At 46.2% G+C, this 1,153,433-nt stretch overlaps 3 protein-coding genes across 5 annotated transcripts; 2 read left to right on the top strand and 1 right to left on the bottom strand.

The window, feature by feature from the left end:
- Positions 1–4,563: 4,563 nt before the first annotated feature.
- FUCA2 (alpha-L-fucosidase 2) lies at positions 4,564–250,064 on the top strand. The gene is made up of 7 exons (XM_086927169.1): positions 4,564–5,051; positions 74,716–74,903; positions 100,678–101,017; positions 127,001–127,211; positions 143,623–143,813; positions 187,790–187,895; positions 248,019–250,064. Exons 1-7 carry the CDS (start codon positions 4,840–4,842, stop codon positions 248,157–248,159), a joined length of 1,389 nt encoding a protein of 462 aa, XP_086783295.1. The 5' UTR covers positions 4,564–4,839; the 3' UTR covers positions 248,160–250,064.
- Positions 250,065–459,047: 208,983 nt separating this feature from the next.
- On the bottom strand, positions 459,048–850,299 carry PEX3 (peroxisomal biogenesis factor 3). Its single transcript, XM_086927170.1, has 12 exons — positions 849,966–850,299; positions 778,355–778,486; positions 760,259–760,340; positions 759,321–759,364; positions 684,186–684,310; positions 639,592–639,658; positions 639,436–639,490; positions 565,149–565,320; positions 531,132–531,202; positions 529,220–529,342; positions 507,450–507,546; positions 459,048–460,004 (listed from the first exon to the last, which is right to left on the bottom strand). Exons 1-12 carry the CDS (start codon positions 850,033–850,035, stop codon positions 459,921–459,923), a joined length of 1,122 nt encoding a protein of 373 aa, XP_086783296.1. The 5' UTR covers positions 850,036–850,299; the 3' UTR covers positions 459,048–459,920.
- A 394-nt stretch (positions 850,300–850,693) lies between these two features.
- ADAT2 (adenosine deaminase tRNA specific 2) lies at positions 850,694–947,661 on the top strand. Of its 3 annotated transcripts, none has more exons than XM_086927171.1 (6): positions 850,694–851,057; positions 891,978–892,082; positions 935,011–935,161; positions 941,904–942,010; positions 945,470–945,542; positions 946,036–947,661. In XM_086927171.1, the coding sequence occupies exons 1-6, from the start codon at positions 850,962–850,964 to the stop codon at positions 946,065–946,067; spliced, it is 564 nt and encodes a 187-aa protein (XP_086783297.1). In that variant the 5' UTR covers positions 850,694–850,961; the 3' UTR covers positions 946,068–947,661. The 3 variants fall into 3 exon arrangements, with proteins under 3 accessions (XP_086783297.1, XP_086783298.1, XP_086783300.1); XM_086927174.1 differs by having other exon boundaries at positions 850,921–851,057; positions 891,943–892,082; XM_086927172.1 differs by lacking the exon at positions 891,978–892,082 and having other exon boundaries at positions 850,839–851,057.
- Positions 947,662–1,153,433: the final 205,772 nt, after the last annotated feature.

A 1,153,433-nucleotide genomic window follows, 5' to 3' on the forward strand; every position in this document is an offset into this window, starting at 1 on the left:
TTAGGGGTTGTTTCTGGCGCGCCTCACGAAGGATTCTCTCTTTTAAAGGGAAGTCGGGCAGAAAGGCCAGTATGTCGGGAGGGGGGGCAGGTGCGTGGCGCACCAGGCCTACCCTGTGCGTCCTGTCTTTACTGATGTCAAAGTCCTTTGCTTGCCCCAGGATCTCCCGAAACATGTCTTGTAAGAAGCTCATAACGTTCGCCCCTTCTGCTTTGGATGGCACACCACGGACCCTGATGTTGTTCCGTCTGGACCTGTTCTCAAGGTCCTCTGCGTGGGCTTGCAGGTCTACCTGTTGGTCACGTAGGCGTATGAGTTCCTGCTGGAGTTGTTCCACCTCTTCACTTCTAGACTGTTCTGCCTCCTCGACCGCCGCCACTCGCTCACCCAAGCCGTCCACCTCTCGGCGAAGTTCACAATATTCACCGGCCATGTCCTGCTTCAACGTTTGGAAGTCCTCACGCAAGGAGTTGAATAGAGATTCGAGAAAGGATTTGGTTATGGGTACCTCCCCATCCCCTTGGTCTGCAGGAGCTTTGGTCGGTGGAGAGGGGGGGTTCTGGTCGCCTTTGGGAGGGCCCTTGATGAGCATGTCGTCGAGAGTGCGCCCCCCTCTTCTTGCGGCGTTGGCCATGTTCGTTGCTGTGGTGTTCTTTTCCAAGATGCTGGGAACGCCGGTGGCTCTTGTGCCCCGCGTAGGCCTCCCTGATGCCCTTCTGGGTCTGTCCTGGACCAGTCACCTAGGCCTCGGGCTGCCACTGAAATGACACGCCTACTGGGGTCGGGGTCTCGGCCCATGGTGCTATCATTCGTCTGCCGTTACCCCTGTCCCGGCTGTGGGGGGAGGGGCTGATCCCCCCTCTGCTCCTGAGGGAGTCAATGTTACCTGGTTCTGTGCCTTGTTCAACTCCTGAGGATCACGACCCCCCCAAGGGTCCCACCACATCCGCCAGTCACTCTCGGCCCTCACCGCTGCGCTCCTCGGCACACCGGACCCGCCGGCATCGCTGGGACTCCTCTGCCTTGGCGGCGCGCCGCCCTCACTTGGTCGTTGCGGGGCGCCTCCAATTAAATGGTGCTTGCTCAAGCGTGTCCCCCTGCCGCCTCGTGTCTTGGGGGTCCTCTGCCACTCGTCCCCCGCTGCTCCTGGGGTGAATGCAGCTGATAGTATTTGCCCCTCTTGTCTGCCGCTTCGGGTGTTCGTCGGGGTCAGGCTAGGCCGCCGTCGGGCCAGTCATCTAGGCCTCGAGCCGCGCCCTAAATTTTCACGCCAGCTGGGGTCTGCAGTCCTGTTCCCAGCACCGCCTGCCGCTATCTGCTTCCCCCCGCCCCTCCGCTGGGGTAGCTCCTCACCTCCGCTCTCCGGGGCAGTCAGTGGTCGCTGGTACTAAGTGTTGCCCGGGCACCCGCATCAGAAGATGCGGCCCGCCTCCAGTCGGCAGGCCCGAGACGCTAGGGTCTCAAGTATCGCTGTACCCTGGGGGGTCCCGCAGCTGCTGCCAACTCTCCGGCACCCGTGCCGCCCTCTCCGGTCCACCGGCCCCACGCCTGCCCCACCTCCAGTACGGAAACCGGGCGGCTGCAGCAGAGCTGTACAGGGCTGATAGCTCCAGAGGGGTCTCGGGCATCTGCCACGCCGCACTCGCCTCAAGCCGCCTTCTCGTCGCGACTGCAGGCCGCTGACCACCACTCGGTCCTCGCAGCGTCTTACGGGGCCCCAGGCAGCTCCCCAGGCAGGCTTTCCCTGCCTTTGTCATTTCAGCTGCAAACCTCGCTGAGCTGGGGTGATAATGCGGTATTAAGGCCAGGAATGGGGACTCAGAGCGGGGAGCCTCGAGGTCTTGCTGCCGCTCAGTTCGCCATCTTGGCCACGCCCCATGAAAATATTTTTTAAAGTAAAATACTATTCCAGGTACCCCTTCGCATTCACATATATCTACTGAATTAATCCTGGTAACGGAAATTCATAGACTTCAAGATTTTTGGGGGGCAGATTTATATAGCGCAAACTCGACCCGAAGGTATTGGAGCGCTTTACATGAACACCAGCTACGTTACAAAAGGACACATTTATTATTGTGGTAGGCACGGGGAGATTAAGTGATTTGCCCAGAAGCACAGGATGTGGAGTCGACCTCGAGTCTCGAATTTGGTTTCCCAGCTCCCAAGTCGGTAGTCTAGCCGTGAGAACACATCCTCTCCCCAATGGGGATTTGGGGGGGTGGCCGACCAGCGGGAGGCTCTCCCCTCCGGGGAAGTTTGGGGCACCAGGGAAGGGGGGGGGGGGGGAGGAAGCTTGACACCCGGGGCTCGCCGTAGCTGGGGCGTTTTGGGCTGGTTGGGCTCCTTGGGCTTGTTTTGGGCTTGTCCATTATTTAACCGGCCATTTTGTGTCACTGCACACTGTTTGTGGTGCAGTGACACAGCAGCCAGGGGTCCGTAGGAAGTTTCGTGGTCCCTTCCACCCTCCCTTTAATTTTTCCTCTGGGTCTGGGGTGGTGGGGTTTGGTCCTGGTTGGAGGGGTTTTGTTGGTCGATGGTGCACTGGTTTAGGGTGTTTACAGTTGTGGTGTCGCTGGAACAGGTGCGGTTACTGGGGGGCGCTTTCCTAAGGAGATAGGGTGGTTTTGCTGGAGGCCTGGGACTGTATGGTAGGCGGGGGTGAGGGCATGGAGGTCACTGTGGCATTCAGTCGAGGGGTAGGTTGCTGAGCGGATGTGTTGTATTTTCAGTTGCAATGTTGGGGTTAACTTTAGGAGTGGGGGGCTGTCAGGCAGTTGTTATTTAGTGAGCAGTAGTTTTGTTCGGCACAGGCCAGGTGGGATATTGTTGTAGGTGCACCTGATTCCAATAAAGCGGCCTTTATCACACTATTTGGTTGTCCGTGTCTGTGCTTACCCCCCCTCACCTACTGGTGTGCCCCAAAGATGAGCATCAGAAGAGTGAGTGAAATTCAGGGGAATAATGACATTTTTTCTCCTGACCAATGTTACTGGCGTTCCTAATAAGCAATACAAGGCTTTTGTTTCCTAAAACGTTCTCCTGAAACTATTCCTCTCATGCAAAAAATAAAACCTATCTAGTCACAATAAGTTGCACTATTCAGACCCTCCAGGATATCGCTATTTCGCGGTTTGCCGCGAAATCGTCACTTTTGTCAAAATGCCGCGATTTTTACAAAAGTGCCCGCGAAATCGGCACTTTTGTAGAAATCACAGCATTTGTACAAAAGATAATGCATGCCGCTATATCCTGGGGGTTCTGCCAGAGAGATTAGCGAGATAATGCGCAGACGTGTGTTTATCTTCACCTGTCTTGTTTCTCACTTGATAGGTTATCTTCTACCAGCCCTGGGGGCTCATTGGCTGGTGACGGCTCTGACGAGGTGTTGTCTCACTTCCAAGCGGGGGTGCCGTGAACCAGTCTGCGCCTGTGTGTTACCTAGTTCTTAGTGGTCACAAAGTTTGAGGAAGTGAAAGGTCAAAGGCTATTGGCCAGGAAAACCTAAAGCTGAAAGTACCGAAAAAACGGAAGTGGGTTTGGGGCACGAAAAGACGGCTGAAAATCTCTGTTCATATTCTCGCAGCACAGTCTGAGACAGAGACAGATGCTGGAGTTTTGTCAGTGGCTAGAAACAACAAACTCAACAAAAACCTCCCTCCGTTAAACACATGAACGCCCTCCCACTCCCACGCTTAGGCTTCCGAGACCCTCACCACTCCAGCTCCAACAAACCCTCAGACCTCAGTCTCCATTTGAACTTTCTCGGACCTCATGGTCCCTCATTCAACCTCACTGATCAATTTCCCACTCAACCCCAGTGCTTAATTTGCGAAAAAATATGTGCTGAGGCGCTTGTAAGTAGGCTACTCCAGTTTGCACCCACATTGCCCTCCCAGGCAGGACTAACACAATTACTAACACTCCTACAATTGTGACAATTCAGTCTATTCCAGGCCGCCACTAGGGTGACCAACTGGCATGGGTGCAAATTCAGGACAGTGAGTGCAAAAATTCAGGATAAAGGGTCAAAATTCAGGACAAAAAGTCAGGACAGAAGGTCAGAATTCAGGATGAAAATTCGGGACAAAAGGTACGTTTTGCATACACATCAGAGGAAGTCGCGCAATAGAGCATAAGTAAATAGACAACCCACACAAGCACAAGTGAAAATAAGTTTATATTAGGTTGAGAGAACCTTGCACTCACTGCGTCTGTTGTGTATGCGAGTGTGTCACACCTACTGCCTGCAATGCTGTTTTGATGCCCTGGGCAGCTGACGGGCAGTCTTTTGCTTTTCGAGGGAAACAAAGTGTCTACATTGTAAATAAACCAAATATACATAGCTTCATGTTTTTAAATAACTAAAAAAAACTAAGATATCTGAGTTTGTTGTAGGAAAAATGGCCAAGTAAAATGCCGCAAAATTGCCGCTAAATTTCCATATTTGTGCCGCTAAATTTCCATTTTTGTGCCGCTAAATTTGCTAATCCATGCCGCTATATCCTGGGGGGTCTGACTATTGAAAATGTGAACCACTTTCGGGGGGGGGGGGGGGGGGGGGGGCGGTCAGGTGACTTAAGTCGAGCAGTGGAGTGTGTTGACTTACTGCGCTAAGAAGAACACGCTTAACAATAAACGGCAAGAAAACTGACCCGAGGCCCCAGGCATAGTGCGTTTCCTTTGTTTTTAACTTCAGTGCTCGTCACCTGACGTCGTCATGTGAGGAACACGCTCAGGAGGAGGAAGCGGACCCGAGACCAGGAACACAAAACGGAGGGCACCCGACACAACGAAAATTTCGACACTACCGACGGGCATCCGTCTGCTGCCTTCAGAATGGGCTTATCTGCGCGGTGTATCCCTCCGCCTACCGCGGTTCTTCTCGCGCTGCTACTTTCGGCCTCGCTGGCCTGTGGGGACAGCTACGAGCCTACGTGGAAATCTCTAGACTCCAGACCCCTCCCGAGCTGGTATGACGAAGCCAAGTTCGGGATCTTCATCCACTGGGGGGTGTTCTCTGTACCCAGCTTCGGAAGCGAGTGGTTCTGGTAAGACGACCCCATATGCATCATGGGAAGTGTAGTCCGTATTGTGGTGGGGTGGCACAGTCGCGATAGTGATGTGGAATATATTTTTCCTGCCGTCCGTGATATAACGCTCTGGATATTCGTTACAAAGTGTAGTTCTAGTACACTGTTGTACATAGTTACAGTAACTCAATTCCGACATTAACATCAGGGCCGTAGTAGGCAGAGGGAAGGGAGGGGGGGGGGGGAACGTTGACAGCGTGCCCCCCCCCCCCCTAAATGTGATGCCTTTTCGAATTTGACAAAGCTCACATGCTTAATTGTATATCGTAAACTTCCATTCCTTCGTGTTTATGTAGTCTCAATCTCAGGCTTGAGAACAGCCCGCTGTTATGCCTCAAGCGCTAGTTTGACACGTCTGAGCATGGATTGGTGGAGGCTGATGGGAGCGTCATCACGCCTGACAATGCTTGGGATACATGTTGGGTTTGGCCAGCTTTGTGCACGGCGCCCAACTGCCTGCCTGTGCTAGTATACTGGAAAGGACAAAAGCAAAGTAAACCAATGCAAAAGCTGAGGCTAGTGTTGGTTAGCGTTGTGCCCTTGTCTTTCTCATAGCATTCCATCAGTGGTTTTGGGAGGGCAGAATGAATTAGGCTATAATAACGGTAGGGTGAAATCCCAAACCCGGGACATTTTTATAAAAAATAGGATTACAATTTTACTTCAACTGAGTACACAGAATGACAGTGCTTTTCAGCAGAGAATTACAGAAGAGGCAGTAAGAACATAAATAAAATCAAGTTTTAAAATCAGTTGCATGTCTGTTAATTAAATTGCTTTCTTTATAACATCTGATAATAATGCCTGATTTGGAAAACATAAAAAGGCTCCTCCCACCGTTTTTAGTCGACCCTCTCTAAACACTGGGTCATGAGCTAAATTTCCTAAAATCTGCCGGGACAGCTGGTGAAAAACCCGGACTATCCCAGCAAATCTGGGACGTCTGGTCACCCTAAGCAAAAGGCACAAGCAGGCCAAAGGAAATGAAGTAATAAAGACGGGCATGATTGAGTGTTCTATTTTCAAATGCTGTTATTTTGAGCCTCATGGTGGATTAAATTGAAAGCACGTAAGGAAAACAAGCATTTGTAATGGAATAGGTCTTGCATTTGTTAAAGTTAAAGCTGTTGGCTTTGAAATTAACAATGTTTTTTACTTTTGTTTTTAGGTCAGGCCTAGCGACAGCGCACATGCGCTGCTCGTTCTGCGAGGCAGGCTGTAATAGAGTATGCAGTGGAAGCCCCGCCCACTCTCCCCATATTTGTCATTGGCTTGTGCCATTGTCCTTCTTAACCCCTTAAGTGCTGCGTCGGTGCGTTGGCCGACGGCAGCACTACCTCCCCAGTGCTGCGCACGACCATTGGACGTCCATTCAGCACTAGTTCCAATGGACAGCGCAGCACTGGGGAGGGATGTTTACTAGCATCTATGAGGTTAAATGCTGGCTTCTGATTCGTAAATAGGCTTTTAGTCCCTTCTTGCGCCCCGCCTTGTCTGCATTTGTTACCGCCCATAATAACTGGACCTTTTTCTTGGCTTGTTACACGGTCTGCATTATAAGTTGGTGAGCACTATTTTGTTTATTGACACTGATGGGGACAATGGCGGCTTTTTTTGGTTTGTATTTGCACGCAGAGAGCGGCCCCCGCTTTAGGTGACACCACGCTCAGTTTAAATCTTATTTTTAAAACTTTGATGTTGAGCAAGGTGCACACTCTCTCTTTATTTATTTTTTTAAACTTTAATACTGAGCGCGGCACCCGCTTTCAGGGACACCGTACTCGGTTTAATTATTTTAAAAAAACTTTAATTATGAGCGTGGAGCTCGCTTCACGGACACCGCGTTCTTCAATACAATAGGTATTGCTTTGGCAAAACTTTAAACTATTGGTATTGTAAATAACAATACCTTTTAATTTTTTATAAAATGCATTGCCATTTACAATGTCAATAGCTCAAAAACTCGCAATTTTAAGACCTATTGCATTGTAACTGCTTGTTATATTTGCCGTGGAGTTATTATATTTGCATAGCACTGTTGCCAATGATATAAAAAAGCAAAATTAAAAAACATTGTCTTTTTTAACGCCAACAGTTCTAACTTTAACAAATGCTAGACCTATGGCATTGGAATTGCAGGCAGTCTTGATTTGTTGGAGTTGGAGTTATTGGCATTCTAAATGGCAATGTTTTTTACAGAGCCATGTTGCATGGTGCAGTACTATATGTGGCCAAAAGAGGTGCCATTGCACCACTTTTGGTCACATACGGTACTGCACCCTGCAGAAGATATAGCAAATCCACCCTACCCATAATGCATTGAATGCAAGACAGTACCACAAGTACATTCAATTAGCTATGTCCATATATACAATTAGTAGCTCTGAAATGTGACAAAGAATTGTTATATTAACTCTGGATTAGGTTGTACTCTGTGTGGAGCTGATGAAGAGAAATGTATAGAAGGTCTCATATAAATGTGAGATGTGCTAGTGAGTAAAGTAATCAATTCCAGCCTTGCTTAGGTCCAAGAGCGTGTCCTTCCTGAAGCCCTTTAAGAAAATAGTGCTATGAGACTGTGATTAAAACCTAGGGAGTAACAACACATGTAACAAAGTGTCCACATGGGAGGTGACAAGAAGAGACAAGGCGGTACTAAGGAGGGACTACTAAGCCGATTGACCTGCCACCATTTACAAAGGACAGGGACCAGGAACCTATTAAAAAGATGGGCGGGAAGTGGGGGAGGTTTACGCCCATATCCTGAATACAGCATGAGCTGTAAAGGCGAGACCTAAAAATGAACACTATCTTAATATACGATGATTCCAGTGGAAAGAGTAAAAACAATTAAATGCATAATGCTGAACAAAATCTAGATAAATGTGAAAATATTTTAAAACGGGTCTTGAGGAAAATGTATTGCTTTACTTTCAGAGAAAAGGCTCAAGATGCAGCCATTGCAACAAAAATAGAATTGTTTAGGAGATACAAATAACATTAATCTTAGACACACTCTAATCATCCCAATTGCTATTGAGCTGTATGGAAGAATTCCTGGACCTCTTTCTCTATAGTGAGTACAAGGCTAGTCCTGGGGACCCTTTGGCTTGCACTACCTTGCTCTGGCATCTGACTGCCTTCAGTTTCAGACGAACCAGTTTGAAGTAAGATATTTGCAAATACGTGCTCAGGTTAAATCTGGTGTGCTCAAAAAGACAAAGCATTATACAATACAAGGCCTGTGGTGCAATGCAAGACCAATGCTATTACAGCCCAGATGCAGACATGATCGTCTTGATACTGCTTTGTTGGATTGTTTTCAAAGCATCTTTCACTGGTGTCATTGGTCGTTTCTCTGAAGTGTTTAAATTGGTAACAAGACTGTTTCAGTACCTGAAGGGAGAAGATATGCTTAGCCAGTCAAAGCTTTTTGACAGCAGCCCCTTGATGTCTGGGATTTGGGGTTTAACTTTTAGAGATGATTGCTAATTCGTGTTTACAGTTAATTGAACTGTATAGTTTTGATTTTTAAGTACCACCTGACACACAGTTCAAGCTGTCTGTTGGCAAAAAGTCATAACGTCAGCTAGAGCCTGTCCATTGGTTACTATTGGTTGGCTTTACTGTCACTCATTTGCTTGCTTCACATTTATTAGCTGTGTAGGCTTTTCTTCCTCCTCTTGAGTTTGTCTCTCCCCTAGAGCATGGACACATTTCTTTCTCATTCCTGTGCTTCTCCCCACCCGTTCCACATTGCTGTCTCTTACCAGTTGCTGCTCCCTTTCCACCCTCACCCTCTATGTTGCTCCTGTCCCACCGCACCCTTTGTGATACTTCCCCTGTCTTTTGTGAAGCTTCCCCTCCACCTGCACCGTTCGTGTTGCTTCCCCCTCTCACACTTTTTTTAAAAGTGCTTGCGGTTCTTGTTTTTTTATTTACCAATCCAACTCGGTAAATAAAAAAAGGGGGCGTTGGCGTCATTTTGTAGACATGCGCATGCATGGTGTGCGCACCTTCAAAATGACATAACTACTGCATCATAGTGCCTTTTTGTTGCTTATTTTTTACAGCCTTGCTGCACTACATCGGCAGGCCTTGAAAAATATTTTTTTTGGAAGACCTGCAGGTCTAGTACCTTGAATATTCGACTCAACTTAACTGTAATGCGCTTGACCCATATTCTGGTCTCAAAATGTGTCATCCTAGTCAAACTTTTTATTTCACCAAATTACCTTTTTCATCATTATCACATTTGAGAGCACGTTGAAATATGTGAGATCAGCATGTCTGCTGTACAATAAACTATTTTGTTTAATTTAACAGACTAAACTTTGCTCCATTTATAATAAGAATTTATTTCCCATATGGGGTAAGATGAACCCTGACTTGCTCTTAGTTCAGTAATAGCATTGTCATCAGGGCGGGGGCAAAATGGTTTATCAGTTGACATTTAGCCGCTTTGCCGTGGCGCAAATTCCACTGCGGTGTGGGTGAATTTGGCGTGTGCGCAGATCGGACGGCCGGGCCGACCGTGACGTCCGGTGCATGGAAGCGGTTAAAAACGTTCATTTTTAATAAATGTTCTACTAAAGCAAGATGTAGTAGGACACTGTCTTTTATGGACAGCACATTTTCCAGTGAAATGACCACAAACCGTACCACTGACATGCAGTTTTTCTGATAAAACTATATATCAATAATGTGTGGCAATTGGGTTACAGCAAATATTTATCATTAGCAAATCACAAAGTGAAGTGTTCTGAATTGTTTTCATCCTATTCCAGTATTTGTTTCCATATCACTTCCGAATAGCAACAAAGGCTTCCCTAAGTGTGGATATATTTTGAAATATTTGTACAGTACATTTACAACTTACTTAAATGTTGTGTGTATGAAGCAAACACCCTACAGCCTTTAATTTCACAATCCCTGTACCCCAGCACGATTATCGGACAGTTCACTTTACAAAATCCTCTAACTTTGCAGTCCGAGAGAGGAAAATAAACACCAGTCTTCACGATAAAATAAGCATCAATTTGTAAGAAGACATAAAATGACATTTGACCTCTGTCTTTGGAAACCCAGCAAATGTGACAACATAAAAAAACGATATTTGAATGCATCTTTTATTTCTCATTCACTTTCTGAATAGGCATAACACCTGTACCTTTCCAGCTCTTGCCCTCTCGTCCTCAAAATAGCTCTCCCTGGCAAAATCTGACTCGCAAGTGAGAGAGTAGAAGGTGTGACCATTTCATTTTTCCAATGTTTGTTGAGGTGATGATTCCTGCCTGGTTTGTGACTTTCAGTAAAATACTAAACTTTGAAACAGTTTCCAACTTTGGTATTCGAGGTGGGAGAGCCACTGAAGGCCTGAGCTAGGCTCGAGCCAAATGCATGGCTTTTGTTCAGCGTGAGGTCCTCTTGGACCCTCAAGCACAAAATGAGCTGAGACTTCTTGTGACTTTTTCCTGCCATGCGTGCTCTCACCTCATGTGCGGGCAAATAAAAAAAAAGCATTGTTCTTTTTTATGTAAACCAGTGAGAAATAGACGCCTATCTAGAGGCTAAAGTTGTACAATGGGAGAGAAGCAAACTGGGATGAATTCTGCCTTCTTCATTTGACCAAACGATGTGATCCTAGGCAAATATTTTATTGCATCATGCCCCATTTTTAGGTCTCGCTGAAGCACTGCGAAAGCTTGTTCGGTGAGATTATAGTAAGAGACTTTCAAAAGTCTACCCACTGCGGATTAGGTGCAGTTCATGTGAGCCAGGCGCGTGCCTATCACCAGCCACATCGCACATCGCACACCATACACCATTTGTCTGAGCCTCTGAATCAGACTTCAAAGGAAGCCGCTCCCAAGCCGCCCCCCCCCCCCACATCAGGCTTCAAAGGAATGCGCTCCCCTGCCACAGCAATTCCGAGAGCTTGTTTTCTTTGTAATTTAATTACATACTTGAGAGCATTTCAGCGAGGCGCATCTGGTAGAAATTATCCCGATCGCAACCGCATAATGTTCTGTATTGGGGTGCTTCCTCTCTTTACAGTACCTCTCATATCTCTTATCTCTGAAGCAGGTTTTTATCTAAAGTTACGATTTCCTCTGAGTCATAATTGTTACTTATGAACCATCTCCAGCTTGTGCTTCTTTTTCCATTTTTTTAGTCACTCATTAGCCTCTTCCAGGTTTTATTTGCGCTTTCTTGCGCTTATCTTTAAAGGAGAACTGGGAGCTCTCAAGATTTGTACTCTTCTTTTAGCTGCCCATTTTATTTTTAGTTACCTCTGAACAGCCATCGCAGCCCGTACCGCTTGTGAATACATATCTGTCTTTAAGTCTTTATAGTATTATGTCACCCTCATCCGCTACCCACTAGGATCATTTGTGCAAGGCTCGTATTTTTAGTGAGCATTATTCTGCTAGTATTTACATCTTCTATACACCCAATATGGCATCGGACCTGTTCCAGGTATTATAGGAAGGAAGAGCTTTATAGCTCACGAGTCAGAGACCCCTACAGATGTTCTCTATTCAGCTCCTTATTTATACCCGGGTTTTTGTTGGCATTCTGTGGACCCCTCTGGACACGGATAGACCCCTGTATGCATATTTACCAGAAGGACTTAAAAGGTATGCTTTCTGTTTTCGAGAATTCGACCCTTGAATCTACAGGTTTTTTCCCTCTATACTTACCTTTGGTCTCTCTTCTTAGCCTTGAAATGTATTTACATGAGGTGCCTCTGAATTAAATGGCCCATGTTTCACTCTTTTGCACACACACAACCTCACCACACACCCCCACACACAACTCGCCCCACACACACAACTCCACACACACAACCCCCACACACACAAGCCCCCCACACACACAACCCCCCCGCACACAACCCCACACACACAACCCCCCACACACACAACCCCCCCACACACAACCCCCCACACACACAACCCCCACACACAACCCCCCCACGCACAACCCCCCACACACAACTCCCCCACACGCACACAACCCCCCCACACACAACACCCCCCCACACACAACACCCTACACACACACACTCAACACCCCACACACACAACTCCACACACACCACCCCCTCACACAACCCCCCCACAATCAATGAATCAATCAATCAGACACTTGTAGAAGGCGCTACCACCTGTGTGGGTCTCAAGGTGCTGGGGGGGGGGGTGCTGCTACTGCTCGAAGAGCCAGGTCTTAAGGAGTCTTCTGAAGGTGAGCAGGTCTTGTGTCTGCCGCAGGTGGGTAGGGAGGGTATTCCAGGTCTTGGCGGCGAGGAAGGAGAAGGATCTGCAACCGGAGGTTGTTTGTTGGATGCGGGGGACGGCGGCGAGGGCGAGGCTGGAGGAGCAGAGCTGGCAGGTGGGGCTGTAGAAGCTGAGTCTGCTGTTCAGATCGGCAGGTCCGGTGTTGTGGAGTACTTTGTGTGCGTGGGTGAGGAGCTTGAAGGTGATCCTCTTGTTGACGGGGAGCCAGTGTATGTCTCTCAGGTTGTGGGTGATGTGGCTGCCCTGAGGGATGTTGAGGATCAGTCGGGCGGAGGCGTTTTGGATGTGTTGTAGTTGTCGTAGGTGTTTGGCAGGGATTCCTGCGTAGAGAGTGTTGCCGTAGTCCCGCCTGCTGCTGACGAGGGCTTGGGTCACCGTTCTTTTAGTTTCAGTCAGGATCCATTTGTAGATCCTGCGGAGCATGTAGAGGGTGTTGTAGCCCCACACACAATCCCACACACATACAACCCCACACACAGACAACCCCACACACATACAACACCCCCCCACACACACAACCCCCCCCCACACACACAACCCCCCGCACACACACAAATACCCCCACACACAACCCCCACACACAACCCCCACACACAACCCCACACACTTACAACCCTGCACACATACAACCCCACACACATAACCCCCCCCACACACACAACCCCCCACACACAACCCCCCACACACAACTCCACACACACAACTCCACACACACAACTCCACACACATCCAACCCCACACACGTACAACCCCACACACATAAACCCCCCCACACACACACAACCCCCCACACACAACCCCACACACACAACCCCACACACATACAACCCCATACACGTAAAACCCCCCCCCCACACACAACCCCACACACACAACTCCACACACAGACAACCCCACACACATACAACACCCCCCCACACACACAACCCCCCACACACAACCCCCTACACACACAACCCCCTACACACACAACCCCCCACACACACAACCCCCCACACACAACCCCCCCACACACGAACACCCCCCACACACGAACACCCCCCACACACGAACACCCCCCACACACGAACACCCCCCACACACGAACACCCCCCCACACACACAACCCCACACATACAACCCCCCACACACACAACCCCCTACACACACAACCCCCTACACACACAACCCCCCACACACACAACCCCCCCACACACAACCCCCCCACACATACGAACACCCCCCACACACGAACACCCCCACACACACAAACACCCCCCACACACACAACCCCACACACACAACCCCACACACAACCCCCCACACACACAACCCCCCACACACAACCCCACACACATACAACCCCACACACATAACCCCCCCACACACAACCCCACACACACAACTCCACACACACAACTCCACACACACACAACCCCCCCCACACACACACCCACACACACACTACCCCCCACACACCCCCACACACAAACCCCACCCCCCCACCCCCACACACAACCCCCCACACCCCCCACACACACACCCACACACACAAACACACACACAACCCCCACACACACAACCCCCCCACACAACCCCACATACACACAACCCCACACACACAAACAACCCCCCCCACACACAACCCCACACACAACCCCACACACATACACAACCACACACATACACAACCACACACACCCACACTCAACCACACACACACCCAAACTCCCTCACACACACGCCCACACACACAACCCACCGCACACAATCCCACACACACAATTCCTCACACACAGCCCCACATACACACCCCACACACATACAACCCCACACACATACAACCCCACACACATACAACCCCACACACACACCCCCCACACACACAACCCCCCCACACACACAACCCCCCCACACACACAACCTTACACAAACACAACCACACACACAACCACAAGCACACACAACCACACACACACAACCTCAAGCACACACAACCACACTCAACCACACACACAACTCCACACACACACCCAAACCCCCCACACCCAAACCCCCCACACACAACCCACCGCACACAATCCCACACACAACCCCATACACACACCCACACACACAACAGCCCCCACACACAACCCCCCCACACACACACCCACACAAAACCTCCACACACACAACCCCCACACGCAACCCCCCACACACAACCCCCACACACAACCCCCCACACACACAACCCCCCACACACACAACCCCCCACACACACAACCCCCCCACACACAACCCCTCCACACACAACCCCCACACACACACAACCACACACACATACAGCCCCACACTCATACAACCCCACACTCATACAACCCCACACACAACCACCAACACAACCACACACACACAACCACAAGCACATACACAACTCCCACACACCCAAACCCCCCACACACCCAAACCCCCCACACACCCAAACCCCCCACACCCCCACACACACACAACCCACCACACACACAACCCCACACACAACCCCCCCACACACAACCCCCCCCACACACACAACCCCACACACACAATCCCATACAAACACAACCCCCCACACACAACCCCCACACACACAACCCTCCACCCCCACAACCCCATACACACAACCCCCACACACACCCACATACACCCCCACACACACCCCCCACACACACTCACACACCCCACCCCACACCCCAACACACACCCACACACAAACCCCACACACAAACCCCCACACACAAACCCCCCCACACAAAACCCCCCACACAACCCCCCCACACACACAACCCCCCACACACACAACCACCCCACACACAACCCCCCACATACAACCCCCCCACACACACAACCCCCCCCCACACAACCACACAACCCCCCACACACACAACCCCCCCACACACACACAACCCCCCCACAAACACAACCCCCCACACACACAAGCATCTATCTATCTATCTATCTATCTATCTATCTATCTATCTATCTATCTATCTATCTCCCTCACTCTATCTATCGCCCTCACTCTATCTATCTATCTATTTATCTATCTATCGCCCTCACTCTTATCTATCTATCGCCCTCACTCTATCTACCTATCGCCCTCACTCTATCTATCTATCTATCTATCTATCTATCTATCTATCTATCTATCTATCTATCTATCTATCTAACCATTTCACAGATCACTCCCCACCATTTTAGCTGAACAAATTACAGCCACCTCTAACTTTACACTACTAGGTGACCTTAACCTACACTTTGACACCACCCTAGATCATATTGCTATGGAACTGGTGGATGACCTAGCGGCTTTACAGTTAGATCAGCGGGTCACAGCCCCACACACTCTAAAGGTCACCTACTGGAGTTTTTAGTAATTGCACAGAGTTAGTAGTCGGCCAACCCATCGGCCTTCCCTGGACCGACCATTCTCTTATCCCTTTTACCTGGTCCACCTGCAAATCTGCATCTCCTTTACCTCTAGTTAAGAACATGAGGAATTGGGCCAGATTACCCATCGAGTCCTGGATTCACAATTTAGAGGCTACATGTCCGTCTTACAACGCAGACCCTAGCGTAGCACACCAGGAATACGTAGACTGGATTATAAAATCTCTCGAAACCTCCCTTCCACTTCGCAAGATTACACCTAAAAGGGCACATAAATCGGCCCCCTGGTTCTCAGACACCCTCAGAGACAAAAAACGTCTCTGTAGGAAATTAGAGAGATCGCGGCGTCTGGATTATTTACCAGAAAAAAGTCTCAATATAGAGAAGCAATTAAGGTCTACAAAGGCGAGATAATGGTCGCTCAATCAGCTCACTTCGCCGATAAAATCATGGCAGCTAAATCTAAACCCAAGGAAATTTTCCACTTAGTGAAAAAATTAACCAAAGTGGCTAGCTCAACCGCACCTCCTGTTAATACCCGAGCCCAATGTAACGATCTAGCAGAATTTTTTCATAAAAAAAGTCACTCAGATCTACTCCTCTTTCCCAACGGCAGTCACAGATCTCAGAGTACATGACCAGGTACCACTGAGACAGACCCCCCCACCCGGACCGGGTATTACTGGATCAATTCCCCCTTCTAGATCTTGAAGCTCTTGACCAACTAGCCCACCAAGTAAAATCAGGATCCCCACGTGACCCAGCTCCACCAGAGGCCATGATACAGGCGAGCCAGGCTACCCTGCCTGTAATACTGAACCTCTTAAACGCTTCCATCTCATCCTGCACTGTGCCCATTGCATGGAAGAAAGCTATGGTTCAGGCCCTGCTTAAGAAGCCAAATCTCGACCCAGAGGATCCTAGCAGCTACCGCCCAATTTCGCTGCTCCCTTGGGTTAGCAAAATTCTCGAGAAGCACATCAATGTCTATCTGATGAAGTTCCTCGAGAATAATTTGCTACTGGATGCCACCCAGACAGGCTTCAGACCCAGGCATGGAACCGAAACCGCCTTACTAGCGGTCACCGAAGAAACCCGAAGAATTCTGGATCAAGGAGGATCAGTGGCAGTGGTCCTCCTTGACCTAAGTGCCGCCTTTGATACGGTCAGTCACGCCACCCTGCTGAACCGCCTATTTAACATCGGAGTAACAGGCAATGCACTTAGATGGCTCGAATAATTTCTGAGCAATAGATCATTCCAGATTTTTGACGGGGATACGGTGCCTGCCAGCAGATCACTGAGCTGTGGGGTACCACAGGGCTCCTCCTTAAGCCCTGCGCTATTTAACATTTATATGAAACCACTGGCGGAGGTCGTCCAGCCGTTTGGTATTAAGATCATTTCATATGCTGATGACACGCAGCTAGTGGTTTCCTTGGCGCAGGAGGGCAACAGACCTCTTTCATCAGGTCTTATGAAATGCCTGGAGGAAGTCAAGGAATGGATGACAACGTCCTCCCTAAAGCTCAATGGGGATAAAACAGAGCTGATGCTCCTAGGACCAACATCTGCAGTACCATTCGATTCCCTCTGGCCCCCATGCCTGGGCACCCCTCCAACACCTAAAGACAACATAAAGAGCTTAGGGGTATGGCTTGACAAGACCCTTTCCTTCAACACCCAGGCCATCAAACTGTCTGCGACCTGTTTTGGCCTCCTCAGAATGTTGAGGAAAGTTCTCCCCCTTCTACCGATGGAGGCCAAACAGGTAGCAGTTCAGGGTCTGATCCAGTCCCGGTTGGACTTTAGTAATGTCCTCTACCTTGGTGCCCCGGAATTCACTCTGCGAAAGCTCCAGGTAGTCCAGAACTGCGCAGCCCGCACCCTGCTGCAGCTGCCTCGCAGACAATCAGTCAAGCCCGGACTTAGCAAGCTGCATTGGCTACCGGTAAGACAGAGAATTGCCTTCAAGGCAATGTGCATTTCTCATCAGGCTTTCTGGCAGACGGGACCAGCAATTAGCCGCAATCTAATAGCTCACTACCACCCGACCAGAAATCTCTGCTCCACCCAGGCCTTTCTAGCCTCAATACCCAAAGTAAAAAGAGCGATAGCTGGTGGCAGGATGTTCGCACTAAAAGCTGCCAAGTTGTGGAACTCTCTCCATCTTCAACTTCAGTCCAATCCCAATTTGCTGTCATTCCGGAAACAATTAAAAACCTTCCTGCTCACTACCCCCTTTTAATTCTTCTGGCTGATCCCCCCTGAGTGTTTAGTTACTAATAGACTACACTAGCGCTTGGACGCCCCTGGGCAGCAATTGCGCTTTATAAATTCACTTTTTATTTCATTTCATTTCATCTATCTATCTATCTATCTATCTATCTATCTATCTCCCTCACTCTATCTATCTGTCGCCCTCACTCTATCTATCTATCGCCCTCACTCTATCTATCTATCTATCTATCTATCTATCTATCTATCTGTCACCCTCACTCTATCTATCTATCGCCCTCACTCTATCTATCGCCCTCACTCTATCTATCTATCGCCCTCACTCTATCTATCTATCGCCCTCACTCTATTTATCTATTGCCCTCACTCTATCTATCTATCTATCTATCTATCTATCTATCTATCTATCTATCTATCTATCTATCGCCCTCACTCTATCTACCTATCTCCCTCACTCTATCTACTTATCGGCCTCACTCTATCTATCGGCCTCACTCTATCTATCGGCATCCCTCTATCTATCGGCCTCCCTCTATCTATCGGCCTCCCTCTATCTATCGGCCTCCCTCTATCTATCGGCCTCCCTCTATCTATCGGCCTCCCTCTATCTATCGGCTTCCCTCTATCTATCGGCCTCCCTCTATCTATCGGCCTCCCTCTATCTATCGGCCTCCCTCTATCTATCGGCCTCCCTCTATCTATCGGCCTCCCTCTATCTATCGGCCTCACTCTATCTATCGGCCTCACTCTATCTATCGGCCTCACTCTATCTATCGGCCTCACTCTATCTATCGGCCTCACTCTATCTATCGGCCTCACTCTATCTATCGGCCTCACTCTATCTATCGACCCTCTATCTATCTATTGCCATCTATCTATCGCCCTCTATCTATCTATCGCCCTCTATCTATCTATCGCCCTCTATCTATCTATCGCCCTCTATCTATCTATCGCCCTCTATCTATCTATCGCCCTCTATCTATCTATCGCCCTCTATCTATCTATCGCCCTCACTCTATCTATCGCCCTCACTCTATCTATCTATCTATCTATCTATCGCCCTCACTCTATCTATCGCCCTCACTCTATCTATCTATCTATCTATCTATCTATCTATCTATCGCTCTCACTCTATCTATCGCCCTCACTCTATCTATCTATCGCCCTCACTCTATTTATCTATTGTCCTCACTCTATCTATCGCCCTCACTTCTATCTATCTATCTATCTATCTCCCTCCCTCTATCTATCTATCTATCTATCTATCTATCTATCTATCTATCTATCTATCTATCTATCTATCTATCTATCTATCTATCTATCTATCGCCCTCTATCTATCTATCGCCCTCTATCTATCTATCGCCCTCTATCTATCTATCTATCTATCTATCTATCTCTCTATCTATCGCCCTCACTCTATCTATCGCCCTCACTCTATCTATCTATCGCCCTCACTCTATTTATCTATTGTCCTCACTCTATCTATCGCCCTCACTTCTATCTATCTATCTATCTATCTCCCTCCCTCTATCTATCTATCTATCTATCTATCTATCTATCTATCTATCTATCTATCTATCTATCTATCTATCTATCTATCTATCTATCTATCTATCTATCTATCAATCTATCTATCTATCACCCTCTATCTATCTATCACCCTCACTCTATCTATCGCCCTCACTCTATCTATCTATCGCCCTCACTCTATCTATCTATCGCCCTCACTCTATTTATCTATTGCCCTCACTCTATCTATCTATGTGTCGCCCTCACTATATCTATCGCCCTCACTTTATTGCCCTCACTATCTATCGCCCCTCACTCTATCGCTCTCACTCTATCTCCCTGTTCTCTTCTTCTTTGCCGATCTGCTGTTCTCTTCCACCCGCCTCCTTCTTTAACTCCTGTTCTCTTCTCCTGTGCTGATCTGCTGCTCTCTTCCACCCCATCTCCTTCTTTAACTCCCTGTTCTCTTCTCCTGTGCTGATCTGCTGCTCTCTTACACCCGCCTCCTTCTTTAACTCCCTGTTCTTTTCTCCCATGCTGATCTGCTGTTCTCTTCCACCTGATTCCTTCTTTAACTCCCTGTTCTCTTCTTTTCTCCCTCTGCTGATCTGCTGCTCTCTTCCACCCGCCTTCTTCTTTAACTCCCTGTTCTCTGCTGCTGATCTGCTGCTCTCTTCCACCTCGCCCCCTTCTCTAACTTCCTGTTCTCTTCTCTTCTCCTGTGCTAATCTGCTGCTCTCTTCCTCACCACCTCCTTCTTCAACTTCCTGTTCTCTTCTGCTGTGCTGATCTGCTCCTCTCTTCCACCCACCTCCTTCTCTAACTCCCTGTTCTCTTCTCTTCTCCTGTGCTGATTTGCTGCTCTCTTCCACCGCCTCCTTCTTTACCTCTGTTTTCTTCTCCTGTGCTAATCTGCTGTTGTCTTCCACCTGCCTCTTTCTCTAACTCCCTGTTCTCTTCTCCTGTGCGATCTGTTGTTCTCTTCCACCCGCCTCCTTTTTAACTCCCTGTTCTCTTCTCCTGTGCTGATCTGCTGCTCTCTTCCACCCCACCTCCTTCTTTAACTCCCTGTTCTCTTCTCCTGATCTGCTCTGCTGCTCTCTTCTGTTCCTGTTTCTGTTCTCTTCTACTGTGCTGATCTGCTCCTCTCTTCCACCCACCTCCTTCTCTAACTCCCTGTTCTCTTCTCTTCTCCTGTGCTGATCTGCTGCTCTCTTCCACCGCCTCCTTCTTTAACTCTGTTTTCTTCTCCTGTGCTAATCTGCTGTTGTCTTCCACCTGCCTCTTTCTCTAACTCCCTGTTCTCTTCTCCTGTGCGATCTGTTGTTCTCTTCCACCCGCCTCCTTTTTAACTTCCTGTTCTCTTCTCCTGTGCTGATCTGCTGCTCTCTTCCACCCACCTCCTTCTTTAACTCCCTGTTCTCTTCTCCTGTGCTGATCTGCTGCTCTCTTCCACCCGTCTCCTTCTTTAACTCCATGTTCTCTACTGCTGTGCTGTGCTGTTATGCTGCTCTCTTCCACCCACCTCCTTCTCCAACTCCCTGTTCTCTTCTCTTCTCCCGAGCTGATCTGCTGCTCTCTTCCACCCGCCTCCTTCTTTAACTCCCTGCTCTCTTTTGCTGTGCTGATCTGCTGCTCTCCTCCACGCCGCCTCCTTCTTTAACACCCTGTTCTCTTCTCCTGTGCTAATCTGCTGTTGTCTTCCACCTGCCTCTTTCTCTAACTCCCTGTTCTCTTCTCCTGTGCGATCTGTTGTTCTCTTCCACCCGCCTCCTTTTTAGGTCTCGGACCGGAAAAGCTGGCTTGCCAGCTTCCGGTCAGAGAATTAATGATTTTGAGTACGGAGCTTGAATCCGCCTCTGTACTTGACCTCTCCTCAATTGGCTGGCTTCCTAAACGGAGGCCAGCCATTGGAGGAGAGATCAGTCACTCCAATGTAGCCCCGTCCTTTTCGGATTTGGGGGCGTGATTTTTTGCGTTCTTTAGACAGTGACGTTGTCCGTCACTCAGAACAGCAAAACACGCCCCCAAATGCGAAAATGACCATGCTTTCTCCGAGGCATTTCTGCTTTGCCTCGGAGAAAGACGGTGGTTGTTTCCAGAGCTGCTCTGAGCTGCTCTGCTCGTCCCCCCTTCCCTCCGCTTTCCTTCGTCCAGCTCTGTCCTTCCATCCGCACGCAGCTCCGTCCCCCTCCCCCATCCCTCCGCCCGCAGCCCTTCTTCGTCCCGGTCCCGCTCCCCCCCTCCCTCCGCCCGCAGCTCCTTCGTCCTGCTCTGCCCCCCCCCTTCCCTCCGCCCGCAGCTCCGTCGTCCTGCTCTGCCCCCCCCTTCCCTCCGCCCGCAGCTCCGTTGTCCTGCTCTGCCCCCCTTCCCTCCGCAGCTCCGTCGTCCTGCTCTGCCCCCCCCCCCCTTCCCTCCGCCCGCAGCTCCGTCGTCCTGCTCTGCCCTCCCCCTTCCCTCCCCCCGCAGCTCCGTCGTCCTGCTCTGCCCCACGGTTGATCCGTGCACCCTGTGACAGTCCAGATCTGAGGTTCTGTGCCCTGGAGTACTCAGATGCTGAGGCCTTTGCACCGTGACAGGCGAGATCTGAGGGTCTGTGCACTAGAGTACTCAGATGCTGAGGCCCTTGCACCCTGTGACATTCGAGATCTGAGGTTCTGTGTCCCTAAAACTCAAGCACCCACGTTCCATTGGTTCTGCTCCTTACAAGGAAGAATATCTTCCTTTGCAGCACGTGTGCAATCCACCCTTGCGGACCTCTAGATTTTTATAACTGTTCGGACATTCAGGGGTCCATAGTTTAACCTTAATTTGTAGGCCTCGGCTTTCCTTCCAGATGTGTTGTGTGTGCGCATCATATGCCACCTCTTACTCGGCGCCCTCCTCACCGCCCCCCTTGGTTTTGTTCAAACCACATCCCCCCCACCCACAGGGTCGGAATTTCCCTTGCATGCTCACTGAAACAGAGCTACTTCCTGGGGTTTCTTCAGTGCACGTCCACTAAAGACGCCCACTTGCTGAAAGCCGCCTGTGGTAGCCAGCGTGACTCAATGCTCGATCGACCAACCGCGCACTCCTAATAAAGGGCTCTTTTCCCAAACAGACACGCCGTTGTAGCGCCTCCGTGAAGCTCTGACACTGTACCAGCGCTGAATGAATGACTAACCCGATGTGATGCAACTTCACGCTATGAAAGTGCATCTGCAAAACTCTGTGAATTAAGTGGCTTTCGTTTACTTGTATACAAAGTGAAATATGGATCACACTAAACTGGAAGTCGTGTCAGAAGCTAGCATGGCGAAAGCACACATGTTTTACGTAAAAACGCAGTCACAGCCTCGTCTGTGAATGGAACCCATCAAGCCGCACATGGCACTCTGGTGGCAAGCCCCCCTCCCCCCCCCCCCCAAACCCCACCCCGCATGCAGATGGTCTGACACCTAGAAAGCCTCAAGGTACTCCACGCAGCCAGCCAATGGACACCACAGAAAGCCATGTGTAGCACAGTCAGGGTGCCCCCATCAACGACATTCCCATCCTCCCAGCAGCGCTATGACCTGTACTTTACCCACAAGAGCAATGCCAAGTATAATGCCTACCTGCAGATACAAGGTGGAGCTTTCAGCCATTTTTCCATACTACATCCCTCAAAGCAACCGACCTTCTTGGAAAGTTGGGAGCATCTTCTGCTCACCGACAATCTTATAGCATTATTGGTTTCTTACAGGGCCAGTATTTCAGTTATTATCTAACCGGTTTCTGGCCAACTCTGCATTTATAACCACATAATAACGTTTCCATCTGCACATCCGTGTACTTTCCTCAGAGTCAGTTGAGTAAATGTATCCTCTTTTCCTTGGTTTGGAGTATGCAGCAAGACAACTGTCAGTACTATCCACGACATACAAGTGCACACCTTCTCATTTGCTTCAGTAATGTCTCCAATTTTACCACCCAAACTTTCCCTTTTATTTCGTTGCCCGTCTTCCCAGCACTTCCTCTTCTGTTCCCAGTTTCTGTTCCAGAGAAGAAGGAAAGGCCGGGTCAGCCCTGCTAAGCATACTCATTAACCCCCTCCCTCCGCCCGCAGCTCTCCTTCGTCCCCCGCTCTCATGCGACATTGTAAATGTATTTGAGCTGCTTCATAACCTCTGGTGCAAGTGTAATTGCTGCTGTGTGCGGTGGCCAGCTCGCACATGACTGCACAGGCCCTGCTCCGGTTTATGGGACCAAAACTGAAATTCTTTACGAGTAGTCATACAAGAGACAAAAGTACGATATTTATTGCGAGGGTTGAGGAGCCTCCACACCTCCACTAAAGCATAGTCATGGAGCAGGTCTTTGATCATGCCGGAAAATATGCCACAGCTTCATCCTGCTAGATCGGTCTATCCGAGGCCCACATGACACTGTTCCCTTGCTGCTGCTCCCGACTTTTGATCCAGACGTCCCTGTTTCCATGCTGCTTCTCGCTGTTTCTTATCATGTGCATCCAGCCTGATCCCGAGTTTCTGTCTATCTCCCCCAACCCCCCCTTCCCTCCTTCGTCTCTCGTCGCACACTGCCCCCCCCTTCGTCTCTCCTCGCACCCCCGTTTCCGCTGCTCACCTCCCCCCACTCTCCCCCCACGGAGCTCCCATCTCTCTCGCCTACTTAGTTCACTCCAGCAGTCACGACGCCGTGGAGTACACACCTCAGCCCCAGGACGCAGAGAAGCCCCCCGAGCCCCCATTTTGAATTTGCGCAGAGTAGAGGACAGCACCTCATGCCCTCACGCGGCGTTGTCGCGGGCCGCAACTTTACCTCGCCAGCCTGGACTCTGACACTTAGACACAGTAAGTACTGAGGCAGCCTGCTTGCCATTTAGTGCGCTGTTGCTAATTGTCACACTCTGCTCCGGTGCCCGATAGCTGAATTCAGATATCCAAAAGATCAGGAGCCTTCCACGTGATATGTGTCTCAGTGTTCTGTTGTTGTCAAACAAATTAATGCGACCTAGCAGACAGTGCGTGCCCAGCACCCCCTCGTGGATCCGCGCCCTGCCTGCTGTTTTTTCCAGAAAGGCCTTCGCCCTGCTGACCACGCGTGCGGTGCCTTTATTGGCCAGAGGCAGACAGATGGAAAACTAGCAGGCAGCTTTGATTTTCCTTCCCAATACACTCGCTGCCTGCCTAAGTTGCCGTTTTAGTCCACAGCACCCGGCCCACATGTGCAGCCCGGTATTACAGCCTGATCCCGAGTTTCTGTCTCCCCCCCCCCCCCCCCCCCCCCCCCATTCCCTCTGCCCGCAGCTCTCCGTCTCTCGTCGCACCCCCGCCCCCCTTCGTCTCTCCTCTGCCCCCCTTCCTTCTGCCCGCAGCTCTCCTGCTCTCAAAAGTTACATGCAGCGTTTTAAACTCTTTTGCTGGCTGCTGTATTCTGTGAACTGTACACCATGACGCCCAGTGCTTAATTTTAGCCGGTGGCTAGAGACGCTCATTTTTGTAGACCAGGGCATTTTTTATAGTCAGACTTTGGTTGGTCTAAGCTGGAAAGGCAGAAAAGGTGGAAGACAAGGATGAAGAGAAAGATAAGCAAAAGGTGACAAAGGGAGACACATTGGCGAAAATACTGCAAGATTAAGATAAAGAGACAGGGAGTGTAGGGTGGTGTAAAAAAAGGCTTGCTTGAAGTGGAATCAACTTAATCGGCAACCCCGGCATTTGGCAACAACACGCCTCTAAGAAAACTTTGAGCCTCTGCACTTTTCTTTAGACAAATTCCATGCTAATTTGTTCCTGCATTATTATTTACGTTTGAACTTTGAGCTTTTGTATAGCATTGCAAATAATGTGTGTTTTTGGCAGATTAAACAGACTCATGGCAGTTATCCAGCCAATAAATATTCATTAACTATCAGAGCTTTGTAGCTGGCTAGATGTGTGCCAGGTTGAGGTAATATGTGCTTACATAATAACAAAATAAGGTAAGACGTGGTGAAAGTGAATGCAATTACTTAGATTGGCAGGTCTCCCACCCCAGCACTCTAACACTAATCCTAGGACTGTATGTGTAAAGTTAACGCTGCACCTGAGATCACCTATTATGCTGTGCAGGTGCAGAGCTGCGAGTGCAGGTGCAGAGTGGTGTGTGCTGTTGAGTGCAGTGTGGTAGTGTGTGCAGAGTGGTGTGTGCTGTTGAGTGCAGAGTGCGAGTGTGTGAAGAGTGGTGTGTGCTGTTGAGTGCAAAGTGTGAGTGCAGGTGCAGAGTAGTGAGTGCAGGTGCAGAGTAGTGAGTGCAGGTGCAGAGTAGTGAGTGCAGGTGCAGAGTAGTGAGTGCAGGTGCAGAGTAGTGAGTGCAGAGTAGTGAGTGCAGAGTAGTGAATGCAGGTGCAGAGTAGTGAGTGCATGTGCAGAGTAGTGAGTGCATGTGCAGAGTAGTGAGTGTGTGCAGAGTAGTGAGTGCAGGTGCAGAGTGCTGTGTATTGGCAATGTAAATGACAATGACATTTATTTATGATTTAAAGAAAAAAAAAGAAATGTCATGAGCAATGCCAATAGCTCTACCTTTAATGATGCCGAGACCATTGCATTGTAAATGCTTGTTAACTTCCTGTTCTCTTCTCCTGTGCTGATCTGCTGCTCTCTTCCACCCACCTCCTTCTTTAACTCCCTGTTCTCTTCTCCTGTGCTGATCTGCTGCTCTCTTCCACCCGTCTCCTTCTTTAACTCCATGTTCTCTACTGCTGTGCTGTGCTGTTATGCTGCTCTCTTCCACCCACCTCCTTCTCCAACTCCCTGTTCTCTTCTCTTCTCCCGAGCTGATCTGCTGCTCTCTTCCACCCGCCTCCTTCTTTAACTCCCTGCTCTCTTTTGCTGTGCTGATCTGCTGCTCTCCTCCACGCCGCCTCCTTCTTTAACACCCTGTTCTCTTCTCCTGTGCTAATCTGCTGCTCTCTTCCACCCGCCTCCTTCTTTAACTCCCTAGCAGGATAATGTTAGTAAGGTTAGAGGAATGGGCGGAGGGAAATGGAATCCTGGCCAGCACCCAATATGGTTTTAGAAGGGGGCATGGAACACTTGATCAGGGGTGTGGAATTTATTGAAATATGTACTTGTCCATGGGACAAGTAGCTTCATAAATCTACTTGTCCTGTAAGAAAATCCACTTGTCCCTTTGGTGCCATGTAGTGCTCCGTCAAATAATGGCTGCAATCTCTTTGTAGAAGAGCTCTGATAATAGCCTCTCTGGTTATGTCAGGCTAATACTATAGAAGGATTTGAATTTTGGAGGTTTTCACCAGCTCTTCTCTAATCTTTTCCCATACTGAGAAAGGTCGGAAATTTACTCCTGACAACGGCAGAAGTAAATTTTCTTCCAGGGCTGGGAAAAATGTGGTTGGAGAAAAAGTGAACTTGTAAACACTCAACAGATTTCCGCTGGGGCATATTCATATTTGCTCATGCTAAGATGCAATTCACAAATATTTTCTAGGAGTACGGTTTTCTGGCCTACTTAAGGAAATTCATGTGAATTCATGAAAAACGTAAATCTCCTTTAATACAAGGACATATATCATGGGTGCACTTTCGTGACTTTAACATTTGAGCCCCTAATGAAATTTGAGTTAACCAAGACCTTTCGTTTTTATTGAAATGCTATCTCTTCCTATCTATGAGCTGGCTTCATTGTGTGTGACAGCATTCTGCTCTTTTACAAAGTAGTTTTGTTCAGTGCCGGGAATTTCTATGGCAATGTGGCCTTTATGAGACCAAATACTAGCTGTTTAGTAAGAACTCGCTGGCAAACAGCACCACGCCTACCTGATAATCCCAAGGTAGAGAAAGGAGCACAATGTATGCCAAGTGAGTAACCAGAACATTTAAATACCCCCCCACGTTGATTCAAAGTTCTTATGACACCAAGCAAGCGAAAAAAAGTAATTGGAATCCTCTCCACAATAGCTCTCTTGCCTCTTCCATCTAAGCATCTATTCATTCATGCTTTCACCCACTGATATCTAGCATTTCCCCTTTACATTGGCACCCATTCATTATTTTATCCATTACCTTTCACCAATCTGTTCATCCATCTGTTCATCTGTCTCTCGATCCACTCATCCATATCCAAACCTACCCATTCATCTCCAAACCTATCCATTTCAACCATCCATCCATCCATCCTTTCGCTCATCCATACTCCCTCCCTTTCACTCCATCTATATACCCTTCCATTCACTTCATATATCCACCCTCCCTTTCACTCATCCTTCCACCCACCCTTCGACCCATCCATCAATCCATCCATTTATCCTTTACATTCATCCATCCTTTCCCTCTCTAATCCCTACACCCTGTAACCCATCCACTCATTCACCCTTTCCTTCACTATAACATCCTTTGTCCATCCACCATCCCGGTCACTCATTCATTCATTCATCCATCCATCCATCCATCTAGCCAGCCACACTTCTACTCACTCATCCTTTCACCCACACATCCATTCATCCTTTCAAATTAATTACAAGTCTTTGTCTGCCGAGCTGCAGACAGAAGAGGCCCATCAAGAGCTCCACCACCTCTACTGTAGCTGCTAAAGCCTATCCTGCCATCTCCAAACCTATCGATCCAACTGATCCATCCCGCCTTCCTTTCACTCATCCATCCTTTTGCTCATCCATCCATCCTTTCACCCCACACATCCTCCTTTTCACTCCTATTCATCCATCCTTTCACTCATGCCTCCATCCATCCTCCCCATCCATCCTCCTTTTCACTCATCTATCCCCCTACCCTTTCACTTCATCCATTTATGCTTTCGCTCATCCATCCACCCTTTCACCCATCCATCTTCCGTTTCGCTCATATATCCATCCACCCTTTCACTAATCCCTCCATCCACCTTTACACTCAACTCTCCACCCACCAAGCCATCCGTCAACCCTTCACCCACCCATCCATCCCTCACCCAGTCAGCTATCTATTCATCTACTCTCTCACCCACTAATCAACCCTTTCAGTAAGTCGTCCATCCTTTCACTCATCAATCCACTTTCAACCTATCCATCCACTCACCCATCCCTTCATTCACCCTTGCTCTTTTCCTCCCATTCTCACACATCCATCCTTACATCCATCCACTCATTCATCCATCTATCCATTCACCCTTTCACTCCACTCATTCATCCATCTATCCATCCAGCCTTTCACTCATTCATCCATGCATCCATCGATTCACCCTTTCACTCATTAATGTATGCATCTATCATTCACTCTTGCACGTATTCATCCATGCATCTATACATCTACCCTTTCACGTATTCATACATGCACCTATCCATCCACCCTTTCACTCATTCATCCATTTATGGATCTAAAAATCCACCATTACGCTCCACTCATTCATCCATCCATCCAGCCTTTCACTCATTCATCCATGCATCTATCCATTCACCCATTCACTCATTAATGTATGCATCTATCATCCACTCTTGCACGTATTCATCCATGCATCTGTATATCCACCCTTTCACTCATTCATCCATGCATCTATCCATTCACCCATTCACTCATTAATGTATGCACCTATCATCCACTTTTGCACGTATTCATCCATGCATTTATACATCCACCCTTTCAGTTATTCATACATGCATCTTTCCATTCACCCTTTCACTCATTAATTTATGCATCTATCATCCACTCTTGCACACATTTATCCATGCATCTGTATATCCACCCTTTCACTTATTCATACATGCATCTATTCATCCACCTTTTCACTCACTCACCCACCCACCCTTTCAAGTCCATTATGGGCCTTTGTCTGTGGACCAGCAGACTGAAGAGGCCCATCAAAAAGTTCACAGCTGCTGCAGTTTCTACAGCAGTGTGTTCACAATGCCCCTGGTGCAGGCACAAAGTGACATGAGAGGCCTAGTGCAAGGACAGAATTGGGGGTGGCCTTAGGCCTGCATGAACGCCCATGGGGAAACTAATGAGCTTTCATGTAAGCCCTCGATGTGTAAGATATGAGAGGCCAAGGGGAGCTTGGTCAGAGATGTCAGAGAGGGCGGCTAAGGGGGGTGGAGTGGGGGTGGGGTGAGCAGGTTCAGGCACCGGGTGTAACATAAGGTGTACAGGAAAGGCAAAGTGCAAAGGAGGGGGTGCATGATAAGGGAAAACAAAGTGAGTTAAAGATGAGGCCCAGGAGTGGAGCAGAGAATACAAGGCAGGGGTCATACAGTTCAAGTCAGAGCAAGGGGCCAAGAGGCAGATAAGGCAGCCTCTTACATGGGGCCTGGACGCTACACGAGCTATTTCCAACTTCGAGCTCTGCTTTATCATTTTGTTCTTCTGTTCTGGGGAAATTAAAGTGCAGGCCCCAGCTTTTGCATTCACCCTTTCACTGCCAATAAACTGCTCAGAGCATCTTATTAACTGGCTGTGACCTACAGGGTTGAACAGCTGTGTATCGGATTACCATAAAACTGTCTACTTGTCCTTTGGACAAAATACAAATAAAAACCTCTTGCCCTCCTAAGAAATCTAGATGTCTCGGGCGTCGGGAGATAGGAATTCCCCACCCCTGATTGATCCATGCATAAATTTAGATTTACTAATTGGGAAATACACCCAGGCTTAACAGGGCTCTTTATATCTCTGCTTTGCAGACTTAAGTAGCGCCTAAGATTTGGTGGACCATCCCACCCTATGGACAACGCTGTTAGAGCTTGGGGCTCCAGAAGGTATAATCTTCTTCTTAGCCCGGCTTTATGAAAATTTGCAAGCCAGCGTTCGCTATGGGGGAAGAGGGGAGTGTACCCCAAAATTCAGTGTTCCGACTGGCATTAGACAAGGTTGTGTCCTTGCCCCCCTGCCTTTTACTCTTTTTATCAATGAAATTGATGCAGTTTTAAAACGGGTTAGCGCTGATGCACCCCAGGTCAAGGGGTTGGAGGTACCGGTATTGCTCTATGCGGGCGATGCCGTGTTACTATCTAGGACCCCTATTGGCCTCCAACGTTTAATTGACCGATTTTCTGCCTTTATCAAGGATAGGAAATTGCTCATCAACAAGAAAAAAAACACACACCATGATTTGTGGGCAGGCACGCAAGAGGTTCCATACTTTTTTATAGACTGGGAGAGAGTGTCTCAAGTTGATACATTTTGCTATTTAGGAATCACCTTCGCCAGGGATAAATCATGGTCGCAAGAACTGACCAACATCCGCGCTAAGATGGCCAAAAGCGCATATGGTGTTTTTAGATTTGCGGCCAAGCTAGGTGACAGACGCATCAGCGACATGATGCAGATAATCAGTATGTGCGTCCATCGCCTTATACGGGGCGGGGGTTTGGGGTTATAGTTCTGATAGCTGTTTGCAAACCAAGGAAAACACCTTCCTCAAAAAATTACTTTGTTTGCCAACTTCTGCCCCCACAGACTTAATACACAGGGAATTAGGGATCAACTATTTGTCAGATCTGATATCCCTAAGGCCCCTTATGATCTGGCGATCCATCTGGCTAAAGGAGGAGACAACCTTTAACAGACTAGTTATCAATGACTGTCTCTCACTGGACAATCATCTCAGGATTATCTGGATAAAATACCTTGCACATAGTTTTCAGGAAATCTTTGATTTAAACATCTTGGCCGATCCCTGCACTGCTGCCTCTATCCCTAAAAATGAGTTGAAGCTAACCTTCTTCTCTTATAGAGCCAGGAAAAGGATGTACATTAATGGTTCGTTGTCTATTTGTTTGTTCCATAACAAATACATAGATAAGGAGGGTTTCCAATTATATCTAACTCAGGTGACCAGACCTTCACACAGATATGTTCTTACTAGGCTCAGGCTCGGGATGGTATACCATTTGGTTACCTTCCCGCAACCTAATAAGCATCCGGCAAATCCTTGCCCATGTGATGGTCTATCCAAGCAAAGCACACTGCACTTTCTCTTAGTTTCTAATCTTTATATGAACTTGCACATTGTTTACCTTAAGCCTCTGTTTATCATAATGGAGTACGCTGTGTTAACGATGGAATGAAGTTGATTTTTAATATGTCAAACCCTGATGTTTGCTTTTTTACAGCTACTTTTTTAGGTCTCGTGACCTACAATGCGCGCAAGCGCATTGAGGGAACGAGAATTCAAGTGGCGAAAATCATCGTCAAACCAAGGGCTTTCAGGCCCGCGGTTTTCATGCAGTTCACGTGAATCACGTGATTAAACATGCACTCGCATCGGCAGCATTTCTCCTGCAGGCTCGCAAAAGGCTCTCCTCCCTCCCCACATCAAAGTCATCAATCACCCTCCCACAGGCTTCCCCAGCGCTGCCCCGCCCCCTGCTTCACGGCCAAGAGGCATCCCTCCCCACATCAAAGTCATCAATCACCCTCCCACAGGCTTCCCCAGCGCTGCCCCGCCCCCTGCTTCACGGCCAAGAGGCATAGGTGTGTGACATACTTACACACCATTGTGCTCTTATTTTTTGTCCGGTGTGGAACTGCAGCAGCAATATCAATAGCACATTTCTTGTTTTGCGATGCTCAACATCGACACAAAGCATTGACCTCTGCCAAAGGAAACCAGCATTGTCGAAAACAATAAGTAGCTGTTCATGTTTTTTCTTTTTTTGTAAAGCAGATGCCAGTAATTTACTTTCATACCTATGTTTTAGCTTTCTCTCTCCTCTACCCGTTCGTGCACCAGGAACTTGATGTATTTTCCTTTGTTAGTCTCTCACCGCCCCCTGCACAATGAATAAACGTCCTCTTAGGCCCTCGCTATACCTTTTACCACGTCCCCTCTTTTTGCCTTTTCTCCCGCTTGCCCATCCATATCCCGCTGACTTGTTTTCATTGTTCTTCTCCCTCAGCCTTTGCCTTGCTCTTCACCCCTTTCTCTGTCCATCCCTGCCGTTGTCTTCCGCTCGACCCTCCTTTCTCTCCTCCTACCACATCATTCTTCTCATCCCTCCCTCTGCTCCCCTCTTCTTTGCCCTCACCCCCAGTGATTGATGCTGGCCCCACCCTGCTGCCCCCTGCATGCCTCGTGCCCTCATTAGCAGTGCAGAGCAGTGTAATTGTCTCTCGATAAAAGGCCTGTTTACGGGCGGCCAGCCTGATGCTGGTGCTACTGTAAGTGTATTGATTACACTGACGATGTAGTTCATCATATTCCTAGCATTGGCTGCTTAACTCCAAGCCAATAAGAGATGTAACAATTACAAATAATAATCACACTCCATTAACCAGTGTCTCTTGGTATCCTGCTTAACCTGATGTGACAGTCTTTTTCCTGAGCAGTTGTTTCCCAACAAGGAGTTCACACATTTTTAATAGGCAGCCAGGCAAGTGCCTTTCCAAAAGCAATCTCATTTTTTAAAGACTATAACAGTTAAAGATTTCCCAAATCTTAGTTTCCCCGCCTTTGCATGTCGGGTCTTGCAGGCGAGGTCTAGAACCCCTATTGCTCGGAAACCTGGAATAACCCTTTTACCCATTGGTAGGATTCTTTCAGGTTTAAAAAATCGCAGCCCTTTACGTCCTATGACTTGTTTAACTAATGGTCCTATCCCAAAGTCTGTGCTCCAGCAAGAATCGGTCCACATTCCTTTTCTGATATTTATGGTAGAGGTTGCCGAAATGATTTTTTCAGTTTCGAGAATTGGGTTGCCTGTACAGTTTCACTAGATTGATCCTGGCTACAAAGGTTTTGGCGCCATCTTTCACCCATCACCCCATTTCATCATGTTCCAATGTTAGAAATCTGTCTCTTTGGGATAGCATACAGGGATAGAATTTCTCTTCTACAACAGGGCATGTTTTCGAACGTGCAGAACTAAGATACTATTCGCTGGGGTACTTTCTACCAGTGGCATCCATAGAATTTTCTTTTTAATATCTATTTACCCCAAACATTTACTGCATTCTCAAATGTTGTCCACACACTCACACATGCAACGCCACTCACACATGCAACGCCACTCACACATGCAACGCCACTCACACATGCTACGCCACTCACACATGCTACGCCACTCACACATGCAACGCCACTCACACATGCAACGCCACTCACACATGCAACACCACTCACACCCACGCAGCACCACTCACACCCACGCAGCACCACTCACACCCACGCAACGCCACTCACACATGCAACGCCACTCACACCCATGCAGCACCACTCACACCCATGCAGCACCACTCACACCCATGCAACGCCACTCACACCCGCAATGCCACTCACACCCACAACGCCACTCACACCCACAACGCCACTCACACCCACGCAACGCAACTCACACCCACGCAACGCCACTCACACCCACGCAACGCCACTCACCCACGCAACAACACTCACACATGCAACGCCACTCACCCACGCAACGCCACTCACTCAAAGCCACTCACACCCACGCAGTGCCACCTTCACCCACACTGTGCAGTGCACAATAGGTCTCGCAGTAGGAAAGTTGGAGCTATTGGTTTTGTAAATGACAAAGCCCTTTATGTGTTTAAAATGAAAACAAAAATAAAAGGCATTGTTATTTGCAATTGTAATAGCTCCAACTTTCCTACTGCGAGATCTATTGGCAACGCCAGTGCTTGTTATATAAGTCAATCAGTGCCAGGAAGAGTATGATCTTTTAATCTATGTGTACTATACTGATAATTTCTGCATCGTTGTTCATCTATGTGTGTTTTATGTGCTTTTATGGTCATTTTTGATATGTACCGAATAAAGCTTTATGTACTGAACTCCCTGGTCTCTTCTCCTGTGCTGATCTGCTGCTCTCATCCACCCACCTCCTTCTTTAACTCCCTGGTCTCTTCTCCTGTGCTAAACTACTGTTCTCTTCGACCGGCCTCCTTCTTTAACCCCTTCCATGCGGCCGCGATTCTGCGCCTGTGCGGCAGAATCGTGAGTGGGCGGGTTCATGACGGCCCCCAGTCGTCATCAGCACACGAGCACCGTAGTGCATGACGGCTGGGGGCCGTCATCAGCATGGAAGGGGTTAACTCCCTGTTATCTTCTCCTGTGCTGATCTGCTGCTCTCGTCCACCCCAACTCCTTCTTTAACTCCCTGTTCGCTTCTCTTCTCCTGTGCTTATCTGATGTTCCCTTCCACCACCTCCTTCTCTAACTCCCTGTTCTTTTCTCCCATGCTGATCTGCTGCTCTCTTCCACCTGCCTCCTTCTTTAACTCCCTGTTCTCTTCTGCTGTGCTGATCTGCTGCTCTCTTCCACATACATCCTACTCAAACCGCACACACACATACATACAGCCACGTATGCACACACGCACACATACAACCACACACACACAACCACACAAACACACACAACCACACCACACACACAATCTCACCCACAACCACACACACAACCACACACACACAACCACACCCAACCACACATAAAAGCACACACAACCACACCCAACCACACACTCAACCACACAACCACACACACAACCACACACACGACCCCACACACGACCACACACACAACCACACCCCCACAACCACACCCCCACAACCACACCCCCAACCACACCCACACAACCACACACAACCACACACAACCACACACAACACACACACAACCACACACACAACACACACACAACCACACCACCACAAACACACAACCACAACCACATACACAGCCACACACACAACCATATACACACACACAACCACACACAACCACACATCCACAACTACAAACACAACCACACACCCAACTACATACACAACTACACACACAACTACACACACAACCACACACACATACAACCACACACAACCACACACACACACAACCACACTCAACAACACATCCAACTACACACACAACTACAAACACAACCACACACCCAACTACATACACAACTACACACACAACTACACACACACCCACACACACAACCACACACAACCACACACACACACAACCACACACACACAACCACTCGCATCTATCTATCGCCCTCTATCTATCTGTCACCCTCACTCTATCTATCTATCTATCTACCGCCCTCACTCTATCTATCTATCACCATTACTCTATCTATCTATCGCCATCACTCTATCTATCTATCGCCCTCACTCTATCTATCTATCTATCTATCTATCTATCTATCTATCTATCTATCTATCGCCCTCACTATATCTATCTATTGCCCTCACTCTATCTATCACCCTCACTCTCTATCAATTTATCGGCCTCTATCTATCTATCTATCTATCTATCTATCTATCTATCTATCTATCTATCTATCTATCTATCTATCGCCTTCACTCTATCTATCGCCTTCACTCTATCTATCTATCTATCGCCCTCACTCTATCTATCGCCCTCACTCTATCTATCTATCTATCGCCCTCACTCTATCTATCTATTAACCTCACTCTATCTATCGCCCTCACTCTCTATCAATCTATCGGCCTCCCTCTATCTATCTATCGCCTTCACTCTATCTATCTATCTGTCGCCCTCACTCACTCTCTATCTATCTATCAATCTATCTATCTATCTATGGCCCTCACTCTATCTATCGCCCTCACTCTAGCTATCGCCCTCACTCTATCTATCCATCGCCCTCACTCTATCTATCTGTCTATCTATCGCCCTCACTCTATCTGTCTATCTATCTATCTATCTATCTATCTATCTATCTATCTATCTATCTATCTATCTATCTATCTATCTATCTATCTATCTATCACCCTCTAGCTATCTATCTATCGCGCTTTAGCTATCTCTCTATCACCCTCTATCACCCTCTAGCTATCTCTCTATCGCCCTCTATCTCTCTATCGCCCTCTATCTCTCTATCGCCCTCTATCTCTCTATCGCCCTCTATCTCTCTATCGCTCTCTATCGCCCTCTATCTCTCTATAGCCCTCTATCTCTCTATCGCCCTCTATGTCTCTATCGCCCTCTATGTCTCTATCGCCCTCTATGTCTCTATCGCCCTCTATGTCTCTATCGCCCTCTATCTCTCTATCGCTCTCTATCGCCCTCTATCTCTCTATCGCCCTCTATCTCTCTATCGCCCTCTATCTCTCTATCGCCCTCTATGTCTCTATCGCCCTCTATGTCTCTATCGCCCACTATCTCTCTATCGCTCTCTATCGCCCTCTATCTCTCTATCGCCCTCTATCTCTCTATCGCCCTCTATCTCTCTATCGCCCTCTATCTCTCTATCGCCCTCTATCTCTCTATCGCCCTCTATCTCTCTATCGCCCTCTATCTCTCTATCGCCCTCACTCTATCTATTGCCCTCACTCTATCTATCTATCGCCATCACTCTATTTATCGCCATCACACTATCTATCTATCTATGGCCCTCACTCTATCTATGGCCCTCACTCTATCTATCGCCCTCACTCTATCTATCCATCGCCCTCACTCTATCTATCTGTCTATCTATCGCCCTCACTCTATCTGTCTATCTATCTATCTATCTATCTATCTATCTATCTATCTATCGTCCTCACTCTATCTATCTATTGCCCTCACTCTATCTATCACCCTCACTCTCTATCAATTTATCGGCCTCTATCTATCTATCTATCTATCTATCTATCGCTCTCACTCTATCTATCGCCCTCACTCTATCTATCTATCTATCGCCCTCACTCTATCTATCTATTAACCTCACTCTATCTATCGCCCTCACTCTCTATCAATTTATCGGCCTCTATCTATCTATCTATCTATCTATCTATCTATCTATCTATCTATCTATCTATCTATCTATCTATCTATCTATCTATCGCTCTCACTCTATCTATCGCCTTCACTCTATCTATCTGTCGCCCTCACTCACTCTCTATCTATCTATATATCTATCTATCTATCTATCGCCCTCACTCTATCTATTGCCCTCACTCTATCTATCGCCCTCACTCTATCTATCGCCCTCACTCTATCTATCGCCCTCACTCTATCTATCGCCCTCTATCTATCTATCTATCTATCTATCTATCGCTCTCACTCTATCTATCGCCTTCACTCTATCTATCTGTCGCCCTCACTCACTCTCTATCTATCTATATATCTATCTATCTATCTATCGCCCTCACTCTATCTAATGCCCTCACTCTATCTATCGCCCTCACTCTATCTATCTATCTATCTATCTATCTATCTATCTATCTATCTATCTATCTATCTATCTATCATCCTCTAGCTATCTATCTATCGCGCTTTAGCTATCTCTCTATCGCCCTCTATCTCTCTATCGCCCTCTATCTCTCTATCGCCCTCCTTCTCTCTATCGCTCTCTATCGCCCTCTATCTCTCTATAGCCCTCTATCTCTCTATCGCCCTCTATGTCTCTATCGCCCTCTATGTCTCTATCGCCCTCTATGTCTCTATCGCCCTCTATGTCTCTATCGCCCTCTATCTCTCTATCGCTCTCTATCGCCCTCTATCTCTCTATCGCCCTCTATCTCTCTATCGCATTCTATCTCTCTATCGCCCTCTACCTCTCTATCGCCCTCTATCTCTCTATCGCCCTCTATCTCTCTATCGCCCTCACTCTATCTATTGCTCTCACTCTATCTATCTATTGCCATCACTCTATCTATCGCCATCACACTATCTATCTATCTATCTATCGCCCTCATTCTATCGCCCTCACTCTATCTATGGCCCTCACTCTATCTATCGCCCTCACTCTATCTATCTATTAACCTCACTCTATCTATCGCCCTCACTCTCTATCAATCTATCGGCCTCCCTCTATCTATCTATCGCCTTCACTCTATCTATCTATCTGTCGCCCTCACTCACTCTCTATCTATCTATCAATCTATCTATCTATCTATCGCCCTCACTCTATTTATTGCCCTCACTCTAGCTATCGCCCTCACTCTATCTATCGCCCTCTATCTATCTATCTATCTATCTATCTATCTATCTATCTATCTATCTATCTATCTATCTATCTATCTATCTATCTATCGCCCTCACTCTATTTATTGCCCTCACTCTAGCTATCGCCCTCACTCTATCTATCACCCTCTAGCTATCTATCTATCGCGCTTTAGCTATCTCTCTATCGCCCTCTATCTCTCTATAGCCCTCTATGTCTCTATCGCCCTCTATGTCTCTATCGCCCTCTATGTCTCTATCGCCCTCTATGTCTCTATCGCCCTCTATGTCTCTATCGCCCTCTATGTCTCTATCGCCCTCTATCTCTCTATCGCCCTCTATCTCTCTATCGCCCTCCTTCTCTCTATCGCTCTCTATCCCCCTCTATCTCTCTATCGCCCTCTATCTCTCTATCGCCGTCACTCTATCTATTGCCCTCACTCTATCTATCTATCGCCATCACTCTATCTATCGCCATCACACTATCTATCTATCTATCTATCTATCTATCTATCTATCTATCTATCTATCTATCTATCTATCGCCCTCATTCTATCGCCCTCACTCTATCTATGGCCCTCACTCTATCTATCGCCCTCACTCTATCTGTCTATCTATCCCACTCACTCTATCTATCTATCTATCTATCTATCTATCTATCTATCTATCTATCTATCTATCTATCTATCTATCTATCTATCTATCTATCTATCTATCTATCTATCTATCTATCTCCATCACTCTACCTATCTATCCATCACCCTCACTCTATCTATCTATCTATCTATCTATCTATCTATCTATCTATCTATCTATCTATCTCCCTCACTCTATCTCTCTATCGCACCACCACAGCATCACTCGGGGGCACCACAAAATCACCATGCGCTACCACAGCATTACTGAACGCCACAGCATCACTCGTGGCCACCACAACATCACTCAGCGCCACCACAGCATCAATCTGTGCAACCATTCAGCAACAACTGGTTCAAATATGTTCTCTCAATGTTTCAAGCTTTATTACAAACTAGCAGCCCGTCCCGACCTTGTCCGGGAGCATTCAGGCTTCCCCTACCCCCGCCTGCCCCGACATTGCCTTTCCTCAGCCGATCTGTTTTCCCGCCTGGCCCGACCCCTGCCTGAGTCAATGGAGGTCTGACAAAACTACCTTCAAATGTTCCACCCGTCACCTTGTTAGTCCCTGTCCCGACATTGCCTTTCCTCAGCCGATGTGTGTTGTTGTAACTCCCCAACATTGTCCCCGGAGCCTTACCTCCGCCGCCGCTCCTTAGTTCACCACTCCTCGCCGCTCCGCTCCTCACCGCCTGTGTTGTTGTAACTCCCCTTCCCCTGCCTGGCCCGACACCAGCCTGCCCCGACATTGTCCCCGGAGCCTTACCTCAGTCGCCGCTCCTCATTTTCATCGCTCCTCGCCGCTCTGCTCCTCACCGCCTGTCCGCCGCTGCTCCTCTCCCGCGCCATGTCCACCTCTCCGCTGCTCGCACCGCCACTGGCTTGTCCGCTGCTCCTCAGGTCACCGCTCCTCCCCCGCGCCATGTCCGCTGCTCCTCGTACGCCGGTCCTCGTACGCAGCTCCTCCCAGTGCTCCTGACGTGAGCATGCAGTCGCGGCCGGCGCTACTTTCGAGGGACTACTTTTTTTTTCAATATAAATTTTGTAAATAATGTTTATTTTTTAAATTTATATAGCCTATGTCCTTCTGCTTGCCCTGAGGTTTTCAAAGATGTCTTGGGTGTTTGGATTGGTGGTGTACTTTTCGAGTTTACCTGGCTCAAAGGACACAGTTCTCTCTTTATAATAGTAGTATAGGAGTTACAAAAAGATGTTAATATTTCACTTCTGTTCTTGGATTTTCGACACAATAAAATACACTGAACATAACCTTCACAAAAGTTATTTACAAACGTTTAAGCTACTGCCATTATAAATTACAATAACTTTTATTTAAGTATTAATTATTTAAAAAAATTAAAAGCCTTTGTTATTTGTAATATCAATACATCTGTCATGTAAATACAAAATATGTTGCATTACAAATGCTATAGGTGGTACATTTGCAAAAGTTAAAAGTATTGGCATTGTAAATGACAAAGCTATTAATTTCGCTATTTTCAAAACCAACACATAATAATAATAATAATAATAAAGAGCTTATAGAGCGCTCAGTAACGCCATCTCGGCGTGTCCCCGCGCTAAAGCTACCAGCGATCACCATGAGAGCCAATGACCTACGCAGTGTATAGTTGTGTTTTAAGCTTGGCCCTGAACAGCGCTTTAATAAAAAATTTGTCATTTACAAGACCAATAGCTCAAACTTTCCTAACGCGAGACCTATTGCATTGAAAATGCTTGTTCTTCATTATCGGTAATGAGAGTATCTTGATATTTATGAGTTCTGGATGTGTGCTGTACAAAAACCTCTTTTGCATTTAATTCATTCAACTATAGAGTTTCTCCTTGTATAATAATTAAATATGCCACATATAGCGTGTGCATAACAATTAACTTGCCTCTTAGTTCAATAAAGCATTTTCAATAGGTTGAGGGAGGGAATGTTTCTAAGTTCATGTTTAATAACTTTTACTAAATTCCTCCCAATGCAGTGATATAATCTGATTTACTCTGGTGTAATCCTAACACTCTTTAAATAAATACACTTTCGAAGAGGCGTTACCACATTTTTATATTATGTTTGTTGCATGATTTACAAGCCAAACCTTTTCATGGCTTGGCTCTTGCATAGGTTCTTAGAGCCAAGCCAGACCCATTGCTCGCCTCGCTCTGTTAATTAGTTGGCTCATCCCCTCTTTTTCGCATAACTACTTCTTATTGTTGGTTGTATGCAGTGTAAAGTAAACAAATTCACAATGGGTGGAAGAATATTCAGCTCTCTCCATAGTGAAGAGAAGCCCAGAGAGTATTACATCGAAAGAAGATTTTAAATTTGAAACTTTGTTTGAAAAACTTTTATTTTCAATGATATGGTATTTGAAAAACTGATTTTTAATAATGTTAGGAAAATTCTAAAATTGTATTAATAATGCATCATTAGGTTTAGGTGAGCAAAAATAAAGAAGAATATTGAAAAAAAGAATTATAGGTTAAGAAGCACTTTGAATTGGGATTGCTTTATGTTTAAGAAGTGCACTTGCTTATCAATCGTGTGTGTTTTTTCTAAAAAGTTAGTGAAACTATATTCTTATCTTATCTTAATAGGAATTTATACAGCGGGCGATCACCCAGAGGTTTCATGGCGCTGATCAGGCAGGCGTCACACCAATCATGATTGCCATTTGTCGACCAATCATGTAAAACCTTACTCAATACTGCCCCAGCCATGGATTTGTTGGGACATACCTAACCAGATGAATGTCGTCCCTGCTTCATCAAATAAGTCTGGAAAGAGTGGACTGATCTTCATCCTGTCTCTGAGTGGTGACCAGGCATGGGTGCCCCAATTGATAGACATAAGGGGGATTACCACCCTGGCTGGCCCTTGGATCCTGGGTGGAGATAGCCTTAAGCATTATAGTCCTTGATGTTTATCTGAGGTCAAATGAAGCCTAGGTGACTGTGGGATAACAGAACTTAATCAGCTTCTAGAATCATAGAGTTTATGGAGAATGTACTGGCTAAAACAAGTCCCCCATGTTTGCCTAACCTAATCAGGTTGATTTGGCATTGTATATTAAGATGCTGGCGGTATACTCACTCCTTTTGGATAGATCTCAATTTCAAAGGGGACCATGGTGCATTCCATATCAGTATCTTTTGATTTCCTACACATAAGAACTTCCTCTGTGACCAGGTTTGCAAATATAACACCTTTTCATGTTGTAATTAGTCTGTTGAAAGCTTTGGATAACCTTATTGTGAAATGGCAAATGACTATCCTGTTGGGAGCACCAACAGCATGCCAACCCAAACCATTTGAATACAGATAGGTGCCAGTTCGAATATTGGTGGTGTTTGGTTCCATTCTATTGTTTCACAGAACTGAGATATTTTGACTGCGTGAAAGGATGTGTCAGACCACACCCAGGAGACCACAGCCCAGGACATGGCTACTGGTTCACAACTGTGGAAGTTGAGGCCTGTATTCAAATGGAAGTTGAGGCCTTATACGACTGCTGTCCTAAGGCCAGTTTTGCTATTGCTCTCCACACTGGACCAAGTTTCCACATTTTCCACACTTGTCTCTCAGAAGAAGGAGCATAGTTAAGCAGTCACAGACTTGTTAGGGAGATTAGTGTGGGGGCCCGAAGCAACAGAAAGTAAGCTACAGGAGAGTATTTGTGTCAGTGGGTATGTTTGGGTCAGTGGATCTCAGCCACCACATTCTACCTGTGATAATTACATGTGTTGTTTTAAGAAGGAGAAGTAGATGGTTGGCTTCCAAGGGACCACACAGTTGTTGCTGCGTAATTCTGTGACAGTGGAAGCTTTGCCACCAGATCCGACTTGCATTATTATGCTGCATTGTTGTAGTTTGTGTAGCAGAAGATCAGATAGCAAAGACTAGGTGTTGGTGGTGGTTCTGGAATAGAGGGTGTTTAACCAATGTGTTCCACTTGGACACCTAAGGGGTTAACCACAGTAGCTAATCTATGTGCTCCTCTCAAATACAGATACGTTGCCACCCAGGGGGACAGCAGAAATAAATCTCTGGGGTTCATACAAAAGTTGAGAGGTTTCAAGCCAGGATAGCCAGAGACAACCACATAGGGTTGTCTGTGATGCCTACCAAGAATCTGACATCTTGTAACAAAGGTTCATGAGTGATAAACATCGTTTTAGGTCTGTGGGGTCTGCCTAGAAGTGAAACATGTTGCCAACAAGGATACCCATAGACAACCACAGTAGTAGATCTAAGGGATTTAGGCAGATGCAAATATGTTGCCACCCACTATGACTATTGGCAACCACAGAGGCAGGTCGAAACTGTCCACCCAGAAGTAGCCCCCCAGGGGTGAATTGTGCTCTCAGACAAGGTGCATACGCTTGAAAAAAAACATGGCATGCATTTCTGCAGGTTACAGCATACACCTTCATTGTAACCTCACCCCATCTCCCAATATTGGGGAGTGGGGGAATACGGTTAACAGACTGATGGACTCCATAATAGATAGATTTGGGCCCCACTGCAGGCTCCTCCAAATCACTCATCTACTTATGAATGTTCCCTATTCTTGAGTCTGTGTGACATTTCATAACAACACACAAGGAAAAGGGGGGGTCCCAGGGATATTTAAAGACCTGCCTTGGTTCGTATCCCCATACAACAATCTTAACACACCAGGGAACCAGGGGTCTAGAAGGAGATGGATCTATTCATCCACTCACATGGCGCTACTGTAATTGCATCAGTAAAGGATACAAAGATTCATATGCAGCCTGAATACAAAGCACACGCTAAAAAGTCAAGGATGGTGAGCTCAAGTGCTCAAGTGATTGTAAGCGAGACTCAATTCAGAAAAGGAGGATTCCCATCAAATGTCTTGTGATGATCTATGTTCTCATTTGGTCATCCATAGCCGTGGGGATCTCTAGATCATTGAGACCAGTTCCACTCCCACTTACTTGTGAAAGTGAATGAGTCTTGTTGCCAATCAATGTGCTAACCAAGAGATAGATAGAATAGCTATGGGAATCTGTGCAGTGCAAAAGAAAATGCGTGGTGAATTAAAATAGGGTGGCAAAAACAGAAAGACGGAACATTTTATTCTATGAATTGTTTTTACCCTCTAGTTAAAACCAAGAACAGTGCAAAAAAACGGTAATCACAAACAAATATATGACTAACATGAGGGGGCCAACATGTTTCAGCCTCTGGGGGAAAGGTATCCCTAGGCTTTCTTCAGGCCCTCTGTTTGTACTATTTGCTACTGCTAGTATTTATGTGAAAAGTAAACATTTTGTCAAATGTCACACAGAGGAACCAGGGATCTAGAAGGAGATGGATCTATTCATCCACTCACATGGCGCTACTGTAATTTCATCAGTAAAGGATACAAAGATTCCTATGCAGCCTGAATACAAAGCATACGCTAAAAAGTCAATGATGGTGAGCTCAAGTGATTGTAAGCGAGACTCAATTCAGAAAAGGAGGGTTCCCATCAAATGTCTTGTGATGATCTATGTTCTCATTTGGTCAGCTATAGCCGTGGGGCGGTGTGTCTCTAGGTCATTGAGACCAGTTCCACTCCCACTTACTTGCGAAAGTGAATGAGTCTTGTTGCCAATCAATGTGCTGACCAAGAGATAGATAGAATAGCTATGGGAATCTATCTATATAAAATTTGTTACGCGCGCAGTTACCCAGGGGCATCCCAGCGCTGTGAACACAGGAAAGGAAGGCTCTCACTCAGTCCTACACCGGAAACAAGTGTGTTTTCAATAGTTTCCTAAAGTGCAGGATATTGGGCTCAGCGCGGATCTTAAGGGGCAAGGAGTTCCAGTGTGCCGCCACTTGCACCGAAAAGCGTCGGCCCCCAGAGCGAGCTCTTTTTACTCTTGTAGTCTGCATCAGATGTCTTTGATCCGAGCGCAATGGGCGTGTGGGCTTGTAGGGGCGTGCCATAGAGGACAGAATAGAAGGGCCCCTACCGTGCAAAATTTTATGGGCCGTACATAGCGCCTTAAATTTCACCCGCTCCTTAACAGGGAGCCAGTGAAGCGCTTTCAGAGCGGGGGCAGCTGACTGTCTTCGCGGCACTTCCATCAGAACCCTTGCGGCTGCGTTCTGCACCTGCTGAAGGGTTTTAAAAGTCGCTTTGGGTGCGCCCAAAAATAGCGCATTCCCGAAGTCGAGCCGCGACAGAATTAGGCCACGGATCAAAAGCTTCCTAGATGGATTAGGGAGCAAAGGTAGCACCTTGCGGGCAGATCGCAGCAAGCCAAAGCATACCCCCGTGGTTTTCCTAGCATGGGTCCTGAAGGATAAATCTTCCTCTAACCAAACCCCCAAGCTCTTGATTTCCTTCTTGGGGGATGGCGGGTCACCCAGGGACCGAGGCCAACAGCTAGTGATGAGAGAGGGACTGGCCTTGCCCAGCACCATCAGCTCAGTCTTGTCACCGTTGAGCTTCAAAGCGGACTGGGACATCCAGCGATGAACATTAGAAAGACAGTCATGAAGGACTTCGGGTTGTTCCTCCAGCTGGGTGAGACCTACAACCAGCTGAGTATCATCAGCATAGCTGATGATCTTCACTCCTGAAGGGGAGACCACTCTTTCAAGTGGAGCCATATAGGTGTTAAATAGTGTAGGGCTCAAGGATGAGCCCTGCGGGACTCCACATTGAAGAGGGAACAAGGTGGACTGCTCTCCCCCTTCCCATACTTGATAAGACCGGTCTGAGAGGAAAGATTTCAGCCATTTCAGGGCCATCCCTTTAACACCCACCTCTGCCAGCCGTTGGAGGAGCACCTGATGATTAACGGTGTCAAAGGCCGCACTCAAGTCCAGGAGGATCACTGCCACTGACCCCCCTGAATCAAGAATGCTCCTTGCTTCCTCCACCACTGCCAGTAAGACTGTGTCTGTCCCCTGACCAGGGCGAAAACCCGTCTGGGAGTCCCCTAGCAGATGGTGGTCTTCAAGATGGCGAGAGAGCTGGTAGTTGACCAGCTTCTCTGCGACTTTTGAAAAGCCGGGCAAGAGTGAAATGGGCCTGAAGTTGGCCAGATTTGATGGGTCTAGTCCAGGTTTCTTCAATAGTGCTTTGACAACAGCGGATTTCCACCTTTGAGGCACTGTGCCCTGGGCGAGCGAGAGGTTAATAAGATCCGCAAGTGGAGTGGAAAGAACATTTGCCACCTGTTTAAGGAATTTCATGGGCGCCGGGTCACTTGGAGACCCACTCTTCATCCTTTTCAGGACTTTTTCGACCTCCTCCTCTGAGAAGGGGCCGAACGAGGGCAGCTCAACGGGGCTTATTGTTGGGCTGACGTCCATTTCCAAGCTCTGCGACGTCGCAGGCAATGAGGACAAAATCTTCTCGATTTTCAAGTGAAAAAAGTCGGCCAGCTCCTCACATTTCTCCTGCGGGTTGTCATGGACAACTGGGGGGACCGGAGCCTTCAACAGCTCTTTAAAGATCTTAAAGGATTCCCCTGGAGAATTGCTTGCCTTCTCAATCCTATCACTAAAAAAGTTCTTTTTAGCCTCTTTCAAAGCCACTTTGTACTTCCTCATCCCTGTCTTGTAGTCGTTCCGATTTTCGTCAGTCCGCTCTCTTCTCCATGCACGTTCTAATCTTTTGCATGAAGTTCTAAGAACCCTGAGTTCGGGAGTGTACCATGGGGCGGAGCCAACTCTTCTTTCTCTGAGAGGCCTCCTCTTTTTCGGGATCAGCGAATCCAAAGTATTAGTGAGCCAATTGCCCACCTGCTGATCCGCCATAGTGGGGTCAGTAGCAGGGGGAGGACAAAATTGGTTGCCGTTGCACTCAAGACAGTGTGAACAATGTTAAGTAACACAAAGCAATACACTTTATACAAAATGACAGAATTATCCAAGCACAAAAACTCTCGATAGGTAAATCTTGGAGTCTTTAATGTTGCATACAGCCAGCCGACACGTGTTTCATCGCACTCGCGATTCCTCAGGGCTAAAAGGCTGTGTTCCTGTCAGAAGGTCGCTCAGCTGGTGATACTTCCAACCCAGCCGGGCTCTTGACCGCAAATACCCAGTCCGAGTATTCAATATGAAATTAATTATTATGTTAGTGGTTTCCCGCTTTGAACATCAAGATTGTAACTATATTTTCCTCGTTATTTGTTGTCCACGGCGAGTCGATTAACGCTCTATAGGTAAGGAGTAGAGTAATAATGCCGTGAACGCGTCCGCTATGTCAGGCGCTTTCCGCTTGTTGAAGCGAAGACGCGGCGTGTAATGCGTCCGGATCCGTGTTCCTGTTTCAGGAACACGGATCCGGACGCATTACACGCCGCGTCTTCGCTTCAACAAGCGGAAAGCGCCTGACATAGCGGACGCGTTCACGGCAATATTACTCTACTCCTTACCTATAGAGCGTTAATCGACTCGCCGTGGACAACAAATAACGAGGAAAATATAGTTACAATCTTGATGTTCAAAGCGGGAAACCACTAACATAATAATTAATTTCATATTGAATACTCGGACTGGGTATTTGCGGTCAAGAGCCCGGCTGGGTTGGAAGTATCACCAGCTGAGCGACCTTCTGACAGGAACACAGCCTTTTAGCCCTGAGGAATCGCGAGTGCGATGAAACACGTGTCGGCTGGCTGTATGCAACATTAAAGACTCCAAGATTTACCTATCGAGAGTTTTTGTGCTTGGATAATTCTGTCATTTTGTATAAAGTGTATTGCTTTGTGTTACTTAACATTGTTCACACTGTCTTGAGTGCAACGGCAACCAATTTTGTCCTTACTAGAGTAGGTGTCCTCCTACCCTATTGAGTGGTTCAAGGTTTTTCCACTCGCCGTCTTGCACCTTAACAGTCAGCAACTCTATACCGATGTGCGTATATACGGGCAGTGCACCCAAAGTCTAACTGATCAAAAGCCTTTCGCAGCAGGGGGAGGACAGGTTCTTGCCAACTCGGCTGCCCAGCTTTCCACTGGTAGCCTGCAGTGCAAAAGAAAATTTGTGGTGAATTAAAATAGGGTGGCAAAAACAGAAATACAGAACGACGGACAGGTTAGCAACATAGCCTTGCTCTAGACCTTCTACCCATTTTTAGGTCTCGCCTTTTCCATTCCGAAGGAATGGGAAATGGCGAGAATTCAAGTGCTCAAAATACTTGTGAAACCACAGGTTTTTTCGGGCGGTTTTCTTCGAGTTCACGTGGCCACAGGCACGCGCTTTTGGGGCATAAACTTTCACGGCCATCTGTTCCCCAATGTCCCTCCCACCCTTCCTTTGATCTTGCCGCGAGTTATTACAGGCTAATGGCCCTCCCCCTCCCCCAGCACAGAGCGCGCATCGCTTGTTTTAATAGAATTCGCGATCATTACATTGTTATACCAACAACACATTTAAGTGAATAAAAGGGAGTATGCCAAGATTTGTTTCTAACGCTTACAATGTGTAATACTCATTGAGTGTGCGTGTGTATGTGCATCTGCCACACATTCCTTTGGCGAAAGACCGGCATCTCTGCGTGCGTTTAGCTGCACTTCTACTCTTGGTCTACCAATCCCCAGACTTGTACGGAAAGCTCAACCAAGACACTCCACCCCAAGTTTCCAGTAATGATGTTTAATTCTAATTAATCTACTGCCTCTACCTAGCTAATATTTGTCCTTCCGACGGTCACTTGCGGACATTTGGAAGAGTTTTCGTTTCGTCCCTTGGTTTCGTTTACTCATCGAGTGTGCGTGTGTATGTGCATCTGCCACACATTCCTTTGGCGAAAGACCGGCATCCCTGCGTGCGTTTAGCTGCACTTCCGCTCTTGGTCTACCAATCCCCAGACTTGTACGGAAAGCTCAACCAAGACACTCCACCCCACGTTTCCAGTAATGATGTTTAATTCTAATTAATCTACTGCCTCTACCTAGCTAATATTTGTCCTTCCGACGGTCACTTGCGGACATTTGGAAGAGTTTTCGTTTCGTCCCTTGGTTTCGTTTACTCATCGAGTGTGCGTGTGTATGTGCATCTGCCACACATTCCTTTGGCGAAAGACCGGCATCCCTGCGTGCGTTTAGCTGCACTTCCGCTCTTGGTCTACCAATCCCCAGACTTGTACGGAAAGCTCAACCAAGACACTCCACCCCAAGTTTCCAGTAATGATGTTTAATTCTAATTAATCTACTGCCTCTACCTAGCTAATATTTGTCCTTCCGACGGCCTCTTGCGGACATTTGGAAGAGTTTTCGTTTCGTCCCTTGGTTTCGTTCGTAGACATGCCTAGTGTGCATTCCTTTGTCTTCGGCGTTCACGGTCAATTCCAAGCCGACCACTGGCCGCCCCGCCTCCCCTCACCTCCCCTCGAAAGCAGATCCGGTTTCAGCCTTGAACCAATTAGTCAAATGTTTCTGCTTGGCTTTTTTTCGGCTAAGGTCACGTTGAAACCCGCATTATAATTCGCCTTTCTTCAGTTTGCATGCTTTCTAGAAAATCACACAGATCACACAGCCGCACCTACACTCACACTCACACACACTCATCCTCACACACCCTCAGCCTCATAACACCTCACACACACACACCGTCACCATAACACCCTCTACATCATACAAAGGCACACGCACACACCTTCATCCTCACAACACCACACACCATCGGAATACACACACCCTCCCCCTCACACCACCTCACACACACTCACCCTCACATACAATTACACTCAAAGACCCTTACACACCCTCAATAACATTCTCAAAAATCACACACACTAACACACTCACACACCCTATCAGCATCACGCATCATATCACAATCAATCACCCTTTTCAAACTCACTCACACTCACACTCTCTCACATTACACAAATGTCACAAAAAGACGTTAATATTTCACTTTTGTTCTTTTATTTTCCTCACAATAAAATACACTGAACATAATCTTCACAAAAGGTATTTACAACAGTTTAAGCTATTGCCATTATAAATTACAATAACTTTTATTTAAGTATTAATTATTTAAAAAATTTCATAACCATTGTTATTTGTAATATCAATACAAATAAGTCACGTAAATACAAAACATTTGCATTACAAATACTATGAGTGTCACATTTGCAAAAGTTAAAAGTATTGGCATTGTAAATGACAAAACTATTAATTTCGCGATTTTCTTTTACATCTCTCTAAAGGCGGGGAAGTCTACAAGATCTAGAGAATAGTGTTAAGCAAGGTTTTATAACGGTTTTTATATCAATAACTTGAGTAATAATTAGTAGGGTTCTGTGACTAACAGATTAATATAGCGCCCTTACAAGAGAGGTGTAGAATGTGTTGTTCTTGGGGACATGAGGCATAAATGTTTAAAGAACTAGCTATGATACTCAAAACACGCAATACCTCTCTTTCTTAGAGCGGGCCTCAATCTTCCTGAGCAGGGTCCAGGAGAGGTGAGGTCTATTCCCCGGCTAATCTGGGTGAGTGTTAATAACTTTCTCAAAATGTTTTTTAATTCAATTTATAAACGTATCACACGTATACTGGTTAGATGTTTGAGACCACTGTGATTGTTGTTTCTTCTAGATGTGAGACACACCATTTTTTGGCAACGGAGGAAAATGATTATGGACGTGATCCATTTATATCCTTTATAAGCATAATATTTCACTCCTTACTTTTCACATAAATACTAGCAGTAGCAAATAGTACGAACAGAGGCCCTGAAGAAAGCCTAGGGATACCTTTCCCTCAGAGGCTGAAACATGTTGGCCCCCTCATGGTAGTCATATATTTGTTTCCAATTACCTTTTTTTGCGCTGTTTTTGGTTTGAACTAGAGGGTAAAAACAATTCATAGAATAAAATGTTCTGTATTTCTGTTTTTGCCACCCTATTTTAATTCACCACAAATTTTCTTTTGCACTGCACAGATTCCCATAGCTATTCTATCTATCTCTTGGTCAGCACATTGACTGGCAACAAGACTCATTCACTTTCGCAAGTAAGTGGGAGTGGAACTGGTCTCAATGACCTAGAGACACACCGCCCCACGGCTATAGATGACCAAATGAGAACATAGAGCATCACAAGACATTTGATGGGAATCCTCCTTTTCTGAATTGAGTCTCGCTTACAATCACTTGAGCTCACCATCATTGACTTTTTAGCGTGTGCTTTGTATTCAGGCTGCATAGGAATCTTTGTATCCTTTACTGATGAAATTACAGTAGCGCCATGTGAGTGGATGAATAGATCCATCTCCTTCTAGACCCCTGGTTCCTCTGTGTTACATTTGACAAAATGTTTACCATGATAAATAAAGCTACACTTCCTTCCCAGGGGTGCGTAATCCTTTTCTCAACATGATTATGTCTTAGTTCCAGTGGCAGAGGTATGAGTAATTGCAGATGGCCACGTGCTCACGAGGATATTATCGAACAGCCTCCACTTGAAACCAAGATGCATGGGGTAGCCCAATGGAGATGCACATCTGCTGATGCAGTGCTTAATTGATGAAGGTCAGATAAATGTTACAGAAAGAAACCACCGACTACGTCAGGACAAATATGTAGTCAGTTGACTCCCCCATTGCCGTTTGGAATGTGTACAAGGCAGAGACGAGGGGTATTATCAGCATAGGCTCACATTGAAAGAAAATGTAGGCTGAGATACAGGCCCACTTGGAGGTGTCTGTGTCTGAATTGTAGGATAAGTGTCAGGAGGAGGATTCAGATAGGAATCTCCCCCTCCCCCTATAAAGTAAAACTTGTGAGACTAAACTCCAACTGCAAAATCTAAGTTTCTCTTAGATGAATCTAAAAAAGTATGGCTAGCAGCCATAGCAAAATATACAATCTAGGTGACAAAGCATGTAAACTATTATACTAGGTGAGCCGCAGTGAGGGAGAAGCTAGGCACATCAGTAACCTCCTCACAAAAAGCAAATAGTGCAGCCAACAGATTGTCCAGAGGTTTTCACAATACTACCAAACCATATGTGGTTCAGGATTGGTCCAGCCTCCAGATGCTCTGGGCCTTTTTTGTTCTTCCCTCCCACTGTCAGGCCTCACACAAGATGGCACAGCTCTGCTGGCTGAGGCTTTGACAATTAAAAAAATGTTTGGAAGCCATTTCCCACTGTCATGTGGCAAAATGCCGGAACCAAATGGTTTAAGTGCTAAGCAGGCTTTCTAGCCTATGCCAAGTTGTTTCTATTTGGGGTTGTGAGGGAAAAGGGAATATTCTCAAAAGACCAATTTCAAGAGTTTAACGAGGCATAGTTACTGAAGAGAGGTGATGCAATGTAGTGGTTCCACTGATTATCTGGCAGGTGACCTGGAAACAAAGAAAGGACACCAGCCTGAGAACAGAATAGATGGACAAAGAGAAAGGGGGACAAGGTCAATAAAAAGCAAGGATGCACTAAAAAAGGGACTCTTGGTTGATATGTTGGGGAGATGCCACGGCCAGACAGAAGGTAGTGGCCAATCGTTGTGTTGATATAGTTCCACACCTTCCAAGATCTTGTAGATCTACGATAAACTGTTGGAGATGTACCTTTTTAGGGGTACACTGGTGCAGGGTCACCCTCTCGTCCACGGATTCCAAAGACTAACAAAAAGAGATCGGCACTGGAGTTGAAATAAAATAACAAGTTTATTAATCACTCATGAGTGGGACCACGTCCACACAACACTCTCAAGTGCTGCAGGAGATAGTAGACTGAATTCACAAACCACCATCCCTTTTATACCATTTTGTTGCAATGTTAGCATGTGAACAAAAATGGAAAGAGCAAATTTAGAAATAGCTAATAGCAAACAAGGGCAGATGAATGACTACGTGGTCAGCAAAGTGGGAGGAGGAGTAGGAATGCTTATGGCAGTAGTAAATGGTCAACAGTTAACATCTGAGACCAGGTGCACTGGCAGCTACAAACCCCCAGTGCATACATTGCTTAGCCATGTCAGGAGTTCAACTAAAATAGATGCCACTAGCAGACTGAAAAGGCAAACAGCAGAGTACGAAAGATATACGAAGGAAACTAAATGGACACCATAGCCAAAATGGCTGTAACTTATGCTAAGTAAAATATTACACGTTTCCACAAAACACACAAACAGGTATTTTCTCTTAGAGAATGACATTATCTCGCCTGAGAAGCTGGCGAGCAGTGCGAAGCTGACTGTAATTTCTTGCAAACCGGGGAGTAGAATGGTATCCCTTGTGAAGTAGAAATTAATTTCTGTGCAACATGAGGAAGATTTGCTTGAGTGGCAGTGGTTGGCCGGCGCCCTTAATGATGATTAGGGTTCTAGGACGGCCCCATATAGTCAATCTATTTGACAATCAAATTGATATCTAGTCTTGGAACTTGGTGGGCTGCCCCAAAAGTGTTGAGAAGATTTTGTTTCTTGTCTGTATAAACCCACACACAATATGTATACAAGAAACATGGACAACTACCACATTTGAAATGGGAGATTAATTTGTTATTAGCAGCCCTGCAAAGAAGTCTAGAAAAGGGCACGCTAGTGGTGGCATAGCCAAATTGTTGAGCATAATTTATTCAAGTTTTCTAAAGTGTTCTATCACCCATCAAATCTTCTTCATTGCATACTTTTTTGTAAAAATATAGGGCGTGATTATTCCATGCCCCAGTTCATTTTGGCGAATATGTATATACTGCCTGGTAAAAAGAATGACACATTCTCAAAAGATGGTTTTTATTTTGTCAAAGAAATCGCAGAGTAGAAAAGACCAGTAATACAATTGTGGTTGGTGACCTAAATGCCACTATCTCCAATCATGCAATGACTTTTTACTGATGATGATGAAAGAGACGAAGCAATGAATATTCCAAGGGTGTCCTTTCCATTGGGAACGAGATTAAGTAAGAGAAGGTTGTTACTGCTGGAATTATGTAGGGAGTTAAATGCCATCACTGTGAATGGTAGAATAGAGACTGATATTCCGGCCCGTTCGACCCATTGAACGTCCAGTGGTTCCACGATAATTGATTACATCATAAGCTCTTATTCTACCTTTTCCCATATTTATAAAGGCTATGGCAGTAGTTGATAATAAGTGGAGTGACCATGGTATTCTTTCTTTCTCCATTATGGGTAAACCCGAGGGTATCTCGCAATGGCAGATTGGAGATGAAGAGTAGGTACATTTAAAGGTCACAAATGGTAGGGTATCCTAGAATTCAGCAAATAAACATACCATAGCTAGTAATCTAAGTAGGGCAGTAGAGGCAGTTCCTGCACAAGGTTGGATTTCAGCAGGTTCTTTTACTAAACAAATGGAAACATTTGTAATGGGCTAACTCGACTCTGCCAGAGAAAGCCTACATTGAACCCCAGTTGCAAGAGAAGAGTCTCAATAGGGTTTTACTCTTAATAGGTTGATAAATAAACTGCGAAGATGCAAACTTATTTTTCATTCCAAGGAACGTAATAAAATCATTTAACTGTCTTAGAAGGAGGAGAACTAAATGGTTGGTAACACAAAAAGGGAAAGATGCGGATAGGAAATAGGTAGAAATTACAGAAGCTGAAAAACAAAATAATTGTAGGTTCTTCTGGTGTATTATTGGGGAATGCAGTACAATCACATATAAGCCGAAAATTAAGATCTTGAGTTTAGATTGTAATTAGTATATCTTGGCCTTGTACTCCTCAAAATATTTCTGGGGCCCTTTTAAGGAATCAGAACCTGTCAAAATCCAGTACTATAGACCTGGGGTTGAGGCAATCCCTCTCTGTTCATCTAAGCTACAAATTAAAAAAATATTATTTTGGGCACAAGCTGTACAGGGGCAAGAGGGCCTGATCAGTTGCCTATCACTGTGATTAAGTTAGAGGTTGATTTATGGGCGACCTATGTGGCTGCTTAGTTTAAATTCTGTTATATATCTGGGGAGATTCCGAACTCCTGGTGGGGTAGTATTATATTCCAATTGCATACAAAAGGCCCTAATCCGAACTCCTGGTGGGGTAGTATTATATTCCCATTGTATACAAAAGGCCCTAATAATATATCTAGTAATTATAGACAAATCGCGCTTTTAAACGCAACTGGAAAAATCATTGCAAAATCTGTATTAATGCGTCCACAGGAGTGGGTAAAAGAAAAGCAAATCTTGCCCTTGGAACAGGCTGGGTTTCGACCCAACTGCTTCACCCTAGATAATATTTCCATGCTTCACCTCATAATGGAAAAGTATATCCTGAATCGGGGTATGCCACTCTACGCGGCATTTATTAATTTTTCTACCGCCTTTGTCTGTGTGGACAGGCATACCCTTAGAGGAAACTTATGGATCTAGTTATTCCAGGAGGTATTTTAAGAGTAATAGGAGCCTTGCATACAGGACACATAGTGCCATGTAATGTTGGGGGCCTTACTCCCATGTTTGGAGCAAAAAACGGTTTAAATAAGGCTGTTTGTTAGCACTTCGTCTTTTCTCACTATACGTGCCTGATTTGCCACAGCAGATGGACCGTATAGGACGAGATTCCTGCAGTTGTTGCGTCCTACCCGATGGTGATTCTCTTATACGCAGATGATATATTATTTGACTTGACCCCCAGAGGGTTGCAGAAGCATCTTCACTGTTAAGCAGCCTTTGCGTATAGTCATTACTAGAAAGTTAATGTAAATAAAAGTAAAATAATGAAATTCAAGAGGAAGGGAGCCCATCGGAGTACAAGCTATAGATAGTTCTTAGGTTCTGTCCTTATAGAAAGAGTTAAACCTTATCCATACCTAGGGAAAATTGTATCAGAACATCTGAGCGAGAAAGAACATATTGTCTATTTGACAAATAAGACTTTATCTCATGCAAACACACTTTCGGCATTCTCCAGCACTACTGGCCGATGGCACTTTATTCACTTGTTGACTGTTAACAAGATACAAACTCACGCTACACAATTATATGGAGTGAATCTATACACAACTAAGCTCTGTCACTTTAATTTAAGTAGAAGGAAATATTTTGCGATCAATTTGTAATAACACTCTGGCACAAATAGAGGCACTATGTAGCAATTCTATTGTATCAAGTTTTATCTGTTGGTATTGTACTGTTGGTCTCGTTGTCAATCAAAACTTTAAGAAAATGTTGATCTTGGGGAAATTTTCATCAAGCATCCTGCCAGCTAATCTATGTGGTACTAAACACATGGTTAGTTGTCCTTTCCTAATTTGAGTGGGTGTGTAAATTCACAGGGAAAACCCTTTTATGGATAGGCATTCAGCTCACATGTGTCTGCCCATCAGGGTTTTGGAAGATGGGACCACCTTGGGAAATCCATTGTATGCGCAGTAGTATCCTCAGCACAGGCTAAGTTATTTGTGGAACTCCAAGAGGAATTCAGCCTGCTGCACAAACAGTTCTACTGATACCTGCAACTCAGACACTCTTCTATTCTGTACGTGACAAATGCGAAGGAAATCTCTGCCTTCAGTGCTCTAGAGGTCAAGCTAACAATGTCACTGATGCCAGTGGTAGGGAATAGCTCCAAATCATACAGGCTTTATCTGACATAGGAGACAGACCTGGGTCCCTTAGAGGACAAGGAATGAAGTTTTTGATTTATGGCAGCAAGAGAGCCATATCAGCTGAATATCAATTTGCACCGTTTAAATATCTTAAATATTGAATATACTAAACTTCCCAGAGGGTTTGTCACATTCATATAGCATCTTCTGCCTGCCTGCCTCAGGGGCCAGATCGAGGAGACTTCCTTCACTCAGTTTGGTCATGGAAAATTATACATTTCTTTTGAGGAGGGAACAGCGCAGGTAGATCAGCAAGTACTGGGCCAGACTTTGGAGTTTATCCCAGAGTCTGTGATGCTGGCCATTTTTGCGAATTCAGACTTTCCCAAGCCAGAGAAAGCCCTAATAGGATTGGGTCTAGTAATAGCAAAGCTAGACATCTCACAACACCGAGAACAATCAAACGATCAATCATTTCTTTTTAAAGCACGGCTAATCATCAGCGAGGGTATCTAGGTGTTGAGGAACTTCTGAGAATTGTGCATCTCTGGGAATTGCTAGATGAAGGCTGGGTTAGATGTATGCTGACTCTGCTAACTCCCAATATATGAAGCAGGAATTGTCTCAAAAACACTAAAATATATGGCAAAAATTGAACTCGATACTGGATTTTTGGAAAAGGGGAAGAATAAATGCCTTGTGGTCCATTGGGAAACACTGGAAGCACGATGGTAGTTGGACTAATGCTTAGTAACTATTCATGTTGAATTAAAAATGGAAGTTTGTCAAGCAGTCTGTTGCCATCTATCTGTGGTTTATCTTTTGAGGTGTATTTTCTTGATGAAATGCCAATTAAAAGAATCTTAAAAAACAGCCCTGTTTGAGAAATGTAGTTAGTTTTGCAGAGGATGAACAGAAGGAGTCTGCAGGGCGAACTAATGGGCAGGAGTTCAGGCCAAAGGTAAATTTCATTTCCCAGCAGACCTTAACAGGAAAGTTGCCACGGGGAGGGTCCCTTTAATCACTCTGTCCTTTTGCTGGGCAACTGGACTGAACGCCCTCGGTAAAAGAGTGGAGCAATACATCAGGACCTGTGATAAATGTGGCCTGGAGGCAATCTCCTTGGCTTTGTGATTGGGTGGCCTAATTACTCCTGTAGGTGGAGGGAAAGATAAACTAATGTAAAGGTCATACAGGAGTGCTAAAACGCATACACTTGTGCACTTTGTTGGAATGCTATCTAAAAATCTGTTTCATTCAAAAAACAATATGAGCACTCATGCACCTAAAGGCATTAACAACATGGTGTGGTCTACAATTTAGTTAAATACCTGAGGATTAATCCTCCACACGTTTCATTCTGCGGTTTAGTCTGAGAAATGGGCAGCATTTGGAGTCAGTCGTCAAACAGTGGTGTATCTTCTATGATGCCAGAACGTAAGTTAGGAGCGTGGTGAACGCTCCGCTCCCAGACAAACTGCTTGTATGTATCCACGATCCTACAGATGATTCTACTGAATACTTTCTCCTCTTGAATTCATAATAATCCACATATTTATTCAAAATATATAATGTTTTCTTTTTGTAATCCACATGTATGGCGTCTTGCATTTTCACTACTTCCCATATTCAAGTGTGCCCATCCGGACCTCTTCTTCAACACAGACAAAAATTGCAAGGAATCGTTCGAAGCAGCATTTCTTTTATTCAACCCAATACATTTCGGGCTTATCCAAGCCCTTCATCAGGGGTAACTGTAAGTGAACATTTCAAAAGAAACACCGTAACTACATTTGATCCATATAACATGAAAATCATTTCATCACCTCCTACAAAATAATAAATCCTTATGCGTATTGCTCCCCTAAACGAATCGTATTAAAAATCACTAACTCCCCTTACAAACCCATCTTTATCCTTTCCACCCGAAAACTGTGCGATGGTTACCAAACAATATGTTGTTCCCCATTTTTCTGACTCCTCCCTTTCAGTTGACCTTCCCTTATCGATCTTCACCCCGCAAACACTCGAACAAACCATTTACCTATCACATTCACCGCTTACAAAAATTCCCATCTACAACACTCGCAACTGCCAACTTAATTACAGATCCACAACGCCGCCCTCTTCACATTCACTGTCACACTCACAACCTCCTACACTCACCCCAACATCTCGCCTCTCTCCCATAGTTCTCCCGTCCGCAACACTCCTCTGCAAAAAAAATTCCTGCGTATTCGCGCATACCTGATTCTCCCTGCTTTCGTACTTCAAACTCTGGATTCCAACACCCGCCCTCCTTGCACTACTAGGACATCCAACAGAATACGTACCTGCCCGCCCCATGATCATTCATTACTTCTCATCCACCTTCAAAGAATTTTTCACCCGTGTGTGAACCCGCCATGCAAAACCGCTTTTTGTACCACCAAAACTCCTCCCACCTTTGTGTAAGGCCACATATTGATCATGTGACTACTCAAAACCACCTGTATACTACAATACCAATAATTCACTAAACCTCTTCGCAAAATATCCACGTTGACTTAATCATGTCCAAACTTAACGTGTGTGTGAAGTTAACTCTGATTATTAATGTTATACACGTTCAACCAGTCCCGGTATTCGCTCTCGGAGTGTAAACCACTTTCACGATGTTATTAAAAAGAACTTGTTGTCACCATATATGGAGTTTTAATGAAAACGTTGATAAGTGTGGCTCAAATCCACCTGAGCGACTTACCTCACTCATCTATCACTAACAATTAAATAATCCAGCCAGGCAGTGGAGAAGAATTAGACACATATTTATTTATCTAATATTCATCTGCAGATGGGCCCTGTCAGTTCTACACCCCAGAGAGTGCATTGAGAGGACTGAGGACTCTCCTCACAGCAATACAATATATCATAGCATGGCAGCGTGAAAACACGCCCAGACTGGAAAAGTACTGGGCTCAGCAGAGGGAGAACAATTAGCTCATACATTGGGCATCTGCACCTGCGAAGGCAACACTGTTATCTTCCCCTCAAGGCCACAGAGCCAAGCTCTGAGGAAAGAAATGCTGAAACAGGGACTTTCTGCTCATAAGGGAGGGGGGAAAACTGTACCATGAGACATTGAGCTGCAGAGCAAATGTCAGCATTAGAAATCTGCCTGTCATAGGCAAGCTTCTTATTATTATAAGAAAGTATACAAAATTATCAACAATGGGACCCTAACAGATAGAAGGCAATGTACTACAGCAAGTCTTCTAACTTAGAAGGCAAAAATAAGACAAAAGCTTAACCATTACAGAAACAGTTCTATCCAAATGAAGCTTGCATATAAAGAAAAATAGCTCAGTGGGTTGCAGCACATGAATAATAGGTTGTAACTGCATATTAATTTATGACACATTAGGCTAACATATGTACAACATCATTTAAAGGAAAATTACAATCTATCAAACCCTCCTTTTAGCCTAATGTGGCTAACATAAGTGCATCCTTTATTGCTCAAAGTAGGGACTGTGCAATTCTAAAGGAGAGAACGAAAACGGCATCACTCGTCAATCAAATGTCGGGAAAGGAAATACTAGGATGAGCATGATCATAGAAGTAGCGCAGCATACTATAGGACAGGAAGTGCAGAGGCAACTAGTAAAAGAACAACCCCTGCAATACCTACTAAAACAATTATTATTCTCTGGGTGTGAGGCACCCTCCTTTTTGACTAATCTAAGCATATTCTCCCGGTGTACCATTGCTCTATAACATTATGTCATTATTGGACAACTTAAAACGGCATCACAGTTCAAGTCATGAGCAGGAAGTAATGCAATAATATTGATCAGAGAAAACGCCCTATTGAACCATATACTCAGTGTTCACTTGCATCTAGACTACTCAAAGTATACTAACCCTGACAGCTACTTCCATAGGGCAAGAATAAAAGCAACATTTCTTTTTTTTTTTTTTCACCCTTGTGTGTTTGAAGGCAACGACCCACACCCAATAATCTGCAATACTATAAGTAACAGGTGTCTTGTGCAACAATAGAATACTACATCATCCTAATGAACTTCCCAAAAACAAACACATTATTACATTTGTAGACCATGTGAACCAAATATGGGCAGGGGCATCTGGACAAGGAGCCGCAGAGGCAGCTCCTCCTGGGGAAAAGGAACATTCAAAGGGACTCATTTTCCTAGCTAAAAGACCAAAGTAAACTAAGGGAAAAACAGTTCACACTGAGGCCAACCAGGGTGAAGCGTCTCAGGTCTACGATGAGCCGCAAAGGGCTGCTCCTCATCGGGGATAGGACGACCAAAAAGGGTACATGTTAAAAATCGCAAAAATGTGTAATAAAAAAAATGGGAAAGATACTCTAAAAAAAAATAGTCCCAGACAGTCCTTAACCGGCCAGAGGGGTTCTTCAACCCTTAAAAGGGATCTTCTCCCTGTGTCCGTCAAAGCCTCACAGGCAGGCTTTTACCGTCCATACCTTAATCCCACGTCGCTTATCACACGGCAGCTGTAACAGAGGAGCACTTAATCTGGGCCCCCACACCACTCTATAGTCTAATAGAACAGAATCTTCGGCTAACACCAGGGCTCTTACAAGTCCATCCCTATCACTAAATCTTCTTTTTCAACAGAATCTCCACTAAGCCCTTCTTCCAGTGTTCAGTCCAGTACACCTTTACCTTTTTCGGGGCCGCAGATTATAGCGAGTGCTCCCTCGCACTTCAGGGTCAGTGAACAAAACGGGTGTATCTGTAACATGAACTGGACCCTTTAATGCCTGACCACTAGTATCAACGGGAGTATCGGAGCTTGCAAATCTTTCTCTTTTTTTTTCGGTGCACTTGGCTCTGCAGGTTACTTTTCACTTTGCTCCCCTCCCCTCAGTGAGGCATTAAAACAAGGGATGGAGCTAGGCAATTGCTCGTGTTCTTCATCAACAACACCCTCTTTTACCCACTTGCATTAGGGTACGGCAGGGGGACCTCCTCGACATGCGACACATCGACGCATGGGTCCACGCCTTCCTGCCCTCAACTCGAAGTGCGGTACGTGTCGTCAGTAGCACCTGTCGTTGTTCCAATCATCTGGGCTCCAAACAGTATTTCCGCTCGTCGATGAAATGTTCAGGCCCCTCCGGCAACGGCTTCAGGGTGTCTGCTACCTATTGATGAGTAGAACGAATATCTTTAGTCAAAGCATACAAAAGGGTCAAAACAATTTCTTATCTCAAAGTGCCACAAACATTTGCTGGGCGGTGTGCATTTGAATGAAGAAAACATCTCAGGCCTATCAATAAATTTGTGCTAACAATATGTAATATAGTACATGTTTGACTGTTCCACTATATTACCTGTGGTCGGATGTACGCATTTATTCTAAGAGAAGAGAAAAAATAAAACAACACAGACATGTTGCATTCCCGCAAAACATTTCCTTGAGAATCCTCAAAAAAAGGGAATTTCAAAACGCTATTCCTATAGCATGCACACAGCGTCTACTTTGTGAACCCTCACTGTTGTGCAAAACATCAAACACTTCTAATATTCACTTTTTTTTTTTACTCGTGACCATTCTCATGTACTATGGGAAGCAGCAGGAAACTAACTTCTACAAAGCTATAATTGCAACAGAAAAAATATTTTGCTGAGGATATTTTGCTGAGGATCAAACAAGTATCTTTCACCTTTTTCACTATGTAGACCATGTCTTGTGATGGTCGGGTGGAGAAAACAACACAAAATGACAAAACGCATCAAGAAGAGGAAGCTTGGGTATACATAATGAGAGAAGAGAGTTTCAAGCTGGCAGGTAGTATGGAAAATCCTTGTAAATATACATGACGTTAAGGGTGGCCTCTTTTAACATATGTGGACTGAATAACGGAGGGAAAAGGCAGACGGCTGCAGCTATGCTAAGGATGTTAAGGCTGGACGTGGTATGTCTCCAAGAGACTCATTTTATGGGGAAGGATAAATTCATGCTGGAACAGATGGGGTATGATGTTCTTGCTCATACAAATCAGGATAGTAGGACAAGAGGAGTCGCTATCCTGGCTAAAAAAATATTTCACTCATACAAAGCCATTGAAATTCCCCCGTTATAGTTAGTTCAGCTAACTATAACACGCGCGCCTGCAATGCACTGCTGATGACATCACATATTATATCACTCATGACGTGGTCAGTGGCATCACTCATGACATCACTGATGACATCATCCAGTGAATGTGTGTCTTTCTGAAAAATAAAAGAAAAAAAAGTACAGAACTATTGTTCCCTTCAAAGGTCAAATAAGGAAACATTAGTCTGGGGCGTCTTCTCTAATAAAGACTATCAGTTTATTTTCACAGACTAGCTAATAAAGAACTAGCAGTGTGCCCGCATAACTTTAAAACCCAACACTTGTAAAACAAAACTACCAACATCAAATTCCCTTTTTAGAGCAAAGCAGAACAGGCTAATAAAACTTGGAGAAGAGGAGGGAGCAATGTACATGTTACCTATTCCTAATTCATAGCATTACCTATTTCTAGTTCATAGGAGAGCTAGCGGAACGCTAGCTACCACCCCCATTTTTGACAGAAGGAAATCTGAAACGTATTTCTCTTCAGTCAAAACCATCAACCCCCTCTGCCCCCCTGAGTGTAGCACTGGGCAGAAACAAAATTGTAGGAGATACATAGCACTTTTGAGAGGGCTAGAAACACATGTACAAATGTCATTGCCATGAAATAATGTGTGTGCCTATTAATATCGAGAATTCATTCTTATCATTTATCCATTGCAAAACACACAACCTCTATTGAGACCTTCTATTCCCATTAAGGAGTAAGGACAAGGGAAAGTATAAAAAAATCCCCCATAACCAGGCACTATGCGCCATTCATTAGGGAAATGGCGGCAAAAGGGAAATCTATAAAGGAACAACCATGTAACAAAATGGACATACACTGCTAAAAGTGCTGTCTATAAAATTTGAGGGCCAGAACAAATTCCCCACAGAGGAACCTGTACTTGTTATCAAAAATGAATTTGTCAAAACAATACAAAACAGAAACAAGCATACCAAAGCAGCAAGTATAGTGGCTGTGCCAAGCACAGAAAACATAGACGAATCCCAGCCACACATGCAAAGGAGCTGTGACACAGAACACAATGCCATGCATGCAGCTCAAAACCCAGTACGCATTTTGTGTCGGCCTTAAAGTCCATCAACATACCTACCACGCTGAACAGAACAAACAATGCACAATAAGCCAAAGAAAACATAAAACTCACAATATTCACATGCGTATATCATAAAATAATACGCAATAATACATATACCAAACACAAAAAAAAACACAAAAGGGAAACACAATATTAGTTACTCAGAGGACTATATCCTTCTCATGCATGTCATGCATCATGCGGTGTGGTGTCAGTGCACATGTAATCCATCTTTAACACAAAGTTGCATCAATACTCACCATAACACAGAGATAATATTTCCTGTTGCCCTGAAATGAAACGAATCAAACCACAAAAAAAAAAAAAGAAAAACAACACACAAAATATTGGACCAAAAAAGCAACCACTTAGTAAAAATACCCTGTATAAATACTCACCTTAAACCCATTCCCGGAGCTCATTCAGACCCTCACATCCTTTAAATATAAAAAAGGAAACCTGTTTCTTTGTCTTAGACAGGACGAATCCCCAATGTCCAGCCAAAAGAACAAAACATGTAGCAGTATTGAAAATCACATGACTAAATTATGATAACATTTAAGACAGCATCAAAAGACAAAAGATATACATGTGCTTTCCATGCGTAAAACTGTTATTCTTGTAATTAAAGGTACCAAATCTTTTTTCTGCACAGACATCTTACTTCTGGGTGAAATCACAGCTCTAACTGTGTTATGTTAATATATTGACATTTGCACAAACACACTCTGCACCTAAATGTTATCAGGGCCCATCTGCAATGGTGTCCTATGGACAAACTGCATACAAAGACTTTTATACAAATCCAATGTATACATGCATATATACATTCCCACCAGACCATTTTTATGAGCAACACAATCAATAATAGATACCTACCCTCACATGATCAGTTCTCTCCACTAGGGATCCACTAGCAAAAACACTAATCAGTATGCCCATGAGAGACCCCCCCCTACTCAGTATTTATTCAAATAGAAAACCTGTATACCATGACATGGACCAACACTGAAACAAAATATCTGGTAAATTAATTTTTCTCAAGACAATCCTTCTTTTTTCAGACTTGTCCAAATGAAATAACCTGTTGAAAATTATTCATAAGTTTGTTACTGATACTAAATCACATGTGTTCTGAACAACTCCTTCATACTTTAGTCTAAACCAGCATTTTGCACTAATAATTATGCAGACTCGCTCTAAATTCACAATTCACATGGCTCCAACTGTGTATCTCTGCCTGTCCGTGCCAATAGCTGGGCCTCCTAGCCCCCCCCCATAATCTTCTGTCTGTGCTCTGCGAACCCATTGGAATGCTGTTATCACACAAGGTCACCGCTGCTCTGCTCACATGCTCAATCTTTCTATTTAACCCTTCCAGAACGGATAGAATTCACACACTGTCATAGTAAACCTTCCCAGCCCAGAGTCCCAAATTCATTTTCAAAGTCTTCCTTTGTCGTTCAGAAAATGCATCTCACACTTACCATCTTCCAAGAGCTAAGAATTCTGGGCTGCTCGCCAGCCTTCCTAGCCCCCCCTGGCATTCAGCACCAAGGCCAAATCTGCTTCGCAGTCTGTGCTTGACGCTCAGGCGCTGACAAAGCCAAGAAGCCTTTCCTAACTTTTCCGACATGCCAGATTTTAAAAAATACATTTCTCTTCCTCCTAACTTTACACACTTTCTACATTTCTATTAATATACATTCTGATTACTGGTAATCAAATCCTCATTCTTTTCTTCATCTTCTACTGTTCACAAATTAAGGGGATGAAAGAAACCAACATTTTTTTCATAGAGCACAGCCCTGCATGCATTTTTACACTACATAAAAAAAAACACACTGATAGCCAGGCGCAACCATCTCAGGTAGCTCACAAGGACCAGACAATTAACTCATGCAAAAAGATGCACTCACTTCATTCAAACAAACATTTACACAAACAAAAGGCAACCCACAGACTGCTCTCGAACCGGATCAATTATAACCAAATCATATTACATGAAATACATACCGAATCCTCTTAATCACTGCTCACATTGCCCCTGAGCCCATACAAGCACATTTAAATAGGAACGCCTTGCACCTTTCAAATATACACATTTTGTCTTCTTTTAAAACTAAACTGTTGATCTGTCCATATTCTAGGCTATCATAAGTCCTCATATCTGTCTTTGCTGAACCTCTCTCTGCCACAACCTTAGGAATTAAACATGCTCTGACAGCTGTACATAGCGAATATTAAACAAAATCAGGATAAATCTATATTCACATACATCTTAGAATTAAAAGAGTCTTTTACAGGAGCGGGTTGGCTCTCGGCCAATCTGACATCAGTTGAACTGCAGCAACACCTAAAACATTGCAACTTACTGAAACGCTGCATCTTGCACCCTCAATCAAACACCACCAAACTCACTCAATCAGATACCGCCAAGGAACCCACACATACCCGGACACAAAAGACCAAGCAACTATCTCCACACACAACCACTTACATTCGCCCACGCACATACATCCTATGCATTAAGTCCCTGCCAAACACGTGTTACCATAATGGGACAAGGCCCGTCGACCAAGTCCTGGGGAAACTGGACCCTACCGCAGACCGAACAGTACACTAACTGTTCTGAGGATGGAGAACACATCCACCACCCGGGTGGCACTAAGGATCTCTGCGCACTTTACCACAGGGGACCCAGGACCCACTCCCGCCGAACCGCCACCCTAGGGGTTCGGGGTGAGTTCCGGAGCCCATCCGCAATGAGCCACGCCTCCACCACAGTACCACCCGGTCGGATGACCAAAAACAAATGTCCTCCCAACCTCCATTAAGTCTGTCAGAGCACCACTCGCACTCTGAGTTCCCCGGAGCACACTAGCCCCAGGAGCGCACCGGCTCCTTTACCACTAGAGACACACTGGTCTCTTAACCACTGGGGACACACTAGTCCCTGGAGCACCCTAGCTCCTTCAATAACCAGTCGGACCACTCACCTCCTGTTCGCGGAACCCGACATCCACTGTTCTCCACAGCCGGCTGCTGGCTGCTGGGACCAACACGGTCAGCTCCAAAGTTCCGCCTTCTGGACCCCGGCGCAGGATCATGAACCGGGACCTCTCCTGATCAGCAGGGTGGGGCAGCGCTGCGAGAACCAAGCTCGGCATCAAAGTGGGTACCCAGACCCACCGTGCCGACCAGAGGGTCCCCGGCCTTCTGCTACCCACCTACGGGTGAGAAAGATCCTTATCGCGGAGTGCCTGCTCGGGCGCCATCTGATAAGTGTGGCTCAAATCCACCTGAGCGACTTACCTCACTCATCTATCACTAACAATTAAATAATCCAGCCAGGCAGTGGAGAAGAATTAGACACATATTTATTTATCTAATATTCATCTGCAGATGGGCCCTGTCAGTTCTACACCCCAGAGAGTGCATTGAGAGGACTGAGGACTCTCCTCACAGCAATACAATATATCATAGCATGGCAGCGTGAAAACACGCCCAGACTGGAAAAGTACTGGGCTCAGCAGAGGGAGAACAATTAGCTCATACATTGGGCATCTGCACCTGCGAAGGCAACACTGTTATCTTCCCCTCAAGGCCACAGAGCCGAAGCTCTGAGGAAAGAAATGCTGAAACAGGGACTTTCTGCTCATAAGGGAGGGGGGGAAAACTGTACCATGAGACATTGAGCTGCAGAGCAAATGTCAGCATTAGAAATCTGCCTGTCATAGGCAAGCTTCTTATTATTATAAGAAAGTATACAAAATTATCAACAATGGGACCCTAACAGATAGAAGGCAATGTACTACAGCAAGACTTCTAACTTAGAAGGCAAAAATAAGACAAAAGCTTAACCATTACAGAAACAGTTCTATCCAAATGAAGCTTGCATATAAAGAAAAATAGCTCAGTGGGTTGCAGCACATGAATAATAGGTTGTAACTGCATATTGATTTATGACACATTAGGCTAACATATGTACAACATCATTTAAAGGAAAATTACAATCTATCAACGTCTTCACATGAATGCACTTTTAAACCTCGGGTGCAAAAACCAACAAAAGGGCAATGTCTTGTGAACAATGAAAGGGGTGTTATGCACACCGTTATTTCTCTGGTTACTCCATATTTTCAACTGTGGCAAGTTGCGTGCGAAACTGGGCCTATGCCTTGCCCGTGGCACCTCATGTTAAACCAAAAATGTGGGGAGCGTGGTAAACGCTCCGCTCCCAGAAGCACTGCTTGTATGGATCCACGATCCTACAGATGATTCTACTGAATACTTTCTCCTCTTGAATTCATAATAATCCACAGATTTATTCGAAATATATAATGTTGTCTTTTTGTAATCCACATGTATGGCGTCTTGCATTTTCAATACTTCCCATATTCAAGTGTGCCCACAAGGACCTCTTCTTAAGCACATACAAAAATTGCAAGGAATTGTTCGAAGCAGCAGTTCTTTTATTCAACCCAATGCATTTCGGGCTTATCCAAGCCCTTCATCAGGGGTAACTGTAAGTGAACATTTCAAAAGAAACACCGTAACTACATTTGCTCCGTATAACATGAAAAATCATTACAACATCTGTGTTTAAGAAGAGGTCCGGACGGGCACACTTGAATATGGGAAGGATTGAAAATGCAAGACGCCATACATGTGGATTACAAAAAGAAAACATTATATATTTCGAATAAATCTGTGGATTATTATGGATTTAAGAGGAGAAAGTATTCAGTAGAATCATCTGTAGGATTGTGGATCCATACAAGCAGTTCGTCTGGGAGCGGAGCGTTCACCACGCTCCCCACATTTTTGGTTTATCATGAGGTGCCACGGGCAAATCATACGCCCAGTTTCGCACGCAACTTGCCAAAGTTGAAAATATGGAGTAACCACAGAAATAACAGTGTGCATACCACCCCTTTCATTAGAACATAAGATGGAGCATCCACTTTATGTGTGGATCCTCACAGGGAAGGATCCCGTTGTTATCTGTCCTAGTATGCATGTGGAATGTGTGTTACTGAGATCAGGAAATACAAAGATTAGGCATGGCACACAAGTGTGCCACAAATTCCATGTACCAAATGTACGTGCTAATAGACACTTTTAACATTAGATCATACAACTATATCAACTAATGGTCTCTCATATATTGTATTCTGCCAGTTTGATCTAAACTTTAAAATTTGTGCTTCAAGTTCTTCTACTAAACCTGCAATGATTTGAAAAACAAAGACCTAATTTTAGGGGAATTTTGAGTCAGATGTACTAAGAGATTTTGTGATCGCAACCCAGTAACTCGCATAATTACAAGATTTGCAACCACAAAATTCCCTTTTCCTATTGCCTTATTCTGATTTTGATGAGCCGCAAAATGAGGTTAGCAAGCTGAAATAAACCACAATTTTGAAGTCGCATGAAAGAGGTTTTCCTTACAAATTATGAATTTCTATGGTATGTATCAATGGTTTGAGACAGCAATTCCTGTCGCAAACCATTGATTGGTTACCGACTGGTTTGCAAAGGGGAATGGGTCCTATTTGGACCCCTTTCTGTTTGTGAATCAGGGTGGCAGCTTTGGAAGAAATAGGTAGTGATCCAGGGGCGCTCCCCTGAAGTTTTCCAGAACATATTTTCTTTTGCAGACCATAATCCCTGTGATTACAGCCAATTAAAGGTTGTTCGCAAATTGTCACCTGCCCAATGAATATTAATTAAGGAGGTTGTTCTGCAGCTCGCAGCAATTTGTTATGCCGTGAACCAACCTATTAGTACATAGGTCAGTTCTCAAAGTCCGATTCCATTAATAAAAAATCGGTGTTCAATTTGAGACCACTTTATGCAGATGGAATAATAGTGCATCAGACCCAAAGTATGCAGATTTACTGAGACGTTATTACAGTTTTTTCCTAACTCATATTCTGCAATGTGGAACAAGAAAAAATCACTAAGAATATCCTGATTTTTTTTTTTGTGTCTAGGTTAAAATTTGTTTGAGTTACTTTTGGACAGGTGCATGGGAGATTAATACATCTTCATATAAGTACAATTTGAGAACATTTACTTATGCCTATTTAGTATGTGTTCCAAGTCGGTAAAACAAGATTAAGATCCGCTGCTCAAGTACCAATGCATCAAAAGGATCCTCCTTTAAGCCCATATACATGCACGGACAAAAATGAGTCAATGATGTTAAATAATGTAAGAAATCATGAGATGATAAATGAACTAGGCATTTTAAACAATAATGTCTTGGATTTTTTACACTTACCTCCGCAATCAACCCCTTATGTGATAATTTTGAAAAATGTTCCTAAAACAAGGGGGGCCAGGAAAGAATGATATGACACATTAAAAAATCAGGTGGTGCACTGGATCGCAAATAAGTCAATTTTTAATATTGACCTATTACAGAAAAATATAATGTTGAGAAGGGTAAGCTGGGTAGGGAAATCAAGAAAAGACTGCAACGGGGATTGTGTGGTAGTTAACTTCCGTAGCAAGGAATTGGTGGGTAACTTGCTAAATCCTCTTGGCGAGTGTATGGCTGAATCTAATATATATCAGGGGGTAAAGATCACAGCTCTCCCACTTGGCTATTTTTATAATCCAAGGAATGAGCAATATCATAACTGTAATAATAATTTGGAAATACCAGAAGTTATGGGAATTACCCCTTCAGTAAATAGATTCTTTCCACTAAGCCAGCTTAGGGGCCTAGATTGACATAGAATAAAAACTAGAGATGATCAGAAAGCCCACCTGCTTGAAAACAGGATAATATTTGTAAATGAGAGTGGGCCATCTGTAACAAAAGTTTGTGGTAGGAAGACACTTTATGATCAGCAGCCCATAGAAAACGAAAAGGGGAAATGGGTATTGAACAAGTGTCGTAAAATAGGATAACACAAGCAAATGAGAGTGGGCTATCAGTAAAAAATGCTAGCCGAAGGATAGTACTTCATGATCAGCCGCCCTTAGTACATGAAATGGGGTTAATGGGCATCGAACATATGGCCAGTGGAAGCCAATCTGCCCAAGAATATTTAAGTAAAATGTCATGGAATGTGGCAGGGGTTAGATCGAAATTAAATGATAAGGAATGGCTGAAAAAACTAGAGAATCATAGTGTAATTATGCTACACGAAACGTGGCATATTGAATCCTTTTTTTATAAATGGCTACCAAACTATACGTACACACGCCATACCATCTAGGATGGGTCGCGCAAAAGGTGGTATTGGAGTTGTAGTATCATTATCTTCTTCCCATGTTATAATAAAATCATATACTAGTTCACAATACTATCAATTTATTTTTCTTAAAACTGACGGGAAACAGTCCATTGTTATTATAAATTACTATAATAATATTTTTGATAAAACTAGATTTAAGGTGATTAATTCCCTAGAAAAAGATCTTTACAATTTCTTGATAGGGTTGGGGGGTGATTATTTGTTTGTATGGGCTGGCGACTTCAATATAGCTAAATGTAGAGTTGTTGTTGAGGAACAATGTGGACATCTGAGTGACTGTGGAGACCCCATCTCGCATTTTCCCCACGATACATATGGAGAAGCCATTAATTCTGTTGTCAACAAATATGATTTGGCAATCTTGGATCTAAAGAGTGAAGACCAACACCACCCCCCCATACTTATGTTGGTTCCAGATCTTCATCAACAATCAACCACTTTATTATTACGACTACTATATGGAACTAGTGCGTTCCTTTTTAGTCTATGAATGCCTCATTAGTGACCAAAACCCCCTAGTCCTGATTTTAGAGATAAAATTAGACAAAATTAGGGAAGGTATCAGAGGAAAAAATTGAGCCTTATGGCTCCAATGGAGTTTCCATTAAGTGTTCGGGAGTAAACCCTTCCCTGTTTTTTGAAAAAATTACAGAGAAGACACAACATGAAATTGATATTTGCTTAGATGATACAGCAACTAACTCAGATATCATTGGCGCATTTTCTAATATTATAACTTAAATAGCTAATGACTTAAAAATAAAACAGAAGTCTAAAACATACAAACAAGAACCTAGATTGTTTAACAAGGAATGTGCGAGTTTGAACAGGGAATTAAAAGGAATTTTAAAAACTAAACCTAGGAATACAGCTGGAATAAAAGAACTAAGCCAGGAAAAAAGAGATCCAAGAAGAAGCCTGGGGGAAACTAGTTCAAGCGGCAGCAACCCGGGATACAACTCTGTTCTGGCAAACAATCAATTACCCCTTTTTTAAGGATACCACTGCTGTAAAAATAAATAACCTAGTGCCCGTTGAGGGTTGGATAACCCACTTTGGAAACATTTTTAAACCAGGAGGGATCGATATTCTACAAAAAAAGGAAAAAACATTCTTAACCATAGAGCCAGCAGGGATGCCCCAGATAACTGTAGATGAGATAAAAGGAGCACTAAATAAAAGTGCAAGTGGCAAAGAAAGCGGCTGGCCCAGATGGGGTCCCTATCGATGTTTTTAAATGTAATATCGAATTTTAGTCAGCAGTCCTACAGAACTTTTTTAATGCAACCCTTGACGGAAAACTGCCCATATCTTGGGTGGAAAGTATTATGGTCCCTATTTTTAAAAAAGGGAATAGAGGAAACCCAAAATGCTACCGGCCCATATCCCTCTTAGATTCAACTTCAAAATTGATGGTGAGAGTATTGTTGGGTAGACTAGAATCTTGGGCCTCTGAAAATAATATTCTTTCAGAGGCCCAATATGATTTCAGGAGAGGGATAGGAACAATTGAACAATGTTTAAACTTGGATCTCCTGGTGGGTAAATATACTATAGCTAAAGGGGGCAGTTTACATCTCTGTTTCGCTGATCTCACCAGTGCTTTCGACCTAGTTAATCACGAAAAACTGTGGCGACTGTTGGTTGAGATAGGAGCCCCCAAAGATATTGTTGTTTACCTATCTCAAATTTATACTTTTCTTCTATCCAGAGTTCGATTTGGGCCAAAGGGGGAGTGCACGCCAAATTTTAGGGTAACACGAGGAATTAGGCAGGGGTGCGTTTTAGCACCCCTACTTTTCTTATTGTATATAAATAATGTTGATCGCTGTCTGCAAAATATTAGTGCTGATGCACCAAAAGTGGGATCCCGACCAACACCAGTGTTACTCTATGCAGACCATGCCGTCCTTATCTCAAGGACGGCAAACGGCTTGCAACGTTTGATTGAAAAATTTGCACTTTTTATGACTGGAATAGACCTCAAATTAAATTTTACAAAAACCTTCGTTATGACTTGTGGCAGGAAAAAAAGAATGATTAAACATCATCACGCGGATGGTATTATGATTGAAAGGGTTTCAAGTTTTACTTATTTGGGTCTACTCTTTAATGAAAACGGGACATGGGGACAACATACTAATTTAGCAAAATTTAAAACAATTCGAAGCATGGAAGGCATTTTTAGATTTTCTGAAAAAATAGGGAATAAACCTGTGAGGGAAATTATCTCTTTATATAGATCAAAAGCAGTTTCAACTGCTTGTTATGGTGCAGCATTATGGGGGAGAGCTAGTGCAGTAACCCTCCAAACACAGGAGAACAAGTTTTCAAAACGACTGATAGCTGCTCCAAACTCAACACCTAATAGCTTAGCTCTTAGAGAATTGTCTGTCCCTTATATTAGTGACTTCATAAAAATAGCCGGTTTAACACTATGGCATGGGATTTGGTCACGCGAAGAAGCTAGGTTTACACAGAATACAATATTAGACTGTCTGGCCTTAGATAAGAGAAGAAAAATAGCGTTGCTGGAATATATACAATCGCTCTTAGAAAGTTGTAATATCAAGTTAGATTGTAAAGAACCAATGCTAATCATAGAACACAGTAAGAAAGAATTGAAAAGCAGACTTACTGTTGCCATGGATTTAGTGAGGGAGGGAGATGAAATAAAAAAACATAGTGTTACATCTTACTATGAACGTCCCTTCTTCATGTGTTAACAACCCTTACTTGTTATCTTAAGAAATTTCCAGCTAAGGTTCTATTTTACTAGATTGAGACCAGGTAGTCTACATTATTTGGTTGCATTCCCTGCAAAAAGGAAAATGTACCATTTACTACCAAATTCCCCATGCGATTTTAAATCGCCACAATCAAAGTTGCACTTTATTCTATTTTGTGATTTTTATAGGGACATTCGTAAACTTACTCTGAAACCTATTTTTAAAACAAATGTATACTACCATTATAAGCAAGCTTTTAATATCATTTGTAGCTTGGAGAATGAAAAAATTATGAATGCTGCTTGTAAATCTGTCCAAATGGCAATTAAGAAAAGAAAGACCTATTCGTATTTGAAGATTTTAATGTATGAAAATTATGAAAACTAATGATCCTTAGATTAATTGCGAACTAATGAGATTTTAAATAGTATTTATTGAATTACATTTTGGTTTTAATTAATTTGGACTGTATTCGTATAATGATAACGATTGCAAATTATATACTTGATATCTTGTTTTTATAGTATGCTTTTATGGTCATGGCAAATGTACCGAATAAAGCTTTTTAAATTTGAGTTCCACCTGTCCAACTAAAAGGAGCTATGTTTTTTGACAAAATCTGATTAGAATATTGGATTATATAAAGATTCTTGTCTGATGAAATAATTATCTAGAATAATAATCTTTGCATTCAATTTAGAGGGTACATTTTTGAGTTCCTTAGGTGTATGTTTTGAAGTTGTTTTGCGGTCTGAGGCTCTGCATATGTATTATTTACTTCAGGCTGGCGGATACTGTAAGCCGCTTACTATTCCTATATCTGCCCTAAATTTTTAATCTGCAGCATTCTTGGAAGTTAAATTTGTTTAAGAGATGTGGTTTTAGGCACTTTTAAAACGACTTTTGTTTTCCTTTCTAATAGGTACTATTGGCGAGGACAAAAAGCAAAGGCATATGTGGAATTTATGCAAATGAACTACAGTCCAGATTTCACCTACGAAGACTTCGGTCCCATGTTCACAGCAGAGTTCTATGATGCTGACGAGTGGGCAGATCTCTTTAAGGCTTCTGGTGCTAAATACATTGTCCTGACTTCAAAGCATCATGAAGGTAAATTATATATTTGTGACCAAGACTATCAGGTACTAACCATTACTGATCATGGCTTCCCCTTTATAGCTGAGAATAGTACTTCATTTAGTTGCCATTTGTAAAGCACAGTGGGGGCATACACAAGTCTGTGTAGCTGAAATCTTTGACATCAACTTAAAGACTGTTTCAAAACCAGTGTATTGCTACGGTACTTCTGAATCACTAATACTTTAGTGTTGATTAAGATATATTCAGAACTAGTTAGTTGGAAATCACTGGTCTGTATTTGGCAAACCAGCTTATGTTCTAATAGGTCGGTTCGCCAAATATCGAGTCGCAGTAGGTCGCAATTTGACCTACCTCATGAATATACATGAAATATATCACAAATTGCAACTTAGTATGATTCACTGCCATCACGGAAATAGTGGCCTGCTTTGGTCAGACCAGGTCTTTAATTGCTTTTAATTAAGGTACGTTTTTTTTTCTTTGAAGCATCCCGTCTGTTTTCATTGAAGGAAAATGGGATTTAGTTAAAAGAAAGTGTAAGCAGTGTTCCACAGGACCGCTGCCCGAACTTAAAAAAACATATTTATTTCAACATTTTAAAAGGGTAATGGGTCCCTATGGGAATGTTGTTAATGGCTTATCTTTGCAGTCCTTACAGTATTCATGCTTTGCAACCAGATTTAATTAGAAAAATATGAATACATACCATTTTGATTTGAAATGTGGAAGGGACCCCCTCAACACGCCTTTCGTTGCAAACCCAAATTGTGATTCGGAAACGTGTTAACAAATCACAATGTTAGTTTTGGACATACCAAAAGGGTTTTTCCCGATTGTAAATGGTCTAATTTTGCAAATTGGACCGTTTGCAAATGCAAAAAGGCTGCTGACATTGGACCCTAAATGTTAACGTGGAAACAATGTATTTATCTTTCTTCAAAAGGTTTCAATGTTATTTGTAAGACTTTTTTAATAAAGCATGATGTATACAAAGGTTTTATAGGGAGTATGTGCTCCATGTGCAGCTTTTTTCTTTGTTGCTGCTATGCATGATTGCTACAAGTTAACCTGCTATTAATAACATTTGAATTTGGCTAAGATGAAATAAGTAAGATGGAATGAAATTAAAAGAAAAACTAAAGCCAAGGGGAGTAGAAGTAGGTTTCTTTTTGATTTCTTTAATGTTGATTTAATTATCTAAACTCAGCCAATGGCGCTCAGTTTTGCTGCTTATATGCCCCCCCCCCCCCATTCTAACTTTGATTAGTCACTTGCATCCAGGTATTCCTATACCAGGGTGTGTTTTTCATGTTTGCAGATTAACTTGAGGCCTATCTAAAAATAATCAAGTTGAATAAGGTTTTGTTTCTGCAAAATCAGAGCGGACTGTGATAAGTGCCTTGAAACATCCAGAATTCTTAAAGCAATCAGTGATTTTGCATTGCTTCCATCCAACTATGGATGGGCCGTGTATGGAGCTCATTAAAATGTTTGCAGTACCACTGACTCTGAAATTGCTAGGATTGTTTCTAGCATAATAGGAGAAAGCTGTATTGGCCCTGCTTACCCTCTCCATCCCAGACTGCATGAAACATGTATTTGGGTGTTTCATGCCCCAAACAAAATCCTAAAAACTGTTGTTCAGATGATTCCCCTTTTCTTATAAAAAAACAACACAAAAATTCTTGCAACGATATTGGCCACTTGCATATCTAGAGTTATGGCTAAACTGGTTTACCCACATCAATTGGGTTAATTTCTAGAAGATCACAGCTTGCCTTATCCATCAATTATGTAATATGACAGCGGGTGGTGAAGACCATGCTGAATTGTGAAAAAGGTATGAATTCAATATCCTGGGTCTACCTCCTTCACCCTCTGGGACGTTGGCCCACATTGTGTGAGCTTAGCAGTACTATTATATGAGCTGGTAGGCTGAAGGTGAACATACTTCATTCCTGCTAATTCAGCTGCAGCCTGGCACAATGCAGAAGGAGGACCGTTTTGTTCCTAAGGAAAGGAAATGTCTGTCAGCACCTCATTTGGCTTGATATTTCATCATGAAATGACAACGCTTTGGTGAGATACTTTCAGCCAGTGCAAAATAACTTATTTTTAGTGAGTAAAAAAACCTTTAATTTACAAAATATTGAGAGGGGACCTTTAAATGAGACATTTTCATTTCTGCACCAAATGCCTCTTGTGCATTGTAGGTTAGGATACTCTAGTCTGTGTTTAAAAGTGCTGTTGCAGGCTTGGCACACAGGCAAGCGCGGTTAATGTTTAAATGATGTGTACACTCGGTATCACATGTTTGAGATCTGGAGCATGAAGTGTAATGTTTCTTTCTACAGATTACATTCTCTGATTGTGTGCTATCTAAGAAAGCCTTCTCCCGCTATACTCCTAAGACCCTGCACGAAAAATGACATACTTTATTTCATCAGAGTGACCCTCTTCTTACCTTCCCTCCTCTGCATACCTCTATCTCTGATTATAGACTCCTCTCAATCGCATGCCTGTTTCTCTTAATATTTCTTAATGTAACTCTGCAATTGGCCGAAACATCCTTTTGTATATCACAAGCTATCCTCTTTAAAACCCTATCCCTGTATCCTAACATTACCTAATCTCCACCAGCCTATTTACCTCACCAAGCATTCACTTGAAACCACATAGCCCCCACTAATGATCACACCTACCTGGTATTATATAATCTATCACAAAAACTGTAATAAATGCATGTTTTTTTCTTTCTTAAAAGCACTTGACCAATTCACAATAACCTACATTAACTACTGTTTTAACCCTTAACCTTGGGTTCCAGAGTAGCGTGCTACCCACCGTAAAGTGCTTCAATGTCTTGTTGGGGTAGTAAGCTCTATATATACATCCAATTTCGGTTTGTTTCAGATTTGTGTTTGTGAATATGTTCAATCATTTTGATAAGTTGTTTGTTGCCACTATAGCGAATGGCCAAGGAAACAAAATTGTGCATTTCTTGTTCCCTAAGCCTGACTTTCTCTTTGAGAATAGCTGTTTTGCTTCCACCTTAAGGGACCATAGATGTCACCTCTGCTATCCTGTGTTGTGAATATAACAAGATCATCTTTGAGAGTAAGAAGGGGCGTGGCTTGGCCGGCTGCATGATGGCCACACTCTAAGTGGGCTCTGCCGGCCAAGCTCTTTCATCCGCAATAATCCTGCTGGCATTGTCGCATTTACCGTACCACACTGCCGAATCCTGAATCGGGGGAGCATCGCGCACCTACCTGTGACACTTTGGTGCTTCTATGTGCCCCCCCCCCGGCCGAGATCCTCTCCTCGTTGCCGGTGCTGGGCCTCTGCTCTGGGTGTCCGCCCGCACCTCCGCCGGAGCTGCTCCTGTGAGGCCACTGTACGGTGGTGCTGACGCCGGGGACCGGACGCTGCCTTCCGCGGTGAGTCGTGCCATTGCTGAGGGGGTTCGCCGGTGGGGCTGGGGGCCGCTCGCTGTGCGGCCTGGTCTGGTGGCACTGCGGCCTGGTTGTGGCCTAGTGTTCCTCCCCGGCCTCGCGTAGGTGAGGCGCCTCCTGTGCTAGGCTGTGCGTGCGGCGTACCCCCCTTGCCTCCCCCGCTGGTGTTTCCCCCTCGGTGAGTGCCGGCCGCTGCACCCTGCCTGACCTCTGCTGAGCGGCCCTGTGGTGATCGCCTGCCCCCGTGGTCGCGCCGCCCTGGGCGCCCTCTCATCTGTGCCTCGCTGAGGCCCACCTGCCACACCCGGCCCCCTGTTCAGAGGCCTGCTCTCGGGGGGTCGGCGGAGAGTCCGTTTCTGCCCCTCCTTCCTGCGACAATTCTAGGCTCCCGATTACCGGGGATTCGCCCGCCCGGGGACCGGCCTTGCTGCCTTGGTGGCGCCTCTGCGCTCTGTTGCTGCGCTGTGTGGACATCTCTTCCAAGTGGGGCCCCCAGAGGACTGGCTCCCTTGGGGGCCGGCTTTTGACGGCGACTGGGCCCTGCGGGTAGCCACTGGGACCCCACCCCACCCACTTCTGCCGCAGCCCTCCCGGGTGCCTGACGCTCTGCCACACTGCCCGCTGGTGTGCCCTTGGGCCCTCCACTGTGCAACTGCCCGGGCCGGCCGGAGGCCCTCTTCTGCTCACAACTGGGTCGCGACGCCCTCCACGATTTGCCACTCACAACTCTGTGGCTCCATGGGACTGTGTGGTACTCCTTCTGCCCTAGCAGAACATCCTGTTTTGTAGTGACCACGCTGCCCCGGTGCCCACTATATGCTGTTACTGCCCAGGGTGCCCCGCACCACGCCGTGGCCCAGTCTTGTCCCTCTCTTCTCCTGCTGGTGGCTGCTGGGCACAGGACTGTTTTGCAGCCCCCTTCCTCCATCCCTGGCTGCCAGCTGGGTTCCGCGCTGTGCTGGGGGGATGCGCCTGTAGGCCTGCTGGTGCCATCTCCCTCCGGCTTCCTGGATCGTGCTCCCTGATGGACTCTACGCCACTGGCCGTTGACTGCTTGTAAAACATTCCATATCACCGGCTTGCTCTGCTTCCTGGGTGCTTGGGTGCCCACCAATACTGCACATCGCTATGGGGAAATCAGACCCAAAGCAGCCCAAGATCGCCTTCGAACTCCGGAGATCCTCACATCAGGATGGCGCGGGCTCGGACGAAGCCGACTCCGCTGGGATGATGGACCCCCCTCGAGCCGAGATGACGATCTCAAGGCTATCATGCTTGAGGTCAAGTCAACTGTCAGCGGCATCGCTTCCCAGCTTGAGCAACTATCCGCTCGTCTTGACTCCGTGAAGGCTCGGGTAGAGTCCCACGACAACAGACTTCTCCATGTGGAATCCAGGCTGCCACCCAAGACCGGCAGAAGTTACTCCAGATGGATAAGATCTTGCCCGTACTTCGGGAGAAGAAGGAAGATTTGGAGGCTCGCTCCTGCTGGAGTAACCTTCACATCACGAGCCTTCCAGAGTCCACCAACATCTCCAAGATGGAAGACTTTATCTAGCAACTCATCAAGGAAATCTTCGGGGAAATCCTATCTCCATTCTTCGTGGTGGAACCCGCCCATCGTTCTCTGGGCCCGCGTCCTGATCCTGGTCTGCCTCCCCACCCCATAGTGGCAAAGATCCTGAACTTCCGAGATCGAGATGCTATTCTCCGGGCGGCACTCGATAAGGGTACCATCACGCACCAGGGCAACACCCTTTCCTTCTATCCGGACTACACCTTGACTGTTCAAGCCGCCAAGAAGAGTTTTTGCCGGCCAAGCACATCCTCCAGAAGCATGAGGTTTCTTACTCTTTGGCCTATCAGGCAATGCTGGGGGTCCGACAGGGCTCCAAGACACTTGTGTTTCCCGATCCGCTAGAAGCCCTCGCTTTTGCTAAGAGATTGGACAAGGAATCCAGATCCTCCACTCCTAAGTCTCCACACGAAGCTGACCACCGCTTAAGTGATAATGACTAAAAGTGCGGACAATGTTTTTTCTTATTTTCACATGTGACCTGTTTTTGATGTCGCTATTCTACTATAGCTTGGCCACCCTGCTCCTCTGCAGGGGTGTCCGCCGAGCCCTGCCATGCCCCCACCGGGATGATTCCCATTGTTCACTTTGTGTTGCCCTCTCCCAGTTGTGGGTTCCCTGGGTGGAGTGGGTGGTATTCTCAGCCTGATTGGGGGGTTGGTGTGGGTGTGTGGAGGTTGGGTTTTTCTATGTTTGGGTTGGTGGGAGAGGTTGAGGGTGGGGGGTGGTCTGGTTGTTGGGTTCCTGCGTGTTTGTTTTTTGACACTGCATTGTGCCTCCTACGCATCACCGTCGCTAGTATACCTAAATCCGCTATCTGCCTTGCTTGGTCTTTTGCACAGCACACCCTCCTCCAATTTGTTTTGATTATACTTACTCGACACGTCTCACAGCCACACATGCAGCTTCCTTGGTCTCTTCCTCCCCTCTATAGATCGCGCCCAACGCCCTCCCAGCGCTGCCCAGAAGGCTGCTGCCCATTGATCCCTGCTGTTTTTCCTTCCCTGTGTTACTCCCCTCACTTTCTCCACCTCGCCACCGGCAGTCTCCCCTGCTTTACTTAAGCGCCCCGCAGGTCTGCGCTCTCTGTTGTCTGCCCTGCCTAGTGCTCATCCACGTACTGCCACCGTATGGCTGATATAGTCTGCTGGACTTGGAACATCTGTGGCCTGAATGATTTCCGCAAGGCTCGCCTTATCCATTCACACCTACAGCGCCACAAGTAGATATATGTCTCTTACAGGAGACGCACTTGCTCCCAGGGTCCATCTCCAAACTCCAGTCCCGCTACTGGGGGTAATCCCACTATTTCACTTACTCATCCTATGCTAGGGGAGTTTCCATTTTGCTGCACCGTGGCCTTTCCTGGCAGACCTAACGGGTTCTCCTCGATCCAGAGGGTAGATATGTAATCCTTCATGGCCTGCTTCTAGCCCAGTCCATCACGATTGCCGCAGTATAGGGCCCCAACTCGGATGACCCAGAATTTTTTCATCGTATTTGGCATCTTCTCTCCTCCTGTGGCTCCGGGGTGGTGATTTGGGGCGGTGATTTTAATGTTGCTCTTTCAGCGACCTTGGACTGCTCAGACTCTTACTCATCTCACTGCGTGCCGTTACAGTTCTTAAATCCATTTTAACCGATAATGCACTTTACGACGTTTGGCGCCATCTCCGTCCGGACGCCCGTGAGGGCACCTGCGTGACGGGAGCGAGGGGTTGCTGGTCGTGAATTGACCTCTGGCTGACCTCGCCGGATGTCCTGTCTTGGCTCACTGATGCTGAGCACATGGCCCGTGCCTTCTCTGATCACGCACCGATCCAGATTCGTCTTAGGCTTCCTTTCCCCCAGCATCAGACCTTTACGTGGCGTCTCCCCTCCCCCCCCCCACCCCCCAACGCCCTCCAGGATACTGTTTGCTGCTCGGACATTCATACGGTGATCACTAATTATTTGGAGCTGAACGCAGGCTTCGTTGATTCCGCTTGTACCCTATGGGAGGGTTTCAAGGTTGTCATCCGAGGTGAGTGTATTTCCCGACAGGCGGGCGTCCTTTGCGCTATCCGCTCCACACTGGCAAGGCTCGAGGGCGAAATTAGGGATCTGGATGCTGCCCAGGCGGCGTGTCCCGACCCGGAAACTCTTGCGCTCCTTTGCCAAAAGCACACCGAATTCTCAGATGAAGCTGGCCGTGAAATGTCCTTTCTTGGCAGGAAGGGTCGGGCGCGCCGCTTCGGTGAGGGAGGCCGCCCGGGACGTACCCTTGCTAACCTTTTACGCCCACCATGCGCAGCCTCCTATATAACCGCCCTCAGCGATGGTGGCCTGGATAGGACAACCTCCCCAGAGGATCTCAAATCCCGCTTTATTAATTTTTACTCGCAACTTTACTCGGCCAGTACTCCTCTACCCCGGGTGGAGTTTGATCAGTATTTTGAGTCCATTGCCCTGGTCTGGCTCGAAGATTATCACAGTAAATTTCTGGATGAGCCCTTTTCTAGGGAAGAAATACTGGCAGCCATAAGCAACCTTCCTGGCGACAAGGCCCCGGGTCTAGATGGCCTGCCCGCCTCGTTTTACAAAACATTTACTGATATCCTGGAGCCGCATCTGGCGGCCATGTACAATGAGGCTTCTGACACTGGTCTTTTCCCACCGTCACTGCGCAAGGCCCTGATTACCCTGCTCCTTAAGCCTGACAAGCCGGCTGACCATCGGCATTCCTATCGCCCCCTCTCCCTTATTAATATTGACAACAAAATGTTTGCTAAATTGATCGCCTCTCGCCTTCTCCTGTTAATGCCCACCATCGCCCTTCCCGATCAATCCGGCTTTATACCCGGGAGGGCAACCTCCCATAATCTGCGAACCATCTTTTCCGTATTACATCTTTGAGAGTAAGAAAAGTTTACCTTAAATACAGAGATCTCATTTAAAGATGTTTGCTTCATGTGACGGCTCAAAGAGTACAGTCTTAGAATTGTGAAATAAGATAATAAAATTGTTGACATACATGGACAACTTAAATCAACTTTTCTCTAATTGGTTTTCTATTTATCTTGTTACCATCATGAGTTTGATTGGTAAATGGCTTGAAAATGATCAGACCCTGAGGATTCTTATCTCATACCCATTTCTATAAACATTTTCAGTGATGGAAACATGTTTTGTTTTCACACAAAAGGATTAGCGCATGACTATATTATCATTCACAAATGTTTTGTCCCATAGCCTTCCGTTTTAAAGCCATATATTTACAACAAGCCCAATTGAAAGCAATTGTGACAGCCAAGACTTATTTTTACATTTGACAGTATCCACCAGGTAATTAATTTTCTTGATGTTGTCAGAAATTTGCTTGTGTGGCACAAAATAGGCCTACCATTGGTGAAGCATTAGCAGAAGCAAAGGGCCAAACACAGCAGGGAGAGTCCTTGTGCATGCCTTGACGCCATTGCTTAATGCAATAGACCTGTAAGGGTGCGCTTCCTAGTCTCTGACATATTCCTTGATAGTTGCAAAGTTATAAACAGCAGACTGTGGTGTCACAAAAACAGGATGCTTTTTAGGTGGCAGCCCAGCTGACAGTGCAGCTGTCTGGTTTGCTAAAGACATCTCGAGTGCATTCAGAAAGCTGACCTAGGAATGCATTCTGCCCATTACTTGCCATTGGCTTTGTGGTTTGTAACTCACAGTTCGAGGCATGTGAGCTGTAGATCACATGCTTTGCATACTCCTGCCATCTTCTGTTGGGTTCGGATGTTCTTCGAAGAAGTCTTTCCAGTCACGAGGTAAGATGACTCCTCCTTTCGGTGATAGTGCGCATGGGCATCAACTCCATTGTTAGATTGTTTTTTCCGCCTTCGGGTTCGGGCGTGTATTGCTGTTCTCCAGTTTAAACCCATTCTTTGGGTTCCCTCAGTGGGCAATCCACTCTACCCACGTCCGTATTGTTTTGTATGCGTATCTCACTTCTCTGCATATCGTATCAATTGAAGAAAAATTCTATTTTGATCCGAAAACTGTCCCCGGTGCCACGCAAAGTATCCACTCACCGATTGAGGATTTACGGCTTTAAACCTGACCAACAATCCATTTTAAATACTCCATTTGATAAAAAGCATCTCTTCAGGCCCAAAATAGATAATGCGTTTGAGACAATGAAAAACAGATACTGAGGTAGCTAAATCAATGGGAGCCCTACAGTCTCCTTCAAATAGTGGCTCCTTTTGTCGCTCCTTCTACCGTGGGGGGTTGAAGACCACATGCTCAGACAATACTGCTGCCTCGTACAAAGGCAACAATCAGTCTTCCTCCTCAAGGGGCTTCTTTAGAGGAGGATACAGAGGTAACAATGTCAAAGGTAGGGGCAATGGTTCCACACCACGTAATTCCCCTTCCGCTAACAAGCAGTGCCTTTCCTCCCCTTACCCCAATCATTTAACACCTGTCGGGACATGTCTTCTACAATTCCTCCCCATTTGGCAATCCATAACTACAGACAAATGGGCGTTACGAGTTATCCAACATGGTTATTGCCTGGAACTTACCACAAATTGTCCAAATATTCCACCTCGTTCTCACTAAATATCACCAGAACATCTGCACCTGCTCAACAAGAAGCCCAGTCTCTCTTGCTAAAAGGAGCCATAGAGCCTGTACCGTTAAAATATCAAGGGTCAGGCTTGTACTCCCTGTATTTTCTAATTCCCAAAAAGGATGACTCCTTGAGACCTATTCTGGACCTCAGAGAACTAAACCAGCACATACTGTCAGAAAATTTCCACATGGTGACACTTTAACAAGTGCTTCCATTTCTACAGCAGGGCCACTTTATGCCTACTCTAGACCAGGCATCTCCAACTAGTAGCTCATGAGCTACTGATAGCTCTCCAGATACCAGTAAGTAGCTCTCATGTGTGCAGCCCATCCTACTAAATTAGATGTTTTTACTTAGCTAAATATATTTATAACAAAATTGGAAAGTGTGCATTTGAGACAAAAATGGGTGTATTGTCAGAACTCGTAAGATGATGTTTGGTAAAAAATGCTGGAATTTCAAAATATTTTTAAAGCTAACATTTGAATAATAAATCATGTAGCTTTGGAGAAACTTATTACCATGATGCCATTTGAATTGCATCTATATTACCTACGTAAAGGCGTTCCAGATTGACAAAGTCTTTTTTTTACATTACAACTGGCAAGCCTGTTTGATACACATAATTGATCATTGCTGGTAATGTTTCATAGGGTGGCCACAAATGTAATCTTGCTGATGTGATCACTATAACAACACTAATAATACTAGTAACTTAGTAGCTCAGGATAATTTTCATTGAACATAGGTAGCTCTTGTTACAGGAAAGGTTGGAAACCCCTGCTCTAGACTTAAAGGCCGCATATTTCCACATTCCAATTCATCCTGCTAATCGCAAATAATCCAGGTTTGTGATAACAGGTCAACATTACCGATTCAAAGTACTCCCGTTTGGAGTCACCACTGCTCCGGAGTATTTACCAAATGCCTGGCAGTAGTCACAGCTCATCTGAGAAGACAGCACATCCATGTCTTCCCATATCTGGATGACTGGCTCATCAAAGCCAGCACTTACTATAAGTGTCTCCAACACATGCAAGCCACAATTCACTTACTACACCAACTAGGGTTTACAGTGAATGCGTAGAAGTCTCGTCTGCAGCCTTCCAACACAGAAACTTATCTGGGAGCCACCATAGACACTCAAATAGCTCTAGCCTCTGCCAGTGCAGCCAGAATTCTCAGTATTCAGTCTCTTCTCACTCAGTTTCAGCCCAACCAATCATTGCCAGCCGGGGTCTTCATGCCACTACTAGGAATGAAGGCGTATTGCATCTTGATTGTTCCCCATGCAAGACTTCAAAAGCGTTCCCTTCAAGAATGTTTAGCAAGTTAGTGGAACCTGTCGCAGGGTAAATTGACTGATCTAGATGGCCTCACCCATCGCTTTCTGCAGTGGTGGAACCGACAAAATGTATCCAAAGGGCGGCCCTTCATTGACCCTTTTCCACAGACAGTGCTAACAGCAGATGCATCGCTCATTGGTTGGGGTGTTTACTTACATGATCACACAATCCAGTTGTGGAGTGTAAAGCACAAATGTCTCCATATAAACCTCCTAGAGCTGCTAGCAGTGTTTCTAGTGCTCAGAGCTTTTCAAATTCAACTCTTAGGCAAAGCTGTCCTAGTCCGCACGGACAACAAGACAGCTATGTACTATATACAAAAACGGGGGAGGGGGGGGGACACACACTCTCTCCAACTGTCACGCCTAGCACAAGCCATTTGGAAATGGGCTATACACCACAAGATATATCTCCTGGCAGAGCATCTTCCAGGAGTAAACAATCAGATTGCAGACCTTCTCAGCAGACAGAGGCAGCAAATCCACGAGTGGGAACTTCATCCCCAAGTTCTCCTCCCCTACTTTCAGGAATGGCGATTTCCTCACATAGACCTGTTTGCCACAGCTCAAAATGCAAAATGCCCAAGCTTTGCCTCTAGGTTCCCACACCGGCTCTCCAGAGGCAAAGCCCTATGGATGAACTGGTCAGGTACATTTGCTTATGCTTTTCCACCTCTCCCACTCATTCCACTGGTAGTTCAGAAGATCAGGCAAACATCCCTCATACAGATTCTCATAGCTCCCACATGGGCATGTCAACCCTGGTTTAACAACCTGCTGGATCTGTCAGTAGTGCCACACCAAAAGCTGCATCTCACCTCCAGTCTCCTCACTCAGAGCCATAGAGAAATCGGGCATCCAAATCCCAAAGAACTACACCTAGCGATCTGGCTCCTGAAGCCATAGAGTTTGGTTATTTACAATTACCACCAGACTGTATGAATATCCTAAAAGAGGCTAGAAAGCCTACTAGTAGGGCATATTATGGAGCAATATGGAAATGGTTTGTTATCTATTGAAACAATATCAATCCGCTTGATGCTTCTGTGCAGAACATCATCTGTTACATTTACAGCAATCTGGACTAGCCTATACATCCATGTGCTTACATCTGGCAGAAGTAACTGCATACTTGCACAACAGGCAACACATATCTCTATTCAGAGTACCAGTGATTAAAGCCTTTATGAAAGGATTAAAAAGGGTGATACGAAGAGTCTCACCTGCACCAGTATGGAACTTAAACATAGTTCTTACAAGGCTAATGGGTCCACCATTCAAAAGAAATGCATACGTGTCAATTACAATTCCTCTCATGGAAGTTAGCTTTTCTAATCGCAATCCCTTCACTAAGGTAGAGTTGGTGAACTCCAGGCATTAACTATTCCACTTCACAAAGGTAGAGTGGTTCTTTGAACAAATCCTAAATTTCTTCCTAAAATGGTTTCTGCTTTTCATATCAATCAATCAGTTGAGTTACCTGTGTTCTTTCGTCAATGAGATTCTGTAGAAGAACGAGATCTACACACACTTTATGTTAGAAAAGCTCTTCTATATTATGTGGAAAGAACAAAAGAATTTTGTAAAACAAAGGAGCTTTTTGTTGCTTTTTTGATACCACACAAAGGCAATCCCATATCTAAATCGAGCATTGCAAGATAGATTGTGAAATGTCTCCAGACATGTTATGTGAAAGCGAAAAGAACTTTGATAATACCCCCTAGAGCACATTCCACTGGCAAAATAGGGGCTACTATGGCCTACTTAGGGAATATTCCCTTAGCTGACATCTGTAAGGCAGCAACGTGGTCTACACATTCACCAAGCACTAATGTGTAGATGTGTTAGTGAGGCAACAAGCTAACACAGGCAGGCAATACTTAAAACATTGTTTCAAACAAGTGCACCAACTACAGGTTAGCCACTGCTTTGGGAATATACTGCTGTATAGTCTATGCAAAGCATGGGATCTACAGCTCACATGTCTCAAACAGATAATGTTACTTACCCAGTAGGCATCTGTTCTTGGCATGTAGAGCTGTAGATTCACATGCGTCGACCCGCCTCCCCAGGTGCCTGTGGTTGTTACATTTCTCACTTTACATACATACCCATGGACTTCCCTATTCTACACTTACTAACTCCATTCTCACCCTCTGCTGGAAAACAATCTAACAAAGGAGTTGATGCCCATGTGCACTATCACCGAAAGGAGGAGTCACCTTGCCTTGTGACTGTGTGGTGTTGGGTTCCCAAGGCCTACATGCTCCGCAGAAATACCCACTTACACCAAAAGAACTGTTGACACTGAAACTGAAAAGTACAAAAGACAAGTTTATTAAGACCCCATGGGGTGGTGGTACATTCCTACAGCACCCTTCGGCAATGCAAGAAGTATCACCCCGAACGTTGGTGCGAGTCCTTCTTTTATACAATTTACAGGTAATAAAAAGGTAGGCGGTACAAGATTACAAAGTTTAGGTACATATATGGTCATTTTTGGAGCACAGCCAACTCATGGGAGGGGTTACAACTCCACTGGTCAGTTTGGCGGAACATTCCTGAGGGGTGACTGGTCAGTTGGAACTGCGCATGTACAGGCTTGACCGTTACTAAAAATAGCCTGTTGCTGGGCAAACTCGAGTGGTCAGCGGCACGGACAAAGGACTAAAGGGCATGCTGACCACGAGGCTGCTCATTCCATAAAATGGCCTCCGTAACATACAAAATGGCGTTTTCGTATAGGGCCAAGTTAGGGGAAATAACGTGTAGCAAGGCTAAGCGCTAACCCGGTCATCGTCAAATCACGGCAGACGACCCTTTTAGCGTTTAGCTGAAGCTACCTCATAGTGGACATAGTCGGGATACTCATCTTCGATATCAATTGACATAATTTGAGCCACTTCTTTATGAAGCATCAGTTCATTTTGGGCAAGAGCTCGTCTAGATGGAATACAGGCCGATAAACACATAGAACATAATGCAGGGCCACATTGTATACATAAACACAAGAAGAATAATATCCCAACTATGATACATAAAATCGTCAGTAGCTTCCAGCCCCATGTACTAAGCATTGACCAGAACCACCCGAAAGGGTCCATGTACCATTTTCCGGGTGTATTTCAGCAGCGATTTTGTGCAGTTTTGATATGGCATCATATACAGATGGTGAGTTGTCAGGCACGTAAACACAGCAGCTACTTCCGATAATTCTACATGCCCCCCCCCTTGATCGGCTAGAACTACATCAAGAACCATCCGGTTCTGGAGCGTAACAATTCTAGATATTTGAAGCTCTTCCGTTATATTCCCCAATGCAAAAGCAGTGTCATTAGCTACAGCCTCAACAACACGGGTCAGTCGTCGTATTTTCCGACTGTTCAGAGCAGCCCCCACAAAGGAAAACAAACCCAAATTGAAATCTACATATTGTTGTAGTGCAGTATCGGTCTGGTCAATGTCTTCCAGAACTACAGCACGTCTGACTCTATTTAACACAAAGTCATGGTACAGTATATAATCATTATGGTACATTGGTGGGGCAATGAATACAGGGGGCAATACAAAGGAGATATAACATGTACCTAACCATCCTAACGGGAGCTGATGATAGCCTTTATTACCACAAATGAAATATGTATTTCGGGATGCCACAAATGATATGCCATTTGGACTGTCAAATGTAAGTGTGGTGTTACATTCACTTTTTCCAACCGGGATTGTACCTTTATTTCATATGCACAGATCCGCCTTAGTATCAATGACCTTTATAACATGAGAACTGGACATATTAATGTTCCTTTGGTTACTGTAAACCCGGGGTGCAGATACATTATCGGGGCGGTACTCCTCCCATTCGAACCGAGTACCTTCAGCTTGTGGATAGCCATCCTGGTCATGGTAGCATATTTTATTTAAACGGAACAACACCCCCTCTTTTTTTGGCCAGCCCAAAGTGAATAGAAGAGTATACCAAGCATTGCAGAAACCATTATGGGAAAACGGGAGTGGGATGAGCGGTGTGCCCCCTTTCTTCTGATGCCCAGGCAACATCCCACACACCCAACAGTTAGAAGTGTTCGTCATATTGTGAGTATGATGTAAGATTTGAATGAAGCTATTGTTCAAATAAGTCTGTCGGTGCCGTTCTTCATGATAGGGTAAGGTGAAATGAAAATGTTCAGATGGAGCCGGGGTAGTTGGCAGCAAATGTTCTCGTACAGGCACCACAAGTTCTACTACCCAGGCTATCACTGCTATCACCACAATTGTCAGTACGATCAGAATAGCACCAAAAATTCTCTTGTCTCGTGATGCATAAGACGCCATAGTTCAAAGAGTTCACAATGTCTCAAATACACAACTAAAAAATAAAAACGTTAGTGCTGAGCTCCGAGGTAGCCGTTGTTTTCTTCTCCGGGGTCAAGACGGGTGTCGCTACTCTTAGCAGAACTGACCCCCCCCCCCTTGGTATTCCCGGCTTCCGTTTCACAAACCCCAGAGCGGTAACCAACCAGTCTCGCACCAAAAAAAAAAATCTTCTTCCTATCGTGGCCGCAGATTATAGCGCTGTCGTCCAGAAACGGTGTGGTCCGGGAAGGCTCCCTCAGATTCGGCCGACGTCACAGCTGGGCTCTTTTCTTCGTCCAAGATATCTCTGTAGTCGGACAGCACAGTAGGATTCAGTAGGTCCGGAGAGACGCGACGGCAGTGAGTTGAATGCACCCACCGCTTCCTGTCGGTCACTCGCACAGCCGTTCGAGTTGCGAGCAGGACTTGCTCGGGGCCACGCCACCTCGGTTCCAAGCTGTTCGCTCTCTCAAACGACTTAATCATTACATAATCACCAGGACGAAGATTGTGAGCCTCTCCAATGGAATTGTCAGGGAGCGCTTCTAGAACCTGTTGGTGAATAGAAAGTAAATCATTTGTTAATCGTGCCAAATAATCGTTCATCATTATACAAGGCACATCATGTAACAATCGCGGCTTAGGAACTCCCCATATATTCATAGGCCTTCCAAACACCACTTCATACGGTGTGAGGCCAGTTCGAGAGTGGGGCACTGATCTAATAGAGAGTAATGCTAGCGGCAAGGCATCCGGCCACTTCAATGACGTGGACGCCACAATCTTAGCCAGTTTTAGTTTCAACGTAGCATTGTACCGCTCGACAAGACCTGCTGACTGAGGGTGGAACACAGCATGAAACTTTTGCTGGATCCCCAGTCCCTTTAGCACATACTCCACAATTTTCCCAACAAAATGAGGACCATTATCGCTCCACAAAAATTTGCAAACGCCGTATCGAGGGAAGTACTCTTTGAGCAGAACCTTAGCTGTTGTCAGCGCTGTATTATCCTTCGTGGGGAAGGCCTCAACCCATTTGCTAAAAGCACACACCACCACTAAGACGTACTTAAGGTTATTGCAACGCTCAAGCTGGATGTAATCCATTTGAAGTACCTCGAATGGTGCAGAAGGTGGAACGAACCCTCCTTTCGGAGTATGCGTCCCTTTTGCAGGATTGTGCTGTAAACATATCAAACAGGTCTGCACTACTCTCTTAGCAGTATTGGCAATCTCAGGATGCTCCCAAACTCGTGTTAACAGTCGAGTGATTGCAAGAGCCCCCACATGTGCCAACCCATGTGTCATCTGGACCATCGCTTGCAAGTAAGCTGCAGGCAATTTCCATCGCTCCATGTCCTTTATAAACATGTGTGACATACAATGAAACATTTCGAACTGTGAATGATAGTTAAAGCAAGCATAGTAATGAAGGAAAAAGGGGGAAGTAGGAAAGAAACAAAGTAAATTTGTGACTTTTGCAGTAGCAAGATAACTACTGCCTCGAATTGACTCAAAACAACTCCTTTCTAACTGGCCAGTTTTGTCTTGTCTTTGAATTATCACTTATTTTTGCTTTCAAATGGTTTTGCTTAATAGAACCAGGATTATATCTTGTTTTTCTGAATGTATTTCATATTCACATTGTAAATAACTTTTGTATCTATGTGTCTTTATGTGTGAAAACATGCTTAAACTTGATTAAATCCCAGATTGGTTCGGTATAAATAAAAATACCTTGTTGATCACGACTATTGGTGTGCTCAACTTTTCCGCAAATGTGGTTTAAGATATAGGTGTGAGAGGCAACTTTTTGGTGTTCAGAATATAATAGGGTCCAGCCTCTTCACCTGTCCATAAGGGCCTGGCTCCTCTCTTTTTCCTCAATACTGTCTGCAAAGGCATTGCCTTGTCCCACTTTGTCAGTGACCTTTTTGTGTGCACTGCATTTGATTATCGCTACTTTCTTTGGACAAAGCAACGCGTTTAGGAGATCACGCACTAGTTCTCCGTGCATAATGTGTACTCCATGGGAGGTCAAAAACCCACGCTCTCTCCAGAGTAGGCCGAAATCATGCGCTACTCTAAAGGCGTACCGGCTGTCTGTGTAGATGTTCACACATAAGCCAGCACTTAATTCGCAGGCTCTTGTCAAAGCTATCAGCTCCGCTGCTTGGGCTGATTTCTGGGGTATTCGTGCTGTTTCCACCACTGTCTTAAGCGTCGTGATCGCATATGCTGCAGAAGTCGTGCCATCTGGCAGCCTCAAACACGATCCATCAACCCACAGTTCCCCATCCACATCTGGAAGTGGCATATCCTGTAAGTCGACACGACCCTTTGTTTGTTCCTCGGTCAGGAAAACACAATCATGGTGTTTTTCCTCCTGGCCCTCTTCAACCGGATAAGGCAATAAAGTGGCAGGGTTCAGGGTAGCACATCTTTTCAGTGTGATATGTGGCGCCAGGAGTGTGAGCTTATATCCTGTTAAACGTGCGCTCGTAAGATACTGAGTCTGTGTTTGATTTAACAGGGCATCTACTGCATGGGGAACTAGCACCAACAATTTGTGCGACAACACTATTCCCTCACTTTGCCGTATAGCTACTGCTGTTGCTGCAACTGCTCGAAAGCACCCTGGTAACCCTCTTGCTACAGGATCAAGGATGGCTGAAAAATACGCACATGGCCTCTGCTTGTCCCCGTGTGCCTGCACTAACACTGATAACGCGCAACCATCTTTCTCGTGCACGTACAGCGTGAAAATCTTTGTGTAATATGGTGTACCTAACACGGGTGCAGAGCAAAGAGCCTGTCTCAATTGTTCAAAAGCATTTTGACATTCATCTGTCCATTCAAGGGGCATTGGTGTAGTTTTGGACAGTAACGCTAACAAAGGCTTTATAATGTGCGAAAACCCCATTATCCACTGTCTACAGAAGGACGTTAGTCCTATGAAGGCGCGTACATCTCTCTGAGTGCAGGGGACTGGCGTATCTAAAATTGCTTGAATTCGATCAGATGTTAATGCACGCCCCTCCTTAGACAAAAGATGACCGAGGTAGGTCACCTTGGGTCTACAATATTGTAGCTTTTTCTTAGAGACTTTATGGTTGTTCTGAGCCAAAAAGGAAAGCAAAGCAAGTGTACTCTCCTCACACTGTGCATAGGTGTCTGCAGCCAACAGGAGGTCATCAACATACTGTATAAGAGCCACTCCGGATTGTAATTCAAAAGAGTCAAGCTGTCTTTTTAAAGCCTGGCTATAGATGCTGGGACTCTCAGTGTAACCTTGGGGAACACGACAAAATCTATACGATTTATTATTTAACGTGAAGCCAAATAGATATCTGCTGTCGGGATGAATGGGAATGGAAAAGAATGCATTCTTAAGGTCAATAACAGAAAAGGTTGTTGCTGTTGGGGGGACCAATGTAAGCAATGTCGTGATGTCAGACACCACCGGGTATTGGGGAATGACAATTTTGTTAATTTCTCTCAAATCAATAATAAATCGATAGACTTTGTCGTCAGTATCTTTCTTAAGGATCGGAAGAATAGGGCTGTTACAAACATTGTAAGGTACTTCCTCCACTACTCCTGCAATAATCAAATCTTGAACAATACGTATCAGAGCAATTTCACCTTCCCTAGAGATCTTATACTGTGGTACACGTGGCAAAAGTACTCCCTCCTTGACAGTAATCCGAATAGGTGGAATAAGCATCTGTCCCACATCCGTATCCGATGTCGCCCATAACGTGTGTGGGAGAGAGGCTAATGCTTCAATTTCCTTAATTGTACAAAATCTGTCCGAATCTGGGTAATTGTCGTTCAAAATAACCCGCACTCCTTCAGGAGCGCAGCGTATTGTTGCTCGAAAGTATTTGAGCAAATCAATGCCCATAATGTTATCTGGAGTGTGAGGTGACAACAAAAATGGGCAAAAGCTGAAAAATTTGTCAATACAAATTGCAAGAGGTTGTGATAATGGGCTAGGAGAGGGTGTGCCATCAAACCCTATAAATGTTATCGTTTCGCCAGACAGGGGAGCCCTTGGAACCAAGTTTTTGGACAAAGCACTACGAGTAGCTCCAGTGTCAACTAAAAACTGATCAGTAGAACCCAAAATGCCCGCTGATACATATGGACCTCTTTGATCTACTGGCACTTCAACTGATTCCGTACCCCATCCTACGCAGTCCTATGCATGCACATAATCCTGATGTTCCACATTCTCACCCTCCGATATCTGATATTGATTCCGTCTATCAAGGGTATTTCGTTCATCCTGACCACGACCCCTCGCTTCAAACCTACCACGATCACTTCCGCCACCTCTCGCTCCTGAATAACTATTCCTCAACCTTCCACCTCCTCGACCACGCTGGCTAAGTTGCTCACGAAGCACTGGACAATCTTCAGCCCAATGCCCAAACTCTTTACAATATGCACATTGGTCCTCAGCAATATCGGTACGACCGTACGACGCATTACCCCCTCCTCGCCTGCCTCTATCACTCCCTCTAGATTGCGCACCGCGAACCTGCGCCAACATCACCTTCGTTTTCAATTCCTTCGTTTTCTTATCAACACTTTCTTTAGCCTCTAATTCCTGCCGCTCGTAATACTGAGCCATAGTTAACAAAGACGCAGGGGTCGCCGTGGTCCAGGAACTTTCACTTGTTTTTAACCGCTTTGCAATCTCCGGTAGGAGATTAGCCACATACTTATCAACAAACAGATGCCTACCCGTATCATCTGTTAACGATTGACCACTGTAATCATGAAACGCTTCTTCGAAACGTGTAAAGAAATCGGATACCGATTCGTCTGGCTTCTGTTTGCACGAAGCCAGCATAGTCCAATCAATCTTTTTAGGAGGAACAAGCGTTTTTAGTTTGTTCAAAATAGCCGCTGGGAGTTCTAAAATTAATTCACATGGTTTGCATGCAGGTTCCCTGTCTAAGTCAGCCTGGCTTATTTACTTCCAAGTTGCCCGAAACCTCGTTTGATCATTAGTCTTACGAATCGACCTCCACATATCAGGCGGAAGAATTAACCCAAAGAAAAGATCTATATCAACAAGAGTCATAACACAAGAGGAAATGGCCCCCTCCACCCCTTCATAGAATGCGGCCGGATTCTTACGGAGATCAGGTAAAGCATTTTTCAATGCCATAACATCTGCTCTATTCCAAGGCGTATACACCCAATTATATACAAAATACCCCTTTGAATTTGCCGACGTTTTATCATCATCTGTACCGTCCCCTTTAGGGGGAACATACAAAGGTGCAGCTTCACGCATAGGCATAACATGCACTTTAGAATTCTTATCTGAGCCCCGGATAGAACACTCTTTGGACTGCTCCGTCGACCCCGGCACGGACTCCTTAGCTGTTTTTCGTTCTTCCCGCAATCTGGATGCCTCATCCCGTAGCTGGAGCAGTCGCGTGAAAAAGTCATCTGCATCTGCAAGAACAAATACACCTTTACCCAAATTCTCACGATGGACTGACATATCCTTAGGTTCTAGGTCCTCTGAATTTTTACGGAATCGAGTAATAACTTCATCTGCAAGAGTATTCAAAAAACACATCAATTCTCGTTCTGTCCACTTATTCCTTTCAGCTACAACTTCTGACACAGTTATCTGATTCAGATTTAGTTTCCTAGCAAGACTACGCAAATTCGCGGCTCTCTGCGCAGATAACCTGACACTCGACTTATCCGTCTTATCCGACTTATCCCGTTCTTCATCACCAGAATCCTCAGTTGGGGCCGTAGGCTGAACATACGGAGGCGGAGATCGATCTAATAATGAAAAATCATCAATTTCATTATTAAGGACAGGATAAAGCGGACGTCGAATAGGAAATTGACCGGTCGTTTGCAAATTACGTTCCCGTGCCTCCCTCTCTTTCTTCTCCTGCGCCTCCTTCTCCTCAAGCTGTAAAGCTTTATCTCGAGCAGCCTTGCGCTGCTCTTTGTCCGCCAAGGCAACCTCACGCTTCATACGTTCACGCACCGTTTTCTCCCACATTCGCACACAATCAAACATATCCTGTCTAGACCTGTGCTGAAACAAACATTGCTCCACAAACTGAACCTTTCGCAAATCAAACGACCCATGTAGTGGCCATTGCAACTCGGGATCGGTTCTAGTGTATTTATGCCATAATTTACTGTACAGTATAGGGGGAAGGCCGAATTTCACATACATCTCACGATTAGGTGTTCCCTCTGGGGGAGCCGGCTGGGATTCTGCTAACCTATATGTGGTACCATTTCCAAGACAGCACACCGCTCGGAGTGTGCTTAAAACAGGCATGTTCAAAAAGTACCACGAAAGCGTGATACCGTAAAAATGGCACTTACAGTACTTCACACAAATGTGCCGCTCAAAGTACGAACAAAGTTAGAGAAACATCTCTACATGCCTGCCTATGTGAAGTGCACTACACATATATATTCAAAGTTCACAAAGTCAAAATGTTAGCTAACTCAAATCATAGTCACAATCATAGAACTTCAGTAAGCGTCCGTAGACTACCTTACCGATCACAAATCTTACCCAATCTCAAATATCCAGATTCCAACTGCCAAGGTCTTTAATCGAATCAGCCAAACGGGCACTGTACAGCAACACAGACGAGCAGGATCTCAGTCGGAGACCGGCGCCACCTGGAAGGTAAGATCAGAAGGAAGGGAAGAAAACACCGTGGGTGCCAAGACTCGGGTGACTCAGTGGCAGCGTACGCGTCCATGGCGAGTTTCCAATCCTTCGTCACGACCTCTCCTTCGGGCATCCGAGTCGCCGATGAGTCCCTTCGTGGTCGCCAATTTGTGGTGTTGATTTCCCAAGGCCTACATGCTCTGCAGAAATACTCACTTACACCAAAAGAACTGTTGACACGGAAACTGAAAAGTACAAAAGACAAGTTTATTAAGACCCCATGGGGTGGTGGTACATTCCTACAGCACCCTTCGGCAATGCAAGAAGTATCACCCCGAACGTTGGTGCGAGTCCTTCTTTTATACAATTTACAGGTAATAAAAAGGTAGGCGGTACAAGATTACAAAGTTTAGGTACATATATGGTCATTTTTGGAGCACAGCCAACTCATGGGAGGGGTTACAACTCCACTGGTCAGTTTGGCGGAACATTCCTGAGGGGTGACTGGTCAGTTGGAACTGCGCATGCACAGGCTTGACCGTTACTAAAAATAGCCTGTTGCTGGGCAAACTCGAGTGGTCAGCGGCACGGACAAATGACTAAAGGGCATGCTGACCACGAGGCTGCTCATTCCCTAAAATGGCCGCCGTAACATACAAAATGGCGTTTTCGTATAGGGCCAAGTTAAGGGAAATAACGTGTAGCAAGGCTAAGCGCTAACCCGGTCATCGTCAAATTACGACAACTGGAAAGACTTCCTCGAAGAAAAACAACTTGCAAACATCCGGACCCAACACTAAATGGCAGGAGTATACAAAGCATATGAATCTAGAGCTGTACATGGCAAGAACAGATGCCTACTGGGTAAGTAACATTATCCTTTTCTTGCTTTCCATTTGCTGGTTTTATTTGTTTTAAGCTATCCAGCTTGAGTTTGTACTTCATATATACATATATGCACAATAACCCTAATATTCAAAAATGGAGTGAACAAGAGGCTACGGGGCAGTCCGGGTAAGCTGGCCTCCAAGTGATATGTAACACACAACAAGAAGCTACTCTGGCTCGGTGTCTGATTCTTAAGAGGTAGAGGCACAGTATGCCTATTACCTATGTGGTGTTGGGCATCTCAAAGAAACGTAAGGACTGTCCTCACACACCACCAGATGTCATGCTTCATAATGTCCTGATGAATGCTGTGGACCCTCCTGGCCACCATGGCAGTAACATGTTGGCGACACGGTTGGGGATGGGGTACTAAATCCCCAAGTCTCCTCTATTAATTCTAATAGTGAGCAAATTCTGCTCAATTAAAATTTTGATGTAGCATTTGCATCGATATATATATCACTCACTCCCTTTCCTATCACTGGCCCCCACTTAGTTGTAGAAGTGCCTCCCTGTCTCCAGGTGCAGGCCCACTCTTTATCAAATGTGTTTATTAGAGAGCGAGGACTGCCGACGAAGCAGGACACCTGGTGGTGTGTGAGGACAGTCCTTACATTTTTTTGAGATGCCCAAGACCACATAGGTAATAGGCATAGTGTGCCTCTACCTTCTTTAAGAATCAGACACCAAGCCAGGATAGCTTCTTGCTGTATGTTACATGAGTTTGTTCTGTCCCTGGCCCAAATCTTATTACAGTGTCCTTCCGAGTGCTCCATTTTTGTAAACGGGCCTGTAAAAGCTCATTCTTATCTCGTCACATTTACAGCACATTCAAAGACCAAGGTCAAATGTCAGGTGTTGTCTTCCAAGGGTGCTTGTTTACTTTTCTTTCTCTGTCTACAAAGTGAGAGGATTCATGTGACAATCTTGCTGGATACTGGTGGGTAGGAAAGAGTTTTTTCTACCACACGACAACATTTAACTGAACTGTGTAAGTATTTCAGAATATATTAGAATTAGGAACACAAACAAAGCACATTTTTTGTTTGAAACAAATACATTTATATTATCAGAATAAATCATTACACTAGGTGATGCAATTTCCTCACATTCTCATCTGATCACAATATAGTTTGATTAGTAAAACTGTATGTGCAAATGTAATGGTCATTTCAATTGAAAATGTGTTGTCTATTCTATAAAGCCAGTGTGCTACCACACCATAAATACTCCTCTCTATGCCGCTCCACTCTACTTTGCACCACTCCATACCACTGCACTCTGTTCTGCGCCACTCCACTTGACACCACACCACTCAACGCCACTGCACTCTGCACCAATCTACTCTATGCCACTGCCCTCTGTGCCTCTGTACTCTACCCTGTACAACTATACCTTATGCCAATGCACTCTTAGCCCCTCTACTCTACACCACTACACTCTTTGCCACTGCACTCTACACCACTCCATCCAGTCTAGGCCAAACCAATCTATTCTGCACCACCCCACTCTTTGTCACTGTACTCTACTCTATTCTGCAACTCTGCACTCTAGACTAATACGCTGTTCTCCAATGCACTTTACTCTGTAACACTCGACTCTATGCACCTGCACTCTACACCAATCCACTGTATGCCACTCTAATCTACTCTGCACCACTATACTCTATGCCACTGCACTCTACACCACGTTACTTTACACCATTACACTCTATGCCACTCTGCCCAACTGCATTCTACCCTGCACCATTCCACTCTATGCCTCTTCGCTCTATTCTGAAACAATCTACTCTACACCACTGCACTCTATGGCACTCTGCTCTTAACCACTACACTCTACGCCAATGCACTCTACACAACTGCATTCAGCCACTGCATTCTATGCCACTGCACACTACTCTGCACCACTGTACTCTACGCTCCTGCTCTCTACAACACGCCACTCTACACCCCTGCGACACTCTACTCTGTAACACTGCACTCTCCTCCACTGAACCCGTGCCATTCTACTCTGCACCACTCCACTCTATGGCACTAAACTCTACTCTACTCCACTCTATGCTACTCTGCTGTGCACCACTCTGCCACTCTTCTCTGCACTCTACACCACTGCACTCTATGCCACTCGACTCTACTCAGCACCACTGCCCTCTGCATCTCTCAAATCTATGCCACTCCACTCTGGACCGCACCACACCACTTAATGACACTGCACTCTGTTCACTGCTCTCTACGCCACTCTGTGCCACTCTACTCCAGTCCACTTCTCACCACTCTGCGCTTCTCCACTGTACTGTGCACCACTCCACTCTACTATGTGCCACTCTAATCTATGCCACTGCAGTCTACGGTGCTGCATTGTACGTGGCTGAATTCAATGGCACAATGCTTTATAACACCCTACGCTAATGCACTCTCCACCAGTCCACTCTACTCTATTCCACTCCAGTGTGTGTGAGTCCCGCGACTGCGCCTCGCACGGCTGCAGGTAAGAGGGAGGAGGGAGCCGTCCGAGGCGGACCGCCACCACCTTGCTACACCACTGATGCTGCTGAATTTATAGCACCTTAGGTCAAATGGAGAACATACAGGCAATTATTAGCCTTTGAATCAGAAATGTAATGACTCGGTTATCTTGATGTGTGAATGGATGTTATTAGCGGCTATCCTGTTTCTTATTTGTGTGTTTTAAATGGTTGCGTTGTTTGCATAAATTGTTATTTTTAAATGTTTGTGTTGTGCAGATGCATTAATGGCAGCAATGAAACGGTAATGAATAATATGTAGGAGCGCCACTGCTTACGTTTTTAATACTTAACCTGTGTGAGCATTTCTAGTCTTCAATCCAAAATGTTTCTTTAAAAGAGCCTGTTTTATTTTGGCTTCAGGTTTCACCTTGTGGCGGTCCAGATACTCTTGGAATTGGAATTCCTTTGATATGGGATCAAGACGAGATCTGGTGGGTGAATTGGCAACTGCAATTAGAACGAAGACAGATTTGCACTTTGGGCTTTATCACTCTCTTTTTGAGTGGTTTAACCCTCTCTTTGCCATAGATAAAGAAAATCAATTTAAGACGAGGCTGTTCCCCAGATCCAAGTCGATACCAGAGCTGTATGAACTTGTGAAACTATACAAGCCAGACATCCTGTGGTCAGATGGCGATGGTGGTGCACCCGACACCTACTGGAACAGCACTGACTTTTTAGCCTGGCTCTATAATGACAGGTATTTATCTACTATTTCTAATTTATAAATTGAAAACTTGCACTTTCTAATTATTATTCTTTTTTCCTAACTTGCACTTGTTAGCCCAAAGCAAGGTAAAATTACGTTGTTTGAATATCGTAAGGTTGTACCATAATAACCTCCTAGGCCAAACTTTATGTAAAAAGTCAGTGTCAATGTGCTCTAGTTAGACTTTTCTGCCAAATTGTAAACATTTTCGCAGATTATCGAATGTGAGTAGGTTCTCAGCTGTTTACTACACCTTTAGCATCAGTCAGTCTGAAAGTTCCATATCATACTTTTCTGGGATACCAAATTTTCAGCCCAATGGATATATAGTTTGGGATTATCTGACAGGAGTCTGATCCATTGCATTTCGGGGATAAAGATGGGAAGTTCAATTCTTCCTGGCACATTACTAATATTTCTTGTCTGTGTGCTTTTAACCTTTTGATTAACTGTTCTAATGTCCGGCACTTTAGATTACACTGCACGATGTTCACTTATTACATTGTCCTTTGGACTGAAATCCACTTATTCATCATGGAAATCATCTTCAATGAATCTTTTTAGTCATACAGAATTCCCGAATTCCTCTTGTGAGACATCAAATAGTGCCCACAATGTTCTTAAAAACTTTGTTTTTCAAGATGTAAACTACGATGAAAAATCTTGCACTAGCCACTCTTTCTGCAAGATTGTTTTTTCTTGCTTGGAGACCTGTGTTACAATTCGGACGCACATAGGCAAGCACTACTTAGGAAACTTGAAGTGCCCCATGTCTGTTAAGGAAATATTTAGTCCCTATGTCCACCATACATTTTAAAAACGTGTTAGGGTAGACACCCTTTTTTGAGATTTAGTTTGTAAATATTTATGTAGGAGTGTTTCTTAATTTTGGTATAAACTCTCAGCTTTTTGGAAGTTTAACTCAACCATTTTTACTAGAAGACCTATTTCCTAGTCTTTGTCAGGCCAAACTTCCCTTCCAAATGAAAATCTTTGAGATGGGTGCTTATATCCAACTCATGTCCGACTTCTCTGTAAAATCAAGACCAACAAACATCTCAATTAAAAAAACAAGCATTTGCAATGCAATAGGTCTCGCAATATTTAGCAATGCCAATAGCTCAAACGTAATTAATGCAACACCAATTGCAATAAAAGTCTATAAATTGTAGGCCAAAAAAATGTGTATTTATTTTTGTAGCAATGGTGGCATGCTGCTCTTTAGATGAATATATTTAAAAGTAAAGTGCGCCATACTGCGATTGCTACAATAGTTAATTGTGGATGCATTAACAATTGATGTGTGCCCTGATGGCTGGTCGTGTGTGTGCCTGTAGAATTTGTGCACTGATGGCTGGTGGTGTGTGTGCCTGGTGAAAGTGTGCACTGCCGGCTGGTGGTGTGTGTGCCTGGTTGAAGCGTGCACTGCAGACTGGTGGTGTGTTTGCCTGGTGAAAGCGTGCACTGACGGCTGGTGGAGTGTGTGCCTGGTTGAAGCGTGCACTGCAGACTGGTGGTGTGTTTGCCTGGTGAAAGCGTGCACTGACGGCTGGTGGAGTGTGTGTTCCTGGTGAAAGCGTGCACTGATGGCTAGTGGTGTGTGTGTGCCTGGTGAAAGCGTGCACTGGTGTCTGGTAGTGTTTGTGCCCGGTGAAAGCGTGCACTGACGACTGATGGTGTCTGTGCCTGTTGAAAGTGTGCACTGACGGTGTGGTTGTGTGTGTGTGTGGTTGTGGCTGTGTGTCTGGTTGTGTGTGTGGTTGTGGCTGTGTGTGTGGTTGTGTGTGTGTTTGTGTGTGTGGTTGTGTGTGTGGTTGTGTGCATGGTTGTGTGTGGTTGTGTGGGTGGTTGTGTGTTGTTTGTTTGTGTGTGTGGTTGTGTGTTTGGTTGTGTGCGTGGTTGTGGTTGTGTGGGTGATTGTGTGTGTGGTTGTGTGGGTGGTTGTGTGAGGTTTGTTTGTGTGTGTGGTTGTGTGTGTGGTTGGGTGTGTGTGGTTGTATTTGCGATTGTATGTGTGGTTGTGTGTTTGTGTGGTTGTGTGTGTGGTTGTGTGTGTGTGTGGGTGTGGTCTGTGGGTATATGCGGCTGTGTGTGTGGTTGTGTGTATGTTTGTAGGTGTGTGTGTGTGGCTGGCTGTGTGGTTGGGTGTGTGTGGTTGTATTTGCGATTGTATGTGTGGTTGTGTGTTTGTGTGGTTGTGTGTGTGGTTGTGTGTGTGTGTGGGTGTGGTCTGTGGGTATATGCGGCTGTGTGTGTGGTTGTGTGTATGTTTGTAGGTGTGTGTGTGTGGCTGGCTGTGTGTGTGGCTGGCTGTGTGTGCGGTTGTGTGGCGTGTGTGGTTGTGTGTGTGCTTGTGGTTGGTTGTGTGGTTGTGTGTGTGGTGGTGTGTGGTTGTGTATGCTTGTGTGTGTTGTTGTGGTTGTGTGTGTGGTAGTGTGTCTGGTAGTGTGTCTGGTTGTATGTGTGTGGTTGTGTGTGGTTGTGTGTATGTGTGTGTGTGTGTGTGTGGTTGTGTTTGTGTGTGTGGTTGTGTGCTTGTGTGTGCTTGTGGTTGTGTGTGTGGTTGTGTGGGTGTGAGTGTGTGTGTGTGGTTGTGTGTGTGTGGTTGTGTGTGTGTGGTTGTGTGTGTGTGGTTTTGTGTGTGTGGTTGTGTGTGTGGTTGTGCGTGTGGTTGTGGTTGTGTGTGTGGGGTTGTGTGTGTCGTTGTGTGTGGCTGTGCGTGTGGTTGTGTGTAGTTGTGTTTGTGGTTGTGGGTGGGTGTGGTTGCATGTGTGGTTGTGTGTGTGTGGTTGCGGTTGTGTGTGTGTGTGCTTGTGTGTGTGGTAGTGGTTCTCTGTAAAATCAAGACCAACAAATATCTCAACAAAAAAAATCATTTGCAATGCAATAGGTCTCGCATTAATTAAGTTTGAGCAATTGGCATTGCTAAATATTGCAACACAAATTGCAACAAAAGTCTATCAATTGGAGGCCAAAAGAATGTGTATTTATTTTTGTAGCAATGGTGGCATGCTGCGATTTAGATGAATATATTTAGTAGTAAAATGCGCCATACTGCGTTTGCTACAATAGTTAATTGTGGATGCGGTAACAATTGATGTGTGCACTGATGGCTGGTGGTGTGTGTGCCTGTAGAAATTGTGCACTGATGGCTGGTGGTGTGTGTGCCTGGTGGAAGTGTGCACTGCCGGCTGTTGGTGTGTGTGCCTGGTGAAAGCGTTCACTGACGGCTGGTGGAGTGTGTGTGCTTGGTGAAAGCATGCACTGACGGCTGGTGGTGTTTGTGCCCAGTGAAAGCGTGCACTGACAGCTGGTGGTGTTTGTGCCCAGTGAAAGCGTGTGTGGTTGTGTGTGTGTGGTTGTGTGTGGTTGTGGTTGTGTGGTTGTGTGTGTTGTGTGTGTGGTTGTGTGTGTGTGTGTGTGTGTGGTTGTGTGGTTGTGGTTGTATGTGTGTGTGTGTGTGTGTGTGTGTGTGGGTGTGTGTGGCAGACCTCAGTCTACCGACAAATACAGGTAAGATAATCAGGGCTTTGTGGGATCTGTAGTCCTGACAAAGGCCGAGTGACTCTTGTGGGCAACAGATAATGGCTGAAACATGTCGACAATTTTACAGAAAGGAGGGATGCAGGGAGAATAACTGTCCCTATCTTCACTGTCCTATAGTTTTTAATCCTGGCCTGGAAATTCAAGAATAAATGCTGATGGGGATATTCCAGAGCCAGTTTTAACCACATTTACACTTAGTCTCTGCATGTAAAGATCCCTCAAAACTTTATGTTTATATTGTCTTCCCCTTCCTTATACTCCATCCCAGGCTTTGCTCTGAGCAGGGATGTTGTTAGCAAGCCCAATGATGAAGCATGCCACTATTAGCTTGTGAGGGGACTTTTAACAAACTTTGCAGTTTTTGTTTGCGCTGCACTCATCTTTCTATGTTTTCCTTTCCTCCTGTTCCTTTTTGTGTGTGGAAGGTTGTTCAGTTTGGAGGTTGTTTTAGGAAGGTACCTCCTACCCCTGTGTTGGAAAGGGGATCTTAGGCTGGCCGAGCAAGGGTGAGAGGCCTCCTGGCGAGGTTCCTCTCCTAGGATCGTACAGACGAGCAATCACCCCCCTACAGATGGACACCACACAAAGATAGGTTCTTAACGTTTTTATCAGTACTTTTAGGCAGGTTATCGTAACGATACATGGATAACTGGATTCAGGGATCCTCTCAAACTTAGTCTCTGAGGGAAGGGGGTAGCGGGACAGTCTTGGTACCAGCCTGGTACAGGGATACCCTGCGCTCAGCTCTCAATCCTCGAGCTGGGGGGTTCTTCGGTATGGGCCGCGGCAGCGCCAGCTGGACTCCAAGGATGGTTTCACGAAGATGGGCCGCGGCAGCGCCAGCAGGGCTCCAGAGATGGTTTCACGATGATGGGCCGCGCCAGCGCCAGCAGGGCTCCAGAGATGGTTTCACGAAGATGGGCCGCGGCAGCGCCAGCAGGACTCCAAGGATAGTTCGGCGAAGATGAGCTGCGGCAGCGCCAGCAGGGCTCTAAGGTGGATACGGGTTTCACACGGATGAGTTTGTCTCTGTGTCTCTCGACTCCAGGATACAACTCCCAACCTGCTCCAGAGCTACCCCAGTTATTGGTCTGGCGTCCTTTGCGTCCTTTGATGTCCGGACCCTCGCACTTGGAGGTCGGAGGGGCCGGGAAGTGCGTGTCCAGACACCCAGCAGGGGGGTGGAGCCAGCGCCCAGGGAGGCTGGGGGCGATCGAAACCAGGCGTCGGGGGACAGTTGGAGGACCATCGGAACTCTTTCCCCCATTGATCCGTCAAGTGGTCTCTTTACCCCCTGGTCGGATCGTGGTGCCTCGATGTCGGGGCTTCGCTGGGTCCGCGGCTGGGGTCGGGCCGAGGCCACGAGGCCTGGTTGTGGAGGGCCCAAGATGGAGTCTGGGCCTGAGATGGTGGTCCGGGATAGGTTTCGGGCCAGCCGAGGGTGTTGAGGAGAGGTTGTCTAATTCCAACGGGGGAGACCTGAGGGCTGCCCGGAGGGGCGGCTCTCGTGGAGGGTGGATGGTGCTGCTCTCGGCCGTGGAACAGGGGTTGAGGTAGTCCGGGACCCGCCATGCGGGAGGAGTGGGACCACGCCATGAGGCCGGGTCCAACACCCTGTATTTTGTGTGTTATATGTGAAAGGCTTTGACTGATATCCTAAGTTCAGTGCTGAAGATTTAGCAGGAAGGGCGAGGGCAAGAGTATCTGGGTGGTGGAACTCTCAGAGTGCATGGAAGGAATTGATACATCAGCATTTCTTGAGAACTGGTTTTCCATACAGATAGGCTCACAGGGCCTCAACGTTTTTCATCATGGAGAGAGTAATAAGGGTGTCTGTACAGCCACCCCTACTGGAGGTTCCAACGCAACCTGTGATTGCAATACTTCTCCATTATAGATACAGAGGTTTAAGTTTTTTTTTATCTATTTGTTTTAGTCCTCATTGTGCAATAAAACAGGTTGAGATGAGATAACAGGTTTGCACAGTTGGGGGACCATAGCTACCATCATATACCACCCTGGCCCTGCCCCAGGATATACACTTTCGGTTGGGGGATTTAGTGTATGGTGGTAGCCTAAACGCCTCTAGCTAACTGAAGGCTTACCTCTATTTCCTGATGTAGTACTTCTGAGGGGATCTTACCCACAACTTCCCAAAAGACCTGTAGTTGGGGGCACCACCGAAACATGTGGATATCGTCCGCTCTCTCCTCCCCATATTTGGGTCAATTTGTCACCTCTCCTCTTCTCAATTTGGACAATTTCTTTGGTGTCCAATAGGCTCTATGCAATGCGAGCAAATTATTCTTTTTGAGAGGTGCAGAACTGATTATATAGCAACATGTAGACATTGATACTTGCCATAGATTCAGAACTTCCAGCGTTGGCGGGTCTTTACCCCAGATCTCTGTGGGTAGGCTACATTCCTCCTCTCCTGCGGATATGAACAACCAGTACCAATGTGCTATTTCTTTCTTCGTTGCTTCCCCTCAAATTTTCGTCTCTAGGTCCCTATTTTCCTGTACCGTCCTTCCCTAGAGTATTCATCCAGCTCATCAATTGATAATATTTCAACTTGGAGAGTGCCCTATTAGTCAGCAATGATTGTTGGTCTCAACCGGCTATTGAATTCTCTGGTATTAGCTGACCCCACTTTGTTATCCCTCCTTCTCTCAGTGGAGTTCATAGTTTATCTTCTAAACATTCTGGTGTTCCTGGTGAATTCCAGATTGGGGCATTATCACTATAGTAAGGGATTTTCCACAAGAATCTGGTTTGATACCATAATCTAGCGGCGGACCCTAATTTATTAAGTTTTACTTTTTTTAAAATTTGGGATGACCAAATTTGTAAGAAAATACCTTCTGTCTGAGATTGTCATGGCTTGCAGGTAAGGTGGATATAGCCGATGTTCTTTGAATAACACTCTGATGTTTTAAAATGAAAAGCCCTGTAATATTGGAACAGACCCGGGCTGGCATAGGGGCGTGTTCTTTCTTCCTCCTTATCTTCTTCCAAGCAATTCTAACTCCTTTTAAGGCCCAGATAAAACTTCTGATGTCTCCCTGTACTCTATTAAACCACTCTCTCTAGAGGTATGGAATTGAAGATATAATTGAATTTAGGGCGTATCATCATCTTCACTATATTGGAGCGGCCCAGGAAATATAACGGGAGGCTTTTCCATGCATTAAGAAGTTTTCTAGTTTCTGTTAGAACTTTGTTAAAATGTACTTGGGTGATTTTCCTCCCTATCTCTCCCACTATCTGGATGCCCAGGTACCTTATCTGTTGCTTTACCATGGTATTGTTACTCTGGGTGTTCCACTCCAAAATCTCAGTCTTCTGTTGGTTTATTTGATAACCTGAAATGTTCCCAAACTGCTCGAGTGACTCTATTATTCTTGTAAGTGAACCTATCAGATCGTCCGTAAATAGCATTAAATCATCTACGTAGAGTTCGACCTTCTTATCTAATTCCTTAAACTTGAAAGAAGTTATCTTGTGAATTGACCTCATGGCATTACCTAGGGTCTCAATATAAATGTTGAACAACAATGGGGAGACAGGGCACCCCTGTCTAGTACCCCTTCCGATGTTTATCTTCTCAGTGAGAATTACATTTACTAATACACTCGCAGAGGGGTTTTTATATAAGGATATATAGATTTTGCTGCCCCTGCAAAGGTACTTCCCAAGTTGTACACTTCTATTGATTTATGTAAAAAGGTCCAGCTGACCCTATCAAACGCCTTTGCAGTGTCAAAGGTGATTACAGACAAGGGGATCCTCTCCCGAGTAGCCACATCTATTGCTCCCACCAAATTGTGTGTTACCTCTTGGATCTGTCTGCCCCTTATGAAACTTTTCTGATGCTCGTGAATTAAACTACCAGCCACCTTGCCCAATCTTCTCGCCAATATTTGAGTGTATATCTTATAATCGCTATTTAACATTGATATTGGCCTGTATGATTCGCACCGCTTTTGGTCCTTCCCTGGATTTAATAAATGCATATTTTTGCCTCTTCCCAAGATTGCAGTAGCTCCTGACCCTTTTTTGAACAACTCGTAAATTAACTCGGTCAGCCGGGGCACAAGCTCTTCTTTCAAAGATATATATATCTCATTTGGTAATGCGTCTGGGCCTGCTGCGTTTTTTAACTCTTTTACCACCCCATTACTTCTTTCTCTGTTATTTTATTTATTTATTTATTTATTATAGAGTTTTGTATAGCGCGAACAAGACCCGTGGGTATCAGAGCGCTTCACATAGAGAGCAGGTTATAGATTAAAAATGTAGTACAATAATAACAACATATTAATATGAGGTAGATAGTTATAAGGCTTTGGGTGTATATAGATCTATATCCATTCCAAATGTGCATTGTGCATTAAGAGGTAGGTTAAGGATTAATTTATATCATATTCCATTTACGCCAACACAAGAGGTAGAGGATTATCAGGTTATACGCAATGTGATAAGCTATATAAGTGAGGTAGATATATACGATCACATTTACATGAGGTAGCATTTTGTCTACAGCTTAAAATCAGTAGAGTCGCCAGTCTCGTATCGTCTCAAAAGTTCAGTAGTAGGACTGCTCTTAATTGTGATCAAATAAGCCTATGCAGAGAATGTATTCATCATGAAGCTCTTCACTTCCCGCTTGAAAGTTGCAGTATTCTGGATCTTCCTAATTCTTGGAGGGAGTGAGTTCCAGATTCTGGGGGCAGCTCCTGAGAACACTCTGTCATAAGTTTTTTTCTTTCGGAAGAAGGCTGGCCTCAGCAGCAGCTCCTTAGCACTCCTAGCTGGTCTGTTACCTCCTGATAGCTCAATTTTCTTGTCTAGGTATCTTGGTGTGTTGTAGTGGAGCGCTTTATGGGTGATACATGCTATCTTCAGTTGAATTCTGGCTTCAAAGGGTAGCCAATTTAATGCTGTCAGGTGAGGAGATATATGGTCGAATTTTCTCGATCCCGTGATGAGTCTTGCCGCTGCGTTCAGGCAAGCTTTTAGTGGTGCTGTCGACGTGTTTGGTAATCCGTCTAAGGTGGTGCAGCCATATTCAATCCAAGAGATGACTAGGGATTGGATTGCCAGCTTGATATCCGCCTCAGAGATGAATGGTTTCAATTTTCTTAGGTAGTTCAGATGGAAGCGGGCACTTTTAGCCATTGAATTAATATGGGCTTTCATGTCAAGGTTTTCGTCTAAAGTGATTCCTAGCGATTTAACTGAGTTGACTAGAGTGGGGGTGCAGTTCAGCGCCGTCACCAGCTTGGTCCATTCCTTTATTTCTGCCTGGCTCCTTATTGGTGAGATTAATAGGAACTCTGTTTTATGGGCATTTAGCTTCAAATGATTGGCCTTTAACCATTGCAATGCCATTTTTAAGGTCTCGTTCATTAGCTCAATGTCTTCAAGGGAGGTGATCTTTATGTAAATCTGCGTGTCATCTGCATACATGTGATAGTTTATCTGTGAGTTTCGGAGAATTTCTGTGAGGGGTTCGACATACAGGTTAAACAGGTCAGGAGATAGTGACGATCCTTGTGGAACTCCAATTGAGTTAGGGCAGATCGATGAAAATGATTGGTTGACCAGGAATCGTTGTGTTCTGTTCCGTAAGAAAGACTCGAACCATTTCAGGACATTTCCCGCCAGTCCCATCCTGTCCTGCAGCCTTGTCAGTAATGCTTCGTGATTTACTGTGTCAAAAGCCGATGACAGGTCCAGGAGAATTAGTAAGCATGCTTGATTTTGGTCTAGGGCCTGTAAAGCATCATCAGCAATATGGAGGATCGCTGTTTCCGTACTATGCCCTGATCTGAATCCTGATTGGCATTCATCTAGTAAGGAGAACTTGTTGATGTGTTGGCTCAGTTGGCACTGCACACATTTCTCAATTAGTTTGGCCAGTAACGGGATGTTGGTCACTGGGCGATAGTTGTTCGGATCAGTTGCATCCGCTGTAGGTTTTTTGATTATGGGAACAACTTGCCCTGTTTTTAGACAGTCAGGGAGGATCCCTTGTGATAATGAGGCATTTATTATTTTGGTCCAAATTGGGATCACAATATGATTGATTTCTCTTACGCACTTCGCAGGTAGGGGGTCATGGTAGTGGTTGTTAGGCTTGATTTCCGAGAGTGTTTTGGCGACCTTCTCCTGGTCATATAATTCGAAAGTGTCCCAGTGTGCTTTGTTTTTTGATTTGCTACGTTCCGTAGTCAAGTCGGAGTTGTTCGTAGTCAATGGTTGGATTGGAAGGTTAGCCGCTGCGCTTGTGAGCTCCAGTTCCAGCGCATTGGCCTTCTCCGTGAAAAATTTCGAGAATTCCTCGCAACTTAGAGGTGTTTTTGTGTTCTCATGAGCGGTTTTGGCTAACTTATTAGATTGTTGCTTTAGGATCCCGAAGAGTTTCTGTGGTCTGTTTTTGGCATTGTCTAGTTTGGATCTTATGTATTCCCTTTTGGAGTTTATGATCTTTTTATTATATTGGTTTCTAATTTTTCGGAGGGCTGTCAGCTCCGGGGATGAAGGGTGTTGTCTCCATTTTCTTTCGGCCATTCTCAATTTGCGCCTATCTTCATTTAGTGATCCATTAAACCATGGATTTTTTACCTTCTCCGTGACTCTTTTCAGTTTTAGTGGCATGGCGTCATTGACGATGTTCCCGACTGAGGTTATGTAGCGATCTGTCATCTCATTTACATTCTGCAGGTTGCTAGGTGGCTTTAGGTCCCTCTCGCATCTTTCTACGAGTAGCTCCATATTAGCCTCTTTTGTGTCTCGAGACCATTTTTTGAGCTTGAAGGGTTGAACGGTCTTGCCCTTTTTCACTACAGGTATCAAGAAAGATATGGCATGGTGATCTGACCAATCACATGGGGCAATTGAGAGGATTGATGTGTCTTTGGCTCCTGAGATAATCCAGTCTAACGTTGCTCCTTTCGAGTGAGTAGGTTGCGTGCATGCTTGATGGACGTTTAGCTCGGCGAGGAAATCCTTAAGCGTGTTGACTAGCTTGTCATTAGAGTCCTCCCAATGTAGGTTGAAGTCGCCTAGGAATATATTATTGGCATCCGTGTTAGAGTTGGCCGTTATGATCTCCATTAACTGTTCTGTGAACTTTGAGTTCTCTCCAGGTGGGTGGTAAAACGCATGCAGATTGCATCTTTGATTGGTTGCTGATCTTATATTGAGACCTAAGTATTCACAGGATTCGAGTGGGTCGGAATGTATTTGGTTGACCTCTATATCCGATCGGTGAATGCAGGCTATCCCACCTCCGGTCTTTTTTAGTCTATCTAGTCTCACAATGTTATATTGAGGAGGTACTAATAAATCCAGGGTTGGCGAAGATGATTATGTAAGCCATGTTTCTGTGTGGATTGCCAGATCAATTCCCTTGTCGATGATGAGGTCAGCTATATCTGATGCATGTTTGGTTGCCGATCGACAATTGAGTAGGAGGCAGTTCAGTGGATTCCCAGAGCTGCTAAGGTTCATCGTGTTGGTTTCGGTTATTAGCTGGATTTGGTGTAGGTTATTGAGGTCAGGTTTTCTATCATTTCTTCTGGATGTTCTGTTGGAATCGACTGTTACTATTTTGATTCTTTCCTCACTCACATGCTTCGCTGGTTCATACGTTCGGAGTAAGGCCAGCATTTCCTCCTTCGACAAGGACTTTGATCTATTTGGTCTGTTGTGCCTATTTGCTAATGGCATGGCCATCTCATTGCTCCTTCTTTGTGAAGAGTTTACCAGGTTTTGTATATGCGTGACCTTGGAGTGAGTGCTTACCGTCATTTCCAGTATTTTTTCAATCGCTAGTAGAGAACTAATTGTGTCTTGTGCCATGTAGCCAACTAGTTTATGAAGATCTTTGATATCTGTCCTGTTTTGGAGGGACTTCTTAGAAATGATTAACCTGTCAGCCCTTGTTCTGCGTTTTTCTCTTCTCTGTTTTTGGTCTGATCTTACTGTTGCAGTCTTTTTCACTATGTTCACTGTTTGACTGTCTGTTCCGTTTCTATTTGATATGTTGTGTGTATTATCTGGGTTTGGAGATGCTAGGCATGTTTTTGTTGGCGATGTCCTCCCTGACTCTATTATGGTATTAGAGAGAGGTAAAGGGAGAATGTTACTTTCGATCATATTTATTTCCCGGTTCTCATTACGTGGTTCATTCAAACTCGATGAGTGACCAGCACAGGAAGTCCCAACATTTGAGATTGGCGTCTGCTCCTCCATAGGGAGTGGGTCCTGATCATTGTTCTCTAGACAAGTGGACCTCCCTGTCCCTTCCGCCTCCTCATTCGATATTGTCGGACCAGTTTCCTTTCTATATCTTGGGTTAATAGCCTGATCCTGGTCCTGATGACCTCCCGTTCGATTGGCGCCTCTGGAAGTAGTACTGTTGTTTTTCTGGGCTTTTCTGATAGGGTATGCTTTATCCGAGTCTTAAGATATTCTTCTATTCTTCACTGGCCCATGTGTCCTTGGTATATAGATCTTTTAAAAAGCTATTAAACGCGCCCTCAATCACCGTTTATTCCATGCTCGGTTCTGCCTGATTTTCCTCCTGAATACATAAAATCTTATTGCGATTTAGGTCTGTCTTGTCTTCCATGCTAACTTTTTGTTGCATCTCTCCCCATATTGGTAGTGAGTGAGTTTACTTGCCTCCCATTTTTCCTTGACTATAGCTTCTAGTGTGCTAGATAGATTTCTCTTCATCTCGTTCAATTCCAGCTCTAGTTTGTCCCTTTTTTGTGCTACGCTCTCCTCCTCCGTTCTCCTTTCTAAGTCTTGGATTCACTTTTCCAGATTGCTGATCTTGTTCTTGGTTGTCTTATACCGAAAGGCAACTAGACTAGTGAGTTTCACCCTTATTACAGCCTTTTATGCGTCCCACCGAACCTGTCATGAAGTCTCATTCCTGTTTATTTAAAAGAAAATGAGTTGGTTCAACTCTCAAACTTTCTATTACCTCGGTCGAGGAGCAGTGTTCTATCCAAAGTCCATCTAGGTGTGTACTGTGGCCTCTGGAGACACACCTCCATCTGCTCTGCTGAATGGTCAGAAAGGTGTGCTGGGAGATGCGCCACCTTTTTTACATTGCTACATAGTGCCTTATCTACTAAAAAATAATCAATCCTCGACAAGTGACCCAGTTTTATATTCTTAAAGGTACATTTTTTAAGTTTCTGCTCCTATTTCTCGCCATATATCTAATGAGATTTAAGATTACAAGCTACTTGAGCACATGCCCATACAAAATTACAAATTACTTCACTGCTTCAGTCCAAGGTCCGAATGGCATGTTTATCCAGGTAAAACAGAGTTTAAGAGGGGCCCAGATTAAATATGTGATATGCTTTGTATGGTGGCACTAGTTCCTGTAATGTTAAAAGGCTCGAGGGGTGTTGAGGGCATATGCCATGCACACACCTACATCTTAATTCATGAGAATCTGCTGTGGTACTGGAGACATGGGCCCTTGCTGAGAACTGTAGATAGATCAGGTGATAATATATGGTTCACTCATGCAACTCTTATAAAATATTGACCCAGAATGATTGAGTTACTGCATCCCTAGCATGCATAGATAAAAGTATGCAGACGTCAAGAGAAAGGGGCTCAAATAGATTTCCAAAATGAAACCCACATATCACAGGCAGTAATTTCAAGTTTACAGGAAGGAAGGACTTACACAACAAGGTACTCTGCCTTAGCCAGAACTGCATTGATTTGGGTGAAAGTGAATGTCCTGTTCCTAGAAAGGAAGCTGTTGATAGATTCCTCTGGCAGATAAGTGTTGGTAGTGTTGGTTGAGGAGGATCTAGGCGGGTCTGCTGTCTGAAGGATTTCAGTATCTACCCCAAATATTGCACTAGTGAACTGGCTACAATGTATTTCACTTAAGCTTATTAATGATGATCCATGTTGTAACACATGGGGTGGAGACTTGTGTGGCCAATATAATTGGGACATATCCTTCCCACCAATGAGCAATACAATGAGTGCTATGAATGCCAACGCTATGGCACAGTGGTTGGGCATCTAGAATCTAAAAGATATATGGAGCACATTGTACCCAGATTCTAGTATATTTTTTATTAAACAACACTGTCTATGCTCTCCACATCCGAACAATCAGATAAAGGTAAGTAGCAAGCGAGGGCAATGCAATGATTGCATTGCTTCAATTACCGGTCCTAAATTGATACAGTGCATGAAGAGGAGGACAAATCCAGCGCACTTCTGGCCATGCTGCTCTGGAAAGACAAGTATGGACCTGTGCTTATCTCTATGTGCAACAACGCTGACGATGTAGTTAACACTGAAAATTAGATAAGCAAGTCTTTGAGAACTGTTATAATTAATTAATCACAGATAGTTGCTCTGAGTGGGTCCTTGTAAAGTAACATTTGTCAGTGGGCAATGTGCAACCTTCCCCCATGGAGTGGAGAGAGGTGTTGAAACAGCCAACACCAGAGATGAAGTGTGCAAAGCTAAAAGTGCAATGTGTAAAAATAAATCTTCCCTCTTTGAAGGTCTGCCATTGGATTTTTCAGGCGTTCGCTGACCAATTGTGTGATTGTCTCGTTGAGTAGCATTATAGCAAGAATAGAGGTCTGCTCCTGAAATCATTGCAAGGCTCTAATTGTGGTCTTTCCCAAGCAGGTTAGGGACCCTATAGAGAAAGCAGCTTACAGACCGCTATCGCTGTCTAATGCAGATTATAAGATATTGAGTAAAGTAGTGGCTGGGAGATTGCCTCCTATTTTACTGACTATGATGCATACAGATCAGAGCATCTTTGCACCTAGCCAAAGTACGTTTTCAAATTGAAGACGGACCTTTCATGTACTAAGAGAGGAACCTGAAGACAACCTGAGGTTGTCGATGGCAGCCTTTGACATTAAAAATGGCTTCAATCACCTGGGATGGCCTTTCCTCCATGCTGTACTATAGCCAAACAAGGTGGATCAGGCATTTCTATTTAGAGCCAGTAGCTAGGGTACTGCTTGCCCAGGTTACATGATGGAGTTTAAAATAGAGCGGGGAATTAGGCTAGGGTCCATTATACCCCTTGCTTTTTGCTTTAGCTATTAAGCCTATAGCTGTACCATTTAGACCCTGTAGGGTGAAACTGCGCTGAGGTAGCTGGCTCGGGGCATGTCATTTTTGAAGAAAATGGGGTTACTGTTTGAAACCCTACTCAAACATTAACTACAACTCTTATCAGAGGGAAGTCACAAGCAACCCCAAATTAACCTGTGCTAAACTATCTGGTAGCTTGACACAAAAGGCTTAACTTGTATACAATGTATAAAATATTTATGCAGCACTTCAAATAGTAATAAAGTGAAAATACAAAAAAAAAATCGTCACCAGTTCAGAAAAATAGACTAAAATGTAATAAGTTGCGATCAAAATGACAAAAATCCAATCAGTAGAACCTAAGGGGCCAATTACGATGGTGGGAAGTCTGCCACCGCTGGCCCGGCGGTGGGGACCGCCGGTCCAGCGTTGGCGGACTTCTCGCCATCACCCTGAATATTCCTACAGTCAAATTAGGATGGCAGTGGGAATCGGAAAGGTACCCCGGCGGGTGGATAGACCGTCCGCCGTGGTCCCGCAAGGTGGGCCTTTTCCGCCCGCCTTGCGGGACCAGGTACAATGGGGCAATGGCGGCAGTGCCGTGCAGGCAACGCCGTGGGCATTAGGATGCCTGTCTTTTTTGGCGGTGATGCCGCCGCAAAAAGACAGGCGGTGAATGCCTTCGGGGGCCCATTGCGGGCCCCTCGGGGTTGGGGGTGGGGGTGGGTGCTGCACTTGGGGGTACCTATGGAACCCCACTGCATTTCCATGTACAAGGTGACAGGCACCGCACGTACATACAAAAGCACAACATGTTTTTTAACATTGTGGCAGGTGCTGCCACCCGCCGCAATTTTAAAATACAGGATTCGCCCGCCAGTGTGGCGGGCACATCCTAATTTGTATGGCGGGACCTCTGCACCTATGGGAAGCGGTCCCTTTTGCAGCTGTGATTGCCATCGTAATCGGCCCCTAAGTTATACAATTTTAAAGATTTAAGTGAAAATAATGGCTAAAAGCACAAAGTGCCAACTGTGGTGATCTGGTTACGCTGGACAGGGACACAGTCATGAGTTCAGCCCTACCACGATGGAGTGTAGGCTGGATACCGGAACCAAGGTAGCCCTGCTGAACAAACAACCATAAATCCTTGTTGTGGAGGGTTGCGAGATCCGGAATTGAGGAAGTATCACATAATGGCAGTTCCAATGAGATATGGACAGGGATTCAAGGTCCCGTGTTGAGGATGCATCGTGCAGCGGTGGTTCTGATGAAGCTGTCGACGAGGCTTGCAATGCGAGGTTCTGCATCCATCATGCCGCCAACTAAGGGTTACAATGCTAAATCCTACTGCGGAGCTGCAAAGAGATATGTTGCGCTGCATTGGTTGTGCCTAAAAGACCACAACTGGGCTGGCAGAGCACATTCAGGCCCACTTCCAAGGGTGCAGGACTGGGGTGGCACCACTTGGGGAACAAGGCACCCAGCAGGTGCTGGGGTCAAGGTGCTTGGAGCCTTTTCTGTCCTTGGGGCTCTGATCAGGAGGGCTGCCATCTAGCCCTTGGAGTCACTCTGTTGCTATTGGATTCAGGATGCAGGTCCAGTCCATTTCACTCAGGCAGCAGGGTAGCACAGCCATCCTTATGAGTTTTCCACAGGCCCAGAGGTGTATTGAAGAGGTGAGTTTAAGGGCCCAATAGTTATACTTGGTGGCAGCTTTGAAGTAGGAGAAGGTTCTGGAGGTCACCACCACCAGAGGTGTTTGGAATTTCCCGCCTCCCTGTCTTGGCCCCAGCTTGTCTGGTGGCAAAGTAGACTAGTGTGAAATCCTTTGTGAGTGTGCTGGGGCAGAGCCTATGTAATGTACAAGTGGGTAGGTGACAACTCACCCCCTCATCAAGTCAGAGATGGCCCATTCTGCCACACCTAGCCCCCCCCCTTTTTTCTCACTGTCTGAGAGCAATACACGAAGACCAACTGCCAGCTACACCTAGTCATGTGACACAGGGTACAGGTTGCAGGCACCAAAAGCTTGGCACAAGAAAATTCCAACTTTCTAAAAGTTGATTTTTCAGAATTCTGACTAAAAATTCAACTTTATATAAAAATGGCTTCAGAAGTTGTTTTTTTTTGCATCATGGGCCAAGACAATGATTTTGCTACAGCTGCTTTCAAGTTCAAGTTCAGTAATTTGTATAGCGCACTACTCACCCAGAGGGTCTCAATGCGCTTGGGGGAGGGTGGGTGCATTACTTATCGAATAGCCAGGTTTTTAGCTGCTTTCTAAAGGAGAGGTGGTTCTGTGTAAGGCGGAGGTGAGTGGGGAGAGAATTCCAGGTTTTGGCCGCTAAGTAGGAGAAAGATCTTCCTCCCATGGTGGATCTATTGATGCGCGGAATTGCGGCGAGGGCTTGATTGGATGAACGAAGTTGGCGGGTGGGTGTGTAGAAGGACAGTCGTTTGTTGAGGCATTCGGGTCCTAGGTCGTAGAGGGCCTTGTGTGCGTGGGTGAGGAGACGGAACGTTACTCTCTTGTTGACGGGAAGCCAGTGGAGATCTTTCAGGTGACTGGAAATGTGGGCTTGACGGGGGATGTCCAGTATGAGTCTGGCTGAGGTGTTTTGGATGCGTTGGAGTTTTTTATGTAGTTTGGCTGTGGTTCCGGCGTAAAGGGTGTTTCCATAATCTAGTCGGCTAGTGACTGGTGCGTGGGTGACTGTTTTTCGTTGGGAATTAAATTGCATTTCTCCCCCCTCATGGTTGGCTGCAGATATATAATCCTCATCTATAAGAAGCGAGACAGGGCATCCCCAAGTAATCATAGCAGACCAATCAGTCTAATTGATAACCAGTTTTTTCTGCCATCATATTTTATCTAGGTTGCATGAGAAGATGCTTCTGTCTCCCTAAGCATCATTGACCAGCCCATTCATTTGAATCTTATAAGATGGAAATACTTGGCCCTCTCTAAAGTCCATCTTTACGTTACCTTTGTCGATTTGAAGGCTGCCTTCGACCTAGTCCCAAGATGTCAGCTGTGGCTCGCCTTGTCTAGAATGGGCATTGACCCTTGCCTGTTGAACATTCTTAAAAGACTACATAAGGGGGCTTATGCAGAGGTGAGATGGGGACCAGTGAGGCGCTAACTAAACACATACCCATCGCACACGGAGTGCGCTAGGGGTCCATTCATGCCCCAACCCTGTTTTCATTCTATATTAATGACCTGGGGGGATCACCTGTCAAATTGCACCCATGACTGGCCCAGGTTGGGGGTTAACAACACCCTCATTATTATTTGTGGATGACACTGTGTTGCTCTCCCGAACTTCCATGGGGCTGCAGAACCTGCTGAATAGCTTTGTATGGTACTGTGCTTCTAGAGGCTTGGAAGTTAATACATCCAAAACCAAGATTCTGTTCCTAAATCCCCACAAATCTTACCAGATGGAAGCAAGACAAAATGGACACCATCAGTGTGAGAGAAAGATGGAGATTGATATGACACTCATCAGAAAAGAGCAAGACTCTTACGAGTATTACTCAGTGCTGGTGAGGGGATGGATACGGAGAACCACACTTCCGAGTAGCCACAGGTGACGCCGCTGCTCCACCCCCAGCAATGGAGAATCGTACCTTGCTGGCATTCTGGTGATCCTGCCGGGGTGAGTTTTCTGCTCCTCGAGTGCCTACAGGCCCTGAAAGACATCGAGGACGTGAAGCGCCTGACGGGCGCAGGAGCGGATTTCCTTATTGCACTGAAAATGCGAGGCAGCCTCGGGAAGTAGATGCTGACGTTGAGTGCCGGTAGTGGAGGCGGGCAGCAGCCTCTGCTTTTAATCAGCGGTAAAATCTCTTGAGCGGCTGTTGCGCTGCCATCCTGCGGCTTTTGCTGTGCATTGCCTGCGGCACCAGTATTGCATGGAGCTGAGGCCATTTGAATTCCAGCTTGTCTCCCCCTGAACTCGCCAGTCCCTTGACGGTCTGGAGCTACGGAGCTGAGTGCTGGTATCATATCAGACCACAAAGGACAGTAATAGAGTATGATTGGATGGAACCCTGGAGCACCGTGAAGACCTTCTTGAACGAGTGCACAATTCAAGGTACAGAGGATATAAAGGGGGGCACCGATAGTTAAGAGGGATACAAGAAGGAGAAGGGGGACACTAGAAAGGGAAAAAAATGGGCAAACCTCTGAAGCATGCTAATGTAGTCGCCAAAGTCGACTCTGCGGCCCGCCTGAAGGCTAAAACACGCTTAGCCCAGGCAAAAGAAGCTGCACGACCGGCCAATAAGGAAAACACCACCAACTCCTATGGTTTGGATAGCACCCTCGAGAGCGATTGGTGGAGGAGGTGCCCCCTACTGCCTCCCCGGAACGTGAGGTACCGATGGTAGACCAGACAAACGCTGCATCAAATCTGATAGAAGTCGCAGCTTTGACGTCTAAATTACAGCAGGACAACTCTTTACTCGATGGCCTTAAAAAAGGATTAAAAGGGGCAAATGAATTCCCTTTGTTTTCAAAAGAAAGCAACTTTACAACCCCTCTTTTTAAGTCCAACTACAAAAACATCAAAAGGCCCATCAATGGCACCAGTGCTACCCGTATCATTAGAGGATCTAGCTTCAATAGACCAGGAGAGACCACAATGCCTCCTGGAACCTGACCAGACTCAATCACTATCTACAAGAGATAGTTTGGCAGTTCTGGAGTCAGATCAAGGACAAGGTCAAGGTCAAGACCAGGTGGTCTCGCCAACACCATCAAGTATAGTGGAAATTACTGTTTCCAGTACAATCCACTCAAAGCTACTTGGAACTTCAGATGAAGGCAATAAGACACCAGTAAACGTCTCTTTAAATCCCATGTTACCCCAATCTAAACTTCATCCTCAACTCCAACCGTTGTCTCAGGGTCAATTATTGTCAGAGGGCTTATTGGTTCAGGAAGATACTATGGTTGGAGATCCGAATCTGGGCATTCCGACATTGCAAATTAACCCCAGCCAAAGATCGGAAATATCAGAAGCTTATCAGTTGGACACATGCTGAACTTATTACTGGAGGAGGTTCGGGAAATGAAAAAAAAAGAAAAACTGTAAATCGCCTCTTTGCACCTACGGCTAGGGAAAATTGTAGAAGTAATGACATGCTTCCCTATTAAACTCCAGGAAGCGGAAGCTAGAATTTCAGCACTAGAAGATCAAATGAATACGATTATTGGGGAAACGAAAGAGGCAGTAAAAAACAAAAGCTATCTGGAGAACAAACTTGAGGATCTCGAGAACCATTCTCGGATGTCAAACCTCCGAATAAGTGGGGTCCCAGAATGTATTGAAGGTTCTCAAACTCTGCAATGGGCCAACTCCTTTATTAAGCAGAAAGTTCTTCTGGAATTCGAAGGATAACTTACTATTACCAGGGCACATCGAGTCCCAGCACATCCCTTCCCCAACTCTACGATACCACGAACAATTTTGATGAATTTTGCAGACTTTCGTATAAAGAAGAGAAGCCTAACAAAGGCGATTCAGCAGAAGCAGTTTTTTGTAAACAAAATCACAAAATGTTGCATATTTTCTGATCTGACTTCTGCTGTTGCGCGCAGAATAAAATAATTTGTTACGATTCTTCATTTGTTCAAAGGCCATGGCGCCCAAGCATCAATTGCTCAACAATCTAAACTGCGAGTTTTAGTTTAAGGGGAAGTTTTTCATGTTTTCTGTTTTGGAAGAAGCTCAGGCATTACTAAAAGAGATCTTGTGTGGATCCTGAGCTTAAGGGAATTGTATAAATTATTATAAATACGAAGAGATAGGGGGGTCCATATGGGTTAGTTTACCGACCTTGACACCTCACAACCCAATCTATAACAGAAATAATTACCAAGAGATGTCTGACCAGACATCTCTTGGTAATTATTTCTTCAATTGTATAAATTACCCTCGTCCCTCATATGTGAAAAAGGGGCTTCACCCACTTTTGGTGCTAGGTGTGTTTGCTAGTTAAGTAATTTTGATGGTTTCTTTTTCTTTGCTGGGGTCAGTGGGGTCACCCAGGTTGTAGTCACATGACACCCAGGAGGCTAGATGGGTGGGGCGAAATGTGGCTAGCGTGGCTTTTTCCACATTTCGATGGGTGGGTTTTTTTCTTCTGGGGTGGGAAGGGGGTAGGGGAAGGGTTCACGGCAGGAAAAAGAGCAGGAGCAGAAGGTACAGATATCAAGAAATATAGAGACTCGTTATTGAGTAAAGCAGGATAGAAATACCAATAGAAACGAGTAAATCCAAAATCCTATCGGTCAATGCTAATGGAATTTTGAATAAACGAAAATGTGACGCTCTTATTAGATGGCTGATATCATTCAACCCCCAAGTTTTGGTTTTTCAGGAGACACATTTAAAATCTAATTCCCCTTAATTTTTTTACCCAGGGTTTTTTCTAATGTCTTTTTTTGCATCTGCAGGCCTCGCAATGAGAGGGGTTGCAATCTATTTCTCTAAAAAACTACCCTGGGAATTTGTACAAGTTCACAGGGATCCACAGGGGAGGTAGATATGGGTGGTAACAAGGTTGCAGGGGAGGACCTTGAATTTCATAAATTATTATGGCCCTGTTTCAGATGGCTCTCAGGGCTGGTTAAATCAATGAGCTTCTGAGGGGAGCCCCTGGCCAGATTATTGTATGAGGGGATTTTAACTTTATAAAGGATTTAAGAAAGGGCACTTCAAATAAAAATAAAAAACAACTTAAACCCAATACTAAAAAAATGGTGGAGGCCATTAAACAAGAATATCAATTAATAGATCCTTGGCGAAATATAAATCCTGATAAAAACTATTTTACCTGCTACTCGCACTGTTTTCAAACTGTGTCCCGAATTGATTTTTTTCTTACATCTAGATCTCTTCAGCTTTTAAAGGCAGATATCGGGTGTAACCCCTTTTCTGGTCACGCATATATTGGGCTCGAACTCGTACTTGGCGGGGGAGCAGAGAGCGATCCAGGTGGCAGCTGGACTGCCTCCTCCTCCAAGACCAGGATTAGATGAAAAGTTTTAGAGAGTGGATCTCCAAATACTTTAAGATTAATGATAATACCGCAGAACCTTTCTCTGTGTGCAGCAGGTTCAAGGCGGCAGCTTGTGGACAAATAATTGCCTATTCGCTGCCCAGTCAAATGCTCCGAGGCTCAAAATAGCTGAATTACAAACAGCGGTCGAAAAGCAGTATGCCCTCCAGATTCAGCTGCACCCTCACCAACTTGAGCAGGCAAGAACAGCTCTGAGGGATTTTTTTGTTTTAGAAGAGATCTGTAGCTCTCATTTGTATCAACAAAGGGTCTATGAAAATAGCCAGCTAGTTGGTAAACTTTTGGCTACTCGACAAGAAAAAAACAAGAAGCAGCTATAATATCAAAAGTGCTTGACCCTTGGATTGGACAAGAAGTTGTCAATGGCAACGAGATCCCACAGATCTTCTTAGAACATGTCCAGCAACTCTACACTACTGAATATTCTGTGGGGGAGGAGTCGATCCAGGATTATTTCACAAATGTGAATATTCCCAGACTCTCAGATAGCTGGATGAATCAATTAGGATCTGATGTGGAACGCGCCGAGATTTTGTCATCCATTAAAGCAACAGCCAGGGCCAAAGCGTGTGGGGAGGATGGCTTCCCCATCAAATTTTATAAAACTTTTTCATAAGAACTAATCGCACCTCTGGAAAAATTATTTAATTATATTAAAAAGGGCGGTCTGGTACCCGCATTTTTTAAAGAGGCGATAATTGTGTCCTTTGTTAAAAAAGATAAAAATCCTATGGATGTTAATTCCTATAGGCCTATTAGTCTCTTAAATTCAGATTATAAGATTTTAATGAAAGTATGGGCTGAGCGCTTTTTATTCGCCGCCCAAGAGACAATCCATAGAGACCAGACCGGTTTTATAGCAGGTAGATTTATGATGGCCAATACCGAGTTTTTAAAACAGGCCTTGGACTACTTTAATACTAATTTTATTCCGGCATGTATTATGATGGTCAATGCTGAGAAAGCATTCGACTTGGTGTATTGGAGAACTCTGTTTTTTGCCCTCTGTCAATTTGGTGTTGCTCCCCAGGTCATTACCATTCTACGTAACCTCTATCAGGGGTCTTCGGCTCTGGTAGTAATAAACTTGAAATGTGCAGGTATCGTAAAAATAAACCAGGGGACAAGACAAGGCTTTCGCCATTGCTTTTTACCTTTTTTATAGAATCTTTGGTAATTAAAATGCAAAACAATGCTGCTATTCAACCCCCAATTTCTGGAACGGCAAAGCTGAAACTTTTTGCGGACGATATATTATATTTGATACCCAATAAAGATAATTTAGAAATGGTATTAAGGGAATTTAGGAATGTTTAGCTAATTGGCAGCTATAAAATAAACTCTAACAAAACTGAAGTTCTAGCCCTCAACACAAATTAAAAATTTTCTCCATCTTGTCTAAGGGCACAAGCCGCAAAGTCAGATCCAATTAGATATTTGGGGATTTACATGTCCAACCAATACCAACAGTTATATAAATTGAATTATTTAAGGATGAAAGAAAAAATCAAGAGACTTTTGGAACAGTGGCTTTTACTCCCTTTATCGTTGGTGGGAAGAGTTTCATTAATTAAAATGTCCATACTTCAGTTACTTATATTTCTTTTTATTAATGTCCCAATAAAAATAAACGTGTCTTTTTTTAAAGTAATGGTAACTCTGTTTAGAAAATTCGTCTGGGGGAAGAAAGTGCCAAGGGTTAAATTGACAGTGGTGCAATTATCGACTGCACGGGGGGTTTAGCTTTGCCTCATTTAATAACTTATTATGAGGTCGCATTTCTAAACCTAGTGGTGGGCTTGATGGGATCTAAGGGTATTCGAGATAGCTTCTTTATTGACAAAATGGCACAAGAAATAGGATCTCAAATTCGAGTGTTTTTAAAAACCTCCAAACTTCCAAAAAAACTGGATATAAGACCTTAAAGGACTATTCTTTAAGACTTCCGTCCTTTTTTAAAAAGACGAGCTCCTCGGGTCTGCAGTACTTGAGATTGGGAGAATGTACTAGTCCCGGCCTCCAGATTCGAGTAAGCCATATGAATAATTGGGAAGGCTGTGGGCTACGGGAGCTAAGCATTTTATTATTCAAAATATGGTGATCTCCTGGCAAGAGGTAATGGCAAGGGCTGAGAGTCTAAGAAAACCTGCCTTTTTTGAATATTTACAAGTTGTTAATTTCTTAAAAAATACTAATGGCATTCTTGATGCTCCTAACAAACTCATGGTAGCTCTCTACGGGGCCAAAGTTAATGGTGTAGGGAATTGGTACCGGTTGCTACATCATCAGGGTCAAGTACCCTTGATAGAGAGTGATCTGGCAAGAATAGTTCGTGAGACACAATGCATTTTCTCCCTTAATGAATGGGAAGCCTTATGCCACCTAGGAAGTAAATCCCTGCGCGTAGCTAACTTTAAAAGGATGGCCTTCCTATCACGATGGCTCTCCTACTTAACTCCGGAAGCACTGGAAAAAATATATCTGGATGTTGAAAATAAGTGCTTCCGCTGGCAGGCTGATGGAGAGGGGGGCTGGCACCATATTTTCTTTGCATGCCCACGGTTGAGGCCCTTTTGGGAGGCAATTTTTTCAGACTTAGAGCAGGCAATTGGGAAGAGACTTGTGCTTGAGGCTGAGGCCACTCTGTTCGGACTATGTAGAGACTGAATGATTTTAACAGAGGACGAAGAAGTTTCCCTATTTATTTCTTGTACTGTAGCCCGTTCTTTAATTCTTCAGAATTGGAAATCCAGGGATGTTGCCTCTCATCTGAAGTGGTTTAATAAAATGAAAAGGGCACGAGATTTTGAAGAAGCCTATGCGAGACGGGTGGGAGCCACTAGGAAATTAGAAAAAAATTTGACGTTTAAGGAGGGATATTAACACTCGTTATTGATTAAGAAGTATTAGCAGTTTTTGTGATAAAAAGCACTAGCACTTTCCTTGCCATTGCAATTTATTACACGTTTTGCACATTGCTATTTTGTAACTACTGTTGATTTTATTAGCTGCTACAGTCATACCCTTTTATATTTTGTTATTTAAAGAAGAAACTATCGTATCCGTGTAAAAATGGGTTTTATGACTGTTTAAATCATAATAAGAATATCATGTTCTTAATGCTCTGCTCAATAAAAAAAAAAAATTTTAAAAAAGAAAAGAGCAAGACTCCATCACAAGAACATCTCTGCACTGAACCCCAGAAGACAAATGAAAGAGGCAGGCCAAAGTACACCTGGAGGCAAATGGTAGAAAGAGAATTGAAGACCCTGGACCACAACTAGGGCACCATACAGAAATTTGTCCAAGAAATACAAAAGTGAAGGTTCTGTATTGCTGTCCTACATGCCAGTGGGTATGACGGGCAGTCCGTAAATAAGGAAGGAGGCGTAACAGTGACAAGAGAGTTATCTTTTCACCTACTGGAAATCTCATTTCAAGTCTTGCCACCAGACTGGAAACCAACTACCTGAGAACATTGGGATCAATCAAATATACTTATGCTTCATTAAAACATTAACTTGCTTGCTCAGGATCACCCTATCAGACTAATGTGCTGCCCTCCAAGTCCTCGCATTACTGAACATTAAAGCACTTTTCGCATTTGGATGTTTCCCTGGGACCACTGCCTGCCCCTAAAAAATATTTTCCCCTGCAGTTGCAAAGGGGAAGGGGTCCCCTGGGGACCCCTACCCATGTGCAAGTGTATTACCATCCTCTTGAAGAGGGCGGTAAATTGTGAGTGTTTTGTGACCACAATTGCGGTCCAAAACATTCATAGATGGGGTAGAGAGTCGCTATTAGGAAGGGACGCCCTTAAAACGTCCCTTCCTAATAGCAAGTCACAATTCCTATTTAACGAGTCGCAATAAATTGCAACGTGTTAAATAGGAATTGTACATGGCCCTATTCGCTTTTGCATGTGCAAACGGGTCGCTAACCCGTTTGCGCATGCAATTTAGGGTAGTACATCTGGCCCATTAATCAATCAAAGACACTTGAGGCAGTGAAAAGGAAAATGTAAACAGGCTTCTGCTGTTGTAGCCTCTTCTTCACCGTAGTGGAGCCAACTTCATGACACAGAATAATCCTTAAATGTGATCCATGTTTAAGAGGACTCATTGAAGTTTATATTTAAATAATTAATATACATGTATTTTATATTGCTAACTTGTTCTTACTAGAAATGTTTCTTTTTATTATTTTTTTTATTAGTCCAGTTAAAGATGTTGTGGTGACCAACGACCGCTGGGGATCTGATACTGCATGCAAGCACGGTGGCTTCTACACATGCAATGACCGCTTCAACCCAGGGCACCTTCTGCCGCATAAATGGGAAAACTGCATGACTATAGACAAGCATTCCTGGGGTTACCGAAGGAATGCCAATTTGTGCGATTATCTTACGATTAAAGAGCTCATACAGGTACTATGCATTGCTTTATAAAGAGCATTGTTCAAGTTAAGTATAATAATATGTTGTAGCTATTAAATTGTATTTAATATTCTTGATGAGTCCACAAAGTGCTGCGAATCACATGAGGTTCTAGGTACCTTTTTGCAGTGTATGTTTGGAAGAGTGTTTGTTACACTCCGCCCTGTGTGAAGCTAATGGGTGAAGTGGGTAAAGCTCCATGATGCACTCCAAACGAGGCACAAAAAAATAGTATCTGGGGTATAAGTACAACGTTATGCAGAAAATTGTGAGAATAGATGTGGTTACACATGTAGATATCTAATAACGCTTTTGTTTTTGAGTGACTTTTATCATACAAATAAGCAGAAGGGAAAAGACAGGTATTTAGTGCTCTCCAAAATTGCGAAGGGCGGTGACAGGAGATGAGATGCAGGAAGTGACAAGAGAAGGAGAAACAAAGTGGTAGATCAGATTATATATTGAATATTAGGAAAGGGTAAGTGGAACAATGAGAGAGGTTTAAGAATATAGACCGAGTGACAGAGGTGAACAGTAATGGGAGAGTGTGGAACAGTGACTTGAAAATGGGCAAGGACCGGAGAGGGGGACACTCTCACAGTACTAGGGAGAAGAATTGAAGAGTTGGACAGTGACAGGGGAAAGGTGAACCATGACGGACGAGTGGTGGGCAGCAATGAGAAAGTAGGGAAGTGACAGGAAGCGGTGGTCAGTGACACGAGAGGTGGATAATGTTGGCGAGAGGGGCCATTTTGGGAGGTTTGTTTACCGACCTGGGCAGTAACAGGAGAGATTTGCCATGATGCCACATGAGGCTGTGACGGGAGCAAGGTCCATGAAGGGCATTTGATATGAGGAAGATGGTGGCATTGAAATGAGGAATGGTGCAGTCCTATGTCCATCATGCTACTGTACAAGCCCAGCTGTGCAAAAAATGTTCCTCTGTCTCAACATCATCAGTGCTATCCATCATTTTAGCCTGTCACTCCTGCGTGTCAGAGTTGAGTGGAAGGGGGGTGGTCTTAGCATTACAAAGCTTGAAGACCCTTAACTTTATGAATGCTGGAATCCACATTTTTACAGGGCTTAGCCTGAGGTGATTACAGTGCATCCATAAATCAAACACTTACCGTCAGTATTCCATAATCAAGAGTCAAGATCGGATGGATTTTCAAGCTCTAGTAGAATTTGTCTGCCATTAGCTTAGTTGTAGAAGATGAGATTAAAGGAGAGGATGAGGTCAGGGTCAAGGTAAACATTGAGAAAAGAGAGGAGTTGTAGTGGAGCTTTAAGGGACAACAGTTGTGGAGGGTAATAGTGCCAAGTAGAAGGACAGATGTAATATAAACAGGGATCTGTCACTGAGGAAGAAGGCAATCCATTTGACAGCAGTTACTTTAATGAGGTGCCTCAGAATGCAGAGATTGGGATTCTGTAAGGTGATCTCAGAAATGAAATCTCGGAAAGTCTCAGCAAATGTAGGGTTGTGTAGGGAGAGGTCTATATATCAGAAGGAATAAAGATGGGAAGTTGGTGAGCTTTGGAAAAATAGAGATTGAATTCTGGAACCTAGATTAATTTTGTGAGAGGGGAGATTTTGTAGATAATGGATAGACCTCTGATTTTTGTATGCGAGTGTTTCTGGAAAAGTATTTTAAAACCTACTTTGTGTGGATATGTGCTGCATCATCAATTGACCAGTGTCTGCGATAAACAACAAATCAGGGCTTGAGGCAGTTATCAGTTCAGGAATGTTCAGACAGTTCTTGATCACTGATTGTGCATTTAGGTGAATTATAAAAAGGTGAGGAAAGGGCGAGCAGGGAGGGGCATTGTCTAACCTCACAAAGAATGTGATCATTTGTCAGATAAACCAGATATGTTTGGAGACAGTAGGGGCCTTAGAAAAACACTATTGTATATATAGAATGAGAAAGCCTTAGCCACACCCAAGTGTGATACTGCCAGGGTGCCCTCAACCTCTGTGTGAGAGAGTTCAATATAAATGTTCCGGGGTAAATAAGGAATACAGAATATTTTTTAAACTGCCTCTAAGTATGCCCAAACAAATCTCCAAATATCATTTGAGGGAGGGAGAAGTAGAGATTCTTTCAGATTCCAGGGAAGCTACCTTTTAATCAGAGGGGTATTAATCACTAATATCTTCCAATAAGAGTCTCAAGGGAATTGTATCAGTGACCCTCAACCACACAGTCTGCAGTATATATTTTCTCCGCTCGTGTGGTCAGGTGGAAAGTAGCATCATCGGGTCAATACCACTTGACTGTTCGGTTCTCCGAGTGGTAAATCGGCCTCCACCCAATGGGAGACTGTCTCGATAGTGGCAGTCATGACAAGTGATTTAAAAAATGGCTCTTATTCTGTAGGCTTTAATGACCAGGTTAGTGTTATGATTAATAATTGTGGTGGTGCTTTGGTGGATTAGCTACTGGTCCACCGTACCTGGTGAAAAGGTCAATATGTTTCAGCCGTAGGTGCCTCATTGAGTCAAGCTGCCTTTGTCAAGACCATGAGGTGGGACACAGGTATTATTTATCCTGAGTTTATTCAACATTCATGGGGGTAAGTGAGTACACTCACCCTTCTTCGTCAGTGAGTGTGACAGCTGCTGAACTGTCATGGTCATAGGTGCAGCCTTGTTTCTATGACTAAAAAGAGGGAAAGAGCAAAAGGAAGCACATAGACAAAAATTGCAACATAGTGATATATACATTGTGTGGGTTCTTTTCTTCCTCAAAGAAATCACGAATATGATGCCTCAGTTTGATTCTTAGAGACTGGGAGAAACTATATTCTTTGTTTAGTTAATAAAGATTATTAAGACATTTGGACAATTGAAAACAGAGTCATATGGAGAAAGTGAAGTGTCTCTCATGTCTGCCATGTGCAGTTATTTAAGAATGACTATACAGGGACTATATGAATTGGTTCGCCTCTTTTTTTTCAGGAACTAACTGCAGATGACGATTGAGTAACTTCATAAATTTTAAGAGTAAATTGGTTTCAGAATAGTTTATCTATATTAAAACAGGGAGAATTGTGCAAGCATGTGTAGTGAAAAATGGAGTGCTTACATATCCTTTAAGGCATGGGTCTCCAAACCAGTCCTGGAGGGCCGGATCCATGCCAGATTTTTTGGATATCCCCATTGAGATACATGTAGTAATTTAAAAAATCTGGCATGGATCCGGCCCTCCAGGACCGGTTTGGAGACCCCTGCTTTAAGGGGACACAGAGTAGAATGAAAATTTAGAAAAGCCATCAAACACAAGAGTTTATATCTCAGTCATCCTATCAGGTGCGAACATGTTTCCGCCCTTGCAGCAGCCCATAAAGGGTCTCTGGCTTCCATCAGAGTGGATAGGATCCCTAACTCTAATACTACATGGATTCACAAACTTTTCACTAATTTGTTAGGAGACAATAGGGCCTGCTTGTTGTCTGGGTATTAGGCATGCATCAGTGGATACAGTGATTAAGCAGGTTTATTGGTTAAACGTCACCTACTTACTATCCCTATAGAAGAAAAGGTAAGAAAATGGACTCCTACCTTTATACATATACATACGTTGTATTAGAGTTAGGGATCCTGTCTATCTAGGTGAAAACCCAAGATCATTTATGGGCCGTGGCAAGGGCTGAAACATATTGGCCCCTGAGAGGATGACTGATGCATAAACTCTGTTTCATCCTTTTTTTAAATTGTAATCCTGCCCTGTGTACCCTTAAATATATGGAATCCCTTTTGGTATACAAAGAGGCGGTTTTAAATGTACTCTAGATCCCCTATTTATCCAGTAACATTTATCTTGAACTCCTTCACACTGAGATTGAGGACACTCTGATAGTACCACCTTATCAGGGTAGGACCACAAAGGTGTTTGTGAGGCTTTTTCTGTCCCATATATACACACTAGTGTTTTACAACAGCTCCTACTGTCTCAAATGTAGCTGGTTTACCCAACACATAATCACATATTTGTTGTAGCTGATGAAAGTTATGGGGAAGACTGCTAGTGGAATTAATCCTGTTTGTCTCTCAGATTGGGGCATACAGGGTTATTGTCTAACTCAAGTCTGTTATGTAGACAAATTGCAGGGGTTGTAAAATGTTGGAGAGAGGTACCTGAAGAGCATGGTTGAGAAATTATGAGTAAATTTAGTATAGTAATGGAATCAGGGAAGGTGGTAACACGAGATGAAGAGCAAAGAGTAGAATGAAACAAGCAAGGGAAGCGGAAGGAGAGGCCTGCAGATGTAGAGAAATAAAGAATTAGAGAAGAGTGGAAATAGGGTGTAGGAGCAAGATGGTGTTTTAAATTTAGTATCAATATGTGCAGGTGTAGGTGGAAGGAGGAGGAGACAAGTCAGCATTAGAATTAGGTCAGTGCTGAATGCATGTGCAGAGTTTGTTGGGGTGATGGAAGGGAGGTTAGTGGACAATGGATTAGATTGGTGAGAAGGTAAAGAAGGTAGTGGGAGAAGAGTATAAAAGGATTGGTTGGGATAGATAGGGTTTGGTTTGTAGAGAACAATGAATATGTGGAGAAAACAGATGTTGGTAGAGGAGCTGGTAGAGATAGCTGCAAAGAAAAAGAAAGAATCTTAAGTGGGGCAGAAGAGTAGGCAGATGGTGAGTTTGAAGGTATAGAAACAGTGATAAATTAGGTTGGAAATAGTTTCCCATTGCAAGTGTGTGGTAAGCATGATTGCAGCAATTTTTGGTGTTTGTGTCTGGATGTTCAACTACTTATCTTATCTTACTCGTTAATGCTCGGATTATGGTAGTAGAAATATTATATGGTTATGGAATGTACGAAAAGGGTAGCAAGTTGAGCTCACTATAAGCATAGTTTTTTTTGCTTATAGAATGACGTGATAAGGTTGAAGTGGTGGGTGGTCACTGTATTACGCATTGCATTATTTCTGCATTACGAACTACCTGATTAGTGTATTACGCATTGCATTATTTCTGCATTATGAACTGCTTGATTGTTGCATAACGAACTGCATTATTTTTACTTTGCAAAGTTCCTGATGCTTGCATTACGAACTGCATAGCATTGTATTAAGACTTCAGTGGATCATTTAGAATTGCTCATTAATATCGCCAGAACTTACAAGGCTGGCTGGCCTAATAACCAGCCAAGAGGAATATTACAAATATGCATATTTTGGATTTGCATTGTGTGGTCTCATCGTATATCTTTTTTATATAAATGTATACTTGTTTTTATGAAACTCATGTGGAGTCCATTTGTGGTGTCATCATTGGATTACTGAGAGCGTGGTTGCAAATACTTTACACACTTGCCTTGAAGATAAGCCTGGCTACTTGTGCCAAGCTACCAAGTGGGTGAGCGGGGGCTATCTGAGAAGGTGTCCTTTCCCTGACGTGGAAGCAATGGTCCCTATTCGGCCTATTTGGCCGAAGGTGCCTACCTCAGCCAACTAGCGACCCCCGGGTCTAACAGTCACCTTTCAGAATCATTTGTATCCTTTCAAAGGATCCTTCTTGTGGACTGCAGAATCCTGGAATTTATTTATTTATTTATTTAAACATTTGTAAAGCGCTACAAAGGCCCTTGGGCATCTCAGCGCTGATATCTGCTAAATTCAGCCCTAAAGGAGGATCTACTTATTGGTCAAATAACCAAGTTTTGAGTTGTTTCCGAAAGGACCACAAAGAAGGACTGTTCTTTATGATTAACGGCAAAGAGTTCCAGAGCTTGGGTGCGGAAACAAGAAATCTTCTGTCACCCCATGAGACCAGTCTGGTACGGGGTACTTCCAACTGGAAGAGATCAGAGGACCGCAGGGACCTAGTGGGCCGATAGGGGATGAGTTGTTGAGTCAGAAAGGCCGGTCCCTGGTTGTGCAGTGCCTTATAGACAATGCACAGAGCCTTAAACTTAGCTCTGTTTCTGATGGTAAGCCAATGCAACTCTCTGATGGTGCTCGAGACTGATTGGAATTTGGGGATGTTACCCAGCAGTCGGGCAGCAGCATTTTGAACAGTCTGCATCTTATTAAGGACTCTCTCTTGGGCATTCAGAAATAGGGCATTACAGTAGTCCAGGGTGGACAATACCAAGGACGTGATCAAGGTCTTACCTGCTGAGGAAGGGAGAAAAGGGAGGATTTTTTTGATGATCCGTAGCTTATAAAAAGCGGAGGAAGCAATCTGATTTGCATGGGGAAGAAACGTAAGCCTGTCATCGACCATGACGCCCAGGTTCCTTACCTTGTTGACTGGAGTGGGCGGTGAGCCCATGGACTGTGGCCACCAGCGAGAAGACCAATCTGGGGATAAGTGTCCAAAGATGACCACCTCGGACTTATCCGAGTTCAATTTGAGGCAGTTGGCGGCCATCCAATTTCCTATAGCCTGCATGCCCAGATTGAAGTTGTCAGCCACTTTTTGTCCGTCATTTCTGATGGCCAAGACCAACTGGGTATCGTCAGCATAGGAAGTAAGGCTCATCCCATGAGCTCTGATGGTGTTGGGAAGGTCCGACACGTATATATTAAATAGTGTCGGACTCAGGGATGAGCCTTGGGGGACTCCGCATGGCAGGGACAGGGTGGTAGATTGAAAAGGCCCTATGGTGACCACCTGAGTCCTTCCGGCAAGGAAGGATGCCAGTAGGGCCTTGGCCTTATGCTTAATCCCTAGATCTTCGACACGGTCGATCAAAATCGACCGTGTCGAATGCTGCTGAAAGGTCCAGCAATATCAAGACCGCAGTGCCACCCGCATCACGAATGATTCGGATATCCTCTGTGGCCTTGATCAGGGCCGTCTCCGTCCCATGATGTTGGCGAAAACCAAACTGAGAATCATCCAATAAATTATGGTGTTCTATAAAGGCTGACAATTGGGCATTCAAGGCCTTTTCGACAACTTTGGCCAAGATGGGCAAATTGGCAATCGGTCGATAGTTCTTGAGCTCAGTCCTGTCTAGATTGGGTTTTTTTAGGAGTGGCTTCAGTAAAGTCTTTTTTAGGTCAACGGGATAGACTCCAGTGGTAATCACAGTGTTACATATATTGGTAATTGCTGGAAGCAAAACTTGCAAAACTGGTAGCAGTACTTTAAAAGGGCATGGATCCAGGGCAGAGCCTGATTTAATCGGTGCCAAAAAATCCCTGACCTGAGTAATAGAGACCTCCCTAAACTGAGATAAAGAAGGGACAATTGTGGAGGGCTTCACCTTTTCAGAAGGAATATGTACATGCGCTTCTTCGGAGCTAGCAAAGACCGCATAGATATCATTAACTTTGTCGTAAAAGTAGTTGGCCAAAGCATCACAGAACAATTGGGAGGAGGGAGGTTGAAGGTTAGGTAAACAACCAGCCAATTGTTTAGTAGTCTCAAACAATGCTTTACTTGAATTTTTGGAAAGTTCAATTTTTTCCGAGAAGTACTTCTTCTTAGCATCTAGGATCATATTTTTGTATATGATAACCGAGTGCTTGTAAATTATTTTGGCCTCTTCAGAATAGTGCCTGCGCCAATTTGAATGGTTAGTTAATTTAGCCCTGAAGCGACAGAAGCTCAGCTATCAATGCTTCTTGTATTTTTGTTGTGCATCAGTTGGGTGAAGTTTACTACTGTTATTTGTGCAAGAACAGCATGTTTAACACTACAGTCGCAGAAGCTCATTTACCAAAAACACTTGCATTCTTTGTACTTTTCCAGCCAGTTGGAGTTTCTGTAATTTGTATGTCTCTGAAGCATCAGAAGCTGAACTACCAATAACACATGTATTCTATATTATGAGTTGGTCATATTTGTTTGTATAGGATTGTGCTTGTGTGGCAGGAGCTAAACCTCTAGGAAACAACTTGTTTTGCTAGATTTGAGCCCCAATATATTACCTGAACTTGGTGTTGACTTAAGGAAAATAAGAATATAGACAGCGGTGACTCTCAGACCTCACACCTTGTTGGGTTTAATAAGTGTATTAATGCACAAGTGTTTTTTCTTTCTGTGCAAATCTAATCAAAAGCATCCCACTGACTGTGGGTGTTGAAGACCAAGTCAGTTATGGAATTCAACTTACAATTTCCATGAAATGATTAGTTGCACTCAAACTTTAGCAAATCAACAGGCCTAAACATCAACGTATTTTAAAACCGAAAAACCTTTTTAAGGGGAATGGCTTTGCCCAAGCAACATTTAGGATGTTGTTTTTCCAGTCTTTTCATGTGTATGCATGCAACATATTACACCAGTATTCATTCTGGAGTGGCAGAAGCTCATCTTTTAGGAACCACCTGCATTGCTGGTTGTATGGCCTTTTGATATCCTCTGCTATTATTTTTTGTGCTTTTTGACCACTCAGGGCGGCGCATGCTCCGCTTTTAGAAACCACGTTTTGAGTTTAGATCTCAGGCCTGGTAAAATACAAGCGGCATTTGAACGCTACCCATTGTAGGACTGCTACTGCCTGTTGAAGATGGGCAATCCCTCTGAAACATGTGTCCAGGAATGCACAAGAATATCAGTAGTGGCAAATGATGGGTAACCCTTGCTTATTTGTGGGTTACTGAAAATATGAATTGCATTTACTACAGTGCAGCGGAGAAGATTTACTGATAGGCCATCAGTGTGTTTTCTCCCCTCCCGTATAGCCTAGGTCTTGGTAGGATGGGGTTGGGAAGAGAGTCCCTTCAATATATTGGAAATACATTTTCTAAACGTTTTGGTGGGAACTGGGCTTTGGAAATGACGCTACTATTGATTAGTTAGGCGGTCAACAATAGAGAACATGTGTTTTTCTATTTTGCTAGAGTGGCAGAGAAGTGACATGGAGGAGGAATCAAATAATCCCCAGTGCTGAATGGTAAATTGTGTTAATCCGTGAGTGACCAAAGAACAACCCAGACAACGAGCATGAGAACCAATATTGTTGGTCATCTGTGAACTAGGAATGAAAGGTTAGCACTCTCAGGAGGAATGGAATCATTCACAGATATTTGCTAAATTTAGTCTACCCAGGAACATCAGGGGAAAAACTTGCAGTAAATGGAGACAAGCTAGTAGTGTAAGTGATCTATGGGTTCCATCCATAAATGATATGATGCAACCCAACAGTGACCACAGCTATGAGAGTATGTTAAATAGGTGCTGTATGCGGTCTAGTTAGGAGCAGAAGGGGAGTAATCTAATGAGGAATGCATTAAGGGTCTTGGATATTTGCTAAGGTCTACCAAGGAGTGTAAAGGAACAACTGTAAGAGTATTCAGAGAACCTGGTTGTATAGTTGTCAGTATAAAGGAATTTCTTTAAGGGGAAGAGGTTGGGATAAGAAGGTTGTATGGAGGTATTCGGTATGACATTAGAGGTCAGCAATGTTGGTACAGATTTATTCTATTGAGCCTCAACTCTGCTCAGGTGTTTTAGCCATGATGCTCTTTGTAATGGCATCCCGTCTTCACATGTAGTAAGATCAGTTTAACTGTTACTTTGACAACTAGATGCAAGATCTCTCCCCAGAAGATATAGCTAAGAACCATCAGTAGGTCTTTGATATTAATCTTTATTCCAGTCATAAAGTCCTAGTTAGTCCCATGTCACAATTTCCATTTCATTGCAACCCAATTCAATACTTCTCTGTGGATGGCATATCTTCTATGAGAGTGTAGAGTCCTTGAAATAATCACTCATTTTTCATCAAGGAGTCAGTCACTGCCTTGTTGGTTTTAGAGACTAATGGCCCTAGGACCACCATCATTTATGTAGTTTTTCTTGATGAACTGACCAGGAGAGCTGCACAACTTATCTGGCTATACATTGGACCCACATTCATTATAAGAGTCAATGTAGATCATCCTTTTAAAAATGTGGTCGTCTGGCTCTTGTACTGGCTTCAGGAGAAGACTCTCCCCAAAGGTGCACTCCTTCAGATGCCTATCACTTGGGTAACACTGAAGTCTAACACTTGGTATGACTGGGCAGCTCACTGATATGACCTTAGCAGCCATGGAAATCAGTCAGTCCCAGTGGAGTAGCAAAGGTGGTGTCATGGGTCCTAATGCAAGAAACAAAACTAAGCCCTCCTACCACCCACCAGGCAGCAACTACTGCACTGATGATAACTAAGACTCCGGATTCAAAGTCTCTGAAATCCTCGCTATGCATGTCTTTCCCCATTCCTTTCTATCTCCAACCCTTTCTCGTCTTTATACTTCCTTCCTCATTCTCTCCTCCCTATCAACTTCTGTTGTGTCTCTCTCCTTCCCCTTTCTCATTTTTTATTCTCATGTCCTTGGACCCTTTACCTTGTCATTTTTCTTGCTTTTTTCTCTCTTCACTTTCCTCTTTCATCTCTTTTGAGCCCTCCTCTTCTCTCTCCCTGACACCAATTTAATCTTCCTCCCCTCTTTATATCCCATTTCCATTACTTTTGCACTCTATATTTTGTCGTCTTTCTCTCTCTCCATTTCATTCCTCCTGTCTTTCCAGCATCCTTATTTCTACACTCTTTTTCCCTAACTATTTCCTCTTGCTGATTCTTATCTCATTTCTCTTTCTTCATCGCTCATCCTTATCTTCTTCTCTCTTTTCTCACTCTTGTATCTCCGTGCTGCCACTCACCTTTCCCTGCCTTACATTTCCTTCTCTATTTCTCTACTGCCCTTGCATCCCTTTTACATATTCTCCCTTCTTTCAACTCCATAGTTTTGGCTTTTCTCTCTCTTTCTGTCCTGCCCTCTGCATTTCTTTTTCTGCCCCATACTCTCTAGATTCAACTTCTCCTCTCCACTTCTCCTCCATATCTCATTCCTTTCTTCTTCTCCCCACTTATTTATAGGCTTCAAATATTTCTGATCTTTTATTTTTTCTCCATTCCTCAACCACCCCTTTTCTTTACTTCTGCTTTCTCTACTTACTATCTTGTCTCTTATTTTCTGTCTACTCTCATTTCTCTATTTCTATAATCTGTCCCTCCTATCCTCTTGGTCTTTTTTTCTCCCCATCTAAGCATTTCTTTCATACTCTCTCCTTTGTATTTCCGGTGTCCTTTTTATTACCCTCTTTACAATTTCCATACTTTTTATGTCTTCTCTGTATATCATCTTTCTTTATCTTTTTCCTAGTTTGCATCTTTTGCTTCTCACCTTCTGGCCTAATTTTCTTCCCCTCTGTCAACTTTCTCCCTTCTCCCTTCTCGCTATTCTCTTTTCCTTTATATCTAGTGCTTTCCTCCTTTTTTACCCCACTCCTGAACTTCCTGACTTTTCCTTTGCTTTATCACCTTTTTTCTTTTTCTTTCTGTTTCTCTTTATTGTCTTCCTTCTTTCCCTTTTATTGCGTTCTCATTTCCTTTGATCTCTCTTTTGTCTTTTCACTTCTTTTTGCTCTTGCTTTCTCTCACTTTCTTTTATTTCTTCATCTATGTTTCGCTCCAACAATTCATCCATGCCTCTCAAGTTTCTCAGTTGCCCAAAAGACCAGTCTACCCTGTGTCTCGGAAGCTCTGCTTTGCTACACTGACAGTCCCAAAGTCCACCTCCCTCCCCAGGTAAGAGTAAATGTAGACCCAGGCCAGGTACTCACAAAATCAAAACTTGATCAGGCAGTCTGTTAAATAAACTATAACCTGTGCAAAGCATGCTGGGTCCCTCCCGTCCGTGGGACGCTGTACTATTCCACAGGTTGCATCATTGACAGCTATGCCCCTGGTCAGCCCAGGAAATGTCACTCAACGCAAACCATATGGAGTTGAAAGCCATTTTCTTGTGGCTGAAATATTTTGTTCCACTTCTAATGATAAAAATTGGTCAGAGTTCCCACAGGCAACCTAGGCAACTTTGGGCCAGCGGTACAAACATTAGGAATACCAATTTTCTAATTGCAATTCTCTCTGAATTGGTATTCCTAACATATGAATCTCATTGAGTTTCATTTAGGTATTCCTTGTGGGTCACAAATCGACCTACCTCATGAATATTAATGACGTAGGTCGCAGTTTGTGACCCATTAGGAATTACAGCCATCACAGGGATGGTGGCCTGCTTAGGTCAGCAGACCACCATGTCTGTGATTACTTTTTAATACAAGTATTTTTTTTTTTTTTTAATGCATTCCATTTTCCTAAAAGGAAAACCGGATGTGTGCAAACATTTTTTTATTTGAATTCCCAAAGGGGAAGGGGTGCCTTGGGGAACCCTTCCTCTTTGTGAATGGGTTACCACCAGTTTTAAACGGCTGGTTAAGTATTACTGTTGTGCGACCGGTATTCGGTCACAAAAAAAAGAATACATGCCATACCGATTTGGTATTTAGAAGGGACGCCCTAAACACGATCCAAATACCGAATTGCAAATGCAACAAGTTAATGAACTGTGTTTTGCATTTTATACACTTAAAAACTATTTTTACTGTCGGAAACAGCCCGATTATGCGAATCAAACCGGTTGCGACCAGAAAAATGCTTTGTTTAGGCCCATGGCTCATTCCTTTTATCAACTGGCTGGGCAGCTTTGGACAAGGGAATTAAATACATTAACGTTCCCATGAGTTCTTCCCTGAAAAGGATTGGCATTTAAGTGGACACCGGTAACAGATTATTCCACTCTCTTCTGTTTTCAGTGGTGTGTTTTCTCAGATCGACCTGTTGGTAACACATGCAAATCACTTTTGCGCCTTTTTTATTTACGTCTTACCACTGAGCGGGAAAAAAATCCCTTAGGGATGCTCTTCCGCATCAGTAATAAAGTTTTCTCTATGCCTTTGCTCTTATTTCATAGGGCCGCCAACAATTCTGGCTGAGTGGCTATTAATCTCCAGCACAGTTTGATAAATGTGGCCATCCCAGCCGAAGATTGATGAAATAGGTCGCACCTTTGCCTGAGAGATGAATCGCGTGAAGCGGAAAATGCATTTAGACCGGGGAGATTTTTGTTGTAGTCACATCTATTCTCTTTAAATGTTCTGAACCGTAGGTAAGCATTGGTAGAAACTTGGCTGCAATTACTTGTAAGAGGTGTACATGGGACAGGCACCCTAACTTTGTTCGTAGTATGTTAAGTGTGAATCGAAGTTTGTTGGCCTGGGCCCGTCTGTGTGCTAGATGTTTTTTGTATTTTAATCTAGGATCCAGAACCACCCCTAGATATTTGTACGTTCTGAACTGTTCTAATTTTTCCCTCCTGCCATCCACTTGAATTTCACATTGTGGGTGTGCCCACTTGCAGAAAAACAGATCACCTTTGTTTTATTATAGTTTAATTTCAAACCAAGCTCCTCCTTGTATTCGTGTAATTTGTGTATCAAGCGCTGGAGACCGATTGATTTCTGGCTGCATTGGACTATGTCGTCCACATAGTGTAAGTATCTCACTGGACGATTTGCTAGCTTGAGCGGGCTGCTTTGAGGTACTGACAGCCGATCATCTAGGTCCGCAATGTAGATATTAAATAGGCTCGAGCAAGAACAGACCCTTGTTTTAGACCTATGTAGGTACGGATCTTCCCAGTGGTTCTGTCGCCTTCGCCTAGTTTGACGCGGACCCAGAGTTGTGGATGACCCTGGTCCAGTGGAAGGTCAGAAGTCATCTTAACCTGAGGGATGAAGGTCTTTGGGGTCCCAGGATTTAGGTACAGCAGGCACACCGGTCGTACCTAGGTCAGGAGTACCGGAGGTCGTGGTAGCTGGTTTCGAAGGTCACCAGCAGCAGTCGGGCCACAGGTGAGATGCAGGGTAGACCGTCACAGAGGAGGAGGGCATACCAACGTATTCACGCATCTCACCACTAAAGAATGAATGTTGCAGCAGCCAAGATTTGTTGGTTCATGAGTACGGTGGAATGGACTCCTGCACGCCTTAATCAACTCGAGGGATCCTCTTAGCATAACGATCAATGCTGGAAAGACCCCCATTCCTGAGAGCCCAGAGCCCGTACCCTCTTGCTGTGCTCGTCCTCAACCACTGTCCTTTCTTTGCTTGCAGATGCCGGGGACTAGAACCTCTAGCCCAAGGGAAGCTTCTTGGCAATTTACAGAGGGCTCCGGGGTTTCTTGGAGGCCTCGCAGGTTTCAGGAGAGACAGCTGGTGCAAAGGTAGAGTCCTTGGCAGCAGCGGGGGTTTGTGCCAGTTTTTTCTGCGTCGGATTTCAGTTTTTGAATCACAGCGGTCTTCTTCCATCGTCGTCTTGTGTCTGTCAAATCTGAAGTCAGGTTCTCAGGGTGCCACCTAAATACTGAATTTAGGGGCGTTTTAGTGGAGGCCAGGAAGTAGCCAATGGGCTTCCTACCTGTAGGGTGCCTACACCTACTTTATGCTCGTCCCACTTAGGGGGTGGGCATACCCTGACTCCTAAATACCCTACTATCCTCATCCTCAAGAGGGCGAATAGTGAAAAGTGAGGTCTGCCTTGTCAGCCCCACCTGAGGGGTGGTACACCCACCTCCTACTTTACCTTATTTTCCCACCAGTCCTCCTGCCAAAAGTGGAGCAGGACTAGGGGGATCACCATCTGCTTCTAACAGCAGGGTTCAAAAGCGGCATGTCCTTTGAAGTTCTTGCTTTTGCCGAGAAAGAACCTGCAAGGGGGAAGTGTGAACGCCTCCGAGCATAGTAGGCATTGTCTTCGGATCCAGAGAGCTCTGGCTCTCTACCTAGGGATCCAGAATGTCTGGTGATGACAGGCTGGCTTTAACTAGACAGGGTCAACACCAGTGTTTAGTAGGTTTTAAGGCACCCTTTAGCAGGGTCTCCTGTGTGAATTTATTAATAAATCCAATACTGGCATCAGCAAGGATTTATTAAGACAAGATGTTTGATATCAAACATCTTATAAAGCATTGAAGCCATCATGGAGCTAGGAAACTCGTATTGACGAGTATCCAGTCCATGTGGCTTCCCTGTTCACTTACAACACCCAGAATGGACTGGATGTTGTAGGGACCCATCTGTTCTTGCTGATAGGACCTCATATAGGATATAGTGCACCCTGTCTCAGGGCTAAAGTCCTGCAGTAGGGGGGTCACGGCAACAGGGATGTGTGCCATGTCGACATTTCGGTTTGTCCTGCACCTACACATGTGTCCTGCGAAAGCAGCACCACCTGATCCAGGTGAGGGGTACTTGGGACCTCCTTCGTTCCCCATGCCTTGGGTACCAGGGGTGCCATTTATCGGGGCTTACAGAGGAAACAGAAGTTGTGCCTATCGAGGTACCGTTTTAGGGAAAGAAGATCTGACACTGGGAACCTGGTTAGCATGGACTTGGTGCACTTACAGTTTTTAATTACATCAGACATCCAGCCAAAGGGGGGGCTAACCATGTCAAAAGAGGCACTTTCCTACATTCCCCCTTAACCAATAAGTAGATTTTGTGTTTTTTTTCTATCATGAACTTATGTTTCCTTGGCTGAGTAAACTCTTTACAACCTAGATGTTTCCAGGATTCTTAACTTTTACTTTAAACCTATTACTGGTTTTAGGGAATCCAATCATCCCAGTATTACTTTTGGTGGTCCCACCCATGGCTAGTAGAGCTCAAAATCTGTTCTATTATTGTCAGGTGAATAGATACATGTAGATCAAAGAATATGACACGAATGGGGTCCATTCTTCTCAGGTCCATTCTTCTCAAGACTTCTTGCTCATTCCACTAGAGCTATGGTAGTACCATCTACCTTTTTAAAAGTCATTATTGAAAGACATTAGACAGCTGCTGGAACTACTCCACATGGCTTCCGTTCTGAAGGCACTACGTTTTGGATGCATTGTCCCAAACAGATGCAGCTTTTGTCCATGAAGCTCTCTGCAACCTGTTAGCTTAAAGCACAGTATACCGCACACTGCTCCCCCTCTCAACATTTTGTGGCTCTTAAATCAGGGTCCTAACCAGTTAGGATGGAGTGCCAGATCAACAAAGTTATACATTTGACCTTCAGAGTGACCACCTAGTCATTCCACTCTATGACATGGAAGGAAAAAAGTGGGGCCGACCAGTGATGGTTGGTGATGTGCAGGAATGGTTTGGGGCTGCGCATAAGCAAGAGGATGCATGCAGTGGGCCGCAAGGCAAAAAATTAAAGTGATAGCATCTCTTTGAGAAGGGTTTTCTGATCCGAATTGGATTATAGGCATTTCCCAACTGGCTGTAAAAGAAAGGGAGATACAACAAAGAGTAACAAAATCATTATCAAGATAGTTTTTCCCTAACGTACTCTTCTATATGTTACCTGGAGTATACCAACTCTGGCGAACGTTATGTTAGATGGAGGAGGGACAGGAAAGTTCTTTGTTCCTCAAAGCAATAAATACATCTGGTAAGTTTGTTAGTGTAAATTAATTTTGATGGTTTTTAAATGAAATAAATTGTCATATGAAAACCGTTAATTATGCAGTGTAATTGTTTCAGACACTGGTGGAGACCGTATCATGTGGTGGAAACCTTTTGATGAATATTGGACCTACCCATGAAGGGCACATCATTCCCATTTTTGAAGAGCGGCTAAGGCAGATGGGCGACTGGCTTGGAGTTAATGGGGAGGCCATTTATGCAAGCAAACCATGGCGAGCACAAAATGACAGTACAACCGAAGGATTATGGTAAGGAAGTTGCACTAAAAGAAAGTCCCCTTGCCACGAGCATATGTTTTTTTTAATACCTGGCTGGTACCTTAAACCTTGACTTCTGAATTTTCCAAATTGCTATGCTTTGTATGCCATGCATCTACCTGCCTCCATTGTGATGCATTGGGTGCCTAAAGACTTTCAACTGCATAGTGGGTGCAAAAATGCTTAAAAGTAAAAACAAAAATGCCTGACAATGACTCCACACTGCATTAATCAGTCATACACATATATTATTCTGCATTACCAAACTTACCCTTTTAAGCCTCACCAGTATGGATATTACATTCATGATCCTATACCAACCTAGAGTACACGATTATTGCATTTTATGCTGTCGCATTATGATCTGCACTACTGAAATATAGAATCACCCTTTCATGTTCCCCTCCCTTACCTTTAGCCTTCAAATGACTTTTTAAAGTCTTCAGTGATTGAGTGCACTTTAATACTTTAATGCATTTTTGCTGACTGATAATGTAGCAATCATTGGCTCGGTATGGCATTTTATCGAATGATGTCAAATACAGATTGAGTCTAAGACATTTCCCCTATCATACTCAAAAATATTATGAACATACAGAGCCAAAAGATCCATAACTGAGTAATTGAATTTGTGGTATTTATCAGACGTTTTTATTGATACTGTGTAGTATAAGAATTGTATTTTCTGAACTGCCTGAATGGATAGATCCCTGAGCTAGGTTCACCTATTGCTGGAATAATCTCTACTACATAGAAACTGTCATTTTAGAGATCAGATTAATGCCAGTGTTCAAGATGTTCATAATGGTTGTATGGGGACAAGAATATGTTTTCTTTTCTTGGAAATTACAGTGCTACTCCTTTTCACGACTTCTAAAAGAAAGTGTCACTTTGTGATGAGGTAATCAAGTGGTGTCAAGACCATTTTAGAAATTAAGTTCCCCATGCCTCCATATACTTATGTTTGAATGGCTGATTCACACCCAGCATTTTGTATAGATTAGAAATACATTTCGATATACAGGAGTCGAAAACAGCTTTTTGACAGGTGTCCGGTCTCTATTGTCTTGTTCTTTGCTCCTTCTATGTCACCTTCAATTACAAGGACAATTTCATAAAGTCTGTCCGGGGAAGCCACTCTAGTGTCGGCTGTCTCAACTAAAACGAAGGTGTCAGTCGCTGTCACCTTCAGTAGTGGATGCAGCGCCTCTCGAACGATGTTAATCTCCTCGGCACTGTCTCAGCAGCGTCAGCGCCCATGTCAGATTCCGAAGCTGAGTTCTCACTATCTGTGGCATATCTCGCTGTTACTGCAGCAACTTTCTTCTTCTGAAACTGGGGCCTTGGACGTGGTGTCTCATCCTGCTTGCCTTTTCTGTCATCCTTACAAGGCTGTTCACGGCTCTGTTGTTCACCTTGACCTTTGCCGCCGCCTCCTCCACCGGTGGTTGTTACCGATGTTTCCTGCAAAGAGCGAGGAGAACGTTGTTCAGGAACCTGAAATCAGATGACTTAATAGTACTGCGGTCGCGCAACTCATATGTACGCTCAACAGGGGCAGGTGTAGGTGAAGCGGGACGGGACCCCTGTTTATGCTGCTTCCCCTGTTTTTTGTTCTTATTCCAATTTTGTTTCTGAACCTTTGGGCGATCATCTTTATCAGATGACGCTTGTTGAGTTTGCTGTTGTTTTTCTTTCTTAGAGAAAGGCTTAACACCCAAACTATTACGGCCAACGGTCTTATAAGACTCCGTAATAATTTTCGGTAACTGACGGGGTTTGTCTGTGTCGGGGACATCACGCAAAGCATTAGAGACCTGGAAACTTACCGCATCCCCCTTGACATTAGCAAGGACGAGATCTCGTACCATGTCAAATGCTCCCACGAGTTGCATTCCCAACTCCACAGCCGCCCCTGGTCCGTGCTCATCCAGAACACGCTTGATCACAGAGGGCAGGACAGTCATTGACGGGGTGCCAAAGCACCTAGTATAGACTGCCGCAAAAATCACACCCTAAGTTGTACACTCATTTACGTCTGGCACTAAGTCTTTATGCACACTAACTGTGAGGATTCTGTGTTTCTCCACAGGGTTAGTATTTGGGAATACTGCTTCCAGTTGGTCGAATTTCTCAGCAAGCCAAAAAGTCATCTCCTCTTTATCCTGGGGACGCTTGCCCATGACCGCATTAACCATGACGGGACTAAGCTTCAGCCCGCCACCACCAACTGGATGCGCCGCACCACCCGGGGCCCCACCCGGGGCCCCACCCGGGAGGTTGCGGGTAATGTAATGAGCCAGACCCCTCATAACTACTACTGCAGAGGCATACAGGGTCTCAGTTGTATAGCTGATAGCTGCCCCACCTGAGCATGCGTTGTGTAAGCAGCTAAAACAGGCCAAGTAGCACCTGGAATCGACAACGGCCCTTGTCTGACCGCTGTAATAACGTGTTGGAGGGCGCCATTAAACCAAACGGCATGCTTACAAGCAGAAATCGGAATTTCCACTGTCCGATGTGGAGCATATGCAGCAGGAGCATCAGCAGGTGTGTAAGTGTGGAATACACCAGTACCATCATCTACCGCGGGAAACGTAACCCATGAGTAATACAACTCAAACAGGTACGCCACGTCAGCTGAAACAACAAAAACCACTGCCTGTCCCTCTAAAGAAACAAGGTATTCCTGCAAATGATTCCGCACAGCCACACAACTGTGTGCTGGGATATCAACTGCAGCCATATCGAAACAGTAATAGAGAAGTACAATGCAATAAAATAAGGCACAACTGGGTCGTATTTCAAACAGAAAACCGTTTTAAATGATCAAACTTGAAGAAACCTATGTAACTATAGGTACGTTTTATCCGTCACTACTGTCAACCGGAAACAATAGTGAGGGGGTCGTAGACTGATATAAACGTTACTCAAGTGTCTCACAATAAGACCAAACTCATTGGCGGCGCCATGTTGCAAGGATTTCTGCTCATACACAGAACTGTGCACAGAGACCTAGGACATTAGTAAATTGTGCATTACCAGAAACTCACCTCAGTACCTAGAAACCCCAACCAGCTAACAATCAGTGTCACATTAGCTCTTCATCCTATAGCAAAGTAACCAATGATTAGACAACCTAGAACATGCAACTTAGGGCCATCTCAGGAATGGTGGAAAGTGAGAACATTCTTTTGTTATACTCTCATACCAGTCCACAACAGGAGTCAAATAAGAGACACAGTAAGGTTAAAATATTTATTTTAACAACATGATCTCATGCGCAGTATTTTAGTCAACATAAGCAGACATATGATTAAAAATAATATAGTCAGCATGGTTACAACTCCATACAATACAAAAGGAGGAATCATATTACAATGATAATGCAAACAGGTGATATAGCGCCTAGTTTTAACACCCTTCCTATATAGGAACTATGTATTATAACCTATAGAAGGTCTCTTGAGCTTGTTTTGGGGGACCCCATTACCTTTCCGCTCAGTAAGTGTAAATTACATCTGGATCAGCAAGTCTCTGTGCATCCCTGGAATCTTCCAAGTATCTGAAATTATGGCAAGTGTGCTATGATAAAGGCATCAGAATCTTGCTCGGCTCGCAGCTGCCAAAATGTTGTGTCTAGAATGTGTTACACGGACATGCTGATAAACAGGCTCACATGTTATGACAACCTTGGCGGCTCAGCACTCACTGTACAGACCGGGAGCACGATGCATGTCTAGAGATGTCGAAAAACAAACCTTTTTTTATGTATAGACCTTCGTGAAACCTAACTTGCAAAAACAGCTAAGCAGGGTTGTGTGCAAAAAGCAGCAAAAGGTAAAATGGCGTTTAAACTTCTAATAAGCCATGCTAACATAACATGCACGCAAAAAGAGGCTCTAAACCATACTACAGGGTCACAGCCCCTACTTTTATGCACCCCTTTCCTATGTGACCCTCACAGGGCTGGGGAAAACCAGATGCAACTGATTTGGGGGAGCTTTGGAGCACTGTGTTGTGCTCAGCTCCTCTCTTCTTTGTTAGTTGGGGGCTAGGTGCTCAGATACACCAGAGGGAGCTGAGCCAGCATTGTGGAGGGAAGGCACAGCCCTATTCAGGTCCCAGGTGAACTCCTCCCTCCCATCTACATGCAGATCTCCCTATTCACCACTGGGCAGACTCATTCTGGCTCCTGGAGCCAACCACCCCATCCAGCACCTGTCAATCACAAGCCAGACATGCACTCCACATCAGGCAGGCAGACACACAGCACACAGAAATGCCAACTTCTAAAAGTGGCACTTCTCCACCAGTCACAATAAATCTGCTCATTCCACTGCGCAGCATTTATTCTCACGAGTTTGCACATACTAAACTCGACCCTGCACCAATCTCACCACATGCACTCAGAGCGCGCACACACTTTACACTGGGCGACAGTGCTAAAGTGCGCTGATGCCAAAAATTACTAACATCAGGTCACATAAAAGGCAAAAAGTTAAGGGGTGAACCTGCCAAAAGGGCCAAGTCCAATAGCAGTCACTCAGTTTTATTGTCCTCTTCCAAAGTTGGGCACACCACTCAATCTCACTGCTGCATCTGTCTTCTATCGACCCCATGGCACTGTCCCACCTCATCTCCTATGTGGATGCAGAAGGCTGCATCACATTTTAGGGGGTCTACTCACTGAATCACTCCTGCTTCTCCTTCTCTGTTTTCAATGGGCCGAAGCTTGCATACACCACAGTGCCACATCTCTCTCTTCCTCTAGACCTTGGATGGCTCGGCTCCTGATCAGTGCAGTGTATGCAGCCATCTACCTCAAGGCCTTCCTCCAGCCTCAGTGACCTCAACTGTGGCCATTTTGGGATTTGCCCACCTTAGTGAGAAACAGGGAAGTGGGTTGATTCCATTGCCCGTCCCTGAATAGTGCAGCCAGTTCCAAGCCAAAATATATTGTCTCTAGGCAACCATCACTTCCGATTCTACATTTCGGTAAAAGTGGTTGTTTGGTAGTATTGCCTCGGTACAAGCCTATACAGGGCACCCAGGCTCTTAGCTCAACAATGAAGTGTCTTGCTGGGTTCCTTCTCTGGGCCACCCCCCTCCTAATGTTAACTGTGAGATAAACTTTGAAGCAAGATGGTGGACAGGAGGTAGTTGCACAGAGCTCTGTCATCCCCAGAGGAATCCTATGAAATCCTTGTCAGCAAACAGGAGAAATCCAATGTCCACTGCCCCCTGGGTGATACCTCTGATTTGCCTGCTATGACAAGCACTCCATGTGGCCCACTGAGCTGCGGGATGGTGAGAGGCTTGCTGCTAGTAAGGAGAAGTGGGAGCCTGACAGTGTGAGAAATGGCAGGGGCCGCAGGTCATACAGTAAATAGACAAATACCAGGTCCATGCTAACCACTATGGGGAGCCCACTTGGCTGCCTGAGTACTCTGGTGGATGGGCAGGGCCCGGGTGGCCTTCGGACGACCGGCTGGAAGGCGGCCTGTATGGCAACGCAGGCCTATGGGGTGGGGTGAGGTCTGCTGCTGGCGAAGAGGAGTGGAAGCATGACTGCAAGAGAGAAGACAGGAGCTGGCAAAAGATTGACTGTTGTGTTTGAGGATTTGTCTGTTGCTTTATCACCGTGCTTCAGTGACACAGTAGTCGTACTTTCTGGTTATGCGAACATTAACTTTTCTTCATGTTGAAACCAAATCTTCTTTTTATCGCTTGGAATATTTTTGTTTTTGGGGGCCACAACCCAGCAACATTGTGAAACTGCGTGGAAACGAGGAATCTTTAATATTGCTGCTTTGGACCCTGCTGGTTATTTTGGGGCCCTGTGCTGCCCAGGTCATCTGGTGGGCGGATGGGGGTCCGGATGCCCTTCTGGATGGCCGGACTAATGTGGGAGAACCCTGCGGCAGCAAGAAGAGTGAAAAGACCATGGCGCTGAGGTGGCAGTGTTTGCCCCAATCCCCATAGTTGAGAGGGCACTGAGGAGACCATGAGATCTGCTAGCTCCTAATGGGGACCAACTAGGGGGTGGCCCACAGACTACAGAAGAGCTGGAGGGCAGTACTGGGAGCGAATAGTGCACAGATTGGGTCCCAATCAGTGACAACTATGGTGGCCAGAGGGAGCCCAGCTGGAAGAGGGTATGAGCAGCTGACCACCTGGATTGCAGGCAGACTTCACAAAGAGGTGGGGGCGTGACCCCATTTTGTTGTAGGAACTGCTGCACATGGAGAGGTGCCTTGTGGAGTGGATACTCATAAATGAGCGGGTAGTTCTATCTTTCCCCCCCACCATCTCTCCACCTCTTCTTTATTCTACTTCAGTGGAAGGCAGAGGCGAATGGTGAAAGCCCCTGGTAGGTTCCTACTTTGGAGCTAAAGGCAACTGCACAACCTACCCAGCTCTATTTGGGAACCGTACACTGGGCAGACTCACTAAATGGCAGGATGGGCATAGACAAAACTAACAACCTTTACCCAGTGTACCACACCACACCATCCACCACAGAGAACTACACAAGAAACGGAGCACTTGGAATTACAGAAGTGCACAAGCAGGTTCAAAGAGCCCATCAGGGTGGATCTGATGGCAACCATACAGGGGTCACAAGGGCCCTAGAGGTCAGAATTGATGTGCTTGCCATAGATGTAAACCTTGTACGGGCGGACCTCAGGAAGGTGGTGGAGAGGGCTCACAGCTGGCGAAGTTGACTACGCCCATGCAAGTTCTTGAAGACAGGGTGTAGGAGACCGAGAACTGCTCTCGTTGTAATAACTTGTGCTTTGTGGGGTTTCCGGAATGAGTGGAGGGAGGCAGTATGGAGCTGTTCTTGGAGACATAGATTCAGGAAGTGTTGGGGGCGATGGGGATAACTAGCCTGTTTACAGTGGAAAGAGCCCACAGGGCACTTGCGACCTGGCCTCCAGCAGGGTAGTCCCCATTGCCCGTATCTCTGGCAGCTGCAATTGGGACACAAATTTGCTTCTTTGAAAATCATAACATTGCTATATTTCCAGACTAAAATAGGAAAGTACAGGGGCAGTGCATATCATACGCAGAAGAAAAGCGAAAACTGAAAGCCCAAGAACTCCGCTACATGCTCCTTTTCCCAGCCCGCCTAAAGGTGATTACCCAGGGTAAGAGCCCCTTATTCGATACACCTGAAGATGTGTGGCCATGGATGGAGATGTGGTACAAGGGGAGTGTGTGCCAGAGAGGGGAGATGACAACCCAGCAGTCTGCCCTGGAATGAACAGAGGTCTGGAGGTGCTAGCGGCCCTGAAGGGGCAGTGGCAAAATCAGCATGAGGCGGGCAATCACGATTCCAAAGTAGGGCACGATTGCTAGGGCAGACTCAGCAGTGGAGAACCAGGAAGTGATGGTTGTGTCTCCAACTTCGATGATGCAGGGGGACATTGGAGAGCTCCGGGACCAATTGCCACAAGTGAAGTTACCCAACGAGGAATTATATATAACCCCTTGTGGGTAGGGATGTCCTTGAGGCAGCTGCCCTTGTTGGTGGGATGAGCAGGGAGACGCTCTGAGCTGTAGATCACATGAAAGTAACTGGAACCACACACTCAGATGCTGTCCATTAACTGTTGGGGATTGAGGGTGAGATCTGCTGCAGGTTGGACCTTGCCCAGGGCAGTTCCTGCACTACACCAGGCTGGAGCAAGTGGCGCAGGGAGTGGGACACTTCTTTCCGGAGACGAGGTAGTGGGAACTCCTCAAGCTGGCGGTCCCCTGATCCCACTCCTGCAGGCGGCAGTTGTGCAGGATAGAGAAAGCTCCAAAGACGTAGCAAAGGAAAAGTGAAGTGCAGACTGTCCAGATTAGATCGCAGAGCCGGTATGGAAATGGACCAGCGAATAGGGTAGACAGGTCTCCCCAATGTGAGGGTTAAACTGATACATTCTCATTATCTGCAATAGATGCAGGCATCTGTCGAATTACGTCCTACATATGACTTAGTCATGCCCAGAGTTAACAGAGTAATGGAGAACTGTGCGGTTGCTGCTTACGCATATAGTAGGACAAGAGATAAGGGCTCCAACTCCTATGCCTGCTACGGGTGGGTTCCCTCCCCTCCCCCACCCCCCAAAAAAGGGGGTGGGTTCAAATGCAAATGTGAATGTCGAAGCTGGGGCTGGTCAAAAGACGTATAGCGATCCATTGGAAGGCAGCCAGTGCTCCAGCGAGGGGGCTTGGCAGGTGGATTTGCTTGAGTGGGCACTGGTGGATATGCAGCCCATAAAGCTCACCCACAAGGATGACAAGGTAGGGTAGGATTTGGAAGTATGTTGAGGAATGTTCAAGAAACTACTGGATCCGGGGACTGAAGGGACAGGATGAGGGGGACGGAGGGGAAACCCTAGCTAAAGTGTTTATGACTACAACGTCAAGTATACTTGTGTTTCTAAATGATCTAAATCCTGTTATTATTATTGTGCTTTATTGAACAGACTGTAAAACACCAATGAAAACAACTTAAAAAAAAACAACTTTGAGATATAATTCAAAACTGAGCCTCTCATGAGCATATGCCAGTACGCTATGCATAATTGTACACTGTCTCCATAAGACAGACTCACAAATAAAGAAGTTTTTTTTTAATAAGGGCATTTCCCACTTAATAATGAATGTATTTATTAATTTGCAGAGTTTTATATAGCACTGGCTAGACCCGGAGGTATCATAGCGCTTTACATGAGGGTCAGCGAGTTAAAAGTTACAAAATTACATCAGTTACAGGAGCCAAGTATAGAATGGGAGAAAAACAGTGAATACACAATAACATGGGTTATCAGTGCATAGCGTAGCCAAGATACACGTCGAATGGGGCATGGAAGGTAGGTGGGAATGGTAAAAAGGGGTAAGGAATGCCTAATCGGGTCAGACAGACTGGCAAGAGGGAAATTACTTACAAAACAGTCACAGTAAAAGACAAACAAACCAGCTGGGGACCAACAATCATAAACATCCAGCGAATCGATGATAGCATAAGTTGGGAGGGGAGACCAAAGAGGGGGGACGACTTGAGGAAATGAACAGACAGGCGAACAAAGAGCAGTCCAGCAACAATGAGGGTAGGTCGAAACCCCCAAGATGGAGGACCCAGGCCATGGGAACCGACAACAACAACCAAAAATGGCAGAACACACAAAAATCCAACACGAAAACCGCAAGGCAGCAAACTCGAAGGCTTCACACAAGGTCGGATGGGGGAGGCAGCCACATGACCACGGAGGGAGGAGGGCAGGACACCGCCAATCACAAAGCGGGTCGTCAACGTACACAAACCCAGGGCTCCAAGGGCAGCAGCATCCGCAAAATGCCGCAAAGACAGGGGAAAGTCATATTTAGGCGCCAGGAAACAGCCCCGGAGAGGTTGAGGCTGGAGTGGGGACCAGGAGGGCGCGCCTCCCCAAAACTCAAGAAGCAAAACAAGCTCGGGGCACTGGTCAGCAGTGCCACTGAACCCCCGCCGGGAGAAGCAAGACTCGTGTATCTGCATTGTCGCTAGGGAGGCTGTGCAAGAGGATAGGCAACAGCAGCAAAACCTGGAGGGTAGGAGACGGCCAGGAGGGGAGATCCCCAGCCGATCCCCTACCCAGGAATACCCCACCGGTCATCAGCTGCTGAAATTGGCTCCGCCACCAGCAGATCCTCGGCGGAAGTCGTAGGAGGAGACGAAAACACAGTGGAGAGACGAGGACAAACTATGTCCAATGTCTGGATGTGTAGGTGACGGCAGAGGGGGAGAGCCAGAGCCAATCTCCTCTATAGCTGCCTAAACAGCTCCCCCGGGCACTTAAATGCATGCTTAGTAGATGTTCAGTTTTCCTCCCTTCCAGTTGTTGTGAACATTGGAACAAAATAATAAAAAAAGCAGCATGGTTTCAAAGCCAATGATACATAAGTGAGCGGGCTTTCGGCTGACCATATATAGCTCTTTCCACAGAACGTCATAGAGCACAGGTGAAATGGAAAAAGACAAAAGGGCTTTCATTTTCCCCAGTTTGGCCAGGACATGTAGGGTTTATACTTACTCACAGGCGTCACAGCTGGAGGTTAAAAAAAACCCACCTCCTCCACTTTTTTCAAGCAGCTGGGATACCTTGTGTAAAATAGAATCCCTCTGCTTTACTCAGGGTGAGAGAGTGTCACTTTGCGGTCCCCTCATCCTTTCCACAGCTGAGGGAGAGAGTTAAAAATAAAAAATGCCCACCATGATGGGAGAGATATCCTGACCCCACCCCAACGTCTCCTTAACCAAGAGCTTATAGAAAGCTATACCCTTCCAGGTGGAGTGTACTTGCCACAACCACCTGCTACATGGTGGACAGAATGTTGTTCACTCCCTGCCCTTTCCAAATGCAGAGAAAGTATAAATGCCCCAAAGCCCACCATCACCTTGCCAAAGGCTGGAAGGGTTATTTAAACTATGTAAAAGATTTACTACGCTGACAGCTGTCTCCTGGATGTCTTCAGAACTGAACAGCTATGAGCAGCCCCAGGTCAGAGCAGCTGGGAGCTGTCCTGAGCCTCCTTTGCATGGGCATGGCCAAGCAACATGGCCAGAACATTTTCAGAGAAGAGAATGCACTCCTTCCTTTATTTCGATGCTTTTTTAACTGAAAAACTCTTAGGTGGGTGCGTGCGAACTGTGTCAGTGGATCGCCTCAATCCACTGTTCTTTCAGAAGGATTCAACAAGGAGCACTCCTCTTATGCTCCGCGCAGTCGCACTGCAAAAAAAATGGGAACTGCTCCCTTCTATTCTGTCCATTTAATCCAAGTGCTCAATTATTTAACCATTGTAACCAAACCAATACGTATTCCATTCCTTGTTCCTGTGATTTACTTATGTGTCTTTTCATCACGCCGGAGACAGTCTGATAAAATCTGCAATCTTTATTTAAACACTTCTAATACCAGCTGCATGTTAATCCAGACTTTTTACAACGGTACGAGCAGATTCATTGGAATATGAAATGGGCATAACCTTCATGTACCCAATGCATTTCGAGCCTCCTTAGGCTCTTCGTCAGGGGTTTCTACAACAAATAAAATAAACAGCTTAACTGACCCATTCATCATGAAACCCTATATAAGAGCCAAAACTATATGATAGTCATAACCCACAACCCCATTATATAACTTGCTGTTACCCTTGCCCCATCAAGTTACTTCTGCTGCTAATATCTTAAACCACCATGTGCCAACCCTGTTACCATAAAAATGATATTCCCGATGCCTTAATTGGTGCTAACCCCAATTTTACCAAAAACCTGTAGCTCTCATCGTAATCCTTCTTTCTTCTCTCTACCACCCGTCCTTCTCCCTCACTATGGATCTTAAGAAATCCCTGTCCGAACTAACCTCCTCATGCCGCTCTCCATTTACACTGCTGCCTTGCTGCTCTCAGCAGTTAGTGAAAACAACTACTCTCACTCTTGTGTCTTTAAATTAATCCGCCTGCGTAAGCTTAACTGTAAGCACGTGCCTGCCTCGCCCTTGACCACGCCCGTTTACGAGCCGATTTCCAACTAAAAAATCTCTGTATCCCATGGTGCACTTCTCACCCCCACTCTATCCGCACTTCTCTCCCCTACAAATCAGTACTCCCTTTGTCTCTGAACTAATTACACCAAAGTCGTTTTTCAAACAGAACATGACAATCTCCCCTCTACATTGCCAGAACCCAAGAGCGTGCATTCCAACATGGCCAACAGGACTTGACCAAGCAACATGGCCAACAGGACGTGAGCACCGGAGCTCCGGGCTAACCAACTACACAATCCTCCATAAATCCTGCTGCTTACCCTACATCGAAACCCAAGACAACATCTACAATTGAATTAGGTCCACCCCGTATTCACTGAATCACCGTATTCATGATCATTGAATGATCTCAAAGCGACCCGCGGAGGACAAGGACTCCAATAACTCTTTAACAGATGATCTCTGGGCCTCAATTGCACTTGAAAAACTTCTATCTGCGATATTTGCACACAGAGCTTGGACACTATTCTTACTCTGATTTCTAAACTCGGCAACAGAACCTGCACTTTCCCTAACTCTAGTTAGGGATTGGGACCTGAATAAGCTACAAACCAAAAACTACTCCAATCTCTGGGTTTTAGCTGCATTGGAAAACCCTTCATCTGTGAACTTGGCACACAGCACTTTACTCCCTTCTGGATCAGCCATTTTTTTACACATAGAACTGGCTCCCGACCTCAACCAAGCGTTCGATCTCTGGGTGTTAACTGCACTGAAAATTCCTTCATCTGAGAACTTGGCACACAGAACTTGCACTTTACTCCCTTCCGGATCAACCATTTTTTAGGTTTCGCCTCGTCGAAAGCTGCGCCGCGCAGCTTTTCGGCGCAGGCGAAATCTAATATTTACAGTATGTGTGTGTTGTCCAGCCCTCTCTTTCCATTGGCTAGCTCCATAAATGGAGGCTAGCCATTGGAAGAGAGATCTGCTCGTCATTCTGCGAGCAGATTCGTGGTCGTTCCCGCAATTTTTACTCATCCCGCCCCTTTGCGATCGTCATGCGGTGGTGGGCGGTTGTTTATTTTATTTTTTTTCAAGCTTTGTTTTCGCCATTTTTGAAGTGTCGTATTCAAGGGTGGGTTGCGCGATGTCCCGCTCTCCGTTCCCGCCCCCCCTCCCGCTGTCCGTGTGCCCGTTCCTGCCCCCCCTCCCGCTGTTCGTGTCCCCGTTCCCGCCCCCCGCCCGCTGTCCGTTCCCGCCCCCCCTCCCGCTGTCCGTGTGCCCGTAGGTGCTTGATTTAATAATGCAGCTAACAAAGGTCCCTGATTGGAATGTGAATGTTTGGGCTTCGTTTAACTTTCATCAATACTCTTCTGATAAAACTATGGTCAACGGTGAGGGCCAGTGCGTTTATGTGATTCTGTGGCATCGGCATTTATTACAAAATTATAAACTTGCCATATCTGCTGCGTAAATTACATGCTTTGTAGATTTCACAGACAAATGTTTGTGTTTTTAAATGACGAAAACAACACTGCCAGAGAATGCACTGCGTCATTTGAATGTTTGTACCTTCGGGGAGAGGAAGCCAGAGACAGCCACGGCTCCTCTTGTCCCTTGTTACCTCTGTCCACCGGGGGGGAGTAACAAAGGTGCCAGACAGCCAAGGGTTTCCTGGCAAGGTACGGGCACTGAAGAGTGATCAGCAGGTCGTAGGGTTAGCGCCTACACGTGTAGCGTTAGCGGTAGGCCGCTTCATGCCTTATATATGCTCATCAGGAAAGGAACTTACACCATTTTACTGTAATAATAATAATCATTGTAATAACTTTTTACAAAGCGCTTATACCGCACATTTGCCTTATCTAGGTGCTACAAATAAAGTGTGTTTGGTAATACACGATCCATTGGCACTAAGAGGCGTATGTTATCTGTGTTCCTGCCATATCCTGCCGGATGACCCCCTCCTCCTCCCCTTCGTCCCCCTTCCCCACCCCCATCCTGTATCACTCATCTCAGCTTGTACGTAGCCGCCTGTCCTTTGTATCCGAGAGCCTCTGCCTGCCTCACGTGTATTCAAAACATGAGTGAAGCCGCCAGAGCTTTGCATTGTGTCTATAGATCGAGCTTTACAAGAGCCCAGATGGATGACATCAGCAGCGCTGTTAACGCAAATAATGATATTTGTCCCTGTACTTCCTCCTACTGGTGGAAAAGAGCCCTGGGACAGTGCGGGCTATAGGGGGTGCGATCGGTGCGATCGCACCGGGGCTGACTAGGGTGGGGGCGCCGTGTTCATCTATTTTAATAGCACCATATGCTGCGTACATTGTCCCAGCAGTTTTCAGGCATCAATAAAATTGACAAATTCCGTGATTAATGTTCTTCCTGGAGAGAGACCAGAGCTTTGTCTAGTGAACGTTTTAACTAATCATAGCACAGAGGGTTAATATATCTGCTGCAAAGAATGTGTCCCTTTCACTTCACAAAGTGCATATAATATAAATAGGTCAGTGGGTTACTGGGTTTGTCAGAGATCCTTTTTAGGTTTCGCCTCGCCGAAAGCTGCGCAGCAGACTTTCGCGCAGAGCGAAATCTTATGTCTTACACTGTGTGGCTTTGTTCCGCCTCTCTGTTCCATTGGCTAGCTTCTTCTTGGCCGGAGCAGATTCGTGGGCGTTCCCGCGATTTTTACTCATCCCACCCTTTTTCCTACATCATGCATCATGCGGCGGAGGGCGGCGTTTTTTTTTTTTTTTTTTTTTTTTTTTAGGTTTCTTTTGGTCAGTTCTCTGAAGATGGCGGCCGGGCACTAGCTTACTTGAGAAGCTCCGCCGTGCCGTCTTGAACCAGCGTGTGCCAGTTCCCACCCCCCTCCCGCTGTCCGTGTGCCTGTTCCTGTCCCCCCCTGTCCGTGTGCCTGTTAACCTGCCCCCTCTCCCGCTGTCCGTGTGCCCGTTCCCGCCCCCCCCTCCATTGCTTTGCAAGTGCTTGTTTCTCAAGTCGGCAACGCTCTATCTACTGTGTTATATTATCAAGGAAAACTTGTGAATCCGTTCTTAACCGTACATTCCTATAAGAGGCGGACACTGTGAAACGCCCAGCGGTACATGGATACGCAAACACAGAGAGAGGCGCTATACACGGACTTTAATCAAACATGTGCATGCCTGTTATACCTTAGAGACTGTGTAGGGTCGGCGGTGGTGGGAAGAGAGGCTTCGCCTGTCCGCTGAGCCGTGCACGCCTGGTGCTGTTCCGTGTTTCTAGCCCCATGTCGGTAGGTGTCGAGATGCGCTCAGAAGCGGGCCTTGAAGCCCTCCCACGCGGCACTTGTGAGTCGGAGCTCCGGAGGACGCTGCTGCTCAGGTTATGCTACCAGTTACGGCAGCGGGCTCTCCACGCCGCACACACCCCGCAGATGCGCCACACAGCTGAAGCCAGGCGCGGTGCAGTCAGGTTACAAGCCGCGCTCTTTTACAATTCACGTTTATTGACTCAGGAAAACACACCACCGACTGGATTCGAGTGACTTCCGGCTGCGGTTTGGCTGCTTCGATTGTGTGACAGGGTTGTACAGATGTGTCCTCTGTGACTGGTACATTTATGGATCAAACATCAAAAAAAGAGTGTCTATCAGACAGGCTAGGCCGTTCTAGGGAGCACAAACACAACCACACTGAGTTGTTGAAGAAAGCCCTCACTCACCACCTGGTGATGACATGCTTCATCATTGGGCTCCACCAAAGAGACCTAGTGTCTCTTTGGTGTGCTGCAACGCCAGGATTACTGCGGAGCGGGATCGTGAGATAAGGGCGTGTTGAGTGTAATTGGGATTTAGTGAGTGTTGTGGGTATTTAAAATAGTCAGTAGTGTATCAAAAACTTTATTAAGTGACCACTAAAGACTCCAGAGCTAAAATATGTGAGGAAACAGTCCACTATAATTGAGTGGGGGTTCCTAAGAGTGAGTCGACATGTTTCTTGCCATCGAAACGGTGTTAATTTACCCGGCAATTCATCAGGACTGTGTGTGGTAAAACCCTGGCGGTATGGGCACGCTAAGGCCCACCCTTACCTAGGGGCTTGAGAGTGAAAATAAGAAATTAAGTGAAAAAAGTGCGGTCAGGTCCGGTCCGGTCCGGTTCGAGGGCGACGTAGGCATACTGAGGGTGCTAAGCGTCGAGGGCGGTGTGCCGAATACGCTTCCACCCCCCTCCTGAGACCCATGGTGTTTATTCCCAACACCAACTAAGTGCAGAAACGATAAGTAGAAGCCTCCTAAACCAGGAGTAATTAGGAATATTTTATTCATTCCTAATTTTTTGCACTTTTTTCACTTAATTTCTTATTTTCACTCTCACGCCCCTAGGTAAGGGTGGGCCTTAGCGTGCCCATACCGCCAGGGTTTTACCACACACAGTCCTGATGAATTGCCGGGTAAATTAACACCGTTTCGATGGCAAGAAACATGTTGACTCACTCTTAGGAACCCCCACTCAATTATAGTGGACTGTTTCCTCACATATTTTAGCTCTTGAGTCTTTAGTGGTCACTTAATAAAGTTTTTGATACACTACTGACTATTTTAAATACCCCCAACACTCACTAAATCCCAATTACACTCAACACGCCCTTATCTCACGATCCCGCTCCGCAGTAATCCTGGAGTTGCAGCACACCAAAGAGACACTAGGTCTCTTTGGTGGAGCCCAATGATGAAGCATGTCATCACCAGGTGGTGAGTGAGGGCTTTCTTCAACAACTCAGTGTGGTTGTGTTTGTGCTCCCTAGAACGGCCTAGCCTGTCTGATAGACACTCTTTTTTTGATTTTTGATTACTGACCAGGGAACAAGAGTGTCTGCTTACTCTCCCTACCTCTCTCCTTGTTATTCATGGTACATTTATGGGCCTGAAAATGAGAATTGCAGCAAACACAACAAATGGAAGACAGTTGCTAATATTAAAAAAACAACACAATGTCCTTTTTTCGAAAACATATTTTACTGCCAATAAAGAAACTTTATAATCTATGTACAGATTGTTTAAAGATACAAATCAACTTCATTGATAGACTTTTCAAGTCTGAGTTGTCAATAAATAACCCCAGACCCCTCCCAGTTCATTTCCTCGCTGGAGCCCATCCCCCCGACAAAAAACAACCGCAGAGCGCACGGGAGTCACGCACAGGATGTGGGGGCGAGGGGTGTCTGCCGCCGGGGTCCTGCCTCCAGTTCTGCCTTACTGCCTTCCTCACATGAGCTGCGGCTGCTGCATGGCCTCCTGGTGCGCTGAGGGGTACCACGAGGTGTAGCTGGGGATGTAGGCACCCAGGCCCCCGAAGAGCCCTTTCCGCCCGAGCCGGCCGTGTTCCACACCGGGGCCACCGGGGGTGAGCTGGCAGCCAGGGCCCGCCCGTTGGCGAGGGTGCTGCTATCCAGACCGGCACCTCCCTGCTTCATCAACTTCTTGAACTTGGAGCGCTTGTTCTGGAACCAGATCTTCACCTGGGAACAGAGAGAAACTGTTACCACGTGTGATCTGGGGCACAACAGATTCTGGCGAAATTTCTACTTTAATAAAGCAGCGCGATGTGCCCTGACAATTCCGTGGCCTACCAGGGCACTTAACCAGAGCAAGAAAGACTGCCAAAACACATCTAAAAAAATCCTGCACTATAACTAACCGATCGTGTGAATTACAAAGTCATGAAACTGCTCTTTTTAACAAGAGTAAGGCGCCTTCCACAGATGTCATTGCCTAAGAAATTAGTAGGTTTGCACTGCAGAGAAAACTGTTCTATTGAGAATAAACGAATATTCCAATGTAGTAAAACTCCTTTAAAGGGCACTCGTTCTTATCACGTACAGGTCACACATATTTCCTGAAATTGATTTAAAAAAAAACAATATTTTGTACCGGACATATTAGCAAACCATGTGTGTTGTTCAGACAGGGATAATAATAGAAATAGATGGTTTAATTCTGCTATAATGTCTGTAATGACTCAATATTTCGCACAATAAAAGAGCCTGTGACATATGCCTTTTGTGAGGTGTGTGCTCACCATTGTGCGCATGTACATGCACATGTATTAGTATGCGCCTTGAAGCCTGTGTGCGCTTCTGCGCTTGTGTCATGTCTGTTTGGATGTAACCCTAAGCCTGTGATTGTAACTGCCTGTTTACCTGCAGTCGCCGTGGGATGGCGCACCACACAGGATTCACATCTCTTCTTTGCCCCAGTTCTAGCTTTACTTTGAACTGCCCTCCAGCCGTAGGGTACAATAGGTCTCACATTTGCGAGAGATTAAGCTAATGGCAATGTAAATGACAATGCCCTTTATTTATCTGTTTTGAAAACCAACACATAAATACAAATTTTGTCATTTACAATGGCAATAGCTCTAACTTTTCCAAAGGCGAAACCATTGCATTGTAAATGCTTGTTTGTACATAGAACTGGCTCTGGATGTCAACCAAGCCAGGGATTTGGAGCCATAACACATTACCAATGTTACTTAGAACTTTTTTTTAACCACTCTTTTTAATTTCGTATGGGAACTAAGGTGCATGTAAAACTCTGATTATCTGAAATCCCGCTCACTTACCCATGTTTTTATTAATGTATACTGTTGCAATGATTTTAATTAATCATGCAAATAAAGCATCTTATCTTACTTCAAAACCAAAATAATCACAGGGAACACCCACGGAGCTCATGTAAGTGATATCCGGGACAATAAGAGTAAAATCCGTGCTTCTGACGCAAAATGGGTCGCTGCGTTCCTGGTCGGGCTGGTCCCCGAGCCGCGGACGGATTTGCCTGGTGCAGTATACCGAGGCATGTACCTGGCCTGTTTCTGCTGCGGCAGCCCAACCCAGCGGTGGTGGAGAGTGCCCAGCCCCCTAATGCCTGAGGCTGCGTTGCATCGCGCACTGACGCCCAAAGCTCCTGCGAGGAGGTGGATCTGACCTGGTAAGCAGCCCGCTAGGCCCGCAAAGAAGCATCAGCCTCTGCACTTGCCTTCTTTTTGCGATGTTTCCTGAGTGACAGAGGCGGCGGGGCCGGTGGCCCCGATCTGTATTCCATGACACGGCTGCTCACCAGACACAAACACCTCACCTGATGATGGTCATCCACTCGGAGTTCTGGCTACCTGATGTGCAGTGAGAGTCGCGAGCCCAGAATTAATTATCAGCGGGTGGGGGCGAGACCGAAGGAGCGTCAGGCCTCCTGCTCCAAATGAAATGGGGCAGAATGCAAAGCCACCCGGCCAGAAAGACGGTGCGTGAAGCACTACATTCCCTCGAACCGGGGAGGGCCTCATACTGCTAAATTGATCAATAGCTAGCCAGCATATGGCAACCACATATCATTTGACCTTCAACAGGATTCTGGAAGCCTCCTGACGCACCACAAATGGCTAGTGCACCACACCCGCCTATCAGGTGACCTATGCTGGTGCACGGGGGCCGACTGGGGATCCGAGGGGGGGGGGGCACTGGACTGCGAGTGCTGGCTTGGACTTGCCCCTCCACTGTGGTAGACCAGCCTGGAGATTCCTAGCTGAACACAGCAGACTGGGCGATCAGGGAGATCTAGCTGACCACTGGAGCACCATGGGGAAGGACCGGGCTACGGACCCTCAATCAACAAAAATGATTACCAAGAACACTACTCCTCTGCAACAACCTCACAGACTCACGAGACAAGGGGGTCAGGACACAGAAATACAGACACCTGACGAGGGCCTGGAGCCATCCAGGGTGGAGCTCCTAGCCACAATTCACAGCTCCCAGATGGCCCTAGAGAATAAAACAGAGGCAGTTTATAATAACGTTCAACCCCTTACGCGTAGATCTGGGAAAAGTAGCTGACAAACTACAACAACAGAAGGAAATATCATGGAACTCCAGGGTGAAGGAACCGCACTAAAACAACAGCTCTCCCAATGTCTGCCCCTACAGTGAATCTAGAATGCAGGGCGGAAGAAGCAGAGGGACGCTCGAGGAGGAGTAACATCCGCTTACTGGGATTTTCCCAAAATGTTGAAGACACCACACCCGAGATAGTCCTAGAAACATGGGTACGCAAGATTCTACAGCCACTGGGTCTCTCAGGATTCTTCGTAGTAGAGCGAGCACATATAGCTTTGGCTCCTCCGCCACCGCCTGGCGCTCCCCCGCCACCGCCTGGCACTCCCCGAGCCCTAATAGCCAAAATCCTTAATTATAGAGACTGAATACTCGGACCCATCCTGGAAAACCCGGCTATTCAGTTTGAAGGAGCTCGCATATCCATCTATCTGACTACACAAAGCAGGTATATGAACAGCGTACATTTTTCAATGCATCTAAGCAATAGCTCTGCTCCTTAAACCTCAACTATTGCTGTTATATCTGGTCGTAGCTCATGGTCCTGTTAAGAGGAAAGTCACACTTCTTCGATTGGCCAGAGGAGGTCTGGAACTGGCTAGACATGAATGACGTAATACCAGTGACCCGTTCGGGGTCTTGTTGGGGAGGATTCTAGTCCTTCTGTAACAGAGGGAAAGGAAGGGGTGACAAGAACAATAACAACAATACTCCTCATGCTGGCTCCAGCAGAGAGCCTGTGGGCTCACAGAGAATCACAATCTGTGAAGATGGCACTATGCACATGCAGAACACCCCGGAAGTTGCTCTGGGAGTGGAGGCGACCGCCCCTCTGACAAACCTTGGCTCAGCGGAGAATGTGGCGGATTCACAATTGGACTTTGTGCCGGACACTGTCATAGGGATGGTTCCAACAATGGAGGAGTCATGAGGCCACAACCAGCTGTATCCTTATTATTTAGTGGTCTGGGAAACCGGCACGGGGCAATGCAGGAATTAAGAGATTCTCGAGGGTGGGTCGATGAGTCACCTTTGGTTTGGGCTCCGTGAGAGTGATATTGATGCTACAATCATGCAAAATTACTAACAGTAGCTGCAGCCATGGGGTGGGTCAGGAGCCCACGGTTTGTACATCCTTTTTGGGGGGAATTTTCCTGTCCCTGTTGGACGGTGAGGGATGATGTGCGATTCCTGGAACATACAGCGGGTGGACGTAGATAGGACGCTTGTTACTCTATACGTGTCAGTGGTTGGGGGGAGGGGGTTATTATTAACCCCTTCCACGCTCATGACGAGCTGGGCTCGTCATGGTGTAGCCTCCTCGCACGCTGATGACGAGCCCAGCTCGTCATGAAACAATGCAAATTGCAATTTCCAGCACAGGAGGGAAATTGCCTGAGCAGCCATGGAGTTTAAAAGTGTTCTGGTTGCCTTGTTGGAAGCTTTGTTGTATGGGAGGAGATGACACTGCTGCACTCCATGGATCATGGGAAGAACCTATAGATTCCTGACCTGGAATGTCAGGGGCCGGGCTCATATAAAAAGCGCAATAGGGTGGTGTAATTCCTCAGAAAACATAGAATAAATATCTCACTCCTATAAGAAACCCATCTAGATGAGGCAAGGGCAGCACACCTTCAGAGGAAATGGCGTGGCACTGATATGGGTGGCTCCAGGTGTTCCCTTCTCAATGACTTATCTGGAGGCAAATGTGGGAGGGCGATATGTCCTATTGTAGGGCTCCCTTGACGGGAAGCCAATCACATTCCTCAATACCTATGCCCCTAACAATGATGACCGCCCATTCTGGCGATATATCCTATTGCAGGTCTCCCTTGACGGGAAGCCAATCACACTCCACAATACCTGTGCCCCTAACAATGATGACCCCTCATTCTTCCAAACCATCCAGGATTTAATAATCCAGGAGGCGTGTACCCCCGTATTATGGATGGGAGACTTCAATTGTATTCTGGATGGAGACCTTAATCGCTCCCTAGACAAAACTCTAAATCGCTCATGACAGCCACACTACAAGACTTAATGTGTGAATTGGGACTCACTGATGTATGGAAGCGGATTACCCTTCACAAAGAGAGTACACATACCATTCCATGACACAAAATACCTTTAGTAGATTAGATAGAGTGTTGTTCTTTAATCAAATCATACTAGATGAGGTGATAGTAACACACCTGGGGCCACGCTTTTCTGACCAATCACCCGTCAGCTGTGAGTGGAGTTGGGGAGGACCGCAACAGAGCGACAGATCGTTGGAGGTTACAGCTGGACGTACTCACAGACCCCAATGGGCGGGACACGCTAGCACAAGCTATGTCATCATGTTTGACGATAAATTATGAATCCACAGCATGTAGAGCTACAGACAGGCAAGCCCTAAAAGTAGTACTAAAAGTAATATGTATGGGGTACGTCGACAACTGCAAACTGACTTATGCACATAAGAAATACAACTAGCCACTCTCCAAAAAAGGGCGATGTCATCCCCGAAGGCACAGCAGGCAGAGCAAGACCTATGTAGGCATATGGAGGAACTCTGGCTCAGGCTGTACAAATACACTTTAAAACTGTACCTCCAGAGGCTCAACAGGGAGAGGGACAAACGAGCCGCCTTTTGGCAAATATACTGCAAAGGGAATGCCCCACCCCGAAATGATATCACACTTAATTACCCCAGAAGGCACGCGTGTAGGCACAGAGCAATACATAGCGGATACATTCAAATCCTACCTCAAGATCGTTTATTCTCCAGATCCTAAGATCACCCTATCTAGATATATCCTATTCGTGGAGAGTCTATTCATACCACATTTAAAAGACACAGCTGCTGTGGAGCTCGAAGCTCCCCTATCTCTCGAGGTATTGCGTGCAGCTCTGGGCATGCTACCACACTCTAAGACCCCTGCGGGAGACTGGTTTCCCGCCGAATTCTATCAGTTACCAGGCGGAGGTGACCACTTGCTTGCTAGAAGTATTAATGAGGCCAATGAAATAGGGCCCCTTCCACCAACCATTCGGGAAGGTTAAACATGTATTCTTCTGAAACCTGGGGGAGAGGGGTTGAGCCCAGCAGCATATCATCCATTAACAATTATAAACTCTGACATTAAAATCTTAAAGCATTAGCAAATTGTCTGGCCCTTCAAATGCCCAACCTAATCCATGAGGACCAATGCAGATTTATTCCAGGGAGACTCACAGGCATGAATCTCAGACGACCTATACACATACTACATGAAACCCGGGATGAAAAAATAGAGATGGCTTTGGTGTTGGTTGATCTAGATAAAGCATTTGACACAGTGGACTGGGAATACCTCTTGGAGGTTCTCAAGGGGGTGGGTTGTGGTCCATGATACAGAGCATGGATCAATATCCTATACACAAATCCCATTGCCAGAATCCGGGTGGGATGGATTCGTTTGGATCCTTGGATGTTACGCAGCTGCACCATACAGGGTAGTCTGCTGTCACCATTATAATTCGCCCTAGCGATTGAGCCGATTGGCCAACCGAGCCAGATGCCCGCTGAGTCCCTACAGTATATACTTAGGTAACATTCGTCATGTCATATCTCTGTATGCAGATGATGCCTTATTTTATATCTCCTCAACCCGCTTCGCCCAGGCAGAGCTCCTGAACCTTATGGAGGAATTTGGAGATACATCAGGCCTACGCATTAATTACACCAAATCACTAATTTCCCCTTTCGATTCACTCGCTGAGACATCTCCCACTCACCTCCCATCCCTGGGCCTCTGCTGGGAATTTGACCTTGTTTAGTTACCTGAGCATCCACATAGCACATGATGGGAACAACAATTGCTACTCAAGCTGGGTAGAATCGTAGATGCCCTCAAGATGTTAGTCTCTTTTTGGAACACACTCTCACTGTCCTTGATGGGGAGGCTAGCCTTCTCGAAGATGGTTCTACTGCTGAGATGCTTATACAGACTGCAAAACACAATATATGCCCCATTCCTACCTCAATGTTTCATCAGTTAAACTTGCTTCTTATCCCACTCTTGTGGGCAGGCAATCGCAGTAGAGTGGCGTTAACCACACTGTCCAGATGGTTGAATTGGTGGTCCCCCACCTGGATCTCTATTATGCGGCTCAACATCAACACGCAGCAAGATGGCTCTACGCAACCCCAACTGAGGACTCGGTTGCGGGGGAAGGGGGCTGGAGCGGGACATCTCCCTGAGCTACTAATGGAAGGAAATCACACACCAGAAGATATCCCTTATGTAGTGAGACAAACCGCCTTGGCCTGGCAGTGGTTCGAGGTGGCAGGTCTCAGCCGCACTCCAATCCATTGAGAACTCCTGATATGGGTTCTCAAGCCAGTCAGACAGATGTCACTCAATATGACTTTTCGGGAATGGAGGGAGGGAAAGATGTCATCACCTTTGAGGACGATCGAACAGAGTTTAAATTGGGCCAGGGGCAATTCTTACAACATGCTGGGCTGGTGGAGGTGACTTAACATGCATGGCCAAGTTATTCTGCTGCCTCGCTGCCCTCCGAAACCCTCGGGATCCTTCTTACATGTGACACAAGCAGGCACTTAATTACACTTCCATACAAAGCTATGCGCTCGGACACAAAAGCAGCTCCTCAACGAGATCTGACAGCCTGGAATCTAGAAACCCTGATAAAAGAAATTGACTGGGAGCGCGCCTGAGTTTACACACACTGTGTCTGGTAATGCCTGTTTTAAGCTCATATAATACAGCTTTTTACAGAGAACATATTTAACACCAGTGCATCTTCATAAAATAGATTCAGCCTGCCCAGATAGATACCCACGGTGCAATTCGGGCAGAGAAGACCTCCTACACCTGGAATGGTCTTAGGGTGCCGTGTACTCCTTCTGGCAACTAGTAATTTAGGAACTAAAACGAGCGACTCAGTTACATGTTGAAGTACTCCCCAATGCTGCCTACTAGGACTGTTCAAATTTCCATGGAAACAAAACATGATATATAAATTTGGCCTGTTGGCGATGGTCTTGGCCCCGGCGCAGTGTGGCCATTACATGGCACATCTTGCGTTCTCCAACAATAGACATGTGGCATCAAGATGTGGCGGGATGGGCCCTACCAGAGGAAATACACATACGTTTAAGTAGGAAACATGACAAACTTGAAGCCACAATAAACACCTGGTGAACAATGACAGACAACCTCCTAGTCCTCCCCCCACTCCTCTGGCGAAGACTCAGACACGGAATCAGCCTCAGGGATGGCAGGACCACCCAAAATGATACTGGGAAGGCACAATTGGGGAGCAATCCCAATAACTCAATCTAGAGAAGGACAGAATAAATTGAAAGGTGGAAACAACGCAGGGATAGTTGGGGAAAAGGAGAGTGAGACTAAAGGTCGGTAGGGAAACTTCAACCTATCGCCACAAGGCTTGCACTGATCTGAAACTCAGCGGCACCTATTTGGACACTCTTTGCGAGGAGAATGGGCACTTCCTCCTCATCCAGTAAATCCGCAAATCATGCTTGGCGAACCTGACTTGTCATGCTGAACATCCAGGCCAGTGGGAGGGAAAGTGTGAGAAAATGCTTCTTTTTGCATGGTCACCCCCAGACCATTTTTTTGCCAAATTTTATTGTTAGTTTTTAGACTCTGCATACTTGGGCGCTGTCCCTCTAAGTCCATTGTACGTGCTCTGATCCCTTAAATATGTAAAAGTGGCTTGTTCCTGATTGGCAAATTTAACTGTCCTGCAATAATCTACAGCCATGGCATCGCAAGTTAGATATCATCTTTGGACTGCAGCATTTTTTGTGTCAGCCACTATTGTGAGAAGGAAAACATGGCTACCGGAATTCCAATGTAGCCTGACTGCTGTAGTTTTGAACCTGCAGTCCAAACTGTCAATACAAGCCCTTTTAAATATTAACAGGTCACTCCTACATAGGCCTTGTAACCCACAAGGTAGGAGGTTTGGTATTTCAAATTGGGACATGTAGAAACTGAATTTTCCCATTTCCCTAAAGTGGCAAGACCTCAAAAGTGTTTTTGACTGGGGAACACTAGAGATTAAAACATTAATTCTACTAATTTGGGTTTTAGACAAGCTAGAGAAAAAGTGTAATCACTATTTTAATATTTACTAAAAATCAATTTCAATGGTGAAGTTAGATTTGTAATAAATATTTAGGAAAAGTAACTTGTAGAAAGTTACGGTAACACCAAGGGCCACATACCTGAATTTCCAGGTGTACTGCAAAAGCGAATATCTTCCTCCACTTCCCTTCGATGTTACTCCTTAGTATCAGGGGAGATAACAGATAGCTCTGACTAATCCTGGAGGGAGGAGGGTTGGGGAAAGAGAAAGTAATGGTTCTGGCATACCTGGTGCTCCTGTGAAAAGAATGGCTGGTAGGTATATTAATCCTTCTGAGTTGGACCATACATGCTCTACCTGCAAGGCGCACGCCTTCAGTCAGGAGAAGTATGCTGCTAATATCAATCCAAAATCTTTATCTGTCCTTAAAGTTGTATTACATTTCACAACTTTTTCTTTAGCTAAAGTTTTCTTAATCAAACTCAGACTGCTTGGTGTCCTTGAAGAAAAAAGGGTATACTAAAAACTAGAAGCACCCAGTTAGTACCCTAACCTGAGCGTCATGTAATGAGCCGTAATCGCTGGAGCATTGAACGCCGGTGAAAGAATGATGGTCAAGGTGATAAGGACACAATGGAAGAGGTGTGGTGCAGCGGTCAGGGCGACTGACACCGGATGCTGGGGCTCACGGTTCGATCCCCGGCTCCGGCGGCAGGGGCCTGCCCAGCACCATGTGACTCTGGGCAATAGCTTGCTTAATCTTCCCAATGGCCCCCAGCGCCGGGATGCCACCGGGTAGCTGTGCTCTTTACAAGTACTGGTTTTAAATTTTACATTTTACATTTAAATGGTGCTGGTTTAATAACCAGATTCCAGGTTTCAAGATAGTTGGAAGCTATCAAGAAGGGGCAGAGCTCCATGTGGGGCCTACTGATCCCCAGTTTCCAAGCAAAGATTTCCAGGATACTCTTGTCACAGGCTGTGGAGCTTATAACCAAAAGACAGCAATTACGAGAGACAAAGCTCCCTCTTCAGAGAGACTGACTAAGTTAAGCGGGGGGGGGGGGGGGGGGGAGGCTGTGTTTGAAAGCTATGTTTATAAATTGCTGGACTAGTGCTTATCTAGAGAATTGTAGAAGATTACTGACTGTTTGCTGTCAATTAGAAGGTTGTCTCCAGTGGCAGACTGGGGAAGGAAATTGAAGGTGGAGTAGACAAAAATATTAAGCGCGGGAACATTCCTGAAGATTGAGTGTTTCATGTCATTTAGAATGCTGTCTATGGCAGGCTACTTGGGCACAGATTTGAGGATATTAATTAGATGAAGGGCAGCTGAACAAATAAACAACTAACAAGCATACCAGATGACCTTGAGGTCAGCATGAATCAGAGGCTGTTTACTAATTCACCTGTTAGGGCCGTTGAACAAATAAACAACAGACAAGCATATCAGGCAAACTTTTACCTGATCAACATCGCCTGTTTGTACTAACTCTTAGGTAAACAGATCTTTAAATAGTGCATAGCACCGTGCAGAGTAAAAGGCACCTATCCAACTGAAAAAAGGTTATAATAAAGGAGAACAAACAGCACAGGCAGATTGGCCTCTATTAATGACTAGCTGATTGTGAAAGGACCAAGTTGGACAAAGCTTGCTACCTTGCCTCGGAGAAGGATTCCAACTTCTGTTTCAGAGACTAAGTCAGAAGGTAAAATCTTTGACCGGGACAAACCTGTTTGGAGTATCTTTCCTACGTTTCATCGCGGTGAGCCTGAAGTCGTACATAGGTCCTGTGTAAACAACAAACAGTGCCTACTGTTTGCCGCTTTACTTTTTTTCAGTACTGTTTACCTTAAAAAAAAAAATGTAATATCTCTGATACCTCTTATTGAATTTTTGTCTTTTTGGTGTCATTTTGTTTATTTTTATAAATTGGAACTGGATTTTATTGTGTTGGATTATTGACTTTTTAATTGTTTTGGTACTTCTAAATGCTTTACACATTTCCTATAAGTTGAGCCTGTCTACTCACTGCCATATCTTCTAATGGTTGAGCTCAGGTTTACATTATTTGAACCTTTGTCTGGACCTAACATGTTAGTACCTTTTTTATACTTGTAGTGGCCTACCATACACCCCAATTAATAATTAATTTTCTTACTGAATGTATGGGCATACTTTCCAGGTTGGCATCCTATAATATCAGACTGCTGGCCTCTCGACGTTATCTGGCATGATCACACTATAGAATACATTTTTTAATCCCCTATACCACCACAAAAAGGAGTCCCATTTACATCTGGGAACTCTGCATGCAGGTGGAGATTACATTTCTTCAGAAAGTGGCCATTGTACCAGTGCACAAGACCCAGTGCAGTCATGGGTTTTATACAAGGTTCTTCCAGGGGCAGAAAAGATCTGGTCAATTGTGTCCTATTTTGAACCTGAGGGTGCTCAACAAGTTCGAAATGAAGAAGTCCTTCAGAGTGGTCTTCCTTGACATACCTCAATAGATTAGCAGAGTGATTTTCTAGTGTACTTAGAACTGGAGGCTGCTTCTTTCTAATTCCAGTTAATTTCAAATGCAATAACAATCGGTTCATGGTCAGCTGACAATATCAGTTCAGGGCACTACTTTTTGGACTTCATTTGGCACCACAGAGTCTTCAACAGACGTCTAGCCCTGTGACAGCATACCTGCAGAGGCGGTGAGGAAGGGTGTTTCCCTAGCTAGACAACAGACTCATCAAAGGACTGTCCCCTGAATGCACAAGTCAAGCAGTATACTCCTAAGGAGATGGGAGTCTCACCTTCAACAAAAAAGTCCATGCTAACACCACACCAACAAATCCTATTCCTGGGCTCTTGCATTTGCACTGCTTCCCTCAAAGGTTATCCATCACAGGCAAGAGGCGACGCACTAATGTCTTGGGTCCATGATCTCAAGAAGCAGAAATGACTATCAGAATGCAAATCCAAAACCATGCTGGGAATAATGTCATTCTGTATCCCTCTTCTACCTCAGTGTTGCATATAAATCCACCCCCTCCAAAACAATTGGATTTTCAGTCGAAACAAATGATAGGCCATTGAGACAACTTTTTCTTGTTGACTTTCAAAGTCAACCAGGCATTGATGCGGTGGACCAACCTATGCAACATCTTTGTGGGTCAGGACTGGATTTATAATTGGAAAATCCTTTGTTCCATCTTACAGTGGAGGCATCCCAGTTTGGCCGGAAAGCTCATCTTCAAGGCTTTTCCATCAGGGACCTTTGGATGACAGAAGAGATGTGCTTTGTCATCACAGCCTTGGGATTAAGGGTGGTGAGATTGCCTCTGAAAATGTTGCTGCTCTGGATTGCTGATCAGCGAGTACTTATAAGAGCAAACAGCATCACAACCCTTTATTATTAAAAAAGTAAGGTAGAACAGGATCACATGTTTTATCTCAAGAAGCTCAAGCTCGTTGGCATTGGGTTCTTCTGCACAATATCGAGCTGACAGTGGAGCATGGTCTGTGCCTGCAGAACAATGATGAATGCCTTGGGCAGGTGCAACTGGGAAGGTCATTAGTGGGAGTTTACTATGAGACAACTGTAACTAGTTTTCAACTAGTGGATTGCTCCCGACCGAATCCCTACTCGAGACAGTGTCAACTGTCCACTTTATGCAATCAGGTGGTGGTATACAGGGTCCCAAGGAAAAGCCCTTTCGATTCCTTGGTCAGAAACTTTTACATACACCTACCTTACAGCCCTTCACATTCTGAAAGTACTACAAAAACTAAAGATCTCTGCGAGCTGATCCTCTTACCCCCAACATGTGCCAGGCAGTTTTGGTATACAGATCTGTGGAGCCTGTGGATGTGCCTATTCAATTCAGGATGGACCCTTATCAATTTATAAAAAATTGTGGTTATGTTCTAACACGCAACCCACAATAACTTTGCCTGGCTGCTACCTTAAACTTAGAATTTGGATCTCTCTACATCCGGCCTAAATGTTCAACCATCCTAACTGTGGCAAGAGCAGCTTCAACAACCAAGACATACTCCTTGAAATGCAAACGATTTAGTATTTGGGCGATAGATCATAATGTACTTCCTTTACTCATGCATCCCAATGATGTTTTGCATTATCTACTGCATTCGGTACTCTAGATTGACATATGGTTTAGTCTGTGTTCATTTGGCCACAGTCTTAAGGAACCCCAACAGCACCATCCCATCAGATTGGTGAAGGAGTTTGAGATGTTTATTCAGAATATTCCCACGATAACAAAATAACCATTTGTCTGGGAACTATATTCCATTTTAGGGCTGCTCTTGAAAAGTCTCTTTGTACTCATTCACTGTGCTACTCTGCAGATGTTGCCTTGGAAAACAGACTATTTTCGAGCCTATCTATTCATCCACCACGTTTCAGGTTCGAGAAGTCTAGCGATACACTGACACCGAAGTAGCATTTCATGCCAAACTTACCATCATCCTTCCCTTTAACCTGAAAGAGCCCTCTTTGAACTTTCTTCCCAAAGCCAACTACTCTGGCTTAGAGAGCTCTGCGTTCATTTGACTTGAAACATTCCCGTCTGCTGATTGCCGATAACTGTAAAGTTGCAAGTAAGTCTTTAATGCACACCTTTGTGAAGCACTGCTGTCTTGATGTCCAGATGACATCTGAGACAGCAAGGGATCAAGTGGTACTGTGCAATTAGTTTAATGAATGTAAGCCTAAATAGTACTTCTTTCTTGTTTGTATTACACTTTTATGCTTTGTAAGTCTGCTTTGCAAGTTAAAGATACTTTATTCTGCCACTAAAAGCCATAAAAGCCAACATATAAAAAATTTAAGAATGAGTTTGACTAGGGCTTATACACAAACAGATAAAGATAAAACTCATCCTTAAAAACCGATACCGAGGGCCGCTCTAAAAATAAAATACAAAAGATAAAGTGCAAAAGTAGTAAGGCATTAGCTTGGTAAACTGCCTCCTTAATCACACCATATCAAGCACAAAAACGGGCACATATATTTCCTAAAGAGCAATAGACAAATACAGCCTAGCTACTGCATAAACATCCTCTTCCTGAGTCTTAAGGCCCCTGTAAAAAAAAATTGCAACCCCAAAACAAACCATGGGAGGAAGCATGTGTAGGTATATTAACGTAGGCCTTACTTGAACAAATTGGCCGGATCTAAGCAGCAGGAGAATACATTTATTACGCAGGGGGTCATAAAATCAGCAGAAAAAGTAAAATGTAAAGTGTCTTGTGGTAATCATTATTCAGACACAGGAATCTATGAAAGATCCAGGCCTGGAGAAGAGATATGTATTTATCTGTCACTAAAGCTCTTCAGATTTGGTATCATACATTGAGTCACATACGACCCGGATTTCTCCCCAGGAATGAGGCTTTCTTCTCTGCAGTGTGTTGCCTGGCAGTGAAAATGGGAGGAGTTAAGCCTCTGTGGGGAGTTGGAACTTTCCCTTCAAAAACATTAAGACCTGGCTATTTGACCAATAAAATCTACGCTCAGGCTGCTGCTTCTGCTGTTTTTTGCCCCGTTTTGGCGCCCGGAAACCCTTTTTGGGTAGCTGTGCGCCTTATAAACTTAACAAATAAAATAAATAAATAAATTGGCCTGAGTCACATAATGAAGTGAGTGGACTATATGTAGTTTATTTCTGTTTCAATAGTATTTGAGTGTATGTGGTCACTGCCGTGTTAACATTTCCTGCAGAGAATTCCCATCCTGATAGCAAAGAATATTCAAGCATGTGAATCCAATAAAGATACCAAAGTTGGAGAACTGTATTTGCAAGTAAGTCACATTTTTTATTACTTCTGGTGGCAAAGAGTTACAGCTTAAATCTTGCCATTTGTGTGAAGCTCTGGTCCTGGAACTTGGAGGACATAAAAAGACCCCGTGTTACTCTATGGTGTCAACCTCAAAGCAAATAGCACTTAAGTCCCAATACAGCATCCATTTTGTGGAATCGGTTTGTAGTATATTTTGGAAGACGTTGTTGGCCTGCTGACTCAGACAAAGGTTGCACCTCATATAAGAGAGCTAAGTGCTGAGAGGTTCTTAGGAATGACAGATTATCTCATCTAACTGTCAGTAAAAATGATTGGATCTTGCTTGGAGTGGGTAGGGAGAAATAGTGCAACAGCTCCAGTTATCCATTTATGCAGTGGAGAGGGGAACATATTGTCTTTCATTTTATGGGATGTGTTGCCTCCCATCCACCACAATTTAGAAATGTACATGCTGCTAGATGGATGTCTCCATGCAAAGCTTTGACCATGAGTTCCAAGCTAATGCCTTATTTTAGGGTCTCTTTCCAAGCTCATAATAAAAGCCAAAGATTCTGCGTAACTATAATCCCAACTAAAAAAGGGACTTTTGGTACAGACTGTTTAAGCCATTGCAATGTACAATGTGAGAATCCTAATACATTTGTATGGCTCTCTGAGGAAGTTGGCAACAATGGCCCTCATTATGATGTTGGGTGGACCGCCACCGACAGGCCGTTGGTGGCGGTCCACCTGACATCCAAGCCATCGTTCAGACCGCCAAATTACAATACCAGCTGTCGGAGCAATGATGTCGATGGACAGACTGTTGCCTCTGACAGGCTCAAGGAGCACATTGGGTCAGCGTTGGACTCTAATCCCTACAATGGAGGCGATGCTGTAGGGATGAGGATGTTCCTTTCTGACTGCCTTTTCAAGGCTGTCCCAATGCCATTGAAAGGCAGATGGAAACAGACTTTGGGAGCCCCAAGCAAGGCTGTCGTCTCCGGTGGGCCGCTGCTAAGTAGCCAGTGGGGCAAATGTGGTGCCTCCCACACATCCATGCACCATGTGCCAGGCAAGACATGGTGCCTCGGATACGCTGCATGGATGTTTGAAAAGTGCCTTTTTGTACTGCGTCTTGTGTTGTGGCCCTTTTCCGCAGTAGAAAAAGGCATTTCACGACCACCTGCACGGCAGTCATATCGTAATCGAGGGGCGCACGAGCACCTGCACGGCAGTCATATCGTAATCGAGGGGCGGGACCACCGACTCATTATTGGGCGGTCACCTGCTCGCAGAGATGGCGGTTGGACGGTCATTCAGCGCCATCATAATGAGGCCCTTTGTCTTTTCCATTTTGTAAAATAACTCTCCTCCCTTGTGAGAGTAAGTGTCTGATTATGCAAGAGGTACAACCTATAACATTTAAAGAATCTCTCCTAATCTTTGCAATGGATCCAAAGCGCTTTAGCTTGCCTTGTGGAAGTTCAAACTCATGTTTCTGCCTGTAGGCAGGCCTCATAGCAGAAGAGCTCTAAAGTCAGGGTTCCTGCTCTTTCTATTGCTCCCAAAGGAACATTTTAAGAAGCCAATCAATAACAGTTGTCATAGAATTTAAAGATGATTGCTTTAGTCCAGGTTCTGGATTCCATTAGGAAGGGGGTTTAGCTGTTTTGAATGGGCTTACACGATGCATACATTTACATCCCTATTTTGGAGGGCTACAGATAACCACGTCATTAGTCTGGGGAGAGGTGTGGCGCTATGGCCAGGGTGACTGTCGCTGGATGCTGGGGATCACGGTTCGATCCCCGGCTCCGGCAGCAGGGGTCTGCCCAGTACCCTGTGACTCTGGGCAATAGCTTGCTTAATCTTCCCAACGGCCCCCAGCGCCTGGAGACCCCTTCGGGGTGACTTGTGCGCTATACAAGTACTGGAGTTAGTAACGACAGACCAGCACTATCATTAAAAACTCAACCTTTTTTAAATATGGTTCCTCGCCCCTTAGATAAACGTCCCCTTCCACTTATATCCATATATTTCCCTAAGCCAGGCTGGTTTTGAAGACTGCTTAGATGCTGTTCAGAAGGCTTCCAAGGTCAGTGAGTTGAATTCATATTTATATGATGCTCCTTTCAGCCCTGTTTTGAAAGGGAATCTTTATTTTCCAAGCTCACCAGCAAGAGATTCTTTGACATTTGTCTGATAGGTTTGTTTGATAGTTCAATGAATTCCCCACCAGAATGTTTGTCTGATGGACACCATTATCACTGATGGTTTGCAAAACATCTTTTTCCAATAAACGTATATACTGTGCCAGGAAGTGCACAATGAGCCTTGGTCGTGTGTCACAGAAAGAGAGTCTAAAATCTGAATTGGAAAAGAAGAAGATGCCATTAACCCCTTCGAGGCTGATGACGAGCTGGGCTCGTCATGGTGTAGCCTCCTCAAACACTGATGACGAGCCCAGCTCGTCATGAACAATGGGTTTTTTAAAAAGTCAGCATAGCAGCAGAATAAGAGCAGCGCGCATGTGGTTAAAGATATTTATTTTTTCCCTACTGAAGCACAGAAGAGCTTACTAATAAAATAGTGATGGACAAGGGTTTAAGCCAAGCTGCCACACAATTGGACTTGGGATCCATTTTCTGCCCCTGGAAGCTATTCCACACACCATTCGTGATCCATTCTGCGGGACGTTAACCCTTTTCTTCAGCAAAAACATTCCCTAGTGGAATGGTTGCTGATGGAAATGGAGTGCATCTTTGTTGAGCCTCAGCTTGGTGAAAAACTGAAATCCTCTCACCCATCCACATAGGCAAAACAAGATGGATCTGCACTGACCTATGCTGGTGCAATCTGAACCTGAATACTGGTGGTAAATGTGTGTAGTTCAGTGGTGCTGGGTTCAAAAAATATCATTCGGTGTGAGGAGGAGTACAATGGTGAGCGAGGCTGATGGGCATTTTCTCATAACATCTTAAAACCCCCGGGGTAAATAGGGTTGAGTAATTGGAACAGCTGTGAGTACTGGCTGCAGAAGATCTCAGGAACTGTTTCCCTGAATTAGGTGAGCTATGTAAATGTAAATGTCATGGTACTTATAGAGCGCACTGTCACCAGACGTCACCTTGCGGTGTCGCCTATTCAGCTTCCTGGCGCTGATACTCATACCGCTGTGGAACCCCTCCTGGCTTTCCCTGTGAAGTGTCCACTCCTGGGCACCCCCAGGGTGAAGCCAGGCATCCTTAGCGCTGTTGGGGCCAGTGTGGAGGCTAGCAAGCTATTGCCCAGAGTTGCAGCGTGGGGCCCATGATTAGAATAGGCACCGAGGCGAGAATTAACAGGTCCAAGGAAATTGAGCCCGAGACCCCGCCGAGGCGGGAATCGAACCCTGGTCCCTGGCCAGAACTCTGCATCAGGGTCTGCCGCTCTAACCATTGAGCCACACTCCTCCACTATGGCACTACATTTGAGGGTTGCTATAACTCAATAGATCATAGAATCTCTGGAGCTTTAATTTGAGTTCAGACATAGGCTTTTAGCATTTTGTTGATGTGGTGATTGTGATGGATCAGTCAGAGCACCCACCCCTTCTGCTTCATCCTCTGCACCAGTAGCGCCAGCTCCTTATTAAGTGTTGATGGCCAAAACACAAGGTAAATACAATAGACAGAGATGGGACTTCTTCAGGCCCCAGTCCGCTCTTGGCATTGGGCCACAATGGAGGGGAGCTCTGAGAAGCAATCTCCAGATTATCTCATAATAGGCATAATAAATTCCATTGAGACCGTGCAACATAAAGTGAATGATGGGATCTGAATATAGATCTTGTGGAATTCAGGCTGGAGGGTTTCTCTCACAGAGTTGAAGTAGTGAAGAAAGCTCCTGTTCTGCACTGTAACTTCTGTGTGAAGCCTTGAGAACAGAGCAGAGAGTCTGCAGAACGCTGTTAGGGTATCCAACATTTAAATCCCGGGGATGCCTGCGCTGGAGCAAAGTCAAGATGTCCAAACCGGAGTGGAAAAATCATGGACATGGTAACAGACCCTACCAGATGGAATATCAGGCTGCCCCAGAGAACAAAAAAGGTTGGGACTGAAATAGTAATAGAGGTTAACAAGCATTGGCATAGCCAATAGGTCTCGCCTTTGGGACATTATAAGTGTTTAGCCATGCAACAGTTGACGTTGCACCAAGGATATTGTGTTGCATGATTAAATACTTATAAGGTCCCAAAGGCGAGACCTATTGGCTATGCCAATGCTTGTTGCATTACTATTTGAGCACTAGAGAAGGTGAAGTAAATGCAGACATGCAGATGGAGACATTACAATAGGAAATGCATCTAATTTCATAACAACGTACGCAATGTCATCTTCTTGATTACAAAGAACCAGAGGTCATGATCCCACTCCCACAGATATGTGACACAATGGAAGAGGTAGGGCAGTACTCTGGATTTGCCCTGAAAAGAACAAAATCTGCGGTACGTCCGATAAACCAACAGGGAAGGATAAATATTCCTATTGGTACCAAACCATTCACTTTTGGGGGAAGGGGTATGTATGAGCAGATACCCAATGGAGACCAATCAAATAAATTTGATTCCCTTGTTGGCTAGACTGCAAGACTCCGTATATAGGCGGCTTAAATAATGTACATCCTTGATGGGGCTAATTGACCTACCAAGAATGAGTGTGACCCCCTTCCTACTATACATAAAACACAGTATGCTAATGTTAATGCCAGAATCATGGTTTAAGAGTTGTGCAATTGACACTTAAAATGCTACTGTTTTCATGGGAGCAGGGTGGCATTTGAGTACCAGATTATCATAAATGCTATGTTGCCACACCGCCTCATAACATGGTTCCATAGCTGGCTGAGGTGCAGCAAAATGTAACTGCAAGGTTGGTTACAGATTTATTTCACTCTATAAAATGAACTATACTGCCACTGTTGTTCAAATCCGAGATGAGACCTTGTGGCAACGATAAGTACAATATGGTCGAAAGCCACCAAAATGAACGATTACCGAATGATGCCGCAACTGCCTAATGGCAAACCGCATTATATCCGATTAAGGATGGAGAGACCCCTACAAAACTAGGGGATGTGGACCAAAGTGGCAGACTAATGATCTGTGCAGTGTTCTGCACTCACTGGAAATAGGTAATAAAAAATTTCTGTAATATGCACACCTAACTACAAATATTAGAACAACCCGAATGAATGATGTTACCATCAGAACCAAACATACACCTTTTAAACATATATGTGTTAACTAAGGGCGAAGTTTCATTTCTGAGCTATATTACCACAGTAGATCCTGGCATGAACGGAACTTCTTTGAAGGCGGATATGCTCCTTGTGAAACGGATGTATGATATCACTCATAGTGATGTAACCAATGGCTGAAGTGGGCTAAGCCATTGCACCATGATGTGTGCTGCAGTGCCAGGGAGGGAGAAAAATGTGAATAACACATCAAGAGAACAATGAATGAAGAGGACTGGTTGAAAGCCCCTATAAGAGTAATATATAAATTAGCAAAATCAGAAGGTATTGTTTAATAATAGTGGTAACCAGATCAAAAAATGCATAGTAGTGAGGCTGGTACTGGCAAAGTGGGGCATTACAACAGGATGGAAACACCCACTGAACCTGTGCTTCCTCCATGGATCAATGGCATATGATTGAATGGTGTAAGGTAGAGAGTAACAGACGTTCACGGAAGCAAATACTGTAGCGCCAGGAAGCAGCTGTATGAGATATGGCCGTCTGCTGCCAAGATGTGTCTAATGATACGCTGCAGTGAAAAATGTATATGTCACGCTGAGATTTAGTAAATGCCTTTTATGAGTAATGGAAGCTAGTTAATATTATTTTCACATTTATGCTGCAAAAATACTGAAGAACTAGCTTTGTGTTAATGGTCTTTAAACGGGCAGCTCCTGACCATGGCAGTATTTCAGCCATAATATTTAAGTAACGCCGGTAATTCACAAATCTCAGAACATGTGCCAGTAAACATTTTATATGGCATTGTTATTGCGGCGAAGAAAACAGCCAGGCAATAATATAAAACAAATGTTTCCTTCAACCATCTCCGTGACAAGGGGCGTGTGCCCTTATATCACTCCTTTTAAAGATGTGTGGTAATAAGGGTGCACACGACCCCTTATTTTGAGCTGGTTGAAGACTGTTATGGATGCTGTCCTAAGCATTCTATAAATACAAATAATACAGCACGGTAGTTCACTAGTAGAACTCTAGAGAAGTTATCGGCAAACCCCGCCTGTTAATCTATCTATATAAATAAAAATGTAAATTTTCAAAATCGTAAATCTCCGAAAGTTTTTCACCGATTGCTTTGAAATTTTGACACAACGTTGGATTCGAATATACGCGTGTTTTTGGAGAAGTGTGGCTCAAATGGTTAGAGAGGCAGACCCTGATGCAGAGGTCTGGTCCGGGACCAGGGTTCAATACCCGCCTCGGCGGGTATTGGGCTAAATTTTCTCTGACCTGATAATTCTCGCCTTGGTGCCTATTCTAATCATGGGTCCCACTCTGCAACTTTGGGCAGTAGCTTGCTTAATCTCCACAATGGGCCCAACAGTGCTGGGATGCCTGGCTTCACCTTGGGGGTGCCCAGGAGTGGACATTCCACAGGGAAAAACCAGGAAGGGTTCCTAAGCGGTATACGGACAGCGCCGGGACACCTCCGTTGGAGGTAGCTGTGTGCTTTACAAATGGCATTTACATTTAAATTTATATACACAACGTTGGATTCGGATACACGTGTGTCTAATACGCGCGTGTTTTTAATCGAAAGCCCGAACAGACACATAAAAATTTCAAAGTTCGTTTGTTCAAAATCTTAAATCTCCGAAACTTCTTCACCAATTGATTTGAAATTTTGACACAACGTTGGATTCGGTTAAGCGGGTGTTTATATATATATATATATATATACACAACGTTGGATTCGAATATGCGCATGTCCAATACGTGCGTGTTTTTAAACGAAAGGCCGAACAGACCCTACTGATTTGGTTGCTGCGCAACAACTACAAGGGACGCATAAAGAGAATAGACTACATATATTAGGATGGACAGTTGGTGTAAGGATGGCAGACTGGGAAGTGGGTGGAGGGAGGGGGGAGGAGTTGGTTCACTTTGCAACATTAAGAAGGGACGCATAGAGACAATAGTCTACATATATTAGGATGGACAGTTGGTGTCAGGATGGCAGACCGGGAAATGGGTGGAGGGAGGGGGGAGGAGTTGGTTCACTTTGCAACATTAGCACGTGTTTATATATACACAACGTTGGATTCGAATACGCACGTGTCCAATACGCACGTGTTTTTAATCGAAAGGCCGAACAGACCCTACCTATTTGGTTGCGCACAACAACTACAAGGGACGCGTAGAGAGAATAGTCTACATATATTAGGATGGACAGTTGGTGTCCGGATGGCAGACCGGGAAGTGGGTAGAGGGAGGGGGGAGGAGTTGGTTCACTTTGCAACTTTAAGAAGGGACACATAGAGACAAAAGGTCTATATATATTAGTGTTGACAGTTGGTGTCAGGATGGCCGACCGGGAAATGGGTAGAGGGAGGGGGGAGGAGTTGTTTCACTTTGCAACATTAGCGCGTGTTTATATATACAGCAAGTTGGATTCGAATACGCGCGTGTCCAATACCCGCGTGCTTTCAATCGAAAGGCCGAACAAACCATATCGATTTGGTTGCTGCGCAACAACTGCAAGGGAGACTTAGAGACAATAGTCTACATATATTAGGATGGACAGTTGGTATCAGGATGGCAGACCAGGAAGTGGGTGGAGGGAGGGAGGGCGGAGGAGTTAGTTCACTTTGCAACATTAAGAAGAGACACATAGAGACAATAGTCTACATATATTAGGATGAACAGTTGGTGTCAGGATGGCAGACTGGGAAGTGGGTGGAGGGAGGGGGGAGGAGTTGGTTCACTTTGCAACATTAGCGCGTGTTTATATATACACAACGTTGGATTCGAATACGCGGGTGTCCAATACGCGCGTTTTTAAGCGAAAGGCCGAACAGACCCTATTGATTTGCTTGCTGCACAACAAAGGGACGCATAGAGACAGTAGTCACAAAAACATATTGTATACCGACAATCATTGTGAAATTAAAGATATTAGAAATGTGCGCTTACTCTTTTCTTTCTCCTCCATTTAACCAGACCGAGCCACAGCAACGCGTGGCCGGGTACAGCTCGTAAACAAAATAAAAATCACCTGCAGCACCATGAGCACACGCGGAAAAAAGTGAGAATACTTTAAAAATATATTTACTCAGCTCAGAACATTACAGCACAACCCAGAGTACACAGCTAGCAGGAGAGTGACCCGATTTGCTGCATTAACACAGAGGAGGGACTACAGCACCGTACTACGAATCCATTTCCGGTATTCTAAGGTAGGCTCGGCTCTTCTCTATAGATCAGTCAGTGATTTGCGCCGTGGATTTCCTATCTACCATATCCACGCTTCCATCGGATATGAGTGGAAGTGAAGAGCCGGAGCTCGACTCAGATGGCACCTTCTTACCTTCAAAGCTGGGCACCAAAGAACTGTGAGTATTTGCGCATGCGCAAGACTTACTGCGTACTGCCATGATAGAGCAGGCTAATAAAGTTGAAGTTATAGAAAATAAGCAGCGTGTGTATCTTGAACGCGTTCCTCTACCTTACACACAGCGCGTGTGTCCAAGCGAACAGAAACACAAGGCCTGTATAATATGTTGCAGGATCAGTGATATTTAACTCTGTGAGTGCATTATTTTCAGCCAAACACTTTCTGATAAAATGCCATAAAATATGAAAATGGTCTGGCAATGATGCAAGATAATGGAATGAAAGGGGTCCGCCATGTGGCGGCAAAAGTGAAAGCAGCTGGTGGCCAAGTGGTGGCAAACGTGAAAGCAGCTGCAGCGTCCCGCGAGTGGTACGTGCGCGCACTTTAGAGAGCAGTCTTCACTTTTCAAGCACTGCACTTGTGTTTGTGGCGCACTTCTGCTTGCTCCCGCAAGGCGGATGCCGCCACAAGCACGAGTGCAGTGCTTGAAAAGTGAAGACCGATGGCTAAAGGCCCTCCTAGACAGCGCATGCACGCTGCCTAGGCTAGACCTAAAAATGAGGCCTATCACAGGGATGAAGTTCTAAAAGGAACCTTATCGCGCAAGATGTTTGCCTATAGTGGATAGAGTCGTCTGCTTATTCCCTAATCTTAGCCTGGAGTCTGTACACAAAAGGGAAAAGCTGAAAGCCAGTCAGTACAAAAGTACTCCTTGGTGTCCGTATTCAGTCAGTATTTCCAGCGTGCTGAGCCCAGAGTTCAACATGATCTAAAGTGTTTCTGTACTCGGGGCTGGCAGCTGCCGGTGCCCCCTAGGGAGCTTATGCTATCCCAGTGGCCTTTGCCATACTGCTGCTCTGAGCTCTACTTTTCCCCTAGTTGCCATTATTATTACTGGTTGTGTTTGCTGCATTGCCTCTGTTCATGTATGTACAAAGTGATCTGTTGCAGCTCTTCTTTGGCATTTGATTGATTCTCTGCTTTGGATGCCGCTTCGGAAGATTTGCTGAACGAGCTAGCACTCGGTGTCTGATAACTTTGGTACATAAACTCATTGAGATTTTAATGGTGGGATCTCACCTCTCAGCTGTTAGATGTTGAAGTTGTCATGGCTCGGGATTTGAGATTATATTTCTTTGGGGTTGCCACCATGTGACTAGGTTTGAAAATGGGTACTATTTTCGAATTGGAATTTTTGGTTTGTTCAGTTTCTTCTTGTTGAAATAAATGGCAATACAGCGTATTTGCAATAAAGTAGCGATGGATGTGTGTGCGTTATTGCAAAAATATGTTTTTTAACGTGCCAACAATAATGACGAAGGGCATACTTTGACTGCAAGATTAAAAATCGTCACTTTTATTATTTTTTTTAAAAATCAAAATGGCTTCTCGAATAATTTACGTTTTTGAATTTGACGAGCAACTTTCCGAATTTGCGAACAGAGTGGTGTTCAGTTGATCTGCATGCACACGAGCAGTGAGTGCTGTCCTCATGGAACATTGCTGACCCTGTGCAAAACTAAGGCGTGCAAAGGCTTTCTCATCCCTTCTTCTCCTCCTGTATATATCCGCAAGTTAGTAATCTTGTCCACTAGGCAAAAAAAACTCAATCTTATAACGTGAGTAAAATGTTTTTTTTCATTGATTTGCTTCCCTAAAGGCCTAAGTCAACTTTAGTAAAATATTCCTCATAATCATGTTGGGATTACTTGCTAAAGTGAATATTTATTTATTATTTTATTTGCAGAGGTTTATATAGCGTTGGCTAGACCTGGAGGTATCAGAGCTCTTTACATGAGGATCAGTGAGTTAAAAGTTACAAATTACATCAGTTGCAGGAGCCAAGTATAACATAGGAGAAAAACAGTGAATACACAATAACATGGGCTATTAGCGCATAGCATAGCCAAGGCACATGTAAAATGGGTTATGGAAGGTAGGGGGGAATGGATATTTGACAAAGCAATTATTTCCTTGTTATTGTATTGTATCTGCTATCCATAAACTGTAGAATATACCCACACGGATGTGGGATTCCCTGAACATATTTAGACATAGTTTTTCTTTAAAAAAAAACACTTTTAAATAAAGAAACACGTCAAAATAGGCTACTTTTTCTTATTTTTTGTGCTTGAAAAGTACATCCAATCAAATTGAATGAAATGTATATTTGGCTGAACACAGCACTGTTTTGAACCCTTTTTGAAAGTAAAACATATAGGTAACATGTAGTTTTCAATGCTTACTATGGAAAAATAACACAGTACCTTTACGATTCTAGTCTTGCCAGTCTTCCCATCATGTAGTGCAGGGTGAGTGTGGCAATTCGTTTTGAGGTAGTACTACTCTTACAGCACTTCCGCTCATGCTTCAGGAATCAGGAGGCAGAAAGATGGTTTATGGATTCAGAGAGAATACCGATGACCGGGAGAGAGTTACAGTCATGGAACGTTTCCTTCTTTATTATGGCTTTCATTTTGATATCCACAGACAGTAAATTACAGTAGCAAGCTCAATAAAACTCGCTTCGGAAGAGAAACCAGAGAAATGGGTGAAAAGAAAAAATTCTGTCTGTGAAACTATATTACGCATGAAGCCTGATTCACACAGCGGCAGCTCCTCCGCTAAGCTGGAGGATCATCGCCCCACTGCCCTCAGGACAGTGGAAAAAGGAAGAATAAAGTGATAATTTACAACGTTAAAATGATTTTATTTTTACTACGGGCCACCTGGCCAGGTTAGGGCGGGGCTCGGGTAGCAAGGAGGAAAAGTGGTTGGTGCACCATGAGTGCGCATGACAATTTGGCCGGCCGTCTTGGGCCATTCAAACAATCATGCGCACTGAGCATTTCTCATGGAGAAAGTCCCAAAGATCCCAGGCACTATCTGAGCGACCAAACAGGCCGCTCAGACCAACCACAACGCTGCAGCGTCGTGATTGGCTTAGGGGAGCCTGTTTGCAGCCAGGAGCCAGGAAGAAAAGAGAACGGAGGGGAAGTTGCGGCCGTAAAGAGGTGAGTGATATTTTTAATTTGTGTAACCCACCTACCTCTGCCACCCACCCCTGTTCCGTAGCAGCCGCCACTGGATTCACAAGGGTATCTTTTCTGGAGTTGGATCTAATACAATAGAATTTAGCAAATGTGTAAACTAATCTCAAGTTTGTTGCTCAACAAATGGCTGGTATAAATATATTTGTCAGTACAGCAGCAGCTTTCCTTTAAGTGTAATGTGCCTTAGGTTTGTGAAGGTAATACTTGTTAGGTTTCTAGTAACATGTAATGATGCCCATGACCACCCTTCTAGCTATGCTTTGCTTGGAATAAACCAGGCTAATGCAAACAGCTCCATAATTGCTTGATATGCCTGATCCCCTTAGCCTTATCTAGCTACTATTTCAAAGCCCATTTCAAATATGACGTATGTAAGGCCCTTTCTACCACGTAGGAATTTTCCGGAAAATGGTCTGTTTAACATAGAAACCTGAATGACTTTGGTGAATAAGGAAGAGTATATTTATAAGGAGACTTTGATGCGAAAAAAATATTAGGATTTACTCGAACACAGAGCTTGAAGCATAATCACTGCCCTGGAAATTGTTATTTCCTCAGGAAATCCCACTTTTAGTCAAACATATATTGTAGGTCTGCGCAGAGGCTGCTTTTTTAGTAGAGGTTACTGTAGGTTTTACTTTCAAAAAGCATGCAAAATTGCAGTGTTCTCCGCCTTGTGTATTTTTCATTCAGTTAGGGCTATGTTGCTGTAATTTTCAACACCAAAAAAGCAAGCGTAAGAGATTTTTGTGTTTTGTAGACACCATTTTTTTTATTGCAAATTGTGTTTAAAAAAAAAAAGTGGCTTAAAGTATTCTGATGATTCCACATGTGTGTGCGGGTATTCTACTATTTATGAATTCAGAAGGAATACCCATGACAGTGAAGTAGCATTAGAGGTAAGAGTCTTTTCCTTATTTGGTTGCCAATTTATTGTTGATTCTTTGCTTCTTTGTTTGTTTCTAGGTACACAATGAATCATGGAGAAATTGTTTATGCCATCTTCTTTGATTGGCCATTATCAGGGACTATATTACTTGGAGAGCCGGTTGCTTTAGTTGGGCAGACAGAAGTAAGTCAGCTATTCATTTTCCACAGCATTCATTTTTTATTGGATATCTTGAAAAGTATGTGTAAATTGCATTCTTACTTTAATGACAAACGTAAAATGTCTTTAACACAGCGGATTATATGCACCTCTTCCCCATTTTAATATCCCACATAGAGATATTGGGAAATGCTCCAGATTGTTTCCATCATCTCCTTGTGTTTGCTTTGTTTGCCCAAGTTGGCAGGGTATGCCCAGTCGTGGGCCCCTTGTTCACTTTGCATCTGGATTCATGCTAGCCTAACTGATGAGGGGTGTTACCCCGAAACTGGTCCCAGGATGCTTATTTCCGGTCCAGGGAAGACATGGCTTGGCAGTTCTGGCTGGACTGTTCCCACGAGGCACATGATCAAGACTGATTTGCATATAGCCGTGTCTAAACTGTGGTGACAAAGTGAGCTAAAGAATGATGATGGATTCAACCCAGATCTGTGACTGGGGATGAGTGTCTGAAAAGTTTCAGCACTCTGTCCATCATCTTCTTGTGTTTGCTTTGTTCGCCCTAAGTTGGCAGGGTATGCCCGGACGTGGGTCCCTTGCTCACTTTGCCACTGGATTCAAGCTAGTCTGGCTGATGAGGGGTGTTACCCCCAGAACCGGTCCCTGGATGCTTGTTTACGGTCCAAGGAAGACACGACTTGGCAGTTTGGGCTGGACTGTTCTCATGAAGCACAGGGTCAAGACTGATTTGCATATAGCCGAGTCTGAACTGGGTGGTGAAGTGAGCTAAAGAATGATGATGGATTCAATCCAGATCTGTGACTGGGGGCGAGTGTTTGAAAAGTTTCAGCACTCCATCCATCATCTCCTTGTGTTTGCCTAGATTGTTTCACAGCACATCTTTCAGTTCATAGGCAGTTTGGAAAGTGCTAATCCACACCCAGTTCCCATGTTTGGGGTGGCAGAGGAGTCTGTCCTATATTCAACAAGTACAAGGAACTGCCCGATCTCTACATAGGGGTACAAGATTTGCTATACAAAACTACCACATTGACACCAAACTCTACCTCAGACTGACCATCTGGTAGCATGTATTGCCTGGTAGAGCAACTCAACACATTTGAGGAGATGCCCTATCTCTACATAGGGGTACAGGATTTCCTCTACAAACTACACCAGTGACACCAAACTCTACCTCAAACTGTGATGATCTGGTAGCACTTTTCACCTGGTAGGGTTCCTCATTGCTATCCAGAGTTAGATATCTTATCCCTTCCTCAAACTCAGGCCATACAACCCCAGGTTTATGTTAATGCTCGTCCTCTCCATTATGCCCACCTCCAAGCTTTCTCTCCCATCTACTCTAAACACCTTATCCCCTGTCCCTGTCTATAGAACTGTTGAATATCTCGGTTTCATCTCTGACACTATTCTTTCTCTAAGTACTCACATCAGAAAACTTGACATTCTGTCCTTCTGCCTGTGCACTCATAAAAAAGCAAACCCTCTCTCCAAACCTCTGACTTATCCTCCAAGGATCAGTCATGTGACATCTTTCGCCTGGTTGACTCAAATGAACTTCCCTTCAGACTCACAAATGTCTTCTCTCTCCTTCCTTTCAAAGCTGTTCTTCAAATTTTATACATGCAACACAGGTCCCATGCATACAGAAATCATATGTAAGGAATAAAATATAGACAGAATCAATCTATATTGTGAGTGACATGTCCAGCCGGACAGTGGTTTACTCAATATAAAGTTCAATACAACACAAAGAGTACCTTCCACAGTACAGCCAGTGTGGAACACAAGCCTGTGCCCAGACTCACGCGCCTGATTCTGGGTTTGCGCTATCAATCTTTTACCATTGCTGTTCCTGATCCAGGCATAACGGCAATTAGAGGCTAATATTTCTGTTAAGGCTTTCATTGAAATGTCCTGATGATGGTCCCCGTGATTTACTAGGGGGTCCGAAACGCCGTCGACTTACTGAGCACCTAATACTATAATTGTGATTACTATGTGTTGTAATGGTGCTGTGTAAAAAAATTTTGTACAACTGTATTTATGACAGATAACGTGCTTTGCCTTAAAAAGCCCTCTTTCGCTCTCTATATCCACCTTTGTACCCGCTCTGCTAGTGCTGGGCACAGGCTTGTGTTCCACACTGGCTGTACTGTGGAAGGTACTCTTTGTGTTGTATTGAATTTTATATTGAGTAAACTTTGAAGACCACTGTCCGGCTGGACATGTCACTCACAATATAGATTGATTCTGTCTATATTTTATTCCTTACATATGATTTCTGTATGCATGGGACCTGTGTTGCATGTATAAAATCTCTTCCTCGAGGTCCCTGCTGACTGATTTGGGGCCCCTTGTTGTTGTTAAGAGTTCTCCAAATGGCTGCTCAGTTGGTCTTGTGGTTTTGGCAAATTTGACCATATTTCTCTCTTTAAGCTCCCCCTCAGTATTTGCAGTGGTAGCTCACTTTCAGAATGTCCTGCTTTACTTTTAAAGCACTGATCCTGGGTCTCCCCAAATATCTAACAGAGAGTTCTCGCTGCTCAAGAAAGCCAGAAGGTGTCGGACCACCTGCATGTCTCACCTGTCCTTTTTGAGAGCAGAACCTTTATTAGCTTCCTTGATTTGTCACCTCCCCAGTCTTTCTTTTTTAATATTTTTACAAAATCTTTCCATCAATACAACACAACAATTTAATAAAAATAGCCACTAACCCCTTTGCTGCAGCACCTCCCCCTCCCCCCCTCCACCTGTGCTAAGTCTTTTTTGGGGGGCTATTTGGGGTAGTTCATGCTTAGGCCCCTGTAACTTTTGTACACATTAGGTATCTACGCCAAATTTGCGTCCTTTTCTTCCAACACATTGAGAATTCTAAAGGTACCCAGTGTTTGTGGATTTCACTTGAGTGGACCGATAAATTGACCAAAATACAGCTAATGTTTTATTCTTTTTCAGAAAAATTGGAAAAAAGTGCTGCAGAATAAAGTATCTGTTTTTTTCCCTGCAAAAGGTATCAACAAAGGGTTTGTTGTGCTAAAACCACCATCTTCCCAGCTTTCAGGAACAGGCAGACTTTTGTTAGAAAACCACAATTTTCTACTCGGTTTTGGCATTTTACTGGGCCATAGTCTATTTTTCCTATTTTTTATGTTTTCAATGTCCTTCCAGTTTGTGGTAGAAATGGGTATGAAAGCAGTAATGCATCCCGGAAAACTATACATTTCTAAAAAGTAGATTCTGAAATCAACAAGGTATCATTTGTGAAGATCCTTCAAGGTTTTTCTATAGAAACTAACAATTGAAATAAAAAAATATTGAAGTTAAAAAAAAAAGCTATTTGGGTCAACGTTTTCACCTGTAACTTCTTTTAAGTATGGTATATTTATGAAAGCAATACACCATTACGTCCACTGAACTCTTCTGGTTGCGGGAATATAAAGGACTTGTAGGTTCACCAAGAACCAGAGGTACCCAGATCCATTAACTGAGCTGCGTCTGCCAATGTTTTTTCATTGCGGACCGGGTATATAGCAATTCATTTGGTAAAATATATAGGGGGGGGAGGTGGGGTCGTGGCCTTGCGAGTCATCATGGCAGTCGCACTGTAGGCGAGCTCCACTGAGCCCGTCATTAAAATCGTTCAATCATCCAGCTTTGACGACTTTTGCTGCCGTGGAACCACTGCGGTGGATGGGGCTGAGTGCCGCGGATAATCGGCGGCAGTGTTCTTGACCAGCCCTGGGCATGTTCCAGCCCGTTCTGATGAAGTGCATGGCCGGCGAGCCTGAGGCAGTGTGGTGCAGCTGAGCTGGATGCGGCGGTGACTGGAGCAGAGCGCTGCCCTGGGACCGACATCGTGTTCTGGCTGTGTGTCCCTGTCTGCGGAGAGGCGGCGACCAGTGCAGTGCGGATATCCTGATACGGAGGGGCTGGGGAGGCCTGGTGAGTAGACTGAGAAACCCCCCCCCCTGCGTTTCTACTTAGCCCTGTTTTTCTTGAGGCCTTGTGGGTCCGCATCTCCGACAAAGCTCCTTGGGTGGTGTCTGAACCCCGTGCATTGCTCTACCCCCGCTCCGGTGGTCAGATCGGGCCACGAGCGGGGAGGGAGAGAGTGGCAGTGCTGTGAGGGGACGCACATCCGGACAGACAGTGGGTGATTCGGCCAGCCTCTGCTTTGGGGACCTCCTGTGCTTGCCCAGTGGTGCCAAATTTGGGCAGCCCCAGTGAATCTCTGCAGCGTGGTGCTGGCGGGTGTAGTGTTGGTGGGCCATTGTGGAGGGGGTGAGGCGGCTCATTGGATTTGTGGAGGGCTCTCCCCCCCGTATCGCTACAGAGATCTGCCGCTTTATGACCGCGAGTGATCTGTCGCCTCAGGGGGGTTTCTAGCCAGTTTATCCTGGGGGTGCGTGTGGACCCCGTCCCTGTCGCCCTGTCCCCACATCGGTGGTCGGATCGGGCCACGCGCGGGAAGTGCGGGGGTGACTGTGTGCGTTGAGGCTGGCTTTTGTGTAGGGGCCTCCCGGCTCTGTGCTATATCCTCCCCCGCAAAGGTGCTGGCGCTCTATCGATGGTCATATCGGGCTGTATGGGATGTGGGGGGTGCAAGAGTGACGTTGTGTTGTGGCCCACTCTGCTTTGTGCGGCAGAGCCGTCTCCGCTGGGGCTGTGAGCTGTTTCCCTGTGTGTGCACTTTCCTCCCCGCTGTAAGATCCGGTGGCCGGGTCTGGCTGTGATTGGAGTGAGTGCGTGGGGCTCCTGTGACACCCTGTGTGGCCTGGTTGGAGTGGCACAGCTACTGGATGTGGGGCCTATTCCTAGGTGGTGGTGTCGTACCCCTCCCATGTACGGGTGGAATTGTTGCGGCCTCTTCATCGTTTCTGCTGGGCATACTGTATGGAGGTTTCACCCGGTGTTGGAGCTCCGGCGATACCATGACGAGGGATCAGCATTCGGGGGGCCCGGCTAAGCAGAGCACCATGGATCGCTTCACTTGTCCTGTGGCCTCGGCGGCGGAGGAGGAGGGTGCACAGGGTGGAGCCCCGGACAATGCTGCCCTTATGGCTGCAATTACGCAGTCCCGCACGGCCCTCGAGACCAAAATAGGGAAGTGGGTTCTGAGGTCTTACTGCTTCGCCAGGACCTGCGCAATGTGACTGAGCGCATTACAGCGGAAGAAAACCGGGTCTCCGGGCTCGGAAGACTTTGTCAGCACTTAACAAAGGAAAGTAGCATCATTGGAGGCCCTCACTAGAAGATTGGCTTCTCGTGTGGAGGATGCGGAAGGGAGGGCACAGAGAAGTAATCTGCGCTTTGTGGGGTTCCCAGAGGACTGTGAGGGGGGATATGGAACAGTTCTTGACCAAATGGCTGGTCAGTTGGCTCCCCCCAGAATCCATGTCTAACTGCTTTCTCATTGAGAGGGCGCATCGGGCCCTCATGCAGAAGCTGCCACCTGGAGCTCGACCACGACTAGTCATAGCAAAAATCATGAATTATCACGACCAGGACGCTATACTGAAACAAGCCCACCTTAAGGAACCATTGCAAATGCGACAATGCTCGTATTGGCAAGATCTATTGTGCCGAAGGGGGACAGCACATGTGCACGCGTACGGGCGGACAGAAGATGTGCACGCATGCGGGGCACAATGCACGCATGGCTCGCTCTCGCTTTCCCTCCCTCCCCAGAGCAGAGCATGGACCTCGGAAACTTGACAGGACAGACTTTAGATTTCCTTCTCTAGTGCCTTGTTTTATATATTGTATAAAGTGCTAGCACCCGGCCAATTTACACGTTTTACAAATAAAAGAGAATCAATTGTTACTGAGGTCAGACAACGGTATAAGAAACAGGTATGAGTGTTAACACCTCCGGCCGGTATTCCTCTGGTTTGTAGCCTCTGTTGCTTTTAGTTTTTGCTGACACCACTATAAGGCGCTACTTTTCTCGTGAGAGAGACTGCAAGTACTTTACAACAGCACCGTTTGAAAATGAGGGGGCTGGATCGAAACTTCAGAAGAGTGTTTGTAGTATATGTGCTGCGAAGGTATGTTTTTTGGCACCTTTTAAAAGATCTATGGAAAACTCGTATATCTGTGAAGGTTGCAACATTTACCGCTCTCCTGTAACACTTTATGTTCAAGTGTTCTGATTTAACTTATTTAACTATGTGTATATATTTCTTCTTCGTTCAATGTAATCGTGCATAGAAAAGCTCTGCGAAAGGTATTTATTGAGTAAAATACCGTATATAATTTGGAGCATGGCTGAGTGTGTTGACAGTGAAAATTATTGCGCCATGCCGTAAATATTGACACGCGAGAAGGGGGCGGTAATAGGGCAAACTTAAACAAACTTCACTGAATGAAAAACGCCCCTCCCTAGAGTGAAGAAGATTTTCAGACCAGAGAATGTATCCGAGGAAATGTAATGAATGTGCGTCCCTGGATTCCAGCAGAAGCCAGTTGAGGGGGAACAGGAAAGCATTCTTTTCAAGATGTAATTGTTCATGTTAGTGTATGTACCCACATAGGGTTCTGCTGATGCACCTCTGCCCCGGAGTCGTCCCTGAATTGTTAAATCTCTGGCTTCTCCCCCTAAAACTCAAAGGAGCAGATGCACCTACCTTAGTGGGTTTAAAGCACTCCACCAGGGTACAGGAGATGTGCATGCTCCCAGACAGGCATGCACGCACGCGCCCGGACAGGCTGGCGCGTTCAGCACAATGCGCGCATGGAGCGCTTTCGCTTTTACTTTCACTTTCCCTCCCTCCCTCTCCCCGTCGGCTCTGACACAGGCCCATGTGAGGTAGGCTGCAAATAGATGCTGAAAATAAATCATCACACAGCTCTGCTAATGCCCTTCAACGCCCGTTACGGGCCTTCTACCATTCAAATAGTCCATTCCCATTTCAGTAGATATATTTAAAGAAAGGCAAGTGGACCAACAGCAATGTGGCAGCCATTTTAAATTCGTTCATCTACCTTCCTCCAAAATGGTCGCTGCACTGTTTAGGGATTTATCCAGCAATTAAAAAAATAAAATAGCAAGTAAACATACCTCAATAGTGCTGATACATTATTTTATAAAGGCCTGTTGGGGGAAACTCATACCTAAACCCACTTGTTTGTATTTCTTTCAGTGCTTTAGACTTCAATTCAATTCAATTCAAAAATACTTTATTCGGATTGCAAGAAATCCATAAAAGTGACACATTTAAAAATACATTTAAAATAATTACAAAACTTTCACAAATAGTTAAAGACTGCAAATGTCATACGAGCGTTAATGTAAACAATCAATGTAATTCAATTACTAAAGTGCAGTCCAATTTACTAAAGTGCAAAGGCATGGGGAACTGTACAGCGCATAAACATTTCAGGGAGATTCCATCGATTTGCGTGTAGAAGAGATAACTTTCAAAAATGAACTTACGCGAAAAATCAATTCATCGTTTTCTAGTTTTAACTCCATGGCTGCTATGCGTTTTCCCCATCTGTGCTGCAAATTGTTGTTTTACATTGTTTTATGACGAGCTGGGCTCGTCATGAGTGTACGAGGAGGCTACACCATGACGAGCCCAGCTCGTCATGAGTGTGGAAGGGGTTAAAAGCATGGAGTAGGATTGAGAAAAGGAAACTGGTCTTTGTTTTTTAAAATATGGGGCTAAAAACCACTTAATGTATTTCATATAAAATTTGCAGTTAAAAAAGAAGTGTAAATCATTTTGCCTGCTATATCCATCGCAGGGACAGGGGCATGGCGCATTTCCAGAGCTCATCATGCTATGGCCCATGGGGAAGCAAAGTGAGTATTTTATGGTCCCAGCTCTCAAGCGATATAATAACGATCTTTCCCAGTTAGTCAATGGAAGTCTTAGGTATAGAGGAATTTGTTGTGGAGATAAGTCATTGTTTACATTATTCACATATGATTTGACAGTTTGTTTTTGCAATTCTTCCTCCAACCTCTTTTCCCTAAAAAGGGCGTAAAGTTCAAATTGTACATCCTTTTTGTCCGTACTCTTAATCGGGGAGGGGTCGTTAAAAAGATGGATTTTGCCTATGCTGTTTAGGCTTTCCTGTGTCGCCCGGAGCCACGGGATACTCATACCTTTATCACAAGCTAGACACTCAGACACAATTTCCTGTGTTAAGGTAGCGCGGTTATTGGCCCAAATGGCCAGCCAAAATAATGCGGGCCGTGTGGCAATAAAATCAGTTATATAGGGCAGGTTGAGTTCAGCGTGGCAAATGTACCCGGATGAAGAGATTGGGGCTCCAAGAAGTTTCCTGCATAACCGATTCTCTTCTGTCTGCAGGCTGGATGTTTTCACTATCCCCCAAATCTCAGTGCTTTAGACTTTAATCGTATGTTAATGATAACTTTTTGAACTAATTATAGTCCCTGGGATAAAAAGAAAAACTATGTTAATGGCACAAGCAGGAAGAGTTCAGATTTGGCCCTGCGCTCCTACATGCGCTACAAACATACCAGAAAAATAAAATCATAGCACACGAAGTAGGCTTGTCTTACACTATAAACATGGTGTTTCTTCTGTGTTTAGAGTGTGACTGCGCAATTAACAAGCATTTGCAATGCAATAGGTCTCTCTTTTGCGAGAGTTTGAGCTATTCACATTATAAATGACAATGCCTTTTATTTATCTGTTTTGAAAACTTGCAAGAGGTGCGTAAACATGCACTGTGTACTTATAGCCTTTACATACGAGAAGCAAGGCTGGCAATAACTGCGCCTCTTTTACTGCCAGCCTAGAAAGGACTATCTATACAAAGTGCGTGTTTAGGCACCTCTTGCAGGTTTTCAAAACACATCAATAAAAGGCATAGTCATTTACAATGCCAATAACTCAAACTCTTGCAAATTTGAGACCTATTGCATTGCAAATGCTTGTTCGATTCTCCTGAGGACGTTTTCCACTGGACAGACGAGACAGTAAGGTTGCATTTGCATACACTGCCAAGACTGGAGTCCAACTGGTTAATGAGTGAATCCGCCCGTAAGCCGCCTAAAGTCAAAGGCAACAGGCGCTTGAGATCCAGACGTCGCTCGAAGTCCCATAGTGATGCCAGTAGATCGGCCTCGGTGCCCCGCTCAGAGAGGCCGGCCTCGTGACTTCTTCGGGACTTTCCTGGTGGACAAATTTACGTACATATCTGTTTAGGCTGTTGAAGCATATAATCGGGTTATCATCCCCTGCTGGTCTTAGTGGTTGAGGGGACAGCCCGGGTTTCATGGGGGGTTTCTGGGGATCCATTGGCGGAGGTGGGCCGGGGGCTCCCGTTGTGGTCACCATGCCGCCTTCACCGCGACAGTTACTTCAGTGGTTTTGAGGTATTCAGGTGGCGGGTTTGTGGGGATGTCTTTGTTCATTATTAGTAAGTCTTCTAATCGTTCATCAGGGTTTTTTTGTTTCACTTGTAAGATTTTGGAGGATTGTTTGCTTTCACTACACTGTCATATTGCTATGTGCCGCTGTGTCTTTACATGTCACAGCAGGTCCTGCTCATTGTGTTTATTGTTTCTCTAGATGTCCGCCCCTGTAGTTAGCCCACGGCCCACTGCCGGGGCCCTTAGGATTGTGAGTTGGAATGGCAGGGGGGCGCTGATAAGGTAAAGAGGGGGATTATCCTTCACCAAGCCAAGCGCTACCGGGTTGATGTTCTTATGTTGCAGGAGACGCAGGAGACGCAGGGAAGGTATGTTTTATCCAAGGAACAGGTGGTGCTGGAGAGTGTCTATGCCCCTCCCCCTTTGTCCTGGACATTGGCTGAACGCATTATGACTTTGTGGGCGGATGTTCTGGATGGAGTGACAGCTGTGGGTGATGACTAAAATGATGTGATGGATGGGGCTCGAGATAGGTGGCGACGGGGGGGGATGCCAGCTGTGGGTCACTCAATTAAATGATTCTCCCTGGTATCGGGTCTGGGCTGGGTGGACTCCTGGCGACGGCAGCATGCGGGGGAGCAGGGTTATAAACATTTCTCTTCTGTACATGGATTGTTCTCAAAGTTAGACTATGTCTTTGTGCCGGCTGCGGTGACTGGGAGAGTGACGGACGCGGAGATCCTTCCTAGGGGTCTATCGGATCATTCCCCAGTTGCGCTCACACTACGGTTCGGACTGGCGAAGCCACCATTCCATTGGCGTCTTTCCCCCTGGCATCTGCAAGACGACCAGTATAGGGATCATTTGGGACAGGCCATTGATCAATATTTAGATCTTGATATGGGTTCGGTGGCGACCGCAGCACCGCTGTGGGAAGTGATGAAAACTACTATGCGGTAAGTGGACATATCTTGTTGCTCCGCGGTGGACTATGGAGTCCTTGGTGCGCTCGGAGGCCCACATGCTTGAATTGGAGCTTGCCGGTAGGTTGGATGGGGGGACCCTGGCTCGTCGTCAGCTGCTAGATCAGACAAATGCACGCTGATTTATTGCTGGATGAAGCTCGATTGGCATGGCTGGCGTCCCATAGTAGGATCTATCAGTGGGGCAATAAGTCCATTAAATTGCTTCATCGTCTTTATCAGGGGGCGGCGAGTTCCCTGGTTCTCCCATGGCTTGTGGGGCCGTCCGGGAGTGTATTGGGTGATCCCTTGGTTATAGCTGTTCGCTTCGTGCACTACTATTCTGACTTGTATGCCCCACTGGAGTCCTTGTCAGAGGATATGGTTCACTGTTTTATTTCAGATATCCTGCCCCGGTCTCTCTCAGATGAGGCTCGGGCAGAAATGGATCTCCCACTCACGGTGGAAGAATGAGGCACAGCATTAGGGGAACTCAATTCTGGAAAGGCTCCAGGGCCCAGCGGATTCCCCTGTGAGTTTTTCAAGAGATATTTTTCGCAACTGGGACCCCATCTCCTTCGGGTGGTAGAGGAAGCACATGAGAGTGGGTGCCTTCCCCCGACTGGAGACACGCTGAGGTGGTTGTGTTCCAAAGGCCCGCCATCCTCGGGACCACACTCTTCATACCGCCCCATCTCGCTGCTATAAATTTCAAATTTTTTCAAATTTATTTATTATGTTTTGGCTCTCAAAGAGGGCCACATAAGCATATGCAATACAAAGCAACACAAACACAGAAAATACAAGAGTTAAAAACACAATATTCGATCCGCAATAGCTACACTACCAACAATCAATCCAACAAGGCCGGACAGACACAGTTTTTCCAGTACAATTAATAAATAGCTAAAAATCCTTTAAAAAAGTTAAAAATATAAGAACAGAACATTTCATTTGGAGGGCAATAAAGTGCATGAAGAAAATCTTTTAAAGTGACAATGCTAAGGCGGAGACAGATTACTTTTAGCCATCGGTTGCGCAAATTACGTAACATAGGACAAATCAATAATACATGCATACAGTCCTGGTTGTTCAGTTTACATAAATTGCACAAGGCAGAAGTGCCATACCATTTGGATAGCAATATATTAAGTGGGATTAAATCATAGCGTAATAAAAACCAAAACCTACGTATCCCATGTGGTAGATTCCATAGGGCATAAGGTTGTGGCTGTTTCAACCTATAAGAGGAGATGAGCGGCTCCGCGTTCCTTTTGTCACCAACTGATTTTTTGTCAGAGAGAAAACAAAACTCCCACGAGGCCTCCTTAAGGATATGCTTTAACTGCGTGGGAGAATAGGAGAAGAGAGCACTTTCATCAAGTTTAAGTATCTTCACAGCCCTTCTAAAATTGCTTACGAGTTTAGAGAACTCCTTAAAATTGCCCAATAGTTCGTTTTTGAGTAGAACTCGCAGGGTACAATCTCTCGCTCTGGCCAAACTGGCCACCCATCTTATTAAGGCGCACAGACCCTGAGCCCAGGAACTCCTGAGTCCAAAGTCCAGCCTGCAGGCGGCCAGTGGGCACGCATTGTTAAGAGTCGAGAGGGATCTTAAGAGTTTCCCCTCAATCTTGTGGCAAAAGTCCCAGTTTTTTACCTCTATTAATTCGATACCGTACAAGATGGTTGCGGGGATTTTTGCTCTAAACACTTCTAGGAGGCTAGCAAAGTGTCTTTTCCCCGTTGCCTGGTATAGGGACTTTAACCCATTTCCATGGGCAAGAGCTTTGCGGGAGCAATGCTCTATATGGAGTTTCTCGCTCATATTGGCCGAGAATATTTTCCCCAAAAAGGTATAGGAAGTTACGACCTCCAATCTATGCCCTCCAATAGCCCAACCAAAGTTTGTCGAGCGGCACTTCTTCTTACCCGCTATACACATCACTTTACTTTTATTAATATTGATCTTCATGTAATGCTCCCCAGCGAAGGCCTGGAGAGCCTGTAGCCGGTTTGCAAGACCAGTAGGGGTCAAGTCAAGCAACAAAACATCATCGGCATACATCAAACAGGATATTGGAATCCCTCCTATCATCGGTGCAATCCCCTCACTGGCAGACACGGCCGCAGGGAGGTCAGTCGTATATAAGGAAAACAAAAGGGGTGCCAGTAAGCAGCCTTGTTTAAGGCCATTCCGAGATGGTATTTTGGCCGAGAGCCCCCTTTCGCCCCCCATTAAGACCCTGCACCAGGTCTCAGTGTGCAGAGCCCGCACCAGTTCCAACAGGGGAGTAGGGGCACCCAGCGTCGCCAGTTTTCTCCACAGCGTTCCACGATCTACTTTATCGAACGCTGTGGAGAAATCAATGAAGGCGACGTATACAACTCCCCCTCTCACCTGGACATATTTATCTGTGATCACCTGAAGGGCAGTCATGTTGTCCAGCGTGCCATGCTCCCTTCGGAAACCGGTCTGTTCAAACGGCAGAATATTGCGCTCCTCGACCCAGTCAGAAAGAGAACTAAGGAGACATTTCGCAAAGACCTTTCCGATGAAGTCGAGGAGCGCAATCAGGCGGTAATTACTGGGGCTATCCCTTGTACCCTTTTTAAAGATAGGGACCAAAATACTTCCTCTCCAGGAAGCAGGAACAATTTTGGAGAGATGGCACGCCCTAAACAAGGGGTACAAGATTTTACTCCAGCTTGAGGGATCTTGTTTAAGGACCGTCATCGGAAGCTCATCCGGTCCCATGGCCCCAGAAGGTCGCATATTTTTTATAGCCGTCTCGATTTCTTTCTCAGAGGGATAGAAGACCAGGTCTTCAGGGGCAGCATACATGAAATTATCCATACCTGTGGTCCCGTTCCCTGCATAGAGCTCTCGGATATGAGAGGACCATAGCTCTTCTGGGATAGGAATGGGAATAGGGGAATGACGTGTACCACATCCTTTCCCAATTATTGCCCAAAATTCTTTAATGTTACCATGTGCAGCAGATTCCCTCAGTTTAATCCATATTTCATCCTCCCTATCCTTTTTAATTTTTAGCTTGAGTCTGCTTCTCTTTCTTTTTAACCTAGCGATGTCTTTCCCACGTTCCGGGACCCTTTCAACATACTGTTCGCGAATTAGTTTATTTAATTCCCTATTCAAATTACGTAGTGTCATGGGGACTACCTCTCCTTTCCTAGGGGGAACAGTTTTGTTTGCGTACAATAAGATCTTTCGCATAAATTCTTCAAAACAAACTAATTTGCTGCCGTTCCACTCGTTTATTACCCGAAGGGTATCGGCCAATAGGTCCTGCACCCCATTAATGGCGGCACTGTTCCAGAAGCACCTTCCAGAAGAGGTATGGAAGGTAGCCTCATTGCCATTTAGCGACCAAGACGCCGTATTCAAAGAATTTAAAGACACTGTTAAAAACAATATACTATGGTCGCTGAGTGACGTGGGTATAATCTATAGGTCCAGAATCTGGGGAAACAGGCCATAGTCGGCAATAGCATAGTCCAAAATTGACGACCCAAAGGGGGATTTGTGAGTATAGTTAGCGGGGACGTCAGATGGAAATCTTCCATTTAAGATAATACCATCCCCAATCGCTAATTCTTTTAACAGAATCTTCCCTCTTTTATTTGTCATCAAGTTCTCCGGAAAAAGCGTCTGGGGGATAAAGTGTACCTCTTCCTTAACTTTATTCCTGAAGAGTTTTAGACTAGCATTTGAAATTTTACAATTTAAATCACCTACAAGCAAAATTACAGGGAAAGGAGGGGAATTTTTTATCTGTTCCATGTACTGGAGAACCTGCTGCAAATTATCATTAAAACACTCCTCAGGGGGTATATACACATTAAAAATTACCATGGGATATTTTTTACCCTCATGGAACAGATTTTCTAGTGTTATTGTGTGGAAAAGTCTACTGGAATCAATATAATGGGAGAATCTCCATTGAAATTTATTTGACAATAAGCAAGCGATCCCCCCCCTGGCATGCCCTTTCTTAGAGGGCGCAGCTGGAACTTCCAGAACGTAAAAATCTTTTGAAGGCGTTAACATATCAATGCACCATGTTTCCTGAATGCACAATATATCAGCCCCCAGAGTAGATAAAAAAGCAAGTTTCTCTGGGCTGTTGTGGAATCCGGACGCATTCCAGGAAATTATATTTAATGCGGTGTTAAAGATGGTGAAACAATTTGGGGTTATCCTTCGTTTTTGTTGATAATGCGCTATGGAGCCAATTCCACCGGTTATTATCATCTATGAGTGAGGAATTCTCAATTAGTGGAAGTGGCTTCACATGCGACACTGAGCGTTTTCCCCTGGAAACCCAAATTTTCAAATCTCTCAGGGGAGAGGTTACCCCGTTTTGCTCACCACCCCCAAACCCCTGCTTACATAAAGGATTTGGCTTGCCTGGGTTGGAGATAGGGAGAATATCAATACCTAAACGCTGAAAGTTTTCAGCTTGTTCTAGTATCAAGTTTGTTATAATAGGCGAATAAAATTTCACCCGTATACTCAATACTCTACTTCCACCCAGCAAAGACACCAATTCTATGTCTCTAGACTGAATATGATAGAGACTTTCAACCTCACTGAATCGCTTGAGAAGCCAAGCTCTGTTTAACAAAAGGTCAGTATCAAATAAGGGAACAAAATCTAATACACGCACATCCACAGGGGCCTTAGAAATATTTACAGAACGGGCCGGAGGACAAGAATTTTCCGAATCAAGTGTTACAGCAAAGGGGGGGGCCAAAGGATTTAGAGCCCCAGATGAATAAGAGATTGGTACTCCTAATGCACTCCGTGAAGGAGAGCATAGGAGAGAACCCCCTATTTGCGGTGTATCTTCCTGCGTAAGCAGACTACATTGTTCATTTTCCTCCTCTACAGAGGTTAAAGCAGTTAAGTTCCCGTCAATGTCCACCTTTAAGGAAGTAGATGAGGGTTCCCCATTCCTTACATCATTCTCCCTTGCCTCTGTGAACTTTTGGAAAATAATCCTCCGCTGCTTCTTCTTTCTGTATTTTCGTATTGGTTTCCTCTTGCTGGCTTTGTTAATTTTTTGTTTACCATTTTTTCCCCTTTCTTCGTTTACCTCTAGTTTGTCGGCCAGGGGTTCTTTTCCACACTCAGATATGAAGATAGGAAATAACTCCTGGACCGTTTTAGGGCCAGACAAAGCTTTATCCTCCTCTTCTATCTCCAGGACTATATTTTTGATACAGTTGGAAGCTGCAGTAAGGGGCATATCCTTTTGAGGATCCATAGTAGGCACTTCATTTTTCCTATCTGGTTCCCCTCTAGTGTCTCTGATTTTCCCCTCAGATAAATATTGTTCAGACTTTGGGGGAGAGGCCTTACTCATATCCGGCGCTTTCTGCAGCAATGTCTTTAGAATTTGAGTGACTGATTCAAGAATACAGTCCGAGCTGCCTACAAATTTCCCTAGAAGCAGTAAGATTGAAGCTAGGAGTTGTTCCAGCGCGATCATGGACTCAGAGATCGGCTTTTCTCGTGCTTCCACAGTGCAACAATTATCCAGGAGATTAAGATCGGGGCTCCTGGAGGTGTTTAACAAGTCAGATATTTCATGTCTGTTTAACGAAGGGGTGCTACTATACAGCAATAACCCAGAAGGGGTGGCACCCCCTGGAGCTTTAAACTGCTCCAAAGATTCCACTTTAGCTGGACTTACGTAGCGACCCCATAGTTCCAGATCAATGGATAGTGCAGACAAGTCACCCCCCGGCCTATCATTCATGGGTGACTGCGGGATCAGTGGTGTATGCACTGGGTCACCTACGATCGTCAGCCTCCCCTCTGTAAAGTCCCGTACGGGAGACCCCCCTACCATAGATTGAGGGGCCCCCTGCTGTACCTGGGGTGGTTGAGGATCTATGGTGGCTGGTGAATGTAGTTCCAGGGCTTTAGTATCTGGTTTTTCTGACGTAGCAAGTTTGGATTTTTTTAAACCAGATAGATCCCAGAGTTCAGATAGCTGGCATTGGCCTTTCAACGGTGGGTTGTTCACTGATTTGTTTCTTGTGCGGGTGGTAGTTAATTTTCGGCCAGGTTTTTCTCCCACTACCCTTCCTGAGCGAAGGGTTTTAGACATTTTCCACAGTGATGAATATAGAAGTATAAAACGGATAAAAGTCTGGAATAACGTCAGCCCCTGACAGGCCAAGTAGGACCGGGATGCAGTGTAGCAATAACAGTACTCGAAACAGTTCACCCACCTACTCAAGTGGGCACAAGTTCAAAGATATAATCACAAAATGTAAAGGACCGGGCCCAGCCCGGCCTACCTCGGTCACTGAGGGCCACAGAGGGCCCGCCCTTTGCCCGGGCTTAGCCCGGCTTCGCTCCCGCTCGCTCCCGCGTCGCGGGGGTGCGCCGCAATTTCTAGCGCCTCCGGGCGCCGAGATGACGTTTGCGGCGATGCGCCAATGCTGGGGCGCCGGGGAGCCTGGGTAGTGTAGTCCTCACCAGCCGCTGTAGAGCGCTGCGGCCGGAGGACCAACAGCGCAGTGTAGTGGCGTCCAAAATGCCCCCGTGGGACCCTCGCTCCTTCTGGGTCAGTAACAGGCTTGCTGTGGCTCACAAAAGAAATCAACCCGCTCTGCCGGGGTGCGCCGCAATTTCTAGCGCCTCCGGGCGCCGAGATGACGTTTGCGGCGATGCGCCAATGCTGGGGCGCCGGGGAGCCTGGGTAGTGTAGTCCTCACCAGCCGCTGTAGAGCGCTGCGGCGGGAGGACCAACAGCGCAGTGTAGTGGCGTCCAAAATGCCCCCGTGGGACCCTCGCTCCTTCTGGGTCAGTAACAGGCTTGCTGTGGCTCACAAAAGAAATCAACCCGCTCTGCCGGGGTGCGCCGCAATTTCTAGCGCCTCCGGGCGCCGAGATGACGTTTGCGGCGATGCGCCAATGCTGGGGCGCCGGGGAGCCTGGGTAGTGTAGTCCTCACCAGCCGCTGTAGAGCGCTGCGGCGGGAGGACCAACAGCGCAGTGTAGTGGCGTCCAAAATGCCCCCGTGGGACCCTCACTCCTTCTGGGTCAGTAACAGGCTTGCTGTGGCTCACAAAAGAAATCAACCCGCTCTGCCGGGGTGCGCCGCAATTTCTAGCGCCTCCGGGCGCCGAGATGACGTTTGCGGCGATGCGCCAATGCTGGGGCGCCGGGGAGCCTGGGTAGTGTAGTCCTCACCAGCCGCTGTAGAGCGCTGCGGCGGGAGGACCAACAGCGCAGTGTAGTGGCGTCCAAAATGCCCCCGTGGGACCCTCGCTCCTTCTGGGTCAGTAACAGGCTTGCTGTGGCTCACAAAAGAAATCAACCCGCTCTGCCGGGGTGCGCCGCAATTTCTAGCGCCTCCGGGCGCCGAGATGACGTTTGCGGCGATGCGCCAATGCTGGGGCGCCGGGGAGCCTGGGTAGTGTAGTCCTCACCAGCCGCTGTAGAGCGCTGCGGCGGGAGGACCAACAGCGCAGTGTAGTGGCGTCCAAAATGCCCCCGTGGGACCCTCGCTCCTTCTGGGTCAGTAACAGGCTTGCTGTGGCTCACAAAAGAAATCTCGCTGCTATATATTTAGGCCAAGGTTTTGGCGAAAGGCCTTGGCCACTCGCCTTCGCTCCCATATCACCTCGCTGGTCCATCCGGACCAAGCGGGCTTCATGCTTCAGCGGGCGACACAGCACAATCTCCGGCGGGCGCATATTGCTATAGACATGATACGGAGGATGGATGTGCCAGTGGCTCTCCTTTTGGCGGATATGGATAGAGCTTTTTATTCCCTTGGTTGGACGTATCTATTTGCGCTTTTGGATAATTAGAATTTGGGGCCACGTTTTTGGCCTACTTAAAACTTCTTTATATCAAATCACGGCTTCGGTACGGGTTGCAGGAACTGCCTCCTTCACCTTTCCTATTGGACAGGACACCCGACAGGGATGCCCAATGTTGCCATTTCTTTTCGCCCTCGCGATGGAGCCCTTGGCGGCATGGATGCGGATTGATGCACAAGTGGTGGATTTCGAATGGGCACAGGGGCTATGGGACTGTATAGCGCTCTACGCGGATGATGTTCTTTTCATTTTGACCGACGTCAAAAGGACGGGCCCCAGATTGTTGCGTATTATGGAGCTATTTGGGGAGACCTCTGGTCTATCCATGAACACAAGCAAGTCCGTGTTGAGGCCACTGGGGAGCCAGCTGCGGTACAGGTTACTGCAGTCGGTATGAAACATCTGGGGGTTTTTCTGTCCACCTCATCGGGGGAAGTCCTGGGACCGGAATGTTGCATCAGTGGGGACGCGGGTGCGTGAAGAATTGAAAACTTGGTCTCATATGCCCCTTTCTCTTCCAGGTCGGTCGGCCATCTTGTTGCCACGCTTGCTCTATCAGCTACAGAATCATCCATTTCCTGTTAGGCCCTCTTGGTTCCGCCAGGTTAACTCGGTCCTGGGTCAGTTTCTTTGGGCAGGGGGGGCACCCAGGATCACGCTACGGATGTGTTTTCAGTCCACATTCTTTTGTGGGCTGGCCACCTTGGACGTCCAGTCCTAATACGTGACCTTGCAACTCCTGATATTGAACGAATGGTGGTATGGGGATCGCTCTGATCCTGCATATGCAGTGGAGCGGTGCTGGATGGGTTCCTATTCTTTACATACAGCCTTATACTCAGCTTCTATCCGCAAGACACTGCCGTCCGCTACAAGAGTAGTTTTCCAGGTGTGGAGGCAGGCCCTGTGTAAGATGGCCTGGTGGGACAGGCTGACAAGGGAGACTCCACTTTGGTCCAATGGTAGATTGCCACAACTTGCAGGCTTGCTGGGTTTCCGAGACTGGGATAATATTGGGATCTCTACCTTAGGGGACGTTATACGTGGCACGGTTTTAAAATCTTCCCAGGATCTCCAGCATGACTATCAGATGCGGAAAACACAATTTTTCAAATACTTGCAGTTTAGACATGCTATATTCCCCAGCATTGCGGAATTGGAGTCTCTTTCTGAGTTCAGCCCCACTACATTAGATAAACTTAGGGTGAGGTGGGAGGAAGACCTCGGCCCCTTGTATGAGGAGGACTGGACGGAGGCGCTTGCGTCCCCAAGAAAATCGGCGATAGCCCTGCGCCTTCGGTTGATCCAATTTCATTATCTTTACCGTGTATATTATACACGTGTTAGGCTGTGGAGGGCCGGCTTGATAGAGTCCCCAGTGTGCCTACGTTGTGACTCAGAGGATGGACTCTGTTTTGTGCAATTTGGCAATGCTCGGAGCTCAAAAGGTTCTGGCGGGGGGTTTTGGCCTACCTTGCTGAGGTCCTGGGATGGGAACACCCTTACATTGCTTGAAAGTGGAAGGCGGGGAACCCAACCCTGCTTTCGGCATGGAAAAATGGTTTGGATTTTAATGTGGGTCTGAAGGTCCCTATTTTTCAGGCACAAGGGTGTCCATTGAAGCATTTTAAGATCTGGAAGAGGTGGGCGACATACCGAGGTTTGGATCTGGAGCCCCCTGCCGGGGGGGATGTGGCTGTTGAGGGTTAAATTGGGCAGGAGTTGTGGTTCTGGACCTTTTGGGTCCTGCAGATGATATGCTGTTCATTATGTGCAGGCGAATTTGTGTGATTTATTGTGTGTTGCGTAGACAGTGTAAGGGGGGGGATTTTGTTTCTTTGTTTCCGTTTTTTGCATAATGCACTTGTTAAAAGTCAACGCAATATCTCTTGTGTACTATGTGGCAGTCTGTCTCTGGGTCACAGAGCTCTGCATTGTATTTGACAAATAAAAATAAAAATTGTTGTTAAAAAAATATATATATATAGAGTGAAAAATAGGTACCAAGGAAACCTATATTTTTCCGAAATGGGAACAAAATACAGAGTTTATAAGCAGTGGTTATTTGCACATCTCCAAAATTGTGGGTAACCATACAAGCATAAGAATTTGAAGAAATTGTTCAAGATTACTTCTTTTTTACACATTTTCTTATATTTGGAAGGCAGAAATGCAAAGAAAGTAATTTGTAATAGCACTTGTTCTACTATTCTGTATTCCCCTAAGTCTTCCGATAAAAACGGTACCTTACGTGTGTGGATAGGCCTAGTACCCGGGACAGGAAACCACCCAAAACACAACGTGGACACATCACATTTTCCAGTGAAAACAGACCCCTTTTTCACAATGTGCCTAGCTGTGGATTGTGAAACCTAGCTCTGCCGGCACCTAAAGAAACCTAGCAAACCTATATATTTTTGAAAACTTGACATCCAGGGGAATCCAGGATGTGGTGACTTGAATGGCTCTCACCAGGTTCTGTTACCCAGAATACACTGCAAACCTCAAACTTTCTCGAAATAAACACATTTTTCTCACATTTCTGTGATAGAAAGTTCTGGAGTCTGCAGGGAGCCACAAACTTCCACCCACCTAGCATTTCCCCAAATCTCCCAATACAAATGGTAACTCACTTGGGTGGGTAGGCCTAGTACCCGCAACAGGAAACGGTCCAAAACACAACATGAACACATCACATTTTTCCGCAGAAAACTGACCATTCATTTGCAATGTGCCTAGCTATGGATTTTGGGCTCTAGCTCAACCGGCACCTAGAGAAACCTTGCAAACCTATACATTTTTGAAAACTAGACATCCAGGAGAATCCAGGATGGGCTGACCTGTGTGGCTGTCACCAGGTTCTCTGACCCAGAGTCCCTTGCAACGTCCAAACATACTAAAATTAAAAATCAACACACATTTCCTTACATTTATGTGATGGAAAGTTCTGGAATCTGCAGGGAGCCACACATTTCCACCCACTCAGCATACCCCCAACTCTCCTGATAAAAATTGTAACTCACTTGTGGGGGTAGGCCTAGTACCTGCAACAGGCAACGACCCAAAACGCAATGTGGCCACATCACATTTTTTCAGTGAAACTGACACTTTTTTCACAATGTGCCTAGCTGTGGATTTTGGACCCTAGCACCTAAGGAAACCTAGCAACCCTAACCATTTTTGAAAACTAGGGGACAGATAATGGGTTACTGCCCCATCTGCCTCCTGCAGCGGGGCAGAAAGACAAGGACAGTTTTTTTGGGGGGTTGGGGAGGGGGGTGGGACCATTGGCAGCCCCACCCCGATGTTTAAAAAAAACACATAATCCCTGGTGCCTGGTGGTCTTTTTGCCTCCCCCACCCTGGGGGTTTGATCAGGGCATGCCTATTCTGGGCACCTGACCCTCTCACCACCCCTGAACTGAACTTTGGAAAAAAAATCCCTGGCTTATTAGTCGGCTTTTTGTCCTCCCGGGGGTCAGAAAGACTGACTATGCTCATTTAAATATTGGGGGAGCAAAGGCTAGTCGTTGGATCACTGCTTGAAGATCGCTCTCTAAAACATAGAACTAAAAAGGGGCCTTACCTCCTTTCTCTCCCCCTTCATGCCAGTCCTTGACCACACTGATTTCACACTCGGATTGACGACATAGACCTTCCAGATCTGCAGGGAGAGGGATTGCTTTCGTCTCCCGGACATTTACTTTGAGGGTCAAGTGAAAATCTTTGAGGATATTAAACATAAATATGGGATTACCAAGGTCAAATGTTTTCATTCCCTCCAGATTCCCCACTGAGTCTCTCGCATAGTAGCAACAAAGCATGCGCCACTAGAGCACCTACCGCTTTAGAGAAATTCCTCCAGTGCCTCTCCTCCAAACATCTACAGCATATTTAACACCAAGGCATCGGTGGGTAAATCATCCTTCCAACTGCACTGGGTAAAATGTTAATAGTACCTTAGATGCCAATCAATGGCATGAGGTGTTCCTTCATACTAATTTTTTTATAGGTTTGCCTGCCATGCCTGAGGCAAGGAGATCCTCTACAAAATACTGTTTCGTTGGCACCACTCCCTGCACCGCTTCCACATGATCAGTCCCACCTAACCGGAGTCCTTCTGACGTGGATGCATAAGCGCAGGCTTCCTCATTCACACCCTGTGGGCTTGCCCCCGATGACAAGACCTTTGGGATACTTTCTTGCAGTTTCCCAGATTCAGGGCCATACCCCTGAGATCACCCTCCTTGGTAGACCCTCGGCAGGATTCTATCTACTCCACTGCAATGCAGGCAAAAGAATATCCCATGTCCTTCTTGCAGCCAAGCACACCATTCTTTCTCTCGAGGGAAACCAACAACTCCAACCTATGATATTTGACTCCACAAGCTTTGGCAGCTGTTGAGTCATGAGAAAATAGCATATGACTTGAGGGACAAATCTCAGATCTCTTTCAAACCATAGGGTTTTGTTCTTTAATACTTGAAAGAAGCAGTCGCTCCTCCATTTGGGCGGAAGAGCGTCGCCCCACTGCTTTCTCGCAGTGGGAGAAGCAGTAACATAAAATTGTATTTTAAATACCATCTTATGTTTCTGCTTCTCGCACTGTGTTATACCTGCTGCTCAGCCAGTGTGAGAATGAGACTCTACACTATTGGTGGTTTCCCAGTGAGAGGTGTGTTTGCTAAGTCTATAGTCATGAGGTTTTTCACAATAATCTGTATTGTGTGTGAGTGGTGAGTTGACTTTTATGTGTGAAGTCACTCTGGGTCACCCCTTTTGTCGCCGTTAAGAGTTTGTGTCTCTCTGTTGGGTGGGTGGGGGTTAGGGCTCTTTAGTTGAGCTCCTTTAGCCTACCACATGTTTCGCGTTGTGAGTTGACATGGTATTGTCACCTTTGTGGCAGTGTTTTTGGTGTGAACCCCTTGCCTTTGTGGGAGTCAGCTCACTGTTGGGGGGAGTGTGTGTGATAAGGTGCATTAGTATTGTGCTTATCTTGCCTACCACTAAATTTGGTGGTTGTGGGTGACACTTAATTGTCACCTTTGTGGGCAGCACATTTTAGGTGAATCCCTTGCCGTTGTCGTTTGAGTCTAGGTACTTCTCACTGTTGGGGTTGTGTTTGTGAGAAGGCTCCTTGGTTTTGAGCTTCTCTTGCCTACCACTTCTATTGTGGTTGTGGGTTGACATACTTTGTCACCTTTGTGGGCATGGTGTTGGAGATGTCTTTACCACCTTTGTGTTGTAGGTAGGTGTACTTTTCCGTCACCTCTAGCTTTGGCGTTGTTTTTGAGGTCTGTTGTATGCTTGTTCCCCTTTCCTTAATTACATGTCAGATTGAAGTTCCTTCTTAGTTTGGACATGTCTTTTCTGTGGTGTGTTTGCTTTGCACCTTTAGGGTTTGGTCCTCTTTGTGTTGACGTCATTTCGGCCTGGCCAGCTGGAATGTTTGCGTCCCTATGGGTTGGGTGGATTTTGCGTGGTGCAGTCTGCTGATTTGTATGTTTGTGTAGAAAGGGAGTGGGTGTGTGAAGGAGTTTATCTTCCTGTATCAAGATTCTTCTTTGTATGTACGTGGATGGGCATTGTCGTTTTTAGGTCTCGTAGCGAACACAGCGCGTCAGCGCTGTGTCTCCGCTAGAGATCTTTTGTTAGCGACTGTGCTTCCCAGGAGACAGTTTCGGCCACGCGCATCCTTCGAGCCGAGTTGTAACTGGAACGCGCGCTGTGGCCAGGCGCTGTCTCCTGGGAAGCGCAAGCACCACACACGCATGCGCATACACACACACAAGTGCCCATGCACGCACGCACGCACATACATACATACAGAGACACCCCCCTGACACATACACACACACACACGCACACACACAAGTGCACCGAGGCCCCCCCTCCCCCTCCCCCGCCGTCACCGTCGCATACACACACTAGCATACACGCACACACACACACACAAGTGCACCAAGCCCCTCCAGCCTTTTGAAACTTACCTGGGCAATGTCGGGGACTCTTCTCTCAGCACGCGGCGCCCAACCTCCTGCTAGCGCGGCCCCGGGTCTCTACACCGCTCACAGGAGCCCCGGGCCGCGAGACGCATCGACTCCGCCTGCCTCCTCTTCCGGTCTGGACGTGGCCCCGCCCCCGTCACAGGCGACCGTGCCTGACTTCCGGGGCGGCCTCCGTGAGCAAAACTCATCACAAATATTTACAAAGACCCTAATCTATGGCATTTAAAAACGAAACATCTTGCAATCAAGGACTATTGTTTTTTACATTAAAAATTAATTATTAAATGACTTTGCCAGAAAAGATATCGAAACTATTTAGCACATGCTTGATTATTTTTCTATTGGGACATGCCCTGCGGTCCTTTTCAAACTCTTGAGCATATAGTGGTAATCCTGAACTGTACTATTTAGACAGTGTGGAAGGGGAACGAGACATACCTCAACGGAGAGACCCTCGAGCGAGGGTTCCTCGGGTTCTAATCCTCCTGCGTCTCTGACAACCAGGAGTCCTTCTTCTTTGTTTCCCCTGCAGGCACGCAACCAGCGGAACCAACCCAGACTCGTCCCGGAAACGGAACCTCCCGAGCGCCTTGACCCCGGAAGTCCCGAACCGGAAGCAGCCTACCGGGAAACCGGAAGTCCCACCTCCATCCCTGGGCCCGGAACTATAAAGGACGCCGAAGAAGAGAGGAGAGCGTTCCCGATAGCCGACTCGTGGCAGGAGACAGCGCGCAGAGAACCATCGAGAGAGAGAGAGAGGAGTGCGAGGATCGAAGGCGGAGAGTTGGAGGACGTCTGGACCGAGGAGTGGTGGAGTCCTCAGGAGGTGGCTGGAGAGCGGCCGTAACTCGCGGGAGAGTTACGGCGGGGCACGTGAGTACCGTGTTACCGTCTCCGTGTTCCCCCCTTTGTAGAAACCTGTAGATATTTGTATAGAGCTAGATCTCACTGTTAGAGCACCTCTACACTGTATATAAACTAAATTAGAGACACTTCACTAGTAAGTCTTGTAGAATATTCCCTACACCCCCCCCCCCTTCACCAGCGCACCTCCCTTCTACCCTCTCCCTCCTCTTTTCCCCCCCCCTCTGCATCCCTATCCGCTCCCTTCCTCACGGTTCTCTCTTTTCCCCGCACGCCCCGGTGTTGGTAACGGTACCAGAGAAGTCTTTACCAAAGGACTAACCCCTGCTTCTCCATTTTCCCTCCGAGGTCATCCCAACGCCCGGAAGACGTGAAGACCTCTGGAAGATCCTCTGGACCACGTACCGCTGGGAGCCGACCCAAAGCTACACCCCCGGAGCTCTTTCTGTATATACCCACGTACTTTTGTCAAAGAGAACAATAAAAGAGCTACCATAGCCCAATATATACGGCCTCCACGCCTGTTATTCCGGCCCGCAGCAACCCACAGTCCACACCTGGTGTCAGAAGTGGGATCCGGAAGCATGGAGGCCGCCGTGAAGCAACTCGCTGAAAGCCAGGAACTCCTAGGAAAGATGATGGAGCGGTTTCTTAAAACCGCTGAGGATGACCGAGGCCAGCTACACGATGTCCTGAAAGACCAGGGCACCTCTCAAGATCGAGCCCTTGGGAAGCTCGTTGACGTCATGGGGCAATCGAGACCAGCAACTGCCCTACCCTCGGTGGTGTTACAGAAGTACGTTCCAGGAGAGGATCCGGACTTCTTCTTTACGAACTTTGAGCGCTTGGCGGAGGCCGCTGCTTGGCCCGTTGACCGATGGAGCCACTACCTTGGGCCACTGCTGACGGGCGAACTCCAAGCGGCGTTCCAACAGGCCAATATTCAAGGGCAGACCCCGTACCAGGACATAAAAACGTGCATCCTTGAGCGACTTGGGATTGACGACGAGACCTACAGGACAAGGCTGCGGCAGGTACGTGAAGGACCGCAGGAAACCCCCAGGGCCTTGTCGTTCCGCGTCCAAGACCTCACCAACCGCTGGCTGAAGCCTGCCACATCCACCAAAGACGAAATCCTTGCCAAAATTTACTTGGAACAATTTTTGGCCTCCCTGCACCCAGCTACGCAGAAGTGGGTCCGTCAGCACTCGAGACTCACTTTAGATACCGCCGTTGAAATCGCCAGTGCCTTTAGCCGGGCACAGGACTTTCAGAAGAAGGACGAACCTTCTGCACGAACGGTCCATGGAAGCCATCCTCGACCCCCGAGGCCGTTAGTACCCCGAAAACCGGAGCCTATTCCTTTTGTTCCCTTCCCGGTGACCCCAAGACCAAACCTTCCTGGCCCTCAATGCTACCATTGTGGGGGTTATGGACATATTGCACGGTTCTGTCCTCAAAAGGAAGAACCGATGGAGGTCGGCCTTACTCGGAACTATGTGTGTCTCACCCAGGAGGCTAGTCCACCTCCCTTCCGTTGTCCGGTAAGGATCGACGGACATACAATGATGGCCTTAGCTGATTCAGGTTGTCGGCAAAGCGTGATACGACCGCAAGAAATGCCCAATCCTCTGGGGCCAATGACTGGCACCGTAGACATCCAATGTGTACACGGTGATACCCGGAGATATCCCACCACCCGGGTACAGGTACAACAGTACTCGGGGGAACGTAGTCCCCTTAATGTGGGCCTAGTACCCAACCTGCCGGAACAGGTAATCTTGGGCAGTGATTACCACGGACTTCCCCGACTGTTACACGACGCCACCAACTCCTTGGAGAAATGGTGGTCTGAGGCTCCTTTTTCCCAAAATCCTCCTCCTGTGGAGCCCGCAACCAAGGCTCCGAAGACAAAAGGGCAAAAGAAGAAAGAGAAAAGGACCTACGCCGCTGCCTATCCTGTGCAGGTGGAACCGCATCCCTGGGAAAATGACCGAGAGTTCCGTGCAGCACAACAAGAAGACCCAGTACTACAGGACGCCTGGGGACGAGCCCTTGATAATGAGGATCCCTTGCACGTATGTCCCTATTTCTTTAAACGAAACGGTCTATTGTATAGGAAAGGTGGACCCCAACAAGAATCCCAGCTGCTCGTTCCAGGTCCCTTTCGTGAGAAGGTACTGTTCTTAGCACATAGCCATTTGTTAGGAGGCCATTTCGGGGACGACAAAACCGGACAAACGATACTGGAGAAATTCTATTGGCCGGGCATACATAAACAAGTGAGTCAATACTGCAAAGAGTGTCCGGTATGTCAAAAGAACAGTCGATACCGGCCTCCAAGAGTCCCCCTTCAGCCGCTCCCCCTTATTGATGTCCCTTTCACCAGGGTGGGGATGGACCTGATAGGCCCCATGTTACCCTCGAAAAGTGGATGTCGGTATGCTCTCGTTCTCGTGGACTACGCCACTCGGTTCCCTGAGGCCATCCCGTTAAAACATCCCACCACTCAGAACATTGCAAGAGCCCTGGTAACCATCTTCACCCGAGTGGGTTTTCCCCGAGAGATATTAACAGACCAGGGTACCCCATTTGTTTCATCTCTCATGCGTCAGGTGTGTTCCCAACTGGGCATAAAACAAATAAGAACTTCTGCCTATCACCCCCAGACCGACGGACTTGTAGAACGGTACAACGCGACTCTAAAGACCACTCTCAAGAAGTTGCTGGGACTAGAAAGCCGTCGCTGGGAGGAAATGCTTCCTTTGGCCCTCTTCGCTATCCGCTGCAAGGTCCAGAGCAGCACAGGGTACTCCCCCTATGAACTCCTCTACGGAAGACCCCCGAGAACCCTCCTAGATATGGCTCGGGAAGCCTGGGAAGCCGAGCCTGACCGTACCCGACCCCTGCCGGAATATGTTGCCAACCTTAAAACTCATCTGGGCCAGATTAGGGAAATAGTGAGGCAGAACCTATTGACCGCCCAGGCCACACAAAAACGGCAATATGACAGGGGAGCCAAACCCAGAACCTTTGTTCCCGGAGACCTAGTGCTACTTCTTATACCCTCATCCGACCACAAACTACTTGGACAATGGCAGGGCCCTTATCCGGTGACGAAACAGGTAACCCCTGTTACATATGAGATTGAACTAGATCCTATCCGTAAACAGAGGCAAATCTACCACATAAATTTGCTCAAGAAATGGGAGGGGCCTCAACCCGTGCTCTCCAGCATGCTCAACCCAGGGGATCCGCTCTTCATAAACTGTGTTGACCCGGAACTACCGCCAAACAAAAGACAAGACCTCAGGAAAATCTTATCACCCATACAAAAGGTGTTTTCCACTTCTCCGGGACACACCACAGTCATCGAACATGCAATCCATACAGAACCTGGAAAAGTCGTGAGACAACGTCCCTACCGCGTCCCAGAGGCCCGCCGCAAAGTCATCCAAGAGGAAGTACAAGAAATGATGAAAATGGGTATTATCGAGCCATCCGTTAGTTGTTGGAACTCACCCATCGTGCTTGTTCCGAAACCCGATGGCTCCACACGATTTTGTATTGACTTCCGGGAAGTCAATAAAGTATCAAGTTTCGACACGTATCCACTACCCCGAGTAGATGAAATGATAGAACGCATTGGACGGGCTCGCTATATCAGTACGCTGGATCTCTGTAAAGGATACTGGCAGATCCCCATGAAGAGCGAAGATAAAAAGAAAACGGCGTTCTCTACGCCGGACGGACTATTCCAGTTTCGAGTTATGCCCTTCGGGCTTCACGGGGCCCCAGCAACCTTTCAACGGGCTATGAACATTGTCCTGCAACCACATGCCCAATACGCAGGAGCTTATCTTGACGATATAGTCATTTATAGCAATGACTGGCCTGAACACCTGTCCCATCTCGAACGAGTAATCACTTCCCTGGGTGAATATGGGTTCACCATTAACCCTGCTAAAACAACTCTGGCGGCCCAAACCGTGAAGTACCTGGGTTACCTCCTCGGGAAGGGGGTCATACGACCTCAAGATAATAAAATAAAAGCCATTCAGTCCATACCCTTCCCCCAAACCAAAAAGGACCTCCGGGCCTTCCTTGGGCTTTTAGGATACTATCGGAGGTTCATCCCAAACTTTTCTCAGACTGCAGTACCCCTGACCGATCTCCTGAAGAAAAACCCTGGAACAGAAACCCTACTACGACAACCCTCCCCTCAAATGTTGACAGCTTTTCAGAACCTGAAAAATGCACTGTTATCCGAGCCAGTTCTCATCAGTCCTGACTACACACAACCCTTCGTTCTCCAGACTGACGCCTCAGAACAGGGACTGGGAGCGGTCCTCTCCCAAAAAGACCAGTCAGGCATAGAGAGGCCTATCCTCTACCTCAGTAGGAAACTCTTTCCCCGTGAGATGAACTACGCGGTAGTCGAGAAAGAAGCCCTAGCTATTAAATGGGCCATTGAGAGCCTGCGTTATTACCTAGAAGGGCGAGAGTTCATTCTGTACACGGACCACGCACCCCTAGAGTGGATGGCACGCAACAGGGGACACAATGACAGGGTGCTCCGCTGGTTTCTATCCCTACAGCCCTACAGATTCCAGACAAAGCATAGAAAAGGGGCCGAGCAGGGAAATGCAGACTACCTATCCAGATATCCTCCACCTTCCAACCCCACAAGAAGGATAGCTAGGGAAAGGGGATGTGGAAGGGGAACGAGACATACCTCAACGGAGAGACCCTCGAGCGAGGGTTCCTCGGGTTCTAATCCTCCTGCGTCTCTGACAACCAGGAGTCCTTCTTCTTTGTTTCCCCTGCAGGCACGCAACCAGCGGAACCAACCCAGACTCGTCCCGGAAACGGAACCTCCCGAGCGCCTTGACCCCGGAAGTCCCGAACCGGAAGCAGCCTACCGGGAAACCGGAAGTCCCACCTCCATCCCTGGGCCCGGAACTATAAAGGACGCCGAAGAAGAGAGGAGAGCGTTCCCGATAGCCGACTCGTGGCAGGAGACAGCGCGCAGAGAACCATCGAGAGAGAGAGAGAGGAGTGCGAGGATCGAAGGCGGAGAGTTGGAGGACGTCTGGACCGAGGAGTGGTGGAGTCCTCAGGAGGTGGCTGGAGAGCGGCCGTAACTCGCGGGAGAGTTACGGCGGGGCACGTGAGTACCGTGTTACCGTCTCCGTGTTCCCCCCTTTGTAGAAACCTGTAGATATTTGTATAGAGCTAGATCTCACTGTTAGAGCACCTCTACACTGTATATAAACTAAATTAGAGACACTTCACTAGTAAGTCTTGTAGAATATTCCCTACACCCCCCCCCCTTCACCAGCGCACCTCCCTTCTACCCTCTCCCTCCTCTTTTCCCCCCCCCTCTGCATCCCTATCCGCTCCCTTCCTCACGGTTCTCTCTTTTCCCCGCACGCCCCGGTGTTGGTAACGGTACCAGAGAAGTCTTTACCAAAGGACTAACCCCTGCTTCTCCATTTTCCCTCCGAGGTCATCCCAACGCCCGGAAGACGTGAAGACCTCTGGAAGATCCTCTGGACCACGTACCGCTGGGAGCCGACCCAAAGCTACACCCCCGGAGCTCTTTCTGTATATACCCACGTACTTTTGTCAAAGAGAACAATAAAAGAGCTACCATAGCCCAATATATACGGCCTCCACGCCTGTTATTCCGGCCCGCAGCAACCCACAGTCCACAGACAGTAATAAATTATTGCTCATAAAAGCGTAATACATCAGTCATGAGAACACACCGTAGGCACTGCAAATACTTGTCTCAGCAGATATGTAAATTCTTCCTGGAATAAATCCTGCACAATTTTAACGTTGAGAAATAGGCGCCGTGTTTATGACGAAACGAGTGGTTGAATGATGCGCAGAGTGCTGTTATCATTGTTTCTTCCAATTGATTGTATTTGTGTGTGGCACTCCCATGAGGTGCATAAGCCATGCAGCCCTCTGAGACTTTCCCTTAACTGGAAAAGATCATCACCAACTTAGTGTTGAAAAAAGTTTATCCTTCCATGCAAATATGGAGGTGACCTTGAATGACCTGAAAGCACTGAATTCATTCACAAACCATTGTAAGCCCACACCTCTGCACGTCGTACTGCTGCTCTATGTGGGAGAGTTTTCAGAATTCTAATGTGCTTTACTCCCATTAGAGCTCTGCATTGAGAAAGGCCGCAACCTGAACAAATGTTCCCTGTTGGGGAAACTCCTTTACCATGAGCAAAACATTTTGCCTGTGGAGAAACCAATTCCCTCGCAGCCGCACAAAGTCTGCAGAAATTCAGTTTCTTCGCCCTCCCTAGAAATGAATTCATGCCCGCTCTTTGGGACCAATCTGACAATTTCCAAGGTCCCAAGGGGTTTGCCAGTAGCCACAACCTCACAAGTTTGTGGGTGTTTATGTATCCTCATTGCAAACCATGGCTTGATCCACGGACTCCAAACCCTCACTTAGGGTTTACCACTGTATAATTGCACTTGGCGAGGCTTTTGTTAGCGACTGTGCTTCCCAGGAGACAGTTTCGGCCACGCGCATCCTTCGAGCCGATTTGTAACTGGAACGCGCGCTGTGGCCAGGCGCTGTCTCCTGGGAAGCGCAAGCACCACACACGCATGCGCATACACACACACAAGCGCCCATGCACGCACGCACATACATACATACATACAGAGACACCCCCCCCTGACACATACACACACACGCACACACACAAGTGCACCGAAGCCCCCCCTCCCCCGCCGTCACCGTCGCATACACACACGAGCATACACGCATACACGCACACACATCACACACAAACATAGCCACGCACTGATACACACCCCCCCAATTCAATTCAAATGTTCCTTATTCGGCCAAGATAATGATCATAAAAGCACATAAATGCAGAAAAATCATTACAAAATACAGTATAAAAAAACTATGCCAAGCAAAACAAAAAACTCTAACTTAAATACTACGAGACCTATTGCATTGCAAATGCTTGTATTTATTGCTTTGTCTTTTGTTGACATTCATGCATATTGCCATTTTTATCCTGTGCTTTCTTGCATTTTTGGATGTTAACTTACAAGCCCACTGTACTGTGTTTTCCTTACTTTCCATTCTTTCTGGTTTGCCCTCAATCATTCTCAGGTCTTTGCAATGGTACCTTTTCAGATTTGTGTGCATGTAATTTTCTCTTTGATATGCTTTTCACTTGTATCATTGCATTGTAGTTTTGTTTAATATGAGGAACGAAGAAGTGTTGTACCTGCTGCTCAGCTAGTGTGAATGTGGTATGGAATGTTGGTGTGGATGATGCTGTGGAATGTTGGGTGAGTGGAGATTGTCAGTTGGGAGATTGGGCTGAGCAGCAGAAGGCTGCTCAGGGGGGGCTCTCTGTAACTTTGTCTTGAACCTTCTATCTTAATAAATACCATTCTGAGTTTACCATGGAACCGGACCCCGTCTTCGTTACCACACACTGCAAGAAAGCAGAAGGCAGGGTATGCCTGGTTGAGGGCGGGCGGGTGGGTATGCCTGGTTGGGGGCGGGCCGGTGGACGGGTTGGGGAGCAGTGGCGTGCACCACTCTGAGTACCCTGACTGTTTGATCGGCCCTTTGGTAGGCCCTCTGGGTAATATTACCTCGATGGGCTTGGACCTGAGCTTCTTAATAAAACAAACAGCATTTGCAATGCTATTGGTCTCCCCTTTTGGACCTTATATGTATTTAGCTATGCAGCACATTACATATTACAAACCAAAATCCAACTAAACAATAGATGCATGATCGAACCAACTATAATCACCTAAATATTTTCTGGTCACCTTGCACTGCTCTTAAATATCAGCTTATACAATCCAAATACATATAAATATTGATTTGATGGTCAGAACGATAAAAGCTATAAAACACTTAAAAACATTTCACAGCTAAAAAGAGTTCCATGCCAACTTACATGTTCATACCTATATCTGATATGGTATGCTTATAATGATTATATGTTGATAAAACGTAAATGTTGCACTATACCACAATCGGATAATGAACAGTTAACCGACCACACAATGAGTGCAGTACCACTGTTCCATGATCAGATTACATGATATTTCTTCTAAACGCCAAACCATAATACCAGGTTACCGATACTCTGCTTGGCCCGCGACAGGGGTAGTAGTACAGGATTAGTTTGCAGCCAAACCACTGCCATAGAACTGCATGGGAACAGAACAATTTGTTCCAGTTTATCTTTAATCCTGAAAATACCCCAAAATACCACTACCTCCAAAACGTGGTTATAATTGACAAGGATCATTCTATTTTACCAGTATTATCTTCAAAAAGCGACACAATATCTTCCTTATTTCTCACAACTAGAACACAGCCCTATTGAAGTTGTCAACAGGCAAGTAATAGATTCTACAGACAGGGCAAAAAGGATCAGTGTCTGCTTACAAGTCTGTCTTGTCACACTCTCCAGTTTCCAGCAGCTAAACAAACCTTCCCCCTCTCCCTCCCTAGTCTAGAAAAGGGCCATCAGGTTAGTGAATATAGCGTTTATCAAGGCTGTGGCCTAGAATCGAAAGTAAAGTGTACTAACACTTTCAACATGAACATACAGCTTACAGTGTCAAATTTTTTTGGCTACCAAGGAGCCCAACTCACATTTAGGGTCCCTGTCAAATACCTCTGCAATAATATGCCAAATTCTTTTGAATGTATTGGTTCAGGAAAATGCACGATGTTCTACAGAGAGAGGACAGTAAGATACTGGAAATATTTCAGCAGTATTATTCTGGATTGTACACTTAGGATTTGTGTGTCAAAAAAAGGAGGTTAAGTATTATTTTGCAAGGTGAGCCCTCCCTTCTCTTGATCTAGAATTAGCAGATGGACCAGGCTTTTAAGTACAATTAGAGCCTTCTCGGATGGTAAAACAGTTGGGACTGACTGGCTTCTGGCCAAGCTATTTATGTGATTTTTTTCAAGATAACTCTAGGGAAGTTAACAGCAAGATAACAGAAATATTGAGCACTCAATGAGGAAGATACCATGGTTGTTCTGTGTGATTATACATTTTCTTTCTCTCTTTCTGGAACCCTTATTTGATCATTTGCAAAGCTTCATGATGTGTCGCCTTTTCTATATAAGGCATAGTTTGGCAATTTTTCCAGATGAGGTAGTTGTTTCAAAAGCAATCAAGAAACCACTATACTGGCTATTAATGAACCTAGCATCAGAATTTGGCAAGGTAGAGGATTATTCTTTGAATGCCCCTAAAGGTCCAGTGTTGAGCAATAATATCCCAGTGTGTCGCTCTCAATTATCTAAAAAATGTCACTTAGGTTTTCTTTGGTAGGTTATTTAGTGAACAATGTACCTTGAAATTCAAACCACTTTTTACAGGCAATGAAGGAGAGATTATTGAAGTAGTCTAATTTGCTGCTCTGAAATGTAGGGTGTTATCAAAAATGCTTATATTGCCTATCTTCCTCATTCACTTAGGGCAGTAGTGTCATATTACGCAAAGATATTTTGATGAAATTCACATTATTTGACTAACTTTCAACTAAGGCAAATGACATTCAAGGTGGGCAAGGAAATGTCTAGATTCCTGAATACATGAGGAGTCTACTGGATCTTCTTTTGTATTGCTTGCTACTTTGGACACGTGTTTCATGACCGCAATTAATATTCAGTCCCCACCTAGTCAACCATTCATAGAATGGCTCTTTGAGAACTATATTTGTGGATGCAATGTCCTCTTCAAATTTTAACACCCACTGTTTGAAGTTGACTGAGATATTGATACCAATTTGGTATAACAGCATCAGCAACTTTGGTATCCCAGGGGTCTCAAAACACTCCTAATTGGGCAATAAATATCTCAAATTGTGTATGTTAGTGTCAAACTCAGAGAGGTTGTATAGCTTGGGAACCAAAGAGTGACTGATCGCTTCCAATCTTATTTGTTTTGGACCTTCGAAAATCTGCAATCAAGTTTTTCAGTTTCCAGCTATAATTTCTTTAAATATCTTCAATTGAGGTCTAACTAACTTAGTGTGAATTTTTGGGGAAAACCTTCATATAGAACAAGAGGTGGTGATGTTTGTTCCATGCAACAAGACTATCATAGTTGTTTGCTCCATCTGCTTTGGAGTGATGATTTGAATCAATTAGTTGCCAAAGGGCCGATGAAAATTGATAATATAGTATTTACGGAGACCTTTCTTTTCATTCCAGTTAATGGCTCAGTACCTGAAACCGGCTGATCTCTGTTAGCAATTTTGTAACCCAAGTTGTAGACTTTGCATCTGGTCGCACAAGATTACTAAATGGTGTCCCCTGAAACCACTAGTTGTCCAACTGTAGTTTGATGGGAACAAACATTCTTTACATGCTTGTCGCTTGTCCGGTACTGGCTATTTTTTGGAATTCCATGTTAAGCAAAAGAAACTGGTTGTCCTGTCCAGTCCAGTCTGTATAATTTTAGTTTATGGTGTAACATCCCACCTCGGCCCTCACTATGAGTAATACAGATTTTCATGCGCCAGATGTACAGGATACTGAGGGACTGGAACCCCAATTTTGAACAGTATCCGCGCACCAGAATCTAGCTAAGTGAAACAGGCACTGGAAAAGCCAATTGGTCTCGCCTATGGAGGGGGTATTTTCTTTACCAACATGTATTAGCAGTGTGGTACACTACAGTGGCTGCTGTTTAGCATGGCTAAATGTTAGTAGGGTGAAGGAGAGTGGAGTGTCGTATAGTGTAGTAGAGTGGAGTGTTATGGAGTGGCATACAGTAGAATTGAGTGGCGAGAAGAGGAGTGAAGTGGAGTGTAATGGAATAGCGTACAGTGTTATAGAAGGAGTAGAGTGTCAGACTGAAAGGACGTAGACTTGAGTGATGCAGAGTGGCGCACAGTGTCAGAGCTAAGGAAGGAGTCATAGAGTGGTGTAGAGCAAAGTGGAGTGGCGTAGAGGGTGGTGCTTAGAGTGGATTAGAGTGGCGTATAGTGGAGTAATGTGTCGTGGAGTGGCATAGAGTGGAATAGTGTGTCATAGAATAGAGTGGGGTAAAGTGGCATGGAGTGGCATAGAGGGAGTTGCATAGAATGGAGTAGTGTCGTAGAATGACAGAGTGGAGTAAAGAGTTGTCTTTAACAAACCAGACAGCAGCGCTATCTGGTAAGCTGTGACCTAAAAATGAGCCCAAAAGAGGAGCCTGGCGCAAAGAATACCCTTCTTCCCCATTTTTGTTGATACTTTGCTATATTCTCAATGTCAAGGGGGGATGCTCTTTAGCGAATGCCACAATCATAGGCTGGGACAGGTATTTCAAGACCTGGAGAGGCTGCCTCACCACGATGTACAGGCATGGGCTGTGTTGTGTGGATGTATTCAGTTCACTTTTAGGCAAGGGCCTGGGCTCCTTTGGTGCAGCAGGTGCAGTGTCACTGGGTGCCTAAGGGGTCCACTGAACTCTCAATATTACTGTGGTTTCTAATTCAGGAAGCAGCCATGGGTTCCATTTTCTTCCTTGCACTAGGGCCCATGACACATTGGCTACGCCACTGCTTACAGGGCTGCGGCCAGTGTTTTTAGGCAGGAATTACCAGGTGAGGTATTTGCTACATTGTTAACCCTATTCTTTTCAATGTTGCAGTTGCAAGGCTCCCTCTAGCTGGGCTTGGATTGCTCATACTCGACCTTACTGTTCAAACTAGTGGACAAAAAGTATTAACGTCTCATTTCATTGAACTTTTATGAACAGCACTTTGACAGAGTTGCCATAGATTTGAGCCCTTGTGGAAACTGTTAGCTGTTAGTTTTCTACTATATTTATTAGTTCTATTCATTCTTCCATGTTCTTTTTTTTATTATTTACATTTCGACTCGAAAGAAAACAGTCCTGTTCATGTACATAACGTATCACCATTGGGGGGGATGGTGCACCGCGTAATCAGTATACAGCCACATTACTTACATAAACGTGGCACCAGGGCCATCCAGTATATTGTTATTGGTTCACAGTTATCAACAAATGTAGAACATTTGTCCACCAGTCCTTGATCCACTTGAGCATATAAATTCTTCTGCATTGAAACTATAACTCCCCAGGCAAACTCCCCACACCCACTCCACCATTAAGTGCCACACGTACATTCTACATGTTAACTAATAGGCTATAATAATGTCGGTAGCATCAACATTATTTTCCCCCAGTGTGGGGAGCGAGACTCTGTCGTCCAACTTGGAGTTTGAATCCCCATAGTAGGGGCGTAGAGATCAGCTTTTCATCCTCCACCGGATCTGTGTCCCTCCTACCCAGGAAGGGGGCCCTCATTTATCAACCTCCCCCTCCTCTGACATGGAGGCTAGTGTTTGATTCATGGCACCCCCAGGAGAGCAAATCATCAGGCAATTTATCATCCGAGTGCCTCCCTCACAACTGCCCACTTAATCATATCCTTTCTCCAATTTTGTATCGGGATGGGGGGGGTTTGGTGAGGGCTGTCAAGCCATTGTATCGCTATTCTCCTTTTGTCCACTTTAAGGCCCAGATTCACAAAACGCCTGCTGAATTTCTTTTTTGGATTAGTTGGGAGTTGGCCCTGCAGACATTGTTGGACTGTGGTTGACACCTCCCACCCAGCAGCCTCCTTAATATGAGACAGCAATTCTGCCCAATAAACTGCTATGCCCGTGCACCTGGGGCATGCAGAGGATCTGCTAGGGTAAATAGTGTAGAGCTGTGGTGGAGACAGGCTAAATGTACATAATTGTAGTGCACCAGTTTTAAAACATGGGTTTATATACACTGTTCGCACTGCCTCGTGGAGTTTGACCCAATCCCCTTCTGACAAGGGTACCTCTCTCTCCCGTTCCCATGTTCCTTCCAACTTGAGTGGCTTTTCCTGGCGGTCAGTCCTGAGCACTCAGTAAAAGTGTGTTATATGTCTATGGCTTCCAGCTTGGGAAAGAATTGTAACCTGTTAAATCTGGGGGTCTCTAATTGGCAGAGGTAAGTACCTTAGACCAAGTAGGGACCCTTGCTTCTAGTCAGGGTGATAGAAATACATACAGTCGATAACCCCTGCTCACCCTCTAGGCAGCTTGGCTCGAGCAGGCTGGCTTATCCCCAAGGCAATGTGTATAATAAATGCACTTAACACAAACAATGACTCCCAATCCACCACAAACTGATACCACACAGGTAAGTATATTTATAAAAATGTAGCTTTATCTATTTGCAGCAATTAAAAATCAACAATACACAATGGTTGCTTCTTTGAAGAAAGGATGCACTTAATCTTGATGGTTGCAGTTGTAATTAGGAAGTTCCTATTAAAAATAGTCTCAAGTCTCTTAATTCAATACCCAAAATAATTCTATTGACTTATCTCAATTCGGCTCTTAAAACGAGTGGTAAAAATAATGCCAGCGTGTTTATCCTTACTAATGAGCCCTTCGAATCACGGGGCCCGAGCAAGGCTAGCGCGCCTCACTGTTGGTTAATCGGGCACCACTGTGCCGAGCAGCATAGACTCTCTCTCAGCCCCGGCCGGTCCCAGCAGCCCTCCGCCCGATCTCAGCTAGCTCGGCGCTCCTGCGCAGGGACACAGGCCAGGGGCAGAGAGTACTCACGTCGCTCCCTCGGCGAGGTCCGGTCAGTCTTTCCCGGCTTCGGCACTCCCAACACGGCTCTCGGCGGCTTCCTCAGAGATCCCGGTTACGGGGACCAATCACTGCGCGGCTCGGCATACGAGCCCCTCTATGACGATGCACAGCTTCCAGGAGTCAGCCACTCACAGCGCGGCTCCTGGGCCAGGCCCCTGTGACGCATAGCACTTGCAGGGCGACTCGGCTAATCAGAGCGCGGCTCTCGGGGACAGGCCCACGGCAATGGCCAATCAGAGCGCGGCTCCTGCCAGGGAACGGCCAATCCGGTCACGGCCCCTTCGTTTCGTCGTTCGGTGTTGCCGGAGCGGGACAGCCGCTTCTAAGCAATTTCAGGGCCCCGGGCCGTGGCGATGAACTGCAGGCAGGCGAATTTCGTCGACCACACGCTTCTGCACCCCCGGCCTCAGGCACACAGCTGGAGGGACGGCGGGGAGCGCTTACGGCAGGATAATGCTGGTGGGCACAGCGTCAGGAGCAGAGCACGATTGTATCTTCCTCGAAGCTCCCGGGCTGGCGGCAATGTATCAGCGCGGTGCTCTTAGTCAGATTAGAGAGCAGCCCGCACCACACAGACCAAGTAGGTCGAATCTCCTGCCAGAAGCACACAGCAGCCCAAGTTCTCTTCAGCCCACAGCAGCTTCAGGGGGCACAGCAGAGTTTTGTAGATCTTGGCAACCTTTCTGTCCCTGAGTTGCCAAACAGGAGGCCAGCTCTTCTCAGACCCTTGGAGATTCAGTTAACAGACACAGCACACAGCAAAGTCTTTGTAGGTCAAGTAGGCAGGGTCACAGCTAACCCTGGGCGGAGTTCGCGGAGTGGGGCTTCGCGGAGCTACGCGAAGTGGGCGAGAAACTACGCCCACCTCCGCACTCCGCGTAGCCCCACTCCGCAAACACCACTGGCCGCCAGCCCCGCCACCCGCCTCCCTCCCGCCCTCTCTAAATACTTTGAAATAAAAGAATCAAATAATTTAAAAAGCACTTACCTTGCCGCCGCTGCCCGCCGCGTCCCCGGGGCTCGCTATCTTCCGTCTTCCGTCTTCTATACTAATGCGCATGCGCGGGCGGCCGCGCATGCGCATTTTCTCGTGAAGGATCCTCGTTAAGCCCCACATTATTTATTATATATATTGCCCCCCCCCTCCTTTCTGAATTTGATTAGATCACACGTTTCTTCCACTATCTTATGATGACGATACCCAAATTGTGGTGTCCAGGGATAACAACCTAGATGAGGTGGCCTCCCATTTCAATACATGCATGAGTGCAATAGTCAACTGGATGAGCTCCCATGGTCTTAAACTAAACTCTGAGAAGACAGAGGTGCTCCTCTTTGGTCGAGACACCTCCTTTTGAAATGATGCCTGCTGGCCGCAGTCCCTTCGGGCACTCCCCACCCCAGTACCAAAAGCTAGGAATCATAATTGACTCTAATCTTTCTTTCAGAGATCAGACTAACCAACTCAATCTTCTTGTTTCCTTGTGCTAAAAATCCTGAGGAAATTCTTTAACTTCTACCATTTGATTTACAGAAATCATTTGTCATCTCGCTGGCTTTATCGAAACTAGGCCATTGTAACACCCTTTATGCTGGTGTACTGCAGATCATTTTCAAAAAGCTTCAAAGACTACAAAATACCGCAGTCTGACTCCTGATAAACATCAAGAAATTTGAACCAGACTCTAAAGCCATCGAAGAACTGCATTAGTTCCGTATATAAAAAAAGAGTAGCATTTAAGGCACTCTGTATGGCACACAAAACCCTCAATAACTCGAGGCCTGCTTTCCTAAAACACCAAATCTCCTGGTGCAATCCTAGCATACAACTTCGATCAGCCACAGTCAGAAAAGTGTCAATGGTGTTAATTTACAAAGCCTCATCAGGTAGCAGAATTTTCTCTTATGTTGCTTCTCATCTCTGGCATCAGATGCCATGGCACCTGAGTCACCAGCCCAATTTCCTTGCCTTCAGAAAACTGTTAAATACCTGGCTGTTCACCTCTCCCCTATAGGTCAGACACCAGGTAAACAGTGGGGACAGCTCCCTCTCCTTCAAGAAAAGGCAGCGCCAAGACACCCATGGGCAAATGTCATGCTTTACAAAATGTAAAACAAAATCAATCAAATCAAGTCCATGAGTGAGGAATAACACTAGTTGAGTGTCATTGGCATATGATACAATGGAAATACCGTATGATAATACAATATCTGCCAACGGGCGCATGTATGTATTAAAAAGCATCAGACTCAGTGACGATCCCCGAGTTGCCCTAGACTTCAAAGGGAAAATAACTGATGAGGCAGGATCTATCAAAGACTTGAAAGTTCCTGTTCTTCAAGAAAGAAATGAGCCATTTCAATGCAAGTCCTGTTTTACCTGCACTGGTGATTCTTTTGATGAGGATGTCATGGTTCACCATACCAAATGCTGCCCTAAGGTCGAGGAGTATGATGGCAGCCATACCTCCTCGATCAAGCAGCATTTTTACTTCCTGCCCAACTACCAAGAGTTTTTTTTGCTGTTTTAGGGTGAAACCCTGTCTGGGTGGGATTCAAGACATTGTTTGTTTCTAAAAACATTTAAATGTGAGATCTATTGCATTGCAAAAAAATGTATGTACCTTGTGCAGCACCTTCCACTAACATAATGGCAGCTGCTCTTTTTATTTGTTTGATGCGGCTCCAAACACGGCCACATGTCTTTTTCTGTTTATTTACTGTTTATTTAGCCTCATGGCTCTGCCCTGTTCCAATACAAAGGAATCTGTCTCTTTATTAAGAGCTGCTATGCAAATGGCAGCACCCACGCTTAATCTTTAAACATGTTAAACTAAAGCGCGGGTGCCGCATTTGCTTAAAAAGTAAAGAAATGGGAAAAAATGATTTTCTATTTATTTACTTTTGAAGCAATCGGGGCACCTGCGCTTTAGCTTAAGATGTTTATCGCTAAAGCGCGGGTACCGCCATTGTAACAAAAGTAAATAGGGGAAAAAAGAGTGCGGCTGCCATTTTTCTTTGTTTGCTTACTTTTGCTATAATCGCGGCACCCGCACTTTAGCCTTAAACATCTTAAGCTGAAGCGCGGGTGCCGCGATTGCTTCAAAAGTAAAGAAATAGAAAAAAAAAGTTTTTTCTGTTGCTTTACTTTTGAAGCAACACATGCCTTCAGCTTAAGATGTTGAAGCGAAATAGCGAGTGCCACTATTGAAAATGAAGCTGAGGTCATTTTTACGAACCAGTACTTGGTAATCCCAGATGGACCTTGCAGTCTAGGGCTAGACATTTCCATTTTTTTGGGGAGGGGGAAGGTTTTATATAGAGCGAACTTGACCTGAAGGTATTGGAGCACTTTACATGAGCACCAGTTATGTTACACAAGGACACGTTCATTTTTGGTAGGCACGGGGGGATTAAGAGATTTGCCCAGAATCACAGGATGTTGAGCCCACGCCGAGGCTCATATCTGGTTCTCCAGCTCCAAAGTCGGCAGCTCTAGCCGTAAGGCTACCAATCCTACATGGTGCCATTTCTTTTCCTAACCTCCACGCTGATCTTGCCTCCATCCTTTTCCCCTGGGGACAGATTTACACCTTCTCACACCCATGAATGGTGAGTATCGGGTGCATCAGAAACATCAGGGGCTTTTGTAGTCCACAATTTCTACCATGGGTGGGGAAGGCTAGAGCGACCTGCTGAACAGAGCCACTTTGTTTATATTTGAAAATGTTTGCCTGCCACCCTCGGGCACTAGTACTACATACAAATAAAATATATGAGCTTGAAGGGCATCAAATGACACATCACGCTTCCCTCTTCATTTTTATTAATTTTGCAAGATGAAATAGTTGCACACTGTATCTGGCCTGCTCCCTTCTTCTAGTTTCTGAGGAACCTGTGAAATATTATTTTAAATAACCACTGCAAAAAACCCGTTGGTCACCTTTCACAGGGCTGCACAGCTTTGCCAAAATGTAGTCTTTAGAAGAGGACTCTATATCAAACTAGTGCAGGCCAATGAAGACTATTGTTCTAGCATTGATTTTTCATGTTCTTGTTTTTTCTTGTTTTCACTTGTTTTCAGTGAAATCAGAGTGTTTCTAAAACATGCTTAAAAGTCTTCCAAAGAAATATATGGTAATGAGGTCCATCCAAATATTAAAAAAAAAATATTTGAGAGAGTGCCTACAGGTCACCAATTGCATGACACATAACAATATTAACTTATCCGCCCTCAAGCGAGACTACTTACACCGAGGAAATGGAACTGTTGAAATAATTTTTCAGGCCATATAAATGTGTGATTGATCCAATAATTTTGAGATACAATACCCAAATCTATGTAGCTTACTGTATCTAAGACCAAGAAAAAATCAATGTGAGCTGGCTGTTATTGTTTTTACTAAAGGAGGCTTAGGTGACTACTTTCTGATGAGCTGTTCTTTTTACACCTACCTGTCCATAGCTGTTTGTCAGTTCCCACATATTGGCAATTTTTTTATGAAGGGTTGTCTATAGTGTGAGTATATTGTAATACCCCCGTATAATTATTGCAGTGCGGGCACGGCAAACTCCAATTTTAGCTCTTAAAGTGTCAAAAACCATAGAATATGGACCATAATAGGTAACTGTTTTATACAGTTGGCCTTTGTTTGCAGCCTGCATCCATCTACCAGTAAAATTTAGTGAGGTCCACTTAAGTTATGTGGCGATTCTTCCTAATGATGCAAGATAGTCCAGGCCTGGTAGTTTCTTGCATCTGCTTTAGTTTGTTCAAAAAGTCAAATCAGTCACTCCCTCTGGTTTACAACCAAGTCACAGTAATAGAGAATATTTTCATGGTTGCTGTATAATTTTAGAGATAATACACTTAAATTCATTTGTACTTGCTTACTAAATTTCTTTGCCAAATATCTTTTTTCTCCTTCTTTTATCTTCTCATACCCCAGTACCTTTTCTCCTATCAGCACACACCACAATTGTGCTCCTTACTCCTCTTTGCGCTTTTGCTCTGGTTTATCAAAAAAAGCACACCGGTAATATTTACAAACTGAGAACTGAAGTGCAATATTTCCCATACTTTTTATTAATATTCATTCTTACGTGTATCCCCTACCCTCCATTAGCATCCCTTCTGTGGCATTTTTTCTGTACTTTAATGATTTCAACCTACCTTTCTGTTGCTTTTTCTATGCACTTGAAGCACAAGAATTTTCATTATTTTGAACAAATCTTATGTACGAAGGCCTGAATTTCTTCTGCTTCCTCAAACAAAACAATTTCTTCTTGCAATAACTCATTTAGCCTAGACCATGGGTACTCACATACTTTCTCTCGGGGGCCAAATTTACAGTGTGGTTTGTGTCCGAGAGCCGCACCGGTGGGGGCGTGGTCAGTGGGGGTGGGGGGGCTAGAGCAACAAAAAAAACTGTGACCATGAGGTTGAACACAGGTCCCTGCAGCAGACGCCTTTGTCCACTGAGCTACCAGACCCAGCATACACTCTCTCTCTCTCTCTCTCTCTCTCTCTCTCTCTCTCTCTCTCTCTCTCTCTCTCTCTCTCCCTCCCTCCCTCTCTCTGACTCCCTCCCTCTATCTATCTCTCTCTGCCTCCCTCCCTCCATCCCTCTATCTCCCTCTCTCCCTCCCCGGTCTCCCTCTGTCTCACTCACTCTGACTGTCTCACTCCCTCTCTCTCCCTATCTCACCCTCATTCTGACTGTCTCACTCCCGCTCCCTCTCTCCCTCCCTCTCCCTCCCTCTTCCTCCCTCTCCCTTCCCTCTCCTTTCCTCTCCTTCCCTCCCTCACCCTCACTCCGCTTCCCTTCCCCTCACCCCCTTCCCCCTATTCCTCTCTCCCTCCCTCACTCCCCTTCCCTCACCCTCACTCCCTCCCCTTCCCTCTCTCCCACCCTCACTCCCCTTTACCTCACTCTCCTTCCCCTCATTCCCTCACTCCCCTTCCCTCACTCCCTCACTCCTGTTCCCTCACTCCCTCCCTCATTCCCCTTCCCTCACTCCCCCTTCCCTCACTCCCTTCCCTCACTCCCCTCCCCTCACTCCCTCCTCTTCCCTCACTCCCCCTTCCCTCACTCCCTCCCTCATTCCCCTTCCCTCACTCCCCCTTCCCTCACTCCCTTTCCCTCATTTCCCTTCCCTCACTCCCCTTCCCTCACTCCCCTTCCCTCACTCCCTCACTCCCCTCCCCTCACTCCCCTCCCCTCACTCCCTCACTCCCCTTCCCTCACTCCCTCCCTCCCCTTCCCTCACTCCCTCCCTCATTCCCCTTCCCTCACTCCCCTTCCCTCACTCCCCTTCCCTCACTCCCTCACTCCCCTTCCCTCACTCCCCTTCCCTCACTCCCCCTTCCCTCCCTCCCCTTACCTCACTCCCCTTCCCTCACTCACCTTCCCTCACTCCCTCCCTCCCCTCGCCCCTCCCTCCCTCACTCCCTCCCCTTACCTCACTCCCCTTCCCTCACTCCCCTCCCTTCCCTTCCCTCATTCCCTCACTCCTTCCCTCACTCCCCTTCCCCCACTCCCCCACTCTCACTCCCCTTCCCCCTAGTCCCCCTCTCCCTCCCTTACTCCCCTTCCCTCACTCCCCTTCCCTCACACCCTCACTCCCTTCCCTCACTCCCCTTCCCGCACTCCCTTCCCACATTCCCTTCCCTCATTCCCCTCACTCCCTTCCCTCACTCCCTCATTCCCCTTCCCTCACTCCCTTCCCTCACTCCCTTCCCTCACTCCCTTCCCTCACTCCCTTCCCTCACTCCCCTTCCCTCACTCCCCCTTCCCTCACTCCCCTTCCCTCACTCCCCTTCCCTCACTCCCCCTTCCCTCACTCCCCCTTCCTCACTCCCCTTCCCTCACTCCCCTTCCCTCACTGTGCCTCCCGCAGTCCGTCGCCCTCATCCCTCTGTCACCCTCATCCCTCTATCGCCCTCCTCCCTCTGTCTGTCTCCCTTTCTCTGTCTCCCTTTCTCTGTCTCTGTCTCTGTCCCTCTACCTCCCTCTGTCACCCCACCCTGCTTGTGTCACCCGGGCTGAGACAGCTTCCCCGGCCTGCTTTCCCAGCGCGCACAGACACACAGCCCCACCCGATCATTTCACAGGTCTTCAAAAAGACCATTTGCATGTGAATGGGGCATTGCTGTGTTTCACACCCTCTTGGCGCCCCTGCAGCTCCACTCTGGCTTCGCTGGAATAAATTGCCCGGCCCCCACAGAGCAGAAGAGTGTTTGCAGACAGTCTTTGTAAACACGGGTACTATGTCTCATGGTCCGCGTGCCGCCACGGTAGGCTTGCCAGCTGCTGCTGGCCCGCGGGCCGTACTATGAGTACCCGTGGCCTAGACTGATGAATTATTTTAACCTGAGCCCCATGCAGCTTTCAGAGCATAGATCAGATTGTACATCTTCCTGTCTTTGGAAAGACTCCCAACTAGTACTCGGTTGAGATTTTCACTGATTTCATTGCACAGGCTTTTTCCTGAACTTGCTTTTTTATTTGGAAGTCTTGGAACAAGACAATAATGGTATGAGCAGGGACTCTTTCCTCTGTTTTATGAAATGTTATTCAGTGCACTTTGGATACCGTTCTCTCTCGCTGTTCTATAAGATCAAGAAGCATTGTTTTTTAATGTAATTACTCACAAAAACTTTGCATTTTAATATTAGTGTATGACCCTTCCATTACCCCCTCAAAGTGCCACAGTTTTCGAAGTCTTCACTCTTCTCACAAGCTTCTTCAAGCTAAAACCGATGCCACTCATTCTTATCTGCCAATGCCTTTCTATATATCAATCGCCTGCTCCACAGCAAGATTCCTTCAAGAAAAAGTCTACATTGTTTCCTAGTTCTTCTCGCTGTCTTTTAATGTTACTCAATCTTTTTAAGTCATTTCCTGCATCTGTTTAGTTTGCTGGACTTCAGTAATATTGTGCAGAAGTTCCTTTTTTAGGTCTTGCCTACGCAGTGCGCATTCACTGCATAGTAGACCTTTAGCCGTCGTGCAGCTCTTTTTACAAAGCACATACTCGTGCTTGTGGCGGCATACGCCTTGCGGGAGTGCGCAGCGGCGCGCCACAAGCATGAGTATGTGCTTCCAAAAAGAGCAGACTGCTCTCCCCAGCGCGCGCACACCACTCGCGGGCTAATTAACTTTCGCTGCCGCGGGGCCGCGCTTGTGTTTCAGTGCTGGTTGGTTTAATGTCTGTGTCTTTTTGTGCTGTACACAACCCAAACACCTTTCACAGCAAAGCAAGTGCGTGTCGTACACACCAGAGAGAGGTTTTTCTTTAGACAACTCTAGTTCAAGGGATTTAATGTGTGGCCCTTTCTCATGAGTGGAAAGATTTGTGCACGTTAATAACGAAGCCTTTCAAAGCTCTTAAACCGCATTTTTTGCAGAATAGAAAATTAGGGAGCATTTGCAGAATCCGACTATCTATGCAGAGCTCAGGGGCAGCCATCTCTTGCTTTTTAAACATGGGAAGACGACAGTCCCAGAGGTTTTGGGACGGTTCCTGCGATCTCTTTAAAGCACACAGCTCTCCCTACCTTGTTCTGGAGAATAAACCAATGCGCATCGGAGCCTGGATCTGTGGGCTAAAGCGAGGATGTTTCGCCTCTGCCAACTTCTGCCTCACAGACGCCCAAAAATCCGCCCGGGCTGTCAGCTGGGTATTGAGTTGCAGGCCACCTTTGATTCCAGCGGCCGTGGCCACTCCTAGGCCCCCGACTTCTGACCTTCGAACACCACAGGGATCTTGCAGTTTAAAACATATCAGAGCACAGGGGTATCTTGTACGAGCTTTACGCACATGCAACCCGGCGCTCACCTGCATCACGGCCATGGGTGGAACATTTTATTGACGTCTGCGTTGCTTCAGTAACCAGATGACCACTGGTGTTTTAAACCTGCAGCATTTGTTGCAACACCCACAGCTGTGTGTAGGATGCACGCTGCACTTGAATGCGTGCCCGCCAGCTCTTTATTTCCTGCTTAAACGTGCACCTATATTTTCAAAAAAGTACAAGTAGACCTAGATGTTGTTCCCCTGATTACACCTTTGATTGGTCAGAGCGGGAAATGTGTGTTTTGCTAAGGATACTTCTGGTAGAACTTGGGAGTGTGTTGCACTCTCATAGGTATTTTCTAACTAACATCTTTGCCTTCTGGATTTGTTCTTGCACTTTTTGTCCCAGCCTCTTCTGTTTTCATTGATTAAGATGTAGGATTATTTTGTCAAAGGCAGCTGAAACACTACTCCTTTTCCCAGTTACCTATTATGTGAATTAAAACTCCTTAGCTTCAACTTTTGCTGTGTTCCCAGGAATCAGTTTATTCCTTTTTTTCTTTTCAAAAGGTTTGTGGTTTCAGTATCAACAGCTGTTCTTTAATAACACTTGGGTATAGATCTTCAATAACTATTGATTCAGTTACATTTTCCTCTATGAAATTGTTTGAAACAGGAGCAGCAAAAGCTTTTGCACTTTCTCACAGGACTAAATTTCCCTGCCTCTCTCCCTGTTGAATTATCATCTCATTTCTCAATCCCCCTTCAGTTTCTCTTGTATGGTAATCGCATGTGGGAGCTAGGTAGACTTAGGAATGGTGTTGTCCTTAAGATGGCCTTTCAAAGGGTCTTTAGGGTTCTGAACCAAAAGCAGAAAAACTCAGCAGGGACCCTGGTGATCTGTTAATTGTATATCTTGGTGAGTTTGGGCCTAACTTTGTTCTTTCAAAGTTTCCTTTCAGATTTTCGCAGGGAAGTCTCTCCACTCGCCCTCTCCCCACCCTTCTTCTTTTGAGACTAACTTTCCTCCCGTCAGAGTGCACCAACCTTGTAGTCTACAACCAGCAGGAGTGAAGTGTGTGTCACTCTTCTCCAACCCAGTTCCACACATACTCTGACTAATATGGGAGTTAGAAGTTTACCCAGGTAAGAAGTATACCAGAGGAAAGTGGAATAGATAAAAGAGAGAAATAGATTTAGTGGAAATCGACACTTTTGAAGGCACACACTCGGACACTGTCTTCAGCAGGAGGAGTGTTGATATCTAAAGACAAGAGGACGTATTTAGTGAATTTATAATTTTTGCTATGGCACCTGATTCCTAGTATTCTATATATGATACTCCTTTAAACAATCTCTGCGTCTCCAACTCTCTAGCATCTGGTGAAACGACACCTTCCTAATGCTGAAAGACAATTACCATCTATGAAATATATGCGAGTATTCAGTGTTGTTGTACACTGCTCACTAAAGTGGTATTTCTTCTGTTATAAAAGCATACTCTGTGATTTGAGCTATATTTTCAAAGTATCAAGTTCATCAACTGCAACATAATAAATGCACATTCGTTTTATAGAGTTCGCCTGATAGCAAGCAATCACTTTCCCATCTTAGCCTCATCAAAAATGACATTCCTTTTCCAATGTGTTGGCGGCTCCTCTGAAGGCACTGAGATCTCCACCAGTCTAGCAGAGATCTCTAAATAAGGGAGGCAGTCATCCACCTTGGTGGCTGAGGGTATGATCTCCGCCACCCGATAAACCACCCTCCAATCCCTATGAAAAAAGGCCCTAAATGCACATTTAAAAGTATTTTCTAGAATGGTTCTCTGCATCGTTGTCTTCCAAGAAGAACAAGAATCTGCTAAGTTTTCAAACTCTGGCTACCGGATTCTAGAGGCAGCAACTATGTATCTCTATTGCCTAGCAAAGATGCCTTGGACCAGGAGGTGCTCATACTCTCGATGTGTTCAAAATGGTTGCGTTCATTTGCAAGTCTTATGAGAGTCCTGTGGTGTTATGGAGTTTGTAAGTTTCCTTGACAGAACTCTTGTAGCTCACATTACACAACCATTGGGGATGTGAAGTCTGTCACCTGGTGGCACTCACACTCCACGTGTAGAGACAGTTTTTCCTGCTTCCGAAGGTCTGTATAGCACCTACACACAAGTCCTGCATGAGTAAGTAAGTGCAGGCCACAGATCATGACATCTATACACCCAGCTCTGTACACAACCCAACTGTTCCCTTTTATTGGTGGTGGTGGGTGATGCCAGTGTTGGAGCACATTAGGACAGCATGATGCCTAATCTTCTTACGGCCCTGGAATGTGTGTGCATTGAGTACACACTACGAAGACATCACCATTTCCCTGCATGAATAGGGCTGGACAGAGGAGTGGCTGAGCTCAGAGCTCAGAGCTGCAAGGAAGCTAGATGACTTGTCTCTAGTCTTGCTTTTCAGCTTCTCTTAAGCGGTAAAACTAGCAGTTTGCTGGCTGTTCATCCAGAGAGTACATTCCTGATATTGTCAATGGTGTAAGTATGGCATCAGCATAGGGGCCATTGTAGGATTGGGGACAGTGCTGCAGCGGAGGACAACACCTTCTGCAGTGAAGGTATCATCAGGCGCAGACAGGATCCCTTAGCCGCTCAACAGGATGATGCACTGTGCTTATGCTTCCCAGGTTCCTCAATAGCAATTACTGGAGAATTCTTAGTGAGTGGCGTCAGCACAACCTTTGGAGCCCAGTAAAGACATCAATGAGTCTACACAGATGAATGGAGCAGAGCTTCTGTTGAAAAGGAAGAAGAATAAATCCATATTGCTCGCTGTTCGTCATAAAGAAAACGTGGCTAAAGACAATACTATAAGCTGCTTTTCCAAGAGTGATAATCCTTACCAGAAGACAAAAGAAGGGAAGTGTGAGATGGAAAGAAGAGAGTTTGAATGAAGAATATGGATATCTGGCACATTGGGCCATGGTTTCACTATTCTTCCATTAAGGGCCTCCTAGGCCCACCCACTGTCACACACTTGAAACCTCAGCAACCTTGACTCCAGTTTCAAACTACTACAGAGTCAGAGCTCCCTCAGAACAGTCCTGACATAACTAATCACACACTCTTCTCTCTCTCTAAAGTTTCTTTCCGATATCTTCTGCTTTATCCTTCTTAGGTAATCTCAACAAGAAATCTGTTGTAATATTCTGCACTCCCTGCACATACTACAATGTATACACAGAGGTATGTCCTACTGCTCCTTTACTATCCTTGGAGTCTGTCAGCCAGCCCCTGTTGTGGTAAAAGGTAGATTATTATTTTTGGGTGAGGTATACTTAATGCCCCACAAAAATGCTGTAACCCCCAATAGAATATTAAGGATTCTTTATCAATTACTGCGTATTCTTTGACATTTTTCATGCAGGCCATTTGCTTGAATGCTCTCTAAAGCTACTGGTGGCCCAAAGGCAATGTTGTGGTCTTGCAAAACATTTCCATCTTCTTTTATATAAGGTCCATATGGTGTGGCACATAGAAGCCATCCGAACAGTTCCAGACTAATGTTGAGGCCAAGGGAAGTATCAAAGTAATTTCTTGAACAAAAGTGAATGAGGAGTCTGAGATTCATTATGGATAAATAAAAAATCAAGGAACAAATTGACCAAGTTGCCCTTGCACCATGCGAGGTGACGTAGGGTGATGAAAAACCTACAATCAGATTTACCAAGCCACGCATGGCCACCCTGTAACCAATGCAGCGCAAGTCACTGCCTTGCGTTATACTGCCTGGTGAAGGTGTTACATGGGTGGAGGATGGATGTTCCCTCGCATCTACTCATGCATTCTGACGCATGCCCAGTTGTACCAACACTGGTAGACTTGGAAATGCATCGGAATTGTACGCCTTGCAACCAGAGGCACAACAAGGAGAAAAGTCTTTATTACTCCTTGTGTCCTCTAAGTGTACTACATTCTGCTGTACACTTATAAAGAGGAAATTGCCTCTGAGGATTGTTTTTGTGCAGGAAGGTGCAGCTTGCTGCATAATAACAATCCTGCATGTAATGCAGGCACCCTTGCACCAAGTTGCAAGGGTGCCTACATTGGTTTTAGGCCGCACTGAGTGTGCCAGGGCAAGGGGAGGACAGAAATGTGCCACATCTTGATAGATCTGGTATATCCCTGCCGTCTCCCTTTCATGCAGTTCAGTAAGGTGCTGCGTTGCGTGAAAAAAATCTGTCTCCAAGTTTTTGTGGTGGACCTTTATGAATAAAATTTATTAGGATCCCTCGATTTTGAGGATGTGTGTTTTCACTTCAAAGTCCAACTGAAAAACTTGGAATGATCGAAGGTGTATGATGTTAGGAAACCAGTGATAATTTGCAACACTTCCTTATGGGTTGCGACTGCTTGAAAGTTCCCAAGTGCGTAGCACCAGTTGCAGCACACATATGTAGACTTGTGATATATATGTGATTCAACCTAGAGCAGTAACTGGTGACAGCACCCATATACCATTATATGGGCTTCAAAACTGTTTGTACTCACCTCGATGCACAAGCAACCTTGGCCGATGCCCGGCGAAGCTGTCATATGCAGCTAAAGAGGAGTCTTGCCCTGGTTTCACCCCCTCGGCCATCACCTACCCAGCCGGTCATCTGACTTTGTTTTCCTGGTTTTTCCCGTTGTGTATTCCCTCCCTCCCCCTCCTCCTCACCCTGTGACTCTTTGATTTAAGTGATGTAACTATGTAACCTGTAACTCGCTGTAACTCATGTAAAGCGCTCTGATACCTCCGGGTCTAGCCAGCGCTATATAAAACTTTTCAAACAAAAAAAAAATATACATCATTTTACTTCACCTTACAGCTATTGAAGTAGCCATGTGTACCTTTCGGGGGTGCATTTAAAGATGAGCTTGTTCATATTGACGTTGGCAGCCCTTTGGATACCAGACTTGACACAAATGGTCTCAAACATCCATTTAATGGTGTAGGTAATCTTTTGTCGGTAACTAAGCGTATGACCCTTCTGAGCCCATGCTCTCTTCAATATCGATGATCCCCTTCGGCAGGCTCAGAATGATATTACTTTAAGCGGAGCTTAGCTTTTAGTTGACCCATGTTTCTGGGCTATGAAGTGGATACAATGATTCTTCAGACTGTACCTTTCAGTATATATTGCATTATTTCAGAAGTATGGCTCACTGGTTAGAGCAGGCAGACCCTGAAGCAGAGGTCAGACCCGGGACCAGGGTTCAATTCCCGACGCGGCAGGGTCTTGAGCTCAAATGTCCACGGACTCGATAATTCTCGCTTCGGTGCCTGACCTAATCATGGGTTCACACTCTGCAACTCTGGGCATTAAGCTTGCTTAATCTCCACAACGGCCCCCCGCGGCGGGATGCCTGGCTTTCACCTTGGGGATGCCCGTTAGGGGCTATCTCACAGGGAAAAGCCAGGACGGGTTCCCAAGGCAAGCGCCGAGATGCCTCCGGGTAGTCGAGCGCTATATAAGAACATACAACAAACAACAACAAACAACAACATTTTCCCATAGGCACATCAATGCCTTTGTTTCATTTTTAAATGTGCCACACATTGGGTTTCATTGCAGTTAAACAAAATTAGGTGCTTCCCACACGCAGGCTAATAGCGTGGTAATCTTTTTCGCCTTCCTGTTATATTAAAGTATAGATTTATTTCAGTTCCCTTAATCTCCTTAGGGGCTCACATGCATACCTACGCTTCATTTTTTCCCCTTGTTTAATGTAGTTTCAGTTGGGCAGAAAAGGACAGAGAGTTTGTGGGTGGAGCTAGCAGTTCATCTTACTGTAAAGATAAATGGCAGTGGCCACGCACCTGGACAGGTGTCTCATCTCTACTTAAACAATCAGCAGGTAAGGTGCCCAAAATAGCCCTGCCAACGGTGAGGGAGGGGGAGACCTTTGAGTATAGATTAAAAAAGTTTAGGATATAATGTCCTGAGACCCTAAAATACCCTCAACATGTTTCAGCCCGTATTCTACCATGTCTCAGGTCCAGGGTTTTCCTTAAGGACCTCTTCCTATCCCAAAAACTGGGAAGCACCCTTTAGGACTGCACGTAGGGATTATAGCGCCACCAATGGTGCACTTTGCTCTCATCTTTCCAAACATAACCTCACATACCTCTTACGCTCAGGGGCAAGCGTAAGGCCCAGTTATCGGACGACACATTGAGAGCCAGTAAACAAGCTTCCCAATGTAATGTACAGAAAAAAGGCCTGTTGTCCACAAATGTAGATATGCTGCCACCAATTGTTAGTCAAGATAAGGCCTGATTGTGTGAACAGGGATCACTCATGGTTAAAAGAGAACACAGTGCAGCTTGGCCGAATATGAAACCATGTGGATCAACATGTGAAAACTTACACAACATCTGTCAAGGGAATTGGGTCACAAGTATCCTGTATTGGAGAACATCCTTGTTGACCAGAATCATGAAACGAGGAGCAACATGGCAGTTACAGACGGAATCCTTACCCTTTAGCCTGCCTAACTTGAAGATGCGTCACTAGGAAAGGGCAAGAATGCACTACATTTAAGGCAATACCGTGCACTCCTGTCCTTTCCCCTGCGCTTGCCTACAGTGGACTGCCTAGCTCCAACACGGGCACCCTTGCACCATGGTGCAAAGGTGCCTCTGCTGCATGCAAGATTGCTTTTGTGCAGGAAGGGGTACATTCCTGCACAAAAACAATTCCAAGAGGAACAAGCATTTGCAATGCAATAGGTCTCGCATTATTTAAGTTTGAGCTATTAGCATTGTAAATGGCAATTGTTTTTTGCTTTATGCTATAGTTTTTTTTTTACATAAAAAGCTACATATAAAATATGTTTTATTAAAGTTATTTATGCAGTATCTAAATTTTGTTTGCATAAAACAGTATAATAATATCTTAGTAAAAAAGTCAAATATTTTAATGGAAATTCAACAAATGTTCATTTATGTGTTGGTTTTGAAAATAGCTAAATTAATAGCTTTGTCATTTACAATGCCAATAGTTATAACTTTCGCAAATGTGACACCTATAGCATTTGTAATGCAACATTTGTATTTACGTGACTTAGATGTATTGATATTATAAATAACAATAGCTTTTAATTTTTTTTAATACTGTGGTGGTTCTGAGTGATAATGTGGTGGTGCTGAGTGACTGTACTCACTGTCACTCTGCACTCACTGTCACTCTGCACTCACTGTCACTCTGCACTCACTGTCACTCTGCACTCACTGTCACTCTGCACGCACTCTGCACTCACTGTCACTCTGCACTCACTGTCACTCTGCACTCACTGTCACTCTGCACTCACTGTGCACTCTGCACTCACTCTGCACTCACTGTCACTCTGCACTCACTCTGCACTCTGCACTCACTGTCACTCTGCACTCACTGTCACTCTGCACTCACTCTGCACTCACTGTCACTCTGCACTCACTGTCACTCTGCATGCACTCTGCACTCACTGTCACTCTGCACGCACTCTGCACTCACTGTCACTCTGCACGCACTCTGCACTCACTGTCATTCTGCACGCACTCTGCAATCACTGTCACTCTGCACTCACTGTCACTCTGCACTCACTGTCACTCTGCACTCACTGTCACTCTGCACTCACTGTCACTCTGCACTCACTGTCACTGCACTCACTCTGCACTCACTGTCACTCTGCACTCACTCTGACTCTGCACGCACTCTGCACTCACTGTTTCTGCACGCACTCTGCACTCACTGTCACTCTGCACTCACTGTCACTCTGCACTCACTGTCACTCTGCACGCACTGTCATTCTGCACGCACTGTCACTCTGCACGCACTGTCATTCTGCACGCACTGTCATTCTGCACGCACTGTCATTCTGCACGCACTCTGCACTCACTGTCACTCTGCACTCACTGTCACTCTGCACTCACTGTCACTCTGCACTCACTGTCACTCTGCACTCACTGTCACTCTGCACTCACTCTGCACTCACTGTCACTCTGCACGCACTCTGCACTCACTGTCACTCTGCACGCACTCTGCACTCACTGTCACTCTGCACGCACTCTGCACTCACTGTCACTCTGCACGCACTGTCACTCTGCACGCACTGTCACTCTGCACTCACTGTCACTCTGCACTCACTGTCACTCTGCACGCACTCTGCACTCACTGTCACTCTGCACTCACTGTCACTCTGCACTCACTGTCACTCTGCACTCACTGTCACTGCACTCACTCTGCACTCACTGTCACTCTGCACTCACTGTTTCTGCACGCACTCTGCACTCACTGTCACTCTGCACTCACTGTCACTCTGCACTCACTGTCACTCTGCACTCACTGTCACTCTGCACTCACTGTCACTCTGCACTCACTGTCACTCTGCACTCACTGTCACTCCGCACTCACTGTCACTCCGCACTCACTGTCACTCACTCTGCACTTACTGTCACTCTGCATTCACCGGTCGCGGGGGATATAGACGTCGCCTACTCGTCCATACTTCTCGAAAACTCTTCGAAGTGTTTCGGGCGACGTCCTGTAGGTAAGATTGTCCACCTTCAAGGACGTCATGCCTCCTACGTCAGGCGGCGGCCTGCCGTAACTCATCTCCAGGGAACCCGTGAGAGGCGTCGGGCGGAACCTTAACTATTCAGAAGGTGAAAGTCAGCAGGCGTGGGCGCCTACACTGACAAGAGCTTTGGCCAAAGTTAGTTAAAATAAAAAAATAACCTGAATAAAGTAATTGAGAAGTCAGGCAGGCCGGGGGCGGTACTGCGGGACACCTCTGTGACGTCATTCCCGGGCCGCGGTCTGATTGGCTGCTGGCCCGGGACCTGACGTGCAACCAGGAAGAGGAGCCGGCAGCAGGAAGTGGCGTGAGCATTGCGGCCCCGGGGCTCCCGTGACCAGGAAGGAGCCCTGGATACTGTTTCCCTTTAAGTCCCGGTCCCGAGATGGGGGACCGGGTGAAGACCCGCGGGGCGAAGCGGGCGCACTGAGGAGGCGGGGCTCCCATGTGGAGAGAGAGCCCCGCCGAGCGCTACCACCGCCCGGCCGGAAGTGGCGTGAGCATTGCGGCCCCGGGGCTCCCGTGACCAGGAAGGAGCCCTGGATACTGTTTCCCTTTAAGTCCCGGTCCCGAGATGGGGGACCGGGTGAAGACCGCGGGGCGAAGCGGGCGCACTGAGGAGGCGGGGCTCCCATGTGGAGAGAGAGCCCCGCCGAGCGCTACCACCGCCCGGCCACAGAGAAGCCTTCTGTCTAGCAGCGTGCCCCCGTGATGTGGGGAGAGCCTGCAGCTGCGGAGGAAGGGAAGGTGCCTGGAGACCCGGGGAGCGCCCGCCAGACACCGGTGAGTGAAGCCGGGAGGAGAGGGGCTGGTGTGTGTGGAGGGGTCTCTGTGTATGCGTGTAGGTGCGGCGACGGGGGTGTGCCTGTGTATGCGTGTGTATGTGCGCATGCGTGAGTGCTGTGTATGCGTGTGGCTGTGATGTGCGCATGTGTGAATGTTGAGAGCCTGCAGCTGCCGAGGAAGGGAAGGAGCCTGGAGACCCGGGGAGCGCCCGCCAGACACCGGTGAGTGGAGCCGGGAGGAGAGGGGCTGGTGTGTGTGGAAGGGTCTCTGTGTATGCGTGTAGGTGCGGCGGCGGCGGCGGGGGTGTGCCTGTGTATGCGTGTGTATGTGCGCATGCGTGAGTGCTGTGTATGCGTGTGGCTGTGATGTGCGCATGCGTGAATGTTGGTGCGCGTGCAAGCAGCTGAATCCAGCCGGGGAGAAGCGTGTGACAGTTTTTTGTCCGTCATTCCCCCGTGTCAGCTCGCTATAAGTCTCCAGCCTGGACGCATCCTTCGGATGCGATTTCCAGGCGAGACCTAAAAAGCAAGGAGGACTAAAGATATTTCTCCTTGTTACGCCTCTCCCGGGGAGGTGGTGTACATTTTTGGTTCTTTTCCAAGATTACTGGTTCTTGTCAATCTGGGAATGCATCAAAATCCATGGATCTTGCGTGGGAACACCCATGGAAACACCTCCCTGGTAAAGAGTAATGCAACGCCGCGATTTGTGCTACGTTACATAGCTCGAATTTTATTAAGCCGTGCAGGGCCACGGAAGGTAGCCTTGCGTTGCTTCATAAATCTAATTTTTCTTTTGCATCGCTCTTGCACCACTTTGCATGGTGCAAGAGCAATACAAAGGGGCTCATGAATATGGCCCCAGGTTTATTTTTGTGGTTATTACGCACCCTGTCATTGTAATGAATGTATTGATTTGGACAATCTATATTACCTAGTACCTGTTTCTTCATTTAAGCTTGAAATGTAACAGCACTTGCGTCATTTATGCTAACTATATTGTATTGATTTATTGTATGCTTAGTGTAAGGTGCAAGGGATTTTGGGTCTGCCCCTTCATCCATTTGGCTCTTTAGCTCAGAAATCACCAGTTATTGACTTAACACCTTGTCAGCCGAATTTTGGATGAGCCTACTGGAGAATTTAAGTTTGACCTGCTTTCTATTGGCTTTTAGTTGTATCCTACTCCCTACATTAATATAATCGAGGCACTGTTTTTACATCTGAAAAGTACATTCTGCTACACCACATTTTATTCTTTCTCATCCATCCCTTCTATAGACAAGGCAATCCGTGGTGTTTTGGTAACAGGTGCCTTGGACTGCACAGCCACCCAAAGACTTTCTCGGTTCTTGCAAGCAGCTGCCTCTTGTGAAGCTAAAGCCTCTCCAATGGCTTGAAAAGCTTGCTTTGCACACACAAATCTCTTAGGTGCTCGCACAGTACAGTAATCCCGCCTGTAGATGGAGTCTGCCGCGCCCATGATAAACAGGTATACTGCGCATGCACACTGTCTGTACGAAGTGCCTTTCACCTTCTTTCCACATTGACAGTCACCATGCCTTATATTGAACGCATATATGCTACTGCATGCCCCTGGCTTGGGAGGCTAGCTATGAAATCTGTTGGCGTTGGCCACAATCCCATTGTAGGACCTAGCGTCTTGCGTCTCTTCCAGTTGGACAAACGCTGCATAAGTGGAATGGTCACTAGTACCTTGGGAGATTAATCCAGCCTGGAGCAGTAATGTTATTTAAGATCAGCTCCAGGTCTCATACGCCTCTGTCCATTGTATACATGGTTTCAGAAGGGTGGCCTATTCTTTGCCAGCAGCTTTCCCAGCTTCAGCCCACGGTGAAGAAATTTCCTCCGATTATAGACAGGAATCCTGTCTGAAGTTCATGCAGTGCAGGGCGAGGGGCCTTTTAAATGATCACATATGCCGATACTGTGGTCATGCAGTTATAGCAGCATTTCTGTCTATATTGCCTCGAGGTAACTGAAGTTTTTGAGATATAGATTAGGGATCCTGCCCAGCAGAGAGCACCAACCACCATGGCTCAGGAGCAATGGCCAGGAAGTCTGCCCGCTCTGCAATCTAGCAACAGGAGACATACTCCACATGACCTGTCTCTGTGAAGAGCTCCGACAAGTCCGCCGACAGCTACTAAGGGACCAGTTCAAGCAGATAGGGACCAGCACGCGAAGGCAGACTGTGCTTGCATAATTGAACCCTGCGAATACAAAACTGAACTGCAGATACGTCAAGTTTCTGACTACGATAGAGCAAAGACTGCCAAATCTACAACTGGCGGTAACCATTGGTTCTGGCACCTAATGGACGAACTTTGGGCTACAAATGCCTAGCCCGCCCCGGCTCAGGGAACACTGCTAGACAACTACTCTCGGTCTCTCACCGCATGGTCTTCGATAAGGACGATTACACAGACTACATTCTTTTACCACATTTTAAGAAATTGTTTTAAATGCAACGATTGTATTGGTTTTAATTAACTATACATAATAACATTTACTTACTCACTTACCTCGAGGGGTCAGACAACTTGTGGCAAGGAACTGAGAGATAGAAAGCAGCCATCAGCTCCTCATGCCTTTTATTATATCGTGTTTTAATGGGGCCACTATATGTCTTTGCAGCAAGGAACTTAGTTGGCCCTGTCCATGAAATGTATTACTAATTGTAATATTTGAAATCGTATCTTTCTATTTGAAGGAAAAAGACATTGAAGGTTAATCAAACATTGGTAAAGACAGTGGGGTTGCCTGTAATGTGCTAACGCATGCAAACAGGCATGTTCACATGCAGTTATTTGTCTTGTGTTTCTGTGCAGCCTGCCTCTTTGTAATATAATTAAAGTAAAACCTATTGGCTATGCTAATCAGTAGTGGGACTATGCTGGTTCCCCTGAATGTTGTTCTGTCTTCAAATTGGAAGCAACAGGGTAAACAGTGGTTTAGTCTATCCCTTTGATGCAGATCAGCCAGCACTGTTATGTAGTAAATGTGCCCCTATGTTGCTTTCTGATAAAGTATTGTAAACTGCAAATCTGTGGTTTGTAAAAGTGTTCAGGATAATGTTCTCTCACCATTTTAGCCTTGTTCTAAAATGAAACTTAAATGCCATATATTTGACTTGTAACTATTTACAGCCACCTCTTTCCTTTTTTAGGTGTACCTGGTTGGATGGGAGAAGTCGCTGCCGTGGTTGTCAATGGGGGAACAGGGAATAGCAGTGTCTTTGCCTCCACTAACCTACAGTGAGATGCCCTGCAAATGGGCATGGACTCTCAAACTGGTTTGGGTTGAATGAACAGCATAAAAAGAGACACCCCTGAAATCTAAAGACTATTTTACTTTATCAATTCTGTGTGGTTATAAGGGAACATATTCCTGCAATGGTTCTATGGCATTCCTTCCTGGAACTAGCTACTAAATGGCAAAATGCAGCAATATCATGATTTTAGAAGAAAACAAACGTTATTCGGGAGCTTTGGTGTCACCTTTTTTATCAGGGTTTAAGCGGGAATTTGTTTGCCAATGAAACTTTGAGTCTATCTTGTTGTCTTACACTTGTGTTTCATTTTCTACCTGATTTGCCTTGAATAGTTTGCAATGCCAGCACTTTCATCATCTAGACTGTACCCCCAAATTACAGTCAAATTTACTCGTAATTTAAGTGATGAAGAACACTTCCTCTGCCACTTATGGAGCTGCCAAAACAAATCTAAGCGGATACCTTAAAGAGCATCGATATCCAGGAGCACTGATGTCACAGAGCTGCCATATATGTTCTTCTGTTTCCTGTTGAAAAGACAAGCCTGGTTTTGTACAGGAGTTTTATGACGTAAAACACATTGAGCTAGATGTATGAAGTAAATTGTAAAAAATTTTTAGACACTAGAACTGCGAAAGCAGCTGTGTATGCAGCACAGAGACCGTGATCCCGGTCTCCAATGCATAAACCTAGTTAAGGAGTGAGGATATGGCGTAACGGTGAGCTGCCGAATTTGAATCAGAGGAACCGGAGTTGGCTCAACATCCTGTGATTCTGGGCAAATCACTTAATTTCCCAGTGCCTACCAAAAATTAATGTGGCCTTGTGCAATGTGTCCTGGTGCTCATGTTAAGCGCTCCAAAGCCTTTGGCTTGAGTCAATACTGTATAAAATTGCAACCGCAACAAAAAAAAAGAGGATTTGGGGTACAGAGTTAACTGTAGGTATCAAAGCATGCTAAGTACAGCACATCTCCAATAATGCCTGCAAGAATGTTAGTGTCTATTGTAGTTCCCTCCCATTCTCCATTGAAGTGCCAAGCCATCAGTGTGGCTTCAGGATAAGTGGGGCAATAGCCTCCAGGGAAAGTGCTGCAAAGATTCCATCTATGCAGTCGAGACCGATTCAGGTTCTGCTACAACTGAGGACCCTGAGCCTGTGGAAAGAACAATAGTCAGCTCTGGTTGAAGATGCTGGAAGATCAAGTCCTCGTCTTGCACACACGGTCACACCTAGGGCGTTGACTTGAATGGAGGTGATACACCTGGACAGTGATTCTGGAGCAGTTTGGGAGCTGCCTTCAAAGTGGCACCTCTGAAGTCATTGGGGTTGTGAAAATTCCAAGTGTCACACAAAGAATAAGTGTAGCAAACGACCCCCACCCCTTCAGCAGGAGAGTGGGATGGGTTGAGTATGCAGCTACCGGTACATTTTGGAGCACACCGTCACAAATATATTACTAGCGCATGGTGTGATAGAACACTGTCATTTACAAACAGCACTGTATAGAGCGGAAATGTGTGGGATTTCAGTGAATATTTACATTTTGGGCATTACCCAGTAAATAGTCTTGAATATTTTTGATGTATTAAGACCTTTGTTTACATTACACTTGAAAATTATAAATAAATGAGCTTCATTTGTACTTTCCTAACTGATATATTTTGAAATATTTGTACAGTTAATTTCCAGTAGTTGACATTTGTTGTGTTTCAGAAAAAAACGACATCCTACAGCCTTTAGCTTCACACTCCCTGTACAACAGCAAGATGTAACCTACTTCACTTTACAAAACCCTCTCACTTTGTAATCAGAGAAAGTAAACACCAGTCTCCAGGTTCCGGGAAGAAGCTGCAGTGTGTCAGAAGACACAGCCTGACATTTGGCCTTGTTTTTGAACACACAGTCAATGCAATGCAATAAAAACAAAATTGAAATGCATCCTTGTATCTCATGTACCTTCTGAACTCCAGCATGGTTATTTTGGGGCACCACAGCAGCCCCTGCACTCCTACTTCGGGGGCCTATGCAACTAGATTGATCCTTATTAGAATGTAAAATGCCCCCGCAAGCAGGGCACAAGTCGTAAAAAAAAAATAAGTGGCGGACGCTGTCACCGGAAGTGACGTCACGACAGGAAGTGACGTCACGAATGGTGCCGAGCTCCTCGTCCCAGAGAGGCCTAAGAGTTCATTCCAACTGTTTGACAGGGAGGAGGGCGTCCCCCCAGTAAAATAAGTGGGGGGACGCCGTCCACCCGCGTGGTACCCCGACTCGAGCCCTGCCTGCTAGCATGAAGGAAAGTTTCAGTTCTATTAAGGACAATGTGGTGAGGATTATGCACACTTCTACTCGGAAACCTTTCTAAAAGCTTAACAAAAACTAAACACAACAACATTTTTCGGATATCTCCACTTTGTTCAGCTCTTTAGTGGTGGTTTACTCTGTCCTGTCATTAAACAAGAAAACTCAGATGTAACATCATTAACACGTGCAATCCATAATTTCGTAGTCCGTGTGTATCATTATAGTTTCGCAATTAAATGATCTACCTAGAAATCCTTTTTAGGAAAATAAAAATGAATATACTCAGGTCATAGTTTTCGAACACCTTGTGTCCTTTAGAGACGAATAAATGATTTTTTACACTGTTGGAACCGGGACTGCCGGTCCACTTAGGGTAGCGTGGTCCTGGGTGGAAAGGCTAAATCAGGAAAGCGACTGTGTCATGCTTGCATCACACTCACTACAACAGCCCAGTGCAAACCCACCAAAAATGACACCACACCATCTGAGTTGTTTAGTAAAAATATTGAAGCTGGTGGGGGCGTGGCCAAGATGGCGACGGAGTAGGACGTGTGCTAGTGTCCCTCCGGCGCCACGCTAGTCTCAGCATTGAGTAGCACCCTCTCGGGGCCCCGTTTCCACGCGCGGCAGTGTCACCTGCAGTCGCACTGCCACGGATGTCCTGCCGGTGGCCTTGGTTTTGCTCCCGGTGCCTAGGAAGCGGAGGTTGGAAACACGGCCTTCCCGCGGGCCGGCAGCCGAGTCGAACCCTGGGCGAGCACTGGGCAAGGTGGAGCCTACGCCCGCACCCGCTGCTGTGCCCGTACGGACCCCGGCTGGGGCTAGAAGGGAGCGGACACCAGAATTGCAGCAAATGTGAGGAGGCCGCCTGCGGGAGGAGTGACTACCGATCCGGCGGCTGAGCGGGTGCGCAGTGGTGAGCTACGGGAGGCCGGGGCTTTGAGGCCTATCCGGAGCGGAAAGAGGTGGGGCTGAGTGCGGTTTGGCTCCTTGCTGGCTTTGTCCCCGGGGGTGTGTGGATTGCACTGGTGTGTGGTGGTCATGGAGCCTGCTGGGCCGCTCCCCTGGACTGGGGCTTGAGAGTCATTAGCGCCCACTGCTGCCTGCCTTTAGGGGTGGCCCTACCCCAGAGAGCTGACTGGAGACCGCGGTCTGCTTTGCTGTTGGGGGCCCGCTGCCTGGTTGCCTCTGTTGGTCCACACCAGGTGATGCTAAAGTGGCCTGCTGAGCCTGGCTGGTAGTAGTGGATCAGAGCTACGAGTGTCGGGGTGCAGTGCATGGACGCCTGGCCAAGGTGGTGAGCTGAGTGTTCTTGGGAGGATCTGAGCCTGACTTTGACCAGCGGCGGCGACCCGCAGCGGCGCCGACCCGCAGTGGCGCCGTGCGCGCCACTGGGTTGGAGGCCTAGCCTGACGCCTGAGGAACACTGCCCTGGCGGCACCTGTACGGGAGGGGCATTTGTTTTGACGGTCCGGTGGCTGCTGGAGGGTGGTGTGCTGTCCTGACTCCCTGTTGGTGAAGGGGTGCCACGATGTCCTCTACGCTGGGCAAAGGGAAACCTGGCAAAGATGGCGCGTCGAAAAACTCTCAGCAACCAACGTCCCCCGAGCCCAGCGTGTCGCCCAAGCAATCGGATGATGAGGCCCCTGCAACCAAGGCCTTCATGACGGAACTCTTCGCATCCATTAAGGAGGACATATCCGAACTTCGCGCCCAACTGGCGTCGGATCTCCGGGAAGTGCAGAGGGATGTGGACGGCATAGGAGAGCAGGTGGCGACCTTGGAAGACCATGACTTAAGCAAGGCGAACGATGTCCACCAACTTCAGCAGGATATCATTCGGCTCACGGAGCAGAACTTGGACCTCCAGACTCATACGGAGGACCTGGAGAACCGTTCCCGCCGGAACAACATCCGCATTCACGCGGTACCATGGGACGGTGAAGCAGGGGACCTACGAGGCTACGTCCAAGCTCTCTTCTTGCAGATACTGGACGCAGAGGATGTACAGGACATCAGAATGCACAGAGTTCACAGGGTCAGGCTGCCGAGGCGGGGAGGGGCACCGCCCCCGGACATTCTAGTCTGTGTGCATGACTTCCAATTAAAGGAACGTATCCTGCGGAAAGCATGGGCTATCCCAGTATTGCAATTCAGAGAGCACCGCCCGCAGCTTTACCAGGACCTGGCGGCATCGACTCTCCAGAAGAGGCGGGAGTTCCGTCCAGTGACCACCTTTCTTCGGGAACGCAACATTTCCTACTCGTGGGGTCACCCCTTCCGCATCACCTTTAGGTGGCAAAACAGGCTAGCGCAAATACGTTCTCTTCAAGTGGCGAAGGATCTTCTGGGCCTGGACGACGTGACACCTTCACAGGAGGCTGGCGAATCACCATCGAGGAGGCGTAGATGGTCTTCCTCTTGGCAGAGAGTGGGCCCGGACACGGATCGTAGACGGCCTGATCGTACTGCGAGCCTACAGGAGAGGGGGGATGCAGTGGCTTCGGTGGCCTCAGCGACTTTGGCGTCCTCACAGCAGAGCTCCGGAGTGGCCTGATCCTTGAGCCGCTGGCTGGTTGGTGCCGGAGGGACACGTGAACTCCGGTACCGTGGGTTTGATTGTACTTTTTGAGAAGACACCCCGGACCGTGGCCTTAGGGGACCCAACAATGGTGCCCCGTTCCCGGCCCAGGAGGAACTCTACCAACTACTGTTCACTGGGTCTGCTAGGTTCATTGTTCGGGTTTTGGTTTGTTCTTTTGCGGCGGGGGGGGACTGGAAGGGTCGGGGGGCAATTGAGGGGGGGGATTGTTGGGGTGCGGATTAATGTTGGGCAGGGAGGTGGTGGCGTCCAGAATGTGTGCGTAGTGTGTTTTTTTCCTTCTGAAGGTGAGGCGAATGGGACTCTGTCTCTCAGGATTCTAGGCGGGAATGCTTGCCGGATTGGTGTTGTAATTGCATATCTACCCTGGAGGCAGTGGGATTGGGCCCCGAGGGACTCTTGGTCTTGGCTTGGGAAGCTGGGGTCTGGGGGGGATGGGCTGGGCGATGAGAGGTGGGTACTGGGTGTGGACCGGGGAGGGGTCTGGCTGCCTCTGGAGGGGTGGATGCATGGTCATGTTGTTGGAGCGAGTACACAGCGATGGGTTCTGATGGTTCATCATGCCGATTAGTATTGGAAAGTGGAATGTAAAGGGCCTCAATTCCCCACAGAAACGCCAGAAGATTTGGAAATATTTATCTGACCATCACCTGGATATCGTGGGTCTCCAAGAGACTCATCTGGCACGTAGAGATGAGCTCCGGCTCCGACACAGACATTTCCCTCTCATCTATAGGTCCTCGGTATCCACCAAACACAGGGGGGTGGCTCTTATGTTTCGGGCGTCCCTACACTTCCAGCCTATGGGGATTAGTTGTGACAAAGAGGGGCGCTGGCTGATGGTCAAGGGAGTGCTTTACGGCAGAGTATGCACGTTTGTGGTGGTATACGCCCCCAACTCTGGGCAGAATGGTTTTCTCCAGGACTTGTTGGATAGGGTGGGGGACTTTGTGGAGGGGCATTTGCTCTTAATGGGGGATTTCAACATGGTTTGGGACAAGGATTTAGATAGCTCCCGAGCCCAAAGAGCGGACACTGGGGTCTTTTCCACTGAAACACAGCGTCTTGTGGGGGAGCTTGGATTGATTGATAGTTGGCGTTTCCTGCATCCACAAACTAGGGATTATACCTTCTTTTCCCATGTTCATCATACTTATTCCCGTCTGGATCATATATTTTTGAGCCAAGCCCTCAGGGGAGATGTCCGTGATTCTAGCGTTTTCCCGTTCTCCGCATCAGATCATAGCTTGCTGGTTCTCTGGCTCCACTGGTCGACGGGGGGTGATGGCTTGAGGAAATGGTACTTTCCACCAGCGCTTATTCGGGATGATGCATCCTGTAAGGAGTTACGGAAGGCTATTGGGGAGTTTCTGGCCCTCAATCCGGTTGTGGATACTTCGCTCTTCAATACGTGGGATGCGTGCAAGGCCTCCTTGCGGGGTAACTGCTTGGGCCTCAATGCTAACCTCAATAGGCTAAGGAGAAAGGAGAGGGAGGATTTAGAGGCGGAACTTGCCGTCTTGGAACAGGCGCATAAAACAAACCTGTCTAGAGCGACTCTCAGACCGTTGACGGCGATGCGGAGTAAATTGAAGGCCCACTACAACAACCGGGCTGAATTTACCCTCCTGCGGCTTAGGCGTCTCTCCTACTCACAGGGGAATAAGGTGGGAAGGCACCTGGCCCGCCAGCTCCGGGATAAGAGAGAGAGGAACTACATTGGTGGAATCCAAGATCCGTCTGGTTCACTGCGACATAGAGATGCGGATAAGGCTGATATCTTTGGCCACTTCTATGAGGCACTCAATGAGGGCGACTCTCTGGATCAAGCAGCTCAGGATCGGTTCCTGGCTGACCTCCCCATCCCACAGGTCTCTAAGGAGTGGAATGAGCTTTTGGCTGCCCCCATCTCCAGATCGGAAGTGTTAGATGCCATCAGGGATTTGAAACTCCATAAGGCGCCGGGTCCAGACGGCTATACTGCCCTGTTTTATAAGTCCTTTGCGGCTGAGCTGTGCGATTTCTTGGTGTCGCTTTTCAATGAAATGGCGGTCACTGGGAAAACCTCGGGCACTATGGCAGAAGCCATGATAACCGTGATCCCCAAGCCGGAGAAGGATCTCTCCAAATGCTCGTCGTATCGCCCGATGGCACTCCTCAATATAGATGCTAAATTATATTCCACTATCATTGCACGCAGGCTCCAGGATCTGATGCCGGCTATCATCCACCGGATCAGTCCAGGTTTATTAAAGGTCGCCAGACGCATGACAACTTGCGGCGGGTAATACACCTAATAGAAAAGGCCACCCGGTTTCGGATCCCGGCGGTACTAGTGGGCTTGATGCGGAAAAAGCCTTTGACCGGGTTGACTGGAGATTCATGTTCCGCACCCTTGAGGCCTTTGGCTTTTCGCACCAGTTTATCACAATGATCCGGGCGAACGACAGCTGCCCTAGCTCTAAGGTGGTGATCAATGGACATCGCTCCGCCAGTTTTGCTCACTCCCGGGGTACGAGGCAGGGGTGCCCCCTTTCCCCTCTCCTCTTTGCCTTGAGCATTGAGCCCCTGGCCCTTGCGGTGCGAGAGCAGGATCAGATAAAGGGACTCCCCTTTACGGGTGAACAGCACAAAATCTCCCTCTTTGCGGACGACGTGTTGCTGTCGGTGGGGGAGCCAGCTCATTCCCTACCACATATTCAAACCTTGCTGTCCGACTTTGAAACTGTGGCCGGATTTAAGGTTAACTTTGATAAATCGTATATTCTAAACTTGACTCTCTTTTCGGCAGACCTGGAGCAAGTGCGTTCGCTCACGCCTTTGGCATGGGCGTCTACCTCCCTATTGTATCTGGGAGTCTGTCTGACCCCTACAATACGATCTTCATTCGCAGCGAACTTCCCACCAATGTTGGCGGCGGTTCGAGCGGAAATGGACCGTTGGAAGCCGAAATATATCTCTTGGCTTGGTAGGATCCATACAATCAAAATGGTCCTCCTCCCTAGGTTTTTGTGTCTCTTTCAGGCCCTCCCTATCCCCATGGAGATGGATTTCTTCTGACGCCTTAAAACCTTATTACTGAAATTCATTTGGCAGGGGGGCCGGGCACGCTTCTCCATTGCTATTTTACAACGTCCTCGGAGGGAGGCAGGAGTGGGTCTCCCCGACATGCACTTGTACTACAAAGCCGCGCAACTACGGGTGTTGGTTGAGTGGTCGCAGCAGCTTTCGGAGAAGCACTGGCTGCGCATGGACAGGAGTGTGGCCGGGAGATCGATCTGGGATCTGGCCTGGAAGCCCAAGGTGGATAGGCCTAAGAACGCCTACATCAGAACAGGCACGGTCTTGAAGGTGTGGGACTCGATCACGGGTGATGATCGCTGGACGACATTTCCTTCCCCCTTTACCCCATTGCATTTTAATCCGGCCTTCCCGCCTGCGATGCAGGAGGGACCCTTCCGGTTATGGAGAGAGGAAGGATGCAGAGCCCTTACTCACTTGTTCCATGGAGTGGAACCTCTCACATTCCATAACTGCATGCGTGACTATGGTCTCTCGGCCACGGAACGCTTCCGTCACGCTCAGCTGCTCCACTGGGCGACCTCGACGGGACTGAGGGAGGCCGCTACAAGACCGCTCTCGCCCTTTGAGGCCTTCATCCTCCGTGCCTCCACGATGAAGGGGACGATTTCCTTCCTATATGGACTATTGCTGACCACGACGGTCTCTCCCCGTCCTCGCTACATGGACCACTGGGAGGTCATCCTGGGCCGAGACATAGCAGGGGAGGAATGGAAAGGTCTCTGGCGGGATATTGCAGCTCACAATCACTCTGTGGACTTACGTGAAGCCCACCTTAAAACCATGCTAGATTGGTACCTCTACCCATCCAAACTACATATCATATTTCCTGCTTCTTCTGACCGATGTTGGAGGGGCTGTGGTCTGTTGGGAGACTTCCGCCACATTTGGTGGGACTGCCCGATCATCCGACCGTTCTGGGCCGAAATTCTGTCCCACATCAAGGACATCCTAGGGTATCCGATCCCGGACTCTTTGTCCTATGTTCTCCTGGGTCTTCGGGACCCACTGTTGGAACATCAAACTAAGGCGGATAAACAAATGATATAGCTCTGCCTTGGAGCCGCTAAACTTACACTAGCTGCAGCTTGGAAGAAATCGACTGCCCCGGCTATATCATTATGGCACGCTAGACTCTAGAGATTATTGAGCATGGAGAGAATGGCGGACATCTTCCTGGGCAATTTTAAAAATGTTATGTTTCGTTGGGGACCATTGGTTCGTTTCTTGTCACGGGGTTTGCCATCTGCGGTATGCCCTTCTGCCCTGCGTGCCCTTCACCTTTTCCAGATTTAACCTGTTAGTATGATTGAGGAACTGAGACTGAAAGAGTATGTCGGCGCTACCACCTAGGGGGGGGGGGTTGGGTGGGGAATACTTTGAGGGCGTTAGTTTGTCTCCTGTTGCGGCACAGCACTGTTGATGGAGGCTATTTGAAGCATGGAGGCTTTAGCAGCAAAACTAGCCTATGGGAAAGGTCACCCCTTGGGGAGAACTGCCGTTGAGCCATGGAACGATTAACTCTGATTTCTTCTCTCTTCATTGGCAAGCACTGACTTTGAGACCTGCCCATGTTGATGTCATATGTTACCACAGAAGCCTCTGTTTTGGATTCTTACAGGCCCCTTGAGTGGGTGATGTTGCGGAACTGCCGCCTTTTTTTTTCTGTCTTTTTCTCTCTCTTATTTTTCCCCCTTTCTCTTACTATACCAAAAGTAAAAATTAAAAAAAAAAAAATTGAAGCTTTATCTCTTTATATTGTGATGGCCAAATGAGGATTTCAATATTCAGCAAATTGTTCTTGGTCATTCTTTTCAAAAGTTAAATACAGTATCTGGACAGGACATCAAATTACTTATGGCAGACCAAACACCCAAATCTTAAATACATTCAGCTTGAGCTACAGTAGACAATATTCATTGAATGGTTTAACTGTATCTGGGTGTTATTTCCCTGATCAAAAAGGTACATTGACTAATAGCATAACAAATGTGTGCAACTGTCAAGCATAAAAGATTAATGACATTCCATGTCAGCAGGGTTCTCATTCTGAATGAATCTAGAGAAGACATTTATTCTCGAGTCACCAATAGGGAGAGTTTGCGGGCACTCTCCTTTTACCACTGGGCAGAAATATGCTTAAGCGGGATCTATCTCTGGGGGAGTCTGAGGATTATTATCTACTCCCACAAATCTTAATTAGTCACTTTTGGTTCGTCGAGTGAATTCCTCTGGTCCTGGATTCTGTCACATTCCCCACTCCTTGGCAGACCTCCCTCTCCCTACAGCATTTCACTTCTTTCCTTCTCTACCCTTCGCTATGGGGGTTCCCAGTTTACCTCTGCGCCCAACCGGCGTCTTCTTCAGTTTACCGGGGATCGAGTCAGCAGTCCGGTCTCCCTCCTACTTCCCCTCTCGGGTCTTAACACTCTACCCCAAGCGGAGCGGGGACTGAGACTGGACCGCGTTGTAACTCTTCCTGGGCCTCGCAGCTGTCAGGTCACACCCCGCGCACTCTCTCGATCCGCTGGGGAGTCAGCCGAGGGACAACCTGGCACCGCTGACAAGCCGCCCTACTTCCGCCACAGCAGAGCGCCGTCTTGACAAGAAGAAGCAATGCGCTGGGCCGGAGTCCGGTTGCTAAGCGACCCCGCCCAGCGTCTCTTCCCGGCTGGCGCTGCTCCACCTCCCCTCACACCTTGAGCGGGAATCGCTCAATCAAGCAATCTCGGCGACACAAAATCTCAGGAAGGCATGAAGAAAGGGGTAAATACAGGAGCTCTATCCAAGACACTGGGGTCAGAGCTAGCAGTCTGTAACCTCAGGTAGTACAGCACCACACCAATGAGGCAAATCGGCCAGTCAGAGCAAGCTTTATATCTCCGGGCTATTCCAGAGGGTTTAATCAAGGTTCCTGCTTCCGCTTGACAAATTCTCCTGAGGCTCCTGAGGTACAGCCAGATCACTCTCACCGGTTAGTTATATAGTTTAGTCCTTTTCATCTGGTGGACATCTGGGAATGGTACTCTCTCCTTTTCCTCCAGCAGGGTCAGATCAGCAGGAAGGAGGGCAGCCCCCACTACTAACTAGCAGCCCCTAAGAGCAATCAAGTCAGCCTGAGTCACAATCCCCCTACTCTACAGTCTACACTCCAGCCAGCCTAGATATGAACAAAATGGCCGCCCAGTGTCCACCCTTATATAGCCAGGGCCCTGATCACTAGAATGGCCTGGAAGGTTCTGGAACTCTCCAATGTTATCCTATGGCCCAAAAGCTCTGAGGTAATTCCTGACAGGCACAAAGTTCATAGGTCGCACGCTACTCCACCATTCCAGCGTGTGTACCCCAAGAGCATCACGGTAGATGTAATTTTCTCAAAGCGGGTGCGCTTATCAAAAGTTCCGAAGTGTGATGCACAGTTGCAGGCCAACTCTGGACACCGGTGTTTCTGGATTATTGTCCGTCATCAGCAGAGTGTAGGATGAGTTTCAGGGGTTGCTGTGTAGGCTGCCAAAGTGTTATCGGGTATGGTACCTCTCCGGGCGCGTAGGGCGTTACCTGAGCTCGTCAGCTCGAAGGCTCAAGGGAGCCGTAATTAAGTACAAAGTTCATAGGTCGCACGCTAATCCACCATTCCAGCGTGTGTACCCCAGGAGCATCACGGTAGATGTAGTTTTCTCAAAGCGGGTGCGCTTATCAAAAGTTCCGAAGTGTGATGCACAGTTGCAGGCCAACTCTGGACACCGGTGTTTCTGGATTATTGTCCGTCATCAGCAGAGTGTAGGATGAGTTTCAGGGGTTGCTGTGCAGGCTGCCAAAGTGTTATCGGGTATGGTACCTCTCCGGGCGCGTAGGGCGTTACCTGAGCTCGTCAGCTCGAAGGCTCAAGGGAGCCGTAATTAAGTACAAAGTTCATAGGTCGCACGCTACTCCACCATTCCAGCGTGTGTACCCCAGGAGCATCACGGTAGATGTAGTTTTCTCAAAGCGGGTGCGCTTATCAAAAGTTCCGAAGTGTGATGCACAGTTGCAGGCCAACTCTGGACACCGGTGTTTCTGGATTATTGTCCGTCATCAGCAGAGTGTAGGATGAGTTTCAGGGGTTGCTGTGCAGGCTGCCAAAGTGTTATCGGGTATGGTACCTCTCCGGGCGCGTAGGGCGTTACCTGAGCTCGTCAGCTCGAAGGCTCAAGGGAGCCGTAATTAAGTACAAAGCTCATAGGTCGCACGCTACTCCACCATTCCAGCGTGTGTATCCCAGGAGCATCACGGTAGATGTAGTTTTCTCAAAGCGGGTGTGCTTATCAAAAGTTCCGAAGTGTGATGCACAGTTGCAGGCCAACTCTGGACACCGGTGTTTCTGGATTATTGTCCGTCATCAGCAGAGTGTAGGATGAGTTTCAGGGGTTGCTGTGCAGGCTGCAAAGTGTTATCGGGTATGGTACCTCTCCGGGCGCGTAGGGCGTTACCTGAGCTCGTCAGCTCGAAGGCTCAAGGGAGCCGTAATTAAGTACAAAGTTCATAGGTCGCACGCTACTCCACCATTCCAGCATGTGTACCCCAGGAGCATCACGGTAGATGTAGTTTTCTCAAAGCGGGTGCGCTTATCAAAAGTTCCGAAGTGTGATGCACAGTTGCAGGCCAACTCTGGACACCAGTGGTTCTGGATTATTGTCCGTCATCAGCAGAGTGTAGGATGAATTTCAGGGGTTGCTGTGCAGGCTGCCAAAGTGTTATCGGGTATGGTACCTCTCCGGGCGCGTAGGGCGTTACCTGAGCTCGTCAGCTCGAAGGCTCAAGGGAGCCGTAATTAAGTACAAAGTTCATAGGTCGCACGCTACTCCACCATTCCAGCGTGTGTACCCCAGGAGCATCACGGTAGATGTAGTTTTCTCAAAGCGGGTGCGCTTATCAAAAGTTCCGAAGTGTGATGCACAGTTGCAGGCCAACTCTGGACCCGGTGTTTCTGGATTATTGTCCGTCATCAGCAGAGTGTAGGATGAGTTTCAGGGGTTGCTGTGCAGGCTGCCAAAGTGTTATCGGGTATGGTACCTCTCCGGGCGCGTAGGGCGTTACCTGAGCTCGTCAGCTCGAAGGCTCAAGGGAGCCGTAATTAAGTACAAAGTTCATAGGTCGCACGCTACTCCACCATTCCAGCGTGTGTACCCCAGGAGCATCACCGTAGATGTAGTTTTCTCAAAGCGGGTGCGCTTATCAAAAGTTCCGAAGTGTGATGCACAGTTGCAGGCCAACTCTGGACACCGGTGTTTCTGGATTATTGTCCGTCATCAGCAGAGTGTAGGATGAGTTTCAGGGGTTGCTGTGCAGGCTGCCAAAGTGTTATCGGGTATGGTACCTCTCCGGGCGCGTAGGGCGTTACCTGAGCTCATCAGCTCGAAGGCTCAAGGGAGCCGTAATTAAGTACAAAGTTCATAGGTCGCACGCTACTCCACCATTCCAGCGTGTGTACCCCAGGAGCATCACAGTAGATGTAGTTTTCTCAAAGCGGGTGCGCTTATCAAAAGTTCCGAAGTGTGATGCACAGTTGCAGGCCAACTCTGGACACCGGTGTTTCTGGATTATTGTCCGTCATCAGCAGAGTGTAGGATGAGTTTCAGGGGTTGCTGTGCAGGCTGCCAAAGTGTTATCGGGTATGGTACCTCTCCGGGCGTGTAGGGCGTTACCTGAGCTCGTCAGCTCGAAGGCTCAAGGGAGCCGTAATTAAGTACAAAGTTCATAGGTCGCACGCTACTCCACCATTCCAGCGTGTGTACCCCAGGAGCATCACGGTAGATGTAGTTTTCTCAAAGCGGGTGCGCTTATCAAAAGTTCCGAAGTGTGATGCACAGTTGCAGGCCAACTCTGGACACCGGTGTTTCTGGATTATTGTCCGTCATCAGCAGAGTGTAGGATGAGTTTCAGGGGTTGCTGTGCAGGCTGCCAAAGTGTTATCGGGTATGGTACCTCTCCGGGCCCGTAGGGCGTTACCTGAGCTCGTCAGCTCGAAGGCTCAAGGGAGCCGTAATTAAGTACAAAGTTCATAGGTCGCACGCTACTCCACCATTCCAGGCTGACGAGCCTGGGATCCCGCACCTACGCGCCGGAGTGGTACTATACCTGGCAGATATTGGCAGCCATCGGCGACCCCAGAACACTGCCTATCCCTGCTGACGAGGGTTGAAAACCCGAAACACGTGTCCAGGGATGGCGAAGACAGCGAAGATAGCAAGATCGAAAGATGATGCATCGCGAACACTCTACTACAATGACCAGAGTCCTTAGGGGCAACTTTCACCGGTGTGTGAGTAGTGTGCGACCCCACCCCTTTTTTGTAACTTAAAGCCCCCTTGAGCAGCGGGCTGACGAGCCTGGGATCCCGCACCTACTCGCCGGAGTGGTACTATACCTGGCAGATATTGGCAGCCATCGGCGACCCCAGAACACTGCCTATCCCTGCTGACGAGGGTTGAAAACCCAAAACACGTGTCCAGGGATGGCGAAGACAGCGAAGATAGCAAGATCGAAAGATGATGCATCGCGAACACTCTACTACAATGACCAGAGTCCTTAGGGGCAACTTCCGCCGGTGTGTGAGTAGTGTGCGACCCCACCCCTTTTTTGTAATTCCTGACAGGCGTCCATCTTAGGAACCCGCCCACCATTTTAGGAAGGCGCACCTGTACCTCAGCACTGGATAGCACTGGTGGGGCACCCGGAGACCTAAAGCCACACAAAAAAAGGGCTGGTGGACAAAAAGAATGGGAGGCAGAAAGGGACCAAAAAATATATATAATGGGAGTCCACCCAAAAATCTGACAGGTCTAACACAAACTAGCTAGGAAATTTGACATTCTGTGCCAAGACCGGAGGTAAGCATTCTTTTTGTTCAACGCTGCCTCATTAACATGAAGCTTATACATCCCACCAGCCTAAAGTAAAACCTGTTGAAAGTTAAAATATTTAACCAGTTAGCAGCTCCTTGGACATCTTCAAGCATGCTTCCCAATTAAAAAGGGTTAGGATGTCCTAGTACCCCCTGCGGAGTGAGCACCAAACCTCGAATTATCAGTAGTGGCCTCTACCATCATCCAAAGTACCTACCTTGCTATTGTTGGTAAGGATACTGTAGCAAATAGTTTCCTAATAGAAACGAGGAGTTGTATGTCCCCTTTGGGTGTTACTTCTCATGTCATTTCTCATAATCCTTTATAAATCTGACTGCACATAACTTCGGTACATTCGGGAATGCGAGGAAAGAGATCATACAGGTATTAAACTTGGTCATCCTGTCAACATTAGAAGTTATGACTTCCAGGGTCAACGCTCTGCTCAACAAATCTAGTGCCTTTAAATCCGATATCTCCTTAAGGAGACCAGACATAGTGGCATAGTCAATTTAGAGGATAACCTCTACAGGGAACTAAATTAATTCTGCACCCTTGACCCATGATAGCAGCAAGTTAAGGACCATATGAAGGTCCCACAGGTGGGAGTATTTAGTTTCCATTGGTCACAAAAACGATGCTCCCATGAGGAGCCTGCAAACCATGGGGTACTCCCCAAGTGAAGCAATCCCAATAGGGACATTACCTGAGAAAATTGTAGACTAAAATGAATTTATGCATTCACATGTCATAGCTGAACTTGCAAGTTTGAATAAGAAATGTATCATGTGAGCAAAGTCTATCTCCACTGAATTCAGACCCTGTCCCAAACACCATCTAGAACACCCTCCCTATGTTAACCTGTATCATTTGACTGGCCCATCTGCCCACACTCTGAGGATAAACTCCTCCTCCTACGACAGAAGTCCAGGGGCTGTCTATCTGCTCCTGAAATCCTCCAGACCATGGTGCACTTGACACAGACTGCATAGCTTGGGACTGGGAAAGCAGGATTGGAAAGTCTTACGATAGTTCTCTGGGAATGGAAAACTATGCTTGGGCTCTCAAAAGTGTTGTGACCAAAATGTTGTACACCGGTTGTCTTCTTACTTGGGCTGCTACCCTTTTGAACCTCACAAAGAGTGGAAATGCATAGATCTGGTCTTTCTCTTGCTCTCTCAGGCTGCGAAACGTGGAAAATTGATGGGTCAAGTGAGAGGCAAAATGTCTACTTTGCACTCACCCCACCATAAAGCCCTAAAAGAACCGCAGTTTTGGCTTCTAATTGTTGGCCACTGTCAGACACATGGAATTCCAGATGGCTATCAAGTTCCTCCAGCCAGGCTCCAGACACAGACCCCTCTGTGAGAGAGAACCCTCCTCCAGACCTTGAATGGGTGATTTTTGTTGACCTGCAATATTCATATTTTCATGCTGTAGCGACAGAGACACAGTGCAAATGTCTCTGCTTCAGAGTAGGGTTCAAAACTGTCAACATGAGAACCATCCATTCATCAAGAAGTCAAACTCTTTACTGTCTCCAGGTACACAGAGGTAGTAGCTGCACATCTAAGATGCCTGTAAATTAGTGAATACCTTTAAGAGATGATGGGTTGTTAAGGACTCAACCTATAAAAAGTGCCACAAGATCTCCAGACATGGCAGTGGTCCTGCACAATCTCCATTTGGACCCAATAATTGTGAATGTTATATCTTTGGTGCTGTACCCATACCACAAGTCCCTGCAGACTAAATCCACCATCACATGCTCAACTGTGTATTGTTATGGAAATCACACGGACGACCTGCACACCTATGGTACTGGTCTTTAAATTTTCTAATGAACTTCCCCATGCAAAATATTTTTGAGCCCGCCTCCACTGAAGCTCTAAAATGCACAGTGTTTTCGATTAAACATTGGGAATGTGGATGTTGTTGTCTTTGGGGATTGTACTGTGGTATGAAGAGTACAGATCTTGGGGCACATGTATCATTTTTAGAAATAAAGTTTACTTAATCTCGATTTTCTGTGAATTGCAATAAGGTAGTCACTATTCCTAATGTATGAAACTCTTTTGAGTTTCATTAGCGACTCCTAATGGGTCACAAATAAACCTACCTAATGCATATTAATGAGGTGGGTCGAAATTTGTGACCCATTAGGAATCAAAGCCATCACAGGAATGGTGGCCTGCTGCGGTCAGAAGACCACCATGTCTCTGATTGCTTTTAAATAAAGAAGCCTTTTAAAAAAAATGTTTTTAATGCAGCCCATTTTCTTCAAACTATACAGTTTCATTTTAAGGTCTCATGTAGGCAGCACTTGCGCTGTCTCTTCGAGACATGCTGTATTCAGGTATGGATGTTAAGCTCCGCCCACTCTCCGCCCATCTTTTTAATTTGCACCTTTCAGTGTCTTTTCTAAATATTGGCTTTTGATTTTTTAATAGGCTGATTAGGCCCTCCTTAGTACCTACCTCCCTCCCTTCAAGTTGTTAGGTCCCATGAGGACTAGTCCATTTACACGTGTTATTTATTTTGAAAGTTTTATAGAGCGCGAACAAGATCCTTGCGGATATCAGAGCGCTTTACAATCAGAGTGGGATAAAAAGGCAAATGAGTAATAATTAAACAAAATATTTGAGAAAAGAAGTGTAAATGATTACAAAATAAAAGAAAGACAAGGTAAGGTAGCAACGGTGCACAGGAGGTCAATATACATCCAATATACAATGTACATAATCTCAGGAGGAAGAGTACTGAGTTACGAGATTACAATAGTCAAAGTTCAGGGAAATGTGGCTAAGAGGAGAGCTTTTACTTCTTTTTTGAAGGATGCCGTGGATGAGATAAGTCTGATTTCTGGGGGGAGGGCATTCCATATCATGGGCGCCATTCCTGAGAAGGAGCGTTTATAAGTTTTTTTTCTTGTGAAATCTCTGAGGTTTCAAAAGAAGATTGTCTGCGCTTCTTGTCGCTCTTGAGCCACCAGAGATTGTCAGTTTCTGAGCGAGATAGCTGGGGGAATTGTGGTGTAAAGCTTTGTGGGTCATACAGGCGATTTTCAGATGTATTCTGGCTTCGTAGGGCAGCCAGTTCAGAGCTTTAAGATCATGATGTGTGAGCGTTTTTTCGAGCCTGTGATAAGTCTGGCTGCAGCATTAATAGAGGCTTTTAATGGTGCGATTGTCGATAAGGGGGAGACCACAGAGGGCAACACTTCCATATTCCACTCTAGGGATGACTAAGGATTGGACTGCGTAAATTACTGTTCCTGGGCACTATTTTATGAGTTAATGTATTTGTTGATACTGCTGTAGCAGGCATGGCATGTGGCCCTGTTCTGGTTTTAAAGTGTATTGTAACGCTGCTTTCACTTTAAATGTAACCAGCAGCATAGCAGTGCACCTTTATTTAGTTATTTTCCAGAGGTGAGCACAGCGCTTTACCACACAGCATGGCCTCGCACCTTTTATTATTTATTTGTGAACTGCACTGCTTTCACTTTAAGTGCACCTTTAATTGTTTGTGTATAGCGCTGCATTCACTTTGTGAACGGTGACGCTTTCACTTTAAGTGTGTCTCTTTCCTCCACAAACCACTACCGGATATTTTAACTTCTACTCTCTAAGGACCAGCCGTCTTCTCCAAAACATGGGCTCTCCAGATAACCTTATTTTTTGGAGTAATTTGTAGAGAGAATCTCTTTGCTAGTTTGCCCTCCTGTGTAAAGACGAGAGAAACAAACACTGGCCACTTTCAATATAGCAGGCATGCACGCTGTCCCGTTCTCGTTTTAAAGTGCATTGTAACTTGTTATAACTACTTACTATTATTCAAAAACAAACCAATTTAATAATGCAGCCCAAAATGTGTCTGCTTGCTTTGCAAGCATTTTTGTTTATTTTGGAAAAGCATGCATGCGCTTCACGAAGCATTTGATAGGTCTCGCCTAGATAGGCTTCGAAAACACTGCGAGACTGAGACGCTGCACCTCACCCCCTGCCTAGTCTTCTCTCTCCGCCTCAACAGAAGTCAACCAGCCCCAGAGCAAATGCATTGCAAATGCTTGTATTGGAACGGGTTTCGAGGGTTGGAAAGGGAGTGTGTGGACACATTGGTAAATTTGTTTCTCGTTGGGGAAGAGAGACACCCTACCAGCAGGAGGGAAGGGTTTCAGAAGAGGGCGGAATAGTTTCTTGTTGTGTTGTGTAAGGAGAGGCATAGCTTTAAAGACTGCTATCACCCTCCTTATGGTCTGGGACTACCGACCACCCCCTCCCTGTCTTGTACACCACCACAACAACCCATAAAGTAATTAGCCATGCGAGGAGTTTCTTTGGAAGGCAACTGGGGTCTCCCGACCCCCGGCCGTATTTATTAAAATATGAAAACAAATAAAAATTGTTAAATAAAAACATTAACACAATCATTAATATGCAACATTCTGACATTAGATTTACAGCAATGTAGGCAGGTATGTAAAGGCTCACCTTCACAAATGTCTAATACAACATGTTTCCTAACCGAATCTAACATCCTACGTATGAATTTTGCATCAGCATTTTTGGGCCTACGGCAAGGTTGCTAACTATCCAGCTACGCCCAACCAAGCGGATATCTTGCCCCTGAAGTTCTATTTGAGACTATTGGCCCCTCCCCCCAGGCGACCCCATTCGAGAATGCTGACGCCCCCTAGGACCTTAAATTGCTGCTCACTGATCATGACTTTACCGCCTGACCATGGATTTACAATAAATACGACAAATATGAACCTGTGAAAGGGAAAAAAGGCCTAAGGACAAAACAGTAACCCGCACTGTAATGCACACAAAACTGTACAGATCCAATCCTGACGCCTGTAAAACGGGGGGAAAAAGGCCTAAGGAAAAATTTGACGAGAAACCATATTCACACTCTTAGCACTACAAACTGCAATACCAACTGACACACAATTGACATTCTGTTTCAAGGGCTGGTGGTGGGAAAATTATTCAGCCCCTAACTGAGGGGCACTGAGCAGGCGTGGAGAGCGCGAGGTGCAAGAGGGCGCCTCCCATGCTCTTCAGGTCTTTTATCCCCCTACAAAATGGGGAAGCTGACCAGTCCAGCTGGCCCGCCTCCTGCCAGCCCACCCCCTTGACCCGGAAGCAGTCCCATTGCTTCCGGGTCAATGGTCGGGCTGCACCAATCGGTGGTGGGGCGCCCCACGCCACGTCATCAAGACGTGGCGACAAGGGGGGGGAGGGCCCACCACCATCAGCGCCAAGACGCCATGGCATAAGTGCGCTTACTAAATACTTCAGTCAGTCAGGATACGGGGGAGGGGGAACCGGTGCCCCGCCATACGTGCGTGGGGGCCGAGCGGCTCCCCTTTCCTTCTGGTCTGGGACTACCAACCACCCCCTCCCTGTCTTGTACACCACCACACCAACCCATAAAGTAATTAGCCATTACAAGGAGTTTCTTTGGAAGGCAGGAGGTCTCGCGACCCCCTGGCCGTATTTATTAAAATATGAAAACAAATGAAAATGGTTAAATAAAAACATTAACACAATCATTAATATGCAAAATTCTGACATTAGATTTACAGCAATGTAGACAGGTATGAAAGGGCTAACCTTAACAAATGTCTAATACAGCCTGTTTTCTAATCGAATCTAACATCCTCCGTATGAATTTTGCATCCTAGCATTTTTGGGCCTACGGTAAGGTCGCTAACCGGTGTCAGATCCTTACTATCCAGCTACGCCCTCACGTATGAGTGCTCATGCGCAACAGGGCCCGGTTACCGGGAGAGTACGTCCCTCTCCTGGTTACCCCTTACGCTCCGTGTACTCCATTAAACCAAAAGGAGGGCCCTTTCCCTCTGCGCCGTTTGATGACATCATAGTGTACGTGCGGGGTGGCTAACAGCCCAAGGAAAGCGAGACTCCCTCCCCCGCACCCTTCCAACCAAGCGGATATCCTGCCCCTGAAGTTCTAGGAGAGACCATTGGCCCCTTCCCCTGGGCGACCCCATTCGAGAATGGTGACGCCCCCTAGGAACTTAAATTGCTGCTCACCGATCATGACCTTACCGCCACGGGCCAGCATAGTTGACCGACAATCTGGCCCCCGCAAAAACTCCTACTCTGAAAGGTCATACCTACCTCGCAAAACCCTCCAACCATCGCAAAATATTCTTTGTCAGTAACTCATTGCCTGTCTCAGTCAGGTGGACCCCGTCGCGAAAGTAGAAATTATCCCCCCAGATGCACCCATGTGGAATAGTCTGCAATTGAGGCGTTTGGGATAATTTCTCTATCTTGTTGTTGATCCTCTTTACCGAGTGATTCAACGCCCTGACCGAGTTCCCCCCCCCTCCACTGCAGCCTAGGTATCAACTGAGACCACACTATGGTGCAGCCCGGGCATGTCTTTGTCAGCCAACCCGCTACCGAGATAATCTCTTCCAAAAGGACCCTCCTGCCCAGTTTTACCAAATTGTTTCCCCCCAGGTGTAGGATAACTACTGAGGGCGACGGGGTGTGTTGGCCGAGTAATTCTAAAAAGAACCCCCTAAGCTGGCTGAGGGAGAGCCCCCCTAACATGAAAGGAAACCTTGAAACCCCCCTGCTCCGCCCTCCGTCTACATTCGCCTGCAAGGAAAACTGGTTTAGCATGTTTAACATACGAGGGACCAACAATCCATACTACATGTGCCCTCCTTCTGTCTTCTTGCGTTCGCCGTGCTGATGATGGATGCTGTTGATGACCCGGTACCAGTTTCCACCCTGCGTCACAGGCTCGAGAAACTGAAACATAAACAAACAACAAAGGCAGGTGTCAGGTGATTTAGTTGCACCTTACAATACGTGCAGCCACACATAACGTTTATAACAGTTGGAAGACCAGGGGGGGTGGAGCTTGCTCGGATCGGCGATGGCTGCCTAATTCCAAGGCTCCGAAGCGCCGGCTCATAATCCTGCAATATCCTTGACCTCCCAAGCGCCCAAATTAAACGCAGCGATTCAGAAAAAGGGGTGGTGATGAACAGAGTGTCTGAATTAAGCAGACCACTCTTACCCAGTCCAAAGATCAGGACTTAATCCATCACCGTTTTTTAGCTCACTGCACCATCCCAGCTCAGAACCTGGCTACATGCAAATTAGTCTGACCCTGGCCCAGTGTATCATGGGAACAGGGCAGACCAAACTACCAAGCCAATTCCTATACTGGGAAGGAAACAAGCTTCCGGGGACCGGTTTCTGGCATTTCAGCCGTCTTCGGCCCGGCTTGCCTGAATCCTGATGGTGCAATGAGCAAGGGACTCACATCTGAGTATACCCTTCCACGCTTATGGTGGACAAAAACGATTCAGAAAAAGGGGTGGTGATGAACAGAGTGTCTGAATTAAGCAGACCACTCTTACCCAGTCCAAAGATCAGGGCTTAATCCATCACCGTTTTTTAGCTCACTGCACCATCCCAGCTCAGAACCTGGCTACATGCAAATTAGTCTGACCCTGGCCCAGTGTATCATGGGAACAGGGCAGACCAAACTACCAAGCCAATTCCTGTTCTGGGAAGGAAACAAGCTTCCGGGGACCAGATTCTGGCATTTCAGCCGTCTTCGGCCCGGCTTGCCTGAATCCTGATGGTGCAATGAGCAAGGGACTCACATCTGAGTATACCCTTCCACGCTTATGGTGGACAAAAACGATTCAGAAAAAGGGGTGGTGATGAACAGAGTGTCTGAATTAAGCAGACCACTCTTACCCAGTCCAAAGATCAGGGCTTAATCCATCACAGTTTTTTAGCTCACTGCAACTTAAACGCAGCGGCGGCGCGGACTGGTGTGAGGTCCGGTCGCCTGGTGTCCTGCTTGAAGTGCTGCCGAATGCTCCAAGGGCTTGATGCTGGAGCGGACGCACTGCCGGAGAAGTAGGCCTTGCAGCACCGGCCTTGTGTGAGTATCTGCCCCGCCGACGTGACAGTGCGTGCGGCAGGGGGTGTGCGGCGAGCCGGGCCGGTCAAGGCCCCCATTCCAGCCTCTGAAATCAGGGCCGGCGGGAGTGCCTACACGGCTGCCCCAGTACCCACGGCTTTCATAAGCACCTTGGTGAGGCGAAGGGCCCCCGGTGGAGAAGACGTGTTTGCAGCCCCGCCCCAATACAATGGCGGACGTCACTCGAAGAGCAGTGGACTGAAGAGGTCCGTGGGGGGCCCCGTGAAAGCAGAGCTACGTGAGCGGCACAGCAATTGGTGATGGGCAGGGCGGGCTGGTGTCGAGCGGCAGAGTTGTTCTCTGCGCTTGCCCCCCCCGTCCCCTCCCTGTGTATTTTGGCGGCGCCGTGCAGCCAGCAGAGCCCTGAGATCCACGAGCGTGCTGTGAGGGGAGGATTGGTGGCGAGACGGGACCCAGGTGGATAGAGTTGTGCCCTGGGGCCCTACCAGGGTGAAGGTGATGCTGGCAGTGTGTGGCGCCAACTACCAACTGCGATTTTGATGGGAGTGGACTGGTGATTCCCTTGGCACCTTCAGTGCGGAGCTGGGATTGAGGAGCCCGGTGCTCGCAAGCACACCTGACTGGCGTTGATCGTATTGGTCCCGGGGCCTCCTGCGGGGGAGTCTGTTGGTGGTGTGGGCCCCCCACACCCACGCTGAGAGCGGGGCCCCTGGCGCTCTAGCCGATACTAGGGTGACTCAGAAGCATTGTATCCTTTTGTGACGCTGCCGAGCGCTGCTTCCCAACGCCATGGGGAAGACGGATCGAGGGCAAACATAGCTGCCCTTTGCGCAGACCAGATCTAAGCAGCAAGGTGACGGTGCGGGGCAGGAAAGTAGTAGAGATGTGGGGCCAGAAGTGGAGCAAGACCTCAAGAGCATCCTGAAGTCAATGGAGAAAGGGCTGCAGGACGGGATTGCTTCCTTGGGAGTGAAAATCAACGCTCTAACGTACTGAATGGACAGAATGGCTGAACGCCTGGATAAGCACGCTAAGCGTCTAGATATGTCGGAGAGGAGGATTACGGAAGTCGAGGAAGCACAGACGACCATAGACGGAGACCATAAACAACTTGGCAAGGTCCTGCAGATACTACAAGATAAGACAGAGGACTTGGAGGCCCGCTCACGTTGCTGTAATGTACGGATCCTTGACCTTCCGGAGACAGCACAGACGGGGAGGATGGAGACTTTCATCGAGCGGATGCTGGTTTCCTTACTTGTGGCGGAAGACTTCTCTAACATGTTCGCCATTGAACGGGCGCACCGGGCGCTGGCCCCTCGCCCGAAACCGGGTGCGCCACCACGGCCGATTATTGCTAAGTTCCTCAACTACAGCGACATGGATGGAGCCTTGAAGTGGCCAGGGAAAAGCAATCACTGTCGTATGAGGGGTCGGACATTGCACTCTACCCTGATTTCACCACGAGGGTCCAGGAAGCGAGGAAACACTTCGTCCCGATGAGCGTCAGCTTCGTGAGCAGGGGCTGGACTATGCCATGCTTTACCCAGCTAAATTGAAGTTAACCCGGAATGGGCAGACACACTTCTTTACGGAACCTAAGACTCTGCAGAAGGCAATCAAGGACTGGGCGAAGGAGCGGAGGACGACGCCGGAGCGAGATCTGCTGGACGAGGCAGCGGGCGGTAGCCTGGACGAGCAGGATTGAATGTTGTTGCACGCAGCACTTATCTCAGATGGGTGCAAGGTTTGGGGGTCTCATGCATTCCGGCGGGCGGGCGGGCCGGGACGGGCGGTGAAAATTGTGTGCATACTTGACTATTGCTGTTCGGTATTGTGGCCTCCTCCGCCCACACGTGGTAACACACAGATGGTTATGCTTTGTTTTTTGCTTTCGGGGCCCAGGGAGGGGCGGGGGGGGGACTTTTTGGCAGACTGCTACGCGACCTAGTTGGCGGAGGTCCGCTGAGGGGGGGGCATGTTGGAGGTTGGGGGGTGGGGTAGTTTACGTGTTATGACCATAAGGTGTGTGTTGAGGTCCTTTTGCCAATTGTACATGATTACTGAGGGTTGTGCAGATGTGATGATTCTTGATTTAGCTAGCGATGAGTGATTCGCCTGATGATAGCTCTGGACACAAAGGGATAGATAGCCTTAATGCTTTGACGTGGAATATGAGAGGATTAAACAACCATAGGAAGCTTCGCAAGGTTCTGAATTATTTGTCCAGACACCACGTTGATTTAGCATTACTACAGGAGACACACTTGTCAGAGACGAGCTCTAGGTTACAGGCAAGGGGGCTGCGTGGGCAGATTAGCGCTGCAGGCTTTACGCCTCATGCCCGTGGAGTGCTAACATGGGTCAACCCTAAGTCTGAATACACACTCACTACTGTGGCTACTGACCCGGATGGGAGGTTCGTTATATCTAGACTACCGGGTAAGGAATTGGAGTTTTTGGTAGTAAATGTCTATGGACCAAACTATGACTGCCCTGAGTGTTATGCCCATTTGGCTGGAGTGGTCCGGGAGACCCCTTGTAGTGCAGTGCTGTGGGGCGGGGATTTTAATATGATTAGACGCCCTGAATTAGATCGCTCTAGTGGCCCGGATAGACGCCCGGCGAAAGCTGCAAGGGAACTAGGTAGGTTACTAATCAGTGAGGACTTGGTTGATGTTTGGCGCAGTTTACACCCAGGGCAGGGGGGGTACACTCATTACTCTGCCTTCCATAACATACACAAGCGCATTGATTATTGGCTAGTTACCACTGGGATGCTGTCACAGGTCAGCAGGTGCCAAGTACTGCCCCGCACCCTCTCAGATCATTCCCCTATTTTCTTATGCTTGTCCCTGTCGCGGACGTCCCCCCTCCCTTCACATGGCGATTTCCACTGTACTCGCTACTTGACCCGGTATTCCGGGAAGAGTTGCATGACGTAATTGAGACTTTTTATGATGTCAACATAGGCTCAGTGGAAAGTTTTCTGACTGACTGGGAGGCCTTTAAAGTTTATATTCGGGGGTGGCCATGAGTAAACATTCTGGAATACTCCGCTCGATTCGCTTCCGGTTTGCGACTTTAGAGAGGCAGCTAGCGGACTGTGAGAGGAGATTAGTGGCGGGGGCTGTGGCTAATACACATGAGGAAATGAAGAAGCTGTGAGCTGACTATCAGGAGGAGGCACAGGCAGAGGTTAGGCATCTGGGGAAATATGCAATAGCGCGTACTTATGGGGAGCAGGATAGACCGGGGAGGGTTTTAGCAAATATGGTGAAGCAACAGAAGATGAGAGTAACAATAGCAGCGGTTAAGGCAAAATATGGGCCTTTGCTTTTGGAGGAGGAAGGGATTGCGAAACAGTTTCAGAAATACTATTCCGAACTATATGTTTCGCAGGTGCAGTGTGGTGAAGAGGAGGTATTGGACTATTTAGAGCACATTCAACTCCCGTTCCTTACAAACACGCAAAGGGAGTTTCTGATGCACCCAATTGAATTCGATGAGATACGTGAAGCGCTCGGCGGGATACGGTCCAGCAGTGCGCCGGGTATTGATGGACTGTCGTTAGAGTTTTATAAATCTTACCTGGAGCTGCTGCTTCCGCACACCTCTGCACTGTTTTCGGATATGATTGAATCTGGGCGGATGCCACGGTCGATGAGGGAATCGCTTATAGTAGCCATTCCTAAGCCTGATAAACCGGCAGATGAGTGCAGTGTTTACAGACCACTATCTCTCCTTAACGTCGACACGAAAATATACGCAAAGGTGTTGGTGACCCGTTTGGCTCTATTGGCACCGGAGCTAGTTGTCCTGGAACAGGCGGGGTTCATTGCAGGCAGAAACCTTACATACAACTTGCAGACGGTTTTCGGGGCTATTCCACATACGAGACCGGATTCCAAGGCGATGGCCGTTTTTTTTAGATATGGAGAAGGCATTTGACTCCGTGGAGTGGTCCTTAATGAGGGCTGTACCCACGAGACTGGGGCTTGGCCCACCTTTCATACAAATGATCTCGGTATTGTACAATGACCCGATTGCTCGTGTCAAAATCGGCGGTAATGTCACAGATCCTATTCGGATTGGAAGGGGTACACGTCAAGGTTGCCCGCTGTCCCCCACACTATATGCTCTTGTAGCGGAGCCCCTGGCGTGTGCTATGCGTGAATATCATGCTCATCGCGGCCACAACTTCCCCACCTACAAACTGGTGATCACCACGTAAACTGACAACACACTTCTGTATGTTCGGGTCCCTGAGACGAATCTGGCGCCGTTGCTGCGCAAGGTGGTGTGGTTCGGAGCTCTCTCCAGATTGAAGGTTATTTGGGATAAGTCGCTCGCGTTCCCCCTTACGGAGTCCACTGATCAATTTGAAACGGAGTATCTACTGCGGTGGACTACGGACCCGGTGCGGTATCTGGGTATTCGCTTGCATACTGATGCTGAAACTGTTTTTCTCGAGAACTATGGCAGGGCTATCGACAGATTAGAAGATAATGTGGACAAGTGGATTGGGCTGCCTCTGTCCCTCCTCTGGAGGATTTCGATCATGAAAATGATCGCATTACCCAGGTTGCTGTTTCTATTCACAAATATCCCGATGGTTCTCCCTAAATACTTCTTTGCACGACTTACGTCACTGATGATCAAACTGGCATGGGCCAGTAAGCAGGCAAGGGTTCTGTGGAAAGTCCTTATCCTCCCGTTTCAGTTGGGTGGCCTCGGTGCCCCAGACTTCGAATTATATTACCGTGTAGCACAGGGGGCACAACTTCATCAGTGGGTGCATGACAGAGAGTATGCGCCATATATTACACTGGCGAGGCTCTTTGCGGCCCGCTCCCGCTACCAGCAGTTGCCTTTGATGTGGTGGACAGACGCACGAGGCTGCTTGACTCTTTAAATTCACCTAGACATGCCTGGCATGCAATTGTGCAGTACTACGCGGGGGTGTTGTTATATGCTCCTCGGATGCCCATCAAATGGTTGGTGTGGCTGGCCCCATGCAGGGACAAAGGCGTCCTAGAGGCTATGAAGGCACTCGGAATATGTACGGCAGGAGACATGTTCATCAACGGCACCTTTGAAAACAATAAGGGATGTTGACGTACGGGAGCCGTGTCCCACGGGGTTGCAGCTATTCCAGTTTCATAGAATCAGGGAGTTCTTGAAGACAACCAGCCTTCAGCAGTACGGGACTTCCCCCTGATTCAGTATTGATTTGTCCCAGAACTCCTGGAGCGTGTAAAGAACTTCGAGTTCTTAGTAACGTTATTATGTCCACCCTTATGTCAAACTCGGCACCTTCCAGGTATAAATATACCCACATCTGCCCTAGCAAACACACAGTGGTTTGGAGCAGATCGACTAACTACTTGCCAGACGCCCTGCTGTAGCAAGTGCCGAAGGAAGCCGACCCTCCAGCTGACACACTGAGAGAGACGCTTACTTTTCTCCTGCCGAGAAATCTAGCTCTAGTGTTTCCCTGCTACCCTTGCAGGTTACTCGGAGATCGAGTCCTGAGAGAGAGATACAAGACCTCCTTCATTCTATAACCAAGGTACGGAGCTGATTAGACCCTTAGAGAATTCTTGGATAGATTCTTGGCAGAAACTATTTAACCCAAGCTACACCTCACTTACTTCTTCCCTTGTACTAGACTTAGGTTAGGTACACCGGGGTAGGCATATTTTAGATGCACCAGTTGAGTACTTTTAGTCATTATTTATCATTGTATGTTTTTGATATATTTTATGTATCATGGCTTAGAAACCATATCATGCTTTTGCAGTAATATTTCATAATACTCTTTTTCCTGTACGCACTTTACTTCATAGCAAGTATTATGTTTGTAGCAATTCACTTCTCTTGCATGAGAAAGAAGACTGCTCAATAAATACCCTTTTTATTGAAAACGCCCGTCTCTCTATTTCTCTGCAAAAACCCTGGTGAAACTAAGCATGCACGATTGACTGAGTGAAATAGCCATCTATTGTTTCCCCGATTTTGAAGATATATTTCTTATTCTTGGGGAACAAAGTGGTCATGTTATATGGTTGTCAGAAACTAGTGGTGTGGCTCACTGGTTAGAGGCTGCAGACACGGAAGCAGAGGACGGCCGGGGACCAGGGTTCAATTCCTGACGCGGCAGGGTCATGGACCAGGGTCAGCGGACTCGATAATTCTCGCCTCGGTGCCTACTCTAACCAGAAATCACACTCGGCAACTCTGGGCATTAGCTTGCCTCATCTCCACAGCGGCCCCCCACATACCCTGGGGATGCCTGGTTTCACCTTGGAGATACCCAGTAGGGACCATCTCACAGGGAAAGCCAGGACGGGTTCCCCAGCGGTCTGCAGCGCGGAGAAACCCCATGTGGGGTGATTCATGCGCTTTACAAGACATCATTACATTACATCCCTTCTTGTTTATTCGAGAAAGTTTCTAGTGACCTCTGAGTTAACTGGCATTCACAAATTAAGTCTAACGTATTCAATAGAGACCTAGTCGACTTCAGTCCTCGGTCTAAACTATCGTTAATGTTATTCCAATGCGCAGAGCCTATTGGGAATATAGGAACTACACTACATAGCGTCCAACGTTTGGTAAGACGATAATTTAACGCTAGATATTAGAGTAACTCAGTCGTGCTTTTCACACAGATCCCTTTTTCCGTAAAAACTCCAATAGAGTCTGGAGTGGGTAAAAGGTTAGTATCCGCCAGAACTAGGTAGGAGGAGAATCCTATGTATTAGTTTTTGGTTTGTTCAACTTTGAAGGATACAGTTTTCTAAAATTTTGTGCACCTAATCTTTGTTTCCTTGAAAACATACTCTGCAAACTTTCGGTCTACAAAATGACGGGAAGTGATGAAGAAAGAGAGGCTTTAGCAACTCAACTATTAGCAGAAGACACAAGTCTTCAGCAAAACGACCCGGATGCAATAATCATCCCGGTGAATGTAAGAAAGAGTGTAACTTACAAAACTAATAAATAGTGGTGTATCATCAAGAGGTGGTACGTTTATATTTGTAATAGAGGCACATGAGTATCGGCAGACAGAGGTATTCTATTTATGTATAACTTTTCCAGCAACAAATGCTGTAACAAACGAGTTCCACCACTACAAAGCAGAGGAACACCCAGCGGAATACGTTCCTTTCGAGGACGTTGAAATTCCACTAACTTACCAGGAGCATCAGCTCTGGTTTAATGGCGCCCTACAACATCAAAATCACATTACCAGGCTCGGACCACTAGGTAGACCAGGAGCTACATGGCCGGTATTAGCTGGTTATACACCACATCCTGACATAGAGAATATGTCAGATAGAGAACTGTTAGTTCAGCTGAAACAGTTAATTAAAATACAAAGACAGTTAGTCCAATATGTCATGCGGACTTTAACAGTCCAACCTGCTATAAAAATTCCACAGCAAACCCCTCACCAGGGGAATACAAACAAAATTACACCACAGACTATACAATCAGTCATTGGTAACTTACCCGCAAAACGGGAACATATTCCGTTTTGGTTGGCTCAAAAGATTACTCAAATAGAGGCAGTATTCCTTGATAGTACACCTCATAAAAAACACAGAATTCTGACAATCTGTTTACCAATGGAGATCGCACCACATGTGGAAGACTGTGATACTTGGGGAACAGTCTTTGCTTCAATCTACACAAAAACACATGGTGTTCCGTCTATGGGGGTTATACCAGACGTACTAAGACAGATTCAAAATGAATACGGTCCAGAGCCTGCTTTAAATCTAGGTCTGAAATTACTGAAAGATTTTAAACAAGTCTTGGCTATACTACTAGCCAACATAAAAGGAGAAGCAGCATCAGTGGCGATCCGCCAAAAATTAAAAGAAACAGATATTAGCAGAACAACCTTTTGAACTTGCCAGAATAATTGAAAAATCCTATGAAGAATTAGGTAGAGATAGTTTGGGTGGGAAACCACTAAAACCACAACTAACAGAAAATCCTGATAAAACTTTCATTAAAAATAGTTTAATTACTCCTAAAAAGAAATGGGAAACTACCAGACAGACTCTTCCTAAAGAGAAACAGTTTCAGTCCAGGGGAAGGTCTCCCCAACGGAGAGATAGATCTCCAGAACGGGGGGGTAGGTCTCCACAACGGGAGCCCTCTGAGAAAAGATATAACCTCAGAAATAGGGATAATTTGAAAAAACCTGACAGATATCAAGATATTGATACACGTCCCTCTCGATCTTTTTAGACTGCCTCACAGAAATCGGAAAGAAGAGGACGGTCAGAACATAAAGAAGAGCGCGTCAAGTCCAAAGACAAGGAACCCGCTTACCAAAGTAAAAAATCTCAATTTTCCAAAAAGAAGGTAGCAAGCATAAAGATAAAACATGCCAAGGATCTTGAGGACACAACTCAAGAACGGAGAGTGGGCCCAGACAATGCTAGACAGTGCAGCAGAAGTGACCATAGCTCGCAAGATCCTGATTAGTCTTCTGGAGACAGTGGACACAAATGAGTACATTCAGGTGGAAACTGCAGACACCAGAGTTAGTGTACCCCATAAATTATATGAAATAACATTGCGTATAGAAGGGGACATAACTAGGAAAATAAGAACTCTCTTTTGAGAGAAACTATCTAAAGGCTATGATATTCTTCTAGCTGAGAAAGACTAGCCCCCAGAATTTGTTAGGGAGTGCCCACATGGCGAAGAAATGATTATGCCTGCCTTCTCAAATTATATTTCAATTCATAAAAAATACACATATGCTAGAAAATGGGCAGTCGCCCAAGCCCCTGCATTATATAAGAATCATGTAGGATGGGATGAGGAATCCCCTCACCATAAAATCCAGTTAAAGAGTCAACCTACTGCACAAAGGCAGTATCCTGTTAAGCAAGAAGTTAAAAAACAAGTCAGGGAGATCTTAGATCACCTTGAGTACCAGGGGGTGATTGCAACATGCACCTCACAAATGAACAATCCTTAGTTTCCTGTCTCCAAACCAGACAATTCATATTGTCTAGTATTGGACTACAGACACTTAAACTCTTGTTGCAAAACATTTGGAGTACAAAATTCACACAGTGCAGCACTGATGAATAACATTGTGCGCAAAAAATATAAAACAACATTAGATATTTCAAATGGTTTCTTCTGTCAAAATATTGCACCAGAAAGCAGGTATTTAACGCTTTCTCAAGTATGGGGACCCAGAGGCAAATTTGCCGTCTCCACCAGGGATTCAAGAATAGCCAAGGATTATTTTCAGCCAGAGTAACAGAGTTACTACAAATGTATGATGATGAGGCATTATCTTATGTCGATGGCATCTATCTAACAGACGATGATTGGGACAGGCACTTGAAGAGAGTGAACACCATTATACTTGGGTTCGCATCTGAAGGGTACAAATTCAATTTTAAGAAATCACGGATTGCCCACCTCACTGTCCTATTTCTAGGATATGAGTTACCAAATGAAGGGAAAAGCCTGGCAGCCAATTTCTTAGAGAAATGTGCGCTGCTCCAAGCTCCAAAAACGCAGAAAAACTTATAATCAATTCTAGGTTTCCTGAATTTTGGAAGAACCTACGTTGTGAATTACACAGAGAGGGTTAAACCTCTCTACGAATTAATAAAACCTGATTTCAAACCAACTAATTGGACTCAGAAACACACAAAAATTTTACGTTCAATACAAACAGACATGTTAGCAAACACAAACCTACAACCACGCGTAAACGTACGAAACCTTGTAATTCCGAGTCATCCCAGGAAGATGCGGATTCACGTACCTGACCTATAACAAAGGTGAAACGGTACCAATAGCTTACAAATCACACTTGTACACACAAGCTGAAATAAAATTCACTTCAACTGAGAAAATTCTAACAGCGGTTCAAACTGCTATAGCAAAAGAAAGAGCCCTAGCACAGGGAAAACGCATATCGGTCGTTACACCTGTACCTGCCCTGGAGGCAGTAGCAAGAGCAAGCATTCCAAATGCTAAAGCTTTACATCCAAGATTGATACAATGGGTTAATTCTCTTGGAGCAACAGACTTTGAATATGTTTTTGACCCTAGCTTGAAAACGCAAGAATTTCTCCAATACGAATACGAATGTCCTCTGCCGACCGAAATTCAGCCTCTTGAACAGTAAGTCTGTGTAATCTACACAGATGGATCTGCACAACACTGGATTGTGGATAAACAAGTATACAATGCTGCGTGCGCGATTGTTAAAGGTTGCTGGTGCGAAGGTAAATTCAGACCTATGGTCACTAAAACTCAATCACTCGGAGCCTGTACAGCTCAGTGAGCTGAACTATAGGCTTTCAAGATGGCGCTTGAAAATGCTGATCGCGAATTCCCCACACTAATAGTGTGCGATTTGTATTACTGCGTCCAGTCATACAATGAATACTTGCAGAACTGGGTTCAAAACGGTTTCAAAGATACGAAAGGTGGCACAATAAAGCATAAAATGCTTTGAGAACAAGTAGTTCTTTTACAGAAAGAACTACAAAAGACCCACGTGATCCATACACTGAGTCATCAACGTGATGGCGTTCACGTTGCAGGGAATTCATTGGCTGATGAAGCCGAAAAGGCAGCTGTCCACACGGCTTCCGTAGCTACAATTAAGCGTTCTAAAAAAAAAAAGAATAGACAGTTAAATGCTACTAGCAGTAAAAGTCTCAATGGAAGGCAACTATGTGGCGTTACCTCTAAATTATCCACTTGGAAATACATGCATAATTGATGCAAACTCTGTTCCTTTTGCTCAAATCCTTGGAGTGGGGGACAGAGTAATTCCAAACAGGAAATGGAGGGCTTACTTGGTTCAAGAAGCACATATGGGAGAGGGTCTGAGGCAGCAAGGGATCTTAACTTCTCTAATAGAATTACAAATGAAGTACTGGTGGCTGGGAATGAGTGTGCAAATTTATAACTTTGCAATGGATTGTCAAAACTGCAACAGAGATCTCAGTTATGAACTGGACCAGGTAACTGACAATAGCACAGTCAGTCCAGCCCAGACACCTCTGTTAGATAGCATTAGACAGTCTACACGTAAGCGTCCCTACGGACGGATGCGGCCCCACAACTACTAAGACAAAGATTCATTTGGATGTGGCCCCAGCGCTCTGCTGACGCCAGAACTGTTATAAAAGATTTGCGAGTCTTTATCGGCACATACGCAATCGGCACGCTACATTCTGACCAGGGTCCTGCGTTTAGCTCTCGAGCTTACAAGGAGGCCATGGCCAGCTTGGGCGTTGCATTGTGGTACTCTAGTCCCTTCCATCCTGAGGGTAATGCGGTAGTGGAAAGAAAAAAACGTGACATAAAGCAATCTATAACAGCAAGGGTATTAGGTTCGGTTGATGGGTGGGTTAAACATCTAATAAATGTCCATCGTAGTCTTAATAATATGCCAAGAAATTCTCTGGGTAGAATCACTCCGTGTGAACTTTTGTTTGGTACTAGAATGATAATCGAAGACCTCGATAGTCAGACTTCAGTGATGGAACAAAAACCCTTTGATATCAAAGATCGTTTGGCTGTTTTACAGGACTTAAATGAAACAAGAAGAAGTCTTAGTAACACAAAGCTAAAGCCAACGCCACTGAAGAAAAACCACCTGTCCCAGCAAGACCTGTTTGGATTCCAGAGATTGGGGATCTGGTCAGAGAAAAGATCGCGGTGAAGAAGGAATTTGGGCCTTCTGACAGAATATCAGTACCTGTCTTAGCAATCAACGGAACAAGATCAGTAGTACTACCGCCCCTCGCTGGTAAAAAGGAGAACAGTGTTGTATCAATCGACCTGGTACAACCACAATCATGTGGCCAATAATAAGTAGTAGGCCCAGTGGACTCCCAAGATGTAGCAGAAGACCAAACCTTGCTACAATTCAAGAGGTTCAAACTGAAAGACTAATCACATTTGATAAACCTGCAGTGAATAAAGAAGGACTATGCAACAAAGCCATGGAACTTGTGCCTCTTGAAACCCAAAAACAGTTTGTCAAGAAACACCTGTCTACAATGATGTAGCCTCTGACTAAACTATTATGACAAAGGAAGAAGCAATTACAAAGATTAATAACAATCCTGATGCGATTCCAACAATTGACAGAACTGCCTCTGGCTATTTCATCAATTTCGATGACTTTTCTGAAGATCCCAGTGAACATGAAGAAAAGCCAGCAAATAAAACTTTCAAAGAAAATATTACAGAACTCCTTCATCAACTTGGAGAAAAATATCTGATTTCACCATGGATTGAATTGTGGATTGTGTTAGGTGTAATTTTCCTCCTGCTCTGGCTCATTTTGGTTTTAAGCTTGGGAAGAATGATTGATGGAAAATACAGTACAATGGACACAGCAAGTCAGAAAATCAAGTTGGTCATAAAACCTCACAAGTCATCTCATGTTGAAAAAAGAGACCTGTCATCAGTAAACATCACAGCCATTCCTATACCTGGTGGTGTAGCATGGGACGCTACTGATTACGACATCTATGGCCCGGTGGAACTATTGAAGTATCCTCATTAGTTCAAGGTTTCTTTAAGTGACTTTGTCTCACCGAGCACTTTCTCTGATGATTGGGACTTTGAGACTATTAATAATATGATGTCTGATTTAGAAATGTCAGCAAAATTTACAGATCATGATTATTTAGAAGGTTCATCTGATTATGAAGAAATGTATTGCTTTAATCATTATGGGCACCACTATTTGCATAAATCTGCAAAACCTAGAAATGTTTTTACTTATAATCAATGGAAACATTGTCCAACACCGCCAAAAGTTAGCTCGAAAACATTTTATGAGAAATTTCAATACTTCTCAGGGTTTCATATCACAGATCCAGAAACGTTTTATTTAAAAAATGTGAATAAGGCAGGAATGAAAAATATGTTGACCAATACAAAACAGATATATTCTTCAAAAATGTATGAACAGTTGTTACATTTGGTTTTGAATTCTGGAAAGACAACATTGAAACAAAAACAATCTGGGGTTCAAAAGATTGGCAAGTACAGGGATTAAAATCATTATTCAGAGCCTGCATGATCCCAGAAAAATTAATGTTCCTGAATGACACCATTCAACAAACAACCTGTCTTGGCCTAGCCAAGATAAAAGATTTAAACAACCCGTCCATACCAAAGCCTATGCCTGATAGTAATGGTACTACAGATGAGGGGTAGACGTGTCCCATATTTTACACCAAAACAGAACTAATCCTGATAGGAAAAAACAGTTGATCTGGCCCACAGACACTAATAACTGTCAAGATAGATTCCTGAACAAAACACAGGGGTTCAAACAGAACAGGCCAGACCAAAGATATTCCCAGAGACAACAGCCAGGGATAATAAAAACGTACAGTGCAGTAAAACTATGCCTCGAATGGCCACAGAAATCCACACTACCTGAAATTAAGCAACACTTGACCTTACTTAAAGAAGGTGCTGACTTGCGGGATTTCTTATTGGGACCTCGCAAACCGCGTCAAAAACGTTTCATATATGCCGGTATATATGCTGCTTACAACGAAGCTTGGAAAGTAACACAAATTGAAACTGCTGAAAAAATACGAGAAATTGATTGTATTAAGTTGGAAAAATCACTGTCTGTAGTGGACAACGGGTTAACGACTCTGTCCTCCAGAATTTATTCTTCGGGCAGCATTGTATCATCTGCTATTGATATAATAGAACAGGATATGCTAATGTTACAACATGGCCCAATTACGTTCTATTGTACAATTAGGCTGGACATTACAAAATCTGCTTTCAGGCTATGTGCCTTGGCGTCTAATCAACACAACATCATTATTTTCAATCTTTAACCTTACAGATAAACAAATCTCTTTGGCACAAAGAGGAGCAGACTATACGGTGCTGAGCATTGAAAAACTAGAAAGATTACCATTAACAGTTTCCGAGAAACCTGTCATTGAATGGATAATACATGGTACCATAACAATACCAATAACGACATTCCAGTTTGAATACTGTTTACAGCATATACCTGCAGGCCTGTATGAAAGGTTTGGTAAAGGATACATTAAGTCGACCTGGAATTTACCTTACACACATAGATGTTGGAGTGGGGGGAAAAATAGGTGTTTCTTAGTGGTAACAATTGTAAATACTCACTAAGTGGTACACTTCTGTGTCAAGGAATTAATTTACATGGAGCCTGTGAGGGTTCTTCTAATGACCTTTCTTGCCACCTGCACGGCACCCCTACCACATAAATAGAGCCTTTTTTCAGACAGCTTTCGAACGGCAGCTACGTTATGTTAAGTGACCACAGCTTTTGTGGCATGTTGCCAGGAACGGCCTATCTCGTTAGTGTTACATCCAGGGTCACTAGTTGTATGCAAGTATTGTATCCAAACAGCAAGCCAGACAAGGAGGCAACGATATGGCCTTCACTGAACATCTCTTCTATTCGAATTGATACATTAAGCAGAATGAAAGCCATTCTTTTACAAAAAACTGTGCCTTTAACCTCATCTAGAGAAACGTATGATCTGCAAGTTGCAAGGACTTCAGCAGAGATACATGCATTATTATCAACAAACTGCCCCATACATTTACTAGAAATGTTAGGTCAAATTTTAAACATGTCAGATATCAGTGTCATCGCACATGTATTTAAGACAATTTTTTCGGGACTGTTAGCACCCTTTGAAGCATTCCTGAGCATTTCCCTGAATTTAATGCACTCTGTGTTCGGCGGCCTGCCTCTCATTTTGGGACTCGTAGCAGGAATTCTATTTTTGTTTCTTCTGCTCCGATATGGCAAGTCCAGTCACCAGCAATACCCAGATTACCATGGAACAAACGATCCAGGCAATGCGGTACCGAAATAGGATAACAGGTCCTCGGCTTGGCTCGTCTAAGAGATCTAAATACCAGATGGTTTCTATCATTCAGACCAATCTGGCAAGATTGCATCTTACCTGTTCTACGATGCCTGCTCTGTGGAGAAGAATGCGTGTTAGACATCTGTCTCTCACTCCCATCAGCAGTACCTATGGATGTCGATACTTTGCTTGGTTCGGTAACGGCTCATGCAACGTGTTGTCCCCAGCGGCTACCAATTCTGATGACGACATTCGTTGAGACCTCACCATTACGACTAGGTGGCGGTGAGGTACGAGATGAAAGTGGCACACAGGTACAACTTTCTGTGAACATTGCTGATCCAGATAACGCTGACGGTAATGCATCTCACATATGCACTATTTCTACTTTTTCGGAAATGGCCCAACTTTCACCTACTGTGGTAGACGAATTCTTTGCCAGCATATCGGAGTTAATGTGTTCTCCTAACAACGAGAATAACTCTTGAAAAACAAGCACACAGTGTTCCCTGAACTTTGATTTCGGCCTTCAGTTTTGATAAACAGAACTTCGAAAATTTTGAACTATTTTTTACTACAACGAAATTATTTTTCTCATTACCAAAATATTTACTTTTTTTTGGCACAGAGTAATCTGCTTAATGTAGAACTATTCTTAGAGAACAAGATTTCTATTCTTGAAACCTAGAGACAATATTTAAACTTGGCCTCTAGCACATGTACAGTCTTATATAAATCTGTGATAAAATGGTCTTGACCTTCTCTTCTGTATTAAGAGCCATTTCATAAATGTAATTTCGTGAGTCATTCAGTCAGCATTTCAAATGTAAAACTATATGCATTATTTGAATGATACCACTGCTTAGAAAACGTACAGTACATTACTCATTTTTCGTGTACAACCATTTCAAATGCATTTTTATGTATTTTTGGGGTGGGATTGTAAACACATGCTTATAAATGTTATAACTGCGTAGTATTTAGTAAATATGGACATTCTACGTGGAGTGGGTGTTGTAAACCAATGTAGGACTCTAGTGTAATTTTCCCCATTCATGCCCTTATAAAGGTATAACTTATCATATCCTTATATAGGCATAAGAATCATAACCATATTTAGACACAGCCAATTCAGTCCAAATACGGCATGGGTACTTCCACTAAGCTCCTAGAGTACAACGAGTTCTTGAAGACAACCAGCCTTCAGCAGTACTGGACTTCCCCCTGCTTCAGTACTGATTTGTCCCAGAACTCCTGGTGCGTGTAAAGAACTTTGAGTTCTTAAGGACGTTATTATGTCCACCCTACGTCAAACTCAGCACCTTCCAGGTATAAATATACCCACATCTGCCCTAGCAAACACACAGTGGTTTGGAGCAGATCGACTAACTACTTGCCCGACGCCCTGCTGTAGCGAGTACCGAAGGAAGCCGACCCTCCAGCTGACGCACTGAGAGAGACGCTGTCTTCTCCTGCCGAGAAATCCAGCTCCAGTGTTTCCCTGCTACCCTTGCGGGTTACTGGGAGATCGAGTCCTGAGAGAGAGATACAAGACCTCCTTCATTCTATAACCAAGGTACGGAGCTGATTAGACCCATAGAGAATTATTGTATAGATTCTTGGCAGAAACTATTTAACTCAAGCTACACCTCCCTTACTTCTTCCCTTGTACTAGACTTAGGTTAGGTACACCGGGGTAGGTGTATTTTAGATGCACCAGTTGAGTACTTTTAGTCATTATTTATCATTGTATGTATTTTATCTATTTTATGTATCTTATGGCTTAGAAACCATATCATGCTTTTGCAGTATTATTTCATAATACTCTTTTTACTGTACGCACTTTACTTCATAGCAAGTATTACAATTGTAGCAATTCACTTCTCTTGCATGAGAAAGAAGACTGCTCAATAAATAACCTTTTTATTGAAAACGCCCGTCTCTCTATTTCCCTGCAAAAACCCTGGTGAAACTAAGCATGCACGATTGAGTGAAATAGCCATCTATTGTTTCCGCGACTCTGAAGATATATTTCTTATTCTCGGGTAACAAAGTTGTCATGTTATATGGTTGTCAGAAATGAATCCCTTCTTGTTTATTCGAGAAAGTTTCTAGTGACCTCTGAGCTAGCTGGCATTCACAAATTAAGTCTAACATATTCAATAGAGACCTAGTCGACTTCAGTCCTACGTCTAAACTATTGTTTATGTTCTTCCAATGCGCAGAGCCTATTGGGAATATTGGAACTACACTACAGGACCTCTACCTGTGGTGAGTGACCCTCCCAGGGCACCCTCCAAAATTGCTATCCTCAGTTTTAAGGAACTGTGGAACTTGTGTACCACAGCAACTCCTAGAGATCTTAGATGAGTCCGAAGCTCTAAAAGCCTCTGGTTCAGGCCCTACAGGGAATGCATATGAGGTCCTACCATCTTCAGATGATACCACTGACCCCCCTGTCATAGATGATGAAGAGGATGAGGCTGAGGATGAGGTTGGGGAAGAGTCTGGGGAAGAGGTAGACAGCCAGGTCCAAGTTAGGAGACTAAGCCAGGCTAACCTAGGCCTACATGGGGCTGCAGATGTCTAGCCCCATACATACCTATTAGTAGACTTAACCACAGGACTAGGAGGGATAGATCTCTCTCGGGAGACTCTATTCACTCCAATGCTTCTAAGGGTTCTCAGAGGGGAATTACTTCTCCTCAGAGGAGAGAACACCAGGCTAGGATGAGGGAAGTCAATCTCAGAATTGAGAGAGAAGAACTTGCCCTAGCCAAGGAAAGACTTGCTTTTGACAGAGAAAGGAAGTTAGGTGGGCTAGAGCCCACTGGTGGCAGCAATATCCCTAAGGATAAAGACATGTCCTATGACAATAGACACCCGAGTAAGATTGTGCCCCCCTACATAGTTGGGGATGACATCCACAAATGGATAACTGCTTTGGAGAGGGCCTGAAAAGTACAGCAGGTACCCCAGAGTCAGTGGGCAGCAATCTTGTGGCTCTCCTTTTCAGAAAAAGGTAGAGATAGCTCCTCACAGTTAGTGATGAGGATGCTAACAACTACACTGTCCTGAAGAGTGCTCTGATTGATGGGTTTGACACAGACTCAGGACTGGACTGATTTTGTTGACTGTGCCACTAAGGCTCTGGAAGGCTGGTTGTTGGGAAGTAAAGTTGAGGACTATACAGGAATGTATAATTTGATCATGAGATAGCAAATACTTAACAATTGTCAGAACCAGCTGTTGCATCAACACCTGATTGACTCAGATCTGACCTCTCCCCAAGAATTGGGAAAGAGGGCAGATAAGTGGGTCAGAACCAGGGTTAAGCAGAAAAGCCAGGTCCAAGGTGGTGATCAGAAAAAGGCAGACCAGAAGGGTGGCGATCAGAAACAAAAAGACCAGAAGTCTTCTACAGGGCCCCAAAAGTCCAATGAGGGGGGGTCCCAAACTTCCAAGAAGAAGAAGAAAGATGGCCAAAGAAAACCTTGGTGTAATTTTTGTAAATCCACTAGTCACTGGACCTATGACTGCACCAAGAAAGATTCAGCCCCTACCACTGCTGCCCCTAAGGCAACTGCACCCCCTAGTTCAGCTGGCAGTGGGAGTTCTCAACCCAAGGCTATAGTAGGGTTAACCCAGGGAACTGAGATGGATTCTGGCCTAGTCAGGATACCAACTCAGGCTGTTCTTGTCTGTGATGGGGACATGGCTATGTCCTCTACTGTGAGTCCCAGTACTCTGTCATTCATCAAAGATGTTTGCCTGTACTTGCCCAAAGTGGCTCAGGCCTACAGGGACACAAACATGTGCCAGTGTCACAATGGTGACACCTAACTTTGTGGACCCTGGACAGATTGTACTGGGTGATAATTACCTGGTAACCAATGCTAGCAATGTCACTACTACACATAGTGGTGCAATTGTTAATTTCTCCTGGGTAGGGGTAACTGGCCTCAAAAGAGTTGTGGTAAGTGCAGATCTCCCCGTTGAATGTCTGTTGGGCAATGACCTTGAATTCTCACTATGGTCAGAAGTGGAGTATAGGACTCATGCAGAGATGTTACTTATATAATCACATGTCCTTGCTGTGACCAGGTCACAGGCCAAAAAGTGCCTCACTGAACAGGCCTTGAATCCTGAAACTATGGACCAAGTGCCACCCAAGAGAAAGAGCAGTAGGGTAAATGCAGTGCCTTCCCCTCTGCCTACAAGTGAAGATCAGCCTTCACAGAAAGCTGATTTTGAGACCTCTGAGAGAACTGTCCCAGAAGAGCTTGAACCTGGCCAGGTTGAGTTTCTTGGGACAGGGGGACCTTCAAGGGCAGACTTGAGGCAAGCACTGTTAGACTGTTCATCTCTTGAACCCCTCAGACAGCAAGCTGCTTCTGAGGCTGCTGGGAATGCTACAGGTACCCACAAAGTTTACTGGGATGAAGGACTCCTTTATTCTGAGGCTAGAGACCCCAAGCCTGGTGCTTCCAGGAGGTTGGTCATACCTCAGGCCTTTAGGGGTTTCCTTCTTACCTTAGCCCATGATATTCCTTTAGCAGGACACTTGGGCCAGAACAAGACTTGGGACTAAGCATGGGCGAATTTTGCGAATCTGGCGTTCGCGAATTTGCGTATTTGCAAACTCGCAATCCGCAAAATCCGCAGATTTTTTTTTGTGTTCGCAAGGGTTTCTGCCAGTTTGCGAGGGTTTTGTACCAGTTCGCAATTGCGAACTTACTTGTTGGCTCGCAACGGTTGCGACTATGTTGTTTCTACGTCTGGTTCATCATCACAGGTTCCCAGCACCCTCTGTTTCACCACTGCCACCCTCTGTTTCACTCATGCCACCCTCTGGTACATCAATGCCACCCTCTGGTTCATCATCACGGTAGATTATGGGGGGGAAAAGCAAGCACACCTGCCCTGCTTCAACTGACATGAATTAATTTGGGGTTGATTTATTAATGTGTCACTTTTAAAATTCCAGTCTGGCACCTGCTTCCTTATCTGTAATTTGCTTTCTGTTGCAGTGCAATTTTTTTTCCAGGGCCTTTATGGCCTACTTGTAGCTATTCTATGAGCCTGCTGTGAGGGTCAGAACAGGGTCATAGAATTGTTGCAACTAGCAACTGAACTCTGGAGGGGCCCCAGTCAGGAAGCACTACAGGGAATGGTTACTATTACTAATGATGAGTTTGAACTTTTGCACCTGCTGAGTGCTTTCAGTTTTGCAAAACTCGTTTTTCTGCAGAACAGAAACTGTAATGCCCCAAACAAACATACGCAACTGAACTCTGGAGGGGCCCCTCAGGAAGTACTACAGGGAATGGTTGCTATTACTAATGATGAGTTTGAACTTTTGCACCTGCTGAGTGCTTTCAGTTTTGCAAAACTCGTTTTTCTGCAGAACAGCAACTGTAATGCCCCAAACAAACATAGGCAACTGAACTCTGGAGGGGCTACAGGGAATGGTTACTAATGATGAGTGAACTTTTGCACCTGCTGAGTGCTTTCAGTTTTGCAAAACTCGTTTTTCTGCAGAACAGCAACTGTAATGCCCCAAACAAACTTACTTATGAAAGTTGATTTCTAATCCATAAGTGATCCAAAGAAAGTCAAAAGGCCTCAAATCCAAAAAAGTGCAGGCAAATGTCAACCTGAGGAGTTATTCTGATAAAAATCATCATTTTCAGAAGGTCTATGCTGGTTGCTAGTAGATCTCAGTGCGAGATTGTTGCTGCCCGCCGCACCTACATGTTCACAATTGCGAACTCTCGCGATGCGTCGCCAAACTCCCGCAGGATCCGGCAGCAAGATCAAAAATGGCGCAGCACTCGCAAAAACAACTCGGCAAACGCGGAATGACGGTAAGTGAACGCTGCACGCCGCAATATTGTATCACAAAAGAAAAAAAATCCGCTGCGTGCGAATTTGCGGATTTTCGGTAATATCGCGAGAGTTCGCGGATTGCGAATTTACCGAAAATCCGCGAGCGGAAGGGATTTTCCGCCCATGCTTACTTGGGACAGGCTTGTTCCTCAGTTTCACTGGCCTCATATGTCAGAAGATACCAAGGAGTTTTGTCACTCCTGTGTAACCTGCCAAGCCAGTGGCAAAGCAGGTGGCACCACAAAGGCCCCCTGATACCACTACCTGTGGTGGGGGTACCCGTTGAAAGAGTAGGGATTGACATTGTTGGACCAATGGATCCCCAAACAGCCTCTGGGCACAGATTTATACTGGTGGTAGTGGATCATGCCACCAGGTATCCAGAAGCTATTCCCCTAAGGACACCAACAGCTCCTGTTGTGGCAAGAGCCCTCCTGGGAGTTTTCTCAAGAGTGGGCTTTCCGAAGGAGGTAGTCTCAGACAGAGGTGCAAACTTTATGTCTGGGTATTTGACTGCAATGTGGAAAGAGTGTGGTGTAAATTATAAATTCACTACTCCCTACCATCCACAGTGCAATGGACTTGTTGAAAGATTCAACAAGACCTTAAAGGGTATGATCAAGGGTTTACCTGAAAAGCTTAGGCGAAGATGGGACATCCTTCTACCCTGCCTTCTGTTTGCTTACAGAGAGGTCCCACAGAAGGGGGTTGGCTAAAGCCCTTTTGAGCTTTTGTTTGGACATCCTGTAAGAGGACCCCTATGTCTGGTGAAGGAAGGATGGGAGTTACCTCTCAAAAAGCCTAAACAAGACATAGTGGATTATGTACTTGGTCTCCGCTCCAGGATGGCTGAGTATATGAAGAAGGCTTCTAAAAAACCTTGAGGGTAGCCAAGAACTTCAAAAAGCTTGCATGACCAAAAGGCTGTGCTGACTGAGTACCAGCCAGGACAGAAGGTGTGGGTGCTGGCGCCAGTGGCCCCAGCAGCACTCCAAGACAAATGGTCTGGACCCCACACCATTGTTGAGAAAAAGGGAGAGGTCACCTACTTGGTGGACCTTGGAACTCCCAGGAGCCCCACAGGGTGCTCCATGTCAACAGACTCAAAGCATATGTTGACAGGGCAGACATGGGCTTGCTCATGGCTACAGATGAGGGGCAGGAGGAAGAGAGTGACCCTCTCCCAGACCTGCTGACTCAGAACCCTGATGATGGTTCAGCTGATGGTGTGGCCTTAGCAGGCAGCCTCACTGACCAGCAGCAACAGGACTGCAGACAAGTTTTACAGTCCTTTAGACATATGTTTTCACTAACACCTAGTCAGACTAACTGGTGCACCCATGAGGTGGACACTGGTGACAGTCTGCCTGTGAAGAATAAGATCTAGAGGAAACCTGACCATGTCAGGGACTGCATAAAGACTAAGGTGCAGAAAATATTGGAACTGGGAGTAATTGAGCCATCAGAGAGCCCATTGGCCAACCCAGTAGTCCTTGTACCAAAACCTCACACCCAAGATGGTAAGAGAGAGATGGTTCTGTGTGAACTACAGAGGTCTCAGTGCTGTCACTAGGACAGATGCTCACCCAATTCCAAGAGCAGATGAGCTCATTGACAGATTGGCTTCTGCAAAGTTTTTGAGCACACTTGATTTGACAGCTGGCTATTGGCAAATCAGGTTAGCTGAGGATGCCAAGGCCAAAACTGCTTTCTCAACCCCTGGAGGTCATTATCAATTTGTAGTGATGCCCTTTGGCTTGAAGAATGCACCTGTCACTTTCCAAAGGTTGGTGAACCAAGTCCTCACAGGGTTGGATGACTTTTGTGCAGCTTATCTAGATGATATTGCTGTCTTCAGCTCCACCTGGGAGGATCACTTGATCCACCTGAAGAAGGTTTTAAAGGCCCTGCAGAAGGCAGGCCTAACTATCAAGGCAACAAGGTGCCAGATAGGGCAGAGTAAAGTTGTGTACCTGGGCCACTGGAGAGTAAGATCCAGACCATCAAGGACTGGGCTCCTCCAATCACCCAGACACAGGTCAGAGCTTTCTTGAGCCTGTCTGATTATTACAGAAAGTTTGTTAAGAATTATGGGTCCATTGTGACACCACTTAATGACTTGACGTCCAAGAAGATGCCAAAGAAGGTTCAGTGGACAGTAAGCTGTAAAAAGGCATTTGATGACCTGAAGAAGGCTGTGTGCTCTGCACCTATCTTAAAGAGTCCTGACTACTCCAAAGAGTTCATTGTCCAAACAGATGCTTCTGAGTTGGGGGTGGGAGCTGTGCTTTCACAACTTAATGTAGATGGTCAAGACCAGCCCATTGCTTTTATTAGCAGAAGGCTGACCCCTAGAGAGAAACGTTGGTCAGCCATTGAGAGGGAGGCCTTTGCTGTGGTGTGGGCCCTGAAGAAGTTGAGACCATACTTGTTTGGCACTCACTTCAAGATTCAGACTGATCATAAGCCCCTCTTGTGGCTAAATCAGATGAAGGGTGAAACCCCCAAACTGCTCAGGTGGTCCATTTCCCTACAGGGGATGGACTTTACAGTGGAGCACAGACCATGGACTGACCATGGCAATGCAGATGGTCTCTCCAGGTACTTCCACTTAGAACATGAAGACACAACTGGTCAAGGTTAGTCTAATGTCCCTGCGTTTGGGGGGTCTGCTTTCCTATGGTCACCCCACTTTTTTCTTTTTGCCTCACTGATTTTTGACTTAATGTGGCTGTGGGCCTGCTAATCAGACCCACAGCCCAGCTGCGCTCTCTCTAAATTCAATACAATGTACATTAGGTACATTACCAATTGGACATTGGGTCACCTTATGAGCCCCTGTACAGTGTACTATAGGTACCCAGGGCATTGGTGCATCCAAGGCCTACCAGGGGCTGCAGCATGTATTATGCCACCCCTGGCTGGCCACTCACATTGACACAACTGGCTGATCACTCAGCTGGGGCATGGTCGTGTAATCACCCCTTGCTTAGATGTAGTATTCCTATATCTAACCTTATATCTAGACACATATACACCTGTAAGTCACTCCTATGGCAGGCCTTAACAAACCTGGAGGCAGGGTGCTTGGTTTTATGTGAGATGGTGCAGATTTCGGAACCATGTCCTTATAGCTGTTCTAGGACATAGCCATACCATATACTCTTAAGTGCATTATGAACCTCGTGGTTAAATGCTAACTCTGGTTTGGCTTTATCAAAACATGTCGAGTAAGGAGTCATACGTTTTGGAATACTACCCCCTCGCCAGTTCTGGCAACGGGGGTAGCATTCCACCCTTCTAGAGGGTGAAGACATGTTTTCCTACTAATCCTGGTTAAAGTTAACCAGAGCCTCAGCATCACAAAATGGATGCTGCTGCCACAGACACAAGTCTGACCTCCTGCTGTTGGGAGTCCTTCCAGCGAGGGAGGCTTGGACAATAGGTTTCCTGTCTTGGGAGGTGCTAGCATCACCCCAGACAGGCTCTTGTGTATTGGGGCAGGGAGGGCTGAAAGAAATGAGACACTGCCTGAGGCGCACAAGGTGTCCCATGCATAGTCCAGTTCAAACTGGTGCTGGGGCACTCCAGCCCCAGCGCTGGTGCGAAAGTGGACAAAGGGAAAGGGGTGTAACCACCCCCTTCCCTGGTCCTACCTATTGGAGGGACCTAACAGGTAATCCAGCCCCTAGATTTGGTATATAGGTAGGAGCTGAGTCCCAAGACTTTAGATTTATCCTGACTGAAACTTAAAACAAAACTCTGGACCTTCGACATTCTACCTCAAGATAGAAGACTGAATAATCTCCCTTGTGGTCAAGGAGTGACCACCCTACACAAGCAGGCACCATCCAGCCATCAACAGCTTGCTTTGTCGATGCTCCAGCTGGAGCCCGAGCACAGAGCCTGACAAGAACCGGACTTCCAGACTTCCTTGAGCCCGATCCACAGTCCCAGCAAAGCTGAGACCCGTGGAGGCGAAGCAAGACGTGGGACCGGCCATCTTGAAAAAACAGCGACTTGCTTTCCATGCAGCTTCTGAGGAATCCTCGAAGCTGTGCATTGGGATTGAGAAGCCCAAGCCCGAGCATCATCTGCACCGAAGATCAGCCCTGCACACTCCACGAGTTCTGCGTGGGGCCCTTCTGCATTTTCCTGCTCGACGTGTCTGTCCGGTCACTTGCCCGTTGGCTAGTGGCCATCTTGATGACGAAACCTTGAATTTACACTGCTGGTCTAGTTGCTCCAGACTAGCCCCTGCTTCCCTGAAAAGAAGCAGCCCATCAGAACTTGCTGGTCTGATTAAGAAGCCAACTTTGATTCCTGTGTGGGTTGCCTTTGCCAAGGCTTCCTGACTCCAATCCGAAAATCGACACCGCCGACAGCGAGAGCCTTCGTGGGACAGTCCGTGCCTGACTCCTGGTCGTCGTCGACGTTTCCTGGTCTCCGTGGCTGCAGAGACAAGCTTAATGACATCACCTGATTGCTTCGCAACATCGCCTGGTTCTTCCTGGTTCCTTCCTGGTCAGTGGCTAGTGACCCAGACTCTGTCCCCTCTTCTTTCAGGTACTCTTCATCCTGGAACCGCCCTTGGATCCAACCGGACACTTCTCTCCTGGTCGCCTGCAGCATCTTTCTTCACGGCTCCATAGGACTCACCGACAAATCCGACACACTTTGACACCTATGCACCCGCTTTCTGTGGGTGAGGTAACGCGAGTACTCCGGTGCTCCTGTGGGTATTGACTATCCAACTGTCTAGGTTTCAAGTAACTTTCATCGAGTCCAGTCAGAAGTGCCGTAAAAGAACTAGTTTCTAACTCTTTCGTTCCCATTCATTCTCTATGGTAACTTGCGTGTGAGTAAAGACTCTGCACACGCATCCTGGGGGCCTCCTGCTTCCTATCCCTTGGTAGTACACCGTAGCCCCAGCGATTCCCTAGGCCCTAGGCCTATTCCTTTTCCGAGCAGTGGTACTTATACCACTATTTTAGTGTATGGTTTTCGTGCCCCTAGGGTCCTACTGTATTTTGTGCAACTTATTATATTTTAATTAAGTACCTTGTTATGTGCTTGTGCCTCTGACCTCCTAAAGAGTTCAGAGGGATTGTCTAGAAATAAATACATATATATTTTATATATATCCTGTGTGGTGTCCTTTCATTTGGTATTAAAGGGGTTACATATGGTAAAACAGCTGGCTTCACATGCCCTCTTGAGTTTAGCCTAAGACTGCTTTGTCCATGCTACCCCTAGGATAGCTGGTCTATAAGGTTGACTTTACAACCATCACCATAAGGGTTTTTTGGACTGGTGCAAGGTGCTCATTAGAATAGTGAACATCATATACCAGGCCAACTTCTCACACAGGGGATGCGTATCGAGGTGCGGGGCTCATCTCTAGTTAGCTAGGTTCAGTCTGGCCCAACAGGAGAGCCGCAGCACAGGGACGCTATTGGCATGACGTGACGACACCTATGGTCGGTTTGTGTTTTCTTTTTCTTTGTTTCTTTTAGGGGTAAAAGTGGTGAATATTTACCCCTGGTGTAGGATGTGTGCTCGGATCCCTTTTTTTGTAGGCTGGAATATTACATGCGTATGCCGCCCGACCCCCGGGTTGTGGGCTGAATGGCTGTGTAAGGCTATTTGCTATGTATCATTTTCTTCTATCATGACCTACTGCCATGTGAGAAACCTTTCTTCAGCAACCTTGCAGAGGCATGATCTGGGTACCTGTTCAGCCAAGGAATCATAGCCAGCACGTCAATGGGTGAGTGAGCGACCCGCAGCCTCCCCCCCTATTCCGGTTTCCTTCTTCCCCTGCTTCCTGAGGTGTTACCTTTTGAGCTGCATGCTGTTTCTGGGTGGGAAGAGTGGCCACATTTGTAACATGCGTGCTTGAACTTACAAGTGCCCGCTGCCCTGGTGCATGTACGTCTGTTAAAATCCCAACACACGCCTTTTCTGTCCCCACTGCCTCTGGCCTTACCGGCCGCGTCACCCCCTTGTGCTGGCTGAAAGGGCTGCTGGGGTTTGGAGGGATAGCCTTTGTTCCAGCTTGTGCCCGCACCCGCTGTCTGCCCGCCTGTAAACTGGCCATACTATGAGATAGGATCTACCCTATCCCAGGATAATGAGTGGTCAAACTGTTTCGCTTTCCTGAAGGCTATGTCATACTCCTTCCACCCATCTCCTCCATGCTTATCACTGAACATTGTGATTTTACTCTGGTAACAGGCCATTTCAGCCTGCAGGTTGGGGGAACTTTCGGCAGTGATTGCCATAAATACCGAAAAGGCTGTAATCCAATTAATTATCGTCTCCTCCCCACTGAATTTTGCCAATTGGGTTCGCCATTCGCTAGGAAACATCCAGTCCTTCTGTGACTTGGCATACTCCATTTCCCTGTTATCAATTAACAATGAAAATATATTCACATATTTGCCCGCCCAAATCAGCTCCTTCACCCCTTTTGACACATGTTGGGCCAGGCTTTCCCTCCTGGAAGGTATTGAACCTTCCCCTAGCAGAGGCAAAGCAACCTCCTTACCACTTTCAGCGACTCGCGTTGGTGCCACAGTCTTGTCATTTCCCGCCGAGCTGGCAGAACCTGTTTGTGGAGAAATCGATGCACTTGGCACCCCATCGCCACCCCTGGACACCATGATTTTCTCTACCATTTTTTGTGCTTCTGCGGAGGGATCCTGTGAGGAGGGTAACATCCCCCTAATACCAGCCAGGGAAGTACTGCCGCTATCTGTGCCGCCAGCTCTGGGGGCACCTGACCAACCACAGGGGTACACTCACTGGGGAGGGGGATGCTGTGTCATGCATCGTGGAAGGTGCCGGGTTCACCACTGGTACCCCTGTAATTACTGCTGGGATCACTAGTGGCGCCAAGTTTGGGGGTGACGGCAGCGTGGCAGGAGCCGTTGCCACTGGTACACTTATCGGGGTTGGCGGAGTAGGTACTGGCACTCCGTCGGGGACCATCCCTGGTGACCCCACTCCCACTCAAGACTTGTTGGGCTGACCATAACTCCTCTTGGCCCTGCCCCGTTTAGGCAGCGGATCCAGTTCCCCCCCTGGGTTGAGGGAGCACTATCACCCGCTTGGGTCTTCTCGATGGCCCTACCTGACCATCTAACCTCTGACTCATCTCTGCCACGCTTCTCCCCAGCTGATCCACTTTCCCCAATCTCCTGTCCATAGCGGACATTCTGCGCATCTTGCTCTGCAACATGAGCTCCATGTGGGAACATTTAGTGCAACGCCTACTAGCCATTCCCCTCCCTTTACGATTGGCCAAACCTGCACTGAACTCGACGACACACTTATGGGCACAATGTGCCTTGTACCTTATTAAAGCTGGAGGCTCATAGGCTGGCCGTAAGCACCACGCAACTGTGACCGCAACACACCAGCTAGCTTGGGTGCTTGGGCGAGTGTACTCTAGCCCGACGGCCCGCCAGAAGCAGTGAAATGCAGGCCTGCCCCTGTCCTCGGATAGTGTCGTCCACTGTGCCACTCCCCGACAGCTCTGCCTGCAGTGCGCCGTATGATTATCTAGGGTGAAAGGAAAGTTAGGACACCATACTGTAATCTAGCAAGAAAATTTCCACCAAACAGCTAAAGACCCCGCCCCTTCCACTTGCACCACAATGTGACAAGGAGAGCGTACACTTAAGATAACCCCCCCTCACTGGACCCCCCCCACCTAAGCTTTTAACGTTTACTCAGCTCACAATTCCTGCTCTGGGCCGTATCACTACCCAACCACACTGGTAGCCAACACAGTACAATGGCAACTACACACAGCCCTGTATATTCAAGACCCACACAGGTAACCCCAAAGTGCCGGTATGTTAAATATTTTTTCCTACAGCCAACGATGAGCACTAATAATTGTAAGGCCCACTCCACCTAGTAAGCCCTGGACCCCGGCCTGCTTAGCTGCTTGGTTGTTAAAAATGCCTCAGTGGTCTCCCATCTGCCTACTGCCCGGCCCGACCCTGCTTCGCAACCTTACTTCAACACAAAACGACCAGGACTGTATCCTGAGCTCCAGTGCCGAGATTTCTCTTTCCCGGGACTGCGGATGCCTACCGATGGCCAACCTCGCCACGCGACACACCCCGATAGCCTCGGCTTCGCTCCTGCCTCACGAGCAATAACGCCGTTAGAGAAAACACGGTCAGCTGCAACGCCAATGGCCACCCTGTTCGAAGCAATCTCCTGTCCACTGTAAACAAAAACACAAAGTATTACTAGGGCATCCAGCTCCAACGCCAACAGCCGCCCTGTTCAAAGAAATCTCCACTGTAAACAAAAACACAAAGTATTAGTAGGGCGATGCCCTCCGCTTTGCCTCGCCCTGTACAGATCCAAATCGGCGAGGCATGCTCCTAGCCTTCCTGGCGAAGCAGCGACGGCAAACCTGAAAATAAAAATGAAAAGGATTAATAAAAATTATTCAGCCCCTAGCTGAGGGGCACTGAGCAGGCGTGGAGAGCGCGAGGTGCAAGAGGGTGCCTCCCGCGCTCTTTGGGTCTTTTATCCCCCTACAAAATGGGGAGGCTGACCAGTCCAGCTGGCCCGCCTCCTGCCAGCCCACCCCCTTGACCCGGAAGCAGTCCCATTGCTTCCGGGTCTACGGTCGGGCTGCACCAATCGGTGGTGGGGAGCCCCAAGCAACGTCATCAAGACGTGGCGACAGGGGGGGGGGGGGGGCGCGCCCCACCATCGAGGATACAGGGGAGGGGGAGCCGGTGCCCCGCCATACGTGTATGGGGGCCGAGCGGCCCCCCCTTTCCTGAACTGCATTTGGGAACATTAAGTGAATTTCCATAAATTACAGGATAGGAAGCAGTATTCACCTTTCCACCGGCTGGGCGCAACGCGCGTTGCTGGAGATTGAGGGACACGTTATTGCACAGACAGGAGGTTGTAGCCAAAATCAAGGGAGCTATAGCGGAGTACCTGGTGCACAACCAGCCAACAGACACCTCACATGCGACCCATTGGGCGGCGCTCAAATCCGTTATACGGGGCGAATTCATTGCGATCGCGGCGGCAGAAAATGCGGAGAGGGCCCGTAAGAGGGAAGAGCTCTCTTCCCGTACCAAGGAACTAGAACAGGTACACCAGAGGACGGGGGCGCCACGGGAAACAGCTGCGCGTAGCACGTCAACAGTTAGCAGCACTAGACCAAGATAGAGCAGAATATGCAGCACTACGGGTGCGACATGCATACTACACAGGGGGCGACAGGTGCGGGAGGTTACTGGGCCGTGCGCTCCGCGAGCAGCAACAGCGACACTCGGTGCAGGAGATACGCACGCAGAGAGGGGAAATAGTAACCGAGGATGGAGCCATAGCGCAAGCATTTAGTGACTTTTATACAGCCTTATATGACGCCAGGGGTTATGCCGTTCTGAATATATTCAATGTCTATGCCCGAGGCACTAAGGTGGGGAGGCAGTCTCCCACAATCGCATTGTTGGAGGACTTATTAGGGGCAACTCCATACAAAGCCTGCACCTTGGTTGCAGGTGATGTCAACTGTACGTTCGAGCCCTTGGGCTCGGATGTTACCCAAGACCAGGATGAGGAGGATGGTAGGAGGGGGATACCAGTCCTAGAGCTGCCCCCGATTAAAAAGTGGACAGAGGTGGCACTACAGTTAAATGCCCTTAGCATAGAGTATGGCCTGAGGGCTCTAAATGGAAGGACTAGCTCGGATAAGGGGGGTGCCCATACATATAATAGGCCCAACCACACATCAAGAATCGATTACATCTTGCTTGATGTGTGTCTATGGAGCTCAGTGAGGGATATGGTAATAGTACCTTCAGTCGAAAGTGACCACAACTTGCTGTCCCTCACTTTAGTCCCCTGGTGGTCTGTTAGCAGTGGGGGCTCTGTACCTAGCCCCACGGTTGACCTAGGTGAGTCGGAGGTATCTCTTTGCGGTAGGCGCCTGAAGTGGTCAAAACTTCTCTTGTCTGCCGGAAAACTTGAGGCTGTGTCCCAACTTCTGGCCCTAGCCCATCATAACTTAGGCACAGTCAACGGAGGCTTGGGGGAGGTATGTGAAGTATTTTGTGAGCTAACTGGGGGCCTGACAAAACTGTGCGCCAGGGGCATACTGGGGTGAAAGAAAGGGCTAATAAAAGAGAGGGCTGGTAGACCCATATTTGTAGGAAGGCGAAAAAAAACCTAGTTGAGGCAGTAAAAGCAAAATCCCAAGTCAGGACAAGGGAGGCTAGGAAGGCCTGCTCCAAGTCTATCCAGATAGCAAAGAAAGAATGGGAGGAGAAATTCTGGGATGATTTGCTGGCTGCTAGCAAAGGTAAAGACGCCAGGGGGTTTTGGAAATTGATAGGTTCCCTTAGTAGACCCGATGATACCCTGAGGACCTGTACTATTCCATCTCAGAGCTGGTTTCACCATTTTGAGGCCTTATATTCAGCGATAGAAGGGCCCCTAAATGAGCCAGCTGTATTTCCCTTTTCGATGGAGGCTAGCACCCTTGGTTTGTTTACACTGCGCGAGGTTGAGAACGCCATTAAGACCGTGGTCCCATTGAAAGCTGCTGGCCCGGATGGGCTCCCAGGTGATTCACTGCGGGCCTACCCATCGACTGGGGTCTCATGATCTCGGCCCTCTTGACTGCCATCTTGGAGGGTGGCCTGATCCTGGAGTCGTGGAGAGGGGCAGTGGTAGTCCCCATTTACAAAAAGGGTAGTAGAGACATCCCAGGGAATTATAGGCCAATAAGCCTGATTGACTCTACACAAAAAGTAGCCGGAAAAGTTATCCTGGGGAGAATCCTCCAATGGGTGGATGAGAACCAAGTTCTATCGGACTTCCAAGCAGGCTTTCGCTCAGGAACAGGCACAATTGAGCAAGTCTTTATGTTAACACTCCTCTACTGGAAGGTGGTGGAACTTGGCAAGGGCAGTCTCTATTTGGCTTTCATCGACTTGAAGACTGCCTTTGACCTAATTCCCTGGGAGGAACTCTGGAGGGTTCTCCACGGTCTGGGCCTGCCCCCGTATATCCTGTTTCTCCTCACCAAACTTCACATGAACAACTTTGCCCAGGTTCGTTGGGGGAGAAATGGCGAAACAAAAGATAGGATCCCGGTTTGTAGGGGTGTTAGACAGGGCTGCGTGTTAGCTCCCACACTCTTTTCCCTATATGTAAATGGTGTGGTGGAGCATCTGCTACAGGAACCTGCGGACGCACCCTGCCTGGGGGGTGTGCGGACCCCAACATTGTTGTTCGCGGATGACACTCTCCTTATTTCGAAGACCCCCCAGGGGCTTCAGAAGTTGTTGACCCGTTTTCAGGACTTTTGTGTAACCAGAGGGCTGGTGATAAACGTAGAAAAAACGAAATATTTGATACTACGCCCACCAAGGAAACTAGGTCGTCCTCCCACTCTGAACTCGGTCCCACTGGAGAAAGTGTCCGAATGTGATTATTTGGGTCTACGTTGGAACGACAAAATGAGTTGGTCTTCCCACATCGATAAGATGGTTCTCTGTCACAAAAGGGTAGGGGGTGCCTTACTAAAGGAATATCATGCATCCTCCAGATCTTCAGTGGCGCCTGTAATCGAGATCTACAAGGCTAGGGGGTCACTTCTGCCCTCTATGGCGCGGAGCTATGGGGTCACTCTAATTTGGATTCCCTATCCAAGGCCAAAAATAAGCTCCTGAAGGACCTCCTAGCTCTCCCCTTGAGCACCCCCACAGTTCCGGTGCTATTGGACTTGGGCTGCAGAAGTATCAAAGACCAGGCCCGACTCCGCCCATTGCTCCTATGGTCCCGCATATGGAGGGTCCCGGAACTAAAATCCTACGCTGAGGGTTTATCAGAAGTAATGAACATGGGGGGTTGGAACAAGATCAAGTGGTTGAGGGACACAAAAAACCTTTAGGGGGAACTGGGCCTAGGAGATTGTTGGACCGCAAGATCTGCCCCTCCTAAGGCAGTCCTCAAAAAACTATATTGGGACTGGGTCTCTTGCCAACTAATTGGAAATCCACATCACTGTAATTCGACTGCAGTGTTCCTCAGAATAAAGGATGTGGTATTATACGAACCCTACATGGACTTAATTACTATGCCAGCGGATAGGGCCCTCTACTTCAAGTTTAGAGTTGGCACTCTCCCGCTTGGAGCAATTGTTTCTAAGTGGAAGTCCCAAGCTCATTTATCCCCCTTTTGTGCACGCTGCCCAGCCAGGCCTGAGACGGTGGCACATGTACTTTTTGAGTGTCCAGACTATATCCACCCAAGGAGATACTGGCTGAAACCCCTCTTCAAACGCTTGGGAACACGCATGCATTCGGTGGCTCTCCGAATTCTATTGACTGATACCTCCCCTTTTATAGTTTGTGGTGTCTCCAAATTTTTAAAACGTTGCTGGTTGTTACATTGCAATAGATTGTCTATTTCGGTTTAATCTCTTTTTAGCTAATTTATTCTAGGAGGTCCCCTACAATTTTATCCTCTTAAAATGTATGACATACTTGCACTTTTTGTAATGTTGTTTTTATAATGTATGTTATGCTTGTAAGATGTCTTTGCATATCGAATAAAGCTTTCAACCAACTGCCTTATATGAGGGAGCTGAATTAGATCCGGTGGACGGTGCGGCCTTCCTGGACTCGGTGTCCCTACCAACTTTATCGTCAGAAAAGTCGGAACTCCTTGACAGGGAGATCCGCCCTGAGGAGGTCATTGCCGTGATTGCCTGCCTCAAAGTAGCCAAGGCGCCGGGACCGGATGGCTTCACCGCCGCCTTTTACAAAACTTTCTGCCCCCAGGTTGCACCGTTAATGACTGCCCTCTTTAATTCCTTTTCAGACCCTGGTGCCATCCCAAGAGACCTGATGGATGCCATGATTTCAGTCATTCCCAAACCGGAGAAGGACAGAGCACATTGTGGGGCCTACCGCCTTATATCATTACTTAATGTAGATCTAAAGCTTTACACCAGTATACTGTCGAAACGGTTGGGCCCACTCATGCAAGGTCTGATTGACCCGGACCAAGCCAACTTTATCCCGGAGCGACAAACGGTCGATAATACAAAAAGGGCGCTCCACTTGGTGGAACGGGCCTCTAGACTACCGGGAGAGTTCATGATGTTGGCGATTGACGCGGAGAAGGCCTTCGATCGTGTCCATTGGCCGTACCTGGAGCAGGTACTCATCAAGGCAGGGTTAGGAACGAAATTCCGCACGTGGATTCTAAACTGTTATACCTTCCCCACAGCATCGGTTCGGGTCAATGGCTGCTCATCACCCACATTCCCTATCGAACGCGGAACTCGGCAGGGGTGCCCGCTCTCACCCCTGCTCTTCTCGCTGTATATGGAGCCCCTTGCGCAGGCCATGTGAACGCATCCGACCGTCAGAGGAATTAAATTTGCAGCTTATATCCACACAATCAGCTTATACGCTGATGACGTCCTGCTTTCCTTTGCTTCCCCTGCGACATCTTTGCCAGCCGGTGTGGCCATCCTGGATGCATTTGCAAAGGCTGGCTTCTGGTTTTAAAGTCAATATGGCGAAGTCAGTAGCCCTTGATCTCTCCCTGGAGGCGCAGAACCGGCCTCGCTAAAAGCGCACTTCCCCTTCCGATGGGCGGATGGTGCTGTCCCCTACCTGGGCATACAATTGGCGGCCACGCTGCTGGAAACGGTGCGTATCAATTACGCTAACCTTAGTCGCACTATTTGTACGGAGGTCGGGCGGTGGCGGCACCTCCCGCTCTCTTGGCTAGGCCGAGTGGCAGCGGTAAAGATGACGATCCTCCCACAAGTTTTGTAGGTTTTTCGGGCTATCCCGCTTCGTCCCCCGGAGGGATAGATCCGCGGCACACAATCAGAGTTGGCTCAGTTCGTTTGGAATGGGAAACGGCCCAGGCTCAAACTGAGGTTGGCAATGCTTCCTCCAGAGGGCGGTTGTTTGGGCCTGCCGGATTTACAACTCTATTACCAGGCGACCCAACTCCGGACCCTGGTGGAATGGAGCAAATGGGAATCGGAACAACATTGGTTGTTCCAGGTCCAGGGGGTAGCAGGGCGTCCGCTACAGGAGGTGCCTTTCTTGCGTCGTCAACATCGGCCCCCAAATCTATATGCCTCCTTCATTACGAGGGTACCGCTTGAGGTCTGGGATCGAACCTGCATCCTACACGGCCTGACGACCTTCCCGTCCCCCCTCACACCCCTGTTGGAGAATCCTGACTTTGGCCCGGGCAGGGATGTCCAGGCTTTTGCACGGTGGCGCCCAGCGGGGTGCCGGTGCCTCTTTCATGTGTACTCAGGTGAAGGAGTGATGCCCTTCGAGGAATTCCGGACGACTTATGGTCTTCCGGAGGCCGAACGCCTTAGGTATCTACAGGTCCGACACTGGGCGCTGCACCCCCTGACCCGTGAGGACGCAACGCGTAAACTTAGTAAATATGAATATTGGCTTCTTTCGCGCACCACAGATAAGCGGCTCATCTCAGACATATACCGACTCCTCCTGGACAGATACTCGCGCGTTTATAATGCAGGACAGGCAAGATGGGAAAGGGAACTAGGGCGGACCCTGCGCAACAAGGAATGGGAGGACATTTACTACCGCGCCCGGCACTCGGCATACCATATGGGGCTGACCGACACATTTACCAAACTAGTAACCTATTGGTATTACACACCGGAGCGCTTGCACGAGATGGGCCAAATGGGGGATGCACTCTGCTGGAGGGGTTGCGGGGAGAGAGGCACTCTGACACACCTTTTGTGGGATTGCAGTCACATACAGGGTTATTGGAAATTGATTCTGGATGAGGTCGATGCCCACTTTGAGACGGAGATCCCGCGATTGCCAGCCTATGTCCTATTGGGGCTTCCTAATGCTCTAACCTATCTATTAAGAGCCCGCAGGGGGCGACTGATAGCGATAGCGCTGGGCTCCGCTGTACAGGCCCTGTTGGCCTTATGGCGAACCACGCAAGTCCCCACCCTTCAGAATTGGCTGTGGCGACTCTGGTCTGTCCTTGGTATGGAGAAACTCTCCTTGGTGAAAGCGGGGGAGGGGGCGAAATATGCGGAGCTGTGGCAGCCCTTTCTATCCCTGCTAGCCACCGAATTTCGAGACCTGTCCTAGGTATTTACGGTTGCTCCGCTTGTCACATGTGAATGACAAACCTGTATGAATGTATGGGGGGTATGTATGGTGTTGGAAGATGGATCCAGGGGGTGGGAGTGGGGTGGGGGACTGGGGAATAGTTTAAGGGGATGGGTTGAAGTTCTGTGTTTTTTCCTTTTGTGGCTCTATGAGCGCTGAACAAACTCTGCTGGTTGGCTCGCAGCTCCCAAGGCTTACAGGACAATGTGATTTTTTCGTAGGGTGGAGCTCTGCGGATATTGCTATACATTGTGCACATTATTATCTGTATGACACTTTGATATTTCCAAGCTGTGTGTAAGAGCCCTTCTTTTTGTTTTTCTTTTGCAAATAAAAAGATTGAACACTAAAAAAGGTGTTTAGCTACATACGCAAGGTTTGCCATTTGAAACTGTAAATAAGAACAATAAGCATTTGCAATGCAATAGGTCTCGCGTTAATGACAGTTTGAGCTGTTGGCATTGCAAATAAAAAAAACACTATATAAGGGCTGCAGGAGTCTGGCGATTGTTCACACTATCAAATACCGTGTGAGGAGGTAAATGCACTCACATCCGGATTGTGAACCAGGACCTTCCCTTTGTTCAGACAGATGACACTTTTTGGGCATCTAAAGTAGATGAGCAAAAAATGTGGTGAATTCCTATTTGAATGTGTGCTACGTTTGTTGCACACGTTCTTCATTTCATACAGTAACCCAAATTGCTGTGTGGCCAAAAGAAAACAATTTTGAATTAAATGGACTGCATTAAAAGAAAAGAAAAAGATTGTGTTCATTTGCAATCTACTCTGCCAGATTTCAGAAAGTTAATTCCCAAGAATGCGTTTTTAATGTAAACTTGAAGAGCTATTGGAGGATTGTAATGAAACAAATAGGCGACTGTAATAACTGCTCTTAGTATATCCAGTATAGCTACTTTAGGTGTGCTTGACTGCTAAATATGCAGTCTTCTTCAGCAGAACTCGTTTGGACAGAACAGGATTTGAAAAGCATGTTTGTGTTCAAAACCGGTTTTGAGAAGCACTCCTTTGTGCATGACAGGGTTGAGCAGACAACATACATGAGTTTACCATATCTCCATCCCTTCCAGAAAGCCACATTAAGAGCGTGAAGATTAACCAAGCTGAATGTTCTGCCAAATCTGTCCTCAAGTAGTGGCACCAACTTAACCTGTACGTGTGGGAGTAATGTGCCACATTTAAAGTGCTAACTAAACACCGCAATATTTTATTATTAATTTTCATGTCACAATTTATTGTTTAATACACTATCGTTTTGCCACAGTGGAATGTTCCATTTTCTTTAATAATTACTAATTTCCTAGGCAGAGGACGACGCTGATGCTGAGCGCAGCCCTTACATGGAATTTTGTACAAAGGAGAATTGTCAACACACCCCGAAGGTGGCATTGTGAGCAAAGAAAACACAGCCTCTGCCACTCGCGTAGGAAACTAATGTTAACTTTTATTGCTGAGGCAGGAGCCACGCCAGAGACACCAGCAGTAACAAGCATTAGAAATGCAATAGGTCTCGGATTGATTTGAGTTAGAGGTAATGGGATTGTGAATGGCAATGTGTTTTATCCATGTCTTATGGAGTGTATGCATGTGGTGTGTAGTAGAAATATGTGGGTTGTATTGGAATAGTATCAATGGTGGCATGCTGCGCTTTAGATGAATATGTTTAAAAGTAAAGTGCACCATACTGCGATTGGTACAATAGTTTATTGTGGATGCGTTAACAATTGATGTGTGCACTGATGGCTGGTGGTGTGTGTGCTTGGTGGAAGCGTGCACTGCCGACTGGAGGTATGTGTGCCTGGTGGAAGCGTGCACTGGCGGCTGGTGGTGTGTGTGCTTGGTAAAAGCGTGCACAGATGGCTGGTGGTGTGTGTGCCTGGTGAAAGCGTGCACTGATGGCTGGTGGTGAGTGCGCCTGGTAAAAGCATGCACTGACGGCTGGTGGTGAGTGCGCCTGGTAAAAGCATGCACTGACGGCTGGTGTTGTGTGTGCTTGGTGCAGTGAAAGCGTGCACTGATGCCTGGTGGTGTTTGTGCCTGGTGAAAGCGTGCACTGACGGCTGGTGGTGTGTGGTTGTGTGTGTGGTGGTTGTGTGTGTGGTGGTTGTGTGTGTGGTGGTGAGCGTGTGGTGGTGAGTGTGTATACGTTTGCACTGAGTGTGTGGTGGTGAGTGTGTGGTGGTGAGTGTGTGTGGTGGTGAGTGTGTGTGGTGGTGAGTGTGTGGTGGTGAGTGTGTGGTGGTGAGAGACTGGTGTGTGTGTGTGTGTGTCTGGTGTGTGTGTGGTCTTATGTATGTGTGTGTGGTGGACTTAGTTCAAATGTTCGTATCCTGCACACTCACACACTGGCCCTATACACTCACACACTGCTCACCTTGCACACTCACACTGTTCACCCTGCACACTCACACACTGTTCACCCTGCACACTCACACACTGTTCACCCTGCACACTCACAAAGTGTTCACCCTGCACACTCACACACTGTTCACCCTGCACACTCACACACTGCAATCACTGTCACTCCGCAGTCACTATCACTCTGAAGTCACTCTGCAGTCACACACCCTCTGCAGTCAATCTGCAGTCACTCTGCAGTCACACTCACTCTGCAGTCACACTCACTCTGCAGTCACTCTGTAGTCACACTCACACTCACTCTGCAGTCACTCTGCACTCGCACTCACTCAGCAGCTGCACTCACTCTACACTAACTCTGCACTCACACTCACTCTGCACTCCCTCTGCACTCACACTCACTCTGCACTCCCTCTGCACTCACACTCACTCTGCACTCACTCTGCACCTGGACTCACTCTGTATCACTCTCACTCTGCACTCACTCTCACTCTGCACTGACTCTCACTTTGCACTCATTCTGCACTCACTCTGCACTCTACACTCACTCTCACTCTGCACTCACTCTGCGCTCACTCTTCACTCACTCTGCACTCACTCGCACTCTGCAGCACTCACTCTCACTCTGCACTCACTCACACTCTGCAGCACTCACTCACACTCTGCAGCACTCACTCACACTCTGCAGCACTCAGTCTCACTCTGCACTCTGCACTCGTGAATACGTACGTGCATAACCTTTAGGTAACTACGGCTTTACTTATTACCTTTGCACTTTTAATGTCTATTGCTATGTCTATTGCATATATTTATTTACCCAAAAATGTGAAAGAAGAAACGCTGGCCTGCCAACGCCAGACGTTTTGCTAGTGGATGGATGAATGGATTGATTGTTGGTGCTGGTGGATGGATGGATGGATGGATTGATTGTTGGAGCTGGTGGATGGATGGATGGATTGATTGTTGGGGCTGGTGGATGGGTGGGTGGATGGATGGATTGATTGTTGGAACTGGTGGATGGGTAGATGGATTGATTGTTGGGGCTGGTGAATGGGTGGGTGGATGGATGGATTGATTTTTGGGGCTGGTGGATGGATGGATGGATTGATTGTTGGGGCTGCTGAATGGGTGGGTGGATGGATGGATTGATTGTTGGGGTTGGTGGGTGGATGAGTTTGGTGAAACTTTGTGTGGATGAAAACAAACAACATCTTTTTGATTTTGCTAACCGGATAGATTAACTGACATTCAACACTCAGTAGGTTCATCCGTTGCAAGACTGACATGTTTTGGTAAAAGATTTGAACAATAGCTCCATTGAAAGACGTTGCTGGGTACCGGTGGGTAAATGGAGGGGGTGGTAAATAGATCAAAATTTACGACGATTACTTAATCTATAAATAGACCAATCAATACCGAAAACCGTTTTTGAGCGCTAGATTGAAAGCGCTGAACCGAGGGCCTTCGTGGCGCTGTGACGGGGCGCGGACACCAGCGCCCGGGGCCGGTGCTCGCCAAGCTGTGCTCGCCAGACGCGGCTCCGTTTAAGCCCCTCCGCGGTTTGTGTTCTTTTCATAATAAGAAGAGGCAGTCGGAGCGAGGGGGCGACGGCCCAGGGCAGGAGGCTGACAGGAGGAAAGGGACAGCGACATGGGCAGAGGGACACGAGACTGACGGTGGTGCGAGAGAGAGCAAGGAAGATACAGGAGAGAAGAAATCATAGAAGGGAGAGGGCGCGAAAAAGAGGCAGACAGAGTGAAGGGTAGGGAGAGAGGCTCGTAGAAGGAAGGGGAAGAGACGGTGTGAGGAACAACAACAGAGATAGGAGCGGAGAAAGCGAAAGAGACAGATGGAGGAATTGACTGGATATAGAGGCTGACAGGGGGAAAAGAGACTGCCATTGTATAAAGAGTGAGTCACGTGCGTGGAGTTGAGACAGGAGCGACAGGGAGGGCAGAAGACTGTCACTTAAGTAACAGCTCGACAGGGGGTGCGCGAAAGAGAAGATGGACAGAGAGGAAAGACACCGACAGAAGAACGAGGGAGAGTTAGTAAGAGAGTGGGATAGAAGAAGCGGTCAACAGAGAAGCAAGTGGCAGAGACAGTGAGGTAAAGACAGGGAAATAGGGACAGAGGGGCGTTAGGGGAGGTGGAGGGGAAAGAACACAGGACACGGGGTAGAGATGGTGTGTGTGAGAGAGAAAGGGGGCAGAGAGATGTAGAGAGAGGGCGCAGTGATCGTTAGATACGGAGAAGAAATAGTGGCATGTCTTAAAAAAAGAGGCTATGTAGAGAGAGATGGGGTGTGACAGGGTGAATGAGATCAAAGACTGAGAAGAAGAGGCGAAAGATACTGGGCTCTGAGAGGGCCGGGGAATTGCGGAGATAACACGGGGAGAGATTGAGAAAGGGGAAAGTTGTGGAGCACGACGCACGGTACCCAGAGAGAGCCACAGATCATGAGGTCATTTATGGCCAGACACACGGAGTGAACTAAGCTCACAGGAAGAGCACACGAAGACAAGAGAGCTACAAATACAGAGGGAGTGTCGGAGAAAAGTATGGGAGCCAGCGCGGGAGAAGAGGAGGTGAAGGGGAAACGAGGGGTGGAGAGATGCACAGACACGCGCCGCAAGAAACAGGGAGGTAGAAGCCGAAGGGAGCCGGAGTGACCTCAAAGGAACAGAAGGCTAGAGGCCAATGGAAGAGAGACACAGACCACGAGACAGGTGGGACTAAAAACGAGGTGAGAGTATACATCAGCAGTGGAGACATCAAGAGCACGCCTTGAGGAGACCTCTCATTTTGTCACCTCGTGAACCTACTTGTTTTCATGTCGGAGCACCACTTCGGTAAAGAAACTCGAGAGTGGAGCACGCGCGCCCAGCATCTTCAATTACTGCGGCCCCTGACAGCCGGTAATTGAAGAAATATGGCCTTCTGGTGCGCGTGACCGCACACAATATGCAATAGGCGGAGGTACTCTACCGCCTATGGCCTATTACGTGCTCTCTTCTAAAAAAAACACTCATGCGAGGCCCAATTGCCATGCAGCTGGGAAAAAGAAGGACGAAAAATCACGAGCAGCCAGGAATTTTTTAGGTAGCTTTTCGGAGGCGCTAACTACAGGACTCTTGGGCTCCGCCTACACTGCTACACAGTGTGACGTAGGCCCGAGCCCTAATGAAGATGAGCCAGACTCGTGCAAGCAGCTGTGCACAAAGCCTCTTGTGAGTTTTTAAAGAAGCGCAGTGTACAGTAAACAACTGCCACAGGCTTTAAATGTTTTTAAATGTAACACACATGAAGCTGTGAATCCTGTAATGTTCAAAAGGGGGTTGGGAGAGCCGCGAACATGTCACTGCAGGATTACCCCATTGCCTCATGGTCATTGCAGTTCATTATTATATGTTTAGTTCGAGGATCACAAAATGTTCAAAGAGTTCATGGCCAGTGCCCGTATTTTCTTAAATCATATCCCTAGACACGTGTTTCTGGTTTAATACCTTCATCAGTAGGGAAAAATATTTTCAGAGGTTGCTCGACATGCCACCGTCATCTCCTCAGGTCAATTACCGCTCCCGGTGTGCAGGCATCTCCCAGTGCTCGTCAGTGTTTGGCTCACGGGAGCCATTTTACAAAGTTCAAAAGGGGGTTGGGAGAGCCGCGAACATGTCACTGCCGGATTACCCCATTGCCTCATGGTCATTGCAGTTCATTATTATATGTATAGTTCGAGGATCACAAAATGTTCAAAGAGTTCATGGCCAGTGCCCGTATTTTCTTAAATCCTATCCCTAGACACGTGTTTCTGGTTTAATACCTTCATCAGTAGGGAAAAATATTTTCAGAGGTTGCTCGACAGGCCACCGTCATCTCCTCAGGTCAATTACCGCTCCCGGTGTGCAGGCATCTCCCAGTGCTCGTCAGCGTTTGGCTCACGGGAGCCATTTTACAAAGTTCAAAAGGGGGTTGGGAGAGCCGCGAACATGTCACTGCCATATTACCCCATTGCCTCATGGTTACTGCAGTTCATTATTATATGCACTGCTTGACAACGGAGAAACAGCAGCCCTCATCCTTCTAGACCTCTCTGCGGCCTTCGACACTGCCTGCCACCGTACACTAGTGCAGCGACTCAGCAACGTCGGAATCCAGGAGAAGGCACTGGAGTGGATCATCTCCTTCCTCGCCGGAAGGACACAGAGAGTCCGCCTCCCCCCGTTCAGATCTGAAGCCACCGAAGTCATCTGTGGCATTCCTCAAGGCTCCTCGCTCAGTCCAACCCTCTTCAACGTCTACATGAGCCCCCTCGCAGACATCGCACGCCAGCACAACCTCAACATCATCTCCTACGCCGACGACACCCAGCTGATTCTCTCCCTCACCAAAGACCCCGCCACCCCCAGAGCCAACCTTCACGAAGGGATGAAAGAGGTAGCCGAATGGATGAAGAACAGCCGGCTGAAACTGAACTAAGACAAGACGGAAGTCCTCATCCTGGGATCCTCACCCTCCGCCTGAGACGACTCCTGGTGGCCCCCCGCCCTAGGCAGCGCACCCAAACCAACAGACCACGCACGCAACCTGGGCTTCATCCTGGACTCCTCCCTCTCCATGACCAGACAAGTCAACGCCGTCTCCTCGCCGTGCTTCAACATCCTGCGCATGCTACGTAAGATCTTCCGGTGGATCCCCACCGAGACCAGGAAGACGGTCACCCAAGCCCTCGTCACCAGCCGCCTGGACTACGGCAACTCCCTCTACGCCGGAACCACCGCCAAACTCCAGAAGAGACTCCAGGGGATCCAGAACGCCTCAGCACGACTCATCCTGGACATCCCCCGCCGCAGCCACATCTCCGGACACCTGAGAGACCTGCACTGGCTCCCGGTCAACAAGAGAATCACCTTCCGACTCCTCACCCATGCACACAAAGCCCTACACAACCAAGGCCCAGGATACCTCAACAGCCGCCTCAACTTCTACGCTCCCAAACGCCAGCTTCGATCGACCGGCCACGCCCTCGTCGCCGTCCCCCGCATCCGAAGAGCCACCACAGGGGGACGGTCCTTCTCCTACCTCGCCGCCAAGACATGGAACTCCCTCCCGACCCACCTCCGCCTGACCCAGGACCACCTCGCCTTCAGGAAGCAACTCAAGACCTGGCTGTTCGAGCAGTAGCGGACCCCCCTCTCCTAGCGCCTTGAGACCCTCTGGGTGAGTAGTGCGCTATATAAATGCTTTGATTGATTGATTGATTGATTGATTGTTTAGTTCGAGGATCACAAAATGTTCAAAGAGTTCATGGCCAGTGCCCGTATTTTCTTAAATCATATCCCTAGACACGTGTTTCTGGTTTAATACCTTCATCAGTAGGGAAAAATATTTTCAGAGGTTGCTCGACATGCCACCGTCATCTCCTCAGGTCAATTACCGCTCCCGGTGTGCAGGCATCTCCCAGTGCTCGTCAGTGTTTGGCTCACGGGAGCCATTTTACAAAGTTCAAAAGGGGGTTGGGAGCGCCGCGAACATGTCACTGCCGGATTACCCCATTGCCTCATGGTTACTGCAGTTCATTATTATATGTTTAGTTCGAGGATCACAAAATGTTCAAAGAGTTCATGGCCAGTGCCCGTATTTTCTTAAATCATATCTCTAGACACGTGTTTCTGGTTTAATACCTTCATCAGTAGGGAAAAATATTTTCAGAGGTTGCTCGACATGTCACCGTCATCTCCTCAGGTCAATTACCGCTCCCGGTGTGCAGGCATCTCCCAGTGCTCGTAAGCGTTTGGCTCACGGGAGCCATTTTACAAAGTTCAAAAGGGGGTTGGGAGAGCCGCGAACATGTCACTGCCGGATTCCCCCATTGCCTCATGGTCATTGCAGTTCATTATTATGTGTTTAGTTCGAGGATCACAAAATGTTCAAAGAGCTCATGGCCAGTGCCCGTATTTTCTTAAATCATATCCCTAGACACGTGTTTCTGGATTAATACCTTCATTAGTAGGGAAAAATATTTTCAGAGGTTGCTTGACATGCCACCGTCATCTCCTCAGGTCAATTACCGCTCGCGGCTCCTTTTGAACTTTGTAAAATGGCTCCCGTGAGCCAAACGCTGATGAGCACTCGGAGATGCCTGCACACCGGGAGCGGTAATTGACCTGAGGAGATGACGGTGGCATGTCGAGCAACTTCTGAAAATATTTTTCCCTGCTGATGAAGGTATTAAACCAGAAACACGTGTCTAGGGATATGATTTAAGAAAATACGGGCACTGGCCATGAACTCTTTGAACATTTTGTGATCCTCGAACTAAACATATAATATTGAACTGCAATGACCATGAGGCAAAGGGGTAATCCGGCAGTGACATGTTCGCGGCTCTCCCAACCCCCTTTTGAACTTTGAATCCTGTAATGCGGTGCACAATATGTAAATCCGTCCAACTGCCGTATAACCAAGCCAAAGACTACATCGCGTTTTCTTGTAATTTCCACCAGCACACAGCAAAGGCCTGCTACAGTGTTTAGACAATAAACAAACAAGCCGCCTTGGTTTATCAGGGCATGTAAAAACTTTTCTGTCTGGCTGCTAACGGCAGGTCTGGGGACAGGCGGACTTTACTGAAATGTAACTGACGCTCTGCAAGAAACAAAGTGGAAACCGCGTTGGTGGGAAAAAAAAGCAACAAGAAGGGAATGGATTTGAGAGGGAGGGGGAACAATGACGCAGAGAGGAAGCATCTGCACAGGGGAAAGGGGGAACAAACTTGGAGCATATTTAAAAGTTATAGAGCGACCCCCATAAAGCGGATGCCGCGCTAAGTTGGAAAAACAAGACACAAGGGAACGGATAAGTGTTTACAATAACCACACCGCCTAAATGAAAGTAAACAAATTAATAAATAAAAAATTATAGTGCAACATCCGTAAAACAGGTGCCGCGCTGAAGACAGGAGCAAGCGGGAAAGAGTTTACAATACCTGTGCGCCCAAAGAAAAGTAAACAAATAAAAAACATTCTAGCTCGAATACTGCTACGCTGTAAAGGAAAGTAAACAAATCTACAAAAAAATTTGTGCAGGTACGCAAATAAGAAAAGAAAGGGGGGAGGTGGGTGGACGCCTTGTTAAAACGCTGCTTCACGGAGGCAGTGCTGTGTCTGGCTGGATATTAAAGAAGAGATGAAACAACATGTTGTGCCTGCCTTAGCAAGAAGTTAATTAAGTAAATAGTTCTGCTGAAGAGCTAATGAAAGCTAAAAAGTAAGGACACACGTAGCAGGGGCTATCCTTATGGGAGGCAACAACAGGAGGCAGGGAGGTATTAAGGAGGGACTACTAAGCCTATTGACGAATTAAAAACCATCATTTACAAAGGGCAGGAAGAGGAGCCAGTTGTAAAGATGGGCGAAACATGGGCAGAGCTTAATACACATATCCTGAATACAGCATGCCTCGAAGAGACAGAGCAAGCGCTGCCTAGGCGAGACCTAAAAAGGCTCGCAGCTTTTCAAATGCCCCTAAAGAACATTCCCAAAAAAACAATTAGATGAGAGACATGCAGTCTTTCAACTGGCACCATTCATTTAGCCATTGGGCGACCGGCTAAGCGCTGTACAAAAGAACATGAATAAATAATATAAATGAAATGAGTTTACTTTAACCAGCGTAGCTACATGCGTGTAGATTGGGCAGTCCTTAAACCCTAGCTTTGAAACATCTGGTTTGAAATTTTGGCCTCACATCTATTCTCCCTTTTTTCTATCTAGACTGTGAATTAGGGGCTAGAAATCGCCTACCTTATGCTGCGTGTTTTACCTAATCACCATATGATATCTGTGATTCACATCCTGTTTAAATATGCCTTTCAAGGGGCAAGTGCCATACGTTTTTCTGCTTTTTGTAACAGACTTTTAAAAAGAGTTCTAGAAAAGGAAGTAAATTTGTTATTTTAACATATTGTTTAAAGGCCTGGGCTCAATATTAGCAGTAACGCTCCTTCAAATGGGGGTCTCACACCATTCACCACTAGACAACACCCCTCTTTCGTTCACATCAACCAACTCGAGTTGAGTGAATAGAGGGCACCAAACAAGACAGTGCTGTGCACAATAATAAGCGCATAGCTTTTATTGTCTCGCTTATTTGATCTTGCGGGCAACTCACTTAAATACTTTAAAAAACAATTGTCACACCTGCGCCAAACAGGCTGAAAAAGGTATTTGGATGCTGAAGAGGTGAAAGGCAAAAAGTGATATTTGCTCACGTGCATCTGCTCTGTAACATTAGTGCACTCCCAAGAGTGCACGAGCATGGACTGTACTATGGAGTCACCTGCAAACGTATACATAAAGACAAACTATAACATCGGAACATACCAATAACAAGCGGTGCGTAAACATGCACTTTGTACTTATAGTCGTTGCTTACGAGAAGCAAGGCTGGCAGTAACTGCACCTCTTTTACCCACCACTTGCAGGTATTCTAAACATAAATAAAAGGTATTGTCATTTACAATGCCATTAGCTCAAACTCTGGCCAATAAGAGACCTATTGCATTGCAAATGCTTGTTTTAAAAGTAGGCAGTGATCCGTGGGAACTCTACCTGCTCATAAAAAATATTTGTTTACCATTCTCAAAGGGGAAGGGGCCCCCCGGAGACTCCTTCCCATTTGCAAATGGGTTACCATCTACTTCAAGGAGTCGGTAAAATATTAATGTTTTGCGACTGTAATTCGGTCGCAAAACATTCATGCATCCCATTCAGATTCAGTATTCGGAAGGGACGCCCTAAAGACAAGTATTATAAGAAATAAAAAATCGACATTTTAACATAGCTGGGTATCCCACAAGTGGGTATCGATTTTCTAGGTATAGGAATTTAAAAATAAATAATGGAGAACTAGAATTGCACGTTAGTAATTTTTCCTTCTGGTAAATTATTAGGATCCACTTACCAAGCTGGGTTGAAAGTGGTTTGATAAGCTGGGCTGTTCTTCATATAGTATTAGTATCTACCATGTCCAGGCACCATCCAATATTTACAAAAGCAGTAGCTGCATCATTAATTCCTGGCACAGGTTCATATGCCCTAGTTCTGTTAAGAACCAAATACAAGCTCAGATATAGTGCGCCAGCTTCATGTCATGCCACTTCACGTTGGATCGTCAAGCTTGGTACCTGCTCCAGCTAGTATTAAATCAGAGTCATAAGTGAACGGAGCTTCTTTTCACATCTTGCCCTCACTGCAAAGCCCGAATACCTCCTGGTATCCACATCATGTCTTGTTCAAATAGCTTTGACATTCATGTGCAAAAGCGTTCAAGTCCTTGAGTTAATTGTGACCACCTAAGCTTCCAGTGACTAATTCAGGCTTGCCCTGTTTGTTCCATCATATGCTCTCTAGCACTGATTTTCTCTTTAACAGTTTCCAAGTACTCTTCTTGGCCACTGGCTGGTCAGTACCCTGCCTCCAATCCCATATGTCAATGCAGCAGTAATAATAACCTCCTTTTGTAGCCTGAAGGCTTTCTGCAGAATCTTTTCGTTGCTAGTCTTGCCTCTCAAAAAAGATGCAGTTAAGCTATTCATTCCAGCTGGATTAAATAAACAGTTTTTGAGTGAGTACTATTCGTTTTTCAGCCATTTCCATAAGTACCTAAAGGTGCCTGGAACTTCTTTTTTTAACTACGGTATGCAAATAGTTGTTTTTTTTACCCATAAGTGTACCTCCACAGTCAAAATGCTTATCTTTGAAATAAAGGTTGATTTGGGAACATTTTGTTTCATAGTCATATCAAAACATTTGTAGCGAGTGGGTACAGGCCTCGATCTAGTTGGTACAAAAAGAGAAAGAAAATGAAAATGTTTTGGACACCTGTGCAGAACCTTCCATAAACAAATGATCAAGTTCATTCTCACCTCTCTTGGCTTGCACCAATCTGCCTTGTTGTTGCCCATTAAGCTAACCGAAAAAAAGCAGTGTTATAACTGGATATCTGATAGAGACTGTTCGTTGTAGATTCCTTACCTTAGAATTTTCCCCAGGCATCAGTCTGGATCTGGAGATTTTTTCCGTCGTTGGTGTCCTGGGTGGCAGGATGATGTCGCGGGACCTACATAGACGCTGCCCATGCGCCCTGATGTTAGTTCTTTCTTTTTCCGCGCTAGCCTAGCGAAGATTCAGAGAGAGTTACCCATAGCCACTGTTTGGCTAACTTTTTTTGACTTTTTGTCGATGTCTTTTTTGAGTCGTAGATTTCTGGTACGTTGAAAATGTCCCCGCGAAGTACCAGCTTCAAGCCTTACGGATGTCCTTGACGAATTCGCACCTCGTGTGCCTTTTGTGTCTGGAGAGTGACCACGACTCAAAGTTGTGCTCCGAGTGCGAGGCCATGAACCCGAAGGCTTTGTGGGAGTGGTCCCGAAAGCTGCTGGAGGCTCGGCTCTGCGTCGCTCCTGTTCTCGTTGAGGGGATGGTCTCGAGAACGGTCATGGAGACCACACTCTTCTCAATCCAAGTCGTCAGGGAGACCTTCAGGTAAGTCAGGAAAGCACAAAAAGAAGTCAAAGAAGCACAGGCATTCTTTGACTTCTCCTCGGCTGTCGGTCAACGCAAGGCAGGATCGCAAGCATATTTGCTCGAAGGCTGCATCTCCGTAGCCTACTTCTGAGACGGCTCCGCGCCTCCCTCCCTTTCTGGAAGCTGAAACGTCTCCTAACCAAATCCAGGAGTTCTATGAGGCCTTGAATCTCATATTTGGGCAGACTGGCTCCACCAGCGCACCTTCAGGCCCAAGAAGTTGGTTGAGGGCCTTGGGACTCTGACGCTGGCGGCTCCGGAGGGTCCCCGTAGATCCAGACCGTGGATCCAGACCTGGATCCGTATCGACGCCGGTCGATCTCAATCTACTTTCTCCAACGTAGATCTCGATGACGACACTTCCGGCGTCGACCGCGCCCCCGGTCAGAGCCGGCCCCATCCTCATCCCCGAAGAGGACACAGAGCCAGACCGACATCGATTCCGATGCCGGATGGGACTTTCGTCCCTGTGTTCATACCTGGTGTTCCTTTTCAGCCAGAAGTGAGGAAGAGGACTGGGAGGAGCCGCTAGACCCTTTAACTGACCAGCTGGAGAAACCAGACTGGAGAATGGACCTGGGTGATTCCAGTGGTCTGGACACTTTCACTGGCACTGGTCTGCTTTCACCCCCTACCATGTTTATGGAGGAGGTAGCTTCCTATGCTGTGGTGGTGGTGAGGAGGGCAGCCGAGGTCCCCGGCCTCGAGCTCCGTACTGTGGCAGTCAGGTCTAACCTCATGACAGAGGTGCTTCAGCCTGAGGTTTCCTTTTCTGAACCCCTTTCGCCGTTCAAAAAAGCCCTCACGGACTTCCTTCTGGGCACTTGGTCCAAGCCCAGCAAAGGGGCTCCTCTGGATAGGACAATTGCCCGCTGCCACCACCCTGCTCTGGGTGACCAGCGTTCCTGACCAAACACCCTCCCGTGAGTGCTTGGTAGTCCAAGCCTCTTCATCAAAAGGTGCATTCCCTACTGCTCCCCCTGATAGAGAATCCAAGAAGCTGGATCATCTTGGGAAGATGTTTTCTTTCTCCAGTTTGGCATTGCAGTCGGTGAATACCGCTTGCCTCTTGGGCCGATACTCCCATACGATCTGGGATACGGTCACGCAGGTGCTACCTCAGTGCCTAGAGGAGGCCCGGGCCGTTCTCTTTCAAGCAGTTGCAGACGGAAGAGATGCAGCCAAATTTACCATAAAATGTGGACTAGATACCACTGACTCCCTGGGCAGAACGATTTCCACATTGGTAGCTGTTAGACGCTATGCCTGGTTGAGGACTTATGGCTTCTGAGGGGATGCCCAGTATTCCTTGATGGACATGTCCTTTGATCAATCAATCAATCAGAACATAGGTAAAGCACACTACTTACAAGTGAGGGTCTCAAGGTGCTGGGGGGGGGGGGGGTGCTGCTACTGCTCGAATAGCCAGGTCTTGAGGAGTCTTTTGAAGGTTAGCAGGTCCTGAGTCTGCCGTAGGAGGATGGGGAGGGTGTTCCAGGTCTTGGCGGCGAGGTGGGAGAATGATCTGCCGCCAGAGGTTGCTCTTCGGATGCAGGGGACTGTGCCGAGAGCGAGGTCGGCGGAGCGGAGCTGGCGGGTGTGGGTGTAGAAGCTGAATTGTTTGTTGAGGTATGCTGGTCCAGTGTTGTGGAGTGCCTTGTGTGCATGGGTGAGGAGCTTGAAGGTGATCCTCTTGTTGAAGGGGAGCCAGTGCAGGTCTCTCAGGTGGGGTGTGTTGTGGTTGCGGCGAGGGATTTCGAGGATCAGGCGAGCAGAGGCGTTTTGAATGCGTTGGAGTCGTTTCAGGAGTTTGGCCGAGGCTCCTGCGTAGAGGGCGTTTCCATAGTCCAACCTGCAGCTGACAAGGGCCTGGGTGACCGTTCTTCTTGTTTCGGTGGGGATCCACCTGTAGATTTTGCAGAATATGCGGAAGCAGGAGGACGAGACAGCGTTGACCTGCTTTGTCATGGAGAGAGTAGAGTCGAGGATGAACCCAAGGTTACGTGTGTGATCGGTGGGTGTTGGAGCTGTTCCCAGTGCGGTCGGCTACCAGGAGTATCCCAGGCTGAGGGGGTGAGGCCGAGGATGAGGACTTTCGTCTTGTCCGAGTTTAGCTTCAGTCGGCTGTTCTTCATCCACTCAGTGACAGCTTTCATTCCTTCGTGGAGGTTGGTTTTGGCGGTGATGCGGTCCTTGGTGAGGGAGAGCATCAGCTGGGTGTCGTCAGCATAGGAGATGTTGTTGAGGTCATGCAGTCGGGCGATGTGGGTGAGTGGTGCCATGTAGATGTTGAACAATGTTGGACTGAGGGAAGAGCCCTGGGGTATGCCGCAGATGATCACAGTGGATTCGGAGCGGAAAGTGGGGAGGCGGACACTCTGGGTTCTGCCGGAGAGGAAGGAGGTGGTCCAGTTCATAGCCTTGTCTTGGATCCCAGCATTGTGGAGGCGTGTGCGTAGGGTGCGGTGGCAGACAGTGTCGAAGGCGGCTGACAGGTCCAGGAGGATGAGGGCCGCAGTTTCTCAGTTGTTGAGCAGGGCCCCGATGTCAACAGTGGTGGCGATGAGGGCAGTTTTGTGCTGTGGTTGCTGCGGAACCTGGACTGGGATGGGTCCAGGATGTTGTTGTCCTCGAGGTAGCGGGTCAGTTGTCTGTTAACGGTCTTCTCGATTACCTTCGCCAGAAACAGGAGCAGGGAGATGGGCCGGAAGTTCTTGAGGTCCTTGCGGTCAGCCTTGGGTTTCTTGAGTAAGGCGCTAATCTCGGTGTGCTTCCAGCTCTCCGGGAAGGTTGCTGTCTCGAAGAAGATGTTGATGGCTTTCCGGAGATGGGGTGTGATGTTGTTGCTAGCTTTGTTGTAGATGTGGTGTGGGCATGGGTCTGACGGAGGTCCGGAGTGGATGGTGTTTGTGATTTTGATGGTGTTGTGGTTGTTTATGTTGGTCCAGGCGAGCAGGGGGTCGGTGCGGATGGTGGGCGTGGGGATGGAGGTCTCGGTGGTTGTCGGGCGGTTGTGGCGTTGAAGCTGTTGTGGATGTCAGCGATCTTGCGATGGAAGAAGGTGGCTAGGGAGTCACACAGGTCTTGTGAAAGTGGGATGTCGTCGGTGTTGAAGCTGAGGTTGGAGAGTTCCTTCACGATGTTGAAGAGCTCTTTGCTGTTGTGTGTGTTGTTGTCTAGGCGGTCTTTGAAGGAGGCCCTTTTGGCGGATTTAATGAGGTGGTGGGGTCTGCGGGTGGTGTTTTTGTGGGCTGCGTAGCTGTCTGGTGTGTGTTCACGGTGGCATTTCTTCTCTAGCTTTCGGCAGGTTTGCTTGGAGGCCTGGAGGTCTTGCTACTCGCCTTTTTGGCGACAAGGAAGACTCAGTGCTTGAGCCCTTCAAGGATTCTCGAGCTACGGCCAGATCCTTGGGCCTCCCGGCTACCTCACGTCTACCAGCCTTTTGTCCCTTTCGTGGCTATGGAAGGGGTGCCCAGCCATGTCCCATCCAGCTTAGCCATAGAGTCACGCAAACTGTTAGGCATCTGCTTGGCCACGAACGTGGGACCCAGTGTCCTCGCGGGTCAGGGAGCCAGCGGACAGCAAGTCTACTCTTTGCCCCCCGCCACAGCTTGCAAACCTTCCTAGTCCGATGTTTCAGACCCATCAACGGCCAGTTGGATGCAGGATCTGCCATCACCTCTTCCACTGACAATGTATCATGTCGGAGAGTGATAGTCCGAAGGGGCTACTCTCTCTTCTTCGAAACTACCCCTCCCTCCATGCCACCTTCTCACGATCGCATGACGGAAGATCATTTGGCACTTCTCCACCAGGAAGTACCAGCTTTCTTGGCCATGGGAGCTCAACTTTTTCCTCCAGAAGGAGAAGTTCAAAATGCTCACCCTAGCCCATGTTCTGTCTGCACTCGACCCAGGAGTCTGGCTGGTAGCGTTGGACTTGCAGGACGCTTATTTTCAAATTCCCGTCCTGCCGGCCCACAGACATTACCTTTAGTTCATAGGCCATTAGCACTTTCAGTTCACTGTGCTCCCCTTTGGCCTTATCAGTGACCCTCAGGTGTTCACAAAGGTGATGGCAGTGGTTGCAGCTCATCTACACAGATCAGCGGTTCCAGTCTTCCCCTATCTCGACGAATGGCTGTTAAAGGCAGGTTCGCCCCAGGCTGTCATCTCCCACCTCCAGACCACGGCGGACCTCCGGCATTCGCTGGGGTTTACTATCAACATGCCAAAGTCCCACCTGACTCCTTCTCAGACGCTCCCTTTCATCGGGGCTGTTCTGGACACAGTCTATTTTCGGGTCTTTTCTCCTGAGCACCGAGTCTGGGCTATTCGGGCTACGATACCGATGTTTCAGACTTTAGCCTGGATTTCAGTGAGAATGGCTGCTGGGCCTCATGGCCTCCTGCATCTTGCTGATGGATCATGCCAGATGGCATGTGCAGGTTTAGAGTGGGACCTGAAGTTCCAGTGGGAGCAGCTTCAAGGAAATCTTTCTGACTCCGTCCAGATCTCAGAGAGAACTTCGCACCAATTGCAGTGGTGGCTACCAAACCAAGATTGGGTCAGAGGCAGATCCCTCTCCCTTCCCCAGCCAGATCTAACAGTGGTAAAGGATGCATCACTTCTGGGATAGGGCGGCGCCAGATGGAAGATGCGGAAATCAGAGCCATCTGGTCTCCGGCAGAATCCGACCTCCATATCAACCTTTTGGAGCTCCAGGCAATCAGACTGGCACTGAAAGCATTCCTTCCCTCTCTCAGGGGGGAAGGGGTGCAGGTGTTCACCGACAACACTACCGCCATAAGGTACTGCAACAAACAGGGCGGAGTGGGGTCATGGGCTCTTTGTCAAGAGGCTCTCCACCTCTGGACGTGGCTGGAACATCAGGACATAACCCTGGTCGTTCAACACCTGGCGGGCTCCCTGAATGCCAGGGTGGACAAACTCAGCCGTCAGTGACTAGTCAATCATGAATGGTGTCTCCATTCAGAGATGGCGCAAAGTCTTTTTCAGCAGTGGGTTGAGCCTTGGTTAGATCTGTTTGCCTCCGAATAGAATATGCATTGTCCGCTGTGCTTACTTGGCAACGCTTTTCATTGCAAGTGGAGCTTCACCCTCCTGCACACCTTTCTGCCTATATCACTTTGCCCCAGAGTACTCAAGAAGGGTGACCTGGCTCAAGTCATTCTTGTAGCTTCGGACCGGGCAAGAAGAGTCTGGTTCCACAACCTGAGCATGGCCATTGATCCTCCAATCAGACTACCCCTTTGGGATGATCTTCTGTCGCAGCAGCAGGGGAGGTTTCTTCACCTGAACCTGTCCAGTCTCTACCTCTTTGCTTGGAGATTGAGAGACGGCAGCTGATAGTTATCGACCTTCCGCCCAAAGTCTGGGATGTTATCTTGGCAGCCAGGCGTCCCTCCACAAACACAGTATACGCCTCAAGATGAAACAAGTTTGTGGCATGGTGCACAGCAAAGGCAGGTGATGACCTTCCTGCTCCTCTTTCAGAAGTTCTCTTGTACATACTTTCTTTGGCCCAGCAGGCATCTGCCTCTGGCACTCTTAAAGGATATCTTGCAGCCATCTCTGTATTTTCTTTGGCTGCCAGATCAGCCTTCTTTATTCAAATCTCCTATCGCTAACAGATTCTTAAGGGCCTTACCCATCTGTTCCCTCCATCTCCTTTTGTAATGTCCCAATGGGACTTAAATCAGGTTCTCATCTTTCTTATGTGTGCTTCCTTTGAGCCTCTTCATAACTGTCCCCTCAGGTTGATAACTCTCAAAACTGCCTTTCTTGTTGCCATCGCCTCTGCTCACAGGGTGAGCGAGCTGCAGGCTTTATCTTCTAAGCCCCCTATTCTCTCTGTCTATCGAGATATAGTGATGCTTCAAACCTAGCCTTCATTCTATCCTACGGTCATCGCGCCTTTTCATCTGGGACAATCTAGCACTCTGCCCACCTTTTATCCACCCCGCGTCCATCCAAGGAAGAGGAGAGACTCCACCGTTGGGACCCAAAAAGTGCATTTTCGTTTTATCTTTATCGGACAAGAAACTTCCGGGTGGATGATAAATTCTTCATTGGCTTTGTGGGTGTCAAGAAAGGTTGAGCTGTTCAAAAATGGACCATCTCCTGATGGGTTGTCTTTTGCATCAAAATATGCTGTGCTTTGGCGAAAAAGGACCCTCCTGTGGGGTTGCATGCTCATTCCACTAGAGCAATGTTGGCAACCACGGCATTTGCACGTGGAGTTCCAGTCCTTCACATCTGTCAGGCACCAACGTGGGCATCCCTGCACATGTTTACCCGACACTACTGCCTGGATAGCCAAGTCGGAAGGGATGTGTACTTTGCCCGTTCAGTCCTCCAGGACTTTCTGGTTTGATCTTGGGTTTCAGACCTTACTCCGGGGATGGTATTGCTGGGGTATCTATTCTAAGGTAGGAAATCTACAATTAACAGTCTCTATCAGATGGACAAGATATTTACCTTCTGTAACGATATATCCGGTTCATAATAGGCTTCTATCCACACCCAGGTAAGATGGTACTACCCGGGCGGACTCAACAAAAGATGTAATGGGAGTTCCTATATAAAGCAAGTACTAGTTATGCAGGGAAACAGAGAAGTGATAGTAAAAATACCTTCAGGTATACCTAAACAATGTGTTTATTCGGAGGGTACCTTGGGCATGGTTAAAAAAGTGCAAGGTTTGGGGTTTTCCGAGTATAATTGTTCAGTTGTACCCCTGTCAAAGTGCCAACATGTTTCGGCCCTTACTAGGAGCCCACGTGGGTCTGGGCATTCGTCACGGCTATTTATCTACTACTTAATGTTCCTGCTTCTGACAGGTGCACACATTCAAAGCCCTACAGTGAGGCCTAAGGCGCTCACCTGTCTTCACTGTGTTTGCAGTAGAATTTCTACTGGATGTTTATGTTAGTTAACATGCGGATTAGGCGATTGGTGCTGCCTTATAGTCGCACATTCATCAAAGTGCTAGCACCATTGTATGCCTACATGCCTCGCTCTGTCCGGCGCCTAAAGGACCCTAGTTTTGACGCACCAGTGGTCGGTGTCTTTCATGGTTCTGTGCTTCTGGCGTGGAAAGTCGTGTTAAGCACTGTCGTCAACACACATGGGTGGCGTCTATGTAGGTCCCGCAACGTCATCCCAGTGACCTAGACAATGGATGCGGAGCCAACCGACGCCACCTAACAACACGCAGGGGTACTTCTGAAGAGAAAATCTCCGGATCCGGGCTGACCCCTTCAGAATATTCTAAGGAAAGGAATCTACAACTAACATAGTTCTCTTCCAGATACATCAGAACTGAAGATAAGTAACTTGTTCAACTAGCACCTTCAGCATACTGATATAGCTCCAGTCAAAGGCACTTCTATGGTACCAAATCCAAGGGATATGCAGATGCTGGCATAAAAAACAACTGAAACCATCTAGATGAGGCATTCAATCTATTCTTAAGCTGCAAGCAGCTATTAGCTTTCCTTCTGTCCAGAGGGAGATCATTCTAGAGCAAAAGCTATGCATTAATTTTCCAACAAAGACACTCCTTTTAAAAGTGAAACCCTCCAATTGCTCTTTCTCTGATAATTCAAGGGGTCTATAGGATTTACACGCTTGGAACATGCCTTTCCAAAGTAATACTGTAGGCATTATAAGACTTGCCCAATTTAGTGAGAATAGCTGTGGGACCCACCAGCAGCAATTCAAGGCCTCCTCATGCCCAAACCAGCAACCAAGACAACACTGATTCAACTCAAGCATTTGTGCTACTGGGCCTACATGCCCTACCCCAAAAGTGCTGGGGGCATATTCTCAAGGAGCTACCGCCGAGTTAACAGCACTTTATTGCAGCCAAAGTCACGATAAATGTATCGCCCCATTCACAAGCTGGTGCTAACAGGTCATATCACCAGTTTACCTGCGATAGCAGCAGCAAAAAATATCGCCACAGATGAGCTTTGCAACTATCGCTAATGAGATGCAGGGTAGGCGTTCCAGAGCAAAAAGCTGCGACAACACCACCCCGCAACATTCTCAACGACCAGCCAGATTGGCGATAAGATCACAAAACAGGCAATAAGGCGCAGCAGGAAAATAACACCTGCTCTGACCTGGTGTAAAGTCGGACCACAGCCTGCACCACAAAAAGGAGCCCAGCTCAGAGCCACACCTGAAGAACAAAAGATGCCATGGAGCCACTGAACATGCAGCTCGGAGCCCCAAGAGGGCCACAACACCCACCACCACCACCCCCAGGACCCCCCCACCCGGACCCCCACCGCCCGACCAACACAGAGGCAGCGCAGACAAAGTCAGCGATCCTCCCAAAATGCACCAACCCCACAGAACCAAGAGCAGAAAATGCCATAGCCCTCCACAGGCTCAAAAGATCAACCAACCTCTGTATCCTAACCACCATTGCACACAGGCGGACGGTACCAACACAGGCGGATAAACAACATCTCAATGCAGACCAAGCTGCTGGCCGTGATGCACCTGTTGGCAACTGGTACACTCCAACCAACATCCCCAAGAGTCGGAGCAGTCACACAGCCAGGCCAATCCAAGTCCCTCACAACGGTCATGGATGACACCATCAGCTTGGTACCCCACCATCTAAACCTCCTCCACACTGCGCAGGGACAGCTGGAGAACAAGTAAGGCGTCAACGCCACAGCTGTCTTCCCGCATGTGTCAGGGGGCAATTGACTGCACACATGTCCTACTTGTGCCCCCTGGCAACACTTCACCCAATAAACGCACCAGAAAGCGCACGTATCCCACCAATGTCTAGGCAATATTGGACCACTGAGGAATCCCCGCCAACGTCGCCGCCAACCCCCCAGGCAGTGTGCATGAGCCCTACACCTGCCGACAGTACATCATCAACCTGCGCTACCAGGATGGCACTCACGGAAATGCACAGCTCGTTGGCCAATACCAAATGAGCAGACCACACACCTCAACTCCACAATCATGCAACTCACAACACAGATAATACACACGTCACAAGCTCACATACAACATACACACCCACCAGACACAACAGAACAACTTACTGTGAGAACTTGGGACAGCCATGTACATTACCCTTCAACGGCCTGGCACCTCAGCCACACAATAGCTGGAGGTGGGAAGAGGTGGGGACCAGGCATTTGCGAAGGAGGCAAGTGACCCAAGAATGAGAATGTACACAATGCCAAGTGTGGTGTAGATGTGATGGGCACACTGCAGTATGCAGACCACACACATATCCATGTCGACACACACCGCTAGTGTATGGAGTGCAGTGGACAGTGGACGCAACCATGTCACCCCAGCTAGTGGGGAGGAACTTGGAAATGTAGCTTCTTATGTTGCCCCCCGTAAGCGCGAGCGGAGTGGGCTGGCCCGGCATATGCCAGGCCATCATAGGGGTGTGAATAAGAGGCACGTAGCTCTGGGCGTGGTTCTCTTCCGGAATGCCCAATGTCTCTGCCAGGGCGGCACCACTCACCCTGCCACGAGACCGATGCCGTCACGTGAGCGGAGTTGCATGCAATCTTGTGCGCCTGCTGCATCCTGGGACACTGTCCCCGAACCAGGACAGCCAGCCCCTGCGCACCCAGGCCTCAATGCTCACCTGCTAACACCAGTGTGTGTCGAAGAAGGCCCACCACGTGACGGTGCGAGCTCCATGCCTGAGGCCCGCGACCATGACAACCTGCTACGACCATCACGGCCTCCGCGACACAGACCCGCTGTACTCCTTTCTCGTTGACGTACTCTACTGGCTGACACAGCGTCTAGTAGGTCACAGATTTGGAACTGAGGCTTGATTACACCATGGCAGAGAACATTAATTATGGCAGAGTTTAAATCACTATACTGCCACCAAGTCTGTTCATTGCTTTACAACCACACGTGTCTGTGGGCCCACACAGACTCCTGCTCCAGGGCCACACTAAGCTTGAGTAGGTAACACATTCAGAACTGAGTCTTGATCTTGCAATGGCCGGGTACACATGGCAATGCAGACTTTAAATCACTATACTCCCTTCGATGTGGTGACCATCACAACTACACGTTTCTGTGGCCTCTCGCTGGAAACGCCTACCGCCTACACAGCGGTAGAGTTGGTCGCACAATTGGAACTGAGCATCGATTTTTCAATGGCAGAGTAGATATTACACGCAAGAAGAGGTGTAAGAGGACGAAGCTTTGCAGTCTGGAGCACAAAAGGATAATCGTTACGGAGGTGATCAAACACTACTGACAACTGCCCTGGTGTCACTAACTCTGTGCATCGCGAGCCAACGACACGTGGTTGTGGGCCCCTACTGGCCGCTGCCTACAGCCCACACTGTGGTCCAGTAGGTCACAGAGTCTTGATTTAGCACTGGCGAAGTTCATATCAGTGTACCGGTATCATCGCAGACTGCATCCCCTCTCAGCCCCGGTGCCACTAAGTCTGTTCCCTGACATTCATGGACACTCACTGGTCATACATTGGTGGCGTCTGAGTCAATGTACTAGGGGGTAGTGTCATCCTCATGTAGCTGATACCGAATTGGTCCTGGCAACGAGGCTGTCTCCTTCCACTCCACCATTTGCTGCTTCCAGGTAAGATCAAACCTTCTGCATCATGCCCTGGAGGACACCATCCACTGTCCCCTGCAACCCTCCACCACATTCACCTTCGACATAGATGAGGACCCACCCAGTTGGCGTTGCCCTACTAAGGTGCACCGCAAGTCACCGTCTCATGACAGGGTGCCTGTGCTGCCTCTGTGTATCCAGGGCCACGAACTCTGTGCTGGTCAGATCCAGAACCCCTTCTTCTGAGATATTTGATGGCCTCTGAGGCGATGGCCTTGGGGTCCTCAACGCCATGTGTCTGTCGGCCACCAGGGCTCACACATCAAATCGAGTCCTGACCTGCACGGACGTCGCATCACTACAGGAGGCACACGCCACCACCGCCAGAACCACCTCCAATCGCCATCTGCCGGAGTCGGAACAGTGGTACTGGCCGACTGACTGAGTTGCTCGCACCTGTCGTGAATGCCATCTTCTGCCTGATCCCCTGCTCAGCACTCCAGGTGCCACTGACTCAGTGCACCGCAACCCATGGAGCTTTACTGATGGAGTTTTGTGCTGTGGAGAGGTTGCGCAGCAATGTCACCTCAAGAAGTGTGGGAGACCTGGGTCGTTGATGAGGGAGATGATGCAGGTCAAACGCACCCCACTGCATCTGCATCAGGAATATCTCGAAGGGACACAATCCTAGACTTTTTCTTCACATGAGCGTGTTCAGCTCTAGTGCCCCAACCTCAGTGCACTGCAACTCAAGGACACTTCTGTTTGCATATTGGGTGACCTCTGTACTTGCTCCGGCTACCTCCATGTTGCTCAGCAGTTGACCCTGTTATGCTTGTGTTTTCTGTTTCCGTCTAAATGGTGTTCACTGTTCAAGTTGTTGCCAGCACCAACCACTCCAGTCAAGCTGGCTTACACTCACCCCACACACATCTAGCACAGGTGTCACTGTACATGTGGCCCCGCCAATAAAGGGACCGGGCAAACATGCCCGTGGCCAGTTCAACATACTATATATGCGTCTGTTCCTGTGGTCTTGTTGTATGCATGAGGGCCCTGGGCCCTACAACATTACATTGTGCTGTGTACAGCGGGCTCAGACATGTCAGCACAGGCAGGGGGTTAGAGCTTGGACATGTAGCTTTGTCGTCACCCACTCAATTCGTAAGGGGAGTGGCCTGGGCCATCGTACGCAGAGCCAACGTGGGTGTGTGACTGATATTTGCATGCCCCTGGGCGTGGTTCTGTACTGTGAATGTGCATCTGCATGTGTCTCTATGGCAGTGTGGGTCTCCTTTGTGGGGTGTAGGTGGTCCCTTAAGGATAATAGACACCAACGTATGTGAATTGGGGTGCTATGTGAGGGTGGGTGAAGTGTTGTGTGCCAGCTGTGTGTTCTGTTGCAGGGTCTGTGTTCTCCTCTAAGTAGTTTGGCTGCCCGGACCCTGGTGGTGGGTTGCGTGGGATGTCCATGAGCTGCTGTAGGGCGTCTGTGTTGTAGGTGTGGTGGTCCTCTCCGGCATCACAGAAGTGTTGTCTTCTGTGCTCTGCTGGAGGTGTTGTCTGCCCCTCTGCAATGTGAAGGGGAGATGCATGTTGACATTGTGTTGACATGTATGTTGGTGCATTGCTCTTGTTTACATGCAGACTGTATGACAATTTACATTGTGACTGGGGGTGCTGAATATTGCTGCGGGACAGTATACATTTGGACTACATGATGGATGCCAGGATGTACGCGTACATTTCCATTTCACAGTTTCCAGCTCTGTTAGATGGAGTAGGCATGTTACTGTGAGTGTGCAGAGCCACTTGTGTCCTCTGTTCTGCAGCGTCAAGTTTGCGCATTGTGCCAAGTTCTTGTCAATGTGGTTGTGCTGTTCATGCTATGTGTGTGTGCTGCAGTGTGCCACAGGGATCAGGGACATGATCCAGGGTCATTGTGGGTGTGCAGTGTGCTACACCTCGTTGTGCATGTGTGCCATTGTGCCCATCTCCCCCTGTTCCCCCAGTCCCTGTTAGTTACTCACCCTGTTGATGTTGTGTCAGGTCCTCGCAAGCTGTGTCTGTACTCCCTACTCCTTGCACTGTCTCCAAACTGATGACTATGGCCTCCGTTTCCTCCAGCTCCTCCTGTGGCACTGCACTCCTCCCACCTCCTGTCCCAGTTGCAGCCTTCCTGTTGGCAGCGGGTTTGTGCCTGGTTTAGGTTGTCACATCATGCCAGCGCCTCTTGGCCTCCTCGATTGGCCTCCTCTGCACTCCGACTGCATTCCAGGTGGTCTACTTGTGGGTCATTTTATGGTAGTGTTCTGTCACCTCTGTGTCGCTGATCTGGTTTTGATGCGGACTGCACCCCTCTTTCTCTCCTTCTTCCCCTTGGCCGTCCCTGTCGATCCTTGCTGGTGGTCTGTGGGGGTTGTAGGGTTCGCGTTGGCCTCCGAGCTCGGTCAGGGTGCATCCATGTTGCTACGCGCTTTGGATTGTTTCTGGTGTGTTGTTTCAGTAATTTTTATGGTGCATTTTCCAGCCAGACACATAGGATTTGCAGGCCTGTCAATGCTTTTTGTACCGCGATTGGCCTCATCACAAAAATGTTTGTGTTCGAGTTTCGCATTTTTACGGCGTGGCATTGATTTTAACATGAACATTTGATGCGTTATCTGGAGACTATCGCATGGTACCGCCGTGTTGAGAATGCTTGGTTAACACGGTGTAATTTTCCCGCAATAGACTGCGATGTTGGAAGTTGGGTTAAGTAACTTTTGCGATGGTTATCACACGCTCTTGAGAATATGCCCCTATGAAAATTTTTTAATCTATGTTAGATAGCATAGCCAAAGGCAGAGCGTATAGTGAATTAAAATTCACCAGCCAAAAGATCTTCCTTTAGTGTGATTCTTCAGAATTGGAAATCATTCACCCCATCAGTGAAATATATCTGACAAGCAATGTTACTGTTGGGATGGATATGTCCCTTGCATGGTAATGGAAGCACACCTCTGCCCTGAGTGCCCCAGTTATGGTGATATCTTGGTCCTTGGTAACAATTTTTGGTCATTATCCGGGTATGCCCATTGACCTCATGAATTGCTGTCTTGCTTAGACCGGTGAGAGGAACCCAAAGCACTACCTTCAGGTGGTGGAAGGCTGGGTTCTTTACAATCAGAATGCAAGAGTGCGTGTGCATGCAGCGATGTATGTGTGCCTGTGAAGTGGTACAGTAAAGAGAACCTGCACATGTTGGTGCTAGGTGGTGTAGGAAATTGTGACGGGCACAATACAGGTCTCTGCAATCCAATTCAGGAGACATGGGGCCTGTTGGAGGAGCAAGTGGAGGTAGAGTAACCTCCCAGAGAGATTTGTGGATTGCCTCATTTCTGGAAACTGATTTGGACACACACTGGAGGAAGGAACAACCAGGCTCTTCATGAACTTCAAAGTGACTCTGATTCAAAGAGAGGTCACTGGTCTAAGGAGCACCCAACACATCCCAGGAGGGAGATGGACTGAGGCAGGAATCAGAAGGGCTGGGTGGCCTTTATAACCTTTTGATACACATCACTGAGGCGGACATCCAAATGTGTTCCTCTCTGCACTCCCATGTTCTGTGTTTGGGCCATCAGATTTGGAGACACTCCTGCTGTGATAGACTGCTCCCTCAAAGAAGAGCACAACAGAGGATTAGGCTGTTTAAAGTGGACAACTCCCAGAACACGAACTTCAAAGACATAGATATGACATCACATTTTCGTCTGGAAATGGAATATAAATAGAGGAGCTTAAGACTCCCAAATTGTCAAACCGAAGCTGGACATCAGAGTGGAGGAGCTCAGCATGAGTCCTGCCTCCTCGGACCAGAACTGGGCACTAAGGGTCTACCAGTCGCCCTGCTGGATGAGGAAACATCATCATTGAGAATCAAGAACACTTGCCCTGGAGCCTGGAGCTCTAGATTGTGTCTACCCAGGAGCAGAGGATTCTGACAGGAACGCAAGATTGCCTGGAGGAAGACAGGTCCAGTGTGGATTCTGTCGAGTGGATCCCCAAAGCGGAGTATGATATTTGGGTCCATGTTGGGACAGCCACACCGATCAGGCCATCCACATGTGTGCAATATTTGAAGGCAGAAGAGTTGATTGCTAATCTGGAGTCTAAGGTTTTTTTTAAAATCTGAAAGTTGAACTGAATGAATGTAAACATCAGCATGTAAATTTAGATATGTTTCCCCTCATGACATATAGACATAGATTGCACAGGAAAGAAAACAGAGCTGTAGAATGCTGGTTTTACTTCTGTAGAGGAAGGCTAAGGGCCATTCCTCTACCTGTTATGGACGCCAGATTGGTGGCCATCAGATCTGGGCCCTGATCCTGTTCCAAAACAGGAGGTGAAGAACTTAGGTATTAGATTAGATCAAGACCTAACTTTAAAAGAGCAAGTTAATCAGATAGCTGGCTCTTGCTTTTATGTGATTGGATTACTCCGAAGAGTGTTCCCACTACTTCTGGACACAACCTGGAAAACATTAGTCCAGGCTTTAGTGCTTAGTCGCCTGGCCTATTGCAATGGGCTACTGATCTAGGCTAATGACACCTTACTTAGCAGACTTCAAGTAGTCCAAAATACAGCAGCAAGGTTAGTCCAGAATGTACCTCCCAGATCACCATCACGCCCTCTTTTGGAAAAGTTCCACTGGCTGCCTATCTGCCAACTGATTACATTTAAAACATGCTGTGTCATTCATAAAGCTCTCCAAAATATGGGCCCCCCTTATCTGGCGAAGAAATGTATCCCCTATGTCCCAGTTCGTGCTCTCTGTTCCAGTAATACATTTCTTCTCCAAGTTCCCTCCATTAGGAGGGCAAGATTGGGAGGAAAGGCTCTTTCTTACCTTGGCCCTCGCCTTTGGAACAAACTTTCTGTCACCCTCAGATCATGCGCAGAACACATCATATTTAGAAAATTGTTAGAAACTTTTTTGTTTCAAACTCAGTGATCATTCTCGGACCACCAACTCTCCACTATTATCTGTTTTGAGCACAGAGATACTCCTTCGGGAGTCGATTCAAGCGCTATATAAACCCATAAATAAATAAATAAATTGCATACCTTTAATTTTTGGTCATGTAGGTAAAATGTAGTGTATATAAATTGCAATTAAAGATGTTTACAAGTCCTATTTACAGTCTCTATATACCCAACATAGAGCCTCAGAGATACTATTAAGTAGACTTCTAGAGGTTTTTGAGGAGTCCCGTGTTAATGGTAGCCTCTCTGATGCAGTAAAGAAAGCAAAGGATGCAAAAATATTATGTGGAACTATAAAATTGCTTTAGGTGCATGTCGATAAATCTGGATTTATCCTTCGTTGAAACACTATAAAAATCCTACATCAGTCACCTTATGTAAAATGGATAGGGAAGATGGTGATTATGTGGTGGCCTCATTAGACATCAAGCAGACCTTTGATATAGTGAGGTGGGAGTTTATTTCAGATTTGTGAAAATATAATATAGGTCCCTACCTAATTAGGTGGATTAGACTTCTTTATACACAGCCGAGGCGGAAGCCTAGGACTGGGACAATTATTTCTGATAGTTGAATGGTGAGGCAATGCACCCAACAGAACAGGACTGTATGCTTTCCTACTCCTATTTACATTGGTCATGGAACCACAGTCTAGCATACTGAGAATTAATTTGGTAGACACAAATAAAAATAATGGCCGTACTGTGTATACCTTGAAGTATTTGAGAAAATTAATTTTCAGTTCTGTGTATGGTGGAATGTTGCTGCTGTTAACATATTTCTATAAATTGCACCAGTTCCTGTTGGAAAATTTTGAACACTATGCACTTGCTGACCTGCTGGACTTAGGTGTCCCATGGCATGTCAGTGACTTGAAATAGCTTGGAAATCGATTAGAACAGGATTAAAGAAATCTGATTGTTAGTAGAGTTTTAAATGACATCACTCACTGACATTCTGGTCAAAACTACTGCTATCTATTACTGGAGGATTAGCTATGATTAAGATTATAATTTTGCCAAAGTGTCTGTATGTATTGAAGGATCATCTTGAAAAGTTTACTTTCAGGACCAGATAGTTTATTATCCACCCATATATTGGTCTGTGTCGGATCTTGAGTCAAATTAAACACCTTAAAAATCTCATATGAAAGGGGCAAGTGGGTGTCGCTGGTTTGGAGTGTTATGATTATGCCACCCAGCTGCAACTTCTTTCTTGAATTATTTGGACTGCTTCCCAATCAAGAACCACATCTGTTCGCTTACTGCTATGGAGGCATGGAGCTGAAGTTACAATTTTTAACCCCAATGGAGGAGTGCTGTGGCATCTCTCAGTTATCCTGATATCTAGAATTTGGAACTGGGTGGCTAAAATGGTGTTAAAATGCACCCTTGCCAGTGGTGCCCCGTTATGGGAACTCAATAAGTTCTGCAAATTAGGCATATCATCTAGAGCATCTAAAACATAGCATCTAGTGCATCTGCAACACATTGAAAGGGTTCCGAGGTAGACCACTTGAATTCAGACAGTTCTTAAAACGTATTGGGTGACTCAGGAACGCTTAAATTGCTGATTAGATCTAAATGGTAAAGGGATTGTGGGATCCAAATCTCAGCTACTACTGTGGGACAGAGCAAGGGTTTTTAGAAAGTGGCGCACAGCTTAGTAATCAACGTGTAAGGTTTCTTGTTTTTGTGCGGTGCAAAAGGGGGCGAGGGGATAAACCCTATAACCCCACAGAAGAGTACTAACAGAAGTCAGTACTGGAGAATTAAACAAACACAGTGCCCATGCACACTCGGATAATAAACATAAATATCGTAGTCGTTGTTGACAGGGTTTGTAGAGACAAAAGCTAATAAAAAACACCAATGAACAGTATGTAACACGATTAATCCAGCATTGATGTGGTGTCTTTTAATGTTCAGACACAGAAAGACCAGCCGACACGTGTTTCGTTGCGTATGGCACAGTCTGCCTATGACTCTTCAGGGCTGTACCGGACGGATATAAATTGAAAGGTCGCTCAATCAGTGATAATTCCGATCCAAGGGGCCCAGGCCCAGTGAAAATGATGTCTCGTCTGTATGTGGAGATTCTCAAGCGGAATTCGAGTTGGTATCTAACCCCTTAAGTGCTGCCTCGGTGCATTGGCCGACGGCAGCACTACCTCCCCAGTGCTGCGCACGACCATTGGACGTCCATTCAGCACTAGTTCCAATGGACAGCGCAGCACTGGGGAGGAATGTTTAATAGCATCTATGAGGTTAAATTAAATCTTCAAACAAAAGCAAATGATACGTGGCAATCAAGAATAAATAAGCCCAGCGTGGGCTTATCCGGCACACACCAGGATTTCATTCAGGACGCACCCGTCCTCACACCCGCTCCGCCTTATGGAAATTAGGAGTCACGTGCATTTACCCCGCCGGGCTCCTTAACTAATTAGATTGTTTTAAACCATTAATTCTTGATTGCCATGTATCATTTGCTTTTGTTTGAAGATTTAAGTTAGATACCAACTCAAATTCCGCTTGAGAATCTCCACATACAGACGAGACGTCATTTTCACTGGTCCTGGGCCCTTCGGGTCGGAATTATCACTGATAGAGCGACCTTTCAATTTGTATCCATCTGGTACAGCCCTGAAGAGTCGTAGGCAGGACACGCTTGAAACCCCCCTTGTGATTGTCTAGTGTGAGAGCACAACCCCAGCTCCAGTCACTCCAAAACCAGATGGTGAATACACAAACAGGCAGATGCACTCTGGATGGTTAAGTAAGAAAATGCCCACTTTCTAAAAGTGTCATTTTCAAACACACAATTTAAAAACCACCTTTACTAAAATAAGTTTTATCAAATTCTGAGGTCAGAGAGCCTAAACTTCGTTTCTCTATCTTGTCCCTACTGAAAGTTACACATCTAAAATGTTACAGTGCAGCTCAAATGATAGCTTATGGGACAGACAGGCTTTCAACAGTGAACAACGAAATACACTGTATTTCTCTATCAGGACATGTAACATGCACCAGTACTTGTCTAGCCTTTCACATGTACTGCACCCTGCCCATGGGGGTACCTTAGGCCTACCTGAGGAGTGCCTTGCATGTAAGCAAAGAGAATGTTTGGCGCTCGCAAGTGGGTGTACTTGCCAGGTTGACCTGGTTGTAGAAAACTGTGTGCAGACACTGCAATGGCAAGTCTGAGACACCTTTGAAAATTTGTGTGGGTGGCACAACCAGTGCTGCAGGCCCACTAGTAGCATTTGATTTACAGGCCCTGGACACACGGAGTGCCCTGTATTAGGGACTTACTAGTAAATCAAATATGCCAATTATGGAAAACCAATCATAGTACAATTTATAGTATGAGCACTTGCACTTTAGCAGTAAAAAAGTGCGTAGAGACACTAAACCAGCAAAAACGAAGTCCGGCATATCATCAAAAACACGAGGTCAGAAAGCAAAAAGAGAGGGGGAACATTCCAAAAGATGCCACGTCTAACACTGATTGCAACTAACAGAGGCAGCCCTGTACCTCAAACCTGGGGCCAATAAACAATATAAGCGCAACAATTGTAACACATAATGGTCTGATAAATGTAATACCATTTAAATAAAAATTATAATGAAGTACTCCCAAAACTTTATTAAGACATTTGTTAATAAACAAATACAAAATACATAAATACACAATAATACATTGGCGCTCACAAAGTTACAAAAACATATACAACTGAAAAAATATAAACTTAAGTGTGAACGAAAAGACAATCCAGAGGAGAAAATACAAAAACAAGTTTGTCAGATGACAAAAACAAAACACAATGGGGCTTATTTATGAGACCTTGGGTCACTTTTGTGCCGCTGGTGCGTCACTTTTTGTGAAGCACCAGCGGAGTAAAAAATTAGCCTTGTTGCACCATATTTACAAAGTGACACATTTACCTAGATGCGTCACTATGTAAACCCCTGCCTCACATTATACCTGGGCCAGGTATAATGTATGCAGGAGGGGCGTTCTGACGCAAGAAAGGGTTGTAGAAGTGACGCAGTGAAATCTATAAGATTTCACTGAGCTACTTCTAGGACGCAAAGGCGTCAATATCTTACAGCTGCCTCATGGCATGTGTAAGACTGACGCAGGCATATTTTTCTCATGGACTTGCCCCTGTGAAATGACCCATTGCTGAAGTTGCGTCACTTTTGTGTGTGTGGCTCACTGGTTAGAGGCGGCAGACCCGAGAGCAGAGGACGGCCCGGGACCAGGGTTCGATTCCCGGCGCGGCAGGTTTCTGGACCAGGGTCAGCGGACTCGATAATTCTCTCGCCTCGGTGCCCACTCTGATCAGCGATCACACTCGGCAACTCTGGGCATTAGCTTGCCTCATCTTCACTAACGTCCCCACCAGACCGCCGGGGATGCCTGGTCTCACCCTGGAGATACCCATTAAGGGACCATCTCTCAGGGAAACCAGGAAGGGTTTCGCAGCGGTCGAAGCGCCTTGGGACCCTACGGGTAAGTAGTGCACTATATAAATGCCTATACATTTACATACATTTACACATACATACACACTTCAGCAATGCATCATTTTTGTGCCTACAGGTACGTCAGAATTATTGACATATCTGTAACTCCTTGCGACATGATGTGTCATACTGTAAATATAACGCATCATTGGTGTCACAAGGAGGGCACAATGAAAAGTGACGCATTGCTGTTTTCTCGCAGCATTGCGTCACTTCTCGTAAATGAGGCCCAATATAGGCTTCCTCTTGATTTTCTGCCAAGGAAGGCGTTAATTGGGTTTGGCCCTTGCTAATTATCAGGTCATCATCAGGAAATAATCAAACATATAGAGCAAATATCAATCATTCAATCTGTAAATGAGGATAATTACTTTTAAAAAAGGGTGTACTGAAAAGACGTTTTTGGTTTTTAGCTAATAAATTGAGTCTTGACTCGAAAGCATTCAACTAAGTGTCATGCATACTGTAGTAAAATGAAAAGCCATTGAGTAACCAAAGACCCATCACCAATTGTGAATATATTATATCCACCAAATCTTAAATATAGAGCTAAATGGAGGCAAAAAAAGTATAATAAAACACTGCCTTAACACGAGAATCGAATACCTTGAATCACTGCCTACTCCTCTTGTCACTCTGTCCGGAAAGAAGTGCATACAGGCCAGAGCGACTTCGCATCTAAAATAGCAATGCTCTACAATGGAAATAGAAGAGAGTCCAAGTAAATCAAATCCTCTCTTCTCAACGAATAATTACTACACCTTGCGTGCTTCAAATAAGACATTTAATTGCAAGGAAATCATTTAGAAAAAAAATGCTTCTGGATTGGGGTGGCCACCTGAGAAAGGTGGGGATCAGTGGACTTTGGTCTCTGGCAGAATCTCAGCGCCTCATCAATCTTCTGGATCTTAGAGCTGTACACCTGACATTAAAAGCTGTCTTCCCATACATCAAAGGAAGGATAGTTTAGGTGTTTACAGAAAACAACACCGCCATATGGTATTGCAAAAAACAGGGTGGGGTTGTGTAGCCTGTGCCAGGAGGCTCTGTGCCTCTGGACTAGACTGGAGGTCATCTTCTTGTTAGTACAGCCCCTGGTGGGCTCACTGAATGCCAGGGTGGACACATTCAGAAGTCGATGCCTTGCAGAACATGAATGGTGACTACATCCGGATATGGCACAAGTTCTCTTCCAAGAATGGTGAAAACCTTGGTCCAACCTGTTCGCCACCGCTGAGATCACACAATGTCAGAAATTCTGCATGTTTGAGTTTCCAAAGTGGCTCTTGCTCTGAGACGCATTTTTGCCTCAAGTGAATTTGGGACTCCTGTATGCCTTCCCCCAGTACCACTCCTGCCCGGCATTCTCAAGAAGATCAGGACTGACTGGGCCCAAGTCATCCTACTGGCTCAGGATTGGGCACAGAGAGTATGGTATCCCGAATTCCTGAGCATGAGAATTGTTCCTCCAGTCAGGCTGTCCCCTTCGAAGGATTTGCTGTTGCAAAAGCAGGTGAGGGTCCTACACCCAATCTTGCACATTCTCTACCTTCATGCATAGAGATTGAGCGTCGACAGTTGAGGGTTTTAGATTTGCCTCTCGAGGTCTGTGATGTCATCTTGGCAGCCAGGCATCCCTCCACTAAGGCTGTATATGAATGCTGTTGGGGTAGGATTGTGGCTTGGTGGTCCTCATGTCATGTAGACCCCCTTTCATCATTGCTGTCATAGGTGTTGCTGTTTGTTTTATCTTTAGCCCAGCAAAGTCTTGCCTGGGCACTCTTAAGGGTTACCGGTCAGCCATTTCGACTTTCCTGTGGTTGCCATATCAACCCCCTCTGTCCAAGTCACAAGTTGTGACTCGTTTCCTAGAAAGTTTCAAACATTTGAATCCCCTTTTGTGATGCTCAAATGGAACCTCAATCTGATCCTCATATTTCTCATGTGTTCTCCCTTTGAGCCCCTACACTGCTGTTCTCTGTGGCTCTTGACCGTCAAGACGGTCTCCAAGTGGCCATTACTTCGAGCTTCAAGCTCTGTTAGTTCCCCCTCCGTAGACCAGCTTTTTCCCTGTCAAACTGGACCTGTGGAATCAGGTTTCTTTCCTCTCAAAGGTGTTAAACTTTTTTATGTCGATCAGAGCATCAAACTGCCTACATTTTTCACTCCACCTCATCCTTCTAAGAAGGAGGAGAGACTCCATTGCCTGAACCCAAAGAGAGCTCTCTCTTTTTACATTGATCAAGCCAAAGTCCACCAGGTGTATGAACAGTTCTTCATTGGTTTCCCTGGTGGGAAGAAGCGAAAGGCCGTGCAGAAATGGACTATCTCACAATGGATTGTACTCAGCATTAAGATTTGCTACACATTATCTAAGAGCAGCCACCTGAGGTCTTGCAGGCCCATTCTACCAGGGCCAAGACCGCTAGTACTGTGTTGGCATTTGAGTTACCTGTCCTGGACATCTGCCAAGAAGTTACTTGGGTGCCACTCCGCACGTGCATGAAGCACTACTGCTTGGATAGTCAGGTCTGTCAAGATGGGCAGTGTGCCTGCCCAGTCCTCAAGGACTCTTTGGTTTTAGCCAGTTCACAGAGCCTTATCCGAGGAAGTATTGCTTGGGTATCTATGTATCTATTCTAAGGAGAGGAATCTGCAGTTAGGAGTCTCCATCAGAAGAACAAGTTACTTACCTTCAGTAATACTTTTTCTGGTATAGACACTAACAGCAGATTGCTCACCGATCCTTCCATCTTACCCGCTCTGCCAACTGTGCTCTTTAAATAAAAGAACCCATTAGACACTGCACACTGGTTCAGCGTTGTTTTTTTACGTGGCTCTGCCTTTTTGGCACAAAAGTTATGAAAGAAACTGATGTCAGTGTGCTGGTGTGGCACATATATGGGCATCGCAATGTCATGTCCGTCGTGGATGACATTGATGCCGAGCCAATTGATGCCACCTATTTGATGCAGAGGTACAGCTCAAGATTTTTGGGATCCAGTCCGATGCCGTGGGAATATTCTAAAGTGAGGAAGAAGCTTTCAGAAAAAGTGTTACCAAAGGTAAGTAACTTGTTCGTTAGGTTTAGAATAGCGGAGGCGGCTATCTCACATAAACTATGGGTATGTTTTGCCAAGAGGCAAGTGGTGTTAGAAGCGTTTGGGCGCGGGTTGGCTGATGCAAGTACTTTCTTCCTCAAGGCAACAATTCTTTTTGATTCCCGGCCTGGTGAAATAGTAGTGTGACAATGAGTGGAAGGGCTTTATGAATGGGTCTGGTTCTGGAAAGAGATTGAGATTTATCTCTGAGAAAGGCCATCAGCAGCTTAGCTTTTCTCCCACGGACTATCTTGAGGTGGATGTAGGCAAACACATGAAATGATAAGGTATGTGATCTTTCAGGACGAATATGTGACGTTATTCCGCGGGATAATATCCCCCATACCATTACTCCGCATTTTTTATAACACAAGTGCGTTTACAACGAAATACCATGAACCCGCAAACATTTACTCCGCATATGCCTTTACCACGCATGCCATTACAACGCAAAGGCATGCGTGGTGAAGGCATATACTTTGTAAAAGTCCTTTATTTAAAAAAAAAAATATATATATATATATGAACAAGAAATTCCTCCCCAGCTTGCTCTGCGCTCGCAGACACCGCCTCCACGCCAGCATAGAATGAGGACCGGACCAGCAAAGTCAGCAGATGGTAAATTTATTGATTTAAAACAGAACCAGCGACGCGTTTCGGGCGGAAAAGCCCTTGATCACGCTGCAACATGTTTACAATCACTATGCTTTTTTATAAGTGTATGCAGTGATATTGACGCCGCCCCCTGGTGGCGCCCACCATGATCATGTGACACATAATAAACAGTGAAAACGCACTATCGCTGATACTTAGTTGCCATTGCTGTCTAATATACAGAAAATCATATCTGGTTAAATCCAGGAATTTATCCGAGTCAATAAAAATATAATCAATTATATTAATATTTAAACACATTTTTTCATGTAAAATACGAATGAAAAATGTATCAATTCTGTGCAAATGAGCAATTTCGTGTGTATAGCAGCAGAAATATAAAGTGCGTAGAAAAAAGTGCATAAGTGATGAAGATGTGATAAAGTGCAGAGGTTAGCGGAAACATATGGAACTACCCATGGAATAGTGATCAGCAATTAAGCCCCATATCTAGATGTTTGCATAAATCAATTCATCAAAGCAATCCTATTCCGTAATAAGTTCTATTTAAAAGTTCAAAATAGAAAAAGAGAAGAACCTTTTTTCCAAGAAGCTAAAAATGACAATATGTATAAATAAAACCATATTTCATATATATACACACACATATACACTCTCACCCGCCACCCCACACAATCAGCCCGTTGTAACCGTACAGTGAATCTGATTGGATTGCAAAGCAAAATATGTCAACCAGAAACTATATGTACAAACCCAACAGTAGCTATTTACACACCCATATTAACCTACACAAATTGCAAACACTCCCATTTCTATTTACAAATGATGGTATCTGTGCTACTCCATATATACATTCCATTGTGCAGTCTCAAGTTTAGAATTCAATATAGTGATAAAATCTATACAAATTTCCCTTATAATATAAACCCTGTACAATTAAAAATTGCCTCAAGGTATCATAGAACTATTGTACATGATCTAGAAATAGGGTTGTATAAAAAATATATATATTGATGCAATATGCTTGAAAATTGCCAAATAAAGTGCAAGGATTGTGTCACCATAGGTGAGTATCGATATAAACTTCACCAGTTGTTGCCACAGATTATGGGACAAGATATAAAAACAGGTACAAGAAACTTCTAATAGGGAACCTAACTAGAAGAACGAGTAGCTGTTGCACAGAAGAAAACAGAACCAGATACTAGGGATTAATACCACAACTTACAGAAAATGATGCATTTCCTCAATATTGTTGAGCCCATTGGGCCAACGACTATCGAGTTCCAATATGAACCTAGACTCCATTTTTCTGAGCTGTGCCACACGGTCACCTCCTCTTCTCAATTGGGGTACTGCCCCAATCACAAAATAGCTCAGGCAGTTAAGATCTTTGTTATGCGCCCGCTTAAAGTGACGGGCAACAGGGTAAGTGGGGTCACTATGAAGGATAGCCCGCAGATGCTGCAGTATCCGGGCGTGCACCTGGAGCTTAGTGCTGCCGACATATCTAAGCCCACAGGTGCACGTCAGAACATACACAGCATGGTCAGTCTTACAGTTGTAGTTGCCATTGATGGTTTTGGCTACTTTGCTGAACGGGGTAAGGTAGTGGGTGGTAGTGACTCCGAACTTACAAGCCCTACAACTGGAGCATTTAAAGAATCCTCTGGAAGGGCGAAGCCATGGGACTTTAGTTTTTAATTCAGGGGCTGCTTTGTCCAGATGGTTGCCCATTGTTCTAGCTCGTCTAAAAGTTAGTGTAGGGGAAGGAGGCAACCTGGTGTTTAAGATATGGTCGCTCATTATAATCGGCCAGTTTTTGTTGAGAATTGACCTGATTTTCCTATCTTCCCTACTAAAGGTAGTGATAAGACGTGGGCACTCCAGTTGGGGTTCGATGTTGAGAGGAGGTTCAGCTGCTGGAATAGAGTCGGGAAAGAGGCTCTCCCTGGATCTTGAAAGGGATTTAGTAATAGCTGCGTTTAATATCCGCTCGGAATATCCTCTAGCTCTTAATCTGGTTAAGAGTTCTTCCAAGCAGGCATCAAAATCAGAGGGAGAGCTGCAGATTCTCTTTAATCTGAGGATTTCCCCGTAGGGGATTCCCGAGATTGTATGCTTTGGATGCATGCTGGTAGCATGCAATGTGGCATTGCTAGCGGTCTGTTTTCTATGAAGGGTGGTGTTCAAAGTTCCATTGGAGACATAAACCTCAACATCCAAAAATTGGATGCGATTTTTATCAATATGTGCCGTGAAATTCAGATCAAGCGAATTGTCATTAATATCATCAATAAACAACAACGCTTGCTCTTTGCTGCCCTTCCAAATGATGAAGACATCATCGATATACCTTAAAAAGCACTTTACATGCCCATCCATCCACTCCTTATGGCGGACCTTGAGGACCTGCTCCTCCCACCAGCCAACGTGCAAGCACGCATAGCTGGGAGAGAAGCAGGCCCCCATTGCTACGCCTCTCAGTTGTTTAAAGATCTCCTTTCCAAAGGAAAAAAAGTTGTTATAAAGGCACCATTCTATCAGGCCTACAATCACCTTATTGTGCTCATAATATTGGATGGGTCTGCTTGAAAGGTAATGTTGTACAGCAGATAAACCCCTGGAGTGGTCTATGCTGGTGTACAGCGACTCAACGTCAAGAGAAATTAGCAACATATCATTCTCCCATACAAGTGTAGAAATTTTAGATATAAAGTCACTGGTATCCCGAGTGAAACTGGAGAGTTGTTTGACAAAGTCTTGTAGGAAAAAATCTATGTATTCTCCAGCTTTTTCTCCTGCACTGCCAATAGCCGAAACAATCAGCCTGCCCGGTATTGGTTGTATGCCCTTGTGCACCTTCGGGATAAGATAATGAGAAGGTAAGATCGGAAAGTTCACATACATGTATTTATGTTCTTCCGATGATATCAAACCTTCCCTTTTCCATTGGCTCAAAGACTTGTGTAAATGAGATATTGCTTTTTCATATTCCTTTTGAGTGCTTTTGGCATAGCAAGCTGGATCTCCAAGTTGACGTTTGGCCTCAGCGATGTAATCTTTTTTAGGCCAGATCACCAAATTGCCCCCCTTATCAGACTTCTTAATCACTATGTCAGGGTTGTTATGAAGTTTTTTCATCAATTTGTTGTAGGCAATCTTGGTGTATGTCTCCTTTTTGCAACGTCTATTGTTAGTATGAGTGTATAGCTTCTTAATGTCATTTGTGACACAATCGTGAAAAATGTCAATCGCATCTTTTGGCATCAGGGGTACGAATTTTGATTTGCTGTGGAAAGGGCTCAAACCTGCTCCTTTGGGTGAAATATATATATATACACATATATATTTTTCAAAATTAAAAAAAAACATTTTTTTCATTTAAATTGAATTATTTATATTTGTATATATATATATATATATATATATATATATATATATATATATATATATATATATATATATATATATATATATTTATTTTTTTAATTACCCTGCACACCCAAAAAAAATAATCCCACCCTGGGCCCTTTAAATACCCCTGGACCCCCATATTCATAACCCACCCTTACTCCTTAAAATACCCCAGCACCCTTAAACAGTAACCCATCCCGGCATTAAAAATACACCCTGCACCCCAAAACCCAAACATAGCCCTGAACCTTAAAAAAACACCCTGCAGCCCAAAACTCATACCTAGCCCTAAACCCTAAAAATACCCCTGTACCCCAAAACCCATATCTAGCCTGAACCCTAAACATACACCTGTACCCCAAAACCCATACCGAGGCCTGAACCCTAAAAATACCCCTGTACCCCAAAACCCATACCGAGGCCTAAACCCTAAAAATACCCCTGTACCCCAAAACCCAAACCTAGCCCTGAACCCTAAAAAAACACCCTGCACCCCAAAACCCAAACCTAGACCCGAACCCTAAAAATACACCTGTACCCCAAAACCCAAACCTAGCCCTGAACCCTAAAAATACACCTGTACCCCAAAACCCATACCTAGCCCTGAACCCTTAAAATACCCCTGTACCCCAAAACCCATACCTAGCCCTGAACCCTTAAAATATCCCTGTACCCCAAAACCCATACCTAGCCCTGAACCCTAAAAATAGCCCTGTACCCCAAAACCCATACCTAGCCCTGAACCCTAAAAATACCCCTGTACCCCAAAACCCTACCTAGCTCTGAACCCTAAAAATACCCCTGTATCCCAAAACCCATACCTAGCCCTGAACCCTAAAAATACCCCTGTACCCCAAAACCCTTACCTAGCTCTGAACCCTAAAAAATACCCCTGTACCTCAAACCCTTACCTAGCCCTGAACCCTACAAATACCCCTGTACCCCAAACACCATACCTAGCCCTGAACCCTAAAAATACACCTGTACCCCAAAACCCATACCTAGCCCTGAACCCTAAAAATACCCCTATACCCCAAAACCTAAACCTAGCACTGAACCCTAAAAATACCCCTGTACCCCAAAACATATACCCCTATACCTATACTTACCTTATCCTAACATGTAAAAAAAATGCTTTTACCATTCATGCATTTACAACGAATTTCGTTGTAAATGTATGCGCTGTAAAAGCATATAAAATGTAATGCCATGCGTTATAATGGTATTACGGAGTGATAGTAGATTCGTTATAAAAGTGATGGTATGCGGGAAGAAAGATTCGGGATAATGGGTGTTTACCAGGTGAGCACTTGTCGCTAACATGGCGCGAGCTGCTGGGCCTGAAGCTGGAAGATTTGGGAAAAGAGCTGCTCCTAAAATCCCCCAAAAAACGACAAACGTGTTGGAAAATAGTTGAGAAACGTCAGCTCTGAAGATTCACATGAATACGGGGACATGGTGAAAAAGAAACGGATATTACTCTTTCCTGTGGCACCGTATGTGCATCACTGATGTAACTTCTCCTTGTAAAGACATCTTCATTCAGTACCAACCACACGCCAGTGACTAGCTAGTGCCGAAATAATTTTTGCCTCATACCTCACCGGGACGATGATTCACTCAAGGAATGTGTGGGAGAAAGCATCCATTAGAAAGCCGTTCATAAAGGCCATTTCATAGCAACTGCTTCCACCCTGAGGAGATGAGGGAAACGCCATTTCAAAATCAGTTATGAGAAGCTAAAGAAAAACACAAAGAAAGTAAATTCTGAAAGGTATGGCTCAACATCCTTGCATAAAAGGTGCTGCACAAAACAATAAACTAGATAAGGTCGAAAAATGTACTTGCAAAACTTAATTAAAAATACTTTGTACTTGGGCATACAGCATGTCCTATCAGCAAATAAACTGCAAGCAAGCAGGGAAGGCATCTTTGTGACTTAGTGAAGACATCAACAAGCATTGAATAGCCAATAGGTCTCGCCTTTGGGACCTTATAAGGGTTTAGCCATGAAGCACATTACCCCCACTCAGAAGCCCACACACTCCAACAACACATAGCACACTGGGACCAGTAGGGCCAATGTTATAAGAAGGTAAAGTGAACAGACAAGGCCTACCCTTGTGGGTTACAAATATACCAGAACCTGAAGAATCACATCATCAGACATGGGTCAACTTAAAATTCTAAGCAGTCTTCAGAAATAAAAACAGTCATAAACTGTCAACAACCACAGAGGCTATTTGCTCTTTTGGTGCTAGTGTGGTGCAGTGAGGGGGAAAGATGCTAGAAGGGTAGCTAAATAGCAATTATAGTCATCATCATTTATGGTAGCACACCATGCACAATTCAAAGATTATGTAACTTATTGAAGTTGTAGTTTTCTGTTTAGTTTTTTTTGTTTGTTGCTTATTTTGTTATTGAAAAAGACAGTGTTCAAGCGCAAGATTTACAGTGCGGACGCAGAGTTGAAGCCTTTGAGTGTGTGCTTGTGTAACGTAACTGGTGCTCATGCAAAGCACTCCAATACCTTCGCATCTAGTTCGTGCTATATAAAACTACAAAGATTAAAAAAAATAAAAAGTATATATCAGAGTAGGTGAGGTCTATGGATGCGTTTTAGAGATTAGACTACACAACTTCAGCAGGGGCGTAACTCAGACCCTGCAATGCGGTGGGAGGGGTAGGAGGGGGAGGGGGGGCAGGGGACATTGGTGGTCAGAACAAAAACTTTAGGGACACCCAAGCCTGGGTTGGGGGGGGGGACACACTGCCAGCACAAGGCAAATACATTTCTGTGATATATGGGAGAATCAGGTGGCCCCTCATGACATTCAGAGGGTGGGGGGGGGGGGGGGGGGGGGGTGATATATCATTTTGCGCCACGCCACTGACAATTACAAAACATTTGGGGCAAAAAAGGATATAGGTCACGGTCGGGCAATTTGAGTCCCTTTTCTATCCCTATAAGGAGGAAGAGGTGCTTAGGTCGAGGTGTCGAAGAAGGGTGTCTGTCATCTAAAGAACACGGCTAAATGCTCTTGAACGGCGGAACGGAGGGGCTGTAAAGGCATGTTTCATTTACGTAAAATTGTTCACTGATTGACTATATCTAGTTTCAAGAATTAATATTTAAAATGCATTAAAAAATAAATACATTTAGACATGCTTCTTTTGAAATCATGTGTATGTTTTTTCTATTATAAGTGAAAAGTTAACCATTACAAGATGGCCGCCATGATCGTCTATTAAGTGCTCATCTCAAGTCTCAACCACCAACTTCAACTGCGGCCAATAGCTACCCCAGCCTGGAAAGGTTAGATGGAGACTACATTTCCAATCAGGCTGAGTCGAGGACAGGGGGTGACTCTCTCCATAGTGAAGATGCAGTGCTGGAGCTGCGTGTACTGTGTCCTGAGTTTGATGAGCAGAGAGACAGAGTCCCCAAATGTTTCTGGGAAGGGACACTGCCACATGACAGTTATTGTGACCGTGATTGTCCACAAGCTTCCCGTGGGCCCACGAAGCTGACATTGGGAGGGTGCAGGAAGTGTTATTGGGGGCGTAGTGTTTAGATGTCCCCTTGTGAAGCCACATACGACACAGAGAAGACAATCTAACTTCGGTAGGCTCTCGCTGGACACAAAACTGATAAGAGAACTCATGTTAAATGTGATACTTTCAGCCATGCTCGAGATTTTAAAGATCTCTTTTTCTTATGAAACTTGTAATTTTCTTTTTCTGCTTGTAAACACCGGTCTGTTCACCTCTGAATGCATAGTGCTTTTTAATAAAAAGTAACGCGGCCTTAAAAGCAAAAGTGATCACGGGGACACGCTCTGTGGTGGGGGAGGGGCGGAGCAAGGCGCCCTCTAAGGATGGCACAAGGAAAGCCAGATGGCGGTTGCGCGCGTGCTCACGCACGTAACCTCAAGCTTGAGGCCAGCAAAAGCGTGTGGTAGCACTTTGAAAAGCCCACTCACTAAATGTCTCACCAGTGCGGCGCATGCGCTGGCTCAGGTGAGACCTAAAAAGGAGTGTATTGCACAAAGGAGAAAGAAAATATAAAATCATTTTGGCCTTTCTAAAGCAACTATATCAGAGTAATTATAATTATAATCAAGTGCTACAACCGAACCACAAACTCTGGCTTATTAAGTACAGGTAATAAGAAAGCATTTTTGTAACTCTAAATAAAGAAAACTGGGAGATTCTGGAATCTCCCATCACAAAGTGCTATTTAACAGTCAGAATAGGGCACACTTGCCTAGACCAGAGGAGCTTTCTTCAAACTTAAATAAACATTGTAGCCCGTGCATAATTAGATTTTTGATAAGAGTCATTAATGGCAAATGGTCACCTCTATATTTAGAATCAAATGCATATAAGGCTGGGAAAACCCCAAGTATTGCAGTCCTTATAAGTCCATATCTCTGCTCAATGTAGATGCCAAATTGTTTACAAAAATGCTAACACTCAGACTAGACCATATGAAGACTTGACTGTGGCACCAGGCACAGGCAGGGTTCTTAATGGGCCTCCAGATTGGACGTAATACGCAAAGCCAATCTCAAATGACATTGGGAGACATACAAGAAGGGAGATATATTGCTCAACCCCGAGAAGATGGTTGTCAGTGTAGACTGATCATTTCCTTGGGGACACATTGGTGCACAGGGGCTTCTGCGAATGCTTTCTGTATTGTATGATGGCAAGCTACCGGCATCCTACAACTGTGATAATAGCATATATGCAACTGTAAGTATTGATGCCCATCAAGGAACTTGTCACAGGTGCCCTTTCTCCCCTTTGCAATTTGCCATCTTGGTGTAACCCATAGCTCAACAAATTTCTGACAGTCAGACGACGCAAGGTATCAAACTGAGGGATAATGTCTGGAAATTAATGTTGTTCCCCAGCGATATTCTTGTCTTCCAGGATGAGCCTGGAGTATTCTTACCTGCTAACTGTAACTTTTGAAATCAAATAAATAGGACAGACTGTTGTGACAGTGGGAAAGCAATCTACATGACACGTTACACATTCTTTAAGCCATCCTTGCATTGAATGTTAGGGAAACTATATATACTATACATTTTCCTATATCTTTAGCAGTACTATCTCTATGGGAAACACACCCATCTCAAATGATGATTGGCTACATACAATATTGTACGTTTTGGGCATGGAAAAGATGCCTTTCCGCCCAAAGGGAAATGCTGAAGATTTTGTGGCAGTGTGGCAACCAGCTCTCTGCAACATGACATTAGATTGCCCTTCTGAAGTTCTGGGCTATCACATGGGCACATTACTACTTCATGCTGATTTTCAGTTGTCCTGGCAACTATGCCTTGCCGTCACACTTCATGTTAACCTTTTGCAAGACTTTTTTCTCCAGTGCCATTGGCAAATGGCTGTTTTGTGCCTGGCGTGCCAAGTGAGTTATGACATTTGTTGTGAGCGTTGTATGCCATAATCAATCGATTTTCGTGGTTTGGCAGCGAAATCAGTTTTTAATTGTGGTTCTGTTATCTAATTTCTAGTGTTTTTTAATATAATACCCTTTATTCCCAAACCCCTGTGTGCACTGCCTTCTGCATGCAGTGCACAGCGAGAGTGAGGTGCAGGTCCTGTCCTGTGGTCAGTCTCTGTCCTCGGCTCATGAAGGCCAGGAAACCCCTGCTGTGCACAGTCTTTGACCATGAGTAGCAGAGGTTGGCCTAAGGGTAGACTCTGCACAGTCTGTGACCATGAGTAGCAGAGGTAGGCCTAAGGGTAGGGTAGTCCTAAATGACTGGGTATCTGCGACAGAAATATTACCGCTTGAGCAGACCGGCTTTAGGAAACAACATGGTACCCTAGACAATCTTACTGCTCTCCAGGTTCTGACTAAAAAATATGTCATAGTCCGTAGAGGAGGTGTATATGGTGCTTTTATTGACTTCTCTACGGCTTTTGATAAGGTGGACAGATCTTTGTTGTGGAGTAAGTTAGCTGATCTAGGGATGCCCTCTAGTTTATTAAGGTTAGCTATTGCACTGCATAGTCAAGTCAAGTCAAAGAATTTATATAGCGCACTACATACCCAGAGGGTCTCAAGGCGCTTAGGGAGGGGAGGAGGATTACTTGTCAAATATCCACGTTTTAAGTTGCTTTCTGAATGCTAGGTGGTTCTGGGTAAGGCGAAGGTAAGTGGGGAGTGAGTTCCATGTTTTAGCTGCCAGGTATGAGAAGGATCTGCCTCCCATGGTGGTCTTGTTGATGCGAGGTACAGTGGCGAGGGCTTGGCTGGAAGAACGTAGTTGGCGGGAGGGGGTGTAGAAGGATAGTCGTGAGTTGAGGCATTCTGGTCCGATGTAGTAGAGTGATTTGTGTGCGTGGGTTAGCAGTCGGAAAGTGATCCTCTTATTGACGGGTAGCCAGTGGAGGTCTTTCAGGTGACCAGAGATGTGTTCGTTACGCGGGATGTCTAATATGATCCTGGCTGAGGCGTTTTGGATTCGTTGGAGTTTCTTCTGGAGTTTAGCGGTAGTGCCTGCGTAGAGGGTGTTTCCGTAGTCCAGTCGGCTCGTGACCAGAGCATGGGTGACTGTTTTTCTGGTTTCGGTGGGGATCCAGCGAAATGTTTTTTTGAGCATGCGAAGAATGTTGACGCAGGATGAGGATACGGCGCTGACTTGTCTGTTCATTGAAAGTGAAGAATCCAGGATAACGCCTAGGTTCCGTGCGTGGTCTGTCGGGATGGGTGCTTTTCCAAGGGCTTCCGGCCACCAAGAGTCGTCCCATGCAGAGGGGGATGTACCTAAGATGAGGACTTCTGTTTTATCTGAGTTCAGTTTCAGACGGCTGTGTTTCATCCATTCGGCAACTTCTTTCATTCCTTCGTGTAGGTTAGTTTTGGCGGTGCTGGGGTCATTGGTGAGAGAAAGGATCAGTTGAGTGTCATCCGCGTAAGAGATGATGTTGAGGTTGTGTTGGCGGGCGATGGCCGCGAGGGGGCTCATGTATACGTTGAAAAGGGTGGGACTGAGTGAGGATCCTTGTGGTACGCCACAGATGACTTCAGTGGCCTCGGACTTGAATGGTGGAAGGCGGACTCTCTGGGTTCTTCCGGTGGGGAACGAGGTGATCCATTCAAGTGCTTTTCCTTGGATTCCGATGTTTCTGAGGCGCTGTAGAAGGGTGCTATGGCAGACTGTGTCGAAGGCTGCGGAGAGGTCGAGGAGGATGAGGGCGACTGTGTCTCCATTGTCCAGTAGAGTTCGAATGTCGTCTGTTGCTGCGATGAGGGCGGTCTCAGTGCTGTGTTTTGCTCGGAAGCCAGATTGTGAGGAGTCGAGGGATTTGTTGGCTTCGAGGAAAGCGGCGAGCTGGTTGTTGACAGCTTTCTCGATGACTTTGGCCGGGAAAGGAAGGAGCGATATGGGGCGGTAATTTTTGAGTTCGGTGGGGTCCGCTGTGGGTTTTTTCAGAAGGGCGGTGAGTTCAGCGTGTTTCCAGCTTTCCGGGAAGGTGGCGGAGTTGAAGGAGCAGTTGATGACGTCTCGGAGGTGCGGTGCTATGACAGAGTCTGCTTTGTTGAAGATGTGGTGAGGACATGGGTCTGTGGGGGATCCTAAGTGGATGGAGTTCATCAGGCGGATGGTGTCCTCAGTGGAGATTGGGTTCCAGTCGTTAAGGGTGTTCAAGGGGGGAGAAAGTTCAGCATATGGTTGGGTGGGTTGGTCTCCGGGTTGGTTGTCGAAGCTGTTGTGGATGTCTGCAATTTTGTTGTGGAAGAATAAAGCCAGGGAGTCGCAGAGGGCTTGAGAGGGGGTGATGTCGTTGGACTTGGCCGAGGGGTTGGTAAATTCCTTGACGATGTTGAAAAGTTCCTTGCTGTTGTGGGCGTTGTTGTCTAGTCGATCCTTGAATGCTGTTTTCTTGGCCTTTCGGATTAGTTGGTGGTGTGTGCGGGTGGCGTTTTTGAAGGCGTCCTTGGTGCTAGTGATTGGGTTTTTTTTCCAGGTCTTTTCAAGGGAGCGGCAGAGTTTCTTGGACTTCTTAAGATCATCGTTGAACCATGAGGCCTTCTTGCTGCCAGGTTTGCTTTGACGTTTTTTCAGTGGTGCTAGGATGTCGGCGGTGTTGGATAACCATAGGGTGAAGTTGGCGGCGGCTTGGTCTGGGTTAGAAGAGTGGGCTGGGGTGTTTAGAAGGAGCGATGAGGAGATCTGGTCGATGGTGATTTTGTTCCAGTTTCTTTGCAGAGTTGGTTGGAGGTGGTTGGTGGGTTTCGGCTTGTTGTAGGTGAAGTGAACGCAGCTGTGGTCAGTCCAGAGGAGATCCGTAGTGTGGCTGAAGGAGACATGATTGCTGGAGGTGAAGATGGGGTCGAGTGTGTGACCTGCGATGTGGGTGGGGGAAGTGACCAGTTGTTTAAGTCCGAGGTTGGCGAGGTTGTCCAAGAGGGTGGTGGTGTTGCGGTCGTTGTTCTTTTCAAGTTGGAAGTTGAGGTCTCCCAGAAGGATGTAATCTTTGGAGGGGAGCGCGTGTGGAGTGATGAAGTCCGTGATACAGACACTTGGTGTAGAGTATTAATGGGAGGTGAGAGAGGACTATCTAGGGTTATACCCACGATTAATGGACTTAAACAGGGTTGCTTCTTGGCTCCTCTGTTCTCTTTATACATAGCTGACCTCCCCAAGGCTTTATTATTATCTAGTAAAGGCATTGCTCCAGTTTTAGGGGGAACTCCAATAGTGTGCCTAATGTATGCGGATGATATTTTAATTTTGGACCTTACCCCAAAAGGTTTGAATGGTCGCCTACACGCCCTGAACACCTACGCTGAGGCCCATTTTTAAAAAATAAATATTTCAAAAAGCAAAATAATGTGCTTCCGGGGAAGGAAAAATCCAAATATGACAATTACTACTGGTCTGTTGGGGGCGAAAGACTAGAAGTAGTCAAATCGGGGGGCGTGGCTGGCGGCCGAGCATGGCGGCAGCATAGAGGACTAGCTCCGGCGAGGAAGCGACCTCTCCATCTATCCGCACGATAATCCGTGATTATTTGTTACCTCCAACGGTAGCACCGAATGCCCGGGACCGGGCGGGACTGGCGGCAGGCTCCCGGACGAAAATCGCACATTGGATGACGGAGTTATCGTCGAATGTTGAATCAACCGGAGCACAGGCCCACCTCCGGGCCCTCAAGTGATCACTGAGACCGACCGGAAGTGCAGCCTGCTCGGTTGCTAAAGACAGGAAGTGGTCGGCGCAAGAGGCCCACACCCAGTGGCGGTCCTGCTCCGCGTCACTCGGCTCGCTATATCTAGCGAAGACTCATTGGAAGGGTGGCCGTACTTTCCCAAGACTTTCAACCGCACTTTGCCCGACAGCCTGCCCTGCGGGGACCATCAAGGCGTCCCGCTTTTGGGGACGGAAGCCCCCTCCATCTTGAACCGAGATCAGCGTAGTGACTGCGTATTCACTTGATACCCCACCGGACCGACGAACTGTATTCCCTCCGCGAACGAACGATGGCCGGGAAAGGTGTGAAAGGCGGCACAACCCAGACTCGTATCGACCGCTTCACAAACGATAGGACTGCTTCCCCTCCGGCGGAGGGAAGAACTCCCCCCGTAAAACCGGGCGAGTCTGGGGGACCGAAGAAGGCGACGCTGGACGATGTCATGAAGGCTCTCTCACAGGTCCAAACAACGGTGGGCTCTATCTCGACCGAGATCACCCCTATCCGCGCTGACTTTCACAAGATGGCCGAAAAGGTAGGCTCTTTAGAGCTTGTCACAAAATCGCTGGTGGAGGATGTTTCGGAACTGCAGACGGCCATGGAGGCGGTCATGGCGGAAAACAAGCTCCTTAAGGACAAGCTCGACGACCAGGAGGGCCGCTCCAGGCGGAACAATGTGCGCATTCTTGGCGTTCCGGAGTCTGAAGGTGTGAGGGCTACGGATCTATACGTGGAGGAACTCATCAAGACTCATCTTCAACCCAAAGGCCTATCGACCTTCTTTTCTGTGGAGCGAGCCCACAGGGTCCCGGGAGGTCAACCAAAACCAGGGGCCGCGCCGCGGCCAATCCTAGCGAGACTGTTTAACTACCGCGACCGGGACACCATCCTACAGGCGGCACGTGTCTCGCCACCGGTAAAAATCCTCAACTCAACAGTGGCATTTTTCCCGGACTACACGGCGGAGGTGGCCAGGCGGCGAAAAACATTCTTGGATGTCAAAAAGGAACTTAGGAAACGTGAACTCCCTTATTCTATGATCTTCCCAGCCAGGCTTCGGGTGGTGGCGGAGAATAGGACATGGTTTTTTGACGACCCAAGCACTGCGCGAGACTGGCTGGACGGCTGGCGTCCTGCTTCTCACTCTCGCCGTCCTGGTCGGACTAAGAACGGCTCGCCACACTCGGATCGCAACGCTGCAGGAGCCGAGGGTACGAACAGTGGCAGAAGCTCTCCGGTACGAGATGAGGCTACTCTGAGTCTGGAGGTGGACCCTTGAACACATGTACGTGCTATTGAAGTTTGGGCCTGCGGCTGGAACCGCCAAGGACACTGGGCCGAGGGCCTCCGTGGAGGGTATGAGGGGTCGCTAATTCCGGAGTACTCCTCACCCCCAACGAGCAAGTAACTGTGTGTTTTCTTTGGGGTGGGTTTAAGCACTCTGCTAAATTGGGGTGGCGGGCAGTTTGGAGTCCGTGTAGCAGGGAAGCAGGGAGGGTGGGGACGTTGGGTATGGGGTTATGTTGGTTGATTGGTTTGAAATGTTTGGCTCTACTTCTCATTTTGAAAATGCTGGTGGTCACATATGACCGTATTCCTGACACCGGGTATACTGCCTCTGATCCTCGAACATTGTATCGGCGCAAACACACGCCTCGATGCACGGGGTTGGGGGACCCCCTACTTGATATGGCTCCGTCCCGCCCTCTAGGACACCCAATTGCACGCTTGATCACAATATGGCGTATTCCCCACGACCTGCTGTAGTAACACATGACACTGGGGTGGGGGCGGTACCGCCGCTGCGGGTAGTGTCCTGGAATGTTCGGGGATTAGGAGATAAAGTGAAGAGAGGGCTGGTCTTGCAATGTATTAAAAGACTGAGCTGTGATATCGCCCTCCTCCAGGAGACACACTTAGTGGGGGTGGCCACCAAAGCTCTGGATAGAAGAGGATACCGCATGTTAATACACTCGGACTTTACTTCGGGGTCCCGGGGGACGGGTGTCTGGGTGAAGAGGGCGTCACGATTCATACATCACTCCACGAAAGCGGACAAACATGGCCGCTTTGCGGCGGTGTGTGGGCAGTGGGAGGGCGTGCCCATTAACGTGGTGTCTGCGTACATCCCACCAGCGCTACATTCATCGGCACTTCCGGACCTAGGCAAATTTCTTCTGGAACTCCCGGAAGGGGATCTGTTAGTGGGCGGAGACTTTAATGCATTGGCTGATACTGATATGGACAGGTTCCCGGCTCGCTCCCTCCCTACTGGCCCGACGAAATTTAGGGACTTCTTGGATGCACAGGGTCTGGTGGACATTTGGAGACAACTTCACCCTACTGATCGCCATTATTCATACTATTCCTCCACCCATGCTTGCCTGTCACGCATAGACTATTTTCTCACACTGGGGGGCGGCAAACTCACTTTTGACAAAGTACAGATTGCACCACGGGGCATTTCAGACCATTCTCCCTTGATCGCTGCACTGTCCTGTTCGGCCACGGCTCGCACACGTCTTTATCCCATTTACCCTGGTTATCTAAAAATTCCCCCGATCCGAAAATCTCTCAAAACTGCCACTAAACACTATTTCCAGGAGAACTCCGGGTCGGTGTCCTCACCGACGATTCTCTGGGAAGCATACAAGACGGTACTAAGGGGCCAGGCCATTGCGACCATAACCGATCACAAACGCAAACAAAAAATAGAACTGGTAGAACTGGAACTACAGCTGGAACAGGCTAATGTGACTCATATGACCACGCCGTCAGAGACCACCCGACACGCGCTGACTCTCTGCCAGCAAAAGCACGACGATCTTCTCCGCCGAAGGGTGTTAGAGCGTATGGAATCGACAGCATGTAGAGTATATGATGTGGGCGACAAAGCCAACAAATTGCTGGCTTGGCTGGACAAAAAGCGGGACGGAGGCAGGCACATTCTGCAGTTACGGGACAACATGGGGATTTATCACACACACCCTCCTAAGATTGTTGACCTCCTGGCAGACCACTTCCAAGGGGTGTACACCCCGGAGATGGTGGTCACGGCAGAAAGGGCGGAACTGGCACTTCAAGAAGTAGAAGTGGAGGTGTTAACGCCGGAGGCGCAAACTGAACTGGAAGCGGATCTCACGGTAGAGGAACTCCATACGGCGATAGGCGCGCTGCACACGGGCAGAGCGCTGGGCCCCAATGGGATACCAATCGAATGGTTCCAAACGATGTCAGACACACTAGGCCCGCCATTGTTGGCCATGTTCGAGAACTGCCGTGAAACCGGAACGCTACCCTTAGACCAGCGCTTGGCAACAATAGTGGCTATCCCAAAACCTGATAAACCTCCAGAATGCTGTACATCCTATCGCCCGATCTCGCTCATCAATGCAGAGGCGAAGATCCTGGCGAAGGTGATTGCTAATAGATTGACCCCACACCTCTCTCAGCTGATCCACCCCGACCAGTCCGGCTTTATGCCGCACAGGAGTACGGCACTGAATCTCCGTAGAGTGCACGCCGCGTTGGCACGGGCACACTCCCTGACAGAACCGGCGGCCATCTTGTCACTAGACGCCAGGATGGCCTTCGATATGGTAGAGTGGCAGTACCTGTTCGCAGTTCTACATCGGATGGGCTTCGGACCGAAGTTTCTGTCGTGGGTTCGACTACTCTACACAGGCCCAATGGCCCACGTGGCGGCCAATGGCCATATCTCCCGAGCGATCTCTTTAGCGCGTGGGACTCGCCAGGGCTGCCCCTTATCCCCGTTGCTGTTCGCATTGGTCCTTGAACCCCTTGCGATCGTTCTCAGAACAACACCACTGTTGAAGGGCATCAGATGGACGGAGACCTGGGAGGATAGAATATCGTTGTATGCGGATGATATGTTGGTGTACGTGTCATCCCCCGAACTGAGTGTTCCGATTTTATTGGCACTCTGCGACAAACACGGTGCGGCCTCTGGCTACACAATCAACTGGACGAAATCGGTCCTTTATGTTTTGATGGGCCCGCGGCCAGTCCTCCCTGAGCACTGTCCGCTGGTGATGACCGATGTCTCCTTCAAATATTTGGGCATCCATGTCACTAGCGATACGGCCGTCTTTACCGACCGGAACCTGACACCCCCCCTCCTCCGTCTGAAGGCAGACGTGAGACACTGGTCGTCCCTACCACTCACACTCTTAGGCCGCGCTGCTCTGTTTAAAATGATGGCGCTCCCGCGCTTCCTATACGTCTTTGAAAATACGCCAGCTATGATCCCGCCCTCCTACTTGCAGAAAATCACCGCAATTGTCACCACTCTGCTTTGGGGTGAGCGTCCCCCGAGAATAGCTCACCTCAAACTTAATCGCGGCTGGTACGATGGTGGAATTGCGCTACCGAATGTGCAGCTTTATTACTGGGCATCCCAACTCAAGGTACTCAACCAGTGGATCCATGCGTCACACACTGACCCGGCTTACATGGCGGACAGGGCCCAACTGGGAACACAAACTCTCCTGGCCCCCCTCTATAACCCAAGTCTCCTTAAGGACCTGATTGGCCCCACTAGACACACAGTTACCTTATGGTACAGAGCCCTCACCAAGCTACAGTGGAAGGGAATCGTCACAAAGCTTACCCCGCTTTGGGATACCAAAAAACTGGGCTGCCTACGGACCAGTAAAGGGTTCACCCAGTGGGACAATATAGGCATCTCTACGGTGGGAGATCTCTGGACGTCCACAGGGGTGGTTTCATTCGAGCAACTTCAACAGCAATATGCCCTGGGCCCCACAGAAACATACAGATATATCCAAATCAGACACGCTCTCCTGGCGGTGTTGGAACCGGGAACTACAGTCCCGGAATCCTCCCCCCTAGAAGACCGGCTCCTCACGGACTACATGCAAACAAGGGCCACCTCACTCACATACCGTAAATTGCTAAATAATCTCCCAGACCCCCTACAGAAATTACGAGAAAAATGGGAGGATGAATTGGGTGCTATGGATGAGACGGATTGGAATGCTGCGATGGCGTCCCCGAGAGAGGCTGGGGTTTCGGCCAGATTCAGACTCATACAGTTAAAAATACTACACAGAACGTATTACACGAGGACCACCCTACACAAAATGCACAGGGCTGACTCCCCTCATTGTCTTAGGGAATGTGGGGAGGAGGGCACATTGTTGCACACACTATGGGGTTGCCCTCTCATTGCCAGATACTGGCAGCAGGTCATGCGCACGATCTCACAGGCCCTTGATACCTCCCTTACACCCGAGCCGCGCCTTTGTCTCCTGAATATATGGGAGGGCACTGATCTTAACCTCAGACAACAGCAATGGGTTACAATTGGAACAATGGTGGCGAAGCGTGATATGGCGCAGAGATGGGGGGTGGCGGAGCTACCTACTTTGGCGCTATGGTGTAAAAACATGGACAAATTGATGATAACTGAAAGAACTGTCTACAAACTCAGAGCGAACCCAAAGAAGTGGAACAAGGTGTGGGAGGCTTGGAATAGGTACAGAGGGGATCTGTGTGACCCGCTGCAGGAGGACGAAGACGAGGATTCAGAAGATGAGGAGGGAATGACTGCTTAACCTGTGGATCTCTGAGGGGTGGGACTAGAAACGTACTCCTGTAGTTGGAAACTCAGCTCACGCTATGCGGGGGGATGATGGGGGTGGGCCTGGGGTGGGGGGTCGGCGTGTTCTACTAGCATCTTCTGTTCTATATTGCTTCATGTCTATACACTACTATTGAGCCACTATGTTTGGTTTGGTTTTGATTTTTCATAAATGGAACAAGACAAAATGAACCTTAAAAGTAAAACTTCATGACTCCGGTATTTACATCCTGTTGGTCTGCCATATCATCCTCATCCTGTGCTGCCGGACCGGAGGGTTGTCGGCTGAATAGCTGTGTAGAAGTACGTGATATTCTGCTTTTATCTACTGTCATGATTACTGTGTAATTGCACTGTTGTAACTTGGATGATGAATATCAATAAAAGTTTTACACCAAAAAAAAAAAAAAAAAAAAAAAAAAAAAAAAGAAGTAGTCAAATCGTATCCTTTCCTTGGAAAGATTGTCACGAGTAGTCTAAGTGACAAAGCTCACATCGAGAATAATAGCAGGAAAGCTCTTGCTCAGGGGAAGAGCCTTGTTTCTCTTTATAAAGCGACAGGTAGAAGGCACTTCTCCATATTGCTCGAGGTATTCCGAGCAAAAATCCCCGCATCCCTTATCTATGGACTAGAAACAGTAGATATGACGTTGGAGTTTTTTGGATTCCACTGAAGGAAAAATATTACGCTACCTCACCTCCGTAAATACTGCGAATTCTACGTCTTCTCTGAGTCAGGAATTCGGTTTGCGTAGTTCCTGGGCTCAGGCAGTTGCGAGTGTGGTGCGTTGGGTTTTTAACATAGCTGGAGGAATGCCGGGTACGCTGAGGCATCTCATAAAAAATGAGCTGTTGGGTACTTTTAATGCTTATTCTTCAATTGTAAGGAACTTCTGACAGGCAGTTACATTATTACAGTTAGATGAATTAGGTCTTTTTTCCCTATCCGCGGCCCAACTAAAGTTAGTTTTAAAGTCGGCTTCCTGGGAGCTGGGTTATAGAGTAGATAGAGGGGCAAGTAAAGTGAAGAGAGGAATGTTCCCTACCAGTAGTTTTTGTCAAATGAAAAAACCTCAGCCATACATATCCTGGAATCTCCCTCATGGAGTTCGGAGATTTACCCTTTTGCTAAGTCATAATTTACTCCCTTTGAATTGTCTTTTGTCCAAATGGCACGGCTGTTCTGACATTTGTGATTTTTGTAATTCCAATTCCCAGGACGTGTATCATGTCATTTTTGTCTGTCCGGCACTTATGGTATTTAGACGTAAATGGTTAAGACCTATGTGTTTTCAAATGGGTATCCTTACAGCCTCTGATTTTATTGAAGCAATACTTAACCCTCCAAATGAAATGTTTTGTTTTAAATTGTTCCATTATTTTAAATGTTTTCTACCGTTATATTGACAGATTGATATCATGTATTTCTCTATGGTATCTTGTTGTTTTTTACTGTTTGCCTGAATTATTATGTGGACCTCAATCGAGTTCCGTTATCATAAATAAATAAACTTGAAACTTGATAAACATATATGCAACTGTAAGTATTGATGCCCATCAAGGAACTTGTCACAGGTGCCCTTTCTCCCCTTTGCAATTTGCCATCTTGGTGTAACCCATAGCTCAACAAATTTCTGACAGTCAGACGACGCAAGGTATCAAACTGAGGGATAATGTCTGGAAATTAATGTTGTTCCCCAGCGATATTCTTGTCTTCCAGGATGAGCCTGGAGTATTCTTACCTGCTAACTGTAACTTTTGAAATCAAATAAATAGGACAGACTGTTGTGACAGTGGGAAAGCAATCTACATGACACGTTACACATTCTTTAAGCCATCCTTGCATTGAATGTTAGGGAAACTATATCTACTATACATTTTCCTATATCTTTAGCAGTACTATCTCTATGGGAAACACACCCATCTCAAATGATGATTGGCTACATACAATATTGTACGTTTTGGGCATGGAAAAGATGCCTTCCCGCCCAAAGGGAAATGCTGAAGATTTTGTGGCAGTGTGGCAACCAGCTCTCTGCAACATGACATTAGATTGCCCTTCTGAAGTTCTGGGCTATCACATGGGCACAGTACTACTTCATGCTGATTTTCAGTTGTCCTGGCAACTATGCCTTGCTGTCACACGCCATGTTTACCTTTTGCAAGAATTTTTTCTCCAGTGCCATTGGTAAATGGCTGTTTTGTGCCTGGCGTGCCAAGTGAGTTATGGCATTTGTTGTGAGCGTTGTATGCCATAATCGATCGACTTTCGTGGTTTGGCAGCGAAATCAGTTTTTAATTGTGGTTCTGTTATCTAATTTCTAGTGTTTTTTAATATAATACCCTTTATTCCCAAACCCCTGTGTGCACTGCCTTCTGCATGCAGTGCACAGCGAGAGTTAGGTGCAGGTCCTGTCCTGTGGTCAGTCTCTGTCCTCGGCTCATGAAGGCCAGGAAACCCCTGCTGTGCACAGTCTTTGACCATGAGTAGCAGAGGTTGGCCTAAGGGTAGACTCTGCACAGTCTGTGACCATGAGTAGCAGAGGTAGGCCTACGGGTAGACCCTGCACAGTCTTTGACTATAAGTAGCAGAGGTTGGCCTAAGGGTAGAACCTGCACAGTCTTTGACCATGAGAAGCAGAGGTTGGCCTAAGGGTAGACCCTGCACAGTCTTTGACCATGAGTAGAAGAGGTTGGCCTAAGGGTAGACCCTGCACAGTCTTTGACTATGAGTAGCAGAGGTTGGCCTAAGGGTAGTCCCTGCACAGTCGTTGACCATGAGTAGCAGAGGTTGGCCTAAGGGTAGACCCTGCACAGTCTTTGACCATGAGAAGCAGAGGTTGGCCTAAGGGTAGACCCTGCACAGTCTTTGACTATGAGTAGCAGAGGTTGGCCTAAGGGTAGTCCCTGCACAGTCTTTGACTATGAGTAGCAGAGGTTGGCCTAAGGGTAGTCCCTGCACAGTCTTTGACCATGAGTAGAAGAGGTTGGCCTAAGGGTGGACCCTGCACAGTCTTTGACTATGAGTAGCAGAGGTTTGCCTGAGGGTAGACCCTCGGGCAGTCAAACCCCATTTCGCATGAGTGAAGGGCCGACAGATGTCCAACCCGCATAGCGTCTGTCCTTTGGCCAGGCACAAGCAGGCGTTGGCAACAGGACATGGCATGATGTTAACCTCAGGTTAAGGTTGAACTCAACTGCTGCTGGCAGCCAGCCTCCGCTCTACCTGGCTTTTGGCCACACATAGTGTTAACTGGCCACAGAGTAAGTGGTAAGGTCTTGAGGCCAATTCCCACTCTGGCCAACCATACAGAGCATAATAGAGACAATCTTTTTGCAGTTTAAGGTGGTGGTTCTATAAAAAAAAAAAAAAATACCAAAAACTTTTTGGGGTGGTTTTACTTTCTTTATGGAACTTTTGTGGCAAATGGCCGCTTCCAACTTTTTATTTGTAAGTTTTTATTGATTCATTTTTTGTAGTACTCTATTTTCTTAGCCTATGCAGCGTATTTGCTCGCAATGCCATACATGGAATTTACACTCCATGCAGTAAGTAGAGTGAGAGGACTTGAAGTTATGGATTTATTTTCTTCTATTTGCTTGTAGAGGATGCCTTCTCACACATATTGCGCTGTGTCCGTCTACTGTTCTTCTGCATGGCCTCTCTCTCTGCCACCGTCAATATTCCTTTTCAATTCATCCTTAGATTTCCAGGTGGCTCTTCATCATCAATGTGTCAAAGGAATGGTGGCCTCATATTCCTCTGCTAAGCTTTTGGCTACAGATTTTGCAAGTGACTTTCTGTGTGTTTGGCATATATCCGTTCAGCATTTCTCTGCTGCTAGGCAGGAGTACAGTTTGATATGGGAGTTAAAATGGGAAAACAGATCCCACCCTCTTTAATTGTTCTTTCTCCTGCATAGGTGTGCATGAAATTTGGATGCCAGTTATTTGATGAAATCACTCATAAATAGCCAAAGCAAATAAAAAAAAATAGGGTGAACCATAGCTACACATGAGTGACTGCCACTGTGGGGGCGAGGAGAGAGAGAGGGGGGGAGAGGGGGGGAGAGGGGGGAGAGAGAGAGAGAGAGGGGCGAGAGAGAGGGGCGAGAGAGAGAGAGGGGGGGGAGAGAGAGAGAGGGGGGAGAGAGAGCGAGAGGGGGAAGAGAGAGAGGGAGAGAGAGAGAGAGAGAGAGAGAGAGAGAGATTATATATGTAACAAAAAAACCACTGAGATTTGCCAGTTATACATCAGTGAACAAACTATAACCTGCGCCCCATCATTCATACATTACATCGCTCATTACATGTTAAGTGGCATCACTGAAGACATAATCCAATGAATGTGACAGTGTGCTTTACACTTTTTAAACTGCAAGGCAATCAGCAACTAGACCAAGACCCAATTTTAAGACAAAGGCTTCCTGTCTATGCTGTTGCCATTGATAAGGCATGTACAACCAGGAAGTATGGACCTTGTCTTATTTCAAAATACACTACATATATTCTAGAAATCTGCAAATGACATTCACCATTAGAGAAATACTTTCAATTCTACAGCAACTGAAACTGTCTGTAAGTCATACATACATTATACATGCTTCTACAATATATAATGTCTCAAAATGTTCAATCATCTTCTGGAAATAAATATCTGCACCTTATAATATCTGCATCTTCCTATGGGATCCTGCCTGTGGCGAAGGTCACAGTGAGTTTCAAAGGGGTGCATGTTATAGGGGGTACTGTGACACAACTGGGCACGCTTGGGGGGCATTTGCAGGTCCTTGTCGAGGCTACCTGCCGTGGGTGGTTGGCAGCCTTAGTGTGGCTTGTGGCCAAAACTCTGAGGAGGAACTACAAGAAGTGGTGTATAGCCCTTCCCACTTGCTTCACCTTTTGTGACCAATCGGTGATTAAGCGGAACCAGGACAACTTGAACGGAACAAACCTGGCAAGGACAGAAGTGAAGGTATATAAAATCAAACAAAATGTGATTGTAAGCACTACTTCTACAGAGCAGGGGCCAACCGCCCTGCCTAGTGCACCTGATGCACAACACAGGACTTTAAACCTGCTATCTGGCTTACCCATGCAAAAGCTGAATGCACTTTAACTATCCCATTCCGCTGGTGTTTTAATAGTGCCCATCTTCTGAGTGCCCATTCTTTTGAGCAGTAGAAACACCCACATATTAACAAAGTCCTCTGCTCTCTGCCCAAAACTCTGTCGGCACTTGGCAGCCAACACCGCAAGGCTACTGCTGCACCACCACAAGCAGGAGGAGACACAACCGTAAGCCTTCGCTTGAGGAGGAGCTTTCAACGCCTCCCTAACCTAAGGCAGCCCTGGTCAGGACTTGGCTCAGTTATGGTAAAACCGCAGCGTCAAGCACACTGCGGCAGATATTTAACCAAACTTAAGCCAGTTGGTACCTCTCTAATTTAAGAGTATCTAGGAGTATTACAGAAGACGTGCAAAACACATTGACTATTGAAAGATGATCCTATAGACCTACAGGATTGATAAAATCTGAATCCGATCTGAAGCAATACGAACCAGAAGCCAGATAGTGCAAGCAGTGCATAATTTACCCCATTTATGTCAATTGGACCAAAGGAAAAACAGTGCCAAAGATTTGCGTAGACTTAAGATTTTGAGACAAACTTGGCAAAGCAGGAAAAAGGTGCTCCAATATCTTAGTCCACCAAAACCTGGTATTTGTATGATAAAAATGTTTTATGTCTAGAAGTCGCCTATTTGTAGTCAATCAGGATCGACAGCCATTACCCTAACTGAAATCAGCCACACCAAAGTTAATACTGAAAACACCATTTTCAGTCACGTGCAACATTAATTCTCCTAACCTTTTTTTTTTTGTAGAGTTTTATATAGCTGAAGTACCAAAAGTTCAATAAAGATTCTAAAACTGGAGGAAAAAGCATGCGATCCGATTTATTGACCCCCAATGTGGTCCTGACTATCTACAAGCAGAGTCAATATTCTAGCAAGTCCCTAATACATGCACCGGAGTCAAGCACAGAGATTGCGCTACCCAGCAACAAGAAGGTTTCCTTGCCAAACAACTATAGCAAGATCCATACAAAAAAGACATGCAACTTGAACGAACACCATAGGAGATACCAGATGAGGAACTACTAGCTGCCTCATTAGACGACCAAACAAGAGATTTTTGTTAGCAAAAGGATGTCTTTATTTATAACAACTGTGACCGAATCCACCAACTCAACAAATCTGAAGAACTAGGCATCTGGTTCGAGATACCCTTAATGTAATGACTGCTGCATTATCCATACTAACAATTATCCAAGAAAAAGAGGCAAGACTCTGGATCAACTCACACCACTTTGAAATTGGAGAAATTAAATTCACTATTTAAATGGGCTCAGGAAGAAGTAGAGGCAGCGAAGGACTCGTGTAACTGTGCCCCCACTCTTGGATCGACTATTAAATGTTACCAAATCCTACAGCCCCTTGTAGATGATTTTTCTTTTTAAATTACAGTGAACAAAGTAAGTGACCAACCATCAGAGCCACAGATAATCATCTCCAAAACTGTACAACCAATACAATTGCTGTAAAAGTACTCATCTACACCAAGGAACAAGTACAAACAGAATCTCTACTCCAGGACTAATGGAAGAGGTCGCTGGAAAGGAAATGGGCTGCCATACCCCTTCAGACATCTAAACCGAAAAGAATGAATATGAGGCACAACTCACAATTGAAAAGAAAAACAAATGTATTCCCTATATATAAAGACCAAAAAGTAAATAAAACTCAACAAAAAATGGAAAAAAATTCCAAAGACCATGAAGCAAAAACATCAAGCCATGACACAATGTACCCAAGATTCCCAAAAACAACAGATGCTGCTAAAGGAACTACTACTAAACGTAATTCTATGCTTCTTGCACAGTTATCAGTAGTGCCACACTAGTGCTCTGTCTTTTTGCACGCTTCATCAACGCACACCTACTGTTTTCCATTTTTTTTCTGTCTCATTTTGCTCGCATCTGTGCAATTCTCGCGCCCGATAACAGAACTCTTGGTCCTGGTCCTTGTTTAGCAATTTTATGTGTCTAGACCATATCCAGGTTCACGTGCACCTCCGGTATCAGTTGTCTCTGCTCACAAGCAATCCTTTCACGCTGGTTTGGCATATAGATTGTCCTCACCAGCACTCTATTGTAAGCAAGTTGTTTTTGCCCAAGCTAAATCTTCATTTTTTCTTGTTCTTTTTCCCAACTTTTAAATTCCTCCCTAGGCTTCTAGTTAATACAGGCAAATATATACAGGCATGCCATTGTTAATGTCCTGATGATGATCCTAATATGTTCTGTAAGGATCGAAACGCTGTCAACTTGATGTACACCATATACACTTCTTTATTTAACACTATTTATATGTAATGGTGTCCATTTTACAATTTGTTTGTTATATCAAAATGTGTCTCATACAAGCAATTTACTCTGCCGAGCCTTTTTTAGGTCTCGTTGCGATTACAGCACGAAGCACTGTCTCGCCAGAGACCTATAGTCACCGGCTCTGCTTCCCGGGAGACAGGAGATGGGCACGCGCAGCCTCAGGAATCGGATCAGGTCACGCCCTCGTGTGCCCATCTCATGTTTCCCTTGCAAAACACTGCCTGTCAACGCGCATGCACCGAAGTCACAGCACACCCGCACCGGCCCGACCAAGTAACTCTTCCCTGTCAATTACTCGTGCTCACATACAAAATCCCTCCGTGATGGCTGACACCCCCTCCCCCCGTTCACCCCTCACCTGCGCAGCGATCCCGGCTGCCTCTACGGTTCCACAGCTGCCGAGACAGAGCCTCCGCCCGTGCACAGCCCCTATTAGCTGGAGCTAGCGGCAGCGCGCACGGCCAAGCGTCACTGCGTGAACCGTCTGACGTCACTGGCAGACAATGTTTGTTATTTTGATGATTTAAGTGTGCGCCGCTGTCCCTCATTTATGTCTCTGGCCCCGATCTTTCACTGCTAGAACCGAGAGGTTCCCCGCCTGCGCCAGTCATGCGGGCATGGACTCTGCTTTCGCGCCACTGGGAATGCCAGAGGAGTCTCAGTACTCTGCTTTTGCACCACTGGGAATGCCAGAGGAGTCTCAGTGGGCATCGGCTGCGGGTGGCATCTCTTTAAAGGAGGACACCCCGCGAGAAGTACCGCCGAAGCCTGGGACCTGTAGTGATTGACCCTGGTTTCGGATCGCACACAGCCCCGTGAATGCCTACCCAGCCGGAGGGGGGATGGCCCCGCCTGACAAAGTTTGTGCTGTCTGCCTGTGCGGCCTCGGTGGCAGAGCTAGGTACTGGCATTTGACCCCAGAATCACTTCCCAGCAGGACCTTGCAGTAGGTTGCTAGTAGAAGTGAGATCTGCACACGGGGCCCGATTCACAGAATGAACTTACTACTTTTGGCATTCACAGAATGCACTTACTACTTTTGGCATTCACAGAATGCACTTACTACTTTTGGTATTCACAGAATGAACTTACTCATTTTGGTATTCACAGAAGTTAGGACTACTAACTTTAGGACTCCTAAATGCCTTCTGTGAGTACCGAAAGTCTTAAAATTAAAATTTTTCTCAATTTAGTAGTAGTAAAATTAGGACTACTAACTTTAGGACGCCTAAATGCCTTCTGTGAATACCGAAAGTCTTAAAATTACGATTTTTCTCAATTTAGTAGTAGTAAAGTTAGGACTCCTAACTTTACTACTACTAAATTGAGAAAAATCGTAATTTTAGGACTTTCGGTATTCACAGAAGGCATTTTGGCATCCTAAAGTTAGTAGTCCTAACTTTACTACTACTAAATTGAGAAAAATCCTAATTTTAAGACTTTCGGTATTCACAGAAGGCATTTAGGTGTCCTAAAGTTAGTAGTCCTAACTTTACTACTACTAAATTGAGAAAAATCTTAATTTTAGGACTTTCAGTATTCACAGAAGGCATTTAGGAGTCCTAAAGTTAGGAGTCCTAACTTTACTACTACTAAATTGAGAAAAATCCTATTTTTAAGACTTTCGGTATTCACAGAAGGCATTTAGGAGTCCTAAAGTTAGTAGTCCTAACTTCTATGAATACCGAAATGAGTAAGTTCATTCTGTGAATACCAAAAGTAGTAAGTTCATTCTGTGAATACCAAAAGTAGTAAGTGCATTCTGTGAATACCAAAAGTAGTAAGTGCATTCTGTGAATGCCAAAAGTAGTAAGTTCATTCTGTGAATCGGGCCCACGGACATTATACAATGTGTCCCATTATGCGACACCCCGGGCATTTTCATGTTAACTTTGTGGTCATAATAAGAAGGTGGTTGCATTAGATAGGACCCTGTTAATTGTTATTGAACTCATTATGCTGGAAAAGTTTTAAAAAGTTGAACAATAGCAACACACTATGTAACACTAGAGGACTCCTTTGATGACACACTTGTGATCTTCTGGGGCCTTCATCGTTTGTATGTGTATACATGTATTCATGCAGTGGCAGTAATGTGGCCCAATAGCAACTTACTTGGAACAACTGTACTAATAAACGTACATTAGGAAATGTTGCTCAAAGATGCAGAAACTTGGCAGATTGTAAACTTCACTCGGAAAGTGTGCTTTTCGCGATGTTTGGGTCCACAACTAAGGAGAGGCTACGGAAGGTGCTTGACGCCATGTATTTTCTAGGGGACACTCACAGGTGTGAAAAATAATTTTTGCCGTGGGGAAATCCTCATTCCGCTCCCCCACCCCCCAGAAATTGTGATCACACAGCCAATATTTTGTTTTCAGAAACAGGCACTGAAAATCAGTAAAAAATAAAAGAAAAATTACAAATTGTAAAACTCACTATTCGTTTGAAATGTGCATTTTTTTAATTTAAAAAGGTAAAACAATTGATGGTTGTGAGGTTGTACTGGTGTGTGTCTGCAGCGCTAGCCTCAAACCATTCAGCAAACCTGGCCCTGTAACAGCGTGCAATTGGCAGATTGCATGCAAAGGGCAGGGCAGTGCAAAATTAAAAACAACATCAGAAAAATCACCACAGTTAAATGTGACTTATGTTCAGCAAACACCGTAAATCCCCGAAAGTTACCCATTATGTTATGCCAAGCACAATACACACCATTAATGCTGTTGCATACCGAAACTGGTCAACTTCAGGGCTTCTTTTCTTATGTTTGTTGAACCATACCTAACCTTTAACTGTTTCTTTTTTTAAATTGTATTTATATGTCTGAGCAGTCGTAACACAAGAGGCGAAACCTCTAGTGGGTCAAGATGACCCACCTGTCTGTCAACACTGGTAATAACCTCCCATGATACGCCACTTCCCAGTTCTAAAATTCTGCCCAAAAGGGAAAGGCTATTCAGATGGAAGGGAAAAAAGCAAGGTTAGATGCGATTTCCTTAAGGATGCTTCTGATGGTGCCCGCTGAACTTTGAAACGCAGAATATTCCAAATCGTGCAGCCATATATATAAGAAAAAAACTGCCTCCTACTATATGCATATATTCAAGATACATTGGTAGGAAGTTAAGACTAGAAAACCTATACTTACCTATTTATGCTTACATTCACAATATTATGGTATGGATTGTCATATTTCCTAAGTACTTGTGGGTAAGATAAGAAATGATTTAAAATGCTCCACCCGCTTTGGACTCTAGACATTTCACTGGCTTCCAGCTGAGGTCAGATGTCGGTTTAAATCACGTTCCATTGCCTCTGGCGCTTCGCTCAACAGGTCTCCTATTTGTGCAGTAGGTTTCAAGCCCTACAATTCAACGCCCCTAACCTTTCCGTGGCGATCTGCTTCCTCTCTGAACAACATTTCTGCTGTTGCCATCGCGGTGATGCTCCTGTTGCGACAAAAAACAATAGGCATAAAGTATGTTGCATGCATCCTAGTTATGTGCTTTTCCTAACTTATTGTGAGGTGCAAATCAGTTTCTGTGTGCAGTGAGAATTTGACGCTGGATTTAGCAACGTGAACGTTAAGGGTTAGACGTGTGCTCTGTTTAACACCCAGACTAATGAATGAGGCTTCTAGGCTTATGGGGCTTGGCAGAGTCATTCGCAGGCCACGTGGTCGGGAATGGCAGAGTCAGTCACATGTCTTTCGAATTGTGATTTGTAATTGAATCTGCTTAACCCTCAGTATGTCAGAAAATATAACTCTCTTCTTCTATATGCGGGACCAGACATATAATGTCTGACCTCAAATAGTAGTATTCTGATTAAAATATATTTTATTGTGCAATGAAAACGAGCACTTACTCTATAGGAGGTCAATAAGTCGATGACTTCCACCCAGTCCGGATCTTTTAGCCAACACCTGTGAGCCTGTGGAATTATGGAGATCCATACTTACAAGAAATGTGGAACTACAAAACCCAGCATGCCACGTGTTTTGGTTTTTAAAACATAAAAGCCATTGTCATTTTTGACTTTGGAGGGGTGCCACGCTGAGTGTATATTCAACTGCCCACATCAGATATACAAGCCTCTAAAGATGGTGAAACGTTTCTGTTGCCACCCCTTACCCAATATATCCTTTGACCATTTTAACTTGATGTAAAATAATGTTCACTTTTACTGTGTCTCTGGATACGCCGAACACCCAGGACTATAGCTTTGCCTTTATCCTGGTTACAACAGCAGCACTGGTACTTGGTTTCCTTTCCACCAATGGAAATCATGAGTTAAGTGGTGTGTTTTGGCGAGTGGTCTTTGCAGTTTATACTAATGCTCATGAACAAGCTCAACTCTAGGTTACACATCCAGGCATATGTTATTCTTGTTTCATCGTAGCTACTTATTTATTAAAATCCTATCAGCCTATCCCAGCATGCGACACCTGTTTTACCTTCTACCTCCCGTCACTAGCCACGACTCTTCAGAGCTCCCCACAGTCCTCCAGTGTGGGAAAGTAGCCTATCTTCAAACTCTGTATGCTTCAGTGATGTCACCTAAAAAACTTCAGATATTGTACCACTGTCAATTATCAGTGTGTTGACAGGTGCAGCAAGACTCCAAGAACAGTGCTTCCTTCCGAAAGGAGTTGGAAATGTATAAGCAAAACAAAAATTAAAATGCTTTTAAAGAATTACTTGGACTAATTTATCAGAATGAGCGTGTTCATGTCTTTCTAATGCGGCAAGACCCTGCGGCAATTACTTGCTTAATAAAAAGTAGCTCCAAAACATAGCATGAAGATTCCCATATTGGCCCAGATTAAGTGCAAGACTGGTGTTTGTACACACTAGTGCATGAGGCGAAAAGCACGCCACATAAGTCAACATTCTGATACTGGTGCATTGTTTTGACTTAAACCACAACCCGTCACTATTTGTTAACAGAGGTGAAGTCCAGGCATTGAGTAATCATGTAAGATTTTTAGTAAATTGAAATTTAATCAGCGAGGCTAAAATTATGCCAGGGTCTGTACTTCCTGGTTTATTAGTCTCCAAAGACAAACTGTATTAGGTTTTCTTTTCCAGCAGTGACCTGAACCTAAAACCCCTTTTCCCTGCAAGCAGCTTCACAAGTCAAAGGAAGCCTTTGTCCGGTCTCACATGGATGGCAGCAACCCTATACTCTGCCTGGGCAGCACCTCTCTGGCACCCTTCAAATGCGCAGTTAACACTTAAGCGTGTTTAATAAGCACTCCGAAGAAACTCCGCCATTTTGCTTGAGCACTGTAGGAATTACATTGTTTCCTCTCCTATGCTTGCATCATCTTGAAGACTAGCTGCATCACCTTCAAAATCATCAGAAATGGCACCTCATACAAATAAATGTATCATGCAAAGCTGACTAGCACGTTGCCAGACTATATAAATTGAAAGAGGAAGAAATAGTTAAAATCTTGTTTACCTGTAGCCTGCCCAAGATCAGGAAGCAGGCACACCGAACCGGCACCTCCTCACCACTTCTTGTCAGCCAATAGCAACCCCCAAACCCAGCATACACAGAGAACTACACTGCTATGGCACAGCACTACCAACTGCCTGCCTTCCTGCCACTACACCGTTACCCCGCGGTGCAGCCACAGGACAGTGACTACATTGCCCGTGTTTGCCGCGCAACGCATTGCTCCTGCCATGGAGGTTTCCCACAGCCGGGTGCAGTTAATAATTACAGGGACCCAAAGATATGTGGCATCGCAGAATAAGAACGGACGTGGTACAGGTAGGCTTTTTTTAAATTTATTTATTAGTTTTCGCTTTTATATAGCGCAAACTTTACCCGCAGGTATCAGAGCGCTTTAAATCAGCATACTTATAACAAGCAAGACTAGCACTCTATATTTCTGCCAACTTTGCTTAGCATAAGCAACAGCTAACCATTCACAAACAATGTTTATATACCAATTGCAAATTAAAAAAAAAAACTAATGCAAAGCATTGTCATTTACAATGCCAGTAACTCAAACTTTAATGCTGCGAGACCTATTGCATTGTAAATGCTTGTGTTTCATGTTGTACGTCCTTTCCACTAAGTTGGAAGCAGGCTTGTGTCCCACTTCAATTGTCCTTTGCTTACTGTTTTGTATATAAAACCAATTGCATATTAAAACCCCTTTCCGGCTGGACAGCTTTAAAATATAGTACTGATTGGGTCTATATTCATTGTTTACTCACATTATTTTTTGTCTAGGGATCACTGACTTTAGAAATAATTGATTATCCAAGGTCCCTGACCGACTTTATTTGGGCTCCCTTGATTTTCATAACATGCTAAATGTACAATGGAAAAAATGTGGGTTTTCAACGCAAAAGACAACACTACTGCATCAAACTTTAGCTAGCCTAATGGTAGTTATATTGATCCTGGCACTGAAGTTCCTAAATCAATGAGCCATACACTTCTCAGTCCACATGCGAGAGAACACAAAAACCTAAGGACTCTTGATCACCAACTATTAGGGAAACTGAGGCCCAAACACCAAAAGACTCAAACCAAGAAGGCAAGCTACAAGAAACAAACAACAATCCCAGGCTGCAAAATCTCTAAACGTCGACCTACCACCCTCATATGCATCAAGAGGACCACATGGCATATTAAATAGAGGCAATATTCTGAAGCTACATGAAAGCTTACCTCAGCCATGTGACTTCATCAAACATTCCTCAGGAGGGTGTCATTCGTACCAAACAGAAGGAACAAAGAAAATTAAATTACATCACTAATTTTTTCCAATGTAAAAGTCTTCAAGAACCTTTTTCTGGGCAAAATTCTGGTGACCTAATATAATTACTGTACAAAAGAGAGGGGGGGACCCAGGAGCTAATAAAGGTCCAGTGTCCATGCTCCTTATTTATTATCGATATCCAAAAAAGGGGACACTGTTCCTAGTGCAGGGTGCAAAAGTCACCAATGCATGAAGGTGCAAAAAGTCACCTAAAAATAAAACAAAAACATACAGAAGAGAGAAACAGAATCCCTAGGTAAGGAGACTCACAGAAAACAGGGAAACCATTTTGTGTCCTCTGTTGCCCTCACACACCTCGAAAGGTGTCATGCTTCATCATCGGGCAGTTGCTCCTCGTAGGGCCGGCGCTGCAATTCCCTACGGAACCCCCGAAGGGTCTCTTTGTCGGAGATCTTTTATAGGACTGCCGGATGGTGCATGTGGGTGTGTAGGGTGGTGGGTCAATAAAGGGTAAAATAGTGCGTGCAAGTGTAGTGTGAAATTCATAATGGGTAACCATGCAGCGAATATTTTAGATAGTCTACCCTGAGCAGATTTATCTGCTAGATAAAATCTAGCCCCAGTGGCATACTATGCCCGGGTATAGAAAGACATAGGTCAACATGTTTCGCGCCTGCGTCGCCATAAGGGTCGTTGGCGCTTCGTCAGGACCAGAATTATAAAATGTAAAGTGCACGTGAAAGACAAATATAAAATACCCTCATAATCAATCAGGGCGGGCAGTAACCTGTATACCCAACATCTGGCTACAGCTGCATGTTGTATCCGCTCCTGATTAGTACCTGTATACCCAACATCTGGCTACAGCTGCATGTTGTATCCGCTCCTGATTAGTACGCGCTTCGGAGCTCTTGGTGCTCCTTGTTCACAGGCATTCCATGTCATGGCGCAGGTAAATGAGGATTCTGTTTCTCTCTTCTGTATGTTTTTGTTTTATTTTTAGGTGACTTTTTGCACCTTCATGCATTGGTGACTTTTGCACCCTGCACTAGGAACAGTGTCCCCTTTTTTGGATATCGACCTAATATAATTCACAGTCCCTAAAACAGAGTGTTGGTGGTCCGCACCTGCAAACACCAGCTCAAAGTATGCACTGCAAATGACACTGGATGACATACAGCAGATCCTTGTATCACTGGCTACAATGCATAAACCATGCAACAAACACTAAATGACATTAACAGAATACTAGACAAACTTCCCAAGTCCTTCCAAACAATCTTCATGAATAATGGTGCTCATTCTTGTGAAGTGCATATTGAAAGAGTTTCCTATGGTAGCAATCTAGGGGCATATTTATGAGCCCCTTGCGCAGCTGGAGTGTCTCTCTTTTGTTACGCTCCAACAGCGCAAACTACAAAATCATATTCATGAGATCAGGCAAAGCCACTTTGCTTGGCTTTCAATGGCCTCGTAGATATGGAGTAAGGCAAGGCAGTGCAAATCGCTGCGTTTCATTACTCTGAGCAGGAGGCGTTGCATTAGGTGATTCCACTCAACACCAATAGATTTTGATGCTTCCTCAGATTTAGAAAACCATGTAAAGCTGGGGATACACCAAAATCTTATGCCTCCCAAAGGAAGCGCATTGAAAGAGGAAAAACCGAGGAGAAATAAAGTAATTTCTCCTCGGTTTTTCCTCTTTCAATGCAGCACACATCGAATGAGGAAAAAGCCTCTCAGGATTGCTTTTGTGTAGCAAGGTGCAAAAACAATCCTGCCGACAACACAGGCACCCTTACACCATGGTGCAAGGGTGCCTGGGTTGGTGCTAGGCTGCTGAAACACGTCAGAATGGGGGGAAAGGATAGGAATGCACCATGTATTGGATAAATATGGTGCATTCCTGCCCTTACACTTTGACGTAGGGCAGTGGAGCAAGGTGACTTGTTGCGCTGCCCTACACCAAAACCCCATAAATGAGGCCCTTAGTCTGGCCTAAATGACGAAAACGTATTGGTATCAGAGAAAATAACAAGAAGAATTCGGTACTGGTGGCATGCTTGGCTAAATAGACTACATCGCTCCGAACAAAAGGTAAGGAAAGCGTTAAGGATAACCTTCTTGAAGTATTAGCCTCAGTAGCCCATGGGTGGGATAGCACCATAAAAGTAGCAGGACTATGCTTAATGATTTAGAGTCGTAAACAAATGACAATATGTTTCTGCTGTGGCAACTGTACTGGTTGCCATTTCAATAATTCCATCCAGTAGGTCTTTAACCAAAAGTAGTAAATGCAAAAGAAATACACAGCCAGATGTCAAAGAGAATGAATACTCTGGTGCACTACTTAAAAGCTCAGGACGCCTGGGTCAAAGAGTAGGCCTGAACTGACAATAAACTGATAACAAAGACTGCTTCGCGACCATCTGGTTTCAAAGCTGCTGTCGTTTGCACTTAGAAAACATAATGGAAGCTCCCAGTTTTCCGTATTTACTGATTTTTACAGATCAACACAGACAGAAAACAATGTGTTTCTTGTCTATATTTATTTTTTAAAACTGAAAAATACAGAAAATTGTGCTTCTTATGAGTGACTCGCCATGCTGTCTTTCATTAATTCCAGGCAAAAGCTGAGCAGACAGACAGAATGGGTACTTATAAAACAGGATCAGATTTCCTTAAATAAAGGCATATGTTAACATGCACTTTTAGTATAACACTAATATGCACTTATGGGTGTAGTTTTTTGTTATACATGGCTGCTTAATTTGCTAAAACACGACAGGGGATCCATGTACGAGTGCGCATCTAAGAGTTAAATAAATATGATAATATACCATTTTATGACTCAATTTATTTTCAAAACACAAATTAAATATGGATAAATACTAATAAGAAGGCCAAAAAATAAATATGGATAAAAACAGACGGGAGTGTTACAAAAATAAAAACCATAAAACCGGGAGCCTAAACCTAATATTGTCACGCGACTGGTTAGCTTTCTTGCTCCAACTAAGCCCATTGGGATTGGTAGTAACAATATCAAGGCAAGACTTGCATTGAAATTGGAGTACCGTTTCCACCTGAGCCAAGACAGCTATGCAGAGCTGAATGATTTATAAAAGAGGTCTAGGATTTCATACTGCACTTATTTGTGTTTCGGGAAATTATTAACAGCATATGGTGCAAAGATCAAAGGAAACAAGACCCCATAGTTTCCTAATATGTGAAAGAACTTCCACATCAAACGTTTACAAAAATGATTTGATCAGCACACATTAAAGACAAAGAATTAGTTCCACCAAATGAAATTGTTACACATTTCTTTATTCTTTGAATTTTATTCTCTTTTCTTCGCAGGTAGTCAACACGTTTCGTCCTGTTTAAGGACTTCTTCAGGGCTCATCAATTGTCTGTTTTATAGCATGAATGCTCAATCCTCTCAGATTAGGCAGACCTTGCTATACTCCTATCTGTGCCCCTACAGTATTGGAATCCTTGTTCAAAGTAGCGCTTGTCACTCTATATTCTTTTAACATTAGATGGTGTTGAACTAGGGACAAATGCTCGGAATACATTCCAATGCTACTGGTTAATATTGATCATACACCATCCAAAGGGCTCAAATCTATAATATCCACACCACTGAGGACTTCTAATAAAAGATGTACAGCTACTGAGGCTGCCATTTATTCCGAAAAATCCTAAAAGATTATAGAGTGACAAGCGCTACTGTGAACAAGGATTCTAATACCATAGGGACACAGATAGGAGTATTGCAAGGTCTGCCTAATCTGAGAGGAGGGATCATTCATGCAATAAAACGGACAATTGATGAGCCCTGAAGAAGTCCTTAAACAGGATGAAACGCAGTGGCTACCTGCGAAGAAAAGAGAATAATATTCAAAGAATAAAGAAATGTGTAACAATTTCCTTTGGTGGAACTGATCCTTTGCCTTTAATGTGTACTGATCAATAATTTTTGTAGCCATGTAGAGCTGATTTAGCACCTACCCTCAAATACAGCATGTGTAATATTGCGGACAAGCCCTCTTTCCCCCTACTGCGGACATGCAGACTGTTTTACTCGCGCTCCTTTTACAAATACTGTGATATGCCCACATTAACGGAGGTAAATTGTTACTCATTTTCAATAACGCACCACATCGTAAAGTTATTAATTCCAGTGATATTGTACAAGTTGGGTCTGGCCTCTGCTCCAAGTCTTAGGAGTGGTGTTATAAAAGTCACTTTTGTATAAGGGAAGTCAGTACTGATACTGTCCATGTTATGGGTGGGACATAATTTGTCAGCAGGACTAAGGGCCATATGTAGGTAGCCCAATACCGCTCTGTAACAGCCAAAATTACCGAATTTCGGCCGTTACCGACCAGTATTTAGGGTTTGAGATGTAGGAGGCAGGTTTCAGGATTCGTAAGTACCGATTCCTTAAGGAATCGGTAAAATATCGATTCCTTATTTTAAGGAATCTGTAATTACCAAATCCAAAAGCTATGTAGGAGTCACTAAAGTGAGTGCCTTCTTGCATTCAGGATTTGTTATTTACCACCAACTACAAGTTGGTGGTAAATATTGAAAACCTTTAAAAAAGCAATTTTGTGCTTTTTTAAAGTGCCATGTGGCAGACATACATGCCCTTAGGGCATGTATGTGTGCCACATGTGCACACATGCATGATTCAGGGGTGCAACAGGGTGTCAATATGACACCCTACCACCCTTGAATATGTGCCACCTATTACCAATTCGGTATTTACCAAATCGGTAATAGTGAATGGTTTCCCATTCATTCCTATGGGCCTCTAGGCCCATATGAATGAATGGGAATTACCGAATTGGTAAATACCGAATCGTACCGTTTCGGTAATATTTATCGATTTGTTTCCCACATAACATTTACCGATTCTGAAATACCGAATCGGTAAAATTCCGTATTTTAGAATCGGTAAATGTAGATTACTTACATATGGCCCTAAATCTATAAAAAAAAAACACAGCAAGGCCAGTGAGCGATCACATAATGAGAGGATGTGTTTGCACACCATGATATTTGCATCCATCCACTGATAAATGACAAGATGTTGTCCAGGACGATACCAGTAACTGAGTTCTGGAGATTAAAAAAACGCCGTCACACTTGAGCATGACAAGATGTCCCTCAGGGAACCGAAAGCACTGTAATAAAGATTCCTTCCCTGGAGGTTCTGTTGAGGGCGATATGTAGCATGTACTAGCAGATGAGAGAACAATGCTCGCTTGCCTTCCAAGTACTGTTTACTATCAGTGCTCCGGAATTCTGGCGAACAATCTGCTGGAATGGGGGAGTGTCACTAAAGTGCAGATGACACTCTGCATAATACAGTGACCCTAGCGTGGTTGACTGGGCGTGCAACGTGAACATATTAGTTACCTTCTGTACATTTCTGGAAGATAAATAATCTTGCAGAAGATACATGAATGCCACTCCAAGTGCCAGAGTTGTCCATAAACCTTTCCTACGTAATAGCCCTTCAGAACGCCAGGCGGCGCACTGCAGATTGCACTGCCATTTCCCGGTCTAGTGAGCTGGCATAACTTCATTATTCCTCTTCCGTGCTCCAACTAGATGAGTGAGGAGTAACTGAGAAAGCGACGACGGCAAATAATATATTTGCTTACCTTGGGATCTTATTATGCATTGCACTGCCTCACTGGGAAGGAAGAAGAGACACGAGGAATCCGCAGGAAGATTATGTTCCGCACAAAAAATTAATAAAGGAACATGATTTATAGCGGGCCGGTCCCAGTGGCTGAACTTGGCGGGATCTGAGGAGCACGATGTGCCCATACTCTTGATTTAAGAAAAACAGTTCCTCTACTTTTTTCGAAAAGACAACTCTCCACGGACAGTTAATTTCAACAGCTGAGATGCTTCAACTGGAGGATAAGGCAGGGAGTCTCCTGTGCTGTTAAATCAAGGGAGAGGAAGGCAGTTAAACAAGCCTTCTTGCCAGAGTGCCTGCATACCTGTGAAAGGCTGGGCCCATAAGTTCTGGACCTATTCTAGAATCACTATCCGATGGTTCTTTTTAGCAGCATGGAAGCGCTGAGGGGGGAAAAGTCATTATTAGTCAATTGAACAGGAAATTCTCTTGACACATTGTAACCACCAACAACTACATAAGGTTAGTTAATTTATTACAAAGCCACAAATAGCTGTACATAGAGAAACCTCAAAATGAGAGTGTAGAAATACATCGGATCAGCATAAAGCCAAACCTACATATCAAGGTTGAGCGGTGTAACATAAGAAAGACGCTGAATTCAAGAAACAAAATGCAGAGGATCAGCAAACATGAGTCAAAGATTCCCGGCATCGAGGTTTGATGAATATAAAGCATCAATCTATCCCTACTCTAACACTACAATGCCATCCCTACTTAAGCGCTTTCTTGGACAAGAAATAAAAGTGCCACTCTGTGGAGTCTCCCAAAGTAGTTTCTCCACAATAATGGGTCATGTAGTGTAAAGTTACCGAGACAGAGCCGGTTCTAAGATGCTCTCCCTCCAAAGTCGGAGAAGTGGCCATTTTCCCAACTCTACCATAGCATTACTACAGGTATTTTTCCCAAGAGTCCTTGCAGGTCACGCCATCCACTCTGAACACGATCTCAAAGGTAATTTTCCATGGGATAGAGGTGTTCCTGAACCGCAACATGTTGACCTTGATTCCCAGGCCTTCTCCGGTGTGAAAGCACAACAATTTCCCTGATCAGCTTCAGTTTACGATGTATCTCCTTCTCTCCTTGATTGACTAACAACACAAAGACAGCATTCTAGCTAACAAGGGCACATCTTCCACCTGCAACACAAAACGTGAAAAAGAACAAAATCCGCAGCATACATGAATTCAGCTATTAATTCTAAAGCGAGAGCCTTCAGGGAAATGCAATTCAGGCCTACAAAATTCAGCTAACATAAGAGAAATTGCAAAGGAAATAAAGAACATTCGATTACTACATTACCTGTGTATGCAATGACACAATTAATAATGATTAACGAATTCTTAAAGTTAATATCTTCTGCTAGTTACATTTACTTTTCTACCTTAACCTTCCCTGTCATTATTTAATAGCCTAAACACATCACATTTCACGTTATTACATTTTGAATTCTAACACCTTGCGTTATACAACAAAGGATTGTATGCGGCTGCACTCTACATGTGTGATTATAATGCACCCCTACAAATAAAACTTGATTTCTGCTACATAACCTGAAAGAAATATAAGTGTAAATAATGGGTTAATCTGCAAATGTATAGGGCGCTTGGAAGCCGATATTGGCTTTAGTTGATGGAAGTACTTGAAGCCTGTTGACACAGATTTATTCTTTTTGACTATTATTGCAACGGAGTTAAGCTGTGAAGTGTGGGCTTTAACCCGTCCCCTGCTGACGACGGAACCGCTCTGTCATCAGCTACGGTTGGGCTGTGCTGATGACAGAGCGGTTCAGTCATGGCCCGGCAGCCGCGCATGCGCGACACTGATTTCGCGCCTGCGCGGCAGTTTTATTGAGCGGGGCGGGTCATGAGGAACCGCTCCGTCACCAGCACAGCTCAACCGCGGCTGGTGACAGAGCGGTTCTGTCACCAGCATGCGGCCGCCCCGCCCACTTAGCGCTGCGGCGGAATAGCCGCCGCAGCGAAAGGGTTAAAGCCAATTATAAAAAAATGCACTATGTACAGCCTGGGTATTACTAAAATCTCTATTTTGAAAGCGCTTTTTAATCCAATTCTTTTGCGTATTTTGTAGCAGCCTATGTTATACTATGTGCAATGCTAATGTGAAATAATAACTTGCATATTCACAGTGCTATCTGTCATAGACTGGGATCTCGTAGCACTAAACATACACAAGTCACTATTTTCCACTGCACCAACCAGGATTCAGTTCTGTGGCTCTCTGGTTATAGACAAAAACTTCTGCAGTGCATTAAATTACCAGAGGTTTTATAATGAACGAAAGTATATTTCCAACTGGTTAACTTAACTTGCATTTATTTTTTATATAAGATGTGCGTAATTTTATATGTAATTAACTAAAGGTTAAATAACATAAAAGATACAGAACATTTTGTTTTTCTAGCCACATCTCTGACCACACAGCCACATTAATTCACCCGAACTCCATTGTGCGCAGCATCACGGTGCCCATACTTTTCTTATTGCACTTCGACCACTGGCCGGCCATTGAAGGAAGCAGGCTCACTTTGCCCCCGCCCCCCTCCCCCCACCCCATCCCCCGGGGTAGTAGAGCTCTTCTTGGACTCTTTCATCCTGACATACAACCAACCCTTCCTTGCTGTCTAAAGGTGGTGCTACTCACTGACCTCCTTTCATCCTATTCCCCAGTGATACCATTGTTAGGCCGTTTGACAAGGGAGCGAGGGGCGCATCTCTCCGGCCAACTTCAGCCATGGGAGGAGTCTGGACTGTCCTGTGTGGGAGGCCGGTTTCAGAACAGTCACATAATGTTATTTGATGCACTAACTGAACCATACGCCCTCCCAGAAGGACAGTTTTTACTATTTGCGACCTGGAAGGTGACTTCAGAGGACCTATGGGCAGCACCCAAGCACGAACCAGAAACACATGAACTGATACCAAAGGTACATACAATGGGTGAGAGTCCAAGGGTGATCAGCTGGATCAATAAAGCCATCATTGCGCACACCCAAACATAATTACTCCTCCTACGAGACGCCTGGGAAATCGGTTTTGCGAGACAACTTAACGATAAATAATGGGAAAGGGCCCTAGTATACCTAAGTAAGATGTCCTGTGACGCTAGCCTTAAGTTGATTCAATTCTACATTTTGCACAGGGCATACCTCTCACCTCGTTTGCAGGCCCGAATGCTCCCTAGGGCATGTGGACACTTGTGATAGGTGCAACACGCCTGAAGCAGACTTGAGACATAGGGCCTGATTTAAGCATGGGCGGAAAATCCGTTTCGCTCGCGGATTCTGTGGATTTTCGGTAAATTCGCAATCCGCGAGATTCGCGAATCTCCCGCAAAATCCACAAATCCGCGAGCAGCGGATTTTATGGCTTGCTCGCACTGTTCGCGTGAGTTCGCGGCTTCCCAGTACAACTTCGCGCCCCGCGAATAAGCGCTAAATTGCAGAAATACGATCTTAGCAAAACTGAAACTACTTACCAGGTTCAAAAGTTCAGGCTCATCATTAGTAGCCATTTCCTGTAGTGCTTCCTGAGGGGCCCCTCCAGAGTTCAGTTGCCAGTTGCAACTATTATGTGACCCTGCTCTGAACCTCAGAATAGTTACACATATGCCACAAAGGTCCTGAATTACAGCTAAGGGAGACAAGCAGGAGCCATGCTGGAAGTTCAAATCCATTAATCAGCCCCATATTCATTATTTTCAGTTGGGGCAGGGCAGGTGTTGTAACTAATTTTGCAACAATGAAAGCACTTAGCAAGTGCAAAAGATCACTAATCAGGAAGCACTAAGGAAGCAGGTGCCAGCTAAAAAAATATTCTGTGACACATTAATCAGCCCCAAATTAATTCAGGTCACTTGAGGCAGGGAAGGTGTGCTTTGCTTTGCCACAATAATGTACACTGACTGGACAACCAGAGGGTGGTGTGATGAAACAGAGGGTGGCATGGGTGGGCCAGAGGGTGGCATGAGTAGTCAGAGAGTGGCAGTGGTGACAGAGAGTGGCAGTGATGAAGAAGAGTGTCCCAAACAGGCTGGACACGTAGAAACAAGTTCGCAAAACTTTCGACCCGACAGGTAAGTTCGCGTTTGCGAAATTGTACAAAACCCTCGCGAACTGGCAGAAACCCGTGCGAACACAAAAAAACAAAAATCCACAAATTCGCGAGAATTCGCAGATTTTGCGGATTGCGAGTTCGCAAATCCGCAAAATTCGCAAACGCGAGATTCGCAAAATTCGCCCATGCTTAGCCTGAGTACAACAGCGGTCGCACAAATGTCCGACCGCCATTGCAGCAGGAATGGAACCACCCACCCAATTACAATGCGACCACCGTGTAGGTGGTCGGAAAAATGCTTTTTTCCATTGCAGATTGTGCAGCGGCCCGGAAAAGGGCTGCAGCACAAGCCACAATAGAGAAAGGCATTTAGCAAAAATCCATACAGCATGGGTGTCTGGCACAGGGTGCATGGATGTTTGGGGGCACCACATGTGCCCCCCCCCCCCACCCTCCCCCCTTGGCCCAACAGTGAAGGCCCACGGGGATGGGGGCCCTGCTTGGGGTCTCAAAGTCCCTTTCAGTCTGCCTTTACATGGCGGATGCACAGCTAGGTAAACGCAGAGGGGAAAGGGACATCTCTTAATCTCTATGGTGCTGTCTCGGTAGGCACCACCCCCATTGTTGCGTTTACTGTCTGACTGACGACCCGATGGGCTCCTTGAACCTGCCGGAGATGTCCGTCAGTCTCTCCGACCCCTGTGCTCTGACTGACCGCATTATTATGCAGCAGTCGGACAGCAGCCTCAGATGTCGAACGGACCGCCACCGACTGCCTGTTGGTGGAGATCTGCCTGACATCATAATGAGTCCCATAGTTTGGGAGTGCCTTCCACTTCGACATTATTGGGCCACGGTAATATCCTGCATGGAGTGACTCACAGGAATAATAGGCATATGAACTTGAAAAGCGGGAACCCTGGTTATTTACACACGAACACGCAACAGCAAAGTGAAGACACAGTTCCTAGACCTGGCCCTCATCATAGTTAAAAAAACGAATCATGGCATGCTCGAAGCTTCCAACCGCACCCAACCTGGAACACTGGCAGAGTATCTTTACCCGTGGGGCAAAACCTGAGGCAGTGGCCTTGCACACCGAGGAGGCTAGGGGGATGGCCACTGCCTGATTGCTCTTGCGTGGGAACCACTACTTCATCAGCTAACTGAGCATAGTCATACTTTTCTGATGGATTAAGTGGCACTGTAGCCTTTGCCTCCCCCAACAGGCCCAGGTAGGAATGGCTCTCCCTCCTACACCCCTGTGGTACCACTCTTGCTTCTTGTCCCATTAGGGTCCCATACCCTGCCAATATGAGATTGGGCCAAGTCACTGGCCCCTCCTATCCCACTTAAGACCCATGGAACACCAGCACCTCCTTGCTTGGTCACCCCCACTCACTTCTTTATCGTCCACCTCACCCTCACCTGTTAGGCCCCTCTACCTGTACCCATGTGGGATGAGGCACAATGTTATTGGAAGTACGCTATTTCAAAGTTGCATTGATAAAAGTGATACAACTACTGGATGATAGATGAGTTCAAAATCATGTGATTTATGGTTATACCTGTGTTGAATACCGGTCTAAAAATGATAAACGAGATTTAGTAAACAACAAAGGAATATGATTTTATCTTTTGATGGAAACATCTCACAGATTTCTCACCTTATGAATGAATGACAAAGTAATGCCTGCCTTGAAAGTGGGACTGAGTAGTTCCAATTAACCAAGGAAACCATGCAGGGATGTGAATGTCCCCTACATTGTGTACAGTCACGATACCTCACCCTATGTGCCTGACAGAGTATCTGGTATCCTAGATTTTGAATTTAGCCCTAGCCTTACACTAAGCTAGTCATCTCGCTGAAGCCAAGGCCTGTTCATTGACAGGAGTAAGGTCTCCTGGACTGGTCGTGTGACCTGGAGTGGTGCACCAAGTGTGACCTCATTTTGCGGACAGTGGACCAATATCCTGGTCATGAGTTTAGCATATAGAGCAACGGTTGAAGCATAATGTGTTTTGTGAGTCAATAGTCATGACTAGGCTTTCTTATCTGTGTCATGGAGTGGATGCCTATAGGCTCACTCTCATAACGCCCTACTCGATGTGCTAGATCATATCTTAGTGCTAACATCCTGAGTGTTAGTTGGGCATGTTCGTGTATGTGGCCTGTACGGTAAATGCATTGTGTGTATGAGTTAGCCAGAGTAATGGAGGCCTGTAGGATTCTTTTTGGATACCTTTGGCTTGTACCTGTGCACAAGATGGAGGTGAGGTTGTTTTACCAGACAGTGAAAGCGTATTATTGACATTCCTACAGTTGGAGGGAGGAGACTTAGACACTGAAGTGGAGGGGATGGGGATTAGGCTCCTTTATAAATTTGATTAGGCCTTTTGCTGAGAAGAGATGCTAATTAGTCTTCCAGTAGCAATGCCATCTGGTAGGTGGCCTGGTGAAGGGTGGCTAGGGTGAAAGGGAACCTTTAGATGAGGCCTGCCTTTTGTCTTTCTCCCGATCACTGTAAGTGTGGCTGAGTATAGCCAGGTGCAGTAAGCTTACATCTCTTTGTGCCTCTATTGTGGTTCTCCAGATTCTTAGCTACCCTGCTGTGGGGAACATCAATCTATACATAGGTTGTGTCTGGAGAGCAGCACGGAAACAACACTTGAAAGAAGCACCCCAATCTGGTTATGAAAATGCAGACAGTGGATCAACATCTCCTATCTGGTCTGACTATATAAAAGAGGGAACCACCAATTCAATTGTTATTTCAGTTCTATCTTGAGTTCTGAGTTTGTGCACACCCACAGTACCTCCCTGAAAAGCCTGTGACTGCTTATCATCGAAGGGGCAGAGGAGTGGTACTTGGTCCAGTTTGCAGAACCATAGTAGACGGACCATGACACAGTGAAGATAAAATACCTCAGCCCCACAGCTGAGTCCAGTAGCCCCCGCTTGCCCTGTGGTGCTGCTGAATAAGGTCTGACAACCCATCAACGTGCGCATGTGCTGGGAGGCAGAAGTGTTTGGCATACATAAGGATGTCTAATGTAGTAGGAAACCGTATGTGCGGGGCCAAGACAATGCAATCGCTTTCCTCCTTGGATGAGGAGGAGGGAAGAAAGATGAGAAAGACTGACCCATATGAAAAACAGAAACTACTTTAGGTAGGAAAAATGGGAAAGACCTAAGGGCCCAGTGATCCGGGTAGAAAACCAAAACGAATGAGTCAACTAAGAGAACATAAATACCTCCTACCCTCCTGTCTCAAGTTATGTCCATCAACAGTATTTTCTTACATTAGCTCAAATAGGGAATTAATTATAGACGTCAACACAAGATTAAAATTCAACCGAGGACTGGTGAACGGAATGAGCGGAAATAGTAACAGAATCCTTTCACTAAACATACCACTAATGTGGATTTAATCAAGGATGGCTGCTCAGGAAGAATTATCAAAGTGCAGAGGACAGTTAAATAGTCTGTAACTGTAACCAATGACAGACCCCGTTTGTCAAGACACAATACGAGTTAAAATAATTTGGAAAGTCAAGAATGAAAAGGATTCAGGGCTTCTGACTCGCACAACTGAAGTAGTAATGGATGTAGTAGTGGGTTTCTTGACCGCCGAGATGGCATCCACAACTTCAGCAGGAAGGCAAAAGGACTCTGAATTCTGGAGCTGCACATGTGGAGAGCCAGAGATTGGGTTTGGACTTGGCTATCCTATTGCAAGATCCAGTCCACCTGTGAGGGAGTTCAAGAGATACCCTAATGCTGAGTGACAACAAATCAGTGTACCAGATTCTTCTTACCAAATATGGGGTAAGGATCATCTGTTCCTTCTGCACTTTCCAAAGGACTTTCAACAGAAACGAAATCAGTGGAAATCACTGGGCCCTGAGACCAACTGAACCTGAAAGCATTTCACGGGGAACCATCAGAAGTCAATGTATTTCTCAAAACCGAGTCATGGTGATGAAATTCATGTAAGGACCCGCATTCAGAAGAGGATCAACTCTGTCAGCTTGAGACAGGATAGGATTCTCACTACTGGTCTTCCAGTGGCAGAGGACTTAAATCACCCACTCATACTAAGGGAACCTGCAAGGAAAGCCACTGAGAAAATCCCCCATTGCTGCAACCTCTGACACAGGCAAACTTCCTCTCAAAATAGGGCCCATTAAGCCCACAGTGCCCGGTCTACTATTGATATTATGTTCAGTGGTGGTGTTTTTGAACAGAATCTGAATGGTACTTCCTGTGATGAAAGGGAGTAATGCACAGCAAGATTGATTGCCCACTGCTCCATAATGTTTATGTGCAGGCGCTGCTCAGATGCAGACCTTTAGCCATCTTCTGGACCAAAGGCCAGTAAAAGGCATTTGTGACGACAATAGTAAGCCCGTTCGGAGAGCTGAAGGTACAACACAGATCCATATATCCAAGCTGATAGAATTATTTGATGTTGAAGCCATTCTTTTCTCAGGTACCACTGAAAGACCCTCATCTGCCATCTGATGTGTGGTGCTATCAAGATGCATAGTGCCATAAAGCCTAGCAGACATAAGACCTACAGAACAAACATCTGTATGAGTCAAACATTGGGATTATCATCCAATTATCTGAAATTCTCAGAGGATGAGGAAAATCTTCCATTAGGGTCATGTCAAGCACTGCTCTTATGAAGGCTAGCTTCTGTGTGGGAGTGAGGTGAGACGTCTGGGAAGAGATAGTAAAGCTTATTTTGTTAAGGCAGCAAGCGTGTGCTGAAGGTGTTTTATGACCAGCTAAGAAAACTAAGCATTCACCCTCCAGTAGTCCAAGTATCCAATATACACGGGTTCCAGATAGTTGTATGATAAACACTACATCTGTCAGCACCTGTGTGAAGAGGTCTGTTGACGTAGTCAGTCCAAATGGTAGGGCAATTAATGAATAGCAGTTTGACCTTCCTTTTTTAGGTTTTGCCTAGCCAATTCGTACAAAGTACGCATGCGCTAGGAAAAACTTAATGATTTCTGTGTGTGGGGACTGGACGCCCCCACTCTCCCATTGGCTAGCTCCATAAATGGAGGCTAGCCATTGGGAGAAGGCTCTGTCCGTCTATCTCGGACCAGATTCAGGGGCGTTCCCGAGAATTTTTGGCTTTTGGCTACGTCAGCCGAAAGCCTGTTCATGGGAACGCCCCTGAATCTGGTCCGGCATTGAGCCGGCACCCGCCTTCCTTAAGCACAGCCTGCGAAACTCAGGCACTGACAGTGGTCGACCTCGAGGCTGGGAAACCGGGTTCGAGTCTCGGCAGGACGCTTAATCTCCCCGTGCCTAACAACATGACTGTGTCCGTCTCTAACGCAACATGTGCTCATGTAAAGCGCTCTAACCCCTTCGGGTCTCGTTAGCGCTATATACAACTTTAAAAAAAAAAACATTAGCAGATATTTTAAAAGAAATACTAAAGAGCGGTAAAAGTAACAGCCTTAACAGCACTACTTCAGACACCACGCTTCGTCACAGTTGCGTTTTCTCTTTCTAGCTGGGTGAGGAAATAGCTCTGATTTACTTTGTACGCCTCAATATGCGGCACATATACACTTTACAGCAGCCGGAAGAAGCGCTTCTTTAAAAAAAATGTGTCTTCCAGGCGCCTGCAGCAGTGCGGGGACGCGCGGGGGTTCAAGAATCTTATGCAGGCCGGAGAGGGTTCTAGAAATGCTTCTGAATGGGGTCTGGAGCTTCTGGAAGTGGAGTGCTAGAAACAACATCTCCGGCTGAACCCACTGGGCTATCTTAGCCTCAAGGGACTCGTGAAAACTGGCCGTGCGCACTGGTTTACGCACGACCACTTCATACGAGAGAGTGACAAAGGCACCTCTGCCTCGTGAGTCAGTCCCCATACCGATCCTTATTGTTCAGCATGTACTCTGGTGCTCAGTCGAGCGCCCTGAAGCTGCAGTGCTAAGTGCGGGCTGCATTCAACCACTTGGGTGGAGGGTGAGACCCCAGCCCTTTGAGATGAAGCAGAGATGCCACCCCAGGGGCGGAGTTGAACATCTACCCCGGGGGCGGCTGTGAAGGGTGAAGTGGTTTATAAAAACCTTGGGATACAAAAATATAGGAAGGGCAAACTGGGGCCCAAAACACTGCAGGCAATACACTCGCGAATGGCAGGGGTACATATAAAAGCGGGGGTTACATTAAAACTAAAGAGAAGGGTGAACTTTGAGGGTAAGTAGGGTTTGGGCAACAGAAGAGGGGTGTGGGGGCGTAGAAAAAAATGAACAGTGGGTTTCGTAATAACGTTGTGGGGGGGGGGAGGGGCAGATGGCGAGGCAAAGAGTCACAATTCGGAAAATAGGTTGCCCCTTAGGAATAGCGCCAAAATCAGATGTGTGCTGAAATATAGGGTTAGGTAAGGGATGTGGGGGTACATATCTGCTGGTAAAACAAATCAGTTGGTCATAGTACTTTAAACAGAAATCGGTGTAATAATATGCAAATTACAGATTGAAATCTTCGTGGGAAACACGATAAAATACGCTCACGGCAGACGGACGAATGCAACTTTCAGATTACAGGTATCGATTCCAGATAATATAACTAAGTGACCAAAGGGTGAGTGAGTAAGATGATCAAGGGGAGCAAGTGAGTAAGGGGAACTTTGCAAAGACACGTACATACCCGAAGAGTAAGAGTTTTAATAGCTGTGGGAAAACGCCAACCTTCATTCTTCTAAGGTCGATAAAGTGTATATCACTGACTTCTTGTTGCGTCCTATGAATATTTGGCGCCCTTGGCCTGGGTCCAACTGGCCCATGCCCAAAGCTGGTCATGGGCGTTACCTTCTAGTGCACATTAATTTCCATATGGTTAAAACCTAAACGTCGAAGAGGTATGTAACGACAATAAAGCCCGGGTTAACGTCCAATATGCAATAAGAAGCCTGGCTAGATAGCACAGTTAACAGCCTTGCTAGTTTGCGAGTATTGACGTTAGGTAAACCGGCTCCTGACCACTGACACATCTGCCAACTGTACCATCTGCTTCATTTTCCTGCTACAGACACTTACTTGAAATAAACATCAATAATTAATCCTTGTAATTGATTGAATCAATCACAACGTCACATAATGAAGAAAGTAAATAACACACATTGACAAAACAAGTAGGCATCGCCTGTGAAACCAGTTGGAAATGGCAATGCTTTTCCCTGCCCACCCCAGCGCCCCAAAAGTCTGCTTGCTGTGTACGTTTGGATGGATGTTTTTACGGTTTAAGGAAATCTATTAAAAAACACCAACATGGGTGTGCATGCATCTGTGGAGTCCATTCTTGAATGGATTTCCTTAAAGCATAAACTAGTGTGCTTACGTCCACAGCGAATGTCTTGAAATACTTAAATATTTTAAAATGTTTACTTGTTGTTGCATGACAGTGCATTAACCAGCCACAATTCAATGTATTCCTTTCACAGCTGTTGTTGTGAACAAAGGCCTCATGGAGCGGGGTGGGGGGATCATCATTTTGTAAAGGATGTTTTTTTTATTTGATTAAAGTGAGGATTTAAACTTTACAAGAAGAGGTGTCGACTACTGCGCTACATGTATCAATCGACCTCAGCTATTCCTGCTCCCATACCCGCCCCCCTTGGCAATCACGAGGCCCCTCTCAATGGGAATAAAGAATTGGTGCACTCCTTCACACTGTGTATCTCTCTCCGTTTAAGAAGCTGTCCCCCTGGCACCATTTACGCGCCGATGCCCCCTACCTTGCCACCTCCCGCATTTTAGGAGACGTTGCCTCATCCCCATGCTCTCCTTTCCTCCCCTGGATTACTGACCCACCACGATCAATGACCCTTCGAGCTTCCCTACAGGGATCGCTTTCTTTTCCTCTCGGGAATATCTGTCGCTCCTGTCCACTTTGAATCCGTCCCTCCTTTGCAAAATATAAATGGCAAGATACACGCAAAGGACATGGGACATGTGGATTAATGAGTGATCACATGACCTGCCACAGAATGTGTTGCTGTAGAATATGCAATTAGCTGACTTCCATGCTTTAACAGCTGTTTTTTGCTTTGCATGTTTATGGCCCGGAGTTGTGCTGTCCTGGAGCTATGTTTTCTCACAGTGTGTGGGGGGGCTCGCAGTGTGTGGGGGGGCTCTGTGTGGGTGTGTGTTGGGGGGCTCTCTGTAGGTGTTTGTGGGTGTCATTTGCGAAGGATAAAGCTAGTGGCATTGCAAATGACAATGCCATTTATTTATGTTAAAAAAAAACATAAATAAAAATAATGTCAAGAGCATTGCCAATAGCTCAAACTTTAACAAAGGCAAAACCATTGCATTGTAAATGCTTGTACTTCCTGGTCGCCAAGAAGGACGAAGGCCCCAGCCCTATTAGCTCATAGTCAATGATCAGTCATGATTGTCTCCCAATTGGTGGAAAAGTAGGAGACCCTGCAAGGCATTGCAGTGTAAGGTGGAGGAAGTGAAAAGTTTTGAGACAGCAGCCCTGACAGAAGATGGCAGGTACAGTATATGCTACTGCTGCTGGTGATGGCATCCACTTAATCCACACCTGCCACTGAAAGGAATAGTATATATTCAGGGTGTTTGGAGCTGCTGAAAAGGGTAGTTGTAACATGAAGGCTGTGCCCTAGAGCAGTCGTGAAATTTCCTATAATGCTGGATGTGTCTCACAAAGCAGGTGAGGCCCAGTGAACCGGAATTAGCTTTGGAACATTACAGAGAGAAGTTGCCCATCTCTTTGAATAGCCCCTCGCCATTGAAGAGCATTTCCATGAGTGCTGCCTGGACATCTCTGGGGAAGCCAGTGGAACACATTCAAGCTTGGTCGTGCTGTGTGACGGCCTAGCACATGGACCAAGCTAGAGTGTCCACAGAGTCCAGACTGCACTTTAGATCTCCTTGGCGGCATCCAAACAGTTGTTGATTAGACCAGAAAATAGCTTTTTCGTGTGGTCTGGCAGGTTGATAACTGTAATTTTTCCCTGATCCCAGAGGGAGTGGACATAGTCGCCCAGGAGGCAAGTGGTATTCATTGTATGAAGGGTGTGTCTGCTAGAGACGAAGACTCACAGCCTAGTATTTTTGAAGGTGTCTCTGTCTGAAGTTGCCATGGGACTTTTTGGTGAAGGGTGTGACATCAGAAATTTGGGGTCACATGGGACAAGTTTAAGTCATCTGGTTTTTATGGAGTGCTGGGCCCGAAAAGTTAAAAAGCATTCACTGTGGAAGACGGTTGCAAGATTGTTATCAAAACATATTTTGTATTGGCAGAGGTCAGGGTTAACTCCAAGGTGTCTTCTTCTAGAGGAGGGCCAGAAGGGTAAGATATTTCGCCTTCTCCTGAAGTATTCAGGCTATTTGCAGTTTGTAAATCAAAATATAAGCCAGTATTAGCGGAGAAGCCTCTGAAACATAGCTTTCTTTGCAGATCTAATACTTATCAGGCATGAAGGGATCAGAGTCTGACCAAAACAGTTCTTCCATCCGGGCAAATCATCATCCAATCATGCTTTAATCTTTTCTTTGCTATTGATTTCAGTAGACTTAAAGCATGTGTCTTAGTCAGCTGAGAGAATGGCATGAACGTCTGTGTGAAAATAACCGCAAGCCGCTTGGATGACCGCATTTATGCAGGCTTACGTTTTTCAGACATTGGGCTTGGAGCCTGTGGAGAGACTCAGGAGGTGCCAGCGCTGCTGGAGCCTCCAAGCCAGCATAATCGGGCTCACCCTTGGGGAGTGACCTGAGTATACAGGAACCATCCTGAACAAATCCAGCACAGCAAGAAGGAAGGTCTTGACCTGCACGGTGCTAGATGAAGGACAACGAACTCTTGATCTCATCTTTTTCAATGTCAGTATCTACTCCAATAACAAGAGTCTGGAACTGGTGAACGGCAGTATTATGCAGATGTCAAGTGTATGCAACAGGGACATTTTGCTATAGCATTTGAATCTGGGCTTAAACCCTGAAAGTTTTGGTGGAGACATCTGACCTAGGTGGTGTCAAAATGCTGAGGAATTTATTCAGTGTATTACCAAGAGAACTCTGGACTGCATTCAATGAGGTGTGGAAAGAGCCAGATCAGTGTGTTAGTTAGTGCCTTATGTACTCCAATGTCGTCACATCGGAGAGCCACAGCTGTAGCTGAAGCCACATGGCTTGACCAGGCAGTGTTGGAGAGCTACTGCTGTGGAGATATTTACTGTATTTCAGGAATCTGCAGAAGACATCTATGCATCAGAAATGAGACAGAAGAGCTGTTGAGTCCTTATGGATTATCCTGCTTAGGAAAATAATTAATTGGCATGTCCATAACTGGCAAGTACATCCTGTTATTGAGATGTATGGGGACACCTGGGCTATACTGAAGTTCAATGACAGGCCAGAACTTTTTTTTCTGAGCCTGTGGTCTCCTGCTTTGGCAGGAGATTGGTCTCTGTGCTTTCCCCTATTCTTTTCACATCTATATAAGTGTTCCGGCAAAGGAGTCAGGTTAAGATTCCCTGTGAAATTGAGGCGTGAGCACATAGCACTAATTTTCGATCCTGATGAAAAGGTGCTCCAAAACAAATCTCAATAGAGTCTGTAGTGAGTTTCAGTTCAAATCTGTTTTTATTGTGAACACAGCCTTAAGCCTACAACCTCATGCCGAGGCCGGCCGCGTATGTGATAGCTCTTGTGTTTCTGTGCCAACTTGGACGGGGGAGGAGCTTTAACACAGCGCCTTGCCTACAACCCTCTAGGGAGGGCCGGCTGCGTGGCTTAGGAGTGAGTTTCGCAGAGGCTTGTCGCATGCAGGTGTTTATCCGCTTTGTGAGGAAGGTATATGGCGGGTAACTGGCTCAATTGTCACAAATAGCCCAACAGGGCGCAACTGTCTCATAGAGAGACGAAGGCCAGAGTGGCAAGTAGGAAGGAAGGAGGTATGTGAGACCAGAGAGCCTGAGTGTAGGCAGAGAAAAGGAGAGAGGGTGGTGGTTACGCGCGGCGTGTCAGTGAGTAGGGTATGGGGGGGCGTGTGTAGCGGCAGCAGCATCTGTAATGTGGATGGTAGTCAAGGGCATAGCCTGGCACGATCTGCAGAGGCGATTGCGTCTTCAAAGAGTTGCAGAGCGCGGAGTCTAGGGGCATATGTCACACATAACTTATAGAGCAGAGATACCGCACTAAGGGCTCCCAAACCGCTTTGAAGCGTGTGTCCCGCGCCTGTAACTTTGCCGTGAGTATTTCCATTGCCAGGACCTGCCAGAGGCGCACAAACCAGGAAGCTATTGATGGCACCTCAGTTCGCTTCCAGTATAGGGCGATGAGTTGTTTAGCTGTACCCAGCATTTGGAGCGTAAGGATCCAGTCGCTGCGGGTGAGTGCCCTAAGTGCGGTAGGCCGAATGCCAAGCAAGATCGTGCTCACTTCTTCAGGCAGGGGAAACCCAGCACCCCTTTGATATGGCTGAGCACCTCCTTCCAGAAAACAGCTAGGGTCGGACACGTCCACCATATATGCACAAAGTCACCAGTCGCAGAGCCACATCTCCAGCACATCGGCGAGGCGTTGGGGAACATCTTGCTAAGTCGCAGCGGGGTGTAATACCATTGAGTGAGCAGCTTATAGGCGTTTTCCCTCTGCAGGACACTGCTGTATATTTTGGGGATATCTCGCCATAGTCTGTGCCATTGGGAGGGTTCAATGTCTGAGTCTGCCGCTAATTGCCATTGTCTCTGATAGGGGTGTGCGGGCGTCGATGTAGGGTGCTGCAGTATGTAGTATATTTGCGAGATTAGCCTCTTCAGCCCCCCAAGGGAACGTGCAAGCTTCTCGAAGGGCGTGTAGGACGTAGTGGCTGCTTGGTACATGTCTTCACCCGTAGTCCAGTGGCGTAACTGGGCATGCTGTAAGCCAGCCATCGGTGGTATCCTGAATTCCTCCCTGCAGTCCTCCCAAGTTTTGGGCGAGCCCCCGAGAAAAAGGTCCCCAATAACTCTGCAGTCCCCTTGCGTCCATTTTTCAAACGCCCGAGTCCGGTAGGCCGGGGGGAATTGTGGGTTTCCCGCTATCGGGGTGTGCGGTGATGGGAACGTAGTGAGACCTCTAGACACAGCAACCCTGTCACAAATATCCAGGACCGTTTTTGTGGGGACTGCCATGTACGCACTTCTGGAACATGCCGTCCGCGGGAGCCAGGGCAGGTCCCATATGGTGCGTCCTGTGACCGCTCGATCCATGTGGAACCAATGCTTGTTGCGCCCCACTCCACCACGAAGCGGAGGTGTGCTGCCCAATAGTAGTGCACCAAGTTGGGGCACGCCAGGCCGCCTCTATCCCTTGGTTCCATAAGAATCTTCTGCGAGAACCGGGGGCGCTTCCCGCCCCAGATGAAGGACGTGATCTCACGCTGAAGGCTCCGAATGCAGTGGAGCGGGATGGGCAGACATTGGAAGACGTATAGAATTCTGGGGAGGATCGACATTTTAACCGCGTTAAGGCGCCCCAGCCATGAGATCATCAGAGGCTTCCACTTCCGAAGGTCCTCCAGCACCGCTTTGCGGCACTCTGTCCAATTTACCGAGGACCAGGAATCTAAATGGGGTGTCAAGTCAAGGCCCAAGTACTTGATGTGGTCCTCTGCCTATTGGTAGGGCACAGCCTTCTTCAGGGATGGGATCTCCTCCTCAGGTATAGTGAGGTTGACCGCCCAAGATTTAGTATGATTTATTTTAAGGCCTGACGCCTGTTCATATAGGCAGAGCACCTCGTGGACCGCTGGGAGGGATTCACGAGGGCGCGTGAGAGTGAGGATCAGGTCGTCCGCGAATAGCGCCACCTTGTTGTCTCTTCCCCCATGGGCTATTCCATGTATTCTAGGATCGCGCCTTATCATTGCCGCAAGCGGTTCCACTGCAAGGGCGAACAGGAGCGGCGAGAGTGGGCACCCCTGCCTCTGTGTATCATTAGCGGCGGTGTTAGTTGACCATTGACCCTGATTCTGGCTTGTGGCCCTAGGTATGGGGCCATGATACTCTCTATCATTTTGGGGCCTAGACCGAGCTTCTGGAGTACCTCTTTCAGGAAGGCCCAGTCCACCCGATCAAAGGCCTTCTCCGCGTCAAGCGAGAGAAGACAAGCCGGGATGTCCCAGTGCCGCACTTAGCCAACTAAATGCGCCAGTCTACTCACATTGTCAGCCCCCTGTCGGTCCCGGATGAACCCCACCTGGTCCGGGTTCACCAGCCCTGGCATGTATGGGTCGAGTCGTTTAGCCAGTATCTTGGTATATATCTTTAGGTCGGTGTTTAGGAGGGCGATAGGGCGGTAGGAGGCACATAGTGTAGCATTCTTTCCTGGTTTGGGTATCAAAGCGATCTCCGCCATTCCCATATCGGGGGACAAGCCAGATGTGTCCGAGAAAGAGTGGAACAGCCTCAGTAGGTAGGGGCGAAGTTGAGTCTGAAAGGTGCGGTAAAAGGTCAGCGGCAAGCCATCCGGCCCCGGAGTTTTCCCGGTGGGGAGATCTTTAATAGCCGCAGAGACCTCATCTTCCAGTATGGGCTCTTCCAGCTCTGTCACGCATACCGGCGGTAACGGAGTCCCTTCGTAGTCATCGAGGACGGCCGCCCGTGCTCCCACTGATGTAGGTTCCCCCGCGTACAGGGAGGTATAGTAGGCAACAAAGGCGTCCTGTTTGGCTCTTTCAGTGACAGCGCTAAAGCCATCCTGACGTTGTACATTAGCGATATGGGCTCCAGCTGCTTGAGCCGTCAGCCTTCCTGCCAGCAGACGCCCCACCTTATCCCCTCCCTTATAATATTTTTGCTTTAGTGCTAGTAGAGTGTTCTGCCTTGTTGGTGCGCAGGAGTCGAAGTTGTCCCCTAAGGTTAGCAAGCGTTCTCCTGGACGCCAGAGAAGGTCGGTCCCCGTCTTGCGCCTCCGCCTGTTTGATCTCGCTCGCTAGGTCAGTCTCCAATTTATAGGCCGCCCGTCTCCTCGCTATCGCCAGGGAGGTAATGTGACCCCGTATGGTGGCCTTAAAGGCATCCCATACTACCGGGAAGGGTGTTTCCGAGTTGTCATTAATGGCAAAGTACGAGTCTATTGCTTCCCGGATGCTGTTAACATCCTCCGGGTCCCGGAGGATGCTCGGTGGGAGGGCTCATCGTCGCTCCCGGGGGGTGTGAGCTAGTGGGTCCTGTATCAGTAGTTCCACATGCGCGTGGTCCGATAGCGAGATGTCTGAGATGGCAACCTTCAGCGTGTCTCGGGTCAGGTCGAGAGAGGTGAAGATGTGGTCGATGCGCGAGTAGGTTCGGTGGGAGTGCGAATAAAAGGTATAGTCTCGGACTCCAGGATTATGGTATCGCCACGCATCGACAAGCCCTAGGTCCGTAATCTGCGCCCTTAGCGTGGAGGACATCGCGCCCGCGCCTCTAAACGCAGTCCCCCCACGGTCTAAATCTGGGTCCCATAGTAGATTGAAGTCCCCTCCCAATATTGTACGCGGTTCGCCCGTCTTGAACTGTTCTCGCAGGAGCGACTGGAGATATTTATCTTGCGACTGGTTGGGTGCATATACATTACCTAGAGTGAACTGTACCCCTCCCAGCTGTACCCTGGCCCGAAGGAAGCGCCCATCTCCACTCATGTAGGGTTTTGCAGGTCCCCGCCTAAAGCCAGCTCTGCACAGGATTGCCACCCCGCCGTTTTAGTGTCAGCCGATGCCCAGAATTGTGTGGGGTATCTAGGATGCGCCATGTGGCTAGTGTCCCCCCGCAGAAGATGTGTCTCCTGAAGGAAGATGATGTCAGGGGAATGATGGAGAAGATAGCACCATACCTGATTCCGTTTGTTGGGGGAGTTAAGCCCTTTGACATTGGGCGTCAGGATCTTTAGGGGTGTGGGAATATTCACCGCCATGACACTAAAGGGGTTGAAGCTGCCGCATCGCCCATACCCTCCACCCGCGGGGTGTAGGTCAGTAGCCTCCCCCTCCCACCACTGTCCCGCAGATACCTTCAATGGCCACCGGACCACCACACTACACAAAGGGAGTAGGGGCCAGGAACAGGGAAAGCTCAGATGAGAAGTAGGAAGAGCAGGAAGAGTAGGAAAGTAGAAAACACGTAGAAAGCATACAACCACAACAGGCCAACAGGGCCACAATGTAATGTCCCAGGTTCCGGGCATCCTCTACCCGAGGGTTTGGATGGTCTCAGGAATGTCACTTCCTATGGGACAAAATGGGGGGGTGTTTTACTGAAGATATGGGTCCCGGTTGCCCCGCGGCCCGTCTGCCCCGCTGCCCAGGGCAGGTTTGGGGGTGATTAACTCTAGTACATCCCAAAGGTAGGTGTGCCATAGCGGTCGGATCAGAAGTGTTGGGCCCCAGTAGTGAGGATCTGGCCCCTGAAAGGGAAGGTCGCAAGGTCTGACCCCCACGGTCACTTTAAAGGGGGCATCAGCGCCCCATGATGTTTGACTGCAGCCCCTATTGTCTCTGTTTGCTTTGTCAAGACCGCCTCCAGTGCTCAGATGACCCCAGGCGTTGGTGCGGCGGGCTCAACAGCAGGAGTGTATGCCGCCTATATGATCAAGGTATGTAGTCCCAAAGGAGCCGCCGAAGTGCAGGAGTTGTTCTACCTCATTTCAGGGGGTGCAGGGCCGCGGGGGTTGCCAGGCGCCTTCACCTTCTGGAGAGCGGGTGTGTTTCATGGCGCATCAGTGCAGGGGGCACCTTTCTCGACTTCTCGGAGCGCACAGCCGCGGGGGATAGCCCCTCACGATAGCCTCCAAGGGAACAAGTGTATTCTATGATGTCCCGATTGATCCGGGGCGCAGAGCCATCAGAGGGGGGCAAGTTCACTCCATGTTGTCCATCACATTCATAGATGTGATGTAGAGGTCTTTGGCCAGGGATTGTGGCGATGTTCTCCTTGCCGGTCGTTGACCGCCTAAGGTCAGGAGCTGTTCTTCTTCGTTTCACGGAGTGTGAGGCCGCGAGGCCTGCCCCTCGCGATCACCTTCAAGGGAACGGATATGTTCTATGATGTCCTGCTTGGCCTGAGATGTGGAGCAGTCATCCACTGGGGGGGTTCGGCGACGTCGGTGTACTGTGGTCCAGTTCGGTCGGGCGTCTCTCTTGGCGCTTGGAGCGGGAGGGACTGTGCTCCGGGGATTCAGAGAGTCTAAGCAGTTGTGCCGCCTCGCGGTAGGATCGAATGACTCTGCGCTTGTCTTTCCAGCGAAAGATGAGGGCAAAGGGATGCCCCCACTGGTAGGGTATATTGAGAGCCCGCAGCTTCTCTGTCACCGGGAGGAAGACTTTCCTTCTATGGAGCGTATTGGGGGCCAGGTCTTGGAAGATTTGGATCTTGTGCCCTCCATAGCGTAGGTCCGGCTTGTCCATCGCCGCTTTCAGTATGGCCTCCTTCTCTGTGAAGTAGTGCAGTCGGGTTATGATATCCGGGAGGAGGCCCGTCTTGCCTCCCGCCCCAAAGACTCGGTGAGCACGGTCCAAGAGCGGTGGGGAGGCTTCTTCGTTGCCCCACACCTTGTGTAGGAGTTGGGCCACATAGGCCATGGCGTCAGTCCCTTCTTCCCAGAGTGGCACACCCCGTATACGGAGGTTGTTGCGGCGCCCTCCATTTTCGAGGTCCTCCTGCTTGACCTGGAGCTCGATGTTTTGTTCCTCCAGGGCCGCCACTCTCTGCCACAGCTGCTCCAGATCTTCCGTGCGTGTATCAACAACTTTCTCACGTCCATCTATCCTGTCTCCCAGCTCGGTCACCTCCTTTCGCAGCTCTTTGACGCACAAGTGCACTTCTGATCTCAGGGACCCTATTTCCGATTTCAGGTCTGTCAATGAAGGAGGACATGAAGGCCTGGGTCACCGGAGGGGAGTCGGCAATAGGTTGTGACACTCCTTCAGCAGGTGCTGGTGCTCCTGCTTTGCCCCACATGGCAACCACCGATGTGCCCCTAGGCGTCGCCGCCGGATCCGTCTTGCCCCCCCTGTCGCGGGTCATCGTCAATCCAGAGCGCAATGTCCTGCCACTTGATGCGTCACCCGTCGCCGTGGACGCGAATTCTCTTTGTCGCCACAGCAGCGTGGGGGTTGATCAGTGCACCACTAGTATTCTCCTCTCCTCCCAAGCACCTTCTCACATGGAGACCCGCTCTGCCCGACAAGTGAAGGTCAGTCCTGAGTCCTCGGGAGTCTTGAAGGTGTCTCCAGTGTTTGAGAGATCCGCTATGGGGGTCAGACCTCTCTTCGAGTCAGGTGCGCAGCACCGCTCCCCCCACAGATTGTGGCGGCTCCCTCGAGGGCAGTCAAGACGCTCCCCAGCTCCCCGGCCACTATTGTCTCATACCTCCCAGATGGCAAATAAGCTGCGCACAGGTCGCCCAGGGGCTCCTGAGCAAGTGAAGGGGTACTCGCGCGTCTTCAGCAGCCTCTCCCTCTCTTCTCCGAGTCGGCCAGCCAGGCCGTGGGGTGTAGACACTATCGGGTGTAGCGTTTCGCCCAGCCACCCGACAACTTTGCTCTCTCCAATCAGGGGGGGCCGGGTCACATTCCCCTTGCGGCACCGTCAAGCAGCCAGTCCCAGCCCGACCCACCGGTGAGGGGGAGAGTGCTCGAGCCGCCTCCGCAGCCTCCCGGGCGGCGTCGTCCGCTCTGGAGTGGGGGTGTAGTGCTTCAGGTCCAGCGCTGGCCCGCAGGTAAGGACAGCAGGGCTGGGTTGTGGGGCAGGGCCTAGGCTGGTGTGCGTCTCTCTAGGTAGGGCCCCTTCATTTCCCTCGAGAACTGCAGCAGGAGTAGGCAGGGCCAACCCTCTCGCACCAGGTTCCGCTCAGGCAGGCGGCCAATAACCACCGGGAGTCCCGATGTACAGCAGGGCAGGCACCCGGGCTGAAGGCGCCAAACAGTGAAGGCAAGATGGCGGGCAAGGCCCAGTTCACCCCACAGGTGAGGGGGTGTAGCAGGGTTTCCGTTCTCCCACAGAACTGTGCACAGAGATCTAGAACCTGGGTGAATTAGGGTGACCCAAAACTCACCTTAGTATCAGAAATCCCCTTACCGAGCTAGCTACAGTGTCTCATTGGTCATAACAAACTCCCAATGACTTAGACAATCCAGAACATGAACTTAGGGTACCTCAGGTATCGTGGAACATATTATAAAAATCAGAGTTGTCAGCATAGTCACTAAGCCATAGTAAGCGAACGGTGATAGCATATTATAATGCAAAATCTATAGAAATCTGTATCACCTATATTTCGCGCACCCTATTTAGCATACTAATTTTATCTGAGAAGGTCTCATTTGGGTTTTAGCAGGGCGGGCCCATACCTCTAAATGTCAGCAGAAGCAGATCACATCATCAGCTAGCAACTCTCTGCATGCGAAGCACCATCAAGTGTGTTTTTGCATTCTCTGTAACTCTATCTTAAACCCGCTTAGAGCCCAATGTTGGCAGCAACATTATTTGTGTTATGTCTAATGTGGTGCGAGGATCAGGCCTCCCAGCAACCTTGTGTTAGGTTATTCTTAGAGGGTGCAGTTCTCAGTGTGCAGACAGTGTACCAAGTGTACCAACCACAACTAATATCAGAGCAATAACATATTATTCTCAAATAAATCACATCTTTCGTCTAGGTTGAAAGCTACAATAACAATTATGTGTTGTGTGCAAACTGAAGCCGAAGGAAAATATGTTTAAACATTTAATAAACTCATGCTAACTTAACACCAGATATAGAAAAGCAGTAACTATATGACACCCCTCCAATGATCCGAGGACGGTCAAAAAAGAACAAGCCAATATCATAATAAAGGTATAACATGAAAGCAGAGTTCAATAATATTGAGCCAAGCTAAATGTATGTAGATGTATATAAAAATTAATACAAAAAATGTATGAATGCCTATAGTGGCCAAACAAAAATGTAATAAAGTTCTTGAACTCGAGGCCAAACATAAAATCATAGGCCTAGAACATATAAAAGTCGAATGTCCGTAAGAGAAAAGGCACCATTCAGAATTACTAAAAAGTCATGTGCCAGTATAGTGAAAGTCTCCAAAGCCACTCATGGGTGGATAGAATACGCAAAATAGGTAGCCACAGCTTCCAACATGAAATCACTGTCATCATCAAGGACAAGGACTCTTCTGACACTGCTTCTGACACTGCTTACCTGAACCGGAAGAGGAGGCGCAACGAGAGAGAGCGGAGCGGAGGGTGTAGCAGATCCGAGCTGCCGAAGGTCGAAAAGCCGAAAAACCGTAACCGCAGCCGAGGTGAAGGAAAAGCGGCGGGCAGCGGTAAGCGGCAAGCATTGGTTTCGGCGCTTGGGACCCTCTCCGCATTTCTCGCAATTCTGGCAGCCGTCCTTATTGAACCAGCACCAGCACCAGCGTGGTAGGCGCGCAAGCCGGGCTCTTGGTGCTCTGGTGTTAGGAGCCCGGAACACGGAGAAGCACAGTGGAGAGGGCGGCGTCCGAGCTCCGTTGGTGCAAGCAAAACGAGAGTCGCAGGGGTGCCTCCAGGTGTGTGCAGCAGAGGAAGCAAGGTGAGCCACTCTGTTGCACTGCCTTCCCATCTCTCCATTCCGCCACATTACACCCCCAGCTGAAACCCTCTTTGTGCCTCCTTGACACTCTTCGATAGCACCGCCCGCCACACAGAATCACAGTAGCAAATCTCCCTGACAGCGCTACTCACCCCCCCTTGATTGCAGGGAATGAAGGTGGAGGGTGAGTAGTGATTAATGGGCTGCGAGCAGCGAGGAGAGCGGTAACAAGGGACAGTAATAACAGCTTTGCCCTCGCCTCAATCAGCCCACCAAACAGCTAAAAAAAAAAACTAAAAAAAAACATTTGCATAAACTTTTCTACTACTGCTAAATCGGAGCCCCTGCAGCCCAAGATAATTGGTGACTACTGTGGTACCTTTTGAAGGAGTTCCCCTTCCAGTTATCACCGGACAAGCCCCCCGAATCATACCCTTCAGAGCCTGAAAAGTCCACAAACCCAGCATAAAACCCGGAAATGCGGTCAGGGAGAACAAGAGGAGGGGAAAAAAAGGATAAACCCCCACAAGCTATCCCAAAAATGGAGGATAAGGACGAGGACGAGGACAAGGGCAAGGAGGGAGCCTGTACGCATGTCAGTCCTGGTAAGCTTTTCTCAGTCCTGGGCCAGCCAAACACAGAGGATATATTAATTACAGAAGCACGGCATGAGTGCGCAGTTACAACAGAAGCATCAGCCGTCGAGGCAAGCACTATGCAAACTGCAGAAACAACAGAAAAAAATCCAGTAGATTCTACCCTTCAAGCCAAGCACGCTGGAAGCAAGAAAACAACTCGTTCAGCTTTAAACAGGCATAATTCTTGCCCGAACAGCAGCAAACGGGCATTGATTACAGACTTTTTAAAGGTAGCAATAAAAACTACGGAGGAAAATCGGAATCGACACGTGCCCAATCACTCCAAAGTTACCAATACAAACATTCCAACTAACGCTGATAAAGACCCCCAAAAAGAGGACAACCCGATCGATCTAGGTGACAGAAGTGTCACCATCAACGAGGTTAAAAGGAAGGAAACGAAAGAACCCCTGCATATGGGATTGGATTCTACGGGTGACAAGTACAAAGACACCAAACACCCCCAATTACAAACACCTAAAGCCCCCCTCTTTTCAGAAATCTGCCAAAGTAATCCCTCTCAGGTAACTGAGGCCCTCATTCACTTTCACTCGCCAACTTGGGATATGCCCTCCCCGTCCCAGCAACAACAACCTTCATCTAGCTACAGTGGACACAGTAGCCCAAACGGGCATACCAAAAGGGAGCCATCACATCAGTCGAATATAATCACCCCGAGCCCCTTGATGTCTGGAGCCCTCTCTCCTGCCGGCCAGCGGAACTCCAATTCAAATACCTATAATCAAGATAAATTTGATTCATTGTCACGCTCACCGGATATAGATAAGTACAATTGCCAGGACCTCAGTCTGGGCAAAGTAGACGACAAGACCTTAAGCCAATCAAGTCACCCAGGATTCTCCATCTATTTACCGCTTTCCCAAAATAAGGCATCACCCACTATTTTCTCAGGCCGGCTGAGCGAGCCACCCACAGGGCACACCCACCATTTGGAAAAGTGTGGTCGCCAATCACCAGTAGAACAAAATTGCCCTTCCACATCCTCAGTCTGGCCTCACCTGTTAAACACAATGGACATCATCAGCAAGGCAATGACTCTTCACGCAGACAAATTGGATACCCAAGTCGACCTCCTGAACATCCTTGCCATTCATGTTCAGGGGGTGGAACAAAAGTTGCATAGCTTCAACGAGATGATCTTGAGGGTGCAGCGAGACCGGGAAACAGCTTACCAAATGTGTCAATGTCACTGCACCCAAATCATCGATAAACTAGCCTCAGTGCCAACTTTATTGACAGAATTACTGGTTACAACAAGAGGAGCTTTGACTAAGTCCCCAACACCAATAGTGATTGAAAAAGAAGCGCCAAAGGAAAAGGCCCTGGACGGTCTTAACTCCCCCGTGGGGCTTAAAACCAGCAAAATGAGTTCAATCCTCGGATCAACCGAACCAAGTAAGTCAACTACACCTTCACCTAATCCACCTGGCACTCTTGACAACTGCAGTGCTTTGGACTTATCATTTCAAGCTCAATGTAAGCAGTCTCCATCAAGACAACCAAAAATATCCAAGCCACTAACTAAACGAGAGAGAAAACGACTGAGAAAGTCCAGAAAGACCAAACACACAAGCCAGGCATCAGATCAATTCCGGCTAAGATCTGTTCAAAACGGAATTCCTGAAGATGACATAATACCACAAAATAGCTCTGAATCAGCCAGGCCCAAAGAGCAATCGACTTCACCTCCTATACCGCTTGTCATTCAAAGCACTTTAAATCTCAACCCAAGGGAGCCACCTCCGTCAGAAAAAATATACAGTTTATTCATTCCTACAGCAAGTAAGGTGAAAAACAATCAAATAACTCAGGCCACCCAATCAATAGTAAAGTGCACCTCAACGACCACAAGGGAAACAACACTGGGGAAGGCCACTTTGACCCAGGAAATTGGCCCAATTGCAGGCAGTAATTTAGAAATAAACAGGGATGGTGAAATCCATACACAAAGAAACACTCTGGAACCCCGAGATTTATTTCCGATTTTCCCAGAGCCTAAGGTGGCGAAGAACGATATCAGAAAGAGCTCTGTAAAAGAGTGGCAGTGCGACACGCCAAACAATAATAAATTGGTTTTTAACCCCCAATATGTCTCAAGGGGAGTGCACGACTACCTTAACAGAACTGCACTGCTCAAATTATTTAAAGCTCTCCCCTCCTTGAGCCACATCAATTCCAATGATATCGATAGCATTGAGTTCGAACAAAACTCAAGTCCCACGGGTCATGAATTAACAATTGCCACATTCATCAACAATACTCCTATCGGACAGATCTGGCAGCAAAAGGACACGTTTGCCAAATGGGGCATCGAGCTAAAAAAGATAGTCCCTTCCTGCTATCCCAGTCCATTACAACAACCCCCTCACCCAACGTGTTTCTTAAAAGGCGCAATAGGCCCAGACCTACGCTGCCTCAAAAAGGAGAAAGAGTCCTTGGTCAGGAAAATAACCATCACTTTTGACCATCCTGAAGCAGGCAAGCCCCCGGGTTCCCGGCACCTGAGTATGACAGTTTCCCCCACCGGAAAAGCATGAATAACCCCAACAGCTTCACACACATATCAAGGTTGCAACATATGTTCCTGGAACGTGCATGGCCTGCACACAAAATTAGAAAATCCTGACTTCATGGACTTCATAACACAGTATAATATTCTTTTGTTTCAAGAATCATGGCAGAAAAGCCCCTCTCCAATAATCGGCTACAAAGAATTTCAGAATCCGGCTAAAAGAACAACTAAATACGGAAGAGCAAAAGGGGGCCTCTCCACCTTTATTTCAATAGAAATCCCATGGCACGCTTCTATAATAGATCTAGACTGCTCTTGGATGTTATGTGTCAAACTAAAGGCCTCGTTGCTCCACATTCTCCTCATACTCAACATCTACATCCATCCGGCATCTAAGCAAAAGAGCTTAAGAATCGAACAACTTATTACATCTCTAATAACACTAAAACTAGCCTACCCAGATGCTAACATCATACTGTCGGGTGACTTCAACATGAATTTACAGCACAACTGCAATAAGGACACAATAGGGGCTACACTAGCCTCCAATCGACAGGTTTCCCTTGGTAAGAGATGCGCAATTCGCCTGAATGATCTCTCAATGCAAGTGCTCAATGGTCAAAGCCCAACAGATCGGCCCCCAGCACATACAAGGGTCACCCAAAAATCATGCTCAACCATCGACTACACGTTTACGGATTACGACCTTTTCCCGTACATTGAGAACTTTCAAATAAAAAATAGGGCAGAAAGCGATCATCTACCACAATCGTTCACTTTACTAGGTAGTTTCGCACTCCCAGAGAAACCAAAGGCGATGTCTTCCTTAACCCAATGTTACAACTTAAAACGCCTCTGCTGGAAAAAGGAAAACATTGAGGATATCACATGTATATACTCCAGCCTTTTGGAAAGATTTAATCTAGAAACATTGAGCATAAAGGCCTGGGAGTCTTTCATCCATGTCATAAATAACAAATATTCCAAGCACGTCCAAGGCCATAAAGCAGGAAATTTAAAGGGGGCAGCCTGGTACACCAAACACTTGAGGAAACAAAAACGAGAACTAAATAAGTACATCAGACAATTACGATCACGGGGACCAGAACACCACCAGGGAATCCTGATCACAATTGCAAAAGCAAGAAAGGAGCATAACAGGGACATAAGATTGGCCAAAAAAGAGTACAATGAACACATCTGGGCAAAACTACTCTATGCATGTAAATTAAGGGACTCCAAGCGTTTCTGGGATCAAATTAATCAGTTAACTAATGGCAGGAATCGACATCATAACTCTGATGTAATGGAAACAACCTGGAGAGCCCACATTGAACATCTATACAATGAAACTCTATCTCCAATTGCCCTGAATAATGGAACAATAACAGCAAACAGGGCCGGTGGCGGAGGACAAGCCAATAACACACTGACCCATGAACCGTCTCAAGACTCAGAGTCTTTTTCTGTCGAACAAGTACTAAAAATAATAAAAAACTTAAAACCTGAGGGAGCTCCAGGCCCTAATGGTCTACCAAATGCCCTGTTTCGGCACGACCCACCATTCTTTTCTCGCCTCCTTACTCCCCTTTTTAACAAAGCCATAACATGCGGTTTGATTCCTGAGTCTTGGAGAGGAAGTATCCTTAACCCAATCCACAAGTCTGGTTCCCGCTCGGATCCCTCCAATTACAGATTAATCGCATTGATAGATGTGGAGGCGAAATTATACGCATCCAATCTCTTGGTTGAGCTAGAGGCTTGGGTCAGCAGATCAAACTTAATACCCTACACACAAACTGGATTCCGGGCAGGGATGGGCACCCTCACCAATATTTCAGCGGTTACCCTCATAGCCAATCAGTCATTTGCAAAATCTAGGCCCCTGTACACCTGCTTTATCGACCTAAAAGCGGCTTTCGATAAAGTTTCAAGAGCCAACTTATGGGCAAAAATGCAAGACTGGGGGGTTCCGCCACGACTCCTGAAGGCCATCATCAATCTATACTCACATACGTGGGTACAAATAAAGAAAGGAGACCGGTCCAGTCTAACCGGCAAAATTCCAACATCTAATGGGCTAAAACAGGGTTGCGTACTGGCACCCTGTCTATTTAACATCTACACCTCCGATCTTGATAAGCGCCTCAGGTTAATCCAAGCAGACCCTCCAAAATTGGGAAAAAAAACGATCCCTTGTGTCCAATATGCTGATGACATCGTCCTGCTAGCACAAACTCCCATAGGCCTACAGAAACTGATCACAGAACTAGGAGACTATGCCACCTCGAACCAACTTACGATTAACCATAAAAAAACAAAAGTTATGTGTTTCTCGAAATCTATTAAAACTCCGAAAAGTCTAACTTTTTCCTGGAATTTGGGTGAGCATCAATTGACAAGGGTTACGTGCTACAAATACCTGGGCTTTCAGTTAGATTGTAAGCTTAACTTCAAACCACACTTGGACCAAGGTCGCTTGAAAGCGAAACAACTGTTGTTCGCTTTTAAAACTCTAAGGAAAAAACTTATAGGATGCTCCACTGCCCACCTGCTTAAAGTGATTGCTGCAAAATTTTTACCTTCCATTTCATACGGATCAGAAATTCTGAACACCAAAGATGCCACAGTCCTAAATACAGCACAATCTACACTATTTAAGAGACTGTTCACAATCCCGCTACACACCTCACAGGCACAAATCCGCCTAGAATATGGTCTAAAAAATCAGATTATGGCCAGACAAGGCGCCTTAGTAAAATACTACTGGAGGATGAGGGAGGCAGAAGATAACACCCTAGCCCACTATTGTTGGGTCGAGATTGAAAACCAAAAGAGCCTAGCTAACTCAACCACAGCAGCCCTGAAGGAATCCCTGTCGGCACTACAGCTAGAGGATGCTTGGCTCACCCTCACAACGTACTCAGGATTTAAAATCGTTGTCAATAAGGCTATCAAACGGACCTCTTTATTAACTGATAAAACGTCCTTTGCAAAAAAACATCATGCCTGGGCTGTGATTAAGGATTATCAGAGGCTGAAGCCGCAACAATATCTTTTGGAACAATTCTCCCACCAGAAAAAACATTATCTGACTTTGATACGCATGGGGTCTTTCCCCTCAAAGGAGTTGACCCCAAAATGGCAACAAACATGGCCAACCAAGGAGTGTCGTCTCTGTGGTCAAGGGGAAGAGTCGCTACTACACTTTCTATGCACAGGCTCTTTTTTATTGGAAGCCCGAAAATCCATTCTCCGGGAGGCTCTAAGGAAGGAACAAATAAGAACATGTAGAGCAGCGGTCATTAAATGTCTCGGAGGATCGTCAATTCCTCTGTCCTGTAGAGCCATAATACTATGGAAAATCGCAGCAAAAGAACTGGTAAAATGCGACCCTGCCAAGCAGCCAATTAATTAGCAGATTTTTTCCAAATGCATTGTTATATTCGTCATTATTTTTAAAATAATAAGTATCTCCTTATTCAGACATCAACCTCAAACCTTTTTAGGTTTTTTAAAAAAAATGTATATTCTAAAGCATGGTGTTTTATGATGGTTGTCCATCCTTTTATGATTTTTTTAATGAATCAAATAAAAGTATATTTGACTTGACACTGTCATCATCCGAAAACAGTTCAGCCATCCAATTAAGCAATGGGAAAGAACATACGTGCTCCTCCAGCACCGGACCCTCTAGCAACATCAGAGGACAACTCGGTGGGTTCTCAAGTACGCTATGTGCCAGAAACTCATGCGCCGCTGCGGGGATGTCCCACTGACCCATTAGTCCATGCATCGCTGCCAAGGCCATAATCCTTTCGCCAGAACAAACCAACTCGTGAGCAACTACGGGGCCCATCAAATGATTAAAATCGACTTCAGGAGATAACGGCAAGCAGAGACACAAATCAATGGCCCAGTCAAAATCGCAGCTCAGGCAATGAAACACAGGCTGGACACATGTGAAATAGGAAAATCGAAACGATAATCCAAATGCCGTGCCTAAGGAAATGCCGTGCCTAAGGCCGCAAGCGGCAGGGTGCTATAGTAATCAAGCATCCGGTTGCGAAACAGTGTCAGAAGGGGCTGAGCGGCTTCTTGCGCAGGATGGGCATCCATGTGTTAGGAAGCAGAATAATATCAAAATGCCTGCAGCTAAAGCCAGCAAAACAGGAAATCCACCAAACAAGCTCGAAAATATTGAATGGAAGAAAGCAGGGATAACACCAAAAATCTTTGCAAACGTAGCCACGAGACCACTGCTAACCAATTTAAAAAAATGAGCTAAGCCAGACGTGGAGGAGGCATTAAAGATCTGATGTACTAATTCGCAAAAATGAAACGGCAAGTCAGTATTTAAAAGTGCCTGCACCTCTGTGCGTGTGTTAGCTATGTGAAGGACATAAGTTTCACGGGCCAAGCTCAGGGCCACTTCTTTTTGAGACAAAAGAGCCCTTATTCGGCTCAAACCATTGAACTCCGCTCTCAAGGTTGGGATGCGCGGCCAGATGGAAACATCTGAATTCCCGTGTGTGGGTGGATATAACACGTTCTTGCAACACACCACACGTTCTGATACAGTACCACATAGGCGATACCGACCATTAACCCATAACACTCCTCGTTATTCAAAAGTAAATAACTACCGTTTGTCAATAAAGTAAATGTGGGAACTATTGCAGGAACCGGTGTGCCTTTTAAAACACAGGCTAAATTAGGCCGGTCCTGATTACAAGAACCATGCAACTGGATGTGTCTGCATACCAGCGAACGGTCAGGCGACTGTGTGCATTCTTCACCATTCAGATTCACTTCCTTTCCATCCTTCAGGCATCTGTACGTGTATGGTAAAGACCATGCCTCATGTAGGAAAGCACTGCCTAGTGGTTCATATCGCTCTATTGCAATATATCGCATACAATTAGTAAATTTATATAAAGCAAAAGGTAAAGTAATAACACCATGGATAAGCCATGTAGCAGCAGCTGCCTCAGCTACAGAAAAGGGCAAAGATTCTAACTTTTCAATGTGCAACATAGAAAATGATGCATCTCGCATGGAAAGCATGCGCTGCTTGTTAGTCAAATTAAACGGGGCAAATAGGGATGACACGTTCATGTAACTCCAAGGAACGCGACCAGCTTTCAGAGTCTATAGTGTCCATGCAAACTGCATCACAGAACGCAATTGATTTTGTCCATGGTACAATACAGATACTTCATCATTTACAATGTCAACCACAGAAGAGACAATATTGTTCAACGTGTAAATTCGGGAAGAAAGCATGTTAATACTATTATCGACAACTGCAAGCACTTTCTCCAAATTTGCTTGGTCAATTGCTCTTAGGCGTTTAGCAGCCTCAATTTGCGAAAATTTCCAAATTTCATTATAAACCGCATAAATCCACCGTTTAGACCTACCCTTAACTGGGCCTTTTATAAAATCAATCAAGTCCACGTTTTCAGTTAACTGAGACAGATGTAGTTTAACTTCAGCTAAAGTGGAATGTTGTAGCCAATTCTGACACAATTTCCCCACAGAGTAAGTAGTGACAGTATAATCAGTTTCAAAACGGGGATCTGGTCTGACTTGTGTGAACCCTTCAGCCAAACCCAAAAAACGACGTTGGCAAGAATCCGCACTTCTTTGCCACATCAGCCAACCCTTCGGATCCAAACTGGATATATTAAAGGACGAATTGTGCAATAGAGCTTGTAACTCACGAATGGACAATTCAGTATAATTACCCCATCCTGAATATTCTTCCAATTCGGGGATAATTGGTGCATTTAATTTTTTAGAAGTAGCCAATCCAAAGCATGTTGTTTGGAAAATGGATAAATTTAGAAACAACATGTGATTCGGGATGAGACATGCACGGTGCAAAGCCTCAGTGCCTTGTACCTGCCAATCTTTGGTACCCCAAACCGATTTAAGGTCAATTATTCCTTTCCAAAACTTGTAGCCATCTACAGCTAATCTGTCTAGAAAGGACTTCGAATACAGCATTTTTGTATCGGTAAGTCTAACTTTGGACATGGACTTTTGTGTCATTTTGAAATAAAATGACTCAGGATTTGATTGATTAAAATCTGTAAAATAAGAATATTTTTTCAGAAATGTACTGGAGCTGCCTCCCAATGGAGCAGGGCAATGTTCCCACTGTGTGTAATTTACAGCAACCCTCCTGGAATTTGTCTTATGTAAAAAATGATTACCATAATGTTGAAAACAAAACAAATCATCATAATTAATAGAATCTAAATATAAATCCTCAGCATCAAAGGCAGCATAGTATTTCAAATCAGAGAATAATGCTTCTACGGCCTGAATATCCCAATCATCAGAACGTATATTTTGTTTAATCACATCCCCCATGTTTACTCTAAGCACATTCGGAACATTAATCACTTCAGTGGGCCCATGTATTTGAAATCTAACAGCATCCCACACAATCCCATCAAGGACAGGCCAAGCAGTAATGTTGACTGTATTCAAGTTTCGTTTCAGTCTGTGTGCTGAATGTGAAGAGGAAAGAGGGGCCAATGTTCCATTAAGATACCGAATTCCTGTTCTTTCTTTAACATAGTGACCATCGATCAGGCGGAAAAAATAAAACACAAAACCAATTGACATAAAAAGGTAAAATGAAAATAGAATCAACCAAATGTATGTCCAAGGGGGAATTAAAAAATGTTTTTTAAATAAGGTGGCATATTTTGCAATAGTTGAGGGTTTCTTTGAAAGTTCCGAAATAGAGTCAAAAGAGAATCTTGACTGGACGGCCAAACGAGTCCGCAAATCTGGCATAGATAAGTCAGCAGGATAGGTGTAGTTCAGCTCATCAATGTTAGTAACAGGAATAGTATTTAATAAAGGACTGGATATGGCAGGCATATCGAGGGACACCTCCTGTTCTGCACCAGAAGTAATAGCCAGCACAGAATGCCTCACCATGGAAGGACAGGATATAGCCGGTGTCATGCTATGAAGAATCGGCCACCCTGTGTGTCTTGACATTGTCAATAGAAATAAATCTGTTTTCCTTACGACCTGGAAGTGGTGGTAATATGACTGTTCTTGTGCCCTTCACTCCAAGAACTCGAACCGGTGCACGACATGAGGGACCAAACTCTTTCTTGTTATCGATCTTCTCTCGAACCAGTTCTCCAACTTGGGGTAGCCAGCCAACTACCGGGATCTGCAACGCATCATCCGATGTGGAGGGCAAATGTTCCTTTGCTAGACTGTCTCTGGTCTTTTGTAGATCCTGTAAAACATTGCAATGTTCATCTACCTCAAAGGCCGTGGCCTGGGCCTTGCAGTCTAGACCGTCGAGGTCAGGGACGTACATCTTGATACCAAAGAGCATTTCGTATGGGGTCCGCCCACCCAGAGACCTTCTAGGGAGATTATTAAGCGCACGCTGCACGCCATTGAGGTGGGCTAACCAGTTTCTGCCAGTGCCTATAACTCGAGCTGTCAAAGATTGCTTTAAGTCACGGTTCATTCGTTCAACTACACTATTTCCCTCGGGTCTGTACGGAGACGAAAACTTGACTTGGACCCCCAACGAAACCATGGCATCCTTATACGCCTTAGAGGCGAAAGCCGGACCCTGGTCCGAATGGAAGGTACCACAGGCAAAAATCCCTACAAAGACTCACAAATCCTTAATGATGGTCCGTGAATCAGCGCTGCGATGAGGTCATACCCACACAAAGCGTGTGCATGAATCAACTGCTACTAAGATGTACTTATATGCAGTATCAGAAGAAAAAGGACCGCAGTGATCTAAATAAACGCACCCCAGTCGTTTATTAGAAATGTACAACTGTGTCTGAGGTGGACACGCAGCAGTTGAAGGTTTAATCTGCGGGCAAATGTCACATTAAAGGACATAATTGCGCGTCTGTTTGTACAGTCCCCGCCACCAGAACCTCTGTTGTAGCTGTGTTACAGTGGCCGAGACGCCCGCATGCGCAGACGCCACACCTTCATGAGCCGCTGTAATCAAACAAGCCCTGCGATCCGAGTTGGGAATTAAACGTTCGCCAACTTCAGGAATTTTCACATAAGGAACCTTATCGGGACTTAAGTGGTATGTGTATTTAGAAGGGAACCCCGCAGGATATTTACTTCCCTTCTCAGTAGCCGCAACCGCTGCCAAGATGTCATCATCTATCTTACTTTTGGACCTCGTGACTGCTGCAACTAAGTATTTTGATACTGCTGACTTCGCTGCTTCATCAGCAAGCGAATTTCCGACAGCGTGGACCCCCACGCGCTGATGGCCAAGAGTATGAATTACAAACACGAGTGGCAACTTCTCTTTGAGTTCTGCCACTCGGACCCAGATCATTTTATGTTTTATAGTACTACCTTTGGAATCACGAAATTCATTCTGAATCCAAAAGAACAAGTTCTCATTGTAAGACTGGACACAGTAGTAAGAGTCACTTACGACCAAAGTCGTCACACACGGATCTGCGTACTCCAATGCAAGCATCAGAGCACGAAGCTCAGCCAATTGTGCGGTGCAGTCCCCAAGCGTCTGCGTGTGCACGACACTGGACTTGAACTCATCGTTCACCATGGCACCGACCACAATGGCGCAAGCGGAAACGTAGGCATGTTTATAGCCATGCGAACCTGCGCCGAACCATCAGTGTAAATGATGCAATGGAAATCCTCCAACGGCCGCATTGCTAAAGGAGCAGGATGAACAAATTCATACTGTAAGAACTCCTGCGACCGTAAAGTGGTGTCAAAAATAAATGTGACATCCTGGGATGACAAGGATGCAGCCCATTGAATCCACCGAGGATGCAAAGCTTTAGAATTAGGTACACTGGCTTTCGTAACTGCCTCCCAGGCAGGACACGGGGTAACAACCAACATGCGTTTTCCCTGTGACAGGGCACGTTCCTTGAGAATTGCCATCTGTACAGCCGTCAAAACTTTCTCCACAGTGGAAAAACGCAATTCAGCCGAAGTGTACAAGTGTGACTTGTAAGCCATAGGTACTGTATCTCCTTCATTAAAAGTTAGGTACGTGAAACCTACCGTCCCCGGGACAATTCTTATCACCAGGTTGGTCTGATTATCACGAGTCTGTAAGTATTCAGAAGCTAGCAAGTCAGCTTGCAAAGACTGCAGAATAGCTGAATGCTCAGGCAGCCAGCATGATTTGGAAAAAGATGGTTGTATCAAAGCATACAAAGGCTTGATACGCTGGGCATATTCCGGAATGTATGTCCTCCCGAAATTCAAAAAGCCCAGTAAAGATTGTAATTGTTTCAGTGTTGTCGGAGAGCGCAACTGAGCGCACTTCTCCAGGAAGTGAGGAGCCAAGCCTTTTCCTTCATTAGTTATTTCATAGCCTAGAAACAACACTGTGTATTCTGCAATGTGCGATTTTGCAAAATTAAACTTGTACCCATGTCTGCAAAGTTACAAATAATACTGTTCACCCGACACAGATGCTCCCAAAGTTCGTCGTCTGTGAGATAGATATCATCCACATAGGAACAAGCATCTGGGTCGATCCTCTCCAACAGAGACAATGCGTGCGGAAAATACGCCAGGACTATTCTTATAGCCCATTGGAAGACGCCGAAACATTTTTTGGACCCCGCCGCATGTGAAAGAAGTCCATTGGGAACTTAGACAGTCCAATGAATGGGCATAAAAACCATTGGAAATGTGTCAGAGGATTCAAGTATCACTGGAGTCGACGCAGGTTCCTATGCCCACCACCTCTGAAAGGAATGACCTTATGTGTTTACACTCTAAACATTTCATGTGTTTTTACTTGGAATAACAGGTGAAGTCTCTTACCCTCAGTATGAGCTGGTCTGGCCTCTCTATGTGGTAGCTGACGTGTTCTTCACAGTTCCTTCATGTGGCTCAAAAGCGAAGAACTAATTGGAAATTGGCTTGACGAGTCTCTTGGGTAAATGGGAATGGTTGAATGAAAAGACTCTAGAAATGTCCGCTGAAGGCGATACTGAATTGACTAGATAACGAGCTAAACCTTGCTATAAGTAAGCTAAAATACTGACCTAGAAAACGGTATGCTAAACTAAGGTGAGGGAATAAACCCTACTCTGGTTCTACGAAATACCTAACTAGAGTTCTATGAAGTGGCACTAACTGAACTGCAAATACTACAAAATTCTTCATAAAAGTCACTTGCCAGAATCCCACGTTGCGCATGCGATAAGAAACAACCAAGAACAAGAAGCGCTGACAGGAAATTTTCGGAACAAGGACTTCACACGAGAGCCACGCTATGACTCCGGTGAAGAGGTCAGTTGAAGTGCGCAGATTCCTGAGCAGCCGTGCGCTTCATCTCCACAGCTGCTCGCGCGCTCTTGAAGACTAGAACGCTCACTCAACACTGTTCGTGATCCTCCCCGGCGGCCATGTTGGGGTACTCGCTTTCCAAGATTCTGGACACAACGCTGCAGGAATAAAGTGGTCACTCTGTGCTGTCTCCTCCAACGTGGATATTTAGAGACCTGCTTTAGTGACCGCTGAGTTTTTGCTTGCACTGACCTAATGCTAGCTATAGTGCTTGAAGTCATTGAGCCCAACCCTCTTTAATATGTATGTCGCGCCTGTTGCCTCGATTGTGGAGAGCCATGGCCTCCAACTGGTCTCTTACGCCGACGACACGCAGCTGGTGATCTCCCTATCGCATGCGCCCTGTCTTGCTGCCGATGGCTTCCGTTCGTGCATGAAAGATCTAGCCGAATGGATGGCCATCAATTGTTTGAAGCTGAACGGCAGCAAGACAGAGGTGCTGGTGGTGGGGAGAGCCCAGTCTGCCTGGTCGTCGGCGTGGTGGCCTTCCTGCCTTGGACCTACCCCAACCCCCTGCCAAGAGGCACGCAATCTGGGGGTGTGGTTTGACGCGGGTCTCACATTCGGCCCCCAGATTAATCGGGTGGTGGGAGTCTGCTTCGGGATTCTGAAGAAGCTGAGAAAAGTCCTGGACTTACTCCCGATTGAAGCCCGTCAAACCCTGGTCCATGCCCTGGTGACAGCTAGGTCGGACTATGGGAACCTGCTGTACCTGGGGGCTCCAGAAAAAAGCATGGCGCGCCTGCAAGTGCTGCAGAATGCGGCAGCGCGTCTGATTCTCAGACTGCCTAAAAGGGCGCCTTCTAAGGCGGCCCTCCAGCAGCTACACTGGCTCCCTGTGAGGAGAAGAGTGGAGTATAAAGCCCTCTGCACCTGTCATCGCATCTTGAATGGCAGGGCACCCGACCCTCTGACTAAACTGATCGAAGTGTACAAACCAACATGTGCGCTTAGATCTACAGGGGGCGGCCTACTGAAGATTCCAAGAATCAAGAAGGCCCGCATGGGAGGCAGGTCCTTCAGATGCCTAGCGGCTACTAACTGGAATAAACTGCCAGCGGACTTGCGCCTGGATCCAGAGGAGGCTAGCTTCCGAGCGAAACTAAAAACATTTCTTTATACTAAATAACGGCCCGCGCAGTTTTTTTGTGTCCCCTGCCTCTGCCTCTCCCACTTTCAGCGCGTGGACACGCCGGTGAGCGTAATCGCAGCGCTCTACAAAAGTCCCAATAATAATAATAATAATAATAATAAGTCTTGACAGTACCCCCTTTCAAGAATGGTCCTTCCAAAGTGGGTTTGTTGGGGTGTGCTTTATGAAAGGCTTCAACTAGTCGTGGGGCATTCACATTGACTGATGGTTCCCACGACCGCTCTTCAGGTCCGTACCCTTTCCACTCAATCAAGTAAAACAGTTTATTCTTAGTGACCTTGGAATCTAAGATCCTGCTGACCTCGTACTCCTCGCTAGATTCTACCACAATAGCGGGTGGGGAGTGTTTTAACCTGACCTTATCCGGACTTTTCTTCAGAAGGGAAATGTGGAAGGTCGAATGAATTTTCAATGACCTTGGTAATTGTAACTTCACCACTACAGGATTGATGATCTTCTGGATTTTAAATGGCCCTATGAATCTAGGCTGAAACTTCCGATTACCCTTCAATCTCAAATGTTTTGTGGATAGCCACACCTGATCGCCTACTTCAAACTGGGGACCTTGTCTTCTCTTTTTATCTGCCTGTTTCTTATAGGATTGTTTGGCCTTTTTTAAGTTTTTCAATGCTCTTTTGTAAGAACCCTGTAGCTCTTCCATTACACTAGTAACGGCGGGGACCTCTCCAATCTGTTTTCCTAGTGTGATTGTCGGGTGTCTGCCTGTATTCAAGTAAAATGGAGTAAACCCTGTGGAGTCATGAGTTGCATTATTGTAAGCGAATTCTGCTGTCCACAGTAATTCAGACCATTCAACATCCTGCTCTAGCAGATAGAGGCGTAAATACTGCTCTAGATCTTGGTTCAACCGCTCGGTCTGACCGTCTGTTTCAGGATGATAACTAGTCGAATAACGTGTATCAATGCCTAAATTGTGCATAAAGGTCTTCCAAAATCTCGACATGAACTGTGATCCCCTATCTGATATGATTACCTGTGGAATCCCGTGTGCCCGAATTATGTGTTGGTTAAAGGTCTGCACTAATTGTGAAGCTGTGGGTACTGTCTTGAAAGGAATGAAATGTCCCATTTTTGTAAATGAGTCCACCACCACCAAGATCACCGTGTTACCTTGACTAGAGGGCAGATCCACTATCAGATCTAGTGTTACTGTGTGCCATGGGTAGGGTGCATTGGGTAAGGGTTGCAGTAACCCTTGTGGGGCCTGTCGACTAGGCTTCCCCTTGATGCAGATCTCACAGGTCGAAACATATTGTCTTACTTGGGCTGCCAAATCTGGCCACCAAAAGTGTCGTCTGACCAGTTCTTCAGTCTTCTTAACTCCTTTGTGACCCGCCAACCGGTCATCGTGGCAACCTTTCAAGGCCTCTTCTTGAAGTTTTCTGGTCGGAAGATATAGTTTGCCTTCATGATAAGGAAGTCCATTGACAAGAGTTCTTTTCCCATCCGACTCGGCCCACTTACGGAGATCCTCCTCTGAGCAAACTTGCTGAATTTGTTCATCGAATTCTTTCAATTGCATGGCCCCGATGATTTGTTTCAACGGAACTATCGGTTCTTCGACTGAAGGTTTTTCTTCGGCTGTTGGGTTCATGCGTGAAAGGGCATCGGCCTTCCCATTTTTCGCACCTGGTTTGTACGTGATCACAAAGTCAAATTCTGAGAAATACAGAGACCATCTCAATTGATGTGGCGAAAGTGTTTTTGCAGACTTGAGAAATTGGAGGTTACGATGGTCTGTAAATACTGTGACAGTATGCTTGGCCCCCAGTAGGTAGTGTCGCCAGTCTTGGAATGCTTCTCGAACAGCCAACAATTCCTTGTCGGCAATGGATTAATTACGCTCCGTGTCAGACAGTTTCCTGGACCGGTAGGCCACCGGATGCAGTTGTCCCGTCGTTTTGTTTCTCTGTGATAAAATTCCTCCGGTTGCAAAGTCTCATGCATCTGTCTCAACGAAAAATGCTTGTTCCGGGTCGGGATGCATCAGAATAGGGGCGCTAATGAAGGCAGTCTTCAAGTCTTGGAAGGCTTGTTCTGCAGTTGCGGTCCACTCAAATTTTTGCCCCTTCTTTAGCAGGTGAGTGATGGGAGTGACTTTAGACGAGAAATTAGGAATGAACCTCCGGTAAAAATTGGCAAAACCAATAAAACTTTGGATTTCCTTCACCCTCCCTGGTGATGACCACTCCTGAATGGTACGGACCTTTGAATTATCCATCTCGACCCCAGCTGCGGACAGCATGAATCCCAAGAATTCCACCTTCTCGGCATGGAATGAACACTTTTCCAACTTCACATACAAGTGGTTATCCAAAAGCTTCTGGAGAATGGCTCGCACATGCTTGACGTGATCTTCCATCTTGTCGGAAAAAATCAATATGTCATCAATATACACTACAGCCACTCGATCCAAGAATTCCCGCAGAACATCGTTTACGAAGTTTTGAAATGCTGCTGGGGCATTGCTCAGCCCATAAGGCATCACTTGATACTCGAACAATCCATACTTGGTCCGGAAAGCTGTTTTCCATTCATCACCCTCGGCAACTCTCACCAAATGGTAAGCCCCACGCAGATCAAGCTTGGTGTAAATTTTTGCTCCTTTGACTTGGTCCAATAGCTGATTGATGAGAGGTAATGGGTACCGGTTTTTTACTGTGACTTGATTCAAGGCTCTATAATCAATACACGTGCGAAGGGTCCCATCCTTCTTGGGCCGGAAGAAAAGCGGAGACGAAACTGGAGATTGTGATGGCCTTATGAATTCCATTTTAGTGTACTCTTCCAAATATTCTTTGAGATAGATGTTTTCCTTTTCCGTAAGCGCATAAACTCGACTACAGGGCAGGTTGGCACCGGCTTCCAACTCAATCTTACAATCGTAGTTCCTGTGTGGCGGTAGTTTCTCTGCATTCCTTTTGTCGAACACACTTGCCAAATCTTGGTATTCTTTTGGTATTTCTTCAGCGCTAACAGTGCAAATGTGAAGCGACAATTGAGCCAACTCGGTAGCCGGCGATCCCTCGCACTCCTCCGGCCTTTTAGCAAAACAATTCTTCTGACAAAATTCCGAGTTCATCTTGACCGTCCTCCTCTCCCAATCAATAATCGGATTATGAGCAGTCAACCATGGCAATCCCAAGATCAGCTGGAACTGAGGTGCATCTATGAGGTTAAATCTGATAAATTCTCGATGACCCTGTAACCCCTCCAATTCCAAGGTCTCCGTTTCTTCTGCTATGGGTCCTGAAGTCAAATTGGAGCCATCGACCGCTTTTACTACCTCGAGGTTCTTCTTCTTAATCGCCTTTATGCCCATCTCTTGCGCATATTTCAGGTCGCAGAAGTTCCCTGTGGCCCCCGAATCAATCATGACTGAAACTTCTTCCAACTTCTGGGGTCCGAATTTGACTGTAAAAAACACAGTAAGGTGAGGGGCCGCTGACTGTAATGTGTTAATCAGTTGCTGAGGTTCATGAGTTGACTGTTCGGAACATCCCACCAGGGCAACTCCCTTTACTGGTGGGATCGGTCTTTTAACCCCTGGTTATTTTTGTTTCTCTTCGGACACTCTCTCACAAAATGTCCCGAGGTACCACAATACAGGCACAACTGATTTGCTCGCCTCTTGTCTTTCTTCCTGTGAGAGAGGTCCTCTGATGGAACCTATTTGCATTGGTTCCTCTCCGGTACCAGTATCGGGTTTTGAGGGTTCAGATCTCATACGGTCTAGGCGTGGCACAAATGACTTGTAATCTCGCTTCTTTTCTGACCTTCTTTCAAACAATCGATGTTCAATTTGAAGAACTAAATCTATCAGTTCTGATATCTCCTGAGGACGTTTAGGGATCTGTGCTAAGGCATCTTTTATTTCATCTTTAAGACCTCGATAGAATATCGCTGCACGTTTACTGTCGGGCCAATCTGTTTCGACGATTAGTTTGTTGAACTGGGCTATATATGCTACCAATTCTCGATTGCCTTGCTTGAGATCTAGGAGTTCATTGTCTGTAGCTTGGTTGGCCGTTCTTCTATCGAATATCCGTAAAAATTCTTTCTTGAAACGGTTAAAATCATATAATGCTGCGTCATTTCGAGTGACCAACGGCATAGACCAGGCAGCGGCGTCTCCGCTCAAATAAGACAACATGAATGCGACCTTGGCTTGATCCTCTTTGAAAACCACTGATCTGCACAAGAAATGTAAGGAACATTGCGTGAGGAAAATTTGATCCTTGTGGGGGTCCCCACTAAAGCGTTCAGGGTTGGCTAAAGGAACAATTGGAGCCACTGAATGAATCACTTGCGTGGCCACTTCTGCACCAGAGTTGTGAGAGGAATTGAAACTAGGTAAAGGAGTTGTTCCCGCTATGAGTTCCTCTAATTTCTGTTGAACGTGACGAGTTTCTTGTTGGGACCTTTTTACCTCATCCCTAAGGACTCTATTCTCTTCTGTGGAGCGTGTAAGCTGGGCCTGTAACCCTTCTAAGATTCCCGCCAAGGAATTCATATCAAATCCCTCAGCCATGTCGACTCGAGTGAAAAGTTGGCACTTCAATCTGTCAGAGGATTCAAGTATCACTGGAGTCGACGCAGGTTCCTATGCCCACCACCTCTGAAAGGAATGACCTTATGTGTTTACACTCTAAACATTTCATGTGTTTTTACTTGGAATAACAGGTGAAGTCTCTTACCCTCAGTATGAGCTGGTCTGGCCTCTCTATGTGGTAGCTGACGTGTTCTTCACAGTTCCTTCATGTGGCTCAAAAGCGAAGAACTAATTGGAAATTGGCTTGACGAGTCTCTTGGGTAAATGGGAATGGTTGAATGAAAAGACTCTAGAAATGTCCGCTGAAGGCGATACTGAATTGACTAGATAACGAGCTAAACCTTGCTATAAGTAAGCTAAAATACTGACCTAGAAAACGGTATGCTAAACTAAGGTGAGGGAATAAACCCTACTCTGGTTCTACGAAATACCTAACTAGAGTTCTATGAAGTGGCACTAACTGAACTGCAAATACTACAAAATTCTTCATAAAAGTCACTTGCCAGAATCCCACGTTGCGCATGCGATAAGAAACAACCAAGAACAAGAAGCGCTGACAGGAAATTTTCGGAACAAGGACTTCACACGAGAGCCGCGCTATGACTCCGGTGAAGAGGTCAGTTGAAGTGCGCAGATTCCTGAGCAGCCGTGCGCTTCATCTCCACAGCTGCTCGCGCGCTCTTGAAGACTAGAACGCTCACTCAACACTGTTCCTGATCCTCCCCGGCGGCCATGTTGGGGTACTCGCTTTCCAAGATTCTGGACACAACGCTGCAGGAATAAAGTGGTCACTCTGTGCTGTCTCCTCCAACGTGGATATTTAGAGACCTGCTTTAGTGACCGCTGAGTTTTTGCTTGCACTGACCTAATGCTAGCTATAGTGCTTGAAGTCTTGACAAAATGTCAAGCGTGGTTTTGAACCGCTTACGCACAAGACTATTTACAAGGGCAGAGCCGTGAGTATTCTGTACTGCACAGTTACGGCAATGCGAGTTTAAATGCCGGTAATCCAAAACCAAACGGTAAGAACCGTCCGGTTTGTTTACAGTAAAAAGGGGGTTATTCATTGGTGACACACACGTTTCAATTACACCTTGATATTCCAATTGTTCAAGGATCGCTGCGACTGAAGCTTTGGCTTCACGTCGTATGGGATGTTGAGGCTGCGGCTGAGACCGTAAAGGAATCTCGTGGTTCGGGGACAATTTATACCAGCCACACTGATTACGGTACACAGCCGGTGCAAGCGCCAGAGCCCACTCTTCTGCTAAGTGCAGCGCTTCCACTCTCGAGACCGTGTTCGCGAAACTGGGGAGGATTATCTCCTCCCCTCGTGGAGCTGCGAGCACAAAAGGTGGGGCCAGTCAGCCTCCGTAAGCAAAATGTCATATGTGGACGAAAGATTTTCCCAAAATACCCCTTTAACGGTACGTTGTATGTCACCTTCAATTAACAGGACAATTTCAAAAAGTTTATCAGGGGGAGCAACTCTTGTATCTGCTGTTTCAATCACAACATAAGTGTCAGTCGCTGTCACCTTCAGCAGTGGACGGAGGGCCTCTCTCACTATGGTAATCTCCGCCGTGCTGTCCAGCAAGGTCAGAGCCCAAGTCAGATTCCGAAGCCTCGTTCTCACGATCTGGGGCATATCGATGAGCTGTCAAGGCTGCGACTTTCTTCTTGGCAAACTGCGGTCTCTGAGGCGTAGAGCCCTCCTGCTCGTCTGCACCGTTGCGCGGGCGGGGCTGACCACGTCCTTGCTGGCCACCCCGGCCCCTGCCGCCCCCTCCACCACCGGTTGACGGAGCCGATGAGTCCAGAAAGGAACGAGGAGAGCGTTGGTCAGAAGCCTGAAAACGTTCAGGTGTCTTAATCATCGCGCGGTCGCGCAAATCGCGCAAATCATAAACACGTTCCGACTGCGCAGGCAACGGAGACGCAGGGCGGGCAAACCTGTGTTTGTTGTTGTTGTTGTTGCTTACCCTGATTCTGTTTTTTAGGCCAATTTTGTAATTTCGACTTGGGCTGAGCGTTCGCCTCCGAAGACTGTCCCTGGGGCTGCTTTTTCTCCTTATCAGAAAAAGTCTTAAGACCCTTGGCATTGCGGCCAACCATTTTATAAGCCTCCATAATTATCCTTGCCAACTGACGGGGTTTGTCCGCGTCGGGAATCAACGCCAAGGCGTTAGCGACCTGGAAGTTCACTGCATCCCCCTTCACATTCGCAAGGATCAGATCGCAAACCACCTCAAAGGAGCCACACAGGCGCATATCCAACTCAACCGCTGACTCCGGTCCGTGATCATCCTGAACACGTTTAAGGACCGCAGTCAGGTTGGACATAGACGGGGAGCCAAAGCACCTCGAATAGACCGCTGCAAAAGTCTTACCCCATGTTTCACAGTCAGCAAGCTCAGGGGCCAAATGTTTCGGCAAACTAAGCGTAAGAATCCGGTGTTTTTCACCAGGATTCGTACTAGGAAACACAGCCTCCAGCTGGTCGAATTTCTCGGCAAGCCAGAAAGGAAAGTCATCCTTACCCTGGGGCTTCTTGCCCATTACGGAATTCACCATGACAGGACTGATTTTTAAACCAGCCTGACCTGCTTGAAGCTGCGCACCCCTAGGGGCTGCGCCTTGAACATTACGACTTGTGTAATGAACAAGTGCCCTAATCACTTCAACCGCGACCTCGTGAAGACGTCGCAGGTCACCCACATTACAAGTGGCGCGATTAGGGTGAGGAGTAAATCCAGCCAAAGCGGGCCAAGGTGTGCCTGGAATGGACAAAGGACCTAACCTCGGAGCGGTTAAAGCGTGTGGTAGGGCGCCACCAAACCAAACTCCATGCTGCCAAACATCAATAGGTACTTCCTGTGCTCTGTACGGAGCATATGCAGCAGGTACAGCTGACGGAGTATACGAGTGGAACACACCAGAATTCGCAGCCACTGGCGGAAATGTCACTGTTAGAAACGGGACCCTGGCTGGCCAAGACTCGCGTCAAGGTCAGTCAGGGATCACCATTCCGAAGGTCAGGGCAAGGGAGTCACACACCAAGGTAACCCCCGCTCACCCTCTAGGTAACGTGGCGCGAGCAGTCTAGGCTAAACTTGGAGGCGGTATGAGTTAAGTATTTGCGCACGCACCCCAGCAACAACACCCAAGGCCCACCACAAAGAAAACTCCACACAAGGATATATATAAAAAATAGCCTTTGTATTATAATAAACAAAACACATTAGATAACACACGCAAACTTTACAATGTGCCAGGGGCACGGGCAGAATTTACAAGGGAAATTATGTACAGGACTGGGCCACATGGACCACTGTCAGGGGTAGGCACTTGTTAGAAAATAATTCTTGTAGGTACACACTTAGGACATAAACATAGAATGATTAGCACCCAAATTGTAAATACAACACACATCCAGTAATCACTGGAACAGAGTAAAGACCTCCTACGCAACCCTAAAACACTGTAGGCAATCACGCAGGTAACTAGGACCTTAGCATCAGGACCTAAGGAAAGAATCCCAACACCTAAGCAATTCACTCTTAGCAAAGGGAAGGAAACCTAAACCTAAAATGGGACATCAACAATCCTCTATGCAGGGCACACCTAACAAAGGGGATAAACATAAAGTAGGACGTCAACAATCCTCTATGCAGGGCACACCTAACAAAGGGGATAAACATAAAGTGGGACATCAACAATTGCACATGAGGTATTAAACACAGAGGTGCAGATTAGAACATTTTGCGCAAGAATCACATATAAAGAAATCACAATGCGTGGGGTGCACATAGCACAACACTCAAAATGTCCCTCAGGCCAACTGGCCTCGAAAGGGGCGGAATGCCCTGAGTCTCAGTGTCAGGGGGTCTGCGCAGGCAGCACAAACCACAAGCCTAAACGTAGCAACTGTCCACTGAGTGCTGGACAGTTATAATTCTGAGCTGAGCAAACGTTGGAGCCAGGAGGGCTCAAGAACAAAGTGGGCAAGGAGCCTTTCAGGGGCTCGCAAGGCAAATGCGCAATGTAGAGCTTCAGCGCTCTCACGATAATGAATTGCCCCAGAGCCTCTCTCAGGGCTCTAACTCGATGTGGGCGATGAGCCTCGCTGGGCTCGCAGAAGGAAATGTGCACTCAAGAGCTCTGCGCTCTAAAAATAATGAGGGGCTGTGAGCCTCGTGGGCTCTAATGCAATATGGCCGGGAGCCTCGTGGGCTCAGAACAGCTGCCCCCTCGAGCCTTTTGGCTCCAACAAAGAAATGCTGCACACGTGGGAGCGGCCCTCTGCCAACTGGGGTCGCTCAAAGAACTGAGAGAACCTGCCCCTGCACTCACCGGGTCTCTGTCAGGCGGCGAGGTTCTGCGGGGGCCGCGGGCGGGGCTCCTCTTCCTCGGGAGCCTCGTGGACACGGCCGTAGGCGGGGAGCTCCTCTCACTCTCCAGGGCTCCTCGGCAAGACGCGGCAGGCTGCTTCCTGGTTCCCTGGCCTGGCCTCGTCCCTTGGCAATCCGCCTGGCTTCCTCTGGGGCCGCCAATGGCAGCGCGGCCCTGGGGATCAGGAGGCGGGACTTCCGGGTCGCACTAGGCAGCGGCCCGGCAACGGTTCTCGATGCTCCTGGGCTGCGGCGGTGATCTCCTGGGCAATGCCGGGTGGGCACCGGCTTTTCAATAAAATCTCAACGGGGCAATCGGCCTCTAATTAAAATAGAAAGCGAGGTGGGCACTCGCTCGTCAAGAAAATCGGCAGATCGGCTCCAATGCCGGGTGGGCACCGGCAATGTCGATAAAGCGCTCCCAAGCGCTCTGGGAGCAAAGGAGAAGCGCGCTCAGCGCTAAAAGGAAATAAAAGCGCGCCCAGCGCTATAAATCAAAGTCAGAGCGCCTCCAGGCACAGCAAAGCTCCAGCAGGGTCTGGAGGCAGGCAGAGGGGCAAGGCAGGACCAGAGCCAGCACACTGGGTCTCCAGGCAGGGAGACAGCCAAGTGGCGGTCCTCTTGGCCCCAGCAGCAGCAACAGCCCCCTCTGGCAAGGATCCTGGAAGAAAACCAAAGAACAAATTGTATGGGGACACATCCCCTTCTTATACAGTAAAACCCCTTTGTCTCAGGGTGCAGGGTGGGGGGAAAACCAGTCGCAGCTGGTTTTGAAGTACTCTGTTTACCTCAACCACCCTCTCTATTCACTGGCAGGGCTAGGGCCATCAGTCGCACTACAGGGGGTGGAGCCAGCATTGTCTGGGGAAAGTCCAGGCCCATCAGGGACCAGGTGCACTCCTCCCAAGCCATCAAGCATGCTAATCGCACACTCACCACCGGGCAGACCCATCCAGCCTTCCTGGAGCTAGGCTCACCAGCCAGCTCCAGCCAATCACACTGCAGACATATTTTACAGTAATATGCCAAGTCCTAGAAATGGCATTTCTACACATGACACACACATACCACATACACCATTGCGAAGCATTCATTCTCACAAACTCGCACATACCAAATTCGAGCATGCACTCCCCACACATCAGGAACTACTAGGGACACAGACATTCCCCATGCATCCCTATGGGAGAGCAGGCCAGCCTAACTACATGCACGCACTTTACTCTGGGACACAGAGAAAAAGTGCGCACAGACCAGAAAATCATCCACCCAGATCACAGATCTAAAGCAAAAAGATTAGGGGTGAACCTGCCTTAAGGGCCAAGTCCAACACAACCCCCTTCCAGCCAAAACGCAGGGCTGGGCAATCACCACCGTGATGGACTTCCCTGCTTGGGGCGATACAACATGGACGCGGGCCCGCAACTGCAGGGACACCCTCCTGTTTTACGCCACTGTGAACCCCTGGGGTTCTTTCTAAAACTATGGTAGGGACTCACTGGATTACCCCACTAGTACTCTCCAGCTGCCCTCGGCCAGGACCAGGCCCTAGGCCACCCAGGTGCCACTGGTTCCTGCCAACTCACCAAGTGGGGGGTAGTAACCCCTGGCACATAACAGCCATGCTCCACTCTTCCTGTCTGAAAGACAGGGCTAGACTGCCACTGGTTCTCCAGCCTAGGGTCTACAACCTTAGGTGGACCAGGAGTCTCAGGGAAGGCTCTCCTCCCCTTACCTCTTCTCCTAGGGTTCCTCCTCCTCCTGCGAGGGGTACCCTCTAAACACCATTCTCCCAACCTAGGGTTTAACCCCTCAGGTGGTACCGGGGTCAGAGGTGGGCTTTCCCACCCTCTGCACCCCATTCCAGAGTCCTGCTCCCTCCCAACCGGGGCGGCACCTCTGGAGAAAGAACTGGTCAGGACACTGATTACAGTGTTCCCACCCTTCAGGTCAGGCAAACCCTGAACCTGGACCTCCAACCTCCGGTCTAGAACCTTTGGTGGAATCACTGCCTGGCACTCCAGGACTTCTGGGGACTCACATCCTATCCCCCAATCACTCCTTTCACTGGACTTCTGTACTCTCCCTACTGGAGCAGTACTGCCAGACTCCACAACTACAGAAGCTCCGCTCACAGATGCTCCAGGTCCCCCACACACTAGGAGATCTCCCTCAAGTGGACTAACAGGTAATCATAGGTCCCCACCCTGGTGTTACCAAAAGAAACCATCCAGGCTCTGAGGCAGGGCTTTGGGCATCTGGGGACTCTCGGTCTCACACTCACTTCCGCTCCACTGAGACAGACAGCAAGCCCCTACACCCTCCTCACTATACTGAGACCTAGCTGGGCTACTCTCACCCTCCTCCACCACGCTGGGTTGGAGAAAACCTGACCCACTATTATTGGAATCACTCACTAGCGGCGCTAAGGAACCTCTTGCACCTTTCCCATCGGTCTGCTTCCGCTGCAAGCTCACATGCAATAAACGATCCAAACTTCAACAGGTGCTGGCGCAACTCTGGCACACAATAACTGAGCAGATGCTCTGTGACAATCATGCTAAACAATCCGCCAGACTTGTCGTTCGAGTGAGCCTTTTCCCAATCAAACAGTGCTACACAACACTCATCTTCAAAGTCTTCCCAAGACTGATGAGGCAGTTTCCTAAGTCTCCTGAACTTCAACCCGAACTCCTCTGCGGGGGAAACAGGAACCATACTCTGGGGAGTGGGACTGTCTACACTAACACTTAAAAAGCTGCCACCACCGGACTCCACCCTCCCTGGGGAATGCAGACAATTACAAATGCACTCAGGGGGTAACCTACTCTCTTGGGCTACCTTCTCCCTGAACAAGGCCCTCTCAGCCTCTAGCTTGGCATGCTCCAACCTGAGCTGTTCCATCGCTAGCTGATACTCCCTCTCTTCCTTCCTATCCAACCACTCCTCTGGGGACAGGGAAAAGGGATGGGGCGCTGGTACTGACACTGGACCCAGCAAGGGACTCCCTATCTATGGGGTCCTCACTCTCTGCTGACATCCATCCACTGCCATCACCATACAACTCACATTCATCAACAGAATCTTTAGGGCTCCCCATAGACTCACCACCCTCATGGCGTGCGGCCCGGGCCCTATCTCTCTCTCTGTGCTCAAGATCCCACTGATCCTTTTGCCACAGGATCAGGCTGTCCCTAAGCTGGGACTGAGTAACCAACTCACTCACCTCTATGCCTCCCTTTTCGCAGAATCTGACCAGCTCTAACCTACTGTATCTAAACAGACTACAGAGATCAAAAACTGGCTCCATTTTGGCGGACGTCCTCAAGAAAAGTTTGACACAGGGAACCTGGGGGTCTGAGCTAAACAGGAGAATACAATCAACAAAATTCAGCAAGATTCCTATCAGAGAACTTGCACTCCACTGTCCAGCGTAACACACACTCATTCACACACAACCCTCCCCTCGGACTGGTAAGGCAGTTTCTACCACCCCTGATTTTCTCAACCTGACCACTAGCGACACAGGTACCAAACTCTGGGAGCAGGGCGGGGAACAAGGTACTGGACAAAATACAAAATGACACCTTTCAGGAGAAGCAAAATTGATCTTCACCTGAAAAACAATAATCCCCAAAAATGTGGTTATTTAAAAAATGCAGAGCTTGGAAGTGTGGCCTGTCGCCACTGTGGTACAGCGCAAACACAAATCCTTATCCTCACCGCTTGCCGCCAATGTTAGAAACGGGACCCTGGCTGGCCAAGACTCGCGTCAAGGTCAGTCAGGGATCACCATTCCTAAGGTCAGGGCAAGGGAGTCACACACCAAGGTAACCCCCGCTCACCCTCTAGGTAACGTGGCGCGAGCAGTCTAGGCTAAACTTGGAGGCGGTATGAGTTAAGTATTTGCGCACGCACCCCAGCAACAACACCCAAGGCCCACCACAAAGAAAACTCCACACAAGGATATATATAAAAAATAGCCTTTGTATTATAATAAACAAAACACATTAGATGACACACGCAAACTTTACAATGTGCCAGGGGCACGGGCAGAATTTACAAGGGAAATTATGTACAGGACAGGGCCACATGGACCACTGTCAGGGGTAGGCACTTGTTAGAAAATAATTCTTGTAGGTACACACTTAGGAAATAAACATAGAATGATTAGCACCCAAATTGTAAATACAACACACATCCAGTAATCACTGGAACAGAGTAAAGACCTCCTACGCAACCCTAAAACACTGTATGCAATCACGCAGGTAACTAGGACCTTAGCATCAGGACCTAAGGAAGGAATACCAACACCTAAGCAATTCACTCTTAGCAAAGGGAAGGAAACCTAAACCTAAAATGGGACATCAACAATCCTCTATGCAGGGCACACCTAACAAAGGGGATAAACATAAAGTGGGATGTCACCAATCCTCTATGCAGGGCACACCTAACAAAGGGGATAAACATAAAGTGGGACATCAACAATTGCACATGAGGTATTAAACACAGAGGTGCAGATTAGAACATTTTGCGCAAGAATCACATATAAAGAAATCACAATGCGCGGGGTGCACATAGCACAACAATCAAAATGTCCCTCAGGCCAACTGGCCTCGAAAGGGGCGGAATGCCCTGAGTCTCAGTGTCAGGGGGTCGGCGCAGGCAGCACAAACCACAAGCCTAAACATAGCAACTGTCCACTAAGTGCTGGACAGTTGTAATTCTGAGCTGAGCAAACGTTGGAGCCAGGAGGGCTCAAGAACAAAGTGGGCAAGGAGCCTCTCAGGGGCTCGCAAGGCAAATGCGCAATGTAGAGCTTCAGCGCTCTCACGATAATGAATTGCCCCAGAGCCTCTCTCAGGGCTCTAACTCGATGTGGGCGATGAGCCTTGCTGGGCTCGCAGAAGGAAATGTGCACTCAAGAGCTCAGCGCTCTAAAAATAATGAGGGGCTGTGAGCCTCGTGGGCTCTAATGCAATATGGCCGGGAGCCTCGTGGGCTCAGAACAGCTGCCCCCTCGAGCCTTTTGGCTCCAACAAAGAAATGCTGCACACGTGGGAGCGGCCCTCTGCCAACTGGGGCCGCTCAAAGAACCGAGAGAACCTGCCCCTGCACTCACCGGGTCTCTGTCAGGCGGCGAGGTTCTGCGGGGGCCGCGGGCGGGGCTCCTCTTCCTCGGGAGCCTCGTGGACACGGCCGTAGGCGGGGAGCTCCTCGGCAAGACACGGCAGGCTGCTTCCTGGTTCCCTGGCCTGGCCTCGTCCCTCGGCAATCCGCCTGGCTTCCCCTGGGGCCGCCAATGGCAGCGCGGCCCTGGGGATCAGGAGGCGGGACTTCCGGGTCGCACTAGGAAGCGGCCCGGCAACGGTTCTCGATGCTCCTGGGCTGCGGCGGTGATCTCCTGAGCAATGCCGGGTGAGCACCGGCTTTTCAATAAAATCTCAACAGGGCAATGCAGGGTGGGCACCGGCCTCTAATTAAAATAGAAAGCGAGGTGGGCACTCGCTCGTTAAGAAAATCGGCAGATCGGCTTCAATGCCGGGTGGGCACCAGCAAAGACGATAAAGCGCTCCCAAGCGCTCTGGGAGCAAAGGAGAAGCGCGCTCAGCGCTAAAAGGAAATAAAAGCGCGCCCAGCGCTATAAATCAAAGTCAGAGCGCCTCCAGGCACAGCAAAGCTCCAGCAGGGTCTGGAGGCAGGCAGAGGGGCAAGGCAGGACCAGAGCCAGCACACTGGGTCTCCAGGCAGGGAGACAGCCAAGTGGCGGTCCTCTTGGCCCCAGCAGCAGCAACAGCCCCCTCTGGCAAGGATCCTGGAAGAAAACCAAAGAACAAATTGTATGGGGACACAGCCCCTTCTTATACAGTAAAACCCCTTTGTCTCAGGGTGCAGGGTGGGGGGAAAACCAGTCGCAGCTGGTTTTGAAGTACTCTGTTTACCTCAACCACCCTCTCTATTCACTGGCAGGGCTAGGGCCATCAGTCGCACTACAGGGGGTGGAGCCAGCATTGTCTGGGGAAAGTCCAGGCCCATCAGGGACCAGGTGCACTCCTCCCAAGCCATCAAGCATGCTAATCTCACACTCACCACCGGGCAGACCCATCCAGCCTTCCTGGAGCTAGGCTCACCAGCCAGCTCCAGCCAATCACACTGCAGTCATATTTTACAGTAATATGCCAAGTCCTAGAAATGGCATTTCTACACATGACACACACATACCACATACACCATTGCAAAGCATTCATTCTCACGAACTCGCACGTACCAAATTCGAGCATGCACTCCCCACACATCAGGAACTACTAGGGACACAGACATTCCCCATGCATCCCTATGGGAGAGCAGGCCAGCCTAACTACATGCACGCACTTTACTCTGGGACACAGAGAAAAAGTGCGCACAGACCAGAAAATCATCCACCCAGATCACAGATCTAAAGCAAAAAGATTAGGGGTGAACCTGCTTTAAGGGCCAAGTCCAACAGTCACCCACGAATAAAACAGTTCGTACGGGTAAGCATGTTCCGCACTCAACACCAGAACCACAGACAAGCCTTCCAAAGGAACATCATAAGTCCGCAAATGATCACGCACCGCAATGCGACTATGCAGCGGGATGTCCACGGCTTGTGCCATGATTGCACAGGAACGTGAAAAAACAAAGATTACTTTGTAGTACAACTGGGTAGTAATTCAAGGAAACCGTTTTTAGATAGATTCAAGCTTGAAAAGACCTATTTCAAAAATAGGTAGGTTTTTCCGACACCGCCATTTTCCGGAAACGGGAATGAAGGGGTTAAGGTTTGAATGATATACTACTCGAGTGTCATGATATAAGGCCAACAACCGTTGGGCGCCATGTAGCAGGGTTTCCGTTCTCCCACAGAACTGTGCATAGAGATCTAGAACCTGGGTGAATTAGGGTGACCCAAAACTCACCTTAGTATCAGAAATCCCCTTACCGAGCTAGCTACAGTGTCTCATTGGTCATAACAAACTCCCAATGACTTAGACAATCCAGAACATGAACTTAGGGTACCTCAGGTATCGTGGAACACATGAACACTCTTTCGCTCTGTAGTCATTTCAAACCACAACGGGGAGTAAAAGAACACACGTGCAAGTTTGTAATATTTATTTTTTCAATGCAAGGTTCTCAAACGCAGTATCTTATATAATACCAACATACATATTATAAAAATCAGAGTTATCAGCATAGTCACTAAGCCATAGTAAGCGAACGGTGATAGCATATTATAATGCAAAATCTATAGAAATCTGTATTACCTATATTTCGCGCACCCTTTTTAGCATACTAATTATATCTAAGAAGGTCTCATTTGGGTTTTAGCAGGGCGGGCCCATACCTCTAAATGTCAGCAGAAGCAGATCACATCATCAGCTAGCAACTCTCTGCATGCGAAGCACCATCAAGTGTGTTTTTGTATTCTCGGTAACTCTATCTTAAACCCGCTTAGAGCCCAATGTTGGCAGCAACATTATTTGTGTTATGTCTAATGTGGTGCGAGGATCAGGCCTCCCAGCAACCTTGTGTTAGGTTATTCTTAGAGGGTGCAGTTCTCAGTGTGCAGACAGTGTACCAAGTGTACCAACCACAACTGATATCAGAGCAATAACATATTATTCTCAAATAAATCACATCTTTCGTCTAGGTTGAAAGCTACAATAACAATTATGTGTTGTGTGCAAACTGAAGCCGAAAAAAAATATGTTGTTTAAACATTTAATAAACTCATGCTAACTTAACACAATATATAGAAAAGCAGTAACTATATGACAGGGGAAGAGTGCTCCAACCGCCTCCGCGGCCTCCCAGGTAGCGCCCCCCGCCCCGAGGCAGGGACGCAGCGGCCTCAGGCCCAGCTCAGTCCAAGGGTGAGTCAGAGACCAGGCCCGGCCATTCCTCTCGAATTGGGGTCCGCTTCTCCCCACCCAGATGGCAGCGTGGGTTGGTGGGGCCGACCCCGCAGCGCCCGGCTCCGTCCCCGCAGGTGAGCACCACCCGTCGGGGGCCTCAGCGTTCGACAAAGTTCAGTAGCAGCCCACGGAGCCAGGCACCCAAGCGGCGGGCGCCAGACGGGGGGAGCAAGATGGCGGACAGTACCTTCAATGGGCCCAGTCACGGCGCTGCAGTCCAGGGCGTTCCCGCGGCCACCAAGGTGCATCAGTCTGTAGGCAGGGGGGGAAATGCAGTGGAGACAGCTCACCAGTTCGGCCCTGCGACCGCTTGTGGTCCCGCAGCAGGGCCTCCCATCAGCAGGCCAGCCGGCGGCTTTTACGCGGGAAGCGCGGCCTTGCGTCTCCACCTAATCCGGGGCCTCTCCTAGGGTCTGCAGCCGAGCGCCCGCAACGCCCCTGCCCGGGGGTCACCCGGACGCCAGCAGCCCCATCCCCTCCGTCCGCTGATCTCCCGGTGTGCAGTCCGCAGCTGGGGGGTCCGCCTCAGAAGGTCCGCTTGCGTCTCCTGTCGCCTCCTCAGCGCTGGGAGCCGTCCATAGGGGAAACGAAGCCAGAGCTCCGGCCGCCAGGCGCAGTGACAAAATGGTAGTCGGAGTCCGGCAGCAGAGTGTCCAGGCCCCCAGCTGGGTCCCCCGCACCAGAGTGGTCTCCCCGAGGGTCACTTCGTAGTCAGGACTCCTCTAGCAGGTGGGGCCCCCCATGAAGCCCCCCGAACTTCGCTTATTATAGCTTGTTTAGACAGTGGGGCGACTGAGCTCGCTCGAGATGCGCCCGTTCACATCGCTGTCTTGGTCACGCCCCTGTAGTGAGTTTTAAACTTACTGGAGAGTTACATTAAGGATAATATTTTGAAAGCAAACTTAGAAAATATCAGGATTCTGTTTTGGGCATGAAAATGTCATTTCAGTGATCACTGTACCTAGAAAAATGGGATTACGGTGGGGACCCATATTTAATGCTAAAATATGATCAGTCGAGGCATTGGTGGGAGACCTTTTCAGATGCAACTGCGAGAATGTGGGATATTTATTTGATCATGACCTTAGAAATGGCTAATTTGTCTAAGGTATTACCATTGTTGACCTTTGGTGTAGAGATATGGTTTCCTAGCTGTAAGGTCAACCTTCATGCTTGAAGGAGTGTTCTGTGTCTGTGTAACTCAATACCAGTTGAGACCATAAGATTGGGACTGTCACTTTATTTGCATGGAGCAGATTCCTGGCTATTTAATTTGGCAATTTTATAATGCTTGTGGACTATTTAAGACCTAGGATGATGTTGGAAAGATTTTGGTTATTCATTAGTTGTGTGTGATAACCAATACAGTTGTGTGAATTTGTGTACATTTTGACTTGTGGTCGGGCATTGTAATCTTTAGGATTGTGGCCAGAAATTAGGCATTCAGGAGAACTGTGGAAGATATTAGAAGGGTAGGAAGGGCATTACTATTATGTATGTATGTAGTGAATTTATAAAGCGCAGGAACAACCCCCGGAGGGGTATCTCCGTGATGTCGAGGAGCGAGAGTCAGACAGGCACAAACTAGCATAACTTAGGCTTTGAACAATTCAGTCTTCAGGAGTTTCCTGAAGCGAATGAAACTGGTGCATTTGCACAAGTTCTCCGGCACGGTGTTCCAATGTTTCGGAGCCAGATAGGCAACAGTTTTGCCTCCTGTTCAGATTTTCCTGAAGCACGAGACCACTAGCAACCCTTTACCTTCCGATCTGAGACAACGATTCGGACAGTAAATTTTAAACTTCTCTGCCGGATAGCTTGGGCTTGCACCATAAAGTGCTTTATGGGCTAGACAGCAAAGCTTGAATTTTATTCTCTGGCGGATAGGGAGCTAGTGGAGAAGTTTCAGCAATGGCCCAATGGAGGTACGAGGTGATTTCTTAAGGGCCAAGCGTGCGGCCACATCCTGGACAATCTGCTAAGCAGTGATTTGTTCACGGTTGCCAATAAAGCATTGCAATAGTCAAGGCGACCAATGATTAGAGCTTGAATTAAGGTTCTGCGAGCATAGAAGGCAGCCATAAAAACACTCTACGCAGAAGACTCAGGGGATGGAAGCAGGTCCCCACAGTGGCCAATATTTGGTCCTTCATAGATAGCTGGGCATCCAGTCGGACCCCTACATTTTTGGCCACAGGGGTGGGAGAGGGAGCAAGACCCAGGACCGATGGCCACCACTCAGGGGACGAGGCGGTTTGTGCAGTGCCAAACAGCAACATTTTTGTTTTTGTAGCATTTAGCTGTAAGAAATGCTCCATTATCCATTCTGATATGGCTAACATGCCCTTAGCAAAACACTGATCAACTAACTCCGTGTCTTTATCAAAGGACAGGAGTAGTTGCATGTCGTCTGCATAGGAGAACGGCATAAAGCTGTACTCCCGGATAACTTTAGCAAGGGGGGGGGGGGCACATAGATGTTAAACAAAGTCGGGCTCAAGCAAGAGCCCAGGGGCACCCCCTTAGTAAGCTTCAAGGTTTGCAATCGAAAAGGACCAAGGTTGATGGTATGCGAGCGTTGGTCCAAGAAGCTTACAAGTCAGTCAAGAGCTTGTCCCTGCAGACTGGCCTCTCTCAGTCGCAGTATCATTTTCTGATGAGACTGTGTCAAAGGCTGCTGTCAGATCCAACAGGACCAACAGCACTGCTTTATTATCATCCAGGGCCAGTTTGATATAATCAGTGACCCCGATGAGAGTTGTCTCTGGGGAGTGGTTGGATCTGAACTCAGACTGTGAGGGATCAAGGATACCATTGTCGTCGAGATGTTTCATTAGTTGGGTGATAACATTACTCTCTGCCATTTTACTCAGGAGCAGAAGGAGCGAGATAGGGAGGTAATTGGAGAGTACTTCTGGAGGTATCTGATCTTTCTTCTTAAAAGGAAGCACTTGAACGACCTCCCAGTCAAGAGGCAAGCTATCATCATTTAAATATCAAATAGAGAATTACTGAACATAAATATTTGAATTGTGAGGTTTGAATGGTACTGTTTCTATTGGAAAGAACTCTTTTTAAAAATAATAAAAACATGTAATTATTTGGAACACTGTTACTATTTAGATTCTTTAAAGGTATATGCAGACATTTATTTAGATTGAAATTTGATCTTTCTGAATCATGGGAAATCTTTGTCATTTACAATCAGGTTATCTTTTAAATTTGTGTGAATGTTTTTTAATTTTACATTATCTAGTAGAGTGAATTTGTTGTATAACAAGTGACCCTGAAGAATGGTCTTGAATCGCTGAACATGTGTTGACAATTTGCTTCTCTATGTTTCTAAGACAAAAATCAATTATGGAAATCTGAGATATACTTATGCATTTATGCCTCTTTTTGCTGAAGTGGTCTAGACGTTTGAAGTAAACTATAAGGGGAGACCTAGTGTAAGGTGTATCTTTTGTATACACCACCACCTTTAACTATTTATTTTCCCTTATCAGATAGAACAAATTAATTTAGATGTCCGTTCTGGTGTTAAAAAAATCCAGGAGCTTAACTAGGTACTCCAGTTATGCAGGCATAACTCCTTTATTGGGCAGATATACCTGCATATTGTATGCTTGCTGCTCAGGCATGGTAACAATCCAGCTGTTTCCAATGTTGGGGGTTACTTCCCATGTCTAACATACATACATGATGTTGGACCTGGCACCTTAGTAAGAAGTTACAGGAGTGTGACCCATAAACCACGTCTGGAGTGGGTTATGAAGGTAGATAAATAAACAATATCCCAAAACGTAATAGTATATGACAAATAAGCATGTATGCAACAAGCATTACAATGACAGAAATAAGGAGACCACTATTCAGTTGATTTAAGATTGTTAATCACCTTATATTTTTAGAAATTATTATTCATGGTCGGGACAGTTAAAGCCGCACTGTATAGAAAAAATTCTGTGACAACCATAATACACTTGGTACTCAAGAAAGTGTATGTGAAGAACGTGGCGACGCAAGTGATAGTGTGAACAGCGTGGACGGCGCACAGTGAACATTGGTGCAAAAAATGTACAGTGGGTGGCTCAAGTATTGTGACAAAGTGACATCACTGTATAAGGTAATTTTGTAATTTGTATTGATCCACAATGAGAAGTGCGCCTAGTATTGCGCTGTAGAATCGACGGCGTTTCGATCCTCTTGAATTGGGATCGTCATCAGGACAAGGTTGTCTTGCTTATGAAGTGCTGCGAAGAAGAGGGGACAATTCAGATGGAGGCTGGGAGGAGGGAACGCATACGAAAGGTTCAGCGCCGCGCGAGGTGACCAGGGACTATAGGTGGTAGAGAAAACAGCCTATGGGGTTGAGCGTGAATGGCCTGTGCTGGATCGGAGAGGCCGTGGATGGCAACTAGGTAGTGAAACAATCATGTGGGAGGGCATGATCAGAGACTAAGCTGCCGGAAGATGGGGCCGTGCGAGATGATGTGCGACCCGGTGTGGTGATCAGGGGTAAGAAGGGAAGTAAGGAATCTGGGTGGCCTGCCGGGTTAATCCCTTGTGTGCCTAGAAGGTACCTGGCATGCGCGGGTGTGGCGGCGCACTGGGGTGGTGAGAAAGGCTTTATGGCCACAAGGGGAGCGTGAGGGAAATCAGGGATTCGAAGTGCCTGCTGGAATTGGAGGCCTGTAGCGATCAGTGAAGCTGCTGGGTGGACGGGGTACATAGCAAGCAAGAATGGCAGGGGAAGGGACAATAGCAGGGAGGAAGCAGGTGTTAGCGGGATAGTGAAGCGCATACCTGTAGGACAAGCGGAATCAATGACTTAATCCGTGTACAGCGGATCCCACCGCATCTGCACGAGGGCACTGGGGGTGAAAAAAGGAAATCATGAGAGCCGTGTGGGAGGGAAATAAAAGAGCGATGTGGAGAAAAACCTCAAATTTACTAACGGGTCTTTGAAGAGTCAAGGCAGTCAAGGTCCCGGCCGGTCGGGGGGCACAGGTCCTGTGAAAAAATAATAAGGAGTGATGTAAGTGACAGATTGCCGCAAGAAGGGGGGGAATTAGTAATTCGAGGGCGAAGGCAGTAGGAGAGGAGATCGTACCTGAATGGATAGGCAGGGCTGCAGTGGAGTAAATCTGAGTGCTGGTGAATGGCAGCGGCAACTGAAGAGTTGCTGTACTTCTGTGTATGGATCAGGGGCGGGGTCACGTGATTGATGACACGTTGGGGGGCGTGAGCTAGATCACGCGAGGAAGGAGGGGGAGCAAAAGGGGAGGGGCAGTAGTCTGTCAATGCGTAAAGTTTTAGACAACCATTAGAGAATTGTCAGAAATGGTTGTACACACAACAGTAAAAGATACATAAGCAATAAATGTAAAACATGAGCGATATTCAAATCATTATTGTGATCCCAAATTAAAAGGTGACAACTTAATGACCGACAGTCTGGGGTTTAAAAGTGAAAGCCACATATTTAGCAAGCGTAATAATATATCAAAAAAGAAAGCATATGAATGGCATATATCACCGATTAAACAATCGTGGAAGGGCTATTAGATCGGAGTATATGTGCGCTGGTAAAGCAGGTGGGAGGAAACCAATGCCAATTAAATGAAAACAGGCAACATATTTAACAAGCATAATTTTTTTTTAAATTTGTTTATTGATGTTTTGCAAAACATATTAACACATATCATCCCATTATCAACACATTCCACAGTGTTACAGCAGAGAATAATTAGAGAATTAAACTAAACAACCTTAAAGGTACCTTTTACTGACATTCTACATACTTACACTCTACTGTGTTCACAAACTGGTGATAGCATCACATCCAGAAATATTCAATATTCAATAATCAAGAGGTGCATGCACTGTAAAATAAATTCTGCATTATAAATACTAATCATTGGTAGGACTCACCCAGAACATCATAGGCCTTTACCATCCCTCCTCTCCCACTGCCAGAGGTTTCAACAAGCTTCATGTATTCAATCTATGCAGCTCAATATGCAATCCACATCCCCCACAACGGTTGCAGTACTATAATTATGGTCAGCAAGTAGTGTCTGTAGTGTTACTTCGGGTGGTGGTGCTGTCCCTGGCTTGTGCCCATTGCAAAAACGGCTCCCATATGTTTTGTGGCCTGGAGGCAGGTGGTATCAATTCCCAGTAAACACCCAATTGCGCATGTCCATATGTGACATCAGATAGCCACTCGGCAAGAGTAGGTACCTTCTTCCCTACCCCACCTCAGAGCAATCTGGCGCAGAGTGTACAGCAGCAGCAGGGCATGTAGCTTGCGCCTCTGGGGCATGGTATCCTTAACCACACCAAGAAGCCCTAAGAGTGGGGAGGCTGTCTGTTCTCCCAACAATCTGGTTCACCGCCGTGAAGACGTCCCTCCAATACTCTGATAGCTTAGAGCAGTTCCATGCCATGTGCAAGAATGCTGCAGGTTCAAAACCGCATCTCCAACATCTCGCATCCTCTCTCACCTGCATTTTATGCAAGCTGACTGGGGTTCTTTAGTATCGATGCAGGAATTTAAAGTGTATGAGGCGTAATTTATAGTTCGGGGACAATTCTAGCATTTGCCTACAACAATATTCTCATTGTTCTTCCAGCATGGGAGGGTCCAACTCAGTGTTCCACAACTGCAAGGATCTGGGCTGTGTAATTGGGACCTGACATTGCAAAGTAGTATAGAGACGGGTTACCAACTTACGTGGGGAAGCCCTGGCTAAAATATTTTCTAGAGCTTGGAATGTCGGAGGCACCTCAGGGAAACCCTCCCATAGTGTGCGGCATGCTGCTTTTAGTTTATAATAAGTAAATTGTTCTATAAACGGCACTTTCCGTTCATCTTCCCCGGTAGGTTGGGGCCTAAATGGCCACTTTAGATTCCAGCCAATTCACAGCCTGCCCAAAATTCAGGTTCCAAAGTTCCTGGAAACTGCGGCTGAGCCATACACCCAAGTATTTGACCCCTTCTGCCGCCCACATCTGAGGGGGACCCATCTGTCAATGGAAATACGACCGACTTCTTCCAGTTGATGGTAATGCCAGATAGCCCGCCAAATCGAATAAATTCCCGAAGCACTGGATCTAAGTTTAGCGTGGGATTTAAGATAAACAGGGTGACATCATCAGCATACATGGATATTAATATACTCCTAGTGCTTAGGCCTATCCCTCTTGCTGTGTGGTGTTGATGTATTCTGTCTGCGAGTAGTTCCATAGCGATGGCAAACAATAACAGTGAAAGTGGACAGCCCTGTCTAGTGCCCCGGGTGACTGCAAAACTCTCAGATATCAAGCCATTCACCCGGACGCGGGCCCTCGGCTCGGTATAGAGCAGTTGGATGAGACTTATAAAAAGGGGACTGAAGCCCATACGCACCAATATCCGAAAGAGCTACGGCCATTCCAGTGAGTCGAACGCTTTTGTCGCGTCCAAAAAGACGGCAACTGGCTGAACGCTTGGGTGAAGGTAATGCAGGACTGAAAAAAGCGTTCGAAGGTTGTGGGACGTGGCGCGCCCCGGAATGAACCCTGACTGGTCCGGGGGTGCCACCATCGGGAGAAGCGGCTGTAGACGGTTTGCCAGTAATTTAGCGTAGATTTTAACATCTACATTAATTAAGGAAAGCGGACGATAAGAGTCCAGTTCCTGTTCCTCTTTATCCGGTTTTAACAATGTCATTATTAGCGCCTCACGCATAGATTAAGGAAGGGATCCGGTCTCCACAGCCTCAGTGTATACTGCTAATAGCCTTGTAGCTAGTTCATCACTATACGTTTTGTAAAACGCCGTTGTAAGGCCATTTGGCCCAGGGGCCTTATTCAGCGGCAAACTTTTTATTACTTGCTTGATGTCTTCTACCGATATGGGGAGATCCATATATCTCCTCTGCATATCGTTGAACCAAACCAACCCTACTGAATCTAGAAAGTCCTGTAAACCTTCTGACGGCGTTGATTGGGTTGCTGTGTATAAGGAGGAATAAAATGAGGTAAACTCCCTTAAAACCCCCTCCTGACCCGTAACAGTAGAGCCGTCTGGTCTTATTATCTTGTGTACGAATGTGGTGGAGTTAGCTTTACGGATCATGCTTGGAAGTGTTAGGCCAGGCCTGTCTCCTTCCCCATAGCGCCGCGCCTCAGCATGCTTCCCCAAAAACGTAAGCTTCCTTTGCGCCTCCTCTGCAAATTCTAATAGTTTACTTTTTAGCTCCGCCGCAAGTTCTTGGCAAGCCCCAGTGCAAAATCGCTGTTCCAGGTCTTTTATCTGACTTTCTATCTGTGCTATAGAGCCCCTGATTGCTCTCAAAACTCCTGCTTGCTTGGCCATGCACTTCCCTCGTATAACCACCTTGAAAGCATCCCATAACATTGCCTCAGTAGGAACCGAGCCAGAGTTTAAATCAAAGTACTCAACTATGTTGGTTCTAATCTCTTCTTTGAATGCTTCATTAAGTAAGGCATGGGGGGTAATCTCCAGCTAAAGGCACGTGTTGGTGAATCTGGGATGGACAATTTAAGTAAGCAAGGGGCTTGGTCTGACAGAGAGCGCGCAAGGTGTGTCACCTCTATCGTCCAGGAGGCTACATCATATGATACCAACCAATAGTCTAACCTTGACCAATCTGCATGTTGAGTTGAGATACATGTTCCTTCCCGCAACTGGGGATGTCTATCTCTCCAAATGTCGACCAGGGCTCCTTCGGAAATAAGGTCCAGTAGCGCTAAACTGTGGGTGCATTGGACATGACGAGCCTTGCCTGTCCAGAGTATCGTTGAGCACTGCATTGAAAGCCCCCCCATATGACCGTTTGACACTGAGTGGAGGCTATCCTTGCCCAGACCTCCCGAAAAAAATCTGGGGAGTCTACATTCTGACCGTATACGGTCGCCAATACTACAGGTTTACCTCCCAAATGACCCTTTAAAAAAAGATATCTCCCCGCTAGGTCAGTGGACACTTCAATTTCTCTCCAGTCCAGCCCCCTCCGGATAAGTATAGCTACCCCTCTCGCATAATTGGAATATATTGCAGAATGCAGCTCCGCCCATCTGGTATGTCTTAGTTTCGGGGATGGTTTGACATTCAAGTGTGTTTCTTGTAGAAAGCATATATCTATATTATGCCTCGTCAAGTAAGCATGAACTAGCCTGGCTTTCCTGCCATCATTGAGACCTCTGATATTCCATGTAAGGATGTTAAATGCTACCTTGCGCACCTCAAGAAGGGTTGTGAGTTCAAAGGCAAATAAATTCCACACCCAAGCATGTGATGCGTCCCAGTATCGCCCAGCAAAATGTAGATATCATGCAGATCAGTACATACCAACCAAACAGTTCCCTCCCCACCCCCACTCACTCCAACCCCCCAATCAGGTTGTGTCAAAACCCTCCCAGCCCCACTGCCAAAACAAACTATATCGAACATGGGGAAACTTCCCGTGGGGGCATGGTACCTCCGGCGTACACCCCTGTGTGAACAGGGTGGCTAGGGAGTTACTTAAGCGTGCCCGTGAAGTTACCTTCCAACCAACAAAGAGGCGACAGCTACATGCCTAATCAGACTTAAGATAAGTGGCACTGCCCCAGAGTGCAAGTATTATACCTTATTACCAGGCACCATATCATTATAAAAGGGACACATAGCAGATAATGAGCACAGGTGATTAATAAACAGCAACATAACCATTACTGTGCATGCATGTCAAAGAGACATTGAAAACATTGCACTTCAGTCGTTATCACTTAGATTATCACTTCCCCTCGCCTCGCTTGTGCCCGCTGTCGCTGAGCCCGGTTTGGATTTACACACGTTTTTGGCAAATTTAAGGGCCGACTTAGAGTCTGCAAAGAAATGGGCCGACCCATCATGGGAGACCTTGAGTTTCGCTGGGTACAGAAGGGAGTAGGGGATTTCAGCTCGTCGAAGAAGGCGCTTAGCTGGAAGAAACTTCCTCCTTTCAGCCTGTACCGCTGGGGTGAAGTCGGGGTAAAAGGACAAGTGATTGCCTTTATGGGTGATCTGCCCTTTTTCTCTCGCCAGTCGCAGTATCTGGTCCCTATCTTGATAGTTTAATAATTGGGCCAGGATGGGCCTCAGCGTGCCTCCTACCGGTGGTTTTGAGACCAATGCTCTGTGAGCCTCCAATAATTGTCCAAGCACCTCGGGCCCAAGAAACAGACCACAACCATTGCTCCCGCCTGTTTTTTTAGGACAGGGTCGAGGCCACGGCAAACCACAACCTACAAACCGCCCGACCAGAAACAGTCAGTATCAAACCACAACTTGCAGGAGAACGCCAAACATGCAACCGCTACTATCAATGGGGACCCCCCCAATAAATGACACCAATATGTGGACATCACCAGATCAACAAATACCCATATTCAACTTATCGGATCACATCCTAAACCATGATGAAATTGCCCTACTGTCACAGGGTTTAACATTTGTACCCACAGAACAAACAGACTTCTTAGATCAGTTCAGTCTTTTGAAATTCTTCAGAAGAATAAGATTAAAACACTTCTTCGCTGACAAACCTGACTCTGCTTCTCCATCTTTGTCCACCTTTCGTCTACCGTCCACCTTCAACCCTCCTTCACATGCCATGCCACCGGAAATCCTAGCATTTGAACGTTTGGTGATGAAAGATGTGATGGATCTCAAGTCTCAACCACATTTCATCCCCTACAATCTTCCCATGGACTGTCATACTTGCAGCGGTGCCGTTGCACCTTCGCAACAGCCATTGTGCTCCTCCGCTTATTATAGCGCCAGAGTCATGTATCGGGTAACGTAAATTGCCACATGGACTCCCAATTACAAACTGGACGATCGAATTCAGATCCATCCGGAATTGCCAGCCTCGGACTCATCCCCGCTAGGAAAGCCTCAACAGGTCACAATTAAATGTGATGAAAAGGCTTTTAAATATTGCTTATGTTCAAGACAACAATAAGGTCAACCCTTGTCCTGATGATGATGCCTTCATTTTTATAGGCATCGAAACGCCGTCGACTTGTAAAACCCATATGCAAAAAAAAATTCTATATGTAACTTTCTATTGCAATGGAGTGTTCTCTTGATACCTAATGTCTGCCCTACTGAAGTACTAGTACGCAGACCCATTTTGCCTGCTTTGTCTAATATTGTCTCTTTGTTGTTTTGTCTTGCATGTTAAGGGTCACGGCTGTGCCCGCTTGACATTCTCTCCTAGAAATACTTTTCATTTCTGCACATATTGAAAAATAAATCCTGTCCGGACGGACAGAAGTCATATTACTTATCAAGTATATGCTCATTTTTTATGTATATTGACTTCATATAGGGACCATTGTTCTTTGTAAAAACGTAATGCCCAAGGTCCCTATACTATACCTTAAGGGTTCCCTTGTTCTGTTTAAACCTACAATCTTCCCATGGCAGAAAAACAAGCTCTGCTTACTTTGAAAAAGAACCCTGAAATCATTATCAAACCAGCCAACAAAGGGGGCGGAATTGTCGTCATGGGAATTACCAAATATGACCAAGAAATACAGCGTCAACATGCCAACCGAGCACATTACCGTCCCCTTTCCAAAGACCCTCTTGACGACATCATATGCAAAATACAAGAAATTACTGGCAAAGCCAAAGAACTAAATATCATCACCAAGAAAGAATTTGACTTTTTGAATAAATGTAAATGTACAGGAATTTATATAGCGCAAATCACTGAGCGGTTTCTAAGCGCTTGCTTAGGGAACCCGTCCTGGTATTCCCCTGTGAGATAACCCCGGCAGGGTATCCGCAAGGTGAAAGCCAGGCATCCCGCCGCGAGGGGCCGTTGTGGAGATTAAGCAAGCTATTGCCCAGAGTCGCAGAGTGTGAACCCGTGAATCGAGTAGGCACCGGAGCAAGAATTGTCGAGTCCATGGACATTTTTAGGACTCAAGACCCCGCCGAGCCGTGAATTGAACCCTGGTCCCGGGCTGACCTCTGCTTCCAGGTCTGCCTCCTCTAACCAGTGAGACACACTTATCCGAGCCCGAACCCGAGCCCACAAACAACGGTCCTTTATGTCCTACCCAAAGTCCACAAGGACAAAGAAAACCCACCCGGCCGAGCAATTGTTTCTGGTTGCGGATCTATTTTGGAGCCTCTAGGTAAATATATTGACGCCATCATCTAGAAATTTGTCCCCAAAACAGACACCTACATCCGTGACACTATGGATCTAATTAACACCATAGAAGATCAACGCTTTGACACCACCACCCAAGTCATGGTAGGATGGATATAGAATCACTTTACACCAACATCCCCCATGAAGAAGGGCTGCAAGTCATTAAGACACTTCTTTTGTCTAGACCCCTACCTGTGCGGATCCCCACAGAATTCATCATGAAGCTATTGCGCTTAGCCCTTCAAAATACCTACTTCCTATACCGTGATACCCACTACCTACAAGTGAAAGGTGTATCGATGGGTGCATGTTTCGCCCCCTATTTTGCCATCCTTTTTGTACATCACCTGGAAAAAACACTCATCCTTACACCCATCAACCCCTTCTTCTCCAACAAACATATGGCGTCGTTATATTGTCTCTCATACAACAATGGCCTGCTCCTGAGCAGCTCAACGGCTAAAAAAGGAAGAATTTACTCTTGTGGTAGAGGGAGTATCTAACTTCTATCCACAGTATTACACACCGTTGTGATTTTCAGTCTGGCAATGTTGCCAAGACGTGTGTATGTATATCAGTATCACCACCACGCTACATATATGTCCTCCCTTCCATACGTGAAAAAAGGGGGAGGGGAGGTTGACAGTGCCTCACGGAAGCAACACCAAGGAGAGGATTGTATCAGACTGGTACTCGCCTGATTCCTCACTTCTCATCATCGGCTACTGTCAACCTTAAAGAAATGGGCGAAAAACAAACATAAAGAAAGTGCATATAGGTCAAGCAACCGTGAGGTGTTGTGAGTGCTGAGGACCCAGTGTGATATTTCCGTGCCCAATTAAGTGAAAAAACAAAAAATACCACTATAAAAAGAGTAAGACTAACTGGCAACTCATGACTTTATTCTGTGCTGTTAGCTCACTCTGATTAAAAGTCAACCAACATGTTTCATCACTGCGAAACATGTCGGTTGACTTTTAATCAGAGTGAGCTAACAGCACAGAATAAAGTCATGAGTTGCCAGTTAGTCTTACTCTTTTTATAGTGGTATTTTTTTGTTTTTTCACTTAATTGGGCACGGAAATATCACACTGGGTCCTCAGCACTCACAACACCTCACGGTTGCTTGACCTATATGCACTTTCTTTATGTTTGTTTTTCTCCCATTTCTTTAAGGTTGACAGTAGCCGATGATGAGAAGTGAGGAATCAGGCGAGTACCAGTCTGATACAATCCTCTCCTTGGTGTTGCTTCCGTGAGGCACTGTCAACCTCCCCTCCCCCTTTTTTCACGTATGGAAGGGAGGACATATATGTAGCGTGGTGGTGATACTGATATACATACACACGTCTTGGCAACATTGCCAGACTGAAAATCACAACGGTGTGTAATACTGTGGATAGAAGTTAGATACTCCCTCTACCACAAGAGTAAATTCTTCCTTTTTTAGCCGTTGAGCTGCTCAGGAGCAGGCCATTGTTGTATGAGAGATATTTGAGTGGGGGGCGGCCTGCTTCTGTTTCGCCCTAGGCTCCTGTTTTTTTGAGAGTCGTTATATTGTCGACATGCTACTCATCTGGAATGGCACCACTGCAACATTGGATCCCTTCATCAACTGGCTGAACCATTCACAAGAACATTTAAAATTTACCAGTGATTGCGAAAATAACGATCTCCCATTTTTGGACGTCACCATTCATGCTGAAGATGGCAAGCTGGGAACTACACTGTACCGTAAGCCGACAGAGAAAAACAACCTACTACTATATTCTACCTACCACTCACAGGGATTACGCGACGGACTCCCTTACGGCCAGTTCCTGCGGATCCGCCGCAATTGTAAATGCCGCAAAGACTACTTCCGAGAAGCAGAAGTCCTTTCAAAGAAGTTACTACACAGAGGTTATCCCCGACGCTTGGTTACCAGAGCTAGAAAAAAAGTGTGGCATTGCCACCGAGATCATCTCCTCACTCCCCAACACAAGAAGCCCATGACGAGGATACCCTTCATCTCCAAATTTAGCCCTAACAGCAACAAGTTCAGCAAAATCATCAAGAAAAACTGGTCCCTTTTATGCTCCCATGAACAATTCCAAGATGAGCCACTGTTTTTGTACCAACGTGGCAATCACCTTGCCAGCCACCTAGTACATGCTATCACATGGCCACAACCTCCCACGGACAAACACACCATAACAGCAGCTTGGGGACTAGATCCCATTGTGGGACATTACAGATGCCAGAACTGTAGCGTCTGCACTCTGACCTCCAACACAAAAGACTTCCCATTTAACGGTCGTACGCACAAACTGAGGAGCCCCACAAACTGCAGATCACAGAACGTAATCTATGCGATCAAATGCCCTTGTGACCTGATTTACATTGGTCAAACAACGCAGATGATAAAACAGCAGATCATTCAGCACAAAAGCAGAATTAACTGCAAAACTCTGACAGCACCACTGGTCGCACACTTCCTGGAATTGAAACATCTTGACACTGAGATGAAATGGCAAGTCATCGAGAAACCACCCTCCCCATCCGCGAAGGCGACATCAAATTCCTCCTCAACAAAGCTTAATGAAAATGGATGACCCTCTGTGACTCGGTTAACCATGGCCTCAACACCATTGATGAGTGGAATAGCACTGTGACTACTTAGACTGTCTTGCTGCCCTTTGCCAACCTCTCAGCAATTGAGTGCTCCTTTACCCATTGACCAATCTGATTTCTATCCACCGTCCCCTTTGCTCCCACTGCCATGTCCCCCCAATCCATCCTATAATTGCCTTTGGTTCTACCCCACCTGCTTTACCAGTGAGCATATATTCCGCCACTTCAGCCACTTCATTATTGTTGAATCTGTGATATATGCCGTTCACATGCTGTCTACGTTTTGTTATTAATTAGGCTTGTTAAATATGTTGCCTGTTTTCATTTAATTGGCATTGGTTTCCTCCCATCTGCTTTACCAGCGCACATATACTCCGATCTAATAGCCATTCCACAATTGTTTAATCAGTGATATATGCCATTCATATGCTTTCTTTTTTTATATATTATTACGCTTGCTAAATATGTGGCTTTCACTTTTAAACATTCATAAACAAACTAGAATCCTAAGGACTAATTGTTAATGATATACTCTCACATAGATGTATATAAAAAATAAGTCTATTGTGACTTACTGTGGCTAACAAGAATGTGGAAGATAGTGGAGGCTACAACAAACTCAAATGCAGATCGTATTAGGATAGTTGGTATCCCATCATTACACAGTAAGAGAATTTACTGTGATTGCCAACAATTGTCACACTACCCCAGCAGTTTATCCTTTTTAGCATACACTCATTTCTTGCACTACTTACATGCACTGCATATTGTTGAAGACTACTAGAGTTGGTCTAATTTTTCATTTACACAGTCCATTTTTGTCTTTTTTCCTTCTGGAACAATCGTAAGAAGGATACAGTTCCTTCCTCACTGTCTTCTCTGATTAATAAGAGGGACTGAGGAGGTACTGTTTGGATCCCAGATGATGACACTGGGCCCATGACTGTGCAATGATGGGCTACCAACTATCCTAATACGATCTGCATTTGAGTTTGTTGTAGCCCATCTTCCACATTCTTGTTAGCCACAGTATATCACAATAGACTTCTTTTTGATATACATCTATGTGAGAGTATATCATTAACAATTAGTCCTTAGGATTCTAGTTTGTTTATGAATGTTTTGGCAAGGGGGATTAAATCCTGTTAGGACTTAAAGCTTCCCTAAGACCCTTCTTTATTATTAATGATTTCACTTTTAAACCCCAGACTGTCAGTCATTAAGTTGTCACCTTAATTTGGGATCACAATAATGATTTGAATATCGCTCATGTTTTACATTTATTGCTTATGTACTTTTTACTGTCGTGTCTACATCCATTTCTGACAATTCCGGTCTCTCTGAGGTTGCACATTGTGACTCCATGCGTCTCATGGATGTTTAAAACTTTACGCATTGACAGACTATTGCCCCTTACCCTTCTGCTCCCCGTCCCCGTCCGCCCTCCCTCCCGCAATCTGGCTCACGCCCCCCCAGACGTGTCATCAATCACGTGATCCCGCCCCTGATCCATACACGGAAGTACAGCAACTCTTCAGTTGCCGCTGCCATTCACCAGCACTCGGAATTACTCTACTGCAGGCCAGCCGATTCATTCAGGTACGATCTCCTCTCCTACTGCCTTCGCCCTCGAATTACTAATTCCCCCCTTCTTGAGGCGATCTGTCACTTACATCACTCATTATTATTTTTTCACAGGACCTGTGCACCCCGACAAGCCGAGACCTTGACTCTTCAAAGACCCGTTAGTACATTTGAGGTTTTTCTCCACATCGCTCTTTTATTTCCCTCCCACACGGCTCTCATGATTTCCTTTTCACCTCCAGTGCCCTCGTGCAGACGCGGAGCGATCCGCTGTACACGGATTAAGTCATTGATTCTGCTTGTCCTACAGGTATGCGCTTCACTATCCCGCTAACACCTGCTTCCTCCCCACTATTGTCCCTTCCCCCGCCATTCTTGCTTGCTATGTACCCCGTCCACCCAGCAGCTTCACTGATCGTTACGGGCCTCCAATTCCGGCAGGCACTTCGAATCCCTGATTTCCCTCATGCTCCCCTTGTGGCCATCAAGCCTTTCTCACCACCCCAGTGCGCCGAAACACCCGCGTAGGCCACGTACCTTCTAGGCACACAATGGTTTAACCCGGCAGGCCACCCAGATTCCTTACTTCCCTTCGTACCCCTGATCACCACACCAGGTCGCACAACATCTCGCAAGGCCCCGTTTTCCGGCAGCTTAGTCTCTGATCATGCCCTCCCACATGATTGTTTCACTACCTAGTTGCCATCCTCGGCCTCTCCGATCCAGCACAGGCCCTTCACGCTCAACCCCATAGGCTGTTCTCTCTACCACCTATAGTCCCCGGCCACCTCGTGCGGCGCTGAACCTTTCATATGCGTTCCCTCCTCCCAGCCTCCATCTGAATTGTCTCCACTTCTTCGCAGCACTTCATAAGCAAGACAACCTTGTCCTGATGACGATCCCAATTCAAGAGGATCGAAACGCCGTCGACTCTACAGCGCAATACTAGGCGCACTTCTCATTGTGGCTCAATACAAATTACAAAATTACCTTATACAGTGATGTCACTTTGTCACTATACTTGAGCCACCCACTGTACATTATTTGCACCATTGTTCATTGTGCGCCGTCCACGCTGTTCACCCTATCACTTGCGTCGTCACGTTTTTCACATACACGTTCTTGAGCACCAAGTGCATTATGGTTGTACAGAATTTGTCCTATACAGTGCTGCTTTAACTGTATATGCCCGACCATGAATAATAATTTCTAAAAATATAAGATGATTAACAATCTTAAATCAACTGAATAGTGGTCTCCTTATTTCGGTTGTTGTAATGCTTGTTGCATACATGTTTATTTGTAATATACTATTACCTGTTGGGATATTGTTTATTTATCGGACCTGGCACCTTGGCGTGGGTCTCCCTTCCATTTTTTTGCTGTTGCCTTGTGTTTTTGCTGGTTATAGATGCTTTGGGCACTGTGCCACTACTGTCCAGTGCCACAGTGCGAGTGCTCCCTATGATAAATTGATGTATGGATTAGTGACTTCATGATTGGCTGATTTGGTTTACATGTCCGGCCCTAGTACAGTGCACTGAGTGTGCCCATGGTGTGTAATCCAAATGCTGCTAGTGGGCTTGCAGCACTGAATGTACCACCTACAGAAGCAGCCTTGTAAAACGCGTCTCAGGTCTGCCATTGCAGAGCCTGTGTGCAGTCCTGTACTGCCGTGTTGACTGGGCAAGTGCACCCACTTGCCAGTCCCTAAACCTTCCCTTTTCTGCATACTAGTCACACCTATGGCAGGCCCAAGGGCAGAGTGCATTGTAGGTAAAAGGTAGGACATGCCCTGATGTGTGTGGCATGTCATGATAGTATGGCAAGGCTACCTGTTCCCCATATGCCAGAATGGGCATTTTGATTATTACATCTTATAATCCTAACTGACTCAGGGAACGAGGTAGAAATTCGAGTTTAGTATGCCTGAACTCAGAATGATAAACTGCTATTCTGTGTTTGAAAATACCTGCATTTTAGAAAGTAGGTATTTTCTTGTCTAACCATCCGAGCCTGCCTCTGCTAGGTTGTGTATTCCTTGTCTGGAGTTTGATTGGCAGGAGCTGGGGGATTCCAGGAGACAGGGTGAGTCAGCACAGGGCTGAATAGCGAGATCTACATGTAGATGGGAGGGAGGATTTGCACCTGGGACCTGAATAGGGCTGTGCCTTCCCTCTACAATGCTGGCTCCACCTCCTGTGGTACTTCTGATGTCCCTGCCCTGCACTGTGAAAGGAAAGAAGTCATGTAAACAGAGTGATCCAGGACTGACCAGAACTTGTTTGGACTAGGCAAAGGCCTCTCTGCCTTCAGAGAACAAAGAGAAACTGTGTATAAAAAGGGGGACCCAAACCCCAGAATTTTAGATCACTTTTGGGAAACAAGAAGAAACCTTTGCTGAGGAGAGGAACGTAGAGAGACTGAGGAGAGACTATCCCTAAGCGTGAGGTATTGCCTGACTGCCAAAGAAAGGAGAAAGTAACTTTGTGTGTACTTCATTCAACTTGTGAAGGATCTCTAAGGGCTAGAGATAGAGCTTGCCTCCTGACTGAAGTCTCAGGGCTAGTAGACTTCACCAACCTCTGTGCACCACTTCTGGCAACGCTGTTTCAGTAGTCACAGAGGAAAGGAGCTGTGACAGACTCCGACGACCGGCTCTGTGTCCCGACGGCATCGCCCAAAAGCACCGTCCGCATCTCGCACCGCAACCCTGGTCTCACTGAACGCAAAGTTAGACGCTGCCGCCACCGAGCCTCTGCTTGTACCGCGACCTGTGGGCACTACACTTCGCACCGCCTCCCTTCACCGAATTGAACTGGTCTAACTGACGCCAGCTCCCCGTCGCTGCAACGAAACCTGCCAGCACCGCATCGTGCACTGTCTCGCCCTGCACCGCACGCCTTGGCCTCACCGACGCCGTCCCGATGACATCACCGAGTCACTGCCAGCAACGCATCGAGAGGACAACGCGCCCTGCACCGCTTCAATCTTGCAACGCAACTACGACGGTTGCCACATTCGGCTCGCACCCCCGTGCCAGCCGCAATGAGTAAAAGGTACTGTGACCGAGTCTGTTCATGCTTGTGCTGACCGGTATCAACGCCGTCAGCTGGTTTGCTAGACTTGGTTGTTGTTAACATCGTAGTAGCCGGACGGAGCTACCGACTCGTAAGAACTTTGATTCTTAAGTATTCCTACATAGAACATTATTTCTGATACATTATTGTGGATTTATGTCTTTTATGGTCTTGTGATAAGTCTATATAAAAATTCTTAGTTTTACATATACAACTGGTGTGGTGTCCATCTGTAGTGTTGTCACTCGATTGCTGTACATGTTATCAAATGCTTTAGACACACCTCTTAGATAAGCCTGTCTGCTCGTGCCAAGCTACCAAGGGAGCGAGCAGGGGTTATTTTAGGAGTGTACCCCCTTACCCTGACTAGACGCAAGGGTCCCTATTTGTCAAAGGTACCTACCTCTACCAACTAGAGACCCCCAAATCTAACACATGGTGTTTTGAATTGGAACAATGCCCTTTTTTGCAGATTACACGCACATAGGAGGTGATAGTTAGGTTCAGGGGTTTAGCATTGACTATGTGTACTCTCACCACAAACAGAAAGAATTTCTGGTTGTTCTCCCTAATTTGCAAGTCAATGTCAATATCCTTCAAGACCACTTAGCAGGAGACTCCCGGACTGGACTTGTAGCAGACTTTATGTAAGGGTGATTATTTCTACATTAAAGAGCAGATAAACAAACTAGACTGATCAATATTCGGTCTTAACTCTGAATAACACACTATTACGAGTTAAAAAAATAACCTAAGCTGTAGGTTTTTTCTAGCACCTGGCTGAAAACATGACTTGTAAAGTAAAGCCCTGAAATGAAAATTGTCTCAAAGTGCTTAGCGGTCAAAGCATGTACTGTTTGGAGTCAGAAAAGTAACAGCTTTTAGACTGTACAAAAAACTTGTTGATTTCCTTTGAAATCTGATGTGGAGCGGGAATTGAAGGCTGCCAAACTACATAGCAATATTTGAAAACATGAAAAACAATCTTATGACAAAACATGCACTCTACCAACTGCTCTATGAGTAAAGCTAACTTGGAATTTTCACCAGAAGCAGAGCTATCATGACTTATGTGTGATAATTTAGAGGAGGAAGGGGGCTTTCATCAATAGTTTGCCATGGCTTGTAAGCCTTACCGGCTAGGCACATTAAAATGCTCTGTAATGATGAGGTAAACATATTAAGATTACAGAGGGAATTATCCGAACATATCTCTATCTTCCATTGTTTAAGAGCTGGTATCTGGATTAAACGATATCTAATGATTTCTGTCAAACAAACTCAATTATGATGCACTGATGTTCTGCATTGAGAGGAATTATTTTCACTTCTAAAAGCTTATAATATTGCCCTCCTGAATAGTTAGAAGGTGGTCCTGGTGCATTGGTGAACCAAATGGCTTTGAAGGTAACATGATAAATATGGCTTCTACATGTTATCCTTAATCTATTGGGCACCAGGTGCTGCCGGTTTCAAAACTTGCCCTTATTATTGGTCTGCTGAGGACTACTGCTAAATATCTAAGGGCAATATTTAAGCAAATTGGATAGTCTGAAGGGATAGCTATGCCAGTACCTGTCGCGGGTATGAACGTTTTAGGTGTACCAGTAACTTTTTCTCCAGGTCTCAAAAGCTTACAATTAAGGCTTTAACAATTGTCCCGGAATTTTATTAACTTCAGCACTCTGAAGATGTCAGCTTATTAGATACGTTTGTCCGAGCCACCTATTACTCATATGTGCTTTACAAAAGCTAGTTTTAACATGTTGCCACCGGAGTGTATTTCGTAAAATATGAGTAAGTCTACCGGTATTATGGAATATATATATTTTTACTTTTCTATTTAAATGTATCCATATTTATTTTGGTTAAATATATCTACATTTATTTTGTATTTAGTGTAAAAATGAAACCTCAACTAGTATAATGCCATTTTCGACTGATAAAGGCACACATGAAGATAGACTTTTGAGTTTTTCTCCTGAAAGGAGACAAATAATGCATCACTCATAAGATCGAGTAGACCAGATGCACAGCTGTTGGCCTAGCAGTTACGACTGTTATCAATGAAAGTACTCAAAAAAACATTTCTTTGTCGAAATTTTAAAATCGGTACGGATAGAGAAATAAATAGTTCTCTCTCTGTATTTATCCGTAAAAATGAATTAGTCAAAACAGAAAACTGGGAGTCTTGAATAGAAGATATGCAGTGAAAATAAACGCAATCTTCAATTCCAAAGTTCACAATAACTTAATTTCAATTATATAAGTATGGCCACACTCAGAATTGTACATTAAAATACTTTATTGTAATACAGACATTCCAGTGGACTCATAATTCCTAATAATTAAAACATTGGTAAGAACGGCTATTTACAAATGAATATGCACAGTGGTAGTTTTATACAAACAGCAGTGAATCACATTGTACAAATTAAACATAAATTAAAGTAATCAAGTTGCTTTACTAAGGTGCCATAACCGGACCTTTTGGTCAGACATACAGTAACTGTTTCTCTGGCCCACACAGACACCTAAAACCTTTTACTTCAGCAATAGAAGGGGAGCATTGGACAGGAATCTAAAATGTTACATGTAATAAAGACAGGCATTTCCTAACTGGGTCAGAAAAAGTATTACATTCTGCATGTTAGACCTTTTATAGGGCCAATCTCCATGCGTAGTACACTATATTGTGTAGATATTTTACAAAAGCAGATAGTACCGTGAAGGTAACTACAACCTGTGCCCATTAATATGATGAATATAGGTACCATACTGCTCTATGTACTGGAACCCATGCAAGGCATTGTTTTGGTGCAGCTAAAATAGGTGTGCCAGGCTTTATTATCCGGGCCAATGACCGGACAATCATTCTGAGCACATCTCTATTAAGTTTTTTTATCTGAGGTATTTGAGCGGGGCACATTCCACATGTGTGCATTCTAGAGGTCTATTGTTTAAGTCTCATTCATCCAGAGTACTTTTCAGATACAGTTTGTTAAATTATTTTGTGATAAAAGGTACTTGGTCAATTCAGCTGTGAGAAACACAGGTGCAAATTTAGCTTCAATGCTTTAATTCCAGCTTTGTTGTTCCAGCGGACATCAATGTGAAGCGAACGACCTTTTCCATAATCCTTTTCAAGATGTAAGACCAATCACTTCTCCAATTGCTGAGGGGTGCTGAAAGCTTCGTATACATTAGCAGCAAAGTCTTTCACTTGTTCCATCATCAATAGGTCCTACAGAAAAAGAGAAAGATTGCAAATGTTTATTAGTGTAAAACGTGCTAAAAAGAGAGAATATAAACTGGCATCTCTAGAAGTAATTTTTAGGGGGGCACTCATGGGACCACAGACAATACTGGTGGAGCTACCCACAAAGAGTAATTGTGTGTGTGTATGTATATATACACACACACCCCTGCCTATATAAACACACAACATATACATATATACACACACACATATATATATATATATATACACACACACACACATATATATATATATATATATATATATATATATATATCTATATATCTATGTCAGTCACAAAGTTTCACCCTCCGCCGCACCACTCGTCCCAGGTGCATTCCCAGCGGTGGTGAGCTGCAATATTGATGTGTGTTTCCAACGAACAAGTAAAACAGTCAGTAACGAGGGCACTTGCAGGTAGGGTTTTTTTTCAAAGTGCCTTAAACAGTAAGTCACAAAGAGATGACAGACGTATTTCGGCAGGAAGCCTTCTTCAATGTCAGCGTGATTCAAAATTCATTAACAATTAAAAACCAAGAGGATTATGCAACATGAAAAAAATTTACAATCATTCATCGAAAGTAATGACGGCCTATGGATTTGGGTTAGTACAATGTAACCAAGGCTGCCATTTTGGAACATGCTCATTACTAAGTGGAGACAGCACAGTTCTTAATATTATAGAAACAATAATTAAACGCATGAGGAACATGTTCTACCACGTTTAGCAGAACTCCAATGTATGAAATACATGAATAATTCATTAGGTATGGCTCCACATAGCTGGTCCCAGTCACTGCTTCAATGCTCAATATTCAGTGCGAGAGACGAGAACATTATTTCATCATATTCCGTGATAATCTCCAATTCGTGCAAGAGCCCAAAAATAAATTAATTAAGAAAAAGGGCAAACTTTCAATACAATATAATTTTAATCCTGTCATACCCTGTTTTGCACAGTGTCTCTCAATATTGCACATTAAATCGGAGTGGCGTTTCAAGGAATATCCCTCACTAAAGTCCTGAATGGGCATACTCATACATACTCAGGAGTTAGTAACAGCAAAATTGCTTCTTAGCGCCCTGTATGGGCGAACTGGTGAATAAGAGGGACCTTTGTCAAGACAGTGTCCTCGTATCATACTACAAAGAAATAATGATAACCTTTGCTACGGGGAGATAGCAGTCAATGGAAAAGAGACTCATATCCAGGACTAGGTTCAAATTATCCAAATGGACCCACAATTATTCAACGTTGTTTAATCCCTTGGAGGTCCTTGTTTGGAGTCCTATAATGGACCTTGATTCCAAGCTGCGCAATTTCTTGACTCTGCCCCTCCCCTTTCATCTTTAAGTACCTGGTCAACGCAGAAGAATTTTAAAAGGTCGCGGTTGCAGTTATGCTTCAGTTCAAAATGTCGGGCCACAGAATAGGTCGAATCTTTCTTGGTGATAGCTCACATATGTTAAATAATTCCCTTTCTATTGGGATGTATAGTGCTTCCTATATACCTTTTAGGACAAGGACATACCAGGCAGTATACTGTGAATACTGAAATACAATTTAACAGTTCATCTTTTTCTGTTTAGTGCCAAATCTTTCTACCACTTCGTACCCGCTGATCTTGTTACTATACTTACAGGCTTTGCAATTCATGCAAAGAAAAAAGCCCATAGTCCTGCCCTTGTTGGCCAAAGTAGACCTATAATGACTATGTACTAGGTGATCCTTGATCGACATGCTACGTCTGTAGGTAATCTGCGGAAGGGGGGTAAGCACCTTGCCGATTATATTATCTGTTAGCCAATTTTTCGTCAAACTTTATACCACCTGGGAGTGTTCACTAAAACTCGTGATCATCCTGATGACTCCATCTTTATGTTTAGTGTCTAATGCAGTGGGGGCTTTAGTAACCAACAATTGGGACCTTTTCACTAACTCTGTCCGTTCCACCGCATCTCCTAGGATCCCTCTGGTGTAACCCCTTATTCTAAATATTTCTATGGCGCCATTTTTGGCTCTCTGATATTCAGCATTGTTCGTGCAATTTGAAATTCACAAAAAAACATAGGTTTCAGGGCTGTTATAGTTAGTTGGACATTTGACTCCTATAAAACCAAAGAAATTCGCCTGTTCTAGTTAGTTGAGCTAACTATAACTCGCGCCTATGGTTTTTTAGTGAATTTCAAAGGTTTTTTAAATGCTAATTCCTAACTATAATGTCTGTAAAACCTATGGTTTATTCAGTGAATTTCGAAGGTTTTTTAAATGTTTATTTAATATTTTAATATTTATAAAGCCACGTGTACTTATGGGGTTGCAACCGCTGCGCGTTGCGTATGCGACGAGTGCATGCTGCCAGGCCCTGTGTTACGTCATAGGCGTATGGTGTCGTGCCAGGTACGCCATTCCCTCACTTTTTTTGTCTCAAAACTATATCTAAATAACTTTAAAGTGTATAGGAGAGCAAGCGATAATCTAAAATATTTCAAACATTTATATATTTCTAACTGTAATAAAAGTATATTATAGTAAATATATTCTCAAAATCGCGTTGGGTGCGGTCTCCTTGCGCGCTGGGTTCACGATTGCCATGTGACCTAAAAAGAAGCATTTGATTAGTTCATAATATTTCCCATTGTAGCAGTTGGAAAACTCCACCCATTTTAGTCATTCTCTTTACAGCATTTGATGAGACACACCTCTTCTGCTTAGAGAGCTTTTTTGAAAACTTTTTGCTCTGTACACATATCTTACACTACACACAACATGCAACCATGCTCTTCATCAATATTCATGGTCTGTAAAGTAGCCTACCACCTGTGATAGCCATGCACCTAAAAGTTACATAACCAAAGTTTTCCCCACTGCCAGAGGTAATATGGTTGCGTACGCTGTCCACAGCACAATGTAATGTGGTACAGCCCAGGGGCAGTATCATGCATAGATAATGAACACATGGACACAGATAGATAGTGGAAGTGGGTACGAGCGCGCAACACCTTTTTATTACCAGGGTCATATATGGAGTGACGTCTGGCTGGATGAGTGTGGGTTGAGTGTAAACCAGCCCTCAGGGAATGGTTGCTGCTAGCATCAACTATAACAGTAATCATAAAATCACACTCAGAGATTCAATAATAAAAGGGTCAATAGTTTGTGTTGCAGTAAGGTACGGACAGTAGATGTGAAATAATACAGAAAAAATTCTATCGTAAATAAACCACAACTTCTGGTATACTGAGACACAGGCAATAGATCTGAAATAATACACAAAAAGATTGTATCATAAAGGGCCCATCCGTTCTAGTGCACTCAGAAAGCCACATCAAAAGCATTCAGCATGTGCACAGCCAGCGATGATGAGTGCTGCGGGCGGGCCGTACTAGGAGCAATGTCTGTTGCCATCAACACTGCATCATCTGCAATAGCGACTGAATTGTGAACATTGCCGTCTGCAGTGTAGGCCAGAGAGCGTGGTCAGCAAGGGCCCACAGTCACGTAACGTGGACTTGAGCTGCCCAGTTTGTCATACAAAAAGCAAGAAAAAGCGTGTGCGAGCCTGCAATGATGCGTATGCGTGGTGCAGACAAAGCGCACTGGAGCAATGTCTTTTGCCTACAGGACTGAGTCATCTACAATAGCGACTTTATCTGAATTGTAAACACTGTTGTCTGCAGTGTAAATTGAAGGCAGCAGCCACACAGACATCCATGAATACTTTTCTCACTTCCTCTTCACAAAATACAAAAACATAAATTACAAAAAACTCTGCAATAAATAAATCAAAACAATTCGAATTGCGATCTCTGTTGTCCACAGTGTAGATTGTTATTCAGTGTTCTTTTCCACTACCAAGAAGAATTTGGTCATTGTACTAAACCTATAACTCATCTAAAAAGAGTTCTTCAAGCAAGTATACTAAAAGGATATTGTGTATATTTCAATAGACGTTGTAGTTACTTGACTACTGGAATCTGTAATTAGTAATTAAACAACCACCACTCGATCTGAATTGTGAGCCCTGCTGACCGCAGTGTAGGCCAGAGGCAGTGGTCATTAATGCCTCACAGCCACGTGCCGTTGGATTCGGAAGCACAGAGTTGGTTGCACCTCATCGGAGGGGGTACACAGAAATCATCACACACATTAACTTCTGACATCCTCAATCATAAAATCAAGACCCTGTTTCACTGTTCGGACCTGCTGTACCGCGGTGTACTCCACTGACTGCTGTCAACCAAGCACAATATTCATGTGCAGCAGTTAGCTACGGAAGCACAGAGTATGATGCACCTCAACGGAGGGAGTTTGTAAAACCAAGCAGCAAGTAATCAGACATCGTCCATTGTGGGATCAAGACACCGTTCCACTTGGACCTAGAGTATCACCTGGCCGAAGGGAGTACCTTCATCTCCACTCTCAGATGCAGTTCCAACATCGTCCATTGTGGGGGCGCTGTGTGCCTGTGTCGCGGAAGCCAGCGTTAATCTCAAGAGCCTTCCGACCTCGCAGACCTCGGGCCAGGAGCTTCCGCCGGCACGTGAGGGGCCCTCTTTCACATTGGCAGTGTCGAAAGGTGAACTGTGGGGCATATGTGCGTCGCAGCGGCCATGACACCTTTGCTCACGGGGTCAACCTCGTGGCGGTGTAAGCTGCGCAGACCTGGCAGACAAGTTCACCATACCGGAACAAAATTACACCCACAGAAACGTGCCAATTATTCATACCCCTACGCTAGCCTTGCGTACGCCAGGCCAGTCCACTACACAAAAGATTTGGGAGGGGGGCGGGGGGGGGAACGAGGGTGCACGTATGCGCTAAGTTTTCATAATCTACCCTACTGACTGTACTATCATGGTTGCGTCCACTGTCTGCTTCACTCAATAGACCATCAGTGTATGTTGATATGTACATGTCTGTGCTCTGCTTACTCTAGTCTGTCTGGCACATCCCCTCAACACTTTGCATTGTATACTTTAATAATGGAGAATCACTTGCCACCTTCGCACATAATTTGCTCGCATCTCTCACCACATTCAGCATTGTGTGGCAGAGGTGCCATGTCATGTTTTGTTTGTGTACATGGCTAGCCACGGTTCCCACAGTACGTAGTGTTGTTGTGTCTGCTAGCTGTACATTTTGTTTGTCATGTTGTATGTGATTATACAAGGTAGCACGATTATTCACGAGCAGTGGTTTCTCTCATTTACATATCGCTGTCTTAAAGAGGCTACAGAACTTCTTCTCACAGGTGAAAAGTGCGACCAAAATGGCAGTCATTCATTACTATCCAAGAATGTCCAACTGCACGATGCTTCTAAGCTTAAAGCCCCAATCTTGCTTGCTTTCTTAAAACCACACCAATACGCCAACTCCCACAATCAGACAAACATTCACACAGCTTTCTAGCTGCACTTATCTGCATCTCAATAACATGCACTCCTACGGAATGTGAGCTGGCATACCATATGTCCTTACTGTTTCAAACCGAGTAACTTCCTGTGGCAATGTCTATTCCCACCCACACAAAACAACTACCAAACTTCAACTTGGCCTTCAATACCTACTTTGAAAACAGATTTCATTAAACTAACCAAACTTAAAGAGCTTTTGTTCAGAACAGAAGTGTCCCTCACTTCTGCAAAATAAATTTATCGACTGCAGATAGCACAAACTTCAAGTAAAATACAGTCCCTTTTAAATACGAACCTCCCATTACACTTTGTGAATTGTTACACAATTTTCAACACATCTCACACTCAAGTTCTGGCACACTTTTTCAACACGGTCTCCTCCGGCCTTCTCACGGGCTTTCAAACAGTTTTTGGTATAATACCAGACTTCATTTATTCGATCATCGCTGGAATAACAGGAACAGTGCCCATAATTCTTGCTCGCTTGCGGCCTTCCTACTACTATTTTTGCTTGTAAAAAATGGCTGCGCTCCCTGTAACAACCATGTCCAACAGAATACGCCTCTACGCGAAGCTACATCAATACTGTCAAAAAATGGAACAACTTTTCGTCTCCTGCCTCTATCTATTATCGGAGCCAGCTACAACATGACATTTATTTACACATATGCAATCTGGGTGCAATCATCTTTTTATTGCAAAACTTGCCCATTCGACTGGCGAATGGATCTATGCCTTGCCAACATCCCAACAATTGCTCCCGATATCCAGCAGGTAATGGAGTATCTTGAAAACCAGGAACTTGATTGTTCGGGCAGTGTAGCAATGGCGGATACAACGCGAAAAGGTATTGTGGCCGAAGTGGATTTCTGCGCAGCCGCGAAAGAGCTCTTGCAACGTGTGATCTTTGACAACATCGCAGATTGCCTGCCAATTCAAATTGCTGCTCCAACATTCGAGGAACATTACTGTCCCTTCAAGGATATGAATTGGATTGCTTCACTTTTCTCACACAATGGCAAAAATGACCTCTTGGAACATTACGCATCTTAAGCCGCTGAAGAACTTCCGGACTGCAATCTCCAAGACTTCTAAGAAATTCACGTTATTCTTGATTTGATTTTTTCCAACTTTTTTTTTTTTTTACTTTTTGCGTTCATTTTTTTCAATACACTTCAATTGAACTATTTTCATATAATAACTTTCTAAGTATGATCAAGCATTTGAACTCTGTTTTCATTATTGCCCCTTACGTCTCCAGTCTAACCAGGGAAGGGTGATGTATGGCCTATGCAAATACGCTATTTACCTGCTAATTTGGCCTAAACTAGACATCCATTTTGAAACTATGTCTATGGTTTGTGCATACATCTATCTGCCTGCCTGTTATCCACGAAGCTCTTTCACACAAACTTACTCATCCTCAGCCTCTGCTCACGAGCTGGCGATCAAGTTAAAAAAACACAACATTGTTTAGGAACTGGTTGGCATTGTGTGGTTATAGTATCCTACATATATTTTCTTTATAGAATTTAGTCATTCATGTCTAATAGCTATTGTTTATGTCACATGGACATGTAACCGGTAATGAGGAATTCACTGATGCAGGAGCTTCGGTTTGAATACAACAGAAGCGGTTGGAGTTTGCCTCAGCTTGATGCCTTAGCTCTTTGCACCAGTGGATCCATTTATGGCACTTGAAAAAAGACACTCTTTATAGAGCATTCAGACTCCATCGCTTTATTACACGCAGCCACTTTCTTAGACACACTTGATATCACCATTTCTCTTCTGTGGCATTGCAACATTCTGCATTATATTCTTCACGATTATTTCTTTATTCCTGCTTGCTAAAACACTGCGAGTCTTCAGAAAGTAGGGGCGAGTAGTCCGCTTCCCAGTCCCTGTATAGTATAAACGCATACTAACACTACTTACACAGGTATGCTACAGCGGCCAGTATCTACAGCGCCCACAGCACATCAGTTTACAGCACTCCGCTCACGGTTTAGGCGCACACTTTCATCCCCAAGTGTACCGGCACCTCACCTCAGCACCATCTCACTCTGGGCAAAGCAGCACTTTCACACCGGTAGGGGTAAATACTTGAGCACATCAGTTTACAGCTCTTCGCTCACGGTTTAGACGCACACTTTCATCAGAGTGTACCGGCAACTCGCCTCCGCACCATCTCACTCTGGGCAAAACAGCACTTTCACACCGGTAGGGTTGAATACTTCGCTTCACACTCCCTGTATAGCACACCCTAAACACCCCATAGACGTTACAGTGCTTCTACCCTCCTCTTTCCTACTTTTTTCGCCCTTTTTTCCCCTTACTCGCTTCAACGGAAGCACAAAATGGCTGCCAACACTGCCTAGTAGCAACCGCTCGCAGCCAAAAAGCAGCAAGCTTGTGCTCGTAACGCCTCAGCCAATCAGTTGGCAGAATTCCCAAATATCGATATCTGTAAATGTCGATATTTCTCCAAAACTACTGAACGGATTTACAACGAATAAACAAAAGCGTGCTTTCAACAACAAGACCCTTCTCCCTGCCAAATTTGGGGTAATTCCGTTCACCCGTTCAACCTGTAGCCTTGTCTAAAGTTTCCTATGTAAATTGTATGGAGAAAACATGTTTTGGGACCCCCTTTTTTCTTGGCCCCCCCTTTATGAATCACCCCCAAACTTTCAACATAGGAGCAGATATGAACAAAGAATTCGTTTGGAAAATGTCATGAAGATTCATCAAATGACGCCAAAGTTATAAGCAAAACTAAAAATGCTCTCCCTATGGAAACTTGATCCTAACTATAACTACCTATAAACTCAATGGAAACACTGAATTCCAATTATCCATACTCCTTACCAACGTGTGTATATATATATATATATATATATATATTCACTGAAAAAACCATAGGTTTCACACCAGTTATAGTTAGCTGAACATTTTACTCATACAAAACCATTGAAATTCCCACGTTATAGTTAGTTGGACTCACTATAACTTGCGTGCCCGCAATCCACTGCTGAGGATGTCACATTTTACATCATTCATGACATGGTCAGTGACACCACTGATGACCTCATCCAGTGTCTGTGTGTTTCTGTAAAGTTCTATACATCATTTGTGTGTTACTGTAAAGTTTAAATATGTTTTACATATTCAAGAATGAGTGTAAGTGTCTGGATGAAGGATTTAGTTGGTGCGTGACTGATTGTATGAGTGAATGTGTCTTACTGAATGCATGGGTTAGTGACTAAACTGTCTGTATGTGTGCATCATTATGTCTGTTGTTGTGTAAGGTGCTGCATGTGTTGATTAGTGTAAGGTGCTGCATGTGTTGATTAGTGTAAGGTGCTGCATGTGTTGATTAGTAGCTATATAAGTGACTAAATGGGTTATTGATTGGTTGCCCAAGTATTTGTATGTGAGGGCGAGTGTGTGTGGGAGTGGCTGGGAGTTGTGGGACTCTGTGCATAGATGTGTGAGCAGTTAATTCACTTGGTGTATGGGTTCAAGAGTGCATGTGGAAATAGCTGTATGGACGGTTGACTGTGTGCATGGATGTGTTGGTGAGTGAATGGATATCTCAGTGTTACATGTCCAAGTAAGTACATATGTAAAACACAGTGCATGTGAGAGTTGGCATATATCAAGGACTATACAGGAGAGTCTGTGATTGCGTAAGTGACTGTATGGATCAATGTGTACTTGTATCAGTGATTGTAAAAGAGAGTAAGTATGTGTTAGTATATGTTTGAATACGTAAAGTTATGTGTTTATAACTGTATAGATGAGGAAATGGGAGTGTGATTGATTCTTTGCATGACTAACTAGGTTTGTGAGTAACTCCATGGATGAGTGGCAGTGTGTCAGTGTCTGTATAGGTGTATGAGTGCATATGATAGTGTTGTATTGATGAGTGACTGTATGTATGAGTGATTTTATGGGTGAATGAGTGGATGTGTGTGTAGACTTAGGAATCAGTGAGTGTGTATGTAGTAACTAGTATTGGTGTGTCAATGGTTTCAGGAATGGTAGTCTGTTTTCAACACTGGATGTATCAAAGGTTAGATTAGAGTGTGAGAAGGTGCATTATATTATCACATAGATGATGTCATCAGTGATGTCATCAGTGATGTCATTTGAGAGGTCATCAGTGATGTCATCAGTGATGTCACTGACCATGTCATGAATGATGTAATATGTGACATCAGCAGTGGATTGCGGGCGCGCGAGTTATAGTGAGTCCAACTAACTATAACGTGGGATTTTCAATGGTTTTGTATGAGTAAAATGTTCAGCTTACTATAACTGGTGTGAAACCTATGGTTTTTTCAGTGAATTTCAAAGGTTTTTTAAATGCTAATTCCTAACTATTACAATTGTGAAACCTCTGGTTTTTTCACTGAATTTCAAAGGTTTTTTAAAAGCTAATTCCTTTCTATATCGAGTTTGTAACCTACGATTTTTAGTGTTTTTTTTTATTTGCTGTTTTGTGTAAGTATTCATTATTAATAATTAATTTAAAAAAAATATTTTTCAATGTATTTTTCATTTTCTTAATCGTTTTTTCTTGGTGCGCTCAGGGTGCGCGCACCGGTAAGCTCTCCCGAGAGCGCAGCGAGAGCGCTAATTCTGCGTTCGTAAAAAAAAATATGTATGAAAACTAAATAATAATGCAAGACATTCAGTACCATACTTAAAAAAGCAGTATTTTTAATTTACGAAATGAAAATGATTTTGCGTTTGCGTACAGCTAGCAAAACGTCACTCAGGCGTGCCATGTAAGCGCCCCCGGAAGTGCCTACGTTCGCGCCGCGTAAGCGCCCTCGGAAGCGCTTCGGAGCGCGCAGCGTAAGCGCGTCAAGTTATATTACATTAAAATAACACTTTTCATTGGTTCTAATATATTTTTTTACAAAGAATGAAATCCTCACCCATTTCCTTCACTACTTCTTTCACTTTTGTGACTGCAAGACCTGTCTTTTTGCTGCTTAATCTTTGTTTGAATATCATGGCTGCCAGAGAATCCAGCAGCAGTGATGACCCAGATAGATTTTTAGATGAAGAAGTTCCTCAGCCTAGAAAAAAGGAGCATTTTAGCAGGAATTTTTTTTCCATACCAGCAGACCAAAAAAAAGTAAATGCTCCAAAAGTGGAGTGTCGAATTTGTCAAACTCTCCTGTCAAGGGGTGACCCTTCCCAAAAATATTCCTTTGGAAATTCAACTATGATCCGGCACGTCGAGAGGAGGCACCCTCAGAACTATGCCCGAGAGAGTGTCCGGGCTCTGGCACAAGAGGCTCCAGGGGACGGTGCTTATACCTCAACTGGAGAAGCAACTGCATCAACAGTGAGGTGGCGAACAGACCAGCTGATCCCAAATATTCAGCCTGCTTTTAATGAAGCCACAATTAAATGAAGAAAATGTGATCAGCTACTTTGTTATGGAGAACAAAGTGTTATGCTCATGGTTCGAGCAATAGAGAACTACCGCTGCCATCCCCAGCCCTAATTTAGTTTTTTTTATTTTGCTCCTGTTGAGCAGTTTCCCATTCCCTGTTTTTGTTTTCGTTTAAAAAAAAAGGAAAACAGAAGAAAAAAAAAGTTCTTTTCAGAACTACCTCCAATTCTCATCAAAGAGCTGTATTTAAAAAAAATTAAAAACAGTTTTTCCCTGTGGTGCTCTTAGGGTGCGCGTACCGAAGAGCGTACCCGGGAACGCACCCGTGCTCACCCCGCGAAAATTTCAACAAAAAAAAAAAAAAACTTTTTTTGCCCTTCAGGGTCCTTCTAGGCCCCCCTCAGAAAACCTAGGGGGTCAGGGGGTGTCTAGTCTGCCCCCTTTTAATTATTTCCCACTTTCTTTTTCACCTCTTGTGTCTCGATTCTACCAAGACACAAGATGGCAGACTCTCCAGAGTGTTTAGAATGTTGAAAGACAACCAACAGCCAATCACCTTTCCGCTCGCGCACTCCCGTAGCGCGCCGGGTGCGCTCCCCGGTACGCATACCGGTGAGCGCTCGGTGTGCGCCTATAGATATATATATGTGTTTTTGAAGTTAATTTTCAAAAAAACCACTGGAGCAATTTCCACCAAATATAGCAAAGGCACATCTGCGTACCAGTCCCTACAATTTTGCCAAATTTGGCATAATTCCATTCAGCGGTTCGGGCTGTAGACTTGTCAGACCGTCCTATGGAAATTAACATGGGGAAAACACGTTTTGGGACCCCCTTTTTTTGCAGACCCTACTTCACGAATCCCCCCGAAACTTCCAGGGAAGGAGCAGAGCGGAGCTGGCCAAAATTTTGGAAAATTACACACAAATTCCTCAACCGGCGCCAGAGTTATTCCCAATAGAATGTTGCGGATTTCCTATGGTAGCCAATCCTAACTATAACTACCTACTGGCGACCGCCAGTAGGAGATATATATATAGATATAGATATATATATATATCAACTTATACCAACAGGTTTTTATTTTTAAGGAACCAGCATCTACATTTGAGGCAAAGTCTCGCCGACGCGTTTCAAGGACACAGCCTTTTCATCCTGGGCAGCTTGCGAGCAAACACAGATGATTCCAATGTCTCATTGTTATATGCAAATCCTCTCAGTGGTGCACGAGCAGTGCATTTGTCTAGTACTTTGCATTATGGGACCTAGAGTCCCCATTGGAAAATAGTCATGCTCATAGTGAGCTCTGTGCAGTTCGTTTTAAGTAAAAGCATATTAAACACCCTCCAGTGGGCCCCCAAAAGCCTTGCCAGTTGTAGTTTCCATCACTGCTGGACTGGCCGCGGCTTCAGGCAAAGTTCCAGCGCCGCGCAGCCTCTCCTTTCTCCTTTGATGGAAATGGTGCATACTTACACAGCAGGGCAGCCGTGAAAGTTAATTGTTGTCCAATTGCCCGAAAGCTTTAAAGAACGCACTCCCAGCAGCTTATACCAACAGGCTTTTATTCTTAAGGAACCGGCATCTACATTTGAGGCAAAGTCTCGCCGACGCGTTTCAAGGACACAGCCTTTTCCTTGATCCCCCAACTTAAAATGCGCCACAGATCGCGTTTCCACACTTGTCACATCGGGCCACACCCCCTCCCTGCACCACTGTGCAAACGCGCCCCTGGAGCGTTGTACATTAGGGAATTAAATCCCCTAGAGTCCTGAGGGTCCCTGGGGGCCAACTAGCCCACCAGCTACCTCCAGTAAGCACCACAGAGTTGCGTTGCAGAGAGGTGTAAAATGGAGCGTGGCCTCTGAACACCTCTCTGCAACACAGCTCCCTGGCGCATACTGGAGGTACCTGGTGGGCTAGTTCGCCCCCAGGAACCCTAAGGATTGAAGGGGACTTAATCCCCACATTTACAATGTGCCAGGGGGTGCGTTTGCACACTTGCTATGTCAGGCCCGCCCCCTCCCTGCACCACTGTGCAAACGAGCCCCCTGGTGCGTTGTAAATTGGGGGATTAATTCCCATTGAGTCCTGCGGGTCCCTGAGGGCCAACTAGCCCACCAGGTACCTCCAGTAAGCTCCAAGGAACTGTGTTGCAGAGAGGTGTAAAATGGGCATGGCCTCTCAACACCTCTCTGCAACGCAGCTCCCTGGCACATACTGGAGGTACCTGGTGGGCTAGTTGGCCTCCAGGGACCCTCAGTACTCAAGGGAAATTAATTCCCCAACTTACAAAGCGCCAGGGGGCGCGTTTGCGGAGTGCTGCAGGGAGGGGGGCGGAGCCTAGCTGAGATGTCGGCTTAAATTTTTTTTTTTTAAATGAAGGGGGGGGGGGGGGGGGGGTGGATGTGTGGCCTCCCTTCTCTTTACTTTTTTTAGGCCCTGGGGAACCCATCCCCCAGGGCCTTGCCCCTTTTTAAAAAAACAGGAAGGGGGCCGTGTGCCCCCCCTTCCGAGGTCAATTTCGGCCCCGGGGAGCCCATCCCCCACGGCATGGCCATCATTTTTTTGACAAATCACCCCCAAACTTTCAGGATAGGAGCTGACCTAGATGAAACATTTTCTTGGAGAATTTTGCGAAGATTCGTCAAACAACGCCAAAGTTGTTAGGAAATCAAAAAATGCTTTTCCTATGGAAACTCGGTTCTAACTATAACTACCTACTGGCGACCGCCAGTAGGAGATATATATATATATATATATTCATACGGAAACGCGTCATATGTCCGAATATTTGCACGTTGTATATGTCTGAATAAAGAAGTTACTGCGGCTGGCAGTAGCAAAAAAAAAAAAAGGAGTTTGTCTCTCTTTGTGGTGCCTGATGCACCTTCGAGTGGTAACTGGCCACACACACACACACACAGACACACATACACACACACACACGGACACACACACAGACACACACGGACACACACACACACACACGGACACACACACACAGACACAGACACAGACACACACACACACACACACTTATCTTACCTGCCTAATGGTTTAGTTTTTGTTTTCTGTAGTACAAAAGACTGGAATAGCACTGAGTAATACAGGTGTCTAAAAGAGTCGATCAGTTTGCTCAAAAGTGGTGTGGGAACTTTGTGAAATGTAACATGATATGCATGTTCTCTCTTAGCTGCTTCCTACTAAAGACTGGACGCAGACACAATCCTCACAAGAGTTGTCCATTTTCAAGCTGCACTGCGAAAGTTAAGGAAGACATCCTCTTAGAAAATAGCAAGGACAAAAGTTTCTTGGTCGCAGCCATTAGTACCGGTTTGCCATGTGGTACTTCAGTCCTGAAGATGGAGTGTGTCAGAAATCAGAGCAGCACGTGCAGAACAGAACTCATAGATAGGTTGCAAGTAGATAATTCTACATCTTTCACATATGAAAGATCATCCCCGTGTTGGGGAGTGAAGCAATCCCTTCAGACTCAATGTGTTAGAGCTGTTACAGAGGAAATTGAGAATCTGGTTGCCGATTAACAGATTGCCTTGACCTGAAATGGAGTAGTGGACAGTCCCGTGAAATGGAAACCTGGGGCTGGCATCTACCAATCTTGAAAATGTGCTCAATGGTCATTACATACTTTTTAATACGGATGTTTGCTGCTACAAGTGAGCTGAACCATTTTTTACAAAGCACAAACGTTTTAAAAACTCCTTCTGTGTTTAAATTGCTTTGGGCACTGCTTTCTGCAAGTGCAAAAAACAAATGCAAATTTGTTTGATTTTTCGTTTTTTTTAAAAAAAATGTACACAGATTTTATTGGGCTTTAGGAAGGACATTTGGCCATAGAGAACATACAGGGTATTGATAAGAGTACACCCAAAAAGAAAAACAGCACAATGAAAACAGTGACTCCCACCAAGCCCACCCAAATGCCACATGACATATGCATATATTGCAACATAGTAAACGATAGTTGCATACATATTTCCCTTAGTTTGCAGCTCTGTATGTCCGAACTACCTCTTAAGGAGGGAATCAGCAGAGGGGACAGAATCTGAAATAATTCCCCTGTAAGCTACTCACCTCTGCCAGATTTTAGGGTGTGTTTGGGGGCACCCCCTCGTCTGATACACTGCAATTTCTAGCCCCATACAGTGATCCATCCCCTTTTTCACACCCTAAGAGATGGAGGCAAATCAGCTTTCCATGACCTGGCTATATTGCATTTCGCCAGGGTAAGACCCAAGAACAAAAGCAATTGTTTAAAGCTATTCCCCCTATGCCATCTGTGCTATGGAGAAGAATCAATTTTGGGACTAGTGGAATTTTCCAAGCGAGGACCTCCCACAGGCACGACTTCACCCCTCTGCATAAACCATCCAGCCCCACACAACTTCGCACTGTATGTATAAAAGTTCCCTTGTCCGCCCTGCAGTGGAGGCACATCGGGGAAGCCTTCAGCCCCATGCGCCACAAGCGATGCCTCATGTTGTAAGCTCTATGGAGATTTTTAATTAGATCAATTAATTGCTGCCTCCCGGGGTGCTCCCAAGGCCTCAGTCCAGTTATTGTTGTCAAGCGTGTCGATATTGCCCTCCCAAACCACCCCGAGTTCAGGCAATTCGTTTGAACTGTTCGTGACTAGGGACTGATAATTCTTCGTTATTTTGTGGTCCCCCAGGTCCCCCATGAGGAGCTTACCTTCCAGGGGATTACATTCTGAAAGGACCAAGAGATCCTTAATGTCTCGAGTAAGAGCTTGACAGAGCTGCAAATAGTGATGAAATTGGCTGTGGTGTAGCTGATATTCAGTCTGCACCTCCTGGAATGATTTTAAGACCGCGCCACACATCACATCTCCAAGGGTAGAGATTCGGATATTATCCCACATCCAAAAGCCCTCAAGCTGGGCTGCCTGATGGAGCATGTTGCCCTACCACAACAGCATCCACCAGTCACTTTCCTCCACCAACCTATCCGTCACAGGGAGCGCTTCCAAACAACCAGGACCGTCCTTGTTGCCGGTGGAGGAGACCTCGACTCGTTCCCCCCATATAAGTAATCTAGCAGGAATTTGTCGCCCATCACCCATTTCTCAACTTGATTTTGTATTTCTATCTCTGAACCCAATTCCTTTTTGATATAATCTTCGAGACCTACATCACATTCCCTTCATTTTAATGACATTTTAGTACTTCATTGCTATTTTGGTCAGATGTCACTACTAAATTCCATTAATTTCTCTGAAGAAACATTCCTGATTGAACCAGCATCATGGGTGAGTCAGTTCACCTAATAGGAAACAGATTGTGCATTGACAGCTTAATCACATCTCACACGGGAATGTGATTTTTCTCCCGCCAGCAAAATCCAATTTTCTAAAGTGCCCAATTCAAACTGGAATCTATGTAGTGTACTTTATGTCTAGACCTGTGTATTAAGCTAACTTATTTTGAGTGGTTCTGAGATGTATATAACTGTGGTATAGGGAAGGTGCTGTTGAAGTGGCAATATGGTGCCAACTATATAGCTTGGGTGATGTTTACTGAAAATGAGGGCTTTGGGAAGTTCATCCAACATATTCCTTTGGGTACTGTTATTACTATACGCTGAAAGGAATAAGAACGATTCACTGTTTGACAGGATGTGCTGTTTGATGATTGTCAAAATGTCAGATCTGAACTGCTGGATGTATGTTGGACGGGCAGTACAATGTGTTATTATGGAATGATTTGTGGGAACAAAGCAAACAATGCAGATAATATATTTTTGATTACCGTAGAAGTATATATACCAAATGATTTAGCTATGTCAACTAATTATACAAAATAGGTTATAACGTTATAGGCTTTTCTGCAGAGACATACACCATCGAGCAATTATAATTATCCAACAGTGTAGGCAAATTCCTAGGTTAGTATTATCACATAAGGGAGGAAGTCCTACTAATATATTTCATATTTTTCTATAGAAAATTCATTAATCACACAACTCCGATATAAGGACCCTTGGGGATAGCTAATAAAAAAGAAAACATATCTCATCTGCAATAGGTCTGAGGTAGGTTTTTTTTATTCCACTATGGTCACTGCAAATTTTACATGAATCATAGAGTTTTTTCAGTTCCATGTTTCTGAGGTTTAATCAAATGAGATTCCTAGGACCACAGAGAACAGTTGACAGCACTGGCATGGGCCATATGAAGATACTCTGATTCCAGGAATAGTTTTGGGTACAACCTAGATCTGATCTGCTCATGAGGATCGTAGAGACTAACAATACTGCTTAACATGATATTTTGGGGTCTCATCTAGAACACACAGTTAATTTGGGGGTAGAGGAGTTTGTAATCTTTGATAAATAAGGAAATATTAGTAAGGTCCATTTCGAAAGCGATATAGAAGGATAGTAAGTTACTTTGGGCCAGATGTAGGAGACCAAATACCGGTTAGTAAAGGCCGATTTCGGCCGTTACCGACCGGTATTTGGGTTTTATAATGTAGGGGGCCTTTGATTTACAGAATCAGTAAATATATCGATTCTGTAAATTTACAGAATCGGTAAAATACCGAATCGGTAAATTTATCGATTCTGTAAATCAATATGTAGGTGGCACAGTAAACAGTGCCACAGGCCCTTAAGAATTCGTTATTTACCACCCAATACTATTGGGTGGTAAATAACGAATTCCTGTGTATATGCACATCTGTGCATGTACACCTGTGCCATGTGGCACACATACCTGCCCTAAGGGCAGGTATGTGTGTCACGTGGCACACAAGACAGAAACGGGGGTGCAACAGGGTGTCAAAGTGACACCCTGTCCCCCATGGCAATTCGGTATCTTTACCGAATCGGTAATTACCGAATCGCTATTTGCCATTGATTCCTATGAGCTTCAAGGCCCTTAGGAATCAATGGCAAATACCGATTCGGTAATTACCGATTCGGTAAATACCAAATCCTACCGAATCAGTATTTGTTACCGAATAATTACCTACATCAGAATTACCGATTCATGAATACGGATCAGTAAAATTCGGTATTTATGAATCGGTAAATCTGATTTACCTACATCTAGCCGTTACCTCCTAGGCTAGAATCTTTGCACCAAAGGGTCCAATTTTCGTTAGGTTTACCTAGATGAAATATAGAAGGGTGTAGGAGGTTACAAATTTTCCTTTAAAGTGCATTTGTTGGCATCATGCTAGCACTTTCTGCCCGGAATGTGAGTTACGAACACAGAGCAACACACATTCGCAAAATGTCTGCATAAATGTGTTTTCGAAGAACAGAGAGGGTGTCCCTGTGGAGAAGTATATGAAGATCACTTGTAAGTGACTTACAGGGAAGAAACGGCTAGAGTGAATTCAGTTCCCAGAAAGTATTTGAAAGCTTTACCCAAAAATTATGTTAATGGAACAAGAATTGTCCAGTTCTTCTATAGAAAACATTTGCGAATTTCAAAATAACCCGGCTCACAAACGAACACATTTGCAGCATAACATGTGCCTTCATTTTTTTTAAATCAATTACTGCACATAGATATGTTTAGTTTACATACTTTAACCCCTTAGCTGGTTAGATTTTCCTCCCCCAGTGCGGAGTCCTTTTTAGATCTGGTGTTATCCAAGGCCTTTTGATTTTACTAAAATATGTATAATATACTGACATATAGGAGCTTACAGCCACCTCTCTTCATCCATTGGTGTGTTGTTACATTGTTCACATTTTACTTCCACCCACTGTAGCATTCAGTGTGGGGCAGTGGGTCAGCCTACTTAAGCCACCACTGGTTAACTTCACTTTGAGTGACTGCATTTTTCTCTCTCACAAGGAGCACATCCACACACAAGCTAGTTCCTTTCAGTGCCAGTGTTTTACTTTAAAATTACTTTAGTGTTGCCTTTGTGTTTAGAGCCTGATGTGATAACACAACGCTTCTGGTGCCATTTCCATCTTTACAAGATCCCATCTCCTGCCTATGCGGTTGTATATTAATTTGGAGTGTTTCGCTTTTCTGACTGTTCCCATTTCAAATGGGAACACAACAAGGTGATGTTTGGGATGCTTGAATTAATCTCAGCCCCTGGCAATTGTTCTTCGTGGAAACAGCACAGCCTGAACTGTCAGGTCGGGTCGTCCTAGGACCATTTTGCCATAGTTAGGGCTCTTCAGCCAGGTATAAGAGGCACAGTGAACCCAGGGCCCATGTCTGGGCATACTCGTCGCACTTAGGGCGTCAAATGCAAAAACAAGAAGGTGATGGATGGAATGCTTACATTAATCTCAGCCACTGGCAACTGCTCACACTGCATTTCAATCCATCGTTTTTTGCACACCATGCACTCTCAGTTTGTACCCAGCCATGAGCAAATCAATCTTGACCCTGCTCCTCATGGGAACAGTTCAGCCTGAACGGCCAGGCCAGGCCTTCCCCGAACACAAGCAACCTAGGACCGTTTTCACCCTAGTTAGGGCTCTTCAGCGAGGTATAGCTTGGTTCCAAGTGAGCCTGAGACCAAAATCTGAGCATAGAAAGTACACTTAGGGCATCAAATGCAAAAACAACGGGGCGAAGGAAGGAATGCTTGAATTACTCATCCACTGGCAATTGCTCTGGATAATTTCACAGCATGCAGTCTTTCATTCTTTTTCAACCTTGCCTTCTTTCTTCCCTTCTTTTTTCTTTCCTTCTTACTTTATCCTTTCTTCTCTTTCTTGCTCTTACATTCTTTTATTCATTCCTTCTTTGCCTTTCCTTCTCTTTCTTCAATTCTTTCTTTGCTTCTTTGTTTCATTCTCTTGCTAATCTTCTTGTTCCTTCTTTACCTCTTTTTTCTTATTTCCCTTGGTTCCCCTCTCCTTTTCCTGCTTTGATTCTTCCTTTTTTTCTTGCCTGCTTTGTTTCTTTCTTAAAGGCAAGAGGTCTGCAGCCAATGTCAAACTGGCTGACGTTTTAAGCAGTTACCTTCAGTGCCAGGGTTACTATGGTAATGTGAGGCTTTGAGACTCCCCAAAACTTTTTTGTCCGTAGCAATTTTTTTTTATAGATTGATGAAGGCCTGGCATCTTCCCACACAATAAAGTTAGGAAATATCAATGGCAAAGCAAAATATGAATTGCCAGAAGGCTGACAGCCAGAGTAGACCTATTGACTTTGCCAATGCTGAATTGATATTATGGCCTTTGCGCTCAAGCTTTTATAACTTTTGTTCCACAAAAAGTACCCAGGTCAAATTTGCATTCTTTTGTCTTAAACATTGGGGATTTAGAAGGTACCCAAGGTTTATGGATTCTCCCGGAAGAAACTGACGAAATAGACAAAATGTAGCACTAATTAAACAAGCATTTCCAATGCAATAGGTCTCGGATTTACGCAAGTTTGAGCTATTGACATTGCAAATGACAATGCCTTTTAATTATGCTTTCGTTTTTAAAACATAAATAAAAGGCATTGTCATTTATAATGCCCATAGCCAGGGTCGGATTGGGATCAACATTTGGCCCGGGCACTGACGAAAAAAGTGGCCTACATTCAAGGGACATGGCCCACAATCAAGGGGCGTGACCCACAATCAAGGGGCGTGACCCACAATCAAGGGGCGTGACCCACAATCAAGGGGCGTGACCCACAATCAAGGGGCGTGACCCACAATCAAGGGGCGTGACCCACAATCAAGGGGCGTGACCCACAATCAAGGGGCGTGACTCACAGAAACACCATTTGGTTACACATGTCAATGTCCTTCAATATTAGATGTAAATACATTAGGAATTTGGACAAGTATGGAAGTGCACTGTCCAGTGACCAGCTGAAAGAGGGCCTCAAAGATCAGAAATTGGATTATAAATTCAAATCTATTCCGAACAGGGGTCCAAAAATATGTTTGGCCGAGGGCCCCCAAAATCCTTAAGATGTTTGGCACAGAAATGAATTAAAGTGAGAGGATACTGTTCTTGCACAGGAGACACGGGGAAAGGTGACAATGGCGCCATGCTGAGCAACTAAAAAAACAGCAAGGCCCCTTTGTCACAAAATTATTCGAGCCCTTCAGGGAAGGAGCACCTAATAAGCAGCGAAGCCCCTGCTATTACTAACCTACTCAGCCCTCCCCAGACCTTCAGCTCAGGAGGCACATGAACAGCAGTGAAGCCCCCGCAATTAGTAAATTAATCAGCCCTCTCCAGCCCTCCAGGCCTCAGGGCAATGTCCTGACAGGGGAGCACAAAACACAGCTGCTGGGTCATCCATGGTAGCCAGGGGGAGGCTGAGGTGAAGATGGTGCAAGTTGCAAAGATCACCTGGCCCCCACAGCGAGACCCATTCTTCCCCGCCCACTATTCCCTCGGCCGTTTTTCTCTGGACCCCGACCCGCCATCTTGTCCATTCCCTTCTCTTATTTTATTTATTTTTAGAGTTTTCTATAGCGCGAACTTGAACCGATTAGGTTATCAGAGCGCTTTACATAGCACCAGTTCCGTTACAAGTTATCACAGCAGTTTACATAGAATCAGTTACGTTGCACATTTCAGGATCTTGAACCGATTAGGTTATCAAAGCGCTTTACATAGGACAGCCTTCGATGTCCAGTGCCCTCCTCCGCCGTGTAGCGGGGGACCTCTTCCAGCCCTCCGAAGTCGTCGAGCTGTCGGGACTAGGCTCCTGGAATTTCAGCTGCTCTAGAAGACGCATAGGGGTGGTATATGGTGTAAGGACTTCAGCGAATACCAAAGCTTAACATTATTGCAATCGGTTAAGGTCTACTGCATACACTAATGATTAGAGTCATCTCTACACACATAGGGAGGGGATATGACTGGATAAACTCCAAGAGTCACATAGGCATGGTATATGGTGCTAGGTCTAAAGCAGATACCATTAACTAGAGTCACTACACAAGACAAAGCAGAGTTCCATAAGTGTGGATGCAGCCACAGCACAAAGGGAGGGTGGGAGGGATGCAAGGGCATGGAGAGAAGGGGAAGCACAACAGGGAGGAAACATTTGAGGGTCATCCACAGTGAGAAGGGCTGAGGCCAGGGGCATGGTAGGGGGCCAGAGCCCAGAGAAACTGTCCGAGAACAGCAGCAAAGTGTCGGTCAGAACAGAGCAAAAGTCAAGAAGTCCAGCAGAGAAGGTGGGAGCCCAGGTGAGGGATGACGCCGGAGGCCAGCCGCAGGCACGTCGCCATCCTGAAGAGCCTGCAGCCATCCGGCTCGGTGGGCGTGAGAGAGCGCAAGGTGGCGAAGGTGCAGGTGCGATCACGCGTTGTCCGTGAGGCGCTGCCACGGCAGCTGGTGGGCCGTGCGTGGATACAACCGCCTTACATGGAGTGCAGCAGTAGATGGGCGTGGTCCACTGTTTCCCTAGTTTCCCCCTTGACGATCCTCAAATGTTTCTTCCCTTTTCTGTTTTGCCTTTTCTCCATACCCTTGCATCCCTCCCACCCTCCCTTGGTGCTGTAAATGCATCCTCCCTCCAACCCCACTTAATGGAACTCTGCCTGAGAAAATCTACTATGTGTGTATATATATGTATATAAAGAACTCTAATCACTAGTATATGAAGTAGACCTTTGTACTCTCTACCATTCCTATGTGACTCTTAGAGTATATCCATTCGTATCCCTTCCTTAGGTATTTAGAGATAACTCTAATCACTAGTATATGCAGTAGACCTTTGTACTCTTTACCATTCCTATGTGACTCTGAGAGTATATCCATTTGTATCTCTGACTTGAGTGACTTTACTACTTGTACATTTGCAATTTTTCTTTCTGTTTGTATCTCTTCCTTGTGTGACTTTACATTTTGTACATTTGCAATTTTTTCTGCTTGTATCTTTTATGTAACGCATGTAATCCTAAGTCCTTATGTTTCGCAACTGATTCTTATGTAAAGCGCTCTGACACCTTCTGGTAAAGTTCGCGCTATATAAAATCGCATTAAATTAAAAACAAAAAACCTAACACCGTTTCTGGGCTGCATGGGCCCCAGGGGGGCCTAGGGGAAAATGGCTCAAAGGCCTGAGCAAATACCTGGCCCCCAGGGAGGCCGATTTTTGCAAACAATCACCCCCTCCCCAGCCACCCTCAGCCTGGTTGCTTTGCTGGGCAGGGGGTGAAGAAGAGGCCACAGCGGATAATCACTGCACAGTGAAGCTGCATTCATTTCTCTGTCTCTGTCCCCTCTGTGGGCCGTTTTTTTTCTCCCCTTTCCTAGTCCACAGAGATCACGGAGACAGAGAAATTAATGCAGCTTCACTGTGCGGCTGGGAAAGGGGAGAAAAAAAAACGGCCCACAGAGGGCACGGAGATTCCGCCCCTTCGGCCGATGCCCGAATGCCCGCATTGCCAATCCGCCCCTGTCCACAGCTTAAACTCACGCAAATGCGAGACCCATTTGCATTGCAAATGCTGGTTTACTCTGATGGTTACACCTTTGTGGTGAAGAAAATGAAGGGGGGAGAGAGAGATATATAGTATGGATTCGTTCTCCCTAGTCAAGTATGTACAAACAATAGGAATCCACCTTAAAATGGGGAGTGTTCCTTACAGTGGTGGGGAGCACTCAGTGCTTGTAAAATACCCCTCACACACCAAAAGGACCCTTGGTGTCATGCTTCATCATTGGGGCCTTCGCACCCCTTCTACGGGATGCGGAGTGCTACTACCTATGACTACGTGGGAGTACTTACTTAAATGGCTATGTGTGGTGCATGTGAGGGTTTTTTTATATGTGCATGAATGGTGAGGTTATACAGTGTGGCTCGTGGGGTCAAATTATTTTTTTAATGAGCTCCGGGGCTGGTACTGTTAAAAACAGGTACAAATGGAGGTGTTCACCTAAAGTTTGGAACAACCTACCACTGTCCTTGAGACAGGCTCCCTGTCTTCTTGCCTTTAGAAAGGACCTGAAAACATGGCTTTTCATGAAATAGACCCTTTTCTTTCTCTGCTTTTTTCTGTTGTGTGACTGCCGTTTTTATGCTGTTATTCTTTGCTAAAGCGCCGGGATGCTCCCTGGAGTAGCCGTGCGCTATAAAAGAAATAAAGTAACATAACATAACATAACATAACATAACAAACAGTACTATGTGCTTCTCCTCCTGTGTGTATCAACATGTTTCAGAGTCGGAACTCCTTCTTTAGGACGGGGTACACAAATCCCCACCTTACTTGGCAGTTCGGGCTGGACTGTTCCCATGAGGCACAGGGTCAGACTGATTTGCATATAGCCATGTCTGAACTGGGGTGGCAGAGTGGGCTAAAGAACGGTGATGGATTAAACCCAGATCTTTTGACTGGGTGTGAGTGTTTGATTGATTCAGATGCTCTGTCCATCACCACCCCCTTTTGTACCGCTTTTGGCGGCCATAAGTGTGGCAGGGTATGCTCAGACGTGAGTCCCTTGCTCACTTTGTCACTGGATTCAAGCAAGCCGGACTGAAGAAGGCTGGAATGCAAGAAACCGGTCCTCGGAAGCTTGTTTCCGGTCCAGGGAAGACATGGCTTGGCATGGACTGTTCCCATGAGGCACAGGGTCAGACTGATTTGCATATAGCCATGTCTGAACTGGGGTGGCAGAGTGGGCTAAAGAACGGTGATGGATTAAACCCAGATCTTTTGACTGGGTGTGAGTGTTTGATTGATTCAGATGCTCCGTCCATCACCAACCCCTTTTGTACTCCAAACATAATCTCGCCACCACGAGTCTCGAGGCAGGCCAGCATCGGGTTACTCTTCAACGGTACAGCCGGAGCATAAAGAAGCGGGAGCTTTGCACATTTTTGTACCTCACGCCACGCCCTGCGTAAAGTGTTAGCAGAGTCAACATCTGATGAGGGGCGAACATGTTTTTGGTAAAGAGCTACCGCCAGGGGAGTGGGCGATAATGAATCCTGCTCTACTGCGACGTGTGGCTGGTAAGGCGTCGGGTATACCCAGAAGTGCAAAAACTGAGCCTGCGAGCAAAGAGCGTAGAGGTGCATATCTGGAGCTCCCAGCCCCCCCTGTCGTAACGGCAGGGTCAGCAAGGCCCAAGAGACCCTGGCCTGCCTGCCTGCCCGCCCATACCAAAGAGATCAAGTGGGTGCGAAGGCGCGCAAAGTGACTGGTGAGTGGGATCGGTATATTGCCAAAGAGGTAGAGAAACTTAGGGAGGATTACCATCTTGGTTAAGGCGACCCGACCTGCAAGGGAGAGCGGCAACCTGGACCAAATCGCCACCTTGCCTTCCAGCCAGTCAATAGCACACCCGAAGTTTAGGGACCAGATATCCTGATGATTGCGGCTAAACCAGACCCCTAAATACTTGATCTCGTCAGCCGACCAGCGCAATGGAAACTCGGACCTCACCTCAGGGGTACCGTCAGTCAGGGGGAACACAACAGATTTAGCCCAATTTATAGTTATGCCAGACAATCCACCAAATTTGACAAATTCCCGCAGCAAGGGGTCCAGATTGGTGGAAGGGTTCAGTACATACAGCGTCACATTGTCTGCATAAATAGATAAACAAGCTGCGAGAGCTGAAGCCAATCCATCTCGCCGTGTGATACTGTCTAATACGGGCTGCAAGTGGTTCCATCGCGATAGCGAACAGTAAGGGGGAGAGGGAGCAGCCCTGTCTCGTGCCCCGGGTCACTTCGAATGGCTCGGAGATTATGCTGTTGACTCTCACACGAGCCAGCGGGCTAGTATACAGAAGTTTTATCTGGGCAAGTGAAAGCGGACGTAAACCCATACGCTCCAAAATGCGGAACAAATATGGCCACTCTAGGGTATCAAACGCCTTCGTGGCGTCCAGAAATACGGCAGCAGCTTGCACCATGGGATGAAGATAATGCAGCACCGAAAAAAGTGTCTGCAGGTTATGCGCCGTAGACCTACCAGGTATAAAACCCGACTGATCCGGTAGTGCCACCATCGGAAGGAGGGGCTGTAGCCGGTCGGCTGAAATTTTGGATTATATTTTGACGTCTACGTTTATTAAAGATAAGGGTCTATAGGAGTCCAACGACGTCTCGTCTTTGTCCGGCTTCAGAAGCGTCATTATAAGAGCCTCTCTCATGGACGCCGGTAGAATGCCCACCTCCAGTGACTCCGCATAGACTGCATGTAGTCGCGGCGAAAGCTCCTCCGAGTATGCCTTGTAAAAGGCCATGGCGAGGCAGTCTGGCCCAGGGGCTTTGTTGAGCTGGAGACTATGAATTGTTTTCTTAATATCTTCAACTGTAACTGGAATATCCATATACTTGCGGTGCATGTCATTAAACCACACCAGCGCTATGGAGTCCAGAAAGTCGTTGAAGTGTGCTGGGACCTCGGGCTGTGCTGTAGTGTAGAGGTGGAAATAGAAAGATTTGAATTCCTGCAGGATCTCACCCTTTCCCGTGACTGTAATGGGTGAATAAATTGGGCTGCGGATGATTTTTTAAGTAGGCCTGCCAGAGTACGGCTCGGCCTGTCACCTTCCCCATAGCGACGGGCCTCAGCCTGTTTGCTTAAAAATTTCAATTAACACTGCGCCCCCTCATCAAAGGCCAGCAACTTCTCTTTTATCTTGGCTGCAATTGCAGGGCTAGGTTCAGCGCAGAATGTGTGGTCGAGATCTATCAACCGCCCCTCCAACGCGCTCAACGTGCCCCTGATAGCTTTTAGAACGCCAGCCTGTCTTGCAATGCATTGCCCCCGTATTACCACTTTAAAAGCCTCCCATAATGCTGACTCGGTGGATACAGAACCAGAGTTCAAGGAGAAGTAGTCTGAGATGTCATTCCTAATGTCTTCTTTGAAGGCATTATCCATCAAGGCGTGAGGAGAAAGCCTCCAACTAAAAGCGCGTGTGGGGGTGTCGGGTGGGGTCAGTTCGAGAAGGCACGGAGCATGGTCTGACAGTGATCGGGCAAGATGTTGAACATCCACCGCCCAAGCAGCTACTTCCGGGGATAGCAGCCAAAAGTCTAGTCTAGACCAGGCAGTGTGGTGGCTAGATATACAGGTGCCTTCCCTGCCCTCCGGGTGTCTAAGTCTCCCTATGTCGGTTAGGCGGCCTTCCATCATTATGTCAGTAAGAGCTTGGCGAGCAAGGGGGTGCAACTGTCTAGAGGAGCCCTTCCTGTCCAATTCGTCATTTAGCACCACATTAAAATTCCCCCCCAGACAACAGTAAGACAATCAAACTGAACAATGTGTGCCCAAATCTCTCTGAAAAACTCAGGCACCTCTGAGTTTGGACCATACACGTTAACCAGCACCACAGATCTATCGCACAACCTCCCATGGACCAGTATATTTATCTGCCCTCTGGGTCGATGTACGCGGAACACTCCCTCCAATCCAACCCACGGTGCACCAGGATCGCCACCCCTCTACCTCATGTAACTTAACGTCTGCTTTGTAATCTGTTCACGTGTAATGTTCTCCTCATGTATCAGTTCTGTTCCTTTTGTGAAGCTCTCTGACGCCTTCGGGTAAGGTCCGCGCTGTATAAAAACGCATAAATAAAATAAATAAATAAAAAGACAACTGAGGCAAAAGCAACACCAGGCTCACACTACTCATTAAGTGCTCTGTGCTGCAAGTCCATGGCTTAAAAATATGACCAATGGTAAAGACGCAGCGCTGTTCATCCTCCACTTCCGACCGTGGCACTGTGACTGGGAGCTGTAAGTGTAGGTAAGTAGTCAGGTGAGATAGAGCTGGCATTTATTTGATGTGACTCCGTACGTCCATTACACAATAAGTTATAGTTCAGTTTGAGCAGAAGTGCGAGCCTTTAGTACACACGAGTGACATGTTCAACCAGAAGGCATGAGCAGGGCAACAGATCTCATCATACAATATAAATAAAGTATATGACAGGTAATGTTTTTGTGGATTCCTGTGATGTCCTCTCAATGTTCTAGTGGCATTTACACAGAAATGAACTTCATCACGTGGCGTCATTGTATTATGGGATGTGACACAGGCCTCAGTTCCATCAGCAGCGGTCCCCACAGCAGGGGTAGCGCCCCCTGAATGCACCACTTTGTTGCCTGATGAGGGATGCATTCTGCGTTTCAGAAAATGTTTCCAGATATTAAACCATCCAAATTCATATGTAAAGTTCATCAGTTTTATTTCATCAAAATTGCAGTGTGCAATAGTATAATGCATGTCTATTTGATATTGCAATCCAATAGTCAAATGCCAGACGTCCATTATTGCAAAGCGTCCCAATGCCTTGTGGGGGGTGCCCTTCAGCAGGGACAAGGGGCCCGTGAAGTGATTCAAGTGACGAAGTGAAAACCCAAGCTTAAGCTACGAGCATATCTCAAGAGTTGAATAGTACGGTTGTTCACGTGGGTAGCGGTGGGGTCACTGAGAGATGAGTGGAGCTGAACTGAATGAAACTAGATTATGGAGAACGCAAAGCACTGCAAGGGTTAACACGAAGGGCTGACATAAATATCACAGCAGGTGCACTGGATGAAGCCCGTATTTCACAGAAACATCCAAGGGGGTGGCCTCGGGGCGAAGACACCAGCGAACCCTCGTAGAAGAGGCCGCGAATAGTGAATGGGCACTGTGTGGGAAATGAGGGTACGAATAATCTCCAAAGACAGAGAGGCCGCACATAGTGAATGGGCACTGTGCAGGGAAATGAGGTGTACGAATAAACAAAAATAACACAAAGGGGAGAGAGAGACGGGGTGGGTTTGTTCTCCCCTAATAGATTTAAATAAACAAAGAGAATCCACAGAAGGGGGTATGGGTGGTCCCTACAATGGTGGGGAGCACACAGTGTTCTTTAAATACCAATCACACACCACCGGTATCGTTACGGTTTAGGGGGGATTCTGACTTAGAGGCGTTCAGTCATAATCCCACAGATGGTAGCTTCGCCCCATTGGCTCCTCAGCCAAGCACATACACCAAATGTCTGAACCTGCGGTTCCTCTCGTACTGAGCAGGATTACTATTGCAACAACACATCATCAGTAGGGTAAAACTAACCGTCTCCCTATTGCAAACGCACAAAGCCATACTGGCCTGCAAATCAGGTGCACCTACGGACTCCTGCCTCCCAGTCATCTTGCACCACCTTATTGAGTCCGTCAACCCTCTAATCAATGCGATTGTGAATGAATCCCTCAACTCCGGTATTGTTCCTATTGAGTGGAAGAAGGCCATAGTCAAGCCCCTCATGAAAAAGCAAAATAAATCCCCTACTGATTTGTCTAATATGCGCCCAATCTCACTTCTCACTGCGCTAGGCAAAATCACCGAGCAACTAGTCCATGAGGAATTAAAGAATTTTGTGGAAAATAAACGTATCCTGCACCCACAGGAATCTGGCTTCCGCCCCGGCCATTCCACAGAAACCGCTTTGATTGAGTTGTCAGACACCATCAAGTTCTTGCAGGATGAGGGCAGGCAGGCTGTCCTCATCCTGCTCGACTTAACCGCGGCCTTCGACACCATCTCACATGCTATTCTAATTAACAGGGTGCGTGAGATTGGTGTCTCGGGTTCCGCGCTTGCTTGGATAACTTCATTCTTGTCCAACCGCTCTCAAACGGTCTCCTTAGGCCCCTTTCTTTCTGGTGAACGATCCATCATCTCAGGGGTGCCCCAAGGTTCCATCCTGAGCCCTCTTTTTTTTAATGTATATATGGCCCCCCTTCTCACGTTGATCGAGTCACATGGGATTCTCGTGACATCCTACGCTGACGACACCCAGCTTGTCGTCACTATCGACAAAAGACTTCCTGATGCTGCCATCAGATTCCAAAATTGCCTGTCAGAAGTCTTTTCCTGGCTCAACCTGAATCATTTAAAATGCAACAGCGCCAAAACAGAAATAATTCCCCTAGGTAAAGGCACATTCTTCTCCCCCAAAGACTGGTGGCCTCATAACTCCGAAGCACCACCGAGCGCGGTCGCTTCAGCCCGCAATCTGGGCGTTCAATTTTACGCCTCCCTCAGCTTCGATGAGCATGTGCGCATTACCGCAGGGCGCTGTTTCAGTCTGATCAGGCAATTAAAGAATTTTTTTAATTTTCTGCCTATTTCAGCCAGGAAATCAGTCGCGGTGGCGCTTATCCTCTCCCGGCTGGATTATTGTAACGGCCTCTTAGCAGGCATCAAGAAATCCTCTCTTAAAAAACTACAAAGTGTTCAACATGCAGCAGCTAGGCTTGTTTTGAAACTCCCCCGTAGGTCCTCGGCCTCTGCAGCCCTTAACGCCCTCCATTGGCTTCCCCTCCATAAGAGAATCTTATTCAAGCTTTTAGTCACTGTATTTAAAGCTATCAGGTGCATGGGTCCATCCTACCTGACCAAGCGCTTCCAGCGTTACACTCAAACTCGCTGTTTGAGGTCATCAGGCGCCAATTTCATCTCTGAACCCCGTATAAAATTAAAATCCAAGGGCGGAAAGACCTTTTCTTTTCTGGCGGCTAAGGCATGGAACCGTCTCCCCCCCAACCTTAGGCACGCTCCCTCAGAAAGCCTATTTAGGAAATCCCTGAAAACTTGGATTTACTCTCAGTCCGACTCCTCAGTTCTCGCAGCTATTTGATCCACGCCCCCCCATAGTCGACCTTCTGTGTGCTCAGCGCCAAGATGCTCCCTCCGGAGCGAAAGTAGCGCTTTACAAATGCCAATAAATATCAAATATCAAATATCAAAAGGACCCTTCGTGTCATGCTTCATCATTGGGGTCTTCGCACCCCTCTACGGGACGCGGCGTGCTGCTACCTACGACTACGCGGGAGCACTTGTTCAGTTTGACTATGTGTGGTGCTTGTGAGATATTGTAAGAATGAGTGAGTGGTGGGGTTCAAAGTGGCTTAAGTGATGGTTAAAAAGTACCTGGCACGTGGGGTTAACTAAAAATTGTAATGGGCCCCCGAACTGGTACTGTTAAAAAGGGTGATTAAGGAGGTTTTATGTAATGCAATGTACATTACCTCGTGTGTGCGTCAACATGTTTCGGAGCTTGGCTCCTTCTTCAGGACGGGGTGCACAAATCCCCACCTTACTCACGTTTTTTGTTAATAAAAATCTGGATTTTACAGAAAAGTGATACTCTAGAAAAGGCTAATGTGAGCCTAGTTATTTGTTATGAAGGTTTCAGCAATTAGCGAACTTGCTACCACAATCTGGTTGGCACCATGAGCCTCCTAACGTTGGGGGACTGTAGTGCTATTAGGCACCTGTTACGAAGGAACTCCTACGCCTTGTTCCCCCAAAACGCGGCCGCGAATAGTGAATGGGCACTTTGCAGGGAAATGAGGTGTACGAATAAACGCCAAAGACAGAGGGAAAACGTATGACAAATAATACCGTCACTGAACCAATCGTGCGTGTCATATAAATACAAGCAAAAGAATAAAGGAGTGAAAGGAAGGTCTCCTGCAGAGGGAGGGAGGAGGGACCCGTGCTCTTGCTGAGGGAGGGGAGCTCCGGCTTGGAGTCAATTTTGCCCTTTCATTATTCTCGGCGCATTCATGAACGTGTCTGCTCCGAGAGGGAGCAGGCCACCCTCAGAGTTAGCATCTTTTGCGTGCTTGGCGTTTCCGAGGGCCTTGGCGGGTCTTGCACCAGGGCTTCGCGGGACTCCGTTTCAGAGAGTCTGCGCCTGGTGTTCGAGGCGGCTGCGGGCCCTGCCTTGCAAACCCCGGTTATCTGCGTCTCTTCAGTGGCTCAAGTGTTTGAGCTCCCACGCGCTTTGTCACAACATGCGTGGCACTAGGCGCTGTAGTGGTAGCTATTCTCACGCATCAGCCGTCGGCTCCGTGTCCCCAGAGGCCTGGCCTTGGTGAGCTACTCCAGGACCCCAAACCCTCCACCTTCATAATGGTGGCTCCCTCTTACATCGTATTTTTTAAAACAGCTTGGCCTCTCTCTGTTCTTTCTCAGCATTCTTTCATCTTACTGGCATTTATATATGTGTAGTATGAGCTATATGTCTTATTTAACTTGCATCTGATTAAACGTACAGGCTTGGATGTATCCGTACACGCGCCTGCAGACATGTCTAGCACTTATGGCCCTCTGCACCCATATGATGGGGTGGCGGAGCTGTTAGAAATTCATCTAATTTCACTATGCACAGCTTCCTGCCTAGAGCAACTCTGAACATCTATTTGAGAAAGCAGGGCTGGCATCGGCGCATATGACGCAGCGGGCATGCCTCCACATCGATTGGACCCCGGGTCTCCAGGTGATCCGGAAGTGATTGATGCACTTCCGGGTCACTGGGGAACGAAGGCCAGGCTGGTTAGATCCAGCCTGGCCAGAGGGGCTCCAGCGGGCATGGCTCATGCAGTGAGGTAGGTGGCCCAGTGTGCTTCGATTGTATTAATCTTGTGGCCAAAGTTGGCCGGCTCAGCTCACGTGGTTAGAGCGTTGTACTGATAATGCCAAGGTCATGGGCCATATGGACCACTACTTTAAAGGACCTTTATAAGGTTCGCGTCTGCGTAGGTGAATGCTGCCTTGGAAAAATACCTCCTGCAGTGCAGCAGTCCAAAATGTTTTCTTGCACATGTCTGTGAGTACGCGAGCTTTGGTGATGGCAGGCGTCGCTCGCATTGCCAAACACAATGGGTAGCACGGTGCCATTGTTTGAAGGCTAGATGTGAAATTGTGCAGAGGTTGAGCCCTAACAGCCGGCGTGTGATCCTAGGCAAAGCACGTAATCTCCCTTATTGATAAAATAATGTTGTCTCCGCTGTAGGGCAATGCCCTCGGTGCCCTGCTCCTGATGTTTGGGTTGTTTCCTTTCTTAAAAAGAATGTGTAATATAATGGGTGCTCATAAAAATAAAACGCTACTTCGGGGCTAGCTCACTATATAAACCTGGCATAATAAACAGGCGGGAAAAAGTAATTCCTTCTACAGTTGCACGCCCCATCTTACTCTCATTCAGAGCAGGGGGAGTGAGGCGATCTGATTAGGGCGCAGCGACAATTTACAGCAGCTCATACGGCGTTGCGTTGCGTATCAGCAACGCCCAGCATGCAGACTCTGAACAAAGCAAAAGGCTGTGTTACATGTAGGATATGACCTTTATGTATTTGAAAGACATGCACGCTACAATTTTACCTGGTTTCTCAGTAATTGCCATACGTGACGTCATGGCCTTGAACTGCAAGTTTTGAATCATCAGCTGTCAGAATATTAACAAGCAAATTCCAAAAACAAGGAGCTACGAATATGTGACTATAGGAGCGAAATGAAATAAGTATATTTGTACTTATTAGTCCGGCATTGTATTCAAGGTGGCAATGTTCCGTTAACAGTGTATTTTATTGGGGGCAGTGTGATCGTATAATAGGCACACATTTATTAGCTGCCATACATCTCTGGCAGGGTACCCACCGAAACACAAAACACTGTGTGCAACCCCCAACAGTCGGACTAGGCAGGTCTTTTCCCCCTCAAACGGTCAGTAAATAAGTTGGGTGCAATTTAGGCCACAAATTTTATGGTGGTGGTATACGCTGATTATTATCGGAGTGCCTTAGTGAAGCGGTGCATACATACACCGATTAGCCCTTGCCTCATGGGCTGCTGTAATTAAGTGTGGCTCAACTAATATTAACGAAGCCATTACATATTGAGGACTGTGGCCTAGTGGTTGCGGTATCTGACTCTCACTTTGAAGAAGATGTGTTTGAATCCAGGTATTTTCATGGTTTACATGAGCCGCAATAATTTTGTTTTGAGCCCTCTAAGGGCTGAATGTGGCCTGGGGACAGCGACTTTAATCCCCATGTAGCTGGGGAATTGGGTATCTCTCAAAAAGCACTTTAGTAAGTAATATGGAATCGCTATTGGACAATGTTCTACCCATAGTTTTAACACCATGTTTTAGGCTCATCTAGGAATCAAGGGCTGATCAGGGTACGTTTACCCTTAGCAAGCCAAATGTTTCCCGGAATCATGGGAGGCACGGCTGCTCCCCAGCCTCTCCGGAGGAATCACCAGATCTGTTTCCTTGCTGTATTCTCGTTTACAAGCAACTGGGTTCAACACAGTGTGTGCAGCCCTGTCATGAAAAGATCTACGTCGCTGGTTCTGGACCACCGGAGTATGGAAGAGGCGAGGGACGGGCCGGCGCGGGATCAGTGTCACCAACGGAGAAGGGACCAGCTATGATGTGCTTCTCGGGTTGCTCAGCTGCTGTAACAACGAAGGTGAACACGCACTGATAGCTTATGGTGATATAATGTCAGATACCCCTGTTCCCGGTAGTAAGAATGCAATGCGTTTATTAGTTCATAGCTCATTGGGGCGTCTTCTCAGGGCAATGTAGTACAGGTGCATTCATACTGGGTTGAAGTTGAAGTTGAAAAGACTTACAAAGCGCACGTAGACCAAGCGGTTTCTTGGCGCTGAGGACGTGAGTGAGTGGAAAGTTGCCTACTCAGCAAAAGCTTGCAAGAAAAGCCAGGTCTTCAGAGCCCTGCGAAGTCCATGTAAAGAGCTGTGGTCCTAATGCTGAGGGGTAAAGAATTTCAAAAAGAGGGAGCCAAGAAGGAGAAACTCATGCCGCCATGTTTCTTCCTTCTACAGCGGGGGATGCACAGAAGATGTTTAGAGGAAGACCAAAGGTCACGGGTAGGGACATAAGGCTTGAGTTTGGCGGCTACAAAAGCAGGAGCTGAACCAGCTAAAGCCTTGAAAATCAGACAGCAGAGTTTAAAAAAGGAAAGTTCAGTGAGTGGTAACCAGTGTAAAGTTTTTAGAAGCGGAGTGATATGGTAGTGTTTGGTAAGTTTATAAACCAACCTTGCAGCCTGGTTCGGGATTAGCTGGAGACGGCGAAGCTCGCACGCTGGAATTCCGACGTATAGAGCGTTTCCGTAATCCAGGCGAGATATAACCATGGCTAGCAAGATTAGTTTAAGTGCCTCATTGGAAAAAAACCGGGAAATTTTACGTATAGTGTGTGGATTTAGAAAGCAAGATGAGACCACCGCACTGACTTGGTTGTGCATGGAAAGGTCACTGCTGACTTTAATACCAAGGCTTTTGACGGAGGCTGAGGGAGAAGGAGGGGGACCAAGAGAAAGGGGCCAAAATGTGGGGGCCCAGGGACTGGAGACACCACCCGCAAGTACAAGCTCAGTCTTGTCGGGATTGAGCTTAAGGTGGTTGGAATTCATCCAGTCGCTGATAAAGGTCATAACTGATTGAAAATTTGAGACAGAAGAAGGAGAAGGAGATATTGAAAATAAGTTGGAGGTCATCAGTGTAGTTAAATACTGTGACGTGCAATTTTTGAAGGACAAACATAAGATGGAAAATATACAAAGTGAAAAGAAGAGGAGAGAGAGAAGAACCTTGGGGGACACCACAGGTGATAGGGCGAGCGGCCGCAAAGAAGCCGGCCAACTGGACGGCCTGCTGAAGGTTCTCCAAAAATGAGGAGATCCAGGCCAAGGAGGATCCCCGGAGGCCAGCGCTCTTGACACGGTCGATCAGGATGGTATGATCGACCTAGGTGATAAATACACCTACAGAAGATTGAATACTGGGATGACTTCTAATTCGTTAGCAACAATCCCACAAGTCACTGAGCCATTTCAGGTGTTCATTTTAGTAGGCTGAGGTATGGTACAAGGGACTCCAAAAAAGCTAAGCAATGGCCACTTGCAAACCTTGTCTGACTGCTCTGTTGGGGTACATTACATCTAAGTGCCTGTGTTTGTGAATAGAACTGGTTGTCTGTTCGCTAAAAGGGGCCAGCTGCCGAGCTGTCGTGGTGGTGGCAGCTATGGTACATGACTTATACAAGGGGCCTTAATTTAAAGGCTATTTTGTTTGGCATCCATATGTCACCAGTGCTGTCGCGTAATAACTCTAGTACTTATGGTGCAGGCGCTGAGTTGTTCAGCTTCCAACAGAGGACAGGGCCACGCCACCTGGTTTTAATAGCCACATTTAGCAGGCGGATCACACTTCCTACCTTTAGATTAAACACTGAGAAACCCTTAGCTGTATTCCATGCAATTGTAGACGCAATGATAGGATTAGATCCCTCACTGTGGTACGCTGCTTTATAAACTCAGGAAAAGCATGTGGAAGAGAAATAGCGGAAACAGGTTTACCAGTTGATTGTTAATTAATTAGCAGCACTAGGTAGTCATCCAACAATATTCTTACTCTCTTAGAACTACATGGGTGTGTGTCATGGCCGGTAAGCTAAATGCTGCTGGTGGGCTTGCACCACTGGTTGGTTCCACCCGCAGAGGTAGCCAGGTAAATATGTCAGGCCTATCACTGTAGGGTCTGCGCACACAATTGGTAAATTGCCAGGTTGGCCCAAACATTCTTTGCTTTACATATGTTACCTCTAAGGTAGGCTCCAGGATTCCACATTGGGTCAAATGACTTACTGAGGAAGTTAGGCAAATTATTGCATAGTTTGGACGTCAGGCCTGCTTGGCACGAGCCTCGCTGAAGGTTCTCTCAAGTATACTTTCAACACCTATGACGTCAAACAGTGCATCTCAAGCTTGGTTGTCTCACCTTCAAGGGTATCCCTGCGCATGGTGCACAATCATGCATTGTGCCTGTGCACTTGTACCATGGATGTCTGTGTGGCATCGCACTGTACCATCGCATCCCTGTGCGGGTGCAGTGAGGCATTAGTTGCCGGGGTTGGTCATGCTGTATCTCTGCACTCTTGTGACTGTACACTTACATAATGTGATATACGAGTGGGGTCACGCATGACTGACATCCTTGGGCCTGTACCATTAAGCAGGTTATTCCTGTGCTGTGTCGCATTGGACCAACTCCTCCTGGGGCTGGTGCACATTTGGGTGCCTATGTTGTCAGACTGACTGGATTCGGGTGATGTATTACGCACTATTGATGCCTCCAAGTGGCGTCACACAGTACCAGCACAAACCTGTGCGTGTGCAAGGTGGCATTTATATGCCTAGGGTGTGTCATGCGGTATCTCTGTAACCCGGTGTCGGTCAGCTATTCCTGGGTGGTCGCACAAGACCAACTCCCCCTGGGGCTGGATTTGGGTGACTATGGTAGTCAGTACCTGTAAAAAAAAAAAAAAAAAGGGGGGGGGGGGGGTAGTACAGTCTCATGAAGTAGCGCTGACTTGTGAATGGTGATTGGTCATCTAAATACAAAAGGCACTAATCATTGATGTTTGATTTTCATCTATGTATGACTGGATGCACGCCTGCTACCTGGGAAGTGCTCCTCACCGCTAGGACGGCAAGATCAAGACAACCAAGGGGACCAGGAGATCCGAACTTGAGTGGCAAGCTACAGCATCACGTGCGATGGGCGATCAATTCAAGTGCCCAGTTGGTACCAGCAAGAGACGGTGCGGCACATGCACTATAGTTGAAGCATATAAGGGTGTCAACCAATGGGGTTTGCCATTTGTGGTAAGTTATCAATCCACTGCCTTATAGGAGTGCACCTGGCTACCTCGATCAGAACGCAGGTATTGCGGGCAAATGAGACACATCAACACCTTTGTCGTGGAACGGCGATCTGCCATTACAAGCGCCTATGCTCACGGGCGCCTGTCGTAGCGGACACTACAGTGTTGGGGATGCTACGTAGTAGGAAGATAGGCTAGCCCTGAGCTTATCCCAGAAAAATAATAATCAGGGGCAGATAGTGCACGTTGTACATGATACGCTTATGGGAGAGATCAGGAGGTACCAGCAATATATTGGTTGTGTATAGGTATGTTACTAATTGGTTGTGCCAGCCGTAGTACTGTAGGTGTGTGCCTTGCCAGCTAGGCCAAATACAGGAATAATGGGCGTAAGCAACACCTCAGTACCCCTTGTCGGGAAACAGTACTCTGCCTTTACGGCTCCTGTGCTCCCAGCTGCCATCGTAGCAAACACTGCGCAGGGGGGATATTCCAGAGTAGGGTGGGTAGGATTACAGAGAGCATCTCCCAGAACAAAGTGGTCAGGTTAGGAGGTTCACGGACTTCATGATATACTCGGAGGAGTTCTTGGGGCCTGTGGTTCCCTGGGTATCCTTCCAATTGCACCAACACGGAGTGTCAGTGTCTGGGGTGCCGTGGCTTATCGGGAACAGCGTGATGCAATCAGTTGAGCTCATCTAGTGGCCCCGGGGCGGCGGGTTACTTTCCCTGAGTCAGACAGCCCTAGCATATCTCATCCGCACTTGGGAGGGGTTGGGGAAGGACTGGGTACGCCTGGGTAGACGGGTGGGTCGACATGTCTGTGCCCAGGGTACACCAGGCATTCCAGAGCTTCCAACAGGGAGGAAGCGAGTCCGTGAGGCCATGGAGCCACTGGAAACATCTACCTTGTAACAAACTACTGAGGCTAGCTAGGGCTTGAGACTTTCAGATTATAGCTCAGGGGTACATCTGGTGGTAGTCGTCCTCACCTAGGAGTGTAATCGTCGCAGAGAATCTTCTTGACTAGTTAGTGGTGTATAGGGGCAGGGCATGACCTTGCAGTGAGTGGGCTAGGTTTGTGAATTTTTAAAGACAAGGCAGGACCTTTCAGTATAGGAGGGTGGTGGGGGCAGATAGTTGGTCAACTACGCTGGCCTGTGGCGGTTAGGTCATGATTGGAGAGCAGTAAAATTAAGTTCCTTAGAGGGCAGCGCCATTCTTGAATGGGGTCGCCCAAGGGGAGGGACAAGTGGTCTCTCCTAGAACTCCAGGGGCAGGTACAGCCTGTTGGCTACCTGGATGCGGGGGAGGGGGGGGAGTCACGCTTTCTCTAGGCTGGTTGGCCACCCCACACGTGCACAATGACGCCAGTAAACAGCGTAGAGCTGCAAGGTCCCCCTTTAATGGAGTTAATGGAGCATACCGGGGTAACTTGAGGGAGGGGGGGGGCTGTACCCTCAAGGTAAACAGGCCCTCTACGCATGCGCACTCTGACAGGAGGACATGGTTTAAGTGCTAAGGATCTGACACCAGCTAGTGACCTTGCCGTAGGCCCAAATAGGATACACAGAAAATTAAGTATTGTAAAATTGATACGCTAGATTCGGATAGGAAATACCTTGTACTAGAATTATGTTAAGGCTAGCCATCTGATATCTGTTTATATCAATTGTAATCGAATGTCATTGAACGTTTTCTGCGTAATTGTGTAAATTTCAAAGTTTGATTTATTTGTATTTTTTAATAAATACGGCCAGGGATTGTACGACCCCCTCCTCCAAAGAAATCTCTCTCATGTCCTTGTTAATGTTTGTAACGGAAAGGGGGGGGGGGGGTTCTCCGGTAGTCCCTGGCCATTGAGAAAGGCGGGGCCGGCATCGGCCCCCCTGCAAGTATGGCGGGCGCACCGGCCCCCACCCGCTCTCGGTGGTGGGGCACGTCACCATGACGCGGCAGGCGCGCCGCCACATCGATTGGACCCCGGGACTCCTGGTGAACCGGAAGTGATTGAAGCACTTCCGGGGCACTGGGGAACAAAGTACCCTCAAGGTAAACTGGCCCTCTGTGCATGGGCGTGGTTAATAGGGCATACGGGGAAAACCGGGGGGGGGTAGTACCCTCTTGGTAAACGGGCCCTCTAAGCATGCGCACTCTGACAGGAGGGCGTGGTTTAAGTGATAAGGATCTGACACCAGTTAGTGACCTTGCGGTAGGCCCAAATAGGATAAGCAGAAAATTAAGTATTGTAAAATTGATACGCTAGATTCGGATAGGAAATACCTTGTACTAGAATTATGGTAAGGTTAGCCATCTGATATCTGTTTATATCAATTGTAATCGAATGTCATGGAACGTTTTCTGCGTAATTGTGTAAATATTGTTTATTTCAAATTTTGATTTATTTGTATGTTTTAATAAATACGGCCGGGGGTTGTTCGACCCCCGCCTCCAAAGAAATCTCTCTCATGTCCTTGTTAATAATGTTTGTAACGGAGGGGGGGGGGGTCCTCCAGTAGTCCCTGACCATATTGTTATACGCATTTATGCTGCACGCATTCTGCAATTTAAATTCTGCTGTGCATTGTCACTTTTTTCGACAATAGAAACAGACATGTAGCACAAGTTACTTACCTTCGGTAACTATATATCTGTAAGAAACAGTAGTTAGTATTAGATTCCTTGCCTTAGAATATCCCCAGGCGTCAGTCTGGATCCGGAATTTTTTGCGTAGCAGTAACCCTGCGCGTCGGTAGGCGTCGTCTGCGGCTCCGCGTCCATCGTCGGCGTCGTTGGCGCCGGAATGACGTCGCCGGAGTACTTAGACGCCGCCCATGCGGGCTGACGTCAGTTCTTATACACAGCTTTTCTGCGCCAGAAACGCAGAGCGTTGATAAAAACCAACACTGGAGCCATGAAACTAGGGCCCTGAAAGGGATGACCTTAACCCTAGATATCGGTTCGCAGAACGGGGAGGATGGGTGCGGCGGTAAGAAATCTAATACTAACTACTGTTTCTTACAGATATATCGTTACCAAAGGTAAGTAACTTGTGCATCTGAAAGAAACAGGTTAGTATTAGATTCCTTACCTTAGAATGGATACCCCAGCAATACCAACCCCGGTGGTGGGTCTGCGAACCAATGATCACACCAGAAAGTCCAGGAGAACGGATCGGCCGAAAAAGCCATCTCTCCGGACTTGGCTGTCCAGGCAGTAGTGTCTTCCGAACATGTGTAGCGAGGCGAACATAGCTGCCTGACAGATGTCCTGCAAGGGGACTTCACGACTCAGGGCAGTAGTAGCTGCTGTGGCCCGAGTGGAATGGGCACGCAGCCCCACAGGAAACTCCTTTTTAGCCAGTGAATAACAAGCCTTGATGCACAAAACGACCCATCGAGAAATGGTATCTGACCCTTCTTAGTGCCCACGTAGCCAACAAAGAGCTGGTCGTCCACCCGGAACTGGCGAGTGCGGTCCAGATAGTATGAGAGCGCACGTTTTGGGTCCAGACGGTGGAGGCTCTCTTCCTCTTTCGAGGGATGCGGAGGCGGAAAGAAGGTGGGCAAGGTGATGGACTGCCCGATGTGGAAGGCTGTGACTACCTTGGGCAGGAAAGAGGGACGCGTCCGCAACACAACTTTGTCCGGATGGACAGAAAGGAAAGGAGGTTGTGAAGAAAGAGCCTGGAGCTCACTCACTCTCCTGGCAGAGGTGATGGCAACCAGGAATGCAGTCTTAAGAGTGAGGAGACGAAGAGGACAGTTATGAAGTGGCTTGTAGGGAGCGCACATCAGATAAGTCAGAACAAAATTCAAGTCCCACTGAGGCATCACGAAAGGAACAGGGGGGGAACATATGAATGATGACCTGCAAGAGCCTATTTACAACTGGGGACTTGAAAAGAGGGCTGATCAGGGAGCCTTAAGAAGGCGAAAATGGAAGAGGTAGCCCTTTACAGTGCCCAGAGCAGAGCCCTGCTGGGCAAGAGAAAGAAGAAATAGGAGAACCTCAGAAAGGGGGGCAGAGAGTGGATCCACAGCCTTTGCTGTGCACCATGCCACAAATTTGTTCCACCTGCAGGCGTATACCGACTTTGTGGAGGGACACCTGGCTGCCAGAATCACATCGTAGACTTCAGGAGACAAGTCAAATGGCCTCAACTGTCGCCGCTCAATCTCCACGCATGGAGGTGGAGGCTGGACAGGTTCAGGTGGAGGACCGTCCTCTGCTGCTGCTACAGAAGGTTCTCCAGAAGAGGCAAACGAATCGGGGGGATCGACTGACATGCTTAGTAGCTCGGTATACCAATATCTTTGTGCCCAGTCCGAAGTCACAAGGATGGCTTGGGCCCGGTCGTGCCTGATCTTCTTCAGCACTCTGGGCAGAAATGGTATAGTCGAAAAGGCGTACAACAGTCCACAGCTCCACTCGCGACGAAAAGCGTCTTAGAGCGAGTGCCGCCTTGGAAATTCCAACGTGCAGAACTGATGACATTGCGCATTCTCTTCTGTGGCTAATAGATCTAACCAAGGCTCTTCACACTGCAGAAAGAGACCTTGCGCCACGTCAGAGTTCAGATGCCATTCGTGATCCATCATGCACAGATGGCTGAGTTTGTCCACCCTGGCGTTCAGGGAACCTTCCAGGTGTTGAACCACCAGGGTCACGCCCAGATTATCCAGCCATTGCCAGATGCGCAGAGCCTCCTGACACAGGGTCCACAACCCCACCCGCCCTGTTTGTTGGAGTACCACATGGCGGTGGTGTTGTCTGTGAACACCTGCACTACACTCCCCCGGACAGAGGGGAGGAATGCCTTCAGTGCAAGCCAGATCGCCCGCAGCTCCAGAAGGTTGATGTGGAGCCGGGACTCCAGAGGCCTCTGATCTCGCCTCTCCCATGTGGTCCCCCCCAAGCCCAGGATGGACGCGTCCGTCACAACTACGTGCTCCGGTTGGGGTAGGGAGAGGAACCTGCCGCTGACCCAATCGCGATCCGTGAGCCACCACTACAACTGTCTTGCAGTGCCCTCCGAGATCAAGACATGGTCAGACAAGTTGCCCTGCTGCTGGGCCCACTGAAACTTCAGGTCCCACTGCAGAGCCTGCATCCGCCACCTGGTGTGATGCACCAGAAGGATGCAGGAGGCCATCAGCCCCAGAAGCCGCAGCATCAACTTGACCAAGACTCGGGATAAAGGCTGAAAGATTAGAATCAGAGCCTGAATATTCCGAACCCGCTGTTTGGGAGGATAAACCCGAAACTGCGCCGAGTCGAGAACCACTCCGATGAAGAGGAGCTTCAGAGAGGGACACAGGTTTGACTTCGGCACATTGATGGAGAACCCCAGCAGGTGCAGGAGGTCGGCCGTAGTCTGGAGGTGGCTGACTACTGTCTGGGGCTAGCCCGCCTTCAACAACCAGTCGTCTAGATAGGGGTCGTCTCCTCACCCACGCACACAAGGCCCTCCACGACCTTGGACCAAGCTACCTCAACACCCGCCTGACCTTTTACACCCCTACCCGTCAACTGCGATCTTCCAACCAAGCCCTCGCCGCGATTCCACGCATCCGGAGAGCCACCATGGGAGGAAGATCCTTCTCCCACTTAGCGGCCAAAACCAGGAACTCCCTCCTCACCCACCTCCGCCTTACACAGAACCACCTCTCCTCCAGAAAGCAACTCAAGACTTGGTTGTTTGATCAGTAATGAACCCCCCTCCCTCAAGCGCCTTGAGACCCTCTGGGTGAGTAGTGCGCTATACAAATTTCTGACTTGACTTGACACCCCTAATCTGCGCAGATGAGCTGCGACCACCACCATCACTTTAGTGAAAACCCGAGGGTCGCTGGTAAGGCCGAAGGGCAGCACGGTATACTGAAAGTGCTTGTGGCCTACCGTGAACCGCAGGTAACGCCGGTGGGCCAGCAGGACGGGGATGTGAAAATAAGCGTCCTGCAAGTCCAACGCTACCATCCAGTCTCCCGAGTCTAGGGCAGCTAAGACTTGAGCCAGAGTCAGCATCTTGAACTTCTCCTTCCGGAGGAAGCCGTTGACGTTCCGCAGGTCCAAGATAGGGCCTAGGCCCCCTTTGCCCTTCTTGGGAAACAGAAAGTAGTGGGAGTAACAACCACACCCTACTTCTGGCCCAGGAACGCGCTCGATGGCCCCCTTGGCCAAGAGGGCCGTAACTTCCTCTCGCAGAAGTTGCAACTGATCCCCGACATGTGGTGGTATTGCGGTGGCATGGCTGAAGAGGTCGCCTCGAAGGAGAGGGAGTAGCCCCTTTGGACGATTTGCAACACCCACCTGGTTGATGTGATGTTGCGCCAGTGGAGGAGGTGATTGCATACCCTGCCCCCCACTGGCGTGAAATGGGCATGAAAGCTCGGACTAGGAAGGCTTTGAGGCGGATACTGCAGGGGTGGATGTGGACTAGCCTCGCCATTGTCCCCGGGCACAGCCACGGCGGTTACCACGTCCGCCGCCGCGCTGGATGTTAGTCTGCGGCACGTGACTGGCAGGCTGTGTGGGGGTGCCCCTTCCTTGGCCACGAAAGAAGCGAAAGGCAGCAGCTTGCTGGCGTGGGGCCGACAGGCCCAAGGACTTGGCCGTAGCTCTGGAGTCCTTAAAGCGCTCAAGCGACAGTCTGCCTTGTCGCCAAAGAGGCGACGGCCATTAAACAGCATGTCCATAAGGGTGTTCTGGACATCAGCCGAAAAATAGGCGGACCTCAGCCAGGCGTGGCGGCGAACCGCCACCGTCATTGCAATCGCCCTGCCTAGCGAGTCCGTGGTATCCAGCCCACATCGAATGGAATACCGTGCCGCATCTCGCCCCTCCGCAGGGGCTTTGGCGAGATTAACTCGGGCCTCCTCCGGGCATTGTGGCAGCACGTCCGCGACTGTGTCCCACAGAAAGTGGGTGTAACAGCCCAAAAGGCAAGCGGTGTTGACGGACCGCAACCCCAAACTAAGTGAGGACAACATCTTTTTCCCATACTGTTCATATCTTTTGGATTCCCGATCAGGGGGAGCTGTCGGGTATGCGGCCTGCGAGTTAGAGGCCTGGATAACCAGGCTCTCGGGGGTGGGGTGGGTGAACAAGAAACTAGGGCTGCCCGGGGCCGGGCGGTGGCGTCTGGCCACGTTCCCATCTACAGGGGGACCTGTAGCGGGCCTGGACCAAGTGCCCAACAGAACGTCAGTTAAGGCCTCATTGAACGGCAGTAGAGGCTCCGAAGAGCTTGCCTGCGGTTTGGGGACCTCAGTGAGCAGGTTAGTCCTCACAGCTGCGACGGAGAGCTCAAGAGCCAAGCCCTTAGCCGCCCTCGTCAACACCACACTGTAGGCAGCCCCCTCCTCCGTAGCCACGTTAGGAGGGGTGACAAATCCAGTGTCTGGCTAAGTGTCCAAACCACTGGCCTCCCCTAGCTCACCTGCCCAGTCCTGAAAAGACTGACACACCCGTGCCAGAGGGTCCTCAGACCCCTCCCAATCCGCCTCTCCCTCTATCTCCTTGTACGCAGGTTCAACCGATGGGGCCGGATCATAGAAGAATTGCTCTTCTCTAGACGTCGAATGCGGCGTCGATCAACGCCGTTCCGATGTCAGAACCGGATTCGGGGGGGAAATTGGGGACGGCGTCGGAGGCGACAGCCTAGGGGTCAGCGCCGGCGGAGAGGTTGTTAGGTCGACCAGCGGGGACCCGGATCCAACGGATCCAGTGGAGCCCTGCGGCGCCGGGACCGAAGTCGGCGCCGGGACCGAAGTCGCCGAAGCCACCTGCCCGCTAGGGCCCCCAGAAGAACCCCCGGGGCCCGAAGGCACCTCCGAAAGGCCCGTCGAAGGAGAGCGATTCCTCATGGCCACAAGGAATGCGTCTATCTCCTCCGGCGTCGCGTTCAGCCCAGGGACCGGTGGGTATGGAGCTAGCTGCGGCGCCTGCGGCTCCATCGAAGCCACATGGGCAGTGTCGCCCAAACCCCCGGACGCATCGTGCGAGCGTTGGGGGGAGTCATTAGAGCTGTGTCGCATCTTTGACTTCTTGTGCCTGTTAAATGAGGACTTGGAGCCCAACGAGTGGTGTTGACTCGCCGAGCTGTGATGACTCTGGCCCCGCGACCGGTCCCTCGACCTCCTCCTGAACCGGGACCTCGAGCGGCGCAGGGCCAACTGCCGGAGCACGAGGCGCTTACGGGACCACTCTCGCCTAGCTTTCGACGTCAAGGCCCGGCAGCCGGGGCACGACTTGTCATCGTGGTCGGCCCCTAAGCAATACAGGCACCAGCTATGGGGGTCGGTAACCGACATCAGTCAGTTGCAGTCGGCACAGGGCTTGAACCCGGGCATCCCTACCGGCACCGATGGAGTCGTTCGACTCGAAAAACAGATCAAAAGGATTGAAAAAGTTTAGTCAAATGACTAAAGGGTACCACTTTTTCCGGATCTGCGCTTGCTGGTGCAAAAAAAAGAAGAACTGACGTCAGCGCACGAAGGCGGTGTCTAAGTACTCCGGCGACGTCATCCCGGCGCCAACGACGGACACGGAGCCGCAGACTACGTCTGACGCGCAGGGGTACTGCTACGCAAAAGTTTCCGGATCCAGAATGACACCTTGGGATATTCTAAGGTAAGGAATCTAACACTGACCGATTTCTTTCAGATAAGAGTTTTTGTGTTTGCAGTTTTTAATACAAAGGATAGAACGGCAAGACGTAGGACTGTCCATTTGTACTCCAGACGTCACACGCCGTTTCTACTGACAATGTCGAACTCTGCCTCTCTCATTTCATCCAAGCTTTAAACAAACCTGATCTCTTGTCTTTATGGGGCCTTGTGTTTCTAATTAGGAACACATGGCCCAATACAGATAAGAAAGTGCTTTGCGACAGCAGCAAAGCAGGCCACCACGTCCGGCTCGGAGGCCAAAGGTCGTCAACCAAAAACCCTCATTTCCAATGGCAGGCCACCGTTTAGCATAAACGGTGATGCCAACCAATGGAAATGCCAGCCAATGGAAATGAGGGGCGGGGCTTCAAGCCCGCTTCTGAAAGTCCTTCTTAACAATAAAATTCGCCGAGGAACAGTGCATGTGCTGCCAACCTAAAAAAAGAGTAAAAAAAGAATTGTAGGTTTATTGTTTTTTTTTTAAATGGCATTAACAAACGGATTGCTGTGAACAGATTACCATTTTACCAGCTTTCAGGTACAAGGAGAACTATTAAAACAAAAACCACACAGCTACAATTTTTCTACCTACCACCCAGTGGCTCCACATATCTCACAATAAAAACAGTACCCCACTTGTGTGGCTGGGCCTAGCGCCTGCCACAGGAACAGATTTAACCAGTGGCCATGGGAGGAGCATATTGAATTTGTATGGTCACAGCTGTGGCAGGCGCGAGGCCCTGTCACAAAAGTGGGGACAGTTGTTATTTGGAGAAGTGCGAGACTGCGCTGTCTGGCAGGCTTAGGCCTAAAAAACACAAGAAGCTGATCTAGTGCAAGGGATGTAATGGGTTAAACAGACCAAATATTAACAAAGAGACAGGCAATCGTAAAAATGTGCATTGCTTAAAAATGTTACCCAGTATTTGATAATTTGACTATCGAAAGCATGTCATAGTTCATTATAATAGTAGCACACATTCAGCATGTAAAGCGCTTCGACGCCTCGTCAGGGGAAGTAAGCGCCATATAAATGCAATAACAATTCAATACACGTCAGGGGAAGTAAGCGCCATATATATGCAATAACAATTCAATACAATACAATAAAACAAAGGTAAATGTTGCAACTGATTTACAGATATCATGCCATTCGGTAATGGTTGCACAAACCAGATGCAATTAAAATACTGCTAAGGTCTGAAAGGCATTTCTAAATAGTCAACTTATGAAATAATCGAATAGGATGAAAGATTATGGGTATGTGGTAAAACATTCTACTGATCACCAACCGATCAATGAAAGGGAGACACCGGACGAGAATGTTTATTGAAAGAAGGGGTCATCAGAGTCAAGTGTGCGGTTCCTCTTAACACGGTCATGCTGTGAGTAACTATTCCAGTGCTTGACCGTTATTTCTAACGACTCAAACCATTTTTTTCTAATCTGCGACTGCAATGCAATTATTTCTTCACAGAAAAAGCGATTTCTTACCTGAACAAAGTGGCTGGGGGTTTCACTACACACTGTGTGGATCTGCCCGTTTACTATTGGAATAATTTTTGCTAGTGGAAGACCAACACTGGAAAAGCTACAGAGAAAAAACACACACAAAAACAAAAATAACATATGAAACCATTACTGCTTACAACATAATAAGATTTTCTGTTTTGTAACTTAGTGAAATCGAACAAGCTTTGAAACAGTGTATATTACCCTTAAAAAAAAAAAACAAGTGAAAGGGACATTCTCGTCATAATGCAAAACTCAAAGAATCACTAAAATCCACCACTTATGGTGAGTTCTGACACCATTACTCTCATCACGGGTGACACCTCCAAGGCCATCTACAGCTCCCTCCAGGGATGCAGGGAGCGATTGAGCCCTGTGCCTAGTATCCGCGGCGAAGGCAGCACGCAGTAGTATTCAGGAGGATGTAATGTAACCAGTGTTCGAGGTTGGGGGGGGGGGGGTTTAGGGGGGATGGGAATGTGGGTGGCGATCAGGGGGCGGCAACAACCCCGAGGATTAAGTCAGTGGGGGTAGGGGGAGTCAGAGGTGTGTGCCAGAAAGAGCAAATCATTCACATTTTTAGTGTTTGGCATTTGACTACCCAGCTGCATCTTATTACGTTATTTAATTCAGCCAATGGATACACGTTTCTTTAAGGTTTAATATGAGTTAGTGACATTAAAATACATTCACAAAGTGGGATTTGTTTCCAATCAAAGAATGTCCCAAATACGCTTAAAAGTGGAATCACAAGCAATTTGTCTCCGAGCCATGCAGTTTCTGTCATCAGCACTTCTCCCTTTTTCCACAAGAGCAGTTCAAACATGAATGGCAAAATATCCTAGTTTGCAATTGTTTTCTATACAATTATGACTCTGCAATATTTGCCACATAATGCATCACCTGCTGCATAATTTGATGATTTTAACTAATAAATTGTTTGTAGCTCTAATAGATCAAAAGTTACAAACAAACGTGACTTGTGTTTCTGCGAAGTGGAGAGCCCTTTGCACAGGTTGACTGATCACGGTTCTCAGTGCTGCATTTGTAGGTTGCACTGCTACTAATAAGGCAAAATCTTTAGACTGTTAGCATGTGTAAAAGATAATATATAGCATTACGCAGCAGCTTTTTTTGCTGTATAATTTAGTCAACACTGCAGAATAATTTTGTCCTCCATTCCTACATAATTCCAGTGGTCCCAAAGGTTTAAAGTGCTTGTGCATGAAGCAGAGAGACCATGAAATTTGTAAACTAAGTTTAGTGAGAGTGCAAATCCTGAATTACTGATCCTCGGTGAGTTGCACCTACTACTGCTGAAACAAGACTAATAGAGATACCAATGGCTGCAGCTGAATGGTCTCAAGGGCAAGGCCGACTTTAGCGCTGGTGGAGCCCTGTGTGAAGATGTTTGTTGGTGCCCTAAATGACTCCCTCCGCCATGGATTCCCTCACTACCACCCTTCAACAGTGCCCCTCGAGTCTCCAGAACCACTTTCTCGCTCAGATGCATTTGATTTGATTTACAGCGCCACTGATACCAGTGTAGGGTGTCAGAGCACTTTACATCACACACATTACAGAGAGACAATCAATCATGTGTGTGTAAATCACTCTATAGGAAATACAGAAGGAAAAGTACTACAAGGTGTAGGAGTCACATGACACTATACTAGTAAGCAGTATAGTTTAATAGTGCTTGGTCTGAAGAAACACAAACTCTGAATTTAGAACGTAATACCATGGTTGGGGTTTTCTCTTTAATAATAAGAATGGATTTAATCCACATGAACACCCTTTGCAACATTAGAATAATCAAAGACTGGGGGAAAACATAACTCTCTGATTTATACTTTGCAGTTTGATTGCAGCTCTTAGATGACAGTTAATAGCTCACTGTTCTATGTTAGGACTTTGACTTCGAAATTGCAAGCAGGAAAAGGATCTCTCTGACAAAAGCAGTAACCCACTGATCGGTAACATTATATGCACTTTGTGATCTGCATGGTACATATTCTTTACAGCAGGCACATTAACCCTCTGCGGTAACTTTCCACGAGTCAAAACTTCCCCTTGACAAAACTCCATCTCTATCTAGGAAGAACATTAATCATGGTAGTTATCATTACATTTATATTGTTTCCGAAAATTGCTGGAAGCCAGGAAGGAGGCAGCAAGTGATTTTAGAAACATAATATACTTGCAAACATGACGCCCCCACCCACAGAGTCAGTACCTCCAGGAATGGTGCCCTTCCCCACCCATGGAAAACAATGCTGTTCAAAGAAAGACGAGAAAACAAAAGTAGCGCTTCACTGGCAAACTTAGTAAAGTGGTGTTAATATGTTTGGGTGAATAAAATCAATCTGGCCATTTTGCGACCACTCTATCTTTTATTGTATTGTAATTGCATTTATATAGCGCATACTACCCTTGACGAGGCGTCAAAGCACGTTTTCTGCGAGTAGCATGGTACTCTGGAACCCATAAAGGATTAGTGATGAATTAGTATAGTGAAATATGAAAGTAATTTGAGTGGTGGATATGTTAGTCTGTTACACAAACGGGAGTGGGCAGGCATTCAGTGATCTGACTGAAAGGAGCAGACAGGTTTCTGAGGCTGAGTCTAGCTGGTGGCCCCACACCGCACAGCCCTGGGAAGGGTGTATCACCAACTTACTCCCTCTCGCCAACATAGGCAGATCTACCCTTCTCCTGTTATGTTATGTTATGTTATGTTATGCAGGGGTTTTGTATAGCGTACGGCTACTCAGAAGAGTGTCCCGACGCTTTGGATTGCACACTAATCTCATAACACAACAGGGAAATAAAAAACAGAAATAGAAGGAAGCTAAAAGGGACCGAAACTAAGAAGAAAAGAGCCAGGTTTTAAGCCCTTTCCGGAAGGCCAACAGATTAGGAATGCTGCGCAAGGACACAGGCAGTTTATTCCATAACTGAGGTGCTAGTAGTTTAAAAGAGCGGCCTCCGATGCGGGCTCTCTTCACACGAGGAACCGCCGCAAGAAACAGGGCTTCAGACCTGAGCGACCTAGCAGGCAGGTAAAAGGCCAGCCTATTCTGCAGGTATTTTGCTCCGGAGGCGTGCAAGGCTTTGTGCGCCAGAGTAAGAGTTTTAAAAATTATCCGCTTCCGGACAGGGAGCCAATGCAGAGCCTCCAGAAGACCCGAGGCTCTGGCACGGCGCGATAGTCCAAAAATGGCCCGTGCTGCCGAATTCTGGACAACCTGTAGCCGTTGGAGCAGATACTCTGGCAGGCCGAGATAAAGGACGTTGGAATAGTCAATTCTCGAGCCTATAATCGCCTGCACCGTGATTTTCCTATGTTCCTCCGATAACAGGGGAAGGAACTTGCGTAGCATCCGGAGTAGGCCAAAGCATGTACCAGTGAGACCGATTACCTGTGAACGTAGTGTGAGGCCATTATCGATCTTAATCCCAAGGTTTTTAGCCACCTGGGACGAACTTGCTGGTGGAAACATGTTCTCAGGCCACCACACTTTCCAGTCCGGATCCGAACTGCACCCAAAAAAGAGGACCTCGGATTTATCCGAGTTGCACTTGAGGCTGTTGTGATGAAACCATTGAAACACAGCCTCAAGGCAACCCTGGATCCTACCTCCATCGAAGTCCGCACCCCTCTCACAGGTGAAGAGGAGCTGGGTGTCATCGGCATAAGAAACGATCTGGGCCCCGAAAGACTCCGCCAATGCCGCCAAAGGGGTCATGAAGATGTTAAATAGAGTTGGACTCAGGACAGAGCCCTGAGGAACTCCGACACCCAATGGCGACATCTCGGCGGAGCAAGCAGAAGCCCAGACCGTTTGTCGACGGCCTGCCAGGAAAGATCGAAACCACTGGAGCACCGTCCCTCGGAGACCAACCTCTGAGAGTCTTGCAAGAAGACCCTCATGAGGGACGGTGTCGAAGGCCGCCGACAGATCTAGCATCACCAGCATCGCTCTCCCGCCCGAATCCAGCACCTCCTTAATCGCCTCCGAGACTTCCAGGAGGGCTGTTTCAGTGCTAAGATTGGCGCGGAAACCCGACTGGGTAGGGTGCAGTAGGTCGTGTGACTCCAGGTAATCGGCAAGCACCTTATGGACATGCTTTTCAATGACCTTTGCAAAAGCCGGCAGGAGCGAAATAGGTCTATAATTCGCCAACACCTCCACATCCAGGCCAGGCTTTTTAAGCAGGGGAATGATCATAGCCTGCTTCCAGGCCTGGGGAACCACACCCTGTGCAAGAGAACAATTCAACAGGGGGTTCACAAGGGGGTTAATGACAGCCGCCATTTTAGCCAAAAATTTTGCCGGACAGGCATCCCGAGGGGAACCTGATTTAAGGCCAGCCATCAGGTCAAATGAGGCGGTCAGCGAGAGAGGAGGGAAAGCTGCCAAGGCCACACCTGCGTTAAGTCGGGTATCAGCGGTGTTCTCCACCCGACCCGGTATCTCAGGCTCCAATACCAGGAAGGAGTCCTGGATCCGCTGGATCTTAGAGGAGAAAAAATCCGCAATCGCCCTGACCCAAGGCGCAGGAGGGGGAGACTGGGTTGGTACTGCGCGAGACGTTGTAAACTCCCGCACAACGGCGAAAAGCTCCTTGCAGGAATTGGAGGCAGCTTCAATTTTTCTCGCGAAGTAAGCCTTCTTCTCCGCGAGGATGTTCCGATGATAAGCTTTCGCCACAGACCTGTAGGTGAGTTTCGCCGCTGCGTCGTAATTTGCGCGCCATGCTCTTTCCGCTACCTTGCATTGGCTCCTGCTCGACTAAAGGTTGCCCAGCCCACAAGAGAGTAGTGCAGGGAGCTGGCCAAGCCCTCTCTGGAACCACTGACCCAAGGACACACAGTGCCTGTTTTATCTTAGGCACTTAAGTATCCTGGGAGTAGCTGCGCCATTACGCTTCATTGCCATCTACATGAAGGTACCGGCTACCTGAATGCTCGCCACTGGAGGATCGTCTACTCTTAGATCCCATGACTGATAAGGCCATTTCCCTAACTTACCGTAAACTGATTAACAACACCCCAGACTGTTTGGGCCCACTGCAGGAGGCTTGGGAGTCTGATGTGGGTCTCTTAAGAGGACGACGATTGGGCTGAGGCGTTACAGATCCCCCGGGAAATAGCTATAAGAGCAAGATTCTGGATGATTCAGCTCCGTATTCTCCATAGATCCTATGCCTCTTGAATAGTTTACATCTGAATGGGCACTTGAGAGACTGACAAATGTGTGCCGGGTGCGGCGAGACAGGGTCCTTCTTTCAAATACTGTGGTCATTCCCTAGGATCTAAACATAATGGAAATGTATAACTCGAGTAATGATGAACGTGGTGGGTGAGGACGTCCCACTTGATCCAAGGTGGCTCATATGGGTGAGACAGGCGAAACGCGTGGCCACAATGGGCCAAGACCTGGCTAGTTCTGGCAGGAGGTGTGGCCAAGAGGAACATTGCCCGAGCATGGGGAACAGGGACACCCTTCACACTCACAGCCTTGAAGAAAGACCTCGACTGGTGGTACGGGTGATATACTAGATGCCCACGGAAAGTCGAAAAGATATTGGGTGTCTGGGCCAAGTATAGAAGATTTTGTTGTAGGCCAGAGGGAGCAGGGTGCACTGATGTGGGAAAATTGATCTGCGAACTATGTCAAGGGAAGGTTGTTGTTGCACAGTGGGCCCTTATGAGGGGGTCTATGTCGTGCATTGTGAATCCTGAATTGCATGTCTCTCCGAATCTGCTATTATGAACCGACTATGTACTGAAGCTTGTTTATGTTCAATAAAATGATCTTAAAAAAAAAAAAGTATCCTGGGAGTACGTGTGGGAGGTCGGTGGGGCTGCAGCACAAGAGCACACGTCAATGGGCGCCTTCTGGGCAGGAAGGAAGAAACAGAGTCCTTTTCCTTCTCTGCCTCCCCTTTCTGCCACGAACGGCAAGCCTCATCTATAGGCCTTGGCTATTTCTGACCCTGGGGCTCGTGTTTAACTAAAAAAGTAGGGGAACAGACTCCATTAAATGAAAGAAGTAGGGCACGCCATGCCCTGCCGATCCCGCCCACTTCGACCACTGAATGTAATGCAATGTAATCGAAGGTGGATTTGTAGAGCGCTGCTAGTCACCTGTGAGGGTATCCAGGCGCTGGGAGTAAGGGAACTCGCTGCAAAGGATGGCCATGGCATGCGACGAAAACGCAAGCCTTTCGGCTGTGATCAATTGTTCAAGGAACAGGAGATGGATACAACGCGAGGCCCAAGGTGACGCACTGTACAAGGCTGTGTGGAATGGGTTCTGGGTATGGACTCTGCGCTCAGTTGCTCTGGATTCTGCGGGCTGGTATGTTTCTCACATCCTGTTGTATACGGCTAGAGGCATTGAACAGTAGGTTTTATTGTCGTAAGGAGCCAAAGTATATCACTACAAAAAGAAAAATGTATTGACAGTACATTTTTTAAAGGAAGTGTAAACTATAACATCTTTCATCGGAGCCCAGTGAAATCTACTTATGCCCAGTACATTATATTTACAATTGCTGGATTTTAGACGTGGTGCATTTGATAGACGACCGACCTCCCAAGGCACTTAAGTGATGTCCCTAATAACGTCAATGGTTATGTGATGCCACCGGTAATATCACAGATTCCATTTGTGTGTCATCCGTGATAGGTGAGGTAGGGACAGCGCACTTGGAGAATTAGTTATATTTAGCTCTCTGTAACTGGTGAATTCACACTTTTTTTGAGGAGCACGAGCTTCAACTAACGATAATAAGTTTGTTTTTTTTGTTACACAATTTCAGGTATGGATTAAGTCATGACTTCTATTTTACAAAGTAAACCACTTTATTAATTGCCCTTAAGGGCCAACATAAAAAAGCATAACATTAGTGAAATCTGCACGTTACTATTATAGTCACCACACTTACTATAATACACCATGGTATGGTGTGGTGGGGGGAATGGCAGTGGGGGAGGGGGTGTGGATACAGGTTAGTAAATACGACTCATAACTCAAATGGAGCACAACAGTATCAATAAATCAATGTCCAGTCAAATACTTATTTTTATAATAAAGAAAGTTTTTATTTTTAACTCTACGCATTCAAAAAATGTTACATGAATAAACAGCCACACATTTCCCCTTGAGGTCGGGGCTCTAGCATTTTACTGCCTAATCCCTTTCCCAGCCCCTCGTCATAACATGGTCAGAGTTATTCCCTATTCACTGGTGGCTGCATTCAGGGAATTTCCACTAGTAAACCTTAATTCAAGAGTCCACTCCGACTCTTAGAAAATAGTCATAAGTGTCTCGGCGCCGCATAGCTTTTAGCAGCGAGTTCTCCTTGGCCCGACAGGCCCGCAACCTCTCTTACTTGCTTCAGCAGTGACTCAGTGAGTGACCCATGCACGGCCACTCGCAGGGCTACAGTCCTGTTGGGAGAGCTGGCTGCACACAGGAGGTGCAGCAGCACTCTGACAGGCACAGCCTCTCCGCTGAGCTTACACGGTCGGCTTCATCACTGATCAGAGGTGCTCCCCCAGCATGTTAAGTTCTGCACTCCACAACGGGGAGAGGGGGTTGGATTGCAATGCTCCCTGTCAATATGCCAGTGATGTGGCGATGGGCCTATAGTGTCCTTCCCAGTTGACGGGGCAACTTGGGGGCAATCCTCTATGCTACCTTATAACCTATGGGTCACATGACTTCCGTTTTCAGGCTGCGGCCAGATCTACCACAGCACCCTTGATAACAGCAGCCCCTTCTGGTATACGGTGTTGCCGCAATACTACCAACCAAGGAGCTGGCCCTCAACGCACAATAGTCCATGAAACTGTGGCACCTCCTGGCATACAAGGTTGCCTCTAAGGATCCGCACAGACTTTTCCTTCTTTATCTGGCGGTATCTTCAACGACGGCTCCTTCTAGCATGCGGTGTTACCGCAACAAGGAGGTACAAGTTTTCATTCTTCCTGCTATCTTCACGGCGGCCCTCTCCTGGCATAAGGGGATCGACGACTTGAATCTGCACATTGGCAATGACCCGATGGATGCACCAGCTATCTCTTCACAGCGGGAGTCCACTCGACAGGGCTCCCCAGTGGACCATGCCCCTCCAACACTCCTCTTCCTCACAAGGCACACTGGTCTTGGCTAGCAGGTAGGTACTTTGGCTCCAGATCAGGTGGTCTTGGCTTACCTGGACGATATACCCTCAACTAGCAGCCTTGGCCCCAAGTCCTAGTCACAGGCAGAAGTCTTGCAGAGCTTCCGCTCCTTACCAAGCCCATCGGGCTGTTGGGCAGATGGCAATCTTTAGGGTTTCAACCTCTACTTCGTATCGTTCATTTCCAGACACCAAATGTGATTCAGGGTCTGCATCTTTGAAGGTTTTTGTTAGGTTCTCCAGCATTTCTCCTGAGGCACAGCCGGGAGCGTGATTATATTGCATTATTAAAAAACAGAATTGTTGATACTGTGTTTTTAACCTAACCCTCCACTCCCCTGGGCATCCCCACGCAGCCGATCTTGGCGCTGCTGCGGGAAACACCCCAACGCTAAACCGCCATCACCTGGGGGACCCCGGAGGCCATGCCCACCACAGCTAGGCCACGCCCCCCGTTGATGGAATGTACCCTAGAAGCCATAAGTATAGACAATTGTGAGGCAGGTTGCTTCTTGCTAAAACTGGGGCCCCAATTCTCTGTATCGGGGATTCTTGTTTATAGACCCCCAGGTGGATTAAAGAACTTTAAATCTAGTTTGTTGGAGGGCATTCTCGAAGCCCTTGATAAGACAGCCCCGATATATCTCGCCAGAACAGGGTGCAGAAATGGGAAATCAGCACCATGGTTTACTCATGAGCTACAAGAGGCTAAATCGGCATGTAAAAATATGGAACGGAGATGGCGAATAGACTTCTGCCCTCTAAGTAAGTTAAAATACAAAGAGGTGCAGAAAAAATATCAAACGATGGTACGTGGAGCAAAAGCCACCCACTATAAGATTTGTATTGGGGAAGCAGAAAACTCATCGAAAGAGCTTTTTAAAATATTCAAGGAGATCTCGATGACATGTGCCCCAACCACCCAGGACACTGACTCAATAGCAGAATCTAACAAAATTGCCGAATACTTTGCAGGAAAGGTGAGGAAAATATATGCTACCTTTTCCAACAAACCTGTAGCCGGTACGAAATTTGTAGTAACTAGGACAGTAGATAACACAGAAGGGGGACTGACATCCTTTTCAGTTCCTCCTCCAGAGATGCTCTGTAGCCTCTGTCAGGGAATTAAATCGGGTTCCCCTCGCGATCCGGCCCCTCCTAGGGTAATGAGAGGAAGCCTCACAACACTGGAGCCGTATAATAGGCACATACTCCAGGTCTCTTTTTCCACGGAACACCTCCCAGAAGTTTGGAAAAAAGTGATTGTGCTCCCCATAAAGAAAAAAAACAACATTACCCAAGATATACTGGAAAATTTAAGACCTATTTCTCTGCTCCCCCATCTAGCAAAAGTTGCAGAGAAAGTGGCAAATGGTCAACTAATGACACATTTAGAAAAAACTAATTCCCTGCACCCCTCACAATCTGGATTCCGGGCGGGCTTCTCCACAGAGACAGCCCTCCTGGGAGCAACTGAGTTCCTTAGACGGGGGGCGGATGCCGGCAACACCATGGCCTTGGTGGTGCTTGACCTCAGTGCGGCATTCGACACTGTAGCCCATTCCATCTTACTACAGTGTCTAGTCAAAGCGGGTGTCATCAGCTCCGCACTGGGGTGGTTGAAATCCTTCCTCACAGGCAGAAGCTTTATGGTGCAATGAGGCTCTTGTAGATCAGCAGAGATGGCCTTGGAACAGGGGGTTCCTCAAGGCTCTGCACTGAGTCCAACTCTTTTCAATCTTTATATGACCCCCTTGGCCGAAGTGGTGCAGGCGTATGGAGTAGAGTTGGTATCCTACGCTGACGACACCAAACTGCTGATCTCGCTGTCTCAAGCACCAGCAATGGCAGCATCTAATTTTAAGGCTTGCATGCAAGCACTAGCTGAATGGATGGACACTCATTGCCTAAAACTAAATGGATCTAAAAGAGGTAATGGTGGTGGGAGGAAACAACTTGAGTTGGTCTCCAGATTGGTGGCCGACGTGTCTGGGTCCCACACCTGTTCCCTATAAAGAAGCCAAAAACCTGGGTATATGGATGGACCACACTCTATCCTACGAAGGCCACATTCGTCGCCTCGTAGGAAAATGTTTTGGAGTACTGAAAACATTAAATCGCACCCTGGATTTACTCCCGCTGGAGGCCAGACGCACTATGACCCAGGCGTTGGTGACCTCCTGTATGGACTACGGGAATGTTTTGTTCCTGGGTGCTACAGAACACAGTTTAAAGCGCCTACAGGTCCTCCAAAATACAGCAGCTCGTCTTGTATTACGACTCCCCAGAAGAGCAGCATCTAAACCAGCATTAGCGGCTCTACACTGGCTATCGATCAAGAAGAGAGTGATGTTCAAAGCCCTCTTAATGTGCCACAGGATACTCCAACGGAAAGCCCCTCCCTATTTGCCTGATCTAGTACTTAGGTATGAGCCAACCAGAGCCCTCCGATCAGAGGGGATGGGTTTGTTGACGATCCCCCGTGTAAAAAGAGCAAAACTAGGTGGTCGCTCTTTTAGATATATAGTAGCCAAAAACTGGAATGCTCTCCCCACATCCCTAAGACTGGAAGAATCTGAAACAAAATTTAGAACAATGCTAAAAATGCACTTATATAAATTATAAGCAGTGGGATAGGGGGTGGGTGTTTTGGAAGGTCTGTATGTCTCCGATAACTTGCTTTCTTCAGCGCAGGGACACGCCGGGATGGCGTCACCAGGCGCTTTATAAACTACCTTATTATTATTATTATTATTTTGAAGTACATTCTTCGTCTCTCCTTCTTCCTCTAGAAAAGCAGTCTGTCACAGCAGGAAAGACTTCAAAGCGGATAGTCCCACAGCCACAGGCTATGGGAGTGACTAGAGTTCACACCTATTTATCAGCCACAGAGATATGTACATCAAAAGGTAATCCCCGGGCTCCCAGGCCTACTTTTTATGATTCGCTTATCATCTCCATCTCCTTACCAAGATGTGTGAAGGCCCCTTCATTGAGATCTCTCACTGAATCAAAGAACACCCTTTGAAGTGTACACGGGGAGTCTCTGCCTCCCTTCTCCACACCCAGCTCACAGAATGCTGCAATACTCAAATCTGTCTAGAGGATTCCTCTACCTCCTCATATCTTCAAAAGGCGGGCCTGGGCTTTCCAAAATGGAATCCAGGGTCCTCCATGTAATGTGCCATTACAGGTACACTAACTGCCAGTGTATACACACAACACCCACATTGTCGGGTGCTGTTACCACTCTGCTTTCACTGCTCACTACTGTAGCCTTTCTATAATGTTCCATGGTGTGACGCCTGCAAGCACACACACTGCCATCACACACTCGCTCACAATGTGTGCTCTGCACAACCCTACATCTCACAAGGTACACATACACCATGTCCGCACTGTGCAGCACTATATATATCGTAAGTAATTTTCTCCTTGCAGGAATACATATACACAGTACATGAACAGCACTGCTCTATCCCGATATGGTACCTTTCCAGGCACACATACAAACAGTACAGAGTCAACACTACTGCACTGTGCAGTACTTTACAACTAACTGATATTAGCCAAAAGATGAGTTACACACAGCAGCAGAACTTTAGCAAGGCGAGTTAGCCTGTGGGCTTCACTCCAGTGACACAGGTGAAAACTGACCTGTTCACTCCTACTGATCACTACACGGTATGCAGTCACTACCGCGCTCGTGCTGCTTAACTCCTGGGGAAGGTTGTAGCCTTTCACCACTATAAGGATAGCGCGTTGGGCACCACTCCTGGTCCAACAAGACTGCACTCCGTTAGGCAGGCCTATGTCGTAGTGTACACGTATAACCAGTGTTTGCCTATGACAACAAAAAGAAGCATTAGGGATGTAGACAACAGTACAGTTGGGCACACGAGAAGGGGGTACACCTCCATTACCAGGTAGAGGATTTTTTTGTCACAACACACCCAAAATCCATGCTTCTTTTAGTTGATATTTTACCGCAGATGCATTATTGTTTCAGTGGTAATGATAAACATTCCTGGCTAATTTTAAAGCCTTTTATTTTTTATTTTCTTCTCAATCATATTGGCCCTTATCATAAGCTGTTTTAATCATACGTTTTGTAATTATATATTGCAGTAACAATATTTCTGGTATTTACTTCATTTACCTACAGATTCTTCACCTGTAGAACTATCCCAGATGTCAGACTGGATCCAGAAAACTTAAAATCCGTAATGCTGTCAGTAGAGGCCGCTGGATTCAGACAGCGCCAGAAGTGACGTCCGGCGACATCTCAGAGGCCATAAAGTGCCCACCCTAGCACATCAACATCAGTTTCTCTCCATTCTTTCCAAGCTTTCAAGGCAAGAGTCAGTTAAAATCATGGGAGATTGCAGTTCCAACAGATTCACAAGATGGAACCTTATTAACTTTCCCTATGAATAGTCCATCAAAATGGGGAGGCGGGTGAGACAGTGAGTAATCTGCAGTTAGAGTATCCACCAGAAAGAGCATTATCACAGGTAAGCAACTTTTTCCTCTGATTGATAATACTACCTGCAGATTCCTCACCTGTAAAGCAGATTTCACAGCAATACCCTGCACAGGAGGAGGGTTGGTGGATGATTCAGGCCAGAAAATCCTGCAAGACGGATCTAGCCAAGTGTCTGTCCCTGCACACTTCTACATCAAGGCAGTAATGCTTCAGAAAGGTGTGCAAGAAAGCCCACGTCATCACCGCACAGATTTCTGCAGTCGAGTCACCCCGGGCCAATGCATAAGTGGTGGACTTAGTCCTGGTGGAATGGGTCCGGATTCCTTCAAGTGCCTACTTCTTGGTGAGGGCGAGTCAGATCTTAATAAGGAGGATGATCCAACGGGATTGAGTCTTCTTCTGAACCAACCGTCTACCCCTTCTTGGCTTCACAATAGTCCACAAAGAGTTGGTCGACTGACCAATATTCCTTGGTACAGTCCAAGTAGTAATAATTGCCTGCCTAGGATTCAACCGAAGCAGCCATTGTACCTCCTTCATAGGATAAGGTGGGGAGTAGAAGGCTGAAAGGGAATGGCCTGGGCAAAGTGGAAAGGAGTGATCACCTTGGGAAGGAAAGCAGACCTGGTTCACCACATCAACTTGTCAGGAAAGAAGGTAGTGAACAGGGGACAATAAGTAAGAGCCTGCAACCCACTGGCCCATCTAGCAGACGTGATGGCAACCAAAAATACTGTCTTAATGGTCAACATGCGAAGGGATAAACTGTGTAGGGCCCAAAGAACCAAATTCAAGTCCCACTGAGAAACTGAAATGGAGAGGTAGGAAAAAGAGTATTTAGTCCCTTAAGAAAATGCAGGAAAAATGGAGATTTAAATAGGGAGGACTGATCGGCAGACAGTAAAGCAGAAAAGGCAGCTAAATAGCCCTTCACAGTGCCAATAGCACATGCCCTTTGAGCTAAAGTGCGAACTGCAGCACTTCGGATAGTTTGCCCTGCAAGGGATCCACACCAGTGTCCGCAGACCATACAACAAAGTTGCCCCATCTGCCGGAGTATGTACAGTATCCATTGTCTGCAGAGGCACTACTCTAGGACCCTCAGGTGCCAACGTGTGTGCATGACAAGGAGAATGCAGGAGCCAGCAGACCTAGGAATCGCAAAACTCCCCAAAACTAGAAAAAACAAATTGCTTACCTGTACACTGCGGTTCTCCAATATTGAAATCTTTCATACATTCACATGCTTGAATCTTCCCCGTCGTCATGGTGGGAGTCCTACGATATTTAAAACAAGCAGTACCATGTAAGTACATTAACAGGCATAAAGAAAGCAATTGACTTTATTAACCAACTCATTGTTTTTATAGACCCAACCTTCAGCTCATCAGAAAAAAGACCCAGAACCACTCTTCCCCTGCAGAGCTGCCATACCTCGAGTGGAGTGTAAAAGGGAATAAGATATGAGGTATAGGAGTGCTGAGCCAAATGGGGAGGTGGGCCGGTCTCATGTTAATCTAGGAAAGATAATAATGGAGAACCACAGTGTACAGCTACATAACTTGTTTTTTCTCCAGCATTGAATCTTTCATAGATTCACATGCTTGACTCATAGTAAACACAAGATGATGGTCGGAGTGCTGAAACTTTTCAACCATTCACCCCCAGTCAAAAGATCTGGATTGAATCCATTCTTCTTTTGCTCATTATGACACTCCAGACTGGACCCAGCCATATGCAAATCAGTATTGACCCTGCTCTTCATGGGAACAGTCCAGCCCAACCTGCCTGGCCAGGTCCTCCCTGAACCGGAAACAGCATCCTGGGACAGTTTTCAGGATACTACCCCTCATCAGTCAGCCTAGCTTGAATCCAGTGGCATAGCTAGCAGAATGGAAAGAATACATGGTGGTGGTTGGGTGACATCACTCTCAAAAGAAGAACAAAGGAAGTATAACATGAACCACTGGAAAATCGAAATACTAGAAAACAATTGACACAAGCAATAAAAACACATCATCACCAATATGTTGCAATGAACGAGCGAAAAGTTATCTGTCCCTTATTGAAAGTGATGTAATACTTGCTGCCTAACAGCGGCATCTGCTTTCCATTCCGAGTCCAAGCAATAGTCCTTTGTGAATGTAAGTGCATTCGACCACGTTGTCACTCTGCAAATGTCAGCAGCAAACCAGGCTGTGGATAAAGCCAAATTTTCTGGTCGACTGTGCAGCGACTTTGTCAACAGCAGTCTTCCTGCTTTGTCGTGGCAAAAGGCAATTGCTGCCGACACTCACTGGTCCAGGCTGCTTCTTGAAAGTGTGCAACCCTTCCTGGGTGGAGCAAAAAAGATGAGAAAATGGTCTGATTTCCTGACAGCTTTTGTTCTGTGAATATAGAATTTCAAGTACCGGTTGACATCTAGAAAACGGAGAGCCCTCTCCGCAGAAGCGGAGGTGTTTTTAAAATATGATGATAGAACGATAGGTTCATTCATGTGAAAAGAAGTTGGGACCTTCAGGATGAACCTTGAATTGGTTCTTAACAACACTATCATCTCTGAATTGTACGAAAGGTACAGTAACTATAAAATCTTGAATTTCGCTGACCCTCCCGGCTGATGTGTGGGCCAATAGAAGGGCTGCATTCCATGACACATATTTTATATCTGCTTTAGGGATCGGTTCAAATGGAGCTTTCAAGAATTGGAAAAGAACCGTATTCAGAATATTGCAGGAGGTTTTACTGATGGAAAGGCCCTGAAAAAACCTGTTATGATTTTTTTTAACAAGGCTAATAGACCACAGAGATATTTTACCTGTTTTCCAATAGAATTTCAAAATTGCTTCCAGATGCACTTTTACTGACTAGTACGCCAGATTTTGTCAGGTGAAGTTGATATGGCATGGAGATGAGCGAAAAGGGTGCTGATAATTTCTGATACACCAGTAGCTGAATTTTTTCCATTTTGCCACACAAGATTTATTAGTGGAAAAAGCATGTGACTATTAAAGAATAGATTTGCATTCCACTGGGATTCTCAATGATCAAAACTCATTGTCATGAGGTGCCATGCCGACAAATTGAGAGATTTTATTTGAGGATGCAATATCTGACAGTTTTTCATCGAAAGGAGTTTCTCCATCGGCTGAAACGGTTTGCATGGACACACAGGTAGTAGGATTAGCTCTGTGTTCCAATATTGTCTCAGCCATGCAGGGGCTACAAGAATGAGATGACATGGTTCCCGCTTCATCTTGCGACTGAAAGGAAAGAGTGGAAATGCATAGGTAAACATTCCTGAGGAAATCTGCTTGCGAAAATATTTGCACTTCTTGTTTAGGAGAGTTGTAATGAAATCCAGATTTGGGGTACCCCGTTGTTTGAAGATCTCAGACTAATGTTTTGGTTCCATTTTCCATTTGTGGCACTGACTCGTTCTGCTTCAAGAGTCTGACTACTCATTGTCTATTACTGGGACATGTTCGAATTGCAGAGAGATGTTGAGCATAAGTAACCATTTCTATATGTGCTGGGCTTGAGAGGAGAGTCTTGTAAACTGTGTTTCCCCTTGTTTGGCGAGATAGAACAGAGCAGGGGTATTGTCCATTCTCATCAGGACAGAGGAATTGCGAATTCTGGATAGAAATGATTGCAGGCCCAGGAACACAGCCTTTAGTTCTAGAAGACTGATGTTCATTTGCGCTTCTTTTAAGTACCATTTTGGGTGAATTCCCAGCTCCTGAAGATGAGCTCCCCAACCTTCTAAGGAAGCGTCCGTTGTCATTACAAAGCATGTTGGGCTGCTACAAAAGAGACCTGGATAGAGATTGTCGTTCCTTCCCCAATACACAATGTTTGCTTCATCGTAGTGGTGATGTCGATCATGTAATTGTATTAACCGTAAATCTGTATCCACTGCGCATCCAATTTTTCCTGCAATTGGAGAACCTTAAATAGGTAGTGGCATCCTGCCACCGTAAACCTCAGGAACCACAGATATTTCACATGATTGGGAATGTGTAAATGAGTCTAAGAGATCGAGAGAGGTCATGAAACCCCAATGGTTGACCAGCAATATAAATTCTTGAGGAGAAAGCATTCTTCAACTGCCTGAGTGAGGTCCATGACCTTTTTCCATTTCCGGGGCTTTTTCTTGATGAGGAAGAAGTTTAATTAGAAATCCTTGCTGTGCTGTTGCAAAGGGACTTCCTCTATTGTCCCCTTTGAGGGAAGCAGGCATATCTATTGCTTTAAGAGAGTGAAATGGTGATGCATTCTCTTGAGAGGGGGATAACTGAGAGGCTTTCGAACAAATTCCGGGGCGTGACCCTGATGTATGACGTCCAACACCAATTTGTCTGAAGAGATGCTCTCCCATTGATCGTAAAAGACAGATAATTGACGGCTCTTTGGTTGCTCTTAGGGTTGCAGGCCGATAAGTGTCTGATAATTGTCACTGCCTTCTAGTACCACCCTAGGCTTTTCCCCCTGCACCGGGTAGTCTTCGAGTTGGCTGTCTTGAGTATGTAAGAGTGGTTGATGCCCTGTGTGGATGTTGCCCAGGGTACTTTCGTTGATGCTTCTGCTTTGAATATGGCTAATATCTGTAGGGCTGATAGAAGGCATTTGTCAAAATTGATCTCTTACTCCACAAAAGGACTGAAAGTGCTTTTGCTGCAAAGTCCCCGGGGAATGCACAGTATGTGCTTTGATGGCCTGCAGAGTGTTGCCTACATGTTTTCAAACTAAGTACTCTCATTCAAAGGGCAAATCCTGGATTTTTTCTTGCATTTCAGGGCGGAATTAGGACACTTTTAACAAGCCCTGTCAGCGCAATACTGCTGCACCTGCCATTTGTCTAAATGTGGTTGACGAGATGTCCATGGCAATATCTATAATTTCAGAGAATGCCCTAGCACCTTACTGCAAGATCTCCTTTGGCTCTTCCGTGTCATCCGGTAGAAACTAGATGAAACCCAAAAGGTCTGACCACATTTGATGGTAGTAGCGACCCAGACTGACCAGCGCATTCGAAGCCCTGATGGATGTAGTGGTTATTGCTGCAAAACGTTTGCATATGTTATCTAGTGTACTGTCATTCTTATCAGTTGGTGCTGAACAGGGGTCAGAAGGGTTTCTGGAGAAATGCTGGGCAGCCTGCATGACCACCGAATCTGGGCGAGGATGACCTATGAACACGGCCAACGAAGCATCTGGAGCTTAATATTTTTTGTCTAGCAGGGCAACAATTGCAGTGACTGATGCTGGGTTTTTCATAGATTTAAGACCTTCCTAAATATAGCTGACATTGGGAACAGACCTGATGGATTTTCCTGCACATTACATAAAATAATACAGAAAGCATTCCTTCTTTTTCACTGGGAGAAGCAGATCAAAATTTCTGGAAGCACATTCCAGCAATTCATGGAACCATCCTGTGTCCTCAGGAGGAGAACTTGCTAGCGAAGGTGATGGTGACGAAGGGGCAATGCAATCGTCCCACTCCTGACCCGATGTAGCCTGGTCCTGAAGTAGCTCACCCTCCTCAGGTTGATCATCTGCATTCATGTCGATATAATCATCCCTCATGGTAATAGGAGTAGCACCGTCCTGTCCCCTTGCGTGCGAAAAGGCACTTGTCTCTGGTAAGGGTGTCGTGCCAGGTACATCAGAGCAACCCGGAGTGAAAGGTACTGGCACATTTGCTTATGGAAAGCGCCTAGAATAGTCATCAAGCATATGTCTCAAGTCAGTAACCAAAGAGATGGGTACTGATATGGTGTCCCCCCCACTTGAGACCAATCCTTCCTCATAAGGCTCTTCATAAGGGTAGTGCTCTTGGAAAGAGTCATAACGATGAGACGCAGACTATTGGCGAGTTGTGAGAGAATAATCCCCTCCCAAGCAGGTGGAAGTGTCTCTGTTAAGGTCTTCCTCCTCATCTGTCGCCTGGCATGTCACCCTTAGTTGAGGAGGGTTGTATCCTGGACTGAAATTTCCTTCATCTCCTGATTCCTCCATGTCAACGAGATGAGCTGGAGGCAATGGGGAGACCTTGCATGGTGACGTCCAGGCAGAATACCATAGAAGTCCCTTCAGATAAGAGAGCAGCTTTTCTCTGCCCATACACGACAAAGAAGAGGTGAGCTTTTTTTTGGTACTGTTAAGGCCCCCGATGTTGGTCTTGATTCCGGAGTCTTAAAAGCTGCTTTCGATGGGATGGACTTAGACGAGGTGGTCGTTGTCACTGATTTAGTCAGTGAAGCTACTGTCTTCTGGGTTGTTGGAGTCACTGTCATCACTGTAGTGACTGGAAGCGAAAGAGCATACCATCGACAAAGTTCTCGTTGACGCAGCTGTCGTTGACAGCGGGTCCCTAACAAAGACTCCTTTTAAGGAGTGGCAGACACAAAAGATGAGGCAAGAACTTTTCTGAGTGGAACTTGAAGAGAAGTCCAGAATGACTGGTTTCACAGACCCAGAGGTTTTATTATTAGCTTGGAGTCTTTTTGGCTCTTCATCACATTAGGTAGAGCCTTCATTTTTGTGTTTACGCTCAGATGGAGAGCGACGTGGACCCTCACCTCATCAGAGCCTGATTCTGAACAGGACTTCTTTTGGAGCCAAGTGAGTAGTCTGGCTTCCCTGTCCTTTAATGTCTTGCCAGAAAAGGGTATGCAATGTTTACAATCCTTAGGCTTGTGAGGCGGGTTTATACAAGATAGACACTCCTTAAGGGGATCTTTAGAGAAAAGTATCGACTTCCACAAGACTTGCAGGGCCTGAAAAGCCTCTTCTTAGATCCCTTTGACAGGATGTAAAATACTGAAGAAAACAGTACCTCTGAACTGTAGCAGCACAATGTTTCCTTTTTAAGAGAAGGCAAGGTCAAAAGTTGACCAATCTGAAACTACTGAGCAGAGCTCAGGGTGGAGAGCGCAAGGGAATAGTGGTTCGGGGTCTTGTTTCTGAATGGCTGAAGTTTGGGTCATATAAAACAATATGACTTGGTTAACAATGTCAATTGCATTCTCTATGTCTATTAATGTACTTACATGGTATTCATGGTTTTAAATACCATGGGAATCCCACCATCACGATGGGAAAGACTCCAGCATGTGAATCTTCAAAAAATTCAATACTGGAGAAATTTCACACCTGACTGGAGGGATGGAATCATCTTCTAGACATCTGTGATCCTCTGTAGAGGAGGAAAGGTGCAATGAAGGGTAGTGCCCAGTACCCACCCTGTGAACTGGGGGCGTTCGGATGGCCACTGGGTAGAATAGGGCTGGCTGAATGAAAAGCCCAGGTTGAACATATAGATCATCATCGACCACAGGTGGTGCAACACAATCTCTGGTAAGTCGGAGCCAGTAGTCCAGTTATGGGAAAATCAACACACTGGACCACCTGAGATGGGCTGCAACCACTGCCTTCACCTTGGTGAAGACCTGAGGTGCGGATGTTAACCTAAAGAGTAGTACTGTAAATTGGTAGTGTGTAGAACCCCCCTACAAATTGCATGTACTTCCGATGGGACCGCAGGATAGCGATGTGGAAGTACGAATCCTGCAGGTCCAAAGACACCATCCAGTCTCCATGTTCCAACACAGTAGAACTTGAGCTAGGATCAGCATCTTGAACTTTTCCTTTTTGAGGAAGAAATTGAGGTTCCAGAGGGCTAGAATAGTATGCAGGACACCATCCTTCCTGCTGGCTGCATAATGGGCAAATGGTCCGGAGGTGGGGCGGGGTGGGGTGGGATGTAAGGTGGAACCTGAAAGAAGGGACAGGTGTATCCCGTTTCTATAATATGAAGGACCCACTGGTCCGAAATAATGGCCTTCGAAGCTGAAAGAAAATGGGGCACCCGCCTTCATATAGCCTGTGTGGGGTTGGAGAAACAAACTAGGCCTGTTTTCCTGGAGGCGCATGAGAGGAGGAAGAGGAGGGTTGCAAGGTGGGTTCAAGTCCTTGCCCTCTGGAACAACCCCTGTACTGACGAATGAGGGGTTTAGGTTGCTGTTGGAACGGTTGATATTTCCTGAACCACAAAGAGGAACCTCTTTTAAAGTCACAAAAGCTGCAAAAGGACTGAAGGTCTTTGGCTGGCGGTGGGAGCCGAAGGCCCAGTGGACCTGCCGTGGCTCCTGATATTTTGAATCTCTCCAGATCTGAATCCCTCATATCACCGAAGAGGCACACCCTGTCAAAGGGAAAATGCATTAAGTTGGACTGGATGTCAGAAGAGAAGTTGGATTCCCAGAGTCAAGCATGGCGACAAATTGAGATGGAGGTCTCCATGGCCTGGACAACGGACTCAAGACCTAACTTAATAATGTGACAAGAAGCATTGTGGAAGAGCTGTGGCGCAGCGGCCAGGGTGCCTGACTCTGGACCACAGGGTTCATGGTTTGATCTCCAGCTCCGGCGGCAGGTTAGCCCAGCACCCTGTGACTCTGGGCAATAGCTTGCTTAATCTTCCCGAAGGCCCCCAGCACCAGGACATCTCCTATAGAGGTAGCTGCACAGTTTACAAATGCTGGCATTTACATTTCCATTCTGTCCATTGGTAGTGACCTCCTGAAAATGGTCCTTGATGTCTGGAGGTACAAGCAGCAGCAACTTTTAAACCATGCCGCACAACACATTGGTATACCGGGCAAGAAGGTATACTTTCCCTTTTTTACTGTTACCCATTCATGCAACACCAACTTAAATCATATTTGCAACATTCCATCTTGAAGACGTTGAAAGGTAATATGCCGAATGTTATATTAAAAACAGACATTTAGACATTAAACAGTAGTGACCAAAAATGCAATCTTTGGTAATGAAAGGAATTAGGCGACTGAATATAACAACGACCAAGGAATGTCAGTAGCAGGATGATGGGAAAAATAATTCATAACATGAGAGAGAATACATAAACATTAATACATGGTTCATGAACAGAGTGTCAACTATAGTGCCCAAATGGAAAAAAATATGGAGCCAGGCACTTTATAATTATACAAATATATACAAAATGTATTAAGAACATAGTCCTCAAAGAAGCATTTACCTATTCACACAGCTCTTCTGACTGAAGTCCTGTTCAGTTGGTCTGAAGAACTCTGCCACGTTGTCTAGAAGGCGACTGAATCCTCTGTTTATACAAGTATTCAAAACCATGCTGAAATCTGGACTGTAGAAAACGGGAGGTTCAACAACATTTTTTCAGTTGAAATGTACTGAATTTGCAGGCAACATGTATACAAATACCTAAAGCGTAGTGAAGACTAACCTGTAATCTTGAACTACACCTACCTATTTTTCCTCTTTGCATTTCATACATTATGATGGTTAGTACATGCAAGAGATGTAGACTTTTCCATTTAAGGCAACCCCCCCCCAAACAAACATTTAGTCGTCTTTTGTGACTCAATTACATTTGTACTGAATCCCAGAGCCAGAGATTCAGTTTTCCATAGCCAAACCAACGGATGATTTCATGATCTCCTAAAAGGCGCAAATAAGGACTGTGTCACCCAGCTCTTGAGGATGGGTAAAATCAAAGGAAGAACGTTAGGCTGCGTAAATCGTGGAGAGTTCTGTTTTTAAAGAAGATGCTCTCAGTGGTCTGCCTTTCTTCTTCGCTTTGCACTTTTTGAGAGCATCTGAGCCTTCTTACTCTTTGCAACACCCTATCAGCAAGTGCTTAAAACAAGAAGCTTTTAATCGGTTATAAAATGTGATTATGTTCTAATGACAATAATGACTTTCCAAGCAGTTAGCCTTTCTTAATTAGACTCCCATCTCAATGCAACCCCACCCAGTTAAGCCCTGGCAAATATGATTCTGAAAAGATGTTTAGTCTTTGTAAGTCAATGGTCCAGGATGCATTAAACAGTCGGTGGAAACGCACTGCCTACATATCATTCTGCAGTACTAAAATACAGCAGATGGACTTGGAGTTTTGCAGAAAATGCGACAAGAAGGAGAACATTTGAATATGAGTAAAGAAGGGATAGACAGGGGCGGGAGAGAAGCATAGAAAAGGTGAAATACAGAGAGAGAGAGAGATGGAGAGAGGGTGACAGATTAGTTGACAACAGGTGAAATTAAGTTGAACGGAAAACCATCTACTGACCCAAAATACCTAGTTGAACAAGAGATATAATAAGAAGAGAGACTGGTAGTCTAGGAGACCATTTGAAGAGTACACACTCTTGTAAGATGTTAGCAGAACTTAACAAGAGTAGGATATGAGAGACAACAATTTTAGTTTTGTGTGGAACGTAGAAGCTGCAGGAGGGATTACATATTTGTGGGCAGGGATTATGGTTTTTAGTGGGACAAATTAAAAGCAGATACATTTTTTGCCATTGTTCAACGAAATGCAAAAGCATTTGGGGCATATGTATTTTTGCCAGGTCCGAGAGGAGGGGCTTCATGAGACATCTGGTACTGTATGTTGGGGACACACCCGCTCTGTAGAGACCAGGGATTTTGAGGTGCAACAGACAGCTTCTGACAAAATGCGTTGGGGACACTTAGTGTTACTGGCCGTTTATTTGCTCTATTTCGGGGGCAAATTAGGTTATGTGGGGTCAATAGTATTGGGTGAACACGTTTGGTGCAAAATGGGCTAGAACAATATCTTTTTCAGGGCTGACTTCAAGTATTTCTGGAGACAAATTCAGAGTCCATATATCCATAATTTGAAGAGCCAGCCGGAAAGTTTGATGCCGCCAACAGTACACCCGTTTCAGGCAAACTAACCAGAACTTTGTGGGTTGAGAAGCACTAAAGCAATAAATGTGAGAACAAGTAGCAAACTCATTAATTAAAGCAGATGTTGGTCACAGGGACAATGTTTGAATCACAGGACTGTGGAATGTCTGTGTGGTGGATCAGTGGTAGGAATTTAAATGTGCAGCTACACTCCCCACTGGATATATTTGAGTATTGCATTTTGCAAGTGCTGGTCATACCTTTCCAACATGTCGCGGGTCTCATTTATCAGTTTTATTGTCGTAAAATCTTTTTCAGTTAGTCCACATGCCTATAAAACAAAAGGTATGCCAGGTGATTAGTACATATTCACAATGCAAATAATTACTTTGTGGTTTCCACGGAGCTTGGGTGTTTGTTTCAAAGAGTAAATAAGTCACAACTTTATAATGCATATGGACTGGGCACAGCTGGGAAAGACTGGGCAGTGCAGTAATGTTAACTACCAGCCTTAGAGCAAACCAACTGCTCTCAGAAAAAAAGATCGCAATTACAATATAACAAACAATGTACATTATTTATGGGAACATAGATTTTACAATTTAGCCCTCTGAAAGAGTTCCGTTTTTCAGTGAACCAACATGAGCGGGTCTCCGGATCATGCTTTGCTAAAGTGTGCCCAAACACCACAAGTCCCTAACAGAAACATATAAAGTGAGGAAGAACACGTTACTTACCTGTGGTAACGCCTTATTTGGTAGAAACTCAATCTAGCTATAGATTTCTTACCTTAGAATAATCCCCAGGCATCAGACTGGATCTGGAAGATTTTTAAGCAGTACCCCTATGCGGCGATAGGTGGAGTTGTTAGACTCCATGTTGGTGCCATCCATGCCAGAAGTGACAAGCGTGGGACCTACATAGGTAACTAATTTGTTCCTCTGATCAGAGACTTCTTCTAGCCCCAGATTACTTACCTTTGAATAGATATTCAAGCAACACCTCACCGGAGGTGAGACTGCAAAGCCAAATTTAAATCAAAAAGTCCTGCAGGACCTGACTTGTGCCCATTGCGACGGACCTGACTGTCCAGGAAATACGGTTTGGTAAACGTGTGCAAGGAGGCTCAAGTTGCTGCAGAACAGATATCCAGGACAGGGACTCAACAGGCTAATGAAGTGGTTGCAGCCTTAGCTATGGTGGAATGAGCACGCAACCTCTCCGGGGGTTGTTTCTTGGCCAATGTGTAGCAGATCTTGACGCAGAGCACAATCCATCTTGAGATGGTCCATTTCCACACAGTATTCCTTTTCTTAACGCTTATGTACCCCATGAAGAGTTAATCATACACCCAGAATTCTTTTGTGCCATCTAGGTAAAACTGCAACATTCCTTTTGGGTCCAGGTAGTGGAGGCTCTTGCGCTCTGAGATGGAGCAACGAAAGTAGGCAGGGTGATGTTTTGGTCTACATGGAAGGGAGTCACAACCTTCGCAAAGAAGGTGGCACGTGTCCGGAGGACCAGCATGTCCAGGTAGAAGGTGGTATAAGAAGGGTGAGCTGGGAAGGCCTGAACATCGCTGATCCTCCTGGCTGAGGTTATGGCCACTAAGAAGGCAGTTTTGATGTTCAAGAGCCTGAGGGCAATTGTGGAGAGGCTCAAAGGATACACCCATCAAGAAGGTGAGAACAAGAATGATTCCACAGAGGATTGATGAATGGCCTGGTGGCGTGGGGAACATGTGCTGCAAACCTTTAAGAAACTAGCCACAACAAGAGACTTAAACAAAGAAAGTTAATCCGGCAACTGCAGAAAATCTAAAATAACCGACAGATAACCTTTAACTGTGCCCAGGGCAGAGTCCTGCTGGGCCAATGAAAGAGCAAATAGAAGAACGTTTGACAGAGGTGTAGAAGGAAGAGGGGTGGGTGTTCGATGTTGTGGGAATCACACCATGCCACAATCTTATCTCAAGAACAGGTGTATACCGACTTCGTAGAGGGACGCCTTGCTGCCAGAATAACACAGACTTCAGGAAGAAGTTCGAAAGCGGTCAATTGTCGGCGTTTAATATCCATGCATGAAGGTGAAGGGTGCACTGGTTTGTGTGCAGAACCCTCCCCTATTGCTGAAACAGAAGATCTTCTTGAAGGGGCAGCCTGATCGGAGAGCCGATAGGGGTCAACAGATCGGGATGTTAGACTCTTTGTTCCTAATCCATAGCCACAAGTATAATTTGGCCCCGGTCGTTCTTGAGATTTCTGGGAAGGAGGGCGTACAGGAGCATGAGCTCCACTTGAAACGAAAAGAGTAATTGAGTGAGAGTAGCCTTGGAAACTCCAGCGAGCTAAACTGCTGACTTTGCACTCTCAGAAGTGGCAAACAGATCTAAACAAGATTCTCGCCACTGCTGAAAGTCCTTGCACCATCTCTGAAGGGAGATGCCATTTGTGATCCACTAAACATCTTCAACCGAGTTTGTCCACCCTGGTGTTCAGCAAACCCGCCAGGTGTTGAACCACCAGGGAATTGCCACTGGATGCCCTTGAGGGTTGGAGGACAAACTAAAGGCGTTTGGAGGCTGTGACTGCCGGGGGGTGGTGGACTGACTCGACCTATATCTACCTTCCCCGCGTGGTTTATGGGACCCATGTCTTGTGTGGTTAGGAGAGTATGGACTTGGTTAGAGACCCCTTCCAAGTGTGGCAAGCGGACTGATGGTTACAAGGGGCCACAGACCACCCACGGTCCTGGCCGTAGTTCTGCTGACCTTAAAGCACTCTAGCACGGAGTCCACTTTCTCTCCAAAGAGATGAGGACCCTCAAAATGCTTGTCCATAAGCAAGCTTTGGACAACCCCTGAAAAACCACTTGTTCTCAGCCAGACGTGGCTTCGCAGGACCAAAGATGAGGAAACCGATGTACCCCGAGACTTGGTCATCTCGAGTCCACATCGTATGGCGACTTCTCCTGTAAGCAATGTCTTGGAAGAGTATGGCTCAGGCCTCGCCGAGACCATGGGCAGCACTTGAGCATTCAAATCCAGATCATATGGGAATATCATTGCAAAAGACACACAGTATTCACCGACAGCAGTGAAAGGCTGGAGGAAGAGAACGTATGGTATACAGTCTTTTAATTCCTTATCCAGTGGAGTGGTAGGAAACTTGTCAGGGCTGATCCTAGAAGTGGAGGCTTGGACAACCAAGCTCTCTGGGGTGGGGTGCTGGGTAAGTAAAATAGGGTTCCAGGAGCAGGGCAATAGTGGCAGGCAATTGTACTATGCACAGGGGCCCCTGTGCAGAGCTTGGACCAGGCCAGAGTGGGACGCCATTAAGGGGATCATTAAATGAGAGTAAGGTTTCGGAGGGGGTGACTCCCAGCTGAAGCAACTCTGTCAAAACGTTTGTCTTGACTGAACTGTGGGTAGCTGAAAGTCCAAGACCTCAGCTGCCCTATGCATCACCACAGCAAAAGATGCTCCCTCCTCCGACCCCTTGATAGGAGGAAGGACCACACCAGTGTCAGGTGAGGAGTTTAGCCCACTGGCTTCCACCAGTTTCTCATACAAGTTGTCCTCCTCATCTAAGGGATGCTGGTAATCATAACGGTCCTCAGACCCTCCCCTTCATCTCCCTCTCCAGGCCCACCAAGAGTAAAAGCACTGGCGCTAATTGGAAGAGCATGGTCCATATTGGCACGTCTGTGATGCCCATCAGGCTCCATGTCAGAGTCGGGGATGGCATCATTGGCGTTGGCACTGGAGTGGGCGCAGAAGAAGGTCTCTGTCTCACTGGCAACTCCATTGTAGATCCAGCAAGGGATTCATGGGGCCCAACTGGAGCAGAGGGTGAACTCATGAGCAGGTATCCAGTGGGGGCCCCTCCAAAACCTGTGGGTTCCAAAGGTGCTCCAGAGGGGCAGGGCAGCACAAATAGGAGAACTATGGCCTCATAAAATTCTCTGAGCTGGGTGGGGTCACTCTGGCTCCTGGAAAATCATCGAAGCGTGGAGGAAACCCGGACTCAGACTCCACCAAAGCACTAGCCCTAGAGGGCTGATGCTCCTGCACCTCTTCCGATGGCTTCGACTGGCACAGCGAAGTCAAAGATCTCTTCAACTTCTTGGCATTTTAATGTTTGTGGGACATCCCTGATGACTTGGGAATGCGATAAGGATTTCCAGGTGCAGCCCCGCAAACAATCCCGGAACATTCCGCGGGACCGGGCTCTTGAGTGTCACAGGGTTGTCCGATGTTAGTTGACAAGGAGCATGGTGTGGCGCTCCCCACAGGTCTTGTCGTTAAGGTCAGCTCTAAGCATCACAAACACACCAAGTGGGGGTCAGTCATAGACAACTGACTGTGACAGGCACCACATGACTTAAAACCAGCCGGTTTCTTGGATGACATCCTCACACCAAAAGAGAAATCTCTCAAAAAGAGTCGATAAAAAAGGCAGTAAAAAAATGACCAACGGTAGCTGAATCCGGATCAGCGCTATCTGGCGTGGAAAGGAAAGAACTGACATCAGTGCGCCGGGGTCACGCAGATATAGGCACCGCCTACGTCACTTTCACCGCGAATGCAGGCGATTGACGCCACCTACTAGCGCAAGCAGGGAGATTAATCTTCTAGATCGAGCCAAACGTTTGGGTATTATTTTAAAGTGAGGATTCTGTTGCTAGAAGTCTCTACCTTAAAAGCAAGATTAATATCTGATAAACAGTGAATAATTATTCAGGCTATTAAAAAGTATTATTATTTAAAGCCAGCACCTTTTTGAACTACCCTAAACCCTACTGGTACATTAGCAGTATGGTAACTATACCATGGCCAACTAACAGTAATGAGGATAGGGAACTGGAGCATTACAGTCAGAGGGCCAGAAGGGTAGGTAGTAGTCCTTCCCAGTTTTCCAATCTCCTAACCCTCTGATATTCTGGAAAGCCCCTTCCTGTTTTCAGCAAGGTGAGGGCAAGGCCAGACTGCTAATGACCTGCGTGATAAGGAACAGGGCAATTAAGCTCCGGCACTTTCAAACAGATTGGCAGGCACACACTGCAACCTTCATGGGCCACTGATTGAGAAAAGAGCTGGTTTCTTGGCCCAATGCCTGTCTAACCTCGGAGGCCCATTAACAGTGCTAAGTGGCAGGAAGGAGAGGCACAACAAGAATGTCAAAAATCCAGGAAGGGACATAGCTGCATAACACCACATCAGTGGAAGTACTGAGGTGAAGAGACATTCAAGTGGGCGTCCAACAATTCACTTTATGGCTCAATTCTATTCAGTTGGCATTTGAGGTGTACATAAACTCCCACATCCTCCGATGAAGGAGGAAAGTATTGGAAAATGGTAGCCCAATAATATCTTTCAATTAAGCAACTTCCAACTGCCATGACCCTTCCCCCATCCATCAGTCACAGGTGGAGCTCTATAAATAACATATGTACAAAAGGTTTTAGCATTCACAAATCCTCCAATTCTGTAAATTGGAGGATTTGCGAGCACTAAGATCTTTTTTCAAATGTACTAAGCCCATTTAAATATTCTGAAAATATTTCTGAATAGTTAAATGTGTTTATTTGGAAGGGGAATGTTTAGGGCGAGACAGATTCGGATTCAGATTCCTTATGGTATGTATTAATGTTATAAGACCGAAATCTGGTTCCAAAAAATGTATACTTTACAGACTAAAGAAGGTAAGCCATTCAAAATGTGAATTGCTCTTTGTGAATGTTGGGGAAAAAAAACTTTTTGGGGCGTAGGCAGTGTTCCCGGGTAATCACTACCTACCTAAAAAAAAACAAAAGGTTAGTGGTTTTTAATTAAAAAAAAATCTTTATCTTATCTAGGTCTCCTTTAGGAAAAACACGCTGCATAAAACTGTATACAAAAGATTACTTTATTTAAAAGCAATCGCACACATGGTGGGCTGCTGACCACAATAAGCTACCGTCCCTGTGATGGTAATGAATCATAATGAGTTGGGATGTCCAACCTACCTCATTAATATCCATGGATTTGATCATATTCCAATCCACAACGATTCGGATTTTAAAAACAGACTTATTAGTACCTAGGTCAGTTCTTAAACATTTTTACTGTCACAAACTGCAATCAGTATTTAACCCTTTCGATGCGGATGACGAGCTAAACTCATCATGATGCACGGTTGAGCTGTGCTGATGACGAGCTGAGCTCGTCATGAACAATGGGAAAGTGGAGCCTGCAGCACAGGAGGGGAAAACACCTAGCAGCGAAGGTGTTAAGGACCATATATTAGTACATATGACCCTGTATTCCTGCTGTATCACTTGGGCTGTTGCATGTTCAGCACTAATTGTCCTGACCATCACCCTCTCCTATTAAGGGTAGCTGTGGATTCTGAGGCAGAATAATCAGAGGTATTCTTATTCATCTGGGGCAAGAGAGTTCTTTACATTGTTGATAGGTAATAAAAGAACTGCCTGAATCAGTATTGCATTCCCCCCTCATTGCTCAAAAACCATGGATATTTTTCCAAAGCCAGAAGTTGCCAACCGCATTTATCTGAAATGTTGGTTTTGTTTCACAATATAACCGGTTTCCCTACCTCAAAACGGCACTTGGGACATCTTCATCCCCTTAAGTGAGTAAAGGAGGAAATTCTGATTGGCAGGCCTAGACGGGCATATTGTATTGTATTGTATATTGGATTTATATAGCGCTTATCACCCAGGGGTCTCTAAGCGCTTGCCTTGGGAACCTGTCCTGGCTTTTCCCTGTGAGATAGCCCCTACAGGGCATCCCCAAGGTGAAAGTGAGGCATACCGCCGCAGGGGGCCGTTGTGGAGATTAAGCAAGCTTAATGCCCAGAGTTGCAGAGTGTGAACCCATGATTAGGTCAGGCACCGAAGCGAGAATTATCGAGTCCGTGGACATTTGAGCTCAAGACCCTGCCGCGTCGGGAATTGAACCCTGGTCCCGGGTCTGACCTCTGCTTCAGGGTCTGCCTGCTCTAACAAGTGAGCCACACTTCTCCACATATGCGCAGAATTTGGTGTTAATCATTAAGACATTAATAGTATCTAGAATGCTCGACCGGAAAATTTGGAGTTTGACAGTGCCACATAATTTGCTTAGAAGGGATATTTTCCCAATGCACTTCTGACCTATATGATGATACTGGTATACAGCACTAGTGTGGCCAATGCTTCTTTAGGTGTACAGATATGGGCTGTAGGGCATTTTCTAATTAATATGGCATCCCACTCCTCTTCTCGATACTCAGAACCCAACTCCTGCTATAACCTTTCATGATCAGGTAGTTTACTGGCTTTGGAGATTATTAAGTAGTATTTTGTAGATTTCTGAGACCCTTTTGTCCCCCACCCTTTTTAAGGCTCTGCTAGACAGCGCATGCGCTGTCTCGAAGAGACATGTATGCTTCAGCCCGCCGCTAGGCTCCCTATTTGCTGTCTCCATAGTCGCTCTCATGTTCTTTCTCCCCATTTGTCCATGGCATGCATTTGTAATGCCTCTTCCTGTGCCTCTGTTTAGCCCTCTACAGTGCACTATCCCTCCACTGCTTCCATTTTAGGATCCGTTTCAGGAACTCTTTTTTTCTTTGCTAAAGCGCACTTAACATAAGAGTTCATGTTTTCACTCGCTGCTCCAAGATCCTCTGTAAACAGGCCTGTAAATCTTGTTATCTCAACACATTTTCAGTGCATTCAAAGACCGAGGTCAAATGCCAGATGCTGTTTTCCGAGGGTGTCGGTTCAGCTATTTTTTTTACAAAATTGGTGCACGTCAACACTCAGGTCCGGCATCTGTATGATATACTTGTAATTTTGCGTGCCTGTGATTGACTTTCAAAACATGTGGCTAAATCATACTTCTTTTACTTCAATTTAAAGATTTTATTTGGGTGCAGTTTACAAACAAAACTGTATGCTGTAAAAGCAATTCACAAACATTCATAATTAAATGTAATGTTGCACTGGCAAATAAAAATTAAACACTTTCAACATTTTGCGTTTATTTTGATTTGCTGGTGCAAAATTACTTTTAGTTTTGAGTGCATATGATTTAATTGCAAAACATTCTCTTAACAGAAGGCATTTAACCGTGTGATTGTCTTTCTAAATACAGACCGAAATAAACTCTTTCTATGAACTCTACAATGAACTTCATGAGGTATCCGACTTAGGGAGAAACGACAACAGGGAACCAACAGAAGCCCCCCAAAACCGTATATCCAAATTTTCATATCCTGAGGCTGTTAACACAAGCCAAATCGGGGTCACCCCTAGATCCCTGTCCACCCTACATATTTCATCTGGCCCCTAAAATAATTAGCAAGACCCTAACCCCGCTCCTCAATGATATAATTAAATGTGGTGTCTTCCCTCAAAGGTGGAAAAAGGCCAGCATCAGACCTATCCTGAAGAAGAATTCCCTTGATCCACTGTAGACAAAAAATTATCGTCCTATATCCTGTCTCCCTTTACCAACCAAAATATTAGAAAAAGCCTTAAACCAGGAACTAATGGAGTTTGTGAACCTCAACAATATATTCGACAACACCCAACACAGCTTTAGGTCGTGCCACTCCACCAAGACAGCTCAAATAATAGCCACAGAGGAAGCTCGTAGGACCATGGATAAGGGAGGCAGAGCTGTTCTAATACTGCTGGATCTTACGGCAGCATTTGATACCGTCAACCATGGGGTCCTAATAGATAGGCTAGAATCAGTAGGAGTCAGAGACACTGCCTTGACCCTACTCAAATCCTTCCTGGATACTAGAATCCAACAAATCTACTGGGATGGCCTGCAGTCAGAAGAATTCTCTCTCCCGTGTGGTGTCCCACAGGGCTGGGCACTCTCCCCTACCCTTTTTAACCTTTATGTGACCCCATTAGCCTTGTTAATAAAAGCACATGGCCTGCAATTGGTGTCTAACGCTGACGACACATAATTGATGGTTCACTCATGCAAAAGATAGAAATCACTGCGGAACAGTTCAGAAACTGCCTCCTGAGCATAAAGAGTTGGATGAACAAGAACTTCTTAAAACTAAACACCGAAAAAACAGAGGTGATTGAGTTCGGACATGAAACCTCCATCAGGAGCCAACCCTGGTGGCCTCCAGAGGCAGGCACTTGCCCCGTGCCTGCACAAAAAGTCAGAAACTTAGGTGTCTGGATAGATAAAGATCTCACTCTCACAAGTCAATCAAGTGACATCGGCTTGCTTCTTTACTATCAAAACTCTAAGAAAAATACTGCCCCTGATCCCACCGACGTTAAGGAAAATGGTGGTCGGTGCTCTAGTTCTTTCCCGCATCGACTACTGTAACGCTATGTACCTGGGAATGGGTGAAAGGCAGCTCTCCAAACTACAGTCACTGCAAAATGCCGCAGCAAGAGTACTGCTGGACCCTCCAAAACGCCACCCAACATCCAAGGCCATACACCAACTCCATTGGCTCCCAGTCAGTCAAAGAGTACATTTCAAGGACCTCGGTCTAGTTCACAAAACCATAGTTGGAGGAGCCGCCGAGGACATGAAAGCTCTCCTTCCGCGCTATGCCCCAAGCCAAACACTAAGATCCGGCGGCCTGGGCCTGATCACCATCGCGAGAATAAAGAAAGCACGCTGGGAGGCAAGTCTTTCTCATACTAGGCAGGCAAGGTATGGAACACCACGCCCATCAAGCTTCGCCTAGAAACAAATAAGAGCTGTTTCAGAAAGGCATTAAAGACCTGGCTTTTCATCACGGCCTAGTCAACCAGTGGTAGCCTTACCCTCCTCGCAGCTCCAAGACGCCACGGCATAAGTGCGCTTAACAAATACTTCAGTCAGTCAGTCTATTGCAGTGATAGAAGTGCAATTCAAGTGTGTGTTTTGGGCACAATCACAATTAAAAATGTTTCACCAGCAAATCAGGGTACAAATAAAGGCAGAGGTTTGCCAGTGCAACATTACTTTTAATTCTATTTTAATTATATTATTCAAAATACTCACTTTCACGCTATTCTGGCCTGGTTCCACTGGGGTGGCGGCGTGAGTAGCACTGAAGACTTGCTTTCAATCCACATACTGTGGTGGCGTCGCCACCCCGGATGTTCAGGCATACCAAGCGGCTGCGCACCTTCTCGTCCTTAATGATTGGTGGTATGGTGATCAGGGTGACCCAGCACATGTAGTCGAGCGTGAATACACTACACATGGTCCTTTATTCTGTATGAACACTTCGGGAGCTGCCGCCCGCAACCAAAATGGTGTTCATGATCTGGAAACGTGCACTTTGTACAAGGAGCTTGGTGGGGGAAACTTACAAGAGAAACTCCTCTGTGGCGAAATGGAGAGCTACCACAGTTGGCACAGTGGTCTGGCTATCAGGGTTGGGAGGCCATCAGAATAGACACAGTGGGTGCAGTTATGCTTTGGTGGACCTAACGTCCTTCCAAGAACTCCAGACAGAATACTCTATGCCCCGCTCACAATTCTATAGGTATCTCCAATTTAGACATGCCTTCTCCCTGAATTTTTGAAGAATGGGGGAGTCAGGTCCTGGGACGTGGGGCTAGCTGGACCATTAATAAACTAAGAATACAGATTGCCAACCACACACTTACTTTAATCCTCTGTTTTTGAGGGAACAAACCAAGAGAAACTTCCTGGTTCGTCCGGGTATATCACTATAACCCTTTTATTTTTGATTTTTTATCTTTTTTTGTTTTGACGTTTGAAAAAGACACCTTATTGTTTTCTATTTTGCTCGATAAATGCTTATTTACAACTTACAGTTATTTACAATTCACAATTATTTACAACACAAAAACATACACATAACTGGCTGTATATACAAAGTAATTTGCTTTGATATATATACACTTAGATAGTCAAAATATGAAGACAAAATCATTCATAATTACGTAAAGACAAGAGTCAAAAGTATACACGAAGTTTAGACTAGACAATTGATGGCAATATTAAATCAGTGGACTACAGTTTGATGTAGTAAGCTCAAAAAAAGAAGAAATAGACTTTAAATTAATTCATTCAGTCTATTCAACAAATAAATGTCTAATCTTTTTTCGCCAACGCGTTTCGAATCCGGTATGTCAACTCTACGGATTCTCATCAGGGCTCTGCCTTATTACAGTGCAAGTGTATAAAGCAAAGCTTGTTTTAGCTACATTTTGAAAAATTGTTTCAGCTTCCAACTGCACTTAGACCATGTTCCTCTTATTACCTGTTAAACCAGCCGTCGCCGGTCAGGGGTAAAGTGTTGGTCCTGACTGAGTCTCTTATCTTTTCGAAATCTAAAAATAAATATAGGTATCATGACCTATTTTATCTCATTTTGTTTGAGCAGAACAGTGGCACATGTGTTATTGACATACCTTACTGGATCCATTTACTTGATCCTTTGTGTTTGCCAATATAACTTTTTTTCAGTCTTGTATTTCACTTACAGCCTGAAAATAATAAAACACTTGTTTTAGGTGCTTGAAAGTACAGACAGAGAGAGAAAGGCACCCGATGCTCTACTCGGCATACCTGTTCCGAATGACTCCTTGCTTAGGCTGTTCGTGTTATATTTGGATACAGCGGTAAACGTTCTTTAACAATGCGGGCAACACTTCCGAAGTCCTTGATAGTCACACTTGTTTTACCTAAAGCAAATAACATTGTTTTACTCAACTTCGGGGGGTACATTTAAGCGGGCAGTTTTAACCTGTGTTGTCTCTGGACTTACTTCAACATGCTGCAACTCGGCGTCTAGCTCGCAGTCACTGTGTTTGGCAGCCATGTTGTAACGTGGTTTTAAACCTATTTCAATCCACTCGCGTGGCGGCCATCTTAGAGTGGGGTGGCTAGAGAAGGCTATCCATTTTGATGTGGGTAGAAGGTGAATTTCAATCACGTGTTTACCATATGCGCATTTGACATCGACCCTTTTATATGAATACACTGTACTGAATATAGTTTAGACTCTAGATATTTCAGATAGCGAATTAAGTCCGCTTAGTGCACTGTTAAACTTCAGTATCAGATATGCCTCTTTTTTCAGTAGAAGTTTATCTTGGTCAATGGGTCTCGACTGTTGTAGTACATATAGAATCGACCATTTAAAGTCGTTCTCAGTGTGTTTATTCTCAATAAAGTGCTCCACCATAGGGGCGGTTAGCACCTTATTCTTGATTCTTGATTTATGTTGCGTTATGCGCATATTCACTTGTTGTGTTGTCTTGCCTATGTAGATTTTATTGCATGGGCAGATGACTACATACACTACATTACGTGTTTTGCAGTTTGAGAAGCTCAAGTGTTTCCACTTAATATTCCCATGTTGAAATTCCTTCCCTTCCATAGTAGTCCCACAGGCCGCGCCTGGACTGTCCCTTTCCCCGTCCCCTTTTTGCGTAACGTAAGAACAGAAGTATCGGGCAACATCTCGTACGAGCTGAGATAGCATTACCCAAACCTAAGAGCGACTTACTGTCGCAATGGGGAATGAAACCCATTGAGGGACATCATAAATGTGGGACATGCGAATCAAGAATCAAGAATAAGGTGCTAACCGCCCCTATGGTGGAGCACTTTATTGAGAATAAACACACTGAGAACGACTTTAAATGTTCGATTCTATATGTACTACAACAGTCGAGACCCATTGACCAAGAAAAACGTCTACTGAAAAAAGAGGCATATCTGATACTGAAGTTTAACAGTGCACTAAGCGGACTTAATTCGCTATCTGAAATATCTAGAGTCTAAACTATATTCAGTACAGTGTATTCATATAAAAGGGTCGATGTCAAATGCGCATATGGTAAACACGTGATTGAAATTCACCTTCTACCCACATCAAAATGGATAGCCTTCTCTAGCCACCCCACTCTAAGATGGCCGCCACGCGAGTGGATTAAAATAGGTTTAAAACCACGTTACAACATGGCTGCCAAACCCAGTGACTGCGAGCCAGACGCCGAGTTGCAGCATGTTGAAGTAAGTCCAGAGACAACACAGGTTAAAACTGCCCGCTTAAATGTACTCCCCGAAGTCGAGTAAAACAATGTTATTTGCTTTAGGTAAAACAAGTGTGACTATCAAGGACTTCGGAAGTGTTGCCCGCATTGTTAAAGAACGTTTACCGCTGTATCCAAATATAACACGAACAGCCTAAGCAAGGAGTCATTCGGAACAGGTATGCCGAGTAGAGCATCGGGTGCCTTTCTCTCTCTGTCTGTACTTTCAAGCACCTAAAACAAGCGTTTTATTATTTTCAGGCTGTAAGTGAAATACAAGACTGAAAAAAAGTCATATTGGCAAACACGAAGGATCAAGTAAACGATCCAGTAAGGTATGTCAATAACACATGTGCCACTGTTCTGCTCAAACAAAATGAGATAAAATAGGTCATGATACCTATATTTATTTTTAGATTTCGAAAAGATAAGAGACTCAGTCAGGACCAACACTTTACCCTTGACCGGCGACGGCTGGTTTAACAGGTAATAAGAGGAACATGGTCTAAGTGCAGTTGGAAGCTGAAACAATTTTTCAAAATGTAGCTAAAACAAGCTTTGCTTTATACACTTGCAGATACACCGTAATAAGGCAGAGCCCTGATGAGAATCCGTAGAGTTGACATACCGGATTCGAAACGCGTTGGCGAAAAAAGATTAGACATTTATTTGTTGAATAGACTGAATGAATTAATTTAAAGTCTATTTCTTCTTTTTTTGAGCTTACTACATCAAACTGTAGTCCACTGATTTAATATTGCCATCAATTGTCTAGTCTAAACTTCGAGTGTATACTTTTGACTCTTGTCTTTACGTAATTATGAATGATTTTGTCTTCATATTTTGAATATCTAAGTGTATATATATCAAAGCAAATTACTTTGTATATACAACCAGTTATGTGTATGTTTTTGTGTTGTAAATAATTGTGAATTGTAAATAACTAAGTTGTAAATAAGCATTTATCGAGCAAAATAGAAAACAATAAGGTGTCTTTTTCAAACATCAAAACAAAAAAAGATAAAAATCAAAAATAAAAGGGTTATAGTGATATACCCGGACGAACCAGGAAGTTTCTCTTGGTTTGTTCCCTCAAAAACAGAGGATTAAAGTAAGTGTGTGGTTGGCAATCTGTATTCTTAATTCTCCCTGAATTTAGCACAACAAGTAGACAGACCCAAGTTTAACCTCGTAGAAGCGAAGGTCTTTATGGGTGAGTTGGGAGACCATAAAATCCCCAAAATGTACTGCACACTCTTTAACAATACACCTACAACTCTACACAAAACTAGAGATACGTGGCAGTAGGACCTGGGTGGAGGCATTGTAGTCCCCGCGCAGTGCGGCGATTGAGGCCCGCCTGCGACTTATCCCATTCAAATGTTTACATCGGGCCTACTACATTAGACAGACTTTGGCGCGCCCTTCCTGATCACATCCCGCACTGCTTGCGATGTGGGACAGTGAAAGGTACCTTTATACATACGGTGTGGCAGTGTACAAAACAGTTGAGGTTTTAGAGAGGGGTGACCACATGTTTGTCAGAGGTTCTGGGGTCAGATATCCCGCTTTCTCCATGACTGATTATGTTGCATATCACGGAGATCCTGGGCGGCAACAGATACAAATGTCACCAGTTATTCCTTGGCCTCACCTTGGCAAAGAGATATCGCCAGGGCGTGGAAGGATGAATGCACGCCATCAGTGGCGGTGTGGAAGAAGGTCTGAGACTTCACCAAGGGTCTGGAAATCCCTGTCTTTGAGGCGAGAGGGTGCCCCCAGAAACATTTTAAAATTTGGAAAAGGTGGACGGATTACAGTGGGTTGTATTTGGAACATGCTCCCCCCGTTTCTACTATTGAAGAACAGTTAAAATGACTGTACTGAGCAGGGACTCAAACACTACAGATATTTGCTATTGTTATGAATGGCTTGGGCGTATATAAGATTTATTTGCTTCTCCTGCAGACATAGTGTGGCACTATTGTTGGTTTTTTTAAAAGTTATTTAGCAAGGTGTTTAATATATAAAAGATGCTGTAGTATCATTGGAAATGTTGATATCAGTACCTGTGAAAATGTTTACCTATCACTGGTGTCCCTCGAGGCACCAGACTTGTACCGGCTCTAAACAATAAAAATACGTTGTGGAAAAAAAATACTCGCTTTAAAAAGTCTTTAAATCGCTTTCAGGTGTCAGACATGCACTCACATAAAGCCTTTACATCTCCCATTGACGTATCATTTTTATCAATCCTGTATGCTCGATTGTCAATTGTCACATCAATCAAATTAAAGGCGGACCATTGCATGGAAAGAACAATTAATACGTTATATTTACCAACATACATTTTCTTTACCTTTTATTAATCTCTTCCATGTGATGGAACAAGAAATATGTAGTGGATACAAACATACTCAGTAGGAATATATAAATTTTTCCATGCAGGGAGATCACAATAACAAAGCTTTCATTATGCCAACTAATGTAAATAACATTATTACGTGATGCCATTTGTAAGCAGAGAATTGCGGTGGAGATGCTGCTTCTCTGTGTCAATGCGTGTCTGCTGCGCTGAATTCAGTGCTCCGGCCCCCGGAGGGAAGAGGGCACATTACATGCTCCGCCGGTGACCAGGGAGGAGGGCAGGCCTCACCCAATGTGCCATTAGCACTGACAACGCCTATAGACATTAACACTGTCAGCACCTATAGCTCTCAGATTGCAGAGACCTATTGGCTTTGACAATGCTTGTTTTGTATGTAACCAGCAGTTAAAAAACAGCAACATGTTTAGCTTGACTAGAGAAGTTTAGCACCCAATGCCTTACTTCACAGTATTTATTGTTCTCGGTTTCCAGGGTGCAAACTCTTTAGTGTTTAAAAAGATGTAATCCCCTCTTCCTTGAATAGACCTTCCACCCTACCAGTGCCTCTCATTCTCCACTCAGCGTATTAGTTTTCAACCACTCCTGAAGTGAACCTGCGCCGCCTACGACTGGCGTAAAAGGATAAGGTAACTTGGACAGGCTAATATTTTTGGCCTGTTTGTCCCATACCGTTAGGATTGCTAGCATTGCCCCAATGATTGCGGACAAGTAGGGGCCCCAGCAAAGGTTTTTCCATACTGGAGTCCACACCAAAATGTGTGAAGAGCCACTGCTTTTCTGATTCAGACTTTCCTCCCTCAACCAACCATCGCAGTTGTGTACTTAAGGAAGACCCAGGCCTCCCTCCTTTGGTAAAAGGTAACCCTGGGCACCGAACTCCGCTCCACAGGCGGAGTTTGCAGAATTTTGCATATGCAGTGTTCTGTGGAGAACACGAAGTTCCTGCAAAACGTCTGACTCCGCAGCAGAGCAGAGTTCAGCCCCAGACCCTCCCGCCCCCGCAATAAATATTTTTTAAATAAAATGTAAAATTAAAGTAAAATAAAAGCACACTTGCCTATCGGGCGTCTCGGGTTGCCTTCCTCCTCCTCGCCATAATCCCCTACACCAGGCCTACGTCATGGTAAAACTGCGCATGCGCATTCCTACCATAAACTACCTACGGGATTATGGCGAGGAGGAGGAGGGCAGCCAGGGACGCCGTGATAAGGTAAGTGCGCTTTTATTTGACTTTAATTTTAAATGTTACTTAAAAAATATTTGGTGCGGCGTAGAGCTCCACAGAGTTTTTGGCCAACTCCGTAGAATTCCGCGTAGAGCAACTCCGCCTACTACGCCCAGGCTTAGTAATAGGACCAAGGCCCGTCTGGCTGTCCTGGCTTCTTAGCTGTTCAAACAAAACAGGTTAACAGTCTGAGTCTTCAGGAGCAGTGTGAGAAACCGAAAGCAGATGCGTCTGGAAGAATGTTAGGTAAAGTGGTCATTTTGACTGAGGGCCACAATATCCCTCCATTGAGCTACAACTGCATTGGGTCATTTAAAAGCAGTGAGTAGTTGACATGGACAGTCAATGATTTGTTTAAACATCTTTCTTAAATCACAAAGAATGCAATACGTTCAAGTTTACAAATCAGTATCGTAACTTGAATCAAGCAACCATCTGGAGAGCAACTTAAAGTCCCAATTATTAACCAGAATGATGAACGTTCTGCAGTGTGAATAACAGAGTAAAATACAAGGACCCAAGGTTCCTCTGCACTAGAAAAGAATACCGGCGTATACAACCTTCACTGGAATCCCGGAGTCCACCATGTATAAAGGGTATTGATATAACTGGCCATAAGAATAGAAGCATCCACTAAACAATGACAAGAAAAGAATAAACTACCACCAGAAACAATCAACCCGACCAATACGGCAAGCTGATATTCCTCGGTACAAAATCAATCCTTCATAAAAGACCCCAAATAACCTCAAAAGTATGCAGCTTATTATTGTTCAGTTTGCAAATCCGTGGTTCAAATGTCAAAGGATTGAAACGTCAGGATTGTGCCGGTTTTAGCGCAGGGATGCCTTCGGGTAACCAGGCGCTTTAGAAATGCTGTTTCAATTCAATTCAATTCCAGTGATGCAGTATGCCAAGTTTACAAGGCCTAATGCAGTGGACGGCCATTTTTTTATTTGTTTTTTATTTATTGAAGTTTTGTATAGCACTAGCTGGACCCGAGGGTATCAGAGCGCTTCACAGTATGTACAGTTATGAACAAGAGAATTTTTGGGCGGCAAACAACACGAAAACAATAAGAGAAATAAAAGTCTGCAGATCGTCCACTTGAGAGCAACGAGGAACATCATTCGAGAGCACCAGGTTTCGGGAGAGGGGGGTAGCTGTCCTGCCCCCAGATAGAAGTGAGAATCTCGTTATGACAGAGAACGTTCTAGGAAGAGGGCTTTGAGTAACGTCTTGAATTTCAGGAAGGAGGTGGTCATTCTGATATGGGGGGGTTATGGAGTTCCAGATCTTGGGAGCATTTCCCGAAAAGGATTTGTTTGCGGTTTTGTGTTTCCGTGATTTGAGTGGGATGAGAAGAAGCGTGTTGGAGCTTCGGAGGTTCCTTAGCTTGACCAGCCCTCTTGAGTTTCGCGGCCAGGTATTCTGGTTTGCCTGTGTGCAGGGCTTTGTGCGTGAGGCAAGCTGTACAGAAGCTGGCTCGCTGGTGGATAGGGAGCCATTTCAGTTCCTTGAGTGCCAGGGAGATGTGATCGTATTTCTTCGTTCATGTGACCATTCTTGCTGCGGCGTTGAGGGTGGTGGAGAGAAGACCTAAGTGAGATGTTGCTGACCCGGTCCGTGCTGCGATGCCATAGTCCATTCTGGAGAACACCAGTGCCTGAGTGGCCCGTTTAAGATCTTTCGGGGGCAGGAAGGGTTTTATTTTGTAGAGTAGTTTCAGATTTTGGAATGCACTTTTGGCGGTCATTGAGATGTGTTTTTTCAAGTCCAGTTTGGGGTCAAGGGTAATCCCTAAGGATTTCACTGAGTCAGTTGACGTAAGGGCGCCATTGAGGGGGTTTAGCGCTTTGAGCCATTCGACGATTTGGGGTTTTTCGTCCCTATTGGAGATGAGGAGGTTTTTCGGTTTTCTCTTGGTTTAGTTTGAGGTGGTTGGTTGAGAGCCAATGTTGGACATCAATGAGCGTGACATTGAGTCTGTGAATGTCTGCGATCAAGGAGATTTCCAGATAGAGTTGTGTGTCATCCGCGTAGAGGTGGAAGGGGATGTTGGGAGTTTCTGAGCAGTGTGGTCAGGGGTTCCATATAAATGTTGAAAAGTTGTGGGGAAAGAACTGATCCTTAGGGAACTCCTTGGCTAACTGGAAGGGCGTCTGATTCAAAGTTGTTGATTTTTATTCTTTGTGTACGGTTGTGGAAAAAGGAGAACCATTTTAGAACAGTCTTTTCAATTGTCGCCTTCTCCTGAAGGACTTTGAGGAGCAGGGTGTGGTCAACAGTATCGAACGCGGCCGACAGATCTAGGAGGATGAGAAGGCTACATTGGTCAGAGTCGAGTGGCATGTGGAGATCGTCTAAGATATTTAAGATTGCTGTTTCGGTGCTGCAGCCCTTTCTGAATCCTGATTGGTGTGTGTCTAATAGTTTGATGTTCTCCAGGTGTTGGGTTAGCTGTGGAATAACGCATCTTTCTAGAATTATGGAAAGGAGAGGAAGATTTGAAACCGGTCTAAAGTTGTTCATGTCCTTTGGGTCGAGGCCAGGTGTTTTTAATAGCGGCGTGACTTGACCAATTTTGAGGCAGTCTGGAATGCAACCCTCGCTCAGTGAGCTGTTGATGATCTTGCACCCGATTGGGCCTAATGTAAGCTTCAAGTCTTAAGTCAGTCTCAAGGAGAGCTGATCGAGGGCGTGGGAAGATGGTTTAGCGGTGGCAATCAGATTGCTTACCACTTCTTCCTGGACGGGACGGAAGGAGGACCAGCGGGTAGACGTGATCATTGGGGTATTGCTATTGGATGCTGGTGTCGGGATGTCCAGTGGGGTGGCGGGCTTGATGTTGAGCGATCGATCGATTTTGGTGATTTTTTCGTTGAAAATGCTGGCAAAGTTGTCACAGTGAGTTTTGGACGCCTACATGTTGGCTGTCATTGGTTTAGATGTTTGGGCCTTGATGATGTTACAGAGTTCTTTGGGGCGGTTTTTGGCGTTGTCTAAGGCGGAGCAGAGCTGTCTTTTTGCTCTTGATGAGATCATTGTATTTTTTGCGTGCTGCCTTGAGTTGATCCCGGTGGAGGAAGGAGGGGTTGTTCCTCCAGTTTCTTTCTAGGGTTCTGAGGTGTCTTCTTTCCTCCTTGATGTCTGTGGTGAACCAAGACCTGGAGGGGGTGCTTCTGTTTTTTTTTGTTGTTTCAAGGGAGCCAGCCGGTTTAAGGTGAGCACCAAGTTGGAACGGTAGAGCGAAGTGAGTTCAGTGGTTGGGAGGTGATCCGCCGTGTTAGGGAGGAGCCTGCTTAGGCCTTCTTCCAGTTTTTCTGGGGGACTCGGGAAGTGTTCCTGGCCCACAAGGGAGAGGCCTGCGTGGGTGGTTGGGAAAGGGCCAGTTGGTTAATGCGAAAGAGTATGTTGTGGTGGTCGGACCAGTCCATGGGGATGATGAAGTTGATACTGACTGCATTATTTTCCACGATGATTGCGTCCAGGATGGCACCTTTGAGGTGTGTTTCCTCTGAACAGTGTTGGATCAAGTTGTTGTCTAGTAGGAGGGTGTTGAGGGATTGGATGAGTGGGTTTTTTGTTTCGTTCCATCTTAGGTTGAGGTCACCCAGAATAATGTAGTTCTCGTTGGTGAGTGCGGAATGGGTGATCAGGTCCGATAGCTGGGCACCGAATTCGATGGAGTTGCCTGGAGGGTGGTATAGGAGGTGGCATTGGAGTAAACTGTTTGTGGGCAATTTGATGCTGACCGAAAGTCATTCAAATGAGTTGTAGAGGCAAGAGGGACTTTCTAGAATGGACAAGTTACTTTTGTGAAAAATTACTACGCCGCCCCCTTTGTGCTTGGGTCCATCTTTGTGGATAATTGCGAAACCGGGCGGTACCAATAGGTCTATGTTGGGATAAGACAGGGAGTTCAGCCAGGGTTCCGTGATGAAAGCTACATCCAGGTCGTGGGATAGGATGGCTTCTGCCATTTCCGCTGCATGTTTGACGGCAGACCTGCTGTTGATAAGCATACAGTTGATGGAAGGTTCATCATTTGTTTTTGGGGTGCCCGACTTGGCTTTGGGGATAGAGGAAAGGTACGAAGGGGGTCTGGGGGCTCTTCGGTGGGGAGGGTCCCTACCCAGTCCCGCAATGACTTGGATCAGGGACGTGGGAGTAGGGTTTAACGGCGAGGCCCATGCTAGCTGGATATTGGGATGATCGTATGATGCGGCAAGTGCAGTCGCTTCCTGGGGGGGAGAGGGTGGGCCTGGTTCTGCTGGGTCTGTCTGCTTGTGACTCAATCCAGGGTTTGGAGAGAGATGGCCGAGAATCTGGGGGGTAGGGGACTGTTTGGGGGGGCGGGGGAGGGGGTGGTGAGTCATTCCTACTGGGAGGTGGTGGGATGTGGGGTGATGCGGGTAAAGGGTGGGCAGAGGGATTGTCCCTAGGGAGGATAAGGTTTCCTTCAGGCCATGGATCAGAGTTCCGAGCTGCGCTTCCAGAAGATCGAGGCGTTGCAACAGCTTGTCTGAGGGGGTGAGGAGGGGAGTCTGGGCAGAGGAGAGCCTTCTGGGTGAGGGGCCGCAAAGTAAATCAAGTCTGGTGGGGTTGGGAGGAGGAGGGGGTGTTGTTGCTGGCTCAGAGTTCGGCTGTGGAAAGGTATAAGGGGGAGGGGGTTGTAGCCTAGGTGGGGGTGGGGTTCCTCTCTGGGGAGGTGGCTCAGTACTTGAAGGGAAGGGGTTGGCCGAGGGGGGGCTGTGAGTCGGATATGCTAGGGAGTTGGGATTCTTCTTGGAGAGGTGACTGAAAACTGGGAGTGTTGCGGATGATGGGGGGTGGGGGGCTGCGGCTCAGTTGGGAGGGGGGCTGGGATTTTGGAGGCTGGTAGAGATGGGAGGAGGAGGGGGGGTCGGGTGATAGGCGGCGCTGTGGATGAGGGAGGCGCGGGCTGGTGGATTGACGAAACGTGGGGGGATGGGATCTTTGTGTTGGCGTAAGCAGGGACAGGTGGCTAGAAGGTTGTGAGGTTCTGCTGGGGGAGGGGGGGGGGGATAGAAAGGTGTGAGCTGTGGGAAGATGCCGACTTTAATGCTGGGAAAAGAGAGTCTAAGAACTCGAGGTTCTCTTCTTTGGCCTGAATTAGGATGGTACAGTTATCAAAAATGGTAATGGAAATATCTCCAGTCAGGGACTGAAGTTTCAGGGGGGAGGTGGTTAGTTTACGGTTGTGATCTGTGAAGGTGGTTTTGGAGGCGGGGAGGTGAGAGATGAAGATAATGACCCAGAGATCAGGTCTGTTGGTATGGAAAATGAAGTCCATTTTCTTCTGCCCTCTAGAAGCGCAGTGGTAAGTGTCAACAACTAGTGTTTCGGGGTGTTGCCTGATTATATTCTGTTTAAAGCGTTTTTTCGCTTTTAAGGAGAGACAGAGGGTGTAGGTTATAGCGAAGGTGTTCTGTACGTGAGGTGTCGGGACGTTGGGAGAAGAGCATAAAAAAAAGTCTAATTGCACGGCCGGGGGCATCTTCGTTGGGTGGGGGGTGGGGGGTGAGGGTCTTCGGGTGTGGGGGCGTGATGTGACAGGTGGTGGTTAGGCCGTTTGGTTAGGGGGTGTGGGGGGTATAACGCACTGAGGTTACCCTACAGGGGAGGACTGTAGGTGGTAGGAGGGAAGGAAGCTGATTGTCGAGTAGGAGGGAGGGGGAGTAGACCTCTCTGGGGGCGGGGCAGTGTTGGGCTGGGAGTGCAGAGGCCCTCGGCTCTCCTGGTTAAGGGAGTGGGTAGGGTCGGGGAAATGTTACGGCGTCAAGGTATTACCTTCCCAATGCTCACTTGGGGATTTCATCCAGGGGGGTCTTCTAGTTGGGTTGCACTGGGGCACTCCGGCCACCTAGACGAAGCAGGGGGGGCGTTGCTCCTGGGAACAAAGTGAATTGCAGTGGGGAAGGGATGCTTTACTGATGCCTTAAAAGATAAGGCGTCCCCCTAGTCTTAATGCGCGCAAAGGCGCCAAGTCCTCGGGGTAGTCTTAAAATTAGAAGTTAAAGGCAGACAATGGAGGGCTTCCCGCTCCCAGGTTGAGCTTTTGGTGTTAGAAACATGGCAGCCATTTTAATGTCAGGGAGCCACTCTGCCTAAAGGGGAGCTGGAGCTTGCTATCCACAGGTGGTGTCGTGAATTTGGTATCCCCTTTGGTCGTGGCGTGGGTCTGCTTTCCTCAGTCCGGAGCAAGCGTCAAAAAGGTCAGATCCGGTCAGGGTGTCCTCAGTTTTTCGCTGTTTAAGGCAAGCAGGCGGCCATTTTAAGGGCAGGCAACCCCGGAGGAGAGTGGCCCCGCGTTGGACCAAAGTTGAGTCCAGCGTTTATTTGTAGAGGGCACTCTGCAGCTGGTACGGGTGTTAACTGGGGTTGATCTTCAGCTACAACCTCCACTGGGCCTTCACTGAGTGGTTGGAGACCATGCCCTTTGCTCCTTACTGGAGCAGTGGAAGTCTGGAGTGGCGGCCATTTTATAGTCAGGCGTCCTTGGAAGGGGAATCCAGATTGGGTTCTAGGATCTTCTGCCGATTCACAGGTTTGATATTCCTTAGGGACGGCACGAGGACTTCTCGCCGCGCTCCTGGGCTGGCAGCTAATTGGGGCCTTTACCGATTGTATGGCCTCGCTTTTTTCTTGGATGGTTTGAATTGCGTGCAGCCATTTTGGGGGCAGGCAGCCCCGCAGGTGAAAAAGAGCGTAGGACCACCGGCGATGCCTGCGCCCTTCCGGCGCGGGTCTCTTCCTCTGCTCCACTACACTAGGAGAACAGCGCTCCGCCGGAGCCTCCGCTGCGCCCTTGTATTCCGATGGGCGAAGGGGTCCTGAGATCCCGCTGCTCGTGGCCTCCAGGCGCTGCGAGCTTCGGTGCGTGGGCCACGGGTCACTTCTTGGTCGCTCCACACTCCGGTGAGTGCTAGAGTAGTCTTCTGCTTTTGGTTGGTTGGTCCTATGTAGCTGGGAGGCGCTCTGGTGACCACGCCAGGTAGGGGGGGGGCTCTGGTCGGTTTGGACTCCGGACCTCTTAGATGGGCGCCTCGACCCCTGTGCTGACTCCCCCCTGTATTCTGGAAGTCCGTTGTCGAGGGTACCGGTTCTTTTGCGGGTCCCGTTGCTGGACGTGAGTGCTGGACGTGCCGTCGGTAGGGGGGTTGAGTGGGGTCCTTCCGGACGACGGGATTTACACTATAGTGGTCCCTTGTCCCGGAGCTCAGCCCAGTAGCTCCCTCCTTGCGGTATACATGCGCCAGTGTGAGGCGTCCTGCAGTAATACCACACGGCAGGTTAGCGTTCTGTGGCATGGAGCTCAGCTTTCAAACAATCCCATATTGGACGCCATAAACTGCTGAGTAATCTGTATTCCCACAGAATATGAAAAATGTCACTGACTTCTCCACACTTCAAGCACCGTAAATCAGTATAAAGTTTGGCCTTGTATAGTTTTGCTGGTGACCAGTGCCAGCCATGAGGAATTTTGAAGATGGTATATATCAGTCGAGTTTTCCTGAGCTTCTAATTGTAGTCAGATAAAATGATGTCCCATTAGTCCTCTTGAAATTTTGGGTGTAGCTGTGTCTTCCACCACCTTCACAGAGAAGAGGATGCGTCTATGGAGAAATGGTGATTAATCAGCATGGTGTATAACCACAATATGACCCCCTCCAACCCAAAATCGTTCCAAGTATGCATGTAGAGGGGGATGGGGAAACCCTCTAACACAGTTGGTGTCACCCTACGCCCCATGCTTGCCGAACAGGGTGTGTATAGTTGAATGTGCATCAATTTTTGTATATTGGGGATACCATTTTCCCATTGTAAATCTGAGAATGGCTTCAGGGTGCTGTAAGCGAGGATGCCATCAATATATCTTATGCGCTTTTCAGAGGGACCAGTTAATCTCTTGTCGACCAATCGTAATGTAGGCGTTGCACCATAACGGTCCTTTGGAGTGAAGATGACCGAAGGCTCAACAGTCTATGAGCCTTCGTCCATGCATGTTGAGAAGTATGCTAGGATAGGGCTGACGAATGGAGTGAGTTGAGGTGTAGTAGACAGCGGGGCCTTCCCCAGTGTTCAAGATGTTCCATTCGATTATAACCCATTGGGGCGTGGCTCAATGGGTGGTCAACATATATATTGGAATGCACAAATTTCTGAGCCAGTTAGTAACTTCCCAACAGAGAAGGGCGAAGGCCCCCGCTTCTCGGTATCAGCATATAATTTGAGCCCCTATAGTCTCAATGTGTCCCTTTCTCATATGAATTGAGAGATGCTGCATGTTAAATCTCTAAAAATGGACTGGGGTACTAGGAGGGGCAATATACCGAAAACATAGCGGAACTTAGGTATGATGCTTACTTTGATAAAATGGACCCTCCCCCATAGAGATTAACTCAGGTGGGCCCTGTTTCATTCTGTGAATGACTAGTGAGGTATTGTCACGAACCATACCTTGCAACCCCTGATTAGCCCCTAATTAACATAGATCCACAGACATTTTGATTTGCTACATGGCCATTTAAAAGGCAGACCTCACAGGGATGCATTTCACAGTTGTCAGGGTTAAGGCCAAGGCGGTGCATTTGGACCAGTTTATTTTATAGCCCTAGAAGTTTGAAACATATGTTGAGCTTTGTCACCAGGACAGAGGATAACTCCTAAGGATGGGACAGAGTCAAAAGGATATTTTCCATATAGTACAACACCTTAATCTTCCCAACAGTCGTTGGTATACCCCTAATGCTATAAATGGCTTTACTGGCAGTTGCCAATGGGTCCAGGGCTGCTAGGAACAGTAGAGGGAATAAGGAGGATCTTGGGTTCCTCGCTGTGTCTGAAAGTGCAAGGAGGTAAAGCCGCCACAGCTGACTGATGCAATGAGGTTATGGTATATTCCTTTTGTCACTAGAATGCTTTGACAGATGCAATCTGCTCCATCGTCCAAAATAAGTAGCCCCATTCCACTCCATTGAAAGATTTTTCGGTATCTAGGGAGAGGAGATCTCCCCTGTCATGGTAGTCTTGTACCTTCCAGAGTTCCTGTGACAGAGTATGAATATGTGATCACTCATCTTGGGTGAGGAGGTCAGCGGTGCAGCGCTCGGCCCCTCACCACCTCAGACCTATGAAATGGCGCCCCGTTACAGGGAGCGCAGCGGACGGGCGCAGCGCGTACGCCGTCAGAACGCCGAAGTCGCGCCTAAGTCCAGCCCGTCTGCGCCCGTCCGCGGCCGGACGGGCCCAGGGGCCAGGGACGCTGCCATTTTCACTTCCTACTCCCCCTCTGCTCTTATGAGTCTACAAGCTTCTGCATGCCCCCTATCTCCCGATACCTGGGCCAGGATTTCTTCCCTGGGGATCGCAGGTAACTCCCCCCCCCCCTTCTGGGGCCGGCGTTACCTCTCATAGCACCTGCTCCTGTTGAGTTGCAGATCCGGGTATTATACCTTAACACTCGCTCTTTGGTCAGGCATCAAGCCGATATACTTAACCTTCTCTTAACAGAGAGGCCAGATGTTCTCCTACTATCCAAGACCTGGCTCACCGACGATTCCCTTCCTGACATCCTCGCAGCATTACCCCCAGATTACTTCCTGTTGAACACCAACCATCCTGGGGGCCGCTCCGGAGTAGGGGTGGCAGCGGCAATACGCAAGAATCTCAAGATTATCGCCTCCGCTTCCATGACCCTCCCTGAAGTGGATAACCTGGTCCTTCGTCTCGGGACCGAGGTCGGGGCAGTTACCCTTATGGTACTATACCGTCCTCCCCACCCCATGCCTTCATTCCCCTCATCTTTTATTGAACAGTTAACTAACTTGGCCACCTCCTCCCCCCGCACTATCATTGTTGGTGACTTCAACTTTTGGTTCCAGCACGAGGACGCCGGCCCCCATGCCTCCGAACTATTCGAGGCCCTCTCGAGCCTGAATTTCACCCAATTAGTCAGGTCCCCCACCCACAGTGGCGGCCACATTCTCGATCACATCTGGGTTCACGGGGTCAAGTCCTCCTGTCCGCTTATAACTCCTTGTGTGTGGTCCGATCACTTTTTGATTGACAACACTTTCTCGGCTGTCGGCCAGATTAGGATCCCACTGCAGGAGGGCGGCACCGCCCGCAAGTGGAGAGCCGCCGATTCCTCTAAATTCTTATCTCACCTTTCCCTTACACGCCCCTTGCTTCCCAACGATTCTAGCACCAACGAGCTTCACGGGCATATCTCTGACTGGCTCACGACAGCCAGCGATATTTTTGCCCCTCCAACTAAGTTCCCCCGATCCCGACATTGCAACTCTCACAAATGGTTCACCCCCCATCTCAAGACCCTGCAATTGGAACTCCGCCGGTCAGAGCGCAGGTGGAGGAGAGACTATTGCTCGCCTAGCAGAGGCGTATATGTTACTGCGCGCAATAAGTACAAAACAGCCATCTCCGCAGCCAAAAAAGCTTACGCCTCAGAAAGAATCTTATCCGCCCCTTGCAAGTCCAAAGAGATTTTTAATGAATTCACTTCCGACCCCAGGACACTCCCGACTCAGGCCCCCAAACAGGAATCTTGTAACGTGCTTAGTACTTTCTTCATTGAGAAAATTGCTTTGATTAAAGACACCATCCCGGCTACCCCCCTGGCGCTGGTTTTGTCTCTCCCCCCCACAATGCCCTCTCTTTCACTCAGTTCCCTCCCTTAGACCCCACATCCTTGGCCACATTGGCTACCCGCACTAAGTCTGGATCTCCAGACGACTGCTGCCCCCCCACCATACTACGAGACATCTGCCATTCTCTACCCGACTGCATCCTTCCCCTGCTGAATTCCTCTCTCTCGTCCAGTACGGTGCCCAGTTCCTTCAAGGAGGCCGTCTTGGTGCCCCTTCTGAAGAAGCCTGGTGCTGATCCCGCCGTTCCGGCGAACTACCGCCCTATCTCCCTCTTGCCCTTCTTTTCCAAAATCCTGGAAGCCCACGCCACGGCCTGTCTCTCACAGTTCATCGAGAGCTCCAACTTCCTCGAGGCCAACCAGGCCGGCTTTAGACCCGGCCACTCTAGGGAGACTGATCTTGGCCGTGCTGGATGCCTTGAGAGACGGCGCTGACAAGGGTACCCCCCAGGCCTTGGTGTTATTAAACCTGTCAGCCGCCTTCGACACGGTGGACCACAACATCCTTCTCCACCGTGTCGAGCAGGCTGGCATCCAGGGCCTGGCGCTGGCATGGGTGAAATCCTTCCTGACCGGGAGGTCTCAGACCCTCAGCCTGGGCACTTTCAGAGCTCCCAGGGAGCACTCGCCCTGTGGGGTCCCCCATGGCTCCTCTTTGTCCCCTCTTCTCTTTAATCTCTATCTTTGACCCCTTCTTTTTTCTCTGAGGCAGTGGGACGTCACCGTATTTAACTACGCGGACGACCTGCAACTCATCTTTCCTCTCAACTCCCCCTCCGCTATCCCTAATTTCCAGGCAGCTATGTCCCACATCCTTCAGTGGACGTGTCAAAACCAGTTCAAACTGAACCCCGGAAAGACGGAGCTCCTTCTTCCGGGCAGGAGCTCTACCTACTGGGGTCCGTACTTTTGGCCGGCAGAACTTGGCCCCCCCCCCCCCCCCCCCCACCCCCGTGGCCTTGGTAAAGAGTCTCGGGGTCACTATTGACTCCGGCCTTTCTCTCGGGGCCCAAGTGGGGACGGTGGTCTCCTCCTGCATGTTCCAGCTGCGCAGGATCAGGAAGGTGGCCTATCTCCTCACTCCTGAAGCCCTTCTGCAAGTCATCATGGCCCTCGTCCTCTCCCGCTTAGATTTTTCGAACTCTATTTACCACGGTCTGCCTAAAACATCTCTTTCCAGACTGCAATCTGTTCAGAATCAAGCGGCGAGACTGGTCCTTGGGATTCCGAAATGGCAATCCGCCAAACCCCTTCTTTCCACACTAGATTGGCTCCCCGTCATTTCGAGGGCAGCCTTTAAGATCGGCTGCCTTACCTTTAAAGCTCTATCTGGCTCCTGTCCCGTCTTTCTGAAATCCCTCATCAAGCCCTATTGCCCTTCACGGAACCTGAGATCTTCCTACCTTCACTTCCTGTCTATCCCCTCTATCAAACTCTGCAGATCTGGAGGCCGGCGATTTGCATTCCTGGCCCAAAAACTTTGGAACTCCTTTCCCCTCTCTCTCAAAACCTCTAACTCTCTCATTCTTTTCCGTAAATCCCTAAAACATGGCTTTTCCCTCAATCCAGCTAAGTTCCCCATGTCTTTCTGCTTCCAACCAGCGCCAGGAAACCCATGGTGTCAGCGCGCTCTACAAGTTCCCCTTACAATACAATACAATACAATACAATACTCAGAAAGAAGTCTGTCATGTGCCCCTTTTCATGGGCCCGTTACATATTGACACTAGGATGGGGGAGGTCAGGGTTTTGGTGACCTTATAAAATCCCACCAGGAAGCTGCTTCTGCAGGTGCCTTACTGGTAGCCATACCACCAATTGCTTTTGAGACTTCTACAGTAATATCACCGTCTAAAATGTCAGATTGATCTTGGATAATTCTGGCTAGTTGTAGGTGCTCAAATTAGTCTGGCTCATCGGTCAGACCTGTACAGGTGTTATTTCGGTCCGGAGTGTCAGAAGGTCGCTTCTAGAGCTCCACAGGGCAAGGATAGTTCCAGATGAGTCTAGTTGGCAGAGTTCTAAGACCAGTAGGCAGCCTGCTTTCTTCCCCTTTCATGATTTCTTTGGCGAATACAGAAAATATATTTTTCAGCTTACAATAGTAAATCGCGTTTACTCTGAGCTTATCAGTCAGGAGTTCCCTTAGCATCTCTTGTGAGGTCAATTGAGAGGATTCGCATTTTGGCCTAAGCCAAGTTTGAGACCCGCATGCCTCTCACAGTGGTCATTACTGCTCCTCAGAGCGTTTGTGTCGACATGACTGAGCTTTTCATATCCTTGAGAAACTTTTCTACATGTAGCTATGAATGTGAAATGTCATATGGATCTTTTTATTACATAGAATCTGTCTCCATTGACTTTGCAGGTGTTTAAGTAGATCAAGGTCTAAGCGGATATCAAATAGGTCATGGTCTGATATACTGCACGGAGTATGGAGCCACTGGTCAGTTGTTGGAGGAGGGTGGATGAGTTTAATAAGTAGTCAATCCTTGTTTGAATACTTTGTGACCAAGATTTGAAGGTATAGCCCCTCTTTCATAGGTGCAGCAGCCACCTATTCCCGTTGCTACAGAGATCTGCCTTTCCTGATCTACCTAGGATAGTCTCAATTGTTAAATTCCAATACAGCTTCCCCATGACAACTCTGTTGGAGCTAAAAAGGCGTAAGTAACCTTTTGATATTGGTGAGAAAGATACTTAGCATCAAGTGAGGTGTACACAGACCCTACACTAATGTATGCAGCTTGTATTTGGAGTTGCACCAAAATATAACTCCTGTCTTTTGCCGCCAAGTTACGAAGTAATTTCAAGGGGAGGTTTTTATGCAAATAAATTGTCACCCCTCATTGCCAGGGGTATAGCATCTTCCCCTTTGGGCCTTGTTTCTTGGGTGTGACACTAGCATCTATAATTCGACTCTCAGTTTCTTAAGTGTTTCACTCCCTCTGGGGGGTTTAAATGAGTCTCTTGGAAAAGTGATATGTCCGGTTTTGTTACGGCCAAGACCGCAACGTATTTTTTTCCATCTAATAAAATGCGCCAGTCCGTTGGCATTGAGGGGTGTTACATTTATAGATCTCCGTATCTGTGTTTGCATCAAGGCACATTTAGGAGCGGTGATCATCGTGCATGGGTAGTGGCTGACAGACAGTGAGGGATAAGGGGGTCAAGTATGTAGGTAGGGCTGAATATTAGGTAACAGACGTGATTAGCGGTTACAAGGGAGCACCAGGTGACAGTGGATAACAATTGGTGTTTGTCTCTAGTCGGTAAGTAGTTAACACCTTGGCTGCGAAGGTAATTCCCGCTGGGTGCTGAAATATACTGATCCCCATGCTGCATGACGAGCTCAGCTCGTCATCAGCGCACGACCAGTGTACTGCATGACGAGCTGAGCTCGTCATCAGCATCGAAGGGGTTAAGCAAGTGTGGGGAAGACACCAACAACTACTACAGGGGTATTACAGGACTGTGGGATTCAAAGGTACTACAATCAGTGCAGGGAGAGCTTTATAACTGGATTCAGTGCCTTTGTCATGGAGGTAAGAGGTGGTGCTGCTACCTATGGGAACAGGGCCACAAAACCCATCTGCCAGTCGCCAGGCTACAGGGTCTAAGAGGAGGTGAGAATAGGGTGTAAAGGAGGGTACTATTAATCTTTTTGAGTTTAAGGGTCATGTGGTCACATCGGTAGTAGAAGAATGAGAAGTCTTCACTGGTATTTGTGAATTCTAACTAAGGTTAAATCGCCTGAACTTAAACCACCTAGCCCTTTGGGCGAGTCTGTAAAAAAAAAAAAAAGGAGGTTAGTGATTATACATTACGAAAGCACAGTTTGTCACACAGAGGCTTTTAAGTTGGGTCTTAAGGGATGAGCTAGACTTGTCTCATCTCAGAAGGTTTCCATGATCGCCGCTTGCGACCATGGGACCATTTCGGTCACTGATTCTCAGTACCGATGTTCCTCTAGATATGACAGGCCATCTTGGCCTGAGCTCCCATGCTGATTGCCCAGTACTGTGTCTTTTTCCTGTGCAATGTCAATCGGGGTGTCATCCAGCTAGTCTATAAAAAGACTCCAGTTCACCTGGTCCATGGTACTCCATCGTGCGGTGTTGGCACAATAAGATTATGATGGCAGAGTGTAGCATGCCAAATTTAAAATCTCTCTTTCGCAGTCTGAGGAGCAAAGCCAGAAATTGCTTCCTTCTAACATTTGTAAGTATCAAGAAGTGTTCAGTCACAATAACTTAGTTGTTTTCGTAATGATATGGACCATATTTTGTCAGTTCTAGAAGAATTTGTCTAGTATGTTGATGCCATATACAACATGCCAGAATATGGTGTGGGCGTGCGCCTCGAGCAGCAGTGCGCAATCGGAGTCCAGGTTCCGAGTGAATGTAGTTCTCAGTAAAGTTGGGATCAAGGCAATTAAAAAAAGCAAACATCTCTTTCTTAACCTGCTCTGGTACGCAGAGGATCCTCATGTTGTCCCTCTGGCTTCAGTCCTCAAACTCAATAGTTTTCTGGTCTAGATGCCACATTGCCTGTCCCCAGTCTGGGGTTTGGTCCAGCTGGGTTTCTACTTCTGAGATCTGGTACCCGTTGATGCATTGGTCACCAAGTTCAAACGCAGTTCGCATTTTAGCACGTGTCGTGTCCAATGCTGTGTTTACAGTGGCAATGGAGCATTTTTTGCCCGACAGCTCTTTCAGAAGCATAGCCAGAGCATAACCTATATTTCTGGGACAGCTGCCAAGGCCAGCGGTGCAGGTTTCCTTTGTTGGTGCTAGAGACACAGCTTTGAAGAATGAGAGTTGCACTTCATCTTTTCTTTCTGACACATGCCGGTGAGGGAGAGTTTGATATCGACGTAGCAAGTTCACAAGAGCAGATGAGCAAAGAAATCACACATCAAAAGGGAAGAAGTTGAATAAAGAGGGTTGTAACGTTTCCCGGTGTACATATTGGTATCGATTTACAAAGACTCCAGGAGCGGAAAATCTGCATAGACAGGCTATATATTAGGGGAAACTTAGCGCGTCTATTAGAGTACTAGTGTAGTGGCAAAGTTATAAGGTTAATGTCTGTGCAATAAGAACATTACCAAGCCTTTAGTTATCCCCATCCAGAGCAGGAGAGAAACCCAGACCCAAGATGACGCCGATGTGGACAGTCCTACTTTTTATGGTGATGTTGTCACATTGGCCAGGTACCGGGGGTCTATTTTCTTTAATTCACCCAACCTCGCTTTGGGCAGGTATCTTGGTTTCCCACTACTCACTATTGTATCAAGTGACTCCGCTGGAGGAGGCTTTATGGGATGCATGGTCGGGTGCTCGCTGTGGGACAGGGTCCCTCCTTGCTGGTACGTGACTGCTTTCTGATTGCAGGGAGACGGGGGAAGGAATTGTTGATTTGTGGATGGCGCTACAACTGATTTTGGGAAGAGCGGAATGTTGCAGCGTGGAGCTGGTGATTATAGTCGCTTCCCCAGTGTGACTCCTGCATTCCTCTTGGTCTCTGCAGTTTATCCCTTTCCTCCAAATGTCATTGACTGTTCAGGAGGGTGATGAATAGGGCTGCGTCCTCGCTGGAGCCCTATATTGGAGGGGGGGAGCTTCCCCTCAATGCCAAGCCCTGCATCCATAGCCTGTGATATTAGAGAGGCATGTGCATTCTCAGTTATGTCAGGGACTCTGTGGACCAATGTAAAATGATGTAAACCCATAAGAATCGGATATGGGCCATAGGATCAAGATGGCTGTGAGCAATAATTCACCTCACAACAATGGTTTTGCCAACTTATTAAACAAAAAACACAATAAAAAAAAAAAGAGCATTAATCCATCATCTTTTATTTTTACAACAATTTCAGCATATTAAAGGAAGATATTGTTGACCGGGGAGAAACAATGGATGCAGCTCAAAAAATCAAGACAGACTTATGGTAAAATAATTATCTTAGCTCCCGGTGTGATCACTCAACCTAAACTCTCATACAATAGTTTCAATATTAAATGCATGTGTGAACATTTGTTCGATATTGAGACAGTTGAAGTTGAACTGGAGTTTATTACGAATGAGGAAGGCAGAGGGCTGACTAACGTTAAGATTTTACTTTACCTCCTACCCTTGCCATCATATAAAAAGGTGCAAATGAGATGTGAATGAGTGAATTGCACTTTACATAACATGGTACGGTATGTTATGTTATGTTATGTTATACATTTATTTTTATAGCGCACGGCTACTCCAGTGCAGTGTCCCGGCGCTTTATCGAGGCAGCTCAGAATAAAAAACATAACACCATACAGCGAACAACTGAAAAAGAACAACAGAAGTACTAAAGGTTAAAAAGCCAAGTCTTCAGGCTCTTCCTAAAGTGAAGCAGATTAGTAGAGGACCGTAGGGCCAAAGGAAGGGTGTTCCACAACTGAGGGGCCTTCAGACTAAAGGAGCGCCCTCCAGTGCATGCCTTCCTAAATCGAGGAACCACAGCCAAGAACAGAGATTCGGATCGTAAAGATCTGGCAGGGCGGTAGAAGGCAAGCCTGCGTTGGAAGTATTTCGCGCCCACGCCAAAAAGCGCTTTATGCGCCAGCGTCAGAACTTTAAACATGAACCGCTTCCGGATGGGCAACCAATGTAGCGACTGCAACAAACCAGAGGCTCCAACTCGCCTACGGAGGCCAAAAATAGCGCGAGCTGCAGCGTTCTGCACAGCCTGCAGCCGCTGAACAAGATAGTCCGGGAGACCACTGTACAGGACATTAGCGTAGTCCAATCTGGAGCCAATCAAGGCCTGCACAGTGATCTTTCTATGCTCCTATGTGCACAATGTCACCAATTACATCTAGAGTAATAAGACATTAATCTATGTATTAGTCTTTCTTTCATTCACTAAATCAATCTTGAGGAACGACTAAAGGCATTACCTGAGATGTCAAAGGGTTTTCTTCATCAGCCAGCATGTAAGGGCACAGTGGTGACCTGGATTCAGCTTGGTCGCAGAGCAACGAGTAATCTTTTCTCTCCTCCACCAGGCTTCTAATATCTTTCAGTTTCTCCTCCAAATCAAAAAGTGACAAGGTTTGCTTGAGAGACGAACTACCAAATTTTGAAAGAGAAAGCAACAACAATATAATTCAGGCTGTAGTAGCGACACTAGTCAAAAGAGGAGAGAAACACACACAGATGATAACATATTGTATCAGTTACTTACCTTCGGTAACGATGTATCTGGTAGAGAATGTGGTCTAGCCACAGATTCCTTAACGTAGAATATCACCAGGCGTGAGACTGGATCCGGAAATCTTTTGCAGCAGCACCTCTGTGCTGGGGGACGACGCCACACGACCCCACCCTGATGTCGTCCTCGTACGTGACGTCAGCGAGGTCATATAAATCACTCCCGGCGTGCCGACGTCAGTTTTCTTCGGAGAAACTTTTCTGCGGCACAACGCGGACCCACCAACTAAACTGTGAAAGTATGGGAACAATGTTCGAGGAATGAACTTTCCGTAAGTAAAAAAAGGGGGATGGTGGCGACACCATCCTAAAGACAGAATAGACACCACCTACACATATAAGTGGAGACTTTGAGAAAGAGCCCTGCAGGTTAAAATGGGGGCCCCCTCCCACAGTGCAACAAGGGAAGAACATACAACAGATAGAAATTGACTGATAGTGTCATGTGGAACTGTGCCGTCCAGTAAGGACGGAACACGGAAAGAACAACAGTCCACTGTAGGAAAGAATGAAAAGACTTGCCTTTCCCCTCTAAAAACATAGGAAGGAAATAGAGCACAACCGAACCTCAAAGAGGATGACCACTAGAAAACCAGGGCCTAGGCAGTAGAGCAGACTGAAGGGAAGGGAACAGGAGAGGAAACAAACCTTCCCATGAATCAAAGGTACCATATAACAGAAAAGAAGTCCCTCAGCAGAGGTTAACTGTATATGAAAGCACCCAGGGGAGTGCAACAACCTGAAGCCCCTGAAGATATACCCCAATGGCAACTGAAGATGCCAGTGGAGAACACCACCAGAAAAGGTCCTGGCAGAACGGGGAGACTGGGTGGGCGTTAAGGAATCTGCGGCTAGACAACGTCTCTACCAGATACATCGTTACCAAAGTTAAGTAACTCGTACATCTGATAGAGACATCTAGCCGCCAATTCCTTAACTTAGAATAGATACCATAACCATACCCAAAAAGGGAGGCGGGTCTGAGACAGGATAACAGAAAGAGTCAACAAGGTGACGGAGAAAGTTGGAAACAAACTGCTGCAGAACAGTCCGACAGCAACCCCAGCAGCTCAAAGAGCAGAAATCACAGGATAAGATATACGACAGCATGCCAGAATGGCACCATACAGTAACAGTATAAAATTAGAGATAGAACGGTATGATCCTCAGAAGAGATAGAGAGAGACAGAGAGAGAGAGATCCTCTCCGCTAAATGGCGCACAAAAGAGCATTACCCAAGCTGGGAATGAACTTGAAGAGATGCAACCAGCGCCTAACAGACCAGTTATAAAAAGGTGCCAGAAAGTGCTGGTGGCAAGAGCCAAAAGGCAAGCCTGAACCTGAGCAATGCATAGGAGATAGCCAGCGGGACAAGAAGCACACCAAGAGTACACCCAACCTTTTTTTTAACTTTATTTTCGAGTTTTTTCAGTTACATCACAGAATGACAGCGCAATCAACACTCGGAAATCTCAGCACAATATCTGGTACTTCCTCAGCCCAACGTGAGCAGAGTGGTAATTCGTCATACATGGTATTTACATACTTATATCGTAATCAGTTCTTACAGGGTCCTTGAATCAGAGACATGTTGCAAATAGTATCATATTCTGCACAATGTATTGGCTCATTCTTTTCCAACATAAAAGATCTTTAGGCATCAGCACTAGCGCTCGTCCCTAACTTTAACAATAGGAACGATGATCAGGTACTTTGCAGTGCAAACCATTGGCATCCCAAGCCTCACCTTCCCCTCCCCCTCCATTTTCGTCAACGTGTCCCTGTTGTGATATGTATGCCTGTAGTGGTCCCCATATGTCCTTGGGCCTCGAGGTCACTGGTAGTGTTTCAGCATATATTCCAACCTGTTCCTGACAATGTGTCATATCCCGTAACCATTCTTTGAACTTAGGTGCTCTCCCCCTCCCCCATCTGCATGCAATTTTTCGTTTAGCTAATAGTAAAGCGATATCCATGAGTTTCCTGCTACCTGTTGGTATATGTGCCGTGTAGCCTAGGAGCATAATGAGAGGGTCTTTCTCAAAGCTAACATTCAGCATGTTCGTCCATGCTGCGTGTATCTGCTCCCAGTATTGCCATATCAGTGGACACTTCCAGACCAGGTGATAAAATCCAGCCCCCGGTCGTTTGCATCTTTCACACTGATCTGTGTCAGATAGCTTGAATCTATACTTCCTGGCTGGCGTGTAAAACTCTGTGCAGGAATTTATAATGTATAATCTTAAATCGGCTGCTGGAAGTGATACGTCACGTTATTTCACAACAATACTCTCATTGATCGTCCGTTATCTCTTGCCCCAGGTCTTCACTCCAGTGGCGCCTGGCCGAACCCGTCACCTCTGGGGTGTGAGTACGGAGACTACCATATATTCCAGAGACAAGGTGTGTACCGTCAGTGCTATCCAACAGAACGTTCAGGGGCGGTATAACGTCCGGTTCCCGTGGGCATTCGGAGAGAAGAGTTTTCATGCCCTCCTGTAACCGTATGTAATAAAAGAGGTCTAGGGGACTATGAACACTATCTCCAAAGAATTGTTCCTTAGTACGAAACTCTCCATTTACAAACTAGTCTCCCCATGTAGACCACCGAAGGCGTTTGCACATTTTTTGGAAGCCAGTTTCTTGTATCACAGTCACTTTGGGGTGATACGTCAATGGCATAAGCGGCGCATATAGCAGGGAAATCCGTAACTTGTGCAATATCCTCTGCCAAGCCTCGATAGTGCGAGACACAGTGGTTGGCGGTGTCTCGAGAACATTGGCGGGTCCGTGAACGATCCCGCTTAGTGGCAAAGGTTGCACAATCCAGTCTTCAGCTGCTAATTGCGGCATATACCGCGTGGGGTTTGACCCAGTGATAGAGATAATGTGCTTGAGCACTCAGATAATATGTCTCAAAATCAGGGATATCAAAGCCCCCTTTGCTATACGGCTCTGCCATAACCGCCCATTGGAGCCTCGGTTGCTTCCCTCCCCAGAGCAGCCTGATCAGTTCTGATTTCATAGTTTTGAAGAAGAAAGCCCCGGGTGGTACGGTATATTAAGGAAAAAGTACAAGAACTTAGGTAGCACAACCATTTTAATTAGCGAGGCCCTTCCTGCCATAGATAAGGGTAGCGCATTCCAGCGGGTAATGGTGCCCTTAAGCTTCATCATAGCCGTGCCATAGTTCATCCGGAACGTCTCATCCTAGTCTCTTGAGACCCGGATTCCCAGGTATTTAAGGTCGGAATGGCACCATTCGATAGGATAATCTAATGGAAATTCGGACACTGCTGGGGCAAGTGGAAAAATCTGCGATTTGCTCCAATTCACAGTGATGCCGGACAGTCTGCCAAAAACGAAGAATTCCCTCAATAAGGCTAAGTTTAGTCTGTGTTGCGGGTCAGTGACATACAGCGTCACGTCATCCGCGTAGAGCGAGATCGAGACCTGTCGTTGGAGGCATCGGAATGCACTGTCCCTGTGTAATTGCCGTATTCTGCAGGCCAGTGGTTCTATTGCAATGGCGAATAGAAGTGGGGATAGTGGGCACCCCTGCCGTGTGCCTCTGGTTATAGACACCGCGATTGAGAGGCGACCATTCACTAGTATCCTGACCGTAGGTTTATTATATAATAGTTGCACCCACGCAAGAAATATAGGTGGGAAGCCCATCTTTTGCAACACCGTAAAAAGGTAACACCACTCTACGGAATCAAACGCCTTGGAGGCGTCCAAGAACACAGCAGCAAGCGGAAATTCCGGTGCTATAGTTTGCGTGAGAGAAAACAGGGTACGGAGGTTATGACTAGTCGCTCTGGTCGGGGAAAACCCGGATTGATCCAGCAGTACTATTTGAGTCATCAGTAATGACAGTCTTGTAGCCAGTACTTTGGCCAATATCTTTCCGTCACAGTTTATTAGGGATAGGGGGCGGTAGGAATCACACTCCGTGGGCTCTTTCCCTGGTTTTAGAAGAGAGGTGAGCACCACCTCTCGCATGGATTGAGGCAGTGTACCAACCTCCATTGAGTCTTCGAATACTTCGCGTAGCACCGGTGCCATAATGTCTATATAGCATTTGTAGAATTCCGCCGGTATACCGTCTAGCCCCGGCGCCTTCCCATTTTTTAAGGACATAATCGCCTCTCTGATTTTGTCTAACTCCAGTGGAGCGCTCAGAAGCTGCCTGTGCACATCGCTTAGCCAGCATAAGGCCACGTCTCTCAGGAAGCCATCGAAGTCTAAATCACCTGAGACCCGTGTAGTGTATAATCCTTGGTAAGTACTTCCATTATGCGGGCATTGTCCCTACATATCTCCCCATTACTGTCAGAAAGTTCAAGTATAGTATTGGTGCCTCTGGCATGTCTTATGATTTCAGATAAGGCCTTTCCTGGGCGTTCACCCTCCCCATATTTCCGAGCTACCCAGTATTTACTTCGGAATTTCGACTCCCGGTTCGCTTCCTCCTCATATTCCGACAGCTTGGTTCGAAATTCTGTTTGCTCCTCTGCCTTATCTCCCTTCTGTATTCTTTTCTCTAGTTCTTTTAGGTCAACCTCTAATTTTTGTAGTGTGCGTTGGATATCCCGCAGTACTCCAAACCCTTTTGCTATGCACCACCCGCATATTGTAACCTTAAAGACCTCTCAGACCATTTCAACACTGTCGACAGTACCCTTATTGCGGGGGAAGAAGTCCTGTATGTCTTCACGTAGCTCCTCTCTAAAAGCTGCATCAAGCAAAACAGTGGGCTGTAATCGCCAGGTTGGCCTAGGGCTATCAAAACCAGGCACCGTCGGTGTGACTAGTACAGGACAGTGATCAGAGTAAGTGCAGGCTAGATGTCTTGCAGCCGTCACACCAGCCGCTAAGCCCCGTGTCATGAAACAATCTAAACCTGCCCATGTTCCTGTGTAGGATGTGAAATGTGTGCCCTCCAGCTTCGTAGGATGTTTATGTCTCCAGCTGTCTACCAATGAGCCTTCCTCCACTATACCCTGCATGGCTTCCCTGGCTTTAGGAGGATAGTGTGCCAGCCCGTCCGCCCTATCCAGTGAAGGTGTTAATGCCACATTAAAATCCCCTCCCCAGATTACGTGAGTGGAGCCAATATCCAGGATCTTACCCCATAGCATTGTAAAGAATTCGGGAGCATCAATATTGGGAGCATAACAATTCACAATGGTAACTGTCCCGTCACCCAGTCTCCCCCATACTATGACATACCTCCCTACTGTATCTGTCAAGTGACCAAGGGATGTGAATGGGACAGCTCGTTTAATTAGTATTGCAATGCCCCTGGCGTAGGAGGAATAGGATGAAAAGAATCTACCACCAGCCCATCTGTTGGCAAAAGAAGGACTAGTCTGCTGGGGAATGTGCGTTTCTTGCAGTAATACCACTTGTGCTTTGTGCCGATCTAGGTAAGACAATACATTTCTACATTTACGAGCGTCGTTAAGGACCCTAATGTTCCAGGATATGACTACTAAAGAGTTGTTAGGTGATTCGCCAGTGACAGAGAGCGGCAATAATGTGCAGGCAGTACCACCCATTCCATATATCATCAACTTCTGCCCACATATCAGCATCCTGTATAGTGTCCTCTTGTGCATCTGCGCGGTCTAGAACAAAGGTAACATTACCCTCCCCCACCCCCCACCCAACCACAGTCCAACCCTCCACCCACTGAAGCAGCCCCAACTTGCTAGACCAGTCTACCCATTCACTGCCCCTTTCCAAAACCAGAAACTTAGTCCCTCCCCAACAAACACAATCCAATTCAGGGGAACACCCGTAGGGGGCCATTCTAGAGGGTTACACCGCCGCCTTCCCCACCTCAAGCCTCTGGACCTGTACGACCTCTAGGCTCCAATAGAGGGGGGGTGGCGGGTCCCGGAATACATTACCATCGGAACATCTGCAGTCCTTCTGGGATGCATATCCACACTTCGGTTGCAGTTGCAGTCTCTCATCAAGCATTAGTATTACCAACAGCAATCATTAGAAAATGAAAACAAGCGCTGGTTGCCACAGTTCAGGCTTCTTTGTCCGTGCCTCGGTCATGTTCCTGTTGGCCTGCATCACGTCCATTTCTTCCCCGCTGCGTCCGTTTCAGCGATCGTAAGTAGTCCTCAGCCTGTTGCAGGTTCGTGAAGAATTGTGGTTTCCCTTGATGAGTCACACAAAGTCACGCTGGATATAATAAGGCATAATCAATCTGTGCTGCACGCAGTTTGTTTTTGACCTCGAACTTGCGCCGCTCCTCCTGTACCATCGGAGTAAAGTCCGGAAAGATCGAGAAGGACACCCCATTGTACACCAGATTTTGTTTGGCGCGTGCTGCACGCAGTGCCACATCGCGGTCCCAGTAACTCAGCAGGCGCGCAATGATGGGCCTCTGAGGGGAGCCTCGGCCCAAGGGAGCGATGCGCATATTCCATGATAAGATGTGCGGAGAATGCCTCAGCCCCTGTGGCAGTTATGAGCAGTTTGTCGATGAAATCTTCCATACGCCCAGTGTCTGTGGATTCCGGAATGCCCCGTCACGAGGATGTTGTTGCGTCAACTGCGGGCCTCCAAATCCTCATTCTACGCAGCGATGATACGTAACAACGTATCCATTCTCGTCAATTGCGTCACATAACTAGCGGGGTGTCATTGTTGTCCGATATTCGCCTCTCTGTCTCCTTTATTCGCTCCTCGTGCTGGTCTACCTTATGTACAATAGCGTCCATCCTTGAGGACATGCGATCCACCTTATCGACGATTGTGGCAAAGCCTTGTCACATTTCCTGCAGTATCTGCTGCATGTCCCGGTCTTGGAATGATGCATTGCCACCTGATCTGTCCGTATTATCCAAGTCGGCTTCCGTCAGTCTGTTTAGCCCCTTTTTTTGCGGCTTCAAAGTTAAATTTCGGTTGGCGGGTGTCTGGCTTTCCCATACCTCCGCCTGCACCCGGTGATCCAGTAGTATGCTGTGCCTCTCAGGGCCGGTAGTGTGTTAATACCTCGTTGTCTGCACCCTGCATCATTGGACTGATGCGATAATGGAGATGTCCGTCACAAAGGCTCTTATTCCCGGTTTCGATGTTGCCCCCAGGTCACACCACACTGCTAGGCCTTTTCATCAATATGACCAATGTTGTGCGTTGTGGGCGAGCTCAACTACTGGCTGGTGTTCGATTGCTTAAATCTCTGCAACGCCGCCACAATTCTTGTAAATAGCGCCACCCCTCCTTCGGGTAAAGTGTCCTGCCGCGTGTCATTTAGCGCAAAGTACCCGATACTGCCGCCCACAACTGCAGCTTGCGTCTCGCTACAGGGGTTTAGCGCCCAAGGCTGCCTGAGTTTCCGAAGGTGCAGCGCTTTTGGCGCCCTGTCCAGCAGTCCGCTCCGGTAAGTACCACCCCTTTCGCAGTTGGCGCATCGTGTCCCTCGACGCCTCAAGAAGCGCTATATGGCCATTAAATAAGTTTATCCCCTGTGGAGTGAGGGACAGGGTGTTGGATATTAGCTGACTGAAACTATATATAATTCTATAGGCGTCTGCAATGTGAGGTGCGCCAATCGATCATCTAACTCGAGATCAAGTATCGGAGGGATTTAGGAAAGCCCGGTACTAGCAAAATAATGAGGTAAATTATTAAGCCCATTTTGTTGATTCTCATGAGAGAAGAGAATATACTTAAAAGGTGATCAACCATACAATTTGGAGGATTGTATTTGAAATGCATATAAATGTGCAGGAGAATGACAATATCGCCACTCACTATGTTAAGCTTGGAACTTCATTATATCTTCAAGTGGTCTTAGCCAATGTATATGAGACTGTATGCTCTTTTTAAACAATAATGTTGCATTAGAAGGTTAATGTTTAATTGAATGGTTTGAATGTATAATTGGGTGTTTCTAAAGGAGTAGCAAACTGATGATGGTGTAACAAGTAGTGAGTGACAATATATTAGTGATAATATATTTGATACTGTACATTTTATATTTTTGCAGATATTCCTTATATTGTGGGAATTTATAAAATTTTAATCCTGATGAAGGTGCTGGCTCGTAAACCAAGTTGCCAAAACCGAAACGCGTAGATGCCCTTGTGTATTGGGATACACTAAATCATTCGACTACACAACGTCTCCAATTTAAATATACTTATACAAATTTGGAGTTTGATTTACTTAAGTCGGATTGCAGTATCCTGTTCTATTTTTAACCAATATGTTGTTATGTTTTATTCCCACTATGTGATTATTACCTGCATGTATTGTATTAGGATATATTGATTATCCCTTTTATTGTGATTCTTTTTAATGGTATAATAAATTGTGTACATTTTTATAATTTCTGACTATTTTTTTACATCATCTTTGTTGTTGCTCAAATTGAAAGTATGAATTGACTAGTGTGTGTTATAGTTGCAAGTCTTTTTGCTTGCTTATGATCTGTCCAAAGGGGACATTATATTTGACATAATGAGTGAGGGACAGGGGCCAGAGTCAGAGTGTTACACAGAGAGGCAGGTCTAGATCCGGTTTTCCATTGCGTCTTGCCGGTGCAAATGTCTACTGTTATGTCATTTGGGTCCGTACTCCATTAGGCAGGTCGCGTGGGGCCTCTAGTTGGAAGCAGCGCGTGCATAGGCAAATGTTATAGCCCACCTCCTCAAGCTCCTCGGCAGTATAGGCACAGCACCTCGAGTCTCCGGGCGAAGGTCTCAGCAATTTCGTCCCAGTTCACAGAGGCCTGACGCCGCCCCCTCTGTCAGCTCTCGGCAGGGAACTCAGCACTGCGTTTCTCGGCCTCTGAGCCTCGGATTGCCTCCAGATTTTCACAGAGTGTGGAGCTAGTAGTCTTAAGAACGTAGGCTTCAGAAGGGCGATTTTCGTTCCGATTTAGTAAGATAAATACCGGATAATTATTCCGGGTAGCAGGAGCCTCGCCACAGGGCGGCCATTCTGCTCGTGCGCCCTCTAGCGCCTTTAGAGTACACCCAACCTTAAAGGGTAAGCGAGGCATAGCATGAACCCCTAACCGCTGAAGCAGGCAGAATATGCCGCCGACAAATGGCAATAGAGACCTTAAGTTGCTTACCCAGGAACAGAAGGGCGCACATTTTTTCTTTGACAGTATTTTGAACACAATGTTTGATCTTGTCGAAACGCGACACGTAAGTGACACAGGCGTGGTTGTACTTTGGCATGTAGCCACGGGTTTATAAGGTATAGATGGTGGTCTCAGTTGTAAACTCACAGGACATGATTGTTTAAATTTTTCCGTTTTCATTGCTTATAACACACCACTTTAGTTTAAATCATAGCACTTGTTACAGATAGACACACACAGCACATTTGCTCATTACATTTGTTGTTTCTATTTTTTGTTTGTAGTGTTTATTCCCTGATGAAGGGCGTTGTGAGTCATGCCCGAAATGCAATGGAGTCGAAAGTAACTCTGTCGCTGGTATAAATACTGATTGAAATGCTGAATGATTAAAATGTCAACAATATCAAAAGAATATATATGAAAGAAGAATAAAATAACCTTAAAAAGGAACTGAAGTTTGGAATCCTCATTTCACACTGAGGAAATAGGGTGTGCCCATAGGGATGCCTTTAATGTTCCATTAAAGACACATGTTGTGCATATGATAATTGGAAAATTACCCCAGGAAGTGGAAGCAAGGAGGACCCTATGGAACTTGCAACCACCTAAAAAGGGCTCCCCCACACATGGGGACATTGGTCCAAACTGCGCAACTATGACAAAAAGTGGCAAGGTAGGAAGAGGAAACCAAGGCAACCGGCATGTAGGCATTATGTATTTACCGGACCATACCCAGCATATTTTAGAGCATGTAGGAGCCATTTACAAAGACTCTAAAGTGACCATGAAACATCTAAAGAGATGGATAACCCTGGCAAAAGAAGATGGCATCCCAGGAAAAACATATAACACCGTACAATGGACATGCAGTCGGTGCCTGGAGCCCACAATATCACCAGGTCCAGGTGAATGAAGTAAGGCTATATAATACCATAAAAGTACCACACATGGAGTATGTATACATCGGACAACAGGGAACGCCTCTAACGGCAAAAGCCAGGTCAAAAAGAATGCAGGAACAAACCAAACCCCTGAACAGAGTTCCGGCCCATAATGACGTTACAGAGTTAAACTACCGGCTGAAACCCACAAGCAGAGGACACAGCAACCTGTGAAGCACGGCCCCAAAGGCCAACAGGCAACTGAATTCAAAATGCATCCAGGAGATGCTAATAAAAGGGTAAATACTCTTTTTTTTGAAAATGTCTTTATTAACAGGATACATGAAAGCATGGTGATCAGTGCAGAGTATTCACAGTACATAATTCACACATTTGTACATTATGATCGCACTGACAGGATGTATACATTTTCATTTTTCGTTAGTTTCGCTAAAACTCCCAAACTGAACTCCCCCCTCCCTCACCCTCCCCCCCCAGGCACTGTCCTACTCACATTTATATCAGTTCGTGGTGCCGGACATTCTTACACATGGACATTTCGTGTGTTATAATAGCCCTGCTATAGTCGTACTAGGGGCACATGGGCAGAGACACTTTCGTGTAGATACCGTCTGTGTTTGTGCACCTGTAGTTGCGTTTAACGGGTCCCTCCTATTTGGTGGAGGCCGTACAAGGGTCGGTATATGATTCAGATTTGTCCTCATTCCTGTTGTCCCATATCTATGGTGTGTTCGGAGTCTGTATCATTCCCTGACTCAAAGGACCCCAGCAATGCATTCCAGTCTAGGGAGATGGGGTGTTTCCTAAGCCCTCTGCGTTCCTCGAGCTGCAATGCCGCACTCTCAGCCTTTCCCCACCTCACCAACTCCGCCCTCCACATCTCAGGGTCTGGTGGTCTGGGTGACTTCCACTGCGTTGTTGCCATGGACCCCCCTTGGTCAAGTACCTCCATTATGGGCAAGTGTATCGGGTCATCTTTTACCAGCCGGGCCAATAAAGGTCCTGCCTTATCCGCCTGCGCATGTTGTCTACTCGTGTACTCTCTGTAGTCTAGGAGGCGTAGTTCCACTAGCAGTTCTGCGTGTTGGATGTGTGCTTCTTGTAGTGGCGTGAAGGGCACATTCGTGCCGGCAGCTTCAGTCTCTAATAGTGCTAGGCTTCCCTCTACGTCCCGGAGCTTGTCCATCAGTGTGCCTCATGCCCACCCGCGTGCTCATCGCTTCACCCCGAATCGAGACCTTAAAAGCGTCCCACTCCACTTGGCGGGAGCTCGCGGACCCACTGTTTGTGTCAAAGTAAGTTACGATGGCTATCTCGAGTGTTGTGCGGAAAGTCGTGTCTTCCAATTGATCTGGTGTAAGGCGCCAAGTTGGTATGGGTGTTGGGATCCTGCCCCACTGAAAGCCAACTTCCACCGGGTTGTGGTCTGAGAGAGTTTTGCCCATGTGTTCTGCCGTTATGACCGACCCCATTAGTGACGTGGTGCAGAAAACATGGTCTATTCTGGTGTGCAATTTGTGGGGTGGTGAATAGAATGTGTATTCCCTGTCTAAATTGTGTTTGTCACGCCATGCATCTGCTAGTTGCCAAACCTCTGCCCATTGCGCTAGCGCCTCAGCCTGTTTTCTACTTTCCGTATCCTGCAATGTATCGATACATCCAGGACAGCAATAAAATCCCCGCCCATCAACCAGGGAAAATCAGCCCAGTCAGCCAGCACTCCGTTAAGTTTCACCAGGAAGGCCGATTGGTTAGAGTTCGGCGCATATACGCTACCCAACACAACAGGGGAACCGTCTAACAACCCTCGGACGAATACGTATCTGCTTTCTGTATCTTTCCTCAGTTCCACCAGTTTAAAAGGGACTGAGTTCCTCAGCCACACGGCTGCCCCTCTCGAGAAGGCTGAGTAAGAGGTAGCGAACAATTGACCCTTCCACTTTTTAAGCAATTTCCCACTTTCTGAGGTCGTTAAATGGGTTTCCTGAAGGCAGGCAATTTTGACCTTTCTACGATTTAGTTGGGCCAAGATTCTATGTCTTTTGTGGACTGACCCCATGCCACGAACATTCCAAGTGCACAGCTTATAGTCATTAAGGGTCCCCATTCCTAGTGGTAGCAGGTAAAGCCGGTGAAGTCCGTACCATGGAGCAGGTATAGTTAGTCAACCATGAGTCTCGTGCCTGTACAAGAAACAACCCCGTAACTACTAGATCCCCGAATAAAACCTTTCAGGATCCAAACAGAATAGCCCAACGTGGGCATGCCTTACATTGAAATAGGTCTATATGGTGGGGAGCTGGGTCCACTTACGCCAGTCCAGAGTCAGTTGGTAGCACTCCATCGCACCCAGAGCAAAGAAGGCCCCCCCCTCCCCCGATCGCCTTGCATTCAGTTCATACGATACCATCCGACGTCCTGCCCAGCCACAGTCATAGGTCATGTGCTTCTTGTGCCGTGATCTTGGGGAACAGTTGCAGGCTATCAGCAGATCCCGACACCTCCGTGTGTGTGGCGGAACGGCTGGCTGAAGCGGCAGGGTCCTGAGCGTCGTGCTCGGCCAAAGCGGCCGTTGTCAGTTGTCCTATCTCCTTGGTCCTGGCCGATGACGATCCCCCCGAGGCAGTGTCGGTTTGCGTGACCCTTGGCTGCTCCCATCTGGCTCCGACCTCCCGGTGCGATGAGCCCGCTCCTCGATCCTCCTCAAAGGGGTCCTGCGTGTTCGGGGGCGTCAGTGTTACCTCCATCCACTCCGCTGCTTCCTCCGGTGATTCGAAAAAGTAGGACTTGTTGTTGTAAAGCACTTTGAGCCGTGCCGGAAATAGCAGTGCGTATTTCAGGTTCCTGTCTCGCAGCTTGCGCTTAACTCCCAGGAACGTCGAACGAGCTCTTTGCACCGCCGGGGTGAAATCGGGGTATACCAAAATAGTCTTGTCCTCGAAGCGCAATGGGGCTTTCTCTCTCACAGCCCTCAGGACCGAGTATCGATCTTTGTAGTGTAGGAGGCGGGCAATTAAGGGGCACGGTGATGCCCCTGGCTTCGGCGGTCTTGCCGGCATCCGGTGCGCTCTCTCCACACTATATAGTGGCGTGAGGTCCTGGGGGTCCACTATCTTTTTTAACCAGTCCTCCACAAATTGGGTAGGGTCCTTCCCTTTTCTCCGGAATACCCAGTATGCGCACGTTGTCCCACGGGCCCGCCCTTCCGCATCATCCAGCTTGTCCCATATCATTTTAATCTGTTTGTCCATATTTTTGAGTTTCGTAGAATGCAATGTTTGTTGTGGGATGAGGTCGTCTAGCGCTATTTTATGTTCTTTGACTTTCTCCGCCAGCTTCGTATGGTCCGCCTTGAGCAGCGAGAGGCTCGTCGCCATGTTGTCCATTCGGGATTCTAGCGCCTCCCTGGACGCCTTGATTTCAACTAGTATAAGGTCCAGTTTCGCATCCTGTGAGGTCTTGCCCGTTGGGGGAATTATCTCCACGTTAGAGGATGCCAGTGGGTCCTCCGGGCCCGTGGACTGTATATCGGCGCCGGCACCGTGGTCCTGCACCCTGGCCTTGTTCCTGCCCATATTTCGTGTTTGCAGGGCGGTGGTCACAGAGTGTCCCCAATGCTACTGGTCTGGGCCAGTGATGAGCGTGTCGCAGTCGAGTGGTATGCCGCCGGCGCCCCCCACGTGCAGCCGCAGGGAAGAGGCCACCGGTTGTCGTCCCACCGTGTATAATGTGTTTAGGAGGTCTCACCAGCCCCCCCCCAGGGCGCAGCGCACCAGGGCAGCCAAGGTGAAAAGAACGAGAATGGCGGCCCCACAAGTCTCCTAAGGGTCTGGTATTCCTCACTGGCAGTATGCCAGCATAGGGGGGGGGGTTGGGTGGCAGAGGCCGAACGCTGGTTTCAGAGTGCAGCGGCGTGGTGGGGTGCCAATTGTCTCGCTCCTGCTCTGTGCACCGTACCTTCCGCCTGACAGCACAACTCAACAGACAGAGTCCTCGCAGGTGCTGGGGGCCCCTCGCCCGTCGCGTTGTGGTCGGTGTCTTTCACAGCCCCTCTGAATATCCGCACACGGGGCAGTTCAGCAGCAGCAGCGCCTTCAGAGAGTCCGCGTAGCGCGGCGGGGGCAGGCGCGCCTAGACCAGGATCCAGTGTGGTCAGCGCCGCCTCCATTCCGGACAGGCAGGATTTGTCGGCAGTCCCCACAGGCAGCGCCCTTGCTGGTTCCGGACGGCCCGTGGGTTCCGCAGGTCTCTTTGTCGTACTCCCGTGAGCCGGCTGCTGGTATACGCCGGCTCACCGTCCCACAGCGGCCCAGGTCGCACCCGTATCGGCTCCAGCTGGCACCGGCCATCTCCTTACGCCAGTCCGCTGCCGCACCACAAGGGCCAGGCCGCGCCCAAGCTGCGGTCTGTATCCAGCCGCCTGCAGTCGTCTGTGACCGCCAATCGGCGTCGGAGGTCCGCACCGCCTCCCAGGGACCGGGGGGGATATCGTGGCGATCGGGGAGGCAGGGGGAAGTAGGATAATCAGCTAGTGTTGGTGTTCATGGACGGAGCCTCGCTAGAGCACGCCCGCCATGTTCGGTCCTTGGCCACGCCCCCCAAAGGGTAAATACTCTTGACCACATAAAAGGAGAACGTAAAGCTCACTGCTCATTTGAAATACAGAGCACATGTAAGGCTCACTGCCTATGTTAAACACAGAACGCATCTGACGGATGGGAAAATGAAAAAGTACCACAGAAGACAGGTCTAAAGGTACCCAAGTGGGAGGACGAAAGCCCGCCAGCAGCCTGTGAACCGCTGACTCAGCGGGAGCGTCAAAAAGCAAAACCCCATCAAAGGGTAAATCAACCTGACGTTCCCGGATACTTTCAGGGATGACACTGTCTCTCAACCAAGCATGACGCCTCAAGGCAACAGAACTTGCCATGGCTCGTCCCAAAGAATCCGCAGTATCTAAGGCTGAACGGATTGTAAATTCAGCCATGTCGCGGCCATCCTGAATGGAATGAAAAAGATCAGCGCGAGCATCTGCAGAGGTGGCAGTAAGCAAAGAGTCTACAGAGTCCCACAGGGTAGAAGTAGCCCGAGCCAAAACACACACAGTATTTAAAGAACGAAGGGCTGCACTAGCCCTACCCCAGGATTCAAGCCACCTGGACTCCCGAGAGGGAGAAAGCGTTAGAGGGGGCAGGGAAGGAAAGGCAGTCTGCAACACCCTTGCGCAACAGGGTGCACAAAAAAACAGACTGGATCACGTGGAGCTGGGCGGTGACGGTGCAGAGCTGAATGTGCCACTGGATCCCCTGAAGTAGGGCAGACCCAGGTACCCAAGATGGCATCATAAAGGGATGCCTAAAAAGGCAAACGCGGCTCCACATTGCTGGACCCACGGTGGAGGACCTCCAGCAAGGGGGTCCACCGACAAGGGGGTAGAGGAGGTTTGCATATTCAAAATGCGGGTGGCCGAAGAGACCACCCTCAAAAAAGCTGCACCAGCCTCGGTAGCCCTCCGTGGAGGGGAAAACAGCTCATCAGTGGAAGAGGGTTGTAGGTTGTGGAGAAGTGTGGCTCACTGGTTAGAGGAGGCAGACCCTGATGCAGAGGTCAGACCCAGGACCAGGGTTCAATTCCCGACGCGGCAGGGTCTTGAGCTCAAAATGTCCACGGACTCGATAATTCTCGCCTCAGTGCCTACTCGAATCATGGGTTCACACTCTGCAACTCTGGGCAATAGCTAGCTTAATCTCCACTACGCCCCACCGCGATGGGATGCCTGGTCTTCACCTTGGGGATGCCCAGTAGGGGTTATCTCGCAGGGAAAGCCAGGTCGGGTTCCCAAAGCAAGCGCTAAGAGACCTGTCGATGATTTGGCGCTATATAAATCAAAATTAACATAACATAACATAACGTAGGCTGACCCTCCCAAGACACTGAGGGTGCGCCCAATGCCCCACGGAAGGGAGCCCCGTAGAAGAATGAGGATCCTGATGCGGCTCCTAGGGAGGCGAACAGATTGCCAGATCTGGGAGCTCCTAAAGAGGCTGCACAAATTTCAAAGAGGGCACTGGTAGCATTAGCTCGGGCGATGCCAGGCGGGAGAGCATCACCAAACCCTCTCCAGAGTCCTGAATAGAAGAATCTAGAACCCGGTGTCGACGAGTCGAAACGACACGTGTTGGTGCAGATTGTGCTTGGTCAGACACTGACTCGGCGGCCTGCGGCGTCGAGTCGGCACCGAAACTATAATAAGTTCCCCCTCTGAAGATGAAGTCATCGCCGGGGCCGGCAAGGCAATCTTTCGGCACCGGCACTGCCTCATCCGAAGCAGGCTCCGATTCCAGAGAAACAAGCGGAGGAGGAGCCGAGGATGCGAGCCTCTGGCGCCAGGACGGCGCTGACCCCAGCTCGAGGCAGGCGGCCGCCTGCCCAGAAGGCTGGGGTGTGCTCAAGTCAGGGCTAAACGTTAAACGTTAAACGTTGTATACTTGTAAAGCGCACAGCTGCCCCAGCAAAGGGGCGTCCCGGCGCTGTATACCGCTGGGGAACCCATCCTGGCTTTCCCTGTGAGATGGTCCCTCCTGGGCATCTCCAAGGTGAAGACAAGCATCCCAGGCGCTGATGGGGCCGTTAGTAGAGATTAAGCAAGCTATTGCCCAGAGTTGCTGAGTGGGACCCATGGTTGGAGTAGGCACCGAGGCGAGAATTATCGAGTCCGCTGACCATGATTCAAGACCCTGCCGCGTCGGGAATCGAACCCTGGTCCCGGGCCGACCTCTGCTTCTGGGTCTGCCGCCTCTAACCAGTGAGCCACACCACTCCACCGCTATGTAGTACAAATTACAGGAGTGTGACCCATATACCTAATTAGGATTGGGTAATGAAGGTATAAATAAAAAACAATGTCCCAATAGGAAATAATGAACAGTCAGTTACACATGCATGCACATTGCATTGCTGACAAGGGAAAAAGGAGACTCTATAGACTTTCAGACAAGGTAGTTAATCATCTTGTTTTATAGTGTAAATTTATGGTCGGAATAATACAGCTGTAAGCAGCACTGCATATATTCAATTTAGATGACAACCATAGAAAACTTGGTGCTCTACAAAAAGTGACTGTGGTGCAGGTGGCGACGCAAGTGAAGAAGTGAAACAGCAGAAACGGCGCACTGTGAGGAGGTGCAAATTATCTACAGTGAGTGGTTCGGATCATGTGACAAAGTGGAATCACAGATACAAAGTTACATTTCCATTTTTTGATTTTAGGAACCACAATAAAGAAATGCGCCCATTAACCACTTGGCTGCTAAGGCTTTGAAAGCTTTATAATGGGATTTCCATTGAAATGATTGGGAGGGACATGACGAGTTACCCTTGTCATTAGCAGCCAAGAGGTTAATAAGCTGTGTAGTCGACGGCGTTTCGATCCATGCTAATAAGGATCATCATCAGGACTTGGTTGTCTTGTTTGGGGCGTGCTGAAGAATTGGGCGATCTGGAGTGATCGTCAGGGAATGAATCGGGACCTGCGCGGGGGCCTGGTCTGGAAGTGATGGCGGTCGTCTGTGATCCGCCGAACCTGCACGAGTCCTTAGATCAGCGTGCCGGCACCGGAGTAAATCCACAGGTCTGTTGGCAGCGAGTCAGGGCTATGAGCACGGGCAACCACCTGCGGTGCCACAGGGAGCCCCATGGGGCTATGAAGTGCAGCAGAGGGGGACCCAGGAGAGCCACGCCTTAACGACCCCATGTGGAGTGCAGAGGGGGACCCAGCCGGGCCGCGCCCTAACACCACCTCTCCAACTTTCCTGGGAGGCAAAGGCTCAATGGGCACCGAGGGAGAACCCGCCGGCAAATCCGTCCGTCCACAAGAGGCGGAGGTTCCAAGGATGCCCCAGGAATGGGAGAGGACTCAAGGGAGACCTGCAAGGCGTAGAATAGGCCTCCATTTTGAGCCCGAGTCGCCCCACAACCAGAAAGGGCGGATAGAGTGGGGACGATCGTCGGGAGTGCAAGTCCGGAAAGTTCTGGGAACCAGAGCCCCTGACAAGAGAAGAAGGTGAGGTTGATGAACTGGGCGACAAGCGCCTTGACTTACCGAGTGGAGAACGATGGCCCCGGACCCCAGAGGGCGATCGACGTCTGAACCGGACAGTAGAGGAAACTGCAGTCGACGACGGGGCCGGTGGGCGAGACAACTTCGACAGGGACAGCCGTGCAGAGAGAAGCTTCATAAGGCGCTCCTGCCGAGACTTCAGTTTCAGACGTTGACATGCTTCACAATCAGTGAAGTCATGGTGCTTTCCCAGGCACCACATACAAATAATATGCGGGTCCATGGCAGACATCGGCCGCGAACAAGAATGACAAGATTTGAAGCCCAAAGGCATCGCACACTGTTCCAGACGCGAAAAGTCTAAAAGGAGGCCTGAAAACAGGACAGAGGAGCTCACTCCGAATCCACGTTGCATGCGGAAAAGAGGGAAACTGATGTCAGCGTGCCGGGATGGACTTATATGACCTCACTAACATCACGTACAAGGACAACGTCAGGACGGGGTCGTGAGGCACCATCCCCCGGGGCGCAGAGGTGCTGCAAAAAAAAATCCGGATCCAGTCTCACGCCTGGGGATAATCTAAGTTAAGGAATCTGCGGCTAGATGTCTCTATCAGATAAGATAAGTAAAGCAACAGGAGGGACCAAACAATATCATCAAATGTTTCATTATGACCGAGCCATTTCAATCAATGTATTTTTATCTTTAACTCAGGGAGGACCAGAATGCGGATTCCACCTACTCCTAAAAGTAAGCAAATCAAATCATATTTATTTAAAAAAAATAATAATTTCAAGAATCTTTATTGATTTTTGAATAAAGAAAAAAGAGCCATGAAACAGAAGTACAAAACACCTATAAGGGGAGAGGAGTTGGCCTAATGGCTAGGGCAGTAAACCTCAAATTTGGGGAACTGCTTTCGAGTCTTGGCAATGACGCTGAACACCCTGTGATTCTGGGCAAATTACTTAATCTCCCCGTGCCAAACAAAAATGAATGTATCCTCATGTATTGTAACTGGTGCTATGTAAAGCGATATGATACCCGATTCGGGTCAAGTTCGCGTTATATAAAACTCTGGAAAAATAAATAGAAAATATTGCTAGAAAAATGTCGGACGAGAATATGTTTCATCCCAATATTAAAAAAGGCATAAATTATAAAACAAATCATGGAATATAAAGGTAAAAAGAAATTAATGGCAGCACAGCAGTCGGCATAACAATTCTGTAATCAATCTTGTTCATATTCACATCCTTAGATAACAGACAATATTATATACAAAACATCTGAGAGTACAAAGGATAATCATTGATGTGTAATCTGAGGAAGAATGTATTAAGAGCATAGTGAAACAGACAAAATGCAACCATAGACAGGATATCAAAGTAGGTTAAAGGCATTTAAACATATAACCAGTGCCCTTTTCTTTATTTTAGAGTTACTAATAAGTAACAAGGGGAATCAAGACATCAATCTACCAAGTGGTGTGCCAATGAATGGCAGATAGAGACACTCATGGGGGTTTGGTGCTGGTAAAATAGTTGTCCAACGTTCTCCATACAGGTCTGAACTGTGGTCTCAAGGTGGGGTGTTGGAAAGCAACATTGTCAGCAGCTCTTAAGTGAGTGATACAGTTCAGCCAAGACTTAAAGGAGGTGACAGCAGTGATTTTCCAATTATTAAGTACTGACTTACAGGCTGCCGTCAGTATGATGTCTATCAGATATCATTAGCCGACTGGACCAGTGGATCAAGGAAACCATGGCTGAGGGAGATAAAATCACGCTTCAGCCGGATTCCAAATAGGGACCGAATAAAGTAAAAAAACCTGGTCCCAGAATGGGAGACAACACAGCAGAAGAGTGGGTGAGGTAAATCTCCGATGACCTTATTGAAATTCCAGCACGCTGGGTCATCTCTCTAACACACACCTATAAAGGAGTAAGGGAGTCCAAAATGCTTTATGTAGGAGCCAGTATTTATTTTGGCATAGAGAACAGGACATTTCTGGGAAACAGATTCCAAATCAGTCCCCAGTCATCCGGAGACATGCTATCGGACGGGTCTCATTTCTTTAATAAGTGGGAAGTCATGCATGTAGTTCGGGGTTTTAGAAGGTGATAATATTTGGAAATCTGGTGGCCAGATTATCTGAAGGAGGAGATAAGTGTGGGTAAAGTGGGGTCCTCATGGGAGCACTTAGACTTGGTTATGCAGGGTTTAAGTTTAAGTAAATCATAGAAGTCCAATTTCAGCAGCTTATACTGTTGCTGGATTTCCTTAACCCCTTCCATGCTCATGACGAGCTCAGCTCGTCATGCAGTACACTGGTCGTGTGCTCATGACGAGCTGAGCTCGTCATGAATATGGGGAAAATCACTTTTCAGCACACAGCGGGAAAATGCACCGCATGCATGGGGTTAAAAGAGAGAAGCACTAGTTGTGTACCGAGCAGTTTCAAGAAGTGGACGCTCTTGGCAGACCAGGAATGCCAATACACAGGCGTGCCTTGTATCCTAAATTTAAGGTTATTCCAGAGCGAAGTCAAATCATAATGATTTATTGGGACCTCTAGGAGTTTGCCTATTTTCATAAGAGCCCTTTTGTGCTGTTAAAAATATATTTAGAAGCATGGGAGGATTTGATCTTGGTAGACAAGAGCATAATGGAATGCACATCCTCAAGGATCTCTTTTTCAACTAAGAGTTGTAGTCTGGTAGCTGCGAGAACCATTAAGATCCCTGTCTATCTAGAAATGCAGTTTGGTAGTTTCTGAAGTCAGCCACATTTACTCGACACAGATTTGTAGGCAGTATTAATTTTTAGATGGATTTTATAGGGCACTTGCTTTACCGTATAATTTTCTGATCATCTTATCTAATTGTTCAGGGAAGTCCTCAGACAGGGATAGTAAAAACATATGTATGAGGTAATTGACTATTGGTGTCACCATAGTTTTAACCACATCAATGCTTAGGAAATTCATCGTCAATGCTGAATTTTTTTAAATCCCATTGTTCATGATGAGCTCAGCTCGTCATGAGTGTATGGAGGTGTACATCATGACGAGCTGAGCTCGTCATGAGCGTCCAAGGAGTTAATTGTTTCCATACTACCCAACTAGGTTATAAATGTAGGGTTCCATCCAGCCCACAAGTCTTCTATTTACTTTAGTGTCAATTTTCTGTTGAGTTGCAAGGTTTCTATCAAACCTGATCCAAATTCTATTGCTAAATATTTTAAAAACTCAGATTGCCATGTTAGCCCAGAGTTATCCAAGAGGTCACTGGTGTAGAGATTGTTTAACCCCTTGAATTGTCCATGTTAAGTATATATCCTGCAACCAGCGCATTCTCATCGATCGTATGTATTACTGGATTCATGGAGTGATGCGCATTCTCAGTTATAATCAAGATCTCATCAGCATAAACCATCACTTTCATAGTAGTTCCATTAAAGGCAATAAAGGAGATCTAGTCAATTGATTGGATGTCATGGAGTAAGGGTTCCAGGGTCAGGATGAATAGGTAAGGGGATAGCAGACTACCAAGCCTCGTCTTCTCTCTAAAGTAAAGGACGGGGACAAGAGACCACCGGCCCACACACTAGCACAGGGGGCACTATAGAGTGCCATTACCATCTTTGTAGAAACCTTTACCTACGTTTTTTAAAGGGTTTCACGATTAAAATGTCCAAGAGACTATCAAAAGCCTTTTTGGCATCTAGTGTTATCACCACAGTATCAGAGATGGGGAGCTTGGCACTTTCAAGAATATAGCACAAGAAGCGAGTGTTGTCATTGGACATGCGATTCTTCATGAAGCCAACCTGTGCTCTACTAATTAAGCACAAAAGATAGGGTTATAGTCTTTTATACAGGATTTTAGCGTAGGTCTTCACATCTAAGTTTATTATTGAGATTTGCCTATCATTTTTTAGCAAGTGTTAGATCCTTACCCTCTGTAGGAATCACCACTATAGTGGCTTCACTTGTGGTACCCGAAACAGTTCCTGACTCTACCAAGTGGTGAAAGATCTTATAGGTTGGGGTTTACGAGTGGATGCAAATGTCTTGTAGAAAATAGCTGGAAAGCCATCTGGGCCCGGAGCTTTGTTTTGTTTGAGGGATTAAATAGATGCTGTAATCTCATCTGAGCGGAATGGTGAACTAAGGGGGAGTTCTTATCCTCCTCTGTGAAGAAGGCAAATGTACGTTCTTTAAGCACTTCCTGCACATATCAGTGGAAGAGTCTGAGTCATCCATATAAAGCAACTCATAAAAAGTCTCTGAAGACTTCCAGTACCTTTTGTGGATTTGTTTCTGTCACATTTGAGGTATTTTTGAGTGTGGCGATACCATTTTGACTCTGTTAATGTGTGTTTTTTTTAAATTGCTTTTTATGGTCACTTTCATAATAAATAGAACATAAGAAACCACACATTGCAGTGCTACATTGTCATTATTGGATCAGACACATCCAAAGTACACATAATCTCGCCAGCATTCGGGGGTTACAAAATGCAGTTCACAGTAGGAAATTTAAACAAGCATTTGCAATGCAATAGGTCTCGCAGCATTAAAGTTTGAGTTATTGGCATTGTGTATGACAATGCGTTGCATAACATTTTTAGCAAACTTTGAATTGGTGAGCAGTTTGAGTGTGTGCAAGAGTATGCTGTTGCTCACAGCTGTTATTATTCACACAGCTCTAATGATGCACCTCACCACAGGGCTGACGCAGTTATTATTCACAAAGCTCTGATGATGCACCTCAGGCACGGGCTCACAGCTGTTATTATTCACACAGGTCTGATGATGCACCTCACGCACGGGGCTGACGCAGTTATTATTCACAAAGCTCTGATGATGCACCTCAGGCACGGGCTCACAGCTGTTATTATTCACACAGGTCTGATGATGCACCTCACGCACGGGGCTGACGCAGTTATTATTCACACAGCTCTGATGATGCACCTCAGGCACGGGCTCACAGCTGTTATTATTCACACAGCTCTGATGATGCACCTCCGGCACGGGCTCGCAGCTGTCATTATTCACACAGCTCTGATGATGCACCTTATGCACGGGCTCACAGCTGTTATTATTAACACAGCTCTAATGATGCACCTCACACACGGGGCTGACGCAGTTATTATTCACAAAGCTCTGATGATGCACCTCAGGCACGGGCTCACAGCTGTTATTATTCACACAGGTCTGACGATGCACCTCACGCACGGGGCTGACGCAGTTATTATTCACACAGCTCTGATGATGCACCTCAGCCACGGGCTCACAGCTGTTATTATTCACACAGCTCTGATGATGCACCTCATGCATGAGCTCACAGCTGTTATTATTCACACAGCTCTGATGATGCACCTCAGCCACGGGCTCACAGCTGTTATTATTCACACAGCTCTGATGATGCACCTCACGCATGGGCTCACAGCTGTTATTATTCACACAGCTGTGATGATGCTCCTCACGCACAGGGCTGACGCAGTGCCAAGGCAGTGCAGCATTTTCGCTTGCTGCGCTGCATGAACTCTTTGCAAATATACCCCTAGTTAAGTATGCTGCGAGGATTATTTGCGAACATCACCTAAGGCACCATTAATTTGTCAGCTGTTTAAACTTGAGTCTTGGTAAAGTTCTGTGTGCCTGGTGGAAGCGTGCACTGACGGCTGGTGGTCTGTGTGCATGGTAAAAGCGTGCACTTGTGGCTGGTGGCGTGTGTCTGATGAATGCGTGCATTGACGGCTGGTGGTATGTGTGTGTGCTTGGTGAAATTGTGCGCTGGTGGTGTTTGTGCCCGGTGAAAGCGTGCACTGATAACTGATGGTGTCTGTGGTTGGTGAAAGTGTGCACTGACGATGTGGTTCTGTGTGTGGCTGTATGTGTTGTTGTGTGTGTATGTGGTTGTGTGTATGTGGTTGTGTGTGTGGTTATGTGCGTTGTTGTGGTTGTGTGTGTAGTTGAGTGTGTGTGGTTGTGTGTGTTGTGTTTGTGTTGTTGTGTGTGTGTGTGTGTGTGTTGTTGAGCGTGTGTAGTTGTGTGTGTGTGTGTGTGTGGGGCGTCCAAAGTACAGCTACCCAAGGAGACCTACAATAGACGCAAAGAGACAGAAGGGGTCGGAGAGAGGGAGATCATACCGTGGTGCAGAAGAGAACACAATGCGACATGGGACACACATGGTAAAAGTGACGAAGAAGAGACAGGGACATCTTGGTATACAGACTGGCAGACAGTAGACACTCAGAATAGAGACACAACAGGGGTCGGACACAGGGAATACAATCAGAGGACCAGCAGAGGACAGACTATAGCAGAACAGAGACACAAACCTGAAGACATCTTGACAGAAATAGAAATGCCAATTTAAAGCTGCGCCCGTACTACAGTAAGTGGTTCAGTCCCCAATATATACTACATACATGCAGTTAGATCCACTCCCTTTCACAATAGATTATGCCAAGGCCCTTAAACATTGAAGTGCCACGCAATGTTCAAGTTTGGGGAACTGAAACCATTCTATTTGTTAAAAATGCAATATGAATAGCAGGAATGAATAGGGAACTAAAATTTTCTGCAAAGGAAGCGCTTGAAATAGCCTTCTTAAAGTGCCAGTAAAATCCTGAGCTCTTACTGCGGTCACTGAGTTTTTGCTGTGAGGAATCGAGCCGGCCATGGTCATTTTCGCTCGATTCCGCTTTTTTGTCTGCGAGTGGAGCAGGAGGTGTCTGTGGACGTCGGTAATGAGCGCCGTTGTGTCACAGCAAGGCACCAAGCTCCAAGGGGCCACAAGCTGTTCTGAGTTTGCATCTGAGCTCCTATCTGGACAGTGAGGACGGCGGAACGAGACGGGAGAAGCCCAGAGTTGCTGACACGGAGGAGGACGCTACGGCGCGCGCACTCCTGAAAACGAAAGCTATGGTGGGGGCGGGACTTCCGTCTTGTGCGCGAAGCCCGCACCCACGAGTGCCTGGCCCGAGGAGCAGTGGTGACGCGGGGCTCCCATGCCCGAGGGAGAGCCCCGCGGAGGCTGCAGATCTCCGGAGTGGCGGTAAGTGCCCTTACTTGTAGGGGGGCGGCAGGGGGGGGTGCGCTTGTGTGTGTGTGTGTGTGTGTGTGTGTGTGTATGTATGTATGTGTGCGATGGGGGGGGCCTTGGTGCACGTGTGTGTGTGTGTGTGTGCGCGCGCGCGTGTGTGTGTTTGTGTGCGCGCGCGCGCGTGTGTGTGTATGTGTCCGGGGGTGTGTGTCTATGTATGTGCGTGCGTTTCAAAATTACCTTCGTTATGCAGGGGGAGGGGGTTGCGGAGGCCGAGTGGCGGAGAGTGATGCGCAGGAAGAGGGGGGGGGATCGGCTTCGGGACATTAGCATGGGTCCTGCTAGCTGATGGGGCAAAGGAACGGGCGAAGAACGGGAAGCGCGCAGAGTGGGTAATGCTGGCAACATTTTAAAAGAATGGGGATCTAGCAAAGACTGAGCAGGGCTGTGGCGGAAGGGAGAAGAAGTGTGTCAGTCATTTCCCACAAGATTAGCGGATTAGCAACGGCATAAGGGGCCCATTTGCTGGAGAGTTTTTGAGAGGTGCGCATCTGTCGGCGGGGGGCGGCTCTCGTATTGGTGGGGCTCTGTTTTCGGAGAAAAGACTCGGGTAGAGACAAAAGGTGGATGTGTGTGTGTGTGTATGCGCATGCGTGTGTGTGTGTGTGTGTCTGCTTGTATGCGCATGCGTGTTTGGGGCTTCCCAGGAGACAGCAGCTGAGCGCGAGCGCATGGCCCGCTCAGATCGCATCCTTGAAGAGGCAATGCGCGCGGCCAGGTGCTGTCTCCTGGGAAGCAGACCCAGTGACAAAAGATCTCCTGGCGGACACAGCGCTAACGCCCTGTTACGCCACGAGACCTAAAAAGTGCATATCCAGCTTGAGGCACTTCATATGTACTTGCCCAAAACCAAATTACAAAAAACATTCAAAGAGGCACCACATCAGGAGTACAGAGCCATTATTTCAGTACATTAAATGTCTACATTTCTTGTGCGCAACCAGGCACTCTGTTTATGTTTAAGATGGGACGGAAGCATTTCCCCGCCCTATTTGCTTAACACAGTTTCAATGTCTTGTATTTTTTAACCCAAACACCTGCTTTCAGGCTCAATATCCTATTATATTCACACTTTTTTTTGTTAGGCGAAATAGTGTGTGGGTGTCTACATTGGAGAAGTGAAGAGTCCCTAGGGCCTTGAAATTTTGCTCTAACCCTGAAAATGTGGTACTATGCGCTTTATTCAATTTAGCTGGTATATCAATTAAAGTGCCTCTAACGGTTGCCTTTAGAGCGTCCTTGTAAGTGGTGGGGAGACAGACTAGGTTCAACTGTTCTTACTGTAGTTCAGGATGGTGTTTTTAATGATGTCCCTGGATGCAGCATCTTTAATGGATTCGTCATTGAAAAGCCAGACCTTACAAGATGGCCTTGTGATAACCCCTATGAGGGACAAGAATATACAAGAACGATTGGAGACCAGTCTAGGGAGAATGACTGTTTGGTCGAATAGGTATGTGTGTGTGTGTTCGGACAAGGAGGGAGTTGATTCCAGAGTATGATTTGTGTGGGTTGGAAAAAAAGGTGTAGTCCCTCGTGTCAGGGTGTTGCAGTCCCCAGGAATCACGCAAGTTGAATCTGGAGCATAGTTGGAGGACAGATTTGTGGGACCTTGGAGCCTGAAATGAGGCGCTTGAATGCCTATCTAAAGTAGCATCTAGGAGAAGATTAAAGTCACGACCCATGATGATCAGTCTATTACCATCTGTTATATGGCTTAGATAAGGAATCCCAGAAGTCTGGGTCGGCAGAGTTTGGACCATGAATATTAAGAATATGGAAAGAGTTGGCATTTCTGGAAAGCCTAGTGAGGATCTATCTTCCCTCACTGTCCAACACATGTGAGTCTATAGATGAACACAATTTTCTAGAAATCAAGGTCACCATCCCTTTTTTCTTGTTTGGTGCGGGGAGCACAGAGCTCCACTGATCCAGTTGTTACGAAATGAAGCCACCTCTTTAGGACCAATCTTGGTTTCTTGGAATAACATTATATCGGTTTTGAGTTCATATTGACAGTATACATTTTCTTGCATTTAACTGGGTGATATATCCCCCTTACGGTTAGTGAGAACACCTTTAGATTCTTGGCAAGAGGAGAACTAGCCATGTTGTAGGGATGTGTGAATGATTAGGAGACATGAGCAAAAGGATCAGTATGGGCCCAGGCGAGTGAAGGGCGGGACATACCAAACAGTTCCAGCGCCAGTGAAGACGTGCTCCTTGAGAATAAATGTACCCTTATGACCCATATGGGGATCTGTGTAAAGGCACATTGTTGACAGTGTGTGAACTAAGAAAGAACAAAGGAGAGATTTTTCATGTCAACAGACAATTAAAACAAAAATAAGAGCACCTCTAAAATATATTGCAATGCAAACACTAAAAAAAAAAAATTAAAAAGCCCTCTCTCGACTCCCCACCCACTCACCTATCCATCCTTAACACTGAATGTGGGGGAGACGACAGCAGGTTAACATCCCAGCCGCGAATTATCAATTTAGCAGACCTGGTCAGATGCAACAGTGGTTCAATGTACTAAGAGCAAAAATCTAATTGCTATATAATACAGAGAAAATAAATCACCATTGGAACATAAGTGAAGTCCTAGGATGTCTCACTAATTCTGCAGAAGTCACAAGAACGTTTGGGGTTTTAGCTTGGAATCCTATCTTAACACTACTACATGTGCACATACTCTAGTAACAAGTATAACAGTTGAGGTCTAAAATCTATAAACAGTCTAGGACAGAAAGAAATCCTGGTTTTAGAAGGTGGGTCATTAAAAAGCCTGAGCTATTATGATTTTAGAAGGCCACACAGGTCCTTGACTAACCTCGAGCTAGTATAATTTTAGGAAAAGCATTTATCAATTTGGTAACAGACTGTTTTGAAATATACGTAGGGACACACAATTATCATTGTATAACATTTATATGCGGCTCCGACACAGCATTATGCGCACCTTTGCCAGACCCGATGTAGCTGTAATGAGAGGGACCTGGCGCAGTTCCCTGGCCGCATACAGCTTCCCACAGTGACAGAGGAGCTTCGGGAGGTGCTCGATGACTAGGTGTCACTGGAAGAGATTGGTGCGGCTATTGCATCCCTAGCGGCAGGGAAAACCCCAGGACCAGACGTGCTGCTATCCGAATATTACAAAGCATACCCGGTATTACTGGTACAGCGCCTTGGAACAGTATTCGCCAGGGCTCCAGACGCGCAGCAACTCCCTCCCTCTAAGCGCAAAGCGCATCTGGTTTCCTTGTTGAAGCCGGGCAGAGATCCGGAGGAGATGGGCTCATATCGGCCCCTGGCTTTGCTCAACAATGACTATAAAATCCTTGCAAAGGTACTAGCTGACAGGCTGGCGCAGGCAGTTCCAGGATTGATCTATACAGATCAAAATGGTTTTGTGCCAGCGCGTAACAACTCGCTTAATCTGCGTTGATTCTTCCGCTTGGCCACTTATGCAGCGGATGAGTGGTTCAGAGAAGGCTGTCTTGTATTGGACTTAGAGAAAGTCTTCGACACCCTGGAGTGGCCTTATCTGTTTGCGGTACTTGCAAAATTCGACCTGGGACCAGCGTTCAGTCAGCTAGTGTGCCTTCTTTATACTGGCCCCACTGTGCGAGTCAAGATGGGCCCCTACATCTCTGATTCCCTCCCTTTGCAGGAAAGCACGTGTCAGGGGTGCCCCCTTTCCCTGCTCTTGTTTGTCGCTTGCAATGGAGCCGTTAGCGGAAGCGCTGCGCACCCAGCTGGCAGACGCAATACCCCTGGGGGACGCCACCCATCAGGTGTCGCTCTATGCGGACGACCTCCTTATTTATCTCAGAGATATTGACTGCGTTCCTGCCCAGCTGACCGAGTTTGAAGATTTTGCTGCACTTTCAGGGCTGAAAGTAAATGCTGGTAAGTCCCGCCTCTACCCCTTCAGAGAGGGGCTTTGCGATTCGGGCCTCGCTATAGGAGGCGGCCTGGTGCGTTGGACGCCCGATACGTTTCGATATCTGGGACTCCAAATATACCGCCAATCGCAAGATCTTTATGATGGGAACCTCGGAAAAGCGGGGACATCCATTAAGTCGCAGATGTGATTCTGGAGCACGCTGCGGCTGGCTGTGATGGGCAGGATAGCACTTACCAAAATGGAGATACTACCGCGGCTCCTATCCTACTTTAGGAATCTACCCATGTATATCCCAGCCTCCTTTATCGTTACCTTTAAGAGATAGCTCAGGGACTTCATCTGGGGTAGTGCTAGGCACAGGATGACGCTGAAAAAGCTGTATTTGCCCATAGACCAAGGTGAACTGGCAGCCCCCTGCTTCGAACATTACTACCTAGCCTCTCAACTACAGTGGATAGTGCGGTGGTTATCAGATCGCAACAGCACGGACACAGCAACTGGCGGCCACCTTACCCCTTAGAGCAAATAGTCCAGCTGTTTCACCCTGGGGAACGACCACGTCCACTGGCGCCTCTGCTCCTTGCAGTAGCCTACAACTGTTTTTGTAGGAGCTTGTTTCTGACGTGCAGCGTAATCCCCTATGCACTGGCGATACCTCTGGAAGGCACTCCCAGTGGGCAATCAGTACTGACGACATTAACACTTAGGGAGTGGCATGACAAAGGCATCCCCACCCTTGGTGACCTCTACCATGAAGGGACACTCATACCCTATGCAACCCTCGTGGACGAGGAGGGGCTGCAGCCCAGACAATTTCCTACTCCCGCACACTAGTGGCATCGCTCACAGCAAAATGGGAAGATGTCACGACAGAGCTACGTACACATCTCACAATGCAATACCTACATGTCATGGGGCAGGCACTTGACACGTTGGTTTGCAGCCTCACTCCACACTCACGTGGCATTAAACTTTGACACGCTGTCCCACAAGTGGGAACAAGACCTGGGTAGCCAACTCACAGACAAGGCATGGGCCAGGGTACTTAAGAGCCCCACACGCATGCACAGAAACATGTGCTTTAGGCAGATACAGCTTTACATAATCCACAGAGCATACCTCACGCCGGCGAAAATCAATCAGTACTTCAACCGCGGAGATGCAGCATGTCCAAGATGTGGATTGGTAGGTGCCGATCTACAGCAAGTTTTGTGTTTGCCCCAGGGTGGAGGACTACCGGAGAGAAGTAGCTTCTCTGCTACACGAAAGCCTAGCTATTAGGCGTGAGGAGACCCTGATTGCGCAAGGTCCCCATTGCCACGTACTGGGACACAATCTACCTTGCACTACAACACAGCCCAAATACGGCACCCATGGACCACTCCTGTATGCCAGCCTTGGGCAGTGATTAGTTCCGAAAGGTAGTAGTAGCGTGGGCACAGCGCCGCTCTTTTGCTGGCAGACGCAACATAACTGTGACACTCAGCTGACACACACTAGACATGGGGCAGCAGCTAGACACTGCTAGACATGTGAGCTGTAGACCATACTCTGTATGGCAGCGTGGGAGGGGGGCTACGGGTTCTATGTTTGATTGTCTATAATGTGCATTCCTCTTTTTCCTTTCCTTTTCAACCCTCTCTTTTATATGCACAGTTTATTTTTAGTTTCTGTTGTTTAAAAGTGAGTCTCTTATTAGCACTTCACCGCAGATGCACGACAGAGCTCCTGCTGGCTCTATGGAACAGTGATAACGGACAATCGCCAGCATTGGTACCTTAATGAACACTCAATTTGTGGACAATGATATGACTATTATGCCTTCTTACCCTCCTTTTTTCTCTGTTCTGTCACTCTTTGTTCGTTTACTGGTACAGGCTGCGTATGCGTCTGTTAGTCTCACTGTTGACTACTTTGTACACTGCCCCGTGCGGGCACTGTGAATGTACTATGCAATTATGCTGTGTCTTATGTATCAATTGTACAGCCCAACGCTGCTTGCTTTTTGCAGTAGAAATGTACTGTACTACTCAAAAATCCAAATAAAACAGATTCACACAAAAAAATAATTGTATAACATTTATTAGTGCCACTAGCACTCGTCACACCACGCACCTTGCACTTGTTCTGTGAGCACTGGAAATAATATTCAAACAGTAGACTTTGATATACCATTTATGAAGCTAATAAATGTTATACAATGATAATCCTGTCCCTACGTATATTGCAAATAGTCTGTTACCAAATTGATTAATACCTTTCCTAAAATCATACTAGCTCAGGCTAGTCAAGGACCCGTGTGGCCTTATATGTACCATTGTTCTTTATACAACTATTGATTACCCCAGGTCTAAATATCGGGGTACCCTTATTCTCCGTAGACGGTTTTAGAAGGTGGGCACAAGGCTCCCCATGCACATAATATTCAAAAAGCATGGGTGTATGTACATAAGCTCGGGTAGTTAGAGGTCAGCGGAACACAGTCACAATGTGTTACATTAAAAATACAACATATCAAGAGAGAGAAGTCTAAAATAGACCATAACACTGGACAGTATGTAAAACAACAATGTAGATTTGGATGCGAAAGTCACGTTCAACAGGTGTGCTGGTTTTACCTTTTATATTGTCAAAGGCACCAACCAAGGGCTATCCATAATGGTAGTCCAACATTCTTTCGGACTCTATGACACATTTGTTAGGCAAAAAGCTGGAGTGTGAGGGCAGTGCCTAGAACAGCAGTAGGAAAAATATGAAAAAGTCAAGGCAAAAAGTAGCAATACTTTGTGACCGTAGCAAACCCTAAATAAAGGAGTGTTGATTAGGAACAGAAGGTATTAAACTTCACCACAACAGTGAGATGATGGTAAATGAGTAAGGCACATAGATACACTTCTCTGCAGTAGCATTAGGAAAAGTGCCAGGGTAGTATAGATGAACGACACTCAGAACAAATCAAAAATAACATAGAATTCCTGGGGATAAGGCTCAGTCTTTCTACTTGGAGGCAGGAGGCAGGCGTGTGTTGGGTGGCCATGGCCAGGCCATCTCTCTTCATTCAAGAAAGCTTGCAGATCAACAAAGATATGCTGCTTTTCTTCAGAATAGCAGCCACATTTTTCAGAACCAGTAAAAGAAAACTGTAGGGCTGAGGCCTTGAGGCTGGGTCTAAGTGACAGAAAACCCCTGCTAAAATTAACAGTCGATTTTGAGTAGTCCTGTGGCCATTCCATACGATGTGGTTGTTTTTACGAATGTAGTTCAGTATTATCTCAGGGTGCTGATGTCGTAACAGTCAGCATACAGTCTGACGGGTAAGGGCTTTATTAGATGGTTGAATGAGGGGACTCAGTGTGCTCTTTCTAGTTCAAAGTCTTTTTTGAAGGAAAGGCCTGCTGTTTGTGGTAGCCACTTCTCCAGGAAGGTGATACAAGACTCAAATGAATCCTCTGCTCTTTCAGGTAGTCCTAAAATCCACAGGTTTCCTCTACAATTTCTATCCACTAGATCAGCCATGTCCCTTTGGAGTGACTTGAATTATGCTTGTAGTTTCTGAATGTCTTTATTTGAGTTGGTGGCCATGTCTTTTATTGTACTGGTTAGAGTCTCTGCTTCAGAGTTGCATCATATCCGTGGTGGACTTTGTAGTAGCAAGGTCATGTACTTTAACAACTTTCTTTGGAATCCTGCCCATAGTGTTGATTATGTCTGTCATCCCCTTAATTAGAGAGTCCGGCCAAGGGTTCTGCTTTTGAGCATTTAAGACCTGATTTGCTCTTTTGGTCATGGTTAGATTGCAGAAGGTATGGTCAAGTACTCTCAACCTATGCATTAGGTCTATGTCTCAGCTAAGCATGAGCGGAAAATCAGTTCCGCTCGCGGATTTCGCAGATTTTCGGTAAATTCGCAATCCGCAAGATTCGCGAATTTCCCATAAAATCTGCGAACGAAAATCCGCGAACGGAACGTATTGGGTCAAAAGTTCAAGCTGACTTTTGTAACTCTTTTAGAATGGCGCCGGCAAGCTGCCAGAGCCATTCTAAAATAGTTACAAAAGTCAGCTTCAACAGGAAGCTCTAATAGATAAAGTAAAGCAGGTGCTGCTCAAATTCAGTTACACAATCATTAATCACCCCAAACTTGGGGTGATTAATGATTGTGTAACTTAATTTGACCTTCAAGTGGAGCACCTGCTTTACTTTATCTATTAGTGCTTCCTGTTGAAGCTATTTCTAGCTATTTTAGAATGGCGCTGGCAGCTTGCCGGCGCCATTCTAAGTGGGGCTGAGGGCAGAAGGGCACAGAAACAAGTGGTACAGAGGGCAGATGGGCATAAAAAACGAGAGGGTGGCAGTGATTAAGCAGGCAAAAAAAAAAAACAGCGAAATTGCAAAGCGCCTTGCGAACACCCACGAACACGCAAAGCGCCTCGCGAACACCCACGAACACGCAAAAATTAAAAAATCCGCAAATTCGGGTGAATTCGCGAATTTTGCGGATTGCCGATTCGCAAATTCGCGAATTGCCAATTCGCAAAATTCGCCCATGCTTAGTCTCAGCTCTGTGGTCTATTACAGTTGGTATGCAGTGTAGGCCTAATAAGAGCATATCACAAAAGGTGTAGTGTGCTGGTATTTATGGCACTCTACAGGTTGCCCCAAAACCGCACTTCACAGGATTCTTTTATGTCCAGTTGTATAAGGGCCACCTATGGGTTAGATAGCGCCCCCAGGTATTAGAGTGAGATCACCTTCAATGGGAATAAGACTTGTAGAGAAACATAGGAAGTATCTCTATACTCAGGCAATAACTTGGTTCAGCCTGTTGAAACCTCCTCCAGACAATAACTAATCTCAAAACAGAGTCTGTCCCACGAGTTGTGAAGTGCCAAAGCATTTGCCATTAAAGAGGTTATGCCTTTCTAGAATCCCCAAATATTTGGAAGCCTTTGTGTGCTCTACTAGGAGTGTCTCAGTCATTTGTCATATATTGATTAATTCTGCTGAGTTTTGAGATCTCTGTGTCAGACTATGTTGCACATATGGCTCATCACAGGCCAGAATTGCCAAGGGTTGCCTGGAATTGTCATGGATTATTGCGGTAGTTGTACACTTAGGGGCTGATTATGATGGAGGATTTTCCGCATCCTCTGGCCCATTTTGTGTAGCGAAGGTCGTCCACGCTGACCGGGGAAAACACCAAACTGAACCCCAGGGACTAGCATTGTTCTGTTTATTGTTGCACAGTATCTTAGGGTGCCCCTGGTGGTCCCAAAGCAAATCCAGTGACAAGTGCTTCATTTGGTGACCTGGTGACCACTGCAACTCAGATGTTCAGTCTTTGCTGCCATGAGCAGCAGACTCAAGCCGCCATTCACCACGATGTCCAACCCACGTCCCCATATCCTAATTAATAAACCACTAACTATACGTGCCTTGATAATTATATTACCCATTCTTAACTGCAAATTTATAATATTCACATAACTTTATGTTCCCAAACCAGTTGGCTTCATGTCCCCAAACCAGCTATCTTTACAAACGCGAATGGTAGGGGGAGTGATGCAGACAGTTGTGTGTCCCTCCCTAGCTTCCTGCTTCATGTTGTCTCCGTCTCCTCCCCTAGGAGCATGATCATGGAGCTCATCTTATTAGCAGTGCGCTGCCTCAGATCGTGGAGTGCAGAGATGCTGCCCTGGGATGTTGCCTGTCTTTTGCAACACTGCTGTTCCTTGTCCACCACACAACAATGGGGATTTGACAGAGTTGGAGGCTCCAGCTATTTAGCTGTTGGGAGATGGTGAGGCGTCCGTGGTGCTCAAATTGGTGTTTACGATGATGGCCGAAAAAGCGTTCGCTCGCACAAACTGCATCCTGAATGTCGGAGGATTTTTTATGTGCATGATGCTTTGGGGGTTTTGGATTGCTGGAGACTTGTGGGAGGCTCACACTGAGATAACTAGCCTTATTATTACAGAGCCATTGTTCTGTACTTCAATTAATGACTTAATTATTTGTTAATCACAACTACATACATTTTTAATTTTTCTTCTGAACAACAGTTACCTGAATGAAGCCACTGGGGGTGGCCAGCCACAATCTAGGTCTACAAAAACAAGCAGCTCGCCAAAAGTTAGTCAAAGGAAGCAAAAGTCAGGGGTCTGCAACATCTGTGATCCAAATTCCACAGAGTTGAAGTCCAACACAAATATTGCACAATCTAGTTCATTGCCATCTCAGCCATTGATTGCTAAAACAGTTGTTTCTGCCTCGGCCATAGTTTCTGCACAAAGCAGTGTGTGGATCGTGGAAAGGGGTAATAAACTATGCTATGAAGATGGAAATCCATACGAATGCAAAGAGACAAGGGGTTTATTTAAAACGTAGAGCCTTTTGGCACATATGTGCTGATCAGAATAAGGACTACTCTCTACTTCAAGATATAAATGTGGATGTCCCCAAATATCTGCAATGCAGAACAAACAATTCAAGTGATGTTTTCCCTTGGTTTCAAATTTGTAAATTTGCACAAAAAGCTGCATTCTTGAAAAAAGACTGGATAACAGAGTTTATTTATCTAGCTAGCCTCTTTTTGGTGACTAATACTGGTCACCTGCCACCAGATTTGCACGCTACGGATGAGGAGGGTCCAATTGAGTTTCTATCTGAAAATACTACAGAGGTTAACTCAGGTGACGTTTGGCTGGAGAAGAACTGTAAATATGAATGCTAAGTCTTTAGCAATATTAGAAGAGATTTTGGATAGATGAACCAAATGAAACTGCATAGGATAGACCTCACACCTCAGGTTTAGGAGCACCTAGACAATATGGAAAATAAGATGACTCAGATAATAGATAAAGAAACGGAGATTGAGGAAAACTGCTCAAAGCATAGGATCAAGCTGAACTATTTGAGAAGGATTAGTTGCCCTTTGGAATAAGTAAGAAGAGACGAAAAACCATTCAAAACTTTCCAATCTGAAAATTATAAGAGTGCCAGACCATTAAGAGGACAACATTGGCATCATCTCTTTTGTCGAGGCATTAATAAGAATACATATTCCCTCAGAATATAATTAAGCTCTCACAGTAATGCCTATTTTGGAACAGCAAAGGAACCCAATAAGTCGTCCAGGGACCTTGGGAGTTAATTATTATGAACAGTGGTCCCCAGAAAGGGAAATGCATAAGCAAAAAATTAAATATAGACTCAATCGTTGCTATATTGTATGGACATGTCCAGCTGGACAGAGATACATTTTTACTTGTTAAGTGATGTATAGGATGATACACAAAAATACATAAAGTGGGACACAAGCCTATGCCCAACTTAGCCGATAAGGAGTTTTTGCAGTGTCAACGAGGTTTCGATCCAGCAAGGGGATAAGCGGAACATCATCAGGTTAATTGGATTATGCCTGAGTAATTAAAGCCTCATATGCCAAGGGCAGTGGGCATTAGATTTTGCTCCTTGGAGGAATGAGAGTGGTTGGGTTACGGCTCCTCAGTCAGGAGAGTTGGATTTACTTGATTGATAGGAGGGGAGTCGCTAGGCTTACTCGACCGGCACGATCACCGGTTACAAGGACAGAGGCTGAGTAGCAGTGTTCTGTCGTTCCCACGAACACCGTATATGCTGAACAACGGGACCACTGTTGTTCATAATAACTCACAGTAATGCCGGCACACAGAGTGCCCTAGCAAGATGCATCACATGCAAAATATCCTAGGATTCTGGTCAATTTTTCTGCCTATAGGCCTAAAGAATTGATACTCACTAAAGCAATAAGAGAAAAGATTTTTGAAGTTCAAAATGAGCATTCGGTTTTAATTTTTTTAGGTATGACCATGGGAACTGCCCACAAGCGCAGGAAGTTTAAAAGCATGTTATGATTTTGAACAACAGGTACTCAAGCCTCTATAGAGCAGCAAACCAGGTTGAATATTTTTACAAAAGGGACACTTTCATTTGTTTATTGGAATTAATGAAGCGCAGTCTTTTTTGAATGCTCGAGTCACTTGGCTGCATGATGACTATAATGTTATTTTAATATCTAGTAGTGGAGGCTAACAGCTAGTAAGGGGAGCAACATCACTAAGTAATGGTGATAGCTGGATTATTAAGAGGTTATAGTGCCAGAGCGGGACGACCCATCAGAATAGATTGGGTGAGGGTTAAGTAGTTTAGCATTTAAAACATAGAGAGTGGGTGATATTGTTTTGTTTCTAAAATTCTGTTGAAGTATGAGCAGGACAGTTTGCTATTAATCACAGGTTATTAAGATGCATTTTTTAAAAATGTCAGTTTGTTTGTACATCAAACTTGTTAACAAGCCAGTGAGACTCCAAAGTGAGAGCCAGTGAGACTCCAAAGACTGAGTGGAGGATCCCTGAGTGCCTGCCTCACACACAAGACGTTCATTACCCTGCAGGCTAAAATCTGCAATGTTTCTGTATGATGATATACACTCAGTCCCACCAGCCGGGCAACATCAGGTAAAGCGGTGTATGACAACACAGGTCATCCGTACTTTGGACTATATGGAGGTGTAGTGTCTGTTAGTGCGTCTATCCCACACGGTGGAGGAGAGGAAGGAAGGGGGGCAGTTGCCTCAGAGGTGCAGTCAGTCATGAGAAGAAGTGTGACAAGTGCCTCCCCACAATAGAAACACTGTCAATCTAAGTGCTTCTGCTTATGTGATTTTGCCTCTAAAGTCACCTTCCCCATGGAGGTCGGAGGTCTGATTTGATCTCCAATTTTTCAATGAAACAGGCCCAATTGTAATACGCCCTCTCACCTCTCGGTCACCCACACATTTCAGCTCTTGCAGTTATCTCAGCTTTTGACCATTTCAGTAGGTCTGTACTCCATGTGGACGAATAGGGCACGTTAGTCTGCATGCATTTAAAACGCATGACACTGCAACGCAGTCGTTAACACGACTGCGTCGTTACATCGCATACCTTTAGAATGCAAGTCGGAACAACGACTTGCTGTAGGGGGCACTGGATGATGGAATAGTATAATTTACTATTCCAACTCCAGTCTGTGTAACAGTAGGGAAGGTGCTGGATTTTAAATCCAACACCTTCTGTACCCTAACGCAAGTCATTGTTCCAACTTGCGTTGTAATGGTATGTGTTGTCTCGCATGCGTGGTAAACAATGTTTACCATTTGGACAGTTCAGTGGAGGCCACAGACTTCCAGGCCATTGCGATCCTGTGCTTAGTCAAAACTTTGGCTAGACTCACAAATCTATAGGGCTGCTTGCAATTTCCGGGAGCAGGTCGGAGGTTAAATAAGCCCTGAACAGGGCCCAGTGGGAGGAGGCTAATAATGTCCCCCAAGTGGTTTAGTACTTTCGCCCAGCATCAGGTGATCACCACGCATTGCCACACCATGTGAAACAAGTTTACACAGTGTGAGCATTGCAGCAGATGCCCAAGGGAATATCCTCCACACCCTTTCAGGCGCAAGGTGTGTGTGATGCATTACATTAAATGCTTGTACCGCAGTCTGACATTCATTGGCACCCCTTAACTGACCCGACGCAGCGTCTCCACGAGGCTGGCATAAATTCCAGTGTATGTTCCCTGCATGTTTTCAGTTATAGCGTCGGGTGGTTCATGTGTTGCCATAGTGCCCCATAAATTTATGTACCTGCTTTCCTTTGGTGCCCGTGTGTCAGAAGTATGGCCAAAGCCATGTCTGGATTAGGTACCTGCTTCCTGGCTCCCATGCCTGGCCCATCATGGTGGAAAAGGCCTCGTATAACAAAATCTGCCCAGGTGCCACCCCATATGTCTCTCTCATGGTGTCAAATGAACGTAATCTCCAGATCATAACTAAATCTCTCCACGTCTCTACTCCTACGTCAGTCCACGCCTCAGTGTGATGGTTGCCTTTCAAAGGTCTACTCTGGAGCAAGAACCAGATAGGCAGGTCTGGGGAGTACGGGGATGCTCCTGCGTGTGTTAGGATATATTTGCTCCAACATGTCTTTACAATCTCCAACAGAATGCGGTCTATTTGTAATCCTGCCGCCACCCCCACTAGGTAATCTAAAATACTGTAGTTACCCAGGTCTGCCAATACATCCTCCCGCTCTGAAGTACATGTGTTCGCCAGTCAATGTGCAACCCACTGTAAATGGGCGGCAGCGAAGTATGATTGTTAATTGGGGTCCTCTAGTCCTCTATCGGGGGAAAAAATTTCACCAGAGCTGCCACTTTGCACCCTCCAGTTCCTAAAATCAGGTTTTGGATCGTCCCCGTTATCAGGCTGGGAGACAGATGCCGTCGACCGATTTTCGCTACCAGTCGCAACTAGGAGGTGTACAATAAAACCTTGGGGCACAACGTTTACAGTGATTTATATAAATAGGAGCTTTTGGAAATACGTGTCACGCTCTGGAACAGATATATTTTCCTGAATGTACTTTATGTTTCATTGGATTTCCGGTTTCCGTAAGAGCTTTTGAAAATACATGCCCCGCTCTGGAACTGATACATATTCTCTCAGGTACACAATTTTTATTGTATCTCCGTCTTTTCTTAAGGCGGCTCTCGCTGTACCAATCACCTCAGGGATATTCTATGAAAACAGATGCCCTTTGAATATTGCATTTAAGAAGTGAAGATGTAAATACCCTGTTCTAGATCAATCGTCATATGATATCCTTAACTACTTCTTGATATCTATATATTGGCTTATTATACGCCACGCCTAATCACCTGCCCTGTCGAAGTTACACATTGTAACGAAACGCGTTGGCTGTTTCCATCTGGTTTAATTGACCGAAATAAAGAAGAAGTTATTTGGAACATTAATATCGTTTCCTTAATCTATTTGAGTGCGCCTCCTACTCTTTTGTTTATACCTAAAATCAGGTTTGTAAGTAACCCCTGTAACTCTCGTCGGAAGAACAAGGGTGTGGAAGCCACCAGTATGGCAGCAAAGTGGTATAGTAGTTTGGGCAGTATTAAAATTTTAGAAATGGCAATTCTCCCCATGGGAGAGAGCGGCAGTTGAATCCAGAACAGAATGGACTGTTGTGTTGCTGCCAGGATCCTGCCTAGGTTGCTATGATCAATCAATTCCTGTTCCTCATTATCTGTGGAGATAACCACATTTTATTGTGTCTGTGCCCCAGGGGAGGTTGGTAGTTAGCACTGAGGACACTTACTCGCCTGTTATTTTTAGTAGTGAGAACATGCAGAACTTGTACTAGTTTACCCTAAGACGCGAGACTCCAACCTCCTTACGAAGCTCAATCAACAAGAGGATATTGGTGTCACTCGCCCACATATAAATTTGAGCGTTGTCTGCACACGAGACATTATAAAAGTTTGCCGGCAATCGTGATTACCCAATCAGGGCCTTTAACTTGCAAGAGGTGTGGCAGGGTATACTCAGACATGAGTCCCTTTCTCACTGCTCCATCAGGATTCAAGCAAGCCGGGCCGAAGAGGCTGAAATGCCAGAAACCGGCCCCCGGTAGCTTGGCTCCTTTCTGGTAAAGAATTGGCTTGGTAGTTTAGTCTGCCCTGTTCCCATGATGCACTGGGCCAGGGACAGACTGATTTGCATATAGCCAGGTTCTGAGCTGGGATGGGGCAGTGAGATAAATAACGGTGATGGATCAAGCCCTGATCTTTGGACTGGGTAAGAGTGGTCTGCTCAATTCAGACACTCTGTTCATCACCACCCCCTTTTGTAAATCGATTTTGGCCACTATAGGTGTGGCAGGGTATACTCAGACATGAGTCCCTTTCTCACTGCTCCATCAGGATTCAAGCAAGCCGGGCCGAAGAGGCTGAAATGCCAGAAACCGGTCCCCGGTAGCTTGGCTCCTTTCTGGTAAAGAATTGGCTTGGTAGTTTAGTCTGCCCTGTTCCCATGATGCACTGGGCCAGGGACAGACTGATTTGCATATAGCCAGGTTCTGAGCTGGGATGGGGCAGTGAGATAAATAACGGTGATGGATCAAGCCCTGATCTTTGGACTGGGTAAGAGTGGTCTGCTCAATTCAGACACTCTGTTCATCACCACCCCCTTTTGTAAATCGATTTTGGCCACTATAGGTGTGGCAGGGTATACTCAGACATGAGTCCCTTTCTCACTGCTCCATCAGGATTCAAGCAAGCCGGGCCGAAGAGGCTGAAATGCCAGAAACCGGTCCCCGGTAGCTTGGCTCCTTTCTGGTAAAGAATTGGCTTGGTAGTTTAGTCTGCCCTGTTCCCATGATGCACTGGGCCAGGGACAGACTGATTTGCATATAGCCAGGTTCTGAGCTGGGATGGGGCAGTGAGATAAATAACGGTGATGGATCAAGCCCTGATCTTTGGACTGGGTAAGAGTGGTCTGCTCAATTCAGACACTCTGTTCATCACCACCCCCTTTTGTAAATCGATTTTGAGTATACCCTGCCACACCTATAGTGGCCAAAATCGATTTACAAAAGGGGGTGGTGATGAACAGAGTGTCTGAATTGAGCAGACCACTCTTACCCAGTCCAAAGATCAGGGCTTGATCCATCACCGTTATTTATCTCACTGCCCCATCCCAGCTCAGAACCTGGCTATATGCAAATCAGTCTGTCCCTGGCCCAGTGCATCATGGGAACAGGGCAGACTAAACTACCAAGCCAATTCTTTACCAGAAAGGAGCCAAGCTACCGGGGACCGGTTTCTGGCATTTCAGCCTCTTCGGCCCGGCTTGCTTGAATCCTGATGGAGCAGTGAGAAAGGGACTCATGTCTGAGTATACCCTGCCACACCTATAGTGGCCAAAATCGATTTACAAAAGGGGGTGGTGATGAACAGAGTGTCTGAATTGAGCAGACCACTCTTACCCAGTCCAAAGATCAGGGCTTGATCCATCACCGTTATTTATCTCACTGCCCCATCCCAGCTCAGAACCTGGCTATATGCAAATCAGTCTGTCCCTGGCCCAGTGCATCATGGGAACAGGGCAGACTAAACTGGTAAGACTGGGTAAGAGTGGTCTGCTCAATTCAGACACTCTGTTCATCACCACCCCCTTTTGTAAATCGATTTAACTTGCAAGAGGCATGTCAACGGCTCCATCGCTATTGCAAACAATATCAGGGAAAGGGGGCAAACCTCTCTGGTTCCGCTTTGAACTACATAGGATTCACAGACTACGGTACATGCGTGTACCCGTGCCACCAGTTCTGTGTAGAGCAGAGACACCCCTTTCCAGGATCCTGCCCCCCCTCCCATCTTAGTGAGTACTGCAAATAGGTAAGCCAGCTTAAAGTATCACAGGCCTTTCTTGATAGCAAGTGATGATGCCCAGTGTTTGACTTTATATTTCTTGGTACAGTCCATGATCATAAACAAACTTTGCAGGTTTAAAACCCGGTTTCTACCCGGTACAAAGCAGTTTTGATTAGGGTGTATAAGGGGGTATATGTTGGATATCAGGGGGGTTGCCACTGTCTTCTCCAGAATCTTGTAGTCATTACTAAGTCAGTATTGAGGAGGCACTGCAACCTATATGATCCCACCCTGAGAGGGTCCCTGCCAAGTTTGGGCAGAACAAGTATGGAGACTGGTAGCCTACTCATATCCATAGCCGTCGTGTACACCTGGAGCAAGCGCTGCGTCAATTCAGAGGACCAAGTTGAACTCTATATTTATGAATGGTCTATATTTTCAATGTATGTCTATATACTCATTTGTGCATTAAAGCATATTTGAATGGAATTGTAATATTTAGCTATAAAAAAAGAAGGTACTAATAAGTTTTTTTCAGGAATGTCCTTGTCAACATGAAATATTAATAATGTTAATTTGTAATGGTTTAGGTAACAGTGTTTGCAAACCCTTTGATGTCAACCCAAAGTAACTGGAACAAGCCAGACATCATAATGAGACAAAAGGTACTGGACTAAAAAAGTTGCCATTTACTGGATGCTATACAGAAAATATGTAAAGTTACTCATACTTAGCACCTCTTCATGCAGACCTTTAAACATGTCAAGGCTGTCAAGCAGTGACACAGACCTCTTTGGCCAGTGGTATACTGATTCAAAATCTTAAGACTAAACGCATAAAAGGAAGCCACTACACCAAGACCTCACCTCCTAAGTGTACTGTGGCCTTCTAGTTCCCAGTTCCAACATCACCTATCAGAAGGCAGCCATTGCGCCATTTAGAGGTCCTTTGATGGAAGAACTAAATACTTTTGCTAGACAGGTCCTCCTCATCAATCGTGGTTTATTAAAAATATATACAAACATTTCCATAAAACACACATACAAATTAATGTACAAACGCATCTGTAAAAGACACCAAATACAACATAAATAAAAACTGGTAACAGTGATAGATTAATCGCATTATGAACTTCAAATTCATATAAATTATTGTCAGTTTCTATTTTTTCCAGATGGTGAGTTGTCACCAATACATGTCCTTCGCATTCAAGATTGCAGGTTGGTGATGCTTTTATGAGTGACTTGTATTAACAGGTATGTCCGAACCCCCTTCCTCCAGACATCTTGTAAGATTACAGAAAAAAAGCAGGCTTGGGAGGTGGAGGACACCACTCAGAGGGGCCATACTGGTAATGAACAAAGGAAAGACCGAAATAGCCCTTGCTACACCCTCAACTGTTTTAATATATATAGTTGAGAAATCACAGACACCAAGTCTAAATATAAGGTGCATGGCCATCCGTCAAAATGATAGAAGAGGAGGCTGGCATGGAGATGTCCAGTCTAGTATTCTTCTTCCGAGATGAGAGATATTTCTTCAGCCCCAAGATCTAGGAATCCTTTTTGATACAAAAAGTTGCTAAGATGGAATTGTGGCCTTAGGGTTGGCTCCTATCTCCTCACCATGTTTGGTTATGTGCTCACATATGCTTACTTATCATACGGTTAAACGTGTTGCATGAAGCTTGTTATTTACTCCAGAGCTCTGTGGACGTATCAGTCACACAGTGTGATGTGGGCTGAAGTCAAATCCGTCACTTAAAGGCTTAGTCAAATATTCTTTAGTTACTATTCTCAGTTTCAAGGTGTTCAGTTGTTAGCAAGTTTGCAACAGTTGCTTTCAAACCCCTCTTGAACTGCATTTGTTTTGACTGCCCAAGGCTTTGAATTAATACCATTTCACTATCTGGAGCTCCAAACTCAGAAGGTTCTGCATCCATATCCATAGTGAATATATTTGAACAGCCATTAGGACATTTGAAGGGTACGGGTGGAGAACTTTTTTTTACTTGAAACCGTTTTCTTAAAGCTTTATAAGAAGGCAAGACACAACAGGTTCTTCAATAATTACATCTTCTTATACACTAAACATGGCATTCCAATACATCTGCATGTAACAAGACCCTTATGCCACAGTACGATGATAGAGGAAAGAGGTTCAGGACACTCCATGCAGGAGTGTCCCCGGCAAGAAGACACATCACAAACCAAAAATCTGGGCTATCAGTTGCCTTGCAGCACCCAGGATAGGGTGACTCAGTCCCCAATTAGTGAGTGTCATCGCCTCCAATGTGAGGGGCCGGATCCCTAGTATGATAGTGGTGTAAGAGGCAGAAAACCGGAATACCACGGTTCCCTTCATGTGTTCCAGGATCTCTTTCCAGTAGGTAGTACTGATTGAGATAGACCACCAAATGTGGCAGAAGCCTCCTGGCTCCGTTCCGCAGTGCCAGCAAAGGGGAGATGTGGGGGGGCGGTAGATGATGAGAAGGCAAGTCGAAGTGTAACACCACTGAACCATGAGCTTGTAGGCAGTCTCCCATTGGGTTATGTTGTGCATTTCTTGGGTATATTGTGCCAAAGAGTCTTCCACTGTTTTTGTGAAATGCTCTCAGAGGTGCTACCATGCCATTGAGTTAGATATAATTAAACAACAAGGGGTGGTAATGGACAGAGTTTCTGAATAAAGCAGAATACTCTCACCCAGTCAAGAGATCAGGGCTAGATCCAACACCGTTTTTTAGCTCACTGCACCATCCCAGCTCAGAACCTGGCTATATGCAAATTAGTCTGTTCCTGTCCCAGTGCATGATGGGACCAGGGCAAACCAAACTACAAAGCCAATTCTTTCACTGGGAAGGAAACAAGCTTCCGGGGACCGGTTTCTGGCATTACAGCCGTCTTCGGCCCGGCTTGCTTGAATCCTGATGGTGCAATGAGCAAGGGACTCACATCTGAGTATACCCTTCCACGCTTATGGTGGACAAAATAATTAAACAACAAGGGGTGGTAATGGACAGAGTTTCTGAATAAAGCAGAATACTCTCACCCAGTCAAGAGATCAGGGCTAGATCCAACACCGGTTTTTAGCTCACTGCACCATCCCAGCTCAGAACCTGGCTATATGCAAATTAGTCTGTTCCTGTCCCAGTGCATGATGGGACCAGGGCAAACCAAACTACAAAGCCAATTCTTTCACTGGGAATGAGTTAGATATGGGCAAGAGCCGGAAGGTGTAGGATGCTAAAGCCTCTGGTAAGTTTTGGAGATCAGTCCCCTAGTCTGTACATGCCCAAACTAGCTTGTCAAATGGGGTGTAGGCCCGAATGTCTCCTTCAGTATTAGGAGGGTAGACTGCCCAGTGGTGCATCTGGCAGTATTACAGATGTCACGATTCGGAGAGGTTGAAGTCTGCTTTGCAGTGTTCAAAGGTCTTAATGATGTCTCCCACAAAGAGACCTGCAGTGTCCTACACTCTCTCGCCTCCAAGCTGGAAAATGTGTGGAAGTCAAGCATCTGGGTGAAGTCAGTGCTGCGAGTGATTGGTATGTTGGGGAAAGGGAAGGTAATGAGACCCCTCTTAAGCGCTATTTGCCCGAGATCTCAAGATCCGCCCTAGTGAGAGTAGCTACATCTGCACTTTTCGGCCTGGTGTGTCTGGGGAGCAAAGCCAAATCCCAGAGGGAATGACAGGCCACCGCCCAATCCATATGGAACCAGTTCTTTTCGCTATCACGGACAACCCACTCAGAGATATAACGTAGATGGGTCACCCAATAATATTCAAGGAGGTTGGGGGAAGGCTAGGTCATCCTGGTTAACATTAACAAAGAGTTGGATAGCCTAGGTCACTTGCCATCCATTATAAAGGAGTGTATATCCCACTGAAAGAGCAAGATGTCATCAGGGAGGATAGGGGTAGGCAAAGATTGAAAAAGATAAATAATCTGTGGGAGTACAATCATTTTTTTTAATGTCAATGCGGCCCAGCCAATATGTACAGAGGTTTTCAGCGACTGAGATCATCCAAGAAGTCCCGCCTGAGCTCTGGCCAATTAGCCTGTGTCCAGGAGGACAGCATAGGGATTAAGACACAGATATTTAATCGTAAAGGGGTCCTTTGTAAAAGCCCCAACCCTTGGAGGGCAGGAAATGTCTGCTGGGGTATAGTGAGACTTAGTAAGCAAGACTTGGTCCTGTTGAGATTAAACCCAGATTCTGCTTCGAAGGCTAAAAGGCAGCTGACGACTGTCAGCAGGAAGGAGGCATGTTGGGTGAGGGCATGTTGGGTGAGGGTAAGCAAAAGATCATCTGCAAAGAGACTTCTATTGTGGGCTCAGCCTCAAAAGGCGATGCTGTCTACAGCTGCCGTAAGCCGGATTGTGATGGCTGAAGGTTTGACTGCCAGAGCGAAGACAATGAGCGATAATGGACATCCAATTGTGTCCATTAATACGGATAGAGGCAGTTGGGGCTAATTCAGAGGTTATGATCACAGTGATCATGCCTTGCCCCATGCCAATCTTGCCCAAAACCGTTCGGAGAAAGGCCCAACTCACCCTGTCAAAGGCTTTCTCTGTGTCAAGCGAAAGAAGGCAGGCCGGAGTATATGCCAGTAGGATTTCTCAACCAGGTGTGCAACCCGGCGGATGTTATCAGCTTCCTGCTTATTGTGAATAAAACAGACATGATCAAGGTCTATAAGGCCCGGGAGATAGTTTCAGCCTGTTGATCAGGGTCTTTGTAAAGATCTTTGTGTCAGTGTACAGGAGGGTGACAGCAGAAACACTGTGTAGGGTCTTTCACCGGTTTGTGTATGAGGGCGATCTTGCTGCTGCCATGGTGGGTGTGAGGCATGCGGCATGAGTAAAAGAGTTCAAAAGCACCAACAGCCGGTCCTGGAGACTAGGGAGAAATAATCTGTAAAAGATGATGGGGAGCCTGTTGGGCCCGTCACTGTCCTGGCAGGCACATTCCGAACTGCCCGGTGTAGTACCGCAAGATTAATTGGGGCATCAAGGAGCTCTGAACACTAAAGTTCAATAGGGCCCCAGTCACAGGCCTGTAAAGAAGCATCAATTAAATCCTGAGGAATTTCGTCTCGCATCTATAGCACCTGATAATAGTCCTGAAATGATTGTTGCTTAGCCCTTTCATTGGTCGCCCAAGCCAAGGCCCCGGTTTAGAATTTAGTAGTGTGTGTCTTAGCTGGTTTGCACAATTACAGTCTAATGGTATGACAAAAAAAACTCAAATGCTCAAAAGGAGCTGCTCACCAGGTGTAAATTAGCTTGCCCAGTACCTGGCATGAGAGAAGTCTCCATCAGCCCACCCATTTGGCGGAGCTTCGTCATTTGGCAGACTATGAGAGGAGAGTCAAATGTAGCCAAATGTTGCTCCGAGGCTAACCTAGATAGATACCTGACCTCATACTCTCAATAATCTCAGCCACAGTAGTTGCTCAAGATATGAGACAGCTGATGAGGTGCAGTGCAAGTGGTAAACGGGTGCAAGTTAAAAATGACTACAAGGACAAAAAATAAGTTAATTTGGTATTGTCCAAATGCCATAAACTAAAATAGATCGCCTGATAGTATGAAACGAATTTACTATCTCCTGGCGAATAGTGAGGTCGACATGTTTCAGCCGTGTTGCCAACTAGCCCGGCTTTCTTCAGGACCTAATAGATGTTGAATGCTACTGCAGGAAAGGCAATCAGTGAAATGTGTTGCACATGTAAATTAACACGTAAACGAATTAATAGATCAGTGGTTTATTACCACCCTACCAGACATGAATCCGAAGTGTGTGTAGGTAAGAGCTATTTCTTCATTCCTAAAACAAAAAAAGGTTTGTCAATACAAGGGTCAATCTATAGTGGTGAACAAAAATACTTAGAGCATAGAGATTAAAAAGTAAATCAGTCGATTGTGCATTTTAGTCGACCGTGCCAGTTCATCACGTAACTTTAATTAGGCAATTATTTATTTTTGGAACAGATAGGCACTCACCCAGCTTTCTGTGGGAGAAAGCTCCACCTCACCAGGCAACTGCTCGGTGGTTTAGGCCCTGCTCTATTTGTAGGTAAAACAAGGGAAAATAAGATGATTACATCATCCTTCTTTTGTCCCTATGTTAAATTCAGGAATCAAAAATTACAAAACCTAATTAAAAAAATATAGAACCATGGCGTTCAACACCACGAAAGGAAAAAGGCTAGCATTTGACGTGTAGAGTTCATAGTAAAATGGTTGAATTTCGTAATGTCATTTATTAGTTCTTAAACACAATTTGTTGCAAAAAACTTTACATCAAGAATTATATATATATTAAGTATCAGGATAGTCTCCTACAGTGATGTGTCCCATGCCTTCATGAGAGTAACCTAATAGAAGTAAATGGACCCAGTAGACAGGTGTCCTATTATATATGTTATTAAAACAAGATTATGTCATGTTGCAGAGGTGTTCTTGCAACACATAACTAGTGCTGTTGAGATTGTCCATCTTCATGGGATAAAGAAATAACAAATCCCAAGGTTAAGAACATGCAAAGCAGCAAGTGACAAGGTGAAGCCCTGCGCGAAAATCTCCCTGTAAGCCAGTTTCTCAGGGTGCGCAGAAATTGCTCAACAGCAGCACTTTTTGACAAACATGCCAAAGAACTCTCACTCCAACTCCAGGCCAGTGACTATCCTAAACACCTTGGGCGTAGAGCCTGGAAGAGGGCTTCCAACACCAGCCGCGATGCCTTACTTGATCACAAGATCATCAAACCTGTAACCAACAGATTGACATTTGTGAACAACTTTTGCACACTGTCAAACCAAGTCCAGAAGACAGTACGCAGACATTGGCGCATTCTGAATGTTGCTACAGATAACATCCCGCTGTCACTTTTTGCAATCAAGAGAGGCCCTAGTCTGCGTGATAGCCTTGTGCATACTCAGCCAAGGCTACAGTCGAAGCAAGACACCAATACCCTCTGGGGACTTTCCCCGGTACGTGGCCACTATCCATGTGGCTCATGCAGTGTGTGCCCGCAGACCACCAAGACGTAGTCCGTGGATATTGGGACTGGCCGACCATGGATTCTGAAAAATCACACTAACTGTAATACAGATCGTGTGGTCTACATGATCACATGTCCTTGCCCACTGAGGTATATCGGCCACACTACTCGTAAAATCAAATTGCGCACCAGCGAGCATAAAAGCACAATACGCTGTAATAAACAATCCACGTGCTTGACAAACCACTTTCTATCTCTGAAACATCACGCAGATGATATGAGGTGGTTGATTTTAGAACGCCCTATGATTCCCCAGTATGTGACTGATATCTCCAGATTTTTGTTCATTAAGGAACAAAAGTGGATTTTCAAGCTTAAAACGGATACAGAAGGCTTGAATGACAACATTCCGTGGGTCTCTATTTAATACCTTCCGCATAGTGACTCCCTAACCACCAGTACATAGCGCTAGTCACGGATGGTGCTCTTGATCTATGATAGCAGGCTCAATTAGCCTGCAGTGCACCAAACAGTGGGGATGTCAATCTTTGATAGTCTCAAACCACCATTGGTATACTATTAGTAACGGCTCAAGAGATAGTGTGTTCTTCTCTTGCACCCTGTCATGACTGTAATTACCATTTCGCCACAAGATATGATTGAATGCCGGTATCAAGTAACACATTTACACAAGGGGTACTTAATGATACGTTCTTGTTAGTCAGTTGTAGAACCTTACAACAATAGATAGTGACCCACTCAATTTTAAATACAATTGACTTTATATACAACATCATTTGCTAAGGGTCATGCATAAATGTGTTGAAAGCACCGTGTATTCCGGTGTCTAGACACACGATACAAATGCTGCAGCCACGATGACGCGCACCAGTTCTGGCATAATCATTCCCCTTTTTAATACAACTAGATAGGGAGTTAATGGTAGCACTATAGTTTTAACTAAGGGAACATCTTTTGAGTGAAATCATATGTATTTCTGATGGTTGAGTAGAATCAACCTGAATCTCTGGCCTCAAAATTTTTTTAAAAATTACTGAAACATGATCACTTGTGATAATTTGCAAAAAGCTATAGTATCAACTCACTTTGCAAGTAGATCGCCATATTAGTGAAAGTATACCTAAGGGCATCTAATTAACATGATCACGCATTTTGGTAGTCACCTGTAATTTTAAAAGAAGAATTCACCCAGAATCGCGGCCCAACATTATATAGATCACTGTAGAAATGTTATGGTATCGCGTTCAGTACCTCGATTTGTACTGACGCTGCCACTTTTTTGAGGGTCGGGCGCGCAGGCGCATGAAAACTGCATGCCTTTACAACGCGCATGAGCGCATGATTAGTATTTTAGCTTTACTCTGCCTGATGGGGCATGCCCAGAGTGCGGCGTGATTTACCGGCGCATGCGCACTTGGGCAATATGAGCAGAGGAAGCGTCTGAGCATGACGCGCGGCTCATACTAATTATGCGCATCACGAGACAGCTGTAATTACAGCGATACAACGCACTCAACGATTGGTCTAGGAACCAATTAAGATTAATTGGGCCAATAAGAAACACTATAAAAAGAGACACTGACCTGCCATCGGAACCTCCCACACTGTTTGCAGATCGCAAGGGGGTACTGACAGACAGGTAAGAGGTTCTCAGTGTGTCATGCTGGGTAGGGACAGGTTTCTTCACCTTGTCACTTGCTGCTTAGCATGTTCTTAACCCTTGGGATTTGTTATTTCTTTATCCCATGAATTTATATCAAGCTAAGAAGATGGACAATCTCAACAGCACTAGTTATGTGTTCCAAGAACACCTCTGCAACATGACATAATCTTGTTTTAATAATATATATGATAGGACACCTGTCGACTGGGTCCATTTACTTCTATTAGGTTACACTAATGAAGGCATGGGACACATCACTATAGGAGGCTATCCTGATACTTAATATATATAATTCTTGATGTAAAGTTTTTTACACTTTTTTTATTTAAGAACTAATAAATGACATTGCGAAATTCAACCATTTTACTATGAACTCTACACATCAAATGCTAGCCTGTTTCCTTTCATGGTGTTGAACGCCATGGTTCTATATTTTTTGATTTAGGTTTTGTAATTTTTGATTCCTGAATTTAACATAGGGACAAAAGAAGGATGATGTAATCACCTTATGTTCCCTTGTTTTACCTACAAATAGAGCGGGGCCTTAACCACCGAGCAGTTGCCGGGTGAGGTGGGGCTTACTCCCACAGAAAGCTGGGTGAGTACCTATCTGTTCCAAAAATAAATAATTGCCTAATTAAAGTTACATGATGAACTGGCACGGTCGACTAAAATGCACAATCGACTGATATCTCTATGCTCTAAGTATTTTTGTTCACTACTTTAGTTTGACCCTTGTATTGACAAACCTTTTTTTGTTTTAGGAATGAAGAAATAGCTCTTACCTACACACACATGGGATTCATGTCGGGTAGGGTGGTAATAAACCACTGATCTATTAATTTGTTTACGTGTTAATTTACATGTGCAACACATTTCACTGATTGCCTTTCCTGCAGTAGCATTCAACATCTATTAGGTCCTAAAGAAAGCCGGGCTAGTTGGCAACACAGCTGAAACATGTCGACCTCACTATTCGCCAGGAGATAGTAAATTTGTTTCATACTATCAGGCGATCTATTTTAGTTTATGGCATTTGGACAATACCCAATAAACTTATTTTTTGTCCTTGTAGTCATTTTTAACTTGCACCCGTTTACCACTTGCACTGCACCTCATCAGCTGTCTCATATCTTGAACAACTACTGTGGCTGAGATTATTGAGAGTATGAGATCAGGTATCTATCTATGTTAGCCTCGGAGCAACATTTGGCTACATTTGACCCTCCTCTCATAGTCTTCCAAATGACAAACCTCTGCCAAATGGGTGGGCTGATGGAGACTTCTCTCATGCCAGGTACCGGGCAAGCTATTTACACCTGGTGAGCAGCACCTTTTGAGCATTTGAGGTTTTTTTGTCATACCATTAGACTGACTTTCTCCCTGTAATTGTGCAAGTCTTTGATTGGGGGTATGGAGTAAAGTTGGTCTATAAATACTGTCCCTCAGACCCTCCAACACACATTTCCTATTTCTGTTCTTAGCTGGTTGCCAGTGTTATTTATGGGCTAATAATGACTCACCTTTGTACCGCCCCCTCGTAATAAGTCTAAATGAGAGTGCAACAAGGCTAAACAAGAATATTTAGCCTTGTTGGTCCAATGGGCTCTAAACTGTCTGTGTAGGAGTTGTTGTTTGCTGCGCCTGGTGATGGTCATTTGGTCAAGCATCTCTAGGGCTTTAATTTCTGCTGCTAGGCCTGTCTCCACCAGTCTGGTGTCCCTCACATGGCTATGGCAATTGTCGATATCACCCCCCTCACCCCCGAACAGTAGCCTAAACCGGTCCCAAAGCATGTGAGGCAGTGTGTCCGGGAAGGCATTAAGATCAAAGTAGTCTGCAATCCCCTTTCCGAAATCCGCTGTGTCTACTGGATCTCTAAGGAGATGCGGGGTGAGGTGGCAACGTGATGGACCCTGGCAGGGGTGTGAGCTACTGGACCACACCAGCTCCACAAATGTATTGTCCGAGATGGAGATGTCTGAGATGGCTGCAGTGCCTAGGTCACCGAGTAGGGAGTGAGTAAGAAAAATGTAGTCAATGCAAGAGTAGGAGGCATGAACATGGGCGTAAAATGAGTAGTCACGCAAATAGGGGTGCCTGTAGCGCCAGGCATCTATTCGACCCAAATCCACGTCGCACTGGAGTTGAGCAGACATCACTCCCATGCCCTGATATGCTGCAGTTCTTCCATCGAAGAGTCCCACAACAGACTGAAGTCACCTCCCACTATAATGTTGCCAACTACTTCTACCAGTTGGTCCCGAAGAGTGCCCCGTACGTAGAGGTTCTATGCATGGTTGGGGGCGTAGATATTGAGCAGAGTGAGGGGGCACTTGCCTCTTAGGATATGCAGTTTTAGAAAGCGTCCGTCCTTATCTTTGCCTACCTAGTGGAGCAGAAGCCTGCCTTGCATAGGATCCCCTATCCAGTGCTTTTGTGGAATCATTTGCCCAGTAGCACTGGGGATATTTCAGGTGGGACATGCAGTGGCTATCCACCCCCATTAGCTGGGTCTCCTGAAGGAGGATGATGTCTGGTCTTGTTGTAAGAGGGATCGACAAACATGTTTGCGTTTGCTAGGCGAGTTTAGACCAAAGACGATTACAGAAATCAGTTTAGTGTGCATGGCCATTCCCATGACCTAAGTGGGTGGACACTGCTGCTAGGTCAGAGTGGGCCCAAGACAGGGCTTGAAGGGTGAAGTTCGGGTAGGCCCTTGCAAGGGAGAAGCCATCCCAGGGGAAGGGTAGCTGAAGGGGTGGTGATCCCATCGGGATCACATCAACAGTGGTAGGGGGCGGCATAGGGAGACAACAAGCACATTGTACATCTAGGTGAGGTGGTGTATGATGCAGATCAATGGAAATGAATGCGCTCTCCTGCAGACACTCCCTGCGGCCCCCCATCGCCAGTGGATACTTGACCTGAAACAAGAAAACAAACAAGGAAAACAAAGAGTAATGGGCCAACAGGGCCCAGTAAAGTTGTTTGTACCCAGAGGATATCGGCATGAACACAGAGATCCCACTAGAGGCCTTACCTCCTAGGATGCTGTTAGACTTGGCTTTTTCAGTGGGTTTATAGTCAGACTTTTTGCTTCTGGGCTCCTGTTTTGACCGTGTTTTTGCTGGTTTAGTGTCTCTGCACACTTTCTCTCTGCTGTTCAATGTTTAAGTCGAAGTGCTCCTATTATAAAGTGTGTTACGATGAGTTTTCCATGATTGGCTTATAAGATTTACTACTACGTCCCTAGTACAGTATACTGTGTGTGCCCAGGTCCTGTAAATCAAATGCTGCTAGTGGGCCTGCAGCATGGATTTTGCAATCCACAAAAGCAGTCTTTGAAAAGGTTCTCAGACCTGCTACTGCAGTGTCTGCACAAGATCTTTATTGCCATGTTGAACTGGCAAGTGCACCTACTTGCCAGGGTCTAATCTTCCCTTTTCTTACATATAGGACACCCCTCAGGTAGCCCCAAGGTACCCATGTGGGCAGGGTGCGGTGTATGTGAAATGTGGAGCATGTACTGGAGTGTTATACATGCCCTGGTAGTGAAATACTGTGCATTTCATTTTCACAGTTGAAAGGCTCTCTCTCCCATAGGCAACATGGGGTCTGCTTTGTAACACTTTTACAAATGTAGCAGGCCAAGGGGAGCGGACGAAAAATTCTTATGGGGTAACCCAGTATCCCTCAGAACCTGGGCAATTCAATGATAATATCAACAATGGTCCTGTCGGGTATATGCAGGATTGCTTCAAATACTGTATATATTTCAAAACATTTTTTCTGATAACATAATAGTATTAATTATTATGACTCAAGATTAAATCATTATGTGCAAACCAAACAAAGGAAGGGGCAGGACATGTTTTTATTCCATGAATTATTTCTCATTCATGATTTATCTTCTTGTTTTCAACTGACTCCTTGAATTATGCATAGAAATTATTTACAAGTACGGCGCATCGATTCAAATAAGTGCAAATTGTGACATACAGTGAAATATTTTGACTAAGTGACAAAAAGTGACTTATATACATGTGAATGGGGAGTTTTGGGGGCAGGAAACAACAACTAGCAAGCCAATCTCTCATTCACAGATTCTCAAATCCAACACGCTATATTGATTAGCTTATGCTACGCTGGATTTGGATGATTGGTCCTTAGGGTACTTTGTCGACGTTTCGACCCTTGTGACGCCTTAATTGTGGGTCTTGGCGGGTCTTCTTCAGGACGGGGACTGGGGAAGTGATATAGCGCCTGTAGGTTAATTAGAATAAAACCATCAGGTTTGGATTTTGCACAAAGTTTATGTTAAAAAGATAAAAACTTCCATTTGGGGTTGGGAATCATAAATTACCAGTTACTTTGACACCAGCCTGGGTCCTTTCTTTGAATAGACACCATGGAGCGGTGCTGCTTGGGAATTCCTCTTCTTGGCCGTTTAATCTGTGTAACATGGTGAGATTGTGAGGGGTAAGTAGAATTGGGTTCTAATATAGACTCTTACATATTTTGATTTAACCTCGGTGATGGTATTAACTCACCAATTAGGATCAGGCATCTGCCTCTTATTTTGAATCAGTCACGACGTTTTGGGCGTTCCCTTTTAATGTTGTATCAATCTGTTGACTATTTCTGATGATCTGTAATTTAAAATTCAAAGGGGTCAGGGACTATTATATTTTGTGGTAGCGATCACTTTCCAGGCTGTTTATGGAAAATTGTGCCAGCACTCACCATCAGGTTACCTCCACAAGTGTTTAGGAGGTCTCTAATTATCTTTATCCAAGACGCGAATGGTTCTCCTTCAACTATTTTTCGCCATCTGGAATTTAAAAAGGCGAACCGATAAGTATTCGCGCATTATGGCTGTTCGTCTATCAAGGCACTATTGCTCGCCGAGTGGACTGTACTCACCATAACGTCGGTTCGAGTGGTTTATACGGGAATTCGAGCCGGCTACAGTCCGTTCACGTCAGAGTCGGGCTCCGAATGCGGGAACGCTTATGTTTTCATTTCCGCATTCTCCTCGAGGACGTTGCCTCGTTGCTAGGCAACCCAACGTCACACGCACAACGCGGTGATGACGTGGCCTCCCTAGTTTCTACGTTGCTAAGCGACCTGTTTCAGCGTTCAGTTGCGCGACTGCTGGATCGCAATGTGATATTTACATTCGTTGTACAGTTGCAATATCGCACATTTGGGTGTATCTACCATTATTTGGTGACATGTTCTAATAATCCTCATGCAGTAAATATTGTATATTACAGATGGGGGTTTTTCTTTAGTAACACCACGGGTCGAATTTACCTTTAGTCCAGCAAGCCAAGCACAACACAATTGGCGGTGTCTATATTCCTATATGTAGCTGAGACACAAGCTTCAACGGGGTTGGTGCATGCAAAAATTTTCAGACAATTTCAAACATTATCTACTTCAGGGCAGTACAAGGTGTCAACATAGTAAAAAAATGCTTGGTGTCATTAAGGGGTTAAATATCCAATTCTGCAAATGAATACAATTTAAATTCATAAACAATGTTGAAAATATTGCCCAGGTGTGTAGTGCAGTGTAATTCACAGACAATGTTAAGCTATTGCTCAAGTGTGTGATACAACGTAAAACCACATGATGGTTTCGTCTGACTGATCCTACTGTTCGGTTATAACTGTCCCATCTGTCTTGCTGTTTCCTCTCTTTCATTCAAACCCTGTTGAACACTATTTAAAGAGTGTATCCACCTACATTCTTTGTAGGCCATTGCCTTAGTTAGAGAACCTCCCCTGGCATCTACAGTTACCTTTTCCAACACTCTCCAAGCCAATTCCTCTGGTATATGTTTGTGGCTGGTATAGTGCTCTACTAGTGGGGCCCCAATATTATTGCATCTTAGTCTGCTCATATGTTGGAGTATCCAAGGGGAGCGGACAGTAAAATTAAATTTAGTATGCCTGAATTCAGTATTTAAAAATACATCTTTTAATAAAGATGATTTTATATTGTGTGTTAGGAAATGCACCTTTTAGAAAGTGGGTATTTCCTTGTCTAACCATCCACGTGCCTCTGCCTCTTTTGGGTATTAGCTGTTTGGGCTTCAGACTGACAGGGCTGGGGATGTGCATTCGCACTAGACAGACACAAGGGGGGTGTTGAGGTGTGTCCTGCGTTTCCTGAATGACTCATAGCCAGGCAGAGTAGACCAGGTTGCATTTACAGTAGGCGCAGGAGTTGTCGCTTGCACCTGAATGGACCGTGGCTACCTCTTACAAAGCTGTCTCCACTTCCTGTGGTGAACGTAGCCTGAGCCAGATTAAACTGGTTTGTGTGTGCCAGAGGAACTTTGTTTGCACCAACTTCAAAGGAAAATGTGGTATACATACTGGGGCCCTGACCCCAGAACTTTAGAACTCTTTCGGATCAAGAACCCTGCCAAGAAGAAGAGCTGGAGAAGCTGTGAGGAGAGACTACCATTTTCTGAGTGCTTTGCTGTGTTGGCCTACAGTGGTTGCTTCAGTCTTGAGCAGTAAAAATACTTGACTGGACTTTCTGCATTCCTTTTTTGGAGTTTCTGCAAGGGCTTAAGGTCGAGCATGCCCCAGTTCAAGACGTCTCAGGAACAACAAAGATTTAAAGTTAATCTGCTACCAGCACTGGGAACTCTGTGCTGCAACCGGACACAGTCAACGACGCCGCTGCCGGCTACATGACCTGAAGGCACCGCAGAAGGAAGAGCTGCACTTCACACCGCAACCCTGTTCTTACAGATGCCGCCGTTGGACACTGCCACAGAGCTGCTGCTTGCACCATACCTGTGGGCACCGCACTCCACTTCACTTAACACAGCCACCCTTGTATCCTTGACGACAATGCGACGCTGTCACGATGCTGATGCCTGTACCGTGACCTGTGGACGTCGGTCGTGGAGAATACGGAGCACCGTCCTGCTTCGCACCAAAGACGCCGCTCAAAGCAGATGTTGACGAAGCTAGCTGCAGTGTGGTTTTGGGGGCAACGCTTGTAAGTTACACGACGCACCGCCCTGTCCCATACCGCAGCCTTGGCCCACCAACATCAGCGCCATTGACTTCAGCAACGACAACACCGCTGCCTAAACCGTGACCTGCTAGCACCGCAACGGGCACTTCGCACTGCAGCCCGGGTCTAACTGACGCCACTGGAAGCGGTCACCAAGCTGCTGCCTGCAGTGAGACATGAGGGCACTGCATGCTGCACTTCACCCCGAGGTCCACTGGTGCTCCCGAATTCAACCGCATGAAATTTGACCTGCAGCGGGTGCGACTTCAAGGTCCCGATACCCTGAATTTCTAAAGGTACTGTTTTGTGGGTCTGCCCGACACTATAGCAGGCCTGCGACGCCACGGTCAGACAGAACTATTGGATTTGTTCATTCAGGATGCCGTGATAGCCCCGGACGGAGCTTTCGACTTCAAGGGCCTGTTCTTGAAAGTCTATTTTTGCTATATGTGTATTGTGAATTACTGTTGGTTGGATTTTTATCGTTTGAGTCTTGTATTACACAGATAAATATTGGCTATTTTTCTAAAACTGGTGTGGTGTCCTTTTGTAGTGTTTTCACTGTATTACTGTTGGTTATGTGTAAGTGCTTTACACACTGCCTCTGAGAGAAGCCTGACTGCTCACGCCAAGCTACAAAGAGTGAGCAGGGGTTATTTTAGAAGTGTAACATCATTATTCTGACTAGGAAGAAGGATCCCCACTTGGACAGGGTAACAACCTGCCAACTAGAGACCCCTATCTCTAACAGGTGCGAATATAGGTGGGTGAGATATAGGGAATGTTCTTTGCCCCATCATGTGTAAGTATCAAGAGCAGCCTCCGTAGTCCAGTGGCCCTGCAGACACCAGAAAGCACAACACAAGAGGGAGGGCTGCCTCCCAGCGGTGGGGTATGGTCATTACTGAGTCGCAGTGAGATAGTTTTAGATTTAGTTGGAGAGGGATCCTTCCCCATGCTTTCTAGGTATGTGAGGATGTCTCGTTTGGCCTCTTTGGATGCATTCTCCTTTGGTTGTTTGTCTTGTTGGCGGGATCGTACCATGCTCCAAATGGGACGCAAACCGTCTCTGGTCGGTGCCCAGAGTGGGGGAGAAGAGTCTCTACTGGGCGGATCATCGGAGATACCAAGTCATTTATTTACCTCCCCCAAGTAGTGCATGGACCGCCATTTCCACTCCCAAGGAAACATGACGGCAAAGCGATACCCCACTGATGACAAACGTTCAATTCCCTCAGTCTGTCAGTGAGCGGCTTAAAATTATGTCTCTTGAGCAGTGTGACCGGAAAGAGATCTTGGAAGAGCTGGATGGTATAATCTTGGAACACCAGATCATCTTCCCCATAAAGTTCAGATGAATGGATTCCTTGTTCAGAAGTCCAGATTAGGATTGGAGCACCCCTGTCAAGGGTCGGCAGGGAGGTATCCACGTCTCCTCAGATTGTCTGTAGGATCTCTGCCGTGAAGGTGATGATGTAGTCGCCTTCAGCTCCTATGGATACTTCCCAGATATGAATGTTTCTCCGGCGGCTCCTGTTTTCTAAGTCTTCCTGTCTGGCTTGCAAGTCAACCTCCTGTTCTTTGAGTATCAACACCCTGCGCCAGAGCATCTCTTCTCGTCCTCCACACTGTTGTCTTATCATTTGTTCCAAGCCATCTGCATGCCCCTCTATTTCAGAGATCTCTTGGCTTATGTCTTTGAGAGAAGTCTTAAAGTCAAATCTGACCAATCCAATTTCCATACGGGTCTCTTTGAGGAAGTGGTCCATGTAGTTCTGTGATATGGTCGCCGAGGTCGAGCCTCCAGGCGCAACATGCGGGGTGCTATTCACTGTCACCATATCTGTTGTAGGGGCTTCGTTCCATAAAGAGGTCACCAAGCTTACCCCACCAGATTTGAGGCTCTTCTTAGTGTTGAGCTGCTGATGTGGCTTCTGCAAGTCCTTAGGCAGAGTCAGTGGACTTCCCACTCCTCACTCTTTCGTGGGTACTTTGCACTGGTTATGGGTGTAGGTGCAGTTGGCCTTCCCAGCCTCAATCCAGCAATCATTTTTGGCTAAAAACTCAGATTTTTCTTGATCGGACATTTCCAGATAGCATGAGGGGGAAACAAACACAATGGGAAAGGAAGAGAAAGATGTAAAAAAACAACACAGAAGGAGGAAGGAGGAAAGTGCAAGAGTGAGATAAAGGGGTAGGGGTGTCTGATAATGGATTAAAGAGGCCCGACGTGGATTGAAGAGTAATACACTTGTAATTTGCTGCACTAACATCTTTTAATGCCCTCTGTGGGACTTTGAGCAACAGCACTCATTCTTTTACTACTTAAGCATTGGTTAACTTAGTTTTGAGTCGCAATCAGAAATAGCAAAACTAGCGGTACAGTTCTAGTACAGAATGATTACAGGCGTACAATAATATGATATAAAAAAAGATGACCAACAAGATATTTATTACATAATAAATCTCCAGAAAATCAGTTAACACCCTTGCACAGGCAGACCTACCTATAAAATATACATCACCTATACATGCACCATACGCTAGGAGGTTATCAAGCCCAGTGTCTTTCAATTGTCATTAATGCTCATATATGAAAGGTATTATTATTAAAGGTATATGCATCACTAATGGGATCAATTTAAAGCATACCACCAGGTAGAATCCCAACTCCTTACATTACATTCTGCTAAAAGGGGACATTAAGATAGACCATCTTTTACACAAACAAGGTTCACTAAAGTAGAATTTTACCTAGCAACAATTACCTCTACATTTTGTGAAATCATTTAGTAATCACAACTGCAGAAGGCCTTAACTTATTAAATGCAGAGTATCACTATAATAAGATTATGTCTCTAAAATGATGTCACTTTGCTCATTCTCACTCAACCTCACCATAGATGTGTATTTAACCACAAAAGGCAAAAATATTTGCACCAGTCATTTAAAATGGTCATTACTTTTGGTAATCCATATGTTAGTAGTAAGGAGCCACTTGCTTGTCAGTTTTATTTTTGCAAACTTGGTTCCTCCTTGATAGCAGCAAGAAGAACAAACCACAATCCAAAATGTTTAGCTTCACATCATTCTACAGTGGGGTGGTTAATATAAAGCTGTGATGTACATCAAAAGCACCCTCTAACCACTTGGTATAGATATTGGCAAAATCGAAAGCTCCCTCAAACTATCTTGTACGGAACTCTACAGTGGGGTGGTTAATATAAAGCGGTGATGTACATCAAAAGCACCCTCTAACCACTTGGTATAGATATTGGCAAAATCGAAAGCTCCCTCAAACTATCTTGTACGGAACTGTCAAAAACGCATCTTGGTGTGTATTCTGTTGATATGAGGGCAATCTGAAATGATGGCTCTTTTACAGGAATTGGTAAAATAGGTTCTCACCATGTGAGGTCTCTAAGCTACAAATTGCTGAGAAAAGAGGCAATGATCGTCCTGCAGGAAGGATACCTACTTCGTTCTTATTGGTTTACCTACTTAAAGAGCTTAAGCTGATTCTTGCCGCATAATCAAAAATTGTAACAGAGAATACTAAAGTGTAGTGTAGTTCCTATATTCCCAATAGGCTCTGCGCTTCGGAATTACAAACGATAGTTTACACGTAGGACTGAAGTCGACTAGGTCTCTATTGAATATGTTAGACTTAATTGTGAATGCCAGCTAGCTCAGAGGTCACTAGAAACTTTCTCGAATAAACAAGGGATTAGTTTCTGACAACCATATAACATGACAACTTTGTTCCCCAAGAATAAGAAATATATCTTCAGAGTCGCGGAAACATAGATGGTTATTTCACTCAGTCAATCGTGCAGGCTTCGTTTCACCAGGGTTTTTGCAGAGAAATAGAGAGACTGGAGTTTTCAATAAAAAGATTATTTATTGAGCAGTCTTCTTTCTCATGCAAGAGAAGTGAATTGCTACAATCGTAATACCTGCTATGAAGTAAAGTGCGTACAGTAAAAAAGAGTATTATGAAATAATACTGTAAAAGCATGATATGGTTTCCAAGCCATAAGATACATAAAATAGATAAAATACATACAACGATAAATAATAACTAAATGTACTCAACTGGTGCATCTAAAATACGCCTACCCAGGTGTACCTAACCTAAGTCTAGTACAAGGGAAGAAGTAAGTGAGGTGTAGCTTGAGTTAAATAGTTTCTGCCAAGAATTCTCTGTGGGTCTAATCAGCTCTGTACCTTGGTTATAGAATGAAGGAGGTCTTGTATCTCTCTCTCAGGACTCGATCTCCCAGTAACCCGCAAGGGTAGCAGGGAAACACTGAAGCTGGATTTCTCGGCAGGAGAAAAGACAGCGTCTCAGTGAGTCAGCTGGAGGGTCGGCTTCCTTCGGCACTCGCTACAGCAGGGCGTCAGGCAAGTAGTTAGTCGATCTGCTCCAAACCACCGTGTGTTTGCTAGGGCAGATGTGGGTATATTTATACCTGGAAGGTGCAGAGTTTGACGTAAGGGTGGACATAATAACGTCACTAAGAATTCGAAGTTCTTTACACGCTCCAGGAGTTCTGGGACAAATCAATACCCAAGCAGGGGGAAGTCACGTACTGCTGAAGGCTGGTTGTCTTCAAGAACTCTTGTACTCTAGGAGCTTAGTGGAAGTAGCTATGCCATATTGGACTGCATTGGCTGTGTCTAAATATGGTTATGATTCTTATGCCTATATAAGGATATGATAAGTTATACCTATATAAGGGCATGAATTGGGAAAATTACACTAGAGCCCTAGATAAGTTTACAACAAAAGAATGGATGCTTGTTGGAAGCATACAAAGGTTTACTATTTATTTATTTATATCCCTTATAAAGTTTCTTATTAAAGACATTATTGAGCAGTGAAAGCCATCTTGTGTGCCTGCACATAAATCTACATGTCAGAATTATACAATTTTTCAGAATCTGTAATGCATAAGGAGGTTTTCCCAGTCCTATTCAGGAACATGGGCTTGACAATAGATAGTAAACAAACAAGTGTAGGAAGTATACATGTGCATGCTGTTGGACACTAAATTCGATAACTATTCCACTGATCCTATTCTAAATAGCCAGACTTCAATTAGCAGGGATGGATGCAGAGTAAATTACAAAACTTCAGCCCAGATCTTGAATCTTCTTAATAAGGGATTGTGGTGCCAAGAATCTAAGGGGGTAGAGAAGGATGAGAGCTGAATCATGTTTTCTTCCAATGACAGTAGCAGCTCTTCTTGGATATTGGCCAGGGTTTTGGTACCTTTCATAGACCTGGATTAACAAGTTAGTTACCTTCGGTAATGATATATCTGTAAGAAACATTAGTAGTGATAGATTGCTTACCTTAGAATTATCCCCAGGAGTCAGACTGGATCCAGAGACTTTTTGTCAGCAGTACCCCTGCGCGTTGGTAGGTGGCGTTGCGTGGCTTCAAGTCAGTCGTTGGCCTCGTGGTCGCTGAGATGACGTCGCAGGAGCTACTTAGGCGCCACCCACAAGAGCAGACTTCAGTTCTGTACACGACTTTCAGCGCCAGGAACTCAGAGCCATGCAAAAAAGTGACAATTGCTGCATTGAAACTAGGGCCTGGACAGGGATGACCTTAACCCTAGAAATCAGTTCGCAGAACGGGGAGGATAGGTGGGGCGGTAAGGAATCTATCACTACTAATGTTTCTCACAGATATATCGTTACCGAAGGTAAGTAACTTGTTCATCTGAAAGAAACACATGGTGATAGATGCCTTACCTTGGAATAGATACCCCAGCAATACCAACCCCGGTGGTGGGTCTGCGAACCAAGATCACACAGAAAGTTCCAGAGAACGGAACGGGCAAAGAAGCCGGTGGTGCGGAAGGGAAGGCAGTCGGGAAGCAGAGGCTTGGACAACCAAGCTCTCAAGGGTGGGGTGTTGGGAGTGGAAAATTGAGTCACCCGGAGCCGGGGGATGGCGTCGGGCCACGTTCCTATCCATTGGAGCCCATGTGGTGTGCCTGGACGATGTGCCCAAAAGAACGTCAGAAAGTAGTTTGTTGAAGGGAAGCAGTGGTTCCGCATTAGTAGCTGCTGGCTGAAGCACTTCTGTCAGGAGGTTAGTCCTGACAGCCACAGTAGGGAGCACTAGGTGAAGGGCCACAGCCGCCCTACGCAACACCACAGCATAACTAGCACCCTCCTCCATAGCCATGATAGGAGGAGACAGCATGCCAAGGTCTGGTGAGACATCCAGACCATAGGCTTCCCCTAACTCCTCTGCCAAGTCCTGTTCAGACTCGCAATCAGCTGCGAGAGGGTCTTCAGACCCCTCCCAGCCCTCCCCTTCCTAAATAAGGAGCAGGGACATGGGGATAAAAATCCCCGAGCAGCGTCGAAAACTGCATCAATCTATGCCGGGTCGACACCGCATCCATTTCGGGGCTGAAACCAGGGCCAATGTCGTCCCTTGCTCACTTTGCCACTGGATTCAAGCAAGCCTGGCTGAAGGTAGCTGAAATGCCAGAAGCGGTCCTAGGAAGCTTGATTCCGGTCCAGGGAAGGCATGGCTTGGCAGTTCGGCCTGGACTGTTCCCATGAGGCACAGGGTCAGACTGATTTGCATATGGCCATGTCTGAACTGGGGTGGCAGAGTGGGCTAAAGAATGGTGATGGATTAAACCCAGATCTCTTGACTGGGTGTGAGTGTTCGATTGGTTCAGATGCTCCGTCCATCACCACCCTCTTTTGTCCTGAGGAGCTGGCGCATCGGAAGTGGTGTCGGTGGGGTCGACGTCGATTGAGGTGGGATAAGGTCAACCGGTGTCGACCGGGATCCAGGCCTGGAACCAGAGGGGGGTCATGCGGCGCCGGAGCAGACAGCGACACCAGGGCCGGAGCCACTGGCGATGAAAGGCCAGGACCCCCAGTCCGGACTGCAGGGCCCGAAGGCACACCAGTGGGACCTGACGGCCAAAGAGGCGAGTCATGGCCGACAGGAATTCCTGTATTTTGACCAGAGTCGCCGACGAAACCGGGAAGGGCGGGGAAGCCGGTGGCGACTGTATAGGCTCCGCCGCAGCCGCGGGGGATGCACCACCCGCACCCTGAGCCGCGTTGTGCGACCGGGAGGATAAGTCTGAGAACGATGACGTTTCCTAGAATTCTTGTGCTTCGCCTTACCTGACCCCGAGTGCAAAGACTCTGATCCCGTAGATCGAAAGTTTTTGGCGCCATGGCCCGGCAGTTCTTGCCACTACTTGGGGTTGCGCCCCAGGCAGAAAAGACACACTCGGTGCGGGTCCGTCACCGACATCATACAGGGACAGTCCTAGCAGGACTTAAAACCGGGCATCCTAACTGCACCAGGAGTCGAAGACTGAATGAAAAAATTGAGACCAAATGCCTCAAAAAGTCAGTCAAAAATTGACTGGGGGTTCCTGCTCTTCCCAGATCTGCGCTTGCTGGCACTGAAATAGAACGGACGTTAGCACACGTGGGCGGCGTCTAAGTAGCGCCCGCAACGTCATCTCGGCGACAACGCCGCTAACGACAGAAGCCTAGCCACATGACGCCACCTACCAACATGCAGGGGTACTGCTGATGAAAACTTTCTGGATTCAGTCCGACGCCTGGGGGTAATTCTATGGTAAGGAATATATATCACTATGTGTTTCTTTCAGATGTATTGTGATAGATTTTGATGTGCTCTTGCATTTGTCTACTGGCCTCCTTTTCCGTGGTCTTGGCGGTGCTCCAGTGATAGTCAGAACCGTTAGGTCAGCCAAATGTATGTTGAAAAAAGATATGACAATAATGTGTTTTACGGGGCCTGCAATGACACTAAGGAAAGGAAAAGTTGTTCATGGAGGTGAGATTCACCTCAAGTGAGTGGAGAAAATATTTCCTGGTAAAAATATGGCTCTGCTGGTAACTGGATGAGTTTTTGGTCCAGACTAAACACCTTCTTTGGTCAAAGGGAGTACAGACTGAACAACTTCTCTTTGGTCAATGGGAGTAAAGCGGAGAAGGTAGCAAAGGTGGGGAGACCAGACCAAAAAGGGAAGGTGCATTTACATGAGATAAAGTTCATGATTTTCAATTCTTAAAACAGGAGGTCTTTGGCAATGATGTTGCATCACTTGGTGTGTTTTTAGGGTCCACTCCTGGCCGATTTGAGGATTCATATTGTTTCGTTTTATACTTTGCTAATGTGCTTGGTGAGCTGCACCCTTAAGGGTTTCTTAACAGCTTCTGGGCCTCATTCATGTGACTCTTGAATGTGTTCCCGGATGAAAAAAGACTGAGGAACATAGAAAGGTATAGCCTAAAATAAGTATTGCATTTTTGACAACAGAAACATCGTAAAAAAGATCACTCGGGGAAGGGGGGGGGGGGGGGGGGGGGGGGGGTATGCGTGGCCGGGCAAGATGGCCGAGCAGATGCAACCAGTTTCAGCTCCCGGTCCGCGCTGTTCCGGAGCGGTTATTAGCGGCTCTCCGGAGTTTTGAGGGCTGAGCTTTGCTCCTACATGCAGCAGAAGATGTAGCGCACTGGTGGAGTACCCTCACCTGCATTATTCCACACAACATAGATCCTGGTTCGGCCTTGAAGAAATCAGGCGGCCGTGCGGCAAAATGGCGGCTACCGGGCTGACCTGACGGACAGACTGACTTACGGGGGATGCTGCTTGGAGGCCCTGCCCTTCTATCTCGCTACCTTCAGGTGAGGCTTGGACCCATCGCGAAGGCCGGGGCACCCTCGCTCGTACTTCCCGAGTTGCATTCCAAGTTGTTCTACGCCGCGCCTGCCTGACCCTAAGATGGCGGCCCACTAGTGGTATCGGCACTGCCGACTCCTCACCCGGATTTATAGCCCAGTGCCTAACTACTGCCAAACGCTGCACAGCGGGCTCCCTACCTTGCGACATCCACCTGGCCCAGTGGCAAATAGCACCACTCATCGCGCCCCTCTCTGCAGTCTGCTGGGTGAACCTGATGCTCGCTATTGGTCACAAAATGGCGCCCCTTTCTCTCCTTGTGAGGGGCCTCTGCCTGATTCTACCCATCTTCACCGGGACCTGCAGAGGTTGAAGATGGTGGCTGCCTTCACCTAGCTGATGCCTTTAGCACCCTGAATAACTCTCCTGCACCCGGGACTCTTCTACGCCACATTTATCTCGAGGCACCACGTCTGGCACGGTCCTTCCCTCCATTCTTTCTGGGGATGTCCCTTCTTACCCAACGACACCTACTTCTCAGCTTGCCCGGCACTCAGGTGCCCTAGCACTGCCGGTGGGGGTGACATATTCCTGGACATGCAGTAGCTTGCACACCTACTGCACCTCAGCTTCCTCGACCCCACGCATTGGTACGTGGACTCATTGGCTGCCTTCTACATTGCGACGGGGGGGGGCCCTAGGGCCAGTCCGCATGCCTCCAAAGAAGGGGACGAACAGACCAACCATCAAGATCTCCGACTTCTTCACCGCCTCAGATAAGCACCCGGTACTACGCGCAGATGACGAAACAGCCACTAAAAAGCTCACGAAGGCGGATCTCCTGTCCATGTTCAAAGACTAAGATGGAGCTGCGTAAAGATCTTGGCCAGGACATTAAAGCATCCATGGAACAACTGAGGGCGGACCTGACAGAGAAGCTGACTTTCCTCCAACAAGACGTGGACTCTGTAGGCACCAGGGTGCTAGATTTAGAGGCACACCACCAAGACCAAGAAAAACCTACAGCGGAACTTCAAGATGATGTTCGATCTTTCCGTGACCAGCTCCTTCACTCACAACTCAAGACAGAAGTCATTGAGAATAGGGCTCGGAGGGAGAACATACGCGTTAAGGACCTGGAGGAGGGCGCAGAGGGGCCTGACCCCCCAGGCCCCCAGCCTTCCTGGAAGGACTATTCACAGAAATGTTGAGGCCCCAATTCCTCAAAATAAAACTCAAAAGTGTCCATTGAGTGGAAAGTTTTCAATCTGGCGAGAAGAGGAGACCCCAGGACATCCTAGCGAAATTCCACTCCTTCAAAGTCAAAGAGGCAGTCCCCATAGCGGCCAGGTCGAAAGGATCCATTTCATTCCAAAAGCACAATGTGCAATTTACCAGGACCTGGCGCCAGCCACTCTAGCGCGGAGGCAACTGTTTAGACCCATCACTACCAAACTACTAGATGATAAAATCAAATATCGATTGACTTATCCGTTTGGTCTCAGTTTTGAATTTCATAAAAAACAACGCCATATCTCTGACCTACAAGAAGGCTTGGATCTTTTGGGAATATCTGCAGAAGGAAACGATTCCGCCCAGGACACGGCCAGCGAACTTCACAGGAGTGCGTCGAATACATCTGCGTGGTCTGCGGGCTCGCGCAGAGGGCGCAAATGAACTCTTGGCGAATGCTCATAGAACCCTACCGTTTCGATTCTTCATTTGAACTGAACCTAACAATACCATGACCACCAGCCGATGAACTGGGCGATGCCTGGCGTTGGTAGGAGAGGGTGGCGATATCTCACTTCTAATGGATGCCCTGCCCTCTCTAGGCTCATGACATTATCTGACCCGCTGCACCCTGCATCATCATTGCGACCGAGAACCGTGAGCTTCTCTCGTTGTCAGGTTTGCTTTGTTATTTGTTCCATATGTGCATACTGATATTTCTTCTTTCTCAAGGACCACCATTGTGTTGTTGGTGCTGACGCAGGAGAACAGACTTTACTCATACCAGGTGGGGGTTTGTCTTAGCGACCACTCATCAGCTCCTCCACTTCGCTTCTCCGTAAATTCTCCTTGAATTGCTCTGGGATGGGGGCAGACGGGGACCTCGGACCTGTCGCCTTCCTGTATTCCTGGGGGATTTTATTGCCCCTCGCAGGGGTCTGATAATGATTTTCGTATTATATTTCTTGTTTGGATTTTGTTTCTTTCTTTTTCTGGGGTTTGAAGGGAGGGAGTGGGTGGATAATGGTGGCAGCTTTTTAACAATTTGTATGGATAGGCTTAAAGATCAAAAAGTACTTTCTCACTCCGTTAGATGGTGGTGTACTAGCGTTTGGGGACACGTGATGGCACGGGACATGTCAGGATGGGTGGGGTCTTCAATGGGATTTTTTTTTCTTCCGACACTATGACAATCACCATTGGAACTTGGAACGTTAAAGGCATTAACTTCCCTCAAAAGCGCCAAAAGGTATGGGAGTATATCATTGACCATCACCTAGATGTAGTAGCCCTACAGGAAACACATATAGCTAGGACTGAGGATACACGTCTCCGACACAAACACTACCCACTGATTTATAGATCCTCAGCACAAACAAAACAGAGGGGTGGCACTCTTATTTCGTTCTTCCCAAAATTCCTACCACTGGATGTACAACACGACAGATGGCCGTTGGATTATGGTCAAGGGTCGTTTAATGGGGAAACTTTGCACCTTCAAAGCGGTATATGCCCCCAATACTGGCCAGACAATCTTTCTGCACACTCTTTTGGGGAAATTATTGGATTTTGTAGAGGGGCCGCTAGTACTCATAGGTGATTTCAACTTAACTTGGCAGAAAGACTTCAATAGCAATCGCCCGCAACGCTCAGACATGGGTTCCTTCTCCCCGGACACATGACAACAACTTCATGACATGGGACTTTTAGATACATGGCGTACCCTATATCCCCACTCCCGAGACTACACATTCTACTCGCATGTCCATCGTACATATTCAAGTCTCGATTACATTTTTATCAGCCAGTCGCTCATGGGTGTCCTACAAGAGGCTAAAATATTCCTTCTCTCAATATCAGACCACAGTCTCCTGGCAATCTCTATGTCCTGGAGCGTAAACGCCTCTTCTTCTCCCAGGTGGTACTTCCCGGCCGCGCTTACGCGGGATAAGGAACCCTGTTCTAAACTAAGGGAAACCTTCACTGAATTTTTTTACATTAACCAGCCGGAAGACACGTCGGAATTTACCACATGGGACACGTTTAAGGCGGTCTCTCGAGGGAAATGAATTTCCCTTAACTCCGCATTAAATTCGCAACGCACCAAAGAAAGAGAAATGCTGGAGGCAGAACTGTCCTCCACTGAACAAGCCCATAAACTGAACCCAACAAGGCAAACCCCTCCGCAATCTGACCGCACTTAGAGGTAAACTCCGAGCCATATACAACGACAGGGCGAAATGTACACTACTTAAATTACGTCAACTATCCTACTCTCAGGGTAACAAGATTGGCTTGCTAGGCAGCTCAAAGACAAACGAGAGAGGGAATACATAGGCGGGATCCGGGGACCACATAGGGACCTCATGCATAGAGACGAGGAAAAAGCTGAGATCTTCGGTTCCTTTTACAAAACCCTCTACACTGGGGACCACTTAGACCACGACACCCAACAAGATTATCTCCAAACCCTTCATCTTCCGCAGGTTTCCCCAGAATGGAATGATCTACTTTCCACCCCCATCACCTCCGAAGACCTCACCTCTTCTATTAAAGCTCTTAAGCTCCATAAAGCCCCTGGACCGGACGGATATACCGCCCTATTTTACAAAACTTTGCTACCGATATTACCCCGCATCATACGCAGCTCTTTAATAAGATGGCGGAGGAAGGTTCGATCACTGGTTCCCTGTCGGAAGCAGTGATCACTGTTCTACCCACACCGGGCAAGGACCCCCATGCTTGCGCCTCCTACAGGCCTATTGCTTTGCTCAACCGGGATGCGAAACGAGATTACTCCATTTTAGCTGTGCGGCTGATCTCATACACCCAGATCAATCGGGTTTTATTAAGGGTCGCCAAACACACGATAACACCACCAAATTGTACACTTAATCGAGAAGGCCAACAGATGTCAGATTCCCACGATCTTAGTGGGGTTGCACCTCTTCCTCTATACAATACTTGGATGTCCTGCTCACACCAAGCACAGAAGGACTCTATGCTGCTAACTCCCCCCATTTTCATGCGTATCCAAATAGAGCTTCATAAGTGGAAGCCCCTCTTTCTGAGCTGGTTAGGTCGAATCCACCCCGTAAAGATGACACTTTTCCCTAAGCTCCTCTACTTATTTCAAGCTCTGCCCATAGAAGTGGAGAGGGACTTCTTTCGGCGCGTTAAGGCCATGATCTTGAATTTCATCTGGCAGGGGGGACGTGCTCGCTTCTCTTTTTCGATACTTCGTCGCTCTCGATCGGAGGGTGGGGTCGGACTCCCAGACATCCATTTATATTATAAAGCTGCCCAGCTAAGAGTATAGATCGAATGGTCGAAGCGAGAGTCCGATAAACACTGGTTACATATGGAACGTAGTGTGACAAGACCGACTATATGGGACCTGATCTGGTGCCCTAAACAAGACAGACCCAGAAACACCTACATTAGCACTCCTACACGCACTGCCCTTAAGGCATGGGTTTCTGTGGAGGGTGATGAGAGGTGGACCTCTTTTCCCTCTCCTTTCACGCAACTCCATTTTAATCCTGCCATCGCCCCAGGTTTACAGGCGGTCCATTTGATGCTTGGAGGGAGGGAGGATGTTTAGTCCTAACACACCTTTTCCATAATTTTGATCCCCTCACTTTTGATGACTGCAAAAGAGACTATGGCCTAGAAAACACAGAAAGATATCATTATAATCAGTTACTGCACTGGGCTCTCACACCACAAGTCCGGGAGGCAGCCACTCGTCCCCTCACAACCTTTGAATCTTTTCTCACTAAGGCTACCTCTATGAAAGGCGTGATTTCATTTATATATACGTTTTTTCTTACCACCACGCTCTCCCCGCGACCACGCTATATGTCCATGTGGGAAGGAATATTACAGCGAGACATCTCGGATGTTGAATGGTCCCATCCATGGTCTGATATCATGAAATTCAACCACTCCGTAGACCTCTGGGATGCACACCTTAAGACTATGATGGACTGGTACCTCCATCACTCCAAGCTTAGACAGATCTTCCCCAGTACGTCCGATAGATGCTGGAAGGGGTGTGGATTCTTGGGGGGTGTCTAACATATCTGGTGGGACTGCCCGCATATACGGCCTTTCTGGGAAGAAATACTCGGACACATTAAGGATATGCTAGGATACCATATCCCAACCACTATGGCAGGGATTCTTCTGGGACTCCGAGACCCTTCCTTGGAACACCAGACTCGAGCTGATATCATGTGGCTCTGTATAGGGGCGGCGAAGATCACATTGGCAGCCGCCTGGAAGAGGAGGGAAGCTCTGGCAATCTCCCTCTGGCATTCTAGATTATGGAAATTGCTTAGTTTGGAACGTATTTCGGATATCTTCAGGGATAATTTCAAGATTTTCTCATTTAAATGGGGCCGCCCCCTGGTCACATTTCTTTCCCGGGGTCTGCCATCCGCTGTATGCCCTTCCTCTGTCAGAGCTCTGCACCTCTTTCAGATGTGAAGTACCATCTATCAAAGCAAGTTGAAGAACATGTTTTTTGTGTGCCACCACCATGGTAGGGAAGGGAGATGGGAGAGGGTTGGTTATTTACTTTTATGTTCACTGCTCCACAGTTGGGAGCTGTTCCAATACGACTTGTAGTACTTTCTATGTAACGCCTTCTGATCATAAGGTATCAAGGGCGAGGCATCACTAAGGACGGTGGGACATTGTTTTACTTGGTTTGTTGGAATGTGCAGGACAGAAGGAATTGTCCTAAGCACTAGTAACACTAGAAATGGTACCCTTTATTTATACACTACATTGAGATTGGGTCGGGGACAACTACAGTGATGTGTAATTCTGCACAGTTTACGTCCTATAAAATTCTGTAACGTCCCTAGTGTGGATAATGTGATGGTAATATCATATGCTGTACTATGTCAAAATCCCAGTAAACATATGTTTGACAAAAAAAAGTTCACTCAGACCCCCAACATCAATGGTAGATGTTCCCATTTCTTTAAAACAAGAACAAGGTCCTTGATAGCCTCTTGTATTAGTAGTTTTAAGACCTTAAATTTCTATATTTCTCAGTAAACCACATCCCAAGATACTAGTTTGTTTAGTTTGTTTAGATGATCATTGTCTGGGACAGCTAATAATATTAAAAATGTGCTAAGGATTTTTATTTTGTAGCCCAAAACTCAGAAAAATTCAAAAGCAATGGCATCTGTAGCAGTCTTCACATACAATGCATCTGAGGTGGTAATCAAGACAAGGTCAGTATATGTCAAAACTTTGGATTTACTGCACAGTACCAATATCGTAACCTTAAAGTAACGGATATAGTGGACAACCTTGCTGGGTAACAAAACTAATATCAGTGGAAAAAAGTATGGCTCTTGATTTGTACGCTGATAAAGAGCTTGGATCCAGTCGACAAACTGATGGGAAACATAACTAATCTGAGGAAATGTTAAGTTGACAAAAGACTATTGCAAAGAAGAATAAATAACAAAAGAAAATATGGGACGAGGGTTGAAATCTCATGTCAGGTTTACAGGAAACTGGCACTAGGGTAACTTTTAGTTACAATTTTGGCAATTTCTACCTCACCACAAAATTATGGATGTCGGCATTTTTTAGTTAATTGGATTCACTTCTCCAGGTGTGCCTTTGGTCTAACTTAATTTATCAAAGAAAACACAAAACCTGCCTAACTTAGAATAGCACCGGTCGACATCCACTTATTTTTCAAATAAAAATAAACATTTATCTACTGCATAGCCAACTTGCAATGTTTAAGCAGCGATATTCATGCAGGCATTTCATGTGGCCTTGGAGCAAGCGTGTAAAATATGCACCACACAAAGCAACTCATACTGAACAAGTGTGTATCAAGCTTATGTCCACATAAAAAGCAAATGAGCACATTATCCAATTAAATTTACGTATAGCTTACCTTCCTAAAACCTTCTCCACAGCATGCTTTACCACAGTTATCAGCTCTGTGAGACCTAGAAAAGACAGAAATAGAAGGGATTCACAGTTTCAAGAGCATAATGATTTAGCAGAGCAATAAGTATACATAAAGGGACCTAAGAAATCAGTGGCATACCATCTCCAAGAAGGTGTTGAATGCTTGATAAATACTGCTGCTGGACCTCAGGGGGAGCCAATTGTGTCTGCCAAGGAAGTCAATGAATAGGTTATTCAACAAAGGAAAATATATTGAGCACCTTTAGGCCATAAACATTTGGTAATGCCCGAGCAAGGAGAGAAGACACCTTGTAAACCAGCATGAAAACAAAGATGACCAGGGTTACACTTTATTGTTGGGGCCCTGCTTATAGGCAGGCTTTCCTGTGAGGACCCAACAGCAAACAGCGCTTTGAAAATACACAAAAATGATTTGCTGATTCAACTAGTTGGGTCACATAGAACCTCCACCAACGTACTTTATTTGAGGACCTTCATTTTAACAAAAAATCATTTTAACAAAAACATCAAGTTGAAGAAACCACATTGCAACTCGTAAAGTATCCTTTCTATTTATTACAAAACAGGGAAGTACCCATTTAGCACTACATGAGAAGCCTCTTGGATTAATAAGTTTTAATGCCTGACCTAGTGGCAGGAGCATACACTTTTTTTTACTTAGTAATACAAAGGAGCCTAAAGTATTATATATTTTGTGGTTCATGACTTGACTAATTCTTTCACATGTATAACTTATGCAAGTGGATTACCAATTGTCAGAACCTCTTCCAGAGGGCCACTGGGCACCCAGGGGCTACTGAACACAACTGTGGTGGCTGGGCCCTTTAACTCCTGAAGTCCCACGGCCCGGCTTACTATGGATGCCACTCAACTGAGCCAGGTATCGGTTCTGCACTTGACTCTCAATGGTAGCTGTGGTCGACATGTCAAGGCTCCGTGGAAGAAAGGGGGTGGGGGGTTGTTTGAGATACATGCCAGTGAACACGACTCATTACTCAAAGTGCAAACAGTACGAACAATAAATCAATGTCCAATCACATACTTTTATAGGAAAAAGCAGTCTTTTATTTCTAACTCTACACAGGCAAAGAAATGCAACATTCAAATGCAACAACGCAATCCCTCTTGAAGTCGGGGCTCTAGTCACTGTCAGGCGAATCTCTGTCACACCCTCCTTCATGTAACATGTTCAGGGTTATTCACCATTCACTGGTGGCTGCGTCAGGGAAAGCAAACTATTAGGTCGTACTAAAGCTGTATCCCTTTTGACCCTTTAGGAACTGATTCAAACCAAGTCTAATATAGCTTTATTGGGATAAAAATATCCATAAAAGAATTACACAGATAAAAGTTACAAAAGATATAAGTAAAAATTCCATTTAAAATCCATAAAAGCGATAACGCAACATGGACAGCTATATGAACAGGCGCAGTACACCAAATACCAGGCTAGGCGTCAAACTCAATGGTTATCAAGTTAAAAGGTTTTATCAAAAACATCAGTTGAGGGATAATTAATGGACTATTCATATCTTCCAATGTCCAGGTATTGCAGCGGTTTCCTTCCTTGAATAGCATAAGAAACAGACAAACGCAATAGCATAGATTAACATTAAGAATACAGTTTAAATTAAAAGCATCTTTAAATTAAATAGGTTTTTCTTTTAAAAACAATGGCCGCAGTATTTGTTTCCTCAGTTCCCTATACAAGTTACAAAAAAGTAAAAAAAATGCAATGTAGTCTGGTTGGACTTTGGGTAACTTCTGGGAACAAAAACCAATATCGGGGAAAGCAACCGAAAAGTGCAATGTGCCTATTCGTAGCCTTGTTAACACATACATCCTTTAAAAGCAATAGGTACCGAGTCAAATGTGTCTATGGTGCAGCAGCACAGTTAACAACAAATTCCCCCAGGGCCCAACTAGCCCAGCTCATGTCTTACCTGCTCTTGCAGCATAGAAGAGTTCAGCGGCACAGTGGGCACCTGCAAACGCACACCTGTGAGTTCAGCTCAGTTCGGAGAGGTCTAGCTACTGCCAGCCCGTTCAACTGGCCCTTCTCTCTCTCCAGAGCGGCGATGCCAGAGAGCTCCCAGATGTTGGAGCACCTTGCTGCTCGCGAAGAGGCGGTGAGTTGACTCTGCTCAATGAGGGCAAAGGAATCCTTTCTTCAGCTCCGCATGGAGCCAGCGAGGGTGCGACGGGATCCACAGTGTCCCTAGCAGTCCTCAGTGGTGAGTCAGGGTTAGTTCAGTTGCTGTGCAGGCCCAACCCACAGTTCGTAGCCTCAATCTCTCCTTCAGGTGGCGGTCCAAATCCTTTGGCAATGTTGGTACCACAGCACCTGCTAGCATACGAGGTTGCCGTGGTATAGGGTAATTCAGGCACACACCCTACCAAGACACACGCCCCGGCCCAGACAGTCATAAGTCTTGACCCTCCTTGAAGAGGTAACTTTACAGTTGGCCCCCTTTAGCATACGGGGTCACTGCAGTCCAGCTGTACGATGGTACCAAGATCCGTATGGCGCTCAAGACATGGTTCAGTCTATTTCGAACTGCTCCTGGCTTACGGGGGTTGCCAAACACAATCTTGCACATGGGCAGTGGCCCACCCTGTGCTAAGCCGAATCCTCACACCTCGCACAGGGAGTCCTCACCATACGGCTCCCCACTGGACCTTGCTCTCTCCAACGCTCCCCTCTTACTCACAGGTCACACTGGTCTTGGCAAGCAGGCAGGTGCTGGTGCTTCAGGTTACAGGGCAGGTGGTCTTGGGTCATTGGGTGATGACTCCTCACCCGGCAGGGCGACTAGCAGGCCTTGGCCCTCAGTCCTGGTCACAAATTGTTGCAGAGTTTTCCCTTCTCATACAGCCCATCTGCCTGCTTGGCAGATGACCAATATTTGGGGTCTCAACCTCCCCTTCTTATAGTCCTTTACCGGACACCAAATGAGAGTTAAGGTCTGGATCTTTGAAGTTTTATGTTGCAGTTCTGCTTCTTTTGAAGTGGGCACTTTTTCTTTTTATCTTCCTTCATGAAAGCGGTATGCCACAACTGGAACCACTCTGAAGCGACTGTCCCCAACACAATTCATAGGAGTGACCATTGTTCACACCTGGATGTTAGTCCTAGTGATATGGGCCCTCAATAGGTTAATCCCAGACCCTCAGCCCTAATCTTTATGATTCTCTCATCAGTTTCATCTCCCTTCCTGAGATGTGTCCAGACTCCTTCCTTGTGATCCATCACTGGACCAAAGAGTAGTCTTTTTAAATCTTAAGGAAGTCTGTTAATTTTTACCCAAGTGTGTCCCCACCCAGCTCACAGGAATGCAGCAATACACAAATCTGTCTGAAGGGATTCCTCTCCTCCCCATATTTTTAACAGGCAGGTTAGGGCTTCCAAAAATGGATCCCAGGCTCCTCCATACTATGTACCATTTCAGGCACACTCACTCAGTGTACTTTCACAGCACACTTTCAGTCCAGCACTATTCCTCCATGCATTGAACTCGTGCATCCAGCAAACACACTGCAAGCCCGGTTAATCACTGAAGCTTTTCTATATTTACCAAGGACGTGCTCCTTATAAACACACGCACACAAGCACACTGCCAGCACACACACTCCCTGTGTGCGTGCTGCACAACACTTCACCCTTCATATTGTACTCCACACAAGCACACATACACTCAGCACATGCTTTATCCACACATGCACTGCACAGCACTACATCTCTCATGTTATGTATTTATCTGGCAAACATGCACTCAGTACATGTACTAACCACACATGCACTGCACAGTACTGTTCCATCTGTGTACTGCAAAGTGCCCAGACACACATACAACGAATTTAGAGACACTAATCATGCAGTGTGCAGCATTCCACATCTTACCTGATAGAGGCCAAGGCTGTGTAAAACACACAGCGGCTGAACATTTAAAATGGTGAGTGATCCTGGAGGCCTCACTCCAGTGATGCAGGGTAAAAAGGTCATGTTCACTACTACTGATTACTACACAGTATGCTGCCACCACCTCACTCGTGCTGCTTAACTCCTGGGGAAGGCTGTAGCCTTCCACCACTAAGAGGATAGCACTTTGGCCACCCCTCCAGGTCCCACAAGAATGCAATCTGTTGCACAGGTCCATGTCATGGTGCAAACACATGATCCCCGTTTGCCTAAGACAATAAAAAACAGCATTCGAGATCCAGACAACTATACAGTGGGCACTCAGGGCAGGGATACGTCTTTTACCATGCAGAGGACCTTTCCGTACCACCACCATGTAGATGAAAGGGATGAAAATACGGCAGAAGCAATCCAGTCTTCAAGTAAACAACTTGGAATGCTGACAGACCTCATGTTAAATGCCTATACAGACACAATAAATATAGTCACTGTGGTGACTCTTGCATCAAAATACGGAATCCACGTACCACTGCACTCAGGGCAGGTGTATGTCTTTTACCATGCAGAGGACCTTTCTGAACCACCACCATGGAGATGACAGGGAGGACAATACGGCAGGAGCAATCTAGTCTTCAAGTGAATGCTGACAGACCTCCTGTTAAATATCTATACAGACACAATAAATATAACCACTGTGGTGACTCTTGCATCAGAATGCTAAATTCACTTTTCTGCACACCATAGATGACTTGGCTGCAGACAGAGTGCAGATACATCTCTTTCATAGCAAATCATTATAAATTAGAATGGCGGTTGAAATGAGGTGCAACTATAGGGCCCACCACCTCATGCACTAGCCAGCTCAAAAACCATTTTTTTTTTACTTCAGTCTACTCTTAATGAATAGAGAAACTTGGAAGGTAGGCAAATTTGTCTGTAGGAGGAACCCCGGTACAAGTCTCTACATTGAGTAGCTTCCATCATACAAGTACATCCAGTCAGATTTTCTCCAAACTCATGAAGCGATGGAAAAGCATGTGATTTTGAGTAAAGACACATCTTTTTTAATAGGAGCAGAACGAATCAATTTCTTAAGAGGACGCTTACTAAACAAGATATGAACATAAGAGCTCACATCGGTCCCTGCAGAAAATGCACCTGGTGCCTGCTGTGCAGATGACCTCTGAGGGATCATGTCACTACAAAGTGACAAAAGTCTTTTTTGGCTCTCAGTGGTTATGCATTAAAGCCACTGCCTCTGAAAGGCACTGTTCATGGACCAGTTGAAAAGAGAGAAGCACTTTATTTGCAAAGCATAACGTAACACTACACAAACTAAGGCCAGTCAGGCACAGGGTTATAGTACATGCCCTAGAGGATTATATTCACATAGAATGAGAATATGCGAGAATGTGGCACATGTCCAAGCAGCTTTCTTTGTTCTATAAATCTTAGGTCAGATCAATTGAGTCCCATTATTAAAAAGATCTCCCTGGGATTCAATGCATGAAACAGAAACATACCTATTTGATTTAGCAATAGAGGCACAGCCAGTATTAGAATTCTTTTGGATGTTTTACCCAAAACAATGCGTAATCGCGAATCTTGGAATGCGAGGCTCGCAGACAGCAGCAGCACAAGGGGCCTACTCGTGGTTTACAACAGAGGCACAGACGAGAAGTCCCACCACATTTTTCCAGTTTTGGTCAAGTAATGCCTCACAGGCGCAAGCGGTCCTACTGCTCAAATAACAAGGAGCTCCTCCACCGCTGGCAGTCACAGGTTCTCAGACCAAGGTGTAAGCTCCCAGCAGAGTTGGCACGAGTCAATCTGGTGCTGCCAGCAGGCAGCAATTTCACAGTTGTCCTGATAGTCACACTCTCGGGCTTTCAGCTGTGCAGGGGTACAATGCTTAGTCAAGAAACCTTGGGAATGGGGGGGTGTGCTAGGAAACCCACTCCTTGACTCAATTCAGTTGTTGTCATACTATTTGTGGTGTTCTCGGCCGTCTGACACACTCTGCTAAGCATCTGGGCTGCTTCACCACATGAAGTCATCTCACTGCAGGGTCAGGCACTCCTTATACTCTCTCAGACTAGAGAGCGTACTTTGTGAGGCCCACCAGATCTCAGAGCCAGGCCCTGGTTCTATGGGTCAGTTACAAGGCCTAGGCCTCAGCATACACATAAGATTATCATGTGTGCTGCGTAAAAATATCAGGAAACCAGATAACCTACATTTGGAGTCACTCACGGAATGGGGGTGCACGCCTCAACTATCATGCACGGGGCGCTCAAGTTCCAACAAATACTGGGTTTTGGCAGAGGATTTTCTGAAGGCCTCCAAAAACTCCAAGTTTTCTTCTGAGAACACTAGATGGTTAAAGGTCAACTACTAATGAGCAGTGAATTTGAGTTACAGGTGTGGTCTAGTTGGGGCTAGCAGAACCACTGTGCATCCTAGGATCTTCCTGATTTGTGAGGAGAATCATTGGAATCTGGGAGGAGGTCAAAAGTCTCTTAGCTACAACCCAATCTAGTGCACTGGGCCAGTACCACAAGGAACCAGGTCACTGCCTATGCACAAGTGGAATGCCTTGCATTTATTGTACTGGTGAGTCGTCAGTGTCTAAAAATTTTTGAAGATGCAATAGAGGATTTCTTTTTTCAGAACGAATGCTTGTATTTTCAATTCTCACAATGGAGAAGTTGTGCAGGAACATGCCTGGTTGCAGATCCCAACTCAAAGACAAACAGACAGTTATAAAGTTTTGACCATAAATTGTTTTGCACCTGCAGTCTTTATCTACTTGATAAATGTAAAAGAAAACTCAATATTAAAAGTTAGGAAAATATGAACTTGTGTTTTTTTGCTCTACTCTACAGACAGCTTTTGCTGCCTGGGTCAAAAGGAATTTTGTGGACAATACCAAAACTAACAGTGTGCTTTGGGTTAGCCCGGTTCTTATCATTGTTTATGGTATGTTATACATTCTTTGCAGCGTGCTTTTATGAGGATGCTTCTTGGTGCTTTAGGAAGACACAGCCTTAACACCTACCTTGTGAAAAAGGTGGAAAGATAGTTATTTATTTAAAAGCTCGTTTTAAAGGGGTGGAGCTTTACTGCTTACAGTGATGGCTGCCTGACTCCAGAGCTCCTCGTGACTGACGCCTGCCGGAGAGCCTACTGCAACCTTCCAGGGGGAATCTGACGCATGTGGCCTGCCGGGCATGCCCCACATTCCCTGGCACTGGGCCTGATGATATTGATGGTCTGAGCTGGGCCCTGGGGGCCACGAAGATGACAGATCCTGCTAGGCATGGCCTATTGATGGTGCTTGCGAATGGGGAGGAGACCCAGACAGCGTATTGTCTGATTGGAGGCCTGCTCCCTCCTCACAAAAGAGGGACACTACTGGCGCACCCCTGTAACTGGGGGGGAGGGGAATGTACCGGGCCAGTTAAAAGGTTATATCCGCTGCTCCTTACAGTAAGGCTCCCAGGAACGACAGCTTCCCCATGAAATTTTATAAATGGGCCTCCAGAGACGTGGCGGCCTATGAGATGTAGAGGGGATGGGCGGCCCTCGTCCCAATTTCCAACAAGGCCCTCATTACAGTACTCCCCAAGCTGGGCAAGGACCTCATGTTCTGCGACAGCTACCGCCCCATCATTCCCCTGAATGGGGATGTCAAGATCTTGGTCAGTGCCATGGCTGCTCGGCTCAAGAAAGTCATACCCACTCTGGTTAGATTTGTTCGTTCTCTGGCTGGCGAAGGGTCTACCGGATGAGGCGCTGGCCCTATCTCTTGATGCAGAAAAGGTGTTTGACCAAATAGTGGGTATCTCTTCAAGGTCTTCTGCCGGTTCATATTGGGGGGAGGACTATTCCCAGGGTCCTGTGGCTGTAAGACGACCCCTCTGCGCAGGTGAATTGTGGGGAGTTTCCTATCCACTCCCTTCCAGATCCAGCCTGGGACGTGTCAGGGTGGTCCTCTATCTCCACTCCACTTCCTGCTAGCCTTGGAACCCTTAGCTACGATTGTTCGTCAATCGCCAGGGAACATGGGCATCCAAACCCTGAGGGGTCCCTCCTTCATACGGATGATATTCTGTTAACACCTACAGACCTCCCTCAATCCCTCCCAGCTCGTTACTCTCATACATAGATGGTTTTGCACAGATAGCGGGCTATAGGATCAAGAGTGAGGCCCTTGACTTCATCTAGGACAGTAGTTGCCGTCAGGGGCTACGAATTCCACTGGATGCTGTCCCATCTCAAGTATCTGGGGATTTTTGTCAGCAAAGGGGGGGCATATGAAGGACAATATCGAGCCCCTGCTGGAAAGGATTCTGGAGGACTTTTCCAAATCAACACATTTCAATCTCTCACTTTGGGGACATGTCCAGACGGTTAAGATTGTTACCATCAGGGCGTGGCTTGCCACAGACTAAGATGGCCACACACGGAGTGATCTCCTGTAGTCATCAGTGACTAAAACCCCCTTCATCTGCTTTCACTCCACACAGTGCCCAGCCAATTTTCAGAAACTCATCATTGGCAGGCCGCCAGTCCTCTGACAGGGGCTATCTGGCTGTGGTTGGCGCCCTGTAAGTGAGCGATAGACATTCAGATGAATGCCCGCGTGGCCCGATCAAGATAGCCGACTCCGGAGACGAACCTGTGGCGGCCTGAGTTGCGGGGCCCCTTCCTGGCATGGGAGTGGAAGTTGGTCCTGGTCGCTGCCGGAAGGTAAGTTGCAAGATCCTGGGGGCAAGGAGTTGGGGCTGGGGAGGCCCTGGACTGTGACTGTCATGAGTTGCAATCTGAGGCAGGACCCGCCACAGCCTAAGTAAGTGGGGACATCGTCACGGGCGCGGTCCGCATACTTCCGGAGTTTCCTCTCCAGCGGCTCAGCCCGCACGGACGAGGACTGGAAAGGGCAGTCATAGATACCTCCCCTGCCCCGCTTCCAGACTATCATCCTGCAGCCTCCAGCTGGAACTGGGCTGCGCGGTGGGCCTTGAAGACAGCCCTGTGCTGCTGCTGCGAGAGGTGAGATTTCTTTCCCCCACTAATATATCATGGTGGGCAGTGGTGATCGGGTAATCGCCAAGGAGTGCGCAGGATTGGCTGGTTCACTGGCTACAGCCTCAGGGCCCAGGGAGGAGTGAACAGGGCCCCATACACATAAGCTCTCCTTTGGAGATGCCTGCGGTGGTCTTTCCTGGGAGTGGAGTGAAAGGTCAGCAGCCTCTTCCTTCTTGCTGCCCACCAAGCTGAGAGGGGATTTGTTGGGGCCTTGTTGTGCTTGTGAGAGACTTTGAACTGCTGCAAATTATGAATGTGTGCTGTCCTGGAGGGTTCTTCCCTTGGTTTGTCCACTCAACTGCAACCTTTCGTGAAGGAGGGAGCTGGCAGAGACGCATGGCGATAAGAGAGCTGGAGTGAGGTGCTTGAGAACCCACCTGATCAGAGCCTGGTGACGGCCCTCGGTGGCACTGTGAGGGAAAGTGGCAAGTGGAGATAGATCTAATATCTTTTAACTGTTACACTCCGCTGGGCCCCTGATGTAATAGTGAGGAACAAGGGCCTTAGTTCTGTACGGTAGAACAACATAAATAAACACACTATTATTATGGCCACAACAGCACACTCTGGAAATGGCTTCGCGAACGCTGGAGACTTTGGGGCTATCCCTTGCCTGTTCCCTCCCTGAGGAAGATAAAGGCAGCTATACAAGACCTCTGAGGCATGCTAGAGCCTAAATTGGCCACTGTTACAAAGGATGTTAACCTGCTGCATGCTGAGGTCCGAAATATTTGCAAGATAGTCACGACTGCACTGGACCCTGCGACCCTGCATGGCGCCTGGGTGGTGCCCCCCCCCCCCAACGTACGATCATAGCCATGGTTTTCAACTACAGAGACAGGATGTGATCTTGCAGGCAGCCCGCACCCACAAAGATCTCCATTTTGATAACACTGAACAAATAATAGAGCAACCACAAGAAGAATGAATATGTGGACTATGGTATATCAACGTCTTGGGGAAAAAAATAAAATGCAAGTTAGTGCTTCAACATGTGCAAAGACACTCCCCCGATCTAGCACTTCTACAAGAAACGCACCTCCGGGGTAATCACTAAATGGCCTTAGATAGATTTGGTTACAAGTTACTGGCACACACAGGCTACTCCACAGACTCGAAGGGCACGGATATACTAGTCAAAAAAACGTTGCCTTTCACCCCACTTCACATGTGGCACAATAACCAGGGCTATGTGGCCATCTCAGGAACTTGGGAAGTACATACCCTAAACCTCTGCCCCCTCTACGTACCACAGAGACTTCATGCATTAACCCTCCCTAGAGTTAGTGCTCTACTTATGGAAATGTCCAGTGGCACTCTTATAATTGGGGAGATTTCAACACAGTCATGCATCCTGAAATGGATAAGGCGAGTGTTGCACCCACCAGGGCAGATACATGTTTAATGCCAGTCTTTCTGTCAGTGGTGGGCTTGGTAGACATGTGCAGAGCACATAACCCACAACTGCAACAATATACATATTTCTCCTCTGCGCATGGCTCAGTTTCCCATCTCAATCATCTTCTCACCCATCATAGCCAGGTAGAGGCTTTCAGAGCAGTGACACACTATGCACGAGGGGTCTCAGACTATTAACCGGTTGGGTCCTCCTCAAAAGAACAATATTCAACACTGCAGCGGTCTTCAGGTTGGATCCCTAGTTTCTCCAAGATAGAGACATTAAAGAAAAGTTCAGCACAGAATTATATTTTCAAGAGAACTTGGGATCAGTGAAATCCACCTGTGTTCAATGGGAGGCATTCAAGGAAGTTATCCGGGGACAGGCCTAGGGTCTCACAGAGGGGAAATAGAAGGATATCAAAAAAGATTGTGAGGCTATAGAGAAGGCCATTAGGGTCATTGAGGCCAGAGTGGGGACGGAGAAGGGGCTGATTTTCGCCACCAGCTGCATCTTTGTCAACAAGGCTTGCGGCTCTTGGCCGAAAACACATCACACTCATGCTCTGGCAATGCAATGCTGATTGAACGATGTGGGAGACAAAGCCAACAAACTCCTTGCTTGGCTAGAGAAGAGTGATTGAGACAGTTTGTGGGTGCTGGGAGTACTGAATGGGGAGGGAGTTCTATATAATAAAGGTGAGACAATTGCTGATGTCTTTGCAACTCAATACAAGGAATTATACACCTCCTCAAGTAGCAGGACGGGCTCGGACTGTGAAGAACTACTACATGATATTCCCCTCCAGACATTAGTTGGCGATGCATTGACACTAGTCATGTCATCCTTCCAATCCGGTATGGCAATAGGGTTAAACAGTTTGCACACTGAAATGTTCAAGGGGTTGGCAGCCAAGATAGCTAAGTCAATGCTAGATATGTTTCAGACAGCACTGACTCCGAGCTGCCTGCCAGAAGACCAACGTCCGGCCACAATAGTGGTTATTCCAAAAAAGGGAAATCTCTGACCGATTGCGACTCCTAGAGACACATATCCATGCTGAACGTAGAGGCCAAGGTAATGGCTAAGACCATGGCGACATGGTTAAGTAAAGTCATAACTTCCATCATACATCATCAATCTGGCTTTGTATCACATCGCCTCAATTTGAGAAGACTATGGCGTGCTCCATATAACAGACCAGCCAGGCTCAGATCCAGTATTATTGATGGCTCTTTATGCAAAAATGGCATTTGATAGTATTGAATGGCCCTAGCTTTTCACCACATTGACTAGGCTGGGCTTTGGTCTGAAATTTTGTGGATGGGTGAGACTGTTATACCAGGCTCCTATGGCCAGGGTGCGGGTCAATGGGACGAGGTCTTGTACTGTCTGGTTGCGGAAGGGAACCTGTCAGGGGTACCCTCTCTCGCCCAAAATTTTTGCCTAGGCCTTTGAGCCACTCACTGTTATAAAACAGGGGTTGACCCAATGTAGTCAAAGGACCTGGGTATTTAGCAGTATAGACAACAAATGGTCCTAGACATAATTTTACTAATAAGAATAATCATAACATTCGGTCAATTTAAATGACTCAAAACCCAGACTGAATCTGTTGTCTCAATAGCATAGAGGATATTAGCCCACAGCCTCAAAAAAATTTAATTACAGTAAGTGCCAAAGAACCAATGAAACCAAGAAGGTCCTCTTGGGACGATTAATTTAATATACCATATAACAATGTTTGAAAATCAATCTAACTATGTACATATATTTACACACATCATAACGCAAATTACAATTTTATAAAAAGAGGAGACGTGCACAGAGAAAGATAAAGTGAGTGCTCAAGTGAATGATCAAGAAGATCAGAAAATAGTGTAGATGATTTATATACAAAGAAATAATGAGCCTGTCCTAGGTAATGCTTGTAAAAAATACTTCTTTTTTACTCGCTAAATGCTATATACAATTCCTTGGTCCTTCAATTGCACCGTTGGCAATGGGGTGGCCAGGAAGAAAGGGGGGGGACAATGGACAGGGATTAGTAGGTACAGGCTCCCAAGGGGGAATGTCGTCGACGTTTCGACCCAACCATGAAGTGGGTGGTTCAAGTCCTCAACAACGGGTCTTCATCAGGACGGAGTGGGAAAGGGGAATGTCTCTCAGAGTGCACGTCAATTAAAAATCATTGGGCACCTGTAATGATAAATAAATAGCGGGGCTAAGTATCACTATACCATATCAAAAAGGGTCAACTAATGGCCTGTGTGAAAAAGCACTCACCCTTCCGTGGTGCCTTGGCAAGACAAGGTGCGTCGATTGATCCGCACCCACAATGTTAAAGTATCCAAAGTTATACTGCAAGAACAAAAAAGAAGAAAGGAGGTAGCCATTAGTGCTACAACTCTGATCTCTCTTTGTGATAACTCCATAACAGAGAAGAAAGGAGGTAGCCATTAGTGCTACAACGCTGATCTCTCTTTGTGATAACTCCATAACAGTGAGAGATTAGGCAAAGTCCATTTAGTAATTGCCAATTGTCTGATAAATCAATATCTCAGTCAATACGTGAGAATCAAACTTATTTGTATATATATCCAAGTACTCGTCTGGGAGGTCTATACTCTATATATGAATTCCTTAAAAACTGTTCTCACAATGTTCTCGCAGTGATCACTTACCCAGTACGTGTGTACACTGCTGTTATTCAAAAGACGTTTTTCAAGCCAAACTGACACTGAATGTCGAGGCGTTAGTTCGCTGGTTTAGTTAAATCTCGAGCAAAACAGACACACAGTGCTGTAGAAGAAATGAGACAAAATACGTCTCCATTAGGGCGGTGCCAGCGAGACTCAAAGCAATTACAACTTCGGGTCCTCCATTAAAGCACACGGATGCTCCGTATTACATACCCCGTTTTTCTTATGGGGGCGAAAGATATTGTTTCTTTCTTCTCACTGTTGCTCCGCTGAGTGGTGCACAGCTTCCCTCACCGATCCGCGTTATGGAATGCGGAAGCTGAATCCAACTCGGCGTGCTTGTGCTCGTAACTAAGTAACCAACGCGCCTACGTTGTGGCGTCCCACTGGTTGCTAAGAGATCGGCCATTGTCGGGATGATTATAAAGAAGCGGTATTACGCCCTAGAAGGATTAGGCATAACCTGTCGAGGCTTCTTTTTATTACGTAAATGTCTCCAATATTAAAAATAATAAAACGTGAGTTAATCCTGGAATTACACCTTAATTCAGTAAGCCTGTATCTATATGAAAGACAAGATGTCTTCATTGGAGCATATGGCTATTTAGATGAAAGGAAACAATGTGACTCATATACATCAATTAAATCACAAACAAACATTGCAAATATTCAAAAAGTGACATATATGAACAATTCTAATAGAATCATAGTGCATATATTGCAAAACATTTACAGCATGCGCAATATACAATAGAAGGATTCACGGGTACAGCCCTTGATTATTGATGCCAGCTAGGTAAGTCACAACATTAGCGCAGAGGCTTCAACCATTATAGAGCGTTGCCATCTGTCTTGTTATTTCCTCATATTCATTGAGGCCCTTATTCACAGTATCAAAAGTGTGCATCCACTTACACTCACGCACATTTAAACAGTTTGAAAAATTGCCTCCTCTCACATTGACAGTAACCTTCTCTAATACCCACCATTTCAGACTTTCAGGTGTGTGATCAAAATTCGTAAAGTGTTCAACCAGTGGGGCCCCTTGGACTCTACAGCGTAATTCCTGTGTTAGTTGACATGCTTTCTTAAAGGCAAACATCGGTGGAAGAAGTGTGAGGGACTATGTAGTCCAATCATTGTTACCCAAAATACCCAGGGAGGCCTAGTCCACGTTATGGAACACGCCACCTGTATTGGGCCACCACAAATGTGGATCGTGCAAAGCATGTCAACTAACACAGGAATTACAATCATGCACTCACAACAACTACACGCATGTAATGAAACAACATACTAACTGCAATTCAACTGGAGTTATATATGTGATTGCATGCCCCTGTGACTTTTGGTATATAGGGCAAACGGTCCAGAAAGTCAAAACCAGAATCCTACAGCACTGCAGCAGGATCCGCTGTAGAGTCCAAGGGGCCCCACTGGTTGAACACTTTACGAATTTTGATCACACACCTGAAAGTCTGAAATGGTGGGTATTAGAGAAGGTTACTGTCAATGTGAGAGGAGGCAATTTTTCAAACTGTTTAAATGTGCGTGAGTGTAAGTGGATGCACACTTTTGATACTGTGAATAAGGGCCTCAATGAATATGAGGAAATAACAAGACAGATGGCAACGCTCTATAATGGTTGAAGCCTCTGCGCTAATGTTGTGACTTACCTAGCTGGCATCAATAATCAAGGGCTGTACCCGTGAATCCTTCTATTGTATATTGCGCATGCTGTAAATGTTTTGCAATATATGCACTATGATTCTATTAGAATTGTTCATATATGTCACTTTTTGAATATTTGCAATGTTTGTTTGTGATTTAATTGATGTATATGAGTCACATTGTTTCCTTTCATCTAAATAGCCATATGCTCCAATGAAGACATCTCGTCTTTCATATAGATACAGGCTTACTGAATTAAGGTGTAATTCCAGGATTAACTCACGTTTTATTATTTTTAATATTGGAGACATTTACGTAATAAAAAGAAGCCTCGACAGGTTATGCCTAATCCTTCTAGGGCGTAATACCGCTTCTTTATAATCATCCCGACAATGGCCGATCTCTTAGCAACCAGTGGGACGCCACAACGTAGGCGCGTTGGTTACTTAGTTACGAGCACAAGCACGCCGAGTTGGATTCAGCTTCCGCATTCCATAACGCGGATCGGTGAGGGAAGCTGTGCACCACTCAGCGGAGCAACAGTGAGAAGAAAGAAACAATATCTTTCGCCCCCATAAGAAAAACGGGGTATGTAATACGGAGCATCCGTGTGCTTTAATGGAGGACCCGAAGTTGTAATTGCTTTGAGTCTCGCTGGCACCGCCCTAATGGAGACGTATTTTGTCTCATTTCTTCTACAGCACTGTGTGTCTGTTTTGCTCGAGATTTAACTAAACCAGCGAACTAACGCCTCGACATTCAGTGTCAGTTTGGCTTGAAAAACGTCTTTTGAATAACAGCAGTGTACACACGTACTGGGTAAGTGATCACTGCGAGAACATTGTGAGAACAGTTTTTAAGGAATTCATATATAGAGTATAGACCTCCCAGACGAGTACTTGGATATATATACAAATAAGTTTGATTCTCACGTATTGACTGAGATATTGATTTATCAGACAATTGGCAATTACTAAATGGACTTTGCCTAATCTCTCACTGTTATGGAGTTATCACAAAGAGATCAGCGTTGTAGCACTAATGGCTACCTCCTTTCTTCTCTGTTATGGAGTTATCACAAAGAGAGATCAGCGTTGTAGCACTAATGGCTACCTCCTTTCTTCTTTTTTGTTCTTGCAGTATAACTTTGGATACTTTAACATTGTGGGTGCGGATCAATCGACGCACCTTGTCTTGCCAAGGCACCACGGAAGGGTGAGTGCTTTTTCACACAGGCCATTAGTTGACCCTTTTTGATATGGTATAGTGATACTTAGCCCCGCTATTTATTTATCATTACAGGTGCCCAATGATTTTTAATTGACGTGCACTCTGAGAGACATTCCCCTTTCCCACTCCGTCCTGATGAAGACCCGTTGTTGAGGACTTGAACCACCCACTTCATGGTTGGGTCGAAACGTCGACGACATTCCCCCTTGGGAGCCTGTACCTACTAATCCCTGTCCATTGTCCCCCCCCCTTTCTTCCTGGCCACCCCATTGCCAACGGTGCAATTGAAGGACCAAGGAATTGTATATAGCATTTAGCGAGTAAAAAAGAAGTATTTTTTACACGCATTACCTAGGACAGGCTCATTATTTCTTTGTATATAAATCATCTACACTATTTTCTGATCTTCTTGATCATTCACTTGAGCACTCACTTTATCTTTCTCTGTGCACGTCTCCTCTTTTTATAAAATTGTAATTTGCGTTATGATGTGTGTAAATATATGTACATAGTTAGATTGATTTTCAAACATTGTTATATGGTATATTAAATTAATCGTCCCAAGAGGACCTTCTTGGTTTCATTGGTTCTTTGGCACTTACTGTAATAAAAAAAATTTGAGGCTGTGGGCTAATATCCTCTATGCTATTGAGACAACAGATTCAGTCTGGGTTTTAAGTCATTTAAATTGACCGAATGTTATGATTATTCTTATTAGTAAAATTATGTCTAGGACCATTTGTTGTCTATACTGTTTGAGCCACTCACAGCCTGTATTTGACAAGACCCACTGGTGTGAGAAGTCCGAGCCTATGGAGGCTGGGAAGAGCACAACTCTGTGTACGCTGATGATGTATTACTCTATGTTACAAGACCCTACTTCATAGTAGCTAGAATATTGAACTTCTTTGATCTCTTTAGTTACTCTGGCTACCCTATCAACTGGTCCAAATCTACCATCTTTCCCTTGTCGGGCCTTTGCCACGGCTCTCTGAAGAGTTCACGCCATCTGTAGTGACTGAGGGCTTCCGGTACCTCAGTATCTAGGTCCCTCTAGAGCCGCACATATGTATTCAAAGGAATTTGTTGCCCCTACTGGAGAGACTCATTAGTGATGTGGCACATTGGCATACCCTGACGTTGTCCCTAAATGGCAGGCCTGCGCTCTACAAAATGATGGCCCTCCCAGGCTTTATGCACTTGCTTCAAAATACACTATCCGATCCCAGTGAATTTCTTCAGTAAAATAGATCATGAACTTACTTTGCTCATATGGAACGGCGATGCCCCATGCATCGCACTGGGAAAACTTCAGAGAAGAATATACAATGGTGGGCTCGCAATCCCAAATGTCAGGACGTATTATTTGGCCTCACAGTTGTTGGTGGTCAATGAGAGGGTCTTCTCCGATCAACAGGAATCGGCCTATCAGGTTAATAGAGATGCAATGGGGAGAGGTAGGCACAAAGCAATCCTTTATCGTAAAAGAATGGAGACAAAAATGCCATTGCACACAGGGACAGTGGTCCGGAAGTGGAGGGAGTCACAGGGCAGTCTGGGTTGGAAGGACATGCTCAAAGCTCTGACTCCTTTGTGGCAAAGAGATCTGCTTCGAGAACAGGGCGCCCTGGCGGGCTTTTCTCGGTGGGCGCTACGGCCATACAACATTTTGGGGATGTGTGGAGAGATCAGTCTCTGATAAAATTCAAGGTCCACCGTCAGGAGTACGAGATGGCAGTCGGAGTACTTTTGGTATCTCCAATTGGGATATGCACTGACCTACTAGATGCTTTGCCACTGGAAGACCATTTGCTAAGTGAACCCATACCCGAAAAAGGGATTTTCCCTATCTACCGGAAGATAACTCCTATGACCTGCTGGGCACCCTGAGACACGCCTGGATTGAAGAACTGGGTGACATTGAAGGTGACTGGATTGAGGCTCTCCTGTATCCATGTGAAATATCTATTCGCGCTGTGTTCAGGTTGGTTCAGCTCAGGATCCTGCATAGGACATACCATTCACTGACTTTTTTTTACATAAAATTGGAAGATTCGACACAACATTGCGCATTAGAGGCTGCAACCTGGAGGGTACCTTCTTTCATATCGTGTGGGAATGCCCGGTGATTCAGGGAGTCTGGCATCAGGTGGCTGGGGTGATGTCCCAGGTCACGCAATTGTGAGTGCCCCTTGATGTTAAATGGTTACTACTGATGTCGAGAGGTGAGGAGCACTACCCTAAATACCAGAAAATATGGCAAGCGAAAGCGCAGGAGTTGCAAAACGCAATATTGCAAGGAGGTGGGGCGCGAATGCTCCCCAGAGTGTCACGAATTGGGGATTCGATCCTTGACTGGTGTCAGAGGGCATATGAGGTTAAAAGATAAGAGTCATGGTTGCCCCAGGAAATGGGAAAAGATATGTAGGGCGTGGAGAGAATTCAGGGGTTTTGGGGGGGATGATTCAGATGATGGATAAAGGGCCGGTACAATCTCAATTTTGATATGTACATTATTACAATTTCTTTACGCACTACTCTAGGTCGTGACAATATCAATGAGATTTCGAATCCTGACATAATTGTCCAAAACATGTGTTTCTTAGTGATATTTCACATTATGTATACAACTGTGCTGCACTGTATGATGAGCGTTATCAAACAGATTGACAATTTTTTTTTACATACGTTACCCTCCCAAGGTATACATCTGTTCTGGGCATACTGACCTTCTAAGTCCCGGTCTCCCCTCTCTGCATTTTGGACAGACTCATCAAGGATTTAATCTGGGGCACTGCTCGGCTGCAGCCTGTTCGCACATTGAAAGTAAGGCAGGCTAGATTGTCCCTTTGTGGAACATTATACTTTGGCGACCACTTGGTGCAACTCGCCTAAATGCAATGGGAAGTGACCGACAACCCCCAAACTACCCCCCCCCCCCCACCACACCCCCCAGATGGTTCTGATAAAAGAGAGCCTCACCAATAGTCCATCTAGCCTTTACCCACTCTGAGTACGGTGCTGCAAGGTGTGCTCAGCTAATGCCATGTTCCAAGCCCTCATCTGTAGGCGGACACATGTCCTCTTTTCGGTCAACCATTGTTTACATGCCCAGGACCCTGTGGCAAAATGCCAGCATCCGTATCAGGGGTTCTCTGAGTGGAGGCGAGTGGGCATAGAAACATTTCCCAGTTACTTGCTATGGGCTTCCTCAAACCCTTTGCGGCCCTTAGGAATGTGTTTCAACTACCACCGCGTCAGTACTGATGGCATTTACAACTCTGCCACTATCTTCGTAGCTGTCTGGGTACCCCTGTGGTGCTGGTGGTCCTTCCCTGTTGCTGCCTACCTCAGAGTGAGGGGGACACGATAATGGAGTGATATCGGGTCTGTACAATCTGATGATCCCTCACAAATATTCCTACACCAGTCACACTGGTTGCGGGCGTCATGGCAAGCGCTCCTGCTGGTGGATTATAATGAGGTGGACTGGGCTGGGCAGATGCGTACAGGAGACCACGATTACGTTTTGTCTCTTTAAAACGGTGTAGGATAGAAACGTTGGAGCCCTCCAAATTTGAGTGCGCTGGCCTCCTCCACCACTCCCGCTGTTGGCGATGCACCCTCCCAGGCTACGATGCTACGCATATTTTGTGCAACTGTCTAGACATTCGTGGACTGCGGGCAGAGGTGAAGACCACAGTGGACCGAATGCTAACACTCCCTTCCCCACTCTCCCGACACACCATTCTTTTACATGACCTAACAAATACTTCCAGATGTGCCATCATGAGCGCAGTTTCCTTGCCACAGCCTTGACATCGGTAAAGCTGTGTATACTCCGCCACTGGCGCTCCTCCAATATACAAAAACAACAATTAATGGACAGAATGCAGAACAATGTCATACATTCACCCCAGTACAGAGATCTGGGCCTAAATCCATCGTTTTTTTGCACTTCACCCCACCCCAGTTCAGACATGGCCATATGCAAATCAGCCTTCACCCTGTGCCTCATGGGAACAGTCCAGCCCGAACTTCCAAGCCATGTCTTGCCTGGACCGTAATCAAGCATCCTAGGACCGGTTTCTGGCTATCAGCCGTCTTCAGCCAGGATAGCTTGACTCCAGTGGTGTGGAGAGCACGGGACTCGCGTCTGAGCATACCCGTCCCACTCGGGGTGAAAAATGCAAAAACAACAATTAATGGAGAGAATGCAGAATAATGTCATACATTCACCCCAGTACAGAGATCTGGGCCTCCACACCACCCCAGTTCAGACATGGCCATATGCAAATCAGCCTTGACCCTGTGCCTCATGGGAACAGTCCAGCCCAAACTGCCACTGGGGTGAATGTATGACATTGTTCTGCATTCTGTCCATCAACTGTTATTTTTGCATTTGTCACCCCGAGTGGAAAGGGTATGCTCAGACGTGAGTCCCGTGCCCTCCACACCACTGGAGTCACGCTATCCTGGCTGATGACGGCTGATAGCCAGAAACCGGTCCTAGGATGCTTGATTCCGGTCCAGGGAAGACATGGCTTGGCAGTTTGGGCTGGACTGTTCCCATGAGACACAGGGTCAAGGCTGATTTGGATATGGCCATTTCTGAACTGGGGTGGTGTGGAGTGCAAAAAAACGATGGATTTAGGCCCATATCTCTGTACTGGGGTGAATGTATGACACTGTTCTGCATTCTGTCCATCAACTGTTATTTTTGCGCTCCTCCAATATACCCACGTATCTGGAATAGATGATGGAAACGCTTAAAATAGTGTCCTATGAGCGGATTGTTTATACGCTCCAAGATAAACTAGAAGTCTATCGGCAGGTATGGGAGTCATTCATCGCTAATGGCATCTAGTGTCTGGCATCAGTGTCTTATGCCATGCTCAGGGCGAATGTTGTTGTTGTCCCGTGGAGTGACGCTGGGGGTCTTTGTCAACCCCCCACGCACCCTCCTCTGCCAACGTCCTACTGGGGTTCCTCCTCCCTCTCCCCTGTTACCCTCCCCTCTCACTTTCCATGCCGGTACCTTCCTTGTTTAGATCACCTTTGTACGGTCTTCTTGGATTTGAAGTGCTGGGATTTTCAGGCGGAATATTTTTCAATAGCTCCATCTTCAGTTTTATTTGCACTTTCGATGCCACTGCACTATATTTGTCGGCTGAGCTTGTGCTCTGTATTGTTTGTGTTGAAAATCTAATATAAAGACTGCAATTTATTTTAACTAGGGTTTAATCTGGCGCCTAAAACAGAGCAGAATTGTTCCTGCCTACAAATTCAAAAGGAAAGAATTACAGAATTTGGCCATTGCAGTAGAAAAAGCATAATTTCTGTAAGTACCCTTTCTAATCCTAGCGGTTACAAGAATTGGTTTGCCTATCTGACGGAGCAATGAGTGGGGTGCCAATGCAGACACAGGAGTAATGGCAAGATATAAGGTAGACTGAATGTGTAGTCAGGACGAGACTGAAGGCCAGTGTCAACAACTGACTTACGTAAAGAGGGATCATAAAAGGGAAGAATATTTTTTGTAAAAAGTGGAGATTGGTGAAACAAGTGTAAGTCACGCTGTTGAACTAGGATTCCAGGGACAGGGTGCTGTCTAAAAAAAACCTCCTGAATAATGCACCACTGCATGTGTGTGTAGGGGCGGGGTATGGGGGCCGGTGCTCATGTCGACGCTTAAGATAATGTCACGTTCTGCAACCGATGAAGCAGAGATAATTAACATCACAGTATTAGTCCGGTTCATCTTAAGTATGTTGTCTGCCACCCATCCCAAGATGATTGGGAGGGCCTCCGTTATCTTTTGATTGGGAAATCTTTGGGCAGTAGACAGATTAAAGATAAGTGGCGTACCATCAGCATTAATGTAAAAGCACACCCTGCATGGTGGAGCAATTGAGCAAGGGCTGCATGTAAATGTTAAACAGAAAGGGCGAGAGGATTGCCACTTCAGGGATCCCACAGTCCATGCTGTATGCCTTCAAAGTACGAGGGAAAAGTGACATCTTATGAAAGATTTTATCCAGTACAGAAATGTAACAGTGATATCCACTGCCTCATTAACATGATGTTGTGTTCAATGGATTCAGATGCGACCGACTAGTCTAAGAGGGCCACCATGCTAAGGCCTCTTTTATCAATGAGCTGGCAAAAATCAAGGAGGGCTGAAAGGACAACCAGCTCAGATCTGTGACCAGGAAGAAAGCCCACTTGTTGCCAGTCCATTAGGTTATTTGATTCTTCAAAGGCCTGTAGCTGCCAAAGAGCCACTCCAGATTTGTGTACATGTAAGGGAGCAATGAGATGGGACTAAAATTGTTCAGGTCATTGAACTCCCAGGTTAGGCTTTTTTTTTTTTTAGCAAAGGCCCAAGTATGGCAGCTTTCCAGAGATCTGAAAAAAAAATGTCATGCTTTAAGGAGCTGTTAAAGACAGTAAGAGATTGTAAATCTAATTTGCTTTCTTCTTTTTCAGTCCCAGTTACTTTTGCTTTAACCACTCCATGGGAGGAGAGGGAATGTGTTTTCTAGTGCTCGCCACTTTCAGCCTGGGAGCGGCTCCACTTTTACATTCTGAACCCCACACTCACTGTAGTGCTCTTTCGCCCCCCACCACCCTGACAGCTTTATTCTTCCACCCCGTACCCGTTCAAACTGCAGGTTGCTACCAGGCTGCTTATTTATAAAATTGTGCTTTTGGGACTTAAAAAATAAATAAAAATAAATAAAAATACCAGTCCAAGATCCACAATTTTTTAATTGTGAATTAAAAAAAAGATGGCAACCATGTCATGACACATGCATTGTGACACATGCATGCACATGCATTGTGACACATGCATTGTGACACACACATGCATAATCATCTTCACGTTGGGGCAATTGCAATAACATTTGGTTTTAGTGATGCTAAACACATCAACATAAAGCTTGGGCAAAGCCAATAGGTATTCATTGGCAACGGATTGGAGAAAATCTTGGTGAAGTAGGTCTCCACTACCGGAAAAGAGTAACCTCTCTGGTAAGCAAAAACAGTACATAAACACTCCGGATGCAGGAGGTGTTTAGCTCTAATTTTCTTCAGCCATGAAGCAGATAGGTCAGGGGAGTATGGCAGGACTCTGAATGGTGCTCAAATTTCAAGAAGTCTTGCAAGGAGTGTTTCATATTAACACCCTGGGCCTTGTCGACATCAAGAGGTGCCTCAATGGTGAGCAGCAGACACACAGTTGATGGATGGAATGCAGAACAAATCAAAACATTCACCCCCAGTCAAGAGATCTGGGTTAAATCCATCATTCTTTTGCTCACCATGCCACCCCAGTTTAGACCTGGCCATTTGCAAATCAGTCTAGACCAAACTGTCTCATGGGAATAGTCCAGCCTGAACTGCCAAGCCAGGTCCTCCCTGGACTGGAAACAGGCATCCTAGGACCGGTTTCGGGGTTTCACCCCCTCATCAGCCAGGATAGCTTGAATCCAGAGGCACAGTGAGCAGGTCACAAGTGTATAAGTACTCAACGACATGGATAGTGACGTTGCATGGTATCAGCATTGTCCATCACAGTGAGATCTCGTTTTGTTTGTTTGGGAATCCTTGGTGACATTAGGAATAGAAGACTTACAGGTACTCCCATCTCGTTGCTCTCCTCACCACCCGGAAGGAAACTTCGGGGTTTGTACTTCCTCCTGTTGTCCAAGGAGATGGATCTTTGGGGGCTTAACTGGAAAAGATCAGGCAGTGATTATATTTGTCCGACTGAGGAGAATCCAATAAGCACATAATACACCTGTAGTGTGGAACAGCTTTCTTCCCACCACAGAAGCGACGTATGAGTAAGAGAAGTCTCCCCATCCAACTACCAGCCCATCAGTCTTATTGATACAATGCAAAAGTTGGTGGCTAGATTAGTGCTGAGTAGGGTAAATAGGTGGATTATTGATAATGAGATACTATCCACCTATCAAGCAGGATTTCGTTCCCATGTCAGCACTATAGACCAAGTCTTTAGATGTATGATGTAATATTGGAACACAGAGATCTTAGCTGGGGGCACCCTCTATGCAGCATTTATAGATCTTAAGTCTGCATTTGACTTAGTGCCCGGTAATAAACTCTGGGACACTCTTAACAAAGCTGGGATGTCCGCAGAGATCCTCTCATTCATCATTAAACTACACGACTCTACTTATGCCAGAGTCCATCACCACCCCCTTTTCTGAATCGTTTTGTCCACCATAAGCGTGGAAGGGTATACTCAGATGTGAGTCCCTTGCTCACTGCACCATCAGGATTCAAGCAAGCCGGGCCGAAGACGGCTGTAATGCTAGAAACCGGTCCCCGGATGCTTGTTTCCTTTCCAGTATAAGAATTGGCTTGGTAGTTTGGTCTGCCCTGTTCCCATGATGCACTGGGCCAGGGACGGACTAATTTGCATGTAGCCAGTTTGAGCTGGGATGGTGCAGTGAGCTAAAAAACGGTGATGGATCAAGCCCTGATCTGTTGACTGGGTACGAGTGTTCTGTTTAATTCAGATACTCTGTCCATCACCACCCCTTTTTCTGAATAAAGTAAGATGGGGACAACAAGGGGAGACAACAGAACTTTTTATGGTTAACAAGGGAGTGCGGCAGGGGTGCGTTTTAGCCCCTACCCTCTTCTCCATGTTTATCAATAATGTGGTTTCATATTACTCTGACTATCCCACGGATGCTCTGACTCTCGCTGGTTCGAGGGTTCCTCTATTAATGTTTGCGGCCAATACTTTAATTCTGTCAAAAAACTCAAGTTGGTCTGCAAAGAGCCCTCGATCGATTCATCTTGTTTTGTGAGGAGCATGAACTTATAGTTAATGTCAACAAGACGAAACTCATGGTTTTGCATAAAAGTAAATCAGTGAAAGCAAGAGTAGTAATGAATAATGTCCCCCTTGAACAAACTGATTCTTTTACCTATCTAGGGGTCACTTTGGGCAAAAGATTGAATTGGAAGCCACAGATGGATCTACTGGTTGCAAAGCACAATCAACTAGCGGGGATCCTCCTGAAAGAACATTGTCTATCCTTAACCAAAACTGTGGCTCCGGCAATGTCTATTTATCAAGGAAAGGTTAGAGCCTCAATAATCTATGGAGCAGAACTCGGGGGTTCGAAAATGTATCTTTTTTTAGTCCAAGCTCGGAACAAGTTTCTGAGGGCATTGACTGGTCTCCCAATGTCAGCACCTCTAAGGCAGTTATTGATGGACCTTGGGTGTATTTCCCTTGAAAAGGAAGTGGGTTTCAGACCTCTTGCCTATTGGCGACGGCTTTGGACCACCCCGGAGTTGGCAGGCTATGCGCAGGCACTCAAGAAAATTTGAGAGGTTAATAAATCCAATAAGATTACATGGTTACACAAGATTAAGGTGGCTCTTTCAAGAATGGGTCTTACCCATTTATGGCGGGACCCAGAAGGGAACTCGTTTCCCCAAAAAGCTGAATTTAAAGCCTTATATAGGGAGATGATCTGACCGAAATCCTTTCCTCAGGTGAAATGAGATTCCTTAACAGGCCTCTTTCTGTCCCACAAAATTGAGCATAGTATGGAGGCCTACTGGGACATCATTACTAGCTTTGGAGACGGGAAGCTTTATCACCAATTTAGAGTGGGACGCTTTGCTGAGGACCCTTGGAGCACGCCAGGTTGTGTGATATAGTGAACTTGACCTACTTCTTGCGGAACCCGCTTCGCGGGTCCCGCATCGCTGGGTTGCCTGCCGATCTTCACGGACTTTCGCCTGCTGTTTGGGAGGTGTGCTGCTGGACAAGCAGGGCTGCGAGCAGAGTGCGACCGCGGGCCTGGGACTACCTTTCCCAGAAGCGCCGCCGCCCGGATTAACAGCACCTGGGCTGCTCTCCCTGCCTGCCCCTCCCCATCTGCTTCAAAAACCCCAGCCTTTGGTTTATCTTTGGAACGCTTTGCTGAGGACCCTTGGAGCACGCCGGGTTATGTGATATAGTGAACTTGACCTACTTCTTGCGGAACCCGCTTCGCGGGTCCCGCATCGCTGGGTTGCCTGCCGATCTTCACGGACTTTTTGCCTGCTGTTTGGGAGGTGTGCTGCTGGACAAGCAGGGCTGCGAGCAGAGTGCGAGCGCGGGCCTGGGACTACCTTTCCCAGAAGCGCCGCCGCCCGGATTAACAGCACCTGGGCTGCTCTCCCTGCCTGCCCCTCCCCATCTGCTTCAAAAACCCCAGCCTTTGGTTTATCTTTGGGACGCTTTGCTGAGGACCCTTGGAGCACACCGGGTTGTGTGATATAGTGAACTTGACCTACTTCTCGCGGAACCCGCTTCGCGGGTCCCGCATCGCTGGGTTGCCTGCCGATCTACACGGACTTTTGCCTGCTGTTTGGGAGGTGTGCTGCTGGACAAGCAGGGCTGCGAGCAGAGTGCGAGCGCGGGCCTGGGACTACCTTTCCCAGAAGCGCCGCCGCCCGGATTAACAGCACCTGGGCTGCTCTCCCTGCCTGCCCCTCCCCATCTGCTTCAAAAACCCCAGCCTTTGGTTTATCTTTGGGACGCTTTGCTGAGGACCCTTGGAGCACGCCGGGTTGTGTGATATAGTGAACTTGACCTACTTCTCGCGGAACCCGCTTCGCGGGTCCCGCATCGCTGGGTTGCCTGCTGATCTTCACGGACTTTTGCCTGCTGTTTGGGAGGTGTGCTGCTGGACAAGCAGGGCTGCGAGCAGAGTGCGAGCGCGGGCCTGGGACTAACTTTCCCAGAAGCGCCGCCGCCCGGATTAACAGCACCTGGGCTGCTCTCCCTGCCTGCCCCTCCCCATCTGCTTCAAAAACCCCAGCCTTTGGTTTATCTTTGGGACGCTTTGCTGAGGACCCTTGGAGCACACCGGGTTGTGTGATATAGTGAACTTGACCTACTTCTCGCGGAACCCGCTTCGCGGGTCCCGCATCGCTGGGTTGCCTGCCGATCTACACGGACTTTTGCCTGCTGTTTGGGAGGTGTGCTGCTGGACAAGCAGGGCTGCGAGCAGAGTGCGAGCGCGGGCCTGGGACTACCTTTCCCAGAAGCGCCGCCGCCCGGATTAACAGCACCTGGGCTGCTCTCCCTGCCTGCCCCTCCCCATCTGCTTCAAAAACCCCTGCCTTTGGTTTATCTTTGGGACGCTTTGCTGAGGACCCTTGGAGCACGCCGGGTTGTGTGATATAGTGAACTTGACCTACTTCGCGCGGAACCCACTTCGCGGGTCCCGCATCGCTGGGTTGCCTGCTGATCTTCACGGACTTTTGCCTGCTGTTTGGGAGGTGTGCTGCTGGACAAGCAGGGCTGCGAGCAGAGTGCGAGCGCGGGCCTGGGACTAACTTTCCCAGAAGCGCCGCCGCCCGGATTAACAGCACCTGGGCTGCTCTCCCTGCCTGCCCCTCCCCATCTGCTTCAAAAACCTCAGCCTTTGGTTTATCTTTGGGACGCTTTGCTGAGGACCCTTGGAGCACGCCGGGTTGTGTGATATAGTGAACTTGACCTACTTCTCGCGGAACCCGCTTCGCGGGTCCCGCATCGCTGGGTTGCCTGCCGATCTTCACAGACTTTTTGCCTGCTGTTTGGGAGGTGTGCTGCTGGACAAGCAGGGCTGCGAGCAGAGTGCGAGCGCGGGCCTGGGACTAACTTTCCCAGAAGCGCCGCCGCCCGGATTAACAGCACCTGGGCTGCTCTCCCTGCCTGCCCCTCCCCATCTGCTTCAAAAACCCCAGCCTTTGGTTTATCTTTGGGACGCTTTGCTGAGGACCCTTGGAGCACGCCGGGTTGTGTGATATAGTGAACTTGACCTACTTCTCGCGGAACCCGCTTCGCGGGTCCCGCATCGCTGGGTTGCCTGCTGATCTTCACGGACTTTTGCCTGCTGTTTGGGAGGTGTGCTGCTGGACAAGCAGGGCTGCGAGCAGAGTGCGAGCGCGGGCCTGGGACTAACTTTCCCAGAAGCGCCGCCGCCCGGATTAACAGCACCTGGGCTGCTCTCCCTGCCTGCCCCTCCCCATCTGCTTCAAAAACCCCAGCCTTTGGTTTATCTTTGGGACGCTTTGCTGAGGACCCTTGGAGCACACCGGGTTGTGTGATATAGTGAACTTGACCTACTTCTCGCGGAACCCGCTTCGCGGGTCCCGCATCGCTGGGTTGCCTGCCGATCTACACGGACTTTTGCCTGCTGTTTGGGAGGTGTGCTGCTGGACAAGCAGGGCTGCGAGCAGAGTGCGAGCGCGGGCCTGGGACTACCTTTCCCAGAAGCGCCGCCGCCCGGATTAACAGCACCTGGGCTGCTCTCCCTGCCTGCCCCTCCCCATCTGCTTCAAAAACCCCAGCCTTTGGTTTATCTTTGGGACGCTTTGCTGAGGACCCTTGGAGCACGCCGGGTTGTGTGATATAGTGAACTTGACCTACTTCTCGCGGAACCCGCTTCGCGGGTCCCGCATCGCTGGGTTGCCTGCTGATCTTCACGGACTTTTGCCTGCTGTTTGGGAGGTGTGCTGCTGGACAAGCAGGGCTGCGAGCAGAGTGCGAGCGCGGGCCTGGGACTAACTTTCCCAGAAGCGCCGCCGCCCGGATTAACAGCACCTGGGCTGCTCTCCCTGCCTGCCCCTCCCCATCTGCTTCAAAAACCCCAGCCTTTGGTTTATCTTTGGGACGCTTTGCTGAGGACCCTTGGAGCACGCCGGGTTGTGTGATATAGTGAACTTGACCTACTTCTCGCGGAACCCGCTTCGCGGGTCCCGCATCGCTGGGTTGCCTGCCGATCTTCACGGACTTTTTGCCTGCTGTTTGGGAGGTGTGCTGCTGGACAAGCAGGGCTGCGAGCAGAGTGCGAGCGCGGGCCTGGGACTACCTTTCCCAGAAGCGCCGCCGCCCGGATTAACAGCACCTGGGCTGCTCTCCCTGCCTGCCCCTCCCCTTTACCCATAGACCTATAAATTGGCTGACAAGTCCCGCTGCGCGGGAGCGACCGGGAGAAGCCCGGGACAAGGGCGGGCCGTCTGTGGCCGTCCGTGGTCGGCCGTGGTTGGGTTGGGCCAATCCCCCTGGGCCTTGGTCACGGTTATCTATTTTGTTTGCTTACTTTTCATTTTCTTACTAGGTATATTGAGCTGGTGTCTAAGTACCCTTCTTATTCCATCTATATTATCTATTCCCCTGCATAGATCGTTACACATACAGTATGCCTCTACGTTCGGGTAAAGACCGTTCTGTTACCCTGCAGACGTCTAAAGGGATGGTTTCTGGTCCTTTGGATGCCTTTATCACCAAGGCCACAGGAACACTGGAGAAAGAGATCGCCTTCGTAGAGAAAAGGCTATCAATAGATCTTGTTAATGGGAAATGCTCATCTTTGGGGCCACTTGCTTCTGTCACCAGTCAATTACCCCCACCTTTACCTGCTGTAAGCTCCAAAACTATTCCTGTCGTAGATGATGTTCATTGTGGAGTTGAAGGACCTTCTTCGCCACGTTGTAGCATTGACTTCGACAATACTGATACACTAGGGAGTGTGGGGGGGGGGGGGGGGGGGAGATAGTGTGCTGTCTAATAGCCCATCCCTATTAGTCTCTTCAACTGAGGAGGAATCCCCGCATAATAATCTTCCTGGTAAAAGGAAGCGGAACAAGGAAAGTCAGAGAGGGGGTGTGTCTAAAATACCTAAAATGGTTAGTCAGCCATTGAGGGCTAATAACCATGACGCAACTAGTGGCTCTAAAATCACCTTGCCTCCTAGTGACCATGATACTCCTCTCTTTCCTCCAACAGGGGTCCCGAACCTTTGCCCTATAAGTATGGGTAGCAGTGACATCGATATACTTGCTAAAATGGAGGTTCTTTTCAAGACACTTTTGCTACCGGTCCTGGAAAGAACCAGGTTGATGAACTTAAAATTAGATGGTCTAGAGACTCTTGTAACCACCAATTCCTGCTTACTTAAACAATTGGTGAACGAACAAGTTACACTACAGGCCTCTGCCACTGCTAGTAATACTAAGACCCAGGGGAATAAACATTGTTCCACCCAGGCTCCCTCTTATGTTAGGCAGTCCCATAGTAATCCTTCTGGAGAGGGTCCTAACATCTGTGCTGTTCCCAAACCATCCATTACCACTGTGGCTCCCCCACTAACACATAAGAAGGCTAGTTCTAAATCTAATGGCTCGGTGCAGCCAAGTTCCTCTAAAATAGTACCCAACAAGCAGGCCCAGACCCCCAACAAGGGAGTGCCCAAACCTCCCCCTCAACCATCAGGGACCTCCGGTGTTGCAGCCGGGCGTGTAAATACCAATTCCACCCAACCTCAAAGGAAAGTATTGATAGGGGGACCACCACCAGCGGACTTGCCTATAGATGCTACGCCCTATACTATTGTTCTTACAGGCGTCGCAGCTCTTAGGGAGGGCCATTCTGAATCCCATGGTGACCGTATGAATAAAGTCGCCTTTTGGTTAAATAAAAATCGTCCCCTCCCACCCTCTTCTTCAACTAAGATCTTGACTGTTCGCAGAGTAGATTGGGTGGGCTATTGGAAGAAGGACTTAGAAGGCGATTGCATTCTCATAAATTTTCGGGATCCATGGATGGTAGACTACATTTGTAGAGAGGCAGGGTTTGGGAGGTTGGGGGATGAGCAATCCCTGGGATTGAACTATTTTTATCCTAAGAGACCCGGTGTTCGTCGTCCCAATTGCATTCCAATGCATAGATATGTAGGGAGGAACATGGTTGAGAGGGTACCCAACTCCCCTTTCTACCCCTGTTTGTCCAATCGGTTCGAATCCTTGTCTGGTCTTGAGGGAATTGACTGACTGCATCCTGTCAAAGGGTTAGTTAACTTATGTACTGAAGCCAAAAGTACCAACTCGGTGGGTTACGATTTAGATCAGGGTACTGATGAAGGTGTTCCAGGGATAGGAAATGACACCGTAATTCCAAATTCACCCAAACAGCTACCTGACATTCCATTGAGACTAGTCACATCTATCGAGGAGGAATTGGGTGCCCTGGAGTCTACTCCATCTCCTAGTCTAATTGGACCGCTTAAGGTTGCCTCCTGGAACATAGCGGGATTAAAGAGTCGAATTGATTCAGAGGATTGGGCAGTTTTTATAGATTCCTTTGATATCATTATCTTCCAGGAGAGTTGGGCCCCCGACCCCATATACCGATCAGGGTATCTGAACTTTTTCAAACCGGCGATCCAGGGCCCCAAAGGGAGAGCCTCCGGAGGACTAGTGGTCTGGGTAAGACAGTCCATTGGGTATAGACCGATCGAACTCACAGTGGCTAATCCTGACCTATTAGGAATCAAGCTTAGTAGGGCAGACAAACAGGACATAGTAATTATAAATATCTACGCCCGTGGACGCCCAGGTGGTCGTAGGCAGATCATCATGGATGATTTAGATCTGCTCCTTGATGAAATAGGAAGGGATACATTCATTTTTATAGCCGGGGATCTAAATTGTTCATTTGAACCACTGCTTAGTGTGGGCAAAGACTTGGGGGTAGTGGAAGATGCTGTTTGGGACGTTCCGCCATTATCTTTAGATAAGGGTGTGAAGGCTACCGAAGCGGCACTTCTCTGGCTAGGACTGTGTCTGGAACGAGGTTTCAGAGCAGTAAACGGGCGCACGCAATCTGACAATGCAGGACATCCCACCTTTAATAATGGGGTCAGCATGAGTAGAATAGACTATATTTTAATTAAAATAGAATTCTGGTCAATGGTGATAGACATGGAGGTCGTGGCTCGACCAGAGAGCGACCACAACCCCCTATCGTTAACTTTGGAATTTGAAGGGGATAGAGGCGAACCTCCTAAAAATCTTTGTCTAACGTCTGAAGCCATTCTGACAAATGACAGAAGAAGAGTTAGATGGTCTAGGGTAGTTGAAGACCCTTCCATACTTAACGGTATAGAAAAGGAAGTCTCGGTCACACTAAAACACATGAAAGCCCTCCCACATTCCTCGGGGGTACTTCTCAGATTAGCGACCTCCATGATCAGTGCTTTTCAAAACTCAAAATCCTACTAACACAACCATTTAACCCAAAGAAAGAAAAAGGTATCAGGTCAACAAAACACATGGTACAATAAGAGCTGCAGGGAAGCACATAGCAGTTTGATTAAGGCGATTAAAACTCGTGTTACCAGTGATATTAAAACAGCGCAGCAACTATATAAAAGAGCCCAATGGGCCGCCAAAAAAGAATGGGATGAGCAGCTCTGGTCAGAGCTCCTCAAGGCGTGCCAATCATTTAATCAAATCAGGTTTTGGGAAACCGTTAAGTGGGGCCTGAATCCTGACTCCAGAACTCCCGTTAATCATGTTCCTCTTGCTGAGTGGGTGGCTTTCTATTCCTCCCAGTTCAGGGCTTCAAACACAGAGCAATACATAGAACACACGAAGGTAGCATCCTCATCCTCCAACTCTTGCCCTTCCCTAGTTTTTACCTATTCCGAAGCAGAGCTGGCTCTCAGTGCGGTACAATCTGGAAAAGCTCCAGGAATGGATGCAGTACCGGCAGACCTTTTTAAAATTAATTTACACATCTGGGTCCCCTATATAACTATGCTTATTAATGCCATTGCCAAAGGGGCAAGGATCCCAGTCTCTTGGAAAGGGGCGGAGATCTTACCCATTTTCAAAAAAGATGACCGTTCGGTACCGGGTAATTACCGCCAGATCAGTTTGATCGATAAAATCCAAAAAATAACTGCTAGGATGATCCTTGTAAGAATTCAGGGGTGGATGGAACAGGTCAACATTTTATCTCCAATGCAAGCCGGATTTAGATCTGGAACTAGTACAATAGATCAGGTCTTCAGACTAACTATGTTGTACTGGAAGGTTGTCCTGTTAGGTGGAGGAGTAATTTATGCCGCCTTTGTGGATCTCAAGTCGGCCTTCAACCTTGTGCCCAGGGAGAAAATGTGGAACGCTTTTAATTCAATGGGCATGCTGCCAGAACTCTTGAACTTAGTAATTAGATTACATGAGGACAATTTTGCCATGGTGAGATGGGGAAAGCAAGGGCAGGTGACTGACAGCTTCCCAGTAACACGCGGCGTCCGTCAGGGATGTGTGCTGGCCCCTACCCTCTTCCTCTTGTTCATTAACCAAGTAGTTGAGTTCTTTGTTGATACCCCGACAGATGCACCAACCTTGGGAGGAACTAAGTATCCGATGCTAATTTTTGCTGACGATGCGTTGCTCCTCTCAAAAACTCGAAAAGGGTTACAGACCGCACTCAATAGATTTGACGAGTTCTGTAGGGTTAATGATTTACAAATTAATATTAGCAAGACTAAATTTATGGTCTTTAGCAAAAATTGCCCCATTAAAAGCCCAGTCAGTCTAAATGGTGCCTGCATTGAACAAGTTGAGGTAATGACTTATTTGGGTGTGACGTTAGACTATCACCTCAGTTGGAAACCCCAGATTGAGGCATTATACCTTAAATTTGCACGCCTCACGGGTTGCTTAATTCAGGAGCATAAGAAGTCCTATACCAAACGTATTGCTCCCGTACTTAAGATCTACGAAGCCAAAATTAATGCAGCCACACTGTATGGTGCTGACCTTTGGGGTTTTAAAGATCTAACCCTTCTGGCCAAAGCCCAAAATAAATTCTTGCGGAATTTGATAGGTCTTCCCCAATCTACACCTACCAAACCCCTGTTATTAGATCTGGGCGTCAAGCCCATTAATGAGTTGGCCCGGTATCGTTTGGTGGCTTTGTGGCGAAGGATTTGGACTTCTCCAGATCTTAGCCTATTTGCCAGCGAACTAGCTGAGATAAAAGCAACATGGGGCGCTTCAAAAATTGCATGGTTGAGGGAAGTGAAAATGGTTTTAGAAGAGATGGGTCTCAACCACCTTTGGGTCTCTCCGGGGACCTCTTTGTTCCCTTCTAAACAGGATCTTAAAGATTTGTATTGGGCCTCAGTTGAACACTCATCTGTAGTCCAGTCAGACGATACTTCTAGTTTAACAGGCCTTTTCTTGACCCATAAAGTGACCCCCCTCTTTGGAAACCTATTGGGATGTGACCACTAAGACCCTCAACCGGAAACTATACCATCAGTTCCGAGTCTGGTCTCTACCCATTAACTCCTTTACTACTAAGTGGTCCGCCAATTCATGTGATTCCTGCCCTTTGTGTTCAATCCACCCGGAGAGTGTAAGCCACTTTCTCTTCGCCTGCCCTGCTTACCATGTACCTAGACTGAAATGGATTCGGCCCATTTGCTGTAGGCTAGAAATTAAAGGGAGTGCTGAAGCCCTGAAGATATTCCGCACTAATACTTCTGAGCTGGTAGTGGTTGGCCTTGCTAAATTTCTTGGGTGGGCATGGGTCATTAGCACCAGGAACCCAAATGTATTTTAATCTCGAAATGCTTTTAACAAAAAATGATTGTTATTGTATTTTTGTATTTCTAAAAGTCTTACCATACTGTTTAATATTCCTTTTAAAAAGTTGATTGTAATGATGGGCTTTTTGTCAAAAATTTTATGTCCTTGATATTCCTGTCTTTTATCATTTTATTATCGAAATAAAGACTTATGAACTGAACTGAACTGAGTGGGAAGCCTCCCTATAAAATCATTTACTAAAAACTGGGGGCCTGTTCAAGACTCACTCTGCCACTCCTGTTTATGTTGGGAAGAGACTCTGCCGCATATCCTCTTAGTCTGCCCTGCATACAAGGCGCCTCGCAAAAAATGGCTCAAGCCAGTTTGCGCCAAATTGGGAACAAGATCGTCCCAAATGGCTTTGCGTATTATAAAATCTGACACCAGAGAAGTCGTAGTGGTGGCTATGGCAAAATTTTGGAGCCGGACATGGGCCGTAAGAAGGATCAGGATGCAGGGCACTACGTAACTATGTAATTATGTATTTATGTTATCACCTTAAAACTGTATCTTCTATCTTGTACCAGGGTGCTGAGTTCGGTGTTTTAGTACTCTCTAATATAAGAAAACAAGTTACTTACCTGTAACTTTGGTTCCCCAGTATTGGTAACTTTCATAGATTCCCATGCTTTGTATCATTCCCAGTCGTCGGAATGGGAGCCTCGGTACTATAAAAACCATAGAAACAAAAGAGAAAAACAGGCCTAGGCCTCATCTCATTTTGTATCCTATCACTCTCTTTGTGTAAAAGAGACCACACTTTTGCCAGGACCAATCAGAGCAGCCTCACCCTCTAGAACCTTCCTGAGAGAGCTCAAAGCCTCAGATTGTCGTAGCCATTGCGCAAACCGCCACTATCTCATGTGAAAAGACTGAGCTTTCCCAGGGGAGGCAGGTGGGCGCATGGGAATCTATGAAAGTTACCAATACTGGGGAACCAAAGTTACAGGTAAGTAACTTGTTTTCTTGCCCCAGTATTGGAACTTTCATAGATTCCCATGCTTTGTATCAGAGTAGCTAGCAGTAAAACACCAGGACACATTTTGTAAACCAGAAAAACATGGCATCAACAACCATATAGCAATACTTATAGTAAAGTAAGAAAAGTAAACAAAATGTGCTCACCAGGATGGAGGGACTGAAGGGAAAGCTCACCTCTCAATGAAAAAGATTCTGCAGAACTGCTTGACCAACAGCCGCGTCCTCTCGTCCTGCAGACTCTAGGCAGTAATGTTTCGTGAAGGTATGAGTACTGCTCCACGTTGCTGCCCTGCATTTATCCTTAATTGGACTCCAGAGAAAAGAGCCACAGATGAAGCCACAGACCTTGTAGAATGGGCACGAACCTTACTGTTCAAAGGCTTGCCCGCCTCCTGATGGCAAAATTGAATGGCACTGGATATCCAGCGGGAAATGCCACTCTTTGCTAAAGGAAATCCCTTCCGTGGTGCGCTGTAGGAGACGAACAACTGGGATGATTTCCGAAAGGGCCTTGTACTTTCTAAGTAGAACTTTAAGCATCTCTGAACGTCCAAAGAATGTAAAGTGCGTTCCGCAGGTGTAGAAGGACACGGAAAGAAAGACTTTAAAATCAAAGGTTCATTCAAGTGAAACTCAGATGGTACTTTCGGAATGAACTTTGGATTGGTGCGAAGAATAAGAACATCCTTTTTGAATTGAAGGAATGGATGCACTATGGAGAGGGCTTGAAGCTCACTAACTCTTCTCGCTGAAGTAAGAGCTAGAAGGACAGCAAGTTTCCAAGAGAGGAACTTCAAGTCCGCCTTGTGCACCGGCTCAAACTGAGGTTTCATGAGTTGAGCCAGGACAAGATTGAGCTGCCAAACTGGAGGAGGAGGTCGAACTGGAGGGTACATCCGGAATAAACCCTTCAAGAACTGTTTAACGATCCGAGAGGACCATAAGGAAGGGCCTGAAGAAGTATGCCGAAACCTTGAAATGGCTGCAAGATGGACTTTCACAGAGGAATGTGCTAACCCAGATTTAGCCAATGATAGAATATATGGCAAGAGTTGGTGAGGCAGAGATTTGTAAGGATGGAGACCTTGTCTTTGACACCATAGGCAGAACCTTCTCCATTTTGCCTTGTAAGTCTTATTTGTGCTCGGTGCTCGAGCCTGTGACAAAACGTCTCAACATTCTTGGGAAAGATTCAGATGACGGAACTCTCTGTGTTCAGGAGCCACGCTGTCAAGTGGAGCGATTTCGGATCTGGATGGTAAACCTGCCCCTGATTCCTGGACAACAGGGATGGAATGGATTGTAAGCGGATCGGAGGAGCCTGGGAGAGTCGCAGGAGCTCCGTGTACCAAAATTGTCGGGGCCACGCTGGTGCAATGAGACTAATTTTGCACGGTTCCGCCTTCATCTTCTTGAGTACTCGAGGAATGAGGGGAATTGGAGGAAAAGCGTAAAAGAATGCGCTGTACCAAGCTATCGAAAGGGCGTTCCCCAGGGACCCCTGATGGTGAACCTTGCTTGCGTAAAACCGGCATTTGGCGTTCACTGGGGAGGCAAACAGGTCGATGGTAGGTGTCCCCCAAACCTCGAACACCCTCTCCAGAATGGACTGATTCAATTCCCATTCGTCCGTCACCTCCGTTTGTCGACTCAGGGCGTCCGCTTTGACATTGAGTGAGCCTGCCAGGTGCTCGGCTCTCAGACTGATGTTGTGAAGGATCGCATAACCCCAGAGTTTCTGAGCTTCTGTGGACAGAGTCTGCGATCTTGTTCCCCCTTGCTTGTTTACATAGTGCATGGCCGTCGTATTGTCCGTCCGGACCAGCACTGAACGATTGCGAACTCTGGGAAGGAAAGCTTCTAAGGCCAACAAAATGGCTGTCAGCTCCAAAAAATTGATATGGCACTGGCGCTGATCCGGGCTCCAGTGTCCGCTGACTTGAAGTTCGCGGAGCACCGCTCCCCAGCCTTCCAAAGAGGCATCCGTGGTTATGATGAGGGGGATGGCGAAATTCTGAACGTCAGACCCTGTGCGATATTGTCTTGTACCAGCCACCATTCGCATGCCTTTCTCATTGCCGAAGTCACCAACACCTTGTCGTTGAATGATCCGTCTGCCTGGTGCCATTGTTTGTCTAGTTCTTCCTGCAGAGGGCGCATTCGCAGCCTGCAATGAGGTATTAATGGTATGCAGGATGACTTCGACCCTAGAAGGGACTTGTATTGACGGACTGACAAGCATTTCTTCTGGAAGAGTTGGCGAGCTGATACTATCAACTTTCGTTGACGGTCCTCCGAAGGACGAGCCGTGCACTGTGAGGTGTCCAAAATCGCCCCAAGAAACCGTGCGGTTTTAGAGGGTAGTAGAACTGACTTGCCTCTGTTCAATTGAAGGCCTAGGTGTCTGAATACCTGAATGCAAGTCGAAACAGCCTGAGAGGTTTCCTCGAAAGATGGAGCCTTGACTAGCCAGTCGTCCAAGTAAGGGAACACCTCCAGGGAATGTGTCCTTAGAAAAGCTGCTACTGGTGCTAACACCTTGGTGAACACCCGAGGTGCAGACCGCAGGCCAAACGGAAGCACCTTCAATTGGAAATGGCTCTTGCCCACTGTGAACGGCAGATATTGTCTGTGAGCTGGGTGGATCGGAATGTGGAAATACGCATCTTCTAAATCCAGGGAAGCCAAGTAGTCGCCTGGGTTTAAAAGAGGAAGGATTTCCTGGAGAGTGACCATCCTGAAAGAAAGTTTGATGAGAAGTGTTGAGCTCTCGTAGGTCTAGAATGGGGCGGCAAGTCTCTGTCGTCTTCCGCACCAGGAAGAACCTGGAAGAAAAAACCTCTGCCCCTCTGAGAAAGAGGTACCGGTTCTATTGCCCCTTTGAGGAACAATTGATGGGCTTCTAGATGGAGTAGTCCCAGATGTTTTGTGCGGATGGCACCCGGAGCTCGTGTTGGAGGAAGATCTTGGAATTCCAACGTATGGCCACTCTGTACAATATTCAGGACCCACTGGTCCGATGTTATACACCTCCAGCTGTTCAGACAAAAAGAAATCCTGCCCCCCACTGATGTGACTGTGAGGGAAGGAACAGCAGGTAGAGCCAGGAGGCCGCTATTGTCGCTTGCTGCCGTCACGTCCTTGACGGTTCTGACGTCCTCGCGGTGTTTGGTGAGAGTAAGACGTCGATTGTCCCTGCCACTGATTAGAGTACTGGGTCTTGTAAGATTGGGACGGTTGAGACGAATATCTCTGCTGGGCGTTGCCTCTATACGAAGAGAAACCCCTGCCACGAACGCCCTTAAATGGGACCTTGCGATAGTTGAGAGATCCCAGCGACTTTGCCGTGTCGGTATCTTGGTTTATGTTCTGCAGGGCATCATCCACAAGCATTTCACCATCAAATGGGAGGTCCAGGATCCTATTTTGGACCTCCTGACGAAACCAGGTGGCTCTTAACCAGCCCTGGCGACATAGCACCGCTGAACTCGCTAAGGCCCGAAAAGCCGTGGAGGCGATATCCATCACACAGTCGATGACCTCGGAGGATGGTTTTTCTCCTTCCATAAGCACTCTCTTGGCTTCCTCTCTTGCGACGTCTGGCAATTGTTCCACAAACGGTGCCATGTCACACCACATCTGGCGATCGTATCTGCCCAGAATGGCGAGAGAATTAGCTGCTCTAACCAGCAAGCTGGCCATGGTTGAAAACCTCTTCCCCACATTATCCAGACGTCTACCGTCCTTGTCTGGAGGCGTAGTCAAAGGCGTCGTCGGATTCTTTGACTTGCTTTGGGCGGCCTGAGAGATGACTGAATCAGGCTTAGGTTGACCAAGAAGACAGGCTGGACTGCCTTCCGGAACCTTATACTTTTATTCCAGTCTGGGAAGAACCAGAATCACAGTGGCTGGATTCTGCATGATTTTTATGCCTTCCTCCCACACATGTTCTATGATCGGAATGGACTTAACAGATCTCCTGTATTGCTCCTTGAAATCGTAGATGAAGCATTAAGACTCCTCTCTTGTAATCGGCAGTCCAAACCTTTTCGCCGCTCTCTCCATCAGGTGATGGAACCCTCCTATGTCCACAGGAGGGGGATATAGATGTATCACGACCAGTGGCGTCCGGGTCTTGCAGGCCACTGTCACCCTGATCCAGATCTGGGTCCTGTAATGGATCAGATAAAGGATCCACTTGAACCGACTCCTCGTCCGAAGAGGTATCCAGCTGGACAGGATCGGTTGGATCCGGATCCGGTGTTTGAGTTCAGACCAGAGGTATAACCTGAGCTGGGAGGTGGGGCACCACCTGCGAAGGAGAAGGACCAGCAACCGACTGTGCTTGTGGCAATTCCTGAGGAGGAGGCTGTGTAGACTGGGTAGAAGGTTCCGAAGGAAACCTGTTTCTATAGTCCTGTAACATCAGTTGAAGATCGGTGAGCAGAGAGGCAGGCATGGCCACCATGTCCTGTCCTAAACCAGTAGAACGTCGCTCCTGTGAAACATAGTGCACCTGTTGTTCACGTGCATGCTCGAAATAGTCCTCATTGTCAGTGTCCTGCAGCTTTACATTCAAGTCTGAGGGACTGTATACATCACCATAATGACTAAACTCCTCTTCCTCCACTCGTCCTCTAGGAGCATATTCGGTGGATGCAACGACACTCGTCGTGGGGATGTCATTTCCGGGGTAATTTTCATCTTCTGCAGACGTCGTCGTCGACGGAGCAGCAGTCGTCGACGGTATAACCGTCTTAGTCGACGGAGCAGCGGTCGTCGACGGTATAATCACCTTTGTCGACGGAGTCTTGGTCGTCGACAAGGCCATCATCGACGGGGCAGCGGCCGTCGTCGACGAAGCTTTAGTCGTCGACGGAATAATCGTCGACGGCTTCGTAGACGAGCTCGTCGTCACAACCATAACTGTCAACATAGTCGACGTGGAAGTTGGAATCTTGAAAGTCGAAGAAGAAGACGTAGATGTGGAGATCGCTACCGCCGACGAGCCCGTCGACGGAGCCAAGGAAACAGCGGGAACTTTAACAGAAGGAACCGTATCGAACGTACCCGACGTTTTCGTTGTCGACGAGCGCTGTTTTTTCTCCGGACCAGTCCCAGAAGTGACAGAAGATTGTTTGTCACTGGCCTTCTCTTTTTTGGACGGAGGAGAAGTAATGGAAACTTCCTTTCTGTCCTTTGAGGCTATAGCCAATCCAGGAGCCTGTCCCTGCCTCCTTTTCACTGCCGTGAGGAGATTGAAGGGGACCAGCCCTCTCAGACCTATCAGAGATCTTGTGAGGGGCCTTAAGAGGGGGCTCCACTGAAGAAGAAGAACCAGGGGGAGACCTACCCCTCTTCCTGGACTTATGAGAGGCTGCCATAAATGTTGAATCCTCTTCATCTGAAGAAAGCGGCTCCTCCCGAGTCTTCATCTTTTGAAGCCAGGTCAAAAGTCGACCCTCTCTGTCACGGAGAGTCTTGGTAGAGAAGGTTCTACAGATCTTGCAGTCGGTGGCCTTGTGGTCCGGGTATAAGCAATAAATACAGTTGTCATGCTTATCCTCAACAAAAAGTCGCTTTTCCCACATGAGGCACAGGACCTGAACAGGGCCTTCGTCTCCTTGTCAGACATCTTTAAAGTAGTTAAAAGTTATTAGTAGAAATCCAAAAATCCAATACGTTTGTAGAAGAAAAACTGAGCAGAGCTCAGTGGAGACTCCCTAGCACAACGTGCAGTTGAAAAATCTGAGGCTCTGAGCTCTCTCAGGAAGGTTCTAGAGGGTGAGGCTGCTCTGATTGGTCCTGGCAAAAGTTTGGTCTCTTTTACACAAAGAGAGTGATAGGATACAAAATGAGATGAGGCCTAGGCCTGTTTTTCTCTTTTGTTTCTATGGTTTTTATACTACCGAGGCTCCCATTCCGACGACAGGGAATGATACAAAGCATGGGAATCTATGAAAGTTCCAATACTGGGGCAAACAGGTTAATATGTGCTAAAAATTATTGATTTTATTCTTGATATTTTATGTTTTACCAGCCAATTTGGTTTTTTTGAATTTCTTTTTGTACACGTGTCTTTTATGATTGTTTATAATCGCATAAAGACTGATTGACTTGACTTAAGAGAAGTAATATTAATTGACAGAAAATATTTGAAGAGCACTTCTAAAACATTCAATGAGATAAGTAATGTTGGATTACAAAGTTTCTTTTTTTTTGTTTTAAAGGAAAAGTGTTGAAAAGGGTCATCCACGATCCTTGTGACAAGAGTCATTAGACAGAGCATTTGTTTCTGTTCACTACTTTAATGTTTACTATTTTTCAGAATTGGCTATTCCCTTATAAACAACAAATAAACAAACCTGCACCTATAAAACCTGTTGCATGTCCACTACAATTATATTTTAAATATTGGCTTTTCGGAGGAAAGATAAAAATCGAAAATATATCAGCACATGGTTATAACTATTCAGTGTTTATGACTTTTGATGAGGATTCCCTGGAGAAGAGTTAAAAATGACACAAAAAAGACCGTACAGAGAAAACATTAAAAGAACAAGACTGACATGAGCATTTTTCTGAATGCAAAGTGATTTTCTAGGCTGTGGATAGTTATGGGGAGACTACGCCACAGCTTAGGGCCCCCAATAGACTACTCCCGAAGGTTTCAGAGATGCCAACGCCTTCACGTCACTACTTAAGAATTGCGTGGTAAACTATATCAAATGTCATGAAAAAGGTGAGTTATGTTAAACTTGCTGCATCACTATGATCAAATGCTGTTCTCAACTCATCCATGGTCAGTGATGGAAAATTATTTCCTCTCCCTGGGTGCAAACATAGCTGTCATGAGTTGTGGTCCTCATTAGTCTCCAAGTCGCCAGAGTTGAGCAGCGCCAAGTATTGTCAGGATTTTACCAAGCACATATGGTACAGTGATGGGCTGATACCTTTCAGCTACAGAGACTTCAAGGCTGATTTTTTGAGGAGACTGATCACTAATCCTGCTTAGCACATGAAAGAACCGGTCTGTTAGTGAGAGAAAATGTAAATAAATCAACCATTTTATTCAGCAAAGCTGGTGTGAGAGCTTTAAGTACTGATGGAGGCCAGAGGTTATCAGGAGTGCCTGATCAGACTTCTCACTGTGCTTACAAATTATTTCGATACTAATTAGAGAGAAGAAAAAAAAAAGATTTAGGTGAAAATGGTGCCGACAACTAAACTAGTGAAGTAGCTAGTGCACAAAATAACTGGATTGACTGCTTACTTCTTTTTTTATGCCTAGGTATATGCTTTATATTTCGAAAATTAAAAACTTTGCCAGTCGTGAAGTTTTCGTGAAAAATTTGCTTCTTTAATGATAAAAATTGGGTTAATGAAAATATTAAAGACCTAAAAGAGGTGCCTTGATGAATTATTGCGTTCTAAAATTATTTTATTCAGGTAAAATTCTTCATATAGTTACTTAAAGGCTAAGGCTTGACACACCATTATTGATAGTAATACAAAAAGGCTTCATCAGCCGCTCCATGGGTCCTGAAATAAACAGACACAGCAGATTGCGCCCTCAGGTACCACGGAAACAATATCAGCATTAACACTTCCAAAATCAGCATAAATTATCACTAGACATTAGTGTTAAAGAGATTATAGAAAATATAATAGTTTTGCCTAAAGACATCTTATTTTGGTTTTGTAAAACGTACATATTTTGGAACCATCTACAAGTCGTTGCTTTTGGATAAACAAAAAAATACATACGAAAAAGTAAAGCTAACCATTTACAGGGAAAACACAATTTTGTCTCGAAATTTCTGCTTTTATTTTGTAAAAAATGCATGTTTGGTCTACAAACACTGCCTTGCCATTTTAATCAAGATACTATTTTTTATGTACATATATCAAATTTATATGCAACAGATAACATAAAATAACATACGTTTAAAGAGTGTAACAAATCAAATTTAAGGGGACCCTTGGCAGCTGTTTATGATGCCCCATCATATGCCAGGAATGGACATAAATATGTCAAAGCTGCTCAAAATATATTAAGGAAGGGTACCAATATTGTAATATTGCCTTGGCATAATGATGGACACCATCTTTACAATTATGGGCACAATAAGCCAGTGGAATGACTCCTTGGGTTAACCCTTTCAACAGCCTTCAAGCAGGCCAAGTTACAGCATTCAATCCTTTCATGGTTAACATAATGAGTCATAATGACTTTGGAAGTGAGTGAAGAGCACTCTGTCCTTTAGCAGACAGTTTAATTTCAGGCCAGAATTGTCCAACAAAAAGCACTAAGATTCCCCTTCTAAAAAACCACACAGCATGTGCAAAGGTTTGTGCGACCTATCATACACACTTTTTAAGCCCGTCACTGCCTGCCACTGTCAGCGTCTGGAACAGTGCAACAACTCTACTTCTGCACAAATCCAGTCCTTCAGAAAGGACTACTGGAATAGCTGGTGGAACTACATTGCAATGCCCACAATGGCCAACTGTCTGAAATTTGCTCTTTGACATGTACATTTTTGGTATTGATTGAAAACTCAGGTTATCCTACAGCACCCTACCTTGCAACATGCCAAAAACAAAACACACACACACACACACACACACACCCCAACCCATAATAAAGGAAAATTCATCTCTACGATGATAGGAAGCAGCATGGGGATCTTAGGAGAAGTTACCTGTCCAGATTTCTGAATAGCACAATATTATAGGAGCATCTATGCTAATGCTATTGAATTGTATTTTGATGTATATACATATTTCAGTTACCTACATGTACAAATTATCAATTTAGACAAACAATGTCCTTTCAGACTTGGAGTGCTATATGAACTTGCAAAAAAAGAAGTAGGAAACCCTGGCTAGTTCCCAAGCTATAGTTGGAGAGCAGCTCCATATGAGGCTCTCCAGGGAGCGCAATATAATAGAAGCTGCTTTCCAACTTAAATCTGGGAACCACTAAGGGTTCCCTGCTTCTTATTTTACGTAACAATGAAAAGCAGGGTGAAAAACTGACATGATAGAAAATAGGAAAATGTACTGTTTGTATGGAAACACTTAACAATGGATAAAGAAATTACTATAGCAATCTGTGCATTTTTTTATAGGTGACATGAAAGATCAAGTAGGAAATTGAAGGGGCAAGAGAAAAGGGTTCCAAAAGGAGTAAAACTAACATATATGACTCGGGGTACACTAAAGGAGCAACTAATTGATCAACTTACTGTGCCATTTTTGCTGACCGCTGCATTGTCTAAGTAGATGTATCCCCCAATAATGTTTAGTTGGACACGTAAAAGGACTACAAGCATGCAGGTACTGTAAACTGCCACAATGCTCCTTGTGAAACCTGTGATAACAGAAGAGAGAAAAGCAAACATTTAGCAGCATCAACAAGGGAACTGCCAAGTAAACATTTAAGGTCTTACAATAATGACTTAGCAAGTAGAATGCAGCATAGGTAATCCATACTCTATAAAAATAGTAGGCTGTGATTCTTATTCTATTCGAATATAAAATGGCAATAACTGTCTTTCAAATCCTGAATGGCTGTGGCCAAGCAAGATGCATGTGCAGAAAATTGCTCTCCAGAGATCTTAAGACATTAATCTGCTACATTCTAAAGACTGGCAAGAGATATGGATCTACTGCCTCTGCTATTCAAAACTGGAAGCTCACACTATCCTTCGACTTCCCAAGAGTTCAAACTTCCTGTTGACATTTGTAAGTATTTTAGCATAAGTGTGTCATACAAATAGTGTACATGGCTATATTGCACTCACTGGTTACGCACAGAAATGATAGGCAAGCATGGTTGATGATGCAAATACTTTAACCAAAATATATTGATAATATACTTACATTATACTGAGATTAGTAAGGTTCTAGAGAAGTGAGTCGTATACAGCGAGGCGGTAGGCGCATCGGCTGTGCTGGTCTTCGAATATGAGAAGATAAGCTTTGAAGGCCGAATGAAAACAACAAGAGGGAAGGAGGACATACTAGCAGGCCATTCCACTAACTCATTTTGCTCATGAACAGAATGAGGTGTCCTAATGTTTAGGAGCTGGGAGATGGATGTTGTGGTGATTGAGTTGATAAATCGTTACAGACAAAATACTACTGATTAATAGGGCAGGAGATGGAGAAAAGTGCTGGACAGGATGGCATTACAGAGGACGCATGGAATATTTCAGTTTATAGTGGGTTTCCATGAGAAACTGCTAGTTCCAACTAAATACTTACTGGTTGTTCAATGCTACATTATTATTTTCTACCCATTATATTATGATTAAGCTTTCATGTTTTCAGTTTCTACTTGTTAAGAATCCTGGTGGGGGTTTTAAATGTTTTCCAGCATTGTAAAACATTCTAAAAATCATTATTTTTTGCTCCATACAAAATCTGGAGGATGGTATTTTCTTTCATTTCTTTCCTGCCCTCAACCATTTCTACTGTCAATTGTTCATTCAGTCTTTCCTGCTCCCTTCTCCCTTTTTGCCCTTTGACTGCATTTGACATTTCACAAATATTTAAATTCTTTCCTTCAGCCTGTCTAATTATCCAGTATTCAAATCCTTCTTTCCAGCAGTCCTGTTCCATGCCAATGATGTTCATAAATGGAGATATGTTTGCACTCCATTAAGATTTGGTTTAACAGATAAAAGGTTAATGGTAGTCATTTAACACACCTTTCTGCTGCTCTGTTCTTTAAACAAATGTCTAAGATGTGCACTTCAGGAAATGATAGGTTGGAAGGGCGGGGAGGTCTGTGCTATGGTATTGCACGACAGAGTACTCTGTCTTGCTCTTTGCCTTAAGACACCAGGAATTAACTGGGCCAATACATGTGTTTTTCGGTCTAATCTGGGCCTATTCCTGCTCTGCCAGGTTATTAGGGAGAAACCATCCAAGAAAATATTATATGCACAGTATTAGCTGTAGCGACTGCGGTGACTGCAAACGGTGGTGCAGTATGAAGCAGCAGCTAAGGTAGTAAAGAAGCTTCATTGCCTGCAGGATGCCTTGGGTCATTTGCATATGACGTTCACAACAGGTATGAAGTTTATTTTACTTTGTTTTTAGGCCACGTTGATGGGTTTTTGTATTTATTTGGAGACATTCTAAGCATGGATTTTTATCTAGCATGTGGGTATTTCTTTGTTTTTTTAAAGCTCTCAATATCTATGTTCTTGCCGGGCATTTGTGACCGTTGCACAAGGTACTTTACCAGTGCATTCTGTGCAGTGTGATTTATAGTGCAATTTTCATCCTGGGGGAAAGAACTAGACAAGCTCCATATGTTTCCATTCCAATGGTCAGTGTTTTGGCCAGATGTTGTTGTCAAGTGTTACGCCTAGTCTAGGCACCTTTAGCTCCAAGACTTTTTTCAACTTGGAAGCAGTAGGAATGAAAGTTAAACTTGGTGACCCTTGGGCGGTATCCTTGTGCTGACTGACTTGGTCCCTGCACTTATTTTTGCTAAAACTGGACAATCTACAGCACTTACTAGGAAACTACTGCTGCACTGTCCCGTCTACAGTTTGTACACCAACTCATACATTTCCTGACTTGGTATATGCACTAAAAGCAATGTAGTTTCACCACAAGTAGCTCATGGGCCTCTTTGATTGGAGCATGGACACTGAACATTGTATCACCCTTCATCCTTCTTCATGAAAAGATATAGATCCTTTAGGTCTGGTACAGGAGTGTTAGGTGTAGAGTTTTGTGGGAAGATATTGATGCTAGAGGCATCCACATGCACAGTGATCATTGTTGACACAATGCAGATACCCGAGCGATCAGAAAACATAGATCTGTAACAACTCTTAATGAAGGATGGAACCATGGAGGTGCTCCTTACCTTGGTCTGAGACATTGCTAAGAGTTCAGCTGTGAACCTGTTGGCCACCATGTAGCTACATGCTCGGATACCTTAGACAAAGCCATATGATCCGAGCCATGCTCCCAAAACGGGAGTGGAAGTAGGTCCCAGTGGTCCTAGGACCCCGTGGAAGTCCACAAGGGCATATAAAGTGCAGCATGTGCTCCAATTAGGAAGAAATCATGCATTGTAAATGAACTGTCACAGAGACACTTTAAAGCATCGCCTTTGCTTCTTCCCAGTACCAATTCTACAAATCCACCTTTTTGTTCGAAAACATGCTTTAAAATGGAGTACTGTATTTAAGGAACCCTTAACAAATCAAGGCTATTTGTGGTCATCAATTGGCCTACCGCCCGGAGAAAGGTTGTTGAGAAAACGTAAATTAAATTAACACCAATGAAACTGCCTCCCCGCCTAAATATGAAAGATCACATGCCACATTGAATTCCAAAAAGAAACAAAGGCATGGCTGTTCCACTTGCCTATGTGACCCACAGGACAGAATCATTCAAACAGACAGTTGTCCATTGAAAGAGATTTATCAGAAAAGGAAGGCAGACTTGTGTGATGCACCAGCACGATACATATGAAGATATATTAGAGAAAGTGCTAGTCCCAGTGATGGACCTTCTGGACGAATAAATAAATAAATTAAATAAAATGTGCTGCCTTAATGTCCTCTGTAACATATAAACCTTTGCACAGGTCGAGGGTAGCAGTGATATGACTTGAGGCATCTTTCAATTCAATTCAATTACTTTATATGGATAAAAACTTATCCATAAAAGAACAAATCACATTTCAGCATACAAAATACACAATTGCATCACAATATCAATGTCAATTCTAATACATTAAAACATTGTTCATAAAGTGCTCATCGTATTGTGGGCACGCACAGCAGTTTTCAAAACAGCCTCTATTCGTGAAAGCCAGTTTGTCATCTTCCAAGAGAAGGATAGATCTACACGAAGCTTCAAGGTGAACTGGTGAAATTTTTAAAAAAGGGTATTAAAAGTCATTTGGCATACTTCATATAAAAATTGCAGAAGAATGAAAAGTGCAATATGGTTTGCCTGCTCTGGCCATCACACGGACAAGGCAAGAGATCAATATTAGCAGGGAAGACAAAGTAAAAATGTCATAGTGCTCGCTCTTAAGCGAAATAGGAGTCCACTCTCCCATCGACCTATGGGTTTTGTGAGGTAACTGCCCAACTGGTGAGAGGTATTCTCAATTGACATAAAACCAGCTAGAGTTGGTTTCTTAGACTCCTTGCCTTACTATAATGCGTATAGAGTGCCGTTGAAACTTTTTTGCTAACCGTATCTATCTCGTTAGTGCTTGCACAAATGTGTTCATAGTTTACCCTGCTTATGCCTGAACGCACCTCTGCTAGCCACGGGATATCCATTCCCTTTTCACATTTGAGGCAACCTCCTATAATCTCTCATGCAGCTGGATTTTTCCAAATGGCTAGCTAGAATAGAGCAGGGTGCGCCTGTATGTAGTCTTCAATGTAATGTAAGTTCAGATCGCTATGGGAAGCATATTGAAACGTTGAGATGGGGGTGCCTAGGAGTTTACGACGAAACAGCTTTTCTTTGCGCTGGATGCTACAGCCCCATAGAAAACCCCTAGAGCCATAAGTTGCTGTTGGGATGCACTAATGTTAAAAAAAAAAAAATAGCCAAAACAGCCCCCTTCATCCTAGGTTGTGGTAAGTAAAGGACAGAGTTAATAGCTTTGGAGAACTTATTCCTGCAGTAAGCCATATGGTCTTACCAGGAACCAGTAGCAGCAAAGACCAGCCCAAAGTAGGGGAAAGTGCTAGTGCATTGTAAACTTTGATTGCCCATGGAAATTGAATTTAAAAGGCTCTTCCACCTCCCACAAGCCATCATAAAATACTTTTTTAAATTAGTGCATAGATCTAAGGTGGCCATAAAATAACCAAATCGCGTACTAAAAGGTGTAAAGCGTTAGGTGTGCGGCCCATTAATACTACATCATCGATGTATAATACGGCGGGGAGTATATTGCCATCAACTCTAGGAACATTGCAGGTTAACTCGATCAATGTTTTGTGTAAATAATTAATATATATGATGAAAAGTAGGGAGGCCAGAACACATCCCTGCTTGACCCCTCTACCAACCGTGATGTCATTAGAGACCTTGCCCCCTGTGTTAATCCTAACCAGAGCTCTTAGATCCTTGTGCAAATATACTAAGAAATGTATCAAAGCCTCGTCTAGCCCATATTCAAAAAGGATTGACCGTAATCGTGACCGGTTTACATAATCGAAAGCTGAAGTCAAATCCATAAAAGCCAAATAAATAGGTGCCGTCTGGGCAATGGTGTATTTCCAAATTATTAGGTTGAGGTTTAAACATTGCTTGATGGTGCCTACTTTGCTCCTAAAACCTAATTGACATGGTTGTAAGATAAGTTTGTCTTCGGACAAAAATGTGATATTATATAAAACCCTCCCTAAACATTTCAGAGTGTTATCAATCAGAGAAAGGGGTCTGTAACATCTAGGTTGGTAATGGTCACCTTTAAAAATTGGGACAATAATGCTAGTTGACCAGGTACTAGGTAATGAGGCATGGGTTAAATTGCTAAAAACGTTCAGCAAAAGCGAAGCCCAAAAATCGGTTTGTGTTTAATAAGGTCAATGGGTAACCTGTCGGGCCAGGGGCTTTATTTCCCGGGCTCTGATGTATGGCTTCCTCGACTTTTGGTAGGGATATTGATACCCCTATGTGGGCTTGAAACCCTAACAGGTCTTCATATGTAGGGGCTATATAAATCTTCAAAAAATTAGCTTCACAAGCTTCGCTGTTTATCTTACAGCTGATCAGTGTTCGTGGTTGTGCCATTGCTCTCATATCTTTAACTGCTGCCCAAAAGGTTTTCCCATTCTTTAGGTTAGCAGCATTGGCAAGAGCAACCCATCGATCAGATAATTTGTCCTTCCTATGAGATATACCAAGCTTGTACTTCTGTTTAAGCAGCTTAATTAGGGAGGGGAACCTTGGGTTGGTTGATAAGGCCTTCCGTAGTGGTCTATTGATCGCTGAACTCTCTCAATTAAACATGCTGGATCCGTGCTGCATAGTGGCAGCAGGTTTTGATAGCGCGGATTTTATAACCTTACACAGTTTATCAAATGCACTAATAACCTCGAGGTTAGGTTCCCGTCTGAAAGACAGGAGTAGAAGAGTTCCAAATTATCTCTAGTCACCATATGGAACAGATCAGCACAATTAACCCCTCGCCACGCTCGGCTTAATTTGTCTATCAAGGGTGCCAAATTCCTAGCACCACATTCTATTTTGAACGTCAGCCTCGAAGACAATTTAAGCACTACTTGGATAGGGTTATGGTCACCATGGTATGAAGGGACGACTGCAGCTTTCACGAAGAGGTCTTCAATGGTGGGGGGAATAAAGATATAATCAATGGTGGTTGCGATGCCCCTTCCTCTAAATGTTGGGTCGGGGGGGTTATCGTTGGATACAGCGGCGATATCCATGACATTACTCAAGGCATGGTTCCGCAAATATTTCTTTAGTTCCACACCCCTGTGGCAAGTTTGTCTGCTTCTCCTCAACCTTAGAGTCATGGTTTCCTCACTGGGGAGCTTAGCGTTAACCGCTTCGACGCAGCGCAAATTCCCCCGCCGTGCGGGCGAATTCCACACGTGAGCGGAACGGACACCCACCGTGCACACACTCACCGTGACATCGGACGGCCGGGGGCCATCCAACGCATGGAAGAGGTTCATATCTCCACCCAGATACCGGCTTTTTTATCAAGGCTATTGCGAATCTCTACAGTGGCAATAAAGTCAAATAAACTAATATATTTTATTTTGCAGGAATTATGGAAATCGTTATTATAGAAATTATGTAAATAAATAGATCCCCCCCTTTTATATAGCAAAGCTTGGAATTTGTCGCTATGGGTGTGTAGGACCTTAATGCAGCAATGCTAACGCAGATAGAGAGGCCACCAAATGGTCGGCCTGATTTGGGAGTTGGGACCAGGACGTTAAAGCATTCAAACCCCTCAAGGTGTATATCTTTGGTGGCCCAGGTTTCTTGAAACATCAAAATATCCTGTCTGACCAGTTCCAACCAACCTGCTAGGTCTATTTTTGATTGTAGGCCGGCAACATTCCAGCGGAGTATATTCAGGTCTGGGCTGGCGTAAGCCTTGGGTATGGTTGTGGCGACATGATTGTGTGACTCAGATATATTTAAAGGGGGTGGGTGAGTATAATTGACCCTGTCAATTATGGGTGGTGGTGATGGTCAATCCTGAAAATCCAAGTCAGACAAAGCCAGAAATTTATTTTGGGCTGCTGGGAGAAGAGACTTGTTTAAAAAGCTTCTGGCAGTTGGTTTATAGAAGTAACCCAGTGGTTAGCACCAGATTTTCGATGGGTTGGTCGTTGTGATCTCCTGGCATCTCAACAACGATTTTACTATGGACGATCTACGGAAGTTAATAACACAATTCCCCTCAATATTCTTGGGTGAATCGCCTACCCATCCCACAATTCGTGCCATGATAATCTCTTGCATATTTGTCGTGTTGAACCTCTTATTCTTGGACAGTGAATCCATACATTTATTGCGCAGTTGATCCCAGATTTCCCTCTGTTCCTTCTTAAGGGGTGGAACTCTTGCCAACACCAAGTCCTATGGGCATCCAGCCGGCGGCAGGCCCAATACGTCTGTATTGCGCCTGGAATGTGTCCAACCCGAAGGATCGGGAATAATACTACTGGGTGTGCACAAGTTTGATTGATCACCAACCAAACTGTTGATGGGTTTGTATGTGGGGATGGGAGGTACAAGTGAATCAGTCCCAGTCGGGGCAGGATGGCCATGATCTAAAAGGAGGGGTTTCGACACTATGTTGGTCTTCGGAAGGAGACATTCCCTTATTTGGGTGCATGTATTACAGGAGGACACTGCTACAGAGCCCACAGGCAGGCATAAGGTAGCAGTGGGGGGATTTACTTTGGCTAAAGGGTTCGATAAATATAAGGTAGATGCCCTCCCAGAGCAATATTACTTAAGGCTGTCACCCCCCGAAGTAAAGGTTTGTTCACTGCAGTGTCGAAACAATCCAAGCGCTCACATATGGATGTACATTTCATGTCAATTATGCCATGAATCCACGAGCAACCAGAATTAATAAAATCCTCCCCATGATCTAATGCACTTGGTCCTGCTTCCGTTTGGGGCAAATGGAGTGGATAGAGTTCCTGCTCGGCACAGAGCCCCAAGTGCTAACATCAGATGATGGGGATGATTGCATCCATGATGATAAACAACTGCAGAAGGAACCGGCGCATGGGGGCTGTTCCATTTAGTGCAGACCTGCTTCCCGCTTTTCCTTTTTAGTTTGGTGGTTGCGACTGCTGCAGCCACTGCATTTGGGGTGCCCATAACTTGTAGTGTCCTGTGTAGGAAGGTGGATACCTTACTATGCTTACCCCAGATTTGTTGCCTAGTGTTTAGCTGATTTTCAACTTAGTTGGCCTGGGATCCTGCTAATCAGGGCCCCAGGCTACCTGCTCTCTCTGTAAAATGGACTCCATGTACTTTAGGTACATCTACAATTGGATACTGGGTCACCTTATGAGCCCCTGTACAGTGTACTATAGGTACCCAGGGCATAGGTGCATCCAAGGCCTACCAGGGGCTGCAGCATGTATTATGCCACCCCTGGTTGGCCACTCACATTGACACAACTGGCTGATCACTCAGCTGGGGCAAGGTTGTGTAATCACCCCTTGCTTAGATATAGTATTCCTATATCTAACCTTATATCTAGACACATATATACCTATAAGTCACTCCTATGGCAGGCCTTAACAATCCTGAAGGCAGAGTGCTTGGTTTTATGTGAGATGGTGCTCTAGCATGAGCTGAGCCTGTCTGCAGCTTTCGGAACCATATCCTTATAGCTGTTCTAGGATATTGCTACACCATATACTCTTAAGTGCATTATCAACCTCGGGTTAAATGCTAACTCTGGTTTAGCTTTATCAAAACATGTCGAGTACGGTGTCATACGATTTGGAATACTACCCCCTCGCCAGTTTTAGCGACGGGGGTAGCATTCCACCCTTCTAGAGTGAGAAGTCATGTTGTTCCTACTATTATCGGTTAAAGTTAACCAGAGCCTCAGCATCACAAAATGGATGCTGCTTCCACAGACACAAGTCTGACCTCCTGCTGCTGGGAGTCCTTCCAGCGAGGGAGGCTTATACAATAGGTTTCCTGTCTTGGGAGGTGCTAGCTCCACCCCAGACAGGCTCTTGTGTATTAGGGCAGGGAGGGCTGAAAGAAATGAGACACTGCCTGGGGCACACAAGGTGTACCATACATGGTCCAGTTCAAACCGGTGCTGGGGCACTCCAGCCCCAGCTCCGGCGTGAAACTGGACAAAGGGAAAGGGGTTTAAACACCCCTTCCCTGGTCCTACACATAGGAGGGACGTAGCAGGCAATCCAGCCCCTAGATTTGGTATATAGGTAGGAGCGGAGTCCCAAGACTTTAGATTATTCTGACAAACTCTGAAACTAAACTCTGGACCTTCAACGATCTACTTTGCAAGAAGACGACTGAAGAATCTCCCTCGTGGTCAAGGAGTGACCACCCTGCCCAAGCAGGCACCATCCAGCGATCAACGGCTTGCTTTGTCGACGCTCCCGCCGGAGCCCGAGCACCGAGCCAGACAAGAACCGGACTTCCAGACATCAACAGCCCGATCCACAGTCCCAGCAGAGCTTAGACCCGTGGAGGCAACGAGAGACGTGGGACCGGCCATCTTGAAAAGTCTGCGACTTGCTAATTGTGCAGTAACCGAGGCACCCTCAAAGCTGTGCATTAGGGATTGAGAAGCCCCAGCCCCGAGCATCATCTGCACCAAAGATCAGCCCTGCACCCTCCACGAGTTCTGCGTGGGGCCCTTCTGCATTTTCCTGCTTGACGCGTCTGTCCGGTCACTTGCCCCTTGGCTATTGGCCATCTTGGCAACAAACCTTTGAATTTACACCACTGGTCTGGTTGCTCCAGACTGGCCCTTGCTTCCCTCAATAGAAGCAGCTCCTCAGACCTTGCTGGTCTGAGTAAGAAGCCAACTTTGTTTCCTGTGTGGGTTGCCTTTGCCAAGGCTTGTTGACTCCAATCCTGAAGCCGACACCTCCGACAGTGAGAGCCTTCGTGGGACAGTTCGTGCCTGACTCCTGGTCATCGTCAACGCCTCCTGGTCCACGTGGCTGCAGAGACAAGCCTCACGACAGCACCTGATTGCTTCACGACATCGCCTGGTTCCTTCCCGGTCACTGGCTAGTGACCCAGACTCTGTCCCCTCTGCTTTCAGGTCCTCTTCATCTTCGGTCCATCCTTGGATCCACCCGGGCACTTCTCTCCTGGTCGCCTGCTGCATCTTTCTTCCAGGCTCCATAGGATTAGACGACGAAACCCGACACTGACACCTATGCAACCGCTTCCTGTGGGTGAGGTAACGAGAGTACTCCGGTGCTCCTGTGGGTATTAACTATCCAACCGTCTAGGTTTCAAGTAACTTTCACCGAGTCCAGTCAGAAGTGCCCTAAAAGAACTAGTTTGCATCTTTTACGTTCCCATTCATTCTCTATGGTAACCCGCATGTGTGTTTAGATACTGCACACGCATCCTTTGGGCCTCCTGGTTCCTAACTCTTGGTAGCACAGCATAGCCCCAGCGATTCCCTAGGCCTATTCACTTTCAGTGTAGTGGTCCTTATACCACTATTTTAGTATATGGTTCAGCGTGCCCCTAGGGCCCTACTGTATTTTGTGCAACTTACTGTATTTTACCTTTGCCTCTGACCTCATAAAGAGTTCAGAGGGTTTGTCTAGAAATAAATAACATATATTTTATAAATATCCTGTGTGGTGCCCTTTCATTTGGTATTGAAGGGGTTACATATGGCAAAACAGCTGGCTTCACATGCCCTCTTGAGTTTAGCCTAAGACTGCATTGTCCATGCTACCACTAGGATAGCTGGTCTATAAGGTTGACTTTACAACAATCACCATAAGGGTTGTTTGGACTGGTACAAGGTGCTCACTAGAATAGTGAACATCATATACCAGGCTAACTTCTCACATCCTGGGCAAAGCGTGCCTTTGAGCGCCAATGGTACCTCCACTGGGAAGCAGAACGTTATTAAAACCAGCTGTCTGGTGCACAGAATCACAGGATATGCTAATTGGTGCTGAGTCAGCTCAAGTCAACCGCCCCCCCCCCCCCCCCCCCGAAACCCCCGCCCCCTCCTCAGTGTCCCTCCAGTATAGGATCAGTGTGTGCAGCCTCGTTCCCCAGGGACAATCTGCGCTCTGTTAGTTCCATTTCTGAGGAGACAATGCTGACCACCCTCTCCAGCCTACTGTCCAGGATAATAGGCGGGTGAACAGGCGGATGAGCAAAGCGTTTCCCCATTATAGATTGTGACCAAGATATATTCAGTCCAATTATTATGGGTATACACTCACCTCAGTCCTCAGTGCCTGCACCCCTGTGGCGCTTCGATGAGTGGGCCCAGCCAAGCCTCTGCCAGCCGCTGATGGGCGCCAAAGGGTCTGCCCTTGGCCCGGGTTTGGCCCAGGAGCGTCCCGTACTGTGGGAGCTCCGAGCAGTTTTTATGCGCCTCCTGGCACACTTGCTGGTTGTAGTGACGTTGGCAGCGTGAAAAGCTGCAAGGAATGCTGGGGGGTTGTGGTTTTCGCTTCCCCTTGGCTGTCACTGGCTAAAACGGGTTCTTTCAAAACCCCGTGCCTAACACACAATGCTCCCCTCACAAGTCACATGAAATCATCCGCACAAGCACAAATTGACAAAAAAACAGTACATCCAGTCACACTAGTGGCAAGAGAACCCTGTACAAATATTATACAATAGGGCGGTCTTTATCTCAGCCTTTTGTTACTGCATTGGGCTCTTTTATTATGCTTACTTGGGTTTCCTCTCATCAGCTTGTATCAGACTCAAAACGTCATCTAAAAGCCCTAAGTTGGTTGGGTGTTATACAAGGAAAATGATTAATTTTTAAAATGCCAACATTGATCAGGTTTCTGTAGGTACGGCTACAAGAAAAGAGTGGCTCCAGTTATGGCTGACCTTTAAATGTTTTTACGACTGTTGCTTTAAGCTTTTGAAAACTGAATTGAGATTATTTGTCCACAGATCTCTTACATCTTTAATGATCAGTACCGACATGAATGTAATGCCAGCGGTGTCCTCGTAAGGCATGAAATTACTAGAAATAAGCTACTCTTCTTTGGTACTTCTATTCCGATAGAGACTATGTACACACAGATCCCTCACATTGTGAATTCCCCACATGCACTTGACTGGATCAAGGCTACTTTGATAAATCCCTTATGTGACGATAGGTCTCTAAATAAAGATTTTATTAATGGACTGTCTGAGTCAAACTCCACCGAATAAGGAGGAGGGTTGGTCGGTGAGAAATCTCTGGTTAGGTAATCTTCCAGAAAAGGTGTTAGCGAAGGTAAGTAACTTGTTCTTCTATCAAAGACTTCTATCTTTTAACTGCCCATAGCAGATCTTATTCCATAAGACAATCTATTGAAAGAATCAAGGGGTCTTTTGCACAGTTCCCCCTTTTTTAAACTAGAGAAGCCCACCAGCAGTTGATCGTCCAAACGACTGTTCAAATACATTGGGCCTCGTACAGAAACAATCACCTCTGTTAATGTCATTCATTGTAACCACCATCTGCATATTATCTGTGGCCTACTCAGCTGACCTGAATGGGTGATTTCTACCTCATGCGCCCAAGGGGAGAATTACTTATCTTGATTCTATTTCTGCAAGAACATTTTAAACAGGACAAGAGTAGAAGGGTCTTGCTTCAGAGGTAGGCACTATTCAAATCCCTTAGTTAGCCTGTTCTTTTTCTGCGACTTTATTAATAGTCTTAACAGTGGCGGCTGCCTCTGAACGGGGGTGGTGAGGCGGGGAATGAAAAGATGGAGAAAAAAAACAACTTACGGTACCTGCTTTGCCGTGGTCTTCGCCTTTGCAGCACGCCTCTCCTCAGTCTTCTCGTCTTCTTCCCGGCTGCTGCCTGCAGCTTGCACAGGATGCACCCAGGATTCCGGACTCTGACAGCCAATCAAGACCCTGCAGGAGCAGTGTCGTGAATGGCCTGAGAGGCCTGTTTGGCCGCTCCGGCTGTGCCTGGGGAGGCTGGGCATGCTCTCCAAGGGGCTGTGCAACACAGCCTAATAGAGAACCTCCCAACTGTGCTCGGCTGTTTGTCGATCAAAGCGTCATGTAGGGAGGGAGTGCAAACCATTCCATCTCTCCCTCTGCGCGAGCCAGCTCCGCACCAAGTCCCAACGGAAAATAAAATGATAATAACTTGTTGTTGTTATCAATTATTTTTTATTTTCCACTGCTCAACAAGCAGTGAGCCGACGCTCCTCCGCCTTAGCAGAGGAGCCGCCACTGACTCTTAATCACAGGAGAGAACAATGTGACCTTGGTTATTTCACTAGCCAATTGCCTCGCTCAAATCCTACTTGCTTTAGGTCACATGAGTTGATATCTTTTAGGGAGAGACAAATTTCAATGTACCTAATAATTTACATCCATTTAATGGCTTCATATTCCTTCCTTTCGTCAATCCTTTTAGAATATCGAAGTACATGACTAGCAGGTCACGTTGCGATTTTGGGCATTCACTAAAATTAATTGGCTTTTTGAGGGGGGCACTCTTTTCCTTACTAGTGTTTTGATATTTTTGTTCAATTTCCATTTCTCCCCCAATTTTATAAATTGGAAGAGAGATGAGGTAAAACACTAATGAGGGCAAAACGCCCTTTATCATTACGCTATCAGGTTCCATAAGGTTATCAAACTTTTATTGTTTATGAGTTTGACAGAGCAGCTTGACAACACCTATCTATGCTCAAGGATATTGCTATCAAAACTCTCTGGATTCAGTCTGGTGTATAGTGGAATTCAAATTGTGAGGAATCTGAGATTAGAAGTCTCTATCAGAAAAGCTGAATGTAGTTAGACTATTTTTTAACAAATCTTTTTTAAGAGAAATATCCTCCAATAAGTTTCTATGCTCAAATGGTCGAGTACAGTCACTTTAGCCCTTACTCATCTTTGTCAAAGCATCAGATTCAAAATCACTACAGGGACAGTCTCACAATAGAAAGCAGGCCCATGAAACTTACTGCCCTTCATGGATACAAAGAAAATGTTACTTACCTTTGGTAACCTTCTTTATGGCAGAAACGGTACCTACCTGCGGATGTCTCACCTGTTGAATATCCCCACCTGCCAGACTGGATAAAAAAACTTCCCCATAGCTCTCCCGCACTGGTAGAGGGTGTAAGCTCTACCTAAACGCTGGAAGCGATGTCACAGAGATGTTATTGGAGCCAAAAAACGTAAACCACAGCTCCCGATGTCAGTTCTTCATCCATTGGAGACAGAGAGGAGGAAATGACTGCCAATATGAGGCAATGAAGTGCAATAATCTAAAAGGAAAATGCTACTTACCAGTATGCATCTGTTCTTGGCATGTAGAGCTGCAGAGTAGTACACTTTGCATAGATCGCCATCTGGTGTTGGGCTAGGATGATTTCACGTTGTTTTTGTCTTCGAAGAAGTCTTGTAGTCACGAGACCGGTGACTCTTCCTGCGGTGCAGAGTGCGCATGGGCTTCGGCTCCATCGTTAGATTGTTTTGCCAGTAGGGTTAGATGGAGTAGTAAGCAATAGAGAAGTGCCCATGCGTGATGTTTTCGATTAAGATAATACTGGATCAGATAGAGGTATCCGGGGAGGAGGGTGGGCGTGTACAACTCTGCAGCTCTACATGCCAAGAACAGATGCATACTGGTAAGTAGCATTTTCTGTTCGAGGCATAGGAGCTGCAGATTATATACTTTGCATAGACTATATAGCAGTATCTCCCTTAACGGTGGCCACCTCTATCTGTTGCAGTAGTTTATAAGAGTGTTTTTAAAACAGCCTGGCCCACACTAGCTTGTTGTTTTGTTTGCACATCTGCACAATAGCGTTTTGTGAAGGTATGTATTGTGGTCCAAGTTGCTGCTTTGCATATGTCATCTAGAGGACTATTTCCTAAGAATGCCATAGATGCTCCTAGCTTGCCTGTGGAATGAGCCCTAGGGAGAATTGTTAATGTGTGTTTAGCTTTAAGGTAGCATATTTGTATACATTTCACAATCCACCTTGCAATTCCTGTTTTAGAAATAGGATTGCCTTTATGCGGTGGGGAGAAAGCTACAAAAAGTTGTTTGGTTTTTCTAAATGGTTTTGTTCTTTCTATGTAATAGAGCAATGCACTTGACATCAAGAGTATGTAGCGCTCTTTCTGCCACCAAGTCTGGTTGAGGAAAGAATACTGGTAGTTCAACTGACTGGTTTAAAATGGAAGGCAGAAACTACTTTGGGTAGAAAAGTAGGATTTGTTCTAAGAACCACTTTGTTGTGATGAATTTGTAAGAATGGTTCTTGTATAGTCAATGCTTGGAGTTTGCTCACTCTTCTAAGAGATGTGATAGCGACTAGAAATGCCACTTTCCAAGTAAAGTATTGTAACTCGCACTTGTGTAGAAGTTGAAATGGAGGGCCCATTAGTCTGGTAAGGACTATATTGAGATTCCACATTGGGGAGGGTGGACCTCTTAGTGGAATTATTCTTTTAAGCCCCTCCATAAAAGCTTTTATTGGGGGAACTTTAAAAAGCGACAGATGTTGTCTGTTCTGTAGGTAAGCTGCTATTGCAGCTAGATGTAATTTTATAGATGGATACGCTATATTACAACATTGTAGATGCAAAAGGTAACAAATAATGTTTTGAATAGAAGCATCTAGTGGGTCAATCTTATTTTTAGAGCAATAAATGACTAGTCTTTTCCACTTAACAGCATAGCACGCTCTTGTTGTAGGGCGTCCAGCTTCTTTGATAACGTTCATACATTCTTGTGGAAGGTTGAGATATCCAAACTAAGATTTCAGGAGCCAGATCGCTAGATTGAGCTGACTGGGATCTGTATGTCTTATCTCTCCATGGTTCTGAGTGAGAAACTTGGGAGAGAGGTGCAGCTTTTGATGTGGCACTACTAATAGCTGCAGCAGATTTGTGAACCATGGTTGTCTTGCCCATGTTGGAGCTACTAGGATCATGTAAGGGAACATTGTTGAAGTTTCCTCACCACTAATGGAATGAGTGAGAGAGGCGGAAAAGTGTAAGCAAATTTTCCTGACCAGTTCATCCATAGTGCATTGCCTTTGGACAATGGGTGTGGATACCTGGATGCAAAGTTTTGGCATTTTGTGTTTTTGTGTGTGGCAAACAGATCTATGTCTGTCTGTCCCCACATATGAAAGAATAGAAGAAGAACTTGAGGATGAATTTCCCATTCATGGATCTGTTGTGTTTGTTAACTGAGCAGATCAGCTATCTGATTGTGCACTCCTGGTAGATGTTCGGCTAAGAGGTATATGTTTCGCGGAATGGCCCACCTCCAGATGCTCTGTGCTAGATGGGATACCTGGAGAGAGTGTGTCCCCCCTGTTTTTGTATGCAATACATTGCCGTCATGTTGTCTGTACGTACTAAGACAACTTTGTTTAGGAGCGGAGGTTGAAAAGATTCCAATGCTATAGAGATTGCTAACAATTCCAGATAGTTGATGTGGAACTGTTTTTTTGCTGAGAGGTTCATAACCCTTGAGTGGTATGGTCTTTGAGATGTGGTGCCCATCCGGTGAGCGACGCATCTGTTGTTAGCACTACCTGTGGAAGTGGCTCGAGGAACGACCATCCTTTAGCAAGGTTTTCCGGCTCCACCACTGCAGAGAGCGATGGGTGCGGTCGTCTACTAACACCAGATCTGTCAGCTGACCTTTAGCTTGGTTCCACTGTTGTGACATTCTTGTAATGAACGCATTTGTAGTTTTGCATGAGGGACGAGAAAAATGCATGATGCCATCATTCCTATTAGTCGCATGAACACTCTTGCTGGTAGAGTGTGTTGTGGTTGAAATTTTTGAACTAGTTTTTGTATAGAATTTATCCTGATGGGATTGGGATAAGCTTTGGCTGTGAGAGTGTTTACTGTTGCCACTAGATACTGTTGCATTGTAGACGGTTTGAGGTGGGATTTGGTTAGATTTACTGTAAATCCTAGATTGTGAAGCAACTGTGTTGTCCCAGCTTTTTTGGGAGTTTGCTTTTATAAGTCAATCTTCTAGGTAGCGAAAGACATGAATTTGTTGTCTTCTGAGATGGGCTGCAACTACTGCGAGGCATTTTGTAAAGACCCTGGGTGCTGTGGTGACTCCAAATAGAAGCACCTTGAACTGGTAGTGTTTACCATCTACCATGAATCTAAGATATTTCCTGTGAGAGGGATGTATTGGAATGTGGAAGTAGGCGTCTTTTAGATCTATAGTGGAGAGAAAGTTGCCTTGCTGTAGTAATGGAAGCACTTGTTGTAAAGTGACCATGTGGAAGTGGTCTGAATGAATGTACCAATTTAACTGTCTGAGATCCAGTATTGGTCTTAGAGAGCCGTTCTTTTTTGGGATAAGGAAGTAAAGGGAGTAAACTCCTGTCCCTTGATGAATTAGAGGAACTGGCTCTTTTGCATCCTTTTGTAACATTGCTAAGACTTCTTTTTTGAACAGCGTTAGATGGTCTAATGACATTGGGTGCTGTTTTGGAGGAATGTTGGAAGGTGTAGAAGTGAGTTCCAGGCATTAACCATACTGGATAAATTGTCTCATCCACTTGTCTGTTGTGATGGAGTTCCAGACAGGTAGGAACTGTGAGATGCGTCCCCCGACAGTAGTGGGAGGATCCTGGGGAAGCTTAGGGAAGTCACTGTTTATTGTTAGGGAAGTTGCTGGAGTTGTTCCCATTGCCTCTACCCCTTTGGTTGTTACCTCTGTAACCTCCTTTATTGTATCCCCTAGAAATGTAACCTTAGTTTGGACTTTTGTATGAGGATGTAGGGTTTTCTGGTGTGTTAGTTTTGGAACCTGCTCTGTAAAAGGAGCGCCGAAAGGAACCTCTGGCAGATGGTGACTGCAAGGCCCCCATAGATTTAGCTGTTTCTGTATCTTTTTTAATTTTTTCTAAAGCTGTATCAACTGCAGGTCCAAAAAGGTGCACTTGATCAAATGGTCGGTTTAGAATTGTATTTTGCACCTCTTGTTTAAATCCAGACACTCTGAGCCATGCGTGTCTAAGTAGTAGCACACTAGTATTTATGGCACGTGACGCGGTGTCTGCTGCATCTAGTGCACATTTGCCTTATTGTACTAGGTCATTAGCTTTGTCTTTGTACTCTGGTGGAAGGTGTTGAATGAGCTTCTCTAGCTCGTCATAGTGAGCCCTGTCGTATCTTGCTAGCAGGGCTTGTGTGTTTGCAATTTTCCATGAATTAGCAGCCTGAGGCGTCATAAGTTTTCCTGATGCGTCTAATAACTTAGATTCCTTGTCAGGAGGTGGTGCATCACCTTATCCCTGGGAGTTTGCCCTTTTACGTGCATTGGCTACCACTAAAGAATCTAAGGGAAGTTGGTCCTTAATATAGATAGGTCACTAGGGGCTGCTCTATATTTTTTTTATCAATTCTGGGGTTAAGAACCCTAGCACTAACTGGGTCTTTAAAAACCTCAGGAGCATGTCTAATAAGGCCTTGTAGCATAGGCAAGACATGAGTGGATTTTTGCGGTTGTGCAAAAGTGTCTAGAAAAAAGTCTTCCTGTACAGGATCTGAATGGAGTTTGACTTTGTGATATGTAGCTGCCCTATTTAGAAGTTGTGCAAATCCCACATTATCATCTGGTGGGGATGGCTTTGAGGGGTAAAAAAAAATATCGGGATCATTAGTTATATCAAGATCCATGTTATAATCATGCCATGGGTCTGTCACCTGTGGTGAACTGACAGGACTTAATGGCATTACATCGTCATCTACATCTCCATGCCATTTTGAATCATCAATATCCTCTAAATGTGGAGTGTGTGGTGGTGAAATTATTACGTTTGGGTTTTCAGGTGGGGGTGTAGGTGGAGGAGAAGTGTTAGTAGATATATGAATCTTCTTTGGAGGAACTGGAACTTGGTGTAAATGTTCAGGTTTCCTTTTTGTAGGCAGCTTGGTGACTATATGACCAGCCTTTGGGGGGATAAATATAGTAGTTTGCTTGGGATCTGGGAAGAAAAGGGCTTCAGACTCCGCAGACATGCTTGGCGTCAAAGAATTGTCCTTAGAAACTGATTTTGGGTGTTTTGGGACATTGTCCGGTACCACAGCCTTACCCGGTTCTGAAGTTTTTGGTGCCTTGTGTTTTGATGGCACAAAAGTATTTTCTGTATGCTTCGGTGCTGAATGTTTTCCAGTCTGTTTCGGAGCCGAAGCCTTATCTGGGTTCTTCAGTTCCGGTGGTTTATCTGTCTTTCTCGGTGTCTATGTTTTATCGAGTTGCTTCGCTGGCGACTTTTTTTTCCTGAGTCTTTTGGTCCAGATGTGTCTTTTGTTGGTTTGGGCACCGAGTGTTTTGTCGGTGTCGATGTAAGAGGGCGTGGCAACTCTGATGTCTGCACTTTCGGTGCCGAGGGTGTTTTCTCGGCACAGAGGGGTTTGCTCGAGCCGGATGGCTTTTGTCTGTCCGGTGCAGAGTCAGAGGGCGGGGCGTTCGAAGTCTTGGTACAGTGTAAACCTGAGCCTGAAGGTTTTACCGGGGCCATTGTTTTGGGCTGGGTCGGGCCGGGGTTTCAGTACTCACGTCCCTTTGGCCAGGAGTGATGTCATCATCGCTCTCAGCGTCGGAGATGTCTTCTTCGGAGTCCATGATCTCTTCTGGCTCCGGAAGGTCAGGACCTGGATTAAAGATGTCCAGAATGGAGCCTCTGCCTCGCTGCATGTCTCGGCGCCGAGCTAGACGATCCCGGATAGACTTTTTCGATTTAAATGAAAGGCAGTCTTCACAATTGTCCTCTCAATGTTCTGGAGAGAGGCACAAATTGCAGACAGGATGTAGGTCAGAGTGTGGGAATTTAGCACCACACAGTGGACATCTTTCATATAGAGTCCGTTCCATCGACGTCCGTCTAGATCAGCGTGGGTAGGCCCAACGGCCCGCGTCGAAGTTCGCAGACGTCCAAGAGTGATAGAAGCTTTCGAGGTGTGCGTCGAAGGTACGCAATCGAAACAATACCGTTGGTGAATGTAATTGCGCGTCAAAGAGGTCTGGAAACGGTACCGAACTGGAGAACAGCAAGTTTAATCCGAACCCGATGGAGGAAAAAAAACAATCAGCCGAAGCCCATGCGCACTCTGCACCGAAGGAGGAGTCACCGGTCTCTTGACTACAATATTTCTTCGAAGACCAAAACAACATGCAATCATCCAAGCCCAACACCAGATGGCGATCTATGCAAAGTGTACAATCTGCAGCTCCTATGCCTCGAACAGAAGTCTTTTAAATGTGGCCTATAATCACCCTTCAGGTCAGATCAGTGATGTCCTACAGGTAGACAGAACACCCACTAGAAAGACCATACTGAAAGTAATTGACTTATCTCTAATGCATACTTCTACCTGCATATTCTGCACCTACTGAATACATCCCTAACCAGTATCCCTTCCAGGTGGTAGGTATGAAGAAATGCTCAGATGAAGAAATCTTGATGCATGAGTGAGCAAAATGGCATTCCTTCTCCCACTCTGAACAAAGGTGTGATTGGAGGCCCAAATTTCATCCACAGGAACACATGTCCAGTGCAGAGGCGTAAGACTTTACCATTCTGTATTCGAGACAGGTTCTCTCCGGAAGTTCCTTGTTGGCAAGGGTGTAGCACATATTTATATACTACATTATCTATCGGGACAAGGTGCTTTCCTGCCTTGCCTTTCTTGCTGCTTGTGTACCACACAAACAACTTTACACCTTACCTGATCCTCTTAGTGCTATTTCTGTAAATACTATCTCCCCCCTTATGGGGTCCAACTGGTGTAATCTCTCCCCTCCTTATTGGTATAGAAGGTAAAGATGAAAATGTCACCACGTAGAGGAGAAAAGCTTCTTTAATTTTAAGGACCAGTTTGTAGAGAAATAAGTATGTGTATGGCATACAGATGCACAGTGTTTGCAACTCACTGACAAGCTTTGCTGAGGTTATGGAAATATTAGAAACACTGCTTTACATGTCAACAATCTCAACTGACAAATACGGAGGGGTACAAATGGGGAATCAATCAACTACGTTAGGAGTTCTAAGTAGCACTGCGGCATAATAAAGTTTGGGTTGGCAGGAACATGTTTGTCAATCCCTTCAAAAACCTCATAAAATCATGGATTTAAACACAGGTGGCTGGTCTGGAAGTCAAAAAATGCCTACAAGACTGCAAAGTATCTCTTGAACCTGTCCGCAGAACAACTCTGCTGGGGCAGCAAGAGACAAGGACCTCTGACAAGCGAGCCTTCAACAAATTCATATTAGGCTCCTCACACAAAGTGGCAAATCTATTTCACCGTCGAGAGTACACTGTTTTGGTGGAAGTGCAGCAGGCACTCCCATGGCAGTTGGAAGGACCTCAGGTTCCTCCGGTCAATCTCCAGGCATGATAGTGAAGGCTCTTGAGGTTAGTATGCAGTAACCACCCCTCTGATTGGTAGAGGAGGTCTGCCCTGGGAGACAGACAGAGCGGAGCAGACCAGGACAGGCACAAGAGGTCTGGAGAATCTTTCTCAAAAAACGAGGGTTGCAAGGATGTGCTCTAGTACCTCTAGATGCAGACGCCACTCATGGTCTGCAAGGACAAGATGACTAAGGCACTTGCTCTTAGTGTTCAGAGAGCCGACCAGATGGCTGGCTACTAGCCAGATCCCATGCTGGTGTGCTCAAACCCTTAGTCTCAATGCTTCTTGACAGAAGGCAGCTCCAACATCTCAGTTTGTAGATGTGCATCACAGCGGTCGTATTGTCCATCAAGGTTAGGACAGACTGATCTTGAGGAGAAGGGAGAAACCTCTTGACCGCCAGACTAATCACCCTCAGTTCGAGCAGGCTGATAAGCAATAATTGTTCTGCTGGAGACCAGAGTCCTCTGATCTCCAGCTCCTCCAGATAAGCACCATCACCAAATGGTGAACGCATCAGTCACTATAATATACACTGCTGTGGTGGGGGTTAAAAGGAAATCCCTGAGACCTGTGCTCCTCCACAGACCATCAGGCTAGATCCACAGCAATGTCCGGGAGATCACAATGTTGTCTGATGGATCTCCCCAGTGTTAGAACCACTGCCTGAGGAGGCACCACTGGAGAGTCCTCATGTGCCCTCAAGTGGCCGCATGCATACTTTTTTATAGAACATACTTTTATTGATATTTTTTACAAGTAATATACACCAAACTTACATATAGCTCTGCCCCTAAATTCAACCCACACTTGATAATGCGTCACTAATCTGGCGGCTCCTGTGTCCCCATGGCCCCAGCTCAAACTTTGGCTGTTTAAGTCCGAAGGTCATCATCTATGGAATAGCAAACATTTTAGACTCTCTGGAGGACGATAACCTCAATATTGAAACCATGAAGCCCATATTTTATCATCTTTAAGTGGACAAACCCTGGCTTTGTAGATAGGCGTTTCACAGGCTAATGCAACAGTCCCGTCCAGCCTTCCATCACTCCAAGGAAGGATGGTTGCCATCCTTTCAGTTCCTGGCAACATTACTTTTCGCTATCACTAGACCCAACCACAGCAGTGTTGTGCAATATCTGTCCGAATCTATCTCCCCTATGATATAAAGGATGACCAGCTTGAGAACCCAGGGCAGCACTCCTCCCAGAACTCTGTCTAGACACACCACCCCTTCCGGAAAGGGCTCACCCTTTAATATATCCCGATTGTGTGGAGTAGGTCTCCATGTTGCGACGAACAGTGCAGGCATGCCGGCGAGGCCACACCCCCCATCTTCTATAGCCTCTACCGAGTGTAGTAGACCTTGAGTAGGTATATCCACTGTGTAAGGCGGAACTGTGAGGTAACTTATGTTTTACGGGGGAAGGCGCATCTCTACAGTCATCGTCGGTGAGGGCTCCAAGATCTCCCACCAACGCTTTCTTCAATCAAAGGAGTCAGGAGTGTTGACCACTATTGGGAAATTTTGTGATTGGTCAAGTCACCCAATAGCGTTTTGGCATCCAGGGGGCTATTGTGAACAATGCAAGTCATATTAAGCCTAGAGCTCAAGAAAGGATTTCAATGTAAAGCCCGACAGGAGATCTCCCCAATGTACAAATGCCTTGTACAAATGCCTATGGTGTCCCAGGATTTGAAGCACTCCAGGGCTGGAACTTGTGGCAACAGAGTTCTGTGCCACAATGGGGTTTCTTTTGTCAAGCATCCCGCCCACCAGAGGGCCTTGTGTGTCCCGACAGGACATGATCCGGTGGGATCCTCCTGTACAGCAAGTGTCAGATGGTGCATTGCTGAACCACCATTTATTTATAAAAATGAGATGAGAGGTCCTGTAGTACTAGAGTGTGTCCGGGGTTGTAATGCCTCCACTGTAAGAAGATTTATAGCATTTGGCAAGGACTATCCATTGGTGTGGTGTCTCTACGGAAAGTTCCCTAGTAAAGAGTCCAGTTTTCTGAAGAGGGAGCGTCATAGCAAAATGTTGTAGTTTTGCAACTGGCATTGCAGGCGATGCAGGATGACCATCGTATAGATGGCCAAGCATCCAAGTAGGGACAGCGGTAGTGTCGCCCTGGACCCAAAATCTCGTGACATTCTCTCCAGGTGAGACTGAATTTTATCTGCCAAGGCATGGTTGGAGTCCTCCGTCTTATGTTCTCCCAGATATTGGAAGCCCTCCTGGAGGATGTGTATGCCGTCAACCCAATCGAGCGCTGATGGCAGGCATACTATAGGGTAGACCGAGGATTTGGCTTTATTAATGGTAAGCCTAGAAAACACCCGAAGACCCCAGGATCTGGAGCACTAGGGGACCGAAACCCTGATGGCCATCTAGAAAAATTAGGACGTTGTCGGCATAAAGTGCAATCGTTTCAGAGACCTGGGGCGCCCATTCTAGACCCCTAAACACATCATCAACCCTCAGCCACTCCAGATCTTTATTGTGAATAGTGAAGGTGACAAGGGACATCTCTTCCTTGTCCTGCTGTGTAGCGGGAACCCTCAACCTTGCTTGGTTGTCAATATACAATAGCCCCGTCCAAGTGAGAAACTTGGGTCCAAAATTCAGTTTGCACATAAGACAGAACAGGTTGTCCCACTGGACTGACTCAATGTCTTGTGGAAGTCCACCAGGAGGAGCGAGTGTGCGCCTGGAAGTCTGGCAGCCAGTGCCAGTGCATCGTATAGGTGCCAGATATAATACTGTGTGGCCCTCCTAGGAATAAAGCCATATTGGTCTGCATGAACCTGGAGATCACGGGGCACAGACAGTTGGCAAGGGCCTTAGCCCATATTTTGACCTCTGAGTTTAAGAGGGAGAAGGGGTGGTATGAGGAGCAGTTGTCCAGCGGCTGTCCCCTTTTGGGTATAACTACAATTTCTGCCAGTCAAAGGTTAGGGGACAGCATGACCAATTCCTGCACCTGCAGAACACCTTACAGAGAGGGTCCATGAGTAGTACCCTATATGATTTTATAAAATATCCACCGGGGCCCATTAGGACCCGGAGCTTTTCTCAATTGGAGGAGAGACTGGGCTTACCCAGCTCCTTGCAGGTGAAGTCACTGTCCAACGAGTTCTGCTCATAGACAGTCAGGGGAAGTCTAGGTAAGTCGTTCACTAAACCACGGAGGGTATCACGGTCAACCTCCAGCACGGAGTGTATAGCAGTGCTTGCAAAGCAGTGTGCATTGACCGCATCCCCCACACACCTAATCTCCCTCTCATCTGTGCCAGCATGTGTACTTGATTAGTACAATGAGTACTTGACTAGTAGGATGCATGCCGATAGAAAAACCCAAGTTAAACAGAAGTGACACTGTTGCCTGCAGGTGATGCAACACCACCTGCAGCAAGCTGGCTTTGATCAGCCAGTCATACAGGTCAGGTCCGGAGAAGCTCTACCCCTTAGTCACTTTTTGACTAAAACCTTTTTTGATCATTTTTGATCTTCTTCAAGTCGTTCTCGACTCCTCAGGAGCCGGTATGGATGCCCGGGTTCAAACCCTGCTCGAAGTGTAGTCGACTGATGTCTAGTACCAACCCCCCATCGCCGGTGTCTGCAGTGCCTAGGCCTCGACCACGACGACGGTTCCTGTTCCGACTGTCGAGCTCTGACGTCGTAGGCTAGGCGGGAGCAGTCCCGAAACGGCTCGAGCTCTGTCAGTTGGCCCCACGCCATTCGAGGTCCCGGTCCCATGGGAGGTCGAGAAATCGGTCGCAGGGACGGAGCCCTCGCAGCTCCGGAAGTCGGCATCGGTCTTCTGGTTCCTCCTCAGGTCGAAGCGGCGTCATCGCTTCTCCGACCGCCCCCGACGCTCGCCCGACATGGCCGGGGTTTTGGGTGGCACCACCCACGCGGCTCCGCAGAAGTCGCTAGCGCCACATCCTGCCCCACACCTTCGGGTCCCTGAACAGGATGAGACGCCGGAGGAGATCGAGCGGTACCTCATGGCCATGAGGTCGCTCTCTTCTCCACTGGACCCCACGGCGCCTTCGGGCCCAGTGGGTCTGGCTCCGGGGCCTGGCGGGTCGCGTGCTTCGGCACCGACGCCGCAGACGGCTACGGCCTCGGCGCCGCCTGAGACTTCGGTCCCGGCGCCGCAAGCCCCAGCCGGATCCGGCTCCGGATCAACGCCGGTCGACCTTACGACCTCACCGGCGCCGCACCCAAGGGTGTCGGTGCCGACTTCGGTCGACGCTGGCCCCAGTTCTTCTGTCGATCCGGTTCAGCCGTTGACACGGCCCCGTTGGGCGCCGTACGAGACGGCTCTGGGTACATTCTACTTTAATGAACGGGCCTCTATTGTTGATCCTGGCTGCCAGGCATTGGGTGACGAAGAGGACTGGGAGGGGTCTGAGGTCCCTCTGACAAGGGAGTGTCAAGACCAAGCGGACTGGACAGAGGAGCTTGGGGAAGCCAGCGGCCTGGATCTCTCTCCGGACACTGGTTTTGTCTCCCCTCCAACCGTGGCTACAGAGGAGGGGGCAGCCTATTGCGTAGTGCTGATGCAGGTGGCTAAGGCCTTAAACCTTACGCTCCCCTCAGCGGCCGTGAGGACTAATCTCCTCACCGAGGTCCTCAAACCGCAGTCAATCTCGGTCGAGCCTCTGCTGCCGTTCAATGAGGCCTTATGTGACGTTCTGCTGGGCACCTGGTCCAAGCCCGCCTCAGGACAGCCTGTGGACAGGAACGTGGCCAGACGCTACCGGCCGGCTCCGGGTGACCCAAGCTTCCTGTCGACCCACCCAACCCCCGAGAGCCTGGTTATCCAGGCCTCTAACTCCCAGACCGCGTTCCCGTCGGCCCCTCCCGACAGGGAATCCAAGAGGTTTGAACAATTTGGCAAGAAGGTGTTCTCGTCCCTTAGTCTGGGACTGCGCTCAGTCAACACCGCATGCCTCTTGGGCCGCTACACCCACACCCTGTGGGACACTGTTGCGGACGTGCTGCCACAATGCCCTGAGGAGGTCAGGGCTAAACTCGCCCAAGCCCTAGTGGAGGGTCGAAATGCGGCACAATACTCTATCTGGTGCGGACTGAATACCACCGATACGCTAGGCAGAGCGATGGCCACGACAGTGGCGGTCAGACTCCACGCCTGGCTACGGTGCGTCAATTTTTCGGCCCATGTCCAGGCCACACTTCTGGACATACCGTTTGATGGCCGTCGCCTGTTTGGCGACCAGGCAGACCACGCGCTTGAGCGCTTTAAGGACTCCAGGGCTACGGCCAAGTCCTTGGGCCTCTCGCTCCCGCGCCAGCAAATGGGTGCCTTTCGCTCCTTTCGTGGCCAAGGAAGGGGTGCCCCCACACGGACCGTCAGCCACACGCCACAGCAGAATGTCCAGCGCGGTGGCGGCTGTGGGAACCGCCGGGGAGGCGGTCGGGGTCCAAGGCGAGGCCAGTCCGCACCCGCTCCCGCAGCACCCGCCTCCAAACCTTCCTAGTCCGAGTTTTCAGGCCCATGTGACGCCAGTGGGGGGGCAGGGTCCGCATCACCTCTTCCACTGGCGCACAGTCACATCGGACAGGTGGATGCTGCAAATCGTCCGGAGGGGCTACTCACTCCCCTTCGAGACGACCCCTCCAGCCATGCCACCGCAGTGCCACCGCATGTCGGGGGACCACTTGCAACTTCTGCAGGAGGAAGTTACGGCCCTCTTGGCCAAGGGGGCCATCAAGCGCGTTCCTGGGCCAGAAGTAGGGTGTGGTTGCTACTCCCACTACTTTGTGGTACCCAAGAAGGGCAAAGGGGGCCTACCCCCTATCCTGGACCTACGGAGCGTCAATGACTTCCTCCGGAAGGAGAAGTTCAAAATGTTGACTTTAGCTCAAGTCTTGGCTGCGCTAGACCTGCAAGACTGGATGGTGGTGTTGGACTTGCAGGACACCTACTTTCACATCCCCGTCCTGCCGGCCCACCGACGTTACCTGCGGTTCACGGTAGGCCTCGAGCACTTTCAATTCACTGTGCTCCCCTTTGGCCTTACCAGCGCCCCATGGGTGTTCACGAAAGTGATGGTGGTGGTCGCAGCTCATCTGCGCAGCTTAGGGGTTTCAGTCTTACCCTACCTCGACGACTCGTTGTTGAAGGCGGGCTCGCCCCAAACAGTCATCAGCCACCTCCAGATTACGGCGGATCTCCTGCACCTGCTGGGGTTTTCCATCAACGTGCCGAAATCACACCTGTGCCCCTCCCAAAAGCTCCTCTTCATCGGAGCTGTTCTGGACTCGGCGCAGTTTTGGGTTTATCCTCCCGAGCAGCGAGTCAGGGATATTCAGGCTTTGATTCCCATCTTCCAGCCGTTATCCCGGGTTTCGGTCAGGTTGACGCTGCGGCTCCTGGGGCTGATGGCTTCCTGCATCCTTCTGGTGCATCACGCCCGGTGGCGGATGAGGGCTCTGCAGTGGGACCTGAAGTTTCAGTGGGCCCAGCATCAGGGCAACCTGTCCGACCGTGTCCTGATCTCAGAGGGCGCTGCGAGACAGTTGCAGAGGTGGCTCACGGACCGCGATTGGGTCAACGGCAGATCCCTCTCCCTTCCCCACCCGGAGCACGTAGTTGTGACGGATGCGTCCCTCCAGGGCTGGGGAGGCCACATGGGAGAGGATGAGATCAGAGGCCTCTGGTCTCCGGCGGAGTCCCAGCTCCATAGCAACCTTCTGGAGCTGAGGGCGATTCGTCTAGCACTGAAGGCATTCCTCCCCTCTGTCCGGGGGAGTGTAGTGCAGGTGTTCACGGACAACACCACCGCCATGTGGTACTGCAACAAACAGGGCGGTGTGGGGTCCTGGACACTCTGTCAAGAGGCTCTGCGGTTCTGGCAGTGGCTGGAACATCAGGGCGTGACCCTGGTGGTTCACCACCTGGCGGGTTCTCTGAACGCCAGGGCGGACAAACTCAGCCGACGGTGCTCGATGGATCACGAATGGCGTCTGAACTCGGACGTGGCGCAAGGCATCTTTCTGCAGTGGGGAGAGCCTTGGTTAGATCTATTCGCCACCGAAGAGAACGCGCAATGTCATCAGTTCTGCGCGTTGGAATTCCAAGGCGGCACTCGCTCGGCGACGCATTTCGTCGCGAGTGGAGATGCGGTCTGTTATACGCCTTTCCGCCTATACCACTTCTGCCCAGAGTGCTGAAGAAGATCAGGCGCGACCGGGCCCAGGTCATCCTTGTGGCTCCGGACTGGGATCGAAGGTACTGGTATCCCGAGCTACTCAACATGTCAGTCGGTCCCCCGATCCATCTGCCTCTTCAGGAGGACCTTCTGTCGCAGCAACAGGGGACGGTCCTCCACCCGAACCTGTCCAGTCTCCACCTCCATGCTTGGAGATTGAGCGGCGGCAGTTGAGACCATTTGACTTGCCTCCTGAAGTTTGTAATGTTATTCTGGCAGCCAGGCGTCCCTCCACTAAGTCGGTATACGCCTGCCGGTGGAACAAATTTGTGGCATGGTGCACAGCAAAGGCTGTGGATCCCCTTTCTGAAGTTCTTCCCTTCCTTCTTTCTCTTGCCCAGCAGGGCTCTGCTCTGGGCACTCTCGAGGGCTACCTTTCTGCCCTTTCGGCCTTCCTAAGGCTGCCTGATCAACCTTCTTTGTTCAAGTCCCCTATAGTAACTCGTTTTCTGAAGGGCACCACGCACATGTTTCCACCAGTCCCTTTTGTGATGCCTCAGTGGGACTTGAACCTAGTTCTTACTTTCCTGATGTTATGTTATGTTATGTTAATAACTTTTATTCGGCGCACAGCTGCCCCAGCGAAGGGGCGTCCTGGCGCCTGATCAGGTACCACAACATAACAGGTCAAAGCTGAAAAGGGAAAAGAATCAATTAACAGAAGCGAACAGGTGGGTTTTAATGGCGCGTCTGAAAAGGGTTAGGCTATTTAGGGCACGAATGTGTACAGGAAGGGAATTCCATAGATCAGCCGCCAGAACACGAAAGAAGCGTCCTCCCATCCTACTCAGTCTGAACCTAGGCTTAATCGCCAGATGGTGAGATTCAGACCTGAGGGACCGCGTGGGGACATACGGAGAGATAAGGCTCGCGAGGGCAGGAGGGGAGGAAAGCTTCAGAATTTTAAATGTCAGACAGAGAGCCTTAAATTTGATTCTCTGTCTGACCGGAAGCCAGTGAAGGGAGGTCAGAACAGTGGAGACAGAACATCGTCTCGGAAGGCCCACAATGGCCCGTGCAGCAGCATTCTGCACCCTCTGAAGCCTAGTAGCCTCAGCCTGATTAACTCCAAGCAGCAGAGCACTCCCGTAGTCCAGCCGAGAAAGGATAGAGGCCTGAACCACCAGTTGCCGCGTGGGAGGGTCGAAGAACTTGAGGACAGGTCTCAGTCCTCGCAGAATACCAAAGCAGGTAGCTGCTGTCTTCTTTGTATGACTGGTGAAAGAGAGGTTAGAGTCCAGCCAGACCCCCAGATTTTTAACTTCGGCCGCTGGAATGGGGGACACCCCCAATTCGGGAGGCCACCACTGGTCTCCCCAAAGTTCCGCCTGCATCCCTAAGATCGGGACCTCGGTTTTCTTAGCATTAAGCTGTAGGCAGTTGCTGCGCATCCAGTTGGCCACAGCTTTAAGTCGTGCACGGAATCTGGGCGCATTCACCTCAGGGTCCCTACTAAGTGTCACCGCCAGCTGCGTGTCGTCGGCGTACGATGTCATGGTAAGGCCACATTGCCTGACGACAGCAGCCAGCGGTTTCACATACAGGTTGAATAGTGTGGGGCCTAAGGCAGAGCCTTGAGGGACTCCCAGACCCAGAGAGTGGAAAGAGGACTGGCCAGGTGGAATGGCTACTTTGAAAAACCGGTCCGAGAGGAAAGAGTGGAACCACTTCACTCTTGTCCTCTCCGTCTTCTCACCTTGAAGACAGCTTTCCTGGTTGCCATCACCTCTGCCAGGAGGGTGAGTGAGCTCCAGGCTCTATCTTGCAAACCTCCCTTCCTGTCTCTGCATCCGGACAAAGTAGTGTTGCGTACCAAACCATCTTTGCTGCCCAAGGTAGTCTCTGCTTTCCACATCGGGCAGTCCATCACCTTACCCTCCTTCTTCCCGCCTCCGCATCCCTCAAAGGATGAAGAGCGGCTCCATCGTCTGGACCCAAAATGTGCGCTTTCATTCTATGTGGATCGCACACGCCAGTTCCGGGTGGACGACCAACTCTTCGTTGGCTACGTGGGTGCGAAGAAGGGACGGGCGGTGCATAAACGGACCATCTCTCGGTGGGTCGTCTTATGCATCAAGGCGTGCTACTCCTTGGCTAGAAAGGAGCCTCCAGTTGGGCTGAGGGCCCATTCCACTCGAGCCACGGCGGCTACTACTGCCCTGGGTCGGGGAGTCCCCCTGCAGGACATTTGCCAGGCGGCTACGTGGGCCTCGCTGCACACCTGTGCGAGGCACTACTGCCTGGACAGTGAGGTCCGGAGGGATGGCTTCTTTGGCCGTTCCGTCCTCCAGGACTTCCTGGTGTGAGTATTGGTTCGCAGACCCACCACCGGGGTTGGTATAGCTGGGGTATCTATTCTAAGGTAAGGAATCTAATACTAACGTGTTTCTTTCAGATGAACAAGTTACTTACCTTCGGTAACGATATATCTGTAAGAAACAGTAGTTAGTATTAGATTCCTTACCGCCCCACCCATCCTCCCCGTTCTGCAAACTGATACCAAGGGTTAAGGTTATTCCCCTTTCAGGGCCCTAGTTTCTTGGCACCAGTGTTGGTTCTAGCATGGCTCTGCGTATCTGGCGCGGAAAAGCTGTGGCTAAGACCTGACGTCAGCGCGCATGGGCGGCGTCTAAGTACTCCGACGACGTCATTCCGGCGCAGACGACGCCGATGACGGACGCGGAGCCGACGCCTAACGACGCGCAGGGGTATTGCTACGCAAAAAATTCCAGATCCAGTCTGACGCCTGGGGATATTCTAAGGTAAGGAATCTAATACTAACTACTGTTTCTTACAGATATATCGTTACAGAATGTAAGTAACTTGTTCGTTAGATATCCAATACAGCTTCAACTCCTCAGAGGCCAGGAAGCACCGCGGTGATCTCCGCCAGAGTTAAACTTCACTTATATTCCTCAACATTCACTACGTTATCATTCAAACCAGTGTTTGATCTGAATCATTTCGTAATAATCCTACAGTTAGATAACGGGCTCAAAACCACACCCCTCACTAGGTCAGGACACCTGTGAGGAGTTAGTAATCTTCTGTTACGCCCCCCCCTCTTTCTCTCCATCTTAACTTCCTACTCTCTCCCCCCCTTTCACACCACTTTTTTTTCTTCTCCTTAATGGGACAGATGGATAGGGGCAGACAAGCATATATTTTGTGTAAACGGTATTACCAGTAACTCTGCCAGTCTGGCCGCTACCCCTAGCACAAAGCGCTGACGATTATATGTTATATGTTTTAAGAAGTAAAACAGGGACAGACAAGCATATATTTTGTGTAAACTGTATTACTAATAACTCAGCCAGTCTGGCTGCTACCCTTGTATTGACAAAGCGTTGACAGTTATATGTTATATGTTGTAAGAAGTAAAACCAATAAAAAAATTTTTTTTAAAAAGAACTAAAGTAAAACTGAATTATGACTGAGCAGCACCTTGGAACAGACATACATTTTCAATAACAGAAGTAGACTTGTTTTTAAGTACAGCTTGATAAACGAAATTTGCGATTTCACAGTCATGTAAATAACATGCATTGCCAAACCATCAATTTTGGAAGGACCAACGATCAGGATTAGTGACCCTGAAAAGATTCCAAACCAGGATAGCAATCTTACCGAAATTTCAAGGTCAAGATAAGCAAATACCACCTTGATAGGTCTAACATTTCTGAAATGTTTGTGAGTTTAGTTATCTTACACAGATAGAACATAGCTAGCCTAACAGTGCAGATCAGAAAGCCCATATTTGGGAGGGCAATAGCTAATTTACAGAAGGTAGGTTCCTTTCTGTAATGGACCATACATTTGGGACACGCATTGGCCAGGCCAACAGGTCCAGTCTGATTTAGATGGCTGTTATTTGCTGCTTTGTGCTGTATGTAATGTGTAAGAAAATGAGTTCCTTACCAGTAACTGCAGTTCTCCAGTATTGGTATCTTTCCTAGATTCACATGCTTGAATCATTTCCAGTCGTCGAAGGGGAGTCCCATGGTACCATAATAAAGCAGTAGGTGTCACTATCATAGGCTACAATGGCAATTAACAATTACTTTAATAGCCTATGCCTTTTTGAAAAAAGGACCAAACTTTAACCAAGCAGGCAACAGTGCCCTGAAGAACACTCCCAAGAGAAGCTGTCACTCAGATTTTCAAGCACAAGTGGAAATACAATAATCCGACCTATATGGAGAGCCTCTCAGGGGCAGAGGGTGGGTTGCAGGTGAATCAATGAAAGATACCAATACTGGAGAACAGCGGTTACAGGTAACTCATTTTCTTGTTCAGTATGGGACCTTTCATAGATTCTCATGCTAGAATCAGAATAGCAAGCAGTTATCGTAATTGAACATTTTGCAAATAAGTACTTGTTAAAGATGGTGGGTAACAGTTTAATATTTCAATATATAAAGACACTAGTTGTGATAAAAGCAACATGCTGTATGCCACATTATAAAGATGTACCTGTATGTAAACAAATATATACATACAGTAACAGAGGCTCACCTTATTGGAACAGCTGACTTAACACTGCCTGTCCAAATTCCAGGCACTAGTGCTGCGTGAATGTGTGGGTGCTCTTCCATGTTGCAGCATGGCAAATTTTCAGCAGCAAATTACCTACAGACAAGGCAGCCGAAGTGGACACTGCCCTCATTTAAGTGTATGGAGAGGCCTTTCTGCTGGGGATGTCAAATTTGGGAAAAAAAGGCTTGCAGTATGATCTGTTCACTGAGATGAAACTGCGATGGAACCTTGGGAATGAATCTTGGAACCACGTAATCATCAGTGAAATGTAAAAAGGGCTCTTGCGTTGTGAAAGCCTGTAACTCACTCACTCTTCTAGCTGAGGTGAGCACCAACAGAAAAGCTATCTTCCATCTGAGTGTGGGAGACATTCCAGGGGAGGAGTTCGTACCGGAGGAAAAGCGATGAACAACCCCTCCATAAAGTGTTTGATGATTTATGTGGAACACAGAGAGAGAGTGAAAAGAGTGTCTATATCTTGAAATTGCAGTGAGATGTACCTTGATAGACGCGTGCACCAAGCCTGACAGAGCAAGCAAAAGAAGATGAGGCATAATCTGTTGTGGAGATGCCTCTAACATGAGAGAACATAGTCTGACAAGACAACTAGGTTCTTTCTTCAATGGATGTCACCAGTCTCTATACCTCAATCAAACATACGGATAGAATTGCAGCACCTAGAAAATTTCTACAGACCAGATCAGTCCACCTTACAGCCATAGACATGAAACTGGACATGCTTGAATTTTGCCTATTTAACAATTACTTTCTTTTCAATGGCAACTTTTTCATACAACTCCAGGGTACTGCCATGGGGGCAACATTTGCACCTCCGTATGCCTGCCTCCTGATTGGTGAGGTAGAGAGTCACTGGCTATGGTGAGAAAGATCAGATGGCCTCACCAACATCATCATGTGGGGTAGGTATATCGATGACATTCTGCTTGTCTGGCAAGGACCAGAAGAACTTCGGAAACTGTTCGATTCTCTCACCACCAACAAATTGGAAATTGAGATCACATATACCATCTCTAAAACTGAAATTGAATATTTGGACCTAACAATCTACATTGAGAACAACAAACTGCACACTAAAAATACATAGAAAACCGACCTCTGCAAATTAAATTTTACATGCATCAAGCAGCCATCCAAATCACACGATCACCAATATTCCAGCAGGTGAATACCGCTGAGCTCGCATGAACTGTAGCTCAAATGAAGAATATACGGTGGATTCCAACTAAATAACCCAACGCATGAAACAACAAGGATATATAACACAAGTCCAAAATTAACTCAGAAGAGGTTTGCTGATACTAAACGACATCTGCTGCTACACAATAACCGTACTAGAGAAAGTAAATCAGTGATCCGATTTACTACAAAGTACAATATTGGACACCAATTTATCCGCAAAACTTTGAATAAAAACTGGCATTTTTTTAGGAAAAATCCAACATTATCGAAAGTGCTTCATGAAAACCACAGCTCAGTTTTTCCAGACGTAGAAACTTAAGGGACATTTTATGCCCATCCTTTCTGGAAATAAAACAAGAACCCACCAAGCACCTACAACAACCTAACAGTTTCTATACTTGCTCGAATTGTTCGATATGCAAACTGGGCAAATCAAGAACAAAAGAAGTTGCTGTCAATAGCAACTTGAGTTTGAGTTTGAGTTTTAAATTATTTATAAAGCACGCGTTCACCGAAACGGTTCCATGGCGCTATGCTGAATCAAGTCCTCAGAGACGAGAATGACAGGGGGGGACTAATGATAATTTATTTGGGGAAAGCTTTGGAAAATAAAAAGGTTTTAAGAGCCTTTCTAAAATGTGAATATTGGGTAGTACATCTGAGGTGGGCAGGAAAGGAGTTCCAGAGGGTAGGGGCAAGGTTGGAAAATTTAGAGCCTCCCCATTTTTTTCTACGAAATCGGGGGACAGTCAGCAGATGTTGGGAGGAGGAGCGAAGATCCCTGGTGGGGGCGTAAAGTTTAATCTCTGACGAGATAAACGCGGGGGCTAAGCCTAGCTGGGCCTGGAAGACGAGGCAGCCTACCTTAAATTGGGACCGTTCATGGATGGGGAGCCAGTGTAGGGATTTCAAAAGGGGAGTAATGTGGTGGGATTTAGAAAGGTTGTAAACCAGGCGGGCAGCTTGGTTCTGAACCAGCTGCAGTCGTCGTACGTTGTAAGCAGGCATGCCGTGGTAGAGGGCATTGGCATAATCCAATCGAGAGACGACCATGGCCAGGGTGATCAGCTTAAGAGCCGTGAAGGAAAAGAACCGGGAGACCCTACGGATGGTGCGGAGAGACAGAAAAGAGGAGGAAACCACCGAGTTCACCTGGGAATGCAAAGTGAGTTGATCATTGAGTTTAATACCAAGGGTTTTAACAGAGGGGGACGGGGAGGGAGGGGGCCCAAAAGAGGGGGGACCAGGGACTGGAGGAACCACCTGTCAAGACCAGCTCGGTTTTATCTGGATTTAGTTTCAGATGGTTGTGGTTCATCCAGTCCCGGATAAAAAGCATAATAGATTGGAAATTAAATTTAGAGTCAGGGGAGTGAGAGAGGGAGAAAATGAGCTGGAGGTCATCCGCATAGTTGTATACGGATACCTCCATTCGCTGGAGTGCGAAGATGAGGGGGGCTATATACAAATTAAATAATAAGGGAGAGAGGGAGGACCCTTGAGGAACCCCGCATTGCAGCTTAAACAACTTAATTGTGAAAGTACTAATGTAATCTACCTTATCTCCTGCTCATGTGATCAACACTACATGGGGAGCACCATCAGGCCATTGAAAATCCTCATTCAAGAGCACTATCGAAACATTCACAAGTCAGACACTAGGCAACCCCTGGTGGAACATTTTCTGAGACATCACTGTCATCAACAAAACTTTACTTTCATTGGTCTAAAAAAACCTGAAACAACACAAACGAGGCGGTAACTTAGAACTTGTCTCCGCAAAGAGGAAAGTGCTCTCATCATAGGCCTGGAAACAGTGGAAAAGGTTGAGCCTATAGGGAAATCCCTGGAAATCAACTATGTCTGTTTTCAAACCACCCTTTCATCCATTATATTCTTCAGACATACATTTAAAACTCATATTGAGTCCACTTCAATCCCAAGTATACTCTCAGACTAAAATGTAGCACTTACAATATTTTATTAGTATAAAATCTTCTTATTTTATCTTCAACACTTAAAATTTCGGAAATACTCCAGAAAAAGTACACATAAGCAATAAATTAAAAGCTTTAGTACAATTTATACATTTCACTCCATGTGGTTATAAAATAATACATAAACTCAAAGAAAAAACATGAAACAATCATAAAACACAACTAGAGTTGCCCCACTTAAAAAACAGTTCTAATATTCTGATTGGTTATTAATCTGATCCAATAGCCCTATGTATTACGTGAGGGACGCTTAGTACAGGAATTCCCATGTATCTCAAGGTCCCCTGGCTTTTTTTGGATTCCTCGTTCTAACATAGGCGTTGACGTGTTTCGGTGGTTTAGACCAATAGATATGGGGCCACCTTCAGGACAGTATTTTTTATGGGGTCACTTCTTCCATTTGATAGAGTTACTTCTTAAAAATATCTGGTAGTTTCATTTAAAGAGTGCGGTCCTACTGTAATCTTCTAGGTAAGTAGATACTCCAAGTTTAACATTTATATTTCTTGTTGTAAAGCAATAGTGTGTGTATTCTTTTTCGCTTTTCCTTCTTTATAGGGGGGTAGCTATTTGCCGCAAATTCATACCATGATAATGTATGTAATCCACATAGATATATGTCTTTTCTTAGACATGTAGATTCCCTTATATGATATTATGAAGCGGGAAATCCCCTTTGTTATCTCTGACAGGTGGACTCTTAAATTGTCTTTTCCCCATTTACTCGAAAGTTTCTAATCTGCGTATTGTGGACCGCCTCGCTCCGCTCCTCGTTTCGATACATCTTGGTATCGAAGTAGGCTCAATATGAGTTTTGATTGTATGTCTGAAAAATATAATGGATAAAAGGGTGGTTTGAAAACAGACATAGTTGGTTCCCAGGAATTACCCTATAGGCTCAATTTGTCTTAAGTACCCTGTTCCCTGGAACTAGTAGGGTCATCTCTCTCCTCTTTACACCAGCAGTGGAAAAGGGGCTCAACAAAGAACATGAGTGGCACCACTGGCTCTAAGAAACCACATGAACCACCAACCTGGCCAGGAGACCGCCTAAGAACATGTTGTAATGTAGGAAAATGCTGGCTAAACGAACAATGTGTTAATGTATTATAAGACCTGCATTTGTTAAGAAACCTGTGCACAAAGTTTGATCAATCTGGTATCGACAAGTAGTAAACCCATTCTCATTTTTTGGTTTTACGTGACACCAATGTTGGCAAACTGCATACAAAACGTTTGATATGTAAAACCCTGCAATAACTCCAGGCGACTTGCCGGATTCCTTTCTGATCCTTAATCATGGTCTATTCCACCACCTCCATCAAATCCTTTCCACAGCATCCCTTCTCGTCGAATTTTCCTTGCCTGTATCGCCCTCCATACTCTGTTCCCACAGACTCTACTTACTGCTTAAACACAGATATGCAACCCTGTCTAAAGCCCAGAGACTTAAACCACTCTGGCTAACCTTGCCCCTCAGTTCCAGCTGTGTATGAACTATATTGCCAGTTTTTACGACCGCATCAGACATCATTCTCTCAGCAACAATCTTTATCAGAATCTTTTTAATTTTACTTCATCTCTCCTTGATCATAGCATTTTTCATTTTTATCTTGTATTCACTCGCATAAGGTGGTGCCTCCGGAGTATTGTAGCCTGTCTCACTTGTTCCAGATTTGTGTAAGACTCATGCATATATGCTTGCATTTTAATATGTCTCCCTGCAAGTACTGACAGCTACCTTAACCGTCACAAATAGGAATGTATAGAAAATACTTAACGTCACAACATACGTTATGCCTATTTGTTATTTACCTTTAACTTCTTTTGACCATAGGGAGTTTCATTGACTTCACTCAGTATCCACTCCAATATGGCGGCGGCTAGAACACGCTCTAACCGTTCTGGTTTCCTCTAATTAGTTCTACCATCTCATGCACACACACACACTTGCATTAAAAATGGTTACCTGCACACACTGTTTGTCATTTTAATTCCTCCTAATAGGCATGCATTGTACATAGGAAATAGCGCTATGCTGTACATACATATTCTCACTTCTCCTTTCTACTTGCAACCTCTCTTCTGGTCACGTTGTGAGTATACTTTGGGTCAACTCAGATAAACGTTCTATTTAAGATGGCACTATTTACTCTATCGCATTGCACCAGGGACCCCACGATAGACCACTATTGGACCTATTTCCAAGTAAGTGATTGAGGCACTCCCTCATGGCCTCCGTCCCTCCTCGAACGGACTCGTACCGTAGGGGCAGTAGTTTTTAGGAATTCCTGTTGCTATTCGCCCTGTCCCCAGTTACACACTATCACCAAGAGCGCAACGTTGCTCCTTCCCCCTCTTTTACAAGTGTTAATCTATTGCCCTTTCCAAGGGAATTAGTTTATTAGTATAAGCGGCTGATATCTACAATTAGGAACATGCAGACAGTATAGTCCTGACTAATTTATATGTACTTGTACTGTGCATTTTGATGTGGTTCATCGGCCCAAGCAATGCTATTCTGCACTTGTATACAAAAGGCGTTCTCACTTATATATAAAGCACACATTCTTAAATCTTACCATAACCTAATATGTATTTGAAGAAACTGTAGCTCAGATAATGCAATTCATTCTTTGCAACCGACAATATACACTACCATGCTTTTAATTAGTAACTCACCAAACTGTTGCATTCATCTGCTTCGTGATTGTGTCCCCTTTCTCAACAACTGACCACACACATGTAAACTCAAAGTAACACTTTTTCTCCAACCATGGTGTATTGTTATTTTACAATGGGAAAATATCGCCATGTATTTATTGGGGGTCAGATGATAGAAATTAGACTGAGCACTGTGAATCAGGCTGCACCATCTTTTTACCCGATGACTCGGAACTTGTTGCAAAAAATATGTTTGTCTTTGGAGAACTGGATGTTTAAATACAATGTCCTATAATAATTTTGAGAATGTACAGACTAATCGTTTGACACCATGACGCTGAAACGAAATGACTAGGTATTGTACATCTATCAACTAACTTAGTCTCCATCCATATAAAGCATGACCTGACCTTGCATGAACCCACTCAATACTGCATGTCAAGACCCTTATGGAAGATCATATTAATAGCGTGATAAGAGCATTATCACGCTACTTCCATCGAAACTCTTAAATCACTTTCACTGCAATATCCGGTTGATAGCCACAATGTTGTTAATACGTCTTTGCCAGCACTAGCTTGTCCTGTTCTCCCTTTTTCCTTTCTCCTCATTTCTCTTTTCCTTCTAAATTAAAAAGTATGCGCATACAAAAATAGGTCTGTTCTCATCACACTCTTTTGACACTTTTGGTACTAGGTAACTCTTTTTAAACCTCTTTAAATTTTCAATAAAGACATTTATTAAATAACTAAAATTTTAAACCCCATAAAACACGTTCTCTCTCTCTCTCTCTCTCTCTCTCTCTCTCTCTCTCTCTCTCACTTCCAATCCTTGGTTGGTGTCCTTTTTCCTGGAAGCCTTGTGCTCAATTATTGACATCTTTTTCTTTCTCTTCCATCACAGCCTTGAGAAAGCCCTGGCTCAACTTGCCACATAGGGCTAAAAACGGGTCGGCTATTCTCTTTCCCTAATAACTTATTCTATGAAAAATTAAAAAAAAGTGAAATGGATTTAATCAAGTGGTGAATATAAAAAAACTATGCTCACTCAAATCAACCTGGATTACTGTGTTGTATTTAAATAAGGAATTACCCTACTGACCAGAATATACTCTTTGGAACGGAGGAAAATATGCTCTCACCCCTTCCTTAACTGTTTATTTGAGGCTGGAAAGCTCCAGAGCCTTGAGCAAAGTTTCTCTAGCACTCTAGGGATTCATATCCAGAATCAGGATCTCTGGGCTGTTCGTTTTTCCTTTAACTATGCCTCTAACCGATGCAGGGTGGATTGCTGACACCATAAACAGAACTGCTTCCATTTCAGCTTGTATGTTTTGATTGTGGCTTCCACTCTTGCTTTTGGAAGTATATCTCTGCAGTCCTGAGGAATATTTAAATCTTGAAACTCCTGGAATTCAGGAGCCATGCACTAAGTGGAGAGAAGCTGGGTCATGATATAGGAGTTGGCCCTGGTTTATCGTCAATAGTGCTCTCATTGACGGTAGGCGAATGAGATTGGTTCACGGAGCCTCTCCTGCTGTCTGAGACCAATGTTGCCTGGGCCACTTGGGGGCAATCAGGATGATGCAAGAGCATTCCACTCTAATCTTATTGAGAAACTTCGGTATGAGAGGGAAGAGGGGAAAAGTATATGGATAGATCCTGGTCCATCTGATCAAAAAGGCATTCCCCCACAACCCTGGGAGCGGGTACAGACTGGAGCAGAACTGGCATTTACGGTTATCGTTTGTTGCGCAGAGATCAAGTCGTGTTTTGCCCCAAAGTGAGAATAATCCGTTCCAGCTCCGACTGACCCAGGTCCCACTCGTGGCAACCGACTATGGCTCTGCTGAGTGTGTCTGCCAAGGTGTGTGTTTGTTTCGGGTGTGTGCTCACCCTCATAGAGATCTTGTGAATTGTGAGTCGGCTCCAAAGCTCTTTGGCTTCCGATAGAGCATTAGCGATCGTGTACAACCTTCCTTGTTGACATAGTGCATGCAGGTCATATTGTCTGTGTGCACCGGCACTGAAGATACTGCTATCCTTGGTAGGAAAGCTTAGAGGAGAGAAAGATAGCGGTCAGTTCCAGGCAGTTCATTAGTATGGTCTTCTGGAGCGTAGGACACTCCCCCTGAATTTGCAGGTCCTGCAGGTGGCCGCCTCAGCCCTCTGAAGAGGGATCTATAGTAATGACGAAGTCTGGTATTAGAGACAAAAACTTGAGGCTCTTCAAGAGAAGAGAGATCCGAGACAACCACGCTAATGTTTCCACCACCCTTGGGGTGATGCTTACCAGGTCCTGGAATGACCCTTCTGTCGAATCCACAGTCTTTGTAGCTTCTCTTGTAATAGTCTCATTTTCAGGCGTGCAAGAGGGACTAGGTTGATTAAGGAGGACATAATGCCCAGCACAAATTTGTACGGACGCACTGAAAACAGACTTTTTCCTGGATAGTTTGATAGCCAGATTTTGTGGCCTTTGTTGTCTGTTCTTTGAGAGAAAGGGTTTGTTTTGGATTGTATCTATGTTGGAGCCAAGAATCATAATCCTCTGCTTTTGAATAGTTGTTGACTTCTAATGATTCACAGTGAGGCCCAGTTTGCGAACAATGTGATGCAAGCTTTTGTAGCTTTGGACACTTGCAATGATGTTGGGGCTTTTAGCAGCCAGTCATCTAGGTAAGATAATACCTGATGAACTTGCTTTCTCAGAGTGGCTGCTACTGGGGCAAGGAATTTCGTGAAAAAGCAGGGAGCTAACTTGAGGCCGAATGGGAGGACTTTGAACTGTTACTGGGTACCGGCTACGGTCAAGCAAAGATATTTGTGGTTTTGGGATGTATGGGGATGTGGAAATAGGTATCCTGTAAGTCCAGAGTGGTTATATAGTCTCCGTGGTTTAGGAGGTGCAGGATGTTGGAGAGATGACCATGCGAAAAGATTTCTTCCACAAAAATGTGTTAAACTTTGAGGTCCAGGAAGGGTTTAGATTCCCACATTTTCTTTTTGATAAGGAAAACACAGGAGTAGAAACCCACGCCTTCCTGGGAAACTGAACTTTTTCGATTGCTCCCTTGGCAAGCAAGATGAACGCATCTTTTTTGAATAAGTGAAGATGAGGGGGGTGAGCTCTCCTTGGTGGATTGTTTGCCGGTCTCTTGCTAAACTCCAAAGAATCCAATACCCATCTCTCTTATGGTATTTGTTTACAAAAGAGAGTGAGAGGGATTCCTAGATTAACCAAGGGATTTGAGGTACAAATACCGGAAAAAAGGAAGGTTCCCTTGATCGCAATGTTGACTAAAATGTCCACTGCCTATGCAACACACTAATTACAAACTATAATCAGCAAATGCCAAATACTGTAACACATTTGTCTTCATTTATATGCCTTTAGCAATATTCAATAGAATTCCTTTAAAAACAACACATATTATACAGATATGTGCAAGGTACAATTCTATCAGGAGTTATCACAAGTATTAAAATCAAAACATTCCTAAATCATACATCAACATATGCACATTCAATATACATCAATTATGACCTACATAATCGAGACTAAAACAACAAAAGACATTAAAATGATCTAATTCTAATGTACATCGATTCTGGGAGCACAAAGGCCAAACACTCGTGATTTGTATTTGCACCCTTCAGTGACCGTCTTTTTCGATTGTACTCTCCTTTAGCGTCGGGGGGTTTCGATGGTTTATCTGGACTCAATACCACCTTTTTCAAGACAAACTTTTTGCTGTCCGATACAATATTATACTTTTTCAACCATTAAATGCTCTTTAGTCCAATGTAGAATGGCCTATTTAAGGAGAAAACGACTTTCACAGCAGTTAACTGTGTAGATCGGCTGCAATTACCGCCCTTGCTGCTTCTTGGAGAAGTTCCTAGTGGCTATATACTCTTTAGGTAAACTTCCATAATGTTGCCTTTGTCCGTCTTATTTCAATGGTGCGATTACTGTTGCTGTGTTTCCCACTATATCAATATATTATCTTCGTTTCGCTTGACACCCTGTAACGTCTGTGAAATCTCGTTGTAGTGTTGCACACTTCTTTAACGGCCGGACTTTCAGTAAAAACCATGCTGTCTGTTTCGTGCCACCGATTCTGATATAGTCGATCTTTCCTCAATCGTGGCGACGGTGGATCTACATGTCAACTGCTGCTGGTCTCCTCACGAAGAAACAGACAAGCAGCAGTTGACGTGTAGATGCACCATCACCACGATTGAGGGAAGATCGACTATTCCAGAATCGGGGGCACGAAACACACAGCATGGGGACACAGCAACAGTAATCGCACCATTGAAATAAGACGGACAAAGGCAACATTACGGAAGCAGAAAAAGTATAATATTGTATCGGGACAGCAAAAAATTTATGTCTTGAAAAAGCTGGTATTGAGTTAAGATGAACCATCAAAACGAGTCAACGCTAAAGTAGAGTATAATCGAAAAAGACAGTCACAGAAGGGTGCAAATACAAATCACGAGTATTGGCCTTTGTGCTCTCAGAATCGATGTACAATAGAATTAGATAATTTTAATGTCTTTAGTTGTTTTTGTCTCGATTATGCAGGTCATAATTGATGTATATTGAATGTGCATATGTTGATGTATGATTTAGGAATGTTTTGATTTTAATACTTGAGATAACTCCTGATATAATTGTACCTTGCACATATCTGTATAATATGTGTTGTTTTTAAAGGAATTCTATTGAATATTGCTAAAGGCATATAAATAAAGACAAATGTTTGTTTATGTTATTTATTGCAATTGGTGGAGATAGTTGGTTATGTTCACACCCACTGGAATGCGAAGAAGTGGAGTAGCAGGCACCTGATTGAGGTCACAGTTTACGACCGGTGAATCGACTCCGTGGGCAGTTAATGGTAGGGTTGTTTCTGGTGAGCAGCTCCTTACTGTGAGTGGAAGAGTTGATACAGGCAGAGGATACCAGCACTGCCAACACTAGGTCGAAAAACCTCTTTCATGTGCCCCTCGAAAGGGCATCTTTCTGAATTGCAGAGTGTCTAGCGATCTGGCAGTGTCAGTCTTGATGGCCAACAGAGCATAATCTATGTTCTTTCCAAATAGGGTTTTCCCATCGCAGGCCATATCCTGGATTTTGGACTGCACTTCCGGCCTGAAGGTTGTTACCTTGAGCCAGCCTTGCCTTCTTAAGACTGCTGCCCCTGCCAGTTGACAAAAGCCAGAGGAAGTTATGTCCACTGCACAGTCTATTATTTCGGATGCTGTGCACCCGCCTTCCTGGAAGATCTTTCGTGTCTTCAACTTCTTGTCTTCAGGCACTAGGCCAATGAGGGCGCCAATGTCAGACCACATGTGCCTATCCTAGCGATCTAGAATTGCAAGGGAATTGGCCACACAAACAGTGATGGCAGAAATGGTGGAGAACCTCTTTCTTATGCTGTCCAAGTACCTGTCCTCTTTGTCTGGTGGCATAAAGATGGGAGTGAAGGATTTTTAGAGCGACGCTGTGCCGCTTGCAAAATAACCTAATCTGGTTTGGGATGTCCTGTGAGGCAAGCAGGAGAATCTTCTGGGGCCCTACATTTTTTGTCATTGCATGGTAGAACCACTGCCACCGTTGCTGGGTACCTCATAATTTTAATTCCCTCCAACCATACATAATCTATAATGGGGATGGCTTGGACTAATTTGCTCGTCTGCTCCAGTCCATTAAATTATGAAAGTCTCCAATGTCCTTCGGAGGAGAGTCTACAGGCTGTGGTATTGGTAGTGATGTAGATGGGATGAGGTAATCGGGTAATCCTCCCATTCATCTCGGGGAGGCTGAGGATTTCCAATTTTGCTGCCTTTTCTATTGTCTTCTGATAACGAAGGGTCTTCTCTTGGTGGCGCTGCTACATCGGAAGGTGGTGTCATTCTGGGTGTTATAGATGGAGGAATAGGACTTGGAGTTAAAGGAGATGTAAGCGGAGGTGGAGCCACTGGTTGTTGCTAGGGAGGTTCAATGAACCTTTTCCGATAATCTTGTAACATGGCCTGTAAATTTTGCAAAATTGACATTGGCGCTTGGATGTCACCCTGTCTGAGATACGGTTCAGTATAGTACCAATATCGCTGATCGTAATGCCTCTGCTTTGCATGAGGATTATAATAATGTCCATAATACCGTTCTTCCTCCTTGACGTCATCATCATGATATTTAACTTGGAGTTCCGATGGGCTGTGAGCTGCTCCAAAAGGGCCCTCATAGGACTCCTCCTGGTCTAGCAGGTGGGTTGGGGGAAGAGACCTTGCTGGGGGAAGTTAGCTCAGGTCAGAAGGTCGTTTTTATAATTTTTAGTGCAGTTGTCGAGGTGATAGCCCCGGGTAAGGGGTTTGGCCGCCCTAAGCATTTTTGGTGTCATTACAGCCCCCGTTGGTGCAGTCGTCTATGTTCGCATCGAAGTGGACTTCGATGGAGTCTTAGTCGATGATGAAATTATCATTGAATGGATAAGTGCGTCAATGGATGACGTTGTCTTTGCCATCGACGTCTCGTCTGCAAGACGGTAGTGACTGCTGTTGTCGACGATATTGCTGTTGACAGTGATGGTGCAGCCGAGGGGGCTCTAAGATGAGACTTCTGCCTCGCTGTTCGACGGTTCTGAGGAAGATGTGTGAGGGTGGTCCTCAGCCCTGGTAGATGGTGTGCTAAGCTCAGATGAGGCAGCCTCTAAGAAGCGCTGTTTCTTTTTCACCTTTTTCAGACAGAGGCCCATTAATCATGGTGCCTTGCTCTTTTGTGAGCCCTTGCAGATGTATCACTGTACTCCACAGAAGATTTAAACTTCTGTGTTTTGGATTTATGAAGCCACAGAAGAAGCCTCCCCTCCCGGTACTCTTTACAACACAGCAGGGACCGAACCTCAATCATTATCTGCTAAACCAGATAGGACATCAAATTGATTAGGATCGGCAAACGGCACCATGGATGGAAAACTATTGTGTGGGTGCTGGATGTGGGCTAGCCGAGTATGGGATAAATCCTAATGGGGGGGGGGGGGGGGGGGGGGGTGCCTAAAGGGCGTGCCTTTATATTACCCTTATCCAAACTCCTATTACTCAGATGTGTTAGCAAGGAGCTTATACATCTGGGATTGTTTAAAGTTTAAAACCATGCAATCCCCCATCACAGATTTAACTGTGTAACCTATCCCTGTCCCTGGTACTCATCAGCGTAGGAGTCTAAATCTTCACGTGAAAAATCAGTGTGAAATGACAAGCAAAAGCAGATTACACAAAGGGAGCAATCTAGACAAAACTGCAAGGCCAAGATATGCAAATAAATTCTCGTAAGTTCAAAATGTCTGAAATGCTTGCAAGATTACTGGTCTTATACAGCTAGAACATGGCCTAGCAGTGCAGACCAGAAAGCCCATATTGAGGACGGCAAGGGCTAATTTACATAAAGCTTGTCCCTTTCTATACTGGACTACAAATTGCGAAAAAGCATTGTCCTAGCTATTAGGTCTGGCCTGCTTTAGGAGATTGTTATTTGTTGTTTTTTGCAGTAATGTGTAAATTGTCGTCTGATGTATGTGGAGTCACACAAACAGTTAACAGACAGTATAAGCCATAAATATGCAAACAGTACACAGAGACGGACACAAACACAGAAATGCAGTTGGACAACAAAAATAGAGTGACATGCAGACACAGGTCAGTTATAAATTGGAAGAAACCAAGATCTGACTGGCTGAATGTTTGGAAAGCAGATATATATTGAAGGCACACAGACCAATAGGTATTGGCACAGAACAGCGGATTAACCATCAGGGGCATAATCTAGATAGCATAAAAGGTGCACACTCTTCACATGGAAGGTCAATCTTAAGAATATTCAGATCTCGCAAGTATAAAACTCCTACATGGTAGTGTTATGGCCCATAACCTCACTTGTCTAGACTAACCTTGCCAAAGAAATTGTCAAGTAGCATATGGCCCACAGCCCCTGACCCAGACAGCAGCGCTATTGCAAAAATTACATGAATCCCCCTGATGTTTACTTTAGACACCAGAGCGGTCTCCCCATTGACGCTGGGCATATCTGCTTCAGCAGCAGCTTGCATAAGTGTCCCTGAAACTGCAAAGAGTCAACAGGTGCAGACCTTAAACAGCAGAGACATCAAAAAGGTGACCAAAGTAATTACTAGCCCACTTGTAAAGAGTATAACTGCCTCAAAGGCTCAGGCCTCAAAAGGCATGCATTGCTGAAAGATAATGCTTCCTGACTGAGGCCATAGAATAGCAGCACTATCTCTCAGGTTATACCGCTGTCAGTGTACCACACATACAATAGCAGGCTATGGCAAAGGCACATTGTCTCAAGCCTAAAGACACACTGGGTCTCCGTGTAATAGCTGAAAGACTGCACACTTAAAAATTAATTGGATTTATCAATTTGATCCCCTAGGAGAACAGTGCTATCTTTCAGGCAACAATGCTCTCACTGCAACACAAAAGATGCAGAACCACAGACTACCCATAAAACATGCTGCTGCAGCCCCGGAGCTGCAAAGAAACACCAGATGGAGCCTCAGCAGCACAGTGGTGGTGGGTGGAGATGAAGGGAGTATGGGTGATGCATCATACCACTGACCGAGAACCACCTATGGAAAATAGCTAACCCCCAAAGAAAATACAGAAGTAGCAGCAGCAGGGTCAGGTGCAAGGCCACACCAGCAGAAATGGAGGAGCACCTGAAGCACAAGTTACTACTTGTGTAACGATATATCTGTAAGAGACATTAGTTAGTGGTAGATTCCTTACCTTAGAATATCCCCAGGCGTCAGACTGGATCTGGAAATTTTTGCATAGCAGTACCCTTGCGTGTCGGTAGGCGTCGTCTGTGTCCCTGCGTCCGTCGTCTGCGCCGTGATGACGTCGGAGTACTTAGACGCCGCCTCCGCGTGCTGACGTCAATTCTTAGACACAGCTTTTCTGCAGCAGAAACGCAGAGCTATGCCAAAAACCAACACTGGTGCCTTGAAACTAGGGCCCTGAAAGGGGATGACCTTAACCCTAGATATCGGTTCGCAGAACGGGGAGGATGGGTGGGTCGGTAAGGAATCTATCACTAACTAATGTCTCTTACAGATATATCGTTACACAAGTTGTAACTTGTGCATCTGAAAGAGACACGTTAGTGATAGATTCCTTACCTTAGAATAGATACCCCAGCAATACCATCCCCGGTGGTGGGTGTGCGAACCAATAATCACACCAGAAAGTCCTGGAGGACAGAACGGCCAAAGAAGCCATCCCTCCGGACTTGGCTGTCCAGGCAATAGTGTCTTGCAAACGTGTGCAGCGAGGCCCACGTAGCTGCCTGGCAAATGTCCTGCAAGGGCACTCCACGGCCCAAGGCAGTTGTAGTCGCTGTGGCCCGAGTGGAATGAGCCCTCAGCCCAACAGTGGGTTCCTTCTTAGCCAAGGAGTAACACGCCTGAATACACAAGATGATCCACCGCGAGATGGTCCGCTTGTGCACCGCTTTCCCCTTCTTAGCGCCCACGTAACCAACAAAGAGTTGGTCATCCACCCGGAACTGGCGTGTGCGATCCAGATAAAACGCGAGCGCACGTTTTGGGTTCAGACGGTAGAGCCTCTCTTCCTCTCTCGAGGGATGCGGAGGCGGAAAGAAGGTGGGCATGGTGATTGACTGCCCAATGTGGAAGGCTGTGACTACCTTGGGCAGGAAAGAGGGCCTTGTCCGCAACACAACCTTGTCCGGATGGACCGAAAGGAAAGGAGGTTTACAGGATAGAGCCTGGAGCTCACTCACTTCCTGGCAGAGGTGATGGCCACCAGGAAGGCAGTCTTCAAAGTGAGAAGGCGAAGAGGACAGTTGTGAAGTGGCTCAAACGGAGCGCACATCAGAAAAGTAAGAACCAAGTTCAAGTCCCACTGAGGCATCACAAAGGGCACAGGAGGGAATGTATGAGTGATGCCTTTCAAGAATCGGTTAACAATAGGGGACTTGAACAAAGAAGGTTGATCAGGCAGCCTCAAGAAGGCTGAAAGAGCAGAAAGGTAGCCCTTGATAGTGCCCAGAGCAGAGCCCTGCTGGGCAAGAGAAAGAAGAAAGAGAAGAACCTCAGAAAGAGGGGCATTGAGGGGATCCACAGCCTTTGCTGTGCACCATGCCACAAATCTGTTCCACCTGCAGGCGTATACCGACTTTGTGGAGGGACGCCTGGCTGCCAGAATGAGGTTATAGACTTCAGGAGGAAGTCAAATGGCCTCAACTGCCGCCGCTCAATCTCCAAGCATGGAGGTGGAGACTGGACAGGTTCGGGTGGAGGACCGTCCCCTGCTGCTGCAACAGAAGGTCCTCCTGAAGAGGCAGACGATCCAGGGGATCGATTGAACTACTGAGTAGCTCGGGATACCAGTACCTTCCTGCCCAGTCCGGAGCCACAAGGATGACTTGTGCCCGGTCGCGCTTGATCTTCTTCAGAACTCTGGGCAGAAGTGGTATAGGCGGAAAGGCGTACAACAGACCGCAACTCCACTCACGACGAAAAGCGTCTCCGATCGAGTGCCGCCTTGGAAATTCCTACGCGCAGAACTGATGACATTGCGCGTTCTCTTCGGTGGCGAATAGATCTAACCAAGTCTCTCCCCACTGCAGAAAGAGACCTTGCGCCACGTCCAAGTTCAGACGCCATTCGTGATCCATCATGCACCGGCGGCTGAGTTCGTCCGCCCTGGCGTTCAGAGAACCTTCCAGATGTTGAACCACCAGGGTCACTCCCTGATGTTCCAGCCTTTGCCAGAGGCGCAGGGCCTCCTGGCAGAGGGTCCACAACCCCACCCGCCCTGTTTGTTGCAGTACCACATGGCGGTGGTGTTATCCGTGAGCACCTGCTCTGCACTCCCTCGGACAGAGGGGAGGAATGCCTTCAGTGCTAGACGAATCGCCCGCAGCTCTAAAAGGTTGATATGGAGCCGGGGCTCCGCCGGAGACCAGAGGCCTCTGATCTCCGCCTCTCCCATGTGGCCTCCCCAGCCCTGGAGGGACGCGTCCGTCACAACTACGTGCTCCGGTTGGGGAAGGAGAGGGATCTGCCGCTGACCCAATCGTGGTTCGTGAGCCACCACTGCAGGTGTCTCGCAGTGCCCTCCGAGATCAGGACATGGTCGGACAGGTTGCCCTGATGCTGGGCCCACTGAAACTTCAGGTCCCACTGCAGAGCCCGCATCCGCCAACGGGCGTGATGCACCAGAAGGATGCAGGAAGCCATCAGCCCCAGAAGCAGCAGCGTCAACCTGACCGAAACCCGGGATAAAGGCTGAAAGATCGGAATCAGAGCCTGTATATCCCGAACCCGCTTTTCGGGTAGGTAAACCCGAAACTGCGCCGAGTCGAGAACCGCTCCGATGAAAAGGAGCTTATGAGAGGGGCACAGGTGTGACTTCGGCACATTGATGGAGAACCCCAGCTGGTGCAAGAGGTCTGCCGTCGTCTGGAGGAGGCTGACGACTGTCTGGGGTGAGCCCGCCTTCAACAACCAGTCGTCGAGGTAGGGGAAGACTGAAACCCCTAACCTGCGCAGATGAGCTGCGACCACCGCCATCACCTTTGTGAACACCCGTGGGGCGCTGGTAAGGCCGAAGGGGAGCATGGTAAACTGAAAGTGCTCGTGGCCTACCGTGAACCGTAGGTAACGCCGGTGGGCCGGCAGGACGGGGATGTGAAAATAAGCGTCCTGCAAGTCCAACGCCACCATCCAGTCTACTGGGTCCAGGGCAGCTAAGACCTGAGCCAGAGTCAGCATCTTGAACTTCTCCTTCCGGAGGAAGCCGTTGACGTTCCGTAGATCCAAGATAGGGCGTAGGCCCCCTTTGCCCTTCTTGGGCACCAGAAAGTAGTGGGAGTAGCAACCACATTCTACTTCTGGCCCAGGAACGCGCTCGATCGCCCCCTTGGCCAAGAGGGCCGAAACTTCCTCCTGCGGAAGCCGCAAATGATCCCCCGATACGCGGTGTTGTTGCGGTGGCATGACTTGAGGGGTCGTCTCGAAGTGGAGGGAATAGCCCCTCCGGACGATCTGCACGAAAGGAGCGAAAGGCGCCCGTTTGCTGGCGCAGGGCCGAGAGACCCAATGACTTGGCCGTAGCCCTTGAGTCCTTAAAGCGCTCAAGCGCATGGTCTGCCTTGTCGCCAAAAAGGCGACGGCCATCAAACGGCATGTCCATCAAAGTGTTTTGGACATCAGCCGAAAAGTTGGCGGACCTCAACCCGGCGTGGCGTCTAATCGCCACTGTCATTGCCATCGCTCTACCTAGTGAGTTGGTGGTATCCAGCCCACACCGGATAGAATATTTGGCTGCATCCCGGCCCTCCACAAGGGCTTGCCCGAGTTTGGCCCGTACCTCCAACGGACACTCTGGCAGCACTTCCGCAACCGTATCCCACAGAGAATGGGTGTAGCGGCCCAAGAGGCAAGCGGTGTTGTTAGACCGCAGTCCCAGACTAAGGGAGGAGAAGACCTTCTTACCGTACATCTCGTACCTCTTGGATTCCCTGTCCGGCGAAGCAGACGGGAATGCGGTCTGGGAAGTGGACGCCTGGATGACCAGTCTCTCAGGGGTGGGGTGGGTGGACAGGAAAACTGGGTCGCCCGGGGCCGGGCGGTGGCGTATGGCCACGTTCCTATCTACGGGCGAACCCGTAGCGGGCCTGGACCAAGTGCCCAAAAGATCGTCGGTCAAGGCCTCATTAAACAGCAGCAGAGGCTCCGATGGGCATAACTGCGGTTTGAGGACCTCAGTGAGGAGGTTAGTCCTCACGGCCGCGACGTGGAGCTCAAGGCTCAAGGCCTTGGCAGCCCTCATCAACACCACTCCGTATGTTGCCCCCTCCTCCGAAGCCACGGTAGGAGGCGAGACAAAACCAGTGTCTGGAGAGGTGTCCAGACCACTGGCATCCCCAAGGTCACCTGTCCAGTCCTCTAGAGGCTGACAATCGCGTGTCAGAGGGTCCTCAGACCCCTCCCAATACTCTTCATCACCCATCTCCTGAAATTCAGGGTTGTCAACCAATGAGGCCGGTTCATTGAAGTAAAAATCCCCAATCGCTGTCTGATACGGCGCCCAGCAGCGCCGCTCCGACGTCTGAACCGGAGCGAGGAAGGCATCGGGGACGGCGCCGCCCGAGGACAGAGCCGGAGGTGACACCTGACGGACCAACGCTGGGGGGGTGGGGGGGGTCGTAAGGTCCACCGGCGACGACCCAGATCCCGAAGTGGGTCCAGTGGGGTCCCGCGGCGCCGGGCCCGAAGGCGCCGGCTGCGCCGGGACCGTCGGGCTCGGCGGCGCCGGGAACGTCGGGCTCAGCGGCGTCGGGCCCGAAGGCGCCAGCGGTGTTGGGACTGTGGGGCCCGAAGGCGCCGGGCCCGAGGGAGTCGGGGCCGAAGCACCCGACGGCGTCGGGCCGAAGCCCCCGACCAGCTAGGGGCCCCAGACTGAACCCACCGGAGGAGAGAAGGACCTCATGGCCATGAGGAAGCGCTCGATCTCCTCCGGCGTCGCGTCTCGCCCAGGGACAAGAGGGTGTGGGGCTGGACGAGACACCCGCGACTCCGACGGAGCCGCGCGGGTGGTGTCACCCGAACCCCCGGCCGCGTCGCTCGAGCGTCTGGGAGAGTCAGAAGAGCGATGACGCCTCTTCGACTTCTTGTGTTTCTTACCGGACGACGACTTCGACCCGGAGGAATGGTGCAGACTCTTGGACCTGTGGTGGCTCCGACCCAGCGACCTGTCCCTCGACCTCCCGTGGGACCGGGACCTCTCGCGGCGCGGGACCGCTCCCGCCTGGCTTTCGAAGAGAGGGCCCGGGAGTCGGAGCAGGCCTTGTCGTCGTGGTCAACGCCTAGACAAGTTAGGCACAGGTGGTGAGGATCCGTGACCGACATCGTGCGGTCGCAATCCTCGCAGTGCTTGAAACCAGGCATCCCTAGGCACCGATCGGAGTCGTAAAGACTTCGAGAAATGATCAAAAGGTTCCAAAAAAGTTAGTCAAAAATTGACTAAGGGTTACTGCTTTTTCCAGATCTGCGCTTGCTGGCCTGGAAAAAAGAAGAACTGACGTCAGCACGCGGAGGCGGCGTGTAAGTACTCCGCCGACGTCATCACGGCGCCCAAGACGCCGGACGCGGAGCCGCAGACGACGCCTACCGACGCGCAAGGGTGCTGCTACGCAAACATTTCCGGATCCAGTCTGACGCCTGGGGATATTCTAAAGTAAGGAATCTATCACCAACGTGTCTCTTTCAGATACCCAAATATGACACCATGAGAGCTCCACTCTTCTAGGCTGTGCAGCTCCACAAGCTTTATAAGGGTTTTGTGAAAAAGCAAGAGAGACATGGGCTAGGCAGATAATCCCCAGAGCATGCAGTACAGGAAAAAGGTGACACTGGGTATTACGGATGGTCCACCCTGTCCAGTAAAATCTCCAGCAGAGAAGGGAAATACAGCAAGAAAACTGGAAGGCAGGTAAAGTGCAAGGGAAAGCCACAGGCCATTGGATCACACCAAGGTATACAAAAGCAACCAGCAAAGACTGGGGAGCAGCAACATGCTGAGTGAGAAAGGAAAATGTTACTTACCCAGTAAGCATCTGTTCTTGGCATGCAGAGCTGTAGATTCACATGCTTTGCATACTCCTGCCATCTAGTGTTGGGTCAGGATGAATGCAAGTTGTTTTTGTTTGAAGAAGTCTTTCTAGTCTCGAAGTAGGTGACTCCTCCTTTGAGTGATAGTGTGCATGGGTATCAACTCCATTGTAGGTTTGTTTTACCACAGAGGGTGAGAAATGGAGTTAGGAAGTGTAGAATAGAGATGTCAATGCATATTAGTGTAAATTAAGAACTACAACCACTACAGGAGACCGGGGAGGTGGATGGGCGCATGTTAATCCACAGATCTAGATGCCAAGAACAGATGCTTACTGGGTAAGTAACATTTATCGTTCGAGGCATGTGAGCTGTAGTTCACATGCTTTGCCTAGACTGTATAGCAGTACTCTCCCAAAGCGGTGCCTAACCTGTAGTGGTTGCAGTTGTTTGAAATAGTGTTTTAAGTACTGCTTGGCCTACATTTGCCCGTTGTCTGGAGGACACAACTACACAATAGTGTTTGATGAATGCGTGCAGTGTAGACCATGTGGCTGCCTTACAAATGTCGGCTATGGGGATATTTTCCAAGAAGGCCACAGTGGCCCCTATTTTGCGAGTGGAAAGTGCCCTAGGGGGCACTAACAAAGTTCTCTTTGCTTTAGTATAACATCTCTGGATACATTTTACAATCCATCTTGCAATACCGGACTTAGAAATAGGATTGCCCTTGTGGGTTGGAGATAAAGCAACAAATAGTTGTTTTGTTTTCCTGAACTCTTTGGTTCTTTCTATGTAGTAAAGTATAGCCCGTCTAACATCAAGTGTATGTAGAGCTCGTTCTGCTACAGAATCAGGTTAAGGAAAGAAAACGGGTAACTCAACTCACTGATTAATATGAAAAGCAGAAACTACTTTAGGGAGAAATTTAGGATTTTATGAAGAACCACTCTATCCTTGTGTAGCTGAAAGAAAGGCTCTTGTATAGTCAATGCCTGAAGCTCACCAACTCTCCTTAATGAAGATATCGCTATGAGGAAAATTACTTTCTATTACAGGAATTGCAACTGGCACTTGTGCATTAGTTCAAAAGGTGGACCCATTAGCCTTGTAAGAACTATGTTTAAGTTCCACTCTGGAGCAGGGGGAATTATTGGTGGCATTACTCTTTTTAATCCTTCCATGAAGGCTTTAATCACTGGTACTCTGAAGAGGGATAAGTATTGTCTGTTTTGCAAATATGCAGCTACTGCTGCTAAATGTAAGCAAATGGATATGTATGGTAATCCACATTGCTGTAAATGCAAAAGATAACAAATGATTTTCTGTATTGAAGCATCAAGTGGATTGATATGGTTGTTACAAGAGACAACAAACTGTTTCCATTTTGCAGCATAACATGCTTTAGTAGTAGGCTTTCTAGCCTCTTTGAGAATATTCATACATTCTCGTGCTGATTGTAAATAACCAAACTCCAGGACTTCACAAGCCAAATCACTAAGTTGAGGTCTTTGCGATTTGGATGTCTGATTTCTCCATGGCTCAGAGTGAAGAGAGAGGGTGTGAGATGTAACCTTTGATGTGGAACCACTGAGAGTTCTAACAGGGTAGTGTGAGCCAAAGTGGGGGCTACTGAGATCAGTGTGAGGGACATTTGTCTGAGCTTCCGAACCAGTAACGGAATTAGTGGGAGAGGTGGAAAAGTGTAATCAAATATCCCTGACCAATTCATCCATAGAGTATTGCCTTTGAAGCATTTGGTGTATCTTTAGCCTGCATCTTTCAGCCCTAACTGAGGACTCCATCGCCCAGGGGGAGGCGTGGTAGGAGCCGCGTCAACATCGTGCCAACCAGCGGCGCATAAAAGCAGCTTTGGGCTCCCGCTGCGCACGGGTGAGGCTCAGGCCAAGGGCGGGCTCATCGTAGCCCGTTAGAGCCCGGAGGAGGCTGGGCTGGGCCCAGGCTCTTGGTGTCACTATCCTGGACATTTTTGGACATCCTGACATTGTGCTCCCTACGGTATTTACCTGATTAGTACTTGAATAATATCAGTAATTGTGTGTATCACCCTGGTTAAACTGAGGCAGTTCATACTTGGAGCAAAATATGGGTAAGAGGAAGGAGACATGTGCATCGGCTGGGGAAGCATCGTGGGGACATTAGATGCATTTTTGACCAGGGCTTAGTCAGTTTTGAACCACAAAATTCAGCTGATCGAAAAGAGACTCTCCCTGGACACTCTTGCCACCCAAAAGCGCTCCTCAATAGGTCGCCTGAGCATGGCTAAATCCCCGGCATGCCCCAGAGTAGTTGACGAACAACTGCCAATTGACCCCGAGAGAGCGCCCATAGATGGAGTATTGGGAGAGCAGATATCGCTACCAACCGGCCGTGAAACTACCAATTTGGGAGAATCCATTAGTGCTATCCTGGAAACAGTACCAGAAGTGCCATTGGTGACAGTAAAGCCTCTACAGCCCGCTGCAGCCACCGCTCCCACTGTCCCAATATCTGACTCTGTGGTTAATGTAAATGTAGTCTCAACCAGATCTAAGAAATCCATGTGGGGGACCTTGATAAGTCCGGCTATAATAGTAAATGAGGAGCCGCCAGCTAAAAGGTGCAGGGGAGGTGTCTTGCAGAAGTACAAACAAAAGTCGAAGTCTAAATCTAAGCAGCAGATCCCCAAACTGCAAGATCAAGTTTCATCGTCGGAGGGAACAGTACAAAGTGCAACAATGCAGTCCATGGGCACACATATCCCACTGGTCCCTGATCATGACTCTGAACTTTGGACCAGGCTAGAGTCATTAGTCACAGCATTACTAGAACCCTTACTAAGTAAAATAGAATAGTGTCAATTGAGGAGAGACTTTCAGAAATTGTAAGGTTAAATAGATTACCAGCTGATACTAGGAAATGTTGCAAGTGTGTACACTCTGCAGCAGATGGTGGCTCTGATACTATAATAACATCTATGACAAGAGGACCCTTAAGGGGGCAATAAAATATTGAGGGTCCAAGCCTGGGCGCATGTAAACCTGTTGGCGATGTAAACAGAGTGAAACCGGGTGGGAATGTAAACCCAAAAGCTAACCCCGGACCAATCAAGCAGGTAACACTACAGGTGAGGGTATAAATGCTGGGTTTCCAGCACGGGGGGGAGAAGAGGATAGATGAAACACATGCCGAAGGGGAGTTAAGTCGAACCCAGAGTGATTATTAGTCGCTAACCCTCCCCAAAGCATCATCCCGCTTGTATTGATACTAGGGAATGAGAGAGGAGCAGATAGTCCACAGCGCAACTACTGAATAAGTCCCTGCACTGGCTGACCTATCAGGTAAAGACAGGAGTCATTCGGGGGGATTCGAACACTAGCCACATTATAATGGCTAGGAGAGTAGAGTGGCTGGGACCAGGAGATAAAACTTTGGCGGGAGACTGTGTGGTCTTAAATTTCAACAATAGTTTTCTACCAAGATTTCATGTGGGTCACCTGGGTTGGACTACAGGTGATGACACCCAAAGTAGAGCATTGCCTTATGCTTTTTTTTCAACCCATCATATGCACCGAATAAAGAAGTTGTCACACTGGGTACATACATGACAGGTAGTGTTGCAAGGCATGACACAATGGGTAACCCTGGTTGTATGGGAGCCAGAATTGAAAATAAGTTTGCTCCCCTATGCGGCGTAGACCAGTGTGATTGACTAACACCCTCGAATCATGCCACCCATATGAATATTAACAGGGTAGTCGTGTCCCACACTGCTACCTCGAACAAGGAAAAAAGGGAAGAGCAACCGTCTGAACAGATAAGTCCCCATGAAATGATGGAGCCAACTACACCCGCATTATTATCCTGTATGTCCTGGAATATTGCAGGGCCACAGTCCAAGGTAGAGTCCAGGGACTGGCAAGAACGAATAGATCAGAATGGAATCTGTGTATTCCAGGATACATGATCTACCAAACCAATACACTGACTAGGATATTTAAAGTTTTACAAACCAGCAGTGCAAGGAAAAAAGGGTAGACCGTCAAGGGGTTTGACGATATTGGTCAGGCAGAACTTGCCCTTTAGTATAAGTACAATCATAATTGATAGCCCAGACAGTATGGCCATCTGTCTGAAGGCTAACCCCAATAAATGTATAATTGTTGTTAATGTCTAATACAGTTGACATCTTGGAGAATTTTGCGGGGTGGGGGTTGACTAGTGCCTCAAATCTAATTATTGCAGGAGATTTTAACACTACTTTTGAACCCTTTGACATCAAAGACTTCAAACCAACTGAGGAGGAAGATATGTTGTGGAGCGTCCCCATCTTCGAACTGCCCTGATAAAACGATGGTCTGAGGCAGTTCTCCAAATAAAAGAACTGTGTATGGAGAGGGGGCTCAGATTTGTAAACAGCCGCACACCCTCAGACAAACAGGGAGCTAACACATTTAACAATGGCTCAAGCCGAATCGACTATATACTTATTAACATGGAATATTGGTATCTTATTCATGATATGGAGATTTTGGAGAGAGCTGAAAGCGACCACAATCCCCTCTTAATAAAGATGGAAATTATGAGTATATGCCATTCACAAACCCCAGTCCAGTTATGCTCCACCAGAGAGGTTCAGTTATGCAATTATATGAGAAGGCTAAAGTGGGACAAGATAGTGAGCAATGAACAAGCTCTCACAGGCATAAGGGCTGCAGTCTCCAAAACTCTGGGAGAGCTACGAGCTATTAAAACAAAGACTGAGTTAAATGATAGAATTACGGATTTGCACGATGAATTGTTTGGTAACATTAGAACTTTTTTCTTAAAACCAGTTAGTGACAGGAAAAAACAGAAGCGTAAAGATGCAAGCTGGTATAATAAGAATTGTAGGGCAGCCTACAAAGCACTGGCAGATGCCGTTAAACAAAATGATTGTAGTTTAGTTAAGATGGCCGAAAGAAATATACATCCGTAATGCAACGGGCAAAAAAGGATTGTAATGAGAAGAGATGGGAGGATCTCTATGAGGCGAGCAAAAGCAGGAATCGGCAACAGATCAATTGGGGTAGAGGGGGACAAGCACATGTGACCCACAACCACATAGCACCAGAGGTGTGGGTCAGCCACTATGTATCACAATTCACCCTTGGGGCAGATGGTGAGAATGAGGAAGGCAGCATTAAACTGACCTGTGCTACAATTTGCAAGGGGAGACGTAGAAATAGCGTTGGGTGAGGTTACAAGTAGTAGAGCTCCTGGCCCTGATGGTGTACCTGCCGACTTGTTAAAAAATGATAGGGCACTTTGGTTAGAGTATATACTTATTCTAGCGAATGCATTATCTAGTGGCGCACCAACTCCCACTTCTTGGAAGGGCGCATTTATTTTACCAAAACACAAAAAAGGTGATTGTTCCTGTCCGGGCAATTATCGCCCAATCAGTCTTATATATGCCATACATAAATTATAGCAAGAATGGTACTTAACAGAATATTAGACTGGATTGTTGAAAATTATATATTGTCCCCATTCCAGGCAGGGTTTCGCACCAATGTAAGCACGGTGGATCAAGTCTTCAGGTTTGTCTTAATATATTGGCGTGTAGTCTTGCTGGCTGGAGGCACCATATACACCGCATTTGTGGACTTAAAATCCGCTTTTGATTTGGTGTGTCGAAATAAATTGTGGGGAGTTTGCAGGGATTTAGGCATGCCTGTAGAACTATTAACAGGTGTGATACAGTTGTACACAGATAACTTTGCACAAGTACGCTGGAGTTCACAGGGCAATGTGACCAATTGATTTCCTGTATCTAAGGGGGTGCGGCAGGGATGTGTTTTGGCGCCAACATTATTTTCACTGTTTATTAATGGAGTTGTAGCATATTTTTCCACATTCCCGACTGATGCACCAACCCTGGCAGGCGTAAGAACCCCCATACTTACGTCTGAAGACAATACTCTTATTATTTCAAAAACACAGAGCGGTCTGCAGAGGGCCCTGAACAGATTTGAGGGATTTTGCAAGGAATGTGGGTTGGAGATAAATGCTAGCAAAACCAAGTATATGGTCCTCCATAAGCACAGGGCCATTAAAGGAAGGGTGTAGATAAATGGAGAACACCTAGACCAAACAGATGCTTTTAATTACCTGGGGATTACAATAGGGAGTAAAGTCAGCTGGAGGCTCCAGATAGAAACCCTGGCTCTAAAGCATGGTCACCTCGCTGGTGCATTACTGAAGGAACACAAGTTGTCCCTGACCCAACCCATCTACCCACTACTTAAGATTTATAACATAAAGGTTGTTCCCTCCGTAACCTACGGAGCAGAGCTCTGGGGATTCGATGATCTAAGGCCACTTGCAGTGGCGCAGAATAAATTTGCACGAAATGTAATTGGTTTGCCATCTAGTGCCCCTCTGCAACCGGTCTTCTATGACCTAGGCTGTAGTAGACTGGCGGAGGTCGCCAAATTTCATCCTATCGATTATTGGCGCAGATTATGGTCCACCCCAGAGCTAGTGAATTATGCTGCCGCTTTTAAAGATGTATGGGCGGCTGATACTTCCTGTAAGATTAAGTGGTTGCAAAAAATTAAAACAATGTTGATTGGTATGGGAGTTAAACACTTGTGGGATGACCCAGAAGGACAACAAGTCCCTTAAAAAAAAAAAGAACTGAAAGGTCTATATTGGTCCATGGTGGATAGGAATAGTTTACTTATCACCAAGCCCATTTCCCTGACTGGTAAATTTTTAGAGAGTTTAAACCCTACCCCCAATATGAGCATTTCTGGGATATTATCACCAAGCCCAGGGACAGACGCCTATATTTTCAATGTTGGGTAGGGCCACTACCAGTAAATGCATTCACATGCAAATGGCAAACAGGAAATGACACCAAGTGCAAATTGTGTCTAGAGGGTGAAGAGACGTATCCGCACATTTTATTTGTTTGCCCTGCATACCAGGCACATCGGAGAAAATGGCTACATCCATTATGCCAAAATATGTGTGTTAAGAGTAGCGCTATAGCTACGAGAATTTTACTAACCAGCACAGAAGTATAATGTATAATAGATGTCGCTAAATTCATAAGCTGGATGTGGCTAATTCGTGGAAAAAAACTGAAAAATTGAAAAGGGCTAGACATATCAACGGCTGTATAGGAAGACAACAGATAAAGGAAAGGTTAGGTTAATATTTCACTGTTAACAGCTCAATGCATAAATGGTGTGTTGTCCCAGGCATCAGGATCTTTCTTCTTCATCTCCTCATAAACATGGTGATTTAAGATGTGCTGTTGCTTGAATTTGTATATAGATGTTATTTAATTATTATGATATACCTGTGCTCATCAATGATTGTACTTCCCTAGATTTTAAATAGTTAGTAGAATTGACTTTTATTGGAAGTTTTATGCCTCTATATACCTATGAAATGTAATATTTTTAATAGAAGAATGTCTATCGCTTTTAATATATTTTATGTTTTAATACACTGTCACCCCTAAATGGTTGGGTTGATGTAATATTTGACGATGTCTTTTATGATCATAAGTGATCTCAATAAAGATGATATGATGATGATGATGAAGCTTGGTGTGGGAAACTGGATACAAAGTTTGGGCATTTTGCGTTGTAGCAAACAGATCTATTTGTGGAAATCCCCAGTTTTGAAAGTAAGGAAGAAGAACTTGGGGATAAAGTTCCCACTCGTGGATTGACATCCTGTATCTGCTGAGCAGGTCTGCAATCGGATGGTCTACTCCTGGAAGGTGTTCTGCTAGGAGATACATTTTGTGGTGAATCGCCCAATTCCAAATGCTTTGCGCAAGTCGCAACAGTTGGAGAGAGTGTGTTCCTCCTAGTTTTTGTAGGTAATACGTGGCTGTCATATTGTCTGTGCAGACTAAGACAGTCTTGCCTAGAAGTTGGGTGAGAAAAGCTTTGACTGCTAGAAACACTGCTAGCAGTTCTAGGTAGTTGAAGTGGAGCATTTGAGATTGTCTGACCGCAGTCCTTGTACTGTGTGAGGTTGAAGATGAGCACCCCAACCAGTTAGAGATGCGTTTGCTGTCAATACAATCTGTGGAATAGGGTCTATGAAGGGCCGCCCCTTTCCTAAGTTTGAGGGTTCCACCACTACAGAGAGCGATGGGTGCAGCTGCCTACCAACACTAGCTCGGTTAATATACCCTGTGATTGATTCCACTGACGTGCTAGACATTCCTGAAGAGGACGCATGTGAAGCCTTCCATGAGGTATGACTGGAAGGATGCCATCATTCCGAATAGTTGCATGAAGACTCTGTCTGGTAATGATTGATTGGGGTGAAACTGTAAAATTGTGCCCTGAATTTTGTGAATCCGGGCTACATTGGGAGGGGCTAGAGCTTTGAGAGTTTTGAGGGAAGCTCCTAGATAAGACTGCACCTGTGCTGGACACAGGTGAGATTTCTGTGCATTTATTGTGAAGCCCAACTGATGAAGCAGATGTACTGTAGCCTGGGTGTGTAATATACAGGTCTGGCAAGTGATTGCTTTGATAAGCCAGTCGCCAGGTAAGGGAAGACATGTATACATTGTCTTCTGAGATGAGAGGCTACTACAGAGAGACATTTGGTGAACACACTGGGGGCCATGGTGACCCCAAGTGGAAGTACCTTTAACTGGTAATGTTTGCCTGCTATCACAAATCTGAGGTATTTGCGATGAGCGGGATGAAGTGGAATATTAAGGTAGGAGTCCTTTAGATCTAGCATAGACAAAGTTGCCCTGCTGCAACAGGGGAAGTATTTGTTGAAGAGTGGCCATGTGAAAATGTTCTGACAATATGGATTTGTTTAAATCTCTGAGATCTAGAATAGGTCTCAAAGAGCTGTCCTTTTTGGGAATCAGAAAGTACAGGGAATAAACCCCTGACCATTGGTATTGAAGTAGGACTAGTTCTATAGCCCCTTTGAGTAATAAAGAGTGCACTTCGTGTTGAGGCAAGTGCTGGTGGGATGGTGACATTTTGAGAAATCGATGAGGAATGTCTGGAGGATTGTTGGTAAGCTCCAGGCAATAGCCATATGTGGCGTGGTGGAGAAGCAGACAAGGACACTTATCTCAGTTTTCAGACTTCTTTATTAGGGAACAGTATACAGTCAGGTTGGTTTGTCCTTTCACTGTCTTTAAAAGGAGGAGGGGGGGGGGCGTGGCTAACATGGCGGGCTGACCAGAATTGGTTTCCTTCGGCTCCCCGGCCTGGAACCAGTTATAGCCCTTATAATAGCTGGAAATACCCCCATAAGTGAAGCGTTGCACCCCGAAGGAGAGTCTTGGTTTGCGCTCACCCCTGGACTCGCCTGCTGCCCCAGAAGTGACGTTATGGGCTGCGGAAATTCAAGGGGTGCGGTGAGAGCGGCCCAGCTCCGGAGGATGGGGCATCGGAGAGAGAGCGGGAAGGCTGCACGGACAAGACTATATCTCTATATATATATCTCTATATCTCTATATATATACATATATATATACACACACATATATATATACACACACACACCAACACACACACACACACACACACACACACACACACACACACCAACACACACACCAACACACACACACCAACACACACACACACACACACACACACACACACACACACACACACACACACACACACACACACACACACACACACACACACACACACACACACACACACACACACACACACACACACACACACACACACACACACACACACACACACACACACACACACACACACACACACACACACACACACACACACACACACACACACACACACACACACACACACACACACACACACACACACACACACACACACACACACACACACACACAGGGAAAACGGCAGCGGAGAGGAGCGGCGGCCACCGTGTGCCTAGGTGGCCTGCCGTGAAAATTGAGGCCCCGGCTTGGGGCCTGCACGGCCTACACAGACACCGCAGCAAGGGGAAGGGCTGTGCCGAGACAGCCAGACAACAGCCTGCCTGCGAGGTGAGCGGAGTCGGGGTGTACAAGAGCGGCGGCTGTGGGGAGCCCAAGCGGTCTAACGCAAGGCAAGGGCCCCGACTCCGGATCGCCACCGCACAGGAGCGAGTCCCGTGGAACGGACGATGGTGCCCGCCCTCCCCCCGCCTCTTGCGAGACAGACTTGGAGGGACTGCGATCAGGGTAGGCAGGCCGCAGGATCGTGAGGATTGAGGTCTGGTCCTACAGCAAGAGTTGCCCAGAGCGACCACGTCGGGAGGCGGGGCTTGATGGGCCTCCCGGCCGCATATTTCACCCGCTCCTCAGACCCGGCCCTCCATAGTTCCCCCTATCCTGGATTGCACGCCAGCGGAGGGGTGCCCAGCACCGGCGTCTAGGGTAGATCACCGCCGGAGTGGAGGCGGGACGCTCCGACAGGCGAGTGGAGCAGGAACCCGCCAAGACAGATCCGGCGGAGACATAGTAGTGGGCGGGCCTGGGGGCCACTATCAGAGGCACCGGCCCGGGCCCGAACAGAGACCGAGGCGGGCCTTCCGGCAACCAGCATGAAGGCCGGGAGATACAGTGGAGAGCTGACCAGGGGGACCCCCGCAGAGGTTAGGAGCAGGATTTGGGGCTGGCTCGGGGGGCCTGGAGATCGAGCCCCCGGTGGGAGGAGCATGGGAGCCTGACGGACGCCAGGCCTGCAGCGTCTTGAATTGGTGGAAGCGGACGGCTGTTCGCAGCGGGGGCAGGGGCTGACAGAGAGGAGACCCTGGGGACGGCTGAGAAACGAGGCGAGGCAGCACTGAATCTTCGCGGGGCCCCGGAGCGGAGTTCAGAATTCTGCCCACAGTGGAAGTGCGGCCTCGGGGAGCGTAACTCGAGCTCCCGGCGTGGGACCTAGCGAGACTGGCTCGGCCCTGATCACCAGAGCCCTACAACACAACGAAGACGGGACCCCCCGGGTGCCTCGGGGACTCGACGGCAGGCACACAGACATGGGATCCTGAGCAGCAGGCCCAGAGGACGGAACAGCCCCTGAAACTTGGGGCGACGAGACTAGGAGTACGTGCACCGGCGGTACCGAAGCAGCCCTGAAACCACGGGAACATCAGAAGGAACTCACAAAATAAAGGGAGCACTCAGCTGGTAGACAGCACACATGAGGCACTGAGCCTTTCACACGAGCCAGATTTACCCCGAGACAGCCCCCCTGGCTGTGTCGGCACGATTCCCTGCTGTCCGGGAGGTCCCTATGACCAGGAACGGCATGGTTAACACAGGACGCAGGGGCAACCGCACTATAACAGATATGCTCAGCAAGACCACCCCAAAAGGAGGGAAAACCCAGGCGCCCCCTACGCCTCCAGCCGACTCCAGGGCGACACAACGAGAGGACGGAGAGGTGCCCATCACGAGGACCTTCCTGGAGTCACTCTTCAATACCCTGCGGGACGATTTCCAGGCGTTGAAACAGGACATAGCTGGTGAGCAGCGAGAAATCCGTAGGGACATTGACGGACAGGGGGAACGAGTGGCCGCGGTGGAAGACGCTGGCCATGCCCGCAGCGAGGAGCTGGTTCACCTTCAACGAGAGGTCCTTCGACTACAGGAACAACAGGTGGACTTACAGGCGCACGCGGAGGACCTCGAGAACCGTTCCCGGAGAAACATTCGGGTCAGAAATGTACCGCTCAAATCCGAGGGGAATAGCATCACTTGTTACTTGCAGGACCTCTTCAGGGACATACTGGGGGAACCATCTGACTTCGTCATCCGCATTGATCGTGCACACAGAGTGGGCTTGGCGAGACGAGCGCCGGCCCCGACGCCGGACATCCTAGCATACCTTCCAGATTTCCCCCTGAGTGGATTTTACAGGTAGCCCAACAGAAGCAACCTCTGCAGTTCCGAGGTGACCCAGTCGCCCTGTTCCAAGACTTATCGGCCATCACACTACAAAAGAGGCGAGATTTCAAAGTGGTTACGACATTCCTACGCGACAACGAGGTACCATACTCATGGGGTCATCCATTTCGCCTAATCTTTAAATGGCAGGGGAAGCTACACCAGCTCCGCTCTCTTAGCGACAACTGCGCTCTATTGAACATTGACCTGCCAGAGGATGAGGAGTCTGGGGGGGCCTCGCCACACAAGTCGCAGGATGGGCCGGCGCGGCACTCCCGCGATGGATGGCAGCGGGTTTGTCGACGGCGCCAACCAAAGGTGCGTCTCAAACCGGGCCCCACGACGATAGCCCAGGAACGCGAAGCAGCCGTCCAGGAGGTGGTTAGGGACACCACGGCTCCTTCATGAGATGCCTAGCATGGGTGGTAGCCTTTCACGCTTTGATATGTTAAGGGGGAAGGGCGGGGAGCCGAGAGGGTTGTCACTGCCACGTTTCCCAACACGAGGACTTTCTAGGGACCTGAACTTTGTTGCACCAGGCCCGGGACTATGGTTTGCATTTGGGGTTTTCACGATGGGGCGATGGGGAAAGGGAGGGGGGAGGGAGATGGGAGTTGGGGTTAGGGGGGGGTTCTGGAAGGAGGGGGTTGGAGGGAGGGGAGGTCGTCCAGTGCTCAGTCGGGGAGGAGGGTGCGGGAGTTGGGGGGGGGGGGGGGGGCTCCGGTGTGTTCAATTCCATCAGGTAGCGAGAACAGGTGTGTGGGGCAACTTCGGAACAGGATGGCGGAAGAGAGAGAGATAAGGTACATACCCCCTCATGGCTGACTAGCCCATTCAGGTTCTTACCCTAAATGTTAAGGGGCTCAATAACCCAATCAAGAGAAGGGCAGTGCTCTCCTATCTGGAGAATTCTGGGGCGGCGGTGTGCCTTCTCTAAGAGACACACTTGTTGGCCAATGACTGGCACCGCATGAAATCCAGGGCTTTCCCGACCCAGTTTTATTCCTCCACCAAGGAGAAGAAGGCAGGGGTAGCCCTTCTCTTCGCTAGACATTTCAAAGGCCGGGTGGGAGACAAAGTGGCAGAAATCAAAGGCAGGCTCTTAGCCCACACGGTTTTTATTGGGAACCTGCCGATTACGGTGGGGTCCGTTTATGCTCCCAACACCAAGCAGGAGACCTTTCTTACAGGGGCACTGTCGGAGGTCATGAGAACGGACTCAAGGCACATACTGATAGGAGGGGACCTGAACCTGGTTATGGACAATGAGAGGGATAGATCTGGTCGGAGGTTCGGCGATTCGGTTGCTCTCTCTACTGAGGGGAGGCACTGGCTCACCAGTAGGGGGTTCCTGGACACATGGAGGGAGATTCACCACACAGCTCCGGGGTACACCTTTTACTCACATGTGCACCGTACATACACCAGAATAGATCACTTCCTCGTCTTTTCGGATCTGGTCCCATTGGTACAGGACATAGAGTTACCCCAGCGGCCCTGTCAGTCCACGATGCGGTGGTGATGCGCTTAAGGTTTCCGCGCACGCCGACTCACAAAGGTAAATGGCACCTCAGAGAGAATCTGCTCTCCCGCAAAGGGGTCACTCAACAACTCTCCCAGAGCATCACTGATTATCAGAGCCAGAATGACACAGGAGAGGTAGTCATGACAGCGGTCTGGGGGGTACTCAAGGCGGTCGTCAGGGGGGAGCTCATAGCGATCTCAGCAGCAGACAATAGGGAACGGAAGGAACGACGCCAGGAGCGGACAGCACAGGTGTAGAGTTGGAGAGAGTGCACAGCCAGACAGGGGCCCCTAGGATCTGGCGCAAGCTGAAGGCAGCCAGGGCGCAACTTGCGAACCTCGATTTAGACCGGGCGGAATACGCAGCATTGCGCCTCAAGCACACATACTGCGTGCGGGGGATAGGACGGGCCGCCTATTGGCCAGCAAATTTAAGGCGAAAATCGTCCGGTCCAGGATCCCAACCATTCGAGAGGATGGGGGCGGGGGGAACTCCGTGAGGACGACCGCATTGCGGAGGCCTTTAGGTCATTCTACGCCAAACTTTACGAGGCCAAACCGGCTTAGATACCGGGCAGGCAGAGCATATTTAGATGGAGCTAAGGTAACTGCCCTTAATGATGCAAATACCCAGGCTCTGGATGCCCCCATAAGATTGGAAGAAGTGATCTCAGCTATTGCACGCCTCAAACCGCTTAAAGCGCCGGGCCCGGACGGCTTCTCCGCGGGCTTTTATAAGTCCTTCTGCCCCCTCCTGGACCCCGTCCTGACGAAACTGTTCAACTCTTTTCAGGGTCCGGGGTCAATCCCACAGGAGATGCTGGAGGCAGACATTATAGTCCTCCGAAACGAGGCAAGGACACGTCCCAATGCGCGGCATATCGGCCGATCTCACTCCTCAACATTGACTTAAAGCTCTTTACAGGGATTCTGGCTGCGAGGCTGGGCCCGTGTCTCCCAGGCATAATAGAACCGGACCAGGCAGGATTTATACCCTCCCGTCAATGCGCAGACAACACCAAGTGCTTGATGCATGTGATTGATAAAGCTCACTACAACGACACGGATGCGGCCCTTCTGTCGGTAGACGCCGAAAAAGCGTTCGACCGGGTGGACTGGGGCCATCTGGACAGAACGCTGGCGAGATTTGGTTTAGGAGACCGGTTCAGGGCCTGGGTGGCGAGCTGCTACGCTGTTCCCCAAGCAACGATCAAGGTGAACAGGACGAGCTCCAAGCCGTTTGCCATTCGACGGGGCACGAGGCAGGGCTGCCCGCTCTCGCCACTGCTTTTCGCCCTCTATATCGAGCCCTTCGCCCAACGCGTACGAGACAACCAAGCTATCCAGGGCGTTACCTTTGGGGGCGAGGTACAAACTATTAGCTTATACGCGGAGGACATTTTGGTCGCCATAAACAACCCCAGGACCTCTATACCAGCTTTCTTAGAGGAGATGGAGCAGTTCGGGAGGGTATCAGGCTTTAAAATGAATGCCAGAAAGTCAGTGATTCTCCCTCTGGGGAGTAACACCCGTCAGGCTAACAGAGGCTCCCTACACATGGGAGGTTTGTCCACACAAATGGCACTACCGTATCTGGGTATCGACCTGATGCCTTCTACAGCCCAGACAGTTGAACTGAACTACAACAAGCTTCTCACGCGCATTAAGGGAGATATTCTGAGATGGCGACAGCAGCCGCTCTCCTGGCTGGGCCGGGTAGCCGCAGTCAAAATGACTCTACTGCCAAAAGTACTATACCTCTTTCAGACCATCCCTGTCACCCCTCCTATAGGTATGATTAAAAAACTGCAAGACACTACACAGCAGTACGTCTGGGCCGGTAAACGTCCTAGGATGCGGCGAGACTTGACAACGCGGGTCCAGTAGAGGGAGGGCTGGGTGTACCTGATCTGCAGCGATACTTTCCCGCAACGCAGCTGCGATACCTCTTGGAGTGGTCCAGGCCGACCTCGGAGAAACGATGGTTGTTCCAAGATAGGGCAATGGCGGGAATGCCGCTCTGGAGAATCCCATTCCTGGCGCATCCGGATAGACCGGCGTACATACGTAAGTCACCCATCACCGGGACCCTTCTCCAGGTGTGGAACGCGGTGGCGGTAGCCAGAGATCTTACGCCTTCCCATCGCCGATGACGCCCCTATTTGATAACCCGGCGTTCCCACCCGGGATGGTTCCCGGCTCCTTCCTGCAGTGGCGACAATCAGAGTGTAATTCGGCCGGACACCTGTTTGATCCACAGGGCTTTATGACACTCGAGGCTATAGAAGAGGGGTACAGCATTGACAAGCCGCAAAACTTCCAATACTTTCAGCTACAACACTGGCTCACTCAGAGACACAATCCCACATGTGGGCCGCTTTCTCAAGCCCTACGAGAAGTGGCTCCTGGCTAAAGCTACAGATAAGCGGGCGATCACGGAACTGTACCAGCTGTTGGCCCCCCCCCCCCCCGCCGGTATCTAGATCGGCGGGGCAGAGACGGTGGGAACGAGAGTTGGGACGCGCGCTCTCGGATAAAGAATGGCAGGACATCTTCTACCGGGCGCACCACACAGCTCGCAATGTGGCCAGTCGGGAATCGGCGGTCAAGGTGGCATATTACTGCCACTTAACTCCCGAACGGCTACATCAGAGCAACCCTCGTCGGGATCCCAGTTGCTGGAGGGGATGTGGGCACACAGGGACCATGCTTCACCTGTTACGGGAATCCCCGGGGTGCAGGACTACTGGGAGGAGGTCCTCCGAAACATAGATAAGTACTTTGAAACTGAGATCCCCCGCTTCCCCGCGTATGCGATCCTGGGCCTGCCTAACAAACTCACTTTCCCACTTAAGTCCATTCGGGGGAGACAAATGGGGTAGCGATGGGGGCAGCAACACAACATATCCTCCCACTTTGGGGCACTCCACGGAAACCCACACACACAGGGTGGCTCCACCGGCTATGGTATGTAATGGGTATGGAGCGGATACAAGCTTCTCTCACACAAACTGCAGATACCTTTAGAGAAATGTGGTCACCCCTGGTCTCCCTGCTGTCCCACGAATTCCACGAGCTTACCTGCCCGAAATATCTCAGGGTTCTAAATCTAAGACTAGCAGATGAATTCCAGAAACCACCTAGAGACATGAAACAGAAGGTATGAAGAAGGTTCATCCGAACATCTTGCACCTGCACAGCGTAACACACCGGAGGGGGTGGGAAGGGGAAAGTTTAGGGAAAAGGGCTGTTGGGGTTAGGGAGGATTTAGATAGGGGGTTTACTATAGGAGCTCAGATATGCATTATTTTAAAGGTAATGGCCCTTACCGGCTTACATTGACACATGGCATTCATCCCAAGCGATCAGATTCCGGAAGCCAGTGCTGACACTTGGGGATACAGAAGCACTTTTTGTTGTGATTGTCCAAAGATTGTAATGCTATGTCTCATTGAAAATAAAAATAAATTTGATCTATAAAAAAAAAAAAAAAAAAAAGGGAGGGGGGAGAAGGTTCCGTTTGGGTCAGAGGGGAACAGGCTTTGTCTTCTCTTCCCTCTTACGTCAGAGGGTAGTGTGTCCGCCTTTTGTCTCCTCCTTTTCCCTTTGGGCTTGTCAGGCGAGGTCCCAGCGGAAGGTCAGTCATAGAACATAAAGAAAAGAAAAATCTCCTGTTAGAAGGCTATGCGCCAGACTTTAGAGTTGTCCAAGGGGGGATTTGGGGGTGGGGGGGGCGGTAAGGCGGGGAAAATCAACTGACCCGGTCACATGACCAGTAAGTGCATCCCCAAGCTTACTTTCCTTAATAGGAAAGTCCCTGCTCCTGTCCACAGGCACGCTCTGAAAACAGAGGCGAGGACAGGGAGACAGGTAAGGGGGCAAATTGTCGGGGTCTGATTCATGTTTTGTTCTCGATGGGGTTAGCGGATTGTCACACCATGTTGAATAATTACAAGCACCCATTTGTCGGTTGTTAGTGAGTTCCAAATTGGGACAACGTTTTGTAGTCTTCTGCTGACAGGTGTGGACTAGTCGGCAGGAAGTGATGGAAAGTCACTGTTTGCTTGAAGAAGGGGGAAGAGCTTGGTGTGGCGTTTTTACCTCTGCCCCTAGGACTATTTCCCCTATTACTCCCTCTGAAAAATCCTCTTGTAAAGGAGGATTGGGATTTGTCTTTGTATGAGTAAGTGTTCTTGACAGATCCTGCAGACTTGGACCTACCCTATAAAAGGAGCGCTGTAAGGAACCATTTGAGGGAGACTGGAGCACTTTCATTCATTTTGCCACGTCTATGTCCTTTTTTCAAGTGCTAAATCGACTTTAGGGTCCAAAGGGTGTTTATCAAAAGGTATATTTAGTATGGATTGCTGGACTTCAGGCTTGAATCCTGAAATCCGTGGCCACCATGGCGTCTCAGTAAGATGCTGGTATTTACTTCTCTAGTTGAGGTGTCAGCTGCGTCTAGAGCGCATCTGATAGAGGCATTGGAAATTAATGTCCCTTCTTGGACTAAGTCCTGAGCTTTTCCCCTATGTTCCTCTGGGAGAAACTGCAGCAATTGTCAAATTTCATCTCAGTGGGCTCTATCATACCTTAAAAGATACAAAGGAGTTCTATGTAGTTCCTCTCTTAAAACAAGGAAAGAAGATAGTAGCAGTTTGGAGCAACCAAGTGATCGGTCCTCACGGTACCCTAGTAAGGGTGATAGTGGGGATCCTTTTGTTGGATCATAATGCCCTCACACACCCTTTCAGGTGTCATGCTTCATCATCTGGGCGTGCTCCTCGTTGGGGCGGCGGTGCAATCCCCAACGGGCTCCCTAAAAAGGGGCTCTTTGTCGGAGATCTTTTATCCAACTGCCGTAAGACGAGTGCGGGTGTGGGGCCAAGGAATGTAGATGCTGTGTAATGAATTAAAATAGGACTGGGAGTACCTTGAATGGACAAACTTTATTCTGGGGGTCTCCTGTCCTAATTAAAAGAAGTGTTACATGGCGCTATCATGTACCACTATGTGGGTCTATGTGCTGCTGTAAAAAGTGTGTCGGTCAACATGTTCCTCGCTGTTTGGTATATTAACCCTGCTATTCTTCAGGACCAGGAAAAATTTGCTATCTACAATGAATAATACGTGGTAAAAACAGGTAAAAAATTTACCCTATGTTATCTTCAACCTGCCTGCATCTACCCACTCTTTGTGGTCCCCAGGCGTCAACAGTGCCCGGTGGAGCCAGTCCCACGGCTCTGCTCATGTTTAGCTAGGTCTGGGTGTCCTTCGATCTACCCTCCTCCACCGGGTACCTTGCCAGTAGACCCTGCGTATAAGCAATACGCCATTGATTAGCTGCTTGGGCCGCTACGCGTTTGCCCGAAGCATCAATAAGCTTGGACTCTTTATCTGGGGGACGGGCATCCCCAGATGCTTGAGAATTAGCTCTCTTTCTGGCATTTGATACCACTAAAGAGCCAAGTGGTAATTGACACCTAATAAAAATGGTATCTATGGGGGAAGGTTTATATTTTTTGTCTACTCTAGGAGTAAGAATTCTAGCACTGACAGGGTCTTTAAAAATATCGTCCTGTGCTTTAACATACCCTTGAGCATAGGGAGTGTTTGATTAGATTGATGTGTTCCTAGAGTGTCGAAGAGAAAATCTTCCTCTAAAGACTCTTTATGTAGCTCCAACCCATGGTATTCTGCTGCCCTGGCAATAGGCAATTGGCATGACAGGTTGTCGTCGGTGGAGATGGCCCGGCAGGATAAAGATCTGGGTCTGTATCTTGTGGAGGATCAGTGGTGTAATCTGTCCAAGGACCTGGTAGTTCTGCCTCATCATAGTCAGTGTCACCTGTGTCAAGTTGAGGTGGAGGAGACTGACTAGGTGTAATATTTAACGGATCAAGATGGGGTGAAGAGGGAGGAGGAGATGAAAAAAGGAAGTTTTGTATGGGTCATCATCATAGGAAAAGGAGATGAAAATGTGTGGACAAGGAGTTTTGTATGAGTCATCATCGGGAAGCTTGTGCTTGGATGGTGATTTAGCATGAATGTGTCCTGTGTCTGGATGAATATACAGTTTCTTCTGTCTGGGATCCAATTTAATAGGTACAGTATCTTTATTTGGATCTGGTTGTGTTGCAGACAAGTCTTTGATTTTCGGCATCGAAGTTTTCAGAGCTGAGCCGGAAAGTCCTTTTGGTGCTGAAGGCTTCGACTTTGAGGGTTTCTTGGGTTTCGGTGTCGAAGGTTTCGGATCTGAAGTTTTCAGTTTGGAACTGATCTTGGATTTGGAGCTCGAAGTTTTCAGCTCGGAAGTAGGTTTTGGCTGACTCGGTCCCGAGCCGGAAGGCTTTTTAGAGTGTTTCAGTGCCGAGCCCAAAGGCAGAGCGTGAGAAACCTCTTCTCGGTGCAGACTTTTGCCTTGAGGTGGAGGTGATGCTGAAGTCTTCGATTTTTTAGGGAAGATGGGAGGGGGGAGAAGGTGTCTTCAGTACTCACGTCCCCTGTCTCTGCAGCACATCCTTGTCCTCGAGGTCAATCTGCAATTCTGAGCCGGAGTCAAACGCAGACAAAGCCAGCTCTTCCTTTGCCACTGATACCTCTTGTTGTTCGGAGTCTTCGCCGAAAAGATCCGGTCTGAAATCCAACCACTGCATCTCTCGACGTCAAGCCCGACGATCACAGAGAGTTTTCTTTGATCTGAAGGATCGGCATGCGTCGCAGTCTAGCTCCTTGTGCTCGGGGGACAAGCACAAATTACACACCTGATGAGTCTGTGCGTGGATATTTTGCGTGGCACAGAGGACCCAATTTAAATGGGGTCTGTTCCATCGACAAAGAGCCGAATGGATGCTGGTGGACTAGAAGGCCGCCCGCAAATCTTCGGACCGAAATGTATTGTATTCGAACCGCCGAGAGAGAAGCTCGTTCGAGAACAATACCGTTGAGGTAGAGAGAAGTACGCACCGAGGGGGAACCCGAGGATCGATCCCGAAGCGGAGCGCAACAATACCCGTCCAAACCTGATAGCGGAAAAAACAATCTAACAATGGAGTCGATGCCCAAGCGCACTATCACCGAAAGGAGGAATCACCTACCTTGTGACTAAAAAGACTTCTTCAAACAAAAACAACTTGCAAACATCCGGACTCAACACTAGATGGCAGGAGTATATAAAGCATGTGATCTACTGCTCACACGCCTCAAACAAATCTTTTTCCCATCATGCAACAATCAACAGAAAGGTGTAGGCTGTGGAAGTAGGCCAAAGTAAAAATCACCAATAAAACCTTGTCTACAGAGGCTTGATTAGAATTGAAGAAAGCAGTATCTCCATCAATGTTGACATTGTATTACCCGTCCATAGTCATATGGCTGAAGGGGAGAATGGCTCACCAATGGACAGCTGTACAGACACCCACCTAATTTGCCAAATCACACCCGACTGGAGAGTCCAGAGCGCTACCGTCCACTCCAGAAAGACATGTACAGCCTCAGACACTGTCCCACCTACCTCCGTAACAGTAGAGAAAATATATCACTGATGAAGTGGAAACAAATGATGTACATCTGCCACTGGGTGTTAATTGCTGCTTAGAAATATCAAATATATTCTACTTCGTGTTAGTACAATCCCAAACCCAGAAACGCTGCAAGTAGCATCGGGTTCATTTTCACTGGCTGTGCATGGTTTAAAGAATTGGAGTGAGCAGACACTTTTTACTAAAACGAAAAAAGGGATGAAACATTCGCAGCCTAAAAAAATGAAATATAAAGTGCACGTTAAACCCGTTATGTTATTCCTGGTGTGATTTTAAGGACACAAATCATGTTGTAAAACAGGAAAGTGTTCATCGACTCGAGAATGTAAATAAACTAAAGATGTAACAGAATATATGAATATAAAAAGCATGCATTTTACTTAACAAAATGTAGATGGATTACTGGACTCTCACTTACTTATTATTTTTAAATCCTCCCATATCTCTAGCTTGTTTGAAGGCCTTTAAGAAAGAAAACAAACATTATTTGCATTCTACACCTCAAAGAATTCAAATAGATACCTCTCAACACCAAACCTAAGAAAACTCTTTGGTTTCCTATAGCTGGGCAAACAACTGTATGTATTATCCTTCAGCTCTTTTCTCCCATGGTTACCCAATCAAAGTTAGTCCACAGCCTTACATTTAATAACATTTTCAGATACATAACTTCAGTTTTCCAGGAAAATTAAAACAAGAAAACAGGGGCTGATCCGCAAACATTTTTTGTATACCTAATTGGGAGGTAGGTGCACAAAATCAACAATTATGTTAGTAAATTCCAGGTCAGGATATGTGGAAATTTCACTTGGAGCAGTGGATAATCCATCAAGTGTGCAAATGTAGTATGGGGCGACAGTGGGGATGTACAGGGGAATGGGTGATGCCAAAAACAGTAAACATTCAGACACTCGTGTGTTGGCGTAAGCATTCTAAGGGTATTTTCCTATCCTAAACCTCATAAAAATGTACTCCTGTGATAGGCAGGGGCAGGTGCATTTCCAAGTGGGGAAAAATTAAGCAAACATGTCCACGTTTTAAGCTGGTGGAGAAAACTGAATATCCACATGCATACATTTTGGAAAGGAGATCTTCATCTGTAGATATCCAGGAATTCTTTAAAAATCACAACATGGTTCGACATTTACACTAGACATAGGATTAACCAACACCACCCAATTTCAGAGTTTGTATCGGTCCTTTGAGAATTGGGCCGAAGGTATGTGTACAAAAAACACAGTATGGCCTAAAACAAAGGGGAGAAAAGCCTTACAACATAACGGTTTCATGCTGCAACAACTAAAGCTAACTCCCCATTGCATTTTCCAAGCAAATAAGACTAACAGAACCATTCACCTCTTTTTTAGCAGTGATGTTAGGCTCTCTGAATTCAGCTGCAGCATAAGGGTATCTCTCAGAGTAGGAAGCATCGATAACACTGTCAAAGAAAGAAACAGAGTATACATTTTCAAAATGAGGTTTAGACTGAGTAACGCATTCATATGCTACACCTGCATCAATCATCCTGTGGCATTATTTACAATACAATATTGGAGGTTGGAATTCTATGCACTCATGATTTATGTGTACAACTTGCATAGATTCAGACTTTTTGGGAATCTACAAAGTATCTGCCAGTAACATTGGAATTCTGTGCACTTTTTAGATTTCAACACAAGCTAGTGCCGCTCAACGCATACTTTTGCATGGTGTTAAGAATCCACTGGGATGTGCCAGGGTGGGAGAAGGAGACTTGCATTTACGCTTTTTAACTTTTACTTTTTCAGCACACGGAAAATGCGGCACCTCTTTAGAAAAGAAGTGAGCTACATTCCTTTAATATTCTGGAAAAGTTACCATTACAAATTTAACATGCATGTGAATATGGTAAGTGAGTAAAACATTTATTCACAGAATAAACACTAGGGAAGCAGAGGAGAGATGAAACTTGATTGATGTAGAGACGTAGGAGGGAGGCTTTTAGATGTTTCCTGAACATAGCCAGGTATCAACTGTTGGCCATCACAAGTGTTGTGCTTGGAAGAAAGTCTAGAATGTTGTATCACTCTATTGCTGAAGCAATGCACGCGTGTTCTGTTGCTCATTTATATAATTTATTTATATTTGAAAAGTTTGATATAGTGCGAAAATGATGCGTCAGGGTATCAGAGTGCTGTACAGAGAAGCAAAGTAAAGGTGTAAATAGTGAACATTGTACATGTAAGAGGATAAACATACAAAAATGTGTTAAAAAACAGCCAGCAGCATGGTGATATAAAGTAACCAAATTGCAAAGTCGAACGGGAGACCCGGGTAGTAAATAAGAAATAATAGTCCATTAGAGTGGCAAAAGGCCTATTGTTGCAGGTGATTGTAGAGCCTGGGCGGTGAACTCCGCTCCGCGAGTTTGCAGAGTTTTCTGCACTCCGCGTTACGCTGAGCTCGCGGAGTTCTGAAAAACTCGACTTTGCGTAGCAGAGCGGAGTTTTTTTTCCTCACTCGCGTTCGTCACCATCAAGTTGGTGAGCGAGAACGAGGAAAATCCACTTCCCGGCGAGATTTTCTCGTTTGCGATCGTCAACATCAAGTTGGGAGCGCAAGCATGGAAAATAAACATCCTGGTGGTATTTCTCAACGCGGGCAGTCAGATTTCTCGTTTCGAGTGGTCGCGTATGCTGGCGACTGCTCGCGCTGAGAAACTGTCCGTTCGCGTTGAGAAAGCTGCCGCTCGAGTAAAAATCAACTTGAGCGGCAGAAAGGAAGAAGCGCCGGCTTGAGCTGTGCATGGTGCCGTTCGCGATGATTGCACAGTGCGGACAAGCACCTGGCACTGAAAATCACCGCAAATGGCATTAATCTAACGCACTCTGCTGCTCGCGGAGCTCTGCGTAGCATGGCAGAGTTTTTTTGGCAGTGCGCGGAACTCCGCGAACTCCACCCAGGCTTAGTAATTATTCAGGTGCGTCCGTTTGACTTCCTTTTTTAATTGTACTAATACTCTGATAGCATCAAGTTCTAATAAGTACATGCAGCATACATTCCTTGAGCCGTGATAGCAGGGTTTTCCAATGTCATTTATAAACTGATCATTGTAAAATAGAGGCAATCATTTCCAGAACCACTTTGGATGTGATGGTTACTCTAAATCTCTCGGACAGCGTCAACTGAAGGGAAGTTGTTGCCATTTACTGGTAGAGAGTGCAGACAAGGTGTAACTAGGAAATCTTTAATGAATCTAATGCATAGTCTTTGACGATCGTCTTGTTCAATCTACAAAAATCAAAAGAAGTGATTAGATTTCGAATTTCCAAAGAACATGATTGTGGATGTTGAAAGTCATAACCAATTGCTGAAACGATGAGAATTTGGAACCCACGTAGCAATATGCCACATGTATGCTTGTCACATCATTGCTTGTGAGAGGAATTGAGGGAGGGTGAAAAAATGTTTGTATCATTGAATTTGAGGAGTTACAAAACAAAAGACTCTTTCACAGGAGACTGAGCAGTCTTGTTCGGAGTATAGGAATGTTTGAATTATAGGGACCAATCGTTGATGTAGGTCCTATAGCTTCTTTTGGGGATGAAAAGATTCTCTAATTGTGATGGACGTGTATCGTGTGTCCCATTGTCCCAATATATCCCGGAATTGATACATTCAGACCAATGTGGTTTCGTGCCAGGTAGAAGTAATGCCCTGAACCTGCGGAGATTGAGCCAGTTATTGTCGCTGGAGGGTGCCGGGAATGATAATGAAGGGTGCATCTCACTGGACCTCAAGCAGGAGTTTGACTCCCTGAGGTGGGATTACATGTTTCGGATACTGGGCAAATTTGGCATACCGCATGAATACACTGATTGGGTAACACTACTGTACACACACCCCACGGCTCGTGTTCGAACAAACCGGTGCATTTCAGCGCAAATAGAAATACAGATGGGGATGAGACAGGGATGCCCGTTATCGCCGTTACTGTTCATAATCGCCCTGGAGCCTTTGTTGAGTAAGGTACGTGCACTAGCGCAAGCAAAAGGAATATTGAGGCACTCCACACCTCACATAGTTTTGGCATATGCTGATGATATTATCTTATACATTAAGGACATGACGAGTGAACAAGACTCACTCCCAGTAATATTTGAAGACTTCCGGATAATATCGGGACTTATGATTAATGAATCGAAATCATACAGTTACGGCTTTACCACCTCCTTAGACACCACACATATTGGGTTTGGACCACACTCATTTAAGTTGGTGCCTATGACTTTTAAATACTTAGGAGTACAGGTATATAGGAGTGCCCGAGACCTTTTGGATGGTAACTTGGACAAAGCGATTACTGCACTTAAAACGCAAATACAATTCTGGAACACACTACCCCGATCGGTAGCTGGAAAGGTGGCGATTACCAAGATGGTGGAGTTGCCCAGACTTCTGTATTTCTTCACTAATCTGCTTCTAGTAGTTCCATTGTCCTATTTCAAAGCCCTGAACACACTCATAACGGAGTTGATTTGGAGAAAGGGCAGGAGCCGGATCAGCCTGGCCAAACTGCAGCTACCCACAGACAGGGGCAGACTGGAAGTACCAGACCTGATGGCCTACGGTTACGCATGTCAACTCCAATGGCTGGCCTACTGGCTAGCGGGTCGTAATCTACACGAAATAGGCATGACTGACATAGACAGGAACGGGGGCATTATACACAGACTGCTGTTGCCAGACGCCAGGACACCTGTCACGGCACCACACTTGCTCTTATCTTAAGTACTGGAAGAAAGCGGTCAAATACACTAATGCAGAGACATCCTATGCTCCCTCAATCCTACTACTGGGAATACCAAGGGGAAACGGTACCCTAACGGAACGAGCGTTACAAGGCTGGCAGCAGGCGGGAGTCACACAGATAGGGGACTTTTTCGCGGAGAACATTATAATGACACATACAGACTTTGTTCACCTTCATCACCTTCATCACGCTCCCGATAAGTTCTTCCTGTTACATGCACAGGTGACACGTTATATAACCTCGACATGGGCACGGGGTGGGGCCGAACCGCCAACGAACACACTTATTACAATGCAGTATCTGATGGGTACAAGCAGCCACCTGACGAGGTGGTGGTCGGCTGGCATCAGAGATGGAAGGGCGGTCGCACTGCAACCCATTCGAGCACGATGGGAGGAGGATATAGGGCATACAATAGGAGACAGAGAATGGGAAAAAATGCTTAAGTTCCCCAAGAAAGTATCCCGCAATCCAAAATTCAAATTTATTCAATTGATGATAATGCACAGGGCATACGTCACCCCCCATGCTATACATGCCATGTTCCCGGAAGCAGAGGATACATGCCCCAGGTGCAAGAGGAATGATGCGGGGCTGCTCCACATGTTATGGGATTGCCCCAAGTTGGGTTATTACTGGACAACTATCCACACAATTATGGAGAAGGTGACTCCGGGAAGACCTTACACAACGTCATCATACAGCCTGCTAGGTGTAGGTTACAGGGAAAACAAGAGAAGCGCTGCCTCCCGATTTGCAGACCTAGCGCTACTACTAGGGAAGAGGCTGATAACAATGCGATGGAAATCGCCCAGGCCACCGGATCCTGAGGAATGGCACAGCGAGGTACTGAGATGGAGCAAGGCAGAGGGCACGGAGCTAAGAAGGGAAGAACGTAGAGGACGAAGGAAAACACATATATCATTAGAATGAGAAGCAATATTGTCAGAATTTTGAGGCTTGTGTGGACTCGCTAATAGAATAAGGAAGCGGGAGTAGATAAAGGTATACAGGCCTACTGGATTCCTGTTATGATAGAGGAAATGTATTAGCGGTCTGGTTCGGAAGAGGCGTGGGTAGTGGTATGGTATGGGTATGAAGGGACTACACACGTGAACGGAGAGAAGTGATAACACTGAGCAAATTATATGTCGCAAATGCTTGATTATGTTGGAATTGTAATAAAGAAACAGAATTGTGTGATTAACGAAATGCTAAGAGTGCGGGAGGGGGAGGGGGAGTTCGAGTCTATGTTAAAGGGAGTTCTGCAAAAAAAAAATTGAAAATGGTAAAATGATATAATACATGCACAGAGGACACAGAGTTGTAAATGTAATGACTATGTACATGAGAACCATCTGCTTATCTGTACTATTGATTAGCACAATAAAGACATTTTCAAAAAAATAAGTGTACCCTGTGTCCCCCCCAACTGCAATGATATCTGGATCCCAGGTGCTGATTTTTGTTGTCATTGGGAAACAAGACTCGTGTGTCAGCCATGGCATAATTCGGTCTCACGGACTGCGATCTAATTGGACTAGAAAAGGGGATACCAAAGCTCTACCCTCATAGGGGTGAAAGACTATTGCTTTTACCAGAAGTTAAGCAGCACGATTGCAGTAGCGGCAGCATACCATGTAGTGACTAGTAGAAATGAACATGCCTTTTTACTGGAGTCACTGAAGTGAGGCCTTCAAGCTAACTAATTTAAAGTTCATCTGCATTTTAAGTTCAGCTGCATTTTAAGTTCAACTTGCCCTTGGCCGACATCGGACTGGTATTTGATGCTGCGTAGGCATGTGTGGTACATACATGGGCTGAGTGTACGTGTTCCTGTGAATGGTGCAATACCGAAATAATGCAGTGCTTGGCAGTGCATGTGAGTTATATGCATGTAGTGGGTGTATGTGTGCCTGATAATGGCACAATAAATGAAATATGTAGTGCTGTGCAGAGGGTGTAGTTGATCTGCTTTTCATGGGTGTATGCATGCCTGTGAATGGTATGATACATCGAAGATTCTGGGTACCTTTTTGGAAGGCCCAGGCCTGACTGCAGGGGCATGAGGAGGTAGAGGAATCCTGCCACAAAAATTTGTTGATTGCTGCATTTCTATGAGGTGGGCGAGACATTGGAGAAAGGAAGAGCAAGGCTCTGCAGAATACTTTAAAGGGTGCTCTCTGATTCAGAGAGAGGTCACTGGAAAGGGGACTTGATACATCTCAGGGAGAAAATGCAGCGGGTAAGAAAATCATAGTGTCAGGCTGAAGTCCTGGGGTAACCTTATGATACACATCACTGTGGCTGACATCATGGTGTGAACCTCTAGCCACTCCCACAGGCTTAGTTGTTGCTGGGCTGTCAGATTTGGAGTCGCTCATGCTGTGACATATTGTTTTCTGGAGGAAGGGCAGAGGAGAGGGCACTTCAAAAGGAAGCTGATATCCATAACACAACCTTTAGAAACTCAGACCCTAAATCACATTTAGTGTCTGGAAATGGACTATAAGAATGTGAACTTGAGTCCCTCAAAATTGTCAGCTGGCAAGCAGCCAGTTGGGCTGTGCGAGGAGCAGCTCTGCACGACTTCTGCTTACGACAAGGACTGGAGGCCAAGGCCTGCCTGCCTCTCAGCTGCTTGCCAAAACCAGTGTGCCCTGTAAGAAGGAGGACAACCCTGGAGGGAGAGAAGTCCAGTGGGAGATCCTGGTGACTGCATCTCTGAAGCGAGGCCTGAGTAGATGTCTTCTACACTTATCAGGTCATAGCCCATGTGAGGGAGGTCAGCGACCCCAGCCAGGTGGGTTCACAGTGCAGATTGCTACCGTAACCTATGTGTGGAGTGAGGACAGTGACCAGTCGGGAGCACTGAGAAAAGTGACAACACATGTATGAGGGCAGTGTCCTTATAGGAGGTAACAACAGAAGAGAGGGAGGTACTAAAGAGGGACTACTAGAAAAGGAACCAATGAAATACAAAGATTTCTAAAAGACACTGACAAGAGCCAATAAAATACATGGGCGTTCGAAACTTAGGCGGCGCTTAATGCTCATCCTGAATACTGTAACTGCAACAAATGATAGACGGAATGCTGAATGATTCAAACATTTACCCTAGTCAAGAGATCTGGGTTGAATCCATTTTTCTTTTGCCCATTATGCCACCCCAGTTTGGACTCAGCCCTATGCAAATCAGTTGACGCTGTACCTCATGGGAACAGTCCAGATCGAACTGCCAAGCCAGGTCCTCCCTGGACCGGAAACAAGCATCCGGGGATCGCTTTCACGGTATTTCGACATTGGGGTATGTCGACATTGTTCTCCATTCTGTCCATCATTTGTTTTTGCATTTGTCACCCAGAGTGAGACGGGTATGCCCAGACATGGGTCCTGTGCTCTCCATGCCACTGGAGTCAAGTTATCCTGACTGGTGAGGGGTGAAACCCCAAAACCGGTCCTAGGATGCTAGTTTCCAGTTCAGGGAGGACCTGCCTGTTTCCAGTCCAGGGAGGACCTGCCTGGCAGTTCAGGCTGGACTGTTCCCATTGGGCACAGGGCCAAGACTTATTTGCATATGGCTGGGTTCAAACTGGAAGGGCATGGTGAGCACAAAAACCATGGATTTAGGCTCAGATCTTTGTACTAGGGTGAATGTATGATATTATTCTGCATTCTGCCCATCAATTGTTGTTTTTGCACATTTCCTGAATACAGCATGTCTTGAAGAGACACCGCGAGCACAGGCTAGGCGAGACCTAAAAAGAATTGAGATGACATGAGGCTGTGATACAAACGTGTACGCTTGCAAGATAAATACAGATAGCTGCAACAGGAACTAAGACCAAAGTTGTCTATTTTCTTGCTTCAAGGACTGGACAGCTGAGATGCAGAAGCAAGGTGTGACAGAGGAGCAGGAAAAGAGAAACCACCAGGGGAAGACAGGGGAACACAGATGCATGGAAATGAAACACTGAAGAGGAAAGAGATTACTGGAAGAGCAGGGATAGTCACAGATCTGTAGGAGAAAAACATACAGCGTCACATTGCTAAGGAAAACAGAGGTGCCCCAGGAGAAAACCACCATGGTGTCTTCAGGTAATCAAGAGCTTTGCAAATAAAATAGACTATTGAGAGGGGAGAGAGGTGACACGTGGCTAAAGAACTTGCAAGAAGGAGAGGTAGAGCTAAGGTCAAAAGAAATTGCCACATCTGGAAAAGAGAGGCAGAGATGGAGCCTACTGTACAGGACAGTAGAACAGAAATGGGACCGGGGCATTGTAGTTAAATAATCGCTCAAAGAGACAGCTGGGTAAATCTAGGGTCTGAGGAAGGGGTTAGTGCAGGCGTTACCAAAGGCCACTAGGCACACACATCCCCACAAGTCAGACAACCCCGGCAGAAGGCAGACTACTTCTTCACTTGTAAAGCATAGAACTGTGGCAGCAGATGGGGGTGTGGGGGCAGTGAATGTCTGCCAGTTGTCTTTAAACAGTTCAGACCAGCACATACTCGAGCACTGGAGAGAAGGAAGTCCTGCGTGTACTCTGTGTCCTGGATGATAAATAAAGCATGCATCACCCTTTCTCACTCATGGCATCACTCATATGTGAGCCAGGACATCCCACAACAGGGGAGTAGGAGCGGGCAAGGCACTCTAACCAGCAGTGGAACAGTGACCACTCTTGCAGTAAGTTGGCACAAAATGTATATCCATGCAGTGAGTTCACAGGAGAAAACACAACAGCCCCCAAGTCAGTGATCAGTAGAAAAGACAAAAGTGATGGCCAGCCCAGCAGTACTGAGCTTGCCTGAAGTGTGCCACAAATGGCAAAATGTATGACGCCCCCAACACCATGCGCTGTAACGGAAAGTGCAAGTCTCAGCAGTGAGCTCACAAAAGAAAAGGGGCTCTTCTTCAGTGCTCCAAAAAGTAAGCGTGCTTGCAGTGTACTAGTTGGCATTCACCGCAGCGTTACAAGAATCATAAAGAAACAAGCATTTGCAATGCAATAGGGCTCACATTAGTAAAGTTAGAGGTATTAGTATTGTAAATGACAATTTTTTTGTTTATGTTTTTGTTTTGAAAATAGCGAAATTAATAACTGTCATTTACAATGCCAATAGTGTTAACTTTTGCAAGCGTGACACCTATAGCATTTGTAATGCAATATGTGTTGTATTTACATGACTTAGATGTATTAATATTAAAAATAACAATGGGTTGTATTTTTTTCAATAATTAATACTTAAATAAAAGTTATTGCAATTTATAATGGCAATAGCTTAAACTTTTGCAAATAACTTTTTGGAACATTATGTTTAGTGTATTTTACTGTGATGAAATTACAAGAACAGAAGTGAAATATAAAACATTTTTGTGACATTTGTAATAAAGTTTGAAACATTAAGAGAACATATTTGAATCAGTTGTTGTTGAATGGTTGCACAGATTGATGCTGTGGTGGCTCTGAATGATGTTGTGGCGGCGGCGACGAGTGATGCTGTAGCGTTCAGTGATGCGGTGGTAGCGCATAGTGATGTCATGGTGCCCCTGAGTGATGCTGTGGTGATGCGATGGATAGTGAGGGTGATGGATAGTGAGGGCGATAGATAGAGGCAGGGTGAGAGATAGAGGCAGGGTGAGAGATAGAGGCAGGGTGAGAGATAGAGGCAGGGTGAGAGATAGAGGCAGGGTGAGAGATAGAGGCAGGGTGAGAGGGCGAGGGATGGAGTGTGGGCGAAGGATGGAGTGTGGGTCGGGGGAGGGATGGGGTCCATAGGGGGCGGGGGAGGGATGGAGTGTGGGGCGGGGGAGGGATGGGGTCCATAGGGGGCGGGGGAGGGATGGAGTGTGGGGCGGGCGAGGGAGGGATGGATGGATGGAAGGTTGGAGTGCGGGGATGGATGGATGGATGAGTGGGGGGATGGATTGAGTGGGGGTATGGATGGATGGATTGAGTGGGGGTATGGATGGATGGATGGAGTGGGGGTATGGATGGATGGATGGAGTGGGGGTATGGATGGAAGGATGGAGAGGGGGATGGATGGATGTAGTGGGGGGATGGATGGATGGATGGATGGAGTGGGGGGATGGATGGATGGATGGAGTGGGGGGATGGATGGATGGATGGAGTGGGGGGATGGATGGATGGATGGATGGAGTGGGGGGATGGATGGATGGATGGAGTGGGGGGATGGATGGATGGATGGAGTGGGGGGATGGATGGATGGAGTGGGGGGATGGATGGATGGAGTGGGGGATGGATGGATGGAGTGGGGGATGGATGGATGGAGTGGGGATAGATGGATGGAGTGGGGGGATAGATGGATGGAGTGGGGGGATAGATGGATGGATGGAGTGGGGGGATAGATGGATGGATGGAGTGGGGGGATGGATGGATGGATGGAATGGGGGGATGGATGGATGGATGGAGTCCAGGGATGGATGGAGTGGTGGGGATGGATGGATGGAGTGGGGGAATGGATGAAGTGGGGGAATGGATGGAGTGGGGGGGATGGATGGATGGTGTGGGGGATGGATGGATGGAGTGGGGGGATGGATGGATGGAGTGGGGGGATGGATGGATGGAGATGGATGGATGGAGATGGATGGATGGAGTGGGGGATGGATGGATGGAGTGGGGGATGGATGGATGGAGTGGGGGATGGATGGATGGAGTGGGGGGATGGATGGATGAAGATGGATGGATGGAGTGGGGGGATGGATGGAGTGGGGGGATGGTTTACTTTCAACTCAAAAGCATGATTTAGTTTCAGATGCGCATTGTATTACTTGTTATGCACGATAATATTGTGGTTGATAAACGTTGAATTTGGCGTTTGTTTACAATTTCTTGAAGGTGCACTCTGTTTCAGCGTGCTTGAAGAATATTGGTTCGAAGCGCTCTGAAAAATCTATACATTTACAAGATGGAGTGTGGGGCGGGGGAGGGATGGATTGTGGGGCGGGGGATGGATGGATGGTTGGAGTGCGGGGATGGATGAGTGGGGGGATGGATGGATGGATGGAGTGGGGGGGATGGATGGATGGAGTGGGGGGATGGATGGATGGAGTGGGGGGATGGATGGATGGATGGAGTGGGGGGGATGGATGGATGGATGGAGTGGGGGGGATGGATGGATGGAGTGGGGGGATGGATGGATGGATGGAGTGGGGGGATGGATGGATGAATGGAGTGGGGAGGATGGATGGAGTGGGGAGGATGGATGGAGTGGGGAGGATGGATGGAGTGGGGAGGATGGATGGAGTGGGGAGGATGGATGGAGTGGGGAGGATGGATGGAGTGGGGAGGATGGATGGAGTGGGGAGGATGGATGAAGTGGGGAGGATGGATGGAGTGGGGGGGATGGATGGAGTGGTGGGGATTGATGGATGGAGTGGTGGGGATTGATGGATGGAGTGGTGGGGATTGATGGATGGAGTGGGGGGATGGATGGATGGAGTGGGGGGGATGGATGGATGGAGTGGGGGGATGGATAGATGGAGTGGGGGGATGGATAGATGGAGTGGGGGGATGGATAGATGGAGTGGGGGGATGGATAGATGGAGTGGGGGGGATGGATAGATGGAGTGGGGGGATGGATAGATGGAGTGGGGGGGATGGATAGATGGAGTGGGGGGATGGATGGATGGAGTGGGGGGATGGATGGATGGAGTGGGGGGATGGATGGATGGAGTGGGGGGATGGATGGATGGATGGAGTGGGGGGATGGATGGATGGATGGAGTGGGGGGATGCATGGATGGATGGAGTGGGGGGATGGATGGATGGATGGAGTGGGGGGATGGATGGATGGATGGAGTGGGGGGGATGGATGGATGGAGTGGGGGGGATGGATGGATGGAGTGGGGGGGATGGATGGATGGAGTGGGGGGATGGATGGATTGAGTGGGGGGGATGGATGGATGGAGTGGGGGGATGGATGGATGGAGTGGGGGGATGGATGGATGGAGTGGAGGGGATGGATGGAGGGGATGGATGGATGGAGTGGGGGGATAGATGGATGGATGGAGTGGGGTGGATGGATGGAGTGGGGTGGATGGATGGAGTGGGGGATGGATGGAGTGGGGGATGGATGGAGTTGGGGGATGGATGGAGTTGGGGGATGGATGGAGTTGGGGGATGGATGGAGTGGGGGGATGGATGGAGTGGGGGGATGGATGGAGTGGGGGGGATGGATGGATGGTGGGGGGATGGATGGATGGTGGGGGGGATGGATGGAGTGGGGGGATGGATGGATGGATGGAGTGGGGGATGGATGGATGGAGATGGATGGGTGGAGATGGATGGATGGATGGAGATGGATGGATGGAGATGGATGGAGTGGGGGGATGGATGGAGTGGAGGGATGGTTTACTTTCAACCCAAAGGCATGATTTGGTTTCAGATGCGCATCGTATTACTTGTCATGCACGATAACATTGTGGTTGATAAACATTGAATTTGGCGTTTGTTTACAATTTCTCGAAGGTGCACTCCGTTTCAGCATGCTTGAAGAATATTGTGGTTCGAAGCGCTCTGAAAAATCTATACATTTAAAAGTTGGTGCTATGTCGGGCACGTAGGTAAACCCGCAATTTAAAAAAATCGCCTATGACAAAATGGTTTTCATGATGCAGTTTGTCTTTGGAAATCATCTCATGGGATGAGCACATGGGAATCTACATATGGGGTTTATTTGAATTATATAGCTCAGTTGTAGACGGCGCTATAATGCTCTGCTGCAGGTCTGTGTTTAATATGCGGAAGTGCAGGTTAAAATTCTCGATGGCTCCGCTCTTCAACCTCCTAGTGTCGGACTCGGTACAAGCGAGATATATTGAGCTTTGACAGAAATTCTATATCATTACAACTCTGAGGATCACAATTTCCCTTTTGTTTTTGTGGCGGCATGACACTTTAATCTGAGCACTTGAATGAGGATTGAACTCCCCTTTCACGATGTAGCACTTGAAATGGCTGATATTGTAGCGCGATGGCGAGGGCAAAAATAAGAGACACGCACACACACTGTTCAACAAGCTCTTGGCATTGCTGTGGGGGGGGCGTGGGGGGAGGAGAAATGCGAGACACGGCCTGGCGGCCGTGAAAAGTGTGAAGCAGGGGGCGGGGAGCAGATCCCTTTGAAGTGAAGCTAAGCTTCACTTTAAAGGCAGGCAGGAGACTCGGGCAAGCGCGTGCGAGGGAAAAAGAGGGGACAGTACAGCGGGGTAGAGCGAGAATGGAGGGGACAGAGAAAAAGAAAGGGAAAGCGCGAGGGGTGGAGGAAGAAAGATCAGGGGCTAGAGACAGTGAGAAGGGTGACAGCAGATAGAAAGAGACACAGGATAAGGAGACAGGGTGAGAGCAAGAGGCAGAGAGCGACGTCACAGGTGGAGGGTGCGATAGAGAGAGAGAGAGAGAGAGAGAGAGAGAGAGAGAGAGAGTGAGAGAGAGTGTGAGAGAGAGAGAGAGAGAGAGAGAGAGAGAGAGAGAGAGAGAGAGAAAGAGAGAGAGAGAGAGAGAGAGAGAGAGAGAGAGAGAGAGAGAGAGAGAGAGAGAGAGCTGTAGTGAAAAGATAGGTACGCACATTTTCGGATGACCTTTACAAAACGATATTCGGAAAATCGGTTCCTAATCAATTGTTTGCAAGAAATTGAAAAATGTATTATTCGCATTATCCTCTGGTGAAATGTCGGAGTAGGTTCTACGTATGCTGCAGATTTTGCGTGTGGAATCTCTGCAGTTAGGCTGCACCTCTTATCTTCAGAGCATGTTAAAACTATTCCCGTTAAGTAGCAAATGGTAACTAACATCTATTGTTTACTTTCAACTCAAAGGCATGATTTGGTTTCAGATGCGTATCGTATTACTTGTTATGCACAATAATATTGTGGTTGATAAACATTGAATTTGGCGTTTGTTTACAATTTCTCGAAGGTGCACTCTGTTTCAGCGCGCTTGAAGAATATTGGTTCGAAGCGCTCTGAAAAATCTATACATTTACAAGTTGGTGCTATGTCGGGCACGTAGGTAAACCCGCAATTTAAACAAGGCGCTGGTAGGCCAGGTAAAGAACAGCAATGCGCTGGGAGGCCATGGGTCACATATCTTGCCCACCCTAGTAACACGCTCTGTGACGGGGAGCATGCAGGGAAAAATATTGCATTAAAGCATGGCACCCATGTATTTCGAGTGAAGTGGCCCCATGGTAAAAAAGCTCTTGGCATTGCTGTGGGAGGGAGGGAGGAGAAATGCGAGACACGGCCTGGCAGCCGTGAAAAGTGTGAAGCAGGGGGTGGGGGAGCGGATCCCTTTGAAGTGAAGCTAAGCTTCACTTCAAAGGCAGGAGGCAGGCAGGAGGCTCGGGCAAGCGCGTGCCCGAGCACATGCACTCGTTGAAATCCGCCGATGGTTTCAGAGCTTAGATGAGCCTCTATACTCTTGTCCTATTATCGCTTGCGCGATTAATAGGACGAGCCCTAATAATGATACCCTAGTTATACGCCTGTAAAAAAAGGCCTAAATGATCCCCCTCTTCGACAAAATGACAAGGATGGTGCCTCACTCGGTGCACATGGAAAGGTTTGGGGGAGGGAAACGCTGCTTCTGAGCTCAGGGTGTGGGGGGAGGGCTCAACGCAATATAGGGAGGATGAAAGTAATATTTCATGAGAGCAGCTAACTTTGAAACTCCCAGGTGGGCTCTTGTGGTGGCGTAATAAAAATAAAAAAAGAAGCTGCGTGCAAGCGTGGACAAGATGCAAACAGAAAGAGTGGGGGGAGGGAAACGCTGTGTTTGTGCTCGGAGGGTGGGCTTCTAATGTGAACCAGGAGGGAGAAAGCAATAGAGTATGAAAACGGCTGACTTTGAATCTCAGAGGTGTGCAGGCTGAAGAAAGAAAGGGCAGCCATCAGCTGAGCGGGAGCGCTGCTAGACAGCTGAAGAGAAAAGAGTCCTCACAAGTATAATTAATAACATACCGAATAACAACACACGTAGGAGGGGTAGTCCTCATAGGAAGTTGCAACATGAGAAAAGAAAGTACAAAGGAGGGACTAATAAGCGTATTAACAAATCAAAAAACACCATTTACAGAGGACAGTAACAGAAGCTAATTGAAAAGATGGGCGGGAAAATGGAAAGAGCTTAAAGTCCATACATAAAGCCCAAGCTCTATTCTTTCAGGAAAAGATGGCCCTTGTTGTCAACTCCCCTTGGGAAACTTTCCGGATTGCAAAAAAATTACTCAAAGTCCCTGACCCACCAACGATTCTTGACCCATCCGGACAGCAGTGTAATGACCTTGCACAATTCTTTTTTTCCAAAGTGCATAACATTTTCAAGTTTCTCCCCGCGAAGGACAATGCTTTAATTACCAACAGCACAGTCTCCAGTCGAGCCAAGAACGCCCTCCTCATGGAGACCATTACCCCTTTGACCTTGGATTCCTTCCTGCCTATCTTAGACTCTGTGAAAAGTGGATCGACTCTTGATCCCGCACCTCTTAACGTGTTGAAAATTGTATCCTCTATAGTTGCTCCCCCCATCATCAGGGTGATCAATGCCTCCTTCGACTCAGGCTTGCCCCCCTCCCCCCTGAGTGGAAGAGAACCATGGTCACAGCCCTCATAAAGAAACCCCATTTAGACCCTAATGACCTGGGCAATTACAGGCCTATCTCGCTCCTTCCTAGAGTGAGGCAAATCGCGGAAAAACATATGAATCATTCAGTCTCTGCTTTTCGAGTCTCATGACTTACTGCATCCATCTCAAACATGCTTCCGTTCCCGCCAAGGAGCCGAGACCGCTCTGTTAGCAGTGGTGAAAGAATCGAGAAAGATTCTTGACTCAGGAGGCTCATCGCGATCATTCTCCTTGACCCGAGCGCAACCTTTGACATGGTGAACCATCAAATTCTGGCTCACCGTCTCCGGGATAGAGGATTGTCTGGCCAAGCTCTCTCTTGGCTACAAACCTTCTTGGAAGGAAGATACTTTCAGGTGTTTGAAGATGATATCACCTCGGATCCCCTACCCTTGCAGTGTGGAGTCCCTCAGGGTTCCTCCCCGAGTCTGAATCTTTTTAATGTGTATATGGCTCCACTGGTGGACGCTGTCGCCCCTTTTGGAATCCTTATAGTGTCTTATGCCGACACCACACAGCTAGTCGTAGCACTGAATCAAGCTGGTCAGTCCCCACCGACCTCCACTCCTGTCTGAAGGAAGTGGCTAAATAGATGAGCCTTTCCCATCTCAAGCTCAACTGCGACAAGACCGAGCTGATGATGCTCGGTAACCATTTAATTATTAGCCTCAAGGACCTTTGGCCAGTTTGGAGGGTCCGGCCCCAGTCTCAAAGCCGGAAATAAAAAGCTTAGGCATATGTCTCGACCAAGACCTCTCCCTTAAAACCCAGGCTAGGAAGACGGTTGCTTCATGTTACGGCCTGCTTAAAATGCTCAGCAAAGTCTTGGCCTTACTCCCTTTTCCAGCGAAAAAGCTACTGACACAGGCTCCGATTCTATCCAGGATAGACTACGGCAACGCCCTCTATCTGGGAGCCCCCACTGCAGTGGTTGCTAGCCTCCAGATCGTTCAGAACACGGCAGCACAATTGCTTACTGGCACCAGCTATCGCTGCTCTGCGAAGCCTGCTTTGCGCTCCCTGCACTGGCTCCCTGTGCAGGAGAGAATACAATTCAAGGCCCTGTGCGTAACCCACAAGTCCCTGGAAGGGAACAGACCTCCCATCATTAAAGATCTGATACACCCGTATAAAGCCTCCAGAAACCTTCGCTCCGACACGCTCAATCTTGCAGAAGTGCCCAGAATCAAGAGAGCTAGAAGTGGAGGCAGGCTTTTTTCATATAATGCCGCCAAGTTTTGGAACTCCCTCCCACTTCACCTCCGTAGGGAACCTTCCCACTCTATCTTTCGGAAGCATCGGAGCATCTGAAAAGCTGGCTTTCCCCATAACTCCTGGATGCTCCATCTGGTTTATCTTCACAGCGCTGGGATAGTTCCAAGTAGCCATGCGCTTTATAAAAACCCATTTAATTTCATTTCATAACTACAGAATTTCTCAAAGATACAGCACAGTGACTGCCTAGGAGAGACCTAAAATGGGTTATTTCTGCTGTTAATTACCCGTGTATGAAAGTCTTTGTCATGTTTCTGGTTTTAGGATGTGGAAACCATGCCCGAATGCTTACCGGTAAATTTCCTTATCCTTAGTTCGTTATGTCCTTGTCACCCACCAACCCTACTGGTCCTTCTGGCCTTCAGACAGACCCCCATAATTTTGCGATTTTCCCAAAATGGACACTTTTGTAAAAATGCAGCGATTTTTACAAAAGTGCCCGCAAAATATGTTTTAAAAAACTGCCGTTCACCCTCTTTACTGGCTCTGTACTGACATTGAGCCAGTAAGGAGAGGGTGAGCAACAGGCCAGCAGACAGCATAGGTGTTAAATGCCTCTGCTGCCTGCCTTTGAAATGCAGCTAGCCCACTCCTGAGCAATGAGCCTGCCGCCTCACAAGTTTGTGTGCCCCCTGCAGACTAACCGCTAACCTCCCAGGTCTCCTATTGTTTTTTTTAACCTACCTTCAACCTTCTCTGCCGCCACCTCAACCCCTTCACCCCTGCACCCATAAGTTGTCTGAACCAAAAAGAGCAGGTTTCATATTGTAATCTGCACTCTTTGGTATCAAACAACCTTCGGTTTCAGGCTCTGCTCTGCTGGAGACTCTGCAAAGTTACAGGCTGTGACATTACACATCCTCCATCAGTGACAGAGCACAAGCCTTCAGTATTTTGGTGGTGGGAACTTTGATTGCCCACCGCAAAAAGACAGCGTATTAGGAGATTTTGGGACGCAAATGTTGCTTTTTTTTGCTGCGGAATTTGCCATCCAAAGCCGCAAAATTCTGGGAGTTTGTTCAGAGGCTTGGTATTTAGAGGTAGTGCAATAGTGAAGCACAACCTTATATGGCTGAGGGAGGCTGGAGCTGTTGTGGACCTTCCTGCTTTCTCCAGTATCTGAGGTGGGAATTCACCTCATGTGTAATGACTGTGATGAGGTTGAACAGGCTAAGGATAATGAAGTTTACCAGTAAGTATCCGGTTAGGGTTAGCAAAAGCACCAATAGTGGCTTGCTAACAGAAAAGAGCTGATCGAACTGTACATGTTGCAGGGTTCCCCACTGTATTTAAAATGAAAAAGGCTCCAGCTTATGAATAAATGCTGCACAATAAGCATTTAAAATGGACACAATTTACAGCAATGCAGAGTGTTCTGAGGAGTACGTTAGAAGTAAAAAAAATAAAAAAAAATACAGCCTCACTCAACCCACAGAGCTACAGTAGACTCCTTCCTTAATAGACAAGAGTACACAACTCCAGTCACGCATGGCCAACTGCGAAACAATACAGTTTTTTTCATCAAAATCTCAATCCACCCATTATAGTTACGAGTACCTGGTTCTCTTCGGGGAACGTAAAAAGGAAAATGGTAAGGCATATTCACTGGGATCTGCCCAGAAGCCAACAATGTGGGGTGTAAGGGTGTGATAGAAAATTATGTCAAATATATATCACAGTTCGGGTGAAACCAGAAAAAAGAAATCACTACGGAAGTCGTCTTCTAAGCCCCTACCGGTCATGTTGCACGTCCTCTGATTACTCTCAAAATGGTATTGTCTCCGGGCCTGTGCAATATATTCAGCTGCTTCTCTTTCTTGCATGTCTCTAATTTTCTTTTGTGCATATTTTCCAAGCAGGTACACGCCTACAAAAGAAAAAAGCAACATAAGTGAAAAGAGAAACCACTCACAGATTAGTAATACAATGCTGATCAATTAAAGACAAGAAACCCCGACAATACCTTAGGAACAGCCCAGCCCAAACTACCATGCCAGGTCTTCCCTGAACCAGAAGACAAGCAACCCAAGTCCGTTTTCACGCTGATTTGGGTTCTTCAGTCAGGTGTAGCTTGATTGAGCACTGGAATGGATCACCTCGTTCCTCACCGGAAGAACACAGAGAGTCCGCCTCCCACCATTCAAGTCCGAGGCCTCTGAAATCATCTGCGGCGTACCTCAAGGATCCTCACTCAGTCCCACCCTCTTCAACGTATACATGAGCCCCCTCGCGGCCATCGCCCGCCAACACAACCTCAACATCATCTCTTACGCGGACGACACCCAACTGATCCTTTCTCTCACCAAGGACCCCAGCACCGCCAAAACTAACCTACACGAAGGAATGAAAGAAGTCGCCGAATGGATGAAACAAAGCCGTCTGAAACTGAACTCAGACAAAACAGAAGTCCTCATCTTAGGTACATCCCCCTCTGCATGGGACGACTCCTGGTGGCCGGAACCCCTCGGAAAAGCACCCATCCCGACAGACCACGCACGGAACCTTGGCGTCATCCTAGATTCTTCACTCTCAATGAACAGACAAGTCAGCGCCGTATCCTCTTCCTGCTTTAACATCCTTCGCATGCTCAGAAAAACATTTCGCTGGATCCCCTCCGAAACAAGAAAAACAGTCACCCACGCTCTAGTCACGAGCCGACTGGACTACGGAAACACCCTCTACGCAGGTACCACCGCTAAACTCCAGAAGAAACTACAACGAATCCAAAACGCCTCAGCTAGGCTCATATTAGACATCCCACGCAACGAACACATCTCTGGTCACCTTAAAGACCTCCACTGGCTACCCGTCAATAAGAGGATCACTTTCCGACTGCTTACCCACGCACACAAATCACTCTACGACATCGGACCAGATTGCCTCAACTCTCGACTGTCCTTCTACACCCCCTCCCGCCAACTTCGCTCTTCCAGCCAAGCCTTCGCCACTGTACCTCGCATCAACAAGACCACCATGGGAGGCAGATCCTTTTCTTACCTGGCTGCCAAAACATGGAACTCACTCCCCGCTTACCTTCGCCTCACCCAGAATCACCTAGCGTTCAGAAAGCAGCTTAAAACGTGGATATTTGACAAATAATCCTCCTCCCCTTCCTAAGCGCCTTGAAACCCTCTGGGTATGTAGTGCGCTATACAAATTTTATGACTTATGACTTATTATAATGTCACAGTGAGCACGGGACCCCCCATCTGGGCATACCATTGACTACCCATGGCATTACATCAAACACATAAAAGAAGATGGGAGGAATGCTTGCAATAAGTCTTAAACCCTGGCAATCGGCCTGGCTAAGTGGTGAAGGATATACCCAGGATGGGTCCCTTGGCCAGTGAGCCGTACAATCCTGGTAAACCTCACTGGTGAGGTTTAACAAGGCCAAAACTGGTCTGAGGTTCCTTGTGCTCCTTTCTGGAGGTGGCCTTATGTGGCAGTTTGGGGTGGACAGTTCCAAGGAGGAGCAGAGTGCGCACTGATGTGCGTTAAGCAAGCCTTTGTCTCGAGTAGCATTATGGGTGAAAAATGATGGATTGGATTGCTACCCCGAGAAATTGCTAGTGGGTAGACTATTTGCAAGCTTTCCACTTCTCACCTTTTGTGTGATTGAATATGTATGTATTGCCTTACCTAATTATTGGGGTGGTGACACTGTGGTGGACATCTGTCCAGTTATACTGATGTTTTCCCCCAAATTGTGGGCATCTTTGGAATATATATAAAACAACTTGTGTGAGTAGAGGTAGAAATTAATTTTTAAACAGTTGTGATCTTGGGAACATGCGCAAAAGTCAGGCACACACGTTTAAATGCTAGTTTCCTTCTCTAAACTTGGATAAATGAGTAGGTAAAATAATGGATTGGGGTATTTGCAAGACAAGAAAAGATATGGCATGGCGACTAGACAAAACATTGATAGACCCCTGGTAACTAGACACACAATGGTTAGCTCTTAATGATAGAAGAGAAGGCCTCTCACGGTAACCTGGGATGCACTAAAGGTGATGTGCCGGGCACTTTATTGCAGAGGTTAGTAGCCTTAGAAAAATAGGTGAGGACATAAGAGTAAACGTGGAAAAAGACTTAAAAGATAAAGAAATTCAACACAAAAATACAAACTCTCCCAAAAAAATGGCAGAAATGTTTCCTAAGAGAGGCAAGTTGATTTCATATTAAATTAAATAAAGTGTACCCTAAACTGGCTTATTTTAAACAGTGATACTATGAGGGAGGAAATAAGGCAGGCAGAAAGCTTGCTGCAAAACTGAGACAAACAAGCCCAAAACACCCTACACGATACAAGATAAACAAGGGAACCCGAAAACAATAGCCTGTGTTATCTTCAATGTTTTTCGGGATCATTAACTACATTTATATTAAGCAATACATATAAATAAATTACTGTTTAATTATCTTACCGCCAGATCCAATCACTCCCTAACCACAAGAAAATTCAGCCCAACCATTAACATCCAAAGAGCTATTCAAAACTATTAAATACTTGAGAATGGTCTCTGCCCCCGGGTGAGATGAGTTTCTCCATCCTTCTACAGAGAATGTTGGTCTGTCCTGCTACCCATACTCACCAAAGTCCTAAACTCCCATAGCACCCTTTATGACTGTGAATTGAGAAACTGATTTCCAAGCCGTGGAAAACCCACAGCCCTGTGAATCCTACCATGCCATCTAACTACTCAACTTAATTTTTTTATTTATAAAGTTTTGTATAGCGCGAGCTTGATCCTGAAGGATATCAGAGCGCTTCACAATTTGAGGCAAAGGTAACAAATCAGAACATTAGTCTAACATGCGGAATCTAACATACACCTGGGTGAACGAAGAATGTGCTAGACGATGGAGCACAATGACTCAAGGGGAGCAAAACTCAACAATCATGTACATGTCAAAGAAAGTATTCAAATAGACCCACAAAACTTTTGTAATCTTCACAAACCGCTCTACATGTCTTTACCATTCTAATAGCTTCTCTCTCAATTTCAGAAAATCATTAGTAAATGACGCAAGATCAGTCCTACTCCAGGGCATATGGACATAACCTCCACTGGGCACTTCCCTTATGGCAGAATTTAAGGCAACTTCTTACTCTCCTGAAAGGGGAGGTGGTTTTCCTGTAGGATTCTTTGGTTCCTCCTTTCTTGCCCATCTATTCTCCCACTTATCTAACTCTTTCAATTTTCTCAGGTTATTGATTAGTTCTATCATTTGAATTGTCATTCCTGGTGCTTTCATTCTATTTATGTCCTCTTCACCAAAATATACAAGGTAACATTTCTGCAAAGCCTTGGTTCGTTTCAAGTCAATCTCATATTTCCAAGCCAACTCAGATAATTTGTCATAAACTTATCCTGCACGATTAGTAACATCCTTACACATGAATATCCATTTGTTTTCCTGGTAAGTACCGAATTGGGTTAACTCATGGTTTCCCTATATCATCTCATCAAATTCTAATTTCAATTTTGCTACATTCCCCAACTTCATTCTCACAGATGACAGAGCTGATCTTTGACTTGACCCCAGACTTCAACTTTCGCTATCAATAACATTGCAGGCCATCCATTTATCTAATTCTTGAGCAGTAAAGCTATGTTCGGCATTATATGTTATTACTGTTCTCGGAGTACTATGGTGACCAATCAGAGTGGTTCCCAAACAGTTATGCCAGAAGTTTGTGGTTTCCAAGTTGGTCCTCCAACTGGGTTATATCCCATCTGATTCAGGGATGGATCTGCATTCGCACTACAAGGAATATTTACATTTGTTAGAGTCAAAGGACCAAGGGACAAATGTGCGACTGTTTTTAGCAGGCTCAAATGGAGAATCGGGCCATTTGCGACCGCTAAAATACCTTTTCAATCCCAACAGTGAAGAACCAGTTCTTATCATAGAGAGTGAGGGTGAGATAAGCAAAGAGGTCAAACTGAAATTTCCAAAAGTGTTTGTTGACTCCATTGGACAATATAAGGGTTTTGAACATGAAATTTGTGTGAGGAAAAACGACATTCCTGTAATACATAAGGTTAGGAATGTTCCATTTTCCATCAGAGAAGGGTGAAAGACCATTTAGAAAAATTACTCCATGATGACATTATTGAGAGAGTGGAATCCTCAGAGCGGGTCGCCCCAATGGTTGTGGTGAAACGCCCCAATGGGCGGTTGAGATTATGCATTGATCTCCACGATCTCAACGAGAACATCCTAGTAGATCAATTTCCACTCCCGCTAATGAATGAAATGCTGCCGCCATGTTTCAGAGGTTAATGCAGGAAACTTTCATGGGGGTGGAAGGCATTCTGCTATTACAGGATGACATATTAGTCATGGGGAAAACTAAAGAAGAACACAATGACAAACTAATGCAAGTACTAGAAATCCTGGAGAAAAAGGGTCTCAGGGCTGAATATAACAAGTGCAAGTCTTCAAGTTCAGAGGTTAGCTACCTAGAACACTCTATATCAGCAGAGAGAATCAAACCAAAAAAAAGAACTCAAATGCTATTTTAAATGCCCTGGATCCAAAAATAAAGATGAACGGGGTTCATTCCTAGGCCTAATAGAATTCTATTAAAAATGTATAGAGAGGTTTTCCACAAAAACATTTTTATTGAGACAGTTACTTAAAAACAAGAATAGATTTGTATGGACAGAAGACTGTAGTAAAACATTAAGGGCCAGATGTAGGTAAATGGCATTTACTGATTCGTAAATACCGAATTTTACCGATTCGGTATTTACAAATCGGTAAAGGCTATGTAGGTATTTTTACTGATTAATTTACCGAATCTGTAGAATTCGGTAATTGGCATTGATTCCTATGGGCCTTGAGGCTCATAGGAACCAATGGCAATTACCGAATCGGTAAATATCGATTCGGTAAAATTACCGAATTTACAAGGGGGATAGGGTGTCAATTTGACACCCTGTTGCACCCCTGATTCAGGCTGGTGTGCCATGTGACACACAGACATGCCCTTAGGGCATGTCTGTGTGCCACATGGCGCAGGTGTACATGCACACTTATATTCAGGTTGGTTTACCAGTGTGAACTAATTCCCGCACAAAGCATGCAAGCAACATTAGCAAGTTTTTTTTTTATCTCAGCGAAGTTAAGAAAACATGCGTCTTTTTGAAACCCCCGGCCCCACTTCTTTTCCTAAAACTTAAAAAGTCGAAGAAGTTGTTTGCAGAAATATGCAATCCGCAAACGTGGGCCACTTTTTTGAGTTTCCCGGGCTGATTTTTTTATCCCAATCCAACCCTGGTAATGCAAGCTGTAATTGCCTCCTCACAAGAGCCCTAGCACTTATTTTACAAATTAAGCACTTGCTTCTCAGTGCCTAAGTGACATACATGGTAAACAATAGCTTCTACGAATAAATTAAAACAAAAGCACTTAACTTACAGTGTTTTAAGAGCCATAGATCAGACATGTTCGGTTTATAATGTATCATGAATAGATATATTTATATTTTACAACAGAAATATATTTTTGACAATATGTACATAAATATTGTGAGCTCAAACAAGTTCAAAACATACATAAATGAAAAAGAAGAGACAATACAACATAGCTTGTTTCAAATAACACTCACACTCAATCATACTCTACGGTATTTACAATGGCACTCACATTGAAAAACTACGACTGGCACTACAGGCAACTCTAGACTCCAATACAGGTATAGACGCAGATGACCCACACCAACCCACTGACAGAAAATCCAGGTAACCCGCTCCGCAACCCAGAGGGCCCGACCCCCTCCTCTAGCGGTGCTCTCATGGAACGTGAATGGACTGGGAGATAAGATTAAAAGGGGGCTGGTCCTTCAATATATCAAGCGCAAGGGTCCGGCCATAGTCTTGGTACAAGAGATGCACTTAACGGGCTTAGCCATCAAAGCCGTGGATAGATGAGGATACACAATGGCGGTCCACTCTGAATTCACCTCAAGTTCCCGCGGGGTGCGGATTTTGATAAATAAGCGCTTCCCACTCATACTTACTGACTCCAAAACGGACGACCAAGGGCACTTTGCAGCACTAACATGCCAATGGGAAGGGAGGCCATATTACTTAGTCTCGTGTATATACCCCTGCGCTACACCAAACGGCCTTCCCCGCTCTCAGTACTCTCCTATTATCCTTACAAGCAGGCAACACTATCCTGGGGGGGAGATTTTAATGTGGTAATGGATGGCTCTCTTGACAAGCAACCTCCTAGGGACCCCTGAAGTACTCACATCAAATTGACAGACTTTGTTGAAGCCATGGGTTTACTAGACGTGAGGAGAACACTCCACCCCGATGACAGACAATACACATATCACTCTGGGGTCCACAACAGCTTCTCCAGAATTGACTACAAGTTCAAAATGGCAGCGGGACTGGATCGAATAACGGAGTTACAACACCTACCCCGTGGAATCTCAGACCTCTCGCCCCTAAACATGGTGCTCTCCTCTTATAATGTGGTGCGTCGGAGGGTATTCCCATACCCACCGGCGTATATCTCCAAAACCACACAATAAGCAAGAAACTGCGCACAACCACAACACACTATTTCACAGAAAGTACATTCCGTGTCCTCCCCAGTAACACTCTGGGAAGCATATAAAAAACGTGCTGCATGGACAGGCGATTTCCCCGATAGCCGGGCACAAAAAAGAAATCGCAGATACAACAGATGGAAGGCCTTGAACAGTGGGTGGCAGACCCCGAGGCAAACCACTGTCAAGACTTCCAGAACCATAGCCAGCATTAGATCAGTGCCAGCAAAACCTCTACGGTCATTAAAGCGGGGCTCCAAATATCCACGTTGGCGAAGGCAGCATAGAGTCACCACGTTGTTCCTGCGGCGCTGTGTACAGAACCTGAAGAAGCGAGTATCCCAACATGGCCGCCGTAGGGTATTAAAAACAGCGAGGAGTGAGCGCTCTAGTCTTCGAGAGCGCGCGAGCAGCTGTGGAGATGAAGCGTACAGCCGCTCAGGAATCTGCGCACTTCAACTGACCTCTTCACCGGAGTCACAGCGCAGCTCTGAGTGAAGTTCTTGTTCTGAGGAAATTCCTGTCCGCGCTTCTGTTTTGGTTGTTCTTATCGCATGCGCAACGTGGGATTCTGGCAAGTGACTTTATTTGAAGAATTCGTAGTTGTATTTAGTTGGTGCCACTCCACGAAATTCAAGTTAGTTATCTCTGTTATCAGAATTGGGGTCAGTACTCCTTCACAGTTCAGTCTGTTCTATAGGACAATATTAGTTTACTCATAGCTAGGTTTTAGTCATTTAGTGCCTTCTTCAAAGTTCATTCTATTGAGTCGGGACTTACTCCATTATAGTTCCTCAAGAGAGTTGTCAAACCTTTCTACAATATTCCTTCGCTTGACTCTTGTGAGGACAAACAGAACATTGCCTGTCATCAATCACCTCCTGGGGGCTTGTGCCGATTATCCTGAGGGTAAGAGACTTCACCTGTTATTTTCCAATTAATTCACAGTAAATTGTCCAGAGCGTTTCTTGAGTTCCTTTTTCAGAGGTAGTGGGCATAGGAATCAGTGTCGACTCCAGTGTTACTTGAAGCTTCTGACAGATTGAAGTGCCCATCTTTCACTCGAGTCGACATGACTGAGGGATTTGACATGAACTCCTTGGCGGGAATCCTAGAAGGGTTACAGGCCCAACTTACACGTTCCACAGAAGAGAATAGAGTCCTGAGGGATGAGATAAAAAGGTCCCAACAAGAAACTCGTCACGTTCAACAGAAATTAGAAGAACTCTTAGCGGGAACAACTCCTTTACCTAGCTTCGACTCCTCTCAGAACTCTGGTGCAGAAGTGGCCACGCAAGTAATTCATTCAGTGGCACCTATTGTCCCCTTAGCCAACCCAGAACGCTTTAGCGGGGACCCCCATAAGGCCCAGATTTTCCTGACCCAATGTTCTCTACATTTCTTGTGCAGATCAGTAGTGTTCAAAGAGGATCAAGCCAAGGTCGCATTCATGTTGTCTTACTTGAGCGGCGACGCCGCAGCCTGGTCTATGCCGTTGGTCTCTCGAAACGACGCAGCTTTGTACGATTTCGACCGTTTCAAGAAAGAATTTCTAAGAATATTCGACAGAAGAACGGCCAATCAAGCCACCGACAACGAACTCCTAGACCTTAAACAAGGCAATCGAGAATTGGTAGCATATATAGCTCAGTTCAACAAACTAATCGTCGAGACAGATTGGCCCGACAGTAAACGCGCGGCGATATTCTATCGTGGCCTCAAAGATTAAATAAAAGATGCATTGGCGCAGATCCCGAAACGTCCTCAGGAAATCTCAGAACTCATTGATTTAGTTCTTCAAATCGAGCATCGATTGTTTGAAAGAAGATCAGAAAAGAAGCGAGACTACAAGTCGTTTGTGCCACGCCTAGACCGCATGAGACCCGAACCCTCAAAACCTGATACGGGTACCGGAGAGGAACCCATGCAAATAGGTTCCATCAGGGGCCCTCTCTCTCAAGAAGAAAAAGATAAAAGGCGAGCAAATCAGTTGTGTTTGTATTGTGGTACCTCAGGACATTTTGTGAGGGAGTGTCCGAAGAGAAACAAGAGTAACCAGGGGTTAAAAGATCGATCCCACCAGTAACAGGAGTTGCCCTGGTGGGATGTTCCGAACAGTCAACTCATGAACCTCAGCAACTGATCAACACATTGCAGTCAGCGGCTCCCCATCTTACAGTGTTTTTTACAGTCAAATTCGGAACCCAGACGTTGGAAGAAGTCTCAGTCATGATTGACTCGGGGGCCACTGGGAACTTCTGTGACCTGAAATATGCGCAAGAAATGGGCATAAAGGCGATCAAGAAGAAGAATCTCGAAGTCGTAAAGGCAGTCGACGGCTCCAATTTGACTTCAGGACCCATAGTAGAAGAAACAGAGACCTTGGAATTGGAAGGGTTGCAGGGTCATCGAGAATTTATTAGATTTAACCTCATAGACGCACCCCAATTCCAGCTGATTTTAGGGTTACCATGGTTGACCACGCATAACCCGATTATTGATTGGGAGAGGAGAACGGTCAAGATGAACTCGGAATTTTGTCAGAGGAATTGTTTTACTAAGAACTCAGAAGAGTGCGAGGGATCGCCGGCTACGGAGTTGGCCAAGTTGTCGCTCCACATCTGCACTGTTAGCGCAGTGGAAATACCAAAAGAATATCAAGATTTGGCGAGTGTGTTCGACAAAAGGAATGCTGAGAAATTACCCCCACACAGAAGCTATGATTGCAAGATCGAATTGGAAGCCGGTGCCAACCTGCCCTGCAGTCGAGTTTACGCACTCACTGAAAAGGAGAACAACTACCTCAAAGAGTATTTGGATGAGTTTACCAGGATGGGATTCATAAGACCATCACAGTCTCCAGTTTCGTCTCCGCTTTTCTTCCGGCCAAAAAAGGATGGGACTCTCCGCACGTGTATCGATTACAGAGCATTGAACCAAGTTACAGTGAAAAATCGGTACCCATTGCCACTAATCAATCAACTATTGGATCAAGTCAAAGGAGCAAAGATTTACACTAAGCTTGACCTGCGTGGAGCTTACCATTTGGTGAGAGTGGCCGAGGGTGATGAATGGAAAACAGCCTTTCGGACCAAGTATGGGTTGAGTATCAAGTGATGCCTTATGGGTTGAGCAATGCCCCAGCAGCATTTCAAAACTTTGTTAATGATGTTCTGAGAGAATTCTTGGACCGAGTGGCTGTCGTCTATATTGATGACATATTGATTTTTTCCGACAACATGGAAGATCATGTCAAGCATGTGCGAGCTATACTCCAGAAGCTTTTGGACAACCACTTGTACGTGAAATTGGAGAAGTGTGCTTTTAATGCCGAGAAGGTAGAGTTTTTGGGATTCATGTTGTCCGCAGCTGGTGTCGAGATGGATAATTCCATTCAGGAGTGGTCATCGCCAGTAAGTGTGAAGGAAATCCAAAGTTTCATTGGTTTTGCCAACTTTTACCGGAGGTTCATTCCTAATTTCTCGTCTAAGGTCACTCCCATCACTCACCTGCTAAAGAAGGGACAAAAATTTGTGTGGACTGCAACTGCAGAACAAGCCTTCCAGGACTTGAAGACGGCCTTCATTAGCGCCCCCATTCTAATGCACCCTGATCCGGAACAAGCCTTTTTCGTTGAAACTGATGCATCAGACTTCGCGACCGGAGGAATTTTGTCACAGAGGAACAAAACGACGGGACAACTGCATCCGGTGGCCTACCGGTCCAGGAAGCTGTCGGACACGGAGCGCAATTACTCCATCGCCGACAAGGAATTACTGGCTGTTCGAGAAGCATTCCAAGATTGGCGACACTACTTACTGGGGGCCAAGCATACTGTCACTGTGTTTACAGACCATCGCAACCTCCAATTCCTAAAGTCTGCTAAAACCCTTTCGCCACGTCAATTGAGATGGTCTTTGTACTTCTCGGAATTCGACTTCGTGATCACGTACAAACCAGGTTCGAAAAACGGGAAGGCCGATGCTCTTTCGCGCATGAACCCCACAGCCGAAGAGAAACCTTCAGTCGAAGAACCCATAGTTCCATTGAAACAAATAATCGGAGCCATGCAAATGAAAGAATTCGATGAACAAATTCAGCAAGTCTGCTCAGAAGAGGATCTTCGTAAGTGGGCCGAGGCAGATGGTAAAAGAAACCTTGTCGAAGGACTCCCATATCATGAAGGCAAGCTATATCTTCCAACCAGAAAACTCCAAGAAGAGGCTTTGAGAGGTTGTCACGATGATCGTATGGCAGGCCACAAAGGGGTCAAGAAGACCGAAGAACTGGTCCGGCGACACTTTTGGTGGCCAGATCTGGCAGCCCAAGTAAGACAATATGTTTCGACCTGTGAAATCTGCATCAAAGGAAAGCCCAGTCGTCAGGCCCCGCAAGGGTTATTGCAACCCTTACCTAACGCACCCTACCCCTGGCACACCGTGACATTAGATTTAATAGTGGATCTGCCCGCTAGTCAAGGTAACACAGTGATTTTGGTGGTGGTGGACTCATTTTCCAAAATGGGACATTTCATTCCTTTCAAGACTGTACCCACAGCTTCGCAATTAGTACAGACATTCAACCAACACATCATTCGGGCACACGGAATTCCACAAGTAATCATTTCCGATAGGGGGTCACAGTTCATGTCGAAATTTTGGAAGACCTTTATGCACAACTTAGGCATAGACGCACGTTACTCAACTAGTTATCACCCCGAGACAGACCGTCAGACCGAGAGGTTGAACCAGGAGCTAGAACAATATTTACGCCTCTATCTGTTAGAGCAGGATGTTGAATGGTCCGAATTACTGTGGACTGCAGAATTCGCATACAATAACGCAACTCATGATTCCACAGGGTTCACTCCATTTTACTTGAACACAGGCAGACATCCAGCTATCACACTGGGGAAACAGATTGGGGAGGTTCCTGCCGTGGCTAGAGTAATGGAAGAGCTACAGAGCTCTTACAAAAGAGCTTTGAGCAATTTAATCAAGGCCAAACAATCCTATAAAAAGCAGGCAGACAAAAAGAGAAGACAAGGCCCACAGTTTAAAAAAGGTGACCAGGTGTGGCTATCCACAAAACATTTGAGATTAAAGGGGAATCGGAAGTTTCAGCCTAGATTCGTAGGGCCATTTAAAATTCAGAAGATCATAAATCCTGTAGTGGCGAAGTTACAATTGCCAAAGTCATTGAAAATTCATCCGTCCTTCCATGTTTCCCTTCTGAAGAAAAGTCCAGACAAGGTCAGGTTAAAAAACTCTCCACCCGCCATAGTGGTAGAATCAAGCGAAGAATACGAAGTCAGCAGAATCTTAGATTCCAAGGTGGTGAGAAACAAACTGTATTACTTGATAGAGTGGAAGGGGTACGGACCTGAGGAGAGGTCGTGGGAACCCGCAGTCCATGTAAATGCCCCACGACTAGTTGAAGCCTTTCATCAGGCACACCCTAACAAGCCCGCTGTGGAAGGACCATTCTTGAAAGGGGGTACTGTCAAGACTTCCAGAACCATAGCCAGCATTAGATCAGTGCCAGCAAAACCTCTACGGTCATTAAAGCGGGGCTCCAAATATCCACGTTGGCGAAGGCAGCATAGAGTCACCACGTTGTTCCTGCGGCGCTGTGTACAGAACCTGAAGAAGCGAGTATCCCAACATGGCCGCCGTAGGGTATTAAAAACAGCGAGGAGTGAGCGCTCTAGTCTTCGAGAGCGCGCGAGCAGCTGTGGAGATGAAGCGTACAGCCGCTCAGGAATCTGCGCACTTCAACTGACCTCTTCACCGGAGTCACAGCGCAGCTCTGAGTGAAGTTCTTGTTCTGAGGAAATTCCTGTCCGCGCTTCTGTTTTGGTTGTTCTTATCGCATGCGCAACGTGGGATTCTGGCAAGTGACTTTATTTGAAGAATTCGTAGTTGTATTTAGTTGGTGCCACTCCACGAAATTCAAGTTAGTTATCTCTGTTATCAGAATTGGGGTCAGTACTCCTTCACAGTTCAGTCTGTTCTATAGGACAATATTAGTTTACTCATAGCTAGGTTTTAGTCATTTAGTGCCTTCTTCAAAGTTCATTCTATTGAGTCGGGACTTACTCCATTATAGTTCCTCAAGAGAGTTGTCAAACCTTTCTACAATATTCCTTCGCTTGACTCTTGTGAGGACAAACAGAACATTGCCTGTCATCAATCACCTCCTGGGGGCTTGTGCCGATTATCCTGAGGGTAAGAGACTTCACCTGTTATTTTCCAATTAATTCACAGTAAATTGTCCAGAGCGTTTCTTGAGTTCCTTTTTCAGAGGTAGTGGGCATAGGAATCAGTGTCGACTCCAGTGTTACTTGAAGCTTCTGACAACCACGCACTAGACCTAACTGCAGATGCCTCACATGCGCTGAGCCTGGCACAGCAGGAATACAAGGTATATGCGTGGGAAGCGGTGAAAGCAAAACTTGCAGCTACAAGACACACTATTTATGAAGCAGATGACAAGTAGGCCTGGGCGGCAAATTCTGTTCAACTCCCGGAATTTGGGTAATTTCACGTGCCTCGGAGAACGAAATAGTGGCCAAAATTGTGCATACCGCGACTTCGCTAACTTTTTTGCTTGTTTGCGTTCTCAAAATGCTTGTTTGCAAGATATTTCCCCCCGAGCACGCAAACAGCGATTGCGAACAGTAAAAAAGCATCGCAAACAAGCAACTCAGCTGAATTTCTGCGTGTTTGCAGAGATTTTTTACCATTTCGTGGAGATTTGCAGAACACGATTACGCAAATTCCACCCACCCCTAGTGACAAGGCAGGCAAGCTCATTGCCTGGCTGGCTAAAAAGGACTGTGCCAGCAGGTGGATAGCTCAGCTCCGTCTGAAGACCGGAGCGAAGACTGGGGACCCGCAGCACATAGTGGACTCCCTCGCCCCTTACTATAAGCAGATATACATGCCAACAGCCACTAACACGCTGGAAGATAACCTGTCCTTCCTAAAAGATACTTGCATGCCCTCTGGCAAAAACCCTATCGCTGAACCTCCAACCATACCTCACCACACTAATTCCTCCTGATCAGTCGGGCTTGATGCCCCACCGTAACGTGAATGAGCAATTATCCAACTATGCTGCTTTACATAGTTCATGATGATACATTGATTGCTTTAGCGCGATAATGATTAGCCAATCCAAATAATTCATATGATAAATTCAAACCAAATTAATATAAATGACGAAAATATAGATTTAAGAAACAAAACATCACCCTCTGTATGAGCCATACATATACATTTATCAACTGGAAATCATCGCAGTGTAAACACATACAGAATTTACTTAAAAAGGAGGGACAATTAATTGTGTTTGAGAAACCAAAAGATCTTTGGATATAAAACTCATGGTAACTCAACCTAAATGAATTGCTAGTTCCTCTTCTACATTGATTCTCATAGGAACATGTGTCTGAAGGTCAATGATAAATCTAGACTCAAGTCTCTGAAGTTTTAATTCCCTATCACCCACTCTTTCGTGGTATGGGACATTATCAAGGCAAAAGAACCATAATCGCTTTCTATTGCTCTGATGACATTTTGCAAAATGTCTCGCAACTGGGTAAGTTGGATCATTATTCTCAATTGTCCTGGCATGTTCCAAAATTCTCTTTTTAATGGGGTGAATGGTACTACCAATGTACATAAGACTACATGGGCACTCTAAACAGTAAACACAAAAGGGAGTGTTGCAAGTCAAAAAATGTGGTTATTATACAGGGTTTCTCACATCCTGATATACCATATGACAAAGTTATGGGACTATTTTTGAAAGCCTTGCATTTAGTGCAGGGAAAGAATCCTGTCAGGTCACTGATTCAGACATTCCTAGGATTAATTTCAAAGTGGCTCTGCACTAGACTGCCTTTTAATGAACGACTTCTTCTGTATGTAATTTTTGGATAGTCCAGTAAGCGACTCCCAATAATCTGATCAGTTTTTCTGGATGTTCAAATCACTTTGGATAACAATGTCATCAGTACTAAAGTTTTCCATAAACCTACAGATAGAAACGCCAGTCTGTTATTTACAAGCTTTCATCCTGAACTCTTAAAGAAGCATCTGCCCACCTCTCAATACATCAGATTGAAAAGAATGAATTCAGATGAACAGGAATCAAAGATGGCAATACAGAAACAAATAGAAAAGTATGAGTTAAGAGGTTATCCTGTTGATATTTTGGAAAAGGCATCAACCAAAGTTGATAAAATGAAGAGAAGTGATCTATTGGTGACCAAGATCAAACAACAACAACGGAAAACTATTTGTGTCTTAAAATATTCTTCAGACTCTCGAAAAATTCAAAACATTTTAAATAAACATTGGCATTTGATCCAAACTGAACCGGATCTCAATAACCTGTTTGATAAGAAAATCACGTTCGCTTTTCAAAGATCTAAGAACTTGAAAGAATTGTTAAACACTCCGACCAAACCCTAAACAGCTTGGAAAGGCATGTCTAAATGTTTCAATTGCATTCATTGCAACAATGTTATCACTGGAAGGACAATCAGTCATCCAACAAAGGGTTTTCCAATCAATTTGCATCATTCCAGTACGTGTGATACCTCCAATTGCATTTACTTCATTAAATGCCCATGCGGAAAAATTTACATTGGTCAAACAGAGCGTAAGATCAAGGTCCGCATCACAGAGCACAAAAGCAATATTAGATTGAGCAATGTGAAATCAGCGTTGGCAAGCCATTGGAAAGAAACGGGTCACCAAATTTCTCAATTAAAATTCATGGTTATCGAGAGTATCCAGCAACACCCAGACATGGATCCTGTGAAACAGAGATTAAGGGCAGAATTTTATCGGATAAAAAAACTGAATTCAACCCAGCCCTTCGGGCTAAATGACCGGATTGAGCATGCATGTTTTTTATGATTTGGAACTTTAGCGTTGACTTTTGACATTTTCTGATCCCTGTACATTTTTCCAATATCTCGAAAAACAGTCTGTTTATTATAGCAAGTATTTCAGTTATTGTCCAGCATAACACAATGTGATATACATAAAGTTTTGAGATTCAAATCCTGAACCTGTATTTCTACGCATGGCTCGGATAACGGAATAGGTTTCTCACATGATCGGTGTCATTGGGCTGCCATTGGCTGCGGGCCCGATCAGGTGATTTAAATCTCGTGACCAGAACTTCCGCTCAAACACGCGGAATTTGAATCCCAACCGTGAAGACGCTGCCGCGTCCTGTTACTGGTAAGTGATAAAGAGTTTGATTCAGAGCTTTTAAAATGCAATTTTTCAGTTCCAGCTGCCAGAGCTTAATGTAGTCATCAGTTAACTTTACAGTTTGTAATTCATGCTTTAAACTTTACAGATTTATTACTTGATGAGTTTCAGTTATCACGTTGTGACAAAGTGTAATGTTTAATGTTGCATCATATCGTAAGAGTGACTAATTTGGTCCTGTTTGCGCTTAATTTTCAGACCCCTGACGAAGGGTCATGTTGTCGTGGACCCGAAATGCATTGGGTGAATTGAAACATCTTTGAGAATCAGTCTATGACGACATAAGAATGGAATTATGTTCGCTATGAATCTTTGCTTATAAATATACAACATATCAACGTCCATAATTTGAATCATGTTAATAAAACAGATGAACTTGTAAAGAAAAACCTGAAGTAGAAACTTGTTTTCTTAGTAAAAAGAGTGCTCAGCCTCGAGGATAGTGGGTTCTACCCTCAACAATCGTTGACAGTTTTCAGAATGTGCCAGTTACAATGAAAAATATTTTGAACATTATGTGCCTCATTAGAAAAGGTTATGATCAATCTAAATTCTGAATCCACCCTGGCATCTCCATCTCTTGTCCTGTCCTTTGACAGATATTTCCTTGGAATTTTGTCTATCCTGTCTAGAGTCTCAATAAGTCATCAGAGTATCCCCATATTCCAAATTTATCCAGAGCCTCACTGGCTGCTTGTTCAAAGTCCTGTTGCCTTGTACAGTTTCTTTTTATATGCAACAGCTTCACATAAATGGATCTGGGTGGCTGCTATTTGCTTCTAGAACCAAATTATAGACAGTAGGCTTACAAAATAGGAAGTACATATCTGACCGTCTGCAATGAATACTTTTAGGTCCAGATATACTTCTGTGGCACTGATTTGTCCACTAAATTGTAGGTTAACTGTATTGTCGTTTAAGGCATCAATATATTATTCCACATGATCTCTTGGTCCCTTCCATAAAATGAATAGGTAGTCATTGTAACAAGCCTATGATGCATGAAACCCATCTGTTGTTGCTATCAGCTCATGCCATCTGCTTCTCCCACCAGCCTATGAATACATTTGCATAGCTGGGGGCAAAGCAGGTGTCCATGGCTGTACCTTTAAATTATATATACAGCTGTTTCTGAAAGAGAAAGATGTTATTACTCAAACAAAATGTAAGGAAATCAATTAACATCTCATTGTGTTCAACCAGTTTCAATGATCTGACCTTCAGAAAGTATCTGATTGCCTGTATACCTTGCATATGATCTATACAAGTATAAAGACTTGTTATGTCCAACACTACCATCAACATATCTGGCTCCCAGTTGATGTTGGTGATTATTCTGATAAAGTCTTTTGTGTCACGAACAAAGGATGGCAATGTCTTGACAAATTGATTGAGGAAGCAATCAGTAAATTGAGACATATGGTCTGTTAAGCTGCCCTTAGAGGAAACGATTGGCCGGCCGGGGGGTTTGCTAGCGTCTTTACGAATGTTTGGAAGATGGTACAATTTTGGTGTCATAGAATGAGAACAATTCAAAAACCGTACTTCCTCCTGGTCTAGCATCCCCCGCATAAACCACTTTTGTATCATGACATGGTACTCAATGATACTCAAACTATATCTTTCCTTGGTGATTCTTGTATAACAGACAGTATCTGATAATTGTTCAATGCTTCCTTACTGTAGTAGTCCTAAGTCATTAACACAATATTGCCCGCCCTTGTCAGATGGTTTGCATACTATATTGGGGTATTGTTGAATTCCTGCAATCACCTTTTTCTGCTCAGGAGAAAAGTTCGACTTGATATGATTCAATCTGGTGGTCTGTGATTTGTTTATCTTTATTTGCTGCAAGCCTTTTTTTACCAAATCTTCAAAAACATCTATAGTATCAAGTGGCATAGTGGGGACAAAGGTCAATTTTGTTTTAAAACCAGTTTTGATGTACTTTTGCTCAATAACAAAACTTTCTATGTCGGTTCTGTCTCCTGCTTAGGGGGTGGGCTCCTCATCTACCAGTACACAAAGGATTTCGAGATCTTCTCCTATTAAGATATCAGTAGATGTCTGTCTTGCTTCAGGGGTCAATGCTGTTTGTTGTTGCTCAGTGAGACCTCACATTTTAAAAAAACTTGTGCAGCTACAATTTGAGTAAACAGGTAAAGATCAATCCAAGTGAGTATATTCAAAGTTTTGTGTTGGGCAAAACATCAATCCTTTTTTCAATGTCGATTCCTCAATTTTAGTAAGTTTGAGGGGGATAAATTAATTATAGTTAATTCATCCTTTTTACTTATTTCCTGAAACCCCGTTTGCTTTGTGTTTGAGAGGCTATGCCTGTGCTTGTTGTAGCCTCCTCGCCTCGTTTTTCTTGTCTTTCCTGTACACTTCGCTCAGAGGGCTTGCCTCTGCCTCCCCATTGCCAAGACTGTCTAAGTAATTGAAATTCCTCATGAAAAAGGCTATGTTTAGGGATTTGATCTGCGCCTTTTTCACCTGATTGTTCACTGTCCGTAGTAATGACCGATTCGGAGGTCTCTCTTTGTTCTATCGTTTTACGGGTAACATTGCTCCCAAGTGCTCTTCTTGGAGCATCAAATTCTTCCTTGCTCATAGTCATGTGCAGCCCGATTGAATTTGGTATGATTGCGTCGTTTGATTTTCTCTTTGCAAACTAGAAGGCGTTTCTTCATAGCTTCACAAACTTCTTCTCTGGTTTTTGCAATCGTTGTTTCAATTCCTCATTTTCTTTGAGGCATTTTTCTCCATCGCTCCGAGCAAATTTAATTAGTATTGTTAACATGCCCAGAGATGATTCTGTTGTGTAAGCTGCCCCTTCATCAAGTAAATTGGGATCAGGGTTCTCGTAGGCAGGAACTGTATAAATGTGTAGCCCTCGCGGAATGTGATTCACTTCTATGTAATTTTGAAGTGATGTTGCTTCCCACCACTTCCGAATTTTGCTCTCATATAGTCTTTACTCACACAGAACTCGCAGTCGTCATGGAGACGTCCAGTCACCTTCCTGTGGGCTCCTCAGACCGGGGCAGCGCCCGATTAGAGTACTACAAAGCCGGCCAGTGTGTGCCAGGACGCCTGACTCACCGGGAGGGCTCTCATGCTCGCTCACCACTCTGAAATCCCTGGGGACATGGATACTTGGCACACAAGGCCCTGCCCTCCTCATCCAGACATCATCTGATGGCTCCTGCTGCACAGAACTTTACTCATATATGCACATGGCAACCAGTATGTTTTTTTGACCCAAGTGCATGTGTACTTGTATTTCTGATGTTCTCTCCTCAATAGGGACAGTGTGTCTGTGCTAAGGTGCATGAATGTCTGTTGGTGTGTGTGAGTGGGTTCTTGAAAGGGGGCTACGTTGTGTGCACGTGTGCAAGCATGTGTGGGCTGTGCGTATGTGAATGTGTGAGAGTTCACTGGTCAAAAGGCAAATGTGTTTTGCGTTGTCCCTGCTTGTTAATAGCACGGTTCGGGACAGAGATCCCTTGTTTGGAATGGTGGCTTGCCAGTAGGGGGTCCCAGCTGGCCTTTGAGCCAATGAAAAGCTTCAAAGGCTATAAACAAACGCCTTAGTCCAGTGGACAGTTCAGGACTGGGGTGCAGAACCCCCTTTGCCCACAGCAGGCTTCATCAGCTGAATGGTCGAGTAGTTAATAGGTTGAGGGTCACTGCTACATTGAGCCTTCTTTCTGGATTGCTCACCCCCAGGGTGCTCCTGCACCACCCGCCCCATCACTCGCTCCTTCCACTTTGGGATCATGTTCCGCAGAGTTTACGTTCAGCTCCGCGCTAATGGGCAGCACTTCTGGGGCTCGAAAGTGAGTGCACAAGTTACAATAACAGCCTTGTCTGCCGAGGGCTTCCAGCTGTCTCTTGGGCACAGAAATTCATTTTAGATTTAAAGTGCCGCTTCCCGCTTCCTTGTTTGGGATAGAGACTTACTTTAAATTTGCAGACACTGACCCAAAGAAAGGGGAGGACAAGTCAAGCGGTAGCTAGGGACCTCAGTATTACAAACAGTCTTGTCGAACCGTGGCTCGTATCATTAACAGAGCTTCCAACTTTCCCTCGTGGGGCTGACTGCAGATTACGCTTCTACGCCACACCGACAAGCAGGGAATCGAAATTAGTGGTGTGTGCGCACCACAGAGGAGCGGGAATCGAAACCAGTGGTGCGCACGCACCACACAGGAGCAAGGGCTAGGGAGCGCGGCAGCGACGCGAACGCGCTGCTGCACGTGCTAGACACTGTCGGGAATGGGCGGGACATGTGCCCGCCTTTGCCCAATCGCTTGCCTTATTTCTGTAAAAAAAAAAAACACAAGCCAATAGCAGCGGGCGCAAGCCGGATCACACGCATGAGCGTGTGGTCAGCTTTCAGAACCCCGTACAAGAGGTATCACGCTGCGTGAGCACTGCTGTGCACTGCAACGCTAGGCGCGATACCTAAAAACGAGAAATGGCATACAAAACTGATGCAACACTCAGTGTGGAATTCCTATCACCCAAGCCATATTGTTCAAAGAGTCAAGGGTAACAAGTTTTCATTTTTATTTTGGCTAAAGAACACGTAGACACAAACCGTTGAACAAACCCTTTGGCTGCCGTTTACAGTACCAATCTGTGAAAGGATTGTGAGCCACTAAAGCAAGATTTTATTTATACATGGTTCAAGCTTCTAGAGGCGATTCATTAAAAAATTAAACCAAAACCTTTACCACTAGGGCCAGATCTGTAAGGAAATGGAGCAACCTCGGCTTGCATTATTAGCAGTGGTTCCAGTACAAAAACACGTACACGTATGCCATGTTTGACAATATCAGGCTACTTACAAGGCTCACAGAAGTCTCTCTGATTATAGGTAAAAGCCTGAAAATAGGATTGAAGATTTAGCTTTGAAAGTAAAATGAACTCTCAAAAAATAACACATTGAAAAAAAAAATGGTTTTCTAAACTGTTTCGCAACTTTCTCTAAGGCATGTTTTAATAGATGTGTTGGACGCATGCCAATATTTAATTGAAAGTCAGGGAGAATCAGTTTAAAACCATAATGGGCAACAAGGGCCAAATTCTTAAAGTAAGACTCAAAATTCACCCACAGATACATGTCCTTGCATTTAAGCAGTTGTAGGACTTTCAGAAATTCACAAATGTTCACCAAGAATGGCTGGAACCTGTAATTCAGGCAAACGTTTCTGAATTCCATTTTTGAATGAGGAAACGTACAGGTTTGCATTTCGACAGGTCCACTCAACGTTTCACCCTTCTGAGGTTGATTAAAATGAACACCACAGAGTTGGGTAACAAACATCCGTTTCAATGCCAAGAGATGCCAGAGTGCATATGTGCTTTACAAATATACAGTAGGTTATATTTGCTCATGCAAACATTTGCTGAGATATTGAAAATCCAATTTTTTGTACATCTCGTTTCCCCCATCATATAAAAAATTCTACTCCTGTCAGGAGTAAACTTCCAACATTTCTAGTGTGAGAGAGATTGGTGAAACATTGGAGAATATCTTTCAATTTGCATGTTACTGGGTGCTTACAGACTCATATGGTGCCCTGGCATTACAGATTTCCTCCCCCTTATGTAGCTGGATGGAAATGTGGGAAAATCAAGGCCTTTCTAGAAACTAAACTCTGATAGAATATGAGCGTAATCGGAGAGATTGTTATCAGAGCCCTCATATAATGAGAACAGTTCCTTAATTTGTCACTTCACCTTGTGGCACCATAAGGGACAAGTAGATTTTTTTTTTACAGGACAAGTAACTCAAGCTCAAGTTGGGGGCGCTAGATGGTGCTGGACCAAGATGCCCACGCTCATGTGAGGCTCCCGCCGACCCGGGCGGATAAATCCTTATAAACGATATCATTCATCAAAAATTGACATTCCTGACATCACCACTCGGACGGGAAAGTAGTGCTGCCTGCCCTGCCTGAATTTCGGAGCCGTGAGAGTAACACAACTGCCGATATTTGTACTAAAGATCAGCTACGGCGCGAGAGGAGCACGCCTGGAGAAACATTCACGCGAGGCTGCGGCTCCGCGGGCCTGGCTCACGAGCGTCGGCCGGCTCGACAGTGTTAGCGGGCCTTGCCTTCTAGAAGGAAGAAGAACTGGTGCGGTGACCCACAGAGAGGCGACAGAGGGGAAAGGCACGGTCCCCTGCGAACAGCACACAAACACGGGGCGCGAAACTGAACGTAGACGCTGTTGAGGCCTAGGCCGTGAACATTGCCGACTAAAGGAGGCCATTGCACGAATCGGCAAGGACACCCTCTGGAAGCGCAAGTAAAGTGGTGAACTCTGTGGGGAGCGGAAGGAGCGCTACATAACAGTGGGAGGCGGCCTCCATAAAGAAATCGGTAGACGCAGTCTGCCATTTTCTCAGCAGGGTGGAAGCGTGCTTTCTCTACTGGGATTGCCGCGAACGTATGCTGCAACGGATGCTACATTTTGCCTGCTCCTCATCGCTCATGCACCGTGCCACCTGGGGTACTGCCCGTATTTGCTTCGTATTTTTGGAGCATGTGGACTAAGTCCCTGCGCCTGTCCTGGCCTAACAAGCGATTATAATAAGGTGCCTGGGAGCCCTTGCAGTATTCAAGAGAGTGGAGGCATTTTGTGTGATCCCCCCAGGCGCAGGCCCTAGCTTTGACCTCCCTGCAGAGAGTGAACATGGGGAGGACGGAACCAAAGCAGTCGAAATTGACTTTTGACGCACGAAAGGCGTCCAGCTCTGGCTTCAAGGAGCGAGAAGTAGATGACCCACCAGAAACCAGAGGAGAAGGGTGGAAAGCGCTTTTGGTGGGGATGCAACAGAGCCTTGCCTCTATCGATTCCAAAATGGACGCTATGAATAACAGGCTCGAAGCAGTAGTGGCGAAGCTGGAAAAACATGAAGAGCGGCTTAAGGAGATGGAACATAGAGTGTCGGACTTAGAAGACGGTGCAGGGACCAGACAACAGAATATGCAGCAAATGGACAAATTACTGAAAGTCATCGCAGATAAAAATGAGGAGTTGGAAGCTTGTTCCCGACTGAACAATGTACGTATGCTAGGCCTGGCAGAATCCACCAATACTGGGAGATTGGAGGATTTCTTGGAACGTTTGCTGACTGAACTGTTTGGTGAGCACTCATTTTCTAAGCACATGGTCATCGAAAGGGCGTATAGATCGTTGGCGGCACGTCCTCCCCCTGGGGCCCCGCCGCGCCCAATAATAATGAGATTCCTGAACTACCGCAACAGGGATCCAGTGCTGCGCATAGCACGGGAGAAAGGCGAGGTGAAGTATGAGAACACCACCCTGTCGTTTTATCCAGACTTCACCCAAAACGTACAGGAGGCCCGGCGCAAATTCATGGCAGTAAAGAAAAAATTGCAAGCACAAGGCGTCCAATATGCAATGCTATACCCTGCGAGGCTACGGATTCACCATCGCGGGGAAACCGCATATCTTTGGCACACCGCAACAGGCAGAGGAATACCTAAAACGGGACCAACTGTCGGCCTCACTAGAGGAAGCAGATAGAAGGCGCTCGAGATCCCACTCGTCGCTGTCGGAGCCGGGCTGATACTGGAGTGTGACACCAGAGGTAGTACTGGACCGTACAGTTACTATGGCCATAATGAATGCTATGTGGACTGGTGATGTATTACTATAATTTATAGACTGAATGTACATTTTGCCGCCCGGACACTCGCCTCTGTCCTGTCAGACCGACCCCTGTAATACAGGTGGTTGCGGATGGGTGAAATAAGGAGGTAGAGTGGGTATGACGGTGGCCCCTAGCGATCCCAGATTGTGGGCATTCCCCCCCTTTTTCTTTCTTTGGTCGTAATTTGTGTGCATTTTTGGGAGGGTAGGACACATGAACGGCGAGTTTGGGAGGCCGTTGTGGGAGGGGATGGGAGGTTTGGAGGGGGTAACTGCAATAGCACCGCTAAATAGCAAGTTTTCTGTTGGGGGGAGTTGGGGGGAAGGAGGGGGAAGTTACATCCGGCAAGTTGGTAATGCCGGAATGGATGAGAGAGAACTTTTGTTACATGGATGTATGCTTACCTGTTCTCGTACAACTTTTACAATAATGCAATTTAGGATGGATTATCTGTACGGTAGGGATGGCGGACGATGTGAGTGATAGGCTCACTGTTGCAATATTAACGTGGAATGTCCGAGGGTAAACAACCCTAGGAAAAAGAGACAAGTGCTGGGTTACCTAGACCGGGTAAATTAGGTTCGAGAGGAGCACTCCGTTGTTTTATCCTGCTTGTATCCAGTTGTTGACACTGGTGCTGCGACCAATCAGGATAGTCACTCCTGGGATAAATGATCAGGTTATGTGGGTTATTTAACCCATCGGGTCGTGCACTATTCACCTGGTGCTCCGCACCTTAAATACTTGACTCTATTAACAAATTATACCTTGGTTTGTCAACTTAAATATTTATTTGATTATTTCCCATTATTGCATCTCATTTTTTCTTGCTTACTCTGTTATTTGTTGACAATTTTTTACTTTCTCATTTGTACATAACGAAACATTATTACATCATGTTTTGTTTTAGCATAACATTTTCATTGTCCATATACATTTCTACAACAGAGCCCAATGCATTTCGGCACCTCTGTGGTGCCTTCATCAGGGGCGAATCTGTTTTCTATCTCAGTAGATATGCCTGTGCGCTCCTTTTTGGTGGTAATTCTCTGGTGAAATCTCTGTATCACCTTATCTTCTGTGTTTTAGATTCCTGTTATGCTAAATCTCTTCTCCGTGTCCAAAATACCGCTGCCCTGCAACTGCTATCTGTTGGGGGGAGTTGGGGGGAAGGAGGGGGAAGTTACATCCGGCAAGTTGGTAATGCCGGAATGGATGAGAGAGAACTTTTGTTACATGGATGTATGCTTACCTGTTCTCGTACAACTTTTACAATAATGCAATTTAGGATGGATTATCTGTACGGTAGGGATGGCGGACGATGTGAGTGATAGGCTCACTGTTGCAATATTAACGTGGAATGTCCGAGGGTAAACAACCCTAGGAAAAAGAGACAAGTGCTGGGTTACCTAGACCGCCATCACATATCAGTTGCTATGTTACAGGAAACACATTTAAGCCCTGAAACCACACTCCAGTTTGGTCACGATGGGCGGCTTACCGCTCCTTTGCATCTTACTCCACTTACGCCCGGGGAGTTACGATTTTAATTAAAAGAGGTCAATCTTTTGTACTGGGGGAACAGAGTCTGATGCTGGAGGCCGCTACTGTCTCCTGTGGGGTAGACTAAATTCACACAACGTGACCTTCGCCAACTACTACGGTCCCAATTATGATGAGCCCCGTACACTTCTTCGCTTCTGGAGCAAGATTCAGGAGCTAGGTACTACATATGTAGTCTGGGGGGGGGGGGTATTTCAACACTGTAATGTACCCGCATCAAGATAGATCTAACACATCCCCAGCCCATGACACCAACACCTGTCATACACTACAGGAACTTACGAGAGACAGCTGCCTTGTGGATTCTTGGAGGCATATGCACCCTGATGGAAAGGAAGGTTTCCACCACTCGGCGATGCACTCCTGTTGGGCCAGGCTAGACTACATTTTCTTGTCGGCTGGAATGGCACACTGTGTGGTACGAACGACACATTTAGCACGTACTGATCACTCCCTTGTTCTTGTTGAGCTGCAAACCCCGATACAACAATCCCCATATAGAAGCTGGCGTCTCAATCCCCTACACTTGCAGGACGCTGTCTTTAGGACGGACCTACAACAGGATATCTAAGAATTTTTTGAACGTAACATTACCTCAGTCCCTAGCATTACTACGGTATGGGAAGCCTTTAAGGTTACAGTTCGAGGTTGGTGTATTTCTAGGGGTGGTGGGGTATTGAGGACACTGCGGCATGATCTCAACCGGCTGGAGCAGACGCTCAAACAAATGGAAAATGACATTGCCGCGTACTCTAATGACCAGGTCCTTAAGGCTAAGTTGCGTGATACTATTTCTGAATACGAGGAGCTTGCTCATAAAGAAAGGCTCTTGCCACTGCTGTTCAGCCCCCTAAATTCTCCAGTTATGTCACCACAGTGGAGAATGCCCAGGGCACACTTTGCAGGAACCTCCCTGTCCTATTCCATAATTTTAGCGATTTTTATAGCGCACTGTACTCCACCCAGAGAGGGGACCCACTGGACCTGTCGGCCTACCTTGATGATACAGCTCTAGCATGACTGGGTGATACCCAAAGAAAATTTCTTGATCAGGATTTTGAATTAGAGCGAGAGGGGATATAACTGCTGAACTTTGTAGATACAGGAAGGTGTACCACGAAATGATATAATGCAACTTGGTGATCCGCCGGAATGTTCATTGCACTGATGTACCGTACTAAGCTTCAATAAAAGTTTTTGAAATAAAAAAAAAAAAAATTCAAGCTCAAGTTAGCTTTATTCGGTTTTGAGAATACAATCCATAAAAGCAAGTGCAGTAAAACCATGCATCCAATAAAACTCAGGGTCAACAAGACAAGTAGATCTCTGAAGCATCACATCCCTTGGGCAACTAGATAGTCTGAAAATGAAGTATTTTGAAACCTTTCCATCACCTTCACTAATATTGTGTAATGATTGATTCTTAACTTTGTTCCCGTCAATAAAGCCTTTTCATGACCTTGATTATACAACATACCATTTCCTTGTTAATTTTGCCATTGCCAATAAAGCTTTCCCAATTCAACTGAATGAGTAAATGAGCCTTTCTTCTACTTTGAACATGCTGCAAGTGCAGGTTTAAGACCAACCGGTAGGGTCCCCAAACTCCAGAGTCTTTGTATAAGAACAATAGCTTCACAAGTGTTTGAAACTGAAAAATATCTCCCGTGGTCATCCATGTATTCCCCTGGGAGACTTAAAGCAACATTTCAGAAAAACTTGTAGGAGAGGGCTCTCTTGAGGTACTGCTACAACTACGGAAGCCCTCAAACACTTGCGGACATTTTGATGGTGCCTTTGCCCTTTCTGAGGCACCAGAAAGACCATTATGAAAACCTTTGAACCCTTTGCAGGGACTTTTGGGGTACTCCTGCCCCAAATAATCAGGCCGCGAGATCTTATGAGGAGATTACCTGCTCAGCAATCATGCTGCTTTACCTTCAGTTTCACATTGGTGCTTCGGTTGTGTCTCCTTATTTGTTTATTATTTTGAATACACAGGGAGGCCATATTATGCACAATTTAATAAGAGCCAAGCTTCCTAGCATATTTTCTCCAGATGGGGGATTTCTAGACTAACTAATCCTGCTTGACATCCAATGGGCATAGAGATCTGCAGTCTAGACACAGAGTTGAAGAGATTTGGGGCAGTCAGAGGTCGCGGTACCCCAAACCAAGCCTTTATGGAGCTGGAGTGACCCAAAATCAAGATGGATTTAAAACGACCCAAGAATTCATATGAAACTATAAACTTTAAGTCTCTTAGCCACAGGGGACTTTGAGAATAACAAATGTCATCCAGCTTGTATTCCCTAAATGAAAGCTGGTTTCGTCTTTACCCCAATTTTTGTTTCTTGGGTACTTCAAAAGAATCACTTTTAAATGGTGAACAATGTATATGTGATGCATTAATGGAAGAATTGTTACTCCCAATGGTTCTGGTTTGGTAATCATGTGGATTGCCAGCTATCAAAATTTAAAATGGCACAAATATCCAGATTGTCCATACATTAACTCTGCCTGTGCTCATCTAAAAATGTAAGGGGTCTGCATTTTGTTATTTACTTCCAACATTAAGAGAAATTGTAACTTAACAGCTAGAGCCGTCGACCTCGAAGCTGGGGAACCGGGTTCGAGTCTCAGGAGGGACGCTCAACATTCTGTGATTCTGGGCAAATCACTTCATCTACCTCTGCCGAACAAAAATGAATGTGTTGTTCTGTAAAACAACTGGTGCTCACGTAAAGCGCTCAGATACCTTTGGGTCGAGTTCGCACTATATAAAACTACAACATTTTTTTTTTAAAAGGAGCATTGGGCTGGAAATGCCAAACCCCAAATGAATGCTCCGAAATTACCCCTAATTGCGCCTGCAGTATACCAAAAGGGCACATTGCCATTTAGAACCATTTTGCAATGCTGGTCACATACAGCTGCCAAATGTTGAGCAGGAGGTAGTGCTTGAGAAGTCTCCTACAACTAATCAAGTTCTTCTCGAAGTTTAGGTGACTGCCTGTTAGAATGACAGTCTGGAACCACATAAGACATGCAATTCTTTCAGTGAGGTTACAATACAGACATACCATCATCTTATGTACTTTCTGCAAATGCTAAATGGGTTCAGTGGCTAATGTAACCTGTATGCATGTTACCCAAGGATCCTACTACTAAGAGACAGAAGCCTGAGACTACTGATGCCCTGCAACTTTTACCACTTGTGGAACTGGTCGGGGTGAGCGGGATAGGACCCAGAGTCCCAGCCCCCCCTGGGGCCTTCACAGCCGCTGACGCGCCCGGAGGCACTTAAACACCACAGGGCTCCCGCAGCACGGGCGTGCCCGGGCCAAGGGCGGGCCCGTCTGCGCCCGTTTCTGGGCCAGGGCTCGAAATCCTTGTAGCCCGGTCTGTGTCCCACCAGGGTACGGCGTGGAGGGCTGAAAACTGACAAGGTACCTGCTTGACTTTATACTGATTGTAGAGACTGTGCCCTGCTTTAGTTATAACCAGCCACAAGTCGGCATCAGTTTTATAGTGCTCTATAGCCACTTTGTTGTTGCTCATTCTGAAGCAAGGGGCGGCTTTGTTTTTCTCCAGTACTGTGGGTTACATTTAGTATTTATTAGCATAAGCGCTCCCTGGCTAGCTGGAAATAGGCAAAAGGAAAATGACTGTGGGAGGAGCTTCAGGGTCAATTGCGGGAGACTCAGCTGGTACGATAGACTCTTCTCTAACCAGGGCAGCCGATGCCATAACAAAGGATATAGCCCTAACTGAGAAAAAACTCTCTCTGGAAAAGGAGAAAATAGCACTGGGCAATGTTGGGCGTGATTTACCTCAGGAGGAAAACAGGGTACTATCAGAAGAAATCGGCTCCTCCACACCCCCAATTACATTGCTGGAAGGCCAAATGGGTGGTCAGGACCCATCCACTGGCACTCCTGTGGCCACCCTAACTGCAGGTGATGATTTGCACGGTCCTCCAACTAAGAGAAAACAAACTGGTGGAAGCAAAGCCTTGAGAAAGCCCCCACAGACTAAACATCACCACCGGCATCGGTAGAGGCTAAGCCAAACTCGGATCTGTTGCTGGATAGCCTCTTCTTGAGACTAGAATCTATGACCAAAGCTTTATTAGCACCTGTAATTGCCAATATAGAAGGGATAAAGTTAAAATTTGACTCTTGTCTCTATACATAATAACTGTTCTGCGGGGGGAGAAATTGCAGCCGGCAGGAGGGGGGGCGTATGTCAAGTTGCTAATGGCCCGGAATGCATACACTAGACCGGTAGCACACAAGTAGATCAGGTAACAGGTATTCGATCCCCACTGGGTATGTCCCATCCTGGTACCACAACTATTGATTGCGCGCCATTGGGGGGTGGCATCAAACCACGGGCAGTTTGTCGGGAAACCCCGAAAAGTGTGAATGAGGATCTCCCATCATATGAGAGAAACAAGGACCCCCTGAATCATGAATAGCACGATTGCTAGGACAGGGATAAACTGCTTGATCCTAGCCAATCTAAGATTCAAAACTCAAAACTAGATAAACAAAATCTAAGTATGACACAATATATAAAGTGTGAAGAAATATCAAACACTAATACAGAGAATATACAAATTTTAATAATTGTTCAAAAATCTCCATAAAGGAAATTACACAATGCATTACATATAGATAAAAACATTAAAAAAGTGGCAAGATCTTTCAATTCTGTCTCAGACAGAATTGAAAGATCTTGCCACTTTTTAAATGTTTTTATTAATATATAATGCATTGTGTAATTATGTAATGCATTGTGTAATTTACTTTATGGAGATTTTTTAACAATTATTACAATTTGTATATTATCTGTATTAGACAGGAGGTGTACTGTATCTGGCCTTTATGGATCTAACCTCAGCTTTTGACCTTATCAATAGGTCTAAGCTGGGGTTGGTCCTTTGTGACATAGGGCTCGATGCTGAACTGATCTCCTTCCTGCATACTGCACATGCTAACACCACGGCTGCGGTGGGGTTTAATGAAGATGGCAGCTTGACAAATTCTTGGCCAGTATGAAGGGGGGTCCGGCAGGGGTGCATTTTGGCCCCCCCTGCTATCCACCCTATATATCAATAAACTGGGGGATATTTTAACATTGTGCTGTAAGGACACACCTAGGGCCGGTGCCAAACTGATCCCCGCTTTGCAATATACTGATGATGCGGTTTTATTGTCTAGAACTGCAACGTGCTGGCAGCAACTTTTAAATTGTTTTACAGATTTTATGAATTCACTAGATTTGAGAACGAATTTTAAGAAATCACATGCAATGTCGATTGGCCCGCGAAAGGCGGCCAAGGCTAAATTTTATTGTAATGGGGACAAATTACCTAAAGTATCTATGTTCCCACATTTAGGGGTACTCTTTGATGACCAAGGTACATGGGGAGCGGAACGAACACTTAAAAAGAACATTTTGGCAAGAGCAACGGGGGCCACTATGGACTTCGCAAAAAGACTAGGGTCAAAACCCCTGCCCGCACTCTTGAAAGTTTACAACACAAAATGCATTCCCATGGCCACGTACGGATACGATATCTGGGGTTACAAAGATGCAAAGGATATACAAGTGGCACAGAATAATATTATGTGCAAACTCCTTGGGGTCCCTGCCTGCATGAAGAATTGGGTATGGGGTATATTGCAGACCAGATCGCAGCTTTCCCTCTGCTACAATGGCTTAGAATCTGGGCTCAAACCCCCCCCCCCCCCCCCCAAATTTAAATCAACGTATAATTTCGGATTGTATGGCTCTAGATAGAGCCCAGCACATCCCTTGGCTCAAATACATAAAGGAAGAAACAAAATGTCTAGGTTGTCCAGAACTGTTTTTGACCCCGAAGCCTCTGGGCAAGACTGCGATCATAGATTAGATTTTAAAAGACAGTTTGTGGATAGGCGGAAATGCCTTAGGGAGGAGGCAGAGTTAGGTAAGTCCTCAGAAAGAAGGTATGTCACATTGCGCCTAGGCCTGCAGCTCCAACCATATTTATCTTATGTTAATAGACCATACCAACGTTTTGTCCTAACAAGATTTTGCCTAAATATGGTTCCCTGGCTGCTGGCATTCCCGAGAGGATACTCAAAATCTGAATTGTTAAAACCCTGCCCTTGTGATAACTTCTCGGAACAGGATACCTTGCACCTTTTCTGTACCTACTATGAGTCTCTGCGTAGGTAGCACATCCTCACTCTACTCAGAGAATGCCAGTTAGTCCAAGTGAGGCCAGCTTTGCTTTACCTACAAATGCTGGCATCACCTATGGTCTGCTTCGGGGTCGCAAGTTTTTTGATCGGGCCATTAGACACAGGCACAGATTACTTCCGTAATAGCAATTTTATGTTTGCTGGCTCAATTATATCTTCCCCTTTTTGATTATTATGATGCATTTTTATATGTGATATTAATTAAGGACTTGGTCTGTTAATCAAGCACAGTGCACTTTATATGATGTTGTTCTTTCTTATGAATGTTTTTAGATATGAATATTGTGATTGATACGTGGGACCATTTCATTGTTATGTATTTGGATGTAATGTGCATTTTTTCTTAATAATATTGTATGCTTTTTATGACTCTTAGCCGTCGAATAAAGAACTTTTGACTGACTGATGCTAGTGTTACCTGGTAAATGCAGGAAGCACCCTGTGTCAAAAAAGCACAGCTCGGATCATATTCAATTTCTTGGGAAATGGAAAGTGGACTGACAATTTTAATTTGTGCCAGGAAGAACAAAAGTCTAAGTAAGTCGTTTTTGGTCCTATAAACAAGACATCAATTTTGCCCGATTTTAAATGAAGTCAACTAGAAGCAATCTAGTAGTTGGTGTTACTCATAACACTGTGCATATTCGTGTGGCAAATTGGACAAGTGCAAATACTGTCGAGCAGAATCTGCGTATAACTGAAGTGAAGACCAACATTATTAATTTAAGTTTGGAAATTTCAAGGCACCTCATGGTAACTTGAAATTGCAACAACTGGGAGCAGATGTCTTGAAGCCCTAAGAGAGGCAAGCATGCCTCACTAAAACAGCAGCAATGTACTGGAACTCGAGTAAAATGCATTCTCGTTAATTAAAGCAGTTAACGTTTAAAGATTGCAATATAACAATACTGCGTACTCATTTAAAGATTGTATCTCTCTATTAGATCCTTCACCCCACGTTTTGTAATTTGCAATTAGGAGAATACATTACTGTAGAATGTACAGTTCTGCACTGTTTCCTACTGTAATATTAAATATTAAACTGTGCTCACACACAGAAACAAGCGATTACAGCAGATTCCTTAGGCCAAACAGCAAATCAAACTTATCCATAGAGAATTACAAAAGTATGAACATGGAGCACGTACGTTTGGGAAGGGTGAAATAAATGTTTTTATATTTACATATAACTTTCCGTAATATTTTAAACCTATTTTGGTATTTTTCCTGCAAGCAAAGTAGTCTAGTTTCCCATTACCACTGGACAAAAGAGTCCTTACTCCATAAAGAGCAGAGCGACGGCGAACCTTAAAACCACTGATGCAGATTTAGTCAATAGGCCATTGATTTTTGGGCATCCTGCAATCAGGGCCTCTCACTTTAAGATGGAATATATTTACAGAGCATACTTTTATTTTTAGCCTCCCTTTAATAGAAAATTGATTGAGAGGTTATAAAACGGTTTGCAAGATGAGAATTTAAAGCGGAGTAGTACATGCGACAAGCTACCTGATTATGTCTTTCCACCCATTTGTTAAGTGCAAACTGCATCCCACAGGCTCTGTTGGGAATGTGGGAGGAAGCTGTCTAGGTTGTAAACGTTGCAACCCCCCAGGTGCTTAAAATACATTTTAAGTTATTACCTAAACTTGAGGTGGGTGATTTCGCATCTCGCAGTTAAACAGGAGGAACTCCAGGGCAATGCTTTTAGGTTTATACATTGGCAATTCACCAGCCGTGATATGTCTTCCACATTTTTTTTTAAACATCTATGTAAATATCTGTTTATATTCTGCTACACTATCTACTTTGATGCAACAATTACCCTTGTTCCCTGTATTTCGGAAAATTATGTTGATAAATCTTTTAGCTCTATACCAAATATATACTCAGCAAGCACTCTAGCAACCTTTTGCATGTACCTTCCTCCCACGTAAAGGATTGCCACCCAATGGGTCTGGTCTGTGCTGTCTAATAAAACTCATTGATCCCTGAAATCTCTACCAATGGATTATATCTTGGAATGGTAGGCATGGATTGTAGAGATAGGCAACCGGATTGCAAAAATAGGAAACAGTTGCAGCTGGACATCTAGCTATCATTTCATTAAGATTGTGTCAATTGGGTAGTTTGACAGAACACAGATACTGTGAGGGTCTTTTCAATGTAATAGATCTGTGAAAGTGTACAGAATGATAACATCTGCAACAAATGCGAGCGGCCAAAGATTGAAGCACTAGAATGAACACTTGCTGGATGAGGTCATTGGTATTATTCAGTTAGTAACAGTAAAACAGGCACATGGCATTGATGGGAGTGCTTCTAACAAGCACGTAGGGGAACAAAACTCAACATGCATGCATTTCTCACTCTGAAACAGGTGAAAGTTCATCAACTGGGTTAGAATTGAGATCTCTGGTTGGCTAAGTCTTGTGCCGAAGCCAGACAGAGACCACCACTCTAGTCAGGGCAAGGGACTTACACGCCAAAGATAACCCCTGCTCACCCCCTTGGTAGCTTGGCACGAGCAGTCAGGCTTATCCCGGAGGCCATGCGAAAAGCATTCGCGCACACACGGCAACAACATCCCAGGCACACCACAAAAGGAACTCCACACAAGGTTATATCAAAAATAGCCTTTGTATTCTCATAACACATTAGGATAGTACTCGCATAATATACATGGTGCCACCTGGCACTAGGTCTTATCTACAAGGGATTATTTACACCAGACAGGGCCCACTGGACCACTGTCAGAACCATCACAAAGTGAATTTAGTAAAAGACAGACATATCATAAACGTACAACCAGCAATTACTGGTAACCACTGTACTCAGCATCAGCCTCTAAAATAAATCACATTATGCACAGTATCACATTAGGCGCAAATTACATTCTGCGCCTACCTCACCAGCATAAATACACTATGCAATCCTCACAAGCATAGACATATGATGCAGTAACCTCATAAATCTAAACGCATTAGACAATAACCTCACACATAAACTCTTTATGCATAAAACAAGGTGCGTAAATCATAGTACATGAATCCCATTTCCTAGCACCACATAAATCACATTAGGGCCTGGCACCCTATTAACCTCAGTCCCCCTGGTCAACTGGCCGTCTAGGAGGGCTCAAATGCCCTGTGTCCAGAATGTCAGGGCTGCTGCCTATGCTGCGAAATTCACGGGCGCAACTGTGCAAACCTAAATGTAGCAGCTGCCCACTACTTGCTGGGCATCTGGGAAACTCACTGGCACCTCTGTGCCTCTGGTCCCTCTCAGGGAGATCTCACACTTATGCCCCTCTCGTTGCAGCTGCCTGCACTGGTATGGCGCAGCTGTGGCACTTTGCATGAAGGGGGCCCGGCACCTCTGTGCCCTCTGGACTCCCCCTAGTGGCATTAAACACATGGCCCCATCGTTAGGGCGGCCCGCTCTCTGGCGGGACCGCCCAGGCACCGACAATGCGCCTCGATCAGACCCAGAGACTCTGGAGCCCTCTGGGGTTCTTTCATGCATAGAAGAAAACTGCCCCCAAGCATTGGAGTGGCCCGCTCTCTGGCCGGTCCGCTCTGCACCAACACCATTATGGTGCAGTGATCTGCACCAACATTGTGCCTCGCCATGAGGGGGGCACGGGCCCTCTAGACCCCTGTACTTCACGCTGGAGCGGCCCACTGTCAGGCAGGGCCACTCTGGATCCCACTCCCCCAAGCACTGGTAATGTGCCTTGATCGGCACAGACACCAAGAAACATCACGGAGCCCCACTCACCAGCTGCGGGCAGGATTCCTCCGGTCGTCGACCTGCCATCGGCGGCCTCTTCAGCGGTGCCCGTGACGGCGGGGTAGGCTCCCTTTCTTCGTCGGGGCTCTCCTCTGCTATGGGGGGCCCGGGCAGCAGCCACACATCACTCGGCCGGCTCCTCGCTCCGGCGGCGTGTGCGGAACTTCTCTCGAAAAAAACAGAAGTCCCGCCCACTGTTAGGCACCATGTTGTCTAACTTCCTCCCGGCCGGGGCGTTGATCTTTTTCTGGCTCAGATGCGGGGTGGGCACCCGCAAATGCCGAAAACGAGGGGTGGGCACCCGCAGTATCATTTTAAAAACAAAGCGGTCATGTGGGGTGGGTACCCACTACTTAAATAAAATAATAAGCGGGGTGGGCACCCGTAATTACGAATCACGGGGGAATTCCAACGCTGGGGATTCCCTCCCTCTTCCTTCAGGCAGCACGGCGCTGCAAAGCCGGCTCGATCCACTTCTGGGAAAAATAAGAATCCAACACAGCGCTCAAGAGGCACTTAGAAACAGGCAAAGATCCTGCAGGAAAAAGAATCAATGCAGGGCCCAGGGAGGAAAGCCCTCCTGGCAGCCTCCCCCTGGGCCCCAGCAGCACGCCCCAGCAGGAACAGCACGAATACAGCACATCTTCATGGGGTCAAACCCCCTATATTTATATCACAAAATCCCTTTGTATCACAGAACAGGGCTCGGGGATACCAGTCAGAACTGGTTTAGAGGGGCTTTGGAGCACTTTGTTTTGCCAAGCTCCTCTTCCCCTTTGTCAGGTGGGGGCTCAGTGATCAGACACACCACAGGGGGTGGAGCCAGCATTGAACAGCCTGGGCACAGTCCTATTCAGAGTCAGGGGTCTCACCTCCCACTACTCTCAGCCAAGGTGTCCCATTCAGCCTAGCTGACTCACGCTGCCCCTCCTGGAGCCACCCACACCTCTCAGCTCCTGTCACTCACAAGCCAGACATGCAATTCACATCAGGCAGGCGGACACATAGCACACAGAAATGCCAACTTCTAAAAGTAGCATTTCTACACCAGTCACCATAAATCTGCACACACCATTGTGCAGCATTTATTCTCACAAGTTCATACATACTAAACTCGACCCTGCATACTTCTCATACCAGGGACACACTTATCACCCATGCATTCCTATGGGAGGGCAGGCCAATCTCACCACACGCACTCAGAGAGCGCACGCACTTTACACTGGGCCACAGTGCTAAAGTGCCCAGAGGCTTAAAACCACTACCACCATGTCAGAGCTTAAGGCAAAAAGTTCAGGGGTGAACCTGCCAAAAAGGGCCAAGTCCAACAAACTGTATATTGTATTCACGCCTACATCGCACAAAGCGTTCAGATGTTTCAGTGCACTTGTAAGTAAAGAGCACTGGATGTTTGAGTAATACTATTTTAGTATGTAAATGTAATGTAAATGTAAATGTATAGGCATTTATATAGCGCACTACTTACCCGGAGGGTCCCAAGGCGCTTCGACCGCTGCGAAACCCTTCCTGGCTTCCCTGAGAGATGGTCCATTAATGAGTATCTCCAGGGTGAGACCAGGCATCCCCGGCGGTCTGGTGGGGCCGTTAGTGAAGATGAGGCAAGCTAATGCCCAGAGTTGCCGAGTGTGATCGCTGATCAGAGTGGGCACCGAGGCGAGAGAATTATCGAATCCGCTGACCCTGGTCCAGAAACCTGCCGCGCCGGGAATCGAACCCTGGTCCCGGGCCGTCCTCTGCTCTCGGGTCTGCCGCCTCTGACCAGTGAGCCACACTACTTCACTATGGTCTATCACCTGTGCTCCTGGAAGTAGGCAGCAGCAGAGGGCATATCATCAAGTGTCTGACTGAATTATGCAGCAGGAAAAGCAGATTAAGTGGCATATTTCGGCAAATTAATGAAAAAACATCCAGCTGATTGCAACAAGTTTCTGTGGCAATAAGTACCTAGTTTGACATTTTAACCAACACTCATAAAAAATAAATCTCAATAATAAAGTAAAAAATCCCGGAATTGCACAGTAGTAAAGCGCGAAAATACAACATATACAAAAACCAGAAAAGTTTTTCAGAAAGAAAAAACTTCTCACATGCAACAGATGCTCTTCAAAATGGTATTTGCTAACAGCTAATGGTTTTAGTGCACATAGAAGAGCGGGAACTGCAAATAACTGAGTAATTTAATAACTGCACACAAAGCTGCACTCCGCTACTAACAAACCTATGCACACTTCATGTGAAAAAGGTGGATGTATTGAATTCTGCTCTACCCAGCTATGCTTGAAAATGTGTTTTCTTGCATTCAGTGCCTGGTTTATTGTCTTCAACAAAAGTCCTGTGCACACTTTGAGGAAGACACCACCCGTCTCTCCTGCTCCTCAACTACAGATCGCTGGTTGGACGGATGCACCCGCTCGTCCCCCTGTGCATTAACTGAGTCACCTTCGCTGGTACTTTGTGTCCACCTTGTCTCATTGACTACGAACTGTTCTTCACCTTTTATGAAATTTGTATATACCTACCTTAACATGTGCATTTTGTTGTATTCACCGGGTGGGACCTTGCCACTCCCTGCAGAGGTTATGGGGTCTTCTCTGACCTTGTAGCACCGTCTCAATACTGTTGCTTTTTCGCTAAATTCCTGCCCAGGTATTTTTCTTTGCATTCTAAGATCTTCGTTCCTAGTTTTATAATGGGTTAAACAGGACGATAAATCCCAGTGTGCAACGTAAAAAAACAGACTGAATAAGCTACTCAAACCGAACTGGGAACATTGAGAGCTCGGTCTTCACAGATTTAGGTCTGGGGATCCATTCCTTTCCAACAAGAAACTGACTTACGGGACAGCATTATACATCAAATGTTTACTCAATTCTTTAGTAATATATCTAAGAGGCATTTTAAGATCAAGGCATTAAACTTCAAAAGATCTTTAGAGGACATCTCACATTCTTCAAATACCTGCCAATTAAAGAACATGTTCTCTTGACATTAATTGGCTTGAACAGTTAAACAAAAACACATTCAAGGAAAAAAAACACAAACATTCGTTTCACACTTTTTAAATTATATTTTATAACGAGTGTTTGTGGTTTACTGCAGTAGAAAGAAAACAATTTGGGCGACATTCTCAGCTTTCAAATCACTAAATACAGAAATCCAACTGGAAGGTGTATCCTTGATCTAAAAAACGTGTCACAAGGCACATTACATTTACAAACACAGCGTAGTTTGTCAATTTTCACCCGAAAGATTTTTTGGTTGAACAGTACAAGTCAGAAGAAAGGAAGTGGGTTATGTGGTAAAAATGGCAAATTTATAATTAAGGAGAAAAATGCGGTGGGATCACGCAATTCCAGAAACCATACTAAAGAGCATGCACTCTAATCTATGCCTTTGTCTGAATGGCTCTTTTACATATACGGAGCTGTACATAGACTTGGTGGACTGGAAACAGCACAACTGTGAAGATGACAAACTTGCCTCACATGCGCGTTCATGTCTCCTGAATAATGGCATTGTTTAGTGAACTCCTGTCTATGTATAGGTTTGTTAACATGGTCAACAATAGCTAAGGAAAGAGGGCTTCCTTTGCATGAGTTCTAATCATAATGAAGCAGCCATCAGATGTTTGGTCACCCACATTGTGATGGATTATGATGAGAATCCATGCAAAGGAAGCCCTCTTTCCTTAGCTAGTGTTGACCCGGTTAATGAACATACACTGACAGGCAATGACCAAACAATGCCAAAAAAGCTTTTAGAAGGCAGTGCAAAAAAATGTGGGGTTCTAGTTATGTGCACAGATCATTAAGCAGCTTTGCAGTAACTTTCTACGCAATCTAAGCAGACTACAAATAGTAGATCACGGGTAATGCTTGGAGGAACTCCCTTACCTCATCCTTCTTTGCAGGTGAGAGCTTAAGGCCACTGGATCCCTGCCCGACTGTTGATTTCACAACAAGTGTTTTTCTTAATGCAGTTAATCCTGACTGAATTGCCAGTCGACCTTCGCTCTTGATCAACTTAAGTGAGGAGACGAGGGTTAGAACCTGTGGCAGACAAAAGGGCAATTAAATGTCCCAACAGGTAGGTCTGTGCCTGCAGATATTATCTCACCGCTGATAAAATCCAGTCAGCTCAGGTTTCACTATAAAATGCCAACACAATGCATTTGACAATGGCATCAATGCCTGGTGATTTAAATGAGCTGAAAGGCCAATAAGGCCAGGGAATCACCAGTCGCACATGAATGAATGTGCCCCACAGCTGCTGTATGTTCATACGGTCAAGTCATTCTCATACAATAAGAAAGAAATCCATTTGAACACAACTAAGCACAGATGCCCCGTGTTTTTCTGCATCAGGCTGAAGTACTTTGACCTGGCAGATCTTTGCGTGCTCTCCCAATCCTGGTGGGACTCGCATGGTTGTATCAGCCACAGGAATGAGAGACTTTGTTGGACGGGACCCTCGCTGAGAAGCACCGGCCCCGGATTACTAGTCGTTTCCCACTGTATACACAGGGGAGTGGTATATACTGCTGGAGGGTAAGCTCCCTACACCTAAGGTCAGAAATAAGGGAGGTTGCCGAATGAGTGGCTGAGAAGGGGACTGTTAGGAGGAGGAGGAGGGATTCCCTAGAAACCGAAGGTCACTTTACCACCACACGTGAGAGGCCTATTGAGAGTACCAGCGAGTGGGACCTCTTTTGCAGAGCAAGGAGACTGCCGGAGAGTTGTGCCGGTGTTAGTTGTTTGAAGCACCGCAATAATGGGGAAGCATCGAGGGAAACAGGGGGGAGCGCCGCCGGAGGAGGAGGTTGAGGACCAGGAGACACAGGATGTTGTAGAGCCACAGACTGGGGAAATGATGCAGCAGCAGGTCGACCAAATACTTAAAGCCATTAGTGACACTAGAGGTGCCCTCCAGCAGGACATAGCACATGTGGCGTAGGGGTTGGGCCTTCTTCGTGCGGACCATGCTAAATTGGCTGACCGTGTTAAACAGACTGAAGTAAAGTTGAAGGTCCTGGAGCCCGCCCAGAAGGCGCTGGAGGCTCAGATGAGCGATGTCACGCACCGTTTCCAAACCCTGAAGCGAATGGCTGAAGATGCCAAAGGGCAAAACAGAAGGAACAATATACGGGTGGTGGGGCTGCCAGAAGGGGTGGAGGGGGCCAATATGATAGACTACTTACGAGATTCTGGGCCATTGTGAACACCTTTTCTTCGGGTGTAGAGAATGACCCCATGGAGAGCAATATCATCGAGGGGCAGTGGCTCACGCATTTTTAGGCAATTTATGGGCTCAATGTGGATGGTGATCCACCTCTGTGTTTAGTAACCTGCCGAGGCTCGTTCCCACTGTTATTTGAGGAGGCGGATGTAGAAAAGGCAATCATAGAGACATCTAATAATAAAGCACCTGGCCCTGATTGTGTGCCGGCGGATCTTTATAAATGTGATCCCAAATTTTGTGCAAGGATATTAACCAATGTCTAATGCCTCGAGTACCCAGGGATTTCCTGCATCATGGGCCCTATCAACAATCATCCCAGTTTTTAAAAAGGGTCAGAGAGGGGATCCAATATGGATTTAGACAGGGTAAAAGTACTCCGGATCAGTGTCTGAATCTACATCTAATAATATGCAAATATACGATAGCTAAAGAAGGTTCTTTATACATGGGTTTTATAAACCTTTCTTCAGCGTTCGATCTGGTTAACAGATCGAAGCTGTGGACTATTTAGCTAAATATGGGCATTGATCCTTCTCTAGTTCATTTTTTGGCTGATCTGCATTGGGATATTTCTGCAACAGTAAGGGCTACGCAGGATGGCAAATGTACAAGGCATTTTAAGTTAGGGAGGGGCGTCCGACAGGGATGTATTTTGGCCCCAATTCTTTCTACTCTTTATATCAATGCCCTAGAAAAATCTTTGGTGGAGGCTTGTTTGGATATTTCGCGTGTAGGAGAACAAATTATCCTGGTCTTCCTACACGTGGATGATGCAGTACTATTAGCTCATACTGCTGTAGGCCTTCAGTAGCTTTTGAATGCCTTTGGCGATTTCATGAAATCTTTGAATCAAATCTTTAATATCAAGAAATCCCATATTTTGATAGCTGGTACAAGAAATGGGAAAATTAGATTGTTTTACTGTAATGGAGCTGAGGTCTCTAGGGTGCCCTCTTTTACTTATTTGGGGGTGTTATTTGACGAAAGAGGTTCTTGGGTCCCCCAACAGAAGGTGAAAAAGAATGCTGTAGTCAGGTCAACGACAGCCCTCTTAGGGTTCGCTCAACGACTGGGTGCTAGACCCTTTGAAGATATGCTTGGAATTTATAGATCCAAATGTTTGACTATTGCCTCGTATGGCTCAATGATTTGGGGCTATAAACAGCAGCAAGAGATACGGAAGGTGGAAAATAGATTTTTAAGAACCATTTTGTCTGTCCCTCAATCTACATCTACTTGTGCCATCCATCAGGAACTTGGATTGGGCTATGTATCTGATTTAATGAGAATTGCCCCGCTGGTTTGTTGGCTCAAAATCTGGCTTAATCCAGACTGAACCCTGAATCATTGTATCTGCGGGATAGTGTTTCCCTGGATAAAGCCAGTAGTATCCCGTGGTTGGCTTATGTTAAGCATATGTTTTTAAAAATAGGACGCTCTGATCTTTTTGACCTCCCAGAAGGCATCAGAAAGGATGATGTGAAATGGACCAAAGCACAACTATTGAACATTTTTATGTTGGAACGTGAGGAGCAGGAGCTACAGAAACCTCTTGTTGGGGCCCATTACCTGATATTATCCTCTTCATCAATTGAGCCCTACTTAAGAATAGTGACCAAGCACTTCCATCTGTGTCTCCTGACCAGATTCAGCTTTAACTTAATTCATTTCTCCCTGGGTACTCTCTCGGGCTGGTCTAAACCTGAGAATTTAGATCCATGTCAGTGTGTTAATTTTTCTTCACAAGACACACTGCATTTTATGATGTTTTGTGAATTTTATGCAGAAATACGAAGGAGGTTTCTAGTCCCTATTTTAGCGGGGCAAGGGTTTCCTACATGTCAAGCCAGCTCTTCTTTATTTACAAATGCTTAGCAACACCTGGGACATTTTTAACATCGCTAGCTTTCTGGTTTCAACTATACGACTTAAAAAAAAAAAAAGAGACTTTCTCTGATAAATCCTGTTTGAAATCATCTATTTTTCCACAGATTGAATTTGATATGTACTTGACTGTTTTTAACTTTAATTAAATATTTACTTACGCCCATTATGTTTTATATATTTGATATGATTGTGCTAATTTTTGAATGTGTATTGCACTTTTTGTGATTTTAAATAATCGAATAAAAGTGGTCTGACTGACTGATAGATTACTTAGAGAATTGGCTGTGGACTGAGGTAGCTCCTGATGGCTTGACCCCCATCTATACATTGGAGAGAGCTCAAAGGGTACCGGCTCGGCCACTGGCGCCCGGACGCTCACCCAGCCGGTGGTGGCGCGATTGCTCCATTATAAAGATAGGGACCTGCTGCTGCATAGGGCACACTCCTCTGGCCCCTACAGGGTGGACAACAGTAACATTACATTGTTCCTGGATTACACGTTTGAGGTGCAGCGCCGTCTGCCTTCGTTCCTGGAGGTCAAGAAGGCACTCCGTGATGAAGGTCTTAAATATTCCCTGATGTTCCCTGCGCACTTCCGGGTTACCATGGACTGAAAGCCGTATTTTCATGATAGTCCTGAGGAGGCGTGGACTTGGTTGGAGTCCTATAGAACAGGGTCGGGTGAAGCACAACGCGGCACTGGGCCGCCTGCGGATGCTCCGGGCCCACGCCGGTCGCGGTGCATCAGACGGCGCCTTCCTGCCAATCAGAGACCCACGGCTACTCAAACACAGAAGGAGAGAACGGCAGCGTTGCAGGCAGTAACAGGAATATCTCAAGAAAGAGGGGCGGCACCGGCGGTGGCGATCGGAGAACGGATCGGAGGGAACGGATTCCGATGGAACTGATATGGACAGTGTGCAACTGCTGCATGTCACACCTGAGACGGCGGATGAGATTGCAGACACTTAAACTTGTAAGTCTGCTTCATGAAGGCCTGCAGGAATGGCTGCCCCTTGCATATCCCCTTCCCTCCCATGGGATTATAAAGACTAGGGAGTAGTAGAGGTGTCTAGGGCAGGGAGAAAGGGGGTTTGAACACTGCAGCTCCCTCAGACGTGACTGCCACACAGGTTGTTGGGGCTTATTCATCATTGGGGGTTATGGCGCCAAATAGCGGTGGCGTTGTGGGTCAGATTTTCTCAGCTCTTGGCTGCCCCCCTGTTTTTTACAGTTTGTAGTCCCTCAGTAGCTACTAGAGGGAAGGTTAGTTTGCTAGTTTTTATGGGAACTAGACTCTTGGTCCCTATTCTGGGGTGGGGATGTTGGAGGGTTTCGGGGTTTTTTTCTGGCGAAGTTAGGGCCACCGGTGTGTCCTTATGGAGCAAGCAGCCACTTCTGAGACCTCGACTACACTATGGGGACGTTGCCTGAATTAAAGTGCACCACACGGAATGTGCGGAGGATACATACAATGCTGGGGCGCCATAAGGGACATGCTTACCTGGTGCAGAGGGGGGTCCACATTTCTTTCCTCCAGGAAACCCATATTGGTCGTGCTGAAGGGGTGGCGTTGCAGCGTAGGTGGAGAGGGCAACTTTTTTGCACAACATACTTGCTTGGGGAGCACTGGTATGGGTCAGGGCAAGGGTCCTGCTCTAGCTGACGCGGCATTTAGTGGATCCAGACGGGAGATTTGTGGCGGTAACGGGCTGCCTGAATGGTAAAGACGTGACGTTATGTAGGGTCTATGCTCCCAATGTGGATCAGGTGAAAAAGTTTACCCATCTGTCGGGGGGGGATTTTGGGGTTAGCGCTTACCTCACCGGCTCGGTGATAATGGGTGGTGAATTTAATTCTATAACTGATATTGACATGGATCGCTCTCACCCCCAATGCCCGAAGTGCCCATACATAGAATTTCCAAATTCAGACGGTACTGGCAGAGTAGATGGGGGTTAATAGACACGTGTCGTGTGTTACACCCGAGAGAGCGGGATGATTCCTTTTTTTCAGCGTTGCATTAATTACATGTGTGGCTAGATGCGCTATTATGCACCCCAGACATTGATGATTTAGATTTAAAAGTTGCGGCCTGAGGTTGCCGCCTGAGGCTTTGGAGGAACCAGTTTTCCACAAAGTTTGGGACGGGCATTATTCAATATTTCATCGTGAATGAGGGCACGGCATCAACGTCAGCTCTGGAATGGGACGCCTTTAAAGTGGTGGTAAGGGGACTATGTATAACTAAACTGATGGGGGTGCGGAAGACACTACTGCAGGATATAGACGCGGCGGAGCTGCGTCTGCGAGCAGCGGCAGCGGAGAGGGCCCGTCCCGAGAACCCAGGGGCACAGGGGGAAGTCTTGGATGCTAGAGAGGCATTGGCTGTACAAATAGAGCGATTGTGTTTCGACCACAGGTCATATCTGGCGCGTGAGCATGTGGAACGGGACAAGGCGGGCACATTGCTGGTTTGGTTAGCAAACCCGGCACCTCAGGGCACGCCTATTTTAGAATTGAAATCTCCAGCGGGAGCACCGGTTTATACCCAAAAGGGGATAAACGGGTTGTTTCTCGGCTATTACAATGAGCTATACCGGAGCAAGCTGCAGGTTACTGGTGATACCATAAAGGAGTTCTTGACGGATATAGCATTACCGCACCTAGAAGAGACGCAAACAGATTTGCTACGCCAAGAGATTACCCTAGGGGAAATACGGAGTGCAGTAAAACACATGGCGAGTAATAAAACACCGGGATAGGATGGGTTACCCATAGAGTTTTATTCGGCTTATATCGATCATTTGGCCCCTAGGTTGTTTGCAGTTTTCAAGTAAGCAAGGACGGCTGGAATGTTGCCAGCCTCCACCCGGGAAGCTGTCATTGTTCCCTTGCTGAAGCCCGGGAATAGGACAGCTTATCGCCCTTTCTCCATGCTAACTTCTGATTATAAAATTCTGAGTAGGATCCTTTCGACTCAGCTTCTCCCATATATGACGCAGCTGGTCCACCGAGATCAAGCGGGATTTATCCCAAATCGGAACACAGCTGCCAATGTGCGACGTCTGCTCCATATATTGGGGGAGGTCCGTTGTTGTGCTTCTTCCGAGGCAGACCTCTCGGCAGATATTGAAAAGGCATCCGATAGCCTGGAATGGCCATTCCTGTTTCGGATTATGTGCTCTTCGGACTTGGGGAGTACTATGTGAGATGGACTGAAATTCTTTACCGATCAGCGACGGCTCAGGTACGGACAGGGACAATGGTTTCCTCCTCTTGCGCAGTAGAACGGGGAACGCGACAGGGGTGTCCGCTTTCTCCGTTATTATTTGCGGTGGCTATTGAGCCCCTGGCGGCTCATGCCAGTTGGGGAAGGTACTATCTGGGGTTGGACTTACGAGGAGACACGCAGTTTATTTCACTCTATGCCGACGATTTACTTATGTCACTGGCCAACACGGCGGAGGTGCTGACAGGAGCGACAACTCTGCTCTGCATATTTGGCGGGGTTTTCGGGTTGGAGTAAATTGGGTGAAGACCGGCCTGGTTCCGGTGACCCCCTCAGAGGTAGGCCCCACTCATGTTGTGGACATCCGGTGGGAACCTCGATGTCTACACTATCTTGGAACCAACATCTATTATACACCTGACGTCTTGTTGGAAGGTAATGTAGGTAGAGCCATGCGAGAACTCCGGGGTAGCCTAACGTTTTGGGGTACATTGCCACTTTTGGTGGCCTGTCCGATAGCACTTCTAAAGATGGTAGCGCTCCCCGGTTGTTGTACTACTTTAGGACGTTGCCCATTTGGGTTCCGTGATCAACCTTTAGACAGCTCCGCTCAATGATAGGGGGCTTTCTGTGGGGGACGGGCAGGCATCGAGTGGCACTGGCCACGATGAAGCACCTGAAGGCTGATGGAGGATTGGTGGTGCCAGACTGAGCTATATTACCTGGCAGCTCAGCTGCAATGGCTTACTCAAGCAGTGGCCTTGGAGTTCAGGGGCCCAGATGGCCCTGACGGACGGTGGATCCCACGCCATATATTGTCCTTTATTGTACTTCAGCAGCGGCTGCGCCTTGGGACGCTTTCTCACGAGGAGCGGACATTGAGGATGTGCTGGAATCTATGCCAGCGCAGAGCTGGAATTGCCTGTCCTTATGCCCCGGAGATACCTCTGGGTAGGTTTACCGCCCTTCTGCAAGGGGGAGAATGGACAGCTTTGGCTGAGTGGGAGAGGATAGGAGTACAAGTAATGGGGTATTTATATGAGGATGGAGCATTGTTGCCTTATCAGGCCCTGCAGGACAGATATGGCCTCCCTCGTGGGGACTACTTATTGCATTCTGCTATGGTTTTGACTATACAACGACATTGGAGGGAGGGATTAATGGAACCCCAGACATCATTGGTTTGCTAATACGTGGTGATGGTAGTGGGGACCTTTAAAGTTATTACGTGTTTATATAGGCATATGGTGGGCGTGGGACTGGAGCCACTGCGGGTATTGCAAAGGAAATGGGAGGCGGACCTAGGTAAAGAGATTCCCGAGAAGACGTGGGCTCAATGAGTAAGGAGAGCCTGGAAAAGCACCAGGAATGCCAGGTTCCAACTGGTGCATTTCTTTATACTACACAAGGAATACCTTACACCTGCTAAGATTAATAAGTATTTCAAAATAGACACTTCTCAGTGCCTACGCTGTAATTTGGAGGTGGTGGAGTTCCAGCATATGATGTGGGGCTACCCACAAATAGGAACGTACTGGGAGGAGGTAGTGGGCCTGCTCTGCGACGTTACAGAAAGACGGTTGGAGCCTGCCATGAGTACTTGTTTATTGCATTGGTTTCCACACACCCCCAAAACGAAGGTAACAAGTACGTTTTTAGACCTATGCTTGTTGCTAGCCAAGAGGAATATCACTGCGCACTGGAAGTCAAGGAGAGGGTCCAATTTTGGGAGGTGGAAAGCAGAACTAATTAAATGGGCAACGAGTCAAAGTACAGTTCGGCTCCAGCACCCTAAACGGTCTAATAACAATAAGGTGTTGGAGTCAGCAAAGGCATGGGAGGCCATAGTGGCTACACTGCTGGCACCAGAGGCAGACTCAGATGGAAGCTCGATACCGGATGCATAGACGGGGTCTCCCTGAAATACTAGGGTAGGACGGAAACCCCTGTCTCAAACATGTTAGGATGCGGTAGCAATGGCGGGCAGGCTGTTTTGTCTTGCTGATATTGCAATAAGTGCTGCTGTAGGTTTTGTTGTTATGTCAGTTATAAGCTGCTAGTAGATGGGACACACCGGTGGAGAGGGGTGGGTGGAGAGGGATAAGGGAGTGGGTTGGCTTACTCTTTTGTTATATCACTCAGGCAAAATGGCATTGGCATGTCTTGACTGCTATTAAGAGCTGGACCTTTATCCGATTGCTGTCCGTCAGTATGGTTCAAGGCTAGCAAGAGATAGACCAAAGATTATACCCATATAAACATCATGCCTGAAACGCCAGGATATAATGAGCCAATTGTCCAGGGGAGTTGTTGACAGGATGCACACTGCGTATCACTACTGCTATACTATATGTCTGCTGTATGAAAATCAATAAAAATATATATTTTTTTTAAATAAGGCTGAAGTACTAGACTTTTTTTCACATGAATGGCTAAAGGACATGGGTTCTTTTCATTCATCAATATGCTTCAATGCAACATACGAAGCTGCCCTGGTTAGTATGAAGGAACTCTGGCTCCATAACATACCGTGCAAGGTAGGGGTTTGCTGGAGTACATTAAAAAAACAAACAGACTTCTTTTCAGCCGGCCGATACCTGTGAAAAGCTTATAGGCCAAAGAGATTGTCACATGATCTTGTTTGGCAAGAACCAATCATATGCTCTTTTTTGGTATAGGTTACCCTTTCCTATTGTGATAGAGTTGTATGAAGCGCTAACATGCAGCAGAGTGGTGCACATGACTATATTTATTTATTTGTGGGTTTAATGTAGTGCAAACATGACCCAAAGGTATCGGAGTGCCTTACAGAGTAAGCACAACAATAATTCCATGAGGTACATAGCGGGTGCAAAGAGATAAATGTAGCACTGGTAAAAATAATCACAACAATAATAACATAACATGAGGTTACAGGATACAATGTATTAGAGCACTTTACAGGGTAAGCACAAACAATAACAAGACGCAAGTAGTGGGAACCTTGAGATAAATATAGTAATGGTAAAATAAGAACAACAATAATAACACGTGTTACATATAGGGTTCATGAAAATACATATAGTAATTGTAAAAATACACATCCGGTGTACAACAGGATATGGAACAAAATAGCAGCATGTGATGGGGTTACATACAACGCTGATAAAAAATACATACCAACAATTATATGAAAGAAGAGTCTGAAAGACAGTAGGATACATGAGAGTTGCCAGGGAAGGAAGAGTAGATGCGTAGATTAGTCCGAGGTAGGGAAGGCAACAGGGCATCTTAGCATTAGTGTTCAGGCAACTTGGTGTTTAACAAGGTAGGCAACAATAGCAGTAACATGGGGTATAGGGAGAAAAAAGAAAAGTATATAGTATACCAGGGCTAGTGGGATATAAAAGCATATTAGAAGCACTATCCAAGTAACATAAAAGGGTAAATAGCTGTATAAATAGACAGTAAAACAAACGAGAAGAAATGTTAGCAGTGTACAAGAAAGTACTGAGGTAGTTGAGGGGAGAAGACACATGGTGGGGGACTAGAGGCACAGTTATCCCCAAGGTAATGATGGGTAGAATAACGAGGGGGGTGAAGTGAAACTATGGCCCAGGCTGGCTCAGGAAGGTTACAGAGTGATGGAAGGCAGCTGACAAAATGGTTGGCAGGGTCAGACAGGGAGTGAGGGAGTGGACAAGACTTCAGTGAGAGAGGAATTTGTTGGATAGGAATTTATTTTACTTCTTTCTTGAAGAGGGATATGGATGGGTTACAACTAATCTCGGTGGGGATAGAGTTTTAGATTTTAGAGGTCATTCCAGAAAAGGAACAGTAGTTGGTTTTCTTTTTCTTACATTTTTGTGGCCTGAGTGATAAGGAGATTGTACTACTCTTCCTAGATACGGAGAAGGCTTTTGATTCACTGGAATGGGCATTTATGAAAGCAGCCTTGAGACTGATTGGGTGGGAAGAGGCTTTCCTCAAGTTGTTGACAGTCCTATACAACAAGCCAGTTGCCAGGGTCAAAATTAGTGACACAGTTAAGTCTCCCATTGAGATTTCGAGAGGTACACAACAAGGTTGCCCATTACCTCCGTTGTTATATGCCATAGTGGCAGAGTCACAGGCGTGAGCCTTAAGAGAGTATCATGGGCATAGAGGAATTTGTTTTCAAAATTACAACTTCATTGTATCTGCATATGCAGATGATGATTTTTTATGTTTCAGAACCAGGGACTAATCTAATCCCTATACTTAGTGAGGTGATGCGTTTTGGTGAACTATCTGGTCTCTAAATTAACTGGGCTGCGTCCATTATTTTTGCTCTGACTCCAGCCATGACAATAATAGAACTGGACTACCCACTGCAATGGTCCACTGACCCGGTGCGCTATTTAGGCATGCAGGTCCATACGGACTCTGAGCTGGTGCTTAACGAGAACTACGGGAAATATATTTCCAGGCTTGAGGAGGATGTCAATCTGTGGATTAGTCTCCCATTATCGCTAATAGGTTGCATTTCCCTTATGAAAATGATAGTCCTCCCTAGATATTTATTCTTGTTCTAAAACATCCCTATGGTGCTCCCGCAGCATAAGTTAAAGATTCTCTATTCATTACTAATAAAATTAGACTGGGCGGGGAAGCATCCTAGGGTTAAATGGGATATACTCACATTGCCCTATTCCATGGGAGGCCTTAGTGCCCTAGATTTAGAATTATATTACAGAGCTGCGCAGTGCTCCCATGCACATTATTGGATAAACGGCCCACAGAATCTTCCTCATCTACAGATTGAAAGATTGGGGGCTGACCCTTCTCCTCTTACCCAAAAGCTGTTTCAGGCCCCTTCCAGACGATCAGGCATCCATCAACTCTACTGTTCACGCATGGCAGAATTTATTAAATAGGCAGGCAGATGCCCTTTTGTACTCCCCCTTGTTTCTGGTGGAATTGTGTCACTGGCTTTCAGTTAGTACAGAAAAAGAAGTACAACAAGATCTAACAACACTTAATATTACTAAAATGGTGATTTATTTTCCGAGGGTGGAGCTCGTGTTGGGCTGAGATTGGCGCTGAGGGGCATGACTCCACGCCACTCACACAGTTTCACTTTTACAGGGTCAAACACGCACTGCATGCAATGCTAGGAGACGACATGCAGGAACCTCCTGAACTATTGTCGCTCTCTTTTCTTCTGCGCTCCACATCTCCTACTAAGACTAGAGAAGTGGAGAAGTGTGGCTCACCGGTTAGAGGAGGCAGACCCAGAAGCAGAGGTCGGCCCGGGACCAGGGTTCAATTCCCGACGCGGCAGGGTTTGGAGCCCAAATGTCCACGGACCTGATAATTCTCGCTTCGGTGCCTACTTGAATCAGGGGTTCACGCTCTGCAACTCTGGGCAATAGCTTGCTCAATCTCCACTACGGCCCCCGCGGCGGGATGCCTGGCTTTCACCTTAGGGGTGCCCAGCTGGGCTATCCCACAGGGAAAAACCAGGACGGGTTCCCAAAGCAAGCGCTGAGATACCCTTTGTGGTGATACGTGCGCTATATAAGAAACTACATTACCATTACATTATATCCACTATTTATGATTTATCGCAAGACTCCAGGAGAACGCAATCCACCAAGGCAAGGCTAGAATGGCAGAGTGACCTGGGGGTAGTTCTAAGCGATAGCACTTGGCTGTATTGCTGTGAAGTTACTCAGCGCATTTCACGAAATGGGAAGCATTGCCTCATACATTTTAAGTTCCTTAATAGTGTCTAACACATGCCGGAGAAACTATTTTGATACGGCCTAAGGGACACAGCGGCTTGTGAGCGCTGCAAAGCGGGTATGGCTGGGTTCAAGCATGTTGCCTGGTTTTGCCTGCAGATCAATGAATTTTAGGAGAAGATTATCCATACCTTAAATGAAGTCACAGGGCTCTCACTGAAGCTAGACCCGCTGCTGGCATTGCTGGGTTACACTAAAAATCTGAAGAAGGGAGTAAGACGTTTCATAGCAATGGGTTTACTACTTGCAAAGCGTAGAATTGCAATGTGCTGGGCTCGTGGGCCAGCTCCGAAAATGTCAGACTGGTCCAAAGACATGGTATACTGTAATCCGCAGTCTGAACTGTACAACAAACTGTTACCCCCTCAAAACCGTCCCAAACGTTTTGGGGGATTACACCAGCAGTATCTTGTCGGGAAAAACACTTGAACTGGAAGGAAATGGTATTGAGTAACCCCGCTTGACCTTTATTTATGTTGTACGTGGATTACTGTTGTACCCGAGTAAGGTTGAGTAAGATGTACATTGGGGAATCCAACAATAAGTATTGTGAAAGCATGTATTTTAAAGTACGCAGATAAGTGTCTGCAATGCAACATCTCTCCACAAAGCAATGTCAATTGTGCTGACATATTGCTTTGAGTCTATGCGTTACCCAGCTCACATTGATGTATACTGCTTGGAGCTAATGTAAAATCTATATATATTTTTTTTTTTAAAAGGAGCTCGTACTTCTGGAGGATCTGGGCACACACGAAAAGGGTCCGTTTCTGGGCCCGGTACGGAGTGTCATAGCACAAAGAGCATGGGAAGAAGGCAGGATAGCTCAGCAGAGTTATGAACTTTCTCCTGGGATAGGTGGATAACCTGTAAGTAACATTTTGGAATCGTGGAGATGCAAACAGCTGTTCATCATTCTGAAGTGGATACAATTAATACGCATGACTGTGTTCGGTATTAGTTTCACCTGATATCTGCAGTGTTAGGGCACTGCAAAATAAGGCATCTAAAATGTGTTTCTTTTAACAGATTAAATTCCCAAGTGACTTGGGCAATGGGGTGGGCCGACCCCTGAAAGGGAAGTATTTTCAGGGGGAGCAGGCAAGGTACAGTATGGAGCACATGTTCAAAGAGTGTGGGAGCAACTTATAGTCAGTTGAGAGGTATCTATCTAAATGTGATGGCTATTTGTGTGTAAATAGAGATTGAAGCTGGAAGCTATGCCTTTCTCCAAGGAGCTGCCACTAATTGTGTACAGAGTTGTCAGTCCCCGATTCTGCCTGGATCCTGCAGGCCCTTGTTCACAGATATATTTCTGTCCATCTCAATCTCTAAGGAGGTAGCCCTATATCTGTCTATCGGTTGCACCTACTACTCTGTGCTACTGGTATCAGCTCTGGGACATTGGAACTGCTTATCTTCAGTGGTCCGTCTATGGCTGTGTCTGCAGGGAGATATTCATGGATGCAGCGAGCTAGTCCCGTCTGTTTGGACACCTGTTCATGATATTAAATATATATACATGGAGGTCACCAGGTGAGGGGGAAAAGAAAAAAAAAGAGAAAAAAAAAGAGAAAAAAAAGAGAACAAGAGAGAGAACAAGAGAGAGAACAAGAGAGAAATGTGAAGGGAGAAGAGTGACCAAAAGAGGGGACTTCTAGTGCAAGACAAGAATAATGTAGAAGGGGAAATACAAAGAAGAGAGAAAATGAGGAGAGTGAGAAGGAAAGAGACAAAGGGAGGATGGAAAAGAGTTGGCGGGTGAGACAAATAGGGAAGGGCAAGAGAAAGGAAGGAGGGCGAGTGGGGAAGAGAGAAGCAAAAGGGAAAGGAGTGAGGTGGAGGTGAGAAAAAGTAGCAGGGGAGAAGAGAGGGAGAAGAGAGAGAGAGAGAGAGAGAGAGAGAGAGAGAGAGACAAAGGCAGAGGGGGTGTGGCAAGAAGGGGAAAGAGGATGAAGAGGTGTTTGAGCAGAAAGAAACAAAAAGGAGAAGGGTCCAGGGAAGAGATTAAAAAAAAAGAAGAAAAAAAATGGGAGGAAAGAGAATTAGGATTATGCTATAAAAAGGGAATAGAGGGGAAAAAACTAGGGGCCAGATGTAGGAAGCCTAATTCCGGTTGCTAACGCCCGAAATTTCAGAATTTCGTCCGTTACCGACCGGAATTAGGCTTTTCATATGTAGGGGCCTAAATTAAGGATTCGGTAATTTGAGGAATCGGTAATTTGAGGAATCGGTAAATTACTGAATTCTTAAATACCGATTCGGGAAATTACCGAATACTGATATGTAGGGAGCACTCAAATGAGTGATTTTCCCATTTTAGGATACGTTATTTACCACCAACTACAAGTTGGTGGTAAATTTCGAAAACCCTAAAAAATGCAAATTGATGGAAATAATAAGAGTGCCATGTGGCAGACATACATGTATGTGTGCCACATGTGCACCCAAACACAAACCAGGGGTGCAACAGGGTGTCAAAGTGACACCCTGCCACCCTTCAATGTTTCCCCCCTTTTTCCGAATCGGTATTTACCGATTCGGTAATTCCCATTCATTCCTATATGCCTTAAGGTCCATAGGAATGAATGAGGATTACCGATTCGGTATCAATAGAGTTTTACAGATTCGGTAAAATTTACCGATTGGATACCTACATAGCATTTACAGATTCTAAAATACCGAATCGGTATAATTCGGTATTTTAGAATGGGTAAATGCTGATTATCTACATCTGGCCCTAGGAGAGGAGGGAGGAAAGAAGTGCTAGAGAAGAAAGGTGATAAAAGAGGGTGGCAAAAAGAAGAGAAATTGGGAAGAAACTAGGAGAAAAAAAGATTGAGAGAGAAAGGTTAGGGTGAGTGCACAGGGAAGAACAATTCGGACTGGCGAAGAATGAAGAAAGACAGTAAGGGCACAGCAAAAAATGGTAGGAAGCAAAATCCGAAAGGTTAGACACGAAAAAGAAAAGGAAAGACTGACTGGCAAAAAGAAAGATGGAAATAGTATAAGAGGAAGCAAGGGTGTCAGGAGTTTCCTGGTCTGTGAAGAGCAAAGGAAAAAAAAAAGACTCTTAAAGGCTCATGACTCTCCGAGTTCAATGAGGTCCAGCAGTCGAGGGGCTTAAATTGAAGGTAGGTGATAAAGCAGAGTTTTCTGATTTCTATAGAAAGTTCTTATGCTGGAGGAAAATATTCTGGTGGCATATCCTTTACTCTAGAAATATGGTGAAGGAAATAGCTCAAGTGGACTCTCAGGGTCAGGTTTTTTCCTACTGTGACTGTCCATACTAGCAGGAGCCAAGCTGTCAAGCTCTACTTCCTTGCGCTTTTCCTGCATTCTTCCCTCAGGCCAACCCCTGACAAACTAAAATAAAAAAAATAAAAAGCTTACAGCTTGAGTTTATACATATGTAGAATTGGGTTGTTTTTCTGTGCATTACGTGGGTTAGAACATAGACAAAAAAATACTAATCCTTACTATACATTGTAAGTTCTTTGTATTTATAAGTGGGGTTTAGAAGGTTATAAGATATTGTCAGTTTGTATGCAACACAGGAGTTACAGGAGCTGTTCGTTGTACGTGCTACTTAAAGAAGATACTTTCTTCATAAAGTCTGCGTTCTGAGGATCATTGCTTCAGGATTTGGCAACAAGCGTGGAGAGTTAATCAAACCCTGATCCCAACCACTAGTGTATTTTTAGCTACTTGGATGTAAAAGAGTGTTTACCAACATATTTCAGCTTAAGAACAGAATGGTATGATTATATGCAAGTTGGGAGAGTCATACCAGACTGGAATTTGGCAACCGCTTACAAATTCTTCAGCCCAGAAAATGAACTGCCTTCACTACATTTTTTTGTTCTCCTTTCAGAGTCTTCTACTGCATGGCAAATAATTACTTCAAAGCGTCCTGACCCTAGTTAAGGGATCACACTTTTACTGACTCGCTGCCATTTTACACGTATTTTATCCTTTACAATTGTCTAGTATTTCCTAGTCTCCATTTTGTTTTTTTCCCCTGTATTTCCACAAATTCAATCTGGAAATCTTATTGATAGGAAATAGGGATTTAAGTCAAGGTTTCTCTAGTTTATCATTTGTAGGAGCAAATTCTTGTATTTAAAACAATTGTATAGATAATATATGCTTTGACTTTGTGCAATATGTCTACATCTACTCCTTGTGTTAGTAAAAATTTGAGTTCTCCAAATGAGTTCTTATCCATTCTGGGTGAATGCGGATTAAATGGATAGAAGGGAAAGAGAATTTCTAAACTATATTGTCATGTTAGAAGATAATGGTGGAGCACTATCCTGAGAGGAAGAAACATTCTTATGCACCACTTGGGTCCAGAAGGTCTTTGACAACTTTTTGAGCAGAAGATTAAAGACATCACTAAAGATTTTCCACAGCCGGTGGTATCCTCCTCTGATGAGGAGCGCCTGGCTGATACCAGCACGGCCTGTTTTGAGACATTCTGCCCTATTAGCCTGGAGGAGTTCCGCCAGGCCATATTATCTAGCAAATCGGGCTCGCCTTTTGATCCCTGCCCCCCTAGGTTTCTAAAAGCCAGAGTGGATACGGCAAACCCCATTATTAATAGCATTATCAACTCCTCACTCTCCACCTCTGAGATTCCAATGGAATGGAAACTTGCAGCTCTAAAGCCACTTCAGAAAAAACAATTAGCAGACCCAACAACTCTTTCAAATCTCCGGCCTATCTCATTACTCCCACTATCATGTAAATTAACGGATGTATTTGTAAATAGGCAACTTGCCAAGTTTCTGGAGGATAACAGTATCCTACATGCTAACCAATCAGGGTTTAGAGCACAGCACTCAACGGAATCTGCTCTCCTGTTCACTGTGGAGACCTTGCGGGCCGCCATGGATCAGGGCAAGAAGGCTGTCCTGATTTTACTGGATTTATCTGCGGCCTTTGATACGGTCTCGCACACCATATTATTAGACCACCTAGTAACATCAGGTATAGCGGGAGCAGTATTGGAGTGGCTGAAAAACTTTCTAAAACATAGACAGCAAGTGACAACGCTAGGACAGTTCTGTTCAGAAGAGAAGGCTCTGACGACAGGGGTGCAGAGGGGGCTCCAGTTTGAGCCCAACACTTTTTAATCTTTATATGGTCCCCCTGATTGAACTAATTTTGTCCTATAAAATCAGTACAATTGCGTACGCGGACGACACTCAGCTGATCTTAGTGCTGGACAATGATGTGCCAGGAGCGGAAGAAAATCTCAAAAACTGCCTCTCAGCCACCTTGGACTGGATGAGGAATAACCATCTTAAATGTAACTCGGGAAAGACGGAAATCCTGCCGTTTGGACAACAAAACTTGTTTGTTCCAAAACAATGGTGGCCGGAGGACGCAGGAGTCCCCCCCAACACTATCGACACTGCCCGCAATTTGGGCATCAAGTTTGACGGCACTTTGTCATTCAAACAACAGGCACTGACGGTGGCAGGCACCTGTTTCAACATCATCAAGGGACTTAGGAAATTTTTTGATCTTCTCCCATTAGCAGCCAGACGAACGGTGGCGGTTGCACTCATAACATCGAGGTTGGACTATTATAACAGCCTGTATGCGGGATCAAACAAAGCGGTCCTACACAGGCTTCAGATGGTCCAACATGCAGCCGTCCGCCTAGTGCTGGGATGGCCTAGGAAGTCGTCTGCCTCGGCAGCGCTCAATGCCCTTCACTGGCTGCCAATACATAAGCTCATTCTGTGTAAAATATTGGTCATCACATTTAGGACCTTTCATTGCCAAGGGCCTAAATACCTTCAGAATGGGTTTAGACGCTACTCCCCATCACGCAATCTTAGATCTTCAAACTTGAATCTGCTGAGGATCCCCAAGTTTAGGCTGGTCACCAAGGGAGGAAAATCTCTTGGAGTGATCGGGTCTAGGGCGTGGAATAAACTCCCGCCCCAAGTTAGTCAAATTCCCTCTGAAAGTCAGTTCAGGAAATCACTCAAAACCTGGATATACAATCTCACGGACTCAGCATGCAAAGCGCTGGTTTAATGTGTTCAGACCCCCGGATGAGCGCAGCAAGACCAGCCTGTGCCACCCGGCTTGGTCTAAGCACCAAGATGCTCCTTGGAGTGATAGGTGCGCTATAGAAATGTCCATTACATTGTATTTATACACAAATGCAAAAAGTCAACATGAGCGAGGACACTGATGTTTTCAAAAGTGCAGTGTTGGATTTAGATAAACATTACACTCCCACTGTTTGTATTACTGTCAAGAGAAATGCTTTTTTCAAAGGAAACAGAAAGATGGTGAAAGTGTCGAGGCCTATGGATCTGCACTTAAAAAGTTAGCAGCAGCAGTCAGCTTTGGAAACTTGAACGACAAAGTTACTTGTGACCATGTAGTTATGCATTCTAAGAATAAAGGAATACAAGAAAGGCTATGGACTGATGGAGATTCAAACTTAAAGGAAATTATTGCTTTAGTGAAGAAAGCCGTTATCAAGTCATTGTGCTCAAGTTACCTCATGATACTAAGTTGTCGGATAACAAGATTACTCAAAGGAAAGGAAAGAACAATGATGCTGGTAAAAAAAGAGCAGAAATCATAATAGTACTAGGTAGGAGTTCCACAAGGGGTAGGTAAAATAGTAGTCAAGGAAAAGTAACTAACATAACATGCTATTGTTGCAGAAGTACTGCACATTCAGCGAGATTCAAGAAATGTCCTGCAAACGAGGTTAAATGATTGTAATGTGGTATTACTGACCACTCTGCAAGGGTTTGTAAGCGGAAAACAAAGAAAAAGGATTTGGCTGCATGCATTGCTGACAGTGGAACTGATTTATCGGAAAATGACACTAATGATGGAGTCATTTCGCAGAAAGTTTCTACAAAAAAAACAGACTTGTGTTGAACATAAATGGAAATGATCATAGTAAACCTTTGCATTGGTGTTTTTTGGGGAGGGGTATTGCGGGTGGCAGAAAATTATGTATCCTCATTTTACTATCATTGCATGTTCAGTTTGGGAAAATAATTTTGTCCAAGTTATTGTTTCTCATTTGGAACCCACAGATGTTAGCCCAAAAAGTTTCACTGGGGACAAGTTGGATATGTTGGGATACAGGCTGCTGGTGTTGGCATTTAAAAACAGGCAAGCTACATGTACACGTTAGTTGAAGTCCCATCTGTTTTAGGTTGGAAGGACCAAGGAGCAAGGAGCATTAAATATCATTTTGTATCCAAATAGCTAATAGGATTAGCTGCTTTATTCTGTTTTTGAAGGAATTTCTTAGAAGTGTTTAATGGTAAAGTGAGAATACTAAAAGGGTTTACACATCATTCATATCAGGGTTAAAGCTTCAGCTGTTCCCAAATTAATTAAAACTCGAAATATTCCTATTATTGTAAAATATGAAGTTAAGAAACTTGAAAGATACTGGCCTTATTGAGCCAGTTGAAGCATTTTAAGGGGTTGTTGCTGAACGGGCAAAGAGTAAAATTTGTTTGCGCGTAGATTAGAGATATTTAAGTGATAATAATGTTGTAGATCAGATTCCATTACTGAGAACTGACAAGATGTTATATTTTACTAGGTATGCCAAGTGGCCTTCCACCATAGACTCATCTTTGACATATCACCAAGTTCCCTTGCATGCCTCTAGTGGATTTTGAACAGTATTTGTACCCCTTTTGGCTACTTTCAGTTCCGTTGTATGCCTTTTAGGCTTGCTTCCATTGTTTTCCACAGACTTATGATGGAATTGTTTGGTTATATGGCCGGGAGTAGTGTTTTTTCAATGGCATGTTAGTTATTGGTCGAAACAAGAAGCATGATGAAAGGCTAATAAGTGTTTTCAGTGTGTTAAGAGATAGAGGTTTAACAGTGGACATTTTGAAATGCAGATTTGCAGAGAAGAAAGTGACATTTTTGGGTCATGAAATTAGAAATAAGGGTATCACATCCAAAGAAAAACTTGTGGATGCCATTGTTAATGCCATCACTCCAATCCAATGATGATCTTAGGTTATTCTTGGGTTTGGCCGAATTGGACAATTAGTCTGAGAAAAAGCATGCCATGAGAGCTTTAGTGAAATATAAAGAGAGTTCTGGTTGGTCCAGTGAATGTCAAAGTTCCTTTATGGTAATCAAAAATGCTATCAGTAGCATGCCCAAATTACAAGGGTTTGAGACAACTGCTATAACTATTGTAACTACGGATGCAAATAGTAAAGGCTTGGGGAGCATACTCACTCAACTTGATGAGGAAATTAAAGAGGTAGTAGTTGCTTATGCAAAACTTTCACTGTCACCGACATAGAAACAGAAACTTTGGATTTTGTTGGGCATTGGAACATTTCACACATTTCTGTAAGGAAGAAAATTAACCTTGAGAAGTGATCATAAGCCATTGACCACATTATTGACTACCGAAGGGTTGTTTACAGCTTCCGCAAGAATAGTCCGATTATCCAGCTGCTTCCTACATGGAGTTCCGAAAATCACTCAAAACCTATCTCTTCTTGAAAGCTTTCCCAGCCCAAAATCTTCCTGCTCCCCTGTTCCTGGTTTTAGTGTTCACCAGCGCCATGAAGCCGCATGGCATACGTGCGCTTTATAAATTCTTTTAAATTAAATTAAAATTAAATCCATGCTTCTACAGGATTTTAGATAGGATGTTCAATACATTCCTGGAGCAACGAATGTTACTGGTGATTTAGGTATAATGACACTTCCCCTAAAAGAGATTGACAAAGATCTATGGAAAGAGTATTCAGTGGCTGGTGTTTACCGGGCTGGAGATGTAAGTACTAGCTTTGATACAGATTAATGGTCGGAAGCTTACGATCAAGATGAAGTGTTGAAAGAGGTGTACAAAACGGGGGTTAATGGATGGAGCGGGCATGGCTAAGTTGGTTTCAATGATAATTTAAGAGGATTTTGGAAAGTTATGAATGAGTTTAGTGTGAATGATACTTTCATTGTTAGAGGCAATAAATGTATTTCTCCTATAGGAAAGCTTGAGAAGTTTATTATTCTTTGTCACGAGGGACATTTTGGCATTACCAGGACTAAACATAATTTGAAAGAGTTGATTAGTTGTATTAGGTGAATACGACGATTGAAAGATTTCTGAGGACATTTATTGATAGTGAAAGAGTTGACCAGACTCCAAAAACCCTTAATCCCCTGCTTAGTTCTTCCCATGATAGATAAGGACAACCTAAAGAGGTAGCTTTGGACATGATGGGTACGATTAAATGACAAGAAGGTAGTTACAAAAGCATAATAGGTTTGGTTGACATGCGTTCTAGATGGATAGAATTGTGTATTGTTGAGAAAAGATGATACTAATGCAGTGATTACCTTTTTTAATGAAGTATTTTTGAGACTGGGATTTCCTGTGTTTATCCTTATAGACAATGGCATGCAATTTAAGTCAGAGGAGTGCTAGAGTATTCAAGGCTGCCATTAATGAAAGTCCTGAGGCCCTGAAGGAATCACACAGGGACCCTATAAAATGCACCAATGTAGAGCTGATTACAAGGCAGCCCAGGGGAAAGACGCAAAGAAATCCTGAACGAATCCTGGGGCAAGCTGGTCACGGCTTGTAGGTCAAAAGTCACAAGAGCTTTCTGGTACGCTGTGGCAAATATTAAATCTGTAGGTGCAAACCTCAACACTGTAATTAACTCCACTAGCCAAGAAGACTGGGTCAACCACTTTAAAGCAGTCTATGAGTGCGGCTTCGTCCAGGGTGAGGAGTAGGTGGCATTCCCCCTAGCCCTGGAATTCACCCAAGATGAAGTGAGAGAAACTATTAATAAAAGCCCTTTAAACAAGGCCTCATGTCCGGATGGGGTTCCCATGGATCTGTACATATCTGAGCCGGAACGCCCCCCCCAATTGTGCAACTTCTTCAATGACATTGTAAGATAGGCCTCCCACAATCATGGCGTACAGCTGTTAAAGTTTCAATATTTAAAGAGGGCAACCCCTAATGCCAAGAGTGCTACCAGACAATATCCTTTTTGGGCTCTGCAGTTAAGCTGGTGGGGAGAGAGGTGCTGGAATTCCTTTTAGACTGGGCCAGGGAGACTGAAATGGAGGGGCCGTATGGGTCCTGTGAGGGACGTGGCACAAAAGAGCAATGCCTTAATCTGCACATGCTTATCAGCAAATACACTAATCGCCAAGCAGGACTCCACCTGAATGGCGATTAAGAATGTCTCCTGTGCCTTTGACAGCGTGGTGGGGTCTAAACTTTAGGTGACCCTGACTGATATGGGGGGGTCGAGGAGGACCTGGTGCAGTACTTGAGCGCACTGCAATATGATCTATCCGCATCAGTCAGGTTTGGCCCTGCAGGAGAGAGGGCAGACTGTTTTAAGATCGGGAGAGGGTACGCCAGGGGTGTGTCCTAGCTCCACTGCTGTTCCTTCAGTGTATAAACTGTCTAGGTTCCACCCCGTCTGCTAAAGTTTCTGAAGTCCCCTACACTGGTAGTAAAAGCGTATCCTGTCATGCGGATGACGCAGTTTTGCTCTCAAGAACCCCTAATGGCCTTAACATTCTGTTTTAAGAATGTGTCACTTTTATGGGCTTTGTTGGTTTGGCCACCAATTGTAATAAAACTTTTATAATGGCATGTAATCCCAAGCAAACCAAGATGGGGTGTCTCACTACAAGGTTACTCTGTGGATCTCACGTAGGATTTTTCTTACCTGGGTGTCACTTTCGATGCAAAGGGAAATGGGGTCCTTACATTGCTAAAGTCTTCCAGAAATGTACTAGATCGTCTGGATATATTTTCAATCTCTCGAGTCGTACAGATTTAAAAAATGGTGGCCCCATTGTTGGAGATTTACAGGTGAAAGTGCCTCCCAATCTTGATATATAGGTTATGTATCTGGGGCTATATTAAACACCCTTTCAGGGCAAACAAAATAGTGTTGAGGAGACTATTGGATGTTCCACCTGTGTTTTCTACTTTTATCTTGCACCATGAGCTTGGGGTGGATCATATGGAAGACCTTATTAAAATTTCCCCCCTTATTATGTGGCGCTCGATATGGATTAACCCCTATGCCTCCTTCAATGGGGAAACTGTCAAAGATTGATTATCCTGCATAAGAGGTTTGAACATCTGTTGGTTTAACTACATTAAGACTACCCTGACTGATTGACTTGGACGAGAAGCATTTAATCTATGAGCCAGAGACCTTGACCAAACAGGACATGGTACGAGTAAAAATCTGCTTCAAGTTGAATAAATATCACCTTAGAGAAGCCCACGAGCTTACCAAAACGTATGCTACGGAATACACCACACCACACAGTACACTTGGCCCGAAACCGTATCCAGAGTGGATTGACTACTTCGGGGATAGAATGTTACTCATCCGCCTTAGACGGGACTTTGTGAGATGGCACTTGGGTTTCCCCTTGGGCCAGTTTGACCCCTCCAAAATTATTATATCTCCCTGTAATGAAAGTTCACCCCCGAGTCTGTTACACCTTACTTTTTTTTGTCAACTTTACCTTGACTTTAGTAAACAGTTTTTAATACCAATTATTAGGAAACAAGGTATCAGAAGGCCAAAGGATACCCTGGAATATTTGCAATTGCTGGATTACCCCTCTAACTGTATTAATATATGGTCCTTTTTAAAATGTGCAGTGAACAAAAGGAATTTGATGCTGTTTTAACTAATGTGGATTTTTCATTTGGGTGGTCTGTACAACATTTAAAATGATATTCGACAGGACTATGTATTTTATTCATGCCCAATTTTTCTTTTTTAGAATTGTGGTTATTGGTATTTTGTAATTCTGTCTTTCTTTAGAACTTGGCACCTGCACTTTATTGGATTTTTAATATTGTGAAGCGAAGGATCTTCCAAGAGCGGGTTGACACCACTGCCATGTGATCTGCTAGAGACTTCTTGATGCTTTGATTCATGCATCGTACTGATGCTTTGTTATCGCTGAGGTGTTTATCTTTATGTACAGTATTGTTTTAAGATGTTTAAACATAGTGTTTTTTACTCTGTGATGTACTTTTATGGTTACCTTGGTAACCGAGATAAAGTTTGACTTGACTTGAAGTAAGAGGAAATGACAAGTTATTTGAAAGTGGCTGGTATTGCGCAAAAGTGTTCTGCCCTTTATATCATCCTTGTGGTAATGGCATTGTGGAGAGGGATAACAGAACCATCAAATGGATATTACAGCTCACCAATATAGTAAGTGTTGAAATTTTGAATTAGAGAGAATAATAAGGGCTAATAGCAGTTCCTATGATTCTGTAGGTGAAAGTCTATTTACAATAATGAGAGGCACAGTATTGGATTTAAAGGTTAATTCTGAATGGATGAAGAGAAGTAAAATGGGATGCCAATGAGGTGAAAGAAGGTATTACATTGTAAACTAATAACAAACGGTAGTACAATTCTAAACATGGAGTGCAACAGGTTAAACTTCAAGTTGTAATTAATCAACTGGTAGGGAGGAGGAAAATGATTGTGTCCATGTTATTTCCCCATGGTAAGTATCAAATTAATCAAAAGAAAAATGGACACTTGTAACAGTTCTGAACCAGTGGTTAGAAAATGAAACGTCCTCAAAAACTCAATGTTAATCGGAAAAAGCGGTATATATGTTTTGTCTCCTTGACGATACCCCCCACCACTAACACCACATCAGTCAAATATAATTTTTCTGTACTGTTGTGTGTCTCTCTCATTTTTATTACAGATTGTGGAGAGCGAGTTTCCATAACTGAGGGCCGGAAAAGGTACACTCAAAATTTACTACACGAATTGTGTGATAACAAATCTATATGTGTGTAAGTCCTGACGAAAGCTCCATAGACCCCGTAGGGCCAAAAGGAGCTGAAACATGTCGACAAGTCCATTAGAATACTAAAGAGATCCAGTAACTCGATCTTGGTGTAGCATCAATTCATTTTATGTTAATTGAATCTCACCTCACATTAAAACATAAGGGTGACCTTCTCTTTTTTTTTTACATTTTTTCTTTTCTATGAACTCTTGAACTGTTTTGTTCATCATTTGGTGTGGGTAACCCATAATCTCTGGACACTGCATTCTATACCAGAAGTGCCTCTGGATGAGGCTGGCACTAAGCACGTATTGGAACGCACAATGATAACTGCCACAACATCAATGTGGGGCGGACAAAACATATATACCGCTTTTTCCGATTAACATTGAGTTTTTGAGGACGTTTCATTTTCTAACCACTGGTTCAGAACTGTTACAAGTGTCCATTTTTCTTTTGATTAATTTTAAACTTCAAGTTGGACAGTGGGTATTTGTGAAGAGTGCACGGAAATTTACAAAGGTAGAGATCAACTGAACAAGAGAGATTTAGTATAGTGATGAATAACCTGGTTATGTTGGAGAAGGGTGTATAAGGCTCACAAAGTTGTCTTGCATTAGCAAGAGAAGGTAAAAGTTGGGAGGATGATGGTGTGTTGGATAACGATGTAGAATCCTACAATAGGTACTGGTGGTTGGATTCTAATAATGTAAATTCAGGTGAACAGATGAATTCTGAGCCAACTGATTGCTCAGATTCCATGTTTCAGAGTGAGTCAGGAGATGAACCTAATTATTTTGTTAAGAAGCATGAGTACGCCTCTCAAACTAATGAGATGAGAATATCTTATCTCACAAAGAATAGAAGGAGGTATTTGCACAGCTTGTATATATCCAAGATTAACCTGTATAATGATCTGTGGCGTGCTGCCAGGGATGACGCTGTCCGTACCAGTCAGCGTTGACACACAAAGACTACTACAAGGCTTCCCCCATTGAGAGGAAGACTCCCCGGTGCACTGCTCAAAGGAGACTATGGCGTCTAAAGTCTAAAGTGAAGTTCATTCAAAGTTCAATCCACAAAGTCAAGTCGTTTCTCACATTTAATCCATGTTCATTGTACTTCATGTATGGTTCATCAATGTTTCAAAACGTATGAGATAAACATAATCCACACAATTGTAATCCAATCATCAATAATCCCAATGCATTTCGGGCTGGTATCAAGCCCTTCCTCAGGGGATAGCTCTACAAACCAAAGGAAAATAACGAAATAAGGCCACAATAGTACATTTACCACAATGTCAAAAATTACACTGTAAATTCAAAGGTGATATCGAGAAAAATAAACAAGGTGAATGAGATCCAAAATACCCAAAAAGATCAAACTCCGTGACAATGAAAATGAATGAAATACTGGACGAAGACATGTTTGACATCAAGCAGGGAAACACGCTATAGCAAGGAGTGCAAAGTAAACAAAGAAAAACAACCAGAAACCCAAGTAAGCAACATCCATAACACCACTGGGTGTATCAAGCATAAACGAGAATGTGTACTAACATGGTTAATAAACAGGTCTATCAGAGAAGTTAAAACTCCCGTGCGTGACCGCACGCCCCCGTGAAATCAAGTTAGCTGAAGTTCTCAGTAGAGGTACTCACTGGAATCGGCGTCCGTGGACTAACTTGGTCTGCATCCGGCAAAGTGTCTCCAGCACTCAGCGTGTGAGAGCGGTTAGTAAACGTGCATTGTGAAAATAAAGATAGGACTGCGAGACACAAAAATATGGGCGCCATCTTTGAAAGGTGTAAAAAGTAAATAAACAATAAACGAGTGTGAAAACAGTCTCCACCACCACCCGAAACAGGTCATGGGGAAACAATAGAATGACAAACGATCAAATAGGTGAAGGAAAAAAATAGAAAAATATGTAATAGGTGGATGAAGTAAGAAGTGAATGAACAGATGGTTAAAGGCAAATGTAACTGATGGTACCACAAAAGATCGATGGATCAAAGATAACATAAAAATTCCATCCGATCATTGAGTCCGTGTGGCTGCATCGTCGCCATATAGCGGATCCAAAAGTTTTCTCTCTTTAACTCCATGGCTGCTAAGGGTTTCCCCCCCCGGTGCTGGGATCCCACATTTACCATTGTTCATGACGAGCTCAGCTCGTCATGAGTGTATGGGAGGTGTACATCATGACGAGCTGAGCTCGTCATGAGCGTCCAAGGGGTTAACAAAGTTTTTTTGTTGTCATGTGTCGGTGGTACTTGCTCCAATATTAGATATTTCAACTGGACGACAGTGTGTTTTTGTTCCAAAAAATGTGTGGCAACTGTCGATTTTCGATTGCCAGTTCTTATGTTGCTTTTATGTTCCAGTAAGCGTGTTCTGACTTTCCGCTCAGTATGACCAATATAGCATTTTCCACATGGACACTTCAACATATAAATTACATTCGCAGAATTGCAAGTGGCATTAACACGAAGTTTGATGGGATGGCCCTTCATGGGATGGTTGGTGATGTTACCTGCAATGCAATTGTTGCAATTACTGCAGTAGTGACAAGGTCTGAGTCCCTTGAAAATAGTCGGTTGATGCTTCATGGTAGGTTTGGACAACATCTCTTTCAAGTTCCGTCCCCTGGTATATGCGAACAGCGGTTGTTGTGTAAAGGCTCCCTGAAAATCAGGCTCCATGCTCAATAGTGACCAATGGTTAGAAATGATGTTTCTGAATTGATTGCACAGAAACAACTACCATCCGAGTATTCTCAGTTTTTGGTCGAACTTGTAAGAGTGCATCACGAGTCATATTCCCACATCGGGTGACAGCCTTTTCAAGTGTTTGTGGCGGATAGCCACGAGCTTTAAACCTTTCCACCATGTTAGTCATTTCCAGTTTACATGTATCTTCCCATGTAACAATGCGTTTGACACGAGGGTTAAACGTGACAACTTGACAAAAACAGAGAAGAACATTGTACAAAAAATTGCCAACAATTCATCGATTGTGTGTCAAACAGCTGATAAGGGCGGGGCCCTTGTGCTCATGGACGCTACTTATTATGTGGAACAAATCCAGATACACACATCAGATCCCAACACTTACGCACCTTTACCAGCTGATCCGACCAATGAGTTTGCCTCTATCCTTATGAAAATCATCGGTCAGGCTTTTGATAATGGCATCATCAATGATAGAGTAAGACATTATTTGACACCCATCAACCCAAGACCACCTGTGTTATATATGTTGCCCAAGGTGCACAAGCACCCGACTAGACCACCCATGAGACCCATTGTCTTGACTAAAGGAAGCATTCATAAAAACACAGGAAAATTCTTGGACAAATACTTACAGCCGTTTGTTTTGAACACAAGATCACATGTCAGAGATACCACCGACTTTTTGATCAAATTAAAACAAGCCACTGGTTTATTGGAAGATCAAGAATTTATATAGTGTACAGTGGACGTCTGTTCACTATACACTTCTATACCTCACGACCTTGGCATAACGGCCGTTGAACATGAACTTTCTAATTCCAACCTAGACACGGATATGCAATTACTGTTGATGGAACTGTTGGTATTCACGTTATACCACAGTTACTTCACAGTATCTGACAAGCGGTTCCACCAGCTATGTGGGACTGCCATGGGCAATTGTACAGCGCCGTCGTACGCCAACACGTTCATGAAATCATTTGAAAAATCACATATATTGAATCAGTCTGCTTGGACAAGTTGTGGGAAACTCTATTTAAGATTCATTGACGATATCTTCATGTTATGGGCAGGAACAGAACACACTCTTTTGGATTTCTTGAAATCCTGGAATGAAATCAATGATCGTATCCAGTTCACTTGGAGCTTTGACAGAGAATGCATTCATTTTCTTGATGTTAAGGTAGAACGACATGCAGGCATAGTAACCACTACCATTTTTCGCAAACCGACTGATCGTAACTCGATGTTACATTACCAGAGCTTCCATCGGCCTGGGTTGAAACAGAACCTACCTCTTTCACAGTTAATGCGTGTCAAACGCATTGTTACATCGGAAGATACATGTAAACTGGAAATGACTAACATGGTGGAAAGGTTTAAAGCTCGTGGCTATCCGCCACAAACACTTGAAAAGGCTGTCCCCCGATGTGGGAATATGACTCGTGATAAACTCTTACAAGTTCGACCAAAAACTGAGAATACTCGGATGGTAGTTGTTTCTAAATACACTGTGTTGAGCAATCAATTCAGAAACATCATTTCTAACCATTGGTCACTATTGAGCATGGAGCCTGATTTCCAGGGAGCCATTACACAACAACCGCTGTTCGCATATACCAGGGGACGGAACTTGAAAGAGATGTTGTCCAAACCTACCATGAAGCATCAACCGACTATTTTCAAGGGACTCAGACCTTGTCACAATTGCAGTAATTGCAACAATTGCATTGCAGATAACATCACCAACCATCCCATGAAGGGCCATCCCATCAAACTTCGTGTTAATGCCACTTGCAATTCTGCGAATGTAATTTATATGTTGAAGTGTCCATGTGGAAAATGCTATATTGGTCATACTGAGAGGTAAGTCAGAACACGCTTACTGGAACATAAAAGCAACATAAGAACTGGCAATCTCAAATCGACAGTTGCCACACATTTTTTGGAACAAAAACACACTGTCGCCCAGTTGAAATATCTAATATTGGAGCAAGTACCACCGACACATGACAACAAAAAAACTTTGTTAAAGAGAAAGAACTTTTGGATCCGCTATATGGCGACGATGCAGCCACACGGACTCAATGATCGGATGGAATTTTTATGTTATCTTTGATCCATCGATCTTTTGTGGTACCATCAGTTACATTTGCCTTTAACCATCTGTTCATTCACTTCTTACTTCATCCACCTATTACATATTTTTCTATTTTTTCCTTCACCTATTTGATCGTTTCTCATTCTGTTGTTTCCCCATGACCTGTTTCGGGTGGTGGTGGAGACTGTTTTCACACTCGTTTATTGTTTATTTACTTTTTACACCTTTCAAAGATGGCGCCCATATTTTTGTGTCTCGCAGTCCTATCTTTATTTTCACAACGCACGTTTACTAACCGCTCTCACACACTGAGTGCTGGAGACACTTTTCCGGATGCAGACCAAGTTAGTCCACGGACGCCGATTCCAGTGAGTACCTCTACTGAGGACTTCAGCTAACTTGATTTCACGGGGGCGTGCGGTCACGCACGGGAGTTTTAACTTCTCTGATAGACCTGTTTATTAACCATGTTAGTACATATTCTCGTTTATGCTTGATACACCCAGGGGTGTTATGGATGTTGCTTACTTGGGTTTCTGGTTGTTTTTCTTTGTTTACTTTGCACTCCTTGCTATAGCGTGTTTCCCTGCTTGATGTCACACATGTTTTCATCCAGTATTTCATTCATCTTCATTGTCACGGAGTTTGATCTTTTTGGGTATTTTGGATCTCATTCACCTTGTTTATTTTTCTCGATATCACCTTTGAATTTACAGTGTAATTTTTGACATTGTGGTAAATGTACTATTGTGGCCTTATTTCGTTATTTTCCTTTGGTTTGTAGAGCTATCCCCTGAGGAAGGGCTTGATACCAGCCCGAAATGCATTGGGATTATTGATGATTGGATTACAATTATGTGGATTATGTTTATCTCATACGTTTTGAAACATTGATGAACCATACATGAAGTACAATGAACATGGATTAAATGTGAGAAACGACTTGACTTTGTGGATTGAACTTTGAATGAACTTCACTTTAGACTTTAGACGCCATAGTCTCCTTTGAGCAGTGCACCGGGGAGTCTTCCTCTCAATGGGGGAAGCCTTGTAGTAGTCTTTGAATATCTTATCTCACACACTTGTGAGAGAAGAGTGAAGAACCCTAAAACGATTAGAAATCTATGATTGCAGTTCTTTATTTGTTTTTTTAGTTTGTTTAAAAAAAAATATATATATATATATATATATATATATATATATATACACACACACACACACACACAGGATTGTGTCAAATTGGGATGTTTCTCTGTTCATTAGGTGGGTGATTAGAATTTATATTAAGGATTAGTGTTATTTTAAGATATGTTCTAAATTCTATGCATTTAGGTGGGTTTAGAAGGCTGTAAAAGATTGGAAGACTGTATGCAACACAGGAGTTACAGGAGCTGTTTCTTGACGTATTGACTAAATAAAATACTGTCTTCACATTGTATGTGCTCTGAGGATGATTGCATACTCTGTCTTTAGCCCACAGGATCTGAGTGGATGCGCCTGCACCTCGGATATGCTAAAGCACACCTCACCAGTTTGAACACTGACTTGCCCTACACTTAAGGAATATCTGCTACTTCTGAGCACGGACACTTTAAAACTTTGATTAGCACTTAAGCAATGTTTTACGTCTTTTAATGTCCCCCAAGACCACCATAACCTCAAAAACAAAAAAAGTACAGAACTCAATTCATCCACTCAAGCTAAAGTGTCACAAAGAGTCAAAAGTTAGACTTTAGACTTTAAAGTGATATTTATAGGCACACTACAAACATGGAAATGTCACAAATAAGCAAGCTGGACATTTGGCAGTTATGTTACTTAAGTGGGGAAAAACCAAAATACTAAATTCAAGAATTTGCTATTGTCACTCTCTAATCCCTGGGCATTCAGAGCATCTTTTCAACAATCTCGTTCCCTTATGTGAGCCCTATGTTTTGGAACACGCTGCCCGATTCACAGAGAAGCTGCTAATCTCTAACTTATCTTTCGCAAAAAACTCAAAACAGGACCGTTCTGCTTCTTTTTTCTTTATGTGGCTATTTACCTACCTATACTTATCTTTGTCTAGCTCGGGGAAACTCTTCTGGGTAACGAGGCACTGTATACGCTTTATAATAATGTTGGGGATGGTCACTTAAAAAAACATCGCCGCTTTACACTGAAAACAGTTAAACGATAAGTTGTGGTTCTTCAGATAAGAGCCCTGAGAGCTATACACCGCCAACTGTAAACGGCTGATTCTAGTACCAGGAGGCAGCCGAATTCAATGTGTCTCAGGGTAGGGTAATCTGCGGGTCACTGGTAAAGTAAATCCCATTAACCTGCAACACTGACCTGCGACTACCGCTCCCGCAAAGACAAACTTCCTCTTGTGCCGCTTCAAGAAACTCCACACGGACAGCATCTTCCGTGCGGCACAGGCAGGGGTGGCTCTAGCCTCGGACAGCTACACCTGCCTCGCACACAGAAGCTAGTGATGCGCATGCGCTGACGCAGGTGGAGGTAAACTCAGTAGAGTGACAAGGGTCCGGGGATGACCAGGACGCACACGCACAGAACTGTGCGCTGGATCCAGGTGTCAGAAGCAAACGTCGCACCACCCAATCCGCTCCTCCGGAAACTACGAATAATTTTTCATGGTTCCAGGCGGTCCTGGACACGCGTAGACACAGATGTAGGACTAAAATTATGTTCTCACTCACTTGGCTGTTAGGAAAATAGATTACCATCTTCTTTTTTTTATAACTATCTGCTGTTCTAAATCAGTGTAAACGTGGCAGTGCACTTAGCTTTCTCAAGCTCCCGTTCCTTTTAAGTGATACAACAACGTGGTCCTTTCTACGCCCCGTGTATTGTTGCACACTTCAGACCAAAGTCTATCAGCTGCTGCCTTTCAATATGTCAGAATATTTTCGCCATCATAATCACCAACGGCGTAGGAGGTTGAACGTGAATACCGAACTACGAAACCTCATTACATTTTCGGAATTGTAGGCGCCATCTTAGAATAGTAAATACTCGCAGCACATTGACAGTCACGTGTCTCCAACTGATCCTTGCTTACATTTGACTAATTACATGTCAAATGGCACATTATTTGCTAAACAGTAAACGATGACTGCTCCTTGTATAAGAGAGTTTTCTGCACACTACGAACACCTTTTACTTTTGACAGCTGTCATAAACAGCTGGGAAAGCGGCACTACTATAATGCTTATTGGTGACACTGAAAAAGGACTAAAGTAAACACTTGCAGGCTGCAGAACCTGCGTGCGTGACATTTTCTTTTGCCGGTTTGTTGGTGTTCTTCAACTGATTACCGCTGGACTTATGGACCTCGGAGAGAGCCCGGTGTGTGGGGAAGAAGCTGTTGCTGATGGGCTTAGCGGAGAGCAGAGGCACTGGATGCACAAAGCTTTTTTAATGGTAATCGAAAACAGACTCTATTTCTTAGCTCAAAATGTTAATAGTTATCTACTTTTGCCCTTTCCTCTTAGAGCACAACCATCCACCATTCCAATGTCAAGGAGATATTTGGAATTTTTTTCCTACAGGATTTGCAGGATTATTAATAGAGGCTGTCGAGCCAAGAAATTAACAGAAAGAGCCAAGTCGGAGCCGAGCAAAGGGGCAGATTTACAAGCCCCTTGCGTCTCCTTTACACTACAGTTGTGTCACTTTTGTGACACAGCGGTGGCGCAAAAGATGCGCCATGATGCGGGGTATTTACAACGTGACGCATCTGGAAGATGCGTCACGTTGTAAAGCCCTGCTCCAGAAGTAGGTGTTCCTGCGCAGGGGAATGGGGGGGCGTTCTGGTGTAGGAACGCCTTCCAAAAGCTGAGTGAAATCTACAAGATTTCACTCAGCCACTTTTGAGCCCATGCTGCGTCAAAACCCTGCGCCTGCTTGAAGCAGGTGTAAGGATTGATGCAGCATTGCAATGATAGGGCTCCCAGAGATTGCTGGAGCTGCGTCGCGCCTGGGCCACAACTCCAGCAATGTGTCGCCTTTACGGTACAGATGCGTCACGCATCTGTGCCTTTTTTGCCCCATGGTGCACCGCATTGTAAATGCGGGACATCCATCGTGGCGGAGCTGTAGCGCACAATAACTGGTGCATCCCTGCTGATATACAGGGATGTGCCAGTTATTGTAAATCTGCCCCAAAGTGTCTAACTTGGCAGATTAACGAGCGGAGCCCTGATTTGATTTGCCACGTAAATCATACAGTAACCCTCATTTAAAACTGATAAAGGTAATCTTTTTAAAATTCAAAAAAGTGTATTTAACATGTTTCAATTTAGTACATCAGATTGTCACTGAATTGAGAGGCAATGCTAGGTTTTAGGTCGAGCCTAGTGGCAGCCCGCATGCACCGCTCGCTCTGCAAGGCATGCAGTAGTCGAGTATGCTGTGGAAGCCTCGCCTTCTCTCCGCCCATATTTTTGATTGGCTGGTGTCATTGTCCTTAGTAAATGCTGGTTTCCGATTCATAATGAGGCTTGTTAGTCCCTCCTTGTTACCGCCCTGTCGCCATTTGTTACCTTCCATGAGGACTGGATCTTTTACTTGTGGCCTTACACAGTCGCCTTTATAAGTCGGTAAGCACTATTTTCCATCTTTTTTTATTTGGAGTGTGGTCCGCTTTTACTTTAGCTGCCGCGCTTGTTTATTTAATTAATTTGCCGCACGGGCCAAAAGGGAGCTTTTCTACTCACTAATCTAACAAGCATTTGCAATGCAATAGGTGTCCCATTTAGGTGAGTTTCAGCTAATGACATTGTAAATAACAATGCCTTTTATTTTGTTTTCATTTTTGAAACATAAATAGAAGGCATTATCAGTTACAATGCCAATAGCTTAAACTCGCGTAAACGCGAGACCTATTGCATTGCAAATGCTTGTTAAACGTGAATTCAAGAACATTCATGCCCCGTCCCTGAGGACAATGTCATTACTGAAGTAAAAGGGAAGCATATTGTCATGCATACCAGATATGTAGCCTAGTTTCATATTGTAGATGTAGCTACATTATAGTCTATTACATGAAACACGAGTAAGGTTTTTATGCAGCGAGCATCTTGAAGACATGCGTTGGAAGGTGCTTAAAAGTAATAAAAACAAGCATTTACAATGCAATAGGTCTCGCAGCATTAAAGTTTGAGTTATTGGTATTGTGTATGACAATGCCAATAGTTTTAACTTTCGCAAATGTGACACCTATAGCATTTCTATTGCAATTTGTGTTGTATTTACGTGACTTAGATGTATTGATATTACAAATAACAATGGCTTTTAATTTTTTTTAAATAATACCAGCAGAACAAGCAGTAATCTGAGGACACCCATCCCATGCACCACTACAACCGGCGGGGAAATTGGATAGATGGAAGATAGCACCCCTGCCCCAATAGAATAACCCCCCACATCCTTTAACAAGTGACACCTTTGACAGCTTCCTTCTTTAAGTGCACCAGTCACTCTCGCCCTCAAACTAAGGTGCAAAACTGCCACCCCATAGGTGAAACGGACACAACACCCATGGGCACTCACCTGCCAACGGCAGTAGGATAGCAGCAGCACGGAGAGTGGGATAGCGGTGCCGGTCATGGCGTGCGTGGAGGGCATGCTGTACTCGGAGTTGTAAACAACCTCAAGCTTCAACACGGGCGGCGAGGAGGGTCGGGGGCGCCGCACTAAGTCTTTGGTGCACTGGCCCAGGTACATCACCCACACCCAGACGATGATCAGCCGCCGGCCCACGTAGGGGTCCACGTTCCAGATCCAGAAGGGGGAAAATGAGATACAGAAGAGCTCGTTGCCCAGCTCTGTGCCCAGGGTGAACAAGTAGTACAGCGCCCGGTTACTGATCTCGAAAGCTGGCCTTCCTCCCCGGTCAGAGAGTTCCTGTGCTGTCCTTTACCCCAAACCCGCTCCTTGGGTGGCCTGTGCCGCAGCTCCTGGTGCTCCCGTCCATTTGCTACGATTTCTTCTGCCCTGGAGTGCTTCTCCACGGCTTCTCCTACCCCACACAGCCACTGGAAGCGCGCCACCGTGTCTGGGTGCTGCAAGTCCTCGCAGAGCTGCCACAACCTCTTCAGCGTCCCCATGTTTCAAATCACGGGGCCCGGGCTTGGCGCCGCAGCTGATAACGGCTATCTCCCTTCCGGCCTGAGCCTGTATCCGGCTGCGGGGGAAGGCTGAGCCGGGGCCGCCCAGCACCTGGAGGCAGTCAGCGCTGCTCGGCCTCCGCCCCTGAGAGGAGGAGCCACGATACGACGGAATACAGGGCACTCAAGAGCAGCAGCGCAGGCCTTGCGTTACAACTGCTGACTGACTGGGAAACTCGTGAGCCGAAGCGGCCGTCTGAGCCAAAGTCAACCACGTACACACCACTCCCAGCAGGCTCCGAGGGGCAGCGCTCAGGGAACCAAGCCACTCCTGCAAATGTGAGAACCCACCCTACTGACATGCGCGAGACAGAGGCCAGTCAGCCACACAGCGGCCGGTCTTCGCCGCCAGAGGTAAGCCGCTGCGACAGCAGTCACGAGACCGACCGAGTGCTTCCTCCTGGTCAGCACGAAGGAGGCTTCCTGTCGCCCATTAGAGAACCCCCTCCGTTTCAAAGGCTTCTTGTGCAACCGTAATTAAACGAAGAGCAGATAGAAGATGTGTTGTAATGGCTACAGCGGCAGACTTAGAAGCTGGGGGTTTAGTCTTGGCGGGGGGCTCAGGCTACCTGTAATTCTGGGCAAATCACTTAAATCTCTCCGCGCCTAAAATGAAACATGTCCCTGTCCGCCTGTAATGCAATTGGTTGCTGCTAATGTTAAAGTGCTTCAATACCCTGGGTCGAGTTTGCGCTATAAGAACGAACGTGTGAAGTGGCGGCGGCAGGGGGGTGAGGGGGGGCGGGGGTCTCTGTATGTATGTGTGTGTGCGTGCGTGTGTGTAGGTGTGCTCGTGTGTGTGCGCATGCGTAAGGGGGAGGTGTGGCTGAGTGATACAGCTTTCCAGGAGAGGAGACAGGAGCTGGGCACAGCGAGCGAGTACGCGTGCGCGTGGCCCGCTCAATTCCGAGCGCGCGGCCAGCTCCTGTCCCCTCTCCTGGGAAGCAGAGTCGCTCACAATAGGTCTCTGGCGAAACCGCGCTTTCGCGCCGTTTAACGCCAGAAGACCTAAAAAGGGGGGCTCTGAGAAATAAAATAGGCACCTAGGATCACATAAACTAGCAGGGAAGATAAGACGGATTCCAGGTTTTCTAGTTTCAGATTGTGTATTTCAGCCACTAAGTAGACATTGTTCTTTTGGTTTACATCAAAGATTACTGGTGTCTTTCATTGTTGGCGCTTAAGTTAGAGTGTGGGTGGCACATAAAGCCAGGTGAAAGCTCAGCTCATTTTGTGCTTGAGGATCCAAGATGACCGAGAGGTGAGCCGGAGCTAGGCCTATGGCTCATAACCTAGCTTGAGCTTTCAGTGGTTCGCCCACCTCAAATATTTTAGGTCTCACCTCCCAGACAGCTTTTAGCTGTCTGTTTACAAAAGCCCTCTTGAAGGCCATTCCAAAAACCTTTAAAGTGGGCTTAAAGCTCGCCCATTACTTACCATTGTTTGGCTTTATTAACACCCTAATTTGCTTCTTATCCAATGACTTGCCTTTCTTTTCGGTATTCCTAGATTTTTTGCCTTTCGCAATGCCAAAAAATGAATTTGTTTTTTGCTCTTCATCCTCTTGCACTCCCTGCAAGAGGATGAATAGCAAAAAACAAATTAATTTTTCTTTTTCTTTTTCCAGTTTTTTTGGAGGGCCCATTAGCTGCCATTTACTGCTGGGCAGCTCTGCATTTCAAAAAGCACTTTTGCATGTCTGTGTTTTACTTTCACTCCCCTCACCATTCCCCGTACCTTCTCCCCCACCTGCGCCTCAATTACCCATTCACCTCTCATGATCATTTACATATTTTATTTGAATTTTGTTGGAGGGCTCAGCACCTGTCATTTACCACTAGCCACTCCGCTGTATCAGAAGCACATACAAAAAATGTATTGATCTATGTCACATTTGCACCTAAGACCTCTAAATTAAAAGAAATGGTGCCTAAATCATTTCGAAGGTGTGTACATGCGTCACCCTGAATACACATGCCTACAGACTGCCCAGCTCTGTCAATTTGTCTTTTTTGCCTTTGCTGAATAGCATCAGAAAAAAACATTTTGCTTTTTGCTGAGGCTGCACATCATTAGCAAAATCATTGGCAAAGACAGTAAGCCGACAAGGCGAGACCCATTGGCTTTGCCAGTGCTTGTTTTAGTTGGGTTACGCATAGCCTTTCCATTTTGGTAACAAGCTTGTTTCTGATACAGTTGATATCTTTGTCCCATCCATCCCTCTTTACATTTTGTATCTGCATGAAGGTTTAGAATTCATGATGTGGTCTCATGCTTCAAAATTATTTTAAAAGATATTAAGAGCTCAGGAGTTAGAGATCCTCTTTTCTAATAAAAGCACTTCCAACTCGTGTACTGTCCCATTCAACAGTGCCCTCACTCAACCTCTCATCCTTCAGAACGACATGTCATAATACAATGCTTTTCAACATACAATTTAGGCAGGAAACTCCTGAAAATTATAAGTTAAAAAAATCTATTGTTTTATCTTTTTGCATATATTGGAAGCTCTATATTTATAGCTAAAACTATTTATATAGGTATTACTGGGTTTCTCATTTAAAGCATAACCATACATTCTAGAACAATGTCTTACGTTTGACGTTGTCAAAGTACATTTGTTTTGAAAATGGCCTCTGTTTACAGCAGTCATCTATTAGCTATAAACCTATATCACTCAGCATCATGCAGTATGGGCGTAGCGTTGTAGTTCAGTGTCAGGGTATTGGAATTGTATCCAGATTTTTAAAAATTCTTTAGGAAGTCAGGCGAAGAAGGGAGGCAGGTGCTTTGAGAGTTATGCATATCACACTAAGACACTTTTCATGACAGGCCTTCTAGGCCCATACTTGAAATGGGGAAAAATGAAACAACAGTTATCAGAATTCAACGTGATATTTGCTAAGGCGTCAGAACAACACCAAAAAGTTGCATGTCACAGAGTCTTTTGGCAGTATTTGAGGTTCCTGGGGAATAGCAAAATGCCAAGAAGCATCCTATTTGTTGTAATGCACTAGCTGAGATTCTAATGCTAAAATCTGTAATTTAGCCACGGTATCACAGCATCTCCTATTCACTCTCGGCTCTCATTTATTATCTGTTCAAATCAAAATGTTGGCAGTGCTTGCTTGATGTTTTATTAAAGGTGGGCTCTGTTAACCGTTTGACTTGACAGTGTAAAGAATGAGAGGGCAGTGGGAGCAGGAGTAAATTTGATATGGTACAGTAATATTTCTGTGTGTAAGTTCTAGAATTAAATGTCAGAATTCTTTTGATATTTGTCAGGCATTTGCACCAAGCTCTTACGAGAATGTAGAAATTTGACCTATCCTTACACCAGGTATCGTGCCAATCATTTGAGTGATCATCGTAGTGACAAAATTGTCAAAGGATTATACAATGATACTGCCCTACGGGATGTCCTTTTTTAACCCATGGTGATCTGTCCGGAGCCTGTAAATCCAGCTTTGCTGAAAGACCAACAGGAGTTTTGTCATGTTTGCATGTAATGTTTTAATTTCTCAAGCTCACACCACTAGATTTCATTCTCCCCATGTCCACTATCTATCAGCCGCGGTGCGTCCATTGGGGCATAGGGGTGTAGGCCCACTAGCCCACATGGACCCGCGGCTGCAAGGCAAATGTTGTACTTTTGTTTAAAAAAAATAATCGCCACCCATGAGTAATTTATTTAAGCGCCGCCGCCGAGCCACACCTGGAATCCGGGCAGCACCCGAGTTTTCCGGGAGTGTGCTGCGTGCAGGGGGGCTGTCCAGCACAGCTTGAGTGACAGCAGGGTTGCAGCAGCAGAGACAGGTACCCCTAGTGCGCAAGTGAAGCTTGGGGCTGAAACTAGCCCGAGCATGCACAGTTAGGTCTCCCCCCATAGAGAGTGACCAGGGGGGTGCTGGTTTAGCCGGGCAGCAGCCCCCAGCGTTAGGAAGGGCGAGAGGGCGAGCAGTCAGTGTGCCCCCCTAGCCAATCCTGGCACTGCATGCAGCACCAGGATTGTCCGGTCACCTCGCAGCAGGGCAGGGCAATCCATTACTGGATGCCACGCGTGGGTGGTGCACTGCTGCTCAGCCGCACTGCATAATGGCCAATCACTGTGTCTGACTTGAATGTAGTCATACAGTGATTGGCCATTTCGCAGCGCGCAGCGCTGCTCAGACTGCTGACGTCGGATGGCAGGCAGGATCTGGTTCTAGTCGCCTCGTGGTGTCTGCCCTGTACGCATCAGCCAGCCTGCCTGTGTCTGTGCGGTTTCATTCAATCTCGACTCCTCAAGTCTCACTCTGACTCAGTCTCGACCCGTCGTCGATCGTCGTGATATCTTGCATAAAAGTGAGTATATAGTATTGACAGATAGATTAAGTAGAAGTATTGTGACAGTACCTCCTTGGTTTGTAATTTTTAAGCGTTAACGCTATCTTGGCCAAAGTTTCACCTCATTAGTACCAGTTTGACACCCAAATACAGCGGGCCTTCCACTGCGGAGTGACCTGTGTCACTGCATTCCTTCTGGTAACTTTCGATCCCTCTGAGGTAGAAACAATCTTGTCAAATCCTTTGATTAGACAGTAGATGATGGATTGTGTTGCAAGTGAAGCAAATCCATACTTAGGCAGAAAAGGCGCGGCCACAAAATCGAATAATTCCAGGTTACTCATCGAGTGGTGAAGTCAGCCTGTGAGAGGGCAGTTGATATTTACAACTGACTCAGTTGTAAATATCAACTGCCCTCTCACAGGCCAACTTCACCACTCGATGAGAATGCAACCAGGTGAGAATGAAATGCTAACACATTGCTAACCGATCTGAAGGCACTTTAGGTAATTCCAGTAAGCAAAGGTTCTTCCCGTACAGTGCTACGCCCCTATGTACAGCACACCACACAGTGCACAGGTTGCCTTTGTGAAGGTAAAAACCACAAGAACATCAGCCCTTTCTTAAGTGCTGGCCATTAAATACTGAAACAGCAATAGTGCTTTTAGACTGAGAGCCGTAAATCAAAGGCAGTCTGGAGTGCAGCGTGTGCACCATTTAATACAGAAGGGTATTAATCAAGCTCGTGTCCACTATTGTATGTAAATCGTTATACATAGAGATCTGTAGAGAGTTTGTTCCTCTTCTAGGGCAGATCCCAGTCGGAGGCAAAGGTTTTTTCTTCAAGGTAGTTGCAGAACTATCTTAACGCTCACATTTCAATCAGTTTTTCGTAGAATAGCCTAGGCCCTTCAGGATTGGTCTGCCGTTGGATCGGTGTCCCAGGTCTAGAGTGCTCCTTTTAGGGAGCATACATAAGTTGGATTTGTTAAGGACTAAAACAATGGTGCCAGATCATAGGCGAATGTGTAGTGTGCCACACAACAAATAGGCAAAACCATAATTTACACTGGCTGGTTACCATGAATCAGCAGCATGAAGTTATGCATCAGCAAACCAACAAGGCAAAAAAACACTACATTGATAGGAAACTCAGTACAAGGAAAAGGAAAAACTATGGTTGTTAAAAATCGGTTAGCACATTCAATGTAAGCAGTACGTTAGCGGGAATATTCAGACATCTAAAACAATAATGAGTGTCTGTGCCGGGTTGCCGGAGCGCCTTTTTTGATAAAGGTAACCACACCTGCGCAGACCTCAGGTGTGGGGGGAATCTGTAAGTATAGGAGTGCCGGGATATGTTGAGAACCTGACGTGCTCCTAGGAAGCAGAAAAAAGTGAATGCTGCTACTTGTTTGTTGAATAAAAAAAAGTATTGATTGAGGTACTCAGAAATGCATTGTTATCTCTGTTTTTAAAAGTTTTGTAGTGTTTGTTCTATTTTGAGACTACACAGATTTTACTGATCAAATGGCATATTAAGTACATTTTGTTTCATCTTAACACTATCATCTGGGTGGAAAGACATGCGTGATAGTCACATGCGTTCTAATGGTAAAAGTGATTCCCAATGCTTTGTGAAGGCTGTTTCCCAACTGCTGTGCAACTTCTTCTACTCTTAGAGCTGAGAATTTCATGAAAGTCTTATAGTCTGAATTCAGCACCTGAGCGTAATCGGTCGGAATGTATGAAGCTCTGTGGTTATACTGAATAAGCAGCTACCTATGTTATGCCATCTATTAATGTAATAACTGCACTTTCACACACTTTCACAATTGCTTTATTAACCTTCCTGCTTTCTCAAATTTGCTTGAAAATGCACGATTTTTCTTCTTTTTTTCAAAATTTTCTTGGGGGGCCCTCCCCCAAACACCCCTCATGGGGTTCGGGCTCACTGGCTGCGCTCGCTCACTACGGTGCAGTATGCAAATCACTTTGTGCCTCACCACTTTCAAATGTCACCAGCCGCCCCTGCGAGCTATGTATTGTCTTGTCAACTTTGTTGCATCATGTTTACACCTGATCGTACTCCGGTGTTCAGTGATACCGGTGCATACACATCTGGTGGTCATCCCTATATACATTAGGTTACAGGAATGTTTTATTATTTAGCTCATAGCTTTGGAGTTACAGTTAGTCAGACTCTCAAGTCTCCATGAAGTCCTTAACCCCAGATCCAGTTATTTCATCCTTCTTGTAAGTGGACACACACTGTAGACAAGGTGAGTGGCCCATGGGGGGTGGTAAATTCCAAAGAGTAGCCTGACCCGCTTAAATATTTACTCGTCTGGGTCGTGTGTGTACCAATATTCCTTTGATGTTCCTACCCATTTTTGAAAACTGTTAGACAAGGGGCTAAATGTGGTCACGCATATTAATATGTCGCTCTCCTCTTTCTAAAAAGTCAGCAATAGCTGGTCTCTATTGTTAGTCGAGGACCTCTTTCTCGCTTTTCTCATCAGATGGGGTGGGTCGTTTTTTCAAACAGTTTAGACAATAGACTTTTTGCAAGTGACTTGCAATGTAATGTTTTAGAGCAGTTTCGTCTCAGACGTAGAAACTGCCTCACTGATACATTTTCTCATAAACCATATGGGTGGAAACTTTCAAAATGGAGCAGATTGTTACGATCTGTAAAAAAAAATCTCAGTCTTGAGGTGTCAATTTTTCTCCTTAATCAAAAGATCCAGGAAGGGCAGTTCATTACTTCCTAAGGAGGCTGTGTAGCACAGAGGGTTGGCAGTGTATGCCCAGATGTGGTCCCCTTGCTCACTTTCCCACTGGATGTAAGCTAGCTTGACTGTGTCATGTAGTTCGTTCCTAAAAATATATAGGATCTGCAAGTTAGTAGGTAACATAAACTGAGGGATTTGTGTCTAGACTAATTCCGGCCACCCACACAGGATATGTCAGCCTGGAGACCAGCTAGCTCACAATGCCACCATAAGCTCACCAACCTTATCAAGGAGTGAATGGTTTCTACTACCATTGAACATGATAACTCTTGACCATTCAGGGATCATGGAAACAGTACAGTACTTTTGACTCAGTAAGTCGTGCTCACATAGTCTCCGAGAGATACACAGAATAAACGTTGGTGACATTTTCAGTAAGCATTTATTGAGAGAGTGTCATTCTAGTATAAAACATGTTTGCTGCGACAATGAATAGACAGAAGCAAATGTAAAAGATTAGAAGCACCAACTGAGTAAATAGGTATAGAATTCTACCGTGGTGCTAAAACAGCGAAAATATGCAGGCATATAAACATGACAGTGATCTTAACATACTCCTACAATGCAGACCTTACCTGAGTGTTCTTAAGCGTACCTAGCATGTATGTGGGTGTAAAGCCAAGAATCCCTTAGGAAAGAGCCAACCCTATTACCTGATGAGAGAGAATGAAGGACCCCGTCTTGGTCACAAGTTGAGCACCCGGCAAGGGAAGTCAGACTGCTGCGTATTGAAATATCAGCGTACAGGGACCGCGGTATCTTGTGTCAGTGTGGAAGCATCTCCTCTAGCTACCTAGTTAAGGTGTGGTTCTTTTATACCACAAAGATAGCCTCAGGGTTCTTACCACAAGCGATATGTTATGAGTACGATTATGTAAATGAACCTTAACCAATAATTGCAACTATGCAAAGTAGCTCTGTCACCCTGAGATGAAGATAGCAGTGACTTTTGTATGTTAATCCTGTTATGTACGTCCTGTGTTGAGGATTTTACTAAGAATCCTTACGTATAATAAATTAGGCTAGTTTCAAGGAAACCAATCGAAATTTATTCTGCACAAACCTAGGTAAAATGTCAGTGCTAGAACCGTTATGCACAGCAAGTTAGAACAAATGTAGGTAAAAGGTCGCTTTGCTACTTAGGCCTATTTTGGTGAACATAACTGATGAGGGGTGTTACCCCGAAACTGGTCTCAGGATGCCTGTTTCAGTCCAGGGAAGAGCTGACTTGGTAGTTCGGGCTGGACTGTTCCCATGAGGAACATGGCTAAGAATGATTTGCATATGGCTGGGTCGGAACTGGGGTAGCAAAATGAGCTAAAGAACAATGTTGGATTCAGCCCAGATCTAATAGTGACTTGGGTGAGTGTCTGAAAAGTTTCAGCGCTCCGTCCATCATTTCCTTGTGTTTGCCCTTTTCCTGTTTATCAGAACTAGTGTCTGTAATGTTGGTGTGTGGTCTTGAGTGGAATCCAGGAGATAAGATTGGACGGAGAATGGAGCCCTGACAGGACCTATCTGCTGTTGCTATAACCTAAGAATCCAACATGAAATAAAAGTCCTACCTCTTATCATAATGACTTCAGAATCTTGCATGAAGCCCCTTCCCTCCATCTACATGAAGCCCCTTCCCTTCATCTACAACACCACCTCAGAATGCCGGTTTTAGAGTTTGGAAAATAGTATTCCATCCGTCATGGTGGTGGAGGGCATTAGCTTTGCCACCCTTAGGGACTGCAAGATAGACAGATCACCACTGGCTCAACAGTGATCAATGTACCTTAGCGGGAGTCGCTATCAATTTTGATGGCTGTCCACTAAACTTTAACCCCTTAACTGCTGTTTTTTTTCCCCTCCAGTGCTGAGCTGTTTTTTGGCTATTTGGGGTAGTTTGCGCTTAGGTCCCTGTAACATTACCTCCTCGTCAGCCCTCCCCGTCCCAGTCCTTACTAATGAGCATAGCTCCTCCCACCAGAAACTCCCAAGCAACTAAAAACCCATCCCTTCCCTCCAGGCCACACCCACACCCGAAGGCATATAACCATGTGACCCGCCCATCCACATCCTGTTTGTTTTTTCTGCGGAATTCATTTCCTGGCAACTTCGTTGTGGGGAGGTGCTGGACCGGTGCCTCCTTTCGGGTGAGTGTGAAACGGCCTGCTGGGCGGCCGTTTGTTCCCCTGATGTACCTGTTTTTATTTTTTCATGTACTTTCGAGTCCCTGCTTTAGCGGGATCGTGGGGTTGGGGGGCCTTGACTACCTGGTGTGGGGTGGTGTCTCCCTGCTGCGGCCTCCCCTCTTCCGGGTATGTTCCCTGCCATAGCGGGTACACCCGGGGTGGGAGGGGAGGTGTGTTGGGCGCGGCTGGCCTCTCTGCTCGCCTGTGGCGTGGCGGTTTGGCTCCTACTTGGTGGTGTGTTTGGGGGCTGGGTGCTCGTATCGGGCCCGTGTTTCCCACTGTTTGCTGCCATTTGGATTGTCCGGGAGTTGGGGGGTACGGATGTGGTGTGCCCTGCAATGCTTCCGGCTTTGAACTCGGTTACCTGGGTTCGGGTATTGGCGTTGCTTCAACCTTGTATGGTTCTGAGCGTTTCGCTTTTCCTCCCCCTCCTACCAAACGTATTCTGGAGTTTTTATGTGTTATGGCTGGTGCTCGTGAAGAGCGCGCCAATACGTTTTAGGCTCTGGCATCCTTTCGGTTCCCGTGTCTGTTTAGGGGCAGGTTCCTTTGATGGGTAGTATCTACTCTCTCTTTTGTGTCCTATTTTAGGGCTGCCTGTTCTTTCTATGTTCGTTTCATTTGTGTTTACGTTTTTAGGGGCGCCCTGGTGTTCTGATGGTGTTGGGCTGCGCCTCGTGACACATGCCTGGGGCCGGTGCTTTGGGGGGTCGGGACTCTGAGGCTGTGGTTGCATGTCCTTGGTTTCTCCCCTGGCCTCTTTTCCCTGCCGTGGGTCGCTCTCTGCCCCTTAATTTGGGGCATTGCTTGTGTTTATGGCGGTGACCCGTGGTGGTGGCGCGTCTTGTCTTCCTGTTGGGGCCTCCCCTCTTCCGGGTTGATTCTCTGCCCTAGCGGGTTCGCCCGGGGTGGGAGGGGTGGTTTGTTGTGCACGGCTGGCTTCTCTGCACCCCGGTGGCATGGCGGTCTGGCCTCCTTTCAGGTCGGTGTGTGACGGTCTGCTTGGCGGCCTTTTTTATTCCCCCTTGGATACCTGTTTCATGTACGTTTGTGTCCCTGCTTTGGTGGGACCATGGGGTTTGGGGGAGTCCGGGTCTCCCTCTTTCTGTCATGTTTGGTGTGGTATTCCATGTTTTCATGTCATTTGGAATTTGCCTATGTCATTTCGTATTGATACAGGTCACTTGGAATGTATATTCTTGATTTCTGTATCTGTTGCTGGGTGATCTTGCTGGGAAGTATGACATCTTTCATCTGTGGTTGTCCAGCTGTTCTTCTGGATATTATTTCTACTTGGAGCCCAACTTCTGTGTGGATATCCATTACTACTTTGGGCTGGCCTACTGTCCTGTTGGGGTGTGGCATTCCCTGATTAGCCCTTGTGGATCTTGCATTGCTTGATCTGGGCTCTAATTTCTCTGTTCTGTTCCCCTTATGGAGTTTGGTAGTTTGGGCTCCGCTGTAACGGGGAGGTGGTGGTCGCTGGGTCTTCCACTGCTCCTTCCATAGGGCATGGTCTGGACGTGCCTTCGTGGTGTTCTGCTCCATGCTCGGGACGCTTTTTGGGTTCCGTGGCCCTTGGTGGATGGTTGGTCGGTAGACGTTTCTCCATTCGCCTGTTGTTGGGGCTTATGGGCCTCCCTTTTCCTGGATCTCTGGCCTGGAGCTGTGGCTCGGTGGTATGTCTTGTGCCTGTGGTGATGGTGGATCTCACTAGTCATGGGTTCGGATCCTGCTAAAGGGGTGTGGGGGGAGGTTGTCAGTCATGCCTTTCCCCGGTTTCTGGCAATGAGGTTTCCTTTGCGGTGGTTTCCTGGGGTTTCCTGGCTGTGGAGCGGGTGGTTCCCAGTGGCTGGTGTGGCGTCTCGGTGCCTGGTGGTGTCCGTGGTTGCGGTTCCTTTTTCTCCTGTGGTCTTGCGGGATGGGGGACCTTGAGGCTGGCTTGTACTTCCTCTGGTTTTGCGGTCCGGGCTGCGTCTTGCCCTGGCTTTTGGGTCGTTCACTTTGTGTGTCTGTCTGTTTTTTCTGTGCTGGTTTGCTGGTTGTGGGCCCCTCTGCCTCTTTTTCCGGGTTGGGACTACAGTGGCATTTCCGGGCAGACTTTTTCCTTTGAAACCCTTGGGGCGTTGGCGACGGTGGCTGGGTCCTCTGTGTCTGCTCGCTGGGTTTTGCCTTGGAGGACGGTACTGCTTGGGGGACTCCCTTGATGGTGCTTCCCTTCGCGGGCTCTTTCCTATTTTGGGATCCGTGGGGTTGTGCGCCTGCTTTTGGGCGGCGTTTCATTCTGATTTGGTGGCCCTGCCCTTTGGGGGTATGGAATGGGGCTGGGGGGTCCCTTCCTTCCTCTTGTCCCAGGGTCTACGGGGTGCTTCCTCTTCTTCTTGTCCCTCCTTGTTGGGCTGGGCTTCTGGCTGTGTTCTGTGCTGCCCCTTTTTCCCATTTCTCAGGCACTGTGGCGGGCTCTTTGCGCAGGGCTCGGGTCTCCTTTCTGTGGGGGCGGTGTTGTGAGTGCTTGTGTTTCGGCAGGGTCGGGGGGTGTACTCGCTCCTGTTTCGGTTCCGGGGCCCTTCTGGGGTCTGCTGTCCGGTGCTGGTTCTGGCGCCTGCACGCTTGTGTCTCCCTCGTCGATCCTTCTGGTTCTCCGGGACACGTTCTTCTTAGGCCGGTTCCCGCGGCTTCTTTGCCTACTAGGGGGTTCCGGGTGTTCCCTGCCTTGTTCGGTGGGTTGATTCTTCCTCTTATTTCCTTCCGGTTTGGGCCCTTTCAATGGGTGTTTGCTGCTTCCTGTGTCGGTTTGGAATGTGCTGCTGTGCGTGGGGTGGTTTCGGCTCCTAGGTTGGTGGGGTTTTCCTGACGGTGCCCCGCAGTCTACGGTGGTGATTGGGGGCTCGGTCTACCTCTACTCCCCGGCGGCTCCATGTTCGGCGGCTGTTTCCTGCTGCTGTGTGGTTTGTCCTTGGGCCCGGTGGCTCTTGTTCCCCCTGGCGTGTCTTGCACTGGGCCTCTTGCGGGGCTATCCATTTGGGTCCTGAGTGACGTTGGTTCTCTGACCTGGGCTCTGGGGCTCTGTGGAGTGTTTTGTGCCTCTGCTGTCGCAGGCTCCCGCTGGCCGGTGGGTTCATTTCCTGCCTTTGCTTTCTTGGTGACCCATGGGGGTGTTGTGCCTTTGGCCTTGCTTGCCTGGATGCACCTGATCTTGTTTGATGGATCTGGGGTTCTGCTGTTTCTGGCCTGGTTGGTGCCTGGTTGGGAGGTCGCCTGGGTATGCCGGGTGCTGTTGCGTTCGTGGGGTGCTTTCATGTGGCCCGGGGTGCTGTTGCTGCTCTTGTGCCTCTGGTGGCGCTGGCTCGCTCTGGTCTGGGGTTGAATCCTGATTGCCTGTGCTTTCAGTTTGTCCCTTGGTCGGTTCGGTTGGCCTGGCCTCTTTCTGCCTTGGTTCCCCTGAGGTTCGGGGGGGTCTAGTCGGGCTGTGTGCTGGTGGTGTGTTTGGTCGTCCGCCTTTGTTGTGCTGGGATGGCTTCACTTGACGGTTCGGCTGTTCGGCCGGGAGGGGGGGGGGCATTTTCTTCCTTGTGGCCCCTTGGACTTTTCGTCTCCCGGGGGGTTTTTCTTCCCGGGGCGGCTCTCCTGCGTGGGGTGTTTCCCTCCCTGTCCGAGTTATGCCTCTTGCTGTCCAGGTTCGGTGTCTCGGGGTTGGGCCTGTTTTGCTTCTCCGGGGAGTGCCTTGGGTTGAGGTTGTTCTCTGGTTTGGTCAGGCTCTGTCTGCGGGGTGGTTGCCCTGTCCTTCTGTTGCACGGAGGTCTGCTGTGTGCTTTTCCCCCGTTTGCGCTGGTTCCGTGGGTCCTGCTGCAGGTTGGACTGGGTCGGGCCTCGTTTGTCCCGGTGGCTCCGGTTTGGCCTGGGTGGCCTTGGCTCCCTCTGTTTTGGCTGACGGTGGGGCCTTGCTGGTGTTTGCCGGTGGTCCCTTGTTGTTTCCCCTATGTCTCGGGGTGTCTGGTCCACTTGCGGGTTGGCTGTGGTGTGTCTGGACCTCCTGGCTTTGGGGTGTTCTGGCTGAGTTTTTTCTCGGTTCGGGAGCCCTTCGCCTCTCCTGTCCTGTGCCTGTCATGGGGTTTTCTTTCCTGGATTGCTGTCCGACACAGGGTGTGTCTGCATTGGTTTCCGGGGCTTGTCTTGGGTTTCTGGGTGTTTGGCTTCGACTTGGGTCGGCCTGTATCCTCCCTGCGAGCTCTGTGGGCGGTTGGTTGGCCTTTCGGGGTTCGGGCGTTGGGCTGGTGCGCCCCTTGGCGTCCGGATGGTTGGGGGGTTGTTTCCTCCTGGCGCCGTTCTTTCGTTCCTTTGCTCCTTGTTGGAGTTTCTGGTTCTGCCTGTTTTCTGTCCTGTACCTCTTACTGGGGTTTGGGTGCTGCTGCTCGGTTTGGCGGTTGTGCGGGCTCTGGCGGTGTGCCTCCTTCCTGCTGTGCCTTTTTTTATGGGGTGGTGTTCCCTTTTTGTTGCCTTTAGGCTGGCTGGTCGTGTTCTGGGGCCTTCGGTGGCTGCTCTCCGTCAGTGGCGGTGTTGGCTGTGCGGCCTGCTGTTGGGCTTGTGGTGTGTTGACGCCTGGGTCGGTTCGAGGTTCCTCGCCTCTGGGGTAGCTGCTCGTTGGGCTTGCTTCCGGGTTGGGGCACCCTGGCCGTCTTCTGTGTGGATGCTGCTGGGTGTTCTCCTCGTGCTGTTATGTCCTGTAGTCGTTGTGTGATATGTGGGACTGTGTCTCCTGGGTTTGGGAACGCTGGCTTGCGTTCTGCTCGGGTTGTGTGACTTTCTGCTTGTGCGGCTTGAGTCTGTTTTTCTGCTATGTGAAGCCGATTCTTGCTTTGGTATCTGCTCATTAGTAAGGACTGGGACGGGGAGGGCTGACGAGGAGGTAATGACCGGTTACTCACCGGTAATATTCATTACTCCGAGTCGTAGCCCTCCCCGTCCCATTCCTGGTTCCCATCCCTCCCTCCCTGTTCGGCTTCTTGTGCTTGGTAGTACAGGATGTGGATGGGCGGGTCACATGGTTATATGCCTTCGGGTGTGGGTGTGGCCTGGAGGGAAGGGATGGGTTTTTAGTTGCTTGGGAGTTTCTGGTGGGAGGAGCTATGCTCATTAGTAAGGACTGGGACGGGGAGGGCTACGACTCGGAGTAATGAATATTACCGGTGAGTAACCGGTCATTTTGTCCACACAAGGTATCCACGTCAAATTTGCACCCTTTTCTTCCAACATCCTGAGGATTTTGAAGGAGCCCAGGGTTTGGGGATTCCCCTGGAGCAGACTAAGAAATTAGCCATAATACAGCTAAATTTGGGGGTTTTGGTGAAAAATTGGAAAAAAGTGTTGAAGAAGAGAGCGTCTGTTTTTTTCGTTGCAAATGTTATCAATAATGCGTTTGATATGATAAAATCACCATCTTCCCAGCTTTCAGGAACAGGCAGATGTTTGTTAGAAAACAAAACTTTTCTACACAGTTTTGGCATTTTAGTGGGGCATCTCCTATTTTTGTGCACTTTCAACCTCCTTTCAGTTAGTGCTAGAAATTGATGTAAAACCAATTATGGATCCCAGAAAGCTCTACATTTTTGAAATGTAGACAGAATTCTGAATTCAGCAAGGGGTCATTTATGTAGATCCTTCAAGGTTTTCCTACTGAAAGTAACAGTTCAAATTAAAAAATATTGAAAATGAGTTGAAAAACACAACCATTTGTGTCTTCATTTTTACCTGTAACCTCTTCTAAGTATGGCAGATTTTTACAAGCAATATACCGTTATGTCCATTGGGGCCTTATGGTTGCAGGGGTATATAGGACTTGTAGGTTCACCTAGAATCCGAGGTACCTAGAGCCATTAACTGAGCTGCGCCTTGCTATGGTTTTGGTACCTCACTTATGTGGGTAGGCATAGTGCCCGTGACAGGACAGGCGTCAAAACGCTACATGAGCAAATCCTTTTTTTCTAGTGAAAACTGACCCTTGGTTTACACTGTGCCTAGCTGTGGTTTGTGGACCCCAGCTCAGCTGGCACCTAAGGAAACCTAGCAAAACTGTACATTTTTTTAAATCTAGTCACCCAGTGGAGTCCAGGATAAGGTGATGTGTGGCTTTTGCCAGGTTCTGTTACCCAGAATCCCTTACAAACTTTTTTTTTTTAAAGAACGCATTTCCTCAAAATTCTGTGTTGGAAAGTTCTGGAATCTGCATGGATCCACAAACTTCCACCCACCCCGCATTCTCCAAAGGCTCCCAATAAAAGTGGTGCCTCACTTGTGTGGGTAGGCCAAGGGCCTGTGACAGGAACCAGCCCACAACGCAACGTTTACACATCACATTTTTCCAGTAAAAAATGACCTTTTTTGTGCAAATTGTCTAGCTGGGGATTTGAACCATCGCTCAGCCGGCTCCTAAGCAAACCCAGCAAACCTACACATTTCTGAAAACTAGACACCCAGGGAAATCCAGGACGGGGTGACTTGTGTGGCTCTCATGAGGTTTTGTTACCCAGAATCCCTTGCAAACCTCAAACTGTGTAAAAAAATACATTTTCCTCATATTTCTGTGTTGGAAAGTTCTGGAATCAGCATGGATCCACAACATTCCACCCACCTCGCATCCCCCAAAGTCTCCCCATAACAATTCTACTGCACTTGTGTGGGTAGGTCTAGAGCCGAGACAGGAAAGGGGCCAAAACACAACGTGGACACACCACATTTTTACAGTGAAAAATTGCCCTTTTTTTGCAAAGTGCATAGCTGTGGATTTAGAACCATAGCTCTGGCGGCGCGTAGGGAAACCTAGCAAACGTATACTTTTTTTGAAGAATAGACACCCAGGGAGATCCAGGATGGGGTGACTTGTGTGTCTCTCACCATGTTCTGTTACCCAGAATCCCTTGCAAACCTCATACCTTGTCAAAAAAAATAAAAATTTCCTCACATTTCTGTGACGGAAAGTTCTGGAATCTGCATGGATCTACAAAATTCCACCTACCCCGCATTCTCCAAAGTCTCCTGATAAAAATAATACCTCACTCGTGGGTGGGCCAAGTGCCCGCGACAGGCAAGGCTCAAATCCTATTGAGGAGACACAAAAAACTGGTTTTGCAAGGGTGTCACCTGGGTTTTTGAGCAAAGGGTTGGCGACATTCTTGGGAAACCTACCAAACCCATACATTTCTGAAAACTAGACACCCGGGGGAGTCCAGGGAGGTATGGCTTGCATGAACCCCCCAACATTTACCTACCCAGAATCCCCTGCAAACCTCAGATTTAGCTAAAAAAAATCACATTTTCCACATATTTCTGTGTAGGATCACCGTGCTGGCCCAAATTTCCTACCACGCAGCTTTCCCCTCAGTCTCCTGAGTAAAATGATACCTCACTCTTGCAGCCTTGCCACGTCCTCAAGAACACATGAAGTGGAGGCTGCTGCTACTGTAAAAGTGAGACTTTTAATCACAGACAACTGAAACTAATTGAAAGACATGAGTCTTCCTGTGGTAGTCGGACGATACAAAACATACGCATTGTATGTTGCCATCTGGATTAGGTGAGTAAACAGTTTCTTATACCAAGTGCCAGTTTTTCGATTCGCATTGTATGACGGAAGAACCTGGTGGTTCTTGTCCACTCCGCCCATATAATTGTTGTAATCCAGTATACAGGTGGGCTTGTGGACTTCGGCCATCTAACCCCAAACTGTGACGGGGAAGTGCTCTCATCATGAATTGTAGTGAGCACGTACACGTCACGCCTATCTGAGAACTTGACTGCGAGCAGTTCGTTGGAACACAACGGAGTGCTCTATGATTTCCTGAGCTTCTTCCAAACAAGCTCTTGCTGGAATCCTTTGCAGTGACAACGAATTGTACAGCAGGTCACAGTGCCAGCTTTGTAGAGCTCACTGAACAGCTCTACTTCTGTATAGAAATTGTTCACATAAAGGTTACAACCTTTGTGAAGGAGTGGCTGGACAAGCTCCAATACAATCTACCTGCAGAGTTTAGAGTTGTGTCCTTCCCTGTATACACTCTCAAGCTGTACACATAGCCAGTCAAGCTCTCACATAGCATGTACAGCTTGATGCCATAGCGAGCGCACTTGCTCGGAATGTACTGCCTGAACAGCAGTCGTCCTTTAAACAAGTTCAAGGACTCATCATTGGCTATATTCTTTCCAGGAGTATAAACCTCTGGAAAGCAGGCAGACAAATGTTCCACGACAGGCCGAATTTTGAACAACCTGTCATGGTCTGGTTGGTCCCTGGCAATTCAGCAGAACTGTCATTGAAATGCAGCATGCGCTGCAATAGCAAAAATGATCTCTGCTCATGTATGGTGCGAAGATGGGGGTTAACCAAACCGTGCGAGTAGGACAGTAAGATTGGTTTATGCACTATCCCCATTTTAAGCGTGAGGGCCAAAAATATCTTCAACTCCCCTAATGAAGTGGGACTCCACTTGTGTGCCCTAGAATAAGGCCAGAGAGTGCCTCCATGCTCCCTCAACATCCAAAAAGAGATGGACTTAGTCAATTGGCAAAAAAATTAGCCGTATCAACTTTACATCAAGCGTCGCCAGTGAAAGGCGGAATTTGGAGCTGAACTAAATTGGGAGGCATCTGTGCTTGCGGCCGCACATGCCTGCTCTCTGAGTTGCTCTAACCTGCTACTGGTTTCCCGCTGTACAGATTGTGCTTGCAAAGGGACAGCATGACTGACATCGTCTCCTTCAGAATCGCTGGAAGATGAGTCGTCGGATGGAACTGCTCCAACTGAAAAATCCCTCCCAGATCATGCTCCAATGTCCTCTCCCTCAGATGATGTCTCGGTTTCTGCTGTCTCAGTCTCTGATCCTGCCTCAGAGCTGGACTCCAGAACTCGATTTAGAGCCTGGGCAGCATTCATCCGACGATACGCCATCTCTGCTAGTGCCTAAAACCTTCCTTTTTAAACACTATCCTACGTACAAGGCAGACAGGTTGTTGATTTCAAAGTATAGGTGGGTGTGTGCGTGAGTGATATGTGCAACAGTCAGTAATGACAAAGGCACCGTATCTTTCCTTTGCAAAATGTATAGGCTCTCCAAAAACACTAAGAAAGAGAGAGGAAAACACAGTATTACTTCACCTTGCCACATACCCATCATCGCAGCCTTTAGCACTGGTGGCGGCCAGTGTGACAATCATTTTTGTGCCCTCCCATGACGTCCAATAAATATCTGTTATTCAGCACCACAATGCCTATGGGTGAACGTGCGCTTTACAAATGCACACTATGACCTCCTTGGATTCCCTCACTACCATCATCTCTCCATAGACCTCTCTCACATACATTTCATTTGTTTCAAAGCATTTCTAATGCCTAGCTTTAATAATCCACTTAGCAATCCACATAATACAGATCTGTTCTTTCCAGCATACCCTCTGCATTACTTTATGGCGTAAAAACTGCCACTAGACAAAAGTCAGATATCTCTCTCTGTAGCAGTTAATTTTTTTTGCTCTGCTGCAGTACCACACTTTACTGGCTTTCATGTAACTTCAAAGAGACATATAGTTCTTTCACAGTCTCATCATTTCAGCACTGACGCATTTTCAATATGCTATACAACAAAGTCCTAGTTGTTGCTGATTTATATTATGCATCTAACATGCACTGACAAAGCTAATAGTACTGGCTTGTAGGTGAAATGTTGCTTGTTGTATTATGCCTGGATGCCATGTCAGAAGTTGCATAATACCAGTTGTGCAGAACACTAAGCTAAGCACAGATTTTCAGTTTACGTGTATTAAAGCCACACCCTTAATTGCACCAGCTACACCTCTTTGATCCCCCTCAGCTTTTTTTCCTCCCACGCTGCGCCCTGACACAGAGAGATCGCTCTGTATGTATGTGTGTGTGTGTGTGTGTGTATATATTTAATATATATATATGTGTGTGTATATGTATGTATATATATATGTATATATTTATTTATTGCAAATCCTCGAACCAGCACCTCCAGCAGAACTCCCTCGAAAAGGACACCACCGGAGACAAGAAATGAGAGTCGACCCAGGCTTAAGGTGAATAATTTATTTGTTTTTAAATTTCACCACCAGCATAGCGTTTCGGCCTGCCCAGAGGCCTTGGTCACATGACGCTATTAAAGCAGCAGTTTCTTTAGTGCAAGTGTGCAAAACCTCGTTACATGATTGGTAGTTACAACAGCCAGATTTACTAAACACAGAGAAAATACGGGGTGCGTGATAGTCACCGCATTAGTATGTATAGCCTGACGTTTTAACATTCAAATTGAGACTAGAAATGCTAGAAAACATTATCTTACAGAAAGCAAAACCGTAAGATAAAATATAATACAATAATAGTATCGATAAAAAAGTGCTCAATATGATAGTATCATGGCTACTAAACAACCCTCGTTGGAAAGAAATTCATTCAAATTCATTGATTCATTAAAATCAAAGTAAAATCAGCGAGGGAATAGACCTAATACAACCCAAGTGGCTAAAATCAGTATCCTGTTTAAAAAAATGTATCCCCAAATACAGTTTTTTCCGAAAATAAATCCAAAGACTGGGAGCTTCATACATGATATAACCCAAGTGGGTAAGATCAACATCATAAGAAAGAATTACGCACATCCCTGGATAAACAACCAAAAATTGATTGTACAACTGGTTCATGTAACAATGGTGAATTTGGGAAGTGCAAAAAACCTGTGCATAAAATCTACAATAGAATCTCTTTTTTTTCTCCTTCTTATCAAAATATAATTAGTGTTTAAAATCAAAAATGTGAATGGTGTTATTCAGACCACTGAACTAGAAACAGGAAGGAGAACACGAGCTAGCGACTTTCCCTTGTTTCTCACAACGGGGCAGTTTGTAAACGCATCAATTTACCCTAGGAGAGAACGGATGTGATGGGACTGTAGATCTAAACTGGAAGGTAAATGATCAACGGGTCTGGGTTGTGAGTTTATAGGCAAATCCACACTAGTATTAAGACCTGAAGGAAACTTGCAGTCCAGATCTAGGATATATCTGGTCTCAAGCGCTCTCAGTATCTCCTCACGATTCCCTCCCCTGCGAAGGGGGGTACTGCGTCGATCACAAAGTACTTGAGCAGCTGGCTTTGGTTGTCATGCAGATCCTTAAAATGATGTGCAACCGGGTATGTTGCGTCATTGGTGTTAATGGCCCTTATGTGCTGGAGTATCCGCTTGTGGACCTGCAACTTGGTGCTGCCTACATAGTGCAGGCCACAAGGACACTCCAGCACATAGACTGCGAACTCTGTTTTACACGTGAGTTGTTTGTGGATTACTCGGGGGACATTGGAGAAAGGTGTGATATACTCTGTTTTGCTCACCCATGTTTACAACCTTGCAACTGGCACGCTTCCTAAAACCCTTGCTGGCTTGAAGCCAAGAAGTGTTGGTAAGTACTTTCGGGCTGGATTTTACCAGCGCATCGTTTAACGAACGCACCTTTCTACATGAGATGTCTGGTCTGGAAGGCATAAGGTTGCCAATGACCGGGTCATTGCAGACCAAGTTCCAGTTCTTTGTAACAATTTTACGGAGTGCTTGGTACTGCCGATTGTATGTTAGAACAAATCTGACCGGTTGTTTGGCCCTTTCAGCTTCCGCTGATCCTGCCTTCTTATGTAAAAGATTTTCACTCTCTGAATAGCATTAGCCTTCCGAATTGCTGTATCTATGGCCGTCCCAGTATAGCCTCTTGCTAAGAATCGTGCCTTACTCTCCCCCTGTGCTGCCCGGCAAAGTGCCTCTGTGCTGTAGATACGTCTGATCCGCAGCATCTCCCCATAGGGGATACTGCGGATCAGGTGCGCCGGATGATGGCTTTTGGCGTGCAGCACAGTGTTGCCGGCGGTAGGTTTTCTGTAAAGCATTGTCTCCAACCTGTTGCCGTTAATCAAAACTTCCACATCCAAAAAGCATATTTTATCTTGGCTCATGTTGTACGTGAAGCCAAGATTAAATGAATTCACATTAAGTGTTTCAACGAAATCAACAGCTTCCTGCTTGGTGCCCCGCCATATCAAGAAAATATCATCGATATAGCGGTACCAATGTACCACATGGTCAACAACCAGATCATGGAGTGTGCCAAAGAGGAGCTGCCTCTCCCAGTAGCCCATATGCAAACAGGCATAACTGGGGGAGAAGCAGGCCCCCATGGCCACTCCCCTGATCTGCTGAAAATATTGGTTGTTGCACATAAAAAAATTGTTGTGGAGACAAAAGGATATCATCGTGGTTAGCATTTTGTTGTGTTCGCTCAATTGGATTGGTCTATTACCTAGATAAAACTGAATTGCTCTCAGCCCGTCCCTGTGCTGGATGCTGGTATATAGGGCTGAGACATCTAGTGTGATTAACCAATATTCAGAATCCCACTGCACATTTGACAACTTTCTTAAAAAGTCTCCCGAATCTTGTACATATGATGGTAACATTTTTACAAAATCCTGCAGAAAGAAGTCAATATATAGGGTGACATTTTCCAATTGACCTCCCCTCGCTGATATGATCGGTCTACCGGGGGGTTTTACAATGTTCTTATGAATTTTGGGGATCAGATGGAACACGGGCATCACTGGAAAGTCATTTTTTAGAAATTTGAATTCATCAAGGCTAAGTAAACCAGCGCTTTTCCAACTCTATAATAGAGAATTCAGTTCGCTCTGTGCTTTTCGAAAGACGGTGATATCACAGCGTTTGTAACACAGAGCGTCATTCAATTGGAGGTATGCTTCCTCCAAATATAAAGCGCTTGGCCACAGCACAACATTTCCTCCTTTGTCGGCTTGGCGGACAATGATGGTGTTGTTTGCTTGTAATTTCTTAATCAAGTTGTGATATTGGGTGTTGTGAGCTACAGACCCCTGTTTATTTTTCAGTGTTGAAGTCTGTAATTCCTTGATCACGGCTATTGTTAGTTCGTGGAAAATGTTGATGTTGTCATACAACATGAGTGGTGTAAATGTTGACCTGGGTTTAAAGTTAGTTAAACTTGGTGAGTCCAATACCAATTGTCCCTCCGATGAACTTGGAAGTGAAGTTTCGTTGCTTAGTGAGGACAAGTCTTGAAAGAGGCCCAGATCTCGGGCAACCAACCCTGATGTTGTTTGATCTAGGGGGGCTGCCTGTGCCCTAGGATGGTATTTATTGCTCAGAAAGTATTTCTTTAATTTCAACTTGCCAGTATATTTATACAAATCAATTCTTTTTTTGTGCATAATTGAAATTACTGGATGGGCTGAATGTAAGGCCAAGTGATAGGACATTGATGTCAGATTTCGTGAGGACTACAGGAGTCAGGTTGAAAACTGAGGAACCACCAACCAACGCCGGGTCATTGCCTTGCGCCGCTGTCAATTCTTTTGATTGCGTTTGTTTTTGGGGTAAAACTTCTTTTTGGGCTTTTCTGGCGCGACCTGCCCTCCTGCGTTGTTGCCACTTCCTGTTGAGTTTTTGGGAGCGGTTTGACCAGATTTCCTGGGCCGAAGGGTATCCCGTGGGTCTTGCCGCAGGCAATCTAATTCCTGCCCCAATAAAAGTTTTGTAAACCCCAAACGCAGTTCAGACCTTGCCGCTTCGGTATCAGATCCGCTGTCAGAAATAGAACTTATGTCCGATGCAGATGACAACAAGCCTGATGCGACCAATTTCCTCCATTGACCAGAGTTAAAGCCGAACTATCTTTGCTTTTAGAGGCTTTAATGGCATCAACATTTTTGGCGAAAGTGAAGATACGGCCTTGTTGATAATCGGCCTTATCATGCTGAAATTTGAATGCCTTGCGCTTCTTGATTATATCTTCTTCTTTGCGCAACCTAGCCAGCATTTCACCTCTAAATTTAGAAGATGCAGTTTCCACTCCTGTTTCCAAAGTGTTAATGTCCATATTCAAATTATCAATCTGTTGCTGCAGTGCCAGTCGGTCACTCTCCACGTATTTGACCAAAATCGTGACTTATTTGCGGGAGGAATCTAAATTACACTCACCCCATTCACTGAGCATATTAGGGTCGGATTGCTCGTAGCTGGGCGCTAACATGATTCGTAAACCCTGAGGGATACGCCCCACCTCGAGATATCTGCTAAGTGAACGGTGTTCCCACCACTTAGCCTGCTCTCTTTTCATGAGTTGCTCAAGCTTTTTGTAAATCTCACGGAGGCTCATGCCTCCCTCCTGAATAGTTTCAGTGACTGCACCTTGAACCAGCTCCCCGGCTGGGGAATCGTCAAACAGGTCCTGTGCTGCCTCCTCTCTGCCCTTTAAGGCGTCTGCTGACATGGCGAATAATAAAATGCAAAACAGTGCTCTCTCACCAAGGAACGGCGAACAGCAAACCAAATGGTCCCGTTTGCCTTCCCAAGCGTACTCCGACACCGGACAATCCGCACAAACTGTCACCACTGCCGCAGCGAGCACCCAAAGGGATCCCGGGACGTCTGTCACTCGGCACCAGGCTCGTTTTTGGCTGTAGCCAACCAAATCAGGCGGTCCGGGGGCTCACGTAGTTACTCCTCAACGGAGTGTTCCTTTGTCTTCCAGAGACCCAGAAGAGTTAGCTTTCTGCCGCGCAGCCCACAAGGAAGGAGGGGTCAACTTCGATTTAGGGCCTGGGCAGCATTTATCCGACGATATGCCATCTCTGCTAGTGCCTAAAACCTTCCTTTTAAAACACTATCCTACGTACAAGGCAGACAGGTTGTTGATTTCAAAGTATAGGTGGGTGTGTGCGTCAGTGATATGTGCAACAGTCAGTAATGACAAAGTCACCTTACCTTTCCTTTGCAAAATTTATAGGCTCTCCAAAAACACTAAGAAAGAGAGAGGAAGACACAGTATTACTTCACCTTTCCACATACCCATCATCGCAGCCTTTAGCGCTGGTGGCGGCCAGTGTGACAATCATTTTCGGGCCCCCCCATGAAGTCCAATAAATATCTGTTATTCAGCACCACGATGCCTATGGGTGAACGTGTGCTTTACAAAAGCACACTATGACCTCCTTGGATTCCCTCACTACCATCAGCAAACGTGCCCCTCATCTCTCCATAGACCGCTCTCACATACATTTAATTTGTTTCAAAGCATTTCTAATGCCTAGCTTTACTAATCCACTTAGCAATCCATATAATACAGATCTGTTCTTTCCAGCATACCCTCTGCATTACTTTATTGCGTCAAAACTGCCACTAGACAAAAGTCAGATATCTCTCTCTGTAGCAGTACATTTCTTTTGCTCTGCTGCAGTACCACACTTTACTGGCTTTCATGTAACTTCAAAGAGACATATAGTTCTTTCACAGTCTCATCATTTCAGCACTGAAGCATTTTCAATATGCTATACAACAAAGTCCTAGTTGTTATTTATTTATATTATGCATCTAACAAGCACTGACAAAGCTAATAGTTCTGGCTTGTAGGTGAAATGTTGCTTGTTGTATTATACCTGGATGCTATGCCAGAAGTTGCATAATACCAGTTGTGCAGAACACTAAGCTAAGCACAGATTTTCAGCTTACGTGTATTAGTCACACCCTTAATTGCACCAGCCACACCTCTTTGATCCCCCAGCTTTTTTTTTTCCACGCTGCGCCCTGACAGAGAGATCGCTCTGTATGTAGGTGTGTGTGTGTGTGTGTATATATATATATATATATATGTATATATGTATATGTGTGTGTGTGTGTGTGTGTGTATGTATATATGTATGTATATATAAATATTTGAGCCTTTTCTCTCTACAAATATACAGGCAGGGGTCGGCCACTGAGCAGGAAGGCCACCCCCTGTCTCTTTCGCCGCTATTTTTTAATTATTGTTTTAACTTTTTCATTTTGGGGGACGATCGCGCCTCCCAGGGAAAGCCAATGTATTTTTTTTTCAATATATGCCTCCAAGGTTGGGCGAGGGGCAGCCCATTCCCACGAGGGCTGACCCCTCCCAAAGACATTTCTGGTGTCAAGTGGGGTTTCAAGAAGGCCTCATTTGAAATAAATGGGAGACTCTCCCGTTTAAACGAGGCATCCCTGAATGCTGGGGAGGGCGTTTTCAGCCTGTTTTCCCCATTGGAGTCGAGTGCAGCTTTACCTGCTGCTTTCTTTGCTCAGGTGGCCAAAACTGTGAAGTCAGAGCACCACGCAGCGCACTGACGTCACAGATGGATGGGAGGTGGGGCGGGGAGAGATGCAGAAAGCCTTCCTCATCTCCCCCAGGGAAAAAAAACCTTTGCACCAGAGGATTAAAGGGGGTCTCCCTAGTGTCAGTCAATGGATATGCGCCGCACCAGGGAGGTAGTGTTTGCGTCGGCCATTGGCTGAGGCAAGCACCAAAGAGGTTAACAAACATTTTGTTTTTCAAAGTTGGAGTTTGTTATTGAGATACAAAATACTAATGGCCCCTACACACTGGGATTTTTTTTTTCATGAGTGTGCTGCTGATGGAAAGTTAAACAAGCATTTGCAATGCAATAGGTCTTGCATTATTAAAGTTTGAGCTATTGGCATTGCTAAATAATGCAACACCTATAGCTCAAACTTTAATAATGCGAGACCTATTGCATTGCAAATGCTTGTTTCTGTAGGTTTTACTCTCCACCTAGGATCTCATTTCTTGTTCCTATTTTGAAACACTGTGGGCTACGTCAATGCCGTCCTGCTTTTTTGGCTCTCCAACAATTGGAGAATGAGCACACTGTGTATAGATTAACAACTTTCCTGAAAATTGTTTTGAGTCTAAGGAAGCAACAATGTACCTAAATGTTTTTAATGAGTTATGGACTTTTATAAAAAAAAAAACTACTGTATGATGGCTTTGTAACTGTAATATCTTTTTAACTTTTATGAATGTAATTAATAATGAAATTATGTCTGTATGAATTGGAAGATTGTTTTTAACTTTGAGCTTTTATGATTGTTTGTTTATTCAATCGAATAAAGCCTTCTTTGATTTGATTGATACGGCACATCAGTGCATGTTCATTGTATATCACAAAAACTGTGCAGATTCGTATTTCTTCATTTCTGCACACTCGACAGATAAATGTATGTTCCTTAGGCATGCGATTCGCTTAAGATATATAACGACATCCTTTACATACGTGCCACCCTGAGGTAGTGGGTTACCAACTAGATGCCCTCGAAGCAAGCGGGTTTTCCCGCTTGCTTTGGAGGGCGCCGGCACAGATTGTTGGTCTCTCGCTCATTGGAGACCGAGGGTCACGCACTAGTTTCTCCTCCAGGGGCCACCCTATTTAATCCTCATGACCTCTTCCGCGCTCAGCAGACGCGCGCAGCAGGCGCGTGCCGAAGTCACGCCACAGTCAAGCCCGTCTGCGCCCGTCCGCGCTAAGTACACACCAGGGGCCAGGGAGGCTGGGCTATCTACTGCTTGCTCTCAAGTAAGTTTCTGCTATACTAGACAGTTCTTGCTTGCACTGAAGCCCTTAGCTAAGTACTGTCACCATATCACTACCCCAGAGGCCTTTTTAGATAGGATGGGTTGTGGATATCAATGCAGTGGTCCCGGAAAGCGAATCCGCGGAAGGCACAGCTGATCATTGATGTACCTAAGCCTAATATAACGACTGAAAGTGAGTTTCTTATCAATGCGAGGTCTTTAAAAAAAAAAACATTGCTTTCAGGGACTTTGTCTCAGCCACAAAGCCTACGTGGGTGTTTATCACAGAGACCTGAGCATCAGATGCCTTGGGACCTGACTTGGTGGATGCTAATCCTTCTGGTTATGCCCTGGCTAGGATGGATAGAACTGGTCGCCGAGGAGGAGGAATAGGAATTTTATACAAGGACTCTCTTATATGCCGTACTGAATTTCTTTCCACTCCTTCAGACTCCTTTCAGGCTTTGTACTTTTCCACCAACTTCACCCCTTCCGTCTCTTTCTCTGGTCTCCTGTTTTATAGGCAGCCGGGCCCTAGATCTGCTTTTAGCCAGGATTTGATCAAGCTGCTAGAGCCATTTATTGAGAGGCCTAATATTACTCTCCTTGGCGATTTCAATTTCCATTTGGAAAATATGGTATCTAGAGACACTCCTACACTTCTGGAAACTCTGGATTCCTGCGGTTTGACCCAGTTGGTGGTAGGCCCCACCCACCTGGCTGGTCATACACTTGGCGGAGTTTTTACTAATGACCTTAGGTTGAAGGTGGGACCTCCGGTCCCACTAGCTTGGTCCGACCACTTGGCCGTCCCTCTAGAGCTGTCATATCAGGATGTAGCCCTTTCTCTTCTGGATGCTAGGAAGTGGGAACTCAGAAAGAACTTTAAAGCTATTAATAACGAGGTTGTATCTCCCTATTTGAATGAACTGATGCCTGTTGAATTGCAGGATGTCAATTCTGCTGCTCTTGAACTCGCGAGTACTATTTCTGGGGCTTTGGATATCGTGCCCCCCCCCTAAACAGCATTACTCTGCGAGAAAGAGTCCCTCGGCTCCCTGGTTCTTGGACAGACTCAGGCTGCTGAGACAAGGGTGCCGTAAACAGGAGAGGCTCTGGCGGGCTCAGCTGGATCCCTTGGGGAAGGAACAACACAAACTTCTTTTTTTTAAATCTTTTGATTGAAATTTCTCATATCACGCCCCCGGGGGGGGGGAAAGGCAGAAAAAAATTAGCACATTATTACACACATTAGAGGGTTACATAGCAATGGATTGAAATACATGTAGTGGTCTTCTCGTGACAACTAGTTCCGGCCTCATCTGATTTTGTTGCAACCACTGGGTCCGTTGGTGTGTGAAGTGAAATTTTGAGTGTATTTTGCCAGTGTTCTTGACTCCATATTCAGTGAGTGCGTTTCAGTAGAGGCATGCATGAGTGTTGTCCCCGTGTGTGTCTTCATAGGTCTGTAATTCCGTGATAGATTCTGATGAGAGAAAGGTGCGCCGGTTTCAGAACTACCGGCCTACAATTCAAAAGAAAACTGTGAAACCGTTGGGAAAACTTTTCCTAGTGTAGCAAGCGGCGAGGGATGTGTGCGGGTCATCGTTCGGGGCCGGCGAGCGCTGCGCGCGGAGGGCGCTTAGGACCATGAGTGAAATGGCCAACCAGGGGGCGAGGGGGAACGCCCAGCTGGGTTAGCACGACCGAGCCGCAAGAGGGATCTATTTTCGATCTGCTCCGCCCTGCGCGCGGGGGGCCCAGGTGTCTGGTAACTGAGCGGGGTGGCCTGGGTGTGAGGGGGAGATGGATCTGGGATGTCGTCTGGGGTCGTCTCGTGTTTAAACTGTATGAGCAACTGCGCCCATTCTAGAGAGATGGGATTCTTTCGCATCCCCTTGACTTACTCGTCTCTCAGCAGCTTCTCCTCTGCCGCCCCCCATTTGTTCACTGCACCTACCCAGGCTGCTTCCGGGGGGCCGGAAGGAGCCCTCCAGTGCATGGCGATGGCTCTTTTTGCCAGTAGAAGGGCAAAGGAGGCGAACTTCCAGTGCAATTTCTATGATTTCTTTCTGTTGTATGTACCCAACGCACAAGCTTCCCAAGAGTCTATTTGTGGTAGGTTGACTAGCATATGGAGGGTCTGGTGTATTGTGTTTCAGTATTGGCTGAGGGAGGGGCACTCCCAGAATATGTGTTTAAAATGTGCTGCAAGCAGGTTACAACGCGGGCAAAGAAATGGTGTGTCCGGGTAGTATCGTTGAAGCTTCTCTGGCGTGAGGTAAGCTCGGTGGAGAATATTAAATTGTATGTTCTTAAATCTCGCGTTTCTGGATACTTTTTGGGGGTATTCCAGGGCGCGTTTCCATTCTGTGTCGTGAAACACCCTACCCACGTCATCCTCCCAGGTCTGTCTCAGGGCATCTAGGGAGATGTTTGTCAGTTCTCTAATGGCTTTATAATGCCACGTTACTAGGTGCCTGCCGGATCCCATTTGTAGTATTGTATGGAGCACCGAGTGTGTGGGTGGTTCCCCTTCTCGTAGGTCCCAGAACGGTCGTGTATTCTCTAGGAGCTGTCTTTGGAGAGTCTGTGAATGCGCATCATACACTCACTTCTATAGATACCTGGAGCGGGTGGGTGCGGGCGGTTTAGAACTCGGCAGTAACAGGCGTCTGACGACCTGGAAAGGTATCTTGCTGGTGTCTGTTGTAGTTTCCACTATATGGCGCTCCGCCGTCCAGTGGGATAGCCACTGAAGTTGTGCCGCCAGGAAATATGATTCGAAAGACGACAACACAAACTTCTTTTGAGGGAATACAAGCGAGTCATTGTGGAGGAAAAGAGGGCCTACTTCTCCAAGATCACTGCTTCCCTCAATTCACCTAGAGATCTTTTTTAAAATCATAGACTCCCTATCCTCTCCCCAGGTAGCTGACCCTATAGTGGAATCCCAGGAGCTGTGCGACAGTATCTCGACCTTCTTCCATTCAAAGATCGTGGATATTTATGGCATCCTTGAATCTTGGTATGGGACCTCCCACTATTCCTATTCCTCCTATAGTTGGGAGTTTGTCTGGTGGACCTCCTCCGAGTCTCCAGTCTTTCCCCCTTCTTACTCCTGAGCTGACAACCCAGCTTCTGGACAACACCAAATCGGGCTACCCCCTAGACCCTTGCCCACTCAAAGTCCTGAAGACCTGCCGGGAAGTGGTTATTCCCCCTCTCATGAATGTCATGAATCGTGTGATCACGGAGGGAGTTTTTCCTTCTCTATGGAAGATGGCGGTTGTCAAACCTCTTCTGAAGAAGTCTACATTGGATCCAGGGGTTCTGAAAAACTTCCGCCCCATTTCACTTCTTCCTGCCCCTGCAAAGGTGCTGAAATCTCACCTTAGTCAGTACCTTAGTACTTTCCTTAGGGACTCTGCCCTCCTGGATGTCTCCCAGCATGTCGTTAGGAGATCACATAGCACTGAAACCGCCCTTACTGTAGTTGTCAACAACATCCGCTCCCAGGTCGATAAGGGCCATACTATTTTGGTCCTGCTAGACCTGACGGCGGCTTTTGATACCTTGTCTCTATCTATTCTGGTCGCCCGTCTCAGGGAGATAGGGGTTGGAGGTCCTGCTCTGAGCCTTCTGGCTTCCTTTCTTAATGAAAGGGAACAGAGAGTAAAGTTGGGCCAGTTTCTATCTGCCCCAAAGCCTAAGCATTGTGGGGTCCCCCAGGGCTCTCCATTGAGCCCTACATCGTTTAACATCTATGTGGCCCCACTTACCAGGGTAGTTAGATCTTTTGGGCTGGAGGTGCTGTCTTATGCTGACGACACCCAAATAATGGTCTCTTACGCAGCCCGTGAAGGACTCTGCCCTGAATTTCAGGAACAGCATGGAGGCTGTGTCTCAGTGGATGGTACAGAACTTCCTGAAGCTAAATGGGGAGAAGAGGGAGGTGCTGATCTTTGGGGGCAGTCAGGATATTTGGTCTAATGAGTGGTGGCCGCCCTCACTTGGGGGTTGTCCTCCTCCCGCCAGTTTGCTAAGAACCTAGGGGTGCTAACGGACACTGCGCTTTCCTTTGACCGTCAGGTCAGTAGGACTATTTCCACCTGCTGTGGCATCATCAGGGTTCTCAGAAAGATTGCCCATTTTCTCTCCCCGGATGCCCGGAAACAGGCCACTGTGGCATTAGTCTCCTCAAGACTGGACTATTGCAATGCCCTCTATGTGGGCATAAATAAGAGCTGTATCCATCGTCTTTAAATGGTCCAGAATGCGGCGGCGAAGATGGTTCTTAATCTCCCTAGACTTGCCTCGGCCTCGACTGCCCGGAGAATCCTTCATTGGCTTCCCATTCAGTCCAGGATCTCTTTTAAGATTATTTGTCTTGCCCATGGGGCTCCTCACGGTACTAGCCCAGAGGGGATCAGGTCACTTGTTCACCCCTACTTCCCTATTCGTTCCCTTCGTTCCTCTAACAAAAATTTCTTTGAGGTTCCTAGGTTTGTAAGAGCGAAATGGGGAGGTAGAGCATTTTCCTTGGTCGTACCTAGGCTATGGAATTCTCCCCCCCCCCCCCCCCCCGAACTCTTAGGGCAACCTTTGCTTGCTCTGTTCCGCAAGGCATTAAAAGCTTGGCTCTTCTCTGAAGTGTACCTGAACCTGAAATAGCTTATGCCTGTGGATTACATATTAGATGACCTGCATTGGCGCCTTGATGCCCTTGGGCTAAGTTGCACGATAAAAGACTCCCTTCATTCATTCATTCATTCATTCAACCTACTTCCTCCCACAAAGTAAGTTGCACACACAAGGCCAGTGCCCCATTACACAAGTACAGCCTCTATCATCAAGAAGAGTGCATAGTACAGTACAGTGCTCTGCAGTACAAGGGAGGGGGCCACTGCAATGTGGCCTCACCAGGAGCTCTTGAAAAGTGACGCAGGGTTAATACATATACATTGCACAATGTAGAGATCACCAGACCTGATTTAAAAGGATCACGAGAGCTCCTCTTTTGGGGACACCTTTGTGATGTTGTGTCATGGCGGTTCACCCATCCCCTCAGTGGACGAGGCGCATGTCTACTTTCGCAGATCTACAGTCTGTGTCACACAAACCGCTGAATGTGCACGCAGGCCACCCGCACAAGGGCACAACCTACATTTCACTGGGCTGAGCACAAGCAGTTCATCAATCCATGTACTTTATTTGTGTTCAAACCAGACCCAGTGGCTATCAGTAGTTTACTAATAAATGGAGAGCGAGGGGCCCACACAACCCTTTTAAACAGTAAGATCTTACTGTTTATATCAGTCGTTTACAGCATTCAAGAAATTAACACGTTGGGCTGTTAGACTGCACTGCAAAAAGTCAATGGTCAGGCTAAGCGATAAAAAGTCAGGGCCACATAAACCACGTACATGACAATTGACTTACCTCGTGATGCACTAGTGTTGTCAGGGTGGGATTAGGAATGTTTCTCGGTTCATGTTTAAAAGCTCCCACTTTTAATAAATACTTTTCAAATAATCTGATGTCCTACGGTATAACGCTTCAGAGTGTTAAAGAAATACACTTTCTTGAATTTTGAAGGCAATTTATCACATGTGATGTTTGTTACATGATTTGAATGTCAGCATTTTTCAGGACTCAGCCTTTGCACAGTCCCTTAGAGCTAGAGACAGCACTTGGCTCAGCTCTGGCTCAACTGTCGCTGTAAATGTGTTGGGTCGCCCATCATCTCTATTTGCTAAACATGCCCAATCCATACCTGGCAAGACCCAACCGCCTCGTGTGTTGGTATGGCAGGGAAAGTGGGCTTACGAAGAGTGGTATGGTTGGTTCATGGATCTGGTGAACGCTCCGTTACCCTCTTCAGTACTAAGTGGGCGTGTTGTTCATAAATGATACCCCCTGATTTGGAATCTCCCCATTTCCCAGCACCATCTGGACATACAAATCCATCAGCGGACTTTGGTGCTAGGGACCCAGGTTCGGGTCTCGGTGTCAGCTCAATGTCCTGTGATCTGGGCAAATCACTTAATATCCCTGTGCCTACCAAAAATGAATGTGTCCTTGTGTCACATAACTGGTGCTCATGTAAAGCGCTCCAGGTCGGGTCGAGTTCCTGCTAAACAAAACTGCAACAAAATAAGCAGCATGTGAAATCATGCGAACTAAAATGACTCCGAATTTCTAGAGCATCTCGCACCCAACTCCTTTCAGCCAACCAAACATACATTCTTATCTTGAAAATGCTGCTCATTGAAGATGAAGTGAAAGGTCAGTAGTTGAGAGCTAGCCAGGGGCGTAACAAACACCCCCGCAGAGCGGGGGCCCCACTCTCTTCAGTAAATGAAGGGGGCCCTGGCCCCTCAGCTCTTCAGAGAGCTGTGAGAGAGGCTTGCGCTGAAGCAAGCCTCTCTCCCTCTAAAGCAGGTGCAGGCTGTCTGCAGCCTGCTCGGAGCCCCTCACCCCCTCCCTCTGACTGAAGAGAAACAAAGTAACAAGTTGCAATGTTTCTCTTCAGTCAGAGCTAGCAAGGCCCGAAAAGAGGATGGGGTGGGTGGGGGCCCCGAGCAGGAGGCAGCACAGAGCAATTAGGACACAGAACAAGTCATGAGGTCAGGTCTACCTAGTTGTGAGAGGGGAAATGGCGATGGTGTTCTTCCCAGTTTTGAAGGCATATACCACACTCATGACAAGAGTATGGATGCAAATTTGCATGTTATTCATGAACTGGTTGCCATTTCCTAAGGAAGAATGGGCAGACGGTAACACGCTGTCCCACACACTTGCAAGACTATGTTTTGAATTAATGGTTTCAAGATCCTATCTTCTCAATGTTGTCAAATATTGTAGTACTATTTCTCAACTTTGGTTGTCATGATACACCGCACCTTTAGCTGCAGCTCTCCACTGTGAAGTATTTTAAACAATAGCTTGATTCCTATAGGAAATCTTTAAGTTGGATATTTTCGAGCTTTCTGATGAGGAAAGTTTGTATTCTTTAGTGAATTTGCCTCTATAACATCAGTATATTGTTTCTCTGAATTTAAACTGTGAGAAAGGTGGAGTACGTCTTGAGTCGGTATACCCTTTGGGAGTGGGGGCCCTCAGAGTCATACTGTCAGCATTCTCATGGGCAAAGCTCATATGAGAAGGGATGAGGCAGAAAAATGGTGCCCTCAGGTAAGCACTCTTGTTAGAACGCACCATGTGGGCGTCCGCAGGGGGGCTAGTAAGGGGGGCCGAGAAGGGTGCAAGGCAGAGAGAAGGGTGCAAGGCAGAGGGAAGATGGGTGCAAGGCAGAGGGGAGATGAGTGCAAGGCAGAGAGAAGATGGGTGCAAGGCGGAGGGGAGAAGGGTGCAAGGCAGAGAGGAGAAGGGTGCAAGGCGGAGGGGAGAAGGGTGCAAGGCAGAGAGGAGATGGGTGCAAGGCGGAGGGGAGAAGGGTGCAAGGCGGAGGGGAGAAGGGTGCAAGGCGGAGGGGAGAAGGGTGCAAGGCGAAGGGGAAAAGGGTGCAAGGCGAAGGGGATAAGGGTGCAAGGTGGAGGGGAGAAGGGTGCAAGGCGGAGGAGAAAAGGGTGCACAGCGGACAGGAGATGGGTGCAAGGCAGAGAGGAGAAGGGTGCAAGGCAGAGAGGAGATGGGTGCAAGGCGGAGGGGAGAAGGGTGCAAGGCGGAGGGGAGAAGGGTGCAAGGCGGAGGGGAAAAGGGTGCAAGGCTGAGGGGAGAACGGTGCAAGGTGGAGGGGAGAAGGGTGCAAGGCGGAAGAGAAAAGGGGGCACGGCGGACAGGAGATGGGTGCAAGGCAAAGGGGAAAAGGGTGCAAGGCAGAGGGGAGAAGAGTGCAAGGCGGAGAGGAGATGGGTGCAAGGTGGAGAGGAGATGGTGCAAGGCAGAGGGGAGAAGGGTGCAAGGTAGAGAGGAGAAGGGTGCAAGGCAGAGGGGAGAAGAGTGCAAGGGGGAGGGGAGAAGGGTTCAAGGCAGAGGGGAGAAGGGTGCAAGGCAGAGAGGAGAAGGGTGCAAGGCTGCGGGGAGAAGAGTGCAAGGCAGAGGGGAGAAGGGTGCAAGGCAGAGGGGAGAAGGGTGCAAGGCAGAGGGAAGAAGGGTGCAAGGCAGAGGGGAGAAGGGTGCAAGGCAGAGAGGAGAAGGGTGCAAGGCGGAGGGGAGAAGAGTGCAAGGCAGAGGGGAGAAGAGTGCAAGGCAGAGGGGAGATGGGTGCAAGGCAGAGGGGAGAAGGGTGCAAGGCAGAAAGAAGGGTGCAAATCGGAGGGGAGAAGGGGAGAAAGGTGCAAGGGGAGGGGAGAAGGGTGCAAGGCAGAGGGGAGAAGGGTGCAAGGCAGAGAGGAGAAGGGTGCAAGGTAGAGGGGAGAGAGGTGCAAGGCAGAGGGGAGAACGGTGCAAGGCAGAGAGGAGATGAGTGCAAGGAAGAGAGGAGATGGGTTCCAGGTCTTGTTAGAAGGGTGCAAGGGGGAGGGGAGAAGGGTGCAAGGTAGAGAGGAGAAGGGTGCAAGGCAGAGAGGAGATGGGTGCAAGGCGGAGGGGAGAAGGGTGCAAGGCGGAGGGGAGAAGGGTGCAAGGCGGAGGGGAGAAGGGTGCAAGGTGGAGGGGAGAAGGGTGCAAGGCGGAGGAGAGAAGGGTGCACGGCGGACAGGAGATGGGTGCAAGGCAAATGGGAAAAGGGTACAAGGTAGAGAGGAGAAGGGTGCAAGGCAGAGGGGAGAGGAGTGCAAGGCGGAGAGGAGATGGGTGCTAGGTGGAGAGGAGATGCTGCAAGGCAGAGGGGAGAAGGGTGCAAGGTAGAGAGGAGAAGGGTGCAAGGCAGAGGGGAGAAGAGTGCAAGGGGGAGGGGAGAAGGGTTCAAGGCAGAGGGGAGAAGGGTGCAAGGCAGAGAGGAGAAGGGTGCATGGTAGAAAAGGGTTCAAGGCGGAGGGGCAGAAGGGTGCAAGGGGAAGGGGGAGAAGGGTGCAAGGCAGAGGGGAGAAGGGTGCAAGGGGGATGGTGATGAAGTTAAAAATGTGCCCTCCCCTCGGAAATATTTCTGCGTACGCCCATGGCAACACACACTACTTTGTGAGAGACAGTGGGAGAGAGAGTGGAGTGAGAGAGAGTTGAGAGAGAGTGGAGAGAGAGAGTGGAGAGAGATAAAGTGTAGAGAGAGTGAAGAGAGACAGTGGAGAGAGAAAGAGAGTAGAGAAAGAGGGTGGAGCGAGACAGTGGAGAGAGAGACAGTGGAGAGAGAGTGGAGAGAGAGAGTGTAGGGAGACAGTGGAGAGAGAGTGGAAAGAGTGGAGAGGGAGAGAGTGGAAAGAGAGAGAGTAGAGAAAGAGACAGTGGAGAGAGAGTAGAAAGAGAGTGGAGGGAGAGAGTGTGGAGGGAGTAGAGAGAGACAGTGGGGAGAGAGAGTGAGGGAGAGAGAGAGTGAATAGAGAGTGGAGAGAGAGTGGAGGGAGACAGTGGAGAGAGAGAATAGAGAGTGGAGGGAGACAGTGGAGAGAGAGTGGAGAGAGAGGGAGGGAGAGTGAGAGAGTGGAGAGCGAATAGAGAGAGAGAAAGTGGAGAGAGAGACAGTGGAGAGACAGTGGAGAGAGAGTGGAGAGAGAGAGAGTAGAGATAGAGTTGACAGAGTTGAGAGAGAGAATAGAGAGAGAGAGAGTGGAATGAGAGTAGAGACTGACTGACTCAGAGACTGAAGACTGACTGACTGAGAGACTGACTGGCTGAGAAACTGAGAGAGAGAGAGAGAGAGAGAGAGAGACTGACTGACTGACTGACTGACTGACTGACTGACTGACTGACTGACTGACTGACTGACAGGCTGACAGAAAGAGAAAGAGACTGGCAGACTGACTGACTGACTGACTGAGAGACTGAATGACAGAGAGAGAGAGACTGACTCACTGAGAGAGAGACTGTGATGGAATTGGGGTCACGGTGTGTATGAAGCTATGCAATGCCTCTTAAGATTGCTATTGTCTACTAATAAAAATTTATAATCAAATTTTGCTTTTTGTAGTTACATCTGCTTTTGAAATACTGCATTGTCGCATTGTCTAATGTTTTAAAACGGAAATGAAAAGGAGTAGTGGATGCACTTTTGTCAAAACTGAACGATGAGTGGGCCCGATGTTGTATATCATGACACGAGTCTGCATCAGGAAACCCACCTAGAATTGGGCAAACTTCCCCGGCGTACTGATGGCAGGGACCCTGTAATGAATGAACCACCACCTATGATAGCCTGCTGGCAGACTAACCCAACCTTTGACTCCACCATCCAGTGTTACTTATAACGGCTGGATTAGTTACAGTGGTGTAACAATAGCCCCGCATCCCCCACAGTATGGCGGGTCGCTGGCCTGAGAGCTCTAGACTGGCACGGAGGATGGGAGGGGGGCCCCCTCCATGTAGTTTGCAGGGGGCCCCTCAAGTTTTGTTACGCCACTGGAGCTAGCCTGGAGGAGACCAGGTTTGGGCTGGGTTGGGACTAGGGATGGGTGTACAGTAATCGGCAGGGAACAGCTTCTCGGCACAGCTGGCCTGGGGCAAGGCAGCTTTCCACGTTCCTATGGAGAAACGGAGCCCGTGCTCTCCCTGGAGCCAGCTCCCTGCTCTCTGTTTCAGAAGTACAGCAAATAACTCAGCCCTGACTGCGTCATTGCATCATGCTTGGAAACACATAAAGTCCTAGTATGCCAGAGTCAGCCACTTATTGCTGCCTCTCAATAGCGCATGTGGGCTAGATTTGTATTATACATCGAGCAAAAGTTTAATCTACTAAATCAAACAAAAGTGTTCCTGCACAACAGACATGCTGAACTCACATATTTGATAATGAAGGAAAAGGCAGCTCAGTGAAGTAAAATATTTGCACAGGATCACACAATTTGAGATCAGTTTATGGGTCAAGACCATTAAAGTAAGGTCGAGTAGAATATTCAAGTGACTAGACCTGCAGGTCTGGTAGCATTTTATGATTTTTCAAGCCCAATAATATTTGTTATACACTGCCATTACATGTGTGCCATGGCTAAGAAACAGTGTGTACTATGCTATCTGGAAGCTTATCATGGGCTTATGGGGGGGGGGGGGGAATGACCTGTATAATGAAGAACATTTGTTGAGTAAAAACACAGAAAGAATTGGTGTCCCTCTCTCTAACTGGTAACAGCAAGGATTTTGCAGCAATGTTTAAGCAGATCTATAGCTGGGGAAATCAGTCCCTGCTCTGTAAAGCACATGACTAAATAAAAGTACCCGTTATTCAGGTTTTGTCTTTTACAATTTTTTTTTATTTTCTTACCTAGAGAATTCCGGTGTATGATTATTTTTATGATCTCTAACATTTTTCTCAAACCAGAGCTAAAAGGCCTTACATTTGTGCTTCTTGACCAGGCTAAAGAAGCAATGGAACAGGGGGAGGTCCCTGTTGGGTGTCTTATGGTCTACAGAGAAGAGATTGTGGGAAAAGGAAGGAATGAGGTCAACGAAACAAAGAATGTAAGTAAAGAAAAATGCATTTTGGGAAATATTTGAGACATACCTTTTTGCTAGTGTTTTCCTGGCTCAGCGACTACCATCAGTTCTTGGAAAAAATTCTAAGCCTTCGCATTAGAATTACCATCAGGACTTTCTTGTAGAGAGAAAAATGTATCCTAACTGCAATTATTGATGCGTGTAACAGTTATATCTTGCACCGACATTGGAAATATGATAATTTAGAATCAATCCTATCACTTTAATAAATGCCTCTTAAAGCATCCGTCACTCAGTTTCCATTTTCTTTTCTTTTATTTTATTTATGCATTTTCAAAAAGAAAACATGGACATCCATATATTTCTTTGCAGTTGCTTGGCACACAAAATACAGGTATTTTTGCAGCACATTACAATGATTTCAAATCGAATTACAATTGAGACAGGCATTAGCATGACACCAATAAGTCTTAAAAAGAGAAAAAGCAATGCAGAACATTACAGTATTAGTCATGGCCATCAAATATAATTTACTGTTAGCAAATAAGAAGTTAGAGGACTCCATATATCACAGGGTTTCGAGGCTCTAGGTAGTTCTTCAGCATAGCAGGGCAGGTCTACCTCCCCAGCATATTGCGACTCTACATTTGACAAGTAAGAGCGCTACCGCCACCAATCTCCTAATAGAGGCTTTAATATCTGTAGCATTTCCCAGCAGACATAATTGGGGAGTACATGCTATGGGTGTCCCACCATCAGGTGCCGAATGCGTGTGACCTGCCCCCAGAATGAATGTGCTTTCGGACATGCCCAAGCTAAATGGTGAAAGTCAGCATCCGGGGCACCACACCTCTTACAATTGGCAACCTCACATAGACCATATTTATAAAACCGAGCAGGGGTATAGTATATTTGATGTAAATATTTAAAATGTACGAATCCAAGATTGCTGTTCGCTGGTAGTTGCCCCGTCAGGCTACAGCAGATGCTCCAGTCGTCATCTGAGAGCGGTTCGGAAAGAATTGCATTCCACTTGTCCAATGAATTCCACACCACATCAGCCCCTTCTTTCTGTGAAGCACAATATAATCGTGTGACTAGTTTAGCGAGAGTTGACGTGGTGTAGAGGAGCTGCAGGGCCTCTAAAGTTGATGGTTCTGCAGGAAACTGTGAGTCTAGCGCACGCATAGCTGATCGCAATCTTGTGTATACAAACGTTGGCATTGCAGCATTCTTCCCATCTCCAAGAACAGGTGCGGCCTCCACAAAATGACCCCCGGGAAATGCATCGCCCATGGTAGACAATCCTACCTCATGGAGAGTTTTCAGTGCACCAGCTTCCCCTGTCACTGAGTTTGGCAGTATGGTGTAAGAGTGGCATATTTGGTGCATAGAGTGGCAATCTACGCACACGTCTTCCCAGCTCATGCCACGCCCTGGATGTGTTATGCACTGTGTCTATCTCCCCTTTGTCAAAAATGGTGTGTTTGTTAACTATCATGGCTTTAAATGGTATCAGGTGTTCTGTGCCTGCTTCGACCGCTACATGGGGGATATAAGCTGGCGCTTGTTGCCAGAAGTAGGCATAGTGCGCCTGTGCGCAGAGATAATACAGCCGAAAGTCTGACGCTGTGAAACCACCCATCTCATACTGGAGCGTTAAGATTTCCCATTTAACTCACGGCTTCTTCCCGCCCCACTCAAGCAAGACTAACAAGGCGCGTAGCATGCCGAAGAAGTGGCACGTCAAATGCACGGGTACATTCATAAATAAATACAGAAATCGCGGAAGCACCACCTCTTCATTAATGCTATCCTGCCAGAGAACGACAATGGTAGTGCTATCCAACGATTCACTTGCTTTTCAAGACGTGTGACAGCTTTACCAAAATTGGTTTGAACAGCCACCTGCGGATCTCTTTGAATCCATATCCCCAAATACTTCACTGGGTCTGTGCACCACACCAGTGGGTAGTCTAATTCCATCTGTGGTGTGCAATCTGTAAGGGGCAAGATAATTGTCTTAGCCTAGTTTATTCCAAGGCCAGAGTACCATTCAAATCGTATGTATTCTCAGATAAGCTGTTCTAAGCGTGTTGCCGGCTCGCACAGGTATAACCATGTCGTCTGCATACATGGAGACTGCCAGGGGCCGCTAGTGAAAACGCAGTGCTGCCTATGCATAGCTTTGCCGCAGAATACATGCCAGTGGTTCCAATACTAGCGCAAACAGCAAGGGCGATATCGGGCACCCCTGCCTCATGCCCTGTTGTATCTTGAAGATGTCCGACGCATGCCCATTGATTCTTACGCGTGCCACAGAGTCCGTATATAACAATTTAACCCAGTTTGTAAAAATGAAAGGCACACCCATGCGATGTAAAATTGCAAATATATATTCCCAGGAGATAGAATCAAATGCCTTGGCGGCGTCTAACAGTACCGCCATCGCCGGCAAGGTGGGTTCCAGTACATGCAACGTTGCAAACAGCATGCGCAAATTATGTGACGTAGATCTAGTGGGGATAAATCCTGATTGATCAGGAAGAACCATAACCGAAAGAAGCAGCCGCAGCCTATTAGCCAACATCTTCACCAGAATTTTTACATCAGTATTTATCGAGGACAGCGGTCTGTATGAATCACACCTGACCTGTGCCTTGTCAGCCTTTAACAAGGTGTAGGAGCAAGACTCTGGGTGTCATACGCTTCCATTTACATTGCAAGAAGATTGGGGGCCAATATATCTATATACTTTTTATAAAACTTGGCCGGTAGACCATCAGTGCCCGCTGCCTTTCCATTTGGTAACCCAATAATGGCCTCAAGGATTTCTTCCAGCGTTAGTGGGTGCATTAAAAATTCTTGTTGGCTACGCAATAGCCACACCAGTGCTATGTCATTCAGTTATTGCGCTATCTCTGCCTCCTTTGCCGCCTGCCGATTTTCATACATTGAATGGTAATAGTGTCCGAATGTTTTGAGTATATTGGGTGTATCATAATGTATAGTGTTGTCCCCTGTGATGGCTTTAACTATATAGTTCCGTCCCCATGATTCTGTTAATCTACTAGCCAAAGTTTTCCCAGGCCTGCCCCCTCAGCCGTAGTATCTAGCTGTGTGCTTACGTGACATATGATGTATTTTTTGGTTGGCTACCTCATATTCTGTGATCTTGATTTTTATTATTCGCTACCGTAGCAGGATCTGCGGTCTTGCTATATTCGCGCTCTAGCCTACTCAGCTCATGCGCCAACCAACTCATAGAGCCCTGTAGGGATTTCAAGATTCCAGCCTGTAGATCTATACATGCTCCCTGTATGGTCACTTTGAATGCCTCCCAAAGCGTCCCTAAGCATGAAACTGATTCACTGTTGTGCAAGAAATAATCTGAAAAAGCTTAGCGAATTCCTTCGTAGAAAACCAGCTCAAGCAAGGAGGACTATTGGAGCCGCCACTGAAACTGTGGAGGAGTATCCGTTGGTAGAGATATGGTGAGAAGGACCGGGGAGTTATTAGACAAGGTTCGAGGTAGGTGCTGGACATTTATAGCCCATGTATTCACATCATTTGTGACTAGCCAGTAGTCAGTGCGGGACCAGGCTTGGTGCACATACGAATGACACGTGCCCTCCCTCAAAATCGGATGTCTTAGTCGCCAAATGTCTGTCAATCCCAGATTGAGCATACCATTATGTACAGATGATGCTGCTTTTTTCAATGTGGGCTCAGCTGCAGGCCAACTATCTGTTTTGGGTGGTAGCGCACCATTAAAGTCCCCCTCGCATATAATGGTCGATGGAGGTAATTTGTATATTTTGCCCCACAATATCTCATAAAAAGTAGGGTTGTCAGTGTTGGCCCCATAGATGTTTATAACGAGCAACTTTGTACCGCAGAGCATACCTTGCACCAATATGTATCGTCCCATCGTGTCCTCCTCTACATGTATGGGTTCGAATGGGAGGCCGCTTTTTATCGATATCATGAAACCCCTCAAATAAGAGGAGAAAGAGGCGGCCAGGCGCACCCCTGCCCATCTAGTGGCCCCTGTCGAGACTGTATGTTTAGTAAGATGGGTTATTGTAATAGAGCGATCTGGACGTTGTGACGATCTAAATAGGATAGTACCTGTCTAACTTTTTGGGGGTTATTGAGGCCCCTGACGTTCCAGGTTAACCATGAGATCCCATTAGATTTAGTACTCGCCATTCCCTGTGGTGTTCAATGTGACAAAATGTCGTCTCGCATAGCTCGTCCCTGTACGTGCCCATTCCTGCCAATTCCATGTGCCCATGCATTGTCAAAAACATATAGTTCCCCAACAACCCATCCCTCCTTCTCCAGCAATGGAAACGTGCTGAGAATCCCTCCCCAAGTAACAAAACAACATCCATGCAATTGCATGTTGTAATCTAGGACACACACCTCTGTGGGAGACCTAGTGTAACAGTGAACTGATTGGGGGTACTCCCTCTTAGGGGGTCACCAGTAGCCGTCAGCCCCCTGTGTGGTACCAGGGGGTAGTGGGGGGGGGGTCGAAGTGGGTATCGATGAACAGCACATCCACAGGCCTAGGGATCACTAATGAATTCCAAATATGAATACAGTGCACTCCCCATCATTGTATACACACCACCAGCAAAGAGCCAGCAACCCTTCATGCCTCATTTTCTATGTATGGTAAACATTGCAACACACGTTTAGATGTAGCTATAGTAGCATAGTAACTATAACTCTATAAAACAGACAGCAGTACATCAATAATTAGTCTCTGTGTTAATTCTTGCCGCTCAATCTGGCGCACGTATTGCAGGGCTTCTTTAGGTGTCGTGAAAATTCTAGCTTTGCCTGTATGCTGAATGCACAACCGCGCGAGGTATATCATTGCATATTGAATTTTGAGTGTTTGCAGTTTCTTTCTCACAGCATGGAATTCATGACACGCCTGTTGCACAGCCATCGTGAAGTCAGGGAATAACTCCCTTTGTCCCTGGCCAGGCCTAGGGCCGTGTCCCAGCTCGATAGTTCAAGAGCCTGGCTATGATGGGGCCCCTGGCACGGGTTTAGGTGCCAAAGACCGATGAGCTCTCTCCACAATCAGTACATTCGAGAAATGTTCTGATCCCAGCATATCTTTGAGTAAGGTCTCGATGTATGACTCCGTGGGGCCCGTGTTGGTTGACACTGGGATCCCAGTAATTCGAAGGTTGTTCCTGCGAGAACGAGCTTCAAGGTCCTCTTTCCGCACCTGGATCATAGCCAAGAGCTTTCCCATATTGGAGCATGAGGCACCAGCGACCTCCATCTGATCTTCAGTCGTCGAGATTCGTTGTTCTACCTCTGCTATCCTCGATCCATGTTTATCGAGCATCGCTGCCATGACGTCCATTCGCAGGTCAAGGTGATCTATCTTAGCGTCAATGGACTGCAGACTCTGTTGCATGTTAAGCATCATACGCTCCAGTTTGCTGCTGGAGCCTGCTTCCATCTCAGACTCAGTGTCTGATGTAGTTGGAACTTGGGATTTCGTCAGCCGCCGGGTTTTAAAGTTCAGTTTTGTTTGCTGTTTGTCTGTCCTGCCCATAATTATGACTGCCTCTGTAGGGCTGCGTTCGCGGCGTCACCGAGAGGTTACTACTAGGGGTATATTCGCCGCTCAGTGTTCCCCACTAGTAAGGATTACCCGATGCGGGCAATGCTGTTGCACTATGTTGTGTGGGTTCCTCGCATATAGAGCTCACCACTATGCGGGAGGTTGTCGTCCGGATAGCTCAGTGTAGTCCCCAGGCAGTTGCGATAGAAATAATCCAAGACACCTTTCACACTCAGCACTGTGTTGTCCACTTCTACGTATTAGCAACTAGTGACATACAACCACAGTCAGTCCATTTAGCAGCACTTACTGGAGCGGTGAGATAGGACAGACGGTCACCAAACGTCAATGCACCAGTCTGGCACAGCTTCCACACGTCTGCTCCACTTACCCAAATCCAGGCAGGCCGCTACCAGTATCATACTGCTGCAGGCCACTTGAGCGGTACGTCGCAGCGCGGCACCCAAGTCAGATCTCACCAGCCCCCAGGTAATCTGCGCAGCGTCCCGCAGCCCCTCCTCTGAGGATTAAGTTACGCAGCACCTGCCGCAACATTGGCGATTATGGCCGATCTATGCTCCTGGCACTATTGTGTACACCAACACACAGGCTCTCTCCACGGCGAGCTCCTGGGACGCTGAGGTGGCAGAGTCAATAGGTCACCATTTTGCGCAGGAACCTAGCGCCTAGCTCAAACAAGCAGCAGGGCACCAGGCAGCTACACCGCTGCTGGATTAGTATCTAGTCTGCAGCACAGGCGGGGGTGGGAGCCTCACAGCTGCATTCTCCGCTAGTCAGCCTTACTGGCAAGACACGGGACCGCACCCTGTCCCCCCGGCCGCCAACAGCACAGTGGAGCTCTTCGCAATGGCCTCCTCTTCCAGCGTTAACGCAGTGGCAGCAATGTTGCGGCTGGGATCGGGCGCAGGCCAGCACCTCTCTGCTGCACAACGGGCCGCGGTCGATCCGTATCACCGTGCGCTGTCTGCCGCAACGTGGGGTGTTCAGGGCGGGGGTCGCTGCGGTTAAATCTTACAGCTTCCGCTGGCGAAAGCAGGGCAAATCAGTTGCAGCACCTCTGTGTCGCGGCTCTCCAGAGGGCAAGGGCATCAGAGTAGCAGCAACATCGGCTGCATAAGCAGAGTTCAGCGTCAGGACCCCTCTGAAGCCACCATTTTGCCCAGATATAATTTCTGCAGCCAGCGCAGCGACGGCAGAGTGATCAAAGTGCTCCTTGTATCATGAGGCGTCAGAATTTGTACTTGTTGCACATGGATGACGTTGTTACTGCAGGATAATGAGCGGCTTGTTTTCTGGACCAGCAGAGCAGGGCTAAGGTGCAGCCATTTTGCTCTAGGCTCTCTAGCGCCCCCCAAACTGATATTTTTTAACGTTTGTTTCACCAAAAAGATCTACATTAGCTATCTGGAAATTCCATTAAAGAAAAGAAAATGTACTGTATAGCATGCAGAAGTGTTTACACATGTCCCCAGTATCCAGCAGACAAATTGAAAGGGGGGCTCAAAGAATGTATCTCATCCCAAGTCGGGAAACTCCTTAGATAAATACTTGTCTGGTCCCCTATAACTGTCTCCAGTTTGACCACCTCAATCTGCCCACCTACTGCACTGCAGGATTGACCTTTCCCATTGCCTGCATAAAATAACCCAAGACTATATTTTTGTGTTTGCCTGCGAAACTGATCTTTCTCATGCTCTTTGTTCATTTGAAGAAGAACAAATATAGTAGAAAGAACATAAGGATAGATGTACAAAAATAGGAATAGTGATTACCTAATTGCTATTTTTTTTGTATCGCAATTAGAAAAGAGTTATTCCTAATGTCTGAAACTCTTTCGAGTTTCATTAGCGATTCGTAGTGGGTCACAAATACACCAAGCTTATTACTATTAAGGAGGTAGGTTGCAATTTGTGACCCACTGCAATTCATTGCCATCACAGGGATGGTTGCCTGCTGGGATCAGCAGACCACCATGTCTATGATTGCTTTTAAATAAAGCAATCTTTTTTTTTTATTCGCAACCTGTTTTCCTTAAAGGAAAACGGGATGCGTTTAAAACAAAGTTTTATATTTTGAGTGTGAGCAATGGTCCCTTGGACCACTGCCCGCTCTTAATAAATATTTTAACCACCATTCTCAAAGGGGAAAAGGTCCCTTGGGAATGTTTTGCTACTGCATTTTGTGCGCAAAACATTTGTACATGCCATTCTGATTCAGGATTAGGAAGGAACTCCCTCAACATACCCCTCCCAAATATTGAATTGCAAAACCAAAATTGTTACAAGTTACCGAATCGCAATTTGGGCTGTCTACATCACAAAAAGCATTTTTGCAGTTACAACAACCCAATTCGCTAGCCCATAGTTCCTTTCTTTACAGTTGTCTCAATCTTTCCAAATGGACTGTTTGCCTCTCAGTTCTCGAGTGTTTCGTTGTAGATGCCTCTGCTAAAGAGTGATGTAATGATCTGTGTTCAAGTTTGTTGCGCTTTGTGAATCTTTTTCTCCTGGTTCTTGATTTAGCAAACAGAATATTTCCAGATTATGCATCAAGCACAGTCCCATTTGCTTTGTTTTTGTTCTTTTTTTGTTCTTTTTTTCTTTGTTCTCATATGCCATTAGATGTTCCCCAAGCCATGATTGTTTAAACTCCGCTGCCCCCCTTTTTATTGATTGGCACCAGCAAGAGGGCTCTGATCTGCATGGATGCGCTCTACACAGAACCTCTCATCTTCAGTCTGTTCAATTCTTCTATCTGACTTGCCCCTTGAACTGACTCGAGTGGTAAAGTAAATCTGTGAAAAGGCATAATCATTGGACACATGAATCTCAGGTACTGAAGATTGTCAAGCCCCCTCATACATGGCAACCAAAAATCTTTTTTCCTCTTCCGGGTAGCTTTATCTAATTTCAGTGTATACTTAATTGAGTTTACCCACTCTAAAAAGGTCGGGGGAGTGCTCTTAATCCATTTTTTACAAATTTCTCTCCTGACGAGGAGGATTAAGTAAAGAGATAGCTTGCTTATATCTAGAGATGATGACTTATAGTTTGGGAAAATACCAAAAAATACCACAATTGTGCTCACCTGGATTTTGAACCCAAACATAGCTTCCATACCTTCAAAAACAGCCTACCAAAACTGTTGTAGGATTGGGCAGCTTAAAAACATATGACCATCATCTGCTTTTTCCTGCTGACACTTTGGGCAGCAGGGGATAAATCCCCTTCGCAAATTTCGAAAGCCTGAGAGGAGACCAATATACCCTATGGAGAGAGAAGAGCTGAATTCTCTTTAAATTGGCAAAATATACTGTGGAGTATAGTAAATCATAAGATACTTGCCAAATTTCTTCTGTACTGGAACCAGGCAAGCACGCTCCCCACAGCTGTGATGGTAGGATGAAATCGCCATCAGCGAGATCAGCCAAGATCCAATACAGGTTGGCCGTCTCCTTTTTGTTCCACTTACTCGTGTTCAAAGCCGTCTCCAGCACCCACTTCTATCCCGAAAGCCTGAGTCCAACTTTTTATTTGTAGATATTTACATTTTGATAGCCCATTTTCCGTCAAGTTGCTTATTTCTTCCCATGATAATAGGGAGCCCTCAAGGCTAAGTTAGGCCCAGCACTGTATCCCGGCCAATTTTAGCGGAGTTGCCAACAAGTCTTTATTCCACTCTGGTGAGCCTGGGGAGTCCCAAATAGGTGCCATAGCACTATAGTAACTGATTTTTTAAAGTTTTTGGATTTTGTACCAGTTTGTGGCCATATCTTTTAGAGACTTCAAACATACCTTCTTAAAAAGGTGTGGATCTCCAAATGTATATATGAAATGTTACTCTCCTCCTTTAATCCCCCGAAGCATCTCTTTAAACATTTTCCCTATATCTGAGTCATCTGGTGAGCTCATAAGCATTTTCCCTGCTCTCATTAAAAACACCCATGCATAGTAATTTAGATCAGGCGCACATAAACCTCCCTTATTTTTCCTTCTTCGTAATTTTTTCCAAGAGATTCTTATCCCCTTGGAGTACCATACAAAAGTGGGGTTTTTTGCCTGGATTTTCCTTAGGCCATCCTCCTTAAAACGTAATGGGATATTTTGGAATACAAATATAAGTTTCGGTAAGAGCATCATTTTCACTATATTTACTCTTCCTATTAATGTCAATGGGAGATAAGCCCACCCCTTTAGAGAGTTAGAAAATTCCTTTTCGATTCTACGCAAGTTTGTATCAGTTATATCTTCAAAGTTTTGTGTGATTCTGATGCCCAAATACCTTATCTCCTTTTTTAGTATGGGGAGACTATCATTCACGTTCCAGGCCATACATTCAGTTTTTGACTCATTGATCTCATATCCTGAGATTAAGCCAAATTGTTGTGCTACACTATATATTATTAGAATCGACTTAACTAGATCAGCCGTATATATCGTCATGTCGTCGGCATATAGAGATACCTTCTTTTCTCAGTTTTTATATTTAAAGGGAGATATATCCTCATGTTTTTTAAGCCTTTCCGCGAGGGGTTCAATATACAGATTAAAAAGCAATGGTGATAGGCGACATCCCTGCCTTGTCCCTCTTTTTATAGCCACAATATCTGAAAGATTTCCATTTACCAAAATTCTGGCTGTTGTCATGTGATAAATTGATGGAACTGCCCTACAGAACTTTTCACCCAGATTGCACCCTTTAAGTACTTGGGCTAAGTAAGCCCAATTATCCCGATCAAACGCTTTCGTGGTGTCAACTGTAACAATGACCTTGGCAGTTTACATACTGTAGCTATGTCTATAGCTCCGATCAGGTTATATGTTAGTTCTTTAATGCCCCTCCTCCTACAAAACCTTTTTGATCTTCATGTATTAGACCTTCTGTAACCCCATTTAATCTCTCTGCTAAAATATTAGCAAAGAATTTATAATCTAAGTTAAGCACAGAGTGTGAGAAGGTGGCCTGATATGCAGTGCTCACTATTCTAGTGAACACTATGTATCAGTCCAACAACTCTTATTGATGATTGGTTGTAAGTCAACCTTATAGACCAGCTATCCTAGTAGCGTGGATACGAGCAGTCTAAGGCTAAAGACTCGAGAGGGCGTGTTAAGCCAGCTGTTTACCACACATATACCCCTTGAATACCCAGTGAAAGGACACCACACAAGTGTTATGAAAATAAACAGTTATTTATTAAGAATCACAACAGCCCTGTACTCTTTATGAGGACAGGGTACTAAGCACAAAACAAAACCTTTACGAAAATACTTAAGTTAGCACAGTATATACAAATGCCCGAGGGGCACGGAAAACCATATACTCTGAAAGTGGAATGCAAAATTACTAGCAGGTAAGTACAGTACTAATAGGCTTTGGAATCGCTAGATCTTGACTATAGAATCTTCAGATTACTTCTAGGAGACCCAGGGGACTCGGGTGCAGAGTGTGCACTCTCACGCGTGATGCGGGACAAAGTCTATGGTAGCTAGGAATTTAGTGTTCTCGGGCGAACCCGACCTGGTAGGAGGAAAACGAAAGTGGATTCTGACCCTTGGATAGTGAGGCTATGTATGCTGGGGCACCGAAATGCCGAAGTTACCTAGCCCAGGGGCTGCAGCTGCATAGGACTCAAAAGACGTCGGGAATCCTCGTTGCCGGACCAGGAGCCTGGAAGAAAGAAGTTGCTGGCAGGCGACCAGTGAAGAAAGTTCGGTGGATCCAAGCCTGGATCGATGGAAGATGACACCTGAAAGCAGAGGGGACCAAGTTTGTGACTACTAGCCAGTAGTCAGTGGGCACCAGGAGGGCACCGGTGGGTAGCCACCTCGACAAGGTGAGTGGGTGGCGCTGTGCTCGGAGATCTCACGGACCAGGAGGCGTTGTCGGCGACCAGGATGGAGGAGCGAGCTGTCCCACGAAGATAGAAGCTGTCGGCGTCGCTGGACCCAGGATTGGGCAACAAAGCCTTGGCAAATTCAAGCCCACGCGGTGGACCTAAAATGGCGTCTGGAGTGGACCAGGAGGGTCCGGGGTGCCTCTCTTGAAGAAGGAAGCAAGGGCCAGTCTGGAGCAACCAGACCAGCAGCAGTGATGTCGTCGGGCGTCGTTCAGAAGGCCACAAGCCAGCCGGCTAGTAGCCAAACAACGCGGTGCACAGCAAACAGCAGAAGGGCCCCACGCAGATCGTGGAGATGCAGGGAGGCTGATCTTGGGTGCTGGAGCTGCGCAGGGTTGGGGCTTCTCGGACCCCAAAGCACTCACCAGTGGAAGACTCGGTGGGCTTGTTACAAAGAAGTCGTGCAGTCTTGGCGATCGTCGGTCCCTCGAGGTCTCGTCGCACTCACGGTTCTCAGCTTGGCTGTAGAGGTGAGTAGAGGTCAGAGGTGCCAGGGAAGCCGGGTCTCGTCGAGCTGGGTCGTCGGATTCGTGAAGAAGGACTTGCAGCAGACCGCAGTGTTCTTAGGATGGTGCCCGCTTGATGCAGGGTGACTACTCCTTAGCCACAAGGGAGAATCTTGAAGAAGGAATCTTGATGTCCTTTCGAAGAAAGTCGTGTCTTGATTCCAAAGATGATCTAATTTGAACAGGGGGCCCGCTCCCATCTTTATACTAAAAAAGGGGGCTGACCCGGTGACTAGGTCCTGCCTATGGGTGGGACCAGGAGGGGGGTGGTTACACCCCTCTCCCCTGCCGGACTTCCCCAGGCCAGGGGCTGGTGTGCCCCTGGAACTGGTTCTGACTGGCCTATGCGTAGTGAGCACCGGGGTGCCACTCAGCAGTCACCTTCCTGAAAAGCCCTGCCTACCCAGGATACACAAAACCATGTCTGGGATGGTGCTAGCACCGCCCCGGACAGGAAACCCTTTGTCCAAGCCTCCCTCGCTGGAAGGACTCCCAGCAGCAGGAGGTCAGACTCGTGTCTGTGGTGGCAGCATCCATTTTGTGGAGCTGAGGCTTAGTTAACTTTAACCGGGGTTCACAGTTACATACATGTCGTGTCCCTCTAGAAGGGTGGAATGCTAACCCCGTCGCCAGAATTGGCGAGGGGTTAGTATTCCAATTCGTATGACACCTTACTCGACATGTTTCGATAAAGCAATACCAAAGTTAGCATTTAACCGCGAGGATTATAATGCACTTAAGAGTATATGGTATGCGATATCATGGAACAGCTATTAGGACTTGATTCCGCAAGCTGCAGACAGGCTCAGCTCATGCCAGAGCACCATCTCACACGATTCCAAGCACTCTGCCTTCAGGATTGTCAAGGCCTGCCATAGGAGTGACTGATAGGAATCTGTGTGTCCATTTTAGGGTTAGGTATAGGTATACTACACCTACAGCAAAGGGTGATTACACGACTTTGCCCCAGCTGTCATGCAGCCAGTTGTGTCAAATTTAGGAGGCCAGCCAGGGGTGGCATAATACATGCTGCAGCCCCTGGCAGCCCTGGGTACACCCATGCCCTGAGTTACAGGGTCTGATAGGGTGGCCCAGTACCAATTGGAAATGCACCTAGGGTACATGGAATCCATTTTAAAGAGAGAGCAGTAAGCCTGGGGTCCTGATTGGCAGGATCCCAGGTCGACTATGTCAAAAACCAGCTAAAACACAGGGCAAAAAGTTGGGGGCAACCATAGTCAGGAGGTACCTTCCTACACACCCCCCCCCCCCCCCCAAACGAAAGGAGATAAGGCTATCCTTGTCCAGGTAAGCCTCTATTACCTAAGTGGCCATATAAGGAAGGACCAGCTCTGGCTTGGTTTCCCCCTGTGTCATGGTCCACTAGGCAACCCCTCACCCTAAGGGTATCTGAGGGTCTCCACCATAGGGAATCTCTGTCTCTGGTGTGTCTTGGGAAAGAAGAAGGCTGATGCTGGGATGGAGTACTGAAGTGAGGCTCCTCTACCTTTGGGCTCAACTTCCTCCAATCACCATCCATCATGTGTGCCTTTCTTTCTTTAGCTGAGATGCACTGAGCTCTCAGGGTCAGCCTCTGGCTACCTAAAGCTGGAGGCTGAGTCCCTCTGTTTGGCTTACTGGAGGGACAGGTCAGGTCTGGGGTTTTTAGGCCCCATGTTTGGCTGTGCCCAACAGTGTCCAGCTGTGGGAGTTCCCTAACTACTTTTAAGGGGGATCCCTCAGGAGTCTGTTCTATTTTCACTTGGCTAGGTTTACCAGCTTCAGTGATCCTAATCTGCTGATTAAGGGGTTCTTTTGGACAGGGGGCCCTTTTGGGTCCACCACTGGCCTCCCTGATCTCTTCAGCCCTGGGCTGACTGAGGCAGGGTAGAGAGGTGCAGGTTACATGCTCCAGACTGGGTCCCACCTGGGAAGGGTCCACTACCATCAGGGGCTCTGCCAGGCTAGGCCTGACTACCTCTGGGGCAGTTCCTTCAACAGGGGTAGAGTCAGTTCCCTGAGGAGGCTGGCTCTCACCTAGTGTCTGGGAGGGGGAAGACTCTTCTTCCTCCTCAATGCTCTCTGTTTGAGTGGAGTGATCCATTGTTTCAGGCTTCACAACCTCACTATCTGTTTGAGTAGAGGCTGAGACCATTTCAACCTTGCCAACCTTTTCAGGAGGGCACTCAGTCTGTGTTTGGGCTGTGACTGTCACAGCCCTCCTATCCTGTTCTGGAAAGTCTGTCTGAGCCTGGGCAGTGGCTACCACTGCCCTTCCAACCTTTTCAGGGAGGAATTGTGCTTGGACTGGGGCTGTAGCTATTACTGCCCCACTAACCTGTCTGGATAGGCCTATCATTCTGGAGTGAGTTTCTTGTTCCACCTCAGCCCATGCTGAGAGTTCCAGGTCATTCCCCAGTAAGCAATCTACAGGTAGGTTATCTGTCACTGCCACTCTCATGGGCCCTGTGACATTACCCCAGCTGAGCTTGACTACTGCCATGGGATGCCTTCTCTTCACTCCATGAATGTCTGTCACCTGATAAGTAAAACCAGGGGTCAGTTGAGCAGAGGGGACCAGATGGTCAATCACCATGGTGATGCTGGCCCCTGTGTCTCTGAATGCCTCAACTTTCTGACCATTCACTAAGACCTCTTGTCTATACTTTCCCAAAAGGTGGGGTCCAGTAGTGAAGTTGGCAAACCCCATGCCAGTCTCACAGACAAGAGTGTGGTCATGGAACCTGGCTAGGCCATAGTCCTCCTGATTGCCCAAAGTAATGCCCACCACATTCTTGGGGGCACTCCCACCACCTGGGGGATTACCACTAGTGGTAACAGGAGGTTTAGGAGTATTACCTGGGGGTATATTTCCCTTATTACCATTTTTAGGGCAACTGGCATCACTTTTGTAATGACCCACCTGTTTACAGGTATGGCAATAAGGTTTCTTCTGTTCTGAAGGAGTGTTCTGGGACCCACCACCCTTGTTGGAGTTTTGGGGCCCTTGGGAAGTCTTCTCTGTGGATTTATCCCCACCCTTCTCTTGAGGCTTGGTTGATTCCTTTTTCTGGTCACCACCCTGGTTTTTAGGCCTGACCCTGGTTCTGACCCATTTGTCTGCCCTCTTACCCAATTCCTGTGGAGAGGTCAGATCAGAGTCTACCAGGTGCTGATGTAATAACTGGTTCTGACAATTATTTAAGATTTGCTCCCTCATAATTAGATTGTACAATCCTTTAAAATCAGTAACCTTACTACCCAGTAGCCAGCCTTCAAAAGCCTTAGTGGCACAATCAACAAAGTCAGTCCAATCTTGAGACTGAGTTTTCTGGGTGTCTCTGAACAGCATCCTGTATTGTTCAGTGGTTAAACCAAACCCATCAACCAGTGTATTCTTCAAGATTTTGTAATTGTTAGCATCCTCCACCCTTGTGGTGAGGAGCTTATCTCTACCTTTACCATCAAAGGAGAGCCACAAGATAGCTGCCCACTGACTTTGGGGAACACCCTGCACAGTGCAGGCTCTCTCCAAAGCAGTAATCCATTTGTGGATGTCATCCCCTTCTTTAAAGGGGGGCACTATCTTATTCAGGTGCTTTGTATCAAAACTCCTTTCCCTATTGCTAGGTTTATTGCTGCCATCAGTGGGCTGTAGCCCACATAATTCTTGCTCTCTAGCAAGGGCAAGTCTCTCTTTGGCCAGGGCAAGTTCTTCCCTTTCAATCCTCAGTTTGACTGCCCTTTCTTCAGCTTCATACACTCTCCTCTTAGGGGAAGACATCCCTCTGTGAGAAGAGTTGAGAGAGCCATTGGTTCGAAGGGATCTGTTAGAGCCTCTTGATAGAGACCTAACTCGTCCATTCCCAATGTTAAGCTGACCTGAGAGTGGGCCCAGGGGTCCCCCAGTACCAATCTCATGTCTGCTTAAGTTGGACCTGGTTAGTCTTCTGACTTCTACCTGTCCCTTATCTGCCTCATCCCCTGACAACTGATCCTCATCCTCATCCTCAGCATCATCTGCTTCCTGGAGGGGATGGTCATGGTTATCAAAGGGTCCCTGTAAGGAGGGCAAACTCCCATCTGGATTAGAAGGGTCTGGGTTACCAGCCCTACTGGCATCATAAGCCTCTAAGAGACCAATCAGAAAGGAAGTTGTGGGGTTAGACCCCTGTTTTAGCTTCCTGAGGGTACACACTTGTCTCATCTCATGGAAGCTAAGAGCAGCATATTTTGAAGTGAGGACCTGTGGAGGGTCCACTGACACAAGGGGATACTCAGAGTTTCCTCCTTTGTCTGACATGCTGATTCTAGTGTGGTGTAAGTGATGCACCTACCTACACTATGTGTTTGCCTACTGATCCCTTGCTAAGAGTTGCAGCCAAGGTGTGCTAAGCCTTGAGGAGCTGCAACAGCTGGTTCAGTAGAACTCAGAGTATTCTAAGCTTAGTTATATGTACCTGAAGTACTTATGTGATCTTTCAACAAGATATTCTTAGGATACGTGTGGTAAAACAACAGCAAGCTCAAATCCCAACCGCTGCTCACCAATGTGAGAAGGTGGCCTGATATGCAGTGCTCACTATTCTAGTGAACACTATGTATCAGTCCAACAACCCTTATTGATGATTGGTTGTAAGTCAACCTTATAGACCAGCTATCCTAGTAGCGTGGATACGAGCAGTCTAAAGCTAAAGACTCGAGAGGGCGTGTTAAGCCAGCTGTTTACCACACATATACCCCTTGAATACCCAGTGAAAGGACACCACACAAGTGTTATGAAAATAAACAGTTATTTATTAAGAATCACAACAGCCCTGTACTCTTTATGAGGACAGGGTACTAAGCACAAAACAAAACCTTTACGAAAATACTTAAGTTAGCACAGTATATACAAATGCCCGAGGGGCACGGAAAACCATATACTCTGAAAGTGGAATGCGAAATTACTAGCAGGTAAGTACAGTACTAATAGGCTTTGGAATCGCTAGATCTTGACTATAGAATCTTCAGATTACTTCTAGGAGACCCAGGGGACTCGGGTGCAGAGTGTGCACTCTCACGCGTGATGCGGGACAAAGTCTATGGTAGCTAGGAATTGCAAAGTTAGTGTTCTCGGGCGAACCCGACCTGGTAGGAGGAAAACGAAAGTGGATTCTGACCCTTGGATAGTGAGGCTATGCTGGGGCACCGAAATGCCGAAGTTACCTAGCCCAGGGGCTGCAGCTGCATAGGACTCAAAAGACGTCGGGAATCCTCGTTGCCGGACCAGGAGCCTGGAAGAAAGAAGTTGCTGGCAGGCGACCAGTGAAGAAAGTTCGGTGGATCCAAGCCTGGATCGATGGAAGATGACACCTGAAAGCAGAGGGGACCAAGTTCGTGACTACTAGCCAGTAGTCAGTGGGCACCAGGAGGGCACTGGAGGGTAGCCACCTCGACAAGGTGAGTGGGTGACGCTGTGCTCGGAGATCTCACGGACCAGGAGGCGTTGTCGGCGACCAGGATGGAGGAGCGAGCTGTCCCACGAAGATAGAAGCTGTCGGCGTCGCTGGACCCAGGATTGGGCAACAAAGCCTTGGCAAATTCAAGCCCACGCGGTGGACCTAAAATGGCGTCTGGAGTGGACCAGGAGGGTCCGGGGTGCCTCTCTTGAAGAAGGAAGCAAGGGCCAGTCTGGAGCAACCAGACCAGCAGCAGTGATGTCGTCGGGCGTCGTTCAGAAGGCCACAAGCCAGCCGGCTAGTAGCCAAACAACGCGGTGCACAGCAAACAGCAGAAGGGCCCCACGCAGATCGTGGAGATGCAGGGAGGCTGATCTTGGGTGCTGGAGCTGCGCAGGGTTGGGGCTTCTCGGACCCCAAAGCACTCACCAGTGGAAGACTCGGTGGGCTTGTTACAAAGAAGTCGTGCAGTCTTGGCGATCGTCGGTCCCTCGAGGTCTCATCGCACTCACGGTTCTCAGCTTGGCTGTAGAGGTGAGTAGAGGTCAGAGGTGCCAGGGAAGCCGGGTCTCGTCGAGCTGGGTCGTCGGATTCGTGAAGAAGGACTTGCAGCAGACCGCAGTGTTCTTAGGATGGTGCCCGCTTGATGCAGGGTGACTACTCCTTAGCCACAAGGGAGAATCTTGAAGAAGAAATCTTGATGTCCTTTCGAAGAAAGTCGTGTCTTGATTCCAAAGATGATCTAATTTGAACAGGGGGCCCGCTCCCATCTTTATACTAAAAAAGGGGGCTGACCCGGTGACTAGGTCCTGCCTATGGGTGGGACCAGGAGGGGGGTGGTTACACCCCTCTCCCCTGCCGGACTTCCCCAGGCCAGGGGCTGGTGTGCCCCTGGAACTGGTTCTGACTGGCCTATGCGTAGTGAGCACCGAGGTGCCACTCAGCAGTCACCTTCCTGAAAAGCCCTGCCTACCCAGGATACACAAAACCATGTCTGGGATGGTGCTAGCACCGCCCCGGACAGGAAACCCTTTGTCCAAGCCTCCCTCGCTGGAAGGACTCCCAGCAGCAGGAGGTCAGACTCGTGTCTGTGGTGGCAGCATCCATTTTGTGGAGCTGAGGCTTTAGTTAACTTTAACCGGGGTTCACAGTTACATACATGTCGTGTCCCTCTAGAAGGGTGGAATGCTAACCCCGTCGCCAGAATTGGCGAGGGGTTAGTATTCCAATTCGTATGACACCTTACTCGACATGTTTCGATAAAGCAATACCAAAGTTAGCATTTAACCGCGAGGATTATAATGCACTTAAGAGTATATGGTATGCGATATCATGGAACAGCTATTAGGACTTGATTCCGCAAGCTGCAGACAGGCTCAGCTCATGCCAGAGCACCATCTCACACGATTCCAAGCACTCTGCCTTCAGGATTGTCAAGGCCTGCCATAGGAGTGACTGGTAGGAATCTGTGTGTCCATTTTAGGGTTAGGTATAGGTATACTACACCTACAGCAAAGGGTGATTACACGACTTTGCCCCAGCTGTCATGCAGCCAGTTGTGTCAAATTTAGGAGGCCAGCCAGGGGTGGCATAATACATGCTGCAGCCCCTGGCAGCCCTGGGTACACCCATGCCCTGAGTTACAGGGTCTGATAGGGTGGCCCAGTACCAATTGGAAATGCACCTAGGGTACATGGAATCCATTTTAAAGAGAGAGCAGTAGGCCTGGGGTCCTGATTGGCAGGATCCCAGGTCGACTGTCAAAAACCAGCTAAAACACAGGGCAAAAAGTTGGGGGCAACCATAGTCAGGAGGTACCTTCCTACACAGAGATTGGTCTATATGAGTCGCACTGCTTAGGTGACTTTGATAGTTTTAAAATCCCACCTTTTTCAAATATGTGAGAGAATAGCTTATCCATCACAGGGGCAAGCTCCTCCACCAGAGATATATACAACTCAGCCGGCAGGCCATCTGGTCCCAGTGCCTTGCCCTTTTTCCCTGTCTGGATTGGCCTTTTTATGTCATTTAAGCTTATCGAGCTATTGAGATTATTAGAACTACTTTGTCGATTTTATTTGGAAGAAATTCATCAAGCCAGGCCTCTATCATTTTGTCTTGTGGGATAAGGTCTTCTCTATAAACCTTTTCAAAATGGTTTTGAAAAGCTGCTTCAGTGTCTGTGGGACTCAAGTAGCTTTCCGGTGGTATCACAGACTATTTCTCTTGTGTTACTTTTTAGGTTTCGACCTGGCGAAAAGCTGCGCAAGCAGCGATTCGCGCAGGCGAAATCTTTTGTTTTGCAGTATGGGAGACTTGAATCCGCTCCTTCTTCCATTGGCTAGCTCCATAAATGGAGGCTAGCCATTAGAAGACAGAGGCGTCCGTCATTCACCGAGGCGACTCGTGGGCGTTCCTGGGATGTTTTTCTCATCCAGCCCCTTTTAGGCCGTCAGTGCGGCGGTGGGCAGGGTTTATTTTTCTGTTCGTCGAGGTTTCTTTTTGTCATTCCGCGGCCGACCACCGCCGGAGGAAGTCCAGGTCCAGGTGAGTGCTTTCCGTGTGTTCCCGCACCCCCCTCCCGATGTCCGTCTTCCCATTCCTGACCCCCCCCTGCTGTTCATGTCCCCGTTCCCGCCCCACTCCTGCTGTCCGTGTGCCTGCCCGCCCCTCTCCCGCTGTCCGTGGGCCTCCCGCTGTCCGTTCATCCATTCGTGTCCCCGTTCCCAAGCACAAGCACAATTGTCCCTCTCATTAAATTACAAGATATTTTGTAGTAATCTTCTACGCCTTTTGCAAGTGCACACAATCTCCATTGATCTGTCGATTGCACACTTCATGTCCTCTTTCCCATTTACGCCACAAGGGTGGTGCATATGGCTCTTATAAACGAACGGGTTAACTTCTCAGATGAGTTCCCAAAGTATGGCGGGCAGTATTGTTAGAGTATCCCTAGCAAAGGGGGTACAGATCCCGAGCAAACGGCTAAACTAACTGGTGCCCCTTCACCTGACAGCAAACCTTCCAGCTTTTTCGAATATTTTATTTTATTTCTCTTTAATATGATTTGCTTCATGCATCTTTTGTGGGGCTTTAAGTAAATCAAATCACAGATGTTTAACATTTCACCCGCCGATTTACCTGTCAGCACAGTCTCTCTGGAGAGGGGAAATATTTCCAAAACGAGGCTAAAAACTTCTTTAAAGGTATAAAGTTTCAATGATTGGCCAGTAGTCAAGACAACTATTCCACGCTCTCTTGCAGCTCAATTTTCCCCCTTTTCTTCTCACGGATTTCAGGACAACGCTGTCTTCAACCCTCACCATTAACCCGACAAACGTCGAAAATAAACCCCACTCCTTGGAAAATTAAACGAATCAGTCCGCAAAGTGCCGTCAAGTCCTCGCTAAGATTTCCCCTCTTTCGCCCTCAGCTTTCCCTTGACACGGGGGGTGGAGCCCTTCCTTTGAGAGCGCGCGCCGCTGGTGACCTGCAGCAAAAGGCAGGGCCCTAATAACCAAAATTAACATGAATAGCCGAGTCTTTAATGGCAATTACCACTACTCTCGTCACCATGGCAACGTGCCTGCAGCAAACAAAAATTGTCCCTGTTCCTGCCCCCTTCCCGCTGTCCGTGTGCCTCCTGCTGTCCGTTCATCCATTCTCTGGCACACAATGCCTTCTCCATGATCAAAGGAGAAAAAGGATGGAGCATTCACAGTGAAGATCATGCTCACTCTGCAAGGGATATTATGAATAGCATAACCCATTTAGCTGCAATAAATTATCTGTGTCTACAGTGTTGTAATAGCTGCGAGGACAGTGCTGTCAGGACTAAGTGCACAGTGTTGTAATAGCTGAGAGGACAGTGTTGCTGTGACAGGGCACAGTGTTGTAATAGCTGAGAGGACAGTGCTGTTGTGACAGTGCACAATGTTATAATAGCTAAGAGGGCGCTGTCCCTCTTCCCGTTCCTGTCCCCCCCCCTCCCGCTGTCCGTGTGCCTGCCCGCCCCCTCCTGCTGTCCGTGTGCCTCCCGCTGTCCGTTCATCCATTTGTGTCCCCGTTCCCGCCCCCCTCCCGCTGTCCATGTGCCTGCCCGCCCCCTCCCGCTGTCCGTGTGCCTCCCGCTGTCCGTTCATCCATTCTCTGGCAGACAATGTCTTCTCCATGGTCAAAGGAGCAAAAGGATGGGGCATTCACAGTAAAGATTATGCTCACTCTGCAAGGGATATTATGAATAGCATAACCCATTTAGCTGCAAGAAATTATCTGGCTAGTATCTTGGAATATGCATTTCAGTGAGAAGGACTCTGTTCGTCATTAAAAGATGCTTTCCGTTAACCCTTGCTCGCTGTGTGTGTTTGGCTGCATACTTTCTCAGTATATTTTCTCTTATGTTAATACACTTTTTTATTTATGGGTTCTCGTAACTTCAACTGACCCTGCTTTACAGAACTGTGCCGCAGTTTATTATAGCAAGTACATTAGACAAAATCACATCATTCAGTGAGAACATCTTCTGTCCGGGATACCACTGCTACGCACTAACATCCACTTCCCCTCTCTGTCTCGAGCTACCACATAAATCACCCCTTGACTCTACCTTTGCCTTTGACCTACACCGCTCCACCGCCTGTCAGCTAGGTTCATGCTTTACAAAGGCCACATAAATACATACCTACCATGAGGGACATTTTTGGTGGAAAAGCTCACAAAAAATACCACTGTGACTGCTCCAGAGTGTGTGTGTGTGTATGTGACTATGTGACTGCTCCAGAGTGTGTGTGTGTGACTGCTCCAGTGGGTGTGTGTATGTGACTTCTCTGGTTGTGTGTGTGTGTGTGGCTCTGGGTGTGGCTGGCTCTGGGTGTGTGTGGCTGGCTCTGGGTGTGTGTGGCTGGCTCTGGGTGTGTGTGGCTGGCTCTGTGTGTGTGTGTGGCTGGCTCTGTGTGTGTGGCTCTGGGTGTGTGTGTGGGTGGTAGTAATTGCTGTCTGCTGAGCTCGTCCGTAGGGTACAATAGTTCTTACATTTGCAAGAAATTAAGCTATTGGCAATGTAAATGACAATGCCATTTATTTATCTGTTTTCAAAACCAACACATAAATACAAATTTTGTCATTTACAATGCCAATAGCTCTAATTTCTCCAAAGGCGAAACCGTTGCATTGTAAATGCGTGTTACTAATTCCTGTTTGGTTTTCAGGCTAGAAGCTTCCCACAATTTTCCCCATATTCAAAATGGGCCAGCTTACTAACCTCCCACCTTTTCCTCAGTCTTTAATATAGCACTGCTATCAAATCTATTTTGCAGGATAGCAAATGTTCCTCCAGCATTATATCTCCCTGAATAGTGAGCTCAAGTTCTAATTTCTTAATTTTTGTATCAATTTCTTCCACCTCTGCCCTATATCTCCTCTGCCTAGCAGTCCCTTGTGCTTGCTGAATCCATAAATCACCTCCTTTTTGCCTTTAACACAGGCTGTCAGTTCAAACCCATTACCATTTGTGATCTTTAATCAAGATAATTACTTTATTTACATTGTTTTCCCTAGATTGAAATGTGATTATGCAAACCCTCCAGTTCTCTACTTTTGCATTGAAAACAAGATGTTGTCAATTTAATTGTGGGCATGCATGTACTGCATGCTGGTAAATTGCCTGCGAAGTTAATTTATTGGTAAAATGCAACTCTCCAAGATTTTTACCCTAACTTGAGATTGCTCTCAAATTTCTGTAGTGGGTTCTGTACAGTAGGTGCCCATCAAACACATATTACACTGGACAGGTGCACTATTTACTATATTTGTGTCCGATTTCTTTAAAATATTAAACATACACGCATAACCTCTGCTTCTTTCAAGATACAACCCTTATGTTTAGTTTGTGTACTATGCTCCAAACTTGTCTTGAAAGGAAGTTCTATAATTATCCATAAATCACACACTTTTACTGTGCAGTTCCCCTGATGATGATTTATGAAGTAACAGCAGGATAACACAATTACCATGTAGAGAAACAGAACAACCTCCTACCCCAAATTGCTTTTTTAATGGTTCATAGTTCCAAATGATCAAAAATCCAAAAGATAGCACAGAACCCAAAATATAAAAGTTCATATCAACTTTTTTAAATATATTTTATTGCTTCCACAATTTAATCAGAACATTATGCAGATGTTTACTGAAGTTCCAATTCAATATACAAAATGCTTAATAGATTCATATTGTATACAATATAAACATACAACAATTATTAATCCCACCCAACTCCACAAAATGAAATATAAAACCTTAAAATTCAACCATTTATCCACAAGTACACCACACTCTCAATAAAGCAACTCAGAATCTTTAGGTGTCTGGTCAAAAGAATGCAGTGTCGTAGCCCCATCACATGTTTACCTTTGACAACATCTATGGTTTCCTGACACAGGAAACCCACCACACATAGATTTCTAAATGTTTCTCTTGTTCTGGAAATCTATACCAAACTAGTTTGTCCCGAAGATTGCAATTTCTACGGAAGGCGAACAGCTGACTGAGTAGCGTAGGTTTATCTTTTTTTTGTTAAGAATGTGCCACTGTGAGTTAATAATATTCCTTATCCAATTACTCAAGTCAGAGTGGTGAGTAACACAGAATATTTGAATACTCGCAGTCCGCTCACGTGAGAAACGTGATTTATATTACTTCACTCTTTTAAAGGCCTCTCCGAACAGATGTTTAGGATACATTCCCTCAGTAGTTTTTAGGTTTCGCCTCGTCGAAAGCTGCGCACTGCGCAGCTTTTCGGCGCAGGCGAAATCTAATGTTAGAAACAGTGTGGCCTCAGTTCCGCCTCTGTCTTCCATTGGCTAGCTCCATATATGGATGCTAGCCATTGGAAGAGAGAGGAGTCCGTCATTCTGTGAGGCGACTCGTGAGCGTTCCGTAGAATTTTTCCCTTTTGCCTACGTCAGTGCGGCGGTGGGCGGGGTTTATTTTTTTCCGACGCCGAGGTTTCATTTGGTCATTCTGCGGCCGACTGCCGCCGGAGGAAGTCCAGGTGAGTGCCTTTCTTGCCGTTTTCCGCTCCCTCCCCCCTCCCGCTGTCCGTGTGCCTGCCAGCCCCCTCCCGCTGTCCGTGTGCCTGCCCGCCCCCTCCCGCTGTCCCTGTGCCTGCCCGCCACCCTCCCGCTGTCCGTTCCCGCCCCCCGCTGTCTGTGCTTCTTGTTTTAAATGTGTGTGTTCGTGGTTCTGTGAAGCGCTGCGTGGACTGCAGCTTCATTGCGCTATCATTGTTTTCTCACCCCCTCTCTGTGCAACAGTTATTCATAGGGCGCCCCTGTGGCAGCGAGTAGTTATCAGGGTTTAGCCCACACACGCCCGCCCAGCGGAGTGGAGAGGGCCGGCACCACGCCAGAGTGCACGTTGGAGCTCCCCTCCCCCGGCACCTGGCAGCACTTGGGCTCAGGTGTGCAGGTGACGCTCGCAGGAGCCTGCTCTGCAGAGCGCTCGCCCCGGGCGCGTCCGTTGGAGGGACAGGGCTGCGGGAAACAGGTGGGGTGGGGGCCTGTGATTGCACAGGGCCCTGAGGGCCACAAGACTGGTGAGCCGCCCGAGTCCAGGGGCATGACGCAGCCCTCACCCCACCCCTTCAGGCCAGTGGCGTCATAAAACTCGAGGGTGCCCCCCCCGTAAATTGCATGGAAGGCGCCCCCCCCCCCCCCAACGCTCAGGCTCAGTCAGGAGCTCAAGGTATACCCATGCACAGTGCCGACCCCCGCCGCCTGGAGTTTGCCCCCCCCTCCTGCACCGCGGGGGCTATTGTTCCACCACCGTCTTCAGAGGCGAATACTTCTGGGGGCCTCTATTAGCACCAGGCCACGGAACACGCGGGAGACTCAGGAGCCCCGCATCACATTGTGCAGGGGGTTGGACATCATTTTGTGCTACGCCATCACCCTACTCAAGTGTCGATGCAAAGCCCCTAGAGCACTAACAATCTCAGGAATCTGCGCCCCCCCCCCTATTTTCTGGTTTGGTAGTCAAAACAGTTATCAATCTTATAATCTTATTAATTGGGGTCGAGTGGCCCCTCACATCCTTGCCCCTGGCGCCACTGCACCTGCCGCACTATTGACAGATACGCCTCAGGGGAGGAGGCGATGTCTTTACATTGTCCCCACTCATTTCTGCTTCACACGACCCTCTGTCTCTCTCAGCCTCTCACCTTTGCCGCTTTATCTTTTCCTCACCCCCATCGTACCTTTGCCTCATCCCTTTCTACCTCTCGCATCACCGAAAAGTATGCTGCTGCCTCCCTTCTCTTGTGTGTAGATTCACTTCCTTCTACCTCAATCACATATCGCAAAAGTGCCTCATACCTCTACCTCACTCTGCCTCATTTTTCTCCCACTCTTTTCTGCCTCAATCTCGCCTCTTCCTCAATCTCCCTCTCACCTCTGGCTCATTCTACCTTACACCTCCGCCCTATTAATGCTTAGGTGTCCACCTTTCTCAGGAAGAATCACTGCCACGTTATTTCCCCCCAAACTCTGCCTCATAAGAAACCCCTCTCCCCTGCCACCCCCCCCTCGTGCTTCATGTGTTCCCGACTGCCTCTTCCCTCTGCGCTCCTTCACCCTCCCGTTGCAGCCCGCTCTGGCGCATCTCTGTTTCTCTCTCACCTCTAATTACATTTCCCTCCCTTCCCAAAATCGCTCTGCGTCGTTTTCCTTGGCCTGCCCTCCCCTCCATCTCGTGTGTCGATGTATCTATCCCCCGGCCCCCCTCCCCACGGCTCTGCACCTCTGTGGTCTCCTTCCCGGCCCCTCTCTCCTGCTCCCCACACATTTCCCTCGGATGCTCACACGGCCCTCGCCCCCATCACTTCCCAGAGTGGATGGCAGGGCAGAGAATCCACCCTGTAAAAGATGCACAGCTGTTTTATTCCCCGGAACCAGCCCCTCACTTTAAAAACAGCTGTTCCTGTCAGTCAAAAGGAGTGGTCAACCTCTGCCATTTACAGCAAACATCTGTAGCACATAGTGGACCGGTAACAGAACCGTGCAGAGCGTGAACCGAACACACAATGCGCCTAGAGGCGTTCTGGTACCCACCATCTGCGCTATATACCCACACATTAATGTATCCATCTAACTTGTCAACTGAAAATATATCTGGAATATATTTGCTTCTGATTATAACAGATGCATACGTGATTTGGCTGGAGAGGTCTCGCCTTTCTCTCCAGCATTACTTCATTCATCCATTCAAATAAGTGACATCTGTTTTTAGCGTGTCCTGTGACTCGTTTGTCTTGTGCAACTCTCCTCGTGTGACTGCCGCTTTATGAGTCTCTCCAGGCAGCGAAAGTACCACTCCTCGCCCTACCTTAAGACCCTTCCATGCTGCTGGCGTGCCTGTATGTCCTCTGCACCTCTCACTGCCAGGGGCGGATTGGCAAGGTGGGCATTCGGGAATGGGCCGAAGGGCCGGTGCCTCAGTGCCCTCTGTGGGCCGTTTTTTTTCTCCCCTGTCCCAGTCCACAGAGAGTGGACTAGGAAAGGGGAGAAAAAAATCCGGCCCACAGAGTGCACGGAGACAGACAGAGAAAATGAAAGCAGCCTCGCTGTGCGGCCAGACAGCGATTGTCAGCTGTGGGCTCTTCTTCACCCCTACCCTGCCAAGCAATCAAGCTGAGGCTGGGCTGGGGAGGGGTGATTGTTTGCAATAATCGGCCTACAATCACAACAAATCCCGGCACCAAGGACTGGATGCAACTTGCTCTACTGGGCTAGATTTTGCGTGCATATCCTATGTCATTATACTTATTATTTGACATCAGTACCACTGAACCACTCTCTATGTAGCTGTGGGTCAGGTAATGCCCGACAGTCCAACACTACATTACTGGTAGTGTAATCTCAAATTTAGTTTAAGAGGCTCAAGCACATACATATTACAATTTAACAGTACCCGTACTGTCCGTTCTAAAAGGAACAGACCACTCACACATCTATGGCAAACATTCTGTCCCAAAAATATGTGGTGACAAAGAGAGGTACCTCACGGGCGCACACCATCGGGGTTGCTGGCTGATGGTACCGACTCTCACCCCTTTCTCATCATCGGTCACCTCTCTTTGTCGGAAGAGAAAGAAATCGGTGTCCAACACAAAACTTATAAACAGAAAGTTCAAGGAAAAACATTAAGGTGCACAAGAAAAAACAAGTGTAGAGTCTTGGTGTGACTTATAGAGTGATGATTAAAATCCACAGCTACACCAATATAACTTTATTGGGAACCAGATGTAGGCTGAGGAGCTAAAAGGGCTGGTAGCTTAGACTAGCGTACCATTACCTGTGGCCGACATGTTTCACTGCCTACTGAGTCTATTGGCAGTTTCATCAGGGCTCACCACATAGTCACTGCACCAGAGTTGGACATCATCCGTACAGGCACTGTCAAATTAAAACATACAGACAATCCTCTGTCAAACACCCTGGACCTCATCACATCCTGCGCATAATGTATATAGAGTGTATATAATGAAAAATAATTTCTATATAGTCTCTAAAGCACATTACCCTAGTGTTGCCACGTCTTCTCATACCAGCAAGACAAGGTGCATTTCATAAAAACTGTCAGTTGTTGCATCAACCTAAGGAATAACATAAGAAATAGCGGGGTGTGAGAATCACCTCAGTACATTCATCAGCAAGGTGTGGCCCTTGTCCTAGATGGCATCACCTATAGCAAAGAGGTCATATAGATAGTGCAACACCATAGCTCTGCATTAAGGACACAGCACACTCTGCACCCTCAAAGACAGATCATCCGGGTAAGAGCATTACTTCATGTTAACTATCCACATTGCAATCCAACTCAAACCCGGGTAATGCCTTAGCGCTCTTAATTAGCCTCACGTTGTATAGAAAGAGTGTTCAAGGAATATTGGGTGCGGTGCTATGGCTCTCATAAGCTTTATCCTCTACAGCATATTTACTCGTCCCCATTCACAAAAACGTCCTAGTGTAATAGTGGCACCCCGGGCCTGATACCATAGCGCCTCCCAGTAGGTACGCTTACTACACAGCTTAATACAAGCTCCCGCCCGATACCTCCTTACCGTACAGGTCTAACCGAGGGGACCTGGACTCATCCCAGGAACGCCGGTATATTACTCCGGCGTTGTTTTAAAAGCACCGAGGTTACTCCCGGGCGGCGTCACGTGATGACGAATACGTGATGTGCGCCCATGAGATTACACTACCAGCAATGTAGTGTTGTACTGTCGGGCATTACCTGCCTCACAGCTACATAGAGAGTGGTTCAGTGGTACTGATGTCAAATAATAAGTATATTGACATAGGATATGCACGCAAAATCTAGCCCAGTAGAGCAAGTTGCATCCAGTCCTTGGTGCCGGGATTTGTTGTGATTGTATGTAGTTGAGTGGAGGGCCATCCCTTGAGCACCATTAATTCCCTCTAAGCTCCTTTTTGGTTTGATGCAATAATCGGCCTCCCTTGGGGCCAGGTGTTTCTCAGGCCTTTGAGCCATTTGCACCTCGGCCCCCTGGTGCCCATGCAGCCCAGAAACGGTGTTAGTCTTAGCACCTCGCCCACAGCCCTTCACATTCAGGGCATAGTGGACGAGGAAGAATGGGTCTTGCTGTGGGGGCCTGGTGATGTTTGGAATTTTTTTGTTTTATTTATTTATTTATGCGATTTTATATAGCGCGGACTTTACCCGAAGGTGTCAGAGCACTTCACACTAGGAACAGCAATAAAACATGAGGAGAAAATTATAAGTGGACAAATTACAAAAGCAAACGTTAAGTTGCATGAATCAAAAGTGACAATAGTGAGCAACCAAAATACAAGAGGAGCAAACAATACATTACAGGAGGAAAAAGAGATATGTGTGCATGTTACAAAAGCGTACAAAATACAAGTAGAGGTATAATACTGCAATAAATGGCAGACACTCCAGCACAAGAACGAAGGTTACGTAGGCAGTGGTGGCACTTGTGCAAGTATGTATCTAAAGCAAACAAAAGTGAGAGGTAGCAAACAGTGTGATACCAGAGAAAAGTGACGTGTGCAAGTTACAAAAGGGTACCATACACAGGTACAAGGGTAATACTACAGTAAATGGTAAATACTCAAAATGCCAGAATACACTGGGAAGGCACTTCCCATGCACCAGCTTCACCTCAGCCTCCCCCCTGGCTACCTGGCTACCTTGGATGACCCAGAAAGCTGTGTTTTGTGCTCCCCTGCCAGGACATTTTCCCAAGGCCTGGAGGGTTAATTAATTTACTAATTGCAGGGGCCTTACCTCTGTTCATGTGCTCCTGAGCTGAAGGTCTGGGGAGGGATGAGTAGGTTAGTAATAGCAGGGGCTTTGCTGCTTTTCAGGTGCTCCTGTGCTGGAGGGCTGGAATAATTTTGTGACAAAAAGGGGCCTTGCTATTTTTTTAGTTGCTCAGCATGTAGGCCATTGTCACCTTGGCCCTGTGTCGTGTGCAAGAACAGTATCCTCCCACTTTCATTCCTTGTCTGTGCAAATGGTGTTTCATGAAAGGGCACGCCCCTTGAATGTGGGCCACGCCCCTTATATATGAGCCACGCCTCTTGAATGTGGGCCACTTTTTTCGTCAGTGCCCGGGCCGAATTGTGATCCCAATCCGACCCTGCTCACTGCTGACGGCAATTCTTGCTGCTCCACCCTTGACTGCTTGCACCGTACAATGTGCTGAAGAGCCCCCACCCCCTCTTGACCACACATGTGCATTCACATGCAGGTAGCCCCTCTTCAATTCTAACACCTCCGAACTGTCCGTTTTTTTTTTAGCAAACTGCACTTTGAATTCTGGGCCTTGTAGTTTTTCTCACTGAGCGTATACGCCTACAACTTCATATAGAGAGGAGTTTGCTAACAGGAACGTTCATCTGTAACCCTAACAAACTGTGGGCACGCCACATTTGATGCACGGAGTTGAATGGAGGAACAGCAGAGATTTCATGATTTGCCGAGGATCACGCGGATAGGACAAGTGTAGAAGCCGAGACCTAGGTCTGCAATAGACTGACCTGACAACGCGATTTCTCCTTTCAACCTGGGCCTCACAACAACCAAGTGCGTCCTTGTAAAAGAAAGCAGGAGAGACCGGGGCCTTTCTTTTAGAGGGGCACTCCTCTTAAAAAAAAAACTGTTTTCTCCGTCCCGTGTACAATGATGCTGTGTTTGTTATGAGGTGATGCACAACAGATACTTGTTGCTTTTAAGATTTCAGCATTTCTGATGAAAGTTTGTAAGCTACTGCAATTCTGTTGTAAACAGAGGAACTGTCAGAAAGGTATCCCCCACGTTTGACTACAAGGATGGAAACTCTAAAAATGTATTAATGTATTTCTTGCAGTGGTCTTAGTGAAAAGATTAGATTCCAATGTTTTTTTCTTTCTGTGTCAGACCAAGATGTCCAAAAACTCCACTCTAGACCTTCTGATGTTTTGAGTGAGTATCAACTTATGGTCGCATGAATTAAACCACTGAGTGAATTAGTAAATCTGTGATTTTTTCTCAGTGGCATATGAAAGAAATGTTGTCAATACATATATTGCAGCAAGTGTGTAATATTTTTTAAAATTAGGGCTCCTTTGTTATATATGAACTTCTCTTCAAAAAGCCCAATGAAAATATTCACTACACTGAAAACGCAAGATGCTTCCATGCTGGTCTCCTTCACCAGTGGGATAGTTTGTTGCGTAAACTTAGACTTTGGCGTAATTCTACAAGGTTTGCTTTCCCACCCACGGGTGACGCAAGTGAATTTAGTTCAGTGCACCAGTGTAGAATGTGAAAGGCAGATTATTGTTGCCCCGCAGAACCTTATTCAATACATTAGTGAAATTGAGGTATTGCTTTTGGGGTACTAACTATCACTATGAGGGGATCAGGGACACTGTGTTAGCAGAAACAAACCTATTCTGTTGTTGACAGTATCATACACTGCACTAAGATGAATAGACCCTTTTAAATAAAAATATTTGTTACAAAAGGGACAGCCTGCTTTTCAGAACTTCTAGAACAACTACACAGGATATCAATAAAACAAGAAGGAAAGTTGTCAGCAATGAGAATAAAATAACATTTTCTAACATGTTTAGAATGTCATCTAAAACCGAACACCTAACACCCAAAAACCTACTTCTATGCGCTATACTTAGAGAGAGCATGGAAAGTAGAGCAACTTGTAGTCTAGAGTTTCTTACAGAGAAGAGACAACTGCATATCTTGTTGACAGCAAGGGCTGTGGTTATCGATATTCCCTTCGAAGGGCAGACACCCGCTGTGGTAGCAGCCTTCCTATGGGTCTCTGCTTTATCAGCACTGAGTGAGATGTAGCATCCTCAAAGTGTGCCTGCAGATGTTGAGACAGTCTTCTGGTAGAATCTCATGCGATAATTTGGTTGAAGTACCTCTCTTCCTAAGTGGTCAAATGGCAATCTTTATATACTGAGGGCCATATGTATCATTCAGCCACATGCATCAAGCTGTTTTGCATTCGCAAACGGTGCGAATCGCAAAATTCGGACGTTTGCGAATGCAAAAACCTGTTTTAGAATGCATCATTTTTTTTTCTTTTTTCGCAGTTTAAGAATTCGCACTTTTTTGCGATTTCTCAAATTGCAATAGCATTTATGAAATCGCAAATTTTGCGATTACTTAAATGCTATGCATGATTTATTTTAATTTGCGAATTCGCAATTTGGAAGGGAAAATTACCATGAAGTAAACCTTCATGGTAATTTGCGAAAAGTTTCAAAAGTGCAAAAAAATGCATTTTTGAAACTTATATTTTACATACACACCTGCCCTTGGGACATGTGTGTGAGTAAAATGTACTTACATGACATTTCAGGGGTGCGGGGGGGTCCTTTGGACCCCCCCTGCACCCTTGAAATTGCATTCTCATTTTGCGAATCCTTAATTGCGAATTCGCAAAATGAGAATGCCTTCCCATTGATTCCTATGGGCCTCTAGGCCCATAGGAATCAATGTAAAGCGATTCCTTAATTGCGATTCGCAATTAAGGAATCGCAAATAAAGAAAATTAAGGAATCGCAAAAACTTTTGCACTTTCTTGATGCATAGGATTTTGCAATTCCTAAATTGCGATTCCTTAATTTTCGCAATTTAGGAATCGCAAATTCCTACAATGATGCATGTACCTGAATATTCCGTTTTGCGATTCCTAAATAGCGATCGTTAAGGAATCGCTATTTAGGAATCGCAAACTGGTATGTATGAAGAACATCGCTTTTTATTAGCGATTCCTTAAGCTTCCTTAATTGCGAATTCGCATTTTGCGAATTCGCAATTAAGGAATAATTTCCAATGCATTCCTATGGACCAGGAGGCCCATAGGAATGATTTCCAAATAATTCTCAAATTGCGAATTCGCAATTTGCTAATCGCAATTTGAGAATTATTGCAAGGGTGCAGGGGTGTCTCAAGGACACCCTGCTGCACCCCTGTAAATTACATGTGTGTGCATATGGCGCACATACATGCCCAATGGGCATGTATGTGCGTCATATGCCACCCTCACAAATGCACAATTGTGCATATTTACAAAAAATCGCAAATTACCACCAACTACAAGTTGGTGGTAATTTGCGATTTCCTAACCAAAATTCGCTAGCCAAAAATGCTACATACATAGCATTTAAGGAATCGCAAAATTGCGATTCCCTAAATGCTATGGCAAAATAAGGAATCGCACAAGTTTGCAATTCCTTATTTTGGGAATGTTTCATACATCCCAAAACATGCAAAAAGGCCGTTTGCGATTCGCAAAGGCCGAAATTCTGCGAATTTCGGCCTTTGCGAATGACAAAAGGCTTGATACATATGGCCCTGAATCTTATCAGAGATTGGAATTTATGACATAAGAGGATGTCAATTTAGACTACACTGTTTGGACTGAATGTCTGTACTTGTTATTTGATCTTGACATGGTGATAAGTAGACACTTGACTCAGACTGATGTGACATCAAGTTTTATACCTGTGTTATCAGTTGAACGCCCTGATGTTTTCACAGTTCTTAGGAAAATACAGCCAGACAACAAATATGTCAATTGGCAGACCTGAAAATGATTCTGTATAAATGGAGAAAGATGGCGACTTCCATGATCTAACATGGCGACTTCCATGATCTAAAGTGGCGACTGGGCCGACCTAAAGTGGAGCCGGATAAATCAGACCTTTCGGGGCTTTACGTCAAGTTTACCATCAAATTCAAGTAATTTTCCCCAAGTGTTATGTCTAAACAATGGATGACAAATTCATTGTGTCTATGAATTGCCTTGACTTATCAATACTTTCTTAACTGCTCTCTTCTGCAGTAAATTAGTATATAGGGCCTCCATACTTCTCATGATCAGCAATTCATATTCCAAATTCAATTCAGTTCCTTCCACCTTAGAAATCATGTGTCTCATGTCATTCACTTATAAACTCAAGGTGGTAACTAAAGGCCTTAGAAAAGCATCAACATATTTTGAAAGTGGTTTAGTAGCTGTCCTAACACACCAACACGCCTATCTAGTCTTCACATTTCTGCATCTATTGCAGCCACTAATGACCCTTTTGTTTTGTCTTGACTGTCCCCAATCTAAGGTTGCCCTTTGCCATCTTTGATTATTAAAACGGTTTCTTTCCTGCCTGCCATAGTTTTACAAGCCCTCAGGTATTTAAGTGCAGCCATCGGATGAGGTATTTACCACGTCCTATTCAGAGTTTAAACTTGAAAATGTGGCATAACCTACAGAATTGTGTGTCCATCACACCAAAAGCTCATGTCCTGTTAATAGCCAGCCATTTTAGCCGTGGTAAATTTTTGGCTGGCTCACCCTGGGAAACAATTGTGGGGCTGTACAGTTAGTTGCACCTGTTAATTATTGGGTGCGATAAACTCCTCATTATGTGGAATTCTAATTCCTGATCAAACTGAGGTTTGTACAGGGAATGGCCATAGTGTTTGACTGTAACACCTCTAACTTAGCATTGTGCGCTAAGTACATTCTGCTAGAGTGCACTCAGCTAGAGGTTAATGGTCTTTAAGGTGGATTTGGCAGATTGGAAGATATTTTGAGTGCACTGAGCAACGAAGTGTACCCCAAATGATTTTTACTTCGAAACAATTATGAATGGTTGTCCTGCCCAGCACAACCATTCCAGACATATCACAATCCTGTGAGGAAATCCAATATTTTCATCCAAATTTTGATATTTGCAGGAATTCCTCAATAAGAAAATGTGGTTGCATCCGGGCTAGCCATAACATTATGCATCTCCCTGGGTCTCATGTCATCAGGGATATCCGGGCTGCTTTGTTTGCCTGGCTGCCAGCTGACACCAGATCCAAGTTCTGCAGTAATCCCAAATGAAGCATTGTCAAAGCAAATAGTTCTGGAGTTGACTGACCGCTTTTTGGCTTTGTCAAAATTGATTTGTTCTGTTAAGGTTTTTTCAAAACTCTTGTTGGGGAGTCTGCCGGGCCGCAAAACACACAAGATGATGGATGGAATGTTGCACAATGGCAAAACATTCACCCCCAGTTACAGATCTGGGTTTAATCCATCGTTATTTTGCTCACCAAGCCACTCCAGTTCAGACATGGCCATATGCAAATCAGTCTTGACCCTGGGCCTTCATCAATCTAGACTGTCTAAAAGCAAATATATTTGTGTGTAGATGTGCTCATTGTGAAAGGGTTAGTTGCCATAACACACTGTGAAATTTGAAATTGGTGGAAATTAGCTGATCAACTGCTGTTTGCTGTAGTGTTGAAGGAAAATGTAAATGGCACAACATCACACCAGTAGATGAAGAGGGCTGGCAAAAAGCCCCAATAAGTAAGTATGTTATAGATATTAATTTTTAGCAAAATCAAAAAGGCTATGTTAATGCCAAGGCCTACTCATGTTTCTGGGCCTTTCCTGGTCTATGAGAAAGGCTCACTCATACATGTGGATACCATTTTTAACAGGAGTGTGTGAGAGCAAGATGGAAGGACATTTACTATTATGTATTGATGTTTGTATATTTTTGGTTTTGTATTGCAAATCAGTCTTCACAAAAAAATACATTTTGAGTGGAACAAAATAGCCCTAACCCTACCCTCAAATAAGCTAAATGTATATATAAAGAGCTATTGCCTGCACTGATGACATAATAGACTATTTATAGAAGTACAAACCTTCCCGCTCTCTCCACCAGGTAAGAAATAAAATGAAAAAACAGAGGTCAAGATTCAAAACCATGTAACTAAATCTATGTAGATCTATTCCGATTATAATAACAGTCAATATGACTCTTTTTCAAAATTGAACGACAGTTCCTGAGTGCATTCAAAGAACTACTATTGGATTGTCAGTGTGTTCATGGTGGTTTTTCTCAAAATCTATCAAGATCTGCCAATATACTTATGAACACCTGTCGTGTATGCGTAGGACCGTGAATAAAAGACTAAAGGCCTTATTCTGAGTTTGTTGGTCTCCGGCTGGGACCGCCACTTCCCTAGTCCGAGAAAGACCGCCAAACACATGGTGCACCCGCCAGCCGGATTATGAGTATAATGGTGCTGTGGTGTCTGTGTCAAGTAGCCAGGTATGTTAGGCGCATAGAAGAGCCTAAACCGCATACTGCTCCCGGGACCCCACCAAATGCTCGTCCATGCAGTGATACATGCACCATGTTGTGCCTGCCACACAGTGCACACACGACCTTGCACTTGTCAGACCGTGCAAATCATGTGCTCCCTGCACCCACCCCCTTGTGCAGATTTGCCCGGAGGCCGTGTTGGGAACCCCAATTTGCCCGTTTGCCAGTTTGTTCATGGCGGGAGCAGCGCCTCCATTCCTCCTCCTTTCTTCCTCCTTTCACACACTGCCGGATCCAGGATTCTGGCAGTTCAGGCAGTGTTGTAGCAGGCTGCTGGCGGTCTGACCACAGTAATCATAATACGACTGGTGGATCACGGTGGTTGGTCTGCAGGGTAGCCCTGGATTACGCCGCAAGTATGGCAGTCCCAGGACCGCCATACTGATAATATTGTTCTAAACTTTTTGGAGTAAGGACCGTCTGAGAATTACCTGTATGTCCTTCTGCCCAGTTTGGATAGGCAGGCATATTGCAGTTTTTTACTGCCCCTTACCACCAGGAAAATCCTGCCGGTAAGGGGTAGTAAAAAACTGAAAAGGCCCCCCTCGCCAAGGGATATGACTCCCAGGGTGAGCAAGGCATTGTTTTTTAATTTTCGAAAGCAAAACCCCACTGTGAGGTTTTGTTTTTGAAAAAAAAAATACTTTGGAAGCAAAGTTCCAATGCATTCACAGGAACTGTGTTGACACCCATTCCTGTGAATTCTTTAAATGCCCATCGGGCTGATGGACATTTCATAATTTGGCAGTTGGGACCTGTGCTAGAGTGATGGAGTAAATTACTTTGTCAGCTTGGCGGAGGATGGTACGGCCACCAAATTACAGTGTAAAGCTCACTGACGCTCCTTTTCATAATAGGAAACCTTGAATTAAATACTTAGAGTGAGGTACTAAAATAATTACATGTAACCTGGTCATGATCCGCACTGTGGTTTCACATCATTGCAGAATGACAGGAGGCTTTTCCAGCCCATGAAGCCAATAGGCTTGGGTAAATTGGAGGGATTGAGGTCGCGCCCTCTGCAGGGTAGCCCTGGATCATGCCTGGGCTAGAGTCGGCTACATAAATTAGGATAATAATAATTTCGACCAACGTCCCTAGTGCTTGGGGTCACAAAAGAGCACGTAAGCAAGAAGCATCTAGTGGAGGATGATAATGCAGCTATGGTTTAAACTTCCACCCCATCTAGTACAGTGTGCATGCTTTTAGTTTAGATGTGTAAGTCTTAGTTTTCACCACATGATATGATTAAGGTCACCATCCAAACAACTTTAGGCCTTCATAATGTGGCGGAAGAATGGGATAGTGTAAAATGCATGGTACAGGTTAGAGAGCAGCAGCATTTTGACCAGATCCATACTGCCAATTCCTAAATGCATGCAGTGTGGAGATGTGATGCAGTTTTGTGTGCCCAAAGGAAGACAAGTTGAAGAATCTGTGTATTACACTGAGATACTTTAGCCACGTTACAACACGCAGTTGTTCCCATGTTTGACTGTACCAGTAAATATTTACTCAAAGAGATCCTCCAACAACTACAAGCTCTAATTAATAATGACATGTGAGCTAATAAGAGATGGAGAATATCAGCCAAATACTCATACAAACCAATAGGCCGGGGCGGATGTTGCTGCTCCACAGGCAAATCTATCATCAAGCTGCCCTGTTGCTTTACTTAATAGAGTGGAGGAAGCTTGAAACCAACAAACTATGGTGCCCAATAGATCTCCAGTATTCCAGGGAATAGACACTATTCCAAAATCCTTGAATGGCCAGAAATCCTAGGAACTGTGGACTGGAAGCATTTCCTGTTACATGGCCTACACTGCCTACCTGGGATAGAGTAGAGGTCAGATGGAGACTCCTCTCATTTTCATCCTCTTTCACACCCATTTACTTCAACCCTGACTTTCAACCAGCCATGGGAAAAAAGCCTTTACTCAGTAGAAAAACAATTGATGTGTAATGGTGGATTTGGCATTTAAAAATTGTCAAAATAAGCAGTTGAAGGTCTCAAGAACCATTATAAACTTCCACTTCCCTAAAGTGAACGTTTCGAATATCTGCAAGTTAGGCATTGGGTTCTTCAGCCTGGCATGGAAGAAGGTTTATCTAGACCTTTAACGCCCTTTGATACATGTCGTAAAAACACAACAAACACACAAAATCATCTATTTACAGACAATTGATAGGCAACCACTCTCTTCCCAAGGGAGCTGACGGACAAATAGTGGAGCAAAGTATATGACAAAGTATATAAGAAAGTTATGGATAGAATGCTTGAATTAATCTCAGCCACTGGTAATTTCTCAAAGCCCCTTCCTGGCTGATTGTCATTTTGCACACCATGTCACCTCAGTTTGGTCTCACTATATGCAAATCAGTCGTGACCCTGCTCCAATCGAACAGTCCAGTCCAAACTGCCAATCCAGGTCCTCCCTGAACCGGAGCTCAGCAATGCAGGACCGGTTTTGCTTGTTATGGGTTCATCAGCAGAGTATAGCTTGGTACCAGTGACACAGTTTGCACTGGACCCACATCTGGGCATACCCATCCCATTTAGGGCGACATACTGAAGTATACAAAAAGTGATGGATGGAATACTTGAATTAATCTCAGCCACCAGTAATTACTCAGGTCGCATCCCAGTCCATGGTTCTTTTGCACACCATGTCACCTCACTTTGGACCCAGCTATATGCAAATCAGTCTTGACCCTGCTCCATTCGGAGCAGTCTGGCCCGAACTGCCAGGGCTAAGGTTGCTAATTAAAACAAACACTATATAAAGTTACTGTCTTAATTAATATTGAACTCCACAGAAACTGGCGGAATCAGAGATGTTGGAGGGGGTGCAAATCACCCGGTACGTTATCACACTGTCTATGGCAGTCTTCAAAACTGGGGAGCTACTGGGAACTCATTCTTTGAGGTAAAAGCAGCTTTAGGTATGTATATAGCCAGAGACCCAGGAGTTGTTCATTTGGGGCTACCTCAGCCAGGGAGGAGGTCCTATAAATCAGTAAGAGGCAAGCAAATCATTATAATTTGGACTGCTGCCATGAGTGCTACATACTTTATATGATTAAATGGAGCAGAGTCTAACCACCTAGATTAATAAAATTCGGGTCAATAGAATGTGAAACATACTAGTGATGGAGAAAATCTTGCTACAGGTGGAACAACACTACAACATAGACTGGGTGCCATATATTGCTATTCTACCTGGGAATACCATACACTGAGTCAACCTTGCTATCTTAAAGTGCTCCAGATTATTCCTACGCAACAATCAGTTTAACTCCCATAATGGGGGATGGGGCAATACTATTGAGTTGGTACAATAACTACCAAAAGGAATGCTGAGTGTTGGGACATGTGAACTATGTACAGACGTTTTAGAGTGACCTTTGGTACATTCACAAACGACACAGATAAAGGAAGTTGTTGCCTGCAGGTGTTTCTGGAAAGCAGGTGGGAGAGGGTGGGGATGGGTTCAGAATTATTACATGTATTTATTGATGGCTATCATAGCACCTTGCAGGCAATGGTTCTTGGAGAAGTTATGTGTATGAAAATGGATTAAACAGATATGAAACTGTCATGTTTGTAGCTCTAATCTAGTAAGCTGATAAGCTTGCCTGATAGATGTGAAGTACAATTCTGATCGACAGTTATGTGATAATGACCAGACTGAGTAAATAATTCTCGTTTTGCAGTCATCTGGAAACTTATCACACGAGCCATTAGTGTTTCTAGGAGTCATCCCTAAATAAAAAATAGGTTAATACATTACTAGATAAAGGTATTATAGGATACAATAATGGCTCTTGGCATGATGCATGTCATGTTATTTTCTAGGAATTTTGCAAAAAGTAGGGGACCAAACAGTCATGCAAATTGAGCTATATTGCTAATCCCAAACATCCCTGTAGCGCTTTTCTCACCCATATTTGCCCACATGGGATATATCTGCTAAATGATGCTTGAGAAGTCTACATTCTAGTCAACAGTACTAAAGAAAATATTTATCTCGATTGGTTTCTTAACAAATCAACATGCACTTTTGGAAGATCAAAATAGTCTGTGCACACCCTACAAAGAACTAGCAGACTTGTTACTATTTAGTTGCATATTGTTTGCATCTTTGAGAAGACTCTGGGAGGAAACTGTCAGTAATCTCTCTTTTCTGGCCCACCTATGTGATGGCAGAGTTTCCTTCACTATGGCATGCGGGTGCATCGACTGGTAAATATTCCCTCTTCCTGATAACATTTGTACCAGTTGAGTGATTGCTTCATATGCATCCTCCAGGAGTTTTGACCGAAGATGCTATTTAGCCTCTTCTTAATTTGGAGCTATTTGAAACCACTAATTTTATTGCCTACCATCTTTACCCATGCTTCCCAGCTTTTTAGTATATTGTAATTAAGGCTCCCTGTTTTCCGTTTTTACAGATTTTGCCAGAAAAAATACAGACAGAACGCAATGTGTTTTCTGTCTGCATTTATTTTTAAAAGTGGATGAATACGGAAAATTGTGCTGCTTTTAAGTGACTATACGTGCTTTTTTTCATGAATTATAGCATAACTGCTGAGCCGATAGATAGCATGGGAAATTAAAAAAACAGGATGAAATTTCTTTACATAATGGATGCGTCAATATACATTTGTGGTATAATGCTAGTATTTACCAGTGGATGTATTGTTATGTAATATTTGGCAGCTTAAATGCCTAAAACACAACAGAAATCAAAGTATAAGTCTGGAGTGGTGTGGCTCACTGGTTAGAGGCGGCAGACCCGGAAGCAGAGGACGGCCCGGGACCAGGGTTCAATTCCCGACACGGCAGGGTCGTGGACCAGGGTCAGCGGACTCGATAATTCTCGCCTCGGTGCCTACTCTAACCAGGGATCACACTCGGCAACTCTGGGCATTAGCTTGCCTCATCTCCACAACGGCCCCCCACATACGCCGGGGATGCCTGGTTTCACCTTGGAGTAGGGACCATCTCACAGGGAAAGCCAGGACGGGTTCCCCAGCGGTCTACAGTGCGGAGATTCCCCATGTGGGGTGATTCAGGCGCTTTACAAGACATCATTACATTACATTACATTTATCATTTAAATAAATATGAAAATGTACAGTTTCCAACTTCATTACACGCAAAACACAAAATAAATCTGGATTAATACAGATGGAAATGTTAAAAAAGAAATACCATAAAACCGGGAGCCCTAATTGTAATCTAATATATCCCTACAGTGGATAATTCTGAAATTTTAAGCAGTGCACAGCGACCACAATTCAATATTCTGAAGAGATAGAAGTTCCAAATACCTTACAAATAGTTATAGAATTGAACCTTCAAAAACCTTTTAATACTTGGGCCTAAAGTATGTTTGGGCTACTTTTATCTACTGTTTTTAATCTCATGACTGGAAGATATGGAAAGAAAAAAGAAAAAATTAAGTGATAGGATGAGTTCAACTATATTAAAAACTCTTCTACAAATTCTCCCGAGGTACAGGAAGCCTAGTTCTGCTCTATTTTAGTTGTATAACCTGACACGCCGGAGTTGAGCAAACCAGCCCCACCAATCCCTCATCTCCTTCCCTGTGGTGTTGGCACAATTTCTTCCATGCGATGCTACATTTGTGTGCCCAAATTATTGATTTTATCTTCAATATTGCATTTCCGTGTAATATCGAGATATCATCCATTTATAAAACGAGTATTTGGAAGGACCCCTGATTTTAACTGCATTGGCCTGCGTTAGCAATCTGAGAGGTCATCTTTTACAGTTTGATAGATACGGTGTGGATGATTTATTTTTTCTTACTATATATTTATTCTTACTATATTAAATGAAGAGATGTAATCCAAACTAAATGATTAAGGGGTGTGAGATGATTATTGCTGTGTATCAGACCTGTATTTTTTGCTTATTTTGTTCAGAATTGATGAATTTTTAGAGATCTTTATTTCAGGTTAACTTACACTCGTTTTGTATACAGACAACACGATAAATACATTAGTTCTATCTGGCAGTGCCGGGGTGATGTTTGCTGGAATCATTGCCATGTTATTGGCTTACAGGGACACATATGAACCCAGGATACTATACATACTTTGCCCACATGCCCTCACCTCTGTCCTTCTACCACACCGACTACACCCCTAGCTCATAAAATGATGTGATTTTGAAGAAAACAGGTACATAGAAAAGCAAACGGATTATGGGAATGTATCTAGTAGCTCAGGTGCCTCACACCATTGGTTCGTTAATATGAACAAGACCCACCCTCCAGTCTCTGCTATGCTCTGGTTCTAGGGCATAAATAATTACTCTGGCTGCTTCATCATAAGTGATGATATATTTTTCCAGCATTTTCAGTCCTTGGACTAAGGAGTAAGATTTTTAATAAGTGGTAGTCCTTTTTTCTCAATAAAAATAGATCTAAACAGTATAAAAACAATTAAACCTGATATGAAACAAGCCAATTTGGTGCATCCTGGCAATGAAAAACACTAGCTAGGATTCATAGCATTTTAATCTTTTGTTTCCTACAAACATTTTGTTGCTTTGAACAGCCGGACTAAAAGTAAAAGATGAAGCATCAATATTGGCCCTTCCAACGTTGTTTTCCTCCCAGTGAGTGAATAATTTGATTGCATTGTTATTTTGGCCGGTTAATCCACAGCTTCAAGCTGACATTAAATAAAAATCTTCCACCCAGATGCTTGTTTTTTCTCTGCATCCACAGGCCACCAGACATGCGGAGATGGTGGCGATTGATCAGGTTCTGGACTGGTGCCAGCGCCATAGCAAGAGGACCGCCGACGTCTTTGAACACACGACCCTCTATGTGACTGTTGAGCCGTGCATCATGTGTGCATCTGCTTTGCGTCTGCTCAGTATCCTTTCTTCTTTGAGCATGCTGTGTAACCAAATGTCAGCATATTGTCTTCATGTGAATGTTCATGGTCAGGTACAATCCTGCAGCGACAGGTTGACGTCTGAAGTGCGATGCAAATTTGCCTGCTGCTTCTATGCAAGATGGTGTAGGAAACTTTGCAGGATAACTTGCTTCCAGCATAGAATCTATCTGTTATTCTGAATGCTGTTCGGGTAAGGTCATAATATTTTGATGGGAAACTATTTTATTTGTGAAAGTACATTTGTAACATAAATCCGTGTATGCAAACATCCGCCTAATTACTAGTTCAGATTACTGATTCAACAATCAGATGTAAGAAAGCTGTTCTCAAAAGATCCACAATAGTCTTGCTGTCATACAGCTGGTTGATTTTACACTCAACCCTTATGTCCCATATCAAAAAGCAAGTAAATTGAGTGTCACTGTCAACATTTATTGATCTTCTGTGGTCACTGCACTTGTTTTTAAAGGTTGCAGAAGTAGATTTTTGGTGGTTTCAGTCTGACTTCTTCAAGAGTGTTCGAGTAATCACGCCTATAACTCACTCATGAGTCTTTCACCACTCACTCTCAACCACTCACTAATTAGGAGCTTATGTAGTGTATGTTGCAGCTATATAGAGATGATGTAGAACGTGTCTTTTAAATCCAATACCGTTAATCTAGTTTATTGTGTGTTCAAATGTGGTTGGATGGCCTTGGCATCGTTTTAACGATAAGAAAGATTGAGATTTTGGTGGAGTTTGATAAAAGTACTACTTTGGCTGGTTTGTGTGTAATCTATCTTGTTACCTAAAAATACTTTTAGGATATTTGGGATAAAGTTAGATAAAATTGTACTGAGCTGTTAATTTTTAGAACCCTTTTAACCTCTACACATTCAAACACTTTGGCCTATTAGGTCTCACGACCCAACAGCACATGCACTGCTGCTTCGAGGGGTATTGTTTCCTATAAAGGGCTTGTAGCCTACCATTGTCACTCTTCTTTGTTGCCTCCTAATTGGCCAGGTCATGCTGGGTGTCCTTTCTTTTTCTGTCTGTGGGGCATGGACCGGGCACAAATTGATTCATCTTAATTATTGTCCACTCACTGCTCACATCGTGATTGGAGTACTGTTGCTTCTTCGTCCTCCCACCCATCGCTTCTGTGTTTCTTTTTCCCCCTCCACCCCTCTCCATCATCGTTGCTTGCCCATACCCCCACTCACTTATCCCTTCCTTGCTTGAGTCTTTGAGCCATTTTTAAATTAATGATGGCCTAAAAGCACATGTGTAAAGGCTTGAACCCATTTATGGCCTTCTATAAGTAAATGATGAGTAAGAAACACCTGCCGTTAGACCCTCTCTCAGGCTGTATGACTGCCCACAGACATCCAACAGAGCACAACCACATAAAGGGCCAGCTAGAGCTTTAGAAACAGCACCTTGCTGGTGAACACCAGAGGTTGTGGGATCCAAGAATGGCCAAATCCTTACTCCTTATGCATGACATGTTCAAAGCTTCTACTAGCATCCTAAAAGACACTACTCTTTTGAACAAGATGCTCAGTCCACTTTTTTGGTTTTGAATGTTCAAATGTATATGCGTACATTTTTATCCAGCAGCGAGTTATGGAGCTAGCATGTTTCTAATCACTCCCAATTTCAATCTAGTAAAAATAAATCGGGCATAGGCCCAGGATCTCACAGTTTACTCAAGTAAACTCAGGTTCATGCTTTGACAGCCAACCTTCTTAACCTCAAGACCACGTTTTCTTTAGTCATGTTTTATAGCTCTGTTGCTAGAAACAGAAAAGTCAAATAAATTAAAACTTTGACCCGCACTTATATGACTGCCTTTGTGTACCTCGTTGCTCCTGCATCAACCTTGTTTATCCAAATTCACATTTACCTTGCTAGTATTTTTCAAAGTTCTTCTTAACAGCTTTAAAAAACAAAAACAAAAAAAGAATATTGACTGCAAGGCCAATCTGTTCTTCGACATTACCTTGCCATGTAATTTCTTTTGTATGGGGTCACTGCACAACCGGATTAGTGTTTGTCTGCTGCTTGCGCTGTGATTGAGGTGCTATTACTTCTTCCCCGCCCACCCCTCTCCTTCATTGTTGATTGCCTGTACCCCAATTATTTTCCCTGCTCCTTACTTGCCCAGCCCGAAGACAAACGATTCATACAGCACTGGCCACCCCACTTGCCTTTTATGTTTGCTTTCACTTTTATCCAGGCTGCTGTTTAACATGGCCAAAAGACATTGAAAAAACCAATAGCTTTCACTTAGACTAAACCTAATGGCTTTGCCAATGTTTTTTTTTAAAAAAGAGATAAGGATATAGAAAAAAATCTTTATAGCCTGATGCCCTCAAATACAAAAGGCTGGTGATCCAAACACTTAAGTGTGAGGCCTCCCCTTAGAAATACCTTGCAGTTTTTCTTACACGAGTCTGATGATAATTTCTTCCTGATTGCTACTGTTTGGTAGATGGTAAGGGTGAAAGTTGGAACTGCCGTTGCTGTTGTTCAGGATGAGGATGTTTCTAGGGCAGGCTCTCTCCTTTGTCTGTCCCCAAATACTGCCTTAGAAATGCTGATGCTCGCCAGGCGCTGAAAACCTCACACTTCATTGTGCCCACTTTGCGAGTAGTCCTGCTTGGGAACAGACCCAATGTCGATCTGCTGTGAGAAACATCAGTTTACACAAAGGCTTTTTCTGGAGAGCCACCTAAGAAGGACACTGGGAAGGGAATCACCCCAAACCGGTTCTGAAGTTTGAAACAGTAGATTCACATTCCCCATCTAGAAAATGTGTATAAGAGTGGGAACCAGACCACCACCTTTGTTGCAGCCCCGGGTACTTCTTGGCTAAGAAAGAGAGTGCTCTGCAGTGTACTTAAAGAGCTCATATGTAACCAGTGCTTCCAGTCTACCACCTGTGTCTAGTTCATGCCTCTGCTCGAATGCTGTGGGTCGCACAGTTGGGGAGGCAACCCTGAAGCAGGTTAGCTAGTGATTACTGAAAATGCAACCAGATTTATAACCGTATATTGGCTGACCTAATTATATTCTATAGTATTTCGATTCTTTTGTGGGATTAAAGTACCTGCTTTCTTGCTGGGCATTAGGTTATTGTGTCTTTTGGTTGGTTGTTGAATTGTGAGCTCTTGCTGCCCGCACTAACTCCCTAAGAAGCCTTGGATTGTGCATCATGGCTATTGTGAGAGTCAAGTATGCAAAGGGTTGTACTGGCCCAATTTGCAGAACCTTTGTAGGACATTTCAAAGCACAGCAGTGTCAAATATCTTCAACCACAACAATTGTGGCACAATAGCCCCTGTCTGCCTTGTGGCCCACTCAAACGGGGTCTGACTCAAAGGGCCTATTGTAAGTATACCTTTTGCTTTCTGTAGATTCCACTATACCAGGTGTCTCCAACCAGTCAATCGCGAGCTACCCGTAGCTCCTAGACAACTTTTAAAGTAGCTTGCAGATTTTAGTTCATTTTAAATAAGCACAGAGTCGCATTTTTCTTTTAACTTAAAGGAAGGTTGTCTTTAATTTACATTATTATCATCAGGTTGTACTTAGCAGACCTGATAATGAGCAGTGCTCAGTCAAATTTATGGACCAGGCTATGTAACTGAGGTGAAGAACTGAAGTACTGAAGAAACGAAGTCTTAAATAACAGTCTTTACAAAGTGATATTTCTAAATGGTTTTAAATGGGAGAAAATTAAAATGAAAAGTTACCTTAAAGATTAATTCTTCAAATTCGTTTTCTTCCATTTCAGTGTGTTGCATTTGAAAGCGTTAGGCCTTTTGCTCTCAGTGGGCAGTATATAACTGTACCATATGTATAACTAAAAAATCATTTTTTTCAAATGGGAGAAATTTAAAGTGGAGAAAACTTTTTCCATGAAACATTAAGTATTAATGTCTTTCTCCACTTTCAAATTGATGCCAAATACCTCAACGTTTTTATGAAACGTGTATTCATTTAAAATTCCTCCCATTTATACAAATGTTTTTTTTCTGTGATAAATATGGCACCATTTATGAAGCATACTGGGGCCAAGATTCTTGGTGTTTGTAAATTTGACACTTGTAAATGGTAGAAAGTTTAAGTCATGAGTTCCTCTTCTTTAAGCAATTCTCCATCTCGAACAGATTTATCACATAGGCAGTCAATCTCATTTAATGTTGATACAGCACAAGAATTGTCTATATGTAGCTGGAGTTTCCTAAGCAGTGCTTCTCTGTAACCCCCTCTAATAAGTGAGATATGGTAGTACGAAAGTTATACTTGAACTTAACACCAGAGCCATTAACCGAGGTAACGCGCAGTTCTAAAGCTACAAAGCCCATTGGATTGTAGTCATTGTTAATGCCTCACTCTTCTCCAAGTTTATTCGATGCACAGAAAACCTGTAAAAGAAGGCGATTATCAAGGTTAATTTTGGTCTTAATGTTATTGGATTTCCTGCTGTCACCATGATGGCATCAGCATTATTGTATGCTCTCCTGCTGCTGTGTCAATCCCCTTAATGTTCTCAGATTGGCCATTGGTTCAAGAGTTGTAAAAAATAGAAGCAAGGAGATGGGATAACCCTACATGGTACCTCTCAACACTTTGAAGGGCTGCAATATGGAATTTCCACATTTCCACGTGGTTGTGTGCTCATTGTATAACCATTTCGCCTTTGGGATAAAATCCTCTCTCAGGCACATTTCCATCCACACTTTGGCTTCTTTCTGTGCAATCAATACCTTGTTCTGCATCAAGGGCCACAACAAGTGTGATCTATTGTTTGTCTCTTTCTTGGCTTAGTATATGAGAAAAAATCTTCAGATGAGTTGTGGATGAATGATTTGAGGCAAAATCTATTTCTCTAAGTTCGACAAAGATTTGGGCCTGGAGCTTACATAATACAAATGTCTGTTCTTTTGGTTGTGAAATTGAAAAGATTCAGGCTATGTTGTATTCTGGTGATACTCCTCTTGCTTCAGACATACATTTAAATATCTGGCACAACAGTAGTGTTTTATTTATTTAATCTATATCGGTTGCTATTTCGTCTTCAGAGATTTTACCTTGCAGCATTTCTCTCTGTTCTGCAAAGAGTTTTGGGGCATTTGGGTTTGATATAAATGAACCCTCTAAGTTAGTAATGTCTGTGTGATCAGAATAGTATAGTGTGTGGAAGAAGGATGAGAATGTATCAGTCTTTAATTTGTGACAGCTCATATTCCACTGTGGAACATGAAACTGATCTGTGTCTGGTTTTGCATGGTTCGGGGCACATCATTCTATCAATTTTTGATAGGGAATGTTATTAATAAGAATATTGTCATCATATATTTTATTCAATACAAAATCTATTTTATATATGTTACAACGAATATAGCCCACATAAACAGAGAAGAATTTTTTTTGTTGGTCCTGAATAAAGCCCACTAAGCACTTTGTTCGAAAGGTACTGTCATGGACTGAAACATGTCAACATCTTTTATGGGTTGAAATACTCTACTCTCCTTGTTATTTTAAACCATATCCACATGTAGGAACAATAAAGAGAAGACATGTCCACCATGATGTATTTTTAACAGTTTCTAATCTCTGTATATATTGCAATAGGATAGTTTTATAATTTTGCTAGATAGCTCTTTAGTAGATCTCCCATTTTAGGACTTTGAACACATCCAATGGCTCCCCAGTTGATTCAGGGTTGTAGCCCATGCCGTTGGGTGTGAGGAGGAGCCATATGATGAAGCATGCCTTCTTTTTGGTAGTGAGGTCTACCATCCTCTAACAAGGATTTTTTATGTAATTTAGCTGGACCCAAGGGATAGTGTCTGTTCATAGGGTAGCCGAGTTTGGTTATGAATTTCCTAAAGTCAGTCTATCCTGTTATCAGCCTTTTCCTTGATCCATCATATGTGGAGCAGGACTTAATCCAAGTTTCTACAGTGATTATTGTTATATAGAGAGAACATTTCCAAACTAGTTTCTAAGCTAATTATAATACATTAATTGTATCTCATTTGTCTCTTTTCATACTCACCTTAAGGTTTGCATGGTCTCTTTAATTTACAGAATAGGCTACTGCTCGCTTTCTGCCATTAGTTTTTATGCAGTTGACCTGTTGTCTCCCCTCTTCAGTTTTATTTGTGACTACTGCAAATTCATTACATTCTCGTTGTAGAAATTCATGCTACCCCTCCTAGAGGAACTTTAACTTTTTATTTATGAGCTTGCTTTGTGGGACAGTTGTACTCGTACATAGTGGCTTGTAATGTAGACATGCCTTCAAGAGTCAAACCTTCTAGGGGGGTCTCTTTGAGAAAATCCTCTGTCCGTGCAAGCACGATTGCCCTGCATCGGAGATCCTTCTCATCAACATGCTGCTGGTTTTTTTGCAGCCTATCATTCAGTAAAGATCCCTTTTTTTATCCCTTTTTCTCCTGTTTCTACTTTCTCCAATATTATCGGGACAATTTTTTAAAATCTTTTTCTGCTTTCAAACTCAGTTCCTGCAGCATGTTACTAAATGGTCAGGCTTTGTGATTCACTGCTACCTGGCAAGTGGAAGTATCCCTATCACACGTGTAGAACCATGCCTATCACAGTTACTTTGAAAATGCTTTACAAGAATGCTTCGCCTTTACCTACAGAGGCTACTGATTGTTATGCCTTTTTGTCTATTGATCTTAACAATTGCCTCAAGAAATCCCACTAGTCGTATATGGCTGTCGCAATGATCGATTTGGGGGATGTGGTTCAGTTCTGAATATCGCTACAGATGATTTACCTAACACCGGGACTCCGTTTGAGGTAACTGTGCTTGTGTATTTTGCGATGGGAATCCTGCAGATATCAATACCCTCTAAGAACTTTATCCTAAACTTATGTTTTCTGAGAAATGGTTCCTTCTTATGTATAGGAAGTACCACTGTATATCATCAGTGAAAGGCAGTTTACCTTGTTCTGCAAATTTCAGGCTAGTATGTCAAATAAAATGTAAGAAACTGAATGAAAACATTGCAGCTTGTACACCTTTTTAGTTTTGATAAAACATTAATGCCATTTTGGATTTCAGTGTTATTCTCACGAAGTAGAGAACACGCTTATTGACCTATCGAGACCTTTCATAACTAAGCCAGTTCCTACCTTTTGGTAGAGTTGTTGAATTAGTTGAAGACTTTTGCACATGGTCTCATCATTTGGGTTAGTTCAGCGTATTCTAATAAAAAATTACAGATATCTTGTAACTTGTGCTAAAAAAAAACAGATTCCAAACAGATATTATGGTAAGTGATACTTGTGGCCAGTTGACAGACATCGACCTACAGGTTTTTAAAAAGGGGTAATGACAGGGTTTGCTTGTTCAGATACTTATAAACAACCTTCTTCGGGACATTTAGTCGAGTAGATTTAATGTATTCATCCCAAAGATACAAATAACAGAAAACTCAGCAGGATCAGGCTGCCAGTCTTTTAGCTATTTTGTACTGTCATTGTTTTTGCAGAAATGTATTGTTTTTAGCTGCTGTGTCCACATAATCTAAAAAACAATCGCTACATCAAAATTATTTTCTAGGTGTAAAAAGCACATCTTACCATAGTAATCAGTGGCACTGAAGGGTGTGGGGAAGTGCTTCTTGTGAAATGGCAGTACGCCATAACTTGCATGAACTCATCCAATGAAGGAAGTGATCTGACCCAATGTCCCATAATACATGCTGGAGTGGGTGGAAGAAAAATGTGAACGAGTAATAATTGATTAATGTCTGGCTGAAAACCCCTATAACTGTGTTAGGCACATCATTTTAGGAAAATCAACATTTATTGGCTAACACCAGAACTAGAAAGCCAATTGGTCCTTCGTTGACTTCCAGTCTCTTGCCTTTACTAATGCTTTATTGTAATGCATTTGTAAATCTTTAATACAATTAGACAAAGAGGTTCGGAAAGTTAGATAAATAAAAGACTTTCATAGATGGATAGAGAGAGTGGTATAGATAGTGTTAGTGGTATAGATAGTGTTGCGTAGCTACTTGCATAGTTAGAGATGGTTGTATTAGCAGACAGCTAGATAGAGAGAGTTGCATACATAGAGAATGTTGCATAGATAGATAGATAGGTAGGTAGATATGTGTATATATATATATACAGGTATATTGATATGTAGAGTTGCAAAGATAGACAGGTTTATAGCTAGACAGGTACACAGACAGACAAAGAGGGGGTTAGATGGACAGAGAGGTAGATAGACTGGTAGATGAATAGTCAGACACACAACCAGGTAGTTATACAGAGATAGATAGATAGATAGATAGATAGATAGATAGATAGATAGATAGAACTAGTAGATAGATAGGCAGAAGGCAGAAAGATAAACAGACGGATAGGGTTGCAGCGATAAATAGGAAATTGGAATAAACGAAACAGCTTCAATTAATAATATAATAGCTAAATATCACCATAATCATGGCACAGAAGAGCTCTGAAAGCAAACTACAGAACCCTACAACATGGAAAACAGACTAAACTGGGTTATACATATAATTGTAGTTGTCAATGAAAATACATAGCAGCATGACATACAGGACTCTAGTTTATTTTATAATGTATTTTATCTGGGAGTTTTATATTGCGCCAACATGAACCGTCAGGGTATCACAGCGCTGTACAAAGAGCAGACAAGGTATACATACAGAAACAAAATGCAATAAGACATAAGCAGACAGAAAAACCTACACAATATAACAATAGTCTGGCATATTCTGCCCCCAGAGGTGCCAACTGAAAAAATTGTCAAGCTGAGTGGTTTCCGGGATCCTCTTGAATGCATCTATTCAACAGAAGCATTTTTACTTTTTTTTTTAAGGAAGGTAGCCAATGGGGTTTTACAGGAGGCAGTGCATTCCAAATTCTTGTTATGGTGATGGGCCTTGTGTGTCATGCAAGCTATATTCAGCTCGGTCCTTGCTTCAACTTCAAACGTGAGCCAATTAGTTATAAATTTACGTAATTTCATTCATACTAAAAAGAGGAAAACTTAATAAAGAATAGTTTCAAATGGGCACTGTCTGGTATGCTGTGAAATAGCAGCAGTCAGACAAACAAAGGCCACTTCAAAAGAGATTTACTTCAGAAGTAGCAGGAGACAGGAACTGATAAACGTGAAATATGCCCTACGGTCATATCAAAAGCAGAATTAAGAGCTGGTAGAAAACGTCCTGCTAGCACAAAATACTTTAAACATCAAGGCAATACTAAAGTAATAATAAGGTAAAAACAAAAATAACTACCTTGTGTGCAAATGCCATCCTTGTGAATGAGCAAAGTGCATTCACTGAAAGTGGCTGAAGTAGTCTGACCCATTGTCCTAAGTTGTAAGCTGTAGTAGGCAGAAGCAAAATATGAATAAGACAATAAAAGCCCTGTGGACGAAGAGAACCGGCTGAAAGCCTAGTTATGTAAATATATTATACATATAATTTCAGTAAATTGAAAAGGTCTTGGCTAATACCAAACCTAAAAAGTCAGCCTCTGAAATAATGATTAAATGACCTCTAAGAAATATTCAGATTTGTCCTTCATAGCCCATGGATGCTTAAGGTGAGTTGCATATTTTTTGATGAAAGAAATTGGCTTTAACCCTAAGAAAGTATTTTGGCTTTATTTTTAATTCAACTACTTTTAGAAAAAAAAAACAATAATCTAAAGTAACGTTCTAGACTAATTTAGAACATTTTAAGGATAGTTCAGTTACAATTTAACATACTTAAATAAATGTGAAGCAGCAAAACATAAGCTAAAGCACAAGCGCAATTCCTGCAGAATCTACAAATCAGTTAGGTCACCATGTTTACTGTTGGCCAACTAGAACCTATAGTTAAGTCAGTTATAGTTATTCTGAGCCCAAACCAGTTCAACACTGAACTAGCTGCATGTACCGATCTTATTAGTTGATCCTGGATCCTGGATCCAAGCTAATCAAGAATAACAACTCTGTTGATTTTAAGCCAAATATACATTTATCAACGCACAGGAAACAATAAATGTAAATCACCAGGAATATATTTTAGTTCTCAAAATACCCTACTTATCTATTTAGTCACACCTTAGAAGTGGTTATCACTAGTTCAAGAGTTGAAACGTCACTAACCATATAAGCAGAAGTAGTTCTTTCTTGGGATACACCAGTTGATATTGTTTTTACATCAGTTAAATCGATTAGATAATTTTAGTTATCTTCATGAGTCTGGTCTTTTTTTCTTTCAATAGTGCATTGGTGGCTGCCGAGCTGAGGAAGCGGTGGAAATGTTGAAAACATTCTACAAACAAGAAAACCCGAACGGTCAGTGGCTTTTCACTTTTCTCATTGTGCTTGTTCGCTCCAGTCAAAGGTGCCGTCAAAATCTGAGGTTTGTTATGCTGAGAGCTTCCCTGTGAGAAGACCTGTTTTTGTACTTTCTTGATGGAGCAATAGTGGCCAATGTATGAAACCAGGATAGTTTGATGAAGAGCAGGTGTATGTGGTTTTCTGCAGACAAGATGACTTGATCTTTCAGGTGATCACTTCTTTTGCCTTGAGGTAGATGTAAAACCTTATAGTCTGAGAGGAGGAAGGCTACCAAGTCCTTCACACCGCAGTTGGGCAATCAGATTGAGTTTACTCCCTCCCTCTTTTCACGGATGCCTCTGGTACGCAACTCCACAAGAAGAAATAACAGACCTAGTGTGGGAAAACTGTAAAATGTTTGTGAGTTGTAAGGGTTTCTGTATCAGAGGACCTTCATGCTCGGCTCCTTTATTTTACTAACCATTCTATTTTTTTTCCTTTTCATCAGCCCCGAAACCTAAAGCACGGAAGAAAGACTGACATTCAAGCTGTACTGATGCTAAACCAAATCCAGATGTTCTTCAATGAAGATAGATTTTATCCATATTATGCTCTTGCTCTGTGATGCAATTTTAAAGTGTTTGGTGGTTTTGATGGTGGTCTAGGGTGATCACGGCTGACATGTGGTTGAAGTAAGATTACAACTGTGTAAATATTTTAACAGACATGGATGGTCCTGGGCATTACGTACCATCATGTACTTAATGTTTTTGCAGAGCCAGGTTTTGTTCTTCCCAGTTAATGCAGGCATTCTGGATTGCCGTAAGCATGTGGCGGATTTAAAGAAAATACAGCCAATTTTCTGTTGTACATGAATGGAAGGACTGTGCAGTCCCCTGATCTGCCAAAAATATTTTTCAGTATATACTTAAATAATGATGTTGATTAGAAATGAAGTTTCTGAAATTGTATCAACCTCATCCCAGCAACTGTGATGAGCAGGTCACCATGTTGGTTCTGTGTTCTTCCATACTAAAGGTTCAAATTATGGGAAGAAGGACCGATTTTGATTCAAGTGACGAGGTCTGTTATCATTTGGATAATGCCTTGTAGCTCCTTCACAGAGAAAAGGCGCAGCAGGTCCACATGAGTTTTAAAGTGCTCAATTATAGCCTTAGAGCCCAGCATAATGGGCTCTACCAGCCATTAAATGCCCGTTCCAGCGTTCCGTGAGGGCCTTTAACAAGGGAATGGGCGTTTAATGGCCGGTAGAACCACTACGGAGGGCTCTAAGCCTATTTGAACATTCCGCTCCTAGAGGACAGAGTGTTCTAATTTGTAAAACAAAGAGGCCTCACTGAGGTGGTTGAAATCCCTTTGGGCTCTGTGAGACTTTTGTTTATAGCAATAGCTGTGAACAAACAATGGAATGTTGATGCTCTGGGCTTCTGCCAGCCATTAGAATCCCGAGCACTCCATTGTCCTCAATGGAGCCTCAACATTCCAAGGTTCTAATATTCATTTAACTCCTTATACATTGTTTTTTAGGATGAAATGCCAAAAGACTATGAAAAGGTAGAGGGTTAAGCTTGATCTTGCCATAATGAGTGGTGTTGTAGTGCTCTACTGATGCTGTCCCTAAGAAATTGTAAGCTTGTCCTTTTAGCATAAGGCTAATAGAAACCTGCTGTGTTGGGTCATTTAAATTGACCATTTTAACTAGTTTTTCTTTTGTTTACGGTCAGCAGCATGTCACCTTCCAGAAGTGACGTTAGGAAAGATCCTATGGGATGGGATAGGAATAATGGAGTCAACCTAAAGATAACTTTGTCCTTTGGAACGGTGGATTCCGCTCTAAATCAGAAGACTGTATGCAGAGGGGGTGACGTCTTGAAGCTTCCAATGTAACCAAATCTTTAAAGCTTTCAAGAACAAATCACTAACTTTCCATGTTTTCAAGCTCCGAAGATGCAGTAAAAAAATTATTTTGTGTGGTTTTAATGTTATGTTCAACAGATTCCCCACAATGGTGAATCGACAGTCGAAGAGCTCTCGGAAAATAATGTTTTAAAGGGACTCGGACCCGTGAATTCCATTTTACTTCAAATAAATGAATACTATTTTTACCCTTCCAGTTTGCTTCTAGTTTTATTTTTGACAGTGAAAAAAGCCTGGCACTTTTTGGTTTTAGCAACATTTGCTTATATGCAGTTTTAAAATATGTGTCACTACATTCACGGGACATTGAGGCCGGATTTTGCTGTACTTGGCTCATAGCTTCAATCCACGCACAGTATGTAATCAGTCCAGGAGAGGGCCTTCCTGTTCCATGAGAATATTACACCCAGTAGGAAATCTCGTACAAGTGGACATGGATGTTATTTTGATTAAATTTGTAAATGTAGTGAGCACAATTCATTTCGCGGAAGTGGTCCAATGTTTGGAATGACTATTTTGACCATAAATTTAATTAATTGGCAGGAATAAGATAATTAGAAAATACAATTTAATAAAACAACAGCTTAAGGTTTTATTTGTTGAAAGTTATATCGAGATTGAAGAGTTCAAAAGGATGGTGTTAACAATCCGTGCCTAACAGTACAGTAAACACAACGAGACTGGAAGGGGCACACCAGGCTTTGAAACTGTTCAATAGCATTTTACATTTTTCTCGGCAACACATAATTGCAGTGTTGACATCGGACCATTTCATCTTCTGTACCTTGTTCCCTACGATAATATACTTTAACCTTTCTTTTTAGGACAATCAGCCGCTGCTTGGCCAGTCATTGTTACTGAAATTAAAATGAGCTGTTTGCAAGTAGAATTTTGAGCAGACCTACATGTGTGTTCTGATTGCTGTCATTGCCGATTTTTTCCATAGTTATTGTCAACACCCGCCTCTGACGTCATCTGGATAGAAGGCTTCTCTGCCCGAGGTCCGTCCCACCAACACAGTCAGGTTGGGGCCATTACCCCTCGGCAAGGGCAGCTCTCCCAAAACATGCAATTTCATAGTAAATAAGTGTTTTTCAAATTATAGAACATAATCTGTGCATCTTTCTTAAAATTGTAAGGATGAGATGTTGAACCTACCCAGTCAGGGCCGACATCTTTGGCAAGCTGGAATTTCTCACCCCATATCTGCGACGCTGAACAATGACAGTAATTGTGCGTGCACGCGTGTGAACCAACATTGACATCACCAATTGGCGATATTTTTCTTGTTTTTTCACGATTTAAAGCAGTTTTCATCCCAATAGTTCCCCCACAACGGCCCCCTTTATTATTGCATTGTATGTGTACCAGCAGTGTGTCGCCGGACTACCCGAGTCCTATATAAACAAGCTTTGGCAAAGCTCTGGGTTTAATGTGCTGCGGCATGCAGACACACCGTTGGTTAGCACATTTAAGAATCTAAAGTCAGTCTATGTTAAGAGCGTCATTGCATTCAATACAGTCCTTTTTCTATGTCAAATAAAGGCGTGAAGGCATCGGAGGCTTCATTAGAAAGAGAAGGAACCCCCCCACAGAGACACCAGAAAGAGGGCCAGCTGGTTCACCCCAGAACTCCTTGCCTCCAAGCAAGCCTGTCGGAAACTATAGAAGGAATGGCACAGTGAACAAACTCCGGACAGCCACGCAGCACACAAGGACGCCATCCGCAACCACCACCACCTCATCAGGGCAGCCAAGAGGACCTCCTTCAAAGACCGCCTCGACAACAATGCATACAATAGCAAAGAGCTCTTCAGCATTGTGAAGGAACTCTCCAACCCCAGCTCCAACACTAACGACATTCCGCTGTTGCAAGCCCTGTGCGACTCCCTCGCCACCTTCTTCCACTGCAAGATAGCAGACATCCACGACAGCTTCAACACCCAGACAGCCCCAACAGACAAGTACACAACAGACCTTCCGCACACCATCGACCACGACCCCCTGCTAGCCTGGGCCAGCATGAGCATCGATGCCACCATCAAGAGCGTGAGCACAATCCACTCCGGCTCTCCGTCAGACCCATTCTCGCACCACGTCTTCAACAAAGCAACTAGCTCCATCGCACCCCACCTGCACAACGTCATCAATCTGTCCCTCGAGACCGCGACCTTCCCAGAGAGCTGGAAACACGTCGTGATCAACGCCCTACTCAAAAAACCTAAGGCAGACCCATGAGACCTCAAGAACTTCAGCCCATCTCTCTGCTCCCTATCCCGGCCTGAACCCTGGACCCTTCCCAGTCAGGGTTCCGCAGCAACCACAGCACCGAGACTGCCTTCATCGCCGCCACCGACGACATCAGGACCCTGCTGGACAACGGTGAGACCGCAGCGCTCATCCTCCTAGACCTCTCCGCCGCCTTCGACACCGTCTGCCACCGCACTGTTCGGGCACGTCTCCACGCCGCAGGGATCCAAGACAAGGCTCTGGAATGGACCACCTCCTTCCTCTCCGACAGAACCCAGAGCTTCCGCCTCCCCCAATTCCGTTCCAAAGCCTCCAAGATCATCTGCGGCGTACCCCAGGGATCCTCCCTCAGCCCGACACTGTTCAACATTTACATGGCCCGCTCGCACATGTCGCCCGACCGCACGACCTCAACATAATCTCCCACGCCGACGACACTCAACTGATCCTATCCCTCACCAAGGATCCCATCACCGCCAAAGCCAACCTCCACGAAGGAATGAAGGCTGTCGCCGACTGGATGAACACCAGCCGTCTGAAGCTGAACCCAGACAAGATGGAGGTCCTCATCCTCGGCTCCAACCCTTCAGCCTGGGACGACTCCTAGTGGCCGACGGCACAGGGGGCAGCCCGACACCCACCGACCACGCACACAACCTGGGAATCATCCTCGACTCAACGCTCTCAATGACCAAGCAAGTCAACGCCGTCTCCTCCTCCTGCTTCAACACCCTCTGCATGCTCCGCAAGATCTACAGATGGATCCTGACATATACAAGAAAGACAGTCACCCAGACCATCGTCAGCAGCAGACTCGACTACGGAAACGCCCTCTACGCGGGAGCCCCGACCAAGCTCATCAAACGACTACAACGCACCCAAAACACCTCGACACGACTGATCCTTGACGTACTACGACACGGCCACATCACCCCCACTTGAGAAACCTGCACTGGCTCCCCGTCAACAAGAGGATATCCTTCAAGCTCCTCATCCACGCACACAAAGCACTTCCACAAGACCGGCCCAGCCTACCTCAACAGAAGGCTCTCCTTCTACATCCCAAATCGCCAGCTAAGATCTGCCGACCTCTCACTCGCCACCTTCCCGCGCATCCGAAGAACAACCACAGGCTGGAGATCCTTCTCCCACCTCGTCACCAAGACATGGAACACCCTCCCACTGAGCCTATGACAGACCCAAGACCTGCTGACCTTCAGGAGGATACTCAAGACCTGGCTGTTTGATCAGTAGTACCCCCCCCCCCCTTCCCCCCCTCCCCAGCGCCTTGAAACCATCTCGGGTATGTAGTGCGATTTACAAACGATTGATTAATGTTTGATTAGGTCTTTCTTTCCTTACCTGGCCTTGCCGATATTGATAAGAACATTGGGGAGATTCGAAAGCACAAGAATTAAGTACTGTTGGTACTTGTAAAGCAATCGTAAACTTTATCCACTGTGTTGTGGTCACAAGGAAGAGATATGGGACATACGTTTGACTGCCTTAAATGGTCACTTGAACTTCATGGTCTTCTGTTTGTACTTTCCCTCCTTGCACTGAGTTTTTATACAAATTAAACAATCTATTAATTGTGCGATTGTATAATTGTTATGGATTTTTACCTGTATTTAAAAAGTTGTGTGCTTTTATGGCTAATAGTCAGCCGAATAAAGAAATATGATGATGACACAACAGGGGAAAGAGGGAGGGACAAGCAGGATGTTGCGAGAAGCATTGCAGAGGGCAAAGAGAGTTGGGTGGCAGGAAACAATTGGTGAGATGAGCGCATGGGATGTTTGAGCAGCACACACGGGAAAGAGAACAAAAGGTGAATGGGAGCAATGAGAGGAACAGGCAGGCTGGAGGGATGAGGGGGGGCTAAGTCAGATACTTGCAGTTGGGACGTGCAAGGGGGTGTTAAATGAGTGTAAAGGGGTACCTGAGAGAGTTGTTGATGGTTGTAAAATAAACCCTTATGCATTGAAATGCAAGCAGTCGATTGATGGTGGAAGCATGGTGTTAGGTGACAACAAAATACTCCATATTGTTAAGGTAGGACATTATTAGCAAATTCTAAAGACACTGGCTGAAAGGGGCAGGTCAACTACTACCTGGCACCATTGCACTGGGATGATAGCATAAATCTAGAGATTAGCAAACCAAAATATAGGATGGGTGGGTAAAGTCACATAGGAAGCCCCGTTGTAGGAATGCAAAGCATTGGGTAAATCACAGGCACTAAAAGGTTTTAGGAAGTGAAACGTAATCGGCATTTCCAAACTGGTGGTCGTTCAGAGTATAGAGGGGCTGAAATCCTTCAGTAGCTTAAGCAGAAATATGAACTCCAAGAATCCCAAAAGTTTGAATGCCTGTAAAGGAAACATGCAGTACTGACCCAAACCCTATGTACACTAGGGATTGAAGATGAATCCCACAGCAATCTGGAGTCCTCTCTCCTTGTACAGATCCTTAGTAAAAAAACATGCAAGAACCACTTAGCAAATTTTTGGAGAAATGTGAAAGGGATATAGGAACTCTAGAGGAACTCGACTGGAACAGGGCATGTAGGTTCCCAAGAGAGGCAGCCATTAGGTATAACTTTAGAGTGGTACAACTACGGATTCTTCACCGAACATACCACACCCAGGAATCTTGCCGAATTTGGCATTGCTTTGGATAAGATATACCTGAGAGGATGCCAGTAAGTGGACACCCTCACACACACCTAGTTGGAGTGCCATAAAGAAACATCATTTAGAGAGGGGTTCAAAAACAGATGAAAAAAATATTGAAATAGAGTTCGATATACTAGTAGAGAGAGGGCGTTATTGGGAGTGTGGCATGACTCAACCATATCTAAATACCCATGTATCTCTTGTAATTTGGAAATCGTTTTTTAGGTAGATCCTTGGATCAAAAAGTTAGATTGGTATATGACTGCTTAAGAATGGGTGTTCAAAGCATGGAGATGCCCTAAGAAATGTGAGAAAATATTGGGGCCATGGAGGGATCACAGAGGCTTTGCATGATTCAGATAATATTCTTAGCCATATGGTAGAGAACGAGGTAAGGCCAAAAATCCTGGAGGACTTATGTACTCCGGGATTGACCAGAGGTGGTGCAGTGAAAAGCAAAGGTGAATGGATTACACATGGGTGTAAATTTCCATTTAAAATTGGGAAATTAGGTGTTTCTAAAATGAAAGACTTGCGTTAATTGGAATACCATTGGAAAACAATAAAAAATGTGCAAAAAAAGGAGACTTACTTCTTGTTTTTTGCTTCAATGGTGCCTGACTCCTCTGATGCTAAGGTCCAAAATGGGGATAGAGTTGTTATCTTTTTTTCATGGCCTAGACCTGGGCATTGATGGCAACGTAGGTGGAACCTTGACTGACATTGAAGACATGGGGGCTAAATATTTCTCAGTAGCAAGCAATGCCTTGATAACTGATACGTTACCCCTGAAAGCCTCAAACACTACCCCGAGTGGCAGTGACAGTGATGCCGAGGTTGGCCTGAGGAACCCTGCAGAGGGTCTGAGCTGCTAAACCTAAGGGCGGAGGAGATGGAATAATGCCCCTTTGTCCTTTAACAAGTGATGAGCTAGCAGGAGCATATTACACTTCTTAAAGCTGTGAGCATCTGGGAAGCAAATAACAAATATAATGCTCAGCCTTCCAAGATTCTTTTTTAACACTAACAGAAAAAGTAGAAAATAACTTCTATTCTCAGAAAAAAATGTAGAATAGCCAAGTAGATGTTGTTTTTTTTATTTTTACACTTTTTATTTTGCAGTCTGATATGTCATGGTTGGGAGTATGCTAAGAACGAACTACTAGAGATGGTGGACTTGTCTGAAAGATAAGTTAGGTACTGGTTGTGATGGCTTTGTAAACGATGTAGGTAGTTTTGAAGATGTTTTGGGATGGCAAGTAGAGCAAGTGGTATTCCGTCAGGATGGGGATAATGTGATCATATTTCTTCAGACATGCAGAGGTGTGAAAGACACCCTTTAGGGTGGCAGTATAGAGTTGAGTCTGGTAAGCCATGAAGCAGAGCATTACCACCATCCAAGTTCAAGGGATTGATCAGCTGTTCTGAAGTGTCTTTCTGTAAGAAACTTTTAACTTCCTTTATTAGAACGAACGGGTAACTAGCTGTCTGTGTTTTTGGAAATATGTTTCTTGAAGGTGAGGTTGGTGTCCAGGGGTAATCCAAGTAACTCTGCATTCAATGAAAGTTGGAGTTTGAGGCCATCAGGGTTCATGTCACTGGGCCCGGTTTGTTTTGTTTCTTGTTTGTTCTTGGCAAATAACAGCAATTCTGTCTGTACTGGGTTGGCCAGAGCTGAGCTTCAGGTGCTGTACATCCATGTCTGGATAATGTGCAAGCAGTGTTCAAGGCTTTGAATGTCGGAAGCAAAGGAGACTTTTGAGTAGAGTTGTGTATCATACGCATATTGGAAAACTGGATGTGATCTTGAGTAGAGTACAAATCAGCTCCATGTAAATTTTGACGATGACATGGCACAGCATAAAACCCTGAGAGACTGCAGGTGGTAGGGATCTTTTGGGACCTGGAGGTGCTTATGTGAACAAACTAGTGTTGGTTGAAAAGGTAGTAGGAGAAACAATGACGAACATTGCAAATTCAGGGTGCATGTAAGGGTGGATTGGTTGACTGTTGAGGGCAACAGAGAGAATCAGGATTCAGGGGTCACCTTCATTTGTGGTCCAGGGGGCATCAACAACAATGTGTAATGTAGCGGTCTCCATGCTACAGGGCAATCTAAAGGCAGACTGTTAAGAGTTGTACAGGATTATTATGTTTTTAACAAAAAGATGAGAGGCGATACAATCTTAAGAGACATTTAAGTTTCAATAATATTCCATTCACTTCTTTGTGTGAGCAGAAAAAATCTTTATTTCGTTTTCTTCAAAAACAAGTAGGCACAGCCAACGCGGTTCTCCCTACAAGGGCTTCTTCAGGGCTGTAAGCATATATAAAAATTTACATGTGTATACCCATTTAAAACTTTCGACAAAAAACACCCTAGGCAACTAATGTTTTAAGACATACAACAATATATAATATATAAGGACAATTGGCTACAGCTTACTGCAAAAATACTTATTTTATTATTGGTTTTAGACATTTAGGAAAATCAATGACACAATGCAATTAAAAATGACAAAATGACAGAATTAGAATCATATATAATACAATGTCAATAGAAATCATACATTCAAAACATTTTATATGAACACAGGTTAAAAAGATTAAAAAATAAGTGGCACAATAAGTCTCTTCGCGCGTTTCGGCGAACCAGCGCCTTCTTCTGGAGCAGCCACGTAAACTGAGCAGTAGGCATTTCTGGACAGTATGGCAGCTCTCCAGATCATACAGAAAGGTTTCATGCCTACGCATGAAAAGGGTCATCTTCTTGATGGTGTGTTCAGTAATGACAATAGACTGGAAGTAGGGACCCCATTACCTCTCACCTGGACAGACCACTGTTTAATACCCATTCAGTGGTTTCCAGATATGCCACTTCAGCCCCCTCCTCGCACTACTCTATTTGGAAGAGATTGGTCCAAAGTCTCTCCTGACCAATGGGCCAATTTACTCTCGGTTGCCCCCCCTCAAAGGGCGACAGACCCAGCAGTGCAATACGAGAATTACATCAAATGGATGTGTACAGCCCTGGACTCTATTGCACCTATCAAAGCCCTCAAAGAAAAAACTAAGTCCAAGGACTCACCTTGGTACACTCCTCATCTTAAAGAACTAAAAAGGGCGTGCAGAAGATTTGAAAGAAACTGGAGGATCTCTCGTAGTAAGATAGATAAAACCACACATCTTGAAGCCATCAAAAAATACAAATTAGAAATTAGACGAACTAAAACTTTATACTTCGAGGAAATTGTTTTAACTGCCTCCAACTCTTCTAGAGAAATCTTTCAGATAGCAAAATTCCTGATTGACATCCCCCTGGTTCCTGCTGACCCGAGTAAAGCTCAGGCCCGCTGTGAAAGTCAAGCTGAATACTTCTATAGCAAAATACAAAAAATTGCCTCTGCCTTTAATTCACCTAATCTATCCCAGGACATGGGAACCAGCTCATCTAACGTCATGACTCCAAAATTAGACGAGTTCCCATTGCTGGATGAGAACTCACTTGCGGTTATCATGACGAAAATAAAATCAGGATCTCCCACAGACCCTGCTCCTCCCCATCAGATACTAAAAATTGAGAACATTGTTAAACCTGTTATTCTTAACATATTAAACACGTCTATTTCCACAGGCTTAGTACCTACCACGTGGAAATGTGCACAGGTTAAGGCTTTGCTGAAGAAACCTACTTTGGACCCAGATAATATGGCCAATTACCGGCCTATCTCCCTCCTTCCGTGGATCAGCAAACTCCTAGAAAAACACGTCAACTCGTCTATCACTCAATTTTTAGAGAACCATCATCTCCTCCACGATTCCCAAGCGGGCTTTCGTCCAAAATTGGGAACTGAGGCGGCCCTCCTGGCGGTAACTGAGTTGGCCAGGAAGCAAATGGATCAAGGCGGCACTACAGCAATTATGTTGCTCGACCTTAGTGCCGCCTTTGATACCGTTAACACCAGCATTCTTCTTCACCGCCTCAACCAGATGGGAATTTCTGGGAAGGCCATGCATTGGCTCCAGTCATTCCTGGAGAATCGCTCTTTCAGGGTAGCTGAGGGTACTGCCTACTCAAGAGTCTGGCCCTTGGATCAAGGTGTACCTCAGGGCTCTTCATTGAGCCCTACTCTTTTTAATATCTATATGCAGCCGTTAGCTGATATGGTGCACTCCTTCGGCCTTGACACAATAACCTACGCCGATGATACGCAATTAGTCGTATCCATGAATCAGGCAGACTCCTCCCCTTCCAATCTAAGTAACTGTCTGGTAGCGGTGGTTCAGTGGATGGCTACCTCGCATTTAAAATTAAATGGCGAGAAAACTGAGCTCATGGTGTTAGGCAATTCAACCATTCCCAGTCCTCTGTTAGACTGGCCACCATGTATGGGCCCCACACCCCAACCAAAGTGCCATATAAAGAGCTTAGGCATTTGGTTGGACTCCAACCTTAGCTTCATGCAGCAAGCTACTACTCTCTCTGCCACATGCTTTGGGCTAATGCGTATGCTGAGAAAAGTGCTGCCTCTTCTCCCTTTTGAAGCTCGCAGAATAATGGTTCAAGCCATTATACTGTCCCGCCTGGATTACGGGAACTCCTTATATCTAGGCGCCCCCGCATTTACAATCAAAAAGCTACAGGTGACCCAAAACGCCGCAGCTCGCCTCCTGTTAGGCCTCAACAAACGAGAATTAGCCACCACTGCCCTGAGGAAACTGCACTGGCTTCCTGTTAAGGCCAGAGTGCTGTTTAAATCTCTTTGTTTTATGCACAAAGCCATGTGGAAGAATGCCCCCACTATGATCTGCTCCCTGGCAAAACCCTATCTTCCACACAGATCCCTAAGATCCAGCACTGCCTTCCTGGCTACTGTCAACAAAATCAGATGGACCAGATGGGGAGGACGTTCCTTCTCCTGGAATGCCGCGAAAGAATGGAACTCTCTGCCCACCTCCCTTCGCAGTGAACCTAGCCTTTTAAAATTTCGAAAGGATCTGAAAACTTACCTGTTCATTTAATTCTTTCCCTTTTAGTATGACGGTACTTAGCGCTACGAGGCCTCCGGGTTGTTTGCGCTCTACAAAAACCGATTAATAATAATAATAATAATAATAATAATACTAGTGATAATACAGCTAAAGTAGATAACGTTTCAATTTGTTGCTCGAATACTCCCTCTGGTGATTGGATGTTACAGGAGCTGATTGGATGAAACCTATCGGTTTAATTCCCGCCAACCGGAGACTTATAGCAAGTATGTAGCTGGTTATATAGACTTGGTCAATGAAGTCTTCTTTTTATATTTGAGGATCTGTATATCATATTACCTCCTAATTTTTATAATAAATGCAGTACAAGGCTTGTCTTTCTCTCAGATTTGATGGCTGGAGATATAAACCTGGTATGTTCTCTTCGTTTATGAAGATGCAAAAAGGGGCTAGCTTTTCTGCCTTAAGCCATATATTCTCACTGCAAGATTAAGGAAGGTTCTCCAAGGATCATGGGTAGTAAATATAAGGCAATTATTTTAAAAGATCTCCCTGCCCGAAGATATTCGGCAGAGCTCCGTATGTCTGGCGGCGGGACGTCAGGGAAAGCGACTCGAACGTAGGTAATAAAATAAGTATTTTTGCAGTAAGCTGTAGACAATTGTCCTTATATATTATATATTGTTGTATGTCTTAAAACATTAGTTGCCTAGGTTGTTTTTTGTCGAAAGCCTTGTTTTCCCTGACCTAGGAACCATCGTATCCACACTTTCAGGGGGTCCTTGTTAAATACACGTCATACCCATTTAAAACTGACATACAAAGCAGCGATAAGTATGTATTTAAATTTAGACAAGTAACTCATGAAAACACCAGACGCAACTCGAAGACCAAGTTCGAGCAAAGCCAACAGTGAAAAGCGGTAAAAAAAACAAAAGTGCTAATTCATGTGACATATATCATAAAGCATATTTATTTAGCAAGCACACTAAAAGAGTGCATTCCACAGTTTAAATGCAAAAAATCATTAGTTCAGATCACATAAGATACTCGCCACAAATCCTTGTACATATGTGGAGTAGTCCAAAGTCAAACAAAGTGGTGTTGTGTGCAGAGAGAGATTAAGGACAGAATGAGCCTATATCTGAAAGGGCGTCAAACAACAGCCTACCCAGACAGTTACCAAACCAGAAACAAGGTAGAATAACTAAACCACCGTATAACTCAAGTAGTGAGAAAAGCCATATAATCATGGGCTTACCACTGAAATGTGTTTTCACTATATTTATGTCGTAAACGGAAATGCCAGCATTCTGCAGCACTTTAACTGCTTCTTTGTTGTAGTCCTAATTGTTTTGTCCTTCAAGGATTCATCGTTGAACATATATCTAAAGTGGTAACCTAAACACGGAATCTAAATGAGTGAGCACAGTTACTAATGACTAACATAGAAAATACAAAAATCCATGAGGAGCTCCAGCACCACATATCCATGTGAGGGGTGTTCCAAGTAAAAAATCACCATACTTATTTATTGGATTTTCTACCCGGGAACTTCTCCACATGCACCACTGAGGGCAAGCAAAACATTCACCAAACGTTAGTGATAATTAAAGACACTCTTAATCGTATATACACCAAGTAACATATCTCTTAGCGAGCATCTATATCACATGGTGTTTTACAAAAAGGGGTAACCCTGTGTTCCTCAGAACCTGGGTAAGCGTGATTAACAACAAAAGTGGTTCTGTCGGGTGGTAGCAAGAATTACTTTAAAGGAAGGCTATAACAGCTCAAAACACAAAAGCAAACCTCTCTGAGAACAAAGTTTTTTATAATAAAAACAAAGAACACAATACACGGGAATTGCTTCATTCCGTTTTTGGTTTCTATAGATGCTAAAACATGTGATAAGTGACTGTGGTGAACAAAGCAGGGGGGTGGACTGAGCATCGTGTAGATGTCTGTGATCGCGTGTTTGACTTATGGTCTGCGGTTCCCCGCCAAACCGAACTCCTACAATGGACTGATTGTCTCTGACCCGTTGTGCCAGTGTTTCGATGTACAAAGCAAATAACAGGGGTGATAGAGGACACCCCTGTCTGGTGCCCCTCCGGATGTCTAGTGGCTTTGAACGCACCCCATTGACACTGATCGTGGCCTGCGGGGCGGCGTAGCAGCTAGCGACCCACGTGCGAAACCGGTCTCCAATCCCAAATCGCGCCAGAATGGCATCTAGGTATCCCCAGTCCACTCTGTCCAACGCCTTTTCGGCATCTACTGACAGGAGGACTGCGTCCGAGTCGTTGTAGTATTGTATTGTATTGGCATTTATATAGCGCACTACTACCCGTAGGGTCCCAAGGCGCTTCGACCGCTGCGAAACCCTTCCTGGCTTCCCTGAGAGATGGTCCCTTAATGGGTATCTCCAGGGTGAGACCAGGCATCCCCGGCGGTCTGGTGGGGCCGTTAGTGAAGATGAGGCAAACTAATGCCCAGAGTTGCCGAGTGTGATCGCTGATCAGAGTGGGCACCGAGGCGAGAGAATTATCGAGTCCGCTGACCCTGGTCCAGAAACCTGCCACGCCGGGAATCGAACCCTGGTCCCGGGCCGTCCTCTGCTCTCGGGTCTGCCGCCTCTAACCAGTGAGCCACACTACTTCACTTTGGGCTTTATCTATGACATGAAGCAGGCGCTCGGTGTTGTATGCGCACTGTCTGTTCTGGATAAATCCTGCTTGGTCCGGTTCAATGATACCCGGCAAACATGGGCCCAGTCGCGCCGCCAGCACGCCTGTAAATAGCTTCAGGTCGAGGTTAAGTAGTGAGATGGGTCTATAAGCTTTGCATTGGGATGGGTCTTTGCCCGGCTTGGGGATGACCACAATGTCAGCCTCTAGCATTTCTTGGGGGATGGAGCCCCTGCCCTGGAAGGAGTTAAATAGCCTAGTCAATACCGGCGCTATTAGGGGGCAGAAAGCCTTCTAAAAGCTCGCTGAGAAGCCATCTGGGCCTGGGGCCTTTAGTGGCTTGAGGCGCGCGATCGCGGATATGACCTCATCAATTCTGATGGCCGAGAGAAGCCCTAGTGGGTTCGTCAAGGGGTGTGATCACTGTGTCGTTGAGATAAGATTCAGCCGTAGTTTGTCCGGCAGGTGGTTCCGCCGTATACAGAGAGGCATAGAACTCCCGGAAGGCCTCTGCGATTTGGTCGTCCTCACGGGCGACACTCCTGTCTCGGGTGTGAATGGAGAGGACATTCGCTCGCAGGGTCTTTGCTTTGAGGCAGCTCGCCAGCAAGCGCCCCGTTTTATCGCCGCCTACATAGTAAGTGTGGCGTAGTCGCAGGGCTGCATATTCTGCCCTGTCCAGGTCCAAGCTTGCGAGTTGGGCCCTGACTGCTTTGAGCTGGCGCCATATCCTGGGAGCCCCGGTTCGGCTATGAGCTTGTTCTAGCTCGAGCACTTGTTTGGACAGAGATTGCTGTTTATCTCTCCTCTCCTTGGCCTCCGCCGCGGCTATAGCAATCAATTCCTCCCTCACCACCGCTTTAAGCGCCCCCCACACCGCCGTCAGGGAGACATCCGGGGTATCGTTCGTCTGTAGGTATTCTGTGATGTGATCCTGGAGTTGTTGCGTCACTCCCTTATGTTGCAGGAGTGCGTCATTAAGGCGCCATCTACCCTTCCGCTGCGTGACCCTAGATACTCGTTTATGTGTCATGAGTGCATCGTTATCAGATAGTGCTGCTGGGAGTACCTCCACATCCTCCACCAGGGGGGTTATATCAGTGTTACCAAGAAAGTGGTCAATTCGTGCGTAGGTGTGGTGTACATGAGAGTAAAAAGTGAATCCTGGGGTGGTGGGATGGTGTCTCTGCCACAGGTCCACGAATCCCCTGTCCGATAACCATTGGCCCCCCGCTGCTGAAATCGCTCCAGCGAACCCATGGCGATGGCCTGACCTGTCTATATTGGGGTCCATTACTAGGTTTGTGTCTCCACCCACTAGCACTGACTTCGTGTTAGGTTGCAGCGCGTCCGCTAGGGCCCCTTTAAGAAATGGTTCCTGTTTGGAGTTCGGAGCGTAAAGTGAGCCCACCACCATCTCCATCCCACCGATTCGAATGTTGTAGGCTAAGATTCTCCCTTTGATTTCGACCACCCTGTCCCCAACCGTCCCTTTGAAGTGACGTGCCACCAGTAGGGCCACCCCCGCCTTCTTCTCTAGAGTTGAGGAGTAGTGTTGGAATGGGAAGGCTTTTGAGCGCATTCTGTGCCAGACTTTGGATAGCAAATGAGTTTCTTGGAGTAGGCAAATTTCTGCACCTGAGTTTTCTAAGTAGGACAGGACAGCCCTGCGTTTAACGGGGTTGTTAAGCCCCTTTACATTCAAGGTGAGAACCTTCAACGCAGAGGTCGCCATATTTGAGATAAGTGAGGATTGCACAGTATGCTCAGTATGCTAGAGGCCTGCCAGCCTTTTGGGTCGGAGCATTCTAACTCTAGTGTACCACACCGGGAGGGTACAGTTTCCCCCCCCCCCACCCCCCCCCCCCAAATCCAACGTCCCAAACCTCCTCTCTCCAACTTTCTTCCCCCATCGCAGTCCGAAGCTCCCCAACTCCCTCATCCACCCCGCCACCCTCCCTTGAACAGTCCCCCATAACTTTTCCCATAGTCTTGGGCTTATCGGGACAGAGTCCAGGTCCGTAGAGTGTCACAGAAAGTGAGGACATGGCGGCGGCCGACTCGTCGGCCCCCCGACCCCATCCCCCCAGTGAAGGAGGCTATTGAGGGCAAACCCCTGTGCAGGAGCACCTTACTGTTTAGCCGCAGTGTTGTCCGCCACCTCTTGCACAGCCGCCTCTCGTTCTTGGGCCGTCACCAGAGGGTCCGGTTTCCGGAAGGATTTGGGGGAGCGTCGTCTCCGGATTGTCGGCCTGGCCCTTCCGCTGATCGGTGCGGGGAAGTCCCACTCGTGTCCGTTTCTTCCGGTGGATCGATGTCTAGGACCGCACACATGTCCTGAAGAGATCTGAGTTGGTGAAGTAACCCTTTCCATTTGAAGATGAGGTGAAACGGGTGGCCCCATGTGTAAGGCACGCCTTTGTCTCTCAAGAAGTCCGTAGCTACCTTGAAGGTCCTTCTTTTCTGCAAGGTGATGGCAGAGAGATCCTGGAAAAGGGCCACTTGGTCTCCTCGGAAGATGATCGGCTGTCGCACACGGGCCTCTCTCAAGATGCGCTCTTTCAGAGGGAAGTCTGGGAGAAAGGCCAGTATGTCTGGAGGGGGTCCCTGGGCCCGGCGCGCCTGGCCGACCCTGTGAGCGCGATTAATCCGGATTTCGAATTCACTTGGTTCCCCGATGATCTCCCAGAATAGGCCTTGGAGGTATGCGGCACCGCTGTTCCCTTCCGATTTCAATGGAACTCCTCGGACCCTTATGTTGTTTCTTCGGGAACGGTTCTGGAGATCCTCCAGTGGGCTTGGAGATCCACTTGCTGGTCCTGGAGGCGGAGGATTTCTTGCTGGAGTCGTTCCACTTCCATGCTGCGGGTCTGGTCTGCCTCTTTCACCGCCGCCACACGTTCCCCCAGGCTGTCTACGTCCCTGCGTAGTTCTCGCTGGTCACCCGCAAGCTCCTGCTTCAAGGTTTGAAAGTCATCCCTCAGGGTGTTGAAGAGCAAGGCCAGGAAGGCCTTCGTGATGGGCGCAGATTCGTCTTCTGTGCCCGCGGCGGCAGCCGGTGTCTTGGGAGGCGACTGCGCCGAAGCTTTCTCTGCATTCGTGGCGGTTTTGTGAAGCATGTCCGCTATGTTGCGGTTGCCCTTGCGTCCCGCGGTGGCCATGTTGTCGGCTTGCCGGAGTCAATGTTGGGGAGGGGGTCTCCTCTCCGGGCGAGGGGCCGGCCTCTCTCATGTTCTGTGCCGGGTGCAGAAGCACGGGAGCCCGGGGTCCTTACTTCTCTGTGGTGAAGAGCTGTGAGGGCCCCCCGGTCCAGCAGCGCCGTCCCCGCCCGGGGGTACTCACCCTGCGCGAGTCTCTGTTGTAGTCTCCGGCCCTCGGGTGTCGCCGCTGTAATGGCCGGTGTCGGCCTCGGGCTACTAGGTCCCCGAGCCAATCTGATACTGGCCCTTCCTCGGTGCCACGGACAGAGCAGTCAGGGGGGGTAAACCTCTCCCTCCACAGTCCAGGGGCTCTCCTGTCGACTGTCGGGCGCCGGGACCCTGCCGGGCGGTCTGCCCCGGTCCCCGCCTAGGCCTCAGCCCCTCACACTGTCCTCTTCGCTACTACTCAGGGTCACGGCCCACAGCGCGTGTTCTCTCGGCCCCGGGTTCGGTCGCCGTGGACCACAGAGGGGGGGTCCCAGGTCCTGCACCACAGTGATCCGGCGCGGTTCGGCACTGGTGTGTCGGTGAGGTCTGGTGCTAATGTCCAGTGAGCTACGAGGTGCTCTGTCTCCGGTGCGCCCCCGGCGCCCCGGGCCCGGCTTCCGCCCCTCAGTCTCGAGGATGCCTCACACTGTCACGGGCACACAAGAGCACGGCCGGCGGGGCCTCTCGGCCAACCTCGGCCTCTCCCTCTGCCCCGCCTCTGGTTCGCTGCACTTCCCGCCGCTCCTCACCAGTGGGGTCGTTGCCTGCAGGGGGTCTCCTCCGGTGCCCTCGCCTTGGGCTTGTGTCTCTGGTGTGCGCTCGTCCTTCTGCTCCGGGTCCGGGAGCCGGGGCCCGGTCGCTGTCCCTCCCGGACCAGGCCCAAAGCCGGGGACTCAAGTGCCGCGGCAGCCCGCCGGCTCCCTCCAGCCGTGCGGCGCTACCACCGCTCGGCCTCTGTTCTGGGGGCTGTCGACGGCGGTCCGCCACCTCCGGTCGCTGTGTTCGGTGCGATGCGCCTTTTTTTCCCCTTCTTCTTCGGGCCTCGGGGCTTGGAGAGCACCCCAGGCGCTGGGCCCTCACTGCCGCTCTCCCTCAGTTTCGCGCAGGCGGAGGCCGGGGCTCGGCCACGCCGTTCCCCGCTGGTAGCGCCCGCCAAAGCAGCTCCTTAGCGGCGCCGGGTGTTGATCTGCTTCTGCGGCGTCGGTTTTCAGGGGAAAAAGGGGATCAGTTTATCAATAAAGCACAGTAAAATATAAATGTTTCCAAATCCGAAGCTCTCAATTTGAACTCCTCACCAGCTACAGTTAATACTATGAAAAAAGAAATGGCAAGTAGTTTGCCAAATCTATGTGATACCAGGGTGTGAACATCACCACCCATGATGCAAATTTAATCACTGCTCTAGTGCTCACGTCTATCAAATGCGTACTGCAAAAATTGCATGGACAGTAGAGTAACAAAACATGAAGGGGACCCCCTGGAACATATGCTGAATGGGCCCCTCACACTCACATCAGTAGGGGCCCCCTCTAGTATGGGTAAGCATGGGGCCTCCATGCTGCAGGGGCCTTCGTTACGCCCTGGGCATGGACTACACCTATTGTTGCTGGGACGAATGACCTCGATCAAATTGACGATTCTGCCTACAGTTCTTTTTCTTTTCCAAGCCCTAGTGGTCAAGTGCAGAGAAACTACCTAGATAAGTTGCAAAATGCCTCAACTACATAAGGGTGGAAGGACAATAAGCATCAGGAGGAAGCAGGAGCTGTTGTCCACAATACGTGGGGGTTTAGGTGTTCCAGATATGAACATGTATTACAGAGCTACAGAGTTGGTCGGTTGTGAAAGGAGTGGAATAGGAAGTCAACTGAGAAGCAGTAGTGTCTTCTGGACGATGCACTCACAGAATGATCTCTATGGGAACTCTTCTATATTACAAACTTAGAGCAGAGACAGTAGTAAGTTCTTTGTTGCTGGCAGTGACCCCGCAAGTATGGGATGAAGTTAAGTTAATAAAAGACCTGTCAAGTTACCTCATCGCATGTAGACCCCTATTTCGAAACTCAGATTTCACTCCTTGTTTAGAAAGCTTATTCTTTAGAAAATGAGAGGAGAACATGTGCTTGAAGCTTAGAGGCTTGTTAGAGAAGGAAGTAACAGCGCTTCATGTAAATTAGGAAGTATTTAACTTTTTTGGATTCTGAGCAATTTCATTATCTATTTTAAAGTCAGTGGGTACTCCACAGTGTGATAAAGTTGGGGAACTGAAAAGAGCTAACCAACTTTGAGAAACTAATGCAAGCATCTCATTTGGATGCCCACTTGATGGCAAAACTGCGTTCAATTTCCAATCAGCGGATGCCTTGCTAAAATGGGAATTCCATCCACCTAGGAGAGAGAATTGAGAGGGGAGTTCACACTGAAAGCTTGTGAAGATATGAAAGGTATAACCACGGGCACTTTTAGTTAAAATGGCGTTGAGGCCAATTTGAAAGCTCTGTACAAGTTGCAGAATACCCTATTTAGACTACACACTCTGGACAAATAGCAATCTGACTTATGTTGAAGGGAATGCAGCAAAAAAGGGACATTAATGCACATACTATAACACTGTTCAAATATAGAGATGTAGTGGAAATCCATACTCAATGGAATCGTCAAGAATATTATCAGAGAAGATTTCTCACGCATCCAGCAAACATACTTCTGGAGTGGATTAAATACATGCACTGCAGTTCACAGAGATGCATTTGTAAACTGACCTGCTCCTGCTCTTGACAGATAAACACTATTAATTCATGGTAAATGGTTAAAAACCCAAGGGACATTGGACTAATTCCAAAACCTTAAGAAGGTGACAGGGATGGAAAAGACTGGCATGATAGAGCAAAGATGGAACTGGATTTGTGTCATGCAATATGCAATGTATATATTTTTATTACTGTTGTATTTGAAAAATATGATATAAAAAGGCAAAAAAGATTTTTTTACTGTAAAATGAAATAAAATGAGAAGAAATGTACATTTTGTGTAGATATTGTTGGTGTATGCCCTATATTTGAGAGGTAACTCCCATGATATAAGTAATTATAGGTCAAGAGGGAGCTTTTTCTGTTGAAAAAGATTTTCTCCTCCCTTAGTCTGGGACTGCGGTCTTCCAACACCGCATGCCTCTTGGGCCGCTACACCCACTCTCTGTGGCACACGGTCGCGGAAGTGCTGCCAGAGTGTCCGTTGGAGGTACGGGCCAAACTCGGCCAGGCCCTTGTGGAAGGTCGGGATGCAGCCAGATATTCGATCCGGTGTGAACTAGATACCACCGACTCACTGGGCAGAGCGATGGCAACGACGGTGGCGGTCAGACGCCACGCCTGGTTGTAGTCCGCCAATTTCTCGGCCGATGTCCAGCGTGGAAGGGTATACTCAGATGTGAGTCCCTTGCTCATTGCACCATCAGGATTCAAGCAAGCCGGCCGAAGACGGCTGAAATGCCAGAAACCGGTCCCCGGAAGCTTGTTTCCTTCCCAGTATAAGAATTGGCTTGGTAGTTTGGTCTGCCCTGTTCCCATGATGCACTGGGCCAGGGTCAGACTAATTTGCATGTAGCCAGGTTCTGAGCTGGGATGGTGCAGTGAGCTAAAAAACGGTGATGGATCAAGCCCTGATCTTTGGACTGGGTAAGAGTGGTCGGCTTAATTCAGACACTCTGTTCATCACCACCCCCTTTTCTGAATCGTTTTTGTCCACCATAAGCGTGGAAGGGTATACTCAGATGTGAGTCCCTTGCTCATTGCACCATCAGGATTCAAGCAAGCCGGGCCGAAGACGGCTGAAATGCCAGAAACCGGTCCCCAGAAGCTTGTTTCCTTCCCAGTATAAGAATTGGCTTGGTAGTTTGGTCTGCCCTGTTCCCATGATGCACTGGGCCAGGGTCAGACTAATTTGCATGTAGCCAGGTTCTGAGCTGGGATGGTGCAGTGAGCTAAAAAACGGTGATGGATCAAGCCCTTATCTTTGGACTGGGTAAGAGTGGTCTGCTTAATTCAGACACTCTGTTCATCACCACCCCCTTTTCTGAATCGTTTTTGTCCACCATAAGCATGGAAGGGTATACTCAGATGTGAGTCCCTTGCTCATTGCACCATCAGGATTCAAGCAAGCCGGGCCGAAGACGGCTGAAATGCCAGAAACCGGTCCCCGGAAGCTTGTTTCCTTCCCAGTATAAGAATTTGCTTGGTAGTTTGGTCTGCCCTGTTCCCATGATGCACTGGGCCAGGGTCAGACTAATTTGCATGTAGCCAGGTTCTGAGCTGGGATGGTGCAGTGAGCTAAAAAACGGTGATGGATCAAGCCCTGATCTTTGGACTGGGTAAGAGTGGTCTGCTTAATTCAGACACTCTGTTCATCACCACCCCCTTTTCTGAATCGTTTTTGTCCACCATAAGCGTGGAAGGGTATACTCAGATGTGAGTCCCTTGCTCATTGCACCATCAGGATTCAAGCAAGCGGGGCCGAAGACGGCTGAAATGCCAGAAGCCGGTCCCCGGAAGCTTGCTTCCTTCCCAGTATAAGAATTGGCTTGGTAGTTTGGTCTGCCCTGTTCCCATGATGCACTGGGCCAGGGTCAGACTAATTTGCATGTAGCCAGGTTCTGAGCTGGGATGGTGCAGTGAGCTAAAAAACGGTGATGGATCAAGCCCTGATCTTTGGACTGGGTAAGAGTGGTCTGCTTAATTCAAACACTCTGTTCATCACCACCCCCTTTTCTGAATCGAACACACTGATGGACATGCCGTTCGATGGCCGTCACCTTTTTGGCGACCAGGCAGACCACGCGCTTGAGCGTTTTAAGGACTCCAGGGCCACGGCCAAGTCCTTGGGCCTCTCGGCCCCATGCCAGCAATCGGCTGCCTTTCACTCCTTTCGTGGCCACAGAAGGGGTGTACCCACACATGCTGCCAGCCTCGCTCCGCAGGGTAATACCCAATGCGGTGGCGGCCGTGGAAACCGCCGTGGCGGCGGTAGGGGACAACGGCGAGGTCAGTCCACACCTTTCCCCGCAGCATCCGCCTCAAAACCCTCCTAGTCCGTGCTTTCAGGCCCATGTGACGCCAGTGGGTGGCAGGGTTCGCTATCACCTCCTCCACTGGCGCACTATCACATCGGACAGGTGGGTGTTGCAGATCGTCCGAAGGGGCTACTCCCTCCCCTTCGAGGCGACTCCTCCAGCCATGCCACCGCAGAACCACCGTGTATCGGGGGATCATTTGCGACTTCTGCAGGAGGAAGTTACGGCCCTCTTGGCCAAGGGGGCCATCGAGCGCGTTCCTGGGCCAGAAGTAGGGTGTGGTTGCTACTCCCACTACTTTCTGGTACCCAAGAAGGGCAAAGGGGGCCTATGCCCTATCTTGGACCTACGGAACATCAACGGCTTCCTCCGGAAGGAGAAGTTCAAGATGCTGACACTGGCTCAGGTTTTAGCTGCCCTGGACCCCGGAGACTGGATGGTAGCGTTGGTCTTGCAGGACGCTTACTTCCACATTCCCGTCCTGCTGGCCCACCGGCGCTACCTGCGGTTCACGGTTGGCCACGAGCACTTTCAGTACACCGTGCTCCCCTTCGGCCTTACCAGCGCCCCACGGGTGTTCACAAAGGTGATGGCGGTGGTCGCAGCTCATCTGCGCAGGTTAGGGGTCTCAGTCTTCCTCTACCTCGACTACTGGTTGTTGAAGGCGGGCTCGCCCCAGACAGTCGTCGGCCACCTCCAGACTACGGCGGATCTCCTGCACCAGCTGGGGTTCTCCATCAATGTGCCGAAGTCACACCTGTTTCCCTCTCAGAAGCTCCTCTTCATCGGAGCGGTTCTCGACTCGGCGCAGTTTCGGGTTTATCCGCCGAACAGCGGGTCCGGGATATTCAGGCTCTCATCCCACTCTTCCAGCCTTTATCTCGGATCTCGGTCAGGTTGACGCTGTGGCTTCTGGGGCTGATGGCCTCATGCATCCTACTGGTGCATCACGCCAGGTGGCGGATGCGGGCTCTACAGTGGGACCTGAAGTTTCAGTGGGCTCAGCATCAGGGCAAGCTGTCCGACCACGTCCTGATCTCGGAGGGCACTGCGAGACAGCTGCAGTGGTGGCTCACAGACCGCGATTGGGTCAGCGGCAGATCCCTCTCCCTTCCCCAACCGGAGCACGTAGTTGTGACGGACGCGTCCCTCCAGGGCTGGGGAGGCCACATGGGAGAGGCGGAGATCAGAGGCCTCTGGTCTCTGGCGGAGTCCCGGCTCCATATCAACCTTTTTGAGCTGCGGACGATTCACCTAGCACTGAAGGCATTCCACCCCTCTGTCCAAGGGAGTGTAGTGCAGGTGTTCACGGACAACATCACCGCCATGTGGTACTGCAACAAACAGGGCGGGGGGGTCGTGGACCCTTTGCCAGGAGGCTCTGCGCCTCTGGCAATGACTGGAACATCAGGGCGTCACCCTGGTGGTTCAACACCTGGCAGGTTCTCTGAACGCCAGGGCGGACAAACTCAGCTGCCGGTGCATGATGGATCACGAATGGCGTCTGAACTCGGACGTGGCGCAAGGTCTCTTTCTGCAGTGGGGAGAGCCTTGGTTAGATCTATTCGCCGCTGAAGAGAACGCGCAATGTCATCAGTTCTGCGCGTTGGAATTTCCAAGGCGGCACTCGCTCGGCGACGCTTTTCGTCACGAGTGGAGTTGCGGTCTGTTGTACGCCTTTCCGCCTATACCACTTCTGCCCAGAGTGCTGAAGAAGATCAGGCGCGACCAGGCACAAGTCATCCTTGTGGCTCCGGACTGGGCACGAAGGTACTAGTATCCCGAGCTACTCAGTATGTCAGTCGATCCCCCGGTCCGTCTGCCTCTTCAGGAGGACCTTCTGTCGCAGCGGCAGGGGACGGTCCTCCACCCGAACCTGTCCAGTCTCCACCTCCATGCTTGGAGATTGAGCGGCGACAGTTGAGGCCATTTGACTTGCCTCCTGAAGTCTGTAACATCATTCTGGCATCCAGGCGTCCCTCCACAAAGTCGGTATACGCCTGCAGGTGGAACAGATTTGTGGCATGGTGCACAGCAAAGGCTGTGGATCCTCTCTCTGCCCCTCTTTCTGAGGTTCTTCTCTTCCTTCTTTCTCTTGCCCAGCAGGGCTCTGCTCTGGGCACTATCAGGAGCTATCTTTCTGCCCTTTCAGCCTTCTTAAGGCTGCCTGATCAACCATCTTTGTTCAAGTCCCTTATTGTAAATCGATTCCTGAAGGGCATCACTCACACATTTCCACCTGTTCCGTTTGTGATGCCTCAGTGGGACTTGAACCTTGTACTTACATTTCTGATATGCGCTCCCTTTGAGCCACTTCACAACTGTCCTCTCCGCCTTCTTACACTGAAGACTGCTTTCCTGGTTGCCATCATTCTGCCAGGAGAGTGAGTGAGCTCCAGGCGCTCTCTTGTCCTCCTCCTTTCCTTTCTGTCCATCCGGACAAGGTTGTGTTCCGTACTAAGTTATCTTTCCTGCCCAAGGTTGTCACAGCCTTCCACATTGGGCAGTCCATCACTTTGCCAATCTTCTTTCCGCCACCGCACCCCTCTAAAGAGAAAGAGCGGCTCCACCGTCTGGACCCAAAACGTGCGCTCTCATTCTACTTGGATCGCACACGCCAGTTCCGGGTGGATGACCAACTCTTTGTTGGCTACGTGGACGCTAAGAAGGGGAAGGCGGTACATAAGAGGACCATCTCCCGATGGATCATCTTGTGTATCCAGGCATGCTACTCCTTGGCTCCTAGCCCCCTGTTGGATTGCGGGCTCACTCCACCGAGCCACGGCGACAACAACTGCCCTGGGCCGGGGAGTGCCCTTGCAGGACATTTGCCAGGCAGCTACGTGGGCTTCGCTGCACACGTTTGCAAGACACTATTGCCTGGACAGTCAAGTCCGGAGGGATGGCTTCTTTGGCCGTTCCGTCCTCCAGGACTTTCTGGTGTGATTATTGGTTCGCAGACCCACCACCGGGGTTGGTATTGCTGGGGTATCTATTCTAAGGTAAGGAATCTATCACTAACGTGTCTCTTTCAGATGCACAAGTTACTACTTGTGTAACGATATATCTGTAAGAGACATTAGTTAGTGATAGATTCCTTACCGACCCACCCATCCTCCCTGTTCTGCGAACCGATATCTAGGGTTAAGGTCATCCCCTTTCAGGGCCCTAGTTTCAATGGCACCAGTGTTGGTTTTTAACACGGCTCAGCGCTTCTGGCGCGGAAAAGCTGTGGCTAAGAACTGACGTCAGCACGCGGAGGCGGCGTCTAAGTACTCCGACGACATCATCACGACGCTGACGACGGACGCGGAGCCGCAGACGACGCCTACCGACGCGCAAGGGTACTGCTACGCAAAAATTTCCGGATCCAGTCTGACGCCTGGGGATATTCTAAGGTAAGGAATCTATCACTAACTAATGTCTCTTACAGATATATCGTTACACAAGTAGTAACTTGTGCTACAAGCCCCTTGTGCTGCTGGTGCATCGCTTTTTGTGACAGACCAGCAGTGCAGTGTGCTGCCCCATATTTACAAGGCCACCTAAAGCCACCATGCGTGGCTTTTCATGGCCTCGTAAATACAGCCCCTTATCGTGCATCACTTTTGCATGAATGAAGTGTGTGCCATGGGTGTACTGTCAAATCGTAACCTGGAAAGGCATCAGAACTCCTAGAAAGAGGAAAACACCTCTTGTGATTGTTTTTGTGCAGAAATGGACTTCATCGCTGCAATGCAGGCACCCTTGCACCATGGTGCAAGGGCACCTACGCCGGCACATGGCAGCACAATAGAAGTCTAAGCCTTCCCTCAGTCATGCTCTAGGTTTCTGTTGCCTCTTCTAACACCTTTAGCCTATATTATTGGAGTATAAGTAAACTGTTCTCTGTGTGAAAACAATCAATACAGCTGTATCTGTCACATCAATTGTGCATTTAAAATCACTGTTGAGAAGTGAAATTCCCTCGTTCTGGTAGAAAAGATTACGTAAGTAACCAATGGTGTATTTCATTTCTTCCAGTTCCTTAATGGTAAAGTGTTATCAATATAAACCCTACAGCAGTCTTGTCAAATCCTTGGGTCTATATACCGTGATTGAGCCTCACCTCCAGATCATCTCTGCAGCATTCTCATTGACCTCACTGAAGCATTTGACACGGTCTCAGACATCATTCTCATCAGGTGCCTGCACAAGATTGACATCCAAGTACCCGCTCCCCGTTGGATCTGCTCTCTTAACAGATAGAATGCAACCTGTCAGCTTGGCACCTTAGTCCTTGGAAGCCCGTAAATTCATCTGCTGGACAACTCAAGGTACTTTTCTCAGCCCTAACCTCTTGAAGGACACACACATTATCTCTCTGGCCAACTTCAACTGGCACACAGCATCAACATTCTCTCCTACATAGACAACACTTATCTCAAACTCTCCCTCTTAGATAAGACCCAAAACACATGAAACCAGCTCATCGCCTCAAAACTGAAGTCACTTACTGGATGAAAGCCAACTGTCTCAAACATAACACCAACAAGAGAAAAGTAGTGATCTTCAGCAAGAATACCTTGCCATGGGACACCAGCTGGTGGTTGACCAAAACTGGACCCCCAATTACAAACAGAACCCATCACAGCAACCTCGAAAAAAACATTGACATCAAACTGGACTTGACCACACAACTCAATGCCGTAACCCCATCCTGCTTCTACACCTTGCAGATGCTGAGGAATATTTGGAAATGGCTTCCAAGCAATACTAGAAAAACTGTCACTCACACCCTAGTCAACAGCAGGTTGGACTACAGGAACATCCTCTACACCAATTTCACGAAACAACTCACCAGAAGACTACAAACCACCCAGAACTCAGCAGCTAGAATCACCCTCAACCTTCCACACAGAACTCACATCACACCACACCTCAGGGAGCTTCACTGGCTCCAGATACAAAAATGTACTAATTTCGAACTCCTCATGCACACATTCAACGCACAACACAACTTAGGCTCCCCTTACCTGAACAGTTGCATCTCCTCTCACTAAACCCCAGACACTTCCGCTCTGCATGACTCCTACTGGCACACAACCCATGCATAAACAGAAACAGATCAGAAGGATGGGTGTTTTCTATCGTTGCTCCTAAAGCATGGAACTGCCTCCCACTCCACATCAGAGCCTTCCTCTCTCTTCTACTAATTACACAAGAAGCTGACTTTTCAATTAACCAACCTACCATGGGCCGGGTTGGGTACACACACCTCTCAGCTCCAGGACACCCGTGCAGGTGATAGTGTCCTTTAAAAATGCACATAACACATGAACTGTGGCGGGGGCGTGGCAAAGTGTGCAACGAAGATGACTTCACCTCTCTGAGCTCTGCAATATCATCGGTGCGGAAGTTCATTTTATCATATCCCTGGGGTGATTTTCAAACTCCCTTGGACACCGGACAGTGGCGGAACAACCAGTGAATTCGGAGACAGCTTAAAAGTACCTGCACTGCCTCTTTGGAAGCTGTTTCTGGTGAGGCATTTTTTGACTACGACGATCTCAAAATGGGGCCCGACAAAGTAATCCCCGTTTGACATCCTGAAATAAGAGTCTGCCTCTCCACCTGTACCGGTCACTAATCCTGATGCTGAAAATGAGGTACTTACTGTGTGTGCAGTTTTGTCAATACTGCGCCAGTAGTCTTGGAATTTCCACCTTGCTGTGAAGGGTTTATTTACTTCTGGCACCATTCGAATAAACAAGAAGATCGGCCACTGACATGATCTCCTTCATGTAATATAATTCCTAGTCACATGGTCCAGTAATTTTGTTGGCATATTCTTCAAAACCTGCTACCACTTAAGGGTTTTTAATCTGTGGCGATATTCCCTAAGGTTGCCTGTTATAGTAAATAGCTCATTGTTACAAGAGGATGAGTTTTGTAAAAGACTGGAAATTATGATCTGTCTTATTAGACCCACTTGCCCAAAAACTGACTTCAATAGAGGACAGACTCACAAAATTGGAGGGATCAGTTATGAATATCATTGATGATGCCCAGAGGTTAGCTAATGGAGGGGGGGGTGAGTAGTACAAGGGGGTCATTAGTTAACAATCAGCCTATTTCATGTCCCAATTTGATTACTGGTATTTTTAGAGATCAGTCCCTGAACCAGCCTCTGACCCAAAGATCTTTGCCCCCTGCACACCCCCTATCAAATAACCCGAGCCCACGACTACTTTCTAGGGGACAAAATCCTGGAAGCAAACAGGATCATAGCCCAATCACCATGGCACCTAGCTCATCAGATGATACCGCACGTGTACATTGGGCGGGATTATCTGTACCTATGCACGTGCAGGGCTACAATCAGGGCTACAATCGGGGCCACAAACAGGGAATTCAAGTTGACACAGGTTTCTTTCTGGATCTTCCACCTGAGGCTACACCATGTATAATAGTTTTGGCCAACGTCCCGCCTCTTCCCCATAACGAGGGTGAGCATTGGTCTACGTTAAGGAACAAATCGCTACATTTACTGTCAAGAAGAACTGGGCTGACTGATGTTCTTTTCTCTGAATTTAAAATGGTTCGGCGAATACCCTGGGTGGGTAAGTCCTCTAAGTCCCTGGGAGGAGACTGCGTAGTCCTAATTTTTAGGTCACCTAGTTTAGTGCAGTCTATTATTGAAGTGGCAGGGACACAGATAATTTCCCCCCATAATATAAGTATACTATAGGGTATTTTTACCAGCCGAGCGGATTCCATCGAAGACTCCCGAGAATCAGCCCCTTGGGGGAATTACCATCAAGGAACCATTGCCCAAGATACCCAATTCCAGTCAGTAACCGGTTTGGTATCCTCAGTACGCTAGACGAACAAGATTTTTTTTTTTTTAAACCTTTATTGTAGCATTCAGTAAAAATACAAGTACGGGCCTACAACCGCGGAGGCCGGCCGCTAATAAAATTAAAATCTCCAATATCACCGTATAACACAGCTCATCAGCCGCCAATCCCGAGGTCCGGCAGCGATTCAGGATAAAGCTTGTATTTAGAATGCACAGCTGGGTTCCAGGATGAGACCGAGGTTTCATTTTATATTTTATACGAGAGGATCAGGTGCTATACAATCAAACAGAATGCGGGGGACAGGGTAAAAACAGGATATGCATGAAGTAACCACTATAATGGAGAATTGGCGCCAGAGCATATTGATCTGTACGAAAGAAAACACAATATACATTCCATATTGCTCCGGCACTCAGAGCCTGCCCACCCAGGAATCAGGATATCATAAGAACATAAGCACGAAATAGGAGCACACAATAAGAATGCAGTTGATTTGTAGCTATACTGATCCTTAAAAGAAGAGCGGAAGAAAGAAAGAAAGGCCATAGAAAATAAAAAAGGCAAAATAAAAACCCCCCCTCCAACCCCCACCCTGCACCCCTGCAAATGGCTATAGCCTGACCCCACTAGCAGCGTGCCTGTCGCCCCTAATAACTAAGACCCCAAAGGTAGGAGAAAGAACGGAGGAGGGCATATCCGTGTGGGCTCCCGGCCCCTTTAGACCCCCCCGCCTGAATCAGCCACACCCTGTCACTAAAAACAAATTTAAGAAAACAATATAGATGAAATTAGAGGGTACCGTGAGACACCGCCCAGCCTCTCAGAGCAAACAATTACAGGTCCAACATTTATGAACGCCATGCCAACCATTCCCGACCCAGTCAATCTCAACCTTGGCCCTTCCGAACAAGAACATGAACCCCTCCCAGCGAGACCCAAAGGCACACAAAGAAGCAATAAAGAGGCAGAGAGTCATCAGAAAGCAGTCCATGGCTACCGGCAGGCAGTGAGTCCACAGGAACTGTAGACGCAGACGAACTCTCCCTCCTAGTTGAACAGTCCGAATGTGTCTTGCACAGGAGTCGCAGCATCACCAGGAAAAGAGAAGATGACCACAAAAGAAATAGAAAGTCACAAACAAAAGTCTCCGGGGGGGGGAACGCCTGACATTATCTCCAAAGCCGGTGGTGGTGGAAGGTTCAGCAATACCATGACATCCTCGGGAACACAGTCTCCCAGGGCACCATCCGATGGATCCAACGCTTGTTTCCTCACGGGGTTCTCGCACAGGATCAAAATGGCAGCGGTATGAATGGCTGTAGATTCCTGTTCCAATGATAGGGCCGGGCCCGGTTCACCCAGAGCATCGCAGATAAGCGCGTGTCCAATATGCTCAACAAAGTATCCACATGCGAGCGAAATGCCCAAAGTTATGCCAGTATTGACCTCAGTGATGGCTCATGCACCGCTCGGTTCATAGTTTCATGCCCGACATCAGTCACAATCACCTCCCCGGGTGAATCTGGCATCCTCGGGGGGGGGACAGACAGGACCACGAACGTGCAAATGCGAGGGGTGAACAGTCTTCGTCCGCAGCCACGGTCAACCCTGTAAAGGCCGCATGCCAGAGACCCCGAACCACCGAACCCCGGGGAGCGTGAACCGGGGCCGCGGGATGGGGGCCCCCACCCGCAGCCGGCAGCAAGCTGACTCACCCATTGGTCGATGCTGAGCGATGGAAACAATCGCTGCCAATTTCGGGCTGAATTAAAGCCTCCACTCCGGTCGACCGGACCCAGCCCGATCCTCCTGGCCGATGTTGTTGCACTACAGCCCGGCTGTGAAAGTACTCCAGGCCCCGCCTTCACCGCTAGAGTAGGCCGCAAACTTCAACTCGATGGAACTTCATCAAACAAGCCGATAAAAGTATCCGGATTTCACCATCGGAGTGCGGAATAGTTCATGCACACAGAGACTAGGCGTAAAGTCAGGATAGCGTACAGGATATCGTGGCGGGTTACGGAGGTCGGCGGAGCCGGGAGCCTAAGCAGCCATCTTGCTTGCTGACGTAGCTCCTCCTAGACGAACAAGATTGACTTACTTTTTACCCAAGCCCCTCCTTTGGAAATAACTGTTATAGTGACGGGATGTGTAATGTTAACAACATTGTGGCACTAGACGAACAAACCCCTTATGTTTTGGATGCTCAGGAATAATCCTCCCTTGGATCCCAGCACTAAGGCCACTAACGAATTTAGTGGGATCACTATGGCTGAACAGATCCCACTGGGCGGTGTTAACGGTCTGGTGTGTTTATCAGACACTTCTCCTCAACATGTCCTTGTAGAGAAAGCATGTTGCAATATAGTGTCCTGTAACATTGCATGCTTGCTGTCCAAGCAGACTAATCCACTTTTTGGGGACTTTATAACAACATTTAACATCGTATGCCTGCAAGAAACGTGGGCTAAGGAGCCAATTCACATCAATGGCTTTAAGACTTTCCACACTCCAGCCATTGAAGGGTCTCGCGGTAGAGCTAAAGGGGGTCTTGGCATGTACATTTCAAATAGGCTGGCCCTAAAAAAAGTAGTGCCCCTTGCCGGGGATCCCTATCGCCAACTAATGTTAATGCCTGTTGAAGGTAACTATTGTATATTACTGATAAACTTTTACCACAACATTCCCCCGGCTTTAGTGAGAGACGTCTTATCAAAAATATTTAACAACCTGCAGTCTGAACATAGGAAACACCACAAAGATACTATGTTGATTATGTTAGGTGACTTCAACTTCGCACTTTGTTCAAACGGAGGGGGTAAAACCTATGGCGTTTTCCCTGAGGATAAGATCGGTAACACCTACTTCCGTCACTCACCACTGGGGGATCTGAATAATAACCTGATCTTCAGTATGAACCTGGGATTTTCTAACAAACAAATTAGCACACCACTGTGAGAAGTTGGCCTGATATATGATGTCTCCAATTCTGGGGGCACCTTGTATCAGTCCAAACAATCCCTTATGGTTATGGTTGTAAGTCAACCTCATAGACAAGCTATCCTAAGGGTAGCATGGACTAAGCAGCCTTAAAGGCTTAACTCAAGAGGTCGTGTTAAGCGAGCTGTTTTACCAATCACAATCCTGTAATATCAAATGAAAGGACACCACACAAGTTATATATTATAAAAATATATGTATTTATTACTAGTATAATCCTCTGTACTCTTTATGAGAGGCACAAGCGTTTAAACAAAAGCACAGTTAAACATATAAAAGTTGCACAATTATGGATGAGGTCCAGGGGCCACGCAAACCATATATTAAGAAAGTGGTATAAGAGATACCAATCGAACAGTGGTTAGGCCTAGGGCCTAGGGAATCACTGGGAGCAGTCAGGACTAGCAATGCTGAAGTTGGGAAAAGCCCGCGGGATTCGGGTGCAGCGCTTAAAGCACACACATGCACCAATGTAAAGCCAATGGTGCGTAAAAGTTATAAAGTTACAGTTTAAAGAGACCTAGAAGGACGAAACTTAAGACACATACACTAGAGGTGTGTACCAGTGTAGGAACACCGGCGTTGCTGAGTTACCTCACCCACAGGAAGCGGGTACACAGGTGCGAAGTAGTGTCGCGTTTTGTCACGAAGGTTGCTGGTGCTTGGAGCTGAAGATGCTGCAGGCGCCGAGACGAGAAGTGTCCGGTGTGATCCAAGGGTGGATCGAAGTTAAAGATGATCTGAACGCAAAGGGACAGAGTCTGGGTCACTCAGCAGTGACCAGGGTGGAACCAGGAAGGAACCAGGCAATGTCGGGCGCTTTCAGGTCATTGACGAGTTGCTTCTCTCCGCTGCCACATGGACTCTGGGGCACCGAGGATGTCCAGGAGTGGATCACGAGCTGTCTCACGCAGGCTCTCGCTGTCGGCGGTGTCTGCTTCTGGATTGGAGCAAACAACCCTTGGCAAGGGCAACCCACGCAGGATTCGAAGATGGCGTTACACTCGGACCAGGAGGGTCAGAGCAAGGGCTCCTTTTCAGGGGAGCGAGTGCAAGTCTGGAGCAACCAGACTCACGAGTCAGATTTCAAGGTTCGTCGGCACAGGGGCCACAAGCCAATGGGCAAGTGACCGGGCCAACGCGTTGAGCCAAAAGATGCAGAAGGGCCCCACGCAGCACTCGGTGAGTGTAGAGGGGTGAGCTTCGGTGCAAGAGAGGTTCAGGGCTGGGGCTTCTCAAACCCCAATGCACAGCTTCAAGGGTCACTCTTGGGCTGCACGGTCAGCGTCTCGTGGTCATTCCAAGATGGCGGGCCTCACTCTTCAGGTCGCCTCCATGGGTCTCAGCTCTGCAGGGACTATGGATCGGGCTGTTAGAAGGCAGGCACGCTTGGTCTTGTCGAACTCTGTCGCTCGAGTTCCGGCAGGAACTGCAACAAAGCAAACGTCGAGGTGCTGGATGGTGCCTGTTTGCACAGGGTGCTCACTCCTTGACCACAAGGGAGATTCTTCAGTCTTATACGTCGAGCAGGATGTCGAAGGGTCCAGAGTTTCGTTTCATAAGTTTCAGTCAGGATAATCTGAGTGCTTTGGCACTGCTCCCATTCTTATACCAATCTTGGGGGCTGGATTACCTGCTAGGTCCCTCCTATGGGTGGGACCCAGGAAGGGGGTGGTTACACCCCTTTCCCTTTGTCCAGGGTCGTGCTGGGACTGGGGCTGGTGTGCCCCAGAACCCTGGTAGGCCTTGGATGCACCTATGCCCATGGCACCTATGGTGCACTGTATAGGGCTGGCAAGGTGTCCAGTACCAATTTGGTTATGCACCTAGGGTGAATGGAGTCCATTTTAAGGAGAGAGCAGATACCCTGGGGCCCTGATTAGCAGGGAACCAGGCCAACTAAGTCGAAAACCAGCTAAACACAAGGCAGAAAATCTGGGGTAACCATAGTCAGGAGTCCACCTTCCTACAACCACCACCTATGCCCCATACTTTTAATGGCAGGGGCTGTCACTCTACCATTGATTATATCCTTGCATTGGCTAGTCATGCTCATAGACTGACATCATTTTCCTTGTTAGAATGTCTAGGGAAAATGCTAATAACCCTGAACATATGTACCACGAGCTTAGGTTCACACTAGAGGAGGTAACTTGTGCGCTTAATGCAAGTCAGGGGGCCAGACCCTGGGTCCGGATGGGGTCCCCATAGATCTTTTCAAATCCAACAACAAACTATGGGGCCCAATCATTACCCAGGTCTTGAACGCCAGCTGCCTTGCCCCCTTTCCTTCCACATGGGTGGAATCCACCATAGTCCCGATTTTTAAGAAGGGTGACCGCCAAGATCCAAAGTGCTATAGACCCATTTCTTTATTGGATGCTCTGACCAAAGTAGCTGGACGCATAATACTGGAACGATTAGGTGACTGGGCTGAGGAAAACACTATACTGGCTGATATACAATATGGTTTCCGGGCAGGTCTGGGAGCAGTGGAGCAGAGTCTAAACTTATCTATTTTAATGGGAAAGTACATGAGAGCGAAGAAAGGCAGACTGTTCTTATCTTGACGTTTTTTGATCTTACTGCTGCCTTTGACTCTGTGAGACATGAGGACTTATGGGTCATCCTTGAACAGCTAGGGGTTGACATACATGTGATCCACTTCCTCAGACGCCTATATTGCGATGCTAAGGCGCAAGTTTGTTTTGGCCCAGGTGGAGAACGTACGGCTCCCTTTCCCATCAGGAATGGAGTCAGGCAAGGATGTTTCCTGGCTCCTTTCCTTTTTAACCTTTATATCAACGGTTTGAGTAAAGCATTAACTAAGGATAACTCTGACTTTCCACAAATAGCTGGGCGACCCATTCCTGCCCTTCTCTATGCAGACGATGCAGTTTTAATGTCCCGCACGCAAATAGGTCTGCAACAAGTTTTAAACAGTTTTGTTAAGTTTATAGGACACTTGGAACTCACAGTGAATACTTCTAAAACTTACATCATGAGATGTGGTCCCGGGAGCCACATATGCAGGGACATGTTCCTGGAGGGCAAGAAAATAGAGCACACTACCACCTTTGCCTACCTAGGAATATTGTCTGAGCACACTGATTCTTGGACCCGAGCCATTACTGCAAAAAAACTCGTAATGGCTAGAACTACGTTGTCCCTAGTAAATTTTGCCAGGAAATTAGGGAGAAGACCGCCACTGGAACTCTTACAGTGAAGTGCGTCTCTGAAGCTAACTATGGAGCGAGAGTATGGGGCTTTGGGGAGACTCAGCCACTTCAAATGGTGGAGAATATCTTTTTGAGATATATTTTAGCTGTCTCCAGCAGTATCTCTGCATACGTTTGTCACTCAGAGCTTGGGCTGCCTTATATTTCAGACCTAATAAAAATGGAGCCTGTTCTTCTTTGGCAAGCTAAATCAGGAAGTTTTAGTAGATAGTTTAAAGCTTGAAGGAGCACTCCTGATCCCATGGCTGAGGTTTATTAGAAATTTTATGTCTGACCTCGGCCTTTCGGAATATTACAATAACCCGAGCTCAAAGCAATCGATCAGCAGAAAGGAACTAAAAAAACAGAGCCTACTTCACTTGGATTCAATTAGATTGGCTAGTGAGAGCTCAAAACCCACTGTGCAATATAACCAACTGATTTTAACTTCTTTTAACATTCAGTGCTATTTATTAATTGTACCTGGTGGCTATGACAGATTTTTCTTAACCCGTTTTAGATGTAACATCTTCCACAGGCTAGTGAGCTTCCCAGGAATGAACGATTGGTCACAAACTCTAGCATTGTGTGCGTGCGACAACTGTTCGGATCAATCGACCATCCATGTTCTGTTATTTTAAGTTTTACAGCAACCTGAGGAAATATTGGATTGTCCCGATTTTAAAGGAACTGGGCCTTAGACAATGTGGCCCTGCATTACTGGTGCTGCAGCTCCTGGACGATGTACATAGAGCCTGGCGAATTGGCATCTTTTAAAAAAATAGTCATTAGCCACAGGAAATGCATCACTTTGTAAACTTGGAGACTATCTGTATATTGATTTATTAATGTAATCATGTTTAGCTCTCACTATTTATAATTTTAATGCACAAATTGTTTATATGTACTGTTATCAAAAAGCAATCAAATAAAGTCTCTTTGATTTGATTTATGAACTGTCTGCTGTCGTCATGTCCCTTATTGTGTGCGCATCACCTCTTAATAGATTCTGAATTGAGTAGAGAGCTATAAGTCAGCGCTTGATCTGTGCCACATTTTCTTCAGCAAGTTTGCTTCTCTGAAGTCCAATATTAGTATCTTTCTTTTCTTATACAAGACTGGTACTATTTCTTCTCTTCACGAGTGTGTTACAGTACAAGCTATCTACACACAGAAAGTATTTTCTTCACCCAGAACTTCATTGGTTATATAACGCCTTACTGATTCTTTCTAACTATATTAAGATTATCTGGTTGTGATTGCTGCAATCTTATTCAATGGTGGAAGGCGTGGGTGTTAGCACCAAAGACAGAGACTCCAAGGGGAATCAGAAACGTTCCAAACAGACCTCACCTACTCCGCAATCACCACCTAAGGGTAGCCTTGAGTCTGCTTCATTTTTGGAAGCGATATTACTCAAGCTCAATACTGTTCACGATATTGCACAAAGTACCAAAACGAATACTGACTTGCTTCAAGTAGAGGTGGCTGCAATTTGTAATGATTTCAAATCTCTTTCACTGTGTATTTCTAATGCAGAAACAAGGATGAGTAATGTGGAAGATTTTGCACATAAACAGGTGAAGCACATGAAGAACCTGGAACGTTCCATTACTTCACTGAGGAGAGATCTCACTGAAAAGGATTGAAATAGACAAAGTAATCTTCGTATTTTTGGATTACCTGAGGATTGTGAAAAGTCTGCTCCTTCTGTAATTGATTTTTACATGGATCCCGAATACCCTAAATATCTCCTTCATCAAGGACTTTGAGATAGAGCGCGCCCACAGGGTTCCAACCTTCAAACCAATATTGATGTCCTCTCCAAGGCCCCTGATTTTTAAACCTTTGAACCATCAACTTACAGAACTAATTCTTGCACAAATTAGGAAAATTAAGTCAATACAATGGGAGGGTCACAGAATATCTATTTCACAACATTTTGCCAGAGACACAGTGATCCGCCGCAAATGTTTCTTGAATCTATGCAAGAAACACACTGACTTGAATGTTCAATTCTCTTTTGCTGGTCCCTCAAGATTTCGGATCACTTTCAAAGGTCGTACACAGATTTTTTATTAGCCTTCAGATCTTTCGACATTCTTGGATAATCAATCTGATTCGCAAATGGACTCAGACTCTCTTTCTGGTACTTCTCGTTCCTAATGTTTTCTGTATTTATTGACATGGTATGTGCCTAATTTCATTTATCTAGTGTGGTGCCTTTTTATTTCTTTTTATCAATTATTATTCTCTTTTATAAGATGGTGCAGTTAGTTGCATTGTATTTAGTTCTACTTGGGATTACAACCTTGGTTTGTTTTGTAAAATACCGGTTGCCTAACCTGGATTTGGTATTATTTGGGTTTATATTCATTTTTTTTTGTTTTAAATTTTATTTCAGCAATCAGTTGTATATTGAACAGAATACAAAGAAGAGAGCAGAAACTATAAATCATATACGTCAAAATACCCAGCGAAAGCATACAGTATCATAAATAATACCAAATAATAATCATATATGAAAGAAACCAATAAAACAGTACAAAATTAGATCCATTTTGATATGAAAGCCCATAAATTTTGCCCGAATATTTTCTTTTTTTTGCCCTTTAAGTCTATAAACCGCCATTTCTAATTGGTATATAGATAGCATTTTCAGTTGCCAGTGATTAAACACTGGTGGCTCAGGATCTAACCAACAAGAAGTAATACAGAAGCGATAAATTGACACACAAATGAATAAAAATCCTTCTTCAGCTGCTGACTTTTTCCAATTTGATTCGTTTGAAGACCAAATATAATCATTTCAGCAGTCAATTGTAAATCAATCCTCAAACTAGTATTTAAAAATAATTCAACATCTGTAATAAATTGGAAAATTTTTGGGCAGTTAAAAAACATATGTATAGAGTCAGCAGCTACATAACCACATTGATTACATTTATCCCCGTTTCCGGCTTTCCATTTTGCCAACTTAGCTGGTGAATAATATAAATTAAAAATAGTCATAAAGTGTTGGCTTTGTAACAAGCCATTGAATAGCATTCTAATTGATAACTTAATTGCTCTGGATATATCTACATTATCTAATTCAAGTTTCCTCTTCCATTTGCTCTCGACCAAACACAAATCATCTTCAAATTGATTTATCATCATTTGATATACTATGCCAATTTTATTTACCCTTCTACTAGTTTCCAGGATGTCAATTATCTTCATTGATGAGTGATCAGAGAGGCCCTTAGATTCCACGAAGCTTCCAAATTGGAGATATTTGAAAAAATCATTTCTGGATAAATTATATTTCTGTTGTAAAAAAGAGAATGAAGCAATCTGACTTCCTTGATAAAGGTCTCCTAATAACCGGATCCCAACTGAGTGCCATCTGCTTATTACCTGGTCCTTAAAAATCCCAGGTAACATATGATTATTCAAAACTGGAGAATAATGATTTAGACCACTACATCAAAGAATTTTCTTTTTAATCTGCCTCCAAATTGCCGAAGCAGTGATCATAATTTTGAACTTCGTCTTTTTATAGTAACTAGGCTCCAATATTCTTACCAGGCATTGATGAGCTTCCTCTCCTAATAACATTTCGTAAATCGATGGACTGATCGATTCTTCCAGACTAATGTCTGGAAAAATTAGTATACCCTTATGTCTGAGTAAGATGGACCAGTAATATAACTGAAAGTTGGGAATCCCCCAGCCACCCTTCGTTCTTGGGAGAGTACACCATTTCAGAGCCCTTCTGGACAGGTGGTATCCCCAGAGAAACCGGGAGGACATTCTATCAATTTTAGAGAAATAAAAAGATGAGAATAAAAGAGCTATAGTACGAAATAGATACAAAAATTTGGGAAAAAGAATCATTTTTAATATATTAGTGCGACCAAATAATGGGAAGTGTAGATTGTTTAATCTTTCCAGAGTTCTATTTGCAGATTTTAACACCGGCTCTATATTAAGACACACTATATCATCAACTTTGGGAGATATTATAATCCCAAGATAAAGTGCCTCTGAAGCAAAAACTATGTTATTGGGCCGGCCCTTTTCTGAAAGGATCAATTGCGTTTTTGAAGTGTTCAACTTATATCCTGACAGACCTCCAAATTCATTCGCTAAATCAATTATTTTAGGTAATGCCCTCCTAATATTCGAGGTGGTGATGGCAACGTCATCGGCGTACGCAAATACTTTAAATTCATTTTGTAGGATAATAACCAGAGGAATATCAACCTCCTTTTCTAATTTATTAAGGTAAGGTTCAATATACAAAGTGAACAACAAGGAGGAACAAGGACAGCCTTGCCTTGTCCCCCTTTTTATCATAAAGTTATCAGATAATATATCTGTTATCCGAATTGCAGCCTTCGGGTAATGATATAATGCTTTTATTGCCTCAATATATTCTTCAGGGAACCCCTTCTAGACCAATACCTACCACAGGAACCCCCAGGTGACCCTGTCGAATGCTTTTTCAGCATCCAAAAGGGCGGGCCAACGCAACCTGGGATTCAGTGGCCTGCGTCCAGTCCAGAAGCATTATAATTTTCCTAACATGGTCTGTGGTATCTCTATTCGAGATAAATCCATGTTGTCTCACTGAAACAGGAGTCGGCATAAAATCATTCAATCTATTGGCAAGGATTTTAGAGAAAATCTTACTGTCAACAGTAATAAGAGAGATCGGTCTATATGACCCTAGCTCATCATCAGCCTTCCCTTTCTTTTTAAAAATAACTATAGTGGCTAATGACCATGAATCAGGGGGGTTACCTAAAAAGGCTTACTGGAATACCTTCAGCATTTCAGGCTTGAGAAGACTCCGAAATACACAATAAAATTCTAAAGGTATACTGTCTGAACCCATTGCCTTCCCAGCAGCCAAGCCCAACATTGCTGCCTCAATTTCCTCCCATGTAATAGACGCAGACAATATACTCCTCTGCTCTTCTAACAATCCAATATTATCTATACTTTCGAGATATTGTGCGGTCTTTGTTCCTATATCCACAGCATTACCCGGCTCATGATATAGTGACTGATAAAACTCATTAAATGCTTTTAGTGGGTTTATATTTCTAGTATTGTTCTGTACTTTGCTGGCTGACCTAGCTTATATGATTCCTTACAGTAATGTTGTTACAATTGACTATTGTTAATATACCTTTAAACACTATTATTAATTTCTATTTTTTCCTCTTCTCTACATTTTTTACTATTGGTAAGTATTTGATTCCTTTATTCATTCGCTTCTTCTCCTTTCTATCTAAATGTATTGCTCTGTCTTTTCCTTGCTCAGTGGTCTTTTTAGGCAGTAATCTATTAATATGGTTATATTCATTCCTGACATCATTGAACACCAATGACCTGATAGTTATACAGTTGCCTTATGCTATAGTTATGATGTCTCACTTGTAAAGATCAGCTTATGACAATCATTTAATTTATTTCTTAATAATTGTTATATTTAAATGGTATGATTCATGATACTTTTATTCCACAGCTTTATATAATACGTACATCTGTTTCTAATATTACAATGCAGTTTTGTACTCTCCTTCTTGGGGACTACTTCTGTACAAGTTGAACGACTGTATGTTTCTCTTCATTTTTTGATCTATTATTAACTTTTTCTCATATCATTCTCCTAATAAGGTTAGTATTCTATTTCCTATTTTCTATACTCTTTTCTCTTTCCTTCGTTTCTACTCTTCCTTTTATTAGTTTTTTCTGTTTGGCGTGTTTATTTTATCTTATTTCTTTATCTTTTATATTTTTTTGATCTCTATGTTGATGGTCATTGACTTATATGTATATACTAATTATTGATAATACTGATCTTCATTGAATTATCAAATTATCTTTGATGGTCTGTGTCAATTATATGTTCAAACCTAGTATCTACTTATTCATTCTTTGCTTTACTCTTTTTAATGTATTACTAATCGGAGGTTCTATTCTATTATAGCCAGGATCATTTACCTGTGAATTGCATTTTATGTTAGATACCCTACTGCTATTTAATTCTTAATTAATATGTGCTTCCCCAAGCTTGACATCAGCCCACCCCCCTGTCATTCCAATGATGTTCCAAGAGCTACCTCCTAAAAAAACACCAACTACCTCAAACAATCCTGATCTTTCCACCCAGAATATGACTCTAGCTCCCGATATTCATCCTGCTAAAAAGCACTAATGTATCTTACGATGTGCATGAATCAGAGCCAACTATCTCATGTTCCAACAGATTTTCATACCCTCTTGGCGATTGTAGACAAGTGTAACGAGAATTCCCCACAACCACTGCCTCATGGCTTGGCTGACCCTGTCGGGGCGTGTTGCGTGGCAAATCAAAATATGCCGTCAGATGCTATCCTTGCTATAAATGCACTAAGAGCAGAGATTGATGACCTAAAAAGAATGACGGAGGCCCTTACAACTCTAGTCACAAATATAGCGAAGAGGTCGACGCCCTTCAAGGCTAATATTACTTCTGTGCTATGTCTCCCTCGGCAGCGCAAATAATCACAGCCACAAACATCTTGTTCTACCAACCTACAGCTCAAATAATTCTTCCTATGACTTTAATGCTCATCAATTAGGCACCTCTGCTCTATCGATGCAGAGGAATCCCTCTGATGAGCATTCGAACCAAAGCAGGAATTGGTACCAAAACTCCATACAAGAGAGCTTAAGAGGTTGGCCACCGTTCAGGCTCCAATTGTCCTTGTAACAAAGCAATTTGCTTAGCCATGTCAGGCTCAACCTCATAGCCATCCTCTAGCATTTTGCTTACGAGCACCCCGACTCCTGCAATTGCAACAGTCACCAGCAATGGAACACGACCTCAAAAAATATTTATGACTAATGTCCCAAGAGCTAACACTACCACTAAGAGCACCCTTGAGAGCGAAGAATCCTTAATTAATAAAGTAATTTATTGGATTCGCCATACTAGGAGATGCCATTAGGTGATTATTAATGATTTCCTAACCGTGAAAAGAACTTCTGTACCCGCTCCCTCACAGCAAGAAGTTATCAAGCCTCCCTGAGCTTCTACACTTTGTCTATAATTATGTTTGATTTATCATCTTATATAATATATGTATATGTATATACATAAACATATATTATTTATTCATTTATTTATTTAAATTGTGTATTTCTGTTGTATGTTGCTATTTACGATTTCTGTAAACCATTGACTGTATTCATTTCAGCTTATATATTATCATTTTACCATTTTAATGGGCATTATACATCATTATTACTCTTTATCACACCCTTATGCATCTTTGTATCAAAAAATAACTGCATTTACGAAGTATTGTTTTATGATCATATTCATTTTTTCAATAAACCTTTCCTTGAACTTAAAAAAGAAGTGATACCCTAAGAGCTCGGCGATGTCCCGCACCCCTTACCCAATTTGACGAAATTGAAATTACCCTAAAAGACCCTGAGATTGAGGAGAACCTCCTAGCTCTGGAGTTTCGTACCTGTCCCCGAATGGCTCTTCTATACAGTTTAGACGCCAGCCCTTACATAAGCTAGACAAGATAAACTCCACATAAGCAATAATTCACTAGCAGGTACATCTTCTCTAGAAACCAATGATTGCTTGTTAAAACATTCTCCTCTGACTATCCCTACCAGCCCCAATTACCATACACAAGTCTCTAATGGCATAGCCAACGCAAATGGGGCAACTACTCATCTAGACGAGGATTTAGGCACTGACCTACCCTTTTTCACAGACTCACCATCTTTAGAACTCACGGTGGGAAACAATGTTATCGTGCCACAAAGGGTGTCATTTACTACCAATTAGCAACTAAAAATTGTATCTAGGAACGTGGCAGGATTGAACAGTAAACTCCCTCTCCTTCATTGGAATGACTTTGTCGGGAACTTCGACATATGCATTTTTCAAGAGACGTGGAGCTTTGAACCCTTATATAAACATGTCTATACTTTCCCATCCATCCCGGCAATATCTATTGGGAAAGGGCGTCCTTTGGGGGGCCTGATTGTCTGGACAAGTATAGCTCTTGATTGTCGAATCACCTTCAATACAAGCTCAAGTTCAGATATTCTGTGGCTAAAATTCAGGGGACCTATGGGTGATAGCCAAATTGAGCTTTTTAACATATATGCAAGAGGGCTCAAGAGTGGTAGACCATCTACTACGATCTCTGCACTAGAGGAATGTCTGGATAAATGTCCACCTCACACAAGAACTATAGTGGCAGGCGATTTCAACTGCACCTACAAACCCCTGATTGAGGACGAACTGTTGGAGATAGAACCTCAAAATGTTTCCTGGGCTACACCCCAACTAGATCTTCAACCATTTAAAAGATGGACCCCACAGGTTCTCCAAATGAATTCCATTACTATGGAGTATGGCCTGAGAGCTACTAATGGTAGGACACAATCTGATAAGGGAGGGACCATTACCTTTAATAGAACCAGTGGATCATCAAGGATCGACAATATCCTTTTGGATATTAGATTATGGGACCATTTGATCGAAAAGGGGGTGGGCTCAACAACACACAGTGATAATAACCCCTTGTGCCTAACCCTGAAACCCCTCTGGCTTGTAAACTCCTTGGAGCAGGAAAACATACAACCAGTGGCAGCCACCAGAAATGTAGTCCGGTCAAATTGTAAAAGGACCTTTTAATTGGGAAAAGTTACCATTTAGTGAGAGCAAGATTGCCGGTATTAAACAAGAACTAGCTACCGGCATGGTTAAGCTCCAAACCGTAGTAGATAGTACTACAGGTGTTCTAGAAGTATCTGGGATCCATGAGCATACAATCGCTAAAATTAATGCATCATTTTTGACCCTGCCAAAAAATGTGAAAGTAAGTGATTCTGCCAAGGACCCTTATTCCTGGTTTAACAGAGACTGCAGGGAAATAGGTCGGCCTTAATCAAGGCAATCAAGGGGAAGAATAAAGCACAAATAAAAGCTGATAGAACATCCTACAAAGTTGCCCATTGTAAGGCTAAGACATCTTGGGATGTTTCCAGCTGAGAACAGTTGAATGCAGCATGCTTATCTAAGGATAACAATCTCTTTTGGAAACTGGTTACCTGGGGCAGTAGATCAGGCCCACTCTGTCCCGCAAATCATATCATAAGTCAAGTCTGGTTTAAACATTTTGAGGGGCTTTAATGCATTGTAGGAGATAACCAAAAGGGTGTACCAATAGTGCAAATTGGGCATCCATTCGAGGAGGAACTCTTTACGTTCAAGGAAGCTGAAACGGTCATAAGCAAAATAGTCCCTGCAAAGGCGGCAGGCCTTGATGGCCTACCAGGTGACCTTTTTCTGGCTGATCATGTACAATGGACACGCTAAATCTTAATATTATCCGACGCCAAAGCTAAAGGTGTACCTGTCCCAGCGACAGGGAAGTCTGCTGGAATAGTTTGAATATACAAAAAGGGAGACAAGGATGACCCCGCTAATTATCGATCAATAAGCTTGATCGATGCCATGCAGAAGGTATTTGGTCGGATGCTATTGCAAAGGATCCAGGCATGGTCCGAAGAAGGGGACATTCTTTCCCAGTTTCAAGAGGGTTTTAGAGCAAAGACTGGGACTATGGATCAAGTATTCAGATTCCTTCTGATTTACTGGAAGGTTGTAGTACTAGGCAAAGGCAGTCTTTACTTAGTATTTATTGATCTAAAGACTGCCTTTGACCTGGTGCCCAGATCCAGGCTATGGGACACACTCGGACAAATGGGTATGCCCCCTTTGTCCTCAACGTATTAATCCTGTTTCACGAGGGGACCTTTGCCCAGGTTAGATGGGGAGGCCAGAGTCCACTAACCGAGCGCATCCCTGTCAAGTGAGGTGTAAGACAGGGCTGCGTCTTGGCACCTACCCTGTTCTCCCTATATGTGAATGGGGTAGTGGACTTCCTCTTAGAGGAGCCAGCGGATTCACCGACCATGTGGGGGAAAAGATACCAACCTTGTTGTTTGCGGACGACACGCTGTTGATATCTAAGACCCCGGCAGGGCCACAGCGTCTAGTTGACAGATTTAATCTCTTCTGTGAAACCCGGGGCCTTATCATAAATGCCAGCAAAACCAAATTTATGGCCTTCGATCCTCATAGGGCATGCAGGAAGGGCCCACTTTTAGGAGGAATTCCTCTCGAAAAGGTTGATACCTTTGATTACTTAGGCGTAAGGTTCTCCGATAAAATGTCATGGAGGCCTCACCTGGGCTAGTTGCTGATAGCCCACAAGCGTACGGCAGGTGCAGTGGCTAAAGAACACCACCTTTCCCACACAAGACCTGTAGCCATAGCCCTCCAGATATATAATGCAAAGGTGGTCAGTGCTGTCCTATATGGTGCCGAAGTTTGGGGATACGATAATTTGTTTTTTTAAAAGATCTGGTGTCAGCACTAAAATACATCCCCCTTACCCTGCTATTTTTGGACATGGGTAGGCGGTCAATAAGTGACATAGCCAGGCTACGCCCTTTACTATTCTGGGCCCGCATTAGGAGGACACCTGAGCTTTCAACATACACAGAGGTACTCACTGAGGTTATTAGGCTTGATACTGGGGGAAAATAGGCTGGATACGTGATATTAAAAAGATGCTTTCAGCAATTGGGCTCAGAGGTTGCTGGGTCAGCCAGGACCCCCCAAGGAGGGAGGATCTCATACACCTCTACTGGGAATGGGTGGACCAACGTGATATTAGAAGAACTAACATGGGTAAATTGACAACCGAGTTCTACTTACATAAGCAAAGTAGATACTTTGAGCCCTACCTGAACTTAATTAAAGTGCAGAGAGATAGAATACTCTATATGTACTTTATGTACAGCTCCCTCCCAGTAGGGGAAGTGAGGGTAAAATGGTCCAGCAATAAGGGAAAAGATTGCCCTAGTTGTCAAGCCCGTGTGGAAAGCATTGCACCCATCCTGTTTGCCTTTCCAGCGTACAAACTTCAGCGGGAAAAATGGAGGAGCCTGCTTTGCCGGCAGTTTGGATCATGGGATCACCATGCTGCACTTCGTATTCTTAAAACTGATACCAGACCTCTTATAGCTTGTTGTATGGCAAAGTATTTGGGCCAAGCATGGCTGATACGAAGAAAAGCACTTGTAAAGAAGATGTAGTAGTTTTAACCCCTCAGCCAGCAGCCAAATCTATAAACTTTTAACATCACTGCTTGAAACACTATCAGGCACAAGCACTTTATTTCTTCTTTTTAAACATTGGCAACCTCCCAAGTATCTTGAAACTTTTTCTATGCATTTTAAAGCTATGAATTATTATTAGCTTTAACTCGATTTTATGATGACCAATTGTATTTATGTCACTGCAATTTCTTGTGTTATTCTTGTTTTTATGTTGCTTTTATGACTCTTGTGTAGAAATAAAGCTTGTGATGATGATATGTGCTTTAACACCTTAGCTGCGTGTAAACATTTCTCCCCAGTGCTGCGCTGTCCATTAGAACTAGTGCTGAATGGACGTTCAATGGTCGTGCGCAGCACTGGGGAGGTAGCGCTGCTGACGACCATTGGCCGTCAGCAGCACTTAAGGGGTTAATTCTATGAGATTGTTTCTGATGTTCTTATTCTATCATTTTAAAGCTGGTTATTTAATCCATGTACTGTATTTATTCTCTTTAGATTTTATTTGTATAACTTTTTGAGCTGGTTTATAGTTCTTAGATTGATATTTATCTATCAATATAAGCTGCTTTATTTATTTATGAAATGTTATCTATTTTCTCAAATTTTCAACTATAATACATTTATTGTATTACACTTTTTATTCTTGGTAGCAAATGCAGCAATATAAGTAATCCACCCGAGAATGTTGTGCCTGTTTCGCCGCTCTGCTGCTTGTTTATCCTTGAGCTGTCCATAGTGAGGTCGATTGCCTCTGCTGTTGCTCTTCCACATTGTTCCTCCCATGCATTTTGCCTCCTACAGACATCCCCTGGTGGGATTGCATTCGGTTGATACTCCGTTTTTTTTAGTTCTTTTGTTCTTTGTTTTCTTCCTCAATCCCCTCCTTCTTCTTTATCCTAGTTTTGGGACATCTGCTTCATTTTATTGTAGGATGCGTGCTTTATTTTCTTTAATTTATTATTTACATAGTTTTCTATTTTTTCTTTTTATCAGATGCTTTTACTTATGTTGCTTCATGTTTATCTATGACTGGATTAAATGTCGTTTCACTTAATGTCCGGGGGTTTAATCACCCTGTTAAGAGGTCCAAAATCTTAGATTATTGCAAAAGTTTATCTGGTGATGTTGTTCTACTTCAAGAGACTACGCTAGCCTTTAAAGAAGATCTTCTTATGTGGAAGGATTGGGTTCTTGATGTTACTTGTTCCGAAGCCTCTGGTAAGAAGAATGTGGTTGTTACTCTTATTTCCAAAAGCTCTGGTTTGTCTATTGTTACAGCTGAGAATGATACTAATGGCAGATGGCTACTTACTCGTTTGATCAATGGTTCAGACGATCTATATATTATGAATTTATATGCCCCAAATATTGATGATCCTCTTTTTTGGCGTACCATAAATAACAAATTTTCTGATATTCCTAAAATATCAAGAACAATTGTTGGCGGTGATTTTAATCTTCCTGTTGATCCTATTTTGGATAGACATTATGCTTTTAAATTTCGACTCCCTGGGGCGCATAAACACATGCTCAATATGTGCTCATCTCATCATCTTGTTGGCGCATGGAGACTGCACAATCCTGCGGTTAGTGATTTCATGTTTTTCTCCTCTTCACACTCTAGCTTCTCTCTTATTGATTATCTTTTGGTAGATGCTTCTCTTTTAAAACATACCATAAATGTAATGATTCACCCAATTGTTGTTTCTGACCATGCAGCGGTGTCTTTAACTATCCTTAATCTCAAAGATACGAGAAGTCCTTGTAATTGGTGCCTCAATACAGAAATTTTGGAAGATAATGATGAGGTTAAAGAACTTAATGAGGAGATTGATAATTTCTTCATAGATAATGAATCTTCGGTGAACTCCCCAATAGTTTTGTGGGACGAATTTCAATGTACTATAGGGGTCCATATTACTAACAAAATGTCAAAAAGAAACAGCGATATTAGGTAACTCTTCAGTCTCTGGGGGATAATATTAAATGTAAAGAAGAGTTATAGAGGCATTCTAAAGATAAATCCCTCCTACAGGATATTAAACATTTGAAATATTCTTTTAACTCTAGAGTCACTAAAAGAGCTTATATTGGGGTACACGCTCAAAAATCCAGCAGTTTATTACTAAGGAACAGAGCTGGTAGGCTGCTGGCCACCACCCTGAAGTATCAAGATACAAACATTAAAGATACTCATATTTCCCACATTACTGATAAAAATGGGTCAAAGAAATGTAATACTCAAGAAATACTTGGAATTTTTCGAGACTTCTATGAAACACTATACACACACCTTAGGATCAATGCTCCAAGTTTACTTGTCAACAGTTTCTTAATTTGATTCCTACTAATACTATTTCGCATTCTGATATGACTGAATTGGGGAAACCGATTGATACTGGCGAGATCATTCAGGCTATTAGGACCATTCGTTCGGGAAAGGCTCCGGGACCAGATGGGTTTCCTATAGCCTTCTATAAAAAATGTCTCCGTCACTAGTAAAATATCTTGAGAGGATCTTTGATAATTATGTTCTTTCTGGCAAGGTTTCTAGCTAAACTGCTGAGGATACTATAGTTGTGATTCAAAGGATGGTAAAGCTCATTCTGATCCTAAATATTTTTGCCCAATTTCATTATTAAATATAGAAGCTAAAATCTTTGCTAAGATCTTGACTAGATGCCTAGAGAGTCATATTCCCAACCTCATTCATGACTCCCAAACAGGCTTTGTTAAGGGGATACTCGCTAGATACAATATTCAGAGCTTTTGTCATATTTTAGAAAAAGCAAAACTTTCGGTTTTACCGTCAGCGGCTATCGCCCTTGATGCAGAAAAGGCTTTTGATAAAGTTTCTTGGACTTACTTACAAGCAGTTTTAGAATCCCATAACCTTGGTAATTCCTTTGTTAATATGGAAATGTCTCTCTATGTGCAACCAAAAGCAAACATCAGAATTAATGGTACTACATCTTCCTTTTTTAATCTTCGTCTGGGCACTAGACAAGGGTGTCCTCTCTCACCCCTTCTTTTTCTCTTGGCTATGGACCCACTCCTTTGTCTACTAAACTTGAACCAGGATATTAAAGGCTTTCAATTTGGATCATATATGCTTAAAACAGCCGCTTACAGAGCCTCAGTGATCCCTGAATTCAATCCTGTTAATGATTGTGATATATTAACATGTATACTCGATTAATGTGAAAGTCAAGATTGTCACCTGATGCTTTTTTTCCTTTTTTTTTTTGGAATATGTTAGTAAAAATATTTAATAATAAAAAAAAAACAGCCGCTTACGCTGATGATGTCCTTCTTTTGTTCAGCGCGCTTGGTATTGTCCTAGGGAAGCCTTACTCACACCAAAAGAAAAAACTGAATCGAAGCGCATAGCTTGTGTCTCCACTTTCTCACCAATTTCCAACCAACTGAGAAAGACGATTCTGAAGCACTGGCCAATACTCAACACTGGTGTCCTGTCCATTGAAAAACCAGTCTTTGCTTTTAAGAAAAGAAAAAACCTCAGAGACCACCTTGTGAGGGCCGCTTTGCCAAATTTTCTACCTTCCGCTACACTTGATAATGTATGGGGTCTGTCCCCCATTGTTGGGCATGCTAAATGTGGTGGGTGTAATAATTGTGACAGTACTATGGAAGGAAAAAGTTTCACCTTTAACAATGTTACTGTACAATGTCGTTCCTTTTCCAACTGCAACACCTGCAATGTCATCTATTTAATCCTATGCCCATGCCAAAAAGTGTACATTGGACAAACTAGTCAGAAGGTAAAAATTCGCATTGGGCAACATAAAAGTCGCATTCGGCGCGGGACTCTGAATGCACCTTTGGTGGAACATTTTGCGGTCCAGAAACATTCTGATAACGATCTGAAATGGACTGTCCTGAAAGTACTAAGACTTCCACCAAGAGGTGGCAACATGGGACAGCTACTCAACAAAGAAGAGCTGAAGTCCATCATACAGTTCAACTCTATCCAGGATGGCCTCAACAGAACAGAGGATTGGACCAGTCTAATATAATGGTCTTCTAAAATGAGCTGATAATCGTCTATGTCCGAATTTTAATTGTCTTCAACTGCAGTTGTTTTTTATGTAGCTTGAGACCTTGTGAGACAGAGAACCGCACTATGACAAAAGCAAAAATAATCACACGTTCTTCAGTTGGTTCACTCAACCACTCCAAGATGGCACCCATTATCGCGTTCACTGACACACCGGACTAGTCCATTTTCACTTTCCATCACCACTTCACGGACTATAAAAAACGCTGCTGCATGCAGACACTCGGCACCAGGCCATTGAGCCTCTAGACGGGACCCCATTTCGGCCCCACTACGAGCAGATTACGGTAAGCCTTGACTGGACACAACCTACAGGCCCCCACCTGGCACGGGTTTAGTCCAACATGCCTCATGTAATCCATAATTCTCCCTTGCAGTCTCGCACGGAAAAGGCCCACGCCATTGAGCGCCCTGCGGATATAACGAACCGTAACTAACGGTAACTATCTGCGTGCACCCGCCGCCCTCACTTTCACCCTCAAGCACTCCCAACCCACTTATCGTTCAACACATTTTTTTCACAGGTTTTCAACTCACCTGAAGTTTCCCGCCAAGTTCATGCCAGACATGCTAGACTATAACGGTAAATTTCCACTTCACTGCACCGCAAATTGCCGCCACGGCCACACCCAATATTCTCTGACCCAAAAACTTCTTTTTTAGGCCCTTTCTGAACTGATCCAACTGGACAGATACTGATATTCTTCCTGACGCCGCGCACCAAGTGCAAGGCGGTAAACGGTAAATATGGCTAACAGATTCCCCTTGACTCCGACTCGTCATTTCCAAACGTTTGATTGAAATTATTTTTCTATGCATCGGCCGCCTCAGAAACTGAAACATTGAAATGTTCTTGCCACGCACAGCCCACCGTGCCTCGTTCGTGGTTACTAGAGTCTCCCAATATTGGGTCTCCTTCACACTACTCGTGACCCACTTGTCCAACACTCCCCCACCTTGTCCATTTTCTCGTATTAAATACACGGATATCACGTCTCCGAGCACTATTTTAATGAGCAAACGCGGTATGTCCTACTTGGCCACCAACACTCCAAATACGCGCACACGTCCACCCGTGCCCTTTGGAACAAACAACTGCATGTGCACGTGTTGCACCCTGCATGAAAAGAGTGACGACTGACTATTTTCTAAAAATGAATTGTTTTCATTTCCCTCTCTTTCCGCCCTGTTTAAACCCTACAGGCTCACTCAAAACAATCAGGCAAAATCTATTTTAGTCCTGAAGATGATCCCACTGTTTCTGGAGATAGGGATCGAAACGTTTGTCGACTGTTTTGCAGTACTGCTTGTTCTATGATTTGCAATTTTTACGGCAGATACTGTGGGTTTGTGCTTTTTCAAATTTGTTTACATTGTATTATAAGCCACCCTGTTCTCCTTGTTTGCCTGTTCATTCTTTCTCCTTTCCCCCTATATTGTCTTTTCCTGACTAGGTACAGGCTTGTGCCCAGTTACTCATGTGCGACCTGGTTTCGCCTATCCTATTTATATTTATAAATTGTTTTCCAAAATAAACGCTTCTAGGTCCGGCTGGACTCGGAAGAAAGGAAAAACACAGCCTTTATCTTGAGTCTGTGTAAATTATTTCTTGAACTATCAACAAAAACCTAGGACCATTGTATAATAAAAATACTTCTTTTGTTCAGAGCATATTGCGACAGTGATTCCTGTTATTTCTAACAAGAAAAAATAGAAATGTTCCCCCTCAATCCGTTGTGTTTTTCCTCTCACATGGGTGACTCAGGATTCAAATGGCAATCGACTCGTATTAAATACTTAGGGATCTGGTTCTGTAAGGACCTTTCTGATACTATCTCTTATAATGAATCCCATATCATAGATAAAGTTAGAGATCTTTTATCTTCCTGGTCTCCTAAATATATTTCTTGGTGGGGAAGACTATAAACTCTTAAAATGATAATAACCCCTATTATTAACTTCTTATCTTCCATGTTACCTATAAAACTTTCTTCTACCTTCTTTCATGAGATTGATTCAATCTCTTAAAAAATGTTATGTAATGATAAGAGAGCTAGAATTGCTTACAAACATTTTAGAACGCCTTCTGCCCCAGGTGGCTGCAATCTCCCGAATTGGAACTTGTATCAAATCTCCTTCTTAGCGTCTCGAATTGCTTACAAACATCTTAGAACGCCTTATGTCCTAGGTGGCTGCAATCTCCCGGCTTGGAACTTGTATCAAATCTCCTTCTTAGCGTCTCAAGGCACTGTTTGTTTTTTACCAGATTCTCTATGTATACCTCCATGGATTTATATTGAACGTGAGATCTGCATTCCTTTTTCCACTTCTTCCTTTCTCACAGCTTTTAAACTTGTCTTTGATCATCCTCATCGTATTATATCAGACACGATCAATGCACTAAAGTATATTGATAAAAGAGTATCTAATCCTATCCATAAGTCAAGATGGTCCTCTTTATGGTACAATCCTCAGCTTTTTACTGGCATTGATCCTAGTATGGCCTCTTTGTGGGCTGCCAATGGTGTTTGTTTGGTGAAAGATCTTTATCATTCTAATCATGACCTGCTCCCCTTCTCTTGTTGCGTGTTTATCTAGGTTCCTGATCGATACTGTGACCTTATGCCCCTATTCGGCTATAAATCCATTTATTCCCTATATTGGCATAACCGTTCAAGTGCGATATTCAGAAAGTCATCTCTGGCCTCACACGAACAGAGCCACATTCCAGAATAGTTCTCTGCCACTTCCTTTGCAACCAATTAGTGCAATGACAGAGCAGAAGTCACTATCTGATATTCCTAGATTAACACTCCGAGTTCTTCAACAAGATAAAAACTTCGCAAACCTTGAAATCCCCGCTTGCTGTGTTTTGATTAGTAATGGAACTCTAATGAGCAACTGATAGCTATCACTTCCTAGTGACATCTTTAATTGACGTCTTATGTCCAGCAAACTTACGTCAAACCAGGCACCTGTCAGGTATAAATATTACCAACGTTGCCTTAAGCAATTGCCTGTTGCTAGCTGTCTGCAAGACCCCGTGTTGGTGAAGCTAGCACCCTGTTGCTGCAGCCTGCTGCCCGTCGCCTGAAGCTGCTGATACCATTATCGCTGCTAAAGCGCGAACAATGGTGTGGTGTAACTAGGAGCTGAACAGCCGTCCCTCTGCGAAGAGCCCAGCAGAAGCCAAGCTGCCCGCGGACTCTGTCCCCCCTCCTTCTCCTCGACGCGCTGAAGAGAGACGCTGCCTTTCTCCCGCAGAGAAATCCAGCTCCAGCGTTTCTAGTCTGCCCTCGCGGGTGACTGGGATACCGAGTTCCTCCTGAAGGAGATACCAGACCTCCATCATTCTATTCAGAGGTATGGTGTTGACTAAACCCTTAGTGAGAATTCTTGAAGCAAACCTTGGCAAAACCAACTTAACTTAAAGCTACTTACTTACTCCCCTTCCACGTGTTAGGCTTAGGTCAGGCACACTGGGGTAGGCTTAGTTAGAAGCACCAGTTGAGTATTTTAGCCTAATGTATATATGAATGTATATATGTTTTATTACTTTTAAACCATTGTATGGCTAAGAAACCATATCAATGCTTTTTACAGTATTATTTCGCAATCCTTATCTTACTGTACGTACTTTTTATAATAACAAATCTTGCAATTGTGGCAATACATTTCTCTTGTACGAGAAGAAAGACTGTTCAATAAATGTTAACCTTTTATTGACAAACGCCCGTCTCTCTATTCTCTACATCTCGTGAAAGTAAACTGCACTAACCTGACTGAGTGAAATACCTGTCTATTGTTTCACACGACCCTAGAGATTGACTCTTAATCTGAGGAGCAAAGTTGTCATGTTGCACGGTTGTTGGAAAGCTGAATCCCTTCTTGTCTGTGCCAGGGAAGCTGATCACTTCCCATGCAGAGAAGAAAGTTTCCAGTGACCTCTGAGCTAGTTGGTAACACACCCAATTAAGTTTAGCATAGTCAGTAGAGGCCTTGAAGATCCGCACTTCTACGTCGATACTACTGTTTATGTTATTCCAATGCGCAGGGCCTAGTGGGAAACTAGGAACTACACTACATGGCGCCCAAACGTTTGGTAAGGCGATAAACTAACGCAAGACGTTAGAGTAACTCAGTCGTGCATATTTTACACAGACCCCTTTCTCCCGTAAATACTCCAATAGACGTCTGGAGTGGGTGAAAGGTTAAAATCCGCCCGACCTTAGTAGGAAGAGATTCCTATGTAAAGCTCTGGTTTATTCAACGTTGAAGGATACAGTGTTCCAAAATATTGTGCACCTAATCTTTGTCTCCTTGGAGACCAACTCTGCAAAGCCTGCATTTATAAAATGACAGACAGTGAAGAAGAAAGGGAAGCAGTTAGACTGGCAACCCTACTAATAGAGGAAGACTCGAGTCTCCTAGACACAGACCCGGATGCTATTATCATCCCGGTCCACTTAAGAAAATCTATAACTTTAAAACTTATAGAGAACGGACTGACACCTCAAGGTGGTACAGTAATTTTTGTGATAGAGGCTCATGAATATCGGCAGACAGAGGTATTCTATTCATGGATAAACTTTCCAGCGGCAAACGCTAGAACAAAAGAGTTTCACTATTACAAAATAGAGGAACCTCCGGAAGAGTACGCTCCTTTCGAGGAGATTGAAATTCCACTTAAATTTCAAGAGCACCTGCTCTGGTTTAATGGCGCCCTAAAACACAATGATCATATTACCAGGCTCGGTCCACTAGGTAGACCAGGAGCAACGTGGCCGGTTCTAGTCGGCTACACACCACATCCGGACATTGTAAAAATGTCAAAGGAAGAGCTGTTAGTACAGCTAAAAACACTAATTAAAATACATAGGCAATTAGTCCAATATGTAATGCGGACTGCAACAGTCCAGCCAGCTGTTAATGTACCACAGCTGACCCCTCATCAGGGGAACACTAATAAAATCACACCACAGAACATACAGTCATGTCTTGGTAAAACACCCGTAAAACGGGAACAAATTCCTTTCTGGTTAGCACAGAAAATCACTCAAATAGAGGCAGTATTTCCTGATACTACCCCTATAGAGAAACACAGAATCTTGACCATCTGCCTTCCTATGGGAATCGCACCACACGTGGAGGACTGCGACACTTGGGGTACAGTCTTTGCTTCCATTTACACAAAAACACACGGTGTTCCGTCTATGGCGGTAATACCAGAAGTGCTAAAACAAATTCAAAATGAATACGGTCCAGAGCCCGCTTTAAATCTAGGTATGAAATTACTGAAAGACTTCAAGCAGGTCTCGGCTATACTATTAGCCAACATAAAGCGAGAAGCAGCATCTGTGGCGATTCGCCAGAAGTTGAAGGAAACAGATATAACAGATCAGCCAGTTGAGCTTGCCAGAATCATAGAGAAATGCTATGAAGAATTAGGTAGAGACAGCTTGGGTGGGAAACCAGTAAAGCCACAACTGCTCGAAAATCCTGAAAAATTATTTATTAAAAATAATTCAAACACTCCAAAAAAGAGCTGGGATGGAAATAAACAATCCACTCCCAAGGAAAAAGTTTTCCAGTCCAGAGGAAGGTCTCCTCGACGGAGGGAAAGAACTCCGACTCGAGAACACCAGTCTCCCCAGAGGGCACCCTCTGAGAAAAGATATAACCCTAGAAATAGGGATAATCTGAAAAAACCTGATAGATATCAAAGTATTGATACACGTCCCTCTCGATCTTTTTCGCAGAAATCGGAAAGAAGAGGACGGTCAGCACCCCGGGAGAGCACACCAAGTCCAAAGACAAGGAATCTGCTCAGAGTAAAAAATCTCAATTTCCAAAAAAGAAGGTAGCAAGTATTAGAGTAATCAACCATGCCGAGAATACTGAGGACATAGTTGAAAAACGGGGAGTGGGCATTGACAATGTTGGACAGTGCAGCAGAAATCAGTATAGCGCGCAAGATCTTGATGAGTCATCTGGAGACAGTGGACACGAATGAATTTATTCAGGTTGAAACTGCCGACACCAGACTTAGCGAACCCCATAAAATATACGAAATAACATTGCGTATAGAGGGTGATAAGACTAGGAAAATAAGAGGTCTATTTTGGGATAAGCACCCAAAAGGCTATGATATTCTGTTAGCTGAAATAGATTGGCCCCCAGAGTTTGTCAGGGAGTGCCCTCGTGGCAAAGAAGTGATTATGCCTGCCTTCTCGAATCACATTCCGATTCACAAAAAATATACATATGCAAGGAAGTGGGCAGTAGCCCAGGCACCCGCATTGTAAAAAACCATGTAGGATGGGATGAGGACTCTCCTCCTCACAAAATCCAACTAAAAAGTGAACCAACTGCCCAACGGCAGTATCCCATTAAGCAAGAAGCTAAAAAACAGGTCAGGGAGATCTTAGATCAACTTGAGTACCAGGGGGTGATTGAAACATGCACCTCTCAAATGAACAATCCTTTGTTTCCTGTCTCCAAGCCAGACAATTCATATCGTCTAGTTTTGGACTACAGACATCTTAATACATGTTGTAAAACTTTTGCAGTACAAAACTCGCATAGTGCAGCCCTAATGAATAACATAGTTAGGAAAAAATATAAAACAACATTAGACATATCTAATGGTTTCTTTTGTCAAAACATTGCACCAGAAAGCAGATATTTGACCGCTTTCTCAGCATTTGGGTCGCAGAAAAAATTCTGTCGACTCCCACAGGGGTTCAAGAACAGCCCAGGACTATTCTCAGCTAGGGTAACAGAGTTACTACAGATATATGATGATGAGGCATTATCTTACGTAGATGATATCTATCTCACAGACGACGACTTGGATACTCACTTGAAAAGAGTGAACACCATTATACTTGGGTTCGCAGCAGAGGGTTACAAATTCAACTTTATAAAGTCTCGAATTGCCCATCTGACAGTACTATTCTTAGGGTACGAATTATCAAGTGAAGGGAAAAGCCTAGCGGACAACTTCTTAGAGAAGTGCGCTGTACTCCAAGCTCCAAAAACGCTGAAGAATTTACAATCCATTCTAGGTTTTCTGAATTTCGGAAGAACATACATTCTAAATTACGCAGAAAGGGTTAAACCTCTCTACGAACTAATTAAACCTGATTTTAAACAAATCAATTGGACTCAAAAACACATAGAAATTTTGAGATCACTGCAAACAGACATGTTAGCTAAAACAAAATTAGAACTTAGATACACGTGACAACACACGTGATCTTGTAATCCGAGTCATCCCAGGAAGATGCGGATTCACATACCTGACCTCTAATGAGGGAGAAAAGGTACCAATTTCAATTAAATCTCACTTGTACACACAAGCAGAAAAACATTCAGTCACACAGAAAGAACTGTGAAAGCAGTGCAAATCGCATTAGCAAATGAACGACAACTAGCACAAGGCAAACGGATTAATATCCTTACACCGGAATCCGCCTTCGAGGCGCTATTCAGCCCAATAAACCTGCCTACAGTGTCACTGGATCCGAAATGGATACAGTGTGTAGATTCTCTAGGAGCGGAAGATGTGAAATACTATTTCGCCCCGCAATTCGAAGAACTGAATGATTTAGAATATGAAGAAGAATATCCTCTGCCAATCGAACTTCTGCCTCTCCCACAATACGCCTGTATAATCTATACAGATGGATTTGTACAGTATTTCAACGTAGAGAGAAAATCCTACGATCCAGCATGTGCGATTATTAAAGGTCGTTGGCTGTGCGGTAAATTCAGACCGAAAGTAACAAAAACTGAATCTGTAAGAAACTGTTCGGTTCAGAGAACTGAAATCAGATGTTTAAAGATGGACCTCGAAAATGCAGAACGTGAATTCCCGACACTAATCGTGTGCGATTCTCATTTTGCGTCAACTCTTACAACAATAAATTGCAGAGGTGGATTGAAAACGATTACAAAGATGACACAGGTGCCACAATAAAGCATAAATTGCTCTGGAAACAAGTAGCTCTTTTATACAAAGAACTACGAAAGACTCACGTGATTCACGCACATAGTCTTCAACGTGATGGCGTTCACGTTGCAGGGAATTCATTGGCTAATACAGCCACAGCGGAAGCAACTAACCCGGCTTCCGTAGCCACAAAAAAGCGTACAGAAAAATACATAGACGGGGAAACCATGCTGGCAGTGAAAACGACCGTAAAAGGCGACTGTGCAGCACTACCCGTAAACTATCCACTCAATTATGCATATGTAATAGATGCAAACTCCGTTCCTTTTGCTCGAATCCCTGGAGTGGGGGACAGAGTAATTCCAAACATGAACAGGAGAATATTTTTAATAGCAGACGCACATATGGGTTTGGGTCCAGGCACAGAGAGATCAAGGAATCACTGACTGAATTACAATCAGTATACTGGTGGCCGGGAATGAGTGTAGAACACCAAATATATGCAAACAACTGTGAAAACTGCAATAGGGGTCGCAGTAGTGAACCATGCTACCGGCTACCGATCAGAAAAAGCATAACGCTGTCTACACCCCATCCTGCGTCCTATTAACAGTTAAGGCTAAACACACTTAAATAATGAGGCCTCCAGCACTCAGCTGACGCCTAGAACTGTTATAAAAGATTTGCGAGTCCATATCGGCATATACGCAATTACCGCGTTCCATTCTGACCAGGGTCCTGCTTTCAGCTCTCGAGCTTATAAGGAGGCCATGGCCAGCATGGGAATTGGGTTGCGGTATTCTTGTCCGTCGCACCCCGAAGGGAATAGTGTGGTAGAAAGAAAAAAACGGGACATAACGCGATCTATAACAGCGAAGGTATTAGGATCAGGCGCTGGGTGGGTCAAACATTTAATAAGTGTCCAAACTAGTCTTAATAACTTGCCAAGAAATTCTCTAAAAGGTTTCAGCCCATACGAACTATTGTTCGGAATTAGAATGAACATTCAGGACCCCGATAGTCAGATGTCAGTGGTACAAGAAAAAACAACAGACTTTGACATCAAAGATCGTTTGGCTGTTTTACAGGAACTGAATGAAACAAGAAAATCCATAAGCAACATCAAGTTAAAGCAACAGCCATCTACCACTGACGAGGCACCACAAGCAACAGCCCCAGCAAGGCCTGTCTGGATTCCAAAGATTGGGGATCTAGTCAGAGAAAAGATCGCGGTGAAGAAGGAATTTGGACCTTCTTACAGAAAAGCAGTACCTGTCTTGGCAGTCACCGGAACAAGATCAGTAGTACTACCGCCCCTTGCTGGTAAAAAGGAGAACAGAGTTGTGTCCATCGACCTGGTAAAACCACAAGCGTGTGGCCTATAATCAACAGTAGGCCCAGTGGACTCCCAAGAAACAACAGAATACCCAAACTTGCAACAATCCAAGAGGTTCAAACTGAAAGACAAATCACATTCGATCAGCCTGCAGTGCACAGAGAAGGACTATGCAATAATGCCATGGAACTCGTGCCTCTTGAGACACAGATTGAAACAGTTCGTCAAGAAACAACACCAGTCTACACTAATGTGGCATCAGAAAATGCTACAGAGAGACTGATTGAAAGAACAATCCCAACAATTGACAGAACTGCCTCTGGTTATTTCATCAACTTCGACAACTTCTCTGAAGATCAAAACGACCCCGAAGTGATGCCAGAAACAAAAAAGTATTCAAAAGAAAATACAGCAGGACTCCTTCAACAAATCAAAGAATTATATCTGGATTCACCGTTGATTGAGCATTGGATTATTTCAGGGGTATTCATACTCCTACTATGCCTAATTTTAGTTTTAATTTTAGGAAAGTTTATTACAATTGAATGGACACAGCAAGTCAGAACATCAACCTAGTCCTCAAACCACACAGATCATCCCACGTGAAGAAAAGAGAACTGTCAACAGTAAATGTCACAGCAATTCCAATACCTGGTGGGGTAGTATGGGAGAAAACTGACTATGAGATACATGGTCCGGTCGAAATCCTGAAGTATCCTCATCAACTGAAGGTTTCCTTAAGTGACTTTGTAAAACCTAGCACATTCTCTGATGATTGGGACTTTACCAGTATTAATGACATGGGGCCCGATGTAGGTAAACGCGATTTTCCGATTTCAAAATACCGAGGCGGTCCGAATCGGTATTCTGAAATCGGAAAACGAGATGTAGGGAAAAAAAAGCGATTGAATGAGAATCGGTACGTTCCGAATCGGCACGGACCGAATCGGGAAGTACCGAATCGGCTAACAACGAATCGGAAATTACCGATTCGGCTAACACCGAATCGGATAGTCCGGATTCGGCTAACACCGAATCGGTAAAAGCCGAATCGGTAAAATCCGATTCGGCAATCATAGATTCGTAGCCATGAAAACACACCCATGGCGAAAAAGCCCATAGGAATGCATTGAAGAAACCGAATCGGTAAAATACGAATCGGATAATACCGAATCGGATTTTACCGATTCGGTAATATCCGAATCGGTAAAAGCCGATTCGGCAAAAGCCGATTCAGCCAATGAGGTGGCTCCCCCTCCCCCACCCAAACAGGGAGTGGCAACCCTGGCAGGTGCAGCTAATTAAGAAGTTTCTGGAGAGCCAGCCTGAGCTCAACACTCACAGTTAGCAGCAGTGGGAGTAGGAGGTTGTCAACTGTAGTGAAGAACATGGCAGACCAGAGCGAGAGCCAGAAGTCCTCCCAGAAGAGGAAGCCGAAGTTCACCACCACCGAGCTTCAGGTGCTGGTCGAGGAGGTGGTGAGGGTGCACCGCCAGAAGTTTGGAAAGCTGTCCCTCAATGTGCCAGACAGCACCAAGAGGAGGATCTGGGCCGAAATCGCCCAAAAGGTGAATGCTGCGGGTGTCACCCCCAGGTCCGTAGAAGAACTCAAGAAGAGATTCTACGACATCCGCAGCCTCACAAAAAGGAAGATGGCTGAGATCCAGAGGCAGGCTGGAGGCACTGGAGGAGGCAGGAACCCGGCGCCACCCCTCACCGAGCTGGAGGAACTGGTCTCCAGCACCATTGAGAGGGAGAGTGTTAGTGGAATTGGGACCCTGGACAGCTCTGCGAGAGCTACAGCTACAGGTAAGAAGCATGCGCATCATGACACACCCTACCAGACACCTCCCCATTAGACACAATGCATAGGCAAACCCCAGCACAGTACTGTCACCAACATACAAGAGACAAGCATCATGGTACATGTAGTCAGCAGAAGTTAGCAAAATATGGCAGTGCAGAATCACAAGACAGGAAACAGTGTGACACAGTGTAAGGAGATGCAAGGACATGTGGAATGCTTTAATTGTACTGACTGTAATACATCGGCACTCAGTTTACAAATGCTTCTTTGTACCTAGGGGCCCCATCAGGCGGAACAACATTGTCATCAGAGGGAGCAGCACCGTCTGACACTGCACTCGCAGGGCCGAGCACCAGCCAGGCTGCCCAGGAGGAGGAGGAGGACGGAAACACCCTAGGGCTAGGTATGGAGGGAGACCTGGTGATAGACTTCGATGCACTGCACTCCCCACAAATGGCCAGCACACCCCCCTTGCAGTTCTCCCCAGAGAACTCCCCTACAAGGGACACCATTCCACCTACACCAGCTCCTGCCACAACCATGGCTTTGCCACCTGTACAACCTGTCCTGGGAGCAGGGGCTCAGGGACCGGCCAGCACCACACCCCCACCAGTGGCATCCCAGCCCACTCAGCAGGCCGGCAGCAGCAGTGCCCGGCGCCGTACCATCACCACCACTGCTGCACCAGCACGGGAGGGCAGTGTATTCCTGGGCCTCGAGGGACAGATGGTGAAGATACAGAGGCAACAGGCAAAATCCACGATGGCCTGCCAACGCCAGCTCCTGCAGCACAACCTGCAGATGGGAGAAATGGTAAAGGGATTTCAGGCCTTCGTGGAATCGAACAAGGAGGTGGCAGCAGGGTTAGGCAGGCTAACCACTGCCATAACCCAATCATCTAGCAGACAGGAGGAGCATGAGCTGGTGCGCAGGCGGGATGCCCGGGTGCTGAACCGCGCCATGAGCCGCCTTGCTGCGGCGACGGCACAACTGTGCCAGCGCAGCGCGAACATGGAATCTAGCCTGAGTCAGAATACGGCAGAGCTCACAAGGGGGATGGCCCGGATCACCACTGCTATGGAGGCCATGATTATTTCGAACACAGCCTCCAATCCTGCCCTGGACCTGGGTGATGCTGGGGACAGCAGCAGCCGCAGCAGCCCGGCCAGCGCTGCGTCTGAGCCACGTAGGAGCACCAGGCGCTCCGCAGATGCTGCTGGGCATTCAGAGGGGGCTGAGGGACACCCCAGTGGGTCTGGCAAGCGGGCAAAGAAATAGCCTTGCAAGGGCGGGTGAGGCAACCTGAACCTTGGACTTTTGTTTTTTTTCCTATACACCATTTTTTGTTGCACATCAGTGCTGTAACTGTGTTGCAACAGTATTAAAATTTGTTTTTTCCCAACCACCATTTAGCTGTCTTTGCATCTGTACTCACTCAGAAATAGTTCTCAGTAATCTCCTCACGTCTGTATCTGCCATCACTTGGCGTACACACCCCAGCTGGCTGTGTCAGTGGCACAGCTTCGTCGTCGTCATGGTCCTCGTAGTCAGACAACTCCACCTCAGTGCCCTTCTTCACCGCAAGGTTGTGTAACATTGCACATACAGCTATGATCTTGCAGCAGGTGATGGGGGTATACTGCCTTGCACCTCCACTCTTGTGCAGGCATCTGAATCTACTTTTCCAGATGCCAAAGGTCCGTTCGACAACATTCCTTGTGCGTATGTGGGCCCGGTTATACCTCCTTTGGCTGGGTGTGGAGGGGTTGAGGTAGGGGGTGAGTATGAATGAGCGGAGGGCATATGCACTGTCGCCTGGAAGAGAAAGGGGTTACATTACACACATGCATACATGTATTCCACCTAGCTACTATGTGTTATGGGGGTCTGATGATGTGTCTCACCTAGGAGGTATCCTTCACCAAATTCGCCAGCCATCAGCCGTGCATAGATGCTGCTCTGTTGGAAAATATAGGAGTCATGGGTACTCCCTGGAAATTTTGCTACCAGGTCTGTGATGGTGCACTTTGCATTGCAGATCACCTGCACGTTGATGGTGTGTGTAGACTTGCGATTGCGGTATATGTATTCGGTGTCCGCTGGTGGGCAAATCGGAATGTGCGTGCCATCTATGCAACCGATGATTTGGGGAAATTGTGCCATCTGGTAGAAGTCAGCTTTGGTTTGTAGCAGTTCTGCGTGGGTTGCAGGGAAAGAGATGTATTGGTCCATCCTGTGTATCATGGCGTCAAGGAATGTGTGGAAGAACCTTGACAGGCTGCTCTGGCTCACCCCTCCTGCTGCTGCTACTCCACTTTGATAGCTGCCAGACGCTAGCAGGTGTAGGCTGCATAGCACCTGGATGTGCGCAGGGATGGCGTGTGCCCTTGGGGTGTGGTGGTCCAAGAATGGCTTGAGATCCCTGATGAGCTCAAGTATGGTGTCAGAGTCCAGCCTGTATCTCTGTAGTATCTCTGCCTCTGTGAGCATGAACAGGGTTATCCTCTGTCTGTAGACCTGTTCATTTCTTAGCCATTCCCTCTGTCCTTCCTGCTGTAGCCGTAGCCGCCTCGCAATGACATAAAAAGCTGCCATCCTGCAAGTTGCAATGCATTTTGGGCCTGTTTATATGGGTTGGAGTTGGTTACCACCTGATTGCAATCCATGGTAAATACCGAGTGAATTCTACCGATTTTTAGCCGATTTCGGTGTTTCTGTGCCTCCCTACATCTCCCCATCTGTCGGAATCGGGGAATTTCCCGATCGGCGATTCATACGAATCGGCATGTTTTCCGATTCGGCTCATGTCCGATTCGGTCTACCTACCGATTCGGTACATGGACCGAATCGGTGAATTTCCGATTCGGTGTCACTACCGAATCGGTACATGGACCGAATCGGTGAATTTCCGATTCGGTGTCACTACCGAATCGGTACATGGACCGAATCGGTGAATTTCCGATTCGGTGTCACTACCGATTCGGTACATGGACCGAATCGGTGTTTGCATCCGAATCGGTGTTTTTCCGATTCGTTACATATCCGATTTTCGGTATGTACGTGTCGGATTCTTTCCCATTCGGTACTCATTCCGATTCGGTTTTCACTCCGATTCTTTATGTTTTTTGTTCCCTACATCTCGATGGCTGTTTACCGATCGGTAAGGGCCAAAAATCGGTATTTTCGGCCGTTACCGATCGGTAACGCCCTACCTACATCGGGCCCATGATGTCTGATTTAGTAATGTCAGCTAGATTCACAGATCATGATTATTTACAAGGTTCATCTAGTTATGAGCAGCTATTCTGCTACACACACTATGGTGATCATTACTTGCATAAATCTGCACAGCCTAGAAATGTTTTTATGTATAATCAATGGGAACATTGTGCTACACCACCTAAAAGCAGTTCTAAAGCATTTTTTGAGAAATTCAAATACTTCTCAGGGTTTAACACCAGTGATGCAGAAACGTTTTATTACAAACTGTTAGATAAAACAGGAATGAAAACAATGCTGACAAATTCTAAATTGATATATTCAGAAGCATTTTATGACAAAATGATGACATTTGGTTTTGATTATTGGAAAAATAATATTGAAACGAAAACAATTTGGGGTACAAAAGATTGGCAGGTACAAGGCCTTGAAGCACTATTCAGAACCTGCATGATACCAGAACAAATGTTGTTTTTAAATAACACAATACACCAAATATCCTACCTTGGCCTAGCTAAGATCAAAGACCTTAAAAAACCGTCTATACCAAAGCCAATACCTGAAAATGCAACTGCAGATATTGAGTTAGACGTAACAAAAATTTTACATTTTAACAGAACACATCCTTATTGGAAAAAGTGGTTAATCTGGCCTACTGACACAAACAGCTGTCAAGATAGATTCCTGAATAAAACACAGGGGTTAAAAATGACCAGACTAGACCCTAGATACTCCCAGAGACAACATCCAGGGATAAAAACAACATACAGTGTAGGGAAACTCTGCCTCGAATGGCTAACATCATCCACACTGGCTGAAATTAAGCAACACTTGTCTTTACTAAAAGATGGTGCTGATTTGCGCGATTTCATTCTTGGACCACGCAAACAGCGTCAAAAGCGTTTCATAGCGACCAGTATCTATGCTGCTTACAACGAGGCTTGGAAAGTCAAACAAATTGAAACAGCTGAAAAAATACGAGAAATTGATCGTATTAATTTGGAAAAATCGCTTTCTGTAGTGGACAATGGGTTAATGACTCTGTCTTCCAGAATATATTCGTTGGACAATATTGTATCCTCTGCCTTTGATGTGATAGATAGAGACTTGCTAATGTTACAACATGGCCAGTCGCAATTACGTTCTATTATACAATTAGGCTGGATGCTGCAAAATCTTCGTTCAGGCTATGTGCCTTGGCGTTTAATCAACACAACGTCATTATTTTCCATTTTTAACCTTACTGATAAACAGATCAGTTTGGCACAGAAAGGAGCAGACTATACAATCCTGAGCATCGAAAAACTTGAGAGATTACCATTGACAATGTCAGAGAGTCCTGTCATTGAATGGATAATACACGGAATTATCACCATTCCGATAACAACTTTCCGATTTAAAAAGTGCCTTGAATACATACCTGCTGGCCAGTATGAACAATTGGGTAAAGGATATGTAAAATCAGAATGGAAATTACCATACACACATTCTTCCTATAGTGACAGCGACAAAAATGTATTTCTTAGTGGTGAAAATTGTAAACATTCACTGAGCGGTATACTTTTGTGTCAGGGTATTAATTTACACGGAGCATGTGATGGAAATTCTAACAACCTTTCATGCCACCAGCTAGTCACACCTGCAACTCAGATAGAGCCCTTCTTTATGCAACTTGCAAATGGGAGTTACATTCTTAGAACGGATCACAGATGTTGTGGCCTAGTGCCAGGGAAAAGTTATCTAGTAAGTGTAACATCCATGGTCAAATGCTGTATGCAGGCATTGTTCCCGAGTGGGCCTGCAGACACAGTGACTCCCATCTGGCCTCGTCTGAATCTCTATTCTATACGAATTGATACTTTAAGCAAAATGAAGTCTGTGCTTTTGCAGACAACAGTGCCTATAACGTCATCAAAAGAGACGTATGATCTTCTAGTTGCAAGGACAGCTACTGAAGTTCATGAACTTTTATCAACAAATTGCCCCGTGCATTTCGTAGAAATGCTTAGCCAACTCCTTAACATGTCTAGTGCCACAAGCATCCCAGGCATATTTAAGACGATTTTTACGGGACTGCTAACACCTTTTAAAGCAATTTTGGGAATCGTTCCTAATTTTGTACACTCTGTTTTTGGCGGCATACCCTTATTTTTGGGACTTGTAGCAGGGATTTTATTTTTGTCCGTCCTGCTTCGTTATGGCAAGCCAAAACTCAGACATAGCTCCCATGGGAATGGAAGAGACAATCCTAGCAATGCGCTACCGGGACAGGATAACTAACGTCCTCGGATTGGCCAGGCTGAGAGATCTAAACATGACCTGGTTCCTTTCATTCAGACCTATATGGCAGAGCTGTATCTTACCGGTACTTCGATGTATGCTATACGGAGATGAATGCGTGTTGGACATCTGTCTTTCACTTCCATCAGCAGTACCAATGGACGTCGATACTTTGCTCAGTCCAATAACGGCTCACGCATTGTGTTGTCCCCAGCGGCTACCAATCCTGATGACAGCATTCGTTGAGACTCCTGTACTACGACTAGGTGGTAACAGTGGAGCGAGTGACAAAAGCAGCATCACCCAGGTACGACCTTCTGTGAGCATTGCTGAACCCGACTATGATGACAGCAATCATTCTCACACCTGCCAAGTTACAGCGCTATCGAATTTGGTTGAACTGTCACCTGATTTTGTAGACCACTTCTTTGAGAGCCTGTCTGATATGATGTTCTCACCCGAACAGAAACAATAACTTTTGAGAAGCTTTCCGACACACAGCGTTCCTATGAACTCTGAATTCGGCCTTCAGTTTGATCAACAAAAACTGCTAAAAGCGTTGGAACTCTATTTCCCCGTTCAAGCAATAATTCTTTTGAATTGGACATTTTTTAATATTGACCCTTTTCTGGCACGAACAATTCTTTGCTTAAGGTAAAAACTATTCTTAAAGAACAGAAGCTTTAAACTTCTATTTTTAAACACATCTAGAGACATAACAACTTACATCAGCCTCTAGCACACATTTATTGCAATGCATTTATATGTGATGATTTATCTCGCCCTTCTTCTGTTTCAGAGATATTTCATGTGTAATTCTTTTTGCATAATCGTTCATTGATTTCATATGCAATAATTTTTGAATGATTTCTATGCTTCAAAAACGTACAGTACCTAAATTTCACGTATTACAATATACGCCTATTTCGAATGCATTTATGTATTTTGGGGTGGGCAATGTTACACATGCATCTAATTGCTCTAGTTTAGTAATTTGATGGACATGAAAACGTGGAGTGGGTGTTGCGTGTTTATCTAGGTTCCTGATCGATACTGTGACCTTATGCCCCTATTCGGCTATAAATCCATTTATTCCCTATATTGGCATAACCGTTCAAGTGCGATATTCAGAAAGTCATCTCTGGCCTCACACGAACAGAGCCACATTCCAAAATAGTTCTCTGCCACTTACTTTGCAACCAATTAGTGCAATGACAGAGCAGAAGTCACTATCTGATATTCCTAGATTAACACTCCGAGTTCTTCAACAAGATAAAAACTCAGCAAACCTGGAAATCCCCGCTTGCTGTGTTTTGATTAGTAATGGAACTCTAATGAGCAACTGATAGCTATCACTTCCTAGTGACATCTTTAATTGACGTCTTATGTCCAGCAAACTCACCCCTCACGAGCGGGGTTCCCCAGGGGTCATCTCTAAGCCCTACGCTTTTTAATGCTTACATGGCCCCCCTCGAAGATGTGGTGACACCCTTCGGGATTAAAATAGTGAGTTATGCTGATGACACACAGCTGGTCGTCTCTCTATCCCAACTGGACGACCACCCAGACAATCTGGCAAACTGCCTCACGGAAATCCACAGTTGGATGTGTGAATCATCACGTAAATTAAACGGGTCAAAGACCGAAGTTATGCTCATGGGAAAGCAATGGGTGACTATCCCCCCATCGGTCTGGCCAGACGTGTTCGGGGAAATTCCCACCCCGAAACAAGAAATTAAGACCCTAGGAGTCTGGCTGGAACCCGAGCTTTCAATGAAAACGCAAGCGGCCAAAACAGCAGGTACCTGCTTTGGGCTTATGCGCACCACCCGCAGGATTCTTCCCTTACTCCCGCCCGCATCCAGAAAACTACTAGTCCAAGAGTTAATACTGGCACGGTTGGACTACAGCAACATGGTTTATCTGGGAGCTCCAGAGGCCACCATGGCTAAACTACAACGAACACAGAATGCAGCAGTCCGACTACTTATGAACCTTCCCTCCAGAGTATCAGCCAAACCAGCTATCAAGGCCCTGCACTGGTTGCCAGTACGCCAAAGGGTGGAATTTAAAGCCATGTGCACTGCACACAAATTGATGAATGGAGTTGGCCCTACGATCCTCAGTGACCTGGTAACTCCTTATAAGGCCCCCAGATCCCTTCGGTCTGAGAATGAGCATCTGGCCAACATCCTCAAATACAAAAAGACACGTACTGGAGGCCGACTCTTCTCTGTGAAGGCTTCTACCGGGTGGAACTCCCTACCCCGCACCCTTAGGCTGGAACCCAGTTATCTGATCTTTAGAAAAAAACTAAAAACACTCCTATTCCCTAAATAAAGTCCCTTCCCCTCTCTTCCCTCCCCTCTGGATAACACAATCATTATAGCGCGGGGATGCCTTCGGGTCACCAGGCGCTCTACAAATCGTTAAATAAATAAATAAAATAAATAAATAAACTTACGTCAAACCAGGCACCTGTCAGGTATAAATATTACCAACGTTGCCTTAAGCAATTGCCTGTTGCTAGCTGTCTGCAAGACCCCGTGTTGGTGAAGCTAGCACCCTGTTGCTGCAGCCTGCTGCCCGTCGCCTGAAGCTGCTGATACCATTATCGCTGCTAAAGCGCGAACGATGGTGTGGTGTAACTAGGAGCTGAACAGCCGTCCCTCTGCGAAGAGCCCAGCAGAAGCCAAGCTGCCCGCGGACGCTGTCCCCCCTCCTTCTCCTCGACGCGCTGAAGAGAGACGCTGCCTTTCTCCCGCAGAGAAATCCAGCTCCAGCGTTTCTAGTCTGCCCTCGCGGGTGACTGGGATACCGAGTTCCTCCTGAAGGAGATACCAGACCTCCATCATTCTATTCAGAGGTATGGTGTTGACTAAACCCTTAGTGAGAATTCTTGAAGCAAACCTTGGCAAAACCAACTTAACTTAAAGCTACTTACTTACTCCCCTTCCACGTGTTAGGCTTAGGTCAGGCACACTGGGGTAGGCTTAGTTAGAAGCACCAGTTGAGTATTTTAGCCTAATGTATATATGAATGTATATATGTTTTATTACTTTTAAACCATTGTATGGCTAAGAAACCATATCAATGCTTTTTACAGTATTATTTCGCAATCCTTATCTTACTGTACGTACTTTTTATAATAACAAATCTTGCAATTGTGGCAATACATTTCTCTTGTACGAGAAGAAAGACTGTTCAATAAATGTTAACCTTTTATTGACAAACGCCCGTCTCTCTATTCTCTACATCTCGTGAAAGTAAACTGCACTAACCTGACTGAGTGAAATACCTGTCTATTGTTTCACACGACCCTAGAGATTGACTCTTAATCTGAGGAGCAAAGTTGTCATGTTGCACGGTTGTTGGAAAGCTGAATCCCTTCTTGTCTGTGCCAGGGAAGCTGATCACTTCCCATGCAGAGAAGAAAGTTTCCAGTGACCTCTGAGCTAGTTGGTAACACACCCAATTAAGTTTAGCATAGTCAGTAGAGGCCTGGAAGATCCGCACTTCTACGTCGATACTACTGTTTATGTTATTCCAATGCGCAGGGCCTAGTGGGAAACTAGGAACTACACTACACTCTTTTATAGCTAGGAAACATAATCTTAGTAACATGGACTTTTACTCATTTTTTAAACTAAAGGTTGAACTTTCTAAAATATCACTTTCTACAGATTCGGTTACTGTTTCACTTCTTTCCCTGTGGCTTCGCTCAGGTCCTACTGCTGCTAAAATCTATAAATGTTTATCTGCTCCACTCCCTTCACAATCTACAGTTACTTATGATAAATGGTCTCATCATTTTGAAGATTATATTTTTTAACATATTTCACAAGATACCTGGCAATAGATTGGGAAGTTATCCCTACAGAATAAGATTGCTCCGTTACTTATTCAATCCCAATTCTTTACATTAAATCTCCTTCCTTGGACCCCTACTCGTCTACATAGGTTGAAACTAGGGGATAGTGATCTCTGTTTGAATTGAAACTTAGTACCTGGCACTCATCAACATATGTTTTTTGAATGTACATTATTGCACTCTTTCTGGAGCCTGATACAGAAACACTTATTATTAATCGTTAACATTTCTATAGAACTCTCTTTACCTATGATCCTATTGGGTCCATGGGCTGCAGTTATTCCTTTACTACTTGAAAATACAGATCTGGCGCTATTAGATTTACTCTTATCCATTTCTGTTAAAATTATGCAATCAGAATGGAAACCTTTTCATCTTCTATCTTATCATACCTGGTGGGCATGGGTCTTGTATCTTCGTGGAGCTCATATACTTTGGTTGAGGATAAACATTTCTTGCCTTTTATTTCTAGTAACGTTTGGCAATCTTTAGACAGTTATATGAATTTGTCCTCTCAAGGGTTGGTAGCTCAGTATCCTTTTGATTTCATTTCCGTTTTTTTTCTTTTTTCTCTTCCATTGGAGCAGATGTTCCCTCCAATCTCTTGTTTCTTTTCTATTCTTCTTCCTGTCTTTTTTTCCCCCAGTCTTCTTTTTCCCTTTAGTTACCCCCATTTCCCTGTGCTGATGGTTCTTATCTTTTAAGCAATGCAACTGATAAGTGTTTTTGAAATGATATATGTAGCTGTTTTTATTGATCCATATATCTGGGATTTGTGATTTTATTTGATGAACTTTATAACACACACTACACCTCACATAGGTATTTACTCACCTTTTGAAATAATGATGTTTCCAATTCCTATTATCCCAGTCCATAATCTCTTGTCATGAAATCTCTGCTTTTTACTCTTATAATTCGTAGGTACTATTTTAGTATATATTTGATTATGATCTGTTGTATTGTCAATGTATTATCAATGTATTTCTCTTTTAAATATACATTACAAATATTTGAACCCAAAAAAAAAACACATGAACCAAAACACATGAACCTTGGCCCGCGACCTTCCATTGTGATAATTTGCACTGGCAGATAAATTATTTGACACCTAATTGAACACCTACTGTTTGTTTTTCCAACCTCAGTGAGGGTAGCCTGTCGCATGAAATGGTGCTACTGTTAGTTAACACCTACTTACAAGGGCAGTGTTATAGCTGTCTACTAGGCACATTCTAGAGATAGTATAATTGCTCAAACAGTCGAATTAGGGATAGAATGGAGTGTAAGTAAATATTACAATGTAAATAATGTGTGAGGGATTAAGGAATGATGGGCCAAAGAGATGGAATAAAAAGGATAGCATTTGAAAAAAACATCATTAGACATTCTCACAGGTAGCCGATAGAAATGTGAACCATAGAATTTTCTTTTTACCTCCTGATTTCTTTAATTTTTACCCAACCCTTAAACAATTTGCTTCAATAATTTCCTCAAGCGTTCGAACTTTGACTCATTGTTGAATGTGAATTGAGTACAAGTTGAAATATGTTAGTTTTGTGTGGCTGCAAAGTCTGAACGGCCAAATGCAAAATAAAAACCTTTAGCAATCTGAAATCCTTAAAGGGGGTGCTGTAAGTGAACAAACACAGAGAAGAGGCAAACACTTGGTCTTACCAATCAATCATAGCATTTGTAAAGCACACTACTTACCCGTGAGGGTATCAAGACGCTGGGGGTGGGAAGGGGGGGTAAATGTAAATGTAAATGTCAAGGTATTTGTAGAGCGCACTGCCACCAAGTGGTTTCCTGGCGCTATTACTCATACCCCTGTGGAACCCTTCCTGGCTTTCCCTGTGAAGTGTCCACTCCTGGGCACCCCCAGGGTGAAGCCAGGCATCTGTTGGGGCCGGTGTGGAGGTTAAGCAAGCTATTGCCCAGAGTTGCAGCATGGGGCCCACGATTAGAATAGGCACCGAGGCGAGAATTGTCAGGTCCGAGGAAATTGAGCCCAAGACCTGCTGAGGTGGGAATTGAACCCTGCCGCTCTAACCATTGAGCCACACACCTCCACTGCTGCTGCTACTGCTCGAAGAACATGGTCTTGAGGAGTGTTCTGAAGGTCAGCAGGTCTTGGGTCTGCCGTAGGTGGGTGTTCCAGGTCTTGGCAGCGAGGTGGGAGAAGGATCTGCCGCCGGACGTCGCTCTTTTGATGCGGGGGACTGCGGCGAGGGCGAGGCCGGCGGAACGGAGCTGGCGGGTGGGGGTGTAGAAGCTCAGTTGTCTGTTGAGGTAGGCTGGTCAGGTGCTGTGGAGTGCTTTGTGTGCTTGGGTGAGGAGCTTGAAGGTTATCCTCTTGTTGACGGGGAGCCAGTGCAGGTCTCTCAGGTGGGGTGTGATGTGGCTGCGGCGGTCGATGTCGAGGATCAGATGTGAGGAGGCTTTCTGGATGCGTTGCAGCCATCTCAGGAGTTTGGCGAGGCTTCAGCACAGAGTGCGTTTCCGTAGTCCAGCCTGCTGCTGAGGAAGGCCTGGGTGACCGTTTTTCGCGTTGTGGTGGGGAACCACTCGTAGATCCTGCGGAGCATGCGGAGGTTGTTGAAGCAGGAAGAGGAGACGGCGTTGACCTGCTTAGTCATGGAGTGGGTGGAGTGGAGGATGACCCCTAGGTTGTCTGCATGATCGGTGGGTGTTGGGGCTGTTCCCAGTGTGGTCGGCCACTAGGGGTCATCCCAGGCCGAGGGGATTGATCCGAGGATGAGGACTTCTGTCTTGTCCGAGTTCAGTTTCAGTTCCTCATCCATTCGTTGACGGCCTTCATTCCTTCATGTAGGTTGGTTTTGGGGTGTGGGGGTCTTTGGTGAGAGAGAGGATCAGCTGGGTGTCAGCAGCGAAGGAGATGATGTTGAGTTCGTGCTGTCGGGCGACGTGGGCGAGAGGTGTCAATGTAGATGTTGAACAGCATTAGGCTGAGGGATGAGCCCTGGGATGCGCCGCAGATGATCCTGTGGCCTCGGAGCGGAAGGGGGTGAGGCGGACGCTCTGTGTTCTGCCGGAGCGGAAGGAGGTGGTCCAGTCCAGGGCCTTCTCTTGGATCCCGGCGTCGTGGAGGTGTGTTCATAGTTTGCGGTGGCAGACCGTGTCGAAGGCGGCTGACTGGTCCAGGAGGATGAGGGCTGCTGTTTCTGCGTTATCCAGCAGGGATACTAATATTAAGCATTGAGGGTGCCCTGCACGTAGTTAATGTGAACAGTAAAGATTGTATTCTGCTGAGTCCAATCAAATCAAATTTCAAATATTTTATTTTGACAATCAAGTCCAATAAAGTGCCAAGTGCTATAAACAGAAATTAAAAAGATGAATAATTTAAGTGTATCAATATTATGTTTAAAAAAGGGATCGTCCGATAGCAGCTTCTTATTCATAGAGATTCAAACAATTCATGAGGAAGAGATGGTTTAAGACACACTTTTTGATTAAAAAAAACACATAGTATTTAAAATATGCCTTTTCGATTATATATAAAATCAGTAGTTTTCACTCTTAACAGTAGATTACAGCGCCTCCATGATGCAGCCATATAATGTACGATTCAGAAAAGGGGGTGGTGAGGAACAGAGTGTCTGAATTAAGCAGACCACTCTTACCCAGTCCAAAGATAGGGGGTGGTGATGAACAGAGTGTCTGAATTAAGCAGACCACTCTTACCCAGTCCAAAGATCAGGGCTTGATCCATCACCGTAATTTAGCTCACTGCACCATCCCAGCTCAGAACCTGGCTATATGCAAATCAGTCTGTCCCTGGCCCAGTGCATCATGGGAACACGGCAGACTAAACTACCAAGCCAATTCTTCACCAGAAAGGAGACAAGCTACCACGGTTTCTGGCATTTCAGCCATCATCGGCCCGGCTTGCTTGAATCCTGATGGTGCAGTGAGCAAGGGACTCATGTCTGAGTATACCCTGCCACACCTATAGTGGCCAAAAACGATTCAGAAAAGGGGGTGGTGATGAACAGAGTGTCTGAATTAAGCAGACCACTCTTACCCAGTCCAAAGATCAGGGCTTGATCCATCACCGTTATTTAGCTCACTGCACCAGCCCAGCTCAGAACCTGGCTATATACAAATCAGTCTGTCCCTGGCCCAGTGCATCATGGGAACAGGGCAGACTAAACTACCAAGCCAATTCTTCACCAGAAAGGAGACAAGCTACCAGGGACCGGTTTCTGGCATTTTAGCCGTCGTCGGCCCGGCTTGCTTGAATCCTGATGGTGCAGTGAGCAAGGGACTCATGTCTGAGTATGCCCTGCCACATAATGTAAGCACTTCATTAATAAACTGAGAATAAAATCCACAGCAATAAGAGCATATGACTCAGCTAATTATGTCTATTGTATTCTGGTGGGCGATGAGCTATGATTTGGTATTATTTGTCTTTACTACGATTTTAATGCCGTGCCAAGGTTAAGGTTCTGTGTTCATGGCAATAGCTGTGCTGGACATTATAAAGAAACACTTTATCGCCAATAGAGGACACAGCCGTAAAATGTTCCCACGTCTAACAAAAATACATTTTATCGCTATCAACTCATCTTGCACCACAAAAGCAATGAAGGTGCAAACATCCTTTCCATCAGGGAGCCCCTGGTATAGAATGTGACCGTGTCAACACCTTTCCAGAAATATACAAACGGTTTTAAAAACTGAAATTGCAGCGCGCCAAGTTCATCCCATGGGTCATCCCGCTTTTAGCTTTATTTGTTTCAATAAAATGAAAGCGTGTACCTTAAGATGCTTCTTTGATTTATCTTATAATTGAAAAGATAAAAAGCGACACGCCTCTTAGCAGTGCAGCATTGGCAACGAACTCTGACTTATTTTATAGACATTTTGGGAGAAGGCTGCTCAAGGTGGCTGCAGTTAAATAGAAAACTAACTTGTAGAAAGAATATCAAAATAATCAAGAAACTGGAGAGTATTAAATAGATTAACAAAAGCTTACAAGACGAGAAAAGAGGAAGCCGCGCAGTTGCAAAGATGAAAAACTCGACGACATACGTCAAAGGACATTACACCTTGAGGGGCATAGTTCAGCCATTGCAAATGAAAGTTAAATGGCTGTAGGTGTTTTACCGTATGAGATTTCCATCCGAAATAGACGGAAAAATTGCTGGTGTTTACCAGAAAATAATTCCTGCCGAGAGTACCGAGTATTATTAAGATTGTACCAGTCTTCAAACCAAGGTTTCCCAAAAAGTTATAGTGGCCGGTTATTTTTCAAAAGTAGCGCAGAAGTTGTTACTGCAATTAAACTGGCGCGATTCAACCTGTTGGATGAAATATGATAGCCATTGAAGGCTTTATTTGGTGGTATGTGGTCAAGTTTAGGAGAATGACATCAACTCGTGTTAGCTGCTATAAGTAAGTTTCCAGGGTTCGAGTAGCCCTTACCCCTGCCCAGCTCGCCATACATGACTTCCAGGTGTGGCCGTCTTTTTTTCATATTTTCTATTGCTTGAACATTTTTGTTGGCACGTCTGATAAGGAGAGGTGCCTAATCCATCCGGAGAATTGTAAAAGCATAGAAGTGTACTGACCAGAGACATGGAGCCCTAATATGGAAGTACAGAAGTATGTAATTTGTGGTTTAAGGCAGGGCCAGATGGTGAGGAGGACCTAGGGTTGAAAGAACGTTGCTCAAAGTGCCAATGCACAGTTAGAGCCCATTTACAGTGGGGTTACGTCATACATAAACAGACAGACGCCCTCACAGCATCCAGTGTTGAACTGGACTGCTGGGAACACTGGCACTGCAAGATGGCGGAATGGAAAGGCCCAGCACGTGTGCTGTTTTTTCTGGTCCCGTCAGAGCCGGAGATTAATTTCAGCATCAGGCTCGGGTGTAATTAATTCCATTCAAAGGCCAGTTCTGTCTACCACTTGTTGCGGTCTGGGCTGCCACGGCATAAAGCAGTTATTTGGAATGGCTTTCTGTTTTTTCCAATTGTACTCAATTTTGTATCCCGATTAACATTTTATGTTAGCTTACATATAATATTTATTTGTGCTACCAATTACTATTCTGTGTACATCAAAATGCGACCGAAATTTACCAAAAGGGAGTGAAAAAATAGATATCCCAAAGACAGAAGTAAAACCTAAAAATACAGGCTAACAGGATACAATTATAAAGAGGTACAACTAGGCCACAGAAACCCCTCTGTATCAACACAGCAGTGGGACAACAAAGCATCTGTAAAATTGCGCAACAGCTCTTACTAACCTATTGAAAGGCTGACAAAAGAGTGGCAAAAACTTCGGAAATATTTTTTTTCTTTCAGGTGTATTGATGTGTTCATCTATCGGTGATTTGAGGCGTTTGCATTTTTAAGCCTGTGTGCATGGTTCAAGGCTTCTTGGGAAATTTGAACCAAGAGATGCACATGGGTGTCCTTGTTGCCCTCCAGGCTCTCTCAACAGTAGCGGGTCCTTGCCCTCTGCCCACGAATGGTTTCATGACTGCCTTACACTATTAGTATCTTCTATGAGCGGCTATCAGTTAACAGATGAGCTGGAATGCTACACCACCAATGGTTTGTGTTATATATTGATGCTTCTTTAAATGAGTAGGAATGCTGTTGTGAATAGAATGTATTGTTTTGCTTAGGGCCTGATTCTACTTAAAAGAGAACTGAAGTGTCAGGGTCCAGTGATGAGGCTTGTTCTTGAGTTCATGAATAAACTACTCATATATATCACTGGCTCACAGCCAGCAGCTGAAAAATAAAAGTATATTTTATTATTGTTTTTTTTCAGCTGCTGGCTGAGTCAAGCATGTGCAGGGAGGGGCGGGCCGGGTCATGGGAGAGAGGAGGAGTGGAGTGCATTCATAAGTGCGCATGTCAGTTTGGCCGGCCATCATAGGCCTGCCAAGCAGACGTGCACAGCATGGTCAGCGACTGGCTGCCGCCCCCCTCCCAAATGACCACACCAACTCCCGGACACATGAACACGAAACATGGTTATCTTTGGAAGGCGGGGGGTCGCGGGACCCCCCGGCCGTATTTATTAAGATATAAAATTAAAAATTTTAATAGCATGATAAATACTTTATACAAAAATCAGCAGGACATTAGATACAATATTGTCAACAAGCTTGAGAGACTAACCTTAACAGAGACTCTAATACAGGTTGTTTCCTAACCGAAACTAACATCCTCAGCTAGATTTCTGTATACTACATTTCTGGCCATATGGCAAGGTCGCTAACCGGTGTCAGGTCTTACTAGCTGCGCCTTACCTAGAGATGTGCGCATGCGCAGCCGGGCCTGGTAATTACCCGGTCCACGCCGTGAATCCAATTACTAGCTGCGCCTCACCCAGAGATGTGCGCATGCGCAGCCGGGCCTGGTAATTACCCGGTCCACGCCGTGAACTCCATTTACCCACTAAAGGAGGGCCCTTACTCTGCGCCATCCGGTGACGTCATGAGTATGCGCGCGCGGGGTGGCTACCAGCCTAAGGAAAGCGTGACTACTCCAACCCGCGCCCCTTTGAACAGCAATTACCTTGCCCCTGAAGTTCTATGAGGTGCCAAGGGCACCTCCCCTTGGGCGGGAACCTCCATGGGATGATGCCCGCCCCCTCAGACCTTAAAATAGCTGCTCACCGGTCATGACCTTACCGCATGCCCCAAACCTAATAAATACGACGACCTATGGAAGAAAAGAGCTAAAGGACAACTACTTTAACTAATATCACATTAAAATCAACATATCGCTACAAAGGAAAAAAGGTCCTAACACAACACCACAACAAAACATATTATAGCATAGTTCACTAAACGGGGGAAAAAAGTCCTAAAAGAAAAACAATTATCAAACAAATACTTTAGTCACATAACGCTCGCTAAAACCAGGCATTGTGCTAACAATAACTCAGCAAAGTATATATACATTGAACTAATACAGCTTCAACCAAGTAGTTCCAGGGATGGTGGGCGGGAAAACAAGAAGCCCCGAGCGCGGGGCACAACACTCTGTGGGGGAGCGTCCAGAGAACAAGAGGGTCTCCTGGGCGCTCCCCGCTTCTTTATTCCCAAGGGGCCAGGTGAGGGCGGACACGCCCCCACCCAGCCCCTCCTGCAGCCCGCCCCCCCGACCCGGAAGCCCTAAAATGACATCCGGGTCAAGGGGGGGCGCAAACCAATCGGTGGCGAGGCGCGCCCTGAAGGGCACGCCCCTCCACCGAGAAGCACTGAGGAGGGGGACGGTCGCCGCGCCGCCATGCGGGCGGGGGGGCCAAGAGCCCCCCCTTTTCATTAGGTTTCTCCAACCAAGCTGCATTCCACAGCTGGGTAGAGAAACGGCACAGACTCCCCGTGCCTGAGCGAGCAGTGAACCAGCCAGCTTAGGCCAATCCCCTCGCTGCTCTCATACAGCATGAGAGCAGCATGGGGATTGGATGGGGAATTACTGATGGTGTCCCAGGGACAGCTGGGAGCAGGAAGTAGAGAATCTCAGAGGGACAAGGTGGCCGGCAGCATCAGGTATTATTAAAAAGTATTAATAATCCCCTCCCTCTGCTGCTTCCAGTGTTTAAGAAACCTTTGGAATCACAGCTTCCACCCGCATGTGTACAGTTCTCATGGTCACCAAAAGGCACTTCCTCGATCGGCTACTGTACATAGCAAAGTGCCACCAAGCTAGACAATTTCAGAGAGATTGTGCTACGATAAACCCTCTGGTCCCCGACACCCAGCAGGTCAACTAACAAGGCAACCATGCTGGTGAGTCCGAGGAGCCTAAACTGCAGTTGGAAGCCCACAGGCCCACCCCCTACTCTATGGCTCTGGTGAACACCGCTCCCCTTGCCCTTTTACTGTGGGATGCTCAGCCTGGGCAGAGGTGGCATCACTATTGTTACATCCACCATAGCTACCTCCCTCATTGGTAGATAAGCCTTATGGTGAATGTGTCAAAGGCAATGCCAACGCTGTGATTTATGCAAACAAATCCCACCCAAAATTCAGGTGAGGTCCTTCAATCATTCTCTTATATCCAGTGGTGGTTCCTCCACAAAGGCGGACGAGCGTCGCACCTCTGCTTCAGCTGCAAGCTGAATGCGAAAATGACAATAACCTTCATTATTATCATTTTGTTTTTTGCATTCAGCTGAAGCCAGGGGGGTTTGGGGTTGGGCTTTCCGCGCATCACAGGGGAAGGAGTGGTGGCTGCACCTGAAGTGTGCATGAAGCTTTGACCATCACTCTTAGGCCGGCCAAAGCGTCATGCGCATTTTGCATGTTCTCTACCCAGGCTGCATTAAAACCTGGGTGGAGAACATGCAGAGCCTGCCAGTCCCTGACTGAACGCCAAACCATGGCGCTCGGACCAATCAAAACACTGCTAAGGCAGCGTTGTTATTGGTTAGGTGTATATATTTATATATTGCACCTTTCAGTGACCCCTCTTCATCCAGTGGTCTCTCGTTGTGTCATTGACATTTTTTCTTTCACCATTACACCTGATTTGAAGGCGAATTCTGGACAGGACTTTAAAAAAATTCAAGACAAATTTTCAGGACAAAGGGTTCAAATTCAGGACAAAAACGTAAGACAGACGGTCAATTTTACAGATAAATTCAAGGAGAGGCGATAGCTCCTTCTCTATCAGTGCATTTATTTACTATTTTCTGCATAGCACTTTTTATTCACTATGGTCTTTATTTGATTGCCTCTCTGTATGCTACATTCAGGTAGTAAGTGAATGTCCTTAAGCCCAATGTCAAAGGCCTCACCCTTATCCATATTTACCCAAACCTTCTTGGAGAGAAAGCAACAGCAACACTTTGGTTATATTTCTAAATATTTTGAAACCTATGGCAAATAGTTTGGGAAATATTAAGGTAAGTGCTTGCTTAGACAAGTTGAACAAAACAACTTGCTCACCTCAACCTTCAGTCAACATTAAACCTAAACATAAATTAATGTAGCACAGCAGATGGAGTGGACAATAGTCTCACATCTACTGTAATGATGTGAGGTACCCAAAATGTGTCTGTAGTCTCACAGCTATTGGTACTCTACATTTTGCTCAGAACTAGGAACCCAGAATAGCAGACAAACAGAACTAAAGAGCAGAATGACATCGAGATTAGATGGGAGATCCACAGCAACTGATTCAAAGGACTGCTGCTAAGAACCGGACTAATCAGTAAGAGAAGAACAAGGTTGTACAATTCCTAAAATGAGACCAGATGGGCCTGCAATGAGTATCAGAAAGTAGTGCTAACCTGGAGAGTTGTCTCAGCAGAGAAGCCAGGAACAGAAGAGGCACTTTCAAGTGGCTGAACAAGCAGCACACTTCCACCTCAGCAAACTCTGCTGATCAATGGTCCACTGGTCTTGCTTGTGAAGAGTGAGCAGGGGCAAGACCCCTTGGAAGGTTGTGCTAGGCAATTGCTAGCTCAGTCTGTGTCTTAAAATTGTTCTGCAGTCGATCCTAGGCCAAACTAGTGATCTGGCTCATCCCAAAGTCCTAAAGTACACGTAGATTCTTCAAAACATTTGGAATGTAAATTACACAAGCAAAATGTAAGAATATGATAACGATTTTGTAATGTTAAGAAGTGTTTCTTTAACCATATGGTAATGTCTTCCCTTTCATATACAATTAGACCACAGATTGAGCTGGGAATTCATTACCTTTCGATAACTAGGGATTAATATATACCATTACCCCACTGATTGGCAGGATAGAAATCCGTGCCACCAAATGCCTCTACAAATTACAATATGGTGTATCAGCACTGTGAGATCCCCAGAGGATTATTGATGTGCTTTATAAAAACCCTAAAACAAATCAATAGAGAGGGACGGTCTCTTCAAGCCCAGTTTGCTTTTTGGTCTTCTCTTCTGCTTTCAGTAATGAGCCACATGGCACTAGTGAAGATGGTGATGCTACCCCAGGTATTGTATTATTTTGCCAACCTTCACCTGCTCCTCCCTGGTTCCTTCTTCAGAGACCTCAACACGTCCCATGTCTGATTTGGGAGCTAGGGCACCACTGGGTAGCTATTTTCACTCTAAAGCCACCCATTACTGGACTGATTAGCCCGTCTGGACATAGAACATCATTATTAACCTACACAGCTCCAACAGGTGTTACCTTGGCTGTGTGGCTTCCCCTGTATAAGATGGGGTTTACTCGTAAAGGCTTTAAGAAGGGCTTACAGCATTATTCATTGTTTCCTACTGACCATTCTACCCAACGCAAACCCAAGGTTATTTCACCTAGCTTTCTCTTATCCTTATAGAACCCATAAACTCACTAACACAAAGAAAGCCTACACTCCTGAAATACATTTGCTAGGCCTTTCCACTCGCACAGGGTGGTTTTTCTCAAGGCAAGTCCACCAGGGGCATGTTGAAAACCTCTCAAAATTGGGGTATTTGTTTATTGATGGCGAGCCACTAGATTTCCAAAGCCTTATGGAAGACTAGAATTTACACCTGGGTCAATTCCTTTCTTTCAAACACCTTAGACAATCATTCAATGCTCTATTTCATGTCCACTTCCTAGCACCAAACCCACACGAAGCATACCAGATGCTCTGCGCCATAGAGCTGGTGGCAGACTGATAAGATAGGTGTACAGACTTTTCCTGCAACATGGGAACCACTCCAGGCTTCTCTCCTTACTAATTGGGAGATTGACATGGCCAAACCGCTGCAGGATGCGGACTGGGCTAAAATATTGAAATATCCCCCCAGAGTATCCCACAACTACTGTCTCGCGTATATTCAATTTAACATTCAATTTATATTCTATTTAGTATTCTGAACTGAGCCTAACTGCCTGAATTAACAAAGTATCTGGGAGCTGTAACCTCATGCCCTCGCTGTATGCGATTAGATGGCAACCTGTTTCATAAGCTTTGGTCTCACCCCACACTCCTTTCATATCGGCAGAGGATTTTCAAGGTGCTGTCGAGCACAATTTATTTATTTATTTTAATTTCTTCTATAGCGCAGGAATCAATCCCGTGAGGGTATCTCCGCGCTTTGCTAGCTGAGGAATTTTCAGATAGAGCAGCCTGGGAAGTTATGTGGATAGAAATGCCTCTTGGTAGAGAAGGGTTTTCAATGCCTTTCTAAAAGACAGGTGATTTGTGGTGGTTCTTAGGTCAGTGGGAAGACTGTTCCAGAGGGCCATGTACTAATACATTTCCCAGAAGTGGCCGTATTGAGCGTATTCCCCCATCCTAAGTTTGAGAAAGCTCCACCAAGTCCCTCGAGCCAGCTCTTCTTCAAAACACAAAATTACAATGTTCTGGAAGGATTCACTTCCTCTGTTTATCATAAGTTGGACCGAGGTCTTGCTCTCTTGGTTTTGATCTGAGAGCACCCTGTTATATGGGGAGGAATGAGCCGGTCTGATCAAATATTTTATTGCACAGGCATGGGATATTTTGATGGAGGTCTTTAAAGACTGCACCAAGGATGATACTCTCTCCCCATAATCCACCCCGAACACATGTACTCTTGGTGTCTATATATTAGTTGTTTTTGAATTTTGCCACATCTAGGCAACTACTCAAGGCAATGTTTAAAGGGCACCTATCTTCGTCACACTGTCACGATTTCCCCTATAGAACACTTTCTTCTAAGCACCACAGGATTCATTACATTGCTTCCCTTTTCCGCTAGTTAAAGCAGTGGCAACTTGGCAGTTGGGTGGACAGAGACAGTTTACTATGGGTCAGTTTCTTACATATAAACATTAAAAACATGTGTGCTAATTCTTCATAAATGGCCCAGCACTGTTTTTCTATACTTGTATGACGGAGTCTATTGCCGCATTCCCTGGCTACTATCATGCTATGTAACCTCTCTTGGAATACAGCAATAATATCAGTTAAAAAAACATATGGTCGTGTTGCATTAGATTACAACATTGCATTGACATTTGTTTGAAGTTAAAGTTTCTGAACATGAACTTTGAAACATTCTTTAACCCCCCTCTTAACAACATCAGGAGCAAACAGAGTGAACCAATTATCTGGTGTCCCTTACAAATATGACTTGTTACAATGCCAGTCATCACAGCGCGTGCCATAACAACGCCGTTGTAACAACGACAGCGTTGTTACCACTCGAAGCCATTACTATGCAAGTCATTACATCAACTTGCAGTAGATGGCGTGCTGACATTAGAAATGTATAATTTACCATTCCAGCTCCAGACTACGTAACAGTAGGGAACGTTTTGGAATAGTAAACTATACTATTTCTAATGTTAGCATGCCATCTACTGCAAGTCGATGAAATGACTTGCGTAGTGATGGCAGTGCGTGGTAACAACACAGTCATTGTAACAACCGCGTTGTAAGGGCATCGCGATGTGATGCCCACATTGTATTGTCTATTTCCCATCCCTTACATCATGGCCAATATTATTGTTTTCAATGGTGTAACACTCCAGGCTAATAAAAGCTACAATTGAGCTTTTACATATAGTCTATCTTAAACTGAATTACTTGAAAGTGCTCTCAAATGTCACTATAAAATAAATAAGACACTTGAAGTAAATTGATTTTACTAAGATCACACAATTTAGCAATGCAGAAATTCCAGGATTTGAACCAGGGTTCCCGGTCACACATAGTGCACGTAAACCTTTAGACTAGAGAGCAGAGAGGGACCATTTCGTTCTCTGCTGAAAACCTACTTGTACATACTGTAAGGCTCTGGGGAGGGGTCTCCTCTGAGGTCTGTTTGCTTCTTCTCTACTAGCGCGGGGACACGCCGTGATGGCGTTACTGAGCGCTCTACAAAATCCTTTATTATTATTATTAAACCACTGATTAGAGTAGTTTATTTTTCTAATTCCCCTTTAAAACCAGAAGACAGTGTTTTTGTGCAACTCTGTAAGATGAATAGTATACAGTGTTAAATAAATACAGATCACAGGCTAATCTGACACAATATCTAAAAATAAAAAGGCCCATAGTGAAGTAAGGAAAGGTAGGACACAATATGCTAATATCACTGGCTTTTTAGACATTATCTAGTTATTCTAGAGATGATCGAGCCACTGAAACCTTGAACAAGGCTCGAGACTGAAGCCTGGCTCTGGCTCAGCTCGAGGTCCAGTTGGAACCTTGATCCCATGACGAGCTGATCTTTCATGTGGCTTCTGCCTGCCTCCTTCCCTCTAGCCAGGATGCAGCGTTAGGGACAGAGCTGCTGACTTTGGAACTAGGGAGCCATGTTTGAGTCTCTGCAACGGCTCAACATCTTGTGATTCTAGAGAACGCACGTAAGCTCCCCGTGCCTGTAAACAATTAACGTGACCATGGGCAATGTCCTGCCTTGTGGACAGAGTTAGTAAACGCAGAGGTGTAATCTAAAGCTTGCCTAAAAAGAGTAAACTATTCTGTAATTATTTTGTTGATCTCGCACCATCAGGTGACTACATAGAAAATAACGAACTGAAAAATTAATAAACAGTGCGGAAAGCTTAATTTTATGTTATGAAACCTCTATTGGTTTTTTTTTTGTTTTTTTTTTGGTGCAAGACATTTATTATGCAGAAAGAAAGATAAGAGTTACACTGCGTCACGCCAACAACCCGGAGGCAGGCCGCTATGAAGTTCACATCTCATGACAAGTAGTAGAGCAGTCGGGGGGACCCAACCCAACGGGTTGCGGAGCACCCAATAAATACATACAATACAAGAAAGTCATGTACATGTGCAGTGCAACATTAGCATGTTTAATGGTCTTACATTTTACCAGCGCTGTAGACTAGCAAATGAACCTGAAGGTTCTTAGGCTGCCACGGAGCGGGCAACCGGACACAACCTGCTGAGACAGCAGTTCGAAAGGATGCGTCTACCAGCACTGTTTTCACCCAACTCGCCCCAACAAACAAAAAAGAAAAGCAAGAACAACAAACATCGGTGCAGTTGCAAAATACCAATCACACAGTACCCACTCATACATGGGGCTATGCGCTTCTGCGCTGGGCATCTGTCAAAAAATGTCAAACAGTGGTAGGGGTTGTGTCGTGGCGGGCGCCAGGTCTCCATCGCGAAGATAGAGGAGGGGGGGGGAGGCGGGGAAGGAGGGGGGAAGCCGAGGCAGGTCGATCCACAGAGTCATGTGGCCTCAAGGGAGGCGGAGGTGGCCAGGGTATGCTGTGTGTAGGAATCAATTAGGACATTCGGACCGGGACGTAACTCAGCCCCAAGGTAAAACTGCATCGGCACAGAACACCAGAGCAGCAGTCACATGTCTACATTGTCAGAGCTCTCACCCCATATCATCCGACACACCCACCTCAGGCGAACCAACAGAAGCGTCTGAGCCCGCACGCTCCCTAGTCCATTGTAGGAAGGGTTCCCATATATCATTAGGCCTGGAAGCAGTAGGCATCGTCTCCCAATAATGAGTCAGTTGTGCATGTCCATATGTCACATCCCTAATCCACTCTGTGAACGAGGGAAGAGCTCTCCGGCCCCAGTGTAGTGATATTTGTCGTTTGGCATAGAGGAAGAGTAGTGCATGTAGTTTCCTATCGCAAGGTTCTGTGTCCCCGACATATCCTAACAGGCCCAGGAGTGGTGATGGTGCGTCAGTTCTATGTAGGATTTGGTTAATGGCAGTGAAGACGTCCGACCAGTACTCATCTAGTTTAGGGCAGCTCCATGCCACATGAATGAAGGACGCATCTACCCCTCCACACTTCCAGCAAGTGGTGTCCTCGCGTACGCCCATGCGGTGCAGCAGAACCGGTGTGCGATAGTACCGGTGTAAAAATTTGAAATGGATGAGCCGCAAACGATAATTTGGAGACAATGCCGTGAGCTGTTTACAGCAGTATTCCCACATGTCATCTGTCAAAGGGTCGACCAGGTCGGCATCCCAAGCCTGCTTGGCCGTAGATACAGTTATCGGGGCTTGCTCCTGCATGCAGTTGTACAGTCTTGACACTAGTTTTTTGGGGGAGGGTCTCGAAAGTAGGTTCTGAAGGGCAGCCAGTACCGGCGGCTCCTCAGGAAATTGGGGCCCCAATTTCTTACAGGATTCCTTAAGGGAGTGGTATAGCAGCGTGTCCGCAAAGAATTCAGGCTGGTCGTCCACACCCGCATTCAGTTCTCTAAAAGTGCCATCAGGATATATATCAGCAAATGTATGCAGCCTCTGCCCGCGGATTGTGAGGGTGTCACCTCTGGCACTCAAGCAAGGCAACATCGGGTTTCCCCGTAGGGGGATAGCTGGCGCATAAAGCAAGGAGAGTCCCGCTCTATTCTGCAATTCGCGCCAAGACCAGCGAATCATCTCCACAGTGTCCACATCCTTTGAAGGGCGCGTGACCTTACCATAGAGCGCCACGCGCAGCGGTAACGGGGCAACAACGGCTAGCTCCACCGCCACATGTGGTTGTAAGGAGTACGGAAGGCCCAGAAATGTAGAAACTGCGCCTGCGCGCATAGGGAGTATAGCTTGAAGTCAGGAGCTCCTAGGCCCCCCTGTCTCAGCGGGAGCGTGAGCAGGTTCCAGGATACCCTCGCCTGTTTCCCGGCCCACACTAGATTTAATAACAAAGAACGGACTCGCGTGTGAAAGTGAGGAAATATAAATTTTATGGTCGAGAAATGTTCCCTAACGTGTACCCCACCGTCTCCATGTACGAGCTTAAAGTGCATGTAACTTCCCTCCTGTGCCAGCTATAAAGACGCAAATACATTTGCCTCCAACGTTAACATGTCCTCTTTCAGATCCACCCTGAATGGGTCGGATATTCCGTTCCTAAATATGCTTTGCCACCATCTTTGTATGGTGCACTTTCACGTATTCCTGGCTCTGTGCGAGTTAGGCCCTGTTTTCTGTCATCGAGCCTCTTTTCAAAGGCATCTCTGCCTCCTGAAACTGCAACGTGGGATGCCCCCACCCGTGAACTCTGTCCTACTCCCTGCGAGGCGAGCGGAGCCTGGCTCGGCCTGCCTGCCTGCCAAAGACAGTATTTTACCTTCATGTTATCAGTATAGCCAAGCTTAGCTTCCCGAAAACACATTCCAGTCCAGCAGAATAGATAAACAATCCCCGGCTGCAGAGCAAAGGGCCCGGCCTCTCTGTCTCCATGCAAGTAATTCATAGCTCCCGTTACCATGGTAGGCCCATGGCCCCCTTGCTTTACACACAGACACGTAGGCACATATGCACACATTCATAGTCAGTATAGGATAGCCTCTGCCCAAGAGACCTTTCCTTCTAGATAATATGGTTCCCAAACATCAGATATCAGATATGATATAGGAACGAGTTGATCTGACATGCCAGACTTCTGTCTCTTTCCTCTAGTGTAAATGTCAAGTCCCCTTGCACCCTCCAGTTTCACGCAAATCACACGTCATGCAGCTGCGCGCGCATCCAGACTTCATATTTCTGCTGACATTGCAAGATTCTGCTATGTACCCACCCACTTGTGACACTTTCATATGACGTCTTCTAGCACACACCTCTGTACACGCCCTAGTTCACGCCTTCTGATTACGTATTGCTAACACGTGTGTGTTCTTATCTTGTTTCTCTCAGCTGTTACGCCTTCTGCATTGATTTTCATTATGTGCATTAAGTATAAAAGTTATGTATTGTCAATAAAGTATTCTCTATCCCTTCCTGAACCCCAGTGGTGTCAGGAATCCGATATCCGGTTCTAGAACCATTCCTTTTGAAGGAATAAAACCCCTAAGAACTCTAACACCACGGACTCTGCGTCTTTCTTTCCGATTGAGTTATTTTATTTTAAGTACTTACCTGCATAGAAATTAGGACGGTAATTAAATATTTACCACATTAATTTGGCGCCCGAACAGGGACCCCTCCCCCACCCCACGCGCCGGTTGGTGCGTTGCAGCCTGTGCCCCCTGCCACAGTCGAGACGGACAACTACGCGTACCCGCAGGATTTCCTGTATCTCCCTCAGGCCAACGGAGGTGACGGAGACTGCGATCAGCACCCAGACGAGGCGGTGAGGAGTGCGGAGGATCCCGACCAGAGCCTAGCTGAAAGAAGCAAGGTCCGAGGTGTCAAGAGACCCACCAGTTCCGAAGTATTCACGTATCGAGTCCAGTCCAGTCCGGTCCAGTCCAGTCGAGTTTTCTGAGGCCTTCTGTTCTGTGCTTCCCGGTGAGTACCGTTGCTGGGGACGCATCTAGACGGGTGCATTATTATGTATCCGGTAAAGACGGGTTTGGGTACACAAACACGGTCTGCACTGTTTTAGACAGTGTATCTGTGCTGTTTAGCAGTACATAAAGTATTCAAGGTTTCAATTTTTGTTCTCGTTTTTTCTGAAACTCAAGGGTAGTTCATATGTGTTCAAATGTTTCATGTGATAAATGTTGTGGTATGAGTGACTGTTTGACGTACATTACTGTGTTTTTGTGTAACTAGCTGTGTTCAGAGTAAGTAACAAGCATCGAGTGACCAGCACTACGTAACAAGATGCCGTTTTTCAATAAATTAAGACAGATAGGAACTAGGAAAGGGATACTAGAGGAAGAAATTCCTGTCCCCCCTAGGGACACTCCTGGAAATTTTATGTACCATAAGCATGGCCTAGATGCCATACTGCATCTAGATTTATGGGCCGATTATACCAAGCACCTAGAAGAGAGACACAGGTGGCCTGCTACAGGAACATGGGATGCCGAGTGCATCATGAGAGTAGAGGAAGCGCTATGGAAAAAGAAAGCCAGACAGTCCCAGAAAGACGCCATAGAATTGTGGCGTAAAGAATCGCATAAGCGTACAGAAAAAGCACTCCGAAAAGCTGAGAAACATAGAGAAGAGTCAGATGAAGTCCGAGAGAACGAATTAGTTATTGAAGGTATCCGAGTAAAAGCAGAACAAGTAGACCGCATGCGAAACACTCTTGCCAATGGCATGTATTTAGTGACCGAGGGTTCGCCTAAGGCCACTCCAGAAATACCGAAAGATCTGCCGCCACCATTGGTTCCGACTAAAGTAAGCCACAGGACCACAAAAGACATATTCCTTGCCTCCTATCTAGACGATGTAGCTCCCGCTTACACCAATTCACGTACTAACGTACCGCCTACTGACGGTGACGGTGGTGGCAACCCACCCCGAGACAATGCCCAGCCCGTACCGCAACAGAGTTCACCTGCCCGAAATCCTGTTCCACCTGTTCCTCCACCACTTCCTACACCTAAGATGAATACACTGAATCCGTTTGGGCCTGATCCTGGTAAAACACCAGTTCAGTTACTTACACAGACTCCACAGACAAGTCATGCTCAAACCTCCGCCTCAGGAGGTGCGACAGGAGGTCACCAGACCCCGCCACCAACACATAGGTTAAACCTTAGGGACATATTAAAGCAACGTACACCCCGAACACCAAGTTATGACATGCTTAAAGAACCCCTTCCAATTTGCAGATACGATCCAGTACCCGGTAAAGACGACAGGATGTTGTTAGCATCTCTACGCTTACGAAAAGTTACAGATTACTTAGTGTTATTCCCAGGAATGACTGAATACCTAGATAGAATATACCATTTTATCCAGACTGGGGAAGATCCTGAAAGTATTAAAGAGGCCCTGGCTCACCAGAAAGTTGACACTCAAGGTTGTATATTACGCTTCTTCATAAACTGTTTAATAAGAGAACGAGACAGGCCTGGGGTAGACCAGGAAGAGATGGATGCACTAAACAAGTGGGGTCAGAATATAGCCGATGGAAAACACGATAAACAGAATTGTATAGCAAGTATGTATAAAAGATCAGGAAAGAAGTAATAGAAATACACGAAAGAAAGGAACAAGAAAAGGAAAGAGATAGCGACAGGAATAACTCCTCCGAGGAGGACGAACCAGAGGAACAAGACTCGGCTAAAGAAATAATAGCATATGTAGGTAAGGGAAATTACCTTAAGAAAGGCACTCGTCCAGAAAGCAAGAGAGTTTTTCTCTCTGGCATCTCGAAAACGAGTTCTCCTGAATATCTATTTCAGGCTACCGATAAAATTCTTCAAGAACGAATGGGGTACCATGTACTCAATTCTATGGATGAACAAGAACTAGCCCGGTCAGCAGTACTATGGGCTGACAATCCTAGCACATATAATGATGATACAGTAGCACAGACATTTTTGAACCTTTCCCCAGACGAGCAGAAATTAGCTGGTATGTACATGATTCAGCATCTCATCACGTTATACAGACATCAACATTCTGATCCAGGTCCTTTACCTGATACATTAGAAGCACTACTTATGAATAGATGGAGAGGCCTAAGTACCAAGTTAATTCAAATAATTCTAGAACAACGGCACAGATATAACGCTTTCTTAGGCCCACAATACGTTCCAGCTCCGCCCCCAGAAAGAAAAGAAATGTTTCATTTTGACAGGCAGAATCCTTTACGAGAAGTGCACCCAGTTATGAATGCCGATAATACCCTACGACGTGTGTTTGTGTACACACCTTTAACAAAGTTGGAATTGTTAGAAATGAAGAAACTAGTGCCCTGTCACGATAAAACCCCGCAGGTTTCCACCGAGAACTTAAGGACATGTTACTCATGGGAGATTACACGTATACGGATATTATGAAATTGTTAAAAGTACTGCTGCCCACGGGTATTTACGAGAAACTAAAGGAAAAAGAATGGGAGGTGGGAGACAAAAAGATTATATGGACGGAAATAGAAGACGAGGAAAAAGGTCGTACTCCAGGGCTAGGCCTTGGGGACAAAGCTAAAGCATTACCAGGGTTAATAGTACAGGTTCTGCCAAGATTACTGACAACTAAAAAGGAAGATTGGGACGCAATCTCAGCTTGTAAACAGAAACACGATGAAGATACTAGTGACTTCTATTCAAGATTCGAGAAATGTTTCATTATTAATAGTGGCCTAAAACCAGGTAGCGAGTCATACCCGCACCTTTTTGTAACTAAATTGGTTGAGAATTCCCTGACACAAGTTAAGAACCGTGTATATAAAGTGGAAAGTACATGGCAAGCAAATACGCCATCCCAGATGTTACAAATGTTACAATATCACCAGAACAGAATTAGAGAAGAACAAGATCACGAACAGAGACGTATGAAAGACACGAAAATGAAAATGTTAGTGGCCCAGTCGGTTTCAGCCGACGGTCAGAAAAAGGGTGTGACCCAAACAAGTAATTCAGCAGCTCCTGTTAAAGGGACATGCAACTATTGCAAACAACCAGGTCACTACGTAAACGAATGTCCAGTCCTGAAACACAATATAGCAACAGGTAAAACTAAAGAAAGACCGCGTCAGCCTAGACAAGACCAGGTCCAGCAACAGACTTCACAGAATATACAGCCTATGCATGCTTCCCCACATACAGCGCAGACCGTAGCGGTATCACAGCCACAGCCCATTGCCGCGACCCAGCAAGTCTCGCAGCAGATGTACCAGTATGCCCAATCTGATTATCCTGATTATCAGCGATACACATGAAATAGCCTAGAGAGGGAGGTTGGCTTGCCTCTTATTGAGATTCCTGTAGATCAAGAGGGTCCTTATGTGCATAGTCAAGTATTAGGAAAAGACAGAAAGTTTCTAATTGACACAGGGGCAAGTCGCACCACGATCAGTCACGACGAAGTTCCAGGGGCACCCCTCTCAGGCTCACAGAATGTTTCCCTTGGTTTTTCAGGACAGCCAATTGTAAATGAAGTATCAGAACCTGTCCCCCTAGCAGTAGCAGTAGGTCCATTATCACGTGTTACAGACCTGTTACTCACAAAATCATGTCCAGAAAACTTGTTAGGTATCAAGACACTGAAGGCTCTAGGAGCAGTGATATGTTGTTCTCCGGAAGGAGTTAGACTTTTTCTTTGTGACTTTAAGGGTCACTATGTATTACGAGAGTTTGATGTCAGATTGAAAAATGTACCGAAACACCTGTGGGCACAAGGCCCAACCGATGTAGGTTGTATGCACATTACACCATACCGTGTTACACTCAAACAAGGAGTTGTTTTACCCCGAATAAGACAATACAAGTTACCACCTGATGCTGTAGTGGCTTTACTGGAAATCATTGAAGAGCTCATTGCCCAAGGAGTGGTCGTAGAGACCGACTCCAATATCTGTAATTCCCCTATCATTCCGATTCTTAAACGTACTGATCCCAATGCACCGCCAGTATATCGGCTGGTGATTGATTTACGAGAACTGAACAAATGCATTGTACCACAGTATCCTGTGGTTCCCGATATCTCATCCTTATTGACTGCTATTGATTCAGAAGCGACGTTCTTTACTGTAATTGACCTCAAGAACGCCTTCTTCAGTGTACCCATTGATCCAGAGAGCCAATATCTCTTCGGATTCAGTTTAAATGGCCGAAGCTTCAAATTTTCACGCGCACCTCAAGGATTCACAGAAAGCCCCAGCATCTATAGCCAAGCGCTAAAAAGACAACTTGACTGTATCCAAATGCCAGTTAACACTGCCTTACTGCAGTACGTCGATGATCTGCTGATCACCGCACGAAGCGAACCCGAATGTGAACAAGCATCACTGACAGTTTTACATTTTCTGGCCGACAAGGGACACAAGGTGTCTCCTTCGAAGCTACAATTCTGTGTTCAGCAAGTGGTGTACCTTGGGCACTTGCTGTCCAAGTGGGGAAGACAGCTCACACCTGATCGAGTTCAGTTAATCGCACAGTTACAACAACCCAAGACACAAAAGGAAGTGCGGGCCTTTATAGGCCTCACCTCGTACTGCAGACAATGGATTCCTCAGTATGCATTTCTAGCTAAACCACTGATACAGTTGACAACACAGGAGGCAGCAACTTCGACTGTCCTCCCTTGGACCCAGGAACACACGCAGGCTTTTGAAGAATTAAAGAAAGCTTTATGTCAAGCACCAGTTCTAGCGACACCATGTTACAGCACACCTTTTACACTTTTTGTTACAGAACGTGATGGTACAGCGTTGTCTGTCCTCACACAAGATCAAGCAGGTTCACATAAGCCTTGCGCTTATTTTTCAAGTACATTGGATCCAGTGGCCCAGGCTCTGCCTGCGTGCCTAAAATCAGTTGCAGCGACAGCCTTAGCAATCAGACAAAGCGATTCAATAGTATTAGGACACCAGTTAACAGTACAAGTTCCACATTCTGTAGAAGTCCTTCTAAACCGAACACAGACTCAACATCTGACTATAGCACGACTGACAGGTTATGAACTGACACTATTCCAGCCACACATAGAAATCAGACGTTGTAACATTCTAAATCCTGCCACGTTGTTACCCTCGGTTATGACAGATTCAGCCCCGCATGATTGTATAGAAATCATTAATGCAGTAACAAAGCCCCGACGAGACTTAACAGATGTTGCACTGACAAATCCCGACCTGACACTTTACGTGGACGGTTCATGCATGAGAACAAGCACAGGAGAATTAGTGGCCGCATATGCAGTGACCACCGAAACTGAAGTCAAAGAAACACACCGTATTGATACACTGTCCGCTCAAGCCGCAGAGCTTATCGCTCTGACTCGAGCCTGTATACTAGCCAAGAACAGAAATGTTAACATATACACAGATTCACGTTATGCTTTCGGAGTTGTACACGACTTCGGAATGTTATGGCAAGAACGAGGTTTCTTGACCTCTCACGGTGCCAAGATCCAACACGGTCCCCTCATTCAAGCACTGTTAGAAGCAATACATCTGCCTTCAGGCATATCCATCATGAAGTGTAAAGCACATACTAAAGTTACTGACTCTATTTCCCAGGGTAACGACCTGGCAGACCAAACAGCAAAACATACTGCATTGACTCACACCCAGACAACTGATGTGACAAAGACAATAGTACCGACACATTGTATGACAGTTAGGGATCCCACACTAGATGTAATCGATATTCAGACACATGCTACTCCAGACGAAATCAAGAAATGGACTGAACTAGGAGGGGTCCAGACAGATCAGGGATGGATGACGAAGGGAAAATCTACATGGTTTCTCCCCGACTCTATGGTTCAAGTCATAATAAATACAGCACATAGCCCAGCCCACCTGGGAGAAAAAGCCATGTTAGACAGTTTACAGAATCTCTGGTTCAACAAACATTTACGAGCAGCAGCAAAACAGAAAGTGCGTACTTGCATGATCTGTTGTCAGTTCAATCCAGGTAAAAGCGTCCCTGTAGAGCAAGGTGGATTTCATCCTCCCGATCACCCTTTTGAAGTCCTCCAGATGGATTATATCCAGATGGAACGTTGTCGAGGATTCAAGTACGTCCTCGTAGTTGTTTGTGCACTTTCCCGTTGGACCGAAGCATATCCAGTCCCAGATTACACTGCCCCGACCACTGCCAAGCAGCTGGTTCGAGAATTCTTCCCACGGTACGGCTTGCCTCGTATCGTATACTCAGATAACGGACAGCCATTCTCATCCGAGCTCATGAAGCAGGTTTCACTCCTGCTAGGATATCAGTGGAAATTCCATTGCGTCCGACATCCCGAGGCCGCTGGCCTTGTAGAGAGACACAACCAGACACTGAAAACCCGTCTTGCAAAAATATGTAAAGAGAAAGGGGTCGACTGGATAGTCGCCCTGCCAGTTGCACTGTTCTATATGAGAATGGTCCCACATTCGAGATCAGGGCTATCTCCGTATGAGGTGGTCTTTGGCCGGCCACCAAATATGTGGGGGACGCCCATGCCTAAGAAAATAACCGATGTCGACTGTAATATGCTGACAGATTACCTTGCCTCCTTGATGTCTGCACTCCAATCATGTCGTTCACAGGTTGCCGCAGCTTTTCCCGACAACACTGACGTGAAGCCACACGATGTCCGTCCCGGAGATACTGTACTGATACGTAATTTCGAGAGGAGGAGTCCGCTGGAGCCCCGTTGGCAGGAGCCGAAGCTCGTCCTTCTGACCACGAGGACTGCAATCAAGGTTGAGGGCCGAAAGGGGTGGATCCATACGAGTCATATTAAAAAATGAAATGAACTATTGCCAGAGACTGACTCTTCCACCCCCTCAAAGGACTGCCCAGATTCTAGTGACTTTAAACTCCCCATGGTAGAGAAAACTCCGCAAGAGGAGTACAAGTTGAAATTGCGGTCTAGCAAGTCAGACAGTTTAATTGTTTAAGTCCTCCCCTAGGTGAATCGGTTAAATAGTTTCTGACATGTATCCCCTAGACCCCAATAGAGAGAGAGATAGAGAGAAACAGATCAAGAAGCAACGATATTGCAAATCTCTCAAAAGTTACTGTATTGTTACCTTATGGATTATGTTTTCTTTAAGTCTTACTATTATTGTCACAAGTATAATTTTACATATCTATTTTCCTATTGCTACACGTGCACATTCTAATAATACTGCCGAGCATTCTTTTAGTGAGTTACCCCCTCACGAGTTGTCTTACCGACTTGCGCTGCGCAACAATACATTCATTAGTATGTTACATCACTCTCATCAGACCAGCAACGCTACTAATTGTTGGATATGTGGCCGACTCCCTCCCTACCAGAAATATAGGGGAGTTCTGCCCCTCTTCCCGTACCCGTTCACACACAATGGTTCATGTGGAGCCTGGTTTAGTTTGATTAATGCCTTAGATTCAAATTCCGTAGTTTATCAGGGTAACTGGGTATGGGGAAACCTGAACACAGTTCTGCATAAAAAGTGTTATCCTGACAAAGAGGGACTTCCCAGAAGGACAGGGACTGATCTAGAAAATGAAGTATATGGATTAGGGAAGTTTACACTTAATCTCATGATTCTGAATGTTGAATCCGAAACCGAGCCAGACTTGCCCACTATGTCAGTACTACCAGTCAAAGGTGAATTATGTGTCAGAAAGAAGGGTTCCGTACACCTTGGTCATAGTAAATGTACTACTGTGGTCGAATTTAGCGATAAGGGCAAGTCCACATTCAAAGCTACACGTCATTCCTATTTCATTTGTGGTCAGACCGCATATGTACGTTTGCCTCTAGATTGGGATGGGACCTGTTACATTGGATTCTTACTGCCACCTGTTTTCTTAGCTCCACCTGATTATCACAGAAATTCCCGCCTAGTTCACAGACCCAAAAGAGATCTCCCAATTGTCGACTATACTGAGACAGCATGGGAACAGTATACAGATTTCAATAAAGGTTTTTTTCCCTATTTAGGAGCTATTTTCAATAGTAAGTCTATCCGTCACTTGACCAGAACCCTTGAAGCAGTAGTAAAAGAGACTACTTCCGCCCTAGGTAACTTGACTGAGGAACAGTCTGCTATGAGACTTGTCGTTCTTCAAAATCGTCTTGTTATTGACGTCATACTAGCCGATCGCGGAGGAGCCTGCAAGGTCCTCGGGTCAGCTTGTTGCGTTTTCATCCCAGATAATGCTCCGTCCGTATAAAAGGCTATTACCCGTCTCCATAAGATAGCTAGTCAGATACATCAGAATCCAGGCACTTGGACTTGGTCCGGTTGGCTCTGGACTACTATTTCCGCCTGGGGATGGAAAATACTGTCACTCCTTGGAACAATACTACTTATAGTGTTCAGTTGCTGTCTATGTTTACAATGTGGGCCAGCGATTTGCGGCTTGTGCGCCACATCCTGCACTCCCCATTCAAGTCAACGTTCTAAAACCCATGTGAAAAAGGATGAGCAGATGATGCTCACTACACAAATAAATGGATTAATGAAGATTGATATATCATGAAGGGTCCGTAGGGAACAAGGAGGGAATGAGGAAATATAAATTTTATGGTCGAGAAATGTTCCGTAACGTGTACCCCACCGTCTCCATGTACGAGCTTAAAGTGCATGTAACTTCCCTCCTGTGCCAGCTATAAAGACGCAAATACATTTGCGTCCAACGTTAACATGTCCTCTTTCAGATCCACCCTGAATGGGTCGGATATTCCGTTCCTAAATATGCTTTGCCACCGTCTTTGTATGGTGCACTTTCACGTATTCCTGGCTCTGTGCGAGTTAGGCCCTGTTTTCTGTCATCGAGCCTCTTTTCAAAAGCATCTCTGCCTCCTGAAACTGCAACGTGGGATGCCCCCACCCGTGAACTCTGTCCTACTCCCTGCGAGGCGAGCGGAGCCTGGCTCGGCCTGCCTGCCTGCCAAAGACAGTATTTTACCTTCATGTTATCAGTATAGCCAAGCTTAGCTTCCCGAAAACACATTCCAGTCCAGCAGAATAGATAAACAATCCCCGGCTGCAGAGCAAAGGGCCCGGCCTCTCTGTCTCCATGCAAGTAATTCATAGCTCCCGTTACCATGGTAGGCCCATGGCCCCCTTGCTTTACACACAGACACGTAGGCACATATGCACGCATTCATAGTCAGTATAGGATAGCCTCTGCCCAAGAGACCTTTCCTTCTAGATAATATGGTTCCCAAACATCAGATATCAGATATGATATAGGAACGAGTTGATCTGACATGCCAGACTTCTGTCTCTTTCCTCTAGTGTAAATGTCAAGTCCCCTTGCACCCTCCAGTTTCACGCAAATCACACGTCATGCAGCTGCGCGCGCATCCAGACTTCAGATTTCTGCTGACATTGCAAGATTCTGCTATGTACCCACCCACTTGTGACACTTTCATATGACGTCTTCTAGCACACACCTCTGTACACGCCCTAGTTCACGCCTTCTGATTACGTATTGCTAACACGTGTGTGTTCTTATCTTGTTTCTCTCAGCTGTTACGCCTTCTGCATTGATTTTCATTATGTGCATTAAGTATAAAAGTTATGTATTGTCAATAAAGTATTCTCTATCCCTTCCTGAACCCCAGTGGTGTCAGGAATCCGATATCCGGTTCTAGAACCATTCCTTTTGAAGGAATAAAACCCCTAAGAACTCTAACACCACGGACTCTGCGTCTTTCTTTCCGATTGAGTTATTTTATTTTAAGTACTTACCTGCATAGAAATTAGGACGGTAATTAAATATTTACCACATTAATTTGGCGCCCGAATAGGGACCCCTCCCCCACCCCACGCGCCGGTTGGTGCGTTGCAGCCTGTGCCCCCTGCCACAGTCGAGACGGACAACTACGCGTACCCGCAGGATTTCCTGTATCTCCCTCAGGCCTACGGAGGTGACGGAGACTGCGATCAGCACCCAGACGAGGCGGTGAGGAGTGCGGAGGATCCCGACCAGAGCCTAGCCGAAAGAAGCAAGGTCCGAGGTGTCAAGAGACCCACCAGTTCCGAAGTATTCACGTATCGAGTCGAGTCCAGTCCGGTCCAGTCCAGTCGAGTTTTCTGAGGCCTTCTGTTCCGTGCTTCCCGGTGAGTACCGTTGCTGGGGACGCATCTAGACGGGTGCATTATTATGTATCCGGTAAAGACGGGTTTGGGTACACAAACACGGTCTGCACTGTTTTAGACAGTGTATCTGTGCTGTTTAGCAGTACATAAAGTATTCAAGGTTTCAATTTTTGTTCTCGTTTTTTCTGAAACTCAAGGGTAGTTCATATGTGTTCAAATGTTTCATGTGATAAATGTCGTGGTATGAGTGACTGTTTGACGTACATTACTGTGTTTTTGTGTAACTAGCTGTGTTCAGAGTAAGTAACAAGTATCGAGTGACCAGCACTACGTAACAAGATGCCGTTTTTCAATAAATTAAGACAGATAGGAACTAGGAAAGGGATACTAGAGGAAGAAATTCCTGTCCCCCCTAGGGACACTCCTGGAAATTTTATGTACCATAAGCATGGCCTAGATGCCATACTGTATCTAGATTTATGGGCCGATTATACCAAGCACCTAGAAGAGAGACACAGGTGGCCTGCTACAGGAACATGGGATGCCGAGTGCATCATGAGAGTAGAGGAAGCGCTATGGAAAAAGAAAGCCAGACAGTCCCAGAAAGACGCCATAGAATTGTGGCGTAAATAATCGCATAAGCGTACAGAAAAAGCACTCCGAAAAGCTGAGAAACATAGAGAAGAGTCAGATGAAGTCCGAGAGAACGAATTAGTTATTGAAGGTATCCGAGTAAAAGCAGAACAAGTAGACCGCATGCGAAACACTCTTGCCAATGGCATGTATTTAGTGACCGAGGGTTCGCCTAAGGCCACTCCAGAAATACCGAAAGATCTGCCGCCACCATTGGTTCCGACTAAAGTAAGCCACAGGACCACAAAAGACATATTCCTTGCCTCCTATCTAGACGATGTAGCTCCCGCTTACACCAATTCACGTACTAACGTACCGCCTACTGATGGTGACGGTGGTGGCAACCCACCCCGAGACAATGCCCAGCCCGTACCGCAACAGAGTTCACCTGCCCGAAATCCTGTTCCACCTGTTCCTCCACCACTTCCTACACCTAAGATGAATACACTGAATCCGTTTGGGCCTGATCCTGGTAAAACACCAGTTCAGTTACTTACACAGACTCCACAGACAAGTCATGCTCAAACCTCCGCCTAACGCCAACGGGTTGCGGAGCACCCAATAAATACATACAATACAAGAAAGTCATGTACATGTGCAGTGCAACATTAGCATGTTTAATGGTCTTACATTTTACCAGCGCTGTAGACTAGCAAATGAACCTGAAGGTTCTTAGGCTGCCACGGAGCGGGCAACCGGACACAACCTGCTGAGACAGCAGTTCGAAAGGATGCGTCTACCAGCACTGTTTTCACCCAACTCGCCCCAACAAACAAAAAAAAAAAGCAAGAACAACAAACATCGGTGCAGTTGCAAAATACCAATCACACAGTACCCACTCATACATGGGGCTATGCGCTTCTGCGCTGGGCATCTGTCAAAAAATGTCAAACAGTGGTAGGGGTTGTGTCGTGGCGGGCGCCAGGTCTCCATCGCGAAGATAGAGGAGGGGGGGGGAGGCGGGGAAGGAGGGGGGAAGCCGAGGCAGGTCGATCCACAGAGTCATGTGGCCTCAAGGGAGGCGGAGGTGGCCAGGGTATGCTGTGTGTAGGAATCAATTAGGACATTCGGACCGGGACGTAACTCAGCCCCAAGGTAAAACTGCATCGGCACAGAACACCAGAGCAGCAGTCACATGTCTACATTGTCAGAGCTCTCACCCCATATCATCCGACACACCCACCTCAGGCGAACCAACAGAAGCGTCTGAGCCCGCACGCTCCCTAGTCCATTGTAGGAAGGGTTCCCATATATCATTAGGCCTGGAAGCAGTAGGCATCGTCTCCCAATAATGAGTCAGTTGTGCATGTCCATATGTCACATCCCTAATCCACTCTGTGAACGAGGGAAGAGCTCTCCGGCCCCAGTGTAGTGATATTTGTCATTTGGCATAGAGGAGGAGTAGTGCATGTAGTTTCCTATCGCAAGGTTCTGTGTCCCTGACATATCCTAACAGGCCCAGGAGTGGTGATGGTGCGTCAGTTCTATGTAGGATTTGGTTAATGGCAGTGAAGACGTCCGACCAGTACTCATCTAGTTTAGGGCAGCTCCATGCCACATGAATGAAGGACGCATCTACCCCTCCACACTTCCAGCAAGTGGTGTCCTCGCGTACGCCCATGCGGTGCAGCAGAACCGGTGTGCGATAGTACCGGTGTAAAAATTTGAAATGGATGAGCCGCAAACGATAATTTGGAGACAATGCCGTGAGCTGTTTACAGCAGTATTCCCACATGTCATCTGTCAAAGGGTCGACCAGGTCGGCATCCCAAGCCTGCTTGGCCGTAGATACAGTTATCGGGGCTTGCTCCTGCATGCAGTTGTACAGTCTTGACACTAGTTTTTTGGGGGAGGGTCTCGAAAGTAGGTTCTGAAGGGCAGCCAGTACCGGCGGCTCCTCAGGAAATTGGGGCCCCAATTTCTTACAGGATTCCTTAAGGGAGTGGTATAGCAGCGTGTCCGCAAAGGATTCAGGCTGGTCGTCCACACCCGCATTCAGTTCTCTAAAAGTGCCATCAGGATATATATCAGCAAATGTATGCAGCCTCTGCCCGCGGATTGTGAGGGTGTCACCTCTGGCACTCAAGCAAGGCAACATCGGGTTTCCCCGTAGGGGGATAGCTGGCGCATAAAGCAAGGAGAGTCCCGCTCTATTCTGCAATTCGCGCCAAGACCAGCGAATCATCTCCACAGTGTCCACATCCTTTGAAGGGCGCGTGACCTTACCATAGAGCGCCACGCGCAGCGGTAACGGGGCAACAACGGCTAGCTCCACCGCCACATGTGGTTGTAAGGAGTAGGGAAGGCCCAGAAATGTAGAAACTGCGCCTGCGCGCATAGGGAGTATAGCTTGAAGTCAGGAGCTCCTAGGCCCCCCTGTCTCAGCGGGAGCGTGAGCAGGTTCCAGGATACCCTCGCCTGTTTCCCGGCCCACACTAGATTTAATAACAAAGAACGGACTCGCGTGTGAAAGTGTGCCGTCATGGGCAGCGGAACATTCACGAACAAATATAGGAATTTGGGGAGAACCACCATTTTCACCAATGCTATCCTTGCCACCAGGGACAGGGGTAGCTTGTTCCAGACCGCGATCTTCCCCTCCAGCCAGTCCACCGCTCTGCCAAAGTTAAGAGACCACAACTCCTGTATATCCCGACTGATCCAGATCCCCAGATATTTAACCGCGTCAGTTTCCCAACGCAGGGGGTAGTCCGGTGACGGCTGACTTGTCTCATCAGTAAGGGGGAACGCAACAGACTTAGTCCAATTTATGGACACTCCAGCAAGGCCCTCAAACCGCACGAATTCACGGAGCAGCGGATTCATGTTTTCTCTGGGGTTGACGATATACAAGGTGACATCGTCTGCGTATAGCGAAATCAGTAAACTCCGGGAGCTGAACCCAATCCCCCTCGCAGTGTGGTGTTGCCGTATCCTGGCCGCAAGCGGCTCCATTGCAATAGCAAAAAGGAGAGGAGACAGTGGGCACCCCTGTCTGGTCCCTCTAGAGATCACAAAGGGTGTGGAAACGAGGCCATTTACACTCACTCTAGCCCTAGGCGCGTTATACAGTAATTTGATTAGAGTTATGAAATTACGACTGAATCCCATCCGTTCCAAAATCCTGAACAAATAGGGCCACTCCAAGTAGTCAAACGCTTTGGTAGCGTCAAGGAACACAACCGCCGCTTGAACAGAGGGGTGTAAGTAATGTAGGACAGAAAAGATGGTTCTGAGGTTGTGCGATGTGGCCCGGCCAGGGATAAACCCGGACTGATCAAGGAGTGCGATGATCGGCAACATCGGCTGAAGTTTGTCCGCAATGATCTTGGCATAAATTTTAGCGTCCACATTAATCAGGGAGAGGGGCCTATAAGAGTCTAGGAACAGTTCGTCTTTGTCAGGCTTCAATAGTGTAATAATTAAGGCTTCATGCATGGAGTCTGGGAGGGAGTTCAGTTCAAGAGCCTCAACGAACACAGAATGCAGTTTTGGCGCCAGTTCTTCTGCGTACGTTTTGTAGAAGGTCGTCGTCAGGCCGTCAGGGCCAGGGGCCTTGTTGGCCGGCATACTCTTGATTACCTGAATGATATCCTGAACGGTTACAGGGAGGTCCATGTACTGTCTGTGGTTATCATTAAACCAAACTAGGGCGACGGAATCCAGAAAGCCTTCCAGAGAAGCTGGGACCTTGGGTTGTCTGGAGGTGTAGAGGGACGTGTAAAAGTCAGTGAAGGCGCGCAATACCGCCTCCTGGCCAATAACCAGGGACCCCTCTTTGTCGTGTATGGTGTGTATGTAATGCAATTGTGTACGAGGAGCTATCAACCTGGCTAGGGTCCTGCTGGGCCTGTCCCCCTCCCCATATCTGCGGGCCTCGGCCTGTTTCCCTAGAAATCTCACCTCGCGTTCAGCCTCTTCATTAAATGCAAGTAGCTTGGCTTTGAAATTGCCAGCAATCTCCAGGGTCTGAGCAAGGCTAAAGGCTGCATCCAGATCTCTCAGCTCACGCTCCAGCTGGGCTAGTGTTCTACGGATGGTTCGTAATACTCCCGCCTGCCTCGCTATGCACTGGCCCCTGATCACCGCCTTAAAGGCGTCCCATTCAATGGCCTCCGATGACACGGAACCCGCATTTTCTGCAAAATACTTAAGGATATCCTCCCTGATCTCCTCAACAAATACTGGGTCCTCGAGCGCGTGCGGGGGCAGACGCCACGTGAACGCCCTGTGAATCGCATCAGGCAGGCACAATTCCAACATACACGGGGCATGGTCCGATAGTGATCTAGCCTGGATGTCGACTCCCTTCACCCACGTCGCCACCTCAGGCGACACCAGCCAGAAGTCCAACCTGGACCAAGCGGACTGATGACATGTGAAACAAGTTCCCACTTTCTCCCCAGGATGCCGAACTCTCCACACGTCAGAAAGTAACCCCTCTCCCATTATATCAAGGACCGCTTGACGCGCTCTAGCATGCGTTGGTCTACCCACACCTTTCCGATCCATGACATCATTCAGCACAACATTAAAATCGCCTCCAATAATAACCGACTGGCAATCAAGCAATGCAATTCGCGCCCAGAGATTCCTAAAGAAGTCTGGATCATCCACATTTGGTCCGTAGATGGCAGCCAGCACTATCGGTTTCCCCTGCAATGAGCCATGTAAGATAACATATCTCCCATCTCTATCTTGCACACAAGCATGTTCCCGCCAGTCCAGCCCTCGGCGTACAAGTATAGCCACCCCTCTCGCATAATTAGAATAAACGGCAGAATACACAGTCGACCATCTGGAATTCTTCAATCTAGGCGAAGGTACAGTATTAATGTGAGTTTCTTGCAAAAAACAAATGTATGGCTGCTTGACCCAGGATGACGTTACACGCTGCGCACAATGCGTGATGATGTCCCCAACTTGGAAACGAGAAATGAGGTAACGCAGGCACACCACGTCACAATGGAGCATGCAGCTCCTACGCTGAGACTAATGGAAACAGCACCACGTCATCATTTTCAAATGGGCCATGGGGAAGTACAGATCAACACAGAGGCAGAATAACGGTACACAGCAGGACAAAAGACTCACGGTAGATGACCTTGAGGATTGCTTCTTGAATTCCTTTCTCCGTTTAAATCTGTAATTCACTCGTTTTTGGCAGTATGTAACTGTTTATTCACTCCAATTCACTTGTTTATATTTAGCAGCTGGTTTGCATTCAAAAGTATTTTGCTTGAATCTGTGGTCTTTCTCGTGTCTAACACCTCATTTATAACATCACACAAATTAGAGGAGAAACTTCTTGAACCGATTTCTTAAAGTTAATGGTTCCTTTCCATTCATGAGAAGAGTTACACAGCATTGGCAATTACTTCTCTTCGAGGTTTTAGACGGTTATTTGAGATGTAGTTAATTTCAACTTTAGTTGCTACTTTAGACAGGTTTCTTAAAATTTTGATGCACTACAAAAACTTGCGGCTGGTATGTTTCCTTTTCCAGAGCTCTTCAAAATCTTCTGGTTACATCACTGCTTTTATTTTCCTACACCTTACTTGTTGCCACAGTCAAAATTGCGCTGTACTGCCAGAGATGAGTAATGTACTCACAGTTCTTATCTTGCTTTAGTTCTCTTCGAATTTTTTCTCATTCATCTGGTTTCAAATTTCTTTTGATTATATTACTGGCAGTAGATAGGTGGACAACAGTGGGTTCTTTCCGCGAGGTGTAGCTCAGGCTGTGTTAGATGGTTTCTTCTCTGGTCTGGTCAGCAGAAAACGTCGCCAAAATGTTGTAAATATGATAGTCATAGATGACAGGATACTTCTAGTTGATTACATGTAGATTTATTGTAAGACACAGCTGAGCTCACAAACCTCGCCAGCTGACCAGACCACCAACTGACACTAGTGGAATTCTCCAGGTAGAAGTCAGAACATACATAGGCATTGTGGTAGACAGAGAACAAGAGAACACAAAGAAAGGACTAAGACAAAAGACAACCATATTACATGAAGAATCAATGTACAACATCCACATTATGCCTGGCCAGCATACCATGCATCAGTTGGGCTTTCTTATAGTCCCCAAGGCCTCTAATGTTCCAGGTCCACAGCTTAACCCCCCCATATCGGAAGTACAGTAGAAGCAGCAAATCCCCCAACAGATCCCACCCCCCAGATTTGCCAGGTCTAGCACACAGCACACACAATGCCCCCTTGCGCAAAAAGGAAAATAGAAGATAGGTCACAATGCACCAGTTTATAGCTACAAACAACAACTTCCCCAACTCCCCCCACCTCCCACCTCCCTCACCAACCCCCCAATCAGGTTGTGACATACCCCATAGAAAGACACGCATAGCGTGATATATAATCAACGTAAAAAACAATGGGAGACACCCCATGGGGGCGTGGTGCACCCAGCTTACACCCCGTGTTAGCGGGGTGGCTACATTCAGAAATAAGGTTCCGTGGCCCCAACGGCACCCCCATCCCAGGGTCGACTAACCCCACTTCAGCAATTTTCACATAAGTTCCAGGGCGCGGGCAATCACAAATGGGCATCTTGTGATATAGCAGTGCCTTACCCCACTCGTTTCCAGTTCAATTGTAACAGCAGTTGGTGCGGGGAGCCGCCGAACACCGCTTCAGGACGTGAAGGAAGCAGGCATGCAGTGTCACAGAGCTGACAGCGGCAGCTCACCTAGTCATTATCACTGAGTTGCTCAGCAGTATCCTCAAGTCTGGGCGACTTCCTTCTGGCCCCCGGGCCGTTGATGTGTTTAGCAAACTTGAGTGCGGACTTTGCATCAGTGAAGAAGTGCGTCTCGTTATCCTGGAACACCTTCAGTTTCGCTGGATATAACAGGGAATATTGCACACCAGCTTGCAGCAATATTTTCTTAGCCGGCAGAAATTCCTTGCGGGCCGCTTGCACCAGTGGGGTGAAATCCGGGTAAAAGGAGATGTTGTTTCCTTTATGCGTAATCTTGCCCTTCTCCCTCGCCAGCCTCAGGATGAGGTCCCTGTCCTGGTAATTAAGCAGTTTAGTGAGTATGGGACGAGGTGGCGTACCCAGCTGTGGTTTTTTCCCAAGTGACCTATGTGCCCTCTCGACTGTAAAGACTGACGATAGGGCCGGGTCGAAGAGTTCGTGTAGCAGGTCAGTCACAAACCCCTCCATCTTGCCAGTGTTTGCCGTCTCTGGAATACCCGTAATGCGAACATTAGACCTACGGGAACGCGCTTCCAAATCATCCGATTTAGCACGTAAGTTGTCCAGCTCTCTCTCAAGATTCGTGATATGTTGCTTGGCTTGCTGTTGGAATTCACAGCATTCAGTTTGCCTGTTTTCCAAACAGTCCAGTCTGGTTTCATGAGCGTCCACCTTGGTCTTCACTGACTCCAGTTGTGAGGACATGGCGTCTAGCTTGGTGTCGATACTTTTCAAGCTGGATCATACTTCCATTATAAGCGCCCCAAAGTCTGTGTCCGCAGGTGCTCCTTGCGACGATGACTCTCCCCCATCCGTTTCAGTTGGTGGGTGTTTTGGTAGTCGCTTATTGTCAAAGCTTATTTTGGGCTGCGTGGCCTCATTTTTCCCCATGTTAGTGGCGATGGTGTGGCAGCAAGTGTCCTGCACAAGCAGCTCCAGCAAGTAGGCTGTATATGTAGTGACGTATGCGGTGTCTAAGGAGTAGGAGCTGGTGCCAGAGGGTGCAGAGTTACAGACCTGTCTCCCAGGCCACAGGCGCGCAGCCCCACTAGGCCCACTTCCCCAGCAGTGCGCAGCTCAGAATGCTCGCAGGCCACAAAATGGCGGTAGCGTTTATCCCGGCAGCTGGGCTTCACAGTGCCGAGTCCGGCCTAAGAAATCGCCCAGTCCAGGAGCAGAGGCGTCAGTGTTAGGCCCCCCCGGTCCCCTCGGGCCCCGTAGGCTCAAACAACGGTCCAGCCCCGGTGCAGAAGGTCGGAATCGCCACCTCAGTAGATTAGTGTTTGCGTGAGGTAACACGGCAGTTCTTCACCCTCTCCGTGGATTTCTCTCCTCACCTTATTGGATGCAGGTGGTTGCTGCACAAGGCCAGGCACAGCACACAGCCGAGGTCCGGCAGCGTCAATCAGTATGCGCCAGCCTCAAGAAAATGGCCGGCCCGTCTCCGGAGTTTCAGCAGGATTCACCGTCACGGAGGGGGATCTTCTGTCTCCCACGCCCTCCGGATCGGCTGTGCCCCAGGACTTCTCCCCGGACCAGTAGGGATCCGCCAATGTGCGCCGAGGCAGCGGCACCACAGATGTCCGGGTCTCGCGGTCTTGTCAGCAGAATCTCCAGAGGCCTTTGAAGCCGCGGCCTGTAGTGGCCTGCAGTGTCCAGGTCCCAGCTCCGCCGCCGAGGGTCGCCGCAGGCATTCAGGTCGGCAAGCCCGCAAACGGTGTTAGCTCCGCGATCCGGAGAGCACCGCGCACCAAACTTCGGCAGCAGGATCCACTGGGTGTCCGTCGTCGATCTCCAGGTATGATGGGGGTCCGCAAGGACCCGGAGAAGGATTATTTCAGGATCAAAGAACGTAGCCGGCGGAGCTCACTCACTGAGCGGCCATCTCGCTGCTCGGCTAGCCACACCCCCTCCATGAAACCTCTATTGGTTAGTATGATCACTACAGATGCATATGTGTGCAACCAGAGGCCCACAGGACTGAATCCTGTTTGATGCAGCAAGGAAAAGCGACTTGTGTATTTTAGTGCTAGTAGGGCCCTGAAAGCAGTGTGAATGTTTAAGTCATTATTTTAAACGTGCATTATACACAGTGAAATATAGGCTGTCACTAAATGTACATATACATTTAGATTAAAGATAAAAAGTGCTTCTAAAGCATAGATTTCAGTAAAATGCAGACTAGGCCTATTACAAAACAAATTTCATAACTGTCCATTAATACCACGCAGTCCATAGCTCTGCCTGGAACACCCTTAAAATAATTCACAAAAAGAAAATATCTTGTCATCAGGAAGCTTCAAGTGAGTCCATCAGTCAAAAGCTTTTATTATCGGTTAGGAACCATAAAAAGACCTATGTACACATTTACAGATAAAATGAATAGTTTCAGAAAAAACCACAGTACGGAAACCGCCCTCCTCGCCGCAACAGATGACATCCGCACCTTACTGGACAAAGGAGAAACAGTAGCCCTCATCCTCCTCGACCTATCAGCGGCGTTCGACACAGTCTCCTACCGCACCCTAATACACAGACTCTACGATGCAGGAATCCAGGACAAGGCCCTCGACTGGATCTGCTCCTTCCTCTCCGGCAGGACGCAGCGGGTCAGACTCCCTCCTTTCCTCTCGGACCCCACACCGATCACCTGCGGAGTCCCCCAGGGCTCCTCCCTCAGCCCGACGCTCTTCAACGTCTACATGGCTCCACTTGCCCCCATCGTCAGAACCTACGGACTCAACATCGTGTCATATGCAGACGACACCCAGCTCATCCTCTCCCTATCCAACGAGCCCAACACCGCCAGACGCAACTTTCGAGAAGGCATGGAAGCCGTCGCCAAATGGATGAAAAACAGCTGCCTTCAACTAAACACCAACAAAACAGAAGTACTCATCATGGGCCCAAACCCCGACGCCTGGAGCGACACCTGGTGGCCCACCGCCCTCGGAAACCCGCCTACCCCCACAGACCACGCATGCAACCTGGGAATCATCCTGGACTCCGAGCTCAAAATGGACCGCCAGATCAACTCTGTCTCATCTTCCTGCTTCCACACCCTCCGCCTCCTTCGTAATAACTTCAAATGGATCCCCCTCGAACACCGAAAGACAGTCACTCACGCCCTGGTCACCAGCAGACTCGACTACGGCAACGCACTCTACGCCGGAATAAACAAAAACCTCATCCACAAGCTACAGAACATCCAGAACGCCGCCGCAAGACTGGTCCTCAACCTGCCAAAACACTGCCACATCTCCCAGCACCTGCGCACACTCCACTGGCTCCCCGTCGAGGCGAGAATCACCTTTAAGATGCTCACCCACGCACACAAGGCCCTCCACAGCACCGGACCAGTATACCTGAACAGCGGACTCAAATTCCACGCACCCCAAAGGACCCTACGATCAGCCCAGCTTTCCTACGCCGTGGTCCCCCGCACCAGAAAGACCAGATCGGGAGGCCGCTCCTTCTCCTTCCTCGCGGCCAAAGCATGGAACGCCCTTCCGCTCCACCTCAGACAGACAACATCGCTCCCCATCTTCGCAAGAAACCTCAAAACCTGGCTCTTCGACAGACCCCCTCCTTGATGGAATGGAACCTGCACCCCCCCCCCCCCCTCCCACCCCTAGCGCCTTGAGACCCTTACGGGTGAGTAGTCGCGCTTTAACAAATTCCTGATTGATTTATTGATAAAACAGTTATAAAGAAGTCCAGAAGCATAGTAAGTACATAAAAATGAATAAAAAGATTAAAAGTTTAAAAAGTACAGTCATAAAGGAGGACTACATGATTTAAAATAACAGTCGCATTGGACAAACCCTAGGCATTTTATTAGTGTGGAACCTCATAGCACAGTATTTAATTTACTAGAGAATCAATAATTTGTGGGCTTCCAATTTTAAATTTTGCGCATCTTACATGCCACATCGACAGAAGAAATCTAGCGGTTGCAAAGACTGTCAGAGTGGAGATATCGTATTTAAGGATCCTAAATACCTCCCTGTAATCCCTGAGGCTCCTAGATTTACAAAGTTGAATGATCCATTTGGCTCTTGCCTTAGATTAAGAGGGACAGAAGAGCTGAACGTGCAGATCTGTCTCGCTACTGCCCTTACACCCTGGGCAAGAACTCCCTACTCGTGGTACTTTAGACCACTTGTATGTTACAGCCCTAAGTGGCAATGAACCATGTCTGAACTGGATGTATAATTTTTTAGCCAAAGGGGGCTGAATATTATCCAAGGATTTCTTGAAGTAAGGATGGACCTTAATATCCAAAAAAGTGTTAGTCAATCTACCTAAAGAGGAGTTTGTTAATGTAAGATCAGTTCGGTAGCGCTTGAGTACCGAGATCAGCAATTTCTTGGAGATCAAGACGCAGGTCTCCTCAGGTGAGGACCACATGTCCCCCAGTCCAAGCGCCTGGCAAAGGTGCTTAATGTGGTTTAGCCAAGGGATTCTCCCAACACCCCTTCTGGACAGAAGATCCCCCAAGTCCTCACTATAGCTTATAAGCTCCGGGGTGGACCAAAGTCGTCTCCAGTACAGAAGGGGGCGGTTTAACACAATCTCCTGTATAGGTACCACGCCTAGATCCAGCCATAAGGGGGTCAGGGGAGTGCTCGAGGGAAGTCTCTACTGAAACTATTCTCAGTGAGTGAGAGCGGTGCAGCGCCAACGTGGCCCCAAAGTTCTGCACCGTAAAGCGCCCCCCCCCCTCTCGCCTGGGCTTTATAGATTTCCATAGGCGGACCCAACAGTTTTAATGTTGACTCGTTGAAAACCTTTAGGATGCCGCCAGATGATTGGGCCAGCTTTAGATTAGCCTTAGCCATGTGAGACCCCCAATCCATTCTATTGTTGAGTGTGACCCCCAAATAATCAAAGGTAGATACGCGGTCCAACACTGTTCCATCCAGATGGGGGTGAGGGCAGTTCGAATGTTTGATATTCTAGACCATGTACTTGGTTTTAGAAAGGTTAATCTCCAAGTTCCTCAGTCTACAAAAGCAACAGAATGCCTCTAATGTACGCTGAATGCCCGTAGATGATTTAGATAATAAGAGTATCGTCGGCAAACATTAGGGCGGGTATCTTGCGACCTGCTAAACTAGGAGAGTCTAGGTCTTTTACTCTGAGTAAATGTTCTATCAACAGGTTGAGGAAAAGCGAGAAGAGCATGGGGGCCAGAACGCACCCCTGCCTCACTCCCTTTTCTACCGGAAACGGAGCCGACAACTCCCCATTCCTTCCATATCTCACCTTTGCATATGTGCCTTGGTGGATTCGTTTAAATAGATGGCACAGGTAGGCCGGGGCACCCATCTCTAATAAAACGGCCTAAAGCTTATCCCTCTGGACCAGGTCAATGCAGACCATAGGTCCACGAAAATCAGATATAAACTCCCCGCCCCCAGGGAAACTGTCTTCCAGTAGACCAACTGTAATCTAAACAGTTGGTCAATGGTGGAGACCTTTGCACGAAAGCACGCTTGAAGGGAGGTTAAGATGTGACGATCGTCCATCCAACTCTGCAGCCTTGCTAGTAACAAGCGGGCAAATAATTTCTGGAGGACGTCAATCAAACTGATGGGGCGGTAGTTGGCCGGGTCGAGAGGGGAAGCATTTTTATGGATGGGTATAAGTTCTGCACCCAGCCAAGTCGGGGGATCTCCATACCTTGGAGAATGGCATTGAAATATGCCCAGATGTAAGGGGCCCACACCTTCTGTTCGCTCAAATAGAGGTCACCAGGGATCCTGTCAAGGCCCAGTGCTTTCCCCGCGGTCAGACTTTTGAGTGCCACCTGGATTTCCAGGAGGGTGCAAGGGGGGCAGTCCTCACCCTGGCCCTCCAAAGGAGCCTGGACAAGTATGCTCTTTTGGGCAGCAAAATCAGTCAGAGGTGTGGAGTCAGTGAGTGAGTAGAGGTGCTTGAAGTGAGCTAGCCAAACCTCCTCGCTAAGATTAGGAATAATAGCAGACGACCCCTCTGCCACCCCTCCGCGGACCAGATTCCAAAAGGACCTATAGTCTTGATTGTCCAGGGCTACTTTGATACTTTACCACATTTCTACCTCCCTCTCCAACCTGGCATCCATAGTCATTTTTTTAATATATTTGCCTAGCATTTCTAATACTTGACTGGGACCCGAGATGACCTCTTTTATAAGGATATTTTTAGCCACCCTACAACTTTTGTTAAACCAGTTGTTCTGATTTTTAACCCTTGGCCTCTTGGTAACATTAATATAAAAATAGTCGGCCAAAGTGTGAAGGAGCTTATTATGGATGCGCTGTAGCACCTGGAGACGGGGCAGATCGCAATTGGGGCTCAAGAGATCTCAAACCTCTACTTATGAGTTTGCGACATGGTTGTATATCCTAGATAGCTTCTCCAGAACTAGCACAATCTTCGCCCACCTAACGTGTCTACCACCCGCCACTGTAACAAGGTTTGCATTAGTAATGGTCTCCGCTGCTCCCAGTTCATTACGGTGACTCAATGTGTTAGTTAATTCTAGTGACAGAAAGTTATGGTCGCTATCGATCCTTGTGATGATAGAGAAAGCTTTCAGACGAGCCCAGAATTCTACATTTACCAGGATGTAGTCAATAATCGTGCTTTTCCCCGGTCTCTTAAAGGTACTAGGTCCCAGGACATCTGGAAGGAGTCTGCCATTACAGGCCCTAAGCGAGTATGTCACGATCAGCTTGTTTATCATAAGAGCCAGAGGCGATAAACGTTTTACCGGGTACATAATACATTCCGGAAGAAGCCAAATGTTATCCTCATCTGAAGTTACAGAGGGGATCCCAAGGAACAGTTCAAAATGACAATTAAAATCTGCACCGATAATTTTATGGTACGACGAGAGAAAAGAAGAAAGGAGGACCTCTAGGGCCTCTAAAATAGACAAACCCAGCTGGTGAGATGAGGCACGTAAATATATATTAATCACTGCCAGGGTTAAACCATCCAAAAAGTTAAGTACAATGCAAAGGATGTCCGGGCAATGGGTGTCTATTACCTTAATTGAGCACCCCAGGTGCACAGCAACCCAGATACACAGCCCCCCGAAGGTCTTCCCCTGGGTCCCTGGAAAGCTGGCGAGTGGAATGTCGCAAAGCCCACCCTAGCAGGGGCAGATAGAAGCCAAGTCTCTTGGAGCAGGTGATGGAGTGGTAATTTCTTCTGGTAATTTCTCAATGCAAAACCCTCATGCTACCTCTAATTTACCACTGAAAAATGTGTTGGGCCCTTCACACCATGTATTACCTTCAGGAGACTTTAAATAAAGATGAACAGTCAAAAATACAATTATTATTTTAAGCCAATAAAGAGAGTTGTTGAGTATTTAAAGGGTTTTATTTTCTAGTCAAAAGTAAATTTTTCTCTGACCCTTTATTCATTAGTAAAATATCAATCATGTTACAGAATTTGGAAAACAGGAAAAATAGCATTAATAAAGAACACATTACAGTCTGCATATAAGCATTACATGTAGGAAAGAAAATGTGGCGCACAATGTCTGGTCTAATCTGTTCCTTCTCTCAAGAGCTTACACACCCCCCTAATGAGCCTAGAAGCCAAAGCCCCTCCAGAGAGGTCATTATTTATAATCTAATTTTTGGCAGTCCACACAAAAATGTTGCATCTTCAGGAAAACCTGTACGTGATTGGTCAGCCACAATAGCATGAGTTCTCACCACCCTGACTCATTCTAAAAACCTGACTATACCAGTTTTAACAAAAGAAGCATTCATAATAAATACATTTTATAAGTTTGCAACAATTGCTAGGGAAAATGTTTCTATAGTTTTCCTTCCTTCCTGTCACAGCGTAGCAGGACGGATACTTTATCAAACTGGTACATTGGCACAATCACAAGAATGTACAGTTCAAGATGTCCTTGACTTCTTCGTGGTTTGAGTCAAGCTGGTGTCTGCGCGTGCTCTCTTCTCTTTCAAAGCAAGCCATAGCCTTGCTGGTTTCACAGGCAGCCATTTAATGGTAGGCCTAAAAATAAAACAAACACAAATAGAATATTCATTTCATGTAAATCAGCCCATTATGTTTCCCAACTCCATACTAATACCCCTTATAAATGTTTACCTAGCCAAGCTATTAGTGTAAAGAAGCTTTTCTATTATTTATGACAACATGCAAAATAAATGTGTAATGTGCAACATAGCATTTTTATGCTTTAGTATAAAATTTAAAAACACACACAGTTATTACAGCGCACACAGTTAAATACAGCGCACACAGCAACATGCTTTAGTGTTTTAGATAGCTTTTCATGCAAAAAAGCATTTAGCCCCCTGTGTAGTGTTTGGTGCATTATTAATTCACACACATTATAAAAAGAGGTGTTATTAACTGAAAATATTTATCAAAATATGCAACAAGTCAAAGTCTCTTAAGACAGAAACAGTGAATGTAGATTATAAGGGATGAGCTGGGAAAGAGAGAAACATAGTCTATTAATCTTCAAAGCTAAAAAGGCCACTTTTCTCTACATTGCAAAAACACATGTTAATTCAGCAAAAGCATTTCAGACTGAATAGGCCTCACTTTCATGTTTTTCATGTGCCATGTCTTTAACTCGCACCAAAAGGTGCGTGGCAATTTAAACGCAGTCTGTCTGAAGCACAAACAATAAAACAATGCCTGACTGCAGATGAAATCTGCTCCATCACAGGCACAGATCATAACTATCCATCAACTCTCCCCACTCCGGGTTATGTAGCTTAGACCCTAGCCCTGCAACATTCCAACACCTAATTAGTGGTCTACGAGTCGCCATTCGAACTGGAGGAGCTTCAGTAGGGTGGGGCAAGTTTGGGAGTAGAAATACTTTATGTGTACCTGAATCCAACTCACTTTAACCATCTATGAGGCCACTGATTAGGGATAAATGTATGACCAACTCCCTTTCGCTTTGTATGAGGCTAGAGTTTTGGGGTGATGAAGGAGTTGTTGGGCCAGAGCTAACCACCCTATACATGGCAACCAACTTGGTAGGTCCTGCCTCAGCGCTCGAGCCCTCCTCAGCATTGCTCCTTGGTAAGTTCGAAGCGAAGCTGGCTAGGCCCGGGGACAGCGGTAGTCAATCCTCATTACTTAGGGCACTATATGTATTAGCCACGGGTATATTGTAGACTGGATCTTGACCGCCCTGATGGAGATAGGGTCGGGTAGGCCGTCCAGGTGCTAGTGCATGTGAGTAAAAATACCCCAGATGACAAGTATTAATTGAACATACGATAGGGGGCCCTCCATTACCAAGTATATATTTAACCACACCAGGATCCCTAAAATTGACAATTACACAGTCACCACAGATATCTTTGGATCTGGTCCCTAGCCACGTAACTCGTCGAGCAAATAGAATCTCCCCCTGTCCGTGGCCAATTAAGGGTCTGTATCTATTTAGCCAAAAAATGACTTTATTCTTTAGCTCAGGATAGGTTTCGCCTCGTTCTTTGGCCAGTGGGGCTACTCCTGTGAGCACAACCACATACGGGGATGCTTCAGGAGGTGGGGACAAGGAGGGGGTTTTAAAAGTCCGTTATCGTGTGATTTCCAAGAGGGTTTTTTTTGTAACCTCCCAGAATCTGGGCGCTGTTTATCTTGAGTTGGTGGGGTGAGGAATGTGGTGCTAGATGTCGAACACGATGCGGCTGGAGGCACATTAGGTTGATTAGCTAAACCAGGGCCAGTCGGAGCAGCACTAGGTTTCTGCGTGTTTAGAGGACCCAAATCAAGTGTAGGGTTATCAAGGCAGATGGTGTCGGCTGTGTTTAGACCTTTAGTAGCCGAGGTGGTTGTACCCGGAGCCCTATTAATGGCAGGATTCCCCTTCGTGGTTGCTGGCTGTGCTCCACCTAGGTCTTTGTTATTTAACAATTAATCTAGTTTATCAATCCTACTAGATAGGGTCTTGAAATGAGAGTTGATAAGCTGTTCCATGTGGGCCTGAAGATCAATCAGTAAGTGAGTAGCCCAGACAGGAGGACCTATACTGGGGAAAGGGGGACCAGAGTCGAACGAGGGAGCCTCAACAGAGGATGCTACTCTCTTGGCTGGTTTTTTAACGGGTTTCGACTTCTTACTTCTGCCACGGGGTTTGTTGGTCTTTGTGCCTACCGGAGAGAGGGAGAGCGGTGCCGCCTATATATAGAAACATTCACTCAGGCACTATCTGAGCACATGGAAGCTCAGAAAAAGAGGGCAAAACAAATTACGTGGATTCAGGAAGGTTAACTGTGACTGCAGAGAAATCCCCCGTAGACATGGGGGCGGGCATAGCAGGGGTAAGTGAGAGCCGCCTTTCGGTATTCTCAATAGCCCTTGCCACAACCCCTATTGTTTTTTGAAGCATTTTATCAATAGCGGTTAAAGTCGGCAATGGCTGGTTAGCTGCCGCTGTTTGCCTAGTCAAGGGACGAGAAGTTGTGGGATTAGGTTTACCCATAGTGCTCAACCTAGATATTAAAAATGAGTATATATTTAACAATTTACAGTTTAAAAACAAATTAAATTTGGCACTTTAAGGACAACAGTAAAAGATAATATGACAAGGGCCCAACGAGAAGAACCGTCTAGAAGCAAAACATTGTCGGGCCAAGCTTTGACTGGTTAAGAAAAGTATAAAATAAACTATATAGTCGTTACCGTTACAGAACTAAAAGTTCTCAACCTCAAACAGTCAGTTCAATGGGGGCTTAGTGGGGTGGCCCAGCCCGGCCTCCTTCGGCCCCTGACGGCCACAGACGGCCCGCCCTTTGCCCGGGCTTAGCATGGCGCCTGCCCACGCGTGTCCCGAAATGCATGGGGGCGGGCGCGCTTTCAGGGCTGGAGTCGGCGCAGGACTGACGTGGCTCCCCTGGAGGCTGCTGGGAGTTGTAGGTGGCAATGCACGTAGCCGCGATGCCTGGTGTTGCGGAAGAAGCCGTTCCCCTCACGGCGCTGGTGCTGCATAGAAAGCTGTTCCTTCACGGAGCGGCAGAGCGGAGCCCAAGGACAGCCGTTCCCCTCACACCGTTATGGTAGGTCTGTAAGCGCGTCCCTTGATGCGTGGGGGCGGGAGGGCTTTCAGGGCTGGAGCCGGGGCAGGACTGACGTGGCTCCCCTGGAGGCTGCTGGGAGTTGCAGGTGGCAATGCACGTAGCCGCAATGCCATTCGTCTCCCGGCGCTGGTGTTGCGGAAGACGACGTTCCCCTCACAGAGCTGGTGTTGCAGAGAAAGCCGTTCCCCTCACGGCGTGGCAGAGCGGAGCCCAAGGACAGCCTTTCCCCTCACGGCGTTATGGTAGGTCTGTAAGCGCGTCCCGCGATGCGTGGGGGCTGGCGCGCTTTCAGGGCTGGAGCCGGCGCAGGACTGACGTGGCTCCCCTGGAGGCTGATGGGAGTTGTAGGGGGCAATGCACGTAGCTGAGATGCCATTCCCCTCACGGCGCTGGTGTTGCGGAAGAAGCCGTTCCCCTCACTGCACTGGTGTTGCAGAGGAAGACGTTCCCCTCACGGCACGGCAGAGCGGAGGCCAAGGACAGCCGTTCCCCTCCCGGCGTTATGGTAGGTCTGTAAACAGTGCGGAAAGATTAATTTTATGTTATGAAACCTCTATTGGTTAGTGTGATCACTACAGATGCCTATGTGTGCAACCAGAATCCCACAGGACTGAATCCTGTTTGATGCAGCAAGGAAAATCGACTTGTGTATTTTAGTGCTAGTGGGCCCTGAAAGCAGTGTGAATGTTTAAGTCATTATTTTAAACGTGCATTATACACAGTGAAATATAGGCTGTCACTAAATGTACATATACATTTAGGTTAAAAATAAAAAGTGCTTCTAAAGCATAGATTTCAGTAATATGCAGATTAGGCTTATTACAAACGTTTTTTCATAACTGTACATTAATACCACGCAGTCCATAGCTCTGCCTGGAACACCCTTAAAAGAATTCACAAAAAGAAAATATCTTGTCATCAGGAAGCTTCAAGTGAGTCCATCAATCAACGCCTCCCAAGCCGTCTTTGCATTTGCCAACCAGTTTCCTACCTTTGTATTTGGGGGAGCAGACACCATGACAAGAAGGCTCACTTCATTTGCTCCGTGCCCCTCCCCCGGACTGCACCACATGAGACTCCTTCCCTTGCTCTTTTCTGGGGAGTCTGAATTGTGGAAATGAACTTTTGTTCTTTAGCTGAGAGGCTAAAATTATGGACAAATGGCATCAGTTAAGACATCAATCATGAACAGCGAACTTTAGAGCTAATTTACGGACAGTCTGTAAAAATTCCAGACAGTTGGTCAACTGAATTACAGCATACAGTATGAGGTAGTGGGTCTGCCCCTCCAGCCATTTTCTACCTTAGGTGGTGGTGACTTAGGTCTTTCTTTTCACAAGGGGCACATCCAAACACAAAGCAGTTCCCTGCCAGAGACTACTACTGCAATGTGAGCTTTTTGATACCCCTATATTTTTTTGAGCTTTTAGCCAATGTTTTTTTAATATAATATCGACGGCTCAGAAGCTCCCTGAACAATAAGGTTTCACGAAAACCATGACCGATAAAAACAGATATCGTCAAACTCGAGCTGCTGTCAGACAGCACCGGATGTTTTGTCTTTGCCAATGCTTGTTTCCTTTACTATGGTGCGTTTGTTTAAGGGGACACAATATTTCACAGTTTGAAGCTTACCATCAAGTAAAACATTGTTTATCGGAATATCGACAGCAACAGGGAATAATACTTGATATGGTTCAATTTGTTTCTAACATCGTTCACTAATCAATTTATGCCGGTAAACTCGAGTGCAACCGACAAAGACAACTGACATGACCAGGCACCAGCTGTTTTACTATTAAATGCAGATGGGACAAAAACTGATACTTTTAATGCACACCGCCGCAGTTGGGATTTCCCAGAGCCTTTAAGCAATGCAATATGTGCTCGATGCATAAATGTGTTTGTAAAGAGATTCGAGCAAGCGGGCTGATTATAGCATAATGCTTACACTTAATTCAAACCACATTGATATAACAATAAGCAGTAGAAAGCAGCTGGAAATCCTGGAGGGAATTTCCAATGTTTTCCCAACGTGAAATGGAAACGATTCACGGTGCAAAGACTGGTTCCATATTTTTATACAAGAGGATTTCCAAAGCATGGCTGAGGCTGGGAAAACGGAGGTAAGGTGCTGTGCAAAGACCACACACAAAAGGGTAAATAAAAAAAGAAAATAAGAAAATATAATTATCGACAGAAATCCAAATAAAAACAAATCTCCCTTCAGGAAGAAGGATAATTCTAACGGCAGAGACATGTACATGCAAAATAAAGGGAAACCAAGTACAATCTGGCACAGTGGGAACAGTGTGAGGGTTTTACATAAATTCCTGCTACAGCAATCCTTGCAGGGAATTCAGTGGGTTTTTATTTTGAAGTGTTTTTTTAGGAGGTGGTATTTCAGTCCGTGCTTGAAAGGAAGCCGTGATGGTGCCAGACTCATTTGCGTTGCTCAGCCTTGAATTGGCCTCTTGCCATATAATGGTGCACTTTAAATGGACTGCCTTGCTTGCTAAGTGTAAGAATGCTCTTTGCCACATAAAGTATACACGGAGCCTGTAACTGTGGTTTAACAGGTTTATTATCCGGAGCGCCGGGGCAGCGCGCCTTTCCTTTCTCCCGGCTCGGTGCTTCACAAAATGGCCGCCTTCCGGTTCCGGTCCACCCCTTCCAGTTCCGGCCCATGCTCGGAAAAGCTAGACCGTCACCACATATCTCCCTCCTTTAAACATTAACAATTCACAGTTACTCGCACTAAATAGTCTTACTGGATGCTCATGGTAAAGTTCTCGAACTTCTTAGGTACTCTCACAATACGTCCGGCTCTCGTTCTCACCCTCTCTGCTTCCTTTCTACCACCTGGGGATGTATGTTGCTCTCGTCCCTCGTTCTTGTCACTTCCTGTTGCCACCTGTCTCTCCGTGTTCTTTTCTTCCTCATTTCTTTTCTTTGTTGTATCACTTCCCTTGCATTCTCCTCTCTCACTCCACAGTCCTCGTTCTCCGTTCCTTCTACTTGCTCTTCCCTTCTTCCAACATGCTCCTGTATCCTTCCTCCTACTTCACGTCTCGCTCCTTCTACTTCTGCTCCTGTCTCGCCTTCTGTTTCCCATCTCAGGATTTTGTTGCACTTCGCCATCCTGTCTTGCGACCACACCTTGCCATCGCTCAACAACGCTGATCTGGCATAAGGTTCCAGGACTTGAAGTGGTGACGTGAACTTGCTTTCTCCCTTCCTTTTCAACGTGGCTACTTTCACTCTCACCCCGTCTACTTTTTCTAGGTTCACCTCATGCACATTCCGTCGCTTGTTGTAGTGCTCGGTATATGTCTCTTGTGCTCTCTCCAAATTCCTCTTCACTATTGCAGGTGACCATTTGCTCTGTATTACCATCTGTCTCCAAGTGATGTTGTCCTTTGTGAACGGCTCTCTTCCCCTTAGTATTTTGAAGGGACTGTAACCTGTACTCCCAGGAGTAATGCGGTATGCCCACAGCATCTTGGGTAGCTCTTTTTCCCAATCCTATCCATCGCTTATGGCCGCTTGGATAGTTCCCATTATGACTCTGTTGAAGCGTTCAGCCAGTCCATTCCCTGCTGGATGGTATATGGGAGTGTGCTTGACTTCTATTCCGTTTCTAGACATGAACGCTTCCCACTTGGCTGAGATAAACTGTGGCCCGTTGTCACATGTAATTATCTTGGGGGTTCCTTCCTTCACAAAGATCGCATTTAGGAACGCCAGCACCGCTTCCGTGTCCACTGTTTCTCTCACTTCCACTTCGGGCCATTTGGAGTACCTGTCCACTAACACTATGGCATATTTCTGTACCCCTTCAATGTTCAAGATGGGTCCTATAATGTCTATGGACACCATTTCCCATGGGTCATTGGGCACAGGAAATTTTCCCAATTGTGGTCTCATCATGGTTTGTGTTTTGTCCGCTTTGGAGCACGAGTCACAGTTCCTCACATACCTCTACACCTGGGCATCAATGGCTGGCCACCAGTATGCCTGTCTCGCCAAGGTCTTTGTTTTTGTGATCCCTTGGTGTCCCTCATGCAAAATCGCCAACAGATGTTCCTCCAGTCCTTGGGGAAGAATGACCTTGTCTCCTCTCATTAGAAACACGGGGTTCTCTCCTAGGGACAATTCTTCTTTCACCTCCCAGTATTTCTTCATTTTCTCTTCCAGGTGCCTTTTCTCTGGCCACCCATGTTTTACGTACCCCTTTATAGCTTCTATGTCTTCGTCATTTCTGTACGCTGTAGCCCACTCCTGCTCGCTGATGACCTGCTCCATGTCTTGCATAGTCGCTACCATTTACCCCTCCCATCCTGGGGTTTCTTGGTCCTCTGCTTTCTCCTTGGCCGCCGCTCTGCTCAAGAAATCCGCGACTTTGTTCCTGGGTCCTGGTAGGTACTCCACCTCGTACACGTAATCCAGGAGTCTCAAGGTCATCTTTGCTATCCTCGGGGTGACATGCGCATGACCACTTGATTTCAGTACTTTTATCAACGGCTTGTGGTCTGTGCGAACCAAGAATTTGGCTCCCCATAGAAAATGTCGGAAGCGTTCCATCGCCCATACCACCGCTAGCATTTCTTTCTCGATAATGCTGAATTTTTCTTCATTCGGTGCCAAGGTTCTGGATGCAAAACAGATTGTGGATACTTCCCCTCTGCCTGATCTTTGCATCAACACAGCTCCTAGGCCTCGGTCGCTGGCATCCGTGGTGAGTATGGATTTCGCTTCTTGGTCGAAGCCCTTGAGTGGTATAGCTTCGCTCATTTCCTTCTTCAAGGCCTCAAATTCTTCTTGTTCCTCTCTGGCCCATTTGAATCCGTTCCTTTCTTTCAACAGCTGGCGCATGTGGTGTATCTTGGTGGCGAAATTTGGGATGAACTTACTATAGAATTCTGCCATGCCGAGGAACGACCTGACATCCTCCTTCTTCCCAGGGGCTGTCGCCTTCCTTATCGCCTCCATGTTTTCTCTCTTGGGTTCTATTCCTTTCTCGCTTATCTCATGTCCCAGGTACATCACTGATGACACCCCAAACTTGCATTTCGCCCACTCTGCGGTGAGACCATTGTTTTGTAACACCCATAGCACGGTGTGCAATTTCTCGTTGTTCTCTGGTTTCGATTTCCCCATTATGAGAATGTCATCTTGGAAGTATTGTACTCCTTCCACATTTTTTAATAGTTTGTGCATTCGTTTTTGAAACACAGCTACCGCTGACGCCAATCCAAACGGCATTCTCACGAATTTGTAACACCCAAAAGGTGTTAAGAAGGATGTGAGGTGATTGCATGCTGGATGGAGTGCCACTTGATGGTATACCGATGACAGGTCCACCGTTGAGAGCCACTTTATGCCTTTGGTAATTGCGAGCATCTCGTTTATTCGTGGAAGTGGGAATTTGTCTACAAGGATGTTCTTATTGAGTTCCCTGAGGTCCACACATAGCCTCACCTTCCCATTGGGTTTTTGTGCCACCACTAAGGGAAACAACCACTCTCCACTTTCGATTGCCTCAATCACGCCTCCTTTCTCCAATCTGTCCAACTCCTCTTGCACAGCTTCCCTGCAGCGGAACGGAATATTCCGGACCTTGTGGCTCACCGGTATGGCTCCTTCCTTCAGGCGTATCATGTGCTTGAATTTAGCCAGTTCTCCAATCTTCCCGCTGAACACCTGTGGGTATTCTCTCTTCCACGCTTCTCCCTCGTATCCTCTTTCCGTGTCCATCAGTAGTACCTTCTCTATGCCTCCGGGATTCAGTTGAATCCCTAGCGCGCCTTGGTCTTTCCATCCCAGTACTGAGGGCCCTTTTTCAGCCACATACAACTTACAGTTTGCGTTGCGCCCTCTGAATTCGAATAGCAACGGGCAATACCCCAACATGGGTATTCTTTGTCCTGTGTAGGTGACTGGTCTCAAATCCATTGGGCATAATTCTTCCTTTATTTCTTTCAAGAACTTCTCTTCCCACACTTTTCTCTGCACAATCGTGATTGGAGCCCCTGAGTCGGCAACGATGTGGATCTTCACACCTCCTATACTCATGTTGAGCACTGGTTTGTTGGACCCCTTGCAATCCACATCCAGGACTTGGTCGTCTATATATAAGACCTCTTCCAGGTACTCCTCCTCAGCTTGTGTTTAGTCCTCTTCTGGACTGCCCTGGTCAATATATTTGACAGCCGCTCCTTTGGGCGTCCGCCTGCATACTTTCTCATAGTGTCCAAATACGCCACAGAACGCACATTTCGCTCTAAATGCTGGACATACTTTGTCGTTTCCTAAGTGCAACGTGCTCCCGCACCTGTAGCAACTCATCCTTCTCTCTCCACTGGTCTTGGGTGACGCGCCTGCATTCTGTTGTCCCCTCCGGTTGTGCTGGTACTTAGGCGGTCCCAGTTGTTTGGCCTTGTCTCCTTTGTTGTGCACCATCACTCTGCACACTGCTTGAGTGCTCCCTGTGTCTTTTCTGGCTGCTTGCGCACATCTTTTTGATAACTCCGCTTTCTTGACTAATGCCCAAACTTCCTTGAGGGGGGCCTCGCTATTCATCCATAGCTTCTCTTGTATCGTCGTGTTCGATGTGTGCATAATAATTTGGTCCCTTACCAGTCCGTCGTGCAGGTCGCCAAATTTGCACGTTAGTGCCAGTTTTTGTTATGCCGCGACGTATTCATCTATGGTTTCTCCACTCTCCTGCTTCCTTTGGAAAAAATTGCACCGATCTATGACCACACATACCACAGGCCTGTAGTGCGTGTCCAAGTTCTCTATTGCGTGTCGGAACACATCTGTGTCTGTTGCATCTCTTTTGACTTTCACCAGGTTGTCAAATACCCTCTGGTCCTAGATTGTGTAGGAGAATTTTCTTCCTCCTCGGGCTGGAATATTCTGCTTCGCTCTCTTCCTCCAGAGCCTCCAAGTAATTCAAGAAGTACCTCTTCCAGTCCTCCCATGGCATTGTGGGTTTGCCTCTCTTCGGGAGGAAGGGCATCATGTTTGCGGAGGAAGTGGACAGTGTCGCCATATTCTCGTTTCCCCTTGGGGCCACCTGGGCGGGAATGAGCGGCTGGGCGGGCTGCCAGGTGCTTGCCTGGCGTCCGTGTCTTCTCCTTGGTCTTGTCCGCTATTTTCGCCTCCCGCTACACCTACTGAGTCCAGGATTGCCTGCCGGCCAGCCCTGTCCCTTCTGCTAAACTCCTCACCCTGCCCCAGCCGATCCGCCAGCTTTTTGCGGCAGTGAGTCGGTGGCTGGTGTTCTTGTGCCTGCACCTTTTTCCCGCCTTGTGTTCAGGTTCGGGCCTCGTGTCTGGCCCTACGGGTCGCTTTGCGCACGTCGTGTGCTCTTGTCCCCGAGTCTGTCCCTTGCTGCGAGGTTGGCCACCCTTGTGTCTTCTGGAGGGTCTGTGTATTGCCTACCCGGCTGGGGGGCGCTTCGTGGGCTCTGCTTCGCGCCGTCTTAATGCGCCACTGCTTGTCCTCTACCACGCTCCGAGGGTGCCCCAGTTACTCTGTGGTAGTTCGCTTCCTTTACCTCTTGTTTTTTTTCTTTTCTTTTCTTTTTTCTTTAATGGGTGTGGGCTCTCTTCGGCGTTTTCACCTCTAAATTATTGTTCTTTGTGTGCTTCTTTTACTTCCTCGCCGTGTCCCGCCTCGTTGCCATTGTAAGAATGCTCTTTACGATAGAGGAGCTTCGCGGGAAAGCCAGATGGCCGCGTAAGCTCGGAGCTCCGCGGACCCTCCGACCCTCCGCAAAGATCCTGGAGGCTATCCTGTTCCACAGTTGTGGATTCCAATTGGCGAGTGTTCGCAGATGCGGGAACCGCTTTCCGCTTCCGAATCCGACGGTTCTAGACAAGGTTACGTCGTGTTGAACTTTGTGCCAGGGATGCGCCATTGTCCTGTGGGCGGCTGATGATCGTGACGACGTGACGCATGATTGAAATGCGAAGCGAGAACCTTCGATCTCGACTGGCGGAGTGTGCGTAGCTGCGGAGTCGCCTGTTGCTGGCTTGGCCTTTGTGGTAGCTTCGCCTCGGTCCTACGCAAGTGCCTACTTTGTTCTCGCTGGGTAGCCCTTTGTTCTCTTCGAACCCATCATGGCCGGCAGGGGTGACCCCGACAGGACGGCGAACAGGGGCGGTAAGAGGACGACACAGCAGCAGTCAAATAAGATTGACCGCTATGCCCAGCAAAGGACCTCGCCTTCTGTGGTGGCTCAATCCAAAGACTCCCTACGTACGGGCTCGCCCGAAGGTTCGGAGCCCACTTTAAGAGACATCATGGGGGCCATCACGAGCATCAGGACTGAGATGCATAAACAGCACGAGGTCCTGGCACACAAGGTGGACACCCTGGCCATTGATCTCAACCTGATCAGGGCCAATTTGGGCAAAACTAATGATCGGGTGAAATCCCTTGACATCAAGACCTCCAGCCTAACGACCGATGTTTCGGACCTGCAAGCGGAGGTCCGGACCCTACGATCGGTTAATGACCAGTTCTCCAGACGGCTGGAGGACTTCGAAGGGCGTGCTAGACGACAGAACGTCCGCATCATCGGAGTACCGGAGGGAGCGGAGGAAGCGGCTGTCGACCTCTTTGTGGAGGACTTGGTGCAGACTCATCTTGCACCAGCCGGACTCAGTAACTTTTTTTTGGTTGAACGGGCTCACAGGATACCTGGCGGCCCCCCGAAGACGGGTGTCGCACCAAGACCCATCATCGCGCGGCTCTTCAATTTTAGGGACCGTGATGTGATCCTTCAAGCTTCCAGGTGACATGGGCCACTTAAATTCCAGAATGCTGAAGTGAACTTCTACCCGGACTTCACCAGGGCCGTTCAGAGACAGCGTCAGAGCTTTGCGGGGGTGAAACGGCGCCTCAGAGACATGGGGCTCAAGTACTCTATGCTGTTCCCCGCTAAACTGCGGGTCGAGCATGATGGCCGAGCCCTGTTCTTCGATATGCCCGAGTCTGCGAGCGACTGGCTGGACACTTTGCCGCAACGCCGAGAAGAGCATGATGAACACTCCGAAGGCGCAGCTGGGGGCCTTGATCTTCAAGAATAGTTCTTGTTGTGCTAGCTTAAGCGGTTGGTGTTCCCGATGACTGTGACTGCTGATGCCAAAGTTTTTCCACTTTTGTTTCTCCTATTTTTCCATGGAGGGTGGCAGGGGGGGACTGCGGGGATTCCTTACTCCTCTAGGGTCTTTCTTGTAGTTTAGTTTATGGGGCGACAGGCACACTGCTGGTTGGGGGGCTTTTTAGTCTGCTGCAGGGGTGCAGGGTGGGGGGTGGAGGTGGGGATGTTTATGTGTGTTTTCTTTGTTCTCTTCTTCTATCTTTCAGGCAATGGGTCGTATGTTCTGTTATGTTTCACTTGTTGTTGAGGCTTTTCGGGGTTGGGTGGGACCTGGGACACGACGATCGGGGGTAGGAAATTGCAAGTTCTCAGTTGGAATGTCAATGGCTTGGGTGACCGTATTAAGAGAGGGGTGGTGCTGCAGTTGCTTAAACGACATATGCCAGATATTGTTCTCTTGCAAGAAACGCACTTGGTTGGAAACACATGTAGAGCGCTCAATCGTAAAGGGTTTAAAATGGTGGCCCATTTGGGGTTCTCTTCGGGATCTCGGGGGGCGGGTGTTCTGGTGCGTACGTCCCTTCCGTTTGAGATTGACTCTACTGTGATTGATGAGAGGGGGCGGTATGCCGCTGTTGCGGGACGATGGGAAGGGCGTGCCCTGACATTACTTTCAGTTTATGTTCCTCCGGGTTTGCAGACTAGCACCTTCCAGGACCTTGGTGGCGCCATTTTGAATCTGCCCGCGGGGCTGTTGATTGTGGGGGGTGATTTTAACTCGGTTTGCTCCGGATCCTTGGACCGACATCCGCCTAGAGACCTCCGTAACACCCAACTGTGGTTGCCCACCTTCCTTGAGACACTGGGACTGGTCGATAGTTGGCAACCCCTGCATCCCACCCAAAGCCAATATTCCTTCCATTCTGGCGCTCACGGTAGCCTTTCCAGAATCGACTACGTTCTTACCCTGGCGGCTCACGCGCTGGCGGTCTCCGAGGCCCGTTTTTTGGCACGGGGTATTTCCGACCATTCCCCGCTGTGGGTCTCATTCGACTTTAATATCGTTATGTCGGAACGACCTGTGGTAGTTAACCCATGGTACTTCCGGAACCCCAAGACTCGTAGTCTCCTGGCCAAGGCCATCGACCTCTATTTCACGGAAAATGTGGGGTCGGTTATGTCGGCCGCCACTCTGTGGAAAGCATTTAAAACAGTCTTGAGGGGAGAGGCCTTTACTCTTATAGCGGAGGCCCGTAGAGTCAGAGATGCCGATATGGTGCGTGTCGAGGCGGATATCATGGAGTTGGACTCCCGGTTAGAGGCGGGTCCCGAGCCCGCCCTATTGCACAGTCTCTCCCTTAAACAATCGGAGTACCGTGATCTCGCTACTAACGCTGCTCTCATCCTGGGTAAGGAACAGCAGGGTCGGATTTACGACGTCGGCGACAAGGCTGGGAAGTTGCTGGCCTGGCTGGACAAGAAGGAGAGGGCCAGCCGTGTCGTCCCTGAGATACTGGGAGGGGACGGAGAGGTGGTCACTGACCCGAGTGCCATTGCTGAGTCCTTTGCGGACTACTTTCGGGGTGTCTACGCCTCTGTCTCGGACCGGTCTGAGGCCGATTCGAATGCTTTCCTTTCCGACATCAATCTTCCGTGCTTGTCGGATGCGGATCGGGATGATCTGGACAGGGACGTTTCCGTGGATGAGGTCGCACTTGCGATCCGTTCTTTGAGGTCTGGCAAGGCGCCTGGTCCCAACGGTATTCCGGTTGAATTGTATAAGATTAGACCGGATGTGGTGTCCCCACACTTGCGCAATATGTTCCTGGAGGCGCTGGAGAATGGTCTACTTCCCCTTGACCAGAGGTTGGCCACCATTGTGGTCATCCGCAAGGAAGGGAAGCCGAGGGATTTGTGCCGGTCGTACCGTCCCATCTCTCTCTCTTGAACGCAGAGCCTAAGATTCTCGCCAAGATGCTCGCCAATCGTCTGATTGGCGTTATCGGCGACTTAGTGCACCCGGACCAGTCGGACTTTATTCCACACCGCAACACTGCTCTTAACTTGCGTAGACTTCACGGTGCCCTGGCTAGGGCCCATACTCTTGAGGAGCCGGCTGTCCTGGCGTCCTTGGACGCCACGATGGCCTTTGACTCCCTCGAGTGGAGTTACCTGTGGGCAGTGTTGGCGAAGCTCGGTTTCGGCCCGGAATTCGTGGGATGGGTTAAGCTTCTATATGCCGAACCGCTGGCTAACGTTGCCGTTAATGGCCGTGTTTCGGCGACTTTTGCTCTTCGTAGGGGCACCAGGCAGGGCTGTCCTTTGTCGCCTCTCCTGTTCGCACTTGCGCTAGAGCCACTTGCGGCCCTGTTGCGGACTCATCCAGATCTGCATGGTATCAGGTGGGCCCCTGGTTTTGAGGACAGAGTCTCTCTATACGCAGATGATATTCTGCTGTACCTCACCTCCCCCTGTACTTCCCTTATTGTGGCCTGTGATGTGCTGCGGCTTTTTGGTTGGTACTCTGGCCTTGTTATCAACTGGACCAAGTCGCACCTGTACGTCCTGAAAGGGGGAACACCGCGCCTCCCTAGGGGCTGCGGCATCCAGGTGGCGAGCCAGGGCTTCAGGTACTTGGGGATTTATATCTCCAGCAATGCGAAGGCGCGCTACGAGCACAATCTGCTTCCCCCTCTTCTCCATCTTCGGCGAGACGTGGAGGGATGGCACAAACTCCCGCTCTCTTTGCTTGGGCGCGCGGCATTATTTAAAATGATGTCCTTGCCTAGGTTAAGATTTATGCCCTGCAAAATACTCAGGATCCGGTCCCGGCCCGGTATTTCCGGGAGATCGAGGGCCTGCAACGTGCCTTGCTTTGGGATGGCCGACCCCGCATTGCTATCACGAAGCTCACGCTCCCGTGGTACGATGGGGGGATAGCGTTACCTGAAGTGCGGAGGTACTATTGGGCCTCCCAGCTAGCGGCTATTAACCACGGTCTGTATGGTCCGGAAAACAACCCTGGATACGCCATGGATAGATGGCTTCTGGGCGGCGGGAATTACTACAGGGCGCTCTACTTGAGGTCTCTTGATAGGCGGATGTCGGGTCCAACGAAAACCGCGGTCCATATTTGGAGGGCAATTACCAAGGCTCAGGGATGGAAAGATAGGCTGACTAAATTGACCCCATTATACAACTCGGACATCCTGGGCACACTGTGGCATACCAAGGGTTTTGACGTGTGGGACCTGATAGGCATTTCTAAGGTGGAAGACATGTTGTCGAGAGGCGAGATTAAGACCTTTGCCCAGTTACAGGAAGAATTCCAATTGGGTGACTCGGAATTTTTCCGGTACGCCCAGTTACGGCCCGCATTGCTGTCTGCCAGACCGGAGGAGGGGGCGATCCCGGACAGCTCCCCATTGGAGGATAGGGTGCTGGACGGCCATATGCCGGACAGCGCCATCTCACTGTCCTATAAAAAACTCATAAATGTCCGTACCGACCTCCTCCTGGGTGTGAGGGACCAGTGGATGCGTGATGGGTTGGAAATTGATGATGAGGACTGGCAGAGTGCGGTATCCTCCCCTAAGGAGGTTGCCATCTCTTCCCGTCTCAGACTGGTGCAGCTTAAGATCCTGCACAGGGTTTATGTAACTGGTCCCCGACTCGTGCATATGGGCTACTCTGTGGATGGGCTTTGTCGTCGTGGCTGTGGTGCCCTTGCCACTTTCATGCACATCCTTTGGGAATGCCCCGCAATAGCTTCCTACTGGCGACGCGTGCATTCGATCATGGGTGAGGTGACTGGGGTAGCGATGAATGCGGAAGCCAGGAGGTGCCTCCTTAACATCTGGGACCCGACGGACCATAACGTGGCCCAGACTCAATGGGTAACCCTTGGCAACATGGTGGCTAAACGTGACATCGCGCAGAAATGGGGAGCTACGGCAGTTCCTACGGTTGTACAATGGAAAGCCAATATGGATTGGTGTATGTTTAGGGAGAAGACCGTTTATGTTGCCAGGGGTAAACCTAAAAAGTGGCAGAAATTGTGGGGTGCCTGGAATGCATACAGGGGGGACATCTGCATACCCCCAGAACCCGCTCCGCTGGAGGAACATCTGTCGCCGTAGCCTATGACGCCAACTGCAATGCTGTATATATGCTATCCTGTGTTTTCCTCCCTCCCCGCTCCTGGCTTTTTTCCTGTTTTCATACTTGTGCTCCATATACCCCCCCCCGACCCCCCACAACGCCTCACTGATCTTCATACTCCATTGCCTATGTCTTTGCGCCTGATCTGGCGCTTCTCTTCATTCCTTATTTCTCTGTGTTTCTCTTATAAAAAGTAAAATCAACCTTCACTGTTCTGCTGTACTGATTCTTGCACTATTGTTTTTCTGATTCAAAATGCTGCCTTGCCTCCGGGATGTCAGGCTAAATAGCTGTGTGCACTGTTTTTGAATAAAGGTTTTAAAAAAATTTTTTTTTAAAAAAGAATGCTCTTTGCCACATAAAGTATACACGGAGCCTGTAACTGTGGTTTAAAAGGTTTATTACTCGGAGCGCCGGGGCAGCGTGCCTTTCCTTTCTCCCGGCTCGGCGCCTCACAAAATGGCTGCTTTCCGGTTCCGGTTCACCCCTTCTGGTTCCGGCCCATGCTCGGAAAAGCTAGACCGTCACCACACTAAGGAGTGTCCTTTTCTCCTCGTGTGTTTGTAAGCCCATTGGTTTGTATATCAATACTAAAGAGGAGAGGTGCAAAACGGACAGCTTTCTCCTAACTGTTGATTATTCAAAATGTGGGCAGTGGGCCAAAAGATAATCGCAGCACCCAATCGTGAGTCACCTATGGCATTTGTGATCAAATATAATGTCCCTATCTTCAAATCTCCATATGCACCTCCTGCCTAGGGATGCCTCCCTTCAACAGGGAGTATAAAACAACAATACACAGTTGGAGATGCACCACATGCAGACAAACAAATTGACTCAGACAATGTCAGAAAACAGTGTAATATGACACTTCCTTTTAAAAAAACGGTGTCTATACAGTCCGTAGGTTGTAGTTTCTTCCTTTATTTCATTGCGTTCAGTTCATAAAAAACATCAGCCAACGCGTTTCGTCCATTTAAAATTGGACTTCTTCAGGGCAGTAAATGCGTCAAACGCCTATTTCAATTCTAAATAAATTGCACCAGAGTCCACGGCGCTGTTCCAAATTGTATGGCGAAATGAGGCTTCTGCAAAGGACTGTGTTAATTGGTAGTCCTAAACATGAAGAATAAATATAGGCAAGCTCCCAATTGGTGACAAAATAAAACACGACATGTAGGCGTTATTGTCTGATTGAAGCGAATGACATTGATATGCAAATCACGGTCAGAGATGCACCAATTAGTGGAGATTATCCACCCATCCATATGCACTACAAACACAGTGCATCCCGCTGCAATAGCAGCTCTCAGGTCTCCTAAGTGTTGTCAATGCTTGGATAAGAATACATTGGTATAACCTCATGCTTGATAGGTTGTGGGCCCTTTAACAAAATAAGGTACACTGGATTCTGAAAGTGAACCTGGATACACACAAATAGCAAAACAATGTTTCCTCCAGAACTATTCTATATTTAGAGTAAGACTATAACCTTGAATCTATGGGCCATGAAGAAAACGTGGAAGTAACAACTGTTTTTACTAAATGTAAACAGAACAAAATGAAACCCAACAATTGCTATGCAGTTGAAGAGGCACGTAAAATTATGTTTATTAAAGAGTGTATTTCTTTTTGTGTATACCAATGAGTAGGTGCAACATGTAGACGTTTCAACCCTCTTTCAAGATTTTTGAAACTTAGGCAACAGGAGAACAGAAGGAAAAGAAAAAGTCAAATATGCATATACAGTACGTGTCAAAACCATTAATAAAAAAGTGTGGTTTAGAGAATATGTTTCACAATACTCAAAATGCATAATGCTGGCATATGACTATGGTTACTTGTGTTTGCATGCCACACATTTCAGTGCCTGATAATTTGTGTCTTTACAGCAGTGCTGTCTCAGAATCTGAAACTGCACTGCAAAAGATCAGAAGGCTCTGTTTTGCACCTTAGGTGTTTCAGTGATATCACAAAATATGTGTACTTATGAGGAACCCCTACTGTTTCCTCTATTAATGTCCAGTTTATTTATGATGACAAAACATTTAATCAAATTATAGTTTTTGACTTGCAACCGCTCACAACATGATTTAATGTTATGTTATTCAAAAGGTATTTATTGAGCGCACGTACACCATATGGTTTCCTGGTGCTAAGGTCCAGGGAGTGCTGCCCCTAAGTAGTTAATTCGTACCCCTGGCAACAGAGCCAGGTCTTTAAGAGCTTCCTGGAAACTGGTTGGTTGGCAAATGCAAAGACTGCTTGGGAGGCATTAATTGATGGACTCACTTGAAGCTTCCTGATGACAAGATATTTTTTTTGTGTGTATTATTTTAAGGGGTTCTAGGCAGAACCATGGACTGCGTGGTATTAATGGACAGTTATGAAAAAACGTTTGTAATAGGCCTAGTCTGCATATTACTGAAATTCCAAAGAGAATTCCAGAATTTTGGGGCCAGGACCCCACATCTTAGACACCCCAGTTTCGTATATTTGAGCAAGGGAATAACTAAGAGATTGTGGTGGGAAGACCTAAGATTTCGGGTAGGGGAGTATCTCTGTACCCGAGAAGAAACAAACACTGGGCATTTGCCATGGAGTGCTTTAAAGTTGATGCATCTCAACTTGAACGCACTGCGTTCAGAAACGAGGAGCCAGTGTAATTTTTTCATAATCGGGTTGACATGGTGCCATCTCAGCTGGTGATAAATTAAACAGGCGACCTGACTTTGCATCAGTTGCAGTCTTTTGGATTGATATGCTCGTATACAAAAGTAGAGTGAATTGGCATAGGCAATATGAGAATGACTAAGGCCAATACTACTTGGGTCAGGGCTTCGTGGTAAGAAATCTGCTAATCTTCCTCATCCTCTGGAGCTGAAAGAAGCAGGTCGAAATCACCGTCTCAATCTGAGATTTCATAGACAGGTCACTGTCAATAGTGATGCAGAGGCTTTTAATAGATCTAGACAGAAAGGGGGGTTTCCCAACTCTGGCGGCCAGAAGTTGGAGTTCCAGGGCTTTGAGGGCCGTCTAATTGGGATCAATACATTTTGATCTGGATTCAACTTCAAGTGAATGGAATATTACAAGCAACAAAAAATAATACATGACATGGCACAATTTGATGTCAACATCAATCAGAGCTCAATTTAAAGCCAACAAATTCAAATACAGCCAACAAAAAGAGTTGACATAAACCCTGCCGAACTTATTTTAATATCAAATTCAAAGGGAAAAATATAGCGAGTTGAAGATATTTTATATTTATAGTATTCTATAGTGGATGGGTGCTTTGCTTGTCTTTAAGCAATGCAATATTCATTCACAACATAAAAATGTGCAAGTAAATAGATTTCAGAAGGGTTCTGTTATAGCACACAAAAACGTAATCATGTTTGCATAATATTAGGCAAGGGAAAGCATCCGAAAATCCTGAAAGTGAAACACCAAAATCTTCTTTACAATAAATTGAAAGTATTAACATTGGAGAGGTACAAACAATGCTTATGTATTTGAAATGTCTCTTTATATCTAGCTAAACGCTCCTTTAGCAATTGCAAGAAATTATTATAACAGGGTATGCTTATTTATTCTCATCAATATATGTAAGAACTTGTACCTGCTGGAGGTTCTGAAAGTTGGTGTTTGGGTTGGAGCCTGGCATGCATTGTGCAAATGTTCAAAACCTTCCTGCAAGACAGTGCCTGCATTACCATTCACAAGAAGACTAGAGGGCAGAATGTTCCAACAAATAAAACAAAGTCCTCTCGGAGTTCGAGGGGTTTAAATTCCCTCGAGCTCCAAGAGGCCTTCGAAAACAACATTTGAATGTTGCTCTGCGGGCCTTTACCGATCCGTAGAAGCAGGGAGCGCTCCACTGTCTGCAATGGAGCTCCCAACATTCCAATGTTCTAATGTCAGTTAAGTGTGTTTAATTGCAAAATCATGACGTGTAAGGGTGGAGCCTAAATTGCGCTGCTCCACTCCCCTATTAGCTTTTTGGGTCTACAGGTATCAAAAAGGAAGGTTTGGTTCTGATAAAATGTTTATTTTGCGAGTTCAAAATAGTAGTTTAACTGCACTACAAGCTACAGTGGCAGGTGTGAGACATGTTTTACACCGCTACTTTAGTGGGTGATATATATAAAATGCAGCTGGCCACCAGTAAAAATTAGTTTCCAGGCCCTGGGTGCATCGAGTGCCCCTTACTAGGGTCTTATAAGTAAATAAATAAATGAACCAACCAATTTTACAATGTCTAAAGGTGAAAGCACAAGCACTTTATCACTGGCTAGCAGGGAAAAGTGAAAAGGAGGAAAAACAAGCTAGATCCAAGTATACAATGTTCAAAAGACCATTAATCTATCAGGACAAGATATAATTAATCAAATGTGTGCGTGTATATTATCAAAAATCTTTTTCTTTTCATTATATTTATCTTTTTTTGAAAGTATCAAAATATTTCCATTTCATTAAAATCATCAATGTATTCAAAAAATAAAAAGGAAAAGACAGGACTAGGGGGAAAAAGGGGGGGGGGGAAAGCTGTAATGGCTAAACTTAAAATATTTTATATAAACATCTGTGGGCTTAATGATTATAAAAAAAGACAAAAAATAGCGATTGGCCTGAAGTCAACCGGGGCCGAAATTATTTGTCTCCAAGAGACTCATGTTGAGGGATCACAAAGACACCTTCTGAAAATCTTGGGATATAAATTAGTTGTCGCTACCACACAGGCAAGTAAAACTCGTGGGGTGGCTATTCTGACACAAGGCAATCGAATTCGAGTCATAAGATCAGCAGCAGACTCAAAGGGTAGATGGGCGATTACAGAATGCCAATACTCTACTGGGAAAAATATTACGATATGCTCAGTATATGCCAGTATAGTTGACGATCCGGAAGTATTCCTGTTCTTATGTAACGAACTGGCACATTGGCCGGTACCCATGATTGTTTGTGGTGACCTTAATCTCAACCTTCCACAAAACTGGTTCTCTGAACAGAATTTTAAATTTAAAGGCAGGAAACCTAAAACTTGGAATGCTGTGAAAGAGCTCTGCCACACACATGGGTTGGTAGACTGTTGGGGGATTAAATATCCATCTAATCCCTGTAACACATTTTTCTCCCATCCTCATCAAAAATTTACTAGAGTAGACTATATATTGGCTTCACACACTTTTGTTTCCAATTGTTCCATAGAATGGCTTCCCAGAGTACTTTCAGACCACAATCCTCTAACTATAAGCATAGATATTGGGATGACCCAGTCCGTTCAAAGCACCTGGACGTTTGAAAGGGCTCTTTTGATTAATGATAAGTACTGTAATCATATGGAAAATTGGATCTCAGAATTCCTAAATTTCAATATGGGTATCGCCCCTTTGGTTATGGTCTGGGGTTCATTAAACGCAGGAATAAGAGGCGAAACACTAAGATTTTCAATTCAAAATAACAAAGAAGCAAAAGATAAGCTAAAAAAATTACAGGAAAATTTTGTAAGTAAGGAAGAAGATTTAGTTAGGGCGGTCATAGGTGGGAATAATCCAGAAGGGGCTGCAAGAGAGGTTGCTATAGCAAAGAATCCTATATCTGATATTTTCACTAGGAAAGCGATTTATAAAGCTTCAATGTGTAAGGATAAAATGTATGAAATGAGCGAACAGGTGGGCCACCAACTTGCAATCCATGCAAGACAACAAAATTCGGAAAGTACAATTAAAACTATTAGACATCCTATCTTTGGATTAACTAACGACCCGAAAGAAATCAGGGAAGCGTTCAAGGGTTACTATTCAGATCTTTTTTCAGAGACAGGAAATAGCCAGGGTAAAATACATGAATATCTAAATATAGATCCAAGGCCCTGCTTACCACAATTAGATCAAGACAATCTCTCTGAGACCCCAGATTGGATAGAAATTCTCCTCTCAATAAACAGTCTGGCCTCAGGGAAAGCTACAGGTTTAGATGGAATTCCTGTTGAATTTTATGCCAAATTTAATAAGACATTGAAAGACATTCTAACTAAATTAATGATACATGTCTTTCAGGGTGGACGCCCTCCGGATTCTTGGGCCCGGGCAAAAATCATTGTTTTCCCCCAAAAAAACAAAGATCCTACAGAACTGGGCGCATATCGCCCAATTACATTAATTAATAATGATTCTAATATATATTCTAAAATGTTAGCCAGTAGAGTCTCACCAATTATCCATAAAATTATATCTGCTAGGCAACATGGATTCTTCCCAGGGAGATCAACAACAGACCATATCCAGAGGGTGATCACGCTTTTTGACATGGCAGAGGTAGCAGGAGACCCTATGGCCTTGATACTACTAGATGCGGAAAAAGCATTTGATAGGGTCTCCTGGCAATATCTCTGGATTGCCATGTCAAGGTGCGGGATTGGGGATCACTTCATTAAAGCTGTACAGATGTTATATGTCACACCCAAAGCAGTGATTATGATTAATGGGGACCTATCGGAAACCATCAAAATGACAAGAGGCACAAGGCAGGGATGCCCTTGCTCTCCTCTACTGTTTGCCCTTTTTATAGATCCACTTATTACGAGGTTAGAGACAAACAAATCCATACTACCTATAAAAACCATCACTGGCGAAACCAAAACTTTGGCCTTTGCAGAAGTTTTCGCAATTCTTACAGCTGATCCAATGTCGGCAGTCAAAGTGATAGAGGAAGAAGCAAAAAGGTTTGGGGAGATATCAGGGTGTAAACTGAACGAAACCAAAACCCAGATCATAATCAACAACAAGACTAACTACTCAGACGAAAGGGTCGTAGACAAGGCAGTATATCTCGCGTGAACATCACAGCAGATTTAGATAACTTAGTGAGCCTAAATCTGAGCCCTCTTTTAAAACAGACTGAAAAAAGCCTAGCTCATCTACATAACCTGCACCTTACTATTATTGGTAGATGCAATCTTATCAAAATGTTATTCTTTCCTAAATTCTTGTTTTTTTTTCGCACGATCTGTTTAAACTTTGACCCACAGATTTTTAAAACTATAGACAACATTTTTGCACACTTTATTTGGGGATTTGGAAGAACACGTAGAGCCCAAAGGTTAGTTACCTTACCTAGGGAAAGAGGTGGCCTGGCATTACCAAACTTCAAACTATAGTGGTGGGCCACTATCCTTAAATATAGTAGAGTGCTCCTAACCCCCAGGCAGAAATCTAATTCAGAGAATCCAGTTCCAACGTCACAGGAACTCATCCTCGGTGGAGAGGCAAGCAATCATTTGTGGAGGCGAACATATGACTGTCATTTCAAAAAAGTACGCTTCAAATCACTCAAAGGCATTTATATCGCTTGGAATCAAGTACGAAAACTTCTTGGGATCGGCAGATTCTCCCACTACACTACGCTATGTGGGAATAGTAATCACCCGGAGATATTCAAAGACTCGTTTATGAGGCACTGGGTTAGATCAGTAATAGTACAAGTTGGTTCACTGTACGATTCAGTGGGCTTTCGATCATTCCAATACCTTAAAATTAAATTTCGCTTGAATCTCGCGATTTTTACAAATATTTACAAGTCAGAGACTATATTTAAAAAAAAAGGGGGGGGAGGCATATCGGAAAATGTTGGCAATTGAAACGGCCCAAGCAGATAGGGCTAGAATTGGTGAAATCTATAAAAACCTAGCTACAGGCCTTCTTGATGACCTAGAGAAGCATTTCCTTAACTGGGAAAATAAACTAGGCATTTCTGAGACCATAATACATAAAACATTGGAAATGTCATCCTCTCTACTAATGTCCACTAAACTTCAAGTCCAATTCTACAAGACTTTTTTCCAATTATATTATACCCCCGAAAAGATATCTAAATTGTGCACATGCAAAGGTACATTATGTCCTCGATGCGCAATGCCCAAGGTGGATCAGATGCATTTGTTGGCCACATGCGAAACCCTGAACACCATCAGACGAGAAATTTCTTTGTTTCTATCAGAGATCTTTGAAACTAGAATTGTGATCACAACAGTGGAAATAATACCTGGGGTTGATAGGGATCCTAGACCCGCTACCATTCAGGGACTTCTGTTTATTTCAATGGCCATACTAAGAATTTGCCTGACATCAACTTGGTTAGACCCATACCCACTTTCATTCCATCAATGGCGGGCACGATTACTAGCTGCATATAACGTGGAAATAGCCATATTCAGCAGGAAGGGAATAAAAAGGAAAAAAAAGGACTTGAAATATGTCATCCGCTTACTCAATGGATGGGGAGATCGATTTTGTAAAATTGTCTAACCATGATAATAGAAATGTGCCTCGTTCCTCATTCTTCCACTCTTAATCCTTCTATCTTTCTGCTCCATGCTTTCATGCTCTCTTGTTTTGTATGATGTATTTCCTGCTTAACTTGTTTTGTCCCTACTCTAACAACTTTGATTTTGATTCATGTATGTGTTTGATAATTTAAAATGGTCTGTATGGGGGGGATTCAAGGAGGGGGGGTTGGTGGTTTAATTGACAAAATTGTTCAATAGAGACTAGTTAAAAAAAAAATCATCAATGTATCAAAAAGATTATGACGTATGAAACATGATCATGTTTTTATAAAGGTCATAATGTACATTAGAATTGTATATGCGGTACAACACTTTGCCACACGTGTTTAAAACAGGGTCCAGTTGGTTCATGGACAGAAAAGAGGGTTGGCGGTAGATGGAAGCTACATGCGTTTTGGCAGGTTGCCTTCGTCAGGGAACCGTCCTAACTTTCTCTATTTACGTATATATTCATTAATTTATAGGCAATTCTGTTTTATGAAATTCCTGGGCGTTCATTCGGAAAGTGTACTGGGGCCTTTTTAGGTGGGACGCAAAGGGATAAGGAAGATTTTGTTAATCCACACATCTTAATTGGGCTTCCAAGATTAAAAATACATTCCTTGACTTGTATGTATCACACGGTGCTTTGATGGGTACCTGCATAGGGTCCCAAACTCATAAAAAGTGAGATCCTTTTGTTATATTATTGTACTTCTCTCCGTGAAGGGGGTAATGGTTCTCACTGGTTCCACATTAATGCAGCTTCAAAATAATGTTTTTGAAATATCCTGGCTCATATCCTCTTGACAACAGATAAAGTTCCCTCAATTTTCAGGGTCGAATATTGTTTATCTTTAAATAGCCAGCATGTCCTTCATAGTGGCGGGGGCCACTACGTTTTACATGGCTACTTTAGTGGGTGATATAAAAAATACCGCTGGCCACCTGTAAAACTTTGTTCCCAGGCCCTGGGTGCATCTAATGCCCTTTACTAGGGTCTTACAAGTAAATAAATACTTGAACCAACCAATTTTACAATGTCTAAAGGAAAAAGCACAAACACGTAATCACTGGTTAGTAGGGAAAAGTGCACAGAGTCCTAAAAGTCAACAAAACAAGTTCAGGAAAGGAAGGCAGAGTAAGGTAAAATCTTGGATTACCCTGAAGAAAGGGCCAGTAACAACAAAGACTATCCACAGGAAACCTAAAGTTTACAGTACATAAAGTTATATGTTATTTCTCTTTTAGTCCAGAACTGTGCCAGAATTCAAACTGAATGGCAACTGAATGTTTAGGGGAGACACTAACTCTTCAGGTTGCTCAGGTATTGCTCTAGATGGTAAGATTTCAAATATTGCATTGTTACCAACATCAGCCATTATTAGTTAAATAACCAAAATAATTGTATGTGCTCACTGTTTACACACTGTGGAAAGTGCAGGCCAGGAAGTCGAGATGTGCTCCGAGAAGGCTCCTCCCTTTCTCCTCTCATTCCCCTTTCACCCCAAACTATTTTGATTACTCGGTGTGCACATGGATCTCTGTGTTGTGAAGCTCAGGAGAGAGGAAGGAACATTGGGAGCAATCAGTCAGGATTTCTGTTGCACATTGGCAAACTTAATAATATGGTATCATGTAAAGTAAAAAGTTGCAGAGTGCTTTCAAAAGAATCAGTGGGTACAAAATGGCAGTACACATGTACAGGGCAATTACACTATCTTGAAATCTCTCCTTATTATTCCTCCCTTAAAGAAATCCTGTACAGGAGCTAAAGCCTTTTCCCATATGACCCTCCTGTTATGGAATCAACTGCCCCTTAATCTTCGAAGATGTGATGATCTATGAATCGTTAGGAAACTCCTTAATACCAAACTTTTTGCTGGTTCTGCTATTGTACTGCTCCAGCGCGGAGATACCACTTTGGGGGTGATTCGGGTAGGCCATCGGGGCCTGGGGCTTTAGTACCCATACTCTGGGATATTGCCTCCTCGACCTCGCCTATAGTTATACAAATTTTAGTAGGACACATAACAGACAAGGAGTTATCACAATATAATGGGGGAGCATATATTTTGGAGAAGTGGTTAACCCATGCTTCATTAGAAATGTTACAGTCTAGGGGTGTGGAGGGATTCCCAAAAGTTCTTAGGGATTTAGTAGCGGACCAAAAGATAGTTGTGCTTTTGGTATTGGCGGCGCAAGCCAACTTATCCCACTGTTCTTTTAAGACAGTGTCGCGCCTGGTTCTTAAGGCCCTCTTATAATTAGTCCTTAGGATGCGAATAAGCATCGGATCTCTGGTATCTGCTGACAGAGCCGCTCTCAACTCCCGATTGGCTCTGGAGCAGATGTTATCAAACCATTTTGGGTCAGGGTTACGGGTACCCACTGGTCTAGAGATAAGATTTTCTATGCTTTCACATAGTTCTGTAAATGCAATAACTACTGAGGGATTGGGGTCTGATAAGGCCAAGGACGTTTTCCATAGAGTGGGATGTGTTTTTATCATCTTAACAAAGAGTTCTTTGTAATCTAATCCTCTCCATTTGACTCTCAATGTGTCATTGGAGAGGAGTAAGGCACGCGCTCCTGGTTCCCTCCTAAATTCTTCACCACGTGCTACCTTTAGTAAAACAATTATGGGATTATGGTCTCCGTAAGAGGACCGGTTTACCTCTTCCCCGAGGAGATAACTTTGTAACGAGGGTGATATAAAAACATAGTCAATAACTGACCCTCATCCTAGTCCTCTATAGGTGGGCGTTGGATTCTTATTATTATTAGTTGGGGGGATATCCATAACATTTAGGAGGCTTGAGTTAAATAAATGATCAATCAGCTCATATCCCCTTTTGCATGGGTTATGGGTATTTGGATCACAGGGGTACTTTTAATTCATATTGCCAAGACTAGAAAATGGCATTGGAAGACACCACATGGCAGCAACAAGATACATGGGTGAAATCCAAACGGTGGTGGGCCCTAATTGCTTTGGCCCACATGTATCAAAATAGCATTTTTCGATGACCAAATAGCGATTGTTACTAAATTGATATTTGGTAATCGCAAAATACTATATATGCAAGGAATCGCCAAAGCTTTTGCAATTCCTTAATATTGCCTAATAACGATTTGGTAAATAGCGAATCGTTATTAGGTAATATTACTCCATTTGTTGCTATGGGCCGAGAGGCCCATAGGTGCTAATGGTTTTGCATTAGCTAATTTGTGATTGCCTAAGCTCCCACTGAGAGCACACCAACATTTTTTTAATTTACGCACATAAAGGTCCTAGAGGCATGTGTGCACTACATGGCGCTTCGAAAAATGCAGTTTTGTGCATTTCTCTAAGTTTCCACATGGTTATAATTGATTTGAAGTTAATGGTAATTGTACTTTCCTAAATGCACAGTTAGCATTTGGAAAGTGCTTCATATATGCGCTTAGAAAATCGCAAATAGCAATTTCCTATTTGCATTCGCAATTTTAGGTAATCCTAAAAAATTGAGATTACCTAAATTTGCGACTGAATAGCCTTTCATACATAATGAAAGGCTTTTTTGCATTCACAAACGGCCGAATTCAAAATAGTTTCATACATGTGGCCCTTTGTCAGTCAGGAGCCACACCTAGTAGTCCGGTTGCATAGGGCCTGAACTCTGACCCATTGCACATTGTTAATTTTGCTGAATACAACTCTGATGCTGAGACAAAGTAAAACTGGGAGAAGTGTACTATGAGCGCTTGTCGCTTAACCATCCCATATGACAGCTTTTCAGAGCATAAGGACAACATGAGCAGTATGAATACAATGGGAATCATAATAAGCTCACCAAGCCCTCTTATGGCTGCGACTGCTTCCTCGTGAGGCTTCCATTCATTCAGAGGAGCAATATGATGTGTGGCCCAGCACAGCCACCACACCAAAGCAGTGAAACGTCCACTTGCAAGTAATGATAACCAACATTAAGAACAAGGGAGTAGCCCATCTGTCTGGAAAATGGATGCTGAGTCCAAGACTACGGTTTACACATCAGGCTCCAGAGAGTTCCATGAACAAGCATTACATCTCCGGGAAAAGGTTGATCTGTTATATTTAGGGCCAATAGATTCATGCTGCAGGGGAGAGCCAAATAATGTGCCAGGGTTGAGTAAATTATCCAGCAAGAAAAGGCAAATTATGTGGCGTAATGCAGCATATTTTATATGGTATTACTTCATTATTTTCTCATTTTTACACTTGTATACTCTCTGCACATGTATTGCACCTAATTAGGCCAATTTTAACACTCACATTTATCAATAATCCACAGAAAAGTGACCAGTCAACCTTTGCAAAGCCCGTTCCACTGCGCGGCAACATGTATCTCTGCATTTTTAGTAACTTTTGAACCATTTGAGGTAAAAACAATATACATTTTTGTTAAAATCTGCAGATTATGCAGCACATGATGGGCAATATTATGTGAAAAACACCACAGCCACACAATCACATACTTCCAGTGGCCCTGTTATATATTTCATGTTTTTTTAGGGCAGTGTTCACCAATTTCCCGACCTCGTAATGTTTTAGGTCCTCCTATGCATTTTGATTTTTAACTTTTATTTATGTAAATGTGAAAGGCACAGTTGTCAATTTTTTACATGCATCCATATAACAGATACAGTCTATATCGTATACATATTTCATCACCTTCTAGGTATTTTACAAGAATGTTTGCACCTGATCGGTTGCATAAACAAAGTTACAAAATTCAGTGTCATTTGCTTTTGATTATTCCAATTCTTGATGTACAAGAGGCATTTCGCAGGTATCCCCTCTACATGTGTTCCAGCCTCCACAAACCCTGTGTATGTATACAGTCTTTTCCACCACCATGGTAAACAGCATTTGAGCTCTGTAGGGACTAGGGTCCCACTCACCCTCGTGATAAGGGACATAACTGATTCCCAGTATGACGTCATTGCAGGGCATGCCCTTATAGTATGAAAGAATGTACCAACCTCCCCACATTGTCGATGATAGAGCAGGGTGTCTACTTGCCCAGTCTTACACAGAGTAGTTCTGGTGTAGTAGATTCAATGGAAGATCTTGAGTTGTGCCAGTTATAATTTGGATGCGATCGCCACTTCTCTAGGGGATGCTAGTGCCTCCTGCCAATCCGTATCATCTAACTTTCCCAGGTCTGCCTGCCATTTGTCTTTGAGTTTCTGCACTGGATCTGGCATGTTATTGATAATTTTCCGATAGGTCATCGAGATTGCTTTTTTGTCCATGTGATCCGTCAGCAGCCTATCTTCTAGCGGGGAGGACTTAGGTATGGTGGTGCCGGGGGGAATCGCCGCTTCAAGGGCGTGTTTGATCTGTCGGTAGTGCAAGTGCTCCGTTGACGCCATCTTGTTCAGTGCTTGGAGCTGTGTAAATGGATAATTTTTCCCCGTACTCAGAGGTCCCCCACCTTGGATATTCCAATATGGTCACAGTAATTAAAGCCTTTGCTTTTTTTCAATCTTCCCAGCCTGTTCGTGACCCAGAGGGGTGTTGCCTGCGTGATTATGTTATGCCACCCTAACTTTTTTTGCACTATATTCCGTACCTGGAGTGTGTGGTTGGCAGGGCCCATTAGGGTCCGGGTCTTGTTATAGAGCTTCCAGTAAGGCCATGCCGCGCCCAACTGCAACCTGTTGAAGATATAGACTGGGTCCGTGTGAGGAACATTAATCCAGTAGTTAATCACTATCAGTTGTGAGGCCCAGTAATATGTCTGTATGTTCTGAAGAGCGATGCCCCATCATACCAGTTGCGGTATAGTTTCACTATAGCTGTGCGAGCCGGTTTATTGTCCCAGAGGAGTTTAGTGACTTCTGCCTCAATGGCACGGAAGTAGGATTGCGGGACTAAGAAGGGTGCATTTTGAAGGTCATAGAGAAACCTGGGGAGCGCCATCATTTTGAAAAGCACTGCCTTTTCCAGGAGCGACAAAGGCAGCAACTGCCAGTGCTTGGTATCCCTTTGCAACCTATTCAAAGGGGCTTGAAGATTCAGGGTCAGGAATACTTCCTCGTCATGGGTGATGTGAATCCCTAAATATTTGAAAGTGTCTTGTACAATTGTTACATCGCAGTCAGCCGGAAGGAGTGGTGGGGGACCCTTCACGACGTAAAGCAGTGACTTAGTCCAGTTGATCGTGTACCCTGAATAGCGTCCATATGAGCTACAGATATCTAATAGGCAGGACACAGAGTGTCTGGGAGAGGCCATATATAGGAGGATATTGTCCCCATATAAGGATATTCGATCCTAACATCCCTCAGTCCATCGGAGCACCTGGATGACCAGGTCCTGTCATACCAAGGCCGCCAGAGGCTCCAGCACTAGGGCTAAGAGAAGCGGTGACAGCGGGCTGCCCTGCCTCATGCCTCGGTACAATGGAAACTCTCCTGATTCATGCCCAATGGCAACTACGTGGGCCAGGGGAGCAGTGTAGAGCAACCTAACCCAGGAGCAGAATTTCGGCCGAACCCCAATCTCTCGAGGACAGGAAAGAGAAAGGGCAACTTGACTTTGTCATAGGCCATGCACGTGTCTAAGGACAGCACAACGGCTTCTTGCTGAATGGTATGTTTACGGCCCAACACGTTGTGGAGGCGTCTAAGATTTAAGGCTGAATTTCTCCCCGGCATAAGCCTGGATTGATCCAGATGTATCAGTGTTGCTAGGTGCGGCTTGAGTCTTTGGCTCGGGTCTTGGCCAATATCTTGGCCTCAGAGTTGATCAGAGATATGGGCCTGTAGGAGGAACACTCCTGCGCAGGTTTGCCGGGTTTGTGAATGGCAAAGCATTGCTGTTCTTTGGTCTCGAGGTAGTTCCCCCCTGTCCAAGCTGGCCTCATACATACCTAGCTACCAGAGACTGTGTGAGTGTCGTTGCGTTACGTTTGTACCACTGTATGGGGATACCGTTTGGGCCCAGTGCCTTTCCTGACTGAAGTTTACCGATTGCCGTTGCAATTTCTCCGGTGGCGAGCTCTGCCTCTAACAATTGAGACTCTGTCTCCACCAGTCTGGGAAGTTTAATATCACACAGGAACTCCTCTGCGTCCGTTTGTGTAATTGTGAGTGTGGAAGTGTAGACCTGTTCGTAGTGATGTGCTAGTAAGTCTACTATGCATTGGGTATTCCGAATGGTGTGACTCATGGGAAGTTGGAGTTCTGCGATCTACCTATTTGCCTATTCCCGCTTGTCAAGCCAGGCCAATAGCTTGCCGGCTTTATCACCGTTTTCATATATGGTGTGTTGGGTATTGGAGAGTCGCGTTTTCGCTGCCTCCCATGGATGATCTTTATACTCCTGCTTCTTAAGATGCAATAAATGAGTGTTCGTGTCAGAGGGGTCCTGACTGTGGGCTCTCTTCAGGTCATCCACTTCCTGTTCAAGTGTCGCTACTGTTCTAACTTTCTCTCTTTTATGATGGGTAATGAGTGAGACAGCCTGCCCACAAAGCACTGTCTTGTAAAAGAGACAGAAGGTGCATTTTCGCTAAAATAGTATTTGGTAGCGTCAGTCAGTCCTTTCCCGACCTCAGGGGTTCTGAGATATCCGGGGTATGTAGGGAATATTCAGCTCTGTGCTGTGGAATGCCAAGTGTATAGAGCGCTGACTGGGGAGTGATCAGAAATGCCCCTTGGTAAATGTACTACAGTTTAAAAGTTTCCGAGTTCGGACGCTGGCGCCAGTATGGAGTCTATTCTGGAAAGGTTACTGTGTGCACCCGAGTGATATGTATATTGTTGTGTCTGTGGAAAGCAGGAGAGACAACTTTCTACCATGCCAATGGTGTCTAGGAAGTCTGTCAAGACAGTGTGTGTCCGGTGTTGGTGCAGAGGGGGTGTATATTCTAGAGTGTCATCTAGTGTGGCGTTGAAGTCACCTCCTATTATTAAATTGCCCTGTGGGAGCCTGAGCAGGAAATGCTGAAGATTGGAGCGCGGGTGGGATGTAGACGGACACTATGTTGACCATACAGCCTTTTCATTGACACAACAGCACTGCGAAACGGCCCTGGTCATCTGTGTATGTGTGTTTAATGACAATCGGGTACTGTTTCTTTAGGAGGATTCCCACTCCTTGCAACCCAGATGTAAACTCTGAGTGCACCGCAAGCTTAAAATCCCACCTATCTAGTGCTTTGTAAACTGTCCCTGTTAAATGGGTCTCCTGCAATAGAGTTATTGCTGGTGCCTTACGCATTAAGTATTGTAGAACTAGTCCTATTTTAAGCTTATCTTGAAGACCATTAAAATTCCAGGTTATAATTGGTAGGTGTTGTGTGTGAGGTGCCACAGGTGTTGTGGGATCATGGGACATCGGCATGGGGAATGTGCTTAACCTGCTCTGTACAATCTATATTGCTTTGATTGCTTTGTAGTAGCGCACAAATAGCATGAATGGACCTACAGTGTGCCATATGACATATACAAACAAACAAACAAACAAACTCCAAATCAGAAACTTCCCCAAGAAACCCTCATACCCTCCCCCATCCCTGCCTCCCTGCAAGACGTTTTTAAAACTTCCCCCACCCCAGTACCTTTGTAGGGGGAGAGAGCTCATGTGTTGCCTCTTGGGGGCCGTCTCAAGGACAGAGATACCCTCCCAGCTTTATTTAAATTAATATATTGAGACGTTGGAAACCGCTTGTCCGCAAAGTGTCCCTTGGGGGACCGCTAATCGATCGACCCTGGACCCTGGATAGGTTCCTGTCTCATCGGGTCAATGGAGGGGCAAGCAGCTCCCTCCTTGTATGTGTCGGAGTCATTTGTCGCCGCCGTCCTGATTACGAAACAGGTCCCTGTACACTAGTATCGCATTCAGAGAGTGTCCATTTTGTCTCTTTAGTCCTCTTTGGGCTGAGTCCTTGACTCTGGCGAGCTAGCCATCTGGTCCAAGGATTGTGATCTTTTTGTGTCATGGGTGGCGTTTCGTTCGGGATTACCACAGTGTTGGACCTGGCGCCATCCCTCCAGCCAGTCCTATGCTTCCTCCGGTGTGGTGAAGAACCATGTCTTACATCAGCCTCCACTCTTAGTTTTGCAGGAAACAGCATAGAGTATTTGAGTTCATGGTTCCTGAGTTCCTGCTTCACTGCTATGAAATTCTGCCGCTGTTTTGGTTACAGCCGCTGTGTAGTCTGGAAAAAAAGATATCACGCTTTGTTGATAGCGGATCGAAGGGGGGGCGCTCTTGCCGTCCGGAGGATGAGGTCTCAGTCACAGAAATAAAAGATGCGGGATAGTATAGATCACGGGGGTGCCCCCGGCCGGGGTTTGCCCCCGGGGACACGGTGGGCCCGCTCAACCGAAAAGTAATTGGAGAGTCTCTTGGGCTGTAGGTGGTTCTTTATCAGGTCCTCCACAAAGAGGTTCATGGCAGGGCCCCCCGTTTCATCCGGCACTCCCGCTATGCAAACGTTATTAAGTGGGGACGACCTTCGTAGTCGTCGAGCTCTGCTGCCATGGTTCTGTTGTCTATTTTCAGCTGTTTCACTTGTTTCTTCAGGGAGGCTGTGTCTGTACTTAAGGTGGCTGTTGTCAACTCTACCTCTGTCACCTGGGAGCTAAGGTTCCTGAAGTAAGCATGGATAAGTGAGAGTTCAGTGGACACTGTATCTAAGCGGGACTCCAGCGAAGTGTGTACCTTATGGAGGGTAGTCATGGTGTCCTGAATCGTGATCTCGTTCCCTGGTGTGGTCTCTTTAGTTGACGCCACGCCAGCCTCAGTACGGTTGTGGGTTTCTTTGTCTGCTTTAGAGAAAGTATACTTCTAAAGTTTATTTTGGTGGGTCACTCGCTGGCCCCGTCCTCCATCTTGCCCCACTTTATGGCTACAACCAGTGGTCGCTGGCCACCTGATGGCAGTACTCATCGCCGCCTGCCTGTGTGGCCTATTGGCGGACGTGACCTGTCGAGTTCCCTGCCAACCGATGTGTGCCACTGTGGGATTTAGTATTGGGTTATCACATGGGGTTTAAACTGAGTCAGTTGCTGTGCTTGGAGAGCTGCACCCCGTCAGGTGAGCTGCATTCTTCGCATACAGGAGCCCCGAAGTAGATTGGTTCATGGACCGCAACAGGTGAGGGTGGGCCCGCCCCCGGCCTCGGCCCGCCCCCGGCCTCAAAACGGTTGGTTGCAGAGGCCTCCGCAGACGCATTTCTCCAGTGGTGGCTCGCGATCCTTTTTAGTGGGCCTGCCGTGTTTCAGGGTCCCCGTTATCACCTTGTGCAGAGCGGGCCCTTGTAGAATCTTGGCATTCAGGAGGGTCACTCCGCCACGCGGTGGTCAATCATGGCGGTGGTCCAGCACATGCATAGCATCTCTCGTGGGTTATGGCACACAGGCTAGAGATGCGCTGTGGCTTCTATTGTGTTGGCGCCCCAGGAAGCCCCTTCGTCAGTGTGCCAACACCCGATCTTGAGCCTCGACATAGACAATATGCTGGCTTTCCCTCCCAGGCCGCTGGTGTACAAGGCCAGCGGACCCACCACGTTTAACTCCTCGGGGGTCCTGTCACTAGGCCAGAGATACTGATGGAAGCTCTGGGGCCTCTGCAGATGGGTATCTATACTGGAGAAGCAGCCCAGGGCGCACTGGACCAGGGTCAGCGGACTCGATAATTCTCTCGCCTCGGTGCCCACTCTGATCAGCGATCACACTCGGCAACTCTGGGCATTAGCTTGCCTCATCTTCACTAACGGCCCCACCAGACCGCCGGGGATGCCTGGTCTCACCCTGGAGATACCCATTAAGGGACCATCTCTCAGGGAAGCCAGGAAGGGTTTCGCAGCGGTCGAAGCGCCTTGGGACCCGACGGGTAAGTAGTGCGCTATATAAATGCCAATACACACATACACACCCTGTCACTCCACACCATTGAGCCTGCAATACTGGATGTCTTCGCCGGGCACAGCACCCACTTCAGTCCCTGGTCGCAGTGCGCCTCAAGGCAGCGACTCGTATATCCCGGCAGATGCACGCCGGAACGTTTATTGCGAGCAAGGCGTTCAGCTCGGTGGATGTGGGAGGAGTTCTGGCGCTCCCGCAAGCGGTTAGTGCTGGGTGAGAGTGCAGATAAACGTGTCGGATTTGTATTTGTGCCCCTGGATGTCCAGAGCTCTACCAGTCTGCGGCCATCTTCATCAGCTGCTGGCCACGCCCTCCCCCTATGCATTTTTTTGTTCAAATCTGTTTTTATTGTGAACACAGCGATAAGCCTACAACCCCGTGTCGGGGCCGGCCGCGCAGAGAAAAGCCAGTAGGTAGAACTAACCAGGGGAGATGGAGCCATTAACACAGCGCCCTGCCTACAACCCCCGGAGGGGGCCGGCCGCGTGGCTTAGGGGAGAGTATAGCAAGAGGCGGCCATATGCTGGCAATGTGTCGTTGTGCGGGGGAGGCGCGTATGTGAGGAAGAGCAATGGTGTCACATTTTCAAAGGCCCAACAGGGACCAAACTGCCCCAAAGAGGGGCGGAAGCCAGAGTGGCAAGTAGGAAAGAAGAAAAAGTCGGAAGAGGAGTGAGCAGTGGCGAGGTGGAGAGGAGTCAGGGGGGCGCGCCTGTGGTCGCTAATAGGAAATGAGAAGCGCAAATCGGCACTGGGGGAAGCGGTTATGAACCTAGTCTGCTCGGGTCAGCAGGGATGAGGGCGTCCTCGAACAATTGCAGAGCGCGAAGCCTGGGAGGCATGTGGCGGGCATAGCTGACGGAGCACAGGTGACGCACGAGAGGTTCCCACACTGCCTTGAAGCGTACCCCCCTTGATTGTATCCGCGCCGTGAGTAGCTCCATAGTCAGGACCTGCCAGAGGCGCACGAACCAGGATGCTATCGGCGGCGCCTCAGCCCGCTTCCAGTACAGAGCAATGAGCTGCTTGGCAGCGCCTAACATGTGAAGGGTGAGGATCCAGTCGCTGCGCATGAGGGCCCTAAGTGTGGGGGGTCGAATGCCCAGTAGGAGTGTGCAAACCTCTTCAGGGAGGGGAAAACCCAACACCTTCTTAATGTGACTAAGGACCTCCTTCCAAAAGACAGCTAGGGCAGAGCACGACCACCAGATGTGTACGAAGTCACCAGTCGCAGTGCCACACCTCCAGCACAGCGGCGAGGAAGTGGGGAACATTTTGCTGAGTCTCAGGGGGGTGTAGTACCATTGCGTTAGCATCTTGTACGCGTTTTCCCTCTGAGGGATGCTGCGGTAGGTTTTGGGGATGTCGTTCCAGAGCCGAGTCCATTGAGATGGCGCGATATCAGCGCCCGTCGCCGACTGCCACTGCCTCTGGTAGGGGTGCGCGGGCGGGGCGGTGGGGTGTTGCAAGATGTTGTAGATCTGGGAAATGAGCCGTTTCAGCCCCCCGAGGGAGCGTGCCAACTTCTCAAATGGGGTATATGCCCTAGTAGCAGCCTGATACATGTCGCCTCCCGAGATCCAGTGGCGCAGCTGCGCATACTGTAAGTTGGCTGTTAAAGGGAGGCTAAATTCTTCCTTGCAGTCCAGCCATGATTTAGGCGACCCACCAAGAAAGAGATCTCCTGCAACCCTGCAGTCACCTTGTGTCCAGCTCTCAAAAGCTCGGGTCTGGGCAGCAGGGGGAAAGTGCGGGTTACCTGCAATGGGGGTGTGTGGAGAGGGGAACGTGGTTAGACCCTTGGACACTGCCACTCTGTCCCATACTTCAAGAACCGTCCTCGTGGGAACCGCCATATATGCACTTCTGGAGCGTGCCACACGCGGTAACCAAGGCAGGTCCCATATGGTGCGTCCCGTGACCACTCGGTCCATGTGGAACCAGTGTTTGTCGCTTTCGCGTGCACCCCATTCTATCACCAACCGGAGGTGCGCCGCCCAATAGTAGTGGAGGAGATTCGGGCAGGCAAGGCCACCCCTGTCTCTCGGTTCCATGAGGACTTTCTGCGAAAACCGGGGCCGTTTGCCCCCCCATATGAAGGACGTGAGATCGCGTTGGAGATTTTTGATGCAGTGAATCGGGATCGGGGTGGGGAGGCACTGGAAAACATACAGAATGCGGGGGAGGATCGACATCTTGACCGCGTTGAGCCGCCCCAGCCAGGAAATCATCAAGGGCTTCCATTTCCGCAGGTCAGCCAGAACGTCCTTGCGGCAAGAGGCCCAATTCCTCGAGGACCACGAGTCAAGGTGGGGCGTGAGGTCTAGGCCCAGGTATTTAATGTGATCATCCGCCCAACGGTAGGGCGTGACCCCTTTCAGGAAAGAGATCTCCTCGTCGGGGACGGTGAGGTTAAGCGCCCAAGATTTGGTGTGGTTAATTTTAAGGCCGGACGCCTGCTCAAACAGTGAGAGGGTTTCGTGCACCGCTGGGAAGGAGACCCGAGGGTTCGTAAGAGTAAGAATCAGGTCGTCCGCAAACAGCGCTACCTTGTTAGTGCGCCCTCCGTGGGGGATACCGTGGATGTCAGGGGCACGCCTAATCAGCTCCGCCAACGGCTCGACCGCAAGAGCGAACAGGAGCGGCGAAAGCGGGCATCCCTGCCTCGTGCCCCTGTGAACCGAGAGCGGCGATGTCAATTGACCGTTGACCCGAATTCGGGCCTGCGGCCCAAGGTAAGGGGCCATGCACCTGGAGATCATGATAGGGCCAAGACCTAGTTTCTTGAGGACCGCCCGCAGGAAGGTCCAGTCGACCCGGTCGAAGGCCTTTTCTGCGTCCAGCGAGAGGAGGCAGGCCGGGATTTTCCAATGGTGCACCTTTCCCACTAAGTGCGCCAGCCTGCGGACATTGTCGGCTCCCTGGCGGTCCCGTATAAATCCCACCTGGTCCGGGTTCACCAATCCCGGCATGTGCGGGTCCAGCCGTTTGGCCAGGATCTTAGTGTAGATCTTGAGATCGGTGTTAAGGAGGGCGATGGGGCGGTAGGAGGCACATAGGTCGGGGTCCTTCCCAGGCTTGGGGATCAGGGCAATTTCCGCCAGGCCCATATCAGGGGACGGGCCGACGGTGTCAGAGAAGGAGCTGTAGAGCCGCAGCAGATGCGGGCGGAGCTGGGTCAAGAACAGGCGATAGAAGGCCAACGGCAGGCCGTCCGGCCCCGGGGTTTTCCCCACGGGAAGGTCTTTGACAGCTTCCGTTATTTCCTCCTCCTGCAAGGGGCCCTCCAGCGTGGCCGCACAGGCCGGGGACAGTGGGGACCCCTCGAAATCCGCGAGGACGGCCTCTCGTGCCTCCGCAGAGGTGGGCTCCTCAGCATATAGGGAGGAGTAGTAAGCGACAAACGCGGCCTGCTTGGCCTTCTCAGAGGTGGCACAAGTGCCATCCTGCCGCTTGACATTGGCAATGTGGGCCCTAGCGGCACGTGCCCGCAACCTGCCAGCCAGTAGACGACCAACCTTGTCCCCTCCCTCGTAATACCGTTGCTTTAGCGCTAGTAGGGAGTGTTCCGCCTTGTTGGTGCGCAGGGTGCGGAGTTGCCCCCTGAGATTGGCGAGAGTTCTCTTTGACGCCCGTGAAGGGGAGTCCCGGTCCCGGGCCTCCGCCAGTTTGATCTCGCTAGCCAGGTCGGTTTCCATCTTGAACGCTTCCTTCCTCCGCGTCACCGCCAGGGAGGTGATGTGGCCCCGAATGGTAGCCTTGAAGGCGTCCCAGACTGTGTGAAATGGCAGGTCAGGGGTGTCGTTAACTGCGAAATACGAGTCTATGGCGTCACGGATGCTGGCGATGTCGTCCGGGTCCCGAAGGATCCTCGGCGGGAGCGCCCATCTGCGTTCACGAGTGGCGCGGGCCAGGGGGTCCTGCAGCAAAAGCTCCACGTGAGCGTGGTCCGACAGGGAAATGTCGGAGATAGCAGCAGCTAAGGAGTCTCGGGCCAATTCAAGGGAGGTGAAGAGATAGTCGATTCGGGAGTATGTCCTATGGGAATGTGAATAGAAGGAGTAGTCTCGGGCCCCCGGGTTGTGGTAGCGCCACACGTCCACGAGTCCCAGGTCTGTAAGCTGCGTTCTAAGAGTAGAGGACATTGCTCCCGCGCCGTTAAAGGAGGCTCCCGCTCGATCCAGCTCGGGGTCCCAAACAAGATTGAAATCGCCGCCCAGGATCAAATTATCGTCGCCCGATGGGAACTGTTCCCGCAGGAGTGCCTGGAGGTATGTGTCCTGCGACTGGTTGGGTGCATATACACACCCTAGAGTGAACTGTGCACAGCCCATCTGTACCGTGGCTCGGAGGAAACGCCCGTCAGCGCTTTTGAAGGGTTTCACGGATCCCCGCCTAATGCCAGCCCTGCAGAGGATTGCCACCCCCGCTGTCTTGGTGTCAGAGGATGCCCAGAACTGTGTAGGGTATCTAGGGTGCGCCATGCGTTTGGTGTCTCCCCTGAGAAGGTGCGTCTCCTGGAGGAGGATAATGTCAGGGGAGTGGTGTAGGAGGTAGCGCCATATCTGCTTCCGCTTGTTGGGGGAGTTGAGCCCTTTGACGTTGAGGGAGAGGACCTTCAAGGGTGTAGGGATGGTCGCTGTCATAGCACTAAGGGGGAGTGGAGTCGTGCAAGACCCAGCATAGCAGACCCTCCCGCAGACAGCACAGCGGCAGCCACAGCTCGCCTCCAGCGCGCCAACCCCCGCAGGACCCACCCCGCCACCCCTCCGCAGGCGCGGGGAGAGAAGGAGAAGAAAGGGCAGTGCAAATGAAAAGTAGGAAGAGGAGAGAGAGAAAAGAGAAAAAAGGCGCAGAGAAGAAACAGAACCAAAACAGGCCAACAGGGCCAGTGTACATTGTCCCAGGTACCGGGCATCCTCTACCCAAGGGTTTGGATGAAACCAGGAATGTCACTTCCTACGGGACAAAGGGAGGGAGCGGAGATCTGGGTAAGTGAAATAAAAGCAAGTCGTCTCGGAGCCCATCCACCCCGCTGCCTAGAGGTAGTCCGGGGGTGCGTCGGGCTGTGGGGTCCACGTGGTCCGTTCAGGCGCCAATGGGGCGCTGGGGCTCCGGGGTGCAGTACATGGCCCGAAGGAGGCAAAGGGTGTCGTCCATTCCTTCTGGCCCCCGCGGGTGGGGGGGGGAAAACGCCACGGATGTGGCCCGCCAGTGAGAGGGGGGAAGCCCCTCCCCCAAGAACAGCAGGGTTAGGTCACCGTGGAGCGTGAGGACACATCAAAGTGCCCAGTGGGCGAGCGTGTGCTCAGGGCAGCTGGAGGCACAGCAGCGATGGTCAGTGGCCTTCCGGAGTCGAGGGGCGATCGCCACCCTCAGATCCAGAAGCGATGGGCTGGGAGGCCTGCTCCTCGCGGTCGCCCTCAAGGGAGCGGATGTGCGCGATGATGTCCTGCTTGGTCTGTGAGACAGAGAGTGCGTCCACCGGAGGGGACCGCCGATGTCTGCGCACAGTGGACCATTCAGAGCGTGGAGGGGCCTTCTCAGAGTGGGAAGGGCGGGTCGGACTGTGATCCGGGGACTCTGGCATGCCTAGCAGTTGTGCCGCTTCTCGGTAGGACCTGAGTGCCCTGCGCTTGCCCTCCCACCTGAAGATGAGTGCAAAGGGATGGCCCCACTGATAAGAGATGTTGAGGGTCCGGAGCCTCTCCGTGATTGGGCGGAAGACCTTCCGTCTGTGGAGTGTGGTGGGGGCCAGGTCCTGGAAGATCTGGATCTTGTGGCCTTCGTACCGCCGGTCCGGGTTGTCCCTAGCCGCCTTCAAAATGGCCTCCTTCTCAGTGAAGTAATGGAGCCTGGTGACGATGTCGGGCAGGAGACCCGCTTTTCCTCCCGCTCCGAAGACTCGGTGTGCGCGGTCTAGGCGCGGCGGGGGGGCGTCTTCCTCGCCCCACACCGCTTGCAGGAGTAGGGCCACATAGGCCATGGTATCTGTCCCCTCTTCTCCGAGTGGCACACCCCGTATGCGGAGGTTGTTGCGGCGTCCTCTGTTTTCCAAGTCCTCCTGCTTGATCTGGAGCTGGATGTGTTGTTCCTCAAGGGTCGCCACTCTCTGCCAGATCTGCTCCAGGTCTTCGGTGCGGGAGTCAACCGTTTTCTCCAGGCCGTCTACTCGATCGCCGAGGTCAGTGACTTCCTTGCGCATTTCTTTGACGCAGGTGTGGACCTCCGTCCTGAGGGACCCAATCTCAGTCTTCAGATCAGCCATGAAGGAGGTCATGAAGGCCTGCGTCACCGGTGGAGAGTCGGCCGGCGGCGGGGGCTTCCCCCCTGATGAGGATGAGGGGCCCCCGGAGGACGATGGCGAGCCCGCTTTGCCCCACATAGAAGCTACTGATGCCCCTCTGGTCGTCGTGGGTGGGGGGTCCGGCTTGTTCCCTTTGCCGCGGGTCATGGTCCACTCAAGGTGTCACAAGGCAGTGGGGGGCAGGGTCGGCTACCACGCACAGTCCCCGGGCCGAGGTGAGGGACACTCTGAGGGAGGTCGCGCAGGCGCCTCCGTGGACTAGCTGCCTGGGTCCCACGAGCTGGGGTTCAAGACCACGGCGTAGGGGATGGCAGTGTGCGCCGCAGCCCTCACAGGTCCGAGGCCGGGCCAGCCCGCTGGTAAAACGCGGATCGGACTCAAGCAGGAGAAGTCCAGGCCGTTGGGGGGCCGCCGGAGCTGGGGAGATAGCGCAACCGGGGGGGCAAGGTAGCGCTGAGGCAGGGAAGGCGTCGGGTAGGCGATGGCTGCAGGTGCTCCACAGCAGGCCGGGCCTGGGGCCTACAGGCGGAGATCCTCCGAGGTCTCGTGGTGTGGCGCAGTCTCCCGGTCCCGCCAAGGACAGGGCCTGCCCCCAGCGCAGCGTCTAGCCGGTCCCACCGCAGCAGTCAAAGAGTGTCCAGGAGGGCCCCCCCGGGCGTCCCAGCCTCCCAGCAGCAAGAAGCCCAGTGTCAGGAGATAGCAGATGGCAAAGGCCCCTGGGGTCCCCGTGTGCTCACGGCAGGGACATCCAGTCTGTGGCCCACCAGGCCTGGCAGGGCCGGGCCGTAGCGGGGAGGCGGCTGGGGGAAGTGTCCTGTAGGGCCGGAGCCCACCAAGGCTCAGGGCTCGCCAACACGTAGCGACTTGTTAGCTCCCCAGGCCGCTGCCTATGCGTCCAAGGCAGCAGGGGGCTCTCAGGCAGGGATCGCTGGTATGCGGGGGCCGGACCTCCACCGAGGGGGAAAAGTGGCGGGAAGACCAACCGTCAAGCCCTGCAAGCGCCGGGCCCCTCCGGGAAACGGCAGGAGGGGGAGGGGGCGGCGCGCTGCAGCTCACCGGGTGGGTCCAGCGACGGGCGATGGAGCCCTGCCCAGGGCTCGTGGGCAGGAGGCCGCCGGCGATCCCTCGGGTCTGGGCCTGCTTTTCCCGCCGAAGCCGGGGGCTCACGTAGTCGCGGCGTCCAGGCCGCCGCTGTGTGTCCCGCTGGTGGCAGCCCGGCTCCGACAGCTCCGGCGCGGCTCCGCCGGTGACAGGCTGGTTCCGCTGGTGCCGCGTGGCCGCGGGTGGGAGCAGGGGTGCTCCGGAGTCTCCCCCGGGTCGCAGTGCCGGTCCTCTCCTCAGGAGCCCGTCTAGACGCTCCAGCAGTGGACCCACGGCAAGATGGCGGCCAGCGGCCGATCGCGGGGATCCCGGAGGCTGGTGCTGCGGCCGCTGGATTTCCCACAGCCGCGTCTCGCCGCCAAGGAGGATCACCAGCAGGGTCGGTGATGCACAGGGGGCCCCCAGGAGCGGATGGCCCCCGAAACTACGCTTAAGCAGGCTAATCAAAGCAGCGGGGCGACGGAGCTCAGTCGAGACACGTCCGCTCACATCGCTGTCTCGGCCACGCCCCCCCCTATGCATTTTGATGCGTGCAGTTCTGAGTTTACATAATGGAGTGTATAGAGATAGTCCGTATTTCCTTGGCCCCAATATGGTGGTACTCCTGACATAGGTGGGGTAAATCTTGTAAACCTCCAACTTAACCCCTGTGTGTGACAATTATGTTCTGAATTACCCCTGGTGGAACTCCAAAGTCAGTCGGGAGGGTCTACCAGACTCCCATCTATCTGTGCCAGGCACTGCCTTTATCTTGCAACACCCAAACTATTTTTGTTTACTTAACAATGTTATGTGGCCTCCTGCACTAATGGTACAAGTGCGATTTACTGAAAACTAAAGAGCCCCTACAGATTAATAAATTAATAGTAAAAGACAAATGATACATTCAAAATCCTAAAGGTTAGGTCAAATCCAGCCGGAAAATAATTTTTATTTCCAGGAAAGGCAGAACACTGAGGGGCATATTTACAAGGGGATTGCGCCACCGTAATGTCATTTTTTTATGTTCTGGTGGCGCAATTCCCTGAACCATTTTTACAAAGTGGTGTTAATCCACTTTTTGTGGCTTAACGCTGCTTTGCAGATATGGTACCCTTTCACACAGGAATCTGCGTCAAAGGGGCGTGCAACAACCATTGCTTTTAGACGTTGCCCCAGATTTACAAAGAGGTGTAAATCTGAGGCAGCGCCAAAAACTAAAGCCATGCAATATCAGGCATTAAAATGTCGCAACGAGGAGTAATACTTTTATTTCTCCTAGTTTTTGCTATATCTATGCGTGTTGCATTCTGCAGCACACATAGAAAGAGTAAAATGCCATTAATGTTTGTTTATGTGCAGGAAGGTGTCCCTTCCTGCTTATAAACAATCATTAAAGAATGGTGATTTGCTACTTCTATGTGTGTTACACAATGCAGCACACATAGAAGTTACAAATCACGATAATTTATTGTTTATATGCAGGAAGAGCCACCTCCCCGCACATAAACAATCATTCCCTGTTACACAGACACCCTTGCACTATGGCACTAGGGTGTCTGTGTGGACGCTAGGCAGCTATTCGTAGCGCCAGTGATAGGGAAAACACAGGAGTGCGTTGTATTGTTGTAAAAACAGCACATCCGTGCCTTTTGGAAATGGCGGAGCGTGGCACAGCAAAATTTGCCACAGCTCTGCTCTCCGTCATTTCCTTGTAAATATGCGCCTGAGTTTGCAACTGTTTCTGAATGAGTTCAAGGTCAGGTGAGTTCTTTAATACACTGACTGAGTTCCAAATGTATGTTGTAGCACCTTTTAAAGTTTTGAATTTTGGCGCTTACAGATATTCAGAGTTCTTGAGCCTGAGACCTCTTTGCCCACCCTAGATTGTAAATGAAGTAACCAGCTATGCAGGTTTATTTAGGCTGAAGCTTTGAGCACAAGGTCTTGGATTCTGAATTTGATCCTGACCTTGATTGGTATCCATTGTGGGTCACTTGATTGACGGCACGTGATCAGTTTGTCTTGTAGAAGTTGAGTCTTGGAGTGGAATTTCGAACATTCTTAAGTGACGCAATAGATAATAGACAAACATATTCTAGAGTGGTATTGCCAACCTCCAAGCCAGAAATATCAAACTTGTGGGCTACTATTCATTGTTTGTGACTCTTTTGTTTCAACTCGGCTGTGCATTGTTCTCGACCTAAATGAAATGACACCATAAATGAAACACACCTGGCAAGACTTCAGGTCCTACAGAATACAGCAGCCAGACTAGTCCTCAAACTCCCCCGCGCTCGCCCTCTGCCCCCAGTCTGAAGACCCTCCACTGGCTTTCCATCAAAAAGCGGATCACCTTTAAAATATGATGCCTGGTACACAATATCCTAAACAGAAAGGGACCTCATTATCTTGCGCAGAAGTGAATCAAATATCAGCCAACAAGAATCCTTCGTTCAGCCAGCAAACATCTTCTACCGATACCAAAGACCCGCACCGTCAGGTATGGCGGTAGTTCATTCTCCAAATTCGCCCATACGATCTGGAACGGGATGCCCATACACCTCAGAACGGAAACCGGCCATAAGAAATTCTGTAGGTCCCTCAAAACCTTATTATTCTAATTCCCCACACCTCGCAGTTCATCCTCTCTGTTTCTCCCAGTGATTGCTCGTCTCAGAGCTATGAGACCTAAGGGGGATAAATGCGCTTTACAAATGTCAAATAACATAACATAACATTGCCTTCACGTTTTTTGATTCCATGTCTGCCTTTACTTCAGATACATCGGTCTTCTTGTTGCTTCTTCTTCCAGCGGCTGAAGCTTTCACTCCATAGAAGATGCACAAGGTCATTATGCCAGCCCCGCAAGGTAACCTACCCATCAAGGGGCAGGACCATAGGGATGTTAAGCACACGGCCAATCAAAGCACGCCACCATCCAGTCGTCAAGAGGCCAGGAACGTTTTTGCCATACATTACAATCATTGCCAACCAACGATCCTGCCACAGCCAACGGATGACCAAGATAACATGGAAAATCTCTCCTTTGGGAATGCTTTTGCTGGGAGGCGGTGAAATAATTTAAGACACTTCAGTTAACAAACATCTAGCAGTCAATCATATAGTCATTGATTCACCCTCAACTGCATGCTATTGTTAATCAACTTCCATAGTGAACATACAAGGAACCTCTTCAAAGCTATCCAAAGTCAGCTTTTACCTAAAGTGGTCTTCACTGACTCCCCTACAACTCAAGAATCTTTTTCCAAGATCACAAGTCGTATATTTTTTCAAAAATGCATCTCTTACCAAAACCTCCAGACAAGATCAATCTAGTGCTAGCTGTGTAATCCAGCTTTTGCTAGAAAAAGATACTAATTTATTGAAATCTTTGAAATGGATAGATTGGTACATGTTTGCAGTTCTAGTTTCAGTGCTTCACTGATGGACTGATTGTGAAAAAAAATCATAATTTAGCTTCCTCAGGTTAGCCCTGTTTGAAGTAGATTTATTATTTTTGGGAAATCACAAATATATGTAAAGTTGAGCTAAATTGCAGATTTCCCGGGGAACTTCCATTTGTAAGCATTACCACATTCATGAATTTATGTGGTACATATTTACACATGTATTAATGGCAAAGAAAGGAGAATATGCACTAGATAACTTTTTTTATTTTCCTTGTCACACATTACCACCTACAGAATCAACCCTGTTTTCATAATACCTTGATAAAAGGTGTTAGGAGCAACTACTGGCTGAATTTACCTCCCAGGATATGAAATGGAGCCTTTCAAAAACTTTGTGATCTGGCCCCATGTATCTGAAATCTGTCAGATGTAACAGAAAATTACTTTCAAGTGTCTTTGTCTCATAAAAAACTTCTTCATTCTTTCCTGTACAGTTGCAAACTGGCGCCAAATCCAAATCTGTTGTAGATTAACATGATTCTCCAATGTAGGCTACAAATTGTGGAATATAATTTGGAACATAGTTCCGGTACAAGTAGGAAGAGGAGAATCACATTTCAAATGCAGAACATTGAACAACTTTTTGGATATCAGTTGAGTCCCTGCTCATTGGATAAGGTTTAAATTAATGTGGTTTTCCCATATCTGGATGAAGCTCCATCTAACTTCTGTCAAACTTCTATGCAGATGCCCGTAATCATTTCCGTGTCATTTGTCAGGGCAAGTCTAGCCCAGCAGCGTCATCTAACATTGAGGAAACATATCTTTTTAACCCAGGGCTATGGTATAGTGAAAAAAAGAATGCCAAGTAAGGAGCTACTGCCACCTTGTCACCTCCCCCACCTTGTCCCTACCACTAACCAGTTCTCCCAGGCACTGCAAAGAGCCTTACCCTGAACTTTGTAATTTACGAGGAGTAAATATCTCTATATTCAATATTCACCAGTCACCATAGTCAAAGCATTCTCACGCGTTTACTATAAAGATGTAATTATTACTTCGGTAACTTTTACCCATAAAATTATTGATATGCCTTTTGAGACTTCCTGCACACCAACGCGGGTTTGTGGAAAAATAACCTATTTGTCGACATCTCTCGCATAAATGGAATGATCCTAAATGGATGTATGTATGCTCATTGTGACTAGATTAAAATTCACCTGGCAAGTTTGTATCCTCCATATGCCTACATTTTAATAAAATAGCAAGTCTTGTGTCACGTGCTGCATGCACCTGTGCTATGCAGGGTCTAACATGCCTGTGAGGGCCTCGCGACCTACCTCATTAAAACTCATGAGTTAGGACAGATTGTGACCCACTACAATACTGATTTTTAAGAACCGACCTATTAGTGCATTGGCCGGTTCTTAAAGAAATTTGCTGCCTGGTCGTAAACATTCTGGTTGCTATTAACAACCAGTATTTTGGGGTCAGATATTGGTACATTTGGCCCTTAGTTCCTTTATTTAGTGCCTCAAAGGTGGAATATGGGAAAAGGGGGAATTACTGTATTATATTTGTCTGCACCTTAGAAACAATAAAGAAAAAATGCATGCTTTTTTATTTAACTAAGTAATAAAAATCAATCAATCAATCAATCAAGTAGTATTTGGATAGCGTGGCTAATCACCCTTGGGGGTATCCAGGCACTGTGCTGCAGGTATTAGTTGAAGAGCCAGGTTTGAGTCTCTTCCTGAAGTGGTTCAGCGATGGTGATGTGCGAGGTCGTGGGGGAGGGTGTTCCAGGCTTTGGCGGCGAGGTGGGAGAAGAAGCGTCCTCAGGAGGTAAGTAGCTAAATAATTAAAAAAGAATGCTCTGACAGGGCTCCAAGTTAGGTAAGAGCTGCTGTCTCACCTCTTTAAAAAACACTACATCACAATGCATTAACTGTCTGCAACTCAGCTATCTCTCCCATTGCTCCCCAACTTTAAGCTTGTCTTTGACCATATACAGCGGTCTGTTGCCGTTTGGCTAGATTCATACACATTCATACATAATACATTTCCAAATTCTAAAGTCAAATTCATTAAACAGGTTTTAAATAATACACGTTTGACAATGTACCATTGAGTCTGCCAAATGCTTATTGTTGAGTAGTTGTTGTGGGTACAAGCAAAACATGCTAGCCCTTGGTTATACAGAATTTGTGACGTGTTTTGTGAAACATAATGGAAAACATTCTCAATGAGTTTGGTCAATACTTTTGCATTTTTCATTTTCCCATCCTCCATTGGCCCTTATAATTAATTATATATTTGACATCCTCTTTGGCATCATCGATGTATCACAAGGTAATCACATGATAATGATTAAACAGATGATTTTTCCAGGAGATTACACTATGTCCCCTTCATACAAAATGTACTTTGTAGTAACTCAAAGGTACGTTCAATGGTGTTCCAGTTTTGTTGTGAGCTCTTTTATATTTCTCCTGCACATTATTCTGTGGAGGCAGCATTGGGTCAGCAGCCATTGCTTCGATCAGTCTGTTCCTTCTCCTGCACGAGAAACTGAGACAACCATGGTATGTGGCAAGTGGTACCTGCTACAGTAAATACAGGAAAAAATTCATCGGAAATCCTTCTTTTTACACATTATTTCATCAGTTGTCCATGACAAACAATGCTTCTTATGTGACATTATGTAACATGACATGTTAGGCAAGCATTCTGTTCATACAAGACACATAGCAAACACTGCCAAGTGCAGTAATAATCTGGTCTTCAATTGCTAGTATTGTAATGTATTCTATTGAAGCACTCATATAACGCTTACTGCCCCTATGTGGGGGACTGAAGTGCATGCCTACAAGGTTAGCGTTTTACACCATGTAGTGTGTGTGGTTGGAAGGAAGTTGTCTTTGTTTTGATCCTATGTGGGAAGTGTTTCCATGCCGCGTTGGATGACCACTGATGTCGGTTATCATGGTGTGAGACGTAGCGCAAAGCAATGTGTTAGATTATTATGTATGAGAGACAGATGCAGAGTTTTATTCTTTTCAGTATGCTGGTAGCTTTTAACAGCTCTGCGGGTCCCTTCATGGAATTTCTTATGATTGTAGTCTGCATAGCTGTTTATTGCACTGGTTTGTCGAATCTAAGCTTTTGGGTACAGTTGTGGTCTAGAAATGGCAAGTTTGAATGGAGAGAGAAGTGTATAGATCTGTGGTGATGGGCATTTTTACTATCATCCCATATTTGAGTGTCATTATGATATGTAAAGAAGTAGTCAGAGTCTATGGATATTTGAGACCTCAAGTGGTGGATTATATTAACGTCCTCCAAATTGTCCAGCAATTCGCCACAGATCTCGTCAATTGTTCTTCTGTGGCTGTTCATTTGGAGATGATTCTTATTTTGGCTGTACAGTGCTGGCGATGGACAGCCCTCATATCAGATATGTCTTATGTGAATTTAAGATGTATAAGTTACAATTTGTTGCTGACTGCTGCAGATTATGGTATTAGTATTATTGTGGGCCATGTCATGTGTGATGTAACATGTGAGATCATAAGCAGTACATTGCAAGGGGTAAGTTATAGTTAGGCCAGGTAACAATAACAGCTGAATTTCAATGGTTTTGTATGAGTGATATCTGAGCCTAACTATAACGTTCCAGTGACTTTTGTTTTTTTCAGTGAATTCCTAATATTTTTTTTATTCTATTTCCTTACTAACACGTCCTTGTAACCTTTGTTTTTTTCAGTGAATTTCTACGTTTTTTAAATTCCATTTACTAAGTATAACGTCCCTTTAACCTTTAAGTGAATTTGAAGGGTTTTTTTGTATTTCCTAACTGTAACCACTAAGCTATGACACTGAGTGTGTGAGTGAGAGCATGAGTGTCTCAGTGGTATAAGTAGGTTTGTAAGTGGGTGTGAGAGAGCATGAGTGGGTCTGTAAGTGAGTATATGAGTGTCTTAGTGGGTCTGTGAGTCGGTGTGTGAGTCTCTGATAGCGATGGGTGGTAATCTATGCTCCACCTGTGGAGTTTGCAGGGTTCTGCCATTCCATGCAGAACATAAAGATCGGCAAAAACTCTACCAATTGCCCCCAGAGCAGAGTTTACCAGCTTGTTCAACCCTAGACTTCCTCCCCTAAGAGTAGTGTGGGAGATGGAGCATTTGCGGAGTGGTTGAGAAAGGGCGTGGGGTCACTGGTGAGGTCGCGCAGTCACACTGTGGGGCACATGTGGCATCAATAGAGGTTCTTGGCTACCAACGACCCTCAGCAGCCAAGGGGTCTTCATGTCCCAACCAGAAGTGTGGCAGGAGGCATATTTGCAAAGTGGTTAAGAAAGGGGGCGGGGCATTCAATGAAGTCTGAGCATCCTGCTGTGGGGGACTTACTTGTGGCAGTAATAGGGGTTCTTGGCCGCCAACGACCCTCAGCAGCCAAGGGGACTTCATCCCCCAACCAATAGTTCACCAGAAGACACGTTGACAGAGAGGTTGAGAAAAAGGGCATGGCCTCTGATGAAGTCTGAGCCATTCCGCAGAGGGGGACTTAATTGTGGCAAAAACAGGGTATTTGTCCCCAAGGGCCCTCAGCTGCCAAGGGGACTTCATCTGCCAACTGGTAGGCAACCAGTAGGAGTGTATGCAGAGTGGTTGAGAAATGGGGCGGGCCTATGATGAGGTCTGAGCAGTCCCACTGTGGGGGACCTACATGTGGCAACAATAGGGGTTCTTGGACCCAACGACCCTCAGTAACCAAGGGGCTTCATGCCCCAACTAGTAGTGTGCCAGGTGGTATGTTTGCATAGCTGTTGAGAAAAGAGCCAGGACTCCGATGGAGATCCACCCTGTAAAGCAGGCTTCTAAGGCAGCAAGTACCATATATCCCCCCCCATTTAACAATTTTCTCTGGGTAATATAAAGATTGAACCAAGTTTTAAAATGCTGTGCTTGCATATTGACGGACATTAATAATGACTGGGCCAGGGCTACTGAATCTACCACCTCCCCATTTTCAATCCAAATTGCCCCTGCCATAGTTAGTATGTTTATCAATGTAATCAATCATCAAGCTGTTCAAAATTCTATATAAAGCTCCTATTAGGGACTTCTGTCCAAAGATCAAATCTAATTGCTCAACCTTACCAAACACCACCAGCTCCCCACGTTTATTTCCTAAAGAATCCCTAATCTGTAAATATTCAGAATTCATTACGCCTAAAATTGAAATTAATTTTAATGTCCTCAAACGCACTTATATAATTATCTACTACAAAATCCCCCACAAAAAATGGGCCTTCCTCATTCCATCTTCTAACATAAGAGTCCCAAAATTTTCCGGTAATATAGGGTTTTTTTTGCAATGGCTGGTAAAAATTAAAATGGCAGATGCTCAGTTTCTTCTGAATAGCTGCCCAAATTTGATAAGCACAGAAAGGGGTTTAAACCTAACTCTTTTAAAACATCCAAACTCTATCTGACGCAGCAAACAGCCACACCCTTCCTTTCCTATCAGCAGTTCATAGATCGTGGGTAAGTTGTTATCTACAGATTCCCTCTCTCCTACACCATGAAATAACATAGCCATTTCCTGCAAGGCTGTGGCTCAATAATATAAACGAAGATTTAGCACTGCATAATCTCTGCGTTCTCTCAGTAGAGTTATAAGCTTCTAAGCCCTTCTGGGTTGGGCATAGGCCTACAGAAATCTCGAGATCATCCTGTTCAAAGCCTTAAACCAATAACTTCCTACTTTCAGAGGAATAGCCCTGAAGAAATACAAACTTTCTGGCAAAAACATCATCTTCACTAAATTACTTCTTCCAATCAAAGTAAGTTGAAGGTTATTCCATTTCCCAAAATCCAACTTAGTTTTCCTAAACAAAGTGTCAAAATGTATTTCAACAATTGCCATAACAGTAATTCCATGGTAGACTGCATTCAAGAACACCTGGCTACCTTACCATTGTATATTACTGTTAATAACAACCTGAGTTTTATCTTGATTGAGTGTATACCCAGAGAAACACCCAAATCTGGCTGCTTCCTCAACAATTTCCCTTACCACCCCTCCAGGGTAAGAGGAAACAATTGCCAAATCATCAGCATTTGCAAATATTTTGGATTCCCAACCCTGCACCCAAACCAATTAGATTGCTGGATTAGTTTTAATACTCCTAATGAGGGGGTCTATATATGAAGCAAACAGTAGGGGGAAGCAAGGACATCCTTGTCTTGTGCTTTCTTGAAGTACAAGTGTCTCCGACTGCCCCCCTGCTATTTATGAAATCTTAGCTCTCAGGTTGTGATATAGTGCTTTTACAGATTTGATAAAACCTGACCCCAAGCCAGTCCTAACCATAACCATCCAAAGATACGACAAGGAGACTCTATCAAACGCTTTCTCTGCATCTAGGAGTATTAAAGCCAATGGGTATCCTGATGTTTTGGCCACATCAAATAAAGTGATGACTCAAAGAGTATGGTCAGTTGTACCCCTACCTGGGATTAACCCATGCTGTAAAGGGGAAATAATTTTCTTTATCACTTCAGACAGTCGCAGGACCAATATCTTTGAGCGGATTTTGGCATCACTATTAATTAAAGTGATTGGTCGATATGACCCTAGTTCCTGCAAGGGTTTACCCTTTTTTGGGAAGACTATTATACTTGCCGATGCCCATTTTTCTGGTGGGTCAGCCCCCCTCTGAGTGTGTAAAAAAACCTCCAGCATATGTGTTTTAAAACTATCCACAACAAGTTTGTAAAATTCTCCTGGTATGAAATCTATCTCATCTGCTTTTCCTGACACTAGATTTGAGATGGCCACTATTATCTCCTCTATAGAGAAAGGTTATTCCAGAAATTCCCAACCCTCATCATTTAACCCTTCTTCTACCAATGAATCCAAATACCTCCCCATTTCTCCTACATCCTTGTTATGTAACTGTTGGTAGAACCTTTGGAAGGTAGCTCGTATCTCATCTGGGTCATAAACAACTCCCATATGTGGGTCTTGAATTTCCCCAATGTCACCTTGACAGTCTGTTGTCTTGTGCAGATTGCTAGCCGACGCCCCACCCTTTCATTATATTCATGAATCTTATGTTTCCATGCCGTATATTTGCCCTCTGCTTTCCTTGAGGAGATGTCTGTTATTGCAGCTTTGTCAACTGTAACTTTTATTTGAACATCCTCAGTCTCTTGCCCCCTTGCTACTGCATCTATTAGGTTAGTTTCTGCCAACAAAAAAGTCTCATACAGACCTTGCATGTGCTACTTCTCCTTCTTTTGGTCGGACCAGCTAAATCTATAAGTCTCACCATGGACACCTGCATTAAATGCATCCCATACCATACCCATAGCGGCACTGCCTTCATTCACTGCCATAAACACTGGAATCCTTCATATGAATAACATAGTCCTCATTCAGTAGTAAAGCTCTCTCAAATGACCAACTGCGCATTGGACGAAGAAAAGAATTCATATCCACCTGCAACACTAGCGGATTTTTATCCAACATTACCCTTGGGTATTTATAAATTCCGCACGACTTTGATAATTTAGTTGGTATGAAAAATTAATCCAGTCTTTGCACCTGATGTGGTGCTGAGAAAAACGTATATTTAGGGTCAAGAGTATTTGACAGCCCAAGGGTCACAACGAGGTTACTCAATGCTAAAAAAACCTTGGGTTTGTGGCAATTATAGAAATTCCATCCTGCCTTTAGGGCCCCCTGTTAGTGTTAATATTAGAATCCTCACACATAACCAGCGGGAGTGGCAACCGGCCAATTCAATATTTATCCATTCAAAAAAATCCGGGTCATCACCTACAGATCCATATGAGCAGAGAGTGAATGAGACATACATATAAAAACATTCTGCAATGGCCCAGTAAAATCTAACATATGGCATCTTGTCCCCTCAATATGGGGTTCTAGAATGCATGGTATATCCACCTTTAAAAAATACATATCCAAAATAAAGTTTTGCTTTTTTGGGGGATTATTTAGCCCTCATTTATTGACTGTAACTATCCGTAGACTACTCATCTATCAAGATAACAGTTACACCATAACTTGCCACCTATCCTGCTGCCTAAAAAACCCTTTCTATCTGCTTGGAAACACTCACCCCCCCTTCCGATCACCTCACCCCACCCCTGCGCTACTGATCCCACCCTACACCCCCCACCGCTACCAAGAGCTAGTAGGTCAACCATGACCCTAGTGATGCCACCAACTAAACACACCACCAACCACCCCTCCCGGCTTCAACCAATTCACTCAGTGACCCCACAGTGCAAAAATAAATCAAAGCTACCCACCCTCCTTTAGTTATTTACAAATACAGGTCTATCCCCAACACCTCCCCTCCAAAACCTTCATGACGGATAATGCAAAACCACTCTCCTTGTTCCCTCCTTCTTAACCTTGTCCAACCCCGCTGATATCTCTTTTAGGAACTCTTGTGCTTTTATCTCTAACGTAAATGTCCGAACCCTTCCTTTAAAAACAACTTTGAGACAAGCTGAATTCATCAACAATATATCACATCATAGTCCCTAAAAAGGAGTGAACAGTTGCTGTAATCACCATCTTCGTTTTTACTGTCACATGGCAAAGTCTGCCCTGACAAAAAATGTGTGGCAGTCGAATGACCACTTTGCCTCATGTCTAGCCTTATCTGCTATTGCTTGGCACAACAAAAAAATCCCCCAAAACACCAGGATCGCACTAGGTTTCTCGGGCTGTTCGATTATCGATTTCTCTTGAGCATCAGCGGAAATCTATGAACTTATAGCACCTCCGACTCCCAATCCCAATGTGCAAGGCCCAGAAAGGCTCCTTTTAGCATGCCCAACATAAATGACCTAATATCGTTTCCTTCTGCATTTTCTGTGAGGCCAGAAAATCTTATGTTATTTCTACGCTGCCGGTTTTCAAAGTCCTCCAACTTCCACATCATTGCGGCTATTTGAGATCCATGTGAGTCATGCTGTTTCTCCAGTGCTCCAACCCCAGCCTCCAATAACTCCGCCCGTTCCTCCATCGAGGTAATTCTCTTGGTCATTTTGGTGCAAGTCTTATTAACTTTTCAGATTGACCCCTGTAGTTTTTTTGTTCCCTGTGCAGGTCTCCACTTGCATCTGTTTTAGCGTAGAATAAATAAGCTCCATACTAGGTGCATCTGCCATACTTGACAGGCTTCTTTACCACTTTGCAGTGTAACTGTTGCACCTGAATTTGCCTCCTCATAAAACTGCCATGTTGCAGAGTAGTCCCATTTTAACTGCCTAGTGGTTCTGGCATCTGAATCCTGGCCTGCTCCACTGTCCCTTATCTTTTTTCTTTGTTTCTTTTTCTGGGTGAACAAGTGTTTCTGTGTGGCAGGTCTGACAAGGCTACTATTGGCACTCTCCCCCGATGTGCCTGAAACAGATTCCTCATCCGTCAAAACCTCGCTTGCTCCAGAGAAATTGGAGTCATCCTTCAGTGAGAAGAATTTTTCCCCACCTTCGAGGGACCCTTCCATCAAGCTCTGCTGAGTAGACACCCTACCCAAGATTATATGCAAGTCCATAAGATGATTCTCGACTGTAGTTCTGTTACCACTCTCACCCAGACTTGTCCCTGTCTCTTTACCCCCTGTTGATCCATGCGACTTTAGAGCCGCTGAGTCTGCCCCTCTCACACCTTCCTTAACAATTCTCAAATCTGAGGCAGTACCTTCCTCAACAACAGAATCATTTAATCAAGGCAATTTGTCCATACTCACAGTAATTAGAGGGGGATCACTCAGCAGTTTAACAGTTTCCGTGGGAACTGATATGATGGTCCGTTTCGGGCACTTCATAGACTTACCCTGCGCCCTTCCAGAAAAAATCTCAGGGATCACCAGTTCTTTCTCCTTCGGTGGGTCCATTCTTGGCCGTGCATCTGCCTCTTTCTGTGGGGCCTGCTTCCAATAGTCGGCAACTGTGTCATGATTCTCCACAACTGGAGCAGCCACATCGCCTGTCTTCTGCCCTGCGATTCCTTTCCGGAGATGAGTTGTTGCGCGAGCTGCCCCTACTGCCGAAAACTCGCCACGTTCCCTTGACGGTCTGGTAATTTGTGTGGGCATTTTTCGGAGAAACTGCGCCCTCAACTGTCGGCTTAGAAAGCAGACCACTCCACCAACCAGCTGCTGCAGCAGCGATACAGCATCTCTCTTAGCACCGATGTTGAATACCAATGGATTGAAATTAAGGTATTGGTGTCCTACTATGCTCACACTATATATCATGTTCAGCATGGAGTAATTCCTTTTTGTTCTTTAAAAAATTGTACGGTTGCTTCCTCCACTCCTCCACTATATTCCAATACTTTTTATTTTAAGGCTGAATCCAGAAAGGGCGGCTAGCGGACGTACTAAGCAGACACCAGCTTGACCCCTGTAATAAGAATCTTTCAATCTAACGGGAAATATGTTTTCCTAACTAAAACTAAGCTTAAACCTTTGGATTTTCCATTGAATTTCAAAGGTTTTTGTTAATTTAAAAAAAAAAAAAAATTTCAAATTGTAGAGTCCGGTGTCGCAGCTGAAGAGTTATGTGGAGGGTCGTACAGAACAGTGGAACATTGGAGGAGAGTGTTGTAAAGTATTTTGTCTCAGAGTGGAGTTTTGTGGAATGGTATAGAGTAGAGTGTATTAGCATATCATATGGTGCAGTAAAGTGTTCTATAGTGTCGTGGCATTCTGGAGTCAAGCATCATAGATTGGAGCAGCAGGTTGTACAGTGGAATGGTGAGTCAAACAGTAGTGTAGTACAGTGTTGTAGAGTGGAGTTGCATACAGTGGAGAATAGCATCAGACAGTGTAGCGGCATTGAGAGGAGAATAGTGTAGTGGCATAGAGTGGGATAAAGTGTAATAGAGTAGAGTATAGTGGAGTGAGTACACTTAAGCGGGGTACTGTACAGTGGAGTAAAGTGTTAAAGAGTGGATAAGCGTGTCGTAGACTATAGCGTTGTGTCGTTGAGTGCAGTAGAGTGTAGTGGCATAGGATATAGTTGAGTAAAGTGTCATAAATTGGAGCACTGTGTTGTACAGTAGAGTCGAGTGGGGTGTCATACAGTATTAGAAACTGATGTAAACTACAGCAGAGTAGAGTAGCATACAGTCTAGTTGCTTTTTCTGGAGTGTTGTACAGTACAGTACATTGTTGTAGAGTGTGGTAGAGTGGATTAGCATACTGTGTTATAGAGTACAATGGCATAGAGTGGCGTAAAGTGGAGTGCAGTGGAGTAGCAGAGAAGAATGAAGTGGGGTGTAGCAGCATACAAAGGGTTGCTTACTGTGTGGTATACTGACTAGAATATCGTAGAGTAGAGTGGAATAGAGTGTTGTACAGTGGCATAAATAGTATAGTACAGCGTTGTACAGTGGAATGCTTGGGTATAGACAGGAGTAAAGTGTTTGAGATTGGCATGCAATGTAGTAGAGTGTTGCAGAGTGGGGTTGCATAGAGGACGGTAGTGTTTAAAACAATGGAGCTGTGTAGAGTGGATAGTTGTCTAGTAGGTAAGAGAGAGGTAAAGTCTTGTACAGTGGAGTAGAGTCAAGTAGAGTGGTGTAGCATAGCGTGGAGTAAAGTACAATAGAGTTTATTGGTGTGTTGTAGAGTTAGAGGGGCATGGAGTGGAGTGGAGTCTACTGACATGGCCTTGGTAGTTATAAATTGGAGTAGGGTCTCTTACAGCACATTGGGGTGATGTGTCACATAGAAAAGTCTTGTATAGTGGAATAGAGTGTCCCGATATAGAGTGGAGTATACAGTTGGACAGTGGAGTGTACAGGGATAGAGTGAAGTAGAATGTCGTAGAGTGCCATGAAGTACGGTAGAATTTTATACAGTGGAGAAGAGTGTCGTATAATCGAGAGGTGTAGAGTGGAGTGGCATACACTGTAGTGGCTTACATTGAAATACTGTAAAGTGGAGTAGCCTACAGTGGAATTGCATACAGTGGAATACTGTTCAGTGGAGTGGCATAGAGTGGATAGCGTAGAGTGGATAGCGTAGAGTGGAGTCGTGTAGAGAGGAGTGGTGTAGTGTCGAGTATGGTATAGCATAGAGTGGGGCGATATGCAATGAAGTGGCATAGCGTATAGTCAAGGAGACTGTTATAAATTGGAGTGATGTCTCATACAGTTGGTAGCATGCTGTGTTATACAGTGTTGGAAACTCATAGAGTGGATTAGAGTGTTGTACAATAGAGTGTACAAGCATAGAATCAAGTGTAAATTTGGACAGAAGTGTAAGGGGATAGAGTGGAGTTGTGTCTAGTAGAATGGCATAGAGTGTAGTATAGTTTTGTCGAATGGAGTTATATAGAGTGGGGGAGAGTGCACTGGAGTGACGTAGAGTAAAGAAACTTACACTGGAGTAACGCAGACTGGAGTGGTGTATCGTGAAGTGGCATACAGTGTAATAGCATATAGTGTAGTAGAATACAGTGAAGTGGCGCACAGTGAAGTGGCATACACTGGAGTGGTGTATTGTGGGGTGGAGTAGAGTGCAATATCATAGACTTGAGTGGCATACAATGGAGTGGGGTAGAGTGGAATACCATACACTAGATGGGTAAAGATTGAAGGTGGGTACATTGTAATAGCATAGAGTTGTATTGTTTACAGAGGAAAAGCCCAGAGTGGAAAGACTTTATTAAAGTGGTAAAAGGTAGGGAAATGTATTTTGTAATATATTTTAAAATAGGTTTAATGTTATTGACCGCAGTAGTTTCACAAACTTTTCTGAAATTCTGTGAAAGTAACCACAGTGACAGATACACAATTCGCGGACCGAACTGGAAATGACGATGACTTATAGACCGCAGTAAAATTGTAATTGCAGAACGATTTCTGTGCCACAAGATTTGAATTTGAATAATGTGATGTTATTTCTATACAAGCCTTGAGAAAGCCCTGGTCTGACTGACTTTACAGGGCAAAACATGTGTTGGCTGTTGAAGATATTTAATTGTTACTCACTTTACAATGAATATTGGACCTATACAAATATAAAAAAAATAATTATATATTTGAAATTACCGCCTGGAACTGCAAACTATATCTGTTATTGAAGGAACATTTTGAAATGGATGAGGAGGTACTCACATACCCCTAACTGCTTACAAACTGAGATACAAAAGGTTCAATACCTCGAGAATAGGCTCCTCCAAATACTAGATTTAAGGCAATTACGTCCAGGAAGAGAACCCTTGAACCATACTTTGAAACCAAAACCACTAAGTTTAAATGCCTTATAAATTAAAACATACTTACCCTACTTAGCTGCAATACCCAAAAATCATAATCTCTGCAACATAATGTATAATCTTGCCAAATTTCATGTAAATCCATTAAGCGGTTTTTGCACTACGTCAAATACAATAGTCAATTGAAAATGCATTGGTAGAAAAACACGTTTACGGACACCCTTTTATCTTTACACGCCCGTAACGATTCGCCACAAATAAATATATCATCTAAAAATGTAGAAAATGCTATAGTTCTGGAAAGCTTTGTGGTGATTTCTCAAACCGGTGGTAGGTTATTAAGGAGCTTATATCTGAGGAATTTCTATCTTTGGTAATAGTAACTATAACTACTAAAGTGGCAATCAGATTTAATATGATTCCTTTCTTTTTTATATATTGTATTTGTTATGTATTTTTTTAGTTGGTTTACATAATCATGGGTTGGTCATGTACTATTTCTGAAACTTTACATATTCAGTCTAATTAATTTTTTAGGCTTCCTTGCTACTTTTAGTAGAATTGTGCTACATATGAAGCCCAAAGTGAATGAAAGCCAATCATTGTTGTAAAAATCAAGATTTCTTTTCCTAATGCCTAATTATCTTTTTTTTAATTTATTTTTATTGCAGTTAATAAAAACAGAAGAAATGATAAAAGTAGAAATCACATAATTCATCGCAATACTTCTTACATTCATATAAAAATAAAAAAATAAAAAGATAGAGGTGAATCAAATATAAATATGTAGATCAAATATAAATATAGATATGGGCTTAACTTTTCTACCCTCCCCAAATTTGAGAGAATTTAACTATAGCCCCTGTTCTTTGCACATATAATTTTTCTTTTACTTCAATTCAGGACATCTTAAATCACCATTGACAAAAGGTAGGTGGCTCTGGCACTTTCCATTTTTGGAGAATTAACGACTTGGCAACTAGAGATGCTGTAAAAATAGACTGTTGCTGTCTAATAGTTAAGTTCATTATATCAACCATTCCAGAAATGTCACTTTTGGGTTCTGGGTTAAACCAATTCAAAGATTTTCGCTAAGCCAATGAAAGATTTGCTTCCAGAATTCAGTTAGGGTTGAGCATGAAAAGCAGATATTGAGCCAATCCCCATTAGAAGAACTACATCTAAAACATGACCCCGAAATAGTAGAGTACATTGTATGAAGGCGACATGGAGTATAATAAAGTTGCCACTTACTTTAAAAAGCCATGTGTTTGAAATTGGCTCCCCTTATAACTTTATTTGCCAAAACATTATACACTCTCCAGGATTGCAAGTGTAGCCTGCAACCTGTAGCATTTGTCATCTTTTGTAGTGCTTGTGGCACAACTTTTGTATGTAACTGCTCTTGTAAGATTTGGTACCAATTCCCTACCCCTCTAGTCTCCTTCTCATAGTAGCTAAGACTTATCAGATTTGCTAAAGCGTCTTTGGGGAATTGGGCCTGCCTTATAAAGTTGCAAATTTGAAAAAAAGAAAAAAGTAATATGGATGAAAGTCCCGGCTTAGTAGATTTTAGCTGATCCCAATATTTTGTAACCCCTTCAACAAGGAAATTGCTAAAACAGCGAAGCTCAGCTTTCTCCCAATACTGTTGCTTATGTGGAGGCCTATCTCACTACTATGTACCTTCAGAATTTCGGGATGAAAGGAGCTAAACTAGTACTCAACCTTCAATTGGTAAATCCTAAATGAAATAGCCTGAGAAGTCTTATATCTGCTGCGATTGGGAAGTTTGGGGATTTTAATAAATAGGACAAGCTGGATGCTGTTTTCTAGCAGCATTTTTATAAGAAAAATGTCTCCGGAATCGCATCTTAACATTGATCTTGTGCACCAATCAATAAATGCTGCCTAGTAATATTTTTTGAAATGGGAGAGTGCAAGGCCTCCTTCTTGAACAGATAGTTCTAGAGTCTCTTGTTTTGTGCGAGGTTTGGTGACTTTAATTGAAAAAATAAAAAGAAAGAGAGGGAGGATCATCATTTTTATCACAGCAACTCTCCCTATTATGGAGATTGGTAGGGCCTGCCACTGCTTTAAGAGGTTCCTAGCTTTAAAAAGTGTTGGTTCATAGTTGAATTGATATAGCTGCGAATAGCCATGTGACACATATATTCCTAAGTATCTAATTGAGCCATCCTTACAAACTTGATTGTGCACATCAAAAGGTAGGATTTGGTCTGAACAATTAAAGAGTAAAACCTCAGACTTACATTGATTTATCTTTTATCCCCCAGGTCCGAATAGTGTTGTATTTTCTTGAAAGTATTCAATATATTTTGCTTATCTGCAGCCAAGTACAAAATTATATTGTCTGCAAACATTTTGAGTTTAGGAGCTCCTAAAAGGGGTACCTTTATTTGTAAATCTTGCCGTAACAGGGATGCCAGGGGTTCTATATATAATGCCAAAAAGCACTGGTGACATTGGGCACCCTTGCCTAGTCCCTCGTCTAATTTGTAGTGATCCTGCAGTGTGAGAATTATTCATAATATTAGCTTCGGTTTTGCTACATGAGTTCTGCAAAACATTTCGAAATTGCAAAAAAAATTGAATATCAAGAGGATGGCGAACAGAATTTTCAATTTAACAAAATCAAAGGCTTTTTCAGCATCGATCATGATAATTGCTGCTTCTGTTTTTTTATTCGTGTAGTAGTCAATTACCTGTATTAGAAAGTTGGTGTTGGGTGCCATAGTTCTACCTGGCAAAAAGCCTGACTGATCCCTATGTACCACTTCTTGTGCGTAAATTATTATTCTAGCTGTCATGATTTTTGTGAAGAGCTTGTAATCACAGTTGAGCAAACTAATTATACGGAATGATCCTGGGTAATTGGGTTGTTTGCCTTTTTTGATAAAGCTTACTATAACTGCTTCAGAAAAAGTCGAAGGCATTTGGTATCCTTCTAAAATCGCATAAAATAGCTGTATTAAAATGTTCTCTAAAAAATGTGGCTGAGAATCCATCACAGCCACATGCTTTCCCATTAAGAGAACCTTTTATGGTCACTTGGATTTCATCAATTGTGACATGGGCTACTAAGTGAGCTTGCTGGTACCTATAGATTTTTGATAGATCTATAATGCTAAGAAATCCTTCTATAGAGACTGTGGAAGGTGGTGATGAGCAGGAATATAGTGTCTTATAGTGGGAGAAAAAGACTGCATCAATATCAGCCCCTTGGTCGACTAACTGATTTCTATAATTATCATAGATGGATTTGATAATGGCATTGTTACTTCTGTTTTTAATAGACCAGGCAAGAAATTTTCTAACATGCTCGTTTTCTTCATAAAGCATTTGAAAGCATGTACTCTGATTGACAATAGTCTGAGAATTGAAATAATCTTTTAGATCTTGCCTGGCTTTATCTACTCTAGATTTAGATGCTTTGAGAATCGTCACTTATACATCGCTGAACTGCTTGATCTAGATATCGCTGTAAGTTCATAACAGTATTCTTTATTTTTTATGTGTATGCTTTGTATGAAAGTATTTCCAGGCTCTTACGGTTTGAATTGGGTAAAAGTAAAGGCGAGGAAGGGAAAAAGAAAAAAAAAAGGCTGCATATGCAGAGTTCTCTCAACTTGTGACAGCATACGAGAATTACCTTGATCTGAGTGGCAGACGTGCAGCCATCCCTCTTATATACATGGTCTCCTCTGCATCTCTGATGTGAACAAATACAGCGCCAACATAGAGCTAAATGTGCTGGGGGTTTAAGCTACACACCTTCCCATAGATCCCTCTCTACATCTTCTGTTTCAAGTGCTACTCTGTCACACTATTTTGTGTCCTTCCCTGCTGTGCTTTCTGCATGCTCTCGACTAAGAAAAGGAGAATGGAGGCTATTTTGAGAGATATCTGGGAAAAATTCTAAGAGTGGAAACCCACTTTATCTACTCGCAAACAACTCCTCCAGAACAGCAATACGTAATAATTGCCATTTAAAGGCATTTCGGAGAGAATTGACCACTTGATAATACCTCCAGTAATACCTTTTTGATAATTCTTCTTGCTGTTTAGTTCCCGCTTCTTGCTTGCTGCTGGATACTATCTACTACCAAAGACCTGCATTGCTATCTCAATGAAACACATTTCTAGAGATCTCTCTATGAAAACATGCACTGCTAAAAGAAACCGTAAGGATGTTAAGACCAGCAGCTTACAAGTATCACAACAAACTCAAAAGAAGCTGCCTCACTTCTCGGACCAACAGCCTTGCTCTCCCGAGGTAATTTGGAACAACCTTTTGAGGAACAAGTAGCAGGATGGAATCATGTTCAAGTTCCGAAACTGTTTCTCCTGCGCCCTCTACACCAGAAACTGACCTTTCTACTACTGGCAAAAAAACCCTACCTATCCCTTTAAATTTTGAAAAAGGAAACCAACCATATCCGTTATTCTCAGGGTCCACCACCAAAGAGACTCAGGGGGGAAGCAACATATTGCCCAATAATACTCAAATTGCTGCTGAGTCATTACTAGGTCCAATGATGGAACCCAGACGTCTAAGGATGGAATTCAACATGGTCCGGATACAGTAACTACTTACTCCCTCAACCTTTTGCTGCCTTCCCCGATTGAGACAACCTTCAGCCTAATCCTGAGCGAGCTACGAGAAATGAAGCTCTCCCAGGAGAAGGATCATAAAGAAACCAATGAACAACTTGAACAAAGGAACAACAACATTCAGCAATTAGCCCCTAGAATGACTCAGGTTGAATCGAAAGTCTCTTCTCTAGAGGATTGGCACACTAAACAAGATAAGGCATTTGAAAAATGCAGATCAAACTCGAGGACCTCCAGCTCAAGCTCGATGATGTGGAAAACAGAGCCAAGCATGCCTATTTCCAATTTGTAGGAGTTCTAGAAGATCGCAAAACTGGTTCATCCGCTACAAAATGTATATCCGATGTGATCCATGTAGGAAGGTGGATACCTGACTATGGTTACCCCAGATTTTCTGCCTAGTGTTTAGCTGGTTTTCGACTTAGTTGGCCTGGGATCCTGCTAATCAGGGCCCCATGCTATCTGCTCTCTCTGTAAAATGGACTCCATGTACCTTAGGCACACCTCCAGGTGGATATTGGGTCACCTTATGAGCCCCTGTACAGTGTACCATAAGTACCCAGGGCATAGGTGCATCCAAGGCCTACCAGGGGCTGCAGCATATCTTTTGCCACCCCTGGCTGGCCATCCAAACTGACACAACTGGCTTATCACTCAGCTGGGGCAAGGTTGTGTAAACACCCCTTGCTTAGATATAGTATACCTATGTCTAAACCTATATCTGGACACATATGTACCTATAAGTCACTCCTATGGCAGGCCTTAACAATCCTGGAGGCAGAGTGCTTAGTTTTATGTGAGATGGTGCTCTAGCATGAGCTGGGCCTGTCTGCAGCTTTTGGAACCATGTCCTTATAGCTGTTCTAGGAAATTGCCATACCATATACTCTTAAGTGCATTATGAACCTCGCGGTTAAACGCTATCTTTGGTTTGGCTTTATCAAAACATGTCGTGTAAGATGTCATACGCTGTGGAGAAGTGTGGCTCAGGGGTTAGAGGCGGCAGACCCGGAAGCTGAGATCGGCCCTGGACCAGGGTTCAATTCCCCGCCTCGGCGGGTCTTGGGCTAAAAATTCCACGGACTCGATAATTCTCGCTCCGGTGCCTTCTCGACTCACGGGTTCACACTCTGCGACTCTGGGCAATAGCTTGCTTAATCTCCACAACGGCCCCTCGCGGCAGGATGCCTGGCTTTCACCTTGTGGATACCCTGCCGGAGTTATCTCACAGGGGAATACCAGGACGGGTTCCCTAAGCAAGCGCCGGGAAACCCACTGCGGGTAGCTGTGCGCTATACAAGCTCAAATACATTTACATTTACAATACTACCCCCTCGCCAGTCCTGGCGACGGGGGTAGCATTCCACCCTTCTAGAGGGAGAAGACATGTTACTTTCCTTAAACGCGGTTAAAATCAACCAGAGCCTCAGCATCACAAAATGGATGCTGCTGCCACAGACACAAGTCTGGCCTCCTGCTGCTGACCGAAACTCTGGCAGGGAAGGCCTGGACAAAAGGTTTCCTGTCACAGGGAGGTGCTAGCACCACCCCAGACAGGAGATAGTGGATTGGGGCAGGGAGGGCTGAATGAAACTAGACACTGCCTGGGGCACACAAGATGTCCCATGCATAGCCCAGTTCAAACCTGTGCAGCTCTGGCGTGAAACTGGACAAAGGGAAAGGAGTGTAACCACCCCCTTCCTGGGTCCCACCCATAGGAGGGACCTAGCAGGTAATCCAGCCCCTTGATTTGGAATAAAGGTAGGAGCTGTGTCCTTAGACTTTAGATAATCCTGACTGAAACTTTGAAACAGAACTCTGGACCCTTCGACATCCTACTCGACGTAGAAGACTGAAGAATCTCCCTTGTGGTCAAGGAGTGACCACCCTGCACAAGCAGGCACCATCAGCGCTCAAAGGTTTTCTTTGCTGTTGCTCCCGCCGGAGCTCGAACGACAGAGACCAACAAGAACCAGACTGCCAGACATCCAACAGCCCGATCCACATCCACAGCAAAGCTGAGACCCGTGGAGGCGATGTGACACGTGGGAACGGCCATCTTGGAAAGCCAGTGAAGTGTTTCCTGTGCAGCTCCCGAGGCACCCTTGAAGCTGTGCATTGGGGATTGAGAAGCCCCAGCCTGAGCAACTTTTGCACCAAAGATCACCTCTCCACACTCACCGAGTGCTGCGTGGGGCCATTTTCCTGCTCAACGCGTCTGTCCGGTCACTTCCCTGTTGGCTAGTGGCCTCTGTGACGACGAACCTACACATTTTCACTGCTGGTCTGGTTGATCAAGACTGGCCCTAGCTCCCCTGAAAAAGAGCACCCCATCAGACCTTGCTGGTCTGATCCAGAAGCCAACTCCGATTCCTGCGTGGGTTGCATTTTCCAAGGCCTGTTGACTCCGATTCGAGAACTGACACGGCCGACAGCGAGAGCCTTTGTGGGACAGTCCGTGTCCACCTCCTGGGCATCGTTGATACTTCCTGGTCCACGTGGCAGTGGAGACAAACTTCACGACATCACCTGATCGCAACCCAACATCGCCTGGTTCCTTCCTGGTTCCTTCCTGGTCACTAGCTAGTGACCCAGACTCTGTCCCCTCTGCTTTCAGGTACTCTACATCTTCGATCCACCCTTGGATCCAACCGGACTCTTCTCTCCTGGTCGCCTGCATCATCTTTCCACCAAGGCTCCATAGAACTCCACGACGAAACCCGACACACTTTGCCACCTATGCACCTGCTTCTTGTGGGTGAGGTAACAAGAGTACTACGGTTAAGTATGGGCAAATTTTGCGAATCTCGCGTTCGCAAATTTTGCGGATTTGCGAACTCGCAATCCGCAAAATCCGCGAATTCCCGCGAATTTGTGGATTTTTTTTTTTATGTTCGCACGGGTTTCTGCAAGTTCGTGAGGGTTTTGTACAATTTCGCAAATTTTGAAATTGTACAAAACGCGTGCGAACTTGTAGAAACCCGTGCGAACACAATGTGCCCAGTAGGGTATGTGCCTCTTGTGTGAATAAAAGGTCAGAGAAAGATCAGTTCAGCAGATGAAGAGAAAGAAGCTCCTGGTCACAGGAACAGCACGGGTATTGCGCTCGTGAAAGTCAAGGATGCAAAGCCTATCCAGCATCACAGCTGATTTTCCACGGTAGATTTGGGAAGAAGGCACACCTGTCCAGCCTCAACGACGCTCACGATTGTTTTTGGGCTAATGAATGAGTCACTGAATTTGAGCATCAACTAGTTCGAGTGACCATGTGTGTGTTACTATGCAATCGCCCCGAAGGGCGCAGGGCTCCCTTGAGTGAGCTGCAGACCTGTGCCCAGCCATGCAACTATTTTACAATGGCGCCAGCAAGCTGCCAGCGCCGTTGTAAAATAGTTACAAAGTTAGCTTGCACAGGAAGCACTTAGATAAAATAAAGCAGCACCTGCTTCATTTTATCTAGTGGTTCCTGTGCAAGCTAACTTTGTAACTATTTTACAACGGCGCTGGCAGCTTGCTGGCGCCATTGTAAAATAGTTGCATGAGTGGGGTTTCAACTTTTGAACCCGTTACGTTCGCGGATTTTTTTTGCGGATTTTGCGGGAAATCCGCAAAATTTGCGGATTGCGGATTTCCCAAAAATCCGCAAAATCCGCGAGCGTAACGGATTTCCCGCTCACACTTAACTACGGTGTTCCTGTAGAGATTTACATCCCTAGTGTCCTAGTGGTAAGTCCAGTCGGAAGACTTTAAAATCTGTAACTTTTAGGCACCATTGACTTCTATTGGTGCATGCGTGTGCCTATAGACACTGCGCCCGCTTCCTGTGGGCCTCCCACGTCCTAACTCCTGTTAGTCCAGTGTAGCCCCAGAGATTCTCAAGGCCCTAGGCCTTACCATTGTTCGTGACGTGGTTCTTATACCACTATTTTAGTATATGGTTTTAGGGGCCACCAGGGCCTATCCATATTCGTGCAACTTTTGTATGTTAAATGAAGTTCTTTGTTTAACGCTTGTGCTTCTGCCCTCATAAAGAGTACAGAGGATTATTCTAGTAATAAATACATATATTTTATAATATATAACTTGTGTGGTGTCCTTTCATTTGGTATTAAAGGGATTGCATATGGTACAACAGCTGGCTTCACATGCCCTCTTGAGTTTAGCCTAAGACTGCTTTTGTCCATGCTACCAATAGGATAGCTGGTTTATAAGGTTGACTTACAACCAATCACCATAAGGGTGGTTTGGACTGGTGCAAGGTGCTCACTAGAATGATGAACATCACATACCAGGCCAACTTCTCACAATCCATAAATATGTGTTGATGGAAAAAACTACTGAAGGGACCTACCTTACTGTGGTTCGAGCCCATCGTGTCCCTTCAATCCAGCCTACAAATGCCAATACCTTCGAATAATTGTGGTCAATTTTAGTGACGTGCAGATAAAAGAACAGATCCTATCACAAGCAATAGCAAAGAAATCCTTTTCCTCAGCAGAGAACTTTTCATTTCGAATTTTTTCTGACATGACGATTCTAGCGGCACGAAGGCGCCGAGAATTTGTGGGTTTGATTGATGAATTGAAACATTGGGGGGCACAATCTGGAATTATGCATCAATCCAACCTGAGAGTTTTATACAAAGGACATTCATATGTATTTTTGGCAGTAGATAGAGCCAAGGAGTTTCTGGGTACAGTAAAAGACGGAAGGGGGACATAGTGTCTTTAAATCAATATTTCAGTCGAGAGATCCCTAATGGCCAATCATCATGTCCTCCATATTGTAGTGTGTGTAGCTCCCTGCTAGGTCACTTTTCCATTTTTGTGGCACAGGAGTATATAAGGAGGATGGTTTTGGTTTGGTTTGTTGGGCACAGTTTTGTTTTGTGAGCCAAAGAGCATGCAACGGAAATGATGTATGTAGAGTAGGATGTATTCTATTAGTTATGTATTTGCCTATAGATTTCAATTAGCATGTGATCTGAAATGGGTCTTTCAGTTGTTCATGTAGCCAATCTGAAACATTACGTATGCAGTTTGGTTTATTCTTTGGGCTTCCTTGCTACTTTTAGTAGGATTGTACTCCTTAGGAAAGTTACAGTGAATGAAAGGCAATCATTGATATGATCAACAATGATGTCATCAGTGATGTGACTGACCATGTCATGAGCAAAGTAATATTTGAGGTCATTAGCAGTGCATATCGGGGCATGAGTTGTAGTTAGCTCAGCGAACTATAACTGCTGAACTTCACTGGTTTCGTACGAGTGAAACCTGATCCTAACTACACCGTCCCTATAACCTTTGTTTTTTTCTGTGAATTTCTACGTTTTGAAATTCCTTTTCTTAACTAGAAAGGCCCTGTAAGCTTTATTTTTTCAGTGAATTTCTAAGGTTTTTCATATTCTATTTCCTAACTATAACATCCATGTAACCTTTGGTTTTTCAAGTTAATTTCTATGGTTTTCTAAGAAGTAGTTGCATTTGCAGAGTGGTGGAGAAAGGGGGGGCTTCCGACCACCTCTCAGGCATCCACCTATGCCAGACTTACTGGAGGTACCAGGAGGGCTTCTAGACCCTCAAGAACCCTCAGAATCCAAAAGAACTACATCCCTTAACCAGAAATGTGCCAGGAGGCGTGTTTGCTGAGTGGTGGTGCAAGGGGGCATGGTCTCCGAACACCTTTCAGCCATTCCGCTGTGTAGGACTTACTGCAGGTAACAGAAGGGCTTGTTGGCCCCCAAGGACACTCTAGAGCCAAAGGGACTTCAGCCTCCAACCAGCAGTGACCTAGGAGGCACATTTGCAGAGTGGTGAAGAAAGGTGGCCTGGTCCCCAAAGTCCTCTCAGCAATCACACTCTGTGGGACTTACTGCAGGTAACAGGAGGGCCAGTTGGCCCCCAAGGAGCCTTTGGAGCCAAGGAGATTTCATCCTGGCCTACAGTGCACCAGGAGGTGCATTTGCAGGCATGGCCTCCGAAGACCTCTCTCTCTTAGAGTTCTCGCAACACAAACATTTCTGCTTGTGTAGGGTCAACCCACAGTTCACCAGTTCCCTCATCTTTGCCCTGAGCCTCACATGGTGCTCCTTAAGGGTGTCAGAGTAATTCAGCACATCATTGCTGATGTTTAACACATCCACCAGGCCAGAGAGGGTTTAGTGGAAGGTGTTCTGAAACACGTCTGCTGCTGAGGAAATGCTGAAGTTTAGCTTCCGATACCTACAGATGTCTATGTTGGTCGAGTATGCGGTTGGCTGGTTCTACCTCCAGTTGGTGGTAGCCTGCATTAAGGTCGAGTTTAGAAAGCCATTGTGTGCCATTCAGGTCTGCCATGATGTCATCCATCTTAGGGATAATATGCTGCTCCCTTCAAATACTCTTCTTTGGGAGCTGCATGTCCACACAGAGCTGAATAGCCAGAGGTTTACTTGGGCTTTGGTGCAAATCCAAAGGGTGAGACCCAGGGTGCGAGGCCGGTGACCTTTTCAATCACTCCTTGCTGTCCCAAGTTCTAGATCTCCTTCTCCACCAGCATCTGCAAGTAGAAAGGAGCCCTACCGGTAATGGAGCTCCATAGGCCTCACAGTGTCATCAATGTGCAGTCGCACCTTAGTGTCCTTCAAATGTCCAAGCCCTTCAAAAAGGTGAGGAAAGTCTAACAGGATGGCGACAGCCTGCAACACATGAATCTGCCTCTAAAAGAAAATGAGCCCCAGGTTCTCCGCCATGTGGCAGCCCAGGAGGATGGCAGTATCTCCCCTCCATGATATGGAACCGGGCCCGTGTTGTACTTCCTCCATTCAGCACCATGACTTCCAATACTCCCACCTAGAGCAGCAATTCTGTGCCACCGTAGGTGTATATTCTCACCCTGGTAAAAGCCAGTTTGGGTCCTGGCATTGTCCTGTTGAAAATTGCCCCCAATCTCTACAGTACACATTGACAGAGGGTGTGTCCAGTTGTCCTCCCTGCCCACAATTGAGATAGTGGGCACCATGATCTAATCATTGAGTTTGGGATGGGCCTTCTGTTTGCCTTCTGCCGAGGGGCCCTCGGGCTCTTATTCATCACTTGACAGCTGTCGCAGGACTGCCCTTACTTTGACTATGTACCTCGTTCATGGCCCCTGCCCTTTGCTCAGGCACAATTTGGCAAAGTGGTTCAATCACCCACATCAGGAGCACAAACGTCCTCAAGTTGCGCAGATTTCGGCGTCTGATGTTCTAGGCTGCAATTGTTCATCTTCCTGCCTCTCTTGCCTGAGCCACCTCCATGTTATCGGCACAGCTATTCATCAATTTGTGAGACCGTGCCAGGACCAGGATGTCATCCAAGGGGATTCCTGCCTGACCAAGGATGAGCAGCTTCAGTACTGATGATCTGGACCCCTGTATCAGCTTGGCTCCTGATCTCTTTTGGATGGTCGATATCAACGCAAGTGCTCACCAGCTTACTGAGGCATGTGTTAATAATGCCCACCAACTCAATCTGCAGTTGTCAAGCCTACCACAGCTTAAGCTGCTCATAGTCTGGGTTGAGCTGACAGTCAAAATGCCAGTTCAGAGCAGCCACCGCAGTATCAAAGTCAGTATTGCCACCCGTGTTGGGTAGATTTTCAAACCGGTCATACAGTTCTGCCCCTCCAAAGTGAAGCAACAGTGGGTTCTTCACTGGTTCATCCATCTCCTGGGTGGTGCAGAGTAATGTTGCAGTCGTCCAACCCAGGAACGCCATTGTAGTGCCGCTGTTGTTGGGTCCACCACCTTGCTCAATGGGAGTGGGTGGCAGAAGAGCAGCGTTCTGCTGCTGCTCTGAAATCATGCAATCTTCACTTGCCGGGCAGAGGGTCACTCCTAATTGGGGTGCTTGGGTCACTATATGGTGAGTCATAGTACTGAGTTAGATGACTTGTGAATACTAAAGGCCCTTTCCCCCTCATGTTGGACACTCTAAACGCAGCTTCACATGCTACAGGCTGAGCCCCTCCAAATGGACATCAACGTAACCCCAGGCAGCTAGACTGTAAGGGCACTTCTTGCCTCAAAGCACACACAGCCCAAGTACAGTCATTTCCCACCACACTCAGGGCCTTCAGAAGAGTCCTGCCCCTTACACATCTCCAATCATGTGGTGGCCCTCAAAACGGACAAAAATGGCATGGTATGCCTACTTGCCAGCAGGTGGCACTGCTTTGCGCCCATCCGTAGTATGGGGACTCCTAGCACCGACCACGTGTGTGGTGGGAAAATTGTGCTCCACCTACAGCACCTCACTGCTGCTCCCCCAGGCATACAGACAACAACAAGAGGCACCTCTCCTCCTCCAAACATGCAGGCATGGCCAGCAGGGATGATATGGAGCAGGCAGGTTACAGCAAGGGAGGAAATGCTTCAATTCAACACATTTATAAGGCGTGGTCAGCAGGGCTGCCTCAGTGGTCGAATGATCCCCCAGGCTGAATGATCCGTGTAGGTCATCGGGCTACAGCCGCACACCCTCACTGGTGGGACAGCAACAACAGCACACCCAGTCTGCAACTGTCCTCATCTCCAGTGTTGTGTCTGCCTTGGAAGGTAGGCCGTACAAGGAAGCATTAAGCCACTTAACAGGGCTTAATGCTGCCTTGTAAATAAGGCCCCCTTTTATTCTACACATAGCGTGAAAGGTGAGGGCAATAGGTGTTACGTGGACGTTCCACAGCAACACTCACTGAATTTGACAATGCACCCTATTTACAAGAGCAGCGAAAATAGTAGGCAGCGCCAAAATTAAGACAAGCACAAACCTGGTCCTAAACAGGTGAAACGAGGAGAAATGCTTCATTTCTCCACATTTTTGCTGTTTCCATGTGTGTGTGGGCAGCACATATAGGAATAGCAAAATACCAATGATTGTTTATGTGCAGGAAGGTCCCCCTTCCTGCAAATAAACAATCATTTTAAAAAAATGCAGTTTTGTAACTTCTATGTGTGCTGCATTTAGAAGCAAAACGGCATTTCAAGATTGTTTATGTGCAGGAAGGGGGACCTTCCTGCACATAAACAATCTTCCCCTCAACACAGGCACCTGCTTTGGCGCTAGGCAGCTAAATGTAGCGCCAGCTGCTTCGTATTCTAGTTAATATGATACAGCCCTGCGTTTCTAAAGTGACGAAGCGTGTGGTTAGCCATCTTGGCTTAAGGACACAGTTTTCCACTTTCTTGTAAATATGCTCCATAGTTTTGATTCGGGGTGGTGTTTTCTCTTTTTTGACATGTTTGCTGGGTTTTGAATTGAAGGCGGATGACAGGTGCACAGATGGACGCACAGAGAGGAACAAACCTGAGTCCTCCTTAAGAGCCACTGCAGCATGTATTGTGGTGATGTAGAAAATATGTCCTTGAATTAATTGCTGTTCTCTGAAGCAAAAGGGACACTTAAAGAGAAACCACAAAACCCTCTCAAGGATGAATCTGAAAAAATCTATTGAAGTCTAGCTAGAACTTGCAAAGAACAGACAGTGCAAGGATTCTACATGTAAAATACTGTATTCGTCAGCAATTGCATCATGGTTTTGAAGGCGAGCAAGTCTTTCCTTTTTTTCATCTATGGCTCTAATGTGCACTTTTTTCTGTTCATGCTGTGCTCCTTGTATGAATCAAAAGCTTGCAGAATCCCACTCTGGTTGCAAGCCGACTCCTCTGATATCCTTCGGGATCAAGTTTGCGCTATATAAAACTTTATAAATAAATAAATATGTGTGGTTCTGTCTGACAATTACTGAATTAGAATAGGATGGTAAATGGGAGTGAAAGTAAGAGGACGGAAATATGGCATTAGGGGTATGTTTCTGACGTTTGTAGATCCAAAAGCGCTTTACAACAGAAATGCAGCCTGGATTGGGTTTTTAATAAAATATTAAATCAACATGAATTCGAAAACCTATGGCAAAATCCACAAATTCAATGCCAGTGTTTTTACAATTAGCCCCGTCTAAATATTAAATTGAACGAAGGGGGAATGTTCATGGCCGATAAGATGGTGTTTGTTAATGTATTAATATAGGGAACCCAAACCATTAAGTCCTCTCTATACAAATCACTTGGAATTCGGTCAGGACCGGGGGCTCTAACCGGAATACTGGAATGGATCGCCACCCGAGTTTCTACCGAACAGTACTCTAAGCCCTCCTTAGCACTTCACAAAGCTTCCCCCCACAGTTTAATTGGGCCCTCAACCTCATTACTACCTCGTGCATGCAGCACCCCAAAGTGGGTCACCCACTCTTCTGGTTGGACTGTGAACTTCAATTAAGTCTTTCTACCATCAAGCCAATAAGCTTCTTGTTTTCAGAAAGACTTTGAATCCTTAACAATTATTATCTCTTTTAGAGAGGACCAGAGGGAGCTTTCCCATTTCTTCTTAGCTGTCTCTTTTGCTTTCCTACATCTTTTCCTACGAGCCACCAGATCAGCGTGAACATTAGATTTTACAGCCCGGACAAGGTCGGCCTTGGCTTTCCTACAATCCTGTTTATACCAAACTGCCTGAGATTCTTGCTTTGGCTGTATCTTATCATGCTCAGATTTCTGCTCCCTGCACAGTTTACCCAACAGATCCCTAATCTCATTAAATAGGGTTTCATGCTGGGCAATCAATGTTTCTGCTACTTTATCTTTTGAGAGTTTAGGCATCTCTTCCACCTCCAGACATATTTTACCCTAAACTACTTCCAGTGCCTCTAGATGTTCCTCCATCAAGTCCCATCTGATTGTTCTCAAGTTCTTCATAATGGAAAATTCACCCAGGTCCGTCCTACCCCTGATATCGGGTTTATTATCACCCTGGTTTATTAAAGAAAGAATCAGGGCATCATGGTCGCTATCTGATCGATTAGCCACTGCCATATTGTAAACCAATGGCCAAAGACTTAGGGCAACCAGGCAATAGTCAATCCTGCTAGCATAACCAGGCCTGTTGAAGGTTAGGTCCCCATTTTGATCTGAATTTGTTCTCCCATTGGTGGCTCTCAAGTCATGTTGCAGTGTAAGAGCCAGCACCTGGCTTTCTCTTTTTGTCCATCTAACTAGGAGAAGATCCTACTGTGGGACCTGCCAAGCACTATTACACTCCTCAATCAAATCTCGGGGGCCAGGGCAAGCGGTTCAAAGGTACAGTTAAAGTCCCTGGCTACCAAAACAGAGACATTATCAGTGGATTCAGATAATACATGATCTAGAACTGTGACGGTATCAGTTTCTTCAAAGACTCTAACAACTCTGTTATAAACATTAAAAATCCAAATTTTCAGACCAATGCATAGTACCAAATCTATGGCTAAAATATATGGAGAATCTACATGGACCAGACTAACTATTGAACCAAGAGCTTTTTGACTCAAATCGCCAAGCCCCCTGAAGGTCTCCCCTTATCTTTTCTTGTGGCACTTAAACTATAGGTAGAGAACCCACTTCTATGTGGGGTGGGCAGACTCCACGTTTCTTGGAAGAGTTTCACATCATATAAATCCACAAAAGGTGTCTACTAGCAAATTGGTAATCCCTGCCACGTTCCAGACCAAAACTCTTAAGTGTCGGGAACAATCTTTAGTATTAATATCAGTAGTACTACACTCAGTGGTTACTCCTCCTTGTTTACTATTAAAGAGATTGCCAACCCCATCTCCTGTTAGGTTCACATTCAAATGCTCACAATTAGCCTTAGAGTTTATGGCCGACCCAGCCCTACAGGGGTCTTTTGCTAAGGACTCAGTCACATTTTGACCAGGGAGGATTACATATGCATCTTGGGGCAGCAGTCCTCTCAATCATACCTGTGTTCCTGCGCCACTTGTTTTAGTAGGGGACCCCCATCTCGTATTAGCCCTAGGTGGCCTATATAGCTCTTTATCCACCCCTGACAGCGGTATAGATCTAATAATGATTGAGGTATTAACAATAGGGATCGTACGAGAATCTATAGACATTAAACTGTCAACTGGGGCCATACAGAAGAACACTTTGACAATATCATTTGGTGACCCCAGGACCGTTTCTCTTTCGACATACTTAATGTAATCTCTTATAATTAAATAGAAGTACTGGGTATCCCTGAACCAATAGATGACTTTGTTCTTAAGAGAGTCACAGTGTTCATATCTATCCCTTGGAAGTTTGGGTACCTCTTTTACGTATACTACTGTTTTATTATCATGGCGCTGTATTCTGGAATAGACTCCATCCTTTACTACCCCCTCCCCTTAAGGTCCCCTGGACCCAGAAATGGTAGAACACGCTTCTACTAAAGTGGCTTTATAGCTATCTATCACCCTACCCTCCCCCTTTCTTGTAAGGTGCTCCAGGGAGCTATTAACTTGTTGGTGTTACTACCAAAACCATTTTTCGGGCAGTTAGAACGATTTGGGCTGGTCCTGGGGAGGGGGGCATAATAGGTCATATGTGAGCTAGGGTAAGCAGGTCCGCCTTCCTCCACCCCTGATGACCCCAGGCATGTAGAAGCTAAGCTCTTAGGGGAATTAGGCAGGTGTTCAGAGCATATTTTTAGGGGAGTGCGCTCATCGATCTCACCCCTCCCTGAATACTCTGCAACTTCCGTCCTCAGAAGAGCTACCTCATCTCTCAAAGACTCGATGGAGGTTTTTCGAGCCTGCAATAAATCAACCAATGCTTTCTTTACATCACCATGGCCAGCTACACTACTCCCCGTTTCCCCACATGCCCCATATGTGAGAACCTCACATCTATTGTGGCACTCTACTTGGGATACATACACCTCCTCGCGGTGGTCCTGCAACTCACTAATGGATGAGGTTAAATCTGTTTGTAGCTCAGGGCGGAAGAGAAGAGGCTGCTTCCAGGCCTCTTTCCTTTGTGAGAGTTCTTAAACATCAGTGGGATTTGTATAGCATATTTTTTTGTAGGTGGGGAAACAGGATTAGTGTTGAGACTTGTGGAAATTGCTGATTTGGAGGGGGTAAAAGAAGTTCCCAAATTAGCTAACTCATGGCTAATTCGGTAAGTAGGGAGTAGATCCTGTCCATTGCTTCATGGTAGACTACACCTGTACCCCTTTTGTTTGGGCTTGGCACACCATGGGCTTTGTCCTGGCCCTTCCTTTTGCCTATTGCTCAACAGACCCTCCGGAGATACCACTTATTGCGACTAGGGTAAAAACAAGGTAAGACACTTTCCCTGTATACTTGCCCTGAAGAGTCTCGCGATGAAACAAGACAGTAACTCAGGGAGTGCCCCCGTGGTGACTGCACCCTCCCGCCACAAGTTCCACAAAGTCAGTTTCCAATCAATATGGGAGAATAAAACATCCAACACCAGGATCCGAGTGGTTGTTACAGTACCTTGTTAATGTGGGGCTCTCCAGGGTATCAGGCAAATAGGTTATAATAAGTTCCCACGTCGTCCAGGGCCACAGCCAAAGGGTATGGTCCCGCCTCACCTCTTCCTTGCTCTGATGGGCCCAGACTAGGACAATATTTTAGGGCCTAATAAACTGTGATGGCCTCTTAGTTTCAAGTCTATTTATGATGAACTTTGCTTCAATAGGGCTGAAATCAGACCTCGTATGTACCCAGGGTGGCTCCACTTCCATTTTAAGTACTTATCTAATTGAGACTTTTGGATGTTACTGTCAGTAGCAATTTTGCAGTTTACCTTATGTACTAATAAGTGGTCCCTAGCCTAGTATTTTGCCAATTTCAAGATGCCAAAAAGATTCCATACACACACGTTTGGCTATGTTACCTGTTGCAGCCACACCCCAGCTCATAGGCTGTCTCCTGGGTCAGCCTGCCATCCCACCCAATCCACCTCAACCCCTTATGCCAGCAACAGGCACACTTTTGGTGACAGAGGGATAATCCAGTATCAGCAGGCTGCTTTATAACATATTTAGCAAATTTATAAACTAGTAGCTGGATCCTCTCTACATGTGCAGTCATTTATGAGTACAAGGTGGTCTGCCCAATAATATGACTGAACGTTGTCCATGCCCACTGCCCTACCTCATATATTGACTGGTAGCAGTTGCCCAGGGCTAAAACGAGCACTGTATGGGCCCAGAAACTGAGCAGTTATTTCTATACACCATGCTGAAAAACTGCTCCATTACTTTGGCACAAAAGTTGTGCACCTTCAATTACATCCAGGAAAGTATCACCATTTTAAATAGGGAAATTCAACCCCACATACAGATCAGAAGGGAGTGCCACACCTGCACATCCCTCTACAGGGCTTCCAACAGGGGAACCAGGCTTCACGCCTAGCTCACTTTTCGATCACCTACATCTGCCTCTCCAAGTATTTTAAGCTTGGGGTTAAAGCTAGCATGTCATCCACCTAACTAGACACTTTACAAGCAGCAACTTCCTCCCACCCAAAGGTCTTCAGCAGCACCTCTTGTTGAATCCATTCAGCCAGCGGCTTTGCTGCAAGGACAAATAAGAGTACTGCGAGTGGACAACCATGGTGGCTCATCATCCCTATCGGAAATGGGTTCTATTAGCAATACCATCTTATTTACTAGAACTCTTTCCCCAAGCCTTCATATAGGACATTGATATTAACACCTTAGGAAATGGGAGCCAAAGTTTTCTTCTGCGAGGCACAGAAGAGGTATTTCCTATCTAGTGTATCAAAGGTCTTTTCAAAGTCAACAATAATTAGAGCTCAAAAGCCTAGTGGAGTTGGCTATGGGAAAGGGTGTTGTAAACATGCCTAATATTATATCTGGTTGCACACCCATGCATAACATAGTCTGATCTAAGTGTTTCAGATATCTAATAACATTCACCAATCCATTGGCGGTGGTTTTAATCAGAATTTCTCCTCAACGTTGATAAGGGAGATTGGGAGAAAAGACTCACATCACCCTAGCGGAAGTCCAGCCTGTAAGTCATCTGAGAGAATTCTTGCTCACTTTGACTCACAGAACATATTCCAGAGATGAGGACCTGTCACATTGGTGAATTCCTTAAATAATTCAATTGGGAGCCTTTTGATCCTAAGTTTTCTCTAGCTGCCTGTCTGCCTTGGTCTCATCCAGCTCCTCAAGAGTAAATTCAACGTTTTTGGGGGGGCAAGATGGCGGCCGCTAGCGTGGCTGTGTGAGTGGTCAGTGAACTGCTCCCCGTGGCTCCATACCTGACTTGACCCTACTGGCGTGTGTGGCGTGTGTGGCGTGCGGGCAGGATTTCTGTGCGGCGATGGATCCCCTCTCCTCTCGACCTGCAGAGGAAAGTTTGTAGTACTGCGGAAAACGGCGGGTGGAGCAACAGGCATGGAGAGCAGTGAGTGGAGCTCCGGGGGCCACACTGCAGCGGTAGCAGCTTCCAGCAGCACCTGTGAAACACCTGAGGCGGCAGTGGAGTGGAGGCGGAGCACACCGCGGGTGAAGCGCTGTGGGAATCCGGCTGAGTCTAGCGAAGCTGAGCTGTGTAATGATGGGGCCCTAGGCCCTCATGCTGTGGTAAATGAAGCGACACAGACACTCAGTAAGGGGTAGTAAGAATGGCCACGAGCACGTGCGCTCGGCCTCTTTTATTGGCAGCGTCATGTGACACCATGACGTCTGTGGTGGGTGGGTGTAAAGTATATTACATCACTCCTGAACACTAGAACGTGTCCATGCTAGGACACTACAAGCTGTGGATTGCCTCTAGTGCAGCTCCTTTCAGTCCCGCGGAGGGAGCTTGTGGACTGGGCTCGCGGCGGGAGATAAGCTAAAAAGACTTCAGATTTGAGACTTGAGCAAGGCTGTGTTTGTGACCGAAAGACGGCAGTCTGTGTAGTGGGGATGGCACCCAAAGGAAGAGGCGCGAAAATGCACGGGGGTGCTGGGGCAGACCCTGCGGGTTCGACTGGTGCGGCGGACTCCGGAGCCGCTACTGGTGGCACAACTACAAGTGAGGGAGGAGATCCTGGAAAAAACGGGTTGGCAACGACAGACAAACGGCTACTGAACCTACCTCCCAGACACCCAATACGCGACGGCAGTGAGAGCGAACATGGCAGGGGAGTTGAGAGAGGGTGGAAACCAGCAGGACATGCAGCTGCAAGAGGTTGGTGATAAAGTTCATACGGTGCCTGCAATCTTCAATAAACGACCAGCAGCTAAACCTAAACCAAGTGGAATCAAAGTAGTTGAAGAACCGAGCGTACATAATCAGTGTTCTGTGCTCATAACTCCTCGTGCGGATAATATTAATGAATTGATTATAACCGCAGCACTACAGGATAGCCCAACTTTAGATAAAGAAAGTTCCTCAGTAGATAAAGGTAATGAGGCGGAGTATGCGGGCTCAGAGGGAAAGTTTTTCTCCATGTCTGATCTCTCGGTAGTCTCAGAACATGATGTTGAAAATGATAGTGAAATGTCAAGCACAACGGGGGATTGGGGGGGATGGACTGGACGAAGAGGATGAAGTAGAGCAGTCCCTATATCAGGAAACGGTGAAAAAAACTACTGTAGTGTAGTTCCTATATTCCCAATAGGCTCTGCGCATTGGAATAACATAAACGACAGTGTAGGCGTAGGACTGAGGTCGACTAGGTCTCTATTGAATATGTTAGACTTAATTATGAAATGCCAGCTAGCTCAGAGGTCACTAGAAACGTTCTCGAGTAAACAAGAAGGTGTTAACTTTCTTGAATAGACAAGAAGGGATTAGTTTCTGACAACCGCATAAACATGACAACTTTGCTCCCCCAGAATAAGGAGTATATCTCCAGAGTCGCTGAAACAATAGAATGCTATTTCACTCAGTTAAGCGTGCATGCTTCGTTTCATCAGGAGTGCAGAGAAATAGAGAGACGGGCGTTTTCAATAAAAGGGTATTTATTGAGCAGTCTACTTTCTCATGCAAGAGAAGTGAATTGCCACAATTGCAATACTTGTCATAAAGTAAAGTGCGTACAGTAAAATGAGTATTATGAAATAATACTGTAAAAGCATTTATATGGTTTCTAAGCCATGAGTTACTTAAAATGGATAAAATGCATACAATGATAAAATAATGACTAAACATACTCAACTGGTGTTTCTAAGATACGCCTACCCCAGTGTACATAACCTAAGCCTAGTACAGGGAAGGAGTAGATGAGTTACAGTTTTTGCCAAGAATCTGAATCAAGAATTCTCTGTGGGTCTAATCAGCTCCGTACCTTGGTTATAGAATGAAGGAGGTCTTGTATTTCTTTCTCAGGACTCGATCTCCCAGCAACCCGCAAGGGTGACAGGGAAACACTGGAGCTGGATTTCTCGGCAGGAGAAAAGACAGCGTCTCTCTCAGTGCGTCATCAGGGAGGGTCGGCTTCCTTCGGCACTCGCATCAGCAGGGCGTCGAACAAGTAGATAGCCGATCTGCTCCAAACCACTGTGTGTTGCTTAAGGCAGATGCTGGTATATTTATACCTGGAAGGTGCCGAGTTTGACGTAAGGTTGGACATAAGACGTCACTAAGAACTCGCAGTTCTTTCAGGACTCCAGGAGTTCTATGACAAATCAATACAGAAGCAGGGGGAATTCCCAGGCTGCTGGAGGCTTGGCTTGTCTAAGAACGCGTTGTGCTTTCTAGGAGTCTATGCGAGTAGCCTTGCCGTATTTGGACTGCATTGGCTATATCTTAATATGGGTATGATTCTTATGCCCATATAAGGGTATGATTTGATATGACCACATAAGGGCATGAAATCGGGAATATTTACTAGAGTCCTAGAATCATCTACAACACTACGGATCTGGGTGAGCGCGCTTCTCATGCCTTATCAACAGTTATTGATCAGCCTAGATGGGAAACGGCCGCAGGGGGAGATCTAGGCCTGGATGGAGCACGGCTGATAGAAAGTGTAGATGATGAGGATGAAACCCCCGTCACTTTGAACATAATTTATAAAAGTATCATGGCCCATCGGGTGTAAACAAAAGCTGAAGGGCTACGCACACAGGATGCCGTAACAAAATTACAAAATACAGTCAGACGGCTTGTGAAAGCTAGCGTGGACACTACTACTCGTGTTGCGGAAGCAGAGGAGAGCATCACTGGTGCTGAGGATTCCTTAGCTAAACAGCAGACAACCATTGAAATGCTCCAAAAGACTAAGCTAGATGTCGATTGGAAGTTGACAGACTTGGAGAATCGAGCAAGATACAATAACTTACGCGTCCTTGGCATTGCGGAGACTAAAGAAGGGAATTTATTGTGGAAATGTTTAAGGAGGCTTTTCCGGAATTAAAAGATTGGAACTGGGAGACTGAAGTCAGTAGGGCACATAGGTTTCCATTGGTCCAACGTAAGAGAAAAGGCGACCACAGAGCTGCTATGAATATACATCCTAGAGCAATCTTAATATGTCTCAACAATTATCTCTTACGCGAGGCAATTTATGACTTGGCCCGGCCCGATAAGAGACGTGTTGGTAAGGGGTGTGAATTTTTCGTTCTGCCTGACTTTTGCCCTGCCACTGCTCAGCAAAGGTGGCAATTGCAGCAGTTGATAGCAGCATTCCAAGCTAAAGGCGCTTTAGCATTCCTTCTCAATCCTTCTAAATTAAAAGTGACATATAAAGAGCAAACCCGCTACTTTACCTCGGTTTACCGCTAGTTTACCTGGCACAAGACTTTCTAAAGACTTTGGGAAGCGAGTAAAGTTACGTACCTGCTAAGTGCATGCTGTATTAAATTAGGTGTCCATTCTCTTCCAGGCGGATTATTTTTCTGGTTTGCTTTTATTCCTAATTTTTTTCTCTCTCCTCTTCCTTCTCTTTTTGGTTTGTTTAACTTTATAACTAGGAGATTGTGTAGAGCAGGAATCGTATATGAATAGAATATGTTGCTGTCATTGGCTGAAAAATATATGATTTAGTGATTACATGCCTAGATATAGGTATTTAGTTTAAAGATGATAGAGGGAGAGAGATGATAAAGGTGCTGGAAGAGATGTTTCGCAGTAGGCTGTCGACTAGGTGAGGAACCGGGGGGGGTGGGGTGGGGCGGCGGGGGCAGCGCACAATCACTCTCCATCACAGAGGACATGATCCTTAAGCCCTGGGACAGGCGGTGTGGGGGGGTGGGGGTTGGGGGAGTTGGGGGGCGGCAGCGGTGGAGGAGGGTGTAAAAAAAATAAAAATAATACATGAGTACAGTTATTCACAGTGGTTGAAAGTATGGGTAATCCAGTGCTGGTGGCTTAGAGGGGGTGCTAGTGAGGAATATGATGGCGGCTAAGGGAATCAGAATAGGTACACTGCATGTCAGGGGTTAAAACTCTCGGGATAAAAGACAACGGGTTACACAGGAATTGCGGATGCCTTGCTGTGATATTATGTGCCTCCAGGAGACACATATAGTCTGGGCCAAGAGGAAATGGCTAACAGAATTGGGATATGATTTAGTGGCATGCAGTAAACAGGCTTGTACATCTAGAGGTGTTGCAATCCTGGCTAAAAAACATATCGTCAATACGGGTAGAATGTTAACGGATGGGCTTGGGAGGTGGGCAGTAGTAGAATGCACTGTAGAGGTAAAGAAATTTACGCTATGCTCGATATATGGCTCCAATTTTGATGAAGCAGCAATTATAGACTTTTTGAATGTGGAATTAGCAACATGGCCTACACCAGTGATACTATGCGGTGATCTAAATATAAACTTGGCACCAAATATATTGTGTAATAAAAATGTAAGATATATTGGTAGGAAACCACGAGTGTTCAAAGCACTACAATCATTGATGTAAGCACATGGCTTGGTAGATGCTTGGGCTTCACTTAGGGGTAATAAAGCAAGATATACTTTCTTCTCTTTTCCTCACCAAAAGTTAGTGAGATTGGATTATTTTTTTGTGTCGCAGTGTATGTTGAATGGTGCTTCTATTCAGGTTTATCCGCGTGTGACGTCTGATCATGGCCCAGTGGTTCTAACTATCCTCGGCATCGACGTAGTGACTAAGCCAAGGGGGTTCTCCTTTGATCGTAAATTATTATATGATCAACATTTTTAGGTCTCGCGACCTATCAATGCGCGCAAGCCAAAATCCTCGTCAAACCAAGGGCTTTCTGCTGCGGTTTTGTTTAAGTTCACGTGAACCACGTGACCAAACAAGCACGCACATCAGCCTCCCTCCCTCCTATCGGCCGTACTTTCAGTTTCCCGGCCGCTCATCTTCGCAGCCCAGCGTGCGCTCTGCGGCTTCTCGGCTTCTCCTCTCCTAATTATTCTTGGATGGCTGGCCGGCCGTACTTTCAGCTCCAGCACCTCCCCTCACACAGCCTTCCTTGGATTTCTCCTCCCCCTCCCCAGCCAGCTTCCCCCAGGCCATGTTCCCTCCCCTGCTACCCCATCCTCACTCATCCCTCGACCCCCTCCTCCTTCAGGTCCCCACCATTTGCTTTTGCTTGTTTTTATTTATACGTGGGTACCCTGTGCTCCTTGTTTCTTGAATTATTAGGGTCCTGCAACATCTTCTCAGGTCTTCTTTAGCCTCTCTCGACGTCTTTCATGCCCAAACCCCACTTCAGACCATCAGACGGTCTAAGAACTGATGATAAATCCACAAATGCATTTGCACAGTGAATTGTTAATCAGCCGCATTCTCCCGCCCTTTCACAACTCCGCACTTACTACCAGCACTGTCTCCCCCCAACCCCCACCAGCTGCGTGTATTATTCCAGAAGTCATTTTAACATAATTTGCTGTCCCATTCCATGCCACGTTTCTTTGGTCAATGATTCGGCCTGTTTTTGAGTTATTTAATTACTCGTTATTATTTAAGTGTGCATATTGTTAGACACAGAGAGTAATAACGTTCGGCACTTATTGCCGTTAGCACATTTCTGATCTCACCCAATTCTGTTACTTTAGACCTCGACCTGTCCGGAGTATGTTTACAAAGCCAGTGCCCCATTTTGCTTGCCAGGGCGTTGTGCTGTGCAGTTGACCACAGGATTTCCCCGGTCAGCATTGTGGATTTTAACCCCCCCTCCCCCCTTTCACACCTCAACCCCAGCTTCGATTGCGGAGCAGTTTAGTCTCCCACACCAACAGCTCGAGTGTTTTTATTCACGTGCAATCAATAAACTTACATTTAACCCTTCGTTGTGGTCAAGAAATCAATATAAAAGCGGTCAAGAAATCAATATAAAAGCAGTTGTGCTCAGGATTGTGGTCAAGGTTTCAGACGGTCTAAGAACTGATGATAAATCCACGAATGCATTTGCACAGTGAATTGTTAATCAGCCGCATTCTCCCGCCCTTTCACATCTCCGCACTTACTACCAGCACTGTCTCCCCCCAACCCCCACCAGCTGCGTGTATTATTCCAGAAGTCATTTTAACATAATTTGCTGTCCCATTCCATGCTACGTTTCTTTGGTCAATGATTCGGGTTGTTTTTGAGTTATTTAATTACTCGTTATTATTTAAGTGTGCATATTGTTAGACACAGAGAGTAATAACGTTCGGCACTTATTGCTGTTAGCACATTTCTGATCTCTCCCAATTCTGTTACTTTAGACCTCGACCTGTCCGGAGTATGTTTACAAAGCCAGGGCCCCATTTTGCTTGCCACGGCGTTGTGCTGTGCAGTTGACCACAGGATTTCCCCGGTCAGCATTGTGGATTTTAACCCCTCCTCCCCCTTTCACACCTCAACCCCAGCATCGATTGCGGAGCAGTTTAGTCTCCCACACCAACAGCTCGAGTGTTTTTATTCATGTGCAATCAATAAACTTACATTTAACCCTTCGTTGTGGTCAAGAAATCAATATAAAAGCGGTCAAGAAATCAATATAAAAGCAGTTGTGCTCAGGATTCTGGTCAAGGTTTGTGGAGAAGATGTGGTATAACGGCAGAGCTGGTGACTTTGGAACTTAGGAACCAGGTGCGAGTCTCGTGATTGGTCAGCTGAACGTCCTGTGATTCTGTGCAAATCACTTCATCGTGCTGTACCTTTAAAGTACAAGTGAATGTGTACCTGTGTAATTTAGCTGGTGCTCACGTAAAGTGCTCCAATATCTTCGGGTCTAGTTTGCGCTATAATAAACCTGTAAAAAAAAGGGAGGTGGGGCCTGGTGAAGGAGCCTGTGGCCAGTGGAAGGACACTGGCCATGAAGCAGTACTTGGTCCTTGATCCACAGCAGGGACAAGGACGGAAGCCCAGGAGGCAGCAAGAGGTAAGGCGGAGGTGTGACCAGTAGGAAGTAAGGAAACAAGGGTGACGTGGGAGGCTACCAATGGTAAGTAATGGGCGGTCTCAAATCCTCATTTGAGTTTTTTTTTTTAAATGAACAATAGCTTTCGCTGACAGCCCATATAGTGTAGCGGACACTGGCGTGAAATGTCATAGAATGGAGTGTTGTAGAGTAGTGTGGAGTGATGAAGAGGGACACCGAGTGGAGGAGTGTGGAGTGGAGGTGCATAGTGTGAAGTAAAGCGTGGTGCTGATTTGCATACCACCACACATTGAACCATACATACAACTGCACACACACAACCACACACACGACCACACTCACAATCACACACACACAACCACACACACTCCCACACACACAATCACACACACACAACCACACACACAGCCACAAGTCAGTGCACACTTTCAACAGGCACAGACACCATCAGTCGTCAGTGCACACTTTCACCAGGCAAAAACATCACCAGCCGTCAGTCCACGCTTTCACCAGGCACACATACACCACCAGCCATCACTGCACACTTTCACCAGGCACACACCCCCAGCCGTCAGTGCACGCTTTCACCAGGCACACACACACCACCAGCCATCAGTGCATGCTTTCACCAGGCACACACCACCAGCCGTCAGTGCACGCTTTCACCAGGCACACATACACCACCAGCCATCACTGCACACTTTCACCAGGCACACGCCACCAGCCGTCAGTGCACGCTTTCACCAGGCAACCACACACACCACCAGCCGTCAGTCCATGCTTTCACCAGGCACACACCACCAGCCGTCAGTGCACGCTTTCACCAGTAACGCACACCACCAACCATCAGTGCACAATTTCTACAGGCACATACACCACCAGCCATCAATGCACACATCGATTGTTAACGCATCCACAATTAAGTATTGTACCAATCGCAGTATGGCACACTTTACTTTTGAACATATTCATCTAAAGCGCAGTATGCCACCATTGCTAAAAAAATAAATACACATTTTTTTAACATACAATTTATAGACTTTAGTTGCATTTGGTGTTGCAATATTTAGCAATGCCAATAGCTCAAACTTAATTAATGCGAGACCTATTGCATTGGTTGCCAATAGGTCTCGCAGTAGGAAATTTGGAACTATTACAATTGCAAATAACAATGCCTTTTTTTTTGTTTTCATTTTAAAAACATAAAGGACTTTGTCATTTACAAAATCAATAGCTCCAACTTTCCTACTGCGAGACCTATTGGCAACGCCAGTGCTTGTTTAGAATATATGGAAGAATGGATTGCTGCATTTTTTCACATTAATCGGGGTAGCACGCATACTAGCTATGTTTTGGGATGCTTTCAAAGCCGCTTTTAGGGGGGAAACCCTCTGCAATGGGCTGTATAATTAAAAAAAGCTGGGCCTAAAACTTCAGGAGATGTACCAGGGTCTCATAAAGGCTGAGGAGTTGCTTATTCAAGGTATACACAATGGAGTGGATATTGGGGAGTTGGCAACTGAGGCAGCCCGCTCCAAGGCCAAAATAAATCTTTATTGGAGTCAGAATGCTGCGAAAAAATATGTCATTAAGCAGCAGTTGCATTATGAGTATGGGGAGGCAAGTGGCAGGTGTCTGGCCCAAAAGCTCAGAGTAAAAGAGGCGTCTCAAATAATTAATAATATCATAGACTCCGGTGGATGTTCCATTGATAGTGAGAGCGGTATACTGGCGGTGTTTAAGCAGTTCTACGATACAGTATATGCCGGAGATTACTAGGACAGTCATAGAGCAGAAATACTCTTACACCAGTATTGTGAATAGGGCCTGACAGTGGAGGACGTAGCAAGGTTAGATGCCCCAATCACGATGGATGAATTAGAGCAGGCAATAAATGGGCTAGCATCGGCCAAGGCTGCCGGCCCTGATAAATTGCCGCTGGAAGTATACAAATGCAAACATACCTCGAGTTAAAATACGCCAAACGTCCCGCGTGCAATTCCGGTCGTTTTCAACACGAAACGTGATTTGGAGGATCTACGTGGTCCATCATTGCTGTTTATCAAGCGCCGCGCCACTACGGCACATATTTTGGTGTATTTAAACGACGTAGATCCTCCATATCACGTTTCGTGTTGAAGACGACCGGAATTGCACGCGGGACGTTTGGCGTATTTTAACTCGAGGTATGTTTGGATCTTAGAGGAAACGAATATGGAATGCTTAGCATTGCTCAGTTACTAAATGTAATCCAAGCCTGTGAAATTTCTTTTCACAGAGGCTGGACACATAAGTAGAAAGAAACGGGAGAGACTGGACATAGCTCTCACGCCCAGAGTTCTTCAGAATAGAGGAAAAATGTAAGTATAGGCTTAGTCATCTTTTGGAGACGTTTGTGGAGCTCTAAGATGACTATTGCAGTGATACTAATGGGTACCTTTGTCTATTTTCAACCCCTTAGTGCTCTACGAATACCAAAACGTGTGGTGACATTTCATACACGTCTATGATCTCAGCTTTGTACTGCGTGCATATGAACCATACCTTATGGTTTTTAAGTGAATGTAGAAATCTAGCCCTACTAACATCATGCAATTAATATAACACTGTGGAGATTACTAAGGGGATATATTTATATATATATATATATATATATATATATATATATATATATATATATATATATATATCAACAGCATTTCACTCGAAAAAGATTCCACAGCACTCAGATGACCAGAAGGCAATGCGGGAGGACCCGCCCTTTCTGAACAAGTCACGAGTATATCTAGGTGCCGTGGACTGCTGGAACGCCACTCTCGAAGTCCGCCTATGAAGAAGTGCGCTCAGCGCACGAAACGCGTCGGCATTTTGGACTGAATCAATTTGTATGCTGTTTTAAAGATGCGAAGCTGCAGCTTTCACTAATAAATGCGGAAACCATACTTACCTGCTGTGAGGTTTCTTCCAAGGGGACAACTAAGGGGCAACTCTTGTTCGACTTGATGTTTAGCGGCCAGTCCTGCCGCGGAAGAAACCCTGCTGTGCTGTTGCACGGACCTGGAAGGCGCCAACCGACGCCAGCCGTGTTGGGGCAGGTGAGAGCAGAGTGGAAGTCGGATGGTGCAGCTCTCCACCTTTGAAATGTGCATCAGCCCACTGTGGTATTTACTGAAGAGAAACGCAACAGCATTTCACTCGAAAAAGATTCCACAGCACTCAGATGACCAGAAGGCAATGCGGGAGGACCCGCCCTTTCTGAACAAGTCACGAGTATATCTAGGTGCCGTGGACTGCTGGAACGCCACTCTCGAAGTCCGCCTATGAAGAAGTGCGCTCAGCGCACGAAACGCGTCGGCATTTTGGACTGAATCAATTTGTATGCTGTTTTAAAGATGCGAAGCTGCAGCTTTCACTAATAAATGCGGAAACCATACTTACCTGCTGTGAGGTTTCTTCCAAGGGGACAACTAAGGGGCAACTCTTGTTCGACTTGATATATATATATATATATATATATATTTGTCTTGCAGGTTTGATCCTTCCATTATTAAAAACAACTGTATCCCCTATTCATATTAGGGATATCAAGACATGAAAAGGATGTAAGTATCACATCTTTGAACGCACAAATTAGAGCGGTAATTGAGTCAATGAAACCTATAACTAATGTCTAATTTTCCTTGTGATCCTAGACTGTTATACCTGTCTATTTCCGGCTGACAAAATATATTTAGAGGACGGATATTCAAATAAGGTATATACATAGATAGCCTTACAAATCTTTTCGAAATAGGTCTAATAATACATATACTTATGCCCTCTTTATTATGTATTACAGTGATTACTTTGTGGTCCATGTAGACACCGTCTGTCTTGATAAACACGATTTTTATAACGAGGAAGGAGGCTTTACTCCCCTACCCAGAAGGCAGGTTTTATTCAAAGGTTTGTGATCTACATAAGCTACTGTTCACAGAATGGGATGGGCTGAATGCACAGGTTAATATTAAACCACTAGCCAGAATGATCCATACCTAAACTGCGATTACTAGCAGATATATGTCCTTTGTCCTAAACCACTAGCCAGTATGAACCATACCTAACTGATAAGACCAGCAGGTACATATTCTTTTTGACCTGCACTAAATATAATGAATTGTGTGAAATGTTTTTTTTTAACGGTCTGTGCCTTATAGAAGTTACTGCTCACGGAGTAGGATGGTCTTACTTTTCTACTAAACCATTAGCCAGTATTACCCATACCTAACTGTTGCGAGTAGCATGTACCTCTGACCTGCAAAAAGTACAATGCATCAGGGATAGGTTCAGACATCTATGACTATTATGTTCATAGCATTAAATGTTAATAGGATCTACTTTTATGGACCTTTGATAAAAAAAGTTTTTGTGCATATATGCTTATGTGTCCATGTATGAGTAATGCAAATATACTGTTATACCTAACTCTCTGAATGATGTACTACGATGTGATGTTTTTATGTCTGGAGCAATGTTTATATGACATTTATTATATTTCTTCTGTTAGTTTCAGTTCTATGTGCAGGGTTATTATTGGATTATGTTATAGTGTTTCTGGAATCTAAGACATATTTTATTTGAATTTCAGAAGTTTTGGGAAGACAGCTGATATATTCCGGATGAAGGCGGCTATATGTTAACTGTCTGTTGAAACGCGTTGAAATAAAGGGAGAAGTACAATACACATTGATCAAGGAGTATTCTGACTGTTACTGAATATTAATCCTTATTTTGTACCTCCCTTTCTAGCTTTAGGAAATGTATTGGATACATTTCTGCATATGATTTGTTCCTTCTTTATATCGTCTGTGTTCCCAAGTTTTATATACTTTTTTAATAAGCTCCTTTTTTAATTGTTTTTAAATACATAAATAAACTGTGCAAACTGAATTTATTTGTTTTTATAGAATTATTCTGTTATTTACTGCATTGCTCCAAGTGATAGATCTTTATGTCTGAACAATATCTGTCTATTTTTCTGTAAGAATGGTGTCTTTACATTAAGGTGCCCAAAGGGAATTTCTATTTGACACAAAGTCAGTTTTGGTACCCTATACCGTTGGTTTTGGGTCCCTCTCTCTTTTATTAGAGATACAATCTAAACACGGCCAAAGCTCAGATCTTATGTTTGAATATGACCTCATATAGGGATCAAAGGGTCTTACAAGAAGTTACATATTTGGGAGTGCGGATTCGCACTTCGGCGGCAACGCTGGTTAAGTCCAATTGGGGAGAGCTGATGTCGGTGGTTCGTCGGCAACTAGACCAGTGTGAATGTTTGCACCTATCATTAGTAGGCAGGTGTATATTTTTTCATGTGTGTACCTTTGGAAATTCCGAGAGTGAGCCTTGCTCAATTACAGTCTATATGTTTGAGATTCTTATGGTCTTGTGGGAGAGCGCGGAGGGCAATGCAGTACATGGTTTTGCCCAGAAGGATCGGTGGGTGGGCCGTGCCTGATTTTTACCCTTTATTACTATGCATGTATGGTACAATTCATGAACATTTTGCTCACTGGGGAAGGGCCTGCAGACATAGCGGAGTGTCCTTCTATATACCAGATGTTGCTAGGTACGAAAGCAAAAAATTGTTTGTTTCTGAATCTTGATTGGAGTTATTACAAACGAACTAGATTTAAGACACTCAATGCTACATATAAAGTCTGGAAAGTAATTAAGAAAATGTATGTGTTCGAAAAAATATCTTTGTATACACCATTAGCAGCAACAACTTTTTTCCAAGTGTATTTTGGGATCGAATAGTATATAATTGGAGAACCAAAGGTATCACCCGGGTTGGGGATCTGTTTGCGGAAGATGGTCTTAAATCATACGAACAACTTAGTGAGCAATATCATCTGCCTCGGGCGGATTTTTTAAAATATTTGCAAATCAATCAATCAATCACGGAATTTGTAAGGCGCGCTACTCACCCATAGATGGTTCTGGGTCAGTCGTAGGTGGGTTGGGAGGGAGTTCCATGTCTTGGCCGCCAGATAGGAGAAGGATCTTCCTCCGGCGGTGGTCTTGCGGTTGCGTGGGACGGTAGCGAGGGCGAGGCTGGTG

This window comes from Lissotriton vulgaris, chromosome 6 (genome assembly GCF_964263255.1).
Source record: "Lissotriton vulgaris chromosome 6, aLisVul1.2, whole genome shotgun sequence".
Taxonomy (NCBI): Eukaryota; Metazoa; Chordata; class Amphibia; order Caudata; family Salamandridae; genus Lissotriton; species Lissotriton vulgaris.

Excerpts from the sequence above, each read along its gene's own strand:
- ADAT2 (XM_086927171.1), top strand. The coding sequence starts at position 850,962 with ATGGACCTCGGAGAGAGCCCGGTGTGTGGGGAAGAAGCTGTTGCTGAT. Across the intron at positions 942,011-945,469 it reads ACACCGGGACTCCGTTTGAG|TGCATTGGTGGCTGCCGAGC; the intron begins GTAACTGTGCTT and ends TTCTTTCAATAG. Across the intron at positions 945,543-946,035 it reads CAAACAAGAAAACCCGAACG|CCCCGAAACCTAAAGCACGG; the intron begins GTCAGTGGCTTT and ends CCTTTTCATCAG.
- PEX3 (XM_086927170.1), bottom strand. The coding sequence starts at position 850,035 with ATGCTGTCCGTGTGGAGTTTCTTGAAGCGGCACAAGAGGAAGTTTGTC. Across the intron at positions 760,341-778,354 it reads GAGGACGTGCAACATGACCG|TGTTATCGATGCTTCCTACT; the intron begins GTAGGGGCTTAG and ends TTTCTTTGACAG. Across the intron at positions 531,203-565,148 it reads AAAACCCTTTGACATCTCAG|GCATGTGGACTAACTGAAAA; the intron begins GTAATGCCTTTA and ends TTTGTTTTATAG.
- FUCA2 (XM_086927169.1), top strand. The coding sequence starts at position 4,840 with ATGGGCTTATCTGCGCGGTGTATCCCTCCGCCTACCGCGGTTCTTCTC. Across the intron at positions 5,052-74,715 it reads TTCGGAAGCGAGTGGTTCTG|GTACTATTGGCGAGGACAAA; the intron begins GTAAGACGACCC and ends CCTTTCTAATAG. Across the intron at positions 127,212-143,622 it reads CGATTAAAGAGCTCATACAG|ACACTGGTGGAGACCGTATC; the intron begins GTACTATGCATT and ends TAATTGTTTCAG.